This window comes from Pelobates fuscus, chromosome 4 (genome assembly GCF_036172605.1).
Source record: "Pelobates fuscus isolate aPelFus1 chromosome 4, aPelFus1.pri, whole genome shotgun sequence".
NCBI lineage: Eukaryota > Metazoa > Chordata > Amphibia > Anura > Pelobatidae > Pelobates > Pelobates fuscus.
Window position 1 is genome coordinate 345,921,300 of NC_086320.1, and position 988,855 is coordinate 346,910,154.

At 39.7% G+C, this 988,855-nt stretch overlaps 2 protein-coding genes across 2 annotated transcripts; both read left to right on the plus strand.

The window, feature by feature from the left end:
• The first annotated feature begins 102,122 nt into the window (after positions 1 to 102,122).
• Positions 102,123 to 395,221, plus strand: MALRD1 (MAM and LDL receptor class A domain containing 1). Its single transcript, XM_063453142.1, has 37 exons — positions 102,123 to 102,873; positions 128,261 to 128,418; positions 135,502 to 135,594; positions 144,042 to 144,068; positions 147,986 to 148,166; positions 148,892 to 149,038; positions 165,691 to 165,800; positions 172,039 to 172,533; positions 178,894 to 179,061; positions 190,396 to 190,495; positions 193,830 to 193,982; positions 196,313 to 196,418; positions 196,940 to 197,307; positions 202,366 to 202,787; positions 208,329 to 208,416; positions 212,761 to 212,937; positions 225,499 to 225,658; positions 243,026 to 243,182; positions 253,329 to 253,439; positions 261,139 to 261,352; positions 262,316 to 262,563; positions 264,506 to 264,785; positions 266,463 to 266,717; positions 270,448 to 270,605; positions 293,605 to 293,785; positions 304,434 to 304,562; positions 306,269 to 306,421; positions 315,837 to 315,994; positions 318,833 to 319,034; positions 327,443 to 327,715; positions 330,822 to 330,947; positions 333,229 to 333,295; positions 365,341 to 365,420; positions 365,520 to 365,601; positions 376,354 to 376,429; positions 384,837 to 384,902; positions 395,150 to 395,221. Exons 1-37 carry the CDS (start codon positions 102,123 to 102,125, stop codon positions 395,219 to 395,221), a joined length of 6,792 nt encoding a protein of 2,263 aa, XP_063309212.1.
• A 58,919-nt stretch (positions 395,222 to 454,140) lies between these two features.
• Positions 454,141 to 974,936, plus strand: PLXDC2 (plexin domain containing 2). The gene is made up of 14 exons (XM_063452523.1): positions 454,141 to 455,186; positions 647,902 to 648,098; positions 724,327 to 724,473; positions 748,321 to 748,390; positions 810,718 to 810,840; positions 817,172 to 817,290; positions 862,846 to 862,945; positions 866,920 to 867,015; positions 867,898 to 867,979; positions 926,952 to 927,012; positions 928,605 to 928,752; positions 929,873 to 929,911; positions 963,880 to 964,040; positions 974,016 to 974,936. The coding sequence occupies exons 1-14, from the start codon at positions 454,991 to 454,993 to the stop codon at positions 974,130 to 974,132; spliced, it is 1,656 nt and encodes a 551-aa protein (XP_063308593.1). The 5' UTR covers positions 454,141 to 454,990; the 3' UTR covers positions 974,133 to 974,936.
• Positions 974,937 to 988,855: the final 13,919 nt, after the last annotated feature.

Sequence of the window (988,855 nt, forward strand, 5' to 3'; positions counted from 1 at the left end):
CGCCTAAAATATCCTCTAGGTTCTATCTCTTAACATCCATTTTATTAAATTCCTTGTGAGTATAATAATTATTATGAATTTAATATTAGGCAAATCATGTTTTCAGTCATCAACAACATAGAGGTTGCAGTTAATAGCTGAGTGTTTCTTTCTGAACATCTCTCTTCAGTAAACATCTTTATTAGTATGGAACAACATGCCACGAGAACAGACTTATTTCATGTAAATTCAATCTGGCGAACCTTAACAAACCTCTAAGCTCTGTTTCAAAGGGTTCAAAGGACTTGATAATCAGAAACTTTACTAATTAGTATTTTACAATAACCCACTTTAACTGTCCCTGTTGAGCATTATGAAGATGCAACTTGAATATTATTTAAAAAAAAGTTTGTGAAAATATAACTTTAATCACAATTATTCTGCATGTACCCTTTTCCAGTAACGATTGGATTAAAATTGATAGTCTTTGCATGTTCATATTTTTAATTTTTATTTTCATGAGAAATGTATTGCTGTGTTTTTCTCCTTTTTAAAAAAAAAAAAAAAAAAAATCTCTTTAACCCCTTAAGGACACATGACATGTATGATATGTCATGATTCCCTTTTATTGCAGAAGTTTGGTCCTTAAGGGGTTAAAGGGACACTATAGGCACCCAGACCACTTCAGCTCCTTGAAGTGGTCTGTGTGCAATGTCCCATGTCCCTTAACCCTACAGTGAAACTGCAATAATTACAGCTGAGGGTTAACTGCACCTCAGTGGCTGTCTTCCAGACAGCCAGCAGAAGGACTTCTGGGTGCTTAGACGACTTTTGGTCGACTAAATGGCGCTGTACGTCCACATGCTATGCATGCTATTAATGCTATCCTATGGGGAAATCCCACCAGCTGATGTTGCCTGTTCGGAGCCTGACCCTACGCCGAGGGACACCAACACTGGATTCAGGTAAGTGACTGAAGGGGTTTTAACCCCTTCAGCGCCGCAGGAGGGGAGGTGTGAGGGAAGGGGGCACTGTAGGAACCTATAGTAGGAACCCTTTAATCTTAAGGAAACTGACTATAAATGAGTTGAACAATTTTTCCAAATCAGCACTTTTTGTCCACATTTTGGCGATTTGGTTTCCAATTTACTACTACAATTCAAATGGTTTTTCACTAAAGTGAGAATTATGGAAATTCAAAGTGAATTTCAAATTTTAGATAAAAATAAACTGGAAGCATAGCTGACTTAGAAAATGTCTCCAGGTCAGCTATTTTGGCCTTAAATAAAAATTTTACTTTGAATGCACTTTACATTCCCCATGATTCTCCCTTTAGTAAATAACCCTGCTAGCGTTTATATCGTGATCCACCATGGTACCTGTGGTTGATCCTAATTTCTCAATCTTACAGGATTAAGTAATAGACTAACCTAAGAATTGTCAATTTAAAATTTAACGCAAAATAGCTGAATTGGAAAAATTCTCCCAGCCAGCCAGTTCATCTAGTTTGGTCTTAAATTTAGAACCTCACCTTCAATTCACTTTGAATTCCTGTCAATTTTCAACTTAGTCCATTTGTTTAAGCCTGTTAGTTTACACTTTTATATTAGCGTGTTACATGTATTACGAGATCATTTTGTTGCATGTCTTTAATTTTCCTCTCTCTTATAAACACCGTCCTGATCCTGAGACACAGGCATTTCTTTATGTGTACTGCAATTTCTACCTTCTTATTGGTGGCGTATATGTTAGTGCAGAAAAAGACTATAATTTTCTAAGCTTGTTTTCGTATATTAAATAGAAAAGACTACTTTCTGTAATCTATGGAACTCTTTCATTCGACTACCGCGACATTTTCCACCATAATGTCTGTACAGCACTGAAGTTGTTGTGGTATTTCTAATGTCCCCATTCCTATTTACTCCTCTACTACAAAAGCACGTATAGAGAACTAAATTAACTACGCACTTATGAGTGCTATCTCATTAAGTTTCCTTGCTTGCAGTTATATAATGTTGTTCTTCCCAAGTGCATATAACTTGATTTAACTTTTCTGGTATCTTAGTCTTTGATCATCTGATTATATTTGCTAGATTGTATCAGTGAAGTTCTATGTATGAGTGGCCCAAGTGTGCATTGACATCACGTGCCACATGTTCAAAATAAATTGTTTGAGATCATTTTAAATGAGTTAATAAACAAGTCATAGAGATAATGAAAATGTGACACTTCCCAGTAAACAAATTGTTATTATTATAATTATAGGTAGAAATGTTGACGAATATACATGTTTATTTAAAACAACAGTAGTTATCATTTTTAAAATATGATCTGGATGATCTGAATGTTTCTTTGTTATAGAGTTGATAAAATATTCTCAAAGCAGAGCCCAAAGTTTATTTCGATAAAAAGTAAAAAAAAAGAAAAGAAAAAAAAAAGGCAATTAAGATAAGTCATGCTTCTTGTATCATTTGAAACTCTGCTGTTTATCTAAGAATTGCTATCAGATCTCCCTGCCAGGCACAAACAATCATTAAATAGAAAATAGAATGCTACACTCTTGCAATAAATGATAGCACAGGAGCAACAACACTAGTCATTGGGCCATACTAGTGTAGAAGTTAAATATTCTCTAAGACACACCCGCGCCGTAATGAAACACATTCACCCTCTAACATTTTTATTAGTCTGGTAGATGTGCCGTGAGTAGTTTGTTGTAAGAGAAAAAGATGATGCTTCAGAAAAAAATCCTAGTTTAGCACAGATGTCTCTGTTGTGTGCTCATCATAAAACAATTATTTGGGAGTCCCAACAAATGTTTACCATTTATAGATTATTTTACCTCTTAATTACTATTAACTTATTTGCAGTCGTAATAACGAGCCAAGTAAATGGATTTCAATGCAGAGAAGGATCTTTTATTCCCTCGGATAACCTTTGCGACTTTACTGATCAATGCATGGACCAGAGTGACGAAAGTCAATGTAAGTAGAAAATACAAGATTTAAAAAAAAAGTTAAACTAAAGGTTATCCCTTGCACAAATTTCAAATGATTTCTGTGAAATTATATTATTAATATATATATATATATTTTTTTTCTATTGTAACACACATTTAATTAATATTTAAGCAGCTGTGGTTTTGTTTTAAAACAGAGGTCCTCAAACTGTGGGCCCCCAGATATTGCTGAACTACAACTACAACTACAACTCTATCTATGTAATTCAAAGAATCATAGGAGTTATAGTTCAGCAACATCTGGAGGGCCAGAGTTTGAGGACCCCTGTTGTAAAATGTGGTTATGTCATTTTTCAGAACTAATATGTATTCAGTGACATTACATAAAGTTAATAAAATAACTAAATTACAAAAATGACCAATACTATATTTAAAGTGGCAATGTCACTTCAATGAAATTCACCACCTGAAAAACTTCTGAAAATCACTTACAACTTTTTTTCATGAGATGTGCTGTTTTCCAGTTCATTTATAGTATAGAGTAGTAAATGAAAGGCAAATTCAGGGCAAAAAATTAAGAGGACAAAGAGAAACGCCTCTTCTCAGTTTACTTTCTCTATTCTGACCACCAGTTCATAGAAGAGACCTCATAACAATGACTAACAGGGGATCTAAAACGGAGGCCCCCAGCTTTAATGATAAAGAGGTGCGGAATTCTGCGTTTAATTTTATATTTTTACACCTCACAAACATATCTTTGTTAAACGTATACATTAACAAACATAATTTTAGAAATCATGGGAAAAGACAGTCCTCTTTGAATTCTTCATGGATGTGTTTGTAGTGATTATTAATCATGTTAATTTAAGCCCAGGCTAAAATGCTGGATTCTAAGAAGTTATGATGCTATCCTGTTTGTCTTTTAAGTATTTAGTATATTTTAGTTAAAAATCTGTTATTTAGCTACTCAAAGTTTTCATCAGAAGAAAATTACACTTGATTATATTTGTCTAATTCATTGGCTACTCATTTCTTTATTATTTTATCTTTACTGTATATTTAATCATTATTATTATTATCAAATTACAAGTTTTTTTTTTTAACCAAACAGAGATTACAAGAGCCCCTGATTTCAGGTTAGTGTGAGGACACAAATGAGATTAGTGGGAGTTATACTGTCATTTTAAATCAGACTTTCTCTTGATAATGCTGTGATGAGAGCAAAGATGAGGAGACAGAAACTGTGCAGTCCTGTCTCCTCAGCTCCTCTGCCGGCATATACATCACTATAAGGAGAGGAAGCAAATTAAAGAGGCAGCAGCAAATTGTATCTGCTGCCAGGATTGTAGCTCCCACAAATCTCAGGCAGACCAAAATATGTATATCCTATGTATGTCCCCGAGATGACCTAAAATTACAGCAATCCTTACTGTAACTCCAGTGCTAACTGTAACTAACCCGAGCATCAATCCTAATTATAACATTAGCCTTAAAGTAAACCCTAAAAAATCAGTTACATAATGATGATACATGTTTTAGGGGAAAGTAATGTTCTAGAACAGGGGTTCCCCATCCAGTCCTCAAGTACCTCCTAACAGTTCAGGATTTAGATATTCCCCAGTTGTGTCTAAGGTGTTTTAAGAAAGAAAAAAAAAAAAAACACTTTAAACACAACAGGGTCATCTCTAAATCCTGGACTGGTAGGGGATACTTGAGGACTGGGTGGGGAACCCCTGTTCTAGAGACATTCATAAACCAGTTAAACTTAGGTAGCTTGGTAGAGAGATAGATAGATAGATAGATAGATAGATAGATATACATTTTATACATTTGATATCTGACAAGAGAAACATGCTTACTGTCCATTATCAAGATTTTGTAATGCCCCAGCTAATGTGCCATGTGACATTAAATGCAGAAGTTGCAGTAATACAGTTAATATAGGGTTAACATTCTATCTCTAGGCATGCTTGCTCTATCTGGAAGGTTTGTGACAGGTGGCGAGTGCAGGTAGTAGGTGAGGCGACACAGGCAGGGTTTTGATGTTAGTCATTGCGAGAGGCTTACTGGCAGAAAGATTCTATATTACAATGGCTGCGATCTTGGCAAAATTGTGCAGAGTTGATGCTGAGAGAAGACACAAAGTAACTTGTGTAGATGCAAGAGCCCACTAATGTAAAAAAAAATACATTATTATATTATTTATCTTGTGTTGCGGTGCTTTGCAAGGGGCAATGTCGTTGCATTAGTATTGCTATAGATTTGGGTGGAGTGCATGATAAAAATGTTTCTTACCGGGTAAAGGTTTCAGTATTTTTAGCATTTATGTATCTAATGTGTGCTGTTCGTTGCTTTGTTTTTTTCTTCAATTATTTGTTATTGAATAAGTCCCTTAACAAATATGGCATCATTAGCCCACCTATAAATTGTATGTTGTATATTATAGTGCAGGGGTAGGCAACCTTTTAGCAGCACTGTGCCGATATAGGATTGTGATGTCCCGTAGCGTGCCGGTCCTATTTTTTTTTTTTTTAAATGAGGTGTGTATGCTGCCGTATCTTGCTTGTTATTTTTACTGTAATGGCTTTGTATCGTTGTATTTGTGCGTATATGCAGGGCCGTCTTTAATATTGACTGGACCCTGGGCAAAGCATTTGTTTGGGGTCCCCTGGACCCTGCCCCTTCTCCCCAGGCGTGCAATCACGTCCTCCACCTCAACGCAGTGGCGGACCTAAATTAGAGAGGTGCAAGAATTTTTTTGGGCCTCCCTGTTGCACGAGTGATTAAAAGGTAGATCCCCATCTGTCGTGCAACTCCAGTAATGCATTGACAGCTGGGGCTCTACCGTTTACCCATGTTTCCAGGTCTTAGCACTAAGCGGTTTTTGTGTGTTTGAATGTAAACAGGTTTTTGTATGGAATATGTTTGTATGTGGTGTTGACGTGACTGCAAGCATGTATTTGTGTAGTGTTGGTTTTTTAATGCAGGGGTGTATTTACATATAATTTTGGTGTGTAACACAGACATGTGTTTGTACGTAGTGTTGAAATTTGAATGTAGGGGTGTATTTGTGTGTAGTGTTCGTGTGTGAATGCTGAGGTGTATGCACATATACACGCACACAGAGATATATACACACTGAAACACACACACAGACATAATGACATACTGACACACACACAGATATACTGACACAGATTTACTGACACACACACACAGAAACATAGAAACATAGAAACATAGAATGTGACGGCAGATAAGAACCATTCGGCCCATCTAGTCTGCCCAGTTTTCTAAATACTTTCATTAGTCCCTGGCATTATCTTATAGTTAGGATAGCCTTATGCCTATCCCACGCATGCTTAAACTCCTTTACTGTGTTAACCTCTACCACGTCAGCTGGAAGGCTATTCCATGCATCCACTACCCTCTCAGTAAAGTAATACTTCCTGATATTATTTTTAAACCTTTGTCCCTCTAATTTAAGACTATGTCCTCTGGTTGTGGTAGTTTTTCTTCTTTTAAATATAGTCTCCTCCTTTACTGTGTTGATTCCCTTTATGTATTTAAATGTTTCTATCATATCCCCCCTGTCTCGTCTTTCCTCCAAGCTATACATGTTAAGATCCTTTAACCTTTCCTGGTAAGTTTTATCCTGCAATCCATGAACCAGTTTAGTAGCCCTTCTTTGAACTCTCTCTAAGGTATCAATATCCTTCTGAAGATATGGTCTCCAGTACTGTGTACAGTACTCCAAGTGAGGTCTCACCAGTGTTCTGTACAATGGCATGAGCACTTCCCTCTTTCTACTGCTAATACCTCTCCCTATACAACCAAGCATTCTGCTAGCATTTCCTGCTGCTCTATTACATTGTCTGCCTACCTTTAAGTCCTCAGAAATAATCACCCCTAAATCCCTTTCCTCAGATGTTGAGGTTAGGACTCTATCAAATATTCTGTACTCTGCCCTTGGGTTTTTACGTCCAAGATGCATTATCTTGCACTTATCCACATTAAATGTCAGTTGCCACAACTCTGACCATTTTTCTAGTTTACCTAAATCATTTGCCATTTGGCTTATCCCTCCTGGAACATCAACCCTGTTACATATCTTAGTATCATCCGCAAAAAGACACACCTTACCATCAAGACCTTCTGCAATATCACTAATAAAAATATTAAAGAGAATGGGTCCAAGTACAGATCCCTGAGGTACCCCACTGGTGACAAGCCCAAGCTTCGAATATACTCCATTGACTACAACCCTCTGTTGCCTGTCACTCAGCCACTGCCTTACCCATTCAACAATATTGGAATCTAAACTCAAAGATTGCAGTTTATTGATAAGCCTTCTATGTGCAACAGTGTCAAAAGCCTTACTGAAATCTAGGTAAGCAATGTCTACTGCACCACCCTGATCTATAATTTTAGTTACCCAATCAAAAAAATCAATAAAATTAGTTTAGCATGATCTCCCTGAAGTAAACCCATGTTGTCTCTGATCTTGAAATCCATGTGTTTTTAGATGTTCAACAATCCTATCCTTTAACATGGTTTCCATCACTTTCCCCACTACTGAAGTAAGGCTTACTGGCCTATAGTTGCCCGACTCCTCCTTATTACCTTTCTTGTGAATGGGCACAACATTCGCTAACTTCCAATCTTCTGGGACTACTCCTGTTAACAATGATTGGTTAAATAAATCTGTTAATGGTTTTGCTAGTACACCACTAAGCTCTTTTAATAGCTTTGGGTGTATTCCATCAGGTCCCATTGACTTATTTGTCTTTACTTTTGACAGTTGAAATAGAACCTCTTCCTCTGTAAACTCACATGTAATAAATGACTCATTTATCCTTTTTTTAACAGAGGTCCCTTTCCTTCATTTTCAGCTGTAAATACCGAACAAAAATATTCATTGAGGCAGTCAGCTAGACCTTTATCCTCATCTACATACCTTCCTTCTTTTTTTTTTAATCTAACTAATCCTTGTTTTACTTTTCTTTTCTCATTTATGTATCTAAAAAAAGTTTTGTCCCCCTTTTTTACTGACTGTGCTATTTTCTCTTCTGTGTGTGATTTGGAAGCTCTTATAACTTGCTTAGCCTCTTTCTGCCTAATCTTATAGGTCATTCTGTCTTCCTCACTCTGGGTTTTTTTATAATTACTAAATGCTAACTTTTTGTTTTTTACTATTTTGGCCACATCTGCGGAGTACCACAGTGGTTTCTTGAATTTTTTGCTTTTACTGACAAGCCTAATGCAATTTTCTGTTGCCTTCAGTAGTGCAGCTTTTAAATAATCCCATTTATTTTGGACTCCATTTAAGTTGCTCCAGTCTGATAATGACTCCTTTACGCATATTCTAATTTTAGAAAAGTCTGTTTTTCTAAAGTCTAAAACTTTTGTTTTTGTGTGGTGTGTCACTGTTCTTATATTAAACCACACTGACTGATGATCACTGGATCCTAAACTTTAACCTACAGTAATATCTGATACCAAATCTCCATTTGTTAACACTAAATCTAGTATGGCCTCTTTACGAGTTGGCTCCTCAACGACTTGTTTTAGAGACAATCCCAGTAGGGAGTTTAGAATATATGTGCTTCTGGCACAAGTAGCTATTTTTGTTTTCCAATTCACATCAGGAAGATTAAAGTCACCCATGGTGATAACTTCCCCCTTCATTGTCATTTTAGCTATTTCTTCAACTAGTAGATTATCTAACTCTTCAATTTGTCCTGGGGGCCTATAAATCACACCTACACGAACTACTGTGTGATTACCAAATTCTAACGTAACCCAAATGGACTCTATGTTCGTCTCACTAACCTTTATTAGGCTAGATTTTATGCTATCCTTCACATACAGGGCCACCCCTCCCCCTTTCTTGCCTTCCCTGTCTTTTCTATATAAAGAGTACCCTGGTATTGCTATGTCCCAGTCATTTTTTTCATTATACCATGTCTCAGTAACAGCGACTAAATCTACACTATCAGTTGCCATTATTGCCACAAGTTCATGGATCTTATTCCCTAAACTGCAAGCATTTGTAGACATGACTCTAAGCTTATCATTTTTTAACACACTTGCTACAGGCACCTTCTGTCCTTGTTTTGGGGGACAATTGGATTGATGTTTTATCACCCTTTTGCCCCCCCCCTCCTAGTTTAAATACATCTTAGCAAAACCTCTGAACTGCTCACTGAGAACATTTGTTCCCTTTTGAGAAAGATGCAAACCATCTTTTTTGTACAGTTTATTTCCATTCCAAACAGAGCTACCATGAGCAATAAAGCCAAATCCTTGCTCCCGACACCATTCACCAAGCCACAAGTTAAAGTCCCTAATACGCATCCGCCTGTCATTCTGAGTGTTATGCACAGGCAGAACTTCAGAGAATGACAGTGTGGAAGCAACCTGCCGTATATCATTGGCAAAAACACTAAAAACTTCCTTAACCTCTGAAACCTCATTGCAAGCCAAGTCATTTGTCCCTAAATGGACAAGTACATCCAATTCCCCTTCCTGCTTTGCTTGCTTAACAATATTACAGATACGTCTCCTGTCTCTGTGAGCAGTAGCTCCGGGAAGACACCTCACAAGACCACCATTGTCCATCTCCACACCTCTTATGATGGAATCCCCCAACAACAACTGCTTTCTATTAAGCCTCATCATAGTCTTCAAGCCTCTCTGCACAACACCACTGGCCTCAATGCCTCTCTCCACAACAGCACTAGCCTCAGTGCCTCTCTCCACAACACCTCTAGCCCCAGTGCCTCTCTCCACAACACCTCTAGCCTCAGTGCCTCTCTCCACAACACCTCTAGCCTCAGTGCCTCTCTGCACAACACCACTAGCCTCAGTGCCTCTCTGCACAACACCACTAGCCTCAGTGCCTCTCTGCACAACACCACTAGCCTCAGTGCCTCTCTGCACAACACCACTAGCCTCAGTGCCTCTCTGCACAACACCACTAGCCTCAGTGCCTCTCTGCACAACACCACTAGCCTCAGTGCCTCTCTGCACAACACCACTAGCCTCAGTGCCTCTCTGCACAACACAACTAGCCTCAGTGCATCTCTGCACAACACCACTAGCCTCAGTGCCTCTCTGCACAACACCACTAGCCTCAGTGCCTCTCTGCACAACACCACTAGCCTCAGTGCCTCTCTGCACAACACCACTAGCATCAGTGCCTCTCTGCACAACACCACTAGCCTCAGTGCCTGTCTCCATGACACCATTACACTCTGAAAGTGCAGAAAATGAATTATGTAGAGCAACAGACTGTGCAATATGCCTTTTATCCACAACTCTAAGTCTACCAGATCCTACAGTAATCCATCTGCCATTCCTAGTGTGTCTCTGTGGCAGTGGCTTTGCAGCAGTTCCAGCCTGAGTTTGTTTACCAGATAATTTACAAATCTCAGACTTCAAAAATACAATCTCCTGCCGCAAGATAGAGAACTGTCTACAGATTAGACAACAACTAAACCTCCAAAAAGTGGAACGCGAAACAAATGCAAAGCAACTATTACACTGAACTAAGTCTGCCATTCCAATGAGATCAATTATTTAAATCAAACGAATCTTAACTTTTTATTTATCCTCCTGAATACCTCAGATTACCTCCAGTTTATCTCCAGAATATCTCCAACCACAGACACTTAGAAGCAACACTCTCCAGAATATCTCCAACCACACACACTTAGAAGCAACACTCTCCAGAATATCTCCAACCACACACACTTAGAAGCAACACTTAGATGAAGCAACCAAGCTCTATTAGCCAAGCTAATGACAACAGCCCTTATATACTCCTAAAATCACCTCCCACTAGGAATGTTTAACACCTGGGTAGGCCTCTGCTTATTAGCAAACAATAGCTAATTTACACAGCAATCAATAGCAAGCAGCTACCTAATCCAATCAAATGCCACAGACATACTAAAACACACACACACACACACACACAATAACACACACACACACAGAGATAAACTGACACACAAACATACTGACACATACACAGATATACTGACACACAGATATACTGACACACACACAGACAGACATACTGACACAGACATGCTGACACACACACACTGACATACTGACACACACAGATATACCGACACACACATACTGACACACACAGACATACTAACTGTCATGCCTTAATTATGGTATCCTCTTACTTCCTGGTTCCACGGAGCTTAGCCACACCTCTTTATGACACGGTCTCCCTATTTAATCTGACCACACCAGCTGATCGACGCTGGATTAATGAACTACGTTCCGTACTCACGAACCGGCTGCAACATCGTTGTGAAAGCCTCTGTTACCGGACCGGACTGGAAGACTTCAAGTTCCCTTCACCTTTCCTCATCCACGACTAAAGCTGAACTCTCACCATTCAGGATAAACCGCCTCTGAGGAGATCTCGGGAACCAGTGTTCTATGTGCCGGAAGCTAAGTAAAACCTCTGTGATAAGCGTTGCATCTCAAAGCTGTTATTTCCTGTCTCCAAAGTCCTTCGTTAAAACAAACCCGTTACAGCTAACTTCAACTCATACTTTGTCTCAGTTAGCTGCATCTGTGTTACTTCAGTTAAAGTCTATGGAACAGCTATTGTAACTTCTTATCACCTAATTAATTAATACTACTAAAGGACTCTTTCTGATTCAGTCATCGTTTACTACTTAAAGCTACAGTGCCTATAATTGTGGACTTCAGTTATCGTTTATTACTTAAAGCTACAGTACCTGTAAATTGGAATTAAAGTCAATACCTTTTACTTTTTATAATAAATATTCAAACTATAAGAAATCTGCAGTTGTGTTCCTTCATAACAAATGTTTAGACGTGACAGATTAATCCAGCCATTGTAATGGATCCAGCAGATTTCGATTCTACTATAACTACGCTGAATCAAAGAGTTGATACACTAGCCCAAGGTGTGCAAGACCTGCAAGTTGCTAACGAAAGAATTCTCACTTATGTCAGAGATCTACAAACTCATACTCCTCATACTATTCTGCACTCGGCTAGCAATCCTGCTGTATGTAACCCTGAAAAATTCTATGGTGATCGTTCCAAATATAAGGAGTTTTTTTATTCCTGCAAATTATTGATTGCTTTAAAACCTAGATCTTATCCCACATAAAGATCTAAGGTTTATTCAGTTATCTCATTTCTGAGAGGTGAACCTATGTCCTGGGCCCATTCCTTTTTGGACAATGATGACCCCATCTTAGATTCACTGGAGGAATTCCTTAAAGCCATGTCTCTTCTCTATGAAGATCCATACAAACAAAATACTGCTGAATTAACAATTAGAACCTTGCTACAAAACCATAGACCCGTTGAAGATTATATTGCTGAATTTAAAAGATGGGCAGCAGAAACGCAATGGAATGACATCGCATTGCGCAACCAGTTTCGAATCGGCTTATCTGAAGCTGTTAAAGATGAACTATCCAGAATAGAACTCCCTACTACTTTGAATGCTCTGATTCATCTATCGATCAGCATTGACAGAAGGCTTAGAGAAAGAAAGACCGAAAAGGCTCTCTCAACTTCAACTGGGAAAAAATCATTTCATCCTCCAAAGCCTCCTGACAACCCATCCGAACCAATCGAACCTATGGAAATAGGGATAATAAGAAGTCCCCTCACTCCTGAAGAGAAAAATCGAAGACGTACATTAAACCTCTGCATGTATTGTGCCTCTCAAGTTCATTTAGTCTCTGATTGTCCTTCATTGAAACGGATAAAAGGCAGTAGGCAGTCTCATGCCTCTTCCATCCTAAGTGTACTTCCCTCTACAGCAAATACTCAAATGTCCCCTATCGTTCTTGTATTACAGTGGGACAATAAAAGAATTATGACTGAAGCTATCATCGATTCTGGTGCAAATGGAGTATTCATCGACTCAGCCTTTGTAACCAAGAATAAAATTCCTTGTGTTCGTAAAAGAACTTCTGTACCTGTTAAAGTGATTGACGGGTCCCTCATTTCATCGGGACCAATACTTCATGAATCCATCCCTCTAAAAGTAACCATCAATCATACCCTTCTAAGCCAAGTCAATAGCACCCTGAGGTTGCTCATTAAGGAGGGGATACTGTCATGCCTTAATTATGGTATCCTCTTACTTCCGGGTTCCACGGAGCTTAGCCACACCTCTTTATGACACGGTCTCCCTATTTAATCTGACCACACCAGCTGATCGACGCTGGATTAATGAACTACGTTCCGTACTCACGAACCGGCTGCAACATCGTTGTGAAAGCCTCTGTTACCGGACCGGACTGGAAGACTTCAAGTTCCCTTCACCTTTCCTCATCCACGACTAAAGCTGAACTCTCACCATTCAGGATAAACCGCCTCTGAGGAGATCTCGGGAACCAGTGTTCTATGTGCCGGAAGCTAAGTAAAACCTCTGTGATAAGCGTTGCATCTCAAAGCTGTTATTTCCTGTCTCCAAAGTCCTTCGTTAAAACAAACCCGTTACAGCTAACTTCAACTCATACTTTGTCTCAGTTAGCTGCATCTGTGTTACTTCAGTTAAAGTCTATGGAACAGCTATTGTAACTTCTTATCACCTAATTAATTAATACTACTAAAGGACTCTTTCTGATTCAGTCATCGTTTACTACTTAAAGCTACAGTGCCTATAATTGTGGACTTCAGTTATCGTTTATTACTTAAAGCTACAGTACCTGTAAATTGGAATTAAAGTCAATACCTTTTACTTTTTATAATAAATATTCAAACTATAAGAAATCTGCAGTTGTGTTCCTTCATAACAAATGTTTAGACGTGACAGATTAATCCAGCCATTGTAATGGATCCAGCAGATTTCGATTCTACTATAACTACGCTGAATCAAAGAGTTGATACACTAGCCCAAGGTGTGCAAGACCTGCAAGTTGCTAACGAAAGAATTCTCACTTATGTCAGAGATCTACAAACTCATACTCCTCATACTATTCTGCACTCGGCTAGCAATCCTGCTGTATGTAACCCTGAAAAATTCTATGGTGATCGTTCCAAATATAAGGAGTTTTTTTATTCCTGCAAATTATTGATTGCTTTAAAACCTAGATCTTATCCCACATAAAGATCTAAGGTTTATTCAGTTATCTCATTTCTGAGAGGTGAACCTATGTCCTGGGCCCATTCCTTTTTGGACAATGATGACCCCATCTTAGATTCACTGGAGGAATTCCTTAAAGCCATGTCTCTTCTCTATGAAGATCCATACAAACAAAATACTGCTGAATTAACAATTAGAACCTTGCTACAAAACCATAGACCCGTTGAAGATTATATTGCTGAATTTAAAAGATGGGCAGCAGAAACGCAATGGAATGACATCGCATTGCGCAACCAGTTTCGAATCGGCTTATCTGAAGCTGTTAAAGATGAACTATCCAGAATAGAACTCCCTACTACTTTGAATGCTCTGATTCATCTATCGATCAGCATTGACAGAAGGCTTAGAGAAAGAAAGACCGAAAAGGCTCTCTCAACTTCAACTGGGAAAAAATCATTTCATCCTCCAAAGCCTCCTGACAACCCATCCGAACCAATCGAACCTATGGAAATAGGGATAATAAGAAGTCCCCTCACTCCTGAAGAGAAAAATCGAAGACGTACATTAAACCTCTGCATGTATTGTGCCTCTCAAGTTCATTTAGTCTCTGATTGTCCTTCATTGAAACGGATAAAAGGCAGTAGGCAGTCTCATGCCTCTTCCATCCTAAGTGTACTTCCCTCTACAGCAAATACTCAAATGTCCCCTATCGTTCTTGTATTACAGTGGGACAATAAAAGAATTATGACTGAAGCTATCATCGATTCTGGTGCAAATGGAGTATTCATCGACTCAGCCTTTGTAACCAAGAATAAAATTCCTTGTGTTCGTAAAAGAACTTCTGTACCTGTTAAAGTGATTGACGGGTCCCTCATTTCATCGGGACCAATACTTCATGAATCCATCCCTCTAAAAGTAACCATCAATCATACCCTTCTAAGCCAAGTCAATAGCACCCTGAGGTTGCTCATTAAGGAGGGGATACTGTCATGCCTTAATTATGGTATCCTCTTACTTCCGGGTTCCACGGAGCTTAGCCACACCTCTTTATGACACGGTCTCCCTATTTAATCTGACCACACCAGCTGATCGACGCTGGATTAATGAACTACGTTCCGTACTCACGAACCGGCTGCAACATCGTTGTGAAAGCCTCTGTTACCGGACCGGACTGGAAGACTTCAAGTTCCCTTCACCTTTCCTCATCCACGACTAAAGCTGAACTCTCACCATTCAGGATAAACCGCCTCTGAGGAGATCTCGGGAACCAGTGTTCTATGTGCCGGAAGCTAAGTAAAACCTCTGTGATAAGCGTTGCATCTCAAAGCTGTTATTTCCTGTCTCCAAAGTCCTTCGTTAAAACAAACCCGTTACAGCTAACTTCAACTCATACTTTGTCTCAGTTAGCTGCATCTGTGTTACTTCAGTTAAAGTCTATGGAACAGCTATTGTAACTTCTTATCACCTAATTAATTAATACTACTAAAGGACTCTTTCTGATTCAGTCATCGTTTACTACTTAAAGCTACAGTGCCTATAATTGTGGACTTCAGTTATCGTTTATTACTTAAAGCTACAGTACCTGTAAATTGGAATTAAAGTCAATACCTTTTACTTTTTATAATAAATATTCAAACTATAAGAAATCTGCAGTTGTGTTCCTTCATAACAAATGTTTAGACGTGACAGATTAATCCAGCCATTGTAATGGATCCAGCAGATTTCGATTCTACTATAACTACGCTGAATCAAAGAGTTGATACACTAGCCCAAGGTGTGCAAGACCTGCAAGTTGCTAACGAAAGAATTCTCACTTATGTCAGAGATCTACAAACTCATACTCCTCATACTATTCTGCACTCGGCTAGCAATCCTGCTGTATGTAACCCTGAAAAATTCTATGGTGATCGTTCCAAATATAAGGAGTTTTTTTATTCCTGCAAATTATTGATTGCTTTAAAACCTAGATCTTATCCCACATAAAGATCTAAGGTTTATTCAGTTATCTCATTTCTGAGAGGTGAACCTATGTCCTGGGCCCATTCCTTTTTGGACAATGATGACCCCATCTTAGATTCACTGGAGGAATTCCTTAAAGCCATGTCTCTTCTCTATGAAGATCCATACAAACAAAATACTGCTGAATTAACAATTAGAACCTTGCTACAAAACCATAGACCCGTTGAAGATTATATTGCTGAATTTAAAAGATGGGCAGCAGAAACGCAATGGAATGACATCGCATTGCGCAACCAGTTTCGAATCGGCTTATCTGAAGCTGTTAAAGATGAACTATCCAGAATAGAACTCCCTACTACTTTGAATGCTCTGATTCATCTATCGATCAGCATTGACAGAAGGCTTAGAGAAAGAAAGACCGAAAAGGCTCTCTCAACTTCAACTGGGAAAAAATCATTTCATCCTCCAAAGCCTCCTGACAACCCATCCGAACCAATCGAACCTATGGAAATAGGGATAATAAGAAGTCCCCTCACTCCTGAAGAGAAAAATCGAAGACGTACATTAAACCTCTGCATGTATTGTGCCTCTCAAGTTCATTTAGTCTCTGATTGTCCTTCATTGAAACGGATAAAAGGCAGTAGGCAGTCTCATGCCTCTTCCATCCTAAGTGTACTTCCCTCTACAGCAAATACTCAAATGTCCCCTATCGTTCTTGTATTACAGTGGGACAATAAAAGAATTATGACTGAAGCTATCATCGATTCTGGTGCAAATGGAGTATTCATCGACTCAGCCTTTGTAACCAAGAATAAAATTCCTTGTGTTCGTAAAAGAACTTCTGTACCTGTTAAAGTGATTGACGGGTCCCTCATTTCATCGGGACCAATACTTCATGAATCCATCCCTCTAAAAGTAACCATCAATCATACCCTTCTAAGCCAAGTCAATAGCACCCTGAGGTTGCTCATTAAGGAGGGGATACTGTCATGCCTTAATTATGGTATCCTCTTACTTCCGGGTTCCACGGAGCTTAGCCACACCTCTTTATGACACGGTCTCCCTATTTAATCTGACCACACCAGCTGATCGACGCTGGATTAATGAACTACGTTCCGTACTCACGAACCGGCTGCAACATCGTTGTGAAAGCCTCTGTTACCGGACCGGACTGGAAGACTTCAAGTTCCCTTCACCTTTCCTCATCCACGACTAAAGCTGAACTCTCACCATTCAGGATAAACCGCCTCTGAGGAGATCTCGGGAACCAGTGTTCTATGTGCCGGAAGCTAAGTAAAACCTCTGTGATAAGCGTTGCATCTCAAAGCTGTTATTTCCTGTCTCCAAAGTCCTTCGTTAAAACAAACCCGTTACAGCTAACTTCAACTCATACTTTGTCTCAGTTAGCTGCATCTGTGTTACTTCAGTTAAAGTCTATGGAACAGCTATTGTAACTTCTTATCACCTAATTAATTAATACTACTAAAGGACTCTTTCTGATTCAGTCATCGTTTACTACTTAAAGCTACAGTGCCTATAATTGTGGACTTCAGTTATCGTTTATTACTTAAAGCTACAGTACCTGTAAATTGGAATTAAAGTCAATACCTTTTACTTTTTATAATAAATATTCAAACTATAAGAAATCTGCAGTTGTGTTCCTTCATAACAAATGTTTAGACGTGACAGATTAATCCAGCCATTGTAATGGATCCAGCAGATTTCGATTCTACTATAACTACGCTGAATCAAAGAGTTGATACACTAGCCCAAGGTGTGCAAGACCTGCAAGTTGCTAACGAAAGAATTCTCACTTATGTCAGAGATCTACAAACTCATACTCCTCATACTATTCTGCACTCGGCTAGCAATCCTGCTGTATGTAACCCTGAAAAATTCTATGGTGATCGTTCCAAATATAAGGAGTTTTTTTATTCCTGCAAATTATTGATTGCTTTAAAACCTAGATCTTATCCCACATAAAGATCTAAGGTTTATTCAGTTATCTCATTTCTGAGAGGTGAACCTATGTCCTGGGCCCATTCCTTTTTGGACAATGATGACCCCATCTTAGATTCACTGGAGGAATTCCTTAAAGCCATGTCTCTTCTCTATGAAGATCCATACAAACAAAATACTGCTGAATTAACAATTAGAACCTTGCTACAAAACCATAGACCCGTTGAAGATTATATTGCTGAATTTAAAAGATGGGCAGCAGAAACGCAATGGAATGACATCGCATTGCGCAACCAGTTTCGAATCGGCTTATCTGAAGCTGTTAAAGATGAACTATCCAGAATAGAACTCCCTACTACTTTGAATGCTCTGATTCATCTATCGATCAGCATTGACAGAAGGCTTAGAGAAAGAAAGACCGAAAAGGCTCTCTCAACTTCAACTGGGAAAAAATCATTTCATCCTCCAAAGCCTCCTGACAACCCATCCGAACAAATCGAACCTATGGAAATAGGGATAATAAGAAGTCCCCTCACTCCTGAAGAGAAAAATCGAAGACGTACATTAAACCTCTGCATGTATTGTGCCTCTCAAGTTCATTTAGTCTCTGATTGTCCTTCATTGAAACGGATAAAAGGCAGTAGGCAGTCTCATGCCTCTTCCATCCTAAGTGTACTTCCCTCTACAGCAAATACTCAAATGTCCCCTATCGTTCTTGTATTACAGTGGGACAATAAAAGAATTATGACTGAAGCTATCATCGAGTCTGGTGCAAATGGAGTATTCATCGACTCAGCCTTTGTAACCAAGAATAAAATTCCTTGTGTTCGTAAAAGAACTTCTGTACCTGTTAAAGTGATTGACGGGTCCCTCATTTCATCGGGACCAATACTTCATGAATCCATCCCTCTAAAAGTAACCATCAATCATACCCTTCTAAGCCAAGTCAATAGCACCCTGAGGTTGCTCATTAAGGAGGGGATACTGTCATGCCTTAATTATGGTATCCTCTTACTTCCGGGTTCCACGGAGCTTAGCCACACCTCTTTATGACACGGTCTCCCTATTTAATCTGACCACACCAGCTGATCGACGCTGGATTAATGAACTACGTTCCGTACTCACGAACCGGCTGCAACATCGTTGTGAAAGCCTCTGTTACCGGACCGGACTGGAAGACTTCAAGTTCCCTTCACCTTTCCTCATCCACGACTAAAGCTGAACTCTCACCATTCAGGATAAACCGCCTCTGAGGAGATCTCGGGAACCAGTGTTCTATGTGCCGGAAGCTAAGTAAAACCTCTGTGATAAGCGTTGCATCTCAAAGCTGTTATTTCCTGTCTCCAAAGTCCTTCGTTAAAACAAACCCGTTACAGCTAACTTCAACTCATACTTTGTCTCAGTTAGCTGCATCTGTGTTACTTCAGTTAAAGTCTATGGAACAGCTATTGTAACTTCTTATCACCTAATTAATTAATACTACTAAAGGACTCTTTCTGATTCAGTCATCGTTTACTACTTAAAGCTACAGTGCCTATAATTGTGGACTTCAGTTATCGTTTATTACTTAAAGCTACAGTACCTGTAAATTGGAATTAAAGTCAATACCTTTTACTTTTTATAATAAATATTCAAACTATAAGAAATCTGCAGTTGTGTTCCTTCATAACAAATGTTTAGACGTGACAGATTAATCCAGCCATTGTAATGGATCCAGCAGATTTCGATTCTACTATAACTACGCTGAATCAAAGAGTTGATACACTAGCCCAAGGTGTGCAAGACCTGCAAGTTGCTAACGAAAGAATTCTCACTTATGTCAGAGATCTACAAACTCATACTCCTCATACTATTCTGCACTCGGCTAGCAATCCTGCTGTATGTAACCCTGAAAAATTCTATGGTGATCGTTCCAAATATAAGGAGTTTTTTTATTCCTGCAAATTATTGATTGCTTTAAAACCTAGATCTTATCCCACATAAAGATCTAAGGTTTATTCAGTTATCTCATTTCTGAGAGGTGAACCTATGTCCTGGGCCCATTCCTTTTTGGACAATGATGACCCCATCTTAGATTCACTGGAGGAATTCCTTAAAGCCATGTCTCTTCTCTATGAAGATCCATACAAACAAAATACTGCTGAATTAACAATTAGAACCTTGCTACAAAACCATAGACCCGTTGAAGATTATATTGCTGAATTTAAAAGATGGGCAGCAGAAACGCAATGGAATGACATCGCATTGCGCAACCAGTTTCGAATCGGCTTATCTGAAGCTGTTAAAGATGAACTATCCAGAATAGAACTCCCTACTACTTTGAATGCTCTGATTCATCTATCGATCAGCATTGACAGAAGGCTTAGAGAAAGAAAGACCGAAAAGGCTCTCTCAACTTCAACTGGGAAAAAATCATTTCATCCTCCAAAGCCTCCTGACAACCCATCCGAACCAATCGAACCTATGGAAATAGGGATAATAAGAAGTCCCCTCACTCCTGAAGAGAAAAATCGAAGACGTACATTAAACCTCTGCATGTATTGTGCCTCGCAAGTTCATTTAGTCTCTGATTGTCCTTCATTGAAACGGATAAAAGGCAGTAGGCAGTCTCATGCCTCTTCCATCCTAAGTGTACTTCCCTCTACAGCAAATACTCAAATGTCCCCTATCGTTCTTGTATTACAGTGGGACAATAAAAGAATTATGACTGAAGCTATCATCGATTCTGGTGCAAATGGAGTATTCATCGACTCAGCCTTTGTAACCAAGAATAAAATTCCTTGTGTTCGTAAAAGAACTTCTGTACCTGTTAAAGTGATTGACGGGTCCCTCATTTCATCGGGACCAATACTTCATGAATCCATCCCTCTAAAAGTAACCATCAATCATACCCTTCTAAGCCAAGTCAATAGCACCCTGAGGTTGCTCATTAAGGAGGGGATACTGTCATGCCTTAATTATGGTATCCTCTTACTTCCGGGTTCCACGGAGCTTAGCCACACCTCTTTATGACACGGTCTCCCTATTTAATCTGACCACACCAGCTGATCGACGCTGGATTAATGAACTACGTTCCGTACTCACGAACCGGCTGCAACATCGTTGTGAAAGCCTCTGTTACCGGACCGGACTGGAAGACTTCAAGTTCCCTTCACCTTTCCTCATCCACGACTAAAGCTGAACTCTCACCATTCAGGATAAACCGCCTCTGAGGAGATCTCGGGAACCAGTGTTCTATGTGCCGGAAGCTAAGTAAAACCTCTGTGATAAGTGTTGCATCTCAAAGCTGTTATTTCCTGTCTCCAAAGTCCTTCGTTAAAACAAACCCGTTACAGCTAACTTCAACTCATACTTTGTCTCAGTTAGCTGCATCTGTGTTACTTCAGTTAAAGTCTATGGAACAGCTATTGTAACTTCTTATCACCTAATTAATTAATACTACTAAAGGACTCTTTCTGATTCAGTCATCGTTTACTACTTAAAGCTACAGTGCCTATAATTGTGGACTTCAGTTATCGTTTATTACTTAAAGCTACAGTACCTGTAAATTGGAATTAAAGTCAATACCTTTTACTTTTTATAATAAATATTCAAACTATAAGAAATCTGCAGTTGTGTTCCTTCATAACAAATGTTTAGACGTGACAGATTAATCCAGCCATTGTAATGGATCCAGCAGATTTCGATTCTACTATAACTACGCTGAATCAAAGAGTTGATACACTAGCCCAAGGTGTGCAAGACCTGCAAGTTGCTAACGAAAGAATTCTCACTTATGTCAGAGATCTACAAACTCATACTCCTCATACTATTCTGCACTCGGCTAGCGATCCTGCTGTATGTAACCCTGAAAAATTCTATGGTGATCGTTCCAAATATAAGGAGTTTTTATATTCCTGCAAATTATTGATTGCTTTAAAACCTAGATCTTATCCCACAGAAAGATCTAAGGTTTATTCAGTTCTCATTTCTGAGAGGTGAACCTCTGTCCTGGGCCCATTCCTTTTTGGACAATGATGACCCCATCTTAGATTCACTGGAGGAATTCCTTAAAGCCATGTCTCTTCTCTATGAAGATCCATACAAACAAAATACTGCTGAATTAACAATTAGAACCTTGCTACAAAACCATAGACCCGTTGAAGATTATATTGCTGAATTTAAAAGATGGGCAGCAGAAACGCAATGGAATGACATCGCATTGCGCAACCAGTTTCGAATCGGCTTATCTGAAGCTGTTAAAGATGAACTATCCAGAATAGAACTCCCTACTACTTTGAATGCTCTGATTCATCTATCGATCAGCATTGACAGAAGGCTTAGAGAAAGAAAGACCGAAAAGGCTCTCTCAACTTCAACTGGGAAAAAATCATTTCATCCTCCAAAGCCTCCTGACAACCCATCCGAACCAATCGAACCTATGGAAATAGGGATAATAAGAAGTCCCCTCACTCCTGAAGAGAAAAATCGAAGACGTACATTAAACCTCTGCATGTATTGTGCCTCTCAAGTTCATTTAGTCTCTGATTGTCCTTCATTGAAACGGATAAAAGGCAGTAGGCAGTCTCATGCCTCTTCCATCCTAAGTGTACTTCCCTCTACAGCAAATACTCAAATGTCCCCTATCGTTCTTGTATTACAGTGGGACAATAAAAGAATTATGACTGAAGCTATCATCGATTCTGGTGCAAATGGAGTATTCATCGACTCAGCCTTTGTAACCAAGAATAAAATTCCTTGTGTTCGTAAAAGAACTTCTGTACCTGTTAAAGTGATTGACGGGTCCCTCATTTCATCGGGACCAATACTTCATGAATCCATCCCTCTAAAAGTAACCATCAATCATACCCTTCTAAGCCAAGTCAATAGCACCCTGAGGTTGCTCATTAAGGAGGGGATACTGTCATGCCTTAATTATGGTATCCTCTTACTTCCTGGTTCCACGGAGCTTAGCCACACCTCTTTATGACACGGTCTCCCTATTTAATCTGACCACACCAGCTGATCGACGCTGGATTAATGAACTACGTTCCGTACTCACGAACCGGCTGCAACATTGTTGTGAAAGCCTCTGTTACCGGACCGGACTGGAAGACTTCAAGTTCCCTTCACCTTTCCTCATCCACGACTAAAGCTGAACTCTCACCATTCAGGATAAACCGCCTCTGAGGAGATCTCGGGAACCAGTGTTCTATGTGCCGGAAGCTAAGTAAAACCTCTGTGATAAGCGTTGCATCTCAAAGCTGTTATTTCCTGTCTCCAAAGTCCTTCGTTAAAACAAACCCGTTACAGCTAACTTCAACTCATACTTTGTCTCAGTTAGCTGCATCTGTGTTACTTCAGTTAAAGTCTATGGAACAGCTATTGTAACTTCTTATCACCTAATTAATTAATACTACTAAAGGACTCTTTCTGATTCAGTCATCGTTTACTACTTAAAGCTACAGTGCCTATAATTGTGGACTTCAGTTATCGTTTATTACTTAAAGCTACAGTACCTGTAAATTGGAATTAAAGTCAATACCTTTTACTTTTTATAATAAATATTCAAACTATAAGAAATCTGCAGTTGTGTTCCTTCATAACAAATGTTTAGACGTGACACTAACACACACACTGACAGACATACTGACACAGACATACACACATACAGATATAATGACACACACAAAAATTACACTTTTAAACCCACCCTCCAGTTTCCTACCTTTCCTGCTGGTGGCTGAAGGTGTTGGGAGTTTGGGGTCTGGCTCTCTCGGCCAGCCCCCCTCCACTCTGCCTACTCTTTTTTCCCGCACGCTCCTCTCTTTGTGGGAGGAAGTGATGCACGCCCGTCACTTCCTCCCAGCCTGTTGCCAGAAAGCAAGGGGCCCGCTCGCGCTGTTAAAGCGCCTCAGTGAGCCACCGGGACCCTGCTGACAGAAGCCCACCGGGTGGCCCTTTGTGCACAGGCCACCCGGTGGGCCTCCTTAGTGTGCGGATTACCGGCCGGGGGTTAGAAATAGTTGAGGCCAGCGGGGCTCACGGTGCAGCTGCCTAGTTTGCCCCACGTTAAAGACGGCCCTGCGTATATTAGCTATTATATTGTATATGTTCATGAGTAGTTTATGGTATTGTGTATGATACATATGAATGTGAGTTGTGTATGGGGGCTGCTTGTGGAATTGTGTGAATAGATATGTCACATTGTGTGTTTGGTAGTATGTGTGGGGGCTGTTTGAGGTATTGCATGTGAGAGACTGCATGTGGGGTTGTGTGCATGTATGTGGATTGTTAGTGGTGTTGCGTTTGTGCAGATTATGTGTATGTTTGTGTGTGGGCTGTCTGTACTATTTGTATGAGGGATTACACAGGAATGCAGGATTCTGCATTCCTGTCTATATCTAGCAGTCTGGGTATAAATTGAGGATTGTCCTTCACCACCTTTTCGTATTAGCAGATATCTGAAGTTTCACTGGGACTCCTGATAGGCCAGAGCCTATTTGTCTCTAGCAGCCTTGAGTGCCGTGCAAAGACACCTCGAATGCCGTGCATGGCACTAGTGCCGTAGGTTGCCTACCTCTGTTATAGTGCAATGTCTTATTTATAATTATGCTGCATACTCTGCATATGTACAGTACACTATATGCATATATTATTGTGAAACTGGAGCTACATGTGTAGGGGTAAATAAACATACACCTTTAAATGTAATTACAATATTATGCCAGTAAAATAACAATGTTGTTGTTTTTTTTGTTCTTTCAAACTTTGCTTGTTATAAAATGAATGATGTGTTGTATATCAGAAGTTAGTTAAATAGTGAAAGCTGGATGCAAGGCATATTGCCTTTATAATTATCATAAAAAGACTGATGCATTCCACATAACTTCACATTGGGCAACTGGAATAAATAATTCATTCTAGCTAAAAAGATATAAAGTAAACTGCAATAGAATGAATCCATCTTACTTAAAGTAACAGTATCCAAAAAGACACTTTTCTAATCATCTATTATTAATTCACAGAACGTCAGTTAAAAGCTAAATAAAGTGCCAGCGGCAGTGCGTTTATAGGGGCGAATTAAAGTTTGTCTATTCACAAAATTCAAGCCTGTTGTTGAATTGTCACATAGTAATTTCATTTACAAATTATTCTTGTCCATAAAGTTTAGCCTTTGACGCATCTGTTTATTTTGTTGACTCGAAAGTGGGCGAACAAACCAACACGTAGCATTTTTTCAAGTGGTATAAAAATAAATCAAAGACAATTTGTTTTTTACTCTATAATGGCGATCAGATTTCTCGCTGGTAACTAGTACATCCTTGAATGTTTTTGTAAAATAGCATCTAGATTAGACTTGGAGTTTGATTTTGGTTGAAACGGCAATTCATCCAAGATCGAGTGATTGGTGGAATTCCCGAAGTCCAAGTAGTAATGTTGTCAAATAGAAACATAGAAACATAGAAACATAGAATGTGACGGCAGATAAGAACCATTCGGCCCATCTAGTCTGCCCAGTTTTCTAAATACTTTCATTAGTCCCTGGCCTTATCTTATAGTTAGGATAGCCTTATGCCTATCCCACGCATGCTTAAACTCCTTTACTGTGTTAACCTCTACCACTTCAGCTGGAAGGCTATTCCATGCATCCACTACCCTCTCAGTAAAGTAATACTTCCTGATATTATTTTTAAACCTTTGTCCCTCTAATTTAAGACTATGTCCTCTTGTTGTGGTAGTTTTTCTTCTTTTAAATATAGTCTCCTCCTTTACTGTGTTGATTCCCTTTATGTATTTAAATGTTTCTATCATATCCCCCCTGTCTCGTCTTTCCTCCATGCTATACATGTTAAGATCCTTTAACCTTTCCTGGTAAGTTTTATCCTGCAATCCATGAACCAGTTTAGTAGCCCTTCTTTGAACTCTCTCTAAGGTATCAATATCCTTCTGAAGATAGGGTCTCCAGTACTGTGTACAGTACTCCAAGTGAGGTCTCACCAGTGTTCTGTACAATGGCATGAGCACTTCCCTCTTTCTACTGCTAATACCTCTCCCTATACAACCAAGCATTCTGCTAGCATTTCCTGCTGCTCTATTACATTGTCTGCCTACCTTTAAGTCATCAGAAATAATCACCCCTAAATCCCTTTCCTCAGATGTTGAGGTTAGGACTCTATCAAATATTCTGTACTCTGCCCTTGGCTTTTTACGTCCAAATCACAAACCAACCAAAACGCTCAATGGCGAGCATGTTTATTTCGATTCGTGATTCTGAAATCCGTCTGGGGCACCAAAAAAAACAACGTTTAATAGAGGGGAAGTCATTAAATGTTGATTTTGTTTACAGATAAAGTGAGAAGTAAGCAATAGAGGATAAAAGAGGCGAAACAGTGAAGAAATAAATAAATCTTTATATATTTAATAAATATATAATATACAGAATATATATATATATATGTATATTATTGATCAGATTTGCTATACATCACCTCTACTTATATTATTTCAAATTGCTATATTGGAGATGTTTAAATATTTGTAATTGTATTAGATGGATATTTTACACATATTTTGATCATTCGATTGTATCACTCTACACTATTGCTCTTTTTTGTTTGTTTGTTTTTTAAATAATCTTTATTATGTTTTATAAATCAACAGTTACAAATAAAGAAAACACACATATATAACACATAAGAGAAACAATCAGTGGACATTACATTGTTTAGTTTCTAACCAGTGCTATAACCCTTCAAAAGACAAAACATATATGGGGCCATGACAAAAACAACTCATAAAGAACACTAATTAACTAATTGATGTTAAGCTTATCCTTTTCCATTTTGAATTGGCATATAACTTGTTTTTTTTGTTCAAGTGAGGTCAAGTTATTGGGTTTGAGTCTCTCCAATGCCTGGACATCAACATATTTGAAACAAGAGGAAGTGTATAATTATCATTGTTTCTGGTTTAGAAACGTTATACCAATTTAAATGCAGCAGAGCGATTTTGAGTCTTTTTTCTAAATTCAATTTGGGTATGATTATTATTATGTTATTATTTATATAGCGCCGTCAAATTCCGCAGCGCTTTACAATAGGTGGACGAACGGACATGTAGTTGTAACAAGACAAGTTGGACACACATGAACAGAGGGGTTAAGGGGCCCTGCTCAATGAGCTTACATGCTAGAGGGAGTGGGGTAAAGTGATACATAAGGTAAGGCTAGTATTAGACTAGTGACAGTTGCAAAGGAGGAATCAGTTGGGAGCTATTAACACTTTAATTGACACGCTTTTATGAAGAAGTGGGTTTTTAATGATTTTTTGAAGGAGTGGAGACTGGGTGAGCATCTAACAGAGGAGGGAAGCAAGTTTCACAGGAACAGCACAGTCCTCAAGAAGTCTTGAAGGCGAGCATCAGAGGTGGGAGTACGGACAGAAGATAGACATACTTGTGTATAAGGGAGGATAGATAGGTGGGAGCAGCATTATGTAGAGATTTGAAAGCAAGAACCAGAATTTGAAATTGAGCCCTATATCGTACGGGAAGTCAATGTAGGGACTGACAAAAGGGTGAGGCATGGGAGGTGCAGGCTGACAGGAAGATGAGCCTCGCCGCCGCATTCATTATGGACTGTAATGGCGCAAGTTGGGAGCATGTAAGAATACTGAGAAGCGGATTACCAGCACCTTAGTCGCATCTGGCGTTAGGTAGGGGCGGATGCGCACAATGTTTTTGAGATGGAGACGACAGGATTTGTTTCAGTTTGTCAAAAGTTAAGACCACAAAGTTTAAATTAATTCACACTTCCACCAAATCTACATATGTATTCTTTTTTACATCTTATTTGGATCATTGTCATACATGGACACAAACTGATAAACTGATAAGTATTGTCTATGAACTTATATCATTTTATTTATCACTTTTTTCAGACACAAATGAGAGCTTTTGCTGCTCATCTTACTGTGTCTTTTATGAACTCCTAATGTACATCACTATATATTGGTTCTCTGCACTAATATTTTAAAGGATCTAAATTAGACTTTGCATGGCGAGAAAATTCAACTCGACTGAACCTTTTTTCACAAAAATAGAAGTTTTTTTGCTAATGTCAGAATTTCAGCCTATATTGGTTCGACTCCACAGAATTTTGGTACAAAAAAACTGAATCAGGCGAACCAAAATGGCACAAAAATGGGTCCATAAGTGTACTACATCATATATTATGTCTATATTTTGCAGCAGATTGGAGCATTTTTCCGCCATGTCTAGGTATTTAGTGTCTAAGAAACAATGTGTGTACATCCAAAAGCAGGCAGTCTGGTCCTTCCAAATGCTCTACATTCTACAGTACAATGTAAATTGGCATGCTGATCTCATGTGAAAGATGGATAGATATTTAAAACTATTTTTGGTTTACATCTCTTTATATTTGCTCTCCAAACCATCTAGACTTCTTTTATAAAATACTTTTCCTGCAATACTGCACTGACAACAGCTACCATCAATATTTGGACTACTGCAAACAGGCATCTTCAGAAACAAGAAACAAAACAATCCCTGCCACAACATAAGAAAACAAAGAAACAAACAAATAAATACATTTACAAAAATCATAACCTACAGAAAAACAGATTCAAACAGTCCAGTGGCTGGCTTAAAAATGAATTTGCTGTAAGAGGGTAATGGATGGATGCATCCATAAGCCACCCACACCTAGGTATCACAGACAGTAACAGTGTAAATACATTTTCCAAGAAGATTGTGGGCTGAATGGATCTATTGTTGTTATGACTTTGTCTTTTTGCTGTATTCCCTTTTCACATGCGTGTGTGTCATTATTCGTTTTTTTTTTAAGTTTTCTTCTACGTCTTTTTTATCTTTATAAAGAATTATGATTCATATTTAAAAAAAACATCTATATATTTATCCTGAAGTAAACATTATGTGCACTAAAGCATTTTCAGAGACGGATTCATTTCCATAATAATACAAGCTTTATAACAATGTCAAAGTTTTCAATTCTTTAGAAACCATGAGAGCAACTGAATTCTTTCCTTGACATTTACTTTCAAACTTCCATGGAGTTAGTTTAACAAATGCATTTTTTAATTGGACTTTTATTACTGTATGCTTGTAAAAACCTTTTCATCCATAAATATTCATATGTAGTGAGCATATTTGTGTTTATTATAGTACTAACTGTTTTAAAACTAGTTATATTTCAAAGCTGACAATGATTAAAGGCATTTGCTGGACCCCCAAAGCACTTTAGCTTGCTGTTTTCATTTTACAATTATATAAATTGGTACTTAAAAAATTACCATTGTTACATCCCTTGGCTATCTACTTCCTGGTAGTTTAGCTCAGAAAACTCAAAGTCAAGAGGCAGCAATTTCCCAGAGCATCTGTCTTGCAAAAATATTTCTCATTGAGTTGAATTGGGAGGTCTGTGATTGGACAGCCACAGAATGTCTAGGCTGGGTTAGAGTGGGAGGGTTTGCAAAATCTGCAGAGATATACTCCCAAATGAAAGAAAATGCATCAATAAATGCAAGCAGGTTATCATTAAGGATACATCTACTAGTTTTTTTAAATGTTTTTTTTTTTTTTTTGTATTTGGGCAGTGGAGTGACTCTTTAAGTGTTTGAATAATGTAAAATATAGAACATAAAAGGGATTAAGTAACTAAGCATTTTTTGAGAATATGGAATGCAGTTTCTAAATCTTTACTACCTTAATAGCTATGAGATATCCTGTAACAATATAGACTTTGAAAAGCCATTTCAATTTGATCGCAATATTCACTTTATAATTGTGAAGGGAGTTTAAAATTTTGATAAGGTCATTTGATAGAGCAACATTAATGCTGAGTTAGGGTTACAATTAGAAATCAGAGATTTGAATGAGTTGCTGTCAAGGTGAGTATACTCCAACACAAACACAAACCGTGGGCAAACAGTACAAGAAAAACATATATCCTTCCATAGAGTGGTCAGGCTTAATGTATAAAAGATAGTAGTCATATACTGGCAGAGTCAAGGGTTAAAGAAAAGCAGGATTTTATGTATTGTATCTGTGAGTGTGTGAATGGGTGGAATGGGTTAATGGGTGGAATTTGGGCAGAGGCAGGGGAGGATTTTTAGGAAGGGGGAGAATCATTACTAAATAGGGCTAGCCACTAAAATCAGAAGCTAGAAAGAGCGATATCTAATTTGGGAAGTGGAGAGTTTCAATACAATATCTAAGTAAAACTCAAACCAAAACAAACAGTGTCTTCTGTTTTTTTTCCACCTGTGGCAAACAGGACTATAACAGAACAATGGTACTGGTCTGTCATCATTCCAGGCCTATGTTGTCTCTTATTTTGCAAGATGTGAAGGACCATAACTAGGTTCCCAATCCCTATTGATTTATGTACAAAGCAGAATTCTGAAGGTAAAGCAGACTATGCAGGATTACATTGTGTCACAGTAAATGAGTCAGGGTCAATGGTTGATAGTTTTCCTCCTGCTGTGCAGGCACATCCTCTATACCCAATTAAGGAGAGATAGTGAAGTCTGTTATTTGGGGTTATTGTTTCCCCATCTGTCTGGGATTACCTGTATCTGATGTCTTGTGTGAATTCGAGTTTGATAGTTTTAATAACATTACCTGTTGTCTGGTGAACCTCTCATTGAATTACCTGTTTTAAATCAGGCTCTTTATTGTTTGAGAGCTACTGTTTATAATTGTTTTAATTTTCCCCTGAACCTCTCATGTTCCTGATTGGTCACTGTTGTTTATGTGCTGTTTGGAAAACTGCTACATAAATTCTATCTATGAAACAGAACAAAGTGTGATCGTGATTTATCAAAAAAGAGTTGTGTGCTTCTTGAAGCATCCAGCTATATTGCTTTTTGTCATCCACTATAGAGTAGTTACTCAGTTTGCAGTGGACAGATATATAGAATATCCTATACGAACCGGAGCTATCAGTGCAGTATATCCTGCTTTGCCAGTGGATACACAACTCAAAGTTCTGGGTCATAGTGCTTAGCATAGAGGTTAGCTGTGCAGATTAGAGGAAAAAAAAAAAACACAGATGATAACGTGCCTGAACTGCGACAGCTTCTGTAGAAGAGACACCTGGGCTATATTGTCACACCACCACACCTAGTAAGAAAAACAAAAATGTGAGTGAGGATATAAAACTTCCTGTGAACCCTAACTAGAAGAGTGAAGTACATAGACATGTCTGTTGCATTAACCAAATTGCAACCTTCCATGGCTTAAGCAGGGCTAACCTATGTTTCAATGCAACAATTCTTCAAGTTATCCCAGCGTCATGCACTCTTGTCTGGAAATCCGACTTTGAAGCATTCACACTTCTAATAGATTTAGCCGAGCTTGTATTTTGTGGTTTTGCATAATTGGGACTTGAATTAGCTTATTCTCTACTTTTTTAGATTACCCGCCTATATGACCTTATTCTGTCTTTGTGAGTACCAGTATCATTTTGAGTGGTTTGTGAGTACCAGTATCAAATTGTTTGATGATCTTGGCCACAACAGTTACGGGCAATATATATTACAGATTGAAATTCATTGAATAAGGTAATTACAGACTGTCTCTTTTTATTGCTTAATTTAGGCTAATGTTTGAACACTGTGTTACTTATATTTCACACTTTTGAGTGTATTGAGCTCAGGGCTGGATTTTCCTATAGGCTGACTAGGTTTCAGCCTAGGGACTCAAGATCAAGAGGGGCCTACATTCAAATTGTTAGCAAAATTAAAATTACACTATTCTAAAAACAGTGAACACTAAAACACTGAACCGAATATAAGGAGAAATTCTATGCATATGATATGACCAGTAGCGTACTAAGGGGGAAGCGGGGGGAGGCGGTCCGCCCCGGGTGCCACTTACTAGGGGGGTGCCCGGGGCAGACTGAAATGCCCCTCCTGCCGCGATCGCCGAGACCAGCGGTCTGCAGCTACGCAATGTGCAGAGCTGCAGACCATGGATCTCACGTGCACTGCCCAATCAGAGCATTGCCGCGGGTTACCACGGCAACGCTCTGTTTGGGTCTGGCGAGATCCATGAGATTAATGTTAAAATGAGAGTTGTGCATGGTGAAAAAAAACTGGCTCATTGGAATCGATTTGTCCCCAAAAATGTTTATTTTGGGTGATTTGGGTTTTTCGTCCATTTTGATTCGGATGAATTTTGTGCATGTCGTCGTTTCAGGAAAAAAGCGATTTAAACAAACCAAAGTGTTGATCGAGTCAAACTCTGCAATATTGAAATTAAATGACTGACTTGATGAACCACTAAAGCTTATTGTTTTGAACATATTACATGCACATCGACAACTTTTTCATAAGGAACATAATGGCACTTTTGGTAAAATCCAAGGGTAAATAACAATTGTGAAACAGGTGTAGTATTCAATCAGAAATACAATTTTGGCACAACTACTAAGAAAATCAAAAAGATGTGCTTCAAGTTGTGAAAAACAATATGCATGTTAGGTATGAGACAAACAATTAATTCAGTGATGTTATTGTCAGTGTTCTCATTATTTAATTATATTTTGAAAGAGCTTTAGAATTTTTCTTGTGATTTTATTTTTAGCCTTTTTGGGTGAATGAGGAATCATTTTGCGCTTTCATGTATCTTCAATTAACAAAACGTTTTAAACCTCCAAAACTTATTAGTAAGTCCTGATCTATTAAATGGGTTTATAAATTAAAATGTGCACTTGTTTACCTTCTTCTCCTTTACTGCTACTAGGAGTGACTTCACCTGCTGACCCTACAAAAGAATGTTTGCATTTTATCATAGAACTCAGACTTATTCTATGTTCTTATTGAATGTTCAAGAAATGTCTTCCGTCTCTAGCTTATGGAAATGGTGGGGCATCTTTCCCATAGTGACAAGCTGAAGTGCTTCTGTCTTTTTTTGTGGAGAGCAATTAAGGGGACCATCCAGATCCTTAAAGCACTATATAGCTTGATGAAATCTTTAAGTGTGAAGAGTTTGTTCCCATTTTTCCATTTTGCAAAAAGCGCAGATTTCAATAGAAATTTACACTTTTATAAATTAACCTGATTACGCCCCATTGGCTTTCACACAGAAATAGGTCCTGTTACTTCCTGATTTGGTTAGCTCAGTGAAGCTAAACTTTAGAGGCAGGCACAAGCTCAGAGTGCCTGCCTTGCAAAGACTTCTCATATAACACATTAAATTACATTGGAAACGCATCCTTGAATGCCAGTGGGACATTATTTAATTGTTATCTTTCACGTCTTTCAATAGGTTCCCTTTATGAGAAATGTGACTTTGAGACAGATTTGTGTAACATGAAAGCTGAAGGATGGACAAGAACCAGTGGTTCTGCCAATGCAGGATTGCGTTATGACCACAAATTCAATCACACAGGTAAGATTTACATTTTATATTATTTTTTTTATAATTTTATACGTTTTTCATACATTGTAACTGAAATGGAATTAAGAAAGTTTAAATACAGTGTAATGTAGAATACTCTAAGATTTTGCCTTTTTGTATGGTTATAAGACAGCCACTAGAGGGACTTCCGGAATTGAAACGGACCTTTAGTCCATTATCTGACACTGGACGTCCTCACACTCTGCATGTGCATTAGGTCTCCCCCGCTGGCTGATGTTGTCGCGTTTGTTTTCCTGGCCTGATAGAATCCCTTTAAACACTCACTAATGCATTTAGTCATTTGTCTCCTTTTGCCCTGTGCTGTGGACTTCCATGTCTACTATTGTCCTATTGTCCCTCACCTGTACCTCTACTTCCACCTCCACCTCCACCTGTGTTGTAGGCACACAGGAGCAGTGCCCTGATATCTTTCTTTACCAGTGTGTAGCTTCATGTATGTTATGGTAAAATTTTATGTAATGTCTGTTAAATGTTTAACTTGTATATAACTATGTTATATTGTCCAGAATCAGAATGCAATATTTAAAATGCCTAATAATCATGACATTTAATAAGCTATCAAGATGCAAATCAGACATGATTACTAGAGGTCAAATCAAGTCATATCTAAGTTTCTTAGCAATATACTTCCGATATATTGGGAACTAAAACCGTTCAACTTCTTAAGCTGTAAAAGTACATCTATTTTTTTCAATTTAGTCTTAAAATAAAAACAATTTTCAGAGAAAATATACAGTAAAAAAATATATATATATAATATATGTATTATTCAAAAATAAAAAAACATAAGATACTTAATAAAAAATGCATTAGTGGAATCCATTATTAAATGTTTAAAATAAATTTATATATTAGAAATTTTAAACACTATCAAGGTTTAATAGTGAGAATTTAGAGTCTACCGTGGTTTCAGTTTGGATATTCTAACCTTCAATTTGAAATTCACTTTGAAGTCTCACTTTAGTGAGTATGTGTGTAAAAGTGAATTCCAAACCTTGTGACCAGTATTTTTTTACAGTAAGAGTAATAAGGATATGGAATTCTCTGCCTGAAGAGGTGGTTTTATCAGAGTCCATACATATGTTTAAACTGCAATTGGATAAATACTTCCAAAAACAAAACATACAGGGATATAAATTCTAATTAATGGGGTAATATGGACTGCCATACAAAATGGACTGCCATTTTGGGGTCAAGAAGGAAGTTTTTCCTAGTTTGTTGCAAAATTGGAAGCACTTCAGACTGCCTTCTTTTGGATCAATAGCAAAAACATATGTGAGGAAGGCTGGACTTTTTTTTTCCAGCTATGTATCTATGTTAATTCCAGTAGATTGTATTTAGATTTTGTTTTCTTTTTCGAATATCTACTACAACCTACTTGTCAATTCAACAGGGTTATAGACACTTATAGTGGTATTAGCATGGGTACATAAGGCCAACATCCCATGTACGACAAAAGATGCAATCAGACATGATTACTAGAGGTCAAATCAAGTCATTTTCCTAGCAATATGCTTCTCATATTTTGGGAACTAAAACCATTTTACTTCTTTTTTTTTAATTCTTTATTTTTTAGTGCTTTGCAAATTTTTCAGTTTAACAGAGACATTGCAATTGGTATCAGAAAATGTTAACTGGTAGAGTACATTACATGTCTGATTAACTGCACTTTTTCTGAAATTAAATTATAACATCAAGATATTCATGCTTGTGAAACATATGGTAGGTGAAGGTAGGTTGCTAAACACAGGCTAAGCATGCTGAGAGACGTTAGAAAGGCACTTCAGAACTTTTACACATTTTGTTCCTAAATTCAAGCCTATCCTTCCTATCGAACCAAGGAGATGGGATGTCGATTCAATCTTCTCAGGTGCAAGAGGGTACCCTTAAACTTATATACATGAGACATAATGAGGAATAATGAGGAATTGTCTGCTGAGTTGACTTGAAAAAGAGGTAGTCTAGGCTGATAATAACCATTTTACTTCTTAAGCTGTAAAAGTAAATATATTTTTTTAAATTTAGTCTTAAACTGAAAACAATTTTCAGAGAAGATCCATTTAATACAACATTAAAAAAAAAGATAAAATACATTGTAATTGTCAATTGTGAGGGTATTTAGACTTTGCAAGGGAGAAAAATATGTCCGTCCCAAAACAGTACATCTGCTTCAGACAGACTGTATTTATTCAGTTCATCCAAATTGCATTTAATGTTTTCGTCCATTAATGAAATTCAGATAAAATTAATCTTTTTGCATCCCTTAATCCATTCATGTCAGGTGACCTGGTACTTGGTCTCCCGCAGTGCACTTCACCGTTTTCCAATGGACGAGAGTTTAAACATAAAAGCAGCAGGAAGTGCTACTTTATATTTAAATGCCCCATCCTTGCATAACTAGCTAAAGTGCATGGTGCTTCTGTTGGGAGCAATCAACCAATTCCCCCCTCCCCCCCCTTTACTCCCAACTATGGGCTGTGGGATGGGAGTAGGCAGCTGTGTATCCTGTCACTTCTGTTATTAACCTTTTATGCACTGGCAAAGGGTGAGGGGCTTTGCAGGGAACCCCGCATATAAAAACATTACCCCAAATCCTGTAGAAAGTTAGAATATATATCGGAGCGCTAAATTAAAAAGCAAATCCAGGGGGCGGAGCTAGCAGCGGAGCAGAGTGGCCGCACTCACCAAGAGCTCCTCAATACGACCCGCAAAAAACGCTATTTCAAGCGGTATCCGACGTCCACCCGGGATCCACGACCCACACCGGACACCGGATTAACTATGGGACGCAAGCACAAAAAAACCAGGGCGGACAAAGACCCACCTACCCACGATATCGGGGAACTTCTCCGACGCTCCCAAAAGGCCGCATGGGACAAGATGGCGGCGGGGGACGACGGCTACTCCTTCTCATCTGATGATCTCTCTGTCGACCACGGAGAAGGTATGGCACAAGCCCTGTCACCCAACCCAAAGCCCTCACAAACCACTGCAGAAAATCCTGTTACACCATCCATTCTGAAGAACATGCTGGCAGAGCTCAGATCTAATATCGCTGCAGACATGGCCGGTATAAAAGAGGCAGTGGGGGGGGTCACTACCAGGGTTCAGCACCTTGAGGCCTCAACTACCTCCCAAGAGGCAAGGATAGCGTCCCTAGAACGGGCTCTTACTGAGGTACAGTCTCAGCAGAGCGCAACGAACAACCGGATTAATGCCCTTGAGGACCTCAGACGACGCTATAACGTTAAGATCCGTGGCATCCCGGATTCAATAGGCCAGAATGACCTGCCGCATTTCATCAGACGCCTGCTGGCTGACCTACTGCCGCCCAAACAGGCGAAAGCAGTGCGCCTAGACGGCATGTTCAGACTGCCAAAGCCCGCAACGGCGTCGGCCGCGGCACACACTGACCTGATCCTCCGTTTCCAAAATCTGCAGGACAAAGCCCAGCTACTGGCGGCAGCGCGAGGGAAAACCCCTCTTACATTTGAGGGAGCCACGCTGTCCCTCTTTCAGGACATTACTAAAAGCACAATGAGTTGGCGCAAGACCATGCAGCCCCTCTTACAACACCTCAGGACCAAGAACATCCAGTATAAATGGGGGACGCCGAATATGGTCACCTTCGCGCACCAGGACACCACTTACAGAGCCCGGAGCTACCCTGAAATGGACTCACACCTGCGCACGGCAGGCCTGCTGTCATCCCAACGAAGGACAAGCCAAAGTCTCGCCCAACTGGACCCAGCAGCGGTTGCGGACTTCATCCCAGGGGCACCCACCAGACCACCGCACCAACGAAAGGCACCCTGAGGGGTACTAAAACAGGGAGATTCCTCCTCACTACCCCAGAGACTGCCGATAATGCTCTCACCTGATTATGGCCCTCTGCCCACGATAGATCCTTGCGAACTCATATATGGTTACCACCCAAGTTCCTCCTCCCCATTTATTTTTGGTTGATTTAATTGACTTTTTACTAGTCCACAAAGGTCCGTATAGGTCTCCCAGGAGCGGACTCCACGCACCTGAGGCAATCTGGATGCACTCACTGCTCCAATTACTGGTGTCATAAGCACGCACGACCAGACGAACGACTGACCACATCTGTACCCGTCTCACTTCCACGCACGAACACAAAACGACACACCCAACTACACTAGCAGTGGGACAAGCGGGTACTCCTAGAATAGGACACACACCGGTCTAAGTAGACACACCCGACATAAGAACCATCCCCACACACTGCGGGCTACATCGACACCCACACTGGGGGACTCGCGGACTTTGTACAGCACATATAGCAGTACACCTCCACAGCTGGTCCCGACACAGACCCACCCGGTACAACACATGCCCAAGACGATCTCCAAGTAGACGTACGCACAGACTTCACTAGGCCTTGGACATGCCCGGAACACTAGACGACTCCACAACTATACAATTACTATATATAAAAAGTGCTAGGTATATATATATGCCGCTATCGTATTACCATATGTTGGTAAAAATGTGAAGGTTTCAATGTGATCAGTAGGCTGAGCCTGATAACACATCCTGTTTAAAATATGTTTTTGTTAAACGACTTGTAATACTAAAAAATGAGGCATTCATATTTTGGAGAAATGATCCTGCTAGCATCAACACACGAATAAGTTTATTCATATAGAAATGTTAATCTGTTTAACGTGTGATCTAAGAAAATCTCTTTACCGTTCACCTTTAAAAATGTGCACAGTTTATTCTCATGCCATGTAATGTTTTGCTATTGAAAGGCTCCCTACAGCTGATGTGGCGTAGCAAGCCAAATTGTTCAAATCTTGCACAAACAAAAATAAAGAATAAAAAAAAAAAAAAAAAAAAAAAAAGCAAATCCAGAAGTGGAGCGATGTTTAGATAATAAGCCCCATACCACATGCACATAAAATTAGTAAAAATGATAAGTATACTTAAGTATACCAGTATTTGGCACTCACAAAGCCAGGGTATTATGGTACATAAAAAAGAGAAAATCAGAAAAAGTAATGAGATGTTTTGTTGCTCTTATAGCAATAATGTCTTAAACATATTCATTATGCTCAGTATTAGTATTGATGGTAAGAAATAGAGAAAATTTATGCCAGACTTACCGTAATTTTCCTTTCCTGGCTATTTCTCATGGCAGCATCACTTATGGGTAGCTCCTCCCTTAGCAGTCACAGGACAGGAAATAATTAGATTAATTAATTAGACTGATAGGTATAAAGAGTCCCTCCTCCCCTTACACCACAGTCCAATTATAAAGCTGAAAATACAAAATGGGCGGGAACCCTGATGCTGCCATGAGAAATAGCCAGGAAAGGAAAATTACGGTAAGTCTGGCATAAATTTTCTCTATTCCTGGCTAATCATGGCAGCATCACTTATGGGTAATACCCAAGCTCACAAAATTAGGGTGGGAATAAAATTATGATAAAACACACAGAACAAATTATTATGCTATGACTGAATTTAATATCAACGGGACAAAGAAACCGTAGACAAGACACTCTTCCCAAATGAGGTGGAAGGAGCATCCACATCAAGTTTGTAGTGTTTCATGAACGTCATCGGGGAAGACCAGGTGGCTGCCTTGCAAATGTCATCGTATGGAACCTCTGCCCAATTAGCCCATGAAGTTGACAATGCTCTGGTTGAATGAGCCTTTATCTTCAGTGGAGGAGAGCGATCTTTATTGAGATAAGCCTTTCTGATTACAAGAGCAATCCAACGCTTCAAAGTAGATAGAGAAGCTGCCTCACCTCTCCTGGCCCCTGAAGGCAAAACGAGAAGCTGGTGAGTTTTCCTGTAAGGAGCAGAACGTTCAAGGTACATAGACAGGCAGTTCATGACATCCAAACGTTGCCACTTGATCTCCTCTGGCGAAGAAGGATTGGGGTAGAAGGATGGCAGGACCACCTCTTGAGATAGATGGAAACGAGAGACCACTTTAGGCAGAAATGCTGGATTAGGTTTCAGGCACACCCTATTGTGGTAGAATTGGAGACAAGAAGGCAGGGTGGAGAAGGCCTTGATCTCTGAAATTCTCCTAGCGGAAGTAATTGCTACTAAGAACAATGTTTTATAAGTTAGGAGGACAGCATCCAAATTCTCAAGAGGAACGAATAGATCCTCAGTCAGGTAGTCGAGAACAAGCGGAAGGTCCCAAGGAGGGGTAGTGGATCTCGAAGGTGGTCTCAACTTGAAAGCTGCCTTGAAGAACCTGGAGATCAATGGGTCTGATGACCAAGAGGTGTTGCACAAAGCTGACAGGGCCGAAGACTGAACTTTAAGAGTGCTGATGCTAAGACCCTTATCCAGACCTTCTTGCAGGAACTCCAAAATTTCAGTGTTGCGAGGGCGTATGAAGTCAACTCGCTTGGCCGAAGCCCATTCCTGAAACACATCCCAGATTCTATGGTAGCATGAAGACGTAGAAGCCTTCCTTGAGTGTAAGAGAGTAATGACCAATGCTTCTGAAAGGCCTAATTGTTGAAGTCTTTCTTTTTCAAGACCCACACCCCCAATTTGAGGCGTTCCGGATGAGGATGGGATATTGGACCCTGCGTTAGCAGATCCTTCAATATAGGCAGGGGCCGAGGCTGTTCCTGGCTCAGCGTTGACAGTAGGGGAAACCACGGCCTTCGAGGCCAAATCGGGATTACGGCAATAACGGTTTTCCCTTCTGCCCAAACTTTTCTCAGGAACCTGGGTATCATGGGTAGGGGAGGGAACGCATACCCCAGATCGAACGACCAAGGAAGAGATAGAGCATCCTGGCCCAGTGCCTGACTCTCTGGGTGGAGGGAGTAGTAATTCTCCACCTGGCGATTCCTGAACGAGGCCATCAGGTCGATCTGGGGCATGCCCCACCGACGGGTGATCCAAGCAAAAACTGACTGGTGAAGTTTCCATTCTCCCGGGAGAATTTCTGATCTGCTGAGAAAATCCGCCGCTACGTTCTCCGAGCCTGGGAGATAGATAGCCTTCAGTCCCTGGAGATAGGTCATGGCCATCACCATTAGAGGAGCTAGCTCTTTTAAGAGCCGCTTGCTCCTTGTGCCTCCCTGGTTGTTTACATAAGAGGCCACCGCTCGGTTGTCCGTCTTGATCAACACCCAGGAATTCCTGATCTTTGGAAGGAACACCTGAATGGCCTTGGAAACAGCTCGCAGTTCTCTTAGGTTCGAGTGGAGCCGACTTTCTTCTCGAGTCCACCACCCCTGAGTCCATGAGGAATCGAGGTGGGCACCCCAACCAGAAGAACTGGCATCCGTCGTAATGACGGTCCACGGAGGTTCTTCCAAGGGAAAACCCTTTGCTAGGTTCTTCCCGTTCCTCCACCAGTCCAACTCTCTTCTTACTGGCAGGGGCAGAGAAATTTCCTGATCCCAATCCGTTTTTTCTCTGTCGAACTGGAGAAGAAAACAACTCTGTACAGGGCGAAACTTCCATTGGGCCCACTTCACCAAACCTATCGTAGACGTCAAAGAACCCAGGAGACTCATGACTTCCCTTGCCGAGGCCTTTTCTAGAACCTGGAGCTTCTTGACTTTGTCTTGTAACTTCATGACCCTCTCTGGAGACAAAAACACATGAGCAGAAATTGTATTTATCACCGCTCCGAGGAACACGATGGTCTGAGATGGAATCAGGGAGCTTTTTTCTATGTTGAGAAGCCACCCGTGATCTTGCAGGATGTTCATTGCCATTAATGTATGAAGCTCCACTATTCCTTGTGAAGGCCCTACGATGAGTATGTCGTCCAGGTAATGGAATATCTCGATACCTCTCATCCTTATGACGGCAATCAGAGAGACAAGGACCTTCGAGAAAGTCCTTGGCGCTAAGCTGAGACCAAACGGAAGCCCTCGGAACTGGAAATGTCTTCCTAAAGCCCAGAACCGAAGGAACTGCATGTGATTGCTGTTTACAGGGATTTGGTAGTAGGCGTCTTTTAAGTCTATGGAGGTCATCCAATCTCCTGGTTTTACGCACTTTAGGATAGTCTGTAAGGATTCCATTTTGAATGTCCTTACGTCTAGAAAGGCGTTCACTCCTTTTAGGTTCATGATGAGACGCCACTTTCCCTGGGGCTTTGGGGCCAAAAACACAGTGGAATACATCCCCTGGAATCTTTCGTGAGAAGGGACTTCCTCCAACACCTTCTGTCCCAACAGAGTGGAAATGCAAGTCCTCATGGCCCTTCGTTTGACACCTTCTGACACTTTTGATTTTTCTGTGACATTTTCGGCCCACACCGGGTAAAAGAACTGCAGTCTTCCACCCACCATACCCGGATGGGCCCGAGGACCTTCAGAAGGTCTTCCCGGAGGTCCTGGCACCTCTACCTCTGGAAGCCTTATTGGAAGAGGAGTGAGAGAAGGACTTCCACGAAGAGTTCCTGGAATACTCCCTTCCGGGCTTGTAGCTTCTACTGTCCCGAAAGGACCGATCCTTAAATCGCCTGGTTTTCCAGGAGGAGGAAAAACCCTTTCTGCTGACTTGTGGAAGAAACGCTTTTTTCCCATCAGCCGCTTTCTGAATGGCATCCTCCAGGATCTTACCAAACAGGAGGTCCCCTTGGAACGGTAGACCACACAAGGACGCTTTGGAGGCATAGTCCGCCCCCCAGGAATGAAGCCATAAAGCCCTTCTGGAGGCCACCGATAGGGCCATACCTTTGGCAATCATGCGAGTGATGTCCAGGGAGGCTTCAGAGCAAAATTCAGTGGCAAGGCTCAAATCCTTGAGACTTCCCAGGAGATGTTCTCTACGGACACCTTGATCAATATCTTCCTCCAAATTAGCGAGCCAAACTCGTAAGGCCCTGGAGAGAGTGGTCAGCGCCACTGCCGGATGAAGGGCGGAGCCTAGCGCCAGATAGGCTTTAATTAGGTCACCATCCATACGCTTTTCCATAGGTTCTCTTAAGTATGCCATGGAGTCTATAGGAAGCGTGGTCTTTTTAGCCATATGGATCACTGCGGCATCAACCTTGGGAACCGAATTCCAAAGGCAGCAGTCCACGGTAGAATAAGGATAAGTCCTTGTGAATTTGTTTTTCAAGGTGGACTTCCTCTCCGGCTTATTCCATTCCTGAAGGATCATGTCCCTTATAGAGGAATGCACTGGGAACGTTGGTCTATTAGGTTTCAAGTCCTCAAAAAACCTGTCAGCCTCTCTCAATTCAGACTTTTCTTCCGTGAGGCTAAGAGTGTCTCTGAGGAGGTTAATAAGCCGATCTACAGATTTAGGGTCCAGAGACCTGGAGGCATAGTCAGCCTCCTCCTCCCCCTCATCAGAGACCTCCCACAGGTCCAGATCCTCCTCAGAGCTGGAAGACTGAGGTTCCGCTCTGCGTCTCTTAGGAGGGCCACCACATCCCGTGGTAGACTTAAAGCCCTCAGCAATTGCACGGGAAATCCAGAGCTTAAGATCATCCTGCGGTGAAGTCTTACTGGGGACATTAGCCGCTTCCGACAAGCATTCCCTGCAGAGGTTCCTTCCAGGTGGAGCAGGTGATGAACAATTGATGCATCTGTTGGTCTTTTCTCTGGATTTTCTCGCTGGAGAATCCAACTGTTTGCTGGGGCTGAAATAAAGCCATATATAACATATATTACAGGCTCAGCATGGCACTCTTTTAACAACCCCCCCCTGAACAAAATAAATGGCTCACCTATGTTTTCTAGAGAGGGATCTAGCAGAGGCAGAGGGAGAATCCATACTATAAAAGGAACAAAGGCAAAATCAGAAACACATTCCTAATAAGTCCAAAAGAGCAACTGGAAAGCAAACCCAAAGCCCCCAGCAAAAACCATGGAAACAGGCAATCCTACCTCATAACGGCAGAAAACACACTCCAGGCAGCCAGAAGACAGCAAGAAGGAGAACTGGCGAAATTCAGACCGAAAATCAGAAGTTCCGAACAGCTGACAGGCAAGATTCAGTATTCCCCTGTTTAAATACCTCTGCGCCCGGTCCGCGCATGCGCAGAGCGCTGGAACGCACGCCATGCGTTCCAAGCCTCGCGGCCGGCGCGAGGCACTTCCGGGTTCGGCAATTCCGCGGCTGGAACGCACACCTCGGCAAAACAGCAACGCTGGCCGAGGAAGAGCTGAACACAGCCCCTACAAGGACAGCAACTCCCAGAAAACCCTCAGGGGCAACCCAGGGCGTGCAGGCAAGAAAACACAATTCCCAATAGAACACAACAGCACCCTTCATTAGGCAGACAGCAGTATGGATCCCCAAAGCACTGCCAGCAAGGTAAGGGGGGGGGTTTCAACCCCAATTACTAGGGGCACTTCCAGAACAAGGGGAAATTTTTAAGGATAACCAACCCCAGGAAGCTTAGAACAGTGTCTCCCTCAAACACTAGATATACATCCCACGCAGCAGTTCAGTACTTACTCTGAACCTGACCCAGTTAGTCCTGCTCATGCAGGCTGTTTACTGGGTCCTTCAAATGAAGAGAGGCTGAACTTCATTTGGAACGAACCCACGACAAACGCAGGAAGGTGGCCATAAAATAAAAACCAAAAAGTCCTGTAGAACTTGCTAAGGACAGGAAAAAAGACTGTGGTGTAAGGGGAGGAGGGACTCTTTATACCTATCAGTCTAATTAATTAATCTAATTAATTCCTGTCCTGTGACTGCTAAGGGAGGAGCTACCCATAAGTGATGCTGCCATGATTAGCCAGGAATAATTTATTTTCATACAATAGTTAAAAAGTCACTTAAACAGAATAAAATATGAAAAATAGCAAAAGTAAAAAAGCAACTAGATTGCTGCTTACAAGAACAGGTGGTGACTATAACGGTAAGTATTCCTGTTTACTCACACACTTTTCTACACTGGGGATCCCACTCCCATGCAAAGGGTAGACTCATCCAGGTGGGTTATAATGAAGTTCCAAGGTCTAGCCGTCTGGCCGCCGTTCTTACTTCCCGGCTACCCCAAATCCCACAGCACAAGGGGTTGGGATGAAAGAGAGGTCGCCATTCTTTGGCTTTTAAGCTTTAAAAGCTGTATCCTAACATAGCTAGGGAATGGGGCAGGTTTAAGAGGCTAATTACCCTGCATTATTTACATGGAAGCAATGACAAATTTTACACAGGCTAAAATTATACATATTTGAAAAATTTGTTTTACTACAGTACAAAGGGATAGCTTTCCATTAATTTTTATTACACTGGTCAACACTGATTTTATTGTCAATGACTTAATATTTTTGTATAAGCTTTTAAAACATTTTTTATATATGAAATGTTTATCTATGTTTTATAATTTTTTAAACATTTTTTTTTAAAGCTTACCCAAAGATATAAAATCATCCTATCCAAAAATATTAAATCAATAAATAAATGAGTTTGATCTTCGGGTAACCTTGTGTCGCTGATTCAAAATACGGCACCCGTTTTTCTAGGGTAGCTCTAATTTTACAGATAAAGGATGCCACCATTGAAAAACATATAAAATAAAAACATATAAAATACAAAATTTTTAATGATCAGGCGTGCTCTACCCACAAATCACATTGAAACTATCGCAATAATACAAATAATACAAATAATACAAATACCTTATGGCATTCAGTACAATAATAATAAAAACACAGTAAGCTGATTAAGATAATCACAGTTAATGCATATAAAAAACACACACACTTTTCGTTTATGTGGGTCATCAGGTCAATGATGTTGGAGGCTCCAGCAGTAGTCTTCCATCATGTGTCTGTTCCATTTGCATTGGTGCCTTTGCTCCATCACATTTATATCCTGAATCTACCTTTTATCTTGTTCCTCACTGAAATCACCAAGATTATCCAGGAATCTGGCTCTGGAGAAAGTGCCGTATATACTCGAGTATAAGCCAACCCGAATATAAGCCGAGGCCCCTAATTCTACCCCCAAAAAATGGGAAAACTTATTGACTCGAGTATAAGACTAGGGTGGGAAATGCAGCAGCTACTGGTAAATTTCTAAATAAAATTAGATCCTACAAAAATGATATTAATTGAATATTTACAGTGTGTGTATATTATGAATGCAGTGTGTGTGTATGAGTGCAGTGTGTGTATGAATGCAGTGTGTGTGTATGAGTGCATTGTGTGTATGAATTCAGTGTGTGTGTATGAGTGCAGTGTGTGTGTATGAGTGCAGTGTGTGTATGAGTGCAGTGTGTGTGTGTTGCAGAGCCTTGGTGGGGGCTGGGCATTTTTATTATTTTTATTTTTAAAATAATTGTTAAAAATTTTTTGTTGTATTATTTTTTATTTAATTATTTTTTATTTAATTATTTTTTATTTTATTATTTATTTATTTTTTTCGTCCCCCCCCTCCCTGCTTGATACATGGCAGGGAGGGGGGCTCTCACTCCCTGGTGGTCCAGTGGCATCGGCAGTTCAGTGGAGGGGAGCTGGCAGAGAGTGTTTACTTACCTCGCCAGCAGCTCCTGTCAGCTCCCTCCTCCTCCGCGCCGGTCCAGTCAGCTCCTCTGTCAGCTCCCACTGTAAGTCTCGCGGCCGCACTATGACCCCGCGGCTCTCGCGAGACTTACACTGGGAGCTGACAGGGGAGCTGACCTGACCGGCGCGGAGGAGAAGGGAGCTGACAGGAGCTGCAGGAGAGGTAAGTAAACGCTCTCTGCAGCCCCCACAGCCCCTTGTCTGTATTATGGCAATATAAATTGCCATAATACAGACATTGACTCGAGTATAAGTCGAGTTGGGGTTTTTCAGCACAAAAAATGTGCTGAAAAAAATCAACTTATACTCGAGTATATACGGTATGCCTTTATTCCTATATAAGTACCCCAATTTCGATAGTTAGCGAGCATGTTTTGGACCAAGTCTTCATAATTATCTGCTTTGTGTTTATCAAAAAAGTTCTTGAAATAACTGCACCAACATCATTCATACGTTTTTGTGAAATGAATTGTCGATGCATTTAGGAATATGATGACCATTAAAGGTTCTTGTTTTTAATTTTTCAAAACTCGGTCCAAGAAACAGTCTTCAAATGTATTTGAAGCAATCACCATCTCTGTCAAAAGCCACTGGTGCTCATGATAGCAGAGCTTCAGCAAGCCAATTTTGATATTTCTGTGTTGTGTGCCCAATTTGAATAGGTTTACTACAGGTCATTTTGGGTTAAAAGCATAATTTGAGAGGTCCATTATCCATTATCCATTATCTCGAAAACTAGAGCCAGTTCAGCAGATCCGATGCCAAACATATCCCAAATTCTTTCTAACATCATTGGCAACTAAACAGAAGTGTTAAAGAGGCAAAATAAAAAAGAAAGTTTAATGGTCCTTTAATCACCACTCCTTTTTTACATTCTTTTAATGTATATATTGAATTTTATTCTTTCTGCAGTGCCAACATGTACTCTTTTACAGTGGCATTTCAATCATTTATAACAGACTATTTTTTGGAAATATTTATTTAAATATGAATACTCACCTCCTAGCTCAGGTTTTACCAGTAAGCATACTGATACTTGCAAAACTCTTTAATATATAGTGCAACATATTTATAATTTTAAGTTTAGAAAGTACATGTATACAGTACATTTGACTGATACTATAGTCTTATTAAAAAAAAACAAAAAAACTTTACAATATTTTTGAAACGACAGGTAGAAGAGGTTCCACATCATTCAGTTTCTTTTTAGGGGGTCTCGTCTCGCCTTAATTAACATGTATCAATTACGCATTATAGATATTCCCCTGTTACACTTTTTTTACTGATGTATACAACTCTCTAGGTTCTTCCGCTCTCTGTGCTACCTCTATATCCTACTCCTAGGTTAGCTTCATGGAGATCAGGTAGGTAGCAGAATTTTGTCTGCCCCGGCTATGACTTATCGGGAGAGGTCAGTGTGCTCTATCTCCCCCGCGAGGGTCTTCAAGAGCTATACAGTCCTGTGTCTCAAGTATGTGATGTGTGCTTTGTACCCTTGAACTGTGTTTGTTTTATACGTATTTTTAAATTTTCATGTGCACTCTCATATCTTTGTGTCACTGGGAAGACATTCTGAACTGCTGAAAGGTAGTACGTTATTTATTTATATTTTGAGTAACAGTGGGTAAAATGATATAAGTATAATAAAGCTAATGGATAATACACCTCTATTTGAGCTCATGGCAAGGCTTTACCAATGCTTATTGCTTAAAGCATCCAAGACTTTGAACCTCTCTCCTAGAAACAGAATAGACATCTTCAACTGTTTAAATAACATTTATAAATGCTCATGATTTGAGATATTTGGATTGCTAAATTGAAATATTGTTTCACATTAATTGTGTGAAACATTTTCAGTTTTGACAAATACTTTTTTCCCATTACAAAAATGTATTGACAGAAAACAAAAACGTTATATTAATTATCTTTATTAATGTTCAAGCAAACTTGTGTTTATATAACATGTATGACAAGTCTCTGTCTTGATTAGCTATGTTAAGATAATGTCAAAGTGGGTTCAAAGTCTCATAAATAGAATTTATTACAAGGAACATGCTCTTAATCATTAACTTATGCATGATAATCACTAAGTGTTTTTTTCCTCCAGTAGTAATATTATTATTTCTATTTAATTATCATTCCTATGTCTTTTGTTTGATTATTTTTTTAGCAAATGAATATCAACAAATAGATTTTTGTGAGTAGGGTATGTGTATCTAAAAACAAAATTTTCAATTACTCGCAATACTTTCTAATGAACAATAAAAAATGTATTGATTTGAAATCTGTTAAATGACAATATTATTATGTATGTGTTGTCACTGTGGTTAGCTGGTACTGGTCAGTGATAGCTCCTAGCAGCAGGATTAAATACTTATTAAACAAACACTACAGTTTGGAACTGAATTTAAAAGACATAAGAACATTGAGAACAAACAAAAACCTAGAGAAGAACTGTGAGTTTTCTGGAAGTTACACCAGTGAATAAAACACTAAAAATCACCTAGTACAGATGTTAATCTTTTTCATGTAATGCTTCATGTCCTCTAACTTTATATTAAAGTAATACTATGGCTTTAAGAATACAAATGCATAATCCCAATGCATCGAAATAGGTGTTCTCTACCTATTTAAGAGCCGCCCCCTGCCTGTGGGAGTTTTAAGATGAGTTTCACTTTCCTTCCTTTCCTTACTGCGCTGTTCCCTCCATGGCAGCTCTACCTCCCTGGCTGAGATCATCAAGATTGATGATTTCAGGCAATCCAATGCTTCCCTCTAGAGAAGCATTTGGAGGCTAGGGTGCATGTGTGGAAGACATCCACTAGAGATGTGATTAACTCTGCAATTAATACATGAATTAATACATTGCAGTATCTACCTAAGGGGTCAATGCAACCAGACCACTTCAGTTAGATGAAGTGGTCCTGGTGCCTTTAGTAGTCTTTTAAATATTTAGCAAATTACACCACTGTCCAGTTTAGTCTAGAGACAGCCAGGGTAAGCAAGGGTTCCACATCTGGTATACCCTTTTAACTTCTCTGAAGAAGTGCATGAAAAGTGCAAGCACTTCACGTCACTATTATTCCTTACCATACCTTCTGTGCTATGAATTGAGGAAATAAAGATACCATATTTTTTCACCATTTGAGGAGTGGTTTTCCATTTGTGGGATGCAAACATAGCGTCTTTACGAACACATAGAGGAGATCTTAGAATTTAGAACTGACAGAAATGCATTGTCTATAAAGTTATAAGATCCATCCAGCTATGAGTCATTGTTACATTTTTGAAAAATGATCTGTTTGTTAACTTTGTATAAAATTAGCAAGCCAGACTGTCCTATTTTCTTGCCCATTACACATTATGTTGATATGAATTCCTGCTTAATGGATAAAGGAATTGATAGAGAATGATAAAGGACCAAAACTAAACCTAATGTGAAAATAGATTGTTAGGGATTAAAATCATTAGTACATTTTGTCTGATGTATTAACACTGACTATTGTACCCATCTATGAAAAAACGTTTCTTTGCCCATTTTACCTTTTTAAAAGATTTTAATTAGATATATAAATTAGAGAAAAATAATTAAAAAGTTAGACAAATTGGGAAAGTCATGACTTGTGAAATATTAGATTGCATTTTTTCCAAGATGATGTAAAAGCTGAGTTCTATACATTTGACATTAGAATAGTCTGAACTATTTAGGCCTAAAACGTATTAACACTAATTGCGGAACCAGACAGATCGGAGTATCCAGATATAATTCTAAATACAAAAAAATGATCCAGTAAAGTGAGATCCCAATTTACAAGCCACTGAAGCGTAAGATCTATTAGACTTCTTGTAGAGCTACTATTTTGTCCACGTAGGAACGTTAACCTACATTTTCTTGCTTTTAAGAGATAGTAAAACTATCAGCATGGATGGGGGTTACTTATGGTACCTGCTCTGCATAAATAGCATGATAACTCCTGTAGTTTGCTTTTGTTTTTAAAATGGTAGGCTTATCTAATTATTCTGTGTTGCTCTGAAACCTTGGGTACAACAAAACGGCCAAAATGCAAAAAACATATAACATTTAGATGCTTATCAATGTCTGCAACCTACATGTGTAAGCAGTTAATACAAGTTAATTCATTTACAGTGGTAGGGGACCTTTGGCACTCCAGATGTTGTGGACTACATCTCCCTTGATGCTTTGCCAGCATTATGGCTGTAAGAGCAAGGGCATTATGGGAGATGTAGTCCCTAATATCTGGAGTGCCGAAGGTAACCTATTTAATGAGTAATTCCTAATTTCTTATTTAGAACTTTGATTATACAATATAAGCTAATAGATACAGTATACACAGTTAATATATATAAATGAGCAGTGCCTTATTTCTTATTTATTATAAGACACACATATATTCAGTATACACAATTAATATATAACCTGCCTAGTTAACCTGAAGAGAGATATTCATCTGCAGTTGGTTCATTCGAGGTAATTGTTATTTTTAAGAATTCGTTATGTTAGTAAAAATTATATTGTTATGTAGGTGTGAGTGAGCCATTTTAACAAGCGCATGAGTAATATTAGGAGAATCAATTATTGATAGAAATATATCCACTCCGAGTCATATCTAATATAACACATGCCATATACAGCCGTTGGCTGATGAGGTACAAGGTCAACATGCCCCTGTCTAAACATGAATGGTGTCCTAGGCTCCTGTCTGTCACGTTCTGTTCCTGCTGCGGATCATTTCTGGCTATGGCTTCTGGTATCCAGTACTCTTTTTACAATTCTTGCTTAGTTTTTCTTGTTTTTTTCTGGTTTTCTATTCTATGTCTGCTTTTCTTTATGCTGGGTTTTCTGGGTTCATTCCTGTATTCCGTTCCTGGAATTCCCAGTCTCTTGGATTCCTTTAAATCAGGGCTGTCCAACCTGCGGCCCCCCAGATGTTGCTGAACTACAACTCCCATGATTCCCTGGCTATCTGTTTAATTGAAAGAATCATGGGAGTTGTAGTTCAGCAACATCTGGGGGGCTGCAGGTTGGACAGGCCTGCTTTAAATGTTTGTTTTATGTTTCCACATCCGTTCCTTTTCCATGATTCCTTTTGTTTCAGTTGGTTCATGCAGGCAGTTGCTACAAGTTGTCTGCCTTTTCTTGCAGGTAAGTGCTGTATGTGCTTTATTATAGTTTATTTAGCAGACATTAGGCAGTGTAGGACCTGCCGAATATGGGGTACATTGGCGTTGTGGCAGGCTTATGCAATGTATGATCATAAAATGTAACTAAATCCCCATAGTTTCCACATATAGTACTTATAGTTATATCTCCTCTTGTTTTGCCTTTCATATCTTGTCTTGTTTTATTTTGTATTCCCAGTCCATGTACAGTCCTGTCCTGCCCATGTTATGTTAATGTTTCCCTTATGTATTGTGTACATGTTCTGGGTTTAGCTTCCTATCCTTCTCTGGTTAAGGGATCTACTAGTTCTGTCTTGTTTTCATGTTTGGTATCTATCCTAGCCTTGCCTTGTTTCTAGTACTGGATACATTCCTGCTGCAGAGCCTCCCTATTCAGCTCCTGGGAGGTATGCATATTTCCATGCTCCTAGTTCCTGGGATCCGCCGAAGCTACATCAGGGCCCTGTTATTTTGGCTCAGCACCAGGGGGCGTGTGGTTACCCTGCACCAGGTCCTGATTGTTCATTTCCACGAAGTTTACTCCGATCATCATCAGGCACACAGGGGTTCCGGTTTCCGTACCGGCACCCATGACACTGCCTAAGCCCTGATAATGGCACAGGCTCCTGTCTAAACATGGATTGTGGCCTAAGCTCCTGCCTAAACCCTGATAATGACACAGGTCCCTGTTTAAACATGGATTGTGGCCTAAGTTCCTGTTTAACCCCTGATAATGGCATAGGTCCCTGTCTAAACATGGATAGTGGCCTAAGCTCCTGTGTAAACCCTGATAATGGCACAGGTCCCTGTCTAAACATGGATTGTGGCCTAAGTTCCTGTTTAAACCCTGATAATGGCAGAGGCCCCTGTCTAAACATGGATAGTGGCCTAAGTTCCTGTGTAAACCCTGATAATGACACAGGTCCCTGTCTAAACATGGATTATGGCCTAAGTTCCTGTTTAAACCCTGATAAGGGCAGAGGCCCCTGTCTAAACATGGATAGTGGCCTAAGTTCCTGTGTAAACCCTGATAATGGCATAGGTCCCTGTCTAAACATGGATTGTGGCCTAAGTTCCTGTTTAAACCCTGATAATGGCAGAGGCCCCTGTCTAAACATGGATGGTGGCCTAAGTTCCTGTGTAAACCCTGATAATGACACAGGTCCCTGTCTAAACATGGATTGTGGCCTAAGTTCCTGTTTAATCCCTGATAATGGCAGAGGCCCCTGTCTAAACATGGATAGTGGCCTAAGTTCCTGTGTAAACCCTGATAATGGCATAGGTCCCTGTCTAAACATGGATTGTGGCCTAAGTTCCTGTTTAAACCCTGATAATGGCAGAGGCCCCTGTCTAAATATGGATTGTGGCCTAAGTTCCTGTTTAAACCCTGATAATGGCAGAGGCCCCTGTCTAAACATGGATAGTGGCCTAAGTTCCTGTGTAAACCCTGATAATGACACAGGTCCCTGTCTAAACATGGATTGTGGCCTAAGTTCCTGTTTAAACCCTGATAATGGCAGAGGCCCCTGTCTAAACATGGATTGTGGCCTAAGTTCCTGTGTAAACCCTGATAATGGCATAGGTCCCTGTCTAAACATGGATTGTGGCCTAAGTTCCTGTGTAAACCCTGATAATGGCATAGGTCCCTGTCTAAACATGGATTGTGGCCTAAGTTCCTGTTTAAACCCTGATAATGGCAGAGGCCCCTGTCTAAACATGGATGGTGGCCTAAGCTCCTGTCTAAACACAGGGCACTAGGCAGCTGCCTTAGGATGCCTTATGGATAATCTGGCTATGTGAAGCTGTGCATATATTTAGCAAAACGTTGTAGAAATTATGCCACTCAATCTTGCTGTTTCACAGCACCGCAGCTGGTGTTCATCTTATTATAACACATTCAATTGCATGGTTTGTTATTTTATATAGGGTTAAAAAAACATTAAAAAGAAACATGCTTAACCATCCAATATAATTACAGGAAGAGGCTTTTTGTATTATCCTTCACTTTGTTTTCCCGCTGGTACATCTATAATAATTATAAATGTTATGAATATATAAGTGCAAAACAAAATTGTCGAGATAAAGAAGAGCTTATTTGTTCCTTTAACAATGTATAAAGATACCAAATTACTAGAAAAGAAAGGACACTTTTTTATTATGTGGCATTAACTTATACTATGGTATGTTATATTATTCCTCTCAGATCAGATTCAATAAACAAAGCATACTGTCTAGACTTGGATGGGAATAAAACCGTATACTGTAAAATACCTTCTTTCAACTGGCTGCTTGCGCCTCTTTCATCTATACATAAATAAATGAGCAGGTCACTGACTAAACCTTCAGTCAGTTAATGCAATAAAAAACAGCACTTTAATAAATGTATAAAGCTCATTTTATGACTTTATTTAAACTATTTTTTTAAAACAATTTTGTGAAGAATTAACCCCCTGCCCCCCCAGTTAACATATACATTATAGTTTTCAACATACTTATATGCCGTGCAAATTCAGAAATATTTTAAATATGACTGTTGTGGGGTTGTATGTATTACTGTTTCCAACAGAGACACATTCCATAACACTGAACATACATACCTGGGACATAAGAGGTTAAACCCCTCTGCTGCCACATCCTTGGATCTACCTCCGGCGAGACATTGAGAGAATTATATTGTTATCATTAATGTTTGGTACAATATAAAAGAACCGGTTACAATAAGGCTGACTTAAATTATAACATTACATAAAATAACAGCGTATAAATAAACGGGTAGAAAGTTCTTCAGATCCCTGCTCTTCCAAACTTGCAGTCTATGTTATCTATTATCAGACTCGTCTATAATATTAACCCCTTAAGGACCGGACTGTTTTGGCCATGTTGTACGTTAAGGACCAGGGCTGTTTTACCACTTTTGTGGTGTTTGTGTTTTTAGCTGTAATTTTATTCTCTCTCATGTACTGTTCCCATACAAATTATATATTGTTTTCTTTCAGGACAAAAGGGGCTTTCTTTACATATCATTATTTGTATCATGCCATATAATTTACTTTAGAAAAAATATATGGTGAAATATTGAAAACAAAACATGTTTTTTTTTTACTTTTACTTGAAAAATCTTTTACTTATAGGAACACTATAGTCACCTAAATTACTTTAGCTAAATAAAGCCGTTTTAGTGTATAGATCATTCCCCTGCAATTGCACTGCTCAATTCACCGTCATTTAGGAGTTAAATCACTTTGTTTCTGTTTATGCAGCCCTAGCCACACCTCTCCTGGCTATGATTGACAGAGCCTGCATGAAACAAAACAAAACTGGTTTCACTTTCAAACAGATGTAATTTACCTTAAATAATTGTATCTCAATCTCTAAATTGAACTTTAATCACATACAGGAGGCTCTTGCAGGGTCTAGCAAGCTATTAGCATAGCAGGGAATAAGAAAATCTTAATTAAACAGAACTTGCAATAAAGAAAGCCTTAATAGGGCTCTCTTTACAGGAAGTGTTTATTGAAGGCTGTGCAAGTCACATGGAGGGAGGTGTGACTAGGGTTCATAAACAAAGGGATTTAACTCCTAAATGGCAGAGGATTGAGCAGTGAGGCTGCAGGGGCATGTTCTATACACCAAAACTGCTTCATTAAGCTAAAGTTGTCCAGGTGACTATAGTGTCCCTTTATCTACAAAAGATAATGAAAAAAACTGCTAAATGGATTCAAAATGTTGTTCTGAGTTTAAAAACACCCAGTGTTTACATGCTTTGTTGCTTATTTTTGCAAGTTATAGGGCTATAAGTACAAGTAGGACACTGCTGTTTCAAAATATACATTTTAAAAATGTATCAATAGTGACATTGTAACACTGTTATCTGTCATTAATCTCTGAATAACACCCCACATGTACATATTTTTTTTAAAGTAGACAACCCAGGGTATTCAATATGGGGTATGTCCAGTCTATTTTAGTACCACTTAGTCACCGACACTGGCCAAAGTTAACATTTATATTTGTTTGTGTGTTAAAAATGCAAAAAACATTTACGAACGCTAACTTTGGACAGTGTTTATGACTAAGTGGCTACGGAAAAAGACTGAACATACCCCATTTGCAGTACCTTGGGTTGTCTTCTTTTGCAAATGGTATGCCATCATGGGGGTAATTCTCATTCCTGGGCTACCATACGCTCTCAAAGGCAACATAACCAGCCTGGCAAATTTCAATGCAAAAAAATTTGACCTTTATATTTGACCCTGTAACTTTCAAAAACACTATAAAACCTGTACATAAGAGGTACTATTATACTCGGGAGACTTCGCTGAGTACAAATTTTAGTGTTTCAAAACAGTAAACGTATCACAATTATATCATCAGTAAAAGTGCAGTTTGTATGTTAACATTTTTTGCTGTGATATGTTTTACTGTTTTGAAACACTAATATTTGTGTTCAGCGAAGTCTCCAGAGTAAAACAGTACCCACTATGTCCAGGTTTTAGGGTGTCATAGAAAGTTACAAGGTTAAATACAGTCCTAGTAAATTAAATTCTCTGGACTTTCAGCCTGGGTTGTCAGGCAGGTCCCTTAAGTTGTAATCAATAAAATTACTTAATTATGTAAAAATATTACATAACTATGCATGTAGAATTTAAATATATATACATATTTATATATTTAAAGTCTACCTGTATATTTATGAAATTATTTATATAATTCTGTACATGTATATACGCGTGCATTTGTGACTCACAAGCAGGTATTACTGGGAAATACTTATAGTAAGAAGGAAAATTGGAAAAACTATACAACAAGCTCAACACTATGTATTTAAGGGCATATACATGCACCCAATGACACACATATATTGAATGCTTTTTCACAAGGAATTTTTATTTGTATTCAGTAAAAAAAATAAAAAAAATTGTTTGAAAATATTATCAGCTAAACATTTTTTAAAATGATACCGTCACTTTTGAGTATTTTTATTATTATTTTTTTTTTTTAGAAACAAATTATTTTTAAAATACTTTTACAGCCAGGAATTGGACATTTGGAAATTTAAAGAAATTTCAACCAAATAGAATATATCCATGAGATAATGTAGGGATTAATTTGTCCCATGTGCCCTTGAAGATGAACCAGATAACAACCGTGACTTGCAAGAGGCAGCCTTTGCAAGCTAATTGTTGGTTGTCTCATACATGGGACACCCAGCAATAGCTTGTTATAAGACACTAGTACATGCTTCTTGCTAGCCATGATGCCCTGTTGGAAAGAAGAAAGCAAATCAATCCAAATTATGCTGGAAGTGAAGTTATTTAGCCATTGTGTTAACCTAGCAATGTTTCAGCCTGGCAATATAGGTTTAGCTGATAACGGAGACCCATGTTATGTCTATTTGGATAGAATGCACAGTAATCACCTACTGGTAGCTTAAAGGAACACTATAGGGTCAGGAACACCAACATGTATTCCTGACCCTATAGTGTTAAAACCACCATCTAACCTACCTGGCTCCCCTTACCCCCCTAAATAGGGTAAAATCTTACCATTATTCCAGTCTTCTGCTGCTGGCTCTGCCCCCAATCTGTCTCCTTGGCTGCCATAATCAGAAGTGTTGATCAAAAGCCAAACACAATGCTTCCCCACAGGAAAGCATTGGATTGGCTAGGATCGTCAAGAAGGCAGATCAGCACAAGCTAAACACAGCCCTGGCCAAGCAGCATCTCCTCATAGATATGTATTGAATTACTGCATCTCTATGAGGAAGGTTCAGTATCTCCAGTAGTGCTGCACACTGTGAATGTCAGTCACAGTGTGCAGCACTGCCCCATAAAGCACTTCTAGAAACCATCTGAGGAGTGGCCAGTGGAGGTATCCCTAGACTGTAATCTAAACACTGCATTTTCTCTGAAAAGACAGTGTTTATAGCAAAAAGGGTATTGATTATACTCACCAGAACAAATACACACCCATGTGTTGTTGTTTTGGTGACTACAGTGTGCCTTTAAGACTTTACGTTGCAATATAATTGAGTATATTGTCCCAAACTATTATCCACCCACTTTAGTGGCAATGTCATTTTGTAGGACAGTTTCTCTGCTTTCTTGATATTCCCAGTTATTCTAATAATACCATAATTCCCACCTAGGCAAAGGAGGGTTCTTAGGAAATGTAGTTTAAAGGGTAAAGCAAAGTCCCTGGTAAAGAAAAATGAAAAATAAATGGTTAGAGTCACTATGCATCAAAATTCACTTTCTTTACCTAATTTTTTAATTTTTTAATTTCATTGCATATAATTTTAAAAAAATGTTGTCATATTTTTTTTAAAAAGAAAATAATTGTCTGAAATATTGTATTTATCATTTTAACAGCCTATTTCCTGATGCTCCCCTCTCACAGTACAGACTTTGTACAAGCAACTCTACAGAGCACAGATTTTTTCCCAACAGATGAAAGGATCTCTTGCCAGGTATAGCAACGTAATAGCTATGTTTTAATTTAACTTTGTCCTTTTTGTCTTCGGTATTTGAATAGTTGTGATTCCTTCAATGTCATTTCAGTGAGTTATTTCTCTTTTCTAGCTGAGATTTTATTATCACTTTGAAGATATAAATGGCACCCTCACCGTAGGACTGCAAATGCATCCGCAAAATCAAGTTAATGACATCTGGACACAAAACTCAAGTCATAAAAATGTATGGACACGAGAAGTCATTACTATCCATAGCTCTGAAAAGTTTAAGGTCAGTTAACCTATTCAGTATTTGTACAGAGTATTATGAGAATTCGATTCCAATATGGAAATAGGAACTCATCGTTGGATGGGGCGTTGATAACAGATTACATCTTTAAAATGTCAAGCTGTGATATTCATTTGCTTTTTGTCTTGCTAACCTGTCTCTGCATACCAAAAAGGATAATAGAACTTCTTTCTTTTTTTGAAAATATTATTGATCTTTTTAAAAAAACACAAAAAATTGGTGTGCAGAGAGTAAAAGAGTTGTGTTGGAAAGAATGTCCAATTCAACAGAGTTGAAAATGTTCCAAGTATTAATAACGTGCTATCATCCTATCACACCATTTAATCCACAAGAACCAATCAAGGACAGCTTAGACTTAATTTTAAATTGTAAACAAACTTGCCACCTAAGGGATGATTGCACAAATCTAATTTTTGTGCATTGTATGATAAATTTCCGGTGTTATCTTAAGTTCCCTTTTATACTTTCTAGCTAGTCTATATTTTCAATGGTTCTCTTAAGACCATGGTCTTGCAACTCTCTTTAACGTAGCCCCCAGTTCACATTCCAACTCAGCCTTCAAGAAGTCCTTCAAAAGTCTCCTCTTCATAAAGTTGCACAATTTATCAATCAGTCTATCAACTGGAACTTGTAATACCCCATAAGTCTTGGATTTATGTGCATGCATTTGTGACTTTATATTAATATATGTATAATGTTTCTAATTAAAGGGGCACAATAGGCACTTGGGTTTTACAGCTTTGACAATCAATTTTAAATGTTCATGAGAGTACAGCACAGGCGTGGGCTCCTGGCAGCTGAAGAGTCAGGTGCTGAAGAGAACCAGCAGCAAGACAATGGCAGTGGCTGTGAGGGACAGTTTCAGTAAAAGTTACCTACCACTGCACCCCACAGCCACCTGACACCAAGTAGCAAAGTCAACATCCGGGTCTTTGCAAATTATGGACAGAAATCAGTAGGTGACAGACTACATTAAAGTGATTGTAATGCTTCAAAATATATCAGTATTTTATAAAAGTGCACATTTCCAGGAGTTTAAATACACTGGCACTGTTTTGCACAAGAATAGAACAGTGACACAGAAGCCACATAACGTCTTGTGAAGGAGATTGTCGATAATTGATGTTGGTGCCAAAGTTTACAATTTGGGAGGTAGAAAATATTTCTGAATTTCTCCACATCCTTTAATTTTGAGACGGAGATGTCCATCTCTTGCATGCATTTACCAAAATGCCATAAAACACATATATACTCATGTATGCTTTATGTCTACTTTAAAGGGACACTATATTCACCCAGTCCACTTCATACAGTGCATGCACACTAGCTTCACAATGCTCTCTTGTGGGAAAGCATTGGATTGGCTGAGATCATCAGTCTTGATGATACCAACCTCTGAGATGGGTTCAGAGACCAGTACTATAAGGGAGAAAAGCTAATTAAAACTGCTTTATTTTTTTTTTAGAAATGAGGAGACGCAGTCACCTAAGTAGTTAGAAGGGCACTATAGTGTTAGGAATACATGTTTATATTCCTAACACAATGGTTTTCCTTTAAGTGTTCACTAGGTAGCATCTAACTATATAATTGTATAATTAAAACACACTAAATTACACATTGTATCATGTTACAAGAAGAAAGCTTGGCCAACCAGAACTGTAATATGTTAAAGGATTCACATAGCTGCCCCCAGTGACCAAATTATGGGCATTGAGACAATGTTCTGTTTGTATCACGTATACAAGGCCACTTTGTCTATGATTTTCCCTGAAATGCGTAAATAAAATGTTATTAGAAAGATAAAGATAAGAATTACATAGACGCCAAGAAAGATATAGAATAAGTCAAAATGTAGATGTTAAGATAATTGACTTGTTCTATTGGAATTATTCATGGCAGCAAAAGACACACACTCTATATTGATTTCTCGTGCAATATCTAATTGTAAGTAATAAAAAAAATGAATTACATTTGAACCAGTCACTGAAGCTCAACACAGAGGTAGTCAATGTGTATTGACAATGACAGGAATTTATAAAAACTTGAAAATGCTAATTTTCTCCTGAATAATGAGCTCCTTACAACAGAACACTTATATTATCCTTTAAAGCATACTTCCTGTGATGTTGAAAAGAATATACGTCATTTTGTAAAGACAGTAAATGGATATTCACTATAAATTGCTTAATAGAAGTAGGAAAGCGAGTCTTTACATAAAAAGAACAAATATTTTATTGATTACCATCACTCAGTACCAAATTGGGCACTTTGTTTGATTCTTTTAATATCAAAATCTTAATGTTATTTATCTAACTAGGAAGTTCTATTACAGATGCGTATCATAAATCTCTACGGGAGTTATATATGCTAAATAGGAATAAGACAACAGTGAGAATTATATCACTGCAGTAAAAATTATATAAAAAGAAAACAAAAACACTTTGCAAAAACAGCCTTACGAGTTTAAAAGGATAGTTTTCATTAAGGGACACTCTAAACACCAAAATTACTACATCTTAATGTAGTGGTTTTGGTGAACTTTTCCTTTCACTTTACTCGTGCAACGTAGAAAATTTTCTAAGAACACACCTCTAATGACTGTCAGTCTTAAAGCGGCTCCACCATCTCCCGCCACCCCCACCCCCAAATATGAGCATTTCACAAAAATGAAATATTTACAAAATTATAAAAAACTGTGTTGAGATTTCATTAAAAACCCAATGCAGTCAAAAGATTTTATAATAAAAATAGGAACTGCTTTGTCTTATGGTAAATCTTCAAGTTGACAAAACTTGACAAACGGCGGCATTACCATCTTCAACTTCTGTCTAACTATGGAACTAGGGCATTATCTGGCTCATAATGAGATGATATCTAAGGAGGCCTTTGGAGTCTTGCAGGAACCTCCTTGGCATCAGTGTTGTACTCTCTTGCTTGTATGAGAGTAAAGCACTGATGTGAGCTGTGGGTGGATGAAGATCAGCGGGGGTCTGCATCATCACCGCCATTGCACCCACTGGCCACCACACACCAAGCAACAATGTCACCATTGGGGGTCTTTGCAAAATAGGCACAAATTCTTTAAAATGTAAAAAAAGAGCACCCTAAAGTTAAAAAAACATTTTTTTAATGTTAGCGTCTGTGACAAAATCCCCTTTTCAAGTGAGTTTGCCACGAGTTCCTGGAGGAGCCTCATTGCCAGGCTCCTACCCACAGACTATGGACCTTGTAAAATGTGATATAAAAGTCTCAGTTCGTGTATTTGGACTATATGGTTTGGGAACCGAACAGTCACACAAACTGGAGACCACCCTGGAGCTTGTTAAGCCTAATTGCTACTTTGTAACAATTTCCCCCTCAGTGTTCTAAGTGTTCGTTTGGGTGGCCCCAATTCCTATGGACGACCAAGAGGTGGCAGCCATCTTGTTAGCATAAACGCAGGCAGCGGTGTTTGGTCATCAAGTTCATTGAACTATTTTCGGATACTGAAACTCCTGAACACCGCTGGATTTGACAATTTGAAAGACACTGTTCGGTGGAAACGTTCTCACGAACAAGAGGAACAAGCACCAGGGTAAGACTATTGACTATGTTCGGTAGTTTGTTTGTTTTTAAACTACCGAACTAGACCGACCGCAAGCCTTGATTCTCTGGAACTGTTTTGGGCATGGGACCAAGCGTGCGGTTGGTCAAACAAAGGACTTCCAGGAAATTCCTGAACCCCTGAACTGACCTCGGTGATTTTTGGATATGTTGGTCACCCAGATCAGGGCATCATGAGCATGCTAAGTCTATACTGTTGTCAGTTGTTGCCCAGAAGTAAATGGAAATTGAAATTGGGTCAGGTAGCACATGATTTCCCTAAGTTAAAGTTTTTGATACATTTTGAACTGAACTGTGTAGGATCCAAAATCAAAGCCTAGTTCCCACATTTTTATCTCATAAGTAAGTATAAAAAGATGAACTCAATAATGTGCCTATTACAAGTGATCCTGAACTGAGATATAGTCACCAACAGTCTTTCCATTATGGTCATTGTTAGAACTGATATTATTATAGCTTAGCATGGAGAGGTAAGACCACAGAAGCGTGGATACCAAATATGAAGCTTAATCATGTCCAATATGGAGCAGGGGTGGATCCAGGAGAACTGCTCATTTTGCGATTCTAAAAGGTGTACACATACACTAATCAACCACAACATTAAAACCACTGACAGGTAAAGTGAATAACATTGATTATATCATTACAATGGCACCTTTTAAGGTCTGGTGTATATTCTGCAGCAAGTGAAGAGTCAGTCCCTGAATTTCATGTGTTGGAAGCAGAAAAAAATGTGCAAGTGAAAAGATCCGAGTGACAAATAGTGATTGCTAGACAAATGGGTCAGAGCATTTTTGTCAGGATCGGGACAGGGATCCAACACGCAGAGTACAAACAGTAGCCAGATACGTATACCGGACCTTAGAATGGCCGGACTAACGTAAGTAGTACCGTATAGAATGGTCAAAGACAAGCCGAGGTCGAGGGTAACAGAAGACAGATAAGCGAGAGACAAGCCGAATCAAGGGTAACAGAGATAAGCAGAGTAAGGTAAACAAGCCGGGTCAAAACCAGAAGGGAAAATAGAATACACAAGCACTGAGTGACTAGAACAAGCTAGAACCACGACAGGGCAATGAGCTAATGAAGGAAGCTCTGTTAAATACCCTGTTCAGAGCAGTAACCACACCTCTGAGACGTCCTGATTGGTCCTGCAGCAATTGACTGACAGGTCGATCCGGGGGAGTGTCCTGATGATGACTTCCTGCCTAGATGGTGTAAAAGGCAGTCACTCCCTCGCGGCCGGCCTTGCATGACCGGATAGACCGCGGGGAAGGGAGTCATCAGACCGTCTGGATGGTGGAACAGCTAAGTCTCTACCTCTTTTGGAGGTAGAGACCACAGGTACCCTGACAGTACCCCCCCTCTCAGATACGCCCACCGGGCGGAATGAACCGGGACGAGATGGGAAGCGAGAGTGATACGCCCTGCGGAGACGGGGAGCATGAACATCCTCCTGAGGTACCCAACTCCTCTCCTCAGGACCATATCCCTTCCAATCAACCAGATATTGTACTCTCCCCCGGGAGATTCGAGAATCAATAATAGAGTTGACCTCATACTCCTCCTGACCCTCCACCTGAACGGAGCGAGGAGGGGCTATTGTGGAGGAAAATCTGTTACATATGAGTGGTTTCAGCAATGAAACGTGAAACGAGTTCGGAATGCGTAAGGTATTAGGAAGAGCTAAACGATACGCAACCGGATTGATACCGGTCAGCACCCTGTAGGGTCCAATATACCGAGGAGCGAACTTCATGGAGGGCACTTTTAAACGGATGTTCCTCGTGCTCAGCCATACCCTATCACCTGGAACAAAGCCCGGAGCCGCCCTTCTACGTTTATCAGCGTGTTTCTTGACCAACATAGAGTTGTGCACAAGGATTTGTCGAGTTTGATCCCACAACTTCCTCAAATTGGCAACATGAACATCAACCGACGGCACCCCCTGGGAAGGAGAATCCGAAGGAAGAATAGACGGATGAAAACCATAATTCATGAAGAAGGGGCTTGAATGAGTAGAATCGCAAACGAGATTGTTGTGTGCAAACTCCGCCCAAGGAATCAAACCGACCCAATCATCCTGGTGTTCAGAAACAAAGCATCGTAAATATTGTTCAATTTTCTGGTTGGTACGTTCAGCAGCTCCGTTAGACTGAGGATGATAGGCAGAAGAAAAGTTTAATTTAATACCAAGTTGAGAGCAGAAGGACCTCCAAAAACGGGAAACAAATTGGGAGCCTCTGTCCGATACAATTTGAGAGGGTATCCCATGTAGGCGAAAAATCTCCTTGGCGAATATCTCTGCCAATTCGGGAGAAGACGGAAGTTTAGGCAGGGGAATGAAGTGTGCCATCCTAGTAAACCTGTCAACCACGGTGAGGATAACAGTCTGTCTTTTAGAGATAGGTAGATCGACAATAAAGTCCATGGCCAAACAGGACCATGGTTTCTCTGGAACCTCCAAGGGTTGCAGGAGTCCACATGGAAGCGTATGGGGTTGTTTGGTTTTAGTACAAACTTCACATGCAGCGATGAACTCCTCAACATCCCTCCGTAAAGTAGACCACCAGAAGTCCTTAGAGATCAAGGCGTAAGTTTTGCGAATACCAGGATGTCCCGCCATCTTGCTATTATGTAAACACTGTAAAAGTTCCAGTTGAAAAGCAGGAGGAACGAAATGACGACCCACAGGGGTCTGTTTAGGTGCGAGATGTTGCAACTTAATGATCTCGGCCAGTAATGGAGAATGAATCCTGAGATTCGTATTAGCAATGATATTGCACTTCGGAACTATAGAAGAAAGAACTGGTTCAGGTACAGTAGAAGGTTCATATTGGCGAGATAATGCATCGGCTTTAGAGTTTTTAGAACCAGGTCTGTAAGTCAGTACATAATTGAAGTGAGTCAGGAATAAGGACCAACGAGCTTGTCTAGAGGACAAGCGCTTAGCCTCCCCAATATATGACAAGTTTTTGTGGTCTGTCAAAACCGTAATAGGGTGTAGGGTCCCCTCCAACAAATGTCTCCACTCCTTTAAGGCTTTAATGACTGCTAACAGTTCCCTGTCTCCGATGTCATATCTGCTCTCAGCCCCAGAAAGTTTCCTGGAAAAAAAACCACACGGGTGTAATGGTTTATCTACCGCTAATCTTTGTGACAGAACCGCACCTACTCCTGTCTCAGAGGCATCGACCTCGAGTAGAAACGGCAAAGTCGTATCAGGATGGACTAATATTGGAGCAGAAGCAAAAAGTTCTTTGAGCCTCTTGAAAGCAGCGAGAGCTTCAGGAGACCACGTCTTAGTTTCTGCCCCCTGTTTGGTCATATTGGTAATGGGCGCAATAATAGACGAGTAACCCTTAATGAAGCGCCTATAATAATTGGAGAAACCAATAAACCTCTGAATAGCCTTGAGTCCCTTAGGTAATGGCCAATCTAAAATAGACTGGAGTTTGTCAGGGTCCATCTTAAAACCTTCCCCAGAAATCACGTAACCAAGAAAATCTATCTGAGACTGATCAAAGCTGCATTTTTCCAATTTACAGTATAGACCATGTTGCAGAAGTTTCTGTAATACCGCTCTGACCTGTCTATGGTGAGTTTCAATCTCCCTAGAGTGTATCAGTATGTCGTCTAGGTAGACAATGACACAATCATGTTGAAACTCCCTAAGTACCTCATTAATCAGATCCTGAAATACTGCAGGAGCATTGCAAAGTCCAAACGGCATAACTGTGTATTCATAGTGACCGTACCGAGTATTGAACGCCGTCATCCACTCGTGTCCCTGCTGGACTCTCACCAAATTATATGCCCCTCTGAGATCTAACTTGGTGAAGATTTTGGAGCCCTTAAGACGATCAAATAACTCGGTAATAAGTGGAATAGGATAGGCATTTCTGACAGTTATTTTATTCAAGCCTCGGTAATCGATACAAGGTCTCAGCGTGCCATCCTTTTTCTTAACAAAAAAGAACCCAGCCCCGGCCGGGAAAGAAGACCTCCTAATGAATCCCTTTTCTAAGTTCTCCTGAATATACTCCTCTAGAACCAAGTTTTCCTGAACAGACAAAGGATATACATGGCCCCTCGGAGGCATAGTCCCAGGTAGGAGCTTAATTTTACAATCAAATGGCCTGTGTGGCGGCAAAGAATCGGCATTCTTCTTGTCAAATACTGCCTTTAAGTCTAGGTAAAGGTCTGGTATCTGTCTTTCTGTGGACTGAATAGGAGTCTCAGGTATGTTAACATTAGCTAATGGAGAAACCTTGCATAAACACCTATCCTGGCAACCCTGGCCCCACGAGAGTATCTCCCCTAACTCCCAATCGATAATAGGGTTATGTTTCTTCAACCATGGGTACCCCAGAACTATGGGAACGGAAGGGGATGAAATGAGCAAAAGAGATAAATTCTCCACGTGTAGGATACCAACATTTAAACTAATGGGTATGGTTTCACGAAAGATAACAGGGTCTAGTAGTGGTCTACCATCTATGGCCTCAACGGCCAAGGGTGTCTCCCTTAGCTGGGATGGGAAATTGTTCTTAATAGCAAAGGCTTGGTCGATAAAATTCTCAGCAGCACCGGAATCTATCAATGCCATAGCCCTTACTACTTCCTTCTCCCAAGTTAAGGAAACTGGTAGCAGAAGCCTGTGATCTTTATAATTAGGAGTAGAGGACAAAATAGAAACACCCAAGGCTTGTCCTCTAGAGAGACTTAGGTGCGAGCGTTTCCCGGACGGTTAGGACAGTTCGAGAGTAAATGACCCTTGGCTCCACAATACATACACAAACCCTCTCTTCTCCTGTACTGTCTTTCCTCCTCAGAGAGGCGGGTATAACCTATCTGCATAGGTTCAGGAAGCAAAGATACCGTGGAGTCAGGACTTGGAAAAGCGGGGGCTAACCTAAAAGAAGGTCTCCGGTTCCTCTCTCGAGTGTTCTGTCTCTCTCTTAAACGTTCATCTATACGAGAGATGAACGAAATTAAATCTTCTAAATTCTCAGGGAGTTCTCTGGTAGCAACCTCATCAAGGATTACTTCAGATAGGCCATTCAAAAATACATCCATATACGCCTGCTCATTCCACTTGACTTCTGACGCCAGAGACCTGAACTCTAGTGCATAATCCACCAGTGTTCGGTTCTCCTGTCTCAGGCGCAACAGTAATCTGGCTGCATTAACCTTTCTACCTGGAGGATCAAATGTTCTTCTAAAAGCAGCTACAAATGCGTTATAGTTATACACTAATGGGTTATCGTTCTCCCATAGTGGGTTGGCCCATCTCAGAGCTTTCTCAATAAGTAGGGTGATAATAAATCCTACCTTTGCCCTATCTGTAGGATAAGAGCGGGGTTGCAATTCAAAGTGGATACTAATTTGGTTTAAAAAACCACGACACTTCTCAGGAGTCCCACCATAGCGTACTGGGGGGGTAATGCGAGAAGAAGCACCCACTGTGGCTACCTCTAGACCTAAACTGACAGGAGAAACAGGGGTATTACGTATCTCCTCTGGTGGGTTATTGGCACGAGATAATAGAGCCTGTAGCGCAAGCGCCATCTGATCCATTCTGTGATCCATGGCTTCAAACCTAGGATCAGGAGAAGCCAGCTGACTGTTTGTACTTGCAGGATCCATTGGCCCTGTCGTAATGTCAGGATCGGGACAGGGATCCAACACGCAGAGTACAAACAGTAGCCAGATACGTATACCGGACCTTAGAATGGCCGGACTAACGTAAGTAGTACCGTATAGAATGGTCAAAGACAAGCCGAGGTCGAGGGTAACAGAAGACAGGTAAGCGAGAGACAAGCCGAATCAAGGGTAACAGAGATAAGCAGAGTAAGGTAAACAAGCCGGGTCAAAACCAGAAGGGAAAATAGAATACACAAGCACTGAGTGACTAGAACAAGCTAGAACCACGACAGGGCAATGAGCTAATGAAGGAAGCTCTGTTAAATACCCTGTTCAGAGCAGTAACCACACCTCTGAGACGTCCTGATTGGTCCTGCAGCAATTGACTGACAGGTCGATCCGGGGGAGTGTCCTGATGATGACTTCCTGCCTAGATGGTGTAAAAGGCAGTCACTCCCTCGCGGCCGGCCTTGCATGACCGGATAGACCGCGGGGAAGGGAGTCATCAGACCGTCTGGATGGTGGAACAGCTAAGTCTCTACCTCTTTTGGAGGTAGAGACCACAGGTACCCTGACAATTTTCAAAAGTGTTGTGGGGTGTTTCTGGTATGCAGTGCTTCGTATCTACCAAAAATGGTGCAAGGAAGAATACATGGTGAACCAGCATCAGGGTAATGAGTGCTCAAGGCTCACTGTTACATGTGGGAAGGGAAGGCTGGCCTGTTTGGTTCGATCAACAGCTGCTGAAGCTCAAATTGCTGAAAAACTTAATGCTGGCCATGACAGTGTCTGAGCACACACTGCATCACAGTTTGCTGCGTATGGGGCTGTTTAGCCACAGACTGGTCATAGCCACTGACCACCATCAAAAGCACCTTCAATGATGGTGTGAGCATCAAAACTGGACCACAGAGCAATGGAAGAAGGTTGTCAGGTCTGATGAATCACATTTTCTTTTAGATCAGATGGGTGGGTGCATGTGTGGGTGCATGTGCATCATTTACCTGGGGAAAAGATGGCATAATCTATGGTAAGAAAGCAGCCTGGCAGAAGCAGTGTTATGCTCTGGGCAAAGTTCTGTTGGGAAACCTTGGGCCCTGACATTCATGTGAATGTTACTTTGACATGTACCTAGAGATTATTGCAGACCATGTACACCCCTTCTTGGCAATGGTTTTCCCTGATGGTAGTGTTCTCTTTCAGCAAAGATTGTTCAGGGATGGTTTGAGGAGCATAACAAAGAGTTCAGGGTGTTACCTTGGACTCCAAATTCCCCAGATCTCAAATGGATTGTAATAGGGTTGCCACCTGACCGGTATTTTACCGGCACCGCCGGTATTTGATGCTGTGTGGCCGGTGCTGGTATTGCAAAAATACAGACAATACAATTGCCGGTATTTTTCTGTTAGGATAAAGTTCTGCAATATTGGCACCGGCCACCAGGCTGCGTGGCATTTGCAGGACATGCAAGGAAGACTCGTTGGTGCCTGAGCTGTGTGGAGAGGGCACAGCATGTCCCTGCCCTATCCACACGTGGAATCCGCAATAAAGGCATGGGAGCAGCAGGAGCTACAGGACAAGGAGATGTAAGCATCATGGAAGCATGGCAGCAGGAGTTCTGACAGCAGGTACCTGTGTTTGTTTTCAGTACTCTGTGTTTGTGTGTGTATGCAGCAGTCTGTGAATATGTATTCAGCAGTGTGTGTGTGTATGTTGTCAGCTGCCTGTGTGTGTGTTTTCAGCAGTCTCTGTGTGTATTCAGCAGTCTCTGTGTGTGTGTGTATTTAGCAGTCTCTGTGTGTATTCAGCAGTCTGTGTATGTATTCAGCAGTCTGTATGTGTGTATTCAGCAGTCTGTGTGTTTTCAGCAGTCTGTGTGTGTGCATATTTAGCAGTCTGTGAGTATGTATTCAGCAGTCTGTGTGTATGTATTCAGCAGTCTGTGTGTGTATTCAGCAGTCTGTGTGTATTCAGCAGCCTGTCTGTATTTAGCAATCTGTGTGTGTGTATTCAGCAGTGTGTGTATTCAGCTGTCTGTGTGTGTGTGTCTGTGTATTTAGCAACGTGTGTATGTATGAAGAAGTCTAATGGGAGATTGGTGAGAGAAATAGAACCAGAATATCCATCTATGTTAATAAGTGACTTGTGCACGCATTGTTACACACTATATACACACACACAGTAACATACACAGCCGGTATTTTTTTCCAAAAAAGGTGGCAACTCTAATTGTGCTGGAACAACCATACCGATCAATGGAGACCCTCCTTAGCAATTTGTAGGACTTAAAGGATCTGCTGCTACTGTCTTGGTGCCAGATACCACAGGACATGTTCAGAGATCTTGTGAAGTCCATGGCTCATTGCATTAGAGCTGTTTTGGCAGCACGAGGGGCACCTACACGATATTAGGCAGGTGGTTTTGAGGTTGTGGCTGAACAGTGTACAGATACAAAACTACAAATACGTTAATGTCTAAAAATGCATACAGGGATAACTACATGCATTTAGGCATGCAACATCTGCTAAGACACCGATGCCCTGATTCGTGCTTAGCAAATAGTTAATTGCATCTTTTCCATGGATGTGTAGCAGGCTTGAGAAGTGTCGGCCCTGGCACATTTGTGAATGACTTGGATACAGGCATTTGGGGACAGAGTAGGGTTGACCCCCCTGTTAGCTTCTTCTGCCAGCCAGTCATAAATTTCCCTGGCTTATCAGAGCATTTGTACTGGTGTCCCCCTAGACCTGGCAAAGGTATTGAAAAAAGCAGTCCGCAGTTATAAAATTACAATAATCAAACGGATTTAAGTTGTCATATATTATAATAACTTCTCTCCTATATTTTAGCATGATGTTTGTAATCCTCAGGAACTTTCTTAGGTATAATGTGGTTGTAAGTTTTCATGACCAATGTAGAGTATCCTGCGGAAATTCAAGCTTTGGAGACAAAACCTCAAAATGTAATAAAACGTAAAAACCCAACAATGCGCCAATTATTAATAGTTATTAAACGCTTTGGTTAGTGGGTGGCGCATATTAAGCATTTTGACATTATTCTAATTAATATTTAATAGTTCTTTTGTAATGTAAACGAAAGTAGAAGCTTCATAGCTAGGTAGTTACAGTTTACAAATGGAAGGAAAATAAAGGTCACAATCATTTTTAACAGCATGAGCTGCTCTATAGAACATATTTGCAATTACTTGACATTACAGTCTAGATGCAAAATAATCATCCTGGGCATTGAATTAGCTAATCTAGGAATTGCAGAAGACTATATCAAACAGTCCAAATTACTTACCAATATATTTCTTGTCATGGATTACTGTTCATATAATTACCGAAAGATTCCTATCAGAGATCATTGCTTTGAGATTGAAAAGGCAAGTTAAAGCAGAAATTCAAATGTAAAACCAGTGACATAGGTTCTGTTAAAAAATATCAAGCTTCGTTTGCCTTCCATTAGAGTGCTTGAAGGCATAAAATAAAATTATCTGCTTTTGAAGCACTGACTTATTAACTTATAATAATCCAGTTCATAAATAAGTCATATCTACTGTATGTTCAGTTATTCTCAGACAAATTCACTTAAGCTCAGGTGGGTGACTGAACCTAATGATAAAAAGAAGAAAAGGGTAAGAACTTAAATGCAACATATATTACCTCAAAAACATGAGAATGGAATAGCACACAGGGTACCGCTGATGTATTTCCTTTTTAAATGGACTTCTCTATCATCTTTGTTGGATTAATTCAGAGATGATTTTACTAGATGGAATGTTTTGGAAACCTATCGTGGTCTTCTTTCAAGATGTTGTTTCATATGGTCAGATATTGCTCTTTGTTCAAGATATCCAATGCTTGAGAAGAAGGAACTAGAACTGATGATAAATGAGCTTACAATAGTGTTTCCAACCAGATGTGTACTTAGGTTACTTGGCATCCTTGGCGGACGTGTATGTTGGCATTTTTCACCCCAAGCACTGACACACAATCATACATCGAAAAAAGGGGAATTGGGAGTACACACGGAATATGCTTTTCTAAATAGTGCTGCCATAAAGACCAACATATATCTCTAATACAGAAAGGAACAGCATACATAGAAAAATACAGTTTTAAAATGTACAATGCTACGTAAAATCACCTATCTCCGCAAACAAATATGGGCATTCAGTTACACCATATGGCCATATTGTCTTAAGCCTATGATTACGTAACAGTACCCCAATATTAGTCCCTGTTCCCTACTGTGACGTAGTGGTGAGCTTAACATAATATGACCATAAGGTGTAACTCAATCTCCATATTTGTTTGCTAAGATAGGTTTTAATTTTCTGTATACACTGCTTCTTAATCTATATTTTGTAAACAACCATACCCGTCAGAACAGTTTTAATTCCTTTTAAGGGGCCTAAAGGGGGAAAAGCCACCTAAATGGTGGGTTTAACACTATAAGGACAGGAATACATGTTTGTGTCCCTGACCCTATAGTGATCCTTTAATTTATTCTTTGTACAAAGAATAAAATAAAATAAATATTCATTTCTATTATTTACTAGGTACAATATACCTATCCCTTTTTGAAATACCAATGGCTTGAGAGGGTTCATATCTGGCTTAAAGTGAACCTGTCATGACAGATATGTTTGCAGTTTTTTTTCACCTTCTAGCTTGACTCATGTTATACAAGTAGTATGCTTCTTTCCTTAATATTATTAAAGGGTCAAATTTTAAGTTCTATTTCCCCTGTCTCCTGCTCAGAGCATCAATAATGTTTTCAGTGTGTATTACACTTGCTGCAAGACATACCTCTCCTGCGCAGAGCAGACTTGTTTCCTAAGAAAAGTTAAAAATTCCCTACACTTTATGTTGACTTTATGGTAGATAAATTCAATGTATCAGGTCTCTCTTGCTCACTCTCTATCCTCAGATTTCCTGTCCAAAACTCTTGCAAGAAATCAACCTGGCTGTTACTCTCCACGTGGCTGCTGCTATTGCTCAGCTAGTAAATAAATTGTGATTATTTATATGAGAAACAATGCACAAAATTTTGAGATAATGGAAAGTATCCTACACTTCTATGTCTTCACAGAGGTGGGTGTTACACACAATTCCGGTCCACTTTCTTTGATTTGCCCTATATGCCCTATTTATGGACCCTACTCCAGGCAGAGCAAATCTCCTCTGTGATGCCGACACGCTCATTTCATTAGTAGCATTGCTGGCGCCACTCTGCTCATATACTCCATAGTCAGCACTAGTATCATCGACTAGGGAGTTGCCATGGCAGCCACAATGCGTGTTCTTTGGTTGCTATGCACGGGGGAACAGAGGCACTTACTTTGAGTGGTCTCCTCTGCTCTGCAATGTTAACTCAATACTTTAGCATAGAGTCTATGAAGAATTGATTGGCAGTTGAGAGTAAGACCTATTTTAAATAGTTTTTTTTTTTTTTCTCCAAATCTATACACTTACTAGAAACTCTGCTAGCAAAATGTATAGATAGAAGTTAATGCTCTTTAAAATTTGCACAAGTTACACTTGGCATGACAGATACCCTGGGGTCATAAAGAATAATGTTGGAGTTACAATCAATAAAAAGAAGCAAAGAACAGGCAGATTTCTGGGGTGCCTGAGAAAAAAGTCAAATTAGTAATTAAACATTTCCTATTAGGAACATTAATGTGTACTAATAGAAATTACTTAGAAAACCACATTTGAAATACTTTTATTTAATTACTTACAGCAATGCCTTTTGCCAGAACTCCAATGTGAATTTGATGCATAGACAAAAGTCAATTGTCTCTCTCTCTCTATTTTGTTTTTTAGACCTTATTAATATTTGTTTAATGCAAAAAAAAAAATCCAGATTCGGATTCTTTTTTTCTTTCCTCTATAGGGGTTTAGACAGAAAACAAAAGTTAGATTTGGTCACATTCCATTATAAGTTTCAAGTTTTATGAATGAAGTCCCTGGAGAAAGCTTTATTGTTCGTTGAACTCAGCTGCGCTCCAACACCTGGCATTCTGTAATGTCAATTATTCTCAAAACACTCTTAAGATATTTCCATGAGTAAAAAGAAAAAAATCAGTTATCTTGCAGCTATTGTTTGAAAATAAATGAACAACAGGTTTAGTGTAAGATTTTTCCATTGTGATTTAAATAGCTTTTTTAAATTACCTCTTTAATTACCTGTAAAGTCAAATGTCACTTTTATAATTTAAAAAAAATAATGACTTTCTTTCTTCAAAAGGATAAACAATCACAATGCTTTGAACTAAATAAATACATTATATACAGGACATACTTGAAAACGAGAGAAATCTCAATGTATCTTTCCTGGTAAAATATTTTATAAATAAATAAAATAAATAAATCATATATATATATATTATTACTTAGTTTTCAGGAAATTCAGCACCTGAAATCCAGCACTCTACACCATCTCTCTACACCATCCGGAAGGAGAGAGGTCAGGGCCTGATGAGTGTCAAGACCACAATCCTTGATGAAACACAGAGTATCCACAAGCACATCATGAAGATATGTCCCAAAGATGAACTGCCAAACGGATGTCTAAGACTTCAACAGATAGAGGATGCAGAAAAGGAGGAGGTTCCATGGCAAGACAAACCTCTCCATGGGGTGTACCACTGACAGATAGTGGATGTAGCTCAAATGACAAAATCCTATAAGTGGTTGGAAAAGGCAGGACTGAAAGACAGCACTGAGGCATTAATCCTAGCAGCACAGGAACAGGCAGTCAGCATCAGATCAATAGAAATGGGGGTCTACCACATCAAGCAAGACCCAAGGTGCAGACTGTGCAAAGAGACCATCGTGCAAGATGTTAGCAGGAACAGCATACACTGAGAGACACAACCATGTTTCTGGGATTGTGTACTGAAACATCTGCACAGAATATGGATTGGACCTGCCTAAGTCCAGATGGGAGATACCACAAAGGGTAATTAAGAATGAGAGGGCTAAGATCTTGTGGGGCTACAAGATCCAGACAGACAAGCAAGTGCTAGCCAAACCAACCTGACATTGTGGTGGTTGACAAGGAACGAAAGACTGCAGTCATGGCGGATGTGACAATATCTACAACATCAGGAACAAGAAACACGATAAAATGAACAAATACCTGATAACTGAAAAAAGAGCTAGAAAAGATGTAGATAGTGAAGGCAGTCCCAGGTGTAATAGGAGAGCACTCGGAGCTGTGATTCTCAAGTTGGGGAAGTGACTTATACATACATATATGCAGCTATTTACTTGCATGCCCTATACTGCAGTTTTCAACCAGCTTATTGACTCTCCTCTGTTTATTTACTTTTTTGGCTATTCTCAGCCAACCTGCACCTTTCACTTTAGGCACATCTTCTGCTATTTATGACACCCCACTAACCCCTTCCCCCTCCCCTTCTCTAACATCAGTTGTTTTAAAGGGATTCTCCAGTGCCAGGAAAACATATTTGTTTTCCTTGCACTGCAGGACCCTGTAGTGCCCCTCTCCCTCCCAACCCCCATCCCAAGTTGTCCAAATAAAAGTCATCATGAAAATATTGAATATAATATATTTTTCTAAATCGTTCCTTTGAGAATATTTTTCAATCCAATGTATACATGGGGGGTGGGGTGTAAGTGGGAGATGTTTGTCTCCTGCTCTTAACCCTTTCACTCCATTATCATATATACATTTTTGGTGGTTATTGTTTATTTTGCATTGCAAGGCAATGGCCCATAGAGCCGCACTTACCTTTCCCTTTGCTCCAATACTCGCTGTCACCCTACAGAGAGTAAAATCTCTCCACTACAGTTCTATTGCATTCCAACATACCCTCTACACACAATGTACAAAGAAAACCCATGCAAGTTGGTTCTATGCAGATATCCAACTGTCTATAGCAAATACTTTATTTCTGAAACCCATTACATACTTTTAGTTTAGCAAGTGTTCTAAGAGAGGCAAGCTATCTGAGAGGTATGGCACAGCTAGGTTTAACTTTTAAAGTAAATTACAGCACAGATGTGCAACAGCATTCTATGTATTATAATGCTAAAGTGTTATGATGTACAACTGTCACATTAACACGATTGCATCATTTATTACACAAGACTTTGGTTCATAAAGGAACAGACCCCCTCCCTTTTTGGAGAAATCAGACTTTCACTTAAAAGAAGAGTGTGGGAGAAGATGTTTGGTTGACTAAATCTAAATCAACCAGAGAAAAATCTTAAAAAAAAAAAAAATATGATAACCTTCCATAAGAATGCTGTATTATTACATGTGCTGAGTCTGTGAAATAAAGACAGTAAGACGTATTAGTGATATGCATTATTCTTGAATACAATTATGAAAAAGTAAGGTAAAAAGATACAGGGCATTCATCTGAAAATCTTTTAGCTTCTGTTCAAGCTGGCTGCTACAAGACTACAAGTCACTAATAGCCAATTACAGGGAAATATTACAGTCTTAAGCCAACTTGAGCCAACCATGATAGTCCTCTTGATGCTAATTAGCTGTTAAGTAATGTTTCGAAACAGCTGACTTCTCAAACTTGGTTGCTATAGAGTATTTGTAACAAACAAATAAAATAAAAAGGCAGCAGTGAGATTCTGGCAGGAAAATAGTTATATAGAATAAATAAACGAGTAAACCCTGAGCAAGTCCACAGACCTCTGATTGGGAGGCTACTGAAAGCCTCCTGGCCAGATGAGACCAATGTTTTCTCATTTTTCAATGTCCCATATGTAGAGGGATGTAGGTTTAATGGATTATCTAAGCATCATAAACTATCTATGTCATTGTAGTTGTTATGGTGCTATTAGGCAATGGGTGCCTTCCCTCAGTTCTGGGTCAAACTGTTTTCGAGTGGCTTGACCAAAATGAGGAGTTTCTCAGGCCCGTGCAACCTGATTCTGGATTGCAATATTGCTAAAGCAACAGTTCCACTTGCACATTACCAATTTTAATTTCATCTACTTTCATATGAAGTAATCGGCTGAGTGCATGACGTGGCATGCTCAGCCTATCAAAGTTGACCATTTATGGATGAAATTGGTATTGCTAATGCCAGAAGGTGATCTTTGCATTAGTAGTAGCAAGAGCTTCTGGCATCTTAGGGTCCATCTGATTGACATACAAACAGTGTGTGTGAGTGTGTGTATGTGTGTGTGGGGAGGCTGCCCACAGCCTACTAGCGCTTTAATTACTGGAAAGGCATATAGTAGTTATGGTGTTTAAACTACCTCTTTAATAATAATGAGAAACAATTACCCTTATTATATGTGATGAGTGCAGCTCCTACTGTGAGACAAACTACTTATCCCATAAAACTCTCACTAACTAGGTTTTATGGGATAATGTCTGACTCGCAATGTGTTTGCTATTGACAGTTGCTGTGTGTATATACAAGTAGCATTAGGAATATTAAATATATTCTTTAAATATTTTTTTTTTTGCATCATGTTCATACATTAACTATATAATACATTAACAACAGGAAGACATTTCACCCGTTTAATGAGTTAATATTTTTTTTTTACTCAACTCTTCCCTTATCATAATATCTACGAGAATGGATAATATTTCCAATCATTGTATCATTATTAGCTGGGGGCTTTCAAGTTGATGATAACTGGTGCTTTTTAGAGAAGCATATTTTTCCCAAGATTAATTAGAGACCTTGTGATCAAGAAGAGTATCATTAATGTAGACAATGTTAGTGAATGGATATTGATATCTATTATTAATATTCACCATATATATATATAAAATATATGTATTATTTGTTTGACTATTAATTCTATATGGGATATGTTTGGTTGATTTATTTACTATATTGAGGGTTTGATTTCTGTTATCTGACAGTTAGAATAAAGCAAGCTTTCTATCTGTATCTGATATATCAAACTTACTCCTTAAGGGTCAGAATCATGTAGAATCATGCGTGTGTTTTTTTTTCACTAATCAGCAAGTTAGTAAAACAAATCAGTCAATACTGTTTTTTCTTGTATTATTTCTCTTTTTCACTGTTTTTCTTTCTTTTCATTTCACCATCTTCTTGGGATTTTCATTTATTAATTTCCCTCCCTTACTGTGCTCTTTGATTAAGGGTTGAAGTCAGCCAACAGTCACGTTTTATAAACTGAAGGCTGAAGGAAAGGAAGGACTGGATGCGAATTAGCATTTTCATGTGCCTAAGATTGCCTCAACGACATATTGATAGTGGGAAAAAATCAATTTACTCATGTAGAGAGAATTTGAAGAACTTTATCTTGCTATACATAAAAACTACAAATCTGTTTTGACCAATTATCCTCTCCTCCTTGATCACATGCAAACCTAAGCAGCAAGAGTCTACCATGCTCCCCTTATCCATTGAATACACTGGGTGAAATATTTTTGAAATTCAAAATGATATTTAAGACAAGAAAACAAAAAGGGGGTTTCCTTAGCTTCCACACAGAGCTACTGCAGGTTCTACTGCTCAGATGAACTATTTTATCACTTGCTGTGCCTGACGTATCTTTGTAAACATGTTTGTATATTCAATAGTAATGACATATTTAGTAAGATACATTTTCATTCTGCTGGCATTCTGGAAATCTACATTCCTGTACATACCAGCAGTATTTGAGAAAGCATTCGTTCATGTCTATTTTTCTCTGTTACTATAACACCTACTGTTTTATTTTAAAATTATATTGACCTTCTGCGCCAATTATTCTAAATCTCTATGAAGAAATGCAAGAAAAGGTGTATCATATTTAAAAAAAATTAATATATATCTATATATATATATATTTCCACCTTTCCAATATTATAATTTTGCTTTTTTTTGGATAATGTGAAACCATGGTTCATGTGTTTTATTGTGTAAGTAAGATATGTATTAAAGGGGTTAAGACTATAAGTTAGCAATCAGGACATAGAATAATGTTTGTTCCTCTGACACAGCATATACAACAATTGAAAGCTCAATATTAGCTTGACTATAATAGTCTAAATTTTGCTTATGGGATACGTCTTGATTTTAAAATCAATAATGAAATATTTATTTTTCTCTGAAAAAAAAATATACAGGTTGTTATCCAAGGAATAATTTTTGGGAATGCCGGAAACCCTGGAGCTATAGCTATTGATGATATTTCTTTCACTGAAGGCTGTTCAGTTGCTAATGGTAAGTGTGCATGCTGTTTTTCACACCGGTTGACTAAATATTTAATGTGTCCTTTAACCCCTTAAGGACCAAACTTCTGGAATAAAAGGGAATCATGACATGTCACACATGTCATGTGTCCTTAAGGGGTTAAATAGAAACACAGAGGAGACAAGAGTTCTATTGTGATATTTTGCATGGATGCAAAGTATATTGAGCATATGAATTTTAAACGTGAAGGTGAGAAGTTTTGGATTCTCTGAATGGGTATCAATGTCCTGAATAACATATTAGGTTTTAACAATGTCATGTGGCAGTTATAAAAAATAATAGAATTTTTTTTTACAAATTGTGAATGCTGCTGCATTTCTTATATTCTTCAGCAGAAATCTGACACTGTAAGTACCTCCTTGCATTAAACCGTAACAGTTAGCGACAAACGTACTTTGTTACTTATCCAAGATGTTTCTCTAATGCTCTGCTTTGACAGATCTCTTTAGACTCCGTTAATGAATAAGGGGGCGATTTAATTAAACCCACCAATAAAGAATTTGGCATCTTGGCAAAATGATGCCAAAAATGCTATTTACTAACTAATTTATTTACAATGGTACAATGGGAAATAGTATAAGTTTTCAACCAGAAATTATTTTTCATTAAAATGTTGCATTAAAACTTGCTCAGGTCGGTGAGGTGCCAGCTGATAATAAAAGAGTTGAACAGTTCCTTCACTCTTTAAACCCATATACATAATTACATAATAATATCCTGGGATCCATTGGACCTCACTGTTAACCAAAAGAGGCCTGGCGTATAGCTTCTGACTCTATAGACTCTGTGTGAAGTGATGAAGAAGAGACTTAAAGGAAAACCAAAGTATTGGGAGTTCAAACCTGTATTCTGAACTTATTAGTGTGCCTATCCCCCTTTCAATACAGCCATTCATATTTACCATAAAAACAAGAAAATAAATCTTTTTACTTACTGTTTTCCAGTGCCGATGCTCCCTTGGAGTTACATATATCTCCGCCTCTTATGATGTCATCGACCTGATCCACATGCACCAATCCAAGCTTCCCTATTGGAAAGCATTGACTCAATGATTTCATTAGGCGGCTCCCACGTCACGTGATTGAGTTTTACTTGGTCAGTGCAGTGGAAGCACCTCTATTAGCTGTCAGGAAGGCAAAATGCGTAAATATAAAAATTGGATAATCATTAAGCTCGGAATCTATAAAATGGATAAAGTTGTGTTGGTACCTGCAGTGTCTTTTTAAATGTTTCTAATACAGTTGTCCTGGTGCCACCAGAGGTACATATTTACAAAGGATACAGACTTTGTGTGACTTTTTGGATATTTAGAAGTAATAACATACACTGTTTTCACAATTATTTCTGGGGTACGCAAGTCTTCTAGCTATTATTCAGGAACTTGATGCAACAGTCAACGCTAGAACCATGGGTTAATGGAAAACATGACACACACCTCCATAATTAATTCAAAGTTCGGTATTGAAGCTACTGCTGTTTTAAATCTACTTTAATTTGATGTATTCCTCATGGTATTTGGATTGAACATCCAAACATTGACACTCATTTTCAAAATTAAACTTTCGGAACATTCACCTTCAGAATTAATCACTGTCAACTCGATGTATTTTGGGTTTGAGTGAATGTCACATTTAAAGTGTAGCTTATCAGTGAAAATTCATTTCAAGTAACTATGAATAAAACATATGTTGTTTTTGCAAAGAAAAGTAAAGGTTTCTTACTTTAGTGTTTATTAATCTCCTACATAACAAAATAATAAAATTCTCCCTATGTGCTTGAATTTATAAAACAAAACAAAAAAAAAAAAAAAAAAACAACACATAAAAGGTTAGCTGTATTAAATAGTCCAACCGTCTGGGTCCTTAAATATTTTATCAAACCTAGTTTTACAAGCAAATATCTTCTTGCAAAATATAGCAAATCCGTAACACAAAACAGTAAAAGTTACTGCTATTTAATGATGACATAATATTTACTTACATGCCATTGCTCTCACAATACTTAAAGAAGTAATACATTTACTACTTGGCAAGGGTTAAACAAGGATAAAGTAGCAAGAAGATGTAAAGTTCATTGTTACACATCTTGTAGACTGCTCAAGGTAACACTTATAACAGTTTGAAATTGGGGACAATTTAAAGGGACAATCTAAACAACATAACTCCTACAGCTCAGTGTAGGCACTGTTCCCCATTGAAAAAAAAAATCATTTTATTTTGCATAAAACAATACAGTAAAGTGAAATGCGATGGGGCAGGGGGGAGAGAGTGTTACAGAAAATAAACAAGGGGGTGGGGTGGGATACAGGGAAAACATCCAGTCTGGTACACAATGGGTGATATGACATTTAGCATCAGCCTGCTATAAGCCATGTGCGTATGTAGGTGCCATTAACCTCTAGTTGCTCCTGTGATTGTCATGCTATACCCTGCCTACATGGGCCCATCTTAATGGCAAAGTCCTGTGTCTGTGTTTAGGCAGCCTTGTCTTATGTGCATGTGCTGTTTAGCTGTGGGAGCACTATCTTTGGGTGTGGTGTTTAAATTGGGCTGCCGTAGTTCTTACACTCCTTTGCATATAATAATAAAGTAAAATTAAATGTGATAGGGAGTGGGGGGACGGGGACGGGGGATGGGAGGGGGGCTGTTCCCCAGTTTTATGTCAAACTACGTAGAAAAGCTTTGACATAAAATAGAGCTCTTTACGGCACCAAGAGATTACCTCTTTCTCAGAACCACTGATGTCCAATTTTGTACACCTGTTGCTAAACATCATGTCCTGGTATATGAAAAGATTAATTGCACAAATTCATGATTTTCTTTTCAAGATGCCTTTAAAATCCATATTCCATATTTTTAAAAAACATCTAATGAAGACACCTAATATACTAATTAGACTATCTGATGCACTCATTCATTGTGGCATGCAGAAATATACATTTGAATTGAAAATCTTGTCAGACATCCTAAGAACATTTATGGTTTAATTATATAGGAGTTCATTGTATGGGAATCTTGAATTTGTAAAAGTGTCAGTCTTTAGTTTTCAGAAGAAAGCCAATATATATAATAACAATTTGTCCATATATCCCATCTGTGGGTTTGGATAAAAGACATGTCCGTTATGTTTCATATGTGCAATCCTTTAAATAGCTGGAAAAAAAAAATCAATATTTGCTGTTACATTGATCCAAGGGCTAACACTAGCAAAACCTAGCAGAGTTATATCGACAATCAGATTTTTTTTTTTTTGTATCCATTCCCTGTATCAGATCATTCTTCTATACCTTGGGGGAAAAAAACATGGCATGCAGCTGTCAATCACAGGAACTGTGTGAATGCTTGTATGCCCAGGGGATGTGCGCTCCATAAGTTAATATTAATCATAGCAAATCTACTATATTGTATATCTGATTTTGTTAGGGTAGCTGAATGTGTTAGCAACTGCTGTTTTTTTGTTGTAATTATTGAATTGTTGTATAGGTATATCTAATGTTTCTGAAATTCCAGACTGGGAAAGAATTAATGACTATAGTACCTCTAGCAAAAGGTTTAAAAACTGCATTTCTGGAGTTTGTATAAAAGTTGTCATTTTTTTTTTCTAAGTGTGAGAGTTCTAGTCTGTCATTATTATAAACTATGGCATTCATTTAATATATTTGGATAGACTTGTAAAATTATTTAATGTTATGAAAAATAATGTAATTTTGTAACAATTTTACAGTTTTTGATATATTGACAATTTTTTATATGATACATTTTCAAACAAATCTAAATTACATTAATTTGAAAAATAATTTAAAAAATGTATCCAAAAATATTAAATAATTTGAAAAGCTTATCCAACTATATGATATCAAAGCCTCTTTCTGTTACACATTGAAGGCTGCATACAGAGGAAATATGAAACAATGAATCTTTCCTGTTTATTCCCATCCATATGATCATTGGAAATCCCATAGGTGATGCTGACACGAATTAGCCACGAAAATACTTTTTTTTTTTTTACATACTTACCAAAATGCTCGTTTTCTGGCTAGAATCCATGTCAGCATCAAGATTTGCCTCCCGATCCTGTATGGCTAGGTGACTGAGGTTTTTTGGGAGGGGCCTTCCCTTTATACCTTCCTTTATTTCAATTTTAATATTCCTGTCCTAATCAACTGAGAAGGAGGGTTTTATTTAACCCATAGGTGAAGCTGTCATTGGTTCTAGCCAGAAAAAGACAATTACGGTAAGTACGTAAACAGTTTTAGTTATTTCTCCTCTTTCTTCATTTGCGAAATTTGCTTTGGCTTCGCCTTGTCTGAACTGGATTATGATGTCATTTGCTAAATCCTTATTATAAATTAAAAAGAAAACTGAGCATCACATGAAAAAAATGGTTAACATTAGTTATGGGGGATTTCCAATAATGTAAATATTTCACATTATTTTTATATCTATATAATGCATTAAAAATAGGTGATCTTTTCTTCTATATTCCCCCTTTACGTATAGCAGACATTATTATAACTATCTTATTTTTTATTTATTTTTTAGATGAGGTTCTTTTGTGTGATTCTGATTCTCACATGACTGGCTGGACTTCAAGGTCACCAGAAAAGCACATCTCATGGATATCAGAAAGTGAATACAGAAATCAGACTGGAAACCCAATACCTACAAATAATTTCAGCAAAAGTAACAAAGGTAAAAAAAAAAAATTATTTAAAATATATATTTTCTTTATTCTATGAATAAAACATTATCCAGAATTATAATTTGTACTTGGCAATCAAAACACTCAGAAACTGTCTTTTTACAGAGAATATCTGTTATTTAGCTATTCATGGCATTTTGCAATGGAAATCATTTATTTTAGAACGATCAGTTTTTTAATAGACACCAGATTAAAATGTTGAATTGTATTTGCATTGCACCTGCAAATAAATAATTTTCTTAGCAATAAAAAGAGCATATTCAGTGAAGTTATTACTATCATTAAAATGTTTTCAAGGTGGATTTTAATGCTCAATGACTATGGACAGAAATTACACAAAACAAATATGTGGTCTATCGAGCTTGTGTTTGAGATGGCTCATGTGACTGTCTATTTTCTTTGTAAACATTACAGTAAATAAGTTAGCTACATTGGCTCATGGTTGTAAAGATCTAGAACGATTCAGTGCTGACGTTCCAAAGTAAATTAATTGAAAAGGCAGGTATAAAGGGACAGTTAAGACACCATAACAACTTTATCTAAATGACGTTGTTGTAGTGCCAGGAGGCTCCCGAGCGCTCTCTTACCTTATGGAGCTAAACTGTTCTTGATTAATGGCTGGGTTCTATCAATCTTTGAGGGCTCCAAGCCATTCACATCTCTGTCATCATGGTAGTTACTTTCTTGGTCAGAATCTGTTATTTGTGAGTACCAATATTGAGTTGATTCCTGTTCTCTTACTGACATGTTGTCTCTTCTCTCACTCTCCACAACCCCTCTCCTGGTATTTTAGTAATAAAAGAGGGACTGCACACGCCTTCATTTCCCTCCACAGCTCCTATTCCGACATGTCATTAACAGAAGTGACAGCAAATTTATGACGTAGCTTCCTGGGAGTCTGACTCCAACCAATATTGTGTGGTCTGATGATGGCCTAAGATTAGTGGAGCCTTAAACGTAGCTCTTAGCCTTTACAAAAAAACAAATGTGTTATATAACATAATATTGAAGCATGTATTAGGGGAAAATAATACGGTTCCAGTGACATCATAAATTATTTTCAGATATAAATTTTCTATAATATGCACTTCATTGTTATGTATGCTGTCTGTACATTGTCTATCTGTCAACCTATCTATCTTTTAATATAAATATATCTACCTTCAAGCTACAATAACACCTCCTATTGTTTTATATGGTAAAGGTCATTTATATTAGCATCGAGTGGGATTTTTTCATTACTTCTGGGGGCTGTATTCCTGTTAAATAATGTATAATCTTCCAATAAAGGTCAAAATTCTAAGTAAAAAGGTTGGAGATTGAACTTTGACATTTCTCAAATCAAATTCATTGTATTAAGTAAAAGACTAAAGCGTTAGGCACTATAAAGATGGCGTTGATTTCCAAAGGTGTTTTGGTTTGGAATAATGACAATGCTTAACCTTTACACAAGATGTGCTTCGCTACATTTAAATTCACATAATTGACACAGAGGGCAAGATGTTAAATCCCAAATCCGAATAAACTTAAGGTCGGAAAAGACTCTTGAGCAGCTAGTGACAAATTATTGAAATCCCCAGTTTAGTTTTTGACCTGGAAGGCCAAATCATGTACAATTTTGTTGTCTGATGTTTTTGCGGGTCACAAAAATAGCAAAAATATTACAATATGCCTTTGAAGCAAAACAAATTTAAAAAAGATATACGCTTTTTACACTCTTTCAGCCAGCATTTTCTTTCCATAGAAGGTGGTAGCTTGCTAGTAACCCATTAAAGGACCACTAAAGGCACCCAGACCACTTCGGCTCAATGAAGTGGTCTGGGTGCCAGGTCCATCTAGGGTTAACCCTGCCTGCTGTAAACATAGCAGTTTCAGAGAAACTGCTATGTTTACATTAGGGTTAATCCAGCCTCTAGTGGCTGTCTCATTGACGCCAGCGTCCATAGGAAAGCATTAAGAATGTTTTCCTATGGACTGACTGAATGCGCGTGTGGCTCTTGACGCGCATGCGCATTCGGTGGAAGAGGGAGGAGAGTCCCAGCGCTGAGAAAGGTAAGTAATTAACCCATTCCTCTCCCTAGAGCCCGGCGGGAGGGGGGCCATGAGGGTGGGGGAGTGGGGGGAGGGGGACCTGTTAACACTATAGTGTCAGGAAAACAAGTTTGTTTTCCTGGCACTATAGTGGTCCTTTAAGAATCAATTACATATTTTCTTTTGCTGTAATCAGAATCTCTTTTGATCTTAAGCCATCATTTTGCTCAGTGGCGTACATACCAGGGTCGCAGGGGTCGCGGCTGCGACCGGGCCCGGCCCACCAGGGGGCCCGGCCGCCCCTGCGACCCGGTATGTACCCACAGGGCCAGCCTCTTCTGCTGGGGGGCCCAGGAGCCGGCCACCTCCAGGCCCCCCAAGGCTGGCCCTGCTGTCACCCGGCTGGCGGGCGCGCGAGGGAGCACTGTCCCCTGGGTGCTCCCTCTTCAGCTCCCTCGCGCACCGCACTGAAACCGGAGCCGGAAGATGACGTCATCTTCCGGCTCCGGTATCAGTACGCGGCGCGCGAGGGAGCTGAAGAGGGAGCACCCAGGGGACAGTGCTCCCTCGCGCGCCCGCCAGCCGGGTGACCAGCAACACCACTGGACCCCAGGGAATCCCCCCAGCTCTCACACAGGTAAGGAGGCTGGGGGGATTAAATAAAAAAAAAAAAAACGAAAAAACGTGTGTGTGTGTTTAGTGAGTGTGTTAGTGAGTGTGTGTGAGTGTGTGTTAGTGAGTGTGTTAGTGTTAGTGAGTGTGTTAGTGAGTGTGTGTGTTAGTGTTAGTGAGTGTGTTAGTGAGAGTGGTAGTGAGTGAGTGTGTTAGTGAGTGTGTTAGTGAGAGTGTTAGTGAGAGTGTTAGTGAGTGTGTTAATGTGAGTGTGTTAGTGTTAGTGAGTGTGTTGGTGTTAGTGAGTGTGTTAGTGAGAGTGTGAGTGAGTGTGTTAGTGAGTGTGTTAGTGTTAGTGAGTGTGTTAGTGTTAGTGAGTGTGTTAATGTGAGTGTGTTAGTGAGTGTGTGTGTGTTAGTGAGTGTGTTAATGTGAGTGTGTTAGTGTTAGTGAGTGTGTTAGTGTTAGTGAGTGTGTTAGTGTTAGTGAGTGTGTTAGTGTTAGTTTGTGTTAGTGTGTGTGTTAGTGAGAGAGTGTGTTAGTGAGTGTGTTAGTGTTAATGTGAGTGTGTTAGTGTTAGTGAGTGTGTTAATGTGAGTGTGTTAGTGTTAGTGAGTGTGTTAGTGTTAGTGAGTGTGTTAGTGAGTGTGTTAATGTGAGTGTGTTAGTGAGTGTGTGAGTGTTAGTGAGTGAGTGAGTGTGTGTGTTAGTGAGTGTGTTAATGTGAGTGTGTTAGTGTTAGTGAGTGTGTTAGTGAGTGTGTTAGTGTTAGTTTGTGTTAGTGTGTGTTAGTGAGAGAGTGTGTTAGTGTGAGTGTGTTAGTGTGAGTGTGTTAGTGTGAGTGTGTTAGTGTGAGTGTGAGTGTGTTAGTGTGAGTGTGTTAGTGTGAGTGTGTTAGTGAGTGAGTGTGTGAGTGAGTGTGTTAGTGAGTGAGTGTGTGAGTGAGTGTGTTAGTGAGTGTGTTAGTGAGTGTGTTAGTGAGTGTATTAGTGTTAGTGAGTGTGTTAGTGTGTGTTAGTGAGTGTGTTAGTGTTAGTTTGTGTTAGTTTGTGTGTGTGTTAGTGAGTGAGTGTGTTAGTGAGTGAGTGAGTGAGTGTGTGTTAGTGAGTGTGTGTTAGTGAGTGTGTGTTAGTGAGTGTGTTAGTGAGTGTGTTAGTGAGTGTGTTAGTGTGAGTGATTGTGTTAGTGAGTGTGTTAGTTTTAGAGTGTGTTAGTGTGTGTGTCTGTTACTGAGTATGTTTGTGTGCGTCTGTCACTGAGTGTGTGTCTGTCAGTAAATGTGTGCGTCTGTTCATGAGAGTGTGTGTGTGTGTGTCTAAAGCACTTACCTTTCTCCAGTGCCGGGCTCCCTTGGCGCTGGCGATCTCTCCGTCCCGATCCGCCTCTCAGCTCCGAATGCACACGCGTGGCAAGAGCCACGCGCGCATTCAAACCGCCCATATAGGAAAGCCTTACTCAATGCTTTCCTATGGATGTTCAGCGTCTTCTCACTGTGATTTTCACAGTGAGAATCGCAGAAAATCCTCTAGCGGCTGTCAATGAGACAGCCACTAGAGATGGATTAACCCTCAGTGAAACATAGCAGTTTCTCTGAAACTGCTGTTTTCAGCTGCAGGGTTAAAACTAGAGAGACCTGGCACCCAGACCACTTCATTGAGCTGATTTGATCTGGGTGTCTGTAGTGGTCCTTTAAGTGTATGTGTTTATGCATGCACTGGCGTACATACCGCGGTCGCACGGGTCGCAGCCCTGCGACCAGGTGCCCGCCCGCCATGTGTTGCGGCCCCAGCCCGCGTAGAGTAAGCGGGTGGGAGGGGGGGGGGGCCCACAGATCAGTTTTCGCACCGGGGCCCCATGGGTTGTGTGTACGCCACTGATTTTGCTTCATACTTATTGAGCACTGTTAGTCCTATACCCTTCTGCTATGGTAAGATGAATGGTTCATTTTGGAATTAGATATCCTTTTCCCTATTTGTTTTTACCAAGTTATTTTTTCACAAGTTTCATAAAAATGATTTGAAAATATATTTTTAAAAATACAAACAGTGATATGGATGCCACACTGATAGAAATCATCACTGGTCCTTAATCATATAAAGGTTTTAATTTGTTATGAAATATTTGATTTCATGCATGTTGTATGTTAACACTGACAAATCAACTTAAACCTATAAAGTTAATTCTGATTAAAAAAACACAATTTTCCCATTTGATATTTTGTTTTAGTCAGCTTACAAAATGACAAAACAAATCTTAAATATTTACTACAAATTAGACTCTCTTTATAATCAAGAAAGCAAGTTATACATTCTTGATGCTAAGGTCATGTTAACTAAGACGTATAGATCTCATTATAAGTTATAGGATATAAAAATATGGAACCTCACTAAACTATTGGTTGTTCGTGTTTGATTCTGTGGCTTATTTTTGTTGGTATATTATTTAGAAGGGACTCATTTTCCAGTGAACATTTATAGTGTTCTACTCGAAGCCTTGTAGATTTATGTCATACTTATTTTATATACTTTTATATAATTTAGAAGGGACTCATTTTCCACTGAACATTTGTAGTGTTCCAGTTGAAGGATTATGAATGTATCTCATACTTAATGTTTATACTTTATATATTTTTCAGGAATAAATAAGTATTTTGGAGGATTTTGTTTGCATTGGGATATCAAATATCCCTTTAAGGAAATCTATTAAGTTACTTTACATTAAAAAAAACAAAATCTTGACATTCTATATTTTGTTATAGTCAGTTAACAAAATGACAAAACAAATCTTAAATATTTACTTCTAATTAGAGTCACTTTATAATCAAGAAAGCAAGTTATACGTTCTTGATGCTAAGGTCATGTTAACTAAGACTTATAGATCTCATTATAAGTGTCTTTAATTAGGAAGTGAAGATTGATTTTTACATTTTGTTGTTCCTTCATCCCACTGGCAATTTGTCTAAATCAACTTATCCTGTAACCTAATCTTATGCATCTCACACAGAGTCATCTATCTATCTATCTATCTATCTATCTATCTATCTATCTATCTATCTATCTATCTATCTATCTATCTATCTATCTATCTATCTATCTATCTGTCTGTCTGTCTGTCTGTCTGTCTGTCTATCTATCTATCTATTTATCTATCTATCTATCTGTCTGTCTGTCTGTCTGTCTGTCTGTCTGTCTGTCTGTCTGTCTGTCTGTCTGTCTGTCTGTCTGTCTGTCTGTCTGTCTGTCTGTCTGGGAAAGAGCTGAATCTTGCCACTGACTACCCATTATTGGTCCCAGGTATACTGATAGCTAGTATAATAAAATAAATACATTAAAATATGAGACCGTGAAAGAATAAACCAAGCATGTGAGCTCAACCGACAAAAATAGTTACCATACCACACTAAAAGCAATGCAAACCAAAAGAGGGGGTATATCACGTAAAGATTTAAACATAGCAGTGTAGTAAAAAAGAACATAAACCACTCTAGCTTTCTCAATGGTCTAATGTTGGAAATTTGTCAATTTCCAAAGTCAAATGTTGCAAAATATGTTGCTAACGCTACAGCAAATGTAATAGTTAACATTTACAACAAAGATGCCTTATCCAGAACTTTTAGTAATGGAGGCACACAGTGATCCTTAAATTGTTACTCCAACCACCATGACCACTTCTGCATTTAGACTTTGTCATGGTGGTAGGAGTCTATATGTGCAATGCTTCTTCATGAAACAATGCACATAAAGAAATATTAGCATTTTTGTGCCGGAGGCTAGATACACCCACTGCACAGGTGATTTAGGTAGCCCGGGACAGCCAAATGTGAATTCTGTGCAAAATCTACATCTTTCATCAGCCTGCACTGTATGCTGGTGACAGACATAATACCCTTATTACCCCGTATTGTACTTGTATTCCACTGATGATAGAAATAAGCTGTTCGTTTTCTGTAGTAACACAGTGTTAGCAACATGTTTGCTATTTTTGGCTCCTTACTATTACTTGGCAAACTTGCTATATTGGAATATTGTGAAAACTCTGGACTTTTCCATGGGGTTTATTCAGAATACTACATTTGTTTCTTAGATCAATGAATTGTATTTCAATAACTATTTATATCCAAAATATTTGTGTATGCATCAATATAATTCTGACAACGTGATCCCCATATTTCATGTTATTTTGTTTTAGTCTATTTACAAAATGACAAAATAAACATGATGTAATTAAATAGAAATGCGATTTAATTTACAATCGAGGAAGCAGGTTTTACATCCTGGGGGCTAAAGGCATGTTAACTAAGAATAATAGATCTCATTACAGGTGGCTTTTAATTAAGGAGTGAATATTGATTATTACGTGCTGTCCACTAACATTTTGTCTAATCATCTTATCTTATAAGAGACTCGTACACACCTCATACAGAATCTAATCCTCCTTACCTCTCTCTATCCATCTCTGTGTACTCTCCTCTCCTGAAAAAGAGAGGAATCTGGCCATTAACCCACTTTTGGTTGCAGTTTTACCTGATTTTTCAGACTAATGAACTACCAAACTATCCTCAAAAGCAAGCAGAAATAATGACAATTAAAGTGAAATTGTTATGAAAAAAATTTAGTTACCTAAATCACTCCCATACACATCAAATAAACCATATGTTATAAAGATACATGGTGTATTAAATGTAAAATAAAAATATTTACTCAAAATTAAATAGATCATTCTCCTTAGTAAAAATAAGAAATACGATTAAAAACTTAAAAACAGGAAAATCATCAGGCACAGATGGTTACTCATCTCCCTTTTATCAACAACTAGAAGATAACATCTCTCCTCTTCTGTTGCAGACATACATCCAAAAATAGAGACATTCACAGTGAATTGTTACAGGCTTCAATTATTTCAATTATTCATATACAGAAACCCAGAAAGGAGCTTTCATATACCAGTAATAATAGACCAATTTCCCTTTCAAATTTGGATCTTAAAATGTATTCTAAAATCCTAGCGGAGAGACTGAAAACAGTAATTTAAGATTTTATATATAAAGACCAATCTGGTTTTATTCAAAATAGATCTCCCACCGATAATACAAGGAAAAATTTTAATCTAAATCATAGAGTCAAGCAAACAAAGCCGAGACTGCCTTTTTGGCTATTGATGCCGAAAAGGCATTCAATAGAGTAAAATGGAAATTTCTGGACTTGGTTCTAACAACCTTTGGGATAATTGGTCAATCTAAACAGAATACAATGCCATTGTATTCTAGACCACAAGCTAGGGTAATTGCCCCATTAATAAGATCCGAGTGGTTCTCTATTAACAACGGGACCAGACAGGGATGTCCATTAGCTCAGCTCCTATATGTTCTTTCAAAATAACCTCTAGCAGTAATGATCAGAAACAACCCTGATATATATGGAATACAAGTTCACAACACCAATTACAAGATAACCCTTTATGTCTCTGATGTTCTTTTGATCTTATCTAAACCAGAAAACTCTATTCCAGCAGTATTAAAAACAATAGAGATATATTAATATTATTCATACTACAAGATCAACTTATCCAAAACACTAATATTAATGCTTAATCTACTCCCAGCCAAGTTAGAGAACTTTAAACACTCATATAAATTTGACTTGGGCAAAAAAAAATTATAGACTATCTAGGAATAAAGATAGTATTTGATATTACTAATATGACTGAAATTAACTATTAAAATATTTTGAGAGAAATAAAACAAAAATGAAATTCTTGGAAAAACCTAGAAACTACATGGCTAGGTCGAATCAACATAGTGAACGCCTATATTATTCTGAAAATACTCTATCTGTTCAGAGTAATCCCTTTGAAAGTCCCCCATAAAATTATCCAGCAAGTCCAAACCTTCTTTTCCTCATACATCTGGAGGGATAAAAAAACCCTAGGATTTAACAAGCTATTTTAAAAAGGGAAATTAGACAGGGGAGGGGATTAAACTACCCAGATCTGTCTAAACTACACAAAAAAACGATGATATATCATGCTCTTCAATGCGCAAATCTCCATGCTTTACTCTCTTCCTGGTATAAAATGGAAACTCAAGATCTTTTACCTTATAATTTATCCAAACTGATATGGACCAAATTAACAAAAATAACAGTTTCTAATTATAAAAATCCAATAACACAGAATGTTATCCAGACGATTAAAAAGTAAAAAAAAGAATAAAAATGTTTGATGTTACTCCTCTTGATTCTCCAATCGAAGTGCTTTCTTATGAGATTGAGGACATAAATCTAGTAAATTGGATAGAGCATGGTATTTCATATAGATCAGATCTATGGGCACAAGAGAAAATTATACCATTTTCCACTCTTTAATCGAATTATTGCTTACCCCACAGAGAAATATTTACTTACTTAAGAGTCAAAAACTATCTTAGTAAGAATCAAATCTTAATCGCATACCAATTCTCAAACCTGATTAAAAGTGCAGCGGGCAAAAGACAAATATCTAAAATTGCAAAAATCCGTTCTAAAGATATATTTTTTTGAAAAACCTAATCCCTTTATTAAATGGGAGAATTATACTGAAGTTAGTTATTTACATCTAATAATTAGTAAAAAAAAAAACTATGTACTCAATAAGGAAAGATATCCAATCTTTATCATTAATTGAATTACATGATAAGTTTATATATCATTGGTATATGGTCCCGGCAAAATTGAACAAGATTTCAAAATCAAATTCTGATAAATGCTGGCGATGCTTAAACTCTAAAGGGAACATATACCACATATACTGCCCATTGTTACATAATTTAAAACAACAACTTAATACACTATTGACTGATTTGTTTAATTCAATTATAATCATCTCACCTCAAATGTTTTTATTAAATCTTGATTTTCCAAACTATACCAGAAACAATTAGAGACTTATAACACACATATATTCTTTGCATCAAAGATCTTCATAGCAAGAAACTGGAAATCACCAACAGTAATAAGTTGGATTCAAATTTCTAACCAAATTGAATACCAATGCAATATGGAACGAGATTATTATGCATCACAAGATCAAATTGAAACCTGTAGCAAAATGTGGTCACCCTGGGTAAACAGGAAAACAATTAAAGAACACCATATAAATTGTCCTACCCCTACAATGACCATAATAATACCATAACTTAATCAGAAACAATGTAGTCCTGAACGAGTGTTATGTAAAATGTATGGTTGTGGAATGAAACTTACACTGAGACCTTTGAAAACAGAGTTTTATAAATGCACTTACTTATAAAAGGGTTTTTCACTTATAACAATACTAACCTTGTACAATGTATGATTATGAGAAACAATACACCTGATGCATGTTACTGAAGTTTGACTGGGGTCTCTCTGGAGCTCTTTCCTACAGGCAGCTTTCCTTGCAGGCATGTATCGTCCCCTCTGTTGGCAATGTGATAAGTCTTGTCTTTATAAAGACACCTGTGACTCTCAGGCCGAGCTCTCTTTTTGATTTGCATCCAGGCTAGAGGGGTCGTGGAGCCAGCTAACAGGTCTGAAGACTCTGTTACTGGGATCCCAAAAAATCCACACAGGACACACATTTCTAAAAAGAACTAACATCACAGCTTTATGTCTACTTGGGACTTGACCCTATGCTCATTACATTTAGATTGATGTGACAACTTCAATTAAATACAAATAACCAAATCATATCAGACAACATACAGGAACTTATATTAACATAATAACATAGTTATAAATGGGTGGGGAAAAACAATAATTTACACAAAATATCTCTCCTGCCTGGAGAAACCATAATATGCAAATCTATCTAAATATGTAAATTAACAATATTCGCTATGCATATAGCTGTTGCTATGATCAGATGGAGCTATATAGGCTCTATAGCCAAATCCACTTAGTTGGTAGCAAGTATCAGCAGGACAGAAAAACACACAAAACATTGAACAATAAATAAATACGTTATACACCCCTGCACCTATAATGGCCATAGGGTGACTTGGACATTAGAGTAGTCCAGGGTCCTACTTAAAGTGTTCGTCTGAATCTCCGGAGGATGGGGACTACCATCACACATAGAATGTTTTGGGCGTGAATCATGTATTCCCAGTCCTCTATTAAGTATTATGTATTATTCTTAATTCTTTATTTATAAACATTTTCGAGATTCTACTAATTCCGCCCTATGAATGATGTTACCTCAAACAAATCAGGTCTGGGATGTTAAAATAATCAACTTTGCAAACTGATCATTGCTTGATTGTATTCAGTATACTAAAAAAGTTATATATCCAGATGTATTTCAATCATTTAGCATCAATCAACTATAGAGCAAGCACACAAAAACTCAAAAACCTGACTTTTTTCTTTATTGTCATAATCAGTATGCAAACATTAATTATAATTTTATTTTTTTATTGTCTGATTGAAAAGTAATAATTACCCCCTGCAGTGAAGGAAGCTATTTAAAGTAACCCCCTATTTTCTAGTGTGTTTGTTCTTTTAGGACAGACGTAATTACATGTGTTGATTTCCATTTAAATTCGAATTGTATGACTGCATTTGTCTTTGATATTGTAGCTTATTAGACTCTATGAATATGTAATACATAATCATGAAACTTGAACAACTACATTTTGTCATCAAAGACACAGAAATAAAATGATAACATGGCTCTTACGGTGATTATTTATCCTAGTTGACTACTTTGTCAATTCGCGACACCTTACAATTTAGCGAATACACCACTTATTCATCAGCATTACCTTTAAAGAGCTCTTCAGGAATACATTTATAAATATAGTGAACATATACATAATATTCAAATGGCCTGCTTAAAAAGAAACAACCTAAAAGATAGCATAAAAAATTATGTATTATCCAATCTAGCTTTAAACTTAAAGGTAACCTTCAGACCAGTGTATATGCATTCTATCAACTTATTCGCACCTTTAGCTTCCTTGACCGCCTTGATAACAATATTTAGAGAGCTGTCCCTATACTCTTGGACCTCCTGTGAGATTCATTCTATACAACAACTTATTATAATAGTTGATAAAATAAGTCCAATCGACAAATTACAGAAAAGGTATGGACTGCCATCACAATTTAGATTCCTGTATCTTCAGATGGTAAGTATTATCAGTAAACATACATGTGTTGGCACCAAAGATTTGACCCCCCACTGTCCATCTGATTTTTCATAGATGTTGGAACAGCCCCACCAAAGCTAAAACACACTGCACCAGGGCCGCCATCAGGGGGTGACAACCATGATGGTTGTCACGGGCCCGGCGGCCCTGGGGGGCCCGGACTGCTCTGGCAGTCCTGGGCCCCTCTTTCTTTCTCTGCACACATAGATAGCGAATATCGCTATCTATGTGTGCAGCCGCGGGCCCCCGGCTCCCTGTTACCGCAGAAGGGGCCCAGGCAGCACACAGCTTCTCCTCTCTTCTCTGTCTTCTAATAACTCTCGCGAGACCCGGTTGCCATGGCAACGCTCCGCGGGTCTCGCGAGAATTATTGGAAGAGAGGAGAGAAGAGGAGAAGCTGTGTGCTGCCTGGGCCCCCTCTGCGGTAACAGGGAGCCGGGGGGCCCCCACCGGACCACCAGGGATCATGGAATCTCCCCCCTCCCTGGACACAGGTAAGCAGGGAGGGGGGAGAAACATTTTAATAAATTTAAAAAAAAAATATATGTGAAAATGCCCGTTCCTCCCCCTCCCCCCCAGATTGCACATTTACACACACACACTACATACACTGACACAACACACACACACTGCATACACTGACACAACACACACACACATACTACATACACTGACACAACACACACACTACATACACTAACACAACACACACTCTGCATACACCAACACAACACACACTCTGCATACACTAATACAACACACACACTGCATACACTAACACACACACTGCATACACTAATACAACACACACACTGCATACACTAACACAACACACACTGCATACACTAACACAACACACACTGCATACACTAACACACACACTGCATACACTAATACACTAATACAATACACTCACTGCATTCACTAATACAACATGCACTCTGCATACACTACACACTAACACACTCACTGCATCCATTATACTGACACACACTCTGCATTCGCTACACATTAACACACTCTGCATTCACTACACTAACACACACTCTGCATCCGCTACACACTAACACACTCTCTACATTCACTACACATTAACACTCTGCATTCACTACACTAACACACACTCTGCATCCGCTACACACTAACACACTCTCTGCATTCACTACACATTAACACTCTGCATTCACTACACTAACACACACTCTGCATCCGCTACACACTAACACACTCTCTGCATTCACTACACATTAACACTCTGCATTCACTACACTAACACACACTCTGCATCCGCTACACACTAACACACTCTCTGCATTCACTACACATTAACACACCCTCCATTCACTACACTAACACACTCTGCATTCACTACACCCTAACACACACTCTGCATTTATTACACACTAACACACACTCTGCATTCACTAAACTATGCACACACTCTGGATTCACTATACTGACACACACTCTGCATTCACTACACTAACATCCTGTATTCACAGTACACACACTACATCCACCACAAACTGAAACACTCTGCATTCACTATACACAGACACTGCATCTAATACACACACTACATCCACTACAGACACTGCATCCACTAAACACATTTCATCTAGTCCAAACAAACACTACATCCACTACACAAACACACACTACATCACTGTACACACACTACATCCACTACTCAAACACTCTCTGCATTCACTAGCATTAACTGTACACACAGCATCCACTACAAAAACATCCTGTATTCACAGTACACACACTACATCCACCACAAACTGAAACACTCTGCATTCACTATACACAGGCACTGCATCTAATACACACACTACATCCACTACAGACACTGCATCCACTAAACACCTTTCATCTAGTCCAAACAATCACTACATCCACTACACAAACACACACTACATCACTGTACACACACTACATCCACTACTCAAACACTCTATGCATTCACTACACATTAACACTCTGCATTCACTACACTAACACACACTCTGCATCCGCTACACACTAACACACCCTCTGCATTCACTACACATTAACACACTCTGCATTCACTACACTAACACACACACTCTGCATCCGCTACACACTAACACACTCTCTGCATTCACTACACATTAACACACATTCTGCATTCACTACACATTTACACACACTCTGCATTCACTGCACTAACACACACACACTACATTCATTACACTGACACACTCTGCATTCACTACACACACACACACACACACACACACACACACTCTGCATTCATTACACACTAACACACACTCTGCATTCACTATACTGACACACACTCTGGATTCACTATACTGACACACACTCTGCATTAACTGTACACACAACATCCACTACACAAACATCCTGTATTCACAGTACACACACTACATCCACCACAAATTGAAACACTCTGCATTCACTATACACAGACACTGCGTCTAATACCCACTATATCCACTACAGACACTGCATCCACTAAACACATTTCATATAGTACATACAAACACTACATCCACTACACAAACAAACACTACATCACTGTACACACACTACATCCACTACTCAAACACACTCTGCGTTCACTATACACACTGCGTCCGCTATACAAACACACACTCTGCATTCACTACACAAACAGTATCTAATACACACAAACACTACATCCACTACACACATTCTAATTCACTTCCACTATACACACCACATTCAGTCCTGCATCATTGTCAGCGGACTAGGTAGGGCGTGGGCGGGCCCAGGGGGGGGCAGACCTTGTGCTTTGTCAGGGGCCCCAAAATTTCTGATGGCAGCCCTGCACTGCACTAATGACATCGTCAAAGGAATGTACAGCCCATTTTATGCAAGCATGGGAGCGGGATTTCAATATATCTTTGTCGCATGCAGAAATGGATTGCCTTGGTCAATGGCTAAAGGGTGTAACATGGTGCTTTAATCATAGTGAAAATCACCAATAATATTCATACCACTGGTACTTCAAACCAGATAGAGTGCATAAAATTTACAGAACTGCCTGCTCCACTTGCTGGAGATGTCACTTGACGCAGTGCATTCCATATATGGAGGGATTGTATTCTAATGAACCCCTTCTGGGTTAGAGTTCGAAACTCAATAAAGGCTTTGAGGTTTGGATCTCTTCATGTATCCCCAGCCTTGTTCCTATGCTTGAACTTTCCACTATACACACCATTCTTTAAAGGAACACTATTGGGCCAGGAACAAAACATGTTTTCCTGACCCTATAGTGTTAAACCCACCATTTAAGTGGCTTGCCCCCCTTAGTCCCTTTAGAGGGGGTTAAAACTTACCTTATTCCCAGTGCAGCGCAGGACTGCTAGGCGCTGGTCCCGCCCCAATCCGCCTCCTTGGTGACATCATCGGAATTTACCCACAGGAAAAGAATTGAATTGGCTGAAATTGGCATGGAGGTGGGGCCAACACCAGCTTGGCCAATCAGCACCTCCTCATAGAGATGCATTGAGTCAATGCGTCTCTATGAGGAAAATTCAGCGTCTCCATGCAGAACACTGTGCAGCACTGCCCTAGGAAGCATCTCCAGTGGCCATCTGAAGAGTGACCACTGGAGGTGTCCATAGGGGGCAATGTAAACACTGTCTTTTCTCCGAAAAGGCAGTGTTTACATGAAAATTCCCTGCAGGGAATGATTATTCACCAGAACAACGACATTAATCTGCAGTTGTTCTGGTGACTATAGAGTCCCTTTAAGGGCACTCTGATTACACATGTTATTTTAGCGGCTAAGAGTTTAATAGCACTGAACTGGAAGAGTCATATTGTTCTCACACAAAAAGACCTATTGGGGGGGCGTGTCCTGCAGCCGGAGAATATGGCCGCATAGCCGCTCAGCTCCTCGTGGCACCCGCATAGAAGAAGCACCTACCGCTCACCTCACACACCGTAAAGCACCCAGATGGGTCGCAAAAAACTGGCGGACGCCGCCGGCACCCCGAGACTGACGGGACCGGGGGGAGGACAATCAATCAGATCCTTCCTGCACTCCACGGCCCATGGAGAGACGCCGCAGCACGAGATGGAGGCCGCAAGCCCGACCAGGGATTCCTCTCCCTCCACCCCGCCGAGATTCTCACCTACACCATCCCTGCTGTCGGAACAGCAGCCACTACAGGACGGTGAGTGGAGGGCAATACTGCCTAACCTACTGACAAAGGCAGATTTTGATGCCCTCTCTGACCGCCTGGGCCGCGTGGTCAGAGAGGAAGTGGCCCAAATAAGGGCAGACCTAACCAACGTAGAGGCGAGAATGTCTGTGGCGGAGGCTGAAACCAAGGCGCTCCACACAGACCTCGAACAGACTAACGCCACAGTGACCACCCAAGAAGCAGACATGGCCCACCTGACCACGTGGGTGGACGACCTAGATAATCGCGGACGCAGGATGAACCTGCGGATCCGTGGCGTCAGGGAGGGGGGCCCAGCCGAAAACATCCCAGAGCTCCTTAGACAGATCTTCAGCCAGGTACTGGGCAATCAAAACATGCCCAGATTGGGTCTAGTCAGAGCCCACCGTGCACTGCGCCCTCTGCCCACACCGGAGGAACAGCCGAGAGATATAGTGTGCTGCCTGGATAATTTCCAACTGAAGGAAGAAATACTGCGCACAGCAAGACGCATGGGCACCATCCGTATGGACGTCCAATCGATCACAATATACCAAGACCTTTCCCGCTACACACTTCAAGCCAGGCGTGCACTACGCCCCATCACCACAGCCCTGCAACATGCCGGCATACAATACCGCTGGGGATACCCCTTCTCCCTCTCCGCTTGGCACGGTCCAGAACACATGACCATAAGGAAACCTGAAGACGCCCCTCCATTTCTACGCACCCTGGGCCTCCCACCGGTGACGGTCCCCAACTGGCTGGTGAGGTCGTTCCTCACGCAACCCAACAGACCCCAGCAGCAACAACGGCGCAACCCGGACCAGCAAAGACCACAGCCACAACGCCGCGATGGGCGCCCAGACCAAGCCAGACACGAAATATAAAGCTGCACCACACTGCCTTGGCGGCAAGAAGAAAATCCACTTCAACGCAGACAACTACGACAGACTGTGAGTACTATGCATGGGGACGATTGACTGACCTAGACTGAACCTCTGGGGATTGGGGTGGGGGGAAGGGGGGGTGGGGAGATATGAATCTGTATGGCACTGGGCTAGCATAAGGGGACGAGCCACATCGATACCCCACACCCAGCATGGGCGGAACCAGGCTGATTTTGGGAGGGGGACGGGATGCATAGATCACCTCAACAGTACGGACATACCGGGGGAGGACTCTGAAACAGGGGGGTGGGAGGGGAAGATGGGAGGCTGAAGCGAACAGGGGAGGGCTGATTCCCAAGGTACTCTCCCAGATATCACCACGGACGCTATGCTGAAGGCAGAACCGAAGACCCAAGACAGATATGGCTCTAGCGGGAACTCACCCGCACTGGTACATAGACCAATCCACAGAACACAGGGACACCAACAGGGTACGATGGCCCACGCACCACACACAGCCCTGACACTTCAACACATCCGCAAGAGGGGGGTAGAGGGAGGCAAGGGGGGGGGTTGGAGGGGACCGCAAATTGAAGGTAGACCCCTTTCCGCACTACCGCACACAACACACCCACGCAGCGCAAGACCAAGCCCCAGCGCTGCACACAGTCAACAGCAGACTGTAACACGCCTCGCGAGCACACAGCACCACCGGTAACACACGGATGGTGGCAAACATGTCCACTCCCATACCACCCGAGGACGCGACTACCAGCGTAGTCATAACAACTAGAAAGAGACAAAAGCTCGCGAGACGCACCACGCGTCAATATGCAGACAGCAGTGATTGAGTTTGGCCACACATGGACCCAACACAAACAACAAGCCAACGTGACTATGGGAAATAGAGCCTCACACCAGCCCTATACACAAAACCACAACCCCGCACCCCGGGACCTAACACGGGACACCCGTGGACCTAGACGACGCCGCCGCCGCCAAGGCAGATGACCACCAGTCGCACTCGACCCACTGCTGCACGTGGCAGCAGATGACCCACACAGCCACCACACCGGAAGGTGTAGCGGACAGATTAGACCTAAGGCCACATAGGTGACAGATACACACACCCCAAACAGTTGCCAAACTTCTCTGACCACCGTATAGTTGACTATACCACAACAGGGCAGGGCCTAACGTCCCAGCTCGGCACCCCGCTGCCCCCACAGGAACAGGACATAGCGAACCCCCGCTCAGGGGGTGAGACTCCAATCCCGAAACAGACCCCGCTCCAACACACAGCCGGAGAGGGGTGCCTGCATACCGGGACACTTGTCCATTATCCTACAGCGAACTAGGTTCGGACGTTGCAGTAAGGACCAAGGCACACTAAGTCACACACCCAGGGACAAACACATCAGCATATAACTACACATACACACCACTCTCCAACCAGACGACCCTACCCTTCCCCCCTCTCCCTGCGAGGTACCGCGCGGCCCTCCCTGGCCGCCCCGGAGATGCAGACCCCGGGGCCAAACCGATTCACCAGAGAGGTCCTATCCATCGTCTCCTACAACGTACACGGCCTCAACATACGAGAGAAGCGCTCGAGGCTGCTGCGAGACCTCTGATTCTACAAAGCGTCCATAGCGTTCCTCCAGGAAACGCACTTCCAGGAAGGCCGAGCCCCAGCACTGCAAGACCGCTACTACCGGCAGGGATACTTTAGCAACAACCCAGACCAGCGCACACTGGGAGTAGGAATTATTTTCTCAAACCGGACCCCATACATCGAACAAGCCACACTCAGATGCAACCACGGCAGATATATCTTCACAAAAGGCACCATACTAGACCAGACGTACACTTTCGTCAACCTCTATGCCCCGAATTCAAAGCAGCACCACTTCCTGCGCTCCGCGCTCAACACACTAATGAAGTTCACAGAAGGCACCTTGATTATAGGGGGTGACCTCAACATGACACTACACCCAGAGCAAGATTTGTCAGCCAAACAAGGGTCCACACCCGACAACAGAAACGCCAAAACGCTCCGCACGATCCACTACCACCAACTCGCGGACTGCTGGCGGGCACTCCACCCTTCGACCCGCGACTACACATTCTACTCCACGACACACTCCTCATACTCAAGATTGGACTATTTCCTAGTGCCCCACATTACCCTCACCCTACTCAGAGAGGCGGAAATACTACCCATGACTTGGTCAGACCACTGCCCAATCCGCATAAAATTACAATCACCCTTATACAGACCAAAACAAACTTCCTGGAGGTTGAATGAATCGATTCTCTTGGACGCTCTGGTAGTGGACAAGACCAGGCAGACCATACAAGAATACTTCACGGACAACGAGCTGGGAGACACGACACCCCTGACATGCTGGGAGGCCCATAAAGCGGTGGTTCGGGGACAGCTGATCAAGACTTGCTCCACCCGTAAGCGAGAAGCGACGCGGACAACGATCGCCCTCAGCGAGGAGATAGCAACTCTAGAAGCCAGACACAAGCGCACCCTGGACGCGGAGATCTACAGGGACCTGCTCATCAAAAGAGAACAACTCTTCACACTCCTGAACCGCTCAATACAGTGCACATACCAGCACTTCAAACACGTGGTATACGAACACGGGAACAAATGCGGGAGACTATTGGCAAACCTTCTAAAACAGCGCAAGACCCAGGTATACATCCCGAAAATCAAGGGCCCACAACAGCAACTTCTACATCTCCCGGACCAATATTCATCCGCGTTTCTCTCTTACTACCAAGGGTTATACCACCTAAGCCACAACGCACCGGAGGGACCGCGCCCTCATAAGCTCGAAGAGATCCAGCGATACCTGGACACCGCAGGCGGACCCATACTGGAGAACGCGGACAGTGAGAACCTGGAAACGCCCATAACCATTGAGGAACTGGCACACGCCATTAAAAAGGCAAAGACGGGCAAGGCACCGGGACCCGACGGCTTCCCCCTTACATACTATAAGGCCTTCTCTACAGACCTCCTCCCGAAGCTGCAAGCGGCTCTCAACTCCATCCTAGAAGGGGCCACGCCAACAGCCCAATTCACGGCCGCAAATATCACGCTTCTACCTAAGGAGGGCAAGGATCCCACGCTGTGCCCGAGCTACCACCCGATCTCGGTCTTGAACACAGACCTCAAACTCCTAGCAAGTGTCCTGGCGGCACGCCTAGCACCACTATTGCCCGCGACAGTACACCCGGACCAAACGGGATTCATCCCGGGGAGGGAGGTAAGGGACAACACCATCAGAGCCCTGAACATCATAGCACATGCCAGAACACAGAAGGCCCCTACACTCATCTTGTCCACAGACGCTGAAAAAGCGCTCGACAGAGTGGACTGGGACCTCATGTTCGGCACACTCCAAAACCTTGGTGTCGGACCGAACTACCTCTCCTGGGTGAAAGCCCTATATACGCGCCCGACAGCGCGCATCCGGATTAACGGAGCACTGATAGACCCATTCCAGATACATAACGGGACCAGGCAGGGATGCCCACTGTCACCCCTGCTCTTCGCACTGACATTAGAACCCTTCCTCAACAGAATCAGACAAAATGACGACATACAAGGGATCACAATCGGACGGACGCATCACAAGACCCTGGCCTGGGAGTCTGGCTAACACCGAACCCGGCAGATCTATATACCCACAATTACGTCCCAATCCTGAAAAAAGCGATTGAAGAACTACGCACTTGGGACTCCTACTACATCTCCTGGCTGGGCAGGGTGAACGCGGTCAAGATGACACTACTGCCCAAACTCCTCTTCATTTTCCAGACGGTGCCCATATCGGCCCCAGATTCCTACTTTTCCGCTTTGAAGACAGAGGTCCGCAAGTTCGTATGGAAAGGCAAATCGCCGCGCATAGCGTACGCCCAACTGACGCTGCCCAAACTCAGAGGGGGGCTGGCACTCCCTGATTTCGAGAAATATTACCAAGCAATGCACCTAAACAGGATCATGAGCTGGTCGGTGGAGGGCAGCACAAAAATATGGACCCAGCTAGAATCGGACACGGCCAAATGCGATCTAAAATCCCTGCCGTGGATCACGAAAGCCGCATACAGACTCAAACAAATACCGAACCCGTTCGTGACAGCGACCATGCGGATCTGGCACAGACATGGCACGAAACATTACTTGACGACAGACCCAGGCCCCCTACTCCCGCTGAGAGGCAACCCGGACTTCCCGGCAGGAGATCAATGCCCGATACCGGGTCTAACTAAACACATACCCACCTTGCGGGCCAAGGATGTCCTTCAACGGCCGTTCGCGGTCCGCCCGACGACCGAACTTTTTCCGGAACAGCCACACACGTTCACGCACACCCTGGCAAGAGCGCAGATCGCGCAATACACCAGATCAATCCCCCAAAAGCCGTACCTACTGAGAGATCTGACGCAGTTCGAACAGCTGTGCACACAAGACCAGGAACCAGCCCGGGCCATATCGCAGATCTACTCGGCCATCATAGTGAACAGATACATCCTGGCACCGCCATGCATCAGACACTGGGAGGAGGACTTAAATGAATCCCTCACAGACGCAGAATGGGACAAGATAACTCACGTACAGAAAACGCCAGGTTCGGCGAGAGCACAAGAAAACTCCTACAAAATCCTGACCATGTGGTACATAACCCCATCGAATCTTCACGCCAGAGACCACCAGATCACAGACACCTGCTGGAGATGCGAGGATGCGGTGGGCACCTTTACACACATATGGTGGGATTGCGCCCGAATTAGACCCTTCTGGGAAGCGATCCGGAAGATAATACAAGAAGTAACGGATGAGGCCTTACCACGGACACCAGCCGCCTTCCTCCTCCACCACACCACCATGCCGACACCAGCATACACCAGATCAATCATCCCGAGACTCCTAAATGCGGCCAAAATAACGATCCCCATGTTCTGGAGACAGACCTGCACACCGCCCATGAGACGTTGGGTGGAGGAAGTGGAGGACATAAGGAAATACGAAGACATGAAAGCGACCACACCGAAACAAAGAGATAAATACACGAAACGCTGGTTCTACTGGCTACGTACTCTAAACTCAGACGAATTCCTACAGCATATTGCTGCACCATAAGCAGGAACAAGGAAAGAGATGCAGGAGACCCCAGAGATGGTCAAAAAGAGGCCCCGGGTGGGGGCGAACCTGGGGCGGCGACGGGGGGCGTGAACCAACCGACCCACGGAAACCCATCCCCCTCCTACGCAGACAGACACACTCAAAACAGGACAAGGACTTGGACTGTGCACTAAGACCCAGACACACCAACCTCGCAACTCGGCGGGACCCAGGAATTGGGCCAGGAAGACACACGCAGATCACGGGCATTCCACGAGCTGCAAGCACCTAAACACATACGACCGAGACCCAAGACCGACCATGCCACTACACGAGTCCCACTCGCGGACGGACCACGGGACACGACTCAGACAAACTACACACCCACAACAACACCCCAGGCCAGACTTGACCCCAGAGGAGCAATGAACAGCACCCTACCACCCAGACCAGGAGACACAGACACGCAAGGTAACCTGCCCCCACAACCCAGACAACCCACAAGGCACGGAGCGGACACACTCCCGGCACCTAGACCACTACCTCCCTACCAGACACACGAGTCATAGGCAAACACACATCGAGGACACCATATCCATACATGGCAGGACCATACCCACATAGAGACGCCAGTCATAACACCGGTAGCCAACCCTCACAGACGCTAAGCCGAGGGGGAGCAGGACACCATACAATCCAACAAAGACTGGAAGTCCACACAGCACCCAAAATGGGAACTGATAGGAAGGGGCACGATACAGACTAACTAAACAACAAACAAGTGCGGACTGAGACGTGACTCGCAAAGATATAAAGGCAGACATAGACCGGCCCCAATTTAACCACACCTGACACACACGAAATGCAAGGACGCGCGACGAGACGAGCACACAAACTACTCAGACCCACCATATCAAACTAAGGACCCAGACGGCATTGACACCTCAGGAGGACAGGATACGCCTAATAGGGGAACTCATAGAGGACCAGACCCGCCAGACCATACACATAAACATAAGAACCTTGGGAACCCACATATTCCTCACCACAGACCATCCACACACCACACACCGTCCCACACATGGCAACAACAGAGCCGACCATGGCTACTTACTGCAATAAGAACACAGATGAACACAGGCACATTGCTACGCAGACATCACACAACACACCACAAAACAGTAAAAGAACTGCTCACAAATGGCCTAACTTCTGATATTGTTGATATATAAGCAGAGCCTCTGCGTAGGCGATGATGCAACGAAAGCTCATATGTGTTGTATGTATCCATAACTTGAACAACCGTGATAGAAACAATTCAACACAAATGCACCACTTCAGCCACGAAAGCTTAAAAATTCTCACCCCACAGCCATACGCTTTACACGGTCAACTATACTGAGCGCAGCCGGATAACCAATAGGGCAATATGCATACCCTTTTACCAGGAACGCATAGTTAACATCAGCCCACATTAGACCGCACATTCTGCGAGGACTATTTAGCATTGGGAGAACATTTGCCTATACATACATTCAGTTACAAGTAATGCTTCCTTGAAGAGTACGTACAAGGAAACACTGAGCGACGGGCACTAGTTACTGAAATGATGTCCAAGATACTAAAACATAAGGCCGTAAACCAATTTGAGTGCATAGATCAGTTGACAAAATAAACCAATAAGTTGTGTTATTCAGGCTACGACAAATCCGCTTCTGCGTAAGCGACAAAATGTTTACACCTTTATTTACTGTTACTTATGCCCCTGCGTGGGCAACTACTTGCTTTACTACGAAACAGTTCGATATATGCGTTTATATTGTGAAAACAATAAAAAATATTTAAAACAAAAAGACCTATTGACCTAAATCCACACTAACTATTTGTATGAAACTATGTCAGCACCCATGCCAAATCAGAAAAATAAGTGCGATAAGATGTGGGCCCCATGGCACCAATACCAAAACAACTGAAACGGAAAATAAATGTTCCCCAGTTATTGGCCCAGGTGATCCACTGGTGCCAAGGGAATGGTTTGCAGGGAAACTGGACAATAGCACTGTACTGTAGGTTATCGTGATGTGACACACCGTTATAGTATCTTTTTTCTCTTTTCCATTGCTTCTTTTCTTCGTGTTACTTTTGTTATGTCAGATATCCCAACGTCGTATATATGAGATTATGATATTGTAATGCTTACATTTCAGTTTTTTCTAAAACTCAATGAAATACTCATTGAAAAAAATGTGTACAGTAAGTGTATATTAAAAGAGTAAACAATAAAATATATGTTCACATTTGAAGTGCATTCATTTTCTGTAAATTCTCAAGCTTGGCAGGATCTACAGTACATTTTTCCTGAATCAGGAAATGTCTTAACCAGTAATTATGACTCTCCCATAACTTTCTACAGCAGCTAATGAGCTTATTCTGTAAGGTTTCTACTGTAGCTGAACTACAACTTGTAGAAATCAACATTGTACAGACAATCAGGATATTACAATACTTGTATGAGCAGAGGCTAGCATAGCTTCCCCTACGGCATATTTGGGTGAAGAGGTTGACTTTTTGCTGCAGTTATAAGGTACTATGTACATGAGAGAGATAAAGGGCATATTTTTCAATGTGACATATGTAATGAACATACGTTGTTTTGATGTTTGGGGTGTCGATTTAAGTAAAGGAATTAGTTACATAATATATGGATGTTTTATTACTTATAAAGATTTACATCTTGATTCGCTAAGTGCATTCTAGTCTCAAAGACAGCTGTCGCAGGCTCATGGGAACTTTGAGAAAAGGAATTCTCCGCATTTTTCATTGATATTAAAAGGTGTTGTCAAACAGAATGCTGTTCAGGCCACTGAGGGGCTTACTAAGATGCAAATCTCTGTAGACATAAATAGATTCACTCTCCTATAAGACCTATATAAGACCTATACAATATATAATTCTAGTGCACAGATGAGATTAAATGCAAACCAAACAGCATCTGTAGAAGTCAATAAGAAACGAGGAAAAAAAAAATTGATGTACCCTTTGTATTGAACTATGATTTTGTAACAAAGAATATATTAATCCAGTGCTGCATTGATTTTACAATTAGAGAGCATTAATCATTCTGATATTATAAAAGCTGTTCTTATAAATAAAATTGTCAAATCCCAAAATAGTTTTCCTACACTAAGCATTTGGATACTGAGTATATCTCTTTCCTTTTCCTTTTTCTTTTCAGGTTTTAGGTAGTTTGCCATGAACTTTCTATTTATCAAAGCATGTAAAAAAGTTACTCAATTTATTTCACCCAGCGAGCCAGTCTCTCCATGGTCACCCCGCCTTCGCAGGCTTAAATCATCACTATTGATGATCTCAGCCAATGCAATGCTTTCCCATAGGGAAACATATTGGAGGCTAGTGAGCATGTGTGGAAATTGCATCAATGCATCTATGTATTCAGCAATCTTTGCTATAGTCTTGGGGCTGTCTGAGTGACAACCAGTAGAGGTGGCGTTAGGAAGAAATGTAAACACATACCTTTTGCAGAATAAACAGCTTTTACATTGCTCAGGTCACAGAGATATTAATCTGTAGTGGTTTTAGTGCCTAGAGCAGTGTAGGCAACCTTTGGCACTCCAGATGTTATGGAGTACATCTCTCATAATGCTCTTACAGCAATAATGCTGTCAAAGCATCATGGGAGGTGTAGTCCAAAATATCTCGAGTACAGAACCTTGCCTACTCCTGGCTTGAGTGTGTCTCTTTAAATACTTGAATATTGTAGAATGATACAAATCATTGTTTTAGTTACAGAAAAATCAATGAAATGGTCATCGTAATAAAAAAAATAAAAATCCAGTCATAAAAATTCAGGTTCAGAAAATTGCATTTAGCAAAATAAACAGTTGGACAATTATTTTGGAAATACTTACAATTAGGAAATGTAAATTATTGTCAAATAAACCAGCCACTATGTCTGATTACATGGTGTGGACAGACAGAATAAAAATGATCTTTTTACATTTGGAAAACATCAACAAATCATTGTTTATTTTGTGGTTTGCGGCTACACACACATGCACAGCCTAAACATATGTATTTAGTCTCAAGAGTAATTGTATGGTTCATGTCATACATTGCCTACAATTAAATTGCATTTTCCCCAGAATTATTAACCAATGAAATTATATGTTGGAACACTAACAAAATGAAATAAAGCAGAATTACCCATTAGAACTATTGTTTTCACAAAATGAGAAATAGTTTCTATATAGATTGTAGGTTACATGATATATATATATATATATACAAAATGTGTATCATTTCATACAAAACACTAACAACAAATATGATTTTTTGACTTTTTGCGAACAATTTATTAAAAGTATGCCGACGCTATTCTTATTGTGTTATCGTCAGTTTTACTATTTTATTTCCTTTGCTAAATAGCTATTTTTTTATATTCATTAAATATTAATTAGCTGACTATCTATCATCTATGTATATGTCTATCTATTCATTTATCAATTCATCCACCCATCTACTTTTATGATAAGTTACAAACAAATTATATATAGATCATATACACTGATTAGACACAGCTTTAAAACCACCTGTCTAATATTGTGTAAGTCCCCCTCTGATGCATCAAACATGGACTCCACAAGACCTCTGAAAGTGTCCTGTGGGATCTAGCACCAAGATATTAGCAGTAAATCCTTTAAGTTCTGGAAGATGCGAGGTGGGGCCTCCTTGGATCAGATTTGTTATTCAAGCACATCCCACCGATGCTCATTTGTATTGAGATCTGGGAAATTTGGAGACCAAGGCAACACATTGAACTATTTCTCATGTTACTCAAACCATTCCTGAACAATGTTTGCAGTTTGGCAGGGTGCATTATCCTGCTGAAAGAGTCCACTGCCATCAAGAAACATCATTGCCATGAAGTGGTGTACGTGGCCTGAAGCAATCTCTAGGTAGGTGTTGTGTGTAAACATAACATCCACATGAAAGCCATGATCCAAGGATTCTCAGCAGAACATTGCCCAGAGCATAACACTGCCTGTCTTCTTCATATTGTATATCCTGCTGCCATCTCTCCCCCAGGTAAATGACACACACACACACACCTGGCCATCGATCTAACTGCTAAAAAAAATAAAAATAAAATGCGTATCATCAGAGTAGGCAATCTTCTTCCATTGCTCCATGGTTCAGTTCTGTCCAAATGTTGGACAGTTCTGTCAGATCATGTCCGAATGGCAGGCGCTTTCAGCAGTGGACACTGGTCATTATGGGCACTCTGACCTGTCTGCAGCTACGCAGCCAAAACACAGCAATCTGCAATTCCCTTGTGTTCTGACACCTTTCTTTCATGGAGAGCATTACATTTTTCAGCAATTTAAGCTACACTAGTTCTTCTTTGCTCCCCACATACATCAATGAGTCTGGGGTGCCCATGACCTTACTATCATACTATGTCCTGATAAAAATCCTACAACATGAACTGAAATGTTGACCGATCATGGGATCTTCGTACTAATAAAGAGTCTATGTTTTTCTTCACAAGTACTATTTTTTGTGTGTATATATATATATATATATATATATATATATCTCAAATCAATTAACTACTACAAACCTTTTAGAGTGGCTTGAGATTTATATAAAATGATACAACACTTTCAATATCTTCACCCTGAATCATCAATATGTAATTAAACAAATAGAAGGGACGACTCAATGAAACATATGATAAAAAAACAAAACTCTATATCTTTCAATTTATTTTTTACTCATACTGACTCTTCTTGCTACATTAACAGTATCATGTACTACCTGTAGTCAGTCAGTAATTTGTAATAATTCTAACATAAATATACTCATTTTCCCAGTAGTTTTTTACTAAATGATCTTGTCTTAGATTGCTACCCAATTAGCAAGTTTTTTGTAAACTTAGATATGACGTTATGTCATACAGAAGATGCCGGACAGATGTTAAATTATTTGTTGAAATACAATTTTCTAACAATAGTTCAAAAGTTAGATTACTTTACTGATCATGAGATACAGACAGATGCTTAGATTGAATTGGTAATAATCTGCCGACTACAAAACAAAATAGGTCACAATTAATTTGTCTGTAAAAGTATCAATTTAGCATTCGGACCATTATCTAAAAATCGAATAGAAGGAAAGGATTAAGGGAGTCCAATTTGCTCCTTTGGAGGGCTACCTAGTCAATTAACTGGAAACGTAATTGTGATACATTGTGTTTCGCCTCCATAAAATGGCACAGGGCAATTAAAACAATTTTTTTCAAATTGTATTACAAAGTTTAGCAACACAGTGTTTTACTTTTTGGATTCCTTTACTTACATACATTCAAGGTCACTTGAGTATATAGATTACTTTAGTAGGCTCACCAGTAATATATTGACACCTGCAGCCTAAAACTAAGGCTGGCTGATTGACAGCTCTCGAGGGCCGTCTTAAATCTTAAATCCGCAGTGATTTTTATGAGTTAATGCTATTGTAACCCACTCCAAGAGCTGTTAGTGACTGCAGGGTTATCTCTACATAATAAACTGTGATATGTTGTAAAATTATTATTATTATGCTTAGAGTGACCCTCTAAGAAATTATTAAGATTGAAACTGGGAATTTTCTGGAGCATTATAAATCATAGAAGAACAATACATTACGCTCTTCTCTTGTCCCTGGTAATCATAGCCATCAATCTAAAAATTTTAATTGTCTGATATCTAAAGTCTTTTGGAAAAAACTTTTAAAATGATTTTTTTTTCCAAAATATTAAAATATCAAAATATTTAATGGGACACTATAGTCACCACAACCACTAGGGCTTTATGTAGTAGTTCTGGTGTCTATAGCCGGTTAATGTATCTCTAGGAGGAGATGCTGATTGTTGCAGCGTTGGATTGGCTGAGATCTTCAAGATCTTGGAGAGCTGCAGCGAGACAGGTGCATCATGGGAAAAGGTAAGTATAACTACATTTAATCTCCAGATAAAGTGGGGTCTCGGACCTATTCTAGCACTAGTGTCTGGAATACATTTGATTTCCTTACACTATAGTGTTCATTTCAAATAAAAAAAATTTCTAGCTATTAAATCATCTTCATTCCCCCCCCCCCCAAAATTATTAAATCAAGGACAATGTTAGCACTTGTAGCCCCTTATTTACTGTAAGATAGTATACATTAATTTAGTTTAGATTTCTTACACATTTCAAACAGGGAGCTGGAATCGTGACTGTGATTGGCAGTTAGCAAGTGCTGCACCTTCTACTGCATGATACAGAGTTACCAGTCACCGTGAATGGCATTTAGCAAATAAAGCAGTCTCTGTAACATGATTGATAGTTCCTGATATATTTGTATTAAAGGGACACTATAGTCACCTGAACAACTTTAGCTTAATGAAGAAGTTTTGGTGTATAGAACATGCCCCTTCAGCCTCACTGCTCAATCCTCTGCCATTTAGGAGTTAAATCCCTTTGTTTATGAACCCTAGTCACACCTCCCTGCATGTGACTTGCACAGCCTTCCATAAACACTTCCTGTATAGAGAGCCCTATTTAGGCTTTCTTTATTGCAAGTTCTGTTTAATTAAGATTTTCTTATCCCCTGCTATGTTAATAGCTTGCTAGACCCTGCAAGCGCCTCCTGTATGTGATTAAAGTTCAATTTAGAGATTGAGATACAATTATTTAAGGTAAATTACATCTGTTTGAAAGTGAAACCAGTTTTTTTTTCATGCAGGCTCTGTCAGTCATAGCCAGGGGAGGTGTGGCTAGGGCTGCATAAACAGAAACAAAGTGATTTAACTCCTAAATGACAGTGAATTGAGCAGTGAAATTGCAGGGGAATGATCTATACACTAAAACTGCTTTATTTAGCTAAAGTAATTTAGGTGAATATAGTGTTCCTTTAATAACTATACATTTATGGAAATGTATGTATACTTGATAGGTTTGAGGCGTGTGTGATAACGAGTGATATTTTCGGTTGACTTTAAACAGTGATGTTTGTGAATGGATCCAGGTTTGATGTTCAGCTATGAAAGACCTCATGCAGAAATGAACGGATTTCTTGAACATTATAATAAGCCACATGATTTCTATTAAATTGGCTACAGTAATGTTTAGATTCAAAGATTTGCACAGTTTGGTGAAACCCTGTCATTTACAGATATGTGCAGTTGTTCTGCGTAGTTGTTCTGTTTAGTTGTTCTGGCTACACAGACTACTTCCAGTTATACTGCCAGGAACAGGAGACTGCATGCAGACTTTTACTTATTTTTACTTTTAAAAAAGCCTTTGAACAGGCGAAACGCGTCAATTTTAGATTCTTTTATTGTTTTTAACACTTTGTTTCTATTAAAGTTACTTTGTATAGCTATTTGCTTTCTATTTTGCTACCTGGTACCAGTATATCCTTAGGTGGGGATTATACCACCCATGTTGCTTTAACTAGAGCAAGTCTTGCTCTAGTAAATGTAAGTACATTACATCCTATCTTTTTTTATTTATCAGTACTTACTATACCATTGGAGTTTCTTTTGTTTTTCTTTTTATTTGTCTCCATATATTTGTCTCCATATGCATATTTGCATTCCATTTGGAGCACCGGCACTGCCTATAACACCATACATCCTTAGACGGTGATTGTACGGTCTATGCGCAATACAGCAGAGCTTTTAGACAGCTCAATAAAATGTAAGTGGATCCCAGATAGCAGTCATTTTATTATTTGCATCTCATCAGATTGTAATGCACCATTATTGTCTTTTCTGTTATTCTGAGGTTTAAAGTATTACACCATCTGAAGATCTATGTACGTATAAATTTTGGGCGCAGTATACGCCATACACTTTACTATCTTTCTATCCACGAGGTTTGGGAATCCTTGTATTGTGTACCGCAGCCCTTACCAATAGACCTATTACACTATAGTGAGCGCCTATTACCTTTGCTTTTTAAGCCTTTTACTCATGTCTCGAACCTGTAACCCCTTATGTCCCGACCCTGAAAGAATGTTTTCATCACTGCCAATTCTTAATGGAGGTAAAGTATGTGAAGTTGTCAATGTAAACATACAGTATTCATAACACTGTCACTGATGTTCATCTGCCCAAATATACCAAATTATGATGCATATGCACTTTCAGAATGCCAATTTAAAGGATGACTATAAGGTCAGAAGTACAAAGATGTATTCCTGACCCTATAGTGTTAACAAACCATGTTATCTTCCCCGCCCCCCTTAAATAAGTAGAAAACGTACCACTTTTCCAGCGCCGTACGGGTCCGCTGGTGCTGGCTCTGCCCCCAATCCGCTTCGTTGGCTGAGATCATCAGAAGTGATGATCTCAGGTGATCCAAGCATTGGGAGGCTAACACGCATGGGTTACAAAATGCAGCGATGTACCAGTCAACATCTCCTGATAGAGATGCATTGAACCAATGGATTTCTATGAGGAATGTTCAGTGTCTCCATGCAGAACATTATGCAGCACTGACTCAGTAAGCACCTCTAGTGTCTGTCTGAGTGACTGCCTCAAAAGGTGTCTTTAGGCAGCAATGTAAACACTGCCTTTTCTCTAAAAAAGCAGTTTTTGTATGAAAATGCCTGCAAACATGAACACAGCTTGGTAGCATGCATTACCTGTACCTACATTCAGAACTATTGTTGATTGATAGGAATTTGTGTTGGCACACTTTTATTTAATTTTTGATGTACCCGCACCTTTTTTAAATCAGCTGATCTCATCACCACTTTTTTGCCCTGTGTATTCTAATACCAGATCCCATACCTCGAACAGTGGAATAACTTAGATGTATGCAACTTCATACTATATCGGTGAATAATCCTTGGATGCTGCACAACATGAGTTTATGGAATTTATAATTCAGCCTCTAGCTTTTATTGAAAGCTGTTCAATCCACAATTTTCGCCATTCATTAAAACCAAAAACAAACTGCACCTACCTCCGAATACACTTATAAACCACTGCAATGCTTATATACCACGTTTGTAAACAACAACAACAAAAAACCCTGACAGACTATTAAAGAAACAAAAGAACATTTTTAGGTAGGTGGTAGAGAAGAGACACAAATATGTTTCATATAGTTACCTCGATAAGCATATTCCACCACTATCACTGAATAGCGAGTGGGCTAACACAAGCAAAAAAAGTAATAATACCTGTAGGGAAAAAATAAAATAATAATATAATAATTCAATATTAATTATTCATTATAATATTTGAAAAAAATTATAAGAAATATTTACAAAAGATATTGCTTTTGTGCAAACGCCACCACAAAGGGCTGCTATTAAAAGCCATGGCACATCAATTGCATAAGGCAAACCCTAGCTGTGTAGCCTAGTAAAGATTTTCCTAAAGAATAAAAAATAAAGCACCGCTATTTTTCAAGTGAATACAACTTTAGAATCCACATTTCAAGCATGACAAAATCTTAAAAAAATTACTTTGAAATATAGGCAAATTAATTCCACAATCTTGTACAGCTTTTCTATTTCATATTTGAAATTGCACGTGTATATGTATTAAGTTCTCAATGGTCTTTCAAACAAAAACCTTAGATAAATTATAGCAGTAAACCTCTCATTGCGAGTAAATAGTTAGAATTTTAAATGCCTTTGAATTCAAAATAAAGGAAATTGTCTCTGAAAATCCATATACTGCTTGAAAGGACATTGCAGTTTGAAGCATAATATTACCATTGCGTATAACATTTGAAAATGTTAATCTTCGTGCTTTGTAAGTTTATCTGGCGTAGAGAATAAAGTAAGATAAATCTTGGATTTTCAAATAGCTATTCTGGATTTTTATTTTAATGCAAATAGAAGTAGAAACGCACCTAAAATACCACTGCCTTCGGTAATTAGTATTACGGTATGTTGATTTAGAATAGAGCTAGACTTTAAAAATATGGCTCATTTAAAAGCGCTCACAGTTTTTGCTGTAAACGATTAAAATATTAATCATTAATTCTACATTTAAATATGCACTTTTAATTAAATCAAGTGAAAAAAAAAAAGATATTTAATAACTATACGGCTCGGCACTTTCAAAAACTTCCCAAATTGTACATATATATATAAAATAGTGTGCACATCAGATAAGAAAAAATAATAATATTTTTTTTGTAAATAATGCTTTTTATAGATGCGCATTTTTGGCAACAGTTTGGGAATGTAGCTTCCTAAAAGGTGCTCATGATGTACACATACCACTGCAGTAATACTATATACAGTAAATACAGTGAGTTAGTATTAGCAATAATAGCATACTTACCTGATATCATACTATCTAGGCCTCAATGTAATATTGTTGGATAAATGTTTAAAATTATTTAATATTATGAAATATATTTACATTTTTGAATATTTAGATTTTTTGATATATTGTTATATATGTGATATATTTTGATATTTTATTATTTTGAAAATAATATATAAAAACATTTATCCAGAAATAGTGATGTCCCGAACGGTTCGCTGGCGAATAGTTCCTGGCGAACATAGCGTGTTCGCGTTCGCCACGGATGGCGAACATATGGGATGTTCGGTCCGCCCCCTTTTTTTGTGGTCTTTCAGCCTAATTTACTAATACTAAGTAAAAATGACTTAGTATTAGTAAATTGTGCCCCTACTCGCAATACCGCGAGTAGGGGTATGTCTATTAAACAGTGAGCAGCCTATTAAAAAATAAAATAAAAAAGGGTCCCCCCTCCCTGAGTGGGTGGGGGCCCTAAAGTAAAAAAAAGGGGGAGGATTTATTGTCCTCCCCCCTGGCCCCGACCCCTGAGCGGTGGGTGGGGCCCCTAAATACCAATAGGGGGGGCTATTGTCCTCCCCCCAGCCCCCACCCCTGAGCAGCGGGTGGGGGCCCTATATACCAATAGGGGGGAACTAATGTCCTCCCCCTGGCCCCCACCTATAAGCGGCAGGTGGGGGCCCTAAATACCAATAGGGAGGACCTATTGTCCTCCCCCCGGCCCCCACCCTTTTTTTTTGGAAATTAAATAACTCATTTTTTTTTACTCCAATGTGATCCAATTATTTTTCCTCCAAACACATACTGAGTATTGATTTTGTCCTGCAATCTATAGTTTTCTTTGGACACTATAAACACCATAACAACTACAGCATACTTGTGCATGACATCTCTTGGTTCAATCTTTCAATTGCCGTAAAAGCATTTGTTTTTGTTTTTTGGTGTTCCAAAAAACAGCAAGCCGTCGTCATGAACGCGCTGAAACGCTGATCGAGCTATCTTTTTTGTTTTCACTTTATCACTTGGTAGCACTTATGCACTTATTTAGCTAAGTTTTATTTACCATTTTATAGTTAAGGAAGGGAGAGTGGTTCAGGTAGGCACCTGTGGTTAGTCCACAGTGCCGAGGTAATAGGGACAGACCTACTCTCAGAGCTTTGGTTTGGGGCTGCAAAGGGAATTTTCTTGGGGTAATTTACTCCTTCCTCTCTAGCCTTAGATACCACTCTTCACCTCTAGCTATACCTGATTTTTTTGTCCAATTGCTGGGACAGTGCACAGTATAGGCTCAGACCTGACTAGTGGTTAAGCTGATCTTGAATTACCTAGCTGGACATTGATAGGTATCTGTGCATGTATATATATATACATACACATTATACATATACCTTTTTATATCTCTTTCTCTATGTCCTGTTTTATATTCCTGTTCTCCCTTAGGACTATTAAAGGTAGGGTCCCCCCTTTCCCATTTCTATGTTAACTTTCCCAATTTGGACCTTTTAGTCCACTTTTGTCTACTCTGTTTATCGTGGGTTATTCCCCAATTTCCTGGGAGAGTAACATTGGGCACATTCTGGTACTGATCCACTAGCCACCTCCCCCCCCACCCCCCACCATTTTGGGACTCTTGGATCAGCATATATTTATTCCTTATTTCAATAGTCTAAATAAAATGCTTTGCCTACTACTATTTCAAAGTGCCCAACATACTAACCTCATTTTATTGCTTATGTAGTAAAATACTTTTCTGAACTATATGACTCGTAATATATTATCTCTTAATGATTAATAAATATAGACAGGCACTACACTAATTTACATTTTAAAAAGTGTGTAAGTACACTTATTTAATGTAAAACCACTAACATCAAAGAGACATCCTCTGGTTTTCTCCACGCTATGTAAAAAAAACAAAACACAAATCCAGCAGCTAGTTTTAGTTTAATAATGCAAGAAAAAAAATAAAATGTGAAAGCACTTTGAGAAAAAGTAATAATGACGGTACACAGTTTAGCGGCACTACCCCAAAGTGACACAAAAGTGACACACAATTAAGTAAAAAAAGAGGTCTCTGGTACATGTGAGTTCTCTCCTAGATCCAACTAAATATTTTATGTTTTTTATTCAGATAGTCTGCACTATGTATGTTTATGTTTTTTATTCAGATAGTCTGCACTATGTATATGTTTTTATTCAGATAGTCTGCACTATGTATGTTTATGTTTTTTATTCAGATAGTCTGCACTATGTATATGTTTTTTATTCAGATAGTCTGCACTATGTATGTTTATGTTTTTTATTCAGATAGTCTGCACTATGTATGTTTATGTTATTAATTTCAGAGTGTGATCTAAAGGAATCACAATCATTCCAGTTTAAGCGTGCTACGCTATTTGGTATATGATAATGCAAGAAGCCAGCTAGATTATTTGGTGATGATTGTTGTTAGCCTTTTACTTGTCAAACGTTCTTTAAGAAGTTCTTTAGGTCAAATGTTGATGGGAAACTCATATCCTCTACATTAACCAAGAGCAATATCATTAAAACATCAATTTATGCAGTGGGGACTGTATGTAGGTAGGGTCTGTGAGGGTCCTTAAATTATATTATGGAAGAAAATTCAGACTTAGCAACATGACTAGACCAGGTAAACCAATATTCAGACTGTTGATATTCATACAGGGCTGTTGCAAAGACTAATTAACTATCATTTTTCTTTTTATTATAATTATGGTTTTTATTTTGTGGCTGGTTCCTCAAGGGAATTACAAAAAGATACCTATATTAACGCAGACTGCTCTCAAAAATCAACATGAACTGGCTTCTACTGTCAGAGAAGTAACAATCTAGAATGACATTTCCACGGTTTATTTTGAACCAAACAATATGAATGGCCAACGTACCAGTTTTAAGGGAAGCTCGTCTCTGCAAATTGTCACGTAGATCAGACATCAGACTGCAAATTCTTGGTGCTTATGGTTTTTGTAATTACGTCTGAGAAGCAATAATGCACATCATTTCGGTATTTCTGAGCTACAGTCATCACGCAATTAACTCAACTTCAGAAATCTTACAATTAAAATGCCTGAATACCATTTTAACATCCCCAGTACTCATCTCACACAATCCATTAAATATCTGCTTGCTTTAGTGTTCTATTGAGCGGTGGATAAAAGCTGGATTTTGCTAGTGCGGCTCTATCTGTAAAGTACAGGACCAGTGTTACTAATTTGACATCTCTGCTGACAGTGAGCGTGTAACCATGGAAAATGGTTAAATATCAGGCTTACAGATGAAATTAGTGACAGCTTGGCTACAGGCTTCCTTTCACAGCTGGACATTTGCAAGAGATGAAATGGCATATTCCTGTGATCAATGACAACAGTAAGACACAATATTTTTTTTTTACTGTAAAAATCTTTTCAAATACATTTTTTTTATCATTCGAAAGAAATACATTTTACGGAATTAATAAAAAATAAAAAAAGAGAGAGAGAGAGAACACAAGCATTTTGCTGCTGACCGATTCGGGGACAGAAGTTAGGTTTTGGAGTTAGAGTTTGGATGGTTTTATGGTTGGTTAAGATAAAACAATTTATTATGTTTAATTCTATTGCAATTCATACTTCTGCATCGAGAAAAGAAGAATTATATCTGAGGATTCCAGTAATTTGCCAAAAGGACACATCTTATTCCAGGCAGATGTTGGGAATCCAAGAACGAAGCCTCAGGTCCGAAAAAAACTAAAGTGTAAAAATTAGCATTCACTGAGCTTTGTTATAAGAAGTCATAGGTCAAAATGAAGTCCCAAATGTTTTGTGCTTTGGATCAGAATACCCTGTGCAGCTGACAGATTGCAAAGCGTCAACCAGCCAACAGTCTGCTCTGGGAGATAGCACTGTGAGGTTCCGTCTGAATAGGACCTGTCAAGCTGAACTTTATTCCCTGCAAAGGTTTCTACGAAAATAGATGATTGCCAATGAAGACTTAAATAGGACTGACGATAAAATGCATAACTCAAGATAAAGCAAGAATTATTGCTCACGGAATGAAAACTGAAGCAAGGCACAGATATCTAATTTCTCTTTAGATCTATAAAGAGTCCATCTCAGGTCAACATTTATTTTTATAGCACACCAACAGTTGGAATCTAGATATTAAGTTAAAGCTAATTTATTTTAAGTTTTCTGCTAAATTGCCCAACTGTTATAGGAAATAAAATATATTGTTAACCACAAAACCCTTTAACTCAGTAAAATATTAAACTAATTCTTAATTTTTAAAAAGTGACCATTTTATGGTCTTTTTTTTTTTTTTTTAGACCATTTGCAGACATTTTAAGTAACTACCAATGCGACCAGATGTTAATTTAGATAATATTTGTGGAACCAGTGCACACACAGATCTTTTTATAACGTCAGTGATCATTGCAATGTTGTAGAACATCTTGAGTCTAGGATCAGATCACAAAGGCCGTGGACCTCAAGAAGAACATGCATCCTCTGTACCATTTGACTTTGTAAAAAATATTACTGATTTGTAGCACATTGCTCATGGCTAAGCAAATGTTTTAGAAAAAACAAATATTCTTGACATTTTCTTCTCTGTAATCTCCAACACACATGTTCCATTTCTCTTTCCACTGATATGACATGAAGAAGTATGGTTCTCTTTTGAGCCATGCAAGCATTTATACTGCATGCCAGCAACATGTACTGCCATCTTATACTATTCCAGTTAACTGTCTTGACTTGCAGGAACTGTGCTGTGTTTCTGGGGGTTCACAGCATTGTTCTAATAAGGTACAAGACCAGGAAGATGTTTAAAATTTCTGAACTAGACCTGGTGTATTGATAGCTTTCTATGTGAGTATTGTATCCCATAAACCTCTGCACAACATAGTAGGCCACATAGTAGGCCACAACTGTAACAGAGAAAAACCAAAAGGAGGTTAAAACCAAACAGTGGAAAATAGATATTTCATGTGTAGTAAATACAAATGTATAATGAAGATACAATGAATCTAAAAATTAAATCTGTTTAGGAAAAACTGTACGTAATGTGAGAAATTTCCAAAAATGTAAAAAAAAAAAAAAAAATGGCAACAATTGGCTTCACTCATTAAACTCCTTTATTGAAGTTGTCCATGCTACCTAATAGAAGTTTTGGTCACTGTCATATTTGTGAATGAATCAACATGTTCTCTTACTAAAGCAGTAGTTAGGATGGTGTAAAATACTGCTGCTCCCTCCTCTTTTTCCTAGTAAGCATTTTTTTTATGTAACTTAAACACAGGCTGGGAGTGTCTTCTCTCTGGCTCTTAGTTGGTTACCATCCCGTATGAATGGGTGACGTACTGTGGTGCACGTACGGGTATGTTACCTTACATAACTTTTGTCATATGTACACAACCCTCTCTCTCATCCAAGTACTATGTTTGTTTCTACTGCAGTTCACAAACTTCTACATATACAAAAATTACACACAGGCAAAATGTGTAGTCAAATACACATATACCCATAATACATATGGAATGACATACATTACGTACTCACACACAGTCACATACCCAGACATTAAACTACACATTGCGTATGTAATCACATATTTATAATACACACACAGGTATGCACACACAAGTTGCATATATTTTTCTTTACAAAGAAAATGTGACACAGAGGACAGCAAGGCAGTGACAAAAAGGTACTGTGACACAGAAAACAGGAAGAGAGGGACAGAGAGGGAGAGTGACAAAGGGAAAGAGAGGTGGAAAGTGGCCCTTAAGGAGACGGTTTGAGAGACATACATTGTGTAACCTGTGCATTTTTTCTAATTAGAAAATTATTTGGCAAATTTGAAAACTTTTTTGCTTTAAAAAAAACAAACAAACAGAATTTTACACAAAATACATAATTTATTCATCAACATATTTCAATTGGATAGTGGCATAGTATGACGTGTGGCATTTTCTGAGTGTTATTTTTGTCATTAGATGGTGCTAACATGCATCTTCAACTCTGCAATATATTGTCCTCATTTAATGTATTGTCATTTGCTATCTTTACCTTTACCTTTTTAGTGCCAGTATAGTTTCTTTCTTCAAATCAAAGCAAACTCAGTTGCATCCCTTTCCACCTGTACATATAATAAGTGAAGGAAAAATATGATTTCACAAATTATAAAATGCATTATCAAACGCGTTACTTTGTAGCACTTTTGAAATGTTTCCTTTGATTTTGTGCAGGCGATAGTTACAGGTCATTTTGCAGATGACGTGTAGATGCCATAAACCCATATCCTTCCAATTTAAACATTTTTGATGTGTTGTAAAATTAGTTCCTTGATCTTTTTTCATATAGAACATCATGTGCAAATCAGCAGATACATATGTCCAAAAATTGGCCCCTAGCCAGCCGTGAAAGCTTATTTTAAGGTTCTGCTACATGACATCATTGATTCTGAACTGTGTGCAACCCTAATAACAAAGCATGCTGACAGCACTGCAATAGATCAATATAAGAGGAGGGGGCTATTCACCAAGCAGGGAAATGCGGTAAACGGAAAATCACATATGCAAAATGTAGGCCTAATAGGGAATCTGTGAATAGGGATTTTTTTTTCCACCTCGACAATTATGTTCTCCGTTTATCCTACTTAGTGTTTGAAATGTATTCTAATTTAGAGAATAAACCAGTAGGAGACCATTGTCTGTCTTGCCTTGCCTGCTCTCTGGATACTGATTTGTGGCTTCAGTTATTAGAAGATTTCCATTATTTAACCCCTTAAGGACAGAGCTTCGGAAGCTTGTCTTTCACTTTATGACAACGGCATTTTTTGCATTTTTTTTGCTGTTTGCGTTCAACTGCAATTTGCATTTTACAAATTTTTTGCACCAACACATATTATATATCGTTTTTTAAAGGACAGAAAGGGCTTTAATTTGATGTAACACACATATATATATATAAATGGCTATTTATTATAAAAAAATACAGAAATATGCAAAAAAAAAAATTTTTTGTGATTTTTTTACAGTTTTTGCAATAATAATGTGTTTATAATTAGTGCAGGTTAAGGAAAGTAATTAAAACTAAATTCATTGGGGGGCGGGGCCTGACTGTCATGGAGGGAAGACGTGCCTAGCTGAAGCTCCCTCCTGAACTAAGCTATGATGGCTAAAGAGGCACCTGAGACCCACAAAACACAGCGCAAACTGACTCCAAGCGACTCACTGACCCTCGGTCTACACGGTAAACCGCTGGTCAGATACTCGTGCCATTGTTAGAATTGTTAGTATATGTGGTCGCGCTGCTGTAACACACCACGTGACTTAATAATGACAAAACTGTGCATGACTTACCTGCATACACACTTAATTATCTGGCAACACCTGACTGTTCAGTTAAGCCTGTGACTACTAACCTGTTAAAAGTTAAAATTGTGCAGACGCTCGTGCCATTGTTAGACTTATTAGTATATGTGATTACGCCTACATGTTCCCATCTACTAATTGTGCTCGCCCAACTACTTCGCTGAGGAGTTTATTCTTAACCCATGACAAGAAGCGGACACTACTGAATATACCTGTATATCCAACTATCTGTTTAACTCGATGGCCTTCGCTGCTTGTAATTCTTTAGAGAGCACAGACGCAGTTTATGTACCATTTCAAATGGAACCTGTTTAATACGCATTTACGTTTACTTGTGTTATTCTGATGTTAGATCGATTACTTAATATAAAATGAGGCTACTACATATAGGAGTTGACGAACTGTGTTAGCATGTACCCAATCTGTATATCTATCGTACACTCCCTCCTTTCCATTCTGTACCCCTAATATTGTCTGCCTCAATAAAAGAAAGATTGACAAAAAAAAACCAAAAAAAAAAACCTAAATTCATTTAGTTGTCCTGATTTACAGAATATATAATGTGTCTGGGATTTAAAGTTTTTTTTGGTAGTTACAGGTCACAAAGCACAAGGAGTAAAATAAACTTTTCATAAACTAATAAAATCAAATAATAAAATTTAACCCCTTAGGGTTAAAAAAACCCAAAAACTTAACCCTTGAAAGTAAAAAAAAATAAAATATCACAGTAAAGTACTGTGACCTGTATATTGATCACTGCTAGCAGTGATCAAACAGCAGGGAAAGGGTTATTTTTTTTTATATACAGGGGAAAGGGATTGGGAACTTTTCTTAAACCTTTAACTTTTCTTCTGGGACACTGTAACGGACCGTTTCACTTACAAGAGGATAAAACCCAGTTTAGGCGATAATCCCCTTTCCAGATGCACAGGCAGCTACTGCAAACACCATTCTCCCGACTGAAACCACACGAACACTGGGACAGCTGAACAAGAAAAGCAGACATCGGCTTACACTCTTGGCAGTCAGCATACAATCCCATTCCCCCAAAGACCGAGACGACACATCGCTTTGAGGGTTAAGCAAGAACTCTAGACTGGGACACCCAGTCTGGCTTTTATTTCCAACTCACACATACAGGCCACACCCAGGGGGAGGCATAAAAGAACCAATGACATAGATGTTACCTCCCACACATCCCCTCCCCTTAGTGTGACACATAATCCCATTATGCATACAGAGTAAAATATACTTTTACACAACTTTCATAACTTTAAAACCATACATCACATTCACATAAAAATACATATCCACAATCAATCCATTCAGGGGAGCAACATATTAAAAAATGGCATGAATCCGACCAGGGGTTTAAAAGTTACTAAAAGTATCTTTTGGGCCCTGGCTTGCAGCATGGCACAATCTGGCTCAAACAGAAGTAAAACATCCCCCACAATGCATCCCGGCTTCCTCCCTTCTGCCCTGGAGATAATTGGAGAAGTAATCCAATTATCTAGGACTAGAGTCAGACTCCATTAACCACATGGTTGCAAAAAGACATAAAATTACATACCGATACATTTAACACATAAAACACACATTTCTACATATCTCCAGTTTAACTGAACACATAAATACCTACATAATATTTAAGACAGTATTACTGTGATATGTTACAAAGTCTTAAAGGGACATTAGTCCCAAAAGTCCCAATATGTCCATCGCTGATTTTAAAGGGCCAGTAGCAGCAATATAAATTATTACATGCCCAAATATAGTGTTTATAGAGCAATATGTCCATGGGCCGTAGTCGCAGGGCAGGAGGCTAGCAGCCAGGCCTCTCCAGTTCACAGTGGCGAAGCTGGTTTCGCCACAGACACAATGTAGCACCGATCCGTCTCTCTCCACTTCACAAACCCACACTTGTCATTAACGCATTCCCCTGAGTGACGGACCTCGTCCGTCACTCGTCCCTAAGGGGTTAACTTCATTACGGTTTGCAGAAAAAAAATACACCCCCAGAATGTTTTGGCTGTCCTGGAAAGTAATGTTTAAGTGTATTTTTATCTCAGTATGCCTAGATTAGACATTATTTAATGGAAACAAAAACTAAAATGTTGTCAGGACAGAAAAACTTTACAAAAATAATTTTCCAATTAATGAGGTTACATATAGAAAAATAATACATCGTACACATCGCCTATCTGCCCAACGCTACACGTGAACTGCCCTGAAGGGTATTGAACAAATATGCCCACTTTGGAGAGGCATGAATGTCAATGGTGAGGACACAACATGCACCATCTTGGGCCACACCCCTCTGAGGGCTGCTCTGCCTTTAAATGCCTTTAATCACAGTGTTTGTCTGGCAGTGTGTATTGGTACCTGCATGTTTATGTCTGACATTGTATAGCATGTATGTGCCTGAGAGTGTGTGTCTGGCAGTGAGTATCCGTGAGTGTATATCTGTCTATATATGTATCCATGACTGTGCTTGCAATGCATGTCTTTATCTCTGTGTCTGTGAATCTGTTTGTGTCTTGGGTGCGTATGTCTGGAGGGAGCTGCTTGAAGTGTGTTGTGTAAATGGGGGGGGGGGGATGCTGCTTGTAACCTTGCTGTGTGCTTTGTGTTTACGATGGGGCTGTGTTGTTTGTGTGATGGGTGATTGTGTGAGTATGAGGGTTAGTGGCTGGGGGGTGGTGCATGTAAGGGTAATTTTTACAGGGTGGTTGTGACAAAGTGAGTGTGAAAGGGTGGCTGTAACAGGGGAAGCAACTGAGTGCGTGTGGTGAAGGGTGATGTGACATGGTGACTTAGTGTGTGTGTGGGGGCAGGGGTGACATGGTGACTGAGTGTGTGTGTGGGGAGGGGTAACAGGGTGACTGAGTGTGTGTGGGGCAAGAGTGTGATGTAACATGATGAATGTGTGTGAAGAGGTAGTATGTGTGGATACTGTGACATGGGAACTGAGTGAGTGTGAGGGGAAGGAATGACAGGATGACTTAGTGTGTGTGGGGGGAGGAGGTGATTTGACAGGGTGACTGAGTGTGTTTAGGGGAAGGGGGTGATATGACAGAGTGACTGAGTGTGTGTAGGTAGTGATGTGACAGGACGGGTATATAGATTGTATTTGGGGAGGCTGTATTTCCCCATACAGTGTTGTTGTTTTTTTCCATTTGAACCTTCCCCTCCTGCTTACCTTTTTGCAGCAAGTGTGCTTTGATCCTTATTTCCTGGTGGTTCAACGGTTTCCCTGGTTGTCCATTGGGCTGCCAGTGGAATCTGCCCTATGGCTGAGACCCCTTGGAATCCCCCCTTCTGATCTCTGACAAGGAGATAGCACTTTTTTAAGAGGGCAGCCTGCAGAGTTAGCAACACAATGACATGTAGGCAGATTTCTCTACCGGCCCATGCTGTTTGTGGGAGATTGAGGAGGCTCTCAGTAGAACTGGCGCTTGAAAGATTTTTGCAATGAACAAATTTAATTTGCAATGGTTATAATCGTGTATACATGATTGCGAATATTGTCAGGTACAGACCCTGATAATTGTGTACACACAAGTGTTGCCTTGAAGGGGTTAATATGAAAAATAGAATGCTAGCTCATTTAACAACAAAGCCAGCCCAGTAGGTTGGGAAGGGCTTAAATATTGTTGTAGGAATATAGACAAATAAACTGTCACACATATACACACACATATACACTATAGGATAATAACCACCCCACCCGATATTTTCTAGAAATAATAGAAACACTATTTTTCATAATATTCAATAGACAGTTTGTCCATGCTGATTACTTCAGTTAAAGGGTTACTTGGATGGGCTAATGCAGAGCTCATTACCCAAGCTGCAGTAGGCAGTGGACGACCCCTGATTTTTGTCAAGCTGGTCAAAAACTATTTGACACAAGGTCTTGAGGAAACAATGCAAAAAGACTGCTTACACCATAATCACTACAATGAACTGAATTGGTTATTGTGCTTAAAGTGCCCATTTAATAACGTGTTTTACTTCGGTATAGATATTATACTATTCTTAACCTCTTAAGGACCAATGACATGTTTAGTTGTCATCATAATCTCACCACAAAAGCTGTTTTGTCAGCATAGAATGTCCTTAAATTTAGTCTAAAACACAATTCCTATCTTTGCCCAGTTGTACTTTGAGTTTGGAACTCTGTGAAATATGTGGAATCCCGATGCCCATGTCGGACTTTCCCAAGGTCCAATTTGAGATGCGCAGGTGATATACAACATTATCATTTTAATTAGCTTGATCAGTATAGATAGTTCCATGCAGCCTTACTGAAACTAATTAAAAATAGCACACAATACTTTTGACTGGGATACTTGTAGGTCCAATTTTTATGATGGCATAGATTATCATTGGTATGGAAGTGGTTAATGCTTTATAAATTGGCACATCATCATTATCAGTGGAAACATTATTACTTTCAGTGTGACCTTCATAATTTCAAGCGATGTTTAATTAAATTATCCCTTTACAGGTCAGGCTATGTTCCTTGGAGGAAGTAGTGACATTTTACAAGAAAGTGCTTACTTGGACAGCCCATGGTATGAGAGCACACGCCAGGCCTGTCAGCTCCGATTTTATTACCTAATAGAGGAAAACAACAGTTTGATACTGCAGCAATACACAAAGGAGGTAAGATTTCATTTACAGCCGTTAACGTACTTTCAGCTGTATATGCTAAGCACAGATGGACTTTTCTTTTGCTGTACCAGCAAAATATTATGATGAAAAAAGAAACTATTTATTTGCCATTCATTTCAGATTTACCTTAAAGAGATGAATTTGCTATTAAGTGATTCATATCCAAGCGCTAATTATTTCATGATTTTAATATATTACATTAAGTACTGAATAAAGTATTAAAAAAAAGCAGAAAATTCTGAAAGAATACCTAAATTAGGAGCTCTGTATAACCTGTGCTCAATGTAATCATTATCATGTAAGGAGTTTCTGTGCCAAGGCTCCCTTCCATCACTTCCTATAGGTCTCACACATAGCAAAATACATCATACGGGAAGCTATGTTCCCTATTCTTGCCTGTACAAGTACTTGTATGGCATATTCACACAGAGTTGGAGGACAATATTTGAAGGTCAACTGTCATAACTTTTTCGCTCCTCATTTTGTTTTTCAAGTTTATTATATTTCATGAAACTTCATATTTCTTTTTTTTTTTTACGACGTATATTCTTTTTCTTTTTTGAGAAATGTTCACTTTTTAACTGGCCGAGCAACAATAACACTGTTATCTGATCAACTCCTGCTCAGCTTAATGTGCCTGCTGCTGTGATTGTTCTATGGGAAATTGCAGCAGCAGCGAGGTTAGGTTGAGTAGTAGTTGGTCAGATAATAGTAGAGTATGCAGATAAAAAAGTGAAATTTTCTCAAAAAAATAAATATACATCATTAAAAAAAAAAATCAAGTCTGGAAACAATATTGCAAAAGCTAATTACATTTAAAGACATGTCCAACTTTTCCGGGTTGTCGGCACTGTTCGGGTTAATTTAACTTTCTCTGCTGACGACAATCAGATCATGCCTTTACCTTTATAATGGGGTGTAGTGTGTTACTAGCCAGCACTTATTATTACATGAATATATTTGCACAAAACATGTTAGGTCGGAATGGTTAGATTGGTCTGTACAAATGCTTTTAATTGTTATTTATTTTTATACAATAAACATTTTCTTACTCTTGGATTGGAGGCTGCAGTTCCAATTTTAATTTTTTTTTTATTCTTTATTTTTGTCGTGCACAGAAAAGTTACAAGCAGGCGTGAGGTGCCCCGAGAGCAGTCCTCATGCGTTTTTCTCGCTAAACATGCGGGACAATCGAGTACAAGGCACATTTTTATGTTATCTTTAGCTGGTGCATTCAGTTTGTGAGAGCAATGTTAGACTGTGATTAGGCTTGAACCATGTGTAAACTAAGCTGTGGGTAGCACAGAATATGCATACATGAGAGGAGAGAAAGAAATAAACATGAGTTAAGCATGCAAATTGCCAGGCAGGCAGGTATGTCCTCGTAATGTTAATAGGTGACAGGCTATTTGGGAGTTTGGCTGGTGTGTGCTGTGGGTCGCTAAGTGTGATGAATATTATGTGAGTGCTAAACAATTAACAAGAGTAAACAGTGAATATTACTTTAAAGTTCTATGTCGTCGGAGAGACGGACAGCGTCTATTGTATTAGAGGCTTTGGGCTTGTACCCCTATGTGTCCCGGTTTGTGGGTTCTATATCATCCGATACACAGCGCATTGAAGGGTGTTGGGGGTGTTTGAAGGTCCTGCTGAGGCACCGCAAGGTGCAGCGTCGTAGGATCTAGTCAGGGCCGGTGCAAGGATTTTTGGGTACATAGGCGAAGATGTATTTTTCCGCCCCCCCCATTCAAAAATAACATCTTCACCTATGTGCCTCTTAACCAGCCCCTCTCCCCGTCCATTATTGGTCCCCTCCCTTCCCTGTCCCTTAGTGTTCTTCTGACAGTCACACACACTCAATGACAAACACAGAGACTCACTGATCTGACACACACACAAACACAGAGACTCACTGATCTGACACACACACACACACACACACACCGGTTGACACTCATTGACAGACACACTGATAGTCACACACAGACTCAATGACAAAGATACTCTCACTGATTTGACAGACACTCACAAACACACACTGACAGACACACACATACACTGACACACTCACATGCAACACTCATACAATCACTCACAGACACACATACACTCACTCACGCACACACTCACAGTCACTCACAGACACACATACACTCACTCACGCACACACTCACAGTCACTCACAGACACACATACACTCACTCACACACAGTCACTCACAGACACACAGTCACTCACAGACACACATACACTCACTCACGCACACACTCACTCACACAGAGACACATACTCACAGACACATACACACTCACAGACACACAGACACTCACACACAGACACTCACACACAAACACACACTCACAGACACACAGACACTCACTCACACAGAGACACATACACACTCACAGACACACAGACACTCACTCACACACACTCACAGACACACAGACACTCACTCACACACAGATACTCACACACACAGACACTCACACACTCACTCACAGACACACAGACACACTCACACAGAGACACAATCACTCACAGACACATACACACACAGAGACACTCACTCACACACACACACTCACACAGACACTCACACACACACACACACACACGGACAGACACTCTCACACACAGACACATCACATACATTCACAAATTATTTTAATAAATAAATAATATCCACCCAGCCTCCCTACCTGGAGAGCTGGTGTGGATCATTCCCTGGGGTCCAGTGGGGCTGCTGGGCGGCGTGCGGCAGTGCTGCGATCAGGCGCGGCGAGGGAGCTCTAACCTCTCTGCTCTGCTCCCTCGCGGGCTGTCTGCTGATGCCGCGGGAGCCGGAATATGACGTCATATTCCGGCTCCCGCGGCATCACTAGACAGCGCGCGAGGGAGCAGAGCAGAGAGGTTAGAGCTCCCTCGCCGCGCCTGATCGCAGCACTGCCGCGCCGGGGGCGCAAATGGTGGCAGGCAGGAGGGATAGCTTCCCTCCTGCCGGTCACTGAAATCTTGCGCCCCCGGAGCCGGTGCGCCCTAAGGCGGCCGCCTGTGCCGCCTTATGGACGCGCCGGCCCTGGATCTAGTTGCTGTCTCGTCTGCCCGTCGCTGTGGGAGCCTGATTTGAAGCTGCAGGTACGTATAATCTCCTGTTGGTGCTCTGAGACTCTCCATGATGTCGAGTAGGACTGGGACTGTGTGGGAAGTTTGCTTGTTACTGGTTGCTGTTTGGATCTCCGCCTCATGCAGGATCTGAGGTGAGCTTGTGTGCCGATTCGGCTGGGATCGCTGGGTGGCTTGATCTTGCCTGTTCGCGTGTAAGCAGGTGGAATCTCTGTTTTCGGCGCCATCTTTGAGGTCCCGTTGGGCAAGGGCCATTTCGGTTGCGGTGGGTACGTGTGGGTTTTGCTTTAGGTTTGTGCACTGGTGCTTTGGCGTGTCGCTCCTTGCTTGCCAGTCGTGCCCAGAAGGCATCTAGTATGGCTTCAAGTTTAGCCAGGATGCTGTGTCTGTCAGTGTGGCAGTTTGGAATGCACGCGGTATCCGCCATTTTATGAGCCCGTGTAGCTTGGAGTTGCCCTGTATGCTCCGCTGTCAGCTCGTTTCGTAGCCCTGCTGCCTGGAAGGGTTGGACCGGGATCACCCCCGCCGGTCCTAAGGGGGGGGAGTGGGTAGTTGGCAGCTCTGTACCTCCGGCGTAGGAGCGGGGAGAGCGGCCGTCTCCCCCCTGCTCCGTCCATCGCAGGCCGCAGTTTGCCACCTTGGGTTGTCTCTTACGGGAAACACTCGAGTCCGTCATCCGGTGCTTAACCAGGGTGCCCCCAGCATGGGTAGCACATCCCGGCATCGATTCAAGCATGAGATCAGTTAGTATTTCCCTGTTAACTGCCTGCACGGTGGGAGCTCCTCCACCATGCGACTGCTCTGCTTGCAGGTCAGGCCCCGCCCCTCCCAATTTTCATTTTTTAAAGTATTATATCATCTCTCAAATTTGCGTTCTGTAACCAAGTTTTATATAAGTCTTTAATAGGCGCTGTACCACTATTTGCCAAATAAAAACTGTTTTAAAAACAAACTAGTGGGAGATATGTTGGAATGTCTGTTTGTACAATATTGTGTGGCTAAAGCAGCAGTTAGGAAATGTGTAGGACTCTTTGCTGGTCTGACACTGTGTAGATTTGTGCATAGACTGGTGGCATGTGCCTTTAATGCTCTCCATACTGAGCCCCTTGGGATATTTCTGCAGCATCTGTCGCTGATGTGGCTTCAGACTTCAATGAGTATGTATGCCATTCCTGTCCCTGCCAGTGACCTCAGGATCAGATGAGACAGTGATTATGATATTTAAAACACCAGTTGTCATTAGTAGAAATGGCTTTGGTGGTAAACTGAGGCTGCGTCTCTTGCGCATGCACAGATCTCTGTGAATGTTTCATTATACTATGCAGGTCATTCTGATAGGGTTTGCATGGATATATGATGAAACAACTTAGAACTCCAGCAACCTGTCAATTGTATATATACACTGCTCAAAAAAATAAAGGGAACACAAAAATAACACATCCTAGATCTGAATGAATGAAATACTTTGTTCTTTACATAGTTGAATGTGCTGACAACAAAATCAAACAACAGACCCATGGAGGTCTGGATTTGGAGTCACACTCAAAATTAAAGTGGAAAAACACACTACAGGCTGATCCAACTTTGATGTAATGTCCTTAAAACAAGTCAAAATGAGGCTCAGTAGTGTGTGTGGCCTCCACGTGCCTGTATGACCTCCCTACAACGCCTGTGCATGCTCCTGATGAGGTGGCGGATGGTCTCCTGAGGGACCTCCTCCCAGACCTGGACTAAAAGCATCTGCCAAGTCCTGGACAGTCTGTGGTGCAACGTTACGATGGTGGATGGAGCGAGACATGATGTCCCAGATGTGCTCAATTGGATTCAGGTCTGGGGAACAGGCGGACCAGTCCATAGCATCAATGCCTTCGTCTTGCAGGAACTGCTGACACACTCCAGCCACATGAGGTCTAGCATTGTCTTGCATTATGAGGAACCCAGGGCCAACCGCACCAGCATATGGTCTCACAAGGGGTCTGGAATCTCATCTCGGTACCTAATGGCAGTCAGGCTACCTCTGGCGAGCACATAGAGGGCTGTGCGACCCCCCAAAGAAATGCCACCCCACACCATTACTGACCCACTGCCAAACCGGTCATGCTGGAGGATGTTGCAGGCAGCAGAACATTCTCCACGGCATCTCCAGACTCTGTCACGTCTGTCACATGTGCTCAGTGTGAACCTGCTTTCATCTGTTAAGATCACAGGGCGCCAGTGGCGAATTTGCCAATTTTGGTGTTCTCTGGCAAATGCCAAACATCCTACACAGTGTTGAGCTGTAAGCACAACCCCCACCTGTGGACGTCGGGCCCTCATACCACCCTCATGGAGTCTGTTTCTGACCGTTTGAGCAGACACATGCACATTTGTGGCTTGCTGGAGGTAATTTTGCAGGACTCTGGCAGTGCTCCTACTGTTCTTCCATGCACAAAGGCGTAGGTAGCGGTCCTGCTGCTGGGTTGTTGCCCTCTTACAGCCTCCTCCATGTCTCCTGATGTACTTGCCTGTCTCCTGGTAGCGCCTACATGCTCTGGACAATACGCTGACAGACACAGCAAACCTTCTTGTCACAGCTCGCATTGATGTGCCATCCTGGATGAGTTGCACTACCTGAGCCACTTGTGTGGGTTGTAGACTCCGTCTCAAGCTACCACTAGAGTGAAAGCACCGCCAGCATTTAAAAGTGACCAAAACATCAGCCAGGAAGCATAGCTTGAGACGGAGTCTACAACCCACACAAGTGGCTCAGGTAGTGCTCCTCCTGTTCTTCCATGCACAAAGGCGTAGGTAGCGGTCCTGCTGCTGGGTTGTTGCCCTCTTACAGCCTCCTCCACGTCTCCTGATGTACTGGCTTGTCTCCTGGTAGCGCCTACATGCTCTGGACAATACGCTGACAGACACAGCAAACCTTCTTGTCACAGCTCGCATTGATGTGCTATCCTGGATGAGTTGCACTACCTGAGCCACTTGTGTGGGTTGTAGACTCCGTCTCAAGCTACCACTAGAGTGAAAGCACCGCCAGCATTTAAAAGTGACCAAAACATCAGCCAGGAAGCATAGGATCTGAGAAGTGGTCTGTGGTCACCACCTGCAGAACCACTCCTTTATTGGGGGTGTCTTGCTAATTGCCTATAATTTCCACCTGTTGTCTATCCCATTTGCACAACAGCATGTGAAATTGATTGTCTCAGTGTTGTTTCCTAAGTGGACAGTTTGATTTCACAGAAGTGTGATTGACTTAGTGTTACATTGTGTTGTTTAAGTGTTCCCTTTTTTTTTTTGAGCAGTGTATATATAACATGTTCCATATGTGTAGGACTTTCCACACTGAGACCTTCATGCCCCTTCGTTAATACTTATCCCCAGGCCAAACATTGCCAGCCCTCTCCTGGTGTGCCTTAGGCTATCCAGATGACCAAAGTTAGTGTGAGATTTGGTAAGCAGCTCTGTTTAACCACATAATGTCAAAGAATTGTAACTGTATCAAGGTATTCCAGCCTCACAGCATCAATCCCAAATGCATTTCCCCGAAAAAAAAACCATCACAATCTACTTATTGAAACTATGCCTTTGGCACTGCATGAGTTCTAGCACATAAATAAAATACAGGCAAATCCATTACCCTGTAATTTACTGAAACATCTACTTCAAGGCACTCATATTACTTATTATCTCTGTATCCTAATCATTTAGTTTGTTCCCTAAATTTGTGTTATCATTTCACATGAATGGAATTTGATTGCTCACTTATGCGAACATTCTCAGTTTTAATTGATGCCTAGCTTTCTGATAGTCTCACATTTCTGCCTAAGTGGATGTCATTAAAAAATATTTTTTGTCTGTTTTTTTTTCACAACATTTATATATTGTTTTAAGGACAACTTCTGACTTGTGTTCAGTAAGTTACATCAATGTTTATGTTTTCAAAAAAGTACATTTTCTTTGTAGGTAGAAGAAATACTTTTTGAACAAAACACATCAACGGGAGGTCAGTGGTTTAAAGGGGAAATCAATCTGCAAGAAACATCAAAAAGATTTAAGGTATTCTAAATATAATCATTTATAATTCAATTAATGTATTCTATTCATTAAAACTATGTTTTTTGATCTATTAAGGTGGTGATTCCAATTAAACTTATAGTGTTAGCCTAGGAAACAATGGTTTAATGGATAATTAAAAGGAGTATGTGCAGTACATTTTTCTCTTTTCAGCTCTATCCTTTTCTCTAATGACAGCCAAGTGAGGGTAATTAAAATTATCTTAAAAAAAAAAAAAAAAAAAATAACTACTAAAGGATGAAAAAATATAAAAAAGATTTAAAATAAAATAAAGTTTGAATAATAAAATAAAGTTGACGTGCAACAGTTTGTATATAAACAAGCAAAAAATGGTTCTCAAAAAAAAAGAAATGTTATTATTATCAAATCCTTCTTGACAAGATTCTTTGGATAATACCTTCAAAATGAACTCTCAATCTGTACACATCCACAAGTAGTGATTCCCGACCAAATCATTCGCATTCCGCATCTTCTTCTCTAAGCCAGTCTCAGTCTCAATCTATCAGCATGATGCTTTTCACTCCACCCCTTGGATCTTTTCCAAATGCGAGCTCTGTCCTGAGGGCCAGAATTATTGCTTTAAGAGCAGTATGGGAGATGTAGTCCACAGCACCTGGAATGCTGAAATTTGCCTATTCCTGCAATATAGGTATTCGAGTGCAGGGCCGGCAAAAGATATTACCCCTGTGTGCCTCTGCCCCCAGCAGATGAATGAGCTGGCAGGTGATGAAGATATTTGATCTCCCCATCGGCTATAACGGCCGCCCTCTCCTGTCTGATCTCGCCCACCGGCCGAGGGGACCTAATGCACATGCGCGGCAATGCCGCGCATGCGTATTACGTCTCCCCATAGGAAAGCATTGAACAATCATTTCAATGCTTTCCTATGGGGTTTTGAGCGACGCTGGAGGTCCTCACACAGCGTGAGGACGTCCAGCGACGCTCTAGCACAGATTTCCTGTGCTAGAACCCAGGAAGTGACCTCTAGTGGCTGTCTAATAGACAGCCACTAGAGGTGGAATTAACCCTGCAATGTAATTATTGCAGTTTATCAAAAACTGCAATAATTACACTTGCAGAGTTAAGAGTAGTGGGAGTTGGCACCCAGACCACTCTAATGAGCAGAAGTGGACTGGGTGCCTGGAGTGTCCCTTTAACAGACTGTGCATGAAAATCTAGTATGTTATCATTTAAACTATTAATAAAATATGAATAGTGATGTCCCGAACGGTTCGCTGGCGAACATATGCGATGCTCGGTCCGCCCCCTATTCATCATCATTGAGGAAACTTTGACCCTGTACCTCACAGTCAGCAGACACATTCCAGCCAATCAGCAGCAGACTCTCCCTCCCAGACCCTCCCACCTCCTGGACAGCATCCATTTTACATTCATTGTGAAGCTGCATTCTTAGTGAGAGTAGGGACAGTGTAGCTGCTGCTGATTTGAAAGGGAAATTGATAGCTAGGTAGTATTCAGTGTCCACTACAGTCCTGAAGGACTCATCTGATCTCTGCTGTAAGGACAGCACCCCAAAAAGCCCTTTTCAGGGCTAGAACATCAGTCTGCTTTTTTTTTTCTGTGTAATGTCATTGCAGTTGCCTGCCTGCCAGCCTGTGTGTCAGGCTCACAGCGATTACTGTGCCCACTTCCCCAGTGCCACCACTCATATCTGGTGTCACAATAGCTTGCATTTAAAAAAATAAAAACTTTTTTGACTGAAATATAATTGCAGTCAGTTTCCTTCACACGTGTGCGTTTCAGGGCCTGCCAGGGCACAGTGTCACACCAGTGCAACTCATATCTGGTGTAACAGTAGTGTACATTTAAAAAAAAAAAAATTGACTGTAATAGGTTGAATAGCAGTTAGTTGTCTGCCAGCGTGTGTGTCAGGCTCACAGCGTATACTGTGCCCACTTGCCCAGTGCCACCACTCATATCTGGTGTCACAATAGCTTGCATTTAACAAAAAAAATACTTTTTGGACTGTAATATAACAGAAGTCAGTTTCCTTCATGAGTGAGCGTTTCAGGGCCTGCCCAGTGCCACCACTCACTCACTGGTGTCACAATAGCTTGCATTTAAAAAAAAACCCAAACTTTCTTGACTGTAATATAATAGCAGTCAGTTTCCTTCACACGTGTGCGTTTCAGGGCCTGCCAGGGCACAGTGTCACACCAGTGCAACTCATATGTGGTGTAACAGTAGTGTACATTGAAAAAAAAAAAACAATTTTGACTGTAATAGATTGAATAGCAGATAGTTGTCTGCCAGCGTGTGTGTCAGGCTCACAGCATATACTGTGCCCACTTGCCCAGTGCCACCACTCATATCTGGTGTCACAATAGCTTGCATTTAACAAAAAAATACTTTTTGGACTGTAATATAATAGCAGTCAGTTTCCTTCACACGTGTGCGTTTCAGGGCCTGCCAGGGTACAGTGTCACACCAGTGCAACTCATATGTGGTGTAACAGAAGTGTACATTTAAAAAAAAAAAATACAATTTTGACTGTAATAGATTGAATAGCAGTTAGTTGTCTGCCAGCGTGTGTGTCAGGCTCACAGCGTATACTGTGCCCAATTGCCCAGTGCCACCACTCATATCTGGTGTCACAATAGCTTGCACTTAACAAAAAAACAACAACTTTTTAGACTGTAATATAATAGCAGTCAGTTTCCTTCACACGTGTGCGTTTCAGGGCCTGCCAGGGCACAGTGTCACACCAGTGCAACTCATATGTGGTGTAACAGTAGTGTACATTTAAAAAAAAAATACAATTTTGACTGTAATAGATTGAATAGCAGTTAGTTGTCTGCCAGCGTGTGTGTCAGGCTCACAGCGTATACTGTGCCCACTTGCCCAGTGCCACAACTCATATCTGGTGTCACAATAGCTTGCATTTAACAAAAAAAAATTTTTTGGACTGTAATATAATAGTAGTCAGTTTCCTTCACATGTGTGCGTTTCAGGGCCTGCCAGGGCACAATGTCACACCAGTGCAACTCATATCTGGTGTAACAGCAGTGTACATTTAAAAAAAAAATACAATTTTGACTGTAATAGATTGAATAGCAGTTAGATGTCTGCCAGCGTGTGTGTCAGGCTCACAGCGTATATTGTGCCCAATTGCCCAGTGCCACCACTCATATCTGGTGTCACAATAGCTTGCACTTAACAAAAAAAACAACTTTTTAGACTGTAATATAATAGCAGTCAGTTTCCTTCACACGTGTGCGTTTCAGGGCCTGCCAGGGCACAGTGTCACACCAGTGCAACTCATATGTGGTGTAACAGTAGTGTACATTTTAAAAAAAAATACAATTTTGACTGTAATAGATTGAATAGCTGTTAGTTGTCGGCAAGCGTGTGTGTCAGGCCTAAAGTGTCTACTCTGCCAACTTCTGCCAGTGCACAGTGCCACTCTGTTCTCACAGTAGCTTGCACGCATAGTACCACTAATCGAAAAAAGAAATGACAGGCATAGGCAGGCCACCCCACCAGGGCCGTCGTGGTCATGGTGCTGTGATTCCCTTTGGCCCTAGAATAATGCCCAGTGTTCAGAGGCCACGTACCCTGAACTTGAAAAGTTCTGAGGACGTAGTTGACTGGCTAACACAGGACACCCAATCTTCTACAGCTTCCACTCGGAACCTTGACGCACCATCCTCCTCCAGCTTAGCTTCGGGGACCTCTCAAGTTACCACTCACCCGCCTGCCGCCACCACCAACACTAGCACCACAGCCGCTTCACTTGGTATGTCAGAGGAGTTATTTACACATCAGTTGGTAGAAATGAGTGATGCGCAAGCATTATTGCCAGAGGATGTAGATAACAGGGATATGTCTCAGTCAGGCAGCATTACACACATGGACGTACGGTGTGATGATGATGATGTTGTACCAACTGCTGCTTCCTTTGCTGAGTTGTCAGATACAAGTGAAGCGTCCGTGGATGTCACGTGGGTGCCCGCTAGAACAGAAGAAGAACAGGGGGAAAGTTCATATGGGGAGACAGAGAGGAGGAGGAGGAGGAGACGAGTTGGAAGCAGGGGGAGGTCGTCGCAAGGAGCTAGTGGCACAGTCAGACAGCATGCATCGGCACCCGGGGTCAGCCAGACAGCACGCCAATCAACGCATGCTGTGTCCACCACCAGAATGCCGTCATTGCAGAGCTCAGCAGTGTGGCATTTTTTTTGTGTGTCTGCCTCTGACAACAGCGATGCCATTTGCAACCTGTGCCAAAAGTAACTGAGTCATGGGAAGTCCAACACACACCTAGGTACAACTGCTTTGCGAAGGCACATGATCGCACATCACAAACGCCTATGGGATCAACACATGAGTACAAGCAGCACACAAACTCAAAGCCGCCATCCTCCTCCTGGTCCAGCATCTTCAGCCACGTCAACCACTGCTGTCCTCCTTGCCCCCTCTCAACCATCCACCACTCCGTCTCTCGCCTTGAGCAGTTCCTGCTCTTCTGCCCACAGTCAGGTGTCTGTCAAGGACATGTTTAAGCGTAAGAAGCCAATGTCACAAAGTCACCCCCTTGCCCGGCGTCTGACAGCTGGCTTGACTGAACTCTTAGCCCGCCAGCTTTTACCATACAAGCTGGTGGAGTCTGAGGCGTTCAAAAAATTTGTAGCTATTGGGACACCGCAGTGGAAGGTACCCAGCCGAAATTTCTTTGCACAAAAGGCAATCCCCAACCTGTACTCGATTGTGCAAAAGGAAGTAATGGCATGTCTGGCACACAGTGTTGGGGCAAGGGTCCATCTGACCACTGATACCTGGTCTGCAAAGCATGGTCAGGGCAGGTATATCACCTACACTGCGCAGTGGGTAAACCTGGTGACGGCTGCCAAGCATGGAAGGTGTGGCTCTGCAGAGGAGTTGGTGACACCGCCACGACTTGCAGGCAGGCCTGCTGCCACCTCCTCTACTCCTCCTAATCCATCCTCTTCCATAGCCTCCTCGGCTGAGTCCTCTTCTGCTGCTGCGTCTTGCTCCACATCAACGGCACCCCCCCAGCTCCCCAGGTACTACTCCACATCCCGGATACGGCAGTGTCACGCCGTCTTGGGGTTGACTTGCCTGAAAGCAGAGAGTCACACCGGACCAGCACTCCTGTCCACCCTGAACGCACAGGTGGATCAGTGGCTGACTCCACACCAACAAGTGGTTTGTGACAACGGAAGAAATTTGTTGGCGGCATTGAATTTGGGCAAGTTGACACATGTGTCGTGCATGGCACATGTGTGTAATCTGATCGTACAACGCTTTGTGCTTAAGTACCCAGGGTTACAGGACGTCCTGAAGCAGGCCAGGAAGGTGTGTGGCCAGGGCCGGACTGGGATAAAAATTCGGCCCGGGCATTTTTTTATCAGAGCGGCCCACTAAGAAGGGGCGGGGCAGAGAGGGTGTGTTTTGTCGTCACTAACGACAAACACGCCCCCTTCTCAAAGTGCAGGCCAGGGCAGACCATGCGCAGAGCTCTGCTAAAGATCTCTAGCATGAGAAAAAAGCCCTGTATTTGTTCTGCACAGTGCAAGCAAATTTAATAACATGCTTGCACTGTGTTTCCTTGCAACTTGTCTCTGGTGTCTGTATAAATGGATACCAGGAGACAAAAATGCCAGTAAAGAGTATTGTGCTGTGTTTGGAGCCTGCTTGTGGGATTGTGTGTGTGTGTGTGTAGAGTGAGCTGATTGTGGTGTGGTATTGTGTAATAAGGTCGGTTTTAGTCGTGTTGTGTTTGTGGTGTAATGTAATGCATATGTGGCTAGGGGCTGTAGAGAATGTGTGTATAGGGGATGTAGCAAGTGTGTGCATACAGGCTATAGTGTGTGTGTGTGTGTATATGTGATGTAGTGTTTGTAGAGAGTGTGTGTTTAGGGGTGTAGTATGTGTTTGGAAGTATTGTGTATGTGTGTGGTGCAGTGTGTTGGGGAGGTTCTGTGTGTATGTGAGGGGTGCAGTATGTGTGTATGATGGATGCTGTGTATGATATGTGTGAGGGTGCTGTGTGAGAGTGCTGTGTATGATGTGTTTTGTGATAGTGCTGAGTGTGATGTGTGTGAGTCCTGAGTGTGATAGTGCTGTGGATGATGTGTGTGAGTGCTGAGGGTAATGCGTGTGAGAGTGCCGAGTGTGATAGTGCTGTGGATGATGTGTGAGAGTGCTGTGTGTGATGTGTGTGAGAGTGCTGTGTGTTATGTGTGTGAGTGCTGTGTGTTATGTGTGTGAGTGCTGTGTGTGATGTGTTTTGTGATAGTGCTGAGTGTGATGTGTGATGTGTGTGTGAGTGTTGTGCGTGTGATGTGTTTTGTGATAGTGCTGAGTGTGATGTGTGAGAGTGCTGTGTGTGAGAGTGCTGAGTGTGATAGTGCTGTGGATGATGTGCGTGAGTGCTGAGTGTGATGTGTGTGAGAGTGCTGTGTATGATGTGTTTTGTGATAGTGCTGAGTGTGATGTGTGTGTGAGTCCTGAGTGTGATGTGTGTGAGAGTGCTGTGTGTGAGAGTGCTGAGTGCGATAGTGCTGTGGATGATGTGGGTGAGTGCCGAGTGTGATGTGTGTGAGAGTACTGTGTGTGAAAGTGCTGTGATGGGTTTGAGAGTGCTGTGTGTGATGGGAGTGAGAATGATGGGAGTGAGAGTGCTGTGTGTGATGGGAGTGAGAGTGATGGGAGTGAGAGTGCTGTGTGTGATGGGAGTGAGAGTGATGGGAGTGAGAGTGCTGTGTTTGATGGGAGTGATAGTGCTGTGTGTGATAGTGCTGTGGATGATGTGTGTGAGTGCTGAGTGTGATGTGTGTGAGAGTGCTGTGTGTGAAAGTGCTGTGATGGGTGTGAGAGTGCTGTGTGTGATGGGAGTGAGAGTGCTGTGTGTGATGGGAATGAGAGTGATGGGAGTGAGAGTGCTGTGTGTGATGGGAGTGAGAGTGCTGTGTGTGATGGGAGTGAGAGTGCTGTGTGTGATAGTGCTGTGTGTGAATGTTAGAAGGGATTTAGTGTTAGGGGGGTAAAATAAAATGTAGCATTATGTCCCCCCTCCCTTCTTACCTGTAGCCTGGGAGGTGGGGGGGGACCGGCATGCTGGTGAGTGAGAGGGGGGGACCGGCACGCTGGTATCTTCCCTGGCGGTCAAGTGGGTGAGTGAACGCGCCGGATCTCGCGAGTGGAACCCGGCGGAGCTGCAAGATAGAGCTCCGCCGGGTCCTCTCCCTCCCTCCCCAGCCGCATGTCTTTCCAAGTGGGCCGGTGAGGGAGATCTTTGATCTCCTCACCGGCCCTTCATTGAAAACAGCGGGGCCAGCGCTCGGATTGTGCCGGCCCTGCATAGACCGGCAGGGGAGATCCTGGGACCTTCCCCTGCCGGCCTCGGCTTATGGCCACCGCGGCCCTCCGGGCATTTGCCCGGTGTGCCCGATGGCCAGTCCGGGCCTGTGTGTGGCCATTTCAGGCGTTCCTACACGGCCATGGTGCACTTTTCTGATATCCAGCGGCGAAACAACATGCCAGTGAGGCGCTTGATTTGCGACAGCCTGACACATTGGAATTCAACACTCCTAATATTCGACCGCCTGCTCCAACAAGAAAACGCTGTTAACGAGTATTTGTATGACCGGGGTGCTAGGACAGCCTCTGCGGAGCTGGGAATTTTTTTCCCACGTTACTGGACGCTCATGCGCAATGCCTGTAGGCTCATGCATCCTTTTGAGGAGGTGACAAACCTAGTCAGTCGCACCGAAGGCACCATCATCAACATCATACCATTTGTTTTCTTCCTGGAGCATGCCCTGTGAAGAATGCTGAATTAGGCCATAGATGAGCGTGAAAAGGAAGAGTTGTGGTCACCATCACCACCAGAAACAGCCTTATCAGCTTTGCTTGCTGGACCTGTGGCAACGCTGGAAGAGGATTGTGAGGAAGAGGAGTCAGAGGAGGAATGTGGCTTTGAGAAGGAGGAGGAAGACCAACCACAACAGGCATCCCAGGGTGCTCGTTGTCACCTATCTGGTACCCGTTGTGTTGTACGTGGCTGGGGGGAAGAACATACCTTCAGTGAGATCACTGAGGACGAGGAACGGGACATGAGTAGCTCGGCATCCAACCTTGTGCAAATGGGGTCTTTCATGCTGTCGTGCCTGTTGAGGGACCCTCGTATAAAAAGGCTGAAGGAGAACGACCTGTACTGGGTGTCCAAGCTACTAGACCCCCGGTATAAGCAGAAAGTGCCTGAAATGTTACCGAATTACGGCAAGTTGGAAAGGATGCAGCAGTTCCAAAATCAATTAAAAAGTATGCTTTACTCAGCGTATAAGGGTGATGTCACAGCCCAACGGGAATCTAACAGGGGAAGAGGTGAAAGTAATCCTCCTCCTCCCACGACCACGCCGGCAAGGACAGGACGCTTTAGAGACGTGTTGTTGATGGAGGACATGCGGAGCTTTTTAAGTCCTACGCATCGCCACAGCCCTTCGGGGTCCACCCTCAGAGAACGACTCGACCGACAGGTAGCAGACTACCTCGCCTTAACTGCAGATATCAACACTCTGAGGAGTGATGAACCCCCTGACTACTGGGTGTGCAGGCTTGACATGTGGCCTGAGCTATCACAATTTGCGATAGAACTTCTGGCCTGCCCCGCTTCAAGTGTCCTGTCAGAAAGGACCTTCAGTGCAGCAGGAGGTATTGTCACTGAGAAGAGAAGTTGCCTAGGTCAAAAAAGTCTAGATTACCTCACCTTTATTAAGATGAATGAGGGATGGATCCCGAAGGGACTGACAGTGGGTGATACATTCGACTAAAAAAGGCCTGATGAGGGGGATGTAACAGGGTGTCACGGCTGCCGGCCCACCGCGTGATATTTAAATCCCTAGCTCACCTCAGTACCTTGCTCTGTCGTGGTTTCCTGTTCCTGGTTTCCTGAGAGTGCTTTATCATTGTGAATCTGATTTCCTGGTATCCTGATCTTGGCTTTTCCCTGTTTTTTCTGAATTCTGGTTTCCCTGACTTGGCTTGTGTAAACGGTATTGTGTATTTTCTGGCCTCCTTGACCTCGGCTTTCCCTTTGACCATTCTCTGTCTCTAGCGTATTAGTCCGGCCATTCTAAGGTCCGGTTTACGCTCTGTCCTTTTATTTTCCTTTTCTTGCCAATGTATATGTTTATGGACTGTTTGCGGTTGTTTGCGGTTGTTTGCGGTGCGTTAAACGGGGAGTTTGGTCTGTCACTGTGAAACGGGCGTAACCCTTACACTACCTGATCGATACAACATCATACCTGATGTTTTAAAGCACGTTATTCCAAACAATTAGGAATGTTAGGTGATTTATGCCCTTTATGGATTAAAACCAGACTCTGCATCAACTATGTAATTTTCCATGGGAGTTTTGCCATGGATCCCCCTCCGGCATGCCACAGTCCAGGTGTTATTCCCCTTGAAACAACTTTTCCATCACTATTGTGGCCAGAAAGAGTCCCTGTGGGTTTTAAAGTTCACGTTCACGAACCAAAAATTTTATGTTCGCGACATCACTACATATGAATAGACAGTTTTAATTTTAGTTTCTTCAACTTTATGTTGATGTTGTAGATAATTGAAATCATGAATCAAAGATTTGCTTCATTGAAGCATGATCATTTCTAATGGCTATTTATGAGCATATAGTCAGTAATTATCCATGGCCAATGCTTTTAATTCTAAATTGGGTACTTTGGAGTCTTACCAAATTAACTACTAATTTTACCAGTGATTGGAAGTGTTAACCACTAACCAGTAGAAGATTAGGTAGAAGGATACAACTCTGTGAATTACATTAGCAGGTTTTGTTGGGCTGGGTCCATCTGATGTTTTTTCAGCAAGAGGGTCACATTTTTTTTCTGTAATGATCTAAGAAACTATTACACTTGTGAAGGCCAAAAAAAACCCCTCAAACCAAATGGACATGTTTGCTAGGTAACTCCAACAGTTGTGGATCGGTCAGTTTGTCTAAAATGTATTCAGAAAGAAACCTTAAGGATTTTTCTCACGCTATGCAATATCAGTCAGAGCGCTCTGATTGGTTGGCTTGTAAGTTAGCCAATCAAAGCTCTATGACTGAGCTTGATAAGTAAGGGAAAGTCCTTATATAGGGTTTCCCTGACTTGCAAGCTAATTCTGGGCTGAGCCCCATGGGTCTCACATGGGTTATTTTTATTGCATTATGTTTTAATTTTTCAGTTTTTTATTGTTGATTCAGTTTGTATGGTTTATTTGCATTTGTTTTAAATTACATTGTTTCCCAACAGGTATTTAGACATATTGGGGCATGGGGGCATGGACGATGTATAAAACCTCCCTTGTTGGTCATAGTGAGTTTTAATTATGTGCATGCTGGCTGTCAGTGCCCTTATGGGGGAAAATAGTAACATCTACTCTCAAAGCAGCAAGCCATTGGGCCTTTTGGCTGCTTTGGGATTAGTTCATGTGTCATCTTGGAGTTCTTCTGATACCGATTCTCAAAAAAACATGCATTAATCTCTAAAATGGATAATAACAATATCTACTAGGTTATGTGTTAGTTATTATGGTGAAATAACTTCTCTCTTTCCCTGATTTTGACATAATGTAATTTGTACAATTAAACTTAAACTAATCTGTGTTCGTATAAAAAAAGGAAGATTTGAATGCTGTTAAATGTATTGTACACTCTAAGATTGAGCAAACCTATACTTTATATTCCTGATTACAAATCTGATAGTTTTAGTGCATTAAAATATTCTCTAGCCATAAATTATAAATCTGTGAGGTCAATAAGATTTTAAACACGAGAGCATAGACTCAGCTGCCCCTAGGGTGACCTATCCTAAATATATAATTTAATATATATATATATATATATATATATATATATATATATATATTAAACAATACACAAGATCCAGCGCACTCTCCTATCTACTAAACAGCAACTTCAATGTTGACAGATTTTATTAGTTTGTAAAAGTTTTTTTAAAAAACACCTAATCTAGGCAAAAATAATGGGGATTTAGTTACATTATATGATCATACATTGCATAAGCCTGCCACAACGTCAATGTACCCCATCTTTGGCAGGTCCTACTCTCACAGTCTAATGTCTGCTCTTATGAGATTAACCACTTACTTGGGAAAAAATTCCATCTGAGGCTCTCTGCAGTACAAGGCTAAATAGGGACCTGAGATGAGGCACCTGTAACAGGGAGGGGTGCAAAATATATATATATCTGTCTGTCTATTTATTTTCTATTTAATAAGCTTTCCAAAGGATTTGTCTACAGAAGTCCCATTAAGGTCTACAATGATGTTTGTACAGTGCCATCCACTAATATTGGCACCCTTTGTAAATATAAGCAAAGAAGGCTGTGAAAGTTGTCTTTATTGTTTAACCTTTTGATCTTTTTTTTTTTTTATTACACAAAAAATCTCTGGATATCAAACAACTGCAAACACAACCCAAGTTTAAAAAATATATCTATGTTAAATATTTAATTGGCACAATTATTGGCACCCTTTTAGTCAATACTATTAGCAGAGGGCACTGTAGATAAATAATTTGGAAAGTTTTTCCAACAATATTGAACCATTTGGAAGATTTAAATCGAGGCATATCTTTCTGTCTATCTGTCCGTCCGTCCGTCTATCCATTTATTCATAAATCCATCTATCCATCCATTCATCCATCCATCTATCTATCCAATGGAAAGGGCATAGGCAAAGTGAATTGGACAGGGTAACCATGATAAGTAGGATGCTGAATGAAGGTATGGCCATTGGACACTCTATAATTGAACAGACCTATTATTTTTTAATGCATAATATAAATATTATATTATGATACAAATATTATATTGTTAGTGCATTAATATACACACTAGCTATAAATGACAAATCTGTGAGGTCAATACATTCTTAAATGAAAGAGAGCATAGACTCAGCTGCCCCTAGGGTGACCTAAATCTTAAAAAAAAAACCCTCAAAGAACTTGGTTATTGGTTAGAAACTTAGCTGTCACATTTAGACTCTAAACAAATTGCTATCTGATGTTGAGCATGTTTTTAGGGTTACCTACTAATTTGCGGTATAAAAGATCAATTTGATCCTCCGTATAACTGGCATTTGTGGATGTCCAACGAGAATTTTATAGCATTTTCGTCAATTACTGAATTATGATTCAGCTGCCCCATCTTAGGATAGGATGGTCAATACCAATCCATCATTAATAATTACCTGAGCCCAATGGGTAATAGTGCACACTTTCTTTATGCAATGTTTGTCAGTTTGCAGATTGTACGCGTAAATTACCATTCAAAATATTCACAGCATTAATTTATTTTGAAACATATGAAAGCTTGTTTTTGAAGGAAGAATTAAAGACAGCCGAGGATACATTGCTTTGGATGGGCTGGGAATCGTTGGCTCCACAAAGCTACCTGAACCTGCCAAAGAATTTTGCCTAAGCCGACAGTCAGCATGTGATTTTCAGCAGGATTGTACTGATGGAAGTGATGAAGATCCAACATATTGCAGTAAGTTCAGTGCAAATTACTAATTATTCTTCATCTTAAACCAATACACAGACACACACACAGATACATAAACAAAGACATACTCACACACAGAGACATATTCACACATACACAGACACACACACACACACACACACACAGACAGACATACTCACACACACACACAGACATACATACACACAGACACACACACACATAGACATACATACACACACAGACATACATACACAGACATACTCTCACACACACGCACACACACACACACACACACACACACACACACACACACACACAGACAGACATACATACACACACACACTCACACACATACATACACACAGACATACTCACACACTTATTTACTATAGTGTGAATTGACAGAAATTTTAAATGATTTGAAAGTGTATTTTTGGGTCAAAAGAGTAAATTGGAAAAATTCTCCAAATCAACACTGTTTTAACAATTCAGTTATTTTAGCTTAAAGAGTAATTTATTATTATTGAATAACTCTGATACTGTAGACAACAGTAACTGAGTCTAAATAAAATGTTATCTACTCCAGTTTTAACAAGACGTGTTATTATACAATAATTCTCATAACGTGACATTAAATATATATGTAGCTAATGTAAAAACATGTGTAGCAGTTCAGCACTAAATAATCCGCATCCTTCATAACATCCCCTGACAATGACAAATATTGAAACATATTTTTTGATATGTAGGAAATTTTACCAGATGTGACTTTGAATCTGACTTTTGTGACTGGATTGTAATAGAAACAGATGGCTTGAGTTGGAAGGTAACCAACAAAAATAAGTCATATGATCACAACCTCCCAAATAAAGACCATACAACTAAAACAGACTACGGTAAGTATATATTAAATGTCATATATTTCTTACAAATAATTTTCTATGTCTAACTTGTAGTAAAACATTTTATTTACCTGCCATCTAAAGCTATTAATGCATAACAGGATGAAAAGCATGATGGCAATTTTACACAAAGTTACAAAATATTATTCAACTTAAGGAATTTGTCATTGTGTATTTTCCAACTAAAGCCAAGTTGGTGGAACAGTTCCATTTTGAACCTTCTGTCCTATTGTCCTAGGCTTTTTCACTAGTGTCAGACTTCTAGGAACACAAAAGACAATTTCCTTTAAACCAGGGGTATCTAACCCGCGACCCGCGGGCCGCAATGAAAAAATTTCCGCCCGGACTGTGACGGCCTGTGTTTGTATGAGGGGATTAATGAATGGTGTGCTTGGGGGATGCTGGCGGCCGGAGGGAGCAATTCCGTGTCCATGTGTGGATCTCTGATTGTGTGTGTAAATTTGTTATTATGCGCATAGGTCTGTGAGTGTATGTGTGTGTCTGGATTTATGTTTATATAGGTTTGTGATAGTGTGTGTGTGTGTGTTTATGTGATTGTGTGTGTATATTTGTGGTTATGTGTGCCTATACATGTGTATATATTTAGTAGATAGCGCCCTAATTTGGTAAATATGGCAATTCCACATGAGGATAACAAATAAGGAAGTTATTGACTAAACAAAATTAATAAAAATGATTTTAAAGTTTTATTATATAAATTTATTATATGATAGATTTTATGTGTGGCCCAAGATAATTCCTCTGCGCTCAATGCGGCCCAGGGAAGCCAAAAGTTTGGACACCCGTGCAGTGGTGTATCCTGGTTTTGTGCTGCCCTAGGCAGGACAAAACTCAGGCGCCCCCCTCCCAACCCTTCTCCCCACCCCGCCTTCTAAATACACACACACACACACACACATTCACTGACAGATATGCATACACGAGCTAACAGAAACACACACACACACACTAACAGACACACACAGACAGGGCCGGCCTTAGGGGTGTGCGAGCTGTGCGGCAGCACAGGGCGCCATGGAGCAGGGGGCGCCGTGCGGCCGCACAGCTGGCCGGGATTTAAAAAAAAAAAATATATATATATATATTTTTTTTTTTTTAAATTTGCAGCGGGGCGGAGCTTACCGTGCGGCGGGGGCGGAGCTAAAAGCGCCGGAAAACTGCTGCAGGGGAAGCAGGAAGGAGTCCCTGCTTCCCCACCAAACAGTCACCAGGAGCTGCACTGCCTCCACAATGAACTCCACAGGTAACTGTGATTGTCAGGTGAGTGTGACTCTCTGCCTGTGTGTATTAATGTCTGTGTGTGTATGACTGTCTGCCTCTGTGTGTGTATTACTGCCTCTGTGTATGTGTATATGACTGTCTGCCTCTGTGTGTGTCTGTGTGTATGACTGTGTGTGTCTGTGTGTATTACGGTCTGTGTCTGTGTGTATGACTGACTGTCTGCCTGTGTGTGTCTGTGTGTGTCTGTGTGTGTATGTGTGTGTGTGTGAGACTGTCTGCCTCTGTGTGTGTGTGTGTGTATATGACTGTCTGCCACTGTGTGTATTACTGTCTGCCTCTGTGTGTGTGTCTGTGTGTATGACTGTCTGCCTCTGTGTGTATGACTGTCTGCCTCTGTGTGTATGACTGTCTGCCTCTGTTTGTCTGTGTGTGTGTGTATATGACTGTCTGTCACTGTGTGTATTACTGTCTGCCTCTGTGTGTGTGTGTCTGTGTGTATTACTGTCTGCCTATGTGTGTGTGATTGTGTGTATGACTGCTTCTGTGTGTATGACTGCCTGTGTGTGTCTGTGTGTATGACTGTCTGCCTCTGTGTGTGTCTGTGTGTATGACTGTGTGTGTCTGTGTGTATTACTGTCTGCCTCTGTGTGTGTCTGTGTGTATTACTGTCTGCCTCTGTGTGTGTCTGTGTGTATTACTGTCTGTGTCTGTGTGTATGACTGACTGTCTGCCTGTGTGTGTCTGTGTGTGAGACTGTCTGCCTTTGTGTGTCTGTGTGTGTGTGTATGACTGTCTGCCTGTGTGTGTGTGTGTGTGTGGATGTCTTCCTGTGTGTGTGTGTATGGCCGTCTGACTCTGTGTGTGTGTCACATACAACCAATACATGCATATCACACACTGTTAATACACCCATTACAAATATCACACATAGCACACATATCACACACAGTCATCACATACACAGACAACACAAACATTACAGCATACATGGATGACGGGGGGGGCTGTGAAGATTTTTCGCACAGGGCGTCTAAATGCCTAAGGCCGGCCCTGCACACAGACACACACTAACAGACACACACTCACTAACAGACACACAAACACACACTCACAGGCAAACACACACACACTAACAGACACACACACACACTCACTAACAGACACACACAGACAGACACTAACAGACAGACACTAACAGACACACGCAAACACACTAACAAACACACTAACAGACACACACTACCAGACACACACACTAACAGACACACACTAACAGACGCACACACACTAACAGACGCACACACACACAGACACACACACTAACAGACACACACTCACTAACAGACACACACACACAGACACACACACACTAACAGAAACACACACTGACACACACACAGACACACTAACACACACACACACACACACACACACTAACAGACACACACACTAACAGACACACTAACAGACACACACACAGACAGACACTAAGAGACATACACACACTCACTCACTCACATTAACACTTTTTTTTAAATGTAACCCCCCAGCTTCCTTACCTTTGGGAATGCTGGGGGGGGGGGGGTTCTCTTCCTCCCTGGGGGTCCAGTGGTTGCTGGGCGGGCGGCATTGGCGGGCGGGCAGCTGGTGAGCGAGCACTTCCTCTGAGCTGTCTGCTCAGCTCCCTCGCGCGCCGCAGAGTGAGGCTGGGAGGCGGAGCCAGAATGTGACGTCATATTCCGGCTCCCAGCCTCACTCTGCCGCCCGCCCGCCCGCCCGCCAATACCGATTAGCCCTGGGCATTTGGGGGCGGCTTTTTTTGCCGCCCCCCTGGAAAATGCCGCCCAAGGCAAATGCCTTGTTCGCCTTGCGGCTAAACCATCCCTGCACCCATGCTTTAAACTGATCTACCACATGCTTTGCTCTCCCAGTTCACTTGAACCATGGTTGACGTCATTAAAGGGGGTGGACGCGTTCTCTGAAATGTCATATCTTTTTATGGTCCTGAGCATCACCAGAGACAGATTGCATCAAATCCCTAAAGTGTATTACTGAAAAACATAGAACGGAGAATAAAAAGCAGAAAAGCAAGTTTAACGTGTTAGCAGCTTGGTGGTGATAATTAGGGGTTTAATCGTAGCAGGTTGTGAATCATGCTCTAAAAAACAAAGAATCTGTTAGTTGTTGTTGCAAGGTTGTTAGCGTGTTCACGTTTAATTGGTACAGTGAATGCAGTGACTGCAAAGATTGTCCTGAACAGACAGAGAAGGAAGTGGTATCTGTTTAATGGTATGATGTACATGTTTGAATACAAGGTGTAATGGTAAGGAGGTAGCAGACAAGGCTAGTTGCTAAGAAAATGGTATGTCCAAAAAAAAAAAGCACTAAAGAAAGATAAACAAATAATATTGAATAGCAGCTCTACATAGAGATCAAGTTGTATATTCTTTATAATAGAGGTAAGGCACTGAAAATAGATGTATACAGGTAGGACCCTATTCTTTTTAGTGAAGCAAAAACCAAGAAAGCTATGGTGGGGAACATTGTGATTAAAAACCAATTCCACCTGAAGTGGATAGTCAATATATTGTTAAACAACGATCTGACCACCAGTCAAGCCATAAGACCTGCTTTTCCCACATAAAGCTCAAATTTTGTCAGGGTACCTGTAGTCTCTACTTCAGAGGAGGTGAGAGACTTAGACGTTTATCCTCCCAGAGGGGTTGTTTCTTCCGTTCCTCGCGGTTCTCTCGGCCATTTACAAGCCGACCGCGAGGGATCCACTTCCTTATATGACGCGACGCTCAGTAGTCGACGTCATGACGCCAACCCGGGTCGACCTGTCAGTCAAGTCCCGAGCACTAATCAGGACTCGTCGGGGGCGTGATTACCCTCTAGAATCAAGGTATAAAGTAAGGCTTTCGGCATCTGCTCATTGCCCTGTCGTGGTTCTAGCCTGTCTAGTCACTCAGCGCTCTTGTATTCTAGTTGTCTCTTTGGTTCTGACCCGGCTTGTCTGTACTACCCTGTTTATCTCTGTTACCCTTTGACTCGGCTTGTCTCTCGCTTACCTGTCCTCTCGTTCCCTCGACCTCGGCTTGTTCCTAGACCATTCTCTACTTACTCCTTACGTTAAGTCCAGCCATTCTAAGGTCCGGTATACGTACCTACCACCTGTTTGTACTCTGCGTGTTGGATCCCTGTCCCGATCCTGACATTACGACAGGGCCAATGGATCCTGCAGGTACAAACACTCAGGTTGGTCCTTCTGACTCTAGGTTCGACGCCATGGATCACAGAATGGACCAGATGGCTCTAGCACTACAGGCGTTACTATCTCGTTCTGGTAATCAACCAGAGGATATGCGTAATACTTCTATCTCTCCTGTGAGTTCAGGTCTAGAAGTAGCCACTGTAGGTGCTTCTTCCCGTATCACTCCACGTGTACGTTATGGTGGTTCTCCAGAGAAGTGTCGTGGCTTCTTAAACCAAATAGGTATCCATTTCGAATTACAACCCCGCTCCTATCCTACAGATAGGGCGAAGGTTGGATTTATTATCACATTACTTGTTGAGAAAGCTTTGAGATGGGCCAATCCATTGTGGGAAAATGATAATCCGTTAGTATATAATTATAATGCCTTTGTAGCTGCTTTCAGAAGAACTTTTGACCCTCCAGGTAGAAAAGTCAATGCAGCTAGATTACTGTTGCGCCTTAGACAAGAAAACCGAACACTTGTGGATTATGCACTAGAGTTCAGGTCCTTGGCGGCAGAGGTTAAGTGGAATGAACAGGCTTATATAGATGTATTTTTAAACGGGTTATCAGACATAATCCTTGACGAGGTTGCTACTAGAGAGCTTCCTGAAAATTTGGAGGATTTAATTTCTTTTATTTCTCACATTGACGAACGTTTAAGAGAGAGGCAGAACACTCGAGAGAGAAACCGTAGACCTTCCTTTAAACTAGCTCCTTCATTTCTAAGTTCTGAATCCACAACCTCACTTTTTCCAGAACCTATGCAGATAGGCAATACTCGCCTCTCAGAAGAGGAGAGACAGTACAGGAGAAGGGAGGGGTTGTGTATGTACTGTGGAGTCAGAGGTAATTTACGCCTAAATTGTCCTAATCGCTCGGGAAACTCTCGCACCTAAGTTTCTCTAGAGGACAGGCCTTGGGTGTTTCTATTTTGTCCTCTAATCTTAATTATAAAGATCACAGGCTTCTGCTACCCGTTTCTTTAACTTGGGAGAAGGGAGTACTAGAAGCTATGGCATTGATAGATTCCGGAGCTGCTGAGAGCTTTATCGACCAAGTTTTTGTTACCAAACACGCTATCCCATCCCAGTTAAGGGAGACACCCTTGGCCGTTGAGGCCATAGATGGTAGACCTTTAGTTGAGCCTGTTATTTTCCGTGAAACCATACCCGTTAAATTAACTGTTGGTATCTTACACGAGGAAGACATATCTTTATTGCTTATTTCTTCTCCTTCTGTTCCCATAGTCCTGGGGTACCCTTGGTTAAAAAAACATAACCCTATTATTGATTGGGAATTAGGGGAGATAATCTCATGGGGTCAGGGTTGTCAGGACAGGTGCTTACGGACAGTGTCACCGCTTTGCGCAGTTAACACACCGATTAATTCTACCTACTCTACAGAGGTACAAATACCGCCCCTGTACCTGGATTTAAAGGCAGTATTTGACAAAAAGAATGCTGATACTTTACCTCCACACAGGTCTTTTGATTGTAAGATTAATCTACTACCTGGTACTATGCCCCCCAGGGGTAATGTATATCCTTTGTCCACTAAAGAGAACTTAGTCTTAGAGGAGTATATTCGTGAGAACCTTGAAAAAGGATTCATTAGGAGATCCTCCTCTCCTGCCGGGGCTGGGTTTTTTTTTGTTAAAAAGAAGGATGGTACACTAAGACCTTGCATTGATTATCGAGGTTTGAACAAAATAACCATTAGAAATGCCCACCCAATTCCTTTGATTACCGAGCTCTTTGATCGTCTAAAAGGCTCCAAGATTTTCACCAAGTTAGATCTCAGAGGGGCGTATAACTTGGTGAGAATTCAGCAGGGACACGAGTGGATGACGGCGTTCAATACCCGTTATGGGCACCATGAATACACAGTAATGCCTTTTGGCCTCTGTAATGCACCGGCAGTATTTCAGGACCTGATCAATGAAGTTCTTAGGGAATTTCAACATGACTGCGTTATTGTATATCTGGATGATATACTTATACACTCTAGAGAGATTGAGACTCACCACAGACAAGTCAGAAGGGTATTGCGCAAGCTTCTTCAACATGGCCTGTACTGCAAATTGGAGAAATGCAGCTTTGACCAATCCCAGATAAACTTTCTTGGTTATGTGATTTCTGGGGAAGGGTTTAAGATGGACCCGGATAAGCTCCAGTCCATTTTGGATTGGCCTTTACCCAGGGGCCTCAAGGCCATTCAGAGGTTTATTGGATTCTCCAACTATTATAGGCGCTTCATTAAGGGTTACTCTTCAATTATAGCTCCTATTACCAATATGACCAGACAGGGGGCTGACACTAAGAACTGGTCTACTGAAGCCCTTCTTGCCTTCAAAACACTCAAGGAACTGTTTGCTTCTGCACCAATTTTAGTTCACCCTGATACGACTCTGCCTTTCCTACTCGAGGTAGACGCCTCAGAGACAGGTATAGGTGCTATCCTGTCCCAAAGGTTAGGTGTGGATAAGCCCTTACATCCATGTGGTTTTTTTTCCAAGAAACTATCAGGCCCTGAGAGCAGATATGACATTGGTGACAGGGAACTACTAGCAGTTATCATGGCTTTGAAGGAGTGGAGACATTTATTGGAGGGCACCTTACATCCTGTTACTATTTTGACAGACCACAAGAACCTGTCCTATATTGGGGAGGCCAAGCGCTTGTCCTCCAGGCAAGCTCGTTGGTCTTTATTCCTCACGCATTTCAATTACGTGCTCACTTATAGACCTGGTTCTAAGAATTCTAAGGCCGATGCTTTGTCTCGACAATATGAACCTTCTGCGATATCTGAGACGGTTTTGTCTTCTATAGTACCCAGGTGCAATATTATCGCCAACACGAGTCTTAAGATTCACTCTCCGTTGCTTGGTCAGATCATGAAGTTGCAGCATCTGGCGCCTAGACAGACTCCTGGGGCAAGGCATTTCGTTCCTCCTGAACTCCAACTGGAACTCTTACAGTGTTTTCTCAACAGTAAGGCGGCTGGGCATCCGGGTATTCGCAAGACATGTTCCTTGATCTCTAAAGATTTCTGGTGGCCTTCTTTACGGAAGGATATTAGGGATTTCATCGGAGCATGTGAGGTCTGTATGAAGACTAAGCAACCTCATACGCTTCCATGTGGGTTGTTACATCCATGGTCCTGTTTGGCTATGGACTTCATTGTAGATTTGCCTGTTTCTAAAAAACAGACTGTGATCCTCACGGTGGTTGATAGGTTTACTAAGATGGCTCATTTCGTGCCCTTAACTAAACTCCCGACTTCTCCTGAATTGGCGGAGATATTCGCGAGAGAGATTTTTCGCTTACATGGGATACCTTCCGAAATTGTTTCCGATAGAGGTTCCCAATTTGTTCACGTTTTTGGAGATCCTTCTGTTCTCAACTAGGCATCAAATTGAATTTTTCTTCTGCCTATCACCCTCAGTCTAACGGAGCTGCTGAACGTACCAATCAAAAGATTGAACAATATTTGCGTTGTTTTGTTTCTGAACACCAGGACGATTGGGTCGGTTTGATTCCTTGGGCGGAGTTTGCACACAATAATCTCGTTTGTGATTCTACTCGTTCCAGTCCCTTCTTCATGAATTATGGCATTCATCCTTCCATTCTTCCCTCGGTTTCTCCTTCCCAAGGGGTACCGTCGGTTGATGTTCATGTTGCCAATTTGAGGAAGTTGTGGGATCAGACTCGACAAATTCTCCTACATAATTCCATGTTGTTCAAGAAACACGCTGATAAGCACAGAAGGGCGGCTCCGGTTTTTGTTCCAGGTGATAGGGTATGGTTGAGTACTAGAAACATTAGTTTGAAGGTTCCTTCTATGAAATTCGCTCCTCGTTACATTGGTCCTTACAGGGTTCTGACTCGAATTAACCCAGTTGCGTATCGCCGAGCTCTTCCAGCTTCCTTACGCATTCCTAAGTCCTTTCATGTTTCTTTACTGAAACCGCTAGTCTGTAACAGATTTTCCTCCACTATATCCTCTCCTCGCTCTGTTCAGGTTGAGGGTCAGGAGGAGTATGAAATCAACTCCATCATCGATTCTTGAATCTCCCGGGGGAAGTTACAATATCTTATTGACTGGAAGGGATATGGTCCTGAGGAGAGGACTTGGGTACCTCAGGAGGATGTACATGCTCCTCGCCTCCGCAGGGCTTTTCACTCCCGTTTTCCATCTCGTCCCGGTTCCTTCCGCCCGGTGGGCGTTTCTGAGAGGGGGGGTACTGTCAGGTTACCTGTAGTCTCTACTTCAGAGGAGGTGAGAGACTTAGACGTTTATCCTCCCAGAGGGGTTGTTTCTTCCGTTCCTCGCGGTTCTCTCGGCCATTTACAAGCCGACCGCGAGGGATCCACTTCCTTATATGACGCGACGCTCAGTAGTCGACGTCATGACGCCAACCCGGGTCGACCTGTCAGTCAAGTCCCGAGCACTAATCAGGACTCGTCAGGGGCGTGATTACCCTCTAGAATCAAGGTATAAAGTAAGGCTTTCGGCATCTGCTCATTGCCCTATCGTGGTTCTAGCCTGTCTAGTCACTCAGCGCTCTTGTATTCTAGTTGTCTCTTTGGTTCTGACCCGGCTTGTCTGTACAACCTTGTTTATCTCTGTTACCCTTTGACTCGGCTTGTCTCTCGCTTACCTGTCCTCTCGTTCCCTCGACCCTGGCTTGTTCCTAGACCATTCTCTACTTACTCCTTACGTTAAGTCTGGCCATTCTAAGGTCCGGTATACGTACCTACCACCTGTTTGTACTCTGCGTGTTGGATCCCTGTCCCGATCCTGACAAATTTGCAGTGATGTTAGTACTGCAAAGGATTCTGGGTGGGAATATGCAAATTAGTTCATCAAGGAATCACATTTTTGCCTCATTACTCCTTGGAGTTTGTGTTTGCTGTATACAACAGCTTTGAAACCAAAATCAAGAAGAAATGCAAAGCCAGTGAACCACTTATGGACAGCTGTTTTGTTGTTAATACAACTCATCAGCATGAGGTTGGTTACTGGCTTGCTTTTGAGGCTTGGCGTCACTTGCAAAGCAAAAAACAAGAAGTTATCGTGGGGAAAACTTGTGATTGAAAACCCCTTCCACCTGAAGTTAGTGGATAGTCATTACATTGTTAAACACAGATCTGCCCACCAGTCAAGCCATAAGACTTGCTTTTCCCACAGAAATCTCAAATGTGAGTCTTTTTTAAACTAATTTGCATATGTCCATCCAGAATCCTTTGCAGTAGTAACATCACTGAAATTTTGAGATTTCTGTGGGAAAATCAAGTCTTAACTTGACTGGTGTGCAGATCTGTGCTTAACAATGTATTGGCTATCTTTTTAGTGATTAATTCATGGAAGGAGGATGCACTCAAAGACTGTACAATTTTGAATATAATGTTAGTTTACAGGAATAGTACAAAGACAAAGTTACAATTTTACATATGTGGAATCAAATTGAAAGTTTTTATAAGAAATTACATATAGTTTGCATTTAGCCTTATGGCTAACTAAAACAGACATGTTTCTCTGGATAAAGAAATGTAAAAAAAGAACTACTGTGATAGAATTCTTTTTAAAACATGCTTCTCATGGGATACAAGGGATAAGTTGATACAAACAATATTACTAAGAAAATGAACTAACGCAAGGCTAAAACAACAAATCTATTAGAACTGCACTATATTATCTAAAGCTTTACTTAAAGCTGAGTAGGATTATAACATATTTGATCAAAGTATAAACCTAACAACATAGTATCAAACCAGGCTTAAAACCAATGTAAGAATTAGCATTATTCATTATTATTATCTATGATTCTTGGTGAATCAGCCTCTTAGATCTGGGCCACAATAAGTATTGATGAGATAATGTTTGGACCATATCCTAACATGACTCTTCTGATATAAAATGAACGGGAAAATCTCACATAACCAAATACAAGCTGTTCCTATGATAGAAGTTATTTAATTTATTTATGACCTTGGGGGATAACAGGCGTGATTTTGTGAGGCAGGATTGGCTTACAAAGGTAAAAGCAAATATCTATAAATAATGCATTTGTGAATACTAAAAGGAGATAAAAAAAAATAATACAGGACTACTTAGCAAAATATCCTAGTTTGAAGAGAAACAAAATAAACCATTTGAAGTATCAAAAACATTTGATCAAAAATGTATTAAAACATTACTTTTTTTTAACTTTACTTTTAATTATGTCTGTGCTAAAATATTTTGGTCATTCTCTATGTTCAGTAGTTTGTATTTTAAATAGAGTATTGCTTTGAGGAGTAAAAATGGCTTAACATTTCTTCTATTCTCCAATAAAAGGCTGCTGATATAAATAATTTAAATTAGGCATGTATTATACAAAAGCAAAATGTATGAACTTGCGGAAAGGTTGTTCACTCATCCATTGCCTTGTCTCTGTAGTTACCATGTATTGAAAAGAACAACACGTAGCATCCTTGACATTAATAATGTACCATCCTTGTACAATCCCATGGGGTTTCTCCAGTATTTATTGCACTTAGATTGTGGTCTGTTCACTAAACTGCAAGTTATGGTGAGGTTACGTTGCAATATTAAGTTAAAATAGGAGATAATTCCCAAACCAGCTTTGTTATTTTTTTCCCCATAATATGTTATTTAAACTTTTTTTTGCATTTTGGTTGTAAACTAAATGGTGCAGAGATCCCCTTTCACTTTTACCAATACATTCAACTATCATAATAACAATTTACACTATTATGCATTATTTAACTTTAGATCTACAAAGCACGACAGAAGAAAGTGTTCATGTCAACGTAAACAGATATTAAACTGAGAATGTGTTTTCACCTTTTCACACTTCGAACTACCAGATACATCTGCCTTTTTTCCTAGATCTCAGAAACCTATTGGAATGTCCTTTTAGGTTACGAAAAGTTAAATAAAGATTGTCTCTGGTTTTTCTTGTTTATGATCTGTTGGATTATATTTCTCAGATGCTGGCTTGGCAGAGTTTCATTGCATTATTTATGCATATAAATACCTGAATCATGTTATCTCTCTAGCCTGGAATGCAGACAATTTCCTAAAGCCTTTGCCAGAGCAACAAGGCTCCCCCATGAATCCTCTGTCTTGTATAGTTCTTATCCTATGCATTGTATCCTAGTCTTCCCCTTTCTTTTATGATCCATTTTTGCAAAACTTTAGATGATGTGACAAATGCTCCTTCCCACGTACGCTTGCCATGGACTCCAGGAGGAGTGTGGAAGCCGGACTCCTGCCAACCGACTATGGTCCAGGTCTTGGACACTCTTTGGGAGTTACTCTACCAAGCTGCCATTAACAGCTTCCCCTGGGTGTCCCTGGTTCGGCACTTTCCCTTCCTATGAATGGAACCGAACGCTGGCTCTCTGGCGGGCGTTCGCATGAATCAAACCCACAAATAGTCCCAGCTGTACTTACCTGCGACCTCTATGGAACTAAATTAGTCACGAGGACTTTGTGGGTTCCTGGTGACCTCAGCGGGACTTAGCCGCAAATGTTATGGAACTGTACAAAAAGGCTGTGTTTGGATGCTTTAAACCAGTTGTACTTCCAGAGCGATGTGTCGTCTAGATACTGGGAGGGGAAATGGCTAATCACTGTTCTAGCTTGTTCCAGCTCATAGAGGATTCAGTGGGGAAAGTCCTTGTAAGGACTAGAGCTCCCAGGACTGTGTGTCGTCCAGTCCCTGGGAGCTAGTCCCCTATCCTGCTCCAGGACGGAGAGGCTCCAGGAGGATCCCAGTCAAGCCAAGGCAACTGGGGCAGAAGCACTGATGTTTTCCCCTGTTCCAGCTAGGAAGCGGTCCTTGGCGGAGGTACCCAGCCAGGGTACAGGAGGCTCCACTACATATGTGCATTGACTTCAACCAATGCCTTCTGTTCTCTGGTCAGTGACTGTTCACCTTGCGTCTAATCCTCTCCCTGCTACCTACAATCGGAGATAGTGGTCCATGAGTTGATGAACTTTTTGGCACACTATCTACTTGTAATTCTGGATGTTACTAGTAACTTGCTTTTAATATTAGAACATTGACCATGATCATCATCCGGTTCACTTCACCTGCTTCAACCCTTGTCCTGAATCCTTATTAGTGCAACCACACAAACACAACCTCAATGTGTAAGGTATATATATAAATCTGTTACCTGGAGTAGATGAATTGATCAGAATATATCTGGCTAAAGATACTCCACAATACGGTAAAAGTTACAGAGGGAGTCCTGTATCATCAAATTCCTCCTTGCCACAAATCTAAAATAGGAATGGCTTGAAATGTTCTCTATGGGGAAGAACTCCTTCATCTCAGGCTTTTCCAAGAGTCCAAGAGTCTGCATGCAAACTTCGTCCGCTCAACGCGTTTCGTCTGGAACCAGACTTTGTCAAGAGCTGTCTTCACTTTATATTTGCATGTTTAAATATCCTGCTATGGGATTTCTCTGCCCCCTTTTTGTATGCACTTCCGTGTTCTACATGACGTAATCACTTGTGCATCGAGAAGCACGCACCTGGCGCTGCGAGAAGGAAGACATCATGGCGTCCCCTCACCCCCGGCTACGATGCACCCATGCTCCAACGCCTGCAATGATGTTCACTTTGATCAATTGACTTTATTTAACCCCTTAAGGACCAAACATCTGGAATAAAAGGGAATCATGACATGTCACACATGTCATGTGTCCTTAAGGGGTTAAGTGTCCATATTAACAATCTATTTGTGCAATGGGGAATTTTGATGTATTTATGGATATTCAAAAATTTACAAGAAAACTGACCATTTAAAGGCATTTTGAAAAACCTAAAGAAAAAAGAGACAATAAGAAAGAAGAAATACAAACGGAAATAGAGAGTAAAATACAACACACTAATTTTGAACTGAAATCTAAATTCTATCCGAACTGGGATAAAAGAGACTTTATCGCGTTTTTTTCTGAACTAGTTTTAGCTGATTTAAATGAAAAATTAGATAAAGGAGATAAGGAAAAGAAATATAAAACTCCTAATCTACCAAGGAAAGAAAGAGAAATAGTTAAAGGTTTAAAAAAGGACTCGGATATAGTAATAAAATCTGCAGACAAGGGCGGGAATAGTGATTTTAGATAGAACACAATACAAAGAGGAATCAAATAGGATGTTGGGAGATATTAATACGAATATTATGATCAATTCATCTACTCCAGGTAACATATTTATATATATACCTTACACATTTAGGTTGTGTTTGTGTGGTTGCACTATTAAACACCACTTGTTTTTGCGCCTAAGACACAGTATATACTTTGTATACTATTTCCTGCACATTTTGTATATAGAACCTTTAGAGGTGGTTCTGTCTTCTAGGCTGAGCACTTATCCAATATTGAACTTTTTCTTGATTACTGAATCCTTATTACACTTAAAATACGCTTGCATCAACATTCACCAAGTTCATCACATAGTGCGGCTAAAAGCCTTCATATACTTGATATGTACCTACGATAGTTTAATGTCCTTTGCTTTCATTTTCACTGTTTTTGTGTGTGGTCTACACACAAATTATCAATAAATAAAATACATGCAATCTATTCCTATGATAGAAGTTATTTATTTATGACCTTGGGGATAACAGGTTTTGTGAGCCAGACTGGCTTACAAGGGTAAAAGCAAATGTCTATAAATAATGCAGTTGTGAATATTAAAAGCTGTATAGAAAAATATATTCTCACAAAAATCTAAAGAAATTCACATCTTAACCATAGTCAAAAGCACAGCTGTCAACGGACAATGTTGATTTCAGTGAATATATAACTATATACAGTAATCAGATAAAAACAGGGGGGTAGGTGCAGCGCTTCAGTAATCCTTGACAACGTATATGTGAAGAGAACCAGAGAAGAAATAATAGTGTAGTATTTAAAACTGTAGTGGTGATAAATAAAATAAAAGATGTGCACTCACACTTTCCTGGAGCTTCAATACAGCTCCAGTGTATGCGCCTGGGCGGAAATATCCCCGCCTATGGATCAAGTGCAGAGGCAATTCTTCAAGTTATAGATGTGGTAGGGGGTATCCTCATAAAAAACTAACAAATAAAAATCGCATATGGTGAAGTATGTAGAGCTATGTAGCAAGGGTAGGTAAAAACTATCAAATGTGCACTCGCGTGTAATGGAGCCATAAAACCTGGCTCCTCTGATAGCGCTTGAAGTGGTATGATCCCCACTATGATACAGGTGTAAAAGCAAGTTCTTCCCTCCGTGTATATGTGGAGATAAACAAACAGAACCAAGAACCAAGAAGTTATAAACAATACACTTAACGCGATCTCCTTGGATAAAGCCTATCCAAGGAGAAACGCGTTAAGTGTATTGTTTATAACTTTTTTTTCACTATTTTATTATATATTGTATTTCTTTTATTATATATTTTTTTAACATTAAGGTACTTTTTTAATTGGACCATATTTTGCTGCTGTTGGATTGTTTGGAGCTATATCCCTGGTGGGGATCATACCACCCAAGCGCTTTGGATTGAGCAAACCGGAACTTGCTCATTAGTGTGAGTAGGCTTAAATTATTTATTTCTGCTTACACTCCTTTTTTACGGTGTACACTATTGTGGTTCTGTTTGTTTATCTCCACATATACATGGAGGGAAGAACTTGCTTTTACACCTGTATCCTTGAGTGGGGACCACTTCAAGCGCTATCAGAAGAGCCAGGTTTTACGGCTCCATTACACGTGAGTGCACATTTTATAGTTTTTACCTACCCTTGTTACATAGCTCTACATACTTCACCATATACAATTTTTATTTGTTTGTTTTTTATGAGGATACCCCCTACCACATCTATAACTTGAAGAATTGCCTCTGCACTTGATCCATAGGTGGGGATTATTCTGCCCAGGCGCATACACTGGAGCTGTATTGAAGCTCCAGGAAAGTGTGAGTGCACATCTTTTATTTAATTTATCACCACTACAATTTTAAATACTACACTATTATTTCTTCTCTGTTTCTCTTCACATATACATTGTCAAGGATTACTGAAGCGCTGCACCTACCCCCCTGTTTTTATCCAATTTTCTGATCGGAAAAGAGAGACTCCGTATTGGTGTTCCAGCTGCTTTTGGACTATTATCACTTTGCTTCCGTGCTGAATTTATTTTTGTGTGATTGTATATACAGTAATCAGCCACAACATTAAAACCACTGACAGGTGAAGTGAACAGTCAATTCTTGAATTGTATGTGTTGGAAGCAGGAAAATGGCAAGTAAAAAGATCACAGGGACTTTAACAATAGCCAAATAGTGATGGCTAGACAACTTGGTTAGAGCATCTGCAAAACGGCAAGTCTTGTGAGCTGTTCCTGGTATGCAGTATGTAGTACCTACCAAAAGTGGTACAAGAACTGGACCATGAAACAATGGAAGAAGGTTGCCTTCTTTGGTGAATTACGTTTTCTTTAAGATAAGGTGGATGGCCGGTGGCTTCACTTACCTGGTAGCTGGATGCCCAATGGAAAGAAGACAGGCTGGTGGAGGCAGTGTTATGCTCTGGGCAATGTTTTGCTGGAAAACCTTGGGTATTTGCGTTTATGTGGATGTTACTCTGACCCCTTCATGGCAATGGTGTTCCCTGATGGCAGTAGCCTCTTTCATCGTGATAATGTTCCATACCACTGCAAAAATTGTTCAGGAATCATGCTGCAAAAATCAATTCAGGAATGGTTTGAGAAACATAACAAACAGCTCTAGGCGATGCCCTGGCCTTCAAGTTCCACAGATCGCAATTCAATTAAGCAGCTGTGGATGTGCTTGATCAACAAATCTGATACATGGATGCCTCACATCGCAACTTGGGAGTAAAGTATCTGCTGATAATGTCTTAGTGCCAACTACAACAGGTCAAGTTCAAAGGTCTTGTGGAGTACATGCCTTCACGCATTAGAGCTGTTTTTAGCACCATGAGTGGACTTCCATAATATTAGGCAGCTGGTTTTAATGCTTTGGCTGTTCAGTGTATTATTACAACACTATAGATGATGTAAACTTTACAGAAATAATGTTTACCCTTTTAGCTATTCTTACCAATCTTTGTCATTAATATTTTTCATTTTCTTAGGACAATTCATCTACTTCAGTTCGAGTTTGGTGGAAGACAACACGCTCTCATCATCGTGGCTGGAAACCTCTTTTAGTGTGAAACCTTCAGATACTAATGCTGGTTGCCAGGTATGCATTTATAACTAAGAATTTATTATCAGCTTCTCCATAAATAATACATTTACATATTGAAACAAGGTCCAGTTTTTTTTTCCTACCAAATATTCCAAAATCTCCCATACTTTCACAATTGTAATTTTCCACTTTGTAATCAGTTTCAGATTAAAGTCTATTGCCGCTTCATTGACTTTGGATTCCAAACTGATTTCACACCAGTCAGTCTAACATAAGGGATACATTTGTTCAAGTGCATATGATTTACTAGGTAAATAATTAATAGACTATTGGTACAGAATTATGAAGGACCAAAGTGTTACTGCTAAGTTTTAAGGAAAACTGTCACTTTAAATTTTTTTTTAACATAATAAACCTTTCATCAAATTTTGAAAGGATTTTTTTTTTAAATCAAGTAGTGTTGTTCTGTGGTGACACTTGTCCTTTAAGATGAAAAACGAATAATCAGAGAATTATTACAATTATTATTTGTAATATATGAACAACCACAACTGAATGTAGAAAAGTCTGAAATAAAAAAATATATAATGATGCACTGCCTAACCTATGATTAATATAATTTTGTAAGTGGACAACATTCTGGAATGAGAGAAGTAAAAACAATGACATTTGTGCATTTAAAAAAATTAAAATGAACTACAAAAATTAAAATGAACTACAAAAATCAGGTAACGGTTTTAAATTATTTCCAGGAGAAATGACCAGCTCTTGATCCCCCCAGGACGCGAGGCAAGCAAGGGATATGCCTGGGCATTTGGAGGGCGGCTTTTTTTGTTTGCCTCGCGGAAGACATGTCCCTGCAGACACACACACACTCTCTCACTCACTGACAGACAGCCACACAGTGACAGACATTCACACACACTCACATACACACACTGACAGCCAGACATACACACTGCACAATCACTCACATACACACTGACAGACATACACAATCACTCACATACACACTGACAGCCAGGCACACACAATCACTCACATAGACACTGACAGACATACATACACAATCACTCACATACACACTGACTGACATACATATACAATCACTCACATACACACTGGCAGACATACATACACTGACAGCCAGACACACACAATCACTCAGACATACATACACAATCACTCAGACATACACACACTGAGAGCCTCCCTCCCTTCCCCACTCTACTCCACCCCAAACATTAACCGATTACTTTTATTTGTATTTTTTAGTATAAATCCACCCAGCCTCCAGTGGGGCTTTTCACAGGAAGGGAAGCAGGCATGCAGGCGGTTGTCCGGCTAAAAATCCATGCGGGCGGGCGGCGCTGGCGAGGGAGAACTGATTAGTGAGCTCTCTGCTCAGCTCCCTTGTGCACCGCAGAGTGATGCCGTGAGCCGGAATATGACGTCAGCCAGCGCCGCCTGCCCGCATGGATTTTTAGCCGGACAACCGCCTGCCTGGACTGTTAGCCGCCAGGCTAACAAGGCATTTGCCCTGGGCATTTGGTGGCGGTGTTTTTTGACGCCCCCTGAAAAATGAGCGCCCAAGGCAAATGCCTTGTTTGCCTCACGTCTAATACGTCCCTGCTTTAAGGCTTTTTGCAGTAAATGCTGTGCTTTCAGAGAAAATGCATTGTTTGCATCACAGCCTAGGGGCACCTCCACTGTCCACACCTTATATGGCTGCTGGAGGTGCTTCCTGGGGCAGTGCTGCACAGTTTGGCTGACATTCCCAACCTCTGCATGGAGACACTAAACTTTCCTCATATTTATTTAGTTCTAAAATATTTTACCAGGAAAGATACATTGAGATTTATCTTGTTTTCAAGTATGTCCTGGGTCCACAAATCATTGCATTGTTACAGTTAGTGTACAATAAAATACAAAAACAATATTAATATACAATATATACAACATTTAACATAGAACAGGTAGGAAATATATAATCAACCATGACAGGTGCATTCTGTTTTGAGGTATGTAGAGAGGGATCTCTAAAAGGACTTTAAGCTTAGGGAAGATTTTAATTTGTGCGGGAGGACATTCCACAAATGCGGTGCTCTGTAGGAGAAGGAGGATCGGGCTGCTTTCTTTTTGTATTGAGGTAGACTAAGTAAAGTGTTGGTACTGGATCGGAGGTTATAGGAAGTGGGAACAGCCGGGGAAAGCATTGCGTTCAGGTAGGGTGGGAGTTTCCCAGAAAAGCTCTTAAACACAAGGCTGGAAAGATGAAGGGTGCGTCTGGATTCCAGCGACAGCCAGTTTAGTTCTTTTAGCATGTCGCGATGGTGGGTCCTGTAATTACATTGTAGCACAAATCGGCAGAACGAGTTATACAATGTCACAGGTTACCTCTTTTTACGGAGGGATGTGTGTAACAAAAATGCTTTAAGAGGTGAAAAATGATTTGCAAGCAGCTCTATACACTTGTGTGGAAATATCCTCAATTCCACTAAACAGATATGTAAATTATAGTGCGGTGTAAGTGACAAGAGACCAACACCTATAAGTGGAGCGCTCAAAAAACATATACAGCTTACCCAACGTTAATTCATTCAATGATGCAGTATCAGGTACATGTTAGAAATACAAAGGAATACAATATAGTGCAGATGGTATATAAAGTGGCAATGCAGCAATAATGGTTATATTGTGGTGAACATATACACTCACATTTTAAGGAGCCTGTATATGGAAAACACTGGCTCCGTATTACGGCTTGTGTGCTTATAATGGTAGCACCACCCTTCTACTTCAGCTTGGATGAGTTCTCAAAGACATACAAGAGAATGGACCAATGTGTAGATTTTGGCAGTGGAGAAACACAATTATAGGTGAATAAATGAGGTGCTCACCTGGTCCTGAGCCTGTGGGTCCCGGCTCTAGGTATATAAGTATTGTACCAATTCAAGTGGGGATGGTACTACCCCTATGAAGATCCCTTGGAGGCTCCAAAAAGGACTTGAGAAAAATTTGAAAAAGTAACAAATTTATTGATATACAACAAATTTAAAAGCAAAAAATAAATATATCTTTAAAAAAGTTCTCAATAAAAGTCCTTTAAAATGGCCAATACGCGTTTCACTCTCAAAATAGAGCTTCTTCAGTCAGCTGTATGTGTTGAGTTTATTAATGTGGGATTGCGATGCAGATGCATTTACTACATCCCCATAATCAATGATTGGCATCAGCATTTGCTGTACAATCTTTTCCTTTACTGAAGGGCTTAAGCAGGATTTGTTTCTGTACAGGGCACCTAGTTTTGGATAAAGTTTAGATGCAAGCTTTTCTATGTGCAGGCCAAAAGATAGATTGGGGTCTAACATCATACCCAAGTATTTGAAAGAGTGGACTGCGGTCAGTGTGCCATTTGAAATTGTTTTGATGGATAGGTGGGAATTGTGTAATTTGTGTAATTTAGGTACTGTTCCAAAGATCATTGTGACAGTTTTGTCAGTGTTCAGGAACAGTTTGTTTTTTTGCGATCCACTTTCCTACCTCTGTAAACTGGTCTTGGAGTACAGCCTCAAGCTGCGGTAGATCGGAATTGCTCACATAGATTACCGTGTCATCTGCGTACATGTGTACATTTGAGGATTTGCAGACATTAGGCAGATCATTTATAAATAATGAAAATAGTAGGGGGCCGAGAATGGAACCTTGGGGAACACCACACGTGACTGGGAGAGGGAGGGATTCTCTGTCAGAAATGGACACATATTGCGAGTGATCCGATACATACGATCAAAACCAGTTTAGCGAATGATCACCAATATCTGAGTTTTTGAGTTTGTGCAGTAGAATGTCGTGGTCTACTGTGTCAAAGGCCTTAACAAAATCAAGGAAAAAAGCTCCAGTTAGGTCTCCTTGTTCCATGCCAGTTTGGATGTCATTGCAAACTTTTAAGAGGGCAGTTGTAGTGGAGTGATTCTGTCAAAAGCCCGATTGATCAGGGGTCAGATAGTTTGATTGTTGGTAATACTCACATAGTTGCGTATGGACACATTTTTCTAAGATTTTTGACAATACCGGGAGCAATGATATAGGGCGATAGTTAGAAACCAAAGTAGTGTCACCACTTTTATGGATAGGCACTACTCATGCAGTCTTCCAAAGTTTGGATATGTATCCAGACACAAAGGATTCATTAATTAGAGTTGCGACGGGTTTAGCAATTGCCGGTGCACTGAGCTTCAACAGCATTGTTGGAATTTGGTCATGTCCGGACTGGTTTTTCATTTTTAGATTATTAAGATGTTTTTCAAAGACACTAACAGGTACAGGTCTAAAAATGAACTTGTCTATATATTGATTCAATACATCCCTAAGAGGAGATGCTGATTGGCCAGGGCTGTCTTTGGCTTGTGCTGGCTTGACAGTCTCAGCCAATACAATGCTTTCCTGTGTGAAAGCATTGTGATTGTCTCAGAACACCACTTTTGATGTATATCATGTTTTCCATCTTCCTATATAATAAAGTTGATATCTGACAGAAAGAGGTGGTCCCAATATCAACATTGAATGGTTCAAGCTGGAAATATGGGGAAGCCAACTGTAAAAAACAGGAGACTCAGTAGTTTGGAAACTAAGTATCACCACTCTTTCTCACCTCAATGGCAGTCTTGCAAGGGTAATACTTACTGTTTCACAGCACATGATGCACTGTTTATAGTTGCATTATTTGAAATGAGATATGCATGGGCCTATATACAACCTGTTACCGATGCTATCAAATGATAACACGCAACAGCCTATACTGGGTTTACTTGGTACATGACTGTTTGTAAGAAAAAACAAAAAAAAACATGTTTGTATACATTTTAACATGTTTCAATCCATATTAAAAATGTAAAAAAAAGCGATTGGTTTTGATGTAAATTGTGATGCACTTAACAAGCGAGTGTTTAAATAGTAACTACAATGTATCCCACAGTGGCAAAATTATTCAAATAAATAATTTATCTAGATTTGGAAAAATAAAGAAAACAAATTCAGGTGAATGCCAGGTCCTATTTACTATTTTACGTACAATAGTTCTTCAGTGTTTTTATTTGTGTGTGGAATGGCTGCTCACGGTGTGAAAACAAACATAATCCACTGGCCTTGAATCTCTATTGAAAATATTAGTAGGGGAGAATTTAATGGAACCAAGCAATTTTAATAATCAGTAGGGGTTTCCTTTTTTCCCCCCAAGAAATCTGTGATTGTTGAGTGAATATTGTAAATTATTCATTTTGAAATAAAGAGGTTATATGTTGTCAGAGTATTCAGAGGCAAAGCCAAATCTTCCCTGTGTATATCGTGTGCCTGCTGTTTGCTTTTCTAATTACAATAAGGACAAGAACTGCACAAGAAAATATATTTTGATGAATGTAGACACGTTCTTTAATATATTTTCTACAGCGATGTAGGGCCTCCCTACATCTGCCATTCACAGTTACCAAACAAAAACTTTTAAACCCTCAGAATTGTATTATTCTACAGTAATAATAGCACCAGTTCTACAACTCTGGGTGATGATCTCCAATTATCAAACTGGCAATGACAATCGTTAAACGAACAACAGCATTACTTTTATTTTGTTTAATAAAGTGTGTGTATGTATGTGTATTCCTAATGTTACAGTCCTGATGTCCCTAAATAGTTTACGCCCATCCATCTTTAAAAAAGAAAAAAAAATATAGGAATACATATAAAAGAATCACTCATCTGACCTCCAGTGCTGAGTCCTCCTCGGCATTGCCGCATCCTGGAGGCGGGCCTCCGGGATGACGGGCCAATCCAATGCTTCTCCTGCAGGAGCATTGTGAAGTGCAATGCAACTACAATTCCTCCATAGAGAATGATTGTATTCAATGATTCTCTATGGGTGATGGTGACTGCACTGTGCATGTGTGTGTGACACCACGTGTACATCGTATGAGAGTTTGGAAGTAAGATTCAAAGCATTCATACCCAGAGGGCTTGGAGGTGTGGCTTGAAGCTGGGCTTTGCAGCCTTCTATTTAGTTTAAATTTGGTTTTGAAGAGTCAATACGATGAAGTTGTTAAAGTGCTTATAATGTCCCTTTAAAGTTAAGGAATTTAGCTCACAAACAGCTTAATAGAATTAGAATTAGATCTTAAAAATAGACATCCAGGAGGGCGGAGCCTGAACGCTGAAGAGACTAGTCGCATGCAAAGAGAGCTCCGATCTCAAAATGGCGAAAAGCAGAAAAATTTACCCCACTTTTATCCTTACCTGCCAGCAAACACCCCAAGACAAAATGGGGAGAAAGGGGAAGAAATCGGTACCACACAAACCCCCATCAGGTCTCACAATCGGAGAGATGTGGATGCAAGCACGAGGCGCCTCCGAGACTATCATGGCGGCCCAGCATGGCGGGTGTTCGGATTTTTCCGAAGACATTTCTGACGACGAAGGGGGATACCTGCTGACCCCAGACCCACAGCAGAAGGCACGACAAAGTGGCAAAGAGGCGGATGAAGGACCGATCACTGTTATGGTCATGAAAGCGCTCATGGTGGACTTAAAAAAAAGCTTCCATGAAGAGATCAAGACGCTCCGAGCAGACCTGCAGGGCCTGACAGGCCGCATCTCCAAATTGGAGGGCTCGTCCCTGACCCACACTCAAGACATAACAACGTTACGACACACAATACAAGGCCTGGATAAACAGAACCGGCAACTCGACCAGCGCCTCGCGGCGCTTGAAGACGCTAGACGGGCGTCCAACATAAAAGTAAGGGGAGTACGTGAGGACATTGCCGAGGCCGACCTACCTCTTTTAATTGATTGGCTGCTCCTCACTATCCTACCACAGGGAAATCGTGCAAAGATCACACCAGAAGGGATCTTCCGAATCCCTAAACCACCGAACGCACCGACCAACGCCACACGGGATGTTATCCTGAGCCTCCGCAGCAGTGGGCACAGAACGGCGATTTTGTCAGCTTTTCAAACCAAATCCCCCTTCTGATTTGAAAACATGGACATATCGCTCTACTCGGATCTATCTAACAGCACACTAGCCTGGCGAAGAACGCTGAAGCCACTTACTACGATCCTTCGTGCCCACAAGGTAGAATACCGTTGGCGACCCCATAGGACACTATCAGTCACACGGGGAAAGGACTTTCACACCATACAGGACGCCCAAGACTCCCCGGCATTCCTCCAGCTCCTGGACTTACCTCAAGAGCTGCTGACCTCGGCGGAACCAGCTACTACGGACACTAGCAGCTCTCCCAACCGCACTCATGTATGGGACCCGGACAAGAGCGTCCCATTCATCCCCCTGAGTTCCACGCCGGAGACGTATGCTGCGATCACGACATAGGGACACCGGGACTAATACGGCCTATCCTTGGCTGAAACCGCTACATGAAAGTAGCACCTAGTATGTCGGGACGTGTCAGGTTTTACACTGTTTAACCAATGGCGGGGGACGGGATACCCTAACGGGAACAAATATACCATGTAACACGGGGCCCTCTCCGACCCGCACTGAGCTTACAATGTCGGCGACCACCCAGATATGATGAGGAGGTAGCAAGAGACTCAAGTAATGTTACTAGTTTGGTTGTTTATGTTGTGTTAAGCTTTTAATGCTTTTCTTTTCTGGACCTTATTCCGCGCAGGCGGCTGCCTCATAGGGACAACACCGACAGTCAGCGTAACAGGGACAAACCATACCAGTTAGGTCCCATGAGACAGCTGTTAATATGCACAATGTCCTGCAAAATTTTCAAGCCTGACCTCCCTGAGACAGACAACTGATGTTGATGTTATAATATGTTTTTAATACGCAAACTAGCTTAAATAGTAATCGCATGCCATATACTTTCATGTTAAACTATGTCGTCCACCTAATGCGACCTTAAATGTTCAAATATAATGAAAATACCTCTACTCACTGACACTCTTATGATGTATACTCTCACGCCTCAAAGCTCTGTTTAAATGATACCTTTTCAAAATGTACGCTTCCTGAACAAATGTTGTTATCCCATGTGAGTCGCGAAAAATAGGGAATTAATCATATTTAAAAGTCAGCTAATGTAGCCTATTGAAGTTAATCCTGCATGCTGTTAATTAAAACTGTTCATAATGTCTGTCTAAGCTGTGCACTAGCGCAGTTAACTACGCATAGGTAAACGCTGATCACTTAACCTACCCAGACGACACATTTTCTTAGAGATATCAGACATATGCAAACTGCATGTATTCACCATGATCAACCTCTCTATAAGTAGCTTAAAAGTGTGCACAACTGGGTTAGCATAACTAACATAACCAGCTTAGTAGCATGTTATTATATCTTTTGTTCTGACGTTTATAAACATTATAATTTTTCTATTCGTATACCTACTAACGCTGACACTTGCATGTCATATATCGCTAGATAGTCTTACCACGTTTAAAAATGTTTAAAAAATGTGCTTTCACCTCAATGCCACATATGTATGGATATTACTGTGATTATGTTTGCTGTTGTGGCAGCGTATATCATTTTGTCAAACCATGCACAACAAAAATAAAGAATAAAAAAAAAAAAATAGACATCCTTAATCAAAGTAATCCAAAAGCTTGGTGATGGAGTTGTTGAAGGGCTCAAAGCAGGTCAGTCAATTAGTACGTTGAGAAAGCATATAAATACAAATCTCTATTTGGGCATCAGCAGTTTCATAATAGAACATAAAGAAAGGCTTTTTAAAAAAAACTAAATCATCTAGTATGTCAAAGAATTCTGCTGCATTAATATGTCAATTTGATGGAACTATGGAGCCTAGTCTAAATCATGGTCAATACACCAAAACCATTAATTAATCATTAGCAAGCTTTAGAATTGGCACTGTGGAAACAGGTAGTATTTTGCATGGATCCATCAAAACCCAGACTCATCCAGAAATTGCAAAATCTAAAGAATTCTTCTTTACAGAGACCATCATTTCACTGCTTCAAATTCCAAAGGCAGTGAGCGATACAATATTATAGAAGATGATTTTAGCTTTTTATGTGGCTGTTTGGATGTAGCAGCTCATCATGGAGCTCCCAGTAAAGAGTTATTAAGCTGACAGTGCTTCTACTGTCAGTTTGGAACTCAGTGGACCGCGTTGCCTACAAAGATCAATGACTTTCATGTTGTAAGTATGTTAGCAATGATGACAGAACTGTTCCGTTATCTCATCTACTTTTCGTAATACTTTTCAGGTTAGCTGTTGTTGGCCTTGAATTATTTTTTTCACAATAATAACGCTTACAACTAAATGGGGCAGCTCTTGCAATGTACACATTTAATGACTTGACTCATTGGGTATATCTTACTCTAAGGTGTCACATTGTAAAGTAATTTATCAACACAACATTCGCCATTGCACTGTTTATGTAAGCTTACGGCAAGTGTGAACCTGATTGTATCTATCTACCTGCAATAGGTGTTGCTGTTCTAGTCAGGTTCTGTAGTGGAATTTGGTGTCTTCTTATTTTTAGACGTATGAGCCTGGGTTCTCTTAGTAGAGTACTTGTTTAGTCTTCTTACTGAATACCAATATCCTCATAGTCTTCAGTGGAGGAATTATACGCAAAGAGACCAAGAGAACCCAGCCCCTAGTGCATATCACCAAGCTTCACAGATGAACATATCATGAAACCCATAAAATATATGGATTTAAAAAAAACCATTAATGCAGCAATTTTAAACAAAATATACTGCTCCCGATGGACATTGTGGTCATTTTATTACATTTCCAAAAGTATCCTTCAGAGCAGAGTTGGCCAAAATGTGCATTTACCATTGTACTACAGTTTGAGGACTGAATGGAGGATTGTCATTAGATGAAAACATAAAAATGGAATTATGGTATAGGAACCTTTATTTCTAAATCCACCTCTGATCCAAGTTTTAAGTGGAGAAATTTAAGTTTTTTTTAAAGATATAGAAGATAAAGACAGAAGCAGTTACTTAGCTCCTTAACACAAAGTTTACTGCTTTGCCATCTCTGAATGTCCAGTGGTAGGACATGCAAAAGAAGTCGATGGTAAACATTAATGTTCAGGAGTTTCTAGAAATGTAGCGTTAACGTTTTACATTATGCATTTTTTTTCAGTACGTTATTCAGTTCACAGAGTGAAAAGCAGGAATTGGACTCTAAATGTTTTGAGAGGTAAGGGTGGTTAGTTCGCAATATCTGAAGAAAGATTGCTGGAGCAGATTTGTTTTGAATTTAAATTGAAAGGACGAGACAAAACAATGTCAAACTGACCAAGGTCAGAAAACAGAACAGATAGAAAGCAAGAAAATAATAGATACCAAGTGACAATTAAAAATCAAGGTGAGGGAAGGTTGAGAACATGGAAGGTTAGATACTGAAGGTAATCACAGAAGTATAGAATTGAAGGAATCATAGGAATGAAGAATATGGTTCATTTTTTATCTCATCAATGGAAAAAAGAAAGCAAAAGTAACTATGTAGGAAGTCAGCTTGATTTTGAGTTGAGTCGAACGGTAAAACAGTAGCAAGGAAACTACATTTATACGTAAGGCTGTGTTCAGATCTCATACAGTCATTGACACCTGTACTTTGTCTTCAGGGATATGAAATGCCTTTATAGTTACTTTTGTCTAGGTATCAAAGAATAGTGTTTAACACAGTGAGAAAAGTAATCCCTCTCAACGATAGCTGGATACCCTTGGTGGATTTTTATTTGAAGTGTAGATAAGACAAGAAATTTAAAAACATGCACAAAACTTGAAAATAATGTCCTAAAGAGGACAATAACAATAGCTACTAAGTTGCATGTTAGATATCATTAGCATTAAATCACCTCTTTCCCTGATTTTGACATAATGTAGTTTGTACAATAAAAATTAAATTAATCTGTGTTTGTATAAATAAATACATTTTAAAAAATGAAGATATGGTCATTGGACACTGTATTATATAAATATTATATTATCATACAAATACATACAAATATGATAGTGTTACACACTAGCCATAAATTACAAATCTGTAAGTCAATACGTTTTTAATTGAAAGAGTGCAGAGACTCAGCTACCCATATGGTGCCCTATCCTAAATATATAATGTATCTGTCTGTTCTCTCTCTCTCTCTCTCTCTCTCTCTCTCTCTATTTCTCTCTCTTTCTCATCATTAAATAAAACAAGTATGAAAAACAATATTTTTTTTAAATAATAATCAAGCTTGTTATTTATGCAATATCACTCCCCAGAATATTAAAACACATACAGAACATTGAATCGATGCTTAATTAAAGGTCATCTGGAAAATTAATTATAAAAACAAATACAATTTGTGTACACTTCTGCTATAAAATTTTACTTTCCTTTTCAGTTGCATCAATCTCTACGCGCTTATTCTCTTCACAACTTTATTAATATTCTCATGCATATCTTGTGATGTGCACATGCAGCTTCTATTTCAGCATAATTAGACATGCTCTTTCCGATCTCACCTTGCAAGCCATAACATTTACCTTACGTAACTGGGAAGTCAACTGTTCTTTAACTTATTCGAAACAAACACAAAAGGACATAGAGGGTGAATTAATAAAAAATAAAATCTATATTCACAAGATTTCTGCAGCCTTTTGCAATACAATTCATATTAATATTAATAGGCAATATAAAGCAGAATGGCATCTTGTTAAAAATACTTTTTCAAGACTTGACTGATTTGACTGGTAGATGAGCTGTCACTGCCTTAACGTTACATAACTGATTAGTATTCTGTAACCACCTTTCACATAAAACGTGTCTGTTGATGGTTGTAACATTGTCTTATTGCAAGCACTTGCCACAAATTTTCTCTGTAGTACTCTAAGTGAGATTTCTAACAGAAATTGCACGCTTGCAGGAAGACACTAATATGACATTTGACCACATGAAAGATGCAAAGCAGTAATTTTGCACGCCAGGGGTATCAAGGCTTTCATTTAATCTAACCTTAGTTGAAAGCTTTATTTGTGTATACAAGTTTGGAAGTAAATATATTTCAAACCATAATCTGAAAACAATTCTAAAATTGCCTGGATTGGAGATTGTATCTAAATTATCTATTTGAGCCTCAATTTAGGTTTTCAGCTCACAAAATCTTTCTGTTTCCTGGATTAAGACCATCGTTTCACATTCTTTGCCGGTTATTTAATGCCAATTGACATGATGCCAGATAGTTATACTAAGGAAAAAAATCCAAGTCATCTATGCGGGACATTGGACAATTTAAGTTGGGTTTGGTTTCAACAATAGCTGATTTGTTATTACAATTATATAAAATACCAGATTGAAATGTACTCTCGAAACTGAGCTGGCCAGCTGTTGAAAATGTGATGTTTCAAACCAAACAAACAGACAATGAAGCAGTTAAACATACAGTTGTCCTAGGAAGTCCCAATATGAAGTCCCATCTGTGACCATAAAGGGATGCCTAAGCTCAACAACAATATTTCTGTAGGATGTAGCACTTAGATGATGCTTAGTTGGTATTTAGGAGCCTAATTCATGCCAAGAAAATATTCCTCACATCTTTCCACCACTAAGGCAAGCCTAAATCGTCAACACAAGGCATGATGCAATAATGGATTCAAATTTGTCTCCGAAATGTTAACCTGCAAACTGCACGATGCAGCAGAAATCAAGATTCGTCAGGCAAAATGTTTGTAATTTTCTACTGTCCAGTTTTGGTGTGTCTGTGCCCACTGTTGCCTAAGCTACAAGTTCTTTGCTGTCTAGTATGGACATGAAAGCTGTGGTGTTCTGCTGCTGTAGCCCATGCATTTTGTTGCTGTCACATGATCGTCTTATAGTAGATATTTGGTAGAATGTAAATGTAAGCATTAAAAGGGAGGTATTTAAATGCTTCCAGTAATGTGGCCACTGAATATGTATTCCAGTACAAAGTAAACTCACTGTGTAGAAAAGATTGCAAGAATAAAAATATAGTGCAATATCATTGTATTCTTCAATTGCTATTTTTAGAATATAACCGTAAACAAAAAATTACATTTTTACAAATAGTTAAAATTCGTAATATGCAGTTGTTACTGTTATAACAATTGTCACTTTATTTCTTTTTACAGATTCGGCTTTGGTACCAAATGAAGGGTACGGCCAAATTATCAGTTTTTACAAAATATGTTGAAAATGAAGGTTCACAAATGCAGCTTGTCAAACAAATTACGGGGTCATCTAGTAACCAGTGGGAAAAGGCGACCATTGATTTCAGCACTGATTCCAAAAGCATGAAGGTAAGAATGTATGCAAAATAAAGAATTATTCTCATTATACATCAATCTTACATTCCTAAGATCCAATAACTCCCCCCCCCCCCATATACTATATGCAGAATAGTTAATTTATCGTTTTTCTTTGGAGGAGGGGAGGAAAGGACTTTTGTTGCAAACCAAACATTTTGCATAAACCAATCATACATAGTCACTCATTTAAACCAACTATAATATGTTTGTCTTTTTAGTATGTTACTTGTAGTTTTGTAATTTCTTTTGTAGTTTTGTAACTTTCTTTTCTCAGGGAACACACACACACACAAACACACACACCCTTTAGACTCTACTATTACAGGAGCTTTGCTGCTTACATTTGCCAGATATTTTCCCAATATATTTCATTAAAAATCATGGAATTAAATTAGACAATTTTTGACATATTTTGCATTAAAAACCTCCTTCTTGACACTTTGAGCCAAAATGACATCACACTAAAGCTGAGTAATGATTTTATAGGCAGTTTCCATAGCTTATTTGGTATAGTTTAACCTATTAAATTAATACATATCATGTTTGGTGTCAAACCTCTTTTTTAAAATAGTTTTTCCGCCTAGACAGAACACATTAAGAAATTAGGAATATTTATTATGGCAAAAGCAATGTCTAGAATAATTAACAGTATAAAACAAAAAAGGGCAACATTTTTTGAAAGACATACTCCATTATGGTGCCTAGAGAGATATCCGCTATGCCTCACTGATGATGCCTAACAAGGCTGAAACGATCGTCTGGGGTTGTTGTATCTCTCGTGCAGAGGAAACTTGCTGGCATTTCGGATCTGGACTGCCTGTATGGGTGGGACCAGTCTCATATGTTTCAGAGATGTTCTCTCTTTAATGGCACAAGATGAGCTAAAACCAGCTTGAGAACTGAGCGGGGACCCACCGAAGGGCAGGCTATTTAAGCTGCTGCCTGTTCTCAGAACTCTCTTGCGCCCTGTTTTTTGCTCTCCATAAGTTTAAAGGGCAATCCAGACGTGGACCCCTTGCTCACGGTGCCTAGAGAGATATCAGTTATGCCTCACTGATGATGCCTAACAAGGCTGAAACGATTGTCTGGGGTTGCTGTATCTCTCGTGCAGAGGGAACTTGCTGGCATTTCGGATCTGGACTGCCCGTATGGGTGGGACCAGTCTGATATGTTTCAGAGATGTTCTCTCTTTAATGGCACAAGATGAGCTAAAACCAGCTTGAGAACTGAGCGGGGACCCACCGAAGGGCAGGCTATTTAAGCTGCTGCCTGTTCTCAGTATTCTCTTGTGCCCTGTTTTTTGCTCTACATACTCCATTATACTTAGATGTAAGAATTATTCTTCTGTTCACACACTTTATATTGCCTTTCTGCTGTGTCATAAATTATTGCACGATTAACTTAGTTTAGGCTCCCAACTTCCGTAGAAATGAAATTCAATGTGACATCAAAGTATATAGGAACATTTTAAATAGGATTTTCTTAATGCCAGTTCAAAGAGAATGTATCACTAATTAAGTGATATAAAACATGTTTTATGATGTCTTTCATGTTGGATAAAATGGATTGCCACTCGGTAATGGAATTCTGGGTATTCAAAACATTCTGATGAATATTTTGCATGCTTTTAATTCCAGGATGGAATTAAAAAGGGGCACACATTTAAAGTATCCTCGTTTTGATAATGGAACCAACAGTACATGCTAAAGATTGTTTTCAGACCCAGTTAAAAACGGATTCAAAAATCTGGGTGATCTTGTAAAAAGGAATCATTTTTAGAGAGCTTTAACTTATTTATTTATGTAATATTTGGGCATTGTTACCTCCTCTCTCCAAATGGCAAGCCTCCAGACCATCAATGATATAGTCAAATTTAGCAGCTTCAAACTTTAACAATATAATGGCAATTATATTTTAGAGTTCTTCAAATATAAATTCCAAAATTCCCAAACAATGTTTCAATTAAAATTCTTGATATCATATAAAAAACAAGTATAAACATTGGATAGACACATAAAGTCTACCCAACCAAACAAAGATAACACAAATAGGATATAGTACAATATAAGTAAGCAAAATATATAAAAAATATCTTTATTTTTAGCCGATGTAAAATAACAGATGAAATTTGTATCTTGTAATACCTTTTTCATTGGATTAGCAGAATTTTTTTAATGACAAGCTTTCGGGATAACCTCCCTTTCTCAAGTCTAAAGCATTTCTGGGCAAAGAGGAGACATAAAAAGTCAAGTTGTGATACACAAGATAGCTTCACACAAGATATTTACGACCCTCTGCGAGAATTGTGTCTATTTTCCATTAAACTTGAGTTTTATCTGCACTCATATTGCTTTAACTCCTGTATCGCAACCCAACTTTGAATTCCATGTGTCGTCTTTGCTCAGAAATGCTTTAGACTAGAGAAAGTGAGGTTCTCCCGAAAGCTTTTAATTGCAAAATTCTGTTAGTCCAATAAAAAAGGTATTACAAGATACAAATTTCATCTGTTATTTTACATCTACATCACTGAACTAATACGGCTACAATCTTTATTTTTAGCCACATTTTAAAACTTTGAATTTAATTGAATAATGTAAACTATTATGTTAATTACCACTTAGGATTTCAGACAGTAAAGTCTTACTACAAAAACTATTGTTATTCTTAGCATGGACATACAAATATGCCATATTCATGCCTGACAATAATATAACCTTTTGTATGAGTATGAGTTATTAAGATTAGTACATACATGTGTTGTAAGTAATGTATTCAATATTTTTTTTAGAATAAGTCTATGTTGGATGATAATCTTGATGTCAGATGTCACACTGATGACATTTTATCAGAACAATGCACTTTTCCGACTCAAAATGTTCTGATATGATCTGTGTTTTTAAAGGTTTCTTTGTATTTCATTTAATGTTAAGAAACATATTATCTGTTTTGTACCTTGTCCTTTACAACATTTATCAACATTTAGTTGATAAAAATAAAAAGCCACAAGGGATTTACTATATAACTTAAAATCAATGCTTAAAATCTACACTATTCAAGTACTATAATACTCTGCAGTATCACAATGCTGTAGATTTGAATCCACATGTTGATATTTCTAGAAAAATAAGTGTTTATGTAATATTTAAATGTCTGAAATGTCTGAATATTTTCCCACTTGATTAATCCTGCTCTTAAAATCAGGCGTTTTTCATCTTTTTGTTAAATACATTTTTATGAAAGTGTATTTCTAGGATGATTAAAACACTTGGCTTGCTTGTAAACATTTGTAGTTGCCTTAATAGTGACTTGAGCAGAACCTAGAATGTTTGGTATTAGATGCATGCATTCATTTTCATCCGAGTGGCAATTCATCCAATCATCAGTTCATCCGAATTCTGTAACTCCTCTTACATCTGACGGCTTATCAGGTAGAAGGTAACTGTAACTTATTGTGAATAACACTTTAATCTATAAAAAGGATACACACTTGGGACATAGTTACAAGCCTTAAAAGGCTTCTCCTATGCCTTAATCTAATATGGCATAGATGGAGGGCAGAGACGAAAGGGTAGGCATAAAAATGACATATCATAAAATTAATATACAAGTGTGTATCTATAGACATTATTACAATAGGCTAATTACCAAACTATGAATCATAAATCTCACCCTGAGAAATACTATGAAGTGATGGGAAAGACGATAAAAAATACCGGCATCGGGGGCAGAGTCTGACCACCGAGCCGTGCAGACGCATCTGACACGAGCTCCGGCCCGGCGGGTGTAAACCGGTACAAAAGCGGCGCTATCAAGCCCGAAATCGCTCGAGGGTGCGCCACCCACGTCAGGGGTGCCCCGCTGAGCACGACACCACTCCGGTGCATGCCGAAGCCGGGAACACGGAGATCCAAATGCGACCTACTGGGGCCGAGGCGGGGGGGAGATGGCCGCTCCCCTCGGTGCTCGAGCCCACAAGCAATATCAGCACAGCCTACCCCCCCTGGACCGGTGGGTGATATCCCGGTCCCCTCTGGCCACACAGACCAGCAAGGAAAGTGTGCAACACAGCCACAAGACATGGCGGGGCAACAGACCCACAAGGTACAGCCAAAATGGCCGACCAGCCTAGATCTACAAAACAGAGCAACCGCTCTAAAGCACACATGTCCCCTATGGAAGTGTTTGACCAGCTATGCGCAGGCCTCAGGAAAGCCCTGCAAAGCCGAGGGGCAACCCACCGACAAGCTGACCTAATGGTGGCCTTGTGGATAAGACCAGCGGCGAGACACAAATATTATAAGCAGGTACCCCGAGCATCTAAAATAGCCGTCAGGCAAATCAGATACCAGAGGGCCCTGAGAAACACATGCTCCCACCCGCACACAAGCAACACAGGGACCTTAAAGCACACAAAAAAAGCGTCTGACCTCGATTCCGGCTACCAGCGCAGCACCAAGCACCTCTCCCTGACCAATGCTGCAACACAAGCGGCTAAGAGGCTACACATCATGAAGATACTTACAGGAGCTGACCCCTACAACAGAAACACCGAGCCCTGTGGCCATTATGAGCCTGCAATACTCCGCAGCCACGCTACAGCACCCGGCCCATGGGGGTCCAGCGAGAGGGAGGTCTGGCGGGGAGACATCACCGGAGATCAGCATAACAGTTACCATGCCAGCGACACCCTCCACCCTTCGGGCATCGGATGAAGAACCAGGACTTACCTACAGTAATCGTGAGCTCCATGTTGCGCAGTATATGGAACCACGAGATGCAATGCTTTATTATTGTTTATTTCTCTGCACTTACCTTTAACATCAGAACAGGCCTATTCCCTGAGTAATTATTAGTGCATGCCAACATATTGTTGCCCCTGTGGTTCTGAAGTGACAAAATGCCTTGGAAATTTACAATTTTCTCTTATCTGCAGCCTACACTAACTACAGGGCTAAATGTGACGCAAATTACTGTTGTCTATATTTTTACTTTCTCTGAATCCTGCTGCTGAGACCAGTATAGCGAGGGAACAGAATTGTTAATAGTCTTTTGCATTGCTCTTGCAAATACACTAGCTTATATATTGCATTTGTGTTTAACAGGAGTTTCTCATTCTGATAACTTAATCTATGTATTTGTGTTATGGTAGCCTAAATGTTTATCACATAGTTAGCTAGACAGGCCAAACCGCCTCAACACTGTACCAGCGTACGCGAAGTTCTAAAGTTAAGCCTGAACTAGCAATATCTTGTCTAAGCATGTAAACTAGTACTCATACGCTTATTTCTTGAATCGTTACTTGTTAATTATTTTTAACAAAATGTATGCAAACCTCACATGCCACAACACTGTTATGTTATAACTATGAAAATAGAGCCTGCTGACGCCGTTGTGGCCATACAAAAGAATTTATAAAAAAAAAAAAATACCGGCATCAAGTCCTGAAAAGGTTAAATAGTAGTGATGTTGCGAACATAACATTTTCAGTTCGCGAACCGCGAACGCTAACTTCCGCAAATGTTCGCGAACCGGGCGAACCGGGCGAACCGCCATAGACTTCAATAGGCAGGCGAATTTTAAAACCCACAGGGACTCTTTCTGGCCACAATAGTGGTTGAAGGGGGGGGGAGGAGACCTACTCTCCTTCCCCCCCAGCCCCCACCCCTGGGTGGCGGGTGGGGGCCATAAAGATAATGAGGGGGGACCTACTGTCCTCCCCCTCTCTGGGCTTCACCCCTGGGCGGCGGGTGGGGGCCATAATGGTAATGAGGGGGGGGACCTACTGTCCTCCCCCTCTCTGGCCCCCACCCCTGTGCGGCGGGTGGGGGCCCTAAAAAAAAATAAGGGGGGGACCTACTGTCCCCCCCCCGGCCCCCACCCCTGAGCGGTGGGTGGGGGCCCTAAAAATAACAATAAGGACGGACCTACTGTCCCCTACTGGCCCCCACCCCTGAGCGCTGGGTGGAGGCCCTAAAAATAACAATAAGGGGGGACCTATTGTCCCCCCCGGCCCCCACCCCTGAGCGGTGGGTGGGGGCCCTAAAAATAACAATAAGGGGGGGGACCTACTGTCCCCCCCGGCCCCCACCCCTGAGCGGTGGGTGGGGGCCATAAAGATAATGAGGGGGGACCTACTGTCCTCCCCCTCTCTGGCCCCCACCCCTGGGCGGCGGGTGGGGGCCATAATGGTAATGAGGGGGGGGACCTACTGTCCTCCCCCCGGCCCCCACCTCTGGGCGGCGGGTGGGGGCCATAAAGATAATGAGGGGGGACCTACTGTCCTCCCCCTCTCTGGCCCCCACCCCTGGGCGGCGGGTGGGGGCCTTAAAAAAACAATAAGGGGGGACCTACTGTCCCCCCTGGCCCCCACCCCTGAACGGTGGGTGGGGGCCCTAAAAATAACAATAAGGGGGGACCTACTGTCCCCTACTGGCCCCCACCCCTGAGCGCTGGGTGGAGGCCCTAAAAATAACAATAATGGGGGACCTATTGTTCCCCCCGGCCCCCACCCCTGAGCGGTGGGTGGGGGCCCTAAAAATAACAATAAGGGGGGGACCTACTGTCCCCCCCGGCCCCCACCCCTGAGCGGTGGGTGGGGGCCCTAAATTAACAATAAGGGGGACCTACTGTCCCCCCCGGCCCCCACCCCTGAGCGGTGGGTGGGGGCCCTAAATACAAAGGGGGGGACCCTAGTCACACCTCCCCCCCAAAGAAAATTATCCCCCTACCTACCCCCCTCACCCTAAAAATAGTTAGGGGGACCTAACTAAAAACCTGTAAAAAAAATTAGATAAAAACAACTTACCATTCGATGTTTTCTTTCTTCTAAAATCTTCTTTTTTCAGCCCCAAAAAATGCCAAATAAAAAACCATAATAACTGACGCAATAAAAAAAAAATAAAATAAACAAGCTCAAAACAAATAATCCATCTTCACCCATGGAGGGCTCCGCGCAGACTGAGCTCTGCAGGGCGGGGGAAGGCTTATAAAGCCTTGCCACGCCCTGCAATTAGGCTAAGAACACTCTGATTGGCTGGTTTCAGCCAATCAGAGTGCTCTTTGTCATTTTACACAGCGTGGGAAAATTCCAAAGAACTTTCACACGCTGTGTAAAATGACACAGAGCACTGTGATTGGATGACTTGAAATCCATCCAATCACAGTGCTCTGTGTCATTTTACACAGCGTGGGAAAATTCCAAAGAACTTTCCCACGCTGTGTAAAATGACACAGAGCACTGTGATTGGATGGATTTCAAGCCATCCAATCAGAGTGCTCTGTGTCATTTTACACAGCGTGGGAAAGTTCTTTGGAATTTTCCCACGCTGTGTAAAATGACAAAGAACACTCTGATTGGTGGGCTTGAAATCCATCCAATCACAGTGCTCTGTGTCATTTTACACAGCGTATTTTTAGGGCCCCCACCCACCGCTCAGGGGTGGGGGCCGGGGGGGTCAGTAGGTCCCCCCTTATTGTCATTTTTAGGGCCCCCACCCACCGCTCAGGGGTGGGGGCCGGGGGGAAAGTAGGTCCCCCCTTATTGTTATTTTTAGGGCCCCCACCCACTGCTCAGGGGTTGGGGCCGGGGGGGGGGGACAGTAGGGCCTGTGGGCAGCCACAGGCGAGTAGTATTGCGAGTAGGGGCACAATTTACTAATACTAAGTAATTTTTAGTTAGTATTAGTAAATTTGGCTGAAAGACCACAAAAAATAATTAAAAAAATAGGGGGCGGACCAAACATCGCATATGTTCGCTGTCCGTGGCGAACGCGAACACGCTATGTTCGCCAGGAACTATTCGCCAGCGAACCGTTCGGGACATCACTATTAAATAGCTTAGAGAAACATAAACAGGAAAATTCAAAGAATGTAGACAAAGCCGCTGTCCCTTAAAATCGAACTAGACAGGCGTAGGAGGAAAATGGAAAGCGAAAAAAAATTAAGTCTCTAAAATCATAATTCCAGCAGATTTAATCATACAACTCCTTCAATTAACAAAGTGTAACAACATAGTGAGGTCAAGTGCCGAAAAGATAAATAAAAGTAACCTCCCGATAGCAAAAACAACCCGACGCGTGTTTCGGTGCAAACACACGTGCACCTTCATCAGGGAAAAACAGTGAACTGGAAATAGTCTCCTCTATATAGGCATGTCCCGGGTGGGAGCAATCAATCAGGACAGGAGTGATACATATCACTCAGACTGTAGCCATGGGAAAGTCCACATCATCCTGGTGAGTAACACCCACAGGCTTGTAATCCATTCAGAAGTCGGAAAGGGTATCCAGAAAATTCATGAATGAATTAGATCGTATTGATATGTTGGAGTGAATTAATCAAAAAGTCCCACAATCTAAATAAAACCACATATATCCCCCTATGGTCTGTAAAATGTATCAAGATTTGTAATAGAGAGGGGTGATGAAACCCCAAGATATCGAATATTACAGAAGTGATATAATATGTAAAGTCTCTAAACTAGATTGTGCAGTGCTCATAACTAAGATCTCGTTGAAGAATAATATATGGATGTAAAAAATAATAAAATAAATGGGAAAATAACCAAAAATTGTATATACACCAAATAAATATAAAATTAACGGATAATAAATAAGTACACATTGCAACGTCCGGTGAGGGTAAGACAAACATCTGGGTAAATTATAACTAGGACTTAGCGATGACCCAATCTGGGTGACATGAAATATGTAGGGAATACTTAATTCTGATCCCTTAGATAAATACCCATGACAAGCACATCAATAAATAAATGGGAAACTAGAGGGAAGGTAAGTCCAAACTTACCTTCACTGTGTATATAAACGTCCCTATGTTCAGCCGCTGGCGGAGGTAATAGTCATTAAACTGGCGCAGTCCCCAAAGTACAAAGAAGCTAATCGGCTCCTTTTGGGGGCGTGTCTTACCATGTTATGCAATGAAAGACCTTAGGATTGTAGTGTACGTGAGATTCTCAAGAAAAATTAACACTGTGCAAAACTGTAATTTAATGCGATATGCTGTAATTAATATGAACTACCCAAAGCAAAAGAATAAATAAATAAAGGCAAATAGTAAGGATAATGAAAAGTTAATAAAAAAGTAATAAAATAGGGGATGGAGCCTGGACAGTCCAGACGTGTGCTGCCTTGGCTCCCACGAATGGCACCCAAAACTTAACATTACTGTTGAACAAACACCATACCTGGATGCAAAACTCGACTACGCTCGTGACTGAAATGCCAGTGGTGCTGGGGATACCTTCTGTGGACTTCTACCCCACTGGAAACCCTGACCCGAGGCTTTGCGGCCTACCAGTGACCAAGTGGAGGAGAGGCGGCTGCTCTCCTACTGCTTCTACTGGCGGTGAGATACTCGACTAGTGCTATCTCCCCCCCCTCTTGACCAGTGGGGGTTATTCTGGTCCCGCCTGGCTAGCACCATATCCAAATGATACGAACTGCACAGACTGGCAACTGATGACCCGGGCTTGGTGGAGGGCATACTTGACAAGCTGTTTGAGCAATTCTGGCGCATGTTGGAGCCAGAATGAATGTATAAACAAAAATATCCCAATATTATGAAAATGTGTGAAAATATAATAATAAAGTTGAACAAGATACTGTATAAGAAATAAGAAGCACTACTATAGCTGATTAAAGGGAGGCAATTCAATCCAAGATGAATGATGTATAAGAGAAACCTTCATTCAATCCTAGTGGTGACAGAGTTTTGAGTTTAAAAATCCAATAACTCTTTGGTGCAGTATTTTATCCAGATCACCCTTTCTAAGTCCAAAACTACTTTTTCAATGTCCCAGAAACGCAACCCATCCTAAGAGCCCCCATGATGTAGTTTGGGGTGTTTTGAGATAGGGGTATCAATATGCCTTAAAGGGTTGACAGAATTCACATGTTCTAGTGTTCTTTTAAAGACACGGCATGTCTTGCCTTCATATTTAATCTGGCAGCTACAATTAAGCAGTTATACCAGTCCCATTGTTTGACAATTTAAAAATGTATTAGTTGTGAAAGTTTCAGAATCAATGCAGTTCGCAAAAGTTTTGGAATGCCACTGGATGTATTTTCAAGCTTTACATCTCCCACATTGGTAAATTCCAATTATGGGAGATTTAAGCCAGGATTGATTTAACAGTAGGTGTTCTAAGAAAGCTTGGGGCCAAGATATCCAATTACGTTCCCTTCTTGATGTAGTAGAAGGTAAAGTACTTGTTTTAAATGTGTATCTTGGTAAATTAAGGGCCAAAATCTTTTTGACTAAATGCCAGCTGGCATCGAAGTTACCAATGCACCTAGTTGATGTTCCCTAGTTGATGTTGTTGGTAAGTCCTCTCTCAAGAGGTCAACTCTCTCAGTCAAAAGTGTCCTTCTATATGCTTGCTTTAAGCATCTATTAAGGTATCCCTTAGCTTTAAACTGGGTCCTGAGGGTTTTAGCTTTCAGTTTAAAATCCTCTACAGATGAACAATTTTGTCTCACGTGGAGGTATTGTTCAATCGGTATTCCCCTTTTGTGTGCCAGCTTTCCCAGTTCAAAAAATTGTTTGTTGCAGTGGGCTTACGAAAGAGTGTGGTACAAAGATTCCCATCACTTTCCACGATAATCGTGATATCCAGAAAGCCATGACAGCCACTTACAAATCTATAGGACTCCCGGTGCCAGGACTGCCACCACAAGCACTTACACATCTATAGGGCTTCCAGCGCCAGGGCTGCCAACACAGCCATTTATAGGGCTTGCAGTGCCCGGACTACCACCACAGTCACTTACACATCTATAGGGCTCGCCATTTGCATTCATTTGGGTCATGTTGCTGAAGGGTTTGAGTTTCAATTAATTATTACAATTTAATCAATTGCACCACATGTCAGTTCATCAAAAAAATCTATATATTTGAATTCAGATAAATGTGGTGTAAATTCGCTTTTTTTTCCCTTAAGTTTACATTAAGTGTATAAAAAGTGTCTACCTTTACTGGCTTTGGATACATAGTCAAACTATGGACATGGCTCTTCTGGTACATTACAAAGGATGCTTTATACACATATAAAGAGCCTCTGCATAACTAGCTGCATGTCCAGAGCTGGATATAGAAGGGGTATGGAATATTATTTTCTGTATATCTTTTTGTCTATATATTTTTATTTGTTTAGCTAGCACAATACACAAGTGAAATAATTAGAAGAATGACACTGGACTCTATAATATTATGCATGACAGACTCCCATGAATAGTGACTGATGATACTTACATTGTTATCATTATTACCATTTATTTTAAATGATGCACTATTTTTATGAAATTTCAGATCATTTTGGAAGCCTCCATTTTTTCTTCTAACTCCACTGTTGCCATTGATGACATAAGTTTATCTCCAGAATGCGTTCTCTCAAATATCTCAAATTCAGGTAAAATACTGAAATTATAAACTTATGGATACATACAGCAAACAATAGTCACTAAATTCCTGTATCAATCAGACACTTGTAAAGATATATAAATCGTAACTGAATTGTGCAAAAATAGACTATATTATTAATTGTGTAATTATCCCTTCTTAGAAGGAGCCTACTTGTTTTTCAATAAATATTAGTTGTATCTGGAATATGTAATTAAAAAAAGAAGAAAATAAAAAGCATATTTTAAAGTAGCACTCTAAGCACCAATACAATTTCCCTTAGTAACACAGTTTTAGTATATAAATGATGTCATTATAGTTTCATTGCTCAATTCTCTACCATTTAGTAATTAAACCACTTTTATTTCTGTTTATTCAGCCATAGCCAAACGTCCCCTGAATGTGATTCACCCAGCCTGCATGTTAATATTGGTTTCTTTTTCAATCAGATCTGAAAACACAGTGTGTTAACTTTATACATTTGTATCTCCCGCTCTGTTAATTGAAATTTAGTCAGAAACAAAAGACTCATGTCGGCTCTTGCAGGCTCTTAGCCGTGCAGGAGATAAAAAATACTCTAAATTAAACAGACTGTGCAATAAAGGAATTTTAGACATTAAATCTCTGTTTACAGGATATGCTTAAGGAGAATGTGTAGGTCACATGGAGGGAGATATGAGTAGGGCTGCATAAATAAAGTGATCTAACTCCTAAATGGCTGAGAATTGAGCAGTCATAGAGCAGAGGCAGGATATATGCTCTAAAACCACTCTCTTAGTTTAAGGTTGTTTTGGTGCTTAGAGTGTCTCTTTAAATAGTTTTGGAGTCTATGGTTCAAACTACATTTTCTGGAGAGTTGAATTCAGTCCACATCAGCACTTAGCTCTCTGTCCAATAATGGAACACTATGAGTAGAGCCTGGAAGATTGACGGACTGTTGCCACAGTCATATCTTATGTCAGTTTTACATATACATTTTACTTAAAACCTAAATTAATATTAGGTCATTTTCTTGTTCCTTAGTATAGCAGCATATCTAATAATACTTTTTGTGGGCACTGTAAGTTGGACAGCACATTTTCGAGTGGTATTGTGGTTACAGAAAATGTTAGTTACAATGTTAAATTAATACTTGGTTGATATATAATAAGACGGAAAGACTTGTACCCTATACTCTACTAATAATGACATAATATCTTGTGTGAATTATTACTGCTTAACCACATACAGGAGGAAAACATAAACATGAGTAATAATTCTATGTATTTAGTTATACTATTTTTGAACAGCCTATTGCTTATCAGTATATTTAATTTTAGGACACATAAGTTATTGGTCACTTAATAAACTGCTATATAAAAGTAAATGTTTGTTAAAATCCAGGCATTTACTGCAGTTCCTAAACACTAGTCTATGTTCTCTTTTATTTGAGAGATGTAATCTTTGTTTACTGAACTATTAACTTACAAAAATATATTAAGAAAAAGTGGAAACAATGAGAAATTAATGGAAACATTTCCTGCAGTTTGAAGATCTATCTATCTATCTATCTATCTATCCATCTATCTATCCATCTATCTATCCATCTATCCATCTATCCATCTATCCATCTATCCATCTATCCATCTATCCATCTATCCATCTATCCATCTATCCATCTATCCATCTATCCATCTATCCATCTATCCATCTATCTATCTATCTATCTATCTATATATCTATCTATCTAATCTAGCTATCTATCTAGCTATATATCTATCTAATCTAGCTATCTAATCTATCTATCTAATCTATCTAATCTATCTATCTCCCTAGCTCGCATGTTATAAAATAACAAAGCATCACAATCTCACATGTATTTTTCTTTAACGTCAATAAAAAATACCGTTAGTAACTGTAATACATAAAATAAAAGTTATATTGCAATGAAAATATTCCAATTCAGGTTTTCTGCAACTTTCCTCTTGTGATCATTGAATATTTCATCTAGTTTTTCATCAATTCTTCTCACCATTGTTCATTGCAATAAAGACGAATCTACAATGAATCGGAAGAGGCCAGATGCCATTACAGACAACACGGGACTTCCTGAAATCAGAAATATCATAAAAAGGACGGGATACAACTCTCTAATTCTTGGTCTGTGTATTCACATGATGCTAGCAAGTCGTGTGGTGGGGTTTGATGGTGACTTCATGTTTTGGAAATGTTTCAATTTACAACATGACTTTTAGTCCAATGTTATGGATTTTTTATGCAGATATGTCTATGATTTACCCAACAGATGAATCAAAGGACAATTTATCTTTCTACTGTCCAAAGGGGTATTTTTCTTGTGGAGATGGAAACTGTTTGCTGTGGAACAAAGTTTGTGACTTCACTCCTGATTGTTCAAATGGTGCTGATGAATTATCATGCTGTAAGTTACAGTATATCTTTAATTAAGTTTTCACGTTAGAAATCATTACTGCATGCTGAACAGAATATTAGCTTTTGCAGAGAGATTGAAAAAGGATCTGTCTTAGCAGAGAGATTCAAGAGGATATCTTTTGTCGAGAGATTAAAGAGGATCTGTCTACACAGCAGTAAATTTGTCCAGAGTTATTCTCTACAGTAGGATTTTATTTTTATTTATTTTTTATTTTAATTCAAAGTGAATTCAAAGTAAATAAAAAAATGTCAAGAAAAACGAAAATCATATCTAAAATAATTACTGAGCTGACATGGATATTTTTTTTCCAGTTTAGCAATATTTGTCTAAAATTTCAATTTCACTTTTAATTAGCTTTAAAAGTCCTAATAATACACAGTATGGTAACTATGTAAATTTGTGCTACATTTGGATTTAAATAGAATACAAGGCTGTGTTGACACAGCCTGACAGTAAAAGGGATACTATAGTCACCCGAACAACTACAACTTAATGGGAAAGCATTGGATTGGCTAAAAATCACAAATTCTGATGATGCCACCAAGGAGGCGGATCGAGGGGAGAACAATAAGGGGAAATAAGGTGAGTTTTAAACCCTTACTAAGGGGGCTAAGAGGGGACAAGCCACCTAAATGTTGGTTTTAACACTATAGGGTCAGGAATACATGTTTGTGTTCCTGGCCCTCTAGTATTATTTTAATGGATGTCTGTTAAAGGGCTATTCGCATGTACGAAATGATCAAGGAGTTTATAGCTGTATCAATGCTGTATCAATGGGAATTTCTACCTTATTTAAAAAAAAAAGTTATGGGATTTGTTATCTGTTAGGAATTGTAAATACTTTCTGTGAAAAGTAAAATTTGCCAGAGGTGAAATTTTAATAACTTATATATTGTATTTACACACTTTTCAGCTGCTAAATGTGACTTTGAAAATCATATGTGTGGTTGGTACGAAAGGTTTTATGACAACTCGTTTGATTGGATAAGAGGGTCAAGTAGCAACCTGTCACCTGACTATCAGAAACAAGCTCCACCACAGGATCACACCATGAATAAAACAGAGGGTAAAATACAATCATGAAAAGTGTACGCAGCATGTCCAAATTACTTACATCTGTATCTGCATAGCTCAAATAATACAGAATTGTATGGTGTCATGTGTTTTATTTTGTATAGCAAAACATACACTGATCAGCCACAATATTAAAACCACTTGCCCAACATCATGTAGGTTCCCCTCATGCTTTAAAACAGTTCTGACATGTTGAGGCATGGACTCCACAAAACCTCTGAACATATCCTGTGGTATCTGACACCGAGACAATAGCAGCAGATCCTTTAAGTCCTGCTAGTTGTGAAGTGGGACCTGCATGGATCAGGCTAGTTGTTCCAGTACAAAAAAACAAAAAATAGTAGGTGCACAAACAATGTTGGAGATAGCAGTGTAAAAGAAGTGACAATCAGAACGTTAAAATATGCTAATCGCCCACAAAAAAGAGCACAATGATATACACGTGAGGAAGAAATTTGTACAACCAGAATAAAAATCACACTGTGGAAGAAATGATGTGACAAACAAATGTATACTTGCACTCTTTCTTACTAGCAGGTCTCACTGATCTAAAAGATATACAAATAAAACACAGACCTAGTGCAACATTGTCAAACTATAATCTGTTATGTGGCACTCTGTAAGAAATTATCTCACAATTATAGATTGGTTATAGTACCACTCCAAACTATCAGGCACAGGGAGGATCAGACCCTTGTGTATGTTGGATCCAGACGTGGGTAATCACACAAACTCACCATCAGCCGAAGACGTGAAGTTAAATACTTTATATTTACACAAAAAACACATGTTAAAGTAAAAAGGATAGTTCTTACTGTACTGGAGCAGATCAAAGTACTGGGAATTAGTAGATAAACAGTCCGAGTTTCGTCTTTCTCCAAGATGCTTAATTGTATTGAGATCTAGGGAATTTGGAGGCTAAGGCAATACCTTGAACTCTTTGTCATGTTCCTTAAACCATTCCTGAATAATCTTTGCAGTATGGCAAGATGCATTATCCCACTTAAAGAGGCCATTGACATCATGGAACATCATTGGCTTGAAGGGGTATACATCACCTGCAACAATCTGTAAATAGGTGGTACATGTCAAAGTAACATCCCCATGAATGTCAGGACCCAAGGTTTCCCAGTAGAACATTTCTATCATGGCCAGAATAAAATTTTTCAGCAATTTGAGCTACAGTAGCGCTTCTGTGTAACCGGTCCAGACTGGCTAGCCTTTGCTGCCCACATGCATCTATGAGCCTTGGGTCCCATGAGCTGATGCCGGTTCCCCAGTGGTCCTTCCTTACACCACTTTTGGTAAGTATTAACCATTGCACCCTGGGAATACCCCACAAGACTTGCCGTTTTGGAGTTGCTCTGACCCAGTCATCTAGCCATCACTATTTGGCCCTCATCATAGTCACTTATATATTTTTGCCTGCCTATTTTTCCTTCTTGAAACACATGACGTTCAAAAACTGACTGTCCATTTGCTGCCTAATACATCTCACCCTTTAACAGGTGCCATTGTAACCATATAATCAATGTTATTTACTTCACCTGTCAGTGGTTTTAATGTTGTGGTTGATCAATGTATATGTATATATATATATTGCATTTGTAATATAATGGTTAAAGGCAATCCCTCCCTAGTGCATGAGTGGCAATTTCCCCGCAGTCCTTTTTATTAAATGTATATTTCATCCTACAACTTGACTATTTATGGTATATCATGCAGATGAAAGAATCTGCTAGAAACCGCTATACTAAAAGCAACGTTTATTCTTTACACTCTTATTTTTGGTCCAAGCCTTTTATTTTTACTCTCTTTTTTTTGTATCAAGCTGTATTTAATTCTATGTTGCTTTAATTTTTTCATTTTATTATACATTTTTGGCCATCTCCTGCATAATTAGGCAAATCGAAAGATGCTCAGCAGCCTTAATAAACCCATTTCATCTAGCTACTGTAACGTTTACACTTTTCTGCATATTGAATAAGGATGGTCAATGCTCAGAAATAATAACTGCACATTTATATAATACATTTAGTGTCCCAATAGCTGTATTTATCTGTTTTACATAACTCTTGGATAATGATAGTAGAAACAAGAAAATATAGATTAATGAAGTACTAATCTCCTTTTTTCTATTAAAATTAAAAAAAAGGAGTCCTTTGATGATTTTCACTTTTACGTCCCATCAAAGTAAGCAAGTGCTAAACAACATGCAATATTTATAAAGGTGTAGATAGAACGTGATCAATTGCTAAGATAGCCTTCAAAGACTGGTTACCTGTTCAAATAAGTTTACTTTTCTATGCATGTATTTTTAAGGTCATTTTATGTTCCTTCGGAAAAAGAATAATTTGAATTCACTCGTTGCGGAGCTAAGAAGTCCGAGATTCAGCCAAGCAGCGTCAGGTTGCACAATGACCTTCTGGTAAGGGTATTCTCTGTAGATGATTTTGATTCATTATTTGGGTTGTGGGAACAAAAGTAATCTTCTATTTCATTTCTTCAGCTTAGAATGTAAAAGAAAAAGCACATCTAAAAAAAATAAAAAAATATAAAAAAAAGATGATGTTATTTCATGATATATTCTGAAATAAAATATTAAAAAACTAAATAAAATAACAAAAATGGCTAAATACAGTATGAGAAGATCTGCGAAGGAATTGAATTGCAAGTTTGGTTTCTGGCAAAATCAACTCAGTTTCTGACCTTTCTTTGGCCAATATAAGGAGTACCAGTCATTTGGGTACTAACAATACAAGATTTAAGTAAACTAAAAGTATCCTGCCTGGTTAAATAATTCAATAATATTATTATGATTTTAATAAGGTTCTCTTTTTATTGCATTCATTAACTCAATTAAGTTTGTTGTTTGGTGTCATTAAATAAAGACCATTTGTTTTACAGTTTCCTAAATGTTGCCATTTCTAATTAGTTGCTTCATTCCAGGTATTATAACTATGGATCATCCGTCGGAACTTCAGAAATGCATTTGCATGTGGATAGTCAGAAAATACCCACCATAGTGTGGAAGACTTACTATGATCAGGGAAATCAGTGGATGAAGGCCTTCATTCAGCTTGATCGTCTTTCAGAACCGTTTCAGTTATCGTTGGATAAAAGGAATCTTGAACACTATAATGGAGTGTCAGCAATTGACGACATTGTATTTGAGAACTGTTCGCTTCCTCCTCCTTCAGCGGAATGTGAAGGGCCTGATGTTTTCTGGTGTAAACATACCAGAGCTTGCATAAGCAACTTATTGGTGTGTGATCTTATTGATGATTGTGGAGATGCGTCTGATGAAGTCAATTGCCGTAAGTTCTTTTTTGACAAATTCTAAAGATTACTTTCAGAAGAAATATTAGTGAAAATTGTGCTCAATAAATTTTTTTTAATATTTATGTTTATGTTGGGACACAAAACTCACCTGAAGTAATATATTCACACGTTATCACCCATTTTATTTTTGTTGTTACTTCAATTGTCAATTATGTTTTACAGTCTTGTGGCGTCGCCTCAGGGGCTCATACACACATGGGTACAGAATCGCACTGTAACTCTCACTAGTCTCATGCAACACAGTAAACAAATCCTCTTAACCTCTACATTACCATAACTCTTACAGTACGTTACCACTAATGCAAACCCTATCTCTAGCCATAACATTAATCCTGTGCATAAAGTTTATTCTGAAACAAACCATAACGCCGTCTCTAACACATTAACCCAGGTCTTAATATGTCATGTCATCTAAAAGATGCAGAACTGTTAGGCCATCAATGGGTTCTAGAGACATATGTAAAACACCAAACCTTTGTTCTTGTGATATGGTATATTATAGTCCATAAGAAAAATCTCCATTGGGAGAATAGGGAGAGTCCAGCAAAACATATCCATCAAAATCGTGGGTAAATCATCTAGTTGCACCCTTACCTGGATATTATTATTTCTGGTTTAAGAGATCCTTTCTTGTAGTTTTTATTTGTTCAATAAATATCTCTTAAGAGATTGTCCTCTTAGAACAACGGTTCCTAACCTTTTTTTTGACTTGAGTACCCCTTGGCAGACCATTTCCATAAATTGTACCCCTATATTAGAAAAATGTTTGTAATTAATATAGTTGCTATTATTTCAAATGTATATGTTTTTCTCTGCAAATTTCCCCTTTTTTCTGCCTGCTGTTCCTCTGACAGTAGGTGTGGGAGTGTGACTGTGTGGGGGCAGTGTGTGGGAGGGTGACATTGTGGGGGGGGGGGTAATGTGTGGAAGGGTGATATTGTGAGGAGGCAGTGCGTGGGAGGAGGATAGTGTGGGAGGGCATGCAACAGTGTGGGGAAAGTGCGTGACAGTGTGGGGGGAGGACAGGTGACAGAGCGTGGGGGCAATGTGTGGGGAGGGTGTCAGTGTGGGGGAGTGGGGTGACAGTGTGTGGAAAGGGTATTGTGGGGGGGCAGTATGTGGGGAGGGCAGTTGGGGGGACAGTGTGTGGGGAGGAGGACAGTGTGGAAGGAGAACAGGTGACAGCATGTGGGGGTAGTGTTTAGGGAAGGTGACAGTGTGTGGGAGGACAGGTGTAAGTGTGTGGGGAGGTTGACAGTGTGTGGGGATGTTGGTGGCAGTTTGGGGAGGTTTATTACAGTGTGAGGGAGGGGGTGACAATGTGGTTGTGTGTGACAGTGTGGGAGGAGGACAGGCGAAAGTGGTGGGGCAGTGTGTGGGAAGGGTGACAGTGTGGGGTAACATTGTGAGGAGGGCAGAGGGCAGTGTGAGGAGGGCAGAGAGCAATGTGGGTGAGGACAGGTGACAGTGTGGGAAGGGGGCGACAGTGTGGGGAGGGTGGGTGACAGTGTGTGGGGATGGCAGGTACCAGTGTGAGGGGAGTTAGGTGACAGTGTGGAGTGAGGGCATTGAAAGTGTGGGGAGGACACGTGACAGTGTGTGGGGGCAGTGTGTGGGAGGGTGGCAGTGTGGTAGTGTGGGAGGAGGACAGGTGACAGTATGGGTGTTAGTGTGGGGGCAGAGTGTGGAAAGAGGACAAGTGTCAGGTGTGGGAGGGTGACAGTGTGGAGGGGGCAGTGACTGTGTAGGAGGGAGAAAGTATGGAGGGAGCAGTGACAGTCTGGGAGGGAGACAGTGGGCATGGGGCAGTTGCAGTGGGGAGGGGGCAGTGACCGTGTGGGAGGGACACAGTGGGGAGGGGGGCAGTGACAGTGTGGGAGGGATACAGTGGGGAGGAGGGAGGCAGTGACAGTGTTGAAGGGTGGTAGTAGGGAGGAGGGCAGTGTGGGAGGGTGACAGTTGGGAGTGGGCAGTAACAGTGTGGAAGGATGACAGTGGGGAGGGAGACAGTGGCGGGGGCAGTAATAGTGTGTGAGGGAGACAGTGGGGAGAGTGACAGTGGGAAGGGGCGAAGTGACAGTATGGAAGGATGATAGTAGGGAGGGGGCAGTGACAGGGTGGGAAGGATACAGTTGGGAGGGGAAAAGTGGCAGTGTGGGAGGGAGACAGTGGGGAGAGTGACAGTGGAGACAGGGCAGTGTGGGAGGATGACAGCAAGGATAGGGACAGTGGCAGGAGGGGGGCAGTGTTGGAGAGTGACAGTGGGGAGGAGGGCAATGGCAATGTGGGAGAGGAGGATAGTATGGGAGGGCATGTGACAGTGTGGGTGAGGTGTGTGATAGTATGGGGGGAGGACAGGTGTCAGAGCATGGGGCAGTGTGTGGGGAGGGTGTCAGTGTGAGGGAGTGAGGTGACAGTGTGTGGGGAGGTCGGCAGTGTGTTGAGATGTTGGAAAGGGGATTGTAGGGATGGTGACATTGGGGAGGGTGCAGTGGCAGTCTGGGAGGATAACGTCTGGGAGGATAACAGCAGGGAGGGTGACAGAGGGCAGTGGGAGCAGTGGGAGGGGGCAGTGTTGGGGAGTGACAGGAGGGCAGTGACAGTGTGCGAGGGAGACAGTGGGGAAAGGGGCAATTGCAGTGTTGGAGGGAGACAGTGGGGAGGGGTGTAGTGGCAGTGTGGGAGGGAGACAGTGGGGAGGGAGGCAGTGGCAGTGCGGGATAGTGACAGTGGGGAGGGGGCAGGGGCAGTGGCAGCATTGGAGGGAGACAGTGGGGAGGGGGGCAGTGGAAGTGTGGAATAGTGACAGTTAGGAGGGGGCAGTGGCAGTGTTGGAAGGAGACAGTCGGGAGGGGGGCAGTAGCAGTGTGGGAGGGAGACAGCAGGGAGGGTGACAGAGGGCAGTGGGAGCAGTGGGAGGGGGCAGTGTTGGAGAGTGACAGTGGGAAGGAGGGCAGTGACAGTGTGCGAGGGAGACAGTGGGGAAAGGGGCAATTGCAGTGTTGGAGGGAGACAGTGGGGAGGGGTGTAGTGGCAGTGTGGGAGGGAGACAGTGGGGAAGGAGGCAGTGGCAGTGCGGGATAGTGATAGTGGGGAGTCAGCAGTGGCAGTGTTGGAGGGAGACAGTGGGGAGGAGGCAGTGACAGTGTGGGATAGTGACAGTGGGGAGGGGGTAGTGGCAGTGTGGGAGGGGGCAGTGGCAGTGTGGGGAAGGTGTCAGTGTGGGGGTGTGGGGTGACACTGTGTGGAAAGGGGATTGTGGGGGGGGGCAGTATGTGGGGAGGGCAGTTGGGGGGACAGTGTGTGGGGAGGAGGACAGTGGGGAAGTAGAACGCTATTAAAGGATACTTTTCTATGTTTCATTTCTTTACATCCTTTGACTAAGCCCCCCTGTTAGTGACTAAAAGTATAGAATAATCAATCAGGCAAATGTTTAGTAATTATTTTGCATTTTAAATCCTTCATGCCATGACTGTCATGATATCATATGATTTGAATATTCCCTTATCCTGACGATTTGTTCAGTTTGCCTTTGCACTCCGTAAACAGTTCCATTTCAGCAAAAACGCTGTAAATACAAACCTACAATTAATTTTGCAAAACCAGATAGTGCTTTACTTACAAATTCTGAATGAATTAGAACTTGTTCGCTTGTTTTATCCATGTCAGTAGTATAATCTATAGAAAATAACAGATAGATGTAGTGAAAAATGTAAAAGATTCACCGAGTTTGCGACACTATTCGGATTTGTTTATTTATAATATGGCAACATTCTAAACTATACTGTAGCATACCAACCCAAATATACAAAGGGAATATTTACGATCACTAGACTATACATATTTAAACATAGCTATTTTATACTGAAAAACTATATCTCACAGCAGACGCTGCTATTAAGCATGCAGCAAGAACGAAAAATCTGTTTCTAAACAGCATGCAACCATGTTCATTAGGCTCATTCCACTGTTTATTAACTTTCAAATGATTTTTGGAAAGATTTTTCTTTCCTCCTGAATTTAGGACATGTGATGCTTATAATTAATTGGAGACTGAGTGAACTCAAATTAACCTCCTTCTGTGATAATGTAATTATGGTGAATTAAGTAATTTAGATCGGAAATGCAAAATGAATATTGAGTGCCCTCTTTTAACCCCTTAAGGACCAAACTTCTGGAATAAAATGGAATCATGACGTGTCAGACATGTCATGTGTCCTTAAGGGGTTAAAAGCCTTGATTCTTAACGCCCTACAATAAGCTGGAATGATGTAACAATATTTTGCTAATGATTTCGAAGACTAGCACACTTACAAATGATTGCTAAGAAGTGTAGTTTTAAATGCTCAGAAGTTTTCAATATTATTGTACAGACAAAAGGTGCTTACATATTATATTTTTGATAATTTAATATTTCGCAGATATAATTTTAAAAGTGTATACAAATAATATTTAATAATTTTAAAGCTTATTTAATAATATTAAATTGAGGCTGAAATCAGGACTGTTGCTCTTGAAACAAGATGCTTGGGAGGTCTTACGTCAGCCATGCAAAAAAAGCAAGAAAAATTATCACTTTACACTATGCAAGCTTATTCCTTACAAGCCGTAAACATGTTCTGTCAAGTAGAATTTACTTATCTAAGACAGAAGGAAGGTGGTTTTAGCTTACCAACATGGATTATTAATCTGTAATGATAAATTAATTGAAAAACTCCCAAAGATGTAATATTAAGTTGGACGTGTTAATCGCGGTAGTTTCAGTTACAATAGTCACATTTGCTAATTTGAGGCAGTTTATAGCTAGCTCTTGTATGGTTGAGCTTTAAACACAGATCCTCCCCAGCCATATATCTCAGGAGTCTTTAAAAAACCAAAACTGGTATTTATGCACTATAAACATTTTAATAATGTGTTTTTTTTTATGGAAAGCTATGTTTGGATATTTGTAATTTTTTGCTAAAAATTAGTACGCTACAAATACACATAGCGCTATAATAAATATACATACTTGGTGTATTCTTTCTTTTTAGTACCTGAATTACAGTGTAACTTTGAAGGTGGACTTTGTAATTGGGTTCAAGATTTGGAAGATGATTTTGACTGGACAATAAATCAAGGCTCAACACCAACACTTGATACAGGTCCCATGAAAGATCATACTTTTGGGACAGCAAAAGGACATTACTTCTACATAGAGACTTCGGAGCCGCAAGTATACCGGAATCAAGCTGTTTTATTAAGTCCGAACATAGAGGCCACTGTTAATAACGGAAACAAAACTTGTATTTTCCGCTTCTTCTATCACATGTACGGGAGGCAAATGTATTCCCTGGCAATCCACAAAAGGATAATGAAGAACAGTAGAGGACAATTATTATGGCAAGTATTTGGAAACAAAGGGAACAGATGGCTGAAAAAAATTCTGTTTATAAACAGCTCACAGCCATTTCAGGTACGAATGCATAGTATAAAAATGTAATTTTTTTTAAAAAAGTATTCCTAAACCATATTACAAAATTGTTTGTAGTATATCCTTAATATTAATATTTGACTTTAGTTTCTGTTTATAGTGTATAGTACGTATGCACCAAGCAACAGATAAGTCAAGACAGAGATATATTGATATAGTAAAACAAAGAGAGTATATACACTAAAGATGAGAAAAACGGTTTACTAGGAGTGATCCTAGGTGTACTTCACAGTCACCTAAGTAAATATGGTTATATATAGAAAAGTGGAACCCACCCAGAATACGTGAAATATAAGACAGAATAACCTGTTAAGGTAGATATTCCAGTATGTGTTTCTGTATGGATAAATCAAAAAGCTAACATAGCGTAAAAAATATATAGAATATTAGGTCTCAATATATGTGATATAGGTACACTCACAAACGAATGAGAAAAACGAGCCTTTCACCCACTCAGGGGTACTTTGACGAAAATGAGCAGTAGTCTTCCAACCAGATATGTAAATAAAGAATAAGAATATAGTGAAGCACGTATGTAAAAAAGTATAACAAATTTATTGGTCGCACTTACACTTCAGTAGTTTTAAAAAGGCATATCTCCAAATAATTATGGACCTCCTGGTGTATGGAAATCCAGAGTTCCGTGGTAGTAGTACTTGGAGCAGTAATAACAATACATAAAATAAACAATAGAGAATAAAATAAAAGTCCACAGGGAATAAAATCCAACGCGTTTCGTCCTTTGTAGAATATTGGACTTCTTCAGGAATCCCTGAAGAAGTCCAATATTCTACAAAGGACGAAACGCGTTGGATTTTATTCCCTGTGGACTTTTATTTTATTCTCTATTGTTTATTTTATGTATTGTTATTACTGCTCCAAGTACTACTACCACGGAACTCTGGATTTCCATACACCAGGAGGTCCATAATTATTTGGAGATATGCCTTTTTAAAACTACTGAAGTGTAAGTGCGACCAATAAATTTGTTATACTTTTTTACATACGTGCTTCACTATATTCTTATTCTTTATTTACATATCTGGTTGGAAGACTACTGCTCATTTTCGTCAAAGTACCCCTGAGTGGGTGAAAGGCTCGTTTTTCTCATTCGTTTGTGAGTGTACCTATATCACATATATTGAGACCTAATATTCTATATATTTTTTACGCTATGTTAGCTTTTTGATTTATCCATACAGAAACACATACTGGAATATCTACCTTAACAGGTTATTCTGTCTTATATTTCACGTATTCTGGGTGGGTTCCACTTTTCTATATATAAGAGATATATTGATGTTTTGAAAAAAGTATTTGAAAGCCTTACAATCTAAAAGGGGATATTAAACCCAAATCACAGTAACAACTAGCAAAGAATGTGTATAAAACTGCCGAAATAATCAAAATAACACTTGGGGACACACTTGTTCTAGATTTCTATAAGAATGTCTCGACCTCTTTAAATAGTTTTATTTAGAATGTGTTCAGGAACGAAGAGGATCAGAAATTATATGGAAGATCAAAAGATAGGAGGCAGTTTCAGTAAGGTTTGTATGTGGCGAAACAAGTTCTGATAAGAGAGAGGAAAAGTCCTTGGTTGAGGGAAGAACAAAAGGGCTGCTTCGGGAAGAGCTCTGCATAAAAGGAAATAGATGTAGAGATCAGAATTGCGGGGCATAGAAAATGAAGTCAAGATTTTATTCTTTCTAGACTTCATAGGAAGTCTCCGTAGGGTTTCTCAAACTGTTTTAGTAGAAGGAAAATGAGCTGAATAGCAGCATTTTGATTAGGTTTAACATGAGTCAAATGGTCCAATGCAAAAAGGGGTTAGCTAGCATTCTCACAGTATGCGCACACACACACACACTTTCAGTTGCATATCTAGCGAGACTGATTTTATTGAGTCCACTTTAGTGTTTCTCTTAATGACACATTGATAGAGTTAGTGAAACTTTCCTTGGTCTGGGTAGAATGATGTAGACAGAGTCAGTGTCACAGAACCAGCTTGATATTAGTCCAGGCCCTGTTCTATGGTGTAGTCAGAGTCTGTTTCACATTACCAACTCAATCTTCCTTTCAACTTGTCATGGGGTATAGATAGGTTCTCGCAAACACGAGCAGTTTAATCTCAACTTTCCTTTTCTGTAATATAGATTGATGAACATATTCTCGCACTGCCACATATCTATATCCATTTTTAATCTTTATATATTATAATAGCCTTCTATTTTCAGGATGTTGTCCTGTTTTACCATGAGAAAAAAAAAACGAGCGGGGACTGAAACGTTGGTCTCTTATTTTAAACTGAACTAAATAAAGCATTGGAATTTTAAAGTCTGGTGAGCAGCTATCCTTTGGCACAGTATATATAACACTACATTATTAAATTTAATATCCATGCACAGATATATATATATATATATATATATATATATATATATATAAAGCATTGGAATTTTAAAGTCCGGTGAGCGGCTATCCTTTGGCACAGTATATATATATATATATATATATATATATATCTGTGCATGGATATTACATTTAATAATGTAGTGTTAAAGCAGAATTAGTGAGATACATTTCATTGAGCCTTGTCTTGGCAATGGACATTCTTTATAAAGATAATTAGACCATATGTGCTAGGTCAATATATGGCTTCAATACAAACATCCAAAGTAATCTTCTTTTTACCTAATTAATTAGTGATACAAAACAATATTACTCCAGGTGCATATTTTAAGGGGAACTTATAGTTCACTATTTAGTCGCTTTGTTGGGAAGAAGACTAAAGTAATCCATACCATTATGTTTGAGTCATGTTACCACAGTTCTCCCCAACCATGCCCCTTCATGAAAGTTAATTACTACTAGATTTACCAGTTAATTGGACCCCTAATAGAAATAACAGGACCTCAAATGCAGGTAGATTTGCTGATGTGTCGAATCCTAGAAAGCTATCTCATTTTGAATGATGAGTTATGGGAAAGTTAGGAAACTTGCATTAACCAGCATCAAATGCCATGCTGTGCCTTTGCATCGAAGGTTAGCTTTGTAAACATCTGCATCAATATTTCTTAACCCAAAATCCAAAACCTTGGTTTTCATAGGTTGAAAAAAACTTATACTGTATTCAACATCTCCAAGGCAACTGAACACATTAAATTGCTTGCTGTAGCTACATCATCTGTCTGTCTGTCTCTATTCATCTCTCCGTCTGTCTCTCTCTTTTTTTTTTTTTTACTATTTACTAAAATAGTACATTATTATTAACAATAATATAATATCTCACTTTGTGGCCTGAATTTTTGAAGACAATATTTTTTTTTTACTAAGAAATTGCAAATGAAGTGGACACTAAAATAACCAAGAATAAAAAATCCCTACATTGTTGAGTTGGAATTCTTTCCTAATTCAGCTATTTTCGAATTTAAAAAAACAACAACAATTCTCCCCATGTGTTATATATACACGTTTCCATAGGATTGAAACACGATTCATTCCAATCAGGGTTTTATAAATTAACTTAATCAATTCTTAGCACTGTGAAATGGAATATGGAGAATCCATTATTTTTTCATGACGTCTTGCAAATCAGAGTGATTTCCCTGTAGCTGGTAATGATTACTAAAACAGGCTATAGCATTAAATCCCCTGTCAAAAAAATGCATTCTTCGTCGATCTAGAGAAATGTAGTGCTATTTGTCCTTATTTAATTTTTAAATAGGATGTGAAATGAACTTCATGGTAACGGCAATCCCTTGAGATTGTCAAATATTAACATACAAGGTTTTCTTCAAATGGCATTTCACTGAATGATGGTCAACACATTTGTACCTCTGAAATCCAATTACAGAGATTTGCTGAGAGGCTAAAAATATACAAAAAGTAGATTCGAAATTGACCCTGTTGGTAAATTTGCAGATTCAGTGTTGCAGAACAGCAAAGTACCATTGGGATCAGCTTTGTAACTAACATTTTTAAATTGAGACAGTGGACATTTCAGTTTGTATTCCATCCAAGCTTACAACACATACATGCTATCTCTTGATATATACTTTTATCTTTCAAAATTGTAATGTAAACTGGACACTGGACACTTTCCCCTATATAAGCTAACAAACAAAAAAACAGTCCTGTATGTACAGAACCAAGAAAAATTATAGTGAAAATGAAATAATACATTTATTTAAGAAACAACGTTTTCACATAGTTTCCCCTCTTGACATGCTAAAATAATGATGCTGCAAAAGTCGTATTGGTAAGAAGAGGGTTCTCCTCATGCTGGTTTTATTAATTTGTAATGCCAATGGTTGGACAAAAGTGAGCTAACACAGGTTAGATTCACTCTGACATTTTGCCTTTTGCTTACCCCTCTTCACTCCAAATAAATACCGTTGCAATACACCCACTTTCTTTGGGGTGAAGGTATAAATTATGTTAAAGCAACATGACGGGAAGAGGCAAGTTCAATTAGCCCACCACATAAAATGTTTACCTTCTCCTGACCTAAGAATATTGAATATAAGTACTGCACTGAAACATCTTGATCATTCTATATATCCCATGTACAAAGACCTCAGTTTCACTCTTCCCATATAGATACTATAGAGGGACAATCCTTACTTTGAAACAATAATTTTGCTTCTCTCACATAGGCACATGAGATTAAAGGCTGTGTTCGATGTTGTGAAGCCTTAGCCGCAGGTCAGTCCCTTAATCCTCCCCAATCCCATTATCTCTTCATCAACCCTTCCCTGTAGTCCCAATCAGTCATATTCTCCCAGGCCAAAAACCTTTTGTCCAATAGTCCAAATTACATTACACCCATCCTCCAATCATATTTCCCTTTCCCCATGAGTGGAAACTCATCACCCCATGCCTAATAGTCCTAGTTAAATCCCCAGATCCCCATAATCGTTTTATCACCCTCACCTTGACTATCGATAACTACTATGTATAGACATCACGTTTGTACTTCATGTAGCATAGTGATAACGATACAAAAGTATACACACAAAAAAGTAGTTTCTTTTTTTTAGACTTTGTCTACGTCAGATTGCAAACGTGAATGATAGCCAACGAAAAGTCTCTATATGATTTTCAGAATAGTTAAATAACTTTAGCATGCAGTATGCAGTTATTCAGCACAATTCATTAACCTCTTAAGGACTAGTGATATGTCATGCTTTATTTAAAACCTCTGAAAATCCATTTCTGGCATGGAATGTCCTGATGAGTAAACTCTATACAGCTCTGCCATCACTTGATATAAAATCTTTAAAAGCTAAACCAGCTATGGGTGAAATTATTCCTTGATTGGTTCTTAATAGGTTAAATATTATACAGTGTGAATTTATCAGAGAGTTTTGTTTTTTATCCTGTATATTGGCTTTATTCTATTCCTATTTTAATTTGCAGCACCTTCGTTTATATTCGCAAAATGCGTTTATTAGGTATTTGTATAATGAATGTAACATGTTCTTTAGCATAGAAATGCATAGATCCGTTTTTATCTTTCAGCTGATGATCACTGGCACAGTGGGTGATGGGTTTACTGGAGACATTGCAATCGATGACCTCTCATTTTTGGACTGCACCCTGTACAATGGTAACATTTAAAAAACTAATTATTTCACACTTAATCAGTCTGACAGAAAATGTTTTATATTTACTTCTACATGTAAATATATTTTGTTCATGTTTGTGAACCCCTTAAGGACCAAACTTCTGGAATAAAAGGGAATCATGACTTGTCACACGTCATGTATCCTTAAGGGGTTAAACATATTTTTTCATTCTTTTAATATTTAACAAAGTCATGTTATATAATAAGGACTATATTGAAAGCTAAAAAAAACCCTTTCACTATGTGGTATATACACCCACCCCAGTGAAACAGTGGAGCGGTAGAAATTTAGTCACTTACCCTATAATTTCGGTAAGTTTTAACGTGCTATAATGACAAAAATACTAACATAGTGTGGTATATCCAGTACTATACAGAGGATATTACTAAATATTGGTACACTCACATTCAACTGAGCCCCACAGGATAGGCTCAGATCACTTGGGCAGATGTGTACTATGGTGACACTTCCCCTCTTCCTCAGTATCTGGATATATATGGAATACAGAAAGTGGGGGAAAACCTAGTGCAATATGTCAATATTCAAAATATTCTGGGGTTGCAGAACTGCTCCCCTTCTCAAGAGCCTATTGTACTTGGCTCTTAGTTTGAAGACTCTTGTGTCTATAAAGGGGACACAGAACCCTTCTTTCAAACAGGATCCAAGGTTCAAGGCAAGGGAATCCATAATTTATTTTAGTATATGTTCTTACTTGTTTCTTTGCATAATCTGTTTTGGATGGTGGATGTCCTAGTGACCTATTGCCTTACATAGACAATCTATTTTTTTATTTGGAAAGGTATTGAAGCCTCTAATATAATTTTTAAATGTAGTCCACAACATAAGGAGTGCCGAAGGTTGCCTACTCCCGTCAGAGTGTATATAGTGGATTTGTTTAAGCTGGCATGTTAGCCAGGGCAGACTGTAATTTTATACATTTATTTCTTGATATCATATTGATTTGTGTTATTTTAGCAAACACATTATTGATTCATAAATTCCAAACAGTACATAAAACTGTTGTAATTATGTATAAAACTATATACATCAATGGAAATGGTTCTGTGTCCCCTTTATAGACACAAGAGTCTTCAAACTAAGAGCCAAGTACAATAGGCTCTTGAGAAGGTGAGCAGTTCTGCAACCCTATTCATATGCACTTTTGAATATTGACATATTGCACTAGGTTTTCTACCACTTTCTGTATTCCATATATTTCCAAATACAGAGAAAGAGGGGAAGTGTCACCATAGTACACATATGCTCAAGTGATCTGAGCCTATCCTGTGGGGCTCAGTTAAATGCATGTGTACCAATATTGAGTAATACCCTCTGAATAGTACTGGATATACTACACTATGTTAGTATTTTTGTCATTATAGCACGTTAAAACTTACCGAAATTATAGGGTAAGTGACTAAATTCCTAGCGCTCCACTGTTTCACTGGGGTGGGTGTATTTACCACACAGTAAAAGTTTTTAGTTTTTTTTTACTTCTGTGAGGGACATTCACACAGAGGTGATAGCAGCTCACTAATATAATATATATTTTCACTGTTTAAGTGCCTGTAACACAGACCTTTCATTTTTTGTATATTGTAAGCCACCTTGGGAAGTAAAAGGTGTAATGTTTATGAGTAATACATATAATTAACCACTGCCATTTACATTGATGTATATTGTTTTATACATAATTACAACAGTTTTATGTACTGTTTGGAATTTATTTATCAATAACGCAAATCAATATGATATCAAGACATAAATGTATATAATTACAGTCTGCCATGGCTCACATGCCAGCTTAAAAAAAAATCAACTATATACACTCTGACGGGGGGGTAGGCAACCTTCGGCACTCCTGATATTGTGTACTACATCTACCATGATGCTCTTACAGCCTAATGGTACCTACTCATGTCTTACTCCGCATAGGAAAAGGAATATCCACTTGGGTGACTGAATAGTTTAGAATGTATCAGAACAATGTCCAAGTAACAGCATTTTACACTCTCAACTTGGGAAGAGAAGCCTGCACATACTACCACTTTAGGGACAGACAAAATCTATTAGTTAAAGCAGCTAAATATATATCAAACATGGCAATCTCATAACTCTATCATCTCTATATCTTTTAATATTTAATAAAGTCATGTTATGTTAAAAGATCTATATTGTAAGTCACCTTGGGTTTTAAAAGATGTAATGTTTATGAGTAATTCATATACTTAACCACTGCCATTTCCATTGATGTATTTAGTTTTATACATAATTACAACAGTTTTATGTACTGTTTGGAATTTATTAATCAATAATATGTTTGCTAAAAAAACAAGAATCAATATATCAAAAAATAAATCTATATAATTACAGTCTGCCCTGGCTAACATGCCAGCTTTAAAAAAAACACTATACACACTCTGATGGGGGTAGGCAACCTTCGGCGCTCCTGATATTGTGGACTACATCTCCCATGATGCTCTTACAGCCATAATGCTGGCAAAGCATCAGGGTAGATGTAATCCACAAAGTATGGTTGCCTACCACTGCACTATGATAACAGGTAGGATGTCATCAGGTCTGTAGATGAACAAGACGATGCACACCACTGAGGAAAGAAAAACTTACATGAGTGATTTCATTTGGAAAAAGAAAGTTGCCCAAGCAGTCTTCATCTTAATTGGTAGTGAAGACCATGATACGTCAGAAGCATGACCATCCTGTCAAAAGGCACAGGGCTAGGACTTAGTTTATGGCTGATACCTACTGGTGTCTTACTCTAAGTAGGAGCAGGAATATCCACTTGAGTGACTGCATAGTTTAGAATGTATCAGAACAATGTCCAAGTAACTTCATTTTACATTTTCAACTCAGGAAGATAAGCCTGCACATACTACCACTTTAGGGACAGACAGTCACGGGTGGCAGTCCGAAGACCCGGACCCCTTTATGCCTGTTGATGATAGGAGTCACAGTGTGGAAATGGACTATCAGGGCCTGGTGCTGGGTCACCACACGCCCCTGGTGTTGAGCACCAGCGTTTGTGCGGCCACATACCAGGGCCTGCAGCTTCTGCGGATCCCAGGTGCTAGATGATAGTATGCAGACCTCCCACGATCTGGATAGGGAGGCTCTGCAGCAGATATGTATCCAGTACATGAAACAAGGCAAGACTAGAACAGGCACCAAACAAGATAGCAAGACAAGACTGGAAGAACCCAGAACCAGAGATGGACAGAAAACAGAACATGTACACAATACATGAGGGGAACATGAACAAGACATGGACAGGGCAGGACAGAACAGGACTGTACATGAACTGGAAATACAAGGCAAACATAAAACAAGAAAAGAGATACAAGGCAAAACAAGAGGAGACATAACTAAGTATTATATATGTAATAAACATTGGAGATTTAGACATACATAAATGGCTGTATGATGTATGTAGCCCACCACTGCGCCAAAGTACTCCAATTACGGTGGGTCCTAATTGCCTAGATATGCATGACTAAAAATACAATAATTAAACACACAGTACTTACCTGCAAGGAAAGGAGCAGAGGAAATGAAACCACTACCTGCAGGAACAGACTGAAACAAAAAGGATTAATGGCAAAGCAACGGGTGTGGAAACAAAAAAACAAGCATTTAAAGGAATCCAAGAGACTGGGAATTCCAGGAACAGAATAAAGGAATGAACCCAGAAATCCAGCATAAAACAAAAACAGACATAGAATAGAAAACCAGAAAAACCAAGAAAAACTAAACAAGAATTGTAAAAAAAAGTACTGGATACCAGAAGCCATTGCCAGAAATTATCCGCAGCCAGAAACAGAATGTGAGTCAGACAAATCTATTAGTAAAAGCAGCTAAATATATATCAAACATGGCAATAACATAAATCTATTATCTTTCTATCTTTAATCTATCCCCATTTAGACAGCTCTGTTGCCAAAGTTGTTGATTCTGTAGCTTCATTTCAATAATTTAAATCTACATTTTTTTTATCAGTTTATCAACTAAAAAATGGACATGTACCCAACTTTAGGCCATAACGGCTCTCAACCATTATGTGTTTTCATAAGAACACTGATACTGATGATGGGTTTGTAGCAAAAGATTATCCCTTTAGCCTGAACATTCCATTCGTCACCAAACCAAGATCTGATGGCATTATCAGTGGTTCTAACTGGGAACTGGTGAAACTCGTATGCGCAGTAGTTTAAGTAAATTTGACTTTACAATGTGATTACAAATGTTCTTCAAATTTTTATTTGCTTTTAAGTTTCTAAGTAACACTGATGCCAGTTTTAATTTTTAAGGTATTTTGCCCACGTGGTCACCAGTTCCTGTAGAAACCTCTACAATACCAACATTACCGATTCACAATTGTACAGCTGAAGAATTTGTCTGCAGAACAACTGGACAATGCATACAGCTATCAAATCTGTGCAATTTCAGAGCTGACTGTTCAGATAATTCTGATGAAGATGAATGTGGTAGGTTACAATACATTATATGTATAACTTGGTTACCCCCATGACAACGGTATTTTCTTCTATGGATACCTTTCCCATTACTAATTTCCAGGAGTCAACAAAGGATTTTCCGCAGCAGCATTCCCTTTAAAAAAGTGCATATTTAATGACAGTTTTGGTACCGAAGATAAAATTAAATTTTATTGTGCTATGACTTGTCATCTCCAGTGGGGAGGTTTTCAATCAATTAAAATTAAATAATAATATAAAAGAATCAGGGTATGGCCTCCTGCATGGGAGCAATTGAATATATACATTGGTAAGAAAATCTAATTGCTGCTCAGATTTTATACAATCTTCTACGGGTTGTTAATGAGACAAAATGTATCAATGTCCAAGTAACAGCATTTTACACTCTCAACTTTATTTATTCATCATTTCTTGTCTAACATTCTTATTCAGGATGCTTTACATAGATTAGTGGTAATGCCGACATCAATATAAAGTATTGATAATATAATCAGAAAATACATAAGCAATAATGTATCCTCATTCTAAAAAGTCATAACACCACTTCAATGTCAAGTCCCAGCCAAAACAGTTCCATGCTGATGTGGGATTCCTTACTATTATTATTATTATTATTATTGGAATTTATATAGTGCTAGCATATTCTGTAGCACTTTACAATATTATCAAAGTGGGAGAATTTAACAATAAATTAGACAATTATAAAAACTTACAGGAACAATCGGTTGAAGAGGACCCTGCTCAAATGAGCTTACAGTCTATAGGAGGTGGTGTATAAAACACAAATAGGACATGAGAAAGCAGCCAAATAAGGTGGGTATGAAGCAGAGCTGGAGGAGAGAGTGGAGTTCTGCACTTTAGGAAAGTGCAAAGGACAGGTATGTGAGATAGAGGTTACTCTGAGAGGCAATAAGCTTTCCTGAAGAGATGGGTTTTGAGGTACTTCTTAAATGATTGAAGACTAGGAGAGAGACTGATAGTGGTAGGCAGGCTATTCCAAAGGAAAGGAGCTGACCGCGAGAAGTCTTGTAAGCGTGAGTTGGCCGTACGGGTGTGAGCAGCAGACAGGAGAAGGTCATGGGCAAAGCAGAGAGACCAAGAAGTGGCATACCTACGGATCAACGAAGAGATATAGGAGAGGCTACAATTGTTTAGTACTTTATAGGTATGGATTAGTACTTTGAATCGACTCTTATAGGATGCAGAAAGCCAATGTAAGAAGCGACAGGAGGGGAAAATCAGTATTGCTGCAGCAGTCATTACAGATTGTAGCTGGGCAGTATGGCTACTGGGAAGACCAATTAGGAGAGAGTTACAATAATCCATGCAAGAGATTACTAGAGCATGGACAAGCTCCTTCGTAGCGTCTTGGGTAAGAAAGGGGCAGATGCGGGCAATGATTTTAAGGTGGGATCGGCAGGCTTTGACAACAGATTATATGTGTGAGGCTCAAAGTGGGGCCAAATATAACACCAAGACAATGTGCTTGTAAGGATGGACTGATGTGGGTACCGCCAACTTGAAGGGAGAGTAAGAGAGGAGGATCAATATTACTAAGAGGAGTTTAGTTTTAGAGAGATTGAGTTTCAAAAAGTGGGAGGACATCCAATCAGAGATGGAAGAAAGGAAAACAGTGACACGTTGCAGGACAGCAGGTATAGGTCCGGGGAGGAGAAATATCTCTGGGTGTCATTGGCATACAAGTAGTATTGGAATCCAAATGATGTAATAAGTTTGCCAAGAGAGGCAGTATAAAGTGAAAATAGAAGGGGACCAAAAACAGATTCTTGGGGAACTCCAACGGAGACAGGACGAAGGGAGGAGGTGTCATTAGAAAGGGAGACACTGAATGATCAATGGGAGAGATAGAAGGAAAAGCACGAGCAGACAGTGTCACAGAGAGATTTGAGAGTTTGGAGAAGGAGAACATGATCAACAGCGTCAAAGGCAGCAGAGAGGTCAAGAAGAATGAGTATGGAGTAGTGACCTTTGGATTTAGCTATGATAATGTCATTAGTAACTTTAATAAGAGCAGTCTCATTAGAGTGGAGTGGGCGGAAGCTGTACTGAAGAGGGTCAAGGAGAGAGTTGAAATTGAGGAAGCAGGACAGAAAGCAAAATACTATTATTTCTAGAAGCTTTGGGGGATAAAGGGAGCAGGGATATTGAACAATAGTTAGAAGGGGAGGATGGGTCAAGAGATGTTTTTTTAAGATGAGTACTACAGTAGCATGTTTAAAGGGACACTCGAGACACCCAGACCACTTCTGCCCATTGGAGTGGTCTGGATGCCAACTACATCACCCTTAACCCAGCAAGTGTAATTATTACAGTTTTTATAAACTAAAATAAAAACCTTGCAGGGTCCTCCTCTAGCAGCTGTCTATCAGACAGCCACTAGAGGGACTTCCAGGTTCTTAAAACACGAAAAGTGTTTTAAACGATGCTAGACGTCCTCACACTATGCATGAAGACCTCCAGCGTCGCCTATGGTGAGGTCTAATGAGCAAGCGCGACCATTGCCGGGCATGCGCATTAGGTCTCCCCCGCCAGCTGACATCGGTGGGGGAGGAGCATGGGTGGAGCCTGACCCAGCACCGAGGGACTTCAGCAACATGGGATGGGGGGTGGGAGAGGGGCACTGCAGGATTCTGGCACTAGAGAGTCCCTTTAAGGGCAGCAGGGACAATGCCAAAAGAGAGAGAGAGAGAGAGCAGTTGAAGATGTGTGTTAAGGAAGGCATATGACAAGAGGAGAAAGATCTGATAAGGTGAGACGGGACAGGATCAAGCGGGCAAGTGCTGGGGTGAGAGGAAAGGAGAAGCACAGCTACCTCTTGTTCGGTAGCCTGGGTGAAAGTTTGAAGGATTGAAAAGACATGATCAAGGTGCAGGGCCAGATTAACAGCCCACTGGGCTTGGTGCTGACAATTTTGATGGGCCTAATTACAGAATCATATCGACCAAAGACACTAAAACACTCCCAAGCGTCTGTATCTGATGGAGATGGTGCTGGAGAGAAAGAAAACAGCAGCTATAAAAAAAACAAAACATACCCTATGCTAATCTCCCTCTAATTTATGTTTTAATCTTTCAAGTAAATCCATAACCCCTAACAGTAGTGTCCAGTCAAGCAGGAAGTCAGTGGGCACGGTAAAAGGGTGTGCCACTGATACAAATCACGTAACCTGCCAAAAGGGGCGAACATGCCCAAAAAGAGGACATGTCTGCCCAAAGAATTAGAAGGCCAGCCAGGCATGAATGCATGTCAGGCTGCCTGCCAATCATGCAGCTGGCCAACTAAGGGCATACTATGCAGACAGCACCCTGAGCTTGGCATAAATGCGTCTAATGATGCACTCGCTCAATGCTTTCTAAGGACTGTCCCCTAGCACTCGCTGGTCCACTTGTCCATGCCTCTAATGCCTCCAGAAATATAGCAAAATCTTACTGTATTCAAGCCTGAAGCTTTAACTCTGCATGCTGTTAGACTCAGAAAAACAAGCAGTCCACTGACATCATTAGAAGTGGTGACCTGATCCAATCACAGTGCTTCCCCATAGGATTGGCTGAGACTGACAAAGAGGCAGATCAGGGGCAGAGCCGCATGATTCAAACACAGCCCTGGCCAATCAGCATCTCCACATAGATATGAATTGAATCAATGAATCTCTATGAGGAAAGTTCAGTGTCTGCATGCAGAGGGAGGAGACACTGAATGTTTGGATGCATTTTAGGCAGCCATGACCCAGGAAGGATCTCTAACAGCCATCTAAGGAGTGGCCAGTGAAGTTATCACTAGGCTGTAATGTAAAGACTGCAAAAGACAGTGTTTACAGCAAAAAGCCTAATGATTCTACTCACCAGAACAAATTCAATAAGCTGTAGTTGTTCTGGTAACTATAGTGTCCAGTCCACACAAGTTTTGTTCCCATACATCCAGTTTCCATACTTAAGTAAGCATATGTGAAAAGTAGTTAGGGTTGCCACCATTCTTTGAAAAGCATACCAGCTTTACTAATTTGCATAATTAAATATGTATGGGTGACATCACATGATGTAAATCACAAGGAGTGACATAAGAGAAAATGCTGTAAAATCACCAAAAACCTACTTCGTTTGGTTCTGCTGTATAGATGGATTCCTACCAGTGCCCCCATGTCTCCCAGTGCCCTCATGACTCAGTGCCCCCATGTGTCGATTACTCCAGGTCTCAGTGTTCCTATGTATCAGTGTCTCAGTGCCCCATGTCTCCCAGTGTCCCATAGTGTCGTGTCCCCAGGTCTCCCAGTGACCCTATGTATCACAGTGTCCCTATGTATCACAGTGTCTCAATGCCCCATGTCTCCTTGTGTCCTCCAGTATTCCCATGTGTCTGTCCCCATGTCTCCCAGGGTCCCCATGTCACTATGACACTAGGAAGACGGGGAGACCTAGGGACACGGAGACACCAGTGACACTGGGAGACTAGGGGACACTGGCTAAGACACATGGGGACACTGGTAAAATAGGGGACACTTGAAGACATGGGGACACAGACACCAGGGACACAGTCACTAGAGACATTGGCTGGGGGACATGGGGACATTGAGACATGTGGGCACTGGGATACATGGGGACAGTGAGACACCAGGGCCACATACACTAGGGACATGGGGGGACATGGGGACATTGAGGCACTGGGAAACATGGAGGCACTAGGAGACATGGGGACACTGTGTCCCCATGTGTCTCTGTGTCCCCAAGTGTCTGTGTCATAATATCTCCCAATGTCCCTTAGTGTCTCAGTGTCCCCATGTCTCCTTGCAGCCTTTCCCCCCATCCCTCACTTCCTTGAGCTGTAGGCTGTCTCTGCAGGGTGGGAGTTGCTGTCTGGACTCTCTGTAGCTGCATCCCTGCAGATCAGTGAGCATAGATAGGCAGGGAGGGATATGCTGGAACTTCCTATCCCTGCCTGTCTCCACAAACTGGCCCTACTGGCCAGTGTTGGTATTGCATAGTAATCTCTTGTTTATACTGAGAAAAATACCAGCGTTTGTATTGCCAGTATCACTGCAATATTGGCACCAGCCAGGCAGCCGCAAATACTGGCTGTGTGTCAGGGTACCTGAGGTCTCTACCTCCGAGAGAGGTAGAGACTTAGACGTTTATCCATCCGGACGCCATGTTTCTCCTGTTCCTCGCGGTCGACCCGTTCACATAAACGCCGGCCGCGAGGGAGTTACTTCCTTATGTAGCATGGTGCCCGGAGACCGACGTCATGACGCCAATCCGGAACGACCTGTCACTCAATCCGTTGGAGACCAATCAGGACTCGTCGGAGGCGTGTCTATCCTCTCTAGCCAGGGTATTTAAACATACTTCGCTCTGTTGCTCATTGCCCTGTCGTGGTTCTAGCCTGTCTAGTCACACAGTGCTCTGGTGTTTTTCAGTTATCCTTTTGGTTACGACCCGGCTTGTTTGACTTTCTCTGTTTACCTCTGTTATCCTTGACCCGGCTTGTTACTCGCTTACCTGTCCTCTCGTTCCCTCGACCTCGGCTTGTCTCTGACCATTCTCTATACTCTCTGTACGTTAGTCCGGCCATTCTAAGGTCCGGTATACGTACCCTGTACCTGTTTGTACTTTGCGTGTTGGATCCCTGACCCGATCCTGACATTACGACAGGGCCAATGGATCCTGCAGGTACAAACAGTCAGGTTTGTCCCTCTGATTCCAGGTTTGATGCCATGGAACACAGAATGGACCAAATGGCCTTAGCACTACAGGCGTTATTATCTCGTGCTAAAAACCCACCAGAGGAGACGCGTACTACTCCAATTTCCTCTGTAAATTCAGGCCTAGAGGTAGCCACTGTAGGTGCCTCTTCCCGTATTACCCCACCAGTACGTTATGGTGGTTCACCGGAGAAGTGTCGTGGTTTTTTAAACCAGATCAGTATTCATTTTGAATTGCAACCTCGCTCCTATCCTACCGATAGGGCAAAGGTTGGATTTATTATCACCTTACTCATTGAGAAAGCTCTGAGATGGGCCAACCCATTATGGGAGAACGATAACCCGTTGGTATATAATTATAATGCCTTTGTAGCTGCCTTTAGAAGAACTTTTGACACGCCTGGTAGGAAGGTCAATGCAGCCAGATTACTGTTGCGCCTGAGACAGGAGAATCGAACACTTGTGGATTATGCACTAGAGTTACGGTCTCTGGCGGCAGAAGTCAAGTGGAATGAGCAGGCTTATATAGATGTATTTTTGAACGGGTTATCAGATGTTATCCTTGACGAAGTTGCTACTAGGGAGCTGCCTGAGAATTTAGAGGACTTAATTTTGTTCATTTCTCGCATTGATGAGCGTTTAAGAGAGAGACAGAACACTCGAGAGAGGAATCTTAGACCTACCTTTAAGTTAGCACCCGCATTTCAAAGTCCTGATTCCAATACCTCACTGTTTCCTGAACCTATGCAGATAGGCAATACTCGCCTTTCAGAGGAGGAGAAACAGTACAGGAGAAGGGAGGGATTATGTATGTATTGTGGAGTCAGAGGTCACTTGCGCCTGAATTGTCCTATTCGCTCGGGAAACGCCCGCACCTAAGTTTCTCTAGAGGACAGGCCTTGGGTGTTTCTATTTTGTCCTCTACTCATGATTATAAGAATCACAGGTTGCTGTTACCAGTTTCTTTAACGTGGGAGAAGGGAGTGCTAAAGACCATGGCCTTGATAGATTCCGGTGCTGCTGAGAATTTTATCGACCAAGCCTTTGCTACTAAACACACTATCCCATCCCAGTTAAGAAAGATACCTTTGGCCGTTGAGGCCATAGATGGTAGACCGCTACTCGAGCCTGTTATCTCGCGTGAGACTATACCTATTAACTTAACTGTTGGTATCTTACACGAGGAGAACTTATCACTTATGCTCATTTCGTCTCCTTCTGTTCCCATAGTTCTGGGGTACCCATGGTTAAGGAGACATAATCCTATTATCGATTGGGAGTTAGGGGAAATACTCTCATGGGGTCAGGGTTGTCAGGAGAGGTGTTTACGCAGGGTATCCCCATTGGCTGTAATTAACACACCAGACAGTTCTACCCAGTCTAAGGGGATACAGATACCTCCTCTATACCTGGATTTAAAAGCAGTGTTCGACAAGAAGAATGCTGATACGCTACCCCCACACAGGACATTTGATTGTAAAATTAATCTATTGCCTGGTACCATGCCGCCCAGGGGTCATGTATACCCTCTATCCACTAAAGAGAATGCTGTTTTAGAGAAGTATATTCAGGAGAATTTAGACAAGGGATTCATTAGGAGATCTTCCTCTCCTGCCGGGGCTGGATTTTTTTTTGTTAAAAAAAAGGATGGTTCACTCAGACCTTGCATCGAAATGCCTATCCTATTCCCCTGATTACCGAGCTCTTTGACCGGCTAAAGGATTCTAAAATTTTCACCAAGTTGGATCTCAGAGGGGCATATAACTTGATGAGAATTCAGCAAGGCCACGAGTGGAAGACAGCGTTTAATACCCGCTATGGTCATTATGAGTACACGGTCATGCCCTTTGGTCTTTGCAACGCACCTGCAGTTTTTCAAGATTTGATTAACGAAGTTCTTAGGGAATTCCAACATGATTGTGTTATTGTCTACCTGGATGACATACTCATACACTCTAGAGAGATTGAGACTCACCATAGACAAGTCAGAAAGGTGTTACACAAACTTCTGCAACACGGTTTATACTGTAAGTTGGAGAAATGCAGTTTTGACCAGACCCAGATAGACTTTCTGGGATACGTGATTTCTGGGGAGGGCTTTAAGATGGATCCTGACAAACTCCAGTCTATTCTAGATTGGCCATTGCCTAAGGGACTCAAGGCTATTCAGAGGTTTATTGGGTTCTCCAATTATTATAGGCGCTTCATTAAGGGTTACTCGTCTATTATTGCGCCCATTACCAATATGACCAAACAGGGGGCGGATACTAAGACGTGGTCTACTGAAGCTCTCGTTGCTTTCAAGAATCTCAAAGAACTTTTTGCCTCTGCTCCAATTTTAGTCCATCCTGATACGACTTTGCCGTTTCTACTCGATGTCGATGCCTCTGAGACAGGAGTAGGTGCGGTTCTGTCACAAAGGTTAGGGGTGGATAAACCACTACACCCGTGTGGTTTTTTTTCCAAGAAACTTTCTGGGCCTGAGAGCAGATATGACATCGGAGACAGGGAACTGTTAGCGGTCATTAAAGCCTTAAAGGAGTGGAGACATTTATTGGAGGGGACCTTACACCCTATTACTATTTTGACGGACCACAAAAACTTGTCCTATATTGGGGAGGCCAAGCGTCTGTCTTCTAGGCAAGCGCGTTGGTCCTTATTCCTGACTCACTTCAATTATGTGCTGACTTACAGACCTGGTTCTAAGAACTCTAAAGCCGATGCTTTATCTCGCCAATATGAACCTTCTACTATACCGGAAACGGTTCTTTCTTCTATAGTTCCGAAATGCAATATTGTTGCTAATACTAATCTCAGGATTCACTCCCCGTTACTGGCCAAGATCATTAAGCTGCAACATCTAGCACCTAAACAGACTCCTGCGGGTCGACATTTCGTTCCTCCTGCTCTTCAACTGGAACTGTTGCAGTGTCTCCATAACAGCAAGATGGCGGGACATCCTGGTATTCGCAAAACATTTGCTTTGATCTCCAAAGACTTCTGGTGGCCTGCTTTACGTAAAGATACTAAAGATTTCATCGCTGCTTGTGAGGTTTGTACTAAAACCAAACAACCCCATACACTCCCTTGTGGATTCCTGCATCCCTTAGAGGTTCCAGAGAAACCATGGTCCTGTTTGGCCATGGACTTTATTGTCGATCTACCTATCTCTAAAAAACAGACTGTTATTCTCACCGTGGTTGACAGATTCACTAAGATGGCTCACTTCATTCCTCTGCCTAAACTACCGTCTTCTCCCGAATTGGCAGAGATATTCGCTAGGGAGATTTTTCGTCTACATGGGATACCCTCCCAAATTGTATCTGACAGAGGTTCTCAATTTATTTCCCGATTTTGGAGGGCCTTCTGTTCACAACTAGGTATCAAGTTGAACTTTTCTTCTGCCTATCATCCTCAGTCTAACGGAGCTGCTGAACGTACCAACCAGAAAATTGAACAATATTTATTTTTGTTTCCGAACACCAGGACGATTGGGTCGGTTTGATTCCTTGGGCGGAGTTTGCACACAACAATCTCGTCTGCGATTCTACTCATTCAAGCCCCTTCTTCATGAATTATGGCTTTCATCCGTCTATTCTTCCTTCGGCTTCTTCGGCTTCTCCTTCCCAGGGGGTGCCGCCGGTTGATGTTCATGTGGCCAATTTGAGGAAGTTGTGGGACCAAACTCGACAAATCCTTATGCACAACTCTATGCTGGTTAAGAAACACGCTGATAAACGTAGAAGGGTGGCTCCGGTCTTTGTTCCAGGTGATAGGGTATGGCTGAGCACAAGGAACATCCGTTTAAAAGTGCCCTCCATGAAGTTCGCTCCCCGTTATATTGGTCCTTACAGGGTACTGACTCGAATCAATCCAGTTGCGTACCGTCTAGCTCTTCCTACTACCTTACGCATCCCTAACTCGTTTCATGTTTCATTGCTGAAACCACTTATATGCAACAGATTTTCCTCCACAACAGCCCCTCCTCGCTCTGTTCAGGTGGAGGGTCAGGAGGAGTATGAGGTTAACTCTATTATTGATTCTCGAATCTCACGGGGGAAGGTTCAATATCTGGTCGATTGGAAGGGTTATGGTCCTGAAGAGAGGAGTTGGGTACCTCAAGAGGATGTTCATGCTCCTCGTCTCCGCAGGGCGTATCACTCCCGCTTCCCATCTCGTCCCGGTTCCTTCCGCCCGGTGGGCGTATCTGAGAGGGGGGGTACTGTCAGGGTACCTGAGGTCTCTACCTCCGAGAGAGGTAGAGACTTAGACGTTTATCCGTCCGGACGCCATGTTTCTCCTGTTCCTCGCGGTCGACCCGTTCACATAAACGCCGGCCGCGAGGGAGTTACTTCCTTATGTAGCATGGTGCCCGGAGACCGACGTCATGACGCCAATCCGGAACGACCTGTCACTCAATCCGTTGGAGACCAATCAGGACTCGTCGGAGGCGTGTCTATCCTCTCTAGCCAGGGTATTTAAACATACTTCGCTCTGTTGCTCATTGCCCTGTCGTGGTTCTAGCCTGTCTAGTCACACAGTGCTCTGGTGTTTTTCAGTTATCCTTTTGGTTACGACCCGGCTTGTTTGACTTTCTCTGTTTACCTCTGTTATCCTTGACCCGGCTTGTTACTCGCTTACCTGTCCTCTCGTTCCCTCGACCTCGGCTTGTCTCTGACCATTCTCTATACTCTCTGTACGTTAGTCCGGCCATTCTAAGGTCCGGTATACGTACCCTGTACCTGTTTGTACTTTGCGTGTTGGATCCCTGACCCGATCCTGACACTGTGCCAATAAAATAAAAGCCAGGTGGAATCCCTAAGAGTAGTGTGTGGGGGAAAAAATAAAAAATAATATATATATATATATATATATTTTTTTTTTTTATTATTTTTTTTTTAATCAATGGGCCTATTCCATGGGCCTGGGCCTAGAGCTGCAGCTCCATCAGCCCCTATGATAATCCGGCCTCTCAAGGTGTGGTTGAGAGGGATATTATACACAATCCATAGGACCCTAGGCAGGTTGTTCATCTACCCTCCACCCTCTTCTTTCATCACATAGGGATGGTGAATGGAGCCAGGAAAATTCATGATTCTGGGTGCCTGTCTCATGCCTGGGCCCCAGACAGCTGCGTAAGGGGGCCTTATGGTTAATCCTACTTTGATTATATAGTGCTGGGAATCCAATTAGTATGGTGCTCCTAGCTACAAGTCACATATTATTATTGCAAGGAAAGCATCACTTTCTCAAAACTAAAAAATTGCACACTTTTAAAAAATCTGGCCAAAATGGCACACACAATTTAGTAATAGAACTATTTATATAGTTAATACAATGTTAAACAAAAATTTGCATACCAGTCAAACCAATAACACTTTTCCAACAAAAATTTCTGTGAGAAAAGCAAGTCGTATGGCTTGACTGGTGTGCAGAGTTTTGTTTAACAATGTATTAACTATCCACAGACCTCAGGTAGAAGGGGTTTTCAATCACAATCTTTCCCCCACTATAACCTTTTTTGTTTTTTGCTTCCCTATGTATGTGTATATATATATATATATATATATATATATATATATTCATTTTACATCCAATCACATGCATAAGAAACGTCACACAGGGATAGGGATGTATATGGACCCATCGAGGTCTGTAGCAGTTGGTAACATTATTTATTTGGGTGTAATGGTATACAGCGCAGCTTGCTGTAAGTGTATGCCATGCCAGGTTAGAAGGGGGATCATGGCATGGAAGGAGTATGAGAAGGGGTGAGCTTGCTTTCGAGAAGTTAAAGGTGGCAAGGTTGGGGGATTATGGTAACTAGGGATGTTTTCTATTGTGCACAAAGAAGTCCTTGGAACAAATTGTGATTGCATGATGCATGGTGACCCATGCAGCATATTTCAAAACCTCATATTTGATGTTTTGTTTTCTGACTGCCTCTGCAGCCACCAACACATCTCATCATTCACACTTATCACATGGAGCTCTCCCTCTGCCTGATCATGTCGGTTGCATAATCGGACAGTCAATAACATGCTTGGAAACCCCACCAGGTTTTTCATTATCCACAATCTCATTCTGATTACTCAGAATCCCTGAGTTGCTCTCCAACATACAGTAAGTGAATCAGCAGCAAGCTAAGAATATTTCTGAACTAGAAATGTTCTCTCAGGAGAAGTAAGATAAAATTTGCCAAAGCAAGAATTGGAAGACTGTGGCTACAAGAAGTGTTTTGAGTTTCTTCCACAAGTGATGTTACTAAGTATTGACTGAGTTCCCAAACCACAGCTCCCAACTGTTTTGCTTTTGTGGGACAGTCGAGATCTCGGGGCTCTGTCGCACCATTCTGATTTAGTTCTCTGATGTTCTGTATCTAGGGAAACAGTCCCCTGACAGCACAGCATGATGCACTCGTTCTGGGCAGTGGGCAGTATGACCATGCAGAGAGTACTTCAGCGACATTCTCTACATGGTCCTGTAGGTTGGGAGCCGACCAGGAGGCTGTCTGTAAGCCTGGCATTTTTGACACCAGCTACAGTGTTCAGTCAAGTCAACTTCCTGGACAGGCCCAGGCAACCGGACCGAGTTGGCCAAGCAGGCTTTATGTGGCAGACCTAATAATAGAAAGCTGAAGCAATCATGTCGGTCCCTTAGTAACAGTGCAATAAGTATAAATATAACTATATATATATATATATATATATATATATATATATATATATTTTTTTTTACATATATATATATATATACTTATTTTTGCTATTTACATTTTTATTCATTTTAATTCTTGTAGATTAGCTTTGTTTTCTTTTCTTTTTTGTCTTATACAGTTGCAGAATATTGTGATTTTGAACACAAAAACACATGTCAGTGGTTCCAACCAGCAATAGCGTTTTTTTTCAATGACGCCATATTTCAATGGGAAATCGGTCAAGGAAACACTATCCATCCAGGAGAAGAAACCCACCGACCTCTGAGGGACCACACTTTGTAAGTTCATTTTTCATTCATTCTGGTTCAGTGATCATAAGCATTCCAATTACATGTAAGCAAATAACATAATTGCCCTAAATTTGCATTGTCTGCCATAAAATTAGCTTTGTTTATATTTTTGTTTTATTTTCCCCACCTCCCTAAAACTATAATGGAAACTCTTGCACAATGGTGAAAATAGTATTACATAAATTACTGATAAGTATCTTACTGTCTACCAGTTTACAAATTAAAATGACAAGTTGAAGACTTTTTTACAAAGTGTTAAATACTCCACTTCCTCAATTCTTTTAAACGTGCACTTTAGCAGTACATATTGTATTTAAACACAAGTAAATTAAACATTTTCAAGAGTAAAATTAATTTATAATGAATGTTTTTTTTTTGTTTTTCTAACTCTGGCAAAATTAAAAGGTGAGTCTTCTCAGCTACTTAACTTTGAATATACCCATAATACTCCTTTTTCCTACTTATAACAAATGTGTTTTTCTGTGTGGAACAAATTTAAAGGAACACTATAGTCACCTGAACAACTTTAGCTTAATGAAGCAGTTTTGGTGGTTTTGGTGTATAAAACATGCCCCTGCAGCCTCACTGCTCAATCCTCTGCCATTTAGGAGTTAAATCCCTTTGTTTATGAATCCTAGTCACACCTCCCTGCATGTGACTTGCACAGCCTTCCATAAACACTTCCTGTTAAGAGAGCCCTATTTAGGTTTTCTTTACTGCAAGTTCTGTTTAATTAAGATGTTCTTATCCCCTGCTGTGCTAATAGCTTGCTAGACCCTGCAATAGCCTCCTGTATGTGATTAAAGTTCAATTTAGAGATTGAGATACAATTATTTAAGGTAAATTTAATCTGCTTGAAAGTGAAACCAGTTTTTTTTTTCCATGCAGGCTCTGTTAATCATAGCCAGGGGAGGTGTGGCTGGGGCTGCATAAACAGAAACAAAGTGATTTAACTCCTAAATGACAGTGAATTGAGCAGTGAAATTGCAGGGGAATGATCTATACACTAAAACTGCTTTATTTAGCTAAAGTAATTTAGGTGACCATAGTGTTCCTTTAAGAAATTAATCAGCAATCAAACAGGCAATCCTTATAGCAGCATTTAACAGATGAAAATAATAACGCAATTGAGAAAGAAAGAAAATAGTTTTACCTTTTAACTTTTTTCATATTCGCGTGCAAGAGTTGTTTTCATCTTCAGTTTTTGTCCCAACAGCTAAATATGCAAATAATATACAGGTGCAGGCAGATAGTACCAATCTGATTTATAAGCCAAAGCTCTAATATAATTCCTTCTCAGAGCTATGAAGCAATCACTGAAATTAGCTGTGGCAGTTTAGTCATAAACTAACCTTTAAATAACTTTTTTTCTCATCCTCCTGACTATGCTTTCTTTAGGGATATGATACAAGAGAAGGGGTTATAACAAAGGAGAAAAAAAATATTTGTTTAAAACATATAATTTTACAGGAATTGCGTTCAACGTCTCACCACAGGTCCACAACCCCTTAGGTCTGAATCAGATTGATCATAACTTTTGACACCTTTTTATTTCATGTCCACGGCTATTTAAATAAAAATAAGGACAAGAAAAGTATTTTTTTTTTTTTAAAGGGAAACTATAGTGCCAGGAAAACCAAGTTGTTAAATACCCCTTCTGTCACTTACCTCAGTCAAGCGGCGATGTCCCTCGATGCTGGCTCAGGTTCACCTTCGCTCCTCGGCTGACGTCGGTGGGGGAGACCTAATGCGCATGCGTGCCAATGGCCGCATTACGATTATATAATGCTTTCCTATGAGGTTTTGGGTGATGCTGTATGTTTCTATGCATAGCATGAGGACGTCCAGCGTCAGTTAGGTGATCATAAGTCGCCTACCGGCTGGAAGTACCTCTAGTTAAAGACATGAGGCAGCGCACCTAGACCAATTAAATGAGCAGAAGTGGTCTGGGTGCCTATAGTGTCTCTTTAACCCATTATACTACATACTTCACACGTCATTTCAGACAGAAGGATAGAATTCCGTTGGGCTTAATATGAAGTCACCATGACTTCAATGACCTGGACGAAGCCGAATATTCCCACTTTTTAAGATGCTGTACTTACTGGACATTTGAACTATAGACAGACACATAAAACAAGAAACAACAATACTGAAATAATAAAAACTTTTATTAAGCGATAATCATAAAATAGAGATTACATTGGACATACAGGGAATGCACCAGATCTTGGAAACGCGTTTTGTGTTCTACAACATTTTCTCATTTTCACCAAGAACAATAAAAACCCCCCTTCCTTATATAGCGGGGTAAATGAAAGATGTCTCAGCACCTGGGAGATTGCGCATTGTTAACAACTCAAGAATCCTAGGAGCCAATATCACAAAACATAGGAGAAAAGGAAAAAAATCCCCTAAACATTGTAATTTACACCCAGATAATGATGTAAACACATATACTGAAGCAAATAAATGAAATAAATAAAATAAAAAAACAAAGCTGGACAAAGACAATGCAAGTACTAAAACACATAATTCAGCAGTGGACGTTTATATCGAAACAACAAACTATTGCTCAATAATATGAATAAAGGTAAAAATCAATATTGAACAGGTAATCCAGTAGCTTAAAATTATCCTCTTCATCGTAAATCATTATTCATTAATATTCACCTTGAACTTACAGTGGCAATATATTAACAAACTATCACACTATTGAAAAGTTTTTGAAGGAACAGGAAATGAACAGAATTTTTGTGCACACCGCTTGCTATTGTTTGTTGGAAGACACGTAAAAACAATACTCATATGCGTGTATTAAAAATGATGTAGAATAAATTAAATGTCTATTATAAATTCAGTTATAAAATGACAATTCTCAGTTATTTGAGGGTTTTATCCAGTCAGTGACCCAATATGGCTCTTTCATTATGTTTAATTTCATATTATTATTTTTAATAGCAGCTGAGCCTTTTAAAATACTTTAAATGTTTTGTTTTGTATAATTTACTGTTTAATAGATACTAAATGTGTAATTGTATACTAATGTATACTTACATTCCAACCTCCCCAAAAAATAGTAAAATAATTTTTTTTTAAGTAACTATAATTCAAATATCTGTACAAATTACGCATTGCAAAGATGTATGTCATAAAGTGTAATACTGTATTTACTCTCTAAAGTTAGAGCGTCATAAAATATAATATTGTAATATTAGCTAGAGAATAAGCCTTATTTAAATAGATTTTATAAAAGTACGTAGAGTGAATCATAGTTTGTCTTTTTTTACCTATTGCACAAGTGAATGGTAGTAGGTTATCTAACACAGTTCAGCCTACAATCATTCCTTAGAGTATAGAGTATCAGTAGTTAAAGTCAGAATTAAGAGAAAAATTAAGAACATATGATCACTTTACGTTTAGATTTTAATTTCATTTTGATTATATTCACTATCCAAAACATTTGCATTTCTGTCTGAAATTCTTATTTACAATCTCTTGAAAATCTTTATTTTACGACTGTCTGTAAATTGGTTTATTTGCTAGAACTGAATATAATTCTGTTAAATTTAAGACTCATTGCCGCAACAGAAGCAATATTTTAATTCATTATGTGTTCTGGCACGTATTTATATGGAATATTTTAGAAAGCAACCTGCAATATATTTTATCTGCAATCTGTTAAAGTTGGCAATCTGACTCATGAGAAAAATTTCATTGAATTATTATCAATCTTTTTCTTTCCACTTAATCAATAGTTTATTTTACATTTCTTAAATTGAAACTAAAATATTCAGCATGTGTATAGCAGGGAGTGGAAATTTAACTTTTATTGGTGAAATTATTTATAGTATATTTACCTTCTGCATGATCTGTTTAACATACACTGCTGAGTATAACACTTAACCCCACAAATCCAATTGGAATAATAGGAATTATTTAAATCCTTCGCCTCAGTACGGGAGAAACCACAAGGTCACACACATGAAAAGACTAATAGTCACCTCACCATTCTGCCAGTATTGGTAGTTCCGGGACTATTTATTTTATATTAAGTAATTGTGAGCCTTTGCCACCTTAATACCAAGCAGGAACTTTGAGGTTTTCGCTATTTTAGTTCTGGCTCCTAAGAAAGCTTTCATAATGAAAGGAATGGCCAAACCGTCTTCTTTAAAACCATTTCCATTTATAGAATTCTTAACATAATACCCAAACAATTTTTTCCAAATATATATAAAAAAAAAAATCCTGCAGCCGAGTTTCTGCCACATGGTTCAGCTCATTAGAATTTTGGTAATTATGATTCGGCAAATTAATCAGACGAACCAAAGGGCTGTGAAAATGGGCCAATCTGTGTACTGCAAAATATATACATAAAATAAATATTATGTGTATCTTTAGCTGTACACAGATAGGAGCATTTTCCTGCCGACTGGTTCACGGATCAAGTGAGAAAAAGTCACCAGTAGAGAGAAAAAGAAGAGGAGCAGTAAAAATAAATCTATATGATATATTTATAAAATATATAAATATAGATTGATGTTGGCCACTTCTCACTCAAACCACATTTAAAGGGACTCTCCAGTGCCAGGAAAACAAACTGTTTTCCTGGCACTGCAGGTCCCCTCTCCCTCCCAACCCCCATCCCAGGTTGCTGAGGGGATTCAAACCCCTTCAGTGACTTACCTGTATCCAGCGCCGATGTCCCTCGGCACTGGGTCAGGCTCCACCTACGCTCCTCCCACGCCGACGTCAGCTGGCAGGGGAGACCTAATGCACATGCGCGGTAATTACACCGCCCTGTAGGAAAGCATTATTCAATGCTTTCCTATGGGGATTCCGGCGACGCTGGTAGTCCTCATGCATTGCGTAAGGACGTCCAGCATCTCTTAAAACACTAAAAGTGTTTTAAGAACCCGGAAGCTAGTCTAGTGGCTGTCTCATAGACAGCCACTAGAGGAGGACTTAACCCTATTAGGCAATTAGTTCAGTTTATGAAAAACTGCACTAATTACACTTGCAGGCGTAAGGATAGTGGCTTTTGGCACGCAGACCACTCCAATGGGCAGGAGTAGTCTAGGTGCCTGGAATGTCCCTTTAATGACTGTCCCCTAGCCATCAACCATTTTTTTACCCCCATCAATCATCTCTCTTTTTTTTTTGCACATGTTTGGAATTGCAAATATGGACAAATTACAATTTGGTATGAAACAAATCTCCAAGACTTCTACTGAATCCAACACTAATCCAAGATCCCAAATCCTTACCTAAATATGCCACTGTAATGTGTAGATTTACAACTCCCAATGCTGATAGCAATGCCAAAATGGAAGCACCATACTGAGGTGCCTGATTTCACTGACACTTAATAGCCTATAGAAAACCCCTTACCTCCTTCCCATGCTACATAATATGTCAGGGTGAAGGGTTGTCTTCCAGTACTTTTCTCTATTAAATAGAATAATTTCATATGTAACAATTCAGTCTTAGAAATGTGTTACGGGGGCGGGGCCGAACCGCCGAGCTGAGCGGTCGCAAGAGAGACCAGCTCCTGCAACTTACGATCCTTTAAGCATGAAAAACATGAAAACTTACTTAAATACAGACCGACAGCATTGGACCTCAGTGCTGAGGGGTCACTGGATCCAGGGCGAGGCTGGCTCCCCGAGCTTCAGTCCCCTGGAGGTGAGACCTTCGACGACCCAGTTGAGGCCTACTCCGGCAGTGAGAGGGGTGGACGGCCGCTGCCCCTCTATCCTGCCTAACGGTGCCCAGCCTGAGACCCAGACCCGGGGGGACCCGGCCCCGTTCCCCCCCCTATGGACCGGTGGGGGTGATCCCGGTCCTCACCCAGAGGCAAAGAATCCAAGGCCCAACAACACCACCATCGAGTGCCCAGACGCAGCACATAAGATGGCGGATGCCATGTGCTCCGGAATCAGCGGAGAGAACTGCTCCTCCACCGAGCTCTCGATAATCGGCGAGATGCCCAGGAGGACTGATGAGTCCGTGGCTTTCCCACCCCACACCGCAGCCCTGCAAGCGATCTCTTACCGGTCCATTACGCAAGCCAAGTCAACGGCGAGCAGTGACGGAAACCAAACCGGACAGATAGTGGCTGTGGGGCTGGAGACACGGGACATCGCACAGCAATCACCCCCGCCGGCGACTATTAAACCTGCCGCCATGCAGGGTACTCCTACAGCAGGACCGACCATACGTGCACAATTGGGACTTGCTGCAGCAAGAACTGGAAGCACAAATAAAAGGAGCATAGTCCCACCTAAGATGGCGGCCGCCTTAAGTGCATCGGGCCCACTATCCCACAGCATGTCGGAGCTTGACCGCATCTTTACATACCCCAGCGACCACGAAACAAAGGAGATGCGCGGGAGGTCGAGCCAGCAGAGCCAGCAGTGGGCCAAACACCAAAGCGAAGGCCTAATGGAGGCACGGAGGGTGTCCCTTCTCCCCGTCTACTCCGCAAACATCGAACGCAACACTCTACTCGACCTACCCGGATCAAACAGCACATCAGTGAGTTTGGCGCGAAGCATGAAACCAGGACTCTCCTTGTACAGACAGCTCAGTTGGGGAAGCCTTGGGTGAAGAGCCGGGATGACCCTCAGGCGCACGGGCGAGATACACGAAGACCTCAGACTACTCTGTGGGACCCTGCTGAACCGGTGAAAGGTGTGGGCTGACTGCACGGACTCTTTCGGGCCCTGGGCCGCAGTCTGGGTGGACACAGTCATCCCATCACATGAAGGTCTTAATGGCCTCTCTCTGCTGATAAACATGCTTTGTACTTTATACTAGTTCCTTATTTTGTATTTTAATTATTATGATAATTATTATTTTACTTTTTATTTATATTATTTATTTTCTTTAACATTTTAGTTAATTTGGCTTCTTTCTCTTATTTTTTACACGGCACATACTTTTGATAATAGAGACCATAATGTAGGTGTCTTACATATCGATGATTAAGCTACCCTAACTGTACAAACTGCATTCTGCTTGCATGTCTAGTTGTCTTACATTTTACCTTAATACCTGATACAGTTTATGGCACGTCAAGCATATTTAAACTTCACAATTCGTGTAACTCAGTGGAACGCCAGGAAGGGGTCTCTGCGGAAAGCACTATGTTCATATAGACATCAGCATTTGTATGTACCTATGCTTATGGGGTTGTTTTTTTTTTTTTTTTTTTCTTTTCTCTTTCTTATTGCAACCACTAGGCATGTTTTCAAATAGGCTGTAAACCTACCCTCACTTAGACACATATGCTTGCATAATACTTTACCAGTTTATTATTTTCATTTCTTAACATTCAATAGTCATGTTTCACCAGCTTGCTTTGAAACTAATTTTCATATACCCACTCACATGTCTATGAAACTCATTTAGACCTCATCTTATGTTTTGCTAAACACTCTAGACATGTTTGACTATCCAGTGACTTAGCTACTTAACTTTAAACAATGTTGATGTATGCAGGTCTATATCTTTAGCTTTGAGAATATATGTGTCTTAGAAACACTACTTGCCGACTAACTATATGAAGGAATTTGCGTAGACACGTTAGGCATACTTGTTTTACTAACCCAAAAATGTGTGCTAACTTACTCTAACCGCCATGCAACTGTCTTAAACAGTTTTATTTTTTCGCAATGTAATGTTAAGCTACGATATAAGCCTCAAATAGATAACTCTTGTACTTACTTGTAATGTTAAGCTTGGTTATATATGTTAAAAATGTGCAAATAACTCATGCCACTGACTAAACCGACTGCATATGCAAATGAACGCTGTCGTGGCGTATTGACAATGCGTGTACCTACCTGCACAATAAAAATAAAGAATTTAAAAAAAAAAAAAAAAAAAAAAAGAAATGTGTTACACATATTTTATCCTTCTTTATCCAATATATAGACGCTCAATTTAACATATGGTGGAAGATTCCTACTAATTAGGCTGTTAATTAAAAACGGCTGTAATTAGAGTGTCCCCTAACTGCTCAATTAAAAAAACCCACAATTTTGACACATAACAATATACTCTTATCAATGTTGTGCCTCCTATTAATTTTTTAACTTTTCATGAGCCTTTTTAATAGCTTATTTTAAATAACCATTAAGCATTTATAAAATGAAAAAAAAAACAAAAAAAACTTCATTACTGACAGAATTTGAAAATAAACTAAAATGGGCACAACAAATATTTGACTGCTCCACTAGGAGGAAGCTGGTCTTTGAGCCCTTATTTATTGGTGCTATTTTAAAGGGACACTGTAGATACCAAATCAACGTTAGCTTAATGAAGCAGTTTTGGTGTACAGCTCATGTCCTTGCAGTCTCACTGCTAAATTTTCTGCTATTTAGGAGTTCAATCACTTTGATTATACAGCCATAGTCACACCTCCCTACAAATGATGTGCACAGCCTTCCTAAACACTTCCTGTAAATAGTCATCTATTGTTGACACTTCTTTTATTGTACAGTCTGTTTAATTTAGATTGTCTTATCTTCTGCTTTGTTAATAGCCTTCTAGTCCCTACAGGAGCCTCCTGTGTGTGATTAAAGATTAACTTACAGAGCAGGAGATAAAAATGTCTAAAGCAAGTTAATATCTGATTGATAATGAAACCATTTTTTGTCATGCATGCTGTGTGAGTAACAGCGAGGGGAGGTGTGACTTCAGCTGCATAAACAGAAACAAAAGTGATTTAACTCTTAAATGGCAGACAATTGAGCAGTGGGACTGCAGGGGCATGATCTATACACCAAAATTGCTTCATTAAGCAAACGTTGCATTGATCCCTATTGAATCCCTTGTGAAGGGTTTTAGGTTACTACATTTGTTTCAAATAAATATATATATATATATATATATATATATATATATATTTATTTGAAACAAATGTAGTAACCTAAAACCCTTCACAAGGGATACAATATATATATATATATATATATATATATATATATATACAGCAGAAAAACACATTTCATCTTGCATGCCAGGTATTTACAAAGCAGAAAAAACAAACAAAAAAAAAAAAACAACATTTCACAGGGATGGAATGAGATTGCTTAAACAGTGAATACTGGAAAATTAAAATGCTCTTCAAATCTGCCATGTGGAATTCAGTACAGGAGAGGCATGGAATGAAAGATATACAATCTCAGGATCTGCCTTAAAGGGACACTCCAGGCACCCAGACCACGTCTGCCCATTGGAGTGGTCCTTAATCCTGCAAGTGTAATTATTGCAGGTTTTTTTTTTTTTTTATTCTTTATTTTTGGAGTGCAGCGAAAACATACACAGCGTGATAGTGACATATTGTTTAGATGCATTATGAATGAATACAGGTTTAGAGAATAAACACAGAACATCAAGAGGAACTGCACACTCTTTTTTTGGTTGGAAACGTAAAACAAGAATTATTTGCAGTGCAAGCGTTTACATACATGCTTATCAGTCCATGGCGAGATGGACAAGTGTTCAGCATCACTTAGGTAGGGACTAAGACATGGCTTGCTAGGGCCTTGCATTATTACAAGCTAAGATAATAGGCTAGTTAAACTGTAGTTACAGTTGCAAGAAAAAGTATGTGAACCCTTTGGAATGATATGGATTTCTGCACAAATTGGTCATAAAATGTGATCAGATCATCATCTAAATCACAACAATAGACAATCACAGTCTGCTTAAACTAATAACACACAAAGAATGAAATGTTGCCATGTTTTTATTGAACACACCATGTAAACATTCACAGTGCAGGTGGAAAAAGTATGTGAACCCTTGAATTTAATAACTGGTTGAACCTCCTTTGGCAGCAATAACTTCAACCAAACGTTTCCTGCAGTTGCAGATCAGACGTGCACAACGGTCAGGAGTAATTCTTGACCATTCCTCTTTACAGAACTGTTTCAGTTCAGCAATATTCTTGGGATGTCTGGTGTGAATCGCTTTCTTGAGGTCATGTCACAGCATCTCAATTGGGTTGAGGTCAGGACTTTGACTGGGCCACTTCAGAAGGCGTATTTTCTTCTGTTTAAGCCATTCTGTTGTTGATTTACTTCTATGCTTTGGGTCATTTCCTGTTGAACACCCATCTTATGTTGAGCTTCAGCTGGTAGACAGATGGCCTTAAGTTCTCCTGCAAAATGTCTTGATAAACTTGGGAATTAATTTTTCCTTCGATGATAGCAATCCGTCCCTGACGCAGCAAAGCAGCCCCAAACCATGATGCCCCCACCATACTTCACAGTTGGGATGAGGTTTTGATGTTGGTGTGCTGTGCCTCTTTTTCGCCACACATAGTGTTGTGTGTTTCTTCCAAACAACTCAACTTTGGTTTCATCTGTCCACAGAATATTTTGCCAGTACTGCTGTGGAACATCCAGGTGCTCTTGTGCAAACTGTAAACGTGCAGCACTGTTTTGTTTGGACAGCAGTGGCTTCCTCTGTGGTATCCTCCAATGAAATCCATTCTTGTTTAGTGTTTTACGTATTGTAGATTCGCTAACAGGGATGTTAGCATTTGTCAGTGACTTTTGTAAGTCTTTAGCTGACACTCTAGGATTCTTCTTCACCTCACTGAGCAGTCTGCGCTGTGCTCTTGCAGTCATCTTTACAGGACGACTACTCCTAGGGAGAGTAGCAGCAGTGCTGAACTTTGTCCATTTATAGACAATTTGTCTTACTGTGGACTGATGAACAGCAAGGCTTTCGGAGATACTTTTATAACCCTTTCCAGCTTTATGCAAGTCAACAATTCTTAATCGTAGGTCTTCTGAGAGTTCTTAGTGTGAGGCATCATTCACATCAGGCAATTCTTCTTGTGAAAAGCAAACCAAGAACTGGTGTGTGGTTTTTATAGGGCAGGGCAGCTGTAACCAACACCTCCAATCTCATCTCATTGATTGGACTCCAGTTGGCTGACATCTCACTCCAATAAGCTCTTGGAGATGTTGTTAGTCTAGGGGTTTACATACTTTTTCCACCTGCACTGTGAATGTTTACATGGTGTGTTCAATAAAAACATGGCAACATTTCATTCTTTGTGTGTTATTAGTTTAAGCAGACTGTGATTGTCTATTGTTGTGACTTAGATGGTGATCAGATCACATTTTATGACCAAATTGTGCAGAAATCCATATCATTCCAAAGGGTTCACATACTTTTTCTTGCAACTGTAACTTACAAGTTGTAAATACCTCTGGGAGACCAGGCTCTGTTGCAGTAATGATTGGGGCACCTTTACAGGATAACATGGGGTAAAACAATAAAGAGTGGTGTGGCTTAATAGTGGCTTACTGGTTGAGCTGAGTTAAGCTAAGGGCACAATACTCTGCAGGTGTCAAGCTTTTGCAGCTGTGCTATTTTAAAATAGTAAAGACTTCAGGCCACAGCTCTATCTTGTCAGGTTACTGGGAAAAGTAGAAGATTGAAGCATAGTACTGTGGCTTTGCCATGGGAGACAGAATGGTCACCTCGGGGGCCCTTGTGGCCAAGCTCAAGCATCGTTAATGAGGGTGCATATAGGCATAACATCGACATGAGTCTTTACTCAGCCAGTGTCCTCTGTGTGCTTCTTATGTTACTGCTGCATGCCGTAGGTCAGGCGCGCATTCCGGCTCTGTCATGGGGTAGGGGTGTGCGGTTCTGTACGATGGAGACCAGTTCCCAGTCTCGGCTGAAAGGTAGGGTTTTATCTGCGGAGTGTCGCTTGCCTTTTCTGCGAGTGAGTGTTGGCTTTTTGTGCCCCCTTCGCTTCGCCGGCTTCTGGCCCGCTAAGGCGCTATAATGCGTGCAGGTGGCTTGCTGTTGTTGGTGTTTGGCCAGCTGGTGCCTGGGATCTTTGCTTTGAGGCTTGAGCGCAGGGGAATGCTCCTTTCCTCTGCCTTCAGCACACATGGCGTCCGCCATTTTGGACGAGGTGCCAAGGTCGCCGATCAAGGTGGTATCTCACTGGGTCTTGACTGCGGTGCAGCAGTCGGGGTCCCAGGGTGGGGACCGGGATCACCCCCTGGTCCAGAGGGGGGGGGACAGGGCCAGTTCCACTCTGGTTTGGGCCTCAGGTCAGGCATTGTTAGGCAGGATAGTGGGGCAGCGGCCGTTCGCCCCACTCACCGCCGGAGTAGTCCCCATCTGGAGCTCAAGGAGCCAGCCTCTCCCTGGATCCAGTGCCCCCTTTGCACCAAGGACCAGTGCTGTGGGTCTGCTTTTAGGTCGAAATTCTGAGGTTTAGAGGCTTAAAGATTAAAGGATTGCAGGAGCTGATCATTCTTGTGACAGCCCAGCTCGATGGTCCAGCCCCCTATTGAAGTCTTTATAAACTGCATTAAATAGCTTGCAGAGTTAAGTCTTCCTCTAGTGGCTATCTACGAGACAGCCACTAGAGGGACTTCCATGTTCTTAAAACATGAAAAGTGTTTTAAACGACGCTGGTTGTGCTCACGCTATGCATACGCTATGCATGAGAATAATGCTTTCCTATGGTGAGGTCTAATGCGCGCATGAGCATAGGGTCTTCCCAGCCAGCTGACGTCGGTGGGGGAGGAGCATTGCGGAGCCTGACCCAGCGCAGAGGGACATCGGCGCTGGTTTCAGGTAAGTCACTGAAGGGGTTTTAACCACTTCAGCAACATGAGATGGGGGGTGGGGGGGGGGGTGGGAGGGAGGGGACACTGCAGGGTTCTTCAGTGCCAGGACAACGGATTAGTTTTCCTGACACCGGAGAGTCCCTTTAAAAAATATTACCATGGTTACAAATGCCTGAAGGGCAAAATCTGCAACAAAGTGAATAGCTTTTTATATGTGTCTACCCTCAATAATGCAATGTTTTTTTCATTCATTGTTAATTTCACCTTATACAGTGTTATCTGATTGATAAAGAATAATTAATTAAATGGTTAAGGTTTATGGTGTTTTCAAAAGTTAGAGTCAAATATAAGGCTTGCTTATCAGTTTTTGTCACATTGAAATTCGCCAGATTGGTTACTTTGCTTTGAGACCGTATGGTAGCCCAGGAATGAAAATTACCCCCATGATGGCATACCATTTACAAAAGTAGACAACCCAAGGTGTTGCAAATAGGGTATGTCCAGTCTTTTTTAGTAGCCACTTAGTCACAAACACTGGCCCAAATTAGCGTTAAAATTCGTTTTTTGCAATTTGGACACACAAACAAATATGAACGCTAAATTTGGCCAGTGTTTGTGACTATGTGACTACTAAGACTGGACATAACCCATATATTTTTTTCATATTAAATCATGTTTCATATATAAATATTTGATATGACATGAAAGTACTGTTTCTCCTGAATAAAATGATATATAATAAGTGTGGGTGCATTTAATATGAAAGAGGTGAATTCTGGTTGAACAGACATATAGCGCAAATTCAAAGTTTTGTTTACTTTTTGTTTTGATCACAACTTGTACAACTGGCTCAGTCCTTAAGGGGTTAAAGATGACAAGGAATTCCGGTCTAATGGTTTAATCTGTAGTAAAATCAGACCAAACGTATGTATTGACCGAGCCACCAATGTTTGCTTTTGAATTATTAAACTGATGAGTTTTTTAAAGGTATTTGTATAGCTTTAATAATCCTCTATTTGCAAAGTGCATACTTGATTTTATGCATCACGGTTAATTTAAATTCTGACATTAGGGTGTAGAGTGCAGTCTACTTAATTTAGTGAGTAAATGTTTATGTACATATATATATCAATTTTGCCGAAGAATTCATTGTCAGTTTTGCTTCTTTGTATTCCTGACTGTAAAACTGGTTGATACAACTATTTTTAAATCAAATGCGCATATACACAAATTTAAACTATATAGGACCAAACGGCTTTACACCAATGGTCATATTGCAATTAAGTGTGTCAGGGAACAGCCAAAGCAGTTAGCAACGGGGGTAATTTAGGCAGCTGGCAGGAAGTTGTTATCCACAGCCTTAAGGGACACTCCAGGCACCCAGACCACTTCTGACCTTTGGAGTGGTCTGGGTGCCAACTCCCACTACCCTTAACCCTGCAAGTGTAATTATTGCAGTTTTCATAACCTACAATATTTACCTTGAAGGGTTAAGTCCTCCTCTAGTGGCTGTCTTCTAGACAGCCACTAGAGGAAACTTCCGTGTTCATAGAACACGAAAAGTGTGCTATAACGATGCTGGACGTCCTCACGCTATGTGAGGACCTCTAGCGTCGCCAAAATCCCCATAGGAAAGCATTGAAAGCATTATTCAATGCTTTCCTATGGGGAGGTCTAATTGCCGTGCATGCGCACTTGGTCTCCCCCGCCGCCGCCGGCCGCGCATGCTCAATAGGTCTCCCCCGTCGGCTGACGTCGGCGGGGGAGGAGCATAGGCAAAGCCTGACCCAGCGCTGAGGGACATGGGCGCTGAATACAGGAAAGTCACTAAAAGAGTTTTAACCCCTTCAGCAACATGGGATGGGGGGTGGGAGGGAGAGGGGCCTACAGTGCCAGGAAAACGGTTTGTTTTCCTGGCACTGGAAAGTCCCTTTAAGAGTTATTTTTAGAACATAATGATGCTGGTCCCTTGAGAAAGGCATTTTAAGCTTAAACATTAGGGTTAGGTTCTTTGACTACTTCATGCTGCTCTCCGTTAGGTTACTTTTGAAAATATGTTGAAACAGCAGAGAATATCAGAACTCTGAGAACAGACATTAGCTGCTTAAAGAAACTCAATAGCTTGCTCCTTGGTTAATCCCCATCAGGTCTCAAAAGTATTATTTCTCAACCTATAGCAATTGCATGTGACCAATCCAACCCACCACGGGTGGACCGGAGATGCCGGCAAGTTCCCTCTATGCGAGAGACACAGCAACTGTTGATTATGGGTTGTGATGAAACAGAACATCACATGAAAAAAAAAAAAGTTAACACAAGTAATAAGAGATGGTTCCCCTTTAAAGTAACAAGAGTTGAAATTAAAAAAATAAAGTTTTACTTCTTTTAAACATTTGTGTGATCCGTAGATATATTATGCTTAGTGAGGAATTTATATTTCCAAAAATGCATTCAAATTTTAATGTATATAATGAATTGTTGAAAAAAACATTACTTACATTTGCACAAATATATCCTAAGCTTTAAATACATACTTTTCATTATTTACAAATTACAAAACTACCTTCTACAGCTAATGAAGGTCCACTCCTTTTGCCCAGTAATTACTTCCTCTTTCTCACAGAGAAGCATTGAGTACAGATCTCCAGTCCAAAATGTGATTTCATCAAGATTTAGGAATTCATATTAAAAATGGGTTGTATTAGTACACTGACTTGCACTGTTTTTTTCCTTTTTTTTTCTCCTGAAATGGGGACATGATTAAACAGAGAGGCTCAAAACATTTCTATATTTTTCAACATATTAACAAGGCCAAATACTATCAAATTCATTAAAGTTGGCTTGATGCCTGCAATGTCCTTTTAAGCATGGTTAGGTAGATCTGCAAAGAAGGAAAGAGGCATCAAGGATGGATCAAAGGACAGTCGCACAATACATTTAACAGGCATCCCTTTTAAACACCAGTGTGTAAATCTGTACAGAGACCAAGAATATGAATTATCAGTTAAAAAGTATAAAAAACATTAAAAAGTCTTTATCCAATGGGCAGGGTAAAAAAAATATTGATAGCCCTTTCTAAAGTAAAGGCCTCTCACAGGTTTGACATTCGGGGTGCCTCTCACAGGTTTGACATTCTTTATTTTTGGTAGTGCATGTTTAACAGATAAGCTTTTGTAGACATTATTACATGAGTATACATAATGGGTCTGAAGTCATAGATCATATAACGTCTGAGGAACTGCACTTTTTATAATAACATGCTGGTCCAAAATGATTTAGAGACATAAGAAAGCATGGCATGTTTAAATTAGTTAATGCAATACAAATCGAATATGCATCAGGACAATAACACAAGAGTATAGAATAGACAGTAGTATGCCCTGGCTCATTCTGCTTGTTAATGCCTCGTTTCTATGTTGGGGAGTAATATAAAACAAGCATAGGGACATAGACTATAACCATTGAGTACAAAGGCTGGGTAATCACTACCATGGTTAGAAAAGTAAATAAAAGAGTAAAATAAACTAGAAAGAAAGAGATCACATAGCTATAATGAGATCGTTGTCTTTAGTTGCCCTCCAGACACTTAGCGCTGGTAAGGAGACTGAAGTCCAGCTCAGTCTATCCCCCTGGGTGGCAGGATTAGGGCGCAATCCAGTGGGTACACGTGGGTAGTAACCCTGGTTTGCCTGAACAGGGGGGTCCTCTAGCCCCAGGCCTGGGTGAGAGTCTGCGTCCCATATCCATAGACTTGGAGATGTATCAGTGCCAAGTCTTTTCCCCTGCTTGGGTAGCCAGAAGAGCCTGATGGTAAGTGCCTGCGTTGGTTCTTCGGCCGGTATGGCCGACGCTTGAGGACTGTGCCTCGGGTGGCTCTCCGCCTAGGATGGCATGTCATTGCTGAGGAGGGAGAAGGGATGTAGGTTTTGCCCTGAGGAGACACATTCTTGCCTTGTAGAGGTTGCTGTGCTCAAGCTTGCAGTTTGGCCCAGAAGGCATTAAAAATTTCCTCCAGACACTGTTCGACTTGCTCAGCTGAGCTGCGAGAAGGTGGCCGCGCCGGGCCCAAGCCCCATGTGTCTTGAAGAGGGGCTGCCGCCATCTTGGGTATGAAGAGCTGCAGTCGTGTGTCGCTGGGCTGACACAAGGTGCCTATGTAGCAGGATATGGCAGAGTGTGCTCAGCGGGGAAGGGATATCCCCCACTGGCCCAGAGGGGGGGCTGCGGGGCTATGGAGGATTTGCTTTGGGATGTGTGGGAGAGATCAGCTGCCTCTCCCAGCCGACAGGCCAGTGATCCCAGTAGGCCGCAAAGCTAGATCCGGTCTACTTTCGGTAACCTCAGTGTCCCTTGTAATTAGGGTAACTGCTGTGCTTGATTCTGAGCCATGCTCAGACTTGCTCAGGCAGGAGCTCCTGGAGAACACGTCTTGCAAGATTGAGAGTCATCTCCCCCCCCCTTCCCTTCCCCCCTCTCATGAGGATTCAATTTAATTTTATCTTACATACATGTAATTAAAGTAAATGTTTAATTGTGAATTTCCTGTATCTTAAACTTTACTAAACACTGGGCACCAAAACTTAATTAGGAACCATTTAAAAATATAAATGAACAATATTACAGTACAAAATACTATAGATCTAAGCAGATGGAAAAAAGAGATTGTGAATAGTGCTATTTTGGCTATTTAAAAAAAAATATATATTTACTTTTGTTTCATCCTTTTTTTTTTTAGGTCCTCAGATGAAGGCTCTTACTTGTTTGCAGATAGTTCTACGGGAGAATTTGGGCATGTAGCAGAGATAAAGACTCCAATCATTTCTCAAACAGGTCCTAAATGCAAACTTGGTTTTTGGAGCTATATGAATGGAGCAACCGTGGGAACTCTGAAAGTAGGTATATATATATATATTTTTTAAGAATTAATTTTCGATTATAAAATAATTTTAGAATTAAGCATTGTGACAGTTGTGTTCGCTACTGATGGTTTGAAGGTTTCAACACCAGTTATGTAAAAGTATTGTATTTAACATCAGGTCAAAACGTTGCCTGAACAAACAAACATTGAGCTATTTAGGTGGCATGCTTATTATTATTATTACCATTAGCATTATTATTATTATTATTATTTATATAGCAACAACATATTCCACAAAACTTTACAAATTAAATTTTTGGATATAACATAAAACAACTAAGAAACAAACTACTACAAATGTGAACAATTAAAAAAAGAAGCTAACGAGCTTGTCTACTACATTATGATACAAAGGGAGATGGATGGACAGACGAGATCATACAGACAAACAGACAAACAGAAATATTTACAGATCAATATGACCCTTTATATTTTTGGCATCACATCAATAAGTCTCTCCCAGAGATTCTAATTCCATCAATTCACTTTACAGCAAATCCTCTATTACAACATTATGTTGGATTCAGTCTGAAAATGTTTATTGTGTGTCCTATAAAAGGACTGTGTTGGAAACCCCTACGGTCTTTTTACAATGAGCCCACTTGACGTTAGCAGTAGGTGAGCACTTAATGAGGAGAAAAGCTTAACTAAATAGCATCAGTTCATGCTGCTGGGAGGAAAACAGCTGTATCCTCTAATGTTTAGCTATTCATTTCCAATCTTCTCATAGATCCGAAGACACGTTATAAATTACCAAAGCCGAAGGGTTTATTCACTAAAACGTTACTTGTTGTAAATTGGAATACAAACTGCAAAAGTAGTAAAACTGTGATTATAGTTGACTTGGAAATTTTTTTTCCAAACCAGCTATTTTGGCATAAATACTGCAATTCCGTTTTTACATCACTAAAGTTGGTGGTTAAGTGAAAAATCCCTCGATGGGCACTGGTCATTAGGAGCGTAAAGATGCCCATTACATAAAATCAAGGTGAGCTAAGGAATGCTTAAAAATGAAGCACTGAAAACTACTCTCCTAATAGACATATGTAATGCCTGTACCTTATTCATGCAGCGTCATGAATTTTAACTTATTTTGTTAAAATCGTCCCATGCCAGTAATTCAAAGTCACACCGTAATAAATGTGTCCCATAAAAGCATTGTAGCAGCTGGTGTCTCTGTTGGTCTTGTTAAAGAGGGAACATGTGTCAAAGTGAAAGTGGATGTCTCAATAGGAAGCCAGGAGTAACAACAAAATGGGAAATAATTAGGACTTAAACAATGTCAGTTACAAAGTACATTTACCAGTCTTAGAATTTTATGTGATTCTAGAAAATAAATGTATGTAATTGCGCGTACATGAAAATACTGCAAGTTAATACATTAAGAGGTTGAATAAGAGCAGCTGCGTGCTTTCAGTGAACAGCGAACCATGTTATGAAAAATTAATGCCATTAATGGTTCTGAAAAAATATTAAACTTGAGAGACAAGAGTGAGCCTTTTTTTTATAAATTTCAGAATCCGGGCAAGCCCATAGTATAAGCAAAGGAAATACAAAAGGATGTGGCATACGTGTGGTCCAAGTAGACATATTTATTTGGAAACGTGACAACATTTCAGCTGTAAAAGACTCTTTAGTCAATGGCTTGAGAAAAGCATTAAGGGTTTTTTAGTCTTCATAAGCCAAGGGGCCAAGATGGAATTTTCCTGTAACACCCGGTTCTACTGTTGTATCTTTTTTATTACATGAGATAATCACTAGATTATCACACTCAAACACTGAGACATACACACACACTCATTCTTGCACTTAAAAAAAAAATAATAATTCTTTACCTTTCCACATTCATCTGATAGACCCCTTTATGTTTGTCTATATTCCCTTACCTTTATGTTCCTCCATCTCCTTCTGTTGTCCATGAAGTCCACCTCAATTTCTGTTTTCCTCTGGACTTGTTGGATTTTTAAAACAGACTGTTCCAGAACAATGACGAGTTCATGGTGGACACCAGTGGTTGACTCCACGGCTTGTATTCTACCTGAAACTACTGCAATCTTTTTTCAGGACTAAAGAATAGACATGTTAATTTGTGGTATTTGTCTTTAAATTAATCAATTTGCTCAATAATGAATGGATTCATTTAAAAAAAAAAAACTCTCGATTCACTTTTTAAATGTATCGACTCATTTAGAGAATGTGGAAGATAGCTTGGAATTCTAACTCTGAATCATGAAAAACTAAAAAAAAAAATCATCTATTGTTATCAAACAAATCAATATTTGTAAAGACAAATACACATGTTTGCTGAACAATATCTGCCTCTATATTCCTTCAAAGAACAACAAGAAGGGTTTTAGGAAGTCTTCTGTTACCAGCAACTGTGTTGTAGACTGTGGTATGGAGACCAACAGGGACCTCCTCTTAGGCATCTACGAAGGATTCACCATATATCTCATTCGATTCATTGACCTGTGGTGTCACATGAGGCCTAGTTGTGTATTGCAACATCTGGAACAGGTCTCATGTATCCAAGTAACTAACAGGCTTTTCTGTTTTACGTTTCTTGATTTTGCAAATCATCTTACGCACCCCTCTACTAAAATACAATTTTATGGATGTACCTTACTGACTCTGAGTGCTGTTTGAGCAAATGTGTAAGCCAATGCCTTTTGTGACCTAACAGCCCAGAAATATCATAATAGGAAAAGTGTTATGCCTTTACTCTAAATTGGTATTGGCGTATTTGGGGATGTGTGCAGCAAGTGTTACAACAGGAATGGACTTGAATATTTTAGTTGGATTACTATGTAGTTACGTGAACTGATAAAAAGACGCACATTGACCACATGTTTTTTAAACTCTTGCAAAAGTCCAACAAAGGAAGAAAAATATTCTACTTTATCGGAAATGTGCAAACAACCCATATGTCACTAACTAAAGTTTTTGGGAGGTTTGTTTCCCACCAGATTCCTAACATACAGAATGATGATTCAAATATTTGAATGATTCCAAAACAAGAACTCGTGCCAATCCCCATTGTTCTGGCCCATGACTTTTAAAGTACTCTTTGTTTGTTCTCTTTATTACCAATTCTTGACTTTGAGAAGTTATTTAAATCAAAACTTCAAACTTTGGCAATGGCTGATCATTTTAACCAGATGTGGGCACAAAAAAAAGATTAATTAGTATGAAATTTGAAACACTTCAAGCTGTTTATACCATCACTGCTTCTACTGGAGGATGTCAGATTAGTTTCCAAAATTCTACACCGTATCAAACCCAATGACACCAGTAATAGTGATTAATGACACTAATTAGGACAATAGACCTTACAATAAATCAAAGAAGAATATTATATGCAATCTGAAGGAATCATCACTTGAACCGTGTATGTAGATTTTCTGAGCCGCTGAATTCATGGTTACGTTATGATATAGCTTTTTTATTTATTTTTTATTTTGTTTTTCTTCAAATTTTTCATAGAAAACAATAGTACATAGAGTTACTTTGCATGACAAGACGTTATCAATGTACATTTGTGCATTCAGTTGGGAAGTAAAATGAGTGAGCAATGTATATTAACAGATTATTTCAAAACAGAGAGACACAACATACATAGTTAACATTGTTTGATGTTACTACACGTCTTTAAATTACATTATTCGGCTCAGGGATGTTAATTTTATGATAGATTTTAGAATGTAAGATATAAGCTGGAGAATTATTCCACCTCTTGATGTGAGGCTGGAGGCACTTGAGGGTTACAGCACCATTGTAAGCAAGCATTATGATCAAAACATCCCTTAGGTATTTAATATCATTGTTTGTTGTATTTGTCAGTTTTTTAGTACTTGTACATTGTATTCAATATTGATGAAATAGCTTTTTTTATTGTTTATTATTTTTTAGAATTGTCCGTAGAGTTTATTTAGAATGATTTAGATCAATTTACTTTACATTACATGCCATGCAAATACACACACAACCTTATATTTATTTTAGTGGTTAGAAGGAGCACTCAGCATAGTGTCAAACTATACCAAAAAATATGTTATTTGGCTTTTTAACATGCATATCTGCCAGCTGCATGCCATAAGCAATGGTTTCATTTTTATCATGTAAGACATTGCTTTTTTATTTCTTTAAGTCTACGATTTTTCCTATTCTCTTGTGTCATAGATCAAAAGTAGATGATATTCAAAAGCTATATCTTACTGTGACAAACTCCCCTTTTCCTGTGAGTTTGCCACGAGTTTTTGGAAGGGCTTGGTTGCCCGCCTCTTGCCCCAGGACTATGGCCCATGTATTAGACTGGGATACAGACTGAAGAAAGGGCTTTTGTTTGTGTCTTTTTTTTTTTTTTAAATTCTTTATTTTTGTAGTGCGTATATTAGTCACAGGCATACATATGGTACCCCAACGGCATTCCATATGCAGGTTTCAATATATCAGTTACAGTAGGGGGTCAATAGACAATGCACTTTTTTTTGTTATAAAACATGCATGAAAAACAGGCGTATAAAACAGGCTTAGAAGACAGGCATATAAATCAGGCTTAGAAAACAGGCTTATATATCAGGCTTAGAAAACAGGTTTATAAATCAGACTTTTAAATCAGGCTTTTTAAATCAGACCTATAGGACAGTGAGTGTGTCCAGGGCCATGAAAGGCAGCAAGGCCATGCGTGTCGCGTATTAACAAGTGACTGGTCCCAGAGGGGCAGCAGGAACCTTCAGGTAGTTGCTTAGAAGTGGTTTGTTAGAGGTGTTGGGCCTGCAAACTTACAGCGTGCAGTAACAGTGGGTTAAAGTAGAATGAGTGAGAGACTAATAGAGTGTGTCTGACGTGCGAGGTGTGTGGATAAGACAAGAGTGGGGTGTCAGATAGCGTTGGAGTGTGGACAGTGTGATGTTAGAAACTTAAAACAGAAGGCATATAACATAAAATAAAGTTCAAGTGTCAGCATATGGTTGCGGGGTAACCTCGGGCAGTCTCTGATAGGCATTCAACCCACTCCCGACTTCAGGATTCGCCGCGGCACAGCCAGCTTTGCCTCCATATCCCAGCGATTCCATCCGGCACTGAGGAGGCAGGATGACTGCAGAGATGTGAGGCTGTGAGACATGGGCATTTTGCTCGGGAGGTGATTCCGCTGGGTGCCCTGCCGAGGTGTAAATTGGTGCGTCGGGCCCCTGGTCCGGCATATGGGCACAGGCGTCGGCCTCGTGGGTTTCAAGCTTGTCCCCTGGCTCCTTGTGGGCAGATGTGGTCTCGGCTGTGCTCGTTGTGGGGCAGAGTATGGAGAAGGGTGCCTGTGCAGGGGCCTGGGAGGAGTAGTGTGTTGGGCTGCGGGGTTGCAGGCGGTCATCCGTTTCACCCGCTGCTTGCGTTTTATCCGCCGCCCCTCCGCTCCGGAGACCCGTAAAGGTCGCTTCTGTTGCCGTCTTCGGTCATTTGGGCGGCCCCGGTTTGGAGTAGCTTGGTCGGCTGACCCGTGAGTGCTGGGGGTATCAAGCACGGCTAGCCTGGCCCAGAAGGCGTCAAACAGGCGGTCTAGCCGCTCCGCCAGAGGGGGCAGAGGTGCAGGGTCCCATGCTTCATCCGCCATGTTGGGTTGTCCTCGTTTTTCGCGGCAGGTAGGCCTCTGTTGGGGCTTCCCTCCTGTGTCACACTCTATGCCGGGATATCCCTCACCGGCAGGGGGGGGGGATAGAGTGTACTGGGGAGACCTCCGGTCCTTGGTGCTGCAATCGGCAGAGGGAGCGGCCGTCTCCCCCATGTCGTTCAGATAGGCCTCGTGCAGGCCGCAGATCTATCCCCAGGTCGTGGCGGTCAGTACCGGCGTAGAGCTTGCTGGCGTTTTGCTGTGTTTGTGGTCCCCCCGTCGCCAGGGTCAGTGCACTAGCTTTTGGGGCCAATTGCTATGGGTCTTGGCAGGCTTCAGGCTTATTGCAGGATTTTTGGCCCGGAGCTCGTCCGCCATGCGACCGCTCAGCTCGGCTGTTGGCTCCGCCCCCGTTTGTGTCTTTTTACCCCAGTTCAGTCTATGGGAACGCCAAATGGATTGTGCCTATAGTGTTCATTTATACGAACAAACTACCGAACAGCCAGACCACACACAAGTGGAGTGTGTCCCTCATTTACCTCCCAGGAGCTGCGGTTAACCTCAGCTAATTGACGAACGGCTGGGTGGTCGCTGTTTGTATAGTCGAACCCGTAGCGGTGGACATCTTGATTAGTCGAACACGTTCAGCGGTGTTTGGTCGTCGAGTTCATGGAACTCAAATCGGACACGCGATGGCACGAACACCGCTGAACTTTACCTTCTCTGAACTTTGATGCTTCGACGGGAGTCGAACGGTGTTCGACAATTCAAACGCCACTTTAACATTGACATTTGCACGAACGTTGCCGTTCATCTATTTGAACTGACTTTAACATGGGAAATAGACTGGTCGCACTGCGGTTGGTAAAAATAGACCTCCATAGACACTTGAACTCCATGGCGATTTGATGTTCGTGGGATGTGAGCGCTGTTCAGATATATTGGGTGCTCAGATCCAAGCTATCTGGGAATATGTCCCATGTGGGGGTTCAGTTTTGTGAAACATAAGTTATGTATTTTAATGTGTTTTTGTTACAGTTTTAACTTAGGAATATTTTCTGTACCTGGAGATAATTAAGTTTACTACAGCCACTTAAGCCAATTATCTCCAGGATAGGGGGGAGAGATTTTACTGTGTATGTGGGAGTGTTACTGTGTTAATTGTTGTTCCTATTGGTTTGTGTCCCTTTTGTCCCAATTTACCATCAGGTCCATGGGGTGTGCCTCTGGCCTTAAAATGTGTATAAAAGAAATGCCTTTATGCTCATTAAACAGGTCATCTTGCACCTTCATGAAGTTTTGGCTCATGTTTGGGGGATTGGAGAACTACACTCTAGGGATTGCTATAATCACTATACCCCCAGGGTTTAATCACTAAGCTCTGGTAAGAACTTGTTCCTGTTCCTGCTCTCTGGATTTAAGAGAGGTCTACCCACTGGGAGCTGGAACCTTGTCTTGGGTCCAGGGTGGGTAGGAGACGGCGAGACCCCAACCAAGCTGCGGCGGTTCGTGGGGTCTGCAGTGGTTATGGTATCTGGTGGAGTGCTTGGAGTCCTCGGGAAGCATTAGGAGCATCCGTCAGCAGAAGGTACACAGTCGGGGTGCCAGGCGTTCCATTATACTTACCAATTTATCACAGACCTCACAAAGTGACCTAAAGCTCTACCAGGATGACCTAACATTAAACATTTTTACTACTATATATACTTTTTTTAAGTATATACAAATCAAAAGCTAGAACTACAAACGGTGATGATGATTATGATGATAATAATAATAATAATAATAAGCACATACATTTTTCTCAAGATAACAAAATATCTATGTAAAGAATTTGACAATCTCACAAAATTCATTTGAATAAATATTTTTACTTGTGCACTTTAAGGCTGATTTTAGTATTATTTTACAGATTTTTATCTGCATTTGGAAGAAAAGATTAATGGGAATGCACTAATTTTGTACATAAATGATTTGTGAAAAATCCCTATGTTAAATGAACCATTTCATAGAACATTATCATTTTGCTTTCTTCTTTGTTTTTTTTCTCTAAAAATAGTTGGTGGGATAGCAATAGTATGTATTTTCACTCCATCCTTAGGGCAAGAAATTAACTGATGCATTCATTCATTTCATATATGTGCTTAATTGCATTATTACTATATGCAGGAAGACTAGCATTGGAAACCTGACACATTTTGTAATTGAAACCCAAACAATCTATAGTGTTTTTGATTGTTTATATTATTTATTTTTCATTGGATGGATAATCCAGGATTTATTGAAGTTGATCAATCCTAATGTAGATGGCTAGAACAGAACTTTCATTGACAATAATGTCTATACATGTATTTGGCTTCGTTTTGGAACATTTAACAACATTCACCTTAAAGCAAGTTTGATTCTTAACCTGCTAAGATGTAGATGTTTCATTGAGAAACCTGGCAAGACCCACTTGCATTGCATTGGGACTGTACTGTAAGCTTCTGTATATATTCTCATACAGTCCACAACCAACACTTTAGAGAAACCTTCAGAGATCAATGTATAAAATCCTGCCCAACATCATCCAGTGGGGAAGATGAGACAATGAGTGTTCTGTTCAATTGTGAAAACATAAATGCAGACTGCAATAACATCTTGGAATGCCTTTTGAACATACGGATTTCTCATTTTATTCAGGCAACTTTATTCACTCAGCCATTTTAAAGATTATCTGTCAAGTCCCCATGCCTCCCCTTGCTTACCACAAACTCCCATGCTATGTCTCACTCTTCATTTGTGGAGATGCAACCGATATGTGCCTCCGAAAGGGATTTTGCCCAACTGATTCGAACCTGTGAATTGGAAGCTAATCTACTTCCCTGCTTCAATGGCAAAGCCACGATCTTCATGTGGTGTGTAGACCGGCTCTCTGAAGGATTCAGCCTACCTAGGCACCCGTGAGCAATCTCTTATAGGGATGGAGGGGTGCAAGTAGGAAGGTGTGTCAGGAGCCCAGGGATGACATGGAGGGGGACATCCTTTCTCATATATATAACTGCCTGTCTCCTAGCCCTTTGCACTCAGTTGTACTTTGGCTACTGGGGTTGATCACTTCAGTGTGTTTATCCTGTCCTCTGCTCGTCTCATCATTTGAACCTGTGCTGTCTGTCCTGATATTTGGCTAGCCCAACTATGTTTCTGCTCATTCCCTATTCATACTGTGTTTGGTGTCTTTCTCTAGCTATCTGCTGTATTCTGGTCTCTATCTACTATAACCTTATAAAACCTTATCGAACAAGTGAGCAACATTTATGGAGCTTACTGAATTAGCGGAGATGCTTATTGCACTGACATGGCAACTGTCCACTCTAACACAAGCCGTAGAAGAACTGCAATTACCAACTGCTGCCCCTATATCTGGGGTACCATAATCATCTCTAGCAGCACATCTACTTCCTCTCCCTGAGCACTATGCCATGGCCCCCAATCCTCAGTTTTTAGGTCTAAATACTATTCCTTCATTACATCCTGTGAACTGATGTTTGACCTAAAACCCCCACCTACCATTCTCATGCTATCAAAGTACTTACTGTTATATCACTCCTTTCTGGCTCCACTCAAGATTGGGCTGATGATCTACTCCGCATTAATGACGCCTGCATTCAAACCTGGGATTTCTTTGTTATTGCTATGTCTTCCATGTATGATAACTCCAACATGCAGGATACCGCTCAAACCACCATCAGAGTATTAGGTCAAGGGATTAGTAAACATAGAAGTGCCTACCACATATGTGGCACTGTGAAGAATGCAAAGACTGGAGGAAGTTGTGAGGTTTGAGCTCAATATAAATAACCTATTTAAAATGACACATAACCAATAACTGATTAATGTTTTTTGTAATTATACTTACCAAGACACTGGCAGAATTATTTACTAAAGTGAGAATTGTCAGGTATTTAAAGTGAATTCTTAGTAAATTTCAAATTTAAGGTCAAAGTAGCTGTACTGGATGTTGAACTTACTTAGATCATTTTTTCCAGTTTTGGGGAATGCAAAGTGTGAAATTTACTTGATATTCCAAACAATTCTCTCTTTGGTAAATAAGCATGTCTGCATTCGACCCTTGACCCCACCCTGAGTCACAATAACACATTTGACACTTCTATAAAAAACATCAAGAAAATAGAGGGATATTGTTTCCACACTGCTTGATCGTGGAAATGCCTGTTGCTTTTTTAGCATTAATAGATTGCTGAAAGTTTATATAATATATTTTAAATTCATTTTATAGTGTGTATTGTAGCCTGTGTACTGAAATGTGATGTACAGTATTTAGAGTATTTTATTCAGTGTGCTAAGCTTAGCATGATTTCAGACATTCTGTATATATTAGGCTTGGGGCTTTCTGAATGATTATAAACCCCCAAACACATCTGTTTAAGAAATGATTTAATCATCTGTTTGCTGGTGATCATAAATGCGCACCACAAATACTGCAAACTATTACCTTTTTGTTCTCATTCACAGGTACTAATAAAATTTGGTAATTTAACATATGAGCTTTGGTCTCAACATGGTATACAAGGTGCTCAATGGAAGAGAGCGGAAGTGTTTTTGGGAACTTTGTCTAACTTTCAGGTTTGTACTTACTTTCTATGTTATTTTGTGGTTTTTTCCCTTTTGTGAAAAACAAATAATATTTTTTTTTTTAAATGAAAATTATAAAAACTATTGTATTGTTTAATATTATTGATTTAATATATTAAGCCCTACAGATTAACTTCAGTTATATCATGTGCATTCACGCTATTCCGTTGCTGCGTATATTATTACTGTATGTAATTATTACAGGGTTATTAATTCAACTTAGAATCATAAGGTATATAACTTTTTAGGTCAGAAGAACCACATTTGAAATCCTTTCCAGCTCAGATGTTTTCCAGCTGGATCTTTTTGGCCTTATGTTTTGCAAATTCCCTGGTCAATGTCTAGTTTAGTGAATAGCTTGTTAGTGATATATTAATCTTCTTGAGGTTAAGAGAAAGAGAATAGTGATGTCCCGAACGGTTCGCTGGCGAATAGTTCCGGGCAAACATCGCGCGTTCGCTTTCGCCCCCTATTACTATTTAAAAAAAAAAAGGGTCCCCCCTCCCTGAGCGGGTGGGGGCCCTAAAGTAAAAAAGTGGGGAGGACCTATTGTCCTCCCCCCTGGCCCCCACCCCTGAGCGGTGGGTGCAGGCCCTAAACACAAATTGGGGGGGACCTAATGTCCTTCCCCCTTGCCCCCACCCCTGAGCGGCGGGTGGGGGCCCTAAATACAAATTGGGGGGGGGACCTATTGTCCTCCCCGCGGCAACCACCCCTGAGCGGCGGGTGGGGGCCCTAAATACCAATAGGGGGGGACCTATTGTCCTCCTCCCGGCCCCCACCCCTGAGCAGCGGGTGGGGGCCCTAAATACCAATAGGGGGGGCCAATTTCCTCCCCCCCGGCCCCCACACCTGAGCGGCGGGTGGGGGCCCTAAATACCAATAGGGGGGGACCTATTGTCCTCCCCCCCTGGCCCCCACCCCTGAGCGGCGGGTGGGGGCTCTAAATACCAATAGGGGGGACCTATTGGCCTCCCCCCGGCGCCCACCCCTGAGCGGAGGGTGGGGGCCCTAAATACCAATAGGGGGGGAACCTATTGTCCTCCCCCCAGCCCCCACACCTGAGCGGCGGGTGGGGGCCCTAAAAAAATGTCCCTCCCAGGTGACTAGGGGTCCCCAAACCCCTAGTCACCCCCTCCCCCCCCAAAAAAATGATCCCCCTACCTACCCCCCTCACCCTAAAAATAATGAGGGGGGAACATTTAACTAGGAAACTGTAAAAAAAAATAACTTACCATTCAATGTTTTCTTTTTTTCAGCCCCCAAAAGGCCAAATAAATATCCATAATAACCGACGCAATAAGAAAGAAAAAAAAATCCATCTTCACCCGGCAAGGGCTCCGTGCAGACTGAGCTCTGCAGGGTGGGGGAAGGCTTATAAAGCCTTGCCCCGCCCTTCAATTAGGCTCAGAGCACTCTGATTGGTGGGTTTAAGCCATCCAATCAGAATGCTCTGACAGGTAAATGAAGAGACTGACAGGTAAGTCTCTACATTTACCTGTTACAGCACTCTGATTGGTTGGTTTGAAATCCACCAATCAGAGTGCTCAGTGTCATTTTACACAGCATGGGAAAGTTCTGTGGAATTTTTCCACGCTGTGTAATTTGACTCATAACACTCGGATTGGTGGATTGAGTACAGGGGAATATTCACTAAGTACCAAACATTGTTATACAGTGGAATATTCACTAAATACTAAACATTGTTATATAGGGGAATATTCACTAAATGCCAAACATTGTTACACAGGGGAATATTCATTAAATACCAAACATTGCTATATAGGGGAATATTCACTAAATACCAAAGATTGTTATATAGGGGAATATTCACTAAATACCAAACATTGTTATATAAGGGAATATTCACTAAATGCCAAACAATGTTATACAGGGGAATATTCACTAAATACTAAACATTGTTATATAGAGGAATATTCACTAAATGCCAAACTAAATGCCAAACATTGTTATACAGGGGAATATTCACTAAATACCAAACATTGTTATATAGGGGAATATTCACTAAATACCAAACATTGTTATACAGGGGAATATTCACTAAATGCCAAACATTGTTATACAATTGTTATACAATGGCTGGTTTAAGCCAATCAGAGTGCTCTTTGTAATTTTACACAGCGTGGGAAAATTCCACAGAACTTTCCCACGCTGTGTAAAATTACACAGAGCACTGTGATTGGATGGATTTCAAGCCCACCAATCAGAGTGCTCTTTGTCATTTTACACAGCGTGGGAAAATTCCAAAGAACTTTCCCACGCTGTGTAAAATGACAACGAGCACTCTGATTGGCTTAAACCCACCAATCAGAGTGTTCTTAGCCTAATTGCAGGGCGGGGCAAGGCTTTATAAGCCTTCCCCCGCCCTGCGTAGCTCAGTCTGCGTGGAGCCCTCCATGGGTGAAGATGGATTATTTTTTTGCGCTCGGGTTTTTTATTTTATTTTAAGTTCGTCGGGTATGATGGCTTTTTATTTGGCCTTTTTTGGGGCTGAAAAATTAAGATTTTAGAAAAAAGAAGACGTCAAATGGTAAGTTATTTTTTTTTTACAGGTTAGTTATTTTATTCCCCCCTCACTATTTTTAGGGTGAGGGGGGTAGGTAGGGGATAGGTTGTATTTGGGTGGGGGGGGGGTGTCTAGGGGCTTGGCACCCTAGTCACCTTGATTGGGGGGGAATTTTCATTTAGGGCCCCGACCTGCCGCTCAGGGGTGGGGGCCGGGGGGGAGGACGGTAGGTCACCCCCCCACCATTATTATCTAGGGTCCCCACCCAATGCTCAGGGGTGGGGGCAGGGGGGGACAGTAGGTCCCCCCTTATTGTTTTTTTAGGGCCCCCACCCACCGCTCAGGGGTGGGGGCCGGGGGGGAGGACGGTAGGCCCCCCCACCATTATTATCTAGGGCCCCCACCCACCGCTCAGGGGTGGGGGCCTGGGGGGGACAGTAGGTCCCCCCTTTATTGTTTTTTTAGGACCCCCACCCACCGTTCAGGGGGCCTTTAGGGTTTTTTGTGGGTTTTAAAATTCGCCTGCCTATTGAAGTCTATGGCGGTTCACCGGGTTCGCCCGTTCGCGAACATTTGCGGAAGTTCGCGTTCGCCGTTCGCGAACCGAAAATTTTATGTTCGTGACATCACTAAAAGAGAACTATGAATGCAATGTGACCAAATATGAAGACAACGTGACCATGAATTTAGTGAAAATAGTTTCTGCTCGTTATGGCTTACTATTTGGCTGTAATTTTCAGGCTAACTTGAGTACAGGAATTGTAACAGATATAAATAATTTATATAGCTATAAAGTTTACTTAATTTGAGTCAAACAAGTGCGTGACATCTTAAGATTGCAAGAACAGAGAAAAAGAAACTGCATTAACTGCGACACAGTTGGTACATAAGATAGAATTGTTACATCTTAAAGGTAGAAGTATATAGAGCATAGTATCGTGATAAGAATTAAATAAAAGTAACAGTTAAATATCAGTAGTATGATTACAAGCTCGTTGGGGGGTAACAGGGGAAGGAAAATTGTAGATAAAAAAAGAGATTGGGTTAAACAAGAAAGTAAATGTCCCATGGGAGAGGGCACACACAAGGTGGGAACACACGTCTCGATGGAACTACCCAGGGCTAAATTTTTACTAAAGGTTGAGGAATGTGAGCCCAGGCTGCATATATTTTATGTTAATTTGTTTTCCCCTTTTTTTGCAATGCAAGTAGACATTCATATTTATGTATCTCCATGTGTACAAAATGAAATTATTTTTGAACTGACAGGTGCATATGAATAAACACACATGCACGCACACACGCACAAACGCACAGACACAAACACACACATATGTACACTCACTATTATACTGATGGTATTTTTGTATGAACCTCCTAAGTAGCATCTCATGCAAATATTTTCAATCAAAGAATTTACCCCATTGAATTTTCACAAACTCTTACATTTTCAAATTTGACGTACAGTAATCGGAAATAAGAACAATCTGCCACATTTTTTTTTTTTAATAGAAATTACAATTATTTGTGGGGTATTTAAGAAATACAGCAAGCATACGAGTGAATCATTTTAATTCCCTGGTATAGCAGGTTATATCAGTACTTTTCTCTCAAAATCACTGCATAGAAACCACCAATCTCTCTGGCACTCTCTAGCAAATTATTTTGTTCAATAAAACACCTTCAATAACCTTCGCAACCACACAATGCTGTGCCTCCCGTTTTCTAAGCCTCATGATATACCACACAGAGTATAACAGAATGTCGTATTTACAGAATTAAAAATGAAATATAATTCCATACACAATGTCAGCAGCATATCCATTAATTGGACTTACCATATGTTCAGCAACGTTCTCCCTGCCGAATAATTAGTACAATATGTATTTCTGTTAGAGAATCTAGCCTAACATTTTATATTCCTGTACATTTTGCAAAACAGTCTATCAAATGCAGAGAGGATAATGTTGTTGTTTTTTCTGATAATGTCTAGGTAATGAAGCATTCTGTTGCCAAAAAATAAATAAATACAAAAAAAAGAAAGAAAAATAGAATTACAAAAATTTGTAATAAGTAGATAGGTATTATTTTTATAACATGGCTAGGTAATAGGTAGATAGTGATAATATTTATAACATAAGTATGTAATAAGTAGATAGGTATGTTTTCTAAAAATGTGAGTATGCAATAAGTCGATAGGTATGATTTTATAACATGGATAGGCAATAAGTGGATAGGTATGATATTTGTAATAAGATAAGCTAATAAATGGATAAGTATGATATTTACAACATGAGTAGGTAATAAGTGGATAAGTGTAATTATAACATAGATACGCACGAAGTGGATAAGTATTATATTTATAACAGAAATAATACGAGGATAATTATAATATTTACAACATGTATAGGTAATAGGTGGATAGTGATAATATTTATACTAAGGATAGGTAATAAGTGGATAAGTATGATTTTTAAAATATGGAAAGATAATAAGTGAATATTTATAACATGGATAGGTGATAAGTGGATAGATATAAAATTTCTAACATGTATAATATATGGAATAAGTAATAATTAATAAGTGGATAATTATAATATTTCTAACATGTATAGGTAATATGTGGATAAGTCTAATATTTGCAACATATATTAGGCATTAAGTGGACAATTATAAATGGTATATAATGCATGGGTAACAAGTAAAGAGGGATAATATATATCTATCTATATATATATATATATATATATATATATATACCATGAATAGGAAATAAGTAGATCGTTATAACATTAATTACATGGTTTGACTGCTTACATTAAGGTGGTGGTGGTGGTGGTGGTGCGGGGGGGGGGGATTCTGGGGCACTCATTGCACCATTACTACTACAGCGTGCTTTAGTTGTTATGGTGCTTTGAGTGTTCCTTTAAATTTCCATTTTCCGGCCGCAATGAAACAGTTGATTTCACATGTGCATTATTTGTTATTAGCAGCGAAGCTCAGCAGGAAAGAATTGATGTTGCGAGCTAATCTTTTTTTAAATAAACTGTTATTCATTATATAAGTCGTCAGCTAAATTATTCACTCTTCATTTACTGTAATTATTGTTAAAATCTTTTCTGTATAGGATTAAGATTACATTGCATCTGCCGTGCCTTTCAATCTCAGAAACTTCAAAAGGCTGCCAGGTTTAATTTAGAATTCCTAATATGTTCATTAGCGAACATGAAAGTGTTGGCAGGTCCTTTGGTAAAAATGAACTAAAACTCATTTGATATGCTTCCAAGTGGTCATGGTGGCATAGAGCAAGCCGTAACCTTTGTTCATGGCATTGTACATTCTATACTTGCTTGATATTTGCATCCTGTTAGGTTGTGTAGGGGGTAACTAGCTGTAGCTCACTGGCTCACCTACAAGAGGTCTCTGAGGTTTATCTCTTGTGGAGAGATGACCTGCCTTCAGTGTATGATTAGACAGAGATACGCACGTAATTATTTCTTGTGAAACAGAGCAAACAAGCTAGAGCTTCATTGGAAAAGCTGTTGGAGTAAAACTCAGTTAGTGCCTTAATCATAATTGTCTTATTATAGTGAAGACTGTTTACTATGCCACTGTAATGTGTCTATAAATGGTCAATCCTTCACTAAAAGGGACACTCCACGGCTGAAATATATACAGCTTTCTGCAAAACCTACAGTTCTATTGTTTGTAGCCTTTGCAAGCCCTTCCCTTCTAACTCCGCCCAGACTTTCCGTTGCTGTCCAATAACAGACTTTCCAATGCAGCTCAATGAGAAGTCTTTGCAAGGCAGGTGCTCTAGGCAATTGCTGCCTCTTGAATTCAGTTCTACAGAGCTGTAGCAACTGGACTGGTTGTGTGCTTGAAAGCCGAGCAGCGTAATCAGGTTAGTTTATAAAAGTGTGACTTTCTATTGAAATCTGCACTTCAAATCTGACAAGGGAGAATGCACTAGTCCCAAGGAACACAATAAAGAAAGAAATGTGCCCTAACACAAACATGCACGTCTCTCAGTCATAATGTATATTCATAAAATGTATGCAAACACGCATTGTGACACATGGTCAGAAAGGATCGGTACCTGAGCCTCACGCTACGATCCAGGAAAGATGCCAATGTGGGTATAATGTGGGGAAACAAGTCCCATGCTTGCAGGTGAGTTTTTTAATTACTATATAGTCTTCAGGTTAAGGTTAAGATTCAAGATAAAATTGTATTTTTTTTTTTTTACAGAGAAAGGCTGTGAATGTCAGTTTAAGAAAACTCTGGGCACCATAACAACTTAATCGCAATTAACTTGTTATGGTGAGAGTAGGTTTCTGGTCCTGGTCTATCTTCAGGGGGTTAAACTGTTTATGAATGGTTTAACCCCAAAGTCTACAACCCAGCACCCCTCAACTCTGCTCCTTCAATTTCATTTCAGTTCCCGATGGAAGCCTTGAACTTAAACAGAAGTCAGTGCCAGATTGAACACTTTTGGGGTTAAACAGTTATTTCATGATTTAATTTCTGAATGTAAACTGGCACTCAGTATCTCCTTGCACCATAACAACTTCATTTTGCTAAAGTTGTTATGGTGCCTGGAACACTTAAAAGGAACACTTCAAGCACCATGAGCAGTAAATCCTACTATGGTGGGTATGGCACCGTCCCAGAATAATTTGCTGTTTAAGAATGGTTTGACAACTTACCTGGATCCCCATTGGGTGCCTGCTGCTGTGCTGCTTACGGATTATCCTGCAAAAGAATCCCATTAGTTCCAATGAGCAAAGAAGGGTCATTCTCATTGACTGAGAGCTTCAGCTGTATCAGTCCCTACCTAAGGAGAGACATGCAGCAATGTTGTCCAGGGGACCCACATACATTTTTAAATTGTCTTAAACTGTTTGACAAACTGCTTTGTGAGGGTGCCAGGGAACTCCTGGAACCAAAGCCACTGTGGTGGCTATAGAGGAAAACTATTGAGGTGGAGATGTTGTACAAAGTTGAAAGACTTGACATATTGATGTGCAGTTACACATTTTTCATACATTTGTGGTTGAATCCCTGTTGTGTTTTTAAGGATTTTCTTCTCAGGGTTACACATTATCCAACTCCAACTCATCACCAGTTATAGATATTCACGATACACTTTTGTTTTTGCAGATTGTTCTTCAAGCCTTACGTGGTGTTAGCTATGTAGGAGATGTGACTGTGGATGACATTTCCTTTGAAAACTGTGCACCAATGCTGATTCCAAACAAGGATTGTACACCCAATGAATTTATGTGTTCAAATAAATACTGTATTCCTAAGAATAACTTGTGTGACTTTGTAAATGACTGCGCAGATAACTCCGATGAGAATCCTTATATATGTGGTAAGTTCACCTGGTAAGAGAAAGATATATATGTACACATGTTTCCGTCCGTCTGTCTGTTTGTCTGTCATATTCCTATCTTTATCTTTATATTAATCACAAAGTAACTGAGACGACTGATGAAAATGTTATTCTAGCATACCTAAAACAAGGATAGAGTTATTCACTAAGCTCCACATTTTGATGAATTGATTCCAAGTAGTAAAACTAAGGTAGAAGGAGCCAAGTTGTGACCATGGCTAATTTGGAGGATTTTTCCAGGTCAGCTATTTATAACCCAGTTTTTCCATTCGTATTTAAAGGGACATTCCGTCGGACAAATGCTAAATAAATCCAAATCACTGTTTGGTCGATACGCCGCAAATGACATGTATGTTTTCTGATTATAATTTTTTTTACATTGGAGTAATATCTAAAAACATCTTGCAAAACCTGTAATTATCTTGTCTACAGTCTTTGCAAGCCCTCCCCTTCTAACACCGCCCAGACTTTCTGTGGCTGTCCAATCACAGGCTTTCCAATGAAGCTCAATGATAAGTCTAAGCAAGGCAGGTGCTCTGAGCAATTGCTGCCTTGTGAGTTTAGCTCCACTAAGCTAACCAAACCAGGAAGTAACAGGTCTGGTTGTCTGACAGTCAGGGAAGTGTAGCAAGGTTAACTTAGAAAAGTGCAAATTTCTATTGAATTTAGTACTTTTTGCTAAATGAAAAAAAGAGGACACACTTTTCACACATAAAGCTTTTCAGCAAGCTAAAATGCTTTTGGGGCCCCTTAAATGTGCAAACAATCAGAGTTTATTGAATAAGCCTGTTAATAAATACTATATAAAATAAGTAAAAAATACACATAAAATAAGTATCTGAAGTAAATAACCATAAAGTGCTATCATCTAAATAAATATAAAATATAATTGCCTTTTTTCTCAGTTATGTCACATTTGTTGTGTAACATGTTATGTTTCAGGATCATTTTTATCACACTGTAACTTTGAATACGATATGTGTGACTGGAAACAAGATGAAAACGATGACTTTGATTGGAATCTTCGAGCTGGGAGTACGCCAAGCTTTGGTACTGGGCCAGCTACTGATCATACCATGCAGAACCCTTTTGGCTATTATGTTTTCATAGAGAGCACTTACCCACATTTGCCAGGAGAAGTTGCAAAGCTCTCAGGACCAATGATAAGCAGATGGAGCAAAGACTGTAATGTAAGTATCTTAAACAGTCAAAGCAAGATTAAATGAGCATGCATCCTTTTGAGACAACTGTTTCATTCAAAGTCTTTGCTAACTAAAGCAGGTAAATATGATTTTTTCATATTTACCTGCTTCTTCTCCCATGTGTTTTCCGCACCTACCTGAAGGAGGACATTGATCCAAACAATTGATGTTCTTTCCCTGGGTGGGCAGAAAAATTGCATTGTGCATGGTCGACTCGCCCACCCACGCACAAATGAAAGATCTTCAGTGTCAATAAGTGACATTGTGATATCCTAAGATTAGTATCGGCTGTGCATTTGCATCATGCATGTTCACGTTTGGAGTTCCCTCAGATGAAAAGCATTACCTTGATGATGAGCATCTACCCTAGACAACAAGTGTTTACTTGTTAACAGAGTGGTCGTTTGTCTCACTGAGCTTCTATCACAGATTTACAGCTAGCCAAGCTCTGCAAATCACTTCCATGCTTACATTCTGCTTGTCTTCTAAGTTAGGTCAAGTCCCAATATTGTACCATAAAACTCTCTTCAGTGAAGCAGTGAACATCAGTGATTGTCTAGTTTCAGAAATCTACTTAATGCTATCCAGACAGACAGGATAATGGTCAGCATTTTTTTTGCACGACTAATTAAATGATGATGATCTAAAGCATAATTAATTAAGCCCAGAAAGCAGCCATGCAGAAAGGTTATATTATGTAGATATTAAATGGCATGCTACGAACCACAAACAAACCATCACAGTTAATCTAGTGGGGCGTCCTATAGGAAACTAGATCTCACCAGAAATGTATAATCTGTTCTTTACTTTCCCTGTTCCATTATAGAATAAGCCACTTAATTAATAACTGAAGAGCTGTATAGAGCTGCCTGTACTATGCTCAGCCCCCATTATCACCCTGTCATTCACATCCACACTTACCCCTTACACTGTCAACTTTTCACTTTTACTCTCCCACCCCCACACTTTGACGGTTGCAATCAACCTGTCACACTCACTCTGTCACAGTAAGCCTCATACACAGTCATCCACTCACAAACAGAAAACACACACATAGTCACCCCTCACACAAAACACAACCTTGACATAAGAACAACTCAAACATCAAAACCAAAAGCATCCCATCAAACACACAACACATTGCAAGAGTGCCCCCAGATAAACATCCCCATACTCTCCCCACACACAATCAACCTGTCATACTCACCCATATAATCTCCCTATCGCACTCATGCCACACACAATCACTCTCCCACACTCACTCCCATGCTCACACTGTCACAGTCACCATCATACACAGACACTTTCCACAGACAGTTACACTACAGTTACATTTTAGAGTGGCCTTTTATTGTGGCCAACCTAAAGCACACCTGTGCAATGATCATGCTGTTTAATCAGCATCTTGATATGCCACACCTGTGAGGTGGATGGATTATCTCGGCAAAGGAGAAGTGCTCCCTAACACAGATTTAGACAGATTTGTGAACAACATTTGAGAGAAATAGGCCTTTTGTGTACATAGAAAAAAAACTTAGAGTTCAGCTCATAAAAAATGGGGGCAAAAACAAAAGTGTTGCGTTTATAATTTTGTTCAGTGTATTTCATTAGAGGCTATAGTTGTATCATGCAATATAAACACTGACTTGCACTTGACCTCACTGAATATACCTCCAATTATTTCCTGTACACGAATCAAAGGTATGTTATAAAGACTAATAATAAACTAACAGGATAAAAAGTGTAAAAAAAGGAATATTGGTATCCTTCTAAATTATCCCACAAATCAGGATAATTAACTTTCTCATTTGTCTTTTATCATCGACGTACATTAAATACGCTAATAGTTTATCTAATTGCTCTTCTTGGCTTTGATATGCATATTAACTCAAATTAATAATTTTTTTCAATTTTCCATTGCTCTATCCAGCTAATATTTTATTTCCATATGTATGGCGGAGGTATTGGATCACTAACTGTAAGACAGGTGACAATTAGTAACCAACAACAGACACTTCTAAACTTAACGGGAGAACAGGGAAACTACTGGCAAAGGAAAGACCTGACTCTCCAAGATCTTGGGGAAGATTTCTATGTCACCTTTGAAGCAAGAATTGGAAAAAATCAAAGAGGAGATATTGCCCTGGATGACATTGTCTTTTCTAATGAATGTTTACCTTCATCTAATCTGGAACTTGAATCTCACAAGAAGCCACATTTACAAGGTACATTTGTCATGGGATGATGGTAGAACACACATGCAGTCAATCTTTTTCATTGTGAAAATGTTCGTTAACAATGATTTAGCATTTGACACATCAGCATATCTGACATAGGGATAATGACTGAGGTTTATCAAAGAGTTCTGAAAAACATCTCTGGGGGTGGGGGGTTCATGAATTATCCAGTTTGCTTAAGTGTTTAAAAGTAAAGTATCACCTTTCTTTGTTGTGTATTTCAACCGATTTTTGAACATTCACAATTTTGTGTCACTGACTGCAAATAGTATGTGACATTTCTACAAGTATTTTCCCTTGCTGCCTTCTGCCAAAAGTGGTTGGAGAATGCCAGAAAATAGAATACTTTTCTGTGGCAATAAAGTGCAGAAATATTAATAAAATTAAAACACTATACAAAAGTAGATAAAATGACTAAATTAAATAAAAGTAATTAAATAAAACTCACAAAAGTTATAAATATTTGAAAGGACTTTCATAATTGATCACTCACGCAAAGAAAATAGAAAAGAGTCAGGTTAGTTATCAACACTGGATTATGTCGGGATGGACCAATTTTGAGGAATATAGCCAAACCGGTTTGAAAATCAGAGCTTGTTGTATCCAAGTCCTATACAATGTTTAGGTTTTTGGAATATGTACAAATATGCATAAAGCATTGATTTTACAATTAATAGAGACCAAATGCTTACAGCAAGATGCAAGTTCGCAAGTTATTGTTCACTTTGTTTCGTATCGCATTTCTTCACAGGTATTAGATTTTTTGAAGTTCCCCTCACTTTTATTATTATTAGAATTAGGGTGCTAAGTATGCTTTTTTTGTAATTTGGATGTGGTGGCTAGGGGCTTAGAAAGACCTAGTCACGGAGTGGGGCAATTGGGGGGTGGACAATGACATGTCCATCACACCGTATCACATTTAATACCCCCGCCATAAGTCCCTGATTGGGGGGTGTACAACAGCATATTCACCCCATTAATTATTAAACAGCCTCTTATGGTGGCGGCTTGGGGGGGGGGGGCATTAGTTCTTCACATTATTAAATAGTCCCCGCCCATTCCCTATGGGTAAGGGATGGGGGACATGATGTTGATGTTAATAAGTAGCCTTCACCTAGGTTGATGCTAATTTTTTTATATGTAAGCTCTCATTAACCCGTTAGGGGTGTCAATTCCAATACCTATGATTTCATTTAAAGACCCCACCCAATGCCCAGGGTAGGACCATTATTTTAGCTAGCCACCACTTGATCAACCCTTGCGGTGCTGAGGGTTTTCTAACTAATTGTTTGCTGACTGCTAGCAATGCCAGTGGTGTAATAATTAAGATTTTTTAAATGTTTACAATTCAGTTTTGGATATCAGCAGTTGGACCCAACTGAGGCTCATTCAGAGCCTGGTTGGCAAAATCCGGACATTGTTAAATAGTGTGAACAACGTTTGAATTTTGTATTCTGGATGACCATATGGCACTGAATGGTTTTTCCCCATTTGGTACATGACCATTCAGACTTGAGTGAATTACCCTGTGAGTTAAATCTCCCCCCAATGTATTTAGTTCTCCACCAAACAGTATACAATGATTGATAAAAAAAATACACTCTTTGCGACCTCATATGATTCATAAAAAGGAATGAAGGTTTTCTTTATTTCCTCTTACAGGTTTTTGCCCACCGGACTTTTTACATTGCCGGACTAAAAAATGTTATACACAAGAACAACAATGTGATTTTTCGGATGACTGTGGAGATGCTACAGATGAAAATGATTGTGGCACTTCCTGTACATTTGAAGATGGAATGTGTGGATGGAAAAACTCCCCAGATGACAGCTTTAATTGGATTTTAGGGAACTCTACTCAAGCTTTTAGACCTCCTAAGGACCACACTATAGGAAGTGAAGAAGGTATATTTTTTACTTTCATTATACTTTGCAGCTATATAACGCACTTGTTACATAGTAACAGAACGATGTGTCATACTGTATGCCAGTAACTACTTTTGAGCAGGTGTGGAAAATGCTGCAATGTATGAATACTTTTAGAAACAGAAACATTAACACTTTTTTTTTTACCAGTTAACAAAATGCAAAATTAATGACCCCAAAAAATGTAAATCAGGTCAATATTTTGTGTTATCAGCCCTTGCCCTAAAAACAGCATCACTTCTTCCTGGTACACTTGCACAAGGGCAGGGATTTTGTAGACATACAGTCAAGTTCATGATCAAACATTTTCCAATTCGACATACGGAATCTGGTCACTGAACAGTAAATTGTGGCATAAATTAAAAGTCGCATTGAACAATTTAGGACCAAATGACCAAATCACAAATACTTAGCAACTATACTCCATTTCAGCCTCTACCATTATTGCGTAACATTTGCGAACTGGATTTAGATTCTCTACCACTGACTGATTAGTAAATACCGCCATTTATTTGCTTGTACACCTCTGCTCATTTCATGTCTGCACTTTTAATATCGTTGTTTGCTATATCTAGATATGTAAGTTTCTGTTCACTAAATGGAAAATGATGGTACATTGAAACCCATCTTGCTAAATTTTACTTACCGTATATACTCGAGTATAAGCCGAGTTTTTCAGCACATTTTTTGTGCTGAAAAACCCCAACTCGGCTTATACTCGAGTCAATAGTCTGTATTATGGCAATTTGCATTGCCATAATACAGACAGGGGCTGTGGGGGCTGTCAGAGCTGTAACTTACCTGTCCTGCAGCTCCTGTCAGCTCCCTCCTCCTCCGCGCCGTCCGTTCAGCACCTCGGTCAGCTCCCAGTCTAAATCTCGCGAGAGCCGCGGCTCTCGCGAGATTTACACTGGGAGCTGACAGAGGAGCTGCACGGATGGCACGGAGGAGGAGAGAGCTGACAGGAGCTGCAGGACAGGTAAGTTAAAGCTCTGACAGCCCCCCTCCTCCCCCCCACTGAACTGCCAATGCCACTGGACCACCAGGGAAGGAGAGCCTCCCTCCCTGCCATATATTAAGCAGGGAGGGGGGACGAAAAAAAAATAAAAAATAATAATAATAATAAAATTAAAAAATAATTAAATTAAATAAATAATAATAAGAAGAAATAATAATAAAAAAAAATATGAAAATAATTTAAAAAATAATAACATTGCCCACCCCCCACCAAAGCTCTGCAACACACACACACACACGCACTGCACACATACACATACACACACTGCACACATACACATACACACACTGCATTCATACACACACACTGCATTCATACACACACACTGCACTCATATACACACACTGCACTCATACACACACACTGCATTCATACACACTGCACTCATACACACACACACACTGCATTCATACACGCACTGCACTCATACACACACACACTGCATTCATATACACACTGCACTCATATACACACACTGCATTCATACACACACACTGCATTCATACACACACTGCAATCATACACACACTGCAATCATACACACACTGCAATCATACACACACTGCATTCAAACACACACTGCACTCATACACACACACTGCATTCATACACACACTGCACTCATATACACACACTGCACTCATATACACACTGCATTCATACACACACTGCATTCATACACACACTGCACTCATACACACACACACTGCACTCATACACACACTGCACTCATATACACACACTGCATTCATACACACACACTGCATTCATACACACACACTGCACACATACACACGCTGCACTCATACACACGCTGCACTCATACACACGCTGCACTCATACACACGCTGCACTCATATGCACACACTGCACTCATACGCACACACTGCATTCATTATACACACACTGCATTCATTATACACACACTGTAAATAAATATTCAATTAATAGATTTTTTTAGGATCTAATTTTATTTAGAAATTTACCAGTAGCTGCTGCATTTCCCACCCTAGTCTTATACTCGAGTCAATAAGTTTTCCCAGTTTTTTGGGGTAAAATTAGGGGCCTCGGCTTATATTCGGGTCGGCTTATACTCGAGTATATACGGTAATTAACTAAGCTGAAAAAAAAAAAAAACATCGGCTGAAGCTTTTTTTTCAAGATCTCTGCTATTTTATGCAAATGTTTTCAAGGCAGTTTTCAATTTCCCTGCTTGTTATTTAATGAACATTACCTACTTGCTGGAAAAATAATCATTAATTATGGTGTGCAGTTATTAAACAGTGAGTGGAGATGAGCAAGTTCCTCATGTACAACGTTTACACAAAATAGTCAAGATGGTAAAATCTCTAGTTCTAGGTGGATGATATTTCCCAACTTTATTACTTCTTCCTAATTTTTGCCACTCGTCTTAACTCCCTATTCAGTAAACTGTCTGCACTGATATATATTTGACACCTAGAGTAGCCATTGTGCTCCTGTAATTTTCAGAAAATAACTGAAGCCTGCGGTATTAAAATACCAATAATAATAAAATACAATCACTCTGGTCCGTCTACTTTAAAAAATAATTATTCAGAGACAAACACTCAGTAACATATAAATAAATGTCACACAGACTAACTAGCGCAGCAAACCCACTAACTACAACTAAACACACAACACACAGAAACATACAAGTAAATGGCACATAAACCAACTTAAAGCAATAAACACACTATTTACAAATAAACACACAAAACCACATTAGATCTCACCGACAGCAAAACTCCATTATATACCAACACATCCTTTTCACAACACACAGGAAAACAGAAAGGGAGAGAGAAGGCAGTGTTCAGGTATATTTAACTCCTGCCCTGTTGACTGAGTTGTCTCATTAAAAGAAAATTATAGTCAGCAGAACAACCACAGCTTAAATAGATACTATAATACCAGGAATACATTGATGTATGTGCCTGTAGTAGTGTTCTCAAATCCATAGTAGTATGGGGAATAAGAGAACAACTTAATATAGTGTAGTATATTTTAAATTCTTTGTGATTATGAATAAAACGAAATGCACTTACAATTTTCTGGAGCTTATGATCAGCTCCAGATTTATGCACCTGGACAGTACAATCCCTGTTTATGGATATGTTGACAGTTCTTGTGCATCTTTGGAGACATCTTTCCCAGTTATTGGAGTATTCTTGTGATGTGCAGCAGTCCAGCAGTTAGATGTCCTCAGTATATAGGGAGGAAAATTAAAACAGAATATAGTGCTCTCTGTATGTATTATATAAAAACAAAAAAAAATGTATAAAAGGAGGTATTCCTCAATACTAATAGGAATAGGTGGTATAATCCCCACCAAGGATGTCACTGCGTGAGTCCTCTGGTTAAAATCTTCAAAGATAGGTCAAAAATCTCCAAATAGTATAAAAATAACTAGTTTTATTTGGAGAGAAATGGTAAAACAAAGTATATTATAAAATTGATAATAAAACCCTAACGCGTTTCATCTACAGTTAGGCTTTTTCAAAGTGTTCAAATTAACTCTGGTTAACTAAAAGCAATAAAGGGATTATTTACTAAAGGAATATTCGTCTATTGACAAGAATCACATTAGACCTTCTAGTGCCTCTTTTACGTTTGAGGCTCATGAAATGTTTTAATATTATTTTTGTTTAATACATGTTTTCTTTATAGGTCATTTTCTGTTTCTTGAAACATCGTTGGTTGGTTTAAAGGGTGAAAAAGCCCATTTAAAAAGTTCTAAATGGAAAGAGTCAAATGTGAATTGCAAGCTAATCTTCTGGTATTACACGTCATCCAAAGCTACTGGACTCATACAAGTTCTTATCAAAGTAGGACATATATTTATTTAATTTTAAATACAGTATATAGACAACACAATGCATTACTCATAAACCTGTGTTATGCTAAAGCTCCACACTTTCATTGAAAATGCTTGTGCGTTAGGGGCAATACTTGGCAAGAGTCAAATCATATAGAACAATTTTGTTCCAGTAATTTTTTTTAGCTTTTTGGGATCTACATTTGTCCCCAGCAGAATATAAAAGTTGTAAGTTGGGTATTATGGTTAGAATATGATGTATGATAATTCCCTATTAAGGGACTGTGTGTTAACATACAATGATCAAGTTAAGACAAAGAAAAGAAAAGTGTAATAACAAGTAAAAACAAGATAATGTAACATTGTCTTAGATGGATTAAAAAAATGGAACTATCAGATCACCTAACACTTTCTATCTTACATGACAAATATGATTGATTTCACATAAATGTGTCTATGAAGAGACATGAGTTGGAGAATTTGGCTCGAATTTGCATAATTTTGGTCTAGAGTTTGTTACGTAGCTGTCATCTTACAATCAGTAAATTTCACTCAATCTATACTAAGTGGAACAAGTGTAGCAAATGATATATATGAACTGATATTGACATTTCATCATATTGTGGATAGTGATATCCCGAACTGTTCGCCGGGAACCGTTCGCTGGCGAAAATAGCTTGTTCGTGACGAACGCGGCGGGCGAAAATATGCGATGGTCGGTCCGCCTCCTATTCGTTAATTTTGTTTTTTTGTTGAATCGTTATTATTGGTCACGTCAGGTACAAACATAAGATAGTTTAGCATGTGGGTATTACCAAAATATAAATGAACTATTAAATAGTCTGCAACCAGACAATGCATCAGCCAATAAATGCAGATATACAAGCTCATATTGACTTCTAGGATGAAGGGAGAAAATAGAAAAATAAAGGAAAGAATGGGAAAAGAGAAAGAAAGAGTCAATTGACAGAAAAATAAGTTAATATTTGTGAACCAGTAAAGAGGTAGCACATACCAATGACAACTTTCAGTTCAGTTGCACTGATTTTGTGAATCTTTCCATTTATCAGACAGATTATTTTTCTTATTGAAATGCATCATTTATCGGATTTACATCTAAATCACTTCCTATGGAATTATAATTCATGATATAAAGCCTTCCTATAGGACCTCAGATTTATGCCAAGAGCAACACATATATCTTTAGGTTTATGTACCTCCAATTGGAGTGTTCTCATTTTTTGTGTTTTTTTTATTTTGATTTATTTAGTTTAATTTTTTTCTTGTGTAACACACACCGGATCTCTTACAGTTCTCCAGAGATTATTTGTAATTTTTTTCCCACTATGTGAGTTCATTTGATTTTCTTCTGTAGTTCACATTTATGACTAATATGTATCTCAACTGAGAAACCAAATTTGCCTTCTTGTTATTAAATTACAAAGTAATTCTGCTAAATTTCCTGGGAGGCATATGCTGAATTAACATTCCTAAATGTCTCAGAGACAGATAGATATATATTTGTCACTGAAGAAATAAGGTTTTGGTCCACCATTCGAAATGTTCTGATGTTATTATGATGTTATCTGTGCTGGGAATAAGAGTGAAGTGGATCAATACCTGAATTGAGTAACTGAGTTTAAGTTTTCTTCAAGGAGCTTTTAAAAAATATTGCAACTGTATTTAAACCACTTGGGCAATTATTTTAGCAGTGAGAGAAGTATCTATAAAATACTATAAATCCTTTGAGCACTTAAAGCTGTGTTTAGAAACTCATGACATTTATACCGAGACAGACAACAGAAAATATCAGTTCTCTTTATTACAGAAACTTTTATATTGGGATCAACAGTGTTGATTTGTAACACACACACACACACACACAAAACACACACATGAACATGCACAAAAAAAAACTTATTTTAAGTTTGAGTCTAAATAGTTATTTTTAGAGTTTAAGAATATTGGGATTTATGCAATATACTGGGAACTGTGTAGAAGTGACAATGAAATTGAAGACATTCGGCCAATAAAGACAAAATTACTGTATATGTTGACCTAACACTTGTAAAGCTCTTATCAATTCTATATTCTTCTCCACTGTCTTGGGTCATTGGAACCAATGAAATATCTAGATTTTGCCCAAGAAAATTAAGTGCAAATTAAAATCCTACTTCAATGGGCTGATTAAATGCTACAGACAGCAGTCAATCAAGGAAGTGCATTCTCATAGTGCATGCGCAGAATTATGGGAAGAAGATTGTGTAAGATACCAAACTGTGTACAAGTAAGAAAACAGGATTATTTTAAAGAAACACATTCTAATATATATATCTAAATTAGCTATAAGATTGTGCTGTCACCTCCACGTGACAGGCTATTTCAAGGCACAGTGATAATACGTAGGTAGAGATAGTTAAAGCCATGCATTTAGTTAATCATAAAAGTGAGAATTCAGGGTGAATTCAAAGTGAACCTCAACATTAAGGTCAAAATATCTGAATAGTTGAAAAAGCTGAAAAATTCTCTGTCAGCTATGCTTCCAGGTCAGCTATTCATAGAAACATAGAATGTGACGGCAGATAAGAACCATTCGGCCCATCTAGTCTGCCCAATTTTCTAAATACTTTCATTAGTCCCTGGCCTTATCGTATATCTAGTATAGCCTTATACCTATCCCATGCATGCTTAAACTCCCTCACTGTGTTAACCTCTACCACTTCAGCTGGAAGGCTATTCCATGCATCCACTACCCTCTCAGTAAAGTTATACTTCCTGATATTATTTTTAAACCGTTGCACCTTTAACTTAAGACTATGTCCTCTTGTTGTAGTAGTCGTACTTCTTTTAGATATAGTATCTGCCTTTACTGGGTTTATTCCCTTTATTCTGTCCTTAAATTTTAAATTCACTTTGAATTCACCTTGAATTCTCACTTTAGTAAAAAACTCTGGCAGTGTTGAAAGACATGAAACATTCTGAAAAGTACATCCCGAAAAATATTTTTTGGGCACAAAATTGAGTTATTTATAGCTATAAATCTCACATTGAGGTTTTCTGGAAATTGACTGTCAGCAGAAGGGTAAGGCTGGTGTGATAGCTCAGTGAGCTAATGCATCATCAAGCTTTGTGGGTTGCAGGTTCATATACCACCTGCGTTGGCCCAGCTGTTCATCCTTCCAAGGTAGATAAAACGAGTACCATTAAATTGGGTAATAGTAACATCCACAGGGCTTACTTGGAAATCAGAGTAATCTGAATGTACCTTTCCTGGTTACACACTTTGTTATTATAAGTACAAAATAGAGCACAGTCTAATTTTTTTTTTTTTTTTTTTAAATAGGATAGCCGATATAGAATCAATTTCAGTAAGAGTGTAAATACCTTAAGTTAGGTCCACATGACTATACGGCTACAACTACCATTGTACCTATATGTACAGAGTTTAGCTTTTGTTTTAAATGTACTTACACGCAAATCAGACAATCTAGATAACATATTAAGATAGTGAACATTATTGCAATAAAGTATCATACATATGGTAGCAAAATAATGCTTTGCTGTAGAAAGCCCCAAGAGGGAGGATGATGATGCTAACACACTACATTAGTTAACAAATGCACCATGAAATAGGACATGTGGATGTTCAATAAATTAATCTGTTGAACAGACATAATTTTATCATATTGTTAAACACTGTGGTTTCCATCCTAAAAAAATGAGTAGATTTATTGTTTTTATTCCTTAAGCTATCAATAAGTCTGCTCCTCTGATGTTGAAGGGTTAGAAGTTTTATTATAAAATACTTTTTAAGGAACACTCTAAACACCATAACCACTGTGGCAGGCATGCCCTTGGGCCCTGCTATTGTAAATAGTCAAACCATTTCAGAACTGCTTCAGACAAAGAGCTTCCAACTCTCTGTTTGAGCTAAGTCCGGCAGTTCAATCAGCAGATGCTCTCAGCCAATGAGCTAGGCTTGTACTGCAGTGCTTAGCTAAGGTTAGTTAACAGAAGCTCCTGGTTTGGAACGCTCATTCTAAGAAGGAAGTATTGAAGGTAGATTTGAAGTAAGAACTCTTTTTGACTACTTAAAATTTGGGGTGCGGGACTGAGTGAAGCAGTGTGTTTGGTTCTTGGAGTGTTCCTCTAGGTGAAAGAGCACTCTGTGACAAGGTCAAATAGGTACAGAAAGTTATGAACTTCAAACGGACATCTATCACTTTGAGACAACTGTCGCTATAGCTTTCAATGAAACAATTGCCTCTATCTGCAGGCTAAGAAAAGCAATTCATTTGTCCTTTCTTCACATTTACTTACTTCTTCTTTGTTCTACATTCCACACCCACTTCAGGGAGGACTCTGGTTTTACCAATCAATGTCCTATCCCTAGGAATAGTGGAAAAGTGCATTTGGCATGCCTGACAGACTTACACATGTGCATTTGGATGATCTCCTTATCTTGCAACATCCTGACAGAGGGAGTCTGATCAGTGTGATCATACTTAGCAGTCTCCGATGTTGGGTCTCTCTCTCCTGCTGCTGCAGAATTATGCCCTGTTTGTGTCATTAGTGGACTGGTCTGAAATTGATAATAGTGGACAAGAGGGAGTGGGGAGGCTGAATAAACTTACCAAGCTAAAAAAGCCTCCACCAATGCAATCCGCCAAAATTTATAAACATTTATTTTTATACATTCTAAAGGTTGTTTTGCTTTATTTTTGTTTGTATGGTTTAAAAAATAATTCTGGTCAGTGACCATACAAACCACAGACTGGAATAAATGCATGACAGCCCCAGTACAATGCATACTAATTGGACAGCAAAATGATATAATAGACGTGATTTTGCAGGTATTGTCATAAATTTATCTAAATACTTTCTTTTACAGTTATATATTCTTAACACAAATTGAAACATGACTATATCTTTAAACTAGCAACATGCCGTTATTTTCAAATGGCTTTCCATTTGTTTTAAATAGACATTGACGGTAGAGGAAGCCATTTATTATGTTTGCGGATAGCTTACAAAATGATACTCCTTGCGCTTTTGGGGTACTATTTGTTATTTTTGACACTTCAGAGCATGCCATTAATAATTTTCCACAGTCCAGTCTTTTGTATCTCATGCTAAATAGCATTCCCCTTTGAACTAAGACTATTTGATTTGAATTGTTTAAAAAAACTGTCCAATGTTGACCTATCTTGTTTATTCATATTTATAGTTTATATTAGCCAAGAATTCAGTGCATGGTACATTTTATTAATTTAAGATCGCCACCAAGAGATTTAGCAATAAAGACAATCTATGCCATCTTTTGCAAACAGATTAAGTTCCTCAGTAACACTATACATCATCTGAATTACAATTTAATGAAAAATACAATTTGAATTATAAGAGGCCTTGATGCAGAATCTAGTTAAAAGATAAATGCTCCATCTTAGATTGAATAAATACATGCCCATCTTTATTGCAGATAAAAAAAAATACCTATTTGATATGCAGAGGAAACACTTTAATATGATTTTATGTTAATTTCATGACTCTATCAAAAAAAGTATTTTAAAATACAATTTCATAACATTCAAGGTTTTCATTGTAAGTGCTAGCAGACCTTCTCAGAATCCTTTACATAATCTTTCTTCGTAGGACTTGCTTGTGGCCCATTCATTAACCTGTAGAATTCTCAATGTATTCATTAATTCTCAAATGTGAAATCAATAGTGGGCATTATACATAGGTTAAAATGAAGAGGCTGCTATGCAAATCATTGTGGTGCACATATTCAAACTCAAGACACACTTCCTTAATAATTCAGAGCGTATTCAACCTATTCCAAGAATACTTTTTACATCAAACACATCTGACTATTTCAGCTAAGGAAATTAACAATTTGGTGAATAGCTTTATTAAAAAATAATATAATTTTGAAAGCATGAAGTTAAAACCCATGGTGAAATATAGTATAGTGATCATTATAAGCCTCCTTTTGTCCCATGGTTCTCCTGAGCATCAGTCAGACTTAGCTCAGTGAAGAGAGCTTCCTGTTCTGACTGAGCAGTAGGGTTAGTGGAGAAGGGGAGTGGACAAAGGTAAGAAGTCAAATGATTCTACAATGATTTGATACCTTACAAGGGTAGTGGGGGTGGGGGGTAGGGGTTGCTATAGTTTATGGTGCTTACAGTATTCTTTTAAAAAAACTACTGTTGTTTGCACAAAAACCTAGAGTATAATGCACGCACTAAAAAGGGAGAATACTTCCCACAAGGTGCTCCCGAAAGGGAGGGCAACATCATGAAGACGTCAAATGGAAGAAAAGAAATATCCAGGCACACCTGAGGTTTGTTCTAAAAGGCAGTCTTTTTATTTGAAATACGGAAGTGGAGACAACGTTTTTGCTCCTTTCTGAGCCTTTATGAAGACTTGATAAAGGCTCATAGAGGAGCTTAAACGTTGTCTCCACTTCCTTGTTTCAAATTAAGACTGCCTTTTAGAACAAACCTCAGGTGTGCCTGGAAATTTCTTTTCTTCCATTTAAAAAAAGCTACTGACTTTACGGTAGACACAATGAATATGTTCTTCTGCTTTAACAACATACATTCTAATAAAATGTGCTAGTCACTCACAATAGGAAAGGTACTGATACTCTAGTAAATTATTAATTGTGGACCTTTGACTGGAAAATGCTGTTAGTGATGCCTATACCTGAAAATGGGTATCCATTAAATCTACCATTTTACCCAATTTGGAATTCTTTTCAAATTCTTTTATTTAATGTTTAACAATTTTAAATAATACATGACATATGTTATATAACATGTATAATGAATTAATTAAGGGTAAATTAAACAGGAGAAATGAAAAGGATTAAAAAGGTACAACTGAAAGGAAATAATATAAATATAAATTGTGCACAATTATGACCAAAAACATTTGGTCAAGTACCGTATATACTCGAGTATAAGCCGAGTTTTTCAGCACATTTTTTGTGCTGAAAAACCGGAACTCGGCTTATACTCGAGTCAATAGTCTGTATTATGGCAATTTGCATTGCCATAATACAGACTGAGGGAGAGGGGGCTGGCAGAGATCTTACTTACCCGTCCTGCAGCTCCTGTCAGCTCCCTCCTCCTCTGCGCCGTCCGTTCAGCACCTCGGTCAGCTCCCAGTGGCTCTCGCGAGACTTACAGTGTGAGCTGACAGAAGAGCTGACCGGACGGCGCGGAGGAGGAGAGAGCTGACAGGAGCTGCAGGACAGGTAAGTAAGATCTCTGCCAGCCCCCTCTCCCCCCCACTGAACTGCCAATGCTGGACCACCAGGGAAGGAGCCCCCCTCCCTGTCATGTATCAAGCAGGGAGGGGGGACGAAAATAAAAATAATAATTAAATAAAAAATAATAAGAAAAAAATATATTAAAATAATAAAAAATAATAATAAATAAAATAATAAAATTGCCCACCCCCCCACCACTGCAACACACACACACTGCACACACACACACACACACACACACTGCACTCATATACACACACACACACACACACTGCACTCATATACACACACACACACACACACTGCACTCATATACACACACACACACACACACTGCACTCATATACACACACACACACACACTGCACTCATATACACACACACACACACACACACTGCACTCACACACACACACACACACTGCACTCATATACACACACACACACACACACTGCACTCATATACACACACACACACTGCACTCATATACACACACTGCACTCATACACACGCTGCACTCATACACACACGCTGCACTCATACACACACGCTGCACTCATACACACACGCTGCATTCATACACAAATGCTGCATTCATACACACACGCTGCATTCATACACACACACACACTGCATTCATACACACACACTGCATTCATACACACACACTGCATTCATACACACACACTGCATTCATTATACGCACACTGCATTCATTATACACACACTGCATTCATTATACACACACTGTAAATAAATATTCAATTAATATATTTTTTTTAGGATCTTGTGTCCAGGGTTCCCATGTATGGCCTAGTTGCAAGCGCGCTGTCTTGGCGTCATACTTGACTCTGGTCTCACCTTTGAGCCTCACATCCAGCATGTTGCCAAATCCTGTAGATTCCATCTTAAAAACATAGCCCGCATCCGCCCCTTTCTTGCACCAGATACTACCAAGGAGCTTGTCCATGCTCTAGTAATTTCCCGCATGGATTATTGTAACCCTCTCCTGATTGGTCTCCCCAATAGCCGTACTGCACCCTTACAGTCCGTAATGAATGCTGCTGCTAGATTGATTTTCCTCTCTAGTCGTTTCTCTCACACCTCACCCCTCTGCCAGTCCTTACATTGGCTTCCTGTATGCTATAGGAGTCAATTCAAGGTACTAACTCACACCTATAAAGCACTGAACAACTCTAGCCCCTCTTATATCTCCTCACAGATCCATAGGTATGTCCCTTCTCGGTCTCTCCGTTCTGCCCGTGACCACCTCCTGTCCGTTGTCAGCACTCGTACGGCCAACTCACGCTTGCAGGACTTCTCGCGGGCGGCTCCCTTCCTATGGAATAGCCTGCCTACCACCATCAGACTCTCCCCTAGTCTTGCATCTTTTAAGAAGTGCCTTAAAACCCATCTCTTTAGGAAAGCTTATGGCCTCCAAGACTAACCCTTACCTCACATACCTGTCTCTTGCCCTCTCCTAAAGGGCAGCCCACCTTATTTGATTGTAAATTCCTGTCCTAATGTGTTTCACACCCCACCTCCTATAGAATGTAAGCTCGTTTGAGCAGGGTCCTCTTCAACCTACTGTTCCTGTAAGTTTATTTGTAATTGTCCTATTTATAGTTAAATCCCCCTCTCATAATATTGTAAAGCGCTACGGAATCTGTTGGCGCTATATAAATGGCAATAATAAATAAATAAATAAATAAGTTGAGCATATGTGGGATACATTTGTCTTAGAGATAACTCGTAAATTTTGTCTAATATTATAGCTAGACTTTCTTTTACAGGTGGAATTTTATCTGTATTACAATATTTGGGCAATCTAGATGTTGCAGCTTTCAAAATGCAAATGATAACAATTATTTCATACTTGCTAAGACCTTTTGGATTAAACATTAGTGTTCTATAGCAGGGATAGGCAACCTTCGGCATTCCAGATGTTGTGGACTACATCCCCCATAATGTTCTTACACCTGTAATGCTGGCAAAGAACCATGGGAGGTGTAGTCCAAAACATCTGGGGTGGCGAAGGTTGCCTATAACTGTTCTATAGGAATCCCACCAGACTACAAACAAAGAAAAAAAACCCTCTAAACCAAAAGCAGTAATGAATGTATAGTTCTAGAGCTTAAACTAAAACGGGCTGATTAGGTAGACGGTATGAGAAGTGTGATATTCATCACTTGATCGATTTTTTTTTTTTTTGAATAGCTATAATTATAGTTTTTTATTAAAGGATTCCACAAAGGTCATGCAACTTAAATTGGGATGAACTCACTCTTAAATATTGTTTTTTACGTGTTAGCTTATTGCTTTGTTGAACATCATGATAGGTTCCATGGTGGTTTTATAACTTTCAGGACTTTGTCACATAATTGCTCTTCATAAATGACTCCCACTGTTCCTTCTGTTGAAGTACATACAATGCAAAATATTAACCCCAAAATATATGTGGGTTTTGGGTGGATGGATAGATGGATTAACAGACAGGCAGAACTTTTTATTTTATAAGTTACTCATCAATAAGTTCTAGGCAAATTTCTTAACAAACTTGTCCCTTGTGTGACCTACAAGCATTGTAAATTCAGCGGATACAATGACCATCAAAAATATATTACCCACATTTTGTAAATGAAAGGACAACTTAATTAACATCACCTAGAGCCTGCTTGTCTGAGAATTAATGTTGCAGAAGATTTAGCTTTAATAATGTATTATATTTTATGTGCAGAAAATAAAAGCAATGATAAATGTACAGTGAAGAGTGAAAGTGGCTACAATTTCTATAAAACATATAATTTGTCATTTCCTCACAAACTTAGTGGGAAATAAGAGACGCAAGAAGAAAAAACATACACAGTCAGTTTTTGGTACTCAAACGATTTTGCTGTAAAAAAAATGAAATAATAGTATTTAGATTTTTATTGTTATATTATACTGATTATGTTATAAATAATATTATCACCACGGTAGTGATAGTATTATATATATTTTCTATATTGAATAATTGGTGTATACACAAGTAAACTCGAGTAGAAAAAGTTTTACTGCAGGAACAAGAGCTCTGTTCAAACAAGTTTACAGTTTAAGTGAGTTGCAAATGTTAAGCAATATCAAAGGATTGACTGGTCCTGGTTTCTGTACTTTGCCACAGTGTCACAGTATTCATTCTCTTCTATCTTCACCTGTGACATTATTGGATACAGACCCACTGCCGCTGCTATCTGTTACATGTGCAACTTTTGATCTCTATCCTTTTATTTTTTTAAAGACAAACAATCTAAATGTAGTGTTCTGGGCTTGTACTTTTAATAGCGATGTTTAAAGTTGGACTGTCAACTAGTGATGTCGCGAAACATAAAATTTTCAGTTCGCGAACGGCGAACGCGAACTTCCGCAAATGTTCGCGAACGGGCGAACCGGGCAAACCGCCATAGACTTCAATAGGCAGGCGAATTTTAAAACCCACAGGGACTCTTTCTGGCCACAATAGTGATGTAAAAGTTGTTTCAAGGGGACTAACACCTGGACTGTGGCACTGGACTGGAGTCTGGTTTTAATCCATAAAGGGCATAAATCACCTAACATTTCTAAATTGTTTGGAATAACGTGCTTTAAAACATCAGGTATGATGTTGTATCGATGTTGTACAGGTAGTGTAAGGGTTACGCCCGCTTCACAGTGACAGACCAAACTCCCCGTTTAACGCACCGCAAACAACCGCAAACAGTCCATTTGCACAACAGCAAACTCCCCATTTGACAAGGTTGGATACCAAGCTAGCCATGTACCGTTCCTTGTCCTCACTGATGTCATTGAAGGTCTCTTCCTCCACCCAGCCACGTACAACACCAAGGGTCCCCGCAAGGTGACAACAAGCCCCCTGGGACGCCTGCTGTGTTTGGTCTTCCACCTCCTCAAAGCCACCTTCCTCCTCCGACTCCTCTTCTTCAGACTCCTCTCTCTGCGTTGTCTCTCTCTGTGTTATTATAAGGTCTGTTAAGTAGTACTATTCATATCAGTTTAATCCCTGTTACTTCTTCTATCAGGGGACGTGTATATAAGGCACAGATTTTAGGATGCGGGAGATGGAAAAAGATGCTTGGTCAGTCCTCCTACTTCAAATTTGGGGCACTGCGCTTGTAATCTAATGTGCCACCAGATAGGAGTGGTATGTTAAGTTGTACTATTCTTATCAGTTTAATCCCTGTTACGTCCCCTATGAGGGGACGTGTATATAAGGCATCGATTTTAGGAAGCGGGATATGGAAAAACATGCTTGGTCGGTCCTCCTACTTCAAATTTGGGGCACTGCGCGTGCAATCTAATGTGCCACCAGATAGGAGTGGTGTGTTAAGTAGTACTATTCTTATCAGTTTAATCCCTGTTACGTCCCCTATCAGGGGACGTGAATATAAGGCATCGATTTTAGGAAGCGGGATATGGAAAAACATGCTTGGTCGGTCCTCCTACTTCAAATTTGGGGCACTGCGCGTGCAATCTAATGTGCCACCAGATAGGAGTGGTGTGTTAAGTAGTCCCCCTCATCAGGCCTTTTTTAGTCAAATGTATCGCCCACTGTCAGTCCCTTCGGGATCCATCCCTCATTCATCTTAATAAAAGTGAGATAATCTAGACTTTTTTGACCTAGGCGACTTCTCTTCTCAGTGACAATACCTCCTGCTGCACTGAAGGTCCTTTCTGACAGGACACTTGAAGCGGGTCAGGCCAGAAGTTCTAACGCAAATTGGGATAGCTCAGGCCACAGGTCAAGCTTGCACACCCAGTAGTCAAGGGGTTCATCGCTCCTCAGAGTGTCGATATCTGCAGTTAAGGCGAGGTAGTCTGCTACCTGTCGGTCTCTGAGGGTGGACCCCGAAGGGCTGTGGCGATGCGTAGGACTTAAAAAGCTCCGCATGTCCTCCATCAACAACACGTCTGTAAAGCGTCCTGTCCTTGCCGGCGTGGTCGTAGGAGGTGGAGGATTACTTTCACCTCTTCCCCTGTTAGATTCCCGCCATAGACTTCAATAGGCAGGCTGGATTACGATTGCTTTGACTTCACTCTGAACAAATAAACTGACATCCAGATGTCCCACAGTCTCTCGAGCGTCCAATCCTCCTTACGTGCTGCGTGCTAGCGTGATGACGCGTTTCGCCGTACAGGCTTCCTCAGATCACGTGTTCCTGTGCCGACCATCCCATTATAACAGCCTCCAAAAGTGGGCGTGCTTCTGTTTTTGAAAAAGTCAGATATGTCCATACAGCTAATTAATCAGCCTGTTAATCAAGTCGTAATCCAGCCTGCACAAGTCTGCTGAGTATTTTACACAAATAAAATTTCTTTTATACTAAGACGGCCGCCCCATCGTTTTTAGCCTATTGGATTTCAGAGGTCTACTCCCTGGAGACACTGTTTAACAGTGTACAAGCGATTATAGCCTGAGCAGTCTTTTTACCTGCTCTGTGTTTGTGAGTGTTATACCACATCTCTTAAATATCTAAAAGTGTTTTACAGTATTATACTATTATATGTTTTGTCTCCTTTTTACATATAGAGAATCATTTACCCTTACCAATTTGGGTTTGTAAGTTGAAGAATTTATATTATTTCACAAAATTAGCACTTTATACCACAATTTTTTTTTGTGTGTAAATAATAGTATATATTTTATATAAGTCACAACATTGATTGTTTTGCACATTATATATTTAAGCACTTTTGTGAGAGTGTTGCATTTTGCAAAATTTTGTGAAGGCACAGCCATTTAAAGACACAGCGCACTTTATGTTTTAACTATGATGTTGTATCGACCAGGTAGTGTAAGGGTTACGCCCGCTTCACAGTGACAGACCAAACTCCCCGTTTAACGCACCGCAAACAACCGCAAACAGTCCATTTGCACAACCGCAAACTCCCCATTTGCACAAGGTTGGATACCAAGCTAGCCATGTCCCGTTCCTTGTCCTCACTGATGTCATTGAACGTCTCTTCCTCCACCCAGCCACGTACAACACCAAGGTTCCCCGAAAGGTGACAACAAGCCCCCTGTATTTTTTTTTTAAATGTACACTACTGTTACACCACATATGAGTTGCACTGGTGTGACACTGTGCCCTGGCAGGCCCTGAAACGCACACGTGTGAAGGAAACTGACTGCTATTATTTCACAGTCAAATTTCTAGTTTTTTTTTTTAATGTATACTACTGTTACACCAGATATGAGTTGCACTGGTGTGACACTGTGCCCTGGCAGGCCCTGAAACGCACACGTGTGAAGGAAACTGACTGCTATTATATTACAGTCAAAAAAGTTTTTGTTTTTTTTAAATGCAAGCTATTGTGACACCAGATATGAGTGGTGGCACTGGACAAGTGGGCACAGTATACGCTGTGAGCCTGACACACACGCTGGCAGACAGGCAACTGCAATTAGATTACACAGGAAAAAAAAAAAAAGCAGACTGATGTTCTAGCCCTAAAAAGGGCTTTTTGGGGTGCTGTCCTTACAGCAGAGATCAGATGAGTCCTTCAGGACTGTAGTAGACACTGAATACACTAGCCTAGATATCGATTTCCCTATTAAATCAGCAGCAGCTACACTGTCCCTTCTCTCACTAAGAATGCAGCTTCCGGGGGCGGGGCCTAGCTGTCATGGAGGAAAGACGCACTTCATGTGAGCTCCCTCAATAACTCACTTTAAGCAGCTATCAACAAGCGAATTTTACCCCAGAAGGGGATGACCCAGCAATGTTGCTCCTACCTGAACGACCCAACATGCTTAATAGCGGTCAGCAACTCGACAGAGTCTTACTTACCTCCGCGTGGCAAGTGTGGCCTGGTGCTCACCGGGTGGGAGAGGTGGCCGATCTCCCGATCCTGGGATGCCCAGGAGCAGCTACTTCCCGGCAGGAGCTCCTTTATCCCCCCCTCGGACCGGTGGGGGTTATCCCGGTCCACCCCTGAGAGGCTGTCTGGAGCTAATGGACGCACAGAGCACAGCCGCCCAGGCTGACATACTCATCTGCGACTCTCCCAATATGGCGGCAGCCGCATGTCCTCCTGGTACCAGCAAAGCATGGCAAGATATTGAGTCTAAGCTGGACAGACTCTTTAATCAATTTTGGAAGCAAATAACAAGCAGGAAGCCACAACAAGCTCCACCACAGCCCCAACAAGCTCCACCACAGCTAAGCGAAGCAGTCCCCATTAAAATCCACCAACGCAAAAGGCGTTGAAGACGGGATCGGAGGCACAAACAGAAATGCAGAGCCTGCCCCACGTCAAGCACTCGCCTCCGCCTTAAGCCACCACAATCCTGCACCAGGACAGATCCGACCACCCGACAAAACAAGCTTCCACCACCTCAAGCCGCGAACCCGGCACTCAGCCAGAAACTTGCCTTTGTTGTTCCAGGTATCAGGGACTCCCAGGGTCTGCACCTGGTGCCCAGAAGGGATCGGATGAGCACAAGCAGTAAACAGCAGCCTGCAAAGCATGTCCCACTATAGCCGATCCTCCACACCATGCCTCTGATCACATGAACTGCTCTCTGCACATTAACTAATCGTAAAGTAGCAAGCGTTTAAACATGTCATTATTTCACCTCCTAAAGAGTTTATTGTCATTGTTCCTTACATGCCTTTACCTTAACCATTCATGTATTATGTTATTCACTAGTCTTATCTCATGGGGCGACTCACACTTGATTTATAACTAGTGGTGGAGCTGCTGATATAAATACACAGTTGATAACGTGCAAGCTACACCCTAAACATGACAGCCATCTTTCACAACAATGTACTGCTATATACTCATACCCTCAGTGCAACTAGCCATGACATACGCACGTTCAGCCTAGCATGCTCAAATATAACACACTTCTGTCTAAAAAAAAAAAAAAAAAAGAAAAAAGAATGCAGCTTCAGAATTAATCTAAATTGTATGCTGTCTAGGTGGGAGGGTCTGGGAGGGAGGGTCTGCTGCTGATTGGCTGGAATGTGTCTGCTGACTGTGAGGTACAGGGTCAAAGTTTACTGAATGATGACGAATAGGGGGCGGACCAAACATGGTGGTTTGGTCGCCGGGGGTAGGGAGAAAGGGCAGGGAAAGGTGTGACTGTGTGATTTGCTTACCTGAACATGTCGGGTTTGACACTATAGAACTGCCCAGTGTCTAAGAAAGTCAGGGATAGGAAACATATAGAGAGGAAGTGATCCTTACTTTGTCTCTGTTTATCTCTTAACGGGTTTGGAATTTCAGGGAAAATGAAATACAGTCAAAATGAGTATTTTATAAATATTCTATCTTTATGAAGTACTAACTTTTCAGGGGGAGGGACGGGGGGGGGGGGGGGCGGTGTGACAGTGCTTGATTAACATGCACTAAAAATGGAACAAAATGTAATGGTTTGTTTGTCTTTTATCTGTATCATTTGCCAGTGTATTTTGTCCATTTTCACAAGGTTCCATTGCATTCTCTTTCAAAGCTATGGAAAGGCCCATACATGTCACATCTCAGGAGTTGAATGTTATGTACACGCATGCAAATAACATACCAAATCTTTTCAGCCTGGGGGAGAATTAGCAAGAGACCCATCCAACGAAATTTGAGGTCCTGCATGTAGGTTTTATAATTAATATACATTTAGATTTCGGTGATTCCCACATGCTCAGCTATTTTTTGTTTGTACCAAAAAATACAAACCAATAATGATAATTAAAAAAAAAGAAAGATGTAACAACCTAAATTTCATGAATTTCTATACCCTGTTTTAGGTTACACAAATATCTGCCACAGTATGATTAAATTAAATATATATCATGTACTGCACTTGTTCTGCTTAGTACTTATTTTCACTGATTGGAAATTGACAGCTACATAAAAAACTCTAGGCCAAAATTATGCAAATTGGAGCCAAATTATCCAACTCAGGTCTCTCCATAGACACATTTATGTTGAGGTAATGGTATTTGGCATGTGAGATAGACAGCAGGCTTTGAGCAGACAGAAGCAGTTGGTAGTGTTTGTAGAAGAGGCTACAAAATAATAATTTAGAATTCTATCGGTTTACAGCTTAACGCAACAAGCATCAATGAGGTTTTTTTTTGTCTTCTGTCTTGGACTGTAACCTCAAATAACCATCTTATTCACCGACTGGTCACACATTACCACTCAACAGTTATTTTCTTTAACTTTAGATAACAATTTTCTCAATTTAATATTTTTTGGTGGTAACTAGTGATGTCCCGAACTGTTCGCTGGCGAATAGTTCCTGGCGAACATCGCTTGTTCGCGTTCGCCACGGACGGCGAACACATGCGCTGTTCGGTCCGCCCCCTATTCGTCATCATTGAGTAAACTTTGACCCTGGCCTGTACCTCACAGTCAGCAGACACATTCCAGCCATTCAGCAGCAGACCCTCCCTCCCAGACCTTCCCACCTCCTGGACAGCATCCATTTTACATTCATTGTGAAGCTGCATTCTTAGTGAGAGTAGGGACAGTGTAGCTGCTGCTGATTTGATAGGGAAATTGATAGCTAGGCTAGTGTATTCAGTGTCCACTACAGTCCTGAAGGACTCATCTGATCTCTGCTGTAAGGAAAGCACCCCAAAAAAGCCCTTTTAAGGGCTAGAACATCAGTCTGATTTTTTTTGTTTTTTTTCTCCTGTGTAATGTAATTGCAGTTGCCTGCCTGCCAGCGAGCCTGTGTGTCAGGCTCACAGCATATACTGTGCCCACTTGACCAGTGCCACCACTTGACCAGTGCCACCACTCACTCACTGGTGTCCCAATAGCTTGCATTTAACAAAAACAAAACTTTTTTGACTGTAATATAATAGCAGTCAGTTTCCTTCACTAGTGTGCATTTCAGGGCCTACCCAGTGCCACCACTCACTCATATCTGGTGTCCCAATAGCTTGCATTTAAAAAAAACAAAACTTTTTGGACTATAATATAATAGCAATCAGTTTCCTTCACGAGTGTGCGTTTCAGGGTCTGCCAGGGCACAGTGTCACACCAGTGCCACTCATATCTGTTGTCACAGTAGCTTGCACGCATAGTACCACTTATCGAAAAAAAAATGTCAGGCAGAGGCAGGCCACCCTGCAGGGGCCGTCGTGGTCGTGGTTCTGTGATTCCCTTTGGCCCTAGAATAATGCCCAATGTTCAGAGGCCACGTATCCTGAACTTGAAAAGTTCTGAGGACATAGTTGACTGGTTAACACAGGACACCCAATCTTCTACAGCTTCCGCTCGGAACCTCGACGCACCATCCTCCTCCAGCTTAGCTTCGGGCACCTCTCAAGTTACCACTCGCCCGCCTGCCGCCACCACCAACACTAGCACCACAGCCGCTTCACTTGGTATGTCAGAGGAGTTATTTACACATCAGTTGGAAGAAATAAGTGATGCGCAACCATTATTGCCAGAGGATGTAGATAACAGGGATATGTCTCAGTCAGGCAGCATTACACACGTATGGTGTGATGATGATGATGATGATGATGTTGTACCCACTGCTGCTTCCTTTGCTGAGTTGTCAGATACAAGTGAAGCGGTTATGATGACGATGCGTCCGTGGATGTCACGTTGGTGCCCGCTAGAAGAGAAGAAGAACAGGGGGAAAGTTCAGATTGGGAGACAGAGAGGAGGAGGAGGGGACGAGTTGGAAGCAGGGGGAGGTCGTCGCAAGGAGCTAGTGGCACAGTCAGACAGCATGCATCGGCACCCGGGGTCAGCCAGACAGCACGCCAATCAACGCATGCTGTTGCCACCACCAGAATGCCGTCATTGCAGAGCTCAGCAGTGTGGCATTTTTTTGTGTGTCTGCCTCTGACAACAGCGATGCCATTTGCAACCTGTGCCAAAAGAAACTGAGTCGTGGGAAGTCCAACACCCACCTAGGTACAACTGCTTTGCGAAGGCACATGATCGCTCATCACAAACGCCTATGGGATCAACCCATGAGTACAAGCAGCACACAAACTCAAAGCCGCCATCCTCCTCCCGGTCCAGCATCTTTAGCCATGTTAACCACTGCTGTCCTCCTTGCCCCCTCTCAACCATCCGCCCCTCCGTCTCTCGCCTTGAGCAGTTCCTGCTCATCTGCCCACAGTCAGGTGTCTGTCAAGGACATGTTTGAGCATAAGAAGCAAATGTCACAAAGTCACCCCCTTGCCCGGCGTCTGACAGCTGGCTTGACTGAACTCTTAGCCCGCCAGCTTTTACCATACAAGCTGGTGGAGTCTGAGGCGTTCAAAATTTTATTAGCTATTGGGACACCACAGTGGAAGGTACCCGGACGAAATTTCTTTGCACAAAAGGCAATCCCCAACCTGTACTCGATTGTGCAAAAGGAAGTAATGGCATGTCTGGCACACAGTGTTGGGGCAAGGGTCCATCTGACTGGTCTGCAAAGCATGGTCAGGGCAGGTATATCACCTACACTGCGCTTTGGGTAAACCTGCTGACGGCTGCCAAGCATGGAATGCGTGGCTCTGCAGAGGAGTTGGTGACACCGCCACGACTTGCAGGCAGGCCTGCTGCCACCTCCTCTACTCCTCCTACTCCATCCTCTTCCATAACCTCCTCGGCTGAGTCCTCTTCTGCTGCTGCATCTTGCTCCACATCAATGGCACCCCCCCTAGCTCCCCAGGTACAGTTCCACATCCCGCATACGGCAGTGTCACGCCGTCTTAGGGTTGACTTGCCTGAAAGCAGAGAGTCACACCGGACCAGCACGCCTGTCCTCCCTGAACGCACAAGTGGATCAGTGGCTGACTCCGCACCAACTGGAGATCGGCAAAGTGGTTTGTGACAACAGAAGAAATTTGTTGGCGGCATTGCATTTGGGCAAGTTGACACATGTGCCGTGCATGGCACATGTGTGTAATCTGATCGTACAACGCTTTGTGCATAAGTACCCAGGCTTACAGGACGTCCTTAAGCAGGCCAGGAAGGTGTGTGGCCATTTCAGGCGTTCCTACACGGCCATGGCGCACTTTTCCGATATCCAGTGGCGAAACAACATGCCAGTGAGGCGCTTGATTTGCGACAGCCCGACACCTTGGAATTCAACACTCCTAATGTTCGACCGCCTGCTCCAACAAGAAAAAGCCGTTAACAACTATTTGTATGACCGGGGTGCTAGGACAGCCTCTGCGGAGCTGGGATATTTTTTGCCACGTTACTGGACGCTCATGCGCAATGCCTGTAGGCTCATGCGTCCTTTTGAGGAGGTGACAAACCTAGTCAGTCGCACCGAAGGCACCATCAGCTACATCATACCATATGCTTTCTTCCTGGAGCGTGCCCTGCGAAGAGTGCTGGATCAGGCCGTAGATGAGCGTGAAGAGGAAGAGTTGTGGTCATCATCACCACCAGAAACAGCCTTATCAGCATCGCTTGCTGGACCTGCGGCAACGCTGGAAGAGGATTGTGAGGAAGAGGAGTCAGAGGCGGAATGTGGCTTTGAGGAGGAGGAGGAAGACCAACCACAACAGGCATCCCAGGGTGCTCGTTGTCACCTATCTGGTACCCGTGGTGTTGTAAATGGCTGGGGGGAAGAACATACCTTCAGAGAGATCACTGAGGACGAGAAACAGGACATAAGTAGCTCGGCATCCAACCTTGTGCAAATGGGTTCTTTCATGCTGTCGTGCCTGTTGAGGGACCCTTGTATAAAAAAGGCTGAAGGAGAACGACCTGTACTGGGTGTCCACGCTACTAGACTCCCGGTATAAGCAGAAAGTGCCTGAAATGTTACCGAATTACAGCAAGTCGGAAAGGATGCAGCAGTTCCAAAATCAATTAAAAAGTATGCTTTACACAGCGTATAAGGGTGATGTCACAGCTCAACGGGAATCTAAGAGGGGAAGAGGTGAAAGTAATCCTCCTCCTCCTATGACCACGCCGGCAAGCACAGGACGCTTTACAGACGTGTTGTTGATGGAGGACATGCGGAGCTTTTTAAGTCCTACGCATCGCCACAGCCCTTGGGGGTCCACCCTCAGAGAACGACTCGACCGACAGGTAGCAGACTACCTCGCCTTAACTGCAGATATCGACACTCTGAGGAGCGATGAACCCCTTGACTACTGGGTGTGCAGGTTCGACCTGTGGCCTGAGCTATCCCAATTTGCGATAGAACTTCTGGCCTGCCCAGCTTCAAGTGTCCTGTCAGAAAGGACCTTCAGTGCAGCAGGAGGTATTGTCACTGAGAAGAGAAGTCGCCTAGGTCAAAAAAGTCTAGATTACCTCACCTTTATTAAGATGAATGAGGGATGGATCCCGAAGGGACTGACAGTGGGCGATACATTCAACTAAAAAAGGCCTGATGAGGGGGACTACTTAACACACCACTCCTATCTGGTGGCACATTAGACTGCACGCGCAGTGCCCCAAATTTGAAGTAGGAGGACCGACCAAGCATGTTTTTCCATCTCCCGCTTCCTAAAATCGATTGCTTATATACACGTCCCCTGATAGGGGACGTAACAGGGATTAAACTGATAAGAATAGTACTACTTAACACACCACTCCTATCTGGTGGAACATTAGATTGCATGCGCAGTGCCCCAAATTTGAAGTAGGAGGACCGACCAAGCATGTTTTTCCATCTCTCGCTTTCTAAAATCGATGCCTTATATACACGTCCCCTGATAGAGGACATAACAGGGATTAAACTGATAAGAATAGTACTACTTAACACACCACTCCTATCTGGTGGCACATTAGATTGCACGTGCAGTGCCCCAAATTTGAAGTAGGAGGACCGACCAAGCATCTTTTTCCATCTCCCGCATCCTAAAATCGATGCCTTATATACACGTCCCCTGATAGGGGACGTAGCAGGGATTAAACTGATATGAATAGTACTACTTAACACACCTTATAATAACGCAGAGAGAGGCAACGCAGAGAGAGGAGTCTGAAGAAGAGGAGTCAGAGGAGGAAGGTGGCTTTGAGGAGGTGGAAGACCAAACACAGGCGTCACCTTTCGGGGACCCTTGGTGTTGTACGTGGCTGGGTGGAGGAAGAGACCTTCAATGACATCCGTGAGGACAAGGAACGGGACATGGCTAGCTTGGTATCCAACATTGTGCAAATGGGGAGTTTGCGGTTGTGCAAATGGACTGTTTGCGGTTGTTTGCGGTGCGTTAAACGGGGAGTTTGGTCTGTCACTGTGAAGCGGGCGTAACCCTTACACTACCTGATCGATACAACATCGATACAACATAATACCTGATGATTTAAAGCAGGTTATTCCAAACAATTTAGGAATGTAAGATGATTTATGCCCTTTATGGATTAAAAAAAGACTCTGCATCAACTATGTAATTTTCCATGGGGGTTTTGCCATGGATCCCCTTTGGCATGCCACAGTCCAGGTGTTAGTCCCCTTGAAGCAACTTTTCCATCACTATTGTGGCCAGAAAGAGTCCCTGTGGGTTTTAAAATTTGCCTGCCCATTGAAGTCTATGGCGGTACGCCTGGTTCGCCCGTTCGCGGAAGTTCGCGTTCGCCGTTCGCGAACCGAAAATTTTAGGTTCGCGACATCACTATTTGTAACTATTAAAATAATTTAAGATTTTTTAAGAACATTTTTATATTTTGAAATTCGAATATATTGATATATTTTGTTATAAACGGTATATTTTTTATATTTTAATATTTTTTTTAAAAAAAATAATAATTTCAGTTTCTCCAAAAATATGAAATAATTTAAAGAGCTTATTCAAAAATATTAAATCAAGGCCAATGTTAGGCGATCTGGATATTTCACCATTTGTGTCTTAAAACATCTTAACTAGATAATGCTATGCTATTATCTTGCTTTTACCTATTAATAAGTGATTATTACACTTCTCAAATTGCCTCCCTAATTAGCCGAATAGTGCTCTTCTAAACCTTAGAACACTTGGGAGTTCACTGTTTGCTCAATGCTGTCAGCAGTCTTGAACACTGTGCCGATTTTCAAGTTAGGAATTGGTTACACATTACTTGATAAATAACCACTGAATTATCCTAGGTTTTGCTCAATATGTTTTTTCACTAACTAATTGTTAGAAAAAAAAGTTGATCTATACCTTTCTTAGTGGCTGCAGTTATTTCAAGCTCTATATGCTCCTGAGATCATGGAACGTTTCTCTCTACAGTCTGAATATCCAAGGCCAGATCGTTCTCTTAAATGCTTGCATTACAGTAGTTCTTGACTATTACAGGATACAAGAAAAATGAAGATCTACACAAGTTAGAATGGATCTGTCGCGCAAAGTGCAGATAAACCATATTTTGTTCTGCTTTGGCTATTTTAACCACATTATTTTCAGGCTCTGATATGCCCACATGTGACCTTTCCAATAAATCAGCTTGTGACAGTTTTGAAGTGAAGTGGTAGGATACTCATGTTACTAGAACAGAAACCAGCCCACCCCAATATCACTTTGTCCTCACTGACCTTCACTTACAACACATCCAAAAGCATCCTCATGCGGGTGTGTTGGAGGCTGTGCGGCTACCCATAAGACTAAAATCAACATTTGCAATATCACTAAAAATGAGAAGGTTCTTGCCTGTTTTGTGCATAACAGTTCTGAGTAAAATGTAACAAACTTGAGTGACCAGCCTAGTGACCTCATCTATAATTTGGTATTTTTTGCTAACTGTCTGTCTGTCATTATTTCAATGTGTATTTAACACGTTTCCTTTCCTCTGTTAGGCAAATAATGACCTTTCCAAAATGTGGGTACAAGATGGCAATCATGATGGAAACTGGACTAAAGCAGAGATTTATATAGGAAAACGAAGAAACTTTCAAATAATTTTTGAAGGGATTCGTACAAGAGATTTTGGAGGAGGGGCGGCAATTGATGATATTGAATTTCTAAACTGTTCAACGTGTGAGTAACATTATATTAAATCATCGTTTCATAATCTTCCAATTAAACTATTTAGATGAAATACTTATACAGTCGCTGGCAGTAAAAAGACAATATGAAAATAAAATGAATCCCATGTTATCTAAAAGTAATTTTTAAACAGATTTCAAGAAATGGTATTAAATAAGCCTTATTAAAATAAAACTTCAATGGCTGACTATAGCAGTGAAACCTTTAAATTGCTCTGTGAGATCTTATAACAGAATGCAGGGAAAATTAACTCATTTATGGCTTTATCACCAATCACATCAAAGGTATCTTTTTGCTCCTCTGTAGCTCTACAAACGGGGTTATTCACTTAAGTATGAATGGACCCTTACTGAATGGGGCAAAAATATCTAGCTGCATATGGGGTCATTCGAACTGCAAAATCCCAAAGTCCAGACTTTGTTCACTGAGTTCAAAAGTCTAGATTTTAGAATTCTAGCCTAGTACATGTCTAAATGTGGTCCAGACTACAGTTTGGCCGAATGCTACCGAATGGTTGAAATCTGCTGAAATGCTTCAAATTTATGCCTAAATGCTTTACAGTCGGGCTTGCATTTCAAAAAAACCCATCTATGTGCCCCTTGACTGCTCTACCAGAAACGCTAATTTGCGCAAGTGCTTTCTGCCAGATGCATCTGGTTCTGTATTTTATTAATATCTGTGCTTTGTGAATCTTCCAAATCGATTTGGATTGCAAGATCATTAAATTTAATCCTGAATGCATCCAGGCAGTTTCTGCAGATTCACTCAGGCCGACCGAATTCCATCCGAATTAGATCATTTTATGTTGTACACCAATGCAACATGAACTAACTTAACTCGTACAAACCAGTAGACGAATATGCATTCCCACTGAAAAAAGACCACATGGAGTTGTTTGTAGATGAAACTAATCATCTTGTGTAGTATTCATAATATATGCCAGAGAAAATAACTTTATAATTATTATGCTTCAAAACTATATCACGCCCGGATGTGTAATACGATTTGTTACAACTAAGCAAATCTGAAGTCAATGAAGTATTAAAGCAAAATAAGAAAAAATATATATCTTTCGAATTGTAGAGGACATTTAAACTCTATCAGTTTCCTGAGGTCTGTTCAGTAACTTGTTGAATTGTGCTGAGATGAGAACTGTGGCAAAAATAGGAGAAATGGGAGCAGTTTCCAATTCACCAACATTCTCAAGTCACCATAAATCACTTTCTAAATAACCAACTTCTGATGAAACATTACAGTTGTTGAATAATCATTTGATAACCGAAGAAACATTGTACTGCCATTGAATAATTATTGAAACACATTATTTATATTATACCTGATGCCAGCAAAAAGCTATTTAAAAAAATAAATAAATAAGTATTACGTATAATAGAAGTGAATCTTTTGCTAAGACCCCTTTAAAAAAAAAATATCATGTATTCATTTATATGAAATGCATACGGTTCTAAGGAACTCAAGTTTGGTTAACTTTAGAGGGAGGGGAACATTTGTTGCCAGAATTTGGATAATTTCTAGACCTAAATCATAATATGTATCTTTTTTAGATCTGTGAAAAATCTTAATCCAAAATACATAAAGAATTGGCATAGTTTCAAAGTAAAAACTCTGCTCCCAAACCCTAAATATAAATATTCTGCTTTTGCGCTGCCAAAAAAATATTGGCTTTACACATGAATGTATATTCTTATGTTTTAAAAGAAACTGTAATAACATACTTTTTTATGCTCCAGCTCTCCAGATATTTTGTAACAATTCTTTGATATCTTTCTCTAACATACAGAGAATAAAGAGCATTGGATAGTATGTCGTCATCTTGCCCCTATGTCTTTTGAGGAGAAGGCAAACATTGTTTTTGTGGGTACAGTGGAACTCTTCCCTCTGGCATACACATGTGGATGCTATTTATCATTAGTATAATAATGCAACTGGGCCAAAAAGTGGTAGAGGTCCTTTCTACAGATTATCCAGTTCATACTATCTATAGGGTGTCGGAAGGTTGTGTAACTGTATGTGATGCCAAAGTGAAGCTCAGTAGTACAAGGGTTGCCATTTTTTGAAGGTGGGGTATGGAAGAATTGCCAAATACAAAACACTTGGAATTCCTGACATCAATGGAAAAAATATTATTTTCCATCAGAACTGAGCAGTCTGGGCGCAATAAAATCTTAACTATCTTGTAGAGACTTTGTTTGCCTTAGAGAGTTCCTTTCTACAAACTTTTTGATAGTGTATAATTCTCATCCTTTTCACATAAAAGCCTTAAACTTGCGTAGTTCCTGAATACCATTCAACATCATCTGTATAAATTAACTATGAGGAGCAAATAATAATTCAGCTTTTACTCAACATAATTACTACTGGAAGTAATGAAAGTAGCTGGGAATGTAGGAGGCCATATGTACCCCCAACAGGGGCCAAATCATATTCCTTTGAATACAATTTAATGGTGAATTAGAGTTTGGGCTACTTGGTTTGAATGCTCACTATTTGAAGTAATACATTGTATTACATCATATTCCTGAAGTTGCTTCTACATGTTTCGGGATTACAAAGTGCAAAACCTCAAAGAGAACTAGTTAAGACAATTCCACACTGCTGGTAGGGCTTATCAGCCATATATTATGGGTAAAATATGTATAAACATTTTTCTACAACTGAGTATCACTCAAGCTCAGTCAACAGGATAAACAAGTGCAAATTTACTTCTGTTTTTCTTTCCAATAAATTGGCAAGTAAAATGACTTGAGGCAATGGGGATATTTTTTCTAATAATTGGATACAGCCTTTATTTAATACAGTAACCTTGTTTGTTGTTATATACTTATTGTATTATACTATATACAATATTTTTTTCTTGCTATTCCATTTAACCCGAATAAAAACTGAATACAATATATCTACTGGAATAAATAACTTTGTCTTAATATTCAGATTTATCCTTATCTCTCTATGTGCTTGACTAAACGAAAAAAGTGCCAGTATTAGATTATTAAAAAAAGAAGCAAAACAGAGGATCCCTTCTATAATGTGCATACTGTTTTTTATTCTAACAATATAAGCTGACATTTATATTAAGCATTCTGTACACTGTAAACATTTTTGCTCTTGCACTAATGTGATTTCAAAATACCAGGATCAGATGTCTGAGTGTTTTTCAATTCAGTTGCTGTCACGTCAGTTGATAGTGTTCACTGCGACTACCTGACAGCGGACAAGAAGTACAGAATGCAAAAATTTCCAAAACTGATCAATATGTCCAAACGGCAACATTTATATTCTTGTCTGTCGTAAACATTAGACTCACACCCATCATCTGGTACCTGCTTCAATCCATCATATTCATTTGGGCTTGTTTTCACATGTTGACCTTGTCTTGACAAGACATCAGCATCTCTCCGAGCCAAACAGGACAGTACTTCAGACTAAAATCTATGTGCTTTACAAATAGCTTTTAAAGACACAGCTAAAGACGAATGCACAGTGACATATATAGGTTCTCATGCTGACATGAAAGTAAAAGACTAAAAGAAATCTATCCAGGAAAAATGAGAAACTGCATTTAAACATTGAGAATTGTTTAGTAAAATAGTTTTCTTTTTGAAGTAACTCTATATTGGATATTACATTTACCAGTGTGAGATACAAATGTTTTCTCTCTTGTCTAACGAAGATCCTTTGTCAGTGACCCTAATTCCCTAAGGCAGCTCCATACAATAATACCACCATTAAGCACACGTGTTGTGATCCAGATCGTAACCAGAATCTCACAAGCGTGCATGTGAATATCATTACTGTCACGTGCAATTTATGAGAAGTTTTTATATGTTATAAAACCATCAAATAAATCCACAGTGTAACAATGCACAGTGGCACATAACACATGTGTGCCTTTTATATCATAATGTCACAACATCGAAACTATGCTTGATGTAATTAGTTTAGCTAATTATGCTGAATAATCAATATAATACTTCAGTAGATCACTACGGAAAGGTTGAGGGGGAAAAAAGACTCGGCTAGACAATAATGGGACTGTGAAAATTATGTCTGGGCTGAATTTTTGTTCCATTATCACTCTTGGTATCGTCTTCAGAAGAATTAATATGTTGCTAAATAATTCAACAATAAGTTAACCATTGTTATATCAGCAATCTCTTAGTTATGGGTCTTCCTATCTCCATGTAAGCTCAAGATGAGCAGACTTATTAAGTAAAACATGTTTTGTAATGTAATTTAATATTCTTTAGGTCAACATATTACCAAGTTTAAACCAAAGGAAAAAAGTTACCTGCGCTCTTTCCACATCCCTATGTATTTTTAAACAAATGGAGGTTTTTAGTTACCTCCAATGGCCATGAGAGGATATGCCCACCTGCCACATCAAGGCAGACCTCTTAGGTGGGTCCTAACTCTAACCATTCACCTTGCTTCCTTGAGCTTCTGGCAAATATATATCTAATGAGACAGAAAGGGGTATTTTTTTACATTTTTTATTTAGTTTATATATTTTTTAAATACAAATACAAAGAAACAAGTCCTGCGCTCAAACTCCCATTACTCATAGGTTACAATGCTGCTGCCCATCCCATGTGTTCCCTATTAAGGGTTAATAATAATAAAAATACCCCTTTCTGTCTCATTAGAGATATATTTGCCAGAGCTCAAGGAAGCAAGGTGAATGGTTAGAGTTAGGACTCACCTAAGAGGTCTGCCTTGACGTGGCAGGTGGGCATACCCTCTCATGGCCATTGGGGGTAACTAAAAACCTCCATTTGTTTAAAAATACATAGGGATGTGGAAAGAGCGCAGGTTACTTTTTTCTTTGGTTTTTACTATATGTATTTTGGTTGATGTGTACTGTGGTCATTGCTGCCGCCCAGAAGTAATGGGAGTTTGAGCTCAAGACTTGTTTCTTTGTATTTATATTACCAAGTTTAACTAGAAAGTTAACTTGTGAAGAGAGAGAAAGACAAAAACATATTATTTGATTTGCTTGCCTTGTAGGACCTGAGGCCCCAAAATGTGTTAATTCAGAAGGAGAGCAAGCACCTGTCTTTCAAGTCTGTGCTTTAATTTGCAATAAGTAACGTTTGAAGAAAAAATCAAACAACAAAATAGAATACTTAAGTAGATTTGTTCTCTAGCCATATTCCAGACATTTTGTAAATAACCTCCTTTAGGGTGCAGTGAAGATAATGATGTCTAGCCCTTCTACAATCTATTAAATAGTACCCACTTATTCTAAGGAAGCTAAAATAAGCAGATCCATACTCTGCAGATATTCTCTTTTAATATATTCTGTAACGAGGTAGTTCCATGAATTGTTACCTTGTGTTCTTGAATCAGATTGACCAATGACTATTCCCCGGTGCTCGTTAAATCTTTAGAAATGAATAAGAACAAGAGTAATAGTAATTAATTCTTTGGGGGCACTGATCTAATAAAACCGAAAGAGAAACATAGAGCAAAAACCAGCCATTAGGAACCATCTGACAAAAATAGCTCCAGAGAGCAACAAGAGAAGAGAGCAGAAAAAAAAGATAAGAATTTATCAGCGTGAAAAATGGCAAATAAAAGAAACTCAGAGTTTGAATTATCCAGTGCCTGGGTTCATTTTCTATATCCAGAATAACAACAAGGAAACTGAATAACATTCTATAGGTGAAAAACAGAAATAAAATACACACAGAGAATCTGCAATCAAACATGTCTCTCCTAAAGTAGTTTCTTCAAAAGAATTGGAATGTTAATGAAGTCAAACCTTGGGAAAAGTCCATCCTGGGCAGAGAAATTTCCAAGAAATCGTGTTTTCATAATTCTCCTGTAGTCTACAGGCACAATTCAGAAGAGGACATTTCGGAAAACATGTGGGAGTGAACATGTGCTTTGAAATGTAACAATGAATATTCTATGTTTTTATTTGAGCAGAACAGAGAAAAAAAATGTAATTGGGAGGATGTGCGTGGGGCCCAATACCTGCAAAATTTGTTCTGAGGTGTGTGAGGAATTAACCAAGTCAGGGCATGAGTAAAGGGATTCAATGACTTCTGGCCATAAATTCTATGTAGCTGTTTATTCCTATCATCCCATCTGAAGGGCTTAAGGTGACAATAGTCAATAGTGTGTAACTCTTCCATATTGTCAATACTTGATAGTTTGCTCAATGCTGAGGGTAAGAGGGTATTTGTCTTGCCCTTGGTTTGGGGATAAATGTAAGCAAACACATATGTTTAAGTAGCAGCCTAGCTTAATGTATAGAAATCTGCTCACTTCATTCAGGATGGTGAAGGCTACACTCCTGTGGAATAATATTGACACTTCAGACTTGCCCTCTCAATTCTTTTAACAGTAGGATTGTAGGTATGCATGAATGGAGAAGGAAGGTGCCCCTCTTTCTTTAAAATTGACCTCCTGAACAAAGTAATTTAAGGGACTCCAAACTTCTAAAGTACTTTAACTGCCTGCAAATAACACTTGTATAAAGGGCCTTATTATACCCCCCTTCCCTGCTGCCAGCAGACAACCGGTCCTGTTACCTGGTTGTTTATCTCGGTGGAGTTAAAGTCAAGAGCCAGCAATTGCTCAGAGCACCCACCTTGCAAAGACTTCTCATTGAGCTGCATTGGGAAGTCTGTGATTGGACAGCCACGGAACGTCTGGGTGGAGTTTAAATGGGAGGGCTTGCAAAGGCTGCAGACAAGAGATCTGCAGCTTTTGCAAGCTGTTTTTAGATATATCCCCAATTAAAAATATGCATATGTAAAAAATTTTATTGGGAGTATGTCTAATAAACAGTGTTTGGGTGGGGGGGCAGTGCAGGGTCCCCTTAATATCTTATCTGCACAAAATTCTATCAGAGCTCTAATTTTTTCTCTAAAAGGTGTTAATTGGGTACGTGGGACATTTTGAAGAAGGGAGTTGACTGGAAGAGGAAGTAGTATAGGAAAATAGATACAAAAAATTGTTACCCATATGAGGTAGGATTAGGTGTATTTAAACTTCCAGTGACGGAAAGGGGCTGGTGTGTGCGAGTATTCTGATCGGTGACCAAGTCGCCAATGTGATACATTTGATTTAGGATAAGAGAATGTAATGCATTCTTGGTGGATTTGCAACAATTTCTAATGACAAAATCCTAATTTTAGAATTGAGTTTATATTCAAGTTTAAAACGACACTATAGGTTCCAAAACAACTTTAGCTTAATAAAGTAGTTTTGGTGTATAAATCATGCCCCATGCAGTCTCACAACTCAATCACTTTGTTTATGCTGCCCTAGGCACACTTCCCTGTATGTTACTTACTCAATTCCAGTAGAAAGAGATCTAATTTGTAAACTACCTTTATTGCACAATCTGTTTTTCATCTACACCATCCTATCTTCTGCTTTGTTAACAGCCTTCTAGAGCTTGCATGAGCCTCCTGTGTGTGATTAAAGTTCAATTTAAGAGCAGAAGATGAAAAGTTATAAAGCAAGTTAACATCTGATTGAAAATAAAAAAAAACAACCAGGGGAGGTGTATCTAGGGCTGCATAAACAGAAACACTAAAGTGGCAGAGAATTGAGCAGTGAGACTGCAGGGGCATGATCTACACACTCAATCTGCTTCATTAAGCTAAAGTTGTTTTGATGGCTATAGTGTCCTTTTATTGTATTTAATCCAAGAGTCCCCAATATTCTTGTAATGCTCATCCCTCTGCTTCTGGACATGTAGGAACAAAGATAGACAATATATGATGTCACCTCCATCAATATACTGTAGATCAGAAGTCACACAGGAAAATTAATTCTATAAAAAGAACAACGTGCAGAGCTATGGATACTATGATTAAATTTTATGTAGAGTCGACAGTTACCACAAAGGTAACTGAATGTACCATATGTGGCATTATAGTCACATCTATTTTGTTTGATTATACATGCAATTTTGTTAATGCATTTCCAATCATAGGTTCTGACTTTCTGACTATTTTCATTATCATAAACATTGTATGCTGTAAAATGATGAGTGTTCTTTGTAAATGATTATCAACCTGTCACAATGATAATGAGACAAAGCATACAATATAATTGCCACTATTCTATATTATAGCATTTTTCATGCAAAATAATGCTAAATGTATATTTATCTAACGGTAATGCAATGTAATGGCGTTTTCAAAGCTGATAGCCCTTCTCACATTAATTGATACGTTCAGCATGTATCTCTGAATACAAACAATATACATACATAAGGTGGGACTTCTTAAGTAGGAGTTCAGTGTAAATCTGTAATAGTATAAAAATGAAAAACAATTGTGCAATATTGCTGAAATAATTTAAATATAATATATGAAAATTAGGAGTATCGCTCACAAGTCAAGAGCCATTGATCACATATGATGCAAATGGTAAGTGCCTGTGGACACTTTTAGGATGTCCAATTCTTTTTTTCTGGTTCTCTTTTCTGGAGCTCTCCCTGCTTGACCGTCAAGATGGTCAGTATTTCACAATATGCAAGATCCCAGAAGTACATACACAGGATACCAGAGGTATATTCCAAAAAGGTGCTTTATTCACAAAGTTATAAAAAATAAAGAAATAAAACTTTTAAAACAATTATAGATACCAGGTATAATATCCTGTGGTTGGCTAAGTAGTTCAGTAAGTCCTGTATCTCTAAATTCCTATTAATGGTCCATCGTTGGTCTAACAATGTAAACTTTAGCTTAAACTAGATTTGTTTTGAGGGTTGTGCCAGTTTTGTTTCTTGGAAACAAACTATCTCATCTTAGAGATTTTACATAGTTAGTTACATAGTTACATTGGCTGAAACGAGACATGCGTCCATCAAGTTCAGCCTTTCTCACATCTGTTTTTTGCTGTTGATCCAAAAGAAGAAAAAAAAAAAACAGCTTGAAGCACTTCCAATTTTGCAACAAACTAGGAAAAATTTCCTTCTTGACCCCAGAATGGCAGTCAGAATTATACTTGGATAACCCTACAGTTTACCCTACAGTTGAAAAATTATATGGTTGAATATTATGTTTTTGCAAGTATGCATCTAGTTGCTGTTTAAACATCTGTACAGATTCTGATAATACTACTTCTTAAGGCAGAGAATCCACATCTTTGTTGTTCTTACGGTAAAAAAAACCCTTTCCTTTGCCTTAGACTAAATCTTCTTTCTTCCTGTCTAAACACATGATCTCGTGTCCTATGAAACAGCATTTTATATAGAAGTGGTGCACAATGCTTGAAAGGTTACGTTTCATAAATAAAATAAGAAAATAATATGTATGTGATGATAAGCAGCAGTCTTGTTTCCGATGAAGATCACAAATATAGTGCAGGTGATAAATGGTTCTCCCAGTATGAAACTAAATGAATAGAAGGGGCAAAATCATTTACTCTACTCATACAAAGCTGAAGAAATGCATCTGATCCCAGAGTTAAAACCCCTTAAGGACACAACTTCTGGAATAAAAAGGAATCATGACGGAATATTTCAGTCATGTGTCCTTAACGGGTTAACAATTTGCTGGTGCTGTGTGATGACCGTTCTTCTGCATATACAGAGACCTACATATAGACCTACATAGATAATATCATACAACAGCAGCTGTGCAATTGGAAAAAAATCATCAAATAGATAAAAAGGAATAATTATTTTAGCTTATCTCAAATCAGTTTCTCTTGGGACAGCTACTCCAAGGCTTGAATGTAGCATGCAGTAAAGTCTCTTGCTATGTATTTGCTGTATCTGTTAGGAGCACAGAGAGAGTATATTAATAATACACTTTATAGTTCAGATGTTACATCTAAATCATGAATCGTTCCACGTGGATGTGCACTCACATTTTCACATTATAAATTAAGTGCCTTTCCTTTTATGCTTCCTTTCTGGGTTAATCCCCTTTCAGTTCTTGTCCTTTGCCATTTGCTTGTACCTGTAATAATAATAATAATATAATATATAATATAATGCAATAATAATTATATAATGTCGTGTTTAGGCTTGTTTTTAAGAACTGGACATCCAATTTAGTCCTTGTTAAAACTTTTTTCAATATATATATATATATATATATATGCGATTTATATTGAGTTACTTTTAAACTATATATCTTAATTTTAAATTTCCTGACAGTCTTAGGGTACATAAAGCTGTACCCTTTATGTGCATATGTTTGATAAGGAAGTCTTTCTGGGATGAGGAATGTGGCTAAGGCTTATGGAACAGATTTCTGAAAAAAACCATTTGTGCAAAAACTATAATGATTTGATCATGTAAAAAAAATATAGCATATTGATGAGGCCAAAATCTATCAAATGCAGTAAAAAATTTTGGTACACGGAATGTCACTTTAAATATATGTGTGTGTGTGTGGCTGTGTGTGTGTGTGTGTTTAATAAATTCATAAAATGTTTTAGGAAGGACTGGATATGTTATTTTATGAGATCTTATTGAGATGTTAACTCACAATTACAAGCATATAGATTAAAAGTTAAAGTCTACCATAGATAACATTAAACAGTGAATTAATTAAATGCATCATTAAATCTCAACTTAAGAAATACATTTGGACATACATTAATTAAATTCCAGTATTGATTCTCTTTTCTTTTTTTGTTCCAGTTGGAGAGATGCCTGGCAAATGCCCAGCAGATACAGATTTTGTTTGCAAAAACAAGAAATGCATCGAGCACCACCACGTCTGTGACTATAAAGACGATTGTGAAGATCAATCAGATGAGAAAGATTGCAGTATGTAAAGCTATCACTGATTACAGGAACAAGCTCTATAGCATCAATAGAATGCTTTCTGTATCTTTATTTTATTTAATCACCAGATGCCTATAAATGAACATGACAGGGTACTGTTATATGCAGTGCTTTTGAAAGTAAAACACACAGAACCTATACAGTTCTAAATGCATAAGATAAAATTGAACTACTCAGCAAGGCCATCTATTTCACAACTGTTGTCCTTTATTAGATTCAGAAAGGTCCTGGAACCACTGTGTAGTTTCTTTCCCTTTCTATTGATATTTGGGTGTAAGACGAGTACCCCTAAGTCTGCACCCTAATCCATAATTCTACTATTGAGTCCTGGCCTCCGTACTCCATGATGGTTTGTTTTTTAATAAAAATCAGGGTTATGTGTAAAGCAAGCACATCTAGGAAAATTGCCCTTATAGAAAAGCAATTTACATTTAAATTACATTGGAATACAAGTTTCCACAAGGAGAACTTGACCTCTAAAGTGTCACTGTCATTTATTAGGGTATATGTTGTTTTTTTTTTGCAAATAAAGTAGATGGTGACACAGCTGTTGGGGTGCATAGCCCTGGGTGTGCCGTGTGGGTAAGTAATACTTACCTGAAGCTTGTCCCCTGTGGCCGCTGCCATCTTTAATCTTCAGTGCCTGGCACATCATCCACCAGTAGCCCACGTCAGTGGATGTTTAAGAATGCATCACTGATGTCTACGGACGATCCCACAAGACTGCAAGAGACTCCATAGATATTAAGTGAAACAGTGCTTATTCCAACAGCCATCGCTAGCAACAGTTAGAGGAATTGACAGAGTTTGATGGCGGTAGCTCGGCCTTTTGTCAAGAATTGTCAAACTTTATTGTAAAACAAAGTAGCCCTTACTTTATCTCGTGATACCTTTTCAATGTAATTCCAAACACACTCGATACAAGCCTTTCATAAAGAACGTGTATTTATGAAATGCTCAAAAAAAGTATGACAGAGCCACGTTAAATGATTATTATTAGATTCTCAAATAAAGAATTGGTTTAAAGCTACTAATGTTCTCTAAATTTTGCAATTCATTTATCAGTTTGCCAAAACACACAAAAAAAGAAGGATTACATTTAAAAAAAAAATACATATGACCCATTGTGAATGGAACACACACCAGACTTTATTTACATTAGTACCTATCATTACATTATATATTGTAGCTCAAACTGGACTAAAATTCCACAGTATTGCCATATGTTTATAAAGTAACTATTAGCAAAAAAGACTTGATGCATAGCAGGTAATCTTCTAAAAAATTCAGGATATGGAAAATTTAAATTTTAAATCATGTTATTTATAATTTTTACACTCTGTTGAAAAGCACTGAAGCAAGAACTAGAGTTAAAGAATGGAAATTCCTTTGTGAAATTAAATAAATGCATTAAGCCAGGAACCGCTAATCCCTTAATAGACTTATAGGAAATCGTACACAGTTTGAACAGCAGTAAAACTAAGATGCTTGAGAGGGGAAGAGGAGAAGTTGATTTAAGTAAATTAAGCATTAATCTTTCAGCCTTCATAGTACAGGATTTTAGTGTAAATTAAAAAGAACATTCAGGATAATGGTCCCCAAAGCACTTTTTTTTTTCATTAATCAGTTTAGACTGTGATTTAAAAAATAATAATAATTTTAATTATTTTTGTGCAATTTTTATTCAGGCAAATATAGCAATTTATCTGGCAACTGCAATTTTGAACACCTTGATCAGAAAGGGAATTTTATATGTGACCTTACACAAGATCAAAACGATGATTTTGACTGGACGTTGCAAAGGAATAGTCCTAAAGGAATAAACACAGATCACACACCAGGTAAGAATCATATATGTCTTTTTTGAACTTTATTTTTTTTATTTATTTTTTTGTGGTTGCCTTACATAGAGGCTCTGCTGCAGGTGCTGGAAATATCAGAAAACATTGTAATTCACTGAAAGTGAAAGTGAATAGTATATTTATTCAATATTACATTTGGTGAGCAATTATACGCATAATACTCTCATTTAAAAAAAAGGAAAAACTGTTTTTTTTATTTTTTTAAATAAAAAAGCATTAACGGATCTATTAATCCTTGCCTAACTTCACAATCTGTGATTATATCATAAATATATATATATATATGAACTTGGTGAGATAACTCAGTGGGCTAATGCATCATCAGTAGAAATAGTACCCTTGAGTTGCATGTTCAAATCCTGGCAGGGTAGATGAAATGAGTACCATTAGACTGGGTAATAGTAACAACCCCTGTGTGTTGGGCTAACATCCCCAGGATGTACTTGAAAACCAGAGTTATCTGAATTTACCTTTCCAGGTTAAGTTGTTGTTATATTGTATATTAACCCCTTCAGGACCGCTGACGGTTCAGGACCGCTGACGGTTCAGGACCGTCAGCGGTAAAACGTGCGTTTGGACCGCTGACGGTCCTCAACCGTCATGACGGTCTGGGGCTACTTACCTGATCACCGTCGGTCCCACGGCGGCGATCAGTGCTCCACCCGGTCCAGGGGGGTTGCCTGTCTGCCCGGGCAGTCCCCCCTCGGCAGATCAGGACCCCACGGCCATGTGATCACTCGATCACATGACCGCAATAGGTGTCTGTGTATCTGCCTGCAGGGGTACTGTCTGTGCTGACAGGCAGTCTCCCTGCAAGTGGAAAATAAAAAATAAAGTTAAAAAAATAAAGCAATCAGTGTAAAAACATAATAATATGTATATATATATAATGTCCTACTAAGTGTATTTTTATATTTATATATACGTATATTAATATAAAAATACACTTATATTTAAATTACACACGAATATATACAATATATATAATTACTATATATATGGTATATATATATTATTATAAAATACAAATAATATGTTAATAAAAATAAATAACAAAAAATAAAAATAATTTTTAATAATTATAAAAAAATATTTATATATGCAATTTTATTCTAAGAGTATTTTGATATATATATATATATATATATATATATATTTATATCAAAATACACTTAGAATGTAATGATATATATATCTATGTATAAATAAATAAATAAAACAATACGAAATATACATATGTCCATATACATAATTACATAAATAATTTCATAAATATACACGTAGACGTCAAATATATAAATATGTATATATATTAAAATTCTACATGTGTATTTATGTAATATTTTTACCTAATTAAGTCATTTTAATGATTGCAATTTGAGGGACCTGCCTGCCAACCCAGGCCGAAAGTCCAGATAATTTAATTTGCTAGCACTGTGTTTAACCCTGTAACTTTCTATGACACCCTAAAACCTGTACATGGAGGTACTGTTTTACTCGGGAGACTTCGCTGAACACAAATATTAGTGTTTCAAAACAGTAAAACATATCACAGCGATGATATTGTCAGTGAAACTGAAGTTTTTTGCATTTTTCACACACAAACAGCACTTTCACTGAGGATATTATTGCTGTGATACATTTTACTGTTCTGATACACTAATATTTGTGTTCAGCGAAGTCTCCTGAGTATAACAGTACCCCACATGTAGAGGTTTTATAGTGTTTGTGAAAGTTACAGGGTCAAATATAAGGCTTGATTTTACTTTTTTTTTTATTGAAATTTGTCGGATTGGTTAGGTTGCCTTTGAGAGCGTATGGTAGCCAAGGAATGAGAATTAGCCCCATGATGGCATACCATTTGCAAAAGAAGACAACCCAAGGTATTGCAAATGGGGTATGTTCAGCCTTTTTTAGTAGCCACTTAGTCACAAACACCGGCCAAAGTTAGCGTTTTTTGCATTTTTAACACACAAACAAATATAAATGCTAACTTTGGCCAGTGTTTGTGACTAGGTGGCTACTAAAAAAACTGGACATACCCAATTTTGAATACCCTGGGTTGTCTACTTTAAAAAAATATGTACACGTTAGGTGTGTTTCGGGCATTTATGACAGATAACGGTGTTACAAGGTCACTATTGATACATTTAAAATATATATATATTGAAACAGCAATTTCCTACTTGTATTTATAGGCCTATAACTTGCAAAAAAAAAGCAATAAAGCACGTAAACACTGGGTGTTTTTAAACTCGGGACAAAATTTTGAATCTATTTAGCAGTTTTTTTCATTAGCTTTTGTAGATAAGTAAAAGATTTTTCAAGTAAAAGTCCAAAAACATGTTTTTTTTTAAAAAAATGTCACCATATTTAAATTTTTTTTTAAATACAATATATGACATAATACAAATAATGGTATGTAAAGAAAGCCCCTTTTGTCCTGAAAAAAACAATATATAACTTGTATGGGAACCGTAAATGAGAGAGCGGAAAATTTCAGCTAAACACAAACACCACAAAAGTGTTAAAACTGCTCTGGTCCTTAACGTACAAACATCGCAAAAACAGGCCGATCATTAAGGGGTTAAATCTTGGTCAGTTAAAACATTGTTGTACACCTTTACACCTAATAATATAAATATCTGCTTCCCTTAAATCCTCATGGATTGTTAGCTTGTTTGAACAGGGCTTTCTTTACATTTAAAAAAACACTTTTTATAATTGAAAACATTGCAGAATATGTTGGCGCTATATATATGCAAATAATATTGTTATTTTTATTGTGTATGTCTCTTCAAAGGTTGTGTAACAGCATGCAAGGCTCCTCTTCTTCATGGCCATACACATCACAAAGAACAGAATGTATTTGTGCTTTGCGTATGTGGATCACATACTGGTGTCAGAACTTTAAGTAGAACATTATTTGTCCCTGAGATCTAATTAGGTAGATTTGATTGTAAACCATTTGAGTTTTGACAAAGCTAAGTTTTATCTGTTTACTAACTAAAAAGTCAGAATGTGCCCCAGGATTTCAAAGCTGAATACATATGGGAAATTTACTAAGACAAATGTAATTTAAGAAGGAGAATTGGCATTGCAGTGGTAAATACAGCAACAGCCCAGACAGTGGAGTTGAGTACATTCTAGCATCTAAAATGGAATTTATCAATTAGAAACAAAAGCCGTTCGGAAAAAAACTGAAACTGAGCTTCCCAAAAAAAGGTTTTCTCTGGATTTATTTGATTAGACCTGAAAGTTCAAAGAAAAACTCTCTGTCTTATAAGGTTCCAAAAAAGAACATTCTTTATCTTACGTCTCCCCAAGTACTAATTCCTAAAAAAAAAAAAAAATCAACACTTGTGATCAAGCAGGCAATTATCTATAACAGGAGGAAAATGAAAGGGCAGTTTTCCAGCGTTAGCTGAAGTGGTGAAATCAGGAATCCTACGGGATCTGGAAAGTGTTTAAACACGTGACTCTACCAGAGAGTTTTGTTCAACCACTCCATATGCCTCAATTTGCTAATGTGTTTGAAACTGCTGGGATAACGTTTGATTATTTTCACAATCTTGAAATATTTTACAATCACACTAGGGTTAGTAAAGCCTCAGACCACATTTTCATAGCAACCTGGGCAGTACTTTATAAAACAATAAAGTGCTCCATGAGTGGAGGATCCTTGGGTGTTACTATCCACATGGGGTGTTGATCACATTTGGTGTACGTGTCACGTGAAGTGCCCTAAAACTTGGGAAGGAGAACCAGGTAAGGCAAAACCTTGGGAAGGGGCAAGCCACAGGGTCTCAGCATCTAAATGTTGGCAGGAGAGCACGGTGAAGTGGGAATTGGATATAAACCAATCAATTTATCCATTTTAATGATAGCTTGTTACTGATTATTAATATTATTTATAAAGCGCCAAAATAATAAGAATAAAAACATTAAATATAATATATGTGAGTGTGTGCACTTAAAGGATAAGAATTAAATTACAATGGAACAAACACATTGCAAAAGTGCCAAAAAGTACTTGGTCATAAAGACGCAGTCATCTTGAAAATAAATCTTGGTCATGAAATAGTTAAATGAGTTACAGTGTTAGTAAAACATGAAACGCATGAGACACAAAATGCGTTAAAAAGCAAATCGTACTATGATATTGTGATCACGAACAATATCTTTTTTTTTGTAAAATTTTGAAACCAAAAATTGGAAATTGTTTGCTGAGATTTTTACCTACTTTTTGAACTGGCAGGTATGTATAAAAGATTCATTGCGATGGATGCGATGGACTTTGGAAGGGTATTTCTTTTTAGTCTAAATTACAAAGTTACTACATTTTGTTACAATATATAATTTAGTGAACAATCCTATTTGACAATTTTGGAATATTTCCAGTCTATCAAAATGAGCTGTCAGAATCTATACACCGATTACTGTCCCTTGCTGTTTCCTTCTGAATGTTTTCTGAGCCTGCTGCTAACTTCTCAGTTCTGATGTTGTGGCACTCATTCCATACTCCGTGAAGTTGATTATATCTATACTTTAGGAAAGCATTAGAAGCAAATTACTTTTCTTTTCACGATTTTAAAAGCATATAGACGATTTAAAAATCATTACAAAAATATAATAGAAAAAAAAGTGATGTTCTGTTGGTGTATAATGAAGATACTAGAAAATGATGTAGTTTTCAGGGAATGATAAAAAAGAAGAAATTGTCTAATGCCACAATGCAGAGAAGTCAATGTCACCATTTTATCATGCTAATTGTAAATAGTCCTTCAAAGAATTGCCTTGCTTTGAAGTTTAGGAGATTCAGAAATACAACAGAAGTAGTGGCTTTAAATAAAGACATTTATTGAATACATTGATGTTTGCCGTTGGCAATGATACCATTATAAATAGTAACTGGAGGAATGTTTCAATACTTTGGTTAAAGATTCTTTTTTTCGCTTCAACCACAATTCGGCTTTTACAAAAAGATTGCAAAAATTCTTCTTTCAAGTGTTCTCAGAATAAATATGAAACACAATAACATGTGTGGTATTGTTTTATTAAGGGATATACTGTTTAAAAGATTAGCTCATCTGTTGTATCAAGGGCCTCCTGATGCTACTTACAAATCTCTTGTAGCTGTGTCTCGAATAACAGAACAGCAGTGTTTTGTAATATGATTGTAGATTATCCCACCCTCCAAGGTGGAAAAGAAACATTCAAGCAGAGTATAAAGGTGGTTTATAAATTACTTTAATAAGCACATATGGGCAAGACATTGGGTGATCCTTGCTGATAAAGGATCAGTGTTACAGCTAGAAAGTATTACCTTGTCTGACTTGTTCCGGAGGTAATGCCAACTTCAAGAAGATTTGGACAATTTTCATTGTTTTTGTGGATTAAATATTGTTGGGGCTCTTTTTTCCAAACAGTGAGTGGAAGTGTATTAGCAAAATACTTTAAAAATCTACACCAAAAGTTCAGAGCTACAAAATATATCCAAGTTGCCATTGTTTTACAACAAAGATGTTTCAGTCCACGTAGTGAGTTAAAAATTAACAACACATTAGGAACCTCACAGATATATACAAAATGTAAATGAACTCCAGATGTCAGTTTTTAAGATGGTGGCCCTCCACTGACATAAATAGAGGGGCATTGGAATATAAATGGAGGTTGGCATAGCTGATGAATGGCAGCATCAGAGGGATGTCATAGAGGTGGGCAGAAATTAGGTCAAAATCAGAGAATAGGGCATAGGGTGCATTTCTGGTCTTTAGAGTGGTTGGGTTAATGCAAGATTGTAGGAAAAAAATCATAAATGGAAGCAAGCCAAGGTCAGAATTGCAGAGATATAGAGAAATGAGAAAACTAGCCAAAGTTACTAGAGATACTCAGAATCAATGAAACAAGTCATGGTCTATACCAGAAGTCAGAAATATAGGAAAACTGCGCTAATGGAGTCACAATGGAAACCACAACAGGGCAAAAACACTATTTAAATAATTATTGTTTGTAAATATGATTTTTATTGTCGATAATGCAGAGAAACTCAAGCATAACAAGTTGGTAGGGAGACACACAGGTCTCAGGCATAGTTTCATATATCAATGCATCTGGTGTGATGCCATATTCCTACGGGCTCGCAGGCCGCGTTATCAGTGGGTCGTTGTTCAGTTCGCTTGCCACCCTCATCCCATAGCATTTTCATTAACACTATAATTCCCCTTATCTAATACGTATTCCTGTGATCTGGATGTTATGTACCTTCTGTCAGGGTAGATAGGTTTATCTGGTCGTAAGATGTGAATCTCTGTCCCAGTATTCCCTTGGGTACGTGCATTTATTGGTGCTGTCCCCCAGGCGTGATTTGTGCCCCGGGACCCTGTCTTATGGTAGGTTCCTTTTTGGCCTGTGGGAATTATTCGCAGCGACCTAGATGTCAGGTTTGTGTGTTCCCTTTATGAGCATTGCTTTTTGATATATGTGTGCGTTACTTTGGTTCGTGTTCGTGTGGTCTTTCCTATTTCCTGTGGTCTCCCTCCCCTTGTCCCTTTTGTCTAGTAGTGCGTGTTAGTTATTGCTTCCGTCTAGTTTGCATTTTTCTTGGTAGTCATCATTCGGGTAGTATGCAGTGTTCACGTGTGTGGCCTTGTCTAAATTTTGTGTGATTGCCTATTTGGGTTAATTGCTCGTGGAGTTAGTCGGAACATGTCATTATTATGTTTGTTTGTTCGATCTAGTATTGGCGCGGTTGACTCCTAGTTTCAGTTCCTGTGTCGATCAGTGTGTGTCAGTGGATGTCTGCTTCTCAAGCTATACATGTGTTGTAAGTGTAACGTGGGGCCCTGTGGGTCGTGGTGTCCCTATGTTTCTCGTGATGTGTTATTGTGTTGTGTCCTACTGTGTCCGTGGTAGGTCTTCTTATTTCTGAGGAACTTTTGTGTATCAGATCACCTCACGTGTCTCCTCCTAATCCACGGCGGTATCATGGGTTTCGTTCTCTCTTGGGTCTTGCCCAGTGTTGTGTTTGCGTTTGTGTGTTGCCCCTAGTCGGGTCAGGGGGGGAAGGGGGACAGTGGGGAGTGTGATTGTGAAGCTGAGGTGTGCGGGTCACCCTCCCGGCACGCTCTGCCTTGTGCCGTTCCGGATGTCGAAGCTATCCGTAAGGGCCCCATTCACTCTGACTCTTGCATTCGGTTGACTGTAGAGCGCGGTGATCCATGCCAGCATACCACATCCCATGCCCGTCATGCGTAATGTCTCCGTCATGAAGTTCCAGTCTACTCTGTCGAAGGCTTTCTCAGCGTCTGTGGAAAGCAAGAGTAGTTTCGTCTTTGTTTGCTATTTCATTATTTCATTTCATTAAAAGACAAATAGAGGCATGCCAGCATTTGAGAGGGGAAACATAAAGTGCCATGGCATTCAAAGAAGGAAGGTAAAGAGAGAATGGTAATGAGGAAGTGGATAAGGCAGACTGGCTAGGGAAGGAATATGAGACTGATTGAAGGAATAGAGACTGTGATGGTGGGGAGACTGGTTGAATGGTGGAGTGGTAAACAGAATTGGGAGTGGTAGAGCCCAGAAGCTGTGGCATACTCAGGACAAGGTGATCCAGTTAAACCATGTATTTATTATTACATTTATTATGCAAAGTTACATTTTTAACCAAATTATCTAAGTACCATGAATTCCTGTATTCCTTCTCTACATTGGTTATCACACTCTATTGTTACTGATTCTCTATTTTTTTTTATAGTTGTTAGGGCCAGGGGATGGCTAATCTTTTCATCTTATATAATTAATAAAGAAACATAGGATCAGAAGGAAATAAGCTAAATTAGACAAGATTATTACAGTCATTATGTTTTTAAGTCATTAAGTCATTAAGTAAGAAGGAAAATCCTTCAAGAATATTTTAGGGATAAGGCAGATCATTTATTTTTTGAGGGGTGCATATAGGGATTTGTGGACCCCTAGCCATGGGGACTGGGCTTCATATTTAGGAACAGGGGAATTGGGCATTCCCTGGTCCTATTACTTATTACCCATCATGTATTATAAGTAGCATCTTTCATTCCACTTGCAGTATTATAAATTTGAGCAAGGCATCACTTTGCTTTCTTTTGTGACACTAAAAAGTTTAACATGGTGCTACTCACTAGTGAGTTAATGTGCCTGGCATTACCATCTATAAAATGACTCACCATGTGTAATGAAGTCCATGGCTCCCATGGAGTGGTTTTACTAAGATTGGAAACCTTTACTTTTTGCCATTGCCAGCAAATAACACCAACAACTCAATGGAAAATATTCTACAACTTTTGTCCAACACCAAAAAAATAAGAGCTTCGGGTTAAAATCAACCATATAGTCCTTGGTATTAAAAGTCATGTTTTCTGACCCTTTGAAGCACGTTTGCATAATCTAATCTTACTTGAGATATTCTAGACCTAGATTCTTTCCACAGTTTCCGCACACTGTGAGTCTTCCTATTCCTATAGTTATATTAAATGTATGCAGAACTTCCAATGCTCAAAGCTTTAAATAACTGTATCTTCCTTTTTCCGTGGACCTCTTATAACAGATTTAATTTCATTCTGAGTATCCAAAATATATTCTTCCCAACAAGCACTGACATCAAACTCTAAAGGGACTCTATAGTCACCAACTTTAGCTTAATGAAGCAGTTTTGGTGTATAGATCATATCCCTGCAGTCTCGCTGATCAATTCTCTGCCTTTTACCAGTTAAATCACTTTGTTTATGCAGCACAAGGCACACCTCCCTGCATGTGCCTTACAAAGTCTTCCTAAATACTTCCTGTAAAGAGTCATCTAATGTTCACACTTCCTTTATTGCAAATTATGTTTAATTTGGAATTTCTTATCTCCTGCTCTGTTAATAGCTTTCTAGAAACTTCATAATTAACGTTCAATTTACAGAGCAGGAGATAACCATTTTAAAAGTAAGTCACACCTGACTGAAAATGAAACCATTGTGTTTTAGCACAGTTTGTGTCAGTCACAGACAGGAAAGGTATGGCTAGAGCTGCATACACAGAAACAAAAGTGATTTAACTAAGAAATGGCAATGAATTGAGCAGTGAGACCTCAAAAGCATTATCTATACACCAAAACTGCTTAATTAAGCTAAAGTTGTTTTGGTGACTATAGTGACCCTTTAATGCAACAATTATTTCTTATATGAAAATCCCCTACTAAATGAAATTAAAAAGATAATGTGTAATACTTGGACAGCTAAAATGTATCCCCTCGGGATGTACTCCATCATACAAAGTAGTCTAATTTACAAGATTCTCAAACAACATTTAATGTATGTCTCAATTATTTTCTACGTGTTATTTACTAATATTTAACACCTTGTTTTGTTTTAAGGAAGTGGGCAATATTTCCTGTATGCCAACTCATCTAGGCAGCAAGAAGGGGACTCTGCAAGAATATTCACAACAAACCTTTTCAATGCGACTGAAGAGCATTGTAGAGTGCGCTTTTGGTATTATATAGATGGACCTCCAGAGTCGGGAATACTAAAGGTACCGTGTGCAAATTATATAGACATCATTTTCTTTCATATAAAGATGATAAGTTTGTCAGTTAAAATGCCCTTTATTATACAGAAGGAGGTTATACTGGTGTTCCACTTTATCCCAGCAGGAATAATCTCTTAGAAGAACACATTATTTTTCATATAAAAAAGAACCATGCAATTTAGGTGTTCTTGGGTGTTTGAAAACTCTTTTCACTGAGCGGAGGAGTATTTTTCGTAAAGCTAGAAACATAACCATGGATTTTTTTTTTTTTATTACATAGAAACATAGAATGTGACGGCAGATAAGAACCATTCGGCTAATCTAGTCTGCCCAATTTTCTAAATACTTTCATTAGTCCCTGGCCTTATCTTATAGTTAGGATAGCCTTATGCCTATCCTACACATGCTTAAACTCCTTCACTGTGTTAACCTCTACCACTTCAGCTGGAAGGCTATTCCATGCATCCACTACCATTCATCAAAGGTTATGTTGCTATCTTCAAGAAAAATACTCCTACGCTCAGTAAAAAGAGCTTTCAGCCACCCAAGAACACCTAAATTGCATGAAACATTGCTTATTTCTTAGTGAAACTGTCATATTTTTGCTGTTATCTCACAAATATCACAGGACCTACCACAAGTTCCACTGTTTCTATTTATTATTCTAGAAGTAAAATAATTGCACTTAAAATATATATATATTTTTTTATTAGTAGTTGCAGTTTTCACACCTGAGGCCATAGGCATTCTCATTTTAATTTAATTTCAAAGACCTCACTTGGGTCAGCTACTTCATCTCATGACCTGCTTTCTTGGATGCACGTCAACTGAAAGTGTTGCAAATGTACAGGGCTTACGATGTGTGTGCTGGTAAAATGTATGATACTAGATGTCAATCATTTTTTGCTGCCATGGTACAGCTTAAAGAGTGATATGGAAGAAATAATGAGAAGAGTAATATACTTAGGGGCTTGTGAACTAAGTTCTAGTTATCTGTCTCTTAAATAGAATCGAAAAGTGTATTCGTGACCTTAGTGTTAATAACCCATTTTAGGCCCCGGATCCCTTTTGCCCACACCCCCCAGCCCCCATAAAAAAACAGCTATGTGAGGGTCTGCCGGTGCTGGCTCCCCATCCGCTCCAATTCCTAGGCTAAGATCACCTCAGCCAATCCTGGGAGGCTTTTGTGCATTCACGACAAAACACCGCTTTGCGCCAATCAGCATCTCCTAATTGACTCAGTGCATCTCTATGGAAAAAGTTAATTGTCTCTGTGCAGATTTTAAGTGTCCCTAGGCAGTTATGTAAACACTGCCTTTTCTCTGAAAAGGCAGTGCTCACATTGAAAAGTCAGGCAGGGACAGACTATAGACACAAGAACAAAAACATTAAGCTGTAGATGTTCTGCCGACTATAGTTTCCCTTTTAATGAAGCTGAACGTGACCTCTAATTGAAGGTTTTGACTAGTTGGCTGCTGATATGAACATTGTCAATGTTGGTAAAGATGCTATCTTTTTTGGAGTGAGAATCCCATGGCTGGTCTATTACATAAATGAAAAAAACATGTGAGAAGAAGAAATTAATCTTTATATTATGTTACGTCCAGCTACAAGATTAAACAGAGGATGCATTATATTACATGACTCAGATGACAGAAGCAAAATGAGTTTAAAACAGGCTAGTGATATACATTAAAACGAGTTAGAAGAAAATATCTTAAAAAATCTCAATCTATCGATCTTTTGATTAATGGTTTATTTTTACTACAGCGAGCCATAGTCACTGTCTTTCATAACAACTCTCGTGATTCTCAACCTTTTTCACAATTGTCATAACGTATTGACTTGTTCCGTAGTTATTGTCTCTGTTTGTTTAAGTATTTGCTGTTTACCATCACATTAATGTGTCAGTAATGCGCGAGACAGTGACAAAATGGATTGTGCAGCCTTTTGCCTTCTGCGACTTTTCAAAGTCATCCATATTTTTATGATTGGTTTGCATGCGGCATGAAGGGTATCCTTTATCGCAAGACTGATTGTTTTTTTCATCAGCATAATTTGTTGTCTGGTTGAAGGCAGCTATGCCATCAATCAGAATATGCTGTTACACGTACTCAAGATAATGGTAAGCCACATAACGTGTTATTAGTTTCTGTTATGCATTCATTTAAGTGTTTATGTGAGAGACTATATTACTGTGTATAAAATCTCCATCTCCCAGACACACGCATACACACACACACACAAACACGCACACACACAGACACACACACACACACACACAAACACGCACACTAACAGACACACACACATACCCTGGATAGTATATATAAACAAATAAACAAATTAATAGTAATAACTGGTGAGATAGCTTAGTAGGTTGATGAGCAAATTATAGGAGCTGTTCAACAATTCTACCGGATGTAGGTTTTTACAAAATACATTTCTTTACAGGACTAACTTGGCATTGATAAAAGAAAAAAATCATTGTTCGGTAATTTTGATTATATGCAGTAAGACTCAGTAGCCTGTCATTTTGGGCTGCCAATTTTCCCATTTTTTTATTTTTCTCTCCCATTTGTCTGCATACCCCATTCACTATCCTTACACCATTATAGGACCTATCACAAGTTGTGTTTTTTTTTATGCATGTAGCGTAAATTCTGTTTGATCACAATCAAACCAATAGGATTATTTTCCACAAATGCTTTTGTATGTCTTCATATATATTACTGCTTTATTTGACTGAAAACCAGGGCAAATTTATGTATGTAACATTATGTAACGTTATAAAATTGACCAAAAAATACATGATATTCCATTGTATTTTTTTCTTGACAGGTACATGTGGATAGCAGTTATGGATTAAATATTATTTTATGGTCGAAGACTGAGAGCAAAAGAAAGAGTTGGACATATGCTAGTGTAATCCTTTCTAACAGCAATCCTTTCAGAGTGGTGTTTGAAGCTCAAGTAGGGAGGGATAGATATACAGGAATTGCTATTGATGATATCACCTTTACACCAGAGTGTTACTTTGGAGGTAAGTTTTTTTAAATTTTCTAAAAAAAATTATTATTGGTTTATTTTGTTTTGTTTTGTTTTGCACAAATTTTCCTATCCACGTCAGTAAACAATCAGTGCACTCACTTTTTAACATGCAGCATTTAATAGTTACTCCAAGCACCATGACCACTTGGGTGATGTGAAGTTGTCATGGTGGTTGGAGTCCGTATGTTCAGAATTTTGCTATGAAATTATGCACATACAGAGTTTAACCTCTTTGCTGTTGGAGTGGTAACTCCTCCTCCGGCAGCATTATTGGCGTTATTGGGGCATCATTAGCCAGCCTGGAGCAAAGGTTTCAGTCTGGCCAATGTCAATTTTGTGCATATTTCTATGCACAGAGTGTCATTCATTGGCTGAGACCAGTCAGCTGACACTTTCAGCCAACAAATGGGTGACCGAATCAGCGATCCGGATTCTGCAGCTCTGCAGAAGGCACATGTGCGTCAAGCGTCAAGATCCAGGTAACAGGTCAAACCACTGCAAAACAGTTTGCCCCATTACAAAGAATGGTCCCATCATACCACCAGGCATCATAACCACTACAGTGGACTGTACTGATTATGTTACTTGGAGTTACCTTTTAATCTATCCTATTCTGATTACTCCTCCAATGCATCTCTGTAGGAAACTTTCAAAGTCTTAATGCAGCGAGTGGAGAACTGGGACAGAACTATAGAACTATTAAGTGAAATCCATAGGTTCTGTGGGTATAAAAAACCATCATAGGGTAATATATCTTAATACAAGTACAATAGTATAAAACTTGGAAAAACTCACAATATTTAGAGCCTTTCTGAGTTGGCTCTAAACTTTAGAAGCAGATACATCAATCAGATGTGGGTTTGAGGATTTGGGTCCCTTGGAAGATATCAGAAGTCTTCTTTCTTTTGAAAATCAGGAACCAGGTTGCCAAATGAATAAAAGGTAAGTACTTTTATTGAAACAATATAAAATAAAAATAGAATAAAACAAAGCACAACGCGTTTCGACCTAATGCAGTAGGTCTTACTCAGGTGCATATCATGTAACTTATACCACAACCTTCTTATATACATAAAATTAAATTAAATTACAAACATTAGGAGCTGTGGATTGATAGTCCGTCCTCTTTGCCATATATGGAGTGTTTCCGGCAATCTTCTGAATATGTCCGCCTCCTCCAAGATGTCCGCCGTACTGTTGTTCTCTATGAAGGTACATCTGACCTTCCAAAGATGGCCGCGCGTCTATGCCGTACTTTTTACTCATTTGCAATAAAAGTACTTACCTTTTATTCATTTGCAATAAAAGTACTTACCTTTTATTCATTTGGCAACCTGGTTCCTGATTTTCAAAAGAAAGAAGACTTCTGATATCTTCCAAGGGACCCAAATCCTCAAATCCACATCTGATTGGTGTATCTGCTTCTAAAGTTTAGAGACAACTCAGAAAGGCTTTAAATATTGTGAGTTTTTCCAAGTTTTATACTATTGTATTTGTATTAAGATATATTACCCTATGATGGTTTTTTATACCCACAGAACCTAGGGATTTCACTTAATACAAGGATATCATCTACTGTATGAGCAATCACCATATTCCCTGTCGTTTTATTTCTGTATGTTAGTGTTATTCAGTGACTATACACTTTGGTGATTCTCTGTATGCTGCACTGGTTTTACATATTATATTTTAATAGTTTTAGCTCCATCTTTTACCTCTGTTTTTTATTTGGTACTGTTTGCCCAATGTCCACACTAGCAGTGAGCAAAGAAATAGCTAAAAAACTCTTGGCGGTGTGAGGCTTATCAATGTGGAGGCAGGACAGTTCCTGCTAGGCAGCACATTCAAAAGTAAAAAAAAAAAAAAATGAAGGTATAATACCCCACAAATCACAAAAATAACGACAGAAAAATAAACTGCACTCTGATTGGCTAGCTTATAAACCCTGGGTCAAATTTCAAAGAACTGGAAAGACTTTATGAAGGCCTATCCCATCTTGAAATGTCAGATTTCCGATTTATTCATTCCGATTATTTTTAACAGTTGTGTCTTGTGTGCCCTGTCCACCCCTATTATTTGGTTTAAGGCCCCACCAGAAGCCCACAGGTAGGAGCAGGGGGGAACCATTGCCAAATCACCCCAATGTAATTTACAGGCCCTAACCCCATTGGTGAGCAGCCATTTTATTTATTATTAACACTTTTCAATGTAGAGCCTGGATAGCAAGGGCTTTTCAGATGCCACATGTTAAACCCTCATATTACCAATGTTTTTTTTTGCCAATGGGCAAATAGTTCAGATTATAATAAGCTGTGTTTGGATTTCAGTCAGCCGGCTGTGTTCAGTCTGGATGAAATAAAGAATAAACGTAGTCGCATTTGGGACCACTTGTTTGACTGGTGCTATAAAGAGTGCTGATTGCAATCTCTGGTGTTAGTTTTAATTGGGTGACTAAAAACACATAGCAGTTTTAACCTCATCTCATTAAAACCCCCTTCTGCTAATTGTAAGTGTGGCATTTCAGAGTAAGCTGTCATCTTCCTGCCTGTATAGGTCTCACACAGTGCTAATCAATTTCATGTTCACTGAAAGGGAGGGATGTCAAACTATTTTCCCTCTCTATTACACAATACAGGAGGTTATGGAAGTGCTGTTGAGGAATGTGTGTAGGTTTTGAGCAAGAATGGAAATGAGACCTGGCACAGTGATCAATCAAATGTCTACTGATAGTAGAAATACAAGTGCTGGTGCGGTGGCTTGCGGTAGTCCAACAGGTGGATTACTGTGCTTGGGAGTTTCATTTACAGAAAGGGGGCCTGGGGGACAAGACAAAGACAGACTAATTGGCTGACATACATACAACAATAGAGACAGACAGATATGTTGCACTGTACTCACTGTGTGTCTGCTTGTGGGACTCATCTTTCTCTTCAACAAGCTACATGACTTTAGCATGTAAAATAAAATATTTTATCATGCAAATAAAATACAGCGTGTTAATCGGGCCCAAACCAAATGCATTAAATTTGTGTCTGTGCCCAGAGTATGCCTCTAAGGAATAGATTTGATTTGATATATAGGAAGTTAAATATTGTGAGAGGCACAGAATACAATTCTTGCTTTTTTTTCGCATAATATATATTTTAGAATTTTGCTTTTGAATGACATTTATTGTATGACATTTAAGAACATATATCCATCCATGCATCTATCCATCCATCTATTCATCCGCTTCTATAGATTTAATAACTAATACTGTAGATCAGGGGTAGGCAACCTTTGTCACTTCACAAGTCGAGGTCTACATCTACCATAAAGCTCGTACAGTTATAATGTTGGCAAAGCATCAGGGGTGATGTAGTCCATAACATCTGGAGTGCCGAAGATTACCTACCCCGGCTGTAGGTGAATTTAAATAGTCAGTAAGGTATAAATTGTGACTGAAATCTTTGACAGCTTATGTCGCCATATATAACACTATTCAAATTCCTATTTTATTCTGCTGTGTTTATTGTCATTTTTGTATTGTAAGTACTAATGCATTTATAATGAATTGGGCAATAATCCAGTGTTGACATTTGATTTGCTAATAAAAGAAATCGAATTTTTGTAGATTTACAACTTACATTCAATTTTCTGTCATTATTTAAATCCAGTTTGTTAGTATTCCATGTACATATGTATGAATAATGAACTTAATTTGTGAACTCTCCTGAAAGTAGCAGGAGACACTGCATGTCAGAAGAGGCAATGGGCAATTATAAAACCAATTAGATTCTCATGTATTAAACTATTGGATGTATGCAATTTATTCAATGCAAACTGGACCAATGACAAAAAAAAAATTCTGATTTATATTGCCTACTGATTCAATTTACCATTCTGGGAAAATAGTCATAATTGTATTATAATAGTATGAATGATAGAAAATATTGATACATATGAATACATTGGGGATGAAAATTTTCTCCATAGTTACCTTTTGTTATACCTCACTTAGTATCCTCTGTGAGTCCCGATCTGCCACTGTGGACAGTATTTCTTCTCTCTGCCCAGACCAGTCCACAATATTATTATTAATGGTATTTATAAAGCACCAACATCTTCCACAGCGCTGTGCAGACTGTGTGAAAGACAGTACAGAATAGACAAACCTTGCCTGTGAGCTGAGAACCAGCATTTACAGTTCTTTCTTACATAGTACTAAGCTAGTTGGCACAGGAGTCTACAATATGAAAGTTATGATGGTGTAACGGATCACCTGGCACCCCGACTGGGCACCTTCATTAACGGATGCTTTCTAGCTGACGTCGAGGACTATAAGCACCGCACCAGACACCACAACCACAGCAGACTCCACAACCGCCGTAGCTTAACTGGAATCTCACCATCTTCCTTCCACCCTGGACCAACTTCTGACATCCAGGACCGTGTGGGAGAGACCTCTCCTCCAGGAGAGTGTTACAGGAACAGCTCTTCAAAGAACTAAGTGATTAGAGCCCAAAGTATAGCAATCCCCAGTGTGATTATAGCAGTTCCCCTCCAATCACAAGACAAGAATACGTGTTGAGGGTCAAACAGGATCAAAAAGTTTAATGGCACACACTGGTCTTTTATACAACTTATACAGCAAAGGTGACGCCCAGGTGGACCTAGTTGGGCACCGAATACAAAACATACAAGCCAATGAAACCAGGTTTACATTCAGAAACTCCCATACAGTGTACACAATCCCTCCCCTCTGCCTGTGATACAATTAACGAAGACAATGGACTAACTCAATTAACTCTAAGCAGAAAAAAACATACATTTTTATAAAGTCTTGAAAACACCCCAAAATACCACATATCCTCCAATAGCACTGATCTGGGTGAAAAACATATGCAAAAATTACCCAGATCAGATAAGGGGTTACAGTTTTTTATGGAAGTTTCATGCCCGAAACAGTTCCATAAAATCGCGGCTAAGTGCCGCTGGAGGACCATGCCGAAAATAGTTCATGCTGAAAATAGTTCCAGGGCATTCGCGGCTAAGTCCCCCTGAAGTTTATTTGCGGTTTTAGCCCATGCGAACAAGATGACCGCCACCACGTGTTCGAATGTCGAATGGCGGCCAAATGTTTCGAAGAACCAAATGTTTAAAGGGACACTATAGTCACCTGAACAACTTTAGCTTAATGAAGCAGTTTTGGTGTATATAACATGCCCCTGCAGCCTTACTGCTCAATCCTCTGCCATTTAGGAGTTAAATCCCTTTGTTTATGAACCCTAGTTACACCTCCCTGCATGTGACTTGCACAGCCTTCCATAAACACTTCCTGTAAAGAGAGCCCTATTTAGGCTTTCTTTATTGCAAGTTCTGTTTAATTAAGATTTTCTTATCCCCTGCTATGTTAATAGCTTGCTAGACCCTGCACGAGCATCCTGTATGTGATTAAAGTTCAATTTAGAGATTGAGATACAATTATTTAAGGTAAATTACATCTGTTTGAAAGTGAAACCAGTTTTTGTTTTCATGCAGGCTCTGTCAATCATAGCCAGGGGAGGTGTGGCTAGGGCTGCATAAACAGAAACAAAGTGATTTAACTCCTAAATGACAGTGAATTGAGCAGTGAAATTGCAGGGGAATGATCTAAACACTAAAACTGCTTTATTTAGCTAAAGTAATTTAGGTGACTATAGTGTTCCTTTAAAGTCCCAATAGGCCATAGTCTCAGGGCAAAAGGCTGGCAAGTAGTCCTCTCCAAAAACCAGTAGCTAAGTTGCTTTCGTCACAGATGGGAACTTGCGACAAGAGGGAGCAGGGGACATTTGAAGATAATTGACAGAGAGTCTTAGGGCATTTGCTCAGATGGGATATGATTGGGGAGGTAATTGGAGAAGATGGCAAACAACTAGAAAGGCATTGATTCACGATCTGGTGTCAAACAGGTGCATGCGCACACAGAACTTGGTTCCTGATAAATTGCGAATGCTTTCTTACTGAACTGTATTTTTCTGTATTAACCCTGTGACTTGTATATTATTACTGTTGATCTGTTAATTACTCTGGCCATGCTTTCTCTTGTAACTACAGGTTGTATACTCCTACTATTCTAGCCTGCTTGTTGATATTCTTGCCTCTGTGGAATTGTTTTTGTTGAGCTTGACTATCTCTAAGGACTAGTAATACATGTTACCGTACATAGCTGGCGTCCAATCCTTACCCTTCTCACCTATTCCTCAAAATGTTATTTATAGTATTTGTAAACTTTTCTTTGATTCCTATAACTGATATTAACAATTAGCAATTACAAAATAGAGCACGGGGAAATAGCCTCAGATAAGTCAATTAAACAGAATAAGCTTTGGATACTTAACTTATTTAACCAAACGATGAGAGGGTTATACATCCGTTATGTTCATGGATTCCCCATCAAGAACTACTACGCATTTTCTTGATGAGGGAAGTTTTGAGAACAAGTATAAGTGAATCATTGTAACCTTTATTACTAGTGATGTCCCTAACTATTCGCCAGCGAATAGTTCCTGGCGAACATAGCATGTTCGCGTTCGCCACCGCGGGTGAACACATGCGATGTTCGATCCGCCCCCTATTCGTCTTCATTGAGTAAACTTTGACCCTGTACCTCACAGTCAGCAGACACATTGCAGCCAATAAGCAGCAGACCCTCCCTAGCAGACCCTCCCACCTACTGGACAGCATCCATTTTAGATTCATTCGGAAGCTGCAATCATTTTTTTTTTTTTTTTAATTCTAAATGCAAAACATTGGTATATAGGGAAATAATCACTAAATGCCAAACATTGGTATATTCCCCTATATAACAATGTTTGGCATTTATGGAATATTCCCATATATAACAATGTTTTGCATTTAGTGAATATTCCCCTGTATAACAATGTTTGGCATTTAGTGAATATTCCCCTTTATAACAATGTTTTGCATTTAGTGAATATTACCCTATATAACAATGTTTTGCATTTAGTGAATATTCCCCTGTATAACAATGTTTGGCATTTAGTGAATATTCCCCTTTATAACAATGTTTTGCATTTAGTGAATATTACCCTATATAACAATGTTTTGCATTTAGTGAATATTCCCCTTTATAACAATGTTTTGCATTTAGTGAATATTACCCTATATAACAATGTTTTGCATTTAGTGAATATTCCCCTATATAACAATGTTTGGCATTTAGTGAATATTCCCCTATATAACAATGTTTGGCATTTAGTGAATATTCCCCTGTATAACAATGTTTGGCATTTAGTGAATATTCCCCTTTATAACAATGTTTTGCATTTAGTGAATATTACCCTATATAACAATGTTTTGCATTTAGTGAATATTCCCCTGTATAACAATGTTTTGCATTTAGTGAATATTCACCTATATAACAATGTTTGGCATTTAGTGAATATTCCCCTATATTAACTAAATGCAAAACATTGTTATATTGGGGAATATTCACTAAATGCAAAACATTGTTATAAAGGGGAATATTCACTAAATGCCAAACTTTATTATTTTTAGGGTGAGGGGGGTAGGTAGGGGGATATTTTTTTTTGGGGGGGAGGGGGTGACTAGGGTCCCCCCATTTGTATTTAGGGCCCTCAGGGGTGGGGGCCAGGGGGGAGGACAATGGGTCCCCCCTCATTATCTTTATGGCCCCCACCCGCCGCCCAGGGGTGGGGGCCAGAGAGGGGGAGGACAGTAGCTCCCCCTTCATTATCTTTATGGCCCCCACCCGCCGCCCAGGGGTGGGGGCCGGGGGGGGGGGGGAAGGAGAGTAGGTCTCCCCCCTTCAATCACTATTGTGGCCAGAAAGAGTCCCTGTGGGTTTTAAAATCCGCCTGCCTATTGAAGTCTATGGCGGTTCGCCCGGTTCGCGAACATTTGCGAAAATTCTCGTGCGCGGCTCGCGAACCGAAAATTTTATGTTCGCGACATCACTATTTATAACCAAAGTAAAGCCTTAATACCAAAAATCAGCCCCCCCCCCCCCCCCCCTCACACGTGGTCTCTTACCCTTCCTGAAGTTTTGATAAAATTTGGGGATTTGAGGAGGACATATCATGATAACGCCAGTATTTTTGTATTTAGGAGTGGAAGTATGCAATTTTGATGATAATTATAAGAATGATGGTGTAATTCAAATAAAAACTTCAATTTTTTTCTGATTTATTGTTTTAATATTTATGCAGAATAATAGTATAAAGTACACCAACAATTTGATTTAAATAACATAAATGCAGTTGTTACACAGTAAAATATAACTTGCATTAACCATGAGTATATGTATACTTGACGTTAATACCATGTTTGTTTGTTTGTATTGTTTAGTTTTTTTTTTATCTAAATCACATAAACTGACATTTGGTGCATTCCTTCAAGGGTCAATATCACCAGAGCCTACTTGTCCCCCTAACTCCTTTACCTGTGTCTATGACAAGGAGTGCCTTCCTCTTTCTGCCGTGTGTAATGGGACAGAGGACTGTATTGATGGTAGTGATGAAATCAGTTGCTCCACTGTGGCTCCAAGTACAATAAAGCCAAAGAGATGCAAGAAAACTGAAGTCCAGTGTGGAGATAACAGATGCATCCCATCTCTAATGTGGTGTGATGGTGTTTCAGACTGTCAGCTGGGAGAAGATGAAGAAAAATGTGGTGAGAATTTAAGTTATTCTTAAAATACTAATGGTGATATATTTGGTACCAGAATAAAAACATCCATCTCCTACATTGCTGTTGACTTGGTAAGAACAACATAAAATGTAAATTATACATTTAGTTAACATTTCTTACATATCTCCCTTATGCAGGGCACTTCACTACAGGTGATTAGTCCAAGAATCAATAAATAGATGAATACAAGCCTTTCTAGAATTTAACAATTTAAATCACATAAACCCACTGAAATCATAAATATCAGATGGACAATTGGTGGTATTGCAAATGCGAAGAAAATGAACAGGTCAGCTTGATGGGTAACCCATTGTGTAGCAGCAAAAAGTGAGAGGATTAGTAAGGTATTATATAGGGTAATTGAAGACTTCTTTGAAGAAATGTGTCTTTACTGGTTAGAATGAATAAAATCAGGAAACAAAACATGTAAACCGAGGGTTGGTTACGAGTTACAGAAATGAATGAGAAGACAGTAAGTAATATAATAGAGTATGAGTGAAGAGAAGGTGCAAGGGCATTATTTTAAACTTATTTTTATAGTAGAGTAAGGACTCTGTATTGAACAGCAGTAGAGATTCTGTAGAAATAAGGAGAAATGAGAAGACTGAAGCATAGTGAGAGGGATATTTAAAGCTGTGCATTGAGTTTGGTGAAGCAGGATGAACAAGGGTTCTGGAAGGAAAAAGAGCATTGAGTTACTGTAGTCAAGCCTAGCAAAGACAAGTGAGTAGATACAATTTGCCTCAAAGAAATGATGAGTGCTGGATTTTTCTAATTCTAAAAGCTGAAAGTAGAGAAGTATATGTTTTAACAGAAGAACGTAAAAGAAGCAAAGATGTAACCTAGTTTGAGAGCAATGGTTGAGGAAGGTTGGATGGTGAGGGGAGTATAGAGAAGATGAATGAAAATAAAGAGTGATATTTAAGTGAGGAATATCATGGTTGCCCCCAAAGAGCAAAGGTAAACCAGGACATGCCCTAAAAACTATTTATTAATTGGCTATATTACATACAATATTTAATATATACATATATATATATATAATAAATTATTACAGGTTTTTTTTTTACAATTTTTGTACCACAAAAGAAATCTCCAAACCGGTAATACCGGAGGCGGAGGGTTTATATTCTATCACACTGGGACTTTGTTAATTGAACATGGAATTTCAGAAATTGATAACCAAAATCACAAAACTGAGGCTGTAATAACCAAGATCTGACTAACGTAAACGTGGAGAATCTTTCCAGATTAGCTATTTTAGCCTCAGTTTTAAAAATGTATATTTTAATTCACTGTCTTTCAGAGTTTGTAGAATAACTCTGTATGTCAACATTTTTACATTTTTGCTAAACCATTTCACTGGAAATGGAAAGGGCAGTTTATGAAATGTGTAACGCTGTGCCGTCCGAAGGTTAAATAGGCATGTAATCTTTCACCTACATTTTCTGCCAACACCCTGGCATAGTTCTGCTTTAATCCAGTTGCTTTCAGAGTGACCATTTTTTCATAATTAAAAGAAGAAACACAAATGCTAGTATTGTGGGCTACAAACATTTTCTCATAAGGATTTAATTTGCTTTGAAATATAATCACAGAACTGCAAATGCTGCTTCTACTTTGTAGTTAAAAAATATGCTTTACTGATTAAACAATTTTTTTTAGGTGATGGCATGTTTGGGAAAAATGTGTTTTCTAAGATTAAATAAGCACTCAAAGATTGGCAATGAAAATAAAATAAACCAGAAACAGTTATATTCCACCTACTTTTTAACCTTCCAAAATTGTTCTGTTATAAATAATCCCTCTCTCTATAAGTTCCAGAAAGTCAGTTTTAACTTATTATAAAGCTTATTATATTGTATTTAAGTTTTTCGTAGGTTATAGAGTATTATCAAGTTGAAGAGTGTTTCAAATTCTTACACTCATGTAATACTTGTTAAAAAAAAATCATATATATATATGTGTACAAATTACATTATATATATGCCAAAACATTAAAATCCAGTTTATGAAATTAGAGTTTTATGATATTAATGTCAAACTGTGCTTTCTAGTTGTTCCTAACCTATTCAACAAAGTTTGAGGTAGGTTGACTATGCCCGCTTATTCAAACAGGCTTATTCACCAAGGTGTGAATTCAAAGTGGATTTCAAATTTATGGTCAAAGTAGTCAAAATAGAAAAATTCTGCAAATGGGCTATTCTTCGCAAATGGGCTATTCTTCGCAAATGGGCTATTCTTCCAGTTCAAATACTTTGGCCTCATCTTTAAAATTCTCACTTTTACAATTCTCACTTTGTTTAAGAACTCTGAGAGAGCACCGTAAAGGATATTTTTGAAATAAAATGTATAAAGAAGAAACAGGTCTTCGTATTACTTTTACTTAGCTGTTGGTGTGATTTTTGGCACTATGGGATCACATATTGATCATTAATTGCCTAGACAGGCTTGAGTGGTCCTATAGGAATCTGACAAAACTAAAAATAAATCCAGAGGATCAATATCATTCGTGCTGCAATAAATAGTCAATAGAGTTGATGTCCAGATAATACGCTTTGCTTATTTCAAATGGTATCTGTTTATACTTAAAAGGATATTAGTATTATGGGCAATTTGCTCCAATTTTATTGATTTTGTCCCACAGTTACATTTAAAAGTATTTATTTAGTGCAAACATATTCTGCAATGCTGTACAATAGGTAAAGCAAGACAAAAAATAGGTGGAGAGAGCCTTGCTTAAACGAGCTTATAATTAACATTCTATGGTCCTCAGAGTAAGAGGGCTATTCAATAAATAACTTTTTTACAGTTTAGCTATTTAGACCTTCCATTTGAAATTCACTTTTAATTTTCAGTTCAGTGAATTAACCTGTTAGAGAGTGCGCTTAAAATTTTCCAATCTCAATATTTTAAACTTGAAGTATGTTATTTCTGTTTATCCCAGCAACTTGTATTTTTTAGATTCTTGTTACATTTATTTGATTCATATATTCTCATTATTTCTTGAAACTGTACTTATTGTAAAATATATAGATTTCAGTTGATTAGACTTTCAGATATATGGAGCCAATGTTTTTTTCTTTAGGTACCAAGACTTGCCTCGATGGTTCTCTATTGTGTGTTTCCACCAATACCTGCATTCCTTTATACCAGCGATGTGATGGTAAAACAGACTGCAATGACTTTCGAAAAGACGAATCTAGTTGTACAGGTATGGAAAATACATATACATTGTAACCACATTTAATAAACAGTGTACAGCTTGAAAAAAAAAAAAAGAAAAAAAGAATTATTGAAAAAAGCAGAAATCGCAAGATTCTAAGCTCCTACATTCTATTTCTGTGATTATTCTAATAAACAATCAGGATATTGTGTACGTGCTATGTAAAAAAAAAAAAATAATTAAATTCACATTTTTTAAAATTGACAAAGTGTCATGGACATGAAGGGGTGCTGCCCAGAGACAGCACTATCCCTTTAAATGTAGGAACCAATTTAGTAAAGAATAAATGCAAAAGACACAATGAATAGTGCAAATAAAGAAATATATATTATAGTGAATCAAAGTGCAAAAAGATAACAAAACAACATAATAAATATATACAAAGTCACAGAACAAAATGTATATAACAATATAGGATAAGCATGAATAGTGCTGGCAATGAATACTTAAATAGTCCTTTGGTATGAAGGCAGGATTGTGCAGGCACCACTAGTAATAGGTAGGACACAGATCCAAAGATCACAAGGCAGATATACCAGGAAGCAAGACCAGAGGCAAAATAAATGAACCAGGCTGCAGGGTCAGGATCACTGGAAATAAAGCAGAGATCACGGAACCAGGACACAGGATCAGAGGGCACAGCAACGAAGGACCAGGAGGACACAGGATGAAGACCAGGAGAACACAGGAACAAAGAACAGTATGCAGGATCAAGGAGGCAGGAGGCAGGAGCCAGAATCACAGGAAACCAGGAACCAGGAGACAAGAAACAATGATCTGGCCAGGAGTGAGGGGAGAACCCAAACTAAATAGGTGCTAAACAAGGACCAGGTGAAGTGCTAAATGAAAAGAAATGAGGAACAGTGCCAAACAGAGACAGTGGTGAGTATGAGTACTGCACGAGGGCAAATCAGCTAAGGAGTGGCGTGACACAAAGTTACAAATTTCCAGAAAATAATCAAACTTCAGATTCAATTTAAAATACAGAATATTTTGAGCATTAGGTTTTACAATATTATTGAACTGAAATAGCAATAATAGCATGGCAAGAATAAGTGCATGAAATGGTAAGTGAGATTGGGAACGACCTTGATGTTATATACGTGAAAACGAGAGAAAACAATGTATCCATCCTGGTAAGATATTTTATAAATAAATAATATAACATGTATTTATTACAGAATTGTTATCGCAAAGTTTTTCAATGAAAACCTATTATAAATGTCTACATACACCTATGTTAAGATACATTTTTACATTTCAGGTTTGTCTTATGGTTTGTCTTATTATTGATCAAGATTCAGATTTCTTTTAAAATTTAAGGAATTTACATTTAGGAGGAACATTTAAGAAAAGACAATAGGAAATAGCAAACCAAAATGCGTGGTAAAGTTTTGCTATACAACTACATGCAGCTGAACTTCCATTCTTCTTTTGCAAGAAACTATTCATCCTTGGCATAATTTAGCAATGTAAGATGGAAATTGGGGAGATGGTCTTTCCAAGCACACTCCTCAGGAAAGAGAAAAAGCTCTACGAAAAAAACAGATATAGCAACACAGCCATCATTCATGGAAGTATGCATCTTATTAGTTTTCCTGCCACTGCAGGACCTTACAGTGTCCCTCTCCCTCCCACCCCCCTTCCCATATTGCTGAAGGGGTTTAAACCTCCAGTGACTTACCTGAGTCCAGCGCCGATGTCCCTCAGCACTGGGTCAGGCTCTGCCTACTCTCCTCCCCCGCCAACATCAGCCAGCAGGGGAGACCTAATGCGCATGTGCAGCATTATTCAATGATTTCCTATGGGGATGTCGGCTACACTGGGGGTCCTTACATAGCGTGAGGACGTCCAGCGTTGTTTAAAACACTTCATGTTCTAAGAACATGGAAGTCCCTCTAGTGGCTGTCTGATGGACAGCCATTAGAGGAGGATTTAACCCTGCAAGGCAAATATTGCAGTTTATAAAAAGTTGGCACCCAGAACATTCCAATGGGCAGAAGTGGTCTGGGTGCCTGGAGTGTCCCTTTAACTAAATGTAGACTGAATTTAGAGACACGGTATGTTCATGGAGTTTGTTCTAGAAGTGTTCTAGATTGGCATTTGTTGCTCTTACTGGCAGTTGTAATATCAGGGTGCTACAATATGTACATGAATATTTTAACATGTAATCTTGTGTATAAAAATGAATCTCTATTTGTTTTGCTGGGAAAAAGTTATTATATTATTATTGGTAACTTATTTATTTATTTTTTATATTACTTCACAGTTTGTCCACTGGGGTACTGCAAAAATGGAGGAAAATGTTATAAAGCAAAAGGCGTCCCTTTATGCAAGTAAGGTTTACATATCTTAAACACAGTTAAGGGTAAAACGTGAAAATTCATGTAAAGCATTAAAGAGAAGAAATGTTCTGCTAATGTTTGTCTTTATAGGGTTACTACTAAAGCATTTTCACTTGCAGGTTTATGTTACATAAGATAAAAGTCATGCAAATTCCCAGCAGTTCAGTAAAATTGAAAGAAGTACATACGTGTGTGTGTGTGTGTGTGTAACTATGTGTATTTGTAATAGTGTGTGTGTTTAACTATGTGTATTTGTAATAGTGTGTGTGTTTAGCTATGTGTATTTGTGTGTGTGTGTGCGTGTGTGCGTGTGTGTGGGGGAGGAAGGGGCGCCTAAAACATGGTCCAACTGATTTTAAAGGCAACACTATGAGTCTATACTATTTGGCCTCTCTTGGTACAAAGTACGTTCAAGACCAGCTTCATCTCTTACTTTCATACAATTCTGATTATCCTATTTTTTATGTTTCTTTACTTCTGTAAGATTATATTTCTCAACAAAGAAAAGTGACATACAGTCAAATATATATATATATTTTTTAAATAATTTGGGGAAAACTAAGGGAAAAATAAGACATTAGAGAAGAGAAAAAAGGAAAAAAAAATTCTTCACCCACAACATTATACATAGATATAAAAACATATGACATGTGACATTAAACTTTAACAAAAAGCATGGTTATAATAACATTAAATAACATTATATGTATTGTTAAATACTATTAGATCTTGGAGTTAATATTGAAAAGACAATCTGTCTTTTTTAACCATAATCAGTGCTTTTTGAATAGCGTGATTATGAACCCGTTTAAAGCAATCTTATCTACCTTTTTTAACCAACTTTTATATACGTCAGTTAAAAAAGAGACCACCATTGTGAATAGAGCCTTGTGTTTGTACCGTGTTTCCCCGAAAATAAGACACTGTCTTATATTTATTTTTCCTCAAGAAGACACACTATGGCTTATTTTCAGGGGATGTCTTATTTTTTATTAAGTATGGCACAACAATTTATTCAAATATAGTTAAAAGCAGAGATAGGCCAGCAAAGCTGATGTGTAAGGGCTGGCTTATTTTTCAGGGATCCAGTGAGAACTGGGTCCAATCTGCACAGTGGAGCTGGGATGATCTATCTGGGCTCAGTAGCAGACAGCTTTTTGAAGCTTTTCCCCTATCACCTAGTGTTTGTGGGGGTGAGAGAGACCCACAGACTGTTGCTGGTCAGTGCTGGGGAGCAGCAGCTTTTCTGGTGTTTGTGGGGGGTGAGAGAGACTCACAGACTGTTGCTGGTTGATGCTGGGGGAGAAAGACCTACAGTGCTGAGTAAAATGGCAGCCACAGCTTTACTTCTTCCCCCTGAGGACACACAATACCTAAAGCAGAGAGTCCTGCTCCTCACTTCACTGAGGAGACTTTTCTTTCACTTTCTATGTCTCCCTCTATGCCTAAGCTTGCAGCACTCACTGGGACCTGACAGGGGGAGCCAACCATGTTGATGGGGCTGCCCGCACCTCTCCGGTCACCTCCGAGATAGCAGCTGTCACAATGGGGCAGATGAGAAGGGCTGCCCGTATTCTTTACCGCTCCGCGCCGGTACGCTGCATAGCCACACCTATCACTATGTCTTATTTTCGGGGTATGGCTTATATTGCGCAAATGCTTAGAAATCCTGCTACCGCTTATTTTATGGGTATGTCTTATTTTCAGAGAAACACGGTAGGTTTGCCCTAGTATATGTATTTATTTACTATAAAGGTTCATACCCTGCGCAACCTTGTAATATCCACATAGGGGAATTACGTTAGCTGCCTTGAGTTATATACCTACTCCATAGATCAAAATGAAAATCTCCAAATTGGCCATGCTACGTCTTGGAGTATGAAATGTTTAACCTCTGTAATCCAGCACTTCAAGAGTTAAAGTGTAGTGGTGTGGCTGACACAACAGCCTCAGTTCTGCTCGAAGCAGGGACCTTTTGGACTTGTTATTCAGTTGCCAACTTTTTACCTATGAAACTGTTACCTGAGCTTCCTGATACCATGTACAATGGAGTTACTGGCCACTGCACTGCAGGTTAGAAGGGAAGAACATACAAGGAATGGTAGAGTAACCATCAAGAAGGAGGTATTGCAGAATGGAAGAGGTGGGACAGAGGAGATAGGATGTTAGGATTTAGATGGAAAATGTTTGTTTTGTTTTTGCAAAAACTATAAGAAATTGAGTACGTGGAAAATACAGCAATCTTTAAAAAGCATGAATGTTGTGTTGGTGTCTAGAATGGCCCTTGTAAGGATTTATGTTAATTTCTAACTAGACAGTAGGTACAAGGTTTATTATAGACCATGAAACATTCCTTCAATTGGAATGTAAGCGCAGTCTGCTTCTGAGTAATACATTTTATTACACCTATTGTCCCGAACAACGACAGACCTATTACACATGAAATATATAGCTTTATTAAAGCCAATTCTCTATTTTAATGCGAGCCGTGCTGACACAAATGAAAAGGAATAAAATTAATACAGGTGCTTATCATAAAAGCTGTATAGTTTTATGAATATCATTTAAAATGTAAAAAAAGTTTTAAAGTTTGGATGCCAACATTTACGTCAAAAGCTTTTAGATTTACAACATAACTGTCTTTTTCTATATATTTGAGCTGCTTAAGCAGTATATTTTTTAATATCCTTTATTAACTAGGTATTTTTAGATATGATCCTCATTTCCTTATATATATATATATATATATATATATACATAGAAAATGCTTTGTTGAAAACACCTGCCACCCTCCATTTGGTCACACTCAGATTAAAGGAACACTCCAAGCACCATAACTACTATAGCATACTATAGTGGTTATGGTGCTAGATGTTCCCTGGCTCTCTACAGGAGTAACTTGTCAAACTATTGGATCAGTTTTGCAACTTCCCTAGATAACGCAGGGGAGTGGCCTCCAGTGGACCAACCATTCTAAGATGGTTTGACAAATTATTCTAGGGCATTTCTGCACAATAACCAATACAGAGGGATGTAGTGGTTATCTTTTTTAAAGTGTTTCCTTTATATTCAGTTGGCCCTCAAAAATTCCATCAGATTTGGTTCCTGATCCTTAAATTATACTCTTTATTCAGAGAGCAGCATTCAGAGATACTGAAAATAGTCATACAAGCAAATACGTTTTACACAATGCCACATTGTTAGATTGGCTAGACTATAGTTTCCGTTGGGTTTGCTAGAGACTGTAACAGGTTTGTTAAATAAAAAGTTTGTCACAGAATAGAATGTTTTTTTTTTCTTTTTAAATCAGAGACTTAGGTCAAACCATTTGAACTTGGTCATCAATACTCTGACCATCTATCAATGGCTTATTCCATATACGTTGTATTTTTATTTTCTTTATTATGAGATTTGCTGCAAAGAAAAATCTACATTTCTTGTTGTGCAAAATAGAAACTGACAAAGTTCTTTATGAGCTGGAAACCACTATTAAATCAATAAATAGACAGCTTAGAACATTTAGAAAGTCAGTTTCCTTACGTTGTAATACTTAGTCAAATACAGTGTAATACTTAGTTCCATTGTAAAATTACACTTCATTTTATGTAGACTATTACTGCAACCACTTCCTCACTTACCGCTTAGAAATATTATGCATGTAAAAATACAGAAAATGAGATTTTCAAGAAGGCCCAATAGTCTTAGATTCTGACTCACCAGAGCTTTTCCCAGGAAGTGGGTTACATTCTGCCAACTCAATGGTGTAGAAAATAGGACATCTTACACTTTTTCTCTCCTCTTTTCCATTTCTCTATCCCTCTCAAACCCGTCTTCCCCATCCTGTTTTTGTATCGTAGGAGTAATTGTTCTTTACTGTACTTCTGGGTAGTTACATTGTTACAATTTATGCAGGGGACATAGTTTGCTTACTCTCCTTTTGAACGTGGAGTAGCTCAGGATATGTTTATGAAGCATCCTGACCACCTTTTCATACCCAACATTTTTTATGTATGTATTTTACTCCCGGTCTGAATAGCGTTTCTTTCGTGTTTTACATTTAATGCCCTGTTACAAAACACATCAAGCTCAAAGTAAAATTGTACTCTGTTTACTGAAACATAGAATGTGCCTGCAAATAATAACCATTCGGCCCACCTAGTCTGCCCAATTTTCAAAATACTTTAATAAGTCCCTAGCCTTATCTTATAGTTAGGATAGCCTAATGCCTATCCCACGCATGCTTAAACTCTTTTACTGTGTTAACCTCTACCACTTCAGCTGGAAGGCTATTCCATGCATCCACTACCCTCTCAGTAAAGTAATACTTCCTGACATTATTTTTAAACCTTTGCCCCTCAATTTAAGATGATGGCCTCAATGTTCTCTTATAGAATTTTCTATTCAGTAAGAAGGGAAAAACTTTACTAAGCAAACAGAATTCAGCATATTAAAAAGAACGTCTAGGATAAATATTGCATATTATTTTTAATCCACTTGAACTAGACAGTTCACATAATAAAATATGCTTCTATTTATATTTTAAAATGATCTCTTGTGCATGTTCTGCAGCTAAGCCCTCTTTTTGTCCAGTACTAACTTCCTTGTTTATGCCGACAGTGTCCAACTGTTTCTCAATATATATTGATGAAAAAGAGGGCATATTTGGAGGATATAAAAATACAATAAAAATAGATATTAGTAAAAAAAATAATTTAAAACATTACTGAATGATTAACTGCTGGATCTTTTACAAATTATATGAGTAAAATAAAACCCTCACAGTGTGCTGGAATTGGTCCCAAAATGCACTTATGTGCAAGGGCAACCACTCGTCAGGCCTGAAAGTTTTTGTGTTTTGTTAAGTTAAGCTTTGTTTTCTTCTTTCTTCATGTAAGACTTTATTTAATTTCACAAAGGAGGCAATTTTCCACTAGCAGGCTATTAACAGTACAGGAGATAAGAACCCATAAAGAAAACACACTCAATGTATCAACACTAAAAACTTTTATTTTCAGTCAATTAAATGTATCTGAGCATTTTTTTTTTTTTACTTCTTTATTTTTATTGTGCTTAAAATGACAAAGTGAGCTTATATTGCCACAACAGCAAATACAGGCTGAAGGGATATAACAAGGTTGTCAATAGTCATGGCAATCATTATCAGCACATTTTTTGAAAACAAGATACGTCAAGCTAAGTAGAACATTCTGTAACTTTACAAGGCAAGTATTGGCATAGACTAGTCAACAGAATTTTCAGATTGGCACATGAAAACTGCACATGTTTGTATTACGTTGGAACATGCTAGGTACAATTGTGATGTATAGAGAGGAAAGCGAAGAAAGCATTTGTCAGGGATTAGTATATCGTGATGAGACAATAGGTTAGCCTAACTGACAAAAAGGGAATGATCAGCCACGATAAATATCGTTGTATGTATGCCTTTTAAACAGCTTAAATTCTCGTGTAGGTTAGTGTTACTATGAGTATGACCGGCAAGTAAAACATAGTGATATGTGTGCTTTAACCATCTGGGTTAACAAGAGAGCAAAGAATGAAAACATTGAGAAAGCGTTCCATTATATCAGCCTATACACAGAGTCCCGTACTATCCGTCAGGGTGGGGGCTGGTAAGGCTCGTGAGGTGCTTGGTATATGCTAAAGTTCAGCCCCACTTGCCTTTTGAGGGCCTCCTTTTCAGCCTATGCCCATCGGGGGATTATAGTTGGCCATCATGAGGGTGTCTTTTACGGGTCTCCCACATTCTGCCATGCTGGCTAGTAGGGGTTGGTGAGTATCCTGCTCTCGTTTTGCTGTCCCCTTTGTTGCAGCCCTTTGCTCAATCTCGGCTCTGGGTCTTCTTATGGGAACCTGCCAGTCTGATGTGCTTCGCTTGGGCAGGATGCTGGGATTGTGGGGTTGCTTAGGATTGCCCTTACCGCTTTTGTGGATGCGGCTGTGAGTAGCTGGGTCGGCGTGGACGGTTTCCCGCCACCTCTTGCTTCGGAGCTGAAGTGATTGGGCGGCCGCCCTGAGGGCCAGTAGTGGGGCTCCATAGTGGCGTCGGCGGGTCTCCGGGCGGATCCACGAGGCCACCGCCCGGGCCGCTTGAGGGTAGGGCATTCCCCTGATGTGTAGCAGTTCGCAGAAGGTCGAGTAGAGCCAATCCAGGGTCGCCAAGGAGTGGGGGGTACTGTAGCTTCTTCTCATTCTGTCTCTTTGGCAGTCGTTGGGGGACCATCCCAGACGTGGCTGGCTTGCTTTTCTGGCAGTTAGGTAGGTTGCCATCTTTGCCTTCGGCTCTAGCCCGCCTGTTTAGTGGGGCTGGCCTCGTGATGTGGGTTGCGTCCGCCATGTTGCCGGGTCTGGAGCATCCAGAGCCCAGGCTTGAGTGGTCAGCAGTTGTTCGATGGGCTGTGTGTGTCCGCTTGGTAGAGACCGGGATATCCCCCACCGGTCCATAGGGGGGGGAACAGGAGCTCAATTTCTGCCTTGCAGTACTTGTGGACGGCGAGAGAGCGGCCGCCTCTCCCACCGCCCCCATGCTTGTAGGCCGCAGCATTAGGGAGTACTGACCCGTTTCCAAAATCCACGTGTGTGGTGTCTATTTGCAGGTCTCGGGTTCCCCTGTCGAGTGGGTACCTCCGTGAGTTTGATCGCGGCCTCCGCTTGTCGGAAATCGGCTTTAGGTCGGGTTAGTTGCGGGAGCAGCAGCGACATGCGTCTTCTCCCTTCTGCAGTCAGGCCCCGCCCCCCCGTATCTGAGCATTTTTAAAGGCTACTGTTACTTCTGAAAAAAACAATACCCTGTCTTTTTCCCAAAGTATGGCTATTTCCACATCTATCTCTCTTGGATATCATTAACTTCAGATATGTTTATAAATGGTATGACCTCTTACTGTGCATTGTTCACCTCTTCCTCTTGAGACTGGAAGCTATCACAAGACGTTTTTATTAGCTCCCCTGAGCTAAGTCCTGCCATGCAGCATTAGCTGTGCACTCTCAACCAATAAGCTAAGCCTAGCATCACTAGGTTAGCTCAGTTCAGAGAACTTCCAGGCTGCAGAACAAAAGTTGACGGGTGCCCAGCAAACCCCCTGTAAGTTTTCAAACCAATCTTAAACAGTTTGAGTACTTATACAGTGCGGGTGCCAGGCCACACTTGGCACTATGGCACTATGAAATCTATAGCAGGGTGTAGTGGTTATTGTTCTTGGGATGTTCCTTTAAACCAAAATTAGCAAAATAATAACATAATAACATAAAGGCTATTCATGAATCACCCATTTTGTGTCTATTACACAATGCAGTACATGCAGGAAATACGTCTGGAGGGTAGGGTTTTTTTGGGGGTGGGGTTTTAGCTTCATGATTAAAGGGACACTCCAGGCACCCAGACCACTTCTGCCCATTGGAGTGGTCTGAGTGCCAACTCCCATCACCCTTAACACTGCAAGTGTAATTATTGCAGTTTTTATAAACTGCAATAATTTCCTTGCAGGGTTAAGTCCTCCTCTAGTGGCTTTCTATCAGACTTCTGGCTTCTTAAAACACGAAAAGTGTTTTAAATGATGCTGGAGGACCTCCACCGTCGCGAGAATCCCAATAGGAAAGCATTGAATAATAATTTCCTATTTGCAGGTCAAATGTGCGCGCACGGCCATTGCCGCGCAAGCGCATTAGGTCTCCCCCTCTGAGGTACATCAGTGCTGGATTCAGGTAAGTCACTGAAGGAGTTTTAACCCCTTCAGCAACATTGGAGGTGGAAGGGAGGGGGGCACTGCAGGATTCTGCAGTGCCAGGAAAACTGATTTGTTTTCCTGGCACTGGAGAGTCCCTTTAAGATCTGGGTCTGTGATTAGGATTAATTCAAACCACATTTGAATGTTTATTGCCGTGTATTTCTAGTCTAGGGCCCGTACAGTGATTTCTGTCAATCGCTATCAAGTTCTGCTAAACAACATTGCAAATTATGAACTATGCTGCTAAGGATAAGACTTCCATCCCTTTACACTTTGGATGCCTTTTCGACAAATAGTCAAAACAATATTCTAAACATTCTTGCATTTACTCTTGATAAACTTTAACAGTGCCCTGTTCTGTTAGCCCGTAACCACAAATAAGAGCATATACTGAAAATTTTAGAATGTAATGCCGAAAGCTGTTTATTAAAACACCAAAAATGTGGTTTTGACTGTAGCCACCACAGAACACAAGCTCAATCTGTGGCTCCTGATTTGCATCGAAACAACCACCTTCAATAAATTATCTGTCTGTTCACGACAAGCTTTGGCAAGCATCTCTAAAAAATAGGATTTCATCCAAACCACCAGAGACATGTCAGCAAACAGTTCGACTTCCTTTTTTCTATGTGGGTGACCAGAGTAACGGAAAGTCTGGTTTTACTGAAACCTCATTTTTTGTAGTCTTGGAGACTCCTTCGGTATTCCAGTAAATATATTCACAGGATGTGTATCCTAATCAGATCAAACTTTTGTCACTGAACATACAATTACGCTTAATGCTTACATGTGTTGGCATAAAACTCTATGAGTATAGACTAAAAAAAAAAATGTTCTTTGCTGAATTATCTTGGAATATCTAGAATAAATTCCGTTCTGACTCAAAAATAGAGGAGCCTCAATTATGCTTATAGTGCTTGATGACTCAGTTAATACCAAACACACTTTTATTTTTGACCTAAGAAATTAAATACCAAAGCAAGAGGAAGTTGGTATGTACAATTAAAACTTAACTATTAATAGGTATGTACTAAAAAAAACTCTAAATGTAGAGAGAACACAATCTAAAGGAGGGGAGAGATAAATAAATCTTCCAGATATAATACCTTAAGCGCTATAGAGTGACAAAAAACAGAGCTATATAATAGAGGTATCTTATATCCTACAGTATTATAAGCCTTAGCTGTGCTTTCAAGGGCACCTAGAATAAGAATCCCACTCCTAAAGTCAAAGTTAAGAGAAACCTATATCTATACTCTATGCCCTTACTGTGCCTTTGAGGGCAGATCTCAGTGTATGAGCTAAATCTAAGGCTCTCTCGTCCTCCTAAAATCTAAAACTGTTATCGGTACAATGAAAAAAATAAATGAAAATGAGAAAACCATCTATTAGAGTCAAATAACGTGATCTAATAAGCGTGCAGATATAATGTTTAGATGGCGTCACACATAAATCTTTTTAGCAAGCTAAAGTGTTTTAGAGGTCTGTAGTGTCTCTTTAACATGACCAAAATACTAGGCTGAAAGAAGAAATGAGAATCGTTTGACTTGTAACATGCTTAATGCATTTGCAAAATAACTTGCGACATTCAATATTTTTTATTTCATTTTTTTTATATAAAGAACATGCACGTGATTTAGCAATTTGTGATTTTCAGGAAAAAAAAATCTGTGATATTTTTTTACTATGTTGCTGTGGATATAGCCAATAAATAATTACAAGCAGAACAGGAGAGTCAGCATGAAACATCGGAAAGCTTTTCAAAACAAGCCTGGCACAAAGTAACCTGTCTGTCTAAATGGAAGGTGTGCAGAGGTTGCTGATAGCATTTCTAAATGTAAACTATATATTCAGGCGTGATGGCAGACTTGGAAAAATATTAACAATTCACAGAGCTAAATGCAAATAACTTCAAATGTTTATTTCGTTGCTGTCGAAACAGCAGTGAACTCCACGAGTGGGATTATTTATAAATCTCAAGGTATTACACATATAACAGAGCTTCATCTATGAATCTTAAGGAGCATTGCTACGTTCCTGTAAATCATACTATTGCATATAGCATTTAAAACCATCTGTACCTTGTGTTAACCTTTTCTAAACTGGATGCTCTGTTTTCTTTTAAATATGAAATTTTTAGCAATTACTCAAAACACAAAAAGGTGAATTCTCACTGTTTATTGAGAGAAAAGTATAAACGATTGAATACAACACTAGACCCTTTCATTTTTGTTTTAGTTTTAGCAATTCTACTTGTATATTCAGTTTCAAACAAATGTCATTTTGTCCAAACTTTGGGTGATAAGTGGTTTGTCCAGATTCCATAACTCTAAATCCCCATGTCACTGAATCACGAAACAAATTAAATGGACAATGGGCAAGCCATTTCAATTCATTTGTAATTCAGAGTTGCATCCGTCAAGAAAAAAGATGGCTGAGGATTTTACTGTTTTCCCCTAATTCTGTTGGGTGGACAAAATTCATCTGACCCAAAACACTTATTTTTTCAGATAAATCAATTCAGCTGAATCAATTTTTTTTGCATAAATCTATTCACAATTGACATCACAATCCAGTTCAGTACTGGCACAGCGAAGGCCCATTGCACAATTAATATGTTTTACTGCCTCAATTTAACATGTATTAACAAGAAAATAGTGGGCACACCCGGCTGCAATATGATATAAGCAATCAATGTAAATACAAAGATAAGGGTACTCACTCCAAAAGGCCCTATTTCCAGAGGCTAATGATACAATCTAATATAGTACTGAATGAGGAGCACAACCAACTAAGATAAAAAGCACTTTATTGCACAGGTACAAAAGTAACAGGTATCACCAAATATCCAATCTATAAATCTTGGTATAAATGTAATCCTACATATAAAGTCAATATGAACTATAACCCAATCAAAAAATAATAATAAGCATTCCTGAATATGCAGACTAAACAGTACTAATCCAGATACAAAAGAGAATGGATACCTGTATACAAATGTTTACCATATAATACATACCAGAACCAATTGACCCTATTAAAGTGAATGAGAGGAGGGTGAAAAAGTCACAGATTAGCCCCCAACGTTTCGGCGTTGTACGCCTTTAACAAGGGAGCTGTATATGTAGGATTACATTTAGTGATGTACCGAACTGTCCGCCGGCGAACAGTTCCCGGCGAACTTAGCGTGTTCGCGTTCGCCGCGGCGGGCGGACACATGCGCAGTTCGATCCGCCCCCTATTCGTCATCATTGGGCAAACTTTGACCCTGTGCCTCTCGGTCAGCAGACACATTCCAGCCAATCAGCAGCACTCCCTCCCTTCCACACCCTCCAACCTCCCTCCCAGCATCCATTTTCGATTCATTCTGAAGCTGCATGCTTAGTGAGAGGAGGGAAAGTTTAGCTGCTGCTGCTTAGATAGGGAAATTGATAGCTAGGCTAGGGCATTCAGTGTCCACTACAATCCTGAAGGACTCATCTGATCTCTGCTGTAAGGACAGCACCCCAAAAAGCCCTTTTTAGGGCTATAACATCAGGCTGCTTTTTTTTTTTTTTTTTTTTTCCTGTGTAATGTATTTGCAGGTGCCTGCCTGCCAGCTTCTGTGTGAGGTTCACATTGGATACTGTGCCTACTTGCCCAGTGCCACCACTCATATCTGTTTTAACAATAGGTTAAGCTTTACATTTAAAATAAATATTTTTTTTCACTGTAATAGAAGAGCAGTTGCCTGCCTGCCAGCTTCTGTGTGAGGTTCACATTGGATACTGTGACCACTTGCCCAGTGCCACCACTCATCTGTTTTAACAATTGGTTAAGCTTTAGATTTAAAATAAATAATTTGTTTTCACTGTAATAGAAGAGCAGTTGCCTGCCTGCCAGCTTCTGTGTCAGGTTGGATGCCTTGCCCATTTGCACAGTCAGTGCCACCACTCATATCTGTTTTAACAATAGCTTAAGCTTTAGATTTTAAAGAAATCATTTTTTTTCACTGTAATAGAAGAGCAGTTGCCTGCCTGCCAGCTTCTGTGTCAGGTTGGATGCCTTGCCCATTTGCACAGTCAGTGCCACCACTCATATCTGTTTTAACAATAGCTTAAGCTTTAGATTTTAAAGAAATAATTTTTTTTCACTGTAATAGAAGAGCAGTTGCCTGCCTGCCAGCTTCTGTGTCAGGTTGGATGCCTTGCCCATTTGCACAGTCAGTGCCACCACTCATATCTGTTTTAACAATAGCTTAAGCTTTAGATTTTAAAGAAATCATTTTTTTTCACTGTAATAGAAGATCAGTTAGTTGTCTGCAAGCGTCTGGGTGTCAGGCCTACTTCAGCGTGTGCTCTTCAGACCTGTGCCAGCGTGCTTTGACAGTTGCCAATCATATCTGGTGTCTCTTTAGCGTGCTTTTACAACCAAAATTTTGTTTCCACTGTAGTAGAAGAGCAGTTGCCTGCCTGCCAGCTTCTGTGTGAGGTTCACATTGGATACTGTGCCTACTTGCCCAGTGCCACCACTCATATCTGTTTTAACAATAGGTTAAGCTTAACATTTAAAATAAATATTTTTTTCACTGTAATAGAAGAGCAGTTGCCTGCCTGCCAGCTTCTGTGTGAGGTTCACATTGGATACTGTGCCCACTTGCCCAGTGCCACCACTCATATCTGTTTTAACAATTGGTTAAGCTTTAGATTTAAAATAAATAATTTGTTTTCACTGTAATAGAAGAGCAGTTGCCTGCCTGCCAGCTTCTGTGTCAGGTTGGATGCCTTGCCCATTTGCACAGTCAGTGCCACCACTCATATCTGTTTTAACAATAGCTTAAGCTTTAGATTTTAAAGAAATCATTTTTTTTCACTGTAATAGAAGATCAGTTAGTTGTCTGCAAGCGTCTGGGTGTCAGGCCTACTTCAGCGTGTGCTCTGCAGACCTGTGCCAGCGTTCTTTGACAGTTGCCAATCATATCTGGTGTCTCTTTAGCGTGCTTTTACAAAGAAAAAAGGTTTCTAGTGTAAGCTAATAGCAGCCAGTCAGTGTCCTTCAAGCGGCTCTGTCAGGCCTTCCTTCAGCGTGTGCCCTGCACAACCCTGCCAGCGTACTTTGACAGTTGCCACTCATATCTGGTGTCTCTATAGCGTGCTTTTACAACCAAAATTTTGTTTCCACTGTAATAGAAGAGCAGTTGCCTGCCTGCCAGCTTCTGTGTGAGGTTCACAGTGGATACTGTGCCCTCTTGCCCAGTGCCACCACTCATATCTGTTTTTACAATAGCTTAAGCTTTAGATTTAAAATAAATAATTTTTTTTCACTGTAATAGAAGAGCAGTTAGTTGTCTGCAAGCGTCTGGGTGTCAGGCCTACTTCAGCGTGTGCTCTGTAGACCTGTTCCAGCGTGCTTTGACAGTTGCCAATCATATTTGGTGTCTCTTTAGCGTGCTTTTAAAACCAAAATTTATTTTTCACTGTTATAGATTGAATAGCAGTTACTTGTCTTCAAGCGGTGATGCGCAACCATTATTGCTAGAGGATGTAGATAACAGGGATATGTCTCAGGCAGGCAGCATTAAACACATGGAGGTACGGTGTGATGATGATGATGTTGTACCCGCTGCTGCTTCCTTTTGTGAGTTGTCAGATACAAGCGAAGCGGTTGATGATGACGATGCGTCCATGGGTGTCACGTGGGTGCCTGCTCGGCAAGAAGAAGAACAGGGCGAAAGTTCAGATGGGGAGACAGAGAGGAGGAGGAGACGAGTTGGAAGCAGGGGGGGGGTCGTCGCAAGGAGCTAGTGGCACAGTCAGACAGCATGCATTGGCACCCAGGGTCAGCCCGACAGCACGCCAATCAACGCATGCTGTGTCCACCACCAGAATTCCGTCATTGCAGAGCTCAGCAGTGTGGCATTTTTTTTGTGTGTCTGCCTCGGACAACAGCGATGCCATTTGCAACCTGTGCCAAAGGAAACTGAGTCGTGGGAGGTCCAACCCCCACCTAGGTACAACTGCTTTGCGTAGGCACATGATCTCACATCACAAACGCCTATGGGATCAACACATGAGTACAAGCAGCACGCCTACTCTAAGTCGCCATCCTCCTCCTGGTCTAGCATCTTCAGCCACGTCAACCACTGCTGTCCTTCTTGCCCCCTCTCAACCATCCGCCACTCCGTCTCCCGCCTTGAGCAGTTCCCGCTCATCTGCCCACAGTCATGTGTCTGTCAAGGACATGTTTGAGCGTAAGAAGCCAATGTCACCAAGTCACCCCCTTGCCCAGCGTCTGACAGCTGGCTTGTCCGAACTATTAGCCTGCCAGCTTTTACCATACAATCTGGTTGAGTCTGAGGCGTTCAAAAAATTTGTAGCTATTGGGACACCACAGTGGAAGGTACCCGGCCGGAATTTCTTTTCACAAAAGGCAATCCCCAACTTGTACTCGATTGTGCAAAAGGAAGTCATGGCATGTCTGGCACACAGTGTTGGGGCAAGAGTCCATCTGACCACTGATACCTGGTCTGCAAAGCATGGTCAGGGCAGGTATATCACCTACACTGCGCATTGGGTAAACCTGCTGACGGCTGACAAGCAAGGAATGCGTGGCATTGCAGAGGAGTTGGTGACACCGCCACGACTTGCAGGCAGTCCTGCTGCCACCTCCTCTACTCCTCCTACTCCATCCTCTTCCATAACCTCCTCGGCTGAGTCCTCTTCTGCTGCTGCGTCTTGCTCCACATCAACGGCACCCCCCCAGCTTCCTAGGTACTATTCCACATCCCGGATACGGCAGTGTCACGCCGTCTTGGGTTTGACTTGCTTGAAAGCAGAGAGTCACACCGGACAAGCACTCCTGTCTGCCCTGAACGCACAGGTGGAAAAGTGGCTGACTCCGCAGCAACTGGATATCGGCAAAGTGGTGTGTGACAACGGCAAAAATTTGATAGCGGCATTGAAGTTGGGCAAGTTGACACATGTGCCGTGCATGGCACATGTGTGTAATCTGATCGTACAACGCTTTGTGCATAAGTACACAGGCTTACAGGACGTCCTGAAGCAGGCCAGGAAGGTGTGTGGCCATTTCAGGCGTTCCTACACGTCCATGGCTCACTTTGCCGATATCCAGCAGCGAAACAACATGCCAGTGAGGCGCTTGATTTGCGACAGCCCTACACGTTGGAATTCAACACTCCTAATGTTCGACCGCCTGCTCCAACAAGAAAAAGCTGTTAATGAATATTTGTATGACCGGGGTGCTAGGACAGCCTCTGGGGAGCTGGGATTTTTTTTGCCACGTTACTGGACGCTCATGCGCAATGCCTGTAGGCTCATGCGTCCTTTTTTTTTTTTTTTTTTTTCAACGTATATTAAAATTTTTAGTATACAAATGTAAAAACATATCCCATGCTTTACCCATTTTACAGTACAACTGTACACATGCAACAGAAAAGAAATCACTGAAATTCAACAACACAAAGCTTACATGGGCTTTGAGGTGTTTGCCAAAATGCATGTATTTGTAGCCCAGATATAACAGTGGCTATAATTAACCTATGTAAACTTGTCACATCTGGCACACTTATACATTACTAAACACAGAATAGTAGTGAACTAAAAAATAAATAAAAAAATTCTGGTATTTGAAGAATATATTCAAATCATTCGTTTTCTGCCTACATTTTGTCATTCAGTTTTCAATTCAGTACAAATAGATGTTCAGTGAATAAACAGCTTAATATGGGGTTGTTGCTTGCTAAAAACAGACAGTTATGCTTTCTTCAGAAAACAATTATTGAACATTTGAAACTCCCATAGAAAGTATGGCTTTCAACTTACTGAGACAAATTAAAATTTCAGCTTTGATGTTCAGCACATTACATGTATTTTCTTCAATATTTCGCTAAAACAAAAAACGTAAATATAACAAAACTACAACATTTTTTGCAAAAGGTTGAGGTCCTGCAGTAAAATGTTGATCAGATAAGAAGTTAGGTGGTATTATTTGTGAAAGCGGGTAAGAGAAGAGATTGGCTGGGTCAATGGATTTACTGCATGAGTAGGGGCAACATACCATGCCAGCCAGGGTAGGCTGCTTCTGGATAGAATGGAAAAGATGGATATGGGAGACCTGCTGGAACAGTATTTGGCACATGGAGAGGTGGCATAATATTAGCACCCTGACTCTCTCCTATAATTACAGAGAATTCTCCTGGGAACTGAAGGCCATTGCTCAAATTTTGGAGCATATTCATGATCTCAGGCATGCCAACTTCCTCTCCTGTATCCTCAGAATTCTGATTCCACTGCTCAAAATTTGAGAAACCTGGAGGAGGGAGCCCTTGCTCGGCCATTTGTCTCTCCTCTCGTTCAACATCTGCTAATATGTCAGAGAAAATATCATCTGGGATATCCAAACCTTCTTTATGTTTCTTGGAAGATTTTTTGGGATAAGCTGTCCAGGAAGGATGGCTTGGAAGAAGCAAGATCAGAAGCAGAATAGGATGGTTGTCTTCCAAACCTGGACCTCCCAAAGGACGCAATCTTTGAGGGATGGGTTGGCCGGCAGGTAGAGGCACTAGGAACGCCTCCATGCCATGACTTCTGATGATTGCATATCTCAGCTTCCGATTAAGATAAGAATACAGCCGAGCATATGAAACTGCATCACTTGACGTTCTTTGATTCAGTCGGATCACACACATGTCCTTGGTGCACTCTGGCCAGATACGATCCACATATTCCCAAACAGACTCTTGCAAAATGCATCCTTCGGATGTTAACACTTTTGGTAAATCCTGGCAAAGATGACTGCTATAACCAGACTCTGGCGTGGCTGTAACTTTAAACTGCTTTATAGAGAACATGTGAAGGAATCCCTTCCACACACTTGAGTCTGCTGGATCTGTGAGTCTAGTATCTGGATCATACAATTTCTTGTTCTTCTTTTCAATGCATGAAGAATGTTGATTGCCATTAGTTATATGGTGTTTCCATATTTTCTCTGGTTTCTTGGTAATTACCCATTGGCTTAAGTCAGCATCACCTGGTGGTTTATCAGCCCTTTGCATATAAGGCAGTCCTGATCTAAAAGGTGGCTCTTGTGTTGGGATGTTGTGTCCCTTTTCTCTGAGATGCAATCCTGCTGAGAATCCTGAGGCTGCCACACAGAATCAGACAGATCCTCTAGGGTCAAGTTCTGATCGGGCACGGTATCAATTTCAATTAACCCCTTGTGTGTCAGCTTTGTCATCTGAATCTGGTATGGCTGTCTTTCCTCTTTCTCGATTAGTTCCAGTGCATGTTTTCTCTTTTGAATTCTCCAGTTGGCCAGCTCCTGTGCAGCCATTTACGTTGCACTCATTAGAACCAAACACTGTGGGGTGATTTCACCAAGGACCACACGACGGAACAGGATCTGATTTTTAGGGTCCTTCAAATTGAAAAGGAGGATCCGGTATTTATTCTTATATCTGCTGTCAGTACACAGGAAAAGTTTAAATATTTCTTGTTCTACGTTCTCTGCAACTCCACGCACCGACTCATCCAATACGTGAAGATCTGGGGTTTCTCTGACTCTCCTCAGTAGTGTATCAAACAGAGTCTGCACTGTGGTAACACGGACATCTTCAGGACATAACTCAACTATTTGCAGATAGGCAGTCTGCAGCTTCTCTTTTTCACCTGTTCTCTTCTTTCTCTTATGCGTATTCTTGTCTATATGCAGGTGGTCTCTTGCCTTTCTTTTAACCAATTTGTTCCTTCCATATGGTTTCAAAAGATCTCTGGCATCATTACTTTCAACGCAAATAACGTCATCATAGTTAGTCTCCTCATTATTCACCGGGAAGAGAGTGTTTGCACTGACTACCCACAGCATGCTCTTGCCATTGCCTACTCCACCTTCAACGACAGGGTGCAAGTCCCAAGGAGAAGGATCATTCACTTTATTATCTGTCTTTATTTCACAAGTAGTGCCTGGAACATCCTCATGGGTCACTAGATGTAAATCTGGACTAATGTCAACCCCAGGGTCTGGAAAATCATCAATTTGAAATTTTTCGAATAATCCCAGTGGGCTGCCACATTCTTCCTCCTCTGATGGTATTAAAGTTTGCAGAGATTCACTATGGGGTGGTGTCAAGCATTTTGGAGAACAATTAAGCATCTCCATCCCAATACGTTTCAGATGTCCTATCAGCTCTTCCACTTTATGCGATACTATGGGCAGGCTACCCGTGACGTCATTACTCACGGCCCTATTTCACGCGGAGGACGGCGCCCTTTCAAAACAACGCCACGTGCTCCCTGTCCCCAGTCCACATCCCGCCTCAAGTGCTCATGCGTCCTTTTGAGGAGGTGACAAACCTAGTCAGTCGCAACAAAGGCACCATCAGCGACATCATACCATTTGTTTTCTTCCTGGAGCGTGCCCTGCGAAGAGTGCTGGATCAGGCTGTAGATGAGCGTGAAGAGGAAGAGGAAGAGTTGTGGTCACCATCACCACCAGAAACAGCCTTATCAGCATCGCTTGCTGGACCTGCGGCAACGCTGGAAGAGGATTGTGAGGAAGAGGAGTCAGAGGAGGAATGTAGCTTTGAGGAGGAGGAGGAGGAGGAGCAAGACCAACCACAACAGGCATCCCAGGGTGCTCGTTGTCACCTATCTGGTACCCGTTGTGTTGTACGTGGCTGGGGGGAAGAACATACCTTCAATGACATCAGTGAGGAGGATGAACGGGAAATGAGTAGCTCGGCATCCAACCTTGTGCAAATGGGGTCTTTCATGCTGTCCTGCCTGTTGAGGGACCCTCGTATAAAAAGGCTGAAGGAGAACGACCTGTACTGGGTGTCCACGCTACTAGACCCCCGGTATAAGCAGAAAGTGGCGGAAATGTTACCGAATTACAACAAGTCGGAAAGGATGCAGCATTTGCAAAATAAATTAAAAAGTATGCTTTACACAGCGTATAAGGGTGATGTCACAGCACAACGGGAATCTAACAGGGGGAGAGGTGGAAGTCATCCTCCTCCTCCTCCTCCCACGACCACGCCGGCAAGGACAGGACGCTTTAAAGACGTGTTGTTGATGGAGGACATGCGGACCTTTTTAAGTCCTATGCATCGCCACAGCCCTTCGGGATCCACCCTCAGAGAGCGACTCGACCGACAGGTAGCAGACTACCTCGCCTTAACTGCAGATATCGACACTCTGAGGAGCGATGAACCCCTTGACTACTGGGTGTGCAGGCTTGACCTGTGGCCTGAGCTATCCCAATTTGCGATAGAACTTCTGGCCTGCCCCGCTTCAAGTGTCCTGTCAGAAAGGACCTTCAGTGCAGCAGGAGGTATTGTCACTGAGAAGAGAAGTCGCCTAGGTCAAAAAAGTCTAGATTACCTCACCTTTATTAAGATGAATGAGGGATGGATCCCGAAGGGACTGACACTGGGCAATACATTCGCTTAAAAAAGGCCTGATGAGATGAGCTGCCTTGGGCTAAAAATGGTCCACACGCTGCTGTATTTTAGCTCTGAATGACGTTTGACTTGCGTGACTTATCCGCCACCAACTAGGGTTCAAGCCGCCATGTTTTAGGGCACTTTCTGCCTGTGAAACAAACATCAATTTTTCTGGCCGCTGCTACAGCAGCGGCTGCAACAATACCAAATTTTTCATGCATGTGTACATGCCTAATTTTTAGGCCCACTGGTGCAGCACTGTGGCTTCAAAAACCAAACCCCCCAAAAAATCCTCCAAGATGGCACCAATATACCAGTGGTCTAAGCATCTTCCCACCTTGGCCTAAAAAGGGGAGGTGATTCAACAATTAAAAATCTCTGCCATTTACACGTCCACTGATAGTAGACGTGGAAGGTATTAAACTGATATGAACAATACTCCACTCCTATCAGTAGGTCCGTCCCATTGTGATTTATGCCCCCCACCCACCGCGCAGGGATGGAGGCCGGGGGGGAGGAAAGTAGGCCCCCCCATTGTGATTTATGGCCCGCACCCACCGCGCAGGGGTTGGGGAGGACAGTAGCTCCCCCCAGTGTGTATCATGGGCTTTGAGGACAGGTGTCAATCCATACCTGCCAAGTGACCCTATGTAGGGGTAACAGTCCCTATTCTGCTCTGTGTCAGTGTGTATCATGGACTCTGTGGACAGGGAACAGTCCCTATTCTGCTCTGTGTCAGTGTGTATCATGGTCTCTGTGGACGGTGAACAGTCTCTATTCTGCTCTGTGTCAGTGTGTATCATGGTCTCTGTGGACAGGGAACAGTCTCTATTCTGCTCTGTGTCAGTGTGTATCAGGGGTTTTGAGGACAGGTGTCAATCCATATCTGCCAAGTGACCCTATGTAGGGGGAACAGTCCCTATTCTGCTCTGTTTCAGTGTGTATCAGGGGTTTTGAGGACAGGTGTCAATCCATATCTGCCAAGTGACCCTATGTAGGAGGAACAGTCCCTATTCTGCTCTGTGTCAGTGTGTATCAGGGGCTTTGAGGACAGGTGTCAATCCATACCTGCCAAGTGACCCTATGTAGGGGGGACAGTCTCTATTCTGCTCTGTGTCAGTGTGTATCATGGTCTCTGTGGACGGTGAACAGTCTCTATTCTGCTCTGTGTCAGTGTGTATCAGGGGTTTTCAGGACAGGTGTCAATCCATATCTGCCAAGTGACCCTATGTAGGGGGAACAGTCCCTATTCTGCTCTGTGTCAGTGTGTATCAGGGGTTTTGAGGACAGGTGTCAATCCATATCTGCCAAGTGACCCTATGTAGGAGGAACAGTCCCTATTCTGCTCTGTGTCAGTGTGTATCAGGGGCTTTGAGGACAGGTGTCAATCCATATCTGCCAAGTGACCCTATGTAGGAGGAACAGTCCCTATTCTGCTCTGTGTCAGTGTGTATCATGGTCTCTGTGGACGGTGAACAGTCTCTATTCTGCTCTGTGTCAGTGTGTATCATGGTCTCTGTGGACAGGGAACAGTCTCTATTCTGCTCTGTGTCAGTGTGTATCAGGGGTTTTGAGGACAGGTGTCAATCCATATCTGCCAAGTGACCCTATGTAGGGGGAACAGTCCCTATTCTGCTCTGTGTCAGTGTGTATCAGGGGTTTTGAGGACAGGTGTCAATCCATATCTGCCAAGTGACCCTATGTAGGGGGAACAGTCCCTATTCTGCTCTGTGTCAGTGTGTATCAGGGGTTTTGAGGACAGGTGTCAATCCATATCTGCCAAGTGACCCTATGTAGGAGGAACAGTCCCTATTCTGCTCTGTGTCAGTGTGTATCAGGGGTTTTGAGGACAGGTGTCAATCCATATCTGCCAAGTGACCCTATGTAGGAGGAACAGTCCATATTCTGCTCTGTGTCAGTGTGTATCAGGGGCTTTGAGGACAGGTGTCAATCCATACCTGCCAAGTGACCCTATGTAGGGGGGACAGTCTCTATTCTGCTCTGTGTCAGTGTGTATTATGGTCTCTGTGGACGGTGAACAGTCTCTATTCTGCTCTGTGTCAGTGTGTATTATGGTCTCTGTGGACAGGGAACAGTCTCTATTCTGCTCTGTGTCAGTGTGTATCAGGGGTTTTGAGGACCGGTGTCAATCCATATCTGCCAAGTGACCCTATGTAGGGGGAACAGTCCCTATTCTGCTCTGTGTCAGTGTGTATCAGGGGCTTTGAGGACAGGTGTCAATCCATACCTGCCAAGTGACCCTATGTAGGGGGGACAGTCTCTATTCTGCTCTGTGTCAGTGTGTATCATGGTCTCTGTGGACGGTGAACAGTCTCTATTCTGCTCTGTGTCAGTGTGTATCATGGTCTCTGTGGACAGGGAACAGTCTCTATTCTGCTCTGTGTCAGTGTGTATCAGGGGTTTTGAGGACAGGTGTCAATCCATATCTGCCAAGTGACCCTATGTAGGGGGAACAGTCTCTATTCTGCTCTGTGTCAGTGTGAATCATGGTCTCTGTGGACGGGGAACAGTCTCTATTCTGCTCTGTGTCAGTGTGTATCATGGACTCTGTGGACAGGGAACAGTCTCTATTCTGCTCTGTGTCAGTGTGTATCAGGGGCTTTGAGGACAGGTGTCAATGTTAGGTGATTTCTGCCCTTTATGGATTAAAAGCAGACTCTGCATCAACTGTGCAATTTTCCATGGGAGTTTTGCCATGGATCCCCCTCCGGCATGCCACAGTCCAGGTGTTAGTCCCCTTGAAAAAACTTTTCCATCACTTTTGTGGCCAGAAAGAGTCCCTGTTGGTTTTAAAATGCGCCTGCCCATTGAAGTCAATGGCGGTTCGCGAACATTTGCGGAAGTTCGCGTTCGCCGTTCGCGAACCGAAAATTTCGGGTTCGCGACAACACTAATTACATTTATACCAAGATTTATAGATTGGATATATGGTGATACCTGTTACTTTTGTACCTGTACAAGAAAGTACATGTAACATGCCGAAAAGGGCATAGCTTAAATGAATGATTGGCAGGGAGCCAAGATGGTGGCACTGAGTTTTCAGAATTGATATGTTGATTTCTACATTTAATTAAAAGTATCAGACCACACAAAACTATATTTGTTAAATATAAGGAATGAGTTAACACATAGTATTAGAAAACACAGTTCATCATCATAAGCACATACAAAATGTTAAATTATTCGCTCATATTACTGAACTAGCTTTTAAAACCAGTCACTAACATTCGGTGAAGCACAACTGCGCTATCAGTTATAACAGCTTTAATGTGCGTTTTCATTATCACTGTCTAGTGAAAAACTGGCTCATATGTAAACATGCTGAGATGTGATCAAGGGTATCATTACTAGGTGATTCATATAAGGCAGATAGATATTAATCAGTATGTTAGACTAAGCAAATACAAAGCAATGGATTGAAGTAGAATGTTGTTTGCATTTCGTGCAATTCAATCACTTATTTAAGCTATTTTAATTAAGTGGAACTGCACCTGTAGCGACTTAGATCAATATTTTTGCTGGGTTTTGTTTGCTGTGAAATAGGTTACTTGGTCCAATATAATTTAGTCGATGCTTAACAATGAAGTAGATTATTAGTATTTTCCCTCTATAATGTAGCAAGGCTTTTATTTTTTAGAATTTCTTCTGTAGGATCATGTTTTAGCAAGCTTCCTAATAACAAGTTCGAATTGTTGCCTCTTTGAAGGCACATGTTAGATAAGGCCATGAATATCATGTTCCCTAACCTCTAAAATATTCTGAAAAAACACTGCATTGGGTTGATGGGTCACTGGAATAAAATTGAATTTCACAAGAGCCCTTTAGAACCCTGGATGTCTCTGAACCAGCAGTGCAATAGAATGTCAATTCTACAAATTACGTTTCTCTCCTATTCACGTTAAAGAGCCAAATTCAACATTCTGTTTCAGAATCAGTAGTTTAAAAGAATATCATTTCTTTCCATGTCGATATTATTAATTCCAAAAAAGTCATATTGAACCTTCACTTTATTGTTAGTTTTATTATTATTATTTACCTTACTTATTGGTAATCAATAGTGTAACAGTATAACCCAGGGGCATTGCTAGGTGGTTAAATGACAAGGGGCTTTAGCAGGAGGGTACCTAAAACCATCCCTATATAATGCCTTAATTGAAGCACGTAACCCTGATGTGTTTTATGAATCACACTGTCGGGTTTATTTACTAAAGTCCAAATGACACTGTACTGAATGGGGCAAAAACATCAAGTTGCATCCGGTTGCATACAGACCCATTCGGACAGCGAAATCCAGACACTGCTTAAGACAACGTCTGGATTCTGCAATTCTTTATCAAAACGGGCCCGGGTTTTGTATGTATTTCAGTCAGACTGAATCCAATAGACAGCTGAATATTGACCAAAATGCTTCAAATCTGGCCCTGGATTTACAAAAAAAAAAGCCAGAACTACTTGCCTGATGGAGGCGCTAATGATAAGCGAACAAATATTCAAAAAAACATTGGTGGCTCGAGGGTTATTTATGTGTTGTCTGGTCAGCATTTGCTAGTTAATAAATAAATAAAATTAAAAAAATACTAAGGGTAAAAAAAACAAAACATATTACTATAAGTAGGTTTGAAGCCTCCCTATGCCCCCTTTTGCCATGCAGCGAGTGGAGACATATGAGCTACATATTTGAAACTAAATATTTAAAAATAGTCTTCCACATATCCCCACCAATAGGCATCAGGTGGAAGATATTAAGATGAATTGAAAAATTGCGTCCCCCCAAGTTAGTCTCATTAATTTTATATCTGTACTATGTTCTTAATTCCTAAGTCAACCATCTGAGAAAGCAGGCACATCTTGCAAGGTGCCCTGGAGAGTCTCTGGTTACAGTACAGATCCTGTGTACGAAACTTTGTTCTTTTCTGTATCTGCAAAAATTCATAAATAACTAAAAAGCTTATTGGCAAAGCTACGCATTAAACACAAGTTTAACAAAAAATAAATAAAATTAATTAATTACATTGTTCGGGTGCAGTTTGTGGCGATATCTGTGCTACTCACTTCAACAATGTACATCCCACACAAAGCTCAGCATCATCATTTAATCTTGTCTCTTGTGGGAAGAGATGCAATTTTTATTACATGGGGTTGGCATACAGATTTCTAAACTTCCCTAAAATACATGTTAATGCAGAATGCAAGCATATTGTTTGAAAATGAAAGATTCAAATCTAATCAAGCTGTTCGAAAGGCCACAAAAAAATCCTAGAAAAAAAAAAACTAAAAAAACTAAACCTAAACAAGTCTGTCTGTCTCTGTCTGTCTGTCTGTCTGTCTGTCTGTCTGTCTGTCTGTCTGTCTATTAATATATATATATATACCAATAGAGGAGATGACCAGCACTCTCGGATTCCAATAAGTAATTACAAGTTGTAAACGTTATTTATCTATATTTTAAAATAGCTACTCAACGTTTCAGTCCACGTTTGGGACTTTCATCAGGTTCCTCTATTGGTATGTGTAATCCCCCCAGATTGCAAGCACCCGGTTTAACTATTTTGGAGCCAGTGTGCAAAATAGTTATGGATTTATATATATATATATATATATATATATATATATATATATATATATATATATATATAATTGTTTAAGATTTTTTTTTTGTTTGTTTAAGAATTAAATGTATGATGATTCCAGTTTGGCCCTTACTCTGTTCTTTAACAATATGCCAATTTTGTCAGTTCTAGGCAATTCATCTGCTATAAAAGGGAATATGTAATGTGTTTATGGAGTTTCTAAACTGGAAACATAACTTTTATTTTAGAAAATGTTCCAGTGTAAACGGAGCGGCAGAGAGTAAATGATGATTTATTGCCTACACAGTCCGCAATTACATCAAGTAATTAGCCTGTGTTTGCAGATAGAACGAGCATGCCCTGTCAGCAAAAAAACACCCACAAACCTCCTTGTTTTTAACTCAGTAACTGAATCATTTGTCAACATGTACTCTCTGGTGTAAGTGTAAAAAGTGTTATTTAACTATTATTTAATACAGCCAGCGTCCCTTCCGATCATTTTTAGTACATGTTTTATTGCTTTTATTGATCTCTGTACTTTTGGCAGAAAAAGTGCTGCACATGGCATGTATTTACAATGGTGCAAGGACAGTCCGAGAGGTAACGAGGCAGCATTAATTTCATTAAAGCAACAAGATAGGCATATTTATAGCACAACGACTGAGTTCCCATTTTTATCCTGGTACCAGCATTACTATCTTTATAGTTTACAAATCCAGACTTGCTTTAAGTCCACTGTGCTTTTAACCTTGCTCATTATTATTATTAGCATTTATATAGCACCAACATTTACTGCAATGATATTACAATTATAGGGTGGGGTGAAGTCCTTGCTCGATCTATGAGGATTTGAGGTAGGTGGATATATATCATTAGTTGTCTTGCCCAAGAGATATACTGATGCGCAGAGAAAAGTCTGGGGGGATGCACTTCATGCCTAAAGTGATGTAGTCCCCCTCTGTCATTCCCTACATTGGCTTCCTGTAAGATATAGTGCTCAATTTAAGATTATGGTGCTTGTTTACAAGTCTCTACATAATGCTGCTCCGACCTATCTATCCTCCCTAATACACAAGTATGTCCCGTCGAGGCCCCTGCGCTCTGCCAAAGACCTACGTCTAGCCTCTGTTCGTACTCCCACCTCTGATGCTCGCCTCCAAGATTTCTACAGAGCTGCACCTTTTCTGTGGAACTGCCTTCCCTTCTCAGTTAGACTTTCACCCAGTCTCCACTCATTCAAAAAATCATTAAAAACTCACTTCTTCAGGAAAGCATTTCAATTAAGCTGTTAATAGCTCTCCCCCCACACCCTGATTCCTCTCCTGCAAATGTTGAAAATAACATACTAAGCCCTCAATGAATACTATTTTACCACCCTGCATTTCTAACCCTACTTCTACCCTTTGTGTCACTATACCCCATGCCCTCTAGCATGTAAACTCACTGAACAGGGCCCTCAACGCCCCTGTTCCTGTGCGTCCAACTCGTCTGATTACAATTACGTGTCTGTTAGTCCACCCATTGTACAGCACTATTTGTTGGTGTTTTGTAAACAGTAAAATAATAATAATTATTTTAGGCATGAGATGAATTTAAAAAAAAATATGCAACACAACTATCAGTGTCACACACATCACGGAGACTATGACTATGATTTAGGAGAGCAGGAGTGATCCTATCCCCACTTGTTAGGGGATTTGGGGAGTGCTAATGTTCTACACGATAGGGGGGGCGCAATACTTGCCATGTCCTGGGCATTGGCAACACATGCTACACTACTGTAGCCACCTTCTAGTACATTATTAAATGTATCAATTCGTAATTTCTGCACAACTAGACAATGAAAAGCATTATCTTATAATTTAATTTCTTTCGGAAAGCAGCAGTGATTGACAAGTGCAGTTAAATGTTTAATTACTATTGCAAGCGTTCAATCCAAAAGATTGCAGCTGTTATGTAAATGCTGTTTGTGCCAACAAAGTCTAAACTCTGCGGTATAGATTTTAACTTTCGCAAACTCTTGGAATTAATACTTAAATAGTTTTTGCATTAGAATGATATTCATTAGCCCGCTGTGTAAGTGGAATTTATACGTGGTAAAGAGATGTTGTATATGAATATAAATAAACCTGAGGGTTCAGAAACTCTGGAAAAGGTTTTTTGGTATATGATTATAATGCAATACAAAAGAGACTCAGGTAGAGAGACAGTGTCAGGTTGCTAATGATAATTGGGGGGTAACCCCTATGAGGAGTAAATTAGAAAAGTAGAACCAAATACTCGTACCCCAAGTATGAAGGAGGAGAGGTGTCCAATAGGATAGACCACTCTCTCTTCTCTTTATGGAGCGAGTATATATTTAGCAACCAATATTCACAGTATACGTAAATAATTAAAATATAACCTTTAATAAATCATTAAAACTCAGTTATCAAGAAAAATATAGATTGAGTGGAAAAAATATATATACAAACAGTGATCTAAAAAAAGGCTGTAATCAACAGGCCTTTATTACTGAATGGGCTAAATAGCCTCAGTCTGATTGCAGCCGCGGTGGTTATAGGTAGAGGAAAAAATAGTAGTTATTATAGTTATAAAATGATCAAAGCATAAACTTAAACACCATCCTCATACCACAAACTCGCCACCCTGGAGGTAAAAAACCCAAACGAATCCAGGTTTTAGCCCCCTCTTGTGTGCTGCAAAAAATGTCACAGCAGCTAGGACACCTAAGCAGTAGTCTCTAATTAGCTTAACACATAGGGCTAGGTAGTGACCAGTAAAAACCTGATCGAAACTAGAAAGTCCCTAGTTAATAGCAATAAGTATAGTTAGCTTAGTGTCCCTGCCACCGGTGAAAATAGACAGCAAACTGCTTCAATTCAATTATTCAAGAGTGCTCTGGAGAGTAAAGGAAACATACTGTCGGTCCCTAGTTTCAAAACTCCATAAAGTAGACTACGATAATTGATGAACAGGCGTCCCTTTGCTAGAGAATCAACTGGAGAATATTTAAAAGAAAACTTCTGTCTGTCCCTAGTTTTCAAGCTCCAACTCTAGCTACAATACGACATAAAATAATCAGGCGTCCCGACGCGCGTTTCGCCAATACTTGGCTCGTCCAGGGGAACCGGGTTACTGCCTGGTGGTAGTTTAAATATCCCTCCCTTCGTTCCCATTGGTCGATTGTTAGCCAATACTGGGAGGGGAGGGGCTGGGAGTAAGTAAGTGTTAGTTTAACCCTTTGAGACCGGGTACAGGTTCGGCACTCCGACCGACATCATTAAAAATTGCTGTGACCCTGTAGAGGTAAATAAAGACAATATTGTCCTTAGGTATATAGTGACAATAATGTCCATAGGACAAAGATCGTCCACCTTATAAGCAGTTTCTCAAACACGATATTCACAAGCAGTAGTTATGTATATACTGCATTTACATATATACACATAGACAGACACTATGGGTGTAATGTCCTTATACATTATGCAGTCTACTGTTAATAGAATGGCATTCAGTTGAAACGGACTTGGAACTAAGTTTTCTGGGTATTTCTAGGGAATAATGATTCATAGATCGACCACACACCTTAGATACAAATACATTCTCATAGGGATCCAGTGAAGCACTCTGGATCTCAGTATATTCTTTGATAGTGTCTAGGTCCATTGGTTAGTGGGATATAGGGTTTATGTGAGCATAAATGGTGGATAAAGTTAGGAAAGTGAAAAATGAAAACACGTTTATAATGCTGCAAGCAAATGCCGAAGTCATATTTCCAACGTCCACTGCCTAGAATCATGCACAATCTCCAATAGGGATTATCCCCTCTCTGTGGGGACAACGATGAATGTAAAAAAAACCAACTAGTAATGCTGCAGGAAAATGTAAACGTCACATTTTCAACATCTACTAGTTAAAAAATTCAAAAAGAGTTCAAAAAGAAATAGACCCCTCTTTCTATCTTCCTAGAGATTCTTAGGAATGAATAAACGGGGTAAAATTAAATTCTTCATTAAGTCCTCTAGGGTATAGGGTCTGAAAAGAATATATCCAGCGAGACTCAGCCTTTAGCAGAGAAATATTAATATCACCCTTTCGATGGTTAAGAGCCAGTTGTTGTAACACCTGGAACTTCAAGACTTCAGGTTTAGACGCATGGTTGATTCTAACGTGTTTTGAAATCGGAGTTTCAATGTGTAGATTGGAGATGGAGTTAATGTGCTGTAAGATGCGTCTACGTAGTTGCTGATAGGTTTTTCCTATATACTGTAGCCCACACTCACATGTAGACAGATCCGAAAGCCTACATAGACCACCTAAACCTGAAGTCTTGAAGTTCCAGGTGTTACAACAACTGGCTCTTAACCATCGAAAGGGTGATATTAATATTTCTCTGCTAAAGGCTGAGTCTCGCTGGATATATTCTTTTCAGACCCTATACCCTAGAGGACTTAATGAAGAATTTAATTTTACCCCGTTTATTCATTCCTAAGAATCTCTAGGAAGATAGAAAGAGGGGTCTATTTCTTTTTGAACTCTTTTTGAATTTTTTAACTAGTAGATGTTGAAAATGTGACGTTTACATTTTCCTGCAGCATTACTAGTTGGTTTTTTTTACATTCATCGTTGTCCCCACAGAGAGGGGATAATCCCTATTGGAGATTGTGCATGATTCTAAGCAGTGGACGTTGGAAATATGACTTCGGCATTTGCTTGCAGCATTATAAACGTGTTTTCATTTTTCACTTTCCTAACTTTATCCACCATTTATGCTCACATAAACCCTATATCCCACTAACCAATGGACCTAGACACTATCAAAGAATATACTGAGATCCAGAGTGCTTCACTGGATCCCTATGAGAATGTATTTGTATCTAAGGTGTGTGGTCGATCTATGAATCATTATTCCCTAGAAATACCCAGAAAACTTAGTTCCAAGTCTGTTTCAACTGAATGCCATTCTATTAACAGTAGACTGCATAATGTATAAGGACATTACACCCATAGTGTCTGTCTATGTGTATATATGTAAATGCAGTATATACATAACTACTGCTTGTGAATATCGTGTTTGAGAAACTGCTTATAAGGTGGACGATCTTTGTCCTATGGACATTATTGTCACTATATACCTAAGGACAATATTGTCTTTATTTACCTCTACAGGGTCACAGCAATTTTTAATGATGTCGGTCGGAGTGCCGAACCTGTACCCGGTCTCAAAGGGTTAAACTAACACTTACTTACTCCCAGCCCCTCCCCTCCCAGTATTGGCTAACAATCGACCAATGGGAACGAAGGGAGGGATATTTAAACTACCACCAGGCAGTAACCCGGTTCCCCTGGACGAGCCAAGAATTGGCGAAACGCGCGTCGGGACGCCTGATTATTTTATGTCGTATTGTAGCTAGAGTTGGAGCTTGAAAACTAGGGACAGACAGAAGTTTTCTTTTAAATATTCTCCAGTTGATTCTCTAGCAAAGGGACGCCTGTTCATCAATTATCGTAGTCTACTTTATGGAGTTTTGAAACTAGGGACCGACAGTATGTTTCCTTTACTCTCCAGAGCACTCTTGAATAATTGAATTGAAGCAGTTTGCTGTCTCTTTTTTCACCGGTGGCAGGGACACTAAGCTAACTATACTTATTGCTATTAACTAGGGACTTTCTAGTTTCGATCAGGTTTTTACTGGTCACTACCTAGCCCTATGTGTTAAGCTAATTAGAGACTACTGCTTAGGTGTCCTAGCTGCTGTGACATTTTTTGCAGCACACAAGAGGGGGCTAAAACCTGGATTCGTTTGGGTTTTTTACCTCCAGGGTGACGAGTTTGTGGTATGAGGATGGTGTTTAAGTTTATGCTTTGATCATTTTATAACTATAATAACTACTATTTTTTCCTCTACCTATAACCACCGCGGCTGCAATCAGACTGAGGCTATTTAGCCCATTCAGTAATAAAGGCCTGTTGATTACAGCCTTTTTTTAGATCACTGTTTGTATATATATTTTTTCCACTCAATCTATATTTTTCTTGATAACTGAGTTTTAATGATTTATTAAAGGTTATATTTTAATTATTTACATATACTGTGAATATGGGTTGCTAAATATATACTCGCTCCATAAAGAGAAGAGAGAGTGGTCTATCCTATTGGACACCTCTCCTCCTTCATACTTGGGGTACGAGTATTTGGTTCTACTTTTCTAATGATTATAATGCAGTAAAATAAATTATTTAAAAACCCAGTATGAAAATATTCAAGAAAAATAAAACATGTTTGTCTGTATACTACATATATGTTAATACGTTTCTATAAGCCTAGATAATAAACATATATATATATCGGTATTTCATTTCAACATTTTAGTTCATTTTTATCAGATAAATGTTTTTTGTAAATGAATTACAAATGCTCTGATCAATATCATCCATCATGTGCTGCGAATGACTTTGATGCATGTGTATCACATTATAGCCCTTTATTGATTATTCTCAGTTGAACTGATATTGTATCAAACAATATGGACAAGTGTATATCTAAAAATAAACCCCTGTAAAAAAGCTCACTACAAGGAGCTGTAACACCCAATATCAGAGCTCAGACTATTCGATCTGTATAGTGTTTCTGTATAGATATTTCACAGATATATAATGCAGTTGTAAGTCCCAATTACTGAAAGTATATTCTGCACAGATCCATAAATTCCAGTCCTAGCTCAGTTTAAGTAAGAAACATCACAAATATCAATACATTGTGATCTGTTTTATGAGGGTAACGCTCATTGAGAGTATATAAGAAAAACAGTTATGTTTTTTTAAAAATAATAATTAGGAAATAGTCCTACAGTTAAAATATGGTATATTAGATCCTGTACCTGCAGTATTGCTCAGTTACAATAGACGGTTATCACTACAACAAATATTGAGATAATTATGTGTTTAATAAAAATCTTCAGCTTTTTCAGCTTACAATAATGTGTATATATATATATATGTATCTAAATATACAAAACAGATAGTTAGAACGCTAGGTTCTTGAAAAATATAGTTAAACAAAACTTTTAGTCTGAGTTTTCAAAATAAAAAAGTCAACGTTTCAGTATTGGTTATAAAACGCTCATCAGGATAACAAAAAATAATATTAATTTTGTTGTTGTTGCATCTTTGCATATCAATATTTTGATCTGCAGTCTACTTTAGTCACAGTATAGTTTAATCTTTTATTATGAGAAATTTCTCTCTCTCTGTTTCAGATGTCCAAGAAAGTGGACTGGAAACCGCTGCCATCTCTATACGGAGGAGTCACCTGCTTTACCAAAAAGCAGTAATCACGGTGGGGGCAGTCATTCTCATATAGCGATAACTTAGGCCAATTTTACCCTGAAATAAGACGAGAAGCTTCATGTTTTTTGTTGTTATTGTTTTTTACCAGGCGCCTGGATTGCTCTGGGCATTGGATTAGCATGTTTCTTCACCGCAGTTAGTGTTACACTACTATGCTTCTTCTATAGAAGGTAAGACATAATAATTCTTAAATTTCAAACAAATATACTAAATATCAGTGAATATGGCATTTGTTGAATAATTTTGCAAGGCAAACAGCTTTGTATATCTTATACAACACATCTTATATGTTGTATATCTTATACAACAGCTGAACGCTGTTGGAGAAAGTCTCACTGTGCATCTGACTTTCTCCACTATAAATTTATGCTGAGCTCATACAGCTTGGCTCTTTCCTCTGCAAAAGTTAATTACTTCAATACCCTCATAACCACACTCTCCCGCGAACCCAAACGACTATTTCACACATTTAATTCTCTTCTTCGCCCTGCTGTACCTCCTCCACCTACTAACTTGACTGCCTCAGAGTTTGCAACTCACTTCACTGACAAGATCTCTACAATCAGAGAAGAGATCTCTCATCTTTCTCCTCCCCCTTGCAATACTTCCCCTAACTTCACTCCCTCTGCTGTTCTATGTTCATTCGCACCCGCTACATTGGAAGAGGTTTCTGCTCTGCTCCAGTCCTCCCGCCCCACCACCTGCTCCCTAGATCCAATTCCCTCGCATCTCATCCATACTCTGTCTTCTTCTCTTTCTCCACCTCTCACTAAAATTCTCAATCTCTCTCTCTCCTCTGGTATATTTCCATCGCCCTTCAAACATGCAACTGTAACCCCAATTCTAAAGAAGCCCAATCTTGACCCTAACTCCCCATCCAACTATCGTTCTATCTCGCTACTGCCTTTTGCATCCAAGATCCTTGAAAGAATTGTGTATGCGAGATTGACAGACTTCCTCGAATCAAACTCTCTGCTAGACACGCTTCAGTCTGGTTTCCGCGCTAAGCACTCTGTGGAAACGGCACTGACCAAAGTATCCAATGATCTACTCACTGCAAAATCTCGTGGTCACTACTCTATCCTAATTCTCCTTCACCTGTCTGCGGCTTTTGATCATCAACAGCTTCTTCTCATCCTTAGCAATATCGGTCTACAAGATATTGCTCTCTCCTGGTGCTCCTCCTACCTCTCCCAGCGCTTTTTCAGGGTTTCTTTCTCTGGCTCTGCTTCTTCTCCCCAACTCCTCTCTGTTGGTGTCCCTCAAGGTTCAGTCCTTGTTCCTCTACTGTTCTCCATCTATACTGCCTCCCTTGGTAAACTCATTAGCTCCTTTGGCTTCCAATATCATTTCTATGCAGATGACACGCAAATCTACCTGTCCTCTCCTGATCTCTCCCCGTCCCTCTTGACTAGTGTCTCTGACTGCCTCTCTGCTGTTTCTAACTGGATGGCTGCCCACTTCCTTAAACTAAACTTGACCAAAACTGAAATTCTGGTCTTTCCTCCCTCAAGTGTTGTTACTCCTGTGTCTGTCTCCCTCCAAGTCAATGGTGCTACCCTCAGCTCCACCACGCAGGCTCGTTGCCTAGGTGTTCTCTTTGACTCCGACCTCTCCTTCAAGCCTCATGTTCACTCTATCGCCAAATCCTGTCATTTCCATCTCAAAAACATTGCGCGCATCCGCCCCTACTTAACGCCAGATGCGACTAAGGTGTTGGTCCATTCCACCGTACTTTCTTGCCTTGACTACTGTAATCCGCTTCTCAGTGGTCTTACGTGCTCCCAACTTGCGCCGTTACAGTCCATAATGAATGCGGCAGCGAGGCTCATCTTCCTGTCCGCCCGCACTTCCCATGCCTCACCCTTCTGTCAGTCCCTACATTGGCTTCCTATAAAATATAGAGCTCAATTTAAAATTCTGGTTCTTGCTTTCAAATGTCTACATAATGCTGCTCCCACCTATTTATCCTCCCTTATACACAAGTATGTCCCGTCTAGGCCCTTACGATCTCGTCTATCTTCTGTCCGTACTCCCACCTCTGATGCTCGCCTTCAAGACTTCTCGAGGGCTGCACCATTCCTGTGGAACTCGCTTCCCTCCTCCGTTAGATGCTCACCCAGTCTCCACTTCTTCAAAAAAATCATTAAAAACCCACTTCTTCATAAAAGCGTATCAATTAAACTCTTAATAGCTCCCAACTGATTCCTCTTCTGCAACTGTCACTAGTCTAATACTATCCTTACCTTTTGTGTCATTTTACCCCACTCCCTCTAGCATGTAAGCTCATTGAGCAGGGCCCTCAACCCCTCTGTTCCTGTGTGTCCAACTTGTCTGGTTACAACTACATGTCTGTTCGTCCACCCATTGTAAAGCGCTGCGGAATTTGACGGCGCTCTATAAATAATATAATAGTAATAATAATATATGCTGTGCGCATGATTAATACCTATTACTAAATTCTTGTCACTGTGGATGGTATGCTAAGAACCACAACGTACAAACATTGCCATGCTTCTTACAGGGTCCGCATTGCATTGTCCGTGGGCCAGGAACACTCCAACATTAGAAATCAATACATTTATAATTAAGGCTCCTTGGAAAATTTCTGACAAGTCCTGGCTTAATAAATACATATTTGCATATTTTGCCTACACAGAGAAACAGACAATCGCAGCCGTAAAAATTACTTGTGTAATCAGGAAATGATACGATTTATTTGTGACGCACCATATGATTAATTCTGTTTTTGCTTTTCTTTTTTTCTTTTTATAAATTCATCTTTATTTAATTTTCTAAAAACAAAAAGCAATTAAGACATCATTTTTATGTTTGTAAGCATAAGAATGCACATTTAGTGAATGTGGGTATCTTATATATGGAAATAAAATAAATATATATCGTAAATATACCCTTAGATTCTCTTGTAAATAGAAAAAGCTTTTAAAAAAAACACGAAGAGGCCTTCATCAGAATATAAACTACAGATGTCTAGAGAATAATAATAAAAAAAAAAGTGTGTGTATATATATATATATATATATATATATATATATATATATATATACAAAGTCAGGAGGGCTGCACTCGCCTAAACATGCATATATTACAGGGTGCTACTGGGACCAAAATACAAAAAATATACAAACCAGTGCACTCGCTTATTAACTAAACAAAGATTTCAAATCCGAAATAGTACTATTTAAAAACACCTCACCTAGGTAGAAAATAATGGGGGTTTGGTTACATTATATGATCATACATTGCATAAGCCTGCCAACTGCATCAAAGTACCCCATTCTTGGCAGGTCCTACTCTAGCAGCCTAATGCTTGCTCTTATGAGCAAGCATTAGGCTGCTAGAGTAGGACCTGCCAAGAATGGGGTACTTTGATGCAGTTGGCAGGCTTATGCAATGTATGATCATATAATGTAACCAAACCCCCATCATTTTCTTCCTAGGTGAGGTGTTTTTAAATAGTACTATTTCGGATTTGAAATCTTTGTTTAGTTAATAAGCGAGTGCACTGGTTTGTATATTTTTTGTATTTTGGTCCCAGTAGCACCCTGTAATATATGCATGTTTAGGCGAGTGCAGCCCTCCTGACTTAGTTTATAATTGTGGGGGTCTAGGCCAACCCCTGGGTTTTGCACCCCTCCCTGTCACAGGTGTCTCATTCCAGGACCCTATTTAGCCTTGACTTGCAGAGAGTCCCAGTAAGGAAGCATTTCCCAAGTAAGTGGATTAATCTCATAAGAGCAAGCATTAGGCTGCTAGAGTAGGACCTGCCAAGAATGGGGTACTTTGATGCAGTTGGCAGGCTTATGCAATGTATGATCATATAATGTAACCAAACCCCCATTATTTTCTACCTAGGTGAGGTGTTTTTAAATAGTACTATTTCGGATTTGAAATCTTTGTTTAGTTAATAAGCGAGTGCACTGGTTTGTATATTTATTTTATATATATATATATATATATATATATATATATATATATATATATATATATATATATATATATATATATATATATATACATCCTTGGGGAAGAGAGAGGGAAAAGCTTGGTCCCAAACATCCTGCAAACGTGCAAAAGGCCCTTTTTCTAAGCCTTGGGTGTAGTTAATGCTGTTCCATTTTCTTTAGCCAATTATCCCATAGGCCTTTAGTTCGAGCCTTAAGATTGGCTGGAGTTAAAATACCTCTTTCCATTTTTAATTGGTAGTTGAGTTGAGCTTTAATTGCATACCAGTCAGGAATGATTTGGCTTTTCCAGTTTCTTACTATTACACTTTTAACTGCTGTAAGAACATGTAAGAGTAATTTTAAATATTTTTTTTGTTTTGTTTTGGGGGAGGTTAAGATGCAAAAGTGCCAGTTCTGGACTAGAGAGTATATTACACCCCAGCATTTTGTCCAGTTTATTTTGAATCTCCTGTTTTTGCTTTTCTAATAAAAATGTTGGGATTTTAGCTCATGTTTGTTACACAACATTTTTTGTATTTTAAAATTGTTTATTTCATCTTTCCTCTGCCCCCCCTCCAACATCCCTCCCAATGTCATTCTCATTATGTCCTGTCTATAATAAAAATAACAATAGTAATAATAATGAAAACGATATGTCCTAATAAACAATAACATTATTTTGCATAAATTTTTTAATTGGTGCTAGTGGCAAGCATTCTCTATTATACAAGACTTGATATTATTTGACATTTTTATAACTAGCAAATAGCTTAATTAGTTTTATATGACTCAATTTATTGTGAAAGTCATGGAGGTAAGCATGTACAGTGAATAAACTGTCAACAATTTGCTAAATAATTTTGGCATGGAATTGCTTGTTCCTTATGAGTACTAACTGCGGTCTTGTCAGGAATCCGGGAACCAGAACACACAGACAGAAGCACAAACAAGAATGTTTGTAATAGCGGTCCTTAGAATGGCTGGGTTATACAAATAAGCAGAGTCAGAATACAAGCCAAGGTCAGAGGATTACAGAGGTAAGGAATAACGATTACACAAGCCAAGGTCAAGGATTAGAGAGAGCAGAATAAACGAGAGACAAAAGCCAATCAAGGTACCAAACAACTAAAGAGAAGGAATGCACTATTGGAAACCTCAACAGGGCAACAAGGAATGGGAGAGGTAAGTATAGATAGGCATCACTTACATATGATTGGTCAATTTCTGCTTGGACTTGACCACTATTCGTGGAAGGTACTTGACCTTCCTAAACTGACCTCTGACGTCATTTTTATGAGCCAAATTCGGTCTACATATTTTAGTATATACAATATATTCAATAGGGAGCTTAGTCAGGGACGAGGGGACCAGACCCCAAGACTGACAGGGGAGATCAAAGAATCTCTCCTGCTGTACCTTGCAGTGCCAACCCTACTCGAGTACTTGCTCAAAGAGGGAGCCCAGAGATGGTGGGGTGACCAAATCTATCCCTGACCAGCCAGCCTAATGCTTTGTGTAAAGAGGAAGACAGTAAACTTGGTCTGCACCTCTAGTTGGTGCAGACCAAGTTTTCTGCTCGTCCCACTGTATCAGAGAGTTGCCACAGGTTACCACGTCAATGCTCTGATACTGTCCCTTATGCTGGAAGAAGAATTATGCACCAACTGGGATCCACAGAATTCCACAGTCCCAGGCCAAGGTAAGCCACAGGAAGTGGGACATCACTTTAAATGCTTTTATGATTTTAAAGTGTTTATACCCCCTCAATCACATACTAATATACACACTATAGCTCATTTCCTCTGTACATACCACATCTCCTATACACAACACAGGAAACCCCAACACCCACACTACAGCCCCTACCCTCTCCAAACACTACAAGCCTTATCCCATAACACATTATAGCACATATGCCACATATACTGCAGTCCCATCTCCTCCACAAAATTCAGCCCTTAACCCTCCACACTACAGTCACGACTCCTCAAAATATTACAGCAGCTATTCCCCCATATACTACAGCCCCTCACCTCCCCTACACACTATAGCACCTATCCCTCCACATGTTACTGTGCCTATCCTCCACATACTACAGGCCATTTTCTCCCACACATTACACAATCTATTCCCACACGTGTTAACGCACCTATACTCCCATATACAACAGTCACATCTCCTCCATACACACTACAACTCCTATCCACAACATATTATAGCATCCTTTATAGTATCGTGCCTGTCCCATGTATACTTCACCCCCATCTCCTCCACACAATACAGCCTCATCGGGAATCTCCATGAAGAATCCCAGAAGCAGAAGCCCCACACATATCCATAATCTGTCTCCCCCTAGGTAGTCTACTTCACATATGCAATCCCACAAGCAACCTCCAAATGCATACAAAACTATAAGCAACCTCCCCCTCACCCTCTCTAAACCCTGTCTTTCTGGTTTTCTATTTAAGGGGACGCCAGAGACAAGTCACTAGGAAATGCAGATCATGCACCTCATTAAGTTTACTTGCACTGCGCTAAACACTGAAATGTTTACTTTGAAAGTGTGTAAGTCTATGGGGAACCATGGGGAATATGATATATAAAATGCATAAAAACCCATGTTTTCAAATTAAATAAAACTGTGTTTAAAAAGCATTCCATTGCTAAGAAATGCCTTAGAAATGCAGAGGGTAGGCTAAAACATGCTATTGGTGCTAATTTTTTTAAATATTAAAAATTAATATGCCCGGTAGAGAAATGTGGGCATAGTTTTAGAAACATTACTTCTCTGAATTTCTGAAGTCCAATTCGACATATGACGTGGTGTCCAATAATAATGTTTCTATCTGTATCATATTGTGACACATAGTTATATAAATAGATATAAATAACACATTTCACAATATACCAGCAATGGTTATTTATAACTGCAAAAAATACTCATTTTAAAACAAAATTATTTATTTTTAAAACAAAGAAGACAAAAAATAGTACATTCGGGTCTATTTGTTAACTTGGCACATGCTAACTTAGATTCCATCCTCTGTGATTGACACCATCATTATTTCCCTAGCTGCCTGTGCTTTCTCAATGTGTAACTTAGCTATGTACGTTCATTTTTCTTATTAATGCTGTCCATCAATACATGTCAGTTTGTGTGTGTGTTTATCAATCCATTGCCTTTTAGGAAAGCAGGTAAAATATTTTACTTTATTGTAGCATCAATTTACCTTAACAGCTGATTTAAATAAATACATTTACAATGGTCTATTTCTCTACATTAGCTCATATAAAAAAGTGAATGCTCTTTCAGAAAAAATAGCAAACTATCTATCTATCTATTTGTCGGTCTATCTCTCTGTCTGTATGTCTGCCTGCCTGTCTGTCTGTCTATCTATCTATCTGTCTGTCTGTCTGTCTGTCTGTCTGTCTGTCTTTGTAGGAACTAAAATATTTCTTGATTGTCAAACAACCTATTTACAGTATTCAACTGAAAATTGACTTATAACATAAAACTCTAATTATATATATATATATATATATATATATATATATATATATATATATATATATATATATAGATAGATAGATATATACAAATATATATATATCATACGAAATAGCAAAATGTGACTTTTGATATATTTGGGAATATTCAATTGAGGGGGCGCTTTAAAGAATTCCAGTCACGGTTTACCACAATTTATTAAAATTTACTAAAAAAAACATACAATATATCATAAAAAGTATAAAATGTGAAATGCATATATTCAATATACATATATTCAATATTCAAAGGGCACACTGAGTTGTATAGTGGCAACTGTCTACGAAATGGGTATGACTATGGCCACTATAAAATTTAATGTTCACTATTGAAGGCTGTGATTAGAGCAAATGGGACCTCTTAGCATTAAACAAATACAATATTGCACAAAAATAGTTACTATATCAGGTATAGGGAACCTTCGGCACTCCAGATGTTTTGGACTACACCACCCATGATAATTTGTCAGTGTTATGGGTGTAAGAACAATATGGGGGATGTAGTCCACAACATTTGGAGTGCCGAAGATTGCCTACCCCTGTACTGTACTGTGTCAAAAATCAGAGCTAGATAAATCAAAATAGGCAGACCCCCTGTTCCCTGGATATACAAACAGTAATTTATGAGCTGAATTATCTATTTTCCCCCCAAACTATATTTAATAATAATATTGTTCTGAATATGTGATTATGTAGACGCCAAATAATAATAATCTAATAGAACTGACTTTTTCCTGTTTGTCTACACAAGCCAACACAGGCATAGAATATTTATCTATTATGAAAGAAAAAGATTAGCGTTCAGATTAGCATTCAGACCCATATTCTTTTAGAACTGGGCTGAGGATATTTATGCCTCCGTTTGTGACAAAGCCAGGCCACAAAGTCCCTTTGATCATATGCTGGCTAACATGCTAATGTCGCTGCCCTAGAACTGGGAAACGCAGATTTGAGGTCCCACCTCACCAATAAGTGACCTAATATGTACTGATATATATCTGCCTATCTCAAATCCTTCTAGATTTTAAGCTACTTTGATCATTGTCTTCTTTGCCTCTTAATATCCCCTTTCTATAATTATAAAGTGATGCAGAATATATTGGTGCTATATAAATATTATAATAATAATTCACAGTTAGCTCCCTAGGTATCCACAAATCACCAACACTTCTCAGTACACAGTCTACTCCTAATGGTAATACAAACTTATTGGTGCAGACCCATTAAAATTAGTAATGTTTTGGTAAAAAAAAAAAAGCGTTATCAGGCTTATTATATGGTATATGTGTCACCCTCCATAAATACTTGTCTACAAAGATGTGGCTATTGGCTCTTTCCTACTGACATCATTGTCAAGTACTCTGTTTCTGTATGATTACACTAGTTCATTTTTAAAGAGTTCATTCATATTATAAAAAAAATGTGGATTAATTGAAAATGTTGCAATTTACTCAAATACTTTTTATATGTTTTAAAATTTAGGAACAGATATAGCTTAATGACTAGCAATCGGTTACTCCAAGAGGCACAAGCAAGTCTTCAGACAAGATTGTATTATGTTTATGAGCAAAAGTGGATATGTTACCAGGACAAATGTATCCACTTTAGCTCACAAAATTAATACAATCTATAAGATTTTTTCATTAGTTTAGCAATGGGTCTTATAATGTTGACCTCCAAGAAAATATACACTGAAGTGACTCTGCTGGGATTAGCTCCTGTAAACCCAAGGTATGTAGAAAGACTACAAATGAGACTTTAGCTAGCCACAGGCACTATTACTATATTTATTATTTGTTTGATAATACACTGTATTTTGCTTGAATGAATAAACCAGAAATTATGTCTTCAGATGTTTTCAAATTGTACGGAAAAATAAACCCCTGGGTGTTTAATTCAAGTGTGGATTATTATTAGTTACAATAACTAATATTATCATTATTATAATTCTGCAAATGTTATTCTTCATTCCAAATGGATTTTTTCAATCACCCATTTGCAGAATATTTTAATGTATCTACAGTGCATATTGTGATAGAATATTCTGTTCACGTATACAAGTGGTACTTTTAGTTTGGTTGTGCCTCATTAGTTTGCTTTGTCAAACTGCCTCAGAGGGGAGGTGAATTTCTATATTGTTTTATAGACTTCAGCTCGGAGGCAGTTTGACAAAGTACACTAATGAGGCAAAACCTATATAAAAGAACCACTATTACATGCAAACAGAGTTTTATGGCTAAAGCCCTAAACACATGATATGGAAGGAACAGCTAAAGAGAGGACCAGTGAGCATAATATTTTAGCATACAAATATGCTGCAAGCATTCAGTCAAAATAGCAAGAAAAGGAATTGATGGTGATAGAAATATAATTAAAACCAGTCACATTAGCTACACCTATAATAATGTGCAAATTTAAAAATCTCAGTATCTCTTTGTATAGAGGTGAGAAGAATATATAAATGTTTATGTAAATCTAGATTTCATGATATTGGGCCGGTTATGTCATTTTATTTGGATAAAAATTGGGACCTCTATGGAAATATGCCACTAGAATTAATATATATATATATATATATATATTTATATTTACATACAGTAGATTGATTCAAAATAGCAATGTTTAAATAGCATCAGTGTGAAAACTGAACGCCCCTCTCAGAATGGAAAAATTGGGTTTTCATTTGGTTTGCCTCCATTTTCATAAACCTTATGCAGTGGAATCCAGCGTGATATTGATTGGATTTTGACTGCCAGTTGATCCCGTACTCTTTCATCTCTCCTCCCAAGTATTGATAAAAGGCACATAGGCAGTGTTAGCAAAAAGGGTAGTCCACCCATCCCCACCCTCACTACATTTACACACAATAAAAGGTGGCCATTCATTAAGAGAAGCATCCAAGTGAGTCATGTGTCTGTAGGCAGATGACTGCTCTACTGTGTGTGATGTGGTTACATTTACCTTGGGTCTGTAGATGATACATAACATCATATTTCAAAAGTCTAATTAAATCAATGGGTAAAATGTGTTACTTTTTGATCTTGCCACAACTTTAATAGTAGCTGCAAAACAGTTGTCCACCACTACGCTAGAGCTGCTCAAAGCAGAGGACACTGTGGTGGTCTTTTCAGTCCTTTTCGATCATAACTTGAGAAATCATAAAGGAGCAGAGATATAAAAGTGTGATTAATAAGGAAGAAAGCTGAATGTTGATGGAACCCTCAAAACTGACTTGTGCTATGTGTTCTATTAGATGTTCTACATATGATGTCTCCACTTTGGGATATGTTAATGATGCTTGAAAGCTTTTATTTTCATAAATAAAATTGTATTCTTTTCCTCCTTAATAACAACCATTTACAAGTCTTGGTCACAATTAATGTTTTTCCTATATGTGTTTTCTAACAGGAAACCTAAAAAAAATATTGCAAAAGGCTTTTCCAATCCCGTTTATGGAGAAAACATGGTAAAGTCACAGGAAGAGGTATCTAATTGTCAAAATTGCTTAATTTAGCTAAACCTAACTAGACACGTTTATTTAGTAAAGCAGGAATTGTGGTTATATATTAAGATAATTGCAAATGTTATATAAAATTAATCATTTATATCTGTGAATACCCTGCGAACAGGGGTAGGCAACCTTTGGCACCCCAGATGTTATGGACAGCATCTCCCATAATTCTCTTACGGCCATAATGCTGGCAAAGCTTCAAGGGATATGTAGCACATTGTCAGGGTTTCCTTGCTGTTTTAAACAGCAACCCTTTTCTGTTTCAGTGATTGAGTTTCAGCTGCAATTACTATCAGCTCCTTCTGCTTGTTGCCACGGTTACTCACCTGTGAGTAGTAATCAACCCTGCTGCTAATCAGTTCTGCCTATTTAAGCAGCTAAGCCCAGAACCTCCTTGCCCTTGCGTGGTTTCCTGTTTCCCAGAAGTCTCCTTGTTCCTGTGTTTCCTGTTTGCTCCTGGTTCCTGACTCCGGCCTTGTTCCTGACTCCGCTGCTCTCCGTGCTCCTGATCCTGGCTTGTCTGACTACCCGCTCTGGTGACTGACCCCTGCTTGATTCCTGGACTTTGCTTTTGTTAATTATTTGTTATTTATTAATAAAGGTGTGTTTGCATCTACTTCTGTCTCTGTCTGGTTCCTGGTCCCTGACATTACGCAAGGGCCATGAATACAGATGGTACAGGCAAGACACCTATACCTACCCTGCTTACCCAGTGGGACCAGCAGAACCACCATTTGGACCAGTATGCCCATCTGGATCCAGTACCCGGCCAGCCTGCGATTGCGGCCGCCTCTGCCTCACTTCCTGTTCTAGCACCGGTTGTAGCCTCCAAACCTGTAGCGGCTAGAGAAATGACTGGGTCTGTCCCGCTCCCTCAGTATTTTGGGGGCAACCCAGCTCAGTGCAGAGAATTTATAAATCAGGTTAAAGGATACCTTAAAATCCTGCCCCAGGCATTTCCTACAGACAGTGACAAAGTTCACTTCATGATTTCTTTGCTGTCTGGAAAGGCCCTAGCTTGGGCAAAACCTCTCTGGGAGGCAGAGAGGCCTATTATTTACAATTACCCTGAATTTGTTGCGTCCTTTAAAAGGGTTTTTGATATTCCAGCTCGCTCCACCCCTACTGCCGAACTACTCATGCCTAATGCTCAGGGCACAAAAACTATTGTCGAGTATGCCAGTGAATTCCGTACCATGGCAGCAGAGGGTGACTGGAACAACGAGACTCTCGTGGCTGCCTTTGCACAGGGTCTCTCCGATGTGTTTAAAAATGAGATTGCAGCCAGAGAGTTACCTAAAGATCTCGAGGAACTGATCTCATTTGTCAGCCTCATTTACATCACACTCCGAGAGAGATCCTCATCCAGGGAGCGCCTGCGGAGGCCTCCTGTATATTTGGCACCGAGCTTTTCTTGCCCACCCAAACCTCCCTCACCTCCCATGCCTCCTGAGCCTGAGTCCTCTGTCTGTGTGGAGCCAAGGCGGTTAGGCTTCTCACGCCTCTCGGTCGAGGAGAGAGCCTTTAGGAGGAGAGAGGGCCTGTGCCTATACTGCGGACACCACGGTCACATGTTAAAGTTTTGCCCGATCCGTCCGGCAAAGGGTCCGCACCCAAGATACTGTCAGGGGCAGATCTTGGGTGGTCTTTCTGCAGACCCAGAGATTTGTGTGGGCAAACCCTTGGTGCCTATTATCCTCTCCTGGCCTGATTCATCCATTGAGACCCGGGCATTTCTTGATTCTGGGGCCGCAGGCTTGTTTATAGATTGTGCATTTGCAGCAAAGCACTCTATACCCTTACAGTCTCGCAACTTCCCACTAGCCTTCGAAGCCATCGATGGCAGACCAATACAGCCAACCCACGTGACCCAAGAAACCGTGCCCATATCTCTGGCTGTAGGGGCTCTACATCATGAGACGATCCAATTCCAGGTCATTTCCTCTCCATATTACCAGGTTGTTTTGGGATACCCTTGGTTACAGAAGCATAACCCCACAATTGATTGGCGCAAAGCTGAGATATTATCATGGTCCCAGCAATGCGCATTGTCCTGTCTCCAGAAACCGGTCAAAGTTTTGGGCGCATGTTCTGCCTCTTCCTTACCCGCTGAGTACCAAGAATTCCAAGATGTATTTGACAAGGGTCAAGCCAGCGTTCTGCCACCACACCGTCCGTATGACTGTGGTATCGAACTCCAACCGGGTACCAATCCTCCCCGGGGCCGGATTTACCCACTGTCTGTAGCAGAGAATCGAGCCATGGAGGAGTATGTTACCGATGCACTGTCTAAGGGTTTTATTCGGAAGTCATCTTCTCCTGCCGGGGCCGGCTTTTTCTTTGTAAAGAAAAAAGATGGCGAGTTGAGACCCTGTATCGACTATAGGGGTCTCAATTGCATTACTATTAAGAATGCCTACCCCATTCCATTAATCACGGAGTTATTTGACCGCCTCAAGGGAGCAACGGTCTTCACCAAACTTGATCTGAGAGGGGCATATAATCTCGTCCGGATAAAAGAGGACCACGAATGGAAAACCGCATTTAACACCAGGAGCGGCCATTACGAATACCTAGTAATGCCCTTTGGTCTTTGCAATGCTCCGGCGGTTTTCCAAGAATTTATAAATGACGTCCTGCGAGATATGCTGCAGCAATGTGTGGTGGTTTATCTTGATGATATTCTGATCCATTCCACATCTCTCGAGAACCATCACGCAGACGTTTCTCGTGTTCTACAGAGACTTAGAGAGAATAATCTGTTCTGCAAATTGGAGAAATGTGAGTTTCACTGCAAACAGGTCACATTCTTGGGATATGTTATCTCAGATGCTGGATTCTCTATGGATCCAGAGAAACTTTCGGCTGTACTAAAATGGCCTCGACCTACGGGTCTTCGCTCTATACAACGTTTTCTGGGCTTCGCCAATTATTATCGGAAGTTCATACGCAACTTTTCTTCCTTGATTAAACCTCTCACGGACATGACCAGGAGAGATGCTGATCCACAGCATTGGTCACAGGAAGCCATTACTGCCTTTGAGTCTCTCAAAGTCGCCTTTGCTGCTGCTCCTATACTGGCACACCCTAACCCTGCCTTACCATTCATTCTTGAGGTCGATGCGTCTGAGACAGGAGTGGGCGCCCTCCTGTCTCAACGTCCTAACCCAGAGAGCTCCAGGCATCCGTGCGGGTATTTCTCGAGGAAATTGAACCCGGCGGAATGCAATTACCAGATTGGTGATAGAGAACTTCTAGCCATAATTTTAGCTCTCAAAGAATGGAGGCACCTTCTTGAGGGTACTTCAGTGCCAATCCTCATACTCACAGACCACAAGAATCTAACATATCTTTCTGAAGCTAAGCGACTTTCCTCCCGGCAAGCTAGATGGGCTCTCTTCCTATCAAGATTCAATTATGTGGTTTCTTACTTGCCCGGTACAAAAAACATTCGGGCTGATGCCTTGTCTCGACAGTTCCCCCCTCCATCTAGAGAGGAGATAACCCCTACTCCTGTGATTCCTCCGGACCATATACTGGCAACCATCCGTACTAACCTCACCTCACCCCTAGGCGAGGAGATTCTGGCTGCACAAAGTAATGCTCCTCCAGAGAAACCTAATGGCCGTTGTTTTGTACCTATTAACCTCCGTACGAAACTATTGAGTACATACCACGACCCCAAAGCAGCTGGACATCCAGGCAAAAAACAGTTAATCTGGTCCGTATCCCGGCAATTTTGGTGGCCTAGTCTCCGTTCGGATGTCACCGCTTTTGTAGCTGCCTGTCCTGTGAGCGCTCAAAATAAAACCCCACAACGCCCTCCAGTGGGTCTCCTGCAAACCATACCTAATGGTGAACGACCCTGGACCCACTTGGCCATGGATTTTATCGTAGATCTTCCGGTCTCCCGTGGCAATACAGTCGTTCTCATGGTTGTTGACCGATTCTCGAAGATGTCGCATTGCATTCCCTTGAAAAAACTACCAACTTCCCAGGAACTTGCAACAATTTTTGGTCGGGAGATCTTTCGTTTGCATGGGTTACCCAAAGTGATAGTCTCAGATAGGGGTAGCCAGTTCGTGTCCAGATTTTGGAGAGCTTTTTGTACGCAAATGGGAATTCAGCTTTCCTTCTCCTCGGCCTACCACCCGCAATCCAATGGTGCAGCGGAACGAGCCAACCAAACACTGGAACAGTTTCTGCGTTGCTACATTTCTGACCACCAGAACAACTGGTCTGATCTGCTACCCTGGGCAGAGTTTGCCCACAATAGTGCGATTAATGCCTCCTCCCGGCTATCCCCATTCCTGGCAAACTATGGGTTTCAACCGTCCATGTTGCCTGATACGTTCTTGCCACAGGAGATACCGGCATTGGAGGAACATCTCAGGGAACTCCGTTCCACTTGGGTGCAGGTCCAGAGTTCTTTGCAACGCGCAATGCAGAACTACAAACTCCAGGCCGACCGCAGACGCCTTCCTGCACCTAACTATCAGGTCGGAGAGAGGGTCTGGCTGTCTTCCCGCAACCTATGCCTCCGTGTTCCATCACAAAAACTGGCACCCCGATACGTTGGGCCATTTCGTATACTTCGAAGGGTTAACCCTGTAGCTTACGCACTTGACCTTCCTGCTAACATGCGCATCTCAAATGTTTTCCATGTTTCCCTCTTGAAACCGTTGGTTTGTAATCGCTACACCACCTCAGTGCCACGTCCACGTCCTGTTCTGATTGACAATCATGAGGAATATGAAATACGCAGCATCATTGACTCACGGGTCTTCAGAGGACAGATCCAATACTTGGTGCACTGGAAAGGATACGGTCCAGAGGAACGCTCCTGGGTTCCAGCCTCTGATGTCCATGCACCATCCCTCCTTCGTTCATATCACGCCCGCTTCCCCATGAAGCCCGGACCCACCAACAGAGATGGGGGGAGTCGTTGAGGGGGAGGTACTGTCAGGGTTTCCTTGCTGTTTTAAACAGCAACCCTTTTCTGTTTCAGTGATTGAGTTTCAGCTGCAATTACTATCAGCTCCTTCTGCTTGTTGCCACGGTTACTCACCTGTGAGTAGTAATCAACCCTGCTGCTAATCAGTTCTGCCTATTTAAGCAGCTAAGCCCAGAACCTCCTTGCCCTTGCGTGGTTTCCTGTTTCCCAGAAGTCTCCTTGTTCCTGTGTTTCCTGTTTGCTCCTGGTTCCTGACTCCGGCCTTGTTCCTGACTCCGCTGCTCTCCGTGCTCCTGATCCTGGCTTGTCTGACTACCCGCTCTGGTGACTGACCCCTGCTTGATTCCTGGACTTTGCTTTTGTTAATTATTTGTTATTTATTAATAAAGGTGTGTTTGCATCTACTTCTGTCTCTGTCTGGTTCCTGGTCCCTGACACACATCCAGCGTGCCGAAGGTTTCCTACCCTTAAATTATGCAATTTACTTTAGTTCATGTAGTTTAGATTTAGTATTTTACAAATTTTCTATTTTGCAGTATTATGAGTCTAACCCTGCTCTTTGTAGCTGATAAATATATTTTAAAGATTTCATTCTTGTACTGGATTTTATCAGTAAACATATTTATTATGACTTCACCATTCAAATTAATCAACATGAATTTCCTTTTAGAATGTATAAAATATTTAAACCTTTTACTAGTCTTTGTAAAATTAGTGAGAAAGGTGTCAAGTAGCAGCTGACTTGGCTGATTTTCACACTTTCCACCAATGGTTTGTATTGTCCATCTGTGCATGGATATTGTAAGAGAGTTATATGTCTTATGTACCTAGTAATGCGATGAACATGCTACAACTGTTTGGTAGTGGTATATTGCTGCCAGGAAATTCATGTGTTAGAAAATTGCCCTTAAATGCTGCCTAAGCTCTTCATCTCTCACCTATGAATTTACTTATTCTTGTGATTTATTCATTATGTTTGGCAAATCATCCTTCTCCAACTTTATTACAAGTATCTGTGATTTATAGTGCCTCAAGGTTACTTCATCATCTCAGTATATTATAGTATCACACTTGTGGTTGTGTTTCTTTATCTTTTACATCAGTTATATTTAAGTTACATTTTTCTTTTCCTTTACTTTTTTCTTTTATTGAAGAATAACAATGAATCAATAAATACAATTTACATGTGTTTATTTATTATTGTATTGAGTTGTAATGAAGAATGGTATTCCAAATCACCCAGGAAGGAACCAGAAGTGTATTCTGTCAGAATCACCCGACGTGCAGTTCCTTCATGAAATCTACCGAGGAAGATACAAACCAACATCCGAAGCAATGTTTTATTAATAAATAGGGAACCAATATATAGGAAGAGAGAGCCTGTAATGAAGGTAGTGCGTGGTAGCTGAGGACAACTCTGAAGATGACACCGGTAGAAACATTATGAGTAATTATTCATATAAGACCCACTGTCACAATACCTAGTGACCCAACACACAGTGTGTATATGATAATCGATTAGACAGTGTGTACCAGTCCTTGGAATGGCCAGGTTATACGTTGTTAGATAAAGAATGGTCCGGGACAAGCCAAGTAAGGGAAGCCAGAAATCAGGAAAGCGAAAAGCCAATAGCTGAGTCACAGGAAAACAGAACAGAGAATAGTCCGGGAAAGCCGAGATCAATATAGCAAAATAGACACAGAATATATGTCTTTAATTCTATAGCCACGCCCCCAAACTGTTAGAAATCGAACATTTTGGGGGACCGCAACGTCATCAGCGGCATGATGTCAGCGCTTGTGGCGGAGCTACAGCGACCGGCGTCGGAAGCGCTGGTAAGATGAGAGGGACCGTAGGAGGGTGTCACAGCCTGGGCAACATAAGGTAGCATGACACTCATCTTCCTTTATATCTTCTTCTGACGATTAAAGTATACGTTTTGAGTAGATTTGTCATGGCTAAAACATAGCCCCTGTTCCTACTATCTAAAATTCAGCATATATTCTATTTAAGCATCTCATAAATTACCAAAGCTGACGTCTTATAACATCTAGAATTAGCAGATAATTATGGAATTTGTAGTTTCACAAAAGCCTCAATCTGACAGTAAATTATTATAATTACTGACTCATTAGCTGGAGAATCAAGGCTAGAACCCCTGTTCTAAAAACACTTGTATGTGCCAGAATTCCCGTCTCTTTTGTGTTACAAATTTTAAACTGAGCTTGAAAAATCGAAGAATCATAATTTTTTGGTCCAAAAATTTGAAATTCCCTTGACACTTCTCTGCAATTCCTTATGTACTGAATAGAAAAAGGTATTGTTGTTGAATAGACATATATAATTTATTATTTCCTCTCATAGGCAAATTGCTCTCAGATTACATCTAAAATCTTCCATCCCTTAATTAATTATGTCTGGTTGTTGCTGAGTTCTTTCAAGTTCATTAATGTATTTTTTATGAACTGTTGCTAAAATCTATACAAAGACTCTATTCAAGGTGAGATCTTTATAAGCATTAATAAAGAGGCACAATTGTATTCCGGCCTACAGAAAATATTGCTAAATTCCTGGTTACTGACAAAGCCTAAGAAAGATAATTAACCACAAATGTTCCTAAATTTCCTTCCCATATGGGATTTTCATTACATCCTCAATTTTATGTCAGTATTGTTCTCAAAATGTATCCCTGTGATGTAGACCTTTATAGTTTTACTGTTGTGAGTTGGAGAACAGCAGAATTAATTCACAAAATATACAGCAGTGAAGAATGAAAGTACAAGTTACCCTGTGATTGTGCGTGTGCCCCGGTGGCCTGTGTGGACATACATGGCGACGCACCCACCCGAAAGTATGCCGGCCCACCTGGAAACTTCCTGGTATCCCAGTGGGCCAGTACGTTCCTGCTTGTGGGCAGACTCAGGGTTGGCTCTATGGGCGAAGTTGGGGGTGGTCTCTGGGGTGTGTGTGTGTGTGTATAGTGGGTGGGAATAGGGGCTTTTGTTTGTCCTTTATGTGCGACTAGTCCCCAAATTGGGCTGGCAGGGGAGATCCTTTAAACTCCCCTGTCATCTTCAGCCCATGGCCATTGCTGCCAACCGATGTTTGCCCAGTTTGACCGATTGCCAGTCCTGCTTTGTTCAAGTATGATGGTAAGGTTGGTATGACATACTAATACATTAATATTATTTGATAGCAAAATGCTTTATTATTTTTTGTGTTTGCTTGTGTGAGAGTCTTTGTATGTGTGTTTGTGCACGTGTGTAATGAATAATGGGGAAAAAAGGATCATTAATATATTAACCTGTTGTAATGATATGATTTATTAAATATGTTGTTGAAATATTTTTTAAAAAATTAGTAACTAAAAAAATGAGGTAATTGTTTACTTAGACAGTTTAGTTTCACTTTTTTTGCATTTTTAGATTCCAGATAAAGCCCTGGATCCTCATATGGAAATCAGTGTATATCCATGGAGTGCACTTGATCAGGTACAGTTGAGTTTATAGAGCATTCCAACTGTTCTCGCACCATAACAAACAGCCCTTCCACTTAAGATCAACTTTACTGATAACCTCTAATTAAATTACTATGTTTTTTCACTTACAAAGCAGTAATACTTTTCCTAATACTAGACATTTAAATCACATATCCAAAAATGAAATATCTCGAAAACACAAGTCTGATGTGTCTAATCTCCGTACATGCTTATTCGGGCAGTCCAAGGATACGGGCACAACTTCAATTCAGAGCAAGCTGAGTGATTCACTGTTAGTAAGCTGTTAAATAATTATCCAAGCACTACTAAGTGTAATTCCCACTGACTTCAATGGGCATTTAACTCAGTAGTTTGGAAGATACAAACACAGCCTACGTGGTGATGCATTTCAGATAATTTCATGAACTCTGAAGGAACTTTGCTGAGTTTTGTGGGTTTTTTTCCAACTTCCTTTTTCCTGAACATGGTTTAAGTAATGACATATTGCCTAGCATTTACCAGAAAACAGTGTAATATATAGGTTTATTGTTAGATAATGATGTGATTAACATTAAACAAACCTACAGATTTGTCAGTTCAATTCCTGACTTTTGACTAGCACTATATAACATAAATCGGTGTAGTCCACAAACTGAGCTTTGAAATTCAATCTACTGCACTATGGTAGCATAGATTAATATACCTGTATCTGAGCATGTTGTACAATTTCCATGTTTATGGTATTTCCCAATTCATTTACTACTGACATCCTACTTCGGGACAAATTCCGTAAGTTGCATTTTGTCTTCAAATTAGTTTTCCACTAGTGAGCATAAATCCAAAAAGAGTGTTCACTTCTGGAATGTGACAAGGTTTCTGGAAAAAAAGTCTCTCTAGAATGAAGTATTGCATGAACTCGAGCTTTGCTGAACTTAGGAACATTGTGATAAAAATCATCTAAATCAAACGATTATTAATCATAATTAGGGTGACCAACAGGAGTAAATTAAGTAAGTGTCATTTCTGGAGCAGTGACTATATTACCTGTGTCTTGATGAAGTATACACAATATACTTTGAATTCATCCAACTATAAAACAAAGTTCAGAACCTGAAAGCGTTACTTGAAAATAACGTTTAAATTGTTCGAACATTATTAACCCCTTCATCACAGATAATATGCCGGGTCTGCCATGATATTAGGGAATTGTCCAACCTTTTGTTATGAAGGGATAAATAAAGCATTCAGGCATCTTGTACGTAGACCAAGATTTTGGCTTGAAATGATTTCCTTCAATAAGCTACATTTCCCAAACAGTTATTTGCTGAGTGCAGATATGGATGCTATAGAAATACATTTCTCATTTCCAGCTGTGAACACGGTAGCCATAAAATGCAGCTTAAAACATGATGTATGTTTCACAACGCCACCTGCCTACATTCCACTTACGCTGTGCTGATGCAGCCTGTGTAGGCACACATCTGGGGACCGCTTGACTGTGAATAGAAATTGTAACAGTTATCAGGGAATTGTTTCCACTATGTAAATTAAAAATCGGAACCTAAGGCAAAAAAACTCTCCTACAGAGTTTTTATCTCGCTCGCGTAAACGTGGAATGGCTTTTGGCAAATTGTCTGGTAAAACAAGCTGAAACAAAAAAAAAATGCAGACTAAAGTAGCAATTTTAAAGGAAATACACAAATATATGCTTATTAGCTCTCACATGTTATTTAAAGACCTTAAATACATTTAAGCGATGTAAGACGTGCCTAGAATTCAATTCTAGTGATTCTGTAGTATGTTTTATACGACAAATATAACATCTCACACTTTTCAAAGCTAACGTTCATTTAAAAAACTGTACTTTAAAGTTAATGTATTTTATTCTTTTACAGGTAGTTTCATGTTCACATATGCTAAAATAAAAATGTATGTACCTACGCTATATTCTTTATATTCAGGACATTTAATCTTTTGTATTAGAGAGAAATATAGTTTTCTTCCTAACAAGCCCTCAATACTTCATATGTATTGATTATTAAGTGGATCCCACTCAAACATTAACCCAGATTTTTTAATTTAATTGGTGCAAAATATAGGCCAATACAAATGTAGACCATGATACACATCACACTGAAACAATTTATTGAAGAAGTTATATACAAAATACAAGAGAACTAAGGAAGGGGAGTTGGAGATTTGTATTAATTAATAGCCTATTTACTATGACCAACAGAAAGTCCTAGTTAGTATATTTGACTTCACTCATAGCTGGGTCACACAGTGGGTGACCATTAAGGTATTAGATACCAGATGTTCTAGGCTAGGTTAAGGCAACCTTCAACACTTTAGATGGTGTGGACTACATCTCCCATGATGCTTTGCCAGCATTATGGCTGCAAGAGCATTAAAGGAGATGTAGTCCACAACATCTGGAGTGCCGGAGGTTGCCTAACCCTGTTCTAGGGAAAACATTCTAACACTTCACCACAATTCCAGAAAAGAACCACACTCTTTAATCAGTTTGCTCCAGATCAGTTCCACAAGGTGGATCCTTTAAAGTACTCGGTTTATTGAAAAATATGCAACGTGGTACAGAAAATACTCAAAGACCTCATAAGTAACATGCGATCTAGATGAAATCCTAAACAAGTTAACAAAAAGTGCAAAAAAAGTTAAATAAATTCAAAATCTTATATCCAAGTACCTGTGAGAAGACGGGGGGAAGGATAAATAATGAAGGCTAGGACTTACCCTAAGCCGGTTCTGAACGATTTTCATGTTTACTCAAACTCTTTATAAACAGTCATTCCCAGTGGCGTACATACCAGGGTCGCAGGGGTTGCGGCTGCGACCGGGCCCGGCCCACCAGGGGGCCCGGCCGCCCCTGCGACCCGGTATGTACCCACAGGGCCAGCCTCTTCTGCTGGGGGGCCCAGGAGCCGGCCACCTCCGGGCCCCCCGAGGCTGGCCCTGCTGTCACCCGGCTGGCGGGCGCGCGAGGGAGCAGTGTCCCCTGGGTGCTCCCTCTTCAGCTCCCTCGCACACCGCACTGAAACCGGAGCCGGAAGATGACGTCATCTTCCGGCTCCGGTATCAGTACGCGGCGCGCGAGGGAGCTGAAGAGGGAGCACCCAGGGGACAGTGCTCCCTCGCGCGCCCGCCAGCCGGGTGACCAGCAACACCACTGGACCCCAGGGAATCCCCCCAGCTCTCACACAGGTAAGGAGGCTGGGGGGATTAAATAAAAAAAAAAAACAGAAAAAACGTGTGTGAGTGTGTGTGAGAGTGTGTTAGTGTTAGTGAGTGTGTGTTAGTGTTAGTGAGTGTGTTAGTGAGAGTGGTAGTGAGTGAGTGTGTTAGTGAGTGTGTTAATGTGAGTGTGTTAGTGAGTGTGTTAGTGTTAGTGAGTGTGTTAGTGAGAGTGTGAATGAGTGTGTTAGAGTTAGTGAGTGTGTGTGAGAGTGTGTTAGTGTTAGTGAGTGTGTGTTAGTGTTAGTGAGTGTGTTAGTGAGAGTGGTAGTGAGTGAGTGTGTTCAGGGCCGCCATCAGGGGGTGACAACCATGACGGTTGTCACGGGCCCGGCGGTCCTGGGGGGCCCGGACTGCTTTGGCAGTCCAGGGCCCCACAATTACTCTCTGCACCTATATATAGCGATGATCGATATATATAGGTGCAGCCGCGGGCCCCCCAGGCTCCCTATACTTGCAGAGGGGGCCCAGCAGACTGCAGCTGTACTTTACAGCATTTCCCTCACTCTAACTCCCGCGAGATGTGCGGCCGTTAGAGCGTTGCCATGGCAACGCTCCGCGCGGCGCGCACACCACATCTCGCGGGAGTGAGAGCGAGGAAAATGCTGTAAAGTACAGCTGCAGTCTGCTGGGCCCCCTCTGCAAGTATACACTAACACACACTCTGCATCCACTGCACTAACACACACACTGCATTCACTGCACTAACACACACTCTGCATCCACTGCACTAACACACACACTGCATTTACTGCACTAACACACACACTGCATCCACTGCACTAACACACACTGCATCCACTGCACTAACACACACACTGCATTCACTGCACTAACACACACTGCAGCCACTGCACTAACACACACTGCATCCACTGCACTGACATACACACTGCATCCACTGCACTAACACACACACTGCATCCACTACTAAACACACACACACACACACACTACATTCGCTGCACTAACACACACACTGCATCCACAACACTAACACACACACTGCATCCACTACACTAACACACACTCTGCATCCACTGCACTAACACACCCACTGCATCCACTACACTAACACACACTGCATTCACTGCACTAACACACACACACTGCATCCACTACACTAACACACACTGCATTCACTGCACTAACACACACACTGCATCCACTGCACTAACACACTCACTGCACTAACACACACTGCATACACAACACTAACACACACACTGCATCCACTACACTAACACACACACTGCATCCACTACACTAACACACACACTGCATCAACACTGCACTAACACACACTGCATCCACTGCACTAACACACACACTGAATTCACTGCACTAACACACCCACTGCATCCACTACACTAACACACACTGCATTCACTGCACTAACACACACACTGCATCCACTACACTAACACATACTGCATTCACTGCACTAACACACACACTGCATCAACACTGCACTAACACACACTGCATCCACTGCACTAACACACACACTGCATTCACTGCACTAACACACCCACTGCATCCACTACACTAACACACACTACATTCACTGCACTAACACACACTGCATCCACTACACTAACACACACACTGCATCAACACTGCACTAACACACACTGCATCCACTGCACTAACACACACACTGCATTCACTGCACTAACACACCCACTGCATACACAACACTAACACACACACTGCATACACAACACTAACACACACACTGCATCCACTACACTAACACACACACTGCATCCACTACACTAACACACACACTGCATCAACACTGCACTAACACACACTGCATCCACTGCACTAACACACACACTGCATCCACTGCACTAACACACACTGCATCCACAACACTAACACACACTCTGCATTCATTACACTAACACACACACTGCATCCACAACACTAACACACCCGCTGCATTCACTACACTAACACACACTCTGAATTCACTACACTAACACACACTCTGCATTCACTACACTGACACACACTCTGCATCCACAACACTAACACACACACTGCATCCACTACACTAACACACACTGCATCCACTACACTAACACACACTCTGCATCCACAACACTAACACACTTACTGCATTCACTACACTGACACACACTCTGCATTCACTGCACTGACACACACTCTGCATTCATTACACTGACACACACACTGCATTCATTGCACTGACACACACACTGCATTCATTGCACTGACACACACTCTGCATTCATTACACTGACACACACACTGCATTCATTGCACTGACACACACACTGCATTCATTGCACTGACACACACTCTGCATTCATTACACTGACACACACACTGCATTCATTGCACTGACACACACTGCATTCATTACACTGAAACACACTGCATTCATTGCACTGACACACACACTGCATTCATTACACTGACACACACACTGCATTCATTGCACTGACACACACACTGCATCCACTACACTAACACACTCTGCATTCATTACACTGACACATACACTGCATTCATTGCACTAACACACACTCTGCATTCACTACACTAACACACACTCTGAATTCACTACACTAACACACACTCTGCATTCACTACACTGACACACACTCTGCATCCACAACACTGACACACACGGTGCATTCATTGCACTGACACACACACTGCATTCATTGCACTGACACACACTCTGCATTCATTACACGGACACACACACTGCATTCATTGCACTGACACACACACTGCATTCATTGCACTGACACACACACTGCATTCATTGCACTGACACACACACTGCATTCATTGCACTGACACACACTGCATTCATTACACTGAAACACACTGCATTAATTGCACTGACACACACACTGCATTCATTACACTGACACACACACACTGCATTCATTGCACTGACACACACACTGCATCCACTACACTAACACACTCTGCATTCATTACACTGACACACACACTGCATTCATTGCACTGACACAGACACTGCATTCATTGCAATGACACACACACTGCATTCATTGCAATGACACACACACTGCATTCATTGCACTGACACACACACTGCATTCATTGCAATGACACACACACTGCATTCATTGCACTGACACACACTGCATTCATTGCACGGACACACACACTGCATTCATTACACTAACACACACTGCATTCATTGCGAGGGGGAGGCTGGCCGGGCGGGGGGGGGGGGGGAGAGGGAGTGGTTTGTCAGGGGCCCCAGAATTTCTGGTGGCGGCCCTGAGTGTGTTAGTGAGTGTGTTAATGTGAGTGTGTTAATGTGAGTGTGTTAGTGTTAGTGAGTGTGTTAGTGTTAGTGAGTGTGTTAGTGAGAGTGTGAGTGAGTGTGTTAGTGAGTGTGTTAGTGTTAGTGAGTGTGTTAATGTGAGTGTGTTAGTGAGTGTGTGAGTGTTAGTGAGTGAGTGTGTGTGTTAGTGAGTGTGTTAATGTGAGTGTGTTAGTGTTAGTGAGTGTGTTAGTGTTAGTGAGTGTGTGTGTTAGTGAGTGTGTTAATGTGAGTGTGTTAGTGTTAGTGAGTGTGTTAGTGTTAGTGAGTGTGTTAGTGAGTGTGTTAGTGAGTGTGTTAGTGTTAGTTTGTGTTAGTGTGTGTTAGTGAGAGAGTGTGTTAGTGAGTGTGTTAGTGTTAGTGTGAGTGTGTTAGTGTGAGTGTGTTAGTGTGAGTGTGTTAGTGGTAGTGTGAGTGTGTTAGTGTGAGTGTGTTAGTGTGAGTGTGTTAGTGTGAGTGTGTTAGTGTGAGTGTGTTAGTGAGTGTGTTAGTGAGTGTGTTAGTGTGAGTGATTGTGTTAGTGAGTGTGTGAGTGATTGTGTTAGTGAGTGTGTTAGTGTTAGTGAGTGTGTTAGTGTGTGTTAGTGAGTGTGTTAGTTTGTGTGTGTGTTAGTGAGTGAGTGTGTTAGTGAGTGAGTGTGTTAGTGAGTGAGTATGAGTGAGTGAGTGTGTGTTAGTGAGTGTGTTAGTGAGTGTTAGTGTGAGTGATTGTGTTAGTGAGTGTGTTAGTTTTAGAGTGTGTTTGTTAGTGTGTGTGTCTGTTACTGAGTATGTTTGTGTGCGTCTGTCACTGAGTGTGTGTCTGTCAGTAAATGTGTGCGTCTGTTCATGAGAGTGTGTGTGTGTGTGTCTAAAGCACTTACCTTTCTCCAGCGCCGGGCTCCCTTGGCGCTGGCGATCTCTCCGTCCCGATCCGCCTCTCAGCTCCGAATGCACATGCGTGGCAAGAGCCACGCGCGCATTCAAACCGCCCATATAGGAAAGCATTACTCAATGCTTTCCTATGGACGTTCAGCGTCTTCTCACTGTGATTTTCACAGTGAGAATCGCAGAAAATCCTCTAGCGGCTGTCAATGAGACAGCCACTAGAGATGGATTAACCCTCAGTGAAACATAGCAGTTTCTCTGAAACTGCTGTTTTCAGCTGCAGGGTTAAAACTAGAGAGACCTGGCACCCAGACCACTTCATTGAGCTGATTTGATCTGGGTGTCTGTGTGGTCCTTTAAGTGTATGTGTTTATGCATGCACTGGCGTACATACCGCGGTCGCACGGGTCGCAGCCCTGCGACCAGGTGCCCGCCCGCAATGTGTTGCGGCCCCAGCCCGCGCAGAGTAAGCGGGGGGGGCCCACAGATCAGTTTTCGCACCGGGGCCCCATGGGTTGTGTGTACGCCACTGGTCATTCCAACACAAAAACATTCTAACACTATCTTCAACTGGTTTGACTGCACTGTACAGTGCATTATAATTGTAAGCTATGTATATGTGATGTTTAGATATCATATTCTATTATTCTTTGTCACATGTTTCTTAGTTATTCTAATTTTAAAAACAATATATGTTTCTAGTATTTGGGAGAGGCGGAACATAATTTTTTGTTTTTATTTAAGATGCGGTTTCCGGCTAGACTAAAAGTTCCCTGTTGTTATGACATTACTTTCTTAATTGGCTCTGCCCCATTTGATTTATTATTGGTTTCAAATATGTTTCTGTGGAAATTGAATTAACTTCTTCCCAATTCAAATGTTCTCTCGCCCAAGAGCACTTTGCTTTAAAAACTTTATGAAATGGATTTTCATTTTATGTTTTGCAAAATGAACCCTGTTCATCAAGTTAGAACATGTAAGTGTGAAATGGCGATTATTAATTTTATTCTCGTGTTATGCTATAATTGAATGTGGTTTAGCAAAAAACATCATCATAGTTTTATTATTTTACTTTCACCTATGTAATATAGCTGTAATAGAAATAAAATAAGAATGTTTTAATTAAAGCAAAATAATTGTGTTTTCCACAATTAGTATTGCAGAGATATTTATTGTAATTGCTCAAGAGATGTACGGTGTATAGCTCGGAAGGATTATCCTGTCTATACAGTAAACTTTGCAAAATTTTAAGTAGATTTATTTGCACACTTGACTAACTCAGAATTTCATTTATGATAGTCTTCATTTGACTAAATTCTCAGAACTGATCTCAACATAAGTATGTTTTTCCACCCAGTGAAATGTATATATTATAATATAGATGTATATTTTAAGGGAACACTCCAAGCCAGTGAGTCCCAAACCAGTTCTAATGGAACCCCTGGTGGAACTAATTAGGAATGACCCAAAGATAGAGGGTGTTGCGATTGGTGTTGTGATTGGCCCACCAACAATCACGTAATTATGTATTTCCCTGTTTTATTCCAATGGAAATACTGACAAAACCTGGACTGTTGGTGGGTCTTGAGTACTGGTTTTAGAAAAAACACTGCTACAAGCATCATAATCATTACAATGTGCTTTAGTGGTTATGGTGCCATGAGTGTTTTCTAACAGTTTGACTTCTTATCTGAGGTCCACTGGGCACCACTGCCTGCTTCTCTAACAGCAAGAAGCTCTCTGCCTGGGCTAAGCCCTGCACCACTCTCAGCCTATGAGCTGGTGCTGCAATTCAGGTCGTGGTTTAGGAGAGCTAAAAGAAGCTTCATGCGGATGTTTCAGACACTCAGACCATAAGGAAATAGGTAGGTAGCTGCACCAAGTGAATCAGAGGTAAGTAGTTAAGCCATTTGAAAAACGGTTTGATTCCTTACATTGGGGTTCACCAGAGCACTCCTGGCACCATAACCACTACAATGCACTGTAGTGATTACAGTTCCTTTGAGAGCTCTATTACTAGCTGATAAATTATGTATGGAAAGCATCAGATACATACCACGGAGAATGTACAATGTATACAATCCTGATAGGAATCTAATTTCCACAGCCCAATGATATACATCAGCCAGCAGGTAGTTATCAGCTATGGAGTACACATGCAATCTTTACTTGGTAAATGCAATGTACCTCTCTAAGTATAATGAAAAAAAAAAAAGATTGCCAGGCAAAATAAATTTAGTGCTCTCTCACCTGGTAAACATAAATGCTGGAATCTCATTGGCTAATATTGGTCCAGAGATTCCCCAGAGACTAATTTTCTTTGTTTGTTTGGTTTTTCTTTTTCTTTTTCTTTTTTTTTTGTAGAATTTTGATTTTTTTTTCACTTCATTCCCAATTAATTTCTGAGCTAGTTGGCTTCATTCTGTGCAGTAATGGGGATATTCAAGAGTATTTTATATACATTAAAATTACTTAATTTTGAAATGTATGGAAACCAGTTTGAAAGTGGATCTGCAAAATTTGCAGAAAGGTACATTTAGAAAGTGTCCTCTAAAATATTGCCTCCTGAGTATTTCCCAAATTAAAAAAATATATAATTATCATGATGGGAATAATATCATTATAATAGGTGGTAGCAGAATTGTTTTAATTTAAAACCAAAATAAAGGAAAATACAAAAACACAAGTTGCATCAAAACTTTTCATAAATAGTAAAGTGTAGTAGTTATACTTTCGTAGTATTCTAACATGACATATACAATTCCTAAGCCAATTATTTTTGCATCTATTTTATTTCCTAGACTTTCAAGAACGAGGCGAAGATGCTATCATTTTCCAATCCATTATACGGCAAGAACGAAGTGGAAATTTAGATTAGATGTGACTACAATCGTATTTCTCAATATTAATGTTTCAGTGTACTATTTGCAATAGGAAAAGTTTTATGTAATTTATATGAAACTAATCTTATCATATGTATTAAAACAGTAAAATGAAAGTTTATACGGAAGTAAAATATATAATACTAAAGTATTTTTGTGTAAACAAAATGCCCTGTAGACAAACTCACAACACATGTATCCTACACATTTATTGGCAGTGCAATTAAAATTAATTTATTGAAAATTAAACTTTGACAATGTTTTACATCAAATATAGCCACTGCTGACACTACTGTAAAGGTAATTGGGCATTTACCGAAGTGCAATAAGGGCGTACCCTCCCTCACCGGAGGCTGAAGGTGATATCAAAAGATCTCACTGACCAGTTTTGTGTTTATTTATGTGGAAATGAACATCAGGTGGCACCACCCAAGGGCATCATAAACATTAACCACAAAAATCCAGGTCTCCCCCCTCCCCTTCTTGGATTTATGTGAGGGAGTGTAATACATCTGTTTGGAAAGGTGAGATGTGGGTGGCAGGAAGGAAAATATGGAGGTATAGGGAAGAAAGGGGGAATACGAAGGTGTGAGTGTTCCATTTAGGGAATATAGAGTTATGGTGGGTCATATGCAGGTTTGAGTGGAAAGAGACATATGCAGGTCAGATTGGATATCCTATAGAACAGGAAACTCCAATCTCAAGGTATTGATATGTAAAAACGATGTGGGGGCTTATAGTAGAAACATACAGAGGTGTGAGGTGTAACAGAGGGGTATATGTATGTGCCGGGAGAGACTGAGGGGCAATATGGAGTAGTGGGGAATAATAGAGAGGGAATATGGAGGAGTGCAGGAGGCAGTGGGGAATATGGAGGTGTAGGGGGGAATGTTTTAAGATGGAGTCCATCCATGTACCAACAAACTAATTCACAATTCCCTCTCAAATAGTAAAGTTTGGCTGTTGAAATACGTAGTACACAAGTCTCCAGTACCACTGTACAAGACAATCACAGAGGTTTCATTCATTAATCTCAAAATTGGGGTGAGTAAAAAAAAATCTGAATTGTAAAATTTAAGCTAAACTGCCAAACTATGATTATATATGAGTTGGATAATTTTTACAGACTAGATAATTTAGCCTAAATGTTAGCATTTGAGTTTTTAGCAGATAAAACCCCAGGGTTATTCTCTAAAGTGTAAATTATAGAAACATAGAATGTGACGGCAGATAAGAGCCATTCGGCCCATCTAGTCTGCCCAGTTTTCTAAATACTTTCATTAGTCCCTGGCCTTATCTTATAGTTAGGATAGCCTTATGTCTATCCCACGCATGCTTAAACTCCTTTACTGTGTTATTGCCGACAATTCAAAGACAACACAAATATAACCAAAATATTAGTTATTTTCCAATTCTGCTCATTTTAAATTCACTTTCAATATCTGACTATTCACATTTTTGCTCTAGACCAAGGTATTCATGTCCAGATATTTTTTGTTGGTGTATTTTATCAGAGTTTAAATGTTTGCCATATAGCCAATATGGAATTATTAGACATTTATCGTCACAATTACTTTAGATTTATGTAAAACTGAACATTGCATATGGGGGAGATGCCATATGTTTTTGCGTAAGACGGCAATATTACTTGCACTGGCCCTATATAAAAGATATTAATTGAAAGTGATGCTTAGTTTGAATTTTGCTATGATATGCATAGTTCAGTAGTAAGGCTGAAATATTGATGTATATGCTTGATGTTATAATTTTTTGAAAAATAAAACTTCAAAATGCATTATGTCCTGTGAGTCTAGTGAACAATATGAATTAATGATTACTAAAAAATGCTACAAAAACAGCGGTTTAACTCTTAAATAAACATACAATAAATCTATTCAAAATAAATCAGAAATATTGCAATATACTTAGTATAATTAATTTCTATGTAAACTGTTCTTAGAAACACTTATCTGTATATAAAAAAATGTAATAACACAAATAAAAGGAACTCCTATATAGATAAGCCAATAAATACAATTGGCTCTAGTTGAAAGCACACTGAGATCCTTCATAGTGTTTTGATACCTTATTTCACCCCGGCTACTAGAACCTTGAAAATAATAGGAAACACTTATAGTGCACACCTTCAAACACATACTAAAACATACATATTTTTTTTATATGAATTACTACATTATTAAACAACACATGTTCCAAACATTTAGTGCGTCTCCATTTTAATCAGATTTTATTTAGATTGAATATCCTATAGAACAGGAACCTCCAAGGTATTGATATGTAAAAATGAGTGACATCACCGGTGACTCCCAAAATGGAGGTCCCCACCTGAAAAGTGGATGGGCTACCCAAGAAAGCATGCTTCAGTCTGGTGTGAATGCTCATCAGGCTTTCTGTCAGTCTCCCTGGCCAGGGCTGACAATACATGGAACGCTGCAGAAGCACTCTGTTGTACTTGCACGGTACAGTTCCTTGGTGTCTACAGGTGCAGAATACCAGGGAACGTTCATGTTTCCCAATAGGTGCCACCATACCTAGTTCTGAATCCTCAGTGATGTTAATATTTTTTCTCCAGTAATACAAGTATTTCCTTTACACTATTCTTAACATAGGAGTAAAGACATTCACTATTTCGATTTTAGTGTTGTCTCGGTCTATTTAGGCATTTCTACACACTCCACTGCGTATATTTCCTCTGTTTTTAGCAAAATGTGTTTGTGAGGTCTGAGCAATAATATTGAAACTATGAATCCATACAGCTATTTTAGTTCTGACCTGGGACTGAGCACACTCATCTTGACTCAATCATTGCTGCACTTTTCTGTCAAGACAGGCTTTGCCAGTCGGCATGGAGACCTCTCCGCAACTTGATTCAAATCTCTTTTTATGGCCAAGAGGGAATTTAAGAAAAAAGGAGTAACTTAAAGTATGTTTCTTTTTCCCCTCTTCTAATGCAATGACTCCCGTGGCTGTGCCTAGCCTAAACTAGATCGTAATGTCAATAAGTACATATTTAAAACATATTGAAAAGAAAACAGATTTATTTCATGGTGTACTTTCCACAGAAATTACGTTTTCCTCTTAAGAATGTTTTTTGATGGATAATAGGGGTATTTAAAAAAAAATATACATTTTGTTTGGAAACCATTTTGGTGTAGCCCTGAAAAATGCTGTCTGTTGCTTCTGCCATGTTTTAGGAGCACTTTAGATCATCTCTGGTTAATGTTGTTGGCCTACAGAGAGAGTTCAAAAATGTAGCCGTGAAATTGTTTTCTGAGTCGAATTGGCTCCAATTCTTCAGGATATTCTTTTTTAGAATATGCATTTCACATAGAGCAGTAAGAATTTATTTGTTTGCAGTAGCCTCTGATTATTAGTCTGTAAGTATAGTGCTTTAGAGAGCCAGAAGCCAATGTATATGCATATAAAAAATTATGATTTGAAGAGTCCCCAATGCACTTCAGGCAGCAAGAGGACAGATAGCACTTACATAATAAAGTCGCCAAGTTATTAGCAGTGCATTTGTTCCCTTTCACAGAGAGCAAAGGTTTCTGGGCACCAATCCATTTAGCTAATCTGCAGTGACAAACCCAGGTCACAATTCTACACTGTAAAAATGGTGCCAGAATTGTACTGTCATTAAAAAGAATATGCGAAAAACAGAAGAAGTACAATTGTATAAAAATAAATCTGCTATACTTATGAAAAGTGGTTTCACTTTATTGTCCAAATGAATTTAAAATACAATTGTGTATTTTAGTTTAAATCATATTTAAATAAAGCAAATTATAAGATTAAAAATATGATTTAATTGATATTGATTTCAGTGACGACTGGTAAAGTTTTAAGGTACCTGACTCCTCCCCCATAATTTTATGTCTCCCTATACAGTACGGAGATACTCATACAATACAGAGAGCTGAGTATACTACAGAGGTGCTAATTCAATAAATAGGCTTGGCACAACATGAATATATCTACAAAATACACAGAGCTGAGTACAATACAGATATAACCACACCACAAACAGAGCTGAGAAAAAAATAGAGATATAATAAACAGAGCTTGGCAGAATACAAAGATACTTATACAATACACAGAGCAGGGTAGACTACGGAGATACCCATACATCAGGTAGAGCTGAGTAAAATGCAGATAAATAACTCACAATGCTGGACACAGTAAGGAGATACTCATACCTATCCCAAACTGCTAGGATCACCTCACAGTACATGTCTCTGTAATATGCGTTAGCTCTCTCTCTCTACCTTCCTAGCCATGTCTTAGCTCTCCTTTACAGGATCTTATCTCATGTTGTGCTCCTGCTATGATAATGTTGGCTTTCTATTAAATAGTTCTACTGTTATAAAACATGTCAGCTACTACATTAGCTCTTAGCACACAGTGTGCAGATAGTTAAAGCATCAAGATGCTCATAGACTCCAACCATGTTAGCTACTTCTGACTCACTATTGGCTCTCAGCATACAATCTACAATCAAGATTAAAGAAGCAGGATACTGATAGACTCAATACATTTGCAGATGGCTACCTAATTCTATATTGGAGCCAAGAGTAGCTGACAACGTTAACATAATCAACAATCATTACATATTAAAACAGATTGAAATCAAAATCAGATCAGTCCTCAGAGTCACAGACCCAGTCCTGCAGTCTGAAGCTTCACAGCTTTTCAACTAGCCACAACATAGGTGTCTCAGGTCACATGACAGTGCCACATGACCGGTATAATCAAAACAACTGGTTATTAAACTCACAAACCTTTGCTAGCCACATACTGTATTTGATTAGCCAAAGCTTAGGAAGGCCAGGATACAAAAATCAGACCTTATTACTGCTGCACATAATCTCAGTGAATTATTTATTAAACTCCAAATTGTAGCAAATTAAAATCCAAACTGCTAAATTCATATTATAATAGTGAAGCTGTAACATCGCCCAAATGTGAAAGTTTTTCCATATCTGCTATTTTTGCCTAAAGTTTACCATTCAGCTCTCACTTCACTGCAATTCTTAGTTTTGTGAATAAAGTCATATTTTTATAATAGTGTCACACAGTCTCTGTGACATCATGGTATGTTACGGTATTAGAGCTGGGAAATAACAGTCCCAAGTTTCATACCAGAGAGCTTGGAGGCCTGGCTTGAAGCTGCACTTCCAAGGCTTCTAATTATTAAAACAAAGGGTTTGTGTGGGTAGGTCGGTGGGTGGTAGACTAAAGGCACTATAACAATTAGATAAAGTTGTTAAAGTGCCTACAGTGTTTCTTTAAATATTAGTATTTTGTCACATGTCAAATACCACACTTATAGTTATTAATAAGGAGCCTGGTGGCATTTTTAGCAATGTAACTTTAAAAAAGGAAACATAATTTAATGTCCACGTTAGGGCATAGTTTCCACATGCAGTATTTGCAGTGACACAAATTATTTGTACAGGGTTTTGCAAACTGTTACAACAAGGTGAAATACAATTACAAATCAAAGAGAAATGTAAGTGGGGCTGTATAGGCTAATTTAATTTATTTTTCCATGTAAAGCAATGCTAGACTAGTTTCCACTTAGCCTGGACTAATAATGCCATACGGATCCAAGTATTCTACACAATTACAATACGTATTCCGTGCCGGAAGTGACGTATTGTATATATACAGCGTCACTTCCGGAATAACATTCCCCATCTTATCTCTGGGCAAGTACTGGATAGTTGCCAGGAACTGACATCACACATTATATCGTGTGTGTTGTTCCCTTGCCACGCGGTACTATCTTTTATAGTCGGGAAATATTTTAAAGATCATTTTAAAACTTCTTGCTAAGTAGTTATTCATTAGCTGTCTCCACATTACGGAAAAAAACAAAAGATAGAAAAAAATACAAATAATAGTACCGGGCAGCAAGGGAACGACACACACGATAATGTGTGATGTAAATTCCTGGCAACTATCCAGTACTTGCCCAGAGATAAGATGGGGAATGTTATTCCGGAAGTGACGCTGTCTCCACACAATACGTCACTTCCGGCATGGACATATGGTGATTATAGGAAACAGCTGAGAACAACACACCGCCAAGATGTCGGACCCTAATTGGTTGAATCCCATGGAGAACCACCAATGAAGAACAACATCACCATATTTAAAACTGGACTGATTTGGAGCAACAAGACACCGATTAAAAAAGCCCTTATATAGGGTGAAACGCGTCTCTGAATAAGAATCAACAATGGACTGCATTAATTTATTTATTCATTTTTATTGTATTCATTTTAACTTAGTTGTGTAAAATAAATGTATTTGTACTTCAAGTCCGAGTTGGATCTTCCTGCAAGCTGCTCCAAAGAAGGGTGGTGTCCTCTCTATAGACACCTAAGCAATTCTATCCAGAGCCAGGTATAGAGGCTCTGGACAAGGTGAGCAAAGTACTTGCACTTTATACCCCGTCACTCATACTTTGTGATATACTAGACCAGAGTGTGTTTTTCCTGTTTTGTCGATTTTCTCTTGCTCTGTGAGGTCCGGTTTGGATTTTCTTGAAAACTACTCAAAAGAAGGGTGGTGTCCTCTTCATAGACACCTAAGCAATTCAATTCAGAGCCAGGTACATAGGCGCTGGACAAGGTGAGCGTTAACTTGTATTTTCTATTCAATCACCACATATTGTGTTATACTACACCATAAGGTGTTTTCTGCTTTGTTGCTTTTGTCTCACCCCTTGAGGTAACATTTTAAAAAAGGGGGGAGAGTACCACCAGACGGCACCACCGCTGAAGAGACTTGAGCTTGTCCTATTGGAAGCTCCACTTTGGAACACTCCTCCACCTCTCTGTTCATGTACATCTGGTTAAAATTACATGTCTGTTAGTCCACCCATTGTACAGCGCTACGGAATGTGATGGTGCTATATAAATAATAAAATAATAATAATAATTATTATTTAGGGTAGGTGGTTATATTTCCACCATTTTATGCTCCACTCTTGAGGTTAATAGCTTTTATGGCTCTTTTCCACTTTTCAATTGTATCTCAGTTGTTTCATTTCAAATCCATTGTGGTGACGTACAGAGCCAAAACTATGTAAATTGTGTCAGTGCCCAACTATTTTCGGAACTATCTGTAGAATTGTAACTTTTTTGTAAATTGCATTTAGTAAACAATTGAAGAATTGTTAGTGCAAATTGTTAGTGCTGATAATTAGCTCCAAATATATTCCCCTGGATGGTACAATCCCTGCCTGAGGATATACTTAGTCTTGATCTGGTGGTAAGACTCCAGATAGTATTAAAAAAGAACAGAAAACAGCAGCAATATAGTGTATTATATTCAGGACAATAAATTGGAGTGACTGTAAATATATAGGTGCTAGTATAAATACCACTAATAATAATAATACTTGACAATTTTATTGAGCTTGATAGTGGCTCTCAGAATCAGGTTATGTATAGGAGAGGTCTCTGCTCTTGGATCTTCACGAGTTCCCCCTTTTTGATGATCTATTAAACCATACAAAGCAGCCATATTTCATTTCTTAAAATCTCTTCATAAATCTGGAATGTACATGCTTGGGGGTGAAACTAAAACTAGGATGTATCTGACTCCAGAGCAAATAACTGGTAAACCATCGACTAGTATCAACCATCGACTAATTTTTCAGAGATCAAAGATCAATGACAAACCGCAATTTAGACCATGACTTTGGTTATCTGAATCTTACATGCTGAGCTCAGAGAACATAAGCCAGGGTTAGGCAACCTTCGACACTTCAGATATTTTGGACTACATCTCCCATAATGCTTTTACAGCCATAATGCTGGCAAAGCATAAGAAGGAAATGTAGTCCAAAATATCTGGAGATTGCCTACCTTTGCCTTGAAAACACTGAAATTATAGGGAGTATTAACTCAATACTCGATGACTAGGTTTAATTAGTAAACCTCTGATGTTAGGAGAGACTGTGAGATAAGTTCTCTAAAATAAGTTCTGCTTAGACTTAAAGCTTGGCAACAATACAAATTGGGATTTCTTTCATTTATCCTTGGAAAAATGACTGTGTTTTCTTCCAATTAATGGTAGCTATTTGTAGACACAACTGCCAAAATTCATTGCGTCCAGTTAAGGAACAGAGGTGCACTGAAGAGTCTATTTTTACATTGGCTGGATGTAAGAGAATGCAGATAGTTGGAAATTGCTTTGGGAATGCTTAGCATACATCTATTTTAATATAGAAAACCACTACCAGCATAAAGTTCAGATTGGAGCCTTTTAAATGCAGCGGCAAACCTCCACAAAGAACACTTTATGTTTCATTTCATTTTCGAGGAAACAAAACAAAATATGCAAAATGTTCCTCTATCACAACAATAAATATTTCAAACCCAAGATGAATTTCTGCCTGATTTTTTTATTCTGCTCTTGAAAAAAAAAAAGATGTTAATGCATCATCAGTTCATTTTGACAGGATTCCAAGAGATTTGCATAAAAAATGATAAAAATGATATACAGTGTCTTTAGTTTTTAAAATACTCCCCTTTATAAGGGTATTAAATAGTACTTATATTTTAAACGCTCATTAGTGTATTCAGTTATGCAGGATAGAATCCTCCAGCATTGTGATCGGAGAGAATGGATTAGAGTCGTGGGGTTAAACTGACAGGTACCCACTAAGCAGTCACACAGTATGTGAGATAGATGCACCTGTAATTGTCAAGCCATATTTCTAACATGCAGTCAAATGTGACACTTAACAAACTCCTAGTTCAAGTATTTCAAGTGTTCCAGCTCAATTACACCTGGTGTAGCTAATGAAGCCCTTAATAAGTTGCATCAGGTCTGCTTGAGGCAACACCTGTTTTGTGTTGTTGTGCTGGATTCTGTTCAGGCGGTTGAACAATTTTGAGATTGGATAAGTCATTATAAGTTGCATTTTCAGTTGAATTTGGGAAAAGCACTTGAAGCATGCATTGTGTTGAGCTATTTCAATTGCTTTTGTTTCATTTGTTCATTGCAAACAGCTGAAAGCCTGCAAATTTTGACAATAAACCTGATTTTCAATGGGGGTTGAATACTTTTGATTACAACTGTATGTGAAAGAAATGTTATATTTTTTATGACTTATTTTGCAGAAATATTTGTAATTTTTAAAGGAACCCTAAAGTATTTCACTAGCTGTTTAGGTTCCTGACTCGATTCTCTTGCAAAGTTAAAAGGTTGTTTTACTTAACTTTTCTCCATCACTGCACCAGTCTCACCGTAGCTATGATCTCAGCCAATCCAATGCTTTGCAAAAGTAAAGCATTGGGAGGGTACTGCTCATGTGCAGCAATATGCCATGCTGTGGCAATCAACATCTCCTCATTGAAATGCATTGAATCAATGCATCTCTGTTGGGAGCATTCAGTGTCTCCATGCAGTACATGGAGACGCTGAACGTACATCGAGTGAAGCACCTCGAGTGTGTATCTGAGTAACTGTGTTACTAGGCAACAATGTAAACGTTGCCTTTTCTCTCAAAAGGCATCATTTACATTGAAAAGGCTGCAGAGACAGGCGATAAACACCAGAAAATCTACATCAAGCTGTAGTCCATTTATTAGTTATATGCCTTTTTCACCAGTTTCCATTATTTTCTCCACCCTTGTAGTTGTTTTTTTTATTGTGCTTAGATATTCAGAATGTGCTTTGGATGCCAAATTGTGTTTTTAATATACAAATATTTTTGTATATTCACTAACCATCGACATTAATCATTAAATATTACACATCTCATCATGGCACAGAATCCTGAGATGTGTACTTTGCTTCTGGTTATAGCTATGCAACTGTACTTCCTCAATGCGGTCTTTCCCTGTCTTTGACTGAGAAAATAGCTCCCGTCCTTATCTCTTTCCATTTAAATACCATAATGATTGATATATCTGAGCTCTGAAAAAAGTCTGGTTCAATTTTCTAATTAGCTATAGTCCCATTGCCCTAAACAGATTTTTATGTAAGCAAAGTAAATAAGCATTTACATCCATGATATTGTTTATTGCACAGCTTTTCTCTGTAAAAAAAAAAAGGCTTGCTTTGTGAGCACTTATGTTTGTACTTACTATTCCTGCTTTAAGAATCACCTTTTCCTGGTGTCTGCTCCCTGCAGAAGTCATTAATGATGATCCAATTCAGGAAATCAGTTCTAACATATATTCTTCTGCGCTATGAAATTATAGTGGTGCAGTTGACTACTGCAGTGAATATATCATAATCCTCTCTTTTCTGTAGGTACCCCTTTTCAGCTACTCTTGATGTGTATATGATGAGATTTCCTTCTGAGTTAGGGTTTGAATGTGAAAGTCAGATTCCTCCCTTTGTTAGCTAACATTCCACTGGCAGAAGTCTAGGTTTGGACCGTTTACAAAAATGTCAGCAATTCTACATCTGCCTCCAGGTTGCATAAGACAGTTCACTGAGATGTTTCTATGAGCTAAGACTACTTTAGCATTCTCACTAAAATTAATTTCAGTATAGAATATGTAATCACGTCTTATGTGGCTTATGACCCTGAATCAACGCACCATCCACGTAGACTACCCTTTCAGGGACCTTAACAAACCACTACTTATAGTACGTGGGAATCCCTGAAGAATAGGATCTCATACACTTTAGGGAAAAATATTTTTTTTAAATGTAATAAATCAATTAATTAATTTTTGTGTTGTTTTTATTATTTATTATACTGTTTGCGATAGAAAGTGCTTGCATATTGATACAACATTTTCTGGATTTCGAAATGTGACACCAAGTCAAACAGAAAATCAAGATTGCAGCAAGAAAAAGTATGCAAAACTAAAAAAAAATATAATTTATAGAAACGAAAAATATAATTGAAAAGTTTTCTATTTAACAATTCTTTGCTATAACTTTGCTATATTGACTGGAGCACATGTTTTTTTTTTTTTTAATCCATTAATCATGACAATTTGCCAGAAGGAATTTTAAAACTGCCAAATGCATTGGGAAGTGTTCAAATAACATTTGCATGTGTCATATAAATTATTCAAGAATATTGCTCTATGTTGGATCGAATCAAACATACTAGCTAATTTTATAAGCTCTGTTTCATTGCAAGGTAGACTGTTGACATGCGTGATTTCATATGTAGTGATGTCCCGAACTGTTCGCTGGCGAATAGTTCCTGGTGAACATCGCTTGTTCGCGTTCGCCACGGATGGCGAACACATGCGCTGTTCGGTCCCCCTCTATTCGTCTTCATTGAGTAAACTTTGACCCTGTACCTCACAGTCAGCAGACACATTACAGCCAATCAGCAGCAGACCCTCCCTCCCAGACCCTCCCACCTCCTGGACAGCATCCATTTTACATTCATTGTGAACAGGGGTGGACTGACCGGTCGGGCACTTCGGACATGGTCCGAGGGCCCGGCCGGGAGGGGGGCCCGCCATCAGGGGGCCCGGCCGCCCTTTTAAATGCTGCAGCCGCCTGAGCGCTCTCTTAAGAGAGCGCTCAGGCGGCTGCAGCTTCTCACCTCCCCTCCCTGTAGCGTGGCCGAGCTGCTCTGCGTCCGCGGTGCGGGCCGGAGTGATAGGAAAGTGCACACACACTGAGTGTGCACCTTCCTGTCAGTCCGGCCGGGTACAGGAAACAGAAACTCCTGTTCCGCGCAGAACAGGAGTTTCTGTTTCCTGTACCCAGCCGGACTGACAGGAAGGTGCACACTCAGTGTGTGTGCACCTTCCTATCACTCCGGCCGGCACCGCGGACGCAGAGCAGCTCGGCCACACTACGGGGAGGGGGTAAAAAGAGAGAGGGAGGGAGGGGGGGAGTTAAAAGAGAGGGGGGGGTTAAAAGAGAGAGGGGGGGTTAAAAGAGAGAGGGGGGGGTTAAAAGAGAGAGGGAGGGGGGGTTAAAAGAGAGAGGGAGGGGTTGTTAAAAGAGATGGGTTAAAAGAGAGAGGGAGGGGGGGTTAAAAGAGGGAGGGGGGTTAAAAGAGAGAGGGGGTAAAAAGAGAGAGGGGAGTAGGGGGGGTAAAAAGAGAGAGGGAGGGGGGTAAGAAGAGAGGGGGTAAGAAGAGAGAGAGAGGGGGTAAGAAGAGAGAGGAAGGGGGTAAGAAGAGAGAGGGAGTGGGTAAGAGGAGGGAGGGGGGTAAGAAGAGAGAGAGGGGGTAAGAAGGGAGGGGGGAGTAAGAAGGGGGTAAGAAGAGGGGGAGGGGGGAGTAAAAGAGGAAGGGGGGAGTAAGAAGAGGGGGAGGGGAGAGTAAGAAGAGGGGGGAGGGGGGTAAGAAGAGGGGAGAGTAAGAAGAGAGGGGGGGAGTAAAGGGGGTAAGAAGAGGGGAGGGGGGAGTAAAAAGAGGAAGGGGGAGTAAGAAGAGGGGGAGGGGGATAAGAAGAGCAGGGAGGGGGTAAGAAGAGGGGGGAGGGGGTAAGAAGAGGTGGGAGTAAGAAGAGGGGGAGGGGGGAGTAAGAAGAGGGGGAGAGTAAAAAGGGGGAGTAAGGAGAGGGGGAGGGGGGAGTAAGAAGAGGGGGAGAGTAAGAAGGGGGTAAGAAGGGAGTGGGAGTAAGAAGGGGGTAAGAAGAGGGGGAGGGGGGAGTAAGAGGAGGGCAATTGCCCCCTCCCCTGTCCGCAGGCACTGTGCGGGCAGCCGGCAGGGGAGGGAGGAAGAGAGGACCCGGGAGCTCAGCCTGCAGCTCCTCTGGGTCCTTCTTGCGCGAGCACAGATCGTTGCCGCGGTTACCACGGCAACGTTACGGCTCTTGCGAGAGTAAACTCTAGCCCTGGAGCTACGGGCTAGAGTTCACTCTCAACACTGTGACCACCAGGGATTCCTGGTGGTCGCAGTGGTGAGAGTGAACTTTAGCCCCATAAACACACTGCCCCCACACACCATACACATTCACACACTGCCCCCCATACACACACACTGCCCCCACACACACCATACACATTTACACACATTGCCTCACACACACACACATACACTGCCCACCCATACACACACAGCCCCCCATACTAACATTGCCACACACATACACAGCCCCCTCGTACACACATTGCCCCACACACCCTACACATTCACACACTACACCCCCTCACACACACTGAACCTTTCACACACACTGCACCCCTTACACATTGCACCACTGCTCCTATACCCTACTACAGCCTCATATCCCAGCAGACCCCAGGTAAGTTGTCAAACTGTTCTTAAACGGTTTGACTACTTACTCTGGGAGGGGGGCCCGGCCCTCCTGGCACCATAACGACTACACAGAGTAGTAGTGGTTATTGTGCATGGATTATTTCTTTGAATAATCTACGAGTGCCCCAGTAGCCAGCAAGCCAGCCAACCCACAGGCCAGCCAGCCCACAGGCTGGCCAGTAGACAGCCAGCCAGCCTACAGGCCACCAGTTAGGCTTAAAGCCAGCAAACCCACAGCCTGCCAACCGCAGCCAGCAAGCCACAGCCTGCCAGCCAGCAAGCCACAGCCAGCAAGCCACAGCCTGCCAGCCGCAGCCAGCAAGCCCACAGCCTGCCAGCCGCAGCCAGCAAGCCCACAGCCTGCCGGCAGTAGCCAGCAAGCCCACAGCCTGCCAGCAAGCCCACAGCCTGCCAGCCGCAGCCAGTAAGCCCACAGCCTTCCAGCAAGCCCACAGACTGCCAGCCAGCAACAGTAATTAAGGTAAGAGGAGCCAACTTGGCCTAGGTATCAGCTATGTTGTGTTGCTATATTGTGAATAGGAACCAGAGTGTTGGAGAGACCCCCCTCCAGGCCCCATTAGACTCCATTGTAGTCTCTAATGGGACCTGGAGGAAATTCTTTCTAACACACTCTCTAAAGGACACTGAGATAGCCTCTGCTAGAATGCTCCCCCCCCTCCATGGCCCATTAGCCCTCAATTGTAGTCTCTACTGGGGCCTGGAGGCGACTGTTTCCAGCAGGGACACTGAGATGGCCTCTGTTAGAAAGACCCCCTTCCAAGCCTATTAGACTCCATTGTAGTCTCTAATAGGGCCTGGAGGGGATTCTTTCTAACACACTCTCTAAAGGACACTGAGATAGCCTCTGCTAGAAAGACCCCCCTCCATGGCCCATTAGCCCTCAATTGTAGTCTCTACTGGGGCCTTGAAGGGATTATTGCACTTTTGTTCCTTGTGTCTAAAGATTGTGTAGGGTGTGGCTGGAGGCGGTGCATGGAGGCGGGACATGGGTGGCGCTTGCTGCGGAGTATGGGTGGGGCCTGTAAGGGGGCCCTTGATTTATTTTGCCCGGGGGCCCTGAGGGTTCTCAGTCCGCCCCTGATTGTGAAGCTGCATTCTTAGTGAGAGTAGGGACAGTGTAGCTGCTGCTGATTTGATAGGGGAATTGATAGCTAGGCTAGTGTATTCAGTGTCCACTACAGTCCTGAAGGACTCATCTGATCTCTGCTGTAAGGACGGCACCCCAAAAAGCCCTTTTTAGGGCTAGAACATCAGTCTGCTTTTTTTTCTGTGTAATGTAATTGCAGTTGCCTGTGTGTCAGACTCACAGCATATACTGTGCCCACTTGCCCAGTGCCACCACTCACTCACTGGTGTCACAATAGCTTGCATTTAAAAAAACAAAAAACTTTTTTGACTGTAATAAACTAGCAGTCAGTTTCCTAGACTAGTGTGCGTTTCAGGGCCTGCCCAGTGCCACCACTCACTCACTGGTGTCACAATAGCTTGCATTTAAAAAAAAAAAAACTTTTTGGACTGTAATATAATAGCAGTCAGTTTCCTTAACTAGTGTGCGTTTCAGGGCCTGCCAGGGCACAGTGTCACACCAGTGCAACTCATATCTGGTGTAACAGTAGTGTACATTTTTAAAAAAAAAATACAATTTTGACTGTAATAGATTGAATAGCAGTTAGTTGTCTGCCAGCGTGTGTGTCAGGCTCACTGTGTATACTGTGCCCACTTGCCCAGTGCCACCACTCACTCACTGGTGTCCCAATAGCTTGCATTTTAAAAAAACTAAACTTTTTTGACTGTAATATAATAGCAGTCAGTTTCCTTCACTAGTGTGCATTTCAGGGCCTGCCCAGTGCCACCACTCACTCATATCTGGTGTCCCAATAGCTTGCATTTAAAAACAACAAAACTTTTTGGACTGTAATATAATAGCAGTCAGTTTCCTTCACGAGTGTGCGTTTCAGGGCCTGCCAAGGCACAGTGTCACACCAGTGCAACTCATATCTGGTGTAACAGTAGTGTACAGTTAAAAAAAAAAAATTGACTGTAATAGATTGAATAGCAGTTAGTTGTCTGCCAGCGTGTGTGTCAGGCTCACAGCGTATACTGTGCCCACTTGCCCAGTGCCACCACTCATATCTGGTGTCCCAATAGCTTGCATTTAAAAAAAACTAAACTTTTTTGACTGTAATATAATAGCAGTCAGTTTCCTTCACTAGTGTGTGTTTCAGGGCCTGCCCAGTGCCACCACTCAATCATATCTGGTGTCCCAATAGCTTGCATTTAAAAAAACTAAAAACTTTTTGGACTGTAATATAATATCAGTCAGTTTCCTTCACAAGTGTGCGTTTCAGGGCCTGCAAGGGCACAGTGTCACACCAGTGCAACTCTTATCTGGTGTAACAGTAGTGTACTGCCCAGTGCCACCACTCACTCATATCTGGTGTCCCAATAGCTTGCATTTAAAAAAACTAAACTTTTTGGACTGTAATATAATAGCAGTCAGTTTCCTTCACGAGTGTGCGTTTCAGGTCCTGCCCAGTGCCACCACTCACTCATATCTGGTGTCCCAATAGCTTGCATTTAAAAAAAAACTAAACTTTTTGGACTGTAATATAATAGCAGTCAGTTTTCTTCACAAATGTGCGTTTCAGGGCCTGCCAGGGCACAGTGTCACACCAGTGCCACTCATATCTGTTGCCACAGTAGCTTGCACGCATAGTACCACTAATCGAAAAAAAAATGACAGGAAGAGGCAGGCCACCCCGCAGGGGCCGTCGTGGTCGTGGTGCTGTGATTCCCTTTGGCCCTAGAATAATGCCCAGTGTTCAGAGGCCACGTACCCTAAACTTGAAAAGTTCTGAGGACATAGTTGACTGGCTAACACAGGACACCCAATCTTCTACAGCTTCCGCTCGGAACCTCGACGCACCATCCTCCTCCAGCTTAGCTTCGGGCACCTCTCAAGTTACCACTCGCCCGTCTGCCGCCACCACCAACACTAGCACCACAGCCGCTTCACTTGGTATGTCAGAGGAGTTATTTACACATCAGTTGAAAGAAATTAGTGATGCGCAACCATTATTGCCAGAGGATGTAGATAACAGGGATATGTCTCAGTAAGGCAGCATTACACATGTACGGTGTGATGATGATGATGTTGTACCCACTGCTGCTTCCTTTGCTGAGTTGTCAGATACAAGTGAAGCGGTTGATGATGACGATGCGTCCGTGGATGTCACGTGGGTGCCCGCTAGAAGAGAAGAAGAACAGGGGGAAAGTTCAGATGGGGAGACAGAGAGGAGGAGGAGGAGACGAGTTGGAAGCAGGGGGAGGTCGTCGCAAGGAGCTAGTGGCACAGTCAGACAGCATGCATTGGCACCCGGGGTCAGTCAGACAGCACGCCAATCAACGCATGCTGTTGCCACCACCAGAATGCCGTCATTACAGAGCTCAGCAGTGTGGCATTTTTTTTGTGTGTCTGCCTCTGACAACAGCGATGCCATTTGCAACCTGTGCCAAAAGAAACTGAGTCGTGGGAAGTCCAACACCAACCTAGTACAACTGCTTTGCGAAGGCACATGATCGCACATCACAAATGCCTATGGGATCAACACATGAGTACAAGCAGCACACAAACTCAAAGCCGCCATCCTCCTCCTGGTCCAGCATCTTCAGCCACGTTAACCACTGCTGTCCTCCTTGCCCCCTCTCAACCATCCGCCCCTCCGTCTCTCGCCTTGAGCAGTTCCTGCTCATCTGCCCACAGTCAGGTGTCTGTCAAGGACATGTTTGAGTGTAAGAAGCCAATGTCACAAAGTCACCCCCTTGCCCGGCGTCTGACAGCTGGCTTAACTGAACTCTTAGCCCGCCAGCTTTTTCCATACAAGCTGGTGGAGTCTGAGGCGTTCAAAAATGTTTTAGCTATTGGGACACCGCAGTGGAAGGTACCCGGACAAAATGTCTTTGCGCAAATGGCAATCCCCAACCTGTACTCGATTGTGCAAAAGGAAGTAATGGCATGTCTGGCACACAGTGTTGGGGCAAGGGTCCATCTGACCACTGATACCTGGTCTGCAAAGCATGGTCAGGGCAGGTATATCACCTACACTGCGCTTTGGGTAAACCTGCTGACGGCTGCCAAGCATGGAATGCGTGGCTCTGCAGAGGAGTTGGTGACACCGCCACGACTTGCAGGCAGGCCTGCTGCCACCTCCTCTACTCCTCCTACTCCATCCTCTTCCATAACCTCCTCGGCTGAGTCCTCTTCTGCTGCTGTGTCTTGCTCCACATCAACGGCACACCCCCAGCTCCCCAGGTACTGTTCCACATCCCGGATACGGCAGTGTCACGCCGTCTTGGGGTTGACTTGCCTGAAAGCAGAGAGTCACAACGGACCTGCACTCCTGTCTGCCCTAAATGCACAGGTGGATCAGTGGCTGACTCCGCACCAACTGGAGATTGGCAAACTGGTTTGTGACAACGGAAGAAATTTGTTGGCGGCGTTGCATTTGGGCAAGTTTACACATGTGCCGTGCATGGCACGTGTGTGTAATCTGATCGTATAACGCTTTGTGCATAAGTACCCAGGCTTACATGACGTCCTTAAGCAGGCCAGGAAGGTGTTTGGCCTTTTCAGGCGTTCCTACACAGCCATGACGCACTTTTCCGATATCCAGCGGCGAAACAACATGCCAGTGAGGGGCTTGATTTGCGACAGCCCGACACGTTGGAATTCAACACTCCTACTTCGACCGCCTGCTCCAACAAGAAAAAGCCGTTAACGAGTATTTGTATGACCGGGGTGCTAGGACAGCCTCTGCGGAGCTGGGAATTTTTTTGCCACGTTACTGGACGCTCATGCGCAATGCCTGTAGGCTCATGCATCCTTTTGAGGAGGTGACAAACCTAGTCAGTCGCACCGAAGGCACCATCAGCGACATCATACCATTTGTTTTCTTCCTGGAGCGTGCCCTGTGAAGAGTGCTGGATCAGGCAGTAGATGAGCGTGAAGAGTTGTGGTCACCATCACCACCAGAAACAGCCTTATCAGCATCGCTTGCTGGACCTGCGGCAACGCTGGAAGAGGATTGTGAGGAAGAGGAGTCAGAGGAGGAATGTGGCTTTGAGGAGGAGGAGGAAGACCAACCACAACAGGCATCCCAGGGTGCTCGTTGTCACCTATCTGGTACCCGTGGTGTTGTACGTGGCTGGGGGGAAGAACATACCTTCAGAGAGATCACTGAGGATGAGGAACAGGACATGAGTAGCTCGGCATCCAACCTTGTGCAAATGGGGTCTTTCATGCTGTCGTGCCTGTTGAGGGACCCTCGTATAAAAAGACTGAAGGAGAACGACCTGTACTGGGTGTCCACGCTACTAGACCCCCGGTATAAGCAGAAAGTGCCTGAAATGTCCATAATTACGGCAAGTCGGAAAGGATGCAGCAGTTCAAAAATCAATTAAAAAGTATGCTTTACACAGCGTATAAGGGTGATGTCACAGCACAACGAGAATCTAACAGGGGAAGAGGTGAAAGTAATCCTCCTCCTCCCACGACCACGCCGTCAAGGACAGGACGCTTTAGAGACGTGTTGTTGATGGAGGACATGCAGAGCTTTTTAAGTCCTACGCATCGCCACAGCCCTTCGGGGTCCACCCACAGAGAACGACTCAACCGACAGGTAGCAGACTACCTCGCCTTAACTGCAGATATCGACACTCTGAGGAGCGATTAACTCCTTGACTACTGGGTGTGCAGGCTTGACCTGTGGCATGAGCTATCCCAATTTGCGATTGAACTTCTGGCCTGCCCCTCTTCAAGTGTCCTGTCAGAAAGGAACTTCAGTGCAGCAGGAGGTATTGTCACTGAGAAGAGTCAAAAAAGTCTAGATTACCTAACCTTTATTAAGATGAATGAGGGATGGATCCCGAAGGGACTGACAGTGGGCGATACATTCGACTAAAAAAGGCCTGATGAGGGGGACTACTTAACACACCACTCCTATCTGGTGGCACATTAGATTGCACGCGCAGTGCTCCAAATTTGAAGTAGGAGGACCGACCAAGCATCTTTTTCCATCTCCCGCTTCCTAAAATCGATGCCTTATATACACGTCCCCTGATAGGGGACGTAACAGGGATTAAACTGATAAGAATAGTACTACTTAACACACAACTCCTATCTGGTGGCACATTAGATTGAACGCGCAGTGCCCCAAATTTGAATTAGGAGGACCGACCAAGCATCTTTTTCCATCTCTCGCATCCTAAAATCGATGCTTTATATACACGTCCCCTGATAGGGGACGTAACATTGATTAAACTGATAGGAATAGTACTACTTAAAACACCACTCCTATCTGGTGGCACATTAGATTGCACGCGCAGTGCCCCAAATTTGAAGTAGGAGGACCGACCAAGCATCTTTTTCCATCTCCCGCTTCCTAAAATCGATGCCTTATATACACGTTCCCTGATAGGGGACGTAACAGGGATTAAACTGATAGGAATAGTACTACTTAAACACACTACTCCTATCTGGTGGCACATTAGATTGCACACGCAGTGCCCCAAATTTGAAGTAGGAGGACCGACCAAGCATCTTTTGCCATCGCCCGCTTCCTAAAATCGATACTTTATATACACGTCCCCTGATAGGGGACGTAACATGGATTAAACTGATAGGAATAGTACTACTTAAAACACCACTCCTATCTGGTGGCACATTAGATTGCACGCGCAGTGCCCCAAATTTGAAGTAGGAGGACCGACCAAGCATCTTTTTCCATCTCCCGCTTCCTAAAATCGATGCCTTATATACACGTCCCCTGGTAGGGAACGTAACAGGGATTAAACTGATAGTAATAGTACTACTTAACACACCACTCCTATCTGGTGGCACATTAGATTGCATGCGCAGTGCCCCAAATTTGAAGTAGGAGGACCGACCAAGCATCTTTTTCCATCTCCCGCTTCCTAAAATCGATGCCTTATATACACGTCCCCTGATAGGGGACGTAACAGGGATTAAACTGATAGGAATAGTACTACTTAACACACTACTCCTATCTGGTGGCACATTAGATTGCACGCGCAGTGCCCCAAATTTGAAGTAGGAGGACCGACCAAGCATCTTTTGCCATCGCCCGCTTCCTAAAATCGATGCCTTATATGCACGTCCTCTGATAGGGGACGTAACAGGGATTAAACTGATAAGAATAGTACTATTTAGCACACTACTCCTATCTGGTGGCACATTAGATTGCACATGCAGTGCCCCAAATTTGAAGTAGGAGGACCGACCAAGCATCTTTTTCTATCTCCCGCTTCCTGGGTGGAGGAAGAGAGACCTTCAATGACATCAGTGAGGACAAAGAACGGGACATGGCTAGCTTGGTATCCAACCTTGTGCAAATGGGGAGTTTGCGGTTATGCAAATGGACTGTTTGCGGTTGTTTGCGGTGCGTTAAACGGGGAGTTTTGTCTGTCACTGTGAAGCGGGCGTAACCCTTACACTACCTGATCGATACAACATCATACCTTATGTTTTAAAGCACATTATTCCAAACTATTTAGGAATGTTAAGTGATTTATGCCCTTTATGGATTAAAACCAGACTCTACATCAACTATGTAATTTTCCATGGGAGTTTTGCCATGGATCCCCCTCTGGCATGCCACAGTCCTGGTGTTAGTCCCCTTGAAATAACTTTTCCATCACTATGGTTGCCAGAAAGAGTCCCTGTGGGTTTTTAAAATTTGCCTGCCTATTGAAGTCCATGGCAGTTCGCCCGGTTCGCCCGTTCGCGAACATTTGCGGAAGTTCGCGTTTGCCGTTCGCGAACCGAAAATTTTATGTTCGCGACATCATTATTCATATGCAATTTAAAAAAAATTGGTAAGTTGAATGATACAAAATAATGCATATTAAAAGGGGGAATTTGTTTCTTATTTTTTTTCACTATAATAAAAATGCATTTGCACAAATTAATGTTAAATGTAGCACACAATAAAAGTTTTGGTCTTAAAGTCATCACCTATTCTTCATTAATGTAATCTTCATTTAAGTGGTTTCATACACAAAATATTTTCTGTTGCTATACGGGAATTGTTTTATAATGTTCAGATGGTGTTATACCTTGCTTTGTTTAAAATGTTAAGGACCTACAAGTTTGGAGACATAGAACTTGCCAAATTTTCACATTCAAAACTGCTTGCTGTTCTGTTTAATGGTACATGTGATACAGGCTGGAGAGCAGTAATTTTCTATCTTTGAATAAATATACTTCTTGCCCATACCAATGACCGTTAAATTCATAATTTCTTAATCTTGACCCTAAGATTCTATCTCACAAAATATTCTCAATTCTTAATTTGTTGGGCTTAATTTATTCCATAAACTCCATAATTCTGCTAGGTTAGCTCTTTTTATTATCATCACATTTTGCTACTATACGTTCAAGCTTTAATACCAAAGAGTACTTAAATATGTGGAAATAAAAGAGAGAAAGGGAGAGAGAGATGGTCACCTTAAATAGGTAACCTTCTAATTGTTCCTGTTTGTTTTACAATAGATTTGGAGACAAATGTGATTTAAAATTCTTGTATTTTCAAATCAAGATGTAGTTTTAGAATGCAAGGTCTGTTTTATGTGAAAAACAAATGTAGGATTTGAAAATCGTGTCTCATGCTCCGCTTGTATTTTTCCATAAAGAAAAGAACTGTAGCATTTATAAGCAAAATTAAATGAGTGTTTAATATATAGTGTTATATCAACTATGCAAGTAAAATGTGCTCTGTCTTTTACAGTTTGGAGTCCAATCACAATCGGGACCCTACAGGAAAGGCTACATAAACATCATTGTAGGATAGTATTGCAAAAGTAGAATAATTAAAGGGACACTATAGTCACCAGAACAACTACAGCTTAATGTAGTTGTTCTGGTGAGTATCATCATTATATGCAGGCATTTTCATGCAAAGGCAGTGTTTACATTGCCCCTAGGGACACCTCCAAGTGGCCACTCCTCAGATGGCCACTGGTGGTGCTTCCTGGCTCAGTGCTGCACAGTAGGCACGCTCTGAATGGAGACACTGAATTTTCCACATTGAGATGCATTGATTCCCTGTAGTGTTCCTTTAAACAGGAAGATATTGCTCTCAGAAACCACAACAGTTTTTTTTCTGTATTGACCACAGATTTAGTGGGACGTAATGGGAGAGAAAGAAATATATCAAGTCATTTTCCAAGGAAGAAACAAAATTGATACATAGATTGAAGACAGCTAAATACATACTAATGACGTAGATCCATTGAGTGAATCAGCCTCTTGTAATTTAAATATTTAATATGTTCCCTTGTATTCTTTCTGTTTTTTCTTTATTCTTTATTTTTGCTGTGCATATCATGAGTAACTTCCAACAGAGTAATCCGCTGTGCCACCGTAGCTACAGTGTGAGTTTGACAAATATAAATCAACTTGTGGGGCTAAAACAGGTATTACGATGAATATTCTGCACATTTTTTAAATGTTTGAACATATTTGCTATGGTGTATGTGCGAGAGCTGGTGTAAATGGATGCATGCATGGAATTAGAGCCATTGAGTTGCGTGGTGGTTAGACAGGAATGGTGCTAGGGATGAGTCGGGGAGGGCCGTCCAACGCAGGGCTATCTCGCTATAGCATGTGGTGTGCTTGTTGAGAGTGAGTGAACTGGCACTCCTTTGGTGGTACCCCTAACCAAGGGGATTGCGGGGGGGGGGGAGAGAGCTGGCAGGTGTGGAGCCAGGCACCTACCAGGTTGCGCCCTGGAAGTTGAGGGATGTTAGGTCCTCCTTAGGTGACTCTTGTGTGTGTTTTGTTAAACATGCAATTGACAACTGTAAGCAATACTAATGAACAAGAGTATAACAATGTGCAGACAGATGTGCAGTCCCGGAGGTGATCAAGTCTCTGGTTGTGTGGCCGAGAGGGCAGCAGGGACGAATGGTACAATTTGGGAAGGGTTCCAGTCATGAGTGTTCATTTGCCTGTCGTTGGTTGTCGTATGGGACAGTAGGCCCAGTGCTGTGAGGAGGGTTGGGGTGTCTGCAAGCGATGATATTTTGTGAACTGTCTTTTCGTGGTTTACCACAAGAAGCCTGGGGGATATCCATCAATATTTGATGCCAGCTTTTCTCAGCTGGCTTGTGAGAGGTTGAAGAGATCGCCACTGCAGGGTGGACCTTGTGAGGTCTTAATAGAAGGTTAGGCTAGAGCCTTCAGGATGAGTGGTGTCTTGCCCTGCAGTGCTGACCAGATGGAAATTTTGTCTTGGGAGTGTGAGCAGCGCGCTATGACGTCCTGTACGGCTGCCGCCGGGGCCCTGTTGGAATTTGGCAGGCGATAAGTCCCATCTAGGGTGACTTTCCTGGCATAGGCAGCTGGTAGGATGGTGGCCATCAGCTGTCTTATTTAGTGGGGGAGCTCTTCTGGGGCTACTGTGTCCGGTATGCCCCTTATGTTAAGATGGTTTCTCCTGGACCTGTTGTCCAGTGTGGCTTGGTGTAGTGAGAGTGATTGCTGCATGGCATTTAGATGTTGCCTCATGTACAGTGTTCATACCTTGTTTAAGGTCTGCGATATCCCCCTCTGCCACTCTCACTCGGTCGTGACCTTCTGCATGTCTATTTTTTATGGCAGCTACATTAGCCCCTAGTAAGTTTTTAATTTCACCCACCAGGTTATGGAAGTCTCGCTGGGTGACTGGAGCTGACCCGTCCTGTGCAGCCGGCATGCTTTGCCCTGCGGTTGTTCAGGCTGCGAGTATGTTTCAGCCTGAGGAGGGCTCTTGAGTGTGCCCGTGGCCATGCTGTTCCCAGGCGGCGCCATTTTGGTTTGTGGATGTCGCTGGAGCAAAGTCCCAATGTCCTGTGCCCCTGATGGTGTGTGGGGTGGCGATTTCTGGGACCGACATCCCATCTCGGCGACTGTCTCAGCCTGGGTTGCGGGTTTTCTGTTTTTTTTTAATAGTTTTAAAAGATTTTAATTGGCAAATAATTTAAAATGCCTCTGAGAGATGCTTATATGTATGCAATCATTGTGTTTTTTGTTTTGAGATGGTTCTTTTAAAATGGGTTTAAATGATTATTTGAAATTTAAATAAAAATATAGTTTGTTTATGTTCTGTTATATATATATATATATATATATATATATGGCTAATGATGTATGTATATGTATATCCTTGGGCAGAAAGGTGTATAAACACACAGATTTGGGGGACAAATACACAAAGTGTTAAGATTTGCTCACCTAATGGTCATCGAGCTACATATAGTATTTCACTGCGAGAGAAGATGTTTGATTACAGGCAGGCCCGTCGCTACCCGACAGGCAAACCAAGCAACTGCTTGGGGCCCCGAGCTGGCCCGGGGCCCCAAGCAGAGCCGGCAGGGTCGCCATCAGGGCATGCGGTCCTGGGGGGCCCGGACTGCTTAGGTCGTCCGGGCCCCACATTCAGTGGGTACATACCGGGTCGCAGGGGGCCCTGCGACCCCTGTATGTACCCACTGGGCCAGCCTCTTCTCCTGGGGGGGCCAGCAGCCGGTCACCTCAGGGCCCCCCAGAGGCTGGCCCTGCTGACACCCGGCGGGCGCGCGAGGGAGCACTCTCCTCTGAGTGCTTCCTCTTCAGCTCCCTCGCGCACCGTACTGATGCCGGCATCAGTACGCGGCGCGCGAGGGAGCTGAAGAGGAAGCACTCAGAGGAGAGTGCTCCCTCGCGCGCCCGCCGGGTGTCAGGGTCCAGGGACAGAGAGACAATTTAAGTGAGTGGGGGTGGGGGGGAGGGAGGGAGAACATTTAAGTGAGTGGGGGTGGGGGGGAGGGAGGGAGAACATTTAAGTGAGTGGGGGTGAGGGGGAGGGAGGGAGAACATTTAAGTGAGTGGGGGTGAGGGGGAGGGAGGGAGAAAATTTAAGTGAGTGGGGGTGGGGGGAGGGAGACAATTTAAGTGGGTGGGGGGGAGGGAGGGAGAAAATTTAAGTGAGTGGGGGTGGTGGGGAGGGAGGGAGAAAATTTAAGTGAGTGGGGGTGGGGGGAGGGAGAAAATTTAAGTGAGTGGGGGTGGGGGTGGGGGGGAGGGAGGGAGAAAATTTAAGTGAGTGGGGGTGGGGGGGAGGGAGGGAGAAAATTTGAGTGAGTGGGGGGAGAGGGAGGACATTTGAGTGGGTGGGGGGAGAGGGAGGGACGAAATTTGAGAAGTGGGGGGGAGGGAGGAAATTTGAGTGGGTGGGGGGGAGAGGGAGGGAGGAAATTTGAGTGAGTGTTAATACTAGTAAGATGATATGGATCTTCAGAAGCTCATTGGAAGGCTCTAAAAAATAAACAAGACGTGTACAGAATTTTAGTAGTGCTAATTCAAGCACAAAAAGCACATCTGCTTAGTTGTTAGAGAATGAAGCAGCTAAGCAACTCACAATCTGGAAGTGACTGGAGTGAATTCATAAAGTGTATCTCGGGGAATCCAAAGAGACGAACTAGATGGACCGCAGCAGAGGAGGACCAGGCTACTGTTGTTAAAGTGATTATTGCACAATATTGTTTTGTGCAATTCCACCTGAAAGATTTATTCTATTAAAATATAAAAAAAAGTGGATACACTATTAGCTTTTTTCTGCTTTCTATTATTTTTTTCATTTTAGATTCTGTGTATGTACTAATGTTGGAAAAATATATTTGTTGAGTGAAGGAAAATCAATGCTTTTCACATCTCTTTCTTTCCTGGTCAAAGTAAAACCAGGTGAAATATTTTGGGTTTTCCAGATGCAGACTTTGTTCTTAAAATATTTGTAACGCATCACTGTTCATACTATGCTCTGACTTTTAGCCGTTAAATAATGCATTGTGTAAGAGGCTGGCACACACTTCACATGATTTTGATCATAACGTTATTTTTATAATGAAATAAAGCTTTGAATAATTTAAAGTAAATCCGAAGACAGCATGAAGCATTCTATTAGTTCAAATATATTACATCCCTATGTCCTCTTGTGTACCTCTTGGGGTTTAATAAAGTAGACCCATCTAAATATTTTAGTAGCTGTTAAATATGGAGACAATAACGATGAAATGGTTGACTGCTTTTATGCATCCCATTACAATTAGTCTGTTTATACCGTTTGGACATAAGCTTGATGCATCGACACCGACAGACAGAAGAAGCACATTGCATTATATGCAAAGAAAAGCTATAGCAATAATGGATCTTCTAAGAACTGTACTCATCATTGTAAACCAAACACAGGAAGCGTGCATTCGAAAGAATTAGAGAACTATTTAGAGGTTTCATTTTATTTAAGGTTTATTTAAGGTCTCAATAACATGCGGCAGCATTTTCTATAATTATCTGCCATGTTGTTTAGGGCTAAATAAAGGAAATGAGACCCCAATGCATTTGCAATGAACAAAAAAATGATATATATTTATTCCATTCTCTATTATGTTAATGTAGTTTTATTATATTTCTGTAAAAATGCCATATAGATCACAGTTCTGCCTCGTTTCTTAATAGACACCCGAAATATGATTCATGGGTTAGAAAGATATTGATGCAGAGGGTGGTTTGGGAGAGCATACATGTTCTCCTATTTGTGACGATAGTACTTACTTGTAACTGCGAGGATAGTACTTACTTGTAACTGCGAGTAAGCTCAGCTTTTCTGATCTACCTTGACTGTTCATTAAAGACATGATGCTATGACTTTCTCTTAGATTAATAACAGTCGTAGAAATGACAATGATACAACTGAATAAGTGGAAGATTCATCTTATCGTTTTCTCTTTTCAAACAGAACATCAATGACTAGGAAATGTTCTGACCCAAGGTAGCTTTCGTATTAACACGTTGGTTTTATTTCAAACTATTCAATTTTACAGAATCTTTAATACTAAAAAAGAATTTGTGGTATCTTTAAAATAACCAATCATAAAGCTCAAGCAATAGCCTTTAGCCTTGTCGATCTTCATTTACAGGATCAGAATTTTTTCCCATTTGTTGTGCAATGAATATGGAGATTTTAAAGTAAAAAAAAAATACTCTACTTTGAAAACATAAAATTTGACTGCTGAAAAGAAATGCTTCCTAAATCTAGTCTGCTATTTTCTCTACTTCTTCACATTTTAGATCTGATTTAGTACTTGACCTTGTCTTCTGCCCAAGACAGCCCTATGATTAACTGTCAGTTACTTACTGTCTTCATCACTATCACCACTGCTGAGAGCTTAGTCGTGATTAATGAAGTCATTTCAATGTAGGTCCACCTCGCAGTAACGTGTATAGACAATCACCTTACTTTAGGCATGAGGTAGATTTTAAAAATTATGCAATGCAACTATCAGTTTCACACACTTCACAGAGACGAGGCAGGTAGGGAAGGAGGAACAAGGCTATCGAGGTTCCCTTTCAGAGTCTCGGAGAGTGCTAACGGTGCATGGGTTAGGGGGCACAATGCTTGCCCTGGGCACTGGCAACCCACGCTACTCCACGGATTAGCACAGCTGTTATGTAGGAGACCAGGTTCCATTAGGGAAATATAGCAGGCCAGTGAATCTAGGAGACTATACCGGATTATGTAGTAGTAATATATTTGCTCCTATGTAAGATTCCTTAAGCTGTTATTGGACCTTGTACATGAGGCTAACTTCTATTTATTCTGTTTAGGCTTATGTTTGTATTGATCTGTATACACTGTTTCACTAAGAAATTAGAACAAATTGTTACAATTACATTTAGTGTGATACGGTGTAAGACTAGCTACATCTGGTGAGATGGATTGGTTTATCCCTGCAGTACTTGCGAATCCCAAGGGGTTTCAGAAGTGCATATATATTCTCTGCTTTCTAATAATATGATAAATAATGCAGCTAATATTTTGTGAAATTAAACAGTTACTCATGTCTGACACTATATTGGTATTGTAACCTTCTGCATGGAAGATATTGGTAACAAGTGGCAGATGGTCTAAATACTGCACTTTATGTAAGAGACTGACGACATCCCCTCTTTAAAAGGACTAAGCCACTATTATTTTTCAAGTAGAGATAATTTATCTAGTTACATTGAATGGGAAGGGGGGGGGGAGGGGGTTAATATACCTATAACACTAAGGTGCTCAAGCCAAAACTACCTTTTAGGCAGAAATCTTTAACCTAAGTTCCCACTTGTTAAGAGAAGTACCATAATTATGGGTGCAATATAACACCAAATAAGAATTTTGTTCACGTGAGTCCTACCAGCCTGTCATGTATGTGTGTATTTTTAACATAGTTGTATTGTATTTTTGTTTATGTCTATGTACAAGTGTATTTCCTAAGAAAACTTGAAAATGATTATCTTACTCTTACAAACACTCACAGGTACTCTGACAAACACTCTCACATATACGCTTGCAAACAAATTCAGAAACTCACAGACTTACGCAGGCACTCTCAATTATGTTATTAAATAATCTTCACATGAGGGGTTCACCCTGACAAATATTAACTCACTAGTTTTATTAGAAACTGTGCAGCCTGGTTCAGAGCCTATGATTTTACCGAAATGTCAGAAACTGAAACTATATCTAGCTGGCTTATTTTCTGTATTAAATGTGTAATTGTTCTTACTGATCTTTTGACTTCTGGAGCTTTTTGTTCCTTTTTTTTAATTTGCTGGGCACTCTTAATTTTTTTTCTAAATTCCTCTTTTTTCAGAACCCAGCAAAAAAGTGCAAAACAAATTATATCTGATCTTAAAAACAACTAATCAGAACTCTAACAATTGCATCTTCCATTTAAAATATTGTGAGATAACTCAGATTTATAGATTAAATTATACATGAATTAAACAGTTTTTAAACCAAGATTCACTTAAGTCACCAGTTGCACTCCTCTAATACCCACAGTAACATGCATACCAGAGATTGCATTGGTTGAGGCACTGGCCAGGACATTGCAAACAACATACCTTGTACACCTTGTACACTATCGAGTATTCATAAAAAGACCGGCTGACGTTTTTTTTGTTTTTTTTAAATGTATTTCTGGCAAACCTGATAACTGGTGTTCCCATTCACAACTGTATCAATAAACGTAATATGAATTGATTGCATAATGTTGGACCACAGGAGCAAGGACACACATTAAGTCTTTTGTTTCAATAATTTAGCAACTTGTCAAAATAGAGCTTGAAAGGTACACTCTAATGTTGAAAACAAATGATTTATTTTTAACTTTAGATTATTACTTAATGTGTTTATGATGACTTTTTATCCAATTCAATGTGGATGGCACACCAATTATGTGCTCTGCCAGTCCAATGCTTCTCAAAGAGGAGCATTAGATCCATTGTTTTTGTGACGCATTTGACATCAAACTATCATGATGATATGCAGATCTTTAATTAGTAAGAGTGTCTAGTGCCTGTCAATCTGACAGCCTGTAAACGCATTGTTCTCTGGTTAATATAATACTTCTCATTTGCCAATATAAAAAGACAGCATCTATGCACAGAAGCCACTTCATTAAGATTAAGGACACAGCCTATTGCTTGCAAGTGCTTACATGCTAAGACCTGGGAAGTGTAATCCCTGACTCTTTGACTGACAGGGCACATCTTTAAAGCCCCATTTTGTGAGATTATCCAAAAAGTGAAACAAAAAAATGCAGTGATATTATTCAAGCATTTTAACCACTTCAGTAATATGATGTAGTTATGGTGCCTAGAGTGTTCCTTTAACCCCTTAAGGACCAAACTTCTGTAATAAAAGGGAATCATGACATGTCACACATGCCATGTGTCCTTAAAAGACACCAGCCAACAAAATAGTGCGTTGCATCCAGGTAAACCAACAATGGTAGGCACACAAACTACACTGGCATGTGTAACACAGCCATTAATCTTTATCATACACCAAGTATAAGATTGATGTCAATTTTAAGTATATTTTACCTGCAACATTTTTTTTTTTTATATATATATGGCTCAGCAACCAAGTTTTAAATCCCTTCAGATACTATATCTGACAAGCAATATTACAACAACTTATATTACTTATATAATACTCATATATCACTAGAGTGCTGTATGGGATTACTTCATTGTCAAGTTTAGAGTTACAGAATGTTCACTGCTCGCTCGACCCTGTGAGGGAAATAAAGGTGCCAAGAGCTTCATTGTCTAGCTTGTCTGGTACTGTGTTACAGTAGTCATGGTTGAATGATCTCATATTTTTTTATTCACAGTATGGTCATTTGAATATATAGAGATTCTGATGAATGCGTCAATAATGACAAAATGAAGAAATGTATTTGATAAATGGCCCTATTATTTTGGTTGCAGTAGTCTAGAGAAATTGGCACTGCAATTTTGAATGTTTGTGTCAGTATGTTCGAAAAAGTAAAACAATCCCAGGCTGATGCGAAGATGAGATAAAAGTTTAATGAGACAGAAAGGAGCAGGGAGAGAATCAGATATATACTATCAAACTGACAGCAAGCTGCCAAAATGAGACCCAGAGTGAAGAAAAGTTAGAGAGAATTGTAACTAAAACTAGCAAAATCAAAGAAAATGAGCAAATGTAACTATATACACAAAGCTGTAACACCAAATGATCTATTCAATGAAAAGGAAAAAACATTACTTTGGGTGGTAAAGGTCCACCAGGGGATCCAACGAAGGCTTAAAGGAGCCATGCTTATATAAAAAATGAAACAATGCACCAAATGTGACTTCTTTTAATTGCAGCTATGACAATTAAGCAAAATCAAAATTATATTTTACATTAAAATTCTTTAGCACAAAATACAATTCAATTCAAGTAATAGTGCGTGACGAATAGCGTGAGCTTCTCTTTGCAGGGATTATTTGGGTTGTAATTTTGGATCATGTATGCCTATGTTCAGTTAATTGTACTTTATTATCCACAATTATATAACAAGGTTAAATATGTTGTATACAGATCTAAACACTTTTCATTCCTCCTTTTTATCACTTCTAGGATAACCATAATATAAAAATGAGCTCCTATAAACATAATTTTAACATACTCTTGAGTGTTGCACCATCTACACAATCAAATGAATGTCTATTTTTCTTCGTAACCGCAGTAAACACAATGAGGCAGTTGGGGAAGCTATCATAAACAATATATTAAGAATACCAGAACCAGGGAGTTGGGTTCACACATTCATAAAGAAAAAAAAACCTATTCAAAGCAGAGATTAGACTATATATTTCAAATGTTTTTTTTCTATGTTTTCTTTGTAGAACATTTTAGAAAGATAAATATGCCAGGAGACAGAAAAATAGCACAATAAACAAAAAATATAAAGACTAGTCAAAAGAGTATCGACTGAATATATTTTGTACTAATATATTATTAAAATGGTTACATTTTCAACATACTTTTTAATAATTTACTATTTCATTATCTATCTCTTATATTTAGAACATAGTTGCTACCAGTATGAGCCAAATCTCTTCTAGATGAATTTTGTATATTTACATCTTTCTAACATGTTTCCTAACTAGTACAGAAAACAGGAAATAAGAGGAGTTTTATGTATTGCCAAAATGGGAACAACAGTAATTTTGCTAATTTAGCACTTATCCAACTGTAGACTGGAACATCATATACAAAAATATTACATACATGTTGTTTGTGTATACTGTGTATATTTATGCACTTTTAGTGACTAGATAAGCCTGAGCGAATCCTACTTCACCATAGTGGCAACTATACTACATAGTACTCCTGTACTATATAGTACGAAGTTTAGGGAGCCAAATTATTTCTCCCTAAATTTAAATTTTGTTCAGGATGTTCGTCACTTGTTAATGTGATAGTTCGGTGCAACCTAATATCAGATATATCTTTAGGTAAACTATCAGACAAACCAGAAAGGGGGCAAAATGGGGAAAGCACTGCAAAATATATACATAACATCAATATCCCATTGATCATCTCTTATTTTTTGGCTTCACAGGCTGAACTCCAAACACCAAATCAAACAAACATGTTCGGCAACTGTGCTAGTAGTCTACTCGGTTAAACGCCCGTGTTGAGATATGGAATTTGTCCAAACAGTTTATACAGATATAAAGTTACCCGGAGATATGTTCAGGGGAAACCAAATTTGACTTTGAGCCGCTCGGTGAAGCAATCAAATCAGAAACACCAGACAATTTGTGATTCAAAGATTACTTCCTCTTTTATTGCGAGAGCTTTCAGACCATATAGTACTTGGTAAAACAGCTTTGTGACTTGCACAACAAAAACAGGATGCTTGAAGTCACTTTGCACCATAAAAGGAATTTACAGAACTAAGCATATTTCAATGGTTATATATATAAAAAAAAACATTAGGACATAAGTTAGGGCATAAGAAGGGGGGCTGAAGATAAAGCTGCAGTCTCTCCTGAAGAAACCACTGAATGTCACAAATAAAGAATTTATCCTTACTTGTCAGACACTGAAACTAGACTAAAAGTTCAAAGCATACCATGAAAGTAAAAACAGACTGAACATCCGGTCATCTGTAGCTTGAGACTTGGGTCAAGGTGCCTTCCATTACAAAGTCGATCAGCTCAAATTCGGCTGACTCAATATTCAGCCAAATCTGAATGCATAAGTCTACTATAAAGATTGACAAATGTATAAGATTCAGTAGTGGTAAGTTTCTTAATAATAAAGCATCTACTGAGTACTATATGTCTGGCCCTCATTGGTAGGTGCATGCACACAATTTGTTGGGTATTGACAACTATTTTTTTTGGTATTGCTTCAGAAGGTGCTGTATTATGTGTGGTCTAGCGGAGTAATTGGATAGCTCTAGCACAGATGACAAATAGTGGATCTAGAAATATAATGCTAGCTCACATTAGGATTAAACAAGAAACACAGAGTTATGTCACTATCCCTTTCTCCCATTATCACACTAAACCACCTGGAATACAAGTGGCAGTAGGGGTGCAGTATGCTTCCTTCACCTAATTCTCGGGGTAATGATCACATCTACACAAAAGTGATGCATATTGTTACACCACTGCTAATACTAACTACATATACAATTTGTATATGTACAAGAGTCTGTGTAAGGGATTAAGTAGATACATACAAAGTTTCCTAAACTGGAGCTTTGAGCGTACCTTAGTACTCTGCTCCTCATTGGACTGGTTTAGTATTCTTCAGGGTTTTCTAAATACTGACTTACTGAAGCAGTAAGTAAAACTAAAAAAAAAAAACAACAGTAGTTACTTAAGCCCACTGTGTTCAATCTATTTTGTTACTGTAATATTACTAAACAATGAATATGACCTCATTATTTAAATTCATGCTTCTCCAACAGCTAAGAATAAGAAGTATGGGAATATGACATATTTTTAGATACATCATAACATGTTTATCATCTTATCAGTTATCCCCAATTTGCATGTGTCTTTTAAGGTCATGTAGCAAGTTCTGCTCAATATTTTGTTCCATTGAAAAACCTTGACACAACATAAACTCTAATAAGATTCAATTTACTTTACTGAGCTCTTTCATTTAGAAACTGCTCAGTTCTGACAAGGAATAAAAAGAGCAATATGTACCGACCTTCTAGGGCTATCTTTTGAAAGGCGAGGAGGTAAAGCTAGACTAAAAAATGGACGGAAGTGTTTACAATGCTGTTCTATAAATTGCTGTAACTTTATGACTTAGAAAGGTTACAAAGTCTGCAAAATAAAATTGGTTGCAAGGAAAATGGGACAAAGTGTACTGTAAAACTATTAGAGAGGACATTAAAAGAATTCAATGCCAAAGGAGAAAAGGGAGAAGCAAAATAACATCTAAATTCCTCCCAAAAATTGTAAACTGTTTTCAATAGCTAAGATTAAATTGTGTTTATTTTTTTTTTGTAGACTTTCTTTTTCTGTGTTGCAAGATATTTTAACTAAACCACAGTGTGACAGAATGCATAGATGCATGAGAGTGGGAGAAAATACTTTTTTAAGGACGCCAAGTGTGTTAATCTTGGCAATAAATAAACTACAATTCATGTGGTCTATAAACTGGAATAAAGATGAAGTCCTTTCAATAAAATAGTGCATGGAGTCTGAATATAAACTTCTAATATTCTTGGAAATGAAAGTCAATTTTGTTGTTTTTTATGTTATAACCAAACTAAATATCTCAAACTACACTTTATATTTTTGCTTGAGGATTAGAGATGTTGCGAACATAAAATTTTCCGTTCGCGAATTTCCGCAAATGTTCGCGAACGGGCGAACCGGGCGAACCACCATAGACTTCAATAGGCAGGCGAATTTTAAAACACACAGGGACTCTTTCTGGCCACAATAGTGATGGAAAGCTTCCGAATGAATCTAAAATGGATGCTGTCCAGGAGGTGGGAGGGTCTGGGAGGGAGGGTCTGTTGCTGATTGGCTGGAATGTGTCTGCTGACTGTGAGGTACAGGGTCAAAGTTTACTCAATGATGATGAATAGGGGGCGGACCGAACATCGCATATGTTTGCCCGCCGTGGCGAACGCGAACAAGCTATGTTCGTCTGGGAACTATTCGCCAGCGAACTATTCGGGACATCTCTATTGAGGATAATTGTAACATGCAATAAGAAATGAGGTCAGGTTATTGACCATTCTTACTTTAAGATCTCATGTTTTTGAAAGAGGAAAGATTGAGTTATTTTAACCTAGAATATACTTTTTTACACAGAGATCTGAATAGGTTCCACGATCTGTGTCTGTGACTGAGCTATACAATAATAACATAGAATATGACATGACAGGTAGGTTTGTGAATAAGGCAAGACTAACCTTCTAGCCTCAAGCTTTATATAATTACGCTACACATGCAATTTTATTATTTTAACCAAATGTGGTAATACATTTTGAAACTAAGAGAAGAATACAGTGTAAATAGATTTTGAGTACGAAGTAGGGCCACAACAGTATCAATTGTAATGAAGTAAAAGAACCTGAATAGCAAAGAAACAAAACATCATCAAACCTGGGCCTTTATAACATTCTTGTCAAAGAGAATTCAAGAAGTATAGTAATGTTGCAGGTAAATATCAATAGCAAATAATATGCCCTGGTACTCTGTGATCTGGGTGATCAGAGCCCAAACGGGGGTAGGGAAACCTTCACAAGCAGGGCATCTCGTCCCATTAATAAATATAGGGTAGATCATCTAGTGATCTCCACATTATTTTATCAAGCAGTGCAAAAACGTGAGTTCCAAAACATTGATCTGTGAAATGCCCAAATAGTGGGTGGTCTCTCATTTTAAAGGCATTGCAAACCCAAGCATATGGAGGAGAATGATGCTAATGAAATGTTAGACCCATTTAGACCACTACTTGCTATATCCCTCATTAATTTGCTCAAACCTCACACCATTCCTAATCTGTGTGCTCCTTTCTTTGTTTATCTCATTCCCCTGATTAGATCTTAATTTCTGGCAAAAATCACATATTACCAACTACCTCCCTTATTCATTTTCACATTTATAAACACTCACCGGTTATGCGCTGTTCGTTATTAAATATCCTCTAAGCGTGATAGGGATAATATGTGTTACAATTACATGCTAATAATAAGTATAGAAAATTATGTATAGTGAATGCAGATCTAGAAGAGAATTAACAATATTCCTTAAAGCCAGTTCCATGCCATCTACTAGGTCACTAGTGTTGTCCAGGCACTCAATGTTACTTAAAAGGTTGTTTTATTAGAACAATGCAGAAATAGTAATGTTTTGACCTATGCTGGGGTCTTTGTCAAGCAAGTTGGTCGAAACTTTTCTATTTCTGTATTGTTCTAATAAAACTGCCTTTTAAGTGACTTTGAGTGCCTTGACCGCACTATTTTTTACTATCTATATCAGGGTTGCCAACCCCAGATTTGCTTGCACCAAGGTCCAATAGCTTTTCAGTGTGCGGATTCATACTTTTTATGTGGATTATCTGCTAGATCACTGTCATAAAGTTTGACAACAAAATTATGAGTGAACATGCAGGGAGAGAACATGCTAAAGACCTTGTCCATGTACGATAGGTTGGCAGACAAGTGTCATACTGTTAAAACGGATATTATAAGCTATCCTTATTTTACTTAATCCAACCCTGGGGATCTATTAAACTCAATTAAAAATGTAAAGGACAGGAAAACCCACTTAATGTAAGATAACATTTAGAGTTTTGATTCAATGCTTATTGCAGTGTATATTGTGGACTAAATTTCATATTTTAGGATAAGCTTTTCAAATAATTTATTATTTTTTGATAAACTTGAAAAAAATCTGAATATTAAAATATCAAAAATATAGTGTCAACAAATCAATATATCAAAAAAGCTCATCCAAAAGTATTAAATTAAATGTAAGAGAAAAGTCAAATAGTTACATTTGTGTGAAGCAGTAGCGTTGTTTTTTTAACCGTGGAATGGTACCCACCAAACTATCATGCTGACACCAATATCATAGAAGTAGCCTTTGGCGCTCATACATGTCCATTCTCAATTCATGTTCCAGCAAACATGCAGAGTATGCTTCCTTCTCACAGCCTGTTCATTTACAGCAAGCAGTGACATATTGGAGCCTTGTTTCTTATTAAAATATTTCTTGGAACTTAGTGTCTCTGGGCAGTGAAGCAACTCATGATTTGCATTAGTGATCGCAAAGATAACATTTTCCCATACTGCCCTTTTAAAAATGTATCTCATGTAGAATCAGCATACTGACTGACTAGCATGAAGAGCATGAAAAACTCAAGGAGATGGTTTGGTGTTTGAGAAATTTGCATTAAATCTCTGAGAAGAGGGTGACATAATTACATGGAAAAACAGAGGTTTTCCTCCAGCTCGGGTTAAATTAATTGCCTAATGGATAAAAAAAACAGCTGATTTGACAGTTGACACTAGATCAAGCCCTTATCGCAGACATCATAACAAGATACTGGGCTAATTACTGTTACATTTCACACTCCATATATCATTGTCCCTGTTTCAATTTTTGTTCTTAGAATAGTCAGTCCAAAAAAATAGTAGAAAATGTGCCTTCATTAGTCAACATCAGTTGGAAAGAAATGTCTTTTGTTAATGTATTGCATGTTTGCTGGCAGATTCCTTAAAAACATGCCACAACTATATACTTACACCCGAGATTTCTAAGAACACAATAGAGGCCACACAGTGAAAGTCCGACCTTCAGGAAACATTTTCATGTGCAAAGTGGCACGAGGTAGCCACAAACTTCAGCGCAGTCTCCAAGTGCCTCTTTCATTGAGAAGGAACCATAAAACCTCTCTTTTGCTGGTAAATGGTGCCCGCTCACTTGTGTAATGTCTACCCAGGCACCTCACTGACCTGTTGGAGATGTAAATCAGAAAACCTCTCTTTTGCTGGTACGTGGTGCCCGCTCACTTGTGTAAACAAGGAAAAAAATTAGTGAAGCACATCCAGTACAAATGTGCACTCCCAGGAGCTACCACAATTTATTTGAGGACACAGTACAAACAGCAAAACGTTTCTCAGGGCTTGTGCCCGAAACGTTTGCTGTTTGTACTGTGTCCTCAAATAAATTGTGGTAGCACCTGGATGTGCACATTCATACTGGATGCGCAGTACTCCTTTTTTCTCTTGTTTTCTGTTATTACACCGTTGGGACTACAGTGTGGAGCTTCCGCAGCACATGTTTAATCTATTTTATTTTATTAAATTGTGAATGTGTTAGCATGTATTTTGCCTCTACCTCATCCTATGCATAGTGATCACTTGTGTAATGTCTACCCAGGCAACTCACTGACCTGTTGGAAATGTAAATCATCCACCTGGACAATGCTGCATATCTTCTGAAGCTATGATAAAGACGGTCCAGAGGCTCATTGCCAAAGTCACAGGGCACACATTTCCCTGGCTCTCTAAAGTTTTCTTACTAGACGTCCTACCTTACCCACTGATCTAGACATGTGGGATAAACACCTGATTTTACAACAAAAACAAATTTAACCAAACATTGGAGACTCCCCCTCCCCCTTCTATCGTCCCTTTTATGCCACACCATGCAAAATCAGTTTTAAACTCAAGCTTAGATTCTCTCACCAAATTTATAGTTGATTCTGAATATGCTGTACTTATGTGTGGAAGTGTTTCATCATTGGTAGTGTCTATTGGTCATATTGTTCTTACTAATGTATGTTTGAAAATTGTCAATAAATATGAAGCATTAAAACAAACAAACAAAAAAAAAACATTGTTATGGTTAAATAATATCTCGTACTTTTCCCACACTTCTATTCAATAAATCCCAATTTGAGGGAAATGAAAATCCAAATGGCAAAACATAGGCTAAAATAGATGGAACCCCCTTCCAGCTCAGCTATAGTCACATCTGAGTTATTTTAGCCTAATTTTGTCATTAGGGTTTTATTTAGTTGCAATTCAGAGTTTAGTGAATAACCTTTTATGCATTATAGTAGTGAATAGATGTGCCGTGTAATCCATATTTGTAATGTATACCCCTTTGTTGAAGACATGAATTGACAAGCTAAAATTTTACATTCACTTTGAATGCCCCCCAGTTCTCATTCTAGTAAATAACTGCTTAACTGGACTCTTGACTTGACCTATTACACTTTCCACCCAACTGCTATTCACTCACACTTTGTTTTCTTTCAGAAGCATCATTTCCCAGTACATATACAACATCTCAGTTAAGAAATAACTTTTAACCTGAATGTTTGCTTGTAGATTGACCAGTAGAATGTTTATAGAAAAATGGTCCAACCATAAAGTCTGACTGTGTCATATTTGACAGGATACACTTTATAATTCTCTGAAAAGCTAAAATATTTCAGATATGGAGACCAAACTATGCAAGTTATAAGACTCGCATAAATCAAATCCTTACACCAATATTTATATTTTTTTTTACAGAAAGCATATTGAGAACTCAAGGGCCTGATCTCAAGGGCCCCTGGTAGATAAAATAATTTTGAGAGACCCAAAACACATCATATCAGCCTGCAACTGTAAACTTCAAATATAAAACATTGTTTGTGATTAGTGATGTCCCTAACAGTTCGCCAGGAACCGTTCGCCGGCGAACATAGCGTGTTCGCGGTCACAAACACGCGCGATGTTCGGTCCGCCCCCTATTCGTCATGGAGGTGGGAAGGTCTGGGAGGGAGGGTCTGCTGCTGATTGGCTGGAATGTGCCTGCTGACTGTGAGGAACAGGGTCAAAGTTTACTCAATGATGACGAATAGGGGGCGGACCGAACATCGCGTGGCGAACTGTTCGGGGCATCACTATCTGTGATATCTTAACTCACTTCTTCATGCTTATGTATCATGAAGCGACACTTCAAACTGGGGTTGGGCGAACGGTAGATCTCCATATGTTGTAGACTTCCATGATGTTTTGTCATTCTAAATGCTGGCAAGTCGTCATGGCAGCTGAAGTTCTGTAACATCTGGGGATCTACCGTTTGCCCAGCCCTGTTCCAAACTATGGATGATATGAAACCATCTAAAAACTGTGCAATCTGAAAATAACAGCATTGAGAGTCCTGAAGACATCATAATATATTTCTGTTACCTGAATAAATGTATACCAGACATGGGATTCCTTTCTGTACTAACTGGACTGAGTTACATCGTTACATAGCTGTACAGGAAGAAGAGCCAAGAGAGAGAGAGAGAGAGAGACCTCGTGTCCCTTTGTTCAGTTACTATATAGATGTACCCATACTGACGTCAGACTACTATAACTCATAGCCATATAAGGACAAGACCCCAAATCCACATTCCAGAGTTCTCATGCAAGAAAACCTTGTGACTCATTGATACCATCTGTTACTTATGTCAATCCAGACATCCGTAAATAATCAATAGAAACATAGAATATGCAATATTCTACACTTTCACATAATACATATTTCACTGTTATGTTTTTTGGAAATTACATTTGCATATGCTACGCTTACGCTAAAGTTAGATCTTGGACTAATTGCAGCTGTCGCCAATAATTTTTTTCCTGCTATTGATATGCCAGCAAAGGAGTTGCAATGAAAGCATCTTATTGTTATCTCTCCTTAACGTCTCTCCTGAAACATTAATATATTTGATGTCTGCTATACCTTTAAATTACTGCATTTGCCTTATTTTATTTTTTTAAAAATCGTCTTAATGCCCAGGTATTAATCCCTTTTAGTTTACCACTAAAATACTGCAGCACCGTGCCCATCAGATCCCAATAAATATGCTAGCATGTCTGCGGAGACATTATTACTAATTATATAAATAATTATTAAACATATATGATTTTCTATTTGTGGATATCATGAATTAAAACCCCTACAAGATATTAAAATATTGTAAAACTGGCACATCAGTAGAATCTTTTCATAAATAATATTTCAAACGCAATTGCAAAGAACAATTCCAGTTGCCTTTTCTAATCAACTTCTTCTTTGATAAATTATAGTGAAAATAAAACCAATCGCATGGTTCCATTAAGCAGAAATCAATAGTGTCTTGTGTACAAGGCAGCCAGCAGAATTTTTTTTAATAGACTAATCTCACATATTTCCTTTGCACTTAGTTATTCTGCTGTTGAAAAAAAAAAAAGTACCATGAATGAATGAATCCTCATATTTAATTCGTACTATAGATGGCAGCAAGGCTTCAGAGCTTAGTACATAGATAAACCGATTGCAAAATCACCAGCAGGTGTTTGCAGGATACTTTGATAATGCTCAGATTCCAGGAGAATGAAATAGCTCTGGTAGTGAATGTGTACTATGAAAATCCAATCAGCAAGTCTCAGCTTTCAGTGATAGATTATACTCATTTCTTTTCCTTGATTTTCTTTATCAGCTAACTACTCAGCTAAGTGCCATTCATCTGTGCAGAACTTTCTAATCCAATGCATGTTAAGATGCTATTACAGAAATTCTGCGGTTTGCTCTTTTATTTATTTAAAAAAATATATATTATTTATTATTATATATATTATATTATATTATTGTTTATTTATTATATTTTATTATATATATTATTTTATTCATTAATTCATTTATTGCACATAAATTGATAGCCCTGAGATTGCAAATATGCTGAGACATAATTAAAAAAAATAATAAAAAATAACTGGGACAACAATATTAGAGTTAATATAAAGAGAATGGTAAAGTGGTACCTAAATCATTAGATTTCTATGTTTCCATCCATCATCTATAGAAAGTACTGAGATCTGATTAACTTTATACATCCTCTCATACAAAATAAACTTTGTATTTTATTTTTTAATTAAATAAAATATTATGTTTTTATCATACAAAATAACCTTTTGTATTCCATTACTGAATTGTATCATGTGATTAATGGCCTGAACTGTGTTATGGATATATATTAGTAGTATATGATCTGTGGAATGATCAAAATATCCCACCAGCCTCACAGCGTGACATCAAGGATTGGTTGTGCATAATGCGTTTTCAACTGTCGGATATTCACAGCCACATCTTCAGATGCAGACGTTCTCCCTGCTATTTACATTGCATTGTGTATTACAAATATGTTCTTACTTTTTATTATTCTGTCTGTTTTATTTTGTTTGATTTGTCAACACTTGAACAATATATTGTGAATAGTCACCTCTTTTCTGTCTTATACTAGTTAGTACCTATATTACTAAACTGCGTGGTCACTTTTATTTTATACTCTTTAGTTTTGTATTTTATAGAGAAATAAAAAAAAAGCAAAAACAAAACATTGAGATTCTGACAGTAAAGTGGAGCATATAACACCCATGATCTTGCCTAATATCAAGTGAAATAGCTGACTTTGGGAAACATGTCCAAGTAGGCTATTCAGTAAATGTAACTCACCTGTGTCATTGTAAACTGCAATCAGATGACATGTTGCTGCCTTGGCTAGAAGTCGAAAGCTAGAAAAATAGCTGATTTTTAATAAGAGTCATCTAGTCATTATTGGCAAACATATAACCAGCTTCTGAATCTTATTGACCCAGGATATTAGTCAGAGACTCCAGCTCAACGGACTCAGGTGAAAGCCTATTAATGTGAGTTACCAGCCTCTGGGCAAACTGCTAAGACTAAGATGTATAACGCATTTAAAGGAATAAAAATGAAGAAGAGTGACCGTGAAATCGATGGGTCCATGGAATTACCTGGAACAATCAAATAGCTCTCAAAGTGGTGATGCAGAAAGTAAATGGTAGGCAACTCATACTTCCATGACCACATATATTCAGGGGTATGGATGCAGGAAATAGGGATTTTTTTTCTTTAAAAAGTGTGCTTAAGGGGGGCACTATTGCCATCAAAATAACTTTAGCTTAATGAAGCAGTTTTTCGTGTACAGATCATGCCTCTAAAGTTTCACTGCTCAGTTCTCTGCCATTTAGGAGTTATATCACTTCTGATTCTGTTTATGCAGCCCAAGCCACATCTCCCCTGACTGTGACTGGCACAGCCTGCATGGACACAAAATGGTTTAATTTTCAATCAGATGTAACTTACTTTAAAAGTTTTTGGCTCTTGCTTTGTAAATTTAACTTTAATCACACACGGGAGTCTCCCGTGGGGTCTAGCAAGCTATTAACAGATCAGGAGATAAGTAAAATAAACTAAATACATTTTAGTTAGATAGAATTTGCAGTAAAGGAAGTGTAAACATTAGATGACTTTTTACAGGAAGTGTTTAGTAAGGCTGTGTAAGTCACATACAGGGAGGTGTGAGGATGCATAAAAAAGTGATTTTACTCTTAAATGACAGAGAATTTGGTGACTATAGCAATCCTTCAAAGTGGAATAAATACCATTGTCATTTGAATGTTTTGTGTGGCTGTCACCTTGTGGCACGGATCTTTGGATTGTGAAAGGACTATGCCTCTAGGAGATAAGGTTCTTCTGGTCAGCGGATATGGAACCCACTGTTCCAAATTTTAGCTTGACGTCTTCTTACCAAGGATAGGGCAATAGTGTGTGGCACTTTTTAGGTTTCATAAATCTGTTCATCTTTTGCATCAAACTTTGCAGATAAAATATATTTATAGATTGTATGGTATCCCTTTTCTTGACATATTTCAGGAAGAGTCATATATATTACCATGAAAGGAAAACTAAATTTTTACGACAAAAATAGAGAAATAAAAGCGGTCGTATTGTACAGGTACCAGGGGACCTAATGGGAAGATACACAGACTATGTTAAGACACATAGTGAATTGATGGTATAATTTTGTGTATATTGTACGTGATATCTATTCTACTCTTGTTTTAGATTGTATTGCTCTGTCAGAAAGAATACAAAATTAGCACATCTAATTTGAATATGTATCTATTTTCCTCCTGCCTGTATAATACATTGTGCAAAACATCTACTATGCAATTCTTGTTTACAGATCGCTATAGCTTTCTGCAGATGAAGATTGCCCATAAAATAGATGGTGGTAGCATCCATCCTGAAATAATTGATATTTGTTAAATCCTTCCAATCCAGCTGGTGTCTATCTTATGCTGCAGTATTCCTTATGCACAAAAGGTATTTGGTATTATAGCCATTACTTCACTTCTATACTAATTTAATATACTGAATTAAAATTGACCGATTTATAGTGATTTAGTCCCTATAAGTCCCTGAAAGGGAATATCCAAGCAAATGTAAAACTAGATATAAAATATGTATTGTTATATTGAGGTCATTTGTATGCAGAGGTGGTTTCAATTATCTACAATGCCCCATGCATACATGTATATGAAGAAATTGTATTCCTGCAGTGTCAATGTTGCATGTGCATTTGGGAATATCTGCAATGTCCTGTAAATATGCATGTAAAGATTTTATTATATTCCAGACATATTGTGTTTTCCCCACTGCTAAAAGGGACACTCCACTGCCCAAATACAAAATAGATAAAAATCACTGTTTAGTAGATATATCCCGAATTAAAACGTTTGTGCCTTTAATTATATATTGTTTCATTGGGAGTAAATCTAAAAACAGCCTGCAAAACCTGCAGTTCTCTTGTCTATTGTCTTGGCAAGACCTCCCCTTCTAACCCCGCCGAGATTCCATGTAGCTGTCCAATCACAGGCTTCCCAATGCAGCTTAATGCAAAGTCTTTGCAAGGCAGGAGTTCTGAGCAATTGTTGCCTTTTGAGTTTAGCTCCAATAAGCTAAACTAGCCAGTAAGTAACAGGACCGGCTGTCTGCTTAAAAGCCAAGGGGGTGTAACCAGGTTAATTGTCAATTTCTACTGAAATCTGAAAATGTTCTTTTGCAAAATGAAAAAAAGAAGAAGACACACTCTTCACATATAAAGCTTTTCAGCAAACTAAAGTGCTTTAAGGTGTCTGGAGTGTCCTGTTAAACATAGATGAGCACATGAGCACATGATTGACATGTTAGAGTATCAGTGATTTAATTAGTGTGAATGACCCTTCACCCATCTATGCTCAAGAATGGATTACGTTGAAATCTGACCATTTGGTACTGTAAGATATTCTTGGATCTTAGTGGGTCACTCATGAAAAAGAAAGTGCCAGATATGAAAATTGTGCATTTATAAAATGTTACATTTACTATATTTGTTTCCTTTATTACATATTTGTTTACATGGGTATCAATTCTGTCTTTGGTCCCTTGATTGATGGTGCCATTTTAATGGGAAAAAAATGATTGTGATTGTTATTTTGTGTGTGCTCTACTAAATACATGTGTAGGGTTTAGGTATTAAGCCTGAGAATCTTATATGCACAAACATCTGAAATATACATCATGCGTGAATGAGAACCTCTACTCAGTCCTTAAATTCTGGATATCCAACATTCAACGGTAACAATCACAATGGGTTTCTCAATAATACTTAGCACATTGCACACTGATAAGCATTATTATGGAGGCAGCTGGAATTACTTTTGTATTTATTCGGATTTTCTGCACCATGTCGGGGTTAAGTAAACAAATATCCCAGTAAATCATTGCACTTATTGGAATCATTTAACACAGACAATGACAATGTAAACTTGGCTCCATCTGTACGTGGTGATTAGAAAAATCCAAACATTCAGGCAGGATGATAGACTGATAACTGGTTTTAGAGGTGGTTAATGGAAGCTATATCGAATATTGATGTTGTTGCATCAACAGTTTATTTAGTGAGTAAATAAACAGGGGAAAAAAAGTGCATTTTCCTTTCCCGAACTTGCTAAATGTGTACAGATTTAGAAGAAACATAATGCTTGCTCGAGTCCAAATAACAATAATAAAAAAATAATTATACGAAAATGTCAAAATAAACCTATGAAATATGGCTTATATCAAAGTAGCCAGTTAATATGGCTTTATCCAGTTACAGTTACTATTCAGAATTATAAAATACATGTGTTACATGTAGAAAATCCAATTTAATTGCATATGATTTAATTGCTAGCAGGCTCAAAAAACTCATTTAGTGAGTACAAGTTCTACCACAGCCTCTACGGAATCATGAAATGAAACTGGAATTACGACAGGGCACACCAACAGGCATGTCTCCTATGGTGGAAAAAATGGTTTTAATTAAAACTAATTTATTTTTGTTGTACCAGGGGATGACTTAAACAAGGGTCTCTTGAACCTTGGAGTGTTATACAGCCACCTAGTATTTTGCTATTTTGTATTTTTGACTCGATCTGTAAAAATGCTTATTTGCAACATATACCCCTAGGGCTGACAGTATAGCTAAGTCCGTCCTGAGGTCATAGACCTGTAATGCAAAGTATCTAAACCTGTCATATATGTTGCAAGCCAGGATTCACACAAGATTCCAGTTACCAGGGATGAGCCTAGGGTCAATGACACCTAGGTGCAGGTATTTACATGGCTGCTTATGAAGATAGCTGATTTGCTCTTCCATTTCCAAATCCATTTCCCCTCACTTTATAAGAGAAAGTCCCAATGGCACACACCCTTGCAGTCATGTCCAGAACGGCACACACCCTTGCAGTTATGTCCAGAACGGCACACACCCTTGCAGTTATGTCCAGAACGGCACACACCCTTGCAGTTATGTCCAGAACGGCACACACCCTTGCAGTTATGTCCAGAACGGCACACACCCTTGCAGTTATGTCCAGAATGGCACACATCCTTGCAGTTATGTCCAGAATGGCACACATCATTGCAGTTATGTCCAGAATGGCACACATCCTTGCAGTTATGTCCAGAACGGCACACATCCTTGCAGTTATGTCCAGAATGGCACACACCCTTGCAGTTATGTCCAGAACGGCACACACCCTTGCAGTTATGTCCAGAACGGCACACACCCTTGCAGTTATGTCCAGAACGGCACACACCCTTGCAGTTATGTCCAGAACGGCACACACCCTTGCAGTTATGTCCAGAACGGCACACATCCTTGCAGTTATGTCCAGAATGGCACACATCATTGCAGTTATGTCCAGAATGGCACACATCCTTGCAGTTATGTCCAGAACGGCACACATCCTTGCAGTTATGTCCAGAACGGCACACATCCTTGCAGTTATGTCCAGAACGGCACACATCCTTGCAGTTATGTCCAGAACGGCACACATCCTTGCAGTTATGTCCAGAACGGCACACATCCTTGCAGTTATGTCCGGAATGGCACACATCATTGCAGTTATGTCCAGAATGGCACACATCCTTGCAGTTATGTCCAGAACGGCACACATCCTTGCAGTTATGTCCAGAACGGCACACATCCTTGCAGTTATGTCCAGAACGGCACACATCCTTGCAGTTATGTCCAGAACGGCACACATCCTTGTAGTTATGTCCAGAAGTACAGAAACACCAGAGAGACATTCGTAGAGTAATAGATTTAATGTGAATTATAGAAGGTCTATTTACACCATCCCACCATGCCGTGTTTAATTCTTTCCCTTCCTTAGGGTTGAAAAGTCATAAATGAAGAAGATATTGATACCTGCCTGTATGTTAATCTCTCAGAACTGGTGCTAGATACTCTCCTTTTCATAACACAAAATATAACATATAAATTATTAACCAGACAACAGTCATCCTGTCAATGTGAATCAAATTGGGTTAGAATGTTAGGCCCGAGTAGCTCCTTACGCCACTTTCACCATTAAGCCGCTTGCATCATTTTTCATCTCTCTCTCTTTCTATGGAAAGTAAAAGTTTGGCTACAGATGACGGAGTAGATACATTCCATTCTATTCCATATGCCATCTGTGAGAGATTAACTGGTTAATAAGATTATATATCAGTATATCAATATATATATAAATATAGTGCTAGTAATCCTTGCACACTGGCTTAATACTTAACTTGTTGCCCCTGTGCATTGTCAGAGCTTTTTGTTATCCAAAGGAGTAGAGAGCTGCACTCATGGTCTGTTAAATAAAATAGGATCCTATTTTAATGTGACTTAAATAAAGACTAGATTTTACAGAAGACCGTGAGCGCAGCTACCTCTCTACACCTATAAATAAATAAATAAATATATATATGTATATATATATATATATATATATATATATATATATATATATATATATATATATATATTTATATATATATATATATATATATATTTATACATATAATTACATATTCTGTTCATCATAGTTGTTGTTTATTACTTGTCTATCTGATTACAGCTAAATCAGGCTCCCTGTAATTCAGCATCTACCATGTTTTTGAAACCCCCCTACTACTGGACCAGGGTTGTGTACAGAACATTGTTAATGTTAATTAAATGTTAATAATGTACAGTATATGCCATGTATTACTCAAAATATTTTATTTTCATTAATAGTAAAAAAAAAAAAAAATAAGGACACATCTCCTTTAAAAGGGACGCTCCAGACCTCTAAAGCATTTTAGCTTGCTTAAAAGCTTTATGTGTGAAGAGTGTGTCCTCTTTGTTTTCAAAATAAATTTAACCCTTTATAAAGTATACTGGTTAAAACCCCCTTTGAAAAAGCTTATATCAGGTCTTGTTACTTCCTGGTTTATTTAGCTCAGTAGAGCTAAGCACAAGAGGCAGCAATTGCCCAGTGCACCTGTCTTTCAAAATAATTCCCATTGAGCTGCATTGGAATGTGTGTGATTGGACAGTCGCAAAAAGTCTGGGCGTGGTTAGAAGGGGAGGGTTCGCAAAGGCTGCAAGCAAAACATCTGCCGTTTTTGCAAGATGTATTTAGATATGGCTACAATGAAAAAATGCATAATAAAAAGCTAGCAAGTTTTCATTTCATGTGCATCAACTAAACAGTGATATTTATTTATTTTGTATTTGGACAATGGGGTGTTCCTTTAAGCGAAACTAATAGAGAATATTGGAAAGGCTCTATTTTAAGAAGAAGAAGAACTTAAAAAGAAATAAGTTGACGAGAAGAAACTTCAAACTTTTCAACAGTACCATTTTCAAACAGGAGGCGTATTTGTTGAAAATTCCAGTATCGTACCTAGTTTTTTGATTTTATGCTGCAGTAGTCCCACCACTGGTTACAGTGTGCATAGACCCTTTACAGCATTTATTAAAAGATCTCCCTCAAACAATGCATAAAATCAGGACATGCAATGTATTATTAGCTAATGTAAGGTCACTACAACCAACAGTTACTTTCCTTGGTAAGTAAAACACAGTGCATAGTAAACACACTCCAGAAGTTCAGGAATACTTCCCTTTCAATTCTTTGAGCAAAAAGAAATAAAAAGAGCAAAAATTAAATCTAGTATTTTCATATGCAGTAATTACACAGATATATTCTAATTAAATATTTATTCCGCTGCTGGAATCTCTCTCACATTACTTTCAGCAATAGAACATTGCTTAGAAGGTACAGGCAGTTTTACAAGTGAATCCACTGTCAACGGCTCTTTGTAGTTGCCTGTTCTAGTCACCACTATTATCGTGCTAGCGCTTGTAATTTTACAAATATTTATAAGAATGTGCATTTATATGCTTATGTCATCAATGGTTCAATTAGCGTAAATGTCCCATCACCAATCTATGCTTAAAGGGACACTCCAGGCACCCAGACTACTTCTGTCCATTGGAGTGGTCTGGGTGCCAACTCCCACTACACTTAACCCTGCAAGTGTAATTATTGCAGCTTTCATAAACTGCAATATTTACCTTGCAGGGTTAAGTCCTCCTCTAGTGGCTGTCTACTAGACAGCCACTAAAGGACACTTCCGTGTTCATAGAACACGAAAAGTGTGTTATACGACGCTGGATGTCCTCACGCTATGTGAGGACCTTCAGCATCGCCGAAATCCCTATAGGAAAGCATTGAAAGCATTATTCAATGCTTTCCTATGGGGAGGTCTATTGCGCATGCGCATTAGGTCTCCCCCACCACCGGCCGCGCATGCGCAATAGGTCTCCCCGTCGACTGATGTCGGCGGGGGAGGAGCATAGGTGGAGCCTGACCCAGCGCCGAGGGACATCGGCGCTGGATGCAGGTAAGTCACTGAAGGGGTTTTAATCCCCTCAGCAACCTGGGATGGGGGGTGGGAGGGAGAGGGGACCTGCAGTGCCAGGGAAATGGTTTGTTTTCCTGGCACTGGAGAGTCACTTTAAGAATGGACTATGTTGAAATCTGGTATTGCAGGATTTTCTTGGATCTTAGTGGTCGTTATATGAAACCTATAAATTAAGAGCACCCTATCTGTGGATCATTTTATAGAAAATTGGTCTTGCTACCACCTTGGAGAGACGCCTCTCCTTCCCGCAGGAGTTTGTAAAAACAAACCCTCCTTCTTCACTGTATATATATATAACAATTTCAATTATATATATATATATATATATATATATATATATATATATAATTGAAATTGTTATATAAAACAATTTAATTAGAATACCCCTTTACTGTTTCATTAGAGATTTTGCCATTCAGCTGAAAGTAGGTGAATTGTTAGTGCAGGTCGTAGGACTTACCTAAGGGCTTTGTTTTGGTGTGGCAGATGAGCTAACACTTTAATGGCCATTGCAGTGATATTAAAATCCTCTGTTATTTAAATGTACATAAGGATATGGGATAGTGCACAGGGAATGCTTTTGGTTTTAGTTTAGGAGTCTGTTTTTCAACTATTTGGTCCCAATTTGAAGCTAAATTTGGTCAAGTAGATAATAATGACTAGTTTAGTTTATAATATTTTCAAGACAAATTCATATTGATCTAGAATTGTGTTTCTTCAATTTGAATGAGAAAATACATAGTGAATGTCATCACTATAGAATAAACTATCTTGTGAATTTCATACTTCCCCAATAGAGATGTCCCGAACAGTAGCCGGGAACTGTTCACCGGCGAACATAGCTTGTTCGCGGTCGCCGCGGCGGGCGAACATATGCGATGTTCGGTCCGCCCCCTACTTGTTATGGAGGTGAGAGGGTCTGGGAGGGAGGGTCTGCTGCTGATTGGCTGGAATGTGTCTGCTGACTGTGAGGTACAGGGTCAAAGTTTACTCAATGATGGCAAATAGGGGGCTGACCGAACGTCGCATATGTTCGCCCGCCGCGGCGACCCTGAACAAGCTATGTTCGCTGGCGAATAGTTCCCGGCGAACTGTTCAGGACATCTCTATTCCCCAATATACGCAATGAATACAGGCTTTTTAACACATTGGCATTTGGTAAAAAAAAAAAAAAAAAAGTCAGTATATACAAGTTGATGCAAGCTTGATGCATCTCAACCTTTTTAATGAGATTACTCAAATTGAGATAATATCATTAATTTGATAAACATGAAGATAAACTTATTAATGACAAAGGATATGCCAGAAATAATATATAAATGGATGCTACTAACTAAAACTTTAAAAGGTTAATGGATAAGAACTAGATCTCAAGAGAAAATATAGTCAGGACTGGCTACAAGAGTTGAAACCCTTAAACTTAATGTTTCTTGAAATGTATCTCTTTGCAATATATTGTGTGTGCCTGTGGCGTAGACAGGGAGAAGTGTCAGCGTGTTTCCGTGGAGTGTTTGGTTTTGCTGTAAACAGTTATACACAATAGATACTAAGCACTTCAGCTCTGCTATGAATGACAATCATATTCAAGGACAAATCTGGTAAACAGATGATAAGTTTTGCAATGAAACTGTGCATTCTTACACCAGTGATACTTTAAGATGAGTTGTTACGATTGATATTGTAGTGCTAGAATCCCCATATTGTATTTCCACCTACACACAGAATTTCCTGGGCTAGACCAATACACAAATGCAAACTGAGACAGCTGTGGGGGCTATTTGTAGAGAGTTGTAGAGAGTCATGAGACAATTTGTTAAATTTAGGCCAAATTTGAAATGTATTTTCTCAGCTTGTCTATTTTAACCTAAACATTTCAAGCAGTAAGGTTATGGATGCGTACGTGCGTGTATGTGTGCTTGTGTTGCTTTGTAACATAAAATAAGTATATTAGCACCGCTTCAGAAGTAAAAGTCCAACATGATGGAACATTTCTGTCATGTGCCCTTAAGGGGTTAAAGCAATGCATTGTTTTGCTAAAATCATATCAGATACAGAATGCTGAAGCTTGTATGCATATTTTGTCTTTTTACTTGTATCAATGGTACCCATGGACAGTGCTGCACAACTTGTTGACGCTTTATAAAGTAAAGTATAATAATAGTCATATGTTTTATTACATTTGCTTTATATATCTATGTACTTTTGTTGAATTTTCTTCCCCATCAGCTTGAGTGCCAAAGATTTATTCCTGCAGTTGAAGCAGTGGAATTGAACACACATAAACATGCAGACACATAGAACCAGAGGCACAAACAAAAATGAACATACACACAATAGGTACATATAAACAAATACATACAAACACTAATTGGGACTCCATTGAAAGTTGCCGCCGCAGCTCTACACATTCTTGACTACTGCCATTAATTTTGGGCCACACGTGTCATATGCTGACAGAGGTTGAGAGTGATACATTGCATATCTTTGCCAGCCTTTTTTTTTGCATATAAACAAGCTAAGTGAGGCTGGTGTGATAGCTTAGTGGGCTAATGAGTCATCAGTAGAATCTGTTCAACCTTTAGGTTGCAGATTCAAATCCCAGCAGGTTTGACTCAGCCTTCATTCTTCCAAGATAGATAAAATGAAATTAAATCAGGTAATAGTAACAACCCCTGGAGGTTGGGCTAAGGTAACAACTCCAGAATGTTCTTGAAAACCAGAGTAATCTGAATGTACCTTTCCTGGTTAAGTACTTTATTATTAAGTGGGAAAGAATTTAGGATAGCAGCTGCAAACCACATCTGCATACCAGAAGGGTGACTCCTATTAAATTCAGGCATGTAAACCATGGTGCTACACTGTGCTTTGTCACACTGTGAATTACAGCTACCCAGAATTGCACAGACAATTATTCAACCCCTTCATGGCAAGCATCTTTATTACTAAGCAGAACACCCTTTTGACCTACTCCAAACAACATGCATAGAGAGACGACACAAACTTCATGGCAGCGTTCCTGAGGAATATTTGCTTATCGCTCATGAGCAATGGCCTACAGTTCAGTAATATACTTGGGTTTGCGTGCTGCAACACCCTTCTTCAAATCCCACCAGAGATTTTCCATGGGTTCAAGTAAGGTCACTGTGATGGCCACTGTAGAGTTCTCTAGTTATTCTTCTGTAATCAAGCCTTGGTGGAATTAGGGGTATGCTTGGGGGAAGGTCCAATGACACCCAAGCTTCAACTTCTTCAAAGACCGCATGACGTTTTCTCCTAGGATCATCTGATACTTGCAGTGCCAGAGGATGTAAATCAGCCCCAGAGCATCACCGGGCCACCACATGCCACCACAACTGTAGACAGAGTGTTCTTTTCAGCGTATGCTTCATATGTATTCCTCCAAATATACCATTGATCCACTGGGCTGAAAACAAGTCTTGTTCCATTACTCCACAGAACAGAAATCCCAAAACTTCTGTGACTTATTTATATGATTTTGAGCAAACTGCAGCCAACTTTTTGGGGGCTTTTATGTCAGTAGTGGTATACATCTTTCTGGCATGGAACCCTTCGGAATTTAGTAGATGCCTTATTGTGCTCACTGGTACCTCACTGCCTGTTGCCACCAAGTCTTGCTGCAGGTCTTTTGGAGTCACTCAAGGGTTTTTCACAATCTGCCTTCTCACAAATCTGGTTGCCACCATTGATAGCTTCCCTTTTCTGCCACATCCAGGTAGTGTAAACACTGTTACTTCAACTTTAAACATGCAAACTATGCTTCCAACGGTGCCTTTGTTATCTTTTTGAATCCTAGAGAAACTGCTATGTTAATGTGTTAATCCAGCCTCTAGTGGCTTTCTCACTGACAGCCACTAGGGGCTGCTTTAGTGATTCTCAGTGTGAAAATCACACTAAGATGACACTGGACGTCCAATCAGTAATACTTTCCTATGGGCGGTTTGAATACGTGTGCGGCTCTTGCTGCTCATGCGCATTCTGAGCTGACGTCGGCAGGGGAAGGAGAGGTCACGAGCGCGGAGGGAGCCTGGTGCTGGATTAAGGTAAGTGGCTGAAGGGGATTTTAACCCCTTAAGCCTAGCGCGAAGGGGGCTCAGAGGGAGGGGGGACGACCTAATAACCCTATAGTGCCAGGAAAACTGGTTTGTTTTCCTGGCACTATAGTGCTCCTTTAAGACTTGAGATTGAACTGGAGTTCTTCTTTCTCTTTCCATTCTTTTCTCAGAGACACATTTACCCTGGAACTATAATATATCAGCTATTACACTTGTGTTTTCAAGGCTTACCTTTTTTTTTCAGAAACTCACACAATAAAGCACACAATTAAATATTTTTCCTTGAAAGTGTATGACTATAAGTGTGATTTCTTTCTAGGTGCTATGATACCATTAAATATGGAGTAGCATCATAGTTGAATCCATTTTACCATTCAGAAGACTAGAAACATGACCAGTGAGAAATACCACTCTCCTCCATACAATAAAATGGTGTGGGTGAATGAGGACAATTTAAACAGTGGTTGGTACTTAATGTTACATTTTGCTGTCATCAGAATCTCATCCTTATGGACCTTATCTCAGCATGGAATGCTGAGCTTTCAGCTCTGCATCCATTCATTTAGTACACACTCTATTCTAGGATCTTTAACGATCACATTGTTATGGTAGCACAGATTGTCATTATTTTTGAAAGGGTTTAAGACTGGTTGGTTGCAGACTAGAGTTCTAGAATTGTTTCATTCCAACAGTGGTCACTAAATAAATTTTCAAATAATGAGGTGCTAGGCTTCACCCCTGTAATTTGATCCCGCCACTCTCCACAAACTTTGCCTCTAATCTGTTGAACTTTGTCCACTTATATGGATACTATAGGCACAGAAACAAGTTTAGCTTAATGAAGCAGTTTTGATGTATAAATCATGCCCCTGCATTCTCAATGCTCGCTGATCTGCCATTAAGGAGTTCAATCACTTTTGTTCCTGTTTATGCAGCTTTTAACCTTCTCTGTGACGAAACAAAATGGTTTCATATCTTACTTTCTTTTTGAATTTTGTTGATTGAACTTTTTATCTCATATAAATTCTAAATTAAATAGACTGTGTAATAAATTAAATTTAAACATTATATCTCTGAGAATGCTTTCCTATGGACTGGCTGAATGTGCGCGGTTCTTGCCGCGCATGCGCATTCAGCCGATGATGTTGGAAGAAGGAGGAGAGTTCCCAGCGCTGGAGAAAGGTAAGAATTTAACCCCTTCCTCCCCCTAGAGCCCGGCGGGAGTGGGACCCAGAGGGTGGGGGGGGGGTGGGTGGGGGGTGGGGACCTAAAAACCCTACAGTGCCAGGAAAACGAGTTTGTTTTCCTGGCACTATAGTGGTCCTTTAAGGTTATTTTTGACAGTGTCATCTAGTGTCCAGGTTGTTGCTGTTTTTTTTATATATATTTTATAATTTGATTAATAATGCCTTACCAGTAACACTCCAGTGCAAGTACATTATATTTCTCAAGTCACTTAGCCTGCTGAATCATATGGGAAAGGAAGTCTGCAAGAACTGCGGTGCTAAAGGTAAGGCATTATTACTAAACAGTTTAGATAAATTTCTATATGCAGAGTATCAGATAAAGTCTTACCTGAATTAACCTGTATTCAGTTTCTGCATGGTTAGACTGCCGTGGAGAGCTATCAGCAGGGAAGAGAGTTAGGGAGGGATCCAACCCATGGAGCCAGGGGAGGTCTTTAAGAGACTGCATGGGAAGAAAGTGGTGCAGGCATGTATTCAAAGCCTTGAGCAGCAGCAAGCTTAAACTATGCAGCAGGCATGGAGTAAAAATAGAGGTTGCATCAAAGGAAGTGGAGTTTTGCCAACTCAACTCCTGGTGATAGCAGTCTATGGAAGCCCAACAGATAGGCCAGTAGACAGGTCTGTCTTATGGGGCAGCATAATTTACTCTCTTCAGCAGCAATATTGGGGAACATAGTAAGGGTAGTGGGGAAGTAAACTGCAGTACTAATATTTTAATGGCTATAAACAACATGTTTGCTTAAACAGAAACATTTCAGGTGTAAATATACCCAAAGACAGATATAAACTCCAACAGGAAACACATATAAAGTTTAATTCATTTATTTACATTTTTATTGCAACAAAAACTGCCCTGCCCACCCCAGCTGCCACTATGGACAAGACTCTGCTGCATTCTAAATTCAATTTGTCCGGATTTGGGCCAATCAGGTGATCGTTCAAACTCCTAAACTTCAAGCTGAAATGTAACTGGACCATGAGTCCGACAAAATGCGCGTTGGTTGATCAGGTTAAAAAATACTTTTAATAACCCTTTTGGATTTTAATATCATCTATATGTTGACAATACTCAGATTTACCGCTTCACCTCTGACCTCTCTCCTGCCATCCTGGAACACATCACAAAGTGCCTCTTTTCCATCTCTAACTGGTGTTTTCTTCCCATTTTCTAAAACGTAAACTTATCGTTCCACCCTGAAAAGGTCCTATTACATCTATCTACTAGCTTGCAAATGGGATACTTATTACGCCAACCCCTCAAGCTTACTGTCTTGGAGTTACTTTTGACTCAGGTCTTGCTGTCACATGCAGTCTGTTTCCAAACCTGTAACTTCCACCTTACAAATATTGCCAGCATTCAACCTTTTCTAACTGAAGATACAACTAAGGCACTTGTTCATGCACTCATCATTACTCAACTTGACTATTGCAACTCACTACTTATTGGCCTTCCAAATACTGCTTTGCCACTTTAGTCTGTAATGAATGCTGCCACAAGGCTCATCTTCCTGAATGAGTGCTACTCCTACACCTTACCTCTTTGTCAACACTTACATTGGCTTCCTGTACCCTTCAAGATCCAGTTCAAACTACTAACACTAACCTACAAAGCCCTCAATAACTCAACTCCGTAATATCTTTCCTTTTTACTCAACAAATATGCCCCTTTGCTCTGTGAGTGACCTTCGTGTGACATCTGCTTGTTCTCACACTGACAACTCTCATGTGCAGGATTTTTAAAGGGTTAAAGTATTTCCTACCCCATTCTCTACACCATACTATCAGACTCTTCCCTATCATCTAGTCCCTAAAAACATCTCTCTTAAGGAAACCCTACCATCTTCCTGGATGATGTTCCTCTCACTGCAATTGCCCTCTTCAGTTTTCTCACCTCTATAGCCCAGCTCACTCTCTTTCCTTCCACTGTTTGGTTCTTCTACACACCACTTTTACTAGCTACTTTTGACAAGGTATTTTATCCATCAATTCCTTCTCCCTTCTGTCATGCTGTTGTTTCTCTGGTGTGTCTTTATCCCTTCCTTATAGATTGTAAGCTTGTTTGAGAAGGCCGTTCTGCACCTCTTGCCTCTGTCAATATTATGTCAATTACTTTTTGTTACGATCTGTATTCTATAATTATAAATATAACATAAATATGTATACATTTTGTGTTACATTAATTGGATAATTTTTGCACCCTTTTGGTTAGTCTGATTCATTTGCCAAATCGGTTTTTCATTTTGCAAAGTCCAACCAACATATTACCAAAATTTGGCCATCCTAAATATATACATATTTTAGGAGCCATGGACATCCTTTCCAGAAATGTGGTAATGTGTATATATATATTTTCACATCCCAGCATGTACATCTGTGGGGCTTCTACATACACACAAAAATAACAGACAAAAACTCGTTTACGTTTCCAGACAAAAAGAGAAGTCGCCATAGCATATTTCACAATGTGTTAATGTGTCTGAAGCTGCTAGAATAGTGTCTAAATAATATCAACTTAATCCGCTTACTGTGACTTGAACGGATAGCATGAATCTGATGGCGCTATATAAATAATAAAATAATAATAATAATAAAAATATATACTAGCCCTTTCAATATCAAACAGCGATAGCGACTAGTTTCAAACAACTGGATTAAAGTGCATTGAATAGGGAGGCAGCCAACATACCTCAGATTTGTGCAAACATCTTATTGCTGAGTTCAGGGATTTTATGTGTGTATTATTGCATTTTATATTATAAATCTAGATTCTCAGTTCCACTTTGGTCCTAACTGACCCTTACTCTCCTCCCACCCCCTCACAACGAGGAGAATGATTGCATCTTCAATACCTCTGTTAGCTTTGATTTTCACTCTTTTACCCCATAAAAAGCTCCTAGTGCTTTAAATGGAGCCTTTATCTTTTCCTGCAGTAGAGAAATAAGACTGTTTTCCTAATGTGTAATGGTACAAAGTTAATCAACCAGAATGTGTGTAGCACAGAGGTGCCAGCTCTACATCTTTAGTGTGAAAGGAAAGGATATAAAAGTTCACTTGGACCAAAGCAAAGAAAAAAGTCACAAAAACAGAACAAGGTCCCTCCAGTGAATGCAAGGTAATTAATCTGCACAGACACACTGGGTGTTCTAGGTACATGTCACATTTAAAAGAAACAATAGGGAAGTTCTGAGAGTATATCTTCTTCACACTATAAACATGAGTTCATGTTTTCCTCTTTATAGGATGTGCATAAAATGAGACAATAACACTTTGTACCATTTTTCTTTCTACACATGAGACAATGCATCACTCTTAGAAACATGGAACAATGTATCTGTCTCTATAGAATGTTCATGAAAGTAAACAATAACACTCTGTATACCTTGCTCAACAGTGTTATCAGTCTTCCTAGAATGTTCATCAAATGACACAAAGTTACAGTTTTTTGACACATCAACCTCGTGTGCAATAGTTAGACAAATACAAAACAAACAATCCTGTATCAACAAATCTTTCCTGAACAGGAAGCTGTAAACACAAGAAATAAATCCAGAAATGGTGTTGAAACAATACGAAGAGGGCTTTTTTTTTTTTCATTTATAGTGTGTGTCTTAGTCTGTACGCAGAGATTTCCAACAGCAGCCCGGCTCTGCATGCAGCTGGGGAGGAGGCGAGGGGGGAGGAGGAGTAAATGCTTGGCACTGGTATTCTTCTTTCTAGGAGCAATCTCAGCTTTGGAAGGTTTGAAGAAGGAGCAGTAGTTCCAGAAGGGAGAGGATAAGGTGCTGTGGATTCTGTCCTGCCCAGAGGGGGAGGGGAGGGAGGGGTGAACCAGAGGACTCTCACCTGAGAGGGGACAAGAAGAAAGAGGTCATAGACATGTACAGCTTTCTACTTGCCTCACCCAATGGAAGTCCATCGATTGGCCAGCTCGCCCCCGCTTGCTTGAATCTGTGAAATGAAAGGGGGTGGAGGGGAAGGTACAGGGGGAAACATGGAATAGAGAAAGGGATGGAGAGGACTCAGAGGTTCAAACAGACCTTAATCTGCTCCCACTGCATATGAAGTGCTGATCACAAGTGAATGGGGCTGGGGAGTGGCTGAACTAATACACTCACACACTCCCTCTTTGCAGAACTATTTTACAGCTTATCACTGGGTGTCTGGACTCTGTTTAGTATTTTGTATTTAGGTGAAGGATATTTTGTTTTTGTTTGTTGTTTTTTGTTTTTATTTAAATTCTACCATGGTGTTTACTGAGGGAAGTGTGTGATTTTTGATTGCTTGATATCTCCCCTAGTCTTACTTTCTCTGAGCTTTTTTGAGAAATCTACCCTGCACAGAGATACAGAACATGACTCTCAAATGTCCTTAATATTAACTCAGCCTGGAGGGGTCTTATTCAAAGTTCATCCAGAAAACGAATTCCCTGTTGGAATCTAATACTACAAAATTTACTGTCTTTTTTTTTCTTCTTCTGACAGTTGCCACAGGGTAAAGACTTCCCAAGGAGTGATTTATTTTTTATTTTTTGTGAATAATCAGGATTGTGCCTGGACAAGTAGGTTTGCCCTAGACCTGATGATTGTCATTCCTTAGCCTCAGGTGGGTTCCTCCTTGCTCTGTGATTGTAGAAGTTTAGCTGGGTTCTGGTCAAGTTGGATGTATCACCTGAGAAGGAGGACTGGATTTGTTTTGGTATTTGGATCCCACAACTCCTTGCAAGGACTGAAAGAAGGAACAGACATTATGGAGACAATGGGGAAGAGCAAGTCACTATTTGGAGTTCTATTAGTTTTGCCTTTGTTGGTTGATCGCTATCACTTTACATCAGCAGAGGTCGCAGAACAAGCTTACGGTAAGGTTTGCATTTTGTTTGGTTTTTGGAACTGTACAGGCTAGCCCAGGAACTGATCAAGGTGAAGTTCGGTCTATGTGAATTCAATTGTCTGGCTGTTATAGCAGATTTGTTATTTCAGAAATGCTGGGGAAACCATAGATATACATTAAGAGCTGGTGTAATTTGTCTGATTTGGAGATGGTTAGTTTACATGAGATACGGATCATTGTTTTCTTATCATTCTTAACATTATGTCCTGGTCCAATATTTCCATGGAATCTAAATAGGAATAGCAGGAATGCTGGATTTTTTTTTATTGCCAGATACATAGAGTGTTGTCATTCATTATAGAACACTGAGCCTGCAAAGCCATGGAAAGAACTTAATTCGCACCTAAGTGTTCCAAAATGTATACAGTGTGCTAACACCCCTCACCCATCACTCACACACTACCTCAATGCATACACTAGCCTAGGCAACATGGTATTTGCTTTGCTTTAAGTGTATCTATGTAACCAAATATATGTATACACACTCTGTCTGTCTCTCTTCCTCAGGGCTTACACTATACTAAAGTGTAGGGTTTGCACAATAACACCCAATAGTTTGTGTGCATCTATACAACCTAATTAATGCATGGATTCATAGTCTTTCAATTTCTCTCTCTTTCTCAATAAAATACTGTACTAAAGCATGATGTTTGCACAGTAACACCCAATAGTTTGTGTATCTATATAGTCTAATACACACTCTCTCTCTCTCTCTCTCTCTCTCTCTCTCTCTCTCTCTCTCTCTCTCTCTCCCTCCTCCCCCCTGGATATTCAGTATATAAACAGGGTTTGTACACAACAATCAAATATATATAGAATAAGAACCAAATACGCACACACCTAAATATGTACAATGTGCCTATACATGATGTTTTCACAAGAGCACAATGTTTCATGTATCTTTATAGCATACTGGAGATACATACACTCATACACATGCATACACTCAGTGCATAAACATGGGTTCAGTATTTTTTTTTCTTTTATTATCAATATCTATGTAGCTGAAACAAAACACACACATACTGTATTTATGGGCAATAACAACTAATGGCATGTAGGTTGGTATATTTAAAACCCAATACACAAAAAACACATATGTGTAAAGGATTGTATAAAACAAATGTGGCTATAACAATTGGATTAGTGGAGAAGTGTTGCCAAGTAGATACTATTGCAAATAGTCAGTGAATGTAGTAATGGTGAAAAGAGTTGCATCAATAGGTGATTGTACAAACACATGAGACTGGAATACATGAGACAGCAAGGGGAGCCTTTTTTTTTTTAAACTTTACACCTGGATGTGGTCAACCTCATTGACTGGACAGAGAGGAAACAAAAATTCCTTGGAATGGAAACTGTCTATGCCCAATGAATTATTTGTATATCAGATACACGCTTTGCTTTCCAATGCAATTGCTTGTCTTTATGTGAAAAAGTAAAATGTCTTTTCATCTGACATATTACTGTCAATCTAGAAGATATCTTAATTTAATAAAACCCCAAAGTCCATAGTCTACCATTAATCACTGTGCAGCTAATTAGTGCTATTATCTATCCTATGGGCCATTAAATTATTGCTGACAGTCATTACTGTACATGTGAAACATCTTCTAAAAATCCCCATTATCTGTGTCTTTCTAATTGGTCATTTGTTTCCTTTTTTTTAACCACTGACTTTCCCAAACAGGGTCAATTAATTCCCTTTTTTTTCTATTTGTAGCCACTCCATATGCAGTCACTGACTTTTATTATTTAATGACAAGCTCTATGGGATTTTTAAGTAATGAAGTGCCAGAAGTTGAACCTTCCATTTATACCTTCTATGGTCAGTTGCCTAATTTAATGGTTTATCAGAACGTGAGAGATCTTGGCTCATCAGGGAAATAACTCAATTGACCTGGATATGGAAGATTTATTTTCTAGGTTGCATGCTAAACTTGTGAATATTATTATGAACTATATTAATGTTTCATTCCTCTATATTATAAAATTTGGATCTAAGCCCTTAATACAACTTTTAAATGATGTATATGCAAAGTCACTTTTTCATTATGATATGATGCAATTAATATATTTATACTCTCAAATTAGGCCTTTTAGATCACTTAAATAATATTTAGTAGACGTATAATGAGCAGCAGTTGAATAGCTAATATATGGTATTATAGATTGCTCAGATTTGATGTAAAAAGTATTATGAGAATCTTAAGTGATGGCACATCGATGATTACATGCATCACTAAAAAGGGAATCCTGAAAATCTTCAGTGATGGTATACAATCGACTGCTTGAAACAAAAATAAAAGGGCATTATGAAAATCTTGAGTGGTGGTGAATCATCAATTTTATGAATAAAGATAGAAAATAAATTATTTAAAACTTGAGTGATGGCATATCATAGATTGGATGAATCTGAAGAAAGGAATTCTGAAAATATTGCACAATGGCTTATCATTTAATTAATCAAATAGATAAAGTAATAATTAAAATCTCGAGTGATGGCCTTATTGTCCTTGTGTTCTTTCTCTGTTTCCCACAATGGCTGCAGATACTGGGTATTTTTTTCAAAGCAAAAATGGTACAATTTTGGGTGCAAAGATCTTAATACTAAGAAGCATTCTATTTGTTCCCACTGTGATTACTCCGTATTTAACACTTTGTCCCAAAATAGCATCTATTTCCCCCTTGCAAAATTTACCCTATGGTATATACAGACTGCTTAATGAACGTTATGCATTTTACATTGTTGTGATATAAACTTAGGACAAGTTGAATGTGCTGGTACTCAAACATATTTATTTTCAATTTCTATGTTTATTTTTGTTGATTTGTTTAACGTAGGTGTTCCCGATCAACAATTTGCAGTTTTGACTTCTTAAGTATTTTATATTTTCTCACATCTCCCAAATCTAGAAATTCAAGAGAGCGTATCTAAATGTTTTTTAGTTTTGCTTCAGTGGTTTGCTTATGTCAGTTTTATATTCTAACCTTGAATAAAGCTTTTGTGAGTGTCTCTAAATAAGATATGAATATTCTAACCGGAGCAGAATGCATGGAAATAAATTGTATGTCTTGACAAGAATGTACTGATTTAAAAGAGAATGTTATCTATTGTGAAAAAATATGGGAAAAATAATTTATGTGAAAGTTAAAGGGACATTATTACCTTGTATAAACTACTACTTATAAATCAGATGTATCAAAACAGTGGATGTCAATTTGAACAGTGCTTGAAATGAAATATGGCCTTTCACCCATACATTGTGTGATCATATAAACCTGATATATCTTTACTGCCATTGGAAATGATTCTGTAACTGCACATTACACAGAGTGATGATGATCTTCTCCTCTCCTGGAGCTTTGGGTTGCATTGATAAAATAGTGCTGCCCCTGTGAGTCCTTCTGGAGGGGGTTATGCAGAGTTCCTCCATACCTGCATAATTCTTGTTGCCTTGTTGGCCATCTCTTCCCATTTCCTCTCTGATATAACCTCGTGCCTGCACAGAGACACTGCTGGCTGCTGGCTGCTGACTGCCAACTTAGTGAAATGAAAAGATATTGGTATGTTTTGAGGGCAGTGGTGCATTTTGGTTTTGTGCTAATTTGGCACACTCTGACAGACACACAGACATTCACTAACAGACATACACACACTAACTTACAGACACACACTGAGAGCCACACACTCAGAAACACACACTTACTGACAGACACACACTTACTGACAGAGACACACGCACTAACAGATACACACTGAGAGCCACACACTCAGAAACACACACTTACTGACAGACACACACACTTACTGACAGACACACACTTTCACTGAGAGACAAACACACGCACTAACAGACACGCACGCATTCACTGACCAGATCTTGGGCTCCCCATGACACGAGGCTAGAAAGACATCTGCTAAAGTTGGCAGGTTATTTGGGGTTTGTCCTGCCCCGCAGCAATGTGCCATCCAAGGAAAATGCCTTACTAGCTTCATGGTAAATACCGTGCTGTTTTTGAGAGTGTGTGTTGTAACCAACTGTGTGTGTATATGCTATACACTGCATATGTGATTGTAAGTACCTGTATCTTTGTGTGTATGTCAGGGAATATGTTTCAGAGAGTGTGTGTGTCGTGTGTGTTGAATTGTGTTAGTTTGTGCATCTGTGTAAGTGTACCAGTGTATGTTGTCAGTGTCACCAATAGTCTATTTATACTTTACAGTACATGTGTGAGCATATGTCTGCATGTATGTGTGGGTAAGTATATAATAGTATAGATCTGTGTGGTTTGAGTGTGTGTATGTGACTGTATATAAGTGTGCGTGTATGCTTGGTGCATATACAGAGGTAATCAAAAAACCTTAATACACCACTGTACGTGCCAACTGTTAACTTGAATAAGAAGAGTGTACATTCTTAGGGGCAACAAAGCCCAAAATACATAGTTAGGGAACATATTGTGGATTTTAAATTACGTTCAGATAGAATGTATAGAGGACAATTTAGAGAGTTGTTTTTGCATGTTTAGTGAATACATGTTTGAAATCTATACTCGAAGACTATTTACTCACTCCCATAAAAATATAGGCAACATTAATTGGAATGGAAAATGAAAATAAAATCTAATGTGCTGGATTGGTGATTATCCCAGCTCTCCTTTTTTAAGAATAAAGTCAGCGAAGCCTTGTTCTATGTTTCCACCTGTACTATTTCTCTACTTTCCATGAGCTCCTTTCTTTCTTACTGTTCAGTGGCCACATTATGGAAATAATATACAACATGAAGAAGCCATTAGGGCAATCCGAATAATCATTTTATACATCTGGAGAGAAAAAAATCTCCTGGGGCAATTATAGGGGTCATAAATATCAGTGTGAAAGTGATATATTTTATTACAATTTCTATCATTATAATGAATTACAATGTTCATAATCTGGAATTAGTAAATTAACCTCTGGTTATTAAATAGTAAAACATAGTCTAAAATTAATAAATTAATAAACTAACAAATTCTTCACTATTTTTTTTTTTTACCAAGCTTCACTATTTTGGCCCAAAGAAATGTTGGAAGTTGTCAAGTGACCACAGCTCCATGTCATGCAAAACAACCTTTTTTTTTCTCTGCCCAGTTCTAAGGTCGCTGTAACAGGCCAAGTGTATCATTTCAACTAGAATAATCACTGGTTTATTCGATTAGTGCAATGCAGACAGTGACATTCTAAACAGGTGTCTCAGTACAATTGGAACAATCCTCACTGGCTTAGATAATTAGGCTGATTTGGGCAATTTTATAATATGCACCTGGCTTGCTAAGGGGTGCCCGAAGACAGGATTGAAAAACACTCTAACAAAGTGCACAACATTAAATTGGTAATTAGTATTTGGTAGAGAGATGTACAGTCATCAAATTCCAGATGAAACCTGACTCCTACTCCCAACACCTTGCCAAAAAGTTGCAGTGATTAAGTCTTTCCATTTTTAGAAACGAAGAGATTTGTGCACGATTACTTGGTCTTTACAAAATGTTGTGTGGGTATTGGAAACAGATGTTTTAGGGTAACTAACAGATTTCTATAGCAGAAAGGTTTACATACTTTTGGGCGATACATACATTTGCTGATCAATAATACTTTATGCACGTTAGTCTAAATAAACCACAGCTTTCTCCATGTGACCCATGTGACTTATGGATCCACTTAGCGATGGTGGACCCTGAGCCAGCCCATAGGGACATTGGCGCTGGACTTTTTAAACCTCTTCTACACCACTTGGAGGGGGGTGGGGGGGAAAGGCACTATAGGGAGCTATGGTGCCTGAAAAAAACAACTTTTTTTTCCTGTCGTTATAGTTATTATTTTATTATTATTTTATTATTTACATAGCGCCATCAGATTCCGTAGAGCTGTACAATGGTTTCCCTTTAATGAAGGAATTCATAAACCCCTATGTAATTTTCATTAGATTTATGATTCAGAGTTTGGGATTGCCCCAACATTTGCATTTTGTTTGAGTTCTACATAACATTTAAATGTTACATGACTCATATTTTCATTTATTGTTACTGCTGTAACACAAGCTGCTTTCTTTTAGAAAAAAACAACAAAAAAAACTGAAAAGTAAGCAGATCTGTTTTATTTTCTTAAAATAATTTAACATAGAGCACACATAGTAATAAGACATTTATCACGAATATTAAAAAAAAAAAAAAAAACATGTCTACATTGCTAACCCCAAAGTTATCAATGTCAGTGTTTCAAGAACAAATTGAAAAATGTTGATTTCTAACAGTTTCCACTTATTCTTCTTTCCTGAGTCTGCATATTTTTTTCTTACATTTCATTTTTTTTATAGTGGTGAATCAGCTTCTTTGCTGTACCATAACCACAGTGCTCACAAACCAACTCAGTCATCGGTTTGGCTGCTCGTAATTCATTTTATTTCTTTAACTTACATATTGGCAGAATGTCAGAGTACGTGAAGGTACTAAATGCATATATTGCATTTTTTATTTTTTACAGTTCATTATGTTCTATACGCAATTTTGGTTTTGTTATTTTTCTTGCTCGTCAAACAATTAGGAACTGATATATAAGAGCAGCCTCTCTCATCTATAAACTAAGGCTCATTTGTCAACTGACTTTTAAAAGGAGTCTCTGTCCTAAAACTATCCCCCATATGTTATGTAGTATTGCAATTTGTTCATCCTACTTTGCAGATGTTACATAGTTACATAGTTACGTAGTTACATAGCTGAAAAGAGACTTGCGTCCATCAAGTTCAGCCTTCCTCAAATTTGATTTTGCTGTTGATCCAAAAGAAGGCAAGAAAACCCAGTTTGAAGCACTTCCAATTTTGCAACAAGTTAGGGAAAAAATCCTTCTTGACCCCAGAATGGCAGTCAGATTTATTCTTGGATCAAGCAGTTATTACCCTACATTGAAAGATTATATCCTTGAATATTCTGTTTTTGCAAGTATGCATCTAGTAGCTGTTTGAACATCTGTATGGAATCTGATAAAACCACTTCTTCAGGCAGAGAATTCCACATCCTTATTGTTCTTACAGTAAAAAAAAACTTTCCTTTGCCTTAGACGAAATCTTCTTTCTTCCAGTCTAAACGCATGACCTTGTGTCCTATGTAAAGTCCGGTTTGTGAATAGATTTCCACACAATGGTTTGTATTGGCCCCGAATATATTTGTATAATGTTATCATATCCCCTCTCAGGTGACGTTTTTCTAAACTAAATAGGTTTAAATTTGTTAACCTTTCTTCATAGCTTATATGTTCCATTTCTTGTATTAATTTTATAGCCCGCCTCTGCATTTTTTCTAGTACCATAATATCCTTCTTTAGAACAGGTGCCCAAAATTGCACAGCACATTCAATAATTGCACAGCACATTCAATATGTGGTCTTACCAGTGATTTATAAAGAGGCACAATTATATTCTCATCTCGAGAATGAATGACCTTTTTCATGCATGACAATACCTTGGCCACTTCTGATTGACATTGCACATTGTTGCATAGTTTGTTGTCTATAACAATTCTCAAGTCCTTTTTGTGTGTAATTATCCCTAATTTGCTTCTATTAAGGGTATACGTTGCTTGTGTATTCTTCATGCCGAAGTGCATAACTTTGCATTTTTGAACATTAAATTTCATCTGCCATTTGAGTGCCCAGTCCCCCAGTCTCTCTAAATCCCTCTGCAGCAAAGTAATATCTTGCTCACATTGTATTATTTTTCAGAGTTTTGTGTCATCTGCAAACACTGAAACATGACTTTCAATGCTTTCTTCAAGATCATTCATAAACATGTTAAATAGAAGGGGTCCCAGAACAGACCTCTGAGGGACACCACTTGCCACCTCTGTCCAGCTTGAAAATTTACCATTAACGACAACTCTTTGTACTCTATTTTTAAACCAATGTTTTACCCAAGAACAAGTATTTTCATCTAGACCGATTTCCTTATGTTTGAAAACTAATCTATTGTGTGGAACTATATCAAATGCCTTGGCAAAATCCAAACAGATCACATCCACTGCAACACCCTGATCTATACTTCTACTTACTTCTTCGTAGAACGCAAGTTAGTTTGACATGAACTGTGATTCATAAAACCATGCTGATTTTTGCTGATAACCATGTTCTTCTCAAGGAATTCTTGAATATTATCCCTTAATAACCTTTCAAATATTTTCCCAGCCACAGATGTTAAGCTCACAGGTTTATAATTTCCAGTCAAGGATTTTGAACCCTTTTTGAATGTGAAATTGTAAACAAAACAAAACAAAATGTTCCTCCATTCAGTGGTGTACACACACTCCACGGGGCCCTGGTGCGAAACTGATCCGTGCCCCCCCCCCCACCCTGACCCTCTCCCCCCTGACTGTGGGTCCCTCCCCCCCTTGACACATACATACAGACACAAACACATACACACACCGCCGACAGACACATACACACACATGCAGACACATACATACAGAGACACACACAGACACATACAGAGACACAGACACACACATACATACACAGACATACATACAGATACACACATACAGAGACAGAAACACACATACACACACATACAGAGACAAAGACACAGACATACACACAGAGACACACACATACATACACACACAGAGTCACAGACATACATACGGATACACAGACACACAGACATACATACGGATACACACACACACACAGAGACAGACACACATACAGAGACACATACACACACACATACACACACACACAGACACAGACATACATACGGATCCACACACACACAGACATACAAACGGACACACACACACACACAGAGACAAACACACATATAGAGACAGACATACATACAGATACACACACAGAGACACAGACACATACACATACAGAGACACAAAATGTTTCCTACCATGTGTGACTTCCCTGGGGTCCAGTGGTGGCTCAGCCTGATGGGAGTCAGAGTTCCCACTCTGACTCCCTCCTCCTTTCTGTTTCCTCCCGCGCGGGCTCTCAGTATGCTGGGAGGAGTGACGTGCGGTCACTTCCTCCCAGCAGTGATGATGTCATCACAGGGGGCCCGGTCGCGCACTTAAAGCGCCCAGCGCAGACCCGGCCCCCTCACAATCCATGTCCATCGGGTGGCCCTGACAGCATGGGCCACCCAATGGACCCCTTAACATGTGGCCCCGGCGGTTTGCCGCGCGGGCCGGGGCCGCAAAGCGTGGCAGCTGCTACCCGGTCGCGGGGGGCCGCAGGATGGCCGGGCCCCCTGGAGTGCCGGGCCCAGTCGCAGCTGCAACCCCTGCGAACGCGGTACGTACGCCACTGCCTCCATTGCTTTTCAGGCTAGCGTCTACTCAGCAGTTTGTCTGTCATTTCCTCTTCAGATCAGAGTAAAGCACCAATTATTTATGGCAATCATTACTTCAGTAGTTTCTGACCTAAATTAAAATGTGAAGATTAATAACAAGAAGTGATAAAAAAAACTAGGCTGTTACCAAAATCAATACATTTTCATAAAAACCAAAACCAAAACATACAGTGAATTTTCCAAGTGGAGCAGATCTATAGCATAAAAATAATCCTGCCACTCTGTACCAATGCAGACAAACAAGCAGTTTGCCAACTGGTGCTTATGGTTTGATTACACTTCCCAGCGCCCTAAACCTGTTCCAAATACCCATGTGACTGGCACCTCTTTACTATAGATGTTCTCTCCGGTCTGGACATTCAGGTCCTGCTCCCCTTGTTCTGCCGCCCCCCCCTTTTTTATTTATTTTTTTAATTTTTGTAATCTTTTTTTCCCCCTTGCTAATTCCTCTCCTCTTTTTTTCTAGCTTCTCCATTCCTTTAGCACTTCTTAGTTTTTTCCTTTCTCTCCCTATCTGAGCTGTTATATACCCTTGTGTTTAGTTCACTGTGTCCTCTTCACATGTTTTATCCAGAGTTACACTGGATGTCACTCTGGGTGATTTCACAATTTCTCTCACAAGTTGCCCTGATTTAGTATCTGATAGAAGTGTGACATCTGATGTTATTTGTGTGCAATGTTTCTGTCTTGTTGTAAGCTTTTGCAATTTGTTATGTTTAATTTCATTTATTTCCCATTATTGATTGTTCTGCTATTTGATATTTCACGTGATAAATGTCCTCTCTTATTTACCTCTCTGTATTTTGCTAAAAATTGTTTTTAAATAAAGATTGTCAAAATAATCATAAATATTGTTTACAATAATTTTTTATACACTTACCATTTCAATGGGTTCGCCAATTTACCCATATTAAATTTTAAAACATTATGTACAAAGTTACTGCATACAAAAGCAGTATACATGTCTAACATTTTTAATATTGAACCCAATAGTAGAGAAGGATTATACACCATAATTTCCATTTTTGCAAATCTTAAGTAGAGGCTTATTGCTAAATATTGATACATTTTGACCTGGTCCAATTCACAGAGGTTAAGTGGCATTACTTTCTGCCTTAGGGAAACGAAAGAAGTTGTGACATTTACATATTAACACCAGACTACGGAAAGCATGGTGTGAATTCTAACGATGCTTTTTATAAATGAGCTTTAAGTATAATGTTTTCCTGAAGGTTACTTACTAATGCACTGGTCTCACTTAGATACAAAGGGATGCTTACATTGTGGTAGATGTTTTTCCTCTGCACATCATAGAGGCTTACCACTGCTAATTCATTGTTTTTCCACAGACAAAAAAAAAAAACATACATAAAAGTACCAAAAAAGAACATCTGAAGTGTGGTAATACCAAAGATTTGCAGAACCTTGAAGGGATTACACTGGCTCCAACCATGAAGGGTTTAAACTCTTTAAATTGTGTTTAACCCCTTAAGGACCAAACTTCTGGAATAAAAGGGAATCATGACATGTCACACATGTCATGTCCTTAAGGGGTTAATGTTCATTCTGGACTCTCATTCTGAGCTATGGGTCTAGTCTTATTCTATAGACAGCTGCCTTGCAGGTATTATGGCATACCTAGTTTGACCCCCTAGCAGTAGTTCCATTCATCAAATAGATTGCAGTTTTGTGAATAAGGCTGTACATGTTACTGTTCCATATGCTTTTCTTCATTAGCAAGGATGTAGATTGCATGATATAGATCTTGTTTTGTGATGAATATTTGTGATTCAGGAGAATTTCAGTGACCTGATGAATGGTTTATTCCATATATCAACTAATTGTTTTTTAATGTGGAAATCGTGGATAAATATGTATGCTTCATGCGTGATAAATAAGCATTTTCCTACTGATACATTTGCTGTATCATTTAAACAACCTTGTGAAGTTAGATCATGGATTCTCAGCAAGGTAAAGCAACACCATTCATTATATATAATGAATGTGTTTCACTAACTGGACAGAAGGTGGAGCTGTAGCAAGAAGTTAACGAGACATACGGTTTTTCTCTGTTTACTGTACTTTGTAAGATTATCATTATTACTGCTATCAGGGGAAGTGAAAATAGAATATGTTTCTGCATTAGACTTCTTATTTGTCTGTCATTTCATTTTTTATATACAGTTCTTTTTTTATATTGAAATTATTCATAAATTACGATATTTTTTTGTGTGTTTGAATGCAAGCAAATGCATAGCTTCCCTGGAATTATCCATAGAGGTAACTTAACCGATGTATTGATTGTGTAAGCTATGTATATAATATTTTACTTACTTTATCAGATGATGAAAATATCTATAGAATATTCTGGCACTATGTAAAGTGTGTTCAGGGCCAGCGCTACCTGTAAGGCGACCTAGGCAGCCGTCTAGGGCGCAACTTAGCAGGGGGCGCCGGATGCCTGCACCCGGAATCACCGGTGCATCTCCTCATGCTGCGCCGGCTGAGCGCTTTAGCAAGCCCCAGGCGGCGCAGCACTGCTGTGTGGAGAGTAGCCGGATTTGATTGACCGTCAGGAGGGAAGCGCAGAGCGCTCCCTCCTGCCGGTCTCTCAATGTAGCGTGGCTGGGCGGCGCGGAAAGCGGGACAGGAACCACTGTTTCTCTTCCTTTCAGTCTGCCGGCGGCCGGGTACAGGAAACAGAGGTTCCTGTCCCACGTTCCGCGCCCCCCGGCCATGCTACATTGGCAGGAGGGAAGAGGAAGAGGAGGGTAAGGACCACTGGGGGAGGAGGGAGGTGGACATTGAGGACCACTGGGGGAAGAGGGAGGGGGGACCTTAAGGACCACTGGGGGAGGAGGGAGGGGGGACACTTAGGACCACTGGGGGAGGAGGAGGGGGGACAAAGGACCACTGGGGGAGGAGGGGGGGAACTAAGGACCACTGGAGGAGGAGGAGGGGGGACTAAGGACCACTGGGGGAAAAGGGGGGACTAAGGACCACTGGGAGAGGAGGGGGAACTAAGGACCACAAGGGGGGTGGAGGGGACTAAGGATCACTGGGGGAGGAGGGGGGAACTAAGGACCACTGGGGGAGGAGGAGGGGGGACTAAGGACCACTGGGGGAAAAGGGGGGACTAAGGACCACAAGGGGGTGGAGGGGACTAAGGATCACTGGGGGAGGAGGGGGAGGACTAAGGACCACTGGGGGTGGAGGGAGGGGGGACACTAAGGACCACTGGGGGAGGAGGGAGGGGGACAATAAGGACCACTGGGGAGGAGGAGGGGGGGAGTAAGGACCACTGGGGGAGGAGGAGAGGGGAGTAAGGACCACTGGGGGAGGAGGGGGGAACTAAGGATCACTGGGGGGAGGAGGGGGGACTAAGGATCACTGGGGGGAGGAGGGGGGGACAAAGGACCACTGGAGGAAGAGGGGTGGGACTAAGGACCACTAAGGGGGGAGGGGACTAAGGACCACTGGGGGAGGAGACACTAAGGATCACTGGGCGAGGAGGGGGGACACTAAGGACCACTGGGGGAGGAGGGTGGGAGTAAAGACCACTGGAGAAGAGGGGGGAGTAAGGACCACTGAGGGAGGAGGGGGAAGGTCCACTATGGGTTTGCCAGAGGGAGGACCACCAAAGGGGGGGAGGGAGGAGCACTGAGGGAGGGAGGACCACTAAGAGGGAGAGGGGGGGTGAGAAGACCACCAAGGGGGGACTGCAGAGGGACAGGGGGCCAAGGGAGGACACTGAGGGACAGGAGGGAAGGGGAAATCACTAATTGACAGGAGGGGAGAGCACTATGAATTTTTTTTTAAATAAAGAGCTGCTCCCCTCTCAGTCCCTATCCTACCCCACAAACCCTCTCTTTTACACTACACACATACACAATTCATCCCCCCCACACACACACAGAAACATACAATGCATCCCTTACGCTCACACAAACACTCATTCTCTTACACACAGAAACAAAATGCATCTCTTACACACTCAATGCACCCCTTACAGACACACACTGCATTCAATTACATACACAGAAACACACCTTGCATCCCTTACACACACACACACACACACACACCCAGAAACATACAATGCATTCCTTACACGCAAACACACACTGCATCCACTATACACACACTACATCCCTTACACAAATTGGTATCCCTATACACTATATTCTTTAAGAACACACACATATTACATCCTCTACAATAACACATAAAACATCCCCTACACACATACACTCCACTACCTGTGAGAGAACTCATGGGTGGGCCATGTAGGTGGATTTATGTGTGGGCATTGTAGGCATACTCACGCTCAAGCCCTGGGGGCCCAGACCTTGAGCTGTGTAAGGGGCCCCCAAAAATGGCGCTGCTTCCTGTTTTACATCAGACCTGTGGAACCAGACTGAGCCCATCATCAGCCTATTGTCCTCATCTGGTGGGAAGTAGGCAATCCAATATATTATCAGTGGCACTAATCTCTAATTTACCTCACATTAAATGGATACTATAGTCACCAGAAGCACTACAGCTTAATGTAGTGGTTTTGGTGTCTATAGCCTCTGCCTGTAGGATTTTTAATGTAAACATACTGTCTTTTCAGATAAAAGAAACTTTGTGCAGACTGACGTTGGCCCATATGGCAGAGCATATGAGCGGGGCATTGTGATGTCACATGGTGGGCAGGGCATATGGGGGGGGGGGTGCAAAAATCCTTGCACCGGCCCTGAGTGTGTTATAATAATGATATTGTTTAATTATAACTCGAGGGTAACCTAGGACAGACTTTCTTTGCAGGAGTCGAGAATACTCATTATCCCAAGTTCAGATGCAGTTGGTGGAATTTGGGTTAATTTGGTGTTAATAGGGGTAACATTTCCAAACATTTCCCGTTTGTAGGCATTCATGTCTACATTACCCTTAATTAACAGCTTGTCAAATAGCATAATCCATGCCAATATTATTATATTGTGATAACCTGTTATTTACCTCTGTATAGGAGTTCCTTCATTTATTTCTCTCCTTAGTAGACTATATTTATTGATATATTTATTGCACCAGTTCAGCCTTTTGCGTATTCTGTGGTGCATCTCCCCCTCAGGGATCCAGCTTTTACCTACAGCAGATCTCTGGACAAGGTAATTTAACATAGGACGTTGAGAACTCAGGACCTGCTTTAATATGATTGTCTCCCTCAATAACAATCAATGTATGATTTGCTTTCTAGATTTTTACTGTCACTGTATAAAATATCATAATTAGATGGTAAACAGACAATGGCCCTGGCGATATTTTGTAAATCTTGTCCATATTGACATTGCTAATGAATATAAGTTCTAGTTTGTATCAGAACATATGGGTGGGATACAGATTCTCTGATCTGCTGTATGATGTCTTGAGATGTCACCACTCCTCGTGCAGTTTATTCATTTGTTTATTCCTCCATTCACATTTTGGAATTAGCTGGTCAAATCCTGTTAAGATATATTAGGCAGGGCTAAACTAGCAGCCATATAATAAAATCAAAGCATGAAACAGTTGTGTACCCTAATTTTTCTTGAAGAGACACCTGGCAAAGAAGCTCATTCATTATACACACATAACAATATACTAGTCTATGAAGAAGACTATATAAAGATAATAAGAGAACTGTAATCTGAGCCACATAGTATGTCGATACTAAATGATGCACCCTCTATGGACGTACTCCAGTGACAAACTCACAATATCTGAATTTTCAGTTTTTAACTTTTGTGAAGTTGTGTTCTTCTACCTTTGGCCTCTGTTCTTATATATTTATCTGTCTTCATATTATAATTCACAAAAATGTCTTCACATGTCTTATATTCTTTTTTACTCTTTTATTGTGTATCTAACTACTGTCTTCACTTGTGTATTACTCTTTTTTAGATTGTTACTTTCTTTTTTTTTTTTGCCCCTTTTGCATATAAGCCTTTAAGTTTACCAAGTTCACCTGTTTGGGACAAGGATCAGCTATTTATAATTTTCAAATTTCAATGCCCTTTAGCTGTCTTTGACTGCTGTATTTAGCTCTGAGTGATTTGTGTTTCTTTTGCTTGTTACATGTATATATCTTAACCTTGTTACATGTATATATCTTAACCTTGACATCATATCCGACATATTGCTGGTGAGAAAAAAATATATATAAATGTGTAGGCAGCATAACATTATTTAGATTACTTGCATTATTCATATTATCCTACATGAAATGCTCACATTTTAATTTAGTTTAACCCTTGCAAAGCCAATGAAAAGATGACTGTACAGTGTTTGCATACTATTATTTTGTGAGGGACACCTAAATTCAGGGCTTTTCAGAGAACAGCAGAATAACATTTTCCCAGATTAATAACTGGTAGAAAATGATGTAGAAGAAAAACTAAAATAAAAATGTATGTAGAGATTTTCTGCATTTTACATGTGGAGATGGAACTAAATCAATGCATCTCTATGAGGTAAGATTAGTGTCTCAATGCAGAGCGTAGAGACTTTGAACGTCAGTGCTGTACACTGTACAGCTCTGCCCCAGGAAGCACCTCTAGTAGCCATCTGAGGAGTAGCCACTGAAGGTGTCCCTAGACTTTAATGTAAACACTGCATTTTCTCTGAATATACATTGTTTATAACAAAAAGCCTGCAGAGACTGACTATACTCCTTTAAGTTGCTGTTGTTCTGGTGACTATAGTGTCCCTTTAAATCAACAATGTGCCGATTTAAAAAATCTATTTCGAATGATTTAACTTTTTTAATACTTTCTTTAAAGGTATAACTTAAAAACACAGTTTGTTTTGCAAATTGCATTTCAGGTTTCTGGTAATCATGAATTGATTACAGTCATATTAAACTAATCTGTATTCACAGCAGGTATTTTAATCTTTAGTCCATTTTAGAAGAGTATGCAAATTTTACCCTCATAAAAAGTTATATTAATCAAAAAATGGTGTCGAGTCAGCATTCCAGCCATTACTGTATATACATTTTTATTTTGCAAACTGCTGACTGATTTCATTTATAGTACTAATTCATTTTGCAAGTGTGCGGAATAAAATATATAACTGCAAGTAAACTTTTATACAATTTTTGTGTTTTTATGTTCCTGCTTATTTAGAACGCATTTTTTTTAAAGCCAAGCAGTAATATACGTAAGTGTATTCCGGCATAAAAAAGAAACTGGAAGTAAAAATAAGTTTGGATTTATTTATTTAATGATGGGTTGATTTTACTATAAACACTATTTTAAAATAAATGAAAAAAACAATAAAATAAAACATAAAATTGTCAATATCAGTCTTTCACTCAATTAAAATCATACCTAAAATCATTGGATCAATGGCCAGTCTGATTTCCTTCCTGTGAATAAGGATTAAGGCGGCATGCTCCTAGTTACTGTGCTTCCCCAAAGCCCTAGCTTATTTTCAGGGGATGCCTTTAATATAAGCCCTACCCTAAAAATAACCCCTAGTTAGATCAGCACTAGTTCGCTAATCTATGTTTGGGTAATTTTCCCTGAACATAGATTTGCAGGATTCCATTCTCCAGTAAACTAATCTGTGTTCGGGTAATTTTCCCAGAACATGGTATTGCGGGATTCCATGCCCTAGTGAACTGGTCTATGTTTGGGGGAATTCCCCCGAACGTAGACCTGATTTCTCGCAGATGTTTGCTACTGGTTTTCCCCGAAAATAAGACATCCCCCAAAAATAAGCCCTAGTGCATTTTTCGGGGGAAAAATTAATGTTAGACCCGGTCTTATTTTTGGGGAAGAAAGGGATAGGGACCTTTAGACAAAAATGAAACTGTAGTAGTATAATAGTGTGTTGGAGATTGAGAGGGATGATTTGGAAGATGGACAGAATTGGAAGGTGGAGTTAAAGTTATAGAACATTCTGTTCACCCTAAGAAAATAGACGGTGCTCTGGAGATGCAGTGATGAAGTTTTAATTTAATTTTTAATGAAGTTTTTAAAATTGCAATATCTTTTTTTTATCTCTGAAAACACAGTTAATCAACTTAGTGGCCAGAGGTAGCAGAGCATAGAAGATGCAGATATATGTAAGAATTAAATGATTAAAGGATCAAATTACACTGTGGACACCACAACCAGAGCATCTCTCTGAAGTGGTTATGGTGTCTGATGCACTCAGCCAGACTCTACCTCACATTAATGCTAAGGCTAATGAAGAAACAGCAGTCCAAGCAGCAGAAAATGCTTCACCACTGAACAGGGGACTCTAGGCACCATAACAAATTTCTATATTTATTGCATCGCTATACTCACCTGCGCCAAGTGACCACCCTAAGTGTCTATCCTGTATCCAAAAATACTACACTTCAATGACTGGGCTGAATAGCTACCATATTTTAAAATGACATATATGTGGACGCAATGGGAATAACTGTCATTGTACCAATTACTGTATATCAAATTAACATATTGGGGCTAGTGACATTTTAGGTATATCTTGATATGAAAATTAGATCTACCTAACTCCAGGTCATTGAAGGGTTAATGAGTCATTATGCACTTTTATATTCTATATTTCTCTTTTCCTGGTGGCATGCAAGACTTATTCCCTTCTCAATTGTTCCTACAAGCAATTTCCTATTTTAATGCTGTCCTGTTCAATTCCTGTCATTTGGGGGTACCCCTCTGTGACGGATCGCTGGCACTCTGACCGTGTACCTCTGCCAATCGATGCTCCTAGTGCTTGCCAAGGATGCCAAGTACAAGTGGCAAGGTTACTTTCGCCACACCCTCTTTGATCATCTAAGTTCTCTGTTCTTCAGTGATCCACTAAGCATGCATACTTGTGAATCTGTTTTATGTTTTTTTTACTTTTTTTCAACATCTAGTAGACAGACAGAAGATAGATATATAGATAGATAGATAGATAGATAGATAGACCGATAGACAGACAGACTGATAGACCGATAGATAGATAGATAGATTTTGTTGTGAATATGACTTTAGATAGTTATATAGGAAATCTACACTGAATCCCAGACTTTCTGTACTGTACGATGAAATGATTATTCAACATAACAAGCGTTAATTAGGATGCTGCGATTGGACTGGTGAAACTTTAGTATAGACTCTCATCCCTCCTGGCAGCAATTGAAGCCGTACAGAGATGAGGTCTGCTGTTAATGAGACTATGCCGTTGTCTGAGGATATTAATGGTCACTGTCCACCAAAAACAGTTCACAGCTCATGTGAAGTTTGATAATACACGTGTAAAGACTATTATTCGTCTTGTTCACCACGGAGCCTTGACTTCTCTTCTTTCTAGGCAAGAGCTTGCTGCGTGCTGAAAACTATCCCCAAGTGCAAAGCGTAATAGATCAGCTTCATTCCGAACAAGTATTCTGGAGAAACATTGCATTCAATTTAATATATTAGAAAGTATGATTTAATAATGATCACATCAGCTTCTTACTACATGAAGTATGGCCACAGATGCACCACCAGCTGTCCCTACTGTTATACCATTTGCACTTGGCTTCTACCAGAGACAAATGAAAATTAGAATATTGAAAGTGTTTAGGGACTTTCTCACATTGTGCACATAATTTTTTTTGTATTTTTTGTTTAAATAATCTTTACTGAGATACAACAATCTAGATTAAAGACATATTCTGTAAATACATTGAATGCAACTGTAAATAAAAGTAAAAATAAAGCAACATTTAACAGGTCTAAGTAAGATACATGTACATAATACAAAATAATAGTCAAATATAGAGGTGTAATATAAGAGAGGTATTAACAACCTTATACGCAAGATATAGTGGAAAGAAATATAGGAAGTCCTGTGCAGTTAAACTTATTCCTGTGTATAGTTGCTAACAGAGTGCACTTTGGCGTGCATAGTGATAATGGCTAGCTGGTAATGGGTATTGTGCATGTGCTGAACATTCATGTGTAGTAGCAGAATTAGTTAACAGTCATCCCTAACGAGATCATCTGGCCTTTTTTCCTGGAGACATGGTAACAGAACATATTGCAATGTGTAATTTAACAATAACAGGAGAGATGACTCCTGAGGCTCCAACGACTACAATTTAGTAGTAAAATGGTTCTAAAAGGTAATTAAGATCAGCAGTGGGAGTAAACAAATGTTTATTCACTAAACAGCGAATTATGGCATATTGAAAACTAAAATGCAATATTCATGATAAAAAGTAAAATTCTGACTGAGTCAGAGATTTTCATTTTTAGATTTTCATTTTTTTGGTCTGAATTAAGTATTCTGTTTTCAATTCATTATAATTTAGTGTTTAGTTAATAAATGCCATGGTATTTGCAGTGACATTTGGTGGCTATTTAAATTTTAGTCCCATATGTATAAAATCAGTTAGATACAGTTTGTCATCTGCTAAAAAGCTAATTAAATGTACTTGAAAGTTGACACACTTAATGACACCCCAGAGGGCCATGGCAGGACAGGGTAATGTGCATGTGCCTGGAGGCTGAATATGGTGTTATATGTTTATTGAAGGCTGCTTTTGGTGTTGTGGGTGTGTGGAAAGTGGCCTGGTTTTATGACTTACAGGTTTATTTCCTAAAGTTGGGACTGTCAGAAATTCAAAGTGAATTTCAAATTTAAAGTCAAAGTTGCAGAATCGGAAATATAGCTGACTTGGATAATTTTTATGTGGAGCAATTATGGTCTTAAATGTGGAATTCAATTTAAAGTCACTTTGAATTCCTTTTTGTTTTTTCTTTATTTTCTTTTTTTTTTTTACATCAGAAATTGGTATATGATTCATATCTCTTTATCTATGAATGAGATTGTCTACTACCAAATCATCATATGTATTATTTTAAATATTGCTAATAAGAACCCCATATCAAACAGGGGGGTTGTCTTGCCTCTCCCATTGACTATTAGGTATCATTATGAAAATCCTTATGAAATTATTACAGTATATCTCATTACCCCCAGCCAACCTATATCTACAGAAGTAAAGTGTCCCTAACTTATGACAATATCACTACTCAATAATATTATATTACCAATTATATATTTATCAACCATAAAGAAAATACAACACAGAAAAAAAATAGTTAAGAAAGAAGGAAAATTTAAGAAGCTCAGAAAAGAGAAAAAAGAACACGGGTGGGGGGATCTGCCTATCGGATACTCTATGTATATATCTTTAACCTTTTGACCTCTAGAGCAGCAGTTGTCCATCTATATAGGGTCTATGCATTGTGTTAACCAGGGCTCCCAGACCTTGAGCTATTGATCTCTCTTCCCCTGTGTATGTAATCTCTTACATTAATTTTTGCACCAAAAAACTCACTAGGACTTTTTTCGGGAGATTTCTTAATTTTGGGGGGGAAATGGTAGCAAGCATGTGCAATAAAGCAGGTCTATGTTCATGGGAATTGCCCCCGAACATAGACCAGTTCACTAGGGCATGGAATCCCCGCGAATCTATATTCGGGGAAACTTCCCCAAACATAGAATAGCTTACTAGCACATGGAATCCTGTGAATCTATGTTCGGGAAAAATTCCCCGAACATAGATATATGTTCGACTAGGGATTATTTGGGGGGTAAATCTTATATTATTAGCATCCTACGAAAATAAGCCCTAACTTTTGTTTAGCTGCAAATGAAAACTCCCTGATTGTTGGGTAACCTCTGTGCCAAGCAAGAATACTTACACGTTGCCTTTTTGTTGCTGTTGGAGATATCTAGGTATATCTGTATAGTTTGTAATATTTAAAATATGACCTTCACAATTGTGTTATTTTTCTTTTTTGAAAATCCAATTTTGGCATATATTTTAGACTTAGTTTCCCCTTCAATTTTTTTTTGGGGGGGGAAACTGTTACTCTGTCTGCTCTCTGTATCCAGGGAGAAATACAATTTACACCAGATCATGGATACAATTTCTGTAGAACAGAGAATGAACCAATTTCTATTTTGTGAACCAGTAAACAAGAGCCAGTTTTATTTTTGGTGACACCAAATGTAAGCTTAGACTTACATGTTGGCATAATTTTGATGTGACCCTAAGTTAAGTTTATTCCAACTTACAAACTTAACAATAGAGTCCTGTGAGTTGTTTACTATGGGCTCAACTTAATAGTTTTTATAAACTTTTTCAAATGGCTAAATATTTTTGGATAAACTTTTTGGATCATATAGAAAACATATATAGGTAATTATGATCAGCAGTGAGAGTAAACAAATGTTTATTCACTAAACAGCGAATTATGGCATATTGAAAATTAAAATGCAATATTCATGATAAAAAGTAAAATTATATATATATGTCAAAATATTGCCAAATCTAAATATTTTTCATAGTAACATAGTTAGATAGCTGTAAAGAGACTTGCGTCCATCAAGTTCAGCCTTTTCACATATGTTTTTGCTGTTGATCCAAAAGAGGGCAAAAAACCCAGACTGAAGCGCTTCCAATTTTGCAACAAACTAGGAAAAAAATCCTTCTTGACCCCAAAATAGCAGTCAGATGTCTCCTTGGATCAAGCAGCTATTACCCCACTAATTAGAAATTAGATCCCTGTATGTTATGTTTTTGAAAGTATTTATCCAATTGCAGTTTAAACATCTGTATGGACTCTGATAAAATTACCTCTTCAGGCAGATAATTCCATATCCTTTCTGTAAAAAAAACTTTTCTTTGCCTTAGAGGAAATCTCCTTTCTTCCAGCCTAAATGCGTGACCGCGTGTCCTATATATAGCCCTGTTTATGAATAGATTTCCAGATTATGGTTTGTACTGGCACCGAATATATTTGTATAATGTTATCATATCCCCTCTGAAGTGTCGTTTTTCCAAACTAAAGAGATTTACATTTTTTAACCCAACTAAAATGCTCCATTCCTTTAAAAAAAAAAATTGTAGCTCGTCTCTGCACTTTTTCTAGTGCCATGATATCCTTCTTTAGAACAGGTGCCCAAAATTGCACAGCATATTCAAGGTGTGGTCTTACCAGCAATTTATAAAGAGGCAAAATTATATTTTCATCCCGAGAATTTATGCCCCTATTTATACATGACAAACCCTTACTGGCCTTAGCAACTGCCTAATTTGTTGTCTATAACAATTTCCAAATCCTTCTCGTGTGTTGATATCCCTTATTCACTACCATATAGGGTGTAAGTTGCTTGTGCATTCTGGACCCCAAAGTGCATAACTTTGCATTTCTCTACATTAAATTTCATTAGCAATTTTAGTGCAGAGTCCCCCAATCTATCCAAATCCCTCTGCAGCAAAGCAATATCCTGCTCACATTTTATTACTTTACAAAGTTTTGTGTCAATTTCAAACACTGATACATAGCTTTCGAATGACTATTTCAAGATCATTTATAAATATGTTAAATAGAAGCAGTCTCAAAACAGAACCCTGAGGGACACCACTTACCACTTTTGTCCAGCCTGAAAATTTACCATTAATGAATGTGTCGAGTCATCTAATCACAAGTTATCTGCAAGTTTTTTGCAGCAATCATTTGCATATCTCTTGCCATAGGATCCTCATTAATATATACTGAAGAAAAATAGTTATTTAAAATTTCTGCCTTTTCCTGGTCTTCATTAGCTAACAGACCCATCTCTGTTTCTAGTGTACCTCATTTTTTGTTTTTAGAATTGATGTACTTGAAAATAAAATTGGGGTTGGCTATTAATTTCTAATTTTCTAGTTTAGCCACTTTAATTGCCTTTTTGCAAGCATGCAAAAACATGCCGGACCCGGAGACAGCAAAGTGTCCGGTTGAGATGATCAGAGTGGCAGATTACCCTATCTACTCTCTTAATAATAGAGTCCCCTACCACCACAACCTATCTAGCCTTCCTTACCCTTTCAACCCCACCCGTACTAGAGGGACTGTTCCCACGGCTGTTAGCAGGAACAGCTTCCTGCAGTACAGCTACTCCTGAGCTGATGCTTCCAACATCTTCACTCAAATGGGCAAATCTGTTAGGCTGCACAAGATCAGGACTAGCTAAACCTTTCCTCTTCCCTCCCCCTCCTGCTTCCTTGCCCCACTGTTACCCAACTATGTGCCTGCTCATCAACTTTCTCATCTCATCTTCTCCCACTCCACTACCTGCACACACTAAACTCAGTGAGCAACATACTCCTCTCAAGATTGTCAATCTCCCTTTTGCAATTTGCCTCTCCAGATCTCCAATCTGAGCTTCCAGAAAAGCCACTTGCTCACACCGACCACAGAAGTATGGACCCTGGACAGATTCATCCAGACATGCATACATGCAGCAGGATGTGCACTGAGTAAAACTCGCAATCTTGCTAGCACTCAGCCCCAGTTACGAAAAACACAAGTGAGCAAAACAATATTTACCCTCTTGGTTTAAACTCCCTTGTAGTTTTTAACTCCTGTTGTTTTAACTCCTACTTAAAAGAGACTTCTTGAAATAGCCTACTTTCAAGCAAACTCCAGTGAGCAAGCTCTGTAAGTCAGTGGTGGGTTTATATTGGCAATACAAATCCCACACAGGTGGAAATTAAGGGGCACTCCCCCTAATCAGCTCAGCAGCAGCACCCACAAGGAGGGGCATATAAACAGCAAGAGAAAAAAAAAAAGAGGGAAACGTTTTAAATAAAAACAGCAAGGGGAACATATAGATAAAAAAGGGAAAAGTTTAATTAAAAACAGCAAAGAAATAAAAATATATATTAGAAAAAGGGAAACGTTTCTTAAATTAAAACAGCAAAGAGAAAAATATAAATAAAAATAGGGACAAATGTATCAATAAAATCAGCAAAGATTAAAAATATCTATAAAAAAGATGGAAAAAAGTTTTAATTAAAAATAAATAAATAAATAAATAAAATAATAATATTAAAAGTTTATGCAAAGCTTTTAAAGCATTCGGAAAGTTATCTAACAATAATAAATCTAGGTTGGTGGAGGTACAAATCAAATACTGCCCAGTTTAATTGGACATCTTCTGTCTCTTTAGATACTTTATAGATAATAAATGTTCTTTTCTCAGTAAAAAAAAATGCGGGCAGAAGTTTTACTATTTGATGTGCTAAGCCTCTGAACATAATGTAAACACAATTTATTACAGACTTATATTCCCTAAAAATTCAGAGTGTCTTGAGACCAGTCAGTTTAATGGGAAGAGTCTAGGAAATGCTACCAGCTTTTCAGACTATTTACCATGTCACTTCTTTTTTACATGTGTTATAAATTTCTCTAAGTAATTTGCAAGAAATTGAAATCTGTATCACTGGCCTTCCCTTGTAACTCCTTTCAACACTATAAAACATAAATAAATCTTATAGATAAAAATGACACATAAAAACCAACTTGTGCTATGAGGTTCATAGAGAACATCAAGTTTGTAGAAGCCATAATCACATAAAGGGTGACTACACAATCCATTGCAGAAACATATTCCCTAATTAGAATATTTATTTCAGGAAAATGGTTCTCGTGTGCTCTGTTTAATGCTATGCTTAATATTAATGCACCACGGAAGCAAATACTTGGGGAGAGCTTCATAAAGGAAGATGAAACAGATAACGAGGGTCAGATAATAATAATAAAGTATTTAAAGGAATTGTAAAGTGCCTGCAAAACAAACCCGTTTACATGGCCCTTTAGGTCCCTACAATGCTCCCCTCCCTCGTGACCCCCCTCCCGCGGGGCTGGAGGGTTAAAACCCATTCAGTCACTTACCCGAATCCAGTGCCAATGTCCCTCGGCGCTGGGTCATGCTCCGCCCATGCTCCCACGCAATGACCACACGCGCAGTAGACCTCCCCATAGGAAAGCATTATTCAATATACAAATTTAGAAAACAGTTTAAAGATAACTGGCGCAACAATAAAACCCAATAACCAGTGCAGCACAGATTCACCCAAGTGTTATGCCATAAAAACACTTATACATACATAAATTCTTGAAAAAAGTAAGGTGATAGCGCACAACTGTTAAGGGTAAATCACAATAGCAGCAGTAGAAGAGGTAGAACCTGTCAATAAAAACATAAAAGCGACATAGCGCACACTATATAAAGTGGACTGTAACAATTGTGCTGGCAATTTTACCCCCAGTTTGTTGTGTTTTTATATATTGAAATAAGGTATATTTTTACTTATCTACCGGTTCCTCATACTTCAATTGTGGAGAATTACTTTGTTGGTACAAACTACGCAACACCAGTCTGAGTGGGGATACCATATCTACTGAGTTCAGAGCCGACCTTAAGGCCTCTGAAATATGTGAGTGTCCTTTGTATCTTTTGCACGGATACCACTTTATACAGTCTGCGCTGTTTCTTTTATGTTTTTATACCGCTGCTATTGTGATTTACCCTTAACAGTTGTGCACTATCACCTTACTTTTTTCAAGCATTATTCAATGCTTTCCTATGGGGAAAATCTTTTGCTGGAGGTCCGTGAGGATGGCCAGCATCAGATAACGGACCAAAAGTCTGTTTGGATTCCTGGTAGACAGCCACTGAGGGCTGACTTAGAACTGAAGTGGTCTGGGTGCCTACAGTGTCCCTTTAAGGTTACTTATTTTTAAGGTTACTTATTTCTCTTTTTCTAACCTGGCCACAAAACAGTAAAAAAAAATGATCTGCCCAAACTCATGGTTATCTTGATACATTTTTGTTTTTTTATGTTCTCTTTTACTTTAGAACAGAGGTAGGCAACTTCGTCACTCCAGATGTTGTGGATTTCTGATGTCCCCTGATGCTTTGCTAGAATTGTGGCTGTAAGAGGCAGATGTAGTCCGCAACATCTGGAGTGCCTAAGGTTGCAACCCTTGCTCTAGAACATACCTTTTACAAAATAGCAAGAGACCGAGTGGAAAAATAGCTGAGTTAAAGAAATGCTTTAATTCAGCTTTTATGTTGTTACATATTAAATTCCCTAGCAAATTTCCAGCTATTCTCAGTTTAGTAAATAACCCTTACTAAACTCCAAACAAATCACTACATTTTCAAAGACAACCTATTTTTACAGATTCAAGCAAGGTTGTTGTAAAAAAACCTCACTCAAAATACTTCTCAAATTCCTCATATTGAGGTGGGCATACGTAGATGTCCATGGAGTTATAAATAATGCAGTTTCATCTTATGTACTCTGGTTCTTCTCTGTTTAAATATAAAGACAAATTCTTCAAAATGTGTTCTTTCATTTTAGAGAGCTATGTTATTTTTTTTTTTTTTTAAACTATTTTATACAACCAATGTTCTTTTGTTTCTGATTAAGAGAGTGAAACACAAATGGTCTCCTGGTGTCCTTTAACCTTCCTGGATGTTCTAAGCTATTTATTTTGAGCAAAAAGATTACAATATCAAAAGGGGATTTTTTTTCTCTCTTCTTTCAGTCTGTTTTCTGCAGTAACTAGCCATCGTTATTCTCTGGTTACAATGTTTGATACTCACCTGGCAGGTTATTAGCAGCAAGAGCAATGAAGTGAATCAACACTTGCTGCTTTTTTATCTATCAAAGTGGCAGTGACAAAACAAAGCTATGGTTCTACATTGAAACTATCAAACAGAAAAGGGAAAATAAAGCTAATGTATTCACTTGACTGAACAACATCCTTGAAGGAGAGATATCTTTTAAAATGAAAGAAACAGTATAGCGTTTAAAATAGAAACATGTGTTCCTAATGCTATAGAGTTCCCCTACCTATGTAAGTTGTCCACCCCTCTTGCAGGGGTTTAAAAAGCAATCTTTGCATCCATGTCGTGTTGGACTCCATGCTGCTGCTCGCCCTCCCTGGCTGAGATCATCAAGATTGCTGATCTCAGCCAATCAAATGCTTCACCATAGGGCTGCATCAATCAAATGCTCTCTAGGAGAGTCATTAATCTAAAGCCAGTGTTCATTTTGATGGCAAACTTTAATTTAGTTTTAGTCATAGTCTTTTTAACTAAAAAGCTATTTTAGTTTTAGTCGTATTTAAGCCATCTGAATTGTTTTGGTTTAGTTTCAGTCGACTAAATCTCCTGTAGATTTTAGTCGACATGACTAAAATCTAATGGGTTTAGTTAAAGCCTCTGTCTGTTTTGCCCCTTCCCCAGCCCCTCTGTGTTTCTTTGTTTCCTCCCAGCCCCTCTACGTGTCTCACTCCCAAGCCCCGGTCTGTCTCTTTTGCCCCTTCCACAGACCCTCTGTGCAGTGTTAATTTTGGCAGCAAATTTCAATTTAGTTTCAGTCATAGTCTTTTGACTGAAAAAAACATTTTGGTTTCAGTCGTATTTTAGTCATCTAAATTGTTTTAGTTTTAGTCGACTAAATCTCTAAAATTTTACTAAAATTGTCAGTTGGCAAAATTAATGCTGTCTATAACTGAATTTTACTGGGTTATAGATGTCGAAGTTCCACTAGACTATCTTCCTGACAGCCACTAGAGGTGTGTGGACCCTACAATGTAAACATGTCCGTTCCTGTAAAACAGCAATGTTTTCAGATGCATGGTTAAACTACATTGATATTGCACTCAAACAGCTTCATTGAGATGAAATTATATGGGTTCCTATAGAACAAATTTCTAAGGCATTGGCATTCCGTGCTAGTTCACAGAGTAAGGTGGTTTTCTATAAAACAGAAACATCTGTGTATTGTGCAGATCCTGATGACTTTTAAGAAATCCAGCAATCTGTTCATTGTAAGGTCAAACAAATACATCTTTGTAAAAATGGAGTGTAATAGTTGCATTAATCTAACCAAGGCTTCATGGGTAATAAATGGTGTCTGTCTATCTCTTTGTATCCCTCAGCATTCCTTGACACAATACAATAGGGTGTAGCTTACCCTAACACTCATGGGAAATATATGGTGTCAGTACATCTCTTTATAAACATTCCTCAGCATTCTTTAACTTGGGTGTTATCACGCTTAATATGCAGCACTTGTTAAACAAAGATTCTTGTGTCATCTGACAGACTATACTCTCTGAAATATATTTTTATTTTTTATATATATATATGTAGAGATTGTAGCCCTATTAGTCCAGTGATGTCGACATAATAAACAGATACAATTCATATCTTGTAATACCTTTTTTTATCGGACTAACAGACTAACAGAAGCTTGTCATTAAAAAATTCTGTTAGTCCAATAAAAAAGGTTTACAAGATACAAATTTTATCTGTTATATATATATTATAAACTTTATTATAAACCTTGTTATATAGAACCTGGCTACGTAGTGGCAACCTTTCCCTGATATGATCCCAGGGTGTTACTTAATCCACATTCTTTTATACACGATATATGCGAGAGCTCTTAAGCTGATTTAATGTTTATTTCATGTTTAATGTATATTTTATATACAAGTGCTATATTATGTATTTAATAAGAAACAGTACTTATTTTGTGTTGCATTTTCTGTTTGAGTGTTTCATACGCACAAATTATTCTGCATTCACTCGGCGATGTCTACTCACTTTGTGAGTGAGTCAACAGCGGGCGATAGTTGCTCAAACTAATTTCTCTGTATAAGAGACATACTTCGTACATGAGTAATAAAAGTGTCTAATGTTTCAAAAATCTTTTACTAATGTCCTCTGAATAGGCTAGTGGATTAATTTCCCTTATTATAACGGGGTAGTTAAAACCTGACTACATAGTAGCAACCTTTCCCTCATATGACCCACATTTATACAAGATATATGCTACAGTTCATCATCTGGTTTAATGTGTATTTTATTTTTAATGTGTTTAATGTATATTTTATATACAAGTGCTATATTATATATTTAATCATAAGCATTACTTATTTAGGGTAACATTTTCTGTTTGTTTCCTATGCACGAATGATTCTGTATTCTGTCTACTCACTTGTGAGAGAGTCAATAGTTGCTCAAACTAATTTCTCTGTATAAGAGACATACTTCGTACTTAATTAATAAAAGTGTCTAATGTTTCAAAAATATTTTACTTGATGTTTCTTTAAACCCCTAATTCAGCATCACCCATCATTTTTAAAAATAAGAGCCTCTCTGAGTAGCAGGCTTTCATAATTAGAATAGCTATTTCCTTTAGCCCATGCCATATCTCATCTTCTTCCTGTCTGTGAAGATTTGGTCACCTTTCCCCTTATCGCTAATCAGTTCTTGCTACATTTAATCCATTCAAGTCAATAGCACCTGAGCTCAGTTACATGCATTTTGCTCATTCAACTTTATATCTTTAAAATGAGCTTCCATCTGCCTAGATCCGCAGGTATCCATTAAGAATTCAATCAACTCCTTCATATAAACATTATATCTAAATTCTCACAATCTGTCTGATCATAAATCTTTTGAGTGTCATTTGGACCATCTGCCAGGAATAGGGGTTAAACAGTTTAATGATGGTTGATGTATGTGTGTTGCTTTAACAGAATTTATATTCCAGACCTGCGTTTTCAGTTTCTACACGGTTCTGTTAGCTTCAGGAAAACCATCTCTGAGACACCAGTATGAACCTCAGTAAAGTAAAAGCTGGAGGCAGGGTCTGGACTCTGTTGTCTGATGCTATCATCTACAGAGCACATCTTAAGGCATGCATTGATATGCAGAGCTGTAACTGTGTAGAAAGTACAAAGGGAAATGTCACAAACATGTATATGAGTAGAATAATGTTTAGAAAGTGAGTTAGCATCAGAGTGAAACTTTTAAGATTATTTTTATATAACACAACAGACAAGGGATTGTCAGCCCATCTAAAAGAATTATCTGTAATGGTACTGTTAAAATAGCATCATAAAAAAAAGTTAAAAAAAAAACCAACAACCTTTTTGTTGTGGATTTCCATAAAACGCAGTAGGGTACATGTTTTGCTACTGTACTGTTTTGGTTTAGATATGATATTTACTAACAAGTAAAAACTCCATCTGTCTTGTATGTCATGTTTAATAACCATCTAAGAGATATGGCTCAGAATGAGAACTTTATTTGTTTATAATATTTTGTAAATTAATAGCATATGACGGACAGAGGAAGAGAGGGAAAGAGAAAGAGAGAGGTATAGTTGGAGGTGTGATTATGGCGATTTGTAAAATTTTGGTGACTTTATGTTTAATGGATAACAAGTGATGTATTTATATATTTCTGCCAAAAACCCAGCCATGCTCACACATAGCCCCCCACCAACACTGTCTGCATTTTATCATCCCAGGACATATACAGCTATTTGGCTGGTGCAATAGCTCAGTGGGCTAATGCATTACCAGTAGAATCTGTTCAACCCTTGATGGTTGCACGTTCAAGTGCTGGCAGGGTTGGCTCAGACCTTCATGCTTTTAAGGTCATTAAATAGACTAACAGTGACATCACCTTGATATTGGGCAAAAGTAATATCCCCAGGATGTACTTGGAAACCAGAGTAATCTGAATCTACCTTTCCTGGTAAAATACTTTGTTATTGTTTACGTATTTTTTTGTCTGTCCCATTTTCTTATCCCCAAACCCAATACTTGTCTCTCGTCTACTTGAACACTGATACAGTGTGGGCTGGACCTGACCTCTGCATATCACCCATTATTGTGCAGACACCTTGCTATGAACATAATGGCTGTGATGCTTTTCTACACACTCATACACAACCAAAATGTCAAGCTTTGTGATAGAAAAGAGGAACAATGGGACTGAACTCAAAGTAACGACTATCCCTATAAAATAGCTAAAATTGTGTGGTATTCTGTAGTGCAAAATGGAACTACACTTCTTCTAGACCATTGATATCTAACATTTCTCAACAAACACCTGTAGTACAATGCTGAGCAAGCTGTACTCTAAGGCTTGCATTCTAAGCGGATGGGTCTTGTTCTCATTGCCTTAAGCGTAAAACAGTCTAGGTGTTTATTTGCACAGATGAGATATCCTTGCCTGAATCTACAGGTGTTTAGAGAACAGAGGGAGATGGACACGAGGTCAACAGCTGTGAAAATGGAACATTTTTAATATGTGTTTCTTCAGACTTTGTCCTCGGGATACTCTATAATGAGTTGCAAGTTTGTACGTTTCTGTTTGTCTAGGTTTAACTGTGACCTCATTCGTCACAATGTTTAATTGTAACAATAACCATTAGGCATTGAAAAGAAGAGAAAACACATGCGTTTCTTTTTTTACTAATGTTCCATTGCTTCTGCTTGAACTTTCAACTTGGCATAATTATCAGGATAACTTCTTGAGCCCTGAGACTTAGTGCAGATGTTCAGCAATTAATTTTGCGATGTTGATTCCAGGAATCAAATATGACTTCTGATTCCAGTTTGCAATGTGTTGTCGCTGGAAAACATAAAAAAAAACTGTGCATTATTGAAAATAGGTCATAAAAAAAATAAAAATATCTGTCATCCGCAAAAGACTAAATAAAATAAAATTTCACAACTCTTAAGACATATTTTACACTTTCCCTATTTTACAAGACCACAGCTTGTTCATAGCATCTAAAGGACGTCAATATGTGCCGTGTTTAAGGCATTTCAGCAATTTTGAGAGGATATGTTATGTGACTCATCTTTGTCTGTTCAAACATGTTGTCGTGACGATCAGGCATGCGTTATATTCCACCTATATTACCTGTTTAAAAAGCAATTCTACTTTTAAATATATTGGGACTTATATGTAAAAACATGGTTGCTATGAGTGGGACACTTCATACAGGGCTTTACTTATTTGAATGTATTGCATAGATAATTAATTAAAAAATATGTGCAAAAAATTATTGAAAAGCATAAATATGTAAATATTCTCACATTTAAAGTCCCTGTATTTGCTGCAAATCTTTTGCAGCTTCTGCAGTGTCATCCATGGCATCCCTAAAGAGGGGCCTTCTAGGGTTGGAAATGATAAATCATTAAACGAACATGCAACAATACTTCAAATAATAAAGTGTTTACCTTTAAATTTCCTAAAGATTTTGCGTATGCACAAGTACCAATGAGTAGCCTCTGGTCTGTGAGGTTTTTCTATCCTATAAATTCCTGTCTAGCGGAGATTTTTGCAAATCACTGTAGTTAGAAAACACAGTGCGCATAAACAAAATGTTCATACTTAAATTTAAAAAATGTGGATTTTTGACATGTTGCATAATTTTATGATATATGTATTTTTTCACAACAAAAATAAAGAATTCAAAAAAAAAAATAAAGCATAAAATGCCAGGAAATCTCATACATCATAACTAAGCACGACTTTGTTATGATGCTTAGAATGGCCCTCACACGTTCTAAGGTAGTACTGAATGTATCCCAGGATACAGCAGGTGTTTCAGGAAGTTGTACTTAAAGGAGCAGTTGAGCATTAAAACCAATATTCTGTTTCTTACCTTTCTCCAGTAGTTTGTTCCCTGGTTGCTGCTCTGCCCGGAGAATCTGTCAGTGATGACTTTTAACCCTTCCTGTCCTTGAAAAAATTGTGCAAATATGGCAATCACCCAATAGGATTCTTTTTATAATGTAGCCGTGACTAATCATTCTCTATAAAAGTCTTTACTTTCATTCAAGCAGTGTCACACAGAAAGCCCTCCTAGCTACCAGACTTACAGCCAGGGGGTGTTCCCAAATCATTTTCAATTCATTTATAAAAGTGCTGATTTCCCTTAAAGTTGTGACTTTTATGAAGAAACAATGAGGGCATGCTTGTAACCCCAAACGGACAGAAAAGCTAAGGTTTCCCACCTCCTTGGCTCTATGAGACCATCAGATAGAAGAAGGAAGCGCCTCTTGTGACTGTCTGAGTGACAGTCACTAGAGGCATTTAACCCCTTAAGGACACAACTTCTGGAATAAAAGGGAATCATGACGGAATATTTCCGTTGTGTGTCCTTAAGTTAAACCCTGCAATGAAAACATTGTGTTTCTTGCAGTACGGCAATGTTTTCACTTGCATGGTTAAAACAGAGGAAACGTGGCACCCAGACCATTTAATTGAGTGTTATACTTATTATTAATTATAATATATAATAATAATTATAATATATTAAATGTATTATAATATATTAAATGTAAAGCACAATTTAACCAACACATTTTAACTTTCACAGATTACTCTCATTCTTCATAGAGTTGTGTCAGGTTGCTTCTCTGCACAGATAAACTGATAATAAAATATATTGCTTTCTGTTGGTAAAATCAACTTTGTGGACCCTTGATAAGTAAAGGTTCTCACCGTATCAGTTCTGGGTCAACGTATTGCATCTGGTGCACCATCAATAGGATCTTTCCATGTATTGCTTCAAGTTAAGCAGTTAGCTCAAAATTGTCCCATTTTTTTTTTCTTTGATAAATATGACCTGTGGTGTATGTACTAAATAAAAATGGGAAATAACTTTCAAAATGTCACAAAGATAAAGCTTCTCTATAATATGAGTTGTTCAATTGTGATTTTTTTTCCATTTCTCACTTAGCTTGTTATGCAGAATTTCCATTACTGATTTTTATGAATTTTCACATAGTATCATCAAAGTGTGAATATTTTTTTTTTAAATATTGGTTTGAGTTTGGGAATTCATGTACAACATATTGCATTTTCCCTCTCAATTTGCAGATAATTATGAGCAAATTGTAAAATGATTAGTACAATGTAAACCAAGCATGTCAAACTCGTGGCCCGCGGGCCGCATGCGGCCCACAAGGGACATCTCTGTGGCCCGGAGAGCCGCGAGTACATGCCTATTATTCCAAGCAGAGTAGGCACCTGCTCTCCCCACATTGCAGGTGCCTACTCTGCTATAACTGACCCGGTCGGGGTGGAGGGCCAGCGACGGAGCTCAGTGTTCCTGATCTTCACTGCTCCCTCACGTGCGCCATCTGTAGTGAAACCAGGTGCCGGAATATGACATCATGTTCCGGCACCCGGCATTAATAAACCACGCGAGGGAGCAGTGAGGAGCAGATAGAAGATCCCCACTGGACCCCAGGGAGAGGCCTCACATTAGCTCCAAAAGGTAGGGAGCAATAAAAAAAGTATGTGTGTGCAAGAATGTGTAAGTGTGTGTGTGTGTGTGTCTGTCAGTGTGTGTGTGTCTGTCAGTGAGTATGTGTATGTGTGTGTGTGTCTGTCAGTGAGTGTGTGTGTTGGTCAGTGGAGTACCTGGAGGTACATGGAGGCACGCAACTCCACGTCATATTCCAAAGTGACATCAATAAATTCCACCTTCACAAGGTTTCAAGAAGTAGAGGGAGGGTCAGATTTGGGGTATACCAGAGGCCGGACTCTGGAGTCGCATATTGGCAGCAGCAATGTGAGTGGGGTCTGCTTGTTGGCTAGAGGGGGCTAGAGGGGGGTGCTGGGATTTAGTAGAGGGCGAGGACTAGGATTTAGTATATGGGGAGGACTTGGATTTAGTAGAGGGGGAGGACTAGGATTTAGTATATGTTTTGTTTTTAATACTTTAATTTTCAAAATAAACCTACGTTTCTATGAAAACTTTAGTTTTTTTTTTTTACAGACCACAGGCTGTAACACTGGCTCTTCTCTCTTTCAGAAGCAAAAAACTAAAAACAGTTGGAGAAATGTGGGATTTATTTTACTTATTTAATTTGGGACACTCCAGACCCCTAAAGCACCTCAACTTATAGGAGTGCTTTATGTGTGAAGAGTATGTCATCTTTTTTTCATTTTAAAAGAAGAAAAACTACCACAACAAGAGGACATAGTCTTAAATTAGAGGGGCAAAGGTTTAAAATAATATCAGGAAGTATTACTATACAGAGAGGGCAGTGGATGCATGGAATAGCCTTCCAGCTGAAGTGGTAGAGGTTAACACAGTGAAGGAGTTTAAGCATGCGTGGGATAGCCATAAGGCTATCCTAGCTATAAGATAAGACTAATGAAAGTATTTAGAAAATTGGGCAAACTAGATGGGCCGAATAGTTCTTATCTGCCATCACATTCTATGTTTCTATGTTTCAATTTTTCAAAAAGTGCAGATTTCACTAAAAATGGGCATTTTGATAAATGAGCCTTGTTACAACACCCCTGACAGTCAACCAGACAACTGGTCATGTGACTTACTGGTTGTTCAGCTCAGTGGAGCTAACCTCAAGAGGCAGTCAATTGCCCAGAGCACCTGTCTTGCAAAGACTTCTCATTGAGCTGCACTGGGAAGCCTGTGATTGGACAGCCACAGAAAGTCTGGGTGGAGTTAGAGTTTTTACAGTGACCTAAGCTCTAGCAATGTGTGAGTTCTATTTTTTTAACTGATTTAGAATACAGTCCAAGGTCAGAAGGTTTGGAGAGTAAGTATCTTGCGCAGAATGTGAAATAACAGCCACTATTCACGAAGTGGCCACAGATAATGACCTATTCATAGTGCTAGCTACAGCCTTCAGCTGGGGAAATAGGTGTTACCTTCAGATTAAGTTTTCCTTTACTTCCAGATTGTCTTTTCTTTCCCTTCATCAATCCTTTGCTCCACCAGTCTCTTAACCAAGACTCCAGAATACATGTTAAAAGGCATACTTATTCAATTAGTCCTCCTTATGGCAATTCACTAAAAAGCTATCAGGATGTAAATGGAGATTTTAGGATCAACTTTGCCAGAACAAAGCTTAATGTGTTGACCCAGAGGTAAAAAGTACGTTCCCTTAAATCATTTTTAATAGATTTTTAGAAAATATGCCAAAACCGAGGCCAGCAGGATACTCGCAGACAAGACATTTTAAAGCTCAAAACTAGTTTTATCTGCAAGATGCTATATAAAGTTACAATAGAACATGATATGCTGTAACAATTAACATTATCTACAGCTTACACATCTATAGTGGTTAATTTAGAAGTATTTCATTATATATTGCTAACTTTTACTAAATATTTTAGATTTTTTCTCTTATTTTTTTTTCTGTTCATGGCTACTCTACATATAACTTAGGGTACACCTTAGTATTAAAGGTTAAACCAAACAGTGTCACATTGGTCACAGTGGCTGGAGAACAGGATTTATGTGTTTTTGAATGATACTGCTCACGTGGTACTATTGAGCAGTATCTGTATATTATTAATAATGCAAATAAGAGTCAGATAAAACCACCAGTGGGTGCAGTATCTTTTGTGTGGATAGCAGATACAAACTGTTTAGGTTAGGGGCTGCCCTGCAGGTGGGATCCGTCCAGTTTTTGTAGGTAGCACTGAAATAAGATTTTCTGTGTGGAAACTACATACAAGGCAAGATATTCACCCGTTTACTACACATAAATTGCACATATGTGGTTGAATTCATTATGAATACATTGCAAGCTTTAAGGGATAGTTTAGGCACCATAGCAACTTAATAAAAATGACGTTGTTATGTTGCCAGAAGGTCACTGGTACTGGCTTACTTTAACAGGTTAAACCAGTCTTGAACGGTTTAAGCCCAATATATGTGCCCCAGAGCCAAATCTCCCTGCCTCTCTGCCCTTCCATTTTCTAAGTTTCTCAAAATTGGCAGCAGCGATGCTAATTGGTTGAGAGCAATAAGCTGATGCTCTCAGCCAATCAGTGAATCCCCATTCGTAAAACTGGCTTAAAAAATGATGTCCTAAGGGTTTCTTCACTATGCTCCAAGATATAATGAACTGAAACCAAGCATTAAAAAAACTCGTTGAGTTGAAGAACTTTTATAAATTAGCAATTATTGCAAAAATTTTAATTTGGTTTCAATTTACTACAATACATTGTTTAGGGAATAAAGCATAGAATGTGTAAAAAGAATCTTTGAGAATACCAAGTACACGGTGTTTGTTACATTTGTTACTTAAATGATAACATCTCTTTGTACATAGGAGTCCCAGCGTGTGAGAAAACAGTGGACAAAGCTTGCAATATTTGGTAAAGTTTCCAAGGGTTAGTGCAATGAGCACTGTATTTCTTAATTGCCTTTGACTGTATATTTGGAAGCAGTACAGAAATGAAGAATCGTAGCTTGAAGAATGCTGAGTAATAATATTTTCTGTTTTTCATTATCTAATTAAACATTCTGTCACTAAATTGTACTGAGCTGTTCAGTTATTACGCCATTTGAAGCTCCAGATTTCTTCCTCTGTAGATTATATTATTTCTTAATAGTGATTTTATAAGATCTGAATGGAAAATGCAAGGCGGTTGGATATGCAATATATTTTAAACACATTTTCAATACTAACTAGCTTTATTAATTTGATAAATATTCTCCATCTATAGTAGCAAGACCAGGTTGTGATCTTATCCTTCCCTATTTTATTTTTTCCTCTACAGAAATATTCAATTCAATATAGGCCAATTTATTTGTTCCATTTTTCCATATCTACGTTTTCAAAGTGTATATGTCTTTAATGGTAGGTGGGCCATGGTTTCATTTAGTTTTGGAATGCAGGCTTCAGGTAGATCATATTTTGTGTAATGATGTTGCTATACATATCCCAACCTACCTGAGATTGGTGGCAGTTACACTACCAGGAAAGGGCTGTAACCTACAGTATTTACATTACTCATCTCCTCTTTCCTCTTGTTTTTTTTTTGTGTTTTTGTGTTTTATTTTTTTATTACATTTTTAATATATAAATACATAGCATTAAAAAGTAAACAAAATGTTGCAGCCAGTGCAGTATGAGATCTGTGCTGACTGGTCAGTCCCTCCCTCATTCTCTCCTTCCTCCTCATCTTCAAGGGAATTTACAATAAACTCCACACAGGAGGTGTGGAAGGGATGAATAACTCATTTTGCCAGCTTGATCTCAACATGTCTCTCTGTATATCCAAATGGATTCCAGAATATATTGATGTCATGTATAAAAATAAATGCTAAAATGCCTATTTCACCAATAAAAAAACATGAACATATACCATATCCCTATAAAATATAGCACTTGCAAATGCTAAGAAATTTACAATATTAGAAAAGTATTATAATATACAAATAATCAGTGCATCTGCCAAAGCAGAAACAATGTATTTGCCTTAGGTTTTTTTTACTTTTTAAATGGACACTATAGTCACCAGAACAACTACAGCTTATTGAATTTTTTTCTGGTAAGTAGAATATTACCTGCAGGCTTTTTGCTGTAAACACTGTCTTTTCAGAGAAAATGCAGTGTTTACATTACAGCCTAGTGATAACTTCACTGACCACTCCTCAGATAGCTGTCAGAGATCCTTCCTGGGTCATGGCTGCCTAAAATGCATCTAAACATTCAGTATCCCCTCCCTCTGCATGCAGACACTGAACTTTTCTCATAGAGATTCATTGATTCAATTCCTCTCTATGAGGAGATACTGATTGGCCAGGGCTGTGTTTGACATGTGCTGGCTCTGCCCCTGATCTGCCTCTTTGTCAGTCTCAGCCAATCCTATGGGGAAGCATTGTGATTGGATCAGTCTGCCACTTCTGCTGATGTCAGCAGACAGTGGGCAGGTCTAAAGGAAACATGGACAAAGTATGCAGCTGCAGACTTGAATACAAGTAAAATTTTGCTATATTTAGGGAGGCAAGAGGGGGCATGGGGGCTAGATGGTGGTTTTAACCCTATAGGGTCAGGAATACATGTTTGTGTTCCTGACCTTATAGTGCTCCTTTAAATATAAACTTCCTGGGTATATGATCTAAAAGTCTGTAGTATGAATGGCAGCCTTTTTACAGCCATAAGTCTATTTATGCACAATGTTTTTAGGGCTAATCTCAGTTTATCAAAATTAGTGTATATGTGTGTGACGAGACCAATCTCGCCACTGTGCATTGGAGGAGCCTGGTTGCCCGCCTGCTGCCTTTAGACTATGGCCCCATGTTGAAACGCTTGATTTTCCCCTGCAAAGACATGAAAGCCGGGTCATTCGGTGCTTGCCCTGTTTGAGCGGTGATACCCCAGATAGCTATGCCATGGAGCCCATTTGTATAATGAAAGACTATGGGAAAGACTTTGGCTCCATGGCAATTGAACTGTATGCCTGTGGTCTGAGCACCATTCAGTAAAAATGTGTGCTCAGACCTAAGCTATCTGGGGATATGTTGCATGTCTGTATTTTTTGTAATAAATGTAACCTTGTGTATTTTATTGTATTTTACTGTCTTTTTACTGCCATGTGCTTAATGGAGTTTTGCCTCTGTCCTTGGAGATAATTGGATTACTTCCCAATTATCTCCAGGATAGAAGACTCTGTGGAACTGGTTTTGGGCAGAAAGGCCATGCTTCATTTGGTCACAAAGGACTACGATCTATCTTTTGAACCACTGGACCAATTTGTATGATTTTATGTGAAGGTGATGCATACTTTTAACATTATGAATAATGTGGAAAAACTGTATTTCTCTGTCTGTGATAATTACATTACCCATTGTGTAAGGTAATTGTATCACAGGCAGAGGGGATGATTTTGTGTGGGAGTGTCTGAGTGTATTGTACGTGTTTATTGGTTGTTTTTCAAAACCCTGTGGGTGGTACTAATGTGTATATAAGAACAATAAACCCACAGCTCTGTCTGTTCACTGCTTGACCCTCAATACTGAGCTTTGTCTCGTTCTTGGGGGGATTTACTGTATGCTGTTAGAGACTGATTGTCAGGAGTGTAAGCCGCTTGGGTGCTTTTCCTGTTCAGCTGCTAGCAGCTATTCGTGAGGTTCCAGTTCAGGAGTTTGGAGTGCTACTTGGTATCCAGTTCAGGAGTTTGGGGTTTTGCAGTAGCTGTGCCTGTGCCTCTTGAAGGGGAAGATCTACTAAACGGCGGTTTAACCCTTTTATGCCTGAGGGTGCCGTTACAATGTGTTCCTAAATTTTTCCTTGGTAAGCAAAGTAAAATCACAATGCATTTTTAAAGAGATTTATTTCTCTTCTACTACAGTACAGTGCTCTACTTTTTTTTTTCAGTCTATTTCCCCATTTTTCACATCACTTGAAGTGTCCATTTGGTTCAGGGTCTCCATGGAAACCCAAAACTGGCTTGTGTGATATTATTCTCTAAGTTAAAATATTTTTTTACGTTCTTTAGGCATATTGTAACCCCAGTCTATATATTTTTCAATATAGTACATGAGGAATTTTACTATAGTCAGCCTAGATCCTCCTTACGAAGATTTAGTTACAAACCGAAATAAAGTGGGTGTTACCAGGACAACCTACAAAGTTTGTATGATCAAATTTTGGTTTTACTGTCAATTTTAAACAAAGCAAATTGTCCCATTTTTGTTTGCAATGTCCTATGCATTGAGGAATTCTACCTTTTTATTTATATATTGATATTTAAGTTTTTATTGTGCAAGCAATGTTAAACGTCGCCCAGCTCGTGGGCTTTAACCCCTTAAGGACCAAAATTCTGGAATAAAAGGGAATCATGACATGTCACACATGTTATGTGTCCTTAAGGGGTTAAATGCAAGAACCATTTAAATGCTGCAATCATTAAAAAGTGTGCAAAAGCAGAGAAACAAGTCTGGATGCTGACAACTCTCATCACACTGATCCTGTTCCCATATTGAACAGAAGAGGCAGCTGGAGACCACCCTCTCTCCAGCTGCTCTCTCTGCACTGCTTTGCACTTCAGATTCACTTGCAGATTCACTTATGTATATATTCACTTTATTGGTTTGTGTATCAATCTGTAAGCTTTTTTATTTTCTACATTTTTTCAAATAATTGGTTTTAGCTTGATATTTTCTTAGACCAGTTTTTCCTTTCTCTGCTGCATCCACATGCTGTTTGCCCGACTCCATCTAAACATTTGGAGACACAGCTCCCACAGGGATTGCAGGCTGTCATTGCATACTACGGACTTTCAGATCATATAACCAGGAACTTTATACTTTCAAAAGTCAAAACCCTAAGGACTAATAGTATCTGCTTTGGCAGGTACACTGGTTCTTATACTGTTTCTTACACTGTGTGTTTTTACATTACGGTACTTTTCTTCTATTGTTTATTTCTTAGCATCTGCAAGTGCTACATTGTACAGTGACATTGCATAGGTGTGTGTTTTTTATATTTTATTAAGCAATAGGTTTTTGGCTTCTCCTATTTTTACCGGAATCCCTGTGTGAATTTTACCTTCATAGGCGCTTCTATTGTACTACTGCCTGCTTCACCTAGTTATGGTTTACTGTATTAATGAGGGTGTCTGAGTATAATGTTGTTTATATGTATGTTATAAACAACAGTGTCAAATAATGGTATGTAATTGTTACAATTATTGGACTAAATACTTTACCTGCCTCATTTTTTCGATTTTAAGAAGACCAACTAAATAATTCAATTTTTACCTCTATGATCCTTTAAAGGGAGACTGTAAGCACTGTAACTGTTCCCTGGTGCCATCATTTTGCTAAGTGTTAGACTGTTTGTAATGTTATAGTGATAAATAAGAGTCCCCAGCATCCCATCCCTTCTGTGTTGCTTGGGCTGTAGAAGGAAGAGGAAGTAGACAATGGCGATTGGCTGATATTGTCACCTTACTGCTTTCAGCCTATGACAGCTGCCATTGCCTGTATGAATTGTTATGGGTAGAAGGAAGTATGTAATCACTGCCTTATCCATACTTCTAGTAGGTACTAGGCTGCGGATGGCCAGACACCCTCATTCAGAGTTTAACTGAACAAAAATAGTTTAACACAGCACAAGGGAACTCCAAACACTGTACCCAATTCAATAAGATGAAATGGTTATAGTTCCTCTAGTGTCCTAATGGACTTTTTATGTTTTATCCAAGAAGACAACTGAATTTAGGAATCAAATCTTAGTTTTTTGTCACTAGATCATAGTTTGACACAAAACAAGACTAGGATATTTTGGGGGGAGATGTGTTTATAAGAGGTGTATTCTCACGACTAATAAAAAACGTTAAACCATCACAGAATTGCCTGTATAAGAACCAACTAACTCAATATAAATGCGAATTAATCATTGTTGTTAGCGTGTTACTGATAAGGTGTGTTTGGTATTAATTAATAAATTAATTAATAAGTGAACACAAAAGGTATTTTTTCCTTCACTCATAGTTACCCTAATGACAAAACTGATATCCACATTAAATACCGATACAATATTTGTTGTGTACAGTTATGAAGTAATTATCAGTGCTTTTCAATAAAATTTGTTCACTTATTTTTGTCATATGTTGTGTGCAGTCCCATCTCCTATCTTGATTTGTGTCTACCTGCATCTTATCATGAAAATATACAGTATAGATGCACTCTGAGATTAATTGTCTTATGTTGTAGAACCATTTCAACTTATTGAATATCAGTATTTCTATCAAATACATATATTTATATATCACCTGAAATAGTGTGCCAACGTTCTAGAAATGATTATACTCAGTATGTGTTTTAGAAAAAGCTAAAAATATGTAAAAATCTTCCCAAAATAAATATGAAAACATAACTTCCAGATAATGTGAACTGGAGTGAGCTGAGGACAAAGTGCCTTAATTTGTTTTGAAAAACAAAAAAATAAACAGTTCACAGCTTGCATCAACTTTGTGGACAATGAATCTCACAATGGAGTGGTGATTAGCTCCACTTAATCCCACACCTATATCATGTCCAAAGTGTGACTCTAATAACAGCTTAAAATTAACTTTTTAAATGGTCCCATACAATTTTTGACTAATCAACCAATTCCGAGTCCAGAATCTTACTATTACCATAGACCACATCAGAACAATGCCACATAAAGACAATGTTGGTATATCTGGGCCAACAAATTTCTGGGTGCACTCATTGATACACCTAAAATAACGGGACTAAATATACATTTCATATTATTTTCATTTCCCGATGACCTGGCAATATGTTTAGCTATATTATACTAAAATAATTCTCAGAACATAAAGTCATCATTCCGAGTGTTTATTATCCGATTGCAAAGCGTCTACGTGAATTATAAGCCAAGACAGAATGGAAATATGCGTCTTTGAATGCAGTCGTTAACAGAAGAATTATTCTATTCTATTTCTTACAGAGCATAATATATTCGAAATGTAATTGTAAATGAAGTTTACATAAGTAATATTTTGTCTTCCTAAAGATTTTTATTAGAGATTAAGATTTGTCGCCTTTTGTTAGCTTTTCTTCCACGTTTTTATGATATTATACTTAGCTTTAATATATGCAAAGAATCTGATTTTCTCATATGGGAATACAACGGATTAATGAATCCTGATTCCTCAACATAAAAGAAGGAAATATAAAAAGACGAATATGTAACAAAGATGTACGGAATAATTAGCAGCAGCAACAATACTTTATTTAGTAAAGATATTGTTGTAGAAAAAGAAAATGCATGTGTAAAATTGAATTTAGAGGTGGAACACAATTGTGGATTTAGATGTCATAGGGCTTAATGTACAAAACGCTATTTGCCCCAAGGGTGTAATTACAACTTACTTGATGAAATGGTGACTTCTTAATCATATAGATTAAAAACCTTTGGGGGAAATTTTTTCATTAACTATGATTGAATGAAATTAAGAAAAAATATATGTAAGCCAATATTTAGAATCTAAAAAATATGAGACTAAATTTATTTTTTTGATTGACTTTTTATTAGATGCATGCAACTAAGAAGCAGATATTTTTTTCCTTAATACGCCATTCTTAAACTAACATCTGTGCAATGGGTTTGTGGGATCCTCCATCAGTTTTGTTGCATTTGCATAAACTTAAAAGTCACTGTTCCCCACCCCATAATCTTAGGAGGCATTCTGGTTCAAAGATGTCACAAAGAGTGTTGACTCCATAGCACAAGGATGCTTGGTGTAACGGACCCTCTGTCAATCGATGCTCCTAGTGCTTACCAAGGATCATCAGCACCGCACCAGACACCATCAGCACTGCAGTCCCCACGTCCAGCGTTACAGCTTGGCTGGGAACTCTCCATCCTCCACCCACCCGGGGCCCATGACCAGGAAGGATCCAGCTTCCAGTGCGTGAACCTCTCCTCCAAGACAGTTTTCCCCACAAGGTTACCACCCATGTGGACCTTGTGGAGCACAGGACACAAAGTCACAAAACCAATTAAAACAGAATCTTACATGCAGACACTCCCCTACAGTGTACACACTCCCTCCATTCTGCCTGTGATACAATTAACAAAGACAATGGGCTAACCCAATTAACTCTAAACAGAAAAAACATACATTTTTACAAACCCTCAAAAGTATTCCAAAATACAACAGATCCTCTGATAGCCCTGATCTGGGTGAGCAACATATCAAAAAAATGCACCTCTAATGGACATCTGAGTGACTGCCACTAGAGGTGTAACTAGCCAGCAATGTAAGGCTGGCTACAGTGCTAAGCCTGCAGGGAAATGCTATAGACACCAGAACCACTACATTAGGGTGCAGTGATTCTGGTTACTAGAGTGTCCATTTAAGGTGAGATCAAAGGACAGGATATAGTTAGCAATGGTGAGAGTTAGGGGGATTTACGATTTTAGGAGCCTAGAATTAAGGAACTATTTGCTTTTAAGATGCTGAGGACTCAAATGATGTCAATCAAAAGGCTTGCTATTATAATTACATTGTAATGGTGACATTTGGAAGTCGACTTTTACAAATGAATCAGTTTTCCCATTAACAAAACCCTTTCCTCTCTAGGTTACATTGCTACTAATAAAGGAAACCTTGAAATTGTAAAAAAATAAGAGAAGTGTATGATGTTCTTTACATTAATATGATGGAGGCAGTTACCAAATGAAATGCCTGCAATATATGAAAACAAAGAAAGACATATCACTTTCCATTCTAATTTATCACCCTGCAGTAATGTATAATTGTTTAATAAGATGCAAAATATTTAGCAGGAACACAGTTATGCAGCAGTGTGTGCCACTTGCAATTAGCTAAATAGCTTAAATGTTTACAGCTGTGCAATTTAAGATTTGCAGTGCAACTACATTTGCAGATTTGAAGATGGGACACTGGTAGATATAGATAGATGGATGGATGCATAAATGGATGGATAGATACCTATCCATATCTGTCTATTGCTCTCCTAAAGAGCCACACTCCACTCTCACCTCCAGTTCTGCTACTTATCCACCTTGTTTGTCGACTGTCACCCTTGCTGCCCTGTTATGCGTTTGTACCCCACCTCATCTAGACTGTAAGATTGTTTGAGCAGGGTCCTCATCTACCCATTGTTCCTGTGTCACTGTGTAATTGTCTCATTTATTGTAAAAATCCCCCACCTTTCATAATATTGCAAAGCACTGCAGAATTAGTTGGCGCTTTATAAATACCAATAATAATAATAATAATAATAATAGACAGATAGATGATAGAGACAGACCGATCATACATAGAAAGACAAACAGACAGACAGATTGATCATATATAGATTGACAGACACAGTTTTTAATGCCAAAGTTTTGCCTGGCTTTGGACAGCTGTTAATGTATGTGTGCATTTGGCATTAAGAAGCAATGGGAAATATGAGGAAAACATGTGGAAGACTTTATAAACAGTGTGAACTAATAAATGCCAATAAAAAAAAAAGTGGATGAGGATATTAAAAAAAAACTCAATAAATGACAGACACAAAGAGATAATGAAGATGATATTTGACATTAATTTTAGCACCCAAAAGCCATATGTAATCATAATCATAAAAATAATAATAAAACCAGAATAAAAAAGAATGACGGTAAGTACTAGACATGTTATATGGATGAGAGACAACACAACTGGCATGATAGATGTAAACACAACCATAAAGGAGATTACAACAGAAACAAGGTATCATATTGTCCGAACAAAATAGATACTTTTCCTAAAAGGATGAGAAGGAAAAATATGGATGATTTACATCAAAATGCCCAATTAACACACACATTTCATCTAGTCCCAGGGAATCAAAAAAGAGAAAGAGATTGTGTGCAGCAACTATAAATAATACATGGTAGAAAACCCATAAAACATGTTGGCCAATACTTTTGTTGTAGATGCATACTTACCACTACAAGCACATATAAGATTTTAAAAAACAAAACGGAATATTCTCTAGCATCTTGAGTGCTCCAACAGAGAAGAAAATTCCACCTTCACAACAACGCTTTTTTACGGCAAAGGTTTTGCTTTACCAACAGAAATAGCTTTTGCCAAATGTGCGTTTAAAAAAAAAGAAAAAAAAATAAGAATAAAAATATATATATATATAATTTACAAGTAGCGAAACAGAACTGCCTGTAAAATCAGCTCTATTAACAAAAACATGATTTACCTAGAGAAGTTTGTGGGAGATAAAATGTCAGCAGAACAGCTACAACCCTGAAGAAATAGAATTTTGAAAGTAAAATGATGTATCAAATATATATACTATGTAGAAAAAAGAGACATGTAATGTATAACAAAATGGATAACTTTGGCATTGCCGATGTGTGAGGACTACATCTGGGAATGTAGTTTACAGACATCACTATTATACAAAGAGAAATGTAAACAACAAAAGGTGTGGAAAATGGCGCTTTAGTAAGGGATTTTGTGATGAACGTAGGTTTCAGCTGCTGTGGACACTCTGTGGGTATTCCCAATATCCACCATAAAACAACACCAAAAACGAAATCTCTTGGGATCCGGTTAGTGTTTCCACTTTCCGGGTCTCAGATTAGAGTGCAGCGCTTAGTAAATAATATGGATAACTCACCCCAAATTGGTTAGCTTGCGGGGGTATACATGAAATATAAAAGAAAACAAGATACAAAATAATAGTGCAATATTGTATGTATATAGTGACTGATCTTAAGTGTGAGTATAATGTTACTCACATTCTTTAGAGCCTTTTTAGTTTTTAGGCTCTAAACTTCCAGGCCTCCGTGTCTTTAAGGTAGACAGCTTAACCCCTCTTTTTCCTTCCGTTCTTTTTGTCTTGCCACCATATGGATATAAGAAAAAAGAGAGACCGGATTCTGGGTGTAGTATTTTCAAGGAAAATTTCCTATAGGTAAATTGCAATGAAAGCGAAAATTGCTCACCTTATTTAGAGCCTATTTGTCCTCGGCTCTAAGTTTGTACGCCTGGTGTCAAATTGGGGTGACACTTCCCCCTTTGTACCGGACAAAATGCAGGATGCAGCAGTCAAATATAAATAATTTATTAGCTAAGGTAAAAAAGTATATATATAAAATAATCACAATGCTAGAAAATAAAAAAGTAGTCCATATAGGTATAAGGTGCAGTAGTAGCTCCGTCCTCCTCTGCCAAGACGCGTTTCGCTGTGCAACAGCTTCCTCAGTTGGCCGTGGGTTGCATTCTGCCGGTTCCGGTTTTTATGCGTCCAAAAAAACCGCCTTATCGTCAATTAGCCTATCGGCTTCCTTTCTTTCCGATGTTTCAGTGACGTAACGTCACTTCCGGTTGCGGTACCTTAGTGGACTCCATATCCCATAGTGCTTTGCGCCTCCTTCGTAACTTCCGGTTCAGTCCGTTTCTCAGCGGGGAGAAAAAAAGTCCGTTCCGAAAATCGGAGTTTTCTTGCAAATTCACCTCCAAATAAAAATGTTGTGTCAAACGAAAATGTGTTACTTCATTCATTAAATACAGATGGGCCATATAGCCTTAGTACCACTACTAAAGGTGGACACCATGTTTCTATAGCAAGTACAATATAAGTTACACAGATGGTGAAGTACAGTGTTACTGATGGAAATGCATTTTTTACATAACTTGGTATTTTATGGATCTATAAGCATAATGATAAAGTGCAATATTATTAATGAGAAATGTCTCTTTTGTATAGTCTGATATGGATATATAAACATTATATTAGGATACAGTGTAATTGATGCAAAAGTCTCTTTTGCATAACCTGATGTTACATGGATATATGAACATCGATATTCTATGTATATCGATGTCCTTAATCCCAATAGTCCTGAGAATAGGGATGGTGATATTGCATATAAAGTGCCTTTGCATGTCCCTCAAGGTGTTTAGGGGGTACATATCTATAGTCCTATATTCTTAAAATGCATATAAAAGGCTGTATGATAGAATTAGACTCAAAAATAGAGTTTAAAAGGTTAAAAACATTGATATTTAGATAGCTTTATCTGCACACACTCAAATAGTTTTTGGGGATGTATTTGATTTTTATTGTATAGGGAAAAAAGGTTTATAAAAAATGGCATAATTCGAAGTCTGCATTGAGACCAAATGGAATCAGGGTATTCAAATTAAAGATCCACTTGGTCTCAATTCTTCCTAGTTTTTGGATCTCATCTTCCCCCCGCCAGTTTAAGTTTACCCTTTGTATACCAAAGAATTCCAAACATTTTGGATTACTTCCATGTGTTTCTTTAAAATGTGCCGAAACACTATGCTTATCGAATCCTTTTTTAATATTTCGTATGTGTTCATTTATTCTTACTTGCAGCGGTCGTTTGGTCCTTCCTACATACAAAAAATTGCATGGGCATTTAAGTATATAAATGACCCTTTTCGAGAAGCACGTGATCATGTCCTTTATTTTATACTCTTTTTTGCTCTGTGGGTCCTGAAATTTTGTGACGTGTCTCTTTCCCTCTTTAGTGCTTCTACAGGCCAAACAGTTACCGCACCCAAAAAAACCTTCTTGATGAAAAAAGGTGCTAGATTTATTATCTCTAATATAATTGTGGGTCAACTTCTGTTTTAAATTCGGGGCTCCTCTGTGTATAATTTTTGGCAAGTCTGGTAGTACTGTGTGCAACATGGGGTCTTTTCTTAAAATGGGCCAGTGTTTCTTTAAAATCTGCTGGATCTGTCTACTATTTTGGTTATAGTTACAAATAAAAGGGATATTAAAAGTGTCCTTTTTATCCTTTGGTTTGTATTGCAAAAGAAGAGATCTATCTGTTGAGATCCAAAAACTAGGAAGAATTGAGACCAAGTGGATCTTTAATTTGAATACCCTGATTCCATTTGGTCTCAATGCAGACTTCGAATTATGCCATTTTTTATAAACCTTTTTTCCCTATACAATAAAAATCAAATACATCCCCAAAAACTATTTGAGTGTGTGCAGATAAAGCTATCTAAATATCAATGTTTTTAACCTTTTAAACTCTATTTTTGAGTCTAATTCTATCATACAGCCTTTTATATGCATTTTAAGAATATAGGACTATAGATATGTACCCCCTAAACACCTTGAGGGACATGCAAAGGCACTTTATATGCAATATCACCATCCCTATTCTCAGGACTATTGGGATTAAGGACATCGATATACATAGAATATCGATGTTCATATATCCATGTAACATCAGGTTATGCAAAAGAGACTTTTGCATCAATTACACTGTATCCTAATATAATGTTTATATATCCATATCAGACTATACAAAAGAGACATTTCTCATTAATAATATTGCACTTTATCATTATGCTTATAGATCCATAAAATACCAAGTTATGTAAAAAATGCATTTCCATCAGTAACACTGTACTTCACCATCTGTGTAACTTATATTGTACTTGCTATAGAAACATGGTGTCCACCTTTAGTAGTGGTACTAAGGCTATATGGCCCATCTGTATTTAATGAATGAAGTAACACATTTTCGTTTGACACAACATTTTTATTTGGAGGTGAATTTGCAAGAAAACTCCGATTTTCGGAACGGACTTTTTTTCTCCCCGCTGAGAAACGGACTGAACCGGAAGTTACGAAGGAGGCGCAAAGCACTATGGGATATGGAGTCCACTAAGGTACCGCAACCGGAAGTGACGTTACGTCACTGAAACATCGGAAAGAAAGGAAGCCGATAGGCTAATTGACGATAAGGCGGTTTTTTTGGACGCATAAAAACCGGAACCGGCAGAATGCAACCCACGGCCAACTGAGGAAGCTGTTGCACAGCGAAACGCGTCTTGGCAGAGGAGGACGGAGCTACTACTGCACCTTATACCTATATGGACTACTTTTTTATTTTCTAGCATTGTGATTATTTTATATATATACTTTTTTACCTTAGCTAATAAATTATTTATATTTGACTGCTGCATCCTGCATTTTGTCCGGTACAAAGGGGGAAGTGTCACCCCAATTTGACACCAGGCGTACAAACTTAGAGCCGAGGACAAATAGGCTCTAAATAAGGTGAGCAATTTTCGCTTTCATTGCAATTTACCTATAGGAAATTTTCCTTGAAAATACTACACCCAGAATCCGGTCTCTCTTTTTTCTTATATCCATATGGTGGCAAGACAAAAAGAACGGAAGGAAAAAGAGGGGTTAAGCTGTCTACCTTAAAGACACGGAGGCCTGGAAGTTTAGAGCCTAAAAACTAAAAAGGCTCTAAAGAATGTGAGTAACATTATACTCACACTTAAGATCAGTCACTATATACATACAATATTGCACTATTATTTTGTATCTTGTTTTCTTTTATATTTCATGTATACCCCCGCAAGCTAACCAATTTGGGGTGAGTTATCCATATTATTTACTAAGCGCTGCACTCTAATCTGAGACCCGGAAAGTGGAAACACTAACCGGATCCCAAGAGATTTCGTTTTTGGTGTTGTTTTATGGTGGATATTGGGAATACCCACAGAGTGTCCACAGCAGCTGAAACCTACGTTCATCACAAAATCCCTTACTAAAGCGCCATTTTCCACACCTTTTGTTGTTTACATTTCTCTTTGTATTAATTCCCTTTTGGTGTGAGGGCAGCTATAATGATGTCCATTTTTGAAAAAAGAAAGAATTATTGCACTAATATTGATGCTATGTTCGATACTTCTTCCATGAATCCACATTTAGACAATAGACCCCATAACTACGATCTACAAGAATGTCAAACAAAATTGACAAGATCAATGAGTAAAGAAATTCGCATAATATGGGAGGTAGCGACACTTGAAAAATACATAAGGGAGAAAATCACCCCAAGGGGTCTAAGATATAACAAATATCCCACTTTTGATAAAGGGGAAGAGGATTTCATGGAAGAATGGCATGAAATGTTGGAATCATTTTCGTTCATAACTATGGAGAAAATAATCAAAAGAAGGAAAATCACATTACAAACACTAGACAAAGATATTAATGACACCCAAAACGAGTTATTGAACCACACATCCCCTGAGGAGTATGAGACAATAACCAAAAATATACAGAAACAAATAGAAAAAGTTGAAGCTGAAACTATAGAGATAAAAAGAAAGAAATACAAAAGAGATAGATACGATTACGACAATCATCAAGTAAGAACATACGATACCAAATATAATCGCCCAGACGCACAATATGTGCATTTTAGACAGAATCAAACTGCGAGAAATACACAACCAATAAGCTATGCAGATATAGCTAGGAAGGACATCTCCACAAAAAGAGACAGAACACCCTCTAATAAAAGACAAGCACCCCAAAGGGAGAGAAATTTCTCAAATAACAGACCATCACCAACTAGGTTCTCAAGAAACGAATATAGACCTATCAGGCCAACACAAACAAATAGAGAAGAAGAAAATAAGAGAGGAGGGAAAAGAAACGAAAGATCACCCATAATTACTAGAAATAGAAAAGAACCCCACAGCAATTATACTTTAACCTACAATAGATTCAACAAGTTGACAGATACCCAAAGGGGCGATGACGATGATTTTTTTCAGGAGGGCAGACAGAAAGGCAAATACAAAACCAATCAATGCCCCCACGACACTACCCCACTACACAGGTCCCCACACAAACGACAACGAAATTTAAGAGGAGGGGAAATAGAGGAGGAAAGAAATTAAACCGAATAAAAAATTCACCCCAGACAAAATCAATGATATTTAATCTGACTAACAAAAAACTCACATTAGCACAACAGAAAATACTAAATAAAGGGCTAAAGTTTGTTCCAACCAAACCATTAGATAAATTTGAGCTATTTATAGATCTAAATAAGTTTAAAAGGAAGTTATGTTTAAAAAAATGCTTCATGCGAGTGGATAGACATATAGAACAAGAGGTCACCCCAAAATATATCCATACTAACCTCAAAGAGAAATCAACATTTTTTCCCCAGAACTTTATATCCAAAGAAATAGTTACATTCGAACAATCTGTCATGAAGGACATTAATAACATCAAACCAATAAACAAAAAACAGATGAACCTCACGAAAGAGGAATGGCTGGCACTGAAAACTTTACAAAAAAACACAGAAATAGTAATAAAGCCAGCTGACAAGGGAGGGGGTATAGTGGTTATGGATACATCTAGATACATACAAGAGGGCAAACGATTAGTGGAAGACCCTGATACATACCTGAGACTGAAAGGCGACCCTACAAGAGACATCAAGCAGAAATTTAAAAGTCTGCTGAATAAAGGAAAAGAGGAAGACATCCTTAATGAGGATGAATACAGGTATCTAAACATTTCTGTCCCTAGGATACCTGTATTCTATCATCTTCCCAAAATCCATAAGGATCTGATCAATCCTCCAGGTAGGCCGATAGTCTCGGGCATAGGATCGATATCCAGTAGACTATCGGAGTACCTGGACAAATGTCTGCAACCCACTGTCCAGAAAACAGAAAGTTACCTAAAAGACACTTTAAACATCATACAAGTATTACAAAAAATAAATTGGGAGCCCACCTTTTTCCTGGTAACTGCGGATGTTAGCTCCCTGTACACAATCATCACCCATTCGAGAGGTATAGAGGCAGTTAATTTCTTTTTAAAAGAAACAAACGCATACCCCCCAGAACAAATAAATTTTATTTTACAAGGAATCGAATTAATTTTATCGAACAATTATTTTTGGTTTAATGATAATTTTTACTTACAAAAAGTTGGCACAGCAATGGGGACCAGGTTCGCCCCCAGTTATGCCAACCTGTTTATGGCATTCTGGGAACACCACTTTATTACATCGAATACCGACTGGGGAGCGAACCTGGTCACCTATAAAAGATACATAGATGACATCTTTTTTATTTGGAAGGGTAGTGAGGAAAGCCTCACCTCTTTTTTAACCTTTTTAAACGACAACGATTGGGGTATCCGCCTGACTACAGAATACAGTAACAAAAGTGTACATTTCTTGGATCTCACCATTTACATAGAGGAGGACCAAATCAAAACTAAATCGTATTTCAAGTCAGTAGATGTCAATAATTACATTTATCTCAATAGCTGCCATTTCTCCCCATGGCTGAGGAACATTCCGAGATCCCAATTCCTCAGAATGAGGAGGAATTGTACAGATATGAACACGTTTCAAAGCCAAGCTAGAAGAATCAAAAACCAATTCCTAGAGAAGGGGTATGAGGAGAGTCACCTACAGGGCGTATTGGAGACCGTAGAGAAAACAGATAGATCTCTTCTTTTGCAATACAAACCAAAGGATAAAAAGGACACTTTTAATATCCCTTTTATTTGTAACTATAACCAAAATAGTAGACAGATCCAGCAGATTTTAAAGAAACACTGGCCCATTTTAAGAAAAGACCCCATGTTGCACACAGTACTACCAGACTTGCCAAAAATTATACACAGAGGAGCCCCGAATTTAAAACAGAAGTTGACCCACAATTATATTAGAGATAATAAATCTAGCACCTTTTTTCATCAAGAAGGTTTTTTTGGGTGCGGTAACTGTTTGGCCTGTAGAAGCACTAAAGAGGGAAAGAGACACGTCACAAAATTTCAGGACCCACAGAGCAAAAAAGAGTATAAAATAAAGGACATGATCACGTGCTTCTCGAAAAGGGTCATTTATATACTTAAATGCCCATGCAATTTTTTGTATGTAGGAAGGACCAAACGACCGCTGCAAGTAAGAATAAATGAACACATACGAAATATTAAAAAAGGATTCGATAAGCATAGTGTTTCGGCACATTTTAAAGAAACACATGGAAGTAATCCAAAATGTTTGGAATTCTTTGGTATACAAAGGGTAAACTTAAACTGGCGGGGGGAAGATGAGATCCAAAAACTAGGAAGAATTGAGACCAAGTGGATCTTTAATTTGAATACCCTGATTCCATTTGGTCTCAATGCAGACTTCGAATTATGCCATTTTTTATAAACCTTTTTTCCCTATACAATAAAAATCAAATACATCCCCAAAAACTATTTGAGTGTGTGCAGATAAAGCTATCTAAATATCAATGTTTTTAACCTTTTAAACTCTATTTTTGAGTCTAATTCTATCATACAGCCTTTTATATGCATTTTAAGAATATAGGACTATAGATATGTACCCCCTAAACACCTTGAGGGACATGCAAAGGCACTTTATATGCAATATCACCATCCCTATTTTCAGGACTATTGGGATTAAGGACATCGATATACATAGAATATCGATGTTCATATATCCATGTAACATCAGGTTATGCAAAAGAGACTTTTGCATCAATTACACTGTATCCTAATATAATGTTTATATATCCATATCAGACTATACAAAAGAGACATTTCTCATTAATAATATTGCACTTTATCATTATGCTTATAGATCCATAAAATACCAAGTTATGTAAAAAATGCATTTCCATCAGTAACACTGTACTTCACCATCTGTGTAACTTATATTGTACTTGCTATAGAAACATGGTGTCCACCTTTAGTAGTGGTACTAAGGCTATATGGCCCATCTGTATTTAATGAATGAAGTAACACATTTTCGTTTGACACAACATTTTTATTTGGAGGTGAATTTGCAAGAAAACTCCGATTTTCGGAACGGACTTTTTTTCTCCCCGCTGAGAAACGGACTGAACCGGAAGTTACGAAGGAGGCGCAAAGCACTATGGGATATGGAGTCCACTAAGGTACCGCAACCGGAAGTGACGTTACGTCACTGAAACATCGGAAAGAAAGGAAGCCGATAGGCTAATTGACGATAAGGCGGTTTTTTTGGACGCATAAAAACCGGAACCGGCAGAATGCAACCCACGGCCAACTGAGGAAGCTGTTGCACAGCGAAACGCGTCTTGGCAGAGGAGGACGGAGCTACTACTGCACCTTATACCTATATGGACTACTTTTTTATTTTCTAGCATTGTGATTATTTTATATATATACTTTTTTACCTTAGCTAATAAATTATTTATATTTGACTGCTGCATCCTGCATTTTGTCCGGTACAAAGGGGGAAGTGTCACCCCAATTTGACACCAGGCGTACAAACTTAGAGCCGAGGACAAATAGGCTCTAAATAAGGTGAGCAATTTTCGCTTTCATTGCAATTTACCTATAGGAAATTTTCCTTGAAAATACTACACCCAGAATCCGGTCTCTCTTTTTTCTTATATCCATATGGTGGCAAGACAAAAAGAACGGAAGGAAAAAGAGGGGTTAAGCTGTCTACCTTAAAGACACGGAGGCCTGGAAGTTTAGAGCCTAAAAACTAAAAAGGCTCTAAAGAATGTGAGTAACATTATACTCACACTTAAGATCAGTCACTATATACATACAATATTGCACTATTATTTTGTATCTTGTTTTCTTTTATATTTCATGTATACCCCCGCAAGCTAACCAATTTGGGGTGAGTTATCCATATTATTTACTAAGCGCTGCACTCTAATCTGAGACCCGGAAAGTGGAAACACTAACCGGATCCCAAGAGATTTCGTTTTTGGTATCACTATTATACAGACTTTTTTTTTCTTCCAGGTCTAAAAGAATAGGGAAATAAATGCATTCACTTTCATTCCCGTGTTGAAAGGGTTTTTGTGAAGCCGGATCTTGTGTATCCATTTTCGCGTTACTTGGTTGTAATATTGTACATATTGTACAAGCTGGATATGGCAGTCTATAAATGTGTGCTAAAATTATATTCGAAGATTGCAGTGACTGCAGTGAGGCTTTTACCCTGGTTTTTCTATAATTTATTAAATTTAATTTTTCATTTTCACAGCAAAACTGCAGTATTAGTAAATAATAAAAAATCCTAAAGGATACATTTATCCTTAGCTTAGAGAAATAGTGTACATACATATATATTTCATTCCACATGCTAGATATAACATGTGTATTAATATATATAAAATCAAACAGCATTCCTGTATTTATAATTAATTAAATTAATGAGTACATGCACAGACAGAATGGCTTAGTAATGTAGAATATTTATCATTCAAAGTTTTTTTTATTGGGTCAGATTAATTCAAGTCTGCAGTCATGTGGCCCGATGTTGGGGACAATTAAAGGGTAAATGAATTTGATGACAAAACTTAAAAAAAAAAAAAAAACCCCAAAAACATATTTACTGTTAACCTTTTAATTAACCCTCTCTATCATAGCTATTAGAAGTGTGAGGATTAAAGTAACGAATGAAGGTTGTAGGTAAAAGCAGATCCTTACTTCACCTTTCCCTTCATCTTCCTTAAGTTTTCCTCCTCATCAGGACTTTATTTCCATGGTCTCTGACGTATGCAGTGTCGGGGAATTTTATATCTACCCCTCACTCACTGTGATTCTGAGTGTTAAGTGTTATTAATGTCCCCAATCAGTAAGTGATTGTGTGTGACAGAAAAACTTGGGGCAAAGTCCAGACCTTGCCCCATCCCACCAATCTCTTCCAGCCCCCCTTTAAATACCATGTATACCTTTTTCTATCTAATATCCATGTTTGACTTCATGCAATCAGGAGTAAGGAGGTGGCTTTGTAGTTAATCTAGTCCAAATGTCCCTAATGCCCCAAATCACTCTCTTTATAAAAGTGATAAACACCTTGATTTCCGTTTTATGATTACATAATTGCATCGCTCTTTGTGATTGTAAGTAACAGAGATGCTTGGGAGTAAATCTTATTTCTGGCCCAATCCCTCCCAATACTGACACCACAAATCAACTGTCTTAATAACCCCTGAAATCAAAATATGTAATAAAATCAAACAAAAGGCACTTTGATTGTGATAAAACGACTTAGTATATCCATTACAGAATAGCATCATATACGGCACATTCATAGTTTGATCAACACACAAATCAGGCTCACTTAGACTGCGTGAATTCTCCACCAGGGACAAAAATTCAGGCCAGCTGGTATTATTGCTGTTTATCACTATTTGGTGCAGTGTGAGGCCACCAGCAAAGTCCTGTATGCGGGATGTTATTCTGTATTATTAGTGTTTGTGACTAAGTGGCTACTAAAAAAGACTGGACATATTCAATTTGTAATACCTTGGGTTGTCTACTTTTGCAAATGGTATGCCATCATGGGGGTAATTCTCATTCCTGGGCTACCATTTGGTCTCAAAGACAACATAACCAGTCTGGCAAATTTCAATGTGTATAAACTGAAAAATGTAATGTTCTATATTTGACCCTATAACTTTCCAAAACACCATAAAACCTGTATATTGGGGGTACTGTTTTATTCGTGAGACATCACTGAAAACAAATATGTGTACTTTTCATGCAGTAACAGCTAACAGTATTGTGCCATTCACAGTTAAAATGCCATGTAAAACAAAAACAAATTCAAAATATTTTATTCATATTAAATTATGTTTAATATACAGATATTTTATGTGACATGAAAGCCCTGTTTCTCCTGAACAAAATGATATCTGATAAGTGTGGGTGCACATAATGTGAAAGAGGTGAATTACGCCTGAGCATACATATAGCGCAAATTCAAGGTTTTGTTTAAGTTTTAATAAATATGAGATAGGAGTGGTGATGTTGGACTAGCCAATGTCAGAACCCCAAAGTAGGTTACAAGAGGTAACACGGGGGCTTAACCCTCTAGGACTGAGGCAGTTGTAAATCAAAACAAAACATAAACAAACTGAAAGAGTGGGATAGAAAAAAAACACTCACTCAGAAGTGAATGGGATTCAATCTCACTCTAGAAGATTACCTCCTAAAGTAAACGTAACAAAGAAAATGGTAATAACCTTTATTAAACTAAAATTAAGCAAAGAAAATATATATAATAGGTATAAAGCTTACCCTGGATAGAAACACCATAGAAAGTTGCATTAGTGAAAATCACATAAAGGTGAGGAATTAAAAACCTCGGGATATGTTCCTTAATCTCATAGAAAGTGATATATATATATATATATTGTGTGTGCACATATGTATAAAGTCAGCTAAAATAAATAGTAGTAAGGCCTCTAAAGAGGACCAAGTTAGACTATAGGGACATCCGATATGTGGACCAATAGATAAGAGAAACGGAACATAAGTACAGACTGCTCCTTACAAAAGATGAAAATTAAATAAACCACGTCGCGCTAAAATGGTAAAATCCGTAAGTAATATATAGGGGGCGTGCTTAGACTGCTTTATAACCAGCTCCTAGCTCAGTTAACTTCCAGCTCTTGACAAAGGCGTATGTAAACGCTGAAACGCGCGTCGAGCATTTTGCCGATGCATTTAATTTAACTAAGCATTTCTTTTCTACTTTTTACCTGGGTTTGACGGATGTCCGCTTTCATTATTTATTAATTTATTTTTTCCAAGTATGTGCTTACATAAGCTTATAGGGATTTGCTAGGCTGCCTTGAAGCAGCAGTTTAGTATCTATGGCCTGCCTGTGGGCTAGATAGTAAGCCCAGGGTTTTCTAGGATATTGTCTCCTTTCCTCTAAAGTTACTAATTTCGGAGGGGGCTTTTTTGATTTAAGATTCTGCTGTTATATACCGCTGTGGATTTTATGTATCTTTTAGTCTCACACTAGGGGATATATCACTATTGGATTCCCCCTATAGTTTATATTGCCAAACAAGACATATAGCCTCCCAGAGAGTCTGTACAGTAGGGTCGGATACATAGCTTATAGGGATTTGCTAGGCTGCCTTGAAGCAGCAGTTTAGTATCTATGGCCTGCCTGTGGGCTAGATAGTAAGCCCAGGGTTTTCTAGGATATTGTATAGCTCTACACCCGTTTGTGCTTCTTTGTGAATTTATTTTCCACCAGTGAGCTATCTTGATATACTCTATTGAGACACTATTTATAATGACTACAGTTTAACTCCAGTACCATATCGGCATTTCTCCTATCGCTAGGTACCACGATCCCAGCTATATATATTACTTACGGATTTTACCGTTTTAGCGCGACTTGGTTTATTTAATTTTCACCTTTTGTACGGAGCAGTCTGTACTTATGTTCCGTTTCTCTTATATATCGGATGTCCCTATAGTCTTACTTGGTCCTCTTTAGAGGACTTTATACGTATGTGCACATACAATATATATATCACTTTCTATGAGATTAAGGAACATATCCCCAGGTTTTTAATTCCTCACCTTTATGTGATTTTTTGGTGTTTCTATCCAGGGTAAGCTTTATACCTATTATATATATATTCTTTGCTTAATTTTAGTTTAATAAAGGTTATTACCATTTTCTTTGTTACGTTAGGAGGTAATCTTCTAGAGTGAGATTGAATCTCATTCACTTTTGAGTGAGTGTTTTTTTCTATCCCACTCTTTCAGTTTGTTTATGTTTTGTTTTGATTACAACTGCCTCAGTCCTAAAGGGTTAATTACCAACATATTCTACCTTTAACTGTCTTTGTATAACAACACAGATATTTTTTTTCTGTGTCACCCATGTCCCGCCTCCATGCACCGCCTCCAGCCACACCCTACACAATCTTTAGACACAAGGAACAAAAGTGCAATAATCCCTTCGAGGCCCCAGTAGAGACTACAATTGAGGGCTAATGGTCCATGGAGGGGGGTCTTTCTAGCAGAGGCTATCTCAGTGTCCTTTAGAGAGTGTGTTAGAAAGAATCCCCTCCAGGCCCTATTAGAGACTACAATGGAGTCTAATAGGCTTGGAAGGGGGTCTTTCTAACAGAGGCCATCTCAGTGTCCCTGCTGGAAACAGTCGCCTCCAGGCCCCAGTAGAGACTACAATTGAGGGCTAATGGGCCATGGAGGGGGGGAGCATTCTAGCAGAGGCTATCTCAGTGTCCTTTAGAGAGTGTGTTAGAAAGAATTTCCTCCAGGTCCCATTAGAGACTACAATGGAGTCTAATGGGGCCTGGAGGGGGGTCTCTCCAACACTCTGGTTCCTATTCACAATATAGCAACACAACATAGCTCGCTGATACCTAGGCCAAGTTAGCTCCTCTTACCTTAATTACTGTTGCTGGCTGGCAGTCTCTGGGCTTGCTGGAAGGCTGTGGGCTTACTGGCTGCGGCTGGCAGGCTGTGGGCTTGCTGGCAGGCTGTGGGCTTGCTGGCTACTGCCGGCAGGCTGTGGGCTTGCTGGCTACTGCCGGCAGGCTGTGGGCTTGCTGACTGTGGCTGGCAGGCTGTTGGCTTGCTGGCTGCGGCTGGCAGGCTGTTGGCTTGCTGGCTGTGGCTTGCTGGCTGCGGTTGGCAGGCTGCGGGCTTGCTGGCTGTAAGCCTAACTGGTGGCCTCTGGGCTGGCTGGCCGGCCTGTGGGCTGGCTGGCTGGCTGGCCTGTGGGCTGGCTGGCTTGCTGGCTACTGGGGCACTTGTAGATTATTTAAAGAAATAATCCATGCACAATAACCACTACTGCTCTGTGTAGTCGTTATGGTGCCAGGAGGGCCGGACCCCCCTTTCAGAGTAAGTAGTCAAACTGTTTAAGAACAGTTTGACAACTTACCTGGGGTCTGCTGGGATATGAGGCTGTAGTAGGGTATAGGAGCAGTGGTGCAATGTGTAAGGGGTGCAGTGTGTGTGAGGGGGTGTAGTGTGTGAATGTGTAGGGTGTGTGGGGCAATGTGTGTATGAGGGGGCTGTGTATGTGTGTGGCAATGTTAGTATGGGGGGCTGTGTGTGTATGGGTGGGCAGTGTATGTGTGTGTGTGGCAATGTGTGTAAATGTGTATGGTGTGTGTGGGTGTATGGTGGGCAGTGTGTGAATGTGTATGGTGTGTGGGGGCAGTGTGTTTATGGGGCTAGAGTTCACTCTCACCACTGCGACCACCAGGAATCCCTGGTGGTCACAGTGTTGAGAGTGAGCTCTAGCCCGTAGCTCCAGGGCTAGAGTTTACTCTCGCAAGAGCCGTAACGTTGCCGTGGTAACCGCGGCAACGATTTGTGCCCGTGCAAGAAGGACCCAGAGGAGCTGCAGGCTGAGCTCCCGGGTCCTCTCTTCCTCCCTCCCCTGCCGGCTGCCCGCACGGTGCCTGCAGACAGGGGAGGGGGCAATTGCCCTCCTCTTACTCCCCCCTCCCCCTCTTCTTACCCCCCTCTTCTTACTCCCCCTCACTCTCTTCTTACCCCCTTCTTACTGTCCCCCTCTTCTTACTCCCCCCTCCCCCTTTTCTTACCCCCCTCCCCCTCTTCTTACCCCCCCTCTCTCTTCTTACGCCCCTCCCTCTCTTTTCCTACCCCCTCCCTCTCTCTTCCTATCCCCCTCCCTCTCTCTTCTTACCCCCTCCCTTTCTCTTCTTACCCCCCTCCCTTTCTCTTCTTACCCCCCTCCCTTTCTCTTCTTACCCCCCCTCCCTTTCTCTTCTCCCCCCTCACCCTCTCTCTTCTTACCCCCCTCCCTCTCTCTTCTTACCCCCCTCCCTCTCTCTTCTTACCCCCCTCTCTCTTCTTACCCCCCCTCCCTCTTCTTACCCCCTCCCTCTTTCTTCTTACCACCCTCCCTCTTTCTTCTTACCCCCCTCCCTCTTTCTTCTTACCCCCCTCCCTCTTTCTTCTTACCCCCCTCCCTCTTTCTTCTTACCCCCCTCCCTCTTTCTTCTTACCCCCTCCCTCTTTCTTCTTACCCACCCCCTCCCTCTTTCTTCTTACCCCCCCTCCCTCTCTGTTCATTCCCCCCTCCCTGTTCATCCCCCCCTGTTCATTCCCCCCTCCCTGTTCATCCCCCCTCTCTGTTCACCCCCCTCTGTTCATCCCCCCCTCTCTGTTCATTCCCCCCCTCTCTGTTCATTCCTCCCCCTCTCTGTTCATTCCCCCCTCTCTGTTCATTCCCCCCTGCCTCTCTGTTCATTCCTCCCCTCCCTCTCTGTTCATTCCCCCCTCCCTTTCTGTTCATTCCCCCCCACCCCCTCCCTCTCTGTTCATTTCCCCCACCCCCTCCCTCTCTGTTCGTTTCCCCCCCCACCCCCTCCCTCTCTGTTCATTTCCCCCCCACCCCCTCCCTCTCTGTACTTACCCACCCCCTCAACTGTAGCATGGCCGAGCTGCTGTGCGGTCCGGTGCCCGGCCGGAGTGATAGGAAGGTGCACACTGAGTGTGCACCTTCCTGTCAGTCCGGCCGGGTACAGGAAACAGAAACTCCTGTTCCGCGCGGAACAGGAGTTTCTGTTTCCTGTACCCGGCCGGACTGACAGGAAGGTGCACAGTGTGTGCACCTTCCTTTCACTCCGGCCGGGCACCGCGGACCGCACAGCTACAGGGGAGGGGAGGTGAGAAGCTGCAGCCGCCTGAGCGCTCTTAAGAGAGCGCTCAGGCGGCTGCAGCATTTAAAGGGGTGGGCGGGCCCCCTGATTGTGGGCCCCCCTCCCGGCCGGGCCCTCGGACCATGTCCGAAGTGCCCGACCGGTCAGTCCGCCCCTGTACGTGTGTGCAGTTTTTGGGAATTACATGAGCGTTTGCAATATGTCTTGCATTACAGTACTTTATATTCCATTGTTTGTACTTTTGTTTTACCAATGCAATTGGCCATACTACCAGAAGTGTATTTTAGTATGTTCAGAATTTCATAGTGAAATTTCATAACTTTAATGTGCACCTCAAAATGTGCCACTGTCCAAAAAGAAACAGTGCAATCGGCATCTTTTTCCTCAATTGCTTTGAACATTGGGCAGTTTAACAATTGTGGAACATACACAATTTTAAGTAAATGATTATATTATGGATGTGGAGGTTTTTTTTATTTTATAGTGGACCACTGATGGATCTTTGCAGAATTTTTTTTGGAAAGGGATAGGCTGTGTTAATCCGTCCTGACCCAATTAAATTAATATAGCAGGACCAGGTAATTAAATACGCTGAAATATTTTACACCTCTCTACCATTTTATAGCATCCATAAATTCAGTATAGATATTGTTACATTAAATAATACAAAAGCAGACAGAGAAAAGATCAAGTAGATTTTGAGGGCATGGGCCAAAAGCTTATACAGGGAGTGCAGAATTATTAGGCAAGTTGTATTTTTGAGGATTAATTTTATTATTGAACAACAACCATGTTCTCAATGAACCCAAAAAACTAATTAATATCAAAGCTGAATATTTTTGGAAGTAGTTTTTAGTTTGTTTTTAGTTATAGCTATTTTAGGGGGATATCTGTGTGTGCAGGTGACTATTACTGTGCATAATTATTAGGCAACTTAACAAAAAACAAATATATACCCATTTCAATTATTTATTTTTACCAGTGAAACCAATATAACATCTCAACATTCACAAATATACATTTCTGACATTCAAAAACATAACAAAAACAAATCAGTGACCAATATTGCCACCTTTCTTTGCAAGGACACTCAAAAGCCTGCCATCCATGGATTCTGTCAGTGTTTTGATCTGTTCGCCATCAACATTGCGTGCAGCAGCAACCACAGCCTCCCAGACACTGTTCAGAGAGGTGTACTGTTTTCCCTCCTTGTAAATCTCACATTTGATGAGGGACCACAGGTTCTCAATGAGGTTCAGATCAGGTGAACAAGGAGGCCATGTCATTAGATTTTCTTCTTTTATACCCTTTCTTGCCAGCCACGCTGTGGAGTACTTGGACGCGTGTGATGGAGCATTGTCCTGCATGAAAATCATGTTTTTCTTGAAGGATGCAGACTTCTTCCTGTACCACTGCTTGAAGAAGGTGTCTTCCAGAAACTGGCAGTAGGACTGGGAGTCTTCATCATCTTTGATGGTACCAGCCCAAACCAGTACTCCACCTCCACCTTGCTGGCGTCTGAGTCGGACTGGAGCTCTCTGCCCTTTACCAATCCAGCCAAGGGCCCATCCATCTGGCCCATCAAGACTCACTCTCATTTCATCAGTCCATAAAACCTTAGAAAATCAGTCTTGAGATATTTCTTGGCCCAGTCTTGACGTTTCAGCTTGTGTGTCTTGTTCAGTGGTGGTCGTCTTTCAGCCTTTCTTACCTTGGCCATGTCTCTGAGTATTGCACACCTTGTGCTTTTGGGCACTCCAGTGATGTTGCAGCTCTGAAATATGGCCAAACTGGTGGCAAGTGGCATCTTGGCAGCTGCACGCTTGACTTTTCTCAGTTCATGGGCAGTTATTTTGCGCCTTGGTTTCTCCACATGCTTCTTGCGACCCTGTAGACTATTTTGAATGAAACGCTTGATTGTTCGATGATCACGCTTCAGAAGCTTTGCAATTTTAAGAGTGCTGCATCCCTCTGCAAGATATCTCACTATTTTTGACTTTTCTGAGCCTGTCAAGTCCTTCTTTTGACCCATTTTGCCAAAGGAAAGGAAGTTGCCTAATAATTATGCACATCTGATATAGGGTGTTGATGTCATTAGGCCACACCCCTTCTCATTACAGAGATGCACATCACCTAATATGCTTAATTGGTAGTAGGCTTTCGAGCCTATACAGCTTGGAGTAAGACAACATGCATAAAGAGGATGATGTGGTCAAAATACTAATTTGCCTAATAATTCTGCACTCCCTGTAAGTAGGTTTAACAACCAGCGGGGTATACCCAGCCTTTAATTTTTCCAAAGTTAATTAACTTAAAGTTGGTGGGTAATTCTAACATTAATACATGCCTTGAATCTGGTAACAAAAAAATATTGGAAATATATTATTATTATTATTATTATTATTATTATTATTATTCTTTAATAAATATATACTTTACATTTTTTGAAATATTTGTGTTCCTCTGAAAAGATTTTCAAGGCTAATATCCAACAGTTGCATAACGTGGAAAATATCTATTTTTCAAGCGAGCCAAAATGTAAGAATTGTAGATTACAACACCATTTGGAATATATTCACTGGAACATTTTACTGTGTGAATATGATTGAATCTCATTTGAGATGCTGAATGGCAAAGAGGTTTAATCACACCACAGCACTAACTATTCTATCCTTAAACACACATAGATAAACTTCTCAAACGAGAGAACAAACAAGGTGTTCTACTCATTATAGAGTGATCGACATTATATATGTTTTTCATTTCCGGAAGAAAGATAATAAACACACTGAGATAGGAAATAATCTAATGTAAACTTTAATATCCTTGTGACAAACCTGCTTTTCTGGGTAGCAATGCAATATCCTTACATTCCATGTGGACTGAATTTCATCATATGTTTACATACTCAAAAATGTAGCTGTATCTCCAGGTTCAACATATCTTGTTAAGAAAATATCAAAAATTGCTCATGCAAAAAGATGCTGTTAACAGCATCTTTATTCGAATATCTGTAAACCATTCACATACCCAGCTTTGTCAGTGATTACTAATTCTTTAGTGAGTTTTTTTAGCGACTATGGAATGTAATATATATTTTTCTGAGTTTGTACTGAAATAATAATATTTTAATAAAGGATTTTAAGTAGTATTAAATAGGTGTGGATATAAACAGTACATTCAGTAAGCATTGAACATATTTGTTATTTGACCACAGGTTACAAAGTTCTCGTACAAGATATACACAGTTGGAGACTTACTTTTTACATCCGTACAACATACATTGATTGTGAATAATCTAATTGCAAAGGTAGTAGTAGCTGTACTTCATTTGATACCTTTCAAACAAGCAACATATTGCAGGATACGTTCCCTATATGTGGATCTATAGTTATGTAGAACTGGCCTTGTTCATGCTACATAATAAAAAATTATTAAAGGCTCCATGGAGTTTGACTCCACCCGCTACATTTATAAACATCTTACTCTTTTGTCTTTATAAAAGACAAAAACAAAGACTGTGGAATCACATACAAATGATGTGGAGTGCTAAAGAAATAAAAAGACTCAGAGACATTTAGGGAAAAAAAAGAGAGATTAAAGCGATATTTAGGGGAAAAAAAACAGACTGTGCAGGACATTTAGGAAAATGTGAAGACTGTTTACACTTTTGTGGCACTCCACAAAATAAATGCAGGAGCAGAAATTGTACCTCTGTCAAATGAGAGTGCATTGGCCAGCATGAAGATTTTAGCACCTTATTGAAGGACACTTTTTAAAGACTTTTACCTTGGATTAATCTTGCACTACTTTTGCACTTTAACCAGTTGTATTCTGGTAAAGTATATTTGTTTTATACATTTTTTAAAGAAATAAACCTACCTTTGAGAAGATACCTGGGTTTCCTGCTACTTCATTTCGAGACACCAGGCACAGGTGCAGAAGGACAACCAGGATTCTGGCAGTATATAGGTTTGGACAACCTTTGAATGGTCCAAAGGAGCATACAAAGAGAGTCATATGAGGGGTATGACTCCAACCTTGTGAGTGCAACTACTATTTTCTCTCATTTTATGTTATTGTATAGACATACTACGCTATTTTGCATATACCCTTGTTTTACAGATTATCAAGGACTCAAGCGGTTCCACCTATTGTTTTGTATGAAGATTTTACTGGCATGATTTTCTGGCAAAGTAAAAATCCACAGAAACACGATTTGATCAGCTGTTTCAAAATCTGTACACAGAATTTCTTTTACACATATATCTGTGCACACACTCCCTTGTATATACATCTCTGTACATACAGACTCCTTCAGACATATATCTGCACACAAATATACACACTCCTCACACTGTATACACCAATAAACACACCATTACACATACAACGACATATGTGTGCTCACTCTGCAATAAAAAACAGGAATTCTATTTATATATTTATATATGGATATATATATATATTTGTGGTCGGGGACAATATATACACACTCTCTCTTTCTCTCTCCTTTCAAAGACCTATTTGCCACCAAAATATCTATATTAACAGTCTTCAGGAGTAATTAGTAAACCCTTGCAGAGACAAACAAGCATTGGTAAGGAGAAGGCAGGGAAACAGTAATAAAAAGGTTGTGACCACCAAGGTCATTTTCATAATTCCATCCACTATCTACTGGGTGGGCACTTTAATAATAGTATAAGAGTTTAGTAATCATGAAAGGTCACAGTTACTGAGAGGTATTGTCCACTCTCAAGTATTTACTTTGTATTGCCATGGGTGGTAGTGGTATTAGTTACCATAGATAAAGTGGATAAAAAAATATATATTTAAAATTGCTGTGAAGGAATCATCCAGAGAGGCACTGGACCACGAAAGATAACTCTTACAGAGCTATAGGCACCATGGAAGCATGTACTTCTTCCATATGTCTTATAAATTGTGCTTGTTTCCCTTGTAATACAGTTCTTTCAGTTCATGTCTGGATGACTCCTTCATCAGGGCCTGATTTACCCTCCTTGTTGCCCCACGGCCAGTTTCCTCAATGCCTCATATATATATATATATCTATTTACAAAAGTTTGGGACAAGTGATTGGATGTGTTAGTGCGAGGGTGTTTGTATGCGTAAGGAGGTTGCTTGTGTTGCTACATTTGAGGGGCGAAACTGCTCGTGGGATTGTATGTTTGTCGAGTTGCTGCTTGTGTGGTTTAGTGTGTGTAGTGGCTGCTTATTGTATTGTGTTGCATTTGTTATGGTAGCCTACTTGTTGTGGTGAGTGAAGACAGATCTTAACGGCTTGTGCTGGGGATATTGTATCAATGTTGCTGTGGTGACCCATCTTTTTTCCCCTCTATTGGTTACTTTTTCTCATTTAATCTGTCAAACCAGTCAGCAGGAAAATGTGCCTAGCACAGTGTACTGCAAAATATATACATACTATTAATATATATAGCAGTACACTGATTGGCCAATATTTGCCACTTTTGATTAGTTTCATTCGTTTTTCGAATCAGTTTTTTGGAACCAAAATTTTGCCAAGCTGAATCGACGTATAGACGAAATTCCAGGAAAAATGGTTCGGCCGAGCCACATTTTCTCACCATGCACAAGTTTATTGAATCTCTAAAACATACTCATTCTTATCTAACTCTTATCTAACCCTTCTTTTATCTAACTCTACGAACTTCTTCTGCATACATTAAAATTAATGGGTCTACAATATCAGTTCTTGCCATCTTTCCAGGAAAGCAGAATTGTGTTGACTAAGGTAAGCCTTCCTCGATGTGTTGTGATGAAGTAGACCTGGAAAGGCAGTTTGAATAGAAGCAGAAAGCATTCCTATGATTTTCTTCAAGACTCTTCTGATCTCTTTCCTGATTGATTCAGCTACCTACTTGTAGAAACTGTGTGCTCACTCTGCAATAAAAACCAGGAATTCTATTTTCTTTGACGGCCTGTGAAATGTCCTTTTGCCAATTTGTAATGAATCTTAGGTCTCTCAAATTGAACTCTCTTTATAAACTGACAATATCCTGTGCCATAATGAGTATGTCATCAAAGTAAATGTTCACTCGGATGCCATTGCTCCTTAGAAAATAAATTATCTATTTCATTATTTTTTTGTGAAACACCAATGGATGAAGAGAGCACGAATCACAGGCACGTGAATTGCAATTTCTTATCTTTCCAAATGAACTGTAGAAAAGATTGGTGATCTGAACTCATAGGGATGGTTAGATTTGTAAATCCAATCAGTCTGCGTGTTACAAGAAGTCCTCCAGATAACGTACACTTTCATCTTGTAGTGTCTCTATAACATCCAAGCATTTAAACTTTTTTATATAAAACCAATGCCTCATCTCACTACCATTGTTCTATTTTATTTTTTTGCTTCACTGTACATTTTCAGAGAGTGGGCACTGTTAGGGGGTTGAGATATGAACACCCATTGCACTGTTGATTGGGATGAAAGCAAGAGAACTCTCAGTGTAAGGAGGCATGGACACCCTACTTGCCTCTCAAAAGTTCCACTTTTGGTGGGACAGTCCACATTTTGAGGTCCTTTCTTGCCATCCCACTTTAGCTCCTTGGTGTCTTGCATCTAAGGACACAATAGAACTGTTTCTGGGCTTCAGAGCATGAGCACATTATTAGGTGTATTTGCTTTGTGAAGTGGGCACTAGTACCATACTGGGAGAGCTTCAGTAAGTTGACCATAAAGACCAGACCAGGCATAGTATCAGTGGGCAAGACCCACCCCTTTTCTGATAAAGTCTGACATTTTTTTGGGTGAGGCTGTCCTTTTCCAGAAGGACCCGACTATTGTGAGCATCACTTGAGATGCCTCTGCTACCATCCTTATTTACATCCCAGACCCACACTTCAAACCTTATATTTGTATTCTTTTTTCCAGATTTCATATTTTCACTTGTATATTTCCCCAAAGCTCCATTTTATTGGTTGATTATAAATTATTTATATCACTATTTTTATAGCTTCAGGTCAGGAAAAATCTTGTTACAACAAAGAAACCCTTCATTTACTTCTTTTTACAGTCACAGTGTATCACGTTTATGTATTTAATTGGAACTGAGACAGAAAATGTCAATCCCAACACACAGGTCGAGGATACAATACATGACCTAACAAGGGTAACTTACCATTAGGAGGTATATAGGATATTAAGTTAGGTGTACATTTTTATTTCCTAAAACATATTCTTCCTACACTGTACTCCTCCAAAACAGCCCTATTTTAACCCCTTAACGACGAGTGACGGACGAGGTCCGTCACTCAGGGGAATGCGTTAATGACGAGTGACGGACCTTGTCCGTCACCCGTTAAAATTAACCCCACGTTAAAAAAAGTTTAAAAATAAGCTTTAAAAAGTTAAAAAATTACGTTAAAAAAAAGTTTTAATAACGTTTAAGTAAAAAATTCAAAAAAATAAACCCTTTACCCAGTCCAAATAAAAATTAACCCCTTCCCTGCCAGTCGATCACTGCCTATAGTGATCAAAATACAGATCACAGTATTATACTGTGATCTAATTTTTTTTTTAAACCCTGACGATTAACTTTTATTTATTTTTAACCCTCAGGGGTTAAATTTATTTAATTAACTAATTTAAATATTGTATAATTAAATATTTTGCTAGCTGGGGTGGGTGGGAGTTATGGGAAAATGGGGAATTTACTGTTAGTGCTGCTTACTGCTAGTTAGAGGTTAACGTAAAAAAAAAGCTTAGAAAAATGTTAAATCTGTAAAAAAAAGTTTTACGAAAGTTTAGGAAACTTTAAAAAAATTAATAAGCAAAACAAAAGTTTAAAAATTGTTTTAAAAAGTAAAAAAAAAGGGGGCGGGGCGAGAACCGGCAAAAAAAAACTTTTACTCAAAATTACAAAGCAAAATTACTAGCTTGGCACAACAGAGCAACGAGTTTACCCTGAGACCCAAAGGGCTGGATCGCCGGGTTCGGAGAGGCAATCAGAAGCGAAGACAGAAGCTGCGGCCTACCAGCGGGTGCAGGTGGGGGAGAGGCGGCCGACCTCCCCGCCAATGACCCTATGGGAAAACGCTGCAACGCCTAAGACCCCGTTCACCCCCCCTCGCCGGTGAGGGATATCCCGGCACAATCAATCTAGCGACAGACAAGCTGACAGGCTTTGCCTTGAGACGGCAAGCAAAACCTACCCGATCTGCACCGCATGAAAGCCAAAATGGCGACTGCCATGCCGACCACAGGAGGCCTGCTGGAAAACTATGAGCAGCGGCTGGACGCACTGTTTGCGGACCTATGGCGAAAACTGTGGAGTTTACCCTGAGACCCAAAGGGCTGGATCGCCGGGTTCGGAGAGGCAATCAGAAGCGAAGACAGAAGCTGCGGCCTACCAGCGGGTGCAGGTGGGGGAGAGGCGGCCGACCTCCCCGCCAATGACCCTATGGGAAAACGCTGCAACGCCTAAGACCCCGTTCACCCCCCCTCGCCGGTGAGGGATATCCCGGCACAATCAATCTAGCGACAGACAAGCTGACAGGCTTTGCCTTGAGACGGCAAGCAAAACATACCCGATCCGCACCGCATCAAAGCCAAAATGGCGACTGCCATGCCGACCACAGGAGGCCTGCTGGAAAACTATGAGCAGCGGCTGGACGCACTGTTTGCGGACCTATGGCGAAAACTGTGGCATGGAGGGGCTGAACCCAAGGAGTCGACCAACAAGCGACGGCACTTGCACCCTGGTGGAGAGAAACACGAGGCGGGAGAGCCAGGGAGAACCCGACCGGCCCCCAAACTAAAGAAACAGGGAAAGATGAGTGACGGCCTGGGGGCCGCAGCCGGCCCGGTGTCGCCCGCCGCCGGCTACTGTTCCCCGCGGCTGAGAGCCCGACACGCGACAGAACCGAGAGGTATGCTCCCAAAGAGAACCGCTAACACCACCAAGCAACCACAACCCAGGAGAAGGCCCTCTCAAGAAAACCACGGCAGAGCCACAAGGGCCGTGGGGTACTTCACGGCGCTGAGCGCCCAGCTGCGACACCCCGCAGACCCAAACAGACCACTCACAGACCTCGACCACTCACGGCCTGGCCGGCTCCCACTCCTGCAGAAAGGCTTACACAACGCCACATTTGGAGATACACACAGGCGAGCCGAGGGCAGACAGATCGGCGGGCGGTGGAGGGGCCAGTACCTGTTGCTGCTCATCAGAGCTGCGGATAGCCTCAAGCAATCACCTGCCAACGGCCTCCCATCCCTGGGCATCGGCTGAAATTGATATTTTATTACACCAACCCCTCTGCCGGCAGATGGAGCGGGACTCATTTCGGGTGTATGCCGACACTGTTGGACGTCCACATAATGGTATTCACATTTACCTCCTTATCAGACTACCCGGTTCCAGCACGCAAAACACTGCCCCCAAGCAGGGTATCTTACTATGCTCTTTTTGCCTGTTATGCTTGCTACTTCACAAAGTGAGACTTTAAGCTACCTAATCTGCATACACATTTCAAAATACTCACCTTGGCTGATCACTCACATGATCCGCCTGTTGCTTCATTATTTACTGAAAAAAGCCTACTGTGTATAACCTAGCTGTTTTTATTTCTTGTTCCTTTTTCCTCTCTTTTAATGTCAACTACACAGTTAATCTTTCTTATATAACAAAAATGTGCCAGTCTCAATAATGCCACACATTGTAATGCAAATGTAAATGTTGAACACTAGACATATGGCTTGCTCTGTTACTAAGTGATGCTTACTCCTCGGTTGTATCTGCCGATTGTTAGCTACCAAAAATTTTAAAATGTGCTTGATTAATATAGTCGCAACATGTACTGCAAATTGTAATTTCTCATACCTTGACACCGCTGTTGTGGCGAACCAAGGCTGTTTGTTAATTCTTGTGCACAATAAAAATAAAGAATTTAAAAAGTAAAAATAGTTTTAAAAAGTAAAAAAATACATTTAATAACGCTCATTACCACTACACCTGGTACAAGCTAGAGGAAAAATGATCCCACGCTAAGGTTCAAAATATGCCTTTTGAAATACCCTGGGATGTCTTCTTTAAGAAATGGTATGGCTTTATGGGGTATTTGGATTATATAGCCTGGTAAAATACTCTAAAATGGGACATGGGCACAGCGTAAAAATTTAAAGTTTGAAAAAAAATGGAATGGCTGTGTCCCAAATGTGCCCCTCCGATGTCCACATATACCTGGCAAAGGTACATACGGAGGTATTTTTGTACTCAGCAGACATAGCTGAGCAACATATGAAGTATTATACAGTGGTAGTACACATAAGGTTTGCAAAATATACTGTGCAAACTCACTTTGTGTGTCAAAAAGGCAGAAAAAACGCTTATTACCACTACACCTGGTACAAGCTAGCGGAAAAATGATCCCACGCTAAGGTTCAAAATATGCCTTTTGAAATACCCTGGGATGTCTTCTTTAAGAAATGGTATGGCTTTATGGGGTATTTGGATTATATAGCCTGGTAAAATACTCTAAAATGGGACATGGGCATAGCGTAAAAATGTAAAGTTTGAAAAAAAATGGAATGGCTGTGTCCCAAATTTGCCCCTCCGATGTCCACATATACCTGGCAAAGGTACATACGGGGGTATTTTTGTACTCAGCAGACATAGCTGAGCAAAATATGAAGTATTATACAGTAGTAGTACACATATGGTTTGCAAAATATACTGTGCAAACTCACTTTGTGTGTCAAAAAGGCAGAAAAAAAGCTGATAACCACTACACCTGGTACACGCTAGCGGAAAAATTATCCCATGCTAAGGTTCAAAATATGCCTTTTGATATACCCTGGGGTGTCTACTTTAAGAAATGGTAGGCCTTTGTGGGGTAGTTTGAATTTAAAACCTGCAAAGATGCTTGGAAATTGCACATAGGCCCGGCGTCAAAATTCAAAGTTCGGTCAAAACTGATATGGCTTGGTCTCCTATATGGCACTGTAGCTTCACAAAATAGTGCCATAGACATACAATGGGGGTGTCCTTTTACTCAGAAGACTTAGCTGAGCATAATTTGGGGGGTTTGAACTTAGCGGCACACATGAAATATACAAAATGCCCAGCAAAAATGCAATCCGTATGTAAAAAATGCACAACATTATTTTTTACCACATACTTTGGCATGTAATGGTAAAAAAATGGGGGCATGTTAAGGCACAATATGCACCTTATGAGATACCTTGGAGTGTCTACTTTTACAAATGGTAGGCCTTTGTGGGTTTTTTTTGAACAGTCAAACTTTTATAATACCCCAAATGGAAGCATAGGCTCATTAAATCTGTCTCTCAAAATTCTACTGTGAATACTGAAAAGGACAGGTCTCCTATATGGCACTGTAGCTTCACGAAATAGTGCCAAAGACATACAATGGGGGTACCTTTGTACTCAGCAGAAGTAACTGAACACATAATAAAACTTTGTACAGGAATAGCACACACCAACTTTACAAAATACACATGAGAAGTTCTTTGTTATAAGTTTGTGTGCGAAAACCCCCCAAAAACACAATTTTACTCCAATATTTAGCAGAGGTTGGCAGTAAAATGGCTACGTAGAAAGTGTCAAAACAACCTTAGGTAAATAGCCTGTGGTGTCTACTTTATATAAATATATACTTTTGTGTGGCAATTTTGTTTTCTTTTATGGCTATTAGGCTTACAAGACAAACATACCAAATTCTAAAATCGCTCCACATAAAAAGTTTATTTTACTCCTTGTGCTTTGTGACCTGTAACTACCAAAAAAAACTTAAAATCCCAGACACATTATATATTCTGTAATTCAGAACAACTAAATGAATTTATTTTTAATTACTTTCCTTAACCTGCACTAATTATGTACACATTATTATTGCAAAAACTGTAAAAAAAAACACACAAAAATTCATTTTTTTGCATATTTCTGTATTTTTTTTATAATAAATAAGCATTTATATATATATATGTGTTACATCAAATTAAAGCCCTTTCTGTCCTTTAAAAAACGGTATATAGGGGGGCGGGGCCTGACTGCCAAACTAACAAGACGCACTCAGCACGAGCTCCTGCTGTCAGGGATCAAATTTTGCCAAAAACATAGGGTACAGCGACGACAGCTGCCTACCAATCAACCCCCTGGACGGGGGAAGAGGGCACGAACCTGCTGATACCTCTCTTGACAACCGGCATGACCGGGAACCGCAGTGGCAGAATGCGGCCTAACGGAGGAGATAGGGAGGAAGGGCGGCCGCCTTCCTACCCGAGGCTGAACGTCTCAAGCGACTACGAACCACCTCCCCCCCCCCTATGGACCGGTGGGGGTTATCCCGGTCTCTGCCAAATGGAGTGCCCCAAACGCCACGCTACACGACGGGCACAGCGCCTGTACGGTATGAAGGGGACCCGAGGGCCTCCAAAATGGCGGATCTGCACGCGGAGAAGCGAAACAAGCGGCTGCAGCAAAAAGACACAACAAGTACTGATGGACATCCAAGGGACCCCCTGGAAGCAACCTTCGACCGCTTCTGGGCCAAGCTGCTAGCGTGCTTACAGCCGAAAACACCTCGCCGTGCATTACCCGAGCGGGAGGTGACCGCTGGCAAACGGAGGTTTGGAACTCCTCTCCAGGGCACCACTAAGCCCCAAACTACTGTTCCCTACATCACGCGCCTTCCCGGGCAGAGAGCAACAGGGCGCAGGACCCAAAGGTGCTGGCCACACAGGCGGCGAGCAGCACAACGATGCCCCAGCTTCACTACCAAGGCTCACCGCACCATCCCGAAAGGGACGACCCTGGACCGAGAGAGGTCCCAGGCTCGTGGCAGGATGGCACCAGCTCTCAAAAAGCTCCGGGGCAGGAGAGGAGACCCGATACCCAGACGCCACGCATCACCACGACCGGGCTGTAATTCCAGCATACGTCCCCAGCCTGGCAGTCACTATGTACATTGCAGGACAGACCCAACTCAAGTGCCGACTAAGGGCCGAAACAGCAACAAACACCGCACAGACAAACAGCACGCAGCAACAAGCCAGCCACGACCTCACATGACGCCACGGAAGGCCCCAAAGCACCAGAAGGTGACTCCACTTGCCTACACCGTCAGAGCGGGCTTCCACAGCGATGAACGGACGAGACAGCAGATGGAGCCCACAAAGCTGCACCTCGCGGTGCCTCACCAGGACTCTCAACCATCTCGAACACCCTTCAATGTGCAAGGTATCGGCTGAAGCAGACTAACCCAAGCCCAGGACTGATAGACTGTTGCCAGACACCACCGTTAACCGCTTCCATGACCCGCATATATAATTGCTGCCTCCCTAACCCTCGACATCCAGGACTCTCGAACCCAGACTAAGTACAGGGAAAGCTGGGTCTTTGCACCTTTGGACATGGGCTAGGTACTCTGCTAGATCTTACTGGCGACCTACTGATTAATGAAACAGGCTTGCTGCAAACCTAATGTATAAAAATGCTACCTAGTAGTTATCTTACCTTATAATCACACATGACTGTGCAAAATGTCAGCCATCACCGGCTACTCGATATACCTTGCTCTTAGTGGGTCCCACTGTATTATTTACCAGGCTGTCTCCCTCCTGATGCCCACAGCAATGTTTAGCAAGCCTACTGTCTACAAATGCATAGTATCAGCTACTATAATGTACTTATCATTTAACGGAGCTCCATGTTAACATTTTATGTTGCTCACCCTTATTTTATGCCTAGCGGAACTCTCCAGTTGCAACTAATTGGTTCAAACCTGTTATATATATATATATAAAAAATGTGCATGATCCTCAAAAGTCACTGTACGTTTCAAACATATTGTACTGAAGCTTGTTCATGATGCTGTGACTTATGGAAAGCTTGTTTGTAATTCTCATATATGCACGACCAAAATAAAGAATTAAAAAAAACAAAACAAAAAAAAACGGTATATAATATGTGTCGGTGCAATAAATTAGTAAAATGCAAATTGCAGTTGAACGCAAATAGCAAAAAATTCAAAAAATGCCGTTGTCATTAAGTGAAAGACAAGCTTCTGAAGCTCTGTCCTTAAGGGTTTAAAATGAATGTGAAGGGGGAATGTACGAGAAGAGCAAAAAAAACAGAAAACTAAGGCACATTTGTTGTTATGTACATGTGTGGAAGCTGGAGCATGTAAGATGTTGTCTTGCAATGGAGTATTATTAACAAATGCAATTATATATATAAAATATGCATATTTTAAAAGGAACGTATATAATGAAATGATCGTGCAGTATGCATCCATGTATATCTACACCAATGTAAAGGGTGGATTGCCTAGCAGGCTTGAAGAGCATATGGATGCTGCTTTTGCAATGAGTTTAAATGGACATGTATAACTTGACAATTATTATAATATTTTCTTTTCAAAATCTTTATTTTTCAAAATGTATTAATGTGTTACAATCAAGAAGTAAGTTTTAATAGAAAGTCAATAGCGCATCTCCAGGTCTGACAACCCCTCTAAAACTATTTACAAACCATATATTGAGTAAGTGCAGAAACTAAAGCTCATATTCCATTAACCCAATTCTCTGAAACAATCCTTCCCCAGACCTTGAACCCCAAGTTAAAGGATACGTAAATACTCCTATGTGTCCATGGAAGGGTCTCCTTCTAGTGATGTCTCTCACCAGTGATGCTTCTTTCACCCTTGTGGGTTAAGGGATTAGGAAGCCCCCCCCCCCCCCCGCCTGCCTGCCCCACAAAGAAGCAAGTCAACCATATGTGGCATACAGTGTGTCCCATTCAGTCCCCCTCCCAATTATACTGCCAGATCATTACCCCCAAGTCCCTTTAGGTATACCTGCACTGTGTAACAGGCTCCTCATACCCCTTAAAGCTCCATAGGGTGGTTGCTTCATTGCATTAAAATCAAACAATGCCAGGGTAGATCTCAGGTGTTGTGCTATTAGTAAAAAAAAAAAGGGAGAGATGTTAGGGTGCCCCGTCAATGGGGAGTGGTGCTTTTGTGGACTGAGGTAATGGACAGTTGCCTGTTGTCAACAACAAGAGAAGGTACCTTTTATGAGGTGTAACTTTTTTTGTAACCATTTTTCTGGGTCTGATGTGTTTGGTGTTTGTGGAATCCGCTCATCTAATCTCGGGCAGTGGCATTGATGCTGCCGTGGTGGGGGTCATGCTCTATGTAAGATCCAATTAGGGACCTCTTAGGTTGGAAGGCCAAATGCCCCCTTACAATGTTGCCCTGCCAGGCCTGAAGGGAGAAAGTGTTGACCCAGCGGTATTGGATATTTTATGTCTCTGAGCACCATTAAAACATTCCTGGGAATAGGACACTGATTGGTTAGATCAGTGTCCCAACTGGAGTTTGTATACACTCTGTTGTACTCAGCTTGCAGAGTGAGGAAACTGTCTCATTGAAAGTGAAAGCTTTTAAATGAGAATGTTGTCTCAAAGTGATGCATGTATTTAAATCTCAGGGATTTAATGTTATTTTATTGTAATTTTATACTATTATTATTGGTATTTATGTAGCGCTTACTTTAGAGCTTTTGTAATATGCAAACTGTTAATAATGGGTGATTAAAGGGACACTGTATGCACCCAGATCACTGCAGCCCATTGAAGTGGTCTGGGTGCAATCTACCATCACCCTTAACCCTGAGCATGTAACTATTGCAGGTTTTTATAAACTGCAATAATTACCTGCTAGGGTTAACTCCTCCTCTAGTGACTGTCTACGAGACAGCCACTAGAGGGGCCTGCGGGTGCTTAGATGACTTTTGGTTGTCTAAATGACACTGGACGTCCTCACGCTATGCATGAGGACTTCCAGAGTCACTGGAATCCCCATAGGAAAGCATTTAATTATACTTTCCTATGGGGAGATCCTAATGCACACTAGGTCTCCCCCGACAGCGGACAAAGGAGCGGGAGGAGCGTGGGCAGAGCTGAGCCAGCACCATGGGACATTGGCGCTGGACCCAGGTAAGTGACAGCAGAGGTTATTAACCCCTTCTGCACCATGGGGGGAGGTAGGGGGAGGAATGGAGGAGGGCCTTGACAAAGGGGGAAACAATAGTACCAGGAGTTTTTATTTTCCTGGCACTATAGTTTCCCTTTAATTTGTAAACTAACAGGTTTATTTACTGAAGTGGGAATTTAAAGTGAATTTCATATTTGAAAAACAAAGCAAATAAACTGAAAACATAGCTCACTTTAGTGCATAACTCTGTAAAAATCGTCCCCAAAGATCAATTCAGGTAAATTTTTTACTGCTGAAAAAAAAATGAGAGTTTTACTTTAAAGTATTTCAGATGTAATTCAGAAATAGGGTTGCACTTTAAAAGTATAATGTTTTACCCCCTCTATTTTATTAGGATGTCTTTATCACAACAATCGCATGCCTTGAGGAAAGTTTTGGTGATGCACTGATAAAGTCTTGTGAAATACCATTTTGTTTGTGATTACATTCTTCACATACCTCAATGATTATATGTGGGCAAGTATTATATTAAAAGAGCTTTGAGCCATATGTTTAGACTAGTCACACAGAAGATTGGATCTACCATTTAGTGAGCTATATTGTTCAATATAACCACTACTGATATCTTAATTGATTCTGAGGTAGTTGTTTTTTTATTGTTTTTTTTTTTTTAATCTTATTTAGTATATTATTAAATGCTGCTGAAATACGATTCTGAAATCTTGATAAAAGCCAAAGTATACATCAATAAAAAGGCAAAACAAAAAACACATATACAGATTTCCAGGTTAAATAATGTTTATGCGGGATATTGTATTGTGCTTTAAGATGATTTTGATGTAATTGAGAGAAGAAAAGAAAGAAAGGAAACATTGGAACTTGGGATCAGATTACTCATGTACATATGATCCAAATAGCTTTAGTTATTTATATGTTAGGGTGTTACTAATAATTATTTTATTGTGAAATGTTTATGAAATAATATCCTTTTATAGTTAATAGCTGACAACCTTAGTAACAAATTAATTTTTTAATTATTTTTTTTTTTTATTCATTTTTTTTTACACTTTGCAAGCTGAATTTACAATGTTTGATAGTTGTGGTTTACGTTGCTCTCTGACGCCTTTTTGTTAATGATTAAGTTTGAATTCCCCGTGAGTATTACAAGCTGCTTTCTAGAGAGGTAAAACATCTGCTAAAAGAAAGATGAGGCTGAGGGTGCATCCGTATGGCCTCATGGTCCCACCTCATAACAAGTGTTTTTCCCCAGGTCACGTACCTTCTCATTCCAACAGCATCCCATTTATAATTGAACAATTCACACTTGAGCAGATAAGTACAGTCAAGGAATTTTTATATTTTGTATCCCAAGTCTAGAAGATTAATAAAACCATTCAAGGTGTACTATACCTGGCCTCTCTGGTGTAGGTACCAAAGAATATCTGGTGTGTGTGTGTGGGGGGGGGGGGGGCACAGACTTTCAAAAACATTCCAGTTCCCCTTAGGGTGCAGGAATTAAACCATGCAGTTATAGTATCATTAGGGAGTTTTTTGTTATAGCCAACTCTTTTAAGATGTGTTTTGTTTTTCTTATCATTCCTAAACTAAACTAAAAACTACAACAGAATTTCTGAAGGTGGTTTGTTCGCCCCCCTCCCCCCCCCCCCTCCTACCATCACCATCTGGTTCCTACATCCATTCTTAAAACCAAGTCAGACAGTTTATATCAATTGCAGTAGGCGATTGTATCTACTGTAGACATGTGCAATTGTTTCATTCCGAATATACATTTGGCCTAATTTTGTGCAATTCGGACTTTCGGATGCTTACGAATGTCCGAAGTTCAAATTGCTGAATTTCCGAATTGTTGACCAAACCATATTGCCGAAGTTCTGAATTGAAAAAGTTCCAAAGTGCTTCGGATTTCTGAAAAGTGGCAAAACAAGTGGTTAGAGGTTAGGGTTAGGGGTTAGGGTCCGAATTACCAAAGTTCTGAATTACAGAAGTTCCGAATCGAACCGAATGCCATTGGTTCGGATTGCCAAAACAGACACATTTTTTTACTTACCTGAATTTCCAAACCGAATAAATTTTTTGCCCATGCACATTCATAGTATCTAGTTGCCCAGCAGTTCTGCATTCCCACCAATCTGTTTCTAGAATCATTGCATCTGCATTCTAATAAATCTGGATATCAGATATGATGGCATATTTAATAAACTGAACTTTTTATCGGCTTAAACATATAACATTCTAAACTAGATTCATAGCATTATTAAAAAAATATAAACTATAATTTGTTCTTTAATAAAGGATTATAACAAAACCAAGTTAAAGTTTTATTGCTTATATATATTTTAATGGAAAGTCAGCACATTCTTGCATTATACAGCTAAACTCTCCAAAGTAATATGGTAGATGCAGAAACGTATGCAATAGTTAAATATTCTACTAAAAATAAACGTGACTAAGTGCAATTGTGGTCTTGGAGGTAAAAGCTGTTTTTATTGTTCCCTCTCGTGACACCTCAGAGAAACACCTAAATCAGGATGGAAATCAAAGTCTTGCAATAGTGATGTTTCAGCTTTTGTTGCCAGATACGGTGTAATTATATAGTCTTCCATTTAACCCTCTAGAGTTTTAACCTTGGAAATAGTTATCATAAAACACTGTAATAATCTATTGGTAACATATGTGTGCACCGTGCCTCTCTTCTGACCTCATCTAGAGGCTTAATAAAATAATTTTTCTCGATATGCAAGCTGTCAAAATGACTAGCAGATGAAGATCCATTTTGTGCCACATAAAAGAATTGTTTGCTTTTGCAGATGCTTGGTTTTACATAAGCTTAATTTTTAACCCAGTGTATACCCTTACACTGCTCAAGTGAATTTTTGCTAATTTGTTATCATCCATAGCAGGCATAGGCAACCTTCGGCACTCCAGATGTTTTGGACTACACCTCCCACAATGCTTCACTAGCATTATGGGTGTAAGAGCATTATGGGGGATGTAGTCCACAACATCTGGAGTGCCGAAGGGTGCCTATCCCTGATCTATAGTATGGAACATTGACTACACTAAAGAGCAAAGGGCGGGGGTTGCATAACCGCCCTCCCCCAGTCATAATGAACAGTGGCCACATTGTCCCTTCTTTATTCCCACATCTATTCTCTCTCCCTATTCATCCCCTCAATCTGTCTGTCTATTATCTACCACCTGTTTTAAACCTCTCCAAGTGCCTTAAACCCCACAAGTCACTCCATATCATCTCCCAACCTATGTCTCCTCATGTTTCTCCCCCACCTGTCTCTCCATATTATTCTCTCAACCTATCTCTCCCCATTTCTCCCCACCAACCTGTCTCTTCCAATTATGCCCCACCTGTCTCTCCCCATTTCTCACTCTCCAACCTGTCTCACCCATTTTTGTCACCCCCCGTCTCTCTAGATTTCCAGCTCTACACTCCACTGAAGATCATGCTGCAGCAATGCTGAGTATGATGTGCTGGGTAGGAATGATCAGGTTCTGTGATAGTGTCCTATGTGTTGACCAAGAAACTGGAATGTAACTCCATGTCTCATCTTTCCTTCCATCTCTCCATCCTCCCTGGAACATCAGGCAGTGCAAGATCAATTCAGCACTAACCTGAGTATCCCATTCAGCACAGCTACATATTTTACAGGGGTACTCCATGGCATTCTGGACACTGTTTGCTCCGCAGATTCAAAAAACAGTGCCTGGCTGTGAGGGTCACCGATGTGCCCCCGCAATCCTTTGGGCGATGTGGTGGCTGTACCCATGGTAAATCCATTAAAAATATATAAAGTCTAAAAGCATAATAAAAAATATATTCCTTTTTATATGTCCTAAAAAAAACACATGGGACTATTATGCTGCTTTCATGCAAAAAAAAAAAAAAAAAAAGAACTTCTGCAAACCAAATCTAGAATCTGTAAAAAATACAAAATAAAAGTATACATCAATGAACCACAATGCAATGTGCGAAAAGTATTTTTTTAAATTGCATTCTCAAAGACAATGGACCACTCTATAGAGAAAATCACTCTGATCACTTCAACATTACATTGCAACCTCTCTGTATGAGATTATTTTCATGACCAAGCTGATATCGCTCATCAAATAATTAAATCATGCAAATGAAATACTTGTCCTGTCTTGTTGCTAAATGACCATAATTACATTTTGCCAATGATTTCAACAATTCTGCTGAAATAATATAAGTATAGTTAATATTTCCCAAAACACAATTCATATTATTAAGTGGGTCAGTGGACAGGGTCCGGACTCAAAAATGGCTCTCCACGGCCTTTTAATCGTTTACTGAAAACTGGAAATGGCCCCCTTTTTATGACTAAATATTGTGATACTTTCAGGTTCCAAACAACCACCCTCTATAAATGGGTTAGTATAGCAGCATTGCCTTGTGCAATGTGATTTAGAACACTTGTATAGTTGTTTTGCATAATTCTAGTTTAAAATTTATTGCTAAACCCTGGGCAGATGATGTTTACTGAGAACACGGTTCTAGAACATAGATATTTAAGACCTGTTTTGCTTTGTCTGTCTGTATTTATCCAATCTAAGTTCTCTTCTGCATTAGTAAGCAAGGTTAAATTGCAAATATCTGTCCAATTCCAGTGATTAATACCTGCAATAATTAATATTTTTGCTCAAAGAATGACAGAACAATATCAACATCCTCCCTATCGTCATTAAAATTCTCAATAGCAGTATGTGGATTTGCTCAGTGCTGAAATAAAAAAAAATAATTGTAGATTTTCACATCAATCATGTAACTCAACTTCAGAGGAACATTAGCATCAGATAAGGTGTGGTGATAATTTTAGACTGTAATTTCAGTTTTTCATTACTCATAATCTGTCGTGGAGTGGGCAAGAGGAGCATTGAAGTAATACCTTGCATCTTGCTCTTAATTCCTTATTGCGGAAAGTAGTGTGTGTGTGGGAGGGGGGACGGGACTGATCAGTCCAGATAATTTTGTGGAAGAGGAAAAGAGGACAATTTCAAGACATGTTTTACGGTTGAAAAGAAATTAAGTATGTTTTAAAGGAGCTGTTTAATCTTCAACACATAGCTTTTAAAACAAAAACATGTCAACAAGGAGTATGGTAAAGTACAGTAAAGTTCTATTACACTATGCCCCTTCCTGATAGTCACCTAGGGCAGGGATAGGCAACCTTAATGCTCCCATAATGCTCTTACACCCATAATGATTGCAAAGCATCATGGAAGGTGTAGTCCAAAACATCTGGAAAGCCGAAGGTTGCCTATACCTGACCTAGGGAGCACTATTCAACTGGTCTTTCTTTTTTATGAGAAGCAGTTTTTAGAAAATGCTACCTGATGTAAAATTGTAAATAAAAACATTAATATTCTCTCCTTCCCCTTTGACCAACTCTAGAGATCATGTTGCTTTAGTCTGCTAAGTACCCTCTAACATTGCCTAACTCTCTCCATATAGATGAAGCCATCAATCATCTTTTCTTTGCCATAAATTATCTCTGGAATTCCAAATCAAGAATCAAACTTAACTGTTCATCGTTTACCTATTTTGTTTATTTTGCAATTCGTTCATACATTGTATCGCAGTTCGGGATTCTGTACGAACTGTCAACCGTCCAAAATTCAGACAAGTCAATTTGTTTCAAACCAGCGCAAGCTTATTCCCTAATGTGATAGAAGGTTTGAATGCATGTATGTTACAAGTCAAAACAATGAAAAATAAAATGCAATTCAGACTGTTGGCTGCAGTTTGGGGCCCCCCACAAAATAACTCCTCATGCGGATGGGGTGACATTTTTCATGAAATAAGATTAAGGATAAACAAAATCTTCACTGAAATAGTCATCATTGCAAATGGCACCTATAGAGTTGTGGGATAAATATAAACAACGAAGACAATGCCTTTATTTAACAGCATGTTTGCACAGCATTCTGGAAGAGATTTAGAAATGAAAGTTTAAGAGCTGCTGCATCAGATTTTATAATTAAATTAGATTTTGTTGAGCTAAATACAGTAGATTATTTTAATCATCACTGGGCTTATATACGCTCTCCTTTTTATATTTATATATCTATATAATGTAGATAATTTTAAATATAGTTTAGCATCTATTGATTTTGGCAGCACAACCTCTGTGAATTGATAATAAATTACATATTTTTATTGTTTTTATTGAAAAAGATAAAAAGCTTTCTACTGCTATGGGTGGAATATGATACGTATTCTTCCAGTGATCATTTTTTGTTCTGTTCACTTCCAGATTGATCTTTTGTTTAGGGGCTTTTTTAATCAGTCTTTAAATTTCGACTGAATAATTAGAGCTTTTTTTCTGACAAGTTGCAACACCCATTCTGTTTCACATCTATGAATTTGATCAGCCTGTGGGTAACAATGCCTTAAAATGCTCAATGCTAAACATTTACTCCATCAAGTTCAATCCAATTATTATTGTTGCTTTCTTTAACTGATGTTTTGAGAATTTTTTCTTGTGTTCAACGAAGCAGAAGCAAAATGTATACTTATATAATTATCTTCTATATCCTTTGATTTTGAGAATCCTTTTTTAAATAGTAAGAGTATTGGACAATAAATATATTATTTGTGTGTACTATTTACTAATGGTCCCAACACCGGCATTAAGACAAAAGACAAACATAGTTTTAAAGCCAATCATCTGGTAAAGGATTGAACAGACAGAGAAGGATTAGGATCCCACAGAGCCCAAGGAAAGTCTATACATATATATATTTAAATTGTCTTCATTTTGCATATATATTTTTCAATCAGTTTACAGGGTTTAGAACAGGCTTCCCCAAACTCCGTCCCTCCAGATGTTGCTGAACTACAACTCCCATGATTCACAGCCTATCTATTTCATTCATAGAATCATGGGAGTTGTAGTTCTGCAGCATCTGGAGGGCCGGAGTTTGGGGAAGCCTGGTTTAGAAAATGGAGTTAAGTAGGTAGTGAAATCTAGTTCCCCACCAGCTTAAAGGAACACTCCAAACACAAAAAGTAATTCATCTCAAACTCTATGTTAATACATTTTATTTTATTTTATTTTTTATTTAATTACATAATTGTGTCAACAATTAAAAATAAAAAATCACAAAACAAACCTAATTTAAAAATATTGGCTAAAAAGAACCATATTAGTAAACCCTGAGTAAACTGGTGTTATGATTAACTCCTCCGCTAAACTTAGAGATAAAAAGTTAAATATAAATCCTAGGTTTATACTTGCTCATACATGGTGTCCCATGTCTATGCCTGGCCTGGCCTGGCTGCCCTCACTATTATACACAAATTAATCACATCCATTATTTTTCTCAGCCTTGCTATCATGGATGTCCCACATCAAGGATCACGGGTAAAATGTTTCTTTTTCTATGCTGACAGTTCACCCATACAATTGCAAAATTCTTTGCAATGTAACAAAAAGGAAATTTAATCAAGGAAACATGACTGTTCAGCAATGTATAGAAAAACCCAGCTTAAAGCGAATCCAAGGAATTGTGATGGATCACTGCTGGTATCTGGAGATGTTTAGGTGGACGTATGATAATGCTATACGATTTCTATAAATTGTTTTCTAGGTGTATTCTGCTGAGAGTAAGCTTTTCTTGTAGCTTATTGCTGTATATGTTTTTCTATAGTTTTTATTTTCAATATACTTTAGATTTTTTATATATATATATATATATATTCAATATGCTTTTTCTATATATATATATATATATATACAATTTATGTATTAAAAAAACGATATAATTACATTGTGTAAAGCAATAAACTGGAATAAATGTGGAATACAAGACAGGAATTTAATAATGTACTGATAACTCTAAAAGGATTAGAGACAATTCTGAGAAGTGTCACTGTTTACATTTTGCAATTTCCATGCCTACCACCGAGTGTCATACAGATAACCATTAGGGGCTTCTGATTAAAAAGGATTCAATAATTGTGTGTTAGACTTGGAAATTAATTTCAGACCAAACCGCAATTTGGACGGATTTGGCAAAGCATATGGGGATGTAAATGGAGAGAGAATATTTCCCATATAGGTGTAAATTAAGGAATGAGAATTCTTGAATTGCAAGCAGAAATGTACCCGAATTATGGGCTTACCGAATTGCACAATGCTGAATACGTTCAGAGGAGGGTGTCAATAAGCTGAATGCAGCCGTGGTGAAAAAAAAAAAGATTTCTTGCTGTGCATAAGTCTGTTGTGTGATGTTTGTGTTCAATGCTTCTCTAGGTTACACATGTGCTTTTCAGTGAGAGTAACCAGATTGGATAAAAGTCATCAGCCTCGATGACTTCATGGCAGGAGGATCGGATAGCAGTGAGGAGTCTGTCTCGGCACTGGAATAAATGTAATTAAAGAAAATACATATCTAATTACCTTTTTTTTTTTTTTTAAACTACTGTGTTTTTTAAAAAAGAAATAAACAATAAAAAAAAGGAAAGAAAAACCGAGAGGGTGTGGACATCTATTAAAAAGCCACTAGTGAGTTATTTTTTCACAAAAACCATTGATATAAAATATTTTTTTTTATTTACTAATGTGGAGTGTTGCATGTAAGCCTTAGGGGTTAATTGGTGGTATCATATACCCTGATGAACACTTTAATGCCCATACTATCTAATTAGTTTATATATATATATATATATATATATATATATATATATAAGAAGCAAAATACAAAAAGGTTATGGTGGGGAATAAATTGTGATTGAAAACCCCTTCCACCTGAAGTCTGTGGATAGTTAATACAATGTTAAACAAAACTCTGCACACCAGTCAAGCCATAAGACTTACCTTTCCCACAGAAATCACAAATTTCCAGTGATTTTACTACTGCAAAGGATTCTGGGTGGGCATATGCAAATTAGTTTAACAAAGAATCCCATTTTTGCCTCATTTCATTTTAAACATGGATTCCTTTGAGTCTGTGTTTGCTGTATACAACAGCTTTGAAACACAACTTGGGAAAAGATACAAAGCCAGTAAACCCTTCATGGACAGCTGTTTCATTGTTAATGCAAATCATCAGCATAAGGTTGGTTACTGGTTTGCTATTGAGGCTTGGTAGTGCTTGGGAAACCAAAACCAAAAAGGTTTTGGTGGGGAAAACACTGTGATTGAAAACCCCTTCCAACTGAAGTCTGGGGCTAGTTATTACAATGTTAAACAAAAATTGGCACACCAGTCAAGCCATAAGACTTGCTTTTTCCACAGAAATCCCAACTTTGCAGTGATGTTACTATATATATATATCCTATTACCCTGAGGAGCGTCCCGAGTAGGGACTGAAACGTTGGTCTCTGATTTTAACCAGAATTAAATAAAGTATTGGAATTTTAAAGACCGGTGAGCAGCTATCCTTTGGCACATTACACACACACACATACATCACTGATTCCACAGCATTTAAACTTAGAATAATGTCTGATATATTGTGTATGGATACATTTCACAACCTTAAATCAAATGAAACCACAATAATGAGTGGGGTGCGGATATGTTAGTGTATCCAGTATATAAATCTGTCTGGAAAGGTTTGTCGCTTGTTAAATTCCGTAACACTTTCATTATTTGCTTGTGTCTTTATTTGTGCCCTCTTCACCCGATGAACTTACATACTGCAATGTATAGGGTTAAATAGTCTATATAGTTTCCAGCTTTACGGGTGTAAATGTAGCTGTGTACAGATCCCAAAATTAAATAGACGGTCCTTTAATAAAGGTAGAAGAATAATCGAATAAGCCCATGTGTCCTGATTGCAATAAATGTTCTGCTTGGGAAAACGTAGCCAAGGTGGCCTGTTATCAGAAATTGTCTGCTTGCCTTTTTTCAAATGAAGCCAGATCTCCTCCTACACCTCCGAGCCACTTTTACGCTGTAAATTCCAATCACAGTTCCAGCCAAGCATGCTTCTTAGATACATAATTTTTAAACCATACATGTTGCCTTTCAAGTAATTGACATATTTTGCCCAGTAGTTCCATTTGATTGCCATTGATAAGGTGGGGCGTTACTCCATATTTTTACCTTATGACGGTGAAGGTAGAATTACGTGTTAATGCATAATTCCAAAGGAGTGAGGAACAGCCGTCATTTCTGTAGGATAAATAATTCTGAATGATATGAGTGTTTACAGTACATCAAGCACAGTGCATTTCCAGCAATATTAAATGAGATGGAACATTGATGCAACTTTAAGCCTTGGATTTTCACACTCTGACAATGTGGATAAATGTAAACATCTGAAGGTCTTTCGCAATTAACTACTAGGGAAAGTTTGGAAGATGCTCCATGCCAAAGGCTGATATGTTGTTGTTGAGTGATTTTTCTAGCAGTTTTCCTTTTACCTTTGGGAACGACCAGTGGTATTTAGAATGTACCAAGAAGCCTTTGCATAAAATCTTCTGATGTTTTTTCCATAAGTGACTTGATTAGACCCATCAGGGATCGAATCCACTTTCATATGTACATTCTTGCCTAATGTGCATTGACAGTTATTCCAAGCTCTTTATTTAGCTATCACTTTTTATGTGAGTATTTCCTTAGAATGGTGGAAGTAAAATTATTTCAGTTTAATAATTATGTTAGGTTTGGGATTTTTAGGTTGAAGGTTTCGCAAAAAAACAATGATAGGTTTACTTTTTGTAACACTTACTTTAAACAAATGTTGCTGTTGTTTTTCCATGTACGGTTCCGATGCAAGTCTTTGCAGTTACTAATGCCTGTATTTATCAGGCTGCTTTGGACAATAATCTCTAGTCTTGATATGAAATGGTAGAATGGTTTATTTAGATTAACTTTAAAAATTATGACTTGTAAATAATGCTTCTCCATTAAAAAGGCAATAGTATTTAAAGGTTAGGCGTTGCTGGAGAACGGCAAATATTATTGCTCCAGCGGTGAGAAACCAACTAAGTACCAAAAAGAGACTCAAGGGGTCTCAAGGGGGATAACCCCCAAAACACTAATAAGAAAATAATGCGTCTATCTCATATATTAGTTTCCCCTTTTAGGTTGCATTACTGAAATAAATGAACTTTTGCACGATATTCTAATTTTTCGAGTATCACCTGTATGTCATTGTGTTAAAATAAGTTGCTGGATGCTCGCTGCTATGATTTGGTTATTTTGTATGTTATTGACGTTGTCACAGCAATCTAAGTGTAGTGAACATGTGGCCTAGTCCAGAGTTAAAATAATGTATTGTATGTTAGTTTCCTTTGGAACTTGTGCCCTGTGTGGATTTTTAGGGATCCCAGTAACAGATTGTTCAGACCTGAAAAGAAAGGATGAGAACTCTGAGGACAGACAAAAGCTTAGAGAGACTCAAATACTTGCCTTTTGGTACATCCCTGCTCTGATATCAAATTAGTTTCTGCTCAATTGTGCCATTACAGAGAGAGAACATATCTGAAGCATATCAGACTGGTCCCACCCGTACGAGCAGTCAGATCCAAAATGCCAGCAAGATCCCTCTGCACGAGATATACAGCAACCCCAGACGATCGTTTTGACCTTCTTTTGGGCCTCATCAGTGAGGTGTAGCTGATATCCCTCTAGGCACAGTGAGCACAGGATCCATGTCTGGATTACCTTTTTAACTTGGGGTGAGCCAAGTTAATGCATTAAAGCATTAGATTCTTCAGACCTGTTTGTTGACTGCACGATCCCTCTAGCCTTGGGATAAGTCAAAAGAGCTAGGCCTGAGAGCTGCAATTGCCTTTGTAAAGGCAATAACTATAATCACATTATAGGCAGTGTTCCCGGATACCAGCCTGGAAGAAGAGCTGCAGCGGAATCGGCCGAGGGGACGATACCCTCCTGGAAGGATAGAGCTACATAGACTGAGGGGGCAATACCTGCCTGGAATGAGAGAGCTGCAGCTGGGCCGGTTGCAAGCGGCTAAGAAGCAGACTGGGCAGAGGTACTCAGTCGGAGTACAGGAGTTCCGTCACATATACGTTTTCTATGAGAAGGCTCATTATACCCCCTGCCCTCAGTGGAACAACACCACAAGAGTGTAAAAATTACAACTAGAAAGATCACATATTCAGAGTACTAGTTAAATAGAGATTGATATTGGTTTAGGAACAGGGCCGGACTGGCCCACCGGGATACCGGGAAATTTCCCGGTGGGCCGCCGGCACCTGGGGCCGGGCAGACAGCTGGGTCTGCTGGCCGGCGGCCGCTGGCTGGGGAGGTCTGCTGGCTGCCGCAGGGGGAGCAGGCTCTTCTGTGCTCTTCTGTCTCTGCTCCCCCTCCCTCGCGCGCAGCTTAATGAGACCGGGGCCGGAATATGACGTCATATTCCGGCGCCGGTCTCTTGCTAGCGCGCGAGGGCGGGGGAGCAGAGACAGAAGAGCACAGAAGAGCCTGCTCCCCCTGCGGCCGCCAGCAGACCTCCCCAGCCAGCAGACCTCCCCAGCCAGCGGCCGCCGGCCAGCAGACCTCCCCAGCAGACCTCCACTAGCCCACCCAGCCGGTCACCAACAAGTAAAATATGTAATTCTGTCAGTGTCAGTGTGAGTGTATGTGTGTGTTTGTGTGTGTGTCATTATGTGTGTGTCTGTGTCATGGTGTGTCTGTGTCATTTTGTGTGTCTGTGTCATTTTGTGTGTCTGTGTCATTGTGTGTGTCTGTGTCATTGTGTGTGTGTGTCATTATGTGTGAGTCTGTGTCATTATGTGTGTGTCTGTGTCATTGTGTGTGTGTCTGTGTCATGGTGTGTGTGTCTGTGTCATGGTGTGTGTGTGTCATTGTGTGTCTGTGTCATGGTGTGTGTGTATGTGTTTGTGTCATGGTGTGTGTGTGTGTCTGTCATTGTGTCTGTGTCATTGTGTGTGTCTGTGTCATGGTGTGTGTCTGTGTCATGGTGTGTGTCTGTGTCATTGTGTGTGTGTGTCTGTGTCATTGTGTGTCCGTGTGTCTGTGTGTATTTAAAAAGTGTTTTTACTCACCTTTTTTTTTTCCCCACGCCGTGCTGGTCTCCCCTCGACTGGCCCTGCCTCTATGGCTGAGATCATCAAGCATGATGATCTGAGCCAATCCAATGCTCTGCCATAGGATTGGCTGCAAAGGTGCTGCACACTGTGCAATCACGCTGTGCAGCACTGACACAGGAAGCACCTCTAGTGACTGTCTGAGTGACTGTCACTAGTTGTGTCACTAGGAAGCAATGTAAACACTGCATGTGAGTATGCGTAATGTATTATTAAATTAAAAGGACCAATATTATATGTTAGAAAAAGAAATATATATATATATATATATATATATATATATATATATTACTCAACCATCTGGGGTGGCAAGACATTGCCTTACATATTACATACGGCAATATATGGGGCAATGACTTATGGGGCTGGCATAGATTATTTTTTTTCCAGGGCTGCTTTGTATCCCCAGTCCGGCCCTGTTTAGGAATGTGTGAGGTGTTGTGTATTATTTTATGCAGAAGGTCATAATAGAATGTTTATTATCCATGATCTGATATGGCTGATTGTTCGTGGGCAGTTTACTTGTAGTATTAGCTTATCTTTTCAAATGGAAACTGCATTGTTATAACATTTAGGCTACTTTAGATTCCAATGATATTGTTCAAGTGCAATACACATGATCCACACCGTATCTACATCTGTCACATGCCCAGTTACTATATAACATATGCACACCTGATCAAAAGGTGATGCTGGTGCTGAACAAAGGAACTAACATTCTAAAGACGTAAAGACAGATGTCGAAAAGGTCTGTGATAATATGAAAAAAATGGGATTTAATCCCAATGGAGTACATGGTTTTCTATTTAAATTTGCAACAGTCAAGAACAGTATGTGTCGTTTACACGAAACAGCATATTATATGATGAAAGACCCTGGTTTGAATATAAATATGATTTTACAGCAATTTTATGATAGATTCCTTTTAAGACTGGATGTATAATGTAAATTCAATTTATAGGAATTGCAGGAAAGGAAGATAATAAAAAGACACAACAGTTTTGTTCATCCATGAGCTTCGTCTGAAAGCTTTGATGTGCATTTTTATGTGTCTGGTAGCATTTTGGCAAGTCAATATAACTTGTTGGCAGGCATCAAGACTGAGATATAAGGGTAATGTACCATGTTTACCATCATTCATTTATGATCATTACTGATCTCGTCTACTCTCTCTTTGCTTCTGGCTGCATTTTGTCATTTCCAGCATGTTAAAAAATACATTATTTTAATCGATAAGAGAAGGGTCTAAGCCAATGTAGTTTTCAGATGAATTGCGACAGTCCTTCAGTCATGTATTTTTCATTTCTCTGGATATACTCACCTGTTCACCTATAAAGCAAAATTTTAAATTAGACACACTGTATCTTAACCTTCATGTTACGTTGATATAGATTTTAAATGTAGCATATTAAATATTAAAATGTAACATCCATAAAGCACCTTTTCTGGTAGCCTTGCAAATCCTTTGTGTTTCTTTGATTTCCAAGGAGACACGCCATGTAAAACATTAAAATCACTTTTAGAGAAAGTTACACAATTTTACTTCTTCAATTATGCATTTATACTTTACATAAACATTGGAGAATAGATGGAAGGGGTTAAAGGAGAATTCTAGTTACCAGATCCACTACAGCTTAAAGTAGTGGTTCTGGGGCAAAGAGACTGTTCCCGCAAGAGACTGTCCTGGAGGAATAGACAGTCCACTCTGCCCTTTTTTTTTTTTTTTTTTTGAGAAATGGAAATGGTAATGCCACTTCGACAGCCACAAGAGGGGCTTCCTGGTACCAGTCAGAAAGAAAGCCATGGCACAAAGGCTCCTTATAATTATGCATTGAGTCAATTCATCTCCATGAGGAGATGCTGATTGCTGCACCACAGCGTTTGCCACACATGCTCACTACCCTCGCCATGCTGCCCTGTTTGCAGTGAGATTGGAGCACAGGAGGAAATAAGGTAAGTAAAACGTATTTCATTAATTTATTTAGGGGGGGACTAAATAGAGGAGAAAAAAAAATCTCTAATATTTGGAATACATGTTTGTACTACTAATGCTAGAGTGTTCCTTTAAAAGTACTCAATAGAAAATGTTCTCATTTAAAGTTAAGGTTATTTATTATTGTAAAGCGCTGCGGAATGAGCTGGCGCTATATAAATACCTATAATAATAATAATAATAATATCTGGTAAGGACGGATAAAATATCCTTTCTTAAAGGCAAAACAGAAGAAAATTGGCACTATCTGTCTCCCACACAAAACATATCCCCATGAATATATATCCTGTAATTCTCAATTTTGAACAGAAAAAAAACATAAGGTAACAAGGTAGCTGGTGGCTTGGAAATTACATTTAAAACATTCCTTAACTCATTTTACTAGATAACATTTTCTTTTCTGAGATGAGTAGGCGTGTTACAGTTTCCACATTTGTAGGAGATAGCACATTAAATGGTTCATGGTGGCTACTTTTGTAATCAAACTAAAGGAAAGGCAGTGTATACCAATCTTCAGAGTGGTGTTTGACATTATAAAGGAACTAGTTGTGTGGCTATAGTACAGTTTTAAAGGCACAGTGCATTCAAGCCATACAGAGATAATAGTGTAGAGGTTTTTTTTCGTACCTGACAAACATTTACAAACATACTGAGATAATAGTGTAGAGATTTTTTGTTCCTGACAAAAATTGTGCTTATGACTTTATTACGAAATGTGAACTTTTCTCTGATGAAGAAAAAAAATGTAAATATCTGTCTGTCTGTCTGTCTGTCTCTCTGTCTCTCTGTCTATCTAAATGAAAGTCACACATTTACATTGCTATTCAAGTTTTAATGATATAACCCACAATTTAAATTAATGCTATAATTAAGGCAGGTCTATGTTCCCTGTGAAAATGTATTCCTAGTTTTATATTCAGTAATACACTGCACAAATTAATTGTAATGCAGTTTGAATCACTTTAATGGTCTTTACATTCACTTAGTTCATTAAATCATAGTTTCTCCTTTAAAGGGGTCATGTTCTATTACCATGACAACAATAACTAGTCACATTTTGTTTCCTTAGAATGTGTTAGACATGTGCAATTCGTTTCATTCCAAATGTACATTGGTACAAAATTAATGCCATTCGGACATTCGGATGCCTACAAATGTCCGAAGTGCTGAGGTTCCGAAGCGCCGAAGTTCAGAAGTGACGGAGTTCGGTAGTTCGGAAGTGCTGAAGCTCCAAAGTGCAGTTCCATTCGGCAGTTCTGAAGTGTCGAACCGAATGCCATTGATCCGAATAGCCGAAGTAGATAACAAATTTTACTTACCTGAATTTCTGAACCGAACCGAACCAAATTTTTTGCCCATGCACATCCCTAGAATGTATGTTCATGTCACGTGAGAAGCACTCAGCATCTATGATCAAACTTACACTGTTATTAAGTAAAGATTATCAATTGGATGGGGAACTGGTAGGGACATGACTAGCTTTACAGTGATGCATTCATACCATAAAGCAGGGATGAACATGGGCGGGTGCACAGGGTGAACTTCGCCCAAATGCCCGAAGGTGGGGGGCTCTGAGAGGAGCCATGTCACAGTGAGCCCAGGAGGTGGCAAACTGGCCAATTTAGAGTGCCCCCAAAGTGGCACTAATTCAGTAAGGCAGAGTAGGAACTTGCTTACCTAGATGGCAGGTGCCTACTTTACCGATATATGCTGAAGGGGGAGTGAGGACAGGTGGCAGGCAGCTGGCAGGGAGGGAGCATTTATCTTGCAGTTCTTCACTCATCCCTCGCACCTTCTGTGATTACATAATTCCAGCCCTGGCATACTAAACAGCTCAGACCTGCAAGATTACACCCCCACACTGGACCCCAGGGAAAAGTAGGGAGGCTGGATGGACATCAAAAAATAAAATGAATTTGTGAGAGTGTGCATGAATGTGTGAGTGTGTCTGTTATTGAGTGTGTGTATATCTGTCAATGTGTGTCTGTCAGTGAGTGTGTTTCAGTGTGTGCATGTCTGTCACTGAGTGTGTGTCTGTCAGTGAGAATTCCTGATCCAAATTATCACTGTCCATATATACCTGTTATGTGCATGGGCACAATCCGTGACTTCGACAGTTTGGGACTTCGGGACTTTGGGAATTTGGGACTTCAGGACTTTGGCAATTCCCTAACCCTAACCCATAACCCTACCCCTAACCCTACTCCTACCCTTACCCCCAACCCCAAACCCTAACCCTAACCCTACACCTACTCCTAACCCTACCCATAACCCTAGCCCCTCACCTACCCCTAACCCTACTCCTAACCTTAACCTTACCCCTACCCTGAACCCTAACCACCACAACCACTTACACATCTAGGGTTAGGGGAATAGTTAGGGGTAGGTTTAGGGGTAAGGTTAGAGTTAGATTCCTGTCATCATTCACTTACTTTTCCCTCCCTCTCTTGTTTTGCCACTTTTCAGAAATCCGAAGCACTTCTGCACTTCCGAAATTCAGCACTTCGGTTCGGTTAGGTTCGGCACTTCCGAAATTCGGCACTTTGGCAATTCAGTAATTCGGCAATTCAGCACTTCGGCAGTCCAGTTCATCAATTCGGAGATTCGGCACTTTGGAAATTTGGCAATTCGGACATTCGGAAGCATCTGTATGTCCGAATTGCCGAAATTCTTCCGAATTGACATTTGGAACTAAACGAATTGTACATGTCTAATAAATACTCCAGCTCAAGTAGTTTGCGTTCCCAATGTCCTTTAGCAAGCAGTTTGAGTCCCCATCCTCAGTCTTTACAATTTCTACCTTTGTATATAAACCCCACTTTGTTTAAAATGAAAAAAATCTTAATGTGTAACTGAATATATGATTTAAAAAATTGCTAGGTAAAATTAGCAAATTCCAAACACATAGAACCAGCCAAGCCATTATATTAGAACAGTATAATAAATCTAGACTGTCAACTGTAGAATTACTGAAATATTGCCGTATATAATATTAATTAAACAAGTTTAATTAAATTTGTGTTAGTTTAATAAACAAGCCTTCTACATATCTCTCTTCCATGTGAGATTTACTAGCATGCAGCTTTTAGCCTTTATATCTGTATAGAACATTATTGCATTATATTTGAGAAGGAAATATTATTACGATCTTAAAGTTAGATAAGATTTCTAAACACATTCTAAAATCATTTTAAACCATGCAATGTAGATATTCCTAATTAGTGTCTCAGATCTTTTCAGCAATTTATTGTGTACCCTGATGAATTAGACTGGGAGCAGTGCCCTAATCACTGACATAATAATTAGCTCAATAACAATATTTGCATACTAATTGACTTATTTTTGTCTTCATTTTTTTCCTGAAATTAATGTGTGCATTGTGTGAGTAAATAACATCTTCTTAATCTTTCAATATTTTTTTTTTCCCAATATAATTTTTATTGAATTTTCATCGTTAGTAATACAGTTTGAACCATAGATACAATCTTAGGTTGTTCAGAATAAAGGGATAACAGTGTAAACCATGAATATAATCTAAGGTCTTACAGAAAAAAGAAAATATATTAAACATGAAGGTAAAGGTAAGGTAGGGGGTGGGTACAGCTAGGCATCTTGCATCTAAATACATAGCTGCTCGCAGAGTTAATGCTCCTATGACCAAACTATCTTATACTCTGTTAGTGCATAATGGTTGGAAGACATAAATCTTGGTTTGCATGCTTCACAGTAAAAATACATATAGTGACATACAATCAATAGGGGTGATTTCCCGGTGTTTGTCGTTTATACATGTCTACCCATGTGGACCAAGTTGCAGTGAATTTCAGTGCCTGCTTGGGGTTGGGCACCGCCATTCATTCATAGATATAGAATTGGTGTATTTTGTCCCACAGTTGGGTTTTGCTCGGGCAAGCTGTCGATTTCCAATTGAAAGCTAATAGACTGCGGGCCGCTAGGATGACAATGGCGCATAGTTGCTTGTGTGGGCCTGTGGTTGTCTGAGGAAACCTCATGAGTAAATTTGTTTCAGGTGTATTTTTTAAATTTGGGATTGTCAGGTAGTGAAGTGTGTTGTGCACTTCGAGCCACAAAGGTTGGATTTTGGGACATGTCCACCAAATATGAAGGAGTGTGCCTTCTGCTGTAGAGCACCTCCAGCAAAGTGGGGTTGAGTTCGGGTATATTTTGTGAAGCTTATGTGGGGTTAGATACCACCTATAGAGTAGTTTTCTGTGTGCTTCTATGTGTGTGTAGCATTGGGTCCATGCAGTGATGTCGTTCAATGCATGTAACCAATCCTCGTCTGTGAGTTGGATGGCACAGTCTATTTCCCACAGTGTTTTGCAACGTGGTGTTACTTCGGGAGTGGTGGTTTCCCACGCTTTGTAGCATAGGGAGATAGTTTTTGGTTATGTGGGGTATTTCCAGCATCTTTCTATTATTGCTTTGGTCGCTGGTAGTGTTTGGGTGGGTTCGGTGTGGCGGGTAAGTACATGTGTTAAGATGAGTCCCTTAAGTTGTAAGTACGTGAAAATAGCGTTATTAGGGATCTCCCATCGTTGTTGTATTTCGGGGAATGACATGATTCCGTGTGGTAGTAGCAACTGGTGAATGTGAGTAATTCCCGCTAGGGACCACTTCTGTAAGTGTATGTCTGGGGAAACGGCCTTTAAGGCCAGTAGTGGGGCTTCTGTGCGAAACGTGTGTTTTCCCCCCACGGTTTCTAGGAATGCTGTCCAAAAGTGGATAGTGAACTTTGTGGTGGGTAGTAGGTCTAGTTTGGGTGGTCTTAACTTTCTTGGTGTCCATAAGTGTGCAGTGCTGAGTGTTTACCGAATTGGGTTCTCTCCATGTCTACCCATTGTACGGTCCCTTCGGTGGTATGTAGTAGTATCCCTGACGCTAAGGCGGATGCTTTATAGTACAGGCTTACATTGGGTAATCCCACTCCGCCTTGTTTCGAGTGTTTGTATAATAATGTGCTTTCTATACGTGGTTTCTTGTTTCCCCAGATGAATGCATTGCAGATGGTTTGTAGTGATTTAATGAGTGTCGTTGGGACGTGGAGGGGGAGCATTCTGAACATATAGAGTATTTTTGGTAAAATCACCATCTTGTATGCATTTATTTTTCCTAACCAGGAGATGTGTGATTGCGACCATTTGTGTATGTCATTTTAACAGCGTTGCGGGAGCGTGGAGTAGTTTAACTTTATTCTCTCCGCTATGGAGGATGCAATTTTTACGCCAAGATAGGTGAGCGAGGACGATCTCCAGTCGAAGATGTATTTCTCTTTTAGAATGGATGTGGTGGCTGAGGGGAGTTTAATAGGCAGGGCTTGTGTTTTGTCTTGATTTAGACGGTAGTGTGATATGTCCCCAAACTTAGCTAGGGTTTCCATTAGGGGTGGGAGTGATCTTTGAGGATTTTCTAACGTTATTAAAATGTCATCAGCGAATAGAGCTAATTTGTATTCTTTACCTAGGGTTCGGACGCCTTGAATTCGGTGGTCGTTTCTGATTTTTTGTGCAAGCGGTTCGAGGGATAGGATGTAGAGTAGGGGAGACAGGGGGCATCCCTGTCGTGTGCCATTGGATATTTGAAAGGAGGTGGAGAGGAAGCCACCATGAGCAACTTAAGCCGCTGGGGCCTTATAAAGTGCCATAATGCCTGTGATAAATTCAACAGGGAAGCCAAATTTCAGTAGTACCCTTTGCATGTATGCCCAATTAAGTCGGTCGAAGGCTTTCTCCGCGTCCAGCACTAGGAGTAGGCCACCCACCGATCCCTTTTCCATTGTAGCAAGTATGTTTAAGACTTTTCGGGTGTTATCAGAGCCTTGTCGCCCTTTGACAAACCCTGATTGGTCATTGTGTACTAGTTCACTTATTATAGATGTAAGTCTGTTACTTAAAATCTTTGCATAAAGTTTGGCGTCACAGTTTAGGAGGGATATCGGTCTGAAGTTTTTGCAAATGGTGGGTGGTTTGCCAGGTTTGGGTAGTGTCGAGATGTGAGCTAGAAGCATTTCTGAGGGTAGAGCTCCCCTGTTGAGACTATGGCGGTACAGGGTCAGGAGGTGGGGGAGTAGTAATCGGGAGAATTCCTTATAGTATCTATTAGGGAGACCATCAGGTCCCGGGGCTTTATTTGATGGTAGATCAGCTATAGCTTTAGAAATTTCTTCGTGGGAGATCTGTTGTTTGAGTTGATGTATTCTATCTGGTGACAGGGATGGTGTCAGGGTACCTGAAGTCTCTACCTCCGAGAGAGGTAGAGACTTAGACGTCTATCCGTCCGGGCTGTTTCCTCTGTTCCTCGCGGTCCACCCGGTCACGTAAACGCCGGCCGCGAGGGAGTCACTTCCTTTTGTAGCAGGACGTCCGGAAACCGACGTCATGACGCCAGCCCGGAACGACCTGTCACTCAACCCTTTAGAGACGAATCAGTTCTCGTCGGAGGCGTGTCTATCCCTCCGAGCCAGGGTATTTAAACTTGCTTCTCCCATTTGCTCATTGCCCTGTCGTGGTTCTAGCCTGTCTAGTCACACAGTGCTCTGGTATTTTCTGTTATCCCTTTGGTTCCGACCCGGCTTGTTTGACTTACTCTGTTTACCTCTGTTATCCTTGACCCGGCTTGTTCCTCGCTTACCTGTCCTCTCGTTCCCTCGACCTCGGCTTGTCTCTGACCATTCTCTATACTCTCCGTACGTTAGTCCGGCCATTCTAAGGTCCGGTATACGTATCCTGTACTTGTTTGTACTCTGCGTGTTGGATCCCTGTCCCGATCCTGACATTACGACAGGGCCAATGGATCCTGCAAGTACAAACAGTCAGCTTGGTCCCTCTGATCCTAGGTTCGAAGCCATGGAACACAGAATGGACCAAATGGCACTAGCGCTACAGGCGTTATTATCTCGTGCCAATAATCCACCAGAGGAGACACGTACTACGTCTATCTCCCCTGTAAGTTCTGGCCTAGAGGTAGCCACTGTAGGTGCCTTCTCCCGCATTACCCCACCAGTACGTTATGGTGGTTCACCTGAAAAGTGTTGTGGTTTTTTAAACCAGATTAGTATCCACTTTGAATTGCAACCTCGTTCCTATCCTACTGATAGGGCAAAGGTTGGATTTATTATCACCTTACTCATTGAGAAAGCTCTGAGATGGGCCAACCCACTATGGGAGAACGATAACCCGTTAGTATATAATTATAATGCCTTTGTAGCTGCCTTTAGAAGAACTTTTGACCCCCCTGGTAGAAAGGTCAATGCAGCCAGATTACTGTTGCGCCTGAGACAGGAGAACCGAACTCTCATGGATTATGCACTAGAGTTCAGGTCTCTGGCGTCAGAAGTTAAGTGGAATGAGCAGGCTCATATAGATGTATTTTTGAACGGGCTATCAGACGTAATCCTTGATGAGGTTGCTACTAGAGAACTCCCTGAAAATTTGGAGGATTTAATTTCATTCATTTCTCGTATTGATGAGCGTTTAAGAGAGAGACAAAACACTCGAGAGAGGAACCTTAGACCTTCCTTTAAATTAGCTCCCGCATTTCAAAGTCCTGATTCCACTACCTCACTGTTTCCTGAACCTATGCAGATAGGCAATACTCGCCTCTCAGAAGAGGTGAGACAGTACAGGAGAAGAGAGGGATTATGCATGTATTGTGGAGTCAGAGGTCACTTACGCCTGAATTGTCCTAATCGTTCGGGAAACGCTCGCACCTAAGTTTCTCTAGAGGACAGGCCTTGGGTGTTTCTATTTTGTCCTCTACTCATAATTATAAAGATCACAGGCTTCTGCTACCAGTTTCTTTAACTTGGGAAAAGGGAGTACTAAAGACTATGGCTTTGATAGATTCCGGAGTTGCTGAGAATTTTATCGACCAAGCCTTTGCTACTAAACACACTGTCCCATCCCAGTTAAGGGATACACCCTTGGCCGTTGAGGCCATAGATGGTAGACCTTTACTTGAGCCTGTTATCTCCCGTGAGACTATACCCATTAACTTAACTGTTGGTATCTTACACGAGGAGAACTTATCACTTATGCTCATTTCGTCCCCTTCGGTCCCCATAGTCCTGGGGTACCCATGGTCTAAAAGACATAACCCTATTATCGATTGGGAGTTAGGGGAGATACTCTCATGGGGTCAGGGCTGCCAGGAGAAGTGTTTACGCAGGGTTTCCCCATTGGCTGTAATAAACACACCGGGTAGTTCCACTCAGTCTACAGAGGGACAGATACCGTTCATCTACCAGGACTTAAAAGCAGTATTCGACAAGAAGAATGCCGATACCTTATGTGGCGAAACCAACCTCGCCACTGGGCCCTGGAGAAGCCTGTTTGCTAGCCTCCTACCTACTGACTATGGCCCCTGGGTTATTTGGGGCATATTGTACTTTATATGGCGGCTACTGGCCCTTTAAGCACAGTGAATGGTATTTTATTGTACTGCTGCTGGCCCTTTAAGAACTGTCTGGGGACATATTGAGACTTTGGGTAACAATACCCTTTAAGACTATGGCCCCTGAAAACGTATGGACTTTTATTTGGTGTGTATGGCCCTTTAAGAACCGGCTGGGGACATCTTGTAACTTTGGTGAACAATGTCCCTTTAAGACTATGCCCCCAGACCTGTAAAATAACTTGTTCCTGGCTTTCCCCCACTTGGTTCAGTAAATAGGGCTTACTGAACCAAGTACCACACAGGCGGACCACCCAGAAGCTAAAGTGTGCAGGCAATTTACCTCCCAGGCTGTGAGGTTACTGCAGGTTAATTGCCGAGCGCTGGGTGGCCGCCATTCGGCATCCGAACACGTGGCGGCGGCCATTTTGGTCATTCGAATGCGGTCAGCGGTGTATGCTAAAGATTCTGTGGAACTAAAATCGGCTACACATTCTGCCGAACACCGCTGACCCTTACCTTCTCCCATACGGAACTTGCAGCTCCAGAGACTAAGTCCCGTTCGAAATGGGACTTAGTCATTTTTTCGCATGAAATTGACCGACCGCACAGCCCAAATCTATGGAACTGTTTTGGGCAGGAAATTGTGCTTGCGGTCGGTCATAAAGGACTTCCAGCTAACTTTTGATCCACTGGAGGGATTTGGCTGATTTTTGGAAGTGTTTATGTTTGATGTATGCTGAGTCTGAATATGCAACTTTTATTGAAATTGGATGTATGGTTTTAAAGTTACAGTGTGTATGTGAAAACTGTATTTTTATTGTATGTAATAATTGGTTTAACTGTTTATCTGAGGGGAGGGAATGTGTGGGTTGCACCAGATGTGTGATTGGTGATTTTATGCCTCCCCCTGGGTGTGGCCTGTAAGTGTACAAGTGTAATAAAAGCCAGGCTGGATGAGCCAGTCCAGAGTTCCTGTTTAACCCTCAAAGTGAAGTGTCGTCTCATTATTGGGGGAGGATTTATTGTATGCTGTTCCAGTTTGACTGCTAGGAGTGCAAACCTATTCGTATGGTTCCTATTCAACTGTCTACAGCATTCAGAGGCTTGTGAGGATTCAAATGCTTCTCAGATTCGGTGATTGTGGTGTCTGCCAGAGTGCTTGGAGTCCTCAGGAAGCGCTAGGAGCATCCATTAACGGAGGTACCAAGTCGGGGTGCCAGGCGATCCGTTACATTGGTGGCAGCAGTGGGATGGCGTCCTAGTGTGAGGTAAAGCAGCTCGGAGACACAGTTCATTTGGATTTACAAATTGAGGGCAACGCTAGCAGTCGTGCAGCGCCCCTGGGAGCAGACAAGTATGGAAGGTTCTGGCTCTGGAGATGATTGGCTGGCCGAGGTGAGGCAGCGAGTGGCCGAGTATGGGGATGATATACCCATGGAGACACGCCGGGTGATCTGGAACCAGGTCATGGCCGAGCGAAACACAAGGCTGGACCGAGAATTCCGGTTGGCAAAAGAGAGGAAGTATGCTCAGCAGCAGGAGCGTTACAGCAGCCGGGTAGAGGCTGCATCCGAGGAGGTTAGCCGTCTTTCCCTGAGGCGGCGGGAGGAACCCGAAGTGGGGGTCCTCATAGACTGGTCCTGTGAGGAACCACAACAGGCAGGTAGAGATGGGACCAAGGTCACTCCACCGGGATGCTGGGCAGCCGGCCCAGATCCCCAGCAGCAGCCAGAGTTGCCAGGTGGGGAAGCAGGTGGCCCTTACTCACAAATGTTGAGGGGCCTCACGGATTGGTCCTGGGAAGACCCACAGATGGCAGGTGGAGATGGGACTGCGGTCTCTCTACCGGCCCTACAGGGATGCTGGGCAGTCGGCCCAGATCCCCAGCGGCAGTGTGCGTTACAGGGAGCTGAAGGTGCCGTTCTTGCTCCCCAGCGGCAGTCTACGGTGCAGGGAGAGGAGCCTGTTATCCCCTCTCCCCAGCGGTTGAAGGTGTGTAAGGGAGAGGAGTTTGTTATTCCCTCTCCCCAGCGGCAGCACAGCTCACCAAGGGGAGACAGTAAGCCCCTCACCAGGGCAGATGGGACCGTGGTCTCTGCGCCCTGCCTACAGGGAGTACAGAGGGTCAGCCCTGCTCCCCAGCGGCTGAAAGTGTGTAAGGGAGAGGAGTTTGTTACCCCCTCTCCCCAGCGGCAGCTTAGCACACCAAGGGGAGACAGTAAGCCCCACACCAGCGCAGATGGGACCGTGGTCTCTGCGCCCAAGCTACAGGGAGCTGAGGGGGCCGTCCTCCCTCCCCAGCGGCAGTGTGATTTGTTGGGAATTGGGAGCCCAGTCTCCATTCCCCAGCGGCAGTGTGAATTGCAGGGAATTGGGAGCCCAGTCTCCATTCCCCAGGGGGCAGAGGTAGTTGGTCCTACCCCCCAGCAGCAGCGTGATTTTTTGGGAATAGAGAGCCCAGTCTCCGTTCCCCAGCAGCAGGACACTGCATTGGGAGGAGAGACAGTCGGTCTCCCTCCACAAAGACTGAAAGTATGCCTGGGAGAGGAGATTGTTACCTCCTCTCCCCAGCGGCAGAGTGTTCTAATGGGAGAGGAGCTGGCTACCACCTCTCCCCAGCGGCAGCTTAATGTACCAGGGGGAGACTGTAAGCCCCACAACTGTGCAGATGGGACTGTGGTCTCTGCACCTACAGCACAGGGTGTAAGGACAGTCAGTCCTGTCCCCCAGCAACAAGGCTGCTTAGCCAAAGGGGAGACAGTCGGTCTCCCCCACCAACAGCAGAGCTGCGCAGCTAAAGGGGAGACAGTCGGTCTCCAGCAACCAGGCTCCAACCAGACTACTCCCGTGGTAGTGCTGGCATCAGGGCAGAGTACCGCTGGTCTCTGCCCACTCAGCAACCCACCAAAACGGCCTACCAGTCCCCCACACAGCCGTGGTGAGGCACCTGGACCTGGACAAGTTATTCCCTTACTCAGGTGTAGTAACCATTTATTGTGGGTGGGCTGTACTGCTGTTTCTGTTTTGTGGGTGGGCTGCTGGACTAACAAGGGCACTGACCGGCAAGAGGTCAGGTACCCTGTTAGTCTGTTTGGAAAAGGGGAGAAATGTGGCGAAACCAACCTCGCCACTGGGCCCTGGAGAAGCCTGTTTGCTAGCCTCCTACCTACTGACTATGGCCCCTGGGTTATTTGGGGCATATTGTACTTTATATGGCGGCTACTGGCCCTTTAAGCACAGTGAATGGTATTTTATTGTACTGCTGCTGGCCCTTTAAGAACTGTCTGGGGACATATTGAGACTTTGGGTAACAATACCCTTTAAGACTATGGCCCCTGAAAACGTATGGACTTTTATTTGGTGTGTATGGCCCTTTAAGAACCGGCTGGGGACATCTTGTAACTTTGGTGAACAATGTCCCTTTAAGACTATGTCCCCAGACCTGTAAAATAACTTGTTCCTGGCTTTCCCCCACTTGGTTCAGTAAATAGGGCTTACTGAACCAAGTACCACACAGGCGGACCACCCAGAAGCTAAAGTGTGCAGGCAATTTACCTCCCAGGCTGTGAGGTTACTGCAGGTTAATTGCCGAGCGCTGGGTGGCCGCCATTCGGCATCCGAACACGTGGCGGCGGCCATTTTGGTCATTCGAATGCGGTCAGCGGTGTATGCTAAAGATTCTGTGGAACTAAAATCGGCTACACATTCTGCCGAACACCGCTGACCCTTACCTTCTCCCATACGGAACTTGCAGCTCCAGAGACTAAGTCCCGTTCGAAATGGGACTTAGTCATTTTTTCGCATGAAATTGACCGACCGCACAGCCCAAATCTATGGAACTGTTTTGGGCAGGAAATTGTGCTTGCGGTCGGTCATAAAGGACTTCCAGCTAACTTTTGATCCACTGGAGGGATTTGGCTGATTTTTGGAAGTGTTTATGTTTGATGTATGCTGAGTCTGAATATTGAAATTGGATGTATGGTTTTAAAGTTACAGTGTGTATGTGAAAACTGTATTTTTATTGTATGTAATAATTGGTTTAACTGTTTATCTGAGGGGAGGGAATGTGTGGGTTGCACCAGATGTGTGATTGGTGATTTTATGCCTCCCCCTGGGTGTGGCCTGTAAGTGTACAAGTGTAATAAAAGCCAGGCTGGATGAGCCAGTCCAGAGTTCCTGTTTAACCCTCAAAGTGAAGTGTCGTCTCATTATTGGGGGAGAATTTATTGTATGCTGTTCCAGTTTGACTGCTAGGAGTGCAAACCTATTCGTATGGTTCCTATTCAACTGTCTACAGCATTCAGAGGCTTGTGAGGATTCAAATGCTTCTCAGATTCGGTGATTGTGGTGTCTGCCAGAGTGCTTGGAGTCCTCAGGAAGCGCTAGGAGCATCCATTAACGGAGGTACCAAGTCGGGGTGCCAGGCGATCCGTTACACCTTACCTCCACACAGGTCATTTGATTGTAAAATTAAGCTTCTACCTGGTACTATGCCTCCGAGGGGCAATGTATATCCTCTATCCACTCAAGAGAACTCAGTTCTAGAGGAATATATTCGTGAGAATCTAGAAAAGGGATTCATTAGGAGATCCTCTTCCCCCGCCGGGGCTGTTTTTTTTTTTTGTTAAAAAGAAGGATGGTACTTTGAGACCTTGTATTGATTACCGAGGTTTGAATAAGATAACCATCAGAAATGCCTATCCCATTCCTTTGATTACCGAGCTGTTTGATCGTTTAAAGGGCTCTAAAATTTTCACCAAGTTAGATCTCAGAGGGGCGTATAACTTGGTGAGAATCCAGCATGGACACGAGTGGATGACAGCGTTCAATACCCGTTATGGTCACTATGAATACACGGTTATGCCATTTGGTCTTTGTAATGCTCCGGCAGTCATCCACTCCTTAATGATTTCTAAATATTGGGCCTGGCATGCTTTTTTGGCCTGGCTGGCATGTTTTATAAAACTGCCCCTTATCACTGCTTTGTGTGCCAGCCAAACGGAGTCCGGTGACATGTCGGGATGGACGTTTTCGGTGAAGTAGTGTTGGAGGTCCGATGAGATCTGGGACACTATGATCGGGTCATTAAGCAGGGACTCATTTAGTCTCCAGGTAAGTTGGCCATTGGAGGGGCATTGTTCAGATATGGTCAGTGTGGTAGGGGCATGGTCTGACCATGATATGATGCCTATATCTGCGCTTATCAGTCTCTCTAGTGAAGTGGCCTTGATTAGAAATCTGTCAATTCTGGAGTAACTATTGTGTGCAGCAGTGTAACAGGTGTAGTCTATTTCAGCAGGGTGAGAGATTCTCCAGGGGTCTACATAGTTGTGTGCTGTCAATGTTTTGCAGATGTTGGATGTTTGCGTGTGTCTTTGTTTTGAGGTTGTTGTGGTTACCGTACTCGCGGCTGAAGAATCCATGTTGACATCTAGGAGAAAGTTAGTGTCGCCTCCAATAATTACCTCCCCAAAGCTGTACATTGACAAGAGAGAGAACACATTAGTCATGAACACATGTTGGTTTTCATTGGGACTATAGACATTCAACAAAGTATATGGCTGGTTGTTAATGCGGCATTGTAATAGAAGATATCTACCTTTTTTATCGCTTATTTTACGGATAAGCTCAAAAACAACATTTTTATGTATTAATATCGACACGCCTCTTTTTTTTTGGTGATAGCATGTGTGGTAGTCAACCGGGAACCAAGAAGAATTGAACCTGGGTTTAAATCCCCACTTAAAGTGGGTTTCTTGGAAGAAAGCCACATGTGCCCCTTGCTTTTTGGCTTCTTGGAGAGCTAATCTATGCTTATTAGGCGAATTTAGGCCCTTAGTGTTCAGCGAGAGGAATTTAAGCGGCATAATACTTCCTTTTGTATTCCGTAAGACTAATGGGAAAAGCTCTGGTGCAAGTGATTATTACCTAAGCTTTGTAGAGATAGGTTTCTCGGGTCACTCGTAGGGTGTTGGAGAGGAGGGGGGGGTGAACTATGTACAATTGCCTGTTAGCCACTTGGGCTTAATGCAATGTGTTGCAGACGGGTATATGGTGGCCTAACCTGTAGGCCTTGCGAGGGGGTTGGTGGTATTTGCGTGCAATATAACAAACAGATATAAAGTTATAGAAAAACAAAAAGAGAAAAATAACAATTGTAAGGTCAGCATTGGCTCATTGCCGATCACGGGCTAAACGCTTTGGGCCAGTGTGGCGTCAGTCGTACATATGAGGCCGGTATATTCCTATATGAAATCAACCTGTTAAACATAAAACCAGTTTAGTTAACAATGTTACGTGTCCTTGTGTGCAACTGCAGAGGCCCTAAGGTTGAGGATTTCTGCGATCTCGAGGGGTTGTCGTAATCCACGGTACTTGCTGCCAGTCTCTAGCAATTTTGCGGGGTGGTGGTATGTCTGGACCTCGAGAGTCGTTCGTAGGGATGTCAATTTTCCAGTCTTTTAGAATTTTTCTGCCCTCTTCTGGTGTTAGGATTGTTCGGTCGGTTCCATTCCTTTTAACGATCAATTTGGTCGGGAATCCCCATTTGTATACTATATTAGCGGTACGCAGGGCTGTCGTGATAGGTGCGAACGCTCGCCTTTTAAACATAATAGCTGCTGATAAGTCTATGAACAATTTAATGTCCGCATATCCCTCAGGAGGCGATTTGTTGAGTCTTGATGTCTGCATTATTCGGTCTTTGACCGTAAAATAGTGAATTCTAGTGATGACGTCACGGGGGACTGTAGCAGCCAAATAGCGTGGCTTGGGCAATCTATGTGTTCTATCCAGGCAGAGATCAGCCTCAGTCAATGATGGGATCATAGCTTTAAATAGTGTCTGCACAAATCGTGGGAGATCATTAGGCCCCACGTTTTCAGGTATTCCACGTATCCTAATGTTGTTTCTCCTATCACGGTCCTCATTGTCTGCGATCTTCCCCTCTAGGTATTTGACCTTGTTCTCCAGTGCCATATGTGCTTCAGCTAGGTCATTGTGTGCTTCTAGGATCCCCTCGGTCTTTTCTTCTAGGTGTGCTGTCCTGTCCCCCAGTGCCTGGATGTCTGCTCTGATATCTGACGCCATTTTGTGTAAGTCAGAACATAAAGCTGTTTTAAGTTTGTCTAGCATAGTGCTGATTGATGCAGCTGTGGCAGGGGCTATGACAGGGGTTATGGCAGTGCTGTCAAGGCTGTTTTGGCTGTCTCCTACCTCAAGGTCTGGTGTGGGCGATCCGGTGTCTCCGGCGCCATCTTGGATTCGCATGGGAGTTATTTGCTGCAGGTTTAAGTGTGATTCGATCGTCTTTTGTTTCATTTTTTTTGCGTTTTCGTAGCCATCGTGGTCAGTGTGTATTCAGCTGCTGGTGGGGCCGTTTTGCGTGGCCGATTTGCTGCAAATTCACGCTGTGAAGCCCTCGATCCGGCGGAGCTCAATGCTTATGCGACTGTCTCCATGCGGTCCGTAGCCACGCCCCATCAATCTTTCAATATTTTATATAGATGAATTAGGGATTATTCAAGCTCTAACGAACTAATAATTTAAATTTTATTTAAGACAGGGGGCGAATATTTGCTTTATCTTTCTTTACTGAACCTCCCAGCAGCATATAAATAGTTAACAATAATGTAAAAAAAATCAACCAATCAGAGTTGTTCCCTAGTATTGCCGATGGACAATATTTCAGCAGTATGTTATGTGAATCGACTCAGAGGATCCCAATCCAAGATACTTTCTGAACTTGTGAAAGACCTTTATCAATTCTGTCTGGACAGAAATCTGTCCATTCGAGCAGAATATCTGCCAGGTCCCGACAAGCTAGTTGCAGATTAGATTTCATGTCATTGGAGGGACGCCAGCGATTAGCAATTGGACCCTCTACTGTTTCACCAGATCCATCTCCGTCGGGGACCCCTCTCATTGGATCTATTCACCTCTCGGTTGAACCGTCAGACATAGGCATACTTCAGTTGGCTCCCAGACCCCCCTGTATTTGGCGGTCGATGCATTCCTACACCCCTGGCCAGAGACGGGAGCTTATGCATTCATGCCTTTTTCCATGATCCAACCCTCCATTGGGTCAGAGCTCTAGTAGTCACAATAGTCATTATAACTTCTTTGTGGAGAGCCCAAACTTGGTTCCCCACTATACTGGAACTACCAGTGAACTATCCCCTTCTACTACCTCGATTCCCCAACATCCTCAGGAGCCCTCTCGCTCTTCAAGGCCATCTTCAGCTTGTAGCTTGGACAGTTTCAGGGGATTTTGGAATGTCTCTGGACTTTCGACAACAGCTCAGGCTCTCCTATGGAACTCATGGGCCCCAGGAACAAGACGTGCTTATCTCGCTGTGTGGCAGACTTGGGTCAGCTAGTGTCTGGAAAAGAATATGGATCATTTTTCAGCATCTCTTACATCCATTCTAAATGTTCTATCTACCCTCTTCGACCAGGGCAAATCTTATAGATCCATTAATGTGTTTCGATCTGCCATTTCAGCAGCCCATAATACCATTGATAATCTGTCGATAGGGAAACACTCTTTTCGCAGAGTTTCTGACATTTGTGCATTTGACTATCATGCTGTGACTTTCACACATGAAGGAGTTAGGTTTCAAATCACCAGACACACAAAGACCAATTCTTCATCAGTCTTTTACCCCTACTTTCCTAGCAGACCTTCCCTCTGTGTTGCTCATTGTATTCGACATTACATTGATAACACAGCTGCCCTACGTACCCCGTTGGGCCCTCTTCTTGTCTCTTCCGTTCGACTGCACAAACCAATCTCCTCTCCCATGATTGCACAATGGATCAGATGGTTACTGACACTAGCAGGGATTGATCCCTCCTTTGGAGCTCACTCAGTCAGGGGAGCAGTCGTATCTTCTGCCTTTCGTGCAGGACGTTTACTGTCAGATATCCTATCCTCCGCAGATTGGTCCAGGGAATCCACATTTTGTACCTTTTATTTCAAACCTATGCTGTTCTTTCTATCATAGATGAGCGTTAGAACAGCAAATAAGAAGCCTCCTGTCTTGCCATAAAATTAGGGATTATTCTAGCGAACTAATAAATTTTTTTAAAGACAGGAGGCAAATATTTTCCCTCCCTTTCTATAACAGTCCCACCCTAAGAGGTAAGATGTAAGACGGTTTGGAGTACATATAGGTTACAATCTTATTTTGTAACATATGCCATAGGTTATGCATTTTGCTTAGAATGCTCAAGGATTTACAGGTCATTCACTTATATAATAACTATGTTCATTATTGTTATGTAAACAATAAGTTTCTCTTGCCAAAGATCCTTTACTTTCACAGAATTATTTCTGTTTTTCCCCTAGTGTGATGAATCCCTGTCAATACAAAAAGCTTCCATTTCATTACTCCTTGTTTACATGGTTGATACCACCAAGGACCTTCCTCTTGGTCTACTGTTCTTCTTATTTATTGTTTTACATGGTTGATCATATGACAGTTTTGGCTACAGCCAAAAAGATGAGTTTAGAGGAGCCTAATGCCTAATCCTGTGAATATAGTTCCCACTGTTGAAAAAAATGGGTTAGTTGGCCTGCAATAGGTACATTGAAAAGGGGGAAGTTTATTACCTGGAGCAGTGCGTCCGCGTAGGAAGGCAGATCCACATCCCTGGCATGTAGCCTGTGAAGGCAGCTCTGCTGGTGGCTCGGTCTCTGTAGCAACCAGCTCGCCCAGAAAAACGGTGTGTTTGAAAGCCAAAGAGCACTGGACTTTGTAAATACTGTTTTGAGAGGTCCCTCAGAAAATTGTCTCCAAATAATAACCCGTTGGCTTCAGGTCCCAGTTCTCTGGAACTCAGATCTGCTAATTTAGCATCTATCTTGCAAAGTGCCGCCTTCGTCTCTCAGTAGAGATAGCCACATTGGCATTCCGTAATAGGCTTAGAGCTTTTTGAGCCCATTTCCGCATAGTATGTGGATCAAATTCCCCACTAGTAATAGCCTCATTGGCTAGGATAAAAATCTCAATGATAGGACCTGCAATATCCAAGAGCTTGTCCTGGGTTGCCTTGAGACCGTGTTCAATAGCTTTTTGTGGGTCCTTGACAGATTTTGTGAGGAACGAAACTAACATGGGATCAAATTCAGGTGTTGTTGGGTGAGCCTGATGACACTATATAAAATTGGTATACACTCTGATTGGTTACGTTTCTCCCTTTTTGTTTGAAATAGTTGGACAAGGGCATTCGGCTCTGAGCTTAGCCCTAATCTCCTTTTCTAAAAGCCTGCGCAGCCATATCTTGCAAAAATTAGCAATGTGGTCTGGGGGGGTCCATTCAGCCAAGCGTGGGTGTCTTATAACCCTAGGGTCAAAAAAAGGTATTCAAGAAGCATCCAGTAGGATTGCTGAAGACAATTCTTTTGGTTTAGGGTTACCAAAATCCGAGTCTGTAGTAGATTTTTTGGTAACAAAGGTTTCCTTAACAAATTCTGACATTGAGGAATCTCGGAGCACATTTGCTGGGAGATCCTCGTCAGAATAGTAGGAACCGTAATCATCCATCATGTGACCTGTAATATTGGATGTAGAGCCCTCTAGAGGGTCCAAATTATCATGGGTAGAGTGTAGCAAAGACAATTTAACTGATTTGGCAGTAGCCTTGCCCTTGCCAGCAGAGACATCTCCTTTCCATGGACACGCAGGGCTCCTTCCTGATCAGAAAGATGAGAATTTTCTGAATCAGATGGTTGTTGTGCAGTGAGATTAGCTTCGGTAGAAGCTTGTTCATGGAAGGCAGCTAACGCCTTAGGAATTGACTCTGCAATAGTGGCGAAAAGTCATGCTTTCAATTCTTGGGAGAGGGCAGGCTCTGAGTGTTTATCAGACATATTGAATTACTTTGTAATAAAAGATAAGAGATAAAGGAAATTTATTGAATAGTAAAATGGGGTTCATACAATATAAGTATTGACTGACAGAAGAATGACAACCAGGTGAATAAATCAGTGGGGGTCAACCACTAAAATAAATCAGTGGGGTTAATCTACAAATACAAGTAAAAGTGGGGTAAACCACTATAATAATAATAATAAAAGACAAGTGGGGGTCACCCAGGCAAGTCAGTTATGGTAATGTGGACTATGTCCACACCGAAACAAATTGAAAAAAGTTTGTCTTAACCTCTAGTAAAACAGTATAGGTGGAGTACACCTGTAATATTTAATATTTATACAAATTTGGGGGTCAGCCACAATAATTATTGGTGGGGTACTCTTTAAGCAGTAAATTGTTAATGAGAGACAATAGATAAGTGGGGGTCACCCCCAAAAGCCCTTCGATTTATTAAAGCAGTAAAAGAAATAAGCAGGTCTTAAAAATAAATTAAGCTTTGAATATCTGTGGGGAAAAACAAATAGGGATAATAAATATCTAGAAAAAAGTATCTCTAGTACAGTGGATTAATAGTAAGGTAAGTATTTGTTGATTTAAACTTATCAAAATCCGAAGAGGAATTGCAATTGCCCACAGTTTCGACTGTTGCGCTCTGTGGCGAGAAAAAGGCAGGAAAAACACAATATAGGCGGAAAATGGACACTGTCCACTTGACAGGGCGGAGCAGGAGCGCGTCAGAGCTGACGAGAATAGGAGGGAACCGCGGGAAGGCGCGAAACAAAGAATGGCCGCGGTCTCTCTTGGGAAATGGAGTCCGCGGTCGTTTGAGAATAAAGATGCAAATTGGGCCATGGTCTCTGTTAGAGTCTACATCCGAAAGCTAAAAGCACGGGAAAAACCCCGCAAATGCCCCGCGGGTCATCATAAATAAACGACCCAACCGGTTTAGAGTAAGAAAACTGTGTCAAAGGTGCAATAAGGGCACAAACCTGTAGATAAATACAGGAAACTGTCAAAAGACTGTAATATGAAAAATATTAGGAATAATATTTGTCAAAAGAAAATAATGAAGCAAAAATGAATGTGATTTTTTTTTATAAAAATACGTTTATATATGGTAATTAGATTTATCAGAAAGACAATATAATTAGAATAGACTCACCTGGTAGGCAAGAAGCAAAGAAATAGGAGATGGGAGGAGCCTGATGACACTATTGGACATTGTTGTACACTCTGGTTGGTTGAATTTTTTACATTATTGTTTACTATTTCTTTGCTGCTGGGAGGTTCAGTAAAGGAAGATAAAGCAAATATGAAGCCATCCTTACATAGGTAATAATCCTCAAAACTTAAGGTTGGAGAAGAAGCATAGTTTTTCTGACTCTGTCTGATTTTCCAATATAAATGCAATTATGAAAATAAAACGTGATAGTATAGCTGCCAATATATTAAGCAAACTAAAAAAGAACTTGGAGTTTTGGAGATATGCAGGAGAATAATACTCAGTGGACATAGTATTACGAAATCTGATGTTAAAGGCATTCCATTGTAAGTCAATGATTCTTGAGTTTACTGTACAAATGGTTTAGGTTTGTCGTGTGCAGAATATAGTCTTGGGTATTAAGTGCACACCCCTTCCATATTTTGGTCCCTGACCTTATTAATGGCTTTCTATACCCTTAATATAGTTTAGGGTGTTAAAGGGACAATCCTTCCACATTTTGCTTTTTGGTCTTATTAATTGCTTGCTGTGTCCAAAATATAGTCTGACTGTAGGTGAATATAGGTTAATTTGCAGCTATATTTGCCTCTGTTTTGCCATTCAGATTTTACTTGGGAAAATTGTGAGATAAAAGATTAACCCCTTAAGGACACATGACATGTGTGACATGTCATGATTCCCTTTTATTCCGGAGGTTTGGTCCTTAAGGGGTTAAATACACCCTCAAACCTGGTTACCCTTCCCCATTTAAGAGGTCAGCCAACTTCTTTTCGCTCCTCTCTGGTCAGCCTTCACCACCCACTTTTAGGTGAACATCAACACATAATTTTGCTTGGGATAAGATTTTCTCATAGGCACAGATGTAAATCCAGTAGTGTATGACATATTATTATTATACAGTATGGGCTGGACTCTCTTAGCAGGGTAAGGGTTTACTCTGCTTACTGAGTAATCAGCTTCCAATAGATTTTAGTAGTGGAATTGCTATTCAGTTGGCAGAACAGCCTTTGATCTTCAAAATAATCCAGTTCAGCATAACTTAGTCTAAACTAGTTATAACGTACTCTTAATCTTAAAATTACCCTAAAACTGAGCACAGTGAATATATCCAACAATTAAAAAAAGTGATTAATGTTTAATAGTGCAAAATGGAGTTTGCAAATAAATGGGGGACATTTCAATGTTTTTTTTTTGTTTTTTTCAAACCTTTAGAGCAACTGGATTCCTCAGTGATGTCATTGGAGATCATGAAGTGGCTCAGCCAATCATAACCTTCCCATTATTTTTCTCAGCAGAAGCTCAGTGAATATCCTATATATTGCTGCACAGCAAAGATTTATATGTTGTGTTAATCTTCCAGCAAGCTATTGAAAGCTGCACAGTGCGTAGCAAAGTCAGAAGACTCTTTCCCAAAATACATGACGGGGAATGCTTGCTTTAGGTAACAGAACACAACAGGTAGCGTCTATCAAAGTGTGCAAGAACATTCATGCTTTTTATTATCCAAGCTTCTCTCTACACGTATACAGATGCTGTCAAGCTATTTTATGGTAATCAATGAGACATAACATAACATAGCCCATCATAGCAGCGACTGCCCAGAGGATCCCTGTATTTTAATCAAATTCAAGGCAGCCCCTTGACAATGCAGAATTAACATCTCAACATATCAATGCCAATTTTTTTCTAGCCTAAGAGGCAGTGATCCACTGACAGGGTTAGTCACTAAAGCTAGAATTATTAGGAGTTGAAAGTAAATTTAAAGTGAATTTCAAATTTAAGGCCAAAGTAGTCGAACGGGAAGCATAGCTAAACAGAAGAATTTTTCCAGTTCGTCTCTTCTGGTCTTAACTTTAAAATTTGCTTTGAATTCTCTTTGAATTACTGACAATTCTCCCCTTAGTGAATACCTCTGTGAGTGTGCTGGGGGTGAGTTACCCAGTGCATTTTATTTCACCTGTTCCTGCAAAAGTAGCATGAAAAACAAAAACAAACATGACATGCGTCGGATTTAACGGCATATGCGATAACCTAACCTGAACCCTCTTAAGACACTGACACAGGTTGTACTGTTGGGAATATTAATCCACAGCTTAATTAATTAAGGTATAACAAATAGGGTAATTGCCAACAAATATTAGAAAAGCCAACATCCCCCCATATACACAATATACCCCTGGCAATGACCCCACAATAATAACAATATAACTAACATATTTACACAGAAACTGGCCGTCCAATATGACCACATTTCCAACAGATTAAATTGTAGGGGTGTACCCCCAGGTTCGGAGCCACCAATGAGCTCAACCTACAAACCAAGTGTATGCCCTCTACAAACCTCATCTACCCCCTCCTCTCCCCCCCCGACTTAACCTGGCCATTCCCCGCTGCTGTGAATAAAACGGGAAAAAACTCAACCTATAAACAGTCGGGATGGTGGGTGGGATGGACAACTAACAGGTCAGTTTAGGTTTAGTTAAGATGGCCACTCCGTAAAATGGCCACTATATATACTCCCATAAAACTGTCACTCAATTTCCCCTGGCTGTTTTGCCTACCTCCTGGCTCTGCCAAGGCCCACTCCCCTAGCTGTGCTGTTCCACGGGCTATATAATTTTTATGAGTTTATTGCTTTCTAACAAGTTATTTAATGCACACTATTCTTTCAGAAAACAGTAGGATAGAGATTGAAAATTTCCTATTTTACTCATCTGCCTATTTAAATGCAGCACAATCGAATGTCTTTAAGGCCACAAAAGTTAAATTCAGACAGCAGTTTCTACTCTATGATCAGTTTTATAGTATCATTAACATTCTCTTAACGTAATGCACTTCAAGTACCTGCCTTATTGTATTCTCTGTGTTTATATAATGTGGTATATTTCATTTTGAATTTGTAATAAATTATAAGTATATGCTGTGAAAATATTGACCATCAAAGCTATATTAAAGCATGTAATACCATATACACGGAAATGAAAGTCAAATGGTGCATGACTGTCCTTCGTATTGATCTATACAGTGAAATGAAACATAATATATAATGCTATATTCCTGAAGCTTTCATCTCTGTGAAAACAGAAGGCTTGCGTCTCCATAATCTTATTTTAAGACGATATCAAAGAGTGTAAGAATTGGTGTATTATTCTATTCTGTACTTTGGGAAAAGAACATATAAATTGCATTTTGGATAGTATTTACAATAAATATAAAATAAGACTTAACATGCCATTTATATTCATGAATCGTTGCTTTTCCTTTGTTTGTTTTATATAAGATTTGCAGTGCTTTACCGATTTTAAAAATGTGCAAATAAATAACCTCATTGCATTTAATTGAGCGCTCAAGGCTGTAGCAGATCCCGTTTTGTAAATGCATTTTGGTTATAATACATAGAAACATAGAAACATAGAAACATAGAAACATAGAATGTGACGGCAGATAAGAACCATTCGGCCCATCTAGTCTGCCCAGTTTTCTAAATACTTTCATTAGTCCCTGGCATTATCTTATAGTTAGGATAGCCTTATGCCTATCCCACGCATGCTTAAACTCCTTTACTGTGTTAACCTCTACCACTTCAGCTGGAAGGCTATTCCATGCATCCACTACCCTCTCAGTAAAGTAATACTTCCTGATATTATTTTTAAACCTTTGTCCCTCTAATTTAAGACTATGTCCTCTGGTTGTGGTAGTTTTTCTTCTTTTAAATATAGTCTCCTCCTTTACTGTGTTGATTCCCTTTATGTATTTAAATGTTTCTATCATATCCCCCCTGTCTCGTCTTTCCTCCAAGCTATACATGTTAAGATCCTTTAACCTTTCCTGGTAAGTTTTATCCTGCAATCCATGAACCAGTTTAGTAGCCCTTCTTTGAACTCTCTCTAAGGTATCAATATCCTTCTGAAGATATGGTCTCCAGTACTGTGTACAGTACTCCAAGTGAGGTCTCACCAGTGTTCTGTACAATGGCATGAGCACTTCCCTCTTTCTACTGCTAATACCTCTCCCTATACAACCAAGCATTCTGCTAGCATTTCCTGCTGCTCTATTACATTGTCTGCCTACCTTTAAGTCCTCAGAAATAATCACCCCTAAATCCCTTTCCTCAGATGTTGAGGTTAGGACTCTATCAAATATTCTGTACTCTGCCCTTGGGTTTTTACGTCCAAGATGCATTATCTTGCACTTATCCACATTAAATGTCAGTTGCCACAACTCTGACCATTTTTCTAGTTTACCTAAATCATTTGCCATTTGGCTTATCCCTCCTGGAACATCAACCCTGTTACATATCTTAGTATCATCCGCAAAAAGACACACCTTACCATCAAGACCTTCTGCAATATCACTAATAAAAATATTAAAGAGAATGGGTCCAAGTACAGATCCCTGAGGTACCCCACTGGTGACAAGCCCAAGCTTCGAATATACTCCATTGACTACAACCCTCTGTTGCCTGTCACTCAGCCACTGCCTTACCCATTCAACAATATTGGAATCCAAACTCAAAGATTGCAGTTTATTGATAAGCCTTCTATGTACAACAGTGTCAAAAGCCTTACTGAAATCTAGGTAAGCAATGTCTACTGCACCACCCTGATCTATAATTTTAGTTACCCAATCAAAAAAATCAATAAGATTAGTTTGGCATGATCTCCCTGAAGTAAACCCATGTTGTCTCTGATCTTGAAATCCATGTGTTTTTAGATGTTCAACAATCCTATCCTTTAACATGGTTTCCATCACTTTCCCCACTACTGAAGTAAGGCTTACTGGCCTATAGTTGCCCGACTCCTCCTTATTACCTTTCTTGTGAATGGGCACAACATTCGCTAACTTCCAATCTTCTGGGACTACTCCTGTTAACAATGATTGGTTAAATAAATCTGTTAATGGTTTTGCTAGTACACCACTAAGCTCTTTTAATAGCTTTGGGTGTATTCCATCAGGTCCCATTGACTTATTTGTCTTTACTTTTGACAGTTGAAATAGAACCTCTTCCTCTGTAAACTCACATGTAATAAATGACTCATTTATCCTTTTTTTTAACAGAGGTCCCTTTCCTTCATTTTCAGCTGTAAATACCGAACAAAAATATTCATTGAGGCAGTCAGCTAGACCTTTATCCTCATCTACATACCTTCCTTCTTTTGTTTTTAATCTAACTAATCCTTGTTTTACTTTTCTTTTCTCATTTATGTATCTAAAAAAAGTTTTGTCCCCCTTTTTTACTGACTGTGCTATTTTCTCTTCTGTGTGTGATTTGGAAGCTCTTATAACTTGCTTAGCCTCTTTCTGCCTAATCTTATAGGTCATTCTGTCTTCCTCACTCTGGGTTTTTTTATAATTACTAAATGCTAACTTTTTGTTTTTTACTATTTTGGTCACATCTGCGGAGTACCACAGCGGTTTCTTGAATTTATTGCTTTTACTGACAAGCCTAATGCAATTTTCTGTTGCCTTCAGTAGTGCAGCTTTTAAATAATCCCATTTATTTTGGACTCCATTTAAGTTGCTCCAGTCTGATAATGACTCCTTTACACATATTCTAATTTTAGAAAAGTCTGTTTTTCTAAAGTCTAAAACTTTTGTTTTTGTGTGGTGTGACTCAGTCCCTGTTCTTATATTAAACCACACTGACTGATGATCACTGGATCCTAAACTTTCACCTACAGTAATATCTGATACCAAATCTCCATTTGTTAACACTAAATCTAGTATGGCCTCCTTACGAGTTGGCTCCTCAACGACTTGTTTTAGAGACAATCCCAGTAGGGAGTTTAGAATATGTGTGCTTCTGGCACAAGTAGCTATTTTTGTTTTCCAATTCACATCAGGAAGATTAAAGTCACCCATGGTGATAACTTCCCCCTTCATTGTCATTTTAGCTATTTCTTCAACTAGTAGATTATCTAACTCTTCAATTTGTCCTGGGGGCCTATAAATCACACCTACACGAACTACTGTGTGATTACCAAATTCTAACGTAACCAAAATGGACTCTATGTTCGTCTCACTAACCTTTATTAGGCTAGATTTTATGCTATCCTTCACATACAGGGCCACCCCTCCCCCTTTCTTGCCTTCCCTGTCTTTTCTATATAAAGAGTACCCTGGTATTGCTATGTCCCAGTCATTTTTTTCATTATACCATGTCTCAGTAACAGCGACTAAATCTACACTATCAGTTGCCATTATTGCCACAAGTTCATGGATCTTATTCCCTAAACTGCGAGCATTTGTAGACATGACTCTAAGCTTATCATTTTTTAACACACTTGCTACAGGCACCTTCTGTCCTTGTTTTGGGGGACAATTGGATTGATGTTTTATCACCCTTTTGCCCCGCCCCTCCTAGTTTAAATACATCTTAGCAAAACCTCTGAACTGCTCACTGAGAACATTTGTTCCCTTTTGAGAAAGATGCAAACCATCTTTTTTGTACAGTTTATTTCCATTCCAAACAGAGCTACCATGAACAATAAAGCCAAATCCTTGCTCCCGACACCATTCACCAAGCCACAAGTTAAAGTCCCTAATACGCATCCGCCTCTCATTCTGAGTGTTATGCACAGGCAGAACTTCAGAGAATGACAGTGTGGAAGCAACCTGCCGTATATCATTGGCAAAAACACTAAAAACTTCCTTAACCTCTGAAACCTCATTGCAAGCCAAGTCATTTGTCCCTAAATGGACAAGTACATCCAATTCCCCTTCCTGCTTTGCTTGCTTAACAATATTACAGATACGTCTCCTGTCTCTGTGAGCAGTAGCTCCGGGAAGACACCTCACAAGACCACCATTGTCCATCTCCACACCTCTTTTGATGGAATCCCCCAACAACAACTGCTTTCTATTAGGCCTCATCATAGTCTTCAAGCCTCTCTGCACAACACCACTGGCCTCAATGCCTCTCTCCACAACAGCACTAGCCTCAGTGCCTCTCTCCACAACACCTCTAGCCTCAGTGCCTCTCTGCACAACACCACTAGCCTCAGTGCCTCTCTGCACAACACCACTAGCCTCAGTGCCTCTCTGCACAACACCACTAGCCTCAGTGCCTCTCTGCACAACACCACTAGCCTCAGTGCCTCTCTGCACAACACCACTAGCCTCAGTGCCTCTCTGCACAACACCACTAGCCTCAGTGCCTCTCTGCACAACACCACTAGCCTCAGTGCCTCTCTGCACAACACCACTAGCCTCAGTGCCTCTCTGCACAACACCACTAGCCTCAGTGCCTCTCTGCACAACACCACTAGCCTCAGTGCCTGTCTCCATGACACCATTACACTCTGAAAGTGCAGAAAATGAATTATGTAGAACAACAGACTGGCAATATGCCTTTTATCCACAACTCTAAGTCTACCAGATCCTACAGTAATCCATCTGCCATTCCTAGTATGTCTCTGTGGCAGTGGCTTTGCAGCAGTTGCAGCCTGAGTTTGTTTAGCAGATAATTTACAATACGTTCAAAAACATGCAAAAACACATTTAAAAAAAAAATCCACCTACAATCTCTCGGCCTGCCCTGATCCTCCCATACAACCATTTTTAACAAGAGTTTTTGGGAAAGGTAGCAGAGCCACTGGCTTTCAGTTTTGAGATGTAAATAATTTTTTGCTATGAGTCACAAATAACCTAATTTTGAAAGACTCTGCACAGCTTCTAATAACAAATATGGATATCTTCATATTTAGCCTCCACTAGTGCTCACAGGCACAGCCCTCGCTGCCCATGGTAAGTAAGAGGAAGGGGAAATAAACATTTACATGCCACAAAAACACCTACAGTTCATACCACCTACACAACAGCCCCTACCCCCCTACAAAAAAAGCCCCTAACACCCTCAACACTACAGTCCCTACATCACAGCCCCATTCCTTCTCAACCCTACAGCCCCTATACCAACCTACACTACAACCCCTACTTGCCTACACTACAGCCCCTACCCTCTACACTACAGACCTTATTCCACTCTACAAAACATCCCCTATCCCTTCAGCCTCATCCTTAAACACTGCAGCCCAAACCCACATAAACACACATATTGCAGCCCCGATCCACAAACTCCACAGCTCTTATCCTGTCACAAGCACACACACTATAATCCCTATTTACCCCACATACTACAGCCCTCATTGACCGCAACACTAACACTACATTTAGTATCCACTCATAGACTTCATACTCTATCCCTTCCACTCACACAGTCCAAAAACAGTCCAATTTACACACATTACAACTAACCAGCAACCTCTCTACTCCACTGCTCAACCTTACAATAGTGTCCACACGCACACACAGCCCTATAAGCAGTATCCCTTCAACATATAAATACACAGAAGCACAGGCACCCCTCCCTCATGCAATACCTCAAGCAGGCCACCTACACATATCTTCACAGACATGCAACAACCAACAAACATACAAGACTGCAAACAGCCCCCTCACACACAATATAGCACAGACAGCCTAACAGCCTACCCCCAAACATGCAAGACCACAGACAGTATACAACAACACCCTCCCCAGCCCTGTCTCTCTTGTCTCTGGAATCCCAGAGACCATAAACCTGATTAGAGCAAGCAAGTCAGTAAATTCACTTGTGTTGTGCTAAACACAGTCAACAGGGCTTTGTGGGTGGGCTGCCCTGGAGGGGCACTAAATTTAGAAACTCTAAGCATAACCGACTTGGGGAATATTTCCAGTTTGGTTTATTTTGTCGTTAAAATTCAATTTTGAATTCCTGCAAATCTCACTTTACTGAGTAAGTGAAAAAAGTGAATTGTACTGATGTTGCAAGGTATTTCCATAATCTAGGCCAAAATTGACAAACGTATTTTTTTTTTCAAATTCATCGCTTTTTCCAAGTAAGATAAGATATTGACAATTTCCTTAACAATTTTCCTTACTTCACTTCTTAGTGAGTTTTTAGGAATCTCAGAAAATGTTGTCCATCAACTGATATGTGCTGTCTTTTGACTTGTGGCATGTGCTTAGTTTTTTTTTGTTTGTTGTTTTTTTTGTTTTTTAGCTTGTAAACCAAAAGTAGGGCATTAAAAAAAAACAAAAAAAAAACACTTAATGAGTTTTAAAGAAATGATGACCAATTTCAGATTTGCTTTATTAAAAATAATCAATTTATACAGTTAACATATGTGTAACAATGAAAAACAAAAACTATCGAAGTGGTTGTTCAATAAACAGTAAATTATGGTGAGCTGACAACCAACTTGCAAAATTTAGAATACAATACACTAGTTTGGAAAAAAAAAACTTGCAAATACACATGAGTGCCCTATCTCATAAAACTGATTAATCCCAAAATGTTGTAAATATACTGTCACTCATATTTCCACCCTAGGGACTATGTATCAAGTGGTGATAAAAATATTAAGTAATAGAAAGCGTCTAGGTGATTGTCATAGTCTATGGAGCCTTTTGATTTATGCAATTTATTTTATTTATTTTTTCAACATCTAATATAGTAGAGCGAAATTAACTGCGGTGCTCAAGTGTCACTAACAGACAGGTTTGTATGGAAAACAATTCTTTAGCACAGATGGTTCAATTAAAGACTTGATTGCCTTGGTTAATCTCAGTGTACTCAAGTCAGGATATCAATGAAAAACAGGCTTGTTATTGACACTCGAGGACATGTGTTTGCTATCACTGACAAAATAGTCTCACAAATTTTTTTCCTACTTTTTATATATATTCACCCTCTTTTTTTTTTTAAGAATTGAATATAACCAGCTTCCTTCAAACTCTTAATTAATGCATTTTTGTGCTATGCAGCATTATTTTATGATAAATTTAAAATGTACCGTACTTATTGAAATATATTGATGTACTTTTAATTACTAGTTAAAGCTTTTAGACATTTAGTTTTATTGCTGCTGTCATTGTATAATCCATAGAATATGTGTTTATATGTTCTGGATTTTTTTTTATTATTTATATACAAGGTTTGCAGCTTGATATTGTGTTCCTGTTTTGTTAATGACAGAAATACATAAAAACGTCTAATGTCTTTTCTGAAATGAACAGTAGGAATTACTAGTGCTGTGACGAGAGCTCTCATACACGGAGACATTTGTTTCTGGTAAATCTCATGTACAGAATAAATATAAACATACTAAGTACTAACCCCTTCAGGACCTGACTGTTTTGGCCATGTTGTACATTAAGGACCAGAGCTGTTTTAACACTTTTGTGGTGTTTGTGTTTAGCTGTAATTTTCTACTCTCTCATTTACTGTTCCCATACAAATTTTATATTGTTTTTTTCAGGACAAGAAGGGCCTTTTTTAAATACCATTATTTGTATCATGTCATATAATTTACTTTAAAAAAATAATAATAAAATAAGGTGAAAAATTTAAAAAAATACATGTTTTTTTACTTTTATTTGAAAAATCTTTTACTTACCTACAAAAGCTAATGAAGAAAACTGCTAAATAGATTGAAAATTTTGTGCTTACGTGCTTTTTTGCTTTTTTTTGCAAGTTACAGGGCTATAAGTACAAGTAGGACATTGCTGTTTCAAAATATATATTTTTTACATTTATCAATAGTGACATTGTAACACTATTTGTCATAAATCTCTGAATCGAACCTCACATATACATATTTTTTTTAAAGTAGACAACCCAGGTTTTTTAAAGTAGTTATTATATATATATATATATATATATATATATATATATATATGTGTGTGTGTAATTAATTATAAGTGTATTTTTATATTAATAATATAAAAATACACTTAGTATGACATATATATATATATATATATATATATATATACATATATATATAAGATATATAGACATATATAATATAATATAATAAATGTCTATATATCTTATATATATACACATATATAATTATATTTTTTATTTATTAACAATTTTTTATTTTTTATTTTACAGATGCAGGGAGACTGCCTATCAGTCCAAGCAGTCCCCCTGCAGGCAAAATCACGGACACCTATTGCGGCCATGTGACCGCTCTGTTAGAATGACCACATGGCAGCAGGGGCATAATTCGCCGAGGGGTGACTGCCTGGGCTGTCAGGCAGTCCCCCCAGACCGGGAGCAACGCCGATTGCCGGCAGGGGAACGGTGGCGATCGGGTAAGTAAATATTACCTTTATGACAGTTCAGGACCATCATCGGTCCTCAAGGGGATTTTTCTAATGACGGTCCTGAACCATCAGCGGTCCTTAAGGGGCTAATGATGTATTTACTTTGAAAACATAATTTCAGTTCTCTCTTATAAAATTGTTCTAAAAGTGGCACAAGCACCATATTAACTTTGACCCAGAATTGCTATTCATGTATAACTCCCAGAATGGTTACAACATAAGGATATGGATTTTATGTAACACAACTGTAAATCTTTGTATGGCATATGCTATTAAAATATATATATATATATATTTTTTATCTCAATCATTTTTTACCATTTGCTGATAATGGCTTAATGGCTTCATATATAAACAATTGTATTTGCAACTACTTACTAATTAACTCCTTTAAATCACTCAGAGGGGGAAATGTGTATATATATATATATAGACACATTTCCCCCTCTGAGTGATAATACTGTCCAATGCTTGCACTCCTGTAAAATTATATGGATAAGGCCCGGTGCTTGTCAGCAGAATTAATAGAAATCAAAAGTAGGAAAAGCACTCCAAGGACTTTTTTCAATGTTGAAAAATAAATAACTTAACTTTATTCGGCAACTGCCATGAAAAATCAACGTTTCAGTCCTGTGTCAGGACTTTTGTCAGGATGACACAGGACTGAAACGTTGATTTTTCATGGCAGTTGCCGAATAAAGTTGTTATTTATTTTTCAACATTGAAAGAAGTCCTTGGAGTGCTTTTCCTACTTTTGATTTCTATATATATATATATATATATATATATATAATTATTATTATTACTTCACTTATAAAAGGTATGCAGTCACTAATCTGACCAGAGGGTTGCAGTTTTTTTGCAGTTTTTTTGGCCAACATAGTCATTATGAATTTTTTTTAATTATGAAATTGTGATAATTAAGTTAGACTTGTGCATGGTGTAAACATTTGGTTTAGAAAATTACATTTAGTTTGGGACCTTCGACACATTCATTTGACGGCTCATCTTCTCTGAATATTGGGCATGAAAACATATTCTGGAAAACGCTGCAGACAAATAATATTACCGGAACACTGTTCTCACTACAAAATCAAATTGAAGTTGTTATAGTGCTTCCAGTAGTTACCCCATTTAATTTGACCCAAAGCTTTTATTTTAATAGTTAGAAGGCTCGACCTAAGCCACAACTCTAGAAGTTCCTGTCTCTCATACCATGATGACACCTGTGCAGGTGCAATGTCATAACAGTTTGTAATAGAGAATTATTCCAAAAATTCTCTATGACATAATCATTGTGAGATCGCGGCAAGCACCGCGCATGTGTCCCCAGTCCCCAGTACTCCTTTATTAGTAGCATTGGATTACACAATCAACCTGAAGGTTTCCTTATCAGCCCAAGCAACACATTAAATTGGTTTAATGTTGAATGGAAGGATGGCGCCAGGGGATTGCCGACACTATCACCACTTCAATGAGATGAAGCAGTTCATACAGTGTCCTTTTAAGTAATGTGTTTTGGGCAAGCAGATCCCCTATCCAGACTCATTATTTATGTTTGCTTTATCGATTAATCAGATCTGTTCTCTTGAAGTGGACTAAATAACTGATTACAGGACCCTTTCAGTTAAAAAAAAATCCTCTAAATAGTTTAAAAACTGTACTGGTGCGCATTTTAATGTTTTTACTCTTTCATTGTAAAAAAATTAATAAATATGGAAAATCTTTCTGTCTTCACCAAATGCACCACTGTGAATGATAAAAAAAAAAAAGGATTTCTTTCAATTGTCTATAAAGTGCCCTATTTCTACTCAACTGAACCTAAAAGAGCAGCTCAGAATGGTTTATACCTTTAGAGAATAGTAAGTGGCAATGACTAAGAAATATCATTTTTCAAAGTGTCTAAAGTATGTGCAAAATGGTGAATATTTCAGGGTGATTCTTATATAAATTGCTTTCTAAAAGCCGTATAAGAGCCTGTAAGATGGTAAGAGAAAGAATTATGTCATTACTATTAGATGCAATATGTCTTTTATTCACTTCAAATAAAAGTCATGTTTAAATAATTACAAAATCATACTTTTTGTATTAAATGTTTCACAGGTTATCGGAGAAACATTATTACTGATTTTAGTTAGGAATTAAGAGAAAACACTACATAGAAGATCCAGACAGACAAACAGGAAGACAAACTGACAGAAAGTCAGAAAAGTAGACCGAAAAGGCAGACAGAGAGGTAAGCACACAAAGAGAAATCCAGACAGACACCCAAGCAGACAAATAGGAAAGCAGACCAACAAAAAGACAGGTGGACAAAAAGGCCGGCAGAGAGGCAGACAAAGAGACAGACAGACACACTCACATTGAGACAGATAGATAGAGAGAGAGAGAGAGAGAGAGAGAGAGAGAGAGAGTCCAAAGGTACAGGAAAACAGACAGTCAGCAAAGCAGACAGACAGACAGTCAAAAAGGCAGACATATAGAAAGACAAAAAGGGAGGCAGATTGATAGGCAAAGAGACTAAAAAAACAAACAAACAAACTGCTAGAGAGGCAAACAGACAGAGACAGATTAAATTATATTTTGTAATATCTTTAAGTTGCATTGCAATCACTAAAGGACAAACTAAGAAAATAATTAAATACAAAAAATTATGTGCTTTCCTAATGTTTAAGGCAATGATACAATCCATTAAAACCAAGAACACTAAAAAGTCAAACTAAATATAAAAGTGTTTGTTATTGTGTTTTTTTTTTTTAAAGAGCATTGCAAAACACACCTGCTGAAAATTTTCAGATTTTTATTTGCTCTAAGTACTTTTTCTTTGAAAATATCATTGTATGGATTCTATATTTTGTTCATGTAAAGCTACAAAAATTGTAAAAATGCAGGCTCTTAATATTTATTGTCACATAAAAAGGGGATATCAAAAAAAATATTTAGTAAACTCAGATTTTTAGTGTACATTAAATCTATATATGTGATATTAAAGTATACTTGCCATGGTACACATAACTCAAACAATCAGAAATTATAGAGATCATCTATACATTATGGTAGCAGATTTTCTGAAAAATGTATTTAAAATTATGACCTTACTTGTCAGTAGTGATGTCGCGAACTTGAAATTTTCCGTTCGCGAACGGCGAACGCGAACTTCCGCAAATGTTCGCGAATGGGCGAACCCGGCAAACAGCCATAGACTTCAATAGGCAGGCGAATTTTAAAACCCACAGGGACTCTTTCTGGCCACAATAGTGATGGAAAAGTTGTTTCAAGGGGATTAACACCTGGACTGTGGCATGCCGGAGGGGGATCCATGGCAAAACTCCCATGGAAAATTACATAGTTGATGCAGAGTCTGGTTTTAATCCATAAAGGGCATACATCACCTAACATTCCTAAATTGTTTGGAATAACGTGCTTTAAAACATCAGGTATGATGTTGTATCGATCAGGTAGTGTAAGGGTTACGCCCGCTTCACAGTGACATACCAAACTCCCCGTTTAACGCACCGCAAACAACCGCAAACAGTCCATTTGCACAACCGCAAACTCCCCATTTGCACAAGGTTGGATACCAAGCTAGCCATGTCCCGTTCCTTGTCCTCACTGATGTCATTAAAGGTCTCTTCCTCCACCCAGCCATGTACAACACCAAGGGTCCCCGAAAGGTGACAACAAGCCCCCTGTATTTTTTTTTTTTAAATGTACACTACTGTTACACCAGATATGAGTTGCACTGGTGTGACACTGTGCCCTGGCAGTCCCTGAAACGCACACGTGTGAAGGAAACTGACTGCTATTATATTACAGTCAAAAAAGTTTTTGTTTTTTTAAATGCAAGCTATTGTGAAACCAGATATGAGTGGTGGCACTGGAACCACCTTAAAAATATTGTATATCGCTAAAAATCATGATCACTATATACTTTCTCTACAAACCTCTAAAACTAACCAAACTATTCATCCATCTGCTATACCACTTTATCCCACCTAGAACTAGTGCCCAGTTAAAATACTTGACTCTTACTTACCCACACTCAGTCATGCCACACACATTTCACCACTACTCTCACTGAATCCTTCTGACTACGGCTAAATTCATCTTCTACATCAGAACACTACTCCTAAGATTGGGTTGTATCCATGTCTCGGGTCTTTCATTTAGAATAGGGGCAGCTTCGGTCTCCTTCAACACTGACACTCTAGTGCATATTATTAAAAGATTGGGCAGATGGAAATCCTCAGTCTACAACCGATATATTCATCATCCCGAGAAAGAAATGAGGAAAGCTTTTAAAAGTTTGGCTTTGTAAATTTGATGCAATAAGTGTGTTTTTCTTTAATACCTTTTCACCCTCTTTGCATGAACCCGATTTACATATATCACTAATATGTTTCTGAACATATATATTATATTATTCACTTGCTCACTCACTCATTCTCTGGGCCGGCCTAAGACATCATGCTGCCTAGGTCCAACGAAAAATGACTATGGGGGATAATGTATAATAAACACAGGTTACTGACTATGGGGGGTGGGGGGGTAATGTATAATAAACACGGGTTACTGGCTATGGGAGGGATAATGTATAATAAACACAGGTTACTGACTATGGAGGGATAATGTATAATAAACACAGGTTAATGGCTATGGGAGGATAATGTATAATAAACACAGGTTACTGGCTATGGGAGGATAATGTATAATAAACACAGGTTACTGGCTATGGGAATAATGTATAATAAACACAGGTTACTGGCTATGGGGGGGGTAATGTATAATAAACACAGGTTATTGGCTATGGAGGGATAATGTATAATAAACACAGGTTACTGACTATGGGAGGATAATGTATAATAAACACAGGTTACTGGCTATGGGGGGATAATATATAATAAACACAGGTTACTGGCTATGGGGGATAATGTATAATAAACACAGGTTACTGGCTATGGGAGGATAATGTATAATAAACACAGGTTACTGGCTATGGGGGATAATGTATAATAAATACAGGTTACTGGCTATGGAGGATAATGTATAATAAACAAAAAAAAGAATAATAATAAAAAAAAAGAATGCAGCTTCAGAATTAATCTAAATTGTATGCTGTCTAGGAGGTGGGAGGGTCTGGGAGGGAGGGCCTGCTGCTGATTGGCTGGTATGTGTCTGATGACTGTGAGGTATAGGGTCAAAGTTTACTCAATGATGATGAATAGGGGGCGGATCGAACATTGCATATGTTCGCCGTCCGTGGCGAACGCGAACATGCGATTTTCGCCAGGAACTATTCGCCTGCGAACCGTTCGGGACATCACTACTTGTCAGTATAAACCTCTTTGTAGAAAAAGAGTGACAGGGAGAGTAGGAGAACCTACAAAGGGTTCTTCTGCTCTTTGTCATACCAACTATAGCATATTCACTGTAACTGCTGCGATTTTATTACTGTGTTAACTCATATAATCATTGGTTAGGAGCTGTTAGCCGTTGAGGTTACTTTAATCATAAAGATTAACTACAAAGAAATTTCTGGATTCAGAAGAACTGTTAAACTGAGTCGTACAAGTCAGTTTGCTGGTTTCCAAAAAAATAAAATGAAAAAAAAATCATATAAATTAGAAGCACTGCAAAAACCTCAGCATGTAACGAGTAATGAGAGAGACACTGCAAACCAAGTTTCAAGATGAACTAAAGAGGACTTATTAAATGGTCCTTACCCCTTCCTGTAACCTTGTAGTGTGGTTGGAGGCTATACAATTATGGGGATAGGGGTCTATTTTGGACAGTAATTTACAAATCCTTTATCTCTACTGCAATGAACTGTTTAGTAAATAAGCCCACGATAGTCTAATGAGTTTGTGCTTGACAGGTTTATTTGAAAAATAGTACAATATTCTACTTAAATAAGACAGGGTCTTTTTTTCAAGCTTTGCAAAATGTGGAAGGTTTGCTTAGCTGGTCCATTGGGAGCAATTTGACATCAAAGAATAATAAAAACATCTGAATATATGCTCCAGAAGTGGTGATTAAATAAAACGTGCATAAAATGGTATGTCATTTTATGGCTTACAGCATACAGATGGCAATGTGTGAAGAAGACGATGAATACTAATCTTCTAATTTTGATCAGAGCTTGTACTTGTTTATCACAAAAGTAATTTTAATACAATAAAATATAGACTTCTCTATTACCATTACTCTTCTCTAATGGTTTTCTGAAATGCCACAACATAGGCTAGTTTCATAGAAGTCTATCCTTAATAGGGCTTAGTTATACCAATTTTAATTTAGTCTTGTGTAATGTCGTCATCAGTCGTCGATTGGAATTTTTTTTTTAGCTCTAAAGTTGTTTAGAGGTAGGGTCACTCCAAACCTCTAAACAACTTTAGCTTGCTGAAATGCTTTATGTGTGAAGAGTGTCCTCTTTTTTCATTTTGCAAAAAGTGCAGATTTCAATAGAAATTGACACTTTTATAAATTAACCTGGTTACACCCCCTTGGCTTTCAAGCAGATAACAGTTAATGTTAGTTCATGGTATTGTTAGCTCAATGTAGGTGACCTCAAGAGGCAGCCATTGCCCAGAGCACCTGATGTACAAGGACTTCTCATTGAGCTGTATTGGGAAGTCTGTGATTGGACAGCCCAGAAGGTCTGGGTGGGACTAGAAGGGGAGGGATTGCAAAGGCAGCAGACAAGAGAACTGCTGGTTTTGCAAGCTGATTTTAGATATACAATGAAAAAAGAGATAATTAAATACATGTAAGTTTTCATTTAGGGTATATCTACTAAACAGTGATTATTATTTATGTTGTATGTGGGCAGTGGGATGTCACATAGTTACATAGTTACATAGCTGAAAAGAGACTTGCGTCCATCAAGTTCAACGTTCCTCACATTGCTTTTTGCTGTTGATCCAAAAGAAGGCAAAAAAACACAGTTTGAAGCACTTCCAATTTTGCAACAAGCTAGGAAAACAATTCCTTCTTGACCCCAGAATGGCAGTCAGATTTATCCTTGGATCAAGCAGTTATTACCCTACATTGAAAGATTTTATCCTTGAATATTCTGTTTTTGCAAGTATGCATCTAGTAGCTGTTTGAACATCTGTATGGACTCTGATAAAACTACTTCTTCAGGCAGAGAATTCCACATCCGTATTGTTCTTACAGTAAAAAAAAAACTTTCCTTTGACTTAGATGAAATCTTCTTTCTTTCAGTCCAAATGCATGACCTCGTGTCCAATGCAAAGTCCGGTTTGTGAATAGATTTCCACACAATGGTTTGTATTGGCCCCGAATATATTTGTATAATGTGATCATATCCCCTCTCAGGTGACGTTTTTCTAAACTAAATAGGTTTAAATTTGTTAACCTTTCTTCATAGCTGTTCCATTCCTTTTATTAATTTTGTAGCCCGCCTCTGCACTTTTTCTAGTGCCATAGTAGGGGGTAATAATAATACAAAAATGTATTAAATAATACTCAAAAATACAAAAAATATATAAAAAAAATATATAAAACATATATACAAATGGGGTATGTTCAAAGAAAACAAATTAAATCGAAATCCACATTCAACCCATAGGGTTGAAGTGTTTTAAGTTTGTGAATCCAGTATCCCTCTCTCTGTCTCAGTCTCATGACAATGTCTCCTCCTCTTACACCAAGAGATACTTGTTCTATGACCACCCAAGAGAAGTTGTGTGAATGAAATTGCGAACACCCATTACAGTGTACTGGTACAGAATGATTTTGTACATTTTTCCTGATATTGTTTTTATGTTCCTAAAACTGAGTCTTTGCTGGTCTCCCCGTCCTCCCCACATATTGTGCACCGCATCCACATGAGAGGAGGTACACAACATGCGGGGAGGAACAGGTGACCCGTCCCTGGATTAGAAAAGTCTCTTTGGTAATAAAGCTTGTAAAAGAGCGTGTGTGGGATGGTAATCCCCTACACGCTTTACATGAGCCACAGGTGAAAAAACCTCTACCACTCTCTATTTTCTTATTGGTTTTGTTATGGAAATGGCTAGGTGTTAGATATGTAGACAAGTTCTTGCCTTTCCTATAAATAATTTGAGGGTGTTCTGGTAGTTGTGGACCTATAAATTCATCAAATTTTAGGATATTCCAATGTTTTTTGAAGATTTTATTGATGGCTGTGTGGAATGAAAACTCGAAGCGTTGGTTGGAATTATTAACAGGTTTTATCCTGTCTATCAGGAGATTACCTCTATTGGTATTTTTAACCCTTTCCACCTCTATATCGAGTATTTCCTTCCTATAACCTTTTTCAATGAATTTATTAGTCAAAGTGACTGCCTGTTCTAAATAAGCATCTTGGCTGGAGCAGTTTCTTCTTAGTCGGGTGTACTGACTTTTGGGTACTCCTGACAGCCATCTATTTTATCTAGGCGTATCTTGTTTTTCATATGTCCCATCCCACCATGTTTCAGTTATGCCTATTATATCATATTGTTTCGTGTATGCTACTGCCTCTAGTTCCCCCATTTTGTTATTTAGGCTCCTTGCATTAGTAGGCATACATTTAATATCATGAGTCACTTGTACTTTTTGTGAGTTATCAACATTACATACCTTCTCTGTTCTGAGCTTGCCCCTCCCCCCGCCTCCACCCCCCTTATACTAAGCTAAAGCCCATCTCCTTTCTGTCCTATCTCCATTTTGTAGATTGCTATGACCCTCCCCCCTACTACTAGTTTAAAATCTCCTCCAACCTTCTAGCCATCCTATCCCCCAGCACTGCAGACCCTCTCCCATTTAGGTGCAATCCATCACTACTATAAAGGTTGTATCCAAGCGCAAAGTCGTCCCAGTGCTCTAAAAACCCCAAACCCTCCTTCCTGCTCCAAGACTTAGCTACACATTGACCTCTCTAATCTCCTGCTGCCTTTCCACTGTAGTGCGTGGCACAGGTAATATCTCAGAGAATACCACCTTGGAGGTCCTTTTCTTAAATTTGCTACCTAATTCCCTGAACTCATTCTTTTGGACCTTCCATCTTCCTCTTACTTTGTCATTGGTACCTACATGGACCATGACCGCTGGGTCATCCCCAGCCCCTCCCAATAATCCATCCACTCTGTCAGCAACATGACGGACCCGAGCACCCGGGAGACAGCAAACTGTCCGGTTGAGCCGATCAGCCGATGTTCCTTTAAAGCAGATCTTTCACCACAGTGATTTTTGCTCACGCCTTTCCAAACTTAAAGTTAGTTATGGGATGTGATTATATTTTTCCAAAATCCTCAGCAGGACACGTTTATATGGCACTGTTTAAACAATGTTCGAATGTGCATTTCTTTGTGTGGCCTTTTTGTGCATTTGCTTAAAGGAACAGTGTAGGCACTGTAACGGCTTCATCTCATTGAAGTGGTTATAGTGTCTGGAATCCCCTGGCAATAAACAGTTTTTAATGTTTTAATGCTAAACGAGTCTACAGCAACCCTTCCCCTTTTTGCTGCTTGGTCTCATGAGGAAGGATTAGCCTGAGCAACAACAGGACATCTTAGATTGGATGAGAGTATCAGCTGACTGCTTTCAGCCTTTCACAGTGCCCAATCAGTAGGGCTAGAAGGAAGTGTGTAATCTCTGCTATAGTATAATCATACCTTGGGAGCTGAGCTGTGGGTGTCCAGGCACACTTAGTCACTGTTAAATTGTTTTATAATAGTTTAACTCTGAATGGATGTGCCAAGGGATCCCAGGCTATATAACCAATGACAAAAAGTATTTATAGTATCTACAATGTGTCTTTAATAGTAGATGAGCATGCACACAGCATAAGGCGGGAAACAAAGTCACCGGTTCCAAGGACATAATAATGCCCCTGGGTAAAAATACCTGACTGCTGTTATAAGCTTTAAGTATTAAAGTGTATGTATTTAAGTATTGTTATTACATCACACCTGTACGTTTTTACACGGGAGGGTGAAGGATGTGTCGAGAGAAAAATCTGCAAAAAGTGTCAGATACCCTTGACAACTCTGGACTTCGAATCTGTTATTCTCTCCAAACCTTTTGCTCTGGGACCTTGTGCATTCCTTGTATCAAGGCCAATTAGGGGGTTTACCAAGGCTGAAAATAAATTGGTTGATTGTATAGTTGTGGTTAATTGCCAAGTTATAGGAGATATTTTTAGTCTTCCGCATATTATTTCAAACCCTAGTCTCAAAAAGAAAATTAACAAAGTTATGTAATATATTGGCTTGCCACTGTGTTACGCGACTTTAATATATATCTAATGTTCTTCTTTACACTTCTGCTTTTTCAACACTTTTTGTTGGCCTCTTTATACTCTCTAACACTTTTTACTATCTCCTTTATTTTTTGGTTGCAATATGTTATGTGTTGCCATCTTTTTTTATGTGATATTCTTTACATTTTAAAGTATTGATTTATTACTGTGTCCATTCTGTTACTATCCACACATCCTTAAAATAAAAAGACTGCATCGGATATGCAAGTAAAATGTCATGTACTTCTTGGTAACAAGGCATTTTTTCCCCAGACAGGGAGCTTCCATCCTCTAGCCTGTATCTTGCTGCCTGCTGCTTGTTTTCACATGGTCTATAGATCAAACCCTAACTAAGTCCCCAGGGCCAATTTAATCCAAAAATGTAGCCCTCTAAGTGCAGTAGCGGTGAAGGAAAATGATTACCTGGCAGGCTCCGGAAACCTTTTCACAGAGCAGCACTGTACAATACACCAGCAATTCTTATATAGTTGACTTGAAATTCACAAAATAGTTTTATTATAATTATGTATACGGTACTTCTAAACCAAATCTCAGTCGCTAGAAAGGCAGTATGTTGTGTGATTATTAAGTAGTTCAGTACACTTTAAAATTACGGTGTTGAAAAGTAACATTTTAAATGTTGTCATTCAAGATACTGTCGCAGTGCTGTATTGATGCAGTTGAGATGGTTAGGTTTACAAACATGTTAGGTGCACAAAGGCTGGGTGATAGGTGCTATAATCCACATCACTTGGAGAATACGCCAAGCCCTCCATACTCTTTGTCCTCCCTTGTACCCTAACCATGCCCAAACCTTTAACCCCATAACCACAAGTCTCTCAAAACCTACATAGAGTACTCAGTATAATGAGAATTAAAACTTATCTGATTAGGCGACCTTATTATCTCATTGGGAATTACCCAATTCATTCCTCACTTACCTACCCTGTATCTCTTAAAAGAATAAGTGGCACATTCATTAACTTCCTACCTGCCAACTTTCCTGCTCAGTTCTATTAGTTTAGCTGGATACTAACAGTGTTATTCACCATAGTGAGAATTCAAAGTGAATTTCAAATTCAAGGCTCAAATAGCCAAGCTGGAAAAGTTAGCAATGCGTAAAGTTCAGCTACTTCAACCTAAAACTTAAAATTAACTTTAAATTCTTACTTTTGTGAATAACTCTGTAAATTCATACCTGGAAATCTCATATTCGCATAAAGAGTATTTTAGCACTCCCTATTATTTATTTGAATTAATTATTCATGCTTTTTGATTTTTAATTGTAAAATATTTTTTTAAAGAAGTTTGGATTACTTAATACAGATTCATAAAAAAAAACTGTAGTCAGGAATGCGGGTACCACAGAGATGTAACATATTTGGAGTCTCAAATCTATTCTTTATTTCCTGATATACCTCTTTGGGACTGTTCTGCTCAATGAAGGTGATGTCTATTCGGTTACAGCCAAATTGCTGCCATGAGCTGACTTGTAAATGTTTGGCCAAAATAGTTAAAGGGACTCTCCAGTGCCAGGAAAACAAACTGTTTTCCTGGCACTGCAGGTCCCCTCTCTCTCCCACCCCCATCCCAGGTTGCTGAAGGGGTTAAAAACCCTTCAGTGACTTACCTGTATCCAGCACCGATGTCCCTCGGCGGTGGGTCAAGCTCCACCTACCTATTGCGCATGTGCGGTGGGGGAGACCTACTGCGCATGTGTGTGTATGTGCATTTACATGTGTGTGTGTATGTGCATATACATGTGTGTGTCAGGATATGGTTATTGTTGCAATTATAAAATAGAGGGGCAGCCCTTATTCAAATAAGAATGATGCATAAACCTAGATTCCAACCCAAAAACAATAGCAATAGAGTACAAAGTTCGAAATGCAACATTCTGAAATTCTCAGAACGCAATCAAAAATTCTGCCCAGGTTTCATCAAGACCTTATTGTTTAGCTGAAACATTATCTGAATGCTGTCTGCACCAAATGGAAGAGCACCTTTGATTTTAGTGTTTGCTTCTTTCAGTAAGATTTGGAGGTGTGTGTTTGTCTGTGTGTGTGAATGAATATGTGCATGCATGTGTGTCAGCATGAGTTATTGGATATGTGTGTGCATGTGCATGTGTATCAGGATAATGCTATTGGAGCTCTGTGAGTGTGCACATGAGTGCACACATGTCAAAATGAGGTTATTGGAGTGTGCGTGTGTGTGTGTGTGTGTGCCAGATAAGCTTTATAAGATGCTATAATAGCTGTATAAGCTGTGGGTGATTAAATGATCTCAATGGAGAAAAAATAGTGATACAAATATTTTTGTTTGGATTATACAACTTTTTGGTAACATTTAGTGAATGTTTAAACAATTTCATCACAGCATTAAACATTTATTATTTCACCAATATTTACATTTTTCTCACATTATTAAATGAAATCAAGTTGGATCTAATAGTCTGTCAGTGGTTTATAGACTGTTTAGCTTAAATCAAGTAGCCGGGAGTGGGGTTAATTGGAGTTATGAATGTTATAAGTGAACATACGTCTGTCCTCAGACATTTATTTATCGTTGTTTAGAGTGTGGTATTTTTAATGATACTGTAGCGGTACAAAATGTAATGTTGGTCTACATAGTATTCCATTTTACTGTATGTATTCCTGATTTTATTTTAAATATCCATTTTCAGGGTGTCTACTAGCAATCATACAATCATTAATTAAGTTGTGATACAATAGATTATAGAGCATTAATGTTACATGGCTACAAATTATAGAACAGAGTTTGCAGTAAAATCAAGAACACTTAATTTAGATAGAAAAACAGAATATATACATGTTGGTGCTCCCATTCAAACTTAGTAACAGCAAGGGAAGCTATTTATCAAGGTCATGATGACCTTGATAAATAGTTTCTATGGGGTCAATTCAGGTAGAGTCAGTTTAGGAAATAGAGCTTGAGTTATGTGGTAGGGTGGGATATCTGTTTGAAAATTCAAATTAAGGATAAGCCAAGGCTTACTGACACATGACTATCAGATTCCTTTTCCATTTGGCTAATGTAGCCCAGCTTCTTAACACGCCACTTTTATCGAACCTACTCTTTTTCCAATTCAAGGCTAGCGGAAATCATTGGAAATATAGTCACTAGTAATGAATTTTTTTTTTAAATAAACAATGATTAAAAATAGCACTGTAGATGTTTGTGGATCAAATTTTCAATTGTAGCAAGCCAACAAAAGTCATAAAAATCTAGCCAATAAAAAATGGCTAACTGTCATTGTTTGTGGGCTGATTCAGTCAAAAGGGCTTAAAATATAGTGAACGGTCAAACCATTTCAAGAGATTTGGCAATAGCTACTTTTTCACCCTACCACCCAAGTCACAACCCTCTAGAGTTGCATAGATAACTTACACCTTACCAACTTTGGATGGCAAATATAGACTGTGAGTTGTGGGTGTAGGCTAGTAAAACACTTGCAGCCTATTATTGCACTAGATGCTTTTGAACTCATAATGGAGAAGTTAATGTAATGCATTAACCAAGTGGCTTCACCGTGTTTGTGTTTTGGAAGCCCCTTTTAAAAACAGTGTGACAGAAAACAAGAGGACCTAAAGATTCATAACACCATAGCCACTACAATGTGCTGCAGTGATTATGGTGTTTTATCAGGTCCCTTTATATAATATTTTCCCAAGTCAACTTAAGTTGCTACATATTGTGCTTTTATTTAAAGGACCACTCTAGTGCCAGGAAAACATACTCGTTTTCCTGGCACTAGAGTGCCCTGAGGGTGCCCCCACCCTCAGGGACCCACTCCCGCCCGGCTCTGGAAAGGGGAAAGTGGTAAAAACTTACCTTTTTCCAGCGCTGGGCGGAGAGATCTCCTCCTGCTCTCCTCCTCCGATCCGCCTCTTCTCCTCCCCGTCGGCTGAATGCGCACGCGCGGCAAGAGCTGCGCGCGCATTCAGCCGGTCACATAGGAAAGCATTCTCAATGCTTTCCTATGGACGCTGGCGTGCTCTCACTGTGAAAATCACAGTGAGAAGCACGCAAGCGCCTCTAGCGGCTGTCAATGAGACAGCCACTAGAGGACATAGGGGGAAGGCTTAACCCATCCACAAACATAGCAGTTTCTCTGAAACTGCTATGTTTATGAAAAAATGGGTTAACCCTAGAAGGACCTGGCACCCAGACCACCTCATTAAGCTGAAGTGGTCTGGGTGCCTAGAGTGGTCCTTTAATAGTGCAAACCTTAGGTCAGCTTGGACTGTCCTAAAAATACTTTTTAAATTGTAACTAATTTTTATTCAATATTTGAAAGTAGAATATATAAAATAGAATATAACTGTTAAAAAAAAAAAAAAGACAAACCACTCTATATATGTATCCAAGAGAGAGGACTGTACGATGTCCTGCAACCAAAAAAAAAAGGAAATTTTTAACAGTGGTAAAATTGTAAATAAAAAAATAATTGCTTTGAAAGGTTTGAAAGACCCATATGAAGCATTTTCACATGTGAGGACTGAGTAAGACATTCATTTTATGATATAATAGAAACATGGAATGTGACGGCAGATAAGAACTGTTTGGTCCGTCTAATCCAGTGCTCCTTAACCCTCTCTTCAAGGCACACCTAACAGTCCAGGTTTTAGGGAGTGCCCGGGTGTGTCTAAAGTGTTTTTTTTAAAAAAAAAACAAAAAACACACACCTTAGACACACCAAGTGATCCCTAAATCCTGGACTGTCAGGTGTGCCTTGAAGAAAGGGGTAAGTAGCACTGGTCTAGCCTGCCCAATTTAATAATAAATTTGATAGCTGACACTGGTATGCCCATCTACTGCAGATACAGCAAAATAAGACAACTGAGTTATATATTATATTAGAATTTTAAATGTTTTATAAAAATAATTAAATTTGCCGTACATCAAAAATTAGGAATATACATTACATATACATTACTTACTTATAAGAAATTAAATAAACTGGTTCCCAACATTTTTTTTTTAAAACTGTGTATGTGAGAAAAGTGAAAACATATAACAGTGTGTATAACAACAAATTAATTGTATTAGAATATTAGTAAAAATATACATTAGTTTCCTAAGAAGGCATCCCAAACACATTGCTCTGGCCTAAATAATTTATTTTGTAGCGCTTTGTAAATTTTATACTTTGTGATAATAAAAATATAAAAATATAAGCAAGGCAGATAAGGCACAAATATGTTTTAAATTATTTACTTGTTAGTTAAAGGGACACTCCAGGCACCCAGACCACTTCTGCTCATTGGAGTGGTCTGGGTGCCAACTCCCACTACCCTTAACCCTGCAAGTGTAATTATTGCAGTTTTTCATAAACTGCAATATTTACATTGCAGGGTTAACTCCACCTCTAGTGGCTGTCTATTAGACAGCCACTAGAGGTCACTTCCTTGTTTCTAGCACAGGTTTCCTGTGCTAGAGCGTCGCTGGACGTCCTCACGCTGTGTGAGGACCTCCAGCGTCGCTCAAAACCCCATAGGAAAGCATTGAAATGATTTTTCAATGCTTTCCTATGGGGAGACGTAATGCGCATGCACGGCATTTCCGCGCATGCGCATTAGGTCTCCTCGGCTGGTGAGCGAGATTAGTCTCGCCCACCGGCCGACATAATCACTAGGAGGAGCGTCGCGGAGGCGGAGACAGCGGCGAGGGACATCGCCGCTGTCCCAGGTAAGTGACTGAAGGGGTTTTCACCCCTTCAGTAACCGGGGATTGGTGGGTGGGAGGGAGAGGGACCCTCCAGTGCCAGAAAAATGGATCGTTTTTCTGGCACTGGAGTTTCCCTTTAAGGATCAATTTACACATGTATTATACACAAATATGTTATAGTAGGTATACAATATTTAAGTTAAGCACACAGGCCACATGTTAATATATCAATAAAATACGTCTTTGAAACTATTATTCTGTTACAATGTTTATAAACCAATGCTATGAAAAAAAATATTTTATTGTTTTTAATCTCTGTTGTCTATAAAAATTATATTTGATTCCAATGTTTGCAAATCATGTTGCATAAAGCCTTTTGTGCCATTTAGTTTATATCATAACACACAGAAAACCATGGTAGCAAAAATTAAAATAAGGAGACAAATGTAAGAGCAATGCAACAATATAGCATGCACATTAATGACACTAAAAAGTAATCATTTGGATGGCTGGATGGTTGTTCTAGGGATCATTGCATTTCTTAGGAAATCGAACTAAGCAGGCAAAGAAGGTTTTCATAATTCTCACCAAAATATGCCTTATGAGTCCTGAATAGCATAATAAAGGTCAGTACTGTGTGACCGTTTTAAATGACCATATAAGAAAACAAATGTCTGTAGAAGAGAGAAAGGGAGAGAAGACAAGAGACGGGAGATGAAAAAATGAACACAGAAAAAAAAACATTAAATCTAACAAAAAATATAAGCCAGTTAATGTCAATGATATGGAAAGGGTAGATTTTTCACTGAAAGTCTATAACAATAGGTTAGCTATAGTTCATACCAACTGATAATCTCAATATTGCACACAGTGGTCCAGTCCTTATAACTGTGCATTGTAAAAATGTTTCTAAAAATCCACCCAGTAAAACTTGGACATGTGATGTGGAAGCCTCCAAAGGAACGCATTTATTCATTGTTTTCCTATGAGGAAGCTTGGATACGTGTGCAGCGCTTTACGCAAATGTGAATCTGATCCCAACGATAGTGTTGGGCATGCTCTCTCCATGATGTCACAGAAGGCATAGAGGTTAGCAGCACTGAGGGAGCTCATTAATTTTATCAATTTTCATCACACACTTGGGGGGGGACCCATCAAACTAGGGATAGGGACACAAAAGCGTTAACAATACAGTTTTATATGTTTCAATTCCTATACTTTAGTTCTCCTTTAAATTAAAGTTATTAGATCCTGTTATATATATTTCTCATGAAATGTGAATTAATCTAAGAGCATCTTACTTTCTGAAAAAAATCCAACTTTTTAAGAAAATACCTTGTAATAAGTAGATGTCTGACACCCCCGCAGGGGTTTAGATCCATTCTATTGAATTGCTCTGGTATGTAGCAGATATCCTGAAATGCATTCACTAGGCGCAGAACTGTGATAAAATTAAGTTTTCCAAATTTAGTTCTTTTATTTTTTTAACTTGGCTTGTTTCCCCCAAATGACATATATTTGACATATTTCTATGTTTTTATTTGACATATTTCTTGTTTCCCCCAAATGACATATATTACCTCTCCATGTCAACCTAAAAATGGGTGTTACCATCACATACGAAAAAGAACTGGCAATTTTAGTACAGATTCTCTCGGATATTCGCTGTTGCCTTTGAGCAAAGATTTTACACGGCATACAATAAATAGCTCATTAGTGACAGATTGATAAAATACAGGAAAGAGTGTAAAATCCAGACAGTTTTTTTGCCTTGAGCATCTTTCAAGCTCTGTGATCTTGTGACCCCGTTATATAAGAAGGTAAAAGGTAATTTAGCATTGCTCAGTGCTATCATCTGGGGCACTATGGCCGTATTTCCATTAAGCCACTTGCTCTTCATATGAGTTCCAGCATACAGCAATTTCTGTGGGTAGCAAAACACATTTCTATCTGACCTTTGGCATCCAGATAAAATTACTTTTGTGTTGAAGAAAAAGAAAAGAAGCACAAAAGCACAATTATAAGAGTGAACTATGATATGTAAACTGCAAATGAATGGATGGAAAATTATTAAGTAAAGACTTCATATTATAATTGGAAAAACTAAACTTTAATTACATTTTTTAAAATGTGTCATTCACCCACCTCAAATGCATTTTCTTAAACCTTGTATTTTGGAGACACAAGTTTCATTTCATTAATGCAAAGCAAATATGACATAACTGATGTCACATGGAAAAGGAAGACATAAGGCAATGTAAACTATCCACAGTGTTCTCAAATGCGGCAGTAGGTATCTGTACAAAGCACCAAGGGATCTACGTATTGAAGCAGTAGCTGTGGTCACTTGAAAAATAAATGCCAAAATAACAGATTTGAAAGCTTATCCCACCTACCAAATTCAAGATTACATCATTAGTAAACTTGTGCCTGCAGTTTCAGGTAAACTTGGATTTAAATGTATTTTGTGTGATTGGCGGGTGGTCCGAATTCCGTAACTATGAAGTGGCATAATGACGTATCATAAACGAATCTGAACAACGAATGATCATGTTTGTTTTGGAATTTGGACTTCCATCCATGGCACAGGGGACACCCGCTAAATGTTGATTCTATTCACAAATCCCATGGAACCAATAGGGGGGAAAAGGAGGATCAGTAAGTAAATATATATTTGTGTATTATATCTTTAATGAATATATAATGTATAAATATTTCATATAGATGTATTTACTCTTTTTTTTACCACTATTGGTTAATTCTTCCCGCTTGATAATGCTTAATATATTTATATCATGTAGATATTTTGCTGTACACTGATTGGTCCATTTTTTGCACTCTTTTTGTTCATCTGTACCATTTTTTCAATCCATTGGCATGGACAAATTTCACTCTATGGACAAATTTCCGACAAATTGATACGGCCGAATCAGAATTGAAAGTCTATTGTTTAGTGTTTAACCCCTTAAGGACCAAACTTCTGGAATAAAGGGGAATCATGACATGTCACACATGTCTTGTGTCCTTAAGGGGTTAATCTCTAAAGAGAAACTCAAATCACCTTACTTAATACCTATTCATAAAAATAGACCCAGTTGTTTTGTTTTTTACTTTTTTAACATGATGACTCGTGTATGATGCTTTAAAAGAAAATGAGAAAAAACACTGCATTTTGCACCAAAATAGAGAGGATGTTTCCTATATATTCCTTCTGTACATACATTTTTTTTAAAATTTATTTTATTTTTATTTTGCTTTTTCTTTCCATTGTCACATTACAATTCTTGCGTCATATATACAGATATTAAACAATAAGAAACAATATAAAACAGTATAAAACATTATGTGCCATCATATACCGTATATACTCGAGTATAAGACGAGTTTTTCAGCACATTTTTTGTGCTGAAAAACCCCAACTCGTCTTATACTTGAGTCAATATCTGTATTATGGCAATTTACATTGCCATAATACAGACAAGGGGCTGTGTAGGAGGGGGGCTGGCAGGGAGCTGTTACTTACCTTTCCTGCAGCTCCTGTCAGCTCCCTTCTCCTCTGCGCCGGTCCGGTCAGCTCCCCTGTCAGCTCCCAGTGTAAGTCTCGCGAGAGCCGCGGGGTCATAGTGCGGCTCTCACGAGATTTACACTGTGAGCTGACAGGGGAGCTGACCTGTCAGGGTATTTATATCGGCAGACATTTTGTGCTATCATAGAAATTAAAGTGTATATTGCCTAAATCATTCTGAACAGAGCAGACTCCATTTTGTTATCTTCAAGTTAACAAAAAACACAAGATGTCTATCCCTTCTGTAAAACTAACCACTTTGCCAGAAGCTAAGGAATGCTTAGTATATACAAACCAGATTGATAAGAAATGAGAACGGGGGATGGACAGACTGTCTAAATGCTAATGGAATATAATCAATTCTAAACCCAGACATTTGTGACAGAGAAGATTAAATAATGTAATTTTACTTTCTATATTGTATAACGTCCCATTGTAAGTTTAGGGGTTATACTTAGTTATAACTGTCATATTAGAAATTATAGCAGAATTTGCCAGACACATAGTCTGAAGAAAGCCCAAAGATCTGACAGTAAACTTAAATCTAAAACTAATCTGATGAAAATATCTACTCAAATGGTAATTACACTGGTTTCATTTAATTAATCTAAATTAATTAAAATTTTCTAATAGCATGATATATGACTGGATAAATCACGATCAGATTTCAATATTTAGAAATCTTAGTTAAATAAGAAGTACATAGTTATAACCATTCCATTCTGCAGATGGAATTAGAATAATGATGTATTTATGTGACATATCACATGTTAGCATATCGTGATATTTATCCAAATGTATTGATTTGCTCTACAATAAGATAAAATATCTGTTTAGGCAAGTAAAAATTCTGCTTATAGAACATGGTAGATTACTCTTATTGGATGGTTCCAGGAAATGACTAATGAGCTGGTATAAATGTTATTTTATTTAAAATCACACGAGAATAGGTCTTAATTACCTAGGAGGTCTAGCCAGCATTGAAAGGGTTATTCTAACTGTCAGCTAAAGTTTTATGGCCTTAAGCTGCAAGCTCTGTGGGTGAAACTTTCACTTACTTTCTGTGAAACACCATCATAAATCATTGTCTTGACAATTGGCTGTATTAACCATTAAAATGTATTGCCATTTGTATTGCATACTCATGTTATACTGAATATTAATTGATTATTATCACGCATGTTACATATTATTATTAAAATTGTCACAATAAATTGTATCTATTTTTGTAACAAATTGTGATTTTATTTATATGGAATACATTTCACTTACACGATAACGATCTTTGGGATCTGAGAATTGAAATAGTGGACAATTCTCAACTGTTTATTATTATCATCCCATAAATATCCCACAGACCGGACCGGCGCAGAGGAGGAGGGAGCTGACAGGAGTTGCAGGACGGGTAAGTGCTTCCTGCCAGCCCCCTCCACTGAACTGCCAATGCCACTGGACCACCAGGGAGTGAGAACCCCCCTCCCTGCCATGTATCAAGCAGGGAGGGGGGGACGAAAAAAAATATATAAATAATAATAATAATAAAATTATATTTAAAAAAATTGTAATAAAATAAAAATTAATAATAATAAAAAAGAAATTAATAAAACAAAAAATATTTAACAACAAAAAAATATTAAAATAATAATTACAAAAATAATAATAAAAATGCCCACCCCCCACCAAGGCTCTGCAACACACACACAAACACACACTGCATCACACACACTGCACTCATACACACACACTGCATTCATACACACACTGTACTCATACACACACACTGCACTCATATACACACTGCACTCATACATACACTGCACTCATATACACACACTGCACTCATACACACACACTGCACTCATACACACACACTGCATTCATACACACTGCATTCATACACACACACTGCACTCATACACACTGCACTCATACACACTGCAGTCATACACACACACTGCACTCATATACACACACTGCACTCATACACACACTGCACTCATACACACACTGCATTCATACACACACACTGCATTCATTATATACACACACTGTAAATAAATATTCAATTAATATAATTTTTTTAGGATCTAATTTTATTTAGAAATTTACCAGTAGCTGCTGCATTTCCCACCCTAGTCTTATACTCGAGTCAATACGTTTTCTCAGTTTTTGGGGGTAAAATTAGGGGCCTCGCTTATATTCGGGTCGGCTTATACTCGAGTATATACTATATATTTGTGTCACAAGAAGAACTCTGAAGTCTTGCTGATTCGTTACATTACTTATATCGTATTACCAATCTTGAGACAGTTTCTGCTTGACCGCTGTATTCATAAGAGTATGTCAGAGTTATATCGTAGGATTTTGTGTGTGGTACACTACACATTAGATTCGTCGAGTAACAATTCGTGGGGCGGATTCTGTCCCACAGGGTCCCCAGATCCCCTCTGCTTCTCTCCCTCCCCCGCTTCCCCCCAGGAATGATTTAATGTCTTAAATTGTCCCTTTGCCCCTGTAGGAATGTAACCCATGGGTTCCATATGGCCTTCAATTGGTGAAATTTGCCCAGGGCTGTCATCCTCAACTCCTCCATTATATGAATGTTGTCTATTCTTTGGTACCATTCCCTTCTAGAAGGTCTAGTTTGCAATTTCCAATGACCTGTTATCACTGATTTCGTTGTTGTCAATAAATATGGTCTATTCTTTGGTACCATTCCCTTCTAGAGGGTCTAGTTTGCAATTTCCAATGACCTGTTATCACTGATTTCGTTGTTGTCAATAAATTGTATAGCAGGGAGTTTTTAAATTTTTTGATCAAGATTGGGATATGAATGAACAATATCATCTCTGGCTTGATGGAAACAACTTGACACTGGCCACCTCCCTCCAGAAGCCCTCCACCCTCCTGCATGTCCGTACATACATTTTTATGATACGTAAGTTGTCTGATGGTTTTCAATGAGCATGCTATACTTGAGCCATGCACAGAAAATATAGCTAAATTAACCTGTGCAACACAATCAGCAGGTAATAGAAACTGCTTGGTGCAATCTTAGACTCCCACGGTTTGATAATTTGTAATAAAAAGAAATCACTGATTCAAATCAGAATGTAAATCTTTTTTAGACGAAATAGACGCAGGTGATATGGACATACAGGACCTAATAATTTTTAAGATTTATATATATGTACTATTCTTTTGTATTTGGCTAGCTGCGTATTTGCTTTTATTATCCTGTATCCTCTTATATGTTTAATGTATTTAAATGGAGAATGTGTCTTATCCCTATTTCTCTTCCCTGTTTTTTTTCACTAATACCCTTTTATTCTTGTTTGTATCCCTTGTTAAAAAAAAAAATTTAAAATAAATATTTGACACAAATTTAACTGTAATGCTCAAATACAGTAAAAAAAAGTACCTAGCAAAGACCAGACCTCTGAAGGTAAAAGGCTTGAAGGAATTACATTGATAAGCACCAAATCCATATTCAGGCAACAGGTATGTTTTCTTGAGTGATGTATATTGCATGGATTTTCAATTGTTCAGTGGTTTTAATCTCATGAAAACAATAGTCTGCTAAATTATTAGATCACCTGGGGCTCTTAATATCACTATCTTTAAAATGTTTAATATGTAGGTATATGTTTTTTTATACAAAATAACAGCTGTAACAGTATATATATATATATATATATATATATATATATATATATATATATATATATATATATATATATATATATATATACATATATATATGCCAGGGAGCTCATCTTGAACTCATCTTGACAAAGCCCATTATAGCGGAAATGCTTAGTGTGGAGCAAGCAAGCCTTTGGTGTGTGGAACAGAAAGGACTTGTTAATTTGGCATCCTGGTGAGACTACATTAGCTACTCCAGGTACATTGCTGGTGGACAGTCCATGCCATGGAGGAAGGAGTGGTAAACTGTTTTTTTTGTGAATTTAGGAATAAGTTTCACATTGATTTATGTGATGTTTTTTAATGTCTGTTTTGTGTGGTCTGATAATATAACGGTATTACACTATGTATTCTATTTCTCCTTTCCTTTGAAGGTGATACTGTCTGACAATACTGATTTCACAACACACATCTGGATACAGAGTTGCTTCCTTGCTAAACATATGTCTTTATATGACTGCATTTAAAAGTACTCCTATTGATATTGGGTACCATTTGTGAGTTTGCACACAAACTCTTTATATTCATATCTGAACTGTAATCTTTGGACATACCTTTATGAAAGGGGTCATTGATTAGTATATTCATGTGTGTTTTATAAGATATTTTTCCTACTTGATAATATAAGTGAGAATTTATTATGTGGAATTATTTTTACCCCATTTTTGGGAAGCAGTTATTAAATTTTTGATAGTGCTGGAATATTTTTCTCCTACATTTTATGACTGTAATATATCTCATTTGATACTGCAGACTTTAGCCATGCCTTTATTTTTCTACACTGTACCCCTAAACATTTAAGAGGACACAATATTTAGTAGATACGCACCCAATAAAGATTTGCTTTGAATTATGTATTTTTTCACTAGAGATATATCTAAAAACTGCTTTTAAAAGCTGCAGATCAATTGTCTGTAGCATTTGTAAGCCCTCCCCTTCTAAACCAGCCCACACTTTCTGTGACTTCCCGATGCCACTGAACTGACAGTAGGACTGACAATTTTACGGCATAATCAGACAGAATAGAAAAACTCACTTATTGTCCAGCTCAGTTAGTGGCAGCAAATATTGAAATTCTTTAGTTAATTGCTGCAAATTTGCTGTTCAGTGAATAAATTGTATAGGTATTTAAATGAACTGAAACCACAAAGCAATATAAATAATTTAGCAGTAATGTGGTGCATTTAAACTTTAATTAGACATTGTAACAATATTGCTTCTTAATAATTACTTTGTTACAATTACAGTGTTAACAATTGCTTTTAATTATTTATCATTTCAATTACTTCTTTTATTTAAGCATTGGGGTTTGGGTCCTTTGCAAACACAAATGGTTATTTGCTTTTTACAAATATGTTTATATAATGTTCAGAGTGTGGACAGAATTAAAGTAGATATTAAGGTATATGTAAAACCTGCCAAGTATTTGTACAAAATAATATCATTCACATATAGAAAATAGATAATAGATCTGCAGCTTCTGCAATAATGTATGTCTTAAATATGTGTGTGTGTGTGTGTGTGTGTATGTGTTTGTTTGTTTTGTGTACGTGTGTGTGTGTTCCTTTGGATTCTTTAAGTGTGCAAAAACTGAATGAAGTGTGCAAAAACTGAATAACTCTATGTAGTTATAGATTTTCTCTAACTTGATGCAGAAAAATACAGAAATTAGCAGTTTTCCATGGTTTACTGTATTTTCCTTTAAAAAATGTCCACTGCATTGTAAGTAATCATAGTACTATTTGTATAAAGTTTGGAAATTGTTTTGAAAATGATTTATTAAAGAATGCTAAAAACACCCACCTGTTTGGGGTCACTTATATATAGTACTATTTGTGTAATGGGTGTTTTTAGCATTCTTTAATAAATCATTTTCAAAACAATTTCCAAACAAATTGAACTCTTTAAACAGGGAAACATACAGATACATGACGGGTACATAGATAGATATATAGACAGATAGACAGACAAACAGACCAACAGACAAAAATACGGACAGACAGACAGATATAGATAAACAGATATGTAGTCAGACAGATAGATAGACAGACATATATAGACAGACAGATATATATTCAGACAGACAGGCATATATGCTTTTACCTCTGGTCTCTCTACTGTATTATTGCATTAGTTGAACAAATAAGATTGAAGCAAAACTGCACTAAGGTTAGCGCTTGTCTGATTTCCCAGGATAAAATAGTTTACTGTTAAAGTCAGGTTACATATCAGCATTTAAAGGTTATATAGTGTCAATACAACAAAAGACAGACAGCACAAATGCCTTCCTGGCAGAGGGAACAGATATCATCTCAGAGACAAAATGTTATATGGACCAAATTCAAAAACAGTGTGATGAACACGAGAAGACAGTCAACACAGTCAATCATATTTAAACAACAAAAAAACAGTATTTTTTTATATTTTGTGCAATATAATTACATTTGTGGATAATAATAATATCCCTATAGAAGCTATGTCATTTTGACATTTCGACAATGTGTGCAGCAGCTGGGTGGGGAGTAAGGGGGAGAAGCTAAATGTGTATATACATACCTGAATGTGGGTGATCATTGCTCAGCTCCTGGCTGTACCCTTGAGCATGCAATTGAAAACCAAAACATTTTCCAATTCAGCTATTTTAAAATTCGAAATAATTGAAAGCTATCATATCTTATGTTTTGCAATTTGCTTTTCATTGTAACACAATTCACTGCTTATTGAATAAGCTCTTGTGTGTCACCCAGTTCAGTTTATAAATGACAAGTATGAAGCTTAAAAAAAGTATTACTAAATAAGGAACAAAAGTCACCTAATGTGAAATGTCCCAAGTGGTACGAAATATAATCAACATGTCTCCTATAAAATGTATATTGTACCATACTGTAACTACCGGTGCAAAATTAAATAAATAAATAACTTATCCTCCCACGTGCATAGACAAATAACCTATCTCAGTAAATTGGTTTAACAATACATAGATCCATCTCCCTGTCTACGTGACAGGAATGGGCTTTATTAATGCGGTGCCTTCGGGAAACATAAATACAAAATCGATATGCAATACCCAAATGATTATCAGACCTGTATGAAAGAAGGTGGCGGGGGAGCTAAATGTTGTACCATCAATCTTAAATGACTATAAATAGCTGGATATATATCGCTGACTGGAGAAGGGGATCAATCCTAATGAATATTAGTGTCTCAAAGTGATATAAATCGCTAACGTCCTCCTTGGTGTTATGCCCTTGACACTTCCAGTTGTGTCCAAGTGGTGCTCCTATGTGTCTTTTCTTGTTGTTTTTGAAGCTTAAAAAAATCCACAAATTAATACCAATATATTTTGCTCTACCCCAGTAAGTAATCATAGTACTATTTAATTAGGAGCGTTTAGTAAGTTAATCCAGTAAATATATCAGGAAAACACCAAATAATGTGCAGTGGTACAACCACCAAAACATTTTAGTGGAGCACCCCATTGGATTCATTTTTACCTTAATATTATTTCCATTTAATTGTATTCAAATTCTCCCAAAAAAATAAACAGGTGAAAAATATAGTGTAAACTTAATATAAGATGCAGTTACGTTGCACTCACATTTAACGAAGCCTAACGGATTGGCTTAAATCACAGCACTTCACGATCTTAAGGGTGTATATATTCCCAGTTTCAGATAAAGTACGATCCTCCATATCACTTTCTCATTAAAAGGTTTAGCTGAAACACTAAATCATAAGGTCACCACATGTAATGGAGCTCCCTATACCCCTTGCTGGGTACCTCCGCCAAGGACCACTACCTAGCTGGAACAGGCGACAAACTGCAGCACTTCTGCCCACAGTCGCCATAGCTTGACTGGGGTCCTGGAATCACTCCCTCCTGGAGCCAGATTGGGAACTCGCTCTATCCACCCCCAGGCACTGGATGACACTCAGTCCTGGGAGCTCTAGTCCTTACAAAGACTTTACCCATTGAATCCTCCACACTGGAACCGTGATTAGCCCTTTCCCCTCCCAGTATCCAGACGACACATAGTTCTGGGAGTACAAGCTGGAATGTTTTAATCTGGCCAGATGGCCTGCTTTTATATAGTTTAGACACAGTCAAATACGCCCATAACATTCCCACACAAAACAGGATAATCCCTTCCCCTAGACCTGAGAGGAGACTAGTTACAAGCAAACATCTAACATACTCCTCTCCTGTGCCTGAGAGATAATTACCTGAACACACAAACATATAATTGAATTATCTATCAGTACAGAAACAGGCAATATAACAAAAAAATACCCCCAGTACACATGAAAACCCCACAACAGTCACATCCCCTGATAGCCCCAATCTGCTCGACCAACATTTCAAAAAATCACCCAGATTGGTTCAGGGGTTTGGGCTTTCAATGGAAGTCATAATTTTGACCGACCGTGCACATTGTCCTATGTCCATGAAATCAGTGCTAATGGTCGGTCAAGTTCGGTAGTATTTTACAGGTTCCCTTGCAAGGCCCATAGTCTGTGGGCAGGTGGCTGACAAGCAGGCTCCTCCAGAAGCTTGTGGCAAACTCACATGGGAAGGGGAGTTTGTCACACCACACATAGGGCAATACTTTATAAAATATGTAAAATGACCATAAGAAATGTAAGCATTTTACTTTTCAGTTATTCATTGTGCTTAATAGTTTTATGTTTAATAAAGGTCCCTTTTCTAAATATGTAATTAAATCAGAATGTATATACAACTTCCACGTCCCAGTGTCAATGGGTGTGCTACCTTTATTTTGGTCTCACACACACACGCACACATGCACAAACGCACACACACGCACATACACACACACAATATTGATTGATTGAGGCAATGCAGGTATACATTCTGTTATATATGGAGGCAGCAAGTTGGAAGTTTGGTACTGTGGCTACATATATCTTACTAACAGATGGCTCCGTACATTTCATGCCAATAAGCTTTAGAAGTGTGAAAATGCCAATGTTAAAATTGAAAACAGGTGGCAAAAATTTCACTTGGAGACTTGGCATCTGTAAGTAATCAGTTACTGTAAAAGCCTTGGTCAGACACAAATTAGCTTCATTGCTGATGACATTTTTAATATCATAAGGAGATTGCAGCTGAGCTTAATTACAATGATAGTACACAACATTGAAATAACTGATCACCCGTGTCACAGCTGTATCAGCTTAACTCTTCTTGACTTTTTAAGGCACATTTTGTCTGAAAGACTCACCTTTATAATTAAAAAAAAAAAAAAACTTTACCAAACTTAGGTGATCGGAGTCTTTACTCTATACAAAATTACAACTGACAGGTCTATCATTTGGGGTTTAAATAACTTATGTATCATTACATTTGCCTTCAGGTGCTACAAATACTTTGAAAATGTTTTATTATGCCAAGGTTCTTTAATGGTTATTGACCGAGTGCTTGTCCAGAAATCTCGTTTTTTTTCTAGATCTCTTCACTTTTGTTTTGGTTCTTACCATTTTTTCACTTCATTTGGTCCCCTCTAAACAACATTACTGGGAAATTAGCTGAAGAAACACTGTGGATGTTATTTCTTCCAAAATAATTAAATCAATAGACTACTTATAACTGTCTTTTGATAGGGTGGGTTTCACTTATTTATGTATGATTAATTTTGGTACATAGATATCGTGATTTTCTACAGTCAATACTTGCCTGTTTGTATTTAGTCTATACGTTTTTAGGTAAATACATTATTAAAGGTTACGTTTTAGATTTCACCACATAATATTTGCATCTCTTAGTCGAGAAATATGTTACAATTGGGCAATGGTCTACATATTTATTCACTAAGCCTTTCCAGAGCTACTCTACTTTCATATGACTTCTTTAAAAGCAGCCAGGATCTAGGATCCACATACATCAACCGGTAGATTAGCAAACAAGGCATGAGGAGCTAGGATAGAAAAACTAGGGAAACACTAAAGATCCATTTAAAACTAAGGACATTGTAGTTCGCAAGAGTAGGCATTGGAAACCATCTATATACTCTAGCCCCCCATCCCACTCCAACCTTCGGCCAGATATGGTACAATATAATGAAAGTCCAGCGCGCTCCTCTCCACCAGCCCCAGGTCGCCACCATCTTGCAGATCACACGGATCTAGCTCTCTCATGAACCGGCATCGGTGTCCCAGGTTTGGCATCTGGGTGGTGGGCTGTGATGTGCAGATTTCCGCCTTTGGGCCCGAGACCTAGGTAAGCGACTGTGATGGTCTGACATGAGTGCGGGAGATGTCATTGCAGCCTGCTGCCCTTCTCGCGCTGTTGTAATTTGCCATCTCAGACATTTCGATGGTGTATCCATGCAGCATATAGCCGAGAAAACAGGGCAGGTAGCAGGTGCATCAGCGTGGTCTGTTGCTCAGCGGCCATCTTAGTGTCGGGGCATATGATGACATATACTGCGTTTACTGCACTTCTGCCTGATAATCAGTGTTACATAGTTACATAGTTGAAAAGAGACTTGCGTCCATCAAGTTCAGCCTTCCTCACATATGCTTTTGCTGTTGATCCAAAAGAAGGCAAAAAACCCAGTCTGAAGAGCTTCCAATTTTGCATCAAACTAGGAAAAAAATCCTTCTTGACCCCAAAATAGCAGTCAGATGTCTCCTTGGATCAAGCAGCTATTACCACACTAATTAGAAATTATATCCCTGTATGTTATGTTTTTGCAAGTATTTATGCAATTGCAGTTTAAACATCTGTATAGACTCTGACAAAACCACCTCTTCAGGCATGAATTCCATATCCTTATTGCTCTTTCTGTAAAAAAAAAAACCTTTTCTTTGCCTTAGATGAAATCTCCTTTCTTCAAGCCTAAATGTGTGACCTCGTGTCCTATGTATAGCCCTGTTTATGAATAGATTTCCAGATAATTGTTTGTACTGGCCCCGAATATATTTGTATAATGTTATCATATTCCCTCTTAGGCGCTGTTTTTCCAAACTGAAGAGATTTACATTTTTTAACCTTTCTTCATAACTAAAATGCTCCATTCCTTTTATCAATTTTGTAGCTCGTCTCTGCACTTTTTCTAGTGCCATGATATCTTTCTTTAGAACAGGTGCCTAAAATTGCACAGCATATTCAAGGTGTGGTCTTACCAGCGATTTATAAAGAGGCAAAATTATATTTTCATCTCGAGAATTTATGCCCCTATTTATACATGACAAAAACGTACTGGCCTTAGCAACGGCAGATTGACATTGCATATTGCTACCTAATTTGTTGTCTATAACAATTCCCAAATCCTTCTCGTGTGTGGTTATCCCTAGTTCACTACCATTTAGGGTGTAAATTGCTTGTGCATTCTTAACCCCGAAGTGCATAACTTTGCATTTTTCTATGTTAAATTTCATCTACCATTTTAGTGCCCAGTCCCCCAATCTATCCAAATCCCTCTGCAACAAGGCAATATTCTGCTCACATTTTATTACTTTACAAAGTTTTGTGTCATCTGCAAACACTGATACATGGCTTTCAATGCCCATTTCAAGATCATTTATAAATATGTTAAATAGAAGCGGTCCCAAAACAGAACCCTGAGGGACACCACTTACCACTTTTGTCCAGCTTGAAAATGTACCATTTATGACAACTCGCTGTACTCTATCCTTAAGCCAATGTTCTACCCAAGAACAAGAGTATTTATCTAGACCAATTTCTTTTAGTTTGAAGACTAACCTATTGTGAGGAACCGTATCAAATGCCTTGGCAAAATCCAAGTAGATCACATCCACTGCAACACCCTGATCTATATTTCTACTTACTTCTTCGTAGAATGCAATTAGGTTAGTTTGACATGACCTATGTTTCATAAAACCATGCTGATTATTGCTAATAACACAGTTCTTCCCAATGAATTCCTGAATAATATCCCTTAATAGCCATTCAAATAATTTCCCAGTCACAGAAGTTAAGCTCACAGGTCTATAATTTCCAGGCAAGGATTTTGAACCTTTTTTACATATAGGAACAACATCTGCCTTCCTCCAATCCTCTGGTACAATACCTGAAACAAAAGAATCTTGACAAATTAAATACAGCGGTTCACTTATTTCCCCACTTAGCTCCTTAAGTACTCGTGGGTGGATACCGTCAGGCCCCGGAGCTTTATTTACATTAATTTTCTTTAATAGCTGTAGCACCTTGTCTCGAGTTATCCAATCACAAGTTATCTGCAAGTTTGTTGCAGCAATCATATGCATATCTCTTGCCATAGGATCCTCATTAATATATACTGAAGAAAAATAGTTATTTAAAATTTCTGCCTTTTCCTGGTCTTCATTGACTAACAGACCCATCTCTGTTTTCAGTGTACCTACACTTTCATTTTTTGTTTTTTTAGAATTAATATACTTGAAAAAATTTTGTGGGTTGGTTTTGCATTCTTTGGCTATCAATTTCTCATTTTCTTGTTTAGCCACTTTAATTGCCTTTTTGCAAGTATTATTGGCTTCCTTATATCTTATATAGGATGCCTCTGGTTTGTCCGATTTAAATGCTTTAAAAGCCCTTTTCTTATTTTTAATCTCTTGTTTTACTTCTCTACTAAGCCACATTTATATTTATTACCCAATGGTACATACTGTGAAATGTACCTTTCTAATATTTGTTTGAATAGTTTCCATTATTCCTCAGTGTTTTTATCACTAAGGAGTTTATGCCAGTCGATATGTTGTAGAGCTGCCCTAATCTTATTAAAATTGGCTTTTTTAAAATTATACGTTTTAATATACCCCACATGCTTTTGCTTTTTTGAGTTTATTTCAAAAGTTACCTTATTGTGATCACTATTTCCCAAATGCTCCCCTACTTGAATGTTGGTTAAAAGATTAACATTGTTTTTGTTATAACGAGATCCAGACAAGCATTCTTTCTAGTTGGTGCTTGTACCAGTTGTGACATAAAGGTGTCATTTAACACATTCAAAAACCGGATTCCCCTAGCTGAAGTACTAGTCCCTCTATCCCAATTTATGTCCGGGTAATTAAAATCTCCAATAATTAATGTGTTGGATCACTCCAGTAGGAACCGGTATAACCACCTACCGGTCCAAAGGAGGGAGGATATTGGGCTATTCAGACGTATTGAGAAACCGATGTGTGGGATTCGACAAGATGGTAAGGCGGCAGCTGTCCACCTCACTTGAGTAGGCCGTAATCTTGGATCACCCACCAGAGCCTCAGATTGCCCATTTTAGAGTCTGCATTGGCACCTGCAGTTGCTATGAGAGAGGATGTCAGCTTTTAGATTTCGAAAGATGGGCTTAACTGCATGAGAACCGTTTGTATCCCAGAGCCAGCAAGAGCTACTCCGACATGCGTCAAGTCAGAATGGTGGTCAGCCCCGCCCACCCAGACAGGCTATTATATGTCTATTACTACTGTAACAGTCTGCACTGTATATTTTTCACTGTTTATCCTAGATACCGATCCTATGCAGTTTGTAGCGCGCTACAATATAATACTGTAATTAATTGTAGCCATAATACCACTTTTTACAAAAATAACTAGAAAAACTCACAAATGGATAAATTAACCAGGGTCAAAAAATACCAGAGTGAAGTAGTAAGACAAATCAGATCAAAACAGTAATTTCCCAATAGAATTATGAAAGGAACACTCGCTGAAGTGCTTTATGTGTCTGGAAACGGACTAATTCGTAACCCTTTATAAAAGTGTCTATTTCTATATAAATCTTCACTTTTATAATAAAGGGGCAGAAAAAACTCCCTATCTGTCAATCAGAAAGTTAGAGGGTTTTTTTCCATTTCCATTAATCCCACTAACCTAAAGGAAATGTCAGGCACGTTTCACTATAGTGTGCCAGAAGGACCCACGAAAGGCCACAATGGATTTGGTATAACTACGCAGTGTTTAGGTCCTCTCCAATTCTTCAGATTGTCATTTCATCACATTTAAAAGAAGCACAATCGGATGGCACACAACCTGAATATATCAAACTGGCTGCAGTCAATGTGATTTTGGCAACAAGAAGCAAATCATTCTTTACAGTTTTTTATAGTTTATAGTTTTCTTTCACATTTCTTCTTTTTTAATATGTATAATTTTCTTTTATTTATTTTGCATGAGAAAAAGGTCAAACAACATTTCAGGGGTCAAGAGGCAACAATCAACCATTAAGCAATGAGACAACTTTGAGCATGTGCTTCTGAGTTACTGTTTAATTAATGCAAAAAGTTAAAAAAAAACTATAACTGTGGAAGGGAAGTGGAGAGGGAAGTGATGGTGTGATGTGAAACTCTCACTGGATTCTCTATTTTATTATTATTATAGTGTGTCCTTGTATTCCTGCCTTGGTGCCCACATCTTATGAAACGTGGTAAGGGAATTGTATATTGTGGCTGTTAGTTGGTCCATTAAGGGGTTTTCTTCAATTTATGCTTTAACCTCTGCAATCGATGGCACATTCCTTCTTTAAAGTCTCATGCCCCAAGGAGGTGCTGTCCCAGGCAAAATCAGTAGGGGAGGTCCATGATCCAATATCTCTTCTAGTGTTAGTCTGAAGTTGCACAGAAAAGCTGTCATTAAGGGTTATTCAATAAAGTGAGAATAAAATTGAGAACTCTTAAGTATATTTCAAATTTAAGGCCAAAGTAGCCTAACTAGATGTGTGGCTGACTTGGGGATTGTTTTCCAAGTTGGCTACTTTGACCTTAAATTTGAAATTCACATTAAATTCACTTTGCCTTTTTGACAATTCCCACTTTTGTGAATACCCCTGTAAGAAATTATTATATACCCCCTCAAAAAAAGGATCTTTGACACTGTCAAATGTAATTTTTCCATGTTTTTTTTAACATGAAAATATAGATGGATATGATTCTTTAGATTCTTAGAATGAGATTTAATGAGAGAGAATTGTTATTATAAAATTGTCTCATAATCTGACCGACAGCAGTTACTGATTGCTAGAATGTAATTTGTCCCTAAATGGAGTATTTATAAAACATTATATAGAATTGGCAAAACAGATCTAACTAAATTGCTTTTAAACATATTCATTATTGTGTCTTGGAGTAATTGTGTTACTATTATTAAGCGTTACTCTGTGTGAAGATCTGACAAACAGAAAAATGATACATAATAATTCTATCTAATAATTGCAAAATAGATTAATTATCCTGTTGAAAGGATTATAGCTTACTTTTTCCCAGAGTGAGAAATAATAAACTATTGTGTGCCTTATAATTACAAAACAAATGAATATATAAAGGTGTTCATTAAAAAAAAACAAACAGCTTATAATATGCCCAAACTTTCTTTATTTAATATCATTGCAGAACAGGAAAAGCACGTAAACAAGCTTTTATAGACATGGTGTACTTAAACTTGATATGAACAGAATGTTTTAGTAACCAATCAGAGACCATCAGCTATTTCAATTATAAATATATTATATGTATATAGATATAAATTTGAATGTGTGCATTTGTTTTACAACTTAATTTTAATTTTAGAAGTATTGTTGTTGTCTTATTGATTTGTTATTCATAATTACTGTATTTTAGTTTAATTATGTATTTGTTCATTTTTAGTTCTTTTATTTGTATCACTGTTTAGTTGAAATGCCATGCGCCAGTTTTGTTTTCTAATAAATGTTATTTCTTGCTCTCACCTTTAAAATGGGTTTATCTTATTCTTCTTCATTTTGATAAAATCCTTTACCATTGTTGTTGGTGTAAAGTGCCTTGAGCGCCTTATTCTGATGCTTAGAATTCATATCGATTCTTAGAGCTTTTAGCATCATCTTGAGTTGGCTGACAGCTCATTTACTTTCATTTAAATTCCTATATTGTATAAGTATTTGTTTTCTTTAGAGAATACCAGTGTTGGTGGTATAAGTGTAAGTTGCCTCAAGCAGATGATTTGTGATTACTTACAAGTTATGCTGAGTCTAGAGACCTGTTACTTAAGAGTTCAGTTACTTTCATTTAAAAGTCTGTACCTTATAATTATTTTTCTTTAAATGTTACCAGTGTTTGTTATAAGTCTAAAATAACAGTAATGGAAGTGTGTTGGTGCTTCTTAGAGGTATATAGTGTGCACGTTGGTGTATTACAGGGATCTCAATAAACTTTTCCAGTGGAACCGTTTGACATAATGTGCTATATTTGGCGCCATAGCGCAGATAGTATACAGATAGTAGTACTTAGGAGCAGGTGTGCTTTTGTGTGTATAGTTGGTGTTTGTATATAATGTTAGCGTTTTGATATAGGGGTGTGTTTGTATTTAATGTTTACATTTGCGTGCAGGGGTGTGTTTGTATGTAATGTTTGCATTTGCGTGCAGGGGTGTGCTTGGATGTAGTGTTGGCTTTAAAATGCGGATGTACATTTGTGTGTAGTATTAGTGTTTGAGTGAAGGGTGTGTTTGAGTGTTTGTATATCAATTTGAAATTTGAATCCAGGGGTGCTTTTTTATGTAATGTTTGGGTTTGCAAGGGTGTGTTTGCATGTTGTGATGGTGTTTGATTGCTGGGATGTATGCACATATACTGCCACGTACGTATATACATACATACATACATACATACACAAACAAATTAACACACAGACACACATATAAAAACATTGACACATACACACACATTCATATGCACACTAACATATAGACACATAGAATCACACACTCAAATACAGATACTAGCATATGCACACACTCAGATGCATACAGTGACACATACACATACCTTGACACACAAATACACACATACTCAGGTACACACAGTAACACATACACACACTTGCACCCACAGATACACATACTGGCACATACACACACTCAGACACACACATTGACACATACACACACCTTGACACACAGGTATACACACTGCTATATACACACTGACACACACACACATATACACATTGGCACGTAAAAACACACTGATACACAGTGGCCCATACACACACACACACAGATACACACACACACTGGCATATACACACACACTGACATACGTAGTGACACATACACACACTGGCACATACACACACACACACACACACACACACACAATCTGACATACATCAGAGCCATCCTCCTGTTAACTTACCTTGTGGTCCTGGTGATGTTGGCTGAGGCTGATGGTCACTCCAGTCTCTTCTGTGCCATCCATGCTGCTCCCTCTCTGGGCTGCCATCTTCAGCCTCTTCCTCCCTCTCTACTGTGCGGCATCAACTCTGTGAAGTTGGGAGGAAGTGCTGTCACTTCCTCCCAGCCGGCCAATACTACAGGTGCTTGGTAATGCTCATAAAGGGCCGCGGCACCTGACTGGGCCCCTGTTAAGCGATCAAATTGCGGCAGCCATTTTGTTTGGTGAAATTACAGCGGAACCCCATATTTGTTCTCGTGGAACACCAATTGGGAAATGCTGGTGTATTAAAAAGTTTTTCCCAAACACCTTTGTCAGTAATCATATTAAGCAACAAAGAATGATCCACCAGTGTAAATGCACACATAAACAATATTACTTTAAAATAAGGAACACAGTAGTCTCCACTAATGGTAACTGAATCACAGCAGCAATTGTTATAAAAAAAATAAAACATAATACACAACAAATAGGGACAATAAAGGAATAGAATAAAACTTTCAATCTATAGAACCATGCCAGGCTCTATACAATATACCCATTGGGGCCTATTCAGGATGTCATTATCACACATGGAGAAAGCCAGCAAGTATCCAGTAAATGAAGTATTTGTTGAGTATAAATAAAATAAATATAACCTCTCTGTCTAAAAAGCAAGCGCATTTTGACTAAAAAAGAAAGTCTCCATCAGTTCTGGTATAAGTGTGTCAGTGAGTGAAAAGTATTAATAAGTCCCTCTGAAATCTTCTCCCGGAGACAGGCGTGTGCACGTCCTTTGTAACTTCCGGCCCGGCACAGGAAGAGTGTGACATCACATCCGATTCGGCGGTGAAGACGTCACTTACGGTTTGATGTATATGTTTGTGCTGAGCCAAAAATTGCGTCTCACTCTTACTGCAGGTGTATCATTCTTTGTTGCTTTGTATTATGAGTGTAACATGCCTCTAATGCATGATTTATGAGTCCTTACAATTTAAGCTGATTCTCAGGGCATGTGGCAGCCATTTTGAGTTGGTCGGCAGTTTCATTGCATTCCTTCAAATGTTTATATCTTATAATTCTTCATTTCTTAAGAGACTATTATCATCGGAAATTTTAGTGTAAGGCTTGTTAGTTTAGTGTGCAACCATCCTGGATTTGTTGGTAATATTCACATTGTATTTCTATTGCTGTTTTTACAGCAAACTTTATTGCAAAATGAATTGTAGTTTTCTATTTCGGTGTTCATTCTGTCATAAATTGTCTGATCAGTAAAAAAAAAAGAAAAACATTTTATACTAGACATTGGCTACCTTTTTTGATATTTTTGCTAAAGCATAGATGTATACACTAATTTGATCACATATAAACAGCTATAACGAATCTCAAATGACTGGGATTTTTAAGATAAATAATGTATTTATTATAAAGACTTATGCGGAAATCACTTTACATTGTTTCAATCCACACATAAGTGAGAATTTGGATAATATTTCTAAGTTGTTGGCATGTTTATATGAATCACTTAATAAGACGGCAATGAATACAAGTTTCTCTTGAATGTCTTCTATGCAGGAATCATTGACTCATTTTCCATCAAAGAGATATATGTAGAGGATTATTGTAAAACAGATTCAGACTCTGTCAATGATAAAGATTATGATACTGATGACATTCTGTGACACACAGTCAGAGATATTTAAGGAAAATTAATAGTGGATAAATCCTAAAAAAATATTATGCATCCCAGACTATCTAAATGGGTTCTGATCCCACATGTGGCCACATGTATGAAACATGGCTGACAAAGCTTTTAATAAAATTTAAAGAAATAGATTAGAGGCAGAGTATTGGGATGGAACATGGCGAAATTTATATTGAGTATAGTGTATGACCAAAAAGTTCATCCCAAAAGTTGAGTTTAATATTTAAGTTAAATGGGAAATGATTCCAGAAACAAATTAGACAGATCCTTTAAATAGAATCGTGAGAAACATTTAGATATGGTAAACCTTAAGGTATTTAACAGCTGGATTGATTGACTAATGTAACACCTTTGCAAGGCAAAATGTGCTTTATTCAGATCCTGCAATACCTCTCCATACTACCGAGCCGCCGGGTGAGCATACTGCCGAGCCGTCCAAGAGCGATTAGTTCGGGGTTGCCCCACGTGGTGCCCGGCAGTGTAGAAGAACATCGGAAGTCACCAGGCAGGCTTCTGATGCTCTGCCTGTGTGCTGAGTGCCTTGAGGGGTTGAGGCACTCAGTGAAGATGAAATAATAAAATATTTTTTTTTAAGAAAATGTACATTTTTTTTAAATAAGTATTAACCCCTCCAGGGTCAAATATAAGGCTTGATTTTCCGTTTTTTCACATTGGTTATGTTGCCTTTGAGAGTGTATGGTAGCCCAGGAATGAGAATTACCCATGATGGCATACCATTTTCAAAAGAAGACAACCCAAGGTATTGCAAATAGGGTATATTCAGTCTTTTTTAGTAGCCGCTTAGTCCCAAACACTGGCCAAAGTTAGCATTCATAATAGTTTTTTTGTATTTTTAACACTCAAACAAATATAAATGCTAACTTTGGCCAGTGTTTGTGACTAAGAGGCTACTGAAAAAGACTGGACATACCCCATATTGAATACCTTGGGTTGTCTACTTTAAAAAAAAATATGTACATGTGAGGTTTTATTCAGAGATTTATGACAGATAACAGCTTTATAATGTCACTAATGATACATTTTAAAAATATATATTGTGAAACAGGAATGTCCTACTTGTATTGCCCTATAACTTGCAAAAACAACAACAACTAAGAACATGTTAACATTGGTTATTTCTAAACTCAAAATTTAGAAACTATTTAGCATGGGTGTTTTTTGGCGGTTGTAGATTTTGGGTGTCAAAGTTAGAATTTTTTTTAAAATAGCCCTGGTCCTAACGGTAAGAAAATTAAAAAAGGTCTGGTCACTAAAGGGTACAGTCCTCTAGGACTGTACCCCCACCCTATCCAGAAGTATCAGTGAGACTTTTATATGACTTTTTATTAACCTCCACATTATATATTTTATTATCTGGACGAATCTTCCTTTATCTTTATTCTGTTGTCTTAAGTGAGACCTTATTATTCTCTACTGTTATCATCTATATAGTCCTACTTGTTGTTTTTTTTTTTTATCCATTTAGACCATTTGGTCTGGTTTCTATTGTTATAGACTACTGCTACTAGCCCTAAGCACAGCCCTTACCCCCTTAACCACTTCTAGCTTGTCTTATTAAGGGTCTTGAGGGATTCCCTTTTTTGGATTGCTGCTTATTATCCTGTTATTTAGCGCTGACTCTTCCCCCCTGTTCTTAAGGCCTCTTTTAATGTTGCTGTTTTGGAATATAACACTGGGTACTGCTTTATGGATTGGATGCTTTTTATTTAATTGAGAAAACTGTGCAATATACAATGTCAATAAGTCAATATAAATTTAAAAAAATATTAAACATTTCACAAGTGCATGGAAGATGACAGCACATAATTTTATAAACATAGGGAGATAGATGTTCTCACATCACAATGCAGTGAACAAAATGTTGAGCAATAGCAAACAATATTAGGAATAAACGTTGTGAGGGAACCTAGGAGAAATCATACATGAAAAAAACTAAACGTGATAATATAAGTCAAAATTATTATTCACATCTATTGTCACCATACACATTGTAGTAGTATAGTCGAAATAAGAACTGGGATATCCCTGAAATCCGACAAGAGGAACACTGCCTAAAATTGGGATAACCAGTGGCATACTAAGGAAGGGGGGTGGGCCTTCTGCCCTGGGTGCCACTCAGTAGGGGGTTCCACGCTCTGTACCTCCTGCTGCTTCAGCCATAATATCCTCTCCCTCGTGCCTCCAGGGCTCACTTAGAGAGTCAGAGCACAAGGAGGGGATTCACAACCTGTGTTCTAACTCAGACTGAGCAGCAGGGAGGTTATTTTGGAGTGTACCAGCAGGGGGAGCAAAGCCAGGATTCTCCCCTGCGTGGCCGCTATGAACATGCAGGGGTTCAGCGTTAGCCTGTCTAGATCCCCGGCCCCTTGGAGCCCTGCACTGCCTTACCCTGGGAAGGAGCTGGTTAGAGGCTGGGAGAGCTGAGACAGCTCCTGCTGCTCCTACACCCCTTGAATGGTGAGCTAATAATATTATACAGCAGTGCTATATACATTTAAAAAAATCAAGTGTTTTTTACTTTTTAAAGTGTGAGGGTGATGAGATGGGGGGCAAAAAGAGGACCCGTCCTGGGTGCCAAATGCTCTAGGTACACCCCTGGGGATTACTATTAATATTCAGGGATCCCGATTCGGGCAACAGTGATTACTTAGAGTGCCCAAAAACCCCTCAGTGTGGGGGGAAGTGTGGTAGAATGGGCAACACATTGATATTCTTAATAGAGATAGAAATATAAAATTAAAAGGTATCATAGGTCTAAGCATATCAGAAAATACTTTAAGGTCTTTTGATGCCCTGATTCATGCCTTGCCCATATTGAGAGATTTTCCTCCATTCAAGAGGACAGTCATCCCCTATTTGTCACACAGTCATCCCCTATTTCTCACACATTGTTGTGTTATAACATGACCATTGCATTTAATTGGATCTTCCCATTCACACCACAAAATAAACATAGTATTAATAAGTCGGTTTATTTTTCAAAGAATTAGATCAAATATTCTGTACTTTTCAATAAAAAGGCAACTTGCATTAAATGAGCTTTTTCGGGTACTGCTAAAATCGATTAACTTGCACACAATGTACTGAAGTTTTGTTTTTATTCCGTCTTCTTAATTGTTAACTTTATTGCTTTGCATTACACATTTGAGCTGTTGTTTTCTATTTAAGTGTGGCTGAATGGCTTTTTTATTTGCAAAATAAGTACATTATCAAAGAATAATGGTTTCTCTTGAATTTATTGGAAACCTTTATGTTGTTAGTCATTAAGTTGAGGAGTTTAACAACATTTAATTATCAATTGGATTTATCTGACTGTGATAATGAAGGCAATTAGATCATGTTACTACATTTGCATATTCTGCCTTTGATTTTGCAAATAATAGGTAAATGCCTGTTCCTATTTGTGAATTGGTGACAGATTATCAAAAGTAAATTGGCCATGGTTTATTCCTATAAACCCATCATAATATGTCATCTCATTGTTTATGTGAAAACACATTTTTGCTGTTGGTGAGAGAATTGTATTTCTACTCTATCCCATAAGAGGGATAGGACAAATCAGCAGTGGTAACTGGTGAAATTAAGGGGGTGGTTAGCTAGACACTCCTGGTTAGTTTAAATCATTTTATCCAATAAATAAATCAAAATGAATATAATTTACTTTTTACATCCTCCTGCCATTTAGAGAGGATTGGTTTTCTTGTTCTAACGATTTATATAGAGGATAACATTTTAAAAACCAAGACTTTCTTTAACCCCTTAAGGACCAAACTTCTGGAATATGTCATGTCATGACATGTCATGTGTCCTTAAGGGGTTAAAAGAATGGATTGTAATACAGCAATCGATTATTCCAGTTCCCACCACCCCTCTTGGTTAAAGAACATCCCAAAAGGGCAGCTCACACGTCTTAGACGTAATGGTTCAGATTTAGATACTTTCAAAAAACAATTGCAAATCATAAAAAATAGGTATATTGAAAAAGGATATGATGAAAAAGAAATTGAGAAGGCAGAGTTGTCTTCAATTAGAGTAGATTGAAGCAATCTATTAACTAAAGCGAAACAAAATAAAAACAAAAATAACAACAAATTTGATTTTGCATTTGTAACAAAATATAATTCCCAGGCCAGAAAGATAGAAAATATGATAAAAAAAAGCACTGGCACATCTTGCAAAAAGATGAATTTTTAAATAAGATCTTACCCAACAAACCAACTATAATGTATAAAAAGGCAGACAATTTGAAAAATAAATTGGCCCCCAGTTTATTGCCAAAAAATGAAAATAAGAACAAGACTCATCCGACACATATTTTTTCAAATAAATTGTTACAAGGTTTTTATTGCTGTGGGAAGTGTTCTACATGCACTTTTCAAAATAGAACTATTAACTCAATTATAGATACATATACCAATCTAACCTATGACATTAAAACATTCATACAGTGCTCTACAACCCACCTACAACCCACCTAATATATTTATTGCAGTGTGGTTGTGCGCTCAGTATGTAGGTCGAACTGTCTGCAAGTTACATGTGAGACTTGCGGAACACTTCTTTAATATCAGAACAAAAAAATCTGATCATAGTGTACCCAGACATTGTGTGAGTTGCCCACAATTCCAGTGGAATACCTTTTTGGCTTTCAGACTTGATGGCATTGGAGAGGGGGGAACATTGAGGCATCACGTAACATGAAAGAAGCCCAATGGATTTTCAATTCGAAAACTCTCAAGTTGGGTCTCGTTTAAGAGATAGATCTGTCAGGACTTATCTAGTTGCTTTTCTTCTAGTTTATCCATTATTTTATATCTGTGTGATATTAATATCCTTTTCTTTAAGGTTCAGCGAGATTGGTCTTAATTTATGAAGACTTTGTCTTTTTTATGATGTGTATCTATATCTTGGATTTGTGATGTTATAATACATTCATTCTGTATTTTTTGTACAAGTTGAAGCATAGCAGTATATATCTTACATTTTTAATCATTTTTTATATTATATTCCTTTTTTTATATACTATTTATATATTCTTTTATGCATTTTTTTATTTTATTTCATTTATATCTGTAGTGTTCATGGAGTATATACCAAGGTTTTTCCTCTTGATCTACCTAGCTACAATATTTTTTTCACTATATGATCGACTTCCGCACATATTTCAACATCGCTGCTAATTGCAAGTGTAACCGAACACCTGGAAGTTTGTTTTTGCGTTTCACATTGGAACGCATGCCTTTGTAAAAGTCACAGAATAGCAGTTTATATCTTATATATATATATATTTTTTATAAATTTTGTATTATTCTTTTTCCATTTCTGTAATTATACATTCTATACATATTTTTTCATTCTCTTTTTTATTTTTATTATTTTTTATATTTTATATTTTATTTTTTATACATGTATTCTAAACAGGTTATATTTCTGGTATGTTTTGCTTTATTTTCAGTTATTTCTTATTACATTTTGATTTTCAATACACATGTTGGGTCCAATAAGGGTTCTCCTTTCTGCCCACTGTGGGTATGCTGATAATAACACTACACTTCCCATAATGCCTTTCACAATGAGAATGTCATCGGCACATCTCCGCCTACCAGAAGTGACGCTGTTTGCCCTGGAAGTCCGTCAAGCGTTCCACAGTGGAACGCACACCATCGCAACCATCAGCTGGAGAGATTTTGGCGCAATCAAAAGCATATTTAAGAAGAACCCAACGGATCCATCTTATACATTGCTGAGGAAGTCCTGTATAGTCACTATACCGTTCCACCCTATTTAAGAGGGAGATACACCTGATTTTGCATCCATCTAGTGAGTTTTCCATCATCCCCTCCCCCCCACCTCTGTGCTGATTAAACTGCACTATATTCTTATTTTTTCCCCAGATACATCAACCAATTGTATTTCAGCATTCATATACAGGTTGTTCTGTTTTATTATGCACTTTTTGGTAACGTTTTCTCCATTTTGGTTTTGTTTTGTAACTTTTTAGTACTTTTAAGTATTTCACGGGAACACTTTTTTCCAGAAAGGATATATTTGTGTTCTCAGAGCATATGTAATACTCAATTATTGACAAGATGGAACACAACTGCAGATAACTGTAACTGAGAATTTTATTACTTTTTAAATAAAGGAATATTAACTTGTACTGTCTCTTTAATTCCTTGCAGAAAATAAGCAGCAGTAGAATTGCAGAGGTTTAGGATAAGGCAAAAGTAGTCCAAGCAGAGAGGAGTTCCCAAGTAGATATATTAATTGGTAGTTGATTGATCAGTAAAGTATAAGTATTAATTGGAAGCAGAGTTATTAGTTTAGGTGCAGGTAATAGTGTGCAAGCAGAGATGCAAGATAGGTATTATCCAGCCTTGAGCCAATTAGTTTTACTTAGCTTTGTAGGGGTGGCAGTCCAGTTTGGTGAGAGAGGTTCCTACAGTAGATCGAAGTTACAGCAGACAAGAGAATATCCAAAAGCAATTCCGAGGTCGAAGGAGAGGAGAAGGCGGGTAAACGTTTTAACAGTCCGGGTCCGATACACAGTAGAGGTAGTAAGTAATTTATGTTTGAAGTTCGCGGGAGCTTTCAAGTTGATCCAGCACTGTGGCGTTGACGCGGTCTCCCTATGTATCCTGGGAACGACCGCGTCAGAGGAGGGGGAGTGGCCGCGCTCCGTCTACCCGGAAGTCTAAGGGTAGCGGATGCCGGAAGGTCTGACAGTACCCCCCCCATAAGAAGCAGCCACCGGATGCCATCAACGAGGTTTAGACGGGTAGCGTGCATGGAACGCTTTGATTAGTCGACGAGCATGTACCGCGGAGGAGAACACCCAGGAATCCTCGTCAACTCCATAACCCTTCCACCGAACAAGATACTGTAAGGAACCACGATGGATCCGCGAATCCAGGATCCTCTGGACCTCGTATTCCTCCTCACCCTGCACCAGAATAGGATCAGGAGCAGTAACAACATCCCATAGGAAGGGGTCGGAGAGGTGTGGTTTAAGCAAGGAAACATGGAAGACCGGATGAAGTTTCATGGTAGGAGGAAGTTTTAATTTGACCACGTTTTCGTTGATAATCGACAATATACGGAAAGGGCCAAGAAAGAGAGAACTCAGTTTCTTTGAGGGACGGTTGGTGACAATGTTCTTTGAAGAGAGCCATACAAGATCACCTACATTATAAGTAGGGGGAGGTTGTCTTCTAGCATCGAAAAACTTTTTCTGAGCCAACGATGCGTTTTTAAGGTTTTCACGCAATTTGAGGAAGAGGGTAGACATGAAAGCGTTATGATTGGAAACGTAGGGGTTAGAAGAAGGAAGCCTTTGATCAGGAAACGAAGAGGAATGGAACCCAAAATTTGAAAAGAAGGGAGTCATTTTGCTACTTGCGTGTACAGAGTTGTTGTACGAAAACTCTGCCATTGGTAACCATGTGATCCAATCATCTTGCAAGTATGAGCAATAACATCGTAAGTATTGTTCAACGCATTGGTTAACTCTTTCTGTTTGTCCGTTGGTTTGGGGATGATAGGCAGAAGATAGTTTGCGTTGAATACGGAGGGAGGAACAAATCTCGTTCCAGAATTTGGAAGTGAACTGTGTTCCTCTGTCCGATATGATTTCCTCAGGAAGTCCATGAAGTTTCACTATATTGTCGATGAATATTTTGGCAAGTTCAGATGAAGAGGGTAACTTCCTCAAGGGAATAAAATGGGACATTTTGGTGAAACGGTCTACCACTACTAGAATGGTGTTATGATGTTGTTAAGGAGGGAGTTCAACTAAAAAGTCCATCGAAATGGACTGCCAAGGTCTTTCAGGGATAGGTAGGCTTAATAATTGGCCGAATGGTAGATGATGTTCAGACTTGGATCTTAGACAGGTTGGACAGGTTTTGACATAGGATTCGATGGTTTTGTCCTGGCGAGGCCACCAATAATATCTTCTAGACAGTTCCAGTGTTTTCTTTGTACCAGGATGACCCGCCAAAGGGGAATCGTGAATCAAGGCGAGTATTTTTTTTCTGAATAAGGGAGGAATATATAACCTGTTCATGAAGTAGTAGATACCGTCCTTTTTTGTTAGTTTGTTTGTTTTGGGAAGCTCAAGAGCTTCTTCCTTAAGATGTTTAATATCATCTATTAATGACGAAATGATGCCTATGATTTTAGAAGGGGGAGTTCCACTTATAGGAAGATCTTGGTGAATTCTGGACAGGGCATCTGCCTTTTTGTTTCTGGATCCGGGTCTGTAAACAATTTGAAAATTGAACCGAGCAAAGAAAAGATTCCATCTTACTTGTCTGGCAGAAAGAGTTTTGTTAGAATGAAGATTATTCAAGGTTTCTATGGTCAGTATATACAATCACAGGAGTGTGTGTCCCTTCAAGAATATGTCGCCAGTTTTCGAATGCTGCTTTAATACTCAATAATTCTTTTTCTCCTATAGGATAATTTTTTTCAGCAGGAGACATAGATCGTGAGAAAAAAGCTACTGGATGGAGAGGATCTTGAGGCGTTTGGTGTTGAGAAAGGACAGCCCCGATAGCTGTGTCAGAAGCATCTGTTTCCATGACGTAGAGGAAAGCAGGATTCGGGAGTTGGAGGATGGGAGCAGTTGTAAACCTCCGCTTTAGTTCATCAAAGGCTGCTTGAGCCTTTTCGTTCCAAGCAAAGGATTGTTTACTGCTATTGAGCAGGTTAAGTGGATGAGCGACATTGGAGTAGTTTTTAATGAACTTCCTGTAGAAGTTGGCGAATCCCAGAAAACGTTGTAAGTCCTTTGTATTAGTAGGAGTAGACCAATTGATAATACAATCTATTTTGGAGGTATCCATACTTATTGTATGAGGGGAGATAACGTATCCCAAAAAGGTGATTTCATTAACCTCGAAAATACATTTTTCTGGTTTTGCGTATAATTTGTGAGTTCTTAATCTGGATAAAACCCATCGCACGTGTTTCCTGTGTTCCTCAAGGTTGTTAGAGTATATGAGAATATCATCTAAGTAAATGATAACACAAACATCTAGAAGATCCCTGAAGATATCGTTTATGAAATGCTGGAAGGTTGCAGGGGCGTTACAGAGCCCGAAGGGCATGACAAGATACTCGTAAAGGCCATATCGGGTCCTGAACGCCGTTTTCCATTCATCATTGGCCTTGATTCTAACAAGGTTATACGCCCCACGAAGCTCAAGTTTAGTGTAGATGGTAGCTGTTCTTAATCTTTCGATCAACTCATTTATCAGGGGAAGAGGGTAACGATTCTTGACAGTTATTTTATTTAAAGACCTGTAATCGATGATGGGGCGTATAGTCTGGTCCTTGTTTCTTACAAAAAACATGCTGGAAGCAGCTGGTGAACAAGAAGGTCTAATGAATCCTTTACGGAGGTTTTCATCCAGGTATTCCTTGAGGGTTTTTAACTCTGATTCGGAGAGAGGATAAATGTGCCCAAAAGGGATAGGAGCACCAGGAACCAGGTCAATTGGACAATCATAAGGTCGATGAGGTGGAAGTGTCTCCGCTTCCTTTTTACTGAATACATCAGCGAACTCAGAATAGACGGAAGGTATAATTGATTCTTCAGTAACTTGTAAAATGGGGATGTATTGTAGACATGTTCCCTTACAGTATGCAGAGTTAAAGGTGAGAGAAAAGGGAGCCCATGTAATATGGGGGTTGTGAGTCCTTAACCAGTCGATTCCTAATATAATTGGATAAAGAGGAGAATTGATAACATCAAAAACAAGAAATTCGGAATGAACATAATTAGTAGTCGTTCTTAAAGGGACAGTTTCAAAGCGAATGGGCCCCGAGGATATTAGGGAGCCATCAATAACTCTGACAGAGACGGAATTACGTTTTTGAACACAAGGAATTTTATTTTTTGTTACAAAGGAAGAGTCCAGGAACACCCCATTAGCACCGGAATCAATAATGGCCTCAGTCGTAATTCTTTCTTTGTCCCACTGCAATATGAGAGAAACAGAGGAGAAATGAGAGGTTGGTTTTGAAGGAAGTACACTCATTATAGTCGTGATAGAAGCATGCTTACCGCCTCTTGGACGTTTCAATAGAGGACATTCTGGGACCACATGTTCTTGTGAAGCACAGTACATGCAAAGGTTCATTTGTCTTCTTCTGGTTCTCTCTTCTGGAGTAAGAGGACTTCTCAAAACCCCTATGTCCATAGGTTCTGTGGGAGTTAATTGTTTCTCAGGTGCCCTTGAAGAAGTGAAGGGTTTTTTCCATAGGGAACTAGTGAGTGATTTCTCGGCTTTTCTTTCCCTAAGTCGTCTGTCAATGCTGATTGAAAGTTGGATCAGAGTATTCAGTGTAGTAGGTAGTTCAGTTCTGGAGAGTTCATCCTTGACAGCTTCAGATAACCCAATACGGAACTGGTTACGTAGGGTTATGTCATTCCACTGGGTTTCTGGTGCCCATCGTTTGAATTCAGCAATGTAATCTTCGACAGGTCTGTTTCTTTGCTGCAGTGTTCTAGTGGTTAGATCTGCAGTCGCTTGTTTATTGGGGTCTTCATAAAGAAGAGACATGGCTTCAAAGAAGTCATCCAGGGAATCCAAGATGGGGTCATCGTTCTCCAGAAAGGAATGAGCCCAGGCCATGGGTTCACCTCTTAGAAATGAAATAACGGAACAAACCTTAGATCTTTCGGTGGGATATGATCTAGGTTTTAAAGCAATCAACAATTTACAAGAATTGAGAAACTCTCTATATTGGGACCTGTCTCCAGAAAACTTTTCGGGGTTGGAGACAGCAGGGTCACTTGCCGAGTGTGTAACAGTATGAGGAGTATGTGTTTGCAAATCCCTTACATAAGTAAGGATCCGTTCATTGGTGATCTGTAGATCTTGCATGCCTTGAGTAAGCGTATCCACTCTTTGGTTCAGTCTAGTGATTTCAGAAGTGAGATCTGCTGGATCCATTAGAACGGCTGGATCAATCTGTAATACTCAATTATTGACAAGATGGAACACAACTGCAGATAACTGTAACTGAGAATTTTATTACTTTTTAAATAAAGGAATATTAACTTGTACTGTCTCTTTAATTCCTTGCAGAAAATAAGCAGCAGTAGAATTGCAGAGGTTTAGGATAAGGCAAAAGTAGTCCAAGCAGAGAGGAGTTCCCAAGTAGATATATTAATTGGTAGTTGATTGATCAGTAAAGTATAAGTATTAATTGGAAGCAGAGTTATTAGTTTAGGTGCAGGTAATAGTGTGCAAGCAGAGATGCAAGATAGGTATTATCCAGCCTTGAGCCAATTAGTTTTACTTAGCTTTGTAGGGGTGGCAGTCCAGTTTGGTGAGAGAGGTTCCTACAGTAGATCGAAGTTACAGCAGACAAGAGAATATCCAAAAGCAATTCCGAGGTCGAAGGAGAGGAGAAGGCGGGTAAACGTTTTAACAGCCCGGGTCCGATACACAGTAGAGGTAGTAAGTAATTTATGTTTGAAGTTCGCGGGAGCTTTCAAGTTGATCCAGCACTGTGGCGTTGACGCGGTCTCCCTATGTATCCTGGGAACGAACGCGTCAGAGGAGGGGGAGTGGCCGCGCTCCGTCTACCCGGAAGTCTAAGGGTAGCGGATGCCGGAAGGTCTGACAGCATATCGTGATTTACTTTTTTGTTTGTACTGCTGTCTGACCTGTTGAGTTCTGCCCAGTTACCCCATGTGCTCAATCCCTGGCTGTCATGATACTTACCTGTTCAACATTGTCCCGATTCCCTCCACAGGTCGTGCGGGCCAAATGCTGCATGACTTAAAAACTTGTGGAAGCGAAAAGTATTATACTGGCACATTCGATGCCAGCAAACCATTCCTCCTCTCCGGTCATGCAGGTCAAATTGTGGATCAGCAGCGTGTTCAAACTTATTCAGGGCCCTATCATGGTTTCCACCTTGATACATGTATAGTGTGTACAGTAGGTCTCTATTTAATTTCTGGTGTTGACCTTGGTTTGATAATTCACAGAGTATTTCAGGTATCCTGACCCAGATTTGTATTGATTTTGAGTATTTCTGGAATCCTGACCCGGCTTGTTTATTCAAATATCCATATTTCCATAATCCTGACCTTGGCTATATCTGACTTTGTCTCTATCTTTGTATAACATTAAGACCGGCCACTCTTAGGCCTGGTAATATGTCTATATTTGACCCTCTATTTGTGGGTTTTCCATATCCTGTAAGTTAAGGTAATAACCCTGTGACATTGACCCATTGAAACATAATGCCCTGTTTAACAGCTTAAACCTATAGATTCTTGCATTTGGGAAGCAACAACCACTTTGAAGAAGTCTGACTCCATCCCCAAAGCTGCAACCCAATGACAGCCAAGAAGATAGGACAATATGTAGAATTGCCTTTTTAAAATGTTCTGGATCTGACAATATGATGCAAAGCCAATGGGTGACATTTAACATCATATGAGAGTAGACCAATCACATTAATGTGGTCTACACCCAGAAAACGGGGTGTTTTTCTTAAAATTTCCAAAAATCTTGACATGATTAGCTGTTGAACCTCCAAGCAGAATATCTGGCCGTCAATAAAAAAGGAGGAGGAGGAAATTGCAGGTATATCCATTACCGACTAAATATATTTTTTATAAAACACACCTATCATTTATCCTTACAATGCAAATAACTTGTTTTTTTGGGGGAGGTGAGGGGGGAAGGTTTGGGGGGGAGAGGTTGGCAAACCAGTGGGTTCTGCCACATCTGCCCATTGTGGACTACTTGCTGCTGCAAACAAGTAAGATTACAATAAATGGTAATGAGAGTTAGTTTTTGATGTGGACATTTTTAGCAACATCCAAGGGAAGTACAAACAGATCTCAAGCTATACAATTATGTAGATTTATAGGCAATCCACATTTTGCTACTGATGTTTTTTTCTCTCCATGGTTTCCATTCTCTCTATATTAAAATTGATTTGCACTTCTAAATGCCATTAATAAATGCTGTTAATAAATCACATTGTCCATTTCAACCCACATTATGTACAATAACATAAATTCCAATAAATAGATATCAGCCAGTCAATGAAAATCTGGACTAATTTCCCATCGTCTACCAGTAATCTTTTAATTGACATTTCTCTTCTGGTTAAAGGCTCAAAAATATTTTAGAAGCTTCCTGCCATAGGATAAATATTGACTTTCAAAATATGCTCCTAACAGAAATACAGTTCTTAAATCCTAAACCCTAAAACATTAAATTCCTTAATTGTCCCTTTGGAAGTGCTGGTTAGTTTAAGGATCATATTAAATGAAAAGTTCCAAAACGCATAACCCAACTGTACCGCAGGAATACGGACATCACTTAAATCTAGTCACACTACAAAGTGCATAAATACTCCTATATATATACTATACTATACAGCATAAAGAGTTATTAAATTCAAATCATCCTTATTGGCTTAGAAAAAATATCTATTTTTAAACCACTTACAATGAAAACCAGACCTAGCTCTGGATCTGAGGTCCTATCTTACCTTTGAACTTGTACTGTGCATAATGCCGTATGAGGATATAGGAAAAAATGTAAGTGTTGAAATGTGCTGCTGAAATATATACTTGCATAGCAATGTAGAGAATGTAAGACACTAAATCATGATGTGATGGAAATCTTGAAATAAATTGAGCATGAAATAATGAAGGTTTTTTTTTTCTATCTTGCAGCAGTAACCATGAAATATATCTGACTATAAGACTAGGAAGTTTTGGGTAATTGTCACAATTAGGGTAATACATTGTGGACCAAAATAGCTAAACTGGAGTCTTAACTTCTTTTCTTTAAGATTGGTATAAAATTGTCGATTCCCTTATGACATCACTGCAGTGATATGAGACCACTGAACACATATATCATGGTAACAAATAATGCACTGAAAAACAGTGGGATGTGTTTGCCAACTAGCTGTGGTTTGTTTCTACTTAGGTGAGAATGCAGGAAGGGCCAGGTTGATACACACACAAAAACAAAACAAAACTGAAAACAGTTGAGAACTCAAGTTCCGGGCTGCCTAATTACAATTTTGTGCATAAAACACAGTGTCTGTTGTCAGCGCGCAATGCATGCTGACAACAAATGTAAGAATCATCCCTTTGCCGGCAGAGTGCCTGAAAGGGGAAGCTAGCTCCCTGTCTCTTCCCCATCACCTCCTTCCACCTCCTTCCCTTCTCTGACCTGGAGCGCATGCATATGCTCTGAGCCAGCTAAACGGTCCATTCACAGACTTCCCTACGAGAAGCCTGTGATTGGACCGTCTGCAGCCCCAGTGACGTCAGGCCCTGGATTCAAGGTAAGTAAAATCTTTTTTTTTTTTCAGGTTTTACTAAACATTGAGAGAGGAGATCCTCCCCATAGTGCCCTTATTTCAAAAGAACCCTCCTCCCCCTCAAAAGGGTTGTAGTAACCCTTTAATGTTACACATGTATCAACTGTACGATTATATAGAATGTTGGAGTGCTGTAAATAAGATTTTTAAACTTTCATAATAATTTTAGCAATTGTGTTCTGTAATAATGCCCACAAACAACATAATATAAGACAAGGAATATTCCCATGCAGTATATAAGTTTAACAAGTTTATATTTAAGTAAGCTACATTTTTATTAATATTCTGTTGCCTGGCGTAAACAGACTTAGAGGAAACAGATTTCTAATATCTGTTCCATAAATGCTGTTTAATTGATTGTCAGTTTGTAATTATAACTGTCTCAAATTTATTGAATCGACTAAAGTGGATGAAAATGTCAATGCAGCACCACCTATTGCACACCACTCAGAATGCAGTGAAAACATTTAGTAAAATTGTTATTCCAAAAGAATAAGGGGTATACTCGATGGATTTACCAACCCTTTTTAATTATACATAAACACTTAATAAAACTAAATATAATTTTCCAAGGATTTGATTTTTATCCTTCAAACAGGAAGTGGATGAACTATCTTAGGAATTTAAGATAATTGGATATTATTCTGTAATTACTGTAGGATGGGTGGTCATTAATTTCATTTAGGATAACTGTAACAGGAACTATCAAAGACTCAGTGGAGAACCTACAGCCTTCCATAAGGTGCTGAAAGCAAGTGGGGTGAGATCATTTCAAAGAATAGCTGATAATACTTGAAGCTAAAGTCATGTAGACCTGAACCTTTCCCAGTGCAGGGTTAACTTTTCCCAGAGCAGGATTAACCATAAAGTGACCCTAGGCAGCCGCCTATGTCATAGGGATTAGACCAGGGCCACAGAAATATTAATTTCCTTTCTTGCATTCATTATGCCTATGTGAAGAACAACGGGGACCAACCCACTAACCTGTTTAGGGCATTGTTCAATCTTCAATAGTGATGTCGCGAACATAAAATGCAGAGTCTGGTTTTAATCCATAAAGGGCATAAATCACCTAACATTCCTAAATTGTTTGGAATAACGTGCTTTAAAACATCAGGTATGATGTTGTATCAATCAGATAGTGTAAGGGTTACGCCCGCTTCAGAGTGACAGACCAAACTCCCCGTATAACGCACCGCAAACAACCGCAAACAGTCCATTTGCACAACCACAAACTCCCCATTTGCACAAGGTTGGATACCAAGCTAGCCATGTCCCGTTCCTTGTCCTCACTGATGTCATTGAAGGTCTCTTCCTCCACCCAGCCACGTACAACACCAAGGGTCCCCGAAAGGTGACAACAAGCCCCCTATATATTTTTTTTAAATGTGCACTACTGTTACACCAGATATGAGTTGCACTGGTGTGACACAGTGCCCTGGCAGGCCCTGAAACGCACATGTTTGAAGGAAACTGACTGCTATTATTTCACAGTCAAATTTCTAGTTTTTTTTTTTAATGTACACTACTGTTACACCAGATATGAGTTGCACTGGTGTGACACTGTGCCCTGGCAGGCCCTGAAACGCACACGTGTGAAGTAAACTGACTGCTATTATATTACAGTCAAAAAAGTTTTTTGTTTTTTTTTTAAATGCAAGCTATTGTGACACCAGATATGAGTGGTGGCACTGGGACCACCTTAAAAATATTGGATATCGCTAAAAATCATGATCACTATATACTTTCTCTTCAAACCTCTAAAACAAACCAAACCACTCATCCATCCGCTATACCACTTTATCCCACCTAGAACTAGTGCCCAGTTAAAATACTTGACTCTTACTTACCCACACTCATGCCACACACATTTCACCACTACTCTCACTGAATCCCTCTGATTACGGCTAAATTCATCTTCTACATCAGAACACTACTCCAAAGATTGGGTTATATCTATGTCTCGGGTCTTTCATTTAAAATAGGGGCAGCTTCGGTCTCCTTCAACACTGACACTCCAGTGCATATTATTAAAAGATTGGACAGATGGAAATCCTCAATCTACAACCGATATATTCCTCATCCCGAGAAATAAATTAGGAAAGCTTTTAAAAGTTTGGCTTTGTAAATTTGATGCAATACGTGTGTGTTTTTCTTTAATACATTTTCACCCTCTTTGCATGAACCCAATTTACATATATTACTAATATGTTTCTGAACATATATATTATATTATTCACTCACTCACTCACTCACTCACTCACTCTCTGGGCCGGCCTAAGACATCATGCTGCCTAGGTCCAACGATAAATGACTATGGGGGATAATGTATAATAAACACAGGTTACTGGCTATTGGATGATAATGATTAATAAACACAGGTTACTGGCTATGGGGAGGATAATGTATAATAAACACAGGTTACTGGCTATGGGGGATAATGTATAATAAACACAGGTTACTGGCTATGGGGGATAATGTATAATAAACACAGGTTACTGGTTGTGGGGGGATAATGTATAATAAACACAGGTTACTGGTTGTGGGAGGATAATGTATAATAAACACAGGTTACTGGCTATGGGAGGATAATGCATAATAAACACGGGAGCCTAGGCCTGACTACTGAAGGGAGCAGACGCATGTCTTTGCAGCTCCCGCTTATCGACTCACCTAAAGCCGATTATCGACGCACAGAGGCGGTAAACCAATGTCTTGGGGCTCCCAAATGATGGGGAACATCGAGACCGACAAGTGGACACCACGCAAGTGGTTCTATGTCCCAGACCCGACCCAAGCAGGTTTGCGGCCTACAAGCATGGCGGCGGTGGGGGAGGCGGCCGCTCTCCCACTGCTGAAACACACGGCAAGGCGAAGCTGGAATCCCCGTCCCCCCCCCTATGGGCCGGCGGGGGTTATCCCGGTCCCCACCGAAGCGACACATATGGCTGCACAGACGGCACCTGCCCACTCGGGCTGGAGTCCCGGACGCTCCGGGCCCAGCAGTAGGGCGGACGCTCCGGGCCCTGTGGTCCCTGTACCCATGCAACCCTCAAGCCTGGATCTGATATTCCAGCAATTTATGGACAAACTGGATCGACTCTTCGCAACACCCCATATACAAAACGGGGATACAACATGTGGGCCGAGGAAACAGAAGCGGAATGGGACTCCTAAGGGCTCTACAAACCCCTTAGCGCCCACGTCGACTACCGACTGCCCACCCGGGCCGAGGGTCATCAGGAGACTTATTCCTCAGTGTCAGCCACATCGCCGGAAGCCTAACCGCCGCTGGCGGCGACGGAACACCAGGGCTATCCGAAGCGCCCTTGCAGGGAAAAACTTGGCCTCCAGCAGCACCCAAGTTTGTGGTTCCAAGACGCAGACCCCACATGGAACCCGGGACAAAAGGGAGACTCAGCCGCCCTCACACCTCTCCCGCACTCAAAGTATTCCTAAACCACCGATACCCATGCTGAGACCACAGTCCCTCACCGGCAGCGGACACAAACAAACTCTGTCACGCATAGCAACGCAAGAGAACCCGGTTAGGAGACAGCCACTACAGCGGCAAGCTCAGACCGGAAAGCGCACTTCTCGGGCAGTTTCAAGGGGACCCCCCACAGCAACAGCTACTACCTGCAGACTCTCAGCACATCGGGTATACCTGCAACGCCCAGCCGGGCTATGGGACTCTGTATGCCCACGGAGAGGAGTCGGGTAAGCTGCTCTTAGCGCAAGGACTTCTTGGCCTCCAACCCTGCCCACTGGAATCTGGGGAATTTGACATAACACGAAAAAAGTGGACACTACCTTTTGTAGATTAACTGTGGACACTAGCCCATCATGTTATATACCATTTCTGCATGTTATTAGACTGACTTTGAACCAACTGAAACAACGAAGATATATGTTATACCCGACATCAAGATAGCCTAGAGTAACCAGAAAAGTTAGCCTAAATGTATGGTATGCTACTGAGTACAAAGGCAGCGTATATAGTTTCCACATGATGAAGCTTTAAGCAGCAAATGTTTACTTTATCTGTCAGACCTGCCTACTGTCTTGCATTATTCTACATGCAACTTGTTACATACTGTTTTACATAACTTAATACTAAACGGGATATACTCTGGCTACACAATCAACATGCCTGCTATAAATTCTGTCTCTATGCATGCTTTCTATATTGGAACAAACATTTGTGTTTTCCTAAACCTATACTGTACAGTTGCACCCAGTTTAAGTCAGTTTCTGGCACGTGCGAAGAAATCCTATCTTAGAACCCTGTCTACATGGGTTGTGCAACTTCTAGGCCTTAGACCGCATTAAATGGAGGACATGGTCACATGACTACGGACTGATAGGCGACTAACTCAGTCAAACGCAGCATTAACATGTTGCACCATACCGTAACACCGCTTAGCCTGATATCTTTACGACACACTTTTCTGGTGAACTCGACACGAGTCCTACATATATCGCCATAAGCGACGTGAACCTACATGGTATAACAAGTTATAAGCATACGTGTACCGCTAATGAGTACAATCTGCTCTTGTCTCAAGATCCAGTTGATATCAATCAAGAATAGCTTGACCGTCATACTGTCTACCCATACACCACAGAATAGCCGACCATAACACTCTAGCATGCAGCCAATTGGACTTTATGCTTCCTAGCATGTATTTAAGCTTGATAACTACGACTTCTATTACTGTTCACCTGTTTTAGCAACTTATTGTTTTCCAGCATGTTTATATAATATAAAATGAGGCTGATACTTCTAAGAGATTTTGTAATTTGTCATGATGTTTCTCACCTGTATGACCCCTGCAAATCTCCCTCTCTTCATTCTGTACCACCATAACCACTTGCCTCAATAAAATAAAGATTGACAAAAAAAAAATAAACACAGGTTACTGGCTATGGGGAGGATAATGTATAATAAACACTGGTTACTGGCTATGGGGGAATAATGTATAATAAACATAGGTTACTGGCTATGAGGGAGATAATGTATAATAAGCACAGGTTACTGGCTATGGGTGGATAATGTATAATAAACACAGGTTACTGGCTATGGGGGGATAATGAATAATAAACACAGGTTACTGGCTATGGGGGATAATGTATAATAAACACAGGTTACTGGCTATGGAGGATAATGTATAATAAACACAAAAAAAAAATACAAAAAAAATACAAAAAAAAAAGAATGCAGCTTTAGAATTAATCTAAATTGTATGCTGTCTAGGAGGTGGGAGAGTCTGGGAGGGAGAGTCTGCTGCTGATTGGCTGGAATGTGTCTGCTGACTGTGAGGTACAGGGTCAAAGTTTACTCAATGATGACGAATAGGGGGCGGACCGAACATTGCATATGTTCGCCGTCCGTGGCGAACGCGAACAAGCTATGTTCGCCAGGAACTATTCGCCAGCGAACCGTTCGGGACATCACTAATCTTCAAGTGTTACTCCAACCTTTAAAAAATAATATATATTTTTTTAATTTTGAATGCCCTATTGGGCATTACTAATTAGGTACCCCATCCCCTTATAAACCTGTAAAATACGTGTTAAAGGTACCGGGAATTCAGCACCGGGCAAAGCTCTACTTTCTACGCCCTATCCGTGCTTCAGTCAAATACTTCTCAGAGAGAATTATTTGATTGGACCATTCGTACCAGCTCAGAGCACACATATTAAGAAATGTTGGGAGGTGGGGAGGCTTGTGATGACTCAAATGAGGGAGGTATACTCTTCACCTTCACATTTCCATCGCTACCTGCAAGGGTAGTAGTTCACTACATCCACTGACTTGTATCTAGCTCCCTGTACAAAAGTAGCTCAGTATGTGCAGCATTTCAAACTGAAAGCAAAAGTGGAGTAACCCTTAATCGTTCTTTGAGTAGGACTCATCTGCAATGCAGCTTTGAGCTATTCCATCTCAATGGTAAGTTCTATCACCAAAAGCACACAGCTGGCAGCCAAACAGAGCCAACATTTAACAAAATATAGGTAAAATACTCACTATAATCTATGGTGTCCAGAGCATGTCATCCTGCAGCAGTATCCCTTGACTCAGAAATCCAACTGAAGTGAGCTGGCTAATGATATAGCCCAGAGAAAAATTAATCATTTGTCAAACTAACTGCTTGAGGAATGTTAAAATTATCGATTTACTTAAATGCAATTAAAAATAATTGCAACAGCAATTAAACACCTAATTTAGTGAAAGTACAAAATTAAGCGATCACTCAGCAACAACTAGTCAAAAAGTGCCAACGAAGTGCAATGTGGGAAAATCATGCTTAGAATGAGCATGGCATTTTGGGGAATTTTCATTCACAGAAAAACATTTTAGTAGTGCTTTGTACTTCTCTGTGCCTCCATGTTGGCCCAGGACTTACGCTCACCTCCCCCCAATGTCATATATGGTGTTATTTGCAAATATAAATGGTGTTTTTGGTGTTGCAATTTTAGAGTTGCATAGACACAAATAATATATTTTACCATTTATATAAGAACTTAAACCAGAATATATCTACAATTACTACTGATAATATCAATCAATGGTAAGTGTTTTAGATTTGTTTTTCTTTTCAAAGGCTTGCAGCAACCATTGTAAAGTCAGTTGGTTCATATTTGTTCGACTATGTGTCTGGAGATTTAGAATAAAAAAAAAAAGATATGTTAGTAATATTGCTACAAGCATTTTATTCTTTTCTATAAATTAACTTCAAGCACAAAATGACATTTGTTTTCCTTATTTTGACATACAGCAGACTGATGTTCATCTCAGGGAATAATACCGAGTTTATGTTATAACTTTAACAGCTAAGAATGAATTCTGAATTTGTCTGAGTGGTTTAGTTCCATTACTTATTTACCTGAAAACAAGACAAGATTTACAGCTGATGGATGCCTACACACATTGTTGGGGGTTGGATATAAAAAGATACGCTTTTCTCAATAGTTCATGATATGCACATGATATTTCTTTGTTACCATCTTAAAAGCGATCATCTTGGATACTAAATTGAGATTTTCTTGGACCAGCCTTGGCCCAGCTTGCAAGCTGTATGGACAGGTCCCTTGACGTTTTAGGCCCTTGCCTGTTTTTTTCTGTATGGGTCTAACTGTCTGCTTGTCAATTTACTGAGTTGTTTAGTACGTAAAGAATTGTATCCACTAAAATGTGAATTGTGGAGAACTGACAAATGAAATGCAAATATTAGACCAAAATAACTGAGACTGAAAAGAACTTGAGATGGAATGATATTCTAATTCTAGCCTACTATTAGCAATTCTTTAGTAAAGTCTCTACAATTCCAGATGTCGCCAATACACATCAAAAAGTTTGAGTCTCTTTGACTTTTTTATGCTCCACTAATGTATATGACCTCCATCATCACATTGCAACCTCATAAACTGTAACGTATGATAATGGGTGGGGCATAGGCTCTGAGGTCAATGAGGAAACTGCAGTTTCTGCTTCCTGGAATTTATCATAAGTGTCTCTTAGATACAATAAATCATCTTGCCTTTTATTTGCAAATTTGTGTTGAATGTATGGTATTATTATTATTTTATTATTTATATAGCGCCAGCAAATTCCGTAACGCTCTACAATGGGTGGACTAACAGACCCGTAATTGTAACCAGACAAATGGACAACAGGAACAGAAGGGTTGAGGGCCATGCTCAATGAGCTTAAATACTCAAATTATTAACTGCAAACAAGAGGTCCACCAACAAATATAAAGATATAAGCAACCTACGAATACTGTACAGAGTTTAGGAATTGCAATCTACATGTAGAAAACAGGTGACTGCTCACTGTATGGAAACATCCTGTCTACATAGTAAAAAAGCAAATTTTTCATTTTCTGGGGCCAGAAGATAGCACATTCCTCTTAGATTTTTATCTGTCAGAAATAGAGAGAGATCCAACATGCAGAGTGTAACAGAATAGTAAAGATAACATATACTGGTCCTTAGAGTGGCTGGACTAACGTTTACAAGGACAGAGAACAGTCAAGGACAAGCCTAAGTCAGGGAAGCCAGAAATCAGGAACAGCAAAAACACAATAGCTGAGTCAAAGGAAAACAGAATGTAGCATAGTCACTCAAAGACAAAGTTGGAAGCAGAAATAACACGCTATACGGAACAAAATTGGAACCACAATAGGGCAATGACCTGTGCCCTAGGAGCCTTTTCATATTGTGCCTCCTTTAGTTTGGAGCCACACCCCTAAAACGTTTGAAACCAAATGTTTTGGTGGACCGTGACATCATTGGCATCCTAACGTTGGTACGCACACAACGTATCATAAAAAGGAAAAGGAGCGTCCGGCTTTCAGCCTGGCAAAAAATGAGATACCCTGAAAGTATCTCAATCATCAATTCTATTTACTCTGCATAGGGATAGATTCTATTACATGAGTTAGATGTACCTCTGGTAAATTAATACAAATTCTCTTATGGACAGCTATGGGAAACACGCTATTCAATTGCTGGAGATGTTCTTACCTCATGTAGTACAATCAAGTCATCATAGAAAAAAAGTCATAGGTAGCAAACAAATGTTAACACACAAATTATAAGCCTCTTTCTAAAATAAAATGTAAAAATGTGTAAGCCAAGTTCAGTAAAGGTAGCTTAGCAAAACTGGGACCAGCTTGTAGAGGTAAAGATTGAGGTGGTATCTCTTGTTTCATGGTTGGATGAGGTGCAAGTGGTACCTTTATTCTTTATTCAGCCAAGTTAGGTCTCTATATTCCACATGCAGCTATGTGCAGTTTCAGTACAGGCACATTTTATTGCAGATGTAATTGAACGATTGTATCATATTTTAACAAAGAATGAAAAGGCAGATCTTTATGTGGCAGGTACCATTCTGCTAGAATAAAGAGATCACAAATGTTACTTATATAACCAAACTTAAAGGGACTCTCCAGCCAACCCGTATTACTCACCTAGTTCCAGCGCCGGAAGCCTGGTGAAGCCGCGCCCCCTATTTCGTCAAAATGATGAAATAGGCGGGCACGAGCAGGGAGCAATCAGACGCTTCCATTTGGAAGCGTCATTGCTCCCTTGTGCGCATGCGCTATTGCGGCTATTGTGTTCTCAAAAATAAATATGTTTTGACGGTTCTCAAAATTAAATTCAAGGTCAATCCAAAACCAAAAAGTACTTGTGCCCTCTTAATAGACACACCTTTCATTTTAATAATACGGTACTACATTTAACCTTCATATAACTAGCATAAAATGTCAAGCTTTTATAGATGTGATTAATAAAGTTCATTATTTTTCCTTTAAATAGTTTTTCTCTATTCTTCAGAAACTCATTAACCAATTTCAATTTTTTTTTTTTCTTAAAGAATAAATTAAAAAGGCCAAGTAGGAATGTAAGGACATTTCCCGCTTTTTGTATCATTTTTCATATGTTTAATTACTCAACTTTGCTAAAATGATTTCAAGAATGTATTGCTTCTCAAATTATTACATACCAGAAGTGATATGATTATTATTTTAGATTAGCATTTATTTTATGTATTATTCATAACATTCAACCTGTTACAAAAATTTTTATTTTATTTTATTCTAGCATGATATTAACCTTTTGTAATCAAAGTGGATATGATTCCTTTGGTCTTGTAGATCTCAAACTTTTAATAAGTATTTTCTTCACCATTAAAGGGCCAGCCATTATACATTTACATATACCTAAAATATGATTAGTTTTATAAAAATACAGAATCGTTCATCTATATTTGAATGTGTTATGTACAATCAGAAATAGATTGCCAACATCAGGATTTACAGTAGATGTTTTATTTTGTGACTCCTTGTTTGTTTATTTGAGAATGTTCAATTTTCCACAGAATTTCTGTACATTATCTACCTTTATTTTTATATAAGGCATAATGCAATTCTCCGAAGTTAGTGAGTTATGAACATATGTGAGAGGATGGGACAATAGGGTGGGCAAGTGATAACATGATGATGGGCAAGGCTGCCAGAAATGTGTGTCTGCCGTAAAGGGGGCATGTAATCGTGGTGTGAATGCACTCTGGCTGACTTGGAGCAGCACTGAAATTCAGAAAATTTGCACAACTGGACTATGTCAAATGATGGCTTTGCACTGTGCTTGCTGGGGACACCTCTCAGGTTGCTCCAGAAAATGGACACCAGGAAGCAAACCTCTGAGAGCAGGCAGGAGCTACAAACTGTTCCACCATATCATGGTTGTGAGGCATGGCATAAGAGGATAGACAAAGGAAGGCCTTATTTTAATCAAGATTGCATAAGTCACACCTTAATTTCAATTTCTGATCTTGGAAGGTTTAATAGGGCAATAAGACCTTTCTGCGAAAGACATAGTACCAGACCCCATTTACTATGATGTGTTACTTTAAACTTTATAACAAAATTCATGCCATGTGAATAAAAGGGATGGGAGTCAGTGCTGAGAATAATTGTTATAAATCTCCAGACGGAGCTCTCATAATTCTCACTGACCTTCCCTTCCCCATTGGACGGCTTCTTTATTGAATCAGTTTAGCAAAACACAACATTTATTGCTAACTCTATTATGATTATTGGCATTTATATTGCACCAACTTTTTCTGCATCACTTTACAATATTATAATTGGGGAAATGTAAAAATAAATGAGACAATTGCAAAATGTCACAGGAACAATAGTTTGATGAGGACCCTGCTCGAAAGAGCTTACATTCTAGAGGAGATGGGGTATAACACCACAATAGGAAGGGCGGCGTGGTAGATAGAAACCAAGCAATAAGGGGTGACCATTACAGAAATTGATAGGTTTGTGAAATAAAAGTTAGGCTATTCTAAAAACGGTCGGAGTGGCCGAAGAGTGGCATACCTGCAAATTAGTGACAAAATATAGCGGAGAGTAGAGTTGCTTAGAGCTTTATAGGTAAGGGTTAGTATTATGTATAAAACGTATGAGTTCAGTAGTTCCTTTAAGTTCCTGTTACTTAATCATTCAAATTACAACCGTGTTGTAAAACTTAATAGTTCTGTATAAATAACCAAAGTCAAAAAAATTAACAATAATGCAATTCAAGCACTAAAATACTCTGCACGTTGTCTCTGCATTATCTAAAGAATGGATTGCAATTATTAAACTGGCATTTATTTTACCCACTTCAGTTAGTGTGAACTGTAGCAGAATGCCAGAAACATTTTCCCTATTGGGTTTGAAGAATCTAGCCATTTTTTTTATTTAGTGTTTCAGTGTTGTCTAACCAAATATTGCCTTGAGGTTTGCATAAATAGTTTATTTTATAAAATGTATATTCAAATGTAGAGAGAGTCCTCCAGACACAAATTCCATTATACTACATAGATTTTATTAGAATAAACACAACATGGCAACATTTCAACCAATATGGCGACTCTTCTGTAGACTTGAGAAAGGCCGTCCATAAAGTAATGGTGTGCTTATTCCAATACACAGTCTACTGTGTGATGGAATCTGTGTGCATGAACTCTCTACACTTATAAGTATTCTAGGGGGTTCGCTGTCCCCTGAGCCTGGAGCTCCATATGTTATTTGGATTAATTACCTTGTATGTGTGCAGTTCCTAATGTAAACATAATTATAAAATATATAATGAAAGCAAGCAAAGTTATATCAAAATAAATTGTTAAAATTGTGTCTGGTTTTTGGTAAAATGATCCAAAACAGCAGGAGCTTATATCACTACATTTGATAGTGATATGCTGTCAATGTTGAATGTAAAACAATGTAATAAACCATAGAAGATCCTAAAGATATTTTAAGAGACAAAAAACAAAAAACAAAGGTTTAGTGAGCATCAACAGAACACATTAAAATTTATAAAGCATTATGAAAACTGGGAAAAGTAATGCTACGCTTCTTCTCTATTTTCCACCTAAACTGAATTCAATGTAGTCGTTTTGTTTAATATTAAATCAATCTTTAACTATTTACATCTAAAAAAAATATGGACTTTATTATTAGTTTCATGATGGTAGCCAGTCATGAATTCAATTTGTATTTCTGATCAGTTTTATTTGGTGAGTTGTGTTCATGATACTGAAATGGAATGGCAAATTGAACGTATTAAATGTAATTAAATTAAACTGTAAAATAAAACTGTCAGTGGGTTAAAGAAGAATTATCACTTCTTCAATTTTAGCACAATCTAATAGCTAACTAAAAGTTAGGTATTGGTCGTGCAAATTTTTTGTTTATATTTTATTTTAAATTACATGAATTGCTTAGCAAATTTCAGCAAAGTAAGTATATGAGTCAGTAAATTGTGTCAGAGGAATCATTGGGCAATGAAGATACCACAATACAGAAGAGTTGCAGAGGTAGGTAAGTATTTGTGTAAAAACTAAACAACAGAGGAGATAAGGTTGCGCCAAAACAGAATAGACAAACTATAGTTTCAAATATATAAAAAATCCAATATGTAAAAAAATCAAATATAAAAAATAATAAGAAGTCTAATAAAAGTCCCAATAAAACTTGCCAGAAGATATAGCCTCAAATATGCCTGGGATAATTCTTCTAAAACATTGTCAGATCAGGGTATTCATCCGTATGTAAAAACAAAAGGGAAATATCCCAAAAATAGATAATACCAGTATAAAAAGTCTAATATAGTATTTGTATTTGTGTGTGCGTCTGTGTGTGTGTTTTCCTCCCACCAAACACTGAAAAACCATAAGTGGTGTGAAATAATTAGGGACTATCACTTCACTGCGATTGCTTGTGACTTATCTGCAAGTTACGGTTCTTCTTTAACTTTTGTCCAGTTGGACCTCTCTCTCATTTTATCTCTATTTTTATTTGTATTCATTAAATAGACATTGCAAAACATTGACAAGGGAATTGCAAAGTTTTGGCTGAAATTGCCTGATTCGAAAAATTCCCCAACTCAGGTATTTTTCCAAATTAGCTGTTTTGGAAAGCATTAGAGATACCCCTGTCAATTGCCTAAAAATATCAGTTTTGTAAATAAACTCCAGTGCTTTCTATCTCTCTCTTTCTGCATGACTGATTTTTTCACATATTAGAATATTTTAGATGATATATGTATATTCAAAAGCAGGCTCACAGAGGCTACTGTTTTATAATAAGTTGATCCAGTTAGCCTTTCTTATCTTTCCACGTTACCCCTTAAGCAAGTAGATTATGCCATCTCTGGACTATTGGCTTTCCAATAATAGAATTCTAATGTTATTATTATACCGTAACTATCTGAGAATATCTGTTCTACTTTTATGTCCAGTAATTATGTACTTTAAAATATGGGTATAAATTCAAGGCTTTTCTACAAACTATTAACTTATCTATGTATAAAAATCCCGGAATTGAATTTAAAATATTTATAGTGCTTTCTGTTTAGCTTAATCTTCGTAAAAAATTTAATGCTGTAATTACGGCACTGTCAAAGCGCACACTCCTTCAATATGTTTATTTTTTTACAATTCCAGTCTCTGCAAAGCGTGGTCTAATTGAATGCTCTCTTGCATGAGTCAAACTTGACAAGCAAATAATATTCTTCAAATGTATATTACAGCCCTTTCAATTATTTGCTGTGTGTACTATTCTTGCAGGGACAGCATCATTATTAGAATTTATATTTTATATATACCGTCGAAAAATGTAGGTTTTGATTTCCCATAAAACAGAGCTACACACATATTTTTTCTGCAATCTATATAAATTTAGTCTTCATGTATATTGTCTGACTCAGGGTAAAAATGTTCGTAATGCCAGACTCCAACTAAATGGTCTGGTTTCTAAATTCTTATTTTATTTCACGTTAGAATTGATTGGAATCCAAATAGAATTTCAGATTTTAGAGAAAATTAGTCATACCAGAACAAAAAGTAGGAGATTTTTTATTTGAATCAGTTTTTTTGGCCCTTCATTTGAAATTCACTTTCGATTCACTTTGAATGCGCGCCAGTTCTCAATTGAATTAATAACCCTACAAATAACTGTATATTTTCTATTGTAAATTACAAGAAAATGTAAGAAAATTTTCAAGTTTCATAAAAAGTAATTTCCCACAGTTTTATGGGGTCTGAGTCTGAAATTCAATGACAAATGTTTCGAAAATATAGTACAAAAACAAATGTACACAGCAAAAAAATGCAGTACTTACCCTGTAGTGGAAATTATTTATTTATAAAATAAATATTTTACCAAGAGGAATACTTTGAGATTTTTCTCATTTTCAAGTATGTCCTGGGTAAATGGTAGAAGTGACTTTAAGAAGTCCACCTCTGCTGTTTAATGTTGCTTCTTACAGAACAAATATGTTCCTCCCCATGTTGATAAGTTAAAGGGACACTTATAGCAGTATAACCACTAGTGCAAATATCCATTTTCTTCTTGTCATAGGACATATTTTAAGCTCTGGTAATGGACCTCAATCTCTTGGTCCACTATGACTAGGGAGGTAGAAAGCTGGGAAGCTCAGTATATGCAACCACTGTTACAACAACACTATATGACTCTAGATAACATGTTAGTGATTTTCACCTATTCCTGTTAAGGAGTTAATTGGAAATGGACAGTGGTACTCTAATGTAAGACTGAGCCTTCCATTGCAAATGTAAATGCACGCCAAAATTTAAAGCAGATAAAAGGATAAGTGTAATTACAGTGGTAAAAATGTGGCCAAGTTCCGATGTATTGTCATACAAGAATTACAAACAAGAATTACTGAAATAGAACCTTGTATAACTTCTTTATTATCAAACCTGACCTCTTTTTTTCACCCCTTTCTCCTTTTTTATAGATGTGTCTAATTCAATGAATAAAATGATATTGGGAAAACACGAGAATGTTTTATTGGACTTGAACACGTTTAGCCACCGATGGAGAAGGAATTCTGTGGATACAAACAGGCCCAGCGTTGACCATGATTTCTTAGAAGCCGCAGGTCTCTCCGACATGTTTCTTGAGGAAGGAAATGACAATGGCACAGATGTTGAGGTAACAAAGGTTTCTACATTGTAGAAAATAATTTGTACCTCCTTACCTATTGTTTAACTATTTTAGGTTCACAGGCTTGTTTGTTGTATTTCCTTCTCTAGGTTGTGTCATGACACCTATCCTAAAATGTATGTATAAACAAAGAGGATTATAGCAGGAAGCATGTTACATTAGAGCATGGGTTCTCAACCCAGTCCTCAGGGACCCCCTACCAGTCCAGGATCTAAGGTGTTTTTCTTTTTCTTTTTCTAAACACCTTAGGCACACCCTGGTAATCCCTAAATCCTGGACTGGTAGTGGGTCCTTGAGGACCGGGTTGAGAACCCCTGCATTAGAGCATCTACAATTGTTGTTTTATGGATGCATACTCAAGCGATTTTGTTTTAGTGTGTGTGTGCAGTACAATATGGCCACTTTCCTATTCTTATGTTGCACCCACTTTTATTATGTAAATAATTGTATTCATTTTTATCAGGCACACAGCTGAAACAAAACAGAATATGGCATACACCTTCACTTTTAGGCTTGTCACAACGTTGCAAGATATAACGTGCAGATATGGTCTATGTTGTTACTGGGTTGTGAAGTCACAAGCTAAAATTAACAATTAAGTCTGCACCCTCACTTCCCTGGCTGTTGTTGAATGTATTGTTTTAATATGTTATATATTTTACATTGTCCTGTATCCTTTATTTTGTGCATTAATGTGAGTTAGTGATAGGGGTATATGAAACCAAATACATTCAGTCACCATTAAAACTGGACTACATGCTGTTCCAGCAAACCATGCTTTCCAATCCTCCTTAATTTGTACCTATATTCCATAGTTGTATCCAGGTGAGATAAAATGCTTCCAGCCCACCTTTGAAACTGGACCTCAAATAAGGACTCTCCCCGTCCCAGAAAGCCATGTCTTACACTCCTCCGTCTAGACAGATATCCACCTGTGATATATATATACAATATATATACAATATAAGTGCTACTAAGTCTGTCATAGACAACATTGTATCTAAACCTGGAGCAATGAATTGATGCTTGAATAAGCCCCAGTTTAATGTGCCACCTTACGTACACGTGCACTGTTTTTCCATATATAGTGTGTACCTTTATCATCACTAGCTTGGACTTATCCTTGCATATGGGATCCAAGTTGGGAGACTTGGATTTCTTGCTTTCAGTGACAACTAGCATCATGTCATTAATCTTATTTTGACTACCTGGGCTCTTGTCTTTTTTTAAGACTTGGAAAGTCTTGCCAGTGTATTCTACTAAAGACAGCTGCTGTACGCCCTGGTAACCCAACACGTGTTCACTAACTTGCTATTGAGAGAGCTCCTGTGCATTAGTCCAGGGTTTGATAAGATGAGAAATGACATAGGACATTATGCTTTACAAGAAGAATGAATAACAGGTAAGTCCTTGACTGTAGAAGGACTTGTATTTCATGTTGAGGTCATCAAACTATTAGAATTCATAAAATCCACAATATATCAAGAAGATAAAAGAGAAATGCAATTGAATGAGGAGTGGTGAGTTGCATTCAATTTTGTTCAGTTTTATTCAGAGTTGCTTTGGTTTCCTGATATATAGGCTTTACAGGTATCAAAATAAGTCCATAGTGCTGCTGGTCTATGTGGACTCCAAAGCTTCCACTGTTTCAAGTTGGCATGTAGTAGATTTATATATTTTACATAAATAATTACATCTCATGCCACAGATGCTCACATTGATTACAACAGGTGGCTGAGTTCACTGTCTAGTGGAACCATTTCAGAACTATTTGAAAATTCTGATAGTTTGGCATACAACTTAAAATTTTAGGCCTTCAGAAAACATCATTTAGAAAGGGATACACCGACTCAAGGAACAAACGTTTGATTTAATATGAAAAATGGCCATTAATGTCTACCTAGAATCAGTGTTTTATGGGTCGTGTATATGGGCAGTTATCAAAAACATATTATAGGTAGTAACATAGAAACATAGAATGTGACGGAAGATAAGAGCAGTTTGGCCCATCTAGTCTGCCCAATTTTCTAAATACTTTCATTAGTTCCTGACCTTATCTTATAGTTAGTATAGCCTTATGCCTATCCCACGCATGCTTAAACTCCTTTACTGTGTTAACCTCTACCACTTCAGCTGGAAGGCTATTCCATGCCTCCACTAGCCTCTTTGCAAAGTAATAACAGTAGATGGATATACCTGTTTTTTATTGCGTACAGATACCTTGCTGACAATCTCTGACGTGTATACATGTCAGTGAGTTTTCGCTTGGAACTATTGCACATGCTGACATTATATTATAAGACTATTCTCATTTTGGCAAAATAAGTTTGCTGTTTTTGTTATTGATACAGAAATTCACGCTTTGATAATTTGGACTCTTTAGATCATTGTTAGTTGCCTGGTGTTGTTTCGAACTTATATATCAAATTGCTGACTCGCAAAAATGTGTTCAGCTAGCCAATTGTACTAATTGGCAAAGCAACTAAATAGTTGCATGTGTGATTGTAAGTTAGCTCCTCTTTATGTGATCTTTCCATTATTTATTTTTTCTCTCGCTCTCGCTTTTTCTCTCGCTGTAAGAGTTATGGAACATGTCTATCTTTGCTTTCATAATATCCAGGACATTTATACATTAGAGCAGATAGGACTCTGCCACTAGTTAATGTTCTGGTTAGTGATGATGATTACATTTAGGCTGTATTCTGAGTGGTTAAAATCATCAAACAATCACGATGTAGATCTGATTTCTAATGGGTTTGTTTTTTTTCCTGTTCCTTCTTGTGTTTCTAAGTAACTGTGCTTTTCATCTGCTTTTCTTGTTAAATGTAAGAATCCTTTCATCAGTAAAATGCATATCAGACGGGATCATTACTCTTAGATTTAATGTTATACTTATCTTTGTGGACTTTTTCTATGAAACCCATTTATATCAAGCCATTAACCTGTAAACAAGCATCCAACTTACTCACTTACCACTTAAGGGGCAAGAGAAATGTATATTGTTCGAACTAATATATACCATTTAAATACTGTGCACATCAATAACCTGTATATGGCTGTTAAATGTTCTCTATGAAATAGAATAGCATGCAATACATACACTATTTATTGTACACATTAGTAGTAGAACAGTAAAGATAATACTTCATGGACTTTATACATCTATAATCACAATAATAATTTCGCCCCTGAATAGCCAGGAGACTACTGAGAAAACAAAGTAAGAAACATTAGTTTTTTTAAGACATTTTAAAAAGCTTACAAGGCGTTTATAACACTTCATTACACTGAAAGAGTGTTTAGTGGTTAATGTCTCACACTCTGTACTTTTCCATTAGTATTTGTAACTGCTATTTTAAATTACATTTGGTATTCTCATACCCTGTTCTGCACAGTAATGTCTTCAACGTGTGTTTAGACTGACAGACAGATAGACAAATAGATAGATAGATAGAGACATGCACTAACAAGCCATATTTGAGAAGAATATTACGAGGGTCCAAATAAATGGTATCTGGCAAATTTCACAGTAATCACTAGTAAGTGTTCCGTACACAGATTGTAAGCTTGTTAGAGCAGGGCCTTCCTTCATCCGACAGAGATTTCTTCTCTGGTATAGTGTTGCAAAATGTGTTGATGCTACATGAAGAGCATGGAGACGCTAAACGACAGTACTGCACACTGTGCACACTTACTCAGGAAGCCCATAGTGTCCTTCCGAGGAGTGGGCACTAGAGGTGTCCCTAGGCTATAATGTAAAAGGCAGTGTTTACAGCAAAAAGCCTGACGGGACTGACTATACTCACCAGAACAACTACAATAAGTGGTAGTTGTTCTGCTGACTATAGTGTCCCTTTAATTCTCTGATTTATTTAAACCTGCATCTTTTGTTGCAACTAAATAGTGATAAAAAAAAAAAAAAGAAAACAAAATATTATTCTGTGCTTAATATTGAAATAGAATTAACAAAGCTGGTTTATACTATATTTTGCAGCATTCCCTGTTTATGTACAATAAAACATATTACTTTTGTAATTTAACTGCTGTATTTAAATATGGTATTAAAACTGATCCCACAGTCCATACATATAGCATGTCCGCACTATAAGATTGTAAAGAGAATCAAACCTTTTTGTCACTGCTGGAATAGAATTAAGCCCACATATATAACCTGGATATGTGAGTCATCTATATTTCCATCAAACTGAACAACCCTCTGTGGGTCTGTGTATTGCTGGCATTGAACAATATATTTGCTTGTCATCTCTTGTGTAAAATGTAACTGTTTTTCTGTTGACAGTTATCGACATATATAACATAGCTTTCCATTTCTGCTTCAAAAATGTGTTTAATCAAGAGGTTAGACTAGAGCGTAGAAAAATATGAATTATAATCTATAATAGGTGCTGTGCATTTTTTCCCCTTTTAAATAAACAAATCAATGCTCATTCTGCATTTTTATAAATTCCTTAGTATTTTATTCGGAAATATGTTTAACTCTAGTAGCAATGCTTCTACCCTTTGAGGGATTGGAAGGCCAAACCCCCAAAAATGTGTGATTCTAGTGTGGATCCTCTCAACACCAAACTGTGGGGTAGTGAAATCTGAAATAATGATTTATGATATACCATTAAAGAGTCACTCAGGATTATGGAGGATGCTGTGGCTTTGTCCAAAGGGTGAGCTACAGGAAATGACAGTCCTATTGCATGAGGAAGTGAAATGGGCCATGAAGCAAAAGTAGCTTACCACCTACTAGTCATCAAATTAATTAATGAATTAAGATAAAAGATCATAGTGGAATACACAGGACGAGTTCCCATAAAAAAAATAAAACTACCCGCAGACAATCTGTGCTACTAGAAATGACAAATTTCTTATCATAAAAAATAATTGGAAAAAATAAGGCTTCTCAAAACAGAGTTCAGCTTATTACATATTAAATATATATTTATATGAGTGAAGGTAGTGGCATGTTTAGAATTTTTGGGACCCTAGTTGCCCTATGCATCTCCCTCATACTGTCTTGCATACCATGTGTGCATGGTGTGTGACTATGTGTGCAATTTGTATTAGATAATACACATAGGCATAACTGCAATATGTGGTTATACATTCTTGTGTGAATATGTATAAATGTGAATGTAGACACACACACACACGCACACGTCCCTGTTATTTAGGTTGGGAATACACTGCACTCTACAGACCTTCTTTCTCCTCCTGCTAGCTTTATTCACATTTACCAACAAGGGGTTCTCCTGGATATGACTTTGTATTTCCTGCCTCTGTCTTACTTAAAAGTTGATTACCTGAATGGCAAGGTTTCTTTACAGCATCATGTTATGTGCTGTCATGTAGTCCATTAAGTGCTGGCTGAGTGCTCCTGTATAAACACTGTGTCCGCACAGGGGTGCCTATTATTAGTGGCGCCTATTGTCAGGGGTGCCTTTTTATAAAGCATTTGATTAACCAAATCATTGTATCTATCATCTGAATTTGCTTCATTTCAAGGACCACTAAAGCCTTTGGAATACAAAACTACTCGCCTTTTTCCAGAGCCTCACCGATACTTATCTCCTCCTCCATCAATGTCACTGAGGAGGCATGACCTGCTCCATCAATGGTCCAATCCAATTCTCCTCAAAAAGGAGCAACGGGGGCCTAATGCCCATGCCTGGCAAGCACCGTACATGCATTCAAGCTTTCCCATAGGAAAGCATTGAATCAATGCTTTCCTAGGGGGCTTACGTAGTAATGAAGCTGTGAGTGCTCAATGGACTCAATGGAGGAGCTTCCATAATTGAAAATGGATATCATTATATGTCCTCATACAAAGCATTAGGACTTCCAACATTGGATAGCTGAGTTTTATTCCAGAAAAATCCAGGAAACGCCATCTAGAGGCTGTTTGAGAGAGGTGGGGAGCGTCACCCCCCCAGCTGACCCAAGGTAAGAAGACTTTAGTCACTGGTTTTGGTCACCAGTTTCAGAGAAGGATATTGGAAATGGAGATATGTAAACACAAACTATGAAATTAATATAGGGAAATGAAGATGTTAATTATAAATAAAGGATAAGAAGGAAAGAAAACCATGGCTACTCGCAAACTCGCCTCAACTCCGACAAACTGTGGACACTCACCCTACAATAAGGCCCACCCTTCAGACTTGGCACAAATTAACCAGAGTATCGAATATAGCTCCCCACCCCTCCCCTCTCTATCCCCTCACACACAACCCTGACTTTCAAAGAGGACAATCGGGGAATACATACAACCCATACCATACGGATAAGGTCTTACAACTTAAAGACATGGTCGAAAACAATAAAGTAAAAAAGCTTAACTCAACTGACGTCTAATGCGAACCCCACAGGTAATCAACGTCTACATTATGATCAACTGATCCATTTTATTGAAAGTGCCAACCTCTTACAAGCGGAGTTACGGCCCTTGACTGACTTCGAACAAATTTGTTCTGACCACAAACTTACAAAGAAAGTTTTATCCACCATGTATAAACTAATAAGGAAATCAAGAGAACTACCGTTGCCCAACTGCATGGGGAAATGGGTAGAGGAACTACAAATAGAGATCTCACAAAAAGAATGGGGAAATATCTTCCTAATTGCACACAAATCTACCACATCTACTGTGGCTCAGGTTAACAACTATAAACGCATCACTCTCTGGCACTATACACCAGCCAAAATTCAACAAATACACAATTTGACTCCACAGGCCTGTTGGAGATGCCAACACGAGAAAGCTCACCATGCCCACATATGGTGGCAATGTTCACTGATAATAACCTATTGGAAGAGAATCCATGCCATGACCCAAATGTTACTGCATGTTGCCATACCGTTCCTACCGCAACACTATTTATTCTCATTACCTCCTAAAGATATGAGGAGAGACAAAGCCACCCTCTTTAGTTACTTGGTTATGGCAGCAGCGCAGCTCATACCTAAGTACTGGAAACACAAACAGATTCCCTCTATCAGGGAATGGATAAGTAGGGTAAACAAAACCAGACAAATGGAAGAAATAACATATGCACAATCGAAAAACTTCAAATCCTACACTCAAATATGGCAGCCGTGGCTACACTTTCTGGCATCCAAGCACACTGCCTAATCGAATATCCTGAGCTTTCCCCCTCCCCCCCTTTCCGTATTCTAATGCTGTACATCGGCCGCTCACCATAGGAATTTCCATATTTTCCACATGCTGTTCCTAGCAACGACTAAATTAACTTGAAATAAGATTTAACACACTAACTCTAATCGACTATACTAATAACTCAGCGTAAGCTAAATTTCCTCTAATCTGACATATCAGTTAACCTTATTTACTCGATCTTGAGGAGGAATATAATTTAATACATTAACCAGTAATATTGCATTATTTACGAGTGGCTATTTAGCCTTGACAACAGACTTTTGTCTAATTAAAAATTACCATTTCATATGATGATTGTTTGATTACAATGTTATACCGTTTGTAATATTGTTTACATACTCTGAATTGTGATCTGATTTCTCTGTTCACAAACGAAACTTATCTGATCTATGTATATGTGAATCGTGACACATTGTTTCATTGTTTCATTGTATCATCTAAATGAAAAATAAAAAACTTAAATTTAAAAAAAAAAAAGAAGGAAAGAAAAAAATGTAAACCTTAAGAAAAAAGTGTCTTCGAGGGCAATGATGGTGAACAGTTATTTATCATAATTATAGAAAGGACAATTCTTTGAGACTTCAAGAAAGGAGATTTCAGCTACAGAAGAGGAAATTGGTTTTACAATAATAGCCTTAAAGATGTAGACTTCTGAGCCTTGAGAGATTGTTTAATCAGCATGTATAAACTAATAAGGAAATCAAGAGAACTACCGTTGCCCAACTGCACGGGGAAATGGGTAGAGGAACTACAAATAGAGCTCTCAAAAAAAGAATGAGGAAATATCTTCCTAATTGCACACAAATCTACCACATCTACTTTGGCTCAGGAAAACAACTATAAACGCATCACTCGCTGGCACTATACACCAGCCAAAATTCAACAAATACACAATTTGACTTCACAGGCCTGTTGGAGATGCCAACACGAGAAAGCTCACCATGCCCACATATGGTGGCAATGTTCACTGATAATAACCTATTGGAAGAGAATCCATGCCATGACCCAAATGTTACTGCATGTTGCCATACCGTTCCTACCGCAACACTATTTATTCTCATTACCTCCTAAAGATATGAGGAGAGACAAAGCCACCCTCTTTAGTTACTTGGTTATGGCAGCAGCGCAGCTCATACCTAAGTACTGGAAACACAAACAGATTCCCTCTATCAGGGAATGGATAAGTAGGGTAAACAAAACCAGACAAATGGAAGAAATAACATATGCACAATCGAAAAACTTTAAATCCTACACTCAAATATGGCAGCCGTGGCTTCTGAGCCTTGAGAGATGTAGACTTCTGAGCCTTGAGAGATTGTTTAATCAGCATCAATAAATATTTTAAAAAGGCTTGGATGCTTCTTTAGCAAAGCAAAATATTCAGAGCTATGATAACTATAACTACAGGTATTATTATAAGCTTGTTGATACAAAGGGAAATATAATTCCAACTTTGGAATCAAGGAGGATATTTTTTTCTTTTTGGAAATCACATCAAGATATTGTTTTCTCTTCATTATCAGCAAAAAAGGAATGTTAAGGGAGTGGGGCCAGACCGCCAAGCTGGACGGTCGCATGGAAGACCAGCTCCTGCAAAACAGAAACAAAAAAGCCCATAACCCACGCTTTTAGATGAATCTAATCACCAACAACTGCGACCCCCCATGTGCAAAGGGTACCGGATCCGAGGCGAGGCTTGCTCCTAGAGTTCTAGTCCCTCTGAGGTTCCAAGTGGGACCTTATCTGGCGGTGAGTGGAGTAGACGGCCGCTGCTCCACTATCCCGTCTAACGGAGCATCGTGGACACGGCCCTGTTTACCCCCCCGGACTGGTGGGGGTGATCCCGGTCCACAACCTGCAGCCACACGCACCAACCAAAGAGCAGCTAAGATCCAGGGACAGCGAGGCCTAGGGCCTACATCTAAGATGGCGGAGGCCACGTGAGCAGGAGCAGATGCCGGAGCTCCCCCTACACACACCTTGCATGGCGCAGATCGCCAACATAAGCGTGTTGACCCACACAGCAACCTGCAAACAAAAACACAGAGCCCCAACGCGGCGCCAACCTCCTGAACCTCCACAGCCCACAGTCACGCAAGATGGCTTCCCGCAAACTTGACCGCCCACATGCTGGAAGCGAAGAGGATTGTTCCGTGCAGATCCTGCTGATCGCGTGCTATGACCACTACTACTCTCAAGCGCCCCAAAGCCTGCTGACAAAACCACCACACAGGGACTCTGCTTTACCTCTGCAGGGCATCAGCTGAATGGTGACCGGGTGTACTGGGGCCAGTACACCTCGCTGTCTGTGGTATTTTTTTTTTCCTTACACTAAAGATGAAAAATGTCATGCAGGCACAACAGGACTAATTCAGACGTGCACACTCACAACACACTATCTTGTTTAATATCAATATGTGCACAAGCTACGAAAAACACTCATGCACACTTAGCATGCCAGAAGTACTGATGCAGCCTCAGATTGTGTGTCTAGACCCACTGCTTAACCTGGGTACTATGCCTTACACCTGCCTCTCATGACTAATACCCTAGCAAACGTAGCCTGGCATTGTAAGACAACGAATGCATAACTACATTTTGACAACATAGCTATTTGGTAGAGTCTGCTATATAGAAGGCTTGGCCTGTAATTGTGGGAGGCACTTAAATTCCCTATTTAAACCCAGTGAGCCCCTGCTTACCTGTCTTCGACGATCTCGGAAGTGCTTCAGTGTACTTCCGGTTTACAGATCCGTGACGTCAGTTTCCCGCCCGCCGGCAGCCCGGTTCAAACGCTCTGCGGCTGTATTCGTGAGTATAACGCTTTTGCCTTACACGGACGGCATCGAAATCGTAAGTTTAGCCCTGTCGCTCACGGGCTCGGCTTCACTCCGCTCCTGCAATCTCGGTCAGTGTAACACGTTCAGTTACACTTACACCTCGTAGTCTCGTTTAGCCGGACCGGGTTGCCATACGTTTTTCATTCAGTTTGGTGCAATACCTTCATTCTGTTTCGTTTTCTGGATATTGTTCACATTTTTAGCAATAAATTTAGTAGTTACGTTTATAAGAGGGGTTTAGGCGGTTTTGTTGTATTGCCCAGTATTCTAAACTTCTGTATTTAAAGTGGTTTATATGGTCCCCTTAAAGTCATAAATAGCAAAGTAGAATAATAGGGGGTATGTTGTTTCCATTGATTTAATGGCTGTTCATGTCCTATTTTCTGTTGTAGTCCTTACTAGTACTGACACTTCTCGCAAGTGGCCCTTCGCGGGTATACGTGTTCGCAGCTTTGTTAAAGAGGTAGGCCTCTGTGTCACCCAGTTCATTTGTGTGTATATTGTAATTAAATAGTACGTTTCATAAATAGGTCAAGTTTCTTTCCCTTTAGTTCCGTTGGTTCCCTTCAGGATAATAGTCCATTATTAGGTCAAGTAAAGTATTCCTTCCTCTGCCGGTATGTTATTGGTGTGTCCTGGGGGGGGGGGGGGGTTTGAGGACTAGTTGTAATTCTCCCGCCAACTTAGGTATGTTCCCATAGGCCTCTTTGCCTATAAGTTTAGAGGTCCCGCAAGGCATAAGGTCAGCCCTTACGTTCGGAGGTTCAGGCCAATCGTCCCAACGCATAGCTATAGCCTTGCTTCAAAACTTAGTTAGGGCCTCACCAGTCACGGCCAAACGTTTTACTTCTTTTACGTGTCACCGAGAGGCCAACACCCCGCCACCCACCTCAGTGGCACCAAGGCCCCACGAGCCAAATCATAGATAGTGCCTCTCATAGCCACTTGGCAAGTAGTTAGGGCCTCATCTGCCACCAACTGAAGCTAAGTTAATACAATTTCGCCTATGGGCACTAACCTAGTAAGCGGGGTCCCTCCAGCTGTTTACATTTCAGTACTAAACTCACCCTCTCTGCCCCCCTTAGAATGTCCAACGCTTCGGTATTAGAAGACAATCTGACGGTTACCAGCACCCCTCTCAGGTCGGGCACACAGAGAAGGCAACCAACCCCTCCAAATCCAGCTTCCAGCTATCGCTCCTGGACTATCCCTAAGATTACCGCTGAACTAAAAAAGAGGAATATCCCTTATCCGGCTTCAGCCAGGAAGAATGAACTTTTTCGTTTATTGAACTCTACTGAGGATAACGAAAGGCCTGGCCCTAGTTCACAGGTTAATGTACTTAATAGCCTGGCTGAGTTACACGCCATGATGGCCTCCCTAGTGTCCTCAGTTGCCACTATCAATAATAGATTGGATAACCTGGAAGCTAATAATGTTCCTACAGTCCCCGAGATTCCCGGGCCGGTTGCCCAACCCACGCCCGCCCTAGGAGGTAACAGTAACCCTCTACCGGCTAGGAAAGTTACTAACGTTATTAATCCTATTCACCTAATACCGCAGTCTCTCAGACGTGACATCATAGAGGGAAAGGATGTTAACTTGGCCTCGCTACTGATAGCGGCTCAAGACGTGGTAGAAAACAGGGCGTACACGTTTGAGGATCTATCAGTAGTAATGAGGGCCAGAGACCCTAGGTTGAATAGGAAACTTAATATTCCCGAGTTTGTCTTGGCATTTGGCCTATACAGAGACGTTATCTGTACTGCTTTTCCCCTCCGCAGAGAGGAGCTAGACTTATACCTACACAAGGTGATAGAGCTAGCTTATAAGTACGGGGGCTTTGCCTTTTACGACTATCACAAGTCATTCTCCTCTAGGTCAGCCGCTTCCTTGTCTCAGTATAATACAGTCACGGACTGGGGTCAGCTGGACACGGAGTTGTTTCTTATGCATTTTGCTGGTCTCAAAACCCCTTCCTGTGCCATATGCTCGTCTGCAGCTCACTCGATTAATTTCTGTCCTGAAAATGTAGCTATCCCCTCTACCAGTAACGCCAACTCCGATTTTCAGTCAACTTCCAACCAGAAGGAAATAAGAGACAAATTAGGCAGGCCAATAGTGTTCTTGGGCAAAGCTCGGGTCTGCAATAATTTCAATGCTGGGGGTTGTAGTTACAGTGCTTGTAGACTGCTGCATGTGTGCTCGCTTTGTTTCAGGGCACATGCCAAGACGATGTGCCCTAACAAATTGTACCCTAAAAAGGCATCCACTCCAATAAACATACCGAGTTTACAACGTTACCTGGCTAATCATCCTTCTTTACATCTGGTGGAATTTCTCACGTCAGGGTTCACTCACGGGTTTCACACGGGCTTTGTCTCTCTCCCCTCAGGCATCTTGGAGTGCCTTCAGTCAGCTCTCACAGACCCCGACACCCTACAAGTACTCTTACAGAAAGAAGTAGATAACGGCTTCATGATAGGCCCTTTCACTACTCCTCCTTTCTCCTCATGGAGAACTAACCCTCTAGGTATCGCCACGGGGAAGTTTAACAACAAAAAGAGACTTATTATTGACTTTTCTGCACCACACGCCTCTCCCACACCTAGCCTGAATGCACTAATCCCGTCAGAAGATTTTTCTCTTCAGTACGCTAGAATCGATGATGCCATTCAAGCGATTATTAACTCCGGGAAGGCAGCCTGGTTAAGTAAGTCAGATATTACTAACGCCTTTAAGTTACTTCCCATTCATCAATCACTCTGGCATCTGCATGGAGTTAAGTGGCAAGACAACTACTATTTCGCTACCAGGCTTACTTTCGGCTCCAAAAGTAGCCCCAAGTTATTTGACCTGTTCGCCGAAACGTTAACATGGCTTCTCCTGAACTTCTGCAGATGCCCAGTTGTCATTCATTATTTAGACGACTTCCTCACCATTGAACCACACCACTGCACTCCACGCAGCCTTAATCACTTGCTCACTCTCTTTAAAGATTTAGGTGTCCCCGTAGCCCTGGACAAAACTGAAGGTCCCAAAACCGAAATTACTTTTCTGGGGATTACACTCAATTCTGTCACCATGCACGCCAGCCTGCCCCAGGAGAAAGTAGACCGAATTCTGTCTTACATTAGCACCTGCGTGTCACTAGGCACTTGCACCAGGAAACAGCTACAGTCACTTCTAGGCTCACTTAATTTCGCCATGAGAATAATTCCACAGGGTAGGTCTTTCATTTCCAGAATCCTTTCACTTTTGCACGGTCTCCCTGACGATGACTCCACTACACCCTTAGACGAGTCAGCTACAGCTGACCTGAGAATGTGGCAGCTGTTCCTTTCCTCGTGGAATGGCAGGTCACTGTTTGTTCCCCCCGTTTCCGACGATTCCCCAGTACTCTGGACTGACGCTTCAGGTACCTTAGGCTATGCGGCCATATTTGGAGACGAGTGGCTGTACGACTCCTGGCCGATCGAAACCACATCACTCGAGAGTTTCAGTACCACCTCCTCTCTTTTTGAGATCTACCCTATCGTAGCAGCAGCTTACACGTGGGGGGTAGAGTGGAGGGGGCAGTCAGTCAGGTGTTTTTGTGATAACTTAGCTACCTGTAACATCATTAACAAGGGCCGCTCTCAGTCCCTCACGATCATGAACCTAGTCAGGAGACTCACTTGGCTAGCAGCTAATCTCCAGTTCTGCATATCCTGTGTTCACGTCCCAGGTATACAAAATACTGCCGCTGATGCTCTGTCACGCTTCAATTTGCAGGAGTTCTTCAGACTACATCCTACAGCTACCCAGCAACCCAGGGTACCTCCAAAATTCGAAGACCTGGTAATGCGTTAAGCTCTCTTACAACTAAGCGGCACGCTTGCGCAGGCGGGTCTATCCCTTAACACAAGGAAAGCCTATTACAGAGCATATGAACTGTTTATGTGTTTCGTTCGTAATTACTGTGTAATAAATGTTTTTTCTGTTGAAACCATGGTTGCTTTCACAACTTTTTGCCACTTTTCTCTTAATCTAGCTTACAACACAATCAAACTCTACTTAACGGGAATCCAACACTACATGTTAACCTCCTTTCCCAACAAGTCTCCTTTCCTATCTTCCTACCCTCTTAAAAGTGTCCTCAAAGGCATTCATAACTTGTCAGTACACATACCCACTAAACGCCTTCCCATAGATAGTAAGCTATTTAAGAATATATCCGATGTACTCGACACGTCCCCTTTCGAACATATCACAAACCTCGTTATCAAATCAGCGGCTTATCTAGCCTTTTATGGTTTCTTAAGACCCAAAGAATTCACTGTAGAGAGAGCTTCTGATTTCAGCTCGTGCCTCCAAAAGAAACACTTAATTAAAAAACTAGACCACTACACATTGTCCGTTACCCGTACCAAAACAAGCCAAACAGGCCCACCAGTGGAAATTAACTTTTATCCCACTTCAACCAAATGGTGTCCCGTCCGTGTATTGGATAAGCTAGTAGCAGCCCAAGCTAATTCCGTCCCTGATAGCCCACTTCTAGCTATACTAGGGAAACCCCTGACCACAAAAATCTTCATGCTTTACATACGCACCCTTTTACTCCGCTTGGGACAAAACCCACGTTCATTCTCGGGCCATTCTTTTCGTATTGGAGCAGCCACAGCTGCCTCAGGTAATCATGTACCGACACACATAATTAAAAATATGGGGAGGTGGAAATCATCCGCATACAACAGATACATTCCCAATCCAGAGAAAGAGATAAGGCTGGCTTTCTGTGATATGACTAAATGATGTACCGCTTAATAAACGCATTTTGTTTTAATGGTTATTATTTTTGCCCTCTTTTACAGGCCTAACCTTACGTCAGTTTCGGCACACCTCAACTGACTTGCTATTAAGGAACTACTTATTTTTAACCCTGTTTTCCTTACGTCCTCGGAATGTGCCGTACACAAATAGAAGGCTTGGCCTGTAATTGTGGGAGGCACTTAAATTCCCTATTTAAACCCAGTGAGCCCCTGCTTACCTGTCTTCGACGATCTCGGAAGTGCCCCTCCCACCGCACCCTCAATTTTATCATTTTCCTAGGTGGGCCCTCTTTTACAGGCCTAACCTTACGTCAGTTTCGGCACACCTCAACTGACTTGCTATTAAGGAACTACTTATTTTTAACCCTGTTTTCCTTACGTCCTCGGAATGTGCCGTACACAAATATATATATATATATATATATATATATATATATATATATATATAAGGAGAAATGCACCCTCATAGCTTGTTAACCTGTTAGGATGATGCACCAACTCAGCATGCCACCAAATGAGGCAGTCATGTCAATCCACTTCTTGTACTCACGATTTTTGCTACTGTGTATCGCTTTAACTAACAACCTGATCTAATCTACATTACTTTAACCTATAAAAATGTGCCAATAATCATAATGCTTCATCTGTTATGCCTGAAAATGTGCTCGAGGAATGCTGTTCGGGCACCAAGAGCTTGTATGTATTGCCACACAAGGCTCAATAAAAATAAAGAATAAAAAAAAAAAAGGAATGTTAAAAAGATGCAACAATGCATGTTATCATGTGTATGCTGGTAGTAATGTATATCTTCCATATCCCTGTTTATCTGAGAAATTCCTTGCATGTTCACCTTTGACGGTATATAGGAACATGATATATGCACGAAAGGAGAGAGAAGAGGCTGTCTCTAAATCGTGTATGGGAAATCGTTAAAAAATCATTAGAAAAAATATATGTGGTTTAATAAGATACTAAAGACACACACAATGACTGACGAAGTTGCTAGTCACTCCTGTCTCAGTAGTGGATACCTGAGGCAGACACGGTGGCTGCAGCTAGACAAACTACGTGAAGATGGGTACAGACGGGAAGACAATAGACAGAACATAAATGGACAAGAGACAGGGCAAGAACCACACTACACTAGTAAGTTAGTCCCCACAGCAGGAGTAGTACAATGCATACGATATGATTGCCTTGTTACGATTGACTGGCAGGATCGTAACATGTGAATGCAGAGTAACTAGAGTCTCGAACAGAAATGCCAGTATGGCTGCAATATGCCAGAAATACCCCTACCTCTGAGAGAATAGGGGAAATCTGTAGTCAATACCGGGTATAGGGTGGGAACTTAGTTGTGGGTGGGTGCGCTGTGCAACATATAAAGGTTAAAAACTTATATCCTCTTAGGGAGAGTAACGCTTGTAATCAACTCTGGCGTTCCTATATTAGTAGAGGGTATAGTGGTAGGTCAGCATCCCGGTATGCAACTGGTAAACTGTATGTAACAGTGTCTGTATAGGGATATATCCTGATATACAGCTTGTGAAATACATGTAGCAGTGTCTGTATATAAGTATACAATTAAGGTGCTCGTGGTTACAGTATCGTCTTATACTAGTATCCTGAACTTTGCCTCAAAGGGCACAAGGTTTCTCGTAAGGTTATGGTAGTGCTCGATGTACTGGGCACACATAAGCGCCTTGTAGACTTTGCCAATGAGAAGCATTCGAATGGTTAGTGAATTAACCAAAGATATCCTGTGCCTACGTGGGCACCTAAATGGTTGGCCGAAATAATGTTTATTGTAACGGGCTATTCTCGGCTATGCCTTGGTGGGCGCCTAGCTCTTGCCGTGCCGATTAACACACCATAAAGTTAACAAAAGATATCACCTGTGCCTTCGTGGGCACCTAAATGATTAACAATATTCTGCTAACAATTTCGCCAGACACAGAAGTTGACGAAAGGTATCGCCTGTGCCTTCGTGGGCACCTAAATGGTTAACAATATTATGCTACCAATATTGGCAGACACATAAGTTGACGGAAGGTATCACCTGTGCCTACAGGGGCACAACAAACCATATAGTAAACGGAAGATATCACTTGTGCCTTCGTGGGCACCTAAATGGTTAACAAAATTCTGCTACCTATATTGACAGACAAATAAGTTCACGGAATGTATCACCTGTGCCTCCGTGGGCACCGAACTGGTTAACAGAAAGCTGTATATTGACAGGCCATCCAGTTAGCAAAAGAAAACTCCTGTGTCTAAGTCGGCACCTAAACGGTTAACAAAATTTCTGCTTCCTATTGACGGCTATACTAAGCTGTGCCTTCGTGGGCACCTAGCTCTGACCGTTCAATTTAACAGACCATCTAGTAAACAGGGGATATCCTGTGCCTTCGTGGGCACCTAAATGTATGATAAGATACTACTTGCTATTAGCAGCTATTCTAAGCTGTGCCTTCGTGGGCACCTAGCTCAAGCTGTACAAATTAACAAACTAGGATGCTGACTGGAACCTATGATCAGAGTCCAATGATCCTCGGTGTAACTGAGCATAAATAGCTCAAATTACTCAGATATTATGAGATTTAGCGTGTAAGGTCACACGAGCAGTAAATAAAATAAAATAAAAGTTGATAACACCGGATCAAATATCGAGCCCCGACGCGCGTTTCACCAAACACAGGCTCTTCAGGGGTATGATATATGCATGCAAAGGTACTGCATTGCTGGCCAGGCTTGCCCTGCAGACGCACATGCTGGTTTGTAGCTGACAGCCATGGCATTATACACTGTAAGTCTCGGCTCTCGCGAGACTTACAGTGTGAGCTGACAGAAGAGCTGAACGGACGGCGCGCAGGAGGAGGGAGCTGACAGGAGCTGCAGGACAGGTAAGTTACAGCTCTGCCAGCCCCCCTCTCCCCCTCACTGAACTACCAATGCTGGACCACCAGGGAAGGAGAGCCCCCCTCCCTGCCATAAAAATAATAAAAAAAAATAAAAAAAAATTGCCCACCCCCCACCAAGGCTCTGCAACACACGCACACACACACACACACACACACACTGCACTCATACACACACACTGCATTCATACACACACTGCACTCATACACACACACTGCACTCATACACACACACTGCACTCATACACACACTGCACTCATACACACACACTGCATTCATACACACAGCACTCATACACACACTGCACTCATACACACACTGCACTCATACACACACTGCATTCATATACACACGCTGCACTCATACACACGCTGCACTCATACACACGCTGCACTCATACACGCACGCTGCATTCATACACTCACGCTGCATTCATACACACACACTGCATTCATTATACACACACTGCATTCATTATACACACACTTAAATAAATATTCAATTAATATATTTTTTTTAGGATCTAATTTTATTTAGAAATTTACCAGTAGCTGCTGCATTTCCCACCCTAGTCTTATACTCGAGTCAATAAGTTTTCCCAGTTTTTTTGGGTAAAATTAGGGGCCTCGACTTATATTCGGGTTGGCTTGTACTCGAGTATATACGGTAGTTGATGCAGAGTCTAGTTTTAATCCATAAAGGGCATAAATCACCTAACATTCCTAAATTGTTTGGAATAACGTGCTTTAAAACATCAGGTATGATGTTGTATCGATCAGGTAGTGTAAACGCACCGCAAACAACCGCAAACAGTCCATTTGCACAACCGCAAACTCCCCATTTGCACAAGGTTGGATACCAAGCTAGCCATGTCTCGTTCCTTGTCCTCACTGATGTCATTGAAGGTCTCTTCCTCCACCCAGCCACGTACAACACCAAGGGTCCCCGAAAGGTGACAAAAAGCCCCCTGTATTTTTTTTTTAAATGTCCACAACTGTTGCACCAGATATGAGTTGCACTGGTGTGACACTGCCCTGGCAGGCCCTGAAACGCACACCTGTGAAGGAAAATGACTGCTATTATATTACAGTCAAAAAAGTTTTATTTTTTTTAAATGCAAGCTATTGTGACACCAGATATGAGTGGTGGCACTGGGCAAGTGTGCACAGTATACGCTGTGAGCCTGACACACACGCTGGCAGGAAGGCAACTGCAATTAGATTACACAGAAAAAAAAAGCAGACTGATGTTCTAGCCCTAAAAAGGGCTTTTTGGGGTGCTGTCCTTACAGCAGAGATCAGATGAGTCCTTCAGGACTGTAGTGGACACTGAATACACTAGCCTAGCTACCTATTTCCCTATTAAATCAGCAGCAGCTACACTGTCTCTCCTCTTACTAAGAATGCAGCTTCCAGGGGGCGGGGCCTAGCTGTCATGGAGGCAGGGCCGTCTTTAAGGAGGGGCAAACGGGGCAGCTGCCCTGGGCCCAGTTACTCATGGGGGGCCCAAAGCAGCTGCCCCGTGGGCCCCGCCGCCGGCAATAAACATTTTTTAAAAAATATTTCCCTACCTAATGGGCTCGCGGTGCTAGTATTGCGGCTGCACCGGGGCCTGCACACTAAGGGGGACCACCGGGTGGCCCATACCCTTAGGGCCACCCAGTGAGCATGTCCCAGCAGGGGTCCGGTCGGCACTGTTGCCCTTTAACAGCGCAACCGGGCCCTTGCTTAACGGCTGCATTGGAGGAAGTGACGTCCGCGAATCACTTCCACCCACCTCACAGACATCAGGCCGCGCGGGAGGCTGCTGAGCCAGCATCCAGTGAGGAGGGGGAGCAAGCAGAGCCAGACCTCCAACTCCCAACTACCCCAGCCAACACACTGGACCCCAGGGAAGGAAGCCTCTTTCAAAGGTTGGAAACTGTAGAGTGTCTGTGTGTGTGTGTGTGTCAGTATGTATGTCTGTCACAGTGTCAGTATGTCTGTCACAGTGTCAGTATGTCTGTCACAGTGTCTGTGTGTGTGTGTTTCAGTGTGTATCTGTATGTTGTCAGTATGTATGTATCTGTGTGCATGCCAATGTGTGTATCTGCATGTGTGTCAGTGTTTGTATCTGCATTTTTCAGGTTATGTATCTGTGTGTCTGTATGTTGTCATTGTGTGTGTCTGTGTATCTGTATGTTGTCAGTGTATCTGCGTGTGTGTCAGTGTGTGCATCTTTGTGTCTGCATGTGTGCCAGGTTGTGTGTCTGTATGTGTGTGTGTCAGTGTGTTAATGTGTCTGTATAGCTGCATCTGTATGATTGTGTATATCTGTGTATCTGCAAGTGTTTCTGTGTGTGTATGTGTATCACAGTGTGTGTGTGTGTTTGTGACAGTGCATGTGTATTTGTGCATACATCTCAGCATTCAACACTACACGCAAATACACACCTGCATTCAAACTTCAACACTACATATAAACACACCTCTTTTTTTAAACAACAAAATTATATATAAACACACCAGTGTATTCATAAACCAACACTATACATAAATGCATACTTGCATTTAAATGCCATCTCCACATACAAACACACCCCTACATTCACACAAACATACTCCATACAAAAACATGCTTACACTCAAACACACAAATACTGCTCAGTGCTAAATACAACCCTGCATGCATGGGAAAATGGTAGCACCCCAGCTGTCAAAGCATTGTTGGAGTTGCATGACAGATGGGGATCTACCTTTTGCCCCCTCTTGCCCAAAATAATTCATGCACCAGAGCCCTCTCTACTTTACGTCCGCCTCTGCGTTGGGGTGGGGGGCATGATTGCATGCCAGGGAGGGGACGACAGGGTTCAGGGGGCCCAAGCAAATGTTTGCCAAGGGTCCAATCCATATTAAAGACGGCCCTACATGGAGGAAAGACGCACTTCGTGTGAGCTCCCTCAATATCTCACTTTAAGCAGCTATCAACAAGCGAATTTTACCCCAGAAGGGGATGACCCAGCAATGTTGCTCCTACCTGACCGACCCGACATGCTTAATAGCGGTGGCAAGTATGGCCTGGTGCTCACCGGGCAGGGGAGGCGTCCGATCTCCCGATCCTGGGATGCCCAGGAGCAGCTACTTCCCGGCAGGAGCTCCGTTACCCCCCCTTCGGACCGGTGGGGGTTAACCCGGTCCACCCCTGAGAGGCTGTCTGGATCTAATGGACGCACAGAGCACAGCCGCCCAGGCTGACATACTCATCTGCGACTCTCCCAATATGGCGGCAGCCGCGTGTCCTCCTGGTACCAGCAAAGCATGGCAGGATATTGAGTCTAAGCTGGACAGACTCTTTAATCAATTTTGGAAGCAAATAACAAGCAGGAAGCCCCAACAAGCTCCACCACAGCCCCAACAAGCTCCACCACAGCTAAGCAAAGCAGTCCCCATTAAAATCCACCAACGCAAAAGGCGTCGAAGACGGGACCGGAGGCACAAACAGAAATGCAGAGCCTGCCCCACGTCGAGCACTCGCCTCCACCTTAAGCTACCACAATCCCGCACCGGACGCGAAGCACCACCGGGACCAACCGACAAAACAAGCTTCCACCACCTCAAGCCACGAACCTGGCACTCAGCCAGAGACTTGCCTTTGTTGTTCCAGGTATCAGGGACTCCCAGGGTCTGCACCTGGCTCCCAGAAGGGATCGGATGAGCACAAGCAGTAAACAGTAGCCTGCCAAGCATGTCCCACTATAGCCGATCCTCCACACCTTGCCTTTGATCACATGAACTGCTCTCTGCACATTAACTAATCGTAAAGTAGCAAACATTTAAACATGTCATTATTTCACCTCCTAAAGATTTTATTGTCATAGTTCCTTACATGCCTTTACCTTAACCGTTCATGTATTATGTTATTCACTAGTCTCATCTCATGGGGCGACTCACACTTGATTTAAAACTAGTGGTGGAGCTGCTAATATAAATACACAGTTGATAACGTGCAAACTACACCCTAAACATGACAGCCATCTTTCACAACAATGTACTGCTATATACTCATACCCTCAGTGCAACTAGCCATGATATACGCATGTTCAGCCTAGCATGCTCAAATATAACACCCTTCTGTCTAAAAAAAAAAAAAAAAAATAATAATAATAAAAACAAACAAAAAAAAGAATGCAGCTTCAGAATTAATCTAAATTGTATGCTGTCTAGGAGGTGGGAGGGTCTGGGAGGGAGGGTCTGCTGCTGATTGGCTGGAATGTGTCTGCTGACTGTGAGGTACAGGGTCAAAGTTTACTCAATGATGACGAATATGGGGGCAGACCGAACATCGCATATGTTCGCCATCCGTGGTGAACGCGAACAAGCAATGTTCGCCAGGAACTATTCGGGACATCAGTACCTACAAATAATAATTGCAAGAGACATAGGGTTAGTACATTGGAGTTTATATAGTTTGTTTTGAAATGTCTGTGAATTCTTTTACTACTTTTATATTCATGTTTATTTTATTCTAAATAATATACAGAGGCATATAAAATGAGTATACAAAAGGATAACATAAAACCCATTTATTCTGAAAGGCAGCATTATGACAATAGTTACATGTAATACATTAGAGGAATACAAGTGTCTATATATCTCAACAATAATTTCAATAAAAAAACAATGCATTTTGAATGAACTGTCATGCATATTGAAACTATGGAGTTTGAAAATCAAGGATTCCTATTAGGACTGTGCTAATATAGTATAACATTAAATTACGACATTAAAGAAAAAAGTCAGAGAAAGGCAATAAAAAAATCAAAACAATAGTATTTTCTACATTATATCATCAAATATATTAGAATTAGAAGAGAAACTGTTTCAGCTTGCTGACCACATACACACATTTCCAAAGAAATGTAAGTACGTGCAGGAGCGGAATCAATAAATCTGAGAAATTAGCTCTTACCTGCAAAACTGCAAACTGCATGTGATCACCATTCCTATAAAGGGAAAATTGAGATAAATAGTGATGTCCCGAACGGTTCACTGGTGAATAGTTCCTGGCGAACATAGCGTGTTCGCGTTCGCCGCGGATGGCGAACATATGCGATGTTCGGTCCGCCCCCTATTCGTCATCATTGAGTAAACTTTGACCCTGTACCTCACAGTCAGCAGACACATTCCAGCCAATCAGCAGCAGACCCTCCCTCCCAGACCCTCCCACCTCCTAGACAGCATACAATTTAGATTAATTCTGAAGCTGCATTCATTTTTATTTTATTTTTTTGTATAATTTTTTTGTGTTTGTGTTTATTATACATTATCCCCCCATAGCCAGTAACCTGTGTTTATTATACATTACCCCCCCATAGCCAGTAACCTGTGTTTATTATACACTATCCCCCCATAGCCAGTAACCTGTGCTTATTATACATCATCTCCCCTATAGCCAGTAACCTGTGTTTATTATACATTATCTCCCCCCACAACCAGTAACCTGTGTTTATTATACATTATCCCTCCCATAGCCAGTAACCTGTGTTTATTATACAGTATCCTCCCATAGCCAGTGACCTGTGTTTATTATACATTATCCCCCATAGCCAGTAACCTGTGTTTATTATACATTATCCCCCATAGCCAGTAACCTGTGTTTATTATACATTATCCCCCATAGCCAGTAACCTGTGTTTATTATACATTGTTCCCCCATAGCCAGTAACCTGTGTTTATTATACATTATCCCTCCCATAGCCAGTAACCTGTGTTTATTATACATTATCCTCCCATAGCCAGTAACCTGTGTTTATTATACATTATCCCTCCCATAGCCAGTAACCTGTGTTTATTATACATTATCCCCCCCATAGCCAGTAACCTGTGTTTATTATACATTATCTGGTGTAACAGTAGTGTACATTTAAAAAAAAATACAGGGGGCTTGTTGTCACCTTTCGGGGACCCTTGGTGTTGTACGTGGCTGGGTGGAGAAAGAGACCTTCAATGACATCAGTGAGGACAAGGAACGGGACATGGCTAGCTAGGTATCCAACCTTGTGCAAATGGGGAGTTTGCGGTTGTGCAAATGGACTGTTTGCGGTTGTTTGCGGTGCGTTAAACGGGGAGTTTGGTCTGTCACTGTGAAGCGGGCGTAACCCTTACACTACCTGATCGATACAACATCATACCTAATGTTTTAAAGCACGTTATTCCAAACAATTTAGGGATGTTAGGTGATTTATGCCCTTTATGGATTAAAACCAGACTCTGCATCAACTATGTAATTTTCCATGGGAGTTTTGCCATGGATCCCCCTCCGGCATGCCACAGTCCAGGTGTTAGGACCCTTGAAACAACTTTTCCATCACTATTGTGGCCAGAAAGAGTCCCTGTGGGTTTTAAAATGTGCCTGCCTATTGAAGTCTATGGCGGTTCGCCAGGTTCGCCCATTCGCGAACATTTGCGGAAGTTCGCGTTCGCCATTCGCGAACGGAAAATGTTATGTTCGCGACATCACTAGAGATAAATAAGTTAAATAACCTTTCAACGCCGTTACGGCGTTCTATGCCTTCCCGGCTTTAAAGGGCTTTAAAGCCGTTGCGGCGGCATAGAACGCCGTAACGGCTTAAACCCCCAGGAGGTCTGGCGTACTCACAGCCCAGGCAGCCCTCCCCGACAAATGAGGCCCCCGGGGGCTATATGATCGCTCTCAAAGAGCGAACACATGGCCCCCTATAGCTGACTGTGGATCTGCCAGCAGAGGGGCTGTCTAAAATATCAGCTGGTAAGTAGTGTAAAAAAAAAAAAAAAAACATGTTTAGAATTAAATGAAAAGTATTTATATATATATATATATATATAATATATGTATATATATATATATAATATATGTATATATATATATATATATATATATATATAATATATATATACATATTATATATATGTAACATCATACAAAGTGTATTTTAATATTAGTATTAGTACTGTATATATATTAATATTAAAATACACTTAGAATGACGTTACATATATATAATATGTATATATATTATATATATAATATATATATACATATATTATATATATATAAAAATACTTATATATATATATATATATAAATATATATATATAGATATATACACATATATTATAAATATATACGTATAATTACAATAATAAATAAATAAAATAATAAAATAAATAAAATATTGAAACAAAATTTAATATAAATGATATATTCATATGTAATTTCATTCTAACTGTATTTTGTTATTAATATATATATATATTGGTAACAAAATAAACTTAGAATGACATTTTATATATATATTTATCTATATATAAAATGCAAATAACCGCAAATATATATATATAGATAAATACATATAATTACATAAAAGATACATCAGTATACACGTAGAATTTAAATACCTATAAATGCATATATATTAAAATTCTACGTATATATTTAAATAATCTTTTAACATAATTATGTGATTTGATTAATTAAAATTTGATTGACATGCCTGACAACACAGGGAGAAAGTGCAGATAATTTAATTCGCAAACACTATATTTGACCCTGTAACTCTCCAAGACACCATAAAACCTGTACATAGGGGGAGACTTAACTGTCAGGGGCTGAACTCAAATATTAGTGTTTCAAACTGGTAAATTGTATTACAACGATGATATTTTAAGCAAAAGTGACGTTTTTTGCATTTTTTACAAACAAACGGCACTTTTATGGACTATATTATTGTTGTAATATGTTTTACTGCTTTAAAACACTAATATTTGTGTTTAGTGAAGTCTCCCGAGAATAACAGTACCCCCCATGTACAGGTTTTATGGTGTTTTGGAAAGTTAGAGAGTCACATATAAGGCTTGCATTTAATTTTTTTGACATTGAAATTTGCCAGATTGGTTATGTTGCCTTTGAGAGTGTATGGAAGCCCAGGAATGAGAATTACCCCCATGATGGCATACCATTTGCAAAAGTAGACAACCCGAGGTATTGCAAGTGGGGTATGTCCAGTCTTTCTTAGTAGCCACTTAGTCACAAACACTGGCCAAATATTAGTTTTTTGCTTTTTTCACACAAAAACAAATATGAACACTAACTTTGGCCAGTATTTGTGACTAAGTGGCTACTAAAAAAGACAAAAACTCTAAATAAATACAAAGTAATAGTAAAAAATAGAAAACTTTATTAAATACAAAAGCCAAATAAAAAAATACAAAGTATCAAATTACAAATAAATAAATAAAAGAAAAGAAAAGATGTCAGACACATCACTCATCAATTTAGACTTTCCTTACATTGCATACACCTGCCAATTTTGGGACCAGTGTATGGGTATGCTGGTGACACATGTTAAATCAGTGGTGATTTGTACAGCCATAAAGGAAAGATGTGCTCATGGCATTTGTATATTTGGACTGCTAGTTGCTATATTGGTAGATTGTCTGGTGAGGAATAATGACTCCTAGAAGTTTATACAACCAAGTCCAGCATTTGTCAGTATCTTTTTTCTAACCATTTATCTGTAGTAATGGATATGTTTCAGCCCAGTCCATCCCAAATACATTGTATTTTAAAAATATGTCAAATAAGAAACAATTCCCGATGCTCGCAGCGTTCCGAACAGAAATGCAAGAGTGGTCCCCACCCACATATCTTCTGGTTGGGTAGGATACAGGTGGCCAAGATGAACTTCCTCCCGCGCCTGCTGTATTTATTCCAAACCATCCCCATATCTATTTTCACCTCCCTGCGCACAGCCCTGGGAAACTATGTATGGAATGGTAAGAGACCCAGGCTAAAATACACCCTACTTATGCAACCGAAAGTCTTGCACTGCCAGGGAGGTCTGGCACTGACAGATTTTTCACTTTACTAAACGGCCTGCCATCTCCTACGGGTGATGGAGTGGTCTAAACACAACATACGCAAATTGTGGAAACGGTTGGAGGGGAATGGGGCAGGCAAACTCATTACTCTATTGCCATGGCTGTCACCTGGAGAGGCAGGGATCTGTTCCATGTTTACAAGAGCCACCTTACAGGTGTGGCATCGTGCCATGGGAAGACATGCCCTCTCGACTACTCCCGCTGACACACAACACAGACTTCCCACCGGGCCTGGACCCTAGCGCTTTCAGAGAACTCATAGACGACCCACTGCCTCGATTAAGACACATATGCTCGTCTGAGTGAATGAAGACACATAACTTCCTTAGGGTCATGCTGTAGCATGTATTTTTCATAAGGCACTTGCAATTTCAGGGAGCAGCTTTAGATGGAGAAATACATAAGACATATACAGCATAGGCAATGATTTTTTTTATACGCTGGATTAAAAACACTTCTTGTGTAAAAATCTCTTTGTTTTAAAGATCCCTGACTCTCTGAACATCAGATTTTCCATCCACATGAACCCAGGCTACACATGCCCTAAAGCAGGGATAGGCAACTTTCAGTATTCCAGATGTTTTTCACTACATTTCCCATAATGCTTACAGCCATTATGCAGGCAAAACATAATGGGAGATGTAGTCCACAACATCTGGAGTGCCACATGTTGCCTACCCTTGCCCTTGAGAGTCTGACGTTTAACGAAGGATCAGGATAAATCTAAAGAAAAGTCTTAATAATTATAAACAAAGTCTGACATCTGAAATAGCAGCATTTTATACAGACCACTTTGCTTGTTTTGTTTTATCGCCCTTTAAGTGTGAATTTGAGTAACTTAATTGTAACAGAATCTAGAGCCGCACTCTTGTTTGCTTGACGTGACCTAGTAAATGTAAGGTAAGTAAAAAAAATACAAAAGTCTTTTAGCCTCAGAATTAATAACTGGGCATAGAATGATAATAAAGCTGCATGTTTTGTTTCACAATTACATAAACTTTTAAGATTCCTGAATTTCCAGACAGCACGATAATTATTAGTTATTACATTAAGTGTGCAAACATTTAATTGAAAACGATAAGTTGTTTTTGCAAGAATTACAGGGCCATAATTTTTATTAGCAAATTTCTCTAACACAATTTTAAAAATAAAAAAAATCTGCAAAGCTTTCACTTCAAAGCCAGTTGTGTACACCTGGAAGCAACTTATATTTTGTCCTTAAGGACATGTTAAAAATGTTCTTTAAACCTTTTTCCCCAGAACTGAAATATATCTCATCAATCTCATTCTAGTTCTGACATCTTCTACATGCTCTGTGTGAAGGTAATAAGTAAAATAGGCAGGTATGGTTTTAGCAGTTAGAATTTATTAAGACTAGATTTGCCTCTTATTCTGCATGCACATACTGAATTAGCATATTGACGTGCTAAAAGCTGTAGAAACTGGCATATCGGAAAAAGTAAGTTATCCCTGGAAGTCATTTAAAAGATCCATGATAATTACTATCACTGCTCTCAAGCTCACTTCGGAGCACAACTCAGCGAGATCAGAGTAAAATATAGTGTTGGAATATAACTGCAAAAAGATTGCCGTTTGTGGGACCCCGTGGGACCCCAGCATTTACCAAGAGATGTGTGTCTGTGATTTAACTATTTCATTATCACAGTAGAGAACAGTGAGATGCAGCATCATCTTTGTTACTTCCTTGGAAATAAATAGAGATAGAAAGCATATGCAACTTTAATTCTCAATACTTTTAAAAAATGCCACCTGATTTTAGTTCATGTTTGTTCTCATTGAGGATGACTAGATTGTATAAAATGTGAATAATCCTCCTAAAAAAAAGTTTATAAATAGCTGGTATTTAAACGATGAAATAATAAAGGTAAAAACAAGAAGGCATTTTTTTTTTCATTTTAATTAGTGAATGTTATTTAATATAGTAAAATGAAAAAAGTCATATCAATGTTTAATAATGTTTCGAAATATCCAATCTAGATTAGAAAAATTCTTCATGTTTTTTTGCCACAATGTATCCATACTGTGCAGTAAAACAGACAAACTTCTAAATATTTGCACAAGATTTTCGAGATATATTATTCTTGATAGAAAACATAATCTCAGTGCAATCTTTTACTTTCACTTAACTTCCAATTTCACTTTGTAGGAAACAATTACATTGATATGAAACACTGGACGCATATAAAGCACTCGGAATTAGGACAAAACAGTAACTGAAAGTATAGATTGTAGTTCAAGGGCAAATCAGAAAGGCACAGGGAATGACAGGATTACTGGCTGAGAAATTAATTTCTTAACCATGTGAAGATCAGCACTGAAGCAGTGTGGAAGCTAAGTAAAGTGTATTATAGTATTAAATAAAATGCAAACTGAAACCAATGATGTGTAATAAACCGGGGTCAAGTCACCAAATACCATTTATTTATTTTCCAAACCAGCTCTTTTTACCTACCTTTTGCAATTCAGTTTTCAAATAATCAAAATGTAATGTTTAGTGAGCAAACCTCACATGGATGGTAGTAACATATCAGGTTAACTCAAAAGAATAGGAAAAAAAAAGGACACACTGCGCAAATGATCTTCATTATAAGAACTGTGTGTCGCGTAATGAAAGATTAAACGAATCGAGAATGAAAAATAACTCCTGAAACCTAACTGCAAGGACCATTACTGAAACGGAAGAATTACTCATTGCCAGCACACACATTCATGTATAAAATATTGCTTTTCTGGGCGACAGTAAAAGTTGGACTCTCACATTGTTTGATGGAGCTTGACAATCAGCATCACAGTGAAAACCCCTTTTATCCCGTCCCAATACTTATATTGAGTTTGTTATGCATTGCTTTTATCACTAAATGATTCAGGTTCTTTTATCCTTGCCTAGGCAACAGCTATTTCTTCTTTATTGTGTAATTCTTCTAAACATTCTTTCTGTTTTGCTTTCTCTATACTGGATGTTTTTACTTTTGTTCTCAGGGTTGCATTCGCTACAGGAAGCTTACACGAATGCACTTTCTGCCTCTACAAACGCTTTGATAATGGCTCAGCTTACTGATGATGGGTTTGTGCTCTTAGACCTGGGCTTTTTGATGAAGCATTATGTAATGACCTGACTTTTAGCAGGTTAGCGATCCTGTTTTTAGGTTTTGCCTGTGTCATGCACTAACATTTTAATTAGTTTGAGTAAACTGGCTATGAACTTGTAACAGCTTTCGAGGCATAATTACTTTGACAGCAGAGCAAAATCTTTCAGGGATGATCATTTTTTAATTTTTATAACGAGCATTCAGTTCATTAACCGTTAGGAGTTTTAATGGTAAAATAAATACATTCTTTAACTTTCACCCACATTTATTGGTGAAAGACATGCCTTCTTTAATTTTGTGTAATGGAAGACAGGAGCAAAAACTACAACACTAACCGTGGGGCAGCAAACATGAGATAAGGCACCCTTAATCCCATGATCAATAATAGAATATACACAGAAAATAAAAGAGGTTGCATCTAGTGGTAATCAAAGGACGTGCAACATTGTAAATAATCAAAATGATTAGTAAAATATGCAAATAAATACTTATGGTGCAAAATTCTTGGTAGAGTGGGTGGTTTAAATGGCAATTTGGTTATCTCATCGAAACAAAGGATGAGGTATGAAACGACAACAAACACAAATAAATCTTGTGATATTATATGGAAAGGGGGTGTATTATAAAGCAAATAGAAATGTACTAACAAGTGTGGAGCTATCAACTAGCTCCAATACATGTATCCACCTCTTCTTGTTTCCTGTCCGAGAAACGGTTGATACATGTAACAGATCGCTAGTGGGCGGCTGGTATTCGCATTATACCGTATTCTCTGTTGTGGATTTTGGAAAAAAATATCTCCAGCTGTATCCTTGGGTGGGGATTATACCGTTTCAAGCTGTTAACTATGAGTTGATTGGGAAGCTCTCTGTTTGTGAGTGTGATCTTATTTATTTTTATTACTTACAGTATGTATTTGCCTCGATTGGGTTACATTATTGTCGTCCTCTGTTCTGTTTGCTTTGTTTGCATATTACCTGTGAGAAGCCCCTATCAAGCTGTGACTGGTTATACGGCCACCTACATAGCGGGCCTGCACAACCACCCACCACATATCCTTGAAAAGGACTATATTGTCATACACAGATGCAGGTGAGCTAGTTGATAGCTACACATTTGTGAGTGCATTTCTGTTTATTTTCTAATACACTCACTTTCCATACAATATCACACTACCAGTATTTCCTTATTTGTTTATTGTCATTTAATATCTCATATCTCATATCTCTCCTTTGATATGGTGACAGAACCAGACTATTCGACCAATAATTTTGTACCATAAGAATTAATTTGGGACTTTTTGTATATTTTACAAAATATTTTGCTTATTTACAACTTGCATTTCCTTTGATTACTACTAGGCACAACCTGTTTTGTTTTCTGTGTATTCTTTAATTTTCACCCACATTTTATTTATTGATAACACCTTATCATCAATCTTAACTTGATAATTTTATTTCATTTTCTCTGTAAGCCTAAAGAGGCTCAGCAAGGTACCAAAAAGATTGTGGTGAGATCAAACATGACAAGACTCCCCACAGTGCAAATACAAAAAGTACTGTTATGTATCACCTGCATATGTCAAGTTGCACTTTGAGAAGCCCTTCTTTGATACAGAGACCCGAGACATCATGTTTCCACAAATATCCCAGAATTCCCAGCTTTACATGCAAATGAGCAGAGACAAGCATTGAGTTTCAGACTTCTGTTAATAATCTTAGTAATGGAAGTATGATATAACTTATAACTTATATAAAGGGTTGCTTGCTTGTACCTGCATTTCCTATTCTAACAGTTCTAGATACCAGCAGACATTTGCTTGTTATCTGCCAGGCTTGAAGAGTGGCCAATTTAGCAGGAAGGACCAAACAAGCAGGCTAAAGAAATACATTAATAAAGAAACAGCTATGGAGAGAATTGTACTGTAGTATTGCAGATGAAAGTTCCAGGTAATGTCTGTATAACAGCAGCCTTAATGAAATTTTTTTATAAATAATGGAATATGACAAGTAACAATTTTTTTTATCACACAATTTTTCTCAAAGGAAGAGTAGGTGTTTGGCGTCTTATTAAAAGCCTAAAAGATGAATTTATATGATAACTTTGTATTTTCTCTTTACATAAAGGAACACTCTAGTGTTAGGAATAAAAATTTTGGACCCCCCTCCCTCCTCGGTGTCTGGCTGCTCATGGAGTGTGTGTGTGTTTGTAAGGAAAGAAGGTATTAAGCCTCCTTGATACTTAAACAAGGGTCATATTGACTACCATAGGCTTTTAAAATATTTTGATGTGCTTACTAGCCAGCCGCCACATCCAAATCATGACGTAATCGAAATGACCCACCCATTGCCCCATTTTGTTTGTTTAGCACAAGCTATTAATGATTTTCAATGTTTAATTCGGCCACAGACTGCTCACTGACTGGTAGATATGTCAAGTGTGGGTTAAGAGAGAATTTTATCCTCCCAGTAAATGTAGGGAATTGAAAAATAATTTTGATTAGTGACTAGCCCCCACCACCTTGACCTTAAAGGTTTTTTGTTTTTTTAACTATTTGAATGCTAAGTAGATTTCAGGTAAAGGGACAATGTAGGCAACCAAACCACTTCAGCTAATTGAAGTGGTCTGGGTGCTGTGACCCTTTTGCACTTAGTGCTGCAATGTAAAACAGACAGCCACTAGAGGGCTTCCGGAATCCAAACCAACCTTTGGTTGGTTATCTGATGCTGGACGTCCTCTCGGACCTCCAGCATCAGATTTTCCCCATAGGAGCGTGGGCGGAGCCTGACCCAGCACCGAGGAACATCCGCCGGCGCTAGATTCAGGTAAGTGGCTAAAGGTTTTTTTTTTGTCAGTCTTTGTTTTTATTGAGGCATAAGATGGTTCAGTACAGAAAATAAAACAAGGGGTTAATGCATGAAATACGTACGGAATGCATAACTGATTGTACAATTGTTGCATGTAATCCCAGATAAAACGGCCTCATTTTATAGACGTTACAACAGAAGTACTATGCAAGCTAGACAGGTCAGTTGCTTTTTAAAGTTTTGTCGTTGACTTAGAATGTGAGGGTACAAGTTATGGATCATATGATCGCTAAAGGGGTTTTAACCCTTACAGCCCTGCAGTAGGGGGACCCCGAGGAAGGGGGAGGGGGGAGCTATTAACCCGATAGTGCTAGAAAAATGGCTTTGTTTTCCTGGCACTATAGGATCCCTTTAATTCACCTGTCAAATACCAAGAGGCTTTATATACTGTTTTTGTTTGTTTCTGGACAAGATGTGGTTTAAATCTGTTCTTTGGTAAATATGCAAATTCTATATACTATATTTAATTTGCATGCAAAAAGTTCTGATATTAAACTGAATGGTACCAACTGAATTGTGCTCATTCCACTGAATATTACTAAATTTCGACTGGAGTTGCTTTTAGTAAATACAAGAAATTAAAATCCAGTGGAAATCAGGTAATTTTTTTTATCAAATTATGCCCATATGAACAAAATTTGGACTTTAGTAAATAACCTCAATAGAGTTTGGTGACGTTCCAGTCACCCCCTGAACGTTATCAAGACATACAGATATTTCCAGAGTTACCATGGTGCTCTCTAGGACAGTTTTGATGAATCGTATACATTTTCTCCTTGTGTCCTATAGCCTTTTTAGCACTCCACATCATTGTCAATATACGGGTTTCATAGTTTCATCATATAAATGCTGTTAAACTGCTGGGTGCCCATAAGTCTTTCAGTTTGATTTTGACAGCATTCTAGATTTTATTAAGCCTTTCTCTGCTGGAGGGACTGTTGCTGTTATCTTGCTCGATGCTAGTGAGCTAACAAGTTTCAAGGTAACAAGATACAAAACGAACTTGTACTATACTGTTATAATTTACTGGTCATTTATTAGAATCCCAGCTATTATTTGCGCACAATTTCCTTTGCGTCAGTTGTAGTTTTACAAAAGCTGTGGACATTTATTTTATCACTCCTCCATCTAATGGACTATTTGCCCCTGATTTAAGGAATTAAAATCAAGGACTCTCCCCATACAATGTGACTACCTTCGATTTTCAAAGTAACACAGGCAATACATCTGACTTCTACCCCCTAATGATGGTGTCCCCCCCCAATGTTCCTGAACTATGCAAAGCACACTTAAAGGAACACAATAGTGCCAGGTAAACAAACTTGTTTTCCTGGCACTATAGGGTTAGTAGGTCTCCCCTCTCTCGGAGTCCACCTCCCTCTGGGCTGAAGGGGTTAAAACCCCTTCAGCCACTTACCATAATCCAGCGCCGGGCTTGCTGGTGCCCTCTCCTCCCCCTACCGACGTCAGCTCCGAATGTGCATGCCTGGCCAGAGATGTGCACGCTTTCAAACTGCCCATAGGAAAGCATTACTCAATTTTTGCATTGAGGATTGTGGAAGCAGCATCTAGTGGCTGTCAGGGAGACAGCCACTAGAGGCTGGATTAACCCACAATGTAATATAGCAGTTAAATATAGGGTTACAACTAGGGGGACCTGGCACCCAGACCACTTCATTGAGTTGAAGTGGTCTGGGTGCCTATAGTGGTGCTTTAACTTCACATATCAGATCAGCCTATCTTTCTGTATTGCAGATATTATGGACTACATTTGTTATAATAATTAGTGTTTTGGCTGGCTGAGAATCATGAGAAATTGAATCCATAGCAACTTAGTCTACCTGTGTGACCGAATACAAATGCTCCAGTAAAGACTGCTAAACCAAGGCAGTCTTTCAGTGTTCCAAACCTGAAATGGTTAATGAGCTTATCCATGAGATGATTCTGTAACATCAGTAAAACCTGCTATTGGTAATTATGTGGGATTATTGCTGCATTAGAGGGTTTAATCTAACAAAAAATGTATAGACGTGCGCACTGCGAGAAAATGTGTTTCCTCCAAAAAAAAACAAAAAAACAATTGTGATTGACAAATTTCATCCATATGTTGGTTTGGCTCAGCAGACATTCGGTAATAGAAAACTGATTTGGGAAATGAATCAAACAAACCAAAAGGCCAAATGATAGGAGCATTTTGCTTCCATTTGGTTCACAGATCGAGTGAGATAAAGTAAATACAGTGAAAAAACGATGAAATAGTAAAAAAAAAAAAGTCTCTATATATTTATTAAATATATCAAAATCCAGAAAGGTTATGGTGGGGAAAAAAACTGTGATTGAAAACCCCTTCCACCTGAAGTCTGTGGATAGTTAATACAATGTTAAACAAAAATCTGCAAACCAGTCAAACCATAAGACTTGCTTTTCCCACAGAAATCACAAATTTGCAGTGATGTTACTACCGCAAAGGATTCTGGGTGGGCTGCTATATGCTGTTATATGCAGTAAACACAGACTCAAAGGAATCAATGTTTAAAATGGAATAAGGCAAAAATGTGATTCTTTGTTAAACTAATTTGCATATGCCAAGCCAGAATCCTTTGCGGTAGTAACATAACTGCAATTTTGTGAGTTCTACAATCATTTAGTGACTGCCTAGTCACTAGCCATCAATGATCTTTTTTCCCATCAATCATCAGTTTTGTTGGCGGCATGTGAAGAATTCAGAATCACAGATCAATAGGGATGTGCATGGGCAAATAATTTGGTTCGGTTCAGAAATTTGGGTAAGAACATTTTTTTGGCTCTTCAGCAATTCGGTCTGGTTCAGCACTTCCGAAATTCGGGACTTGGGCAATTGGAACTAAGACATTTTGGAACTAAGGCAATTTGGGACTTTGAAATTCGGAACCTACACCTACCCCTACACCTACCCCTACCCCTACCCCTACCCCTATCCTTACCCATACCCTTATCCCTACCCTTACCCCTACCCTTACCCTTACCCTTACCCGTAACCCTTAAGCCTAACCCTACCCCTAACCCTGTCATCTTTCATATAATTTTTCCTCCCACTCTTGTTGTGCCATTTTTTAGAAATCCGAAGCACTTCTGCACTTTCGAAATTCGCCACTTCCAAAATTCTGCACTTCAGCAAGTTGGTTTGGCACTTCCAAAATTCAGCCCTTTGGCACCTCGGAAATTTGCCCATTCAGCACTTCGGACATTCGGAAGCATCCAAATGTCTGAATTGCCTGAAATTCGTCCAAATTCACATTCGGAACGAAACCATATGCACATGTATACAGATCAATACAAACATGGTCATTCATTGCACATTTCAGTTGATTCATGATTTGGCTTCATTTTGACACGGAGTTCGGCAATTCGACTGATCACCAGATCTGCCCAAATTTGAACAAATTGTATTTTGGAACAAAACTAATCTCCAAATCTACAAATTTCCTGTTTTTACCACTAACAAAGCCTCATTTAAAGAACATTTTAACTAGATATTGCATTATTTATGACAATAAGGAAACCAATATTTGCTTAAAATACTGCATTAAGATATACCTTGGGTTTTTGAAAAATATATGCTATTACAGGGGTATTTCGTTCCTAATTTGGCCCTGTATCTTTACTAATCCCTTGCAATGGTATACATTGCTCCTATTGTTCCACTGAAGGAATTATTATTATTATGTATGATATTTATATATTAATGTAACCAAATTAAATTTCCCTTTATTTATCTGCTGCAGCACACATCATAGATATAAAACTACATGGAAATTTAAAAAAGACAAATGCAATGAAAGCACAGAGTTCGAGAATTCCAAAGTTTTGGATTAATTCAGAAGTGCACCCTCAGTACATACAAGGGGAACGGCTAGACATCAAAGGGTTTCACTTTCTGAACAGCTCTAACTCAAAGGCACAAAGTAGAATTTTGTGAAAAATATATGAAAGAAAAAACAATTAATGCTAACTTTGGCAGAAATATGTAATAAAATAGCTACTTGATTAGGCTCAAAATATTCAATGTGAAATACCCTGAAGTTTCCACTTTTTTAAAATACATACTTTTTGTGGTGGGTTTTTGAGTGCAGTTAACAATATGATGCTTAGAGACCCAGCTTTCAAGATTCTGAAGACGTAAAGCAATCTCTGTAATCTGTGGGCTCCCACTAACAAGAAATAAAAATCCAAGGTATTCTGAAAATAAAAATAAAAATGTATATCAGCTGCTCTCCAGGTGTACAGATCATTATAAATGAATCTGGGAAAATATAGTTTATTTTTTGTTTTAATTATATTTTTGTGTAGTTTATTCACACTAAATAATTAAATATATGTTGTTGTATGATATCGAAAGAAAATCCTCTTTGGTCTTTATGAAATAAAAACTACAGGTTTTGCTTGGTATGTCGCCATACACTGTGCTTCCTGTAGACACAAATTGCAAAACTGTCCAGGCTATTTTGAACTATATTTCGCAATGAGATTTTCAAATCACCGCAATTCACTGTTTAGTGAATTTAACCCCAATGGTTGAGGGGTTAAATATGCTCCCATTTCAGCTCAATGGCAAAGTAACTTTAGTATTATACTTAGAAATATAAGGAGTGTAGCGCTAGGAATACAGATATGTATTCCTAAAGCTACAATGTTCCTTTAAATTCGTTTTTAAAAATAACCCATACTTTGGGTTGTAATGGTGATGCATAGCACAGAGTGATTTTGACTTAGAATAATGGTGGCTGTGATCTAATTAGCTATTAAGATCAAGCTATCTCTAAAATGATGTGTCTAGAAATTGAAATGTATATAAATGTAACTGGTGAATATGTTCTCCTTTTGAAAGCCTATGATCTATATGTATGCGTGCATTATATGATAAAATGCTAATTATTTATTCATGGAGCGAGTGAACCTGCCTATGAAACTTGAAGTTTCTTAGTAATACATGTCTGAATCAGTTATCCCTCCAGCATCAATGCAATTTTCTCCTGCCATCGTTGCGTTACCTCTCATATATCATTCTTATGTTGACTGAGATATAAATCAGCTGTGCTTATCTGTCAGTCTCTGCCAATCAGAACCCTCTTCCTCTCTTGCTGAAATTACGTTTACAATATTTGTTACAATTTTCACCTCTAAGGCTTAAAGTCTATTCACATACATGATCACGTTACCATTCACACAGTATTGACTTAATTTTGCCTTTGTCTGCTTAACGCCTTATCCAATTTACGCAACGTCTTTCTGTATGTACACAGCTCTGGCTTGCATCAAGCACTTGACAAAAAAGATTTATGTACAATAAAACAAAATAAACAGTTTCTCGATATCTAATTTCTATTTCAATTTTAAAAAATAAAACAAAGAAGAATTACCAATATTTTTATTTTTAGAATTGTCATAGTTGATGGAAAAGCTTAAGTTTTCTATGGAGTGCAAACAAAATCCCATTCTGAATAATACTTGGAGCTATATGTTAGAGCTAATGCTTTCATATATGAAGAATAGAAAAGTGTACTATTTTGACAAGAGCTATAATAATAATAATAAAAATAATAATAATAGCAATCAAAATAATAATTTTAGCGCATGCATTTTTTATGACTTTTGTAACAAAAACAAGACAGTTCTGTAAAAATGTTTTTGGTTTATTTAAACCTTTAGGGTAAAAATGTGCTGGAAAATAGTGGCAATGATAAATAAAAGTATGAAGTTTAATGGCGTGATTTTATAAAAAAAAAAAAAAGACATTAAAGCACATTTTTACTGAATTCTACAACTGTGACTATCTGAGCGACAAACGACAAATTAAATAACAATATACACCTAAATCATTTTAGTTTTACTTTTAATCTTAAGGGAATTAATTTTTAAAAAAGCATTTATTTTTTGTCTAGATTTCAAAGTAGTTATGCACTGGTGAGACCTAAGTTGGAGACTGTATTCCATAAGGATGTTGATACTTTGGAGAGAGTTCAGAGAAGGGCTACAAAACTGGTTCATGGATTGCAGGGTAAAACTTACAAGGAAAGGTTAAAGGATCTTAACATGTATAGCTTGGAGGAAAGACGAGATAGGGGGGATATGAAAGAAACATTTAAATTCATAAAGGGAATCAACACAGAAAAGGAGGAGACTATATTTAAAAGAAGAAAAACTACCACAACAAGAGGACATAGTCTTAAATTAGAGGGACAAAGGTTTAAAATTAATATCAGGAAGTATTACTTTACTGAGAGGGTAGTGGTTGCATGGAATAGCCTTCCAGCTGAAGTGGTAGAGGTTAACACAGTAAAGGAGTTTAAGCATGTGTGGGATAGGCATAAGGCTATCCTAACTATAAGATAAGGCCAAGGACTAAGGAAAGTATTTAGAAAACTGGGCAGACTAGATGGGCTGAATGGTTCTTATCTGCCGCCACATTCTATGTTTCTATGATTTTGTTTACTCACTATTTTAGATGAGGTTGTCCTTAATAATTACAAAACTCTAATGGTCCCAAATCAAGTTATATTTAACTGTGATTACAAAAAAAGCTTGGCACAAAACAGTACTAAGTGCATTCTTTATTACAGCTCATCCCTTTGTTCTTAATACCTGAAGAACATCACAGAAGAAAAATGTGAAATCTGTTTAGTTATTAATGAGTCATGATGGCATTAGACAAATCTCAGAGTTTCTCATTAATAAACATTTAAAGACAACACCAACAAAAACATTTTGACATATAAGTACAAATAGATTATAACTAATAATACATATTAAAAATATTAAAGCACCATACACTTATTAGAACATTTATTAAAATAATTATTAAGAAGCAAATAATAATAAAAATAGTAAATATAAACATGCAATCCCAATAATCTGCTGATGTTTATGCCTTTCCCCAGGACTCCCGGGAAAAATCCATCAATGATATTCTTTAGAAGAAAGACCAAAGATTGAGTGTATTGTGAATGTCTCCAATAGGCAGTTTGACATTTAAGTACAAAGGGATAATAACTTAGAAAACCAAAAAAAACAGAGAAATATCACAAGGTTTATTAATCTACTGCATGGAGCATTTACCAATAAAAATAGCAGCAAAAATAAACATAAATTTTCAGTAAGCTACTAAAGCAGAAACCTTGACTCAAAAAATCCATCATAGATAATCTTTGGAAGAGGCATGGAAGGCTTAGAACCTCTACCCAAAGATGGTATTCGTTAGTTTCCCTTAATACAAACCTCAATGCTATGGTAAACATCTCTTAAAGTTACATGAAATATTTCCTGGATAGTGCTAAGTTTAGAATCAGAGTAAGGGTTATAGTTAGTACTAGTGTTAGAGATAGAGTTAGGTTTCCTTTTACCATAGAGCAACATTGCAACATGCATGTCCCCATTTGCCCAAGATTGGTGGAAGTTGGTGGAAGTTATGTTCCCAGGCAGAACTCTTTGCAGAACTTGCTTTTCTGTTCCTTTACCAACATACCCTTTACTAGCACCATATTTTTCACTTTGTACCAGCAGAGGGCAGCATTAGAATTAAGGGTCTTTGGAGATAGCTACATGTATTTAAGAGAGTTGTGTGTAAGAGCAAACCAGTCGAAAAATCCCCACAGATTGTTATACATTCCACAATGTTGTTTTGCATCACCTAACACAAAGTAAGACTTTGAAAAAAAAAAAATTTCTTGGGTAGCAGTTGTGAGAGATCGTCTTCCCACAATTTTCCCAGAATGCCTTTCTCAATATGCAAATGAGGACGGGAAGGTGATATATTTCAGGCTGCCATATTTCTGCAGCCACAATTAGCATTGGAAGCTTGTTATAAATATGCATTTTAAAGCTAAACCATAGACTTTGATTAAAAAAGACAAAAGGATAACAACCTTGCTTTGGTTCTGAGGTCTGTCCTGTGATAGTAGTAGGCCATGACAATATATTTATATATTTGCTATTATGTATGTTTTCTGCTAACTCGATTTGCTGGCATACTTCATTCTTTTGATTGATTCTACTCAAGAGCATGCTTGATTCAGAAATACACCAGTCTGGGGTAAAGTTTGATTTGCCAAGTTGAGAGGGATTTATATTTGATGTGTTATTGTGTTGTTTTGTGCTCATTGTGCTGTGAAAATAAGTTTGAAGGTTCAGTAAATTTGAGTTTAGAATACCATGCAGTCTAATGAAAGAGCTAATGCAAATATTATGCCCCACTTTTTTATGATCATTCATAGACTTTGAAATGTAAAGAGGCCTGTAACTCATGAAATAAATAACATGATATAGAGAACATACAACTGGTCAGGTAAACAACATAAAACATGTTAATATGTAAAGAGAAAACAAAATATTTGCCTTAATATCTTTGGATACACTTTTTAAATGATTTTACCCAAAATACCGAAATAATAAAAAATATATCAATATATACAAAAGAGATATTTTTGAATATGTTAACTAATTTTAAAACGCTTATCCAAACATTTAATCATTTGAAAAGTGTATCCAAAAATATAAAATCAAGGCTATTATTGGAAATCACAAAATCATCAAATCTGTAACAATAGCCATGGGGATGGGGCCTGTAAAATAACAAGAGGAACCTTTTTGCATTTTTAACACACAAACAAATAGAAATGCTAACTTTGGCCAGTGTTTGTGACTAAGTGGCTACTAAAAAAGACTGGACATACCTCATAATGAATACCCTGGGTTGTCTACTTTTCAAAAATATATGGTTTGATGGGGATAAATTACATTGGGACATTTTGAAGCCGGACAAACAGGACATGGGTGCATGATGACCAGCTGTGAAAATTCCAAGTTGGAAAACTGTAATGCACACCCTCCAAATAAGGTATTTAGTCCCCAGAGATCCCAAAACACCTGTACATGGGTGGTATCACTGTACTCAGAAGATGATCTTCTGAACACATATTGGGGTGTATTTGGCAGTAACCCTTAAAATTCTCAGTACATGTATTCTTAAATTGCTATGTGTGTCAAAAAAAAAACAACAATTATAATTTTTTTTTAAATTGGGCATAGATTGGTGGTAAAATGGTTGCATAAAAAAAAGAGTCAAAATACTCCAAGTTTATTACCTTAGGTTGTCTTCTTTCTAAACTCAGGAAAACATTTAGAAACTATTTAACAGATTTTGGGGGTCAAAGTTTGAAATAGTGTATTTTTTAACGTCATATTTTATCATTATTTTATAGTAAATTATATGATATGATGAAAATAATTGTATCTTTAAAAAGATCATTTAATGGCGAGAAAAATTGTATATGATATGTGTGGGTACAGTAAACGGGTAAGAGACAATTACAGCTAAACATCAACACCGCAGAAATGTAAAAACGGTAAGAAAATTAAAAAACGGTCTGGTCACTAAGGGGTTAAATAAAAATTGGACATTTTAATGCCCTTTACCTACCTATTAAAGAGGGGGGAATTTATATACCCACCCCAACCCCACTCATGGGCAGTGGGTGGTGGCTCTAATAAAATATTTAATAGAATATTAATAGAATATACAAGGGAGGACTTGGTATCCTCTCCATTGTCCCACCTCCTGAATGGCCAGGTATATCCAATACCTTAACCATGCTCCCAATAAAATTGAATGATCCTACCTAATCTCTTAACCTAATACTATTTATGGGGACATTAAACTAATACCTGTAAAACACATGTGAATACATGTAAAGACTAAGTCTAATTTCTTGTAAATCTTTTTTACAAAAAAGGCCAAATTAAAAATTTGTTGTTGCAAAACATATCTATCTTTACCCTCTCAGGGTTCTGAGCAGAATTAGCTTCAGAGTTGGGAAACGTCTTGGTGCCACATACCACAGGACACATTCAGAGGTATTATGTCCATGCCTCAACATGTCAGTGTTGTTATGGCAGCATGTGGGGGACCTACACAATATTAGGCAGGTGGTTTAATTTTGTGGCTCATCAGTTTTGGTATAAATGTGCGCATAGATCACATATCGGATTGGTGTGGTGAGATTTTTTTTAATTTTGACAGCACATCTGTGTTATTTATTTGTTAACTGCATACCACAACCACAATTATTATTATTTTAAAAAAAAAAGCTATTTTAAACAAGAAACAAACAAAATGTGTTTTTTGCTTGAGTTTCTGATGCAGCAAAATGACCATTTGTTGTGTGTTACCCTTCTAGCCATGATACGTGTGTAAAGAAACAAAATGTTGTTTGGCCAAAAATGAAATAACGTTTGTGCAGTCCAATAGTCGTCCATGTGACGGTTCATCTCAAATATTATCCAGGCAAAAAGTTCAGCAAAAGTTTTTGGACAAACCAAAATGGGGCAAAAATGGGTCAATCAGTTTACTGTAAAATATATACATATTGTAAATACCATGTATATATTTGTCAGTACACTGCTAAAAGCATTTTTGTGCCATTGGATTTAAAGATCAAGTAAAAAAAAAGTAGCCAATGGAGGAAAAAAGAGGAGGAGCAGAAAAATCTATATTTATTAAATTCATAATGCATAAATATATAAATATAAGTACTTTAATAGAGGGCACTCAGATTACTTTTTTCAGACATTGTTTTTACTGCTACTCCTTTTTTTCCACTATTGGTCACTTTTCGCTTAATCTGAGCATAAAATCAACATTTAGGGGCTACCCCCTTGCAATCAATTGTCTTTCTTCCAATCATTCATCTCTTTTACTGGTCCCACAGATGGATCACAAATCAAATGGACATTGCACAATTCATGTGTTGGGCCATGCATCCATATGGTGCTTCAGAGTTAGAGAATTTGCACGACCCGCCAATCAGCCTAAAAAAAAAGCAAATGCACAAGTCTAATAGTTTATGCATCCATGGTAGGAGTTAAGTGCATATTAGAAAAGAATGGCTTTGACAATGAGCCTAATGTCTCTGGATTCTAGCCCTCTGTGAATTGAAAATCATTATTTATGCTTTGTTTTGTGATTATGGAAGTAGTTTATCGGAAATATGGTTTAATGCTGCTACTTCTACCTCCACCGTGCTGCATTTTTTTGCTCAAAATAGAAATATTCTATAATAGGATACTTCACATAATTTGTGGTTTTACAGATGTATGCAAACAACGCTGTGATTGATGGTGACATTGTATTTTTTTTAGCTATTCAATACCTTCCTTGCTGTTTTCATAAGGGATCCTTACTTTTTTCATTTATTGCTGCAGCATGTTTTCTTGTGGGACAGTATATATTATTTTCATTTCTTTTTCTACCTTTATTCATATATTTTATCTTGTTTTATTCATTCCTGGACTTAGTAGTTATTTCACTTCTTTTTATTCTAGTGTAAGAAAATTACAGAGTAAGAAATGTAAAATAAAATAGCCAAACAAATGTAACCCAATGGAATTTCCACTGACAAAGCAACCATAAATCTTATAATTCTTCAGGTTTAACCCTGCAGACTCCCCTAACCTAATGCTAAATCTGCACAGAAGAGTCTATACCAGTGGTTCCCAAACTTTTTAGGTTCAAGGTGCCCTTAATATTTCAATATTTTTCCGAGGCACCCCAAGTCAAAATGTATAGGTTGTATATCAGTACGGCGCTGCAGCATTTACTGACGCTATAGTGTAATGTACAGTGTTGGTGTTTGAATGGGTGCTTGTATATAGTTTTTGTGTTTTAATACAGGGGTGTGTTTTTATGTGATGTTTGAGTTTGATTGCAGGGGTGTGTCTGAATGTAATGTTCACTTTTAAATGCAGATGTACATTTGTGTGAAGTATTTGTGTTTGGGTGAAGGGGTGTGTTTGCATATTGTTTTGGAGTTTGAATGCCGGGGTGTGTTTGTATGTAATATTTGTGGATGAATGCAATGAATGGCATACGGGAAGGGATCCTTGCACAACAAAGGCCAGAGAGCACATCCTTCACAAAGACAAATATTGGGTCAGAATGTGAAAACAGAAAAAAGTGCATAGTAAGATATGGGGCCATGACTTTTAACTTATACGGCAAATTCAAATGGTCTTTAAATGCTCTGATGTCTACAGATAGACGGTTTCTGTTCGTGGTCCAATGGTCCTCTTTTTTTTTTCTCTTTTGTACCTTTTCAGTTTGCTTAGCATGAAAAGTATGTGAAGGAGACTTTAAAATATACTTCTTCTGCTCTAGGTATTATGATGTGCTAAGGTGGCAACATTTTTCTGTTTTTGGCATGGTTCCATCGCAGTTTGCCAAAGATGTGACTGAATCCTAATTTCTCTGTAATGATGCATGTTGTGATGGTCTCTAGAGTCTATAGGGACCAGAAAACGTTGTCTGACATGTTTACCGGGGGTCCAGTATATATGGCATGTCATTCACAGAACCATATGTTTAAACTGTAGATTTAGTTTTCTTTCTTGTGAATTTTTGACTTTACCCTTGATCCAAAATCAAATTATTCTTTATAAAGGTCTAGTCTGTTAGAGATTGATATTGGGTTTATATGATTTAAATTAGTTCAGCCTTTGTTGGTCAGTTCTTGTCCTGGTGTAACTTGATTGTGATATAAATATATATATATATATATATATATATATATATATATATATATATATGCAGAAATAAGGGAAGCGCTCTCCGGTCTTAATAAAAGGTCCTTCAGTATTTTATTTCCAAAAAATGGATTTACATACTTCGATCGACGTTTCGACCCCTCAGGGTCTTACTCAAGATCAATGTAACCATATACAATCACAGAATATATAACAAAATAAATAATGTACTCACCAATCGTGACTGAATCACCTCACCCCCTCCGTGTACACCCGGAAGTGAATTAGCGATCACGTGACCACGTGACCTACCGTGATACGTGCGTGCTGACGTACAAATGTGTTGCTAGGGAACCAATATACAAAAAAACTTTCCAAAGGTGTCTACCCGGAGCAATATGAAGATATGTGAATATATACATATGTAGGTATTGTGAGACCAGTAAGAATAGCTATGAATATAATATGAAGATATATAGGATGCTCAATAAAGTGATATTCAAAATTTTTTTAACGTTTTTACAGTGAATCAACCTGTGCAAACACGCAATAAAAATTGTGCAAAATTACATAAAGTGAAAAACGTGCATAAATATCATGTAGATCTCCCGAGAGAGCTACATCACCCTATCTATATAGAATAAATACACAGGACATAAAGAATCAATTAAAGGGTCATATCCACCATATCATATCAAACACTACAATGGAGAACTAGCCAAAAATTACCAAAATATATACACACAAAACAGGGAAACTATAATATTAATATCAATAACAGCTTTTATAGCTCTATGTATTGCTGGATACACAGTAGAGAGAGCTGAGGGACACCCAGCCATCCTATTAAGGAGCTCTATATTCCTGGAGACATATCATATCCAAAAAAAAACGGAAAAGAAAAGCCATGGACAAAAAAACAGAAAAAACAGAAAAAAATTAAGATCTCGAATGTATATCAGCAAATCTCATGATGATCCACACCACCATTATAGGAACATAGAAAAAGTAATATTTTCATTGAGCCCCTTCGGGGCAACGGTGTCCAATCGATATATCCATTGGGCCTCCCGTTGTAATAAGATCCTAGATCTGTCCCCCCCTCTGGACATCGGAGGAACATGATCTATGGCCACAAATCTGAGAGTCGGGAGTCTGTGTTCCAGGTTTAAAAAATGTTTAGCCACCGGTTTGTCGCTGTGTTGATCCCTAAATGCGGTCATAATCGTGGATCTGTGTCCTCGTATACGATCCCGTAGTGTCAAGTCGGTTTTCCCCACATATGAGAGGCCGCAGGGGCATGTGATCATGTATATGACATGATCAGTGGTACACGTAATATAGTGTGGTATTTTGATTTTTAGGCCACTGTGAGGATGGGCAAAAGTCGTCCCACTGATCATATGCCCACATGTCACACACCCACTGCATTTAAAGCAACCTTTCTTGGAAATCAGAGTGGGCTTACGATAACTGGCTATAGGATCATTCTTAACCAAGAGATCTTTCAAATTCTTGTTTCTTTTGTAGCTTAGTATGGGTGTTTCCAAGAATGTCTTAGGTAAGGTTTTGTCAGATCTGAGCATTCCCCAGTTTTTATGAATGGATTCTCTGATTTTCGAAGTGCCTGTATGAAACGTGATGGGGAGATAGATCCTCGATGTTTTAGGTGTTTTCATAGTTTTAGGAGTGGATTCCAGATGTCCACTGCTTTAGTATTGTCAGGATCGGGACAGGGATCCAACACGCAGAGTACGAACAGTAGAGATGTACGTATACCGGACCTTAGAATGACCGGACTAACGTAAGGAGAAAGCAAAGAATAGTCAGAGACAAGCCGGGGTCGAGGGAACGAGAGGACAGGTAAGCGAGAGACAAGCCGAGGTTAAAGGACACGAGAGGTAAACAGGAACGATAGTACAAGCCGAGTCAAAACCAGATAGAACGATAAACATAAGAGCACTGAGGGACCAGACAAGCTAGAACCACGACAGGGCAATGAACCATTAGCCACATCCCTCTTTTATACCCTGGTTCTCTAAATCATGGCTCCGCCCTTGCCGAGCCCTTATTCGTTGTTCCGAAACAGATTGACAGGTCGGGATGTGATTGCCGTCATGACGTCGGCTCCTGAGCGTCGTGTCATAAAAGGAAGTGGGGTTCTCGCGGCCGGCGTGGGAATGACTATGAGAGCTGTGAAGATTAGATGAATCAGCCCCGCTGAGAGAACGGACGTCGGGAAGTCTAACCTCCTCCGAGGTAGAGACTTCAGGTACCCTGACAAGTATGTGCCGCTTTGAATGTACACGGTAGATATCCTCGTTCTCTAAATCTCTCCCACATCTCTTGGATTTGTGTGTCCCGTTTGGCCGTTTCCGTGTTGTATCTGAGAACCCTCAGAAACTGTGATATCGGTAGTGATTTTTTAAACTGTTTGGGATGAAAACTGGAGGCCATGAGTAGAGTATTTCGATCTGTCCTTTTTCGGTGTAAGGTGAATTCCAGTTTATCATCTTTCTTGTACACTGTGACATCTAGAAATTGGATAGAGAGTATATCTTGTTCAACACTTAACTTAACCGGTGTGGATAGTTGATTGATTTCAGTAGTCACATTTTCCAGATCCACGGAGGTCCCAGTCCAAATAAGGAACACGTCATCGACGAAGCGATAGTAGTGTTTGATATGTTGTCCATATTTTCGTAGAATATACGTTTGTTCAAACATGCACATGTAGGCATTGGCGTATGCTGGTGCCATGGCCGCCCCCATTGCAGTCCCAGCCAACTGAAGAAAGAATTGGTTTTCAAATTTGAAAAAATTGCAAGAAAGTGCTATCAGCAGAAATTCCATGAGGTATTTGATAGGAGGTCCTTCATATACCGATGATTTGATGAGAATATCTCTGAGCGCTTGCATGCCTTCCCTATGTGGTATGATCGTATATAGACTTTGTGTCACGGTAATATACCCCAACACGCAGGAATAGTTCAATAGTCAAGAGACAAGAAACCAGGGTTCGTCTTACCGGACCTTAGAATGGCCGGACTAGGACGAGTAAGAAAGACAGAGTCTAGAACAAGCCGAGGTCAAGGGAACTGAGAGACAGCGTAACGTAGAACAAGCCGAGGACTGGTACACAGAGGACAAAACAGCGGATAAGCAAGCAAGGATAAGGAGAGAGCGGAGTCAGGAACAAAGCCAAGGTCAAGCACCAAAAAACCAACTGAACAATACAAGCACTAAAGGGAACTGGACAGAAACCACGATAGGGCAAGGAGCAAAGGAAACAGGTGAGTATAAATACCCTAATGTTCACTTTGATTGGCCCTTGTCATATCCACGCCCCCAAAACGTGAGTGTATGGGGAACGTGGCATGACAGGGGCCAATGGGAGACTGATTCTAATTTAGTCTCCCACTGTCCCTTTAAGAGCGCGCCCGAGACGCGCGGCGCGCTCTTAGTGTCGGGCGGGACACGTGATCGCTTCTCGCGGTCACTGCCCGCCTGACTGATCTTATCGTTGGCTGAGCCGCGCGCGGCTCGTGCAGGAGCAGGACCGCGCGCGGCGAGAAGAGAGGACCCCGGCCGGCCCCTGGAGAGGGTAAGTACCGCTACAGTACCCCCCCTGAAGACACGCCCACCGGGCGGGGAGGAGCAGGCCTGGCAGGAAAACGAGCGTGGAAAGAACGCACAAGGCGAGGAGCGTGAACAGCTTCAGCGGAAATCCAACTGCGTTCCTCAGACCCATAGCCCTTCCAATGTACCAGATATTGGAGGCGACCCCGAAGAAAACGAGAGTCAATTATAGCCGCCACTTCAAATTCCTCATGGCCCTCCACAGAAACCGGAGGAGGAGGAGGGACATGCCGAGTATAACAGTTGCACAGGAGGGGTTTTAACAAGGAGGTATGAAACACGTTAGGAATGCGTAGATTCCTAGGAAGATCCAATGCATACGAGACAGGATTAACCACATGCAAGATACGAAAAGGACCAATGAAACGAGGGGCCAACTTCATAGAAGGCACACGAAGACGAATATTGCGAGTAGAAAGCCAAACCCGGTCTCCCACAGCATAGGATGGAGCCGCCCTGCGATGCTTGTCTGCCTGAATCTTCTGGCGAGCAGCTGAAGCCACCAAAGAACACTGAACCTGCTCCCAAGTATTACGTAGACTAGCCAAATGTTCGTCCAGAGCTGGCATGCCCTGTAAGGAGAATGCAGCTGGAAGAACCACGGGATGCCGGCCATAAACAACGTAAAAAGGGCTGTTACCGGAGGATTCATGAGCAGCATTATTACGAGCAAACTCAGCCCAAGGAAGAAGGTCAGCCCAATTGTTCTGATGGTGGGACACGAAACAACGAAGATACTGCTCTAGAGATTGGTTGGCACGTTCAGCAGCTCCATTAGACTGGGGGTGGTAGGCGGAAGAAAACGAGAGGGAGATACCCATCTCTGTACAAAACGTTCTCCAGAATCTGGAGATAAACTGGCTACCCCTATCGGACACGATCGAAGTGGGAATACCATGCAACCGAAACACCTCCCTGGCAAAGATAGAGGCAAGTTCCTTGGATGATGGCAATTTGACAAGAGACACAAAATGAGCCATCTTAGAAAAACGATCCACAATCATCAGGATGACAGTTTTACCATTAGAGGGAGGTAATTCAACAATAAAATCCATGGATATATTGGACCACGGCCTCTCGGGTATGGGCAACGGATGCAACAACCCACAAGGAACTCTGTGGGAGTACTTCATACTGGCACAAGTACTACAGGCATTAACGTAATCGGTGACGTCCTTGCGCAAGGAAGCCCACCAGAAATATCTAGAAACTGCTGAGAATGTCTTAGAAATACCAGGGTGTCCAGCAGTTCTAGTGTCATGATATAATGACAAGATGTCTCGTCTCTCTGGTATATCAACGAATAGCTTATCAGCAGGCCTCTCCCCAGGAGCCAAGTTTTGTTTAGCCTGAATAGCCTGTAAGAGGGAAGACGAAATAGAAAGAACAGTAGTAGCTATTATTCTGTCAGGCGGAATGACAGGGGTAACATCGACCTCGAGTTTGTCAGTAGTCTCGAATTGTCTGGACAGAGCGTCAGCTTTAGTATTACGATCACCTGGTCTGTATGTGATTATGTAATTAAAACGAGACAAAAACAGAGACCACCTGGCCTGCCTAGAAGACAATCTTTTTGCTTCACTGAGATAGGAGAGGTTTTTGTGGTCTGTTAAAATGAGGATGGGATCCCTAGTACCCTCTAGCAGATGTCTCCATTCCTTGAGCGTCAAAATGATGGCAAGGAGTTCACGATTGCCTACATCATAATTCTTCTCTGCTTTGGACATCTGTCTGGAAAAGAAGCCACAAGGGTGTAACGGCTTTTCAGGTGAATCTCTTTGCGACAAGATAGCACCTACCCCTATCTCAGAAGCATCAACTTCAAGAATAAAGGGCAGTGAAGGGACAGGATGCTGTAAAATAGGAGCAGAGGCAAATGAAGCCTTCAGGAATTCAAAGGCCTCGAGTGCTTCTGGTTTCCAGACATGAGTATTACCATCCTTCTTGGTCATTCTGGTTATAGGTGCTACAATGGCAGAAAACCCTTTAATAAAACGCCTATAATAATTTGAGAACCCCAGAAAACGCTGAATGGCTTTCAAACCCTGAGGTAGAGGCCATTCCATAATGGCAGACAGTTTCTTGGGATCCATACGAAAACCCTTGGCAGAGATTATATAACCCAAGAATTGGACTTCAGATTGATCAAATGAACATTTTTCGAGTTTGCAATAGAGACCGTTAACCAGAAGAGTTCTCAACACTAATTTAACATGCATGTGATGAGTCTGTAAATCAGTAGAATAAATTAATATGTCGTCCAAGTATACTATAACGAATGTATGTATATATTGACGTAGGACATCATTAATAAATTCTTGAAAAACTGCTGGGGCGTTACAAAGGCCAAAGGGCATCACAGTATATTCGTAGTGGCCACTCCTGGTATTGAATGCGGTCTTCCATTCGTGATCCTTTTTGATACGTATGAGATTGTAAGCACCCCTAAGGTCCAATTTAGTAAAATCTGTGGCCTGTTTAAGCCTATCAAATAGTTCTGTGATCAAAGGTATGGGGTACGCATTTTTGACTGTGATTTTATTTAGGCCCCTATAGTCAATACAAGGCCTTAATTCGCCATCTTTCTTAGATACAAAGAAGAAACCCGCCCCTGCCGGTGAAGAGGATCTTCTTATAAATCCCTTCTCTAAAGATTCCTTAATATATTCCTCCATAACCAGATTCTCCTGAGGAGATAAAGGATATATTCTCCCTTTGGGAGGCATCGTACCAGGTAGTAAATTAATAACACAGTCGTAAGGCCTGTGAGGTGGCAATTTTTCAGCCTCCCTTTTATCAAAAACAGATTTAAGAGACAGGTACTGAGGGGGTATGACCGTAGGCACGGGAGGTATATTAGTAGAATTCAAAGGGGTGATTTTAACAATACAAGACTCTTGGCAAGAATCACTCCAAGAAACTATTTGTCCTGACTCCCAATCAATGGTGGGATTATGAGTACGTAACTAAGGATACCCTAACACGAGGTGAGAGGAAGGAGAAGTAATGATCTGAAACCGAATGGTCTCAGAGTGTAACACCCCTGTAGACATATGAAGTGGAACAGTTTCATGTGTGATAACTGGAGAGCATAATGGTCTACCATCTATGGCCTCAACGGCCAAGGGTGTCTCCTTCTCTCTGGTGGGTATGTTATTCTCCTTGACAAAACTGGAATCAATAAAGTTTTCGGCCGCTCCGGAATCAACCAGGGCTAGTATATTCCCTGCTATGCAGTTACTACCAAGGTGCAGGGAAACAGGGAGAAGTAATTTATTAAGAGGCAAATGTGAGGACTGTGATGTCACACCCAAGGCCAGTCCTCTATACGGTCTTAGGTGCGATAGTTTCCCGGACGCACGGGACATTCTTGTCTCATATGACCCCTCCTACCACAATAAAGACAAAGTCCCTCCTTTCTCCTATAAAGCTTTTCAGCGTCAGTAAGTTTGGCAACCCCTAACTGCATAGGTTCCTCCTCAGAACCTTTAGATCCCTCGGGGGTCTCAGCTCTAGGTGAGTTAACGGGAACAAAACGTCTATTTCTGGACCTGGTATATAACCTGTCACGGATCCTGTTATCTATATCGATAAGATAGTCAATCAGGTCCTCCAGGGGTACAGGGAGGTCCTTAGCTGCTACCTCATCCAACATAGTTTCAGACAGACCTTCCATAAACGCAGTAGTAAGCCCATTATTAGTCCAATCTACCTGTGAGGCAAGGGTACGGAACTGAATAGCATAATCGGCTACAGATTTAGATCCTTGCTTTATTCTCATTAATGCCCTGGCGGCATTTTTTGACCTTTTAGTCGTGTCAAATGTTCTACGAAACGCTGTGAGGAAGCTATTGAAGTCGTGTACCATAGGCCCATTAGCCTCCCAAATAGGATTTGCCCATTCTAGTGCCTTATCCGTAAGCTGGTGCATAAGAAAACCCACCTTAGATCTATCAGTGGGAAATGAACGTGGGTACATTTCAAAGTGGAATTCCACTTGATTAAGGAATCCCCTACATGTCTTAGCGTCCCCTCCATACCTAGGTGGCGGGGTTAGATGTGCTGAAGCATTAGGCATATTAGCTGTGTCTGGTATAGGGTTTACAGGAGGCGCAGGTACAGTTACCGGAGCTGATCTGGATAACAGTGTCTGGATGGCTTGAGCCATTTGATCCATACGGTGATCCTGTTCTGCGAATCTAGCCTCATGAGTGGCCATCTGTTGTCCTAAACCTGCGGGGTCCATGGCCCTATCGTAATGTCACGGTAATATACCCCAACACGCAGGAATAGTTCAATAGTCAAGAGACAAGAAACCAGGGTTCGTCTTACCGGACCTTAGAATGGCCGGACTAGGACGAGTAAGAAAGACAGAGTCTAGAACAAGCCGAGGTCAAGGGAACTGAGAGACAGCGTAACGTAGAACAAGCCGAGGACTGGTACACAGAGGACAAAACAGCGGATAAGCAAGCAAGGATAAGGAGAGAGCGGAGTCAGGAACAAAGCCAAGGTCAAGCACCAAAAAACCAACTGAACAATACAAGCACTAAAGGGAACTGGACAGAAACCACGATAGGGCAAGGAGCAAAGGAAACAGGTGAGTATAAATACCCTAATGTTCACTTTGATTGGCCCTTGTCATATCCACGCCCCCAAAACGTGAGTGTATGGGGAACGTGGCATGACAGGGGCCAATGGGAGACTGATTCTAATTTAGTCTCCCACTGTCCCTTTAAGAGCGCGCCCGAGACGCGCGGCGCGCTCTTAGTGTCGGGCGGGACACGTGACCGCTTCTCGCGGTCACTGCCCGCCTGACTGATCTTATCGTTGGCTGAGCCGCGCGCGGCTCGTGCAGGAGCAGGACCGCGCGCGGCGAGAAGAGAGGACCCCGGCCGGCCCCTGGAGAGGGTAAGTACCGCTACACTTTGTACGTCCATCGTTACCAACAGGGCTGTGTTTTCCACCCAGGGATCCTGATTAATCTCGGACACGAAGTCATGTGTATCACGTAGGCATGTGGGTAGAGCCAATACGCTATCTTTGATGAAGATATCAATATATTTAGCGATCGGTTCAAGTAAGCTGTCTCTGGCGGACACTATAGGTCTTCCTGGCGGTTGTAGTGGGTCTTTGTGGATCTTGGGTAAAGTGTATAATATTGGGTGTTTTGGATGTTCCACCTGCACAAATTGCGCTGTTTTGGTATCCAAGTATCCACATTGTATTCCCATATCTATGTGATTTTGTATCCTCTTCTGAAATTTCTTGGTCGGATCAAATTATTCTTTATAAAGGTCTAGTCTGTTAGAGATTGATATTGGGTTTATATGATTTAAATTAATTCAGCCTGTGTTGGTCAGTTCTTGTCCTGGTGTAACTTGATTGTGATATAAATATATATATATACATATATATATATATATATATATATATATATATATATAATTAATATGATATTTTTTGTCAGGATTCCATTTCAAGGTTTGTATCCTTCACTTCTGAAGTGTCAACATTAGTGAGGTCTGCAAGAAGTGAACAGATCTTAGCAATTACACTCATGCATACTTTTATTGAGGGTCTCTCTCTGAAAATAGTATTTTGTTTTTGGGCAGTGGAGGGTCTCTTTAAGAAACAAATGTAAGTCATTTATTGAAGATGAAATCCTAATTTTCACCTACCAAACTCCCAACGCAGACTTTAACAAGTTTTGGTGAGTTTCAGGATCTCAGACTCACCACAAGCGAAATAGCTAGTTAATGTATCTGTTTTAAATCTAAACCAATTTAAATTTAAAGGATCACTATAGGGTCAGGAACACAAACATATATTCCTGACCCTATAGTGTTAAAACCACCATCCAGCCCTCATGCCTCCATAAATATAGCAAATTCTCACTGTATTCAAGCTTGAAGCTTTAACTCTGCATGCTGTTTGCCTCAGAAAGTTGTCTGCTGACATCAACAGAAGTTGTAGCCTGATCCAATCACAGTGCTTCCCCATAGGATTGGCTGAGACTGACAAAGAGACAGATTAGGGGCAGAGCCAACACAATTCAAACACAGCCCTGGCCAATCAGCATCTCCCTATAGAGATGAATTGAATCAATGAATCTCTATAAGGAAAGTTCAGTGTCTGCATGCAGAGGGAGGAGACACTGAATGTTTGGATGCATTTTAGGCAGCCATGACCCAGGAAGGATCTCTAACAGCTATCCGAGGAGTGGCCAGTGAAGTTATCACTAGGCTGTAATGTAAACACTGCATTTTCTCTGAAAAGACAGTGTTTACAACAAAAAGCCTGAAGGTAATGATTCTACTCACCAGAACAAATTTAATAAGCTGTAGTTGTTCTGGTGACTGTAGGGTCCCTTTAAAATTATATTTGAAGCCTCTAGAACAGTGGTTTCCAACCCAGTTCTCAAGTACCCCCTACCAGTCCAGGATTTAAGGATTATCCAGTTGTGTCTAAGGTTTTTTTTAGAAGAAAAAAAAAACACTTTGGACGCAACAGGGTAATTCCCAAACCCCTGCTCTAGAACAATCACTAAGAGGAAATATACCCAGCCCTGTTATCGCCATACTTCTTTATTACTGCACTGTGTTGAAAAATATTGTGCAACGAAAATGGCATGATTGTATTTTTTAGGCTGTTACTAGCCCAGCTGCATGAATTATTGCAAATTATAGAAAACTCATTGCAAATTCAATTGTGCAGTTTCTATTGATGGTTTGGGATTTCATTCTGTATTTTATTCTAAACTGAATTTCATTTGGCACCGGTAAAAAAAGAAAAAATATCAGTTGGCATAAAATATGTATATTTTCATACATTCAACAGAATAGTTAAAGGTTTACTTTAAGCACCATAACCACGTCAGTGATTTGAAGTGGTCTTAGTGCCTGGAGTCTTTATGTGCAGTGTTTTGCTATGAATCGTTTTGCTGGTGGAATTTTTACTCAACCCCTTGCAGCATCAGTAGGGCATCATTAGCCAATCCATAACAGCAGCACCATGCTTACTAATGTCAATTCTGTGCAAATTTCCTCAGCCAATGAATGAGCAGTAGGATCAACACCTGGCTTCTACAGCTCTGCAGAGGGTGTGTGCAGTTCAGCCACCATCATTGTTCGCACTGTGCTCGATGGGACCAGGTAAGAGGGCAAACCATTGTAGAATGGTCTTTCCATTAACAGGGGAACAGCACTATGGCAAGACATAGTGGCTATGATGGTTGGAGTAACCCATTAAATAGACACTCCAAACTACCTATGATTCTGGTATAATTTAGGTAGTTATACCAGAAACACTTCTTTGTGTGGCAGTATTTTGCAAGAATGTCTTCACCTGTACATGCTTAGAACCAAACATACATATACATGGACTGCCCACACTTACATACATATCATATTTACTGGTGTCATGGATTTTATATATTTATTTTCTTATCTAAATTTTGTTTTCTTGCCACTGGTAATTCAGTGTGGGAGGCAGGATTTTTTTAATTTGTAATTTTCTCAAGTCAGGACATTAGGACCAGAGCAATCTGAAATTTAAGTCATACCTTTGATGGGATATTTGTGAGAATTTATTGTGCAGGAACCCAAAATATTTATTTAGCATTTCCTGATTCTAGAAACACCTAATGTTGTTAATAATTAAACATTTGTAAGGATCTTGGAATAGTTATTTTTGCAGTTTCCAAACTTGACATTTCTACTTTATTTTGCTTGTTGGTTTCCTATGACACATTTACCGTCTAAATAATGCAAAACCAGGGAACCCTGGAAATTCTACAAGACTGATTTACACATGTAGTGCTGACTGAAAAACATACCTAAAGTTAATATTTTATATCTCTTTTATATTCTGCAAAATATGTGCAATTGGAGACAAATCTCTCAACGTGCTTTAAAAACTGTGTTGGAGTGAGGGGTCCACTGAAAATCTTGCTGGATATCCCACCAGGTGATCCTGTGTATGCTAATTGTATTAATTTGCACCCACGTAAGGATTCCTCTAAGATAGATACTGGTGGCTATGGCAGCTTGACTTTTGTCTCCTGTTATATAGTTGCTAATTGAGGGAAATTGTTGTGCTGGATGGCAGAAATATAATTAACAGGTATCAGTGGTTCCACAAATAGACCACAGATAACCGAGCTGTGCAACTGTCCTCAGAGATGCTGAACTCTACTTCCCAGCTTCATTAATTTGTATTCTACACTATGACCAATGTTGCATAGATATTTTAGCTACATTGCAATTATAAAACTGATCACGCTCAGTTCATGGGGGTATCCATTTTTTGTGTCACTTCGTAAAATAATCACGTTTTCATACTGGATTTTTAAACATGTTTTGCCACCACAGTTTTTTACTACATAATGTATAGGAATGTCATGGTGATATAAACTCTTGCTTACATTTTTCAGAGTTGAACATGACACTGATTTTATGTTTTCTATATAATTAGGATATGTAATAAATGTGTCACAAACTAAAACCTTTTTTTTAAATAGTAATAGACACTGAAACCATTGTTTATTAAAATGAGTAGTAATAACAAAACATAATGTGTAATGAAATATTAGAATGGAACAATTTCTGTGAACATTGGAAATGAGCCATAATATGATTTTTATTCACGGTTTTTTAACATTTTAGTTTTTCATATAAAAATGTAAGGGACATTACATAACCAATTTAACTTTGACAAAGAAGGTGGGCCTCTGGGTGCCTGCACACTTGCCCTATCTGCCCTAATGGCTAGGGTGGAATTATGCCCTGCCTCATGCCAAATCACACCAGTGACATCAGGCACTGATAGGGTGAGCGCACTCAGAGGCCAGCACAGGGAAATTCAAGCACCATAACCACTTCACTGAGTTAAAGTGGGTAAGGTGCCTAGACTGTTAGTTTAAATATTACAGAATGTGGTGTGAATGAAAATGTTCTTTATATACGGTACAATCAATAATCTGGTTTCTAAGTAAAATTGACCAACTGCAGTCAAATGAGCAACATGAAGGAGATTTTTGTTTAATCTGGTGCTATGATAAGTGTAGTAATCTTTTGATGGCCAAGTTGCCCTGGCGAAATTCTCTTCTGCTGAGTATGCTATTACTTGCAGTGGCGATTAACTTTAAGATCTGCCTTCTGGCACAATTAATTTTTATACACATGGTCATAGATTAAATCACATTGACGTTTTTTGACATTAAAAATTAGAGTGATTTAGATTCCATATGCAAGAAAGAATGTGATGCCTAGATTTCATTAGGCACTGGTATTATAATATAATATAATAAATAGGTTGATCTCTATTTCTAGTTCGGAAATTTTCGGCCAAAATTCTGCCATAATGCTATATTTACATATAAGTCAGGAACACATATATATACTGTGTTATATAAATACTGTGATATATATATATATATATATATATATATATATCTTAAGTGTGTCTGTGTTATATGTAAATATAGCATTTGATGCCAACTAGAACTAGGGATTAACCTATTCCTTAAATTATATATATGTATGATTATATAAATTATATTATTATTATATATGTGATTTAAACTATGGCCAACCATTTCAAGGTGGTGGAGTAAAACCATATACTTATTCTATTTTCACACTGGATATTCCATTTCTCTGCCATGTAATTCTTAAAGGGACATTGTAGACCCAGCAACCCTTTTTTTGTGCTAAACTGCTCGAAAATGGTTTAACACTGAATGGAGGCACAGCACTAGAGGACTCTGGCACCATAATCAGTTCAATTAGGAGAAATTGTTATAGTGCCAACAGTAACAACAGTGAAATTGTATGTTTAAAGTTAAAATATTTGTTGCTTTGCAAAGGTTATATAATGCAAGCAGCTTTTTGATAACAAATCAAAGTATTCTAACTTTTGTCTGGCAAAATGTATTTTATCATAGCTTGCCTGATTACCATTACAGAATATAATTCCATTGTTAAATTGTTACTTAACATAATGAATACCCAGTAATACAATAATTAGGTTAATTTGATTCTAAATATTTTATCACTTTTACTTTGTTGTTGGTGGTGTCTGGAATCTTAAAGCGTATAGGTCATTATAATTTAAATGCCTGTTCCATATGCACATTGGCATGCATACAATTACCAGATTTTACTAATTACATGACGTAAAGTCATGATTTTATAAAGGACACGGAGGCGAATATTATGCTTATCTCTTTCTTTATTATACCTCAGCAGCAAAGAGAAGGTATAAGATATTCATAGAAAAAAAACTTCAATAAGAACAGGATCTCAAAGGGTTAACATAACATTCCACCCTTAACCAATAGGAACAGTCCTCTTGTCCATAACCACCCATGTGACCTTTCCTCTCCCTCTTTCTTTGGTCATGCCGAAGCTGGATCATCATAACTTGAGAAGAACAATTTGGAAACTTTATCCCTTGTAACGAACACTTCTATGCAACTGGACTGTAGAAGTTATCCGTTCGAACTGTGCTGACAACTGGTCATCTGAAGGTTTCGATATTAGATCTTCAAGCTGAAATGGGATAGAGAAAAGAGGTGGTAAAATATGGTCTCGCAACTGTTTGCCACATTGGTATTGTTTAACTCTATGTATTCGTTATCTGTACAGATTAACTTGCCCGTAGTATGTGCTATGGTATGTAATAAACTTATGGTACATAATCGACTCGTATTTAGACAAACTCAACCTTACCTGCAATGTCAGGATATATCGGGTGGGCATACAATTCTGTCTTACAATTTTTGAAATGACATACTTACCGGGTGGGCGAATATTCGCCTCCGTGTCCTTTATAAAATCATGACTTTACGTCATGTAATTAGTAAAATCTGGTAATTTTATTAAAGGACACGGAGGCTCATATTATGCTAGTTCAAAGCTGTGCAATGACTGTCGATGATATGTGGTCTGTAGGGTGAAAATAGTAATCCTTAAAGGTGGACTCACGGGACCAATCCGCTGTCCGCAATAGGTCTTCCAACCTGCATCCCAAAGTGAATGCTTTGGACGCCATAGCTCCCCTGGTGGAGTGTGCGCCATATATGGACGTGTCTATATTAGCGGTGGTCATTATCCACTTCACCCATCGGGCTATTGTTACTGAGGATACTGGTTGGTGTGGCGTGTTGATGGCCAAAAACAGTTCGTGGTGTCTCGGATTTCTAAATGCCTGTGTCCGTTTTTCGTATTCCTTCAGGCAGGCTATTGGACATAGGTTTACGTTATGAGGGAATGCAGGGTATGATATTGATGAAATCGTTGTTTTGGTACGTCTGGATATGTTGAATGTTACTCCCGTTGGGGTGAACGAGCGTGCATCAACGTCTAGTGCCCGAACATCCGAAACTCGTTTGCATGAGATCAGGCAGAAGAGCATGGCCAGTTTTGCTGATAGTTGTTTCAGTGTGAGAGAAGAGTTCTGTGGCCATCTTTCTAATAAGTTTAAGACTAGGTTCACGTCCCACACTGATGTGTATCGGGGTTGTGGGGGTCTGGAAAATCGAACCCCACGTAAGAGTCTGCACACCAGTAGGTGTTTGCCCGCTGGGGATCCTTCCCAGCCTTTGTGTCCAGCGGAGATCGCTGATCTGTAAACGTTGATCGTCCGATACGCCAGGCCTTGGTCGTATAGGAGTGTGAGGAAACGTAACATATAATTCACAGAGGCACATACGGGATCCACTTGTTGTTCCATGCACCAACTACTCCAGGCGTTCCAGGCCGTACTGTAGGATCTCCGTGTTCCTGGAGCCCAGGCTCCCGCCAGTAGTTCGAGAGTCGTCTGTGGAACATCTGGTATGACCCAGGGTCCCCTGAGAGGAGCCACGCTAGCAATTTGAGTTGACCCTGCATCACCAGTGGATGTGGATTCCCTTCGGGATCTGAAAGGAGGTGTAAATGCTCTGGTAGCAATCTGGGAACGTCTATGGACATCTCCATGAGTGAAGGGAACCAAGGCTGTGTTGTCCAGAATGGTGTTATGAGGACCATGGACGACCGCGAGCGGTCGAGGTGTACCAATGTTCGTGCCAGTAGAGCGAATGGGGGAAAAGCGTATAGTCTTCTGACCGGCCATGGATGTAGGAATGCATCCGTAGCTACTGCTTCTGGGTCCGGTCTCCAACTGAAGAATTTCGGAAGTTGAGTATTCAATCTCGACGCGAACAGGTCCATGTACATCGGGCCCCATAATGTCTGAAGTTTTAAGAACGTTGCGCGGTTCAGGTGCCAATCGCTGGCATCCCGTAGGTATCTGGAGTTCCAGTCTGCTACGGTGTTTGAAAGTCCCGGAATGTATTCGGCTTGAACCGATATGTTGCGTTCCAAGCAAAATTGCCAGAAGTCTGTGGCTAAGTCTGCCAGGATTTTGGATCTGGTGCCGCCGAGGCGGTTGATGTATTGGACTGCTGATATGTTGTCCATCCGCAGAATGATGGAGCAGTGCGTTTTGGGGCCCAGGAGGCTCTTCAGCGCGAAAGAGCCTGCCATAAGTTCCAGGCTGTTGATGTGTAGTGCCTTTTCCGGTTGGGACCATCTTCCTCCTGTGGAGATAGGACCACAACGCGCTCCCCAGCCCCGCGTGCTGGCATCGGATTCTATTATGCAATCTGGGGTGGTGCCAAAGATTGCTCTGCCATTCCATGCTTCCATGTGCTGGAGCCACCACCTGAGCTCCTCTTTGGCTGTGCGATCGAGTGGCACGGAGTCTGAATAGGAGTGACCCGATTGTAGTTGTGCTGTTTTCAGTCTCTGCAGGGCTCTGTAATGTAGGGGGCCCGGGAAGATTGCCTGTATGGAGGCTGAAAGGAGTCCGATTATTCTGGCTAGTTGTCTCACGGTGAGCGTTGGACGAGCCAGTGTTCTGCGAATCTCCTTCTTGATAGTCTTGATCTTTGAAGGTGGTAGGCTTAGGGTCCCTTGGACTGCCTCTATAGTGAATCCTAGGAATTCCATGGACTGGGAGGGGATTAAAACTGATTTCTCCCAGTTGATTAGGAATCCCAGGTTGTGAAGGAGGGATAGTGCCCAGGATAGATGTTGTTGAAGTATAAGGGCATCCTGCGCCATGATCAGCATATCGTCCAGATATATGATCATGCGCACCCCTCTGCTGCGCAGCAGTGCCACTACCGGTTTTAGCAGTTTTGTAAAGCACCATGGTGCTGACGAGAGGCCAAATGGTAGGCAGCGGAACCTCCATGTCTGGTGGTTCCATATAAACTGGAGGAGGTGGTGACACTCCTCTGCGATGGGGATGGTGAGGTAGGCATCTTGGAGGTCCAGTTTGACCATCCAATCCCCCAGCCGGAGAAGGTCTCGTAGGCAATGGATCCCTTCCATTTTGAAATGGTGGTATCGTACGAATGTATTGAGAGGGCGTAGGTTGATCACCGGCCTCACGCCGCCGCCCTTTTTGGGAACCAAGAACAGGTTGCTCAGGAAGCCTGGGGAGTGAGGCGCGACCTGGTAGATCGCGCCCTTCTCCGTCAGTGTTTCGATTTCCTTCGACACTAGTTCCCTGTCTTGGGGGGCAAACACCATCCGCCTTGGTATGGTGTATTGTATCGGGTTTTGCACAAACTCTATGTGGTACCCTAGCACTGTGTTGAGGATCCAGGCATCGGACGTGAGTCTTTGCCATGCCCCGAAAAATTGGGATAATCTGCCTCCCACATGTGTTATACCAGAATAAGGTAGGGGAAGGGTACTTACCATAAGGCCGTCGGCCGTATGTGGCACCTCTGTGTCCTCTGGACTGCCATGATCTGCCCCTGACAGGAAAGAAGGGTGTAGGATTCCTGACTTCTGTCTGTGGGAACCTGGATGTAGTGGAGCCTCGGTAGCCCCGGTAGGAGCCCCGTGAGGAGCGGCTGGACAGACGGCCCCGATGTCTGCCAGCCCCCCCAAAAACCTTTGGGGAGAACACTCGTTTGAGATTTGTTTGCGCCTTGTCCAGGGCTGTAAATGTGCTCACATAGGTACCCAACTCTTTCACAAAATTGTCTCCAAAAAGGAGGCCTTTTGCCTGTGTGCCAGGCTCAGTTATGGCCATGTTGACCAGTTTCGGGTCGATCTTCATGAGGATCGCCTTTCGTCTCTCTGTGCTTAGTGCAGCGTTGGAATTGCCGATGAGGCAAATAGAGCGCTGTGCCCATTCTCGAATAGCCAGGAGGTCTACAGGTGTGTCACCTGAAAGTGCCGCTTCGACCATGTCGAAGATTTTTGCGCTGGGGCCCAAGGAGTCAAGCACCTTGTCCTGGCAGTGGCGCAGCGAATAATCTAAACCCTTTTTGGCCTTCCAGCCAGTTTTGCCCAGGAATTGGGCGATTTTTGGGTCCACTTCTGGTGTGGCACAGGCCATATCAGGGACCGTCGGGCGTGGGCATTCTGCCCTTAGTTTGTTCCTGGTATGTTTATCCAGGGGTTTCCTAATTCTGGCCGCAATATACTGGGCCACATGGTCAGCCGGAAACCATTCGGTAGACCTAGGGTGTTGTAGGTCGTCCGGGTTAAAGAGGGGCTCGCCCTGAGGGTCCAGGATGATGGAGTCATCCTTAGCCGCCTTGCCCGTGTTAGTAGGGTTTGCTGCCAGGCTGCGCTCCGGAGAGGAGTTCTCCGATTCAAAAGAGTCTATTTCTTCAGACTCGTTCAGTACCTCCTCCAGTTCCGAATCAGAGTCGGATGTCTCAGTTTGGGCCTTAGCCCGTTTCCATTTCCTCACCGTTTTTGCCCGGTGGGAGGCTCGTTTGCGTGGGGGCCCCACGTCCTCATTAGTGACAGGGCGCAACCTGTCCGTCATATGTGTTTTGGAGGTTTGTCTGTCCACGTGGTGGGTCTTTTCAGTGGCCTTGCGACCGGTGAGGGAAGCAGGCTTGTCATCTTGGGCCTTGGGGTGGAGGCCGCTAGGGTTGGTATTAGACGCCATGATGGCGTTACTAATGGATTGTGTCAGGTTGTCTGACATTGCTCCTATAGCCGTGTATATGGCCTGTGTGACCGACTTGGTCATGGTCGCGTCCAGGAGCGTGTGGAACTCCTCCGAGTTCAGCTGCTCCATGGAGGCCGCGTCCTCTCTCTGTGGAGAGAGTGGGCGCGTGGCAGGGGACACCTGGAGCTTGGTGTTCTTGCTAGCAGTAGTAGGAGTGCCAGTCTCCTGGACTCTGGGGTTCAGCATGCTAGATAAATAGGCTGAAGGGAGTGAGAGAAAATTGTGTAATATTCAGTTTGCACAGGTAACTGAATAACTACAGAGTGTATGTGTAACTATTGTGAATGTACACTGATAAAGTGGTTGGCTGGGAGTGCTAGGACAAGGCACAAGCAAAAGACTGTTAGCTTACCGAGTGTTCCCTCCGGAATGGCCGCAAGGGAGCACTGGTAAGCTGCAAGTCCCAGCCAGCAGCCAATCCGCGTATTCCCGCCCGCCCCTAGGTCACAGGGGGGTGTCGGGAAAAAAGGCGGGAAAATCCTGTCAGCCGTTAGTGGAAATGGCTGTCACTCTGTGCGGCTGCCAGTGCGCGTGCGCAAGCGTTTACCGGCCGCGAAACGCTCGCGCCGGAGAAAACGGTCGCGGGGAGCGTTCAGGGGGGAAGGATGGGATATGGAACGGGTAATAAACTACCCGGAGCAGGGAGGGAGGGGGTGGGTTTACCGCCGGAGGCGGTAAACCGTTGAGTGAAGGAAAACCCCAAAGCGTGTGGACACGCTGGTATAAAGGGGTATACCTAATGAGGGAAACTGTGGAAAAAATACATAAACGGTACATAAATTCAAGCAAATAATCAATAAAATTCCTCTGACTAGAGAGAAGAAAATTAGGTGTTACTTAGCTGAGGCAGCAGCAAAGAAAGAGGGAGAGGAAAGGTCACATGGGTGGTTATGGACAAGAGGACTGTTCCTATTGGTTAAGGGTGGAATGTTATGTTAACCCTTTGAGATCCTGTTCTTATTGAAGTTTTTTTTCTATGAATATCTTATACCTTCTCTTTGCTGCTGAGGTATAATAAAGAAAGAGATAAGCATAATATGAGCCTCCGTGTCCTTTAATAAAATTCCATGTTTATAAGTAATGTATTCTTTGGAAGTAATTTTTAAAAGTTCACAAGTCATAGCTCTGATCAACATATAAAAGATCTATTTAAAAGACAGCAATGCAACCATATTAGTCAATTTATGTAAAACGGAACCGAAAAGACTTGTAAAATGCCAATTTTGCTTTAACAAAAAAACCTGCACTTTACAGCAAAACCTGTGTGTTTCCATTAAATTATTTTTCTTATCTGTGGATTATCAGTGGAAATTCTTCCTGATTGGCTGAAAACCAATAAACAAAAAAAAAAGTTAAAAGCATAGCAAACCCATAATTATATTATTAAAAAGAAATTAGATTTTTGGGAACTCTGCTAACAACATTTAGAATAATACGGTTCTATAGTATTATCATAATTTGATCATTATTCTTGATCTCCTGGTATCTTCAACTCAGTAGAAACTTTTTACCATAAATGAGTAAGATGGTCTGTGACAAAAATATTTATTTTGAGGCCATACTATAATGCTAACCTGAAATTGTATTGGCCTGTGATATTGTAAATATTGTTTAATGACTATGTATTCACCTGCTTTGAACATGCAGCAAGGAAATATGAGATCTCGCTTATGATATTCACACTATTGTTAGAAAAAACACACACAAACCATCCTGCTTAAAAAAAATCATCTAGTAAAGACAAACACTTGGGAAAAAAATGGCACAAGCTAATAGGTCACAGAAATTCAACAACCTTACATAGTTTTTAAATGTAGTTTTCGGCTTTAATTATTGCATGGAAGTCATACATTGTAGCCTGCCACTTTATCTCATGTTCTTTTATTATCAAGTGATCCATAGATTATTTCATGCCAAGATTGATTATAAAATTACCCACTTGTAGTACTTTCATTAGGTGAAACTGTAACGTTATAGTGACATTTATTTTTGTATTTCCATACGATATATTCATCTTTTGGCAATTAGTATGCTAATAGTAACATTTTACAGGAAATATTTCCATAAAAAGGTATAACTAGTGGTTTTAGGATGCTCTATTCTGATAATACTTTAAGAATTAAAAAAAAATAGAGACTTCATTTATCTTACCTGAAAGATGTTCTCGCAAAATGAGTCAAGATTATTTGACCTTATATACTTCCTAGCATCGTGACTTTTTGCTCTCTTCTATCTCACTGCTATTTCAGTAAATTGTCGATTCTAAAAAGTGAATTAATCTTTATATATGTTAATGAATGTAGCTACAATGACATATTCAGTTATTGTTATAGTTCTATCAATAGTGATGTCGCGAACATGAAATTTTCCGTTCGCGAACTGCGAACGCGAGCTTGGAAAATTACATGGAAAATTACAGTTGATGCAGAGTCTGGTTTTAATCCATAAAGGACATACATCACCTAGCATTCCTAAATTGTTTGGAATAACGTGCTTTAAAACATCAGGTATGATGTTGTATCGATCAGGTAGTGTAAGGGTTACTGTGTAATTGATGGGCTATTTTGGGTATCTGCTAGTATACCTATAAAGAAGGACAAAACATAGTGCAAATATTGCTACAAAACTATTTAAAACTTTCAGTGGTTTATATGCACTCACATATTCCAGGCAAATTAAGCGTGTTATGGGTGCCTCCCCTTGATGGAAATGTTTTTTTTTTGTCTTTTTAATTTTCCCTCCTCCAGTGATAGCCAATATGGGATCCAGGTCAGCCAAAGATTCCAAGGAAACAGCAACCAAAACGGAATACTCCAAAGGCAATTTATTCACTTACAAGGATTTTAAGAGGGTGTACAAAAAATGAAATAAAATAATAAAAACAAATATAGATAAAAGGTATTGGTCCTACGCGTTTCGTCCTTACACAAAACAGGACTTCCTCAGGGACCTCTTTCAACAATTATCCAGTAATAGGTACATCAAGTAAAAACAGCACCCTAACAAGCTAACACATAAAACATCTTATATAGGGCTAATCCCTTAAAGTCATTGGTGGAATAGTGGGTAATAATGTGTATTGTGTAACACTCTAATTCAATTTGAACCTTATTTGAATGTACAATCTTTTTACAAAAAAAATTTTTTAATAAAATTTTTTATATATTTTACGCAATATGGATATGTAATTTGAATATTTAATTTATTCATGTCACTTTATACTTTTGGTGGATTTGCAATTGAGAGATGATTAATCATCTAAAGTCACTATATTGGTTTAGCTGGTTATGCCAATATCTTATAAATTGTCATTTTCACTATATAAATTTATTAATGTATTAAATATCAGTACTGATTATTGCAAAACTTAAATGAATATAATGAATGACTAACTCGGATGGGGAGTTTTTTCATTCATGGTTATGGTGTGTTAGCAAATCAATCGATTAAAATATGTTGGAGGACATCTCATTATTATAGTTTTCAATATTCTTTTATGTTAAAATGAATACTTGTATCTTTTCTAATAGTCTTCTCCTTTCAGCCATTTGTATATTACTGTCAGGCTTCAATTGATATCCCAGTCCGTTATTACATGGTGGAACGCACGGCCATGTTTTTTTCCCGAGTGTGGAACGCATAGTGATCACATGACGAGGTATTTCACCACGTGACACACGCGCAACGTATGATGTACGCGGAAGTGACAAAACACCTTAACGGACCCGGCTTTTTTCCATTCTCGGCGAAGTGGACACACCTGAGAGAAAAAAAGTGGACGAATCAGAGCTGGAAGATAAGAAGACACCCACTATTCCACCAATGACTTTAAGGGATTAGCCCTATATAAGATGTTTTATGTGTTAGCTTGTTAGGGTGCTGTTTTTACTTGATGTACCTATTACTGGATAATTGTTGAAAGAGGTCCCTGAGGAAGTCCTGTTTTGTGTAAGGACGAAACGCGTAGGACCAATACCTTTTATCTATATTTGTTTTTATTATTTTATTTCATTTTTTGTACACCCTCTTAAAATCCTTGTAAGTGAATAAATTGCCTTTGGAGTATTCCGTTTTGGTTGCTGTTTCCTTGGAATCTTTGGCTGACCTGGATCCCATATTGGCTATCACTGGAGGAGGGAAAATTAAAAAGACAAAAACACCCCATTTCCATCAAGGGGAGGCACCCATAACACGCTTAATTTGCCTGGAATATGTGAGTGCATATTAACCACTGAAAGTTTTAAATAGTTTTGTAGCAATATTTGCACTATGTTTTGTCCTTTTGTCCTTCTTTATAGGTATACTAGCAGATACCCAAAATAGCCCATCAATTACACAGTTCTGTTATACGGTTATCAGCTGGGAGATAACCCTGGGAAGCAGTGTACCTATCAGCTAAGTTTTTTATTATATATTTTTTTCACGGGTGTCCGTGTGCTTGTTATCTAGTGTAAGGGTTACGCCCGCTTTACAGTGACAGACCAAACTCCCCGATTAACGCACCGCAAACAACCGCAAACAGTCCATTTGCACAACCGCAAACTCCCCATTTGCACAAGGTTGGATACCAAGCTAGCCATGTCCCGTTCCTTGTCCTCACTGATGTCATTGAAGGTCTCTTCCTCCACCCAGCCACGTACAACACCAAGGGTCCCCGAAAGGTGACAACAAGCCCCCTGTATTTTTTTTTAAATGTACACTACTGTTACACCAGATAATGTATAATAAACACAGGTTACTGGCTATGGGGGGGATAATGTATAATAAACACAGGTTACTGGCTATGGGGGGGGGGATAATGTATAATAAACACAGGTTACTGGCTATGGGAGGGATAATGTATGATAAACACAGGTTACTGGCTATGTAATGTATAATAAACACAGGTTACTGGCTATGGGAGGGATAATGTATAATAAACACAGGTTACTGCCTATGGGGGGATAATGTATAATAAACACAGGTTACTGGCTATGGGGGGGATAATGTATAATAAACACAGGTTACTGGCTATGGGGGGATAATGTATAATAAACGCAGGTTACTGGCTATGGGGGGATAATGTATAATAAATACAGGTTACTGGTTGTGGGGGGATAATGTATAATAAACACAGGTTACTGGCTATGGGGGATAATGTATAATAAACACAGGTTACTGGCTATGGTTGGATAATGTATAATAAACACGGGTTACTGGCTATGGGGGATAATGTATAATAAACACAGGTTACTGGCTATGGGAGGATAATGTATAATAAACACAGGTTACTGGCTATGGGGGGATAATGTATAATAAACGCAGGTTACTGGCTATGGGGGGATAATGTATAATAAACGCAGGTTACTGGCTATGGGGGGATAATGTATAATAAACACAGGTTACTGGTTGTGGGGGGATAATGTATAATAAACACAGGTTACTGGCTATGGGGGGTATAATGTATAATAAAAACAGGTTACTGGTTATGGAGGATAATGTATAATAAACACAAACACACACACAAAAAAATAATACAAAAAAAAAGAATGCAGCTTCAGAATTAATCTAAATTGTATGCTGTCTAGGAGGTGGGAGGGTCTGGGAGGGAGGGTCTGCTGCTGATTGGCTGGAATGTGTCTGCTGACTGTGAGGTACAGGGTCAAAGTTTACTCAATGATGACGAATAGGGGGCGGACCTAACATCGCATATGTTCGCCATCTGTGGCGAACGCGAAAACGCTATGTTCGCCAGGAACTATTCGCCAGCGAAACGTTCGGGACATCACTATCTATCAACATAAATGAACAATAAAGTCTTAAATAACAATCTAAAAGGTACACAGTCTGTCAATTTGAGATTGCGCTTTCTCAAGTTTGGGGGTATTTATCAATGCAAAAACAGATGCACTTCCTTACCACACATAAAGAAAAAGAATGGTTTACAACTTTGTGACTTTTAAGTCTTGAAACAATGGAAAGATCAGAAGCTAATTTAATTGACTTGCTCAGTCAACTGATCTCTTGTGACCATCAGTGGGATGAAATGGAATTTGACGGAATGAGATACTCATAATACAGGTTAAACCGATTACAGAAAACAATGTCAGCATGGATCAGGTCACTGGGGTACACATGTCAAACCTTGTAGGGTCCATAGATTGATGAATAAAGAGTAGAAATGGTTCCTTTTTATTAAGTTATACAAAGAGCAGCCCTTAGTTCTCCAGACCTTGAACTCTGCAACATTTGTATAGTTCAGCATTTTTTTACAGAGCCGTAGTGTCTGGTAGGGTATCTCTACTGTATGTTTATACTGTTGTCTTTCATAGAAGTAAATTACGGTATGTTTTTAAACATTTACTCATCTTTCCTGAAGTGTGGGAGTTCATGAATATTCTATTTTCTTCTGGTTTGTCTGCACAGATGAATAGTCTAACAAACTTGGGGCTTCATCCCTTCACCCCTTGATCATTTCTCTGAATAATTCCAAACTTACTTTGGTGCTCGGGTTTGCATTAGTCATTGTAGAAGAACAAGTCAGGATGTTTAAAGGTTATATTATGCAGTTATAGCCACTATTAAACTAGATACTTGCTCAGGATGGATTGACAATGTGTGATGCAGAGGCACTGATGAGATAATCATCCATGACTTTTTAATGTTTGAATAAGATCATGTCTCAGCATAGACACTTCTTATAAATCATTCATATTTCAACACTCTGTCACCGGGGTCCTAATTGACCTCAATATAAAAACTGAACTTACAAACACATTGCAAGGCTGGAAAATGTCATGATACATTTAAAAATATTGAATAGCTTCTGGGCAAAGCTCCAGCTCTTAAAAATCTCGATTTTACACTTAATTTTGTCTTCTGTGAAAATACCTCTTTACTTTGAACACTCTAAATTCTAAATTCTATTCCAGAGGGTTAGAATCTTTATACATGAAGGGATAGTCACTTAGTCATAGAAACCAGAAAATGGTATTTTGAACCATGTAAATGATCACTATGGACCTCTGCTATGCCTACAGTCAACGTATAAAAAAAACAAAGTGTGTTCATATCACTTATAATTTTGAGGTGAATTGACTGGCATCTTGTCTAGAGGTGGTTTTCAGCTTTAGTGATACATTTACAGTAGAATAGCTTAACCCTTTAGGGACCAGTAGTATTTTGTGTCATTTTCAAAAGCTAGTCCCTAAAGTACATGGTATTATCCGTCCTGAATATTTTGCATTTGCAGCTCTGTACATTTAAATTAATGAGATATTCCACCATGATATAATATGTTTAATGGCTGTTTTGCTATAACAGAATTATTTAATCATTGGTCTTTTAACCCTTCACTATCTAGCACTTTTCGATTGATTTTTTTTTTAGCATAACATTTATTTAAAGTAAGGGATGCATTGCTAGCATATAAACATACTGGAGTGATATTGTGTATGGATTGCTTTGCAGGCAAATTTAAAATAATGTAAATTTGCACATTTATTATTCTTCACTTCCCCGTTTTATTTTTTTTTTAAGATTTAACAAAATTAAAAGCTTTTTTATCTCTTTTTAATATTTTACTCTGGGTCTTAAATATTAGCATAAAAGCGAAAAGGCATTTTTATCACATACAGTAGGTGGGAGAAAAATAGACTAAAAAAGGGGGTGGGGCCGGACCGCCAAACTGGACAGTTGCAAGTCGGACCAGCTCCTGAAACACGATAAAGAATAATTGCTGAAAACATGTATTACCACCTCAAACCGGACCAACTGCGAAGATACCCAGAGCCGAGGGACTGCTGGACCTGGGGAGAGGCTGGCTCACTGAGCTTCAGTCCCCCGGGGGAAAAAAACCTGTTTCCCCCAACCCGGGCCTTCTCCGGCGGTGAGTGGGGCAGACGGCTGCTGCCTCACTATCCTGCACCACAGAACCAGACCAACGGTACAGACCGGCGCGGGTCTGGCTCCGTTCCCCCCTATGGACCGGGTTGGGGTGATCCCGGTCCTCACCCTGGTTGTGACTCCACAATTAAGGCCGAGAAGCTCGACCACTGCCTCCAAAATGGCGGGCGCCATGCGCGCACACAGTAAGCGGTAGTCCTCCTACCTCCTCTTGATTACACCAAAAATGTCTCCCACCTCCCAATCCCGCCACACAGGGAAGCAGCAAACACCGAGCCAACCCTCGCAGTCACTCAAGCCAGCGCGTAGAGGCACGGGGCCCTGAACAAGCGGGAGACCATGGCTGCACCGGAGGGGCGGAACTCCAAACAGCAATCATCCCAGCATGACACCTCTGCTGGAGGACCGACCATGCACCCACTCACCACTCAGCCTGCAACAGGACCATCAGGAAAGTGATGGCGGGTGTTTGACTAAAGCCATAAAGTGGGCGGTGGACCTTTTAACACCCCTATTGACCATTTATTTTCTATCACAATCAGTATAACAGAAGAAGAACTAAGGTAAGCCTGGGGAATTTGGTAAAGTTAGACAGGAAGAATTAAAAGTGTGAGTCAAAAACACTTTCTTTGTTGTGTTGACTCCTGTGACTGATATTTATTAGATTTGTTTCAGTGCAAACTGTAATTCCTACAAATATTAGCCAATTGATTGATTGGTCTAATTGCCGATCTCCAAACTGTAATGTACACAAATCATGAACCAACTGAAAAACATATGGCCAAGGATGTCCATTTTAGTTCATGATACTGACTTCTGCCCGAGGAGCAACAAATGATGATTGATGGGAAAAGAGATGAATGATGACTAGAGGACCGTAACCAAATGTTGATTTTATTCACACTTTAGGTGAGAAGTGAGCAAAAGAGGGAAAAGGGAGGTACAGTAAAAAAAGCTTTATTTATATATTATTTATTTAATAAATATATAATGTATAAATATACAAATGCAGATTTTTTTACTGCTTGTTCTGTTTTTACCTCCTATGTTTACTTTTTCTCACTTGTTTTGTGAAAAAGCACTTATGAGTGTACTGCAAAATATATACCTTATATAATATTATGTATACATTTTGTAGGACACTGATTGGCCCATTTGTGTACCCTTTGGTTCATCTGATTTGGATTCTGAGTTTGTTCGCAACATTTTGCAGCAAATTTTGCAGAGATTTAAAGTTACAGTAAAAATGGGTTTGCCGAGCCACATTTTCTTGCTGTGCACAAGTCCAATATTTATGAATGCTGACAAATTATAAAAATTCAGTAATTAAAACCTGTTTGTATCACTAAACCATTCTCTAATGCCTCCTCCAACCAATACCTTGCAAAGTAAAATACCTGGAAGATGTATCAACAAGCAATTTGTGGTCTTAGAATGGGCCTCCCTGTTTTGATTAATCAACAAAATCAAAGAAAGAAATGTCTGATAGAATTTGTGGGAAGTATCCTGGATTTTAACAGCCACATAACTCATCTGGTATATAAGAGCAATATTGTAATACAAAATGGAAATCCCACTTTCCTTATTCAGGCCATGCGGCATCAAACCAAAAGAGAATTTGTGAAAGCAGCGTGTTATTAAGCTTTTTAACCTGGCTTACAAGTAGAGCTAACCATGGACCCACCTCCATGTCAGCCCTCAGTTAACCGAGAAGCCTGGCAAAAGTAATCACAAATAGCTGGTCAACTCCACCATATATGGGATCTGGTGGTCTTTTCTCCACAGCCTCAGGAATAATGCAAATGGTGAGAACATTTGGGCTACTCTAGCAGAAGGTAGGCACCATGTCATCATAATTTTAGTGCCTGTGGTTATCTGCAAGTAATTCCTTATGTTTCCTGTACCTCTTTGTAAAGAGGCAGTACTGTCGTTTAATAATTTAAATAATAGAGATAGATCAAAGTTTGCAAGACTTTCTAAAGACTTTTTAAATAAGTCTAGTTCACTTTCTACTGTAGCAGAAGTCTATACATTAGTCTTGGAATCCTCTTGTTCAGCGACAATATTGTTGGAACCAGCGGTGTCAGTATCTCCAGTCATTTTGCAGCATTCTGTTGATGTATAATTCAACAGAATACATTTATCACTAGGCCAATATCTTAAAATAATATTCATAATATTATCGACCACTTTTGGGAGTATAAAAACTTCATGTCAATAAACGCGCAGTGCAATACATGCTTTTGGTCATCCAATCAGCAGATAACATCCCCATATTATGTATGACTCAAAATAAATGTAATGAAAATAAAGACAACAGAAAAAGTTAAAAAGTCAAAAAGGATATATGTGTGTGTTCAAAGATCACTGAAATAACTATAAAAATGTGAACAAATAAACAAAACAAAATAAGCATGAATAAAAAATAGAGACAAAGTCTTGTTGCATTCATCAGAATAAAATGTGTGACACTGATTACTTAAGAACACTTTCTAGTTGATGGTGGAAGTATTTTCTATAACTTAATGTAATTCTTTAGACTTAAAAAGCTCAACAACTGTTTTACATGTACTTACAAATGTCTTTTGTTTTAGAGGATTTATGAGAGTCAACTCTGCTTAAAAATGTTGCCTACAATTACTATTTTAGATTTGTAACAGGCATACCAAAGCAGATTTTATCAACATCGATAGCATTTAGCCTAACAAGCAAAGGGTGTAAATTACATTCGGATGCCAATTACAGTTTTGTAGGCAAATAGAGTATAATCATTTTTTTTTTTTTTGGTATTTTCATTTTTTTTGTTGTTGCGGAAATCATATATTTTTATAGTTTTATTTTTCTCCACAAGCTTATATGTAATTGTCTCATTCTGCTTTAAAGAAATGCAAATTTACCTGTTTCTGTACCCACGCGTACAAAGACAAACATGCTTTTAAAGTCAAATATGACATCTCTATGCTTCCAGAAAAGCTCATTTTAAATGAAACGACACACAGTGTGGCAGAAAAACACACACCATTGCACCATCAACTGCTTTCAATAAAGTAGCATAAAACGGGAAGAATCAATGAAATAATGTGGCATGTCCCAAATTCTGAAATTACCATCTGCTTGTCACAGCAGAAATTGAGATTTGCCAGACCAACAATCCTACCACTGTCAAAATGTATCAATCACATGTCATTCCTATTCAATAATTGGTTAAACAACAAACTGATATGTCTGGATACTTTACAGTGAGTTGCAGTACAATCATTTTTCTCTTTGGCTATTTTATGGAATGAACAGGAGGTATGCATAATAAAGTAGCAACTGAGTTCATAGAGTGCATGTACAAGTGTGTATCAAAGGAAAATAAACACAAGTCATGCTACAGTACACACACCAGTAAACCCGAGCACTGTTTATTTTGTATAGTGTTACAGAATATCAATTTCTTTCTCTTTATCAACATTGAGGCAGAGTTATAAAGCAGTGTCCTCTCCTGATGCAGACAAAAGCACCCAATCTAAATAATATAAATACTATGTAAGTAAAATAACAACAGTATAAAAGATACACTTTAGAGTTTAAAATCTTATTTTCACTCAGGTTAAATACTATACAATAATGTTTTGTTAAAAATAAAAATAAAAATAAATCAAGTAGTTAATTAGATGTCCTTATCTGAACCTCCTAAATACGATGTGGTTTACACCCCTCAAGGACCAAACTTCTGGAATAAAAGGGAATCATGACATGTCACACATGTCATGTGTCTTTAAGGGGTTAAGCATATATTTCCAAACAATTTAGGTATTTGAGAGGTTTCATTATTGGATTCATTTGGCAGTTCAGTGGTATTATTTCACAGATTAATAGCAGTGGTCCTTAAAGTCTTTTAAAAAGAAACATACTGTAATTGACTATAATCAAATTATATGTGAAGCAATCCATGGCACTATGAAAAAACATAACCAAAATAAATTCAAATGTAAATTTTCATGAACTAAATGATTGTGATAATTTAGATATTACAGATAAGGTGAAATAGCGTGCGATAAGTTGAATTATTTTTAAGTCCCCTATGGAAAGGTTTTCATTTTAAAGGATTGAGTATTCTAGCCATCCATAAACAACCATCTATGTACAAATTTACCATTTAGCCTTAATTATATATGCTTACTAGGCATTTCAGATAAATGTTATGTCTATCCTTTTGTTTTTAAAACTTTTATTAGGAGTTGAGGAATGTATACAAAGAACACCAGGTCAATTGTACAGAATATGCTTCATATTACACTAGGGAAAGACAAGCCGAATCCGTATATTTTCCTAGGTTTTATATTTTTTATGAACATATCTCAGTACTGAAGGTGTTAATAGAATTGCGATTATTAAAATCTTTATATGGAATAACTCATAGTGATGTGTTTAGATGCATGACATCTCATTTGTAATATATTTTCTATGTTTCAATATTGTGTATTTATTTGTTCCAGGAGGATACTGATCATAAGTATTACGCTTCTAGAACATTTGGTCCATTGGATTCTGCCAGCAGGGATTTATGGGTGGACATCGATCAAATGGAAAAAGAAAAAGTAAAGATTCACGGAATTCTGTCAAATACACATCGGCAAGCAGCAGTAAGTCTTTCTAAATATTCTTTATATAAGACAAGTGAAGCTACATTAAAAAAAAAATCATATCACAGTTTATAAATCTAACTTAAATGTAGCATTAATGGTTTGTAATTGCATTTCTCATTAGAATACTTCTGCAATGAAAAACTTGCAAGGACCTAACAAATAGTACTTGAAATATGTTACATATATGTGGAACTTTTAAAAAATGAAGGGAAAGGGACAGTCTTAGCACCATAATCACTACAGCTTGAGTGGTTTGTCTCTATTTTCTGTAGACCATTTAGAACATTTTGGCAAAATCCAGGACTCTCCCAGCACAGAAAGCTTCAGTTTCAGGTTCACAGAAATGATAAACTGTAAGCAGTAGCACTGTGGACACTACACACAATAGCTTACAGCCTGTTATTGTTGCCCAGGTTTGGGAAGATGGGAGAAGAGGATTTGGATGCCCCGTTTGCTTATAAAAGCAAAGACTCCTTACGCCATAACAACTAATAAACTGCAGAGCTTTTGATGCTTGAGTGATTCTTTAAGCAGCACAATAAATAAAGACCACTAAGGGTCCAACTGTGGCCTTGACTTACTATAGGAGGGCAGCTCTGCACCATTTTCGATGTTCTCCAGTGTGAACCCATTGTGACAGAGCAATAAAATCTCCGGCTTTGTCATTCCCATCAATGTCATTATTAGATGCAGACGCACAACATGGAGGGAGATTAATCAAGGCATAACAGATGCTATATTGGATTCAAGGTGCTAAATATTGAGAGAGAAATTATGTTTGTTTCCTTGGTGATTGATCTTTATTTAGCATTTTGCACCAGAACAGAACCTTTTTAACGTGCTTCCTGTAATGTCATATTCTATTGGTTTCTATGGTGATTGAAGACCAGCACCTGTTTTTACCTTTTCATATATTGCAATGTCATATCATATTCCTCCATTCACTATAATGCACATTGTAGTGAGAGCATAAGTGCACAGGGGGTTCCGTACTCACAGAATGCCTTTAGTTACCCCAGTTATTGCCACTGTGACACTCGATAGATTATGTTCTTTTTTTGGAAAACCATTGTCTTTGGTGTATGCGTGTTGGAAATTATAATCCCAACAGGTCTATGAGTAATAGAGAAATACAAAAACACATTAAATGTATACTTAAATTAACAATAAATATATACGTGTATTTTTTTATTTTTTTTAATATGCACTTTATGGCAAAGGATGGCATTAATGCCAATACAAATGTATTGCTATTATGTGTTGCATACATTGACATTTACGTAACAAAGAAATATTTTATATCTGAAAGTGCGAGAGGAGAAAGTTTCCTTTGCTTTATGTAAAAAAAAGTCCTTTAAATTCTATTATCACTGGCACATCACTTACAGAAATATTTTCTGAGAATAGAAATATCTCACAGAAATCTAACCTTAACATGCAAATATAATATTGATGGAAAGGAAAATAGATAGAGGCAGCCAAGCAGTAAGGCTACGCTTGTGAAAGTATTTGAAAAGCAGAATTATGAAAGAAAAAAAAATCATATAACCTGGGAAATCAAGGACGCACATACCCAATATAATTTAATTTTTTACATTTTTTTTTTTTTTGTAGGGAAAGCAAACTTCTAAACCCAAACTACAGAATGCACCAAAATGTATTCTATTAACATAGAGTAAAACAAATGACACTTGGCATCTGGATGTGTTTATTAAAGGGACACTCTACTACCCAAATAAAAAAAAATACATAAAAAGATATATTTTTTGTAGATATACTCCAAATGAAAACTTGCATGCACTTAATTATGCATTTTATTTTTTTAAATTCTTTATTTTTGGTAAGTCGGTGTGATACATTGAACATTTTGTAGAAACAAATCCGCAATATGTACAGCAATAAAGTAAGTATAAACATTGTCTGTTTTACATTGTTGTGTTGCTTTGCCCCTGTGAGAGGTTACTTGCGTACTGACGACTTCAGGTTATTTCATTCTGTATTCTTATTAACCATTAACAATTAACAATTAACTGTTTCCAGGAGTGTTATTGTGTTTGCATATGGTTACTATCGGTCTACTTCCGTTTCGTAGACTTGTTCATTTCATTTAGGCTTACTCTCCCTGGAGAGTCTAGCACGAAGAGATAATGAAGAGAGGAAGAAGAAGAGGAAGAGAGAGAGAGAGAGAGAAAAACAAAGGGGGGGGCTAGGGTCCTTCTCGTGGTTGGGTCGGGGTGAAGCAGAGTTTTCTGGCTCTTATGCTCCTTTTGTCCTAGCAGCTTCAGTCTCCTGGAGGTTTGTTGGCCCGGCGGGCGCCCCATTGTCATTCCGGGTTCCATGATCCCACGGCCGTTGTGTGGGGAGTAGGTTGGTTGTGTGAGTGTGCGTATGATGTCCCTATTTCCCTCCCTTCTCCTAGTCTCCCCAGTCATCCATAGCTCCCATACCTTTTCGTGTGCCTTTAGTGTACCTCTGATTTGAGCTGTTAGTTGGTCCATTACATGGGCGTCTTTTATCTTATTTATGACTGTATTAATCTGGGGAGTAGCTGGCTTGAGCCAGCTCTGTGCCATTGTTTATCTGGGTGCTAGGGTGATTTTGTTTAACAATTTTTGTTCCTTCCTCGGCCAGTTATCCATTGTTCTAGACAGGAGGAACACCCACGGGTCTATGTTTATCTGTCTTTGGAACACCCTCTCCAGCAAGCGCTGCACCCCCACCCAGAAGGTCTTTGCTTTGTGGCAGTCCCACCACATGTCCGTGTACGTCCCCTTAATTCCACACCCCCTCCAACACAGGTCGTCCATAGATTTGTGCATATGGTATATTAATTATGCATTTTTACATTGGATATCTATCTAAAAACAGCTTCCAAAACCTGCAGATCTCTTGTCTGCTGCCTTCGCAAGCTCTCCTCTTGTAACCCGCCAAGACTTTCTGTGGCTGTCCAATCACAGTCTTCCCAATGCAGTTCAATGAGAAGTCATTGCAAGGCAGGTACTCTGGGCAATTGCTGCCTCTTGAGTTCAGTGCAAATAAGCTAACCAAAAAGCTACACCTCACTCTCTTCCTCACCAATATTACCTCATATATCCCAAATGCCTTTTGTTCTTGCTCTCTCTATTATATTATATATATATAGTATGATCATATACTGTAACTAAACCCCCATTATTTTTTGCCTAGATTAGGTGTTTTTAATAAAACTAACAACTTTGCACCTGGCCTTATCTCAGGACCCTATTTAAGCCTTGTACTGCAGAGAACTTGAGATGGAAGGATTTCCCCAAGTGAGTAGCTCATTTAGCAGACAGAGTAGGACCTGCCAAATATGGGGTACATTGACGTTGTGGCAGGCTTATGCAATGTATGATCATATACTGTAACTAAACCCCCATTATTTTTTGCCTAGATTAGGTGTTTTTAATAAAACTAACACAATTGTTCAGTACTAAAATAACTGTTTAGTAGATTAGTGAGTGCACTGGAGTTTCATTTTTACTGTACTTATTGGCCCCCAGCAGCACCCCATTTAAGTATGTTTAGGTGAATGCAGCCAAACCCTTGTTTTCTGATATATGTATGTATATATATATATATATATATATATATATATATATATATATATGTAAAGGACAGAGCAAGAACAAGGCACTCAGGATATATGAGATAATATTGATGAGGAAGAGAGTGAAGAAGAATTGAGCTGGCAGAGAACTTAGACCTTGAGTAAATATTGTTAAATAAGCTTTTCAAATTATTTAATATTTTGAATAAACTTTTCAAATATTTTTTTTTTCAAACTATAAAGTATCAAAAAATATATTATATATAAAAACTATACCAATGGGGGGCAGAGCTTAGCTACTGAAGCAGACGGTCGCATGATCCTGAAGCTCCAGGCTTCATGCTGCTGAATAAGCCTCATTCTGTGTCCCCGACCTTGGCAAGTATTCTGCCTATTCTTTGGTTAAGTCCAGCCATTCTAAGGCCCGGTAAGACGTTACCTTTAGTCCTAGGTGTGATACAGTTCTCTGTGTTGGATCAACTAGTAATCCTGACAGGATCTCGGAGGATGTTCCAGAAGACAAATTGCCACATGTCATGAGGAAACTTCTGGTCGCCTAGCTGCCGCCGCAGCGGGCTAAGGCAGAAACTCTGGATGGCCTGTTCCGCATCCCCAAACCAGCTAAAGCTTTGGCTGCTGTCCCGAGAGACTTGGTGGTCCACTTCCAGAATGGAATGGACAAAACGGCAGTTCCTGCTGCCCTCAAGGGGAAATCCCTATACCACTTTGAGAGTATGTTCTATCAGGACCTCTGTCACCCTGTCATGCACACTCCTCGTTATATATGGAGACTCCACTTGCTCTATTCGAGATCTCCAAGGTGCAGCAGCGCTGCTGCGAGACCTGGGTCTACCGCAGGACAGTCTGACCAGTAAAGACCCCACCACTGCTCCAACACCTCCACATGCCTGGAACCCGGCGAGAATAACCCCGTTCATCCCGCGACAGCCCTCATCGGACTCATATGCAGCAGCCACGACCTGAGAATAGACCAACATACTTCCTTACCCTAAACGCATGTTTTGTTTTATCTGGTATGATTTCGCAACTTTAGCTAATTGCAGCTTTATACCTTTATTAACATCCCTAGGTAGTATAGACCGACCGATACAGACACCAGTTCATTCACCCCTCGCACCCCCCCACCTCAAGGTCCTATTGCCCAGTTCTAACCACTTATCAGACAAGTAAGGCATTGCTATCTTCTTTATACATCCATAGCTGACACCTTACCTGAAAATGCATATGGTTATGTGCTTCAACTCATGATTTATCTTTTTATGTATGCTTTTACTCTCTTACTTACTCACCTTACACACATTAGCCCTGGAAGGGCAATGTAAGTGCCGGTGGTATAGTAACCTATCCTTGCCTAGCAAATGTGTTACTCTCTGTTCGCTGTTCTTATAATTAATGTGCAAGTTTTATAACATATATTTGACTACTTATGTCTTAACTAAATACTCTAAACCCTAGGCTCACCTTATTCAGCCTACTATTCTTGAACTCACTATCCTGGCATATCTCTCTCTTATCTTAAAACAAAAATTGTGCCTGAATATCAAATGTCACATCTTCATTTTACACGAAATTAAGTAAACGTTGATGCTTTGTCTTCCTTGGATTGATAATTAAAAGCAAATGTAGATGCAATGTACAAAACACTGAGGAAATCCTTGGCAACCGCTGCTAACTGCAACTAACCAGGAGCTCAGATTGGAAGACTATGTATTAATGAATCACTTTTACTGACTCTCACACTCTCGATTTGCTGATGAGAGCTTTAGAAGAGTGGGGAATAGATAGCAGAATTGTGTAAGGGTAATTTAGTAAAGGATTGCCATGTCAGATGTCATGAAGCAAGCAGTCAGATAGGATAAGAATTTTAAAAATTAGCAGAATAAATCTTCAATTGGTAATTTTTTTTATTGTTTTGTTACCAAATATATGTGTATGTATATATATATATTCAACTTATGTTGTGAATTTTATTTGAATATATAATTTTACAAAAGACCTACGAGTGCTTTCATTTTCTCATTTCTTCATTTATATATATTTTCACTGGGGCAAGCACCTCAGCATTTACTGTATCATACCTTGATGCTGTGAGTGCCGTATAGTAGTAGTAACATATATATATATATATACACACACTGCTCAAAAAATTAAGGGGAACACTTAAACAACACAATGTAACTCCAAGTCAATCACACTTCTGTGAAATCAAACTGTCCACTTAGGAAGCAACACTGAGTGACAATCAATTTCACAGGCTGGTGTGCAAATGGGATAGACAACAGGTGGAAATTATAGACAATTAGCAAGACACCCCCAATAAAGGAGTGGTTCTGCAGGTAGTGACCTCAGACCACTTCTCAGTTCCTATGCTTCCTGGCTGATGTTTTGGTCACTTTTTAATGCTGGCAGTGCTTTCACTCTAGTGGTAGCATGAGACGGAGTCTACAACCCACACAAGTGGCTCAGGTAGTGCAGCTCATCCAGGATGGCACATCAATGCGAGCTGTGGCAAGAAGGTTTGCTGTGTCTGTCAGCGTAGTGTCCAGAGCATGGAGGCGCTACCAGGAGACAGGCCAGTACATCGGGAGACGTGGAGGAGGCCGTAGGAGGGCAACAACCCAGCAGCAGGATCGCTACCTCCGCCTTTGTGCAAGGAGGAACAAGAGGAGCACTGCCAGAGCCTTGCAAAATCACCTCCAGCAAGCAACAAATTTGCATGTGTCTGCTCAAATGGTCAGAAACAGACTCCATGAGGGTGGTATGAGGGCCCAACGTCTACAGGTGGGGGTTGTGCTTACAGCCCAACACCGTGCAGGACGTTTGGCATTAGCCAGAGAACAGCAAGATTGGAAATTCGCCACTAGCACCCTGTGCTCTTCACAGATGAAAGCAGGTTCACACTGAGCACATGTGGCAGACGTGACAGAGTCTGGAGACGCCGTGGAGAATGTTCTGCTGCCTGCAACATCCTCCAGCATGACCGGTTTGGCAGTCGGTCAGTAATTGTGTGGGGTGGCATTTCTTTGGGGTGCCGCATAGCCCTCCATGTGCTCGACAGAGATAGCCTGACTGCCATTAGGTATCGAGATGAGATCCTCAGACCCCTTGCTGGTGCGGTTGGCCCTGGGTTCCTCCTAATGCAAGACAATGCTAGACCTCATGTGGCTGGAGTGTGTCAGCAGTTCCTGCAAGACGAAGGCATTGATGCTATGGACTGGCCCGCTTATTCCCCAGACCTGATTTCAATTGAGCACATCATGTCTCGCACCATCCACCAACGTCACGTTGCACCACAGACTGTCCAGGAGTTGGCAGATGCTTTAGTCCAGGTCTGGGAGGAGATCCCTCAGGAAACCATCCGCCACCTCATCAGGAGCATGCACAGGCGTTGTAGGAAGGTCATACAGGCACGTGGAGACCACACACACTACTGAGCCTCATTTTAACTTGTTTTAAGGACATTACATCAAAGTTGGATCAGCCTGTAGTGTGTTTACATCAAAGTTGGTTTAGCCTGTAGTGTGTTTTTCCACTTTAATTTTCAGTGTGACTCCAAATCCAGACCTCCATGATTTGAAAAATTTGATTTCCATATTTTAATTTTTGTGTGATTTTGTTGTCAGCACATTCAACTATGTAAAGAACAAGGTATTTCAGAAGAATATTTAATTCATTCAGATCTAGGATGTGTTATTTTTGTGTTCCATTTATATTTTTGAGCAGTGTATATATACAGGACAAAAAAATCAGCACTTACAGGATTTTTAATGCAAAACTTCTTTACTATAAAAGTGTCAACGTTTCAGTTACGACCAGGAACTTTCATCAAGACAAAAATATAAAATGTTTTTGTCCTGATAAAAGTTCCTGGTCGGAACTGAAACGTTGACACTTTTATAGCAAAGAAGTTTTGCATGAAAAATCCTGTGAGTGCTGATTTTTTTGGTCCTGCATATTCAGTGCAATCGAGCACCGGATTACAGATAACTGTGAGCAGGAGTGCAAGGCTTGTTTTCTTTTTTCTTTTTTTCTGTATATATATATATACAGGGCCGGATTAACATAGGGGCTGATGGAGCTGCAGCTCCAGGCCCAGGCCCATGGAATAGGCCCATTTAAAAAAAAAACACTACTCTTAGGTTTGCCACCTGACTGGTATTTTACTGGCACAGCCGGTATTTGAGGTTGCCTGGCTGTGCCGGTATTGCAGTAATACCATCAATACAAATGCATGTATTTTTCTCAGAGTAAATGAGAAAATAAATAGATTACTCTGCAATACCAGCACCGGCCAGTAGGGGTCACTGTGTGTGGAGAGAGGCAGGGATAGGAAGTTACAGCATATCCCTGCCTCTCTCTACTACTCATTGATCCGTGGGGGAGCAGCAACACAGCACAGAGTCCAGACAGCAGCTCTACAGCTCAGGTAAGTGAGGGATGGGGGGAAAGGCAGCAGGGACACATGGGACACTGAGACACTAGGGGACATGTGGGGACACTGAGACACTAGGGGACATGGGGACACACACTAGGGGACACAGACACTGGCAGACCTGGGAACACTGAGACACTTGGGGACACTGGAAAACATGGGGACACTGACACTAGGGGACACTGAGACACTAGGGGACATATGGGGACACATGGTGACATAGACACAAGAGGACACTGAGACACTAGGACACAGACACTGGGAGACCTGGGAACACAGGCACTTGGGGACACTGGAAAACTAGGGGACACTGGGACACATGGGATGCTGAGACACATGGGGATGCTGTAAGACATAGGGACATTGGGAGACACTGAGACATTGGGACACGGAGACACTATGTCCCCATGTCTCCCAGTGTCCCCATGTCCTCCAGCCAGTGTCCCTAGTGTGTGTCCCCAAGTCTCCCAGTGTCTGTGTCCCATGTCTCTCAGTGTACCTAGTGACCCCATGTGTCCCTATATGTCCCAGTGTCCTCATGTCTATGTCCACAACTGCCCCCAAGTGTATGTCTCCCAGCCAGTGTCCCCTAGTCTCCCAGTGTCTGTGTTCCCATGTCTCTGTGTCCCTAGTGTCTTAGTGTCCCCAAATGTTTCAGTGTCCCCATGTCTACCAGTGTCTGTGTTCCTAGTGTCTCAGTGTGCCTAGTGTCCCCATGTCTCCCAATGTCCCTATATGTCCCAGTGTCCCCATGTCTATGTCCCAACTGTCCCCATGTCTCCCAGTATCCCCAAGTGCCTGTCTCCCAGCCAGTGTCCCCAGTGTTCCCTAGTCTCCCAGTGTCCCCTAGTCTCCCAGTGTCTGTGTTCTCATGTCTCTGTGTCCCTAGTGTCTTAGTGTCCACAAATTTTTCAGTGTCCCCATGTCTCCCAGTGTCTGTGTTCCTAGTGTCTCAGTGTGCCTAGTGTCCCCATGTCTCCCAGTGTCCCTATATGTCCCAGTGTCCCCATGTCTATGTCCCAACTGTCCCCATGTCTCCCAGTGTCCCCAAGTGTCTGTCTCCCAGCCAGTGTCCCCTAGTCTCCCAGTGTTCCCTAGTCTCCCAGTGTCCCCTAGTCTCCCAGTGTCTGTGTTTCCATGTCTCTGTGTGCCTAGTGTCTTAGTGTCCCCAAATGTTTCAGTGTCCCCATGTCTACCAGTGTCTGTGTCCCTAAATGTCTCCGTGTCCCCCTGTCTCCCAGTGTCCCCATGTCTCCCAGTTTCCCCGGTTCTCTCAGTGTCCCCATGTCTCTAGTGTCCCCGTCCCCATGTCTCTAGTGTCCCCGGGTCTCTCAGTGTCCGCGGGTCTCACTGTGTCCCCAGTATCCTAGTGACATGGGGACACAGTGAGACATTGGGAGAAATGGGGACACAGACACTGGGAAACTAGGGGACTGGGCGACATGGGGACACTGACACTGTGATACATAGGGACACTGAGACACTGGGTGACTTGCGACACTGAGAGACAGGGAGACACTGGGAGCAATCCATCTATACAGCAGAATCAAACTGTGAGTAGTTTGTTGGTGATTTTCAACTAGGCAGATCAGGGGCAGAGATAGCACAAGTCCAACATAGCCCTGGCCAATCAGCATCTCCTCATAAAGATAAAATCAATGCATCTCTATGAGGAAAGTTCAGTGTCTGCATGCAGAGGGTGGAGACACTGAATGGCAGTGCTGCACACTAGGCAGCACTGCCCCAGGAAGCACCTCTAGCAGTCATCTAAGGAGCGGCCAGTGGAGTTATTTTCTCTGAAAAGACAGTGTTTACTGCAAAAAGCTTGAATGGAATGATTCTACTTACCAGAACAAATACAATACCGTATTTATTCGAGTATAACGTGCACACGAGTATAACGCGCACCCCTAATTTTCAATTAAAAATCGGTATAAAATTTTGTACCGATTTTTAATCGAAAATTAGGGGTGCGCGTTATACTCGAATAAATATTAGCCCAGCAGAAGAGGGAGGGAGTGGGTGCTCCGATAATACCTCCCAGGACCGCCGGGCTCATTACAAGCCCGGCGGTCCTGGGGGGGGGCGGGCAGCAAGCGTTTACTCACCTCCCTGCAGCTCCTCCAGCTCCCCAGTGTAAATCTCGCGAGACCCACGGCCGTCGAGCTGGCCGCGGGTTATACTCGCGTTATACTCGAATAAATACGGTAAGCTGTAGTTGTTCTGGTGACTATAGTGTCCCTTTATGTTTGGAAGCTTGAGAGGGATGTATGGGAACAAAACTTGTGTGGACTGGCTGACAATAAAATTAGTTTAGGTAATGCAGACGTTGGTCTCTCTAACACTGTGGCATGTCCCCTTTATTCTACACTCACCTTTTCTCTGTCTCAGACTATATACCAGGAACTTCTGCCTGCTAGTAAGAAGGTAAGGAGACTAGTGGACCAGCGAGTGCTAGGGTACAGTCCTTAGAAAGCATGGAGTGAGCGCATCATTAGACACATTTATGTCAAGCTCAGGTGTGCTGCCTGCATAGTATGCCCTTAGTTGGACAGCCTGCAGGATTGGCGGGCAGCCTGACATACATTCATGCCAGGCTGACCTTCCAATTCTTTGGACAAACATGCCCCCTTTCTGGGCATGTTCACCCCTTTTGGCAGGTCTGGTCACGTGATTCGCGCCAGTGGCACACCCTTTTACCGCGCCCATTGATTTCCTGCTTCACTGGACACTGCTGTTAGGGGGTATGGATTTACTTATAAGATGAACGCATAAATTAGAGGGAGATTAGCATAGAGTATGTGTTTTCTTATAGCTGCATCCTTTGAGTTTCCCTCCAGCACCATCTCCATCAGATACATGATGCTTGGGAGGTATGACTGTTTTAGTGTTTTTGGTCGATAAGATTCCGTAATTAGGCCCATCATAATTGTCAGCTCCAGGCCCACTGGGCTCTTAATCCGGCCCTGTATATATATATATATATATATATATATTCATTTTATAACAAATATAGTCATATTGATTTACAAACCTGCATACAGTATTGCTATTAGCAAAATGTATAAAGACATTTTCTTACAAGCAGATGTGAAAATATCTAATTGTCACTTCCTGGAATGTTTAATATTACATTTTCTTGTGCGCTATTTTCGTATCAAATATGTATATGTTAGGTCTGCAAATGTAAATTAAATGCAGAAATTCAAACATCAGTCCCAAAACAGAGCACCTCCATATTGACTCCTTGTCAGTCATTGTTATAGGTTGTCTTTTTCTAAAATAGTTCTCCCCACAACTTGCATCAGGTATCCTCACAGAGGCGGAGATAATCAGTGATCTGGATGGAACATTGTAAGTGGAGAAGGGGAAACAGAAATATTTAATACAAATTTAAAGAATGCAAAATTTCTCATGAATAAAAGGTTAACATAAGGTAAAGGTGATTTTCAGTATTTTATTAAATAATGCAATTTTAAAAAGGGACAGACCCCCTTTAATTGAGATTTATTTGCATGGTCAGTTTTTAAACATGTATACAATTCATTCAATAAATTGAAGGATGGATTTTAAAGGGCATTTAAACCTTGATTTAATATTTTTAGATATGATTTTCAAATGATTTATTATTTAGAAAAAATATTTTAATATTTATTTACATATATATATATAATCTAACTTAAATGTAACATTAACGCTGTGTTATTGCAGTGCTCATTAGAAGACTTCTGCAATGAAAAACCTTTATCTCTCTCTCTCTCTCTCTCTCTCTCTCTCTCTCTCTCTCTCTCTCTATATATATATATATATATATATATATATATATATATATATATATATATATATATGAAGAAATAAGAGATGCACTCTCAGGTCTTGATCAATAATAAAATCGGTATTTTATTCTCCAAATATGGTTAACATTATCCGATCGACGTTTCGACCCCTTAGGGTCTTCCTCAGGATCCTGAGGAAGGCCCTAAGGGGTCGAAACGTCGATCGGATAATGTTAACCCTATTTGGAGAATAAAATACCGATTTTATTATTGATCAAGACCTGAGAGTGCATCTCTTATTTCTTCATATATATATACTACAACGTGGGATAGCACCTAGGCATTTAAACTATTTTTTTTGGAAAGGGTGAGTGCCAAGGTACATACTTTCTATTTATATATATATATATATATATATATATATATATATATATTGATATATTTCTTGACACTAACATTTAAAAAAACAAACTACATTTTTAAAAATATAAAAATCATTTGAAAATGCTTAATCAAAAATATTAAACTGAGGACTTACCGTGATAAAAGCAGGTTTTTTTTTGTGTGTGTGTAAATTGTATTATTTGACAAGAATCAAGAGATTTGTCATGATTGGAGATGCATCCCAATCTGGGCAAATTAAAGAAAACTTTGGGAGGAGCTGAGGAAGGGCAGAGGACAACCAGTGGGTATTACAAGAAGAGTAACATCCATGAAGCAGCGCTGGAACATAGGAAACGTGAGAAGCCTGTCTAAACACTACCAAGTTGTTGAATCTGACTGACAAACCTCATAATAATTTAACATATAAAATGTGCACATATTAACATATACCCTATTGTTACAATTGTTACTTGAAAAGCAAGAGGAATGCCGTTGGAGTACCACATGCTCATTTGTTATACCTCCATGCACTACAAAAATAAAGAATAAAAAAGAAAAATAATAAAAAAATAAAAATAATAAAAAAAAATGTTATTCAGCTTCCGAATGAATCTAAAATGGATGCTGTCCAGGAGGTGGGAAAGTCTGGGAGGGAGGGTCTGCTGCTGATTGGCTGGAATGTGTCTGCTGACTGTGAGGTACAGGGTCAAAGTTTACTCAATGATGACGAATAGGGGGCGGACCGAACATCGCATATGTTCGCCATCCGTGGCGAACGCGAACACACTATGTTCGCCAGGAACTATTCGCCAGCGAACCGTTCGGGACACCTCTAATCAGGATAAATGGAATATCTGGTGACTTTAATATATATCAGTGACCGTGGCTGAAGCATTGTCATTTGATTATACCAGTGATAATGAACTGATGATGTAGGACCATGAAGCTTGTCATTATTTAGAATATCAGTATAAAGTGAGAGTGAGTGGGCATCTGACAATCCACTTGTCTTCCTCTCCCCAGGACTAAACAATTCTACAACTTCAGTCTAGAATTAATATCTGTCCTCCAGGGTGGAATAGAAAATTCGTAGCATTAAGCCGGTTGCAATGGCATACGGTAGCTGGAGTTTCTAGCCTGCCAATCCAGTCAGATGGGGGAAAACAACAGGAGAAAAAAAAATGGAGAGTAAGTTGGAAAAACCACAGGACAAAACCTTTCCACATCTTCAGTCAGTGGTTGGAACACTATTTTCCAGTGTTTAACAGCAGAGCCTTAGCATGACATTTCTGGCATTACATCCAGCATGCACTACTGTCTTACTTTAACCCCTTAAGGACCAAACTTCTGGAATAAAAGGGAATCATGACATGTCACACATGTCATGTGTCCTTAAGGGGTTAAACTCATTGGCTGGGGGAGGAATTTACACACATGTTGCTCATATACATTTATATCACATTGGAGACTAGAGTTCTATTCATGCACATTGCACAACTTTATTTCTTCAACAACCCTATAAACATTCTCCACTGGAAAAGATCATGAATGAAATCTGAATCACACACAGAGATACTATTTGGGACTGTTTTTTTATATGGGTACTAGACCCTATTTAAGTACTAGAATCAGCTCTCTTTCCAAGTATCTTAGTACGCTATGATTTTATGAGGATTGTTATGCTTTTATAGCTTTTATATACCGTTTGTTTTTCTTTTTGGGAACACAGTGTGCTCATCGCTTTTATTGGCGTTTGTTCTGTATGTTATATGTGCATTCTGACTGAGTGATTCTATTAATAGATGTTACACTCCATTTTTTTACAGTTATTATTAGGGTCTCGTATTTTTTTTCTCCAGTATTTTGTATTCTGTTTAATAAATTTGTGTTTTGTAGTTTTAATGTTTTGATATTTTGTGCTCATATATATTTCTATGATATTTTACTTTAAAGTCAGTCGCGCGTTTTTAATAGGGAAGCTACATCAGTTAATTTATTTATTATCATTGAGTTCGTGTTTATGTTCTTTTTTCCATTGATGTACTAAGCAGTTTTGATGAATTATTTACTTCTGCGTGCATCTTTATATGTTATTTACATTTTATTTGCATTTTATTTTTATTTACATTTTATTTTTAGTTATGCTACCAAGTTAAAACACCCTTGATGGCTAAATGTTATTATACAGCTTCAACTACTGCTTTGTATCGGAATAAAGGGAATATCTGGTTACCGTGGAAGGGACTCTCCACTCTCTAAGTACAAATATAAAGAAAAAATCCCCCAGTGAAAACAAGCATGCATTTAATTAAGCATTTTTTAACTGAGGGATATTTTCTGGCAATTACAATTCCTCTCTGCCACCTATTTCACTTTTTGCTGCCCTAGAATTTATTTGGATTTTTTGTAACATTTTTTTTTCTTTTGGATATTATAGAATAAATATTAGTTTTTTGAGGACCTTGGCTTTATTTATTACGTGGTTTCACCTAAATTATTTTCTCTGTGCATGTAAGTTGTCAATCCATACAAATACAGTTTGATTACTTACCATGGGATGACACTAGCATACTCCTGGCATGATAATTAACACAATTAACATAATTAACACTGTGTTGTAGTGGTTATGGGGCTCAATATATTAGTTAAGTATACATTTATGCTCCTGTGTTAGTGATGATAAATATTGACTAAATAAACAAAAGTGAAAATAGAGAAAAAGGAACACCCTAAAAAATTATTTATAAAAAATATGATAAAACAATCCTTGGGCAATAGAGAACCAAGAATTGAGTATGAGTCTGTCAACTCTTCTCTATTCTGCTATAATGAATAGGAGGTAATTTATTAGTAGAGGCATCAAGGTGAAATACAGATGGTGCTCACATGTTAGCAAAGCCCTGTATCTAGAATGTAATGATGTCATTAGGAACAGGGATACAAACGTGAAGGAGCCCCCCTCCCACTGGGCTGAAGGGGTTAAAGCCCCCTTCAACCACTTACCTTAATCCAGTGCTGGGCTCCCTCGGTGCTGGTGACCTTTCCTCCCCCTGCTGATGTCAGCTCCTAATGCGCATGCGCGCCCAGAGCCGCGCACAGATTTAAACCGCCCATAGGAAAGCATTACTCAATGAGAATCACACTGAGAATCGTGGAAGCGGCTTCTAGTAGCTGTCAGTTAGACAGCCACTAGAGGCTTGATTAACTAAAACTGCTATGTTTTCAGCTGCAGGGTTAAAATCAGAGTGACCTGGCACCCAGACCACTTCATTGAGCTGAATTGGTCTGGGTGCCTATAGTGGTCCTTTAATCCAGTATTCCCAATATTCAGACCAGGATCATAATTAGCTAATTACAATCTGTGACTAAAGTTTATATTTTTAGTGACACTGTTTTCCGAATGTATTTTTCCCACACATGAGAAATTATCTGAAAGTCTTTACTGAGGTGGTCAGTTTCTGTCAAGCTTCAGAGGAGCATGGCACTTTAGTGATATATATGACAGAGCGCGATTTTGTAGTGATGCACATTTTATTTCTATGTTGTGCTAGTCAAACATTGAACAAAGATATACAAAAGATATCTCAGCCTTTCATGTTCATTTGTGGAACTGAGCTTATTGCCATGAAAAAAATTGGAGAAATGCCAGAAAGAAATATACAGGTGTCTCCGTCCATCCACATCATCAACTGTGGGCATTTGTCAAGTTCACAGAAGCTCATCATTTTCTAGCAGTCATTTTAGAATTTCACATTCATAAGGACCACTGACACCTGGGTGCAAGAATATTTGTGGTGCCCCCAGGTGGGCGTGGCTATATAACTTATTCCGCCCTTCACAAACATAACACTTCTAGCCACACCTATTTTCTATGGAATCCACTCCACTTCTTTGGACTCCCAAACTTCACCAGGTAACATGTCACCCACTTCCTACAGTGCCAGCTTTGCACATACAGCTTCCATCTCTGTCCCCATACAGCCAGTCATGTATTCTAGTTTTGTGCTGCCCTAGGCATGACAAAACTCTGCCACCCACCCCCATCCCTCCTTTTACATTTCTCTTCCTATTTCAAACCAACACGCTTCACCCCACCCCTAACCCACACCCCCCTTGGTCGACGAATAAAACAACGCACACTCGCCCACACATCCACACTTTGGACACTGGTTCGGGGGAACAGAGATGGGAGAGGGCACCTGCAAACCACTCCAACCCCCCAAGCCCTACAACAACTCAGAGACATACGCATCTCTATCAGACAACTACTCATAGATGACATAGTCCGAGCACTAACATGGTCCAAACGGACCTACTATGACAACTCCAATAAAATGGACACCCTGATGGCCCGCAAGCTATGGCCCAGAACCCAGCATCCACACATCACAGCTATTAAAGCCCCAGATGAAACACTAAAAACCTCCCCGGCCAACACAACCTTCTACAAAACACTATACAACCACTCTCCCCAAGACAACACGCCAGACACCAACACACACCGGAACATCTCAGAATTCCTCACCCACTTAAAGATACCTAAATTACACACAGCGGCCATAGCAGAACTTTCGACACCCATAACCAAAGACGAAATAAACGCAGCCATCTCAACCCTTAAAAGCAACAAGGCTCCAGGCCCAGACGGCTTTGAAGGGGGCTACTACAAAACTTTCCGAGACAAACTAATCCCACACTTGGAAACCCTATTCCAAGATTTGATGACAGGGACTCCCCCCTACAGGGACATGACACAAGCTAACATAATACTACTCCCAAAGCCGGGCAAAGACCACTCCCTACCCAAAGCATACCAACCCATCTCCCTCATCAACCATGACAGCAAGATTTTCACCAAGATAACGCACTTAATTCACGCGGACCAGGTAGGATTCATTCCAGGTAGGCAGCGAGAACACACGCAGAAACATAGACATAATCTGGACACTAGCGGCAGCTAAAACACCATCCTTAGCCCTCTCACTAGACGCTGAAAAAGCCTTCGACCGCGTAAAACAGCCCTACATGTTCGCGCTACTGGAATACCTAAGATTTCTCTCACCCTATGTCACAGCAGTCTGGGCACTTTACACTAACGTATTGGCACAAATAAAAATATCAGGAGCAATGTGCCCACTATTCAATATAAGCAACGGCACCTGACAAGGATGCACGTTACTCTTTGTACTGACCCTTGAACCACTCCTCCAGGCAATCAGGGAACACCCCCTGATCTCTGGGGCCAAGATAGAAGACCAGGGTTGCCCTTAAATATGAACTAACATCCTCAACCTCCCCCCTCACCCCAATATACCGCAACAGGGCCTTCATGCCGGGCATGAGACAGTGGGACTTCAAGGGCCTCGAGTGTGCTGGCCTCCAGAGAGTCCACCAATTATACACAGGGGACTCCGTAGTCTCTTTCCCAGAATTGCAAACCAGAGCAACCCTGACCCAATCTGACTTTTTCAGATACCTCCAACTCCAAAACTACGCTACCCCAGCGACTGAAAAAAACGCAGCCAAAACCAAACCGACCTTCTTCGAACAAATCTGCCACACAGAGAAATACCAAAGGGGCATGATCACCCAACTCTACTCCCACCTCTGTTCCACCATTAAGGAATGGGGGACTCTACACTGCACTGATAAATGGAAAACACTAGAGGGTATTGACTGGCAAGACATATAGGAGGCCAATTCAAAAACCTCTATATGCGTCACAATGCAAGAACAATCCTATAAAACAATGTTCTGGTGGTACACCACACCGGTCCAATTGTGCCATATAAAAGACACCTGCTGGCGGTACTGCAGAGCAAAAGGGACATACACTCACATGTGGTGGTCCTGTCCCAAGGTTAGAACATTTTGGGAAGACGTCCAAACACTGCCATCCCAGATACTATCCAGACCTGTTGAACTGAACCCATGGACTTTCCTCCTGGCAAAACCCTTTGATAACTGGTCCAGGCCAGAACAACAGTTGTTCAACAAAATCACTCTAGCAGCCAGACGGGCCTTGGCCCAAACCTGGCTACGACCCACCACACCCCCCATGACCATAGTACTCAACAAAATTAAGGAATGCCACCTTATGGACAAAATGACAGCCCAAATTCGAGGCTCCATGAAGTCGTTCTCCAGGACGTGGGAAAGCTACATTGACAACAATAATAAATCCATTGTTACTTACTGTTATGTATGTAATCTCTTTTCTTGTTCAACAAAAAAAACGCTGACAGACGGCTGCTACACCACAAGTGTAAATAAGACATACCATGTATACTGCCTTTCTCTGTACCAGCCGCACACTTTTAAACCATGTACTGGCTTTTGCACAAGCCTATATACAGAAAACATGTCACATCCTCTGTCAATGCAAAAATAAAGAATTATAAAAAAAAACAACAACACGCTCTTTGCTTGACAGACACATGCCCGCACTCACTCAGTGTCAGACACACGCAATAAGGTACACGTATATTCACTGACAGATGCACACTGACAAACACACATACACACTAAGTGACATACACATATCAGACACACCCACTCAATGTCAAACACAGAGATTCACTGACAGACACATATATACACTAGCTGGTAGACACACTCACACTGATAAACATACACATTCACTGACGGACAGAAATACATACTCACTGACAAACACATATACACTCTCACTGAAAAACACACATACACACTCACTGACAAACACACATACACACTCACTGAAAAACACACATACACACACACACACTAACAGACACACACACACTCAGTAAGAGACACACATTCACTAAGAGACATACACTCACTAACAGACACACACACTAACACACTCACTAACAGACACACACACTAACAGACACACAGTTACACACTCACTAACAGACACACTGTCAGGTTTCAAAACTGACATGTAAGACATGCAAGACTGGCCCTTTAAGTGAACTTCATGATTTTCTCCTCTAGTGGCCTCGCTAGCCACTAATCTATTCACTCTCCTTAATATCCTCACCTGGATTAACTAATTAGGAGGATTGATAAATCTACTCCCAGCACACAACAGTGCCTTGACATTGAAGTCTATGCTCTGATGATGATGAAGTCTATGCTCTGATAAAGAATCTCTGTTCCTGGTAATATCCTGTATTTTATCTACATGATTTCATTCTGTAGAGAACTTACCTGCAGTGCCTCATCCTGTACTCATCTGCTTTTCCTCATACTGAAAGGCACTAACCTGCATTACTTCATCCTGAACTTGCCTGAAAGACTTTCCTTATAGGCTTCCAAGAATCCTGATTTGTGGCGTATTGCCTTCATTGAAGAATCTTAACTGCTTCAATTGCTGCATCACTGCATGATCTCGTAAGCAACCTGCATTATATTATTTTGGAATATATCTACCTGTTTCAACCTCTGCAACTCTGCATGATCCTGTATTGCTTTATCCTATAAGGTATTTACCTATAACTAGCTGCATTGCAAAGTATCCTGGAAATCCTTAACTACTTGGTATAACTTCAAGCTTGCTTGTATACAAAAGACTTTATTCATTTACTTTCTAAAGATCTTGTTTGTGGCATATTGCCTAAACCCTGTTTTTTTCTCACAAAGTATCCTGTTTGTGGCAGACTGCCCTTTATTCTTTATTTTCAGTAAATTTGTTATGTCTAATATGACAAAGTTTAACCAATAACCCTTGCAATCGTCTCCTCTCTGACCTGGTCAGAAGCATGACACACACACTAACAGACACATACACTCTAACACACTCACTAACAGATGTACACTAACACAGTCACTATCAGACACACTCACTAACAGACACACTCACTAACACACACACTCATTAACACACACACACTAACAGACACACATACACACTAACGTACTCCCAATTTTTTTTAATTACAATTCAACCCGCCTTCCTTTTACCTAGGATCTAGTGGGGTTGGCTGCAGCTCGGCTGGCAGGGCATGCAGACACAGGAAGCAGTTGCAGGCGCAGGAGTTCTGATCTTCTTCCTCAGCTCCCACGCACGCCTCTAAGATGTCGGGGGCTGGAGTGATGTCATATTTCGGCTCCGGCATCACAGCTGGGCACGCAAGGGAGCTGAGCAGGGAGATATCAAGGAAGAGTGCTCCCTCACTGCCAGCCTTCTACATAAGTAAATGCCTGCCTCGGGGGAGCCCTGAGGTGACCAGTACGCCAGCTTTTCGGTCCCCCACAAGAGGCTGACAAGAAACCTGCCAAGGCGTTTGGGGGGCGTTTTATTTTGCAATACCTTGTCAGCCGTACAGCTTCCCAGTGTCATCTTTGTCCCCAAATAGTTAATCAATACTATCTTTGTCTCAACATAGCTAATCAGTGCAATCTTGTGCCCAAATAGCTTATCAGTGCCAGGGGCAGATCCATAACCTAATCTCAGGATGGGCACTGTTAGTGGGCTGTAGTGGGGTGATAGGGACTGTAATTAAGAAGTTAGGGGCTGTAGTAGGGGGCTAGGGTCTGTAGTGGGGGTGTTGGGCTCTAGTGGGGGGAGGTTGCTTTAGTGTGGGGATAGCAGCTGTAGAGGGGGGATAGGGTCTCTGGTGGGGAGATAGTGGCTGTAGTAGAAACATTAGGGGCTGTAGTGGAGTGTATAGGATGTAATTGGGGGTTTGGGAAATGTAATGGAGGATAGGAGCTGTAGTAGGGGGGTTAGGAGCTGTAGTGGGGGATGGCTGCAATTAGGGAAAGATGCTGTTGTGTGGGGATATGGACTGCAATAGAGGAAAATGGATTGTAGTGGGGGGTATGGGGTAAAAAAGGGGTTAGCTGCTGTTGTATGTGATAAAGGCTGCAAGTGAGGGGATATAGGCTTCAAATAGGAAGATATAGAAGGTGCAAGTGGGGGGTATAGGGGCTGTAGTGGGAGGGATAGGGGCTAATGTATGGGGTGTTTGGTGCTGTAGTGTGGGATAGAGGCTGTAGTAAGGGAATAGGGGCTGTAGTGTAAATATTGGATGTAAAATGGGAGCTAGGGGCTGTAGTAGAAGATAAGGGATGCAAGTGAGGGGATAGTGGGGTATAGGTGCTGCAATTTGGGAATAGGGGTATAGTATGGAGTTAGGGTCTGTAATGGGGTATAGGGGCTGCAATTGGGTGTTAGTGGCTGTAGGAGTGTGCTAAGGGGCTGTAGTAGGGGTTGGGAGCTGCATTTCGAGGGATAAGTCTGAAGAAAAAAAGAAAATGTCTAATGAGGGGGTTGGAGGTCTATCTGAGGGGGCAGAGTCTAGCGCTGCACACCCAACCTATCTGCAGAGCACCTGGGTGGTCCGCACCCTCCGCAGCCCCGAAGGATTGACTCTCAAAGCTGAGCGCTTCCGGCTGCACTTGAGGCAAAGAGCAGCAACTAGTAAACCATGGGTAAAAAGTCAAACTATTTTAAAACTGTTTGACTACATAAATTTGGTGATGCCAGGACACTCCTGACACCATAATTATCGTCATTAACATAACTATTGTATTTGATTCTACCAATATAATGTATACATTGTAAATATGTGAAGTTTGTGTGCTTGACTGGGCCCCTTTAAAAGGTTTTGATTTCATTTTTAAATGATTTTCACTCACTTTGGAAATTACTTGACTTGCATTTGCCAGCTAATGATTTATACATTGCTCGGAATAATTAATCAGTGTCCAACATCTGCTGAACCTACAACACAGAAAATGAGCATCTGGAAAACCACATGCTCAGGTTCAAACTAGCTTTAACTCATGTCAGCATATTTGGGCATACATTATTATTTTTTTCAGTAGAATTCCACTTGACCTACAGCTGTGTTTAACATTTTATTTTATATGCTATTTTAAACTATTTTTGTTTGGTACAGGAGAGCTAATTGTTTTGTGTAATGAACGAATGGATGGACGAATTGTATTAGTGTAAAATAGCACTACTGAGAGGTTTTGAAGATCTCACAATAAACGGTGAGACCGATAATAGTGCAGTATGTCCACATAAAAAAAAGTCAACACTTAAAAGAGGTGATATGGTAATGCTCACCCTTGATAGAGCCTAATCAATTCCAATTGATTTTATGTGGACCTACTGCACTATTATTGCCTTTTTATATCTCTGTTTACTTTGAGAATCAATACCCTCTAAAGCAAGGTCGGGTACTGCCTTAAAAGCCTCATCTGTGAGATTGTTGAAACACATATGGGCTCTAACCCACGTGAGTTTATCTGCAATACCATCCTGCATTTGTCACATTCTAGTACCATTTGCACTATATTTGTTTTCTTTATGTTTTACATGTTATATGACATGATTGAGATGTTAATTTTTTCACGTTCAGTAAGGGGTACTGTTTGATTTCATTTATAGCGCTCCGCTACTGGTTTGTAAGTTGGTCACTTATAAATACAATGTTTTTTTTTATACGTGTGTTTTTGAGCTGCTTGTCGAGTCACTGATTTTTAATTGTATTGTATTTCTTGTTGAAACACTTTACCACATTTGCTCCTTGTGAGTTTTTACTGTCCATTAAATAATTGCCCATATAATAAAATATCCTAAAAATATTATATGCTAATAGATCACTTGTAGTCTTACAAGTTGACTATAAAGACTTTAAAGAGAAACTGTGTAATAGATTTCCGTAAAATGTTTACATTTGTATTTATGGTTGATTTGTTTATGCTTGTTTTTCAAAGTGGAACAGTCGCTTCTCAGAAATTAACACAACTGAAAAAAAAAAAACTGATAATCTCCTTTAACCTGTGTTAACCTTTTTCTTATTTAGATTTATACTACTATAAATGAATTTATTTGAACTCTGCACAATTTTTTCTTCTTTTATTTAATAATAACACATATGTTGTAGTATTTTTCTATTCCAGTTTATTGGAAGTTAAAATGGGCAAAATTAGTACAAAATTAGAATAATCATCATTGGAAACCGATGGAATGTCTCTTAACATTTAGCACTTTGCACCTATAATAGCACCTGTCTTGCCTTGATAAATCTCCCCTTAAGCCCATTCTTGACAAAGATCATTAAGATTGAAATATTGCCGGGTATAGAACTTAGACTTAACAGGAGCTGCAGAGTTTATTGTTTTTAATAATGAAACTAAGAAGAGACTTGTCAGCAACATTTTTACTCATTTAAGTAAATAGTAAATTGTCTTTTAGTCCGTAAGACAATGGCTTTCATCTGAATACATGAACTAAAAATACCCTTTCTCTTTACTAACAAATATAAATTAAAGAAAAAAAACAATGACAAAAATACCAGCCTTCATTTTATGAAGTTTATAAAACGGCAACATGTTTTAAAAATGACAATATGCAACAGCCATGAATTTGGTTTTCCCCGACATAAAGGTTAAATTTTGAAGAAGGGAATAAACTACAGTGAAATGATACTAAGCATTCGCTATACCAGAATTTCTCTTTCAATTACCCTGGCCGAATTGTTTCCAAGGTAACACCTTCAAAACTGAATGCTATTTGAAGTAAAACTGAAAAGGTGTTTGGAGAAAAGCATGCGCTATAATGAGTATATCACAATTTGACATAAAACTTTTTTTTTTTGTTAGTTCTCAAAAAAAAAATTATAATAATAATAATAACTTTTTTGCATTGTACCTTACAGAGAGTGAACCTATCGTTTGATTTTCCATTCTACGGACATTTTCTGCGTGAAATTACGGTGGCAACTGGAGGTAAGTACAAGCCTACTCATTCACCTTTTGAAATTCTATAAAATGTCGCTTCTGGTGTTGCAAAAAAAATAATGCATGTATGGCGTCTCTTAGCTCTTAGAAAACATCAAGTACATTTAGAATGGTATTTTCAAGAAAAGTTGAAGCCCTTAGAGAATAATTCTTATGCTTCATAATAGTAACATGATTGGAAGCTCTTAAGCAGAAAATTCATTTTTCATGGTTTTCTACCAATGATAATATGCCCTCTTGTCTACAAATTCTGACCATTTCCCAGGGATTTTGCTTTTTACACAATCTATGATAAAATAGAAAGTTAGAAAAAGCTGCATTTTAATATTTTTTTTATAGTATATATATATATATATATATATATATATATTACATAGTTACATAGTTACATAGCTGAAAAGAGACTTGCGTCCATCAAGTTCAGCCTTCCTCACATATGTTTTTTGCTGTTGATCCAAAAGAAGGCAAAACACCCAGTTTGAAGCACTTCCAATTTTGCAACAAACTAGGAAAAAAAATCCTTCTTGACCCCAGAATGGCAGTCAGATTTATCCTACTATTACCCTACATTGAAAGATTATATCCTTGACTATTCTGTTTTTTCAAGTATGCATCTAGTAGCTGTTTGAACATCTGTATGGACTCCATAAAACCACTTCTTCCGGCAGAGAATTCCACATCCTGATTGTTCTTACAGTAAAAAAACCTTTCCTTTGCCTTAGACGAAATCTGCTTTCTTCTAGTCTAAACGCATGACCTCGTGTCCTATGTAAAGTCTGGTTTGTGAATAGATTTCCACACAATGGTTTGTATTGGCCTCGAATAATATTTGGAATTAGGAGTTGACAGCTTAAGAACTTTTTTTAATAGTTGTTATAAACCACTTTTCAGCAAAAGCCAAAAATATCCACAAAAATAGCTACATACAGTAATCGAGGGCTCCTGTATGTGGATATTAGTACAAACGGTGAGAGATTGCACCATAAGAAGAGAAAAGGGAAATATAATTATGATTTCTTTCAATGACCAAACATGCTCATTTTGTACTCACTGCTCTAATTCAAACTTACATCACTGGTTTAATGAAGTAGATGTCAGAGAAAGGAGAACCCGTGTGCATACACCTCCCATACACATAAAAATGTAGTAAGGGCTTGGCATGGAATGTTATATTATTGATAAGATAGCAGCAATTAAGGGTAGTTGACCATGCCGTTAGATATGCAGGGCATTATTAATACTTCTACAATCATCCATGGACCCCTCTGCAAGAATGTGTGCTCTTTCTCAGATGCCCACATTGCCTCTACTAGAATGGAAAAAGGTGGGATAAAAGGAAATGGGACACAGAGAGAGAGAGAGATAAGGATTGGCCAGCATTGGTGCTGTGTGTAGGTGAGAGAATAACAGAATGTCTGGTGTGGGAGAGGAATTAATAGACCAGGTGCTATTGGAGAGAGGGAAGGAACAGCGTGGTTGATACAGGGGAGAGACATGACCATGAGGGATGATATGGAAACAAACATGAAGTTGCTTGTATCATATGGGAACAGAAGGTGTGGAGGACCCTGCTCAAACTTAAATTTCAAAGGGAGTATGTTAAAATTACACAAGAGGTAAGGGTGTAGTTCATGTGTGGGAAAATGTCAGGGTTCCGCGGGCAGCTGTGAGGGGAGGCTGCAAGCCGTGGTCTCCCCTTCCTATGCCTGTTGGCAAGCGGCGTCCTCACAGCCTCAGACGCCGCTCGCATCCTCCTTCTTGTCTCCCGGCGGCAGCGTATATAACGCTGCACGCTGGGAGACCACGCATTTATGCAAACGCCGAGGTCAGCCACATGACCCGGCGTTAAAGTCACAGTATGACAATCACAGTGGGAGGTATAGATATCTCCCACGTGTGATTGTTAATTCTGATTGGAAGTTATCCAATCAGAATTAACCACAGGGTTTAAATACTTACCTTTCCTGTCCCTCAGTGCCCTGTTGTGGTCTTTAGTTACCTGTATTGCTGTTTGCTTTTGTTTCTCTCTGGTTACCGATTATTTGGCTTGTTCCTCCGACTCTCCTGCATTCTCCATTCCTTTGACCTCGGCTTGTTTCACGTTCTCCTGTTTTCTGGCTCCCCTTACTCAGCTTGTCTCCTGACTATTCTTGGTGTGCTTAACCCGGCCATTCTAAGGACCGGTACTGCACCTTTTCCTCTCTGTGACCTGTTAGCGTGTTAGGTTCCCCGAATCGTGACAGAAAAGTAGACTGCTGGAAGAGTTTATGATGAAGGCTTTGTTTTTTTTTTTTAGATGACATAGTTAAAGGAGAACAAGCTGGTATACGGAGGGGAAGCTGTTAACTGTTTAAAATAAAGATAGACCAAGGGGAGGGTGTGTGTAGGTTTGGGTTGGAGGGAAATTGATCTTTTAAATTAGAACTTCAGGTCTCCTACAGGAACCAACTTAAAATGAGAAATTACCAAAGTAATTTCCAGAGTCATTCGGTCGCATTGTCCATCAGATGGGAATCACTCTCCTTTTATATATAAACATTTAGAAAGTTTACACAGAGACACAAGATCTCTTGATCCACATGTCCCCAATCAACTGATGTAAATACAATTATTGAAACTTGGGATAGGATTATAGGATTATACTGCTGGCAGTACTAGACTATTAATATTTCTGCACTAATCTTTTCAAAAAGGGAAATGAAATTACTTTGAATGAGATTTTTATTCTACTTTGTGGCACAATTAAAATTTGTTTTAAATTGCTTTGGTTTTCCATTATTTTGGATCAATAAGAGATAAAGAGATGTATTCATAAAATATTTTGCCAGGATGGATACATGAGATTTCTCTCGTTTTCAAGTATGTCCTGGGTCTTTGTCCACAAAACATTGCACTGTTACAATAGGATACAATATTACAAAAATACAATATACAAACTATATATATATATATACATACACACATATATAAATTTAATACATAACAGGTGATAAATATATTCAGGTGCATTCTGTGCTGAGGTATATTGCCATAGATCTATTAAAAGATTTTAGATTGAATGAAGCTTTGACTGTGTCCCTGAGGTTATTCCATAATTGCGGTGCTCTGTAGGAAAAGAAGGATCGAGCCACTTTATTTTTGTATTGTGGTATGATAAATATTGTGTTAGTACTGGATCGGAGGTTATAGGAGGTGGGAACAGTCAGAGATGAGTGAAAGGTTGAAAATTTATGAACTTGAGAATTTTTTGGACCTTAATTATTATTAATGTAACTATGGAAGTGCTTGTTAGTTATATATCCTAGCAGAAGAAAAGAAAACAATGTGAAAATTGTTTAAAAAATGTATACCTCAACTGTTTAATAAATGCATAAACTAATTATGGGAAAATAGACAAGATATGAGTGATATATATGAGTGTGAAATTATGCAAGTAACCTTTAAGTTGAATATCTCTTCAAAATGAATTACCGTTAGATAGAGAGGGCAATGGACGCATAAAAATTGCGGTTGCAAAACTTGTTGTTCTTGAATTATTATATATAATATACAGTATTATACTATATCCAATATAGTAGATCAGCAAAATAAAACACATGGGTACTCCACTTATTTTGTATTTAGAAGAGATACTGTAGACTGAAACATGAACAGAAAGAGTTGGAAATAAGAGTGGGAAATGATTCTAGCGGCAGGAAGCTCTCCAGATCCTTTTTATGCAACGAATTAGTTACGGGCTGGTGTTTGATAAATACTTTACTGTCTATAGTGAATACTGATTGAGCCATTTAACCCTGTCTTTTGAAATCTGGGTTTAAAGCAGATCTGTAGAAGAATGCCAAGGATAAAATAGAGTTTGACCTAGCAATTCAGGCAGAAAAGTTACTTTGGAAGGCTAAGTAAGTTATGTTTACCTGTCTATTACTATATATAACAATATATTTGTATTTCTATTGCGATCAGATGGATAGGCCTTGTTTCTTGTCACAACATTGCAGTCATTTACTGTGTAAAGTTCATTCGGTATCGATCTGTAGAGAATGCGGATTAGCACTTCCACAGACAACAAAATTATCACCTTAATAAATCGACTACTGAGAAAATGTCCTTATCAGTTTCATGTTCCTCTTGCCTTAGTTTATCTGCTGTGTACTGCATGACAACAGAACTAGGGAATAATTGCTTCTTTAAGTCAGTTTTGACTGACAGTTTTACAGTTGCAATAATTTATTTATCTATAAAGATGCATATTTTATAAATCATGCACCACCTTGCAAACATTTTCTAGGAAAACGTAACTTTAATTAAAGGCTTAAATAGGCAAAATGTTATAATGTGTCTCAAAGGAATTCATGTTTTGAATGGATATAGTATGTAAGCCTTAACCATATATAATTATTATAACTATGTATATAATGCCTATGCATTCCTCAGTGCCTGATATATTATGCAAAAGGTAAAACGTAAATTTTGAAAACCTTTTTCATAGTATTTAGACTACCGTATGTAGAGTACATAGAGGGGACAATGCTTAAGAACAGATCTTCTAAACCTTTTCAAACATAGCAGGTGTTAGAAGTGATTATTACAACACATTCCAAAAATAATTGTAGGTCCATATCGGAACGTGTCATTTTCATCTAAATCGTTTTTTACAGCATCATTTCAATCAGTGGCCAAGTTTGAATAGCATACAGTTTTACTTCAAGTCTGTGCTTCACAGACGGCCCTCAAACTGACCCAGATGGGCAAAGAGCCTGGGCAGGACGGCCTCACTTTACAGTATTATAAAACTTTCGGTGACCTACTCCTACCTAAACTACTGGATTAATTTAAATCCATTCTTCAGGACAATGCCCTCCCAAGAGATTCCCTATTGGCTAACATCACAGTATTGCCCAAGGAAGACATGGATCAGAGCACGTGCTGCAGCTAAAGACTCATCTTGCTGCTGAACGCAGACCTCAAACTCTTTGCAAAGGTCCTAGCTGAACGAATTAGGCAGGTAGTGCCCACCCTTGTCCACAGAGGTCAGTTTAGCTTTATCTCTTGGAGAGAGACAATGGACAACACATTCCATATATTTAATCTGATGTACAGGACATTCCAACTGGAGAACTCTCTCCTTCTCCTCTGGACTGATGTGGAGAAGGTCTTTGACTGGACATTTATTATTTCCACCCTCATTGTGATGGATTTCGGTGGGGGCATCCGCAAATGGATAGTTGTCCTGTATTTGTGTCCTTTGATACCCCCATTCCCGATCCGTAAAGGCACGCAGCAGGGCTGCACTCTGTCTCTCCTGTTCATCCTCACTCTTAATACTTTTATGCAAGCTGTGAGGCAAAACAGAGGCTTGTGGGGAATGAAGGTGGGGGACATTGAGCACAAGGTCATGGCCTATGCTGATGACATTCTTTTATGTTCGCTCCTCGGTGTTAACCCTGCCCAACATCCTAGTCGAATTCAAGGAATAGGGCTCATAAGGTAACCTGAAATTGAATGAAGACATTTCCATAATATTGAAAATTATGGTCCAGCTCAGGGAAACGGATGCACTAAAAGATGCATTCCCCTTTCAAATGTGTAGAGAAGAAGTGAGATATCTCTGTGTCTGGGTTCACATTTTATTTTCTCTTTCGGAAATGTAGTGGTGTATATATTCCTGGTTGTTCAATTGTGGATGTAATCAAATATTAAAGTTATTACCTAGTCAATGTCTACTCAATGTCAAATCATTGGCTAAATTACAGTCATCAACTCAACTGAAACATTCCATGGTTTATTAATTGGTTATCTAATTATTATTCTGTAAAAAAAAAAATACCACATAAGTTGCCAACATGATTGTATAATTGTGCAAATTTCAAAATAAATAAGGTAAACAGTTAAGAAAGAGGGTGCTACTATCAGCTATGTGAGTCACTTATTCACATACAGAATAAACATACATTGAAAAAAACTTAGAAGGTGAGAGCACTCAAAATAAAATTGCACGTTACCCTTATTGCACACTATGATATATCTTATGCTTTAAATATCCTGTAAATAAAACTCCAGACCTTTTGGATTACTTCCATGACATTCCATATAATATCTAGAGACATTATGATTCATAAATTTACGATTAATATTGTAGATATGTTCTCTAATTCTAACTTTAAGTTGACGTGAGGTCCTCCCTATGTACTGTAGTCCGCATGGGCAAATCAACATATACACAACATCCTTGCTGTTGCAGGAGATAAAGGAATTGATTTCATATTCTTTTTTCGTAACATTTGATGTGAATTTTAAAACTTTTTTACATTTCTCTTCCCTATGTTTACATCCCCTACATTCCCCACAGAAATAAAAACCTTTAGGTTGTTTTAAAAAAATTATCTTTCTCTTCAATATCTAAAAAACTTTTAGTTAAAACTTGTTTTAGATTTTTTGCACCCCTAAAAATAATTCTTGGTTTATCTTCAATAAAATTGGTCATCTGTTTTTAAGATGTGCCAGTTTCTATTGATAATTTTCCTCACATTTTTATTGTTAGTACAAAAGTTAAAAATAAGTGGTACTTTTTCGGTTTGAGAAGCCCTTTAATTTTTGTATTGTAAAAGTTGTTTTCTATCAATCCTTTCAATTTATTTAAAAGTTTTTTCCAAAGAGGCATTCTCGTATCCTTTCTCTTGAAATTGTTCTTTTAACCTTTCTACCTGTTGGACAAAAACTTTATTTTCGGTACAGTTTCTCCGGAGTCTTAACATCTGTTCCTTTGGAATATTATTGAGCCACGGTTTAAAGTGGCAACTGCTACAGTCTATCAAACTATCTGTTTTATTTACAGGATATTTAAAGCATAAGATATATCATAGTGTGCAATAAGGGTAACGTGCAATTTTATTTTGAGTGCTCTCACCATCTAAGTTTTTTTCAATGTATGATTGTATAATTGATTGAAAATCTCAACCAAATTAAAAAAGAAATGGATAACAAAAAGTGATGAGAAAAAAGCAATTTGATGGAATAGCTATTGAGTTCTCTTTTTCTAAAATCGAATAGTCTGTTTGAGCTGTGTTCAGGGCATAATATTTCAGCAATGTAACAACCTGGAATTAAGACTGCTGCTTAATTATTGATTTTTAACCTTTAGTTGCTCTTCATAGGTATAGATTATTCATAATTAAAAAGAAAGTATAAGGTAAAGTAATCCCATATATTAATACTTCATATAGATAAGACATAAAAAAATGTACAATGAAAAGATACAAACCATAGTTTCATGCTCTGTTTAGTCAGTTAGAAGGAGATGGCAGAACAATTATCAACCATCTAGAATAGGTATAGAAATTATCATTGTTATTATTATTATTATTATTATTATTATTATTATCATCAATTATTGCCTAAAAATATTCTTAAAGGGGCACTGTAGGCACCAGACCACTTCAGTCCCATCATCCTTAACCCTGAGCATGTAATTATTGCAGTTTTTATAAACTGCAATAATTACCTTGCAGGGTTAACTCCTCCTCTAGTTGCTGTCTACCAGACAGCCACTAGAGGGACTTCCAGGTTCTTAGATGACTTTTGGTCATCTAAACGACACTGGAAGTCATCACACTATTCATGAGGACTTCAAGCGTCGCCAGAATTCCCATAGGAAAGCATTTAATAATGCTTTCCTATGGGGAGAACCTAATGTGAGCGGGGCCATTGCAAGCGTATTAGGTCTCCCCCGCCGGCGGCCACCGGCAGGGGCAGAGCATGAGCGGAGCTGAGCCAGATCCAGGTAAGTGACTGAAGGGGTTATTAACACCTTCAGCGCCACGGCAGAGGGCCTTGACAGAAGGGGAAGCTACAGTGAGAGGGAAACAAGTTTGTTTTCCTGTCACTCTAAAATCCCTTTAAATATTGAAAAATTTTACTTTTTTTTTCCCAAGAGCGAATGCTATACTAGACAGGAAAAAAATAAATGTTGGCTTAGATTCTTACATGAGAACAGGGAAACAAGTCAGAATATTTATCTAAGATTTAATGTTTGGCTCTATATAATACTATGAGAGGAACTGCTGTGATTAGGTCTTGCTGCTTTAGAACACAGAAACAACAATACTTTCTATCACCAGAGTGAAATATTTCCAAATGACTCATAGCATTTGTTGCCTCCAGCATAATTATTATCCTATTTATTCAACCTGTAATTTTTCATTATATTTATAGTTCAATATAAACATTGTAAAATGTAAAAGTGAATCATTAAAGGAACACTATCGTGTCAGGAATACAAGCATGTATGATGACACTATAGTCCTGAAATAACTGTTTAGGTGACCGGCCCCCATCCAATCTCAGTAAAAAGGTAATTTTACCTTTTCTCTCACACAGCAGCAGAGTCACCGTAGCTGGCCCCACCTGGCTCCCCCTGCATGGCTGAGATCATCAGTCTTGATTGCCATTGGGAGGCTCTTGAGCATGTGCGGTAAAATGCAGTGCCGCGCCAATCAGCATCTCATTATAGAGATACACATCTCACCTGAACAAATACATTAAGCTGTAGTTGTTCAGGTGACTATAGTGTCTCTTTAATTACCTTACCTAGCGATCTATATAAGATTTTATTAGAATTCAATATCCAGAATCAATTAATCCATAGCAAATTGGGAAGGTAATCATTTTAGTTAATGCAGAATAGAGCAGAAATCAATGCATCTCTATGGGGAACGTTCAGCGTCTCCATGCAGTACGTGGAGACGATGTACTCCAGTGCAGCACTGGACTAGGGAGCACATCTAGTGGTTTCTGGGTGACTGCCACTACAGGTGTTTCTAGGCAGCAATGTAAACATTTCCTTTTCTTTGAAAAGTCAGCGTTTACAATGTTCAGCCTCCCGGGACATGCCATAGACACCAAAACCATTGCATTAAAGGGACACTATAGTCACCCAGACCACTTCAGCTCAATGAAGTGGTCTGAGTGCCAGGCCCCTCAGGTTTTAACCATTAGATGCAAACATAGCAGTTTCAGAGAAACTGCTATGTTTACATTTGGGGTTAAGCCAGCCTCTAGTGGCTTTCAATGGACACTTTGAATGCACACACGGCACTTTCCGCGCATGCGCATTTGGTTCCACTGACGTCGGACGGGGGAGCTGACGTCGACAGGGGAGGAGAGGTCACCAGCCCTGAGGGAACCCGGCGCTGGATTAAAGTAAGTAACTGAAGGGGTTTTAACCCCTTCAGCGCCACGGGAGGGGGACGCTGAGGGTGGGGGCACCCTCGGTGCACTATAGTGTCTGGAAAACCGCCATGTTTTCCTGACACTATAGTGATCCTTTAAGCTGATAATAGTGACTATATTGTCCGTTTAAAGCTGCAGTCAAATAAACATACATGTTTTTCGAGAACTGTAACAGATCCATTTACAGTTACCATTCTAAACACTCTGTAAATTATGGCATACTGCATATTTTAGAACACAATTATTTAATGACAGTATTTTTTGTTTCATGAAATGTTCTGCTAAATGTCTCATTGGTAAAGGCACATTTTTTTCTGTTATTCCTTTTATTTACATCTGAACATCTATCTATGTGAATATATGTAAACTTCCATAAAGGGACTTTCCAGCCAACCCGTTTTACTCACCTGGTTCCAGCACCGGGAGCCTCGTGAAGCCGTGCCCCCTATTTCGTCAAAATGACGAAATAGGCGGGCGCGAGCAGGAAGCAATCAGACGCTTCTATTTGGAAGCATCATTGCTCCCTTGTGCGCATGCGCGGATTCGCCGCACATGCGCACATACTTCATAGGGCGGCATTCATGCCGCCCTATGAAGTCCTGAGCGCACTACCGTGCATGCGCGCAGTGTGCGCGGCCGCGAGCTGAGCTGACTATCAGCTCAGCTTGCGGTCTTTGCCCGCCCCCTCTCCTCTCTGACAGGCTGGAGAGAGAAGGCGCGCACACAGTGCCTTCTCTCTCCTGCACACGTCAGACGTATTTTAATGACGTGTACAGGGCCTTTTTAGGGCCCTACATGATAGGAAGTACCTCTGGTGGCCGTCTGAGTGAAAATACAGTGTTTACATTAGATTGCCTGCAGGGAGCTATAGATCTCACCTAAACAAATACATTAAGCTGTAGTTGTTCAGGTGACTATAGTGTCTCTTTAATTACCTTACCTAGCGATCTATATAAGATTTTATTAGAATTCAATATCCAGAATCAATTAATCCATAGCAAATTGGGAAGGTAATCATTTTAGTTAATGCAGAATAGAGCAGAAAGGGTCCACAAGGCATTTATTTGTATTCAAATTCATGTTCTTTTTTATATTTTAATGGAATCACAGATTGTTTTATGACAAGCTGAACAGCATTCTTTAACACAAATATATAGAAAACCTTGAAAATGCCAGCCATAACTGTTCATATATTGGATTTCTTAAATCAACATTACAATATATGCCAGCTAATCAGCTAATACGGATTGGAAAGGTGCAAATAAAGGAAAAAGAAAAAAACACAAGAATTTGAAACCATCAATCATTTCACATTTGAGAATTATCAGTAACTCACTTAGTTCTGACTATATTGAAATTATTACAAAGGTGTATATTAAGGAAAATCTGTCTCCATAAGATGGATCGAATTTGCCAACATTAATAACAGATATGGCAGTCAGTGGTTTGCAAGAGTTGAGTAACCAAGCGCCCGCTATGATGAGTTTGTTATTCGAGTATGCATCAATAGCCTTTCTTTCGGAACTACTAATTGACAATTTGAAACATTATTTCTGTTAAGAAAATCACAACAATAAACTGGCTTAAGTGTTGGATAAAGTATCTATAATTCTATATTGTGGACACCATTTACAGGGTTCTATGTGTTGAGACTGGTGTGTACTACAGTCATTGCTGCCGCCCAGGTGTAGTTGGAGTTGAGCGCAGGGCTTTATTTTGTATATTTTTATTAGCTTTTGTATTACACAGACATGTTACAGTTCTGCCGCCCACCCCATGTGTTCCCTATTAAGGGTTAATATGTGTGTAGGGGTTTAGAAAAATACCCCTCTTTGTCTGATTAGAGTTTTGCCTTTTAGCTGAAATCAGCCAGATGAATTGTTAGTGTAGGATTCACTGAGAGGTTTTTCCATGAGTTGGCAGGTGAGCTTACACTTGAATGGCCAATGGAGCGATACTAAAAAAAAAAACCCAGTAAACCCGAAATTTGCATAGGAGTTTGGGATAGTGCGCAAGTAACTTTTTTATTTACCATTTACAGGGTTATTCAATGTGAATCTCATCTAAGGTACTAATAGTCAAACTGGAAAATTCTGGAAATCAGCTATGCTTCAGTTCGGCTACTCTGGCCTTAAATTTGAAACGCACTTTGAATTCACATTGACAGTTTTGTACGTAACCCTGTTAGTGTTTCAATTTTTCATGTTTCATAAGAAATGTATTGATCTTGCTTACAAATCATCGTCCTTTGTCTATGTATTAGTGGATAATTGTTTTAGAAAGATCTGTGTTTTTAATTATTTATCTAGGTTATTTTCAAAGCATATTTACTGAAATAAAGCTGATAACGGCTATAAATCCCACACTCCCAAGACAAATGAATTTCTGAAGAGACAAGCATAGATTTATAAGTTTTACGCACCAAGGATAGGTAAATTTACTTACAGTGATTTTCTGGCCACTCTTGCATCAATGAACATAAAAAATTGCATTTAAATGACCTGTCAGGGATGCAATTTCTCAGTCTACATAAATCTTAATGAATATGACAAAAGACCATTATGGATTTCTGCAAATTACATGCTGAATTGCAAGCACCTCAACAATGGAACAGCGTAAGGAAAAATGCCCTATAAACCAACTGAATAAAAACATTAACGCCTTTTCTAAATACTGGTTTCCAGTCTGTTCTTCATGACTTGTATGCAATGTAATAGCTCATTTTATTAATAGTACAAAGGATGAAAAAAATAGATTTATACCAGAACTATACTGGAAAGAGATGTTCAGTCATTTTTCTGTCATTGACAGCACTCATATGCAACATGCTGGCTAGCAGTGTAATGGTAAGCTCATCAGGCCAGTTTAGGTTTAAATGGACAATCCAGACCCCTAAAGCACTTAAGCCTTTTTCATTTTACAAAAAGAGCAGATTTCATTACAAATTTACACTTTTATAAATTAAACTTGCTACACCCCAATGGCTGCCAATTAGACAATTGATCCTGTGACTTCCTGGTTGTTTAGTTCAGTCGAGCTAACCTCAAGAGGCAGACAATTGCCCAGAGCATCTGCATTGGAAACATTTCTCATTTAACTTAATCAGGAAGTCTGTTATCGAACAGTCTGAGCTGGGAAAGAAGGGATCTGCAGCTTTGATAAGCTGTTTTTAGATATAACCCCAATGATTTAATTGGGGGTATATATACTAAACAGTAATTTTGTTTTTATTTATTATTTGAATATCGGCAGTGAAGTGTCCGTTCAAAGAGTGTCCCATCCATGTGTGTCATCTTAATGCGTGCTATATTACTGACGATGAGTTTGATCTACCACTCTTCTTAAGGAACTAACAATGATATCCAAGGTTTACATCCCTTTCAGGAACATCTAACTGAGTTATAGCTGCAATGAAAAGAGTAGAACCAATGGCCATTCTGCCAATGCATATCCTTTATAAATATATTACAGTTGCAAAGAACAGAGATAATGCTTCGATATTATTGGTCCTTCACTTTGGATAATTTAAATCCAAAAACCTCCATTCCGAACAAATAATCAGATACTCTTTCAAAGAGAAGAAAGTGTGTTTATGGTGAGTCCTATGACATTAATACATATGACAAATGACACCTGTACTACCGTATGACTCAGGATATGTGCCTAATACATACACGTGGGGATACAGCAGGGGTTGAAAAACAGCTCCTTATCCAACATTGATAAGCTGTATAGAAAGGAGCACTCGTGTATCACGAAATACTGTGACAGGCTCAAAAGTGTCCCTTTCACTGCAGATATACACTATGGGCAGGCAGCAGCATGCCACGTTGTGACCAGAACTATAACCATCACATATTAAGTCATGTTATGTCACCATTGTTAACGATGGTGAGAGTATCATTGTGCTATGCATCTGATTTATCTGAGGATTCTGAATTCTTTTATTGATATATGATGATTGATATTATGTTACTGGTTTTTCCACATACATTGAAATAGCTTGTTTACTTGGTACTTGATGTGCATGATGTGGGAGGTGGGATATGTATGTAGCAGACTCGGTGAACATTTTTTCTCTCTTCATATCCAAATGGAGATTAGTAATCATCTGTTATACTCACAGAAGTCAGAGGGTATTTATTTGTACATCAATCTGCGTGTAAATAAGGGAAAATAAATGTATCCTTTTATCATTAGAAACATATATATATATATATATATATATATATATATCAATGAAATTATATATATAAATATATGTGTGTATATAATCTATAGATATATATAGTTAATATAATATAATACAATGTTAAACAAACATCTGCACACCAGTCAAGCCAAGCCATATGACTTGCTTTTCCCACAGAAATCACAAATCTGTAGTGATGTTACTACTGCAAAGGATTCTGGGTGGGCATATGCAAATTGGTTTAACAAAGAATCACATTTTTACCTCATACCATTTTAAACATGGATTCCTTTGAGACTTTGTTTGCTGTACACAACAACTTTGAAACACAACTTGGGAAAATATGCAAATCCAGTGAACCCTTCATAGACAGCTGTTTCGTTGATAATGCAAATCATCAGCATGAGGTTTATATACGCTAACATACATTAATACACATTCTACTTTACCTGCCTATTTTGAATATTCATGGCTCTACATCTGATCATACCTTTATGAAGGTAAGTACATAGCTATGGTCAGAGATTATCCCCACAGATAGTGTATTCATCTGCTGTTGGTTGGCAACTAAGACTGAGATTCGATAAAGGAGTTGACTTATCACAAAGTGACACTATTAGATATTAATGTAATGGCAAAAACAGTGTGTAATACTTGTCATACACAGTTCTAACAAGCTGCGCTATAATATATCTACATATGTTTATATTTCATGTTTTGGGACCTTAATTAAAGAATTAATATTATTCAAGTACGGTGTGAGTAACCCTCGAAGCATAGCTGTTTGTGATGCAAGATAAAATATAGATTTTCTGCTGGTGACACTCTTTTTCTCACCTTAGTAAAATACTCTTGAAGAGCTTACTGGTAATTTCCTGCACAATGGAGGTAACGACTCACTCTGAACACACAGGCCAAGAGCAAGGCATCTTGGAACATTTGGAATTTGCATCATATGCCATCACATGCCAGGCTATGCCAGTAGAAGCTCTGATGCAAATTCAATATAAAAATACTTTTATTTAAACAACAGTAGCTAACCTGGTAGCCAACATCAAGTGTACTAATACCTCTGAAGTGGGAATAAATCTATTTGAAAGTAAAACGTCTGTAAGCTACATGACCGTTACCACATTATGATAAATCTGTGATCAGTATAAGCGATACAATGAGGATGTGCTCCTGGGTTCTGCCTTCCACTTTACATCATTCCATCTCATTATATGATTCAGTGTAAGATCTGCACAGGTTTTTCCTAATAGAGCAAATTGATTTCCTACTCCCACACTAACCTCTATGGAATAACCTCAGTAGCAAATAACATGAATCAGGTCCACACTTAATAACAGACCCAGTACAGGTTGTATTTCAAGAGGAAGTGTCAAGTCTTTTTTTATCTTTAACTAGTCTTATTGACCCTAGAACTTGTTACAACCTAACTAGTCTTATTGATCCCAGTGTTTGTTACAATTATGTCTGTTTATTACATACCTGTTTATGTTTATATCACTGTTTTAACTAAGTTCTTATAACTTCAGGTGGCCCAAATATTTTGGAGGTGAACCTGGTGGTAATCTTGAGTTTTACTTCCTGCATCTATTTTTAGAGCAATTAATAAATGTTCAGCATTGCACACTTGTCAGTCAAGATTCTGTACTCATCTTAAACAGGAAGTGGAAAAACTAAAAACAAAAATAACTGATCTGGGAAAAAAAATCCAGAAATTAGACATATAAACATATTGCCTATATTTGCCTTTTTGTAAATTTGAATTTATCATTGCTGGTTGGTTTTATGCTTTGAAACATATATGTTATGATGTAATGTAGCAAAGTTGTTTATTTTTCCAGAGTAGCTTCAATAGCTTAAAGCACATAAACACAATGTGAGCTAGATGACACCCATATACAAATCAGTCAATACATTATATATATAACTATCACACAGGAAAAACGCCAAGTAAACCAACTGAAAAAAAACATTAACGTCTTTTCTAAATACTGGTTTCTGGTCTGTTCTCCATGACATTGTATGCAGTCGAATAGCTCATTTTATTAATAGTACAAAGAGTGAAAAAAAGAGAGTTTTATATATATATATAATCTATTTCTAACTATGCCAGTTTCCTAATTTGTAAACTAGATTAAGGAAGGAGAAGAGAAGAAAAATGTTCTATTGATTTATTCTGCTCTGTATTGAGTGCATCACGATAATGCTCGGTAAGATTCTAGTCTTGTATGAATTGGCTCTATAATAAAATAGAAGAAAAGTATTATGTGTGTGTTATTGATCTTTCATATTGCATCATAAATAAGGAGACAATGTTGCTATGTCTTCCCTGTAATCTTTGTTATATTTTGAAAGGCATATTTCAAAGTCTCAAGAACATTATATAAAAATAGCAGCAGATTTTGTACAGGGAAATTATCCTACTTCTGATTCCTTTTTGAGGCAGAGGACATTGTAAAGTATAGTTCTGCTATGGTTGCTAGAGTTAAAGGGACACTTTAGTCATAATAACAACTACAGCTTAATGTAGTTGTTCTGGTGTGTACAGCATGTATTAATAGTTTTTTTCCTTTTGGACAGAGATACATCCAGTAATATACAGTCATGTTATACAATCATATTATTCAATTATAAACAATGGGTTGACACGGTTTCAATTGATGCCAAGGTATGCAAAATGAAGAAAAATATAGATAAGAAAGAGGAGAAGGAAAAAAAAAAGGGGGGGGGGGCAGGCATTTTAATGTAAAAAAAAAGGCAGTGTTTACATTACTGCCTAGTAGCACCTCTAGTGTTAGTCACTCAGATGTGCTTTCTGGGTCAGTGCTGCACAATGCATTTCTATGAGGAGATGCTGACTGGCACAGCATGGTGTTTTGCCACACATGTGCAAGAGCCTTCTAATGCTTTCCTTTGGGAATGCATTGGATTGGCTAAGATCATCATTTTTTTTTTTTTTTGCTCCTTTTTTTTCCTGATGGTTTAATCATTGATTACATATTATCTGGAAAAAAAGGTGCGTTCAAAATTTGAAGGACTTTTAGACATTAAGCAATAAGGAAAATGTGAAAGCTGCGTACCTGTCATGAGAACCCATCACCGGCAGAAGTATATGTTGAAAAGAAAATGTGCGATTTTGCACCTTTTTATATAATGTAAGTGACAAATAGAATGGGGAAATACAATGACAGAAGAGATGCACTAAGGAATATCTCAAATAAGTGAATAAATAGGCATAGTGAATAAATGTATTCAAAGTGTACATTACAGCTTTTATGCATAACCTGCTATCTCTCATGGACTATAGATTCTCTGCAGTTCTTTTTGTGCATGCGCAATGAAATGTCATTGACATCTATTACACGTTCCGTAAGGGGATGGCTTTTTTTTTCATTCACCTTTCTTGGTATCCATTGATGGGAAATGGCGAAGCAAGGCATATGGCAATTAAACAATATTTGGTGTTTGTTACCATATCAAAAAGCATGCATAATTCATGGATTCTGTGCATTTCTTTATCCATATTATCTGCTTTATGTTGTGTATATGTATATATATGTGCCTTTTATTTGATATGAAAGGTTTTTAGCATGTTGATTGCTTGGAATCTAAAATAATAGCTCAATAAAGGAGATGGGAACATTTAAAAGTAAGAAGTGTTTACCGAGCATATACTGCATGGGGTCAAAATGCAGATATGGGGCAGATATGGGGCAGAGATAAAATCTACGATGGAGAACTACTATTATAATAGAAAATATGCATAAAAGGTGAGAGAGGCATTGTCTAGACTAATACGTTTCTCCAGCATAGGAGGAAACCAAACATTTAGACAAGTTAAATAAGTGGTTATAATAGGTCGTTCTGTTCTATAGAAGGGAGATAGACAGGTAATCTTCAGGAAGATCATTGTAGTTAGGAATGCCCGATCTTGGAATGATCATTCTGTTTTATAAGACTCGAACATGCTGTGCAGCAGAATATTTTATTCATGAGCTCCCTTTGTTTATTAAGACAGGAGGTGGCTGTGATTTGCCCCAGCTGGAGAAATCATGAGGGTTATTTCTTAAAGTGAGAATTGTCAGGAATTTTAAAATGAATTCCGAAAAAAATCACAAATTTAAGTGCAGAATTGTTGAAATGGAAACTTTCTCCAAGTCAGCTATGCTTCGTGCTCATCTATTTTGGTCTAAAATGTGAAATTCCCTTTGAGAAATTCTTACTTTCATAAGCATCCCTAAATACGTTCTAAAAAATAAAACACAATTTCTTAGTTTCAAATAGAGTTGTGGACATGATTGGTGGGCTGTTTGAAGGGCCTGAAGATGGTCTGTCATTATAATACATTAAGGAGGATGGGGTATTTACCAAGGCCAAAATCTGTAATATTCTGTACAAAGTGCTCAATAAAGAGACATCACCAAACCTGTAGGTTTTTCAATATTTAAGACTTTGCCCAAGATTAGCTCCTTTTTACTTTGTTAAATCACCTCTATTATGAATTCACTTAATAGAGTAAAGCAAAAACTACATCCCCTAACTAATAGGATATTTAGATTAACCCCTTAAGTACACATGATGGAAATATTCCGTCATGATTCCCTTTTATTCCAGAAGTTGTTTCCTTAAGGGGTTAAACTAAATCAACATGTATCTAGAAACAAAAGAAGAGAGTAATATCACCAGTAAGAATGATTCTATTTCAGGGATAACCAAACGGGAGATTCCTCGATGTCGTACACTTTACAATGGCAAAGCATCATGGAAGTTGAAGTTTTCAAACATCTCATGATTTCTCTTTTTTTTTTTTTTAATTCTTTATTTTAGTTGTGCATGAAATAACATTCGTATGTCAATAATGCCACAACAGCATTTGCAAACAGTTGAAAAAAAAAACACATATTGGTTAACTGCTGTACAGCATTCAGATTGAAACGCACATTTTTTGGTTTATAAGACAAGCTAAGTACAGGCTGGGTATCTGTATTTGTCTGAATTAATTACTTCGTCGATTGGTAACCATAGCATAACAGTGGTATTTATGTTGTGTCATAGCTTTATTATCTAAATATTTCCTGTGTCGCTGTGAAGTAGTTGTGGTAAACTAAGGCATGTGTGCAGTCGCTTGTGTGAGATTAGTAGCTTAATGCATGTTATTATATATAATCTTGTGGTCTTCCTCCACATCTATGTTATGCCCTCATGTTTCAGGATTATGGTATGGTGAGGCTCTGACACGTCAAGACACAAAGCATGAGTACATATGTTAAGATAGGCAGCTGATCACTAGCTATACATGTTAAGTATACACGTTAAGACACAAAGCATGAGAACACATGTTAAGATAGGCAGCTGATCACTAGCTATACATGTTAAGTATACATGTTAAGACACAAAGCATGAGAACATATGTTAAGATAGGCAGCTGATCACTAGCTATACATGTTAATGAAGCTTGTTAACAGGTAAGTACGAGCGAATGAATAGCATAAGTTATGGTCACACGTAACATCAGAATATTCATGCTTATATTGTGTGTGGTCATGCTAGGGAGTAGGATTCAGAGTGGTGAGAGAAATGGGAAGTTTCATGAGGCTTATACATGGTATATGCATTTAATCATGCTAGATTAAATGCCTGATGGGAAGCATTGTGAGAGAAACCGGGGCTTAGACATATTAACTCTTGTTATAGCATAAACTGATGATATAGTCCCTGTAAACTGTGCTTATCTGTAGGGGAGAAAGTTCTCAGCAGTCCAAGGTTGGTTATGGAGGGCCGGGGCAGCATGCTGCAGTGTCTCTCAGCAGCCGCTGCGTTCTGTCGCTTGGTGATTGAGGGAGTGGGATAGCCTGTTCGCTGCAGTTGGTCCTGAGGATTTCTCCCTTGCTTGCCGCAGTGAGTTAATTGCCACCGACCTTTTCCATTTCCGCCTTTCGATCCCTGTGCAGAGCATGTTACTCCGATGTGTGTGCCAGCTTATTTGCACGAGACTTCGTGGTGAGTACCGCCGCCATCTTAGATTTGCAGAGTGTTTTAGTGTTCTCCCGCTCGCGTCTCCCCAGCAGGGCCTGCATGTGTAGTGACAGGCTTGTGGGGTTGTTGTCTCCTCGTGGTCAGCCCACACCTCCCTGGGGCAGGTTTCTGTGGTGGTCTGAGGGGCTTAGGTGGCCGCCTCTGCGGCAGACGCCATTTTGCCAGCAGGTCGCACATGTTGCTGGCGTGTGGCAGCCATCTTGGCGGGTTGCCGTTGGAGAGTGTGCCACAGTAAGGTGGTGGCCAACAGACCAGCTTGGCAGGACACTTGGTGTTTGTGTAGACCGGGATGTCCCCCCCGGTCCAGAGGGGGGGGGGGGAGCCAGACGCCGGCTGGAGACCCAGGAGAGCGGCCGTCTCGTCCCGGCTCAAGCTCCATCACGCCTCGGGCCCCTGTCGGTTCACCGTGGGTGTCGGGCAGAGTCTGGAAGGGTATCGCTGCATAGCCCAGACTCTGGGGAGCATCATGGTCCGTATAACGGGTGGTTGGGGAGCTTTATCCTCCAGTTTGTGCCGATTTTCGGGCACCGAGGCGGGAGCTCAGACTGAGCACGTCTGATCCCGTCGGCGGTCCGGCCCCGCCCCCATGATTTCTCTTTTTGACACCTCTGATCCAATATAAATCTTGGTAGCTATGGTGAAAAACAAAATTGTCACACTACACTTGAAAAAACCCAGAATTAAATGTTGTTGTTTTTTTCATATCTAAAGGATTACAAATGATGTGGTAAAGTGCTTTAGCAATCACTTATTAAATTAGTCTATATTATGTATGATGAGGTTTTAAAATTATCTATGCCATCCAAATGATACTAGGCAGAGTGCCACCAAGTTTATAAACACTATAATCGGAAAGAAACAAACAACATCTAGATATAATCTGGGAAATGGAAATAAGGTCAGATAAGCAGTTCCTTTCTCCCACAAGCCAAGATTAAGCCAACAGTATTCAGTAAACCTACTCATCAACTTGTATAGTCATTGAACACTTCATTAATATGCATTAGAAAGTGCAAAAGTCTTATCTTTAATGTGGTACTAAACAGCATACAATTTGGAAGCTGCTTCTAGGACCAAATACATTTGCATTACCTGATCAGCGTGCTAGCTAAATTTACTTGCTTAAAGGAATACTTCAGACTGGAGCTGACCCCTTTCCTATTTTTTTTTTAATGTCCTCAATATTGGGTTCTTTTTATTTGAAGAAAGAAGAAAAACAGAATGAGTTGTTTAATGTATGGGATGAATAGTTGATATAGTTTATAAATGTATAAAAGTTATTATCCATTCGTCCTTATGATGTTGGCATGAATATAAAGTGTAATTAAGTAATACAAAAATAATCTTGCAACCTCCATACAAGCTTAAAAAATAGCCTTGAAAATTAAATACTTTTTATACACATAACGTTAAATAGGGCCATCGATTCGGGCATCTGTGACAGGGGGGTGTAAAACCGGGCTGGACTCTCATATATTTTTTTAATATATTTATATATATTAAAACCAAGAGGTTGCATTGTGGCAGACTTATGCAATGTATGATTATATAATGTAACTAAAACCCCTTTATTTTAGCCTAGATTCTGTATTGTTGTTTTTTTTGTTTTGTTTTTAAAAAAAGATTGCATTCTGTGAGCTTTGAAATTGCTGTTTAGTGAATGAGTGATGGGCACTGGATCTTGTATGGTATATTGCTTTTCTCAAGGTGAAATGTGATAAAATCCTGAACACAGTAATTCAGAATCAAGTGGTGCTATTGTGAATGATCCAAAGGTACCTTGTAATCGTTCTTGTTTATGATACTAATAGCATTTTTCTTGCAAGCAATCTAAACAACACAAACACACACTTTAATTTCATTTGATATAATTATTATTTTTATGATTATTTTTCTGCTTTTATCTCTCCATTTATTGCAGTAATTATGTCCCTTGAGTCTAGGGACGTTTGAGCTGATTGAATCCCCGCTCATTCGTGGACAGTGCTACCTCAATTTCTATGGCATTGTTTTTCAAGATATGCTACAACATTATATATGAATTATTTAGCATCGCCCTAAGCAAAGCAGCATCTACATAGTCACCACCAACCTACGGTGTTAAAACCATGTTACAAATAAGAGTGGAGAGAGATTTTACGTGTATTTTACATGGTTTTACAACGGAACTGAGTCATATAATTGTAAACATGATTGAAGTTAAGTTTAGTACAGTTAATGATAACTGATTACTTGCTACGTGAATCCATTAAAGTTCAGACTGAGTTCACAGCTCTGCTACATAAACTATTTTTCGTATTTGCAGTTATCTATGTAAGATTATAAAAATCCCCAGAATCATTCATTTTTATTTATATTTTTTTTACAATCTTTATTTACCAGAACTGAGAGGAAGTCAGAATAAAACACACCCAAATAAATGTGCAATGCAGCAATTAAACGTACAGTACTGGGGAGGCGATGATTCAGTAATTAGGAAACCATGCTAGAGGTGGTCTTATTGGATTGGACCACAGTTCAGAATGTTTGAATCTGCTAATTGAGAGGGATGCTATCATAGATTTAGAGGCCATGATTTGTTTTCCATCCTGAATAGCCATTTATGCTTAATAGATGTCTTAGGACATTTCCAGAGGGTAGGCACTAGATATTTTGCATCATTAAACAAAAGTCTTAAAATTAATTTCTTATACTGAGAGATGAGGAGACGAGTGACATGAAGCAAGACATTTTCAAAATCAAACAGGTGATGGGTTTCAAAATGTTTAAAACAGGTGTCCTTGACCATCAGGTATTAAGGTTTAATGAGCAGGCAGGTATTTTATGATAAAGAATAAGAACTTTACTCCAGTGGTCTTCTGTGAAAGTCGTATTAAGAATTTTCTCCCAGGTTAATTTTAATAGGAAGGTTTCTACCCCGGTTCTCTTAGAAGTGCTGATAAGCGTCAGAAACAGCCCTCTCAATGCAGAGATGTAAAGAATGCTTGTGGTAGGTCAAGGGGAATCATCTGAAACTGATAAAGGATTTGGGGAAAAATGTTCATTCAGAATTTTTCTGAATGAAAAGATATTGGGAAATGTAATTTTCTGAGATCTATAGATGAAGTGAAGAAGAAATGTATGATTTCCCTGGTAGAATATATCAGGTTCAGTAGTGACCCAGGCACCAAGTATTTGCTTTGGTTCCTACACCAAATGGAAATTATTTGCATCTAGCATCAAATTCAACTTGGGAGATTGCAACATTCACAATTGGTAGTCTTCAACCTCAAATTAGAAAGAGTGACATATTCTTAGAATTCAGACTGGAGATTTGGAAAACAACAAGTCATCTGCAGATATTTTATGACCCAAAGTCCTACGTCTGAATCCATTCCTATTTGCATTTTACCTTATTGCTTCTAGAAAAGGCTCCAAAGTCAGGGCAGAGGGTAGAGGGGACAACAGACAGCCCTGTCTGGTACCATTACTTATTGACCATGTGTCTGAGAGCATCCGACTTAGCTATATCCTTGCAATGGGAGATGAGTATCAAGAAGCAACCCAAGAACAGATCTTACCTACAAATCCCATCTACAAGAAAGTACCTCCAATAAATACCCAGTCTACTTGGTCAAATGCCTCTCTCCCAGTTTTAAAACTTCACTGACACTGGTGAAAGAGTGATTACTTGTGGGTTGCCAGGGCTTTAGAGAACAATTTGTTATCTACTTATGGTTCTGGGTCTTCCCCTCTTTAGGAAGAATAGCAATATGAGCTGAAATTGTTACTCAATGAAAATCTCCTTCCCTCTGACAAGGAGGTTAAAACTAAGGCTAGTTTCGAAAATTAAAAAAAAAAATTGAAGTAGCCAAGTGGAAGCCCATCAAAATCTGGTGTATTACGTTTTTCCAGAATTGTTATATAACGGAGCACCAAGTGTATTTTACACAGTGGCATTCTTCTGTCTCATGAAGTTGGGTCTTCCATATGTCACGTTGATGCAAATTGATGCGCTTTGACATGAACCAAGGATATAATGATGTTGTGTATGCGTATGCCATGCCCCTGCCTCAAGGTAATCTCTTGTGTAAATTTATGGCAATACTAAAGTTAAAACTCAACTCTAACAATTGACAAAATTGGATGTGACGTTGGTGGGCCATGTCAACTCTTTTAAAATGACGATTGTGCCTCATATTTTATATTCATACTGATCCAATCCATGTTCCCACCTCCATGCTCACAAAATTCAGAACCCTTATTAATGAACATATATGGAAACTCATAGAAAAAACAAAGATACACCACCCAACCTCAATGTGTGCTTTTATACATACATAGATCACAGAAGTGTTCCAGTTGTATTGACCTCAGAATAAAAATAGAACAAAACATATAATAGTGCAATACAGTATAAAGAGGCAAAATCGTTTATCCAACTTGTATTAAAGAACACACTCACATTTACCAGAGCTAACTCAGAGCTCTGCTGTTATGCGCACGAACGGTATAATCCCTGTGTGAGGATATATGCTGGTCCAAATAGCAGGAGATCTCCAGATGAGGTGCAATTTGCGGAGTATATGAAAAAATAAAAGTATAAAAAGCTCCAATTGTGAATTAAGTACTATTATAAAATAGAAGTAGAGAAATGTACTTGCATTTACTAGAGGACTGCTCTAGTGTTATACGCCTGAGTGGTATTATCTCCACCTAAGGATATGTAGATACCTGGAAGCAAGATAGGTAAATAAAAAGTAAACTTTTATTACATGAATGTACTTTAAAACCATATATTAAAACAATAAAAAGCAAGGGAAGGGTCTAAATAAGCTATAGGGGACCACACTTACACGTTTCACTTCTTTAAGGCTTTATCAGAAGTATGTTATGGTCCACAGTTACCATCTCACCCATCTCGCTCCTTTTTTTTACTCTTTAGGGAGGTTGTCTGTGGCTCAGGTTTTGCACTTTACTGTGCTTTTGTCATATTTTGTTAGTAATGTAATCCCTCGTGCCATGAATATAGATCATAAGATGATTTAGAACCTCAACTCCCATAATGCTTAGGTGACCTTAGAATGAAAAAGCACCGTGGGATGTGCTGTAGCTCCAAGCCATCTGTGAGTCTACTTTTTTCAACCATTTATCGTTCTTTTAACAGGTAGAGGGGATAATATGTAAGAGATGAGAGGGAAACACGGGTTTGCTTAATGCCAGCATGGCATCAATACTCTTGTTGTTACCTTGCAGGTTGGTGTAGTTTGTGAACATGCCTCAGGCGTCCAATAACGATCTACAGAAACCCAATATATACACACAAACTAGCTTAATATGTAAGTCATGAATGGCTGAATCAATAAATCTTTCAACAAGTTATTCTTGACAAAAGAAGAATAGAAGAAACAACCTAACAGCATAAAATACCGATTACTCAAAAAGCATGTAGCATTTTCTGATTTGGCACTTACATAGTTACATAGTTACATAGTTAGATAGCTGAAAAGAGACTTGCGTCCATCAAGTTCAGCCTTCCTCACACCTGTTTTTTGCTGTTGATCCACTTCATCATTATCTGAAATAAATTGTGCACTTCCAGTACAATATAGAATGATGTGAACAGCTGAAAATGATTAAAAATTTAATCCAATTAGAGAAAGAGACAGAACAAGTAAGAAAAACAAAACAATTTTCTTTATGTACATTGAGCAAAACAATGTAAACATCTCTATTTGAAAAACTGCATTCATGGTTAAAAATATAATTGTTTTGTTCTGAAACTACAATGCACAGTGCTTTGCAGCAATATAGGGAAGAATTAAGAAACATTTTAGAGCAGGTAACATTGTTACATCATCATATGGATTGAAAAAAGATCCAAATCCATTTAGTTCTATCTCTCTCTTATAATCAGAGGGCTAATATTAAAGGGACACTCCAAACATCGTAATCACACAAGCTTCTGAAGTGCTTTGTGTGTGAAGAGTATGTCCTCTATTTTCATAGAAATTAATAATTTTATAACTTAACCATTTCACACCGCCAGCTATCATTCAGACAACCGGTTCTGTTACTTCCTGGTTTGGTTAGCTCAGTTGAGCTGAACTCAAGAGGCAGCCAATTGCTGGCTCCATCTCCGCCACCTCGGATGTCTTTGTGAGGGAGAACCTGCGCATGTATTAGACCTTCCACATTGGAAAGCATTGGCTCAGTGCTTTCCTATGGGGATTTTGAAGGTGCTGGAATCCTCATGCAGAACGTGAGGACATCCAGTGTCACGTCATTACATGGAGTTAAACTCTGTGAAACATTAGGAAGCATCTGGTAGACAGCCAGTAGAGGCAGTCTTAGCACTGAAACTCCAATGGACAGGGACATTGCACCCAGACCACTTGAGTGCTTATAATGCCCCTTTAACTCATATTCAAATTTTAACCCATGGGGCATTCACAAGTTTCATTATATACCATGTTAATAGGCAATGTCTTTCATTTATTTTATTGTAGAAACATACCACTCCCTGTTCCTGTTTACACTGTCTTGTCTAAAAAGTCAATAACCAATTCAATTAACTGTCTTGCCATTAGTATCAGCTCACCAAATGTCAGTGATGCTTTAGATTATACTGTTCTTCATCTGCCCAGAACTGCATCTAGAAATTGGATGTAGACATTTACTTTTACTACCATTAACTATGCTATCCTCACTGTTCTATCTGCCCATATTTCCCCAAACCAAATCCAGTTTCCTCTCTGCATTACTTACCTATAAATATATTTTTCCTTCAGTCATTCCCATTCGTATTGTTCTTTCCCCAACTTTCTCATGACTTGCTAGCAGAGGTGGATAGTGTAGAAATATCTTATACTTTGCATTGAACACAAACTCTGTATAGCGCTAAATCATTTTGGACACAATAAAGAAAGTCTGTATACTATTATTAAATATGCAAATGTATTTGCATATTTGTATTGCAATTCTATTAAAACAGTCAATCAGCATCTTTGGATTCAAGTAGGTTAAAACTCCTAAAGTAGAGTATAACAATGATGAACATCTGAGTTATTTGTAAGAGCAACATGTGTAATTTGTCCTGACTTTAATTTCTGTTACTCACAGTAGGTTTTTCACACACTGATATTATTTGTACATATGTTTTTAATTAGCAACCTTTGTCAAAACCCATTTTATCCAAATAAAGTGACAAATACCCACTTAGAAAATGTGACAAATATTCATGGCCAATCTTTGAAACCAGGATGTTCACTAAGCAGGTTGCCCACTTAAACTTTGTCTGGTGTGGTACGTCATCACTTTGTGAAATTGCAAGTACAGGGAAGATAGAGTGATCTTTGGATCAGGTAATGGCTTATTCTAACTGAAGAACACCAAAGATGAAAGCTCACTCAGGGAAAGGGGATAAAGTAAGGGACAGATTAGCAAGCATGTATTAAGAAAAATTTATGGAAAGTGTCATAAACGCTTAAAAAACAACTTGTAAAAATATATATATATTTTTTACATCCAAAGATTCCATATGTGAGTTTTGTAATATTAATATCTATTTATAAGTATACTGGTTAACCCTGCACTGTAGAACTCCCCTTTCCACTTCTTCAATGGGAAAAATTGGCAGTCTTTAAAGAGATAGACTTGCTATTGCTATAGGTTAGTAATTACAAAAGTTATAAAAGGGAATAGACAGCATGAAGAGAGTGAAATTACTTTCCAGGTGCACTTTATTTAAGATATAGATTCCCCTTATTATGTTTTTAGATCATTTAGTAGACTTGTGCATTCAAATGAGTTGTGATTCATCCAAATTTTGGGCGAGCAGCGGTTCATCCAAAATCCTGAGTTCCGAAATGCTACATGATGAATCATGAAACAATTGAAACGGACAATGGACAAAACTGTTCCGTTTGTGCCGTGATTCGGATTTCTGTCTGTGGCGCCAAAAAGAACAGACACTAAATGTTGATTTTATTCAGAGATCAAGGGAGAAGTGACCAACAGACGAAAAAACAGAAGACATATAAAAATGTATATTCATATATTTATATGTTATATATTTTAAAAATATATGGTATAAATATAGTTTTGTTTTTTTACTGGTACTCTGCTTTTTCTCCCTATATGTTTATTTCTTCTCATTTGATCTATGAACCAAATAGCATGAAAATGTTCCTATCAGTGAATTGTAAAATACAGACATAATATTTATATTTTGAACTACTTCAATTGTCCAATTTTAATGCCATTTTGGTTCTTCCAAATCGTTTTTACCAAAACGATTGCATGGACGGAATTTGTCCACACCGAAATACCTGAAACAATATTTTTTTTTACTGACAAATCGATTTGGACAAACTGAATTATTTTGTCATGCACAAATCTATCATATACATAAAATCTTAAAAAATAAAGAAAAATTAAAACAATGCAACATGAAAAAAACATTATTTAATGTAACTTATACTTTTAAGAAAAAAGTTAAATCAGCTATAAAAAAAATACAATTAGGGTGTAGTTTAGAAATCAAATTGTGAATAAAGAGCTCCTTTAAAATATACATTTTTTGATTACCGTATATATTTGTGAAAAACATATCTGCAAAGAATGGATGTGGAAACTATGCCTGATTTCTCTTTCTCTTAAAATGTTTTCATGATACGTTCGGCATACTCTGAATCCTAACTAACCATCTTCAGCAACTCAAAATGCACTGATTAGATTTGTATTAGAGAAATGTAGAAGCCCGGAAGGAAGAATAAAAATCTCTCTTATGTCAGATTGGAGCATTCGTGACTCCTGCTGCGGTGTTTTGATGGATCTCGGTTTAACACTATCTATGTGGAAAATAACTGTTAGATTCTATCTGTTCTTTAATAGGATGTAAGTAAGTATTGCTATATATGATTGAAATACTAGCTAAAGATGTATGATATAATATCTAGCATTCTACATGTAAATTGATTTTTTTTTTCATGGAAGCATTATCAATTTTAAAAGTATTTTCTGCATTTATTTTTGTATTCATTTTGATATGGTTTTGATTTTGATATTTTGATTCAACTGAGTTTCCGGTCTGTCACACCAACTCACAAAGCCGCCAGTTGGCTGTTTATATCCAATTGATATATCCCCACTTGTGCACTGCAGGTGTTAGGATTAAACCATATATATAACAAACCACATATAAGTATAACTGTAATAGTAAACACACCAAGACGTATACTTTATTTAGTTTATAAACACAGTGTTGTAACAATAACTTAGCTTACAATAACTTGTAACCAAAAATCTCCAGTGTCAAAACCCCTCAGAGATTTAACTTATGATTTAACATAGTTCTGCATTAAATTGCCAGAATTGAAACATATCAATAACCAATAAACAGATAAATCGTAGTGAGAGCACACACTTCTAAAATGGTTACCACAGTCTGTAAATTAATGTTTGATCTGTGGAATAAAAAGAGAAAAAAAAACATAGGGTAATATAGTATATACTAGAATATATGTATACATATAAAAAAGGCCATTGGTCTGAATTGCCGACACATTTGTTTACTTACCCGAATTTTCGAACCTAATCAGATTTTTTGTCCATGAGCATCCCTAAAAATTGATAAAGCCAGACCTCCCAATAAAAAAACAAAACAAAAGTCAACCTCCACTTAACGTGTTTCAGCTAAACAGCCTTTCTCAAAAGTTATTCACCTATGGGGAGTGCCTAACGCACTTGTGGTGCTCACCGTGCATGCGCATTAGCGCCTCCCCCCCTCCACCGCCGGGTGATGTTGGAGGAGACAAAGCACCGACCCATTATTGGTGAGAGGAGGGGAGCAGCGAGGGAGGAAGGAGGCAGTAAAAGCTATAGTGCTTGGAATACAGATTATAAATATGTACCTGCAAAAGCAGCAGTTCTCTTGCCTGAAGCATTTGTAGGCCCTCCTCTTCTAACCCCACCCAGACTTACTGGGGCTGTCCAATCACAGGCTTCCCAATGCAGCTCAGAAGTCTTAGCCAGGCAGGTGTTCTGGGTAATTGCTTCCTCTTGAGTTTAGTTCCACTGAGTTATACAAACCAGTAAGTAACAGGACTTGTTGTCTGATTGACAGCCACGCAAGTGTAATAAGGTTAATTTATAAAAGTGTCAATTTCCGGTGAAATCTGCACTTTTTGTAAAATGAAAAAAGGAGGACACACTCTTAGAACATAAAGCATTTAAACAAGCTGAAGTGCATTAGAAGTTTGGAGAGTCCCTTTAAAATAAAATAAACTGCAAACAGAATATAGTTGTTTTATTTATTAGGGTTCGCTTGACAATAGGTAATAGAAGGGAGTTGTGAAGTATGCATTGGATCAACTATCATATATTATACTCTCATTCCAGTTTGTATGATTGTGTTTTTGTACACACTGATTTTTATTGTTGTTGTTGTTTTGCTCACGGCGTACGCCATTTTGTTTACTTTTGTACTACCTGTTTCACCCCACCCACATTAGACTGTATCAGGTACCGTTAGCATTTGTGCTTGGTCTGCAGAAATCCTCATCCTGTAGGGAGAAGCATCAGTCTAGGTGAAGACCTACTGGTTTAATCATATCTGCTTATTCTGGTTCACTTTAAAGCTTAATCTGCGATCAGAACAATTCTATCCTGCTTAGTTTATATCATATGGTGACAAGTCTAGCACTGCATCTCAGATCACCCTGCTGCAGTTCTAAGATCATCCAGCTTCATTTTCTTCATGATTTGAAACATAGAAACATAGAATGTGACGGCAGATAAGAATCATTCGGCCAACCTAGTCTGCCCAATTTTCTAATTCTAACTTTCGTTAGTCCCTGGCCTTATCTTATAGTTAGGATAGCCTTATGCTTATCCCATGCATGCTTAAACTTATTTGTTTCCAGTTAAAGGATCACCTCAAGCACCATAACCACTACAGCTATAGGAGGTAGCAGGAAGCTTCCTGCACACCTCGGGTAAGTTCTTAAAGGTTTTCACCACTTACCCTGGGTGTGCTCTTGGGCACAATAATCAGTATAGCATCATGTAGATCTATGGTGCTTGGAGCGTTGTTTTAGGACACAGTAGACACTGTAACTGCTCATTGAAGTGTTTTTAGTGCCTTGAGTCCCCTGGTGCTGTCCTTCCTGACACTGTTTTTTAATAGCTCAAGGCAAAATGAGAGTCAGCAGCAGCCCATCCCTTCTGTGCTGATTGGGCAAATTGGCCTGAGCAGCATTAGGCTGCTGTGATTGGCTTGGAGTGTCAGCTGACCGCTTTCAGCAGTCACAGCTGTCCATTGCTGGTATGAATTAGTATGGATAAGGAAGTGTGTAATCTCTTCCTTAGTCATTTCTGCATTTAGGGACAGTCTATAGGTGATCAGGCACCCTCATTCAGTATTAACATACTCAAAAACAGGTTTTATATTGGATGAAGGGACAGCACTAGTGTACTCTAGGCACTATAACCAAGTTGAGGAGATGAAATAATTACTCAGGAAAGTCCTACCTCAAGGAATGATACGTCATTGAGATTTCAGATCTCAACAGGCAGTATCCCCTCCTAATGTTCAGTCCAGTTGTGCAATATCAATTATATAAAGAGAAAATTAACATAAAGAGAAATGTAACACTTCAGCAATCCCCGAATCTACACACGTAGCATCAATGTAACTATATTGTAGCATCTCCAAAGGTCACCAGTGAAACGGTGCTGATCGATTATAAGAAAACCCTTTGTCAGGATGATGGAAACATTATTATGTAATGTGTGAATATAGTTATGAGCAAGTTGTGAATAGAATATTTTCTTGTGTCTTGTGCATGAATGTATAAAAAGGTTGCAACAATATGGCAATGAAAGTCGTAGTACAACTACTTAGGCATTTGTACTAGCCGTTTTTGATTTAGGGAGTATAGAACCAAATGAAATGCCCATTAAAAATATATGAAGTATGTAAAAAAAAATGCATTAATAAAATTCCTATAAATTATTCATCCGATTCTACATAGAAAAGCAAATAATTATGCAGAAATTCTATTTACATTCTAGGAAATTATGTACCACTATATTTTAGGATTTTACAATAACTTTCTGTGATTGCATAGTTATAATATTATTGAAGATGCAATAATATTTTTTATAGATGACTGTAGTTCACGGTGACCTGCCATTAATTATGTTGTTCTCAGCCTACTAGGCCATTAAATCATTCCAGCTACATTTCTGGCATTATCAAAATATATTTATGACTTTGATTTCTGCATAATACAATAGAGCATTGTGTGGTCTTTTGCTTTTCCTTTGCTAAAACCTTAGCAATATAATATCTACAATGTAACCTGGCAAACTTGATAATATTATGTAAATACACTAACCCTATACCTCCCAGTCCCCTGTAAACACAATAATTTGGTTCAATTTGTGTTTTATTATAATGGAAAAAAGTTTAGGAAAGAAGGGGGCAGTATGGATGGCTCTGGGAACGCATCAGGGAAATGCCTTATATAATATAGATACTTGAGTTTAACCAGCTTGCTGTATTTATTATATATGATCATAATGCCCATACAGTCATAATGTTTGCGTTCAGCTGGTAGTTAGAGACCCCAAAAGGCAGCAGGTTGCTCACAAATACCAATAATGGAATTTCACAATTTTCTTTGCATTTTGACACACCTACTATGTGTTTTGAACAGATTATTTTAGATTTGATATTTTAGAACCTGTGTGAAGTCATGCAAGACAAGAAACCTATATAATCTATAATATTTACATTGCTTTAATTCAATTTATTTTCATTTTATTGGTATCATAACAGCAATCTATACACACAATATCTGTTGTATGTGCTGTAGATGTGCATGCTAAATTTAAAATAGTTGTTGAACTCCCAAATATCTAAATATAAAATTCTAAATATCTTAAATAATCAAATGACCAAATCGCTTGTCTATTCTAATACAATGTGCTAACAAAATACAACTTTGAAGCTAATAAACATTTTTAAGACCAGACGGTTTGTTGTTCTTGTTCATGTAACAAAAAAAATCTATTTTCTTACTTGTTGTTTTCCTTTAAATATACTTGTTTCATAGATTATAAAAGGTATTGTCTCATGCAGTTCCACCAAATACTAGCGATCTTAAATTTTTCAATATGCAGTTTATTGAAATGAGTGAATTTAATGTCAGTATAAAACATTTTATCTTAACAAATAAAAGAATAAAACATCAGAATAATGTAAAAAGTAAAATGTTATTTCTAACTTGGATATATACACGTCAGATTACTTTATTAATTTCTAAAGCAGCATTTGATTTGTATACAATACCTATTTTTCTTGTGTTTTTGGCTTAGAACCTCCTGAAAGAATGATCCTTGTAAATAACTTTTTGGGGAAAAAAAATGTCTTCTCCAGAGAATTAATATAGTACATCCGATGTACGTCTGCCTACTTACAGACTGATGTTGAAATAGAACATTCATATATTCTATTTCATCAGCCACTGCAGTGAGAAATGCATGACTTGTTTTTACAAAGTCAAACTACAGAGCGGACAGCCGTAGAATTTTGTACGTTTGTGAACAAAACACCCTCACTAAATTTTCATAAGGTCTCTTTAGTTTCTAGAGCACAAGAAAAGCCAGGTAGCCGCTCAGTCCAAGTCATGGTTATGTCTTTTTTATTGCTTATACAAAAAACAACAAGTGTTCAGACATGATTAAATCGTAGTAAAAAGTAACAAAGCACCACTGGACTAAGCATGAAATGAAAATGCTAAAGAGAAAATGCTTTCTTCTTTCATATCATTTCCTGAATGATTTATGTTTCCAGCATTTCTATATTGATTGGATTAGCCCGAGTGCGAAATACGATTCAAGTGTTGCGTACTTTTTATTCTCCTGCCCTTCTTAACTAGACTAGAAGGAAAGTCTAAGTTAAGGAATACAATTTCTGAGAAAAGGAAGACAGAAAATAGATCTCTAATGCCGCTATTACTCTGTGATGATTTTATTATCCTCATGAAATGATGTTTTCTGAGGATTTTTTTCCTTTTATTTTGACACTGACATGTTATTGTCCTTATGCACATATAAGTTTGTGTTGCCTTGTGATTTTGTTTATCTTTGTTAGTGATGATACTGCTTTATTTCTGTATTTCTCACTCTTCATTTAAATATATATATATATATCTATTTTATTTTTATTTGTTAATGTATTTTTTGGGTTACGAATGTGTTTTGGGGTTGTTGTTTTTTTCTTTTTTCTTTTAACATTCATTTTAGTTGGATTAGGATTATGTGTGTTTGAGGGTTAGAGTTGAGTTGTATTTTAAGGTTATTCCTATAGTTAGTGATGTAGAATTGAAGGTTAGGGGTGATTCATAAAGTATTCCTTTTCCTGAGTAAGTCAATTCCTTCAATGAAAGTCCCAGATTCTAGATAATGTGCATAAATGATTCATATTATTTATATAGTTTATTGTTTTATTTTTAAATTGAAACATTTTACCTTCAGACTAAAAACACAAAAATGATATACGTCGCCATTCAAAAATTAGTGGAGTTACAGTCCTCTTTATTTTGAAAGCAGGTACCCTTTATCCTATGACCCCCCTAAACCTTAAAAACCCTAACTTTAAGCCCTGCATACTTGGACCTCAGCCCGAGCAGTGACCTTTTAACACTACGTGTAAATGGATTATTAATTTAGCTGTAAATTTGAGGGCAATTTTGATTTTGATAAAATATTAGAATATTTAGTTGATAGACCGAGTTTTTCAAGTTATCACAAGCTTCTGTAGAACCTTTCTTAAAGTAATTCTATTGTGTTAGGAATATAAAGCTGTATTTCTAATTCTAAAGTGCATTCTGCCCCTTCACTACCCACCCCTACTTAATGCCCCTCCTCCCGGCCTATTAAATTATAAATAAAGGATACCCTTTATTTACTCACCTGATTCCAGCGCCGATATCCCTCGGCACTGGGTCGGTGCTCTGCCTCCTTCAACATCATCTGACAGGAGGACCTAATGCTATGCTGGATGTCCCCATGCAAAGCGTGAGGACGTCCAGCGTCAATTAGGTGACCCAAAGTCTAGTAAGATCCAGGAAGTGCCTCTAGTTTTACATTGTAGGACTAAGTGGGATAGGAACAATGCACCCAGACCACTTCAATGTGTCTCTGGGTAAAGGAATTGTGTATTCCTTTAAATCATTAAGGTACATTTAAAGTCAATTTTAAGTAAAATAAAAAGTATTTTCTGTTGCCCATTTCAGAGTGTTTTCCAGAGATCACCTACAAAAATTAACCCACAAGATACATTTAGTCTCATAAGTCTGTCATGGCATCTACTGTTAAATTAATTATTGTTTTTATACGTAACACATTACAGTGTAATCTAAATAATGTGTCAAATATTTAAATTTCCTTTTGAGGATAATTCAATGGATTATACAAACCTCCTTTCTCCAGTGCTCAAGATCATTAATTTTGTTTTTGCCAGAGGTTTGATTTGCATGTGTGTCAAATGAACAATTAAATGTGAAAAGTCGACACTGCACAGCTCCACATGAATATGAATAAAATATACACTTTATAATTCAACAGTAGAAAAAATAAAAAATGTCCCCTATAGTGATGGCACAAAAATAAATTCAGCAACATCACATGAGAACAAATAAATATTAGAAATTTAGAATAGTCAACATGTTTTATACAAAATGTACTTCTTCAAATAAACTGTTACATAATTTGACTCATTGGGAGCCTGGATTTATCCAACACAATGTTTTTCAACTTACAAAGTAAGAAAATGCATCTCTTTATATGTGTCACTAGAAAAGTATGGGTTATGTTTATATTTTTAATCCAAGGGTTGTGACCCACAATTGGGACCCATGCTATATAAGTGAAAGGTGAAAACGAGCACATTATACTCCATCCACAGGTATCGACCCATAATACATTGGTTCCCACAGCAACACTGCCTTCCTTAGACATCCTATCATAGTTAAAAGATGATTTACTGGACATATTTTAAAACTGATGGATTTTAAGACTGAAGAATGGGTCATCAATGTTTGAAGGGCACATGTCATACCAAAAACTTCTTCTTCTTTTTTTTACGAGCATGCAACTTTATCTAAAAGTTGCGCTACCATTTTTGGTAGCAAATCTATAGATTGGGAGAAAAAGAACTATTTAAAAGTAGTTTTTTTCCCCCCTACCTGTCAATCAATTCTTTAACATACATTCTATGCCAAGGAATTGATAGATGAAGGAAAGCAGAAGAAACCTCCCAGAGCTGGTTCTTCTACTCTCCACCCATAGCAACCAAAGCGCAAATGCTGTGATTGCTGTGGTAACTCTGGCTAGCAGCATTGGCTAGACAGTATAGGAATTGAGCTACTGAGGTCACTCTGTTCAGATGTCGGTATACTGGCAAGGAAGTCAGTGCGTCGGCATCAAGAAGGAGGTTTGTACTGCTTGCAGTGAAGAGAGTAAGAGGAACAAGGGTGAACTGGAGGTAGGTTAGAGGAGTGTATCCCCCACCGCTGTAATGAGATGGCGGCGGAAGTGGTAAGTGGTCATAAGTTCCCTTTAATAATCATCATTTCTATACAAATGAATGCCTACAAGGTGTAATGGGTAAAGTGGTAAGTTGCTGTATCATAACTATTACCATACTTCTACAGGTGCTAATACTAACTAAAAATAGAGATTTATTCTGAGAGCAAAATTAAAGGCTCTAGTGTGCCCATATAATGTTTTTTTTCTGTTATCTTATTGACATAAACAATTTAGTTGAAAGGCAATCAAAAATACTTGCATCAAGCAATATATAAATTTAAATTAAGAAAATTGTAACACAACATTATATTAGGTATCCTGCACAATTATTAACTATTATCTCACCTATTGTTTCATAATTTGCTATTTATTAGCATAGTTTGCTGTTTAATTTAGAGATTTTATTTTTTCAAACAAGGCTTACATTTATTTGAAACATAGAATACACAGTAAGCCCAATAGTAATTTTATATTTACACAGGTTATTCTTTGTTTTGCCACACTGTTCTGTAGCACATGGGTACATAAGTAGGTAATACAAAATTAAAGCCAACCCAGTGATAAATGGGTTTAGAAGGGAAAGTGTTATATGCAAAGCTCAGTAATCTAAATACCGCTTTGATTAAACATTCACACATATACACTGTGCTAAGGGGCCTTCCCGAGGCAAGCCATAGTTAGTACTTTGCTGTGATAGCCATTAAGGCACTGTAAGAGCCTCTAGCTAATGCTCCCTTTTATGTATGGATATGCATGTCTGATAGTAAAATTATTATAATTGATATTTAAATGATAATAGAATCCACAGAGACATTTAAAATACTGCATAAAATGTATTTTTTATATATGTACTTGTAACTTCATTGCCTTGACTTGTCATTTTTTGTGGAATATGTGCTGCATGTAGTTGTTGTGATCATTGGATAAGATCAGGAAAACTCAGTAGGAGATATCTTGCTCCCTTCTCCTGTTAAATGCTTTTCATAGAGAGCTATACAGAGAATTATTTAATGGAGAGGGGTTATAACATATATTTTATAGACAATTTATACTTACTATATGTTACTGTTGTTATACCCTTTCATTAGGAAATAATCAAGTATACCCATCACAAGTACACTTTAACCTATTTTTAACCAAAAAGTATTCACGAGGGAACAAGTTGACATTACTATTAGTTACCAGTGATAATTATATTAATTTATTACAAATTCCTCAGCGCTCTACAATGGGTGGACTAACAAACACATATTTGTAACTAGACGAGTTGGACGCAAAGAAACCGAGTGGTTGAGGGACCTGCTCAATGAGCTTGCATGCTAGAGGGAGTGGGGTAAAGTGACACAAAAGGTAAGGTTAGGAGTACAAAAGAAGGGTGGTAGAATAATATTTGTTGAAGACTTAATGTTTTGTGACAGTTGCAGGAGAGGAATCAGGGTGCGGGGGGGAGTTGATACACTTTCCAGAAGAAGTGATTTTAAATGATTTTTTGATGGAGTGGAGACTGGGTGAATGTCTAACGGAGAAGGGAAAGGAGTTCCACAAGAACGGTAGTAGTAAAAATACATCCTGCAGACACTTGTGATCACACATGTGTATGTAAAAGGAAAATAATAATAGTAATAATTAATAAATACTTTGATTTCTTTAAATTATCACAGCACTGTGATTGTGTAATTTGCAGCTGTCAGCTCATATCAGAGACTTATTGGCTGGAATACAACATGAAGTCATGAAACAAAATTTTGAAATGAAAGTGAAATAGCACATGCTGAGCGATCTAGACACAACGATTAATGTTCGAAGCTATTGTAAACACAAGATTTCCTGCTGATTGTGACTAACCATAATGTTCATACTCTATGTGTACCTCAATAACTTAAAGCTTGCCTATAGATCCCACGGCCATACTACTGCATGCCAAACGAGGTCATCGGCGTTACTAATCTTATACCGGCATTTATTTCAAGTCATATGTTACCTTGCACAGCTACTTAGATAAAGCGACTTACTACAACACACAATAAAACAGTCCAGCACAGGGGAAAACGTTACACTACTATACCCGCCCTAACTAACTACTCCAGCAGGCTACGTCCCGTAAGCAATGATCATTAGCATGTTCTTTCTAATTTTTATGTTGTTCTCCAAGCTTATATAAATCTGTTTACATGACGTTCTAAAAAACAAAAATATGGCAGTCTTTCTTGAAGGTGCATTGCCCACCACCTTGTTATCACCAACTTGTGTTACCCTACAATGCCTCCTCCTTCTCTTCTGTACCCCATATCGCATGTGCCATAATAAAAGAAAGATTTACAAAAAAAAGAAAGTGAAATAGGCTTTGTTATTATACAAATTTCTGCCTTTATGTTCGATTTTTGTTTCTAGCTAAACAAAGTCATAATGCAGTTGGTATGGTTGTCACAGAGACTATGAGGACTTCTAGCAAATCACACTGATTTAGGGAATAGAACGTTGATCAGTTCTGCAAAGCTTCTCTGTAGTCCAGAATGAATATTTCAACAGTTTTGCAAATATTTCCCATATCTCTCCATCCTAATTAATGTCAAGTCACTTTCACTGGCATTTCATACAATGGTGAGGATATCATTGCTTTAAAAAAATGAAATTGCAATAAATAAGAGAACTAAAAATGTTTAGTTTTAATTTAATTTAATACGCAATTTCATTGACTGGTTGATAAAGTTGAAAATGGCATACTTTTCTTTATCATAGCCACTGGGGCTTTAAACATTAGAAATCGTACTAATGATTTTATGATATCAAACATTCAAATACAACAGCACTTCTAAAAATTCATTAAGATAAGGCATTTTACACTGAAATGAAATGATTGCTTTAATCTAATCTTTTTTTTTTTCTAGATTAACAGAAGGGGGTGTTTTGCCCTGTAAAACTACTATTAGTGGGATACAATAAAACAAGGCTGTTGAAATTCATGACCTGCATTAACCTCCTCATTAATAATAAACGAAAATACTTAAAAAGACTATCATATTATTAAAACAAAGTTCAAATAGAATGAAACAGCGCAAACATATCTAAAAAACATAATATATATTTGTAATATAATATTTTTTATAGAATCCTTTACCAGTTATACAACTATTTAAGGAAAGTTGTATACATATTATATACTATCCCTTATCTTTATGAATTTTGATCCAGTGTGGGTACCAGTGCTCTAGGTCAGATTTATAAGTGTAGATTAAGTGTCTTATGGGTGGTGTAGTACCATTTGTGGATCTGTAAGGTTAATGTGGGTATTATGGTGTTGGTTAGTTAGACGTGAGAGTAGTTTGTCGGTAAACCCTTCCTCGCCTTGGAGGCATAGTGTTTTCATGAGCTGTGTAGGCTACTCTTGGGGGTAGTAACCCTATCCTAGGGGTTGTCAGGGGAGGGGGGAGTTGCGCTCTGTGTCACAGTACGCCTTCCTTTAACGCGTTAGCGTGCCTGTGCCATCTCTAGCAAACTCATAGAGAAACATTTGAACCATACTGTAAACATAGGATCCTCAACAATAAAATAGAACAAAGAATATAAGAAACTCGAAAAACGAACCTAAATGACTTTGTAAAGCCTTTGAGCAGGTTGGGATAGGAGACATCTCCTCCCATGCCCATCAGGTGGTTTGTGAGTCCACTCTTCTTGCTTTTGGTATAAATGGCTCAATTGTCACTGAGTCCCATTCTGGAGTGGCATTCTGGTCAGTCATGGTCGAGAGACCCAACTTTGATAGTAGCGCAGGAGCTTCATTTCCTGAGGTGATTTTGTGCATGCTCCCCTGATAAGTGACAAGTAGGGAGCATGGAGTATCCCAACAGTATGGCACCCCCGCTGCATGTAGTTGGCCGGTGAGGTCGCTGAGTGTTTTCCTCCACTGTAAAGTGTCTTTAGTTAGGTCCTGGTAAAAAGTCAGTTGATACTCCTCAAAGTTCAGTGGGGTCTTGCCCTTTATCGCAGTCATAATGTGCCCCTTATCTTGGGGTAAGATGCAATGGATGATGACATCTCCAGCAGGGGGAGTAGCAGATCCAGTCGACATGGGTAGACGGTATATCCCAGCAAAGGTGAGTTTCCTAGCTATCGCAGGGCGTAGTATTGAGTGCATAAGTCATCTCACATAGTGAGGCAGATCCTATTTAGCTACAGAGGCGGGTATGCCTCGGAGTTTGATGTGGTTGTGTTGGTTCTTATCCTCTTGTGCTGCCAGTTGTATCGATAGGTTTTGGTGGTTGTCCTGTAGTTGGAGGAAAGATTCCTGAAGCGAGGAAGTTTCTCCCTGGATCACCTTCACTTCTCCCTCTGTGTTAACCACTTTCTCCGTGATTTGTTTCATGCTTGTCTTGAGGGCACGTAAGTCTGCAGTCAGGAGACTTTGTATTTCCTACAGCAAATTTTGCAGGTGCTGTAGATCCTGCTTGGTGGCGGGGTCTGTGGTTCCCTGTTGGGCCGTGGGTTTTGGCTGTATGGCCCTCTGGGGGGTTTGCTCCGGAGGAATAGCCAGGTGTGGGGAGTTTGGGCCCTGCGCGGCCATGATGAGTTTGCCGCTGGAATAGTGTGCAGATGTCAGGCTGCACTGCTGCTGTACCTGGTTGGGATTTCTTGGATCTGCACCCAATCCCCGTGGCAGCGTGGTCAGTGCTTTGCTGGATCGTGTCTCCCGCTTCATCCAGGCAGTTTCCGCCAAACAGATAATCCAGGCCTGGAAATATTGGTATGAGGTAGGCGCACCTGTTAGCCTGTTTCTGGGTGTACCGGAAGGGCATCGGGCGATGCGGGAGGGACTCCCCTGTTCAGATCTGGTACTTATTACTCTGGATGGCGTAGGTATTGCTAAATTTTAGGGTGATTCAGTTTGTCTATTTCATATTATTATAACAATTTTCCTGCTGTTGGATAAATGTTGTCACTACTACACAATTATATTGTTCAGATTGTAACTTCTGGAGCTTCTGAACTGAATTAACTAATTTGACCAACAACCCCGGAACAGTTTCAGTAGTTGGCTTCCGGTCAAGGCTTTGTGAGTAATAAACTTACTATACTTTTAATAGCGAATTGGCTATACTATACCCTACTTGAAATGAGCTGGGCAGTGTACTTCGTTTACAATAGGTGACTTTGAGAGTATTACTTTCTTCCAGATTTTATTCCCAAGATCATTATCTCACTTTGCATTGTGCAAGTGTATTGCTAACTGTTGCACTTTAACATTTAGTGCACAGACTGCAGAGGGCGTTCATTTTTTTAAATGAAAATATAGTTGTAAAAAGTTTATCAGGAAGCAGGTAAAATGTAAATACCAATACGACTACTAAGATTTTAATTTATAGAAAGCATGGGATCTAGACCCTATTTCACTTCTAAAAAAAAAGTTACTGATGTTTAAGAATTTTTGGTGCTGGTTCGCTACTCTCAAAATTGGAGCTACGCAATCCGTTAGGTGGGTTTACTTTATATTTCACATTGTGCTACTATGCAGGTAGCTTTATTAAAATTAGTAACCTCATGAGCAAAACACATTAAAACAATTCAGAACAAACTGTTAAATAGTTTTCTTTGTTTTGGTACAAATTGCTGCTTTTAAGGTTCAGATGATCTCTGCGTGTGTTTCAAGCTGAAGCTGCATTTGATTTAAATGAGTGCATTGGAATTAAATTAGGAAAAAAGCGTGGAATTGGATTAATATGAAAGTATTGTCAAGAATGTTTAATGCCGTTAAACAGTAGAAGAATTGTTTGCATGGCACGCTCTCCGCAAGATTTCTCTGTGCGGAAAAGAACAAGTGATAAGAAAATTGAATTTAATATTTTATGAGAAAAATCAATTAAATTTATTTTTGAATAACTTTTCCATTACATATAACTGAGGCATGAAGCTTACAGCGTTAACTATTTTTTAAAATACAGAATAAATATGACATTTTGTTTAATAATGATGCATGAAAAGGATGAAAACGCTTTAATCCTTTGGTTTATCAGAAAGTACAAACCAGGGATCTTAAAGGGAAAGATTTAACTGTATATTGAAGGAAAATACTGCTTGAAATACATAAAATGTGATGTTAAATTTAATATTTAATAGCAAAAAATAATAAGTAAGAGGCGCACAGAGAATGGACAAAACTTTAACAAGACAATTTTTATCTTGATAAATACATCCTCCTGGAAGGTGAGGATGAGAATCTCCTGGTGGTGTAGTTTGGGAATAACAGTAGGAGACACTTTTAGTACTTATTGTATACTCTTAGTATGCTAGGACTCGTCAGCTAATACTTTTTGAGCTAGATCAGTGTTTCCCAACCCAGTCCTCAAGTACCCCCTACCAGTCCAGGATTTAGGGATTACCCAATTGTGTCTAATGTGTTTTTAGAAAAAACAACACTATAGACACAACAGGGTAATCCCTAAATTCTGGACTGGTAGAGGGTACTTGATGACTGGGTTGGGAACCACTGAGTTGCATGATTGGGGATCCTATGACCCATTCTAAAAGTTGAATTCCACATCCCTGGAGCTGGTGACAGCAGCAGTCATATAGGCGGATAGGAATCTATTAAAGGACCTGCTTTCCCCTATATCTTGCATTAGGCCCCACCACAGTCCATGGGATGGAATGGTATATGGAACAGGTCATAGATTTTGCAGATTAAGAATCTTCATGTTGAACACCTACACTGGTTTGGAATATCAAGACAGCTACAAGTGAGAATGTTTATGATAAAACAGGCTCTCTAGATTGAGTATCCCGTGTAATTACTGTTCAAAGTCCTGATGTTGGTTAAAACTTGTTTCCATCTCAACACTTATATCATTACCTCTTGTCCTTTGTACAGCTCATATAAGACAGTTTCTACTGGTACTGTATATATTTGCATAATGTTATCATGTCTCCCTCTGAGATAACTTGGTCTCTTGCATATATAAGTAATAACAGCCATTTTCTACATTAATTATACAGCCCAGTTTTCCATTTTCACAATATTTCATATCTGGTTCCCCACAATGTGGAGAATCTCCAAAATGAGGCATAAAAATACTGCAGAGTTTTGTGTGTTTCACAAACAAAATGTCAATGTTTCCTGCTTGTTTTTACTGATCAGATGTGAAGATATTTTTACAAGTTAGACCTTTGCTTGTCCCTTCTGGGCGGTGCACTTTGCTCACTGCAAACATAAGACAACCGAGAAAACAAGCATTAAGAAAGTCTGGAAATAATTGCTGATATAAAAAAAATGTGCATTACTTTGTATCATTTAAAGTCATCTCATGAAATATGACGAAAAAAAGCATAGATGTACTATCAATCAAATGAACATATTGGAATAGCTACGCAATATAATTTCAGAAAGTTTGAAGAGGTCCATTTCTGCAAAATGTACAAATCCTCTGACTTGTTTTTGTTTTTTTGTTTCTTTTATTGATTTGTCTGTATCTTTGCTGCAGCTGTCTGTCTTTTCTGGAGCAGCTGGTGGTGGGATAATATAATATTGATCTGAGCTGTTACAGACCATATCCAAAAACAATGGAGATGGATGTGAATTTAAACCTGTTTACATCACTCTGGCACAAGAATTATAAGATATGAGATGGTGGTTGAAAAAATGGGGGAAAAAAAATAATACTAAACCAAAGGAAGGTGTCTAGCTGTTTGAGAAACATGACAATGTATTTTGTGGGCTATGATTCTGTGTATTTTCAGCTGGTCAGGTCGAGTCTAAAGCTAGAAAAACTAATAAATTATTAATAATTCTCATGTCTTTTACACAATAAACAAAGACAGCTCGTGGAATCATTGATATACGCTAGAATTCAATAGCACAGAAGCTCCCTTGTTATTTTTGTGGACTCCAGAACTGAGGGATTAGTCACTGCACTGAGCTGGAACAGGCTAGAATGTCTTCAAGGTACTTATATGGATACTGCAAACAGTCCTACAATACTAAATTGGACACAGTATACTGTTCATTCCTAACATATATTGGAATAAAGCCTTTGAGGTAAAGTCGTTTAAGAAGCAAAATAAAAGGTCAGCAGACAAGGATTTAGACAAACATACATGCCTTGTTTGGATGGACGGACAGACAGACAGACAGAGACAGAGAACACAAAATACAAGTGTAAATTTTTAAATTTAAACTCCTCATAGTGCATAGGTCTAATTAAGTCATCAAATGGTTATCTTTTTACATTTAGTGCCATTGTAATTTAATCTAAAAGTAATCAGCTTGTAGGCAGCTTGTATGTAGTAGTGATCAGTTGGGTAATTGGATTGTTAGCCCAAATATTGCCATTGTTTTCTTAGAGAACCCTAGGTGTCCCAGCTCCCAGCAGTGCTTTCTAAAAATTCAATGCATTGACTGTCCAAACAAAACATCATCAATTTGTTCGGTTTGCTATACACACAGATCTACAGTGGAAACAGACAAAGCTCGTGTGATGTTTCAGGTTTCATAAAAACTAACTTTCTTCCAAATGATAAACAAATGATTTTTTTGGCAGGTTGAAAGTTGAGACGATAACTAAAAAATGCAACCTTTTGTATAACATTGATTCAAGAAAAGGTAAAAAAAGACATGGCTCTCTATGGAGGTGTCAGAAATTGTTACTGAAAAAAGGGTATCACTTGGTGGTAGAAAAAAACACATTTGATTAGTAGAATGTAGCAGATGTTCCTTAGCTCAGGTATTGGAGAAAATAGCCTGCTGAGTGAAAATAGGAGGTAGCATACTAAATAACTAAATGGTAAAAATAACAGCCAATCTATTTATTTCTCTGAATCTTTAGTTATTTAAAAAAAAAAATGTAGAAATCCAATTTTAAGGCAGGAATCTATCTGTTGCTGAAACAGAAGATGCTGTCAACACCTGCGTGAAAAGAGGCTCTTACATTGACAAAGTGTCAAATAATATCACAGCATATACATAACATATAAAAGCATAAAAACAAATGTTTTGTTTATTTATTTATAAAATATTTTACCAGATGGATACATTGAGATTTCTTTTGTTTCAAGTATGCCATGGGCCCACTAACATTGCATAGGTAAACTTGGGTGCAATTGTCTTGGAGCACAGCCTTAAGCCTTGGTAGATTTAGTTTGCTAGCGTAGATTACTGTGTCGTCTGCCTAGATGTGTACAGTTGAGGCTTTGCAGACATTAGGCAGATAATTAATGGATAATGTGAATAGTAGGGGGCCGAGTATGGAGCGTTGGGGAACACCACACTTGACTGGAAGTGGGAGGCACTGTCAGAAATGGACACATATTGTGATAGATCCGATACATATGATCGAAACCAGGTTAGCGGATGATCACATATACCTGAGTTGTTACATTTTTGTAATGGAATGCCATGGTCTACTTTGTCAAAGGCCTTGACAAAATCAAGGAAAATAGCTCTAATAAGGTCTCCATGTCACTTTGGATGTCATTGCAAACTTTTAAGAAGGCAGTTGTGGTTGAATTATTTGGACAAAAGCCTGAATGATCAGATAGTTGGATTATTGGTAATACTCACATAGTTGTGTGTGAACAAATTTTTCCAAGATTTTTGACAATATGGTGAGCAATGATATCAGGCGATCGTTAGAAACCAAAGTAATGTCACCACTTTTATGGATAGGTACTACTCTTCCAAAGTTAGGGTATGTATCCAGACACCAAAAATTAATTGGTTAGGGTCGAAACAGGTTTAGCAATTACCTGCGCACCGAGCTTCAGCAACATTGATGGGATATTATCAGGTCCACACTGGTTTTTCATTTTAAGATTATAAGGTGTTTATTTATGACAACAGGCACAGGTGTAAAATTGAACTTCTCTATATGGGGTCTTTGTAAAAGTAGTGGCTCCTGATCCACATCTGTAATTTAAAAATGTGTGTCATTTATTAGCTTAGCAATCAGGATGGTAGAACATCCGACAAAATATTTATTAAAGGCATTTGCTACATCTAGGTGGTGTTGCAGGGTTTGGTTGTCCACTTTGACAGTGGAGGGTTGCGAGTGGATTGGGTGGAAGGTTGTAAGTTACTAATTATTTTCCAAAAGTTTCTAGGGTTTGATATGTTATTGTTGAAATTTCCACTGAAATATTGAGCCGTCGCCATTTTTGTTTGCTTTGTGCATGCATTTCGCCATTGTCTATATGCACAGTGATCGTTTATATTAATCATTTGCATGTTCTTTTCTGTACTGGGAGGCTCATAGCTTGTTTTATTCACTCAGTACGAGATGTTATAAAGGTAGACAGCAATCTGAAAATCATGCCGCTTTCAGCTTAATGGCAAAATCTCTAATGAGACATGCACGTGCATTTATATGAGTCTCTACAGACTCATTTATCCTAAATATGTGAATAAGTGAATGTATATGGAATTCCCTCCCCATTTTTAGATGCAAAACTAACTGATGGGAGAAAGGTCAATTAGAGTTATTGAAAGTACCCTTTTCACTCACCCCATTAAATGCAGTATGCATATTGTAAAAGTATAACATGGACTTACCTTCACAGCTCTTCCAGGTACTATCATAGACATCTGCCTCTACAATATAGTATGAGTGAATAACATGGATTCTGGTTTCCATGTTGCATTATAATTCTGATTATCAATTAACAACCCATAGCTATTGTTTGATATCTCAATATACCCGACAATACATAGAGAAAATAAGAGTGTCTTGCCATCTTTGGTATCATCCTTCCATTATGCCATATGAGCACATGCCCACTGAGTTTACTCCTATGATGTTGCATGTGTCCTTTTATTCCAGTTAGAATCTTAGTAAACTGCTTATCACACATCAAATGCAATGTCTTCAACTGCCAGAATGACCCAGGTCATGATGGAATTCTCTAATGTGAAGGCTTATCATCATCTTCTTCATAGAATAGTATCAGATCAGTGCATAAGTTTCTAACTCGTTTTGTATTAAGCTTCTTAGTAAACTAGGGACAATAGGAAATGCACTCTGTGATACAGGTTTTATAGATATTCTGTGTAGAGCATCAAACATTGCCAAACTTTGTCTACATTGTTGCTGTCTGCTGTATGGATGTGTGTTATAGGTGTGTGATTTGCATCTATGGTGTGGCTAGGTTCTTAGCACAGCACTTATGTGGATGGGACATTATGAGGGCTAACAAATGTCCTTTTGTGTCTGTGTATGTCTTTGCATGTTTTTTTTTAGTTGAGTAAAAGGTCCAGAAGGGCTTTAGGCAAGGCAAGAATGGATAAATATTTAATCATGGTTATTAAAGTTTATTATATTGGTTATGGTCCTTGAAAGTTCTTAGGAACTTAGGAAAGAACTTAGGAACACTCCATTGAAAAAAAATATATTTTTTTTTTTACAATTTAGTAGCTGTATCCCCAAAGAAAAAAAGCATACCATTTTTTTTCTGCATACTTACTTTTAAGGTACATGACAAAGAAAAAAGCTTGCAGAAGCTGCAAACCTGATATCTGCAGCCTTTGCAAGCCCTCCCCTCTTTCCCAAGCACAGACTTTCAGACTTTCAGTCTATGCTGGGAAATACATCATTACCAGGCTTCTGCTGGAGCCATGAGAGCTCGGGTATGCAATTGCGGCCCTTCTATTCTGTATTACATCTCATTGAGAAGAGGTAAATCAGGCATGCTGTAGCTTCCGTGGAAGATTCTCCCTTGCTTTCTGATTGACCGTCTGGGAGGCAATACTGCTTCTAAATATAAAAATGCAGATTTAAGTTGAAAACAGTACTTTTATAAATTGTCAGGTTCCAGACACGTAACATACTTTATGTTTGTGGAGAATTCCTTCAACTTTGAAAGCTGTGCCATTGGATCTTACGACTGAAGACATTTTTCCATAGCAAGCTCTTTTTTGTGATGATAAATCTAAAGCCAGATTTCTTTACTATTAAAAACTCAGGTTTACAGACACGAACATCAAACTGGCTTTTGATTGTTTGTAAACAAATTTAATTAGTTTAAACATTTTTAAAGGAATGTCTGAAAAATAATTTCTATCGTACATATATACTGCTAAAAAACAGAAATAACTGCATGTCTTAAGTTTTTATTGTGTTTTGCGATCTGTATTAATTCAAAGGCTCAGAAAAAGACTTACAGAGTCAGCACAATTCACTTTTGCAGTGTTCTACGCTACTTGCAGTTTATCATATTGACTGTCAATGTTGTGGGTAGACAATAAGAGTTGGGTTCGAAGTCAGTTTTCTTTTCTATTAAAAAACTAAGGTGCATAAGTAATAAGGGAGTTTCATCCGAACGCATAATAAGATTCACATAAAGATTAAAGTCGAATCACTAAAGGTCATTTGCTCGCAAAATAAATATCTGTGGCTGTATATTCGTTGTAGTCTTCTGTTTGTTGCTAGCAGAGATGATATTGGTAGATTAAATCAGTCAACGTCTGAACAAAATTAGTGCAAATAATGGCAATTAAAATTTAAAATAAATGTCAGTTATATGATACATTTGTAAAGAAAATATGTATTGTGCAGTGTGAAAAATAAAATCAAATATAGAAATATACATCTCTTTTTCCTTCAACTGGTTGTGTCCATGTTACCCCCCTGTCAATCGTTATTATTATTATTATTATTATTGCCATTTATATAGCGCCAACAGATTCCGTAGCGCTTTACAATATTTTGAGAGGGGGGGATGTAACAATAAATAAGACAATTACAAGAAAACTTACAGGAATAATAGGTTGAAGAGGACCCTGCTCAAATGAGCTTACAGTCTATAGGAGGTGGGATATTAGAAACATTAGGATAGGAAATATCAAGTAGGAGTGAAGCAGAGCTGGAGGAGAGAGCAAAGCACTATCCCATAGGAGAGCAAGAGACAGGTATGTAAGGGAGAGATTACTCTGGGAGGCCATACGCTTTCCTGAAGAGATGGGATTTAAGGCCCTTCTTAAATGATTGAAGACTAGGGGAGAGTCTGATGGCAGTAGGCAAGTTATTCCATAGGAGAGGAGCTGCCCGTGAGAGGTCCTGCAAGCGTGAGTTGGCCGTACGGGTGCGAGCAGCGGTCAGGAGGTGGTCGCGGGCAGAGCGGAGGGTACGAGGAGGGGCATACCTCTGGTTCAGTGAAGAGATATAAGAGGGGCTGGAATTGTTCACTGCTTTAAATGTATGGGTTAGCACTTTGAATTGACTCCTATAGGATACAGGGAGCCAATGTAAGGACTGGCAGAGGGGCGAGGTGTGAGAGGACCGACTGGATAGGAAAATCAGTCTAGCTGCAGCATTCATTACAGACTGTAGCGGGGCAGTACGGCTTTTGGGGAGACCAATCAGGAGAGGGTTACAGTAATCCATGCGGGAAATTACTAGAGCATGGACAAGCTCCTTGGTAGCATCTTGCGTAAGAAAGGGGCGGATGCGGGCTATGTTTTTGAGTTGGAACCTACAGGACTTGGCAACAAACTGGATGCGAGACTCAAAGGTGAGACCAGAGTCAAGTATGACTCCAAGACAGCTCGCTTGTAGGGATGGACTCATGTGGATATCACTGACTTGAAGGGAGAGTGAGAGAGGAGGATCAGTATTAGGAGGAGGAAAGACAAGGAGTTCAGTTTTAGAGAGGTTAAGTTTGAGAAAGCGTGACGACATCCAGTCAGAGATGGAAGAGAGGCAAGCAGTGACACGTTGCAGGACGGCCGGGGAGAGGTCCGGTGAGGAGAGGTATATCTGAGTGTCATCAGCGTACAGGTGGTAGTTGAATCCAAAAGAGGCAATACGTTTTCCAAGAGAGGCAGTATAAAGAGAAAATAGAAGGGGACCAAGGACAGAGCCTTGGGGAACTCCAACCGAGACAGGGTGAGGGGAGGAGGTATCCTTGGAAAAGGAGACACTAAATGAGCGTTGGGAGAGATAGGAGGAAAACCAAGAGAGGACAGAGTCACAGAGACCGAGTGATTGAAGAGTTTGAAGGAGGAGAGCATGATCAACTGTGTCAAAGGCAGCAGAGAGGTCAAGGAGAATTAATATGGAGTAGTGACCTTTGGATTTAGCGGAGATTAGGTCATTAGTCACTTTGATAAGAGCGGTCTCAGTAGAGTGGAGAGGGCGGAAGCCAGACTGAAGAGGGTCAAGGAGAGAGTTGGAATTAAGGAAGTGAGACACACGGGTAAAGACAAGTCTTTCCAAAAGCTTTGATGAGTAAGGGAGCAGGGATATGGGACGATAGTTAGAGGGGGAGGATGGGTCAAGAGATGTTTTTTTCAGGATAGGTATTACAGTGGCATGTTTAAGGTCAGCAGGAACAGTGCCAGAAGAGAGAGAGCAGTTAAAGATGTGTGTTAGGATAGGCACAAGACAAGGGGAGAGAGATCTGATGAGGTGAGATGGGACAGGATCAAGTGGGCAAGTGGTGGGGCGAGAGGAATGGAGAAGTGCAGCCACCTCTTGTTCAGTAGCTGGGGAGAAAGTCTGAAGGGTAGGGAAAGCATGATTTATGTGTGGTTGAGAAAGAGAATGGCAAGGAGGGGAGAATTGTTTCCTTAGCTGTTCAATCTTGTCAGTAAAGTAATATGCAAAGCTATCAGCTGTAAGGTTAGTTTGGGGGTGGCCACAGCAGGGCGGAGAAGGGAATTAAAAGTGTCAAAGAGACGTCTGGGATTGCGGGAGCATGAACTAATGAGAGAGGAAAAGTAGGACTGTTTGGCGAGGGCAAGGGCTGCGCTGTACGAAAGCAACATGAATCTATAATGAAGATAGTCTGCCTGGGTGCGGGACTTCCTCCAGGAGCGTTCAGCACAGCGGGAGCAACTCTGCAGATAGCGTGTTGATATATTATGCCAAGGTTGGGGTCGTGTTCTCCTCGTGGTGCATGTTTGGAGTGGGGCTGCAGTGTTCAAGGCAGATGTGAGGGTAGTGTTATATGTGGAGATGGCCAGTGAGGGACAGGAGAGGGAAGGGATGGATAGCAGTTGTGAATCAATGTCAGCCGACAGCTGCTGGAGGTCAATAGAGTTAAGGTTCCTCCTGAGCTGAGGGGGGTTAGGCTGAGGTTGTTGGGTGAGGGGGTAATTGAGAGCAAACGATAAGAGGTGGTGATCAGAGAGAGGAAATGGAGTATTGCAGATATTAGATAATGTACATGAATAGGAGAAAATAAGGTCGAGGGTATTGCCAGCTACATGAGTGGGAGAATTAGCCCACTGCAATAGTCCAAGGGAGGAAGTAATTGAAAGTAGTTTAGAGGCTGCTGGGGTTAAAGGTGGGTTAATGGGAATATTGAAGTCTCCAAGAATTAGGGATGGAATGTTGGAAGAGAGGAAGTAGGGTAGCCAGGCAGCAAAGTGGTCAAGGAAGAGGAGAGGGGAACCAGGGGGACGATAGATGACGGCAATGTTAGCAGAGAAGGTTTTGAAAAGGCGAATTGAATGAATTTCTAATGATGGGAAAGAGAGGGAAGGGGGGGTGGGCAGGGTTTTAAAGGAGCAGTGGGGTGAGAGAAGAAAACTTACACCACCACCTTTAATCTCCGCTTGTCTTGGATTGTGGGTAAAGTGAAGACCACCAAAGGACAGTGAGGCAGGGGTAGCCGTATCCGAGGGAGAGAGCCATGTTTCTGTTAGTGCAAGTAGGTTTAGGGAGTGTGAGATAAATAGGTCATGGATGGAAGTAGATTTAAAGGTGCTTATAAGCTCTGTCCTTTACACCTGGCAGTCAGCATGGAGAAAGAATGCAGAAAATGACAATTGAAACAATATTTCTATTTCTCCTCTTCATTTGCAATGTTTGTCTTGGCTGTGCCTAATCTGAACTGGATTATGATGTAATTTTAAAATGTTTTAATAAAAATTTAAATGAAAACCGAGCATTTCAGTAAAAACAGGTAACGCAAGTTACAGGTCATTTTTAATGTTATATTCAATAGTGTAAATTCCAGAGATGTGGCGATTCCTCTCTAAAGTATATCCTATACCCCTGTTATTTTCTTTTACTTTTCATCACATTCATCATATATGCATTGCTCTGAAAAATATTATGTCTTGCATCTATGCAATTTCTGTATTTTCTTCACTTGTGGATTGAGACATAAATATAAACAATGATAATGCTCGATTGTTAAATACAGGTCATAAACATCCTCCTTAAAAATCTAAAATAAAGTTTTATAATGCAATTTCTAACACATATAGATCAAAGGACCTTCATACATAAATCCGTGTAAAGACTCTCTCCAGTAACCAACATGAATCTAGCTAGTCACTGTAGGAGGACCTCTCTGTTTAGGCACACATTTCTGGTATGCTGACTCTTCAGTAGATATTATTAGTTGTGTGAGGGGCAAAAAAGGCCGTAAAGGATATAAAAAAAGGGGGGAATAAGTCGGTTGTGGTGTGCCGGAACCGACGTCATGGTAGGGCCTGTAATAAAAGAGAGCCCACCCATGAGGTGTAGTGAAAAGAATAAATAAAGGGAGTGGAGGGTGGGGACATGTGAATCGCCGGAAAACGAAACGGGACTGAGGAAGATGAGGAGGGGGTTTAAGAAGGTAACATGCCCCTCCCACAACTGCAGGCCCAGCCTTCACATTTGTGTGAGGGGCAAAAAAGGCCGTAAAGGATATAAAAAAAGGGGGGAATAAGTCGGTTGTGGTGTGCCGGAACCGACGTCGTGGTAGGGCCTGTAATAAAAGAGGGCAAAAAGGAAACCTGTATAAAAGCAATCAACAACCTAAAAAAACTATCTGTATGGAGGCAGCTGAGTGTGAAAATTAGGTGCCCGGCGCTTATAATGGATCGTCTAACTAGTGCAAGGGGAGTAAGGAATAAACATGTATGGCCATCTATCGCAGACTAAGTGTGGGGCAGAGAAGGTAATCAATAGACTGCATTAATAGGTGAGAAACTGTATAGTGTCTTGACAACTAGACTACCTAGTTACCTAGCTGACGAGGAGTAGGGGGCCCCAAGTCCGGCCTACCTCACGTCTGTGATTAAAACGGTTGATCCAAAAGAAGGCGAAAAACCCAGTTTGATGCGCTTTCCAATTTGCAACAAGCTAGGGAAAAAATTCCTTCTTGACCCCAGTATGGCGGTCGGAATATCCTTGGATCAAGCAGATATCGCCCTACATAGAAAATAGATGCCTGGTTCGTGATGACAAGCATGATTAGGACTGATTGTGTTTGAAATACTAGGATGTTGATGGGATAGCTGTAAATTGAAAAAAATCCTGGAACCTGAAACGCCCTGCGTATGGGAAAGCTGGTATGAGGAGATGAAACTGCGTGTGAATGAAATTTGAAACAACATGTGAAGTTGTAGACTGGATAAGTAGAGTGTAAGCAAGTAAGAGGTGGCAAAAAGAAGCGAAAATCAAACACAGGCAACAAAGTCGACAGAGACAGTAACAGCATGTGTGGGAAAGGAGCCACGAGGGGAAGAGTGGACCTAACACAGGCACCATGAGTGCTAGAAAAAGAGAGCCAGACGTGAAACGATGACGACCCCGAGCCACCGAGGCTAGCAGTCCGCGATCATGCCTCGAACGCCGGGAATGGTATCGGCTATGGAAAGAGTAGGAAGAGGCACAGAACCGATCGCACGAAAAAAAAATAGGCGCAGGAGTCCGGCATTGGATCTAGCCGAAGCGGCAGGTGTCAGTTGCCCCCAACTACCATCCGACACCGCCCCAATGGCGACAGCAGTAAAGATAACCCGGGGTGGCGAACGACGGAGAAGAACGAAAAACTCGTGGCCCCCTCCAGCAACAGCGTTACCCGTGGAGGTAGACAGACACTGAGCACAGCTGACCGGAAGGCCACCGGGGGGGGAATAAGTAGACTCGCGAGAACCGCAGCAAGCGAGGAGGCGCCCAGGACCCGAAAAGAAAGTAGGGGTAACCGAAAAACTCCACATCGCGATGAACCAGACCTAGCCTAAGAACCCGGGCGGAAAAAAGCACACCTACAGTTAGCAGTGGAGACCTGCTAGAAAGGAGACTAACAACAGCCCACAAGCGACCCAATGTGCGCAAGAGAGTGAAAGTGTGTGAGTGTGTGAGAGAGCGTGCTGGCATACTAGCTAATGCCAAAAGGCGAAGCAATTAAAACCTAGGTTTGGTGACAGGTGAGGCCCTGCTAGATGCCAAGCGGCGTGAGAGGCTCTATCTATGCGTTGGCGCGAGGGGATAACGTGGCCACTGAACGTTGTGGCGGGGTGTCGGCCTCTCGGTGACAGTTAATCATAAGATAGAATGGGAGTGACAGGTGAGGCCCTCTCTATGCCACATGCGAGGCGACTAACTATGATTTGGCCCGAGGGGCGTAGTACCTCCGAGTATGAGGATGGGTGTTGGCCTCGCGGGACCACTAACCTAAGGCGAAGAAGCCAGGGGGAATTACCGCTAGTGGGCACCTAGGACCCTGACAGCCAGCCACAGCTAACTAAGAGGGGAGGGGAGGGAGTGAGAGAAGGAACGTACCTGAGGAAACTTGTATCGAAAGGTGGGGGTGTACAAGGAGGTAGCGTAGGGCCGACCATACCTGGAGTGCAGAGTAAGCACGTCAGAGTCCAGGTGGGCGTCCGTAAGGAGGAAAAGGAAATGGATGCGCAGTGTATATGAGCCCCAATGTGTGCGTGTGCATGTGTGCGTGTGCGCTGGCTCACTAGCTAATGCCAATAAGGCCAAACAATTAAAAACTAGGTTTGGTGACGGGTGAGGCCCTGCTAGATGCCAAGCGGCGTGAGAGGCTCTATCTATGCGTTGGCGCGAGGGGATAACGTGGCCACTGAACGTCGTGGCGGGGTGTCGGCCTCTCGTGACATTTAATCATAAGATAGAATGGGAGTGACAGGTGAGGCCCTCTCTATGCCACATGCGAGGCGACTAACTATGATTTGGACCGAGGGGCGTAGTACCTCCGAGTATGAGGATGTGTGTTGGCCTCGCGGGACCACTAGCCTAAGGCGAAGAAGCCAGGGGGGGAATTATCAACTAGTGGACACCTAGGACCCTGACAGCCAGCAACAGCTAACTAAGAGGGGAGGGAAGGTGATGTGAGAGAGGACGGATGTGCTGAATGTGTATCGAAAACGTGAGGGTGAATGAGGAAATACCGCAGGGCCGACCGTAACCGAAAGCAGAGTAAGCATGTCAGAGTCCAAGCGGACTGGCTGAAAGGAGCGAGCTCGGCAGTAGGTAATAGAAACCGTGGTGGTGTAAACCCCACAGGGGTCACGAGACCCAGTGTGAGTGGGTAATGAGTGAGAGAGAGGGGACGTACTGTGTGAAATTAAAAGAAATAAAGGGGGCAGGGTACGAGGGAGAATCGTAGGGCCGACCGTATCTGGAGGGCAGAGTGAGCCCGTCGGAGTTCAGGTGGTCAGGCTGTAGGAGTATACAGGGGAAAAAAGGATCAGAAAGCGTATGCGCGTGTATAGCCCACAGGTCTCGTAAGGGCCAGAACATGCACCCGGAACAATACATAACGCTCCTTCTGGAAAATAACTCGGCATGGTTATGGCAGGCAGACGCGGCCCTGCCAAGCAAAGAAACGAAAGCCTGAAGTTAAACGCAGGACAGACCCCGAGACAACCACGTAGCTTAAGACCACGTATTGAAACGGTAGGGAAGGAGACTCGAATGAGATACACCATCTATTTTTTTTTTTATATTTTAAATATAAATAGAGAGAGAATTCTATTATCATTTAATGTTTCATATTACCTTATTATTTGGGTTGTGATCCAGAATTAGATTATAAATAACAATAACTACTGGGGCAGACTATACTGCACTTACACATACAATGTAAAAAGGAAAAGATAGTGGAGACACCAAGGGGAATATCAACTAAACCGTGAACTGTAGCAAAAATAAAGTAGCACTCAGATAGCATTTGAGAGTTGCCATCTAAAATAATGACTATATAATAGGACATAAAGATAAAACATGTAACGAATATACAGCTAAATGTTCCTGGGAGGTGTTCTAGGGCAAGGTGTAACCCAGGGACAATGTACAAGGTAATGGGTCTGCTGAGATTAACCTTTGTAAAAATCTATATAAATGGAAAAAAAAAATGAATACATTCAGTACCTGAGCAGTGTGACCTAATATAATGGTCCCTACCTTCCTCCTGAAACTGCACCCAAACTAACTCAAGCCGCATGGACGCACGACCGCCAGCGAGTGCATAAGTGCACGTGCAACAGCGCCGGGCAGCAAGGGGGGCCCACAGCAAGGAATGCCGGAAAGAGAAACGCGCAGCGAGCTGAGCCAACCGCGGAGGCGAGCAGCGCCGCAGCATGGCGGACCCCTCCCCCCAGAGTCACGGCCGAGGCATACCAGCAAGCATTCCCTACCTGCCCACAATAAACACCGCAAGCAGGATGCCCGCGGAGGCCATTACAACCGCACCGGACGGCCAGAGAGGGAGCAGAGCCTCAGGAGGACTGGGGCAAAAAGAGCAGCCGAGAAACCGCAGGCCAGGCAAGGAGCCACGAGGACCAGATAAGAGGGGGTAAGAACGGCCGGAAACAGCGACATGTGAATCGCCGTAAAACGAAACGGGACTGAGGAAGATGAGGAGGGGGTATAAGAAGGTAACATGCCCCTCCCACAACTGTAGGCCCAGCCTTCACATATGTCAGTTGTCTTTCCTGAGATTATCAATTTATTTCACCTCCCACATTTCTAAATTGCACTTTTGATAAAAATGGATACATTTTATTTTTAGTATCTGACATTTAGTCATATAAAATTTTAAAGGAAGTATTTACAAAATGTGTTTTACTCAAGCATTTTATTTTTTAAAATAAATATAACAGTGTGGTGGGCATTAGAATCACAATATCGAGCACCCTAACAAATATTTACACTAGGATACACAAGAAAACAAAATTAACAAATGAAAAGTATTCACATTATAATTTATAAAAGTGGGTGTCAACCAAAACGTACATAAAAAAAAAAAATGGGACATTTCATAGAAACATTAAAACATAGAATGTGACGGCATATAAGAACCATTCGGCCCATCTAGTCTGCCCAATTTTCTAAATACTTTTATTAGTCCCTGGCCTACTCTTATAGCTAGGATCGCCTTATGCCTATCCCACCCATGCTTAAATGTATTCACTGTGTTAACCTCTACCACTTTAGCTAGAAGCTTAATCCATGCATCCACCACCCTCTCAATAAAGTAATAATTTCTGAAATTATTTTTAAACCTTTGCCCCTCTAATTTAAGACTATGTCCTCTTATTGTGGTAGTTTTTCTTCTTTTAAATATTGTCTCCTCCTTTACTGTGTTGATTCCGTTTATGTATTTAATGTTTCTATCATGTCTCGTCTATCCTCCAAGCTATACATCTTAAGATCAACTCACATTTCAATTGGATTTAAGTGGAGGCCAGTAGAGGCCTCCCATTAAGTAACCATAAAGAACAGCAGTCAATACAGTGCAATGGTTTGCAAATACGATCTTTGTGATGTCAATCTAGGCATTGTATATAGGGTTCCAAAGATGTAAAGAATTGGTAAACCTTCTACTCTTTACATGGAAGGCTTCAACCAAATAAAATACATGAGCTAATTTAGTCCTTGATTTATTAACCTTTCCAAATGATTCAATACTGTTAGCAAAACTTTCCAAATGATTTATCTACAGAAGTCGCCTTCGAAATCTATGGAATTTTCTTTGTAGATAAATTGATTTGAAGGTTTTTCTAGCCGTATTACAAAATTTGGAATACTTGAGAAATGGACGCCTTATTTTGGCATAATTCTAAAGTGAGTGTATCACGGGGTAGACAACCTTCGGCACTCTAGATGTTGTGGACTACATCCCCCATAATGCCGCAACGCATCAGGGGAGATGTAGTCCACAACATCTGGAGTGCCGATTGTCTCTCCCCTGATATATCAGATTAAATTTAGGTAGGACGGGTTGTCTTTCTGGCTCCTGCCAGGATCCATTTAGTAAACATAGGATACAATCTAGTATGGAAAATGGTGAATACATTTTCAGTTAAAAATTGAGTGCAAGTGGATTGGTATGTTTATTTTCTTCTTGAATCAAGTTACATTGGAATAGGAAACATTTAACCTTGTAAGTGGCAGGGGTTTTGTTTTACACCTTTTGTCCTCAACGGATTAAGTATCTGTGTTACTGCCGTAGTTTTCCTATTTTCACATAGATCATCATTGGGATTGTTGTAAGCTATTTGTGAATGCTTGTTGTTCTTTTGCATAAGGCTGAACTTGTTAGACACGAAATGGAACGCTAGACAAGCATTTAGTTCTACTTCTCAGCTATATGAAAGCATGCAAGTACAACTAGACTTCCCATTAGAGCAATGGTCATGTCAGCTAGGCAAAGAATATAAAACAAGCCCAGCACTGTAAAATGTAATTGACAATGCACTTTTATAAACTGATAATGTACTTTTAAAATGGAAGAGTAGTTTGCAGAGAAAAAGACAGAATACTGTTAGTAGTGTGCGTACCAGACCATGTTAATGCAAATTAATTCTGTAATGTGTTACATTGTGTTTATCATTATCATGATTTGTTTGTTTGTTTGTTTGTTTCATTTTACTTGCCATAGTGAAACACAACAAATATCTCCATCAATTTAACATACAAATATGTCAATGTGAAATGGTGCAAAATATTCTCTTAGAAAACAAAAATATTGAAAATCATTCCTGGTTATAACATTTTTATTCAATGTCAACATAGATGATGACAAGATTCGAGCAGATGTAGCGACATATATTTGCCATGTACTATTGAGGGAATGAATGCAAGGGCAAAGCTAATATTTAACAGAGAATTTAGGGGAATATTTAATATGATCAAACGTGTCACTATCTTGGTACTAACTTGTTTAAAGTTATTTTGGCTTAGCTAACTATTAACAGTAAGTTATTTGCAAAGTAATTTATTTGCCGATGGCTAGTGTTGTTCAAGATGGCTACCTCTAAAAGGATATAATATATAACAAATTAGCTGTCCATAAAACACTGGCTTGGATGAAACTCTAAAAAACTAAGTTGCGATTACTAATCAGATTGGGGGTTTCAGCTCAGGTGTTCCTCATGTCTCAGCTTGAACGATATTTAAAAAATGCCAACTGCCTGTGAGAATGAAAGAACGGTCTCAAATATGGTATTATTAGCTCCACATACCCTTTACTGGGAGTGAACCTTGCCCAGCTCAAATAAAATAAAATCGCTTTACGGTTTTAAAGCCACATAGCCTGTTTTTTTGTTCATGCAAAGTTTTTAGTTTGCATCATGCTTTTTATATTTTGTTGCCAGTGCACAACTGGGTTCTTATAGTGTAAAATAAATGTGGTTTTTAAATATGGTAATTCTAAAGCAAATAATGTCATTAGATGCAAAAATATAATTTTTTTTTCTTGCTGGCTCCTCAGTATTTTATTTTTTATAAATGGGGCTCTGTAAAGTGACATCTACGACATGTTCTAACATTAATATTTTAAAATAATATATCAATTGGAAATACATGAACATGTATACATTTCCAAGTAAAATTCTATTCATTATATATATATATATACTGGATAGAGGGATAGAGGGAGAGAGAGAGTGAGAGAGAGAGAGAGAGAGAGACTTGACTTTGTATTTCTAATTTATTAATATGGTGTGAATTTTTACTGCTTACTATATATTATAAATCGCACTAGAATTTAGTGCACTCTGACGTACACTAATTTGTTAATGGGAATGTTGAGGTTGATCTTCATCAGCATTTTCCCGTGATTAAAGTAAAGCTTGAACTTAATCCAAGTATTATATATTGACATTATGTTGAACAAAGAATGACAAATCACAGTTTATCCAAAGTTATCCATGATATGAAAGAGCTCTTTTGGTCCTCTTGATCAGTAATTAGGCAAATTAACTGTCCATGCCAAAGTATTAGCAAAATGTAAGTCAGAAACAGTTGATTTTATATCCAGCCAGCACCTAAACTGTTTGTATCTACTTAAAAGAAAAGACAATAAAACAAAAAGACAACATATATAAAGAGGGGGCTCTTCAATAGCGTACATAAAAACAATCTATATCAAAATAATATAAAATAGATAATACAATTTATGTAATGTATTATATGTAGCTACAATAAAATAATTGGATGAAATAAAAGGTGTATATATATATATATATATATATATATATATATATGTATATATATAAACCACAGTCTGCTGGCACAACCACTGGAAATAAGCAGAGCGTCCATAAACCAGCAATAGTAAAGTCCAAAGAACAAAGTCCAATCCAATTCATTTTGTACATATTCCATATATTTACCTTGGATTTTAGTAGCTGTGGGAAAGTTTGCCTGGACTCTTTGTTATTTGGTCTTTACTGTTGGTGGTTTGTGGACTTTCTGCTTAGTTCTAACGTTTCTGCCAGTTGACTGTGGTATTTTGTCTAACTATATTATTGCTGCTACATATTAAATGATGTATGTATGTATGTATGTATGTATGTATGTATGTATGTATGTATGTTGTTTTTTATGTACATCATTGAAGCACACTCCTTTATATATGTATATATATAGTTTTATCCAGTCTATCTTTATGATTAAGTCCCAGGGAGCAGTATCAGGTGCCACAGTTGCTTTTTGGATACAAAGCTTGCTACCATTCTAGATAGGTGTTGCCCCTCTAGATGTGAGGAGTGAGATAACTAACCTGCAGAGATGGTTCAGTAGCTCTGCTGGGTCAGGCTCTTCTGACAGTCCACGAATGTGTACATTCTTATAGCATAGTTAGTCCTCCATTACATCTAACTATAACTGTCTCCTGCTGAGATCATTGAAGTTGCATTAGCTTCTTTGCCAGAGTGGCTTATCGAGACTGCTCGATAGGCCATATCTGCCACCACAGCTTCCATATAGACCTTGAATCTCTTCTTTGAGGATGGAAACATCCTATGCTATAATTAGGCATATATCTTTAAAAGCGGTCTGTAAATCCCCCTTTGTGATTGGCAGAAAAGTCTCCACTGCCGTGAGAGAGGGTTTGTAAAATATTTGACACTGTATCAAGATGGAAAAATTCAAAAACACAACACAATAAAATTAATCCATCTTGACCCCCATGATGGCTCACTGTAAACTGAACTCTCATAGTAGGGAAAGCCCTTATAAAGCTATTATATCACGTGGGAAAATTTCCCAAGCTATGTAATATCAGTAAGAGTGTTAAAGCCCAAAAAAGTTAGAAAGTTAGAAATTAATGACACGTCCTAACATCATGAAGTGGTAACGGTAATGGAGTGTTAGTTTTTTTTTTTTTTTTTTTTTAGTCTTTTTATTTTTTCCCCTTTTTGGCATCTTGAACTTTATTGCTTACACAACATTAATATTCTGATACCACAAACACATTCCACAGCTCTGCTTAATAAAAAAAATAGGAACATAACATTTGTTATATAAGCAAAAAAAATTAGGGAATGGGAACAAGTGACGTTGAAGAAACTGGTCAAACAGGTTTATAGTCTGATGGAAGTGGAGAGTAATTATGCAAAAGATTAAATTCAACATGTCAAAAAGGGAGAATAGATTAACAGGTAAAATGCTGATAGATATTATATCGTAATTTGTTGCTTACTCTGTAGAAAGTCAATTCTGTACTTTTGTTTCTTACTGTGATCAGCTGAAACTTGAGCCTCACGATAGACTTTATATGGAAATCATGAGCAGCCAAGGTTCTGAAAAATGGTATTGTGAATCCCGGGGTGTGCCGTGGATGATATCATTTGTTGAACATTCAAGTTACTTAGACATTTGGTAACAGAAATGGTTTTTGGTGAAATGCACCACTACCCCCTGAAGTGCATTTTTTTTTTATCAGTACTTCGCATAACACACAAAAGAATAAGATTCTAAGAAATGATACGGAAATTTAAATAAATGCAATACAGTACAAATGCATTCACTCAATACTCACAGGAATCATTAAATCCAGTCTAAACACTAAATGTTCTTGCAATATGGTGGAACATATGCTTTTTGAGCAATGATGTTGATTTGTGAACAGATGTGATTTTCTAATGTCTACCTATAAACTATGCTTAATTAGCAAATTTCAGGAACTTTGTAGATCAGCCATTTTATAAATAGAAAAATACATAAAATCATGCAGTTTATATGTACATTTCAGATTCCCTCTAGTCGAAATGCTTACTTAAAAAAATAAAGTTATAATTTTCCAATGTTTTGTTTAGGTTTTATTTATACTGGAGAAGTTATACATCGGATGCTGACTGCAACGCAATATATAGCTCCCTTGATGGCCAATTTTGATCCAAGTGTGTCGAGAAATTCAACTGTCAGATACTTTGATAATGGTATGTATACAATATAAATGTTTCTCCCAGTTTATCTTAGCTGTTCTTTTTTGTAAGGCTTTAAAAAAATTCAGAAAGGCAAGATAAATCATATTCCTCTGGAATTCAATGAGTGAGTTCAAGATCAAAGGTTGGGACATTGTGGGGCTTTTTCGCAGTATATAGTACATTGTATAGAACTAAAAATTAAACTGTACACATTAAGTAAAACACTGGAAAATGGAGAACGTTCCCGTCACTCCTGTTCTGACTTAAATAGTATTGTGAACGCAATTCACCTTTTACAGAATTACTTCAAGTGGGGGAGCAAAAAAAATATTTATTCTAGGCACTAATCATAAATGCATTCTTCAAAAGTTCTTGATTTAATTAACCTTCGAGATTTGAAGATTTTTTTTGGCATAGTTTCCAGAAAGAAGACTTGCTTTAGTCTACAGCCCTAGAGCGTACATGCATTCAAAGCCTCACACAAAAGGATAAATGGGACCAATCAAGCATGTCCAGTAGCCACCAGTGGCTTCCTATAAGACAGTTAAATGAATAGAGACAGTTTATTCAAGAGGATGGAATCTGCTCCTTTTGTATATGTGTGTATAGTCAGTAATTCTGTTATACAAATCAATGGAACACTGATATATGACTGAACAAATTCAGGGATGAGTTCTTTTTACAATACTTTTTAATGTTTCTAGATCATTTAATTTAAAAAGTTATCCAAGGTTATTCGTTGACCGTGAATTGTTGGAAATTCTAAGTGAATTAAAACAGAAATTTAAACTTTAGACCAAAATAAACAAACTGCAAATATTGCAGATTTTATTCTTCCAACTTGTTAATTTTATTCTAAAAGTTGACATAATTAGCCAAAAAGATTTATGGATTTCAACTTTAAGAAAAATGGGTTGTACTTTTTTATTAAATCTCAATACGCTATCTTCTGCATGCACTATTAATTTTATTTTATTTAGCTTACTCATTTGGGAAATTTTATGTCGTATATGACTTTCTTGTTGTACTTGGAACCCTGTGTTCCTTAAACATTATAATTCATTATTTTTTCACCCACCAATTATTGTTGTTTATGGCAGAATTTATAACATATTCTTCATCAGGCTGCTTTTTCAATCAATTATACAACCAGGGTTATTTTTTTAAATATTCTAACCGAACTAATAAATCACATTGCAAAAACAAATGGCATCTAGTAGCAGTATCACGAAAAATAAGCCTTAACTGTAAGAAATGTACTTAACATAAGCCATGACCCCATTTAACATTCACTAAATGGCATAAGTTATAACCCATCTTGACAATCCAATTAAATCTAACACTACAAGCATTTTGGAATCTAAAGGACTAAAAACTAAGCAGCTTCTTCCATTTCTGTGGTTGTTAGATGTATGGGGAACCACTAATTATTATCTTGGTTGGAAGGCCATGTTTTTAGTCACTGCTCCATTACTATAGATCCTAGAGAACTATGTTTGGGGGTCTCCATCTGCTATGTATAAAGTATTTGGGATCTCAGTGAAATCCATAGTGTTTTTTTCATTTTGTATGGAAGAAGAGGTAGGAGTATGACTCCAGAAGAAAATTAAGAACTCCTAGGGCCATAGGCAGGTTACTAGTTTGGGGCCTCCCTCTATTCTTCCTATAGGGATGATGAATGGGGCCAAGCAAATCGATAGTTCAGGCCTTGGCCCCTGTCTAGCCCTTGGGCTGAAGGTGCTGCCTATGATCTTATGAGTAATGCTGCTCATTATGGCTCACCGATGTGTATTTCCATTTCATGTCAGGTGAACGTGAAGTTAAATGTGTTTTTACAGAACCAATTCCAAGACTCAAGTGGGTTAAGATGAGTTTCATGCAGAGGTCCGCTTGGGAAATGGAATAGTTTATATCTATACAACTTGATTGCAAACCTGGGACTCCAGCAAAATGACTGAGAATCTCTTAGCCAATGGCCTACTGCGATCAATAATCAAGCAAAATATTTTGGGGTGAATTGACAACGGACTAGCTGATTTTAGACAAAAAGAGCTGAGATTTAATATTTATACAATTCTGTCACTAATGTCAGCATTTTAGGGAGAAAACAAAGTATCTAAGAAACATGTAGTCAGAAAGAAAACGCAAAACATGACCTATACTGTGCACATACCTCAGTATAATGGGAGCGAACTCACCAGTAGCTTACACAGACTCATCCTAAACTGTGTGGTCACAAAATATATAATATGAAAGTAAACTCCACACACAGGGCTGGAATCTGGTATTGATTTGTCAGAGCTCCATCCGAGGGAAACCGTAATCCCCCATGACAAATCCACACACAGGCAAACTTTATTAGAGTACTGATTCTATATAAATCAGCAACATTTTTGCCCATCCTTGCACCTCAATCCAGAATTAATAAAGCCTACGGTCCGAAACATTGCCATTTCATATGGGAATAGTGCCCAATTTAGTTTTCTATTTTACTTCACCCTCTACCAGTTAGCCTGTTTATTATTAATTTCACCACAAAATAAAGTGAAGAAAAGTGAATAATCCTAAGTACAACAAAAGAAAAAGCGAATTTCCGACGCATGTTTCTATTAATCCAAGCACCGTCATCTGAAGATCATTCCACTGGTCCTACAGTTATATTGAGATTTCCTAAGAAAAGAATAAAGGTAAAAAATTAAGCAAACATACATCACTGCCTTTTAAAAGAAAACAGCAAATAATGTTCACATAAAACAATTAATAAAACTAAATTAGCTACTTTTTCTGGTGCTCTAAACAAAACACACTTGCAGACATCGGAGAAGAAACATACAATGCATTTTATAATAGCAATAACTTACTTAATGAAGTCTATAGATGGCAAATCTGCTTTTCATCTGCTAATGACTTTCCAAATGTGTTTTTAAAGTACTAGTGGGAGAAGCAATTGCTCCTTTATACAAAGAAGTGTCTGCTCAGAGCTTGATAAAAATGTTGCTCATCAAACAGCTTTCTTATCAACCCTCATTGTTTGAAAATTGTAACTCTATTTACTAAACTATGCAAATAAGCATATTTAGTCCATTGTAACAAATTATTGTATAAGCAGAAATATTTAAATGGTTAGAAATCAGTAAATGCTAAGCAATTATTTTTCTTTCAGCTTTTCTTTAATGATATATCTGCCAAAATATCCATTAACAACACAACAGTGCTTTGGAACTCTTATAGTGATAAAAAAAAATAAAAAAAAATAAAAGGTACACTGAGGACACTCAATCCCACCATGATTTATTTGTCCTTTAACATAACATGCCAACATTAGTATAACATTAACTTAATTGACAATTAATATTGACTTTAGAGGTCATTTGTTTAAAAATATAACAAGAAACATAACTTAATTGAAAGACTATAGCTCAATTTTATTAGTTATTTTAAATCTTTACTAAGTTGGCAGGTTGTATGCCTGTGTGTTTGTAACCCTTTAATGACCAATTATATTTGCTGCTGTTCTAATTGATTGGTATTAAAGACCATTTTGGTATAGAATCTAAAAGAGGCACTGTCATGGCTGTATCTGGGGTTTTTGAACCCCTTCTGACTCCACTACATTTCATTGTCCCCCTAGTCACCCCCAAATGCCAGTTGGTCCACCATTCCACTTTTTTTTTTCCTTCAGCCTAGACAGTCTTATACGCTTGTTCCTTATGATTGATGCATATAAAGATGGATGTATTTGCCTCCCATATCTCTTGCCAATCAGAAGGTTCCTGAGGGGACCTAGGTCCCTCCCCAAGCTAACACTTTAGACAGTACGCAAACAGGCAGGTTAGGCACTTAGAGAAGGTAGATGGAAGATATCTGGCTTTTGTGTATCAAAGCCTATATACATTATCTTTCTAAATATTTAGGGTTTTAAAGTACCTGCTACTTTTTTGTTGAGGATGTCTAGAAAACGTCTGATTTGCAAATATCTAAAGTTGTCGTAAATAATGAGGGGAGTATAGTGTTGAGGCAAATCCTGAAAAGGCGTCATTTGTCTGTTAGTAAAGAAATTGTAGTATTGTGTTAGGTCATTGTCTTCAAAATGTATAAAAACTTGTGGATTCATGCCAGGGGGAAAAAGTCTGTTCCACAGAATCTAGAACATTCTGTACGTGGGTTTGGAGCTGATCTAGGTGGTGTCTTAAATGTGTGGGGAATGATCGTATAGTTTGGAAAAGTAGGAATGGAGTATTTTCAATCTTGGAAGGGCTTTCGGTTAGGTGGCCCAAGGGGGTTTGTAGTCTGCCTATTTAATTGTTCTGTATATTTTTGCGTTGCCTGAAGACTAGAAGTGTATCAGTTTCATACAGTAAATTTTTCATAGTACATACATTTATGCCTAGCTTCTAGGGCCCTTATGGTTGTCAATACAGATTTCAGATCAAATAGGCACTGTTTTTTGTAGGCAGAGGCTCTGCTTATAAGTTTACCTCTAAGGACATTTCCATGAGCTGCCTATAGGGGGTGTGTGAAGTTGCAGATTCCTGGTCTATAGAGAAAAATTCTGAAAGTTGTTTCGGAATGTTTTGTTATAATTTGTGGTATGTGTAGGTGGATAGGGTTGAGGCACAATGTCCATGGCCTGGAGATGTGTGGGTGTGTAAGGGTAATAGATGTGTCATTGTGGTCTGACCAGAAAATGGTTTATATTGCTGTTGACTATGTGTGGGAAAGGAGTGAGGGTGAGATTAAAAACAGGTGGATCTTGGAATATGACTTATGTGGGTGTGAGAAACAGGTGAAGTTGGTTGTTGACAGGTGTTGCAGTGTGCAGATATCTAGAAAGCAGGTTTGTGCATGTAGTGGAGGATTTGTCAGATCAAATATTTGATGGTTGGGCTTGGTATGTCTGTCTTGTCCTAAGTCTGTCAGTAGTGGGTGAAAAGATGGCATTAAAGTGGCCACCTAATATCTGGTGGTGAGCTGGAAATAAGATTTTACAACTTGCCAGAAGTGTGGGTCTGAAGGTGAGTAGACCGATGTGAATGCATATTTGGAAGGGTCTATATGCCCTGTGACTGTGAGGTATCTCACTTGACTGTGAGGTATCTCACTAGCTACCGTCTATTGGACATGTGAATCGCATAATTTCCATGTCAGTATTGCTACCCCATTAATTTTTCCAGTTGGGGAGTTTGCCAAGTAGCACCCTTGAAAGTGTAGGCTCAGTAGAGGACATTGCCGTGACTCAGAGTGAGTTTACCTAAGGAATATTATGTCAGATTTTGTGCAATTGGACCATCACATAAGCTGGTAACATTTGGAAGGGTTGTTGAAATCCTTGTAGGTAATAGATTAGCAGTTTCATAATGACTACATTGAGTGTGGTTACGTGTGGCTCGGGGAGCAAGGGACCAGAAGTAAAGAACTGAGGTGTAGCAAGGGTGATCCTCCTAAAAGAAAAGAGTTTGTGATTTTGAAAATCCATGACAGGGTGAATAACTGTAGGAAATGAAAAGTAGAAAAAAGGTCTGGACTTATGGCATGTTCTCGGCAGAGGAAGTGTAGTGGGTGAGGAGAGACCACTAGACCTGTGCCATATAATTTGTCCAGATTACAGTAAATAGGGAAATGAACTGGGGCAGTCCGAAAGGGCACACCTCCCCAGGCATGCCTTAAATTAGCCATATAGTTATGGTTAGACATGACCTTACCTGTAAAAAAACAGGTCCTGGAGATCTGGGCACTGGGGTTGTTTAGTAGCTTATTGTCTGCAGAATGGGTCGCCGGGAGCTGGACCACCCCCAATCCCACAACATAGGGAAAAATATGGCTATGTTTAACCCCTTAAGGACACATGACGTGTGTGACACGTCATGATTCCATTTTATTCCAGAAGTTTGGTCCTTAAGGGGTTAAATCTCTGTAGTGAGGTATTATGAGGATGTTCTCAGTTGATGCTGTGAGCTGTCTACATGTTTGTCAAAAGGCTTCTTGAGTAAAACACAAAGAGTGAACATTTATGCAACTTAAAAAATAAAAACAAGGTACAGACTATCCCCATACTTCCCACCCCATTCCTGCTGTAGTGTCCCTTTAAAATCCCAGCCCCTTCCCTCCTAATCAGCTTTGTGTTATTGTCCTATATATTTGAACTTGGTGTTTAATTAGTTACAACTGTATTACAGCCTTCTGTATATAATTATAACTGTAAGGAAATTAGTTAAAGGGTCCTCACACTTCAACATAAGCTTTGATTACTTTAAATGTATCGCAACCTTTATGTATGTGCAAGGCCAGGATTAATGAGGGATGTCAATCTTGCTTAAATATGTATGTGTTTTGGCTATTACAGGTACCGCACTTGTTGTTCAATGGGATCATGTCCACTTACAAGAAAACTACAGCCTCGGGAGTTTTACTTTTCAAGCCACATTAATTAACGATGGGCGTATAGTGTTTGGATATAAGGATGTGAGTACCATTCAATAAAAAAATCTATTTCTGTTATAACAAACTTGAAAGACATGTCTGCGTGTATTTCTGGGGAATTCCTATTTGTCTTTGCTCATCCAAATTATGAGAAATATAGTCCAATAACCTAACGTGTTCTAAGAATATGGGCAAAATCGTCGGCATCAAAACAGGGGTATTTGCAAGGGCAATTTGACTTATGAGTCTAAATCCCAAGGTCACGCAAGCTGCATGCTCTTTGGAACCTGTAATCTCCCTAGTTACTGTACCTAGTTAGAAAGCATAGCACAGTGTTCTGGATGGCTCTGTCATCCCTGTCCGTTCTGGTTTGTGGGCTGATACATACAGTGAATGCCTTTCACTGCAAAATGTACAAAAAGGAAATGGAAAAAAAATTGAGTTCTATCCTCTTAATCGCAGCTCTCCTACATGGACAGAATGGAACCTAGACCTCATCAACCTGAATGGTGACTATAGGGAAAGAAAAAAAAATCTAATATGGTATACCGACTAATAAACTATGTATTATTTGTTGTTTATAATATTACATAATGTTGTAAAGATATCCCTGCTTGTTAAATATTCCTTCGGGAATAAAAACACAGCAGGCTGCTGTTTATTATGTTGGATTTTCACAGTATTGCAAAAGTGAGGGTCACTGTCAGCCCTCCGGTTAATTCTCCTAGCAGCTCTTTGATTTTCTACAATATAGGCAATTTTTGCTAATAAGTCACAACTGAGAGGTTTTGCAATTTGAAATCCCTGTGTGTTTGATAAAGGATAAAATGATTCAAACAGTAAATCAAGGTAATTCTGTTTTCCTATCTATTCCTCCACAATCACCATTTACTTGTGTGCACTCGGAAGCTCAATATATGTAAAATATTAGCATCTCATGCATTTTCTATATTGTTTGCTCATCGTTACCCTAATTACAAAGGAAAAATATGTAAATTAAATAGTATTAATTTAATTTTACATGCCTGGTACCAAAAACAGCACTAATATGTTGAAAATATAAATTTTTTAACAAACATTTTTAATTCATGATTATAATATAGACTAAAAACTATGTTTTCAACTAAAATGTAATAGTATGAAACAATTTTTTACATAGTTGTTATAACTGTCATGTTATGATTGCCTTGTTGCAATCTATAATGGTAAGAGTTTTAGTCTTATGAGACCTTTGCTAAGCCAAGTGAACTGGAAACTGTAGAATCAACGAGAATAGTCAATGGGCTGTATAAAGAGCTTTAATATGGTCATTTAGAGAATTCACTTAGTGATGAGCTTTTGAAAAGACAATAAAGCAAAGATTTCCGCCATGGGGTAAGAATGAGCAGTGGACAGTGACGCTTTGTAGGTAAATTATAATATTAACCTTTTTACAATGGAAATGTATAGTCCAGAAAAGGTAAAGGATAAATCTGGCTCTTTATTTAATGGGTTTCACATGGGTTTAAATGATTATCAATAAGTTATATTCCTGGGAGCTACAATTTTCTCTTTGTGGGAAACCTTATAAATATACACGTATGTCCAGAAAAAAACAACATATCCCATATAATAACTAGAGGAGTGTTTTCCATGGGTTTTAATGTAAAATTCTTTAATTGTTTGCAATTAGCAAACTAAAACGAAATTCTGAAAAAAGTTTCAGGAAAATGTTAAAAAACAGCAACATATATACAAATGTTAGATGGTTTTGCAGAGAGCTCCCACAGAAGGATAAAACAACAGGTTCTATGCATTTGTCCATTTTAACAGTAATGTCAGCATTACCTTCGTTCTTTAGATCTTACATTATTATAGTTAATATTCCTGTGTTCGTTGGTAGCAGAATTACCCCATGATTAGCCTATTTGAACCCAATATGCAAGAAAGCCAGAATACACACAAAGCAAAGAGGAAAATAAGTGTTTTATATGGAAGAACTCCCTTGGGAACACTGAGGATAACACAGGATAGCAGCAATTTCTAGAACACTGAGAGTAAAAGAATAGCAGCAAGTTCTGGAACACTGAGGGTAACACAGGATAGCAGCAAGCTCTGGAACACAGAGGGTAACACAGGATAGCAGCATGCTCTGGAATACTGAGGGTAACATAGGATAGCAGCATGCTCTGGAATACTGAGGGTAACATAGGATAGCAGCAAGCTCTGGAATACTGAGGGTAACACAGGACAGCAGCCAGCTCTGGAACACTGAGGGTAACACAGGACCAGGTGAAGTTGGTTGTTGACAGGTGTTGCAGTGTGCAGATATCTAGAAAGCAGGTTAGTGCATGTAGTGGCCAGCTCTGGAACACTGAGGGTAACACAGGATAGCAGCATACTCTGGAACACAGAGGGTAACACAGGACAGCAGCAAGCTCTGGAATACTGAGGGTAACATAGGATAGCAGCATGCTCTGGAATACTGAGGGTAACACAGGATAGCAGCAAGCTCTGGAATGCTGACGGTAACACAGAATAGCAGAACGTTCTGGAATACTGAGGGTAACACAGGACAGCAGCAAGCTCTGGAACACTGAGGGTAACACAGGACAGCAGCAAGTTCTAGAACACTGAGAGTAAAAGAATAGCAGCAAGTTCTGGAACACTGAGGGTAACACAGGATCGCAGCAAGCTCTGGAACACAGAGGGTAACACAGGACAGCAGCAAGCTCTGGAATACTGAGGGTAACATAGGATAGCAGCATGCTCTGGAATACTGAGGGCAACACAGGACAGCAGCATGCTCTGTAATGCTGAGGGTTACACAGAATAGCAAAACGTTCTGGAATACTGAGGGTAACACAGGACAGCAGCAAGCTCTGGAACACTGAGGGTAACACAGGACAGCAGCAAGTTCTAGAACACTGAGAGTAAAAGAATAGCAGCAAGCTCTGGAACACTGAGGGTAACACAGGATAGCAGCAAGTTCTAGAACACTGAGAGTAAAAGAATAGCAGCAAGTTCTGGAACACTGAGGGTAACACAGGATAGCAGCATGCTCTGAGACACAGAGGGTAACACAGGATAGCAGCATGCTCTGGAATACTGAGGGTAACACAGGATAGCAGCCATCTCTGGAATACTGAGGGTAACACAGGACAGCAGCAAGCTCTGGAACACTGAGGATAACAGAGGATAGCTCTGGAACACTCAGGGTAACACAGGATAGCAGCAAGCTCTAGAACACTGAGGGTAACACAGGATAGCAGCAAGCTCTAGAACACTGAGGGTAACACAGGATAGCAGCTTACTCTGGAACACTAAGGGTAACAAAGGATACAGCAAGCTCTGGAACACTGAGGGTAACAAAGGATAGCAGCATGCTCTTGGACACTGAGGGTAACACAGGATAGCAGCAAACTCTGGAACGCTGTGGGTAACACAGGATAGCAGCAAGCTCTGGAACACTGAGGGTAACAAAGGATAACAGCAAGCTCTGGAACACTGAGGGTAACTAAGGATAGCAGCAAGCTCTGGAACACTGAGGGTAACACAAGATAGCAGCAAACTCTGGAACACTGAGGCTAACTAAGGATAGCAGCAAGCTCTGGAACACTGAGGGTAACACAAGATAGCAGCAAACTCTGGAACACTGGGGTAACACAGGATAGCAGCAAGCCCTAGAACACTGAGGGTAACACTGGATAGCAGCAAGCTCTGGAACACCGTGAGGAACACAGGAACTCAAGGACCATATGATAAAGTATCACTGAACAAGATATCGAGGAATGGGACACAGGAAGCAAGGTTTCAGCAGACAGGATGTAGGGACCAAACCAAAAAATAAATAAAATAATGAACTGTCAAATAAAAATGGTTAGACTAAACTACGTAGGGAGGAGATAATTACAAGGTAGAGCCAGCTTATGGCAGCGTCAGTGGCACCATGTGGTACTGCATCAGATTGAAGAGAGCAGAAAACATAGAATCGTGACATTTTCTGTGAGTTCAGTCTACAATAATATCAATTAATAGCTTTGGTCAATAAACTGTAGCATATATGAAAATGTACATACATTTATGTGTATTGAGATCTGATGTTCACCGTGAGAATTTTTGGTCACATACAAGTTATGTTCCAACTTAAACAGGTACAAAATAAGGTCAGCTACAGATCACAAAGAGCCTGCCAGATGTAACAAGTAAGAGCAATGTGATTATATGGATGGTTCCAGCCAATATCCAGCATAGGATATGGACGGTGTGTGAAATGGTTGTTCGGCTCATGCCTTGAAGCTTCTCCAGATAGAAGCAGTCTGGATCCACACATTAGGGTATTTATCCCTCACTGGTGCAATGAAATTAATCCATTACATGGCTTCTAACTGTGTTTTCAGTTTTTAATTTATAGTTTTAGGTGGCACTACAGGTGATATAGTGTTGCATTATGTACAATTTTCCCATTGTGAATAGTAAAAACGTTGTATGGATTTGTGCCCACAAGTGGCACATCCACTGTTGGCAAATGTCAGGAGATGTTGGTATACCGTAACAGGGAACATCTGCACTAAAATATAACACAGATTCACATTTCATTTATATTCCTAAAGTGGTGGTTTACAGAGTTCTACCCTTAGACAGTAAGCCAAGTTCACAGGCCTCATTGGTGGAATTATGTACTAAAGATTTAGTGTGAAACTTCGAAATAAATGAATCTGTCCCGATTCTCTTTCATTTCAGGAACAGGTGCATGAAAGATATTCCATGCTTTGAAACCAGCCATGTAAACAATGTATTTTTTGGATCTCCAATGTCAGGATGATAGTTTAGCTCAACAAGCAGAATAGGTACAACTAAGAAAAAATACTAAATAATACTAAAACATATTACCAGGCCTAAAATGGCCAGATTTAAGTTAAAAGAATAGCCAGTAACAGGTCAAAGACATGCATGGATACATAAACGAATAAACAAATCCAAGCGGTCAAGGGTACCAGAATTAGAGATAGTCAGGAACAAGTTGAGATCAAAATACTAGAAGAAATAACAATAAGAATGCATTATCAGATAACCGGCAACTGGAAACCACGACAGGACACTCATAAAAAGCAGTTAGAGGATTAAATAACTCTAAAATGTTTATGATTGGATGAAATGGGTCTTGTGACTCATGACGTGATGACACACAGACATTCGCGTCATCTTTAGCTAGGAGGAGGGGCAAGACGCAATTGCCGGGGCTGCAGTACAAGTACATCGGGCTGCAATCCACCGCAATGTGGGTAAGTATCTTGAACAATTAATAGCGTGACCACACCAATCATGTGTGGTCACGTGAGCGGTCATGCCAAGGGCCGTGACATCCAGCATAAAAAGTGAGAATATATCAAGATGTTCACACTAAAGTGTTGGTTCAGAATTTTTACTTATATACAATAGCAAGAGAAAAAGATATAGTAAGTTTTTTAGGATCCTAGGGTGAAAATTGCCTGGGTGTCAGATTATTTAGGAAATAAGGTATATCCCAAGTGATTACTTTAATTACTTTGAAAATCAAAAGCAAGGCATAAAGGTAGCCAATTATGGATATACTTGTCAAATTTCAAATAAGAGTATTTTGGATAAAGCACAATAAAAATATAGATAGATAGATAGATAGATAGATTTTTTTACATTTTTTATTTGGGTTCACATGTGATCATCCTTTACAGAAGTCAATTGTTTAAAGATTCAAGACATTTTGAATGAACAAAAATATTTTTACAGAGTAATGTTGATATAACCAGAGCATTACAATCCATGGTCTTTGTCTCTCTAGCATATCAATGGCACAATAAAGGAAAAGTATAAATCAGCTAAAAAATAAAATAAAAACAATAACTAAACCAACTAAGCCACCCACCAGGAGTCCATGTCCATAAAACAATATGTTTAGTCATTCTAGGTTTTGTACGACTCAAAATATATATATATTTTGAAACAATTGTTTCTTTAATGTCCTGGTTGTAAAAAAAATTCCAAAGATTTTAATTCCTGGGTTTACAGTGATATATTGCAATAACTCAAACAAAATGCACAGACACGCAGGCATTTTGTCAATAACATATAAACCTCCTGTAAAAATAATTCTGATAGATACACACTAAGAATGGAAAGGAAGACAAATAATTAATTTGAAATGACTTCTAAACATGTTTTTCATGGAAGAATTCATGGATAATAGAACATGAATCCAATAAACTCATTGTTACCACTAAATGTCTTCAGGTTTAATATAAAATGTGTTTTAAGGATTGGAAAATGTAAAAGATTTAGCGTTTTCAATAATTCATCAGTTTAATACACTGTAGTTATGCTTCCTTTCAATCCAAACACAGCACAAAGAGGAAGATTTTATGGAGGGCAGCACAAAATACACATAAAAAAATAAGAGCAAATTGTAACAATTACAACTGAAAACAGCAAACCCAGAAAAGGAAATAACTAGAAATAACTACCGTGTTTCCCCGAAAATACGCCCTACCCTGAAAATAAGCCCTAGCTGACTTTTCGGGGTGGGCTGCAATATAAGCCCTACCCCGAAAATAAGACCTAGGCAGGGCCGGCGCCCGCCGGCCCTTTAAATGCCTCAGCCGCCTGAGCGCTCTATAGAGAGCGATCAGACGGCTGCCGCACTGCCTCACCTCCCCTTCCCTGCAGCGTGGCGAGCTCCTCTCCGGTCCGCGACCCGCCCGGACTGACAGGAAGTGCACACTGAGTGTGCACTTCCAGGTCAGTCCGGCCAGGTTGCAGACCGGAGAGGAGCTCGGCCACGCTACAGGGGAGGTGAGGAGAAGATGTGGGGGGGGGGGAGTATTACAGGGAGGGAGGGGGAGGGAGGGGGGGAGTATTACAGGGAGGGAGGGGGGAGTATTACAGGGAGGGAGGGAGGGGGGAGTATTACAGGGAGGGGGGGAGGGGGTAGAGTATTACAGGGAGGGAGGGAGGGGGGATAATATTACAGGGAGGGAGGGGGGAGAATATTACAGGGAGAGAGGGGGGAGAATATTACAGGGAGGGAGGGGAGAATATTACAGGGAGGGGGAGGTGAGGGTCTCTGGGGGGGTTACACAGCGCGGATACCGGCTGACAGACTGGCTCTAAGCCCTACCCTGAAAATAAGCCATAGTGTGTTTTTGGTGATTAAAATTAATATAAGACCCGGTCTTATTTTCGGAGAAACACGGTAGTAGATGGGACTCATATGAGAAAAAAACTTTGAGGGACGAAACAAGTGGAGAGAAAAACTGCAGAACATGCAAACATATGAATTAAAGGGACACTATAGGCATCCAGACCACTTCAGGTCATTGAAGTGGTCTGGGTGCAGTCAGGGCCGCCATCAGGGGGTGACAGCCATGACAGATGTCATGGGCCCGGCGACTCGGCCGCTCGGGCCCCACATGTAGCGTTGGAAATGCTGCCGGTGCAGCTGCACCGGGGCCTGCACCCTGATGGGGCCCATCAGGGTGGCCCAAGCATTTAGGGGACCGGTCAGCTTTACGGCCGTGTAATAGCGCGACCGGGCCCCTTTAAAAATGTCAGCCGCAACTAATGCTTGGTGTAAGTGACGGCCAGTCACTACCTCCCAGCTCACTCTGTGCGGGAGAGTGGAGGCAGAGTGGAGACCGCGAAGAGAGGAGAGGCAGCCGACTCCCATCATCCCCAGCCACCCTCCTGCAACGAAAAGGTAAGGCACAGGAGGGTGGCTGAAAAATTAGCTGTGCGTGTATGTATGTATGTATGTATGTTAGTATGTATGTGTGTATATATGTCAGTATGTATATATGTCAGTATGTATGTGTGTACACGGATGGCGAACATATGCGATGTTCGGTCCACCCCCTATTCATCATCATTGAGAAATCTTTGACCCTGTACCTTACAGTCAGCAGACACATTCCAGCCAATCAGCAGCAGACCCTCCCTCCTAGACCCTCCCACCTCCTAGACAGCATACAATTTAGATTAATTCTGAAGCTGCATTCATTTTTTTTTGTATTATTATTATTATTATTATTTTTGTGTTTGTGTTTATTATACATTATCCCCCCCATAGCCAGTAATCTGTGTTTATTATACATTATCCTCCCATAGCCAGTAACCTGTGTTTATTATACATTATCCCCCCATAGCCAGTAACCTGTATTTATTATACATTATCCCCCCATAGCCAGTAACCTGTGTTTATTATACAGTATCCCTTCCATAGCCAGTAACCTGTGTTTATTATACATTATCCCTCCATAGCCAGTAACCTGTGTTTATTATACATTATCCCCCCATAGCCAGTAACCTGTGTTTATTAAACATTATCCCCCATAGTCATTTATCGTCGGACCTAGGCAGCATGATGTCTTAGGCAGGCCCAGAGAGTGAGTGAGTGAATAATATAATATATATGTTCAGAAACATATTAGTAATATATGTAAATCGGGTTCATGCAAAGAGGGTGAAAAGGTATTAAAGAAAAACACACTTATTGCATCAAATTTACAAGGCCAAACTTTTAAAAGCTTTCTTCATTTCTTTCTAGGGATGAGGAATATCTCGGTTGTAGACTGAGGATTTCCATCTGCCCAATCTTTTAATAATATGCACTGGAGTGTCAGTGTTGAAGGAGACCGAAGCTGCCCCTATTCTAAATGAAAGACCCGAGACATGGATACAACCCAATCTTAGGAGTAGTGTTCTGATGTAGAAGATGAATTTAGGCGTAGTCAGAGGGATTCAGTGAGAGTAGTGGTGAAATGTGTGTGGCATGACTGAGTGTGGGTAAGTAAGAGTCAAGTATTTTAACTGGGCACTAGTTCTAGGTGGGATAAAGTGGTATAGCGGATGGATGAGTAGTTTGGTTCGTTTTAGTGGTTTGTAGAGAAAGTATATAGTGATCATGATTTTTAGCGATATCCAATATTTTTAAGGTGGTCCCAGTGCAACCACTCATATCTGGTGTCACAATAGCTTGCATTTAAAAAAAACAAAAACTTTTTTGACTGTAATATAATAGCAGTCAGTTTCCATCACACGTGTGCGTTTCAGGGCCTGCCAGGGCACAGTGTCACACCAGTGCAACTCATATCTGGTGTAACAGTAGTGTACATAAAAAAAAAAACTAGAAATTTGACTGTGAAATAATAGCAGTCAGTTTCCTTCACACATGTGCGTTTCAGGGCCTGCCAGGGCAGTGTCACACCAGTGCAACTCATATCTGGTGTAACAGTAGTGTACAATTAAAAAAAAAATAGAGGGGGCTTGTTGTCACCTTTCGGGGACCCTTGGTGTTGTACGTGCCTGGGTGGAGGAAGAGACCTTCAATGACATCAGTGAGGACAAGGAACGGGACATGGCTAGCTTGGTATCCAACCTTGCGCAAATGGGGAGTTTGCGGTTGTGCAAATGGACTGTTTGCGGTTGTTTGCGGTGCGTTAAACGGGGAGTTTGGTCTGTCACTGTGAAGCGGGCGTAACCCTTACACTACCTGATCGATACAACATCATGATGTTTTAAAGCACGTTATTCCAAAAATTTAGGAATGTTAGGTGATTTATACCCTTTATGGATTAAAACCAGACTCTGCATCAACTATGTAATTTTCCATGGGAGTTTTGCCATGGATCCCCCTCCAGCATGCCACAGTCCAGGTGTTAGTCCCCTTGAAACAACTTTTCCATCACTATTGTGGCCAGAAAGAGTCCCTGTGGGTTTTAAAATTCGCCTGCCTATTGAAGTCTATGGCGTTTCGCCCGGTTCGGCCGTTCGCGACATCACTAGTTATGTATATTATGTTGGTAGCTTGAAGCAACTCCTCCCTGTATGCAGACTGCCTGTACTTAAATTCTAGTTGTAGTGTCTAGTTATAATCAGGGACGTATTAGCTGCGAGGCAAACAAGGCATTTGCCTTGGGCGGCACATTCCAGGAGGCGGCAAAAAAGCCGCCCCCAAATGCCCAGGGCAAATGTCTTGTTAGCGGCTAACTAACAATGCGGTCAAGTGTGTGGCGCTGCTGAGGGAGCACTTTCCCCTGAGCGCTCTGCTCAGCTCCCTCTTGCGCCGCAAAGTGATGCCGGGAGCCGGAATATGACGCCCGCCCAGCAGCCCAACAGCCCCACTGGACTCCAGGGAGAGGGAGAACCCCTTCCCAGCATTCCCAAAGGTAAGGAGGCTGGCGGGGGTTAAATAAAAAAAAGTGAGTGAGTGTGTTTCTGTTAGTGAGTGAGTGTGTGTCTGCTGGTGAGTGTGTGTGTGTGTGTGTGTGTGTGTGTGTGTATGTCTGTTAGTGTGAGTGTGTGTCTGTCTGTTAGTGTGTGTGTCTGTTAGTGTGTGTCTGTGTGTTTCTGTTAGTGTGTGTGTGTGTGTGTGTGTGTCTGTTAGTGAGTGAGTGTGTGTCTGTTAGTGAGTGAGTGTGTGTCTGTTAGTGAGTGTGTGTGTGTTTGTGTCAGTGTGTATCTGTTAGTGAGTGTGTGTGTGTCTGTTAGTGAGTGTGTATGTCTGTTAGCTAGTGCATGCGTATCTGTCAGTGAATGTGTGTGTGTGTGTGTGTATTTAGAAGGCGGGGCAGGGGGGAAGGGTGGGGTGGCAGGGGGGGCACCTGAGTTTTGTCCTGCCTAGGGCGGCACAAAACCAGGATACACCACTGGTTATAATGCCTATAGGTAGACCGGGTTCTACTTTGCACAGCACAGTTCCCCACCTAGTCCTCAAATCACACCAGCAATCTAGGATTTAGACATTTCGCGATTCAGTTCCTTGGGGGATACTGACAGAACTTGGGCTTAACAGAACTTGCAGAATTATACATTAAAATAAGAATTGTCAGGAATTCAAATTTTTACAATGTTAATTTTAAATTTAAAGGGACGATACAAGCATCAAAACAACTTTAACTTAATGAAGAAGCTTTGGTGCATAGCTCATGCCCCTGCAGTCTCACTACTCGATTCTCTGCCATTTAGGAGTTAAATCACTTTTTTTTCTGTTTAGGCAGCCCTAGGCACACCTCGTGTGGCTGACTGAAACAGCCTGCATGAAAAACAATGGCTTTATTTTCAATCAGATGTTAACTTGCTTTAGAAATACTTATCTTCTTATAATGTAAATGCAACTATAATCTAACACAAAAGGCTCCTGCGGGGTCTAGCAGGCTATTAACAGAGCAGGAAATACATTCTATATTAAACAGAATGTGCACCACAGTTTAATAATTAGATGTCTAGGAAGTGTTTAGGAAGACTGTACAAGTCACATGCAGGGATGTAGGATTAGAGCTGTATAAACAATGTTATTCAGTTGAGCAGTGAGGCTGCAGGGGCATGAACTATACACCAAAACTATTTCATTACACTGAAGTTGTTTTGGAGCCTATGGTGTCTCTTTAAGACCAAAACAGCTGAACTCAAAACATTAGCTATGCTTCCAGTTAAACTACTTTGGCCTTAAAAGTAAAATTCACTTGGAATTTCCGACATTTATCACTTTATTGAATAACACTGTCTGTGTGTTGAAAATAGATTTGGGAACTTGTGTTCTAGAACAGAATGCTAGAGAATAATCTAGTTCTTGTTGTTCTGAGAATTCCTATGCACAGTTATGTTTTAAACCCCTCGATTTTGTATTCATGTATTTCCTACAACACGTATTGTTTTCCATTTTAACTGCATATCCTGTAGCTTCTCTGAAGTTGACAACTGTTTTTAAGTTTCCTGACTGCACTGGATTTGATCCTGCACAACAAGGTAGAAACTTTCCTTTTGTTCTGCTATGCATTTTGATTATTTTTCAGCTGCACCCCATGTTTTAGCTGCAGTAGGTAGCCAGCTTCTAAGAGCCCTCCAAGCATAGCAACAGTTCTTTAGTTTCGTGGTTATATAAAATTCTACGTGCAAACGGTAAAAAAAATGTCCTTGTGTAAACAGCAGTTAATTATAACGTGCCAACATAGCTAAGGGCAGGCTGTGATTATAGGTAGAATGTTTTCATTTTAAACAATCACACTTTGGAACGTAACTTTGATGCATAATACACTTTCTTTGTATGTGATATTTCTTTTTTGTTGTCCAAGGAAGTATTTGGCATAATAGCAACCTGAATTAAATCTTCTAATTAATAAGGATCACTTCTTTTGTGAATTACAACAGATGTTCTTTTATCTAAACATTTGCCGAACTAACTGTATTGAATTTGTATTTCTGGCCTTTTGTATAAAGCAGGAGGTTTCATGCTCGTAATCTCGGCTTTGTTTGTGGAACAATGGTAATAAGAGAACTGTATCTATCTCCGAGAATGCTTGGTATGCTGTTAAACCTTACCTGGCAAGTGCGATGTAGTTTGTCTTTTTCATTCTTATGTAGGTTTTGGCTTTGCGCCTTCGCCTTCAATTGGATGCTTGAAGCCCATAAATGCAATGAAAGAAACCAAATAGCATTGCTCGGTGTGATATACAAATTCTCAAATGGGCTTTTCAATGGTACATTAACCGATTTCTATATTAAATGCTTTGATACTTTTAATAACATGAATATGCAGGACTGTATTTTCTGCTTCGACACATGTTTATTGCTACACATGTCAGAAGGGTTTCAATATAAAGAAAGAAAACAATTAGCCTTACTATGTAAATTATCTCTTTATTTTTGCTATTTTTATATGTGTAAAGGAAACCAATGCATCTGGAGCCAAAGACCGGTAGAGGTACTCCAGAACAATGAAAATACCACTCACCTACGCAGTCAGTAACAGAACAGGGTTGTTCAAATGTGGTATAGATGAGGGTAAAACAAAAGACTAATTCAGGCGGCCCAAAGGATGGAGATAGGCAGCAGATATTCACAGTATGTATAATAACCAAAAGGTTGCGTATATAGTGGTCGAATGGAAGACTCACATGTGATATTCTGCACGTGATGTGTGTTCTTTCCTCCACACATTGTTCCTAATACAATATACTACAATGCCATTATACCGATCGGGAGCCAGATTGGCACTAGTATTAATAACTAATGACCTCAAATACAGGGACCTTATTTTGAGGGGCTAAGTTCAGTTGTGTGTTCTGAAAGTATCCCTTCTTTAACCTCAACAGAATGAACTAAACATGCACCTTACAGTTGCTCTTTCAATAACGTTAGTGTGCTTTTTACTTTGTAGCATTGCTATGAAAACTCCAAAAGTCAGGACAGCTACATCAGAAAGGGTGATGCGGCTTGTTATGATGTATCTAGAAAAAACTCAACTGCATTTTCCCATAATACACCATTCTCCGTGTATCCATTTTGGGATTTTGTTCACTATTGTTGGGAAATATTAAAAAAAAAAGTGCGAGTTATAAAAGATGAATGGACCAACTATTGTGAGATACTTAAAGGACCACTATAGACACCCAGACCACTTCAGCTCAATGAAGTGGTCTGGGTGCCAGGTACCCCAGGTTTTAACCCTGCAGCTGTAAACATAGCAGTTTCAGAGAAACTGCTATGTTTACACTGAGGGTTAATCCAGCCTCTAGTGGCTGTCTTCCTGACAGCCGCTAGAGGCGCTTTTGCAATATCGCATTGAGTACGCAGAACGTCCATAGGAAAGCATTGAGTAATGCTTTCCTATGAGCAGTTTGAATGCGCACGTGGCTCTAGCCGCGCATGCTCATTCGGCTCCACTCGGGAGCTGACGTCGGAAGGGGAGGAGAGGTCACCAGCGCCGAGGGAGCCCGGCACTGGAGGGGTTTTGAATCCCTTCAGCTCAGCGGGAGGGGGGTCCTGAGGGTAGGGAGGACCTAAGGACTATATAGTGCCAGAAAAACTAGTTTATTTTCCTGGCACTATAGTGGTTCTTTAAGTAATACATTGAATAACAGTCAAACAATAAACACTTTAATATATATATATATATATATATATGATATGTTTCTCACCTCTAGTAAATTACTTCCATTAACATATTAACACTATTTAACACTTAGAGGAGAAGTAGAATTATATTTTTACATAGGCTTTTTTTTTCCATTACATTTAAGAATTTCATAATTGTTCTCGTTTGTGTGTTACATGAATCCATTTAGCGATCTAGGGCACTGATCCCCAGGACCTGCTATTGATGAAGAAACATATTTAGTATTGTATCCAACCTCTGATGAGAACCAGCAGTAACAGATGTACCAGCATGAAAACCAGATGGAAATAAACACAGTAGAACAACATAGTAAAAGCAGGGCAGCTTTACCCAGCAGCAATTTATAAACATGGGTCTGACCATGTCCATCCAGAAGTAGAAACAATGCAATCTACCGAACACAAATATACAAAATGTAATCTGAAGAAAACAATGTCTTCAGAAATTGGAGAAAGATATATAACACAAAAAACAAACAAACAACCAACAAGAATGGTCTGCGTACATCATAAAAGGGATGGTAAAGAAGAAAATACTAACACTGTACCTTGTTTAAACTGACTGATTTCTAAACCCCTTTTTTGTTATTTATAGACACATTACTGTGTCTTTTTAAAGACACAGTTTTATTACTGAGGAGCTCTAGTATACACGAAGACGTACTAACAATATGTAGCTCCTTGAAAAGAGCAAAATTAGGATAGGTTATATAATAAACTATCTTTATTGCACAATCTTATACACAATACATGTGCAGATACATGTATAGGTAGGTAGATTGTTCCAAGATAAGTGCGGTAACAATATGGGTGTAGGAAGCGGAGGAGGTGATGGGGGCACACAGTCACCCACCCCAGTCATAAATTCTAGAAGGGGTATAAGAGTGATAAGAATTTGACCCCTATACCATATAGCTCTTAAAGTCATGAGTTTTCTTTTTAAGAAATATGAAAAAAATTGTTAGTTAACTTTAAAAAAATGCAACTTTTTTAATTCAAGATGCACAAATATCAGCATGAAAATATTTTTTAACTGCTTTTTTAAAAGAAATATAATATTCATAGTTATTAAAATTAGGTTATGCACCTTAAAATATGTCTATATTTCAGGCTACTAATAGCCATGCCACTTATGGAGTATTATTTTTAATATATACATAGTGATGCACCGAACTGTTCGCTGACGAATAGTTCCTGGCGAACACATGCGCGGTTCGATCCGCCCCATATTCGTCATCATTGACTAAACTTTGACCCTGTGCCTCACAGTCCATTCCAGCCAATCAGCAGCAGTCCCTCCCTTCCAGACCCTCCCACCTCCTGTACAGCATCCATTTTAGATTCATTCTGAAGCTGCATTCTTAGATAGAGGAGGGAAAGTGTAGCTGCTGCTCATTTGATAGGGAAATGTATAGCTAGGCTAGTGTATTCAGTGTCCACTACAGTCCTGAAGGACTCATCTGATCTCTGCTGTAAGGACAGCACTCCAAAAAGCCCTTTTTAGGTCTAGAACATCAGTCTGCTTTTTTTTGTGTGTAATCTAATTGCAGTTGCCTGCCTGCCTGCCAGCTTCTGTGTCAGGCTCACAGTGGATACTGTGTCCACTTGCCCAGTGCCACCACTCATATCTGGTGTCACAATAGCTTGCATTTAAAAACAAAAAAATGTTTTTCACTGTAATAGATTAATTAGCAGTTAGTTGTCTGCGTCTGTGTGTCACGCCAACAGCGTGTACTCTGCCAGTGTGCACAGTGCCACTTATATCTGGTGGCACAATAGCGTGCATTTAAAAACCCACAAACTTTTTTTTCACTGTAATAGATTGAATAGCAGTTAGTTGTCTGCAAGCGTCTGTGTGTCAGGCTCACAGTTGATACTGTGCCCACTTGCCCAGTGCCACCACTCATATCTAGTGTCACAATAGCGTGCATTTAAAAACAAAAAACTTTTTTCACTGTTATAGATTGAATAGCAGTTAGTTGTCTTCAAGCGGGTGTGTCAGGCCAACAGCGTTTACTCTGCCAACCTCTGCCAGTGCACATTGCCACCCATATCTGGTGTCACAATAGCGTGCATTTAAAAACAAAAAACTTTTTTCACTGTTATAGATTGAATAGCAGTTAGTTGTCTGCAAGCGTCTGTGTGTCAGGCTCACAGTGGATACTGTGCCCACTTGCCCAGTGCCACCACTCATATCTGGTGTCACAATAGCTTGCATTTAAAAACAAATAATGTTTTTCACTGTAATAGAGTAATTAGCAGTTAGTTGTCTGCAAGCGTCTGTGTGTCAGGCCAACAGCGTGTACTCTGCCAGTGTGCACAGTGCCACTCATATCTGGTGTCACAATAGCGTGTATTTAAAACCAAAAAAACGTTTTAACTGTTATAGATTGAATAGCAGTTCGTTGTCTTCAAGCGGATGTGTCAGGCCTAGAGCGTGTACTCTATATCTGGTTACACAGCAGCTTGCATGCATAGTACCACTAATCCAAAAAATAATGACAGCCAGAGGCAGGCCACCCTGCAGGGGCCATCGTGGTCGTGGTGCTGTGATTCCCTTTTGCCCTCGAATAATGCCCAGCCTTCAGAGGCCATGTACCCTGAACTTGAAAAGTTCTGAGGACATAGTTGATTGGCTAACACTGGACACCCAATCTTCTACAGCTTCCGCTCGGAACCTTGACGCACCATCCTCCTCCAGCTTAGCTTCGGGCACCTCTCAAGATACCACTCACCCGCCTGCCGCGACCACTAACACCACAGCCGCTTCACTTGGTATGTCAGAGGAGTTATTTACAAATCCGTTATTTACATGCCAATCAATGCATGCTGTGTCCACCACCAGAATGCCGTCATTGCAGAGCTCAGCAGTGTGGCATTTTTTTTGTGTGTCTGCCTCTGACAACAGCGATGCCATTTGCAACCTGTGCCAAAAGAAACTGAGTCGTGGGAAGTCCAACACCCACCTAGGTACAACTGCTTTGCGTAGGCACATGATCGCACATCACAAATGCCTATGGGATCAACACATGAGTACAAGCAGCACACAAACTCAAAGCCGCCATCCTCCTCCTGGTCCAGCATCTTCAGCCACGTCACACACTGCTGCCCTCCTCAACTGCTGCCTTTCCGTCTCTCGCCTTGAGCAGTTCCCGCTCATCTGCCCACAGTCAGGTGTCTGTCAAGGACATGTTTGAGCATAAGAAGCCAATGTCAGAAAGTCACCCCCTTGCCCAGCGTCTGACAGCTGGCTTGTCTGAACTATTAGCCTGCCAGCATTTATCATACAAGCTGGTGGAGTCTGAGGCGTTCAAAAAATGTGTGGCTATTGGGATACTGCAGTGGAAGGTACCCGGACGAAATTTCTTTGCACAAAAGGCAATCCCCAACCTGTACTCGATTGTGCAAAAGGAAGTAATGGCATGTCTGGCACACAGTGTTGGGGCAAGTGTCCATCTGACCACTGATACCTGGTCTGCAAAGCATGGTCAGGGCAGGTATATCACCTACACTAGGCATTGGGTAAACCTGCTGACGGCTGCCAAGCATGGAATGCGTGGCTCTTCAGAGGAGTTGGTGACACCGCCACGACTTGCAGGCAGGCCTGCTGCCACCTCCTCTACTCCTCCTACTCCATCCTCTTCCATAACCTCCTCGGCTGAGTCCTCTTCTGCTGCTGCATCTTGCTCCACATCAACGGCACCACACCAGCTCCCCAGGTACTATTCCACATCCCGGATACGGCAGTGTCACGCCGTCTTGGGATTAACTTGCTTGAAAGCAGAGAGTCACACCGGACAAGCACTCCTGTCCGCCCTGAACTCACAGGTGGAAAAGTGGCTGACTCCACAGCAACTGGATATCGGCAAAGTGGTTTGTGACAACGGAACAAATTTGTTGGCGGCATTGAAGTTGGGCAAGTTGACACATGTGCCGTGCATGGCACATGTGTGTAATCTGATCATACAATGCTTTATGCATAAGTACACAGGCTTACAGGACGTCCTGAAGCAGGCCAGGAAGGTGTGAGGCCATTTCAGGCGTTCCTACACGGCCATGGCGCACTTTGCAGATATCCAGTGGCGAAACAACATGCCAGTGAGGCACTTGATTTGCGACAGCCCGACACGTTGGAATTCAACACTCCTAATGTTCGACCGCCTGCTCCAACAAGAATAAGCCGTTAATGAATATTTGTAAGACCGGGGTGCTAGGACAGCCTCTGGGGAGCTGGGAATTATTTTGCCATGTTACTGGACGCTCATGCGCAATGCTTGTAGGCTCATGCGTCCTTTTGAGGAGGTGACAAACCTAGTCAGTCGCACCGAAGGCACCATCAGCGACATCATACCATTTGTTTTCTTCCTGGAGCGTGCCTTGCGAAGAGTGCTGGATCAGGCCGTAGATGAGCGTGAAGAGGAAGAGGAAGAGTTGTGGTCACCATCACCACCAGAAACAGCCTTATCAGCATCGCTTGCTGGACCTGCGGCAACGCTGGAAGAGGATTGTGAGGAAGAGGAGTCAGAGGAGGAATGTGGCTTTGAGGAGGAGGAGGAAGACCAACCACAACAGGCATCCCAGGGTGCTCGTTGTCACCTATCTGGTACCCGTGGTGTTGTACGTGGCTGGGGGGAAGAACATACCTTCATTGAGATCACTGAGGAGGAGGAACGGGAAATGAGTAGCTCGGCATCCAACCTTGTGCAAATGGGGTCTTTCATGCTGTTGTGCCTGTTGAGGGACCCTCGTATAAAAAGGCTGAATGAGAACGACCTGTACTGGGTGTCCACGCTACTAGACCCCCGGTATTAGCAGAAAGTGGCTGAAATGTTACCAAATTACAACAAGTCGGAAAGGATGCAGCATTTGCTAAATAAATAAAAAAGTATGCTTTACACAGCGTATAAGGGTGATGTCACAGCACAACGGGACTCTAACATGGGAAGAGGTGAAAGTAATTCTCCTCCTCCCACGACCACGCCAGCAAGGACAGGACGCTTTAAAGACGTGTTGTTGATGGAGGACATGCGGAGCTTTTTAAGTTGTACGCATCGCCACAGCCCTTCGGGATCTACCCTCAGAGAACGACTCGACCGACAGGTAGCAGACTACCTCGCCTTAACTGCAGATATCGACACTCTGAGGAGCAATGAACCCCTTGACTACTGGGTGTGCAGGCTTGACCTGTGGCCTGAGCTATCCCAATTTGCGATAGAACTTCTGGCCTGCCCCGCTTCAAGTGTCCTGTCAGAAAGGACCTTCAGTGCAGCAGGAGGTATTGTCACTGAGAAGAGAAGTTGCCTAGGTCAAAAAAGTCTAGATGACCTCACCTTTATTAAGATGAATGAGGGATGGATCCCGAAGGGACTGACACTGGGCGATACATTCGACAAAAAAATGCCTGATGAGATGAGCTGCCTTGGGCTAAAAATGGTGACCCTATGTAGGGGGAACATTCCTTATTGTGCTCTGTGTCAGTGTGTATCAGGGTCTCTGAGGACAGGTGTCAATCCATATCTGCCAAGTGACCCTATGTAGGAGGAACAGTCCCTATTCTGCTCTGTGTCAGTGTGTATCAGGGTCCCTGAGGACAGGTGTCAATCCATATCTGCCAAGTGACCCTATGTAGGGGGAACAGTCCCTTTTCTGCTCTGTGTCATTGTGTATCAGGGTCTCTGAGGACAGGTGTCAATCCATATCTGCCAAGTGACCCTATGTAGGGGAACAGTCCCTATTCTGCTCTGTGTCAGTGTGTATCAGGGATCCTTAGGATAGGTGTCAATCCATATCTGCCAAGTGACCCTATGTAGGGGGAACAGTCCCTATTCTGCTCTGTGTCAGTGTGTATCAGGGTCCCTGAGGACAGGTGTCAATCCATATCTGCCAAGTGACCCTATGTAGGGGGAACAGTCCCTATTCTGCTCTGTGTCAGTGTGTATCAGGGTCCCTGAGGACAGGTGTCAATCCATATCTGCCAAGTGACCCTATGTAGGGGAACAGTCCCTATTCTGCTCTGTGTCAGTGTGTATCAGGGATCCTTAGGATAGGTGTCAATCCATATCTGCCAAGTGACCCTATGTAGGGGGAACAGTCCCTATTCTGCTCTGTGTCAGTGTGTATCAGGGTCCCTGAGGACAGGTGTCAATCCATATCTGCCAAGTGACCCTATGTAGGGGGAACAGTCCCTATTCTGCTCTGTGTCAGTGTGTATCAGGGTCTCTGAGGACAGGTGTCAATCCATATCTGCCAAGTGACCCTATGTAGGGGGAACAGTCCCTATTCTGCTCTGTGTCAGTGTGTATCAGGGTCCCTGAGGACAGGTGTCAATCCATATCTGCCAAGTGACCCTATATAGGGGGAACAGTCCCTATTCTGCTCTGTGTCAGTGTGTATCAGGGATCCTTAAGATAGGTGTCAATCCATATCTGCCAAGTGACCCTATGTAGGGGGAACAGTCCCTATTCTTCTCTGTGTCAGTGTGTATCAGGGTCCCTGAGGACAGGTGTCAATCCATATCTGCCAAGTGACCCTATGTAGGGGGAACAGTCCCTATTCTGCTCTGTGTCAGTGTGTATCAGGGTCCCTGAGGACAGGTGTCAGTCCATATCTGCCAAGTGACCCTATGTAGGGGGAACAGTCCATATTCTGATCTGTGTCAGTGTGTATCAGGGATCCTCAGGATAGGTGTCAATCCATATCTGCCAAGTGACCCTATGTAGGGGGAACAGTCCCTATTCTGCTCTGTGTCAGTGTGTATCAGGGTCCCTGAGGACAGGTGTCAATCCATTTCTGCCAAGTGACCCTATGTAGGGGGAACAGTCCCTATTCTGCTCAGTGTTAGTGTGTATCAGGGTTCCCTGAGGACAGGTGTTAATACATATCTGCCAAGTGACCCTATGTAGGGAGAACAGTCCCTATTCTGCTCTGTGTCAGTGTGTATCAGGGTCTCTGAGGACAGGTGTCAATCCATATGTCAAGGTGTCAATATGTCATATGTCAGGTGTCAATCCATATCCATTGTTATTTAGGAATGTTAGGTGATTTATGCCCTTCATGGATTAAAACCACACTCTGCATCAACTGTGTAATTTTCCATGGGAGTTTTGCCATGCCCCCCCGGCATGCCACAGTCCAGGTGTTAGTCCCCTTGAAACAACTTTTCCATCACTATTGTGGCCAGAAATAGTCCCTGTGGGTTTTAAAATTCGCCTGCCCATTGAAGTCAATGGCGGTTCACCCAGTTCGCCGGTTCGCGAACGTTTGAGGAAGTTCGCGTTTGCGAACCGAAAATTTTATGTTCGCGACATCACTATATATACATTTGTTATCGCCGCATTATGATGATACAATAGGAAGTGATGGCGGAGAAACATGTCACCGGAAATGACGCGACGGACTGAGAGTTAGGAAAACGTCAGCGGAAGTGACGTGACGGCACCCGGGAACACGACAGCGGAAATTATGTAGTGCAAGAGGAGACACGGACGAATGATGAGTTCTTTATGGTTGGGAGGGCATAGGTTATGGTCACAAACCGGAAATGGCGCCATATTGGGGATGGCGAACCACATCCGGCCATGACCATATTTGGAAGTGGGAGGGAATTTTACATCACAATTAACATCAGCTGTAATTAAGAAAGTGCCATATATATGTGTTACATGTTCAGTGTATAGTATACCTTCACTTGAGGAAGACCTTACAGAGGTTGAAACGCGTTGTGCTTTTATTTATTTTATTTGATACATTTAGGTTTAATAAATATTCTTAATACCTGTCACATGGGATCCTGGAATCTTTGTTGCTGACACTATCAAGCTCCTGAGTTCCTGTGTGACTGTCCAATACCTTTTTCTACTTATCTCCTGGAGTGAGATAAAATGCGCTAAAAGTCCAGAGCCAACTTTTAATAGGCTCAAAAAATTGTGAGTTTACAGACTACTCCTACTTATTATATTTTATGTAAATACAGATTACACTGTGTATGTATATTTATTTTATATAGGTTAAAGAATAATTTCATTTTCATATGAAGAACCTGTGTTATATATGTTTATATATTTCATAAGGTAAATTAATTCCTATATATGTGCGCTAAATCACTTTATTTGTTTGTATGATCATGTGTTTTTAAGTGTACATTGCACTTGGTGGTTTTTAGCAGCACTAATCACTTTTCCTTTAAATTCAGCGCTGCTCTATCTCTCATATTCTTGTGTACATTTGTTATGAATGGCTGTGCCCCTCCAGATTTTGTATTTGTCATTATAAGGTACATGTTGGAGTTATTTGAAAGGGGAGAATTTGAGAGGATGTAGGATTCCTGTTGCTCCAAGCCTCTATTTTCCAGTCATTATGAGTGTTAGTGAATAAAACACAAAGTGCCTAGATGATAATAACCTACAAGGACAGACAAGCGAGGCAGCATAAATAATATTAATGAAAGATAAATTATAGCAAATAATAATTGTAAGTCATGCACATCAGTGGACCTCAATAGACCTTTCTCGGTGATATATTTGACATGTATGTGATGGTGTTAGCAATTCCATTAGCCAAATAAAATATTTGCCAGGACATTTCGCATCTTTTAATTACAGGGTGTCCCTTGTCATCTGTCATGGTTTTGTACTGACATTGAATACTTGTATATTGCAAACATGGGGCATCCAACACAAACATATCCAATTTAGAAAGTATTTTCTCATTACTGAAATCTGCCATTCTTTTAATTGTTTTGCAAATCTCCAAGCCATTTTCAGGTCCATAATGTCTTTCTTATAAACAGATAGCTGTAATGTTACTCTGAGGATTTTAAATAAATGGATAAAATTAGAAATTGTATAGCTTTTTCACATATACGATTGTCTTTCTCTGCAATGTTAAAGCAGTAATCTTCAAATTTAAAAAAAAGTGTATGCATATATGTCAAAGGGTTTTATATACAACATTTTTGAAACAGAAATATTTATATACCCAGTTTGATAAGAGACGCAATGCCCATCCTTGAGATTTTTGACAAAGCTGGACTGGCCAGGTTAAGCATACCTGAGCATGAGCATGAGCTGAATGAGGATGGCGAAATTTTCATACAAAACATAGTCACTTGTACGGCCCAGATTCAAAACCATTTTCTATGCTTTACAGTGATCATTTATTCCGTCCCTTATAACCAAAGTCAAACATCAAGCTCTTCTGAATTTGTGTTAACCTAGTGACCGGTGTCCAGAATAATGAATTTGTTTTTGAATGACAGTCATACAACAGTGCTAAAATTCATTTAAAGTAACTTGACAATGTCATATTACCAATGGCATTACTGCTCTCAGTTAACACAAGGGTCGTGGCGGATCTGCTGACCGTTTTAGTTTTGAAGATCAGATCAGAAACTCTGGGAAAGGAATTAACCTCTGGGGATAAAGGGTAATTAGAACTGAAATAAACACCGCTCAGATTCAGAGGCTTTGTCAGGTATGCTAAAATAGGAAGTGATAATAGCTAAATATAAATGAATCAATGTTACATGTTTGTATGGGGTTAGGGGTGTGTATATTTCAGAGAGACAGCTTCCTTCTTTACATGACAGTTTGATTTTTGCCTGCGCTAGAAATACACACATTTGTGTATCTGTGCAAATGCATTTGCAAAAGATAAGCATGAGTAAGGTCAAATGTAGACTTGGAGATTCATTTGAGAACGAGCTGAAATTTGGGCCAATCGGTTAACAGCTGAATTCCCAAAGGCTGACCCAAAATGTATCAAAATCCTGAACAAAACATAAGGATCAATGGCCAAGCATGTGCGTTTTAGTGCTGATTTTAAATTCAACCTGGGTGTCAAAAATAGAGATGATTGATGGGAAAAGGATGCTCGATGGCCTTGTGATGGTTCAAAAAATTTGATTTAAGTCACATTTCAGCCCTTGCCATGCTTGTCTCTGCTACCACCACCCAGACTCCTTGGCTAAGTGTCAGGATTACTAGTTGATCCCGCACGCAGAATTGTATCACACCTAGGACTAAGGATAACGTCTAACCGGACCATAGGATGGCCGGACTTAACGTACCAGAGAATAGTCAGAATACTTGCAGAGGTCAGGGATACAGAAACAGACACAATAATGAGAAAAAGCCAAAAGTCAAGGAAAACAGAAATCAGGGAAGTCAGAACGAAGCTAAAGTCAAATACCAAAATATCAAGATCAGGAACGCACTCTCGGATTATCAACAGGAGGAAACCAGGGCAACGAGGAAAAGTAACTTTGAGCTTAAATAAGTGCTTTACATTTCTGATTGGCCAAAAACGGCCTTTGATCCCAAAACTTGGGGGCGCGTCTCCCGCTTGACATCATGTGCACGCCGACGTCGTCATTAACGTGGGCGGACGTGAGGGTATCATTTGGTGTGGATCTGCAGCGGCCGGCCGGCACCAACATGCCGCAAGAGTCATTAGTACAAACGCACGGCCACTGGGCGCAAACACCACAAGGTAATGAGGAATATGTTACACTTAGATCATCAACTTTGGTGATCTCAGCCAATCCAATGCTTCCCCATAGGGAGGCTGGTGAGCATGCATGGTAAATTGCAGAGCATCAAGATGCTGAAAGTATTTCCTGCAATGATGGACATACTTTATGATATTTATATTTATAAAAAAAACTTGTTTTTTATTTTTTTATTTCTGTGTTAGAGAGTTAACAGCTTTTGTATGTCATTTTGCTTTTTTCCTTGTTAATGATAAGTATGAGTAAAGATAAGAGTCAAGATATTGATTTTGTTTCTTAATTAAATGCTGATGTATTTAGATACAGAGAAGGAAATTATCATGAGTGCTTTGAGGCTGTCTGATTTGTATTAATTGAGACCCCCATCTGTCTGCTCAATCCATTTAACAATCTTGAGCTTTCAAACATAACCTTGGCAGGGTCAAAAGCATTTCTGGTGTATCCTGGAAGAATTTAAAAAGCTACCTTGTAAAAATGTTTTGTTTTAATTAATTTTCTTCTGCTGCTCTTATAGTGTGCATGTGAGGGTTTTCTGTATTATTATCAATATATAGTTTCTATCTGCTGCACGGCTGTACAAATCTCTCATATATACTCACACATTATTATTATTATTATTTTGGTATTTATATAGTGCCAGCTTATTCTGCAGCGCTTTACAACTAACACATAAACACACACGCACTTTTAATAAATATTCATCTTATATACAATTAAACCATCACGATTTCTGCTGAACGGTTCCTAATTTTAGGTCCTAACCCACCATCACGGCTTGGTTCCATAATGTCCCACATCTGGCAACTGTCTCCAGCCATCACTGCCCGCATAACTAGATGCACTTGCACTGTGTAGAGGGCTCTGGGACCATTATACACAAAAAACTGAAACTGAAAAAAAAGAATGAAAACACAGACACAGGGTAACATTGTATGCGTAAGCAAGTGAATGTGTTTTTAACCCCTGAGTGACCAGACCATTTTTCAATTTTCCGTTAAGGACCAAGGCTGTTTTTACATTTCAGCTGTGTTTGTGTTTAGCTGTAATTTTCCTCTTACTCATAGAAACATAGAAACATAGAAACATAGAATGTGACGGCAGATAAGAACCATTCGGCCCATCTAGTCTGCCCAGTTTTCTAAATACTTTCATTAGTCCCTGGCCTTATCGTATAGTTAGGATAGCCTTATGCCTATCCCACGCATGCTTAAACTCCTTTACTGTGTTAACCTCTACCACTTCAGCTGGAAGGCTATTCCATGCATCCACTACCCTCTCAGTAAAGTAATACTTCCTGATATTATTTTTAAACCTTTGTCCCTCTAATTTAAGACTATGTCCTCTTGTTGTGGTAGTTTTTCTTCTTTTAAATATAGTTTCCTCCTTTACTGTGTTGATTCCCTTTATGTATTTAAATGTTTCTATCATATCCCCCCTGTCTCGTCTTTCCTCCAAGCTATACATGTTAAGATCCTTTAACCTTTCCTGGTAAGTTTTATCCTGCAATCCATGAACCAGTTTAGTAGCCCTTCTTTGAACTCTCTCTAAGGTATCAATATCCTTCTGAAGATAGGGTCTCCAGTACTGTGTACAGTACTCCAAGTGAGTTGGGCATTTACTGTACCCAAGCATATTAAGTACAGATTTTCTCGCCATTAAATAGTCTTTCTAAAGGTACCATTGTTTTCATCATATCATATAATTTACTATAAAACATTTATAAAAGGGGGGCTTGTCCTGACCGCGCATGTGAGCAGACGTGTGAGACCGCAGCTCCTCCGATACCGCGGCTATCTCAGCGTGGAGTAACCGACGAAACACCGACTAACTCAGCACAACACAAGAGGAATTCACCTCCTACCCGATGGCGGCGAAACCGCAAAAAAAATGAAGCAGAAAACTATGCATGCCCATCTGGAGAAAATTCAAGCTATGGAGCATGGTGAGCAAGATGGGCCCAAATCCCCAGCATGTGATTATGAAACAGGGGATAGCAGAAATGGCCAGGACAGCCCAGCGACGAATTCCTCTATACGATCAATTATGCTGGAATTGAAAGCCTCATTTAAAGCAGACCTGCAGCAGATAGCAGCAGACATCAGGTCAGACATTAACAACATAGGGGAACGCACTGCGCGCCTAGAAGAGCGCACGGAGGAGTTAATAGACACACACACAACTCCATGGCAGAGGCTTGCACATCCCTAACACATAAGATGAAAGTACTGGAAGGGAAAATTGCTGATCAGGAGGACAGGAGCCGCAAAAATAATATTCGCATTAGAGGCATCCCAGAATCTGTTACACAGACGGGATTAACCCGATATGTGCAGGATCTATTTAGGGCAATTATCCCCTCACTAATGGATTCAGAAATGCTCCTGGATAGAACGCACCGTCTCCCCAAACCTAAACATCTCCCGCCTGACACATCAAGAGACACCATTACAAGGGTCCACTACTACCCCGTCAAGGACCGTATTATGCAAGCAGCAAGAACTGCAGGCCACTGGCCTGAACCCTACACGGACGTCAAACTCTTCACAGACCTCTCATCAACAACCATGCTTGCACGCCGCACGTTTGCACCCATCACTGCAGCATTGAGAGCAGCAAATGTCCCCTACAAGTTGGGTTTCCCTACGAAATTGTTAATCAAACGGAATGGCGTGGACAAACCAATACTCAGCCCAGAAGACGGGAAGAGGATCCTCCGGGACTGGAACATTCCGCTACAAGCAAGTAGCCCTACAAGACCACTACAGTCCACAGCACCAAAATCTCTCACTAAAGACTGGGAACAGACAATGAAGGCTCCACGCACACCTGCAGACCGCAGAACCCCTCCGACCTGAAGAACCTACCAGATCATAGCAGGATCAGTGAAAACCGAATGGACTGGAAGTACAGGTTCTATAGTTCTATTTCAATTACTTGACCCCTTTTGCTTTATTTTAGAATTGTCGGTTAAAAGACCCGTAGCCCAGGCCGCGGACGGGTTGGGTAACACCCGGACTCTCTCTGTTGAACCCTTGTATTGTTGTAGATCATATACGTATAGATCTCGACATCTTGCCCTGAGTGGGCCACCCCCAAGGCTCTTAAGTAGCCATACCTATCCGTTGCTTTACACAACCCAATGTCACCGCTCGGAGTATTGTATATAGTTGTTACCCTGTTACTCCCTCCCCCCACCAGTGAGTATATTTATGAATTGCACCATGCCCAACTTACAACGACACCCTGGGTCCTTACTTTTTAAGAGTACAGCACACCCTACGACTACATCATGGTGATTAAGATTATGTCCCTAAACACGAACGGGCTTAACTCCCTGAACAAACGCAGGCTGGCCATACAGGAAGCGAGAAAATGTGGCGCTAAAGCGAGGAAATGTGAAGCGAGGAAATGTGGCGCTAAAGTATTCTCTTTAGTCCGTAAGATACATGATAGAAAAGGGTGATACCTAATATTGCAATGTCTTCTTAATAATACTCCATACACACTAGTCAATATCTACAGTCCTAATGAGAACCAACATGAATTCTTGGCATTACTTGATATGTATAAATACGGGGAGGTGATTATTGGAGGCGACACGAATTTCTTACTAGATGGCGAATCCGATTCGTCCACTGCTATCGGGCTCTCACGAGGTACCATGCGGCAGAGAACTGCTCTAGCAGCCAAAGTCTGCACCACGCTGGCCTCCTACCACTTGGTGGATCCATGGCGCATCCTCCACCCCACAGAGGTGGATTACACGTGTCATACAGTGGCACATAACAGCTACTCCCGTATAGACCGCTTTCTTATCCCCGCCACCCTAATGCCTAACCTAGCAGAAGCTACTATTGGAACGATGTCATGGTCTGACCATGCACCTATTACCCTTAGCATTAAGGAAACATTCCCCAATAAAGGGACAGGCACATGGAGACTAAACGAATCACTACTGGCGGATCCTTCTATAGTAGCACAGATCACTACAGACCTCCAGTACTATTTCACTGAAAATACAACAAATAACTCCTCCATAGAACAGATCTGGCTAGCACATAAGGCGGTCATAAGGGGTAGCCTTATAAAACATGCCAGTCGAGCAAAGAAACTAAGGTTGGCAAATTATAATTTGCTGGTAGCCGAAATCACTACACTGACACACTCCAACAAACGAGAACCAAGCAAAACCACTTACAAAAAACTATTAGCCCTCCAAAGCCAATTGAAAAACATAGAACTGGCCAAAACAACGTATCTCTTATGCAAAGCTAAACACAACTTCTTTGCCAATGGAAATAGAGCAGGCGCCAAATTGGCCTCACAATTAAAAGAGAGATGTGTCGCCTCCAGGATTGCCTTCCTAATAGATAATAAGGGAAAGAAGACGTTGAATCCACAAAGTGTTGTAGATCTGTTTGCACAATATTACAGTGAGTTGTACAATCTCAAAAATGATCCCAACATGTTCTTGCCAACCCATGGTGACATTGACAGCTTCCTGACAGGCCTCGACTTACCGAAACTACAAGACGGAGACCTAGACCTGCTACAACAACCATTCTCCCTAGACGAGCTCACAGCTGTAATATCACAACTCCCAGCCCACAAATCCCCAGGCCCCGATGGCTTCAAGAATGCCTATTACCAGAAATTTTCAACCATTCTCACGCCACACCTTCTGAATCTTTTAAACCACTGTGCTACTGCAGGAGCTTTGCCAGATGAGATGCTGTTAGCCCATATATCCACCCTCCCTAAGCATGGCAAACCCCCACCCTGTGCAAAAATTTCAGGCCTATCTCCCTACTTAACGGAGATGCCAAAATCTATGCCAAACTTATCAGCAACCGACTAGCCCCTCTCCTCCACAAACTGGTGCACAATGACCAGTCAGGGTTCATAAAACTTTGAACATGTTGACAACACTTGACACGGGTGACTCGAAGGGCCTCTTCCTCGCATTGGATGCAGAGAAGGCCTTCGACCGCTTAAACTGGGCCTACATGGCCAAGACTCTACACAAATTTAACTTCCCTGAAACTACCATTAAAAGTATTATGGCGTTATACCACAATCCAGCAGCCAGAGTCTCTCATGGAGGCTTCTTGTCCAACCCCTTTTCCATCACGAATGGTACCCGGCAAGGTTGCCTCCTATACCCCCTTCTGTACATATTGGCCCTGGAACCCCTAGCATGTAAAATCAGACTACACCCTGGCATACAAGGAATTCCTATACGAGGCAAGACGTACAGCCTAGCCCTCTTTGCCGATGACATTTTCGTATCACTGACGGACCCCACCCTTTCCCTACGCCATATGCTGAATCTCATAGGACAATTCAGAAAAGTCTCATACTATAAACTAACTCAAGACAAACCCCAAGCCTTACCCATCAACTTAACAAAAACCCAAACAGACTCCCTCCGCACCACATACAGATTTGACTGAAGAACTACCTCCATTACATATTTAGGAATAAAGGTTGCAACCTCCACCTCAGCCACAATAACAGTAAACTACACACCGCTGCTGATGCTCTGCAAAACAGAAATGAATAGATGGAAACACACAATGATCTCATGGCTAGGGAAAATTAACACCTACAAGATGATGATCCTGCCCCGTATCCTCTATGTCTTTAGGATGCTTCCCCTCAGAGTCCCCAACCAATACTGTAATATACTACAAAAATTGTGTTGTGCGTTTATCTGGGGGGGAAAGAAACCCAGAGTGTCTATGGCACTCCTACAGACAGCCACCCGTTCTGGAGGTGTTGGCCCCCCAAATATCAGACAGTATTACAAGGCAGCAATTCTATCCTCAGGTGTTCTATTGCACACACGCCTAACATAATCCAATGGGTAGACATGGAAAGGGCACAATTCATTAGTCAATCCCTAATTGAATACCTATGGACGCCCAAGCACTTAAGACTGAAACTACAAGATCTCCTCCCAACCACTCAACTTACGATAGCAATGTGGGACGAATTTATGGGAACAATAGGCTACAACAACTCCTTCCACCCCAAATCGCCCATCTCGACTCTTAGGGCAATAGTACCAGACATACCACTCCAGGACTGGCACGAAGCAGGGATCACTAACATATCCCAACTGCTAACTGACGGGAAAGTAACACCCTTCCCAACACTTCAGTCACAGGGGCATCTCCCAAGCCGAGCCACCTTCTCATACCTGCAGGTGAAAAGTGTACTGCAAGCACACGCGATACCCCCACACAACACAAAAGGCCCATCACAGGTCACGACACATCTACTCATTCACAGATGTTGGTCTTTACCTAATAAACCTAAAACACTCTCATTGTGCTATAAAACCTCACGCCAAGAAAAATACACTTGCACAAAGTCCAATGGGAAAAGGACTGCGGCATAACCCTGTCAGACACAGAGTGGCTCCAGGCATTAAACGGGCTGTCCAAATGGACAAAGTGCTTCTCACACATAGAAGCCCATAGAAAACTCTGATACCGGTGGTACATGACCCCACAAAGACTCCACCACTTATTCCCCACAACAAACCCGATGTGCTGGAAATGTAATTCAGCCCCGTGCACACTACTTCACCTGTGGTGGTCCTGTAGAGGTTCGACCTCTCTGGGCCACAACAAGATCAATATTGGACACACTAGATATCCCGCAATTTGAATTGACAGCATCAATTTGCCTATTGCTACTACTCCCGTCAGGACTAAACCCAGGCCAAAAGCATATCATGGCGCTGGTCTTACTAGCCTCAAGAAACCTCCTAGCACTTAATTGGAAATCCCAAGACTGCCCTTCTTTGCCCCAGTTGAAGGATAAAGTAGAGCAATTTCACACATATGAGAGAATGGCAATAACATCCTCGATAAAAATACAACAATTTGATGCTACCTGGGGAAAGTGGGAGGAAGAGTATGGAAGGACAAAAGAAAAGGCACCACCACTGGCGAATACCGCCAGAAGCACTGACTAAGAGCACATCTTGAATATCCCCTACCACCACACTATCACAATGACCCTGGGCTAGGATGACAACCAAACGACCATAGGTATTACTCACACACCTCTCCCTTTCCCTGTCCCTCCCATTCCCCCTAACGTTCCCTCCCTTCCAATTTCGGCCCCCTTCCCAAGTTCCTGACCCCCAAAACAGGTTCATACCATCCAGACTTTTGAGAAGACGGGAGGAGCAATGAGACACCTGATGCTTGATCTCGCCACTAGCACTGTATTGTTAAAGGTAACGATGAAACAAATGTTCAATGCACACTTGTACTATGCTATATGTAACCATAACTGTCATGGTGAAACAAATGTTCAGAACGTATCCATATTATGCTGTTACGCAATCATTAATGTCACGCTGGATGTGACATATGCCTGACTATGATTAAAACATTTAAAAAACACACTTTTTCTAACTTTGACTCCCAAAATCTGTTACGCATCTACAACCACCAAAAAACACCCATGCTAAATAGTTTCTACATTTTTAGTTTAGAAATACCCAACGTTAACATGTTCTTAGCTTCTTTTTGCAAGTTATAGGGCAATAAGTACAAGTAGTACTTTGCTATTTCCATAACATTTTTTTTTTCTTTTTCAAAATTAACAAAAGTTACTGATATTTGTCAGGAATCCCTGAATAATCCTTCACATGTATATATATATTTTTTTTTTAAAAAAAGACAACCTAGGGTATTAAACTTGGGGTATTTTAACTCTTTTCATGCAACCTTTTTACCACCAATCTATGCCAAATTAAAAAATAATAATAATAATAATAATTGGTGACTTTTTGGACACATATAGCAATTTAAGAATACATGTAGGTATTGGGGTCTCTGGGGGCTAAAATACCTTATTTTCCACCTTGAAATTTTCACATTTGGTCATCATGCACCCATGTCTCATTTGGGACATTTTTACATTTTTGAAGCCAGCCAATGTAATTTATCCCCATCAAACCATATATGTTTTAAAAGTAGACACCCTCGGGTATTTCAAATGTTGGTATTTTAACATGTTCCAGGCACTAATTCTACCACCAGTCTTTGTCAAACTTTTGGGTAGTCATTTTTTTGTGTTAGCTTTCACACACATTGTACTTTAGGCATGGATTATCAGCTCCTGTTAAATGTCAAAAACACCACAATATGTGTTCAGCAACATCTCCTGAGTACAGTGATATCAACCATGTCCAGGTGTGTCGGGTTCTCTAGGGGCTAAAAGACCTTATTTGGAGGGTGCGCATTCCAGTTTTCTTTCACATTGTACTTTAGGCATGGATTCTCAGTTCCTGTTATGTGTTACTGACAAAGAACACCCCAATATATGTTCAGCAACATCTCCTAAGTACAGTGATACCACCTATGCATAGTTTTGTTGGGTTGTGTGGGGGGTGTGCAATCAGGGCCGGTGCAAGGATTTTTGCCACCCTAGGCAAAAGTGAAGTTTGCCGCCCCCCACCCATGTGACATCACAATGCCCCACCCATATGATCTGCCATGTTAACTAACGCCAGTGCTGCAGTGCCTCCGTGTTTACATTAAAAGGCCAGGGACAGGCTATAGACACCAGAACCACTACATTAAGCTGCAGTGGTTCTGGGGACTATATTGTTTCTTTAATGTGAGGTGAATTAGAGATTAGTGCCATGAATACTATACTAGATTGCCTACTTACAACCAGATGAGGATGATGATGGGCTCTAGCTGCAGTCTGTCTCCACTGGTTTGGTGTAGAACAGGATCTCTGGAGGCTGTTTGTAACTATGGTCACAAAAATCAATGTTCTGGGAGAACGGGAAGCAGCTCCATTTGTTTGGAGTCCTTTTCACAGCTCAAGGTCTGGATCCCAGGGTCCACCTTCATGTTCCACCAATGAGTTTGTTCACAGGGGGTGGAGTGTGTAGGGGATGTCCTGATATGTGTGTAAGGAATGCATTGTGTGAATCTGTGTTTGTATGTGTAAGGGCTGCAAGGTGTATTTTTGTGTATGTACGGGATGCAGTGTGTGCGTCTGTAAGGGGTGCATTGAGTGTGTGTAAGGGGTGCATTGAGTGTGTGTAAGGAATGCATTGTGTGTTTCTGTGTGTATAAGGGATGCAATGTGTGTAAGGGTTGCATTGCTTGTGTGTGTGTGTTTGTGTGTGTGTAATGCATTGTGTGTGTAATGCATTGTGTGTTTTTCTGTGTGCAAGGGGTGCATTGTCTTTGTGTGTAAGAGGTGCATTGTGTGTGATTGTGTGTGTGATGGATGTCACTCTCTTCTCTCCCCTCTTCCTCCCTTGTCACTCTCTTCTCCCCCCTCCCTTGTCACTCTCTTCTATCCCCATTGTCACTCTCATTCCCCCTCCCTCCCCTGTCACTCTCACCCCCTGTCAATTTCTCTCTCCCCCGTCAATTCCCCTCCCTGTCAATTTCTTTCTCCCCCCTTGTCAATTTCTCCCCCCCTGTCAATTTCTTCCCCCCCCTGTCAATTTCTTCCTCCCCGCTCCCCTACATCTGTTGGGGAGTGGCCGAGCGCTTCCCTCCTGTCAACCCCTCTCCTCATGCTGCGCCCGGGCGGTGCGCCCTCATGGACGCACCAGCCCAGGCAAAGCTGCAGCTGCATGAGGCTCTCTACAGAGCGTTTGGGCGGCTGCAGCATGAGGGGGGCCGGCGCTCCTGGCGGCGCCCCTTCCCAAGGGGTGCCCTAGGCGGCTGCCTAGTCCGCCTAACAGGTACGCCGGCCCTGGGTGCAATGCCAAACATCTGACATGTGTTTTTCAAATTTGACATCTTTGTCTATCTTCTTTTTGGGGGCTTTTTTACATATCCAAATTATTTTATTGACATGAACGTGCATATATTTGACACCCCAAGGTATTGTATATGGAGTGTTTTGATGCCTTTGATGCAACAGTTTTAGCCAAAAAATTGGAGAAACTGTGTGGTGGTAATTTTTCAATTTTCATTTTTACACACACATTTGTGTGTGATTTAGGGGAGCCTGTTGTTGGTTATTGCAAGAAAGCACTCCAGGTTGTTTTCTGCAAGGCCTCATGAGTACACTCATGCCTCCATGCATAGGTTGAACTTGATCATAAAAAAAGTCTGGTGCAGTAAAAGTAAAAAGAAACTCAGGAACAGTAAACGTAACCAAAAAAAACTGAACGGCAAATGTAAAAAAATTAAAAACGGACCAGTGTGTGATATCGCTTGAAGCAGTCCCCAACGCAGAGTCCAGGCTGTCCAGGGCAATCAAGACAGTAAAAGAAGTTTGGTGTTCTCTGTCCTCTCTTGAAACAGACTCTGCATCTTTTTTGAGGATTCTGCTTGGCCGCAGTAGGGGGGATTTTAAAAAATAGAGTGGGTAGCCCCAACTCTGCTCTCTCCCATCACTGCCCGGGAAGCATTTACATCTTGGTACAAAATCCACAAAATGATCTGGAGCTGAAAATGTAAAAAAGTCAGTTTCATTCAGGGGTTTGCCATATTGAGCAACAAAAAAGTGTTGTGGATTGCGATCTGCATTAGATAAATTGCAACATGTTTGTACCAGGCCCTTGTCTTCTGTATAATTAGGTAGGGCTGCAGCAGCTGATCTTCCAGATCAACCCCACCCATATGCCGGTTTCAGGCCTTGATGCACACTGGCTTCCTTGTGCTCTCAGCTCTGCCATGTACAAAGACCTCCAAAGTCCTCTCACTGTGGATGGTGGTAAGAAGGTACACATCATTCTTGTCTCTGTACTTAATTGCCAACAGATCCTTGGCGCAGAGCTGAGGTCTCCCCCCTTTGTAGCCAGATGGGTGCAAGTTGTCCTGGGAAACCTGCGCGGTTCTTTCTGATTGATCAAACCAATGCAGTAGCTTGAACAAAGGGGCACTTGTATAACAATTGTCTATATACAAGTGGTACTCTCTGTTCATCAGGGGTAGTATCAGGTCCCAGACAATCTTGCTACTGGTTCCCATATGTTCTGGGCAACCTGGAGGGTCAAGGTGGCTATCCTTTCCCTCGTACACCCAGAAGGCCTGAGTATTCCCAGTCTCGCTCTCACAGAGCTTTTACACCTTTACACCATATCTGGAGTGCTTGGAAGGAATATACTGCTTGAATCCCAGCCTTCCCTTGTACTTCATCAGGGATTCCTCCACGCATATATTCCTTCCAGGTGTATAAGCCTCTGCAAACCTAGCAGCGAAGTGGGTAATCAGGGGGAGGATATACAAACTCTGTGACCTCTGTGACATGATCACAATCACTTTATTTAGTGATATGTCACACAAAAAAGCACAAAAAATTACCCCTAAAAAAATGCACAGACAGCAAAAAAGTACTGCTGTGCAAGAGCCAGTGATTACAGAGATCACTGGAAAGATAGGGGTTAACGGCTCTGAAAAGAGCCTTTGGGTCTCACAATTTTATAAATCCCAACCTAAAACTACTTAAATCTCTCTACCTAAACACAGATTTCTCTCTCTCACTAAAACACAAGTGAAGAAAGGGATGGAGATCCACACAAATCAGAGTCAATATTTACTAATATTGACCTGACCAGACAAATGGGGATCATAGTAATAATAAATATTATTGTAGGAGCAAGCTCTGATTGGATGACCCTAGCCTGCCTCTAAAGGCATGATGCATTGCCTTTAGAAAGGCAGTGCCATATTGGAAGCCACACGGCTCATTTTTTTAAATTGATTTTATTCAAGTCTTCACTGAGTACCTCGACCCCTCGAGGCACTCAGCACACAGGCAGAGCATCGGAAGCCTGCCCGATGGCTTCTGATACTCTGCTACATTGCCGGGCACCACGCAACCCAGAAGTGATCGCTCCTGGGGTGTGATCACTTGGCGGCCCGGCAGTCAGGAGAGGTATTGCAGGATGTCCCGAGGCATTACTGTAATACCCTTAGAGCGGCTAGAAGTGATCACGATCGATTCCAGCGTTCATATTAACCGCGGACATACTAGGTACATCCGCAGTGCGTAAGGACCGTTTTTTGTTGGACGTACCTAGTTCACCCGCGGTCCTTAAGGGGTTAAGAAACACTCATAAGAGTTCTAGAACAGGCGTATCTCCCAACTAGGGGTGTTCATCTCCAAATGCTTGAATCTTCCTATTTGAATGCACTGAAATGTGAAGAAAAAATCACAACATAGTGTGTGCTGTTTTAAATAGGAATACCGTTAAGTAAGTTTAATCAAAATTGCGCTTCAATGAATGTATATTCTCAATGAGCATATCACTATGTATGGAGAATAACATAGGAACAATCCTGGTGTCCACTTATCCACAGAAGAATGCAACCATATAAACAATATAATAATCCCTTTTGAAATACTTGTGAGTGTTAAAAGAAGTTAATATTTTCTTTTCAACCGTCAGCATTTATTTTTTACCAAGAACTTAAAGGACCACTCTAGGCACCCAGACCACTTCAGCTTAAAGGGACACTATAATCACCTGAACAACTTTAGCTTAATGTAACAGTTTTGGTGTATAGAACATGCCCCTGCAGCCTCACTGCTCAATCCTCTGCCATTTGGGAGTTAAATCCCTTTGTTTATGAACCCTAGTCACACCTCCCTGCATGTGACTTGCACAGCCTTCCATAAACACTTCCTGTAATGAGAGCCCTATTTAGGCTTTCTTTATTGCAAGTTCTGTTTAATTAAGATTTTCTTATCCCCTGCTCTGTTAATAGCTTGCTAGACCCTGCAAGAGCCTCCTGTATGTGATTAAAGTTCAATTTAGAGATTGAGATACAATTATTTAAGGTAAATTACATCTGTTTGAAAGTGAAACCAGTTTTTTTTCTCATGCAGGCTCTGTCAATCATAGCCAGGGGAGGTGTGGCTAGGGCTGCATAAACAGAAACAAAGTGATCTAACTCCTAAATGACAGTGAATTGAGCAGTGAAATTGTAGATTATACTAGCTTTAGTGTAACTATAATCTTAATTTTATTAATGACAGGAGGCGAATATTTGCTTAAGTCTCTCTTTACTAGAACTCCACAGCAGCACATTAACAGAGAGATAAACACCAAAGACAAAAACATTAGGTATCTATATAAGGCTCCTCCTAAGCCACCATTTCCTCTTTCACGCTGCGACAACGTAACGTACAGAACAATGACAATAACTAAATAAAGAAAAATTCACAACATAACGATGAATGTCATCTGGAAAAACTTCGGATAATGGATGAACTTGATCTTTATCCCGCCAAACGGCCGATCCTATGAACTGAAGTCGAACCATTAAACTGAAACGAAATAAACAGAATCGAAAACACTGATTAGTGAACGAAATGTACTGATAAAACATAAATCCCACGATCCAGTACTGATAGAATAAAGACACGAAATCCATACTAATGACCGTCAATACAGTATAACATGCACTTCCCACAACATCACCCCAGACTAACCAACCTAGCCCAGATAATCAGACAAATCAACAGAAATACAATCAATGCAATCCATCCAAAACAAGGGGGGGGAAGAAATCAAATTGGGTGGGAAATATTCGCCTCCTGTCATTAATAAAATTAAGATTATAGTTACACTAAAGCTAGTATAATCTACAATTTTATAGCATGACAGGAGGCTTCATATTTGCAGTTTTAACGCTCCGACAGCAAAGCAAAAGAAGCATGTTCCGACGGTCTAAAGTAAAATAGGCGAAAAAACTCTACACGGGACCCGTCCGGCGAACGCAAAATGTCCTGAAGGGAAGCGCTCGCCAAAAAAGCTCCGGAAGCTGCGGCGCCCCTAACCAAAAGCGCTCCGAAGGTCGCATCCACGCCCACCAGAGCCAAAAGACATCTTATCCATCGCGCCAGTGCCTTCGCTACACGAAGCTTAGGCGAGTCCTAGAAGTAAGGGCATGATACAACCGTCGAATCCGACTTGGTACGTCTAAGCACCTTGACGGAGACCCCCTCTGGAGAAAAACGAGAAAGCGCCGACATCGAAGGCCCGGACATCCGAAACACATCTGAACAAGACCAGACACAAGAGGGCAAATTTCGCTGAAAGCTGGCGAAGAGAAAGGTCCTGGTTATCAGGCCAATTCCGAAAGAACGCCAAAACCAAACGCACGTCCCAGAGGGAAGAATACTTGGGCGCCGGAGGGCGCACCAGTCTCATTCCACGCAGGAGCCTGCAGACTAGCGGATCCTGGCCGATGGGGAAAAACCCGAAGCGGGACAAGTGCCGTCGAGATAGCTGATCTAATCACGATAACCAAGCGATATGACCGACCCAGGTCAAAGACAAGAGACAAGAAATTCAGCACGCTAGATACAGGGCCCGTAAAGGGATCGGTATCCCGTTCCAAGCACCAGCGAAACCAGGAGCTCCATGTTGAGAGATAACACCTCTAGTGCTCGAAACCGAGTGGTTGATGTATTGCACCGCCGAACCATTGTCCATCCGAAGGAGCACGCATCAGTCCGACAGATGCTTCGCCAGTCTCCGAATTGCCAACGAACCTGCAATCAACCCCAGGCAATTGATGCAGGATTCCGATCTATTGTCTGACCACGGGCCCCCCGTGGACCTCGTCGTGCACGAGGCACCCCAGTCCCAAAGACTCGGATCCGACTCCTACACGGGATCCAGGGTCATCCCGAATATCGCCTTGCTGTTCCAGGCGGATATATGCGGGAGGCACCAGCTCAATCCGGCCTGCACGTCCGAGGCCAAGGAGATCATCTGGTCCTAAGAGGGTCTCTTGCGTAGAGAGTGCGCCTTCAGCCGCTGCATGACCCTGTAATGTAGTGGGCCCGGGTAGAACGCCTGTATCGAGGCCAAGAGGAGACCCACCACGCGAGCCAACCTCCGGAGGGGAGTTCGGTCTTGTCGAAAACACGTCTGATCTCCTTCCGAATGGTCGTTATCTTCGCCACAGGCAGGCTGAGAATGCCATCTTGCGCAACGACTACGAAACCCAAGAATTCCACCATCTGCGCAGGCTCCATGGCCGATTTCTTCAGAATGACCACGAACCCCCGGCATTCCAACAAGGAAAACGCAGAGCGCGTCCGAAATCTGAGCCCGGCGGGGTCCTCGCAAAGATAAGCAAGTCGTCCAGATAGACGATGCAGCGTACGGCCTCTGCTCTGAATTGGGTGACCACCGGTTTCAGGAGCTTGGTGAAGCACCAAGGGGCCGAGCTGAGGCCGAAGGGGAGGCATGGGAATTGGTACGGAGAGTCTCTCCATACGAATCAGAGGGGACTGCGACAGGCCCCGTTCACCGGGATGGAGAGGTAAGCGTCTTCTAGGTCCAGTCTCGCGACCCAGTCTACTGGCCAGAGAAGGCATCGAAGAAGGTGAATGCCCTCCATCTCGAAGTGGTTGTATACCACGAAGGCGTTCATTTCTCCTAAATTGATCACTGGACGGAATTCTACAGACTTCTCCCTTACCAGGAGAAAATCGAGCTGACGAAACCCCCAAAATCCGGGGCCTGTAGGACCGCGCCTTTGGCTAGCGTTGCTCGAACTTCCACCTCCAACAAGGGCTGTTGGCCTCTTGTGATGACGGGGATCCTCGGGCGTCCAACCTGTGTAGGGGAAGAGTGGAAGTCTGTGACATAACTCCGCACTGTCCCAAGGACCCATACGTCTGAAGGTAACCGTGGGCGGAAGACCCTCCCGATCGAAGACTTCGCTTTATCCCGGGAGGTAAACAGAATAACCTGTTTCTGCAGTTCCTCAACGAAAGGCTCCCTGAACAGCAGACCTTTAGCCAGGGGACCCACATCTTCGGCTCCCAAATCCGACAGCTTGTTGTCCATATGGAAGAGTGCCGTCTTCCTGGGTTCCGTGCAAAGGGCCACAGTGGCATTGCCCAGCAGGCAAATTGAACGAAGTGCCCAGTCCCTCATGGTGGCTGGGTCCAGAGCCCTACCTTCTGTGAAGGCCTCGTCTGTTAGGGCCAACATCCGGGGTAACCGCCACCCTGTCCGGCAGTACCGGTCTGGGGCATCCCGCCCGCAGCTTCTTGCAGGCCTCACTTCCAAGGGGTCTACGGACCCAGTAGCGCACAAATTGTGCCAAGTGGTCGGGCAGTGACTAGTCCGAGGACCTGGGGCGTCGGATAGATTGAGGCTCTAACAGAGGTTCTCCAGTAGTGCCCAAAAGGGTATCGTCCCCCAACATTGTCGTGGGGGCCCTAGTCGGTGGCGCGTCTTCCTCTTCCCAGCGTCCACCGGGACCCTCGCCAAGGTCCGCAACCCAAACATCTTCTCCATCTGAGGGAGGCTGGTCTGCCCGCCACACATCCAGCACGGCCAAGGTGGGGGGGGGGGGTAAGGAGGCCTCCTCCCCTGCGCCCGATAGGCGGTGGCGCCTGGCCGGCGAGGTTGTCAACCTCAAACCACGTCACTTCGCCGGAGTCTTGCCCATCCGGGAGCGTGGTTCAGGGTCTTCACCCTTTCAATAGCGCGTTCGCGCACTTGCCTGCTCTCGCACCTGAGAGTCTGACTCATCCGAGTCTTCTGCCAACTGAGGGGTTCCACACACACCCCTGTCCGTATGTGGTTGAGGGAGGGCCCTAGCCAGGGCTTTTTCAACAGATGCGGTCACAGCCGCATTAAGTAAAGCCTGCAAATTCTGCTCCTGTGCAGAGGCGTCCATAAAGTGAGTCTATGATACTTGATACCTACGAAGCTAGAAAACAGGTATCATTAGCAGGCAAAAGGGGCAGCACCCCTAGTGTTGGCAGAGGCAAGTAATAATGCATGCAGGCTCAACAAACCGTTATCCAGGGTATGGAGCCACCAGTCCAATAGCATGCATAGTATGGCACAGACAAAGCAGGCCAATCATGGGGCACAGACAAAGCAGGCCAATCAAGGGGCACAGACAAAGCAGGCCAATCAAGGGGCACAGACAAAGCAGGCCAATTATAAAGGCACAGACAAGGCAGGCCAGTATAAGGGTACGGGCGGTACCGACCCAGAGGTATAATGCAGGCGGAAACCTAGATCCTTTTAGACATGTAGTAGAATCTTGACTATTAGGGTGCAGGGTAGAGACGAAGCTGGGTCCTTATAGGCAAGGTTCTTCAAGATAGCGAAACACTTTAGTTTTTATATGGTTGTGCCTAATCCATTAGGCCACAAAATACGAGTGCCATGCTCAACCACCCAGATGGGGCCTGAACCCACAATCCCTGGCTTTTGACGCCAGTGCTACCTCCATCAGGCAACCGAGGCTTGATTAGAGCAGTCCTAGTTCAATAAGTGGGTAAGGACACCAGGCAGGGACACCTGCAGGAGGCACGCAGTGCCATGTGGAAGTCAGGAGAACCAGTAAACCGTAAAACCATGTCCATAGAAAAACATGCAGGGCAAGCACACACGCAAAGAATCGAAAACTAAAGTCTATTGCCTAGTTACTTGGGAAGGTGAGGGGGATTGAATCTGCGACCCTCATATATGGGGCATAATTTATGATGCAAGGGCTCACAGAGCTGCCTCACATGGACAGAAAAGAAAGCTGTCACCAAAAAATACGCACCCACAAACAGCCCAGGAGATGGGGAAACACACCGGACCAGCTAGTCACTGTACCTTTAATAAGGCAGTGACGCGCGCATCTAACACAGTGGAGAGCCGCGCACCCACTGCCCGACCACGCGGTCGCGGGGAAGGTGACCGGGAGCGGAGGCTCCCGCGGCAAATGAGTAGATCCCTGCTCCGTCCCCACTCTGATAACAGTGTTAGCGAGTGAGCGGGGACGCGGGCAGGGTAAAGAACAAAACGGGGATTCCCGCTCGGCGGACGAAGCTGGCGGGCGGGAATCAAAGGCAACACACGAGGGACCGCAGGAGTCTTTCTCCGCGTTCCCGGCGGTCGGCACGGGGAGCGGTCGGATGACCGCTTCTCAGCGACCACCACGGCCAATAAGCCAGAGGAAACAGAACAAACAATAAAGCCAACAGGGTAAAACAAAACTCCCAAGGAGAAAACAGGCACAAAGAAATAAACACATGGCAAACTGTCAGTAATCTGTATAACTAAACACATGGCAAACTGTCAGTAATCTGTAAACTAAACACATGGCAAACTGTCAGTAATCTGTATAACTAAACACATGGCAAACTACCAGTAATCTGTATAAATAAACACATGGCAAACTGTCAGTAATCTGTATAAATAAACACATGAAAAAAAAACTATCAGTATTGTAAAGGAAACATTCACCAAAGATAATAAAAGAGCCAGAAAGGCACATAAATCTCACAACCAATCATAGTTCATAACAATCATAAATAAATCACACTAAATCCCAAAGCCACCCACAAGAAGCAGGAGGCAGAGGTACTCTGACCTGTACTGATGCAGAGCAGCAAAGAAAGAGGAAATGGTGGCTTAGGAGGAGCCTTATATAGATACCTTATGTTTTTGTCTTTGGTGTTTATCTCTCTGTTAATGTGCTGCTGTGGAGTTCTAGTAAAGAGAGACTTAAGCAAATATGAAGCCTCCTGTCATGCTATAAAATTGCAGGGGAATGATCTATACACTAAAACTGCTTTATTTAGCTAAAGTAATTTAGGTGACTATAGTGTTCCTTTAATGAAGTGTTCTGGGTGCCAGGTCCCTCTAGGATTAACCCTTTTTTTTTTATAAACATAGCAGTTTCAGAAAAACTGCTATGTTTATAATAGGGTTAATCCAGCCTCCAAATCCTCTAGTGACTGTCTCACTGACAGCCGCTAGAGGCGCTTGCGTGATTCTCACTGTGAAAATCACAGTGAGAGCACGCAAGCGTCCATAGGAAAGCATTGCAAATGCGCATGCGCATTCAGCCGAAAGGGAGGATCGGAGGCGGAGAGGAGGAGGAGAGCTCCCCGCCCGGCGCTGGAATAAAGGTAAGTTTTAATCCTTTACTCTCCCCAGAGCCCGGCGGGAGGGGGTCCCTGAGGGTGGGGGCACCCTCAGGGCACTATAGTGCCAGGAAAACGAGTATGTTTTCCTGGCACTATAGTGGTCCTTTAACTCCCCTACTTGTAGCAATGTTTGTTTTTGGCAGGAGCACAAATGTATAGTAATAATTATTACACCAAACGTATCTGAATCAGCACATTTCTCCAAGTCCAATATAAATGTCTCCCTCTATGTCTCTGAATACACAGGATAGATGTACTGACAGATAATGCAGAGTGCTACTAATATTAACATTAATTTGTAACGTGAGCCCATTATTACTCTTTATAATTCATTTGATTTCATACTGGGATGAAGAAGATTAGTTTTTTTTTCATACAGAAACAGGCTCACTCATACCAGGATCTAATCTTTATAAAACATTCCTACACCTACTTCTTTAAAATGAAGTTGTTTAGAAAAATCCTAACCTGACTGAGTGATTATTGACATCCAATTAGTTGAGATTGTCCCTGAAAGAAAGTGTATAACGGATACTTAGTAAAACAAAAAGGAAAAAGAAGGCTGCTCGCTAATTTTACTGATGCCAATTATGTGGTTATAGTAGCAGCAGTAACCATGTAAACCTTTAATATGGGTGTCACACAATGTTCCCACTTGATAATGGTATTGGTCCCATATGGTATTAAGCCCCCAGAATTGTCTGTACTCCAGATGGAATCCATTTTGTCAAATCTGAAAATGGGAAACTCTTACCATAAAGCTACAGAATTCAGCATTTCATAAAAACAATCAGTTTCTAATGGCCTTTATATTGATAGAAAGTAATTTTTATCTCCAAAAGATCTAGGTCTTAAAAAAGTATTGTGCATATGAAATGCATAGACCGTGAAGATGCAAGGCATGTTTCCACTTAATGACCATGTTATGTAATTACACCTACTTTTTGTTTCAAACATTATATTAGAGATTAATAGAGTTAAAAGGGACACTTCATCACCAAAACAACTTTAGCTTAATTAAGCATCTTTAGTGTATAGAGGATGCCTCTGAAGTCTCACCTCCCAGTTCTTTGCCATTTAGTAGTTAAATCACCGTTGCTTCTGTCTCTGCAACCCTAGCTACACTTCCTTTGGCTGTGATTCACACAGCCTGAATAAAAAAAGAATGCCTTCATTTTCAATCAGATGTTAACTTACTTTTAAAGTGTGTATCTCCTGCTCTGTAAATTAAACGTTAATTACATACAGGAGGCTCCTGCAAGGTCTAGCAAGCTATTAACAGAGCAGGTGATGAGAAAGTCTAAATTAAACAGACTGTGCAATAAGAAATTGTAAACATTGGATCTCACTTTACAGGAAGTATTTAGGTAGGCTGTGTGAGTCACATGCAAAGAGGTGTTACTAGAACTGCACAAATAAAGTGAAATAAAAAGTGATTTTATTCTTCAATGGCAGAGCAGGTAATTGAGCAGTGAGACTGCAGGGACATGATCTATACACTAAAACTGCTTCATTAAGCTGAAGTTATTGGTGACTACAGTGTCCCTTTAAGCACAGATGTACACATTCCATAATGATACAGTCGGCAAACTCTTACATATAACGTAAGGTATCAAAGTGCAAAGCGATTTTTAGCGATAGGGTCAGTAACAGAACACGAGTGTCAAACAGGAGAAATACAATCAAACCATAGTTTTATATCAACCCCTCCATAATTGGTATGTTAGGATATGGTGAAAGTCTCCCAGTTTTGCATTTAGAATATGGTGAGAATCTCCCACTTTTACAGTTGTCCACTGGATGTTGAACTTGTACCAAAGTGTTTGGCCTTTCTATTTTTAGGATGATGTATGAAACAGTTCAGCTGGATGGGGCACTCCATTAGCCACTGGCTAAGACAGGGATAGGCAACCTTCGACACTCCAGATTTTGTAGACTACATCTCCCCTAATGCTTTGCCAGAATTATGGCTGTAAGAGCATTATGGGAGATGTAGTCCAAAACATATTAGTGAACAACATTTTAAGTCTATTAACTTGTGTGAGCTGGAGGGGGCTTGATGAACTTACCTAGTTTCAGGCTGGATCATGTGAATAAAGAATGACCAAGAGTGAAATTGTTCTACTTTGTATTCAGTTTTAGTCACCAGTTCCTCTGAAAATGATATATATATATATATATATATATATATATATATATATATGTGTGTGTATTTTTTGTATTTGTGTGTCTTATCTTGTGACTGTTTTTTTGTTGTTGTTGTTTTTTTGCAGATTCCAGTTCCAGTAATGCAGATTAGTTCAACAAATCACCCTGTGAAAGTAGGACTTTCAGATGCATTTGTGGTGGTTCACAAGATTCAACAGATACCTAGTATGTATAATTTTAATCTTTATATCATGTTAAATACATTGCCATATTCACAATGTATAATACATACTTTAACTTTGCTGGGTTATAGCGGAACCCTAGTCCTTACAGGGACTTTCCTCCACTGGATCACCAAGAGTAGAATCAGGAACAAGATACTGCCAAGTAAATAGCCCACCTTCTCCCCAGTAACGGTACGACACACAGTTCTGGGAGTACAACTGAAGTTTATTCTGACACACATGGCTTTTATGCATTTGCCCCTAGCACGGGGTTTCCATATCAAGAACACAGGGGTTTCTTCCCAAAAGCCTCTGTGTTTGAAAGATAATTGAGCTCAAATTAGGACAACTCAATTATCTCTCAAATACAGAAACTTACATGCATATTTTACAATACCCCCAAAATACATGAAAAGAATACAGGAACCTCACAAAAATCATATTCCTGAATAGCCCCGATCTGACCGTACAACATATCTAAAAAGCGCTCAGATCGGCGAAAGTTCTGTTCACATAAAGTTTTGACCAACCGGCCATGAGGTGATAGCCCAAGACAGTTCCAGAGGATTAGGCAGGATGGCTCATCAGCTTTTGGGGGTTCCTGTGAGAACACCAACGAACGCTCCCCCTGGCTGCTATGGAGCGAATGCTCACCCTGTTCGGTAGATCCTATCTCCTGAACACCGTTCATCTAGTTGGTTGGAAAGTGGGATGGGCAGTGGTACCATCTTTGCCTGGGTTCGCTGAGATGCGAGGCCAAAAATAGTTCCAGGCGGTCGACGACCAGGTACCACTGCCTGCGTTCGTGAGATAAATCACCCACCCAGAGAAAGCACTCAAGCAAAGGTGTCACGTTGTTAATTTGTGGTTAACAGCCAGGGGAGGTTGGTGTTTGCTAGGGCATGACAAGGGGACCACACACCAGTCATTCGGGAGACGAACAAGGGGGTACGGTCAACTGTACACAAGGGAATAGAGTCTGCTACATGGATATATTTATAATTTTTAAAAAGTCATCTTATGGTGCTATAAAATTGCATTTGTTTAGTTATTTGTGTTTATTCAACACTGCAAAAGTGGCAAAACATTGCAGTATTGCTTTATTGTGTATTATAGTAATATAGATTTGTAAACACAGTACTACATAGAACCTGCATGAACGTTGTAGTGCAGTGTTTAAGAGAAAATTTCTAAGCTAGATTAGGTTACAAAAATTGTTAGTAATTTAAAGGAACACTATAGAAAAACTGTACATTAAACCTGTATGATTCTTAACCTTATAGTGTTGTTGTCTCCTCCCCACCCCCCCCCCCCCTCACCCCCCACCCCAAGGAGATTCTAGCGCCGAGGTTCCTTATATTGTATCAGATACATTTATAAGTAATTTAATTATCATCATTATTATTATTATTATTTTTTGATGCTGGCCTCCCCTCTCCCCTCCACAACACATCAGACCCTGAAGCTTCACCCATATAGAGGACTCCTACATCCATTATGACATATGTAAAATCTGTCAAATGTATGCACCATTGGTAAAAGCTGCAAAAGAACAGACCGATACAACAGGTAGAGGGCCCTGCTCCATAGCTTACAATCTAAAGGTTAAAATGTGGAGATGAGACAAGAGGTAGCAGAGGAATGTGTATGTGATGGCAGAGAGAGTTAATGGTATAACTGCAGCAGCTGATAACATGTGAAGGTAATAGCGAGGTGCACACTATATAGTTAAAAAGAACCAGGGTGGGTGGGAAGAGCAGAGTAAAATTAAATGGCCTTCATGTTGCAGGGAATCATGGTTTGGGTCTAAGGAAGAGAGTTACTTTACTTAAAATGAATTTACTGCTGGGAGTGTCAAGCGGGGGAGGGGGAATTTGCCCATTTGCTATAAACTATTAAAAATTTGCTAACCGAAATATAACATGTATGGTGAACATTTCATGTCCTTAACCAAGATTTACTATCCCTATAGAAATTAATATTTTCTTCCGACATAAAGGACAGACACACCAAGCTAATTACACTTAAAAAAAAAGATATCATCTTATTTTTACTAGGTTTATAACATAAAACAGCCCATTAAATTCTCCTTAGAAAGGTGACTGGCTGCATCACCCCCTTTAACGTGGCATAAATAAAATAAGGCACTTAGAAATCCTTAATCTATATATAAATCCTGTAGCGAGACTAACAGGAGATTGTTAAACAGAAAAAAATTGCTTAGCTAACACTTTTATAAGTCTAACTATAGAGGATAAAAGAAAGGTCTTAGGTAGAGCAAAGGAAGGCTAAGTGCCACATCAAAGTCAATACGAACTGCACATCTAAAGCAAGGATAAACTGATGAAGACATTGAGGGAACAATTTGTCAATCTCTTTTGCAGACCTACTTAACAGCCATATCACTATTAAAGGAACACTTTAGTGGAAAATAGACTTTTTTATTATTATTTTTACTCTAGTGGTGTCTTTTAGATTTAGGGACCTGCTTTTATAAAATAATAATTAAAATTCAACCCTGAGCTGTAATCCAGCACCAAAACAGCCTCTTGCTTGCAGCCCGATCCACCTCAAAATTAGTATTTTTTTTTACCATAAATCCACAGAACATTTTTCCAGTACTGGTCAGGTTCATAAATCTTGTATTTATTTATTTTTTTGTGCAAAAGTGGTTCCCTTGTTATGCTGCTATGCACATTACTACTATGCTTGCAGATTCTTAATTGTTACTGTAGTGTTCTTTGAGAGGTCTTGGAAAATACAAGTTTGACTTTGACTTTGAGAGCTCTTTGAGAGATTTGGTGAGTTGACCACCATGGACTTAGTATGATAGGTGTTGATTTCTTCCACCTGCACATTATTTGTTTGACATTGTATGAAGAAGTCCACAGTCTCAGAAATATATTTTTATTGGGGCTGGATTCACTTCACAAACCTGTGTGATGAAGAATAGACTGCTGGTGATTAAAAGTTTCTTCTTTTTTTTTTTTTAAAGTAATGCACAACTGTATCTTGTATTATTGATTGGACTATATATATCCAATTCCCTTCTTAATAACGCAAATTATACTAGAGTGAATACCGCATCCATATGGTCAGTACATGTGGAGATGTACTCTGATTTTCTGATATTTAAAGTCTAAAAAAAATCTCTTAGTCACCTATGCATTCAATATGTCTACTCTGGATGAAATTTGAAATTTACAAAGAATTCTCATTGAATTCTGACTTTAATTAGAGACTTTGTTGGTGTTACGACCTCCTGTTGACTTATCACTTTGACCACAATTGTTGCATTAGGTCAGAGGTCCTTAATCTTTCTTGTAAGATACCAAAAAGTATGTTGATGGCATTAGCTTAGCAACCCATTCTTCTGCTAGAACATTACATCAGTGACTCATTTTGCAAATGTAGCATAATAAATATGCAGACAATCTATAACATTGACTTATCAGAATATTTCCAGTGTCAGAGATCTTTCTTACTTTAAGGAAGACAAGGGAGCAACAGTAAGTAGTCTTTGTTACCAGACATCTGGGGTCTTAAAATAATTATGTACCTGTTAAAACCTTCGGAGGATTCACTTAGATAGCATGGGGACACAATTGTGAAGTCCTGACCCAAGGTTTAACCCAAGGTATATATCCAAGGTAATATCATGTGTTATTATTGGATCTAAGATGACAATCACATTTATGGTACAATTAATGCAGAAATGCTAATAATCATAAAGGCTTTACAGGCCTTCTCTCATAGAAAGAGAATATGTGATACCAGCACTATTACACCTGATGTGTATCATTGCTATGATTTAATTCCATAAATATAAGTTTCAGAGATTTAAAATCTCATGCAGTTAAATCAGTAATGTTCAGTGTTTGCAGTTTAAGAGGATTAACAAAATAACTTTTAAAATGAGAATATATAATCGTCGAATGTATTTTAGAATTCCATTTTCGTTTTCTGTCCTATTAGATGTCCGTAGAAGAACAATTTTTGAATACCACAGAGTGGAATTGGAAATGTCAAAGATTACCAACTTCTCCGCTGTTGAGATGCTACCACTGCCAAGTGAGTAAAATTGTAAATCTAATTCGGTACTTAGCAATTAGTTAACGTATACAGACCACTCTATAAACCTATAAATAAGAATTTTCCCATTACCTTTAGAATAGACCGTAAGAATAGAATATTTGTGCCATAATTATTTTTGATTTTGGAGATTGTGTTTATGTCATGACATTTGAAGTGCGTTTATCTTTTTGACTGACTGTCATCTATCTAACTACTATCTACTGATTGCTTAAACAGGAGTTTTTTAAACTATATGGTAATTTTATGCTAATGCACACTTTGATATTTTCTGAACTACAACAATGTGAAAGATGATGGACATCATGAGGACAAAAGTCATTTAAAATAATGTGATCAGAAAAAAAATGATATCCTGGAATTCCTGTGTGGGTATGCGGTTAAATTGTCATTGTTAAAAATAGAATCCTGGCCTTGAAAATCTATTCTCTATAGAATAGGATTTATAAGATTATTATTATTATTTTTTATAGATCATAGAAGGCAAATCATAAACATGAAAAAAGAGATTATAGCACAATGCTTTTTAATTTTTTGAAAAAATTTTTTGCCAAAAGTAACACATTTTCATACCAGGTACAACTTATGTTAACCTTTGATTCAATGCAGACCTTCGAGTGGACATTTTCTATCAAATGCATTTATATTTACCGGGACAAAGTCATTTAATGCCTGAGAGAAAGCTTACGGGCTTTTCCTTATGTTTTTTTTTATTTCAGATCTTAAAATCAGTATAAGAAATACAGAATGTTCCCATATGTCATGCTGGCACCTATTATGTGAAAACCTCTAAAGTATGTCCTTTTGCATTTATTTTTTATATTTAAATGAGTTGACATTTTATTACTTTTCTTTTCTCAGCCTGTCTCCAGTTTAATAGCTGCAGTACTTGTGTCACTTCCCAAATTGGCTTTGACTGCAGCTGGTGTAGCAATCTCCAAAGGTACAGTGAAAATGGATTTCCCCCTGTGTACACTCAGCACTTCATTTTTCACTTATCAGACAATGATTAGATATCAGTAAAAATTATGTTTTAGTCTCTTGAGTTCTCCGCACACTCTTTTCATAATATTAATACACACAATGCAATTCTATCTCATTTAGGGATTGGGATAAGTAATATTTTGCTTTTATAGAGAAGTAAAAGAAAGTAGGTCTATATTGGCAATTTAACATAACAAGCAAATAGCCATCGATTGAGGGCCAGTTGTTAAGGTCTGGGGATTTCCCAGAGAGTAATATTCAAACAGCCAAAAACTTCTCAGCCCCTCCTGCTACATTTATAGCTACAGTTTGCAGGAGCAATAGCATGCCACCCAACATTTTCAATTTTGGCAAGACAGTCCTGATTTTCTGGTCCTGTACCACCATCCCGACTTGGTTCCTTGGAGGTATGGGAACACCAGGGAACGGTCCCCAACAAAAATAGCACAAGTGTATCAATAAATGCGCTACGTTCATGGCACTAGAACCCTGCAGAGAACACTGAAAGGGTGCTCCCTGCATGGTGTCCCCTCAATAGGCTGGCCTTACATGATTGGCAGACAGGTTGGTGTGCATTCACACCAGACTGACCTGCCAGTAATTTAAAGAGGGTTGCCGATTTGGACGGAGCCAGTGATCATATCTTAAACTGAAATCTTTTTTTTTTTTTTTTTTTTTTAAATGCAGCTCCAGTTTAATGTGCTAGTTTTGTTTCCTTGATTTCAAATCGATTTTACAGTTAATTCATGTCACAATGTATTGGACCAGCAATGAGATGGTTAAGTCTGTAGAATGTTGGTCTATTTAGCAAGAATGTAAATCTGTCCAAGAAAGAGTGAATTTTCTTTCCTATGAAGAATTTTTTGACAAGCCAACATATAGCAGAAATCACATGATTTAGGGTTGTTTTGTGTTGAATGTACCCCACAATTTTTTTTTATGTAAAGGACTGTATAGATTTAGTGCTCTAGAGTAATTGTATTTCATTAAAAGTTGTATTGGCAACCCAAGGACAGCAGTTTCTCTTGAAAGATCTTGGCAGGATAGTGCACAAAATTTCTAATGGTGCATAACATATTTTTTGTTGTTTTGGCTATTCTTTTGTGGCTGGGGAGCAGCAAATTCCACTGTATGTTTCGGTTATTAAATACAAAAAAAAGGTTAGTATGAATGGTCGAAGGATTTGGCAAATAAAGCAAAAACTGATTCTCAAATTTTTAATGGTGATCTTTAAAATCAATGGGATTAGGTAAAGGTGTTAAAGTTCAGTATTTTGCTTACTGTTTCATAGCGGTGTTGAACTCCAGTGATTAAGAGCCAAAGACAAATTAGGTTTTCAGGATAACGCCAAGTAAAGCATATCAAGAAATAAGCACTGATCTCTGCTCCTTGTGCTTCATTAGTAGAAGAACAGAAGTGGAACAGAGAACATCAGGGAACATTTATCTTCTGCCTTTCTTGCGAAGGTCATGGACCCTTTTATTATCTTGGATGACTGTATCGTTCAGCGTACACCATCAGAGAATAGCTCGATGTTCTTAGTACTATGAAATACTTGGTCTTCAATAAATATTTCCTTACTTTAATTAGGTAGATTGTGTGCCATTAAAGCAGAACATTTTACAAAGATGATAACTGACTTTACTAAAGCATGTATTTTCAAGACTGTTTAGATCTAGTCCAACATAAAAGGGAAGCTGAACTTATTCATGAACATGACTACATTTGGGGAGAAATTGTCACTGTAAGTAGAAAGCATTGTGGAGTTTGATGTATGCCAATGCAAGAGCCAACCTGCACAAAACAAAATCAGTTCTAGACTTGGGCGTTGACTTGTGAAAAAGAAAATAAAAATATTATTTTCAGTCAATGAAGAGGTTGCAAACAAAATATCTTAATCCATCTCTATAAGCTTAAACATCAGTTCAGGAGAGAGTCCTGCATCAACGCAATGTGGGATACACCAGAGGGGTTGGAATTGTGCTACATTGTGTTTAAATAAGTAGATGCATGTGATCCGACAGTTAAGATTTCAGGTCCATTTGAACTGTAATCCTGTTAAGAGACTACCCTACTGATCTGATATTGGTGCACTTAATGTTCTGCCATGCTACCTGACAGTGCATCTATGTAGGCACACACAAGAGGCAAAGAGGTTAAAACGGGGAGAAATGTGGGAAAAATAAAATCCATATTTTGGAATAAAAAGGACAAAAAGGAAAATAGCGCATAAACTAACAAATGAGACAAAAAAGCCACAAAGTGAAAAGACAGCTACTAAAAACGTTATTGTGTTACTGTTAACATGTTATGTTACCACCAGTTTTAGTTTTATTCTCATGCTTTTTTAGAGTCTAGAAAAAAAATAAGACACTGTGACAAAGAATATGTTTTTGAATCCTGTTGTAGAAACACATTGCATTGTGCAACCCTAGTACAAATTCTCAATTTCCCTCCATTCAAAGATCACTGAAATCTTAAGACTCGTTCTTCTTCTTGTTCATGTAAGAGTTTTAAAGATTAAAATTGGGTATCGGGTATCCATGTTGGCTCACTCTAAAAGCACTTTATTAATTGTTTCCTGAGCATATTCATTGGGGTGTAGAGATGTCCCGAACGGTTCGCTGGCGAATAGTTCCTGGCGAACATAGCTTGTTCGCGTTCGCCACGGATGGCGAACATATATGATGTTCGGTCCGCCCCCTATTCATCATCATTGAGTAAACTTTGACCCTGTACCTCACAGTCAGCAGACACATTCCAACCAATCAGCAGCAGACCCTTCCTCCCAGACCCTCCCACCTCCTGGAAAGCATCCATTTTAGATTAATTCGGAAGCTGCATTTTTTTTGTTTATTTTTATTATTATTATTTTTTTTTTAGACAGAAGGGTGTTATATTTGATCATGCTAGGCTGGACGTGCGTATATCATGGCTAGTTGCACTGAGGGTATGAGTATATAGCAGTACATTGTTGTGAAAGATGGCTGTCATGTTTAGGGTGTAGCTTGCACGTTATCAACTGTGTATTTATATCAGCAGCTCCACCACTAGTTATAAATCAAGTGTGAGTCACCCCATGAGATGAGACTAGTGAATAACATAATACATGAACGGTTAAGGTAAAGGCATGTAAGGAACTACGACAATAAACTCTTTAGGAGGTGAAATAATGACTTGTTTAAACGCTTGCTACTTTACGATTAGTTAATGTGCAGAGAGCAGTTCATGTGATCAAAGGCATGGTGTGGAGGATCGGCTATAGTGGGACATGCTTGGCAGGCTGCTGTTTACTGCTTGTGCTCATCCGATCCCCTCTGGGCGCCAGGTGCAGACCCTGGGAGTCCCTGATACCTGGAACAACAAAGGCAAGTCTCTGGCTGAGTGCCGGGTTCGTGGCTTGAGGTGGTGGAAGCTTGTTTTGTCGGGTGGTCGGATCTGTCCCGGTGGTGCTTCACGTCCGGTGCGGGATTGTGGTGGCTTAAGGTGGACTGGAGGCGAGTGCTTGACGTGGGGCAGGCTCTGCATTTCTGTTTGTGCCTCCGGTCCCGTCTTCGACACCTTTTGCGTTGGTGGATTTTAATGGGGACTGCTTCGCTTAGCTGTGGTGGAGCTTGTTGGGGCTTCCTGCTTGTTATTTGCTTCCAAAATTGATTAAAGTCTGTCCAGCTTAGACTCAATATCCTGCCATGCTTTGCTGGTACCAGGAGGACACGCGGCTGCCGCCATATTGGGAGAGTCGCAGATGAGTATGTCAGCCTTAGCGGCTGTGCTCTGTGCGTCCATTAGTTCCAGACAGTCTCTCAGGGGTTGTCCGGGATAACCCCACCGGTCCGTGGGGGGGGATAACGGAGCTCCTGACGGGAAGTAGCTGCTCCTGGGCATCCCAGGATCGGGAGATCTGCCGCCTCTCCCGCCCAGTGAGCACCAGGCCACACTTGCCACGCGGAGGTAAGTAAGACTCTGTCGAGTTGCTGACCGCTATTAAGCATGTCGGGTCAGTCAGGTAGGAGCAACATTGCTGGGTCATCCCCTTCTGGGGTGAAATTCGCTTGTTGATAGCTGCTTAAAGTGAGATATTGAGGGAGCTCACACGAAGTGCGTCTATCCTCCATGACAGCTAGGCCCCGCCCCCCGGAAGCTGCATTCTTAGTGAGAGGAGGGACAGTGTAGCTGCTGCTGATTTAATAGGGAAATCGATAGCTAGGCTAGTGTATTAAGTGTCCACTACAGTCCTGAAGGACTCATCTGATCTCTGCTGTAAGGACAGCACCCCAAAAAGCCCTTTTTAGGGCTAGAACATCAGTCTGCTTTTTTTTTTTTTTTTTCCTGTGTAATCTAATTGCAGTTGCCTGCCTGCCAGCGTGTGTGTCAGGCTCACAGCGTATACTGTGCCCACTTGCCCAGTGCCACCACTCATATCTGGTGTCACAATAGCTTGCATTTAAAAAAAACAAACTTTTTTGACTGTAATATAATAGCAGTCAGTTTCCTTCACATGTGTGCATTTCAGGGCCTGCCAGGGCACATTGTCACACCAGTGCAACTCATATCTGGTGTAACAGTAGTGTACATAAAAAAAAAAAACTAGAAATTTGACTGTAAAATAATAGCAGTCAGTTTCCTTCACACGTGTGCGTTTCAGGGCCTGCCAGGGCACAGTGTCACACCAGTGCAACTCATATCTGGTGTAAAAGTAATGTACATTTAAAAAAAAAAATACAGGGGGCTTGTTGTCACCTTTCGGGAACCCTTGGTGTTGTACGTGGCTGGGTGGAGGAAGAGACCTTCAATGACATCAGTGAGGACAAGGAACGGGACATGGCTAGCTTGGTATCCAACCTTGTGCAAATGGGGAGTTTGCGGTTGTGCAAATGGACTGTTTGCGGTTGTTTGCAGTGCGTTAAACGGGGAGTTTGGTCTGTCACTGTGAAGCGAGCGTAACCCTTACACTACCTGATCGATACAACATCATACCTGATGTTTTAAAGCACGTTATTCCAAAAATTTAGGAATGTTAGGTGATTTATGCCCTTTATGGATTAAAACCAGACTCTGCATCAACTATGTAATTTTCCATTGGAGTTTTGCCATGGATCCCCCTCCGGCATGCCACAGTCCAGGTGTTATTCCCCCTTGAAACAACTTTTCCATCACTATTGTGGCCAGAAAGAATCCCTGTGGGTTTTAAAATTTGCCTGCCTGTTGAAGTCTATGGCGGTTCGCCCGGTTCACCCGTTCGCGAACATTTACGGAAATCCGCGTTTGCGAACTGAAAATTTTATGTTCGCGACATCTCTATTGGGGTGGTATTGGTCATTCCTTTATTACAGTGTTTACTCCTTTTACCCTTTCTCAGATACTCCTCCAAGAAGATGCCTGTGCTAATCATGACGACAAAAAATGATTATTAATGTACCTTTCATTTTATTCACAAGGGTGTTTGATTCCACCTAGTTGACCCTGACACATTGATATATCTCAAAATTGTTATCCTGATAATTAAAATAACATCTCTCTCAATGCCGCCAAAACTTTGTAACTTTTTTCATTTCATATTATAATGGTAAACTTATTTATTTCTGCTGAGCTAAACCTCTTATTGGATACTTAATAGTATAATTAAACAGGTATAATGTAAAAATATAGTGTATGCAACCCATTCCTGATAGCCAGAGATAACGTGTCTCTTATCTTAGTTTATGGAGCGGAAAATTACTCTACACCCAACATCTCCATATCCATTCCGAGGGCTCTTTTAATGTAACAAGATAATTTGTGTGCACAAACTGCATAATACTGTACAGATATTTGCATTTAATAATGGAAGATTTTATATGCAAAGCAACCTTCATGCAGAGTGGCAAAAATTGGAGTTATAGAAAATGTTAAATGAACAATGTTCTCTCTCAAACATTGTATTTCACTAGAGATGTTAATGAAAGTGACTGTAAAAGCTGGTACAAAATTATCTTCTCAAATGTGCTGACTCCTTTAATACTACTACTAATAATAATAACCTTAATTAAGTATCTTATTTGATATGTCCATTGAATGCAAGATAAAAGGTATTAGAGTAGTAAGACAAACTGTTTTTGTTTAATTCCATTGGTATGTAAAGTGTAGAAATCAGGATAAGAAAAGATGTCACTGAAGGTCTGTGCGAGGTTTGGCAAAGTGTGCATCTAAAGGAATATTGTTTAATATCATTCAAAGTGAAAAAAATGTCATGTAGAAATGCCTGTGTATCTGTTATTGTATTGCCAAAGTTAATACCTCTATTCAAGGAATTTCTAGATTACTGTTACTTTGTGGGGGCAGCCATCTTTAAGTCCTCATTGGTCAGATGGACCATATTATTGACATAACCACAATAGACCATTTGAAAAGCTAAACCTACCTCAGAACACTTTTAGAGATTCATATTCATATGTGAAATCAGAGGTTGCTCTCAGGCATGGGTTTTGGTTGGATAAGTGGTGCTACTAACCAATGTTGATGTGACACTGCACACTGCAAGCAGCAATGATAAACCAATAGATTCACTTAAATATATAAATTACACAGGCCAGGTTGACAAAGGAACTAAATTGCCATAATGTTGCCGAGTCCACCTGTTGGGTGTTGATTCGACCTCCCTTTTAATATGGCCTTAATATTAATTCCTTTTTAAAGTGTACCTAAAATATAATCAAATGAAACCAGGGGGCTGTACTCACCTGAACATGCATAAATGGGGTGCTGCTGGGGGCCAAATTATACAATACACAAGATCCAGCGCACTCACCTATCCACTAAACAGCAACTTCAATGTTGACAGATTTTATGTTTTTTTTTTTAAAACACCTAATCTAGGCAAAAATAATGGGGGTTTAGTTACATTATATGATTATACATTGCATTAGCCTGCTACAACGTCAATGTACCCCATCTTTGGCAGGTCCTACTCTAACAGCCTAATGTCTGCTCTTATGAGATTAAACCACTTACTTGGGGAAAAAATCCATCTTGACTCTCTGCAGTGCAAGGCTAAATAGGGCCCTGGGATGAGCTACCTGTGACAGGGAGGGGTGCAAAGGAGTTGGCTAGACTCCAAAATATATATATACATGAGTGCAGCCTCCCCCCCCCCACCCCCCCCCTCTCCGTTTCAGATATATATATATATCTGAAACGGGGGGGGGGGGGGGAGGCTGCACTCACCTGAACATGCATAAATGGGGTGCTGCTGGAGGCCAAATTATACACTACACAAGATCTAGCACACTTACCTATCCACTAAACAGCAACTTTAATGTTGACAGATAGGGCCCTGGGATGAGGCACCTGTGACAGGGAGGGGTGCAAAACCAAGGAGTCTAGCCAACCAATTATTTTCTCATTAATGCAGGAGAACATGTCAAATGTATCTGAAAACAACTGAAATATTGATGTAACTGTTCCTTAAGAGAATATAGGCCCCCTTTTGGAAATTTATTGAAAGGGTTGTTGGGTGACCCAGATACATTTACATTTAATGAATCTTTATCTTGAAGAGAGAACAGTTTAAATGCATTTGCCTGCAGGTTTCTTTGTTTGTACAATCGAAGAATGGGGGTTAAGTAGTATTTTGTTATTTGTAGATTGGAGTGCATAGGTTTTGTGGTTCTGTGGACTCTTCTGTTTATAGTAATCTTTAACACAAATATTTTAGAAAAGGCCAGTGTGCATTGTAAAATATTTGAGGCATAACATTTTGGCTAATTTGGTTTGAATTAGGAATTGACACTTAACTAATATTCTTAGACCAAGCTGTACAACCAACTGTACAAAGTCTTCAGATGTTGATGGTATGTCGCAATTAATTTAGCCAGCAATGCACTATATACGTCTAAAACATTTACAAACTAATGAAATGTTAACTTAGAAATTAATATAGGTATTCTACTTTTTCTCACATTACTTATTTTAGGAAAATAGCTAAATCTTAAAACTCTCCTGGGGAGTAAATCTGTACCTCTAAGCAAAAGGTATAGCATGTTGATATAAATTTATATTTAACTAGTTATATTTTCTGATGGTAAGTCACAATAAAGTTTTTTCTAAAAATTCTTTAGGAATCCATTAGGGCAATTTGGAGGCAACATTTCAGAGATAATTTAACAATTTTACTATACTATGACATTTACCAAACTGTTGCCTAATCTATCAATTCCAGAATTGGAACCCAATCTGAAGCAAAACTAGTCCATTGGAACACTGGGATTGATCATCTTCTAAGCCAATTAATCACAGTGCTCTTACAAAATATTCAAGGTGGGAGAGGCCTATATAATGGTATTTCCCACCTTGAATGCTCAGTATGTACAAAGTATGTACAACGTAAATCGACATATTATTGGGGCGGTGACTACTGCTATTGAGACCTCTAGCTAGGGCCCGACTGATAACAAAAATCAGCTCTGGGGAAAAAAGTGTATACCACCCCAATAATGTGCCACGCCAGTATAGTGTGCAGATGTAGAGACGAAAAAGATAACTTACAATTTAAAACCCACTCCATGGTAACCCCTCCCCCCCATGTCTGCTGGTGTTTGTAACATGGCTGAGCGGCAAACTGTGAAGAAGGAGCTCCTGTTTCCTGTCCCTGGTCTGACAGGAAGCTGTTTGGTGCAACCTGAGAGTACTTCCTGTCAGGCTGAGTAGGGGAACAGAAGCTCCTCTACACCATTCCATGGCTCAGCCATGCTACATGTTGTGAACAGCAGGATGGGAGACTAGACAGCCATGTACCGACCCAAAGTTAAGCCGTGTCATTAGAAGATTTCCCGGTATCCTGGTGGCCCAATCTGACCAAGCCTGTAACCAGTAGAGTTTCACTGATTATATATTAAAGAGGTAACCCATTTAAATGGTAACATTTAATGGCCCAAGAGACTGGACATCTATTGGCACAGTTTGTAAAGAGGTAACCTGTTCAGGGCTGGGGATTTACAGGTCCTTTAATGCATGCAGCCAATGAAGGGGTAAAGTAGATTGGATGGTTTTATACCTAATATAATGGAGTAGAATGGACGCATTTTTGAAATTATTTATTTTTAAAAGATAAAGACAATCAGTGCACTTTAATTTTACGGGGACTTCAAGGCTAAGCTTTTATTACATTATGAATATAGTTTAACTTTTAATGCATCAGAAAAGACTAACAGATCACATTGCATTATGCTGCACCAACGAAAGGGTTAAACTCTTGATACACTGATACACGTCTGTTTATACATTTTAGGTTTTCGCAGACACCAGCATGTATTCTTTAACAGCTTTTCCTATTTATGGCTGCAAAAATGAAGTGTTGCTGTTTGCAGCTATTATTCACAGACTTGCTCCAGTTATATTTACATCACTGTGCAGAGACTGCACTAAAATAAGAAATAAGGTCTGCTACCTACGATCATTAACACCCAGAAGCCAACCTGCAAGGTGGTATAGTAAATATCACAGGTCTTTCAACTGGCTACATTTTCTACAGTAGGGGCTTTTTACAATGCTTAGTAAATCAATGTGCAAATATGTTGAGTATGAAATATGACAGCTTTCGTCAACCCATGACTCATCACAGATCTTACTTTTGGAAAATATATTAACAAAAGATATGCCTGTCTTAAAAATGATTCTGACTTGTCCAAGATAGCTGTCACTAATTTAAAATATACCACTAAAAAGTTACAGTAAATGCAGCTGCCTTTCTAAAACAATACATCAATATGTCTAAGGGTATTGAAGCTGCTATTGCAGCCTGCAAATAAGTCCTTCTCTGTTACCTCTTTCCCTAGCTGCTATTAAGCTGCACTGTATTATGTGCGCCACATAGGCTCTTGAACAATGCAAGTGGAAGATTAAAAACAGTTTTTTTTTAAGCTGAACTGACCATGTGCTACAGTGGAGGCAACTGTTCTTGTCTATTTTTTATTTATTTTTTTTTTTATTTATTTTATGCATTTTGCATTTATTTATAAAGAAACTAAGGTCAAACATATCTAAACTAAAGTTAGTTGGAATATATTAAAACACGCATTCCTTTTTAAATCCTTGAATGAATTCTCATTGCATGATGCCGTAAAGAATATTGCTCTCAGCTTAAACCATGAGATATTTCTTTTTTTTTGCCAGCTTTCTCTGTAACTTATAGAGAATGGACACAGATACAGTATGTTATTTCCCAGAGCAAATGCATAAAATATATTTGCCGAAGTTGTAATCAACACAAAGAGATTGAATCATCAATCTAGTGTCATACCCAACTGCATTTCTTTAAAATACCCAAGAGTGTTTTTCATTTTTGCTAAGCTATGTGACATTGCAGATATTTTTTTTACTAAAGTATTTCTCCAATCTGTTGCATCCTATTTTTTAGAGATTGTTTCGTTGAAATTCATCAAAATCATGAACTTTTTTTTTTTGTCTTTAAGACTGTTGGGAAAATTAGAAAATTAAAAAGACTACTGACATTTATCTGTGTCTTTTAGATAGCACAGATTTCCACTCTTGCAATATGGTTTTAAAGTTATTAGATTCCAGAAAGTAGAATCTTACATATCCTGAAACGACTCCAGATTCTGAATATTTTTTCTATTTGTCAGCACAACAATTTACACCCTGATTGGTAGCTTAAAAAAACACATTTTTTTTGGTTATATTACATTTCCATAGTTATGAGTCAGGTTTTTTAGTAAGTAAGCTTTTAATTTATTATGGCAAAAACAACTACCGTAAGAAGATACATTCACTGGACTTTATTGCAGTATATTACATTCATTATTACATTTATATAAAGAAATGCATTTTCTGTTTTGCATAACTTTCATTTCTTAATTCAAAAACGTGTTTTGTTTTTTTTTTGTTTCACACACGTCTTTGATGTGTAGGCCAGAGATTACATTTTTGTTTTGTTTTGTTTTGTTTTTTAGCACATGTGCCCCATGTAGCTTAGTTCATTTCAAATAAAAGTTACAAGCTAGATTTAAAAAAAAAAAAAAAAATCTACATTTGAATATTTTGCTGAGTTCTTCATATGATACAAACCTAACCATATGATACATTTCCCTACACATGCTACACATGCCAAGGTAATTATCTAGAACTCAAATTACCAAATTTGCCACTTTCCCCATGCTTACACTTTGTTCACCAAGTATCTCTATATTCATCACTTAGGCAGATGTATGCAGCGCTACAGCTAATGGCAGCGCTACTTTTCAAGCTGCTTAGAAGTAGTAAAACAACACTTAGGAAACACAATTTGTTCATAATTAATCAATTTCATGTACAAGTGTGCCAATCATGCATACACACCACTGTGGAATGGAAGCATATTTGCAAATGTGTATACACAGTTTTGTTAGTAAAGGGGTTAACAATTAGCCATTGTCATATGCTATCATAGGGAATGACGTCATTGTATACGCCAAACAAGAAGAAAGTTATATATAGTCTATAGAATTCTATGTTTGTGATTTTGGTCTAGTATTTGTGTTACCAGGATCTAAACATTGCAAATTCCCTGCGGTCCATTTAAGTCTTGTCATGAGTCCTCAGTGGGAGCTATTATTCATCACTGTATAACAGGTGAAGGCTAAGATCAGAAACAAAATGCTCACTTCTAAGGAACATTACATACACTGAAATCATAACTTTCATTAAATTGTTTTTAAAGGAACTTCAATGGTAAAACATTTATTTATTTAAATATTTAGTAGATATAAAAAACATGCATGCACTGAAGTATGGATTTTTTCAGTAGGGTTATATTTTCGAATGGCTAGCAAAAACTGCAGATCTCTTGTCTCTTATCTAACCTTGCCCAGACTTTCTGTGGCTTTCCAATCACAAACTTTCCAAGATGCTCTGGGCAATTCCCTGCCTCTTGAGTTTAGCTTCACTGAGTTAAGAAACCAGGAGGTAACAGGACTGATTGTCTTTTTGACAGCCATAGTAATGTAACAAGGTTAATTTATAAAAGTGCCAATTTCTACTGAAATCTGTATTTTTTTTGTTAAATGAAAAATGTTCACACTCTTTAAAAATAAAACACTTAAAGGGACACTCCAGTTACCAAAACAACTTAATCTAAATGAAGTTGGTATGATGCCAGGAGGACCCCAGGGGCACTCCTACTTCTTGGGGTTAAACTGTTCTCCCCTAAGTTGCCTCTCGCGGTGATGTCTGCTCTCCGCCTGGCAGCATCTGTCTTCTGAATTTTCACTTACAGGTAGCACAGGGTGCCGTCGGGCAGGTGAGCCGCTGATTGGCTGAGAGTGGTCAGCTATCAGTCAATCAGTCAGTCAGTTTAACCCCTTGAGGTAAGGGTGCCCCCTGGATTTAGATGAAGTTGATTTGGTGCCTGTAGTGTCCCTTTAACCCCTTAAGGACACATGACGTGCCTGACATGTCATGATTCCCTTTTATTCCAGAAGTTTGGTCCTTAAGGGGTTAAGCAAGCTAAAGTGCTTTAAGTGTGAAGTTTCCCTTTAACCCCTTAAGGACCAAACTTCTGGAATAAAAGGGAATCATGACATGTCACACATGTCATGTGTCCTTAAGGGGTTAAGGGGAATTTTAGGTAACTATTCATAGATGCAATATGTAGGTTATTTTACATTATTTTTTTTAATTAATCTTCTTTAGTCTAGAAAATTATAATTACAACAATCCTTCCTGCCCTTCCTTGCTAACATTCTACTTTAGCGATAGCTCACCGTTAAAGCTATAAATGGTTATTTGCGACAAATGCAGGATTTTGTATTTTTGTTCTATTTTACATTTTGAGCTCTTGTAGTGAATTCCTACCATAATGCATTCAGACTAATGGATTACTTAACATAATATAAAAATTAAATCCATAATAATATTTTCATTTTACAAATTGCCAGGTGCTGGGAAGTTTAGAACTGTTTTTTTTATATTTATATTTATCTTATATTTGTCAAAATACCTATTAGTTTTAATCTAATATAGTGAAAAATATTCACAAATAAGGTAATAATGCTGTGAAATTAAAAAAAAAAAAGGAAGAGATATTGTTGGATGTTCTTGATAAGGATCTTTGAATTTATAGCTTCTAGTCAAGATACAAATAAATAAATAAAAATGTTCTGGCGTCAGTCTGTGTTGAGTGGCTTCAAACAGTTGGTGATACTACTGACTGTGCTGGAGTAAAGCATGCAGGGCCCAGACAGATCATAGCACGTCCACTAATTAATTGACTGCAGCACTAGTGATACATTAATCATTCATCTTCTGCCTTGAAGTAATCTGTTTCCAAAGCCACTGATTCTTATTGAATTCTTTTTAATAGTTGTTGCTGCTTTGTCTGTGGGTTAAACCATATTTCTACTATATATGTATATATACACTGGTCAGCCACAACATTAAAACCACCTGCCTAAACCCATTCTTCCTTCTTGCTACACATGTAATTCAACTACGGACTCTTCACATGCTGCCTAATATATCCCACCCCTTGACAGGTGCTATTGTAATGATATAAGCAATTTTATTCAATTCCCCTTTCAGTTGTTTTAATGTTGTTATTGATCAGTGTCTGTATATATTTACATATTTTTGTGTGAGTGTGTTTTTTTAATTTTGTGTTGTTAGAGATTGAAGTCATCCCCTTGAGATATGGAAATTAAACGATAAATATTATATGTTGGTAATATTGATTATCTCTTTTCTGTAGTACCAAAAAAAAAAAGCCTTACTGTCAGAATTTTGTCAAATCATTCCTCACTCACTTGTGTGTTTTTTCTTGCTTGATTTAATTTATTGTGATTTTATGCACCATTAACAGTCCTCAATTCTTCACGTGTCTCCTCTTTCCAGGTTGCTTTTTATATTTATTGTTTATCTTAACTTTATCCATAGTTTCTCCCTCATTCCATCTGTCAATGGAGTAAGTCTATCCCATGTCAGATAATGAACAAAACTCAAACAAACCTCATGATATTATACAATAATAATAATAATAATAATAATAATACTTGTATTGTAGGGTTCCCCAGGCTAAATGTAGGCATAGACGTACAATACATCACGATAACAGATGCTCATGGCAAGCACTTTCTGCTATACTACTGCAGGATCAACTTTACTCCTTGATGGTGGCCATAACCCAAAACTGTGTATATATATATTATTAATGTTTTAGAATTATACGATAACTATTCATTCATAGAAAGCTGTCTCTACAGTAAAGAGTGATCAATTGACACAGTGCGTTCTTAGAGAAAATGTGGAGAATCGGTATTGCTTGGTTCTGGGTGTGTGAAGAGAGGCCTAAGAAACAGAGATAGAGATGATACAGTTATATGAAAGGTATTTATGACTAGGAGGGACACGGGATAGAGAAGCTGGGAGGGGGTAGAGTAAACATTTGTTGTATACCATTAAATAGTTTACCAACCAAATTCTATCAGGCAAAAATGTCAATAAGTGTGTGTACTTCAAATATTGGTGGAATAATTCAACGTCAAAAAATAAATGAACAAATGGCATGCACAGAAAATTACAGTGGCAAGCTACAGGTATAAATGTAACAATGCTATAGTAACAAATGATAATATGGTGACAAAATAGGAATACATGATGTGGAGTATCTTCCAAGCTTCAGTAAAGTTGCTTAAAGTTGCTGGGAGATAAAAAATTAAGAGAATGGTGATTCTGGTTGTGTGAAGTGAAGCCTTAAAGTTGCTGGGATATTACATTTTTTTCCAATGTCATCCTATGCAGTCTTCAGTAGAACCATGCCCTTTATGAAACATACAAAAAATGGTATGTCTCTGACATCAATAGGATTCATGGACAAATATCAATAATTCTCTCTAAAATAAAATAAATAAATCATTCAAGCTTTAAAAGAAAATAGCTTCCAGTCAGACTGTATTAATCACAGAAATTCAGAGAAAGCAGATATTAATATTAAATATATGGCATCTTATCTTGTTGAGGTGTCTGGCTTTCAGTTAATATAATTATATTTAAAATATATAACAAATATATGTTCATTCTAAAGTATTGAACGTTTCTAAACTCATATTTACTTATACAAATGCCCTTTGCAACATTAAGCAGAATGAAAAGGCTGTAAGCAGAATGCATAACTCGACTTGAACAAACACAGATATCAGTCCTCAACTCATAACCCCGAACCGCTGAGAAATGGCATTTCGATTAATTAGACTGAATCTTAATCATAGCTATTTACTCTTCCCAGAACAAAATGGGAGCGTGTAAATCCACTGTGAACTATTTATTGGTCACATTCACAGTGTAAAAAATAATTTCGTAATAAAAATACAGCTAGAATATGTAAAGCAAAATAAATTATTTTAGAGAACTTCATTTCACGTCAGTTTATATTATATAAAAAATAAAACAATGTTTCTTTTACATTCATCTTGATAAAGAAAATGAAATGCAATACATGTGAATACCTTCAGTAGCCATTTTATTATGAAATGATATCCTGAACTGTGGGGGACCAATAATAATATAATCATACAATAATCAATAATCAATTATTAATCAGGTACGTTGGAAAATTATAGTTTAAAATACATACGTAAAATGTGTTTTTCTTCTCCTATTATTTCCATTTAAATGTTTATTTATATTGAATTGATTGAGTTTACTATTTTTCGTATGCTAATACAAGTCCAAACAATGCTTTGTCAAAAAAGACTCTGACGTTCTTACATACTTTATTTTGTGCATCTAGAACACGTAGAGCTTTTTAAGGTGAATTTTCTGTACTTGGCTGTGTTGAAACATTGTCCATTAAAGTTTATTTTAGGCTATTCGCAAGCTCAGACTATTGGCAATGACATTGTCAGAAAACTGTCTGGCATGTAACAAAACATGCACAAAAATGCAACTATCTTCTATTTATCTTCTTTTAGAATGTGATGTTCTTAAAAATAAAGAGTGTGTGCCAATGGCTTAAGATATTGCACAAAGTCCCTTTTATGTTGTGACAGGTTAATTTCCTGCTTTCCTTTGCATAAGATTTGGAAGAAATAATAATATAGAAGTAAGAAATTATCACATTGTAAAAATTAACTTTATATTTATGCATTATAATTATATGTACTGGCAAAACTACAATTACTGTCAGATAGAGATGTCCTGAACAGTTCGCCGGGATCTATTCGCTGGCGAACATAGCTTGTTCGCGGTCGCCGCAGCGGGCGAACATATGCGATGTTCGGTCCGCCCCCTATTCGTCATCTTTGAGTAAACTTTGACCCTGTACCTCACAGTCAGCAGACACATTCCAGCCAATCAGCAGCAGACCCTCCCTCCCAGACCCTCCCACCTCTATGACGAATAGGGGGCGGACCGAACATCGCATATGTTCGCCCGCCGCGGCGACCGCGAACAAGCTATGTTCGCCGGCGAACTGTTCGGGACATCTCTACTGTCAGAGTAACAGATTGGCTAATTATTTTTTTTAAGTCCACTACAAAATATTAATCAAACAATAATATGTGTTGCAATATATGTGTACTGTGGTATGTTTCAAAATTCTATACAAATAATAGAAGAGGTCATAGTGTAATATGTTCATGGAATTCACAGAGTAGAATATATACTAGACTTGTTTAAAGTAAAACTCAGGATACCATAACCACTTCATTGGAATTAAGTTGTTGTGGTGCCAGGAGATCTCCATTCACTGGCTTGAAAATTACGTGTGGTTTTTTTTCTTCCTTTTTAATTTATTTAGTCTTAACACAAAGAGTTGACTCTTTCCCACACATTTGGATTTGTGCCACCTCTTCCTTTGGTATAAGTGATCTTACTTGCATTAATTTGTCAGATATTCTTTAATCTTGATTTAACATGGTCATTATCTTGTCAGTTTTGGGCTAAGGTCTTTCTCTATTCTGGCACACCTATTTAATGTTTCTGGATGTGTTAATCCATTATGCATCATTGTCTTAAACTTTGCTTTACACTTTAGGAGAAAAAAAAATTTTATTCCGATTTACTTAAAGATCAGGATTATTATTCTACTTTAAGAAACAATGCATTTTTGAAATGCTATCTGATCAGGGCCGTCTATAATATGATTAGGACCCTGGGCAGCTGCTCTGGGCCCCCCAGGAGCAACTGGGCCCGGGGCAGCTGCCCCGTTTGCCCCGCGTTAAAGACGGCCCTGTATCTGATACTTAAATATTATGTCATCTCTTATTTATTGGACTCATTTACCTATCCGTTACTTATTACCCTGTTTTGTGCTAAAATTAGGGTTACTAATAGATATAAACATATATATTTTTAAGCACTTCACACTTTCCCATTGCTAGCCGCCCTCCCCAATCACCAAAACTAAGCACTAAGTAATGTGATGTCAATTGGTTCCTAAGAATGACAAGGAAAACATCAGATCGGTACTGTGGAATTATTCAGACTTGGTATATCCTTTTTCTTTTTCCTTGTGGAAACAAGTGGACACTTTTTAAGCAGTGAGGTTGTTGTCCAGTGATGTTGTGCAAGGGATCCAAAGCTGGACTTGGATCTAAAAGCAGCCCTGGAACTAAATTTTATACCGACCCTATTATACACTGCGCCAGTACAGTGTACAAATACACAGGTGCAAAAGATAACTTGAAATCGAAAATAATTTCTTCAACATGAAGGAAAGCACTCATAGGGCTTCAAAATAAACAAAAGAACTGCTTGATTTTAAGCAAGCATACTTTAGCATATCATCAATATTTCAGTATTTCAATATTTCTATGACCTTGACATATTAAGGAACATTTGGTAATGGGAATAAAATGGTGACTGCATGCTGTTGCACAACTAAAAAAAAGTTGTCTTGTTTATTTTGAAGTCATATGACTGCTCTTCACAATAGAAATGTTATCATGTGCATCTAGTAATAAGACTAAATGCTCACTACATATATATGGTATGTGTTGGTTTCATTTCTGAGCATGTTATGCATATAGACATGTATATCAATACATTTATTTATATATACAAAAAACATTGATACAAATAACATTGTACATGGAAAATAGTGGACAATGGCGCCTCAGTCCCTTTCAAAGTAGGCATCTTGGGACCTCACACAGTTCTCTCAGCCTCTCTTCCACTGTTCAAAACACTCTACAAAATCCTTTGTTGTAAATAGCTGCCTCGTCGTATTTACCTGAATCTCATCAACGGTCTGAAATCTCTTCCCTTTCAAAGGTGACTTTAGTTTTGGGGAAAAGCCAGAAGTTGAATGGTGCCAAATCTTAGAAGCATGTGTGCCACACTTTTATTTGTGTGGCACTCATTGCATCGTCCTGGAAAACCTTCTAAATCGTCCGGATAGTTTTTCAGCGGAGGAATGTTCAAGCTTAACACAATTTGATGCAGATTTGTTGCTCTATTCGCTCAGTCATTTTGAATGTGACGGACACGCAGTACAAATGCTCACTCAACGGTGTCTAGCACCAACACTGACTAGCACAGTGAAGTCGTTGTTCACACATGTGCATTCTAGTCTAGGATTTATTGTGGGTTAAAAGCGAAAGTAGTGTGTGGGAATAGGAGTTGTATTGTGGGGTATAGGAATTGCGAGGGAGCATTGCTGGCAATGCACATATGGATTGGAACTCCCTCAATGGTCGTTCCCCCCTTACCCCCTTCACATTCATGTAAAGCTGCAGGCAGCTGACACACTGCACTGGGCAATGTATTTCTAGTGGCTGCTTGGCGCCAAGGGAGAGTGACACATTGCAGCACTAGCGGTAGGCTGAGAAGCCGCTCACCTAGTGCAGTACAACGGCACCACCAGCACTGCAAAAAGTTCCACCAGGAAATTTCCCAGTATCCCAATGGACCAGTTCAGCACTGTAAGGAACCCATTCCAAAATGCCAAAGGATACATCAGGCAGGCATGAAAATGGGTTGATCGTTAAAAAAAGGTGTAGGCAAATTATTTCCCAAATAATTGGAAATATATGTTAAATTTAAAATATTTGTGTGTTTTAATAAGTTATGTTTTGTTCAATATACTTTGCCAATATAATATACTAATTTTTAATCACAAACTCTCTGACTGGTGATGCCTTATTCCTGTGAAAATCACATTGTCACCACTTCAGCTCTTCCTTCTCCATTATACCATGGTCTTTAGTCTTCCTCTGATCCCTTTCCTTTAATACAACTTGTAAAAGTATCATCTCCATCTCCTAATCTTCTCAAAACTCTCTTTATTTTACAAAGGCACTCATTTTGTGTCTAATCCACCCTTCTTATACAATACTATTAGAGTTGAGCGAACCCGAACTGAAAAGTTCAGGTTCGTACCGATTATTAAGTTTTTTGGACCCTGGACCCAAACACGGACATATCACTGTATGTTCGGTTGGAGTTCGGTGTTAGGCGATTTAATGACATGTTTTGAAAGGCTGCAGGGCAGCCAATCAACAAGCGTTTGACTCATGTGCCCTTAGAAGCCATCAAAGCCATGCCTACTAATGTCATGGCTGTGATTGGCCAGTGCAGCAAATGACTCAGCCTCTATAGAAGCTGGTCACTTAGTATTAGTACATTTTGCTTCTACTCGCTATACCGCGAGCAGGGACGTGTCTATTAAACAGTGAGCAGCCTTAGGCTGCTGACTGTTAAAAAAAATAAAAAAATCACCCCTCCTGAGTCTCCACCCGTGACGCACGAGTGGGGGCATTTAAACTAAAGGGGGGACCTAATGCCCCCCTGGCTCCCACCCCTGAGCGGCAGGTGGGGGCCCTAAGTACCAATAGGGTGGGAACCTACTGTCCTCCCCGCCCGGCCCCCACCCCTGAGCGGTGCGTGGGGGCCCTAAATAACAATAAAGGGGGACCTAATGTCCTCCTCCTGGCCCGCACCCCTGCGCAGCGGGTGGGGGCCCTAAATAACAATAAGGGGGGGACCTACTGCCCTCCCCCCGGCCCCCACCCCTGAGCGGTGGATGGGGGCCATAAATAAAAATCCCCCCCAGATGACTAGGGGTCCCCAAATCCCTAGTCACCCCTATCCCACCAGAAAAATTACCCTACCTACCCCCTTCATCCTAAAAATAATTAGGGGGGACCGTTGTCTAAATACCTGTTAAAAATATAGACTGGGGTGGAGCCTAACCAACGAGCTGGCTGGACGTGCTCTGCTAGAGCTCCCGCCACACGAACCCTAAATCTGTGGATTAATCGAGCTACAGAGCCCCAATCCTCCTGGGACCTGACCCACGGCATGGGGGAACCTGTCCGGAATCGAATGATGCCGCACTCGACACCCGGGACGACCGGGCACTGCCACGGCAAACTGAGGCCCACCAAAGGAGGCGGAGGAGAAGAACTGCCGCTTTCCCTCCAATTGCAGCCAGCACCACGCGAGTACACACTTCCCGTCCCCCCCTATGGACCGGTGGGGGATATCCCGGTCCCCGCCAGATGGAGAACCTCGAGCCCTACAACTCCCGACCATGCCCGCAACTCTTTCAAGCAAGGCAGCCTTTAGGGCAGACAAGAGTGACCTAGCAAAACTAAATGAGCAACCACTACCTAGTCTGGGCACAGACATAGAGGAGAGAGACTCAATCGATATACTCTTTGAAGACTTTTGGGCTAAATTGATGGCACTCTTACAGCCAACTAAGCTAAGCAAAACAGAGCTTATGAGACGCACGGATCAAGCAGAGGGGAAACCTGGGAAACTCCCACGAGACGACTCGGCACCCCTAACTACAACGCCCCGTACTCGGGGCCCCACTGCACTGAGGGCATCAGGGGTAAAACCCCTGGGGCCAGCCACACCAGCGGAGGGTGGCAAAACGTAAGAGTCGGAGGCGGGAGAAAAACACCCACCGCACCATCCCGACAGGCAAAACACTGAGCCGTAGCGAAGGGCCACCAGCTCACGCACGGAACCGGAGCAGGAGGATACAAGCAACCCACCACAGACCCAGGCGGCCCTCTGGGGCACTGGTCTCACGTTCCCTCTGGAGACACCGGGTCTTGGGCACACTGACTCAGGCCCACAACGCAACCTGGAGCACATGGGATGGCAAGTCTGACCTATGCTTACAGTCTTTGCAGGAACACACGCGGACGCATCCGATGGTGCCCAGGAGCCACAGCCGAGGCATTGGGTGACAGTACAAACACAAGGACTTGTGCCTCCTTATAGCTTGTCAGGTTCTAGTCAAATACTAACGTTTAATTTTTGTGCTTCAATATTTTTCTGCTTAAATCTCTTCTATATGCCTAGCAGCCTGCTCAGAACTGGTTATTCTGGCGGGATCTAAACCTCTTCAAGCCTCTTTAAACACTGCCTCACTCACCGCCTAAGATATACCACACTCTATCTCTATATTAATACTCGATGTTATATCTAATTACACTATTCTTAGAACGTATTAGCTATGTTAAGCAAGCTCAAAGAACAAAAAATGTGCAATTTTAATATGCCACTGTTTAACTTGATTACATGAGATCATATATGATTACGCTGTTGTGGCGTCTGACAAAGCTGTGTACTCTTCTGCACAACAAAAAAATAATAATAAAAATAAAAAAATAGACTTACCATTTGATGTCTTCTTTCTTCTAAAACTAATCCTTCTTAACCCATGGAGGGCTCCACGCAGACTGAGCTCTGCAGGCATGGGGGAAGGCTTATAAAGCCTTGCCCTGCCCTGCAATTAGGTTAAGAGCACTCTGATTGGTGGGTTTAAGTCATCCAATCAAAGTGCTTTGACAGGTAAATGAAGAGACTGACAGGTAAGTCTCTAGATTTACCTGTCACAGCACTCTCATTGGTTGGCTTAAAATCCACCAATCAGAGTGCTCTGTGTCATTTTACACAGCGTGGAAAAGTTCTTTGGAATTTTCCCACTCTGTGTAAAAGGACACAGAGCACTCTGATTGGTGGATTCAGTAACTACAGTCTCTACATTTACCTGTCACAGCACTCTGATTGGTTGACTTAAACCCACCAATCAGAGTGCTCTGAGCCTAATGGCAGGGTGGGGCAAGGCCCTGCAGAGCTCAGTCTGTGCGGAGCCCTCTATGGGTGAAGAAGGATTTTTTTTTTTTTTTAACGTTTGTTGGTTATTCTGGATTTTTATTAGGCCTTTTTGGGGGGCTGAAAAAATAAGATTTTAGAAGAAAGAAGACATCAAATGGTAAGTCTATTTTTTTTACAGGTATTTAGACAAGGGTCCCCCCTCATTATTTTTAGTTTGAGGGGGGTAGGTAGGGGTATTTTTTTGGGGGTTAGGGGGGTGACTAGAGGTTTGGGTACCCCTAGTCACCTGGGGGGATTTTTATTTATGGCCCCCACCCACCGCTCAGGTGTAGGGGGCCAGGGGGGAGGACAGTAGGTCCCCCCCTTATTGTTATTTAGGGCCCCCACCCGCCTCACAGGGGTGGGGCAGGGGGTAGGACAGTAGGTCCCCCCCCAAATTCTTATTTATGGCCCCCACCCACCGCACAGGGGTGGGGGCCGGGGGGGAGGACATAGGTCCCCCCTCCATATTCTTATTTAGGGACCCCACCCGGGGTGGGGGCAATAGGTTTTTTTTTTTACTCACTACTAGACACGCACACGCCCCTACTCGCGGTATAGCGAGTAGGGGATGAATTTACTAATACTAAGTAATCTTTACTTAGTATTTGTAAATGTGGCTGAAAAAACAATTTAGGTGACCAATTTAGGTCTTTCAGCCTTTTGGTAGATAGCTCCCTGTGGCTTATTTTATGTTATTTTTAAGTGATTTCCCTATCCTCATTTATTTGGAGGGAACTTTTGCAGCCCTCTCGCCCTTTCCGGGAGCTTTTTAGAGCCATTTTTGTGGCCAAATGTTCGGGTCCCCATTGACTTCAATGGGGTTCGGGCTCGGGGTCAAGTTCGAGCCTGAACCCGGACTTGTTTTCAAAGTTCGGCCGAACCCGCCGGACTCGAACATCCAGGTGTCCGCTCAACTCTAAATACTGTCTTTCTCAGATCTCAACTTTCTTTGAAGCTACTGTTTCAGTTTCAGACACTCCTTTCTTTCAGATATACGCGTACCTATGACTTTTTGTTTACCTAAAATATTTTTATTGTCAGATTATGATTTTGTTCTAAAATTCCCACTTTTTAGACATTAGCATCTCCAACACCAAGTAATGTGTTTGCCTATAGCCAGACTAGACCTGAGCCCAGCATGGCAAATTGGTGACAATGGCAAGATCCCAGCGTTATGTAATTTTATATTTTTTCCCAAATATTTTTTTTGTTTTCTCATTGAAAAGCTATAGCCTGTATCATGCTGCCAATAGGTCTTATGTTATTTTATTTTGGCTGCTAAATTTGCTAAGTAAATGTGAACTAGCTCGTAGTTGCATTTTTATCAAATGGGTCAATGCCTAAGACGAATAATCTTGAAACCTACCTTTCAGCAGTTCCATAATTACCGAACCTATATTAGGATGAATGATTTAGACCAAGGTAATTAAGTAAAGCTTAAACACCGCTGTTCAATGAGGAATCGGATAGATTATGATTAATGTAAAACAGACAGAAGGGTAAATTCATGAAAATACTAAACACGAGAAATAGTTTAATTAGAACCCAAGAGAGAAAAGACATGATGAAATGAGCTAAGCTGTTTAATAACTTACATTACTACATCAGCAGAATATTGAATAACATGTCACAGCATTTGTTGATTTGTTTGTTAGGAAGCATTAAATGAGCTGATTATGTCAATCCCGAGCTGGTAAAGATAATTAGAGTGTAACCAGCATACACACCTAAATGAAAAACGTTATCTTCCTTAACTTTTACAGTTTGCTTCCATGATGGTATATCATTTGTAAAAGAGGACAAATTGAGCAATTTAATACAGGGCTTTTCAATCTTTCCCTTTTTTTTTGCAATTTCATTACCAATTTAACGGTATTTGGTGGTAAATGTTACTTTTTTCACATACATCGTAAAATATAATAGTGATTTTTAAAGGCCGTGTGTGTCTTACTGCTTTAGAGACCCCAAACTCTGTGTCCTGCTGCATTCCCAAGTACAGTAAAAGAGAAACTACTTGTTAAAGTGAAATACTGATGATTGCCAAACTTTGCATTTATTTTTAATCATATTTTAAAAATATCTAATAATAACCCTTACTAACCCTAAATTTTGCTATCAACCTAACTAACTAACTAACAAATAACCTAACTAACCATAGCTCTATTTATCCCTTGCTAACCCTAACCCTAACTAACCCTATTCTATGCAGTGAAACTGGTATTTAAATGCATTACTGGAAGCCTCAGTGTGGTACGTGCCACAATGGTGAACTCTGAGGCCAGCTCTACTGAGGATCACACTCCTGCAGAGGTATCAAGAATATTATTTCAGTGATGTCTCACTAAATGTGAAACATTTAGGACTTGCCAAGTCTTGCCAGTTGTAATGATATTGTTTTTTAAACAGCACTATTGGCAAACAGTGTAAATGTGTATGTAATTTGTGGCAACTGATGTATACTGCATATTCATAGTGATTAAAGATTAAATAACATCAGTCATATCTGGTCTAAGCCAGTTTATGGCTCAGGTTAGTGGCAAGTGTAACGGTTAGTTGTATGTTTTACGATTATTTTTTAGAGTTTTGCTATGGTTTCTTGAATCTTCAAACATCACCACATAATCTGTCTAATATTATTGAGGGTTATCCTCCAGGACCTGCACCTGGATGTACATGGGCAAAAAATGTAGTTTGGTTCGGAAATTCGAGTGAGGAAAAAAATGTGTCTGCTTGGGCAATTCGGACCAATGGCATTCGGTTCAGCACTTCAGCCATTCAGAACTTTGGTAATTCGGACCCTAAACCTAACCCCTAACCCTAACCCCTAGTTTTGCCACTTTTCAGAAATCCAAAGCAATTTGGAACTTCAGCAATCCGAAACTTTGGCAATTCGGTTTCATTTGGCAATTCGGAAATTCTGCAATTCGGAAATTCGAACTTCAGACATTCGTAAGCATCCAAATGACCGAATTGCATGAAATTTGTCTGAAAGTACATTCGGAATGAAATGAATTGCACATGTCTCGTAGCAAGTGTGATATTCTGGCAGAGTTGCTGTGGAGACAACATAACATTGTTTCTGTGTAGTGATGTCCCAAACAGTTCGCCAGGAACCGTTTGCCAGTGAACATAGCGTACACGCGCAATGTTCGGTCCGCCCCCTATTCGTCATCATTGAGTAAACTTTTACCCTGTACCTCACAGTCAGCAGACACATTCCAGCCAATCAGCAGCAGACCCTCCCTCCCAGACCCTCCCACCGCCATGACGAATAGGGGGCGGACCGAACATCGCGCGTGTTAGCGACCGCGAACACGCTATGTTCGCTGGCGAACGGTTCCTGGCGAACTGTTCGGGACATCACTATGTCTGTGTTTTCATCTCCTCTATGCGCATATCTTTATTGGAAGAAGCCCTCTTTAGCCGAAAACACCCTTCTGATATAATTTATTCCTAAATAATTGAAACATGTTTTTATGCAATCGTTTTTTTTTCCTGCTATTCAATAAAGTAAAGTTCTGTTCCACAGATGAAACCAGTTTATCCAATGCTAACAAAATTTCAGTGACAGTTATTGATTTCATTAAAGTGAATGGCTCGGTATGGGAATTCACAATATCTTTAAACAAATTCCAAATCAGTTTCTCTATGTAATAGATTCAATTATCTTTGAAGTAACATTTGCACAGCTTTGATTAAGTCATACTAATGTTCTCTTGCTGACCTTTTTAACATGTGAATTAAAAGTAACAAAAGTATGAAACAACAAAAAAACTTTACAGTGAAATGCTTTGCTCTTTTCTTCACACACACAAATCCCATAAATTATACAAAACCTCTACAGTACTAAATAGGTTATGTTAGCCATTCATACTGAAATGTTGTCTGTTAAAGGCTAGCTAGACATTTTTCTTACAATATATTAGCTATTTGTGCCATCATTAGTTTGCTTAAAACTGCAAAATTCTTGCATTTAATATAAATATTCTTTACCAAAAGGAAGAACAGTGTACTCACTTTAACTTGTCTTGACATAGGCTCATGTAGGAGTCAAAACGTTGTTTACCCTTTTTTGTTTCAAATAAAGACTGCTCTTAGTGGAAACCATTGGGTGTGCCTGGACATTTATATATAATTCCAGTGAATATTGATAATTCACAAAAAGTACAAATGACTCATGGTAATATTAAATGTATGCTTACTAATGCAAGGAGCCTATATAACAAAATGGGGGAACAAGAGGCAATAGCATACACTAAACAATACGATATAATAGGCATAACAGAAACATGGTGGGATGAGACACATGCCTGGGCAGTTAACTTAAATGGGTACACGTTATTTAGGAAGGAAAGGAAAAACAAGAAGGGTGGTGGGGTATGTTTGTATGTCAACCATGAGTTAAAGTCAAATCTTAGGCATGTGGAGTGTGACGAGGAAAATGTGGAAGCTTTATGGGTAGATATCTGCTTGGGGCAAACAAAGGGAAATACGTTATTGGTTGGGATATGTTATAAACCACCAAATGTAAATATTAATGAGGAAGAACTGCTGTTAGAGCAAATTGGTAAAGCTGCAAATCGGGGTAACACGTTAATTATTGGAGATTTTAATTACCCGGACGTAATTGGGATAGAGGGACTAGTACTTCAGAAAAGGGAATCCGGTTTTTGAATGTGTAAAATGACACCTTTATGTCACAACTGGTACAAGCACCAACTAGAAAGGATGCTTGTCTGTATCTCGTTATAACAGACAGTGTTAATCTTTTAACCAACATTCAAGTAGGGGAGCATTTGGGAAATAGTGATCACAATATGGTCACTTTTAAAATTAACTCAAAAAAGCAAAAGCACGTGGGGTATATTAAAACATATAATTTTAAAAAAGCCAATTTTTTTTTTTTTTTTTTTCAATGTTTACTTTTTATTGAAGTTTTTCATAAAATAGGAATATAGAAGAGGGGGTACAGAAAAGAAAAAAAGGGGGGGGTGTGAATAAAGTAAAGTACGTACATTATTACAGATCTACATATTTTACATGTTTTACACCATACAATTACATGCTGATGAAGGTCTTTATACAGTGTTCTGAATATGATGAGATATAAGAATCTGTGCACAAGTGAAAACATGTCCAATACTCTGTATAGGAATAATATTACAATGTTAACTATAATGAATAATGAATATAGCAGTACAGACCCGAACATTGACAAGAGTAAAAAGTGAGATAACTAACATGCTGCAGAACATACCCAGTGTCCTATAAGTGATAGTTGGTATCAAGGGTTAAGGATATCGCTAAATTCTACTGGTCTAATTGAACTATGTGATACTTCAACAACCATAGATGTATGTTATTAATCTCTAATTAACGGTGTTTCTCAGAGAGTCAACCAGAACTAATTGTCTGCTTATACGTCACAATACCGGTTAGTTGTCTGGACTATGGCCTAGTAATGCCAGAAAATTTGCGGTGGAACCTCGTAGAGATGTGCCCTACAGTCACATTCGGCTGGGCTTCGTATAGGTCCGTACAAACCATGTAAGTGGAATTTAATGAGTGGCTTATATTTAGTTGCTGGAAAGCATTGTTATAATAGTGTTCAGTGACAAGGCGAATGCCGTGCCTTATTGCTAATCAGATGTACGAACTTGATTATTACGAAGTACTTGCTACCTATGATTAAATAGTACGTTAGTTGCTGAGCAATAGAGAAGGTAATAATGGAGTAAAAAGGGGATAAGAAGTAGGAATAAGGAGAAAGGAAAGAGATAGAGAAAAGGAGAAGGGTAAGGAAAAGGAAAAGGAAGAGGAAAAGGAAGAGGAAAAGGAAAATCCTCGCATCCTAATTGTCTCAACAGCATAGGAGGAGTAGTTTGCCGTTAGGGAGTGATGTCCATGAGGTTGGTGAGCTGTTCGAATGCTGTAACCCATCCGTTCCAGTGGTCTTCGAATTTTGACATGTTCCCTTTCTTCGCCCATTCTTTTTCATAGCAGTATATAGTGTTTATTCTGTTGAGCAGTTCTTTTCCAGAGGGCCTAAAGTTACTTTTCCAATGAGCCGCTATGCACAATTTTGCTGCTGTTAGAGTATTAATAACTGCTGCTGACGAGGGAAAGGTAGTCCCGTCTGGTAGTAGGTGAAGTAGGAAAGTTGCAGGATGAAGAGCGAGTTGTATACCTGAAATAGTGAATATAAGATTTTTAACATAGTCCCAGAATTCTCCTAATTTCGGGCAATCCCAAAAAATATGTAACATGGTGCCCCTTCCTCTGTTGCACCTCCAGCATGTGGAAGTAGTTGTCGGGTATATTTTACACAACCTACTGGGCACGAGATACCATCTCATCAAAACCTTGAGATATGCTTCCCATAAATTGACGCATTTGGAGGATTTTTTGGTAATCGCCAATGCAGATAGCCATTCTTTAATATGGAATTCTTCGCCTAAATCTTCTTCCCATTTCAACATGTAAATTAGTTTATCTTCTTTAGACTTGTCCAGTTGGGCTTGGTAGCATAATGTAAGAAGTTTCGGCGAAATGCGAGATTTGCCTATTCTGTAACAGATATGGCCTATTTTACTAAGTGACGGCAAATCTATATACTTAATCTCTGCATTGTGTAAAATATGTTTTACTCTCAGGTAGAGAAAGACATCTCTCTGTGGTAAGTTGTAAGAGGCTTGCAGATCTGGGAAGGTGCGGAGGCCGTTGGAGTTGAACAGGGAGTAGACATGGGTCAATCCTCGTTCAGGCCAATGTCGTAAAGGCAGGTTAGGAGATAGCGTGGAGAGGGCTTGCATTGGAGCTAAGTAAAGCAATTCTTGGTTGGGACAAAGATCCGAGCTCCACGATTTCCAGGAGTGCAAGAGAAATTTCGTGCAGGGTAGTAATGACTGTGAGGTACAGCTTATCTTAGACCACATAGTATCAGATATGGATTGAAGTTGGCAGCATGCTAATTCAAGATTGAGCCAAATTGGATTTGTACGCCCTGTCATTATGTCCAGGCTTTGTGCTAATATAGAGGCTCTATAATAATTGTTGATATTGGGAACGCTTAAGCCACCTTGAGATATGGGACGCCATAGAGAACGGGAGGCGACCCTCGGAGGTTTCCTCTTCCAAATATGTGCGTTGATTGAAGATTGGAATTTAGCAAGAATTGATTTGGGGATATTGATGGGCAATGTTCTAAACAAATAAAGTATATGGGGTAATATCATCATTTTAATAGAATTCACTCTACCTATCCAGGAGGTGTGCAGTTTATCCCATGGTTCCATTTGCTTAGAGATTTTCGATAACACTGCAAGATGATTCTCCTTGATGACTTGAGAATGTGAAAGGGCAAGCTTGATACCCAGGTACGAAATGGAAGATTTGCGCCAATCAAAGGGGAATTGAGACTTTAGGGTGGTGACAACGTGAGGCTCGAGATTCAAGGGAAGTATTTGGGTTTTGCTAATGTTATTTTTGTAAAACGACAGTCTGCCATATGCGACTAGTGTGTCCATGAGACGTGGTATGGTAGAGCTTGGGTTTGCTAGAAAAAGGATAACATCGTCTGCAAAAAGAGCAAGCTTCTTTTCCCCTGCTGGTGTGACAAAGCCTGGAAGTAAGGTGTCATGTTTGATAGTATGAATAAGGGGTTCTAAACATAAGATAAATATGAGAGGAGACAGGGGGCACCCCTGCCTCGTACCATTAGAGATGTTGAAGCTATTAGATGAAAATCCTGAATTGAAAACAGTCGCTGAAGGCGAGGAATATAGGGCCATGATACTAGTGATGAAGGGATCCGAGAATCCGTAGGCCTGCAGAGTGGCTTTCATGTATGACCAATTTAAACGATCAAAGGCCTTTTCTGCATCCAAGGCCATTAATACCCCAGATTGACGATGCCTACTTGCCCAATCAATGAGATCCATACAGAACCTGGTGTTGTCACCAACTTGCTTTCCAGGCACAAAACCTGCTTGCTCTACTGAGACTAAAGTGGGTATCAAGGGTTTCAGTCTTTGGGCTATTAATTTCGCATAAAGTTTCACATCCGCATTTAATAATGAAATCGGGCGCAGATTACCGCACGTCGTGGGCGATTTATTCGGTTTGGGAAGGGTGATAATATAAGCTTCCAACATTATTTTGGGAAAGCAGCCAGTCTCTCTTATTTTATTAAAAAGTTTGGTGATGTGCGGAGTCAGGAGTTGTTCCAATTTAAGATAGTAATAATTTGAGAGACCATCAGGGCCTGGGGCTTTGTGCTTAGGGAGGGATCGAATGGCCGTAGCCACTTCGTGTTCCGTAAATGGCGCTGATAGCGAATTACTTTGTGATTGTGTGATCTGTGGCAGCGAAATATGCTTCAAATAGGATAACACTTCTTCATTGTCTGGAGTGTGCGTATGCACATCTTTATCTAGGTTATACAGATTGTCATAAAAGGATGCCAGTTCATTCACTATGTCAGTGGGATTATAGATTTTCGTTTGTGACTTCGAGAGAATATATGGAATTTTCGTTTGTAAGTATTTGGATTTCAGTTGGTTAGCCAGTAATCTGCCGGCTTTATTGCCTAAGCCATAATACTTTTGTTGAAGTTTTGCTGAATTTTTAGTGAATTCTTGAACTTTAAGTTTTAGGAGTTCCTCTCTAGTGTCTATTAATTGCTTTGTTGTAATTCGAGACGGGGATAATTTGTTGGTGTTTTCCAATGTCGTGAGTCTATGTAATAATGTATTCTGCAAATTTTGAAATTTCTTTTTGTTGACTGCACCTAGTTTTATTAACGCCCCTCTTATTACCGCCTTATGTGCTAGCCATTGGGTTTCCAGTGAAGTATCATCTGTGGCATTAATATCGAAGTAGTTCTGTAGATCATGAGCAATTTTGTCTAGAGCAGGGGGTGAGTCTAGAATGGATTCATTCAATCTCCATCTACCTCGGCCTTTCGAAGGGTAGGGTACCTCAATTGTAATAACTATTGGGGCATGGTCAGACCATGTTCTATTCCCTATCGTCTGATCAAGTAAGTGGGGCAGCGTAGATTTGTCTAGCAGGCATAAATCAATTCGCGTGTATGTCAAATGAACCGGGGAGAAGTAGGTGAAATCCTTGGCATCCGGGAATAGATTTCGCCAGGTATCATAGAGGTCGTGTGTGAAGATTAGGTTGGAGAATAGTTTACTATTATGAAAGGTCATTTTGTTAGGCTTTTGGTTGTTAATACGTTGGATATCTAGTGAGGGGTCTAATGTGCAGTTACAGTCGCCACAAATGATAACATGACCTTTTTTGAGGGACGAAATCTTTTTTATGGCCTTGTTAAGGAATGAGAATTGGGCATCATTTGGAGCATATAAAGACGAAATTGTCACCTGGATTCCATTAAGTTCACCCACAAGTATTAGCAACCTTCCAGTCGGATCTGCGTATTGTGTGGTTGGGGTAAACACCCAGTCTGCATGTATAAGAATAGCTACTCCTTTTGATTTATTAGGTGCGTAAGCATGATAAGCTATGGGGTATTTGGTGGAGCGTAATTGAGGTGGGTTTTTATTGCATAAATGGGTTTCTTGGAGGCATACTATAGCTGCATTTGAGTCATGCATGTCTTTCAAAACTTGTCTTCTTTTGTATGGGCTGTTAAGGCCTTTGACATTAAGAGAAAAAACTTTCATCGTGTTAATCATCATAGGAAGTGGTTATTGCGCTAGTGCATGGATACGAGACTCCTGAGTTCTTGGGAGGAGAGGCCAACTTATTAATTGTTAGTACAGAGATGAGAATATCAATATGCTGTGTCTTCTTATATGCCCTAAAGTATGAGGTCATGCCGCCATGTAAGGACTTCGGATGCGAGGAAGAGGAGGAAAGAAAAGAAGGGTAGGAGAAAGTAACAAGATAAGAATAACTATATACATATTTATCTTCACTAAAAGGAAGATACAACTCAGTCATGTTGAGAGCACTATAGGTGTCCCAAGTCATGACCTGGGGGACAAGAAGAGCTCCTGCAGCCTGTTAGAAGTATTGTCCAGATGGATAACTGCAATTGAATTAACCAGTATCCCCAAGAGATATGAGCTACTTGAACTCTCGTGGTGAGTGAAAGGTGCAGAAGCCATTATGTCTTTAACATTATTAATTATCAGGTAAGCATCAAGCCGACAATGTGTGAAGAAGAAGAGTCTCCCAAAGTGATCGGCACTCGGTGATATGGTGTTCGTGCACGTTGTGAGATATGGGAGATGTTAGCAACCGAATGATTGAGTACTACTGTAGTCACTATTGGGGGGGTAAGGAGATATTCTCCTGCTGAGTAACCTATGCGTTAAAACTAATGAATGAGTTGATATGTGGTTGTTAATCATAATAAAGGCTAGGATGAGATGAAATGTGCGCTGTCTCTAGGGAAACGAATAGGGTATAGCAGATGGCTTTAACTACAGCTATAGATATGAGACAGAGGTAAGCCGTTGAGCCGTCTCCCAATACATATCACCGAGAAATCATGAGCGGACGAGTGCAAGTATAAATAGAACTATTGATATGTGTAGATGTAAACATATGCCTTGGTCTCGCAGTGGGATTATGTAAGAGAGACCATATAAGATGCAATTATTGAAGAAAAACAAATTAACACAGTTAACATATATACAATCATGCAGATGGTGTGCGAACAGTCAGTTTCAACGAGTCCGAATGTAATCTAATAGTAGAACGCCCCAGCAACTCCCTGCATGGAGCTATCGTTCTTCAGTGACTTAGCGATGGGCATATAGCCAATACTACTGGGTAAGTTACGTATGGGCAGAAATATTCAAGCATAAGCCAATTTGCTAACTACGGCCCCCTACTAGTAATTATCATGTGGGGTAATTGGTATCGCATCTTTCGAAGCATGTAGTGTGCATAGATGACAGAAATGCTTACATGCCCATGAAGCATAAGAGCATATTAAGCAGGTAACTTCATTTACAGGTAAGAGGAGTACCGAATTTATATTGCTACCACTTAACAGTTATGATCGTGGCTAATCACAGTATGGTGATGGCTACGGAGTTTACTAAAGGTACTCTATGCTTTATCACATTTCAACTATACTACGTAATCACTCTAACATACCAGCAATCTCATACTGTCTCGTATACTGACAAAATTAACAGCCATGTCAAATTATACTAGCGAGGATTGCGTTCAGACATAGGAAGAAATTTCAAGCGAATGACAGTGACACAGGGGCTTAGGGCCTGCTGTGTTATAAGTCATACACACGAAAGTACGGAGAATTAAACTTATCTGGTAAAAATAAAGAACTGTTTACGCAACGCCCCGAAGAGCAATACCAAAACTTAAATTATACTCATCGTTTCACAAACGTGTAATATAGAGGAACAGTTCATGAGTGTTTAACTGACGATCCCGTCATACTCCACTCCGGCTGAAGTCTTCTCGGGGAGAGATCTGCTGCTGGCATGTCTCTTGTAGCCGTTTCCTTGGTGTTCCAAAGACCCCAGGAGGTGAGGAGTTTCATACCTTCAGCTGGTTCGTTAACCACTTGGGTTCTGCCTTGTCTCCAGATCAGTAGTTTCGTCGGATAGCCCCATTTATAAGAAACATTGTTGTTGCGTAGGGTTTTTGTAATGGTTACAAACTCTTTTCGGCGAGCCATTGTGGCAGCTGATAGATCAGCAAATAAAGAAATTTGTTGAAAGGGTTCCAATAAAGTACCGGCCTTCCGAGCTGCGTTGAGTAGAGTGTCCTTGTGGGTGTAGTAGTGGAACTTCACAATTACATCTTTGGGAACTTCGGCCGCTAAACGAGCTGGGCGTGGAAGTCTGTGCATGCGATCAAACGACCATGCAGAATCAGGTAGCTCTGGCGCTAATGACTTGCAGATAGATAGTATAAAAGCAGGTAAGGCATCATGAGATATATCGTCCGGAATACCTCTAAATCTAATGTTCTGCCTCCTTGACCTATCCTCCAGATCTGCCATTTTCAGTTTGAGTGTAGCATGGTCGTCAGAGAGTTTCTGGAGTTTATCCACTACCTCGTTATGAGCTGCACACAGTTCATCGGATCTGTTTTCCAGATGGCTGGTTCTGTCACCTAACGATGAGATTTCCTTTCTCAGCTCACTGTCAATATGTAAGAAGTCCTGTCTGATGGTGGTTCTAAGGTCTTGCAGCATTCTGTGTAGACTTCGCTCCGTAACCACCGCATCAGATAGTCTAGAGGAAACTGACTCGTTGTCTGAGTGGTCGTCCGACCCGCCATGCACATCGTCGCCATCTTGGAATTCCTTTTTACGATCTTTTTTTCGGGTTTTCGCCATCTCGGTAAGCTTCTGCTGTTTAGGGGGTGACATAGTCACAGGGAGCCACTTATGGGTCGCTAGTGTGTGCAGAAAAAATGCAGTATAAGGCTATTTTTGTCGCTTTCAGGCTGGTTGTATAGCGGAGCTCTTAAGCCATGCGTCCGTACTCGCCGGAAGTCGGACACGCCCCCTAAAAAAGCCAATTTTAATAAGATTAGGGCAGCTCTACAACATATCGACTGGCATAAACTCCTTAGTGATAAAAAAAACTGAGGATAAATGGAAACTATTCAAACAAATATTAAAAAGGTACATTTCACAGTATGTACCATTGGGTAATAAATATATAAGAAACAAATTAAAACCAATGTGGCTTAGTAGAGAAGTAAAACAAGAGATTACAAATAAGAAAAGGGCTTTTAAAGCATTTAAATTGGACAAATCAGAGGCATCCTATAAAAGATATAAGGAAGCCAATAATACTTGCAAAAAGGCAATTAAAGTGGCTAAACTAGAAAATGAGAAATTGATAGCCAAAGAATGCAAAACCAACCCTAAAAATGGGTTCAAGTACATTAATTCTAAAAAAAACAAAAAAATGAAAGTGTAGGTACACTGAAAACAGAGATGGGTCTGTTAGTCAATGAAGACCAGGAAAAGGCAGAAATTTTAAATAACTTTTTTCTTCAGTATTTATTAATGAGGATCCTATGGCAAGAGATATGCAAATGATTGCTGCAACAAACTTGCAGATAACTTGTGATTGGATAACTCGAGACAAGGTGCTACAGCTATTAAAGAAAATTAATGTAAATAAAGCTCCGGGGCCTGACGGTATCCACCCACTAGTACTTAAGGAGCTAAGTGGGGAAAAAAGTGAACCTCTGTATTTAATTTTTCAAGATTATTTTGTTTCAGGTATTGTACCGGAGGATTGGAGGAAGGCAGATGTTGTTCCTATATTTAAAAAGGGTTCAAAATCCTTGCCTGGAAATTATAGACCTGTGAGCTTAACTTCTGTGACTGGGAAATTATTTGAACGGCTATTAAGGAATTCATTGGGAAGAACTGTGTTATTAGCAATAATCAGCATGGTTTTATGAAACATAGGTCATGTCAAACTAACCTAATTGCATTTTACGAAGAAGTAAGTAGAAATATAGATCAGGGTGTTGCAGTGGATGTGATCTACTTGGATTTTGCCAAGGCATTTGATACGGTTCCTCACAATAGGTTAGTCTTCAAACTAAAATAAATTTGTCTAGATGAATATTCTTGTTCTTGGGTAGAACATTGGCTTAAGGATAGAGTACAACAGGTTGTCATAAATGGTAAATTTTCAAGCTGGACAAAAGTGGTAAGTGGTGTCCCTCAGGGTTCTGTTTTGGGACCGCTTCTATTTAACATATTTATAAATGATCTTGAAATGGGCATTGAAAGCCATGTATCAGTGTTTGCAGATGAAACAAAACTTTGTAAAGTAATAAAATGTGAGCAGGATATTGCCTTGCTGCAGAGGGATTTGGATAGATTGGGGGACTGGGCACTAAAATGGCAGATGAAATTTAACGTAGAAAAATGCAAAGTTATGCACTTCGGGGTTAAGAATGCACAAGCAATTTACACCCTAAATGGTAGTGAACTAGGGATAACCACACACGAGAAGGATTTGGGAATTGTTATAGACAATAAATTAGGTAGCAACATGCAATGTCAATCTGCCATTGCTAAGGCCAGTAAGTTTTTGTCATGTAGAAATAGGGGCATACATTCTCGAGATGAAAATATAATTTTGCCTCTTTATAAATCGCTGGTAAGACCACACCTTGAATATGCTGTGCAATTTTGGGCACCTGTTCTAAAGAAAGATATCATGGCACTAGAAAAAGTGCAGAGACCAGCTACAAAATTGATGAAAAGGAATGGAGCATTTTAGTTATGAAGAAAGGTTAAAAAATTTAAATCTCTTTAGTTTGGAAAAACGGCGCCTGAGAGGGGATATGAAAACATTATGCAAATATATTCGGTGCCAGTACAAACCATTATCTGGAAATCTATTCATAAACAGGGCTATACATAGGATACGAGGTCACACATTTAGGCTTGAAGAAAGGAGAATTCATCTAAGGCAAAGAAAAGTTTTTTTTTACAGTAAGAGCAATAAGGATATGGAATTCTTTGCCTGAAGAGGTGGTTTTGTCAGAGTCTATACAGATGTTTAAACTGCAATTGGATAAATACTTGCAAAAACATAACATACAGGGATATCATTTCTAATTAGTCTGGTAATAGCTGCTTGATCCAAGGAGACATCTGACTGCTATTTTGGGGTCAAGAAGGAATTTTTTCCTAGGTTGTTGCAAAATTGGGAGCGCTTCAGACTGGGTTTTTTGCCTTCTTTTGGATCAACAGCAAAAGCATATGTGAGGAAGGCTGAACTTGATGGACGCAAGTCTCTTTTCAGCTATGTAACTATGTAACTATGTAAATATTATTTTGAAACAAAATGTTAAACCAGACATGTGAACAGTAATCGGTTATGTTGGTATGTAATTATACATATATATTGTTGCATTGCTCACTGCTGCATCCATGAACCTAATTTGGATAAAAGAAGAAAAAAAAAGTAGAAAATGATTGGGAAAAAACAGGATGAAGTACAAGCATAGAGAGCATAGATATGAGACAGAAGCACACAACATTTAGTGAAGGTTAGACTATAAGGCCATGTAGGACAGCAGCCACATAGTTTTTATTGCACAAACCTCATACTCATTTGGCATGGTAAGGACCAGATCTTGTTTATGTCATAATTATGTCTGCCATTTCTTGATGGCTGGAGATGCTGCTGAGAGGATGAGTAACTAACTATGCCAAAATATTGGTACAATGAAATGCCCAATTCTCTTGGCACAGATCCTTCAGGCATACTAAGTCTGTTCTAACAGGACTATTGGCTGTGACTGGGGCCATTATTTCCTGGGCATACTAAAAGACAGATATACATATCCCCCTGTCTTTTAGGGCTGATCTTGGGTAACAGCAACAGGGGATGGAGTCAGATCTCTGTAAATTGTTAAAGCTGCTGTCTCCCAAATATCGGGGTACATGGTGAATTCAAAATTAATTTCAAATTTAAGATGAAAACAGGAAAAATTCTCTAAATTCGCCATGTTTTCAGTTCAGCTATTTTGGTCTTTAATTTTAAATTCCCTTTAAGATTAGTCACATTAGTAAATAACTAATGCATGTTTATCTACAGGTTTACTGTATGAATTTGAAAATGCAGTAAGTGTAATTGGATCAGGGGTTGAATACATGCAGTTAAGTGAACAGAGATCAATAAGTCAAGAAACAGCACCCAGGGGGGCGTGGCCTGACTCTACATGTGAACGGTCGCATCTCTGCAGAGCTCCCGTTCCTCCGAGTGAATTTAAGCCGCCGAGCGACTAATTAATACAGTTATGGGTAACAAAAAGTAACAGCCAGCCTCCGTGGACACCCCGGGTTCTGTTTCCAACAAAAAACCGGGAGATCTAGAGCGATACTTTCGGGACAAAGTGAAAGTGCTAGCAGAGACGGACTCAGAGGCGCCGCCATCTTCGCCACGTGTCTCTCCGCCGGCGAGCCCCGCAAGTTCCGAATCTCTCTGCCCGATTGGGCACACATCACTTCAGGATTTACTACAAATCTTACCTTCAAGGGAGGACATAGCATCCATGCTGGCGAAGTTGGAATCCTCCATGAATGAGAAACTGTCCTCGGTCGCCACAGAGGTACGCCAGATGGGGCTCCGGGTGGGAGACCTAGAAGGGGATAGAGACAACATGCAGCTCAAGATACACAATATTGAACAGAGACAAGAAGCGCAGGAGTTTAAAATAATTCAGATAATGCGCCACACGGAAGATCTAGATAATAGAAGCAGGAGAAACAACCTCCGTATCAGGGGAGTGCCTGAGACACAAGGGGACTCTGAAAATGTTAAAGGCATACTCCAAACCCTCTTCAATGATATCCTACAGAGGGCCCCAGAGACTCCATTGCTACTGGACAGGGCGCACCGAGCAGCAAAACCTAGGGGATTACCGCAAGAGACCCCAAGGGATATAGTCTGCAGGGTGCATTACTACACCACGAAAGAGGACATACTTAGACAAGCGAGGAACTCACCTGCTTTGAATATGTCTGACTCCCGTATACAAATACTCCCAGACCTGGCATGGCAGACGCTCCAAGGGAGGAGAGCACTGAGGCCTATCGTCCAGGCTCTCCAGGCCAAGGACATCAGGTACCGGTGGGGATACCCGTTTTCCCTAAACGTCTCACACCAAGGGGTGCAACACAGCATTGCAACAATACAAGATGTGCCTGATTTTCTAAAAGCATTCGATATTCCACATATGGAGATCCAGGACTGGTATGACCCCTGGTCGCAAGGAGCTACACAAGCCTTACCTCAACGATCTAGATGGAGGAGCACGGCGGAGAAGAGGAGGACACCCGGGAAAAGGCTACCTTTCACACCAACCTCCAGACCACGGGCAGTGGGTCATGACACATGAATAGCACACTCTACATCTGGAACTTATGATTTACCCATTATTTGCCTACCCAGACACCTTTCTAAACAGAACTCTCTCCCAATCTACAGATCCTCTCATCCCCCTAAAGGGATGCCCCCGGACTCAAATACGGACTTACTGTAATCCCATCAGCAATGACCCTAGAGGGTACATGCACCTACAGGCGCAAGTATTATATCCTTTCACCAGGTGTTATCTTGTGGGGAATGGGCATTTGTACCTTACATCGCATTTTTGTGTGGGGCCCCCTACAGTAATATATAATCTAAAGGAAGGGGAGACCGGGGAAGTTGGGGATGGAGTGAGGGCGCTGAAGGGTTAAACTCCCCTTTGTATGTATTGCTTTGGTAAATAAGGTTGTAGGGGAATATGGGGCTCGGTTAAGATGTTGAAGGGAATACCTTCAATATTTGTTTATATTACTTTATATTTCTTTGTATATATTTTGGTATTCGCTACCGTAAAAGGGATAGAGATATTCAGCTGCACATGTTATGCACAATGTTCATATATGGAAAAACAAAATACAAAAAAAAAAAAAAAGAAGAAAAACAAAAATAGAAACAAACACGTATTTCTATATATACTTCCGATAAGAATAAAGCATTATACAGCCCTAACTAAAAGATGTACTTCACTAGACCACTCACTTATAGACTCAACTACGTCATCTTACGCGCTTGGCGGCGCTAGAATATAAGTGTAATTCGAACGGTTGCAGAGAACCGTTACACAAATTTATAAATCAACAGGCATACACAGTTAGAAGCCACAATTTCATTCTTTGCTTCTACGAAAATTATTTTCTCACACCCCGGGTAACCGCTCAAGGTTACGAGCGGTGCACTAACGACAGTAATATTTCGGATAAGAAGTCCCGACTCAGCTATAGAGGCTGACGGAGTAAGTCATATAGCACCGACTCCTAGATAGTTAGTGGAAATACTAACTGTTATAAGTGGTTTCCAGACTTAGAAATCACAGTTCTTTCAATTCATTGTTAACCAGTTATATTACGTATTAGTTTAGTTATTTTTATTCTTTATTTCATTTCACATACACCGCTAAGCTACTTACTGCTGGACATTGGCCAGGGCCACAAGGGTGGTTACCATGACTACCTCAACAACAAAACCACCTCTAATAGACACTATAAAAATACTCTCATATAATGTTCGGGGACTTAATTCTCCTGAAAAAAGGAATATGGCACTTAGGGAGTTCCACAGACTGCGAGCAGATGTAGTTTTCGTGCAAGAAACGCACTTTAAGGGATCGGGAGCACCCAAACTATCTAATAGACAATACCCCCAAACTTACTACAACAACTTTACACATAGCAAATCTCGTGGTGTGGCAATTTTGATTGGGGCCACGATACCATTTGTATACAGCAACCACTACGTAGACGGCTCAGGCCGATACATTATTCTACAAGGCTTGATTAGCAATTCTCCGGTCACATTGGTGAACATATACCTCCCTAACCAGCGCCAATGCTATACTTTCCGTAGAATATTAAATAAAATCCAACAACTCATTACAGGGACATTAATCATAGGAGGTGACTTTAATATCTCTATAGACGCCCAAAAGGACAGCACTGCAAGACACCCCAACCATCTACAAGCGGCTAGGACACAACTCAAACGACTTCTACACAACCATCAATTAGTGGACTGCTGGAGAGCACTCCATCCCACCACAAAAGACTACACATTCTATTCGAGACCAGCCTCCACGTACACAAGGATAGACTTCTTCCTCACCACACATAGAGACCTCTCGCTAATAACCTTAGCATCAATTGGCAATATCACATGGTCAGACCATGCACCGATCCACATACAACTTAAAATCCCCTCCTTAGCTCAAGGCAAAGGTCAGTGGAAGCTAAACACAACAATTTTACAGGACACAACAGTGAAAAAGGCTATTGCCAACTCCATTTCCCAATATTTCCAAGATAATGCCACACAAGACACAACCCCTTTCCTCCAGTGGGAAGCACATAAATGTGTAGTCAGAGGGGAATTAATAAAATAGGGATCATATCTTAAAAAACTAAAAATTAAAAGACAGACGGAGTTGTTAGCGGATATCAAAAACTTAGAGGAAGCACATAAGAATTCTATGTCTGAATCTGTCTACCGAACACTCTTATCCCTCAGGTCGGAACTGACCATCTTGTTACAATCAAAGGCTAAAAAATCACTGGTGTGGACCAAACAAACCTTTTATGCTCACGGGAACAGGTGTGGGAAACTTCTGGCTAACGCGTTAAAGCGCCAGCAGGTGAGAACTTATATTCCCCAAATCAGAACGGTGAATCACAATATTGTACAATCAAACGAAGAGATAGCGAAAACATTTAGGGAGTTTTACAACTCACTTTATAATATAACGAAATCCTCTCAGGATAAGGCTAGTATAGAAGCATATTTACTAGATAAATTTGACAGAGTTCTACCCCAAGCACTGACAAAGTCCCTAGATGAACCCTTCACGCTCACCGAACTTATACATGCAATCAAAACAACCCCTTCGGGCAAAAGTCCAGGCCCGGATGGTTATTCAGCTACCTATTACAAAACGTACATACAGGAGCTTGGCCACCACCTGCTACATGCAATTAACTCCATAAGCCCAGACAAGCCCATCCCCAAACCCAGCCTGGAAGCCAATATCACTCTTCTCCACAAGGCCGGGAAGGATCCTGATATGTGCAGTAATTATAGGCCAATTTCGTTAATTAACGTAGATATAAAAATCTTTACAAAAATGTTAGCACTGCGTTTAAGACCTATGCTCCCAACATTAATACATCCTGACCAAGCGGGATTCGTCCCCTCACGGGAAGCCAAAGATAATACTACGAAAATTATCGACCTAATCCATGGAGCCCATGGAAACCGAGCCCCATCCATTTTACTAGCTATTGACGCGGAAAAGGCGTTTGACAGGGTGGACTGGGACTTCCTCCTGTCAAAGCTGGAGTCATTAGGCTTTGGAAAAAGGTGGATGCAGTGGATCCAAGCAATCTACTCTCACCCTTCAGCAAGGCTGAAGATCAATGGTGTATTGTCTGACCCCTTCCAAATAACAAATGGCACGAGACAGGGGTGCCCCCTGTCACCATTGCTGTTCATTCTGGGTTTGGAACCTCTACTGAATGCAGTAAGGAATAATATGGACGTGGAAGGGATAGAGGTGGGTAAACTCCAGTACAAGGTATCTGCATTTGCAGATGACTTGTTATTCACACTCGCTAACCCACACAAGTCCCTTCCCACACTATTAGGACTCCTGGACGACTATAGCACTCTGTCAAATTTTAAAATAAATATAGATAAATGTGAAATATTAAATCTCACACTACCAGACGTGGACAAAGCACGACTACAGGCACAATATGCTTTTAAATGGGCGCCAAAGTCCATCAAATACTTGGGAGTCAATATCACTCCCCACAACAAGCTTCTATACGGAGCTAACTTCCCACAACTATTGGGAGCCATCAGTGCAGACCTGGAATCCTGGAATAAACCTAATTTCCGGTGGTTTGGAAGGGTTAATATTCTCAAAATGGATGTCCTTCCTAGACTGCTATATTTATTGAACACCCTCCCCATTGCTATTCCGCGAACCTTCTTTAAGAAAATCCAGACTTTATTTACACGATTCATATGGGCCAAAAGACGCCCTAGAATAAGATATAACATACTCACTAGACCCAAAGAGAGGGGGGGAGTAGGATTACCGGACATGTGGCTATACTATCAGGCAATACACGTAGGACGAATCATAGACTGGTCTTACCAACCTGCCTCCAAATTATGGGTCACATTAGAACAAGCTCAGGTTGGGGAATCTTTGAAGGCAATACCTAGGCTGATGACATCAGTCACTGACTGGACGACACCACCAGATCCGACAGTAACCCCAACCATACGAATCTGGAAAAAGGTAAACAATCTCCCAGACATAGCTCCGACACCGTCCCCGAACTACCCTATCACGAATAACCCCACTTTCATAGCAGGGAAACATGGACTAATATTATCACCACAGGGGGGGGGACACAGGAAGACGCATATAACTCTGACTGACGTGATGAAGGGGGGGGACTGATACCAATTGCATTCTTGACGGATGGGAAAGATCCCATGCTCATGCAGAGGTTTCAATATGAACAAATACGACATTTCTTATCCGCGCAAGGCCTACTAACCTGGACCCCGAGAGAAAAGTCCAAGTTTGAACTGTTATGCTTGGGGGACAAAATGCCCTCTAAGCCGACATCCCTTTGCTACAAACTGCTGCAGACCCAGACCTGTACACAATTACCGTATTTTACCAGACTGTGGAGGGAACACATAGACACAGACTTAGAAGAAGGAGATTGGAAGAATATTTTCCGAACAATCTTCCACGCACACTCTAGCATACCACTACAGGAAATTAATTATAAATTAATTTCCAAGTGGTACACCACCCCGGTAGAAGTCCACCGTTTTGACTCTAATTCCTCCCCCATGTGTTGGAGGTGCAATGCAGAAAAAGGCACTTTCCAACACATATGGTGGTCATGCAGTGCAGTATCTAGGTTCTGGAGAGAGGTTTGGAACACTGTCAATCTGATAACAGACACATCCTTACCCTTCGGCCCAGAGGCTCTTCTCCTCTACCATTTTAATATACCACAACGTAAACTTAAACACTCTCTAGTGTACTTCATGTTGACGGCGGCAAAGAGCTCACTGGTAAATCACTGGAAGTCGGCGATTCAGCCCAATACCAAAGATTGGTATATTAGAATAGAACAATTCCATGAGATGGAGGAACTCAGATGGGGATCACTAGACAAATATTATAGGTATAAAGAAATATGGCAACCTTGGAAAGATTTCCTGGGAAGAAGACAGACTTAAAACTAGTGCCATTTCGAGTGACCAGAAAGGGGGAGGCAATTTAGGAGGGGGCCGAGGAGTAACGAGGGATAAGTCCGGGAGGACCAGGGTTGTTTCTCTCTTCCCTCTGCAGCATGTAATTAACATAGATAAGTTAGCCTGAGAAACGGAGTAAGATTCAGAAAGAATAGAACATCATTCTTGTGATACAGAATAGGTACACTAACACAGACACCAAAGGAGGATACTCATTGTTCCTTATGATTTATATGAAGGTTATATGTGACCTAGGCCAAATACGATTGTTACTGAAAACGTATTAGCTGTATATGGTGATGCGACAATTGGTTCTTTGTTGTTTTTTCTTCTCTCTCTCTCTTTTTTTTCTTCTCTTATATTTGTAATCTTTATCTCTTATGCATATGTTACAAGATACTTACAAGATACTGTTATACTATGGTTCTTGTATTATGGAGAAATACCTCCAAGACCAAAAAATAAGAAAAAAATAAAATATATAAAAAAAAAAAAAGAAACAGCACCCACCTTTTTTAAACTGCATCAGATGCTACTAGTGACATATTTTTTTTTTTTTTATTTGTGCGGGTAGGTACATATCATCATCAAACATCACCACAGCGTACATATATGCATACAGGCTAGACAATGGCATGAGGGGTAGCACTTTTTTTTCATATATAAAAAAGCTTAACATAACTTGTGACGAAGTGCCCTTCGCCAATTGGTCTTGGAGAGGCCTGCTTGCCAGCCTCTTGCCTTGTGACTATGGCCCTTGGGAGATTGTGCCCTTTAAAAACACTATTTGGGCTTATTGGCTTTTAAAAGACTGTGTCTGCCCCTTTTGATTCCATGGGAGAATGTGCCTCTTCCCCTCCCCCTTTAATACCTATCCCATTGTTCTCCAGCAGGGCATTGTCCCACGGACACTGCCAGACCAGTTTAAACTGGCTGCTTTGTCCCTCCTCAATCTCTCATCAGCCCTTGCAAAACTTTAACCCCATGGCAAATTTACTCGGTTCGTGGGATCTGAGCGCTGTTCACCTATATTGGGCACTCAGATCTGAGGGGGGTTCTGTGTAATATAATAGTAATTATGTATTTTTAGGTATTTTTAGGTATTTTACTGTTAGTGTAAAATGGAGATATTTACTGTGTATGTGGGAGTGTTATTTTGTTAATTAGTGTCCCCATTTGTTTGTGTCCCTTTTGTCATAGTTTACCACCAGGTCCAGGGAGTGTGCCTCTGGCCTGAAAACTTGTATAAAAAAGTCATTTTGTGTGCATTAAAGAGATCTTCTTGACCCTCAACAAGTAGTCTTGTCTCGTGATTGGAGGGGACAGCTATATTCACACTGGGGATTGCTATACTTGTATACTTACACTTGTAAGAGCTGTTCCTGTTATGCTCTCCTGGAGGAAAGGTCTTCCCCACATTGTCCTGGAGGACAGAAGCTGATCTAGGGTGGAAGGAAGATGGCGAGACTCCAGTTAAGCTAAGGCAGTTGTGGAGTCTGCGGTGGTTGTGGTGTCTGGTGCGGTGCTTGTGGTCCTCGGCGCAAGCTAGGAAGCGTCCATCAATGGAAGGTACTCGGTCGGAGTACGGGTGATCCGTTACATAACTGATGGAACTCTGCTGTGTAATTTAATAGGTATGTGGAGAAGGATTGTGTTACAGGAGAATAATACAGTTTAGGTCAGGCTAGGTACAGGCTGATATATAGCAACATGAGTGACTATCCTTTAGTATAGGCAAGAATTAAACACATTAAGGATAACATAGACATGCGGGTAATGTGCTTCGTGTATCATGTCTATGGCAGCCAATGCCTCGGCTCTGTATAGTGGGAGACTCTCTGGGTTTTGCTGCAAGAGGAAGGTGTGCCAGGGTATCTTCCCTACCTCTCCAGGGCTGAGAGGGGGTCTGCTTCTGGTACCCATGGGCCCAGACAATATGGTAAACCAAGTCCCTACCCGCCGGGAGACTGTGGGGGCTTCAGGTGATCCGCCGCCTGAAGCAGGTGCTAGGTCTCCCCCATCATGATCTATGCATTGCAGCTTTAGCTGTTGTGACCCTCTGCCCTGGTGGGTCAGAATTAGGCTTCACAGCGTGAGGACGGTTTGCCCGAAGGAGGCCCAGGCTCTCCGCAGCTCCCACCACTTTGCATTCCTTCCATCCTTTGCCATAATCTCTCAAACACCTTGTTTAGGCGTCGCGGCATGCAGTCTACCAAGTCCGGTAGGACCGTCTCCACCCTCTGCAGTTCGTGCCCCTGCGTAGGTAACTCATCTGCCATCTTGAGTGTATCAGCTGGGTACTCCATGTGGCAGGTGTTGGTCATCTGGGTGCAGTGTGAGCATATAGAGCAAGCCAGGGGGGACCGGGATAACCCCACTGGTCCATAGGGGTGGTGGAGACAGCACTAATCAAGTTTCTCACCGCCAGTCAAAGCAGTAGGAGAGCAGCCGTCTCTCCTCCGCCCTGTCGCTTGTAAGCCGCAAAGCCTTGAGTCGGGGTTTCCAGTGGCGGAGAAACCCACGAGAGGTACCCCCAGAACCACCGGCATTTCAGTAACAAGCTTAATAGTGCTCTGCATCCAGGTAGGTTTTTTGGCTCCAAAATCTTGTCGATTTTAAGGTGTCAGATGCGGAAGCTCATGCAACACATGTCTGGACTGATCAGTAGCCAGGCTCCGCGCCCCTAGTGACATAATTTAACTGCTTAATACCTTTACTAAATCGGTCAAGGAAATCTCCTTTCTAAGCTAAAACGCAGTCCCCACCACCCTCCCTTTATTCAGTGTAGAACAGTGTTAATGCTAAACTAGAGTTCCCAGCATCCCATATCCTCTGGGCTGTTTGGGCTATCATATTTTCATCCTATCACAACATCCATTGTTGGTATAAACTGGCAATGTTTCTGCCTTAGCCATACCTCCAGTGGGGACTGGGCTGTGGGCAGCCAGGGGCTTCTATCTACTCTTAAACAGCACCAGGGCAATCCAGGCACTATAACCAATTCAATGAGATGAAATGACGTCAGTGCCTACAGCATACCACCCGAGTGTCCCTATTTAAGAGGAACAAATTTTTTACCAAATTCCTCTCTTCTCTCCAAATGTTCAAATATTGATATCATTGGTGTATCACAATGCTCAACAGCAATAATACTCACAGTGCAACATCTTTTGTCTACAATAAATGTGTTTAGATTAGTTTTGTCATTTCTGGATTTAGACAAATTCCTGCCCATCTTTTTTTTTATGCGATTATTATTCTGTTTAAAATTTTAATTCAGTCTTTTTATTTGATTAATTTAAAATGGGCATCATTTCAGTGCCTGATGTGTTATATAAAGCATTTTACGGTACCCTAATGGCAGCAATTGAGGATTAACAACATGCAATTAAATCAATATCAAAAAGAAAACTGCTTCAGATCGAATTGAATCAAGTCCAAAGTAAGAAGAATTATGCCTCTCTGTAAAAACCTGACACAAGAACTGGTGCTGACAAGAACTTTTCATTATATTATAGAAACGCAGGAAAAGACTTACATAAAATATTATAATTATAAACTACTCTCTTATCCCAAATCTATATTCGAAACATGAAAATTAAAGATGTAAATAAAATTCAGTATATAATATATAATGTATTAATCATAAAATCTAATGCATCATTTCAAAAGAGAAAATCGTTCCTCTGTTCCACATGTCACGTATGTAATATTTACATAGTGCTGGTATGTGTAAATCGACTGCTTCACTCTCTTTGTGTCTCTATATATCTACATATCTAAATAATTAGATTAATCCCTTAAGGACACACCTTCTGGAATAAAAGGGAATCATGACGGAATATTTCCGTCATGTGTCCTTAAGGGATTAAAAAAGAGACAATGTTTTTAAACCTTATTGTCTGTATTTGCACTTATATTTATAGATCAGTGGTAGGCAACCTTACACACTCCAGATGGTAGGACGACATATCCCCCGATGCTTTGCCAGCATTATGGCTGTAAGAGCATTATGGGAGATTTATAGCACAGCATCTGGAGTGCCTTACTTTAAGGTCCTAACACCATACCCTAGTTTAATACACAATTGTTTAGGAGTGGTTTGAAATAAACTGAAGCTCTTCTCAGCATATAGGGGCCTTCCCCATCTTGGATACATTGGAAATGTGTAATTAACACTTCCGCAACAGCAACAGCAGTGTCAATTGTGTCCAACCTTGATGACGTTGATTGGCTCAGAGTCCTATGGATAGGGTAGCTGAGCTCTCTCAGCCTTATTGCTGCCCAGGTTGACATAAATAATGCAGAAATGTTAATTAGACATTATCAAAATAAATATGTGAGAGGTCCCTGGTCACCAATCCTTTTCTAAATGGTGAGCTGTAGTGGTTATGATGCTTAGAGTGATCCTTATGGAGCAAATTAACCGCTCAAGAATAGGATATAGAGATTTCTCTGTGCTATCAGTGACTAAGTTTAACTATTAAATGTCTTTCCAGTGTAGCAGAGCTAACCACGCATTCTTAAATGATATGATTAGGATATATTCAATATCTGATATGCTCTTTATTCTTTAAAGCCACCTATATATCATGTGCTGACATTTAATATGTTAAATCATATGCTTGATGAATATTTTCACTACACACAAAGGTAAAGCGCTATTACATTTTAAAATGCCTATGAGTAAACCATTTAATTTACTGTAATTTGGTTTATTGGTTCCTATCAAAGCTAAATTACTTTAACTTTTTGCAGTTCCTTTCTTTATAGCAAGTATAGCATGCTGTTATGTTGAGCATTTATTTACAATCCACCTAGTCTCAAGATGCATTTTGAAAATTGGGACAATATTGTAAATTTAAGATTTAGCTGCTCATAAACAAATTGTGGTCTGTGGCTTACCAAGGATATATCTATGATTACTCTGTAAGCTTCAGTGCAGTGGATCAATATTTTTTTTATTTTTAAGTGCCAATATATGTTGTAGACTGTCAAATAACAGGACATACCCTGATCATTCACATCTTTCAAACTACCTGCCTAATATTGTGTAGGTCCTCCCCGGTGCTGGCAAAACAGCTCTGATACGTCGAGGCATGGACTCCACAGGACCTCTGAATGTGTCCTGTGTTATCTGGCACTAAGACATGAACAGCAGATCCCTTAGGCCCTTCAAGTTGCAAGGTGGGGTGTCCAAATCACATTTGTTGTTCCAGTGAATTTGGAGGCCATGAACTCTTTGTCATATTCCTCAAACCATTCCTGAACAACATTTGCAGTATGGCAAGGTGCATTACCCCGCTGAAAGAGGCCACTACCATCACGGAACCCATTGCCATGAAGCAGTGTGCGTGGTCTGCAACAATCTCTAGTTGGTGGTATGTGTCAAAGTAACATCCACATGAATGCCAGGTCCCAAGTTTTCGCAACAGCATAACACTGCAACAGCCGACCTGCCTTCTTCCCATAGTGCATCCTGCTGCCATCTCTTCCCCATGTAAACAATGCAAACGCACCTGACCATCCAACTGATCTAAAAGAAAATGTGATACATCAGACCAGGCAACCTTCTTCCATTGCTCCATGGTCCAGAATCAATGCTTATGTCCCAATTTATGGTGCTTTAGACAGTTGACAGAGATTATAATGGACACTCTACAATAGTTCTTCACAACCGAGTTGCATTAGTGAGCCTTGGGCACCCATGACCCAGACACTGGTTCACTGGTTGTCGTTCATTGGACCAATTTTAGTAGGTACAAACCACTGCATACCGGGAACACCTCACAAGAGTTGCAGTTATGAAGAAGCTCTGACCCAGTCATCTAGCCATCACTATTTGGCCCTCGTCAAAGTCACTCAGATGTTTTCACTTACCCATTTCTCCTGCTTCCAACACATGAATTTCAAGAACTGACTGTTAATTTGCTGCCTGACAAATCCCACCACTTGATAGGTGCCACTGTAACTATATAGTCAAAGTTATTCACAGTACCTGTCTGTGGCTGATCAGTTTAAATACCTTTATCTAATTTAATTAGTGCAAATATGCTCCTCATATCCATCAGTCTCTTCATTACTACAGTCAACGTATTTCACCAATGATCTTTGCACGCCAAGCATTTTTCAACATTTTATGTGTAGGAGGTTTAATAATGATTTTTTTGGGCCCAGACTTTCTCTGGTGCAATGTAAAGAAACACATTTAAAAAAACAAAAAAAACAAGATACAATGAAGGAGAAAATAACCTTTAGGAAACAGTTAAAGCTTTTAAAGCTTAGGGAATGTTTGATGGAATAAAAGAAAGGAATCTAGCATACATACCCTCCAGTAGTATAGCGAGGGACAGGGTAAAGAGAGGCATAGGCTCTAAGTGGTCCAAGAAAGAAGGTACGGGAGCCTATGGTGACAAATACAGGACTTTTTGTGATCGATATTATGCTGTGTAATCATCAAACAGCTGAAGGATTAAAATTACAAGTTCTTTTCCTGAACCGTCCACCTATAAGCACAACCCAGGTGATGGCAGCCTGTAGACACCAATTAAACTTCCACTGGCCACTATAGACAGCACATGGACATAACATTTTAAAATGTTTTTAATGTACAATTTTTTTTCCATTTTTTGATAGTGTTTGCTTCTATAGTCTGTGAAGGATGGCTATTCCATATGTAGCTCTATGATGTATAAACCTTTAACACATGATCTGTTACCTATTAGTAATCTACCTTCCAACTTTACATCATACAATTACAATTATTTATACAGCGCCAATATATTCTACAACTCAGTACAATAGATAAACAAGATGGAACACACCACATGCCTAAAGCACTTTAGCTTGTTGATGTGCATTATGTGTGAAGCGTGTGTCCTTTTTTTCATTTTACAAAAAGGGCAGATTTCATTAAAAATTGGCACTTTTATAAATTACCCTTATTGCACCCCCGTGGCTGTCGTCCAGGCAATCATTCCTGTTACTACCTGGTTGTTTAGCTCAGTGGAGCTAAACTCATAAGACAGGCGACTGCCCAGAGAACCTGCCTTGCAAAGACTTCTCATGGAGCTGCATTGTGAGGTCTGTGATTGGACAGTCACAGAAAGTCGGGGTGGGATTAGAAGGGGAGGGTTGCAGGCGAGAGATCTGCAAATTTTGCCAGCTGTTATTAGTTATGCATCCACTGAAAATAGGCATAATTAAATAAATGCATCTTTGTATTGGAGTACATCTACTAAACAGTGTTTTTTATTGTTTGGATTTGGGAAGTGGAGTGTCTCTTTAATAACAAAACACATATGACATAAAGGAACAGCAGGTGAAGAGGGCCTTGCCTAGACAAGCTAACAGTCATGGTCATTTGACTTTTATAGTTAAAAACTCTTCGATATACTGCAGGATTCATACAAGAAATGTCTATTCTGTTGAAGAATGCATTGCAGATTGTTCATACAGTTTTCACAATTTACAAATAATAAATCAGTAAACTTTGGGTTAATGTATTATAGTGTTTGTGTCTTGGTAAAAAGTTTGTAGTTTTGTATTTATTTCCTAAAACACTTGCAATGGTTTGTTAGCATTCTCTCTGAGAAAGAAGGACCTTTGACATAATAAAATCCTTTGGTGATTGCTTTATAGGAAACTATTACTAGATAGTACATTCTGTCTGATGCCAGTATTCCTTTTGATTGCATTCCTTCAACCTTGTCACTTACAGTCTCTCCCACATAGTAAAAACCAAATAGGCTCTGAGTTGGATGCAACACATTTAACTACAAAGCCGTGTTGTTTTTGTATCTGTTTTCATGTAGAGATATATTTGAGTTATATTTCTAATGACTCCACGTTTTCACCAATAAAGTTTGAATGATTTGCTGTAATGTTCTGAATATATATACATTCATATTATTTAAAGAGACACTCTAAGCACCAAAACAACTTTAGTTTAATCATAGTATGTGAGCTTATTTGAGCAGCACATTGTTTTTACCTCTTGTATCTTTTAATATTTTGTATCACAATTACTTGTCAATTACCCCCATTCTAAAATTGTAAAGTGCTGTACAATATGTTGGCGCTATGTAAATAATGATAATAATGACAATGCAATTTTTTAAGTGTACAGATCATGTTCCCTGCCATTTAGGAGTTCAACTGATCTTACAGCATAGTTTGTTTACTTTTGAAGTTCCTTTCTCCTGTTCTGTTAATTGAACTTTAATCAAACACAGGGGGCTGCAGCAGGCTCTAACAAGCAAATAACGAAGCATGAGTTAAGAGCGTATAAATTAAACACACTGTGCATCTCTTTTTCGGGAAGAGTGTAGGGAGTCTTTTATCATTGTTTAAAAGATATTGTGTGAAATATTATACAAAATATAAATATTTAAAATATACATTTTTAATATGAAATATATTTTATATCAGAAATTTCAATAAAATATTACAGATTTACATATGTGAGACTGAATATGCATTTTAAAATTGAAAGAGGTATTTCAGCTGATCAAATTATTTACTTAAATGGGCACTATAGTCACCAGAATAACTATAGCTTATAGTAGTTGTTTTGGTGAGTATAGTCAGTCCCTGCAGGCTTTTTGCAGTAAACACTTTCTTTTCAGAGAAGAGGCAGTGTTTACATTACATCCTAGAGACACCTCCAGTGGCCACTCCTCAGATGACCACTGGAAGAGCTTCCTGGAGCAGTGCACACTATGCAGCACTGACATTCAGTATCCCCACCCTCTGCATGGACACACTGAACTTTCCTCATAGAGATGCAGTGATTCAATGCATCTCTATGAGGAGAGGCTGATTGACCAGGGTGACATTTGGCTCCCCCTTCCTGCCCATCTCCTTGGCTGGTATAATCAGAATTGACCATCTCAGTCAATCCAATGCTTTTCTATGGGAAAGCATTGTGATTGACTAAGATCATTGCTTCAGTCCAGAAGACAGATCTGGAGCAGTACCAGACTGGAAAAAAAGGTAAGATTTGACTATATTTAGTGGGCCACGGCCGGGGCAGGGGAACTAGATAGTAGTAGATAGTAGGTAGTAGATAGTTTTTAATACTATAGAGTCAGGAATAAATGTTGGAGTTTCTGACCCTACAGTATTCCTTTATAGACAAATATAGACAAATACAAACAATGTTACAATGGAATAGACACTCAGCTTATGATTTTGGAGTCAAATAACAATCTGGATACAAGCATTTTCAGCTTCAATAGCTTTGCACAAGCTTTTCTCCTCATTCACAGAACTGGAGCCAAATATTCCTCACTCTTTTCTCTTCACAATGGAGACAATTTATCCACTCCATCCAAGCACTGACTATTCTCCATTGTTCCTCAGTAGAGTAGCAGAAGGTGTGTCTTAAAATGCAGTTTTGTGAAAACATCCATCTTGTCCGAAGAAGGGGGGGTCATTTTCTTACAGTTTGTTATCCCTGATAAGTAATGAATGCATATATGCATTAAAATTATTACTTACTCAGCAAATTTTACTTTTGCTACAGATATATTTTTTCGAGACGAATATCCTTTTATAACTGGGATAGGCAACCTTCGGCACTCCAGATATTGTGGACTACATCTACCTTGATGTTTGCCAGCATTATGGCTGTAAGAACCTTATAGGAAATGTAGTCCACAACATCTGGAGTGCCGAAGGTTACCTACTCCTGTCCTGTACTATAGAGTAGATGGACATTTATGTCTACTAAGGTATAAAAAACAAGATATTTAATTTTATACCCTTCATAGTTTATTTTGCAAGCCAGAGTGCTAATTCTTTAATTTAAATTTAGGGAGTACTCTGGTAACATAAATAAAGTTTTATCCAAACATCATAATTGTGTTTGCTGTGTTCATGGGCTGTGCATTTTCATTAAATTATGAACATTATTTTGTAGGTCATTTAAACTAACCATAAACTGCATAACAAGATCATTTTTATTTTTCATTTAATATACAATAGTAGAAGATATAGTTTTAAAAAAAAAAAAAACCCAGAAATGGCCTTTTTCCAATGATCGTAAGGTGTCATAAATCTTGGTTTCTATAATAAAAATAATGATATATTGTTTTGAGCACATGGAAATGCACATTTTTGAAGTAGTGATCTATAAATTATATACAGAGTAATGATTTATCGCTAAGAGATAAGGTTTTCCCATGAATCATTCCATATTCTAGGCTTAGCAAACGCCAAGCAAACAACATCATATTAATTACCATCAAAAACACAAGAGTATCTATTCACATTACTGATGGGATATGAAAGGGAGACCAATTCTACAAGAGTCTGGTCGATGAACTTGACTGATATCTCTAAAATTCTTCTAAAATAAATTTTGTGCATTTATCAAACTGACAGTTTTACTTCTGAAACCAGATATGCTTACTGCGGAAACCGTGTGTACATCTATTATAATAATTTTCTCATATTTTTGTGAGATTAATATTATCAATAGTGTATAACGTATATTATTGTTTTTTTGCTTTACGTCATGAAATAACATCACTCTCTGTTGATTAATGAAACTATAGTATGACAGACATCGATAAATACTACAAGAAATATTTTATCTGAGTCTATAGGAATTTTTCTTTTGTCCAAAAACAGCATATCTTACCAATTATTTATTCAATGAGCTTTGGAAGTGAAGCGTTAAAAAAAACTACAACTGTTGTTGACCCACTATATTAGATGTCCAGAAAATGAACCAACTATGCAACAACAAGGGCAGAGATGGCCAAATGGTAAACCTGAAGTGTGAGACATTTAGCATTTGCTGGTTTTCAAGCACATCCTTGCGTCTACCAAGGTTCTAGAGTAAGAATTCAAAGTGAATTTCAAATTAAAGTATAACGTATCCGAACTGAAAGCATAGTTGACTTCGAGAATATTTCCAGATAAGCTCTTTTTACCTTGGATTTGAATATCTACTTTGAATTTACCTGAAATTCTCACTTTCGTGAATTAGAATGTAGATGTTATCATTACCTAACCCAATAGTGGTCATACTTTTAACCTGGGAAAGAGGAAATGTTGAGTTGACCATGTCATACCAAAGTTTAAATAGAAAATAGAAAGACTGCTAGATAATCTAGAAACAGCTTTTTTTGTCAATCTCTTTTTTTATTGATGCAAAGATTTCAACATACAAATGGTTCCAAGAATTCATGGACAGTAAAGATTAGTCATCAAAAAGCATATAATGAACAACACTCAGAATGCCTCAGGTTTTATTTTAGTAAAATGAAAAGTAAGCATCATAGGAAATGGTATTTTATAAAACAACATTAAACATAAAACATTTTACTAATATTAAATTACATTTGCTAACTATTGAACAAAAAAATAAAAACAATTAAATGGCCAAAAATCTTGAACCTCAATGTTTTTGATCAAGTGATTGCTCGTCTGTACATGATTGTATTAATTAAAATATTATTTACACGGAAAAACACATTATTTTATTTTGATTTCAATGGATAGGGTAATGAAACTATAATGATACCAGTCTGCTAGGTGTAGGGTAAGTCACAAGTGTGGCCAGTTTAAGTCTGTTCTAGAGGTATCTTAGCAAAGCTTTAGCGTTAATTTTGTGCATTTATCAAACTGACAGTTTTTATTTCTGTAACAAGATATGTTTAGTGCAGAAACAGTATGCACATCTATAATAATATTTTTATTTATTTTTGTAGGATTAATATTATCAAAAGTGTATAATTTTTATTATCCTTTTTTTGCTTCAATTCATGCAATAACATCATTCTCTATGGCTTAATGACAGCAGAATGCATAAGACAGAAGAGTAAATGAGGGAAATAGGATTCCCAAACTAGCCTTTAAGGCACATCAATAGGTACTTATGTAGGTGTTCCCTAATTATGTTTTAATTTATATATTGTTAAACCTGGAATATTAGTGTTTCTTGAGAATTGTGTTGGGATTACTGGAATAAACCATGGTTTTCCAAGGAAAACCCATGTAGAACACCTGAAGGTCATCACCTCCAGGGTAGGAGAATTTAAAAAGTCTAAAAATGGCCTGTATGTTTTAAAATCTCATGGGCAATGAACATTTGGAACTGACATAGCAAGCCCCGTAGCCATGTATATTGTATTTAAAAAGTAAATTGAATACATTAAAGAGGGGCAAATGCAAAAGTTAACAAGTGTCATTAGGAGTATTCATTTGGAATGTGTGTGGAATGTCTAGTGAAGAAAAATGATTAAGATGTCAGGTTGTAAATCTGCGTGGACTGTAGTGGCTTTCTTTAAATGTAAAAATACCTGTGGACAAAAGCCTGTGGTTCAAAATCACTACATTCTATAGTAGCATTACTATGGTGGGTTGTCACAAAGCATGCTGGCAACAGATGCCCAATATGCACAGAATTCGCATGCGTCAGCCCGGAACACTCTAATCAAAGCTTGCCAGTAAGTGATGCTGGTGGAGGTGGACATACACCTTAAACAGTAATGTGAATGTTCTCTCTATATGTAACTTTTATAACTGAAACAGACTCCAAACACCATGACCACTTCAAATCACTAAAGTCATCATCGTGCTTGGAGTAACCTTTCAATAAAGGAAACCTAACAAGGAATATCACTGTCAGAAGAGACTTAGAAAGTATACCAGCTAAGCGAACATGAATTCAGATGACTCCATAACTACTTAGAACAGTGATGGCTAACCTTAACACCATACATTGTTTCTGGACTACATTTCCCATGATGCTCATCTAGCTTTTAGACTCTAACAGGTAGCTGAGCATCATGGGAAATGTAGTCCAGAAACAATTCATGGTGTCAAGGTTAGCCATCACTGACTTAGAATAACATGCCAAGGAGATCGGGCATTGACAATGGGAGTCATCTTCTATAAAGTTCTTCTATAGAATATTGTGTGAGAGATGCACCATCCCATAAATCTTTGCACAACTGTATCTCATGAAACAAGTAAATGCTTTTGCTATTTTAAAGAGAATAATTTGTTCAGCAGTTGCTAATTTAATTAATATGACCCTAACCCTCTCTTCAAATACAAAAATTAGCATCTTCTTGTTTTTGCACTTAAGTGATTAAATAATATTTTTAACAGAGTTAAATAGCCATAAGACATTTTTTTAAAATACTTCATTAATTTAGCTTGATTCTTCCAGGACAATTTCCATTTTGAAATTAACAATAAACATATAAAAGATAAAGGTGAAAGTGTAACTTAAAAATAGCTGTAATGGGGGCGGGGCCGGACCGCCAACGGGATCAGACGTGCCTGTCTGAGCTCCCGCTTTGGAGGACCGAAAATCGGCGCAAACTGGAGGCAAACTCTCTCTAACAACCGGCAACGGAGACTAAACTGAGCCCCAGACCCTGGGGTACGAGGAGATACCCCTCAAGACCCCATCTGGCACCTACAGTAACCCGACGAAGGCCCGAGGCGTGTTGGAGCTTGAGCCGGGAAGAGACGGCCGCTCTCCTGGGTCTCCGGTTGGTGTCCGGCCTCCTCCCCCCCCCTTTGGACCGGGGGGGTCATCCCGGTCTACATAAGCATCAGCAACTCCTATCACGCTGAGGTAAGCGTCAAACAACCACCCTGCTGGGGGAAAATCACTGGCAGTACACTCCTAAGATGGCCGCCGCACGCCAGCCACATGTGCGAGGTTCCCACAGACTGGAACTTGCACACAGAGAAACATCCAGCACCATCTGAGCACCACAATGTCCTGCTCCAGGGATTTGTCAGCTCACTACATTACATTAAACTAAGTGAGATTCGCCTGGATCCCATTCACGCAGGGGCTCTGTGGAAGCACAGACATGCAGTCCTGAAACCCGCGTTCAAGATGGCGGAGACCATGTGCGCAGGGCCTGCAATCCAGAGCACAGGACGATCGGCAGCCACCACCCAAGCTTGCTCACGGGTAATGGACGACAGAACCAGCCTGTACATCAGACCTGCCTATCTCCCAGCGGTTCCTGCGAGCCTTGATCAACAACAAGCCTCCCCACACTCGAGACCCCACAAAGCCTCCTGCAATGCAACAAGCCTGCTCACCGACGGGCAGAACAGGACAAAGAGCCCAATCATGGCCCACCGGAGAAAGAACCCCGAAGGGAGACCGACCTTGCCACACGGATGACTCCAACACAGAGAGACTCACACACAGCACCAGCAGTAGAGCAGGCATCGGGTGAGCACTGATAAATCCAAGCACCGGAGGGGGCTCCTGAGCAACAGTGTTGTAATACCCTACTGACTCTCTCTACTTAATCCATTTTGCAGTGAGTTATTAGTTAACAGATTCCAGCTAAAGCAATGTTTTATGCCTTATAAACGTTAACTTTGATTTCACTTTTGGTTTGTACAGTTTACACAGAGCTGATGTACGGATATGCTAATTTAGCTAGCCTAGCCCCATAAAAGGGCCACTCTTGATAACTTGGCAAACAGTGTAAAATTTTGCTCATGTGTCTCCTGTGTGCATCCCAACTAGTCGAGCATTGTCTACCTGTGCCTACTCACCTCTGAGCGAGGGGAAATCCTACTATGTTTAATAATTTAAGCTTGTCGTCCCACTCGTGACTCACCACAATAGAAGTAAGACACAAACAAGTAATCACTATGTATCTCAGATTTACAATGTTCCTAGCATGCTATATTTACCTACAAAAATGTGCAGTTTATCTTTGCCGTGTACATGTATGCCGTTGCAATGCCTGTAACCGATATCGTGGCGTTACAGTCTACTCTGTTTTGTAAACTAATGCACAAGAAAAATAAAGAATTTAAAAAAAAAAAAAAAAATAGCTGTAATAACAATTGTATTTCTACATTTAAATATCAATGTTATGTATGTTTATGCAGCTTTATAACACCCATACAACATTTACTGTGGTCAGTCATTTAACACTTTTTAATATATCTTTTTTATTTTTACTTGTTTATGTTTTGAAGATGTTCATGTGGATTTGATCGCCACCGGCAAGACTGGGTGGAAAATGGCTGCCCTGAAGAGGTATGAGAATTGCAATACATTAATATACCTGGCAGCTTGCATTTAAAGCCATTTTATTTATTTTTTCCAGATCAAAAACTTTATCCATCTGGGTTATAAGTTGGACTAGGTAATTACATACTATAATCATCTGCATATTGCATTGTGAATTAAAACATTTTTAATTACACAAAATAATTTACAACAGCATTTTACTGAGATGGTACGGCAGCATTTAGTTTAGAAAATAATTTTAAGTGTAATTATGTTTTACCTTTTGCTTGTGTGTTAATAAGCATTTCCTTGCATAACTATTGGACACGGAACCTACTGAAAAGATAATTAATGATGTTTGGATTCTTGATAACAGGTTCTAACAAAGCTTATTTCTCATTTAATCAGTATTGAAGACATGCCCTATGCTTTTTTTTTTACAAGATTAAAAAGCACTCACATCTGACCCAATGCTCCTCACGTGAGGTTGGAAATTAGCACATCAAACTGTACTCAACTAATTGAATCTTAATTGGACAACAGTGTAGAAAATGATAAAATATTTTAACCTTAAATAATTATTATGCAGAATTCTCTAGACTCCATATTGTAGACACAGTGTTACTAATTTTGTCCCATTTGGCAGACATTCTAAAGCTTCAATTTCCTACCTGTTTTTTTTTTTATTAAAATTCCTAGACTTTTATGCCGGGTGTATGATTAAAAAAATGTTTGATAAAATTAATTTGAAAAGAAAGCGTCTAACATTTCAGTTCAAACTATATACTCCATATTTACTAACCCAGATATAGCTAGTTTAGCTGTTATTACATTTGGAATTGTGTCTTATTTAAAACTCTTATCGAGAGCTATTGATTAAAAACATGGATATGGAGAGCACAGAATCTATGATTTGCTGGGTAGTTTTACATTGTGCAATAAAGCTGAAAAGAAAATTTTAAGTTTTTTAATGTTTCCCTAAAATTTGCCAAAGGAAAAAAAAATGTTTGGTAGAATAATTGTATTTATTTATTTTTAATCAGACGGTATAAGTCATTTTGCAATATTCCCTATGGTAATAAGTAAATTACAATGCAATACTTAGGGAGGAGTAACAATTATCTCATCTTTTCTGCAAACAATTATTTTTACCAGATTGAATTCCTAGAAAATACTACTGAGAAAATGACAAACTGCGATACAGTTTTGGGGTACAAAATATATCTCTCACTAGTGTGAAACAATTGTTTGCTTGGAGGAACACCTACTGGATTAAAAAGTTGCAATTTTTTCACATTTCTGGATCAAATGCAGAACATTTTCCTCAAAATGGCATTATCGTGTGTTTTCAGTTTTTTTTTTTTTTTCGTATAAATATGCTAACTTCAGCAACAAGCGTGGCAAGATCACAGACAAAACTAGACGTTTAGAAAGTATATATTAAATATTATTTATTTTCTATTGCACAGGAATAAACAGTATATTATATGATAACTTAGAGTATATTGGTTATAAATACTACACATTGATATGTGACAAGTTAGAGAACAACAGTTCCATATGATTTATTAACAAAAATGAAAAGTACACACAGTTTAGGAATTTATTTTCATTGCTAGGCCAAAGACAAAGTTTGCGAAGGTCTTCTACAGACAACTGAGGTCCCACGTCACACTACAACAAGAATTCGAGTAGCAACTACACGAGATTTTACTTCAACCATGAGAATGGCAACATCAAATCTACCAAGCAGCCTCCCTACTGAAGGTAAATTCTGTTACCTCTTATAGTTAAGGGATTATTTTAAGCATGCCATAATGCTGAAATAATTGATGGGTGGGTCAAAGGTCAAATTTCCATTTATTGCTGAAAACAGGGATTTCACAGACACCAATGTTCAAGTGCAGGATACAAAACAGAGTTGGAAAAAAAAAATCTTATTTAACTATATTTTGGGTTGTGTTATATAAAATGAGTGTCAATTTAACGAACCTCAGTGCTTTGTGCATGAACCACCAAGTTCTTTCTGTACAATTCTAATCTACAATTCCAAATCTACTCTCCTCCTCCCGACCTCCCAATGATGCTCAATGCTACAGACTGGAATCTAGCTAAGCAACATCCTCATGTATATTTCAAATGGGGTTTCTCATTTCAATATTCTTAAATTAATAATGTCCACAGTTTTAAATGTCAAAATGCCTGGTGATTTATATTTTGTTCAGTCAACTATCCTTCATTGTACAGGCAGCAACATATTTTATGGTATAATATTCATTTGTGCTGCTACAAAGACACAGAGTACTAGATTAATCAAAGGATGCTTTGACTCAACACTAGTTAATGTCTTTTGCATAACATATGCTTTTCAATCATTTTTCAGTTTGCTTCCAAGGAATTTTCAAGGGCATCATATTTACACTGACAGAAAATAAATAAGCAGAACATTAAAAAAAAAATTAGAAAGTTTATTTCCCATTTTTCTCATTTATGTATATCGGAGAATCATTTTATTTGGCAACATATTGTAATTAAAATATATGTTATACTTTTCTATCATACTAAAAGAGTAATTGGATATCTCAAAAGATATGGATATATATACACAAGTTTAGGAAAGTTACTGAGATTTTTTCAATTAAAAGTTGTATTAGGTTTAATATTCTCAGTTGTTCTAAAATATAATTTGCCGCTTATTATAATTAGAAGCAAAGAATTTAAGTTAAAATAAACATTTAAGTTTATTTTTCAGACCTCACACACACATATTGTTAATTGTAGGAGATTACTAAATACCAGGAAATGACAGACCCCTTTATGAAAAGAATGGGCAATGTGTGTATCTGTGCTATTTACCTAAATTGGATTTTTTGTATTTATTTTTTAGATGACACAAAGATAGCGCTTCACCTTAAGGATAATGGAGGTAAGGTTCCTAAACTTCATATTTCATGGCAAAAATCTATGACTCTAGTGAAAAATAGAGATATAGTGATAGATAGAAAGACAGGTAGATTAGGCGTTCCTAAAATAATAGTAGACAGTACTAGTTCTATATTACAAAAACAATCATTTCCCAAATTAAAACGTGAATGTGTGCGGCACACGTGTTATTTTAATACATTAGCTGCTACCTCACTGTAATGTGCTACCTTTCTCAACACAAAAATCAACCAAAACCAAAAAGCAACACAGTGGAACGCTTATTAAGTGAATAAGCGAATAATAAGGGAATCACACTCAATACCTTTTTTAGATACTGCTTTTATGTCTCCTTCAACCAGAATGTTTTTTTTTGCTTCAAAATAAAATATAACCAAATAGTATACAACATTTTACCTTTTTAAGTTATGGGCATAGTAAATAAAAAGGCAACACTCACACACACTACAAAATTTAGCTTTAATAGTGATAACAGTGTGGTCAGTGTAGACGACCCTTCCCTTCTTGGTATAGTTTCTCTTCCCAATATATCCCATAGAATGACTCAAAAGGGTATATATATATATATATATATATATATATATATATATATATATATATAGAGAGAGAGAGAGAGAGAGAGAGAGAGAGAGAGAGTAGTATTATACTGCAATATTATCCTTAACAAGTAGCAAAAAGTGTACTCACAAGATAGGAGCCTCATCATAGGGCTCACTTTCCACACTTTGTATAGCTAAGGGCCATACCACCTTCCTTAGAAGAAAGCAGGAACTAGATTGCATAAAGTGCACTATGTGCAATAAATGTATAATAACCAAACAAATGTTAAAATAAAATATAAAAACAGGGTAAGTATAAATACATTTAGATCCTCCAGAACGCGTTTCACCACAGGTCCAGTGGCTTCTTCAGCTGGGTATGTGACTCGTGCATCCAGATTCCTGTTTATATACCCCCTTAATAAGGGGATAATTGTGTAGCAAAAATGGCTGCTGGCAAATGGTAGAACGCTATTGGAACGCAAATGGTGGCTGAACCGCAAGCTGCCAGTACCCAGGAAAACGTGGATGAAGTATCGGAGGGAATCCTGGAAGATCACAAAGATCACAGATGTTACATGAGAGCGAGGCTTGGAATGCGCCGTGCTACTGGTTAAGTGGGAGGCCGCACGCCTCTATTACCAATTATCCCTGGACACATGAGTTACGTACGCAACCGAAGACACCACTAGTGGCGAAATGCATTCTGCAGGATGTAAATATATTTATACTTACTTATACTTATTTATACTTACTTTTTGTTTATTATTATTTTTTTGAATTGCTAATAAATATATATTGATCATCACTTTTTGAAAGTTATTTAGTTAAAAACCTCAGTATCCTATGCTGTTGCATATTCTGGGCATACTACCCAGAGTTCCAGAATCTTCTATACAAAGTGCAGGTGTCTTATTATTATTATTATTTGTATTTATATAGCGCCAGCATATTCCGTAGCGTTTTGCAATATTATCAGAGGGGGAGATTTAACAATAAAGGAGACAATTACCAGTGGCGTACATACCAGGGTCGCAGGGGTCGCGGCTGCGACCGGGCCCGGCCCAACAGGGGGCCCGGCCGCCCTGCGACCCAGGTATGTAGGTCACTGGGCCAGCCTCTTCTGCTGGGGGGCCCAGGAGCCGGCCACCTCCGGGCCCCCCGAGGCTGGCCCTGCTGTCACCCGGCTGGCTGGCGGGCGCGCGAGGGAGCACTGTCCCCTGGGTGCTCCCTCTTCAGCTCCCTCGCGCACCGCACTGAAACCGGAGCCGGAAGATGACGTCATCTTCCGGCTCCGGCATCAGTACGCGGCGCGCGAGGGAGCTGAAGAGGGAGCACCCAGGGGACAGTGCTCCCTCGCGCGCCCGCCAGCCAGCCGGGTGACAGCCTGGCCAGCAACACCACTGGACCCCAGGGAATCCCCCCAGCTCTCCCACAGGTAAGGAGGCTGGGGGGATTTAAAAAAAAAAAAAAAGTTTGAGTGTGTTAGTGAGTGTGTGTTAGTGTTAGTGAGTGTGTGTATGTTAGTGAGTGTGTTAGTGTTAGTGAGTGTGTGTGTTAGTGAGTGTGTTAGTGTTAGTGAGTGAGTGTGTGTGTGTTAGTGTTAGAGTGTGTGTGTTAGTGTTAGTGTGTGTGTTAGTGTTAGTGAGTGTGTGTGTGAGTGTGTTAGTGTTAGTGAGTGTGTGTGTGTTAGTGAGTGTGTGTGTGTTAGTTAGTGAGTGTGTGTTAGTGAGTGTGTGTGTGTTAGTGAGTGTGTGTGTTAGTGTTAGTGAGTGTGTGTGTTAGTGTTAGTGAGTGTGTGTGTTAGTGAGTGTGTGTGTTAGTGTTAGTGAGTGTGTGTGTTAGTGTTAGTGAGTGTGTGTGTTAGTGTTAGTGAGTGTGTGTGTTAGTGTTAGAGAGTGTGTGTGTTAGTGTTAGAGTGTGTGTGTTAGTGAGTGTGTTAGTGTTAGTGAGTGTTAGTGAGTGTGTGTTAGTGTTAGAGTGTGTGTGTTAGTGTTAGTGTGTGTGTTAGTGTTAGAGTGTTAGTGTTAGTGAGTGTGTGTGTGTGTTAGTGAGTGTGTGTGTTAGTGTTAGTGTGTGTGTTAGTGTTAGTGAGTGTGTGTTAGTGTTAGTGAGTGTTAGTGAGTGTGTGTGTGTGTTAGTGAGTGTGTGTGTGTGTGTTAGTGAGTGTGTGTGTTAGTGTTAGTGAGTGTGTGTGTGTTAGTGAGTGTAAGTGTGTTAGTGTTAGAGTGTGTGTGTTAGTGTTAGAGTGTGTGTGTTAGTGTTAGAGAGTGTGTGTGTTAGTGTTAGAGAGTGTGTGTGTTAGTGAGTGTGTGTGTTAGTGTTAGTGAGTGTGTTAGTGTTAGTGAGTGTGTGTGTTAGTGTTAGAGTGTGTGTTAGTGAGTGTGTTAGTGTTAGTGAGTGTGTTAGTGTTAGTGAGTGTGTTAGTGTTAGTGAGTGTTAGTGAGTGTGTGTGTGTGTTAGTGTTAGAGTGTGTGTGTTAGTGAGTGTGTTAGTGTTAGTGAGTGTGTTAGAGTGAGTGTGTGTGTGTGTTAGTGTGTGTGTGTGTTAGTGTGTGTGTCTGTTACTGAGTATGTTTGTGTGTGTCTGTCAGTAAATGTGTGCGTCTGTTCATGAGAGTGTGTGTGTGTGTGTCTTAAGCACTTACCTTTCTCCAGCGCCGGACTCCCTTAACGCTGGGGATCTCTCCGTCCCCATCCGCCTCTCAGCTCCAAATGCACATGCGTGGCAAGAGCCACGCGCGCATTCAAACCGCCCATAGGAAAGCATTACTCAATGCTTTCCTATGGACGTTCAGCGTCTTCTCACTGTGATTTTCACAGTGAGAATCGCAGAAAATCATCTAGCGGCTGTCAATGAGACAGCCACTAGAGGCTGGATTAACCCTCAGTGAAACATAGCAGTTTCTCTGAAACTGCTATGTTTTCAGCTGCAGGGTTAAAACTAGAGAGGCCTGGCACCCAGACCACTTCATTGAGCTGATGTGATCTGGGTGTCTGTAGTGGTCCTTTATGTGTATGTGTTTATGCATGCACTGGCATACATACCGCGGTCGCACGGGTCGCAGCCCTGCGACCAGGTGCCCGCCGCCATGTGTTGCGGCCCCAGCCTGCGCAGAGTAAGCGCTCGCGCGGGGGGAGGGGGGGGCCCCGGATCAGTTTTCGCACCGGGGCCCCATGGGTTGTGTGTACGCCACTGACAATTACTAAAATGTACAGGAAGAATAGGTTGAAGAGGATCCTGCTCAAACAAGCTTACAGTGTATAGGAGGTAGGGTATAAAACCCAACAGGACAGGAGGTAGCAATCAAACAAGGTGGGAGTGAAGCAGAGCTGGATGAGAAAATAGAGTGCTGCCCTTTAGGAGAGAGCAAGGGACAGGTATGTGAGGTAGAGGTTGGTCTGAAAGGCTTAGCTTTCCTGAAGAGATGGTTTCTATGGCACTTTTTAATTATTGAAGACTAGGGGAGAATCTGATGGTGGTAGGCAGGCTATTCCAAAGGAAAGGAGTCGCTCGCAAGAAGTCCTGCAAGCGTGAGTCTTATCACATGACTCTAGACACTGTGGGGTTCTGGCCAACGCTCTGGAGTGGGCTAATGTATGGTAAGCTGCCCTCTCGCATGTATGAAATGGGCATTTTACTTGCATAAACTAATTATGCAAGTAAAATTATAAAAGATGGGACTTCCGTTTTTTTAGTCAGAAGCCTCTCCTGTGAATGGACGCATTGCGCAGGGAGTTTCCTGATTAATCAGAAAATCTAGGCTAAGGCTTCCCAGCCTTGTTAGCTTATATGTAGTTCTACAATAAATTAATCAGTGATGTATTACTTTTAAGATTTTCCTGATTAAAAGAGACTCCTGGTGTGAGCCTGGATATTTATTTTCTGCATTATAAAAATATAGCAAAGAAGGTCCTGCATTCAGATGCTAACGCATGTTGTGCCATGGCAGAAAACCTGAAATATTCTAATTTAAGTACTGAATGCAGAACCGAGCGCTGGTGATGTATTGTAATTTTTTCTGTAATAATATAGAATATAAAGCTCTAGTGAAAAAATGATATATCAACTATCTCTTTCTTACTAGGACAGTTTACATATAACATATGTATGTATAGAGTCTTGTCTTCTATGTCTTTCTGTTAAGATGTGCTCCCCTCTCTAGTAGACTCCAATAAGCAAAAGGTTACAGCCCTTCACAAAACAGCTTCTGACTTGTAACATTCTGCATTAAAACCAAAAGATGTCATTACGTAATTGCTGTCAAATGACTGTGTCCAATTATAGATCCCTTTATCTTAACATTTCTATGTATTCAAAAACCTAACAACTGAAAAATGGATAATTGCATACAGTTAAAGATATAGACTGGATTCAACAAGGTTTCGTGATTTACTTTTACCAGAAAGTAATGAAATCCTCTCTAAACCAGTGACAATTAAATGGCATCCCAGATATGGTACATATCTGTAACCTGCATCACAGATATGGTAACACCTGTAACCTGCATCACAGATATGGTAACACCTGTAACCTGCATCACAGATATGGTAACACCTGTAACCTGTATCCCAGATATGGTAACACCTGTAATCTGGCATCCCAAATATGGTAACATCTGTAATCTGGCATCACAGATATGGTAACACCTGTAATCTGGCATCCCAGATATGGTAACACCTGTAATCTGGCATCCCAGATATGGTAACATCTGTAATCTGGCATCCCAGATATGGTGACACCTGTAATCTGGCATCCCAGATATGGTAACATCTGTAATCTGGCATCCCAGATATGGTAACATCTGTAATCTGGCATCCCAGATATGGTAACACCTGTAATCTGGCATCCCAGATATGGTAACACCTGTAATCTGGCATCCCACATATAGTAACATCTGTAACCGGCATCCCAGATATGGTAACATCTGTAACCGGCATCCCAGATATGGTAACATCTGTAACCGGCACCCCAGATATAGTAACATCTGTAACCGGCATCCCAGATATGGTACATATTTGTAATCTGGCATCCCAGATATGGTACATATCTGTAATCTGGCATCCCAGATATGGTACATATCTGTAATCCCATATATGGCAACATCTGTAATCTGGCATCCCAGATATGGCAACATCTGTAATCTGTTGTAACATTTCCTAACACTTATTATATGACTAGATAACCCTGTTGGAATTCACCTTCAGTTCTAGACAGTTCTGTACGGGTTTGCCAAGTCATTAGTGGTCAGTCTAGGATGTTTAAAGTGTGTCCATCTAGTTGGGTTTATCTTCTTGCTAATGTAAATACTAAAGCCATGAATCAAATGGTTACCACTCCATACAAAACCTATGCAAGCATGGTCAAGAGTTTTAGCTCTTCAGGCCAACCTTAAAGGGTTGCTAAAGTGAGAATTCAAAGTGTATTCAAAATAAATTTCAAATTAAATTCCCGAGTAGCTAAATTGATACTATAGAGATTTTTTTCTAGTTAGGCTATTTTAACTTTGAATTTTAAATTCACAGAGAATTCACCACAGACTGTGGTGTGATCGGTGAAATCAAGCCCAGTGATTGCAGCAACGCAGCAAAGGCCAACACTCTATGAACTAATCCCATATATTGCTCAAATAGGGTACTTTTTTTGAGGAGTTAGATGAGGATTTTGGCAACGGGAAAATGTGAGCTTTGTTCTTTGCTAACTCAATAGAAGTAAACCCTTTACAGATGTTTATATAGCCTTGTGAAATTCATGCTGTGAGGAATTCAGACTTTCTGAATTGTATTCTGGATCTACCAGCTTCTTGAATGAACAGGAATATAAATATCAGGAATTCAGAAGAGTACAATAAAATCCCATGCATGTTCTACTGATTATTGTCAAGTACTATTGTACTATTCAATGTAATGGATTTTATGGCTCATTGTCAGTTTTTGGCTATGCACTGTTTATTACAATCTGATTTGATTTGTTTATAGTTCAAACTATTCAGTGATATAGTAGCCAATCTCTCAGTCCCATGAACATATCAGAAAAGCTATCTGCTATGTGGTTGAATCATGTAGATGGCCGTCAGTGCCGGCTTGCGCATCAGGTAGACAGTCAGCCCTCTGAATTACTGGCCAGCACCCCAGTCAGACACGTATCAGTTATATGGTGAACACCGGCACAACATTTAATTTACAACCCCTTATGTGGGCATGTCCCTCAGTAGACTGCAGCGTCCAAAAACATTATCTAGCAACTGTAAATCATATAATGTTGGGTGTCTTTCACTGGCTATTGGCACTGCAACTTAATCTATAAATGGTTTCTGAATCACTAGGATTTTATGACAATTCTCCTTTAATTCTACCAAAACATGAAAACAACTTAAATTCTACAAGAAAAACCGCAACAGTGCTTTGTTTCTGTCACGATCCCGGGGAACCCAACACGCTAACACACACACAGACACACACACAGAAAGTGTGCTGTACCGGTCCTTAGAGTGGCCGGGCTAAGCACACAAAGAATAGTCAGGAGACAAGCCGAGTAAGGGGAACCAGAAAACAGAATAACGAGAAACAAGCCGAGGTCAAAGGGTAGGAGAAAGTCACAAAGTCAGTATAACAAGCCAGAGAGTACGTAACCAGAAATCACACGTTCAGAATCAATACTATAAAGCAAAGACCACAACAGGGCACAGATAGACAGGAAAGGTAAGTATTTAAATCCTAGCCTGAATCCTGATTGGCTAACCACCAATCAGTATTAACAAACACACGTGGAGGATATCTATACCCCCCACTGTGTTTGTTGCACTGTAGCTTTAACGCCGGGTCACGTGCGTGACCCCGGCGCTTAGATAATAGTGCCGGCTCCCAGCGTGCAGCGTTAGACATGCTGCCGCTGGGAGGAGGAGAGGACGACGCGAGCGGCGTGTCAGGAGGAGAGGACGCCGCTCGCTTAACGGTAAGGGGAGAGGGGACCGCGGGCGGCGACGGACCGAGGGTGAGTGCTGCGAGAGGATTGCAGCCTCCCCTCACCGCTGCCCGCGGAGCCCTGACATAACCCCCCCCTCGAAGACCGCCCAGGGGGCGGGAAGCCGAAGGCTTCAAAGGAAACCGCGCATGAAAGGAGCGGATCAAGGAGGGGGCGTCCAAGTCAGAGACAGAAACCCACGACCGCTCCTCCGGGCCATAACCCTTCCAATCAACCAGATACTGCAACCGACCTCGAGAGAAACGAGAATCAAGGAGAGCAGCCACCTCATATACGTCACTAGAGACCGCGCGGAGGGCATCGGAACGCCTGAGAGAGCCAGAGAACCGATTACAGAGCAAGGGCTTCAAAAGGGAGGTGTGAAAGGTGTTAGGTATGCGCATGGAAGGGGGCAAGGCCAGGGAGTAGGATACAGGATTCACCCTACGCAACACCTTATAGGGACCAAGGAACTTGGGCGCGAACTTCATCGAGGGAACCCTAAGGCGGAGATTCCAAGAGGACAACCAAACCCTATCACCCGGAGCATAAGAAGGAGCCGCACACCTACGACGATCAGCAAACCTCTTTTGAGTAGCAGCAGCACGACAAAGAGCAGCATGGACCTGATCCCACATCTTCCGTAAGGAGGCGAGGTGCTCGTCCAAAGCGGGCATTCCCTTGTCGGAGAATACACCGGGAAGGACAGCGGGTTGGAACCCATAAGCCACCATAAAAGGACTTACGCCAGTAGAAGAATGAGACACAGTGTTCCTGGCAAACTCAGCCCAGGGAAGGAGACGGGACCAGTTGTCCTGGTGTGCATTCGTGAAACAGCGTAAATACAACTCCACAGACTGATTTGCTCGTTCGGCAGCTCCATTAGATTGCGGATGATAGGAGGAAGTAAACGATAAGGAGACCCCCATCTCGGCACAAAAGCCTCTCCAAAACCGAGAGACAAACTGAGGGCCCCTGTCAGATACGATATCTTGTGGTATACCATGCAAGCGGAACACTTCTTTGGCAAACACCTGAGCCAACTGAACCGCAGAAGGTAGCTTCTTAAGCGGAATGAAGTGCGCCATTTTGGAGAACCTATCCGTTACAGTCAAAATTACTGTCTGCCCATCAGATGAAGGAAGATCCACAATAAAGTCCATGGATAAGTGTGTCCACGGTTTCTTGGGTACAGATAGAGGCATAAGGAGTCCCAGGGGTTTAACATTAGGGGACTTACACTGTGTACAGACACGGCAAGCCTGCACGTAATCTACCACGTCTTTTTTGAGTGAGGGCCACCAAAACTGTTGGAAAAGACCCTTGTAAGTCTTGGTAACCCCTGGATGACCAGCCGTTTTGGCTGTGTGAAATAAAGTCAACAACTTCTTTCTGTCTTTTACTTTCACGTACAGCTTACCAGTAGGGGTCTCAGAGGGTGCTTGGGGTTGGTATGACTTGATACCATCAAGAAAAAGAGACGAGATAACCAAACGGGTAGTAGCTATTATATTAGTTGTGGGTACAATGGGCTCAGGAGTGGAGGTAATAGAATCTACAGGTTCGTACTGGCGGGAGATGGCATCAGCCTTGACATTTCGATAACCAGGCCTGTATGTGATTATGTACTGAAAACGTGAGAGAAATAAAGACCATCTAGCCTGACGAGAGGATAACCTCTTAGCATCTGCGATATAGGATAGATTTTTATGATCGGTTATAACCAAAATCTTGTGTCTAGCTCCCTCTAACAAGTACCTCCATTCTTTAAATGCCATCACTATAGCTAATAATTCTCTGTTCCCAACGTCGTAATTCTTTTCCGACTCTGACAAGCGTTTTGAAAAGTAACCACAGGGAAGGAGGGGTTCGTCATACGATTGTCTTTGTGACAACACTGCTCCTATACCTGATTCAGAGGCGTCTACTTCCAGTACAAAGGGAAGGGAAGGATCAGGATGGTGTAACACAGGGGCAGTGGCAAATGCCTTTTTTAGAGTCTCGAAGGCCACAATAGCATTAGGATTCCAAACCCTGGGGTGTAAACCCTTTGTCAGTTTAGTGATAGGGGAAATAATGGATGAGAAGTTTTTAACAAACTTTCTATAATAATTGGCAAACCCTATAAATCGCTGTATTGCCTTAAGTCCTTGGGGAAGGGGCCAGGACAGTATAGCTTCCAATTTTGAAGGATCCATGCTGAATCCTTGTTCAGAAATAACATAACCCAGGAATTGTACAGAGGTTTGGTCGAATAAGCATTTCTCTAATTTACAATAAAGACCATTCTGCAACAACCTTTTAAGCACCATCCTAACATGAGTATGATGTGTCTTCAAATCTGGAGAATATACAAGTATGTCATCTAGGTAGACTACAGCACAGACATGCAGTAGATCTCTAAGGACATCGTTTATGAGGTCCTGAAAAACGGCAGGAGCATTACACAATCCAAAAGGCATGACCAGATACTCGTAATGCCCACTACGCGTATTGAACGCCGTTTTCCATTCATCATTCTCCTTAATACGAACAAGGTTATAAGCCCCCCTGAGGTCTAGTTTAGTAAAATATCTAGAACCTTTGACACGATCAAACAATTCGGTAATGAGGGGAATCGGATAGGCATTTTTAATCGTTATATTGTTTAGGGCTCTGTAGTCTATACACGGTCTCAAATCGCCCTCCTTTTTTGCCACAAAAAAGAAACCAGCACCAGCAGGAGAGGAGGACCTTCTAATAAAACCTTTACTTAAGGCCTCTCGTATGTACTCCTCCATTACCTGGTTCTCTTTTTCAGAAAGAGGGTATACCTTACCCCTAGGCGGCATAGTACCAGGTAAGAGGTTTATGGCACAATCATATTCACGGTGAGGGGGTAGTTTATCTGCCTCCCTTTTTTCAAACACCTTAGCTAGGTCTGCATACACAGGAGGAACATAAACAGAAAGTGGCTTGGCTGTGGGTACATTAAGCAAGCCAACAGGACAAACACGAGTCATACATTCCCTTTGACAAGATTTCCCCCAGGAGAGAATCTCCAAACAACCCCAATCAATCATCGGATTGTGTTTAACCAACCAGGGAAAGCCCAAAACGACAGAGGCTGTAGGGGAGTTGATTATTTGAAAGGACAATCTTTCCTTGTGCAAGGCACCCACAGACATAACCAGTTCTTTGGTCTCATGGGTCACCAGAGGTTTCTCCAGTGGTCTACCGTCTATGGCCTCCACAGCCAAGGGAGTAACCTTTTGGATCAGAGTCAAAGATGCGGTTTTAGCAAAACTCTCATCCATAAGATTGTCAGCAGCCCCTGAATCTATCAAGGCTTTGGTAATCACGGTAGTATTACCAACAAAAAGGGTAACCGTAATAAACGGTCTAGTAATGGGGACGTGAGGGGTAAACGACATAACACCCGAGGTCGACCCCTCTTTAGGCCTTGGGTGCTGCAGTTTTCCCCGCAATTCAGGGCAGGTTCTTAGAAGATGTCCCCTTTTCCCACAGTAAAGGCATAACCCTTCCCTTCTTCGGTATGATTTTTCTACCTCAGTTAACCCAGTAACACCCAATTGCAAGGTTTCAGGGGGAGGTTGGCTAGAAGGGGGTAATGCCAGTAACGCAGTACTGGGTAAAGCAGGTAACATCTGTGTATACATACGCCTCTGACTACGTCTCTCTCTAATACGATTATCAATACGGATGATATAATCTATAAGATCATCCAGAAGGACAGGCAATTCCCTGGACGCTATTTCGTCCAGGATGTAAGCAGCCAAACCCTCCTGAAAGGCTGTAACGAGGGCATCATTATTCCAAACCACCTCAGCTGCTAGAGTGCGGAATTCGATAGTGTAATCCGCTACAGATCTGTTAACCTGTCGGACCCTAAGCAGAGCTTTGCCAGCAGAAGCAACCCTACCGGGTTGATCAAATGTGCGTTTGAATGCGGTCAAAAAGTCTGCAAAGGACATTGGGGAAGCATTCTCCCACATGGGATTAGCCCATGCTAAAGCTCTCCCTGACAAGTGGTTTATCAAAAAGGCAATTTTAGTTCTGTCAGTGGGATAGGAACGTGGATTCATTGCCAAATGGATGTCAATTTGATTGAGGAAACCACGACACAAAGCTGGGTCACCACTATAGCGCTGTGGCGGTGTCATATGGACTATATGAGCAGGAACGGGTACTGGAGTGGCAATGGGTTCGGACACAGCAGCAACCGCCTCCTGGACGGCAGGCTGCAGGTGTGCAGTACGAGCCAGTATGGTCTGCAAAGCTGGAGCAAACTGATCCATACGGTGGTCCAAGCCATCCATTCTAGCCTCCTGATTAACTAGGAGCTGTGGTATGTCAGCAGGTTCCATTATGGCCCTGTTGTAATGTCACGATCCCGGGGAACCCAACACGCTAACACACACACAGACACACACACAGAAAGTGTGCTGTACCGGTCCTTAGAGTGGCCGGGCTAAGCACACAAAGAATAGTCAGGAGACAAGCCGAGTAAGGGGAACCAGAAAACAGAATAACGAGAAACAAGCCGAGGTCAAAGGGTAGGAGAAAGTCACAAAGTCAGTATAACAAGCCAGAGAGTACGTAACCAGAAATCACACGTTCAGAATCAATACTATAAAGCAAAGACCACAACAGGGCACAGATAGACAGGAAAGGTAAGTATTTAAATCCTAGCCTGAATCCTGATTGGCTAACCACCAATCAGTATTAACAAACACACGTGGAGGATATCTATACCCCCCACTGTGTTTGTTGCACTGTAGCTTTAACGCCGGGTCACGTGCGTGACCCCGGCGCTTAGATAATAGTGCCGGCTCCCAGCGTGCAGCGTTAGACATGCTGCCGCTGGGAGGAGGAGAGGACGACGCGAGCGGCGTGTCAGGAGGAGAGGACGCCGCTCGCTTAACGGTAAGGGGAGAGGGGACCGCGGGCGGCGACGGACCGAGGGTGAGTGCTGCGAGAGGATTGCAGCCTCCCCTCACCGCTGCCCGTGGAGCCCTGACAGTTTCCATAACACAAATTCAACATTAAGCTGAATTATATTAGCAAAAACTGTGTTGTATTCCATAAAGTTCACATTTTGTGAACATGTCTGTAGTTAAATCAATTTATTCAATATGTATAAAACATAACAAAAACAAACAAAAAATAATTTTCAAAGGAACTCATTTTTCTTTTATATGAAAAATACCGTATTTATCGGCGTATAACACGCACTTTTTTTTCCCTAAAAATAGGGGGGAAATCGTGGGTGCATGTTATACGCCGATATCCCATAATTACTTACCTGTCTTGAAGCGTGGTACTGCGGTACTGGAACTTCAATTTCAGGTTCCGGTTTCCGGCGGGACTGAAAGGAAGTGTGCACACTTCCTTTCAGTCCCCCCCCTACTGGAACTTCAATTTCAGGTTCCGGTTTCCGGCGGGACTGAAAGGAAGTGTGCACACTTGTGCACACTTCCTTTCAGTCCCGCCGGAAACCGGAACCTGAAATTGAAGTTCCAGTACCGCGGTGCGCGCTGTGAAGCCGGCCCACGCTTGAAGACAGGTAAGTAATAATGGGACAAGGGAAAGTACACTAGGGGACACTATGGGAGGGGAGGGGGGAGAATACTATGGGTGGGGAGGGGAGGGGGGAGAATACTATGGGAGGGGAGGGGAGGGGGAGAATACTATGGGAGGGGAGGGGAGGGGGGAGAATACTAGGGGAGGGGAGGGGAGGGGGAGAATACTATGGGGGGAGAATACTATGGGAGGGGAGGGGGAGAATACTATGGGAGGGGAGGGGGGGAGAATACTATGGGAGGGGAGGGGGGAAGAATACTATGGGAGGGGAGGGGGGAGAATACTATGGGAGGGGAGGGGGGAGAATACTATGGGAGGGGAGGGGGGGAGAATACTATGGGAGGGGAGGGGGGAGAATACTATGGGAGGGGAGGGGGGAGAATACTATGGGAGGGAAGGGGGAGAGAATACTATGGGAGGGAAGGGGGAGAATACTATGGGAGGGGAGGGGGGAGAATACTATGGGACGGGGGGAGAATACTATGGGAGGGGATGGAGAATACTATGGAAAGGGGGGGAGAATACTATGGAAAGGGGGGGACGACACTATGGGATGAGGGGGGGATACTATGGGAGGGGGGGAAATTTCCTGGAATTTCCTTCTAAAAATGAGGTGCGTGTTATACGCTGGTGCGTGTTATACGCCGGTAAATACGGTAAATAAATGTGTGAATGAATACATTTAGCATGATTCAATCCAAATCAAGATTTGTACGTAATTATAAATTCACTTCCCGGGGCCAGATTATTTATATCTAATGCAAAAATGAAAAATTTGAAGCAATACGGAGCAAACTAAACAGAATTCCCCATTTGTGTTCCAAAATGTACCTCAAAATAGGAGATCTTGTACTTCAAAATTCTTCAATTATTTATCAGGTTTTATGCCAGCAAAAAATGTAATAAGATAAAATTCTTTATAGCCAGAGGCCTTTAATGCAATCAGTAAACCTTACAGAAATCTTTAATAGTTTCAAGGGTGATGAATGCTGAATTGCTATCCCTCCTAGGCAAGATTTTTTTTTCAAAACTGCAATCAGCAGGAACCATTTTAAAGCAGAAATGCATGTATTTAATCAATAAGAGACGATAGTTTGATAACTCCATGAGGAGTAATTGGCTGAAAGCAAGCAATGGACATGCTGTAAGTTCTTGTTTTTAACACCAATATAACAATGATACAAAAATAAAAAAATTAAATTAAATGTGTAGAAGAAAATTGTATTTATTCAGTTAATTTTACACTGGTTTGCTTTTTTTTCAAGAAATATTTGTGATGTGTCCTTTTTTAACAGACCTAGCATCTGAAGAGAAATAATAAATTAATCATTGAAAACACACAAAAAGTCTATTTTGTGTTAAAGGAGCACTCTCACTATATGTAACATGATGAATTAAACGAATCTTGACAATTTCTTTTTAAGGAAGATGTAAGGGACACTGAGACCACTAAAGCACTTTAGCTTGAAGTGCTTTATGTGTGAAGAGCATGTGCTCTTTTTTTCATTTTACAAAAAGTGCAGATTTCAATAGAAATTGGTACTTTTATAAATTAATCTTGTTACACCCCCTAGGCTGTCAATCAGACAACCAGTCCTGTTACTTCCTGGTTGTATGACTCAGCAATTGCTCAGAGCACGTGCCTTGCAAAGACTGCTCTTTGATGTTCATTGGAAAGTCTATGATTGGGCAGTCACAGGAAGTCTGGGACATGGAAGAAGGGGAGGGATTGCAAAGGATTCAGATAAGAAATCAACAGCTTTTGCAATCTGTTTTTGATTTATCCCCAACTAAAAATGCATAATTAAACACATGCATGTTTTAATTAGGAATATATCTACTAAACTGTCTTTTTTTTTATTTCGGGAGAGTAGGGTCTCTTTAGACATAATATTATTTGTAAACACAGGATATATGGCTAGCACAGGCAATTAAGAGGAAAACAGATTTTGTTATACATTGCATTTCATGATTGCGTAAAAATGTAAACTATGTATATTTGCATATATTAATTTATTCAATATATTTTGCAGAAATATCTGAGGTAACAACATTATATATTTTATGGTATCATTTGTTTTGCAATGCTTTATACAGGTTCTGAAAACCTAACACGGATACGCTGCTATTTCTTATTAGTAAGATTTTGCTGGCATTTGGGAGAATGTAGAATCACAGAAATGCCAGATGAACATAAACATTGTGACTGCATGTGGACACAATACCCATAGAGATAAAATATAATTGCATGGCTTAAAAAGACACTCCAGATCCCTAAAGCACTTATCCCTGCTGAAGTGCTTTATGTGTGAAGAGTGTGTCCTCTTTTTTTCATTTTACAAAAAGTGCAGATTTCATTAGAAATAGGCACTTTTATAAATTAACCTGGTTACACCCCCTGGCTGTCAGAAACTGGTCCTGTTACTTACTGGTTTGTTTAACTCAGTGGAGCTAAACTTAAGAGGCAGACAATTGCTCAGAACACCTGCCTTGAAAACTGCTCATTGAGCTGCATTGGGAAGTCTGTGATTGGACAGACACAGAATGTCTGGGTGGAGTTAGAAGGGGAGGGCTTACTGCAGGTTTCGCAGGCTGTTTTTAAGTATACCCCCAATGAAAACAATCATAATTAAATATATGCAGTGTATGTTTACATTGGTGATAGTTCTGCTAAGCAGGGAGTTTTATTTATTTGTATTTTAGCACTGGAGTGTCCTTTTAAAACAAACTCCTGCACAATATGGCAGGTGAGTGATGTTTTTTAAAGTCCTTGTGCAGAGGAACAGTCTGCAGGTCTGGTGGAGAGGTTTCTCAGCTGGTCAAGACAATTGTTGGAGGCAAAGTAATCTAATATGGGATTTAGTGTAATATATTTAACATCATTATTATTATTTTGGCAATTATATAGCACCAACTTATTCCACGTATTAAATTATTAAAGAGGGGGACATTTTGCCAAAGTATTTTCTATGCACATTACTAGAAGTCATTTAATATTTAATTTGTTCTGGATATGCTATTATATGTATAACTTTGCAACTTTACTGCTTTATTTTTGCCCAGAAGTTACTCCTAAAAGAGACATTTCAGTGGTAAAACACCTCATAAATAAATAAATATATAAAAGTGTTCTGTGAGACGACTAACACTGAAGCAGAAAAATAATAATAATTTTATAAATGGCATCTATATACCTATCTCAAGGTTGTGGTTTTAAAATAATTTTTAACTGTTTCAGTCTGAGACTGCCCACAAAAAAGCTATTAGAAGCAACACTGACATTTAGCATCCAGTGAAAACAATTTGTATGCTAAGTAAATGCGTAGAGATGAAGATGGTTTTATTTTTAAATCCTTCCACTATAAACGTCTCCGAGTAATTCTGCACCTTTCATTACTTCTCTAAATCCAATGCAAGGAAAGTGACAATATCAAGTCGTAATGACACAGCTCTGTGCAGCTCTATTACCAAAGTCCGACGTGTGATCTTTGCGGATATCACTGTCACTGAAGGTTGACAAGGCAGAAATTGTGATTTTTGCTGCTAAGTAATGTATCCTTACATCAGATTTTCTCTAAAAGGTCTCCTTTTGCTCTTATTTCCTGGTGTTTTTATTATTCCCTATTCCCTCTGTCCCTCCATATCCAATTAACACATAGCATGCTTGTTTTATGGATGCCTTGTTAATGTTGATGTGACCCATACAGACTAGGTGACTAATTAAGGCATTAAATATAAAAACATGTGCAGGCAGGTAATTGTGACATTAAATGTTCATTAGAGCTACATTAAGAAAATTAGGAGCAATACATTAAAAAGGGGAAAGTCAGAAGAGGGATTTCAAAAGAAACATTGTAAATGTAGCACACAGTGCTGGAACAAACATCAGAACCATTTTAGAATTCACAGATGTTAACCCGTTATGTAGCTCAGCTTACAGTGTTCTCACTATATTATCTCGGGGACCTGTTTAAAGGAACACTATAGCGTTATCAAAACAAGCAAGTATTCCAATCAATATAGGGTTTCCCTGCCTATCTAGGTTTCCTGCCTCCTTTTCAGGGGTTTAAAAGGTAACTTTAATCTCACAGCACACTTTTCTCGTTACTGCCATTATCCTCACCGTCCCTTTGGCTGAGAGCATCAATGTTGATGACCTTAGCCAATGGAATGCTTCCCATAGGGGAGGCAAAACATTGCACTGTGCCAATCCGATTTACTTTTCCGGCGGGTTCGGACGAACTTTGAAAAAAAGTCCAGGTTCGGGCTCGAACTTGACCCTGAACCCGAACCCCATTGAAGTCAATGGGGACACGAACTTATGGTCACAAAAATGGCTCTAAAAAACTCCTGGAAAGGGCTAGAGGGCTAGGAAAGAGTAGGACATGTGCACAGCAAACAAACGTGGATGGGGAAATAACTTAAAAATAACATAAAATAATCAGCTGCTTGGTAGATAACTCCCTAATTCACACGGTATTAGGGAGCTACCTACCAAAAGGCTGAAAGACCTAAATTGGTCACCTAAATTGCATTAGCGTCTCAAGGATTCATTTTTAGGGGGGGCAAATGGTGGGCCAGGGACAAAAGTAGGGGGGCACATTTAACCCCACCCTCGCTGCAGTTTGTCCCCGCCCCTGCAGCATGTCTGACACAATGTGTTTTTTTTTTCAATAATCCATGGAGGAGGATTCATTATTTTACACCATTATTTTGCGCTCAGCACGCAATGCGGCGTCTAGGTAGTCTATGTCTATGGGTAGGGCCACCAAGTTGTTCAAAATAAAATGAATAGTCAGAACACTGTGGTTTCTTGCCCCTTGCAAAACTATTCAGGAACTAGCTGATTCTCATTAAATTACAAACATTACACTGAAATGTTGCTCCATGTGATATTTTAACACACTGAAATACAAAATCATTTAATGTCCAGTGTATTTTGATTATGTATTTCATATAAGTATGCTAAAATAATTGCATGTTTAATCCTCCATTATTTTGTAATACTCATTAAACTATGGCCACTTCAAACTGCAGCAAGGTCTGCTGCTTTACTGTGGGGGCGGAGCTTGGGCGGGAGGCGGATGTGTGGGTGGAGCTATCATCGCGGGGCAGAGCCTGCACACGCCTGTGTGCAGGGGAAGCTGCTGGGAATTCGGAAGGGAGACTGTCAGTGCTCCCTCCCGCCCCCAGAAGCGTCAATGCAGCTGCTCCAGCCCTCAGCAGCTATCCACAGCCCCCAGCACCTCTCTCCAGCAGTGAGCCCCTCTGTACTGAATTCCCTCGGACTGTAACAGGCTGTTACAGTCTGAGGGAACATAATAAAGCCCAGCGAGCAGTAACTTTCATTTGGGGGGGCACAAAGGGGGGCACAGCCTGATCTAGGGGGGGGGCATGGCCCCCTCTGCCCCCTCCCTAGTGACGCCACTGCTAAATTGGTCTTTCAGCCACATTTACTAATACTAAGTAAAGATTACTTAGTATTAGTAAATTCAGCCCCTATTCGCTATACCGCGAGTAGGGGCGTGTCTAGAAAACAGTGAGCAGCCAGTGGCTGCTCACTGTAAAAAACAAACAAAAAAAACCTATTGCCCCCACCCCTGTGCGACGGGTGGGTGCCCTAAATAAGAATGTGGAGGGGGGACCTACTGTCCTCACCCCCGGCCCCCACCCGTGCACACCTACCTGCCTCATCCTAAAAATAATGAGGGGGGACCCTTGTCTAAATACCTGTAAAAGAAAAATAGACTTACCATTTGATGATTTCTTTCTTCTAAAATCTTATTTTTTTAGCCCCAAAAAAGGCCAAATAAAAATCCAGAATAACCGACGCACTTAAAAAACAAACAAAAAAAAACCAGCGCTAAAAAATAATAATCCTTCTTCACCCATGGAGGGCTCTGCGCAGACTGAGCTCTGCAGGGCAGGGGAAGGCTTATAAAGCCTTGCCCTGCCCTGCAATTAGGCTCAGAGCAGTCTGATTGGTGGGTTTAAGCCATCCAATCAGAGTGCTCTGACAGGTAAATAAAGAGACTGGCAGGTAAGTCTCTACATTTACCTGTCACAGCACTCTGATTGGTTGTCCTAAAATCCACCAATCAGAGTGCTCTGTGGAGTTCTTTGGAACTTTCCCACGCTGTATAAAATGACACAGAGCACTCTGATTGGTGGATTTCAAGCCAACCAATCAGAGTGCTGTGACAGGTAAATGTAGAGACTTGAAAATAGATAGATTGCCTGGTGATCCCAGACACCTACATAGATGGGAAAAAATAGGTATTTCGGAGAAAAATAGACAAAAATTGTGGTCAGAAGGTGGTGCCAGTCCACCAAAGGGCTTTTACCCGGGTAAATGTATAAATTAAAAATATTTTGTACTGGCAAAGTGATATATTGGACAACTTGAGGGTCTGTACCTACAAAACCCTTCAGTAATGCGATGTATATATATTTGGGAATAGAGAAGGGTAGCAGAGAAAAAGCTCCCTAATGTCTTATATACTGGTGCTCATGCAAAGTAATCAACTGACAACTGTCTTTATTAGATCCTTATTAATAGCAAGATATCACCAATTGAGAGTCTCCCACCACGGGCAGACAAAAAAATTCCCGTAGATACACTTAGGCAGTAAAAGTAAAAAAAGGGGGGTATAACTACAATGTTGCAATCAATTACGCAAGTAAAGTAACCCCGAGATATGAGTTGTATCCAGAAGGAGATATAGATTAGAGGACTGTAAAAAGCTCCTATAATATCTATTTAAAAGAAAAGCTATGCGTTAGCTCGTCCTCTTCTTTTCATCACTTGTTTGCTCACTTTAGGAACACTTCTTTCACTATGGGTATTTAGACCCTTGCAGGTTAATACTTTTTTCACTTTATACAGTGCCGTTCCCACAGTGAATGCACATTAGGCAGTATTTGTTCTTTTAGGATTGAGTCACAGATTAGAACACCCTCGAAGGCGTTGGGAGGATACTAGGGACTAGCGCATAGCTTTTCTTTTAAATAGATATTAGAGGCGCTTTTTACAGTCCTCTAATCTATACCTCCTTCTGGATACAACTCATATCTAGGGGTTACTTTACTTGCGTAATTGATTGCAACATTGTAGTTATACCCCCTTTTTTTTACTTTTACTGCCTAAGTGTATCTATGGCAATTTTTTTGTCTGCCTGTGGTGGGAGACTCTCAATTGGTGATATCTTGCTATCAATAAGGATCTAATAAAGACAGTTGTCAGTTGATTATTTTGCATGAGCACCAGTATATAAGACATTAGGGAGCTTTTTCTCTGCTACCCTTCTCTATTCCCAAATATATATACATCGCATTACTGAAGGGTTTTGTAGGTATAGACCCTCAAGTTGTCCAATATACCACTTTGCCAGTACAAAATATTTTTAATTTATAAATGTAGAGACTTACCTGTCAGTCCCCCCTCATTATTTTTAGGATGAGGTAGGTATGGGTAATTTTGTTGGGGGGGAGGGGGTTGACTAGGGGTTTGGGGACCTCTAGTCAACTGGGGGGAGATTTTTATTTATGGCCCCCACCCACCGCGCAGGGGTGGGGGCCAGGGGGAGGACATTAGGTCCCAACCCCCAATTTTTATTTATAGCCCCCACCCACTGCTCAGGGGTGGAGGCCAGGGAGGAGAACAGTAGGTCCCCCCCTTATTGTTGTTTAGGGCCCCACCTGCCACACAGGGGTGGGGGCCGGGGGGAGGAAATTAGGTTCCACCCCAATTTTTATTTATGGCCCCCACTGCTCAGGGGTGGGGGCCAGGGGGAGGACATTAGGTCCCCCCCCTTATTGTTATTTAGAGCCCCCACCTGCCGCACAGGGGTGGGGGCCGGGGGGAGGACATTAGGTCCCCCCCCAAATTTTTATTTATGGTCCCCACCCACTGCTCAGGGGAGCGGGCCATGGGGGAGGACAATAGGTCCCCCCCCTTATTGTTATTTAGGGGCTCCAGCCACAGGCTGCTCACTGTTTAATAGACACCCCCCTAATCGCGGTTTAGCGAGTAGGTGCATAATTTACTAATACTAAGTGACCAGCTTCTATAGAGGCTGGGTCACATGCTGCACTGGCCAATCACAGCCATGCCATTAGTAGGCATGGCTGCGATGGCTTCTAAGGGCACACGAGTCAAACGCTTGTTGATTGGCTGCCCTGCAGCCTTTCAAAACGCGTCATTAAATCACTGAACTCCGAACTCCAACCCGAACATACAGTGATATGTCTGTGTTCGGGTCTGGGGTCCAAAAAACTTAATGTTCAGTACAAACCCGAACTTGTTCTACTCGTTTATATCTGGGGAAGTGCCTCTAGGGGCTGTCTAACTGACTGCCACTAGAAGCATGGTAACCCTGCCATTTTGTATGTTGACCTCATTTTATGTCCTGTGTTATTCATTGTTTTTCTTTTTGTTATTTTATTCCATTTTCCTTGGGCCCACCTTATGGTTTTAAAATGTAGCTTCTTTTTCTTATCCTAAAATTGTAGAGGGGGACCTACCAATATCGCTAGCTTGTAAGGTCCTTCAATCAAGGTCTTCATCGACCTATTGTTACTGTAACATTTTGTAATTGTCTCATTTATTGTTAAGTTTCTCCTTTTATAATACAGTAAAGCACAGCAGAATATGTTGGCGCTATATAAATGCCAGTAATAATAATAATAATTTCATTTATTTTAGTATTTAGACTGTTGCTTTTAGATTAAAAAGGGTTTTCCTATAATAAATTGGAATTGTATTAAATGGAGTGTATTCCCACAAAAGTAAGCAAAGTTCTATCCTCTCTTCTATTTATTTAACTCAATAAATAAATATTTAAAATATTGATAAATGATTATATGCTGAAAATAATGGTCCTTGGAACATAGAAAAGATCCAATTATCTATCTACGCCTCTGTCTCACCTGTTTCAACTGTGAGCAAGATTTACTTTCTCAAGCTGCCCAGTTAGATATTACAAACACAAAGTGAGGTCTGTTAGATCTTTGAAAAAATCTGTGGCCTTTAATGGCATCATTATAGTGACTATCTGAGTTGGAGTGACTATCTGAGTTGGCATCATTATAGTGACTATCTGTCAGGATCGGGACAGGGATCCAACAAGCAGAGTACAAACAGTAGCCAGATACGTATACCGACCTTAGAATGGCCGGATTAACGTAAGTAGTACAGTATAGAATGGTCAAAGACAAGCCGAGGTCGAGGGTAACAGAAGACAGGTAAGCGAGAGACAAGCCGAATCAAGGGTAACAGAGATAAGCAGAGTAAGGTAAACAAGCCGGGTCAAAACCAAAAGGGATAATAGAATACACAAGCACTGAGTGACTAGAACAAGCTAGAACCACGACAGGGCAATGAGCTAATGAAAGAAGCTCTGTTAAATACCCTGTTCAGAGCAGTAACCATGCCTCCGAGGCGTCCTGATTGGTCCTGCAGCAATTGAGTGACAGGTCGTTCCGGAGGAGTGTCCTGATGACAACTTCCTGCCTAGATGCTGTAAAAGGCAGTCACTCCCTCGCGGCCGGCCTTGCATGACCGGATAGACCTTGGGGAAGGGAGCCATCAGGCCGTCTGGATGGAGGAACAGCTAAGTCTCTACCTCTTTCGGAGGTAGAGACCACAGGTACCCTGACACTATCTGAGTTGGAGACAGACTGTTTGGCCATGTGGCAAGGTTTGAAACCATCATTAATCACTGTGTTTTTTTCAACTTTAGATAGTAAATAACTTGAAATGTTTCTTTTTCTTTTCTTTTTTTTTTTTTAAATATATTTTTATTGAAATTCCCACAAGACATCATAGACACTCATTGACCACATAGGTACTCAATTGATCAAATCAAATATTAGTGTAAGCTATATAATAAATAGTACAGAAGATAGCATACAAGTGACCTGCGGTATTTGTGCATTTGCTTGGTTGTTTGATGCAGTAAGGCTTTTGATGTAAATGTTAATATTTTGATCTGTGGGATACGAGATGATTATTTTTCTTTTCTTGTCTTGCATATGGTGTAGTATCAATAAATATCTACTACTAGAAACTTCAGCATAGTCAATCACATAAACATAATAAAATGCAACAATCTTTTAGGCTTTGCCTTAGTTCTATTTTCTGCCACTTTAAGACTCATAGTAATATGTTGTCATTGAATATACATTTTGACAATGTCACTAGTATGTTCTGTTTTATTATGTTACCTGCTTCGGTCTTAAAATCTCATAAGATGATCACGTAATTAAGTTCTTACATCAAGCATGTTAATCTTTATTTGCAACAACAGATGCACTTTAGTAATTGAAATAAAGTAGTTTTTTTTCCAAAAAAGAACTCTGAAGGAACTATTGACGACCTCGTACTAAGGAACTGTCACTTGATGTATGTGGCACGGCTTATTTCCAAAGTTGACAGGCTTGTTTATTGTCTCTGTGAAAACAGATTGAAATCAATTTCTCTTGTGAAGTGTAACCTTGAGGTGAAAGAATACAGTTCCGATTATGGAAATCCTATGTCATTTAATACTGCTTTCATTGCTTTGCTGCCATTTTTAAATAATATTTGTATGCATATTTTTGTTTCCATTAACCTATCCTCTTCGGTTATGCACCTTAATAATTTTAGGTACAAAATGTTTTTGTCTTTTTTTCTGACAGCAGGAAAGTTACATGCCTGAATAGCATTGTGTGTTTGAAGTGTCAAAGTCTTTTTCTCGGTAAACGCAAACCACATATCACTATAGATTATATGCGATATACATTCTTTCAGCATTATATCTACAATCCATTACACGCAGAGACCCTGTGATTTACTTCTTGACACAGTTGCTTTCAATATCTTCACCAACCAGATCATATCGATTCAGGCCATTTGGATTTCTGATAAGCCATTTAGGATGTTTATACACCACCAACACTTTTTCTTTTCAAAGTAGTAAAATATAAAATAAAACATATATATCTATAAATCATACAGAACACGTGGGTCATCTGTAAATTATTATTCATAATGCATGGTGTAACAGCACAGCAAGTAAATTTGTCTCGGTTGAACCATTTTTCCCGAAAAAAGAAAACATTTTAAGATGACTGGATTTCAGCCATATATTGGTTTGGCTCAGTAGAATGTTTCAGTACCAAAAAAGGATTCAGCTGTTTTTGTTTGTATTTTTAATTTCTTTTATTGCTCATTAACAATAAAACCCTTAATACGTTATTACTTTGATATATATGACATGCCGCACTAGTTCTGTACAATGTATATGTTCCTTTTTATGTGTATTGCCTATAATTGCTTGTGGGTTGAGAATAAAATAAAGATTGGCAAAGAAAAGAAAAGAAAAAAGTGATTCATGAACTGAATCAGATAAACCAAATGAATGCGAAAATGGGCCAATCAAGGTACTGCAAAATATATAACAATAAAAAAAAATCTGCATTTATATATTTATATATCATATAGTTATTAAATATAGATTTTTTTTTCTTACTGATCCTACTTTATTTTTCCCTATATTGGTCACTTCACTTTATCTGTGAACAAAATCAACATTTAGTGACATGCCCCTAGTCATCAATCATCTCTGTTTTATTTTGTGCCACAGGCAGAATCCAGAATAATGAACCTGTAATAAATATACATGGCAATTGCATGTTTTGCTTGGTTTTTGATTCGGGTAATGAAGTTTGGAATTTGACCGATCATCCCCATACAGACGAATTGCAGTTCGGACAAAAACACATTAAAAGTCTAGTGTCGGGGTGTGGCTTGGACACGGAGCGAGCTGGACGCGTCTGTTTAGAGCTCCGCTCCGACCGCACCGCAAAATAGCTAACATCAGCAGGCTAACACGACTGAAGAGAAGCCACACTGCTCCCAGGGATGGACAAAAGGCCCCCCAAGAAGAACCCCAAAAAGGGTCACGAGACAGGTACCTCTGTGGCAGAGTTCTTCGCGGCTCCACGTGCGGGGCCTACAGGCCCGCAAGATGGCGGCGGGGAAAATGGAGGAGAAGGGTCCGCTCACATTAATGGGTCCGCGGGAATCCCGAACACGGCTGACACAGCCCAAATTTTAGCTACCCTTGCAGAGGTGAAAACTTACCTGGCAGGAGAAATTGAACGCTCCACCAGGCTCCTCCGCGGAGAAATCCAGGCCATAGGAGACCGCACCACGAGGCTGGAAACAAGGCTAGAGGCCACGACAATGGCCCACAACGCGGCAATATCGCAAGTAAACCAGCTGACTGCCAGAATGGCGGCAGCCGAACTGGCCATAGAGGATATGGCGAATAGATCGCGCCACAACAACATACGCCTCAGGGGCCTCCCAGAAAACGCAGATGAGGGACCGGTAGTAGACATAGTGGCCACCATTCTTAAGCAACTGCTACCAGATATACCTGACCACCAATGGCACATCGAACGAGCACACAGGGCGCTGCGGGCAAAGAGGCCGGACGCCAACTACCCAAGGGACATTATCAGGTTCCTGCACTTCCAAACCAAAGAAGCCCTCCTCAAGAAAAGTAGGGAGGCTCGGATCACCTTCCAGGGCGCCGAATTATCAATATTCCAAGACCTGGCACCAGCTACCCTGCAGAGGAGACGGGAGTAGAGGCCCATCATGGAGGCGCTGCGGGGCGCAAATATTCGCTATGCCTGGGTTTACCCCTTCAAGCTCCTAGCATTTAAGGAGGGAAGAACGCATGTTCTTCAGCCAGGAACAGATTCACACACATTCTTCGTGGTGCTTGGGATACCAGCACCTGAGAGAGTTCCAGGCACGGTGACAGGATCAGAGGACTTGCAGCCACTGCCGGGAGAATGGCAGTCAGTCGGAGAATAAGGTACAGGGGAACAGCCGCCATTAAGGGGCAGTGACTCGCACACATAACTCATAGCAGCCGGGTTGTGACACGGGGGTCCCCGAGACGTCCAGCTTTGGGAGGGGACTGGGGGTACAACTTTTTTCCTGGAGAGGCTCAGAAGCTGAGCATTGAGTGCACCCTATGTTTTTTTCTTGGGAGGGGACGGGACGAAAAGGGGGGATCACCGGGGACTATGGTTACATAAAAAGGGACCTACGGAGGGAGGGGGGCACGGACTATAAGCTGTATAACTGTGTACTACGTGCACTGAGGCCCCGGGGTACATGGGGCAGAGCTGGACCTTGATACAGGGTATCTGAAAACACACCCATGTTTTAATAAAGGAGAGCTAGCAACTAGATAACAAGCAGTTTAAGATGGTGGGGTACTAGTGCGAATCACAGGATGCACCCCTGGGCGAATACCCCACCTCCCCCCAAACCAAAAAAAATAAAATAAAAAAAAAATTAAGCCCTGTACCCGTGCCCCAAAAAACACGGTGTGATGCATTCACAGGAGAGATGAGGGGAGGCTTAAGGGAGGGGGGCCTGGACCGACAATATGATGGGACATGGGCAGGGCCGCAGTCGACACTTAACCCACGTGGCTACGACCTCACAACTGGCTACGGCCGTCCACCAGGGGGGTAGGGTCTCTCCCTCCGAGCACCCCACAACCCACATCCCACCTACAACCGACAGTACAAGTAACAGTTCGCCCTGAACTAGCCCCAAGCCAGGCCCAACGACCCACACGACTAGAGGAGTGAGCGTAGGCCCGCCCAATCCGCCATAGGTACATCAGGGTTTACAGGCTGGGGCGTAGGCCGGGGAAAAACGAGCATGACTACTGACATATATATGTGGGATCGCAAGGGTGTACGGGGAGGAAGCCGAAGCAACTGAATGCCTCAGGGAGGCCTGTAGCTCTCTAGCCCTGTAGGGCCGGTTTATGGGTAGCAATGTATGTAATCTACTTCAATTGTGAATCTGTATTTGTGATGTCTATGTTCCCACACACGCGCTTATCCTCACCACAAACAAGTACGCATACTATCGTTACGCCACAATAGAGGCAGTGGTTAAGCGCACCAATGCATGGAACGAGGCCTAGCGTTCCCCCCCTACCCCCCTCACAGATGTGCCCCTCCACTAGACATCAAGCATCCCCCCCCCATCTCCCATAGGGATCTGCCAGTACTATCTCCCCCCCCCGCTGAGATATGGAATTACATGGAGGGAAGACCCCTTACCGTGGAACTTAACCCGAGAAGTCGCATGGCAGACCCCAATTCCACAGAGACACACCACTCTACCCCACCCTGGGACGCACACACACAGTCATAAGGAGCACGTATCAGCGAGACATACAGCTGTAAACGCGGTGCAGTCCTACCACGGCACAGAAACCCGTATCCCATATGGAACCCGGCGCAATACGGGACATGGGCGCGGGGACGATACCCCACACGGGACTGGCAATTGGTAAGTCCAGTCATTACACTCACCATCTTCTATACCTTTCTTTCCTTACTCTCCTCGTCTTACCCCTTACCCCTCCCCCCTATCCTATGCGACGGGCTCAGGCGCGGAGGAGCACTCCACAAAATCGGGACTCAGTAGTCATGACAGCAACAGGGGGAGTCAGAGAGGGAGGCCATTAGACGGCAACGAGCGACCAACACCACGATGGGAATGGCCCTGAAACTAACCTCCATAAATGCCAAGGGCTTAAATGCCCCCAGAAAGAGACACCTAATGCTTAGGGAGATAAAAAGACTCAACCCAGACATAGCGCTAGTACAGGAGACGCACCTCTCTAAAAACACAACATTCCAAATCTGGGACCGTACATACTCTACATCCTATGAAGCTAGATCACACCGGAAAAGCAACGGGGTGGCCATCCTCGTGCACAACAGATGCCCGATCCAAATACGGTCCTCAGACCTAGACACAGATGGGAGGTACATTATCCTGACAGGGACACTATATTCCCACCCAGTGCACTTAATCAACATTTATGCCCCCAATACACCAGACTCAGCATTCTGGGGGAAAATGACAGAAAAAATCAAGGCCCTACCCCACGGTATGATACTCATGGAGGACGACTTTAACGCCTACCGTGCCCAGCAGTAGACAGAAGCTCCAGAGCAGGGATACAGAGGTCACAGGGCGGGGGGGGGGCAGGATAGGCTACTTCGCGACTTTGTCCAGTGCACCAGCTTGGTTGACGTGTGGCGGGCCCAACATCCCGGGGAGCTAGACTATACATTTTATTCCGCACCACACGGTACCTACTCGAGGATTGACTATTTCCTCGTAAATAACACGAGCATGGCAAAAGTAAAGGAGACAAAAATCGGATATATTACGTGGTCAGATCATGCTGACATCGCCCTAACGTTGGACCACCTATGCACGGCAGCGCCGTAGTACTGGAGGTTGAGCGCCCACCTGTTACGAGATGAGGGAACACAAGCAGAAATCCGCACAGAAATACAGAAATACTTCGAAGAAAATGAAACGGAGGACATGGCCCCGAAAACCATATGGGCGGCCCACAAGGCAGTGAGCATATGCATTGAATTGGCAACAAGGAAGAAGGCACATAAGACCAAAGAGGTAACGCGACTCCTAAAAGCGCTGAGGAAAGCGGAGCAAAAACATAAAACTACACCAACCCCTCAACTCATGGAGCAGGTACAAGGGATCAGACGTTCCATAACCTCGTTACTGATGGACGACACCATAAGGGCACTCAATTGGACGAAGAGAACATACTACAAACAATCGAACAAAATGGACACGCTGCTGGCCAGAACCCTACGACCACGACAAAACCGTGCCCCGATCACCACGATCAAACACAGAGACGGGACGATAAAAAACACCCCTGCAGACATAGCACAAGTCTTCACCGAATATTATACAAAACTCACAACCACACACCAAGAACTCAAACATCTCAGGACGAGGTTACGACGCACATGCAGAACTTCTTAAAAGACCTAGACCTACCAAAACTCCCGACCGCAACAGCGCAGCTTCTTGACGAGGCGATAACTAGGGAGGAAGTAGACAGGGCTATAGCAGGCCTGAAAGGTAATAGGGCACCGGGACCGGATGGCGTTGACGGAGCATACTACAAGGCCTTTCGGGAGGAACTTCCCCGCGTCTGGAACGTTTATTCAATGACCTCATGGATGGCGGTAGTACAGAAAGCAGTATTTCCTTAGCTAACATAATACTCCTCCAGAAACCAGGCAGGGACCCATTACTCCCTGATAACTACAGACCAATATCGCAGGTTAATCATGATGTTAAGATACTAGCGAAAATACTTGCAGAAAGACTGAACCCCGCACTAAAAATTCTGATTCACCCGGACCACGTGGGATTTGTGCCAGACAGGCAACTCTTTGAGAACACACGGAGGAATATCGACCTCATCTGGCGCCAAAAGACCTCCAACACACCGACGCTACTAGTATCGCTAGACGCTGAGAAGGCCTTCGACAGAGTTGAATGGCCATACCTATTTAGCCTCCTGACATACCTGAACTTCCCAGAAAGATACGTAACATCAATTAAGGCCATGTACGTCTCCGCACAAGTCAAGATTGCAGGATCTGGGCCTCAGCCATTTAAACTGGGGAATGGAACCAGACACGGCTGCCCCCTCTCCCCTCTCTATTTGTACTATCTCTAGAGCCACTAATGCATACGACAACACCCACTGATTACGGGGATAAAAGTGACAGGGCAGGAGTTCCTCGCCTCTGCTTATGCAGATGACGTCCTGCTGACCCTCACGAGGCCCACAGAATCTATGGCAGCGCTTAGAGGTCTACTAACGCAATTCGGTACCTTCTCCGGATACAAAGCGAACCTGGAAAAATCAAGTGCCCTCCCGTTCGGCATGACGGCAGAGGATATAGCAACTCTACAGGAAACCCGCAACATTCCGGTAGTAAGAGACCATTTAAAATACCTAGGGGTACGCCTACCCGGGGACCCGAAGAAACTACACCTCTTGAACTACAACCCGCTGATCCGGACAAGACATGGAAAAATCCGGACAAGACATGGAATCCCGCTGATCCGGACAAGACATGGAAAAATGGCACGACAATCCCATATCCTGGATTGGGCGCATCCACACAGTAAAAATGAATATATTACCAAGAATCCTATTCCTCTTTCAGGTGCTACCTGTCAAATTGCTCAAATCCGACCTAGCGCACCTACAAAAAGCAATAGGTGATTTTATATGGCAAAACCGCCGACACAGGATCTCTAGGAACATATTATATAGACAGAAGCAAAGGGGGGGTTGGGCCTGCCGCTCCTCTACTCATACTACCTAGCAGCCCAACTGGCACAGGTCGCGATGTGGCACGCGCCTCTAGAGGTGAGAAGATGGGTAGACTTGGAGTCACTCATGACAGGGACTGACCTCCCACAGTATCACATATGGGTACGCAGAGAAGATAGGCCTATCCTGAGAATGACATGCCCGGCCATCCTGAACTCCCTGACCATCTGGGACACATACGCCCACAGGTATAACCTAACATCAAAACTGTCCCCCCTGACCCCCATACTGAGAAATAGGGCATTCCCACCAGGCTTAGCAGCCAGGGAATTTACTAACTTGGAGACAGCGGGGATCCAGAGGATCTGTGATATGTATGAGCACAAGAAACTAGTCCCCTTCGACCAACTCCAACAGAGAACACACCTCACCCCCACCGATTTTTTTCAGATATATACAGTTAAGAGACTACGTCCAGCAGTCAGACGTGAGAAAGGCAGCGACAGGCCCCCTGACTTTTTTTCGAAAGAATGTGTCTAAATGAATCCACCCGGAAGGGCTTAATAACCATGATGTACACACACATATGTTCAGAAACAAAGGAGTGGGGAGCACTGACATACACCGAGGCGTGGGAAAGAGACCTGGGAGAGGTGCTGGAGGGAGAAGAATGGAGAGACATTTGGGAGGCAAACCATAGTGTATCCATATGTGTAACACTACAGGAGCAATCCTACAAAACAATGTTTAGGTGGTACTCCACACCGGTCACGCTACACCGCATGACACAAACACCCACGGACGACTGTTGGAGAGGTTGCGGACATAGGGGTACATACCTCCACATGTGGTGGGAATGTCCCAAAGCCCAAGCATTCTGGGCAAAGATACACCAAGTGTTAAATGGAATCTTCCACAGGGCACCCGACCTAAACCCATGGACATACCTCCTGAACAGACCCATAGACAACTGGACAAGAGGGGAACAAAAATGAATCCATAAAAAAACACTAGCAGCTAGGAGAACAATGGCGCAAGCTTGGTTACAAGCAGATATACCCGCCACCCAGAGAGCGATAGGTAACATAAAAGAGGTCCACCTAATGGATAGCCTAACGGCCAGACTGAGAGGGACCACACCTAAATTTGATAAATTGTGGGAGCCTTGGCACAACTATGCCCTTTCCACTCTCCCCTGAGAATAATGGAATAACGAAATATCGAGAACAATAAACAACAACACGCCGCACTGAGCCGTTGCATATGATCCCCCACCCCTCCCCTTTCGACCTATCCTCTCTCTCTTTTCTCTTCTTTCTCTCCCCCTCCAAGCCCTTCTGTCCCTAGATAACGGGAGGGGGGAACATGAGGGTCCTACCCATATACTCCAGATAACTAGAGACCAATCACACAACATAACTCAGAACCTAAATGGTACTCGAACTAAGTCGCAAGGCAGGCACACAGTAACACAGTTACGGTTAAGATAACGTGTTAAGGGAAATGTCGAACCTGTCTGTTATGTTATGTTCTGTCATGTTATGTTTCTCATGGTTGTATTTACACAACATAAAGAAGAAATAAAAGAAAAACCCCTTGATGGACAGTGACAAAGAAGGCACCAACGCTTGAAAAGACTTGTCACAGAACAACCACATAGCATGGCAATGTTGTACTTACACTAAATATATTCTGTGGCTTCTGCGTAAGCCCGCAAGCTACTGTCATATCACCTTGTCCACCTAGATGCAAAAATAAAGTATTAAAAAAAAAAGTCTAGTGCCTGTAGCTGGGGCTTCTAATCTCCAGGCACCAGAAGGACATATACTGCCCAATATTAGTGTGTTACTATTTGTTACTAACACTAGTTAAATTTGGCCATGTCTCAATAATGATATTAAACATGATGAGACAGAGGAAATAAGGAGAAAGATATACTCTGGCATAATACTCTGGCATAATAATGCAATGTTATGGTAAATTAATTCTCACCTTAGTCCTCAACCTGAACATAGCCTTCACATAAACCTAGCTTTAACCCTAAAATATCCCTAGTCCTTACCCTAACCCTTTCTGCAACCCCAGCCCTAGACCTAACCCTGGTTTTACTTCAAAAGGCCCATGTGATATAAAGTAGAATTAAAAGTGAACTATGTATTGGGTTCTTGGGACATCATAATACATCACAAGACAGCATCTTTCCCCTATATAAGTCTCACATTTATATATATATATATATATATATATATATATATATATATATATATATATATATATATATATATATATATATTTTATAAAAACTAAATTTTAAGGATTTGGAATAGTGTTTCAGTTTTAGGATTAGTTTTGGACATAGTGCTAGGGTTCCTTAGACCTTAAGACAGGTCTTAGTCCTTGAGAATAGAAACCATACATAACATCAGTTGACTATTACGTTTACTTTCGTTATTATTGATTAACTAGTCTTATATCAATAAAAGCATTATATTTTTGTTGATTCTGATTTTGATGTCATGCAATGTCCACCTATCTAGGAATCATTGCAATACATATGTTTGTTTTCCTGCTTGGCTTTAAAAAAAACAACAACCTACTACACAGATTAAGGTGACACTGCTTAATTGAAAATGTTGTTCCTGAGACAGTCAAACTATACATTATGAGGAAGAATACATAGAGGATATATTGTAAGGATGCTTGCAGAGAAGGAATTCTACTTTTCTCTTTTCTTGTCACTGTAGTCCATGGCGGTATCAGTGGTCACTCATGCTTGGATAGATAGATAAAGAACATTTGATTGGCTCTGTAATAAAGCAGGAGACCTTTTCTCTCTTGCCAGAGGAGTAGTGTGACACTCATCCTCAATCTATAAGGGCAGCTATAGCAACTCTATGTTGTAAAAGATCAAATGACAAAAGCAGCAAAGGATTTGGCTTCATATTGACAGACTCCTAGGAGATTGACAAAGAATGGTTATATACAAAGTAAAGTAAAAATTGGTCAGGGGCAAGATACGCCCTGGCAGGACTGGAAATGGATAATGGCTATGATATAACTAGTACATAGGCAAGACAGGACGAAAACCTTGTCAAGAGCTAAACAAGACAAGGTAAGGAATTTCGACAAAGATAGGACATTTAAAAAAACACAGAGTATCAGGGAAACAGCATATCTAAGGTCCAGAACAACCGTATGTTATTAAGTGCTGTATAGTCTGAGATAGCAATAAAAATGGAGAACAGTCTGATCTGTAAATAATGGAAATATGTGAAGTAAAAAGTCCAACTTGCCACAACTATGCCCTGACATCTTTGAACATGCATGAAGAGACATTCCAATAATAATGGGGAGAGAGCATCAGTATTTCATGAAGTGGGACCAGTGGACACTTTAGAAGCAGATAAATTAAGTAATTGGTCTATCTATCTATCTATCTATCTATCATATATATATAATATACACTTCTTTTTACATAAAGCTATAATTTTACATTCCACTGTGTATTGATAACTTGGACGTATCATTATTCTGAGACTTTGTTCCATGTAAGTTTTATAAAATAGAACAGCAGTAAGTAGTTCAGTAGTAGTAGCAGTAGTTGGTGTAAATTGCATCATTATTTAATTGAAAACTGTCATGCTTTTGCTTCTTAGCTTCTACAGATGACAGCGCAGCCGAGAAGAAAAACGCGACACTGCACACAGGATTGATAATTGGAATATTGATACTAGTTCTCCTGGTTATTACAGCCATTCTTATAACAGTCTACATGTATCATCACCCCACATCATCTGCAAGTCTCTTTTTTATTGAAGTAAGTTAATTATTGCAATTTGCCAAATATTGTCCATTCTTCTAGGCATTTTACAGTAAAAAAAATCAAAGGACATATTTTCATCTACTGTTGCAGAGGAAAAGTGTAAGCAATATAACAGCGCAAAATAATCCAATTAAATGTATGTTCTTTAATATTTTTTGCAAGTAGTTGAATCTCCCTTTCTCTTTCTAAATGTTTTTTTTTTTTTTTTTATTGTGACTGTAATTTCCTCTGTGAGTCCATATGGACTCTAAGTACAATGAGCATTAGTCTGTGTTACACTTCACGCTTAGGGACTTCAGCTCCTCAGATTGTTAACCAGTTTCCGTGAACTCAAGTAAGTCTTCCTTGTCCTGAGCCTCAAGCTATTCCTACCTGCATATTGAATTGTAGTCGGAAAAATGCAGCAGCAGTGGCTTACAGAGGGACTTTGAGCGTCTCTGCCATGTGTTGGACTTTGAGGATTGCCACTGACCTTAGCTGAACACTCATCCTTCGAAATACTGTTCAAAGCTCAGAGAGACTAAAGTGTAAGCATAGGTAGTTTTTTGAATCTTCTGACTGACTTAACGTTTCCCCGTAATAAGATGCTATAGAGAAAAATGTCATGGTTTGAATAGACCCATGTTATTTTCCCAAGCTCCTGCGTGTCTTCACAAGGCTGAATTTTATGATTTGGTCAATATGTTAATATATAAATCTGGTCAACTATATTTGTTCTATCATACGTTTCCTATCATAACCATAAAACTATAGCTTTGATGGCATGGAGACTTAACTTTTATTTCTAAAAGGGACAAACTTTATATGGACAAAAAAATCAGCCTTCTTTGCTAATCTTGCAAAAACAGTAATGGTTCCGATTTATACATTTGATGGATATTTCTGTCCTTTTGTACAGACACAAATTATCAATGTAGATTCTTTTATATTCCCTAAATTCTTGAGTTTATTAGGGATCGGCATTTTTATCTAGTTCTTTAAAAAAATGTTTAGATTTTAGTCTTCACTACAAGACCTAGATGTTCAGCATAAATGAGGTCTTACTCTTTGTCTAGAAATTGGCTTATCCTTATAGTTGATTATCGTTATCAAGTAATTGCAGCTCAACATCTTTCTCAAACTTCCTTGAAAAAGGGAAGTCATGACAATTTGTCTAGCAGTATGTTATAAGCAAATTGGCAAAAACTGCAAGTTGGATTGAATGGACAGGAAGGGCTTATGTAAAAGTAAAGTAATAATTATTTATTTAGAAAAACTAAAGAAGAATAAATAAAAATAGTAATTAAGATTAAAGAAGATTAAGAACCCATGCGGCATAACCAACTGTATCCTAAACTTCACAATGCACCTAATATGTGGATGCCTTGAGCATCCCTTTAACTTCTAGTATTTCATATGTATTCATCTCAACAGTTTCATGACCTTATATTAAAGCACTCTATATATTCTTCACTGAGGGACATTATAATGTCAGATTAACCTTTTAACAGACAGAGTGGTTTGCAACCAACTTTTCACATTCAACGAATTGATATTAATATGTAGCAGCCAGTTAAGAAGTTTTATAAAATACTGCAGAATACAAATGAAAGCAATTTGCAGCTTTACCACGGTCATGTGTCTCTTTTATATTGCCAAGTATTTGAAAAAGTTAAAGAGAATGGAACAAGAGCACATTTAGGACAAAGCTGAAATCTTCACAAGATTAAATCCCCTCGATTATGAGTGCTGTTGAGATATGTTTGTCGTTTCTGACTTTAGAATAGAACTGACATTTAAAGTGAAGAAATATATTGAAAATAGAGTAATCTTTAGGAATGCGTGTAATTAATCTGAATCCTAGCAGATAAGTTAAATACATTTTTGAACCAATAAAAATAAAGAATTCATAATCTTTTCATAATTTAATTCAGTACCAGTGGAAGTCAACAAGACCGGATTTACATCATAGGTGCCTGTAGGCACAGAATACTAGGAGGCCTCTATTCCCTCCCCGCCCCCTACAACCCACAAAAAATGGCAGATAAAGTGAGTTTAATTAATTTATTAAGAGGATATTGAAGGCATAAACAATGTAAACATATATTTAAGTGTATGCAGCTATGGTTAGGTTAATGGATGATTTAACCTTAGAGATGGTCATAGTTTTGCTGTTTTGAATTATTGTGGTTAGAGTGGGGTTTAATCTCATATTGGGGTACACGGTATGCTTAGAGGAGTTAAACATAGGATTAAGGTAAGGTTCTTGTTCAGGTTTAGGTGTTAAGTGCTTAAAGGGAACCTATAGTCCTGAAAATAACAATATTTTTTTAAGGACTATATATATTACCTTCTGTTGCTGTAATCTCGGTCCACCCCCCTTTGGTATTTTATAGTTTTCAAAAATTATATAACTCGTTTCCAGCACTGAGACATCACACCACCCTCCCTCTCCATCTCCATTTGCATGCCTGCTGATTCTTCCATGATCTTGTCCAATCAAATGCTTTTTCTGCACTCCTCCAATCAAATGCTGCAATGTTTGATTAAAGAACTGAGCTTGACACATTTCTGTAGGTAAAAGTACTAATAATGGCTGCCAGAAAGACAACCACTAGAAGTGTGTTTAACCCTTCAATGTAAACATTTCTCTTGCTTTTTCTACAAAACTATAAAGGGTGACATTGAAGGGTTAAAACAACAGGATAACTACACATAGACTTCTTAATTCATTGTCACTTTAAAATTGTGAGTAAGAGAATAGTTTGTTTAGGTCTTGGGAGAGGTTCATTTACGATTAAGAGAAAAAAAGATGTCTGGCCTGTGGAGTTTGAAGGGTTATTTGCAAACGATCCACCAGCTATGATTGATATTGACAACTGCAGGAACTGTTACACAATGTGCATCACTTCGCGCTATCCCTCTCCTTCTGCAAGGCATTTCCTGTGTGAGAAGCTGTTAGTGGGAAGATGGGAAATTATCCCTTTTGACTTCCTGTCCATCTCACACACAGACACTGGAGGAGCCCTGGTAGGCAAATATTGTACTTTAAGCAGAAAAGATGTGCCAATCTTTTTGACACACTTGAGAACTATCTATTGAAATGACAATATGTTAATAATTTTTGTTTCAAATTGCTTGATTGCAATTGCTCTGCATAGGTCTTACTAACAGAGGTTGCAGGAATATATAATGTCACACCTTGCAACTCCAGCCCCCTCCATCTATCGAATCATATATTGTATGCACCATTTGTGTAGGCGCATCCACACAGAGATCTGTGAGTTTTCTGCTTAAAAAAATGCTATTTGTTTGAACTTGTTCTTCAGACCAAAAGTTTTTAGACTTCTCTAGTTAAGGACATAATTTAAACTCCTAGCATACAAAATAGTAACTTCTAGTTGTCCATCCTTTCTAGTATATAAACTGCTTCTACAGAGATTGTTCATTAAACATGATCTGGAGTAATTCATAAACCCAATTCCAAAATATAGGCTACAATAACCAAGTTGCAATTATAGCTGAGCTGAAAAGCACAATATTTGACCATTTTTATTTATCTATTTTTGTTACATTCAATGTATGCAAGAGAAGTTGTATGTTTGCTTTTACACTATCATTTCACACCCTGTTAAAGGATTTTAGGATACAAGAAACTGTATACTGGCTAAAACTTTTTGTTTCCCCATTATTTATATCAAGAATTAATGAATAAACAAAATATATACAAATGGTGGTCATTTACATAACTTTAAATTTTATGTTTTAATTTACAGCTATCTTTACAAAAATGTTGCTTTTTCATATGTTAATATGCTACCTATGAGTCTCATATGATATTTTCATAAACAAAATGTGCTTGCTGGAGAAGGAATAACATTTTTAGCTAAATTTTGCATTCTTATATGTTCAAACCCTAGTTGCTAGCTTCTTTATACAAATAATTTAGGCTTAGCAGGTGGCTATGGATGAGTATTTCAATGTTTGTTACATGAATATGCCAGAACTTACAAAGTATCTGGCACAGGTAGAGGGTTTAGAATGATTGAATCTGCTGTGCGTGCCCAGAGATAGTCCACAGATACTAGATATTTTCATTGTTAAAATACTTCTTTTTGCAGATGGCTGAAACCGGTCTTTAATTTTCCATTATAATGTTGCCAGTATCTTCACTTAGTAAACAATAATTACTGGATTCATTTTTGTCATAGACATTGATAGAGCATTGAAACATGTTTATTTCTTGATCCTCGTGTTAACAGAACTTTGCCATCTATCTAATCCCAGCATGATGTTTAACAATTTTCTTCTTGTTCATTCTTTTTTTTCAACTTGTATTTTATTGAAGTTTTAAGTAGGGGTTACAGAAGGGAAGAAGGGGGAGGTAGGGGGAACATACATCAAGCATATAATCTAGTACATCATATACATCAAGTGTAGTTGTACAAGTATACACAGTTGCGGCTTTAATTTCACAAGACCACTCTCTTGTGTCTGAGCGTATTGATTGTAGGTTATCGGCATACCATGAGTGTCTACATTGACAGTTAGAATGAGACTAGCATTGGATTTTGAATTGCTATGTAGTCAGGAAATATAGAACGTTATCGGTAGTAGATGTTATTCTGTTTTTTAAAGTCATTATCATGCTGGGTTGCTGATCTAATCTCTCTTAAAGCTGTGTCGCTGGTTGGACTGTATTCCTTTAACATTTATTGTTTGTTAATAATACTTATTGTAGGGACACCTGCTTTCTACCCTTTTTTTTATAGCGTGCACTGTGTCTATAGTTCAGCTGTAGGGGTGTATAGGTATGCAATATGTTAACCTATTCTTTTGGCTATACTAATCACTATTAATGGAGCAATTCCCTAGGTACGAGCTTTCAGTTCTCGGTCATGCGTTGTGATTAGTTATCGTATGTCGTATAAAGAAGGGTGGGTACAGGGTTTCCTCGTTTCTTAATTTGAGGGTAGTGTATCACGTAACCCCGTCATTAGTTCTAGTTCTTTCCATCTCTGCCAGTTCGACTTTGCTATATAGGACTGTTTGGGTGTAGTGGTTGATAATACGTCATATCTGAAAAATTGTCTAGTTTTGTGCCATATCAATATGGGGGTCAGACATCCGGGTTGTTTCCAATGGCATGCAATTACATTCCTTGTGGCTAATATTGTCATCATTAGTACGTGCTTGTCAGCATGGGGCAGATCGCCCGGGAGTAATAGCAAAAGAGCTAGGTTACGTGTAATCGGAGGGAGTTTGATTCCCATTTGTTCCCATATTTTTTGTGTTTCTACCCACAGTGGTTTTATATCCGGACATTCACACCATATATGGGTCATTGTTCCCTTATTTCTGTCGCATCTCCAGCAGGTAGGCGGGGTCTGGGGGAATATTTTGTGAATCTTATCAGGTGTATAGTACCACCTATATATGAGTTTTCTATGGGCTTCATGGGAATAGCAGGTTGTGATGCCTTTCAGGGCCTGAAGTGAGGTTAACCATTGTTTGTCTGTGGGACATTGAGTGCACTCTTCCCTCCATTGTGTTCGATAGTTATATTCTGTGTGAGACGCTTGATTCGTTAGTGTGGAGTAACATATTGTGAGGGTTTTGTTCCTGACCGGTGTATTGTGACAGCGGTTGTATAGGAGTGTGCTTTGGATATCCGATATGCTTTTGTCGGATTGAGTGTGTGCTACCTTGTTGGAAAGTAAACTTTTCAGCTGGATATAGGGGAAGATGAATGAGGAGGGCAGTTGATACTGCGCTCGTAGCTCCGGGAATGGTAGTATGGATCCCTGTCTGCTTCTTGTTCATTCTTAAATGCAAAAATCAATAACAATAAATTTATGTTACAGCATATTTTTAGGAAAATACATTTACGCTTTACTACTAAAATGTAGGTTAATGTTAAGCAATAAATAAATAAATAAATAAACAATATATCTGCTATTAATTTCATATAATCTAGTCAGTGGAGTAGCTCAGTTGGTTAACCTACCATTTGTAACAAATGTTCAGACCTCAACGTGGGAGATTCTATATCCAGAAACACCATGTAAACCTTTTGACTTATACTGAAGTCTGTACAATGAGAATAATATGGTAAAATAATATCAGTACCCAAAAATATGCTTAAAAATTCTCTGTGTCTTAATGTACCCCTACAACATTTGTTATGTTTATAGAGGTATACATGATTGTTTGGTAACATGTTTGTCTTTGGTGATTTCAACAGAAAGATATTTATGACAATAACATTCTATCAGTGATATATACTCATTTTTTTTTTTTTTTTGTCAATCTTTCTTTTATTGAGGTATGTGATTACGGTGGTACAGAATAAAAAGAGGGAGACTTGCAGGGGTTATACAGGTTAAAGACATCATAACACGTTGCTATATCTCCTAGGATTAACAGCCTAATTTTAAATTATATAAACAAGCTTAACTCAGAAGGTAAAATATAAAGTTATTAAGTCAAAGTGATGAACATTATGGATGGTATACATGGCTTATCCGCGCAGATTCATAGCAGGAACAGGCGAGTAATTAACATAGTAAAGCATGGGTAAATATACGCTGGGAATCTGTGTCAGGCTTAATAGCAGGAACAATAGCTGTCCGAGCCCAAGAGTGTTACAGAATACGAGACAAAGTAAGAATAAGAGACAGCAGAGTGGTTTGCATTGTGGTAACGATAATGGTAGTACAGTAAGCACTTATTATATAGTAGCAAGCTCAGTTAGTCTGGAGTGTATAACTTAAAGAGCGGGTAAAACATCATACTGCGTGAGTTCCTTGCAGGCTATAGTTAAAGAAAATGCCAAAAGGCTACACTAGCTTGTCTACAGCAGTGTCACCTAAGCAGAGACATGACAATATGCGTTTAGCTGACAATATCCTAGCTGCTACTAAATAGGAACTGTAACTGCTAAGTAACGGGAGACCGGGCAAAATCAAGACGATAAGGTTACATTCGATGTATAGACATGCCAATGTGTATATAATAGCTGTAATATAACCTTACTGTAGTGCATTTGGTCTGATTAAACTGTTGCGTCAGTAAAGATACACATCAGGAACATTAGCAGGTTATAAGAATTAGTATCAGCAGTGAGAAGTGTACCCTGGTGAGTGTCTCGCTTTAAAGTCCATAGTTCGGCTGGTCAAACTGTGTTTGCTGCGTCGCGGGTTGGATTGTTAGCTGTGGGCCACAGTCTGCTGGATTCTGGGTTACCTCACCCGATGCCCGTTCTGGTAGTTCTGCATGCTTGACTGGGTAAGCGTGAGTCGCACCGGTTCCCTCTGGGTAAGATTGCTGATAGCGTCTGCAGGTGGGTCAGCGAGGAGTGGAGGTGGTTGTTGCAGGGGGCTTCTCCCTTCTTCCGGGCATAATGTGGGGTTGGCACCTTGTAACCACAGACACGGTTGCCTCTCGGGGCCGGGTCTTTCCCATGGTGGGCGCTGTGGAGGGTCCTGGTGGTCATCCGCCGCCTGCGGCGGGTGGCTCTCCGGCGGTGTGGTCGGTGTGTGGGAGGGAGTCTCCCGACGTTCCCCTGCCCGGGCGGGTGCACCGCCCGTCAGTGCGTGGCGGTTGTTCCGCCTGATGGATTGAGTAACTGCCACTTCAGCCTCTCTCCCCGGTGATGTGGGTAGAGCTGGGTGGTGTTGCTTTCCATGCTCCTCCAGTGGTCTCGGCAGATGGAGTCTTGTTGAGCAGAGAGTGCTTTCCGGTGCTTGCAGGTTGGAGCTTGGCGGCCATCTTAAGCCCGACATGCGGTCTGCAGTACGGGCGGGAGACTCAGGAAGCTGGCTCAGTAGTGTGGGTCTCAAATATGTAGACCGGGATCACCCCCCCGGTCCATAGGGGGGGGAACGGGACCGGTATCCCCGCGGGTCCGACTCCAAGCCCCGAGCAGTAAGCGGCAGGGCAGCGGCCGTCCGTCCCGCTCGCCTCTGGAGTAGGCCTCAGGATAGTCGGGTAGGATTCCTCTTCCAGGGGACTGTAGCCTGTAGGGCCAGCCTCGCCCTGGACCCCAGGGCTCTCTGCCCGTCGAGGATCACCGTTGCCGGCAAGTTTGTGCCAAAATTTGCTTAAAGTTGCCTGTTTCTAAGGCTAGGCTGCAGGAGCCGGTCTAACATGCGACCAGCCGGCTCGGCGGTCCGGCCCCGCCCCCCTATACTCATTTTTTAAGGCTCACAAACAATTACATAAACAATACATTAGCTTAGAAAAATGTAAAGAAAGTACTACATTTCCAACCCCACCTGACTTTGCAGGTTGATAGAAGATGCATGTCACCATCTTCAATAATTTGAGGCAGAATGTTCAAGATGCATCCTCTTATTCTGTCAACTGAAAAGGTTATCTATTAAAAAATAAAAAAATAAAGAATGACACGTGCGTAAACACAATAGTCAAGGAGAACGGGGAAATAGCGTACAATCTTGACCCAAAAAGGACCTGGTTCATCTAGAAAGTGGAATGATTCATGTGGAGGTAGATAGGGCTAAACCACCATTCTGTACAGCAGGAGGGAGTGTTAACTGACAAACACAAGGAGAGAGTTGATGACTTGCAGACGCAAGGGTATGCTCAATTACAGATATGCGACTGTGGTAAATGGGGAGGTAGTAACAGATAGATACAAGGTATGGTAACTGGCTGATGGGGGAGATGTTAATCAGACTGATATTGCAGACTGCAATAATGTGTACTGAACAATTAAGTACTAAGCTGTAGATACTCTCTGTTAAAGCTAGTGACCTGTTATCTTGACTGTATGTCATGTTATCAAAAAATGAGTAGAACACATTGCTAGGACCAAGAACAAAGAAACACTAGTCAATATTGCTGTCCAGTAAAGGGCATTGTACTTTGACAAGGGGCTGCTGTCCAGAACCTTTGTGTATATATAACTCACTCTTCAAATAAACCAGAAACTGCACCAGTGAGTCCTGTTATCACCATTTGTGCCTGTCTTTGCATTATTATTTTGGAATGTATATCATATACCCAAGCCAAAGTGTAAGGGATTATCCAAAATGTTGCTGTTTCAATTCAGGTGTTTGTTTTCTAGATTCCCTACATCCATTTAAATGCAAAGCAGGCTATGATAAATAAAACATTAATTGGATGGAGCTAAACATTACAATAATAACACGATGATGGTAGTAAAACAAGGACAGGGAACGAGTGCCAAGGCAGGCATATTGTGTCCGTCTCATTATTGGCAGTAATTATTTAACTGCACCTTACATGCAAACTGAAACATATGACATAATGTGGATGACTGATAAGCACTTCTATTGAATGCATATATACATCTAAATAATGGACTTAACCCCTTAAGGACACATGACCTGTGTGACATGTCATGATTCCCTTTTATTCCAGAAGTTTGGTCCTTAAGGGGTTAAAAACAAATGTTTTTTTTTTCTAATTTACATACAGATGTTCTGCTTAGTGACTATAATTGAAGTATTGTACAGATATAACTACATCCAATAAGAAGATATTGGTGCTCTGAAAAATACCACTTTTTGAATTCAATATTTTCATAATGTATTATAAAAATAGGGATCAAGTCCTACCCAGGTATTTACAGGTATCTTACAGGTATTTAGGGCGTTCTTTATTTTTGACCCACCCTGTATGCTTATTGCAGTGAAACATTCACTTTATATATCCCAGTTTTTTTATAGTTAGCAAAAAATATTAAAGGAACAGGCAGATGCTTCTACAGGGTCTGCCAACTTTTATTGAATCTGTTTTATTCCGAATCCGCTAGTGGCTGTCCACTTGACTGTCCACTTGGCTGTACCAAACTAACAAAACTAAGTAAAAAAACAAAAAAACAAAAAAGCCCTGCTAAATAAGTATAACAGATGTACTGACATATAATGTGGTAATATTGAACTAGAAAAAAAATATGTTTGACTTGAATGATTACATTTGTATCTCATTTCTATTTTTTGGCAGCGTCGCCCAAGCAGGTGGCCAGCGATGAAATTCAGGAGAGGCTCTGGACATCCTGCTTATGCTGAAGTAGAGCCTGTTGGAGAAAAAGAAGGTTTCATAGTGTCTGAGCAGTGCTAAATGTCAAGGACGAAACACCAGTACTGGTTTCTGGTGGAAGACATTTGAATTTTTTTCCCATATATTTTACAAAAAAAACCATGAACCGCCAGTTCAGAAATAGACTCTTGGCTACAGAAGGAAGACACTTTTTCTCCAATATCCTGATGTTATACATAGTACTCTTCCAGTGTGGAATATTGTAGTACATCCTGGCGGACTATAGGTGGACAACAGTAGCAACTGGACTAGATCTCTTCTACTGGCTTGAGGGGAGAGCCTCATATTTCATTTGTACACCTCAATTTTATTCCTGTGTTAGGTTTGAGAACTTTAGGAAGCTGAATAGTGCAGTTGAAGACTACATGTGGACAAATAGTGCAGGATCACAAACTAATAGTAAACTGTTCACTTGAGGAACAAAAAGGGATCTCTACATGTCTCGTATGGAATGAATGATGATTAAAAAGCTTGAACAAAAAAATTACCTTTAGACATCAATAAGGAGAACTTCTGGTCCTGCGCCAGACCTATGTCATTCTAAATATTGTGTTTTCTGTTATTGACAAGAAAATCTAGCCAAAAAGAAATTCCAAAATAAAAATTGATACAGTGCTTCTGTGTAACCTTAAATTATGTATGTCCCATTTAAATCTGTAATCAGTAGTTGCTGTGAATGAAAGCAGTAATCAGTATCTTAGACACCTTAAAAAGATTTGTGTGTAAATGTGGATCTGCAGACAATGCTTTCTCAGGAACCTTTCTAGAAATATTAAGTCATAGATGTCAAAATATATTAATAAAATAAATAATAATAATAAAAAATACATATATATATATATATATATATATATATATTTGGAATATATGGTAACCCTGTGACAGTCCACATGAGTTTTGTGCACTTTGAATATTCATCGTTGTGTGTATGACTCAGAGATGACATGCATTTTTCATGATTTTGAAAACATTTTTTGAATTTATCGCGTCAATACAATGGCTCCTGAGAAGCCACTGCCTGCAATCTTAGTGATATATAGCATATCTATCATAGTTAAAATACTGCTATCATTCAAGGTGAGTTACCGATAAAGACAGAGGGATAAACTTTTGACTTAGAAAATCAAAATGATTAAAGAACATTAAAAACATTTTTTTTTTGCCAAACCTCTATGAGTGAATCAGTCATTGATCATAATGTACAGTGTATTGCAGAACTGAAAAATATTTTCCATTTGTATTCCTTAAAAACGTTTGAAGAATGCAAAAGGTATTTTTATCTATTGCAAATGTATTAAGGGTATGCTAAATCTTATTTGTTTAACACATTGATTGCAACATGGATATGTACGTCTATGTATTACTCAACAACAACTGGTAAAAGACCATCAACAAACTTTTTAAACACATTTTATATTTTTTAGTTTATATTTCATTCTAAATATGAACAACTGACAAATCCTTCCAATAAAAATGTGAATCGAAAAATGAAAAATATTGCCTATGAATGCTTATGAAAGAAATATAAAGGTTTTATTTCTAAAGCAAAAATACAATATATTTATTGGTATTATGAAGACATCAGCACTCACAAAAAGGCATGATAATTACAAATGACTGTGATATGTAAATTAAGTCTCAATATGACTGATTTTATATAAAGAGTGATTCTCGGCGTTGGCTATAATCTTTTGTGCCTTTTTCTTATTTCCCAATCGAATGTTATATAAAATTTTAGGTTTTGGCCATAAAATGTTGATCATTCGAAAAAATCTATAAAGTACAATGAATGGCAAATGTAGATGTTTTTGAAGGAACTATTGCAGGGGTACTGAGAGATTTATAGGTTATAAGTGACCATCACTGCTTTACAGAAAATATTTACTATTCACATTTTTAAAGCCAATTATTATCAATCAATATTACTGCAAGGAAAGCAAATGTAGGGTTCCTTCTAGATCTATACTGGCTACCGTTTGCAATTTAGATGGGTCTTAAAATTGGCTGATATGATGATGTGAAATTTTGATCCGAACATCTAAAAAATGAATCCAGTGTTTCCAGCCAGAGTCTTTCTGGAGCTGGTGATCCACTCTCAACATCGTTAAAATTACTCAACAGCCTTGAAAATTAAAATACTCCCTTAAGTCACTCTGGTCATCATAAGCTTTTTTTTAGCAAAATGTTTGAGTTATAACTTTTATTTGTCCTCCATTAAAACAGCAGTGAGCAGTACTTCCCAATGCAGCAACAGACGTAAATTCTGAAGATGAATAAGCAGACCACATTCTTATTCATGGATTTACAGTATATAACTGTATTACATTTTAATGCATAGCTGAATGGCTGGAGTGTCTAAATCCATACCAACATATCTGAAAATGTATGCATAGCGGATGCAAGTGTCGAATGGTTGTATGTTTTTTTGTGTGTGTGTTAAAGGTTTCTGTGAGTTATATTCAAAATTCAAGTCAACACTTTCCAAATGAGGTTGTAAATGTTTTTTCATGTATTATTCTTTATAAATCTTTTTTTTAATTCTAACTTTAGTCTTCACTGTAAACTGTAGAAAGTGCTGACATAATTTAATGTAAAAATATCTAATGGATTAAATGGGACACACTTTAGATAAGCAGAGTTGGAGCATGTTTTAGTTTCGTGAATAAATCCCAAAATTATTTTAGAGTCATTGGATCAAACCCACCATTGTGCAAAAGTCCAAACATTAATTTTAGCAATACATATATACTAATGTTAAACTCTCCAATTTAATATAAAATATATATCTGCATTTTCACTGGGTTCCTTTGACTTTATTTAGAAGAAGAATAACATTTTCACACACTTTAAACATTGTTGATATATTATAACAATTAAATACCTTTAGCTGCTTGCGGTCCAGGTTTGTACCTAAATTCATTCAGTAAAGGATAATGTGACAAAATGTCACATTTTCTAAATGTTATTATATTATGTAACATGACAACAAATATTGTGTCCATGTCTACATAAATTAATGTCTGATGAAGTTTTCTAAAAGTTATTACTGCTATGAAAGATGCAATGTTGCTAGATTCTTCTTTATACACGAAAATATATTATTATGATATTGCCAACAATTAAATGTGGAAAAGTGTCCATCTTGATATTTTAATGAATATTTTCAAAATCTCAAAAATGTATACAGGGAGCATGTGATGTCAGAGGCCAATCAGAATCTGTGTTCAAGAAATGAGAATGTTAGCAAATTTCTGATGATAATGATCATTGTGCCCAAGAGAAGCAAAGGTCAGCAAAAGAAAATCTAAATTTTTATTAAAAAATATTCAGAAGAGACTTGGAAATTACCAGCACTATTTTCTTTAATATATTTTTATTAGTGATATTGCAAAAGGTCTTGATGGTAAGGTATGTCATTTTGCTGATGATACTAAGATATGTAACAGGGTTGATGTTCCAGGAGGCATTAGCCAAATGGCTAATGATTTAGGTAAACTAGAAAAATGGTCAGAGTTGTGGCAACTGACATTTAATGTGGATAAGTGCAAGATAATGCATCTTGGACGTAAAAACCCAAGGGCAGAGTACAGAATATTTGATAGAGTCCTAACCTCAACATCTGAGGAAAGGGATTTAGGGGTGATTATTTCTGAGGACTTAAAGGTAGGCAGACAATGTAATAGAGCAGCAGGAAATGCTAGCAGAATGCTTGGTTGTATAGGGAGAGGTATTAGCAGTAGAAAGAGGGAAGTGCTCATGCCATTGTACAGAACACTGGTGAGACCTCACTTGGAGTACTGTACACAATACTGGAGACCGTATCTTCAGAAGGATATTGATAATTTAGAGAGAGTTCAGAGAAGGGCTACAAAACATGGTTCATGGATTGCAAGATAAAACTTAGAAGGAAAGGTTAAAGGAACTTAACATGTATAGCTTGGAGGAAAGACGAGACAGGGGGGATAAGATAAAAACATTTGAATACATAAAAGGAATCAAAACAGTAAAGGAAGACACCATATTTAAAAGAATAAAAACTACCACAAAAGAGGACATAGTCTTAAATAAGAGGGACAAATGTTTAAAATTAATATCAGGAAGTATAACTTTACTGAGAGGGTAGTGGATGCATGGAATAGCCTTCCAGCTGAAGTGGTAGAGGTTAACACAGTAAAGGAGTTTAAGCATGCGTGGGATAGGCATAAGGCTATCCTAACTATAAGATAAGGCCAGGGACTAATGAAAGTATTTAGAAAATTGGTCTGACTAGATGGGCCGAATGGTTCTTATCTGCCGTCACATTCTATGTTTCTATAGCTAGTTATGTTTTTGATGGTGTATAAACAATAACTGTTGCCAGTGTCATTTTAAAGGTATAACAGTACAAAAAAAGTAATGGTACAAGAAATAATTACTTTTACAGAGCTGCATTTAAAAAAAAAAAAACACACACACCTGAATTTAGGGTGATTTTTTAAGAGAATAGCCTAAACACTACAACCACCATGCATTGTAATGGTCAATGTGCAAAGAGCCCAGAGAGTGTAGTCATCTCGACTATACTGTAACTTTCTCGATCTTAGTTTCCCGACTCTAGTGGTCACATTTTATGCATACTATTCATACAGTCGGTGGCAGGATGGCTAGGACATTATGGCTAAAAGTCTCAGTGTCCATTAAATTTGAGCCAGGGGGCCCAGACCTCTTCATATTTGTCAATGGAGAGCCTATCTGGAAATACAGCTGGGAACTTATTTCTGTCCATTGCAAAGGACCTATTTTTCTACAGTTTCTGGCAATTACTAATTTTCGTGGCCATAAATACACGGACCAGGAAGATTTTAGAGTGGATATTACCAGGAGGGAGACTAATATGAAATAAGAACATATAGACTGATAATTTGACTTTCCTTCTAAAAATGAAATTTACCAATCCCCAACAGGATCTTTTTTAAGGTGCCCAGCTCTTCACATTGCCACCAGATATGAGGGAATGAGCCTAGTGCCTTACAGCATCCACAGCAATCTAGAGATGCCTGGGCGTCGATTCGAGGTAATCATGTAGGAACCAAATACGAGCGATAAACAAGTTTATAATATACCTCCATAATGCTTACACAGTGAAAATTTCTTTTCCGGAAAAAGAGGCCCTGCAGCCAGTCTTTGGAGTCAAAATTGGAGTTCTTGCTCCCATTTTATCATTGCTTGAACTTTTCCTTTTTTTTGCTGATTAGTCATAAACCTAGAGAACCTAGAGGTCAATTTATTACTAAAGTGTTGAGCCAGAAACCGGTCTATCTGAGTAGACCCAGCCAATGACTTGCCGGTTAAGAAGGATCTCATTCTCCGATAGATGAATAACTCTCTAGGGGGGATATTTTAGTTAGCCTGCAGAAAGGGAAATGTGAAGATTGTCTCTCCATCTGTTATCTCTGTGAGAGATCTCTCATTCCACTTTTTTGCCATTCTTGGATATTTAAATCCTCTATAAAATAGTTTAGACATTCTATGGGAGACATTCAATTCAAAACGTGATGTCTGGAGAAAACCAAGCAATGCTTATCACCTGTGCAATACCATCTCAGCGGTCAAGCATCATGCTTTGGAGAGTTTTTCAGTGGCGGGGGCTGGGAGACTGGTCAATGTTGAGAAAAAGCTGAATTAAGCAAAATATAGAGATATCTTCAATGAAAACTTGGTCCAGAGCAATCAGGATCTCAGACTGGGCCAAAGGTTTACCTTCCAACATGGCAATGACCCTAGGCACACTGCCAAGGCAACACAAGAGTGGCTAGGGACAACTCTGAGAATGTCCTTGAGTGGCCCAGCCAGAGACCGGACTTGAACCCTATTGTGGAGAGACCTGAAAATGACTGTCCATGGACATCCAACCTGTCAGGGCTTGAGTGGATCTGTAGTTATGAACGGTAGCAACTAACCAAATCCAGTTTTTAAAAATGATTGTTTTTCCTTTGTCATTGTGGGGTACTAAGTACAGATTTATAAAAACATAATAATAATTTAAGCAATAGTAGCATAAGGCTGCGATATAAAAGTTATGGGGGAAAAGGGGTCTAAATACTTTCTGAATACACTGTATATTTGTGAAACATATATATTTTATATTCTTCTAACGTTTAATAAATATATAAATACTTTTTCATTTAAAAATAAATTAACCTAACAGTGGGAATTCTGAAGAATGCACTGTAAACAGATATTATTTCTGAAAATATAATTATAGCAGGTGTGCATATAATAAGGAAAAAAATAATTTAGTATTTTTCTCCAAATGTGAATTTTATCTGTATATTGCTGCTTAGGTGGACTATTACGGGACAAACTCTATTCTAATGAAGCAATGTCCTGCTACCTTGTAATTTAATCTGTGTTTGTTATTGACTAGGCCTGGGTATAAAATATGACTATAGGATTCATTTATAAAAATGCAACATTTGTGTACCGACATATAAACTTCCTGCTTTTGAAAGTACACCATTTAAATGTCTGATATGAGGATTGCATTCTTCTTCTGGTGACAGTAATGAATGTACATGACAAATGCCTGAGGGGTGACAGTATCACTGTTTTGCAGTCCATGGTTTTGAAGAAGATGGATTAGTCTTATGGATGCTAAAAAAGAGACAGGTCACCCTGGAATGGAAACTAGTCTGGTATTAAATTACTTCCAAATAATTAAACTCTTTCATTTTTTAGCAGATTAGATCCTAAAATCTGCCAGGAACATCACTGGTATTTAAATGGTTAAAATTTACATTTGTAGTTTGCCTTCCAGTCATATTTTGAGGCAATGTGGCATTTAATAACCATTTTTGTTATTAACATACTTTTATTTGAGTGTTAAGAGAATGTTTACACATCTTAACACTATTTTTAATGACATTTTCTCAATAAATAGACATAGAAAATAGAAATGGGAGAGAATGGGAAATATTTTTTTATAAATTTGTACAAACAAGCGGACAATGCCCTCGCTGCAAGGAATTACTCCCACCAGGGTGCTACAGACAGGGAGGGCAAGGTCGGTATTATTGAAAATATACACAAACATCCATGCACCCAATGGTTTCTTCAATAGGCAGTCTTTATTTAGGAACAAAATATAGTGACAGCGTTTCGATTCTTCCATGAACTTTTGTTAAGTCTATTGCACTAAGTAAAGTAACCCCAATTTATAGCAACACCAATAACAATCAAAAATCAATAATGAGACTCACCCGCTTTGAAAGTGTAATAATGTCACACTGTCCGGCAGCACAAAATCTCTGTTAAAATAATTTAAACATAGTGTTTACTATGTACAAAACTGTATTTTTATTTGCATTGTTTGGAGTGCTTTAGATACATTCAAATATGAATATGAATAATAATAATAATAATTCAGTTGACTTACTTTACCTGCTCTTTCCACCCACACAACTTCTGTATTTCAACATGACCTTTTTTGAACAAATCTGTTTTCCAAACTCCAACCAGGCTGTTGCTATCTACGTTTTATGTTATGTTTATGCTAAGAAATGTCTGTGCTGAATTTAAATGTAGCAAAGGAACTGATCCCCAGGCATTCAATAAAAGACATCCCGTCCATGATAACCGAGACACTATAGTCAATGAAATCCACTTGGTAGACTCCCTGGTGGCTCCTAGTCTAGGCTCCTCATACCATTAAATGGTTCCAATAAATATACAAAGGCAAAGATTACCATAGTCCCTGTGACAAACGCTCCTTCCCTAAAATGTTTGACATAAACTCCTGGAGGAGTGTGGCAGCTGGCCTTCTGCCCACCGACAATGGTCCAAGTCTGAGACCCCGTTCAGGAATTACCCTGCCCTCCTTCCCTTAGCAGCTTTCCCTCAGTGCCCCTGGTTCGGCATTTTCCCTGCTCTGGATTTAACTGAATGCTCGCTATCTGGTGGCCATTTGTATGAACATACCCACGAATGGTCCTCAGTGGTACTTAGCCGTGACCGCCATGGAACTAATTTTGGCATGAGGACTTTGTGGTTCACGGTTACCTTGGATCGTTCATGTGCACTAACCCGCAAACGGTACTCAGCGGTACTTAGCTGCGAATATTATGGAACTGTTATGTGATGGACCCATGCTGGGGTCTGTGCATAAAAGGCAGAGTTTGGTTAGGTAAAATCATTTGTACTTCCTGAACTATGTGTCATCTAGTTATTGGGAGGGGAAAGGGCTATTAACTGATCAGCATCTTGTTCCAGTTCGTGGAGGATACAGCTGAGAAATTCCTTGCAAGGACTATAGCTCCCAGGACTGTGTGTCGTCCAGTCCCTGGGAGGAAATAGAGCTAATCCCCTACCCTGTGCCAGGAAGGAGATGCTAAAGGAGAACCCCAGTCAAGCCATGGTGACTGGGGCAGAAGCGCTGAGGTTTTCCCCGCTCCAACTATAAAGCAATCCATGGCAGAGGTACCCAGTCGGGGTATAGGGAGCTCCGCTACAGTCCACCCCAAAAAAATAAACAAGAATGAAAGTGCAGCTTTCCCTCACACTGTGTCTCCTAGAGTGAATATAGCAGGTCGAACAGAGAAAGAATGAAGGGGCATCCAAGATGGCAGCTGGAGTCCAGAGGATTTCCCTCCCATTTGCACAAAAAGGGGGTGGGTTTGCATGGATTCTTTGCATGTTTTTGGCTATATATTGGTGAGCTCTGCATTGTAATACTCAAGAATAAGATGCATTGATAAAGAGCTTGTCAGAGATATTGTGTAGGAAGGAAATACGTATATATTGTGTGATAAAATAATACATGCATAAAAGCAAACATTTAATTTAGCTAATATGCCATGAGGTGCTAAAATGAAGAAACTAGATGTTTTTTCTCAAAGAATGACCCTGTCAGCTAAAAGAGCCAGACAGTGAGTAAATACATCTGTGCCAAGAAAGATAAGAACACAGATAAGACAAGTATGTGTTAATTAAAAGTATGCGTTCAGCAAACACATATATATATATATATCGCTATGAGTTATATAAATTAAGTGTAAGAATTAGTGATGTCCTGAATGATTCGCTGGCGAATAGTTCCTGGCGAACATCGCATGTTCGCGTTCGCCACGGATGGCGAACATATGCGATGTTCGGTCCGCCCCCTATGCGTCTTCATTGAGTAAACTTTGACCCTGTACCTCACAGTCAGCAGACACATTCCAGCCAATCAGTAGCAGACCCTCCCACCTCCTAGACAGCAAACAATTTAGATTAATTCTGAAGCTGCATTCTTTTTTTTTTTTTTGTTTATTATACATTATCCTCCATAGCCAGTAACCTGTGTTTATTATACATTATCCCCCCCATAGCCAGTAACCTGTGTTTATTATACATTATCCTCCCATAGCCAGTAACCTGTGTTTATTATACATTATCCTCCCATAGCCAGTAACCTGTGTTTGTTATACATTATCCCCTATAGCCAGTAACCTGTGTTTATTATACACTATCCTCCATAGCCAGTAACCTGTGTTTATTATACATTATCCTCCATAGCCAGTAACCTGTTTTATTATACATTATCCCCCATAGCCAGTAACCTGTGTTTATTATACATTATCCCCCCATAGCCAGTAACCTGTGTTTATTATACATTATCCCCCATAGCCAGTAACCTGTGTTTATTATACATTATCCTCCCACAGCCAGTAACCTGTGTTTATTATACATTATCCCTCCCATAGCCAGTAACCTGTGTGTATTATACATTATCCCCCCATAGCCAGGAACCTGTGTTTATTATACATTATGCCCCATAGTCATTTATCATTGGACCTAGGCAGCATGATGTCTTAGGCCGGCCCAGAGAGTGAGTGAGTGAATAATATAATATATATGTTCAGGAACATATTAGTAATATATGTAAATCGGGTTCATGCAAAGAGGGTGAAAAGGTATTAAAGAAAAACACACTTATTGCATCAAATTTACAAAGCCAAACTTTTAAAAGCTTTTAAAAGCTTTCCTCATTTCTTTCTCGGGATGAGGAATATATCGGTTGTAGACTGAGGATTTCCATCTGCCCAATCTTTTAATCTTTTAAGATCTTTCAATCTTTCACTGCAGTGTCAGTGTTGAAGGACACCGAAGCTGCCCCTATTCTAAATGAAAGACCCGAGACATGGATACAACCCAATCTTAGGAGTATTGTTCTGATGTAGAAGATGAATTTAGCCGTAGTCAGAGGGATTGAGTGAGAGTAGTGGTGAAATGTGTGAGGCATGACTGAGTGTGGGTAAGTAAGAGTCAAGTATTTTAACTGGGCACTAGTTCTAGGTGGGATAAAGTGGTATAGTGGATGCATGAGTAGTTTGGTTCGTTTTAGAGGTTTGTAGAGAAAGTATATAGTGATTCTGATTTTTTGCGATATCCAATATTTTTAAGGTGGTCTGAAACAAACATAAAATGCTATGTAAAATTTGTGGGAATATCGAATAGTCGTGTACAGTAAATCAGAGAGGGCTCAGAATATCGAACCATCGATCGGTATCCAAGCTTGTGCAAATGGGGAGTTTACGGTTGTGCAAATGGACTGTTTGCGGTTGTTTGCGGTGCATTAAACAGGGAGTTTGGTCTGTCACTGTGAAGCGGGCATAACCCTTACACTACCTTATCGATACAACATCATACCTGATGTTTTAAAGCACGTTATTCCAAACAATTTAGGAATGTTAGGTGATTTATGCCCTTTATGGATTAAAACCAGACTCTGCATCAACTATGTAATTTTCCATGGGAGTTTTGCCATGGATCCCCCTCCGGCATGCCACAGTCCAGGTGTTAGTCCCCTTGAAACAACTTTCCCATCACTATTGTGGCCAGAAAGAGTCCCTGTGGGTTTTAAAATTTGCCTGCCTATTGAAGTCTATGGCGGTTCGCCCGGTTCACCCGTTCGCGAACATTTGTGGAAGTTCGCGTTCGCCATTCGCGAACGGAAAATTTTATGTTCGCGACATCACTAGTAAGAATATATATAAATAGAAATATAGTGTGATACATCCTAAGTTAGCAATTTATACATATGTAGAAACTACAAAATAAATATAAATATGTAATCAATAGAGATAAATTTAGTTAGATAGCTTAAATATCCTGAAATTTGCATAACGCTTAGGTGAACAGGGACACATTGGTTGAACGATCAAAGTCCAAATTGAAAAGTAGAAACGCTGACCAAAGCATCGTAAAATTAAACATTTCTAAATTGTCCTGAACAAGGATTAAACCTATATGATAATAGCTGGTAACACTCCAGAAGTAAACCAACAGCTCCACCTACTGTTTAAGACATGAAGAAATACATATCGAAAAATGACATCAAAAGCCATTAACAGAATGACTTGCTCCAAAATCTCATTGGACCAGTTCAGAAGGTTAATAGATAATGAATGACATATAACCCCATAACATAGAGATAAAAAAAAAACAGACACACAAGAAAAGACATACAGACAGACGGAAACACAAAGAAGGAAAAAGGGACCAATCATAAGACTAGGACGATCTCTTGAAATTCCTTGACATATGAAAATCTAGAAGACATCTTGAAACAATCTTAAAAATAACATCCAGAACATTTATCAATAAATATAAGCCAATTATGCTAACTATAAAATTACATAAATAAAAGCTAATATTTTCTGGGTAAAAACTGATATGAATCCCCCAGATTGGGTTTCATGATAGCTCGTGATAAAGATTGGTATCTCAAACTGCAGATGGGATGCTAATAAAAATCAGGAAATAAAAATAGAATATCAAGAGTTACCCAGAGAAATATTAATCATATAACAATCTAGGAAATATTTATCAGATAAGAATTGTTTTAACTAAACCTGCAAGAATTTAGTAACTAGATGAATTATTTAACCATAATTAATTACTAATTGAAACAGAAGTGAGCTAGTTAAAATCCTGTGTGAGTTAAAAGCTTGAACTGACTTGGTTAAAATTCTGTGGCTAGCTGATAAAACATTGTAGAACTTTGTGTATTGATCACTTGAGTAAATAACAAACACTGTCACCAAGTTTAATGAATGGTGTTTACATTAAGCAAACAATACACACATTGTAAATCTTACTAAGTAAAAACTTTCTTAAAGATCCTCAACATCTGTCTTTAAATTATAATAATCCATATGCTGATGAACTCATATGGTTCCTTATAATTTAACAAAGAGTAACATTCTATTTGCTGATTGTCTATTTGCTGATTATATTCCAAATGCTAACCTGGTTGATTGAAAGTGTCATGAACTAACAATCCCATCACTTTAAAGAGTTTGAAATTGCTACTGAGATTGTAATACTGTACTATGCTATATCTTGTTCAATATTATTGAAAAACTATTCACTAATTGCATGTATATTTACACTTATTGATGAAAAATAAATATTGTAATTTTTACAAAAAGTTGTGACATTAATGTATGAAATATTAAATTTGAACAACATATTTTTGATCTAAAGAGTTAAAATAGTGAGTAACTTATTCGCTTGAAATAATAAATAGGAACAGCGACAATAAAATATCAACTCCTGATTACTTTTAATAATTTTTATGAAAATACATATAATAATTTTTTATAATTCTTTATTTTTTTTTTTTTTTTTTAATTCTTTATTTTTGTTAGTGCAAATGAATACAAACGTGCTTGCAGCGCCACAATAGCGAGCAATACAGAAACAATCTTTGGCATCACTAATATTTTGCACATTTTGAGGTAAATAGACAATAAACTTTGGCATAGTTAAGACTTTGCACATTTTTAGTTAAGTAGAACACAAACTTTGACTGAGCTAAGCCTTTGCACATTTTTAGCTATAGTAGATAAGCGTCGTTGTGGCTAAAACTTTGCACATTTTTAACTGAATAGAAATCAACATAGTTAAGACTTTGCACTTTTTTTTTTTTTTTTTCGTGAGCGTGTTTGTGGTATTGAGATGAGTGATAGGTGATCTGGAGAGGCGTTAACTATGGATCGGGTCGGGCATTTCTTTGCGGAGCCATCGTATTGCTACGTGATTCATGGTTGTTGAGCGGGTTTGCCCTCCTAAGGTGTTACCCCTAACCAAGGGGGTGGCGGGGGGGGGGGGGAGAGCTGGCCGGTGTGACGCCAGTCGCCTGCCCTGTCTCTGGGCTTTAAAGTGTTAGGTGCGTGAGGTCTTACTAAGAGGCCTCTCGTATGTATATCGTGTGTACAAATATAAAATAACTGTGAGTAACAACAAAACAAAACAGAAAGTCCTGGTTTAACTTTTAGGCAAGCAGGTTTCAAGTCCCTGTGTGTACGGCTGCGTTGGCAGTGGGTTCAAACGGGGTCACTCTGGATGGGTTCCATCTGCGAGTAGTTGGCGGTCCACCATCTGTCGGTGCCTGCGTTGGCAAGCCGAGTGCCGTGAGGAGGGTTGAGGCGTCTTCCATTGACGATAGTCTATGTACCGTCCCTTTATGGTTCACTACCAGTGTCCTGGGGGACATCCAGCGGTATTTGATGCCAGCAGTTCTCAACTGGCTTGTGAGAGGTTGGAGGGAGCTCCGCCACTGTAGGGTGCACCTCGTGAGGTCCTGGTAGAAAGTGAGGGTGTCGCCTTCAAAGATGAGTGGTGTCTTGCCCCGCAGCGCCGACCAGACGGCAATTTTGTCGTAGGAGTTAGAGAAACGCACTATGGCGTCCTGTTGAGCCGTTGCTGGAGCTCTGCTGGGTTTCGGTAGGCGGTATGTCCCGTCCAGGGCTACTTTTTTAGCTTGTGCAGCCGGTAGGATGGTGGCAACCAGTCGTCTTATGTAGTGGGGGAGTTCGTCTGGGGTTACCAAGTCTGGGATGCCCCTTATCTTAAGGTGGTTTTTTCGGGACCTATCATCCAGTGCGGCTTGGTGCAGGGAGAGGGCCTGTTGCATGATATGTATGTGTTGGATGGTTTCATGTATTGTGTTCATACCTTATTTCAGGTCGGCAATATTCCCCTCTGCTGTTTGCACTTTGTCCCTGACATTCTGCACATCTGCCTGTATGGCTGCCACGTTTGCTGCTAGGAGGTGTTTAATTTCTCCCACCAGATTGTGGAAGTCCCTTTGGGTGACTGGAGCTGAGTTATCCCCTGCAGGGATTGTGGTAAGTCCATTTTGCGGCAGGACATGCTGTGGGTGTGCTGTGGTTGATGGGGTGCCCTCCGGCGTGTCTGCGGCCTTGCTTGTCCCGGCCGGCGCCATTTTAGCTGGTGGCTGCCGTTGGAGCATTGTCTCTATGTTCCTGGCCCCTGCTGGGGTATGTGGGGGTGATTTTTGGGACTTACGTCCCATCTCAGCGGGTGCCGTATCCGGCTGTGTCGGCTCCCCTCCAGCTATGTCCGGCGGGGTGTAGGCGCCAAACAGAGCCGTCAGGTCCAGGCTTTGGGCTTTGTAGCAGGCCCCGGTTTTTCTTTTTTTCCTGGGCGTTTTGGCCGCTTGAAAGAACGGCATATGGCGCGTTGGTGTTACCGTCTAGGTGGAGTAGGGTGAGTAGCCAGTTATGAGGTCGGCACCACTCGTTTTGGCTGATTGTCCCATGGAAAAGTTGCGGAGCTCCGGCAAATGGCGACCGCTCCGGTCCGAGCTCAGGCTCCGCCCCCCCTATAATTCTTTATTTTTGTAGTGCAGAAAAGGGTATACAAGCTTTGCATGACAGTTTGCATTTGACAATAATGCATGTCAAAACGATATGACAAAA

What these genes read in the sequence shown, in the direction of transcription:
- MALRD1 (XM_063453142.1), top strand. Translation starts at nt 102,123, where the DNA reads ATGACTTGGTCAGACCACTGCCCAATCCGCATAAAATTACAATCACCC. An exon ending in TTCTGATGAAGATGAATGTG is followed by an intron (nt 212,938 to 225,498) that starts GTAGGTTACAAT and finishes TGTCTTATACAG; the next exon opens with TTGCAGAATATTGTGATTTT. An exon ending in TCATACAAGTTCTTATCAAA is followed by an intron (nt 270,606 to 293,604) that starts GTAGGACATATA and finishes TTCCTCTGTTAG; the next exon opens with GCAAATAATGACCTTTCCAA.
- PLXDC2 (XM_063452523.1), top strand. Translation starts at nt 454,991, where the DNA reads ATGTATCACCTGAGAAGGAGGACTGGATTTGTTTTGGTATTTGGATCC. An exon ending in AAAATGGCTGCCCTGAAGAG is followed by an intron (nt 927,013 to 928,604) that starts GTATGAGAATTG and finishes TTTCATTGCTAG; the next exon opens with GCCAAAGACAAAGTTTGCGA. An exon ending in CAAGTCTCTTTTTTATTGAA is followed by an intron (nt 964,041 to 974,015) that starts GTAAGTTAATTA and finishes ATTTTTTGGCAG; the next exon opens with CGTCGCCCAAGCAGGTGGCC.